The 1,153,433-nt window shown below is 43.3% G+C and overlaps 1 protein-coding gene across 5 annotated transcripts; it reads right to left on the bottom strand.

Annotated features, from left to right (window-relative positions):
* Window positions 1–200,340: 200,340 nt before the first annotated feature.
* Window positions 200,341–1,097,802, bottom strand: RALYL (RALY RNA binding protein like). 5 transcript variants are annotated; one of them, XM_073679512.1, is made up of 10 exons: window positions 1,097,352–1,097,799; window positions 800,186–800,271; window positions 579,088–579,374; window positions 379,060–379,135; window positions 320,390–320,437; window positions 284,212–284,369; window positions 256,785–256,898; window positions 231,034–231,203; window positions 213,611–213,665; window positions 200,341–204,303 (listed from the first exon to the last, which is right to left on the bottom strand). In XM_073679512.1, exons 3-9 carry the CDS (start codon window positions 579,341–579,343, stop codon window positions 213,624–213,626), a joined length of 864 nt encoding a protein of 287 aa, XP_073535613.1. In that variant the 5' UTR covers window positions 579,344–579,374; window positions 800,186–800,271; window positions 1,097,352–1,097,799; the 3' UTR covers window positions 200,341–204,303; window positions 213,611–213,623. The 5 variants fall into 5 exon arrangements, with proteins under 5 accessions (XP_073535613.1, XP_073535614.1, XP_073535616.1 ...); XM_073679513.1 differs by lacking the exon at window positions 1,097,352–1,097,799 and adding an exon at window positions 1,096,545–1,096,746; XM_073679515.1 differs by lacking the exon at window positions 320,390–320,437 and having other exon boundaries at window positions 1,097,352–1,097,802.
* Between the last annotated feature and the right edge of the window lie 55,631 nt (window positions 1,097,803–1,153,433).

Here is a 1,153,433-nt window from a genome sequence, read left to right as displayed (position 1 = left end):
TAAGAAAGGCCAGACAAAGGACACACAAAGGGGGTCCTGTGAAGTGCTCCAAAGTTATCTGGGAGTTGTCTGAGCCCCTCACCTGGTGAGCACAGTACAACGTGGGCAGCCGTTACCTGCAGACGTGGTCTGGATAATAAGAACTGTGAGTAAAGGCCCTGAACTGCATCACTGACTCCCTGTCGTTACTGCTGCTGCCCTGCACCATCACCCCCATCCTCCGCATACACTGCCCTGAGGCTATACTCCTCCCGTGGGGAGTTATGCTACGCTCTGCTGCACCCACAACACCAGCCTCAGTGGTCTGCCCTGTAGCGGCGGTTCACTCTGACCGCAATCCACGGGTGGCGTAGTCGGACATTTAAACATGAAAACCACATAAATAGTTCCGCCACTGGTTTGACCGCCCTGAGCCACGGAACTGGGTCGCCGCCACGAAGACTACAACCACCAGCATCCACCAAAAAGGGTCCGGCTCCGGGTGTCCCAAGGCCCAGGGGGTGCGTCAGAACATTTTCATCACCTTTCACAATCACCAATGGGACAAGGCAGTGATGTCCTCTGTCCCCTCTCTTATACATCCTAGTGACGGAGCACCTGCTCTCATCAATTCGCCATAACCCCAATATTAGGTGGATTGAGGTGGGAGGCACTGAGTACAAGTGCTCTCTATTTGCTGATGATGTCCTAGTATATATCACTCAATCACATATATCCATCCATGCTGTTATGGCTGAAATAGATCACTTTGTTACATGGTAAAATTTTAAAATCAATGCAGCGAAGTCTGAGGCCCTCGATGTCTCCCTCCCCAAATCTATATAGGATTCCATCCAGTCCAACTTTCCCTTTGCCTGGCCCTCACAGGGTATCAAATACTTAGGAATTCCTATTCATAGAGACCTCTCCCATCTATGTTATCTTAATGTTGGGCCCTTTATTGAACAACTCCATACAGACCACGGTTGGCAAGTTAGAACTGTAAGATTCACTACGTGAACCACTGGTGTTTTGTGGAAAAGCACATGTACACTGCGTTCCAAATTATTATACAAAAAGTGTTTAGGAGTGATAAGGGAAGAATTTGTTTGTTTGTCAGTTAAACTCATTGATGGTGATGTGTGTCAGGGCTCTTTATATCACTGTAAGCAATTGCAGACACCTGTGCTAATTAGTTTGGCAGGTGTGTCCAATGAAAGGCAAGACTACTTAAGAAGGCTCTCTCACATTATTAAGAAGCCTACATTTTCTGCCAAAATGGGAAAGAAAAAAGGATGTGTCGGCTGCTGAGAAGCAACAAATTGTGGAGTGTTTAGGTCAAGGCATGACTACAATCAACATTGTGCGATGATCAGGATGAAGTGTCTTGGCAATCAAGAAGTATGTAGCTGATTCACAGTACACACGTGTGCGTGCTGATAAGGGCAAATTGAGGACTCTTTCCTACAGGCAATTACGTCAGGTTGAAAGAGCAGCGGCAAAAAAGCCTTGTCATAGCAGCAGACAAGTTTTTGAAGCTGCTTGTGCCTCCAACGTCCCCCGAACAACAAGATGCAGGGTCCTTCAGAGGTTTGCAGCTGTGCATGCGCCATCCTGTCGACCTCCTCTATCCACTTCACACAAGCAGAAACGGCTCCAGTGGGCCAAACATTACATGAAGACTGATTTCAAAACTGTTTTGTTCACGGATGAGTGCCGTGCAGCGCTCGATGGTCCAGATGGATGGAGTGGAGGATGGCTGGTTGATGGACACCCCACGCAAACACGGCTACAGCTCCAACAAGGAGGAGGTGGAGTAATGTTTTGGGCTGGAATCATGGGGAGAGAGATTGTCGGCCCCTTTAGGATCCCTGAAGGCGCTAAAGATGAACTCCATAATGTATGTGGATTTTCTCAAACAGCACTTCCTGCCATGGTTCAAGAAGAAGAACCGTGTATTTCACAGCAAGATCATTTTTCTGCATGATAATGCACCATCTCATGCTGCACATAAAACATCTGCATCTCTGGCTGATATGGGCATAAAAGGGGACAAACTTATGGTGTGACCCCCATGCTCCCCTGACCTCTACCCCATTCAGAACCTTTGGAGCATCATTAAAAGGAGTGTCTATGATGGCGGGAGGCAGTTCATATCTAAGCAACAGCTCTGGGAGGGTATTCTGTCCTCATGCAAAACAATTGAAGCAGAAACCATCCAAAACCTGACAAATTCAATGGACGAGAGAGTTCAGAAGCTCCTTTCGAACAAGGGGTCCTATGTGAAAATGTAACATCACCTAGAATAAAGTTTTGAGTTGAAAACTGTTTGATTTCAGTTTCTAACAACCTGCTAATGCTTATAATTTCAAAAATGACCATTTTTTTGGTCTTTATTAAAATGAAAAGGTTGATCGAAAAGTTTGGGGGATCTAAGAGTGTGGCAACCCAGTAGTCATGATTACTTCGAATTCTGACAATATGAGGGTCATGCTGCAGGTAGTGCAGCAAGAAGGCACTTATGTGCCTTGCGCATCTCGGAGCCCCAAAATTATTTTCCGGGCTAGATGCAGCTAAAAATTATTTTTAATTTTAAATCTGGTGAAGCTTTAGTATAGATGGCCTAATAGGATCAGTGCTGCACACTGCTACAAAGCCCAAATTATTTTCCAGTCAAGATACAGATAAACATGATTAGTAATTTGAAAGCTTAAAACGGTTGGTAGGGTGATTTTAACCAATCATCAAGCTTTTACTCTCCCCAGGATGACACAGGGGTAGAAAAGTCGTTTCGGATCCATGATTTGTTCATCTTTATGAACGTGAGTCTGTCTACATTATCAGTGGAGAGCCGCGTGCGCTTATCTGTCAGCACACCACCAGCAGCGCTGAACACACGTTCAGACAGAACGCTGGCTGCGGGGCATGACAAGATCTCCAAGGCGTAAGTGGCTAGCTCCGGCCATTTATCCAGATTGGAAGCCCAAAAAGAGCAAGGGTCCAGTGACACAGTCGTGGCTTCAATGTTTACTTGGAGATACTCCTGTACCATCGTCTCTAGGCGTTGACTATGTGTCAGACTTCTTGTCTCCTGTGGCCTTGCAAAGGATGGGCTAAAAAAGTGCTGAAATGATTCCGCAAAATTGATGTTACCAGCAGATACTGTGGTTCTGTTACGGTTTGAGTGCTGAACACTTGACGGTCCCACGGTTGGCAAGTTGGAACTGTGAGATTCACTACGTGCACCACTGGTATTTTGTGGAAAAGCACATGCAAGATTCTGCAACAGTCTCTGCTGATACTCCTGCATGCGTGCATCCCTTTCTATGGCAGGAATAATTTCTGCAAATTTACTTTTGTACCGGGGATCTAACAGTGTGGCAACCCAGTAGTCAGGATTATTTCTAATTCTCACAATTCGAGGGTCATGTTGCAGGTAGTGCAGCAAGAAGGCACCCATGTGTGTTGCGCATCCAGGAGCACCAAGTCCCTGTTGTGTTGGTGGCGAGGTAACAATCATGCTTCCTTCCTCTGTCCTCTCCCCCCAACCTCGCACAACAGAAATGTGATCAAGGTCTCCCTCATCTGATGAGTCTTCCATCAGTTCGTCCTCCACTTCTTCCTCGGCTCCTGCACCTTCCTCACTAGTTTGGCTGCTACCATGCGCCCTGGTAAAACCATCTCCCCCACCCTCACATGCCTGCCGCCTTGGTGCTGCCGACCGTCTGGACCTTGCAGATGTTAGCCCTTCCGCATACAACTCCTCCTCCTCTACTTCCTCCACCTCCTCTTGTGCCACCACCTGACTCCGAATTCTGTTTAACATGTGCTCCAGCATGTAAATCACCGGAATAGTCATGCTGATAATGGCATCGTCAGCACTAAACATCTTCGTCGCCATTTCAAAACTGTGCAGAAGGGTGCATAGGTCCCTGATCTGAGACCACTCCTCCAGCGTGATTTGCCCCACCTCTGAATCTCGTTGGCCCAGGCTATACGTCAGAACGTATTGCACCAGGGCTTGTCGGTGCTGCCACAGTCGCTGCAACATGTGCAGAGTTGAATTCCACCGGGTAGGCCGGGTAGGCACATCGCATTTTAGCCGGTGAAGTGGCAGGCCCAACGACTTCTGTAGAGATGTAAGTCGCTGAGCTGCGGGATGCGAATGGCGGAAGTGAGCACACAGCGACCGTGCCCTCTGCAGAAGGCCATCTAGTCTGGGATAGTGGGCTAAAAATTGCTGGACAACCAGGTTCAACACGTGAGCCATACAAGGCACGTGTGTGACATTGCCCCAGCGAAGGGCCGCACCCAGGTTTGCAGCATTGTCGCACACGGCCTTCCCTGGTTTCAGGTCCAGTGGAGACAACCATTCATGAAATTGGTTCTCCAGAGCTGACCACAACTCCTCAGCTGTGTGACTCACATTTCCCAGACATTTCAATGTAAAAACCGCCTGATGACGTTGAGCCCTACTGCCAGCATAGTAAGGAGGTGTGCAGGATCCCTTCTGCGCAGTTAGAAAGCTTGTGGCATGACCAGACAGGCTTTGGGTGCAGGTGGAAGACCGAGAGGAGGTTGAGGAGGCAGAAGCAGTGGAGGAACTTTGACATAAAGAGGATTGACGCACAACTCGTGGGGACGGCAAGACTTGGACAGCAGCCCCTTGTCCTGCTGTCACCATAGTTACCCAGTGCCCAGTCAGCGACATGTAACGCCCCTGTCCATGCCTACTCGTCCAAGTGTCTGTGGTGAAATGCACCCTGTCACACACAGAGTTTCTCAAAGAAGCGGTGATGTTGTGTGCGACATGCTGGTGGAGAGCAGGCACACCTTTCTTTGAGAAGTAGTGCCGACTGGGCATCTGGTACTGGGGCACTGCGACGGACATAAGGTCTCGAAAATCCTCTGTGTCCACCAGGCGGAAAGGCAGCATTTCTGTAGCCAAGAGCTTGCAGATGGTGAAATTCAACCTCTTAGCTTTCTCATGGCTAGGAGGAAATGGTCTTTTACTTGTCCACATCTGAGGGACCGAGGGCTGGCTATTGTGCTTAGACGAGGTTGATAAGGGTGTCCCCGGCAAACTGCCGGTCTGTGAGGAAGATGCAGGCGGACATGTTAGGTTGCCTTGATCCAAAGGTGGTGCTATCGATGTCGGACAGCGCTCAAGACCAGCTGGTGTTACCACCTCCAAAGAAAATGATGACCTGCCAATCACGCTGGCTGTTGCGGGTAAAGAGGTGGCAGGTCTGCGCCCCAAAACAGGTGTGACTGCTGTCCCCCCAGTCACAGAGGATGAAGAGGCCGCGGATGCACAAGATATGGCAGACGGTGATTGGCCCGGCCGGCTAGGCCGCATTGTAGCACACTGAGCTTCCCACTGCAACTTATGCTTCATGTCCATGTGCCGGTTCATGCATGAAGTACTCAAACTATGTATTTTTTGGCCTCTACTTAGCTTTTGCTGACAAATGTTACAGATAACACGAGTTGGGTCATCTTTATCGATCTGAAAAAATGCCCAGGCTATGCAAGGCTTAGCACCCATGCGACCTGAAGAGCCACCACGACTTGTGGTGAGAGGCAGAGTTGTGTTTGAGGATGCAGTTGTTGACGTGCTTCCAGTACTACGTTTCTGTCCAGGAAGGCGCAACCTGACCTCGTCGTCACTAGCATCTTCCTCCACCTCCTCTGCTGACCTCATCTCTTGGCTGACTGTGGGTTGACAGTAAGTGGGATCTCCGACCTCATCATCATCACCCTGTGCGTTATCACACCCGTCGTCCTCAGAGCCAACCTGTTCCTGCCCTGACAAAAAACTAAAGTTGTCGCTCCAATCAGGTATTTGAGTCTTATCATCGTCTTCCTCATTGTCTCCACCAACAGGAGTTACAGTTTGGGAATGAGGGTCTACATTATGGTCAGAACCTTCTGCGTCTGGTCCTGGATCCGACTCATAAAGATTCTGGGCATCAGTGCAGATCATTTCCTCGTCTGGATTCACAGAAGCGCTGGAGTCGACCTCTGATTCCCAGGCTATAGTATGAGTAAACAGCTCTGCAGACTCAACCATCTGTTCTACCTCATACTCAGACGGGCAGCTGGAGATTTGGGAGCTGTGAGGAAGCAAGTGCGATTTGGGTGACACCTTTGAGGACTGGAGTATTTGTGATGTTGAAGTTGATGTGGAGGAGAGCCCACTTAAAGGAGCACTTGATATCCGTTGAAGCACCTGCTGTTTTTGTGCCTCATCTGGAATTTGTAGCGATTGGCGTGGCCGTAAGAAAGGGATCTTATCACATTGTCCGCTAAAAGAAGTAGACATTTTAGTTTGGCTGGAAGATGGTCTTTCTTCTGCAGATGTTACTGTTGCTTTAACACCTACCCCACGGACACAACCTTTTTTCCCCTTCCCAACACGCCTATTCCCCTTTCCACCAGCAGCAGGCCTTTTTCCACTCATTTTGGTGGTTAACTAATTCACAACTCTGGAGTTGTTTGCACAAAAAAACAATGGATGGTAACCGAGCAGAGCTGAGTGGCCAAACTGTGGTATTAGGCCAAAACTATTGGCTGGGTTAGATGCAGAAAAAAATTATTTTGAATTTGCAACCTGATGGAGGTCAGTATAGATGGACTAATACAAATAGTCCCACACAAAGCTAGAAGCCCAAATATTTTTTCAGAGGTACTGTAGATGCAGATAAAAATTATTTTTAATTTGCAACCTGATGGAGGTCAGTATAGATGGACTAATAGACCAAGTCCCACATACTGCTAGAAGCCCAAATATTTTTTCAGAGCTAGATGCAGAAAAAAATTATTTTTAATTTGCAACCTGATGGAGGTCAGTATAGATGGACTAATAGACCAAGTCCCACACACCGCTAGAAGCCCAACTATTTTTTCAGAGCTAGATGCAGAAAAAAATTATATTCAATTTGCAACCTGCTGGAGGTCAGTATAGAAGGACTAATAGAACAAGTCCCACACACTGCTAGAAGCCCAAATATTTTTTCAGAGCTAAATGAAGAAAAAAAATATTTTTAATTTGCAACCTGATGGAGGTCAGTATAGATGGACTAATAGACCAAGTCCCACACACTGCTAGAAGCCCAAATATTTTTTCAGAGCTAGATGCAGAAAAAAATTATTTTTAATTTGCAACCTGATGGAGGTCAGTATAGATGGACTAATAGACCAAGTCCCACACACCGCTAGAAGCCCAAATATTTTTTCAGAGCTAGATGCAGAAAAAAATTATTTTTAATTTGCAACCTGATGGAGGTCAGTATAGATGGACTAATAGACCAAGTCCCACACACTGCTAGAAGCCCAAATATTTTTTCAGAGCTAGATGCAGAAAAAAAATATTTTTAATTTGCAACCTGATGGAGGTCAGTATAGATGGACTAATAGACCAAGTCCCACACACCGCTAGAAGTCCAACTATTTTTTCAGAGTTAGATGCAGAAAAAAATTATATTCAATTTGCAACCTGCTGGAGGTCAGTATAGAAGGACTAATAGAACAAGTCCCACACACTGCTAGAAGCCCAAATATTTTTCCAGAGCTAGATGCAGAAAAAAATTATTTTTAATTTGCAACCTGATGGAGGTCAGTATAGATGGACTAATAGACCAAGTCCCACACACTGCTAGAAGCCCAAATATTTTTTCAGAGCTAGATGCAGAAAAAAATTATTTTTAATTTGCAACCTGATGGAGGTCAGTATAGATGGACTAATAGACCAAGTCCCACACACCGCTAGAAGCCCAAATATTTTTTCAGAGCTAGATGCAGAAAAAAATTATTTTTAATTTGCAACCTGATGGAGGTCAGTATAGATGGACTAATAGACCAAGTCCCACACACTGCTAGAAGCCCAAATATTTTTTCAGAGCTAGATGCAGAAAAAAATTATTTTTAATTTGCAACCTGATGGAGGTCAGTATAGATGGACTAATAGACCAAGTCTCACACACCGCTAGAAGTCCAACTATTTTTTCAGAGCTAGATGCAGAAAAAAATTATATTCAATTTGCAACCTGCTGGAGGTCAGTATAGAAGGACTAATAGAACAAGTCCCACACACTACTAGAAGCCCAAATATTTTTTCAGAGCTAGATGCAGAAAAAAATTATTTTTAATTTGCAACCTGATGGAGGTCAGTATAGATGGACTAATAGACCAAGTCCCACACACTGCTAGAAGCCCAAATATTTTTTCAGAGCTAGATGCAGAAAAAAATTATTTTTAATTTGCAACCTGATGGAGGTCAATATAGATGGACTAATAGACCAAGTCCCACACACTGCTAGAAGCCCAAATATTTTTTCAGAGCTAGATGCAGAAAAAAATTATTTTTAATTTGCAACCTGATGGAGGTCAGTATAGATGGACTAATAGACTAAGTCCCACACACCGCTAGAAGCCCAACTATTTTTTCAGAGCTAGATGCAGAAAAAAATTATATTCAATTTGCAACCTGCTGGAGGTCAGTATAGAAGGACTAATAGAACAAGTCCCACACACTGCTAGAAGCCCAAATATTTTTTCAGAGCTAAATGAAGAAAAAAATTATTTTTAATTTGCAACCTGATGGAGGTCAGTATAGATGGACTAATAGACCAAGTCCCACACACTGCTAGAAGCCCAAATATTTTTTCAGAGCTAGATGCAGAAAAAAATTATATTCAGTTTGCAACCTGATGGAGGTCAGTATAGATGGACTAATAGAATGATGCTATGCCCAAAAGATTTTACTTCACTAGGTGCAGTAAAAAAATTGGTATTCTATACACAGGTGTTATATCTTGCAACACAGATAGGCTACTCCACTGACTAACACACTCTGCAATAGGCCAAAAAGGATTAGCTTTGCTAGATTCAGCCAAATGCTGTGAAAAAAACTTGCACAGCACTGGCACAGACCTGCCTGGCAAAAACTGATAGGAACTCATGTAACCTAGTCCTGAAAAGGACTCCAATTACAATTAGTCTTTACTCCCACAACCTATCTATTTAAGAGCACAGACCTCCCTGATAAAAGTCGTAGGAAATGCTGTAACCTAGTCCTTAAAAGGACTGCAATCACAACTATTCCCTACTCCCAAGCTATCTGTATATTTGTGCGAAAATTGGCTTGAAATTAACAAGGTATAGCGCACACAGCAACAGCGGTGTCGTCTAACACGCAGCTGCAGCAGTGAGAAAATGGTGGCGACGGGGAAAATGGCTTGGTCTTATAGGGCAAGGACATGTGACATACACTGCCAATGACACATGCCCTTGCTTGTGTGAAAAAAAGCACTTCGCTCCGTGTGTGCGCTGCTGATAGGCTGACAGATTGCACCTCCCCACTGCAAATGCGGGAAAGAGAAAAAAAAATGGAGATCTTCATTGTTCCTGCAGAGATCCATCCCCTGCCCCTCCCCCCACCCCGCTGTACACTCAAACTGCGTATTAACATTAATTTTCATCATTACTGAGAAAAAATCCAGTTATGATTTTGGTGCACGAACAGTTATCGAACATAACCTCGAACAGCCGAATTTTTCTCAAATTGTTCGTGTTCGCCGAACGGCTCGAACACCGCCCAAAACAGCTCGAATTTGAGATTGGCGAACAGTTCGAGTAGAACAACGCTCATCTCTAATCCTAACGTGGTTTGTTTCTTTTACAGGTGACGCTAAGCCAACAGTGTGGGTGATAGGACACTGGTATATATATATTGGGCAGAAAAAAGGGAAAAGTCCGCCCAGGCGGGAGGAAATTAGAGTTTCATAACACATATTTCAACTGGAGAGGTATTAGAGGCCTGCTATGGCCACAGGTACTAATGGAGGTAATCAAGGTAGGGAGAGAGGCAAGAGGTCCGGTCATCTTAGTTATACAGGCCGGGGGAAACGACCTATGTCATCACAAGAGTGCATAACTAATGGCAATAATGAAACTAGACACTGAGCGTTTCAGAGAATTTTTCACAAAACTAACTATAGTATGGTCAGAGATTGTGCCGATAGCGGTATGGCAAGGTGCGCGAGACATCACGTCCATCGAACGGACAAGGCGGGTAATAAATATTCGGATGGCAAAATTTAGAAGAGACAGAGGTGGTGTAGTGATACAACACCGACAACTGGAAGGAGATAAAGCAGGCCTCATACGGCCCGACGGTGTTCACTTAATGGATATTGGACTGGACATATTCCTGTCAGGACTCCAGGACGGAGTGGAACAAGCGTTAAGAGTGATGGGTGGGGGTCAGAGTCCTGCATACGAGTACGCAGGATCCTCCGTGGCCTGGAAATAGAAAGGACATGTTACACTTGTTGGCCAACTTGCCGGTGTGGAGACCCAGGGCATGCTGCAACAAGCTGAATTATTTTAGAAATACAATGCCTTTTTAATGGAATGAGTACAAAGAGCAGATACTGTGTTACTGTGACCTATCCTCACCTATCCAGTTGTAAGAGTTACAATATTGTATTGTCAAGGAAAGGGGGGCAGTAGGGGGGCTGAGCGTCTGGGTTTGGTTGGTGGTCCCCACAGTCTGCCTAGGCTAGATGCATTTAAAAATTCTTATTAGATACACAGGCGGTGCAGCTTGCTTCGCAGCTGGGCTACTACGCCCAAAGTATTGCCTAGGCTAGATGCAGTTAAAAATTCTACGCTGACTAGCAGACACTGAAGCTTTGGAGCAGACCTCTGAGTAAACAGCTCTTCAGACTCAACCATCTATGTTACCCCAAGCCATAGTGTATGTAGTTTCTTACAGATAAAAGGGGGGCGGAGCGACCCAACCCACCTGGAATTGATGATGCCAATGTCACATAAAACACAGCAAGGGGCTCCAAAAAGAGTCTCCATTTTTTCCAAAAATTGTGGCACAGACACCACTTAAGTGGCATCAATTGCCCTAGAGTTGCTGAAAATGGTTGGTGAGGTGATTTTACCAAATCCTCACGCTTTTTGTCTCCCCAGGATGACACAGGGGTAGAAAAGTCCTTGAGGATCCATGATTTGTTCATCTTTATGAACGTGAGTCTGTCTACATTCTCAGTGGACAGCCGCGTGCGCTTATCTGTCAGCACACCACCAGCAGAGCTGAACACACGTTCAGAGAGAACGCTGGCTGCAGGGCATGACAAGATCTCCAAGGCGTGAGTGGCGAGCTCCGGCCTTTTTTCCAGATTGGAAGCCCAAAATGAGCAAGGGTCCAGTGACACAGTCATAGCTTCGATGTTCACTTGGAGATACTCCTGTACCATCCTATCTAGGCGTTGACTATGTGTAAGACTTCTTGTCTCCTGTGGCCTTGCAAAGGATGGTTTAAAACAGTGGTGAAACGATTCCACAAAATTGCTGTTACCAGCAGATACTGTGTTACTGTTACGGTTTGAGTGATGAAGACTTGACAGTCCCACGGTTTGCAAGTTAGAACTGTGAGATTCACTACGTGCACCACTGGTGTTTTGTGGAAAAGCACATGTAAGATTCTGCAACAGCCTCTACTGATACTCCTGCATGCGTGAATCCCTTTCTATGGCAGGAATTATTTCGGCAAATTTACTTTTGTACCGGGGATCTAAGAGTGTGGCAACCCAGTAGTCGGGATTACTTCGAATTCTGACAATCCGAGGGGCATGTTGCAGGTAGTGCAGCAAGAAGGCACTCATGTGTCTTGCGCATCCAGGAGGACCAAGTCCTTGTTGTGTTGGTAGCGAGGTAAGAATCATGCTTCCTTCCTCTGCCCTCTCCCCCCAACCTCGCACAACAGAAATGTGATCAAGGTCTCCCTCATCTGATGAGTCTTACATACCCATCGCTAGTTCGTCCTCCACTTCTTCCTCGGCTCCTGCACCTTCCTCAACAGTTTGGCTGCTACCATGCGCCCTGGTTAATCCCTCTCCCCCACCCTCCCATGCCTGCCGCCTTGGTGCTGCCGACCGTCTGGACCTTGGAGATGTTATCCCTTCCGCATACGACTCCTCCTCTACTTCCTCCACCTCCTCTTGTCCCACCACCTGGCTCTGAATTCTGTTTAACGTGTGCTCCAGCATGTAAATCACCAGAATAGTCATGCTGATAATGGCATCGTCGTCAGCACTAAACATCTTCGTCGCCATTTCAAAACTGTGCAGAAGGGTGTGTGGCGCCCCTGAGGGTTCAGTCGCCACAGAGGTACTGCATCTCACCCAGAGGTGTGGTATCTCACCCTCAGGTAAGGAAGGAGTATGGCTCGGGACCCTAACACCTGCATCCAACACATACCCGCAGTGGGGGTAGGGCGAGATTGCTCCTAAGGGAGAGCACAGTCGCAGGTCCCTAGCTGGTGGGAGGGTCCTATTTAGTGGGTGTGGGTGGAGAAAGCAGCTTAGGGGAGCACATGACAGGGAGAGTATAAATAGAAAGCCATCTTAGAAAGAGCAAGCCAGCCAGAGGAGAAGTGACAGGACCAGAGGCTCCGCATGAGCTCTGCTCCGGAGGCGGGCCTAGCCTGGTAGGCCCAGGACTGAAGGAGAGAAGAGAGGAGTGGGAGCAGGAAGGCTCCAGGAACCAAAGGGACCCTAGGGGTACGGGCCGTGCAGAAGGCCACCCCTACGCCCGCTGCTACTAGGAGGTAGAGGGGTCAGGCCAGATAAGGGGAACCAGTCCCTCAACTAGCGGAGAAACAGCAAGGCTCAACTAGAAACTGGAGGCTGCAGCATTTCATGTACTGCAGGCCAAAGTCCACACCAGTCTCACTAAGAAGGTAGCCACATAGGACCTAGGGGACGAAACACACGTCGCCCGCCAAGGCCCGAGGATACCGGAAAGAAGTGTCACTGGGTGTGAGGTGCAGGGAGAAGGCCAGAGAAAGGACACACAGAAGGGGGTCCTGCTAAGTACTCCGGAGCTATCTGGGGGTGGACTGAGCCCCTCACTGAGTACGCACAGCACGACGGGGGAGATTGCTCTGGTACCTGTAATCTGGACTGCAACAACTGTGAGTAAAGAACTTGGGACTGCATCACACTGACTCTGTGTTTATTACTGACTCCCTGCACTACAACCACCATCATCCACCCACACTGCCCTGAAGCTACACTCTTCCTGTGGGGAGTAATAATACCATTGCTGCAAAACCACCAGCTTCAGAGGACTGTTCCGCAGCGGCGGCCCGTTTGGCCACACTCCACAGGTGGCGTAGTCGGACATTATAAAACCCATATATACAAATTACCCTTGGATTGACCGCCCTGGGTCAAGGACCGGGTCGCCGCCACAGTGTCTACAACCCCCAGCGTCTACCGGCCCGGCTCCGGGTACCCCACGGCCCAGGGGGCGCGTCAACTTCATAGATCCCTGATCTGAGACCACTCCTGCAGCGTGATTTGCCCCACCTCTGGATCTCATTGGCCCAGACTATACGTCAGAACGTATTGCACCAGGGCTTGTCGGTGCTGCCACAGTCGCTGCAACATGTGCAGAGTTGAATTCCACCATGTCAGCACATCGCATTTCAGCCGGTGAACTGGCAGGCCCAACAACTTCTGTAGAGATGTAAGTCGTTGAGCTGCGGGATGCGAACGGCGGAAGTGAGCACACAGCGACCGTGCCCTCTGCAGAAGGCCATCTAGTCCGGGATAGTGGGCTAAAAATTGCTGGACAACCAGGTTCAAGACGTGAGCCATACAAGGCACGTGTGTGACATTGCCCCGGTGAAGGCCCGCACCCAGGTTTGCAGCATTGTCGCACACAACCTTCCCTGGTTGAAGGTCCAGTGGAGACAACCATTCATGAAATTGGGTATCCAGAGCTGACCACAACTTCTCAGCTGTGTGACTCACACTTCCCAGACATTTCAAAGTAAACACCGCCTGATGCCGTTGAGCCCTGCTGCCGGCATAGTAAGGAGGTGTACAGGATTCCTTCTGCGCAGTTAGAAAGCAGGTGGCATTACCAGACAGGATTTGGGTGCAGGTGGAGGACCGAGAGGAGGTTGAGGAGGCAGAAGCAGTGGAGGAACTTCTAGATAAAGAGGATTGACATACAACTCGTGTGGACGGCAAGACTTGGACAGCAGCGCCTTGTCCTGCTGTCACCATAGTTTACCAGTGCCCAGTCAGCGACATGTAACGCCCCTGTCCATGCCTACTCGCCCAAGCGTCTGTGGTGAAAAGCACCCTGTCACACACAGAGTTTCTCAAAGAAGCGGTGATGTTGTGTGCGACATGCTGGTGGAGCGCAGGCACATCTTTCTTTGAGAAGTAGTGCCGACTGGGCATCTGGTACTGGGGCACTGCGACGGACATAAGGTCTCGAAAATCCTCTGTGTCCATCAGGCGGAAAGGCAGCATTTGTGTAGCCAACAGCTTGCAGATGGTGAAATTCAACCTCTTAGCTTTGTCATGGCTAGGAGGAAATGGTCTTCTACTTGTCCTCATCTGAGGGACCGAGGGCTGGCTGTTGTGCTTAGACGGGGTTGAGTAGGGTGTCCCCGGCAAACTGCCGGTCTGTGAGGAAGATGCAGGCGGAAAAGTTAGGTTGCCTTGAGCCAAAGGTGGTGCTCTCGATGTCGGAGAGCGCTCAACACCAGCTGTTGTTTCCACTTCCAAATGAAATGATGACCTGCCAATCACACTGGCTGTTGCGGGTAAAGAGGTGGCAGGTCTGCGTCCAAAAACATGTGTGACTGCTGTCCCCCCAGTCACAGAGGATGAAGAGGCCGCGGATGCACAAGATGGGGTAGACGGTGGTTGGCCCGGCCCGCTAGGCCGCATTGTAGCACAGTGAGCTTCCCACTGCAACTTATGCTTTATATCCATGTGACGGTTCATGCATGAAGTACTCAACCTATGGATTTTTTGGCCTCTACTTAGCTTTTGGTGACAAATATTACAGATAACACGAGTTGGGTCATCCTTATCGATCTGAAACAATACCCAGGCTATGCAAGGCTTAGAGCTTAGAGGCAGAGTTGTGGTTGAGGATGCAGTTGTTGACGTGCTTCCAGTACTCCGTCTCTGTCCAGGAAGGCGCAACCTAACCTCGTCGTCAATAGCATCTGTGATGCCCAGCTGTGCTTGGTATCATAGATCCTAGAAGAGTGCATTGATGGAATCCTCCACAAGAGGCCCCCATAAACATTCACACATCTCCACCTTCCACCTCAGACCAGCAGAGGGAGCCCGTTAGGGATATAAATAGGGAAGGTGGAGCTAGGCAGTTCAGTTCCTCTGAAGAGTTCCTGCAGTAGAGAAGCCTAAGAGAGGTCAGTCTGCAGTGCAGCTCAGTCTAGTCTAGAGAACTCAGTTAATAGTTCAGCAGTGGAGCACGAGGCTCCTGTTAGCTAGATTCAGGGAGCCCAGTTAGAGCTTAAGGTGTGCCGGCGCCATAAGATCGGTGAAGCGCGGCAAGCTGCCGTTAGTGTGTATAGCCTAGTGAGGGACCAAGTAGGCTGAAGGCGAGTGGAGAGTTAGTACATAGGGGGCAGAGAAGCTTAACCAGCTTACCCTGAAGCATTTACCGGACACCGGATCCGAGCTTACCGGGATCTCTATGACCCAGTAAGGCATAACCGGAATCCCTGGAGAACTACAAGTCACAGGATCGCTAAGGTGCTGATACGTAACAGAGCCAGGAGACGCTTAGGCCCCACATACTGGGAGCGTGAACTCCAAGACAAGGCCCTACCACAAGGTCAGCCAGCGCAGAACAGAGACAAAGTTAGGCCTAGCTCCAGGCAGGTCACATAGTCACATAGTTAGTAAAGCCGAATAAAGACTTGCGTCCATCAAGTTCGACCTGTTAGTTCTGTAATTGCTAAAGTTGATCCAGAGGAGGGCAAAAACCCCAAATGATTCGGCCAATCTTCACCTGAGGAAAAATTCCCTCCCGACTCTGAAACCAGCAGTCAGAATAAATCCCTGTATCAACCTACTATTTTATTCTATTTTTAAGTATATGCAGAAATCTGCCTGGTATCTTGAAAAGCATCCAGTCCCCGCTTGAACTGGTGTAGTGAATCCGACATTACCGTCTCCTCACTCAGTGAATTCCATATTCTCACTGCTCTTACCGTAAAGAACCCCTTCCTATGCTGGTGCTGAAACCTTTTCTCTTCCAGTCTTAGTGAATGCCCTCTTGTTACCGTAATATCCCTCCTTTTGAACAAATCCCGGGCAAGGTCTCTATACTGTCCCCTAACATATTTGTACACATTTATTATGTCCCCCCTCAACCTTCTCTTTTCCTGGCTGAATAGTCCTAGTTTTGCCAACCTCTCTCGGTATTGCAGTCCCTCCATTCCCCTTATTAATTTTGTTGCCCTCCTTTGTACCTTTTCAAGCTCATTTATATCCTTTCTATATATTGGGGCCCATAACTGAGCACAGTATTCCAAGTGTGGTCTGACCAGTGCTTTGTACAGTGGAAGAACAATGTTCTCATCCTTTGCAGCTATACCTCTTCTGATACATCCCATTACCCTGTTTGCCCTTACAGCAGCAGCCTGACTTTGGGCACTCCAATTTAGTTTGCTATCAATCAAGATGCCCAAGTCCTTCTCCATCTCTGAATTCCCCAATGATTTCCCATTCAGTGAGTACTGGTGACTTCCATTTCTCCTTCCCATATGTATGACCTTACATTTCTCCTCGTTAAACCTCATTTGCCATTTAATGCTCCACCTACCCAGCTTATCCAAATCCCTCTGTAGGTCTTCACTGTCCTGTTTTGTATTAATTGTTTTACATAACTTTGTGTCATCTGCAAATATTGATATTTTACTATTTATCCCGTTGACTATGTCGTTAATAAAGATATTAAATAACATTGGGCCTAGTACAGACCCCTGTGGTACCCCACTAGTGACACTTACCCAATCTGAGTATATTCCATTTATAACCACCCTCTGCCTTCTATCCTTTAGCCAGTTAGCTACCCACTTGCAGACATTTTCCCCCAGCCCCATCATTCTCATTTTGTATACCAACCTATTATGTGGCACGCTATCGAACGCTTTTGAGAAGTCGAGATACACGACATCCACTGGTTCCCCCTGATCTACTCGAGAGCTCACCTCCTCGTAGAAGTCAATCAGGTTTGTTTGGCAGGAGCGATTCCTCATGAATCCATGTTGGTTCGGGGTTAATAGATTATTAGCATCAAGATGCTCCATGATTGCCTCATTAATAAAGCCTTCAAAAATTTTGCCCACAACGGACGTCAGACTCACCGGCCGATAGTTTCCGGCGTCACTTTTTGCTCCCTTTTTGAATATTGGCACTACATTCGCCTGTCGCCAATCAAGTGGTACAGACCCAGTCTCAACAGAGTCCTTAAATATAAGATATAACGGTCTGTCTATCACATTACTTAGTTCCCTTAGTACCCGTGGGTGTATGCCATCAGGTCCTGGTGATTTGTTTATTTTAATGTTACTGAGGCGTTTCTGTACCCCAGCTTGGGTTAGATTTGTCATACTTAGTGGAGGATTAAGTTTGTCACTTCTCATTTCGCCTGTTAGCTCTTTTTCCTTTGTGAAAGTTGACGAAAAAAATGTATTTAATAGATTAGCTTTATCCTCATCTTTCTCTATGATTTTGCCTTCATCACTTTTTATCGGTCCAATATTATCCGATTTAATCCTTTTACTATTTATATACGTAAAGAACAGTTTGGGATTTGATCTACTTTCCCTAGCAATACATCTCTCTGTTTCCTCCTTTGCTATTTTTATTTGTTTTTTGCAGGTTCTCGTTTTTTCCTTGTAACACATTAGTGCCTCCTTACTGTTTTCCTGTTTTAATCTCTTGAATGCCTCTTTTTTGCTATTTAACGCCCCTTTTACGTTCTTATTCAACCATATTGGTTTCCTCTTATTTCTGGCCCTTTTATTCCCATACGGTATATATCTCTCGCACTGAGTATTCAGAATTCTTTTGAAGGTTTCCCATTTACTATTCGTATTCCTTTGATTAAGAACTTTGTCCCAGTCTATAAGTTGAAGGTTTTCTTTCAGCTGATCAAACTTCGCCCTCCTAAAGTTTAATGTTTTTGTTGTTCCCTTATTGATAACCCTACTGAAGGGCATTTTGAAATTGATAATATTATGATCGCTATTACCTAGGTGCCCCCATATCTGTACCTCAGTTATTCTATCAGGCCTATTAGTCAATATTAAGTCCAACACGGCCTTCCCTCTCGTTGGTTCCTGCACTAGTTGGGAGAGATAATTATCCTTGATATTTGTCAAGAACCTTTTTCCTTTCTGCGATCTACAGGTTTCTGTTTCCCAGTCAATATCCGGGTAGTTGAAGTCCCCCATTACAATCACTTCATTATGTTTTGCTCCTTTGTCTATTTGTCCTAATAGCAGTTTCTCATTCTCCTCTGTTATATTGGGTGGCTTATAGCAGACCCCCAGTAATATTTTATTATTATTTTTTGCCCCCTCTATCTCTACCCACATGGACTCGACCCCCTCTTCTCCCTCTCCTATATCTTCCCTTAGTCTGGGCTTTAGACGTGACTTTACATATAAGCAGACTCCTCCGCCCTTCCCCTGTTTCCGATCCCTTCTAAATAAACTATAATCTGTTAAATTTACCGCCCAGTCGTAGCTATCGTCTACCCAAGTCTCTGTTATACCTACGATGTCATACCTCTCCTCCGATATAAGCGCCCGCAGCTCATCCGCCTTATTGGTCAGGCTTCTTGCGTTGGTCAGCATGCAAGATAAAACTTTGGGGTTATTTAGCATCCTATTCTTCTCTAACGATCTAACTGTACTATCCCCACCCCCCTCTCCACCCTCATTATATTCACTTCTCCCCTTCCCCCTTGCTTGCCTCACATCCCACCTATTTCCTTGGTTTCCCCCCCCGTCTCTAGTTTAAAAACTCCTCCAACCTATTAGCCATCTTCTTCCCCAGCACCGCTGCACCCTCCCCATTGAGGTGCAGCCCGTCCCTACGGTAGAGCCTGTAGCCGACAGCGAAGTCGGCCCAGTTCTCCATGAACCCAAACCCTTCTGCCTTGCACCAACTCTTTAGCCACTTATTCACCTCCCTAACCTCCCGTTGGCGCTCCTGTGTGGCTCGCGGGATTGGTAGTATTTCTGAGAAAACTACCTTGGAGGTCCTTGCCCTAAGCTTCCTACCTAGATCCCTGAAATCATTTTTAAGGACCCTCCATTTACCACTCACTTTGTCATTGGTGCCAATGTGGACCATGACCGCTGGGTCTTCGCCAGCCCCACCCAGTAACCTGTCAACCCGATCCGCGATGTGCCGGACTCGAGCGCCAGGTAGGCAGCACACCGTTCGGCGATCCCGGTCTTTGTGACAGATTGCCCTGTCTGTCCCCCTAATAATAGAGTCACCCACTACCAGGACCTGTCTAGCCTGCCCTACACTTCCCCCCTCCCCCTCATTACTGGAGCATACACTCCCCCGGCGGTCAGAGGATCTGTCGTGCTCCAGTAATGCCGGTTCTGAACCAGCCTTCCTATACTTCTTCCCTCTATCCCTTCTGACTGTTACCCAGCTCCATGCCTGTTCAGCCTGCACTTCCCCACTAAGCTCCACCCCCAGTGTTGACCCATTGAGTGTCTGCTCGGTGAGCAGCAAACTCCGTTCCATGTTGTCGATGCTCCTCAGTACCGCTATCTGAGCACTTAGATCCAGGATTTGGGCTGCCAAGTGCACGATATGCTCACATCTCTCGCAGCAGTATGGATCCCTGAGCGGTAGCTCAGGGAATGCATACATTGCGCAAGATGTACACTGCACGGCTCCGGCCAACATGGACGTCATTCTAAATATGGGGATACAGTCAGTATATATGTACAAGTACAAAACACAATTATTTATATATAGGTGTATGGACGGGGATCAATTAGGGATGTGCAAGTGTATCGATTAGATATCGGCGCGGGATCAGTTAAGTATGGACGGGGGATCAATTAAGTATCAGAAACTTACTACGCAGAGGCAAGAAACAGAAGGCCCTACACCCACTCATTGGGGTGGATCCTGATATGCACCCTTCACCCTACAGTGCTCCGGGATGTGCCTGAACTTCCACCAGTAAAAGGTACTGAAATGACTACCGTGTCCGTTCCCGTTCTTGCTCTGACCCAGCTGGGTCTCGACTGTCCTACATTCCCCCTGCATACGCTTTTCTGAGGCCTAGCTCCACCTGTGGGGAGCTATACCATCGAGCTGCCTTATCACCGGCCTCAGTGGACTACTGCAGCGTTGGTGCTTCTCACCAGATACCACAGGTGGCGTCACAAACTCTTATAAAATTAACAATTATCCACCCTTTTAAAGAGTGACCCCAGGGTACGGGCCCGGGAGCCAACCACCGCGACATCCCAAAGGCCAGGCAAAGGCCCGGGTACCAAGTCATCCCCATCCCCTGGGCTAGTCACATCCTCCTCCACCTCCTCTGCTGACCTCATCGACTGGCTGACTGTGGGTTGACAGTAAGTGCGATCTCCAACTTCGTCATCATCACCCTGTGTGTTCTCACACCCATCGTCCTCAGAGCCAACCTCTTCCTGCCCTGACCGAAAAGTCAAGATGTCGCTCCAATCAGGTATTTGAGTCTCATCATCGTCTTCATCATTGTCTCCACCAACAGGAGTCACAGTTTGGGAACGAGGGTCTACATTATGCTCAGAACCTTCTTCATCTGGTCCTGGATCCGACTCATAAAGATTCTGGGCATCAGTGCAGATCATTTCCTCGTCTGGATTAACAGAAGCTCTGGAGCAGACCTCCGTTTCCCAGGCTATAGTATGAGTAAACAGCTGTGCAGACTCAACCATCTGTGTTACCCCATACTCAGATGGGCAGCTGGAGACTTGGGAGCTGTGAGGAAGCAAGTGCGATTGGGGTGACACCTCTGAGGACTGGAGTATTTGTGATGTTGAAGTTGAGGTGGAGGAGAGCCCACTTGAAGGAGCACTTGATATACATTGAAGCACCTGCTGTTTTTGTGCCTCATCTGGAATTTGTAGCGATGGGCGTGTCCGTAAGAAAGGGATCGTATCACATTGTCCACGAAAAGAAGTAGACATCTTAGTTTGGCTGGAAGATGGTCTTTCTTCTGCAGATGTTACTCCCCCCCACCGCGGGGGGGCTCGACCCACCAGCGGACAGGCACCAGTATTGGGAGAGGGGGGCTGGCCGTCAGGGTTCACCGCTGCTCTGGCACAAACCCGACGACACGGAGGTTGGCACTCCAGCGTAGTCCCTCTGCCCGCTCGCGCCCGTAACCTCAAAGGGATGCGCAAGCGGCTTTTCTTCCCAGGGCTGTTCCCCGCCCAGCAGGAACGTGGGGGAGCTCAGGTCGGCCTTCCACTGTACTCCCTTACCTCCCTCGCCCTTTTTCCTTCTTCCGTTCTCCATCTAACTCCTCTATATAGTATGCTCCTTCCCAGAAGCAGCCCAATAGGTGGACACTATTCGGAGGCACAGGTAGTAAGTAACCGGAACGCCGCATCAATGTCTGTTTTGGCCATTAGGGTGACCCTTCCCAACTTCTTGATCTGCCTGATTGCCTTGTCAAAGGATGTACAGTATATACTACTGTACTTGGTTCCGCGTCGATGTTGTCGTTTACGGACCTGCCCCTTGGATATGACAAATGGTGGATTAGTCCGAATGTATTGGGTTCCGTTTTTGGCGCAACTCACAACGGGGATACCACTACGTCTTGTAAGAAAAGTGTTCTGAATGGAACCGCCATTCTACCTAAAGATATTTCTTTTTTTAATTTTCTTGTGACGATGTCTGGGTGTTGGTAGGCTGATTTTAGATTTTTACTCCAGCCTTTCTTGATTTTAGAAGGGCATGACATGCCTATATCTGTGTCTCCCCCTCCTTTTACTCCTCCACCTCTTTTCTTTTCGCATGACTATATGTACTTGTCACTTTTCCATGTGTTAGTTGTGTCTTCTGAGCAGTTTGTCAGCTTTTGGACACCTTTGAAGTGTTTTCTATGTGTTTTCTATGTGTTTCTATGTGTTTTTGTTTGCCTGCCATTGGTTTTAATGGTGTTCGACGAACAGTTCGACCAACAGTTCGACCAACAGTTCGGCGAACATACGGGTGTTCAACGAACCGAACCAAACTCGAATACTACGGGGGTGGCTCAACACTAATGCATACAGTGCTGAAAAGACATGGGAACAGCATGGGGAAGACCCCTGGAAGCATCTCTGACACCCAGGTCACTGCCTAAAAGTGTGCCCATCAGAAGTGATCCTTGCCACATCAGAAGATGCAGACTTGCAACTATCCCCGTGCAAGTCCTTGTCCCAGGGCAGTGTTCAATTGTACCTCCCCCATTCCTTGCAATGCAAGCGCAAGTATGCAGCCTGCCACCCACCCACCCCCAGGCTGCAATACCATACTGCTAGCTTGCTTGCACTTGAAATTGGGCCTTTTAGGCATGTGGAGGTGGAATCTGGCCACCACGTCATGGCTGCGTCGGTAGCCTGGTATTCATACTCAGTACCCAGCCGCCCGGCGGCCGGGTGTCCACGCTTGGTCCCCAGCCGCCAGGGGGCGGCCGGGTGTCCATACTCGGTCCCCAGCCGCCCCGCGGCCGCGTGCCCACACACGGTCCCCAGCCGCTGGAGGCGGCCGGGTGTCCATAAACGGTCCTCAGCCACCCCTATTTGTCCCGGTGTGCCTTATACACAAGCGCGCATACAAAAACATTACCTGTGCCCTCCCCAGTGCATTTAGTGGAAAGGACAGCCTAACCACAAACACGTGAACAAGTGAATGTGGCCAGGGATGGTCCATCTCACTGATGCCTTCACACTGGGTTAATATTGTGGAAACCGGGACACAGTTGGACACTGGGATGCAACACGTCCTGCAGACATAGAGGATTGCGGGTCTTGGGTCAATCAGGCTTCAACACAAAGTTCAGAAGGTAGACAGCAGCAGTGGTCGGCCTCCTACACAACAAGTAAATTATTCATGATCATGAGGCCATCCATCTCCTTAGCTTTCTGTTCCTTGGAATGCAAGCACATGTATGTAGTAGCGGCTAGGCCTGAGGTTGTCAGCGTTTTGGCGCATATCCTACCTCCTCCGAGGATTGCTGGATGTTTTCCTGCTACTATCCCAGTTCTATGACTCCCGTTAAAACAAAGCTTCAGGTGATGAATGATGGATGAGGTGGTGGCAAAGGAGAAAGAGCTGGAGGAACAGGGACCATTCACATCAATATCAAGCCAGTCAACCACACATGTCTTGTAGGATATGTTTCTGTACCAAAAAGAGCGGTTCGGCTACACAGTTATAGGGCATACAGTGAGCGCAATGCCTACCAAACATTTCGAGGCACTCCAATGCCCCTTGGAAGTGACATGGAGGTCAGAGGGCCTTAACTAAACCATTTTTTCCATTTATAGCAACTGAGTCTACTGTACACTGTTGGCCTAAGCAGTGAATGGAAGGCTTTCCAAAAATTATGAGGAACTGCAATGCCCCTTGAAACAAACGTGGATTACAGCATACTAAAAACCTTCTACCCATTTTTGGGGAGTGGGTCTCCCTTAGTGTTCGCCTATGCATTGAAAAGCAAAAGCTGACTAAAATTAGGAGGAAATGCAATGCCCGTTGGAAGAGTCGTGAAGGTTAGAGGTAATTAAAAACAAAATTCCAATGCCCCTTGGAAGAGCTGTGAAGTTCAGAGTAGTTTAACAAGACGGTTTTAATGCCCCTTGGAAGAGACGTGGAGGTCACAGTAGCTTAACAAGATGGTTTTAATGCCCCTTGGAAGAGACGTGAAGTTCAGAGTGGTTTAAAAAGACGGTTTTAATGCCCCTTGGAAGAGACGTGGAGGTCTCAGTGGAATAAAAAGACAATATCAATTCCCCTTGGAAGAGTGGTGGAGGTTCCAGTGGAATAAAAAGACAATATCAATGCCCCTTGGAAGAGTGGTGGAGGTCGCAGTGGAATAAAAAGACAATATCAATACCCCTTGGAAGAGAAGTGGAGGTCACAGTAGCTTAACAAGACGATTTTAATGCCCCTTGGAAGAGACGTGGAGTTCAGAGTGGTTTAACAAGACGGTTTTAATGCCCCTTGGAAGAGACGTGGAGTTCAGAGTGGTTTAACAAGATGGTTTTAATACCCCTTGGAAGAGACGTGGAGTTCAGAGTAGTTTAACAAGACGGTTTTAATACCCCTTGGAAGAGACGTGGAGGTCACAGTAGCTTCACAAGACGGTTTTAATGCCACTTGGAAGAGACATGGAGTTCAGAGTGGTTTAACAAGATGGTTTTAATGCCCCTTGGAAGAGACGTGGAGGTCACAGTAGCTTAACAAGATGGTTTTAATGCCCCTTGGAAGAGACGTGGAGTTCAGAGTGGTTTAACAAGACGGTTTCAATGCCCCTTGGAAGAGACAAGGAGGTCCCAGTGGATTAAAAAGTCAATATCAATGCCCCTTGAAAGAGAGGTGGAGGTCGCAGTGGAATAAAAAGACAATATCAATGACCCTTGGAAGAGACGTGTAGGTCACAGTAGCTTAACAAGACGATTTTAATGCCCCTTACAAGAGACATGTGACTCGCCCCCTGGGCCGTGGGGCACTCGGATCCGGGCAATAGGGGAACGATGGGGGTAGTAGTGGCTACCCGGTTCCGTGGCTCAGGGTGGTCAGACCAGTGATAGTCTGCGACGCGCTGTTGGTGTGTCCGACTACGCCACCCGTGGATTGCGGTCAGTGCGGACCGCCGCTGCCAGGTAGACCACAGGGGCTGATGATGTATGCAGCTGGGATAGTGGGACTCCCCACGGGAAGAGTGCGGCCCCAGGGCTGTATAATGGAAGATGGGGGTGATGGTGTAGGGCGTCCCAGTACCGTTAGTGGTGGAGGAGCAAGGAGCACACAGAAAACAGGTTGCAGTCCAGGGTCTTTACTAAAACAGGTGAACTGACCCACAAACAGTCCCGGCTAGGAGGGGACCAGGATGTCTGAGAGCAATTGGGAAATTGGCCCAGGTCAGGGTGAGGGTGTAGGCCTACCGTGCTCTCTGCGCTCCTTCTGGCTTTCTCCTCCTGGTAGGGTAACAGCCCACGGTCCCGAGCTCACCGTGTCCTCTCGCCCGTATGGTTTGCAACGTGGGTTCCTTTCTACTCCCGACCTGGTACGGCTCTGCTGGTCCCATCTGCTGTGGCGGAGCCTCCAGGCTTCTTAGGCTAAGGAACGTACAGTCCCCTGTGGACTGGTTATCTGCTGTAGGACGTGGAACCCTCACAGCCTCAGACACCAAAGTCTGGTAAATTTGGTTCTTTATCTGCCAGGACAGGCGTACTTCACCTCTTGTCCCTGGCTTGTGGCTCTTCTACTGCCACACGTCCTCTTAGGGTGCAATACAACTGTCCCTCTCCGCTCTGGGACACCTCTTAGTCCAGAGACAGGTCGTTCAGTTCTCCCTAACCCTGCCCCCAGTTCCAGCTTTTATAGGGGCAGCCTGCTCCCCCTACTGGCCTGAGACAGGAGGTATTGCATGCTAATGTTCACCTGACCAGAGAACCTCCCCCTTGCTCTCAGACACAGCTTTATTATATTTGTGGCATCCAGGCCAGGGTGACACATTCCCCCCTAGTAAAATTTAGTACTCCGGGACTAAACAATAAACAAAGACAATATGCATGACCATAAAACATTATCAGGAAAGTGACGCACAGATTGAGTTCTTAAGGTCAGAGTGTGGTCTGTGACCAGGTGTCCATATCACAAATACAATGCGGAGCCATAACCACGTGGGGGTCTGTCCTACCCCAAGTCCTTCACAGTCTTAGTTCATTCCTTGGTTAGGCTCCGAACGCAGTCCATACAAAGTCCCGGTTATTAAAAGTCCATAACCTTTGAGTCCGTACGGTAACTGCAAGAAACTGAAATATACTATTAATAATCATGCAGGTAACTTGGCAAACATTTCAACACTTGGCAACAGGGTTATTTACAATTTTAGTGCACCGTATATTCTCCAGCGAGCGGGTATCTGCCCCTTTGTGCTCCTGGTTGACCTGCGTAACCCACTGTCTGGTGGTGGACCGACCTGGCTTTCCCCACTAGCGTTAGGGGTACAGCTACCAGCTGGACTTACAGGCAGGGCAGGCAGCTGTCTGCGGGTCCTTTGGCTTACCGCAGGCATGGCAGGCTCACTGTCAGCAGAGGGTTGATTCTCCTGGGCTGCTGGTACAGTCTCTTCTGCCTCTGGAACTGCTTGCTCTTCTTCGCCTACCGGCTCTGGTGTAGGTTGTTGCTGAGCCGGTTGCAGGAAATGCAGGACAGGTACCACTATGGCATCGTTTATTCGAATCCGGGACTGAGGGAACTCTCCGAGAACGGTGCTGATCATTTCTTCCTTGTCCTCTGCGGGTTCAAGGTCATTTTGATCCTCTTCTGCACTACGGAGTTGCTCGGGGCATCTTTTGAGGTGGTCTCTGGAGATGGTACTAGTGGTTTCTCCTCCATCCTTGGTGATCACGCACACCTTCGGGTTGTCGTGGTCAGACTGCAGTACGGTGTAGGGTTCCCTTTCCCACTGGTCGTCCAACTTGTGAAGCCTTCTCTTTTGCTTCAGGACCTGCTCACCAGGTTCTAGGGGACCAGCAGGGGCGTGTTGGTTGAAGAGTTTTTCTTGCCTCTCTCTCACCTGGGCCAGGTTCTTCTCCACACTCTCCTGTACCTTCTTGTACTGCAGTTGCCTTTCCGTATCCAAGTCTTCATCCGGGGATGTGTCCTCAGGTGTTAGGACTCCCATCTCCAGGTCTACGGGCAGTTTACCTGGTCTAGCTCGCATCAGGTAAGCCGGGGTGCAGTTTGTTGCATTCACCGGGATATGGTTGTATAAGTCTATTAGATCCGGCAGTTTTTCTGGCCACAGGCTGCGTTCCTCCAGGGGCAACGTCTTCAGGAGATCAATGACTATATTGTTCATTTTCTCACACATCCCGTTGGTTTGTGGGTGGTAAGGTGTTGTCCGAATCTTCTTACAGCCATAGAGGTTGCAGAGCTCTTGGAAGATTTCGGCATCGAACGCTGGACCCTGGTCTGTCAGGACTTGTTCCGGATACCCGTGTGGACGGCAGAAGTATTGCTGGAAGGCTCTGGCCGCCGTTTGGGCTGTCAATTCTTTTACCGGGACCACCACTAGAAAACGGGAATAGTGGTCCACGATTGTCAGGGCATAGATGTATCCTGACCGGCTTGGAGCCAGTTTGACGTGGTCCAGAGCTACTAGCTCAAGAGGCTGCTGGGTGACGATGGGCTTCAAGGGCGCCTTCTGGCTGGTGCGGTCTTTTCTCCTTAAGTTACAAGGGCCACAGTCCCAGCACCACTTCTCTACAGCCCCTCTCATGGCAACCCAAAAGAACCGTCCTCTTAGCAGGAACTCCAGTTTCTTCCAACCGAAGAGCCCCGCTCTGTCATGGTAAGCCCCCAGGACCATAGCTGCATCCTGCCTTGGGACCACGACTTGCCAGGTCAGCTCGTGCGTCCGGTGGTTGACAAGCCTTCTGCACAGCTTGCCTTCATATAGGAACAGCTTGCTCTTCTCTTTCCATAGCTGCTTGCCTGGAGCATCCGGATCTAAGCGGGCGTCTTCCCGGGTCAGCAGATCTTTCACCAGGCGGATGGCAGGGTCACTCTCTTGGGTCTCTGCCCAGCTGTGGTGAGGTAGGGGATTGATCATAACAGTTGTTAAATCTTCCTCCTTCACTCGGTGGGAGTATTGAGCGGCTCCACACCGGTGAAACGCGGGGAGTTCTACCTCCTCCAGCTCTTCTGGGTCTTCGTCACCTTCAGGTAAGTGAGGCATTCTCGATAGGGTGTCAGCGTTGGCATTGGTTTTGCCTGCCCAGTACTTGATCACGAAGTCATAATTGGAGAGACGGGCCATCCACCGCTGTTCCAGGGCACCAAGTCTTGCACTGTCTAGGTGTGTTAACGGGTTGTTGTCCGTGTACACAGTGAACTTCGCGGAGGCCAGGTAATGCTTGAAGCGTTCCGTTACGGAACACACCAACGCCAAGAATTCTAGCTTGAAGGAGCTGTAATTCTCCAGGTTCCTCTCGGTGGGCCTCAGCTTCCGGCTGGCGTACGCGATCACCCTTTCTCTGCCCTGTTGGTTTTGTGACAGTACGGCTCCCAGTCCCACATTACTGGCATCTGTGTGGAGAATAAAAGGCTGGCCATAATCAGGGTAGGCCAGGATCTCATCCCCTGTGAGGGCCATCTTCAACTGGCGAAAAAACTCCTCTTCCGGTTTATCCCACTTGAAGGGTGGCTTTAGGCTTCTGGACTTAGACTGTCCTATCAGGAGGTCCTGCATAGGAGCTGTCATCTTAGTGATCCCGGGGATGAACCTTGGCCAGCTCTTGATTGCCGTGACCTTGTCAGGGTCGGGGGCTACTCCTTCCGCACTTACCACGTGCCCTAGGTACTGGACCTTCGGTTTCAACAGGTGACACTTTGATGGTTTCACCTTCAGGCCATAGCCTGCCAGGGCTTCGAACACCTCGGCCAGGTGCTTTAGATGGTCCTCGTAAGTCTTCGAATAGACAATCACGTCATCCAGGTAAAGGAGGACCGTCTCGAAGTTTCGGTGCCCTAGACAGCATTCCATCAGCCTCTGGAAGGTCCCTGGTGCGTTGCAGAGCCCAAAGGGCATACAGTTGAACTCGCTCACTCCCATCGGGGTGGTGAAGGCGGTCTTCTCCTTGTCAGCCTCTGCCACAGGAACCTGCCAGTACCCGCTAGTAAGGTCCAAAGTAGAAAAGAAGTTAGCTGATTTTAGTGCGGCTAAAGACTCCTTTATTCTAGGCAGCGGATATGCGTCTTTGTGGGTGATACGGTGGATTTGTCTATAGTCCACGCACATTCTCATGGTGCCGTCTTTCTTTTTTACCAGAACCAGGGGGGCTGCCCAGGGGCTACAGCTATCTCTAATGACCCCATCTTCTTTCATTTCCCACAGCATATCCTTGGCGTTCTGATAATGTGCAGGGGGTACAGGCCTGTGTCTCTCTTTTATTGGTGGGTGGCTCCCTGTGGGGATGTGGTGTTCTATCCCTTTTACTCTGCCGAAGTCCAGCGGGTGCTTAGTAAAGACTCTCTCGTACTCCAGTACCACCCGGTAGACTCCTTGTTTTTGGTGCAGGGGAGTGGAGTCAGCACCCACATGGAGTTTCTGGCACCAGTCCTCCTTTTGTTTCTGGGAGCCATTACCCTCCGCCTGTGGAGATGGAGGCAAGGGTTCCACGGCCTGATAGCTTTGTGCTCAACAGCAAACAGTTTGGCAAGTGTAGCGTACCTGGGTAAATGTATCTCCCTCTCGCAATGTTGAGGATGCGGACGGGCACCCTCCCATGACGGACATCAACCACCCCCCGGGCTGTCAAAATGGTGGGCCTGCTGTCCGAGTACACGGGTACTACCATGGCTTGGTAGTCTCTACCTCTCAACCCGATTGCAGTCCGACACCAGATCATCATTTCACTTTTGGGAGGCATGGAAATGGGGAATGGGTCACTCATTCTTACGCTACCGATCTCACCACCAGACAGTTCTACCTGCTGCCGTCTCATCAGGGCTTTTATCTCTTTGTTGAGGACTCTCTGTTGGCTGCAATTAGCATTCACCGCCACCTGTTGTAGAATTACAATTACCTCTGAAAGACAATTTTCAATCACGTTAGTACCCACAGTTATTTTAGGGTGACTTTCACGACGGTCAATGTCCACAATAATCACTCCCTGTGCCGGTAGTTCAACTTTACAAATTTTAATGGTTATCTCTTTGAACCCCATCTGCGGCACGGGTAAGCCATTACTGGCGATGATGCTCAAGTTACTGTCTGGATACCGTGTTATATCAGCATCAGTCCAATACTGCTTAAAAAGTACATAAGGGATAGTGGTTACTTGCGACCCAGTATCCAGCAAGGCGCTCATGGGGATACCGTCCAGCACCACGGGTAAAACCTGGCGCCCCCCAACGTACTTATCATGCCAATTATAAGGGCCTGGTGACCTTATGCCTGGGGGTTGGCCCTCTGCCCCAGGTTGGACCCGTTTAAATTACAGTACCTGGAAATGTGTTCGGGCTGGTTGCATCGACCGCAAATGGGCTGTCCATCCTCTGCATAGCGGTCTGTGGGCCTCCCTGGGAACGACGGGATCCTCCTCTGTCGACGCCACGGGACATCCTCCGGACTTGAAGCCAGCCCGATGGGTCTTGACGGGTCCACTTGTAACGCCTGGACGGTCCTGGTCAACGCCACGACGCTCCTGGTCAGCTCCTGGACTTGGTGGTGCAGATATTTTGACGGGGCTTGGTTCAGGGCCTGTGCATCAGCCCCCACGGAGTCCATAGAGGAGGGCGCCGCCTCCTGGTGGTAGGTGAGAGCAGGGCGCCGGGGGTTTATAGCGCCACTTGTTGTGGGTTCACGGAGCACCCTTATGGCCCTGTCCTTGAATTGGGCAAAGGTCAGGTCAGGGTTCTGGAAAAACATGAGGCGCAGCTGGGTCCTGTGGGCGCTAGACAGCAGACCTTCTATGAACTGTTCTGTTAGTAGCTTATCCGTATCCTGCACGCTGCCAGGGTCAGCTTGTTTGATGGCCCTCAAGGCTTCCTGCAAATTTATGGCATAGTCTCTAATGCTGTCCTGTGCCCGCTGCTTACATCCAAAAAACCGCATTTTAATTTCAGCGGAGGTACGGGTATCAAAGGTACCCTGCAGCCGGGCCAGAATGTCCTTTACAGTTCTTTTCTCCTCAGCGGGCCATGACTTTACCTCCCGCTGGGCTGTGCCAGTTAACTGCACTGTCAGTATGCTAATCCTCTGTTCCTCTGTCAGGGGGTAAACTTGGAACAAACTGTACAGCCTTTCTTTAAAGTCAGTTAGGGCATGGGGCTCCCCTGAATACTTGGGCAGCCAGGCTGCTCCAGGGATGTAAGGCAGGGAAAATGGCATCACCGCTGCTGCAGCGGCGCTGGTGGTAGAAGGTCCCTCCGCGTCCGTCATCTTCCTCCCCCCTAGTTAAGCGTGGCCTACCTTTCGACGATCCTCTTCTGTAGGCCGCGGCTCCGCTGGTGCTGCTCCGGACGAGGACCTTCCGTCGCGTCCTGGTGACGTCAGCGTCGCTCTCTCTCCCTTCCAGGACCTTGCGCAGCGTCGGTGCGTGGGGCGAAGCTTCGGTTCTCGCGTGGTTTGGACATCCACGCCCCTCTTCTTCCCGCGCGGTGTCCTGAAGATGGCGTCCGATGGCGGGAAAACAGCTGAAGATGGCGGGAACGGACAGAAGATGGCGGGAGACGGCTGAAAATGATGGGAAACGGCTCCGGATGGCGGGAAACCTCTTCTTCAGGTACGTGTACAGTCTTTTTCAGGCACACAATACCCGTTTGTGGCGGGTTGGTTACTATCCTGCCGACTACGCCAAAGCTGACTCGCCCCCTGGGCCGTGGGGCACTCGGATCCGGGCAATAGGGGAATGATGGGGGTAGTAGTGGCTACCCGGTTCCGTGGCTCAGGGTGGTCAGACCAGTGATAGTCTGCGACGCGCTGTTGGTGCGTCCGACTACACCGCCCGTGGATTGCGGTCAGTGCGGACCGCCGCTGCCAGGTACACCGCTGGGGCTGATGATGTATGCAGCTGAGATAGTGTGACTCCCCACGGGAAGAGTGCGGCCCCAGGGCAGTATAATGGAGGATGGGGGTGATGGTGTAGGGCGTCCCAGTACCATTAGTGCTGGAGGAGCAAGGAGCACACAGACAACAGGTCGCAGTCCAGGGTCTTTACTAGAACAGGTGAACTGACCCACAAACAGTCCCGGCTAGGAGGGGACCTGGATGTCTGAGAGCAATTGGGAAATTGGCCCTGGTCAGGGTGAGGGTGAAGGCCTACCGTGCTCTCTGCGCTCCTTCTGGCTATCTCCTCCTGGTGGGGTAACAGCCCACAGTCCCGAGCTCACCGTGTCCTCTCGCTTGTATGGTTTGCAACGTGGGTTCCTTTCTACTCCCGGCCTGGTACGGCTCTGCTGGTCCCTTCTGCTGTGGCGGAGCCTCCGGGCTTCGTAGGCCAAGGAACGTACAGTCCCCTGCGGACTGGTTATCTGCTGTAGGACGAGGAATCCTCACAGCCTCAGACACCAAAGTCTGGTAAATTTGGTTCTTTATCTGCCAGGACAGGCATACTTCACCTCTTGTCCCTGGCTTGTGGCTCTTCTACTGCCACACGTCCTCTTAGGGTGCAATACAATTGTCCCTCTCCGCTCTGGGACACCTCTCAGTCCAGAGACAGATCGTCCAGATCTCCCTAACCCTGCCCCCAGTTCCAGCTTTTATAGGGGCAGCCTGCTCCCCCTACTGGCCTGAGACAGGAGGTATTGCATGCTAATGTTCCCCTGACCAGAGAACCTCCCCCTTGCTCACAGACACTGCTTTATTATATTTGTGGCATCCAGGCCAGGGTGACACACATGCAGTACAGCATATTAAAAACATTATTCCCATCTTTGGGGAGTGGGTCTCCCATAGTCTTTGCATATGCCTTCAAAGCAAGAGCTGCCAAAAATTAGGACAGAGGAACTTGCAATGCCCCTTACAAGAGCCATGCAGTACAGCATATTAAAACATTATTCCCATTATTGGGTAGTGGGTCTCCCATAGTCTTTGCCTATGCCTTCCAATCAAAAGTTGCCAAAAATTAGGATGGAGGAACTTGCAATGCCCCTTACAAGAGCCATGCAGTTGTGGCGCCCCTGAGGGTTCGGCCGCCACAGGAATGCTGCACTTCTTTATTGGAGTGTGGTGTTCCTCCTCTAAGTTAAGTCCGGTGCGATGGTAGTTACCTAGCTTTTTGCATCCAACTCCACATTTCCACCACAGGGAGCTAGAATGCACTAGGTGCTGCTCCCCTGGTTACAGGGAGACTGGGGAACACAAAGTGGTAGGAACCAGTTAGTGGGTGTGGGTGGAGGAACAGTTAGATAGTTACACTTCTAATTTCATATTTAATAGTATGCCATCTTTGATCTTGGTCTTCGGTTGGTGCTGTTTGGTTCAAACCTGGTCCTGTGTGGACCTGTCCATCTTAGTGGTCGTACTGTGCTGTCAAAATACTGTGTGTTAAGTGATTTCCCTCCGGGAACACAGATCCTGTGTGGGCCTGCACCGGCATGGGACACAGCCCTCGTACCTCGATCTATGGGACGTGAGGGATGTTGCAGACGAGGAATGTCTCAACCCGACCAAGGACCAGGATCAAGAAGGCCCGGGAGCTTTAGAGTGTGGCTCCCTAGCAAATGGGTCCCGGGGAGGATGCAGACGGAGCGGAGCACGCCACCTGTCCTCTTCTACCTGATCTATTCAGAGGGATTCCGGCTGTAAGAGGGGTACCGGCCCCCGACACCCGACCTCGTATTCTATGTCCAGGACGGGAAAGTCCGGTTAGGCCCTGAGGATCCTGCCGGGCTTCGGATGGAGAGGAATTGCCACCCGAGCCGTACACCTGAGAGGAGCTCAGAGGGAGACCCGGCCTATCCACACACGCACAGACGGGAAGGGGTAAAGTCTGTAGTGCAGGAACACTCTGGTGTAGGGACGCTACCAAACACTGGACTTCCTCGGAGGTAGTCGGACCCCCATCCCTGGTGGCCGCAGGACTCCGCGAGGAGCAGGGAGAAGCCTTGCGCTGCTGATGAGAACTGTGAGTAAAGCCTTGGAAATTCATCCCTATGGCCTCCGGACTGTTCATTATGCGCCATACCACGCAACACGGTGCCCTACTCCCACACTACTACCCCCTCTTCATCCTGCCTTGCCTGCCCTGAGGCCGCGCGCTACGCCTGTGGGGAGCAGCGAGAACTTTTGCCGCCATGACACCGGGCCTCAGCGGACTGTAGCGGCGCTGGTGGCGCATCACCAGACACCACAGGTGGCGTAGTCGACAAATTACCACTCAACCCGGATAGCCCTAACATCATTTTCAATGTGACGGCCCTGGGCACGGAACGGGTCAAGGCCACGACTGCATCCCTGTTCTCAACATCTGACCCGGCTCCGAGTACCCCATCTTCCCAGGGCAGGGCTTGAGAGGCGTCACATCACTGGCGCAGTCGGCAGGATTATCGTGCCCGCAGCAACGGAGAAAAGTGCCCATTGCTATCGGGTACTGTGTGCCTTACACCTTGGACTGTTGTTTTACACGTAAAATGGCGCCCGCCCAAGAAGAACAGGCGCCATCACGCAGTGAAAAGACTGACTTTGTACACCCCCCATCGTGGGCTGGGCTCCCGCTTGGCGCCAAAAGTGTGGACTGCCCCTTCCAGCAGAGACTGTCCGCGGGGTAATGCCGGTCAAACAGGATGGGCTGAACGAAAGCGGGCCTGTCAACATGCCGCCCAAGAACCGCCCCGAAAGAGGAGGGAGAAGAAGGAAAGCAACAAGGTGCGGCCATTGCAGTTGGAGTTTGGTGTTGAACGGAAGCGGTCATGGATGACCCTGGAGAAACAAGCCATGCGACTGCTGCACCCAGTCCAGGCCCTTCACCCGGAGGAGAGTCTAGCGGCAGTGCGTTGACACCGGGAGACTTCGCGTTTCTGAACCAGGAGGCCCCAGAGTTGACTAGGCGGCAGAGAGAGGCCCAGGAGGCGGCGACGGCTGCATGGAAAGCAGAAATGCTCCAGCGGATCCGAGACCGCCGCCGAGGAGAGGAGGCTCCGGAAGCAGTCGGCCGGGAGGTCGAGGTGGAAACCGACCTGACGGCAGGTGAGGAGGCAACCCCTGCCCCGGCTGCGGAGCCCTCAGAGCTGATCCTGGACCTTATGGCGGAGTATGTACATCCCCAAGCCGTCACCTGGGGGCAAGCGTTGGCTCCTGAGCTGCAGGCGGCAGCTATCGGTAGGGGTTTGCACTGCCCCGAACGTGCTCTAACGGAGGTTCCTGGAGTTGAGGAGGAGACCACCGACTCCAACCCGGATTGGTCCACAATGCTGGAGGATTTGCCGCAGCCCGTCCTAACACCGCTTCCTGCACCGGCGGTGACCTGGCCCGAGGCCGAAGAGTGGGCCTGGGAAAACCAGGGGGGGTGACCTGATGGGATTCCCGCGAGAGACCGCAGCGGAAGCGCAGAGGAGGAGCCGCTGGTGTAGTGAGCAGGTCTCCCAACTAGCCAGGGAGCAATGTCGGAGGGAGCAACGCTGCGATCGCCTTGAAGTCCGGACTAAGGCTTCCAAGACTCGGGCGCGACTGGAGGAGGCTGCCCATCCCGGTCCCCGGTATGAAGGCAAGGTTGTGCGGTTTCACCACGAGGTGGGGTGGGGGTTTATTCGGTGTCCCCCCTTCCGTGATGACGTGTTCGTCAGTCGACGGGACATCGAGCCGCGCCTGAGGAAGGGACACCCAGGCCGGAACCTGTTCCCGGGCGATACGGTGACTTTCGCTCGCCACCAGGGGGAGCGTGGGTGGTACGCCCTGGACGTCCGTAAAGTGTCCGGGAGTGACGCCACCACCTCCTCAGCCTCGGGTGATCGGCTGCCCTCTGTCGGGAGGAATGAGCCCTTCCCTCCTCGTGAGCCCCAAGTCTGAAGCAGCCCCGGCTGCTATTGCTGTTGTTACTGTTTGAAGTTGACTGTTGCTGCTATTTCCATTACTGTGTGATCCTTTCTTTATAGAGACTTTGGTCCCTGCGGACTTTGGCAGGCGGCGGACTGCAATGTAAATAGTTATGCACCTATATAGGTTCTCCCTATTGGTTTTATACAAAACCGTGCCTTTCTTACTACCTCCAGACCTCAGAAGCAAAACCTGTCTGGAGTGGCACATGTGGGGGTCCAGAACTGGATCTTCATGCCCTGCAGCCATCCCAGGGCCGACGTAGAGGGTTTAGGGCAGGTCTCTCTTGCTACTGAACTTACTGCCGTTGCATCACCGGCGAAGTCGTCACTTTAAGCAGTCCGCTGTCCTAATTCAGAAAGTCTCTTGCCTTAATTTATAATTTCGCACTTTTATATATTTGCACTTTTATAATTTTATACTTTTGTACTTTTATACTGTTATGCAACGTTATAAGAAATGTTCCTCCCATAAAGGGATGATAGTTTTGTTTATATATAAAAAGAATTTCCCTGGGTGATATTCCTTTGCAGCCCGTGGACGTGCTGTGTTTTACCAGGGGGGAATGTGGCGCCCCTGAGGGTTTGGCCGCCACAGGAATGCTGCACTTCTTTATTGGAGTGTGGTGTTCCTCCTCTGAGGTAAGTCCGGTGCGATGGTAGTTACCTAGCTTTTTGCATCCAACACCACATTTCCACCAGAGGGAGCTAGCATGCACTAGGTGCTGCTGCCCTGGTTACAGGGAGACTGGGGAACACAAACTGGTAGGAACCAGTTAGTGGGTGTGGGTGGAGGAACAGTTAGATAGTTACACTTCTAATTTCATATTTAATAGTATGCCATCTTTGATCTTGGTCTTCGGTTGGAGCTGTTTGGTTCAAACCTGGTCCTGTGTGGACCTGTCCTTCTTAGTGGTCGTACTGTGCTGTCAAAATACTGTGTGTTAAGTGACTTCCCTCCAGGAACGCAGATCCTGTGTGGGCCTGCACCGGCATGGGACACAGCCCTCGTACCTCGATCTATGGGACGTGAGGGAGGTTGCAGACGAGGAATGTCTCAACCCGACCAAGGACCAGGATCAAGAAGGCCAGGGAGCTTTAGAGTGTGGCTCCCACCTGTCCTCTTCTACCTGATCTATTCAGAGGGATTCCGGCTGCAAGAGGGGTACCGGCCTCCGACACCCGACCTCGTACTCTATGTCCAGGACGGGAAAGCCCGGTTAGGCCCTGAGGATCCCGCCGGGCTTTAGATGGAGAGGAATTGCCACCCGAGCCGTACACCTGAGAGGAGCTCAGAGGGAGACGCGGCCTATCCACACACGCACAGATGGGAAGGGGTAAAGTCTGTAGTGCAGGAACACTCTGGTGTAGGGACGCTACCAAACACTGGACTTCCTCGGAGGTAGTTGGACCCCCATCCCTGGTGGCCGCAGGACTCCGCGATGAGCAGGGAGAAGCCTTGCGCTGCTGATGAGAACTGTGAGTAAAGCCTTGGAAATTCATCCCTATGGCCTCCGGACTGTTCATTACGCGCCATACCACGCAACACGGTGCCCTACTCCCGCACTACTACCCCCCCTTCATCCTGCCTTGCCTGCCCTGAGGCCGCGCTCTGCCTGTGGGGAGCAGCGAGAACTTTAGCCGCCATGACACCGGGCCTCAGCGGACAGTAGTGGCGCTGGTGGCGCATCACCAGACACCACAGGTGGCGTAGTCGACAAATTACCACTCAACCCGGATAGCCCTAACATCATTTTCAATGTGACGGCCCTGGGCACGGAACGGGTCAAGGCCACGACTGCATCCCCCTTCTCAACATCTGACCCGGCTCCGAGTACCCCATCTTCCCAGGGCAGGGCTTGAGAGGCGTCACACAGTACAGCATATTAAAAACATTATTCCCATTATTGGGGAGTGGGTCTCCCATAGTCTTTGTCTATGCCTTCCAAGCAAGAGCTGCCAAAAATTAGGATGGAGGAACTTGCAATGCCCCTTACAAGAGTCATGCAGTACAGCATATTAAAAACATTATTCCCATTATTGGAAAGTGGGTCTCCCATAGTCTTTGCCTATGCCTTCCAAGCAAAAGCTGCCAAAAATTAGGATGGAGCAACTTGCAATGCCCCTTACAAGAGCCATGCAGTACAGCATATTAAAAACATTATTCCCATTATTGGGGAGTGCGTCTCACATAGTCTTTGCCTATGCCTTCCCAGCAAGAGCTGCCAAAAATTAGGACGGAGGAACTTGCAATGTTGGCAACACGGACCACGTTCACCCCGGTGGTATAGTGGTGGTGGAGGCTGAGGATAAGGAGAAGAGCAAAAAACAGCTCCATCTCCACTAGCCTAAAAGTCAGCATTTCCAACGCAAGCAGTCGTGAAATGTGCAAATTTAGGACTGTGGCCTGTGGGGTGTTGGCTGCGAATTTGCGCTTTCGTTCAAAGGTCTGGGATATGGACAATTGAACGCTGCGGTGGGACGTGGACGTGGACGTTGATGCTGTTTCTTGAGAAACTGCCATAACAAGTGAAGACTGAGAGGAGGGGGCATCTTTGCATGCAGTATGAACAGGGGATTGCCTTGCACGCACAACAGGGGGTACTCTTACACGCACAACAGCGGAAGAAGCAGTGGTGACACCCACTGACACTGGTCGTGGACCCTGGGGTTCGTCCCACAAAGTCGGGTGCTTTGCTGCCATGTGCCTGATCATGCTGGTGGTGGTCAGGCTGGTAGTTTTGTCACCCCTGCTGATGCTGGCCTGGCAGGTGGTACAAATGGCCTTTTTGGGGTTATCAGCAGAGTCTTTAAAAAAATTCCAGACTCTGGAAGACCTAACAGTTGTACTGGCAACGTCCCTCGTTTTGGTGTTACGGGGAAAGGTTGCCCGCCTTCTGTCTGTGGCCACCACACTGATTCTTCCTGCCTGTTGGGGTACTCTGCCTCCCTCCCCCTGTGTGCTGTTGGCCTCACTCTGCATGTCCTCCTGCAACATTGGGTCAGTTACTAGATCATCCAGCACCTCCTCCTCTTCCACTTCCACACCATGGTCCTCCTCCTCACTTCGTGGCAATTGTGTCTCGTCATCTTCCACCTCTTGTGACAAATTGCCAGCGTCGCCTTCCTGTGGTCGTGGCTGTTCAAATATTTGGCCATCGCTACATGGGATCTCCTCTTCCACCTCGTCAAGCGGAGCTGGCGAGGGGCCCAAATATGGAAATGGACCAGTGAACAGCTCTTCAGAGTACAACTGTGGTATCAGTTGCTGACTGACGACACTCGGCACGGTGGGAAGAAGGAGCATCAGGATGAGGAGGAGTATGCGGTCGAGACTCACGCCTACTAAGACTTGACCGTGTGGAAGACAGACCGGAGGTGGTGGTGTCCAGGTGACTGGAAGTATTATCTGCTATCCAATTAATAACCTGTTCACTAGTGTTGAGCCACCCCCGTAGTGTTCGAGTTCGGTTCGGTTCGTCAAACACCCGTGTGTTCGCCGAACTGTTCGTCGAACTGTTCGTCGAACACCTTCGAACACCGTTAAAACCAATGGCAGGCAAACAAAAACACATAGAAACACATAGAAAACACCTTCAAAGGTGTCCAAAAGCTGACAAACTGCTCAGAAGACACAACTAACACATGGAAAAGTGACAAGTACATATAGTCATGCGAAAAGAAAAGAGGTGGAGGAGTAAAAGGAGGGGGAGACACAGATATAGGCATGTCATGCCCTTCTAAAATCCAAAAAGTGAGAAGCCGAGACGGCCAGTCCGCTCCTGCCCGTGCCACCTCCGTGTCGCCGGGTTTGTGCCAGAGCCGCGGTGAACCCTGACGGCCAGCCCCCCTCTCCTAATACTGGTGCCTGTCCGCTGGTGGGTCGAGAGAGCCCCCCTGTGGTGGAGGCAGCTCTAAGCTTTTTAATTTAAATTGTCCCTCTAATTTGAATGAATACACTTTAAATCCATTTACAAGGATCTATTGGAGGGCAAGTCTCATGCCAGCAGCCGCGTAATTCCAGCTCCAGTAGCGTCCACTAAAGCTGCTGCAGTTAAAAGGCTTTTATAAGGATCGAGCTCGGCTGTCCACCGCAAGGCATCCTAGTGCCAGTCCCAGCCCCTATGCCTTGGGGTGCCTCCTGATGCTCTTCACTGAGTATCCCGTGGTCCCGAAGCATTTCCTTTGAAAAAATTAAGTGTCCAAACTACAGGTGGTGTAGCTTGCTTAACAGCCGGGATAATCCGCTGACTAGCAGACACTGCTACTAGGCACAAAGTATTTCCTGGGCTAGATGCAGTTAAAAATTTGTAAGTAGATACTCTCGTTGGATGCTGAGAAAGCATTCCATAGAGTCTCCTGGCACGCCATATATGATTCTCTTAAAAAGCTTGGGGTAGGGGTCTAGGGGACCCTTTTATAGCCAAAATCACGGCCCTGTATCACAATACGTCACCTAGGCTGAAGATAAATGGAACTGTAGCACCGAGGGCTCGGTTGCTACAGACGTATTGCACCTCACCCAGAGGTGTGATATCTCACTCTCAGATAAGGATGGAGTGTGGATCAGGACCCGACACCTGCATGCATTACACCACATTGCCGTGGGGCAGGGCGACCAATATGCCCCTGAGATGGGCACGACAGTCCCTGTCCCTGGCTGGAGTGGGGGGAGGGAACACTGAGGAAGGGGAACCCTGCAGTGCAGGAGCAGGGAGGAAGCAGTTCCTGGGTGCATTGAGAAGGGAGTATAAAAGGTGGGCACCATCTTAGTTCAGTGCAGAGAAGTCTGAGCAGAAGTGGCAGGGAGCAGGGGCTCTGCATGAGCTCTGCTCCGGAGGCGGGCCTAGTAACAGAGGCCCAGGCCTGCAAGAGGGAGAAGGAAGGAAGAGGAGCGGAGAAGGCTCCGGGAATGAGGAATGAAGGGATCCCAGGGGTGCGGACGGGCGAGTCGCCACCGCACGCCCGAATCCACCTGCGTGGAGGGGTCAGGCCAAAGGGGGAGACCGGTCCCCGAACTAGTGGAGGCAGGAAACGACCCTCAGCTAGAAACCGGAGGCTCTGACATTTTATGTGGCGCAGCCCCTTGCTCCACCCGCTAGGAAGGCACCACATAGGGTCAGGGAAACTGGCGCCAAGTTTACCAAGAGGAGGCCCGAGGCAGCCGGACAGAAGTGTTGGTAAGAAAGGCCAGACAAAGGACACACAAAGGGGGTCCTGTGAAGCGCTCCAAAGTTATCTGGGAGTTGTCTGAGCCCCTCACCTGGTGAGCACAGTACGACGTGGGCAGCCGTTACCTGCAGACGTGGTCTGGATAATAAGAACTGTGAGTAAAGGCCCTGAACTGCATCACTGACTCCGTGTCGTTACTGCTGCTGCCCTGCACCATCACCCCCATCCTCCGCATACACTGCCCTGAGGCTATACTCCTCCCGTGGGGAGTTATGCTACGCTCTGCTGCACCCACAACACCAGCCTTCGCGGTCTGCCCTGTAGCGGCGGTTCACTCTGACCGCAATCCACGGGTGGCGTAGTCGGACATTTAAACATCAAAACCACATAAATAGTTCCGCCACTGGTTTGACCGCCCTGAGCCACGGAACCGGATCGCCGCCACGAAGACTACAACCACCAGCATCCACCAAAAAGGGTCCGGCTCCGGGTGTCCCAAGGCCCAGGGGGTGCGTCAGAACATTTTCATCACCTTTCACAATCACCAATGGGACAAGGCAGGGATGTCCTCTGTCCCCTCTCTTATACATCCTAGTGACGGAGCACCTGCTCTCATCAATTCGCCATAACCCCAATATTAGGTGGATTGAGGTGGGAGGCACCGAGTACAAGTGCTCTCTATTTGCTGATGATGTCCTAGTATATATCACTCAATCACATATATCCATCCCTGCTGTTATGGCTGAAATAGATCACTTTGTTACATGGTAAAATTTTAAAATCAATGCAGCGAAGTCTGAGGCCCTCGATGTCTCCCTCCCTAAATCCATATAGGATTCCATCCAGTCCAACTTTCCCTTTGCCTGGCCCTCACAGGGTATCAAATACTTAGGAATTCCTATTCATAGAGACCTCTCCCATCTATGTTATCTTAATTTTGGGCCCTTTATTGAACAATTCCATACAGACCACGGTTGGCAAGTTAGAACTGTAAGATTCACTACGTGAACCACTGGTGTTTTGTGGAAAAGCACATGTACACCGCGTTCCAAATTATTATGCAAAAAGTGTTTAGGAGTGATAAGGGAAGAATTTGTTTGTTTGTCAGTTAAACTCATTGATGGTGATGTGTGTCAGGGCTCTTTATATCACTGTAAGCAATTGCAGACACCTGTGCTAATTAGTTTGGCAGGTGTGTCCAATGAAAGGCAAGACTACTTAAGAAGGCTCTCTCACATTATTAAGCAGCCTACATTTTCTGCCAAAATGGGAAAGAAAAAGGATGTGTCGGCTGCTGAGAAGCAACAAATTGTGGAGTGTTTAGGTCAAGGCATGACTACAATCAACATTGTGCGATGATCAGGATGAAGTGTCTTGGCAATCAAGAAGTATGTAGCTGATTCACAGTACACACGTGTGCGTGCTGATAAGGGCAAATTGAGGACTCTTTCCTACAGGCAATTACGTCAGGTTGAAAGAGCAGCGGCAAAAAAGCCTTGTCATAGCAGCAGACAAGTTTTTGAAGCTGCTTGTGCCTCCAACGTCCCCCGAACAACAAGATGCAGGGTCCTTCAGAGGTTTGCAGCTGTGCATACGCCATCCTGTCGACCTCCTCTATCCACTTCACACAAGCAGAAACGGCTCCAGTGGGCCAAACATTACATGAAGACTGATTTCAAAACTGTTTTGTTCACGGATGAGTGCCGTGCAGCGCTCGATGGTCCAGATGAATGGAGTGGAGGATGGCTGGTTGATGGACACCCCACGCAAACACGGCTACAGCGCCAACAAGGAGGAGGTGGAGTAATGTTTTGGGCTGGAATCATGGGGAGAGAGATTGTCGGCCCCTTTAGGATCCCTGAAGGCGCTAAAGATGAACTCCATAATGTATGTGGATTTTCTCAAACAGCACTTCCTGCCATGGTTCAAGAAGAAGAACCGTGTATTTCACAGCAAGATCATTTTTCTGCATGATGATGCACCATCTCATGCTGCACATAAAACATCTGCATCTCTGGCTGATATGGGCATAAAAGGGGACAAACTTATGGTGTGACCCCCATGCTCCCCTGACCTCTACCCCATTCAGAACCTTTGGAGCATCATTAAAAGGAGTGTCTATGATGGCGGGAGGCAGTTCACATCTAAGCAACAGCTCTGGGAGGGTATTCTGTCCTCATGCAAAACAATTGAAGCAGAAACCATCCAAAACCTGACAAATTCAATGGACGAGAGAGTTCAGAAGCTCCTTTCGAACAAGGGGTCCTATGTGAAAATGTAACATCACCTAGAATAAAGTTTTGAGTTGAAAACTGTTTGATTTCAGTTTCTAACAACCTGCTAATGCTTATAATTTCAAAAATGACCATTTTTTTGGTCTTTATTAAAATGAAAAGGTTGATCGAAAAGTTTGGGGGATCTAAGAGTGTGGCAACCCAGTAGTCATGATTACTTCGAATTCTGACAATATGAGGGTCATGCTGCAGGTAGTGCAGCAAGAAGGCACTTATGTGTCTTGCGCATCTCGGAGCCCCAAAATTATTTTCCGGGCTAGATGCAGCTAAAAATTATTTTTAATTTTAAATCTGGTGAAGCTTATTATAGATGGCCTAATAGGATCAGTGCTGCACACTGCTACAAAGCCCAAATTATTTTCCAGTCAAGATACAGATAAACATGATTAGTAATTTGAAAGCTTAAAACGGTTGGTATGGTGATTTTAACCAATCATCAAGCTTTTACTCTCCCCAGGATGACACAGGGGTAGAAAAGTCGTTTCGGATCCATGATTTGTTCATCTTTATGAACGTGAGTCTGTCTACATTATCAGTGGAGAGCCGCGTGCGCTTATCTGTCAGCACACCACCAGCAGCGCTGAACACACGTTCAGACAGAACGCTGGCTGCGGGGCATGACAAGATCTCCAAGGCATAAGTGGCTAGCTCCGGCCATTTATCCAGATTGGAAGCCCAAAAAGAGCAAGGGTCCAGTGACACAGTCGTGGCTTCAATGTTTACTTGGAGATACTCCTGTACCATCGTCTCTAGGCGTTGACTATGTGTCAGACTTCTTGTCTCCTGTGGCCTTGCAAAGGATGGGCTAAAAAAGTGGTGAAATGATTCCGCAAAATTGATGTTACCAGCAGATACTGTGGTTCTGTTACGGTTTGAGTGCTGAACACTTGACGGTCCCACGGTTGGCAAGTTGGAACTGTGAGATTCACTACGTGCACCACTGGTATTTTGTGGAAAAGCACATGTAAGATTCTGCAACAGTCTCTGCTGATACTCCTGCATGCGTGCATCCCTTTCTATGGCAGGAATAATTTCTGCAAATTTACTTTTGTACCGGGGATCTAACAGTGTGGCAACCCAGTAGTCAGGATTATTTCTAATTCTCACAATTCGAGGGTCATGTTGCAGGTAGTGCAGCAAGAAGGCACTCATGTGTGTTGCGCATCCAGGAGCACCAAGTCCCTGTTGTGTTGGTGGCGAGGTAACAATCATGCTTCCTTCCTCTGTCCTCTCCCCCCAACCTCGCACAACAGAAACGTGATCAAGGTCTCCCTCATCTGATGAGTCTTCCATCAGTTCGTCCTCCACTTCTTCCTGGGCTCCTGCACCTTCCTCACTAGTTTGGCTGCTACCATGCGCCCTGGTAAAACCATCTCCCCCACCCTCACATGCCTGCCGCCTTGGTGCTGCCGACCGTCTGGACCTTGCAGATGTTAGCCCTTCCGCATACAACTCCTCCTCCTCTACTTCCTCCACCTCCTCTTGTGCCACCACCTGACTCCGAATTCTGTTTAACATGTGCTCCAGCATGTAAATCACCGGAATAGTCATGCTGATAATGGCATCGTCAGCACTAAACATCTTCGTCGCCATTTCAAAACTGTGCAGAAGGGTGCATAGGTCCCTGATCTGAGACCACTCCTCCAGCGTGATTTGCCCCACCTCTGAATCTCGTTGGCCCAGGCTATACGTCAGAACGTATTGCACCAGGGCTTGTCGGTGCTGCCACAGTCGCTGCAACATGTGCAGAGTTGAATTCCACCGGGTAGGCACATCGCATTTTAGCCGGTGAAGTGGCAGGCCCAACGACTTCTGTAGAGATGTAAGTCGCTGAGCTGCGGGATGCGAACGGCGGAAGTGAGCACACAGCGACCGTGCCCTCTGCAGAAGGCCATCTAGTCTGGGATAGTGGGCTAAAAATTGCTGGACAACCAGGTTCAACACGTGAGCCATACAAGGCACGTGTGTGACATTGCCCCGGCGAAGGGCCGCACCCAGGTTTGCAGCATTGTCGCACACGGCCTTCCCTGGTTTCAGGTCCAGTGGAGACAACCATTCATGAAATTGGTTCTCCAGAGCTGACCACAACTCCTCAGCTGTGTGACTCACATTTCCCAGACATTTCAATGTAAAAACCGCCTGATGACGTTGAGCCCTACTGCCAGCATAGTAAGGAGGTGTGCAGGATCCCTTCTGCGCAGTTAGAAAGCTTGTGGCATGACCAGACAGGCTTTGGGTGCAGGTGGAAGACCGAGAGGAGGTTGAGGAGGCAGAAGCAGTGGAGGAACTTTGACATAAAGAGGATTGACGCACAACTCGTGGGGACGGCAAGACTTGGACAGCAGCCCCTTGTCCTGCTGTCACCATAGTTACCCAGTGCCCAGTCAGCGACATGTAACGCCCCTGTCCATGCCTACTCGTCCAAGTGTCAGTGGTGAAATGCACCCTGTCACACACAGAGTTTCTCAAAGAAGCGGTGATGTTGTGTGCGACATGCTGGTGGAGCGCAGGCACACCTTTCTTTGAGAAGTAGTGCCGACTGGGCATCTGGTACTGGGGCACTGCGACGGACATAAGGTCTCGAAAATCCTCTGTGTCCACCAGGCGGAAAGGCAGCATTTCTGTAGCCAAGAGCTTGCAGATGGTGAAATTCAACCTCTTAGCTTTCTCATGGCTAGGAGGAAATGGTCTTTTACTTGTCCACATCTGAGGGACCGAGGGCTGGCTATTGTGCTTAGACGGGGTTGATAAGGGTGTCCCCGGCAAACTGCCGGTCTGTGAGGAAGATGCAGGCGGACATGTTAGGTTGCCTTGATCCAAAGGTGGTGCTATCGATGTCGGACAGCGCTCAAGACCAGCTGGTGTTACCACCTCCAAAGAAAATGATGACCTGCCAATCACGCTGGCTGTTGCGGGTAAAGAGGTGGCAGGTCTGCGCCCCAAAACAGGTGTGACTGCTGTCCCCCCAGTCACAGAGGATGAAGAGGCCGCGGATGCACAAGATATGGCAGACGGTGGTTGGCCAGGCCGGCTAGGCCGCATTGTAGCACACTGAGCTTCCCACTGCAACTTATGCTTCATGTCCATGTGCCGGTTCATGCATGAAGTACTCAAACTATGTATTTTTTGGCCTCTACTTAGCTTTTGCTGACAAATGTTACAGATAACACGAGTTGGGTCATCTTTATCGATCTGAAAAAATGCCCAGGCTATGCAAGGCTTAGCACCCATGCGACCTGAAGAGCCACCACGACTTGTGGTGAGAGGCAGAGTTGTGTTTGAGGATGCAGTTGTTGACGTGCTTCCAGTACTACGTCTCTGTCCAGGAAGGCGCAACCTGACCTCGTCGTCACTAGCATCTTCCTCCACCTCCTCTGCTGACCTCATCTCTTGGCTGACCGTGGGTTGACAGTAAGTGGGATCTCCGACCTCATCATCATCACCCTGTGCGTTATCACACCCGTCATCCTCAGAGCCAACCTGTTCCTGCCCTGACAAAAAACTAAAGTTGTCGCTCCAATCAGGTATTTGAGTCTTATCATCGTCTTCCTCATTGTCTCCACCAACAGGAGTTACAGTTTGGGAATGAGGGTCTACATTATGGTCAGAACCTTCTGCGTCTGGTCCTGGATCCGACTCATAAAGATTCTGGGCATCAGTGCAGATCATTTCCTCGTCTGGATTCACAGAAGCGCTGGAGTCGACCTCTGATTCCCAGGCTATAGTATGAGTAAACAGCTCTGCAGACTCAACCATCTGTTCTACCTCATACTCAGACGGGCAGCTGGAGATTTGGGAGCTGTGAGGAAGCAAGTGCGATTTGGGTGACACCTTTGAGGACTGGAGTATTTGTGATGTTGAAGTTGATGTGGAGGAGAGCCCACTTAAAGGAGCACTTGATATCCGTTGAAGCACCTGCTGTTTTTGTGCCTCATCTGGAATTTGTAGCGATTGGCGTGGCCGTAAGAAAGGGATCTTATCACATTGTCCGCTAAAAGAAGTAGACATTTTAGTTTGGCTGGAAGATGGTCTTTCTTCTGCACCTACCCCACGGACACAACCTTTTTTCCCCTTCCCAACACGCCTATTCCCCTTTCCACCAGCAGCAGGCCTTTTTCCACTCATTTTGGTGGTTAACTAATTCACAACTCTGGAGTTGTTTGCACAAAAAAACAATGGATGGTAACCGAGCAGAGCTGAGTGGCCAAACTGTGGAATTAGGCCAAAACTATTGGCAGGGTTAGATGCAGAAAAAAATTATTTTTAATTTGCAACCTGATGGAGGTCAGTATAGATGGACTAATAGAACAAGTCCCACACACCGCTAGAAGCCCAAATATTTTTTCAGAGCTAGATGCAGAAATTTTTTTTATTCAATTTGCAACCTGATGGAGGTCAGTATAGATGGACTAATAGACCAAGTCCCACACACTGCTAGAAGCCCAAATATTTTTTCAGAGCTAGATGCAGAAAAAAATTATTTTTAATTTGCAACCTGATGGAGGTCAGTATAGATGGACTAATAGACCAAGTCCCACACACTGCTAGAAGCCCAAATATTTTTTCAGAGCTAGATGCAGAAAAAAATTATTTTTAATTTGCAACCTGATGGAGGTCAGTATAGATGGACTAATAGAACAAGTCCCACACGCTGCTAGAAGCCCAAATATTTTTTCAGAGATAAATGAAGAAAAAAATTATTTTTAATTTGCAACCTGATGGAGGTCAGTATAGATGGACTAATAGACCAAGTCCCACACACTGCTAGAAGCCCAAATATTTTTTCAGAGCTAGATGCAGAAAAAAATTATTTTTAATTTGCAACCTGATGGAGGTCAGTATAGATGGACTAATAGAATGATGCTATGCCCAAAAGATTTTACTTCACTAGGTGCAGTAAAAAAATTGGTATTCTATACACAGGTGGTATATCTTGCAACACAGATAGGCTACTCCACTGACTAACACACTCTGCAATAGGCCAAAAAGGATTAGCTTTGCTAGATTCAGCCAAATGCTGTGAAAAAAACTTGCACAGCACTGGCACAGACCTGCCTGGCAAAAACTGATAGGAACTGATGTAACCTAGTCCTGAAAAGGACTCCAATTACAATTAGTCTTTACTCCCACAATCTATCTATTTAAGAGCACAGACCTGCTTGATAAAAGTCATAGGAAATGCTGTAACCTAGTCCTTAAAAGGACTGCAATCACAACTATTCCCTACTCCCAAGCTATCTGTATATTTGTGCGAAAATTGGCTTGAAATTAACAAGGTATAGTGCACACAGCAACAGCGGTGCCGTCTAACACGCAGCTGCAGCAGTGAGAAAATGGTGGCGACGGGGAAAATGGCTTGGTCTTATAGGGCAAGGACATGTGACATACACTGCCAATCACACATGCCCTTGCTTGTGTGAAAAAAAGCACTTCGCTCCGTGTGTGCGCTGCTGATAGGCTGACAGATTGCACCTCCCCACTGCAAATGCGGGAAAGAGAAAAAAAAATGGAGATCTTCATTGTTCCTGCAGAGATCCATCCCCTGCCCCTCCCCCCGCCCCGCTGTACACTCAAACTGCGTATTAACATTAATTTTCATCATTACTGAGAAAAAATCCAGTTATGATTTTGGTGCACGAACAGTTATCGAACATAACCTCGAACAGCCGAATTTTTCTCAAATTGTTTGTGTTCGCCGACCGGCTCGAACACGCCCAAAACAGCTCGAATTTGAGATTGGCGAACAGTTCGAGTAGAACAACGCTCATCTCTACTGTTCACACTGATCAGTTGGCAATAGTGGTGTTGTTGTGTGCTTCCCTAGTAATTCGGTCAAGAACTGGAAGTGAGAAGATGTGGCTGTTGGTTGTGGCACATTTTCACCTTGGCCACGGCGTCGTCCTCTGCACGCACCATCACCAGAACGTCCAGTTCCACGTCCCTTGCAACGCGCCTTGCCCATTGTAAATGAAGTAAAATAGCTTATACTTGCACTATCAATGGCAAAAGGGTAATAAAAAGGAGATTAGAACCGAGGAAGACGAAAACCACTGTTCTATTTCTCTGGCCTACACCAGAATCTTTTAAACAGATATATTTGTGTCTGAACAGTCAGCGAGACACTGAAACTGTTTTTTTTTATGCAATAAGGTGGATTACACCCAGATTTGAACCGTGGAAGAGGAAAACCACAGTTCTATTTCTCTGGCCTACACCAGAATCTTTTAAACAGATATATTTGTGTCTGAACAGTCAGCGAGACACTGAAACTGTTTTTTTTTATGCAAAAAGGTGGATTGCACTCAGTTTTGAACCGTGGAAGAGGAAAACCACAGTTCTATTTCTCTGGCCTACACCAGAATCTTTTAAACAGATATATTTGTGTCTGAACAGTCAGCGAGACACTCAAACTGTTTTTTTTTATGCAAAAAGGTGGATTACACCCAGATTTGAACCATGGAAGAGGAAAACCACAGTTCTATTTCTCTGGCCTACAAAAGGTTAAAAGTTAACATTTATTACAGATGAATAAAAAGTGATGAACAAGTCGCAAGGACCTAAAAGCAAGTATATGCCTGCCTGTGGTGGTGAGTAACCATAATAATCAGCAACTCATTATGTCCAGGAATACGAAAATATGTTATACAGACATAGTCTACCCGTAACATAACACAGATAAAATGGCAAAAAATAGTGGAGCTCTCAAGACAATGTCTCAGCATATAGTGTCTCAGCATATAAGAACCTTAGTACATTTAAACAGGTTATGGTGAGCATTTAGACCTTATATATACTATTGGAAAAACCTCACCAAATAAAATGTCGGTTCTTGCTCTCTGGCTTTAAGACAGCTCCATGTGGTGGGGCATCTAAACCTTTTCAGCCTCCAGCAACACACAGCACACCGCTCCCAACGCGTTTCATTGCCTCAGCTAATCATCAGGGGAGAAGAGGGTGTCACACAGTATAGAAGCTGGCATCAATCGCTCAGCCTATCCATTAGACAGCGTAAATGACAAACAAATAAGTCCTCCTTTTGAATATGCCCGCGCTGACACGCGAGCGCGTCACTTCCGGTTCCGGCGAACTCACGTCCGGTATGTGGAACGCAAGTGCCGGCCGTGACGCGCAAACGTCACATCCGGTGCGCGTGTCCTAAAGAAAACTGACGCGCTGACCAGGTGACGACAAATATGGGGAGTGAACGCAGAGTGCCCACACGTAACACACTGCAGTGGGTGGTAACAAACTCCCACCCAAAATCACCCCAGCCAGGAGGAGTGTCCAAAATGAAACAGTATAGGACACTGCTCTGGCTACATACCATATGCCGCGCAGTATACAATAACCACGCGCAGCACACCCCAATGGTCAATAGACCAGAAAAACTTCACAGGTCAAGTCAAACCAGTGGTACTGGGGCAGAGGCAAAGAGAGCACACATAATACCCAAAAAGAAGCAAAAGTACAAAAAATTGAAGCAAAACAATCTTTTAAAGTACAAAAACGGGGAGGAAACTGGGGAGGACCGCACCTCCAACTACAGGGGGAAAAAGGGGGGGAAAAAAGGAAAAGAGAGAAAGAAGTGGGGGAGGAGAATGGATGACAAGGCGTATGTTGCAGGAGTAGATATTAATCATAAACAAATAAATGAGACAAAAATATATATGTAGGGGAGGAGGGATACAGCGGGGGGACTACAAGGCCCTATTAATGGACTAGTTAGGACTATCCCTACCTGTCAGTGGAGGTTGACACCCTAAAACCTGCGCAAGTGGCGTCCCCACTCCGCGGCGGCTGTCCCTACTCTCCTCACCCTAGCTCACCCTGCACTCATAGAAAAGACCTAAAAGACAACTGTTCATTAAGGCCGTGAGGGGCCATAGTCTGCAACCTAAAAATCTACTTTGTCTCCCTTTGGAGGATCAACTTATCCCAATCACCCCCTCTTGGTGGGGCAGTCACTTTATCGATTCCCATAAATCGTATCACATCCGTGCCATTAGGATGCACGTTGTTCACATGCCTTGCCAGGGGGGTGTCCCTTTTCAGGGCAATATCACGTTGATGTTCCCCCACTCTTCTTCTCAGTTCTCTTTTAGTTTTCCCCACATACTCCACCCCGCACACACATGTGGCCATATAGATTATCCCCTTGGATCTGCAATTGATGAAATGCTTTACGACGAAGGTTTCTCCGGTGACATTACTTTTAAAGTCCTTTCCTTGTACCATTACTTTGCATGATACACATCCACTACATCTGAAACTGCCATTGATGGAGCTTTTTAACCAATTGTTTCCCAGATGGTCTGTGTAGTGACTGTGGACCAATCTGTCCCTAAGGGATCTGCCCCTTTTATAAGTAATCAGGGGACTTAAGTCAACCAAATCACCTATGTCCTCATCCATTTGGAGGATCGGCCAATGTTTTTGTAGTATCTCACGAACTGTGTGTGCCTGATTGGAAAAAGTGGTAATAAGCCTACATGGAGCACTATCCTTGTTTGATTTGGGAGGTGGGTGTAGTAAGGAGGTGCGGTCACTAGCCATAATCTCACCATAAGCCTCAGCCACCACCTTCCACGGATAACCCCTCTCATGGAAACGCCGACAAAGATCACTAGCCTGAGCTCTGAAGGTTACGTCATCGGAACAGTTTCTTTGGATCCTCATGAACTGCCCTTTAGGAATTCCCTTCTTAAGGGGGACCGGATGGTTGCTCTCCCACCTGAGAAGGGAATTCGAGGCAGTCGTTTTTCTATAAGTGCTTGTCCCTATCTCACCATCCATCCCTATCTGAATGAGGACATCAAGGAAAGGCAGCTCATGAGGACCAAACTCGAAGGTAAAGTGTAAGTTGAGGTCGTTGTGGTTCAGTCCATCAACGAGGTCCCCGAAGGATTTTTTGTCCCCCTTCCACAATACCAGGACGTCGCAAATGTACTGAACCCACAACAGGATGTTTTCGCCACCCATGACGGGGATATCCCCAAAAACGACAGTTTCCTCCCACCAGCCCAGGTAAAGATTAGCATACGATGGGGCACAGGGACTCCCCATCGCGGTGCCCCTGAGCTGGTGGAAGTACTTCCCGCAGAAAAGGAAGACATTTTTCGTCAGACAGAACAGAAGGGCCTCCATGACAAAGAGATTATATCTCTCAAATTGCTTGCCCCTCCCGCTGAGAAAAAACCGAATCGCTTCCAAACCCCTATCATGAGGTATTGAAGAGTACAATGACTCGACATCGATACTGGCTAATGTCACATCTTTGTCTACCGTCATACCTTCCAATTTACGTATCAGGTCGTTGGTGTCACCAATGAATGAGTTAAGGCTTAATACACAATGTCTGAGTACCTTCTCAAGGTATACTCCCAAGTTTTGGGTCAGGTTATTAACCCCCGATACAATTGGGTGTCCTTTAAGTGGACTCAAACCCTTGTGCACCTTTGGCAGACAGAGGTAGACAGAAGGGGAGAGGGGGTGGAAGGGGTCGCGGCAGCAACAATAGTAATAGGAGATCCCCCCCTAGGACTCATTTTTTAGAGGAGGGGTATCCACTGCGCAACCGCCTCAACTTAAGCAACCCCCCACTGGCACAATGAGTCCCCAGATCATTAACCTATCCTCTAGGAGACTTAATCCTCCAGAATTGGAGGTCCTGGGAAAGGGCCTGACTTTTGTACCGACAACGGACTATAATTCTTTTGATGCCATCAAGGACGTAAACCTGTTCGTGCGTAAGCTGAAGTGGCGAAAGCACTTCATTAGGAACGATAAACAGGCCTGTGCTGAGCTTGGGGTACGTGAGGAACTTTTGCCCGATATTAGGACCCTTTTTCACCTCAGTGATTCGGATCCTAATTGGGAAGGCAAAGGCCCGTTTACCAATCTAAAATTGAAGAGTACTAAAATGCCACCCCCACAAAATGATTTGAGTCCAATTGATGTGTTTTTGAGCATGGTGACTAAGGATCTGAGAGACCTTGAGAGCCATCCAGGATGGGCTAAGTATAATCTTACACATCGTGAGATGCAGGCACTGAGGTCCTTGGAAAATGATCATTCTATCACTATTAAACCATCGGACAAAGGCGGTAATGTGGTGATCATGGACACCAATGAGTATCACTCGATGTATACTGTAATACTGAATGTCAGTGAATGTTACCATATATTGAATGCGGATCCCACTAACGGATTTTCTCAACAGCTGGAGGAACTGGCTAATGGGGCTCTAAATGATGGTGTTTTGAACAAACAGGAGAGGGACTTCATTTGCCCAACTCACCCAGTAATGGCAACCTTTTACAGCTTGCCAAAGGTGCACAAGGGTTTGAGTCCACTTAAAGGACGCCCAATTGTATCGGGGGTTAATAACCTGACCCAAAACTTGGGAGTATACCTTGAGAAGGTACTCAGACCTTTTGTATTAAGCCTTAACTCATTCATTGGCGACACCAACGACCTGCTCCGTAAATTGGAAGGTATGACGGTAGACAAAGATGTGACATTAGCCAGTATCGATGTCGAGTCATTGTACTCTTCAATACCTCATGATAGGGGTTTGGAAGCGATTCAGTTTTTTCTCAGCGGGAGGGGCAAGCAATTTGAGAGACATAATCTCTTTGTCATGGAGGCCCTTCAGTTCTGTCTGACGAAAAATGTCTTCCTTTTCGGCGGGAAGTACTTCCACCAGCTCAGGGGCACCGCGATGGGGCGTCCCTGTGCACCATCGTATGCTCATCTTTACCTGGGCTGGTGGGAGGAAACTGTCGTTTTTGGGGATATCCCCGTCATGGGTGGCGAAAACATCCTGTTGTGGGTTCGGTACATCGACAACGTCCTGGTATTGTGGAAGGGGGACAAAAAATCCTTCGGGGACCTCGTTGATGGACTGAACCACAACGACCTCAACTTACACTTTACCTTCGAGTTTGGTCCTCATGAGCTGCCTTTCCTTGATGTCCTCATTCAGATAGGGATGGATGGTGAGATAGGGACAAGCACTTATAGAAAAACGACTACCTCGAATTCCCTTCTCAGGTGGGAGAGCAACCATCCGGTCCCCCTTAAGAAGGGAATTCCTAAAGGGCAGTTCATGAGGATCCGAAGAAACTGTTCCGATGACGTAACCTTCAGAGCTCAGGCTAGTGATCTTTGTCGGCGTTTCCATGAGAGGGGTTATCCGCGGAAGGTGGTGGCTGAGGCTTATGGTGAGATTATGGCTAGTGACCGCACCTCCTTACTACACCCACCTCCCAAATCAAACAAGGATAGTGCTCCATGTAGGCTTATTACCACTTTTTCCAATCAGGCACACACAGTTCGTGAGATACTACAAAAACATTGGCCGATCCTCCAAATGGATGAGGACATAGGTGATTTGGTTGACTTAAGTCCCCTGATTACTTATAAAAGGGGCAGATCCCTTAGGGACAGATTGGTCCACAGTCACTACACAGACCATCTGGGAAACAATTGGTTAAAAAGCTCCATCAATGGCAGTTTCAGATGTAGTGGATGTGTATCATGCAAAGTAATGGTACAAGGAAAGGACTTTAAAAGTAATGTCACCGGAGAAACCTTCGTCGTAAAGCATTTCATCAATTGCAGATCCAAGGGGATAATCTATATGGCCACATGTGTGTGCGGGGTGGAGTATGTGGGGAAAACTAAAAGAGAACTGAGAAGAAGAGTGGGGGAACATCAACGTGATATTGCCCTGAAAAGGGACACCACCCTGGCAAGGCATGTGAACAACGTGCATCCTAATGGCACGGATGTGATACGATTTATGGGAATCGATAAAGTGACTGCCCCGCCAAGAGGGGGTGATTGGGATAAGTTGATCCTCCAAAGGGAGACAAAGTGGATTTTTAGGTTGCAGACTATGGCCCCTCACGGCCTTAATGAACAGCTGTCTTTTAGGTCTTTTCTATGAGTGCAGGGTGAGCTAGGGTGAGGAGAGTAGGGACAGCCGCTGCGGAGTGGGGGTGCCACTTGCACAGGTTTTAGGGTGCCAACCTCCACTGACAGGTAGGGATAGTCCTAACTAGTCCATTAATAGGGCCTTGTAGTCCCCCCGCTGTATCCCTCCTCCCCTATATATATATTTTTGTCTCATTTATTTGTTTATGATTAATATCTACTCCTGCAACATACGCCTTGTCATCCATTCTCCTCCCCCACTTCTTTCTCTCTTTTCTCCCCCCCCCTTTTCCCCCTGTAGTTGGAGGTGCGGTCCTCCCCAGTTTCCTCCCCGTTTTTGTACTTTAAAAGATTGTTTTGCATCAATTTTTTGTACTTTTGCTTCTTTTTGGGTATTATGTGTGCTCTCTTTGCCTCTGCCCCAGTACCACTGGTTTGACTTGACCTGTGAAGTTTTTCCAGTCTATTGACCATTGGGGTGTGCTGCGCGTGGATATTGTATACTGCGCGGCATATGGTATGTAGCCAGAGCAGTGTCCTATACTGTTTCTTTTTGGACACTCCTCCTGGCTGGGGTGATTTTGGGTGGGAGTTTGTTACCACCCACTGCAGTGTGTTACGTGTGGGCACTCTGCATTCACTCCCCCTATTTGTCGTCACCTGGTCAGCGCGTCAGTTTTCTTTAGGACACGCGCACCGGATGTGACGTTTGCGCGTCACGGCCGGCACTTGCGTTCCACATACCGGACGTGAGTTCGCCGGAACCGGAAGTGACGCGCTCGCGTGTCAGCGCGGGCATATTCAAAAGGAGGACTTATTTGTTTGTCATTTGCGCTGTCTAATGGATAGGCTGAGCGATTGATGCCAGCTTCTATATTGTGTGACACCCTCTTCTCCCCTGATGATTAGCTGAGGCAATGAAACGCGTTGGGAGCGGTGTGCTGTGTGTTGCTGGAGGCTGAAAAGGTTTAGATGCCCCACCACATGGAGCTGTCTTAAAGCCAGAGAGCAAGAACAGACATTTTATTTGGTGAGGTTGTTCCAATAGTATACAGTCATGGCCAAAAGTATTGAGAATGAGACAAATAGTAATTTTTCCAAAGTTTACTACTTCATTTTTTGTAATGGCAATTTGCATATACTCCTGAATATCAAAGAGTGATCAGCTTAACAGCAATTACTGTACTTGCAAAGTCAATATTTGCCCAGAAAATGAACTTTAACCCCCAAAACACATTTCAACATCATTGCAGTCCTGCCTTAAAAGGAGCAGCTAACATCGTTTTAGTGATTGATCCATTAAAACAGGTGTGGGTGTTGATGAGGACAGGGCTGGCGATCAGTCATGATTAAGTAAGAATGACATCACTGGACACTTTTAAAGGAGGCTGGTTCTTGGTATCATTGTTTCTCTTCAGTTAACCATGGTTATATCTAAAGAAACACGTGCAGCCATCATTGCACTGCACAAAAATGGCCTAACAGGGAAGAGTATCGCAGCTACAAAGATTGCACCTCAGTCAACAATCTATCGCATCATCAAGAACTTAAAGGAGAGAGCTTCCATTGTTGTCAAAAAGTCTCCAGGGTGCCCAAGAAAGACCAGCAAGCGCCAGGACCGTATCTTAAAACTGTTTCAGCTGCGGGATCGGACTACCAGCAGTGCCGAGCTTGCTCAGGAATGGCAGCAGGCTGGTGTGAGTGCTTCTGCACTCACTGTGAGACGGAGACTCTTTGAGCAAGGGCTGGTTTCAAGGAGGGCAGCAAAGAAGCCACTTCTCTCCAGAAAAAACATCAGGGACCGACTGATATTCTGCAAAAGGTACAGGGAGTGGACTGCTGAGGACTGGGGCAAAGTCATTTTCTCTGATGAATCCCCTTTTCGATTGTTTGGGACATCTGGAAAACAGCTTATTCGGAGAAGAAGAGGTGAGCGCTACCACCAGTCTTGTCTCATGCCAACTGTAAAGCATCCTGAAACCATTCATGTGTGGGGTTTCTTCTCAGCCAAGGGAATCGGCTCACTCACAGTCTTGCCTAAAAACACAGCCATGAATAAAGAATGGTACCAGAATGTCCTCCAAGAGCAACTTCTCCCAACCGTCCAAGAGCAGCTTGGCACCCAACAATGCCTTTTCCAGCATGATGGAGCACCTTGCCATAAAGCAAAGGTGATAACTAAATGGCTCATGGAACAAAACATAGAGATTTTGGGTCCATGGCCTGGAAACTCCCCAGATCTTAATCTCATTGAGAACTTGTGGTCAATCATCAAGAGACGGGTGGACAAATAAAAACCAACAAATTCTGGCAAAATGCAAGCATTGATTATGCAAGAATGGACTGCTATCAGTCAGGATGTGGTCCAAAAGTTGATTGAGAGCATGCCAGGGAGAATTACAGAGGTCTTGAAGAAGAAGGGGCAACACTGCAAATATTGACTTGCTTCATTAACTCATTCTAACTGTCAATATAACCTATTGGTACTCATAATATGATTGCAATTATATTTCTGTATGCGATATAAACATCAGACAAACACTAATAAAAACCAGAGGCCAGCAGATCATGTGAAAATATAATTTTGTTGTCATTCTCAAAACTTTTGGCCATGACTGTATATAAGTTCTAAATGCTCACCACAACCTGTTTAAATGTACTAAGGTTCTTATATGCTGAGACATTGTCTTGAGAGCTCCACTATTTTTTGCCATTTTATCTGTGTTATGTTAAGGGTAGACTATGTCTGTATAACATATTTTCGTATTCCTGGACATAATGAGTTACTGATTATTATGGTTACTCACCACCACAGGCAGGCATATACTTGCTTTTAGGTCCTTGCGACTTGTTCATCACTTTTTATTCATTTGTAATAAATGTTAACTTTTAACCTTTTGTAGCACCACTATACTTGCTTGAATACCTACTCTATTGTGTGGTTACCTTTGAAACCCCATTGCTGTATTTTGTTCTCTGGCCTACACCAGAATCTTTTAAACAGATATATTTGTGTCTGAACAGTCAGCGAGACACTCAAACTCTTTTTTTTTTTATGTAAAAAATGCAAAAAGGAGGATTAGACCCAGATTTGAACCGTGGAAGAGGAAAACCACAGTTCTAGTTCTCTGGCCTACACCAGAATCTTTTAAACAGATATATTTGTGTCTGAACAGTCAACAAGACACTGAAACTGTTTTTTTTATGCAAAAAGGTGGATTACACCCAAATTTGAATCATGGAAGAGGAAAACCACAGTTCTAGTTCTCTGGCCTACACCAGAATCTTTTAAACAGATATATTTGTGTCTGAACAGTCAGCGAGACACTCAAACAGATTTTTTCTTATGCAAATTGGTGGATTACACCCAGATTTGAACCGTGGAAGAGGAAAACCACAGTTCTAGTTCTCTGGCCTACGCCAGAATCTTTTAAACAGATATATTTGTGTCTGAACAGTCAGCGAGACACTCAAACATTTTTTTAATGCAAAAAGGTGGATTACACCCAGATTTGAACCGTGGAAGAGGAAAACCACAGTTCTATTTCTGTGGCCTACACCAGAATCTTTTAAACAGATATATTTGCGTCTGAACAGTCAGCGAGACACTCAAACTGTTTTTTTTTTATGCAAAAAGGTGGATTACACCCAGATTAGAACCGTGGAAGAGGAAAACCACAGTTCTAGTTCTCTGGCCTACACCAGAATCTTTTAAACCAATATATTTGTGTCTGAACAGTCAGCGAGACACTCAAAAGTTTTTTTTATGTAAAAAAAGGCAAAAAGGTGGATTACACCCAGATTTGAACCGTGGAAGAGGAAAACCACAGTTCAAGTTATCTGGCCTACACCAGACTCTTTTAAACAGATATATTTGTGTCTGAACACTCACAGACACACTCAATTTTTTTTTGTTGGGGGGGGGGGATACCAAAAGGTTAATAAGATGGTATTTGTACAGTCTAACTGAGGGGGAAAAAAAAAGAGGATTTAGATGGAAAAAAAAGCATTTTTTCCTGGCCCCTGAGACCTGGGTCTAAGTCTAGAAATTTGAGAAGCAGCACACAGGACTGTAATGCAGTGTTTGTTGGTATAACCACTGCGTCTCCTATACAGCCTGCCTGCCTGCCTGATATCTGGGATGGATATTAGTCCTGAGAAGGACTGTTTGTTTGATTTTGCAGGCTTTAGAGACCCTACACTACCTATTTCGCAGTATAAATCTCTCCCTAGCTCAGCAGCACTCTCCCTACACCGTCTGATCCGGAGCAACTGTGTCCAAGATAGCGGCGCCCGGTTTTAAATACTCGAGGTGACGCTGTTCGGCCAGCCAGTCACAGTAATGCCCACAACCAACATGGCTGCGGCATTACAGTGACTGGCTGGCAATCCTTGCATGTTCATTGGCTCTGTAAAGAGCGCCAAATGTGCAGGGCGGAGACCCGAGCTCCCGCCCGAGTAACCCGAAAATGCTCGGTGCTCGCCGAACATCCCGAGTAGTGAGATGCTCGGGCGAGTACCCTAATTATGTCTTTATTTTATGGTGCTACCTCAAAGACTGTTCATTAGGGATGAGCGAGCGTGCTCGTTTAACCCTTTTGCCGAGCCCGCTCGGGTGCTTTCCGAGTATCCTCGGCGTGCTCGTATATTAAGTTTGAGTCCCTGGGTCTGCATGATTTAGTCAGCCTCAACACATGCAGAGATTGCCTGTTTGCTAGGGAATCCTCACATGTGTTGAGGCTAACAGTCATAAATCATGCAGACGCAGGGACCCGAACTTAATATACGAACACGCCGAAGATACTTGGAAAGCACCTGAGTGATCTCGGCGAAAGGGTTAAATGAGTGTAAGAGGGTGACCGGGACGGTCATGCGCCTCTTCCCTCTTAATGCACATAATGCTGTGTTCTATGTTTATATATGAGCATTCATATGATCTAATGTCTGATGGGTTACTTATAGGTTCAATATAGGTTTGTGCAGGTAGACTATTAGCTTAATAGAAGAAGAAGTGCAGATGTGGGCACTGTAGCACACAGAGTATGCAGTTATAAGTTAGGAAAGAGTTAAGGGGTTTAGGAGCTGCTTCTGTGTGGGAGGAGCAGGTTCAGTGAAGAACTGAGACACTTCCTGATTGCAGGGAGAGTTCCAGTTGAGTGAGGGACAGTGACTAGTGAAGATGTGTCAGGAGGACACAGGAGAAAGTACAGGAGAAGGGTGTGTGTGTGTCACAGTTTGGGAGTTTTTGAACAACATTAACTGCAAGGTGAATCCGAACAGTCTAAACAGCGGGGACAACAAGAACAGATGTACATGGAGAGGTCAATGTGGGAACTTCACCTTACATGCCAAGACAGGACAGCCTCATCAGGGAGGTGGATCCAAGCTGGTCAGGCAGTGGGGCAGAGAATGGGGTTACCCGGAGAGCTGGTGCAGTCAGCGTTATTCTTCATATCTAAATCGGTGTCTGTGTCTTTCATCACTGGTAAAGTGCCTCTGTATGTGAAGAGATCACAAAGAGACTGTATTACTTGTTACTCCTTGTATGTGACTGTAGCTGCAAGTAAAGAAGTTTTTACGTTTTTAAGCTGGTCTGGTTTTCTCCTTCTGAAGGCTAAAAGACTCAACAACCAGGACGGCGAGACAGAAGTGAGTATGGAGGTATCCTCCATGGAGACACCACAACACACACACACCCAGGGATTTTCCGTGTCCCCTTTTCCTGTAGCGGGCCAGGGTGAGGGTTTAATCACTGAAACTGACATGCCACTCGCCACCGACTGCCACCCTGCCCCCCGTTACATTTGGCGTAGTCGGCAGGATGCGAAGTCCTCGCATCCAAACAGCAGGGTGAACAGGTCCTGTGGCAAGAGAGAGAAGATGCCGGACAAGGACCGCAAGAAAAATGCCCCTGGCGCAGATGAGACACCTGAAGATAAACAGATAAAACGGAAAGAATTGAAAAACTGAAAGCCAAGATGGCAGACGAAAATGGAGATCTCAAGATGGCGGCCGGCAACGTGAGTCCCAAGATGGCGGATGATGGCGCGTAGGCTGGCGATAGCTCCGCCCATCGTGGGCGTCCTGATCCCAAAATGGCACTAAAAACTGTATGGCATGGACGCCAGGCCGGGCTGAGACTGCGGCCATCTGTGAGCGGTGCCCGCCTGCGGTGGGCACGGTGAAGAAAGAAGAAACCCTGCCCACCATTGAAGATCCCAGAACCAGAGTCAGAGTGGGAGGAATTGGTGGAGGCAGCTCCACCCACTGACGGGCGGAGCCTAGAGGGAGGATCCCTCGTGTCAAGCAGTGCGGCTCCATTGCTGAAGACGACGGTAAAGCTACAGCAACGCAACACCATGTCCTATCGTGGAGGCCTCGGGCAGATGAAATGGGACCGGCGCAAGAAGCGCCAGGAGATGGAGCAGCAGCAGCAGGTGATGAACCAGCCTGTGCGGCTTCATATCCAAATCGGTGTCTGTGTCTTTCATCACTGGTAAAGTGCCTCTGTATGTGAAGAGATCACAAAGAGACTGTATCACTTGTTACTCCTTGTATGTGACTGTAGCTGCAAGTAAAGAAGTTTTTACGTTTTTAAGCTGGTCTGGTTTTCTCCTTCTGAAGGCTAAAAGACTCAACAACCGGGACGGCGAGACAGAAGTGAGTATGGAGGTATCCTCCATGGAGACACCACAACACACACACACCCAGGGATTCTCCATGTCCCCTTTTTCTGTAGCGGGCCAGGGTGAGGGTTTAATCACTGAAACTGACATGCCACTCGCCACCGACTGCCACCTTGCCCCCCGTTACATGAGCACGCTCGTGACGCGACCACTGGGCTGTGGGGTACCCGGTAGCCGGGCCGGTCGATGCTTGGGGATGTCACGGTGGCAGTGACCCAGTTCATGACCCAGGGCGGTCAATTAAAGGGGAATAAAGTAAAAGGAATAAAGTTTTTATATATAATGTTCATGATGCCACCTGTGGTATGCGGCTATAAGGGGCCACCGCTGCGGTGCAGATCCTCTGGAGCTGATGATGACGAAGCAGAGTTGGTTCAGCTCTCCACAGGCTAAGCCCCATAGTGATGTTATGAGGTAGATGTTGCTGGTGCTGTGTAGTGCAGGTGACGGCACAGCAATAATTCTAGGACACAATGGGGTGCTGTCTTCAAGGTTTTTCTCACAGTGTTTAAGACTCCAGGTTACCAAGGCCAGTGTGTAACCTCCCACGTCATCCTGCTTTCACCAAGGAAGGGGTTCAGCAATCTCCCAGGTATTTTAGGAGTACTTAAACGGGACCCCATTCTGTGTGCCTTCCTCGGTCGTCTTCCTGCGCTGGCTCTCATCCTCCTGCCCTGCGCCTCACAATCAGTGTCCCAAATCAGTAGCCTCGGATCTTGTCAGGCGACGTGCAGTCCCCTGAATCCTATGCGGCCACCTTTTCGGCGATGTAATTGTGGTTTTGGGCAGCTGCACCTTGAAAGTACAGTAGCCTCTGGTTATCTAGCTGAGCCATGTAGTTCTCCACTAGTTAGGGGCCGGTCCCCTCTGCGGCCTGATCCCTCCACGTCCTTGTAGATTCGGGCGCACGGGTGGCTTCCTGCACTTCCTGTGCCCCTGGGATCCCCTCTGTTTTTCTTGGAGCCTTCCTTCTGCTCCCGTCCTCTCTCAGTCTGTCCTCCTGGGCCTCTCAGACCAGGCTCGCTCCTTCCTCCTCTCCTCCAGAGCAGAGCTCCTACAGAGCTCCTGCTCCCAACACTCTCTCCTCTGACTCTCTCCTCAGACTGACCTGACTCCTTCAAGATGGTTCCCTTCTTATACTCCTACTGAAGGTGCTCCCCTGAACTACTTCCTCCACCCACACCCACTACATGGTTCCCCCTCTCTCGGTTCCCCTCTTCCAACCAGGGACAGGGCTCAGCACTGTGCACATGCATCTTGCCCCGCCTGCTGGTCTGGAATGGTGTAGTGTTGGATGCAGGTCGGTGGGTCCTGGGCAGTACTCCCTCCTTACCTGAGAGTGGGATACCACACCTCTGGGTGAGATGCAGTACCTCTGTGGCAACTGAACCTGTTGGGGCGCCACACTCTCTCATCACTACTGTTAATGTTTACAGTAAGAATGATTTTGGAGAGCGAGTGTTCCTGGGAATGTTCATTTCCCGATAATCGGGCACTGTAAACACGCTGCCAATCACGCAACAGTCAATCAAAATGCTCATTTGTAGGTGAAAATTATTTTTAATCTTGCTTAAAAATCAGAGTATTCGCCAGAACATCATCTTGTGTAAACAGGACATGTGCTGCCAAGAACAGGACGATCTATTACCAATCGCTGAAGAGAATTGTGTTAACATACTGCCTGCTAAAAATTTAGAAGGTCGTATGAAGCCACCTTAGTGTTACTGTTTGGATAAAATAAAAGTTTGAGCATGAGTGGCTAGCAATGTGAGTTTCTCACCGCATTTCAAAAGAAGAGACGTTTGCACTGTTGTCATCACCAAAACAATATCAACTTATTATTCAGGTTTGCAAATTAGATATCCCCCAAGTGTTAACAAATAAGGAAAAATTGTAAAAAAAAGGGCACGTTATACAGTTGCACGGCTATGTTCATTGATGAATAGAGGTCTGGATCCTGGGTATTTATGTACATTCATCTGTGATCACCTTGAACAAGTTTTGCCATACGTATAGTCTCTGGGACTGAAGACTGAGCAAACTCTTCATCTCTGGAAAAGATGGACGCATTATAAAGTTCACAATAATCTGCCTGTGTATCTGAGTCTTTACAAAAGAGCTTTTTGGTTCAGTACTGGGGCATCTTCTACTATCACATACAATTTCACTGCCACTACTACATCATAATGCATGGAAAACAAGTGGTGGAGGTGCAACACATTGTCAGAATCTTTGTAATGTTGGATCTGAGCAAGGGCATGCACATAGTAGTCAGACTCATCTGACTTTTGCTAGGCAGTTGCTGCTATAGGTTTGGTGCTGTATGGAGCTAGGAGTCTGCAAGGCACAATAAAGAGGATTCCCACCTAAAAACCTGATAATTTATCATTGAATTAGATATTAGTGCAGTTGTCCTTACTTACTAATACACTAATCATCTTGACACTTTGGTCCCAATTCATCATTTGCAGTTTATTTGAAGTTACTTTTCGTCTTGTATTATTTTTGGCAAAAAATGCTTCAAAATGGTGCATAAATTTGTCAGAAAGTCAATAATGTTTTTTTCCGCCTGTTTTTGTGAATTTTTAGAGAGATATGTTTCACAAAATGGTGCAAAAATTGCATTAAAATATGGCATATTCCAAAATACACTAGGGGGGAGGGGAGTGAAATGTGCATATTTATATAGACAGGTGGTGCTGGTGCAGCAGAGTGTCTAAGAAAGTAATGTTGCAGTACTTGAAATGTAACTGAGCTAGTGTAGTGAAGTTAGGCTGATGTAGTGGAACTGAGCAACTGGAGCAGTAAAGACTTGAATGTAGCAGATTTATGCAGCATAACTTGCGTAGTGGGGAGTTGAATGTAGCAGAGTTGAGTAATGGTTTTGGGGCAGTGGAAATGTGGATATAGCAGTGTTGAGTTGTGGAATTTTAGTAGTCAATGTTTGGATATACCGGTAGCAAAGTTGAGCAGTAAAACTAGAGCACTGTACACTTGGATGTAGCAGAGCTGAGTAAACGATTTGGAATAGTGGAGATGTGGATGTTGCAGAGCTAATTATACTGAACTAGAGTAGTGGAAACTTGGATGTAACAGAACTGAGTAGCATAACTGGAGTAGTAGACATTTGAATGTATCACAGTTGTTCAGCAAACCTGGAGCAGTGGATATTTGAATGTAGCAGAGATAAGCTTGTACTGGTTTAGTGGAAACCATAGCAGGAAATCCATCCACCTAAATACATCCATCCACCTAAATACTCAGGTGGCATCCAGCCACCTGAGCAGGATTTAAAAGATCTGACTACAAAACATCATAAAAACGTGCCTGATTACTGCAATTTAGCAATTGGTGCAGAAACTGGGACAGATATGTAAAATAGGCAAAGAGACCTGAATACCTGAGATCTGAAAACCATAATGCAAAATGCCAATTTTATTTGGTGACATGACTTTTATTAGAACAATGTAAGGGCTCAGTCAGGTCACTGAGATATTATATATATATATATATATATATATATATATATATATATATATATATATATATATGCTGCTCAAAAAAATAAAGGGAACACTCAAATAACACATCCTAAATCTGAATGAATGAAATATTTGACGCGCCCCCTGGGCCGCGTGTGTGTGGGGATACCTGGAACCGGACCCGTTGCGGATGCTGGGGGTTGTAGTCCTCGTGTGGCGGGGATCCGGTGCCGTGGCTCAGGGTGGTCAACCCAAATGGCAGTCTATTTATAGGGTTTTGTGATATTAAATGTCCGACTACGCCACCCGTGGATTGCGGTCAGAGTGAACCGCCGCTGCAGGGCAGACCGCTGAGGCTAATGTTGTGGGTGCAGCAGAGGATAGTATAACTCCCCACGGGAGGAGTATAGCCTCAGGGTAGCAAGTGTGGATGTTGGTGGTGATGGTGCGCGGGAGCAGCAGTAACGACATGGAGTCCTGTAATGCAGTCCAGGGTATTTACTCACAGTTCTTTTTCCACGTTACTACAGCTGGTCATAACGTCCCACGTCGCACTGTGCTCACCAGGTGAGGGGCTCGGCCTACTCCCAGATAACTTTGGATCGTTTCACAGGACCCCTTTGTGTGTCCTTTCTCTGGCCTGTCATACCCCGCCAGTGACCTTGCTTCTGTCCGGCAGCCTCAGGCCTTCTCTGGTAAACCTTGGCGCCAGTTTCCCTGACCCTATATGGTGCCTTCCTAGCGGGTGTAGCGAGGGGCTGCGCCACGTAAAATGTCACAGCCTCCGGTTTCTAGCTGAGGGTAGTTCCCTGCCTCCACTAGTTTCGGGGACCGGTCTCCCCCTTTGCCTGACCCCCCTACGTAGGTAGATTCGGGCGTGTGGTGGCGACTCGCCGGTTCACACCCCTGGGGTCCCTTCGTTCCTTGTTCCTGGAGCCTCCTCCGCTCCTCTTCCTTCCTTCTCCTTCCCCCAGGCTCCGGCCTTACTCTCAGACCTGCCTGCGGAGCAGAGCCCATGCAGAGCCTCTGCTCCCACCTCCTGCTCCCTCTTCTTCTCTGTCTGAACTTCCTCACTCTACTTTGTCTCTAAGATGGCTCCCACCTTTTATACCTCCCTTTAGGTGCACCCAGGAACTGCCCTCTCCCTCCTATGCACTACAGGGTCCCCCCTTCCTCGGTGTTCTCTCCCCCCACTCCAGCCAGGGACTGTCATGCTCTACTTGGAGAATATCGGTCGCCCTGCCCCCCGGAAATGTGGTGTAATGCATGCAGGTGTCGGGGTCCTGATCCACACTCCATCCTTACCTTGAAGTGAGATATCGCACATCTAGTTGAGATGCAATACCTCTGTAGTGACCGAACCCTCAGGATGCTACATATTCTCATTGAATACTTTGTTCTGTTCAAAGTTGAATGTGCTGACAACAAAATCACACAAAAATCATCAAAGGAAATCAAATTTATTAACCAATGGAGGCCTGACTTTGGAGTCACCCCCAAAAGTAGAAAAACACACTACAGGCTGATCCAACTTTGATGTAATGTCCTTAAAACAAGTCAAAATGAGGCTCAGTATTGTGTGTGGACTCCACGTGCCTGTATGACCTCCCTAAAACGCCTGGGCATGCTCCTGATGTGGTTGCAGATAGTCTCCTGTGGGATCTCCTCCCAGACCTGGACTAAAGCATCCGCCAACTCCTGGACAGTCTGTGGTGCAACGTGACGGTGGATGGAGCGAGACATGATGTCCCAGATGTGCTCAATAGGATTCAGGCCTGGGGAACGGGCGGGCCAGTCCATAGCTTCAATGCCTTCATCTTGCAGGAACTGCAGCCACATGAGGTCTGGCATTGTCCTGCATTAGGAGGAACCCAGGGCCAACCACACCAGCATATGATCTCACAAGGGGTCTGAGGATCTCATCTCAGTACCTAATGGCAGTCAGGCTACCTCTGGCGAGCACATAGAGGGCTGTACGGCCCTCCAAAGAAATGCCACCCCACACCATTACTGACCCACTGCCGAACCGGTCATGCTGAAGGATGTTGCAGGCAGCAGATCGCTCTCCACAGCGTCTCCAGACTCTGTCACGTCTGTCACATGTGCTCAGTGTGAACCTGCTTTCATCTGTGAAGAGCACAGGGCACCAGTGGCGACTTTGCCAGTACTGGTGTTCTGTGACAAATGTCAAGCGTCCTGCGCGATGTTGGGCTGTGAGCACAACCCTCATCTGCGGACGTCAGGCCCTCATACCACCCTCATGGAGTCGGTTTCTAACCATTTGTGCAGACACATGCACATTTGTGGCCTGCTGGAGGTCATTTTGCAGGGCTCTGGCAGTGCTCCTCCTGTTCCTCGTTGCACAAAGGCGGAAATAGCGGTCCTGCTGCTGGGTTGTTGCCCTCCTACGGCCCTCTCCATGTCTCCTGGTGTACTGGCCTGTCTCATGGTAGCGCCTCCAGCCTCTGGACACTATGCTGACAGACACAGCAAACCTTCTTGCCACAGCTCGCATTGATGTGCCATCCTGGATGAGCTGCACTACCTGAGCAACTTCTGTGGGTTGTAGTGTCCACCTCATGCTACCACGAGTGTGAAAGCACAACCAACATTCAAAAGTGACCAAAACATCAGCCAGAAAGCATTGGTACTGAGATGTGGTCTGTGGTCCCCACCTGCAGAACCACTCCTTTATTGAGGGTGTCTTGATAATTGCCAATAATTTCCATCTATTGTCTATTCCATTTGCACAACAGCATGTGAAATTGATTGTCAATCAGTGTTTCTTACTAAGTGGACAGTTTGATTTCACAGAAGTTTGATTTACTTGGAGTTATATTCTGTTGTTTAAGTGTTCCCTTTATTTTTTTGAGCAGTGTATATATATTAACACTGTATATACAGTGCCTACAAGTAGTATTCAACCCCCTGCAGATTTAGCTGGTTTGATAAGATGCAAATAAGTTAGAGCCTTAAAACTGCAAACGAGAGTAGGTTTTATGAACAGAAGCATAAATCTTACAAACCAAAAAGTTATGTTGCTCAGTTGAATTTTATTAAATTTTAAACATAAAAGTGTGGGTCAATTATTATACAACCCCTATGTTTAATATTTTGTGGAATAACCCTTGTTTGCAATTACTGCTAATAATCGTCTTTTATAAGACCTGATCAGGCCGGCACAGGTCTGTGGAGTTATCTTGGCCCACTCCTCCATGCAGATCTTCTCCAAGTTATCTAGGTTCTTTGGGTGTCTCATGTGGACTTTATTCTTGAGCTCCTTCCACAAGTTTTCAATTGGGTTAAGGTCAGGAGACTGACTAGGCCACTCCAACACCTTGACTTTTTCCCTCTTGAACCAGGCCTTGGTTTTCTTGGCTGTGTGCTTTGGGTCGTTGTCTTGTTGGAAGATGAAATTACAACCCATCTTAAGATCCTTGATGGAGGAGCGGAGGTTCTTGGCCAAAATCTCCAGGTAGGCCGTGCTATCCATCTTCCCATGGATGCGGACCAGATGGCCCGGCCCCTTGGCTGAGAAACAGCCCCACAGCATGATGCTGCCACCACCATGCTTGACTGTAGGGATGGTATTCTTGGGGTCATATGCAGTGCCATCCAGTCTCCAAACGTCACGTGTGTGGTTGGCACCAAAGATCTCGATCTTGGTCTCATCAGACCATAGAACCTTGAACCAGTCTGTCTCAGAGTCCTCCAAGTGATCATGAGCAAACTGTAGACGAGCCTTGACATGACGCTTTGATAGTAAAGGTATCTTACGGGCTCGTCTGGAACAGAGACCATTGCGGTGGAGTACGTTACTTATGGTATTGACTGAAACCAATGTCCCCACTGCCATGAGATCTTCCCGGAGCTCCTTCCTTGTTGTCCTTGGGTTAGCCTTGACTCTTCGGACAAGCCTGGCCTCGGCACGGGAGGACACTTTCAAAGGCTGTCCTGGCCGTGGAAGGCTAACAGTATTTCCATAAGCCTTCCACTTACGGATGATGCTCCCAACAGTGGAGACAGGTAGGCCCAACTCCTTGGAAAGGGTTTTGTACCACTTGCCAGCCTTGTGACCCTCCACGATCTTGTCTCTGATGGCCTTGGAATGCTCCTTTGTCTTTCCCATGTTGACCATGTCTGAGTGCTGTTCACAAGTTTGGGGAGGGTCTTAAATAGTCAGAAAAGGCTGGCAAAAGAGATCTTTAATCCACACATGTGAAGCTCATTATTCTTGGTGCATGAACTACTTCTTAATACTTTAGGGGCACCAAACAGAATTCTTGTGGTTTGAGGGGTTGAATAATAAATGACACTCTGAATTAACTTTTAACGTTTTAAAAAAAAAAAAAAAATTTGCTGCAGTGCATTTCCCACTTCCAGGCTGATCTACAGTACAAATGTCACAATGCCAAGTTAATTCCGCATGTGTCAACCAGCTAAATCTGCAGGGGGTTGAATACTACTTGTAGGCACTGTATACATATATATATATTTGTTCAGTAGGGAATTAATGGCAGAAAACAGGTTTTAATATCCTCTAAAAATAGAATATAGTATTTTTCTTTTGTACCCCTTTCCTCAGGATATGTGCAGAGCAAAGCGGTTCAGTAGTGTCGACAACTCTTATAAAAGAAAAATATCATTTTGATCTCCAACATAATGGGATTCTAAATGATCAGTCCAAAATAGAATTGAAAGAAAGTGAGATTGGGTGATTTTCTATATGGTTCAACTTTTTAGAAGACGGGGACACATAAAAGGCATTTTTAAGTGGCGCAATATCTTTCAGCTAGCAGCAATTACATTGAAAGCGGTTACAATATATATGTTGGCATTTTTTCAAGTTAAATTGGATTCTCGCATAGACCTTCATCTTCTGTATAACTGATATACAATATTGCCTTGACTTACATCTCAGAGCAACAATAATTCATAAAATAAAGGTTTCTCCTGTAGAAGCTGAGTAAAGTAGACCTGTCAAATGTTTCACCGGGAGATCTACTATACATCTGCCTTGGACATTATCATGCTGACTATGTAGAAATACTGCAAAAAATGGTAGCACAAAGTATTTGTATACAAACAGATGTCAAAATGATGACTAAGAGCTGCTTCAGATGTCTGTGATAATCGGTCTGGCCACACATCTGATCCGAGAATGAAAGCTTCGTATATTTCTATAATGAATTTTTCAGGTGTCCTTGGCCACGACCATTTTTCTGAGCTTTGCCCACTTTTTAAAATGTGACCAGAACTAGCCGAAACTTGTGTTAAAACACAAGAAAACAAAGAAAACTGCTTGATGAATATGGTGCTTTAAAAATTCAATGACTCGAGATGAGTTGAGAAGGGAGCTTTGTTGTGACATTCCCAAACAGTGTGCAAGAAGGTTTCTTCATGAAACCATGACACCTAAAGCCTAAGTAATTTGGCTTGAGCTCTCTGTTCAGCAATCTCTGTGGTGTGTAATAATTTATATAAGAAAACTCAGATTGTAAGTCAATGTGTCTACCTCATTATTCCCTTTCCATTTATTATATCCGATCTTACAAGGTTTAATACCCCAAATTGTCTAATGAGAGAAATCCCACAATATCCTGAAAAAGTGAATCTAGGTATCTGCTACACGTTTTCCCATATTTAACAACCTGGGACCTAAAAAGACACAGATAAGGATTATTCCATAGGAGAGGTTTTGGATGATATACAATATGATTCAAATTGTATTTGCCATTGGTTTAAACTTTTAGTGGGGAAGTAGGTGTATCACTTCCAGACTTACAGTTGTTCAGTCCTGGTCAAAAGTTTTGAGACTGACACACATTTTCGTTTTCACACATTTTGCTGCTTCAGTGTTTTTAGATCTTTTAATGAAATCTTCTATGGTTACTGAAGTACAATTATAAGCTTTTCATAATTAAATAACTTTTAAGCACATAGAGGGATTTTACTCCAGAAGATTTGCTTAAAGTTCTTGTCTCTGATGAATCACCCTTCAGACTGTTTGAAACTTTAGGAAGAAATATGTTACGATGTTAGTAGATACCCTGAAGTCCAATGGCGTGGGCCAAGGAAGAGACTGGGACAAGAGTAGTGTGAAGGTCTATTTTAAACGCAAGTGCAAAAGGGATCACAGCAAACAGTTTATGAAGGTAAGTTCATTCCAAACAATACTTCTCAGAACATAATCTGTAAGGCACAGGCTTCCTTACTTTGTGGAATGTAAACGCTAACAATAGTCCAAGTTTACTTAGGTAGAGTAATATGCAAGCAGAAATAAGGATAATAAGCAGGCGTAGGTATTCCTCAGTTGATTGTGGACTCACGTAGTAAGTAGAGAAGACAAACTGGAATATGGACCTTGATGCTGAGGAATGCAGGAGGTGCAGCGGTGGAAGCAGCGATGTCTTAGGCAGAGCTGGAGCCGGGTATTAAACACTGAGCAAAGATGGTGACTTTACCGGAAATGTGAAGATCCAGGAGAAGTCCACTTCAGGAAGACAAAAGTTCTGAGATCCCAGAGAGAGTGAAACAACAGCCAGCAGTTCCTTTCAGCAGAAGTCCCTTTAGCGGAGGATTCAGGCAGCAATCCTTTCAGCGGATGACTAGAAGTAAACACAAAGTCAGCAAGACTCTATTCAGAGGGCTTGCACAGGTGAGTAGCAAGCTACAGGCACACAATACTCAGGCAAGGCATGATTGCAACACATGCAGTTTAAGTAGATCCACAGGCAGGAATCACATGACCCCAGTGAGGCAGTGGAAGCCATCTTGGCTAAGGGAAAAACTACTGGCAAAGTAAAATTAAACCTGGCATCCTGACATTACTCCCTCCTCAGGGGTGGCCTCCGGACGTCCCCAAACCAGGCTTTTCAGGATATCTTTCATGAAATTCGGCTATCAGTCGAGAGGCGTTGATGTTCTCCACAGGTTCCCAAGAGTTCTCCTCTGCTGAATAGCCCTGCCATTTTATCAAATACTGAAGCCGGTTCCTGTGAATCCTGGAGTCCAGAATCTTTTCCACCACAAATTGTTCTTGCCCATCAACCACCACAGGATCAGGAGGAGGTGCTGTGCGTCCCTGAAAAGTACTCGATATCGTGGCCTTTAGTAATGATACATGGAACACAGGGTGGATCCTCATGGTCCTCGGTAACTTCAGGCGACATGCAACTGAACTCACGATACCACTGATCTTAAAAGGGCCAATGAATTTTGGTCCCAATTTCTGTGAGGGAACATTTAACTTCATATTCTTGGTTGACAGCCAAACCGAGTCTCCTACCTTGAAAATAGGTGCTGGCTTCCGGAACTTATCAGCAGTCCTTTTATACCTCTCTTGTGCTGACGTCAATGTTTCCTTTAGGAGTTCTAGATGTCGTTTCAGGGCGGTTAACCTCTCTGCGACCGCTGGTACAGGAGCCTCAACTGGGAATCTAGGTAGAATATGTGGATGATAACCAAGATTGGCAAAAAAGGGTGTTACCTTTGTGGATGCACTTTGGGAGTTGTTGTAGGAGAACTCTGCCAAGGGAAGCAGATCTACCCAATCATCCTGTAGATGGCCAACGTAGCACCGAAGATAAAGCTCTAGCGTCTGGTTAGTCCGCTCTGTTTGTCCATTCGTCTGGGGATGGAAGGCTGTGGATAAACAGACATTGATATTTAATGCAGAACAAAACCCCTTCCAGAATTTGGAAGTGAATTGTACCCCCCGGTCTGAGATAACTTCATCCGGAACCCCATGTAGCCTGAAAATATCTTGTATCACCAGATCTACCGTGTCCTTAGCCGATGGAAGGCCTGTGCATGGAATGAAATGGGCTGCCTTAGTTAGACGATCTACTACTACAAAGATCGAATTTTTTCCCTTGGAGGTGGGCAACTCCACAATGAAGTCCATTGAGATAGACCCCCAGGGACGAGACGGGATCGGTAGAGGCTGTAACAATCCAGTTGGTGGTGAACGAGGGGTCTTACAACGGGCACAGACTTCACAAGAACGGACATAATCCCTCACATCCTTCAGGCAATTAGGCCACCAGAAGAAACGGCTCAGAAATTCCTGTGTCTTTTGTACTCCTTTGTGGCCAGCAATCTTTGAGTCATGCACAAACTTCAGGATCTGCAGCCTCATGGCTTCAGGAATGTATAGTTGTAGATCTCGAGACCACATCCCATTTTTGAAGGTCAGATTTACGTCTTCAGTAGGCTGAGATAGAAACGAATCCGAACTGTAGGCCTCCTTAATGTCTTTCCATAAATCCTGGTTCTGGATTACTCCAACAAAATTGGCATCGGACAGAATTGTCTTAGACGGGGCATCAGATATAGCATCTGTAGCGTACATTCGAGATAATGCGTCTGCTTTACCATTGCGGGAACCTGGACGGTAGGAGATGATGAAATTAAATTGGTTTAGGAATAAGCTCCATCGAGCTTGACGTGGAGACAAACATCTAGCTGATCTGACAAACTCCAGGTTACAGTGATCTGTGAGTACCGTTATTTGTTGTGCAGCTCCTTGAAGATGGTGCCTCCATTCTTTAAAGGCAGCGATAATCGCCAGTAACTCCTTATTCCCAATGTCATAATTCTGCTCTGCTGAAGAAAGTCTTCGTGAAAAGAAAGCACAGGGATGTAGCAGACTCTTCTCTCCGGTTCTCTGAGAGAGTATTGCCCCTAAAGCGCAATCAGAAGCATCCACTTCAATGACAAATGGAAATGCAGGATCTGGATGAATCAGTACTGGTGCAGAGGTGAAATGATCCTTGAGGCCTTCAAAAGCCTGTTGGGCTTGCGGAGACCATGAAAAGGTTCTTCCCTTCTTTGTAAGTTGTGTAATGGGTAGGGCGACTTCCGAGAAGTTACGAATGAATCGTCTGTAGAAGTTGGCAAAGCCGATGAAGCGCTGCACCTCCTTGACACTCCTTGGGATGGGCCAGTCCTGAATCGCCTGGATCTTGCTAGAGTCCATATTTATTCCCTGTGGGGAAATTACGTAGCCCAAAAACTGAATCTCTGTCTTGTGGAACTCACATTTCTCAAGTTTGATATAGAGGAGATTCTCCCTAAGTCGCCTTAGCACAGTCTTGACATGTTCTTGATGCTCTTGTAAAGAATCAGAAAAAATCAAAATATCATCCAAGTAGATCACAACAAAATGGTCCAACAAATCCCTGAAAATGTCGTTAGCTAAATGCTGGAACGAAGCAGGCGCATTGCAGAGCCCGAAAGGCATCACCAGGTATTCAAAATGTCCATAGCGACACCTAAACGCCGTCTTCCATTCGTCGCCTGGTCGAATACGAAGTAAATTGTAGGCCCCGCGGAGGTCTAGTTTAGAGAAGATTTTAGCGTGTCGTACTCTTTCAAGCAGTTCGGGTATCAGGGGTAACGGATACCGGTTTCGAATGGTAATTTTATTGAGTTCCCGATAGTCTATACAGGGTCTGAGAGACCTATCCTTTTTCTTCACAAAGAAGATGGGAGCTCCTGCTGGCGAAGAAGAGTGTCGAATGAAGCCCTTGGCCAGGTTTTCATCAATATATTCTTTTAAAGCTTGCAGTTCTGGTCCTGCCAGGGGATAGATGTGACCAAAAGGTATCCCTGCACCTGGAAGAAGTTCTATAGGACAATCGTAAGGTCTATGTGGAGGAAGCTGATCTGCGTTCCGTTTATCACAAACATCAGTGAACTCCTTGTAAATAGATGGTAAAGATAATACCTGTATCAGATGTCTCGGCTCCTGAGGCTCCTGAGTCGGTAGTGTTGCGGTTGGGCTCCCCTTGAGTGGAAAAGAAATCTCCTTGGTCTCCCAGTCTATAATGGGATTCTGTGACTGCAGCCAGGGTATTCCTAGAATTAGGGGAAAATGAGGAGAAGAAATTAACATAAAGGTGAGCGACTCCTGATGGTTGGGTTCCATGAATATCTCAAGGGGAACCGTCTCCTGATCCACGGGCCCTGAGGCTAGAAGGGAACCATCTACTGTCTCCATTGTTACTGGAGTGGCCCTCTTTTGTATTTTAATGTCATGTTTTGTGGCGAATGCAAGGTCCATAAAGTTACCACCGGCACCTGAATCAATCATTGCTGAACTGGTGATCCATTGTCCTGCAACCAAAATCTTGATGGGGAGAGAAAGGTGTGAGTTCTTCTCTTTTCGCCCCCTAGAAGGAGCAGCCACCGATAACGAGCGGATCACCGCATTAAGAGGCAGACTGGATTCTGATGCAACTGATTCCGAGTCGGAAATATCACACTCAGCGATGGCAGCTATGGACTTGCGGGGCCGACTTGGGCAGTTGATGAGGAAGTGATCTGATTTACCGCAGTAAAAGCACAGGCTCTCTCGGAGTCGGTATTCCCGTCGCTCATCACTCCCGCGTCTCTGTAATGCGTCGACTTGCATAGGGATCGGTTCTGCATCTCGAACAGTTCTGCTGACAGGTTCCTTAGAGGAGGAAGAGAGGAAGACACTTGAACGATTCAATGCAGTCCATCTTTCCTGCTTACGCTCTGTGAGGCGAATATCTATGCGTACACAGTGATTAATAAAAGCTTCTAGCCCTTGGGGAGACTCTGTTCGGGCGAGCTCATCCTTGATGGTACTAGATAATCCTCTTCTAAAAATGGGCAGTTGAGCATTACTGTCCCAAGTCGTGTCCACTGCCAGTCTTCTAAAGTCTGTTGCATACTCAATTACAGAGTGCTTACCCTGGCGTAGTGATAACAAGGCAGCCTCAGCTGTGGCGCGACGATTGGGATCATCAAACATTTGCGCCATCATTGCCACGAAATCGTTGAAATTATTCAAACGCGGATCACGAGTTTCAATCATTGGATTTGCCCAGGCCAGAGCTCGATGAGTAAGCAGCATAATAATGCACAACACCTTCGATCTATCAGTCGGGAACTGAGCTGCATGAACATCAAAATGCAAGGTACATTGATTGATAAACCCACGAAACTTGTCACGGTCACCATTGAATTTAAACGGTGGCAGTTTTGGACTGACGGCAGAAGGGGGCTGAACCAGGTTTTGAGTCTCTAGATTTGATAGCCGTGCCCGTAGTTCCTGAAGAGACTGCCCCCACACTTGCGTGTTATGATTTGTCTGAGCCTCCAAAGCCTCCATCTTTGTCTTCAGGTTCTGCACATCAGTATGTAAAGCATTAGTAACTGTACATAGTCTCTTAACACGTGTCTCCAGAGTTTCAGACCCCGCGGACTCCATCTTTAGGCCTGAGTATCCTGTTACGATGTTAGTAGATACCCTGAAGTCCAATGGCGTGGGCCAAGGAAGAGACTGAGACAAGAGTAGTGTGAAGGTCTATTTTAAACGCAAGTGCAAAAGGGATCACAGCAAACAGTTTATGAAGGTAAGTTCATTCCAAACAATACTTCTCAGAACATAATCTGTAAGGCACAGGCTTCCTTACTTTGTGGAATGTAAACGCTAACAATAGTCCAAGTTTACTTAGGTACAGTAATATGCAAGCAGAAATAAGGATAATAAGCAGGCGTAGGTATTCCTCAGTTGATTGTGGACTCACGTAGTAAGTAGAGAAGACAAACTGGAATATGGACCTTGATGCTGAGGAATGCAGGAGGTGCAGCGGTGGAAGCAGCGATGTCTTAGGCAGAGCTGGAGCCGGGTATTAAACACTGAGCAAAGATGGTGACTTTACCGGAAATGTGAAGATCCAGGAGAAGTCCACTTCAGGAAGACAAAAGTTCTGAGATCCCAGAGAGAGTGAAACAACAGCCAGCAGTTCCTTTCAGCAGAAGTCCCTTTAGCGGAGGATTCAGGCAGCAATCCTTTCAGCGGATGACTAGAAGTAAACACAAAGTCAGCAAGACTCTATTCAGAGGGCTAGCACAGGTGAGTAGCAAGCTACAGGCACACAATACTCAGGCAAGGCATGATTGCAACACATGCAGTTTAAGTAGATCCACAGGCAGGAATCACATGACCCCAGTGAGGCAGTGGAAGCCATCTTGGCTAAGGGAAAAACTACTGGCAAAGTAAAATTAAACCTGGCATCCTGACAAAATATGATTGTACAGAGAAGAAATGGTGAATGCCATTGTAGAGATGTGGACTATCTTACCCTGTTCCTACCCCAGAAGACAACAATCGCACTACACCGCGAGCAGAATTATTAGGCAAATACGTATTTTGATCACTTTGATACTTTTTATACATGTTGTCCTACTCCAAGCTGCATAGGCTTGAGAGCCCACTACCAATTAAGTAAATCTGATGAAGTGCATCTCTGTAATGAGGAGGGGTGTTGACTAATGACATCAACACCCTATATAAGGTGTGCTTAATTATTAGGCAACTTCCTTTCCTTTGGCAAAATGGGTCAGAAGAGAGATTTGACAGGCTCTGAAAAGTCCAAAATTGTGAGATGTCTTGCAGAGGGATGCTGCAGTATTGAAATTCCAAACTTTTGAAGCGTGATCACCGAACAATCAAGCTTTTCATGGCAAATAGCCAACAGGGTCACAAGAAGCGTGTTGGCCAAAAAAGGCGCAAAATAACTGCCCATGAATTGAGGAAAATCAAGCGTGAAGCTGCCAAGATGCCATTCGCCACCAGTTTTACCATATTTCAGAGCTGCAACGTTACTGGAGTATCAAATAGCACAAGGTGTGCGATACTAAGGGACATGGCCAAGGTAAGGAAGGCTGAAAAACTACCACCTTTGAACAAGAAACATAAGATAAAACGTCAAGAATGGGCCAAGAAATATCTTAAGACTGTTTTTTCAAAGGTTTTATGGACTGATGAAATGAGAGTGACTCTTGATGGGCCAGATGGATAGCCAGAGGCTGGATCAATAAAGGGCAGAGAGCTCCACTCTGACTCAGACGCCAGCAAGGTGGAGGTGGGGTACTGGTATGGGCTGGTATCATCAAAGATGAACTTGTGGGACCTTTTCGGGTTGAGGATGGAGTGAAGCTCAACTCCCAGACCTACTGCCAATTTCTGGAAGACAACTTCTTCAAGCAGTAGTACAGGAAGAAGTCGGTATCGTTCAAGAAAAACATGATTTTCATGCAGGACAATGCTCCATCACATGCATCCAACTACTCCACAGTGTGGCTGGCCAGTAAATGTCTAAAAGAAGAAAAAATTATGACATGGCCCCCTTGTTCACCTGATCTGAACCCCATAGAGAACCTGTGGTCCATCATAAAATGTGAGATCTACAGGGAGGGAAAACAGTACACCTCTCGGAACAGTTTCTGGGAGGCTGTGGTGGCTGCTGCACGCAATGCTGATCGAAAACAGATCAAGCAACTGACAGAATCTATGGATGGAAGGCTGTTAAGTGTCATCATAAAGAAAGGTGGCTATATTGATCACTAATTTTTTTGGTTTTTGTTTTTGCATGTCAGAAATGTTTATTTCTAAATTTTGTGCACTGATATTGGTTTACCTGGTGAAAATAAACAAGTGAGATGGGATTATATTTGGTTTTCATTAAGTTGCGTAATAATTCTGCACAGAAATAGTTACCTGCACAAACAGATATCCTCCTAAGATAGCCAAATCTAAAAAAGACCCCACTCCAACTTCCAAAAATATTAAGCTTGGATATTTATGAGTCTTTTGGGTTGATTGAGAACATAGTTGTTGATCAATAATAAAAATAATCCTCTAAAATACAACTTGCCTAATAATTCTGCACAGAGTGTATGTGCATAGTGTCATGATGTGAGTGTGAGTGTGAGTAGTTTGTAGTGCAGGGTAAGCATGGGATTAGATTAGAGATACGATAAGTACTGTTTATATAGTAAATGGTTTAGCAAAGGTATAGGACATGGGATAAGAACAATAGGTTTAGTCTATAGGATCGGACACAATTAGTGATGGGCGAATCTGAACTGTAAAGTTCAAGTTCGGCCGCCCAAACAAAGCTTGTTGAAAGGCTGCAGAGCAGCCAATCAACAAGCTTTTCCGGTGTGGGCAACTCCGGCACAGAATGTTAAAAAAAAAAATAATAATAATAAAAAAAATGTGGGGTCCCCCTATTTTTGATAAAAAGCACAGGTAAAGCAGCCCTCAGCAGTCTGCTTTATCTTGGCTGGTTATGAAAAATAAATAGGCCCCTATTACGATTTTTTTATTATTTAAATAAATAATTAAAAAAACGGAATGCGGCCCCCCATTTTTGATAACCAACCAAGCTAAAGCAGACTGCCGGGGGCTGGTATTCTCAGGCTGTGAAGGTCCTGATGCGTTGGCAAGTGGGATGCAGCAGGAGGCAGGAGCGTGAGAATTTCTGTGCCTGACTGCAAGTAACACTATTGAGCCTTGTTCTCAGAACATTCTCAGAATGAGGCTCAATAGGGTTACTTGCTGTCAGCGGCAGGCATGAGCATGAAAACTTCCATGCCTGCTGCTAAATGGGAGTGAACTATGAAGTCTCGTTCTGAGAACTTTGTCAGAACAAAACTCTATAGCATTCGATGGGCATCATGGAACATTTGACTACTGGATTACCATCGGAACTTCCTGGATTTCTTTTTAATTTATAAATGGGTAAATGAGGGAGTGTGTGAAAGTCTATATTCAAATAAAGTATTTTTTTCTGTGTGTCTTTTTTTTTAACTATTCACTTACTGGGTTTGAAATGGGGGTGTCTGATAGACGCCTCCCCATTACTAACCTCTGGGCTTCATGTCAGGGGACATTACACACTTACACACTTCATGTCAGGGGATATCAACCTCAAAATATTACCTCGCTTGCCAACGCACCAGAGCAAGCGGGAAGAGCCGGACAAAGTGCCAGATTAAGCGCATCTAGTGGATGCGCTTATATGTGGCAGCTGCAGGCTGCTAATTTTAGGCTGGGGAGCGACCACTCATTAGTCCGGCACTTGCGCTGCCTTCATGAGAACCGGGCCCTGTGAACTGAGACTCCCCTCCATTACTTACCCGTGGGCTTGATGTCATTGAACATTAAACAGCTGACATCAATCCCATAATCCCGTTACCCCGATTGCCACCGCACGAGGGCAATTGGGGAGAGCAGAGGCTAGGCACCACCAGAATTGGTGCATCTAATGGATGCGCCATTTTTGGGGCAGCTGAGGGCTGGTCTTATAAAGCTGAGAAGGAGCCAATATCCATGGCCCTTCCCAGCCTATTAATATTAGCCCCCAGCTGTCTGCTTTGCCTTTTCATTTTTTTAGGGTCCCCCCATTTTTAATAACTAACAAAGGTAAAGGACAGATGGGTGGATACCAATAGGCTGAGAAGGTGCTTTAATATTGGCCCCTTCCCAGAACAGTAAGACCAGCTCACAGCTGTCTACTTTCCCTTGGCTGGTTATTAAAAATAGGGGGGGGGACTCCATGTAGTTTTTTTCATGTATTTATTTATTAGTATTTTTCATTCATTTATTTATCTATTTATTAGTAATAAATAAATAAATGAATGAAGAAAGCTGCGTTAATAACCAGCTAAGGGAAAGCAGATAGCTGCAGGCTGATATTGATAGGTCGCAAAAAGAAATATGCTTGCCAATCTTTTCTTTTCTTTTCCCCCTTTTTTTCTTTATGGTACTCTATATTTAAAAATGCTATCAAACACCCATACACACACCTCTTTCTCCTATATGAAAGTGCAACTACCGCTTGAGTTCCAAACATGCTCTCCATACACTGACGGGAACTCACCACTCAGCACGCCCGGAAGTTATATGCGGTTCATTCCGCATCGCGTGCGTTCCACACGTTATTGCGCATGACCAGAAGTTCCTGCTCAATGCGCACGCCGGCATTTCCTTGAGAGCACCGGATCACACTGTACTATGAGAAGGGACATGGCCCCATTACCTACCGCACGGCACCAGCCTCTGGTACGCCCATCGTGAAGGCACCCCCTCTTAAGCAGGTATGACCATTATATTCCCTTTTTACTATCAAGGACATAGTGTTATGGGGCTCTAATATAGGATTCTGATGCTAACTTAAGTATGAAAATGCTTATGACTTCACTTATCTCTCACTTAGCACCATATTGGTCTACCGAGCACCTGGTTTGTACCTTTAATTGAATTGAAGCTACTATCCAGTAAGTCTTTAACATTTCAAGGTTCCTTCCTTCTCTCCTTTCCTTGTCTCACTATGACTATTATGTGCATGATTGTGAAAATATCTCGATTCCTCTGCGTATTGCTTTTTAGAAGTTATAATATTTGCCGTTTTTCATATTTCTATATTATTTATTTCCAATGTGTCCCTAGACAAATTTTGCATTTTGCACCAATCTGTTTTACAACACTGATTCAGGTATTGATTATTGTGTTTTTTCTGTTTAGAAATACCGTGAAAAAGACCGATACAGGTCGAAACGTTGGTTATTTTTGGCTCATTATTATCCTTTTTGCTTTGCCATCAAGGGGTTCACATTTTGTAATAAACAAAGCTTTTTCATGATTATGGAGTGCCAACGTTTTTTCATATATTTGGATTCTTATTTCTTCAGAGCACCCATATTGCAGTGAGCGACCCCTCATTTTATTTATATTATGCCAACATTCAAGCATCCTGAGACCAATCATGTGTGAGGGAATGTCATCCATGGACTGGGCTTACTCATAATTTAAAAAATCAGGGATGTCCAAGTAAATATACATAAGGACACTTCAAAAAATGTAGTTATATTAACCTAGTCTGGGAAAAGTAACTCTCAGATCACAAGAAGTGAATGTACCAATCATAAGAATAAAATAAATGTACATCAGGCATCAAAACTATGAATTAACACATGTGGAATTATATACTTCACAAAAAACTGTGAAACAACTGAAAATGTGTCTTATATTCTAGGTTCTTCAAAGTAGCCACCTTTTGCTTTGATGACTGCTTTGAACACTCTTGGCATTCTCTTGATGAGCTTCAAGAGGTAGTCACCGGAAATGGTCTTCCAACAATCTTGAAGGAGTTCCCAGAGATGCTTAGCACTTGTTGGCCCTTTCGCCTTCACTCTGGGGTCCAGCTCACCCCAAACCATCTCGATTGGGTTCAGGTCTGGTGACTGTGGAGGCCAGGTCATCTGGCGTAGCACCCCATCACTCTCCTTCTTGGTCAAATAGCCCTTACACCGCCTGGAGGTGTTTTTGGGGTCATTGTCCTGTGGAAAAATAAATGATGGTCCAACTAAACGCATACCGGATGGAATAGCATGCCGCTGCAAGATGCTGTGGTAGCCATGCTGGTTCAGTATGCCTTCAATTTTGAATAAATCCCCAACAGTATCACCAGCAAAGCACCCCCACACCATCACACCTCCTCCTCCATGCTTCACGGTGGGAACCAGGCATGTAGAGTCCATCCGTTCACCTTTTCTGCGTCGCACAAAGACATGGTGGTTGGAACCAAAGATCTCAAATTTGGACTCATCAGACCAAAGCACAGATTTCCACTGGTCTAATGTATATTCCTTGTGTTCTTTAGCCCAAACAAGTCTCTTCTGCTTGTTGCCTGTCCTTAGCAGTGGTTTCTTAGCAGCTATTTTACCATGAAGGCCTGCTGCACAAAGTCTCCTCTTAACAGTTGTTGAAGAGATGTGTCTGCTGCTAGAACTCTGTGTGGCATTGACCTGGTCTCTAATCTGAGCTGCTGTTAACCTGCGATGTCTGAGGCTGGTGACTCGGATAAACTTATCCTCAGAAGCAGAGGTGACTCTTGGTCTTCCTTTCCTGGGGCGGTCCTCATGTGAGCCAGTTTCTTTGTAGCGCTTGATGGTTTTTGCAACTGCACTTGGGGACTCTTTCAAAGTTTTCCCAATTTTTCAGACTGACTGACCTTAATTTCTTAAAGTAATGATGGCCACTTGTTTTTCTTTACTTAGCTGCTTTTTTCTTGCCATAATACAAATTCTAACAGTCTATTCAGTAGAACTATCAGCTGTGTATCCACCAGACTTCTGCACAACACAACTGATGGTCCCAACCCCATTTATAAGGCAAGAAATCCCACTTATTAAACCTGACAGGGCACACCTGTGAAGTGAAAACCATTTCCGGTGACTACCTCTTGAAGCTCAACATGAGAATGCCAAGAGTGTGCAAAGCAGTCATCAAAGCAAAAGGTGGCTACTTTGAAGAACCTAGAATATAAGACATATTTTCAGTTGTTTACAGAAAACTCTTTAAATGAGAAGGTGTGTCCAAACTTTTGGTCTGTACTGTATATGGGCTACATACACTGTAGATTGTACTCCCCCATGTATGCGCCCAGAGTGCGTTTCGCTGTTGCTTCCTCAGAGGGCACAATCTCATATTTATCACCAATGGAGCCCTTGACATATGAAGTTTATTATCATGTATGAACATCAGTGATATTTATCCCCCCTTTGATTTTTGTTACAATGACGATTCTCCATAGTTTTAATTGGTTTTAATCATGTAATTAATGCTACAATAAAGATCATTTTTATTACATTTTGTTTGTGGTAGTCATTTTTATTGCTTAACATAATCAGTTTGGATGACTATGTTCATAGTGCATATTTAATCATGCGGCTCTGTGGATTAGGCCATTTATCATAGGTAATTATTAGAGATGAGTAAATAAATTCGAGTGGAATTGCATTATAATCAAATTTAACAAAATACCGCAGTCGCCAAAATGTGGATTTTTTGTCATTTGTTTCCACTTATATTCAGTGAAATAGCGGCTGCTGATGGCCATTTTTCTGACAAGTAAAAGGCCATCAAAAGTGTATAAAAAAATCTGTATACTCACCGCTTCGGCCCCTTCGCTCCTCACGGGCAACCGTCCTGTCCTTGCTTAGTTTTTGGATCGCTGTCGGCAGCGCTGAAATTCCTGTACATCGCTCGTTAGGCCGAGGCTTCCAGATTTGCTAAGCCTTGAGAATAGGGAGGCCTGGGGATTTGAACTTGACTGACAACTTTACAAAGACATGACGAGGACCGGACGGGTGGCGGTAAGGAGCAGAGGGGCTGGAGAGGTGGGTGGATTTTTTTAAAAATATTACCTTTATTATGCTCTGGAGTGTGGATAGAAAAGCTCTGGAGGTATGCTGTGGTGTTTGGACGGATAAGGAACATTAAATTAGTGAAAAATAAATTCTCTGCAATTTGAATTTCATGGGAAAAAAATTACAACAGAATAAATATAAAGTGGCACAGAAAAATTATCTTGATGTATTTAGCTGTAACTGGATGCCTAAGGGATTGTTCACACATTGTGTTTTTGCTGTGCTTATATTGCACTTTTGCTGCGCAAAAAGGCACCATTTTACTGTACCAGAGATTTCTGAAATCTCATGCACCTGATGCTTATTTTTTCCTTGCAGATTTGAAACAGTTTATAATCTGCAGCCTGACAATTTTTTTCAGTGTTTTTTCAGCATCACCCATTTAAATTAATGTGAAAAAAAACCTGTAAAAAATGCATAAAAACGCACGCAAAAATGCAGTATTTTAAGCAGAGTTTTCCCTCTCAAGGGACACCGACTGGAAGTAGCAATCCTAAAAGTTAATAGTGACCATTTAACGAGCCTTATCACATGACTTAGGATATAAGCCAGAACCAGAAACTCAGTTTGCAGACACTGTGTTTTGGGGTACTGCCCCTCGTCGGTGCAAAGTGTGAGTTCTGGTTTGGCTGGGTGAGAGGTGTCAGACCGGTATAAGGCTCGTTAAAGGGTCACTATTGACTTTTAGGATTGCTACTTCCTGTAGGTGGTACTAGAGTTCTGGTCCTCTTCCTCTCTGAAGAGACAATTTGCATATTTCCCAGAGTAGCATTGCGACTTTAAAAGTCTCCTCACCGTGACATGCTTAACATGTCACTCTCCGCAAGGAGAAATGTTACCCCTTAGATATCCTCTCAAGAGACAAATGTCTGCTGCAAATTCTTAAAGTGTGCACATTCCCTAACAGGCATGAGCCATTGAAAATGTCAAGGTAGGTGTCCAGTTGAACTTTTCTGCATCAGGATACATTACTGCATCGTGTGTCATGTCAAGAAATGCTACATCTGACCATTCTGGCAACCTTGTGCATCTCATGTTCAGAGGCTTAGCTACTAGAACTGTCTTGGAACCGTAGATTTGCATCTTAAAATCACTTGTCAAATGGAATAAAATGAAAAAAGTCATGTTTATCTGCTGCTTTGTACAAGGTCTGATTTGCGCCTGCAAACCACTTACCCATTCATTATTACAGAAACACACAGAATTGATTTCCGCTTGATATTTAAATAGTGAGTGAGATTTTATCATGAAGTTCTTAAACTTTCTGATTCCGCACAATCGTTTGCTCCAAACAATGTCATTATCTATTCGGAGTGCAACTTATCATTATGGAGGTTTTCAAATTTGTTAAAGGCAGTTACCAAATAGAATAAAATGGCCTTATGTTGTTGTGACCTTTATAATCACGCATTTTCAGAAAAATAATGACGTCTCCTGACATTTGATAATGATAACAAAATGGTCTTTAATCTTCAAATGCCCAGATGTTAGGCGAGAGGAAAAACACAAAACATATCAAAACATATGCAGATGGCACAGCTCCATAAAAGAGCCCATAACATCACCAGTAAGACTGTGAACCGTCTTTTTCTGTCCTTTCTTGGTTATATCTATTAATGCTCATGCACACGACTGATTTTCTTGTACGAGTGCTATCCGTGGTTTTCACGGATAGCACTTGTACCCATGATGTTCTATGAGGCTGTACACATGTGCGATTTTTTCCTCGGACTGAGTGGTGTGTAGGAAAATATTTGCGACATGGCCGATTTTGATCTGAGTTTTGGATCAAAATCGGCAATGCAAGTCTATGAGTCTGTGAAATACATCGGACTGTAATCAAATGACATCACAGATGATTTTGATGGACTGAAAAAATGGAGCAGGCGGAGAAACTTTTTTTTTCTCTCCACCTCCAAGAAAAACAGATGCTACTCTGATCAAACTCTGATCAGAATAATTCGACTGTTTTTCTCAGATGGAAAGAAAATGGTCTTGTGCACCTTCCCAATGGTCTTGTGCATCTACTGCTTAATTTTGAGACTTCATCTGAAGTCTGAATTTTTTTTTAGGGTCACTCCTCCAGACTATTAGTTTATTAATACGGATCAAAAATACCAACAGTATAAACATGATAAAATAACACTTTATTTAATCATTTCCTTAAAAATGATATACTAACACGGTGATATATCTCCCAATTACAATACAAAAATAAATACTCGATAAGAACACTGAAGGAGGATGTCTTAAACATATACAATACACACCCAGTCAAAAAGTCTGTCTGTATACCATAATAACCAGGGAAAACCGCTGCCAACAATGTATCTAATTGTAATGTCTGCACTTATATTACTATAGTGCCACCCTCATAATATCACTCTACTGTTATTTAGTCAAGGTAAGCATTAATCTTCATCATTAACAGTTTATTAGGTAAAACCTAATTGCTTGCACGTGTAATACCTTTACCTGTGTGTTTCAGGCTTTGTCAGGAGGTGCAAATAAGATGATATTAGTGGAAGAAAAAAGCCCAGAGTCAACCTATGACACATGCAAACGGAATTGACATACCGCACCCTTTTTTAATATCAAGAGGCTTCCGGCAGCAAGGGAACATGACGTCTTCTTGTACTGACTGTCTACCCACCCTCGCGGGTTGATCATGGGTGAGCCGAACCTTCGCACGCAGGCGTACCTGATCTGAATGCCGGCATGTAAATGATTCAAAAGATAACAGTAAAAAAATGATATTAGGAAGGAGAATTTATGCAACTATTATTACACTTTGTATTTATCAACTTTACATTTTGAATAAGTGAATAAATTGATAAACAAAATTACAGAAACATGACAAAAGAGCAGCACATTTTCAATATTAAGATGCCTACATGGAAATGTTTCGCAAGATAACAGTCAACAAATAGTATTAGGAGAAAACACAATATAACTATTGATCCAATCTATATAATTGAACTCTATATGATAAATAAATAATAAACATGGGTACGTACCACATGCTAAGGAGAGCAGAAAAAAACATCTGGAATCCAGGACTCTCCTAGGCTAAATGAATACAACATCCAATTCATGAAATGTGACTATCGTACTGATAAGATGCGTGCGGAGTAAAATCAGCACATAAGTAAGGAGTATTATTCATAGATTATATGAGGATGGTGGTAATAGGACTGAAAAGTCAGATAACTGAGAACAAAAGTTATTGAATGACCAAACTCACCGTCCGATCAATTATTAAATATAACTGAAAAATGTCCCAATATGTGAATTAAGTGCTGACTACTACATGAAGAATCAATCCTGCACTGTGTGCTACTAAAAAATAATGTGGAATAGTAAAAAACAATGTGGAACGATGAGGAAAAGAAAAACTTGTTTCCAGAATATGTTTGCACAGCATAGTATATGGTGTGACAGTTCAGTCCATTATTAATTCTGATCTATTTCTTGATGTTGCAAAAGATGTCTGCCTTCACATCCATTTGACTGATGTTCTTCATTCTTTAAAATATGTTTTTAGATTCTTCAAAACATGTAGCGTCATACTGTTAAATGGACCAAATTCAATCTGAGAACATATTAAAATTCAGTTAAGTAAAGTAATATACACTACATATAAAAAACAAGCCCAAGCAGAGCCTTGTTAAAAAAGATGTCGAAGACTTCAAATAGACCCTTTGGCGACATGGAGTTCCTCATTACAATCCATTTAGTTTCTCTACTTAATAAAGAAGTCATTGTGTCACCTCCATGTGTGGCACCCCAGGGGTCTGGTTTCCACAGTGATAGAGATATTACGTCTGAGAGCAGGTGGGAGGTCTCTTGGTCAGGAATACTATGCATGCCACACCTCCTGCCCAGTCCTGGGAGGGGAAGAACTTCCCCTATATAAAACTGGGGCTGAGGCAGGGTTAGTTAGTTAAGAAGAGGAGAAGCAGCTATAGGAAAGAGAGATCAGGAGCTCTGGGGAAGTCGTGCTAAAAGGAATCAGGGGCTGGCAGCTGAAGAGCTCGCCCTGATTGAAGAATTACCACCGGACCCGGAGTCCGAGGCTGTGGGGACTAATCCTTACCCAGCAGCAGAAACCGACCGGCAGGGGATTTCAGGTCCTCTGGCCAAGAAACCCGAAGGCACGGTCACACGCGTGGGACCAGCACCGCCGTCGTGGAGCGGAAGCCACTAGAAGGCCCCGAGTCACCGGCCATACGGGTGAGCACCACACGGTACACTCAGGGACGTGGGCTACTTTTACCCGCCTCTAGCAAGGTAGCCAGAAGAGTACAATTAGTTGGGGAGGCCTACAACTCCGCCTGGCCAGGAGAAAATCCCATCTGCTCAAAGACTGACCAGGCCCCGATCGCTAGCCAGTACTCCGGGAGGGTCTATCTTTGTCACCAGTAAAGACCCTGAACTACACCGCATCGTCTCTGAGTGGTTCCTGCTACCGCCATCATCCACGTCGGCTGCCCTGAGGCCATACCCCTCCCGTTGGGGGTTATACCATCTACGCTGCACAATCGTACCACCGGCCTCAGCGGTCTGCCCTGCAGCGGCAGCTCCATAGCTGCATTCAACGGGTGGCGTAGTCGTCCAACATCTACTGCTAATACTCAGCCACACAGTTTGACTCCCTGGGCACGGACCGGGTCACCGCCACGAGACTACTACCCCTATCAGATCCGGCTCCGGGTAGGCTCCCGCGTGCGCAACGCTGCGCGACTCAGGCCCAGGGGCGCGTCAACTTTGGCGTAGTCGACAGGATTTCGTGCCCGCAACCACCGGGTACTGCGTGCCTGAAAAAGACTGTTCAAACTTACCAGTGGTGAAGATTCCCGCCATCCGGCGCCATCTTCTGCCTTCTTCCCGCCTTCCGTGGAGTTTTTCCGCCGTTGGACGCCATCTTGAAGACGCCGCGCGGGAAGAAGAGGGGCGTGGACTCCGAAAGCGCGCGAGAACTGAAGCCCCGCCTCACGTCCGGACGTTGCGTAAGGTCCTGGAAGGAGCCCAGCAGACGCCGACGTCACAGGAGCGCGACGGAAGGTCCTCAACCCTGACGATCCACTGCGGAGCCGCGGCCTACGGAAGAGGATCATCGCAAGGTAGGCCACGGTCCACTAGGGGGGGAGAAAGATGTCGGATACGGAGGAGAGCTTCACTGCCTCAACCCCCGCCAGCGCCACCGCTGCTGCAGTCATGCCTTTCACCATGCCCTATATCCCGGGAGCAGCCTGGCTACCCCAGTACTCAGGGGAGTCACATACCCTGAATGACTTTAAAGAAAAGCTGGATAGCCTCTTCCAGGTGTACCCCCTCACAGAAGAGCAAAAAGTGAGCATCCTGGTGGCCCAACTAACCGGGGCAGCCCAAAGGGAGGTAAAGTCCTGGCCACCTGGGAGGAGGACTGTCGCAGGGATATTAACCCGGCTGAAGGACACCTTTGATACCCGCACCTCAGCCGAGATTAAGCTTAGATTCTACGGGTGCAAGCAGCGAGCGCATGAGAGTATAAGGGACTATGCACTAAACCTACAAGAGGCCCTGAGAGCCATTAAGCAGACCGACCCTGACAGCGTGGGAAACGAGGACAGGCTGTTGACCGAGCAATTTATAGAGGGACTATATTGCAATGCCCACCGAACCCAGTTGCGGGCCATAGCCTTACAGGATCCTCATCTGGACTTTGCACAGTTCAAGGACAGAGCCATCCGGGTGCTCCGAGAATCGACACCGGGTGGCGTTGTGACCCACAGGCGCCCAGCTATCACTTACCACAAGGAGGCGGCGCCCTTGTCGGCAGGGCCTGTGGGGGCTGATGCGCAGGCTTTGAACAATGACCCGGCTCCGGACCTGCACCATCAGGTCCAACAGCTAGCTAAAAGCGTTGCTGCGCTAACCCGAACTGTGCAGTCTTTACAGGTTTCCACTCCAGGGAAGATCCAGCTGGCATCCGGACCGGAGGACATCCCGTGGCGTCGACCAAGGAGGACCCCACCGGCCAGAGGAAGACCCAGCGACCGGTACAACGAGGACGGACAACCCATCTGCCGCCGCTGCAATCAACCCGGACATATGGCAAGGTACTGTCCTTTAAACTGGCACAACTTGGGGTAGAGGGCCAACCCCCAGGAAAAAGATCACCAGGCCCATCGAACTGGCGCGACAAATATGTGGGAGGACGTCCAGTCTTGCCTGTGGTACTGGATGGCATCCCTATGAGTGCCCTACTGGACACCGGGTCACAGGTCACCACCATCCCGTACGTGCTCTTCAAGCAGTACTGGAATGACTCGGATATAACCCGCTATCCAGACGACGACTTGAGTATCATCGCCAGTAATGGTCAGCCCGTGCCACAGATCGGATTTAAAGAAATGACCATTAAAATCGGTAGAGTCGAACTGGCAGCACAGGGACTGATCATTGTAGACATTGACAAGCGCGAGAGTCACCCAAAGATAACTCTAGGAACTAATGTGATTGAAAATTGTCTTGCAGAGGTGATTTTCATTTTACAGCAGGTTGCCAAGAACGCCAGCTCCGGCCAGCAGCGAGTGCTCCAGAAAGAGATCCGGGCACTGATGCGACGGCAACAGGTGGAACTCTCCGGTGGTGAGATTGGTAGCGTAAGAATGTGTGACCCTTTCCCTATTGCCATGCCCCCGAAAAGTGAAATGATGATTTGGTGCCGGGCAGCTATTGGTCTGAGAGGTAGAGATTACCAGGCCATGGTAGAACCAGTCTACTCAGACAGTAGGCCCACCATTTTGACAGCACGGGGGGTAGTTGATGTACGCCATGGGAGGGTGCCCGTTCGTATAATAAATATCGGGAAAAGGGAAGTATACCTGCCCCGGTATGCTACGCTAGCCAAATTATATACTATCAACCAAAATTCTATACAGTCGGTGGAACCCTTGCCTCCATCTCACCCGGAGGAAGGTAACGGCTCTACGAAAATAATGGAGGATTGGTGTCAGCAACTACATTTGGGTACTGACTCCACTCCCTCCCACCAGAAACAGGGAGTCTACCGGGTGGTTCGAGAGTACGAGAGAGTGTTTAGTAAACACCCGTTAGACTTCGGGCGAGTCAAGGGGGTAGAACACCACATCCCCACGGGAGACCATCCTCCCATAAAAGAGAGGTATCGACCCGTACCTCCTGCACACTACCAACACGCCAAGGGGATGCTTAGAGACATGAAGGAGGCTGGGGTAATCAGGGATAGCTGTAGCCCCTGGGCAGCTCCACTAGTCTTGGTCAAAAAGAAAGACAACACCATGAGAATGTGTGTAGATTACCGGAAAATTAACCGTATCACACACAAAGATGCGTACCCCTTACCAAGAATAGAGGAGTCTTTGGCTGCTTTAAAATCTGCTAACTTCTTCTCCACCTTGGATCTCACTAGCGGGTACTGGCAGGTTCCTGTAGCAGAGGCGGACCGGGAGAAGACCGCATTCACCACCCCGATGGGACTTAGCGAGTTTACCTGCATGCCGTTCGGACTCTGCAACGCACCAGGAACCTTCCAGCGATTGATGGAATGCTGTCTGGGACACCGAAACTTTGAGACGGTCCTGTTATACCTGAACGATGTCATCGTCTATTCCAAGACCTACGAGGACCACCTGAAACACCTGGCGGAAGTGTTCGAAGCTCTGGCAAGTTACGGCCTAAAGGTGAAACCCTCCAAGTGTCACCTCCTGAAGCCAAAGGTGCAGTACCTGGGACACGTGGTGAGTGCTGACGGAGTGGCTCCCGACCCTGATAAGATCACCGCAATTAAGGAATGGCCAAGCCCCTCCAGCGTAAAGGAAGTGAGGCAGTTCCTCGGGTTGGTAGGCTACTACCGAAGGTTCATTCCCGGTTTCACCAAAAAGGCAGCTCCTATGCAGGACCTCCTGATAGGCCAGTCCAGGAAGGCCAAGAACCAGAAGCCACCCTTCAGATGGGAGAAGCTGGAAGAAGAGTCCTTCCGCCAGCTGAAGATGGCCCTCACGGGGGATGAAATCCTGGCGAACCCTGATTATAGCCAGCCCTTTATCCTCTACACCGACGCCAGTAACATCGGGCTAGGAGCCGTACTGTCCCAGATCCAGCAGGGGAAGGAACGGGTAATTGCTTACGCCGCCGAAAACTGCGACCCACCGAAAGAAACCCTGAGAATTACAGCTCATTTAAGCTAGAGTTCCTGGCAGTGGTGTGGGCAGTCACCGAACGCTTTAAGCACTACCTCGCTGCTTCCCGGTTCACCGTGTACACGGATAACAACCCGTTGACACACCTGGACACTGCAAGACTCGGTGCCCTAGAGCAGAGATGGATGGCCCGCTTGTCCAACTATGAGTTTACAATCAAATACCGGGCAGGACGCTCCAATACCAACGCGGACGCCCTGTCCAGGATGCCGAACCTACCGGACGTAGGGGAAGATTCAGAGGAACTGGAAGAAGTTGAACTCCCCGCGTTCCACCGTCATGGGACTATCCAGTATTCCCACCGTGTAAGGAGTAAGCAATCCGCTACGTTCAATCCATTACCTCATTACAACTGGGCGGAGACGCAAGACAGTGACCCTGCCGTCCGACTGGTAAAGGAGATGCTGACTCGGCCAGACGCACGCCTTGACCCAGACGCTCCGGAGGAAGCCAAGCAACTATGGGCTGAGAAGAGTCGACTGTTCCTTTACAAGGGGAAGTTGTGCCGCAGAATGGTTAACTCCCGGACGCATGAACTGATCTGGCAAGTAGTGGTGCCAAGAAGAGACGCAGCTATGGTGATGGAGGCATACCACGACGGAGCTGGGCACTTCGGATAGAAGAAGCTGGAGTTCCTGCTGCGCGGGCGGTTCCATTGGGTAGGCATGAGAGGAACCATCGAGAGGTGGTGCAGAGACTGTGGCCCATGCAACCTAAGAAGGAGGGACCATGCCAGCCAGAAGACTCCCCTGCAGTCCATCATCACCAGACAGCCGTTGGAACTGGTAGCCTTGGATCATGTAAAACTGACCCCAAGCAGAAGTGGCTACGTCTACGCGTTAACCATCATGGATCACTACTCCCGGTTCTTGGTTGTCGTCCCCGTCAAGGACTTAACGGCTCAAACAGCAGCTAGAGCCTTGCAGCAGCACTTCTGCCGTCCGCACGGATACCCGGAGCAGGTGCTGACGGACCAGGGGCCTGCCTTTGAAGCGGAAGTCTTCCAGGAGTTCTGCACCCTGTATGGCTGCCGGAAGATAAGAACAACACCCTATCACCCGCAAACTAATGGACTTTGTGAGAAAATGAACCAGGTGGTGATAGATCTTCTGAAAACATTGCCCCTGGAAGAACGTAGTCTGTGGCCTGAAAAGCTGCCCGACCTGGTGGACCTATACAACCACATCCCTGTAGGTTCCACCAACTGTACCCCGGCTTACCTAATGAGGACAAGACCTGGTAAGCTTCCTGTTGATCTGGAGATGGGAGTCCTGACACCCGAGGACACTTCACCAGAAGCAGACTGGGACACAGAGAGGCAGCAGCAGTACCGGAAAGTACAGGAGAGCGTGGAGCGAAGTCTCTGTCAAGCTAGGGAAAGACAAGAGAAAACTTACAACCAGTATGCTCCCGCTGTTCCCCTGGTGCCCGGAGAGCAGGTCTTGAAGAGGAAAAGACGGCTCCACAAGTTGGACGACCAGTGGGAGAAGGACCCGTACACCGTACTGCCCTCAAGCCACGACAACCCAAAGATCTGTACAATCAGTAAAGACGGAGGGGAAACCACAGCCTTTGCATCCCGGGATCACCTGAAGAAGTGTCCCGAACAGCTACGGAACCCTGAAGAGGAACAAGAGGACCCTCGACTCGTAGAGGAAGGGGAAGATATGATTAGTACTGTGCTCGGAGACTTCCCTCGGTCTTGGACTCAAGTCAATGGTGCTGTTGTGGTACCCGTCCTCACGTTCCTCCAACCAGCATCCCAAGTGCCTACGGAGACACAGGTAGAGCTGGAAGAACAGCCGGTCCAGGAGGCAGAAGACCCCACACAAGCAGACCAGGAGAATCAACCCTCTGCTTATAGTGAGCATGCCATACCCCTAGTGAGCCAAAGAGTCCGTAGACGGCTGCCCAGTTTACCCTTGACAGCTCCTATACCCTGTAGCTCAGGACCAGTCAGCCAGCTCCGTAGGTCCACTAGGGTCACTAGAGGCCAGTTTCCGTACAGTGGAGGATCTAAATGTTCAAGCTATTTTATTAATGTTTACCTGTTTGTTGTTGCTTGTGTATAATTATGTGTTTCTAGTTATTTGTAGGAATCTTTGGTGGATTTACCGGGAATCCTTTTTGCATATAGTTGGAGCGTAACCCAGGATGGACTAAAAGACTGATAAGGACTCGGGGCAGGACAGACCCCTACCTGGTTACGTCTCCCTGTTTTGGTGAAATGGACACCTTTGTTTTCTCAAAAACTGCACCCGGTTGCGGACACGCCGTGACCATCCTAATGTTTTTCTTTATTGCGTTGTTTCTGTTTGTAATTTGTTATGTTACAAAAATATGTTTAGTCCCGGAGTACTAAATTTCACTAGGGGGGAATGTGGCACCCCAGGGGTCTGGTTTCCACAGTGATAGAGATATTACGTCTGAGAGCAGGTGGGAGGTCTCTTGGTCAGGAATCCTATGCATGCCACACCTCCTGCCCAGTCCTGGGAGGGGAAGAACTTCCCCTATATAAAACTGGGGCTGAGGCAGGGTTAGTTAGTTAAGAAGAGGAGAAGCAGCTATAGGAAAGAGAGATCAGGAGCTCTGGGGAAGTCGTGCTAAAAGGAATCGGGCTGGCAGCTGAAGAGCTCGCCCTGATTGAAGAATTACCACCGGACCCGGAGTCCGAGGCTGTGGGGACTAATCCTTACCCAGCAGCAGAAACCGACCGGCAGGGGATTTCAGGTCCTCTGGCCAAGAAACCCGAAGGCACGGTCACACGCGTGGGACCAGCACCGCCGTCGTGGAGCGGAAGCCACTAGAAGGCCCCGAGTCACCGGCCATACGGGTGAGCACCACACGGTACACTCAGGGACGTGGGCTACTTTTACCCGCCTCTAGCAAGGTAGCCAGAAGAGTACAATTAGTTGGGGAGGCCTACAACTCCGCCTGGCCAGGGGAAAATCCCATCTGCTCAAAGACTGACCAGGCCCCGATCGCTAGCCAGTACTCCGGGAGGGTCTATCTTTGTCACCAGTAAAGACCCTGAACTACACCGCATCGTCTCTGAGTGGTTCCTGCTACCCCCATCATCCACGTCGGCTGCCCTGAGGCCATACCCCTCCCGTTGGGGGTTATACCATCTGCGCTGCACAATCGTACCACCGGCCTCAGCGGTCTGCCCTGCAGCGGCAGCTCCATAGCTGCATTCAACGGGTGGCGTAGTCGTCCAATATCTACTGCTAATACTCAGCCACACAGTTTGACTCCCTGGGCACGGACCGGGTCACCGCCACGAGACTACTACCCCTATCAGATCCGGCTCCGGGTAGGCTCCCGCGTGCGCAACGCTGCGCGACTCAGGCCCAGCGGCGCGTCACATGTTTTCCTGGATATGTCATATCAATACCTTTGACTTTCAAACCCCTTCAATTTCCATTATGGAAGTCCTTAAAGTGTCTATTCAAAGGTTTGAAGAGTCTGCCAGATAGGCTCATCTCTCTTCTAGGAGACCTTAATGTCATGAATGTGCTCCATCCTCAGTTCACATGACATCATGCCGATGTCAATTTTTCTCAAGGTCATTGTGAGTGATAGATCACATTGGTTGCATCATAGTTGATAAAGTGGGCAATTTTATATTCCTTAGAGTAGTCAGGGTTTTGAAATTTATTGGGTTTCACTGTGGTCTAATATGCTCCACAACTGCACTATAAAGTACATCGCCAACTTGGTCCTTATGAGCCCAGGAAAGATTGTCTAGTTGGGGTCAGAGTAAAATGGCTTCTTTCCAGCATACAGTATCTGGTAGGGGTTTTTTTTAATGTTCCCCTTGGCAACATAAGCGGCTTATCGTAAAGGTGTTGTCCGGTCCCAAGATAAAAATAGATCATCAAGATCAGATAGGTTGGGGTCCGACACCTAGCAGCCCATCAATCGGCTGTTTTTAGCTCCAGCAGCAGCTGTTCTTAGAACCATTTAACAGAGCTGCATTGCGCAGCTCCATGTAGTGGCTGCTACCAGGTACTGAAGAACTACTCCTATTCTCTTAAATATGAGCTGTTCTGCAGCAGCTGCTTCTCGTTGAATGGAGCTGCTCATTGCAGCTCCAATCTATAGCCCAGACTCATCAAGACATGCATTGTTCATGCTGGTCTTGATGAGGAGATGGACTGGAGTCAGACACACCTGATTCATGAAGATGAGCATGCCACTTCAAGAATCAGGAGTGTCTGATGACACTCACCACAAATCCTACTTCAATTCCTGCAGGAGTAAGATTTGTGGCATAGCGAACGCTGCCACTCATCATGAATTTGACACGTGGTAGTCGCCACACCCCCATCCCGTCACCAGCTATGTCCACTTTGTCATAGCTAGACAAAAATGGCGTGAAAATGACAAAAAGTTTCAAAATTTTAGCGCAGCCTCGAATTGCGCCAAAATGTTGTGAGTGACCTTTAAGAGCTTTTTATGCCAGAATGCTTTGATGACTCAAGCCCAATGTGTTTACATTCAACCACGGCTATAGCTTATAATAGCTGATCGTCGGGGCTGCCGGGTGTTGCACTTCGATCAATGTTATATTGACCATATTGAATTTCTTGTGACTGGACAAACCCTTTAATTAAATATTGGCCTAATATTTTATCTTCATAAAACAGCAACAAAATCAAATTTTTCTGACTAACTTCGCGAAATGATGAAGTTTTTATATTTCTCACGGAATACCTTTACTCCCCTGAATTGGAATAAGTAATTTCAAATACATCATAAATCACCTGTCAGGTATTAAAATGGAAAGCAATGACGCATCCTCCTCCTCCACACTAATTAGAACTTTTATCACTAACCTTATCTTTTTTGTACTATCCACATCTGTTTCTGTGATAAAATTCAGAACTTGCTTGTATGATACATAAGCTATATTTATTTAAAAGTTTGATGTCTGATTTCACTGTGGTCTGTAGGTTTTTTTTTGGCTCATAACTTAATAGAAGGGCTGCACAAATTAAATGGTCTATTGTTTAAATTAGTTTCTAACGTTAAAAGCAGGTTTTAAAAATTATTAATAAAGTTTTTTTTACTTCCCTTTTCAATATCACATCTAAATTAGAAACAAAATTCAGAAATGTTGGAATTTTCACATCAGCCACTAAGCCTAATGCTACACTCATATTTCCTGTTCTGACTTTCCAGCATTCATTATCAGCACAAACAGGAATGTAAGGAAATACAGTGGGTATGGAAAGTATTCAGACCTCTTAAAATTTTTCACTCTTTGTTTCATTGCAGCCATTTGGTAAATTCTAAAAAGTAAATTTTTTTTCATTAAAGTACATTCTGCACCCCATATTGACTGAAAAAAAAACAGAAATGTAGAAATTTTTGCGAATTTATTAAAAAAGAAAAACTGAAATATCACATGGTCATAAGTATTCAGACCCTTTGCTCAGTATTGAGTAGAAGCACCCTTTTGAGCTAGTACAGTCATGAGTCTTCTTGGGAATGATGCAACAAGTTTTTCACACATGGATTTGGGGATCCTCTGCCATTCTTCCTTGCAGATCCTCTCCAGTTTCTTCAGGTTGGATGGTGAACGTTGGTGAACAGCCATTTTCAGGTCTCTCTACAGATGCGCAATTGGGTTTAGGTCAGGGCTCTGGCTGGGTCAGTCAAGAATGGTCACAGAGTTGTTCTGAAGCCACTCCTTTGTTAGTTTAGCTGTGTCCTTAGGGTCATTGTTTTGTTGGAAGGTGAACCTTCGGCCAAGTTTGAGGTCCAGAGCACTCTGGAAGAGGTTTTCATTCAGGATATCTCTGTACTTGGCGGCATTCATGTTTCCTTCAATTGCAACCAGTCGTCCTGTCCCTGCAGCTGAAAAACACCCCCATAGCATGATGCTGCCACCACGATGTTTCACTGTTGGGAATGTATTGGGCAGGTGATGAGCAGTGCCTTGTTTTCTCCACACATAACGCTTAGAATTACCACCAAAAAGTTCTATCTTCGTGTCATCAGACCAGAGAATCTTATTTCTCATAGTCTGGGAGTCCTTCATGTGTTTTTCAGCAAACTATGCGGGCTTTCATATGTCTTGCACTGAGGAGAGGCTACTGTTGGGACACTCCGCCATAAAGGCCTGACTGGTGGAGGGCTGCAGTGATAGTTGACTTTGTGGAACTTTCTTTCATCTCCCTACTGCATCTCTGGAGCTCAGCCACAGTGATCTTGGGGTTCTTCTTTCCCTCTCTCACCAAGGCTCTTCTACCACGATTGCTCAGTTTGGCTGGACGGCCAGGTCTAGGAAGACTTCTGGTGGTCCCAAACTTCTTCCATTTAAGGATTATGGAGGCCACTGTGCTCTTAGGAACATTGAGTAATGCATACATTCTTTTGTAACCTTGGCCAGATCTGTGCCTTGCCACAATTCTGTCTCTGAGCTCCTTGGGCAGTTCCTTTTAGCTCATGATTCTCATTTGGTCTGACATGCACTGTGAGCTGTGAGGTCTTATATAGACAGGTGTGTGCCTTTCCAAATGAAATCTTATCAGTTTAATTAAACACAGCTGGACTCCAGCTGAAGGAGGATCACAAGGAAATGGACAGCATGTGACTTAAATATGAGTGTCTGATCAAAGGGTCTGAATACTTATGACCATGTGATATTTCAGTTTTTCTTTTTTAATAAATTTGCAAAAATTTCTACATTTCTGTTTTTTTTCAGTCAAGATGGGGTGCAGAGTCTACTTTAATGAGAAAAAAAATTAACTTTTTAGAATTTATCAAATGGCTGCAATGAAGCAAAGAGTGAAAAATTTAAAGGGGTCTGAATACTTTCCATACCCACTGTATAACACCTCTATTCACAGTATATAACACAGGTGATGGTCCCAGCTCACATTTGCAATAGGTAGTCACAGCTCACCTCCTTACCCTACCTTCACAATACCCTTTGCTTCACAATGCTCTTTGCTCAAAAAGCTGTCCAATATATTATGTCATGCTGGTGGAGAGTGGACCCACTGCACCACGGACCAGGCTTACATTGAAGGGGCATGGCTAAGTGGCTACCTGGTTTTGCTAGAGCTCCTGATGGTGGAGTTAGGCTTGAGCTGCAGGTAGCCGCCAGATACCACTCAAAAGGCAGTTCCGGTACTGCAGCAGCTGACCCCAAGGGTCAGGATTGCAGTCACGGGCATGGACTCGGAGTCACTGGCAGGACAAGATTCAAAATCACAGGTAGACTAGATGTTGGAACCTGTTCAGACAACACAGATTCTGGGTCACCAGACAGGATAGACACTGGTGCTGGTTCAGGTACCAACAGAGCAGTCGCAGATTCAGGTACCACAGAAGCGGTTTCAGGTTCAGGTACCGCTGGAGTGTTTACAGGTTCAGGCACTGCTGGAGTGGTTTCACATTCAGGTAATGCTGGAGCGGTTACAGGTTCAGGTACCGCCGGAGCGGTTTCAGGTTCAGGTACTGACGGAGTAGTCAGGATTGGAGTCACAGGCATGGACTCGGAGTCACTGGCAGGACAGGATTCAAAATCACAGGTAGACTAGATGTCGAAGCCTGCTCAGACAATATGGACTCTGAGTCACCGGACAGGATAGACACTGGTGCTGGTTCAGGTACTGCCGAAGTGCTCGCAGTTTCAGGTACCGCCGGAGCTGTTTCAGGTTCAGGTACCGCCGAAGCCGTTTCAGGTTCAGGTACCACGGGTAACAGGAACAGGTTCTGGTTTAGAAAACACAGCTAACTAAAACAGGGACAGGGACCCGGTAAAGGACTAGTTGCACCAATACTAACTAACCAAAGGGGAAGCGTTGCCCAGGGACCTCCCTACAGGGGAGCGTGCCTTAAATACCTAAACCTAAATACCTACCAGCTATTGGCACACAAAGTGCGTCCCATGAGACCTGATCATCACAGGTCCAAGGGAGCAGGAAGCCACGTCAGTGGAAGAACACACCGCAGAACAGCCGGGGCAGTGAGTATGTGTGACGCCTCTTCTCGGAAGCCCCTGTTTACCCTGGGAGATGGGGGACTCGGAGTCGGGTCCTAAGATGGGGTGCAGCCGTGGCCCGGACCCGCTCCGTGCCCAGGGCCGTCACATTAAAAAGGATGGTACGGGCTTATCCGGGTTGAGTGGCTGATTACGACTATGCCACCTGTGGTGCCTGGTGAAGGCCACCAGCGCTGCTGCAGTCCACTGAGGCATGGTGTTATCGCAGCCGTCGTTGTTACTACTCCCCACAGGCAGAGAAAGGCGTCAGGGCAGAGGGACAGGATGACAGGGGTAGTAGTCCAGAAAGTCTGGGTGTTGCGTCGTGCGGTGCAGTGCAGAATAAAGAGTCCGGAGGCCATAGGGGTGAACTTCCAAGGCTTTACTCACATTTGAGATGGCAAAAGGAAGGCGACTCCCTGCTCCCCGCGGAGCTCTACGGCCTCCAGGGACGGGGGTCCGACAACCTCTGAGTAAGTCCAGCGTTCAATCAGGACCCCGCACCAGAGTGTTCCTGAGCTACAGACCGTATCCTTTCCTGTCTGTGTGTGTGAATAGGCCGAGTCTCCCTCTGAGCTCCTCTCAGAACAAGGGCATGGGTGGCAGCTCCGCTCCCTCCGATACCCGGTGGGATCCTCAGGGCCTACCGGGCTTCCCCGACCGGGACGTGGAGTAGCAAGGTCGGGGGCCGGTACCCCTCTTGCAGCCGGACTCCCTCTGAATATATCAGTTGGTGAGGACAGGTGGCGTACACCGCTCCATCTGCATCCTCCCTGGGATCCATTTGCTTGTGGAGCTACACTCTTAAGCTCCGGGCCTTCTTGGTCGTGGTCCCAGACCAGGTTGAGGCATTCCTTGCCTACAACCTACCCCCCTCAACCCAAGGCCAAGGTACGAGGGCTGTGTCTCCATCCGCTGTTGGTCCACACAGGACCCATGTTCAGGGTGGGAGATCACAGAATGACAGCCCAAACACAGACTAAGAACCAAGATGGCTTTTTATTAAATATGAAATCTAAAGTGTCACCAAAATGTGAGTCCTCCACCCTCACCCACTAAATGGTTCCCCTAACTCTTGGCTCCCCAGTGTCTCCTTGTAACCAGGAGGGCAGCACCTAGTGCATACTAGCCCCCTCTGGACATAAGAGGGCCTGTTTTTTGTGAGACAAGTTCTCCTTTTGAGTGACACCATTCATTTTACCCTATAATGTCCTGAAACACAGGAAAAAAATACAAGTGGGATGAAATGGTGAAAAAAATGCAATTCCGCCATCGTTTTTGAGTTTTGTTTTATGTAACTCATTGTGCAGTAACAATACCAGGAAAAAAATTATCCAGGTCAGTCAAATTGTTTCAATTTAAGTGATGAAAAAAAATCAGAATATTATGACATTTTTTTTTAATAGGAACATCATTACCGGAAGGAGCCAGGATGGGTGACATAATTACAGGATAGGGGCCAGGATGGGGGAAAGTATTACAGGAAGCTTCCAGGATGGGCTACATTGTTACAGGATGGGTTCATTATTGCAGGAAGGTGCCAGGATTGGGGCCATTACTACAAGACGAAAGACATTATTACTGGATAGGGGCCAGGATGTCAAACATTATTATAGAAGAGGAGCAAGGACGAGGGACATTATTGCATGATGGGGGCCAGGATGAGGGACATTACTATAAGATGGAGGCCAGGATAGGGGGCATTATTAAAAGATAGGAGACTTTATTACAGAATGCGGGCCAGGACAGGGGAAATTATTACAGAAAGGGACCAGGACAGTGGACATTACTATTGATTGGGGCCAGGGTGGAGGACACTATTACAGGAAGGGGGCCAGGACAGGGAACATTATTAAAGTAAGGGGAAAGAATGGGGGACATTATTACAGGACAGGGAACATTGTTACAGGAAGGGGTCAGGATGACAGACAATATTACTGGGATGTTGGATATTATTACAGGACTAGGAACATTATTACAGGATGGGGTGCAGGATGGGCAACATTATTACAGGATAGGGGCCAGCATGGGGCACATTATTACAGGAACAGGACAGGATAGTAGACATTATCACAGGATGGGGACATTGTTACAGGAAGAGGCAAGGATGAGGGACATTATTACTGGATGGAGGATTTTATTACAGGACAGTGACATTATTACAGTATGAGGGAACAAGATCGAAGATATTATTACAGGATGCGGACATTATTACAGGGTAGGGGCAGAAATGGAGATCATTATTACAGGGGCTCGTGCATCTGACCAATATACTGTTGAGGGTCCAAGTTCAAATTTTGTACTGGGGTTCATAGGGCTCTAGTTACGCCTCTGACTAGATGTAATATTTTGAAATCATAATAAATATATATCAAGGCCATAATAAATAAATAGCACCAAATCATTGTATTTTTCCTTCACTATACAGTATAGAGAATGCATTAAGACACAGTAGGTAAAAAAATAGAAAAAACTGTCAGGCACTTCCAAAACAAGAAATAGGTGTGAACAGGTGCTTACTAGGAGCAGCTACCTCCATATATAACTAACAAACAAAGCAGCACTCTGTAACGCTAAGTATGCGAACATGAAATATATGAAATTTGAATAGTTTTGCTGCTGTAGAAAATTGAAATAAATGAGCAATCTTAGCGCATAAATTGGCCAATTCATGTGTACCTGGTAGCCACATTAAGGCGTTTCTCAAAAATTCCAGGACCCTATCAATGTGAACTCTGCTATTCAAATTTCATATATTTCATGTTCGCATACTTAGCATTGCAGAGTGCTGCTTTGTTTGTTAGTTATATATGGAGGTAGCTGCTCATAGCAAGCACCTGTTCACACCTATTTCTTGTTTTGGAAGTGCCGGCCAGTTTTTTCTGTTTCTATGTATTAGCTTTGACTGAGCACTCTGCCTCTATGCCACAGGCGATTTTAATTACAGCAGGAACTTAATATCCCACACACAAGCAGATATAGTCACTTAGAGAGGAGTTCACATTGGTAGGGTCCTGGTATTTTGAGAAACGCCTTATCGCGGCTACCAGGTACACATGAATTTGATTCGGTCGACAGGGGTAGGGGTACTCGGATACCGGGATGGATGGGTTACTTCTGTGGGGATCACGGTTGGTTGGTTCCAGGTTCCATGCCCTGGACCGTCAGTAAAGGGATGGGGGTGAGGATGATGGGAGTATTGTGTCCTGACGCCTCCTGTGGTAACTGGTAAAATCGGTTACCAGCGCTGTGTATGGTTGCTGAGGCGATGGGCATACGGCTTGTCCGAACGCTATAGGCAGTAATGTCAAAGTAGGCACACACACACATTAAGTCTTTGTTTCAGTACCTTTCTTTTACTGATGTCCGGTAACAGGTACAGTTCAGGAGGGTAACCAGGTTTTCGATGCAGGTAGAGATATTCACTCTGGAGATTTGTGAGGCCTCCTCTAACAATGTGTGCGTTGTTTGGGATCAGTCCTGCCTTAAGCTGAACCTGCCACCTTTTACTTTCTTTGGGGTCCTTCTCCACATCTGACAATGAGGACCTTTCCTTGGGGCTACCAATTCTCTTTCTGGGCCTCTGGTCCTATACTTGGTCAAGTTTTGCAACTCTTTCCCCTTCTTCTTCAGGGGGAGTAGATCCTCCAGATCTGTCCGGGTTTTCTATGCTATTCCTGAATTAATAGCAATCTCGGACTCCGGTGTCCGGGTGAGCTAAAGGGATAATAGTTTTATCTCTTTCTTTCTCCTTCTATCCTCCGTCCCTCTCTCTAGGGCGCTTCACAACACAGACCAGTTTCCTAGTTCAGGGCTTAACTGGTCCTCAGTCAACAGCTCTCTGTGTCTCCCTCCTCCTTCACCCCTCTCAAGACTAACTGCCGCTTTGCTGTCTCCCTGGAAACTGACTCCCCTCCTCAGACCTGGGGTGCAAGGTGTTGTGTGTGCCCAAGTGTACATCTCTCCCTGCACCTATGGATCCTGTGGTAATCCCCCGCAGGGGTGCCACCATTCCCCCTAGTTAACTTCAGTCCTCCGGGACTGAAACATTTTTTTTTTTTTAACAAAGATAACATAACATTAACATTTATATTTGTAATTTGAACAGAGTCTCAAAAATAAAATTTACAATAACCAGGGAAAATGGGAAAAACGGATAACCAGTCCATACAACGCTAGTCGATCTGCTGCAAGCTGTTAAAGGGAAAGTGTTTTTGCCACCACCAGTCCTGTGGCTTCGGTCCATTCTTAAAAATTTTCAAACTATAAAGTTTCAGACATCCACACAGGTAAAGTCTCTTTATGCTTAAAGATTCAAATAGACTTAATAATTCACTATACACAACAAAACATTTACTACGTGTGCCTCGGCGCAAGGGTCCTAGGTACTGCAGGGGCCTCTCCCGGTCATAAGCACTGTAGGCCCTTTTGGCCCTGGGGTCACCTATTGTCCAAGATTTTGCTCTCCCTAGACAGCTTCTTACGCCAACTCTACTCACCCCTTTTTTTTTATATTGTGTACCTGGTGTAACCTGTTTTGGTCTACTCGACACCCTTCTATATACTGACTTTAACTATATATTTACATTTTTGAACCTATTTACATTTCCCGCTTTTTATGGTTTACTCCCTGTATCTGAGTGGTGGGTGTCCAAAATTAATACGTGATGACCTCCGTAAAACTGGTATCCCACGGGTGCGTAAGCCTGGTGTGGAGCAAACACTACTTACTGACTCATGTGTTGGTCTATGTAGCACAGGTATGCTGGAGTGTCTTCCCACTCCCCTAGTGGGAATGGCAGGTACACCGATTGCAGGATTCCCTAGCTCGGCTGCAGCAGGTGGTTCTTCTGCTCTTGATCCTTCTACTGGTTGTGGGAATGTCAACATGGGAATTAAATATGCTCCTTCTATTTGGGGCCAATCTGCGGGTAACTCTCCTAAGATTGTCTTAATTGTCCTTGGCGTCTCTTCTTCTGGTATGGGACAAGGGATATATTCTTTTTGTTGTAAAGGTTGAGGACACTTCTTTAAATGGTCTCGGCACACTGTTGCTGTTGTTTTTCCGTTATCCTTGCTGATTAGACAGGTTTTCTGGTTGTCAAAATTGGATGGTAATACAGTGTATGGTTCTTCTTCCCATTGATTATCTAGCTTAAGAAGTCTCTTTTTCCTTTTAAAAAACAATTCTCCGGGGGTTAACGGGATTCCTTGTGCGTTTTTATTGAAATTGGTTTCTCGTCTTTCTCTGGATTTTGCTAGACCTTTCTCAACACACTCCTGTATTTTCTTGTATTGTTCTGTTCTTCTAGTATCCCAATCTGCACTTGAGGAGTCTTCCTCAGGAACTACAATGCCCATTTCAAAGTCCACTGGCAATTTTCCTGGTCTCGCTCTCATCAAGTATGCCAGGGTACAATTTGTTGAGCTTACTGGGATGTTGTTATAGATGTCAATCAGATCTGGTAATTTCTCTGGCCATCTGTTTCTGTCTTCCAAGGGTAGAGTCTTCAGCAATTCTATTACCACGTGATTTATTTTTTCGCACATTCCATTAGTTTGGGGATGGTAAGGCGTGGTACGAATTTTCTTGCATCCATACCAGCTACAGAACTCTTGAAATATTTCCGCTTCAAAGGCAGGACCCTGATCTGTCAATACCTGTTCTGGATATCCATGTGGCCTGCAGAAATAAGCTTGAAAGGTTCTTGCTGCTGTCTGAACTGTCAAGTCCTTCACAGGAGCTACCACTAGGAATCTGGAATAGTGGTCCACAATGGTAAGAGCATAAGTATAGCCTGATCTACTGGGTGTGAGTTTGACATGATCCAAGGCTACTAGTTCCAAGGGCTTTTTGGTTATGATAGACTGGAGTGGTGCTTTCTGGTTGTTACGATCTCCTCTTATTAATGAGCATGGGCCACAATTTTTACACCATTTTTCTATGGAAGACCTCATGCCAATCCAATAAAACCTCTCATGTAACAGTATTTCCAGTTTTCTCCATCCAAAGTGTCCTGCTCCATTATGGTACGCTTTCAATACCATTCGGACGTCTCTCTTTGGAACCACAACTTGCCATACCATTTCATGTGTCCTTGGATTGATATACCGTCTGCACAATTGTTTTTTATAGATAAATAACCTGCTTCTTTCTTTCTACAGGTATTGGGCCTCTGGGGGAGCATTCTTCTCAATTTTGGAATCCGGTTGGGTTACCAGCCTCTTCACTAGGCTCGCTGCCGGATCGCTGTCTTGGGTTTCTTTCCATCCATAATGAGGCAGCGGGTTTAGTGCAACATCCTGACTGTTCTGGTAGATATGGGTTTCTGTCATTTTCCATTTTCTACTTTTATGGAAAGCTGGAAGTTCTATTTCCTCCAAGTCATCTGTTTCTTCTTCAAGCCCTTGCAAATGTTCTTGAGGGTTTCTGGAGAGGGCATCAGCATTTGCATTTCCACAGACTGTAAGGTACTTGATGGTAAAGTCGTAGTTCAATAGCCGGGCCATCCAGCGCTGCTCCAATGCACCAAGCTTTGCAGTATCCAAGTGTGTTAGCAGATTATTGTCCGTAAAGATGGTAAATTTTGAAGCTGCTAAGTAATAATGCTTGAACCTCTCCGTGACTGCCCAGACCAAGGCCAGGAACTCCAACTTAAAGGAACTGTAATTTTCCGGGTTCCTCTCGGTAGGTCGAAGTCTCCTACTGGCATAGGCAATTACTCTTTCCTTGCCTTCTTGTATTTGGGACAGTACTGCTCCCAGGCCTACATTACTTGCATCCGTGTAGAGGACAAATAGTAGGTTATAATCTGGCTATGCCAAGATTTCCTCACCGGTCAGGGCCTGTTTCATTTGTTGGAAGGAGTCTTCTTGTTTCTTTCCCCATTCCAACAGCGGCTCTGAAGACCTTCTCTTCTTAGCTTGGCCTACCAGAAGATCTTGTATGGGCGCTGCCATCTTTGTATAGCTCTTAATAAATCTTCTGTAATACCCAACCAAACCTAAGAACTGACTTACCTCTTTGACGGTGGTCGGCCTCTGCCAGTCCTGGATAGCTGTCCCTTTTTCCGGATCTGGTGGTACGCCATCCGCGCTGACCACATGCCCTAGGTATTGGACTTTTGGCTTCAGCAGGTAACATTTAGATGGTTTGAGCTTCATTCCATACTTTGTTAGTGCTGTAAATACCTCCACCAGGTGTTCCAGATGTTCTTCATAGGTTTTGGAATACACTATGATGTCATCCAGGCATAAAAGTACTGTCTCAAAATTCCGGTGTCCCAGGCAGCACTCCATGAGTCTCTGAAACGTTCCCGGTGCATTGCATAACCCAAATGGCATGCTATTGAATTCGCATAGGCCCATTGGTGTTGTGAATGCTGTTTTCTCCCGGTCTTCTTCTGCAACGGAGACCTGCCAATACCCACTAGTGAGATCTAATGTGGAGAAATACTTAGAAGTCTTAAATGCAGCAAGAGACTCCTCTATCCGGGGTAACGGGTAAGCATCTTTGTGAGTGATCTTATTGACCTCCCTGTAATCCACACACATCCTCATAGTGCCATATTTTTTTCTGACTAAGACTAAGGGGGCCGCCCAGGGACTACAGCTATCTCTTATAACCCCGGCCTCCTTCATGCCCTGCAGCATCTCTTTAGCACACTGGTAGTGGTTTGGTCGGATGGGTCTATGTCTCACTTTAATCGGGGGATGATCTCCTGTGGGTATGTGATGGTGTACGCCTTTTATCCTCCCAAAATCTAATAGATGCTTACTGAATACTTGGCTAAACTCTTGTACTACCCGGTAAACTCCTTGCTTCTGGTGGTCGGGAGTGGCATCAGTCCCTATGTGCAACTACTGACACCACTCCTCCAGCTGTCCTTTGGGGTTGTTGTCCTCCGCCTGACTTGACGGGGGCAAGGGCTCTAATGTCTGTATGTTGTTATTACTGACCGTGTACAGCTTTGCTACAGTAGCATACCGGGGTAGTTTCACTTCTTCCTCACCACAATTCAACACACATTTTCTATAGAGTCTCCATCAGCATCGCTCCAAGTCTCAGCTTCTAGCGCCGCTGCACCTATTAATTGTCCCTGCACAACGGAGGCTCGCTGCTTTCCTGTCATTGCATACATGTCCAGCACCGCACACATTTTACATTTGAAAGCTTCTAAGGTACCGGGTTTACCTTCATACGTCGGTAACCATTTGGCCCCCGGTACATACGGCAAGGCAATTGGCATTATCGGTGCCATCGCTCCATATGCTGCGGCTCCTTCACCAGCTGAGGAACCAACTGCTGCTGCGTCTTGGGCATCCCGTCCCTCAAGGTCTCGGACATCACCTGTTTCACTCATGACGGTGCCCCCCCCCTAGTTAACCGTTGCCAGCCGCTACGATTAACTCCTTCAGTAACCGGTGACTTTTAAAAAAAAAAAACGTCAGGGCTATCCTCGCGCTCCTTTAGCCGCGCCCCCGCGACTCTCTCCGCTCTGTGACACAGTTTAATTTCTCTATGACGCAGTAATGACGGCCCGTTTTACAGTACACAAACTTTCAATAAAGTCCAATTTAACTACACAGTACCCGGTTCTACCGGGCCCGGTATCCTGTTCGTGACGCCAAACTGATTCGGTTGACAGGGGTAGGGGTACTCAGATACCGGGATGCATGGGTTACTTCTGTGGGGATCACGGTTGGTCGGTTCCCGGTTCCGTGCCCTGGACCATCAGTAAAGGGATGGGGGTGAGGATGATGGGAGTATTGTGTCCTGACGCATCCTGTGGTAACTGGTAAAATTGGTTACCAGCGCTGTGTATGGTTACTGAGGTGATCGGCATATGGCTTGTACGAACGCTATAGGCAGTAATGTCAAAGTAGGCACACACACACATTAAGTCTTTGTTTCAGTACCTTTCTTTTACTGATGTCCGGTAACAGGTACAGTTCAGGAGGGTAACCAGGTTTTCGGTGCAGGTAGAGATATTCACTCTGGAGATTTGTGAGGCCTCCTCTAACAATGTGTGCGTTGTTTGGGATCAGTCCTGCCTTAAGCTGAACCTGCCACCTTTTACTTTCTTTGGGGTCCTTCTCCACAGCAGACAATGAGGACCTTTCCTTGGGGCTACTAATTCTCTTTCTGGGCCCCTGGTCCTATACTTGGTCAAGTTTTGCAACTCTTTCCCCTTCTTCTTCAGGGGGAGTAGATCCTCCTGATCTGTCCGGGTTTTCTATGCTATTCCTGAATTAATAGCAACCTTGGACTCGGGTGTCCGGGTGAGCTAAAGGGATAATAGTTTTATCTCTTTCTTTCTCATTCTAGCCTCCGTCCCTCTCTCTAGGGCGCTTCACAACACAGACCTGTTTCCTAGTTCAGGGCTTCACTGGTCCTCAGCCAACAGCTCTCTGTCTCCCTTCTTCTTCACCCCTCTCAAGACTAACTGCCGCTTTGCTGTCTCCCTGGAAACTGACTCCTCCCCTCAGACCTGGGGTGGAAGGTGTTGTGTGTGCCCAAGTGTACATCTCTCCCTGCACCTATGCATCCTGTGGTAATCCCCCGCAGGGGTGCCACATTTTGGCCAATTTATGCGCTAAGATTTCTAATTTATTTCTATTTTCTACAACAGTAATGCTATTCAAATTTCATATACTTCACGTTCGCATACTTAGTGTTAGTGTGCTGCTTTGTTTGTTAGGTAAAAAATATGCAGTGCCTGATGCCTGAGATTTTACTTACTGCATTTGGGTGAGACCATTATTTTTTCAAGTATATATGGACATATGGCACATGTTACCCCAAAACCCATTTTCGTCTTAGGTGTTGCTTGAAATGAGATGACGTATATGCAATACCTTCTGTAATGTAAGGGTATGTGCTCACGATGCGTCCGGGCCTGCTGCCTAGATACTGTGGAAGAGCTGCCTCCGGCTTCCGCTCATTTTTTGCAAATGACCGGTGGTCATTTTTTTTTTCACATGCGGACTTTCGCCATAGAGGTTAGTGTATGGGGAAAGCCTACATGTGGACCCGCAGGAGAAATTTCATGCTGAGGTCTGGAATGACACGCCACATGTCAGTTTCCGCGGGTGATCTCCAGGTGCCCAGACACGCATAGTGGGCATGGGATTTCTACAAATCCCACCCACTATGCTGTAACATCTGGCTGCGGCTCTGGATCGTCTGCACACACTCTAACATTTACACCTGTCTACCTGTGGATAATAGTCAGGTGTGATTGGTTTGTGTGTGACTTCATTTTAAATATTGATATTTTAATAAGTGAATTAAATGTTATCTTTTAAATTCCCATCTCTTGCTATACCTATGCTACATAATTTTGGGATAGTACCTTTCCTTTTTTCTATTGTTGAAAATTGATTGCGCTATTACTTTACATTTAAAAAAAGCCCACAATTGTGTGATTATTCAATTTTTCATATTTCCTCTAAATAGTCAACCCTTTCTTGGTGTTATATTGTAATATATAAACTTCCAATGTCAAAGATATACATTAACACCTCACCCGACATTTTAACCCCTTAGTGGCCAGGCCAAATATTTCAAATCTGACATGTCTCAGTTTATGTGGCAATAACTTTAATGTTTCAACATATCACATTTATTTTGAGATTGTCTTTTCATGACACATCATATTTTATGATAATGGTAAATTTAGGTCGATATGCTTTGTGCTTATTAAAAAAATATCAAAAATTTGATTTAAAAAATTCTAAAAATTAGCCATTTTCAAACTTTTAATGAGTATCCCTTTAAGATCACATTCACAAGTTCAATATTTTACATCAGTATTTGGAAGTCAAAACCAGGAGTGGAACAATCAGAGGAAAAGTATAATATAAACGAGTCACCACTTCTGGATTTATAACCCCCTCCTGGTTTTGGCTTACAAATGCTGATGTAAAATACTGACAAAATACTGACTGTGTGCACATGGCTTAATTTAGATAGTCAGGCCAGAAAAATAGTTAATAAATAGCATTTCCCTCATGTCTACTTTACATCAACACCATCTGTAAAAATTTTCTGTTATTTAGTTAGGATGTTAAATACTTTAAAAACGTAGTATACTTTTTTCACTTTTTCAAGGAATTTTGCAAAAAACTTATTTTTTCAGGGACCTATTGAATTTTAAAGTGGACGGATATATTGGAAAACCCCAAAAGTGATACCACTTTAAAAACAGCACCCCTCAACATATTCAAAATTGCTGTCAGGTAGTTTATTTATCCTTCTGGTGCTTTTCAGGAATTACTTCAAAGTGACATGACATGAATGAAAATTTTTATTTTTACCACCTAAATGTTGCTAACATCTGAACAGGTCCCTTTAGCCGGCAGACTGTAAGGTCGTTATTTGGCCGTGAATTGCCATGTTAGGCATCAGGACCACATAATCAGGGTGCCGATGGGGTTAAAGAGGGAGCCCCTGCACTCTGTTAACCATCTAGATGCCATAGTGCCTATTGTCAACAGTTTCTAAGGGGTTAATAGGCCATGTTCGGTGCCCACACAGGTCGTTGCTGATGCAACAGGTGTCATCTATACTGTATAGTGACAATTGCTGCATTTTCACCCTTCCAAGGATGCTATTCACTTTCTATCTCTTTAGTTGTATTGGTGGTCACTAAGGGGTTAAGTCTTTCAATCTGTTTATAAAACTCATAAGTGTCCTTTAAGAAATTGTCTAATCTTTTTAGGCTATAGGGAAAAATCAGCATAAATTGGTACTGGATGGACTATAGATGTCATTCCTGAGATGGTTAGGCATCCTGGGGCTAGTCACAGGGGCTTTAGTCCGCTTTGTTATATGCCATAAATTCCTAACATGGCAATACCTAAAATATCAAGCAGAAAGTGCTTAGCCCATTGCAGAATTAAAGAGAATCTATTTCAAAGTTTATGCTATGTCTTCTGAGAACACCATAAAGTTTTAGGCAGAGACTGTGACTACGGCACTGGGTCACTTACTGGGCTTCTTACTGTAGTTTTGATAAAATACTTTTTTAACTATTGCAGCTCTGATCGTCCTCTCGGTAATAAGCTATTCCTATAATCATGAGCTCTGCCTATCCCCACCCCCACCACTGATTGACAGCTTTTGGTCTATGCACAGAGTAGTCAGAAAGCTGTCAATCAATTGTAAAGGTGGGGTTAGCAAGAGCTCCTCATTGAAAAGACTAGCAGATCTGCAGAAGATAAAACAGTGGCATCAAAAGTACAGCAAGAAGCCCAGCAAGTGACATAGCACTGGATTCAGGGCCTCTGTCCCTATTTTATGCTGCTTTCAGATTGGGAAGCCTAAACCTGGTGACAGATTTCTTTTAAAGGTGACATGGGTGAAACTAGAAGTTATACCAATGTGGTACATTTGGGTTATCTGCTTGTGTTTTCCCAATTAATTCTAGTTTAATTAATAATTTATTGCCTAATTAGCTTTCCACTTCAATTTATTGCATTTACAAAATTAATTGAATCTGTCACTTGCTTATTATTATGTGCCATTTTGTTGCCAGGCTCCCAGATCTTGTCAGATGACCCTGACAATCAGTAATAAACAAGTGACACATGATAGTCTGCATGACAAATTTTACTGTATATCAACAATTCTAGCTGGCTTTCTAGTTAGTAGTAAAGAGATTTTCATGGAAGTAACATTGAAGGCTGACCATTGCTGCCCTAAGTACAGTGGCCCTTTAAAATTGATCAAATATTGATAACCTGTATGTGTGGCTGTGGCTGGTAATTTAAAGAGATTTGTTCCTTCCCTGTGAGTCACATAGTGATGACCTATACTATCTATAGGGTATCAATAAATATTCCTAGAAAACGTTCTTTGCAATATTAAAGAGTAACCGTTGTTTTATTTTTTTCCATAAATTAATAGTACATATGAAAATAAGTAATTTTGTAATATATCTTATCAGAGAAATCTGCTTCTTTCTCTGATAGATATGATCATTCATTATCAAAATTCTCAATTCTGAGGTAAAATTTACTGAGATAGGAGATGGCAGTTACTCTGCTACGGATACAATTCTATGTAGATGGGAGGAGGGAGGAGCTAGAGGCAAAGCTCCACCCTCCTCCACCCCTCCAATTTTGATAGAAGCAACTGCCAACTCCTGTCTCAGTAATGAGAAAGTTTGTTTTTGATAATGACTAGTGTTGAGCATTCCGATACTGAAATATCGGGTATCGACCGATATTCGCAGTATCGGAGTTCCGATACTGAGTTCCGATACTTTTAGAGTATCGAATACCGGAATCGGAAGTTCCCATAATGCCTGCGCTCTGCAGTGTCTCTGAAGGATGACAAGCTGGATGGCAGCGCTCAGCTGCGATCCAGCCTGTCATCAGAATGCCATCCCAGCGTGAGAGAATTCTCCTGCGCTCACGGCAAGCGCAGGAGAATTTTCCCACGCTGTCAGTGATGTCGATGAGGTGAGCTGAGTTCATTGGACATGACCTCGGCTCATCTGGATGCCGTCACAGCCAGACACTGGGGAGCGCAAGCATGCCTGCGCTTCTCAGTGTCTGCGGCATGGCAAGCTGGATGGCAGCTTTCGGCTGCTATCCAGCCTGTGATGTGAATGTAGCAGAGCTGAAGCCTTCCTGGGAACCATGGAAAGGTAAGGATGAGGTTGCTTTATTATTTTACTGTTATTGCAGAAGACATTGGCTTCAGCTAGAATTGGCGTGATGGTAAGTATGGTTTAATTTAGAACAATAAAGAATTGTGTGTTTATTTCAATTAAAGGACTTTATTCTGGGTGTTTGTGTTTTTTTTAACTTTGACTATGGGGTTAGTAATGGGGGTGTCTTATAGATGCCTCTCCATTACTAACCTGGGCTTGATGTCAGCTGGCATTATAAGCTGACATCAACCCCAGCCCTATTACCCCACTGCCACCGCTACAGGGCAGTGGAAAGAGCGAGGCTAAGTGCCAGAATTGGCGCATTGTAACGGGTCTGGGAGGCGGAACCTCTGAGCTACTATACAAGGGGGCGGTCCTTGTAAGGGAGCGGGTGGCGACCAGGGAAGACGGGCAGGAAGTCACAGCAGGTGACCGGAACAGTCTCTGAGTGAACGGGCTGGGGGTCACGGCAAGTGACCGGGGCAGTCTCTGGATGAACGGGCTGATGCTCAAGGCAAGTGACCGGGGCAGTCTCTGAATGAACGGGCAGATGGTCACGGCAAGTGACCGGGACAGTCTCTAGGTAAAGGGTTGGTGCGACCTGTGGCGGCTGATGATAGACGTGAGCTCCCAGGTGAGCAGGCGAGAGTCTCTGGATGAACGGGTGGTCACAGCATGTGACGGCGGAGCCTCCAGGAAGACCAACAGACAGGCGGCAGATGAGCGCTCCCAGGTGAGTGGGCAGAAGTCTCTGGACAGGCGGGTGGTCACAGCACGTGACGGCAGAGCCTCCAGGTAGGCTAGCAGACAGGCAGCAGATGAGCGCTCCCAGGTGAGCGAGCAGGAGTCACTGGACAGGCAGGTGGTCACAGCACGTGACGGCGGAGCCTCCAGGTAGGCTAGCAGGCAGGTAGCAGAAGTGTGCTCCCAGGTGAGCGGGCAAGCTGGTCCATAGACAGACTGACAGGAGTTGGAAGGCAGACCGTCGGACCTCAGGCAAGCAGGCAGGTGGCTGATGTGCGCTCCCAGGTGAGCGGGCAGGCTGGTCCTTAGACAGACTGACAGGAGTAGTAAGGCAGACCGTCGGACCTCAGACTAGCAGGCAGGTAGCAGATAATCAGGCAGGAATCTGGCAGGTAACTGGCAACGGGACCTGAGGGCTGAAGCAGAGTAGTGAACAGTGCAACAACATTGCTCGGGCACCTCCATTTTGGAGGAGGTGCCTTATATATGGTGAAGTCCTCCGGCCATTGGCCGGGGACTCCTTAGGACGGCGCGCGCGGCCCCTTTAAGAGGGAAGGAGAGCGCGCGCGCACGCCCTAAGCACAGTGGCCGGGAAGGAGCGCGCGCTGCCAGCAGAGCGGGAGGAGGACGCCGGGCACGGAGCAGAGAGGTGAGGGGAACAGCGTCCCTGCCTAGCAGAGGGCAGGGACGCCGGCACTACAGTACCCCCCCCTTTAGGCCCCCCCTTTTTTAGGCCAGACAGAAATTTAGCTAGGATAAGAGGGGCATGGATGTTCTCACGGGGCTCCCACGTTCTCTCCTCAGGACCAAACCCCTTCCAATCTACTAGAAAAAAGGTCTTTCCTCTTACCCTTTTGGTGGCAAGAATGTTCTCTACCTCAAACTTGTCCTCAGCAGAAACCGGAGCAGGAGGCGTACCTGTAGACTTGGAAAAAGAGTTAAGTACCACAGGTTTGAGGAGAGATACATGGAAGGAGTTAGGGATCCGTAAGTTGGCCGGGAGTTTCAATTTATAGGCCACCGGGTTGATCTGACTGATGACCTCCATAGGAGCGATGAACCGAGGCCCTAACTTGTAAGAAGGTATCTTGAGTCGATCATATTTAGATGAGAGCCAGCCTTTATCTCCAGGACGAAATTGTGGAGGATCCAGGCGTTTTTTGTCAGCGTGTCTTTTCATCCGTTCGGACGACTGAAGGAGTGCGGATCGGGTACTCTCCCAAATGGAGGAAAATTTGCTAACGAGAGATTCCGCAGCCGGGTTGTCCACAGAGGTGGAGACAGGAAAAGGAATCCGAGGATGCTGACCGAAGACTACAAAAAACGGGGATTTGGAGGAGGATTCGCTCTCGTGATTGTTATAGGAGAACTCGGCCCAAGGTAGGAGATCCACCCAGTCTGAATGGTGGGCATTAACGAAGTGCCGGAGGTAACTGGTCAGGTTTAGTGTTGAGCCACCCCCGTAGTGTTCGAGTTTGGTTTGGTTCGTCGAACACCCGTGTGTTCGCCGAACTGTTCGTCGAACTGTTCGTCGAACACCTTCGAACACCGTTAAAAACAATGGCAGGCAAACAAAAACACATAGAAACACATAGAAAACACCTTCAAAGGTGTCCAAAAGCTGACAAACTGCTCAGAAGACATAACTAACACATGGAAAAGTGACAAGTACATATAGTCATGCGAAAATAAAAGAGGTGGAGGAGTAAAAGGAGGGGGAGACACAGATATAGGCATGTCATGCCCTTCTAAAATCCAAAAAGTGAGAAGCCGACACGGCCAGTCCGCTCCTGCCCGTGCCACCTCCGTGTCGCCGGGTTTGTGCCAGAGCCGCGGTGAACCCTGACGGCCAGCCCCCCTCTCCCAATACTGGTGCCTGTCCGCTGGTGGGTCGAGCGAGCCCGACTGTGGTGGAGGCAGCTCTAAGCTTTTTAATTTAAATTGTCTCTCTAATTTGAATGAATACACTTTAAATCCATTTACAAGGATCTATTGGAGGGCAAGTCTCATGCCAGCAGCCGCGTAATTCCAGCTCCAGTAGCGTCCACTAAAGCTGCTGCAGTTAAAAAGCTTTTATAAGGATCGAGCTCGGCTGTCCACCGCAAGGCATCCTAATGCCAGTCCCAGCCCCTATGCCTTGGGGTGCCTCCTGATGCTCTTCACTAAGTATCCCATGGTCCCGAATCATTTCCTTTGAAAAAATTAAGTGTCTAAACTACAGGTGGTGTAGCTTGCTTAACAGCCGGGATAATCCGCTGACTAGCTGACACTGCTACTAGGCACAAAGTATTTCCTGGGCTAGATGCAGTTAAAAATTTGTAATTAGATACTCTCGTTGGATGCTGAGAAAGCATTCCATAGAGTCTCCTGGCACGCCATATATGATTCTCTTAAAAAGCTTGGGGTAGGGGTCTAGGGGACCCTTTTATAGCCAAAATCACGGCCCTGTATTGCAATACGTCACCTAGGCTGAAGATGAATGGAACTGTAGCACCCTGAGGGCTCGGTTGCTACAGACGTATTGCACCTCACCCAGAGGTGTGATATCTCACTCTCAGGTAAGGATGGAGTGTGGATCAGGACCCGACACCTGCATGCATTACACCACATTGCCGTGGGGCAGGGCGACCAATATGCCCCTGAGATGGGCACGACAGTCCCTGTCCCTGGCTGGAGTGGGGGGAGGGAACACTGAGGATGGGGAACCCTGTAGTGCAGGAGCAGGGAGGAAGCAGTTCCTGGGTGCATTGAGAAGGGAGTATAAAAGGTGGGCACCATCTTAGTTCAGTGCAGAGAAGTCTGAGCAGAAGTGGCAGGGAGCAGGGGCTCTGCATGAGCTCTGCTCCGGAGGCGGGCCTAGTAACAGAGGCCCAGGCCTGGAAGAGGGAGAAGGAAGGAAGAGGAGCGGAGAAGGCTCCAGGAACGAGGAATGAAGGGATCCCAGGGGTGCGGACGGGCGAAGCGCCACCGCACGCCCGAATCCACCTGCGTGGAGGGGTCAGGCCAAAGGGGGAGACCGGTCCCCGAACTAGTGGAGGCAGGAAACGACCCTCAGCTAGAAACCGGAGGCTCTGACATTTTATGTGGCGCAGCCCCTCGCTACACCCGCTAGGAAGGCACCACATAGGGTCAGGGAAACTGGCGCCAAGTTTACCAAGAGGAGGCCCGAGGCAGCCGGACAGAAGTGTTGGTAAGAAAGGCCAGACAAAGGACACACAAAGGGGGTCCTGTGAAGTGCTCCAAAGTTATCTGGGAGTTGACTGAGCCCCTCATCTGGTGAGCACAGTACGACGTGGGCAGCCGTTACCTGCAGACGTGGTCTGGATAATAAGAACTGTGAGTAAAGGCCCTGGACTGCATCACTGACTCCGTGTGTTATGTTCTGCTACCAAAGCTAAGGAAAGAGAGGAGATCTGTCCCTACTATAAGACTCAGCTGAATCCCTACGATGTAACAGGGACCTGCTAAAGTCCTAATCTAGTCTGTACAGAGACCTATAGATGTGAGGAGGGAATCCCTACAAGTACTAAGGACTGGGAGGAATATGGGACACCTCCTAACAGAAATAGTAGCAGACAGACGAACAAACAAAATAGATAGAACATAGAGGTCCGTAGACCAAGCAAACTAACAGAGTTAGATACAGAGCACAGGCTAGCTAGAAAGTAGATATACAATGAAGTCCAGCAAAGCCAGAAGGGCGGAGCAGGATTAAATAGGCCAACAAGGTCATGTGACCAGCAAAGGAAAAAAAACCTAACAGCAAGGTTCTAACAGTACCCCCCCTTCTAAGAGGATCCTCCGGATCCCCTAGGACCAGGCTTATCAGGAAATCTCCTGTGAAACGCTCTGATAAGTCTGGACGCGGAAACATCATCTGACCTCACCCAAGAGTTATCCTCGGGTCCGAAACCTTTCCAGGCCACAAGATACTGCAAACTACCTCTATACCATCTAGAGTCAAGGATGCGAGAAATTTCATATTCCCCGTCCTCCACCACCGGAGGAACAGAGGCAGAGGCGTCACCATCCGACACAACAGCTTTTTTAACAGAGAGACATGAAAGACCGGATTAATTCTCCAGGAGGTAGGAACCTCCAACCTAACAGCAGATTGGTTGACAACCTGAAGCACCTTAAAGGGCCCTACAAACTTGGGACCCAATTTCTTAGAAGGAATCCTCAACCGCAGATTCCTAGAGGACAACCAAACCATGTCACCAACAGCGAACAAAACCTCCTGTCGTTTCCTATCAAAGTAGTCTTTAGATTTTCTGTTGGCCTCCTGAAGATTACCACGCACATCCGTCCAAACTCTTTTCAAATCACCGGAAAAATTCTCCTCCTCAGGCACGGCAGATCCCAACTTGGAGAACGACCCAAACGACGGATGTCTCCCAGAACAACAAAAAAAAGGCGAACAACCAGCAGAAGAAGATGTATGATTGTTCAGAGCAAATTCGGCAAGTGGCAGAAACTCAGACCACCCCTCTTGATTGTCTGCCACAAAACAACGCAAGAACTGCTCAACATCCTGGTTTTTCCTTTCTGTCTGGCCATTAGATTCAGGATGATATCCGGACGAAAACGACAAATGAATTCTCAACCTGTCACAAAAGGCACGCCAAAAACGAGCCACGAACTGAGGACCCCTATCAGAAACAATGTCAGTAGGAACGCCATGAAGTCTGACAATTTCCTTGACAAAGGCCTTAGCGAGAGTTTTAGCGCAGGGCAGTTTGACGAAGGGAACCAAGTGACACATCTTGCTAAAACGGTCCACGACCACCCAGATGACAGTAAAACCCTCAGAGGAGGGAAGGTCAGTTATAAAGTCCATAGCCAAATGTGTCCAAGGAGCACTGGGGACCTCCAAAGGACAAAGCAACCCCGCAGCAGGAGTATGTGAGGACTTAGATCTAGCACATATAGTACATTGGCGCACCCACTTAATGACTTCCTTCTGCCATCCAGGCCACCAAAAACTGCGACCCACCAGTCTCTTGGTCTCAGAGATTCCGGGATGACCTGCCAACCGAGATTCGTGACACTCAACAAACAAATCTCTCCTAAAGGTCCCAGGCACAAACAACCTCCCATGAAGAGTGTTAGATGGGGCATTCTCCTGAGCTTTAAGAATCTCATCTTCCAAAACGGAGTCTAAAGCAGCTATCACAACACCTTCTTGTAAAATGTTTTCCTCTTTCTCAGCACCGACTATGGGAGAAAAACTGCGAGACAAGGCATCCGCCTTAACATTCTTAGTACCAGGGATGTAAGTAACGGAGAAATTAAACCGCAAGAAAAACAGTGCCCACCTAGCCTGACGGGCATTCAGGCGCTTGGCAGCATCAAGATATATCAGATTTTTATGATCCGTAAGAACCTGAACGGGAAATTCCGCACCTTCCAAGAAGTGGCGCCAGTGTTCAAATGCTAGTTTAATAGCCAATAATTCCCGATTACCAATATCGTAATTCAGTTCAGTATCCGAAAATTTTTTTGAAAAAAAGGCACAGGGATGTAATCCATCCCCGTTATCCTGAGACAATACTGCGCCAACCCCCACAGAGGAAGCATCAACCTCAACCAAAAACGGCCTAGTAACATCAGGCTGCATAAGGATGGGAGCAGAGGTGAACCTCTCCTTGAGATACACAAAAGCTTCAATGGCCTCAGAAGACCACTGAACCGCATCAGCACCTTTCCTGGTGAGATCAGTCAGAGGTTTGACAATACTAGAAAAATTTTTTATGAATTTTCTGTAGTAATTGGAGAAACCCAAAAACCTCTGTATCGATTTCAAACCAATAGGCCTAGGCCATTCCTGCACAGCCTGAACCTTAACCGGATCCATCTCAAAACCTTTGCTGGAGATAATGTAGCCCAAAAAACTAATTCTCTGTACAGCGAACTCACATTTCTCCAGCTTAGCAAAAAGCGAATTGTCCATTAATAACTGTAATACCTCACGCATGCTCCGCCAATGAGACTCCAGATCTGGCGAATAAATCAAAATGTCATCCAAATACACAACCACATTTTTACCGATCAAAGGTCTAAGGATGTCATTAATCAGATTCTGAAAAAATGCAGGAGCATTAGTAAGACCAAAAGGCATAACCAGATTCTCAAAATGACCCACAGGAGTGTTGAAAGCAGTCTTCCATTCATCACCCTCCTTCATGCGCAACAGATTGTATGCCCCCTTAAGGTCAATTTTAGAGAACCACTTGGCCCCCAATAACTGGTTAAACAGATCAGGAATCAATGGCAGTGGGTAAGGATTGCGTACCGTAATTTTGTTAATCTCACGAAAATCCAGACAAGGACGTAAACCGCCGTCCTTTTTTTTTACAAAAAAAAATCCAACCGCCACAGGAGACTTAGAGGGCCTAATGTGACCGGCGGCCAAACTTGTCTGTATGTATTCCTCCAAAGCCTTCCTCTCAGGAATGGTAAGGTTAAATAAACGACTTTTAGGAAGAGTCGCTCCAGGGACAAATTCAATAGAACAATCATAGTCTCTATGGGGAGGCAAAACCTGCGATTCCTTCTCAGAAAAAACTCTCCAAAAATCCTGAATAGGAACAGGCAATTCTCCCCTATCCACAGCTGCAATACGCCCGTTACAACACTTGTCATAACATTTATGGCTCCAGGATTTAATTTCACTGGTAGACCAATCCAGTACAGGATTGTGAAATTTTAACCAGGGCAAACCCAATATTACTGGAGAAGGCAAGTTATTCAACACTACCAAATCCAATTTCTCATGGTGAACACCATTAATAGTGAGAGGAAATTCACTGACCTTGAGAGTAATATTCTTCAAAGGGGAGCCATCCACAGAAACCACAGCAATGGGGGATGATAAAGGTTTAGGTTTTAAATTGAGTTTTTCCACGAATCCCCCATCAATTACATTCAGTGTAGACCCGCAATCAACAAACACCCGAAATTCCATTAATTTTTCCTGAGCAATCGTGGAAGCAGCTAAAAATATACCCTTGGAATTTAAACAGGCAATACGGGCGTGACTGACCATTTTTTTTTCTTTCTTCATACGAAGCTCACAGCCTTTAATCAAATGACCAGATTTTCCGCAATAGAAACACAAGCCTTCTGAAAAACGACGGTCTTTTTCTTGAGAGCGAGGTGCCACCGATCCAATCTCCATCGGTTCACCACTGTTAGTACACACATTATCATAACCAGAAACTGACATAGCAGAGGATTTGCTCTCATTAACCCTAGCACGCAGTCTTCTATCCACCCGTATAGCTAATTGCATAGCCTGTTGCAAATCCTCAGGTGTAGGATAAGCAATTAGCAGGTCTTTAACCCTTTCACTGAGCCCAGCAAGAAATAGACTTTTCAGAGCAGAATCGTTCCACCCTGTTTGAGTGGACCAACGACGAAAATGAGTACAATATTTTTCGACATTACCTGATCCTTGTTTTAAACGTCTCAACTCAGTCTCAGCTGATGCCACACGGTCAGGATCATCATATAATAGTCCTAAAGCAGAAAAAAAACTATCCACTGATCTGAAGCATGTATCACTAGGTTGCAAAGAAAAGGCCCACTCCTGAGGCTCTTTGCGCAAAAGTGACATTATGAACCCTACGCGCTGGGATTCATCCCCAGAGGACTTGGGTCTCAAACGAAAATACAATAAGCAAGCATTTTTAAATGAAAAAAATTCTCGATGTTCACCAAAAAATAAATCCGGCAAACATACCTTAGGCTCCAAGAAATATGCTCCAGGACAGTTACTCACGTGCTGACGGAGCTCGGCCACTTCCAGAGAGAGTCCCTGCAGGTGTTTAGCCAAATCCTGAACCGACACCATGATGGAATAAAAAAAAATCTTTCCTTAGAGAATTTGCAGGCTGGACTTACTGTTATGTTCTGCTACCAAAGCTAAGGAAAGAGAGGAGATCTGTCCCTACTATAAGACTCAGCTGAATCCCTACGATGTAACAGGGACCTGCTAAAGTCCTAATCTAGTCTGTACGGAGACCTATAGATGTGAGGAGGGAATCCCTACAAGTACTAAGGACTGGGAGGAATATGGGACACCTCCTAACAGAAATAGTAGCAGACAGACGAACAAACAAAATAGATAGAACATAGAGGTCCGGAGACCAAGCAAACTAACAGAGTTAGATACAGAGCACAGGCTAGCTAGAAAGTAGATATACAATGAAGTCCAGCAAAGCCAGAAGGGCGGAGCAGGATTAAATAGGCCAACAAGGTCATGTGACCAGCAAAGGAAAAAAAACCTAACAGCAAGGTTCTAACACCGTGTCGTTACTGCTGCTGCCCTGCACCATCACCCCCATCCTCCGCATACACTGCCCTGAGGCTATACTCCTCCCGTGGGGAGTTATGCTACGCTCTGCTGCACCCACAACACCAGCCTCAGCGGTCTGCCCTGGAGCGGCGGTTCACTCTGACCGCAATCCACGGGTGGCGTAGTCGGACATTTAAACATCAAAACCACATAAATAGTTCCGCCACTGGTTTGACCGCCCTGAGCCACGGAACTGGGTTGCCGCCACGGAGACTACAACCACCAGCATCCACCAAAAAGGGTCCGGCTCCGGGTGTCCCAAGGCCCAGGGGGCGCGTCAGAACATTTTCATCACCTTTCACAATCACCAAAGGGACAAGGCAGGGATGTTCTCTGTCCCCTCTCTTATACATCCTAGTGACGGAGCACCTGCTCTCATCAATTCGCCATAACCCCAATATTAGGTGGATTGAGGTGGGAGGCACCGAGTACAAGTGCTCTCTATTTGCTGATGATGTCCTAGTATATATCACTCAATCACATATATCCATCCCTGCTGTTATGGCTGAAATAGATCACTTTGTTACATGGTCAAATTTTAAAATCAATGCAGCGAAGTCTGAGGCCCTCGATGTCTCCCTCCCCAAATCCATATAAGATTCCATCCAGTCCAACTTTCCCTTTGCCTGTCCCTCACAGGGTATCAAATACTTAGGAATTCCTATTCATAGAGACCTCTCCCATCTATGTTATCTTAATTTTGGGCCCTTTATTGAACAACTCCATACAGACCACGGTTGGCAAGTTAGAACTGTAAGATTCACTACGTGAACCGCTGGTGTTTTGTGGAAAAGCACATGTACACTGCGTTCCAAATTGTTATGCAAAAAGTGTTTAGGAGTGATAAGGGAAGAATTTGTTTGTTTGTCAGTTAAACTCATTGATGGTGATGTGTGTCAGGGCTCTTTATATCACTGTAAGCAATTGCAGACACCTGTGCTAATTAGTTTGGCAGGTGTGTCCAATGAAAGGCAAGACTACTTAAGAAGGCTCTCTCACATTATTAAGCAGCCTACATTTTCTGCCAAAATGGGAAAGAAAAAGGATGTGTCGGCTGCTGAGAAGCAACAAATTGTGGAGTGTTTAGGTCAAGGCATGACTACAATCAACATTGTGCGATGATCAGGATGAAGTGTCTTGGCAATCAAGAAGTATGTAGCTGATTCACAGTACACACGTGTGCGTGCTGATAAGGGCAAATTGAGGACTCTTTCCTACAGGCAATTACGTCAGGTTGAAAGAGCAGCGGCCAAAAAGCCTTGTCATAGCAGCAGACAAGTTTTTGAAGCTGCTTGTGCCTCCAACGTCCCCCGAACAACAAGATGCAGGGTCCTTCAGAGGTTTGCAGCTGTGCATACGCCATCCTGTCGACCTCCTCTATCCACTTCACACAAGCAGAAACGGCTCCAGTGGGCCAAACATTACATGAAGACTGATTTCAAAACAGTTTTGTTCACGGATGAGTGCCGTGCAGCGCTCGATGGTCCAGATGGATGGAGTGGAGGATGGCTGGTTGATGGACACCCCACGCAAACACGGCTACAGCGCCAACAAGGAGGAGGTGGAGTAATGTTTTGGGCTGGAATCATGGGGAGAGAGATTGTCGGCCCCTTTAGGATCCCTGAAGGCGCTAAAGATGAACTCCATAATGTATGTGGATTTTCTCAAACAGCACTTCCTGCCATGGTTCAAGAAGAAGAACCGTGTATTTCACAGCAAGATCATTTTTCTGCATGATAATGCACCATCTCATGCTGCACATAAAACATCTTCATCTCTGGCTGATATGGGCATAAAAGGGGACAAACTTATGGTGTGACCCCCATGCTCCCCTGACCTCTACCCCATTCAGAACCTTTGGAGCATCATTAAAAGGAGTGTCTATGATGGCGGGAGGCAGATCACATCTAAGCAACAGCTCTGGGAGGGTATTCTGTCCTCATGCAAAACAATTGAAGCAGAAACCATCCAAAACCTGACAAATTCAATGGACGAGAGAGTTCAGAAGCTCCTTTCGAACAAGGGGTCCTATGTGAAAATGTAACATCACCTAGAATAAAGTTTTGAGTTGAAAACTGTTTGATTTCAGTTTCTAATAACCTGCTAATGCTTATAATTTCAAAAATGACCATCTAAGAGTATGGCAACCCAGTAGTCATGATTACTTCGAATTCTGACAATATGAGGGTCATGCTGCAGGTAGTGCAGCAAGAAGGCACTTATGTGTCTTGCGCATCTCGGAGCCCCAAAATTATTTTCCGGGCTAGATGCAGCTAAAAATTATTTTAAATTTTAAATCTGGTGAAGCTTTAGTATAGATGGCCTAATAGGATCAGTGCTGCACACTGCTACAAAGCCCAAATTATTTTCCAGTCAAGATACAGATAAACATGATTAGTAATTTGAAAGCTTAAAACGGTTGGTAGGGTGATTTTAACCAATCATCAAGCTTTTACTCTCCCCAGGATGACACAGGGGTAGAAAAGTCGTTTCGGATCCATGATTTGTTCATCTTTATGAACGTGAGTCTGTCTACATTATCAGTGGAGAGCCGCGTGCGCTTATCTGTCAGCACACCACCAGTAGCGCTGAACACACGTTCAGACAGAACGCTGGCTGCGGGGCATGACAAGATCTCCAAGGCGTAAGTGGCTAGCTCCGGCCATTTATCCAGATTGGAAGCCCAAAAAGAGCAAGGGTCCAGTGACACAGTCGTGGCTTCAATGTTTACTTGGAGATACTCCTGTACCATCGTCTCTAGGCGTTGACTATGTGTCAGACTTCTTGTCTCCTGTGGCCTTGCAAAGGATGGGCTAAAAAAGTGGTGAAATGATTCCGCAAAATTGATGTTACCAGCAGATACTGTGGTTCTGTTACGGTTTGAGTGCTGAACACTTGACGGTCCCACGGTTGGCAAGTTGGAACTGTGAGATTCACTACGTGCACCACTGGTATTTTGTGGAAAAGCACATGTAAGATTCTGCAACAGTCTCTGCTGATACTCCTGCATGCGTGCATCCCTTTCTATGGCAGGAATAATTTCTGCAAATTTACTTTTGTACCGGGGATCTAACAGTGTGGCAACCCAGTAGTCAGGATTATTTCTAATTCTCACAATTCGAGGGTCATGTTGCAGGTAGTGCAGCAAGAAGGCACTCATGTGTGTTGCGCATCCAGGAGCACCAAGTCCCTGTTGTGTTGGTGGCGAGGTAACAATCATGCTTCCTTCCTCTGTCCTCTCCCCCCAACCTCGCACAACAGAATTGTGATCAAGGTCTCCCTCATCTGATGAGTCTTCCATCAGTTCGTCCTCCACTTCTTCCTGGGCTCCTGCACCTTCCTCACTAGTTTGGCTGCTACCATGCGCCCTGGTAAAACCATCTCCCCCATCCTCACATGCCTGCCGCCTTGGTGCTGCCGACCGTCTGGACCTTGCAGATGTTAGCCCTTCCGCATACAACTCCTCCTCCTCTACTTCCTCCACCTCCTCTTGTGCCACCACCTGACTCCGAATTCTGTTTAACATGTGCTCCAGCATGTAAATCACCGGAATAGTCATGCTGATAATGGCATCGTCAGCACTAAACATCTTCGTCGCCATTTCAAAACTGTGCAGAAGGGTGCATAGGTCCCTGATCTGAGACCACTCCTCCAGCGTGATTTGCCCCACCTCTGAATCTCGTTGGCCCAGGCTATACGTCAGAACGTATTGCACCAGGGCTTGTCGGTGCTGCCACAGTCGCTGCAACATGTGCAGAGTTGAATTCCACCGGGTAGGCACATCGCATTTTAGCCGGTGAAGTAGCAGGCCCAACGACTTCTGTAGAGATGTAAGTCGCTGAGCTGCGGGATGCGAACGGCGGAAGTGAGCACACAGCGACCGTGCCCTCTGCAGAAGGCCATCTAGTCTGGGATAGTGGGCTAAAAATTGCTGGACAACCAGGTTCAACACGTGAGCCATACAAGGCACGTGTGTGACATTGCCCCGGCGAAGGGCCGCACCCAGGTTTGCAGCATTGTCGCACACGGCCTTCCCTGGTTTCAGGTCCAGTGGAGACAACCATTCATGAAATTGGTTCTCCAGAGCTGACCACAACTCCTCAGCTGTGTGACTCACATTTCCCAGACATTTCAATGTAAAAACCGCCTGATGACGTTGAGCCCTACTGCCAGCATAGTAAGGAGGTGTGCAGGATCCCTTCTGCGCAGTTAGGAAGCTTGTGGCATGACCAGACAGGCTTTGGGTGCAGGTGGAAGACCGAGAGGAGGTTGAGGAGGCAGAAGCAGTGGAGGAACTTTGACATAAAGAGGATTGACGCACAACTCGTGGGGACGGCAAGACTTGGACAGCAGCCCCTTGTCCTGCTGTCACCATAGTTACCCAGTGCCCAGTCAGCGACATGTAACGCCCCTGTCCATGCCTACTCGTCCAAGTGTCTGTGGTGAAATGCACCCTGTCACACACAGAGTTTCTCAAAGAAGCGGTGATGTTGTGTGCGACATGCTGGTGGAGCGCAGGCACACCTTTCTTTGAGAAGTAGTGCCGACTGGGCATCTGGTACTGGGGCACTGCGACGGACATAAGGTCTCGAAAATCCTCTGTGTCCACCAGGCGGAAAGGCAGCATTTCTGTAGCCAAGAGCTTGCAGATGGTGAAATTCAACCTCTTAGCTTTCTCATGGCTAGGAGGAAATGGTCTTTTACTTGTCCACATCTGAGGGACCGAGGGCTGGCTATTGTGCTTAGACGGGGTTGATAAGGGTGTCCCCGGCAAACTGCCGGTCTGTGAGGAAGATGCAGGCGGACATGTTAGGTTGCCTTGATCCAAAGGTGGTGCTATCGATGTCGGACAGCGCTCAACACCAGCTGGTGTTACCACCTCCAAAGAAAATGATGACCTGCCAATCACGCTGGCTGTTGCGGGTAAAGAGGTGGCAGGTCTGCGCCCCAAAACAGGTGTGACTGCTGTCCCCCCAGTCACAGAGGATGAAGAGGCCGCGGATGCACAAGATATGGCAGACGGTGGTTGGCCCGGCCGGCTAGGCCGCATTGTAGCACACTGAGCTTCCCACTGCAACTTATGCTTCATGTCCATGTGCCGGTTCATGCATGAAGTACTCAAACTATGTATTTTTTGGCCTCTACTTAGCTTTTGCTGACAAATGTTACAGATAACACGAGTTGGGTCATCTTTATCGATCTGAAAAAATGCCCAGGCTATGCAAGGCTTAGCACCCATGCGACCTGAAGAGCCACCACGACTTGTGGTGAGAGGCAGAGTTGTGTTTGAGGATGCAGTTGTTGACGTGCTTCCAGTACTACGTCTCTGTCCAGGAAGGCGCAACCTGACCTCGTCGTCACTAGCATCTTCCTCCACCTCCTCTGCTGACCTCATCTCTTGGCTGACTGTGGGTTGACAGTAAGTGGGATCTCCAACCTCATCATCATCACCCTGTGTGTTATCACACCCGTCGTCCTCAGAGCCAACCTGTTCCTGCCCTGACAAAAAACTAAAGTTGTCGCTCCAATCAGGTATTTGAGTCTTATCATCGTCTTCCTCATTGTTAGAGATGAGCGTTGTTCTACTCGAACTGTTCGCCAATCTCAAATTCGAGCTGTTTTGGGCGGTGTTCAAGCCATTCGGCGAACACGAACAATTTGAGAAAAATTCGGCTGTTCGAGGTTATGTTCGATAACTGTTTGTGCACCAAAATCATAACTGGATTTTTTCTCAGTAATGATGAAAATTAATGTTAATACGCAGTTTGAGTGTACAGCGGGGTGGGGGGAGGGGCAGGGGATGGATCTCTGCAGGAACAATGAAGATCTCCATTTTTTTTCTCTTTCCTGCATTTGCAGTGGGGAGGTGCAATCTGTCAGCCTATCAGCAGCGCACACACGGAGCGAAGTGCTTTTTTTCACACAAGCAAGGGCATGTGTCATTGGCAGTGTATGTCACATGTCCTTGCCCTATAAGACCAAGCCATTTTCCCCGTCGCCACCATTTTCTCACTGCTGCAGCTGCGTGTTAGACGGCACCGCTGTTGCTGTGTGCGCTATACCTTGTTAATTTCAAGCCAATTTTCGCACAAATATACAGATAGCTTGGGAGTAGGGAATAGTTGTGATTGCAGTCCTTTTAAGGACTAGGTTACAGCATTTCCTACGACTTTTATCAGGGAGGTCTGTGCTCTTAAATAGATAGGTTGTGGGAGTAAAGACTAATTGTAATTGGAGTCCTTTTCAGGACTAGGTTACATCAGTTCCTATCAGTTTTTGCCAGGCAGGTCTGTGCCAGTGCTGTGCAAGTTTTTTTCACAGCATTTGGCTGAATCTAGCAAAGCTAATCCTTTTTGGCCTATTGCAGAGTGTGTTAGTCAGTGGAGTAGCCTATCTGTGTTGCAAGATATACCACCTGTGTATAGAATACTAATTTTTTTACTGCACCTAGTGAAGTAAAATCTTTTGGGCATAACATCATTCTATTAGTCCATCTATACTGACCTCCATCAGGTTGCAAATTAAAACTAATTTTTATCTGCATCTACAGTACCTCTGAAAAAATATTTGGGCTTCTACCTGTGTGTGGGACTTGTTGCATTAGTCCATCTATACTGACCTCCATCAGGTTGCAAACTGAATATATTTTTTTCCTGCATCTATCTCTGAAAAAATATTGGGCTTCTAGCTGTGTGTGGGTCTTGTTCTATTAATCCATCTATACTGACCTCCATCAGGTTGCAAACTGAATATAATTTTTTTCTGCATCTAGCTCTGAAAAAATATTTGGCCTTCTAGTAGTGTGTCGGACTTTCTCTATTAGTCCATCTATACTGACCTCCATCAGGTTGCAAACTGAATATAATTTTTTTCTGCATCTAGCTCTGAAAAAATATTTGGCCTTCTAGTAGTGTGTCGGACTTTCTCTATTAGTCCATCTATACTGACCTCCATCAGGTTGCAAATTAAAACTAATTTTTATCTGCATCTACAGTACCTCTGAAAAAATATTTGGGCTTCTAGCTGTGTGTGGGACTTGTTGTATTAGTCCATCTATACTGACCTCCATCAGGTTGCAAACTGAATATATTTTTTTCTGCATCTACCTCTGAAAAAATATTGGGCTTCTAGCTGTGTGTGGGACTTGTTGTATTAGTCCATCTATACTGACCTCCATCAGGTTGCAAACTGAATATATTTTTTTCTGCATCTACCTCTGAAAAAATATTGGGCTTCTAGCTGTGTGTGGGTCTTGTTCTATTAATCCATCTATACTGACCTCCATCAGGTTGCAAACTGAATATAATTTTTTTCTGCATCTAGCTCTGAAAAAATATTTGGCCTTCTAGTAGTGTGTCGGACTTTCTCTATTAGTCCATCTATACTGACCTCCATCAGGTTGCAAATTAAAATTAATTTTTATCTGCATCTACAGTACCTCTGAAAAAATATTTGGGCTTCTAGCTGTGTGTGGGACTTGTTGTATTAGTCCATCTATACTGACCTCCATCAGGTTGCAAACTGAATATATTTTTTTCTGCATCTACCTCTGAAAAAATATTGGGCTTCTAGCTGTGTGTGGGTCTTGTTCTATTAATCCATCTATACTGACCTCCATCAGGTTGCAAACTGAATATAATTTTTTTCTGCATCTAGCTCTGAAAAAATATTTGGCCTTCTAGTAGTGTGTCGGACTTTCTCTATTAGTCCATCTATACTGACCTCCATCACGTTGCAAACTGAATATAATTTTTTTCTGCATCTAGCTCTGAAAAAATATTTGGCCTTCTAGTAGTGTGTCGGACTTTCTCTATTAGTCCATCTATACTGACCTCCATCAGGTTGCAAATTAAAACTAATTTTTATCTGCATCTACAGTACCTCTGAAAAAATATTTGGGCTTCTAGCTGTGTGTGGGACTTGTTGTATTAGTCCATCTATACTGACCTCCATCAGGTTGCAAACTGAATATATTTTTTTCCTGCATCTACCTCTGAAAAAATATTGGGCTTCTAGCTGTGTGTGGGTCTTGTTCTATTAATCCATCTATACTGACCTCCATCAGGTTGCAAATTCAAAATAATTTTTTTCTGCATCTAACCCAGCCAATAGCTTTGGCCTAATACCACAGTTTGGCCACTCAGCTCTGCTCGGTTACCATCCATTGTTTTTTTGTGCAAACAACTCCAGAGTTGTGAATTAGTTAACCACCAAAATGAGTGGAAAAAGGCCTGCTGCTGGTGGAAAGGGGAATAGGCGTGTTGGGAAGGGGAAAAAAGTTGTGTCCGTGGGGTAGGTGTTAAAGCAACAGTAACATCTGCAGAAGAAAGACCATCTTCCAGCCAAACTAAAATGTCTACTTCTTTTAGCGGACAATGTGATAAGATCCCTTTCTTACAGCCACGCCAATCGCTACAAATTCCAGATGAGGCACAAAAACAGCAGGTGCTTCAACGGATATCAAGTGCTCCTTTAAGGGGGCTCTCCTCCACATCAACTTCAACATCACAAATACTCCAGTCCTCAAAGGTGTCACCCAAATCGCACTTGCTTCCTCACAGCTCCCAAATCTCCAGCTGCCCATCTGAGTATGAGGTAGAACAGATGGTTGAGTCTGCAGAGCTGTTTACTCATACTATAGCCTGGGAATCAGAGGTCGACTCCAGCGCTTCTGTGAATCCAGACGAGGAAATGATCTGCACTGATGCCCAGAATCTTTATGAGTCGGATCCAGGACCAGACGCAGAAGGTTCTGACCATAATGTAGACCCTCATTCCCAAACTGTAACTCCTGTTGGTGGAGACAATGAGGAAGACGATGATAAGACTCAAATACCTGATTGGAGCGACAACTTTAGTTTTTTGTCAGGGCAGGAACAGGTTGGCTCTGAGGACGACGGGTGTGATAACGCACAGGGTGATGATGATGAGGTCGGAGATCCCACTTAGTGTCAACCCACAGTCAGCCAAGAGATGAGGTCAGCAGAGGAGGTGGAGGAAGATGCTAGTGACGACGAGGTCAGGTTGCGCCTTCCTGGACAGAGACGTAGTACTGGAAGCACGTCAACAACTGCATCCTCAAACACAACTCTGCCTCTCACCACAAGTCGTGGTGGCTCTTCAGGTCGCATGGGTGCTAAGCCTTGCATAGCCTGGGCATTTTTTCAGATCGATAAAGATGACCCAACTCGTGTTATCTGTAACATTTGTCAGCAAAAGCTAAGTAGAGGCCAAAAAATACATAGTTTGAGTACTTCATGCATGAACCGGCACATGGACATGAAGCATAAGTTGCAGTGGGAAGCTCAGTGTGCTACAATGCGGCCTAGCCGGCCGGGCCAACCACCGTCTGCCATATCTTGTGCATCCACGGCCTCTTCATCCTCTGTGACTGGGGGGACAGCAGTCACACCTGTTTTGGGGCGCAGACCTGCCACCTCTTTACCCGCAACAGCCAGCGTGATTGGCAGGTCATCATTTTCTTTGGAGGTGGTAACACCAGCTGGTGTTGAGCGCTGTCCGACATCGATAGCACCACCTTTGGATCAAGGCAACCTAACATGTCCGCCTGCATCTTCCTCACAGACCGGCAGTTTGCCGGGGACACCCTTATCAACCCCGTCTAAGCACAATAGCCAGCCCTCGGTCCCTCAGATGTGGACAAGTAAAAGACCATTTCCTCCTAGCCATGAGAAAGCTAAGAGGTTGAATTTCACCATCTGCAAGCTCTTGGCTACAGAAATGCTGCCTTTCCGCCTGGTGGACACAGAGGATTTTCGAGACCTTATGTCCGTCGCAGTGCCCCAGTACCAGATGCCCAGTCGGCACTACTTCTCAAAGAAAGGTGTGCCTGCGCTCCACCAGCATGTCGCACACAACATCACCGCTTCTTTGAGAAACTCTGTGTGTGACAGGGTGCATTTCACCACAGACACTTGGACGAGCAGGCATGGACAGGGGCGTTACATGTCGCTGACTGGGCACTGGGTAACTATGGTGACAGCAGGACAAGGGGCTGCTGTCCAAGTCTTGCCGTCCCCACGAGTTGTGCGTCAATCCTCTTTATGTCAAAGTTCCTCCACTGCTTCTGCCTCCTCAACCTCCTCTCGGTCTTCCACCTGCACCCAAAGCCTGTCTGGTCATGCCACAAGCTTTCTAACTGCGCAGAAGGGATCCTGCACACCTCCTTACTACGCTGGCAGTAGGGCTCAACGTCATCAGGCGGTTTTTACATTGAAATGTCTGGGAAATGTGAGTCACACAGCTGAGGAGTTGTGGTCAGCTCTGGAGAACCAATTTCATGAATGGTTGTCTCCACTGGACCTGAAACCAGGGAAGGCCGTGTGCGACAATGCTGCAAACCTGGGTGCGGCCCTTCGCCGGGGCAATGTCACACACGTGCCTTGTATGGCTCACGTGTTGAACCTGGTTGTCCAGCAATTTTTAGCCCACTATCCCAGACTAGATGGCCTTCTGCAGAGGGCACGGTCGCTGTGTGCTCACTTCCGCCGTTCGCATCCCGCAGCTCAGTGACTTACATCTCTACAGAAGTCGTTGGGCCTGCTACTTCACCGGCTAAAATGCGATGTGCCTACCCGGTGGAATTCAACTCTGCACATGTTGCAGCGACTGTGGCAGCACCGACAAGCCCTGGTGCAATACGTTCTGACGTATAGCCTGGGCCAACGAGATTCAGAGGTGGGGCAAATCACGCTGGAGGAGTGGTCTCAGATCAGGGACCTATGCACCCTTCTGCACAGTTTTGAAATGGCGACGAAGATGTTTAGTGCTGACGATGCCATTATCAGCATGACTATTCCGGTGATATACATGCTGGAGCACATGTTAAACAGAATTCGGAGTCAGGTGGTGGCACAAGAGGAGGTGGAGGAAGTAGAGGAGGAGGAGTTGTATGCGGAAGGGCTAACATCTGCAAGGTCCAGACGGTCGGCAGCACCAAGGCGGCAGGCATGTGCGGGTGGGGGAGATGGTTTTACCAGGGCGCATGGTAGCAGCCAAACTAGTGAGGAAGGTGCAGGAGCCCAGGAAGAAGTGGAGGACGAACTGATGGAAGACTCATCAGATGAGGGAGACCTTGATCACATTTCTGTTGTGCGAGGTTGGGGGGAGAGGACAGAGGAAGGAAGCATGATTGTTACCTCGCCACCAACACAACAGGGACTTGGTGCTCCTGGATGCGCAACACACATGAGTGCCTTTTTGCTGCACTACCTGCAACATGACCCTCGAATTGTGAGAATTAGAAATAATCCTGACTACTGGGTTGCCACACTGTTAGATCCCCGGTACAAAAGTAAATTTGCAGAAATTATTCCTGCCATAGAAAGGGATGCACGCATGCAGGAGTATCAGCAGAGACTGTTGCAGAATCTTACATGTGCTTTTCCACAAAATACCAGTGGTGCACGTAGTGAATCTCACAGTTCCAACTTGCCAACCGTGGGACCGTCAAGTGTTCAGCACTCAAACCGTAACAGAACCACAGTATCTGCTGGTAACATCAATTTTGCGGAATCATTTCACCACTTTTTTAGCCCATCCTTTGCAAGGCCACAGGAGACAAGAAGTCTGACACATAGTTAACGCCTAGAGACGATGGTACAGGTGTATCTCCAAGTAAACATTGAAGCCACGACTGTGTCACTGGACCCTTGCTCTTTTTGGGCTTCCAATCTGGATAAATGGCCGGAGCTAGCCACTTACGCCTTGGAGATCTTGTCATGCCCCGCAGCCAGCGTTCTGTCTGAACGTGTGTTCAGCGCTGCTGGTGGTGTGCTGACAGATAAGCGCACGCGGCTCTCCACTGATAATGTAGACAGACTCACGTTCATAAAGATGAACAAATCATGGATCCGAAACGACTTTTCTACCCCTGTGTCATCCTGGGGAGAGTAAAAGCTTGATGATTGGTTAAAATCACCCTACCAACCGTTTTAAGCTTTCAAATTACTAATCATGTTTATCTGTATCTTGACTGGAAAATAATTTGGGCTTTGTAGCAGTGTGCAGCACTGATCCTATTAGGCCATCTATACTAAAGCTTCACCAGATTTAAAATTAAAAATAATTTTTAGCTGCATCTAGCCTGGAAAATAATTTTGGGGCTCCGAGATGCGCAAGACACATAAGTGCCTTCTTGCTGCACTACCTGCAGCATGACCCTCATATTGTCAGAATTCGAAGTAATCATGACTACTGGGTTGCCACACTCTTAGATCCCCCAAACTTTTCGATCAACCTTTTCATTTTAATAAAGACCAAAAAAATGGTCATTTTTGAAATTATAAGCATTAGCAGGTTGTTAGAAACTGAAATCAAACAGTTTTCAACTCAAAACTTTATTCTAGGTGATGTTACTTTTTCACATAGGACCCCTTGTTCGAAAGGAGCTTCTGAACTCTCTCGTCCATTGAATTTGTCAGGTTTTGGATGGTTTCTGCTTCAATTGTTTTGCATGAGGACAGAATACCCTCCCAGAGCTGTTGCTTAGATGTGAACTGCCTTCCGCCATCATAGACACTCCTTTTAATGATGCTCCAAAGGTTCTGAATGGGGAAGAGGTCAGGGGAGCATGGGGGTCACACCATAAGTTTGTCCCCTTTTATGCCCATATCAGCCAGAGATGCAGATGTTTTATGTGCAGCATGAGATGGTGCATTATCATGCAGAAAAATGATCTTGCTGTGAAATACACGGTTCTTCTTCTTGAACCATGGCAGGAAGTGCTGTTTGAGAAAATCCACATACATTATGGAGTTCATCTTTAGCGCCTTCAGGGATCCTAAAGGGGCTGACAATCTCTCTCCCCATGATTCCAACCCAAAACATTACTCCACCTCCTCCTTGTTGGCGCTGTAGCCGTGTTTGCGTGGGGTGTCCATCAACCAGCCATCCTACACTCCATCCATCTGGACCATCGAGCACTGCACGGCACTCATCCGTGAACAAAACAGTTTTGAAATCAGTCTTCATGTAATGTTTGGCCCACTGGAGCCGTTTCTGCTTGTGTGAAGTGGATAGAGGAGGTCGACAGGATGGCGCATGCACAGCTGCAATCCTCTGAAGGACCCTGCATCTTGTTGTTCGGGGGACTTTGGAGGCACAAGCAGCTTCAAAAACTTGTCTGCTGCTATGACAAGGCTTTTTTGCCGCTGCTCTTTCAACCTGACGTAATTGCCTGTAGGAAAGAGTCCTCAATTTGCCCTTATCAGCACGCACACGTGTGTACTGTGAATCAGCTACATACTTCTTGATTGCCAAGACACTTCATCCTGATCATCGCACAATGTTGATTGTAGTCATGCCTTGACCTAAACACTCCACAATTTGTTGCTTCTCAGCAGCCGACACATCCTTTTTCTTTCCCATTTTGGCAGAAAATGTAGGCTGCTTAATAATGTGAGAGAGCCTTCTTAAGTAGTCTTGCCTTTCATTGGACACACCTGCCAAACTAATTAGCACAGGTGTCTGCAATTGCTTACAGTGATATAAAGAGCCCTGACACACATCACCATCAATGAGTTTAACTGACAAACGAACAAATTCTTCCCTTATCACTCCTAAACACTTTTTGCATAATAATTTGGAACGCAGTGTACATGTGCTTTTCCACAAAACACCAGTGGTTCACGTAGTGAATCTTACAGTTCTAACTTGCCAACCGTGGTCTGTATGGAGTTGTTCAATAAAGGGCCCAAAATTAAGATAACATAGATGGGAGAGGTCTCTATGAATAGGAATTCCTAAGTATTTGATACCCTGTGAGGGCCAGGCAAAGGGAAAGTTGGACTGGATGGAATCCTATATGGATTTGGGGAGGGAGACATCGAGGGCCTCAGACTTCGCTGCATTGATTTTAAAATTTTACCATGTAACAAAGTGATCTATTTCAGCCATAACAGCATGGATGGATATATGTGATTGAGTGATATATACTAGGACATCATCAGCAAATAGAGAGCACTTGTACTCGGTGCCTCCCACCTCAATCCACCTAATATTGGGGTTATGGCGAATTGATGAGAGCAGGTGCTCCGTCACTAGGATGTATAAGAGAGGGGACAGAGGACATCACTGCCTTGTCCCATTGGTGATTGTGAAAGGTGATGAAAATGTTCTGACGCACCCCCTGGGCCTTGGGACACCCGGAGCCGGACCCTTTTTGGTGGATGTTGGTGGTTGTAGTCTTCGTGGCGGCGACCCGGTTCCGTGGCTCAGGGCGGTCAAACCAGTGGCGGAAATATTTATGTGGTTTTGATGTTTAAATGTCCGACTACGCCACCCGTGGATTGCGGTCAGAGTGAACCGCCGCTACAGGGCAGACCGCTGAGGCTGGTGTTGTGGGTGCAGCAGAGCGTAGCATAACTCCCCACGGGAGGAGTATAGCCTCAGGGCAGTGTATGCGGAGGATGGGGGTGATGGTACAGGGCAGCAGCAGTAAGGACACGGAGTCAGTGATGCAGTTCAGGGCCTTTACTCACAGTTCTTATTATCCAGACCACGTCTGCAGGTAACGGCTGCCCACGTCGTACTGTGCTCACCAGGTGAGGGGCTCAGACAACTCCCAGATAACTTTGGAGCACTTCACAGGACCCCCTTTGTGTGTCCTTTGTCTGGCCTTTCTTACCAACACTTCTGTCCGGCTGCCTCGGGCCTCCTCTTGGTAAACTTGGCGCCAGTTTCCCTGACCCTATGTGGTGCCTTCCTAGCGGGTGTAGCGAGGGGCTGCGCCACTTAAAATGTCAGAGCCTCCGGTTTCTAGCTGAGGGTCGTTTCCTGCCTCCACTAGTTCGGGGACCGGTCTCCCCCTTTGGCCTGACCCCTCCACGCAGGTGGATTCGGGCGTGCGGTGGCGACTCGCCCGTCCGCGCCCCTGGGATCCCTTCATTCCTCGTTCCTGGAGCCTTCTCCGCTCCTCTTCCTTCCTTCTCCCTCTTCCACGCCTGGGCCTCTGTTACTAGGCCCGCCTCTGGAGCAGAGCTCATGCAGAGCCCCTGCTCCCTGCCACTTCTGCTCAGACTTCTCTGCACTGAACTAAGATGGTGCCCACCTTTTATACTCCCTTCTCAATGCACCCAGGAACTGCTTCCTCCCTGCTCCTGCACTACAGTGCTTCCCTTCCTCAGTGTTCCCTCCCCCCACTCCAGCCAGGGACAGGGACTGTCGTGCCCATCTCAGGGGCATATTGGTCGCCCTGCCCCACGGCAATGTGGTGTAATGCATGCAGGTGTCGGGTCCTGATCCACACTCCATCCTTATCTGAGAGTGAGATATCACACCTCTGGGTGAGGTGCAATATGTCTGTAGCAACCGAGCCCTCAGGGTGCTACAGTTCCATTTATCTTCAGCCTAGGTGACGTATTGCGATACAGGGCCGTGATTTTGGCTATAAAAGGGTCCCCTAGACCCCTACCCCAAGCTTTTTAAGAGAATCATATATGGCGTGCCAGGAGACTCTATGGAATGCTTTCTCAGCATCCAACGAGAGTATCTAATTACAAATTTTTAACTGCATCTAGCCCAGGAAATACTTTGTGCCTAGTAGCAGTGTCTGCTAGTCAGCGGATTATCCCGGCTGTTAAGCAAGCTGCACCACCTGTAGTTTAGACACTTAATTTTTTCAAAGGAAATGCTTCGGGACCATGGGATACTTAGTGAAGAGCATCAGGAGGCACCCCAAGGCATAGGGGCTGGGACTGGCAGTAGGATGCCTTGCGGTGAACAGCCGAGCTCGATCCTTATAAAAGCTTTTTAACTGCAGCAGCTTTAGTGGACGCTACTGGAGCTGGAATTACCGCGGCTGCTGGCATGAGACTTGCCCTCCAATAGATCCTTGTAAATGGATTTAAAGTGTATTCATTCAAATTAGAGAGACAATTTAAGTTAAAAAGCTTAGAGCTGCCTCCACCACAGGGGGGCTCGCTCGACCCACCAGCGTACAGGCACCAGTATTGGGAGAGGGGGGCTGGCCGTCAGGGTTCACCGCGGCTCTGGCACAAACCCGGCGACACGGAGGTGGCACGGGCAGGAGCGGACTGGCCGTGTCGGCTTCTCACTTTTTGGATTTTAGAAGGGCATGACATGCCTATATCTGTGTCTCCCCCTCCTATTACTCCTCCACCTCTTTTATTTTCGCATGACTATATGTACTTGTCACTTTTCCATGTGTTAGTTATGTCTTCTGAGCAGTTTGTCAGCTTTTGGACACCTTTGAAGGTGTTTTCTATGTGTTTCTATGTGTTTTTGTTTGCCTGCCATTGGTTTTAACGGTGTTCGAAGGTGTTCGACGAACAGTTCGACGAACAGTTCGGCGAACACACGGGTGTTCGACGAACCGAACCGAACTCGAACACTACGGGGGTGGCTCAACACTACTCATTGTCTCCACCAACAGGAGTTACAGTTTGGGAATGAGGGTCTACATTATGGTCAGAACCTTCTGCGTCTGGTCCTGGATCCGACTCATAAAGATTCTGGGCATCAGTGCAGATCATTTCCTCGTCTGGATTAACAGAAGCGCTGGAGTCGACCTCTGATTCCCAGGCTATAGTATGAGTAAACAGCTCTGCAGACTGAACCATCTGTTCTACCTCATACTCAGACGGGCAGCTGGAGATTTGGGAGCTGTGAGGAAGCAAGTGCGATTTGGGTGACACCTTTGAGGACTGGAGTATTTGTGATGTTGAAGTTGATGTGGAGGAGAGACCACTTAAAGGAGCACTTGATATCCGTTGAAGCACCTGCTGTTTTGGGGCCTCATCTGGAATTTGTAGCGATTGGCGTGGCCGTAAGAAAGGGATCTTATCACATTGTCCGCTAAAAGAAGTAGACATTTTAGTTTGGCTGGAAGATGGTCTTTCTTCTGCAGATGTTACTGTTGCTTTAACACCTACCCCACGGACACAACCTTTTTTCCCCTTCCCAACACGCCTATTCCCCTTTCCACCAGCAGCAGGCCTTTTTCCACTCATTTTGGTGGTTAACTAATTCACAACTCTGGAGTTGTTTGCACAAAAAAACAATGGATGGTAACCGAGCAGAGCTGAGTGGCCAAACTGTGGTATTAGGCCAAAACTATTGGCTGGGTTAGATGCAGAAAAAAATTATATTCAATTTGCAACCTGATGGAGGTCAGTATAGATGGACTAATACAACAAGCCCCACACACAGCTAGAAGCCCAATATTTTTTCAGAAGTAGATGCAGAAAAAAATATATTCAGTTTGCAACCTGATGGAGGTCAGTATAGATGGACTAATGCAACAAGTCCCACACACAGCTAGAAGCCCAATATTTTTTCAGAGGTAGATGCAGAAAAAAATATATTCAGTTTGCAACCTGATGGAGGTCAGTATAGGTGGACTAATAGAACAAGTCCCACACACTGCTAGAAGGCCAAATATTTTTTCAGAGCTAGATGCAGAAAAAAATTATATTCAGTTTGCAACCTGATGGAGGTCAGTATAGATGAATTAATAGAACAAGACCCACACACAGCTAGAAGCACAATATTTTTTCAGAGCTAGATGCAGAAAAAAATATATTCAGTTTGCAACCTGATGGAGGTCAGTATAGATGGACTAATACAACAAGTCCCACACACAGCTAGAAGCCCAATATTTTTTCAGAGGTAGATGCAGAAAAAAATATATTCAGTTTGCAACCTGATGGAAGTCAGTATAGGTGGACTAATAGAATGATGCTATGCCCAAAAGATTTTACTTCACTAGGTGCAGTATAAAAATTGGTATTCTATACACAGGTGGTATATCTTGCAACACAGATAGGCTACTCCACTGACTAACACACTCTGCAATAGGCCAAAAAGGATTAGCTTTGCTAGATTCAGCCAAATGCTGTGAAAAAAACTTGCACAGCACTGGCACAGACCTGCCTGGCAAAAACTGATAGGTACTGATGTAACCTAGTCCTGAAAAGGACTCCAATTACAATTAGTCTTTACTCCCACAACCTATCTATTTAAGAGCACAGATCTGCCTGATAAAAGTCGTAGGAAATGCTGTAACCTAGTCCTTAAAAGGACTGCAATCACAACTATTCCCTACTCCCAAGCTATCTGTATATTTGTGCGAAAATTGGCTTGAAATTAACAAGGTATAGCGCACACAGCAACAGCGGTGTCGTCTAACACGCAGCTGCAGCAGTGAGAAAATGGTGGCGACGGGGAAAATGGCTTGGTCTTATAGGGCAAGGACATGTGACATACACTGCCAATGACACATGCCCTTGCTTGTGTGAAAAAAAGCACTTCGCTCCGTGTGTGCGCTGCTGATAGGCTGACAGATTGCACCTCCCCACTGTAAATGCGGGAAAGAGAAAAAAAAATTGAGATCTTCATTGTTCCTGCAGAGATCCATCCCCTGCCCCTCCCCCCACCCCGCTGTACACTCAAACTGCGTATTAACATTAATTTTCATCATTACTGAGAAAAAATCCAGTTATGATTTTGGTGCACGAACAGTTATCGAACATAACCTCGAACAGCCGAATTTTTCTCAAATTGTTCGTGTTCGCCGAACGGCTCGAACACCGCCCAAAACAGCTCGAATTTGAGATTGGCGAACAGTTCGAGTAGAACAACGCTCATCTCTAGTCAGGTTCTGATTGATCCGCTCCACTTGACCATTGGACTGTGGGTGGTAAGCGAAAGAGAAGTCCAGGGTGACGTCTAGCAGTTTACAAGTGGCTCTCCAGAAACGTGAGGTGAACTGTACCCCACGATCCGACACGATGTGGAGGGGCAGGCCATGAAGACAGAAGATGTGGCGGATAAAGTCTTTAGCCAGCTCGGGTGCAGACGGGAGGCCTGGCAGGGGAATAAAGTGAGCCATCTTGGAAAAGCGGTCAGCGACCACCCAAATGACCGTACAACCGGCAGAGACGGGGAGATCAGTTATGAAGTCCATAGCAATATGCTGCCAGGGGGCAGCAGGCACAGGAAGCAGAAGAAGGCGACCGGCTGGCAGGTGTCTCTGGACTTTGTTGCGGGCGCAGGACACACAGGCAGAAACAAAGTCTATTACGTCCTTGTGCAGGGTAGGCCACCAGTAGTGCCGGGCAATAAGCTGGAGGGTCTTTTTCTGACCGGCGTGGCCAGCTAGTTTAGACGAGTGACCCCAGTGTAGGATCTTCTCCCGATCAGGTACTGATACGAACGTCTTACCGGGAGGGAGACGATTTAGACTCACGGGAGCCACCTGCATTACTCTGGCGGGATCGATGATATGTTTAGGTTCTTCCTCGAGATCGGACACCAGAAAGGATCGGGACAAGGCATCTGCTTTGACGTTTTTGTCAGCCGGGCGAAAATGAAGAACAAAATCAAAGCGAGCAAAAAACAAGGACCACCGGGCTTGGCGCGGGTTAAGTCTCTGGGCATGCTGGAGGTAAGCCAAGTTCTTGTGGTCAGTGTAAATTATTACCGGGTGGAGAGCCCCCTTGAGTAGGTAACGCCACTCCTCCAATGCCAGCTTGATGGCCAATAACTCGGTCTCCTATGGAATAGTTGCGCTCAGAAGAGGAGAAGAGTTTGGAGAAGAAGCCACAAGTTACCATTCTCCCGGAAGATGATTTTTGAGTAAGTACCGCTCCGGCTCCAGAGGAGGAGGCGTCAACTTCCAGGAAGAACTGCTTGTTGCCGTCCGGGCGATGCAGCACCGGGGCGGAAGAGAAGGCCTGTTTTAGGGAAAGAAAAGCCTCCTCTGCTTCGGGCGGCCACTCCTTGGGATTAGTACCCTTATGGGTGAGCGCGGAAATTGGGGCAGTCCGGGAAGAGAAGTGTGGTATGAAGAGGCGGTAGTAGTTGGCGAAGCCCAGGAATCGCTGAATGGCCTTCAACCCCTCCGGTCGAGGCCATTTCTCGATGGCAGACAGTTTCTCTGGATCCATTCGTAGGCCGGTCTGAGAAATAATGTAGCCCAAAAACGGAAGCGAGGTCTGCTCAAAGAGGCACTTCTCGTATTTAGCGAAGAGGTGATTCTGCCTGAGCCTGAGCAGGACCTGACGAACGTCCCTCCGGTGAGTCTGGAGATCCGGAGAGAAGACCAAGATGTCGTCCAGGTACACCACTACGCAGGAGTAGATAAGGTCCCGGAAGATGTCGTTGACCAACTCTTGAAAGACGGCAGGAGCGTTACAGAGACCAAAGGGCATTACCAGATATTCATAGTGGCCGTCCCGGGTGTTGAATGCCGTCTTCCATTCATCCCCCTGACGGATACTAACCAGGTTGTACGCCCCACGGAGGTCCAGTTTGGTGAAGATTCTAGCCCCCCTCAGACGATCAAATAACTCCGGAATGAGCGGAAGGGGGTACTTATTCTTCACCGTGATCTGGTTAAGGCCTCTATAGTCTATACAGGGACGGAGAGAGCCGTCCTTCTTTTTGACGAAAAAGAAGCCTGCTCCCGCCGGGGAGGTAGATTTCCGGATGAATCCCGTGGCCAGATTCTCCTCAATATATTCAGACATCGACCGGGTCTCAGCAGCGGATAATGGATAAATACGCCCACGGGGAGGAGTAGTACCAGGTAACAGGTCGATAGGGCAGTCGTATGGTCTATGAGGGGGTAGTGTCTCTGCTTCCTTTTTATTAAAGACATCAGCATAAGACCAATAAGGAATCGGAAGTCCAGGTAGATTAGCTGGGGTAGGAGAAGGACGGACGGGATGGACGGGAACCAGACAGGTCTCATGGCAGTCCTGTCCCCAGCGAAGGACTTCTCCGGTCTGCCAGTCAAGCACGGGTTCATGTCTCTGGAGCCAAGGTAGGCCTAGCAAGAGGGCGTGAGAGAGTCCAAGCAGAACATGAAAGGAGATACTCTCAGAATGCAGCATTCCCACCTGCAGAGTAATGGATTCGGTGATGAGTTGGATGGGGCGTGGTAAGAGACCCCCATCCACGGCAGCAACAGACAAGGGTACAGCCAGAGGTTTGGTGGGGATGCGGTATTTCTCTACCAGGGACTGTGAAATAAGATTCCCGGCTGCTCCAGAGTCAAGTTGGGCTAGTTTGAAATAACGGTTCTCCCCGCAGACGATTGAGACTGACAACAGCAGAGATGGAGAGGATTTATTCTTGTCTAGGTCGACCTCTCTGAGCGAACCTAGACACAGGCGTTTCCCGACCTCTCCGGGCAGGCACGGATCCGGTGCTCCTTACTGCCACAGTAGAAGCAGCTCCCCTCGGCACGGCTTAAGTCCTGACGGGTTTTGACCATCTTGGTCTGGTCGACCTGCATAGGCTCAGGAGAGTGTACCTGGGTAGAGACGGAGGGAGTGACGGGTTTCTGAAAAGTAGGAGCTAGACGTGGTAACCTCCTCTCACGGGTGACCTCTTTGGCACGCTCCTGGAACCGTAGGTCAATCCGGGTGGCAAGAGTTATTAGGTCATCGAGAGTGGTAGGAATGTCCCGACCGGCAAGTTCATCTTTAATACGGCCGGACAGACCCTCCCAGAAGACGGATACCAGAGCGTCGTTATCCCAGGCCAGCTCCGAGGCAAGGGTACGGAACCGTATGGCATATTGGCCCACGGTGAGACTTCCCTGACGGAGGCGTAGCAGTGATGATGCGGATGAGGTCTTCCGTCCGGGTTCGTCGAAGACTTTCCGGAAAGCCGTGAGAAAAGCAGGCAAGTTGGACACCAGGGGGTCTCCTCTCTCCCATAGAGGATTTAGCCAGGCCAGGGCCTCCCCGGTGAGATGGGACATGATGAATGCAATTTTGGCCCGGTCGGAGTTAAACTGGTAGGACAATAGTTCAAAATGCAGAGTGCACTGATTTATGAAGCCCCGAGCCTGGGCGGAGTCGCCTCCGAAGCGAGGAGGTGCCGAAAGCCGGGGTCCGGGGTAGGATACCATGGTATTAGTGGGCAGCGGAGCTGCCGGACTGCGAGACATGGCACTGGCGGAGGTTGCTGGTGGAGCAGTCAGAGTGTCCAGGCGAGTATTGACATTCCGCAGGTGACCCAGGATGGACTCCTGTTGGGACATTTGACGGGACAGTTCATGACACAGGTCCGAGAGTGAGGGAGCTTGGGTGCCACCGGGTTCCATGGCCCGAGCAAACTGTAACGGGTCTGGGAGGCGGAACCTCTGAGCTACTATACAAGGGGGCGGTCCTTGTAAGGGAGCAGGTGGCGACCAGGGAAGACGGGCAGGAAGTCACAGCAGGTGACCGGAACAGTCTCTGAGTGAACGGGCTGGGGGTCACGGCAAGTGACCGGGGCAGTCTCTGGATGAACGGGCTGATGGTCACGGCAAGTGACCGGGGCAGTCTCTGAATGAACGGGCAGATGGTCACGGCAAGTGACCGGGGCAGTCTCTAAATGAACGGGCAGATGGTCACGGCAAGTGACCGGGGCAGTCTCTGAATGAACGGGCAGATGGTCACGGCAAGTGACCGGGACAGTCTCTAGGTAAAGGGTTGGTACGACCTGTGGCGGCTGATGATAGACGTGAGCTCCCAGGTGAGCAGACGAGAGTCTCTGGATGAACGGGTGGTCACAGCATGTGACGGCGGAGCCTCCAGGAAGACCAACAGACAGGCGGCAGATGAGTGCTCCCAGGTGAGCGGGCAGAAGTCTCTGGACAGGCGGGTGGTCACAGCACGTGACGGCAGAGCCTCCAGGTAGGCTAGCAGACAGGCAGCAGATGAGCGCTCCCAGGTGAGCGAGCAGGAGTCACTGGACAGGCAGGTGGTCACAGCACGTGACGGCGGAGCCTCCAGGTAGGCTAGCAGGCAGGTAGCAGAAGTGTGCTCCCAGGTGAGCGGGCAAGCTGGTCCATAGACAGACTGACAGGAGTAGTAAGGCAGACCGTCGGACCTCAGGCTAGCAGGCAGGTAGCAGATAATCAGGCAGGAATCTGGCAGGTAACTGGCAACGGGACCTGAGGGCTGAAGCAGAGTAGTGAACAGTGCAACAACATTGCTCGGGCACCTCCATTTTGGAGGAGGTGCCTTATATATGGTGAAGTCCTCCGGCCATTGGCCGGGGACTCCTTAGGACGGCGCGCGCGGCCCCTTTAAGAGGGAGGGAGAGCGCGCGCGCCCTAAGCACAGTGGCCGGGAAGGAGCGCGCACTGCCAGCAGAGCGGGAGGAGGACGCCGGGCACGGAGCAGAGAGGTGAGGGGAACAGCGTCCCTGCCTAGCAGAGGGCAGGGACGCCGGCGCTACACGCATCCTATGGATGCGCCATTTCTGGGGCGGCTGACGGACGGTGTTTCTAGCCTGGGAGGGGGGCCAATATTCATGGCACCCTTCCTGGGCTATTAATATCAGCCCCCAGCTGTCTGCCTAGCCTTTGCTAGTTATTAAAATTGGGGGGTCCCCCATTTTAGTAGCTAGTAAAGGCTAGGTATTCAGCTGGGGGCTGATATTAGTAGCCTGGGAAGCTGCGTGGGTATTACCTCCTTCCCAGGCTTCAAACATCTGCCCCAGCCGTCTGCTTAACCTCCGCTAGAGACTAAAATTACGGGGAACCCCACGCCAATTTTTTTTTTTAATAAATCCTTTATTTTAACACTAAATGACAAGTACAGTAATCAATACTATCACTGCACTTCTTATATATGTTACTGACATGTTTCTATCTATCTAATCTATGTGTGATGCTCTATTCTTTCTGTTCTAAATTGTCGGGTACCGATGTTGAATTGCCGGCCGGCTTTTTTAAAGAGACGGTGCATGAAAACACTATTATTTTTTTTAATAAATCCTTTAACACTAAATGACAAGTACAGTAAGCAACACTGTCACTGTACTTCTTATATATGTGACTGACATGTTTCTATCTATCTAATCTATGTGTAATGCTCTATTCTTTCTGTTCTAAATTGTCGGGTACTGGTGTATGCCGCTGCTGAATTGCCGGCTTTTCATGTAATACATTCTACATTATTCTTAGTTGTTTTCCTTCATGTAGAATTAACCTACAAGGAAAGAAAGGGTTTATTTTCATTCCGATATTTGTGTCCCATTGTCTTGCATTGGTTTCCAGTATCGGAATCGGCGATATCCGATATTTTTCGGGTATAGGTCCAATCCAGTCCGATCCAATATTTCCCGATATCGGAAGGTATCGCTCAACACTAATAATGACTGATCAATTCTGTCAGAGAAAGAAGCTATTTTTATCTGATAAGGTAAATTACAAAGTTGATTATTTTTATCTCTACTATTTATTTATGAAATAAAAATTAAAACGGAGGTTACTTTTTAAGTAACAAAGTAATCAAAAGCTTAAAAGCAACAGGAAAAAATCCAGTTATGCATCTCCTGTATGAAGACATAAAACGTCACACATAGAGTCAACCATTGACTTCCATTTACGTGAAGATATTTGTAGATCCTGTGCTACATCTCTAAAATAGCATCACATTGAAAGAAATTCAGTGAGTACAGCTTTCTAAAGAAATATTTAAAGATTACAGTTGTTTAAATTCTTAACGACCAGTGCGGTATATGTACAGCTCTCGTTGACAGAGGATGAGTGGAGAAGGCTCAGGAGCTGAGCCTGTTCCATCCCCATTGCCAGCAGATGATGGCTGTATCAATCAGCCATCATCTGCCTCTAACGGGCTGCGAGTGGAGCGGAGCGGAGCAGAGCCTGTGGCTGTTAACCTGTTAAATGCTGCTGTCATTCTCTGAAAAACACAGAAATTCAAATCACCCCCCTTTTTTTCCATTTAAAATAAAAATCTTAAAAAAATGTAAAAAAATACACATACAGTGGGGGAAGTAAGTTTTTGATCTCTTGCTGTTTTTGTAAGTTTGTCCACTGACAAAGACATGAACAGTCTATAATTTTAAGGGTAGGTTAATTTTAACACTGAGAGATAGAATATCCCCCCCAAAAAATAAGAAAATCACATTGAATAAATTAGATAATTTTTTCTGCATTTTAGAGTGAGAAATAAGTATTTGATGCCTAACAAACCATTATGAGTTCTGGCTCCTACAGACCAGTTAGATGCTCCTAATCAACCTGTTACCTGCATTAAAGACAGCTGTCTTACATAGTCACCTGTACAAAAAACTACTGTCCACAGACTCAATTAATCAGTCAGACTCTAACCTCTACAACATGGGCAAGACCAAAGAGCTTTCTAAGGATGTCAGGAACAAGATCATAGACCTGCACAAAGCTAGAATGGGCTGCAAATTCATAAGTAAGACGCTGGGTGTGAAGGAGACAACTGTTGGTGCAATAGTAAGAAAATGGATGAAATACAAAATGACTCTCAATGGACATTGATCTGGGGCACCGAGCAAAATCTCACCTTGTGGGGTATAGTTGATCATGAGGAAGGTGAGAGATCAGCCTAAAACTACACAGGGTGAACTTGTTAATGATTTCCAGGCAGCTGGCACCAGAGTCACCAAGAAAACCATTGGTAACACATTACGCCTTAAAGGTTTAAAATCCTGCAGTGCCCGCTAGGTCCCCCTGCTCAAGAAGGCACATGTGCAGGCCCATAGGAAGTTTGCCAATGAACACCTGGATGATTCTGTGAGTTATTGGGAGAAGGTGCTGTGGTCATTAACTCAACTCAACATGTTTGGAGGAAGAAGAAGGATGAGTACAACCCTAAAAACATTGTCCCAACTGTGAAGCATAGTGGAGAACATTATATTTTCGGGGTGCTTTTCTGCAAAGGTGGACAAGACGACTGCAACGTATTGAAGGGAAGATGGATGGGGTCATGCATCGCGAGATGTTGGCCAACAACCTCCTTCCCTCAGTAAGAGCATTGAAGATGGGTCATGGCTGGTGTTTCCAGCAAGACAATGACCCAAAGTATACAGCCAAGGCAACAAACGAGTGGCTCAAAAAAAAGCGCATTAAGGTCATGGAGTGGCCTAGCCAGTCTCCAGACCTTAATCCCGATGAAAACTTATGGAAGGAGTTGAAGCTCTGAGTTGCCAAGCAACAGCCTCAAAATCTTAATGATTTAGAGATGATCTGCAAAGAGGAGTGGTTCAAAATTCCTCACGACATGTGCGCAACACTCATCATCAACTACAAAAACAGCTGTGCTTGCCAACAAGCGTTTTGCCACCAAGTATTAAGTGTTGTTTGCTAGAGGGATAAAATACTTACAAAATGCAAAAAAAAATGATCTAATTGATACAATGTGATTTTCTTGATTTTTTTTTTGGATATTCTATCTCTCAATGTTAAAATTAACCTACCCTTAAAATTATTGACTGTTCATGTCTTTTCAGTGGGCAAATTTACAAAAACAGCAAGGGATCAAATACTTATTTCCCCCACTGTATGTGGTCTTGGTGTATCCATAAAAGTCACATCCATCAAAATAAAAAAATAATTAACCTGATTGATAAATGTTGTAAAGAGAAAAAAGAATCAAAATGCCAAAATTATGGTTTTTTTTGGTCCCTACAAGTCCTCTAAATAATGCAATAAGAAGAGATCTAAACTTTGTGTCCACCCCAAAATAGCCCTCTAAAGAACAGGCCCCCCACACAACTCTATCAACTGCTAAATTAAGAAGTTATGGGTCTAAGAAAATGGGAACACAAGCACATTTTTTTTCAAATTTCAGAATTTTTTTTTCACAACTTAAATAAAAAAAAGCTATGCAAGCTTAGTATCAACATAATCATAATGACTTGGAGAATTACATTTCCAGGTCATATTTATTGTCCATTAAAACAAGCCGCCCTAAAAATTGTGGAATTGTTTTTTTCACAATTTCACCGCACTTGGATTTGTTTTTCTTATTTTCCAATGCATTATATGAAAATTTGAATGATGTATTTGAAAAGTACACCTTGTCCCTAAAAAACAAGCCCTCTAATGGGTATAAGGGTGAAAATATAAAAAAACTTAAGGCTCTTGGAAGGTAGAGTGGAAAATGCAAAAACGCAAAAATGAAAAATTGCCCTTTTCTTAAGGGGTTAAAGGTGTTGTCCAGTAATGGTCAACCCCTTACTAGTGTGCCCAGAGTGCTGTATAAATTAAAAAAAAAATTCCTATACTTACCTCCCCTGGAAATTCGTGGATCAACCAAATAAATGATAGTATAGGGAGTTACCTGGCCTTGTTACAAGCTGCTCTACAATATCACAAGGGACAACTTTCTCTGTAGTAGAGTTTTAGACTATAAGGCCACGGCCCCACTATCAGTATTTGGTCAGTATTTGGTCATTATTTTTTTCTAGAGAGTGGCAGCCAAAACCAGGAGTGGATGATAAATGCAGAATTGGTGACTTGTTTCTATTATACCTTTTTCTAATTGTTACTCACCTGGTTTTGGCTCTCACTCCTGAGAAAAATTACTGACCAAATACTGATAGTGGGGCCGTGGCCAAAAGTTAACTATTTTAGTGGGAAGTGCAATACAAAGTGTGAGCGGCTTCATTTTCAGTTTCTCTCCATTTTATAGAGCTGAGTAATGTATAAATTCATCGTGTTTGACTGTGGATTACCATTACTGTAGAGTCAGGGATATTTTAGATGCTTTGCCAAAGCCAAAGGGTTTTTTTGCTGTGTAAATTATGTAAAAGATGGATGCTATCTGAGCTCTTCTCATTTGGGTCAGAAGATGTTGCTTTGTTGGTAATTCAGATACAGGCAGTAGGGAGAAAATACCGTAAGAACATTTTACAACTTTATTTTAAATTGACCAACATTTGAAAATAAAATATCTTTACTCCTCCATCAGGGGCGGACATACAATTGGCGCAATCTGTGCAGTCACACAGAAGCCCATGAAGTAAAGGGACCACTTCTACCTCCAAATGATGAGATATTGGGCTGCAAAGGGCCCACATACTGTTCTTACACAGGAGCCTGTTCTGTCTGTGTCCTCCACTGGCCTCCATGTCCTCAATGCCTCCTTGCATTTCTTCTAAGAAGCCAGTGCTCTGACCTCTCATTTACATGCACATTGGTCAATGATCCCTTCAGTATGACCTTATGACGTGCCCAGGGGATGGGGACGACTCGGCGCCCGGGCCTTGTTGTTGCCTGATCTTGGGGGATGTCACGGTGGTCGGCTCACTGGCCCGTACCCTGGGGTCACTCTTAAAAGAAGGGGGGAAGTTGTATGGGATATGGATGTTCGTGACGCCACCTGTGGTGTCTGGTGAGGATCACCAGTGCTGCGACAGTCCTCTGAGGCCGGTGTTTAGGCAGCTTAGTTGGTACGACTCCCCACAGGTGGAGCGGGGCCTCAGGGCAGTGTACGTGAAGGATGCAGGACAGAGGGGACCCAGCCGGGTCGGAGGAAGAATAGGCACACACACAACAGTTCACTTCAGTACCTTTACTGGTGGTGTTTCAGGCACGGTCCAGGGCACTTTAGGGTGAAGGGTGCATATCAGGACTCTCCCCAGTGAGCGGGTATAGGGCCTCCTGTTCCTTGCCTTTCCTGGATGAGTTTCTGACCTGCCTGTAGCTAGGCCTAACTTGGTCTCTGTATTACACCTGCTGACTTGGTGGTAGGGCCTTCTGTTGGAGTTCACATTCCCTGGTCTCTGGGGCCTCCGGGATCCTGGCCCTGGTATAACAGTCAGCTTCTGGTGAACCTGGGATGTATAGTTCTCCAGGGGTTCTGGTTATTCCTGCTGGGGATATAGGCCCCCCGTAGGCGCGGACCCGGTGTCCGGTAAATGGTTATGGGGTGAGCTGGTTAAGCTCTTCTGCTCCATATGTTGCTTGCTTACTCACTCGCCTTCAGCCACGCTCGGGGCCCTCACTAGGCTTCACACGGGCAGTAGGCCTCGCTACTCTTCGCTGCTCTCTGAGCGTCGGCACGCTCCTGGCTCGCTAATCTGAGCTCACTGAGTCTGAACTCTATCTAGAGGAACTGACTGAGCTCCACTGCAGACTGACCTCTCTCAGGCTCATCTTCTGCAGGGACTGGAACTAACTCTGTCCCCTGAGGAAACTGTTCTCTAGACTGCCTGCCTAACTCCACCCTCCATTATATATATCCCTATCCGGGCTCCCTCTGGTGGTCTGAGGTGGTAGGGTGGAGGTGTGCGAATGCTATGAGGGCCTCTTGTGGAGAAGTCCATCCATGCACCCCTCTGGGATCTGTGGCACCAATGCACAGCAGGGCGCCACACTTACATCTTTTCCTATGGTCCAAATAAGTGGCACCAGCACAGGACTTTCTAACTTCCTGGCCTATGGAGTAAGAGTGTTAAGAACAAGTAAAAAAAGGGGATGAGCCGCTTCCATGAAGTAAATTTTCCAGATTTCTGGACTTCTTTTAGGTGGCCACTTGGAAGAGTAGGAGTATTATTAGATAACAAAAGTGGTAAAATATAGTCTCCATGAGACGATGATGACCCACTGGATTGAAAACGGACTTGACGTGGGCTAAAAAAAATAAAGTCTAGAGAATACCCTAGTTTTCACTCTTTGACCTTCCTATGGAGATGTCCACCTCTATATATGTGTCAACTGCAAAGCGTTAGGGAACATCATAAGAGTGTCTTGTGTAGGGAATATGCCATCTGACTTGCCTGATCCAAGGGGCATATCGTAACTCATCACAGTAAACTTTTCAGATGGATGATACATAATGGATCATTATCTACTTCTTAGCAATCAGGCTGATTAAAGAAGATTAACTTTGCCCTAGAGTATTATCAGGAGTGAAAGTAGAGCAGAGAAATGCTTTTCCAGGACAAGAATTAGCTGTGAATACATGATGATTTTTAAGACCAGAGTTTTACACATTTCCATATCCGTATTGTCCTGGCAAACATTGGGCACCTAATTATAGTAAGCCATTAATCATATCCAGATATAAATGTCAATAAAAACTTTTTATTATTTTAATTAACTTTCTTATCACTGATTTATGGTTTAGAGCAAAAACTATTTGTGAACTGTACAAGATACCAGTTTTCCTGAAAAAAAAACCCCTCAAACTGCTTTGTGCTAGAATTCAATAGATTTATATTGTACAGATTCATCATTCAGTTAAATGTCACTGTGTCAAATATCATCTAGGTTTCTAAGAGCTGAAAGGTTTATTGTGTTCTCCTTTAACTGTGCTGAGGATAGAGCCCACTTCAGGCCAGAACTGTTTCTTAACCCCTTCCCACCCTGTTAAATGTTTGCCACTGAAAGCAGGTATGTGAAGGGATTATTCACACCTTTTTTTATTCTACAAATGGTCCAAGTGTGCGTTTAAAAATAATAAGAAGCACATACTCACCTACCGCTCCTCTGCCAATCCTTCACACTGACAGCCATGTCCATCACTGGTCTCCTCCTCTTCTCTTCCAGCTTTGTCTTCCCTTGACTACTTCAGAAAATCAGCGGCCATGTTGTTGAACAATGTGTCACATTTACATCACAAAACACTTGCATGAAGAGAGGCATCTATGGTTGGGGACAATGAGCCAGCAGCAACATCTGGCATTTCAGAAAACTTTCATCCAGGCATATAAGCCCTTCACTTTCAACTAATGGAAGAGTGGGCCTGACACTGATCTCTGATTGCTGTCTGACACAGAACCATTGCATTCTCCTTTGGCCACCTCTATAGTCAGTAATAAATGTATAAATCCATATGCACACTGCTCCCCCTAGTGGTGCCTGCAAAAATCCAGAATTTTCACACGAGGATTGGTAAATGTATGGGGTTAATTTCTAAAAAGGATTTATTCCAATTTTTTCTCCTAAAATAAATAGAAAAATAGTTTTTAGACACAACAGAATATTTATGAAGTGCTATGCGCTTTGCAGAGGGACCCAGCAAGACTGGCGCCAAACCAGCAAAGGCGCAGCCACAGATGCACTTGACACAAGCTTCCCAGCTAGGTGAGCTCTAGAGGACTGGAAATACTCTTCATCCAGCTCCCACTAAATGGAAGGGGGGCTTTGGCAGAGCCCCTCCCAGGCCCACTGTCGCTGGACAGCTAGAGTCCAGTGACATGGCTGGTGCCTAATCAAGAACCAGGTGAGTACCTCTGTAAGAACCCCAGGAAGTGTAACCAGAAGAGAAAATGAGAAAACCCCTGAAAAGATAGCAACACTAATGCTAGCACCACTCACCACCAAGCACATAGGAACTGCAATAAACAGCAAAGCACTGAGCAGAGAGCAGGATTAAATAGCAGCATAGTGATCAGGTGTTGAATACCTCCCAATCTTCCTCAGACAGCCACTTCCAGCTAGCTTGCACAGCAGAATGAACATAATCCTACTGTGGCACCCCTGCTGCGCATGAGTGCCACAGATCCTAGAGGGGTGCATGGACGGATTCCTCCACAAGAGGCCCTCGCAGCATACACACACCTCCACCATCCACCTCAGACCACTAGAGAGAGGGAGCCCGATAGGGATATAAATAGGGAAGGTGGAGCTAGGCAGTCAGTTCCTGCAGTAGAGAAGCCTGAGAGAGGTCAGCCTGCAGTGAAGCCCAGTCCAGAGAGATCTCAGGTTAGTGAGCCCAAGGCGTGCCGACGCCATAAGAGTGGTGAAGCGCGGCAAGCTGCCACTAGTGTGTATAGCCTAGTGAGGGCCCCGAGCGAGGCCGAAGGCTAGAGGAGTGAGTAGCATTGGGGGCAGAGGAGCTGTACAAGCTCACCCCAGAAAACATATACCGGACACCGGGTCCGCGTCTACAGGGCCGTATATTCCCCTGTAGAGACAACCGGAGACCCCTGGAAGACTTCAGGTCCCAGGATCACCCAAGAGCTGATACGTACCAGAGCCAGGAGTCACGGAGGCCCCGCAAGCTGGTAGCGTGTACTCCAAGAAAAGGCCCTACCACAAAGTCAGCCGGTGCAGGACAGAGACAAAGTTAGGCCTAGCTCCAGGCATTTCAGAAACTTACTACACAATGGCAAGAAACAGGAGGCCCTACACCCGCTCACTGGGGAGGATCCTGATATGCAACCTTCACCCTACAGTGCTCCGGAATGTGCCTGAACTTCCATCAGTAAAAGGTACTGAAGTGAACTGTGTGTTTGCCTATCCTTCTTCAGACCCGGCTGGGTTCCCCCTGTCCTGCATCCCTACATCCACGCTGCCCTGAGGCCTAGCTCCACCTGTGGGGAACTATACCACCCAAGCTGCCTTAAGACCGGCCTCAGTGGGCTGCCGCAGCGCTGGTGATCCTCACCAGACACCACAGGTGGAGTCACGAACTTTCACATAATTATCCACCCTTTTAAAGAGAGGCCCAGGGTACGGGCCCGGGAGCCGACTACTGCGACATCCCCAAGACCAGGCAACAAGGTCCAGGCGCTGAGTCATCCCAATCCCCTGGGCGCATCACCATCACTGCTTAGTGCCAGACAAAGCAGCGTCCTGCGTTGCTTGGCATTTGGGGAAATCAGTGAGAGTCACAGCGTCCCACATTCTCAAACATCCTACAACACCATAATCCGATGCTCCATAAGATTGGGACAGTCTCCATGCAGGCGTAGTAGCTCCGCCTCCAAGGTCAGGACAATGGCAGCGCCTGTGACCAGAGTAGCATAGCACCAGACCTGCTCCATTCCCAGATGGGAGCACAGAATGACAATTCTTAACATGAAGCACTGTGTTGCCAATTTTTCATAAAATTAAATGGGTGGGTTGTTCTTTAAAAATATTCCTCCACATTTCTAATTAGAAAACAATCAGGGAACATGTCAGGTTTTATCTGACAATAATGTTCACTACATGTACACTTGTCCGCAAATCAGTGTAATCCTACACCGAATCCAGAGGCACTGTACTCAGCTCATATGTTAGTTAGTAGTAACAGAGATTCCACTATATCAGGAAAATGTAAGATCTGCTACAAAAGCAAGGTAATAATAATAATCTTTTTATTTATATAGCGCTAACATATTCTGCAGCGCTTAACAATTCACAGACATTAATCGGCACTGTCCCCATTGGAGCTCACAATCTACCTGGAGGAAACCCACACAAACACAGGGAGAACATACAAACTCCTTGCAGATGTTGTCCTTGGTGGGATTTGAATCCAGAACCCCAATGCAAGGCAGCAGTGCTAACCACTAAGCCATCGTGCTGCCACCAAGGTAAAAATAAACCTAAAATGTAGTAATTTACATGTTGAGGGAAATCTCATGTTTAGTTTTGCTATGTGGCCCTATGTTTGTCCTGGTCTTCACTTAATAGTGATCACAGCATCACATAAAAGGGGCTCCCTCTGCTCCTGATTGTCAGCCCTGGGAATAATGATTAGCAGGCCTGATTTTTTTTTACAGTATAGCTCTGAGCCCTATAAGGCCCCTGAAAACTATGTGTTAATAGCAATAAGTATGAATACAATATATCTTTTAAATTTAACCCCTCCATGACCTTGAGCTTTTTTTGTTCTTTCGTTTTTTCCTTCCCTTCTTCCAAGAGACATAACTTTTTTATTTTTCCGTCAATATAGCCATATGAGGGTTTGTTTTTTGCCAGACGAGTTGTACTTTTGAACGACACCTTTGATTTTACCATATGGTGTTCTGGAAAACAGGAAAAAATTCCAAGTGATGTTCAATTCCACAATTGCTCTTTGAGTTTTTTATTTACCATGTTCACTATATGGTAAAACTGACTTGGCAATATGATTCCCCAGGTCACTAAGAGTGTAAAGATGTGCGGTTGTAGATTTTAATAATCACCTAGGCAGGTTATCGATGCAATTAGTTTTATTCCTTCCGACCACGGTGAACAGCAATTCCAGGTAAATGTCCAATAGGCTATTCTCTTGGTCCGTGAGTTTCCAACCTGGGATCAGTAGTTCCACTGCCCCGTACCAGGTGATACCCACTGTCCCCCAACTTTTGGTTGGCCCACAGCTTTTTGTATCTCCCGCCGGTATATTGGCAGTCTCAGCATATGCTCCTTCGGATGACAGATATCACGACCGCAGCCTGGGATACCACCCAGCTCTCCGTCCGACTAGCAATGAATCTTTCCTTTCTCCTGCACAGCGTTCCGCCCCCTGAATCGGCAGAAGAGCTCACCCCTCCCTCCCACAGCTAATTGTGCCTTAGTGGAGATATTTTCTCAGGTGGAACCCATCCCCTGGGTTTGTATATGAGACTACCTGTGGTGACGGAGAGAACAATGACCCAAGGTCTCGGAGATATGGTCAGTGAATGGAATAGATACCTGAGGTTGAACTGATGAGCAAACAAATCAGTAACAAAACACAGCAAGCAAATTTCTAACAAAACACAAAATTAAGATTGGCGAAAAGGGGTGCTCAGTGCTGGAAAAGTATTTAGAAAGTGGCCAGGTCCTCACAAATAGTATGCAGATACCAAACATGTATTCTTTTTATTTAAGTGATGAAAAAAATTCCGAACTTTGTAAATAAAAAAAGAGGTTTTTGCTTATGTTGTCAATATCCGAGACCCGTAGCGTTTCCATTTTTTCGGATCTGGGGCTGGATGAGGGCTTATTTTTTTCACCCGGAGCTGAAGTTTTCATTAATACCATTTTGAGGTAGATACAATGTTTTGATCACCTGTTATTGCATTTTATTTCAATATTGCAGCGGCCAAAATCATTATTCTGTTATTTTGATTTTTTTAGCCCAAAATATTTACTAATCTGATTAATTATTTTAAATTTTGATAAATCAGACATTTCTGAATGCAGTCATACCAAACATGTGTATTTTTTTATTGTTTTACTTTCAATGGGGCAAAATGGTGGTGATTTGTACTTGTGGTTTTATTTTTCATATTTTTAAAAACTTTTTTACACATTTTTACTGACTTCAGTAGTCTCCTTAGGAGACTTGAAGCTGTGAGCGTCCGAGATAGGAGATGGCAGTTGCTATGAATACTAATCTGTGTAGATGGAGATAGGATGAGCTAGAGGCAGAGCTCCACCCTCCTCCTCTCGCTCCTTATACAGATAGAATCTCATCAGTAACAGCTGTCATCTCCTATCTCAGTAATAGGAAAGTGTCATCAGTGAATACAGATGTTACCTGAGAATTGACAGTTTTGATAATATCTGTATTACAAAGTTGCTTATTTTCACGTCTACTATTGATTTATGAAATAAAAATTAAAACAACGGTCCTTCAACATGGGTGACATTGTTTCTAATTTTATTTCATAGTGAATCTCTTTACCACAGTGCTTCTTGTTGTTTCTGGACCCTACGTTTTTCATGCAGAGTTGTATTTATACACACATTTGTGTTGGGAGACTTTCTGTCATGTAGATTGAGTTACCTACACATATTGTGCATTGCTTGTGTTGTTTGTACAGTGGTTTGTAAAAGTTTGGGCACCATTGGTCAAAATTGCTTTTATTGTGAACAGTTAAGCAAGTTGAAGATGAAATAATCTCTAAAAGGCCTAATTTAAATATGACACATTTCCTTTATATTTTAGGCAAAAAAAATCTACTGTCATTTTTTTTTCATTTTAAAAATTACATAAAGCAAAAGTTTGGGCACACTTGGAGATTTGTGTGCTCAGATAACTTTGACAAAGGTTTCAGACCTTAATTAGCCTGTTAGGGTTATGGTTTGTTCACTATCATCATTAGGAAAGGCCATCTGATGCAAATTTTACAGCTTTATAAAAACCCAGCCTCCTCTAAACTTGTGCAAAAAAACAGCGGACATGCGTTCTTCTAAGCAGCTGCCTAGCACTCTGAAAATGAAAATGGTGGAGGTCCACAAAGCAGGAAAAGGCTATAAGAGGATAGTAAAGCATTTTAATTTGCCTTTGCATTTGAAATGTTATTAAGAAATGGCAGTTAACAGGAACAGTGGAGGTCAAGATAAGCTCTGGAAGGCCAAGCTAAGTTTCAGTGAGAGCTGCTCGTAAGATTGCTAGAGAGGCAAATCAGAACCCCTGCTTGACTGAAAAAGACCTTCAGAAATATTTAGCTGACTCTGGAGTTGTGGTACTTGTTCTAGTGTTGAAAGACACGTGCACAAATATGACCTTCATGGAAGAGTGATCAGAAGAAAACCTCTACTGGTTCCTCACCATAAAATTCAGTGTCAGAAGTATGTAAAAGAACATCTAAACAAGCCTGATGCATTTTGGAAAAAAGTTTAAAATAGAACTCTTTGGCCGCAATGATCAAAGGTATGTGTGGAGAAAAAAGGGTACAGAATTTTAGGAAAAGAACATCTTGCCAACCTTTAAGCATGGGGGGGGTGGATCAATCATGCTTTGGGGTTGTGTTGCAGCCAATGGCACGGGGAACATTTCTCAGATAGAGGGATGAATGGACTCAATGAAATTTCTACAAATTCTTGATGCAAACATAACACCATCTGAAAAACCTGAAGTTGAAAAGAGGATGGCTCCTACAAATGGATAATGATCCTAAACACACATTAAAATCCACAATAGACTACCTCAAAAGACGCAAGCTGAAGGTTTTACAATGGTCCTCACAGTCCCCTGATCTGAAACTCATTGAAAATCTGTGGTTAGACCTCAAAATAGCAGTACATGCAAGACGACCCAGGAATCTCACAGAAATGGAAACATTTTTCAAGGAAGAATGGATAAAAATCCCTCAAAAAAGAATTGAAAGTCTCTTGACTGGTGTCACAGGTGTGTCAGGTGTGACAGACAGTCACTCTGGAGCCAGCTGTAGAAGGTCACTGCGCTTGGCATTGTATATCCTTCTTCTTTTAGGACCCAGCAGTGACCTCCACCTTCTGCTGCTGATTGACACACCCTGCTGGGTAGTTAAATAGTTTCAGTTTCTCCATAGGGTCACTGGTGATAGTTCTATGTACCTCTGTGTAGGCTTGGAGCACTAGTAGTCACCTAGTTTCTTCTCTGGTGCCCTTGGAGGACAGTTGGCATTATCTCTCTGGTGTCTACTTAAGTTAAGAGTATCCCCTTTGTTTGTCTACCTTGTTGTCTTTAGTTTTTAGTGGAGCTTGACTAGTGCTCACCCTGTCCCCTCTCTATCTAGAGCCAAGCTCTAGGACATTCAGGGCTTAGGTTCCTACTCGGCGATAGTTGTGGAGCCTATATAAGGATGATAGGATAGACAGGGTGATATTAGATCTGCCTAGGGGTCGCCACTCCCCCTTTGCCTAGTGTTTGGGTTTCCTCCCCCTCTTCTCTTTGTGTTGCACTTAGTCTTTCCCTCACCTTGCGTGACATTTTCACTGGCCGTGCAAAAATAAGAAAAAAACAAAAACCTGTTTTTTTGTGTGGTTTTTTTTATGTTTTTTTTTTCCCTCTCCCTTGGTTCATGGATCTTGTTGCAATGCTGGCAGAGCAGCTGCACAAGCTGTCTCTGGAGGTGACTGACCTCCGCTCTGAGGTTCAGCAGCAGCAACAGCGGCTGCAGGTCCCTAATATTGGGGTCTCTGCGGGTAGGTCGATCCAGCTTAAACCCAAGGTTGCCCTCCTGGACAGGTTTTCAAGAGGTAGGGACAAGTTTTTTGTGTTCAAGGAAGCTTGTAAATTGTATTTTAAACTTTGTTCTTATTCCTCTGGAGATGAGGAGCAGCGAGTGGGGATTGTGATCTCACTGTTGCAAGGAGATCCTCAATCCTGGGCTTTCTCTTTGCCGCAGGGTTCTGTTTGTCTCCAGTCAGTGGAGGGGTTTTTCAGGGCTCTAGACCTAATCTATGATGGTCCTGACCGAATCTCCATGGCTGAGTCCAGGCTGCGTCACCTTCAGCAGTGGAATCGGTCAGTGGAGACGTATAGCTCCGAATTCCGTAGATGGGTAACTGATAACAAATGGAATGACCCAGCTCTTAGAAGTCAATTTTGTCAGGGCCTTACTGAAAGGTTGAAAGATGCTATGGCAGTATATGAAACCCCAGAGTCTTTGGAGGCTGCCAAGTCTTTGGCTATACGTGTTGATAGACACCTTCGGGATAGGTGGGTGAGACCACCTTCTCCGGAGCCCTCTTTTCAGGGTAATGCCTCTTTTCCAGGGGAGTGGTCTGTGGGTGAACCAGTACTCGGGGAGGTGGAAGAACCCATGCAGTTAGGGGGTGTCTCTGCATCATACATTTCCCCTGACATCCACAAAAAAAAGGTTGTATGTTTTTTTTGTGGAAAAAAGGGACATTTTATTGGGGCCTGTCCCTCGATTCCTAAGTAAAATAAAACTTGATTAACCCTTGGTAATCTGGAGTTGGATAATCAAGGGGTGTGTTTGTTGTTAACCTGCAGTTCTCGGTTTGTCCTGACAGCAGAGGTGGTGCTAGGGAGCAGGACTGAGAAAATGTCTGTGTTTGTAGACAGTGGAACTGGAGTCAGCATGGTTGATGCTGAGTTTGTGAGAACTCATGGCCTTGCTTTCTGTACTTTAGCTAAGCCCATTCCTGTTTTTGCCATCGACTCAGCGCCACTTGCACAGAAAACTCTGATGCACATTGTACATAATGTAAGACTGAGGGTGGGGTCTGTTCATTGTGCGATTATTCCTTGCTACGTCCTGGATGGCCTTCCCACTCCAATTGTACTGGGTTTAACCTGGTTGGTGAAGTATAATCCGATAGTGAATTGGCAATCCAGAGAGATCATTGAATGGGGAGATTACTGCTTTGAGAACTGTTCAAATATATCCCTTTCTACAGTCTCTACAGAGACCTTACCTGCGTTTTTGCCTGGTTTTGAGGATGTTTTTTTCTGAGAGGGGGTGTCAGGATTTGCCTCCTCATCAAGCATATGACTGTCCTATTAACCTGACCCCCCGGAGCTAAACTACCAAAGTCCAGACTGTATAATGTTTCTGGCCCTGAAAGACAAGCCATGAAGAATTTCATTGCGGAAAATCTGGAGAAGGGTCATATCAGACCCTCACCTTCGCCTGTGGTGGCAGGGTTCTTCTTTGTGAAGAAGAAAGATGGAGGTCTACGTCCCTGTTTAGATTTCCGGGAATTGAATTAAATTACCATCCGAGATCCATACCCTCTTCCTCTGATTCCAGATTTGTTTAGCCAGGTTGTGGGAGCTAAGGTGTTCTCCAAGTTGGATTTAAGGGGAGCCTACAATCTGGTTAGAATAAGAGAAGGGGATGAATGGAAAACAGCGTTCAACACCCCTGAGGGGCATTTCAAGAGTCTGGTTATGCCTTTTCGTCAGACCAATGTGACGCGCCCCCTGGGCCGTGGGGCACTCGGTGCCGGGCCGGTCGCTGCCAGGGGAGATGTCACAGTGGCGGTGACCGGGTCCGTGACCCAGAGTGGTCTGTAAAAAGGAGGATTTTATAGGGGATTTATGTACAAAGTTCGTGACACCACCTGTGGCATGCGGCTAAAGGGAGCCACCGCTGCGGAGCAGGTCCTCTGGAGCTGACGTTAGTGCAGCAAAGCTGGTGTGGCTCTTCACAGGTAGAGCTTAGCTCCAGGTCAGTGTAGGTGTCATAGGTGATGCTGAGCGCTGTAGTGCAGGGGGTGATGGCACAGACAATAATCACAGAGACAGTGAGGTGCAGTCCTCTGAGTTTACTCACAGTTGTTAAGTTCCTCAGGTTACAGGTTCCGGACTACAACCTCCCACGTCGTGCTGCGTTCACCAGGCAGGGGCTCAGCAATCCCTCAGGTAGTTCAAGAGTGCCTGACAGGACTCCTTTCTATGTGTCTTCCTCAGTCGTCTTTCTGCGCTGGCTCTCGCCCTCCTGCCCTGCGCCTCAAAATCAGTGTCCCAATCCGGTAGCCTCGGGTCTTGTCAGGCGACCTGCAGTCCCCTGGACCCTCTGTGGCTATCTTCTCGGCGATATAATTATGGTTGTGGCCACTGCACCTTGCAAGTACAGCAGCCTCCGGTTCCTAGCTAAGCCTTGTAGTTCTCCACTAGTTTAGGGGCCGGTCCCGTCTACGGCTCGATCCCTCCACCGCCAGGCAGATTCGGGCGTACGGGTGGCCTCCAGCACCTCCCGCACCCTCTGGGATCGTTTCTGTTCCTGGAGCCTTTCTCCTGCTCCCTCTCCTCTTCCTTCAGTCCTGGGCCTCTCCTCGGCCCGCTCTGGAGCAGAGCTCGTGCAGAGCCTCTGCTCCCCTCACTTTCCTCCTCCAACTGAACACCACTCCTCGCTGACTGATCTAAACTTTCAAGATGGTTCCCTCTTTTATATCACTTCCTCACCAGTGCTCCCCTGATCTACGTCCTCCACCCACTCCCACTACATGGTTCCCCCTCACTTGGTTCCCCTTTCTCCAGCCAGGGACCAGGGACTGTGCTCTCCCTTAGGAGCAATCTCGCCCTGCCCTACTGAAGTGGATGTGTTGGATGCAGGTGTTAGGGTCCTGGGCAGCACTCTATTCTTACCTGAGAGTGGGATACCACACCTCTAGGTGAGATGCAGTACCTCTGTGGCGACTGAACCCTCAGGGGTGCCACATACCCCCTTGGTAAAACACAGCACGTCCGCGGGCTGGAACAGAGTAAAAACAAGGTATTTCAGACTTACAAAAATTTTAGATTGCATTCACATATAAGATTAATCAGCAAAACTTTTTCTTCCCTTTATGGGAGGCACGTTACTTGAACGTTCCTGGTTTCTTTGTCAAAACATTATAAGAATTTTTAAATAACATTTTTCTTCACATATAAAACATTTTCCATATGAAACATTTTTCATATAAAACATTTACCAACAGGTTACAGCGCGATCTGTAACCGTGTGTCCATTTTCTTTATCAAGGTGCAAACTAGCAAACATGAGCATGAGGGACCCGTCCGAAAACCCTCAACGTAGGCCCTGGGCGTGGCTGCAGGGCTTAGATGACCCAGGTGTTGGACCACGTCTTCGGCCACGCCAAACGGGTTTTTGTTCTTAGGTCAGCTTTGTATGTATAAAAACAATAAGGGGCACTTTAAGAAGAGCAACTATTTACAACGGAAAGTTTTTAGCTGCTCACCGTCCACAGGCTAAATGTCCTTGTACCTTTACCAGGTACACTAAACAAATATGCAAAAACTCTTCAAACACACAAAATGATTATCTCAATACCCTTCCGGGTAACTTATGTACAGTTCAGTTCCATCTACTATGCTTTAGTAGTGGTGTCCCCACCGGGGAAACACCTCATTTTTGCAGGCTTACCCAGCCGGGTCATCAGCCCTAGACTGCGAGGGGGCAGGTCCTCTTCCTCTTCGACCACTCTGTACACCTGGAGGGCGTACCACCCGCGTTCCCCCTTGTGTCGGGTGAAAGTGACACGATCACCGGGGTAAAGGTTCCTGTCGGGATGTCCTTGCTCAAGATGGGACTCGACATCCCGCCGATTCACAAATATATCCCGGGCTATCTGTGGATCTCTTATGAAGCCCCATCCGGCTTCCAGGTCAAATTTAACTATAAGCCCCTCCACACGGGGACTGGGCGTGACAGATTCTGTCTTGCAGGCTTGAGCTTTGGCTGCCATATTCCGGGCCTCCATCTGCTCCCAGCGCACACCCGCCGGGTGTGCCGCTCCCTTTCTAGCTGCAGTAGTTCTTGCCGGCAGTATTCCACCCAACTGAGGGCTTGGGCCTGGGTCTCCCGCGGGAACCCCATAAGATTCCCCTCCCGGTTTTCCCACCGAAATTCTTCTCCTCTTTGGCAGGCAACCGGGGGCGCTGGTGCAGGTAGTAGAGATGGTCCCTGCTGGTCCTCGACTTTGTCGGACCAGTCGTAGGTGGTACGTCCGTACACCCACTCGGGTGCAGGGGCAGGTTGCTCTGGAAGGGGGCCGAGTAGCAGGTTCGCGGCATGGGTGCCTGGAGTTACAGGTTCTGGGCCCAGGAGCTGCTCTAGGGTGAACGCACCCGGGGAGAGAGAATTCTGCAGGAAGCCCAGGAGCAGGTCAGCGCTTTCAGCGCCCGGGACAGGGAGACTCCTTTTACCTGCTCCTGCGGCCGCTCCTGTGCTGCACGCTGCCTCCTGGTGCTCATCAGACTCCGCCGGGGCTGGAACGCTGCTGGTGGCACATAGCGTTCTCTGCTGCCGAGCAGCAATCTTCTTTAGCAAATCCTTCTTCCATCTTGCGACCGCTGCCTGCTGGACCTCCTCCACTCTGGAGCTCAGCTCATGTACCTCAGCTTGGAGGAACTCAGTATCCTCCGGGGACAGCTTAGAGATCACCCCCTCCAGGGTAAGGGGTGTCTCGGGCTGCTGCAGGTCATGGGCGGGAGCTCGGTCCTGACCTCCGTCCATGTCTGCTTCCGGGTGCGGTCTGTCTGGTCTGCTGGAGACCACACACTGTCTCCACTGATTCTCTCCTCCTCCTCTCCCCTTTCGGGGGCGGTTTCATGGCTGCCTGCTGTCGGTCACTCTTAGGGGTCACTTTGATGGACACATCTATAGACATGGCCACTGCTGCTTGGGGCGGGCTCCGCTTTTGGCGCCATTCTGGAACCCGGCCCACAATGGGAGGTTCTTTGGTGTCCTTGATCACGCACATAATGGCGCCCGTTCTTCTGGTGCGGGCACCACATTTAGTATAATACACAGTCTCTAGGCGCACAATACCCGGTGATAACGGGTGGGTTCATATCCTGTTCGTGACGCCAAGTTGACGCGCCCCCTGGGCCGTGGGGCACTCGGTGCCGGGCCGGTCGCTGCCAGGGGAGATGTCACAGTGGCGGTGACCCGGTCTGTGACCCAGGGCGGTCAGTAAAAATGGGGATTTTATAGGGGATTTATGTACAAAGTTCGTGACGCCACCTGTGGTATGCGGCTAAACGGAGCCGTCGCTGCGGAGCTGGTCCTCTGCAGCTGACGTTAGTGCAGCAAAGCTGGTGTGGCTCTCCACAGGTAGAGCTTAGCTCCTGGGCTGTGTAGATGTCATAGGTAATGCTGGGCACTGTAGTGCAGGGGGTGATGGCGCAGACAATAATCACAGAGACAGTGGGGTGCAGTCCTCTTCGTTTACTCACAGTTGTTAAGTTCCTCAGGTTACAGGTTCTGGACTACAACCTCCCACATCATGCTGCGTTCTCCAGGCAGGGGCTTAGCAATCCCTCAGGTAGTTCAAGAGTGCCTGACAGGACCCCTTTCTATGTGCCTTCCTCAGTCGTCTTCCTGCGCTGGCTCTCGCCTTCCTGCCCTGCGCATCACAATCAGTGTACCAATCTTATAGCCTCGGGTCTTGTCGGGTGACTTGCAGTCCCCTGGACCCTCTGTGGCCACCTTCTCAGCGATATAATTGTGGTTGTGGCCACTGCACCTTGCAAGTACAGCAGCCTCCGGTTCCTAGCTGAGCCTTGTAGTTCTCCACTAGTTTAGGGGCCGGTCCCCTCTGCAGCTCGATCCTTCCACCGCAGGGCAGATTCGGGCGTACGGGTGGCCTCCAGCACCTCCCGCACCCCCTGGGATCCCTTCTGTTCCTGGAGCCTTTCTCCTGCTCCCTCTCCTCTTCCTTCAGTCCTGGGCCTCTCCTCGGGCCCGCTCTGGAGCAGAGCTCGTGCAGAGCCTCTGCTCCCCTCACTTTCCTCCTCCAACTGAACACCACTCCTCGCTGACTGATCTGAACTTTCAAGATGGTTCCCTCTTTTATATCACTCCCTCACCAGTGCTCCCCTGATCTACGTCCTCCACCCACACCCACTACATGGTTCCCCCTCACTTGGTTCCCCTCCACTCCAGCCAGGGACCAGGGACTGTGCTCTCCCTTAGGAGCAATCTCGTCCTGCCCTACTGAAGTGGATGTGTTGGATTCAGATGTTAGGGTCCTGGGCAGCACTCTATTCTTACCTGAGAGTGGGATACAACACCTCAGGGTGAGATGCAGTACCTCTGTGACGACTGAACCCTCAGGGGCGCCACAAATGCACCTGCGGTGTTCCAGCATTTCATAAATTATGTTTTCCATCATTTGGTGGGCAGGTTTGTGGTTGTCTATCTGAACGATATTTTGGTTTACTCACCTGATTTTGAGACACATCGGGGGCATGTTAAACAGATGCTTCAGATATTAAGGGATAACAAACTATATGCTAAAATAGAAAAATGTGTTTTTGCCGACCTGGAGGTTCAGTTTTTGGGGTACCTGTTGTCATCTTCAGGTTTTCGGATGGATCTGGAGAAGATCTGTGCTGTCCTTGATTGGGACTGTCCCGAGAACCTGAAGGATTTACAGCATTTTCAGGGTTTTACTAATTTTTACCGGAAATTTAACCAAAATTATTTGGCAATTATGAAACCCTTCACTGACATGACAAGGAAGGGGTCTGATTTTTCTAAATGGTCAGATGCCACCCTGCAGGCTTTTTCCTCCCTAAAGAGTTGTTTTGCCACTGCACCTATACTCAGTCAACCAGATGTTTCTCAATATTTTATCGTGGAAGTTGATGCGTCGGAGGTGGGGGTTGGGGCTGTGTTGTCTCAGGGTCCGTCCCCTGGTAAATGTGGTAAATGGCGTCCATGCGCTCTCTTTTCCAAGAAATTATCTTCGACTGAGAGAAATTATGACGCGGGTAGCTTTTGGCGATTAAATTGGCATTCGAAGAATGGCGACATTGGTTGGAGGGGGCTGTCCATCCTATTACTGTTATCACAGACCATGAGAACCTGTCCTATCTTCAATCGGCTAAATGTCTCAATCCTAGGCAAGCTAGATGGTCCCTGTTTTTTACTAGGCTCAATGTCCATTTTGCCGATCGGGTCAGAAAGGTAATAACTTGTTTTCACCGGACAATTCTTTTGATGCCCTTTGTATTTTGGTATTGATCCAGCTACATGTTCTGACATAACTTAAAACTTTTTATTTTGAATGGGCACCATCTAATAATAAACTTTCCCTTTTGTGACTACACTTCTATCAAGCTTTCAGCATCTTAAAGTACCACAACCCAAGAGCCATCTTTTTGCACTCAATGACAAATGTTGAGTGTATTTCTGTTGTAATTTACATCACTTTTTTGGCTTGATTTATGATTAATTTGTGCGCCCCCTTCTTGACTAAACTTTTCAAAAAAGTTTAGGGCTGGTTAGGATTCGTGTAACAATAACAAGTTGCAAACTTTTTGCTCAAAACTTTACAACATTTCAAGTAGTTTTATGCCATAAAACTGGTGAAAAATTGCTTCTTGAATTATGGCATTAGTTCAACAGAGCAATTTTCCTTTAAATCTATATATAAAAGTGTACTTTATTGTACTTTAGTGCTCTTAGAACATAATAAAATTGCAGATATCTTGAAATGTTTTAGAAGTCAGCTTGTGTCTCTCCCTGTGAGTCATTTTCTAATTTTCAATCATTTTTATTGAGATTTTTTTCATGGGTTAAAGCATGAATAGGGAACAGGTTGCATACAATAGAGTTTCCATGGTAACCTGTAAAATAAACAAGAATAAAATAGCAATTATTCCAACATATGTCTTTTATACTTATCTCCTGTGTTGTTTGTCGTATGTCCCTATGTAAAATATTAATCTCTTATGATAAAAAAAATACATAATAAGAAACTTTGAAGCTTTGGTTCGATCCACGTTTAGTTTTAAGTATTTCAGAGAAAGACTGAGGGGTTATTTTGAAGATCTTGGCAGAGAAACCTGCTCTGTACGTCAAACCTATAGGACCCTTGTCAATATGGGTTATTTGGAGATAACTAATGATTAGTGTTGAGCGAGCACTAAAATGCTCGGGTGCTCGAAGCTCGGGCCAAGCTCGCCGTGATACTCGGGTGCTCGACCCAAGCAACGAGCCCAATGTTAGCCTATGGGAGACTCGAGCATTTTTGCGGTTGCACCTCCGGCAGTCTTTTAAAAGCCTAACAAGTGCCCAAAACGATAGTGACAGTGCTCAAATGACATGGGAACAGCATGGGGATCACCCCAGGAAGCATTTCTGACCCCCAGGTCACTGCTGTCAACAACGTGGTCAGAGGTATTAAGCCACTTTTACGGGCTCACAATAAAACGTTCAAAAACGAAAGTGAAACTTTTTTCCTGTGAAATATGTTAAGGAACATCCTTTCCAGGGAAAAGGCTTGTGTATAAGTTAAAATAAATGACCAAAAATAAAAATACTCCTCCACACCTTCGGCTATGTTCACAAGTAGCATTTTTTATGCGTTTTTGTACTTTTGTATTGCTTTCAACTATGACAAATGCATTCACCGGGAAATGTCATTTTAACATTTTACAACCTTATCTGGCCATGTGCTGTGTGACACATGCATAAAGTGCTGAAAAGACATGGGAACAGCATGGGGAAGACCCCTGGAAGCTTCTCTGACTCCCAGGTCACTGTCTAAAAGTGTGCCCATCATAAGTGATCCTTGCCGCATCAGAAGATGCAGACTTGCAACTATCCCCATGCAAGTTCTAGTCCCAGGGCAGTGTTCAATTGTACCTCCCTCATTCCTTGCAATGCAAGCGCAAGTATGCAGCCTGCCACCCACCCACCCCCAGGCTGCAATACCATGCTGCTTGCTTGCTTGAACTTGAAATTGGGCCTTTTAGGCATGTTGAGGCGGAATCTGGCTACCACGTCATGGCTGTGTTGGCGGCCTGGAATCCATACTCAGTCCCCAGCTGCCCGGCGGCCGGGTGTCCATACTCGGTCCCCAGCCGCCCCGCGGCCGGGTGTCCACACACGGTCCCCAGCCGCCTGGGGGCAGCTGGGTGTCCATAAACGGTCCCCAGCCGCCCCTATTTCTCCTTGGAACATCTCCCCACACACTTTTCTTTGCCCGGCCTGCTTTAGGCAGCATTGGACGAGCCCACCAGAGAACCAGACTCCTCGGGTGGGCCCTGACTTCTCCATCGGTGGAGTTGAGAGTGCCAAGGTGAGGAGCATGATGATGATGACAGAAGTTAGCATCTGCTATGTTTTCTTTTAATGCAAGTGTAAGTGTTCAGCCTGCCACCCACCCACCCCCAGACTGCAATTCCATACTGCTAGCTTGCACTTGAAATGGGGCCTTTTAGTAGTGTTGAGCCACCCCCGTAGTGTTCGAGTTCGGTTCGGTTCGTCGAACACCCGTGTGTTCACCAAACTGTTCGTCGAACTGTTCGTCGAACACCTTCGAACACCGTTAAAACCAATGGCAGGCAAACAAAAACACATAGAAACACATAGAAAACACCTTCAAAGGTGTCCAAAAGCTGACAAACTGCTCAGAAGACACAACTAACACATGGAAAAGTGACAAGTACATATAGTCATGAGAAAAGAAAAGAGGTGGAGGAGTAAAAGGAGGGGGAGACACAGATATAGGCATGTCATGCCCTTCTAAAATCCAAAAAGTGAGAAGCCGACACGTTCAGTCCTCTCCTGCCCATGCCACCTCCGTGTCGCCGGGTTTGTGCCAGAGCCGCGGTGAACCCTGACAGCCAGCCCCCCTCTCCCAATACTGGTGCCTGTCCGCTGGTGGGTCGAGCGAGCCCCCCTGTGGTGGAGGCAGCTCTAAGCTTTTTAATTTAAATTGTCTCTCTAATTTGAATGAATACACTTTAAATCCATTTACAAGGATGTATTGGAGGGCAAGTCTCATGCCAGCAGCCGCGTAATTCCAGCTCCAGTAGCGTCCACTAAAGCTGCTGCAGTTAAAAAGCTTTTATAAGGATCGAGCTCGGCTGTCCACCGCAAGGCATCCTACTGCCAGTCCCAGCCCCTATGCCTTGGGGTGCCTCCTGATGCTCTTCACTGAGTATCCCGTGGTCCCGAAGCATTTCCTTTGAAAAAATTAAGTGTCCAAACTACAGGTGGTGTAGCTTGCTTAACAGCCGGGATAATCCGCTGACTAGCAGACACTGCTACTAGGCACAAAGTATTTCCTGGGCTAGATGCAGTTAAAAATTTGTAATTAGATACTCTCGTTGGATGCTGAGAAAGCATTCCATAGAGTCTCCTGGCACGCCATATATGATTCTCTTAAAAAGCTTGGGGTAGGGGTCTAGGGGACCCTTTTATAGCCAAAATCACGGCCCTGTATAGCAATACGTCACCTAGGCTGAAGATAAATGGAACTGTAGCACCCTGAGGGCTCGGTTGCTACAGAGGTATTGCACCTCACCCAGAGGTGTGATATCTCACTCTCAGGTAAGGATGGAGTGTGGATCAGGACCCGACACCTGCATGCATTACATCACATTGCCGTGGGGCAGGGCGACCAATATGCCCCTGAGATGGGCACGACAGTCCCTGTCCCTGGCTGGAGTGGGGGGAGGGAACACTGAGGAAGGGGAACCCTGTAGTGCAGGAGCAGGGAGGAAGCAGTTCCTGGGTGCATTGAGAAGGGAGTATAAAAGGTGGGCACCATCTTAGTTCAGTGCAGAGAAGTCTGAGCAGAAGTGGCAGGGAGCAGGGGCTCTGCATGAGCTCTGCTCCGGAGGCGGGCCTAGTAACAGAGGCCCAGGCCTGGAAGAGGGAGAAGGAAGGAAGAGGAGCGGAGAAGGCTCCAGGAACGAGGAACGAAGGGATCCCAGGGGTGCGGATGGGCGAGTCGCCACCGCACGCCCGAATCCACCTGCATGGAGGGGTCAGGCCAAAGGGGGAGACCGGTCCCCGAAACTAGCGGAGGCAGGAAACGACCCTCAGCTAGAAACCGGAGGCTGTGACATTTTATGTGGCGCAGCCCCTCGCTACACCCGCTAGGAGGGCAGCACATAGGGTCAGGGAAACTGGCGCCAAGTTTACCAAGAGGAGGCCCGAGGCAGCCAGACAGAAGGGTTGGTAAGAAAGGTCAGACAAAGGACACACAAAGGGGGTCCTGTGAAGCGCTCCAAAGTTATCTGGGAGTTGTCTGAGCCCCTCACCTGGTGAGCACAGTACGACGTGGGCAGCCGTTACCTGCAGACGTGGTCTGGATAATAAGAACTGTGAGTAAAGGCCCTGGACTGCATCACTGACTCCGTGTCGTTACTGCTGCTGCCCTGCACCATCACCCTCATCCTCCGCATACACTGCCCTGAGGCTATACTCCTCCCGTGGGGAGTTATGCTACGCTCTGCTGCACCCACAACACCAGCCTCAGCGGTCTGCCCTGCAGCGGCGGTTCACTCTGACCGCAATCCACGGGTGGCGTAGTCGGACATTTAAACAACAAAACCACATAAATAGTTCCGCCACTGGTTTGACCACCCTGAGCCACGGAACCGGGTCGCCGCCACGAAGACTACAACCACCAGCATCCACCAAAAAGGGTCCGGCTCCGGGTGTCCCAAGTCCCAGGGGGTGCATCAGAACATTTTCATCACCTTTCACAATCACCAATGGGACAAGGCAGGGATGTCCTCTGTCCCCTCTCTTATACATCCTAGTGATGGAGCACCAGCTCTCATCAATTCGCCATAACCCCAATATTAGGTGGATTGAGGTGGGAGGCACCGAGTACAAGTGCTCTCTATTTGCTGATGATGTACTAGTATATATCACTCAATCACATATATCCATCCATGCTGTTATGGCTGAAATAGATCACTTTGTTACATGGTCAAATTTTAAAATCAATGCAGCGAAATCTGAGGCCCTCGATGTCTCCCTCCCCAAATCCATATAGGATTCCATCCAGTCCAACTTTCCTTTGCCTGGCCCTCACAGGGTATCAAATACTTAGGAATTCCTATTCATAGAGACCTCTCCCATCTATGTTATCTAAATTTTGGGCCCTTTATTGAACAACTCCATACAGACCACGGTTGGCAAGTTAGAACTGTAAGATTCACTACGTGAACCACTGGTGTTTTGTGGAAAAGCACATGTACACTGTGTTCCAAATTATTATGCAAAAATTGTTTAGGAGTGATAAGGGAAGAATTTGTTTGTTTGTCAGTTAAACTCATTGATGGTGATGTGTGTCAGGGCTTTTTATATCACTGTAAGCAATTGCAGACACCTGAGCTAATTAGTTTGGCAGGTGTGTCCAATGAAAGGCAAGACTACTTAAGAAGGCTGTCTCACATTATTAAGCAGCCTACATTTTCTGCCAAAATGGGAAAGAAAAAGGATGTGTCGGCTGCTGAGAAGCAACAAATTGTGGAGTGTTTAGGTCAAGGCATGACTACAATCAACATTGTGCGATGATCAGGATGAAGTGTCTTGGCAATCAAGAAGTATGTAGCTGATTCACAGTACACACGTGTGCGTGCTGATAAGGGCAAATTGAGGACTCTTTCCTACAGGCAATTACGTCAGGTTAAAAAAGCAGCGGCAAAAAAGCCTTGTCATAGCAGCAGACAAGTTTTTGAAGCTGCTGGTGCCTCCAACGTCCCCCGATCAACAAGATGCAGGGTCCTTCAGAGGTTTGCAGCTGTGCATATGCCATCCTGTCGACCTCCTCTATCCACTTCACACAAGCAGAAACGGCTCCAGTGGGCCAAACATTACATGAAGACTGATTTCAAAACTGTTTTGTTCACGGATGAGTGCCGTGCAGCGCTCAATGGTCCAGATGGATGAAGTGGAGGATGGCTGGTTGATGGACACCCCACGCAAACACGGCTACAGCGCCAACAAGGAGGAGGTGGAGTAATGTTTTGGGCTGGAATCATGGGGAGAGAGATTGTCGGCCCCTTTAGGATCCCTGAAGGCGCTAAAGATGAACTCCATAATGTATGTGGATTTTCTCAAACAGCACTTCCTGCCATGGTTCAAGAAGAAGAACCATGTATTTCACAGCAAGATCATTTTTTTGCATGATAATGCACCATCTCATGCTGCACAAAAAACATCTGCATCTCTGGCTGATATGGGCATAAAAGGGGACAAACTTATGGTGTGACCCCCATGCTCCCCTGACCTCTACCCCATTCAGAACCTCTGGAGCATCATCAAAAGGAGTGTCTATGATGGCGGGAGGCAGTTCACATCTAAGCAACAGCTCTGGGAGGGTATTCTGTCCTCATGCAAAACAATTGAAGCAGAAACCATCCAAAACCTGACAAATTCAATGGACGAGAGAGTTCAGAAGCTCCTTTCGAACAAGGGGTCCTATGTGAAAATGTAACATCACCTAGAATAAAGTTTTGAGTTGAAAACTGTTTGATTTCAGTTTCTAATAACCTGCTAATGCTTATAATTTCAAAAATGACCATTTTTTTGGTCTTTATTAAAATGAAAAGGTTGATCGAAAAGTTTGGGGGATCTAAGAGTGTGGCAACCAAGTAGTCATGATTACTTCGAAGTCTGACAATATGAGGGTCATGTTGCAGGTAGTGCAGCAAGAAGGCACTTATGTGTCTTGCGCATCTCGGAGCCCCAAAATTATTTTCCGGGCTAGATGCAGCTAAAAATTATTATTAATTTTAAATCTGGTGGAGCTTAGTATAGATGTGCTAATAGGATCAGTGCTGCACACTGCTACAAAGCCCAAATTATTTTCCAGTCAAGATACAGATAAACATGATTAGTAATTTGAAAGCTTAAAACGGTTGGTAGGGTGATTTTAACCAATCATCAAGCTTTTACTCTCCCCAGGATGACACAGGGGTAGAAAAGTCGTTTCGGATCCATGATTTGTTCATCTTTATGAACGTGAGTCTGTCTACATTATCAGTGGAGAGCCGCGTGCGCTTATCTGTCAGCACACCACCAGCAGCGCTGAACACACGTTCAGACAGAACGCTGGCTGCGGGGCATGACAAGATCTCCAAGGCGTAAGTGGCTAGCTCCGGCCATTTATCCAGATTGGAAGCCCAAAAAGAGAAAGGGTGCAGTGACACAGTCATGGCTTCAATGTTTACTTGGAGATACTTCTGTACCATCGTCTCTAGGCGTTGACTATGTGTCAGACTTCTTGTCTCCTGTGGCCTTGCAAAGGATGGGCTAAAAAAGTGGTGAAATGATTCCGCAAAATTGATGTTACCAGCAGATACTGTGGTTCTGTTACGGTTTGAGTGCTGAACACTTGACGGTCCCACGGTTGGCAAGTTGGAACTGTGAGATTCACTACGTGCACCACTGGTGTTTTGTGGAAAAGCACATGTAAGATTCTGCAACAGTCTCTGCTGATACTCCTGCATGCGTGCATCCCTTTCTATGGCAGGAATAATTTCTGCAAATTTACTTTTGTACCGGGGATCTAACAGTGTGGCAACCCAGTAGTCAGGATTATTTCTAATTCTCACAATTCGAGGGTCATGTTGCAGGTAGTGCAGCAAGAAGGCACTCATGTGTGTTGCGCATCCAGGAGCACCAAGTCCCTGTTGTGTTGGTGGCGAGGTAACAATCATGCTTCCTTCCTCTTTCCTCTCCTCCCAACCTCGCACAACAGAAATGTGATCAAGGTCTCCCTCATCTGATAAGTCTTCCATCAGTTCGTCCTCCACTTCTTCCTGGGCTCCTGCACCTTCCTCACTAGTTTGGCTGCTACCATGCGCCCTGGTAAAACCATCTCCCCCACCCTCACATGCCTGCCGCCTTGGTGCTGCCGACCGTCAGGACCTTGCAGATGTTAGCCCTTCCGCATACAACTCCTCCTCCTCTACTTCCTCCACCTCCTCTTGTGCCACCACCTGACTCCGAATTCTGTTTAACATGTGCTCCAGCATGTAAATCACCGGAATAATCATGCTGATAATGGCATCGTCAGCACTAAACATCTTCGTCGCCATTTCAAAACTGTGCAGAAGGGTGCATAGGTCCCTGATCTGAGACCACTCCTCCAGCGTGATTTGCCCCACCTCCGGATCTCGTTGGCCCAGGCTATACGTCAGAACGTATTGCAGCAGGGCTTGTCGGTGCTGCCACAGTCGCTGCAACATGTGCAGAGTTGAATTCCACCGGGTAGGCACATCGCATTTTAGCCGGTGAAGTGGCAGGCCCAACGAATTCTGTAGAGATGTAAGTCGCTGAGCTGCGGGATGCGAACGGCGAAAGTGAGCACACAGCGACCGTGCCCTCTGCAGAAGGCCATCTAGTCTGGGATAGTGGGCTAAAAATTGCTGGACAACCAGGTTCAACACGTGAGCCATACAAGGCACGTGTGTGACATTGCCCCGGCGAAGGGCCGCACCCAGGTTTGCAGCATTGTCGCACACGGCCTTCCCTGGTTTCAGGTCCAGTGGAGACAACCATTCATGAAATTGGTTCTCCAGAGCTGACCACAACTCCTCAGCTGTGTGACTCACATTTCCCAGACATTTCAAAGTAAAAACCGCCTGATGACGTTGAGCCCTACTGCCAGCATAGTAAGGAGGTGTGCAGGATCCCTTCTGCGCAGTTAGAAAGCTTGTGGCATGACCAGACAGGCTTTGGGTGCAGGTGGAAGGCCGAGAGGAGGTTTAGGAGGCAGAAGCAGTGGAGGAACTTTGACATAAAGAGGATTGACGCACAACTCGTGGGGATGGCAAGACTTGGACAGCAGCCCCTTGTCCTGCTGTCACCATAGTTACCCAGTGCCCAGTCAGCGACATGTAACGCCCCTGTCCATGCCTGCTCGTCCAAGTGTCTGTGGTGAAATGCACCCTGTCACACACAGAGTTTCTCAAAGAAGCGGTGATGTTGTGTGCGACATGCTGGTGGAGCGCAGGCACACCTTTCTTTGAGAAGTAGTGCCGACTGGGCATCTGGTACTGGGGCACTGCGACGGACATAAGGTCTCGAAAATCCTCTGTGTCCACCAGGCGGAAAGGCAGCATTTCTGTAGCCAAGAGCTTGCAGATGGTGAAATTCAACCTCTTAGCTTTCTCATGGCTAGGAGGAAATGGTCTTTTACTTGTCCACATCTGAGGGACCGAGGGCTGGCTATTGTGCTTAGACGGGGTTGATAAGGGTGTCCCCGGCAAACTGCCGGTCTGTGAGGAAGATGCAGGCGGACATGTTAGGTTGCCTTGATCCAAAGGTGGTGCTATCGATGTCGAACAGCGCTATGCAAGGCTTAGCACCCATGCGACCTGAAGAGCCACCACGATTTGTGGTGAGAGGCAGAGTTGTGTTTGAGGATGCAGTTGTTGACGTGCTTCCAGTACTACGTCTCTGTCCAGGAAGGCGCAACCTGACCTCGTCGTCACTAGCATCTTCCTCCACCTCCTCTGCTGACCTCATCTCTTGGCTGACTGTGGGTTGACAGTAAGTGGGATCTCCAACCTCATCATCATCACCCTGTGCGTTATCACACCCGTCGTCCTCAGAGCCAACCTGTTCCTGCCCTGACAAAAAACTAAAGTTGTCGCTCCAATCAGGTATTTGAGTCTCATCATCGTCTTCCTCATTGTCTCCACCAACAGGAGTTACAGTTTGGGAATGAGGGTCTACATTATGGTCAGAACCTTCTGCGTCTGGTCCTGGATCCGATTCATAAAGATTCTGGGCATCAGTGCAGATCATTTCCTCGTCTGGATTCACAGAAGTGCTTGAGTCGACCTCTGATTCCCAGGCTATAGTATGAGTAAATGTGTCACCCTACCTGGATGCCACAAGTGTAATAAAGCTGTGTCTGAGAGCAAGGGGGAGGTTCTCTGGTCAGGGGAACATTAGCATGCAATGCCTCCTGTCTCAGGCCAGTAGGGGGAGCTGGCTGCCCCTATAAAAGCTGGTGCTGAGGGCAGGGTTAGAGAGAACTGGAAAGCCTGTCTCAGCTTTGAGACGTGTCCCAGAGTGGAGCAGGGACAGAAAGTTGCATTGTAACCTAAGAGGAAGTGTGGCAGTAGGAGAGCCACAAGCCAGAGACAAGAGGCGAGGTGAGCCTGTCTTGGCAGAGAAAAGACTTAACTTTACCAGACTTTGGTGTCTGAGGCTGGAAGGATTCCACATCCCCCAGCAGAGAACCAGTCCGCAAGGGACTGTACATTCTTTGGCCTAAGAAGCTTGGAGGCCCTGCCACAACCGAAGGGACCAGTAAAGCCGTACAAGGCTGGGAGCAGAAAGGAACCCACGTCGCAGGCCGTACAGGCGAGAATACACTGAGAGCTCGGAAACGTGGGCTGTTATCCTATCAGGAGGAGATAGCCAGAAGGAGCGCAGAAAGCACGGTAGGCCTACACCCTCACCCTGACCAGGGCCAATTTCCCCGTTGCTCTCAGACATCCAGGTCCCCTCCTAGCCGGGACTGTTTGTGGGTCAATTTACCTGTTTTAGTAAAGACCCTGGACTGCAACCTGTTGTCTGTGTGCTCCTTGCTCCTCCAGCACTATCAGCACTGGGACTCTCACTACCATCACTCCCACCATCCACTATACTGCCCTGGGGCCGCACTCTTCCCGTGGGGAGTCACATTACCCTAGCTGCACACCTCATCAGCCCCAGCGGTCTGCATGCAGCGGCGGTCCCAAATAACCGCAAATCCACGGGTGGCGTAGTCGGACATTATCAGCAGAACATAGCAGACTACCATTGGCCTGACCACCCTGAGCCACGGAACCGGGTTGCCACTACTACTCCCATCGTTTCCATAATTGCCCGGGTCCGAGTGCCCCACGGCCCAGGGGGCGAGTCATAAACAGCTCTGCAGACTCAACCATCTGTTCTACCTCATACTCAGACGGGCAGCTGGAGATTTGGGAGCTGTGAGGAAGCAAGTGCGATTGGGGTGACACCTTTGAGGACTGGAGTATTTGTGATGTTGAAGTTGATGTGGAGGAGAGCCCACTTAAAGGAGCACTTGATATCCGTTGAAGCACCTGCTGTTTTTGTGCCTCATCTGGAATTTGTAGAGATTGGCGTGGCCGTAAGAAAGGGATCTTATCACATTGTCCGCTAAAAGAAGTAGACATTTTAGTTTGGCTGGAAGATGGTCTTTCTTCTGCAGATGTTACTGTTGCTTTAACACCTACCCCACGGACACAACCTTTTTTCCCCTTCCCAACACGCCTATTCCCCTTTCCACCAGCAGCAGGCCTTTTTCCACTCATTTTGGTGGTTAACTAATTCACAACTCTGGAGTTGTTTGCACAAAAAAACAATGGATGGGAACCGAGCAGAGCTGAGTGGCCAAACTGTGGTATTAGGCCAAAACTATTGGCTGGGTTAGATGCAGAAAAAAATTATATTCAATTTGCAACCTGATGGAGGTCAGTATCGATGGACTAATAGAGAAAGTCCCACACACTGCTAGAAGGCCAAATATTTTTTCAGAGTTGGATGCAGATAAAAATTATTTTTAATTTGCAACCTGATGGAGGTCAGTATAGATGGACTAATAGAGAAAGTCCCACACACTGCTAGAAGGCCAAATATTTTTTCAGAGCTAGATGCAGAAAAAAATTATATTCAGTTTGCAACCTGATGGAGGTCAGTATAGATGGACTAATAGAAAAAGTCCCACACACAGCTAGAAGCCCAAATATTTTTTCAGAGGTAGATGCAGATAAAAATTATTTTTAATTTGCAACCTGATGGAGGTCAGTATAGATGGACTAATAGAGAAAGTCCCACACACTGCTAGAAGGCCAAATATTTTTTCAGAGCTAGATGCAGACAATAAATTATTTTCAGTTTGTAACCTGATGGAGGTCAGTATAGATGGACTAATAGAACAAGTCCCACACACAGCTAGAAGCCCAAATATTTTTTCAGAGGTAGATGCAGAAAAAAATTATATTCAGTTTGCAACCTGATGGAGGTCTGTATAGATGGACTAATAGAGAAAGTCCCACACACTGCTAGAAGGCCAAATATTTTTTCAGAGCTAGATGCAGACAAAAAAATATTTTTAATTTGCAACCTGATGGAGGTCAGTATAGATGGACTAATAGAGAAAGTCCCACACACTGCTAGAAGGCCAAATATTTTTTCAGAGCTGGATGCAGATAAAAATTATTTTTAATTTGCAACCTGATGGAGGTCAGTATAGATGGACTAATAGAGAAAGTCCCACACACTGCTAGAAGGCCAAATATTTTTTCAGAGCTGAATGCAGATAAAAATTATTTTTAATTTGCAACCTGATGGAGGTCAGTATAGATGGACTAATAGAGAAAGTCCCACACACTGCTAGAAGGCCAAATATTTTTTCAGAGCTAGATGCAGACAAAAAATTATTTTCAGTTTGCAACCTGATGGAGGTCAGTATAGATGGACTAATAGAACAAGTCCCACACACAGCTAGAAGCCCAAATATTTTTTCAGAGGTAGATGCAGAAAAAAATTATATTCAGTTTGCAACCTGATGGAGGTCAGTATAGATGGACTAATAGAGAAAGTCCCACACACTGCTAGAAGGCCAAATATTTTTTCAGAGCTAGATGCAGACAAAAAATTATTTTTAATTTGCAACCTGATGGAGGTCAGTATAGATGGACTAATAGAGAAAGTCCCACACACTGCTAGAAGGCCAAATATTTTTTCAGAGCTGGATGCAGATAAAAATTATTTTTAATTTGCAACCTGATGGAGGTCAGTATAGATGGACTAATAGAGAAAGTCCCACACACTGCTAGAAGGCCAAATATTTTTTCAGAGCTGGATGCAGATAAAAATTATTTTTAATTTGCAACCTGATGGAGGTCAGTGTAAATGGACTAATAGAGAAAGTCCCACACACTGCTAGAAGCCCAAATATTTTTTCAGAGGTAGATGCAGAAAAAAATTATATTCAGTTTGCAACCTGATGGAGGTCTGTATAGATGGATTAATAGAACAAGTTCCACACACAGCTAGAAGCCCAATATTTTTTCAGAGGTAGATGCAGAAAAAAAATATATTTAGTTTGCAACCTGATGGAGGTCAGTATAGATGGACTAATAGAACAAGTCCCACACACTGCTAGAAGCCCAAATATTTTTTCAGAGGTAGATGCAGAAAAAAATTATATTCAGTTTGCAACCTGATGGAGGTCTTTATAGATGGATTAATAGAACAAGTCCCACACACAGCTAGAAGCCCAATATTTTTTCAGAGGTAGATGCAGAAAAAAAATATATTCAGTTTGCAACCTGATGGAGGTCAGTATAGATGGACTAATAGAGAAAGTCCCACACACTGCTAGAAGGCCAAATATTTTTTCAGAGCTAGATGCAGAAAAAAATTATATTCAGGTTGCAACCTGATGGAGGTCAGTATAGATGGACTAATAGAACAAGTCCCACACACTGCTAGAAGCCCAAATATTTTTTCAGAGCTAGATGCAGAAAAAAAATATATTCAATTTGCAACCTGATGGAGGTCAGTATAGATGGACTAATAAAATGATGCTATGCCCAAAAGATTTTACTTCACTAGGTGCAGTAAAAAAATTGGTATTCTATACACAGGTGGTATATCTTGCAACACAGATAGGCTACTCCACTGACTAACACACTCTGCAATAGGCCAAAAAGGATTAGCTTTGCTAGATTCAGCCAAATGCTGCGAAAAAATCTTGCACAGCACTGGCACAGACCTGCCTGGCAAAAACTGATAGGAACTGATGTAACCTAGTCCTGAAAAGGACTGCAATTACAATTAGTCTTTACTCCCACAATCTATCTATTTAAGAGCACAGACCTGCCTGATAAAAGTCGTAGGAAATGCTGTAACCTAGTCCTTAAAAGGACTGCAATCACAACTATTCCCTACTCCCAAGCTATCTGTAGATTTGTGCGAAAATTGGCTTGAAATTAACAAGGTATAGCGCACACAGCAACAGCGGTGCCGTCTAACACGCAGCTGCAGCAGTGAGAAAATGGTGGCGACGGGGAAAATGGCTTGGTCTTATAGGGCAAGGACATGTGACATACACTGCCAATGACACATGCCCTTGCTTGTGTGAAAAAAGCACTTCGCTCCGTGTGTGCGCTGCTGATAGGCTGACAGATTGCACCTCCCCACTGTAAATGCGGGAAAGAGAAAAAAAAATGGAGATCTTCATTATTCCTGCAGAGATCCATCCCCTGCCCCTCCCCCCACCCCGCTGTACACTCAAACTGCGTATTAACATTAATTTTCATCATTACTGAGAAAAAATCCAGTTATGATTTTGGTGCACGAACAGTTATCGAACATAACCTCGAACAGCCGAATTTTTCTCAAATCGTTCGTGTTCGCCGAACGGCTCGAACACCGCCCAAAACAGCTCGAATTTGAGATTGGCTAACAGTTCGAGTAGAACAACGCTCATCTCTACCTTTTAGTTTGGAGGAGGCCGAAGCTGTCCACTACCTCATGGCTGCTTCGGCAGCGAGGTATCCATACTCAGTCCCCAGCCGCCCCTATTTGTCCTGGTGTGCCTTATACATAAGATTAAGCGCGTATATCAAAACATTACCTGTGCCCTCCCCAGTGAATTTAGTGGGAAGGAGAGCCTATTCCGCTGTAGTGTGTGCATACCAAACCCCTGTTCATGGTACATGCGAAGATGCCTCCCACCTTGCACCTATAGTTGCAGACTTGCAACTATCCCCATTCAAGTCCTTGTCCCAGGCAGTGTTCAATTGTACCTCTCCCATTCCTTGCAATGCAAGCGCAAGTATGCAGCCTGCCACCCATCCACCCCCAGGCTGCAATACCATACTGCTTGCTTGCTTGCACTTTAAATTGGGCCTTTTTGGCATGTGGAGGCGGAATCTGGCCACCACGCCATGGCTGTGTCGGCGGCCTGGTATCCATACTCAGTCCCCAGCCGCCTGGTGGCCGGGTGTCCCCGCTTGCTCCCCAGCCTCCAGGGGGTGGCCGGGTGGCCATACTCGATCCCCAGCCACCCCTATTTGTCCCGGTAACCTTTCCCACACTTTTCTTAGCCGGCCTGCTTTAGGGCAGCATTGGCCGAGTCCACCGGATTATCAGACTCCTCCGGTGGGCCCTGGCTTCTCCATCAGGGGAGTTGAGAGTGCCAAGGTGAGGAGCATGATGAGGATGATAGAAGTTAGCATCTGCTTTGTTTTGTTGTAATGCAAGCGCATGTATGTAGTAGCGGCTAGGCCTGAGGTGATCAGCGTTTTGGCGCATATCCTACCTCCTCCGAGGATTGCTGGATGTTTTCCTGCTACTAGCCAAGTTCTATGACTCCCGTTAAAACAAAGCTTCAGGTGATAAATGATGGATGAGGTAGTGGCAAAGGAGAAAGAGCAGGAGGAACAGGGACCATTCACATCAATATCAGGCCAGTCAACCAGATATGTCTTGTAGGATATGTTTCTGTAACAAAAGGAGCGGTTCGGCTACACAGTTATAGGGCATACAGTGAGTGCAATGCCTACCAAAAATTTCGAGGCACTCCAATGCCCCTTGGAAATGACATGGAGGTCAGAGGGCGTTAACTAAACCTTTTTTTCCATTTATAGCAACTGGGTCTCCTGTGCACTGTTGGCCTAAGCAGTGAATGGAAGGCTTTCCAAAAATTATGAGGAACTGCAATGCCCCTTACAAGAGCCATGTGTGGCACCCCAGGGGTCTGGTCACCACAGTAATAGAGTTATTAAGTCGGAGAGCAAGTGGGAGGTTTCCTGGTCAGGATCCCTTAAACATGCAACATCCTCCTGCCCCAGTCCTGGGAGGGGAGAATTCTGTCCTTATAAACTGGATCTGGGGCGGGGTTGAGTGAGTCAGAGAACAGTCAGAGTCAGAGTGAGAGCAAGGGAAAGTAACAGCAAGGAGCTCTGTAGGAGCTAGGAGCTAAAGACCAGGGGCTGGAAGCTGAGCAGAGCTCGCCCTGGCAGAAGACAATAGGAACCGGACACAGGAGTCTGAAGCTGTGAGGACTTATATATCCAGCAGCAGAAACCAGCCGGCAGGGGATTTCAGGTCCTCTGGCCATAGAAGTCCGGAGGCTGAGTCACAAGCAAGGGAACAGCACCGCCGTCGTGGAGCGGAGGCTAACAGAAGGCCCCAAGTCACCAGCCATACGGGTGAGCACTACACGGTACACTCAGGGACGTGGGCTACTTCTACCCGCTTACAGCAAGGTAGCCAGGAAGAGTGCAGACAGACGGGAAGGCCTACAACTCCACCTGGCCAGGGGAACTCCTGCTTGCTCACAGACTGACCAGGCCTCTAATGCTAGCCAGTACTCCCGGGAGGGTCTACCTTATAATCATCAGTAAAGACCCTGAACTGCACTGCAAAGACTCTGAGTCGTTCCTGCTGCGCTTGTGCACCATCACCCCCATCATCCACACTCACTGCCCTGAGGCTATACTCCTCCCGAGGGGAGTTATCCCATTCTATGCAGCGCACACAACACCAGCCTCAGCCATCTGCCTCACAGCGGTGGTACTCCCTAACCGCAATCCACGGGTGGCGCAGTCAGACAATTAACCTCAAAACCTAAGAAAGACTGCCACTGGTTTGACCAGCCTGAGCCAAGGGACCGGGTCACCGCCACGGAGACTACAGACCCCAGAGACCCGGCACCGGGTATCCCACACACGTGTACACACGGCCCAGGGGGCGCATCACATGCAGTGCAGCATATTACAAACATAAGTCCCATTATTGGGGAGTGGGTGTCCCATAGTATTTGCTTATGCCTTGCAAGCAAAAGCTGCCAAAAATTAGGACGGAGCAACTTGCAATGTCCCTTACAAGAGCCATGCAGTACAGCATATTAAAACAAAAGTCCCATTATTGGGGAGTGGGTCTCCCATAGTATTTGCTTATGCTTTCCCAGCAAAAGCTGCCAAAAATTAGGACGGAGCAACTTGCAATGACCCTTACAAGAGCCATGCAGTACAGCATATTACAAACATAAGTCCCATTATTGGGGAGTGGGTGTCCCATAGTATTTGCTTATGCCTTGCAAGCAAAAGCTGCCAAAAATTAGGACGGAGCTACTTGCAATGCCCCTTACAAGAGCCATGCAGTACAGCATATTACAAACATAAGTCCCATTATTGGGGAGTGGGTCTCCCATAGTATTTGCTTATGCTTTCCCAGCAAAAGCTGCCAAAAATTAGGACGGAGCAACTTGCAATGCCCCTTACAAGAGCCATGCAGTACAGCATATTACAAACATAAGTCCCATTATTGGGGAGTGGGTCTCCCATAGTATTTGCTTATGCTTTCCCAGCAAAAGCTGCCAAAAATTAGGAAGGAGCAACTTGCAATGCCCCTTACAAGAGCCATGCAGTAGAGCATATTACAAACATAAGTCCCATTATTGGGGAGTGGGTCTCCCATAGTATTTGCTTATGCTTTCCCAGCAAAAGCTGCCAAAAATTAGGAAGGAGCAACTTGCAATGCCCCTTACAAGAGCCATGCAGTAGAGCATATTACAAACATAAGTCCCATTATTGGGGAGTGGGTGTCCCATAGTATTTGCTTATGTCTTGCAAGCAAAAGCTGTCAAAAATTAGGACGGAGCAACTTGCAATGCCCCTTACAAGAGCCATGCAGTACAGCATATTACAAACATAAGTCCCATTATTGGGGAGTGGGTGTCCCATGGTATTTGCTTATGCTTTCCCAGCAAAAGCTGCCAAAAATTAGGATGGAGCAACTTGCAATGCACCTTACAAGAGCCATGCAGTACAGCATATTACAAACTTAAGTCCCATTATTGGGGAGTGGGTCTCCCATAGTATTTGCTTATGCTTTCCCAGCAAAAGCTGCCAAAAATTAGGATGGAGCAACTTGCAATGCCCCTTACAAGAGCCATGCAGTACAGCATATTACAAACATACGTCCCATTATTGGGGAGTGGGTGTCCCATGGTATTTGCTTATGCTTTCCCAGCAAAAGCTGCCAAAAATTAGGACGGAGGAACTTGCAATGCTGGCACCCTGGTGGTATAGTGGTGGTGGAGGCTGAAGATAAGGAGAAGAAGATTAAACAGCCGAAACGAGGAAGCGTATACCCATGTGTGGGTGTGAAGCGGTGCGTGTGAATACACCTTCCGAAATAACACAGTGGATTTGACTTTATGTTACTCTGCTGTCATTTGGTGGTGATGAGATGTCTGGCCCAATCCAGTCCTTGTTCATTTTGATAAGGGTCAGCTTGTCAGCATTGTCAGTTGACAGGCGAGTGCGCTTATCAGTTATAATTCCCCCAGCGGCACTAAAAACACGCTCCGATAGCACGCTAGCGGCAGGGCAGGCCAGGACCTCCAAGGCGTACAGAGCGAGTTCATTCCAAGTGTCCAGCTTGGATACCCAATAATTAAAAGGCACAGAGGAATCACGGAGGACGCTGGTACGATCGGCAAGGTACTCCCTCACCATCGTTTGAAACTTTCCACTCCTTGTGAGAGTACCCCGCGCCTCAGGGCCTGTAAGCTGGGCGGGTGTCAGAAAACTGTCCCAGAACGTTGACAGTGTTCTCCTGCCTCTGCTGGATTGGAGTTGCATCTCTCTCGCCTGTACGCCTTGGTTGGGCAACGAACTGTGACCTCTGCCGCTAGCGTGTTCAGATGGGAATTTTTTTAAGAGTTCTGCAGCAAGGGCCTTCTGGTATTGCCCCATTTTTGTAGACCTCTCCACCTCAGGAATAAGAGAGTGAAAGTTCTCCTTGTAGCGGGGGTCTACAAGTGTCACCAACCAGTAATGACTGTCACCCAACATTTTGACAACGCGAGGGTCACGTTTAAGGCAGCGTAACATAAAGTCAGCCATGCGTGCCAGACTGGTAACAGGCAAGATTTCCGTGTCCTCACCAAGATGACGACTGACCATGCTCTCCTCCTCCTCCTCCTCTTCCTCCTCCCCCCTGTCCTCAGGCCACCCACGCTGAACCGACGGTATGACACTTGTACAGGTACTACCGTCTACAACGCATGATAGCAGCTCCTGTTCTTCCTCCTCCTCCTCTCCCTCATTGTCCCCCAATGCACGTTGGGATGAGATGAGGCTGGGCTGTGTGTAATCGCCCGCTAAGGCTTCTTGATCCATCTCATCATACTCTGGCTGCAATGCCTCCTCTTTAATTCTCTGCAGAGAGCGTTGCAAAAGACAGACAAGTGGGATGCTGACACTAATGATGGCGTCATCGCCACTCACCATCTTGGTGGCCTCCTCAAAGTTTGTCAGGATGGTACATATGTCAAACTTCCAGGTCCACTCCTGAGGTCTTATGTGTGGAGTCTGACCTGAATATCGACGGCCTTGTTGCAGCTGGTACTCCACAACTGCTCTCTTCTGCTCACAAATCCTTTGCAACATGTGGATGGTAGAGTTCCAACGTGTGGGGACATCACACACCAGTCGGTGTGCCGGAAGCTGCAAACGCTGCTGCAACACAGCAAGGGCGGCGGAAGCTGTAGCCGACTTGCAAAAATGAGCTGACAGGCAGCGTACTTTCACGAGCAGATCTGGCAACTCGGGGTACGATTTAAGAAACCGCTGAACCACGAGGTTAAGCACATGAGCCAGGCATGGTACGTGTGTGATCTCACCTCGCCTCAGAGCCGCCACCAGGTTACGGCCATTGTCACACACGACCATGCCGGGATGTAGGTTCAGCAGTCTCAGCCACAGATCTGCCTGCTCTTTCACAGCTGTCCACAACTCACAAGCAGTGTGAGGTTTATCACCTAAGCTTATGAGTTTCAGCACAGCCTGTTGCCGCTTGGCGGAGGCAGTACTGCAATGCTTCCAGCTTGTAACTGATGTGGTGATATCTGAGATGGAGGCTGAACATGTAGAGGAGGAGGAGGATGCACAGGAGCTGTACACTGTAGGGGCAACTCTGACTGACATAGGGCCCGCAATCCTCGGTGTGGGGAGGATGTGTTCCGTCCCAAGGTCCGATTGGGTCCCGGCTTCCACTATGCTTACCCAGTGTGCCGTCAGAGAGATGTACCGTCCCTGGCCACAAGCACTTGTCCACGTGTCCGTTGTCAGGTGGACTCTCCCAGTAACTGCGTTGTTAAGGGCACGGCAGATGCTTTGGGACACGTGCTTGTGTAGTGCGGGGATGGCACACCGGGCAAAATAGTGTCGGCTGGGGACCGAGTACCGAGGGACGGCCACCGCCATAAGATTGCGGAAGGATTCCATCTCCACCAGCCTAAAAGGCAGCATTTCCAATGCAAGCAGTCGTGAAATGTGCGAATTTAGCACTGTGGCCTGTGGGGCGTTAGCTGCGAATTTCCGCTTTCGTTCAAAGGTCTGGGATACGGACAATTGAACGCTGCGGTGGGACGTGGACGTTGATGCTGTTTCTTGAGAAACTGCCATAACAAATGAAGACTGAGAGGAGGGGGCATCTTTACATGCAGTATGGACAGGGGATTGCCTTTCACACACAACAGGGGGTTCTATTGCACGCACAACAGTGGAAGAAGCAGTGGTGACACCCGCTGACACTGGTCGTAGACCCTGGGTTTCGCCCCACAAAGTCGGGTGCTTTGCTGCCATGTGCCTGATCATGCTGGTGGTGGTCAGGCTGGTAGTTTTGTCACCCCTGCTGATGCTGGCATGACAGGTGGAACATATGGCCTTTTTGGGGTTACCAGCAGAGTCTTTAAAAAAATTCCAGACTCTGGAAGACTTACCGCTTGTACTGGCAACGTCCCTCATGTTGGTGTTATGGGGAACGGTTGCCTGCCTTTTGTCTGCGGCCACCACACTGCTTCTTCCTGCCTGTTGGGGTACTCTGCCTCCCTCCCCCTGTGTGCTGCTGGCCTCACTATGCTTGTCCTCCTTCCACGTTGGGTCAGTTACTAGATCATCCACCACCTCCTCCTCTTCCACTTGCGCACCACGATCCTCCTCCTCACATCCTGGCAATTGTGTCTCGTCATCGTCCACCTCTTGTGACAGATTGCCAACGTCGACTTCCTGTGGCCATGGCTGTTCAAATGTTTGGGCATCGCAACATGGGATCTCCTCTTCCACCACTTCAAGCGTATCAGGCAAGGGGCCCAAATATGGAAATGGACCAGTGAACAGCTCTTCAGAGTGTCCAAGTGTGCAATCACTTGCTGTCTGATGACACTCGGCATGGTGGGAGGAAGGAGCATCAGGGAGAGGAGGAGTATGCGGTCGAGACTCACGGCTACTAAGAGTTGACCGTGTGGAAGACAGACCGGAGGTGGTGGTGTCCAGGTAACTGGAAGTATTGTCTGCTATCCAATTAATAACCTGTTCACACTGATCAGTTCTCAATACTGGTGTTGTTCTGTGCTTCCCTAGTAATTCGGTCAAGAAGTGGGAGCGAGAAGATGTGGCTGTTGGTTGTGGCACATTTTCACCTTGGCCACGGCCCCGTCTTCTGCACGAACCATCACCAGAACGTCCACTTCCACGTCCCTTGCCACGCGCCTTGCCCATTGTAAATGAAGTAAAATAGCTTACACTTGCACTATCAATGGAAAAAGGGTAATAAAGAGTAGATTAGAACTGTGGAAGAGGAAAACCACAGTTATTGTTTACTGGGGTATACCACACTTTTTAAATAAAGATATTTGCGACTGAACAGTGAGCGACACACTCAAACTGCTTTTTTTTTAGATACCAAAGGCCCAAAACTGAATAGTACAGCGATTTGACCCGTGGAACTGCGAAACCACACTGGGATGTCGGGCCTACACAAGACTATTTTCAACAGATATATTTTTGTGTCACAACAGTCAGGAGACACTACTGTTTTTCTTTACGGAAAAAACTACCAAAACCTGAATAATAGATATTTTTTACCGTGGAACAGCAAAACCACAGTTATAATTTACTGGTGTATACCAGGCTTTTTAAAATATATATATATTTGCGGCTGAACAGTGAGTGACACACTCAAACTGTTTTTTTTTAGATACAAATGGCCCAAAAGTGGATAATACAGAGGTTTGTACCGTGGAACTGCAAAACCACACTTGTATTTCTCGGGCCTACACCAAACTATTTTCAACAGATATATTTGTGTCTGAAAAATCTGAGAGACACTATTTATTTTTTTTTTTACAGCAAAAAATGCAAAAAGCAGGATAATAGAGATTTTTTACTGTGGAACAGCAAAAGCACACTTCTGTCTCTCTGGCCTACACCAGACTATTTTCAACAGATATATTTGTGTCTGAAAAATCAGGGAGACACTATTATTATTTTTATACAGCAAAAAATGCCAAAAACAGGATAATAGAGATGTTTTACCGTGGAACATCAAAACCACAGTAATAATTTACTGGTGTATACCAGGCTTTTTAAAATATATATATATTTGCGGCTAAACAGTGAGCGACACACTCAAACTGTTTTTTTTAGATACAAATGGCCCAAAAGTGGATAATACAGAGGTTTGTACCGTTGAACTGCAAAACCACACTTGTATTTCTCGAGCCTACCCCAGACTATTTTCAACAGATATATTTGTGTCTGAAAAATCAGGGAGACACTATTTTTTTTTTTTTTTACAGCAAAAAATGCAAAAAGCAGGATAATAGAGATTTTTTACTGTGGAACAGCAAAAGCACACTTCTGTCTCTCTGGCCTACACCAGACTATTTTCAACAGATATATTTGTGTCTGAAAAATCAGGGAGACACTATTATTATTTTTATACAGCAAAAAATGCCCAAAACAGGATAATAGAGATGTTTTACCGTGGAACATCAAAACCACAGTAATAATTTACTGGTGTATACCAGGCTTTTTAAAATATATATATATTTGCGGCTAAACAGTGAGCGACACAATCAAACTGTTTTTTCTAGATACAAATGGCCCAAAAGTGGATAATACAGAGGTTTGTATCGTGGAACTGCAAAACCACACTTGTATTTCTCGGGCCTACACCAGACTATTTTCAACAGATATATTTGTGTCTGAAAAATCAGGGAGACACTATTTTTTTTTTTTTTTACAGCAAAAAATGCAAAAAGCAGGATAATAGAGATTTTTACTGTGGAACAGCAAAAGCACACTTCTGTCTCTCTGGCCTACACCAGACTATTTTCAACAGATATATTTGTGTCTGAAAAATCAGGGAGACACTATTATTATTTTTATACAGCAAAAAATGCCAAAAACAGGATAATAGAGATGTTTTACCGTGGAACATCAAAACCACAGTAATAATTTACTGGTGTATACCAGGCTTTTTAAAATATATATATATATTTGTGGCTGAACAGTGAGCGACACACTCAAACTGTTTTTTTTTAGATACAAATGGCCCAAAAGTGGATAATACAGAGGTTTGTACCGTGGAACTGCAAAACCACACTTGTATTTCTCGGGCCTACACCAGACTATTTTCAACAGATATATTTGTGTCTGAAAAATCAGGGAGACACTATTTTTTTTTTTTTTTACAGCAAAAAATGCAAAAAGCAGGATAATAGAGATTTTTTACTGTGGAACAGCAAAAGCACACTTCTGTCTCTCTGGCCTACACCAGACTATTTTCAACAGATATATTTGTGTCTGAAAAATCAGGGAGACACTATTATTATTTTTATACAGCAAAAAATGCCAAAAACAGGATAATAGAGATGTTTTACCGTGGAACATCAAAACCACAGTAATAATTTACTGATGTATACCAGGCTTTTTAAAATATATATATATTTGCGGCTGAACAGTGAGCAACACACTCAAACTGTTTTTTTAGATATAAATGGCCCGAAAGTGGATGATACAGAGGTTTGTACCGTGGAACTGCAAAACCACACTTGGATTTCTCGGTCCTACACCAGACTATTTTCAACAGATATATTTGTGTCTGAAAAATCAGGGAGACACTATTTTTTTTTTTTTTTTTACAGCAAAAAATGCAAAAAGCAGGATAATAGAGATTTTTTACCGTGGAACAGCAAAAGCACACTTCTGTCTCTCTGGCCTACACCAGACTATTTTCAACAGATATATTTGTGTCTGAAAAATCAGCGAGATACTATTTTTTTTTTTTTACAGCAAAAAATGCAAAAAGCAGGATAATAGAGATGTTTTACCGTGGAACAGTAAAAGCACACTTCTGTCTCTCTGGCCTACACCAGACTATTTTCAACAGATATATTTGTGTCTGAAAAATCAGGGAGACACTATTTTTTTTTTTTTACAGCAAAAAATGCAAAAAGCAGGATAATAGAGATTTTTTACCATGGAACAGCAAAAGCACACTTCTGTCTCTCTGGCCTACACCAGACTATTTTCAACAGATATATTTGTGCCTGAAAAATCAGGGAGACACTATTATTATTTTTATACAGCAAAAAATGCCAAAAACAGGATAATAGAGATGTTTTACCGTGGAACATCAAAAGCACAGTAATAATTTACTGGTGTATACCAGGCTTTTTAAAATATATATATATTTGCGGCTGAACAGTGAGCGACACACTCAAACTGTTTTTTTTAGATACAAATGGCCCAAAAGTGGATAATACAGAGGTTTGTACCGTTGAACTGCAAAACCACACTTGTATTTCTCGAGCCTACACCAGACTATTTTCAACAGATATATTTGTGTCTGAAAAATCAGGGAGACACTATTTTTTTTACAGCAAAAAATGCAAAAAGCAGGACAATAGAGATTTTTTACCGTGGAACAGCAAAAGCACACTTCTGTCTCTCTGGCCTACACCAGACTATTTTCAACAGATATATTTGTGTCTGAAAAATCAGGGAGACACTATTATTATTTTTATACAGCAAAAAATGTCAAAAACAGGATAATAGAGATGTTTTACCGTGGAATATCAAAACCACAGTAATAATTTACTGGTGTATACCAGGCTTTTTAAAATATATATATATTTGCGGCTGAACAGTGAGCGACACACTCAAACTGTTTTTTTTAGATACAAATGGCCCGAAAGTGGATAATACAGAGGTTTGTACCGTGGAACTGCAAAACCACAGTTGTATTTCTCGGGCCTACACCAGACTATTTTCAACAGATATATTTGTGTCTGAAAAATCAGGGAGACACTATTTTTTTTTTTTTTACAGCAAAAAATGCAAAAAGCAGGATAATAGAGATTTTTTGCCGTGGAACAGCAAAAGCACACTTCTGTCTCTCTGGCCTACACCAGACTATTTTCAACAGATATATTTGTGTCTGAAAAATCAGGGAGACACTATTATTATATTTATACAGCAAAAAATGCCAAAAACAGGATAATAGAGATGTTTTACCGTGGAACATCAAAATCACAGTAATAATTTACTGGTGTATACCAGGCTTTTTAAAATATATATATATTTGCTTCTGAACAGTGAGCGACACACTCAAACTGTTTTTTTTAGATACAAATGGCCCATAGAACTGCAAAACCACACTTCTATTTCTCTGGCCTACACCAGACTATTTTCAACAGATATATTTGTGTCTGAAAAATCAGAGGCACACTTTTTTTTTGGGGGGGGGGGCACCAAAAGGTTAATAAGATGGGTATTTGTACATTGTGAAGGAGGAAAAAAAAAAGAGGATTTAGATTAAAAAAAAGGATTTTTCCTGGCCCCCGGGACCTGGAGCTAAGTCCAGCAATTTCAGCAACAGGAGCAGCACACAGGACTGTAATGCAGCGTTTGCTGGTATAGCCACTGCGTCTCCTATACAGCCTGCCTGCCTGCCTGCCTGATATACCTGGGATGGATATTAGTCCTGAAAAGGACTGTTTGTTTGATCTGGCAGCCTTTACAGACCCTACACTAACTATTTTGCAGGATATATCTCTCCCTAAATCAGCAGCGCTGTCCCTACACTGTCTGATCCGGAGCGACTGTGTCCAAGATGGCGGCGCCCGGTTTTAAATACTCGAGGTGACGCTGTGCGGCCAGCCAATCACTGTAATGCCCACAAACAACATGGCTGTGGCATTACAGTGACTGGCTGGCAATCCCTGCATGTTCATTGACTCTGTAAAGAGCGCCAAACATGCAGGGCGGAGACCCGAGCTCCCGTCCGAGTAACCTGGAAATGCTCGGTGCTCGCCGAACATCCCGAGTAGTGTGATGCTCGGGCGAGTACCGAGCAGTGTCGAGCATGTTTGCTCAACACTAGCAGCAATATATGAATTCTATGTGACAGTACACCAGCAAAAATAGTTGACAAATTAGGGAACAAAATTCTCCTAAAAAAATAAATGTGGAGCCAGAGTCTCACTGTAATGCAACATAAAGGGGTGGGGGGTGAGGGGACAGGACCATGACATTGATGACTTACACCAGGCACTCCGCTGATCGGCTGTTTGCAGGTCTTGTGGTAATGTACACACCTCTGTACATTGTGTGTTGGCCATTTTTGGGCACTGCAGCTCAACTACCCCTAACTTCAGTGTGTATTGAGCTACGGTGTTCTGACTCCCTGTGTCCTTGCTAATAGTTGATTAGTGGCAGTGCTGGGTGTCAAATCCCTACCGATCTCATCAATATCCTACCCTTTTAACATGCTAAAGATTTGTTTAGGATTTTGGCACTATGTTGACTCTACAGCTAAATCTTGACAGTATTCTGACATTCCACCACCAAACCATGTACAAGGAGTATTTTATGCCCCATTTGGACGCTCCCCCCAAAAAAAACTGTTCATAAGGGACATGATGTGGATTTTAAGATCCTCAGCATGATCTTTATTGTTGCAGATTCCATGCAGAAAAACTTCATTATATTACTATTGTAATTTGCAGCAAAATTCCAAGATTCAGGTACAAAATCCATGACTGATTTGTCTTTGGGAAAGCTGTGCTATATAAATATAGCTAAGGGTCTGTTCAGAGGTCATGAATTGGTTGATATTGTTTAGTACAGACCCTGTACGGAAACTCTGAAATTTACAATGCAATGCTAGCAAATAGGGTGAAGTCCAATGCAAATTTGCAACAAAATTTGCTGCAAAATCCACTGATGCGTGATCTGAACATACCCCAACTTTTCAAAATTACCCAACCTTTCCTTAGAAAAAAGAGAGAAAGGCTTGGACTGTGTTGAGTTGTCAGGGCTGCAGCAAAGTGTAACATCCCTGGTGGCGTGCTTGAATGGCTTACCACCTCTCACCATGCAAGACCGCCATCTTACCTATCAATCCAGGCTGCACACTTTGCTCCAGTACCTGCTATGTCTCTTGTCTGATTGCTTAGGGTGGCGGCGCGGTGACTGCTTGATTCTTATAGTTACTGTGTGCACACTCCTAATGCGTCCCCAGCCTATTACTGTGAGTCACTAGATACTTAAACCCACTCCACCCAGTAGGGGGTGCCTGAGCAACACTTTCATTCAGTGTGTTCTGTGCAACTGAGTTGCCAGGTCCTGTCCTGTATCTTGTCTGTTTCCGCCACCCTGGGGGCTGTATACCCAGGCCTGTTACCTGTATCTGTGACTTCTCGTCTGTTCTGCCACCCTGGGGGCTGTATACCCAGGTCTGTTGCCTGTATCTGTGACTTCTAGTCTGTTTCCGCCACCCTGGGGGCTGAGTTCCCAGGCTCCTTCCTGTATCTTGTTCAGTTCCTGTCTGAACTGTGTCCTAGCCCGTTACCTGTTTGTCTCTATGTCCGAACCTTCCCTTTTCCTGCAATGTCTGAACCTGAACCTAACTCCAACTCGTTGTCTCTGTACTTCTGTTTGTGAGTTTTGTGTCCACTCGCTACTTCATTGTAAGTACCTTGTGTGTATCTGGTTCTGCTTGTCCCGTTTCCCTGCCTCCGTATCTACCTCCTGTGTTCTAACTATCTTCCTGTATTTTCCAGTCTGTTCCATGTGAACAGAGCCCTGTCCTGTCTGCCTGCACCTTCTGCTCTGTTCTGCTCTGCTTGTTCACTGCACCTGCGGTTCCGCTCTGCTTGTTCACTGCACCTGCGGTTCTGCTCTGCTTGTTCAATGCACCTGCGGTTCCGCTCTGCTTGTTCACCGCACCTGCGGTTCCGCTCTGCTTGTTCACTGCACCTGCGGTTCTGCTCTGCTTGTTCACTGCACCTGCGGTTCCGCTCTGCTTGTTCACCGCACCTGCGGTTCCGCTCTGCTCTGCTTGTTCACCGCACCTGCGGTTCCGCTCTGCTCTGCTTGTTCACCGCACCTGCGGTTCCGCTCTGCTTGTTCACCGCACCTGCGGTTCCGCTCCGCTCTGCCTGTTCACTGCACCTGCGGTTTTGCTCCACTCTGCTTGTTCACCGCACCTGCGGTTTTACTCTGCTCGTTCATCGCACCTGCGGTTTTGCTCCGCTCTTCTTGTTCACCGCACCTGTGGTTTTGCTCCGCTCTACTTGTTCACCGCACCTGCAGTTTTGCTCTGCTCTGTTTGTTCACCACATCGGCTGTTTCGCTCTGCTCTGCTTGTTCACCGCATTAGCGGTTTCGCTCTGCCCTGCTTATTCACCGCATCTGCGTTTCGCTCTGCTCTGCTGTCCACCGCACCTGCGGTTTCGCTCTGCTCTGCCCTGCTTGTCCTCCACGCCTGCGGTTCTGCTCTGCTAGTCCACCGCACCTGCGTCTCCGTTCCTGTGTCCCAGTCTGTACTGGTCCCTATCCTGCCTGCGTTCCTACCTGCCAATACCCGCCTGTGTGCATGCCAGCCGTGCCTGCCAGTACCAACCTGTCTGTATGCCATCCTAACCTGCCTGTTTCTGCATTCCCCGGTGTGGGTCAATGGCTGTGACCGGGGTCTGACCTGGAGTAGCACCTGGTCCCTCTGCTCGGTTCCTCCCTGGTTCACGGAGTCTACTGAGCCGCCGTGTGACCTTGGTCGGACCGAGTTGATACTTAGTTACGCCCCTCTAGGCACTCCTCAGTTCATGATCCAGTGGGATCACTAACCACGCTCACGCCAGTCAGTCCGGGCGCGAGCGTAACACAAAGCTTTTAGACTGGCATTTCAGAAGTCTTTATGTCTTTTATAAGTTTAGCTTTTGTATGGTGGAATCTTACACATTACTATTTAGCTTCACCAATCTGTTTTTCTTTTTCTTTTTACTGCCCTCGTAGCCCGTAGTCATGTGCACAATAGCTTTATTAGCACCAGCGATGTGTATATCGCCACCAAGGTATCGGACTAACCTCCGCATCCACTGCAAGTCTTTGAGTAAAGAATCTCTGGCTCTGATCAATGTGGACAATGTCCTCAATGCCAAGATCCTGTGTCTGCTCCATTGATTGAAAGCCCAAATTCAGTGTGAGATATTTATTTAATAAGGTATATAAATTGTATAGTGAAATTTGGTGACAGATCTGCTATAAGAAAACTTTATGACTATGCACTTGATAAAAGCACTTATATCTGCAGTAGAGGTTTAAATGGAATGTGTCATCTGAAACTGGCCTTTTGTTTAAATCAGATTTTTATGCTAATTGTATTTTTTTAATGATAACAGACATTCACGCATCCTGTTCTGTGAAGAAGATTTAACAACAATATCATTATCATCACAAAAAAATTAGATGGGGATAGGGCGCTAAAATGGCTTGTTACTTCTAGTGGTGTTGGGCTGTAGCATTTGGAGCTTAAACAGTGAAGCGCAGCACCAGACAGTATCCGTGGTACACCAAGGAACCGGGAAAGATAAAAATATATATAAAGGTTATGTTGGTGCGCTACCAAAGACATTAGTAAGGATGTGGTAATTAAAATAAGTACCTTTTATTTAGGATCAAAATCACAAACCAGTTTTCGGCTCCGGACCGGAGCCTTCATCAGCTTAGTTTAATTACTGCATCCCTACTAAGTCTTTGGCAGTGCACAACATAACCTTTATTTATATTTTAATTATCATCAGATAGATTTACAACAGTTTAAAGGGGTTGTGTCACCATAAAGAATACTTTTAACCAAGCAAAAAAGGTGGAAATAAATGTTTTTGTATTTTAAATTTATTAAAAATGATGCTCCATTCAATAAATACTAAGCTTTTATCTTCTGAAGTATGCTCCCTAGGCCCCCTGGCATTACTACATTCCATCCTTGTAGTGGGCGATCAGCTGACCGAGATTGTCCAGTTCCTGTCATCATAAGAGGCCCCCCCCAACTCCCCACCTCCAGCGTGCACAATGTAATCTCCCTCACACAATCTGACAGCGCAGGGAGCAGATTGCTATGGAAGTGTGTCAGTGAGTCCCCACCCCATCTGGGTGAGATCATCTGCTCCGCAGAACTGTGAGCGCATTTTCAGAGAGACACCTCCCATGCTCACACACAGCTCTGTGAAGCAGAAGGATCTCAACCAGAGGGGGGTGAGGAGACTCACTGACACACTTCTGTGGTTTCAGGAGTCTGCTCCCTGCGCTGTCAAACCTGTGAGGGAGATTACGTTGTGCACACTGGGGGTGGGGAGTTTGGGGGGCCTCTTATGATAACAGGAACTGCGCAAACTCAACCAGCTGATCGGCTACTGGGAGAAGGAATGGAGTAAATCCAGGAGGCACCAGGGAGCATACTTCAGAAGGTAAAAGCTTGGTATTTATTGAATGGAGCATAATTTTTAAAAAATGTATAACATAAAACCATTTACTTTCACATTTTCTGCTTGGTTAAAAGTATTCTTTATGGTGTCACAACCCCTTTAACACCTCTATATACCGATTATACAGTGGGTATGGAAAGTATTCAGACCCTTTTAAATTTTTCACTCTTTGTTTCATTGCAGCCATTTAGTAAATTCTAAAAAGTTCATTTTTTTTCTCATTAAAGTACACTCTGCACCCCGTCTTGACTGAAAAGAAACAAAAATGTAGAAATTTTTGCCAATTTATTAAAAAAGAAAAACTAAAATATCACATGGTCATAAGTATTCAGACCCTATGCTCAGTATTGAGTAGACCTCACAGCTCACAGTGCATGTCAGACCAAATAAGAATCATGAGCTCAAGGAAACTGCCCAAGGAGCTCAGAGACAGAATTGTGGCAAGGCACAGATCTGGCCAAGGTTACAAAAGAATTTCTGCATTACTCAAGGTTCCTAAGAGCACAGTGGCCTCCATAATTCTTAAATAGAAGAAGTTTGGGACCATCAGAAGTCTTCCTAGACTCGGCCGTCCAGCCAAACTGAGCAATCATGGGAGAAGAGTCTTAGTGAGAGAGGTAAAGAAAAACCCCAAGATCACTGTGGCTGAGCTCCAGAGATGCAGTAGGGGGATGAGAGAAAATTCCACAAAGTCAACTATCACTGCAGCCCCCCACCAGTTGGGCCTTTATGGCAATGGCCTGAGAGAAGCCTCTCCTCAGTGCAAGACATATGAAAGCCCGCATAGAGTTTGCTGAAAAACACATGAAGGACTCCCAGACTATGAGAAATAAGATTCACTCGTCTGATGAGACGAAGATAGAACTTTTTGGTGATAATTCTAAGCAGTATGTGTGGAGAAAATCAGGCACTGCTCGTCACCTGCCCAATACAATCCCAACAGTGAAACATGGTGGTGGCAGCATCATGCTATGGGGGTGTTTTTTAGCTGCAGGGACAGGACGATTGGTTGCAATTGAAGGAAGCATGAATGCGGCCAAGTACAGAGATATCCTGGATGAAAACCTCTTCCAGAGTGCTCTGGACCTTAGACTTGGCTGAAGGTTCACCTTCATACAAGACAATGACCCTAAGGACAAAGCTAAAATAACAAAGGAGTGGCTTCAGAACAACTCTGTGACCATTCTTGACTGGCCCAGCCAGAGCCCTGACCTAAACCAAATTAAGCATCTCTGGAGTGACCTGAAAATGGCTGTCCACCAACGTTCACCATCCAACCTGACGGAACTGGGGAGGATCTGCAAGGAAGAATGGCAGATGATCCCCAAACCCAGGTGTGAAAAACTTGTTGCATTATTCCCAAGAAAACTCATGGCTGTACTAGCTCAAAAGAGAGCTTCTACTCAATACAGAGCAAAGGGTCTGAATACTTATGACCATGTGATATTTCAGTTTTTCTTTTTTAATAAATTTACAAAAATGTCTACATTTCTGTTTTTTTCAGTCAAGATGGGGTGCAGAGTGTACTTTAATGAGAAAAAAATGAACTTTTTAGAATTTACCAAATGGCTGCAATGAAACAGAGTGAAAAATTTAAAGGGGTCTGAATACTTTCCGTACCCATTGTACATGATCACACCATTCACAATAGGTGATGTCACAGCTTACCTCCTCACCCTCCTTATACCATTGTATGGGGAGGGAGAATAAGTGAGCTGTGACATGCTGTGATCTCAGTAGAAAATACGTGTATACAAATCAATAGGGTCAGGAGTCAGGACGAGTATACTGCTGCTTATTTCCATGTGTCAAGTGTGAAAATAGCAAGATTTCGATTTTTCTTTTCAATATTGATTATCAATAGTTAAAAAAATAGTTATTTTTATATAAGAACCTGATATAAACATCAGGTTATTGTCCAGCACCATCTTTCACTTATCCTTCTGTATCTGTGCTCTCAATAAACCTCAAAGTAACTTTTTTTTTTACAGAAGTAAGGGCCTGCAAGCATTTCGATTTTCAAATGTGCATATGAAGGTTGCAGCTAGGAAAGGAAACTCTTACTGCATAGAAGGTCAAGAAATTCTTTATTTATAAACATTTAAAAATTATTTTTACACATATGAGCAAAAATGTGACAACATTCTGCAAACATAACCAGTGTCTAGATAATGTTACATTAAGAGCGTAAAATAAAAACATTGTAAAAAAAAAAAGAAACAAACAAAAGCATTATGCAATTAAATAGTTTATCTGCGATTAAATGAATAGAGTCTGCTAATTTTCCAGAAACAGCGCCTTTCTTGGCCATGACTGGTATTGCAGATCAGCTCCATTCACTTGAAAGAAGCTAAAGTGCGATAGCAGAGACAAGCGACAGGTAAGTGTGGCAATATTTCTGGAAATGATTGGTCTCTGATTAGATATGAGATTAGATAAAAAGAGTTTGCTGATTTTACAGAAACAATGTTGCACTTGACCATTTATCGATATGTCAAACATGATATGGACAGTTCTGGGTTTACACCAACTGCAGCATTAAACGACATGTTTTCTGATTGACGGTCACTTAATAGTCTGTTTAGACAGGCAGACCTGTCGTCAAATGTCCACCGAATGACCTGTAATAGATTGTTCAGTGCGCACAGGCTGCCATTGTTCTCGGCAGCGCAGGTCCTGCTTACACTGCTGCCGAGAAAGATGATCTTTTAAGCAAATAAAAAAAAAATTAATCTAATCTGACAAACAAGTATTTTACTTATTTGTTGTGTAATCAGCAGCCTGTATACACTGCAGGATTATTAGTGTTCCTGGGATAGAGAGAAAAACGAGGGTAGATTCCGGCACAACCGACTAGATACAAAATATTAGTTTATTGAATCAAGTTTAAAGTTCATTAAAAGCTAAAAACCTCAATACCTGACTTCTTTCTGGCGTACTAGGACACCCTTAGTCATAGGATAGCATGTGAGGTAAATAGGCAAGTATATATAGAAACAAAGATGGAACAAATAGATCGCATTGGAAAAATGCAGCTGTGTTCGTTCCCATATGTTAATACAATGGAAGGAAAGTACCACACCCATGTTAGTGCAATTAGAATTGCACCAGCAGGTTCGGCACCCACTGGTTTCTAATCACAGCAAGGATTCATCTATGTTACCAGTGTGAACAGCTCCAACCTTCCCCCTCTCCGCTACCTCCTTTTCTGTTCCTGGGATAATTGATCCAGTGTAAATGCCCCCCAGGGGCGGTGGTTCTTCTAGAAAATTTTCAGACCCTTTTGATCTAATCACAGACAACGCACATTTACAAGGAAGTCACGGACAATGGAATTGTTAATTACACAGTGATGTTGATTGGCGCAGGCTGAGCAAATCTGTCAAAAAAGATCTGACATCGGAAACAACATAAACCTGTCAGTAATAATACTCTGACAGGCACTGACTCGCAAATTTATGGACACATTTTATTGTTTTATTCCCACCTGAAAAATAATTGGCTGAAATGTGTTATTGTTATATAAATGATATCTCCGTTATAATGTCTGAGAACAAAATGGGCCCTAACGTAATTAGTGCAAAACGGTATCCGCCTAGAGCAAGCCAATTATAGAGATGAAGGCCAAGCTATTACTTACATCTCTCTCATCTCCCTCAGTGCTTATGATTTCATTATCAGTCCTATGTTACTGAACACAGAGTTGGACCTGTACTACTGTTTCTTTATTAGATTATACCCCAGGAGAACTAATTGTACCACTTTGATGCTGAAAGATAATATTGTAATGGTAATAAAAAAGTTATTGTATTAATTTTAATATATTTCTTTACCGGAAGCATCGTACTGTAGATGTCTCTGCTCTATCGTTATCATCTCAAGACCTGCTATTTTTCACACTTTAAAGTGAAATGCCACATTTTAATAATCATGTCATTTTCAATCTAAAATTTTGTACTAATTCATTTGATACATTTATTATTTTCAGTGTTGAAATCCATTTATTTTTATACAAAAATCCAAATCCTCTGTGTAGATACCGATAATTAATAATATTTGAGTTTCATACAACTGCCAGTAGAGGGAACTCATGAGCTCATTGCATTCTGTTTTATTGTTAAATTTAAAGGGAATCTGTCAGTAGGATCAACCCCCCCAAAGCCGTCTATATGGGCATGTAGGTCAAAGGAAGCTGAATAAAATGATACCTTGATATCTGTGATCCACTATCTTATCCCAGAGAAATCCACATTTTCTTATATGTAAATGAGCTGTTAAGATCTATGGGCCGGACATAGATCTCCCTGAAAAGCGACGTTACCAGTGTGAGACATGTTAGTCGCAAAAAGCATCAGAACTGAACTTTCTCTTCCTACAAACACATTAGCAGCTGCAGCTCTCACAGCTTTGCAGTATTACAACACTATTACAACCCTGTCTGCCTGTGAGATGGAAGCTGATAGGAGCCTGTAGATGTGTCAGGTATAATCACACACAGCTCTGCAGTGAGATCAGGAGAGGAGAGACCGTCCATCACACAACACACTGGTAATGCTTCAATATTTCCAATAATCTCTGGAGGCAGATACTCAGGGAGATCTGTGTCCAGCCCATAGATCTTAACAGCTCATTTTCATATAAGAAAAATGTGGATAATCTGGAATAAGACATCAGCTCACAGATATCAAGGTAGCATCTTATTCAGCTTCCTATGACCTACGTGCCCATATAGACGACTTAGTAGGGTTGATCCTACTGACAGATTCCCTTTAATGCATATGCAGTAGGCTCCTATGCGCCCTCTAGTGACAGCTACTGGCAGTCAAAACCTGACCAGTCAACTTTAATTTTATGCAGGAGATAAGGAGCTCTGTATTAGTAAAATGTAGCTCTCATATAAGCATAGATAAAGAAACTGATCGATACTGTATTTTTTACCTACCTAGATTAAAAAATGCTAAATAGTGTCCATGAGAAAAATCTTAGATGTGAGAAGGATATAAATTGTTTAACTATAATAATATTATTTTATGTAACAATTACATCTGAATAAAAATACGAAATTCCCAAGGAAAATGTTCTCATTCCAGGTATATCTGTATGTAAAATGTATTCTTATATTTATTTGTATTCCTTTCTATTAAAAATATCCACCTTGGAATTTATTTAAAGTAGATATTTATTTTATGTTATATAATCTTAAAAAGAAAAGATAAATAATAAATATATATAAATATTTCATATATATTTACTAAAATAAATTTGTCTTTATGTTAGTATACCAACCAACGGTGGAAGAGACATGATACTGTATGTGCAAATAAAAATAATAATAATAATCTTCATTATTACGCTTAATTGAAAAGAGTGTCCCTCTAGAGAAAATGTCAATTCTGTTTCTTACAAGGACGGCCCATCTGTTTCAATGTGCAGCATGTAATGCTTCGTCTTTCCTGTGGTGGTGCTGCAGAGCAGTGGAGCTGATTTCTAGGGGCCGCACGAGCCCCCTCTGATCAGACATTGATGACCTATCCTGAGGATAGGTCATCAATGATAAGGTAGTGGACAACCTCTTGAAGACTGATAGAATAAATTTTTATATATACATGACAATAAGCAAATGTGTGAATAAAGCACGATAGTGCAATCGTACTCCTATATACATCTATTTTAGCACAGACAGAGATGCACACACAACCCAAATGCCGTTGCAGCAACTGACAGACAAGTCCTATTCATAGAAAATGGCTCATACAAATTTACATATGTGTACAATTTCTTGATGCTCTTTCCAAATTATCGCACAGCTGGATCAAAGATTATTTATAATATTAACATAACAATCTCCAAAAAAAATTGAAAAAAATAAAATAAAATAAAAAACGAGAGAACACATTTACAACCTAAATAATAAAACTATGTTACTAGTAATACAATTGGAAAACATGAGAAAATGTAAAGTCAATATTTCTTCAGGCTTTTTCTGCGCCATTAATAAATGTTATTCTCTTTTCACAGTACCCAGGATTGTACCTGCAAAAGGGATAAAAGAAAAGTGGATTAGAAAAAATGAAACGAGCAGACATATTGCAAGAAAGTTTTTTTCCCTATTATATAATTATCAGTGGAATAAGCTAAAATGTACCATATTTTTCAGATTATAAGACGCACTTTTTCCCCGCCAAAATTTGGGAGGAAAAAAGGGGTGCGTCTTATAATGCGAAGGTACGGTATTTTATACCTGGGGGGCGAAGTCTGTGGAGCGGGGTCACAGATTCAGGAAGTTGGAGGTGGCTGTGGGCCCCCGTCCTCTCAGAAGGGTTGCTGATTCAGGAGGACTGGGGAGGTGGTGGGAGTGGGGCGATGCTGCGGGCTCTGTCCTCAGAAGAAGTCGGCGGTGAGCGGAGGTCCCCTTTCCTGTACATAGCCCTGGGGTGGGCTTTGGGAAAATGGCTGCCAGAGCATGCACAGATTGAGATCTCGGAAGACGATATCTCAGCAGACGAGATCTCAGTGGCCATTTTCCTGAAGCCCACCACAGGGCTAAGTACGGGAGAGGGGATCTCCGCTCACCGCTGACTTCTTCTGAGGGCGGCGCCCGCGGCATCGCCCCTCTCCCAACGCTGCCACCACCCCAGTCCTCCTGAGTCAAAGACCTTTCTGAGAGGATGGGGCCAGCAGCATCGCCCCACTCCTGCTGCAATCGTTGCTGATCTCTTGAAGCAGTGACCCTGGCTCCTGTGACTCCCACTCCACTGCCGCCGCCCCCCCAGGTAAAACAGATTATAAGGAGCACCATTTTATTTAAAAAAAAAAATTTCCCTATCTTCCACCTCAAAATTTGGAGTGTGTCTTATAATCCTGTTCATTTTATAATCCGCAAAATACGGTAACTGTCTTTTCAAGAGAACTTGCAGCAGAATATCTGTGTCTGCCTCTAGCTCCTCCTCCCTCCCCCCTTCATAGAATTTTATGACCACCAACTGTTATCTACTATCTCAATGATGGGAAAGTCTTCATCAGGGTTGGCCAACTGTCCAGAAATTCCGGGACAGTCCGTAAAAATAGGGACTTTTTTTGCTCTGTTTGTAAAAAATTATTTAGGCATCTGCGATTTTTTTTTTTTTAAGCTGAAGAACCTTATCCAAATTATTTTGAGCGTAATTATCATCATTATACAGTTCACAGTGACTGCAGATAATGTCTTCATATTAGAATAATGGCCTGTAGACCAATATCACTTATAATCATAATGATTTATTATTATTTTCTAATAAATTCATACAAAATATTGTCTGTTCGTGAGTTTTTGATAAGCTGTACAGGAAAAATAAAAACTCAAGTTGGCAACCCTGATCTTCATTCACTGAAGACAGAATTTACCTGTGAATTGTAAAACTTGAGAATGAAAGGAGTTACTGTAGATGAAGATTTCACTTTATAAGATATATTTTAAAGTTTTCTGTTTTTACCAGTTCTGTGATCAAGATTTATCATGGCAGAAAATTTTAACTGCTGGAATTAAAGTTATCTCAAATCTGGCAGTTGCAAAAGGACAGTTGTGTATTCCAGTATTCCAGCCATCCTTCACTGATGTTTCCATGGCAGTCCTCAGATTATTTTACCAATGCATTATTGTGCGCCATATACAGTAACTAAGACCCTTGATGTAGTGTTATACTTATAACCAAGACACAGGCAGCAGTAAAAATAACACTAACCCTAGATATTAAAGGTGTTTTCCCACAAATGAAAGTTCATTTTAATCAATAGATCTTGGGATAATAATAACTTAAACAATTGGATGTGTGTAAATAAAATGTTCCTGTGCTGAGATAATCTTATAAATGTGCCCCTGCTGTGTACTGTGTAATGGCTGTGTCTGACCGTACAGGAACATGGTCTGATCATACCACATCTCCTGGGCAGGGGAGAAGAAAAAAATCTGCAGGTTAATAGTGTTCTCAAGCTTCCTGGCGCTTGCACTTAGAGCCCCGCTGCTGGGAGGAATTAAACTTTATTCGTCCCAGCAGCCTCAGGCTTTCAGTCATAGGGGTGGGCTGGTGCGGCTTCAGTCAGTGCTCAGTACATAATGGGAGGCGGCTGTAACCGCGCCCCGACTCTGACAACAGAATCAGCATTAAGACCAGCTGTCAATCAGTGCCAGGGGCGTGGGAACAGCCACTGCTAACTATGCACTGAGTGGTGACTGAAGCAGCACCGGCCAACGCCTATAACTAAAAGCCCGAGGCTGCCGAGAGAAATGAAGTTCATTTCCTCCTGGCAATGGGGCTCTCAGCGTGAGAATCGGACAACTTGAGCACGCTACTAACCTGCATATTAAACCTATATCTGCAGGTTCATTTTGTTTTTTTTATATGATTTTCTCTTTAAAGGTTATGGGGATAGTTACAGGATCAAAAGAAGATAAGTATAAAAGCCATAAAATGCTGCTCAAAAGTAAACCTATGATTGACAACTAACCACCAAATGTCCCAGAGGCCACCACAGCACATAAAGAATGTATAATTTTAGATAACAACATCATCTGTGTTTGTCAATGAAAACAAAAACTCCTTGGTGTACAGAGCACATGAGACTATGTGACTACTTGAAGATGCTCATGCTCATAATAACACAGTCCGTCTCAATGCATTATACATAGGATAGGAATTATCAAAGTAAATGGATACACATCTACTATTCACATCTGCGAGTCACGACACACAATTACATTTTCTGATTCCCACTTCAATATGTTGCTATTTATCTGCTTCTCTAAATGGCAGGATGAGGCTTTTATCATTAAGGAGATTGGATTTCCAATTATCTGTGGTTGCCACAAAATGTAAAGGTCCTATGTTCATAATCTTGTTACATTCATATTATTTTATATTATTTGTTCTGCCATATTAATAGTATTGCAGGAGACAAATGAATTTCCCTATATAGCCAGATCAATTAGATAATGGGATTCAATAACATGGTTATGAAAATGACACCATTACAATTTTCACAATGTAGAGCTGTGAATGTCATTTTGTTTTTAAAAATAACCCGTCACTTGCTCACAAAATTGACTTAAATGCCTTGTAGAAATTCATGAGCTCCCCTGATTCGGACGCTTTTTTCCATTTTGCGATGCACTGCTCCATTATAAAGATATTTACATTTTTTGCTATTGGAGTGCAATATGTGAAATCTCTACTTGTAGTTCAACTGGGCATTTATTTAGATCTTTCACTGGGGGCCTGCGCTCTCACCCCTGCTTGTCAGCTGAACTGACACTTTAGCAGTCTCAGACGGGGACAAGCTGTGATTGGCACTGTCCGGGATGGAGGAATAAAAGCACATACCCCTAGAGAAGATTGAAGAATTGAGCTAGAAGCGGAGATTTCACATATTACACTCCCAAAATGAACAAATGTATCTCTGCAATAGAGCAACACAGAGTAAAACGGAAAAAAGCACAAGAATCCAGGGAGCTCAGGGATTTTTAAAGGTATTTAACAATTTTTTTTAGCAAGTGGCAAGTTAAAATTCACCAGCTAAAAAGTTTCAGCTACTTTCATACCTTAAAAATAATTTTTATTTATTAATAAAATGTATTATATACACTTATGTATATGTTAAAATAAGGGGACCCCCTTAGAGAACTCAAACAAAAGGCCAGAAGTTAGGTCAGGACAAAAAATAACAACATGGGAATGCAGACACAAATAATATGAATCACCAATTTATGACGCAACAATATACAGAACAAATAGTGTCATAAGTATTATAGTGTTCACTCAACCACAGCGATCCTGACAGCTCATTATAAAACTACTCTTACTGCTCAACCATATCGCCATTATACCTATCACGACAAGTCATGAATACAGGGCTCTTACCTATAAAGTGCCTCTGATAGCGTGACCCACCTGTGTACCACCCCAACTAGCGTTCACAAGACCATTTCCTCAGGGGGATCAGAAAAAGCCCAGATCTATAGTAGGCATATAGGCAACAGTGGTTTAATTTACATTTTAGTTTCAAAATAATTTAGCTCTCAGTGGTCGAAAAGGGGGATGTTCTCCAGCACCAAAATAAAGCAGTTAAAACTTGGCCTTTAACCATATAGGATAAAAAATGGCAGGATGTGCACATATTAACCCCTTCATGACATTTGACATAAGTTTACATCATATTCGGGAAGGGGTTTCCGCAAAATGACATAAATAATCATCATGGCGATCATGCAGGCACAGCAGCTGTGCCCGCACTCTCACGGGAGATCAAATTAAATGATAGCTGAGCTCCATTTGTCACAGCCAGGAGTGGTGCCCGCACTGCCCCTTCAATGTTGCGATCAATAGCAATCACAGTGTTTAGAAGGTTGGGAGAGGGAGGAGACTTCCCCATGTGATCAATACCCTCCTCAACATCATCAACAACATCATACTAGGAGCATGGTCTAAAAGGCATTCTATCAATGAAACACTGAGAGGTGTAATGCATTGCAATGCTGGTGCACTGGAAAGTATTATACCAGTGATCAGAGTAAAAGTGCCATAGAGGGACTAAGTTAAAAAAAAAAAGTTAAAAATATTGTAAACATATTTAAAAAAAATCATAAAGAACAAAAAAATACGTATATTTGTGTAAAAAAAAATACACATATTTGGTATCGCCACATCCGGAAGGATCAGATCTATAAAACTATCACACTATTTAACCCATTTAGCGAACACCGTCAAAAAATAAATAAAAAATTTGGGAAAAAATGATGGTTTTTCATCATACTGCCCAAAAAAGGTGGGATAGAACGCATGCAAAAAGTCAAATGTAAATAATGTTATTGCTGAAAACGACATCTTGTCCCCCAAAAAACAAAGTGCCATACAGCTACGTGAGCAGAGAAATAAAAAAACTATAGCTCTCAGAGTACAGCAAAAACAATTCTTTTTTTCTGTACAATAATTTCAAAACATAAAAAAATTATATAAATGTGGTATCGCTGTAATCATACTGACGGGAAGAATAAAGCTGCCTTATCACTTTTACCACATGGTGAACAGCATAAAAAAATTCCTGAATTGCTGGTTTTTGTTCTTTCTGCCTCCCAAAAATTGGAATAGAAAGAGATCAAAAAATGTCATGTGCCCGAAAATGGTACCAATAAAACATCAACTTGTCCTGCAAAAAACAAGCCCTGACAATAATATGACTCTGTTGGCAGAAATATGAAAAAATGATAGCTCTCAAAATATGGGCATGCAAAAAAGCATTTTTTAGTGTTTGATAGCAGCCAAACCTAAAAAAATAATATAAATCTAGTATCAATGTAAACGCACCGATTGAGCCGGTGAGCGGCGTAAAAAATAAAAGCAATTATTCACCTGCTGTTGATTTGTTCATTCTACCTCCCAAAGATTGCAGTATGGTTCGGCTCACATTTATCCTGTGCTCTACGCTGAGCACCGGGATTTCCGTGTAAATCTCTGAAATACATGCTGCAAACTGAATCCCTGGCGGAAGATTCCCTATAATGAGGCAAATGGAGGCACTGTGGACGCCAGCTGTCATGTGATCCATGGTGTCTGTCTTTTTAAGCATGCATAAAAGCACGATCCACCACAGTTTTGTGCAACTCTGAAAAGAAGGAAACCACAGAACAGGGCCAGACGAAGTACAGAGTAACTCTGCTGCCTCTTTATAGTGAATGGATTCCTTTGGGGTTTCATCTGAATCACGTCATTTGGAGATTTAGATGGAAACCCTGATGTAAGTGCTCAGCGTAGAGCGCAGGATAAATGTAATCCAAATATTATGTAAAATGTTCCCATAATAACTTCAACTCAATCCACAAAAAAAGCAAGTCCCCATTCAGGTCCGTCATCTGTTCATCATCTGAATTCTGTGCTCCCAAATCCAAATGCTCCCCTACATTCTGAGCCCCACAGTGTGCTTTAACCACAGTTAGCTTCCACATGTTTGGCATTTCTGTAGCAATGGGAGCCCACTTAATTTATGGAGTGCATGTCTCCTGAAGCACAAGCTGGGTACAATGTATGGGAACTGCAACGTACTGGGCACTACAATGGCAGATTTGCAATTTTCATTCGGAAACATCCACTTGAAGGGGGATTCTGCTCTTCTGGCATTTAGGGGCTCTGTATTTGGAGTCTACAAACTATTTTACGATAATTTGTTAAATACCGCTCCTTCCCTCTCAAGTCTCGTCGTATGGCTAAACAGTATTGTACAGCCACATATGGGACATTGCCACTTTCAGCAGAAATTGTGTGACAAATTCTGGTGACACTTTTACCCATTTCCCTGTGTGAAAATTTAATATCTGTGGATAACACAAAAATTTTGTGGTAGAAATGTAATTATATTTTCTTCACTGCCCAAATGGTATAAAATTCTGGGATACTGTTATGATCTGCAACAAGTACTAAGGAAAGAGAGGGGAAAGCTGTCCCTACAGTAAGACTAAGCTGAATCCCTACGATGTAGCGGGCTGCCTGTTTCTAGCGAACAGACCCGCCTTTGTCCTCGGCTAGTCTGAACGAAGACCTATAGCATAAGGGGAGGGGTCCCTAAAAGAACTAAGGACTGGGATGAAAAAGGGACACCTCCTAAGCAGGGAAGTTGTTGCAGAACACAAAAAGACAAACTGACAAAAAGGTACTAGAGGTCCCAGAAGGACCAAGCGAACTGACAGAGAAAGGCACCGAAGCACCTGGCTAGAGAAACAGTCAAACACTGAAGTCCAGCACAGCCTAAAGGGCGGAGCTGGAATATAAAGGCAGATGGTCATGTGACCGCAAAACACAAGATGGAAAAAACAAACAGCAGGGTTCTAACAGATACACCCATAGGGTCACTTAAGGGGGGGTTCTTCTAGTGGGTCATGGCATCCGCAAACGATAATAAAAAAATCTGTACTATAATATGCCTCTGTTTTCCTTCTGAGCTTTCCCCTTTGCCTGAAAAGTATTTCCCGATTACATGTAGAATATTGCACAACAATCTGTATATAGTATAGTATTTTATAAAATTCTGTGAGGCATATGTGGTGTCAATATGCTCATTGCACCCATAGATGAATTCATTGGGGGAATGTAGCTTGTAAAATGAGGTCACTTATGGGGGTTTTTGCTGTTCTGGGACCTCAGTGGCTGTGCCAATTTGACACGGCACCCTCAAGCCAGTCCAGCAAAATCTGAATTCCAATATAGCACTCCTTCCCTTCTGAGCTTTGTACTGTGCCTCAAAAGTAGTTTTTGACCACAGATGGGGTATTGGCGTAATCAGGAGAAATTGTGTAACAAAGTCTACCATTCATTTCCTCCTATTATCCCTTTTGAAAATTAAAACTTGGGGCCAAAGCAACATTTTAGTGGAAAAAAATGGTAATTTTCCAATAACTCAGCCCAATAGTATATAATTCTGTTAATCGATTGAGAATTAAAAATGCTCACTAGATGAATTCCTCAAGAGGTGTAGTTTCTAAAATGAGGTCACTTGTGGGGGTTTCTGCTGTTTTGGTATGTCAGGGGCTCTTCAAATGTGACATGCCGTCCGCTATCTATTCCAGCCAAAATTCCGCTCCAGAATTCAATTGGCTCTCCTTTCCTTCCAAGCCCTGCCGTGCGCCCAAACAGTAGTTTTCCCCTACATATAGGGTATCGACGTACTCAGGAGAAATTGCACAACGAATTCTATGGTCCATTTTCTCCTGCTATTCTTGTCAAAATAAAAAATTTGGGGCAAAACCAACATTTTTGTGTGAAAAATTATTTTTTTCATTTTTACTGCTCAACATTATAAAATTATGTGAAGCACCTGAGGAATCAAGTTGCTCATCACTCATCTAAATAAATTTCTTGAATGGTGTAATTATCAAAATAGTGTCCCTTTGGGGTGTTTTCTGTCACATATGCCCTTCAAAGTCACTTTAAATGTGCTGTGGTCCCTAAAGAAATTGGTAATGTAAATTTTGTTGGACAAATGAAAAATTGCTGATAATTTTTTAACCCTAACTTCCTAACTAAAAAAAAGGTATGTTTCAAAATGATGCTGATGTAAAGTTGACACGTGGTAAATGTTACTTAGTATCTATTTTGTGTGGTATAACTATTTGGCTTAAAGGCATAAAAATTTGAAGTTTGAAAATTAAGAAATTTTCAATTTTTTTGCTACAATTTTTATATTTTCATAAATAAACGCAAATCATATTGACCAAGGTTTATCAACTTGAAGTACAATATGTCATGAAAAAACATTCTCAGAATAATTGGGATCCGTTGAAGCGTTCCAGAGTTATTACCTCATAAAGTGACACTGAATTACAGAATTGTAAAATTTGGCCTGGTCAGGAAGGTGAAAACAGACTTGTAAGCGAAGGGGTTAAAAAACCCCAACATAAATCCTTACGCTTTTCAGGTAGAAAAATCCTTAATCATAGCTAGGTTTTTCTACTCATAATGCTTAAGGTTTTTTAATATGTGCACGTTCTGCCAATTTTTTCTTCCTATATGATTAAAGGTTAAGTTTTAACTACTCTCCTTTGGTGCTGGAGAACATCCCCTTTTGGACCATTTATGTAACCTGGAAGCCAGACCAGGGGATACTCCGTTCACCACACCCAGACCATGGACTATCTACGCTGGAAGTTTCCTGGGATACTTATCACTAACATAGGAGTAGTGAGCTGAATTGACACTTTTTTTTCTATTGTTAGCAAAATAATTTAGCATGTGTTTTTGGCTAAAAATTATTTTTGCAATTAGACTTTATTACAATTTTTCCCTGTTCACCTTCTATAACCTCCGTGCTATACTTTCTAGTGCTGGCTGCAGAAAGAGGTAATTGAGAATACATCAGTGAGCTCATACTGACAGAAGGGTAGCCCTTATCTTTTATTATTCTGAGCTCCTCTCAGATGGTATATGATGGTATAAAAGTCAAATTGAACTTTGTGTTCATAATTCAAATGAGAGCCCAGAAGAACAAAGATAAGAGTTATAAATTCTATTGCCAGAATGAGATCACTGACAAATGCTCAGTTGACTCATTCTGTAGCCTGTAATAGTCAGTGCAAAACAGAGGCTATAGCAGGAAAACGGTTTAAACTTTTCAGTGAGAATCCAATTGCAAAAAATATTTTTGCCCTCAAAAGATGTTCATACCCTTTAAATTGTTGAATTGCATTTACAGTTCAGGTTTTTGCAGATTCCAACCAATTCTCAATGACAGATAATATATGAAAAATCTACACTTGAGCCCATATTTCTTTACACAGGAGTAATATACATCTAAACATCAAGGATTATTATGTAAGACGTACCAGGAATCTGAATTCAGTTACTTGTATCTTCAATGTCTGATACATGATTTTCCATCTAAAGTAGCAGAAAATAAAGGCAAAAAGTAGCATGAGCCTGGACTAAGAAAATCTATTACATGTAGCATATAAAAGAAAAAGTAGAAAATACAGCGCTGCGCAGTTGTCGTCACGCTCTGCATACAACACATACCAGAAACTAACACTCAGGACATTTTAATAGAAATCATGTTATAATTACATATAGAATTGATCTATAGAAATAGTTGAGTAATTCCTGTATATAAAACTTTGCATTATTTATTTTAAAATGATCATTTGTTACAGACTCCAGTCCACAACTACATTTACTATTCACAAGCCTGCAGAGCTGAAATCTCCCAGCATTCCTTGTATCAGTGTCTTGCAGAGATTGGTATGGTTTTTTGCATTCTGTAGAGTTAGCATTCACACCAGGCACTGTACACTGATCTGATACTGGAGTAACTAATGGTCTCACTACATTATTGTTAAGTGGACGGTTGCAAACAACTTTATTAATAATGGAAAGCAACCGAACCCGGGGTCCACGATGAAGCCTGGAAGACTGCGGCCGAACACCTTCCGGGTAAGAAGGTAAAACAACCAATTAATACATAAATCCCTCCAGTGTTACTGCACACCGGGATGGGAAAAGGGATTCGCACTATATCCGTTAACTGCACGAGAGATGTGCAACAAATAATGTAGCCGTAGCCCTGTTAACTGCACAGAGGCTACGCAGCAGGTGCTAGGACGTGTGTGTGACTCATGCCGGCGTATACGTGCTCCCAGCCGGTGTGCTACCGGACTGCGGAGTAACTCTCCATGTGGCTAACAGGCGGTGCCAGGAATGCGGAGTCCGCAGTCTGCTCGGGGTGTATAGCGACCGCCTAGTCAGAGCCAGACTGTCAAACGGAACTACCTGCCTCCCTCCAGCTAAGACTGCCTATCCCCAGCTAAACCTGCCTGTCCGAAGCTAGAGCAGCAAGAGAGCATGTGGAGCTCAAACAGACAAGCGTCCACACATGAACACAACCATAGCTCAATGATCAGAGCACACCGCCATGTTTGTGGGCGTGCTATATAAAGACTAAGCCCTGCCCACCATCGCATTATTGGTCGCGCTACTGATGATGTCACCCACGGCCAATCAGGCGGTGCCAGGTCACCGGATCAGTTGACACCAAACCACCAATCACGGTCCGCCATGTCACGGGCATGCTCAGTGCGGTCCATCCTGGACTTAGGCTGTAGCAGCCCTTGTTCCCCTCCGCAACCTATGCTTAACACTACTAGGAACAAGGACCTGAGAGACAGCCTGTACTTCTTGTGCACTTGCTAGGTGTTGGGACTGCCGGTGATGCTAAGCAGCATCTCCCCTGGCTGGACCAGAATGGGATACCACAGATGATTCTGACCCAATTTCAGGTCCAGCAACTGCCTAACACATTATAGCATGTGTGAACTGTGAGAGCAGATCTAGAGTATAATACAAGCTGTGACTCTGGATTGATATAGGGTAAGTGATACAGCATAGTATATTGGCAAAGTAACTCAACTTTTTATTATACATAAGATTTAGGTCCTGTCCCCACTGGATACACCCTGTAGTGGTGGGTTGACTTTTACGCTTTTTTGATCAATACAGAGTTAACTAAGTACCCCATGTTATTTATATGTACTATTATTATTCCCTTACTACAGGGTATTTTCTTTTTTTGTTTTTATCTTAGGTTCTGTCTGTTAAATGGCCACAGTGTGAATGGACACCCATGCATTGCACTTCTACCAACATATGCTCCAGTTCACTTTTTCGTTTTGTTTTAGTTTTTTTGTACTTTGTGCAAACAGTGGCGTGGCTCCCCCCTTTTTAGGCTGATCATTTTCTTTATATAGCTTTCCACAGGCGGGTGTCTGAACAGTCGGGACCCAGGTCTTTCTCTGCTCTTATCTATTTTGACATCTGCTGACACAGTGAGGAGAACTACAAGAGCCATGGACCGTCTCAATTTGGGACACCTTGTTGTGGTGAGACGGCTTTTATGATTTTTTGATCAAAAAAGTGTTAACTAAGTATCCTATGCTATTTACATGCATTATTACTATTTATTCATTTACTTACTACAGGGTATTTACTAATTTTGCTTTTTATCTTAGTTTTTTTTTTATTATAGATAGATGGAAATGTTAGATTTAAAATAGTGTAAAAATAGACATACCCTTAATGGGGTTGTTTCACAACCCTCCAGCCCAAGTCCCAAATTTCCACATTCTGTACATTGCTAATGCGTAGACACCATACCCATTGCTCTGATTTTGATCTTAAGTACTGCTGTTCCTAAGTGCGGCAGTTCAATACCAGGGTGTCCAAAATGGCACGAATGTAATGGAAAATTTGAACTACACCTTCTCTCATCTCGACTGCTGCCCCTCCACTGTTATTAGCAGGGATGAATTCAGTGCTAAAGCTATCAACCACGGTGGATGTATGGTTTAACAGGAATGGAAAGAAGAAGGGAAGGACATATACTTATTTCTTCCACATTTGACTTCAAAGTGAGACTGTTAGAGGCAGATGATGGCTGAATATCACAGCCATCATCTGCTGCGAAAAATGTGGGCTCAGTTTCTGAGCCTACATCAAAGTCGGGGAGCAGGCATATGATGAAACTGTACATCATGTGTCAGTAAAGGGTTAAATGAGGCTGTAGATCTGAAACCTCCGTCACTCCAGCACTATTCCCCGCACAGTGCCGTCTCCTCCACATTGTCTTACGGCTCCTTTGTCTGAAGTCACACAGCATAGAGGCCATCAGCCAAGCAGGAGGAGGCGGCGCTGGGCGGGGAATAGAGCTGGAATGACAGAGGTTCAGATCTACAAATAGCTCTTCAGCCTCATTTACATATCAATTCAAACACTGATTTCTCAGTAACAGAGGAAAGGATTATAATCAGCTCTAGGTAGCAGAATACGCTTTGGTTTATACTGGCACTTGCACTTTATTTCTATTATCATTGATATTTCTGCATTGAGATCGATACTTGGGCATTGTATCAGCCCTTTACATGTATACGTTTTTAAAAATATCTCTGCATGATTACGGTATGCTACAACAGGGTAATCCTTGCTTATTTTTAATCGACTAAAATTTTAAATATGAATTTTCAATAAAGAATGTATATTTTAACGATATGTGCCTTCTTAACCTGAGATTGAATGTCAGAGGTAGGGATTTTGACTTCAGTTATGAAGGTTTATGCATAGCATGTTATTGTGACCATTGTGTTTAGTAATATGTGCACACATTGTCTTTTTCAGGCGGTTACGCTGTGTAACTCAAACTAAAACAATGCTTAAAAGGATGAATATATGCACTGCAATGTAAAAACAACTTGCTGTTCATATGTTTAGTCTTTTGAGCTTCTTTTACTGTAAAGGGACTCTGTCACCACATTTGACCTATCTAAGCTATTAATATGGACATACAGGTTATAGACTGCTGAGGACAGTGATCCCTGTATGTCTGATATCAGATGTATTGTTGTGGATAAAACATCTTTTATCACTTTATATAAATGATCTCTTCCAGGCTCTGTGGAGGACGCTGTATGGAAGATAACGCTGCCTCCAGAGATTATTATACATGAAGGGAGGCAACTCTCAACTCCAGCCTCCATCTCATAGGCAGACAGGGTGGTAATAATGGTACAATCCAGCAGAGCTCAGAGAGCTTACAAGAAGACAAATGTAATTTCTCCTGTTCTGTGTTAGTTCCTTGTCTCACACTGGTAACTCCCCCTTTTATTTAAAATAATTTCTGGAGGCGGATTTATCTTCCAGGCAACACCCACCCCATAGCCTGGAAGAGGTAATTTCTCTGGAATAAGACATTAGATCGCCGATATGAAGGTATAATTTTATTCAGCTTCCTATGACCTGCATGCCCATATACACAGCTTAGAAGGGTTGATCCTACTGACAGATGCCCTTTAACCACTTAAAGGAATCTGTTGGCAGGTTTTTGCCATGATATCTGAGGCAGCATAATGTAGCAGTTGAAACACAGATTTCAGGTATGTCTTATTTATTAGGCTGTGTGCTGTTGTTTCCATACAATGAAAGTTTTATCACAAGGAGCTTATCAGTGCTTGGACCACAATGCACGTGAGCATGGTCTGATCCCACCCCCTCCTCTGATTGGCAGCTCACTGTCAATGGACAATGTACACAGAAAGCTCTGTTATGGGTGGTATTGGCTTTCTGAGCTCTGCTACATGCAACATCTAAAAACTCTGTTTGTGTAACAACTGCTGCACCCAGTAAACTAAGTGACACATCATTGGAATCAGGGTCTCTTTTCCAACATTATGCTGCTCGCACATAAAACAGCAAAAATCTGGTGACAGATTGAAGCGGACTCAGGTACCTGCCTCTAACAGCCATGATAAGAGCTAGCACTGATTCCTGCTTTTTAAGTAGCATCTAACCCTTTTGTCTTTTTCTCCTCTGGTTCCAAGAGCCATAACTTTTTTTTATTTTTCCATCAACATAGCTAAATGAGAGTTTGTTTTTTTCTGGGACAAGTTGTAGATTATTGAATGATGCCATTTATTTTACCATATAATGCACTGAAAAAGGAGAAAAAAAATCCAAGTAAGGTGAAATGGTGAAAGAAATGCAATTTTGCTATTATTTTTCAAGGTTTTTCTTTTACATGAAAGAGTATGTTACAAAATTAATACAATTTTACAGATCAGTACAATTGCGGCAATCCAAAAATTATAAGGATGAATTTTTAAAAAAATAAGTGTTTGTGTCATCATTTTCTGAGACCTGTAACTTTATTTTTCCGTTGATGTAGCTATGTGAGGACTTGTTTTTTCACGTACTGAGCTGTAGTTATCATTGATACCCTTTTAAGATACATATGATAGTTTGTTCACTATTTCTATTTGCATTTTTTGAAGGGAGGGGCGTGGCAATCAAAAAATAGCAATTCGGGCATTTCACTTTTTCTTTTCTGTATTTACTTTACTGTTTAAAAAAATTTAATATTTTGATAGATCAGACTTGTACGGATACAACAATACCAAATATGTAAATTTTTTTACTACTTTTTTATGTTTACCTTCTTTTCATTACAGTATTGTTATATATAATGCAATAGATATTCTCTTACGATGCCGAACCGAGCACGGGGTGCTGATGATTTGCCAAGGAAGTGGGGAGTCTGCTGAAGGACTCCATTGTTGCCATCTTGATGCTCCTTTGAACTAGGATTCATAGGTGACCATTATTTTCACTATATAATGCAGTACTAAAGTCCCTGATGGGGACTAAAAATACACATTTTCTCCATTCAAAAATAAAGAAATAAAAAAATAAGCAGATTAGCATTGCCTTGTTCATAAAAGTCCAATCTATCAAAATATAAAAATATTTATCCATTATGGCAAATGCTACAAAGAACAAAAAACAATAAATGCCCAAATTGCCATTTTTAAATAATTTTATGTACCCCCAAATGGCACAAATGTAAAAAACAAGCCATCACAGCTCCATCGATGGCAAAATAAAAAAAAAGTTATACTCGTCAGAAAATGGGAACACGAACCATTTTTTTAACAAAATTCTTAATTTTTTTTCACTAGTTAAATAAAAAGAAATTTACTATACAAGTTTGATATCGCTACAACTGTACTGAACTGGAGAAACATTTTGCCAGGTCATTTTTACCGAATGCTATAAAAGTAAAACAAAAAACCCAATGGTGAATTTGTGTTTTTTTTCACTATTTCACCGCATCTGATTTTTTTTCCTGTTTTCGGTACGTTACAAGTAGTGTTGAGCCACCCCCGTAGTGTTCGAGTTCGGTTCGGTTCGTCGAACACCCGTGTGTTCGCCGAACTGTTCGTCGAACTGTTCGTCGAACACCTTCGAACACCGTTAAAACCAATGGCAGGCAAACAAAAACACATAGAAACACATAGAAAACACCTTCAAAGGTGTCCAAAAGCTGACAAACTGCTCAGAAGACACAACTAGCACATGGAAAAGTGACAAGTACATATAGTCATGCGAAAAGAATAGAGGTGGAGGAGTAAAAGGAGGGGGAGACACAGATATAGGCATGTCATGCCCTTCTAAAATCCAAAAAGTGAGAAGCCGACACGTTCAGTCTGCTCCTGCCCATGCCACCTCCGTGTCGCCGGGTTTGTGCCAGAGCCGCGGTGAACCCTGACGGCCAGCCCCCCTCTCCCAATACTGGTGCCTGTCCGCTGGTGGGTCGAGCGAGCCCCCCTGTGGTGGAGGCAGCTCTAAGCTTTTTAATTTAAATTGTCTCTCTAATTTGAATAAATACACTTTAAATCCATTTACAAGGATCTATTGGAGGGCAAGTCTCATGCCAGCAGCCGCGTAATTCCAGCTCCAGTAGCGTCCACTAAAGCTGCTGCAGTTAAAAAGCTTTTATAAGGATCGAGCTCGGCTGTCCACCACAAGGCATCCTACTGCCAGTCCGAGCCCTTATGCCTTGGGGTGCCTCCTGATGCTCTTCACTGAGTATCCCGTGGTCCCGAAGCATTTCCTTTGAAAAAATGAAGTGTCCAAACTACAGGTGGTGTAGCTTGCTTAACAGCCGGGATAATCCGCTGACTAGCAGACCCTGCTACTAGGCACAAAGTATTTCCTGGGCTAGATACAGTTAAAAATTTGTAATTAGATACTCTCGTTGGATGCTGAGAAAGCATTCCATAGAGTCTCCTGGCACGCCATATATGATTCTCTTAAAAAGCTTGGGGTAGGGGACCCTTTTATAGCCAAAATCACGGCCCTGTATCGCAATACGTCACCTAGGCTGAAGATAAATGGAACTGTAGCACCCTGAGGGCTCGGTTGCTACAGAGGTATTGCACCTCACCCAGAGGTGTGATATCTCACTCTCAGGTAAGGATGTAGTGTGGATCAGGACCCGACACCTGCATGCATTACACCACATTGCCGTGGGGCAGGGCGACCAATATGCCCCTGAGATGGGCACGACAGTCCCTGTCCCTGGCTGGAGTGGGGGGAGGGAACACTGAGGAAGGGGAACCCTGTAGTGCAGGAGCAGGGAGGAAGCAGTTCCTGGGTGCATTGAGAAGGGAGTATAAAAGGTGGGCACCATCTTAGTTCAGTGCAGAGAAGTCGGAGCAGAAGTGGCAGGGAGCAGGGACTCTGCATGAGCTCTGCTCCGGAGGCGGGCCTAGTAACAGAGGCCCAGGCCTGGAAGAGGGAGAAGGAAGGAAGAGGAGCGGAGAAGGCTCCAGGAACGAGGAACGAAGGGATCTCAGGGGTGCGGACGGGCGAGTCGCCACCGCATGCCCAAATCCACCTGCGTGGAGGTGTCAGGCCAAAGGGGGAGACCGGTCCCCGAAACTAGTGGAGGCAGGAAACGACCCTCAGCTAGAAACAGGAGGCTGTGACATTTTATGTGGCGCAGCCCCTCGCTACACCCGCTAGGAAAGCACCACATAGGGTCAGGGAAACTGGCGCCAAGTTTACCAAGAGGAGGCCCGAGGCAGCCGGACAGAAGGGTTGGTAAGAAAGGCCAGACAAAGGACACACAAAGGGGGTCCTGTGAAGCACTCCAAAGTTATCTGGGAGTTGTCTGAGCCCCTCACCTGGTGAGCACAGTACGACGTGGGCAGCCGTTACCTGCAGACGTGGTCTGGATAATAAGAACTGTGAGTAAAGGCCATGGACTGCATCACTGACTCCATGTCATTACTGCTGCTGCCCTGCACCGTCGCCCCCATCCTCCGCATACAATGCCCTGAGGCTATACTCCTCCCGTGGGGAGTTATGCTACGCTTTGCTGCACCCACAACACCAGCCTCAGCGGTCTGCCCTGGAGCGGCGGTTCACTCTGACCGCAATCCACGGGTGGCGTAGTCGGACATTTAAACATCAAAACCACATAAATAGTTCCGCCACTGGTTTGACCGCCCTCAGCCACGGAACCGGGTTGCCGCCACGGAGACTACAACCACCAGCATCCACCAAAAAGGGTCCGGCTCCGGGTGTCCCAAGGCCCAGGGGGCGCGTCAGAACATTTTCATCACCTTTCACAATCACCAATGGGACAAGGCAGGGATGTTCTCTGTCCCCTCTCTTATACATCCTAGTGACGGAGCACCTGCTCTCATCAATTCGCCATAACCCCAATATTAGGTGGATTGAGGTGGGAGGCACCGAGTACAAGTGCTCTCTATTTGCTGATGATGTCCTAGTATATATCACTCAATCACATATATCCATCCATGCTGTTATGGCTGAAATAGATCACTTTGTTACATGGTCAAATTTTAAAATCAATGCAGCGAAGTCTGAGGCCCTCGATGTCTCCCTCCCCAAATCCATATAGGATTCCATCCAGTCCAACTTTCCCTTTGCCTGGCCCTCACAGGGTATCAAATACTTAGGAATTCCTATTCATAGAGACCTCTCCCATCTATGTTATCTTAATTTTGGGCCCTTTATTGAACAACTCCATACAGACCACGGTTGGCAAGTTAGAACTGTAAGATTCACTACGTGAACCACTGGTGTTTTGTGGAAAAGCACATGTACACTGTGTTCCAAATTATTATGCAAAAAGTGTTTAGGAGTGATAAGGGAAGAATTTGTTTGTTTGTCAGTTAAACTCATTGATGGTGATGTGTGTCAGGGCTCTTTATATCACTGTAAGCAATTGCAGACACCTGTGCTAATTAGTTTGGCAGGTGTGTCCAATGAAAGGCAAGACTACTTAAGAAGGCTGTCTCACATTATTAAGCAGCCTACATTTTCTGCCAAAATGGGAAAGAAAAAGGATGTGTCGGCTGCTGAGAAGCAACAAATTGTGGAGTGTTTAGGTCAAGGCATGACTACAATCAACATTGTGCGATGATCAGGATGAAGTGTCCTGGCAATCAAGAAGTATGTAGCTGATTCACAGTACACATGTGTGCGTGCTGATAAGGGCAAATTGAGGACTCTTTCCTACAGGCAATTACGTCAGGTTGAAAGAGCAGCGGCAAAAAAGCCTTGTCATAGCAGCAGACAAGTTTTTGAAGCTGCTTGTGCCTCCAACGTCCCCCGAACAACAAGATGCAGGGTCCTTCAGAGGTTTGCAGCTGTGCATACGCCATCCTGTCGACCTCCTCTATCCACTTCACACAAGCAGAAACGGCTCCAGTGGGCCAAACATTACATGAAGACTGATTTCAAAACTGTTTTGTTCACGGATGAGTGCCGTGCAACGCTCGATGGTCCAGATGGATGGAGTGGATGATGGCTGGTTGATGGACACCCTACGCAAACATGGCTACAGCGCCAACAAGGAGGAGGTGGAGTAATGTTTTGGGCTGGAATCATGGGGAGAGAGATTGTCGGCCCCTTTAGGATCCCTGAAGGCGCTAAAGATGAACTCCATAATGTATGTGGATTTTCTCAAACAGCACTTCCTGCCATGGTTCAAGAAGAAGAACCGTGTATTTCACAGCAAGATCATTTTTCTGCATGATAATGCACCATCTCATGCTGCACATAAAACATCTGCATCTCTGGCTGATATGGGCATAAAAGGGGACAAACTTATGGTGTGACCCCCATGCTCCCCTGACCTCTACCCCATTCAGAACCTTTGGAGCATCATTAAAAGGAGTGTCTATGATGGCGGGAGGCAGTTCACATCTAAGCAACAGCTCTGGGAGGGTATTCTGTCCTCATGCAAAACAATTGAAGCAGAAACCATCCAAAACCTGACAAATTCAATGGACGAGAGAGTTCAGAAGCTCCTTTCGAACAAGGGGTCCTATGTGAAAATGTAACATCACCTAGAATAAAGTTTTGAGTTGAAAACTGTTTGATTTCAGTTTCTAACAACCTGCTAATGCTTATAATTTCAAAAATGACCATTTTTTTGGTCTTTATTAAAATGAAAAGGTTGATCGAAAAGTTTGGGGGATCTAAGAGTGTGGCAACCCAGTAGTCATGATTACTTCGAATTCTGACAATATGAGGGTCATGCTGCAGGTAGTGCAGCAAGAAGGCACTTATGTGTCTTGCGCATCTCGGAGCCCCAAAATTATTTTCCGGGCTAGATGCAGCTAAAAATTATTATTAATTTTAAATCTGGTGAAGCTTTAGTATAGATGGCCTAATAGGATCAGTGCTGCACACTGCTACAAAGCCCAAATTATTTTCCAGTCAAGATACAGATAAACATGATTAGTAATTTTAAATCTGGTGGAGCTTATTATAGATGGCCTAATAGAATCAGTGCTGCACACTGCTACAAAGCCCAAATTATTTTCCAGCAAAGATACAGATAAACATGATTAGTAATTTGAAAGCTTAAAACGGTTGGTAGGGTGATTTTAACCAATCATCAAGCTTTTACTCTCCCCAGGATGACACAGGGGTAGAAAAGTCGTTTCGGATCCATGATTTGTTCATCTTTATGAACATGAGTCTGTCTACATTATCAGTGGAGAGCCGCGTGCGCTTATCTGTCAGCACACCACCAGCAGCGCTGAACACACGTTCAGACAGAACGCTGGCTGCGGGTCATGACAAGATCTCCAAGGCGTAAGTGGCTAGCTCCGGCCATTTATCCAGATTGGAAGCCCAAAAAGAGCAAGGGTCCAGTGACACAGTCGTGGCTTCAATGTTTACTTGGAGATACTCCTGTACCATCGTCTCTAGGCGTTGACTATGTGTCAGACTTCTTGTCTCCTGTGGCCTTGCAAAGGATGGGCTAAAAAAGTGGTGAAATGATTCCGCAAAATTGATGTTACCAGCAGATACTGTGGTTCTGTTACGGTTTGAGTGCTGAACACTTGACGGTCCCACGGTTGGCAAGTTGGAACTGTGAGATTCACTACGTGCACCACTGGTATTTTGTGGAAAAGCACATGTAAGATTCTGCAACAGTCTCTGCTGATACTCCTGCATGCGTGTATCCCTTTCTATGGCAGGAATAATTTCTGCAAATTTACTTTTGTACCGGGGATCTAACAGTGTGGCAACCCAGTAGTCAGGATTATTTCTAATTCTCACAATTCGAGGGTCATGTTGCAGGTAGTGCAGCAAGAAGGCACTCATGTGTGTTGCGCATCCAGGAGCACCAAGTCCCTGTTGTGTTGGTGGCGAGGTAACAATCATGCTTCCTTCCTCTGTCCTCTCCCCCCAACCTCGCACAACAGAAATGTGATCAAGGTCTCCTTCATCTGATGAGTCTTCCATCAGTTCGTCCTCCACTTCTTCCTGGGCTCCTGCACCTTCCTCACTAGTTTGGCTGCTACCATGTGCCCTGGTAAAACCATCTCCCCCACCCTCACATGCCTGCCGCCTTGGTGCTGCCGACCGTCTGGACCTTGCAGATGTTAGCCCTTCCGCATACAACTCCTCCTCCTCTACTTCCTCCACCTCCTCTTGTGCCACCACCTGACTCCGAATTCTGTTTAAAATGTGCTCCAGCATGTACATCACCGGAATAGTCATGCTGATAATGGCATCGTCAGCACTAAACATCTTCGTCGCCATTTCAAAACTGTGCAGAAGGGTGCATAGGTCCCTGATCTGAGACCACTCCTCCAGTGTGATTTGCCCCACCTCTGGATCTCGTTGGCCCAGGCTATACGTCAGAACGTATTGCACCAGGGCTTGTCGGTGCTGCCACAGTCGCTGCAACATGTGCAGAGTTGAATTCCACCGGGTAGGCACATCGCATTTTAGCCGGTGAAGTGGCAGGCCCAACGACTTCTGTAGAAATGTAAGTCGCTGAGCTGCAGGATGCGAACGGCGAAAGTGAGCACACAGCGACCGTGCCCTCTGCAGAAGGCCATCTAGTCTGGGATAGTGGGCTAAAAATTGCTGGACAACCAGGTTCAACACGTGAGCCATACAAGGCACGTGTGTGACATTGCCCCGGCGAAGGGCCGCACCCAGGTTTGCAGCATTGTCGCACACGGCCTTCCCTGGTTTCAGGTCCAGTGGAGACAACCATTCATGAAATTGGTTCTCCAGAGCTGACCACAACTCCTCAGCTGTGTGACTCACATTTCCCAGACATTTCAATGTAAAAACCGCCTGATGACGTTGAGCCCTACTGCCAGCATAGTAAGGAGGTGTGCAGGATCCCTTCTGCGCAGTTAGAAAGCTTGTGGCATGACCAGACAGGCTTTGGGTGCAGGTGGAAGACCGAGAGGAGGTTGAGGAGGCAGAAGCAGTGGAGGAACTTTGACATAAAGAGGATTGACGCACAACTCGTGGGGACGGCAAGACTTGGACAGCAGCCCCTTGTCCTGCTGTCACCATAGTTACCCAGTGCCCAGTCAGCGACATGTAATGCCCCTGTCCATGCCTACTCGTCCAAGTGTCTGTGGTGAAATTCACCCTGTCACACACAGAGTTTCTCAAAGAAGCGGTGATGTTGTGTGCGACATGCTGGTGGAGCGCAGGCACACCTTTCTTTGAGAAGTAGTGCCGACTGGGCATCTGGTACTGGGGCACTGCGACGGACATAAGGTCTCGAAAATCCTCTGTGTCCACCAGGCGGAAAGGCAGCATTTCTGTAGCCAAGAACTTGCAGATGGTGAAATTCAACCTCTTAGCTTTCTCATGGCTAGGAGGAAATGGTCTTTTACTTGTCCACATCTGAGGGACCGAGGGCTGGCTATTGTGCTTAGACGGGGTTGATAAGGGTGTCCCCGGCAAACTGCCGGTCTGTGAGGAAGATGCAGGCGGACATGTTAGGTTGCCTTGATCCAAAGGTGGTGCTATCGATGTCGGACAGCGCTCAACACCAGCTGGTGTTACCACCTCCAAAGAAAATGATGACCTGCCAATCACGCTGGCTGTTGCGGGTAAAGAGGTGGCAGGTCTGCGCCCCAAAACAGGTGTGACTGCTGTCCCCCCAGTCACAGAGGATGAAGAGGCCGCGGATGCACAAGATATGGCAGACGGTGGTTGGCCCGGCCGGCTAGGCCGCATTGTAGCACACTGAGCTTCCCACTGCAACTTATGCTTCATGTCCATGTGCCGGTTCATGCATGAAGTACTCAAACTATGTATTTTTTGGCCTCTACTTAGCTTTTGCTGACAAATGTTACAGATAACACGAGTTGGGTCATCTTTATCGATCTGAAAAAATGCCCAGGCTATGCAAGGCTTAGCACCCATGCGACCTGAAGAGCCACCACGACTTGTGGTGAGAGGCAGAGTTGTGTTTGAGGATGCAGTTGTTGACGTGCTTCCAGTACTACGTCTCTGTCCAGGAAGGCGCAACCTGACCTCGTCGTCACTAGCATCTTCCTCCACCTCCTCTGCTGACCTCGTCTCTTGGCTGACTGTGGGTTGACAGTAAGTGGGATCTCCAACCTCGGGTAGATGCAGAAAAAAATATATTCAGTTTGCAACCCGATGGAGGTCTGTATAGATGGATTAATAGAACAAGTCCCACACACAGCTAGAAGCCCAATATTTTTTCAGAGGTAGATGCAGAAAAAAATATATTCAGTTTGCAACCTGATGGAGGTCAGTATAGATGGACTAATACAACAAGTCCCACACACAGCTAGAAGCCCAATATTTTTTCAGAAGTAGATGCAGAAAAAAATATATTCAGTTTGCAACCTGATGGAGGTCTGTATAGATGGACTAATACAACAAGTCCCACACACAGCTAGAAGCCCAATATTTTTTCAGAGGTAGATGCAGAAAAAAATATATTCAGTTTGCAACCTGATGGAGGTCAGTATAGATGGACTAATAGAACAAGTCGCACACACAGCTAGAAGCCCAATATTTTTTCAGAGGTAGATGCAGAAAAAAATATATTCAGTTTGCAACCTGATGGAGGTCTGTATAGATGGATTAATAGAACAAGTCCCACACAAAGCTAGAAGCCCAATATTTTTTCAGAGGTAGATGCAGAAAAAAATATATTCAGTTTGCAACCTGATGGAGGTCAGTATAGATGGACTAATACAACAAGTCCCACACACAGCTAGAAGCCCAATATTTTTTCAGAGGTAGATGCAGAAAAAAATATATTCAGTTTGCAACCTGATGGAGGTCTGTATAGATGGACTAATACAACAAGTCCCACACACAGCTAGAAGCCCAATATTTTTTCAGAGGTAGATGCAGAAAAAAATATATTCAGTTTGCAACCTGATGGAGGTCAGTATAGATGGACTAAAACAACAAGTCCCACACACAGCTAGAAGCCCAATATTTTTTCAGAGGTAGATGCAGAAAAAAATATATTCAGTTTGCAACCTGATGGAGGTCTGTATAGATGGATTAATAGAACAAGTCCCACACACAGCTAGAAGCCCAATATTTTTTCAGAGATAGATGAAGAAAAAAATATATGCAGTTTGCAACCTGATGGAGGTCAGTATAGATGGACTAATACAACAAGTCCCACACACAGCTAGAAGCCCAATATTTTTTCAGAGCTAGATGCAGAAAAAAATTATATTCAATTTGCAACCTGATGGAGGTCAGTATAGATGGACTAATAGAATGATGCTATGCTCAAAAGATGTTACTTCACTAGGTGCAGTAAAAAAATTGGGATTCTATATACAGGTGGTATATCTTGCAACACAGATAGGCTACTCCACTGACTAACACACTCTGCAATAGGCCAAAAAGGATTAGCTTTGCTAGATTCAGCCAAATGCTGTGAAAAAAACTTGCACAGCACTGGCACAGACCTGCCTGGCAAAAACTGATAGGAACTGATGTAACCTAGTCCTGAAAAGGACTCCAATTACAATTAGTCTTTACTCCCACAATCTATCTATTTAAGAGCACAGACCTGCCTGATAAAAGTCGTAGGAAATGCTGTAACCTAGTCCTTAAAAGGACTGCAATCACAACTATTCCCTACTCCCAAGCTATCTGTAGATTTGTGCGAAAATTGGCTTGAAATTAACAAGGTATAGCGCACACAGCAACAGCGGTGCCGTCTAACACGCAGCTGCAGCAGTGAGAAAATGGTGGCGACGGGGAAAATGGCTTGGTCTTATAGGGCAAGGACATGTGACATACACTGCCAATGACACATGCCCTTGCTTGTGTGAAAAAAAGCACTTCGCTCCGTGTGTGCGCTGCTGATAGGCTGACAGATTGCACCTCCCCACTGTAAATGCGGGAAAGAGAAAAAAAAAATGGAGATCTTCATTGTTCCTGCAGAGATCCATCCTCTGCCCCTCCCCCCACCCCGCTGTACACTCAAACTGCGTATTAACATTAATTTTCATCATTACTGAGAAAAAATCCAGTTATGATTTTGGTGCACGAACAGTTATCGAACATAACCTCGAACAGCCGAATTTTTCTCAAATTGTTCGTGTTCGCCGAACGGCTCGAACACCGCCCAAAACAGCTCGAATTTGAGATTGGCGAACAGTTCGAGTAGAACAACGCTCATCTCTAGTTACAAGTAAAATTAATGGTGCCACTCAAAATAATTCACCCAACAAAAAAAACAAGCCCCTATATCATGATGTTGGAGGAAAAATATAAAACGTATGACTCTTGGAAGAAGGAGAGGAAAAGAGCGAAAGGGCAAAAAAAACTAAAATTGGCCATAGAGGGAAGAGGTTAATGTTCTATAGCCTTATAGAGTGCTCAAAAAAATAAAGGGAACACTTAAACAACAGAATATAACTCCAAGTAAATCAAACTTCTGTGAAATCAAACTGTCCACTTAGGAAGCAACACTGATTGACAATCAATTTCACATGCTGTTGTGCAAATGGAAGAGACAATAGATGGAAATTATTGCCAATTATCAAGACGCACTCAATAAAGGAGTGATTCTGCAGGTGGGGACCACAGACCACATCTCAGTACCAATGCTTTCTGGCTGATGTTTTGGTCACTTTTGAATGTTGGTTGTGCTTTCACACTCGTGGTAGCATGAGACGGACTCTACAACCCACAGAAGTTGCTCAGGTAGTGCAGCTCATCCAGGATGGCACATCAATGCGAGCTGTGGCAAGAAGGTTTGCTGTGTCTGTCAGCGTAGTGTCCAGAGGCTGAAGGCACTATGAGGAGACAGGCCAGTACACCAGGAGACATGGAGGGGGCTGTAGGAGGGCAACAACCCAGCAGCAGGACCGCTACCTCCGCCTTTGTGCAAGGAGGAACAGGAGGAGCACTGCCAGAGCCCTGCAAAATGACCTTCAGCGGACCACAAATGTGCATGTGTCTGCACAAACGGTTAGAAACCGACTCCATGAGGGTGGTATGAGAGCCCGAAGTCCACAGATGGGGGTTGTGCTCACAGCCCAACACCGTTCAGGACGCTTGGCATTTGCCACAGAACACCAGGATTAGCAATGTCGCCACTGGCGCCCTGTGCTCTTCACAGATGAAAGCAGGTTCACACTGAGCACATGTGACAGGCGTGACAGAGTCTGGAGACGCCATGGAGAGCGATCTGCTGCCTGCAACATCCTTCAGCATGACCGATTTGGCAGTGGGTCAGTAATGGTGTGGGGTGGCATTTCTTTGGACGGCCGCACTGCCATTAGGTACCGAGATGAGATCCTCAGACCCCTTGTGAGACCATATGCTGGTGCGGTTGGCCCTGGGTTCCTCCTAATGCAAGACAATGCCAGACCTCATGTGGCTGGAGTGTGTCAGCAGTTCCTGCAAGATGAAGGTATTAAAGCTATGGACAGGCCCGCCTGTTCCCCAGACCTGAATCCGATTGAGCACATCTGGGACATCATGTCTCGCTCCATCCACCAACAACACAGACTGTACAGGAGTTGGCAGATGCTTTAGTCCAGGTCTGGGAGGAGATCGCACAGGAGAACATCCGCAACCTCATCAGGAGCATGCCCAGGCGTTGTAGGGAGGTCACACAGGCACGTGGAGGCCACACACAATACTGATCCTCATTTTGACTTGTTTTAAGGACATTACATCAAAAGTTGGATCAGCCTGTAGTGTGTTTTTCCACTTTAATTTTGGGGGTGACTCCAAATCCAGGCCTTCATTGGTTAATACATTTGATTTTCATTGATGATTTTTGTGTGGTTTTGTTGTCAGCACATTCAACTTTGTACAGAACAAAGTATTCAATGAGAATATTTCATTCATTCAGATCTAGGATGTGTTATTTGAGTGTTCACTTTATTTTTTTGAGCAGTGTATATTAAAGTCAGAGGTGAATGTAACATACATCCTCCTTCTTTGTAATACACAAATAAAAACTTAATCCTTCATTTTTCAATTTAGTAATTAAGTAGATTTCAAGAATTCCTTTTAAAGGTTTTTTTTTTTGTTCTTTCTTTAACCTTAATAAAATAGACACATTTTGGGGAAGAATGGAGCCACTGCAAATAAGTTGTACCAAGTCATTGCTTCCATCTTCATCAAAATCTTCTTCTATCCCATCTGTCATCTCTTCGCCATCTGCGTCATGTGCACCTTCAACATGCTCTTCAATGGAATTCTCAGCAGTCTCCGACTTACATTCTTCCGGAGCCAAATCTGCAGGGTCATCTAAATGCTTTTTTTGTCCTAGAAAATGAAAATAAAAATCATTCATTACTTTTAGATTTATGCCAATTAATAGGTTTCTGCATATGGGTGTTAGGTAATTATATCGCTTATTTGGAAGAAAATGAAGCCAAATTATTGCAATTAAAATGACTGAATTATACCGCGTATTTCTAAAGGTCAAATTGCTAAATTTCACACATGGGTAATATTACGGCGCAACCTGTTTGTCCATTTCTGTATAATTAGTGTGCCAAATATAGCTGTAAAATCCTCTTAATTTTCATTGTTTCCAAGAAGCTATTTAATAACTTGTGTAACATGTACAAGATAACGACCACAATCTATGAAACTCTTCTTGCTTCAGCTGTTTCCCCATCTTGGCATAAGAATAACATGTGGCTGCCAGAGTGTAAAATCTGCTTGTCTGACATTAACTAGACAAAACAAGCTGATGTTAAATGGGAGGCATAAAAATGTTGTTCCCTTATATACTATAATTTGTCCCTATTTAGATATCACTTTTAGTTCCCTGGAATTGTTTTGTTTTTTAGTACTCGCTTCTTCAGTGATCAGCATCATTGTCTCCACATTAGAGAATGGAAGCAGTCATACAAAATATTGTGGCATTAGTTGCGCCAAGTTCATCAAAGCGGTGCATACAATTCATAACTTTTTTTTTCGTCTGTTGAACTGTATTGCAACTTTTGGTGCTAAATGTTGTACTTTGGCTCCAAGAGTTGTAAAAATTGATCCAATGTGCTCCTTGAAATACACCAGGGGGAACAAATTTGGACACTTTTTAAAAAGTCACAATTGATGAATCAGGTGAAAACATTTGGTATTGCTAAACTCTGCCCACAAAGTGGAAACCCCTCCCAAAATATATGTTATATATATACATATATATATATATATATATATATGTGTATATATATATATACATATATATATATATAAATATAAAATATGCAAAATTAGAATAATAAATTGAGTGTAAAACAAAAAAATAAAGTGCAAAATGCAGAAAATGAAAAACTAGACAAACAACAGGTGTAAGGAGATATTGTCCACGTTCCCTCTTGAAGGAACAAGTGTTATTATAATGTGTAATGTGAATAATGATAAGAGTTGATGATGTTTATATGTGTAGTGATATGTGTCGTTGGTGACAAGGCTGCATTCTGCCCAGCAACAGGTAGTTGACAGGGACGGTTAGAGTTAATGCTTGGGCCTTCCCGCGGGGTGAGAGGTGATAAGCTGAAGGGACAAGAGATAATTTCCTGCCAGAATGTCAAAAAGGACCTAGAGTGTGTAGTAAGAGAACCTAAGGTCCAGTGTAAGCAGTGCCACAGTTTGTGGGTGTCCCCTAGTTGCGAAAGGAGACCAAGCAAAAGGGATAATTTGATGAGGAGCAGAAGCGAGGAAAGTGACTGACAGAGTGGATTACCGGAGACGGGTCCTGGGAGAGGATGCCCAGCAATATGGCCCACCCAGAGTTTACAACTCGTAAAGAAAATGGGCCAGGACAGGACAGAGTAACCAGGACAAAAAGAGCGCCCCGGGCGCAAGTTCCAGAGCATCGATTGTTTTTTTTTCGGGCAGTGTTAAAAAATGTGAACATATCCTTTATCTTAGAACTGCTCTATTCCAATTTATTTAAATGTATTGTCCAAAGATATAATCTATTCACAGGATGGGTAATAATTTGCTTGTTGTTGTGACTACTAGTGCTGATTGGACACTAATCTTGAGAATTGGGCTCTAAAATGCCACATCTGATTGAAGCGATCGCTGCACATGCACATCATTGTTCTATTAATTTTCTCTGGGGCATCTTGAGATACCTAAGTACAGTGCTCGGCTATCATGGGAAGCCTGGTGGCTCAGTGGTTAATGCTGTTGCTTTGAGTCCTGGGTTCAAATCCCAACAAGGACGACATCTGCAAGGAGTTTGTATGTTCTCCCTGTGTTTGTGTGGGTTATCTCCGGGTTCTCCGGTTTCCTCCCACATTCCAAAGACATACTGATAGGAAATGTAGATTGTGAGCCCCAATGGGGACAGTGATGATGATAATGTCTGTAAAGTGCTGTGGAATTAATGCCACCGTATAAGTGAGTAAAATAAAATATAAATATCCAGCAAGCTTAATGAATGGAGTAGAGTTGCGCTTAAGCAACCATCAGGATTCAGAGATCTGGTCTTGGGATTAGTGGAAGTCCTAGCAGCCAACGGGCAGCAAGTTATTACCTATCCTGTGGAGAGATGATAACTCGCTGGGTTGGGACAACCTATTTCATCGTTCTGCTGAACTGTGCATTGCAGCCTTTTTTGGTTACTTACATAAGACTTTCAACTAATTAACAGGCAAACACTATTAAGAAATGATTATTGTAGAAATAAATATGTATCGTAAGCTTGAGGAGAACCTTTTTGTGAATTCCTTGTGTTTTTTTATGTCAGAAATGAGCAATTCTAAATTTGTGTGTCTGGCATAAATAATTCACTGATGCCAGCGGCACCTCTGAACAGAGGAAGAAGAGGCTTTTCAAACTTTGTCTTTGAATAGTAAGGCTTTAGAGACAAGCTTAGCAATGCATGCTGAGTGTATCAGGCAAAAGACCAATTCAGCAAGAGGAATTTTAACATAAAAAACTTTGGAAATTGCTAGACGGAAGAGACTTTTATTCAAACTTGCAGATTGGTCAAAGTTCTAAAAGATCATATCATAGACTAGGTTTCAATGGTCAAGTAACAGCGTGATCTAATAATCATGGAGGTGGGGGGAAATATTTCTCATTAAAATTTAAATTTTCAAACTGTTTATCAGATATTTAAGGAGTTTATTGGGAATTTAATATTCATGACCTAGCCTTAGAATAGAGCATTAATATCATGACTTAGGGGTCCTGGAACCCACACCAATCAGTTTACAGAAACACTAAACTTTAGGCAGGCTAATTTTTAATACCCAAAAGTTTACTTTCTTGCTATAAATGTCTTTGAAAATATAAATACACAAAGTACAATTCCATTAGAGTCTGTTCAATGGGACTAGCAAGTAGAAAATGCAGTGCCGATATTTAATAAAGGACATATCAAAGTGTTTATGCCAGAAATATGTTTATGCTAGAAATTTTTACACAATCAAAGTTGCGTTAAAATTTAATGATACTTGCCGTTTTAACGGATGGCTCCGCCATATTGGGCAGAGCTGGGGTGTTACAAAGTTGTGGCGCAGTAACGTCCACCTGCTTGTCTAATTCATGACAAGCTGTGGCATACCTTATGCCACAAATTATTCGAACACATTTTCATTGGGTCATAGCTAACTGTGAGATACCAAAGGGGTCAGTATTGGGCCCTCTTATACTGTATGTAATAGATTTATTAATGACCTTGTAATTGCCACACAGAGTAACATTTTAATATTTACAGATGTTACTAAACTCTGGAGCAGAGCACTCATATAAAAGATGAGAACAACCCTTTAACGCTATGCCTCTACTGCTATTTGAAAGGGATCAGGGCCTTTTCAGCTCAGTGTTAGACAAACAGAGCTTAGTCAGCTATGAAAATATTTCAAATTCTAAGATTTGACCTACAAATGTTAAATTGAAATAAATTATATGTTGATGACTTTAAGCCATTTAAAGTCCTAGACTTTGGCAGACGATACCACCAACCTCTTTACCATCCTATGTGACTAGGCATATGAGTCGGTCGACAAGGGTAGGGGTACTCGGATATCGGGATGGATGGGTTACTTCTGTGGGGATCACGGTTGGTCGGTTCCCGGTTCCGTGCCCTGGACCGTCAGTAAAGGGATGGGGGTGAGGATGATGGGAGTATTGTGTCCTGACGCCTCCTGTGGTAACTGGTAAAGTCAGTTACCAGCGCTGTGTATGGTTGCTGAGGTGATCAGCATATGGCTTGTACGAACGCTATAGGCAGTAATGTCAAAGTAGGCACACACAAACATTAAGACTTTGTTTCAGTACCTTTCTTTTACTGATGTCCGGTAACAGGTACAGTTCAGGAGGGTAACCAGGTTTTCGGTGCAGGTAGAGATATTCACTCTGGAGATTTGTGAGGCCTCCTCTAATAATGTGTGCATTGTTTGGGATCAGTCCTGCCTTAAGCTGAACCTGCCACCTTTTACTTTCTTTGGGGTCCTTCTCCACAACTGACAATGAAGACCTTTCCTTGGGGCTACCAATTCTCTTTCTGGGCCCCTTGTCCTATACTTGGTCAAGTTTGGCAACTCTTTCCCCTTTTTCTTCAGGGGGAGTAGATCCTCCTGATCTGTCCGGGTTTTCTATGCTATTTCTGAATTAATAGCAATCTCGGACTCCGGTGTCCGGGTGAGCTAAAGGGATAATCGTTTTATCTCTTTCTTTCTCCTTCTAGCCTCCGTCCCTCTCTCTAGGGCGCTTCACAACACAGACCTGTTTCCTAGTTCTTGGCTTAACTGGTCCTCAGCCAACAGCTCTCTGTGTCTCTCCTCCTTCATCCCTCACAAGACTAACTGCCGCTTTGCTGTCTCCCTGGAAACTGACTCCTCCCCTCAGACCTGGGGTGGAAGGTGTTGTGTGTGCCCAAGTGTACATCTCTCCCTGCACCTATGGATCCTGTGGTAATCCCCCGCAGGGTTGCCACACATATATTAGATGTTTACCACTAACCACCTTAGACTTCTGTATTCTAAACTTTGGAGACATTTTTACTTTCTTATCTAAATATGTGTATTTTTTAGCCAAAAATATTTTTTGTAATTGGGTTTTGTTAAGAATGTTGAACCGTTTGCCTTCTATAACTTCTGGTTACATTGTCTATTGGGGGCTACAGAATGGGTTAACTGAGAATCCGTCAGCCAGCTCACTATGACAGTCTAAAAAGAAAAGCAGTTTGTAACTTTTATCTGTCTTATTCTTGGCTCCTCTTGATTGATCTATGATTGCTGACCACATCAAAGGTGAAAGTACCGGCGAAACAAAGAGCATATAAAAGCCAAATTTTTAAAGAAACCCAATGGTAAAAGGCATTCATTTAGAAAAAAAAATGTCTCCCAAAGGTGGACAACGCACTTTAATTAATTACCACTGATTTTACAATATATTCAGTCACGTCTACTAACAGTGTGTGTGAGAGAGAAAAAGAGTATTTTATGTTTTTTCTATTTATACTGTCAAAAAGCATTCAAGTATCCGAAACTTCCTTTAAGACTTAGTGTTTTTGTGATTAATTTTGCCTTTATAATGAGATATGAATAATGTGGTCACAGAAACATGATTAAAGATTCATCTTCACTTCTTTCAACCACCCCTAATCCCTACACCTGGAAAGGAACTCTTCATCTCTCCCTCCATTCTCCCCACCCATCTCACCTCTTCCTCAGAGCTATTCCACAACATACAATCCTTTGTCTCCAAACACAGACAGCCACCTCATGCCCTCTCCTGCTCCCACCTAATAACGCTTTCTCTGCTCCTCCTTACTGCCGGCGACATCTCTCCAAATCCTGGCCCTCCTCACCACATCCCTACATTCACTTCCACCTCCTACCCCCGATCTATCCCAAACTCTCGTAACCCTTCTAACCTTACACCCATCCGCCCAGCCCCCGCTTCCCCAGTTCCACTAACAGGAGCTCTATGGAACGCTCGCTCTGTCTGCAATAAACTTTCCTACATTCACGATCTCTTCATCACTAACAAGCTTTCCTTCCTCGGAATCACTGAAACCTGGCTCACCCCCTCCGACACAACCTCTCCTGCTGCACTTTCGTATGTCGGATTCCACCTCTCCCATACCCCCCGCCCTAACGGCAAGCACGGTGGAGGAATAGGTTTCCTCTTCTCAGAAAACTGCTCCTTCACCCAGATCCCACTGCCGCCCGCAATTACTCTCCCGTCTTTTGAAGTGCACTGTGTGCGCATCTACTCCCCCTCCAACCTCCAACTGGCTGTCATCTACCGCCCCCAGGATCAGCCACCACTTTCTTTGACCACTTCACCACCTGGCTACTTCATTTCCTCTCTGTTGACATCCCCACTATCCTCATGGGCGACTTTAACATCCCCATTGATACTTCCCTCTCAGCTGCCTCTAAGCTTCTATCCCTCACTTCCTCCTTTGGTCTTACCCAGTGGTCTTCCACACCCACCCACAAAGACGGCCACACGCTGGACCTCATCTTCACCCGCCTCTGTTCCCTATCTAACCTCTCTAACTCACCTCTCCCTCTCTCTGACCACAACCTACTCACATTCTCTACTCTCTCCTCCCCGGGGCAACAATCCCCACTCCACAAACTCGAATACCCTCGTAGAAATCTCAAACACCTTGACCTACACTCTCTCTCTGAATCCCTCCTCCCTCTTACAGACATTAGTTCCTTACATGATGCAGATGCTGCTGCCACTTTATACAACACCACAACAGCTGCAGCTCTCGATTCGGTCGCCCCCCTCATGCATACCAAGACTCGCACAATCAACAGACAACCCTGGCACACCAGCCTAACTAAAGAACTGCGACGGGCCTCCAGGGCTGCTGAACGTAGATGGAAAATGTCCCACTCCCATGAGCACTTCATCGCATTCAAACAGTCCCTCACTACCTTCAAGTCCACACTCACTGCAGCAAAACAAACATACTTCACATCTCTCATATCCTCCCTGTCCCACAACCCCAAACAACTATTCAACACCTTCAATTCTCTCCTCCGTCCCCCAGTGCCTCCTCCCTCTCCTTATTTCAGCCGAAGACTTTGCCTCATTCTTCAAGCAGAAGATTGACACCATCAGACAAAGCTTTTGCCTAAAGCCCCCACAGCCCCTCTCCACACCTACTCAACCCTCCTCCTCCAAAACTACATTCTCCACCATTTCTGAAGATCAACTTTCCTCCTTACTCTCCAAATCACACCTCACCACCTGTAAACTTGACCCAATCCCGTCCCACCTCATCCCAAACCTTACCACTATCTTCATCCCAGCCCTAGCCCACCTCTTCAACCTGTCACTAACAACTGGTGTCTTCCCCTCATGTTTCAAACATGCCTCAATCACACCCATCCTCAAAAAGCCCTCCCTTGACCCATCCTCTGTGTCTAGCTATCGCCCCATATCACTTCTCCCCTATGCCTCAAAACTACTGGAACAACATGTCCATTCTGAACTGTCCTCCCACCTCTCCTCCTGCTCCCTCTTTGACCGCCTACAATCTGGTTTCCGACCGCACCATTCTACTGAAACTGCACTGACTAAAGTCACAAACGACCTACTAACCGCCAAATCTAAGCGACACTACTCTGTCCTCCTCCTCCTAGACCTGTCATCTGCCTTTGACACAGTGGACCATTCCCTCTTACTACAGACTCTCTCATCTCTCGGCATCACAGACTAGGCCCTATCCTGGATCTCCTCATACCTAACAGACCGGACATTCAGTGTCTCCCACTCACACACCACCTCTTCATCTCGCCCCCTATCTGTCGGTGTCCCCCAAGGTTCAGTTCTAGGACCCCTGCTCTTCTCCATCTACACCTTAGGCCTGGGACAGCTCATAGAGTCTCATGGCTTTCATTATCACCTCTATGCTGATGACACACAGATCTACCTCTCTGGACCCGATATCACCTCCGTATTAACCAAAATCCCACAATGCCTGTCTGCTATTTCATCCTTCTTCTCTGCTAGATTTCTAAAACTTAACATGGACAAAACAGAATTCATCATCTTTCCGCCATCTCATTCAACCCTCCCAACTGACCTATCCATCATAGTCAATGGCTGCCCACTCTCCCCAGTCCCTCAAGCTCGCTGCCTCGGGGTAACCCTGGACTCGGAACTCTCCTTCAAACCACATATCCAAGCCCTTTCCACTTCCTGCCGACTCCAACTTAAAAATATCTCCCGGATCCGCACATTCCTAAACCATGAATCTGCAAAAACACTAGTGCACGCCCTCATCATCTCCCGCCTTGACTACTGCAACCTCCTGCTCTGTGGCCTCCCCTCTAACACTCTCGCACCCCTCCAATCTATCATAAACTCTGCTGCTCGACTAATCAACCTATCCCCCCGCTATTCCCCGGCCTCTCCTCTCTGTCAATCTCTTCACTGGCTCCCCATTGCTCAGAGACTCCAGTTCAAAACCCTAACCATGACATACAAAGCCATTCACAACCTGTCTCCTCCATATATCTCCGACCTAGTCTCCCGTTACATACCTGCACGCAACCTCCGATCCTCACAAGATCTCCTGCTCTGCTCCCCTCTTATCTCCTCCTCCCACAACCGTATACAAGATTTCTCCCGTGCTTCCGCCCTACTCTGGAACTCTCTACCCCAACGTATCAGACTCTCGCCTACCGTGGAAACCTTCAAAAGGAACATGAAGACCCACCTCTTCCGACAAGCCTACAACCTGCAGTAACCACCGCTCCACCATACCGCTGCACGACCAGCTCTACCCTCACCTACTGTATCCTCACCCATCCCTCGTAGATTGTGAGCCCTCGCAGGCAGGGTCCTCGCTCCGCCTGTACCAGTCGCTGTCACATTGTGTTCAAGATTATTGAAATTGTTCTTGTATTATACCCCCTTTTTCACATGTAAAGCGCCATGGAATAAATGGCGCTATAATAATAAATAATAATAATAATAATAATGTCACTTACATATTCTGATTTTATATTCACAGGAACAACAGTTCATTACCGCTATACCCGTATTAACATTCATGAATGCTTTATCAGCTTTGTACTGTATTTTTTTGAAGTTTCAGCCATTAAATATAATTACCATTGGTTTGTGTTTAATAATCAAAGGACACATTGGTGAAGATGCCACATTAAGCAAAAGTGAAATGACTTGCAATTCCTTAGTGAAATATCCTGCTGTATTTCACCCTATAAGGCGAGAACCATAAATAAAAATGGACGCAAAGGGACTGACAGATGGGAGTAACGCAGCGGGATAGTAGTGACATAGAGATATACAGACACTTTGGAGGAATAAGAATGAAACACTGTCCTTAATACAAAAGTTAGACAGACAAGAAGGGATCGAACAGCACAAGCAGCAAAATTAACCATTATTGCAATTTAAAAAAAAGGGAAAAGGGAACAAATTAATAAGAACAGCATGAAAAAAGACAACGCACAAAATCAACGAATATGAAGAATGACTGACTTACATGGATGGGGCCAAAAAGTAACATTGACTCTGGTGGCCCACTGTTCAGCTACATGCAAATATTACATTACCCTTATTCACAAATGTATCTATTTTTCTATATAATAATAAAGGGGTAGTTTGTTAAATGAATTTTGAGATGATGCCCTTGTCAGAGCATAGTGAAACAAATGTATTGTGTCAATTATTTCTCATATAAGCGGAGAGCCCATCCCTGCATGGGGCCCACCGGAGGATTCCCCTGTTCTCCTGTGGACCAGTCCGAGCCTGGGGCCAAATACAAAGATCAAAATGAACTGTCTTAATACTGCCAGGTTTTGACACCTAAGACAGAAGGGTCTGGTAATTGTTTTGCACTCAACACCATTTTCATCACCTTCAGCTAATTTACTAGGTATTATTTGCTAACAATACAGTTCTTCTTGGGAGGAGAATGCAGCACAATCCCAGTAATAAATGGAATTGAACATACCAGATGTGGACACCTTCTTACTATGTATCCCATAGCAGCTTCCGCTATTGTATGGACACACTTGCTGTTGACTTTTGTATGTGAGTGACAGAAAACTACAAGTTCCCCTTGCCACATTTGTATACCCTATGGCTGCCATTCAGGAAAATAATCCCAAAAAGAGTCTTGAACATACCTTTCAGCTTGCTCTTTCTTTCTAGTAGAGATGAGAGGATGGAGTTCAAAGTCAAATTTCCTGAAATTCGTGGTTTCTCGCAAATTTGAACACTGATATTCAATTCGCGAAACTTGCCTTGCACTATTTTTCACACAGCTGAAGCATCAGAGACTAGGCTAACAAAATTTTGCGTTGCGGCACTGACCCCCCATAGTGTCCTGCAGCTATGACATATAGAGGATTATCATACCTTGTACAGTGGTGGTCAGTACCAGGACCATCACAGGTCAGTGGTTCCCAGTGGAGTACAGTAGAGTCATTTTCCATCTCCAGAGTAGAGATGAGCGTTGTTCGACTAGAACTGTTCGCCAATCTCAAATTCGAGCTGTTTTGGGCGGTGTTCGAGTTGTTCGACGAACCCGAACGATTTGCAAAAAATTCGGCTGTTCAAGGTTATGTTCGATAACTGTTCGTGCACCAAAAGCGTGTCCTGCATGTCTGGTGCTATTTAGAGCACCAATCATGCAGGGATTGTCTGCCACTCACTGTAATGCCACAGCCATGGTGGTTGTGGCATTACAGTGATTGCCCAAATCGATGGGAACAGTGCCAACAGTGAAACATGAAAAGCCGGCAATTCAGCAGCGGCATACACCGGTACCCGACAATTTAGAACCGAAAGAATAGAGCTTCACACATAGATTAGATAGATATAAACATGTCAGCCACATATATACGAAGTACAGTGAAAGTGCTGCTTACTGTACTTGTCATTTAGCGTAAAGGATTTATCAAAAAAAATAATAGTGTTTTCATGCACCGTCTATTTAAAAAAGCCGGCCGGCAATTCAGCAGCGGTACCCGACAATTTAGAATAGAAGGAATAGAGAATCACACATAGATTAGATAGATAGAAACATGTCAGTCACATATATATGAAGTACAGTGACAGTGTTGCTTACTGTACTTGTCATTTAGTGTAAAGGATTTATTAAAAAAAATAATAGTGTTTTCATGCACCGTCTCTTTAAAAAAGCCGGCCGGCATTTCATCAGCGGTACCCGACAATTTATAACAGACAGAATAGAGCTTCACACATAGATTAGATAGATAGAAATATGTCAGTCACATATATATGAAGTACAGTGATAGTGTTGGTTACTGTACTTGTCATTTAGTATTAAAATAAAGGATTTATTATTAAAAAAATTGGCGTGGGTTTCCCCTTAATTTTAGGCTCTAGCGGAGGTTAAGCAGACAGCTGGGGCAGATGTTTGAAGCCTGGGAAGGGGGTAATACCCACGGAGCTTCCCAGGCTACTAATATCAGCCCCCAGCTGAATACATAGCCTTTACTAGCTATTAAAATGGGGGACCCCCCCCAAAAAATGACGTGGGGTCCCCCCTAATTTAATAGCTAGCAAAGGCTAGGCAGACAGCTGGGGGCTGATATTAATAGCCCAGGAAGGGAGCCATGAATATTGGCCCCCTCCTAGGCTAGAAACACCAGCCGTCAGCCGCCCCAGAAATGGCGCATTCATAGGATGCGCCAATTCTGGCACTTAGCCTCGCTCTTCCACGCTGCCCTGGTGCGGTGGCAGGGGGTAATAGGGCTGGGGTTGATGTCAGCTTATAATGCCAGCTGACATCAAGCCCAGGTTAGTAATGGAGAGGCATCTATAAGACACCCCCATTACTAACCCCATAGTCAAAGTTAAAAAAACACAAACACCCAGAATAAAGTCCTTTAATTGAAATAAAGACACAATTCTTTATTTTTCTAAATTAAACCATACTTACTGTCACGCCCATTCCAGCTGAAGCCAACGATCTCCTGTAATAAAAATAAAATAATAAAGCAACCTCATCCTTACCTGTCCATGGTTCCCACGACAGCTTCAGCTCTGCTACATCGAGATGACAGGCTGGACCGCAGCAGAACGCTGCAATCCAGCCTGTCATCCCGCAGACACTGAGAAGCGCAGGCTTGCTTGCGCTCCACATTGTCTCTCTGTGACGGCATATAGATGAGCCGAGGTCATGTCCAATGAACTCGGCTCACCTCATGCACGTCACTGACAGCGTGGGAGAATTCTCACGCTGAAGCGCTGAGTGCAGGAGAATTTTCCCACGCTGTCAGTGAGGTGCATGAGGTGAGCTGAGTTCATTGGACATGAGCTCACCTCATGCACGTCACTGACAGCGTGGGAGAATTCTCCTGCACTCATCACTTCAGCGTGAGAATTTTCCCACGCTGTCAGTGACGTGCATGAGGTGAGCCGAGTTCATTGGACATGACCTCGGCTCATCTTTATGCCGTCACAGCGAGACACTGAGGAGCGCAAGCATGCCTGCTCTTCTCAGTGTCTGCGGCATGACAGGCTGGATGGCAGCGTTCTGCTGCGGTCCAGCCTGTCATCTCGATGTAGCAGAGCTGAAGCTGTCGTGGGAACCATGGAAAGGTAAGGATGAGGTTGGTTTATTATTTTTCTTTTATTGCAGGAGATCGTTGGCTTCAGCTGGAATGGGCGTGATGGTAAGTATAGTTTAATTTAGAACAATAAAGAATTGTGTGTTTATTTCAATTAAAGGACTTTATTCTGGATGTTGTGTTTTTTTTTAAATACTTTACTAGAAATTCATGGCGGTCATGTCTAATACTGGCGTGACCCCATGAATTTTGGCTTGGGGCCAGCTGATAATACCAAGCTGGCCCTAACCCCTTTATTACCCAGTGAGCCACCGCACCAGGGCCCTGGATGAGTTGGGTACAGCACCAGAAGATGGCGCTTCTATGAACGCGCCATTTTCCGGGGTGGCTGCGGACTGCAATTTGCAGCGGGGGGGCCCAGAAAGCTTGGGCCTCCCTGCGCTGCAGATTCCAGCCCCCAGCTGCCTAGTTGTACCTGGCTGGACACAAAAATAGGGCGAAGCCCCACGTATTTTTTTTTTAATTATTTCATGAAATTCATGAAATAATTAAGAAAAAAAGGCCTTCCCTATATTGTTGTGTCCGGCCAGGTACAAATAGTCAGCTGGTGGTTGGGGGCAGCCCGTTCCTGCCTGCTGTACCTGGCTGGACACAAATATAGTGCGAAGCCCCACTTCAATTTTTTTTAATTATTTCATGAAATTCATGAAATAATTAAGAAAAAAAGGCCTTCCCTATATTGTTGTGTCCGGCCAGGTACAAATAGGCAGCTGGTGGTTGGGGGCAGCCCATTCCTGCCTGCTGTACCTGGCTGGACACAACAATATAGGGAAGGCCTTTTTTTCTTAATTATTTCATGAATTTCATGAAATAATTAAAAAAAATTGAAGTGGGGCTCCGCACTATATTTGTGTCCAGTCAGGTGCAGCAGGCAGGAACGGGCTGCCCCAACCACCAGCTGCCTATTTGTACCTGGCCGGACACAACAATATAGGGAAGCCCTTTTTTTCTTAATTATTTCATGAAATAATTTAAAGAAAATTGACGTGGGGCTTCGCCCTGTTTTTGTGTCCAGCCAGGTACAACTATGCAGCTGGGGGCTGGAATCCGCAGCGCAGGGAGGCCCAAGCTTTCTGGGCCACCCCCGCTGCAAATTGCAGTCCGCAGCCACCCCGGAAAATGGCGCGTTCATAGAAGCGCCATCTTCTGGCGCTGTACCCAACTCATCCAGGGCCCTGATGCGGTGGCTCACTGGGTAATAAAGGGGTTAGGGCCAGCTTGGCATTATCAGCTGGCCCTAAGCCCAAAATTCATGGGGTCACGCCAATATTAGACATGACCACCATGAATTTCTAGTAAAGTATTTAAAAAAAACACAACACCCAGAAAAAAGTCCTTTAATTGAAATAAACACACAATTCTTTATTGTTCTAAATTAAACCATACTTATCGTCACGCCCATTCCAGCTGAAGCCAACGATCTCCTGAAATAAAAGAAAAATAATAAAGCAACATCATCCTTACCTTTCCATGGTTCCCATGACAGCTTCAGCTCTGCTACATCGAGATGACAGGCTGGACCGCAGCAGAACGCTGCCATCCAGCCTGTCATCCCGTAGACACTGAGAAGCGCAGGCTTGCTTGCGCTCCACAGTGTCTATCTGTGAGGGCATCCAGATGAGCCGAGTTCATGTCCAATGAACTCGGCTCACCTCATGCACGTCACTGACAGCGTGGGAAAATTCTCCTGCACTCAGCGCTTCAGCGTAGGAGAATTCTCACACTGAAGCGCTGAGTGCAGGAGAATTCTCCCACGCTGTCAGTGACGTGCAGGAGGTGAGCTGAGTTCATTGGACATGAGCTCACCTTATGCACGTCACTGACAGCGTGGGAAAATTCTCCTGCACTCAGCACTTCAGCGTGGGAGAATTCTCACGCTGAAGCGCTGAGTGCAGGAGAATTCTCCCACGCTGTCAGTGACGTGCAGGAGGTGAGCTGAGTTCATTGGACATGAGCTCACCTTATGCACGTCACTGACAGCGTGGGAGAATTCTCCTGCACTCAGCGCTTCAGCATGAGAATTTTCCCACGCTGTCAGTGACGTGCATGAGGTGCGCCGAGTTCATTGGACATGAACTCGTCTCATCTTTATGCCTTCACAGTCAGACACTGCAGAGCGCAAGCAAGCCTGCGCTTCTCAGTGTCTGCGGGATGACAGGCTGGATGGCAGCTTTCTGCTGCGGTCCAGCCTGTCATCTCGATGTAGCAGATCTGAAGCTGTCGTGGGAACCATGGAAAGGTAAGGATGATGTTGCTTTATTATTTTTCTTTTATTGAAGGAGATCGTTGGCTTCAGCTGGAATGGGCGTGACGGTAAGTATGGTTTAATTTAGAACAATAAAGGATTGTGTCTTTATTTCAATTAAAGGACTTTATTCTGGGTGTTTGTGTTTTCTTTTAACTTTGACTATGGGGTTAGTAATGGGGGTGTCTTATAGACGCCTCTCCATTACTAACCTGGGCTTGATGTCAGCTGGCATTATAAGCTGACATCAACCCCAGCCCTATTACCCCCTGCCACCGCTACAGGGCAGCGTAGAAGAGCGAGGCTAAGTGCCAGAATTGGCGCATCCTATGAATGCGCCATTTCTGGGGCGGCTGATGGCTGGTGTTTCTAGCCTGGGAGGGGGCCAATATTCATGGCACCCTTCCTGGGCTATAAATATCAGCCCCCAGCTGTCTGCCTAGCCTTTGCTAGCTATTAAATTAGGGGGGACCCCACGTCATTTCTTTGGGGGGGTCCCCCATTTTAATAGCTAGTAAAGGCTATGTATTCAGCTGGGGGCTCATATTAGTAGCCTGGGAAGCTCTGTGGGTATTACCCCCTTCCCAGGCTTCAAACATCTGCCCCAGCTGTCTGCTTAACCTCCGCTAGAGACTAAAATTAAGGGGAACCCCACGCCAATTTTTTTTAATAATAAATCCTTTATTTTAATACTAAATGACAAGTACAGTAACCAACACTATCACTGTACTTCATATATATGTGACTAACATGTTTCTATCTATCTAATCTATGTGTGAAGCTCTATTCTGTCTGTTATAAATTGTCGGGTACAGATGCTGAATTGCCGGCCGGCTTTTTTAAAGAGACGGTGCATGAAAACACTATTATTTTTTTTAATAAATCCTTTACACTAAATGACAAGTACAGTAAGCAACATTGTCACTGTACTTCATATATATGTGACTGACATGTTTCTATCTATCTAATCTATGTGTGAAGCTCTATTCTGTCTGTTATAAATTGTCGGGTACAGTTGCTGAATTGCCGGCCGGCTTTTTTAAAGAGACAGTGCATGAAAACACTATTATATTTTTTAATAAATCCTTTACACTAAATGACAAGTACAGTAAGCAACACTGTCACTGTACTTCATATATATGTGACTGACATGTTTCTATCTATCTAATCTATGTGTGAGGCTCTATTCCTTCTTTTCTAAATTGTCGGGTACCGGTGTATGCCACTGCTGAATTGCCGGCCGGCTTTTTTAAAGAAAGCGTCTTCTGAGCAGTTTGTCAGCTTTTGGACACCTTTGAAGGTGTTTTCTATGTGTTTCTATGTGTTTTTGTTTGCCTGCCATTGGTTTTAACGGTGTTCGACGGTGTTCTAAGGTGTTCGACGAACAGTTCGACGAACAGTTCCTCGAACATCCCGGTGTTCGACGAACCGAACCGAACCCGAACACTACGGGGGTGGCTCAACACTACTCCAGAGTCACTGGGTAAGTCTGTCCCTCCTGTAGAGTGTAAGCTCTTATGGTCAGTGGGATAATCTCTTGCTCTCCTGTAGAGTGCAAGTTATTATGATCAGCAGGGTCTTCTCTCTCCTGTAGAGTACAAGCTCTTATGGTCAGCGAGGTCATCTCTCTTCTTTAGAGTGTAAGCTCTTATCATCAGCAGAGTTCTCTCTCTCCTCTCCCTCATATGTATTTACAAGCTTTTCAGTATTGAGATTCATGTAAATTTATTCCCCGCACATCAAATTTTTGGGGAAAATTCGGCAAAGTCAGTGAATTTGAATTTCAAAAGATTCGCTCATCTGTACTAGTTACCAATCATTTAAACAAACAGGTCCCATTTATTGGGCATATATATATAAAAATGTAGCAGGAAAATATGATGCCTGTTCATCTTAACATACACTATATGGGCCCCAGTGAATCTGTTCTCTGTTCCATGAAAGACACATCAAATATCTGTTATGGGCCTAAGTGGGGCATAATTACAATGTATAAACCAATGATCTCCTGAGAGGCTCTGCTCCAGCATTTTTCAATTAAGGGTCACTACTTTTAGGTCAATAGTCCCGTATAATATATATGGCAGGGTCATAAAATTGGAGAATCTTAAAGAACCCTTAAAAGACTAAGTTTATTAGATATGCATTAAAACAAACCGTGTAACACACAGACAAAACATAAAAAAACAGCGAGCGAGTGACCATGGGCCCCAGGGCTAGGTGTGCTGTAGCATCTGGAAGCACCACAGTCTCTGATTATCCCTACACTGATATCATATATACAGTACTATTACTATTATTGCCGCGGAGGTTGGCACCCTAAAGCAGGGGTCGTGAACCCTATTTCTGCCAAGGGCCATTAGGATATTTATTCCATCCTTCGGGGGCCGTATAAATGGCACACTAACGCCACCCACAAAGTGCATCCTGACGCTGGCTCTGGTGTCAGAACATAATCTTTCATTGCACGCGCCTCAGCGTTCAGCAGAGAGCACTGCATGTGTCTTCTCATAGAACAAGAAGAAATGAATGGTCTGGTGGCCGGCAAAATACAGCTACCGGCCCAAGCACTGCGTTCCCCAGGAATCTGTACGGGGTCGGATAAAAGGTCATGGAGGGACGTAAATGGCCCAAGGTTCCCCACCCCTTCCCTAAAGGATAAGGGATAAATGGCACCCTCGCTCAACGGTGGCTGTCCCTAAATCACCCTAATTTCCTCAATATGTAACACAGAACCCTGGTGTGGGTTCATTAATATGGTTAGGCAACAAAGAACATAGAGGTGGAAAATGGATATAGCCATGCTTAAAAGATAATAATGCACATGCTCCTCAGAGGCTTTCTTTCCGTTTAGGGCAGGCAAGACATTAAACAATGGCAAGCACAACGCTGTCTGGGAAGTGAGGAAAGGGAAGATACAGTACCTACAGTGCTGGCAGAATGCTAATTAAGAGGAACTGCAAGTTACACAACATGAGATCCGGGGCAGTTCCAGTATATTTTAGACTGGTATGTGCACCAAATGCAGTTTTAGCATGACATGGGGTATGAGGGCAGCTAGGCTGAACTTTTCTTTAGGTTTTGAGAAAAAGGACGCTATTAATATGGTGTACACCTAAATTGATTTCTGAATTTTCATTGCCCAGATAATGGGCTATTTAAGTTTCTTTTTCTGTTGTCAACATTTTCCACTTTAACTCTTTGCCTAATTTCAACATTTTATCCCTTTTCCAAGTTTCGAAGATTTATCAATTATTCATTCTACTAAGTTTTAACTTAAGTTGCTTCTATTAGTTCCACCTTCACAGCATTGGTTGACCTTTCACTGAAATATTCCTTTCTGGTTAATTTTCATACAAATGTATTTGAGTCTATCCACACTACAATGATTTAATGGATAACCATGATGGGAATAGCATTTTACGTGAGGCAATCACTTACGTTTGAAGAGCTTCATTAGTCATGTTGAGTATTCAAAGGACATCTCCTTTGGAAATTTTAGAAGTCTGATGTTCTTATATTGTATTATTGTTATTACAGAAGGACTGAGAGCTTCTTTGTCTTAGGAATATTAATAATGTAGCAAGGATTATATTCATTCTCAAGAAGAACCTAGTAGTCACTTGAGACGATTGTTACTAAAGGGGAATTTATCAGAAAAACGCTTCATGTGAGAAAGCTAAAAGGTGAGGAGTCAACTAAATGTGACCGCCAGTACTGGTGACCACAAAACTCTCTCTGGTAGAGTTACTATATATCAAGCAATAAAAGTACCATTAAAACATAACCTTTAATAAACGACAATAAAAAGAGCCATGCTCATGTAAATACACATATCATATAGAGGTAAAAATGTTAAAATGCAAAAGTGCTAATACACAGAACACTGCTCTAGAATATGAAAGTGGCCATGACGACAACAGTGCAGGTAAAAAATGGAAAGTTCTCTCTCGTATCCTTTGTAGCGGATGTAGCCCAAGGAAAAGGGCGCTGGAGTAAGGGGAAGATAATAAATGGACCCTAATATCCCCTGTCATGCCCCATGCAAAGACTCCTGCCCTAACAACGGCAGTACCCAAGAATGGACCTACTGTACATGGCCACCAAAGTCCTGACAAGTTTCAGCCTAGGTGTCCAGGCTTCATCAGGGGAATCAGAAGTTCAGGGGTGGGGAGGAAACTGTAAGTAACATGTAATATAATTAAATGTTATGGTCCTATGCAGGGCCGTGCAGTGGCACTGTACCTTGTTAGATGCATATGGAAGCTAGCCTAAAGAGTGCCTAATAGCCCCTGTGCTAAATGTCCAGAGGTTATGAAGATACAGGCATATGAATAAATGCTGGCGTGTGATGTCAGAATTGCCGGGCCAAGGGGAGGGCCCGTCTCAAGGAGACCTATGACTGCAGCTGGAGAGATAGTGACGTGGTGCTTGATGTCTGGGGCCGTGTACCAGGTGTGGCTAATGCTGGAGTCAGCAACAATAACAGCCAATCACAAAAGGGGGTGGGAATGTGTGGCCAGGGGCGTGCTTAAAGGATGAGCATGGCCAATGCATTAGCGTCATTAGCCCCAGGAAGGGCCCTGCCCATGGGGGTGCTGTAAACACCGTAGGGCATATAGAGAAGCGCGCTGGTCAGAGTAATAGGTATTCTACCAGCCTTTGTGGCTGCAGGGAGACACTGCTCACCAGTGCATTGTATTGAAGGATAGATCCATGTATACCATCTTTCCCAGTAATCCCACTGTAGTTTTGGTTGAGAAACTTAACTCCCTACGTCTAGAAGCCCGTAACTGGGACTTATCGGGATATGAATATGTAGCACCCCGAGGGCTCGGCTGCTACAGGGGTATTGCACCTCAAACCAGAGGTGTGATATTCCACTCCCGGGTAAGGATGGAGTGTGGACCAGGACTCGTTTAGCTGCATGCACCACACACACCCCATTTCCGAGGGACAGGACAACGGTGCTCCCACGAGACAGGAGTGCAGGCACGACAGCATCTGTCCCTGTCTGGAGTGGGAAGGGGAAAGTACACCCAGTGGTGTAGGAGCAGATAGGGGTGGGTCTTTGGGCATAGGTAGGAGCCCATTGGTTGCTAGTCACCTGGGCTCACACATAGAGGGAGGTATTTAAGGTGGGCACCATCTTAGGACAGGGTCCAGTTCAGTTCAGTCAGGAGTTCAGCCAGAGAGGGCTGACAGGGAGCTGTGGCTCAGTCTGGGCCCAGCTCCAGAGGCAGGCCTGGAGTGGAGGCCAGAAACAGCAGAAAGAGAGAGGAGAAGGAACGGAAAGGAAAGTAAGAAAGGAACTGGAACAGAGGAGAAAGGAAGCAAGGAACACAGAGAAAGGCCCAGAGACGCGAGTAAAGAAGGAACCCCACATGCCCAGGAGATACAGGGTGAAGGGTTGGCAGAGCAGGGTACCGGAACCCAAATTGGTGGAGGCAACAGATTCCTCAGCCAAAGACCGGAGGTCGTCACCACATCTTGGTGCGACCCCCTACTACATCCACCAGGAAAGCATACCGCATAGGGTCAGGGAAACCGGAGATAGGTTTCGCCAACAGAAGGCCCGAGGGAGCTGGACAAAGGTGGGTCACTGGTGGGGAGGGCCAGAGAAAGGAAAAGAAGGGAGCCCTGTGCCACGCTCTGGAATTGCCTGGGAGTTGGTCGAGTCCCTTACCTGGTGGACGCAGCACGGCTTGGGCAGTCATCGCCTGCAGGATTGACACGAATAACAACTGTGAGTAAAGCATTGGAAACTGCAACCGCACGTCTCTGTGTTTCATCGCCGCACCAGCACCATTAGTACTGGGACGCTCACACCATCACTCCCACCATCTTCTACACTAGCTGCCCTGAGGCAATACTTCTCCCGTAGGGAGTTATTCCATACTCGGCTGCGCAAACTACATCAGCCTCAGCGGTCTGCAGCGCAGCGGCGGTCCCCACTGACCGCACTCCACGGGTGGCATAGTCAGACACTTGTTACAACATTAAGACTGCAACTGAATTGACCACCCTGGGCACGGACCGGGTCGCCGCCACACGGAGACTACAACCCCCAGCATCTTACAGAAGGCCCGGCTCCGGGTATCCCCTGCACAGCACAGGCCCAGGGGGCGCGTCAACTTTTGGCGTAATCGGCAGGATCTTTACCAACCCGCCACAAGCGGGTATTGCGTGCCTGAAGAAGATTGTGCATGTACCTTGAAAAGAAGTCTCCCGCCATTTCCAGAAGTTTTCCGCCGTCCGGAGTCGTTTCCCGCCATCCGGAGCCGATTCCCGCCATCAGACGCCATCTTGGACCGTTTCCCGCCATCTTCATCCGTTTTTCCCGCCCTGGCAGAGCGGACGCCATTATGTGCGCACCAAAAGACAGCAGGAAGCCACCTCCCATCGTGGGCCAGGTCCCAGAATGGCGCCAAAGAAGGAGCCCGCCCCCACCAGCCATGAATGCAGCAGTGGAGATGTCCATCATCGTGGGGGGGCTGCCCCTAAGGATGATTGTCAGCAGATGCCCCCAAGACCACCCCCCATGGGGGCGGATAGGAAAGAAAACTGTGGGGCCGGGCGCGGCCTGGATCAGTGTGGACCTGCTGCACCCGGAGATGGAGGGAGCAGAAAACCCCAACAGCACCCTGGCCCGCAGCCTGCTGCAAGCTGAGCCACCCTGCAGCCTGACAAAGTTGCTAGCCCTGATGCCCAGGGACCCGGACTGTGCGCGCGCAGCGCTGGAAGATTTGAACAGACGGATGGTCTGGGCGCAGCGGGATGTGTTTGCCGGGTGGAGAGAGGAGATGGCCCGGCAGCATGAAGGCAGCCAGCGAAGGACCCCGCCGGGACCGGGCAGCGTGGTTACCGCTGGGCGCGGATAAGAGGGACCGGCAGCTGCAGACGACGCCGCGGAGGAGGCCATGGAGACCGAGGCAGGTAATGGGGATGCCATCACCCCAAGCCCTGGGAACACCAGCCTGCCCTTACCCTCCACTGCGGGACCCGAAGCCCCGGGGACCGTACCTGACATCATGCGTCCACCGCCGCCAGCTAGGCCTCAGGCTGCAAACGTCACTGTCACGCCCCGCCCCGCGCTGTGCCCTCTGAACCCGGGCGCCGTAAAGCGAGAGACGTCACAGGCCGGGACGCAAGGCCCAGCACACCCGGGCGCCGCTGCATCACCAGCGCCCCCTACCTTGGCGGTGCCACCCCCGTGCGCGACCAACAAACGACCACAGGCCTGGTTGCAAGGCCGAGTGCCCCCGGGTGCTGTCACCTGCCCGAAGCCCGTGGTGCCACCCCTGGGTGCGGACCTCTATGCACAACATACCAGCCCGGACGGGCTGCCCTTCGAGTGGCCACCGGAGTTCGTCAACCCCCGTCTCCGAAGAGAACAACCCCTGAGCGAGCCTCTGATCCCGGCTCCGGATCCCGCTAACATTGCTCCACCCCCGCTGGAGGATGCCCAGTTGGCATGGGATCCCACCGGCGAGAATCTCATGGGGTTCACCCAGGAGACCCGGGCGGAAGCAGCCCATCGCCTGGATTGCTGCCGTCAACAGCTGGCCACCTATGAAAGGGAGCGGTGGCACAGGCGCATCAGGGAGGAGCGACTCCAAGCCCGGAGCGCGGAGCAGAAGAGGAGGGCCAGACAAAACTCCCAAGCCATCCGCGGTCCCCGAGCCACCGGGCCCGTAGTAAAGTTCCAGCTAGAGCATGGCTGGGGCTTCATCAGAGACCCGGAGGCTGACACCGACGTCTTCGTCACCAGGAGAGACGTGGAAAGCCACTTGCCAGAGGGACATCACGGCCGTGACCTGTACCCCGGCGACGTGGTCACCTACACCCGGCACAAGGGCGCAAAGGGACTGTACGCCCTCCATGTCCACCGTCTAACGGAGGAGGAGCTGCGGTACCGCCCAGACATGGACTACCCTGAGGGCCCGGACGGGCCTGAAGATTACGAGGAAGGAGCATCAGGAGGACACAGTTACTAATGAACGGTAAATGGAACTGTATATAGTTACCCGTCAGGGTATAGAAACTGTTGCTGAGTGGAGTGTGGTCCCCGTTGGGACTAATGTGGACTGTTACTTGTGTGCCCCTAATCCCTAACCAGGCTGAGGACTGTGAGCAGCCATTCCCCTATCCCCACTGGCCGAGGACTGAGAGCGGCCAATCCCTTGTAAATAGTTGCGCTTCTTAAAGCGCCCCCTACTGGTTTTATACAGAAACCGCAATGTCTACCTCAAGATTAATTGGACTGTTGCACCTTTACCTGGTCGCAAGTTGCACAGCGGCCAGAGCTCAAGAATGTGTTTTTGAAGAAAATGTTTTACTTGAAAATGTCTTAAATTGGAAAGTTGAATTTGCTGCTAAAATAATAATGCCAAAGTTTTATATAGTGTTCTATAAAAGAGTTCCGGTGGCATTAGTAAAATGTTTTATACCTGTAACGTTAAAAAGAGAAGAGTACCTCCCATAAAGGGATGAGTTTTTGGTTAATGTCTTATATACGAATGCATTCTAAAATTTTTGTGTGTTTTAAATTGTTTTGCTCTTTTCCAGCCCAAGGACATGCTGTGATTTACCAGGGGGGAATGTAGCACCCCGAGGGCTCGGCTGCTACAGGGGTATTGCACCTCAAACCAGAGGTGTGATATTCCACTCCCGGGTAAGGATGGAGTGTGGACCAGGACTCGTTTAGCTGCATGCACCACACACACCCCATTTCCGAGGGACAGGTCAACGGTGCTCCCACAAGACAGGAGTGCAGGCGAGACAGCATCTGTCCCTGTCTGGAATGGGGAGGGGAAAGTACACCCAGTGGTGTAGGAGCAGATAGGGGTGGGTCTTTGGGCATAGGTAGGAGCCCATTAGTTGCTAGTCACCTGGGCTCACACATAGAGGGAGGTATTTAAGGCGGGCACCATCTTAGGACAGGGTCCAGTTCAGTTCAGTCAGGAGTTCAGCCAGAGAGGGCTGACAGGGAGCTGTGGCTCAGTCTGGGCCCAGCTCCAGAGGCAGGCCTGGAGTGGAGGCCAGAAACAGCAGAAAGAGAGAGGAGAAGGAACGGAAAGGAAAGTAAGAAAGGAACTGGAACAGAGGAGAAAGGAAGCAAGGAGCACAGAGAAAGGCCCAGAGACGCAAGTAAAGAAGGAACCCCACATGCCCAGGAGATACAGGGTGAAGGGTTGGCAGAGCAGGGTACCGGAACCCAAATTGGTGGAGGCAACAGATTCCTCAGCCAAAGACCGGAGGTGGTCACCACATCTTGGTGCGACCCCCCACTACATCCACCAGGAAAGCATACCGCATAGGGTCAGGGAAACCGGAGATAGGTTTCGCCAACAGAAGGCCCGAGGGAGCTGGACAAAGGTGGGTCACTGGTGGGGACGGCCAGAGAAAGGAAAGGAAGGGAGCCCTGTGCCACGCTCTGGAATTGCCTGGGAGTTGGTCGAGTCCCTTACCTGGTGGACGCAGCATGGCTTGGGCAGTCATCGCCTGCAGGATTGACACGAATAACAACTGTGAGTAAAGCATTGGAAACTGCAACCGCACGTCTCTGTGTTTCATCGCCGCACCAGCACCATTAGTACTGGGACGCGCACACCATCACTCCCACCATCTTCTACACTAGCTGCCCTGAGGCAATACTTCTCCCGTGGGGAGTTATTCCATACTCGGCTGTGCAAACTACATCAGCCTCAGCGGTCTGCAGCGCAGCGGCGGTCCCCACTGACCGCAATCCACGGGTGGCGTAGTCGGACACTTGTTACAACATTAAGACTGCCACTGAATTGACCACCCTGGGCACGGACCGGGTCGCCGCCACACGGAGACTACAACCCCCAGCATCTTACAGAAGGCCCGGCTCCGGGTATCACCTGCACAGCACAGGCCCAGGGGGCGCATCAAATATACCTTCATGTGTCCTAAATTTCCAGTGATGGCAACTAGTGATGAACGCAAGTGCTCGTTATTTGAGTTTGCCTAGGTGCTCGGGTATGCACCCAGTATACCAGGGGCTTGAGTGACAAGCATGTTTTATGACTGTCTATCAGCAGCGAAACATGTGGCCGCGGTGACTCGAACATGTCACTCGAGCACCCGCGATACTTGTTGCATACCCGAGCACCCTAGGCAAACTTGAGTAGTGAGCACTTGCACTCAACACTAATGGTGACATTTTATTTCCTACCAAAGGTGCACAGAGGTCTTTTTCCCATCAGAAGCAGACCCATAGTGTCAGGCATTGACTGCCTAGGACACAAAGCAGCTACATACCTTGACCAAATCTACAACCATTTTATTGAATTTCTTTCTGTTCTAAAAATGTGACTTTGACCCTCGTTTGTTCATACCTTTATTTATGTGTTGCAGTGTCATTTCTATTTCTTATGTTATTGTTTATAGAACAATATAACAGATATTTATATGGTAACCATTCTACTTTTAGTGAATTGACTCTATCACTCATGAGTCACCTGGAGCAAGAGAGGCAAAGGAATCTAAAGTAGGGTCACCCTTGTCAGAGAAAGTTTGTTTTATACCATTTTTTTGTTATGTTTCAGTTTTTAGACACTTTTGGGTGTTCTCGGTGACTTTCATGGGTTTTTCAAGTAACGTGAAAAGTCTGTAAGGCATGTATTTCACAAAAGAATAAAGAAAATTCCATTTTATCAAAACACATATAACATATCACTGCAAATCCTGATAGAGCTCTAGGCAAAGAGTAAATCCCGGAGAATGAAGTCACATTATTTCCTTACAATTAAATAAGCATATAGTGCATGCAAACCTCTAATATTATTTGTTGTGACCTGGCAATAATGTTTTCATTATCTCAGATGAACATCAGCAATGCAGGTTTGCTTATTTTATCTCAATTCTGGTTGAATCATTATTTGCGGCGTGTTCATAGATTTTCTATTCATTCCTAGAAAATCCACAGCTTTGAGTTATGCTTTCTTGAGGTTTAATTTCCTTCGTAATGAGATTCCCCAGCCTGTGACATAAATCATTCTCACCAACCTGCTTCAGCCTTCTGCTGTTTTTCAATTTTTTCCAGCCTTCCCAGCAACGAGTCGATTTTAGTTTTGATTTGGGTCAGTTCCTTCTTGATTGTTTGCAGCTCATCTGATTTCACTGGAGAGAAAAATAGAAGCAAATCATGAAAACAATAATTTTATCCCAACAGAGCGATCGTACAGCTATCTCAAATGTTCCGTGTATTATGGTACAGTCATGAGCTATCATTTCTAAGTCTGTTATTTTCTATTATATGGATTTTTAGCAAATATTTTGCAGCAGAGAATTAGGTTCTTCTAAAGGATCCCTGAAATTAGTACTCTCAAAATAGGTCTATCATCCAAAATTAAGCCATAATTATGGGGTGCTAGAACATTTATTTTAACCATGAATCTACTGGCTCTTAAATGTAACACATACTGCCCATATGATCTGTACTCAACATCTCTACAACATACTGCATAAGGTACTGTTCACACCTGTACTGGAGGCTTCATCTGATTTGTGGCTCCATTCTTCTTGTCAAATGACATGAACAACCACAAGACCCAACAGATGCCATTATATCAGTTGACAGCATAAATCCGTGATGGTATCAGTCAATGGTATTAGTCAATACTAAACTGTGCATAACAATTACATTAGTCTACATTATACTTGTGTATGTACCCATACAGCAAGTGCATTAAAAAGGTATTTTTAGCATAATTTTGCCCATATGTGAAGTTCTTAAAGAAGTTGGGAAGGAAGAGTTACTACAACATCTACAAATCAGCAGTTAAAATGGAGCTAGTAAGGATTTGCCGATTCCTTACTCCACCTACTTTTAGATTAATACCTTTATCCCATAAAAGTTTATTGTTTTTTATGTGTCTGACCTAAATTTTCTAATTCTAATTATTTAAGTAGTTTTTCAGATCTGAAGTGCTGCTGTTCTCCAAACATCGATGCAGGTTTTTCAAAGGAATCCCTTTCTTCAATACCAGGCCACTCTTCACAGGACAGGCACTATGCACCACAAATGACAAGATCTTCACCTTGAAGTTCTGAAATACACGGTCTACTTACTGTACCTCTTTCTTAACTTCAAAACACACCTAAATGAAACAAGATTTTCAAGCACTGAGGAGGCCAAATCATTTTTTGAATGGTTTAAAGAATTAAAATGAATTAAATCATAAGTGTGTAAAATAGATAAGAACAGATTCTGTTACTGCCGGAGGGGATTTTACTGGGAAATTCGATTTACAGAGAAGTTATTCTCTGCAAATTTAACGTTCTTTATTATACTCTAGTATTTCTCAAGATCCCAGAGCATAATAGTCTTAAAGGGAATCTGTCACCCCCTGGCACTTATTTGACCTCTAATATGGGCATACAGGTGATAGAAATGTAAATCTATACTTACCTGTATGCCTCATATTAGAGATATGGTTGCATTGAAATTGCTTTTTATTCAATCTGTTTTCTGATGCTTGCGGGCCAGGAGACGGGAAGAAATCGCCACCTACTTTGTGAATTACAATGTTCCCCCCCTCCCCTGCACGTCAGTACCCTGTAACGTGCAGTCTTGTTGTCCTAATCATGTGCACATGACCTTTAATGGAAGGCGCACTGTTTTCTCCCGGCTATGTTGTTTTCAGCAGTGATCTTGTGCACAGGTGCCAGGGAGTCACTGTGACTCGCCGGCGCCTGTGCTCAACATACCTGAACATAGACAGGAGGATAAAGTGCGCCTTGCATACAAGGTAAATTGCATAGGCGCGGGATTTGGCTATGTGACGTGCAGGGGATTTGGCACTGTGACGTGCAGGGGAGGGGGGAAAAATTATAATTCAAACAGGAGGCGGGGATATCTTCCCATCCCCCGGCCTGCAAGCATCAGAAACGTGAAAGCAACCAGACCTCTAATGTGAGGCATACAGATAAGTATAGATTCACATTTCTATCACCTGTATGCCCATATTATAAGATAAGTGCCAGGGGCTGACATATTCCCTTTAAGATGTAAAAATAAAGAAAATACTTATATTCACCTCACTACTCACCTCTTCAGCCACTCCCGCTGCTCCCTGCCGCTGGACAGTCCTCCGCGCCTCCATCGCATCGCATCTCTGGCCCAGTGTTCACTTTAGGCACTGGCTTCCATCTGTGAGTTGGCCTTGAAGCATGCATGTTTAGGCCGCAAACTGCAGCCTAGTGTGAACGCCATCCCAGAGATGCAATGGGGGTGTGGAGTACTGTACAGCAGGCAGGAAACAGCAAGGAGAGAAGAAGCAGGAGAGGTGACCAATGAAGTAGGTATTTCATTTTTCCTTTAAACCTTTTGCCAACCCTCTTCTGTTTGGTAAGTCGGCAGCCACAGCTGGCAGCCATTTTGCTGAATTCACGCAAAGTGAATATCTAAAAAATCTAAAAAAATCTGTAATCTTCACTCAAATAAATTCACCCATTTCTAGTGTGGATTTTTTTTTTTAATGGATCAGTATATCTGGTCTGTTAAGCTCAGTGTATGCCCTTTTTTTCTGGATCAGTTAAGTTGCCCACTTGTCAATGTATGATCATTAAATAACATATGGAAACTGCTTGTTTTAACTGATGCATTTGGCTGTCTAAATGTGCTTTATGCCATATCTAGATTTATCAAAAATATTGAATAAGTTGGAGTCACCTATGAAACCACAACTAATAAGAAGTCCCCATCCGTATCAGATTTGGTGACCACCTGCCAACTCTTTGAAGCCAAGAAAGTGGCTTTCTCCATTCAACTCCAACTTCAATTACTCCAGGCACTGAATCACTAAATGAACAGGTTGCCTTACTTTTTTCAACACTGATATCCAATGTCTGGTAATTTGAAATGGAAGCATGCCTACTTTGGATACATTCTGAGAAGAAGAAGCTATAGGATCTTATGTCTGCACTGCTTGAGAAGTCACAGTTTATAGGTAGAAACACTTTTATTGAAGAGAGGTTCAGCTGGATTACGCATTTCAAGAGCAGATCTTCATAAGGTCAAATGCATATAACCCTTTGAATACATCATACATCTTTGATATGGTATAGATGAGGGAATCAGCCAGGTAACTGATCTATTAATCTTCGATGCAGCTGTTATATTAGAGAACTTTAAAAAATACGGCTTAAAAAAGTGTATTGGCGTAATGACAGTCTAAAAAACGGTACTGACAGTCATAGAAACAGTGTATTGCCAATGATTAAAAGGTTAAAGAGAAATAATCTATTTGAGCTATATAATAGTAATTAAAATAATAATAATTAGCATTTGCTCATGATTTTTTTTTATGAAATTGTATTAAAATGTCCCATCTTTTGTTGGCCAACTTTTTTTGAAGGCATTGGTAGAAGTTGCATTGCAATTCCGTCTGCCATCTCATACTAATATGATGCTTTTCTTGGTAATGGAGGTTTTTTTTTCTTATTTTAATAAGGCAGTTGGACATATTTTCACAATGAATGGTTCTCAGCTGAAGCCATCTTTTCTTCCTTTAGAGGAAACCTCATCAATGCTATAAGCGATCTGTGAATTTGTGCAAATTCAATTTCAAAAGATGTCTAATGAAAAGGAATAAAACTCCGATCTGAGAGAAATGACTTCTGTAAGATGAATGGCATGGGAGTAGCTCTCTAAATACATTTCAAATCATCCAGAAGTCAAATCCTTTGCAGAGACACCATGAATAATCTCAGTAAGAATAGACACTATTTCTACAAGTAGATTATAATAACAAATATTTCCAGTATTTGCTATCAGTGTTATAGCTGCAGAAAAAAAGGAAGCGGGAACCCATAAGAAATATATGAACAAACAACCTAAAAGCTTAGCAGTAAATAAGGTTTGGGATTACTGACGACGCCATCATAGTGGTGTCAGATTCTGAGACATCTTATAAAGATGCGCACGTCTTTCCATCCTCTGGTTACAAAACAAAGGAATCCAAATCCCAGCTCTGTGTATTAGGTGCACATTTTAAGATACACTTCTCAGACTTGTGAAAAAATGTAAAGTTTGTTCTGTTTCTGTTTTTACATATGAGAATATCTATGCTGGATTTTCATTTAAACAGTTTAAAAAGTTAAAGTGATGGAATTAATAAAGTGACTTACTAACAATTTGAAACATTTATTAAGCACTTAACCTTCATGACACAGTTATTTTTGTTCTGAGAGGGGCTTTGAGAGCTATAATTTTCCATCAATGTTGTAGTAGTTCCATCAATTTTGTTAGTTGTAGTTTTTAATGGCAAAATTTTAGCCCTCTCCCTCTGCCTAATGGCTATTGATGAAATACTGCAGATGACACAAAGGCAAATGGGGCACTAGGCCCTATTTGTGAAACAAAATCACCCAGATATATCACTTAGTCAATTGTAGAATACAGCAATGGCGAGTATCATAAGACTTAACTTTTAATATCTATTTTAAAATTTACAAAGTATCACCTGCTAAAAATAAAAAACACCCATCTCTTTCCATGTAACGGGTATTGATCAATGGGCCACAGTGGTGGGCAATAGGTCAATGTAGAGTTAAATAATCCGGACCGCACTTACTCTATGCGCACAGCTCAGATGACAGTGATCATCAAAATTCATGTATATACTAGAGTTCCTATGGTTGTAGTATGTCACATTCTAGAGCATAAGTGTCAAATTCTGGCCCATGGACCAGGGTGGTTTTATTTGGCCCACGACACCAGAACCATCACCCCTATGTTGCGCCATTATTCTGTATGGAGGACTATGTGGTACCCATAATACTCTAGTGAGGACTATGTGGGGCCCATTATTCTGTATGGAGGACTTTTTGGGGCCCAATATTCTGTATGGTGGACTATGTGGGGCCCATTATACTGAATGGCCCTCGACTTTGTCCAAATATTTCATTTTGGCCCTTTGTGTGTTTGAGTTTGGCATCCCTGTTCTAGAGCAAGGTTCCTCATCCTGTAGCTTGTGAGCCCCTGCTGTGTGGCTCCTGGCTGTCTGCTTCCTCGGTTCATTAGTGTCAAATATAGCAGATAGCCACCAGCAGGACGAAGTGGAGGAGGTTAAGACTGCCTCCTCTTCCTTGCTGGTGACATCATCCCCTTCAGCGTGCATCTGACACTGCCTCCTGATTGGCGCTGTGCACTCAGCATTGCAGCACAGTGAGGGGACGTTACTGATCTAGTGGGCATAGTAGTAGTACCCACAGGATCACAGAGCACTAAGAGACCATCACTCCTGATGGGTATATACATCAAATACCTCATAGGGGTGAACAAGACATTTCTCAGATATGCCATTTTTATTTTTGCCAAAATACCTGGTAGTGCCCCATTTGGAATATTTTTGCTATAGCTGTCAACTAGTCTTTGACATCAACTAAGGGACACTTGTTTCTACTCCTCTGTACTACATGACTATAAAATTATTTATTATGGGACATTATTTAGCAGCATTTCTATGAACATCTGAAACTACAACTTATGCCTAATACTCACCAAACATCTATCTCATTGTATAGATATACATGAAAGGGGATCAATCATCAGATTTTACATCCAAATCTGCATGCATTATTAAGTAGATCCCTTAAATCCATGTCATAATGGCTATATTATCCTGGTAATAAGATGAGCATTTTATGGGCCCAGCTAGTGCTGGACTCAGGCAGGCAAACTTGAAAAAAAAAGATTATACAGTATAGGTGGCTGATTCTGTTCAAGGCATTTTGAATTCACAAAAAAATTGGATTCTTTTGTATCTTGTGGTAATGTAAATTTAGCAAAATGGTGCCTGGCTGCCGTGTTTTTCTGAATTGTAGAGGGACAGACAAAAAAAAATACCTTGCTGCTAACTTGCCCCAGTGCTGAAACTCACTATCCAGTGCTTTGCGTGTCCATTCTGGCTCTCCTGTCAGCTTCACATCGAGGTTTCTAGTGTCGAATAGGTCTCAGAAGTCACGACACATGCTGTGATGTTCTGATGTCCAGGAGCATGCCACCAAAGCCTAATCAATGCACGTCATGAAGTATTGAGTCCCCCAAGTTGCTAAATAGACCATTGGTGACGTACGTTATGATGTCATCATGTGATGCCTGAGGCCTGCTCTGCAACAGATGTCCCAGGACTGAATGAAAATGATGGAAGAGCCAAAGATAACAGGAAGAGTACCAGAAGTATGGATAACCGAACATTAGACTATGGAGGCAAGACAAGTGAGTGCCAAGGTATTTTTTTACCCCATGTTTATTATGCTCTGAGATCGAAGTAATGACTTTGAATTGAATTTCCTGGCCAAATTAGAGTGCAATGTCGCTCATCACTGTTACATAGCCATTGTGACATGGATTTTAAAAGTTAAGTAAATCAAGTCTAAGAGACGTATTTCATAATATGTGCAGTTTACAGTATATAGTGAAATCTAGTGACAGATCAAAGAGGGCTAGCAACCTCACCAGTTAGGTTGGATCCATGTAGTCAGTTATAGAGTAACTGTAGTTTCAAAGAGCAAAAGCTGTCCTATGTGAATACATGATGAATATCACTATTTCTGGCCATTATATGACTTGTATTCTGCATTTTTGTCAGTTTCCCCCTCTTCTGGCTCTATCTCTAATTTTAATTCCACTAGAAGCTGGAGTAGGGGGTGGTGAGATGAGCTGCTGTGATCTTACTTGTACACAGCACAAGACCTACTGCAGCAGGATGGAGGGCATTATACTGCAGAGCTGAGCTGTATTCATCTAAATCAAGCTCTGATGTGAAGTAAAATACTTGCCAGAGAGCTCTGCACAATGGTTTTGTTTCCCTTTGCCTGTTTCCTCCTTCTGCTCATGACTCCTCCTCCCCCTCCCCATAGTGTAAAAGGGACTATTTTACCACCTGAAGTTTGTCTTGTTTGGACAGCATGGATTAGAGCTGTTTTTTCAAAGTAGTGGACAAGTCCAGAAGGCAGGGGGAGGAGAAGAAGAAAAAGATTTGGCTGATAACTGGGGAAGGAAGCAGATTTCTCTAATATAGTGTATCACAAAGTTTCTTATATTCTATTGTACTATTGATTTATGCAAAGTTTGTTGAAAGAACAGTTCCATTTTAAATGCAGAAGCTGTAGATTTATCATATTTCATACATACAGAGTAAGAAAGAATTTTACACTTGTTTTGCCTTCACTCTTGTATGACGTGCATACAGTTTTAGAGTAGGATTTAGTTACATTTGTCCTGGCACAGATTCCCCTCAGGTGAACTATTTTGGGAACTATAAGAAAACAAAGTGACTTGTCCAATGCCACGAGGGAGTGACATTGGAATTCATGCCAGGTTCTCTGGGTTAGGTCACTGTTAGTCAATGCATGTAGCCACTGGCTGTAACCTGTCATAGCTGCACATACATTTATAGAAGCGCTAGACCAAAAATGTGTCCTTTTTATACTTATTGTACTGTTGAATGTAATCTGCTATTCACTGCTATCAGAGATTCAGTAGATGACATCTGTACCCTTGTTCAGTCCTATTATTGAGATGAGGTCCTTTACATTATGTCTCCATCCTCTTTGCAAACCTACAGAATAATTAACTTACATAAGTAGCTCACTTAGCTACTTATGGGTTTGGGTTATGGGTTTGGGTTCCTGGAGAACTGGGATGACTTCTCAGTTGGTTACAGGTTCTACACTAGGGACAGGCTGCACCTCAATGGGGAGGGTGCAGCTGTGCTGGGGGAGAAAATGGCTAGAAGGTTGGAGAAGTGTTTAAACTAGGGATTGGGGGGGGTATTAATTTTATAGGTGGGGAAGATAGTGCAGATAGTGACCTGGGCACAAATAAAGAAATTGGGGGTGGGGTTAGAACAGTCAATATAGTAAGAAGGAATAGAGGTACAGAGAGATACATAAAATGCATGTACACTGATGCCAGAAGCCTCACCAACAAAATGGAGGAATTTGAATTAATTTTGTTGGAAAATAATTATGACATGGTGGGGATATCTGAGATATGGCTGGACGAGAGCCATGACTGGGCAGTTAATTTGCAGGGCTATAGTCTGTTCAGAAATGACCGTACAAACAAGCGAGGAGGGTGTGTGTTTATATGTAAAATCATCCTTAAAACCCATCTTGCGTGAGAATATATGTGAATCTAATGAAAATGTAGAGTCCCTGTGGGTGGAGATAAGGGGAGGGGGAAAAATAATAAATTACTGATAGGGCTTTGTTACAAGTCTCCAAAAATAATGGAAGCAGCGGAGAATATCCTCATAAAGCAAATAGATGAAGCAGCGGCTCAAGGAGAAGTCATTATTATGGGAGACTTCAACTACCCTGAAATACATTGGGGAACAGAAACCTGTAGTTCAAGCAAAGGTAATAGGTTTTTGACAACTATGAGAGACAATTACCTTTCACAACTGGTTCAGGACCGAACAAGAAGGGGGGCACTGCTAGACCTAATATTAACAGGTCAGACCGCATATCAAATATACGAGTTGGGGGTCACTTGGGTAATAGTGATCACAAAATAATAAGTTTTCATGTATCCTTTAATAAGATGTGTAGTAGAGGGGTTACAAGTAGAGATGAGCGTTGTTCTACTCGAACTGTTCGCCAATCTCAAATTCGAGCTGTTTTGGGCGGTGTTCGAGCTGGTCGGCGAACACGAACAATTTGAGAAAAATTCCGCTGTTCGAGGTTATGTTCGATAACTGTTCGTGCACCAAAATCATAACTGGATTTTTTCTCAGTAATGATGAAAATTAATGTTAATACGCAGTTTGAGTGTACAGCGGGGTGGGGGGAGGGGCAGGGGATGGATCTCTGCAGGAACAATGAAGATCTCCATTTTTTTTTCTCTTTCCCGCATTTGCAGTGGGGAGGTGCAATCTGTCAGCCTATCAGCAGCGCACACACGGAGCGAAGTGCTTTTTTTCACACAAGCAAGGGCATGTGTGATTGGCAGTGTATGTCACATGTCCTTGCCCTATAAGACCAAGCCATTTTCCCCGTCGCCACCATTTTCTCACTGCTGCAGCTGCGTGTTAGACGGCACCGCTGTTGCTGTGTGCGCTATACCTTGTTAATTTCAAGCCAATTTTCGCACAAATATACAGATAGCTTGGGAGTAGGGAATAGTTGTGATTGCAGTCCTTTTAAGGACTAGGTTACAGCATTTCCTACGACTTTTATCAAGCAGGTCTGTGCTCTTAAATAGATAGATTGTGGGAGTAAAGACTAATTGTAATTGGAGTCCATTTCAGGACTAGGTTACATCAGTTCCTATCAGTTTTTGCCAGGCAGGTCTGTGCCAGTGCTGTGCAAGTTTTTTTCACAGCATTTGGCTGAATCTAGCAAAGCTAATCCTTTTTGGCCTATTGCAGAGTGTGTTAGTCAGTGGAGTAGCCTATCTGTGTTGCAAGATATACCACCTGTGTATAGAATACCAATTTTTTTACTGCACCTAGTGAAGTAAAATCTTTTGGGCATAGCATCATTCTATTAGTCCATCTATACTGACCTCCATCAGGTTGCAAATTAAAAATAATTTTTTTCTGCATCTAGCTCTGAAAAAATATTTGGGCTTCTAGCAGTGTGTGGGACTTGGTCTATTAGTCCATCTATACTGACCTCCATCAGGTTGCAAATTAAAAATAATTTTTTTCTTCATTTATCTCTGAAAAAATATTTGGGCTTCTAGCAGCGTGTGGGACTTGTTCTATTAGTCCATCTATACTGACCTCCATCAGGTTGCAAATTAAAAATAATTATTTTCTGCATCTAGCTCTGAAAAAATATTTGGGCTTCTAGCAGTGTGTGGGACTTGGTCTATTAGTCCATCTATACTGACCTCCATCAGGTTGCAAATTAAAAATAATTTTTTCTGCATCTAGCTCTGAAAAAATATTTGGGCTTCTAGCAGTGTGTGGGACTTGGTCTATTAGTCCATCTATACTGACCTCCATCAGGTTGCAAATTGAATAAAAAAAATTTCTGCATCTAGCTCTGAAAAAATATTTGGGCTTCTAGCGGTGTGTGGGACTTGGTCTATTAGTCCATCTATACTGACCTCCATCAGGTTGCAAATTAAAAATAATTTTTTTCTTCATTTATCTCTGAAAAAATATTTGGGCTTCTAGCAGCGTGTGGGACTTGTTCTATTAGTCCTTCTATACTGACCTCCAGCAGGTTGCAAATTGAATATAATTTTTTTCTGCATCTAGCTCTGAAAAAATATTTGGTCTTCTAGCGGTGTGTGGGACTTGGTCTATTAGTCCATCTATACTGACCTCCATCAGGTTGCAAATTAAAAATAATTTTTTTCTGCATCTAGCTCTGAAAAAATATTTGGGCTTCTAGCAGTGTGTGGGACTTGGTCTATTAGTCCATCTATACTGACCTCCATCAGGTTGCAAATTGAATAAAAAAATTTTCTGCATCTAGCTCTGAAAAAATATTTGGGCTTCTAGCGGTGTGTGGGACTTGGTCTATTAGTCCATCTATACTGACCTCCATCAGGTTGCAAATTAAAAATAATTTTTTTCTGCATCTAACCCAGCCAATAGTTTTGGCCTAATACCACAGTTTGGCCACTCAGCTCTGCTCGGTTACCATCCATTGTTTTTTTGTGCAAACAACTCCAGAGTTGTGAATTAGTTAACCACCAAAATGAGTGGAAAAAGGCCTGCTGCTGGTGGAAAGGGGAATAGGCGTGTTGGGAAGGGGAAAAAAGGTTGTGTCCGTGGGGTAGGTGCAGAAGAAAGACCATCTTCCAGCCAAACTAAAATGTCTACTTCTTTTAGCGGACAATGTGATAAGATCCCTTTCTTACGGCCACGCCAATCGCTACAAATGAGGCACAAAAACAGCAGGTGCTTCAACGGATATCAAGTGCTCCTTTAAGTGGGCTCTCCTCCACATCAACTTCAACATCACAAATACTCCAGTCCTCAAAGGTGTCACCCAAATCGCACTTGCTTCCTCACAGCTCCCAAATCTCCAGCTGCCCGTCTGAGTATGAGGTAGAACAGATGGTTGAGTCTGCAGAGCTGTTTACTCATACTATAGCCTGGGAATCAGAGGTCGACTCCAGCGCTTCTGTGAATCCAGACGAGGAAATGATCTGCACTGATGCCCAGAATCTTTATGAGTCGGATCCAGGACCAGACGCAGAAGGTTCTGACCATAATGTAGACACTCATTCCCAAACTGTAACTCCTGTTGGTGGAGACAATGAGGAAGACGATGATAAGACTCAAATACCTGATTGGAGCGACAACTTTAGTTTTTTGTCAGGGCAGGAACAGGTTGGCTCTGAGGACGACGGGTGTGATAACGCACAGGGTGATGATGATGAGGTCGGAGATCCCACTTACTGTCAACCCACAGTCAGCCAAGAGATGAGGTCAGCAGAGGAGGTGGAGGAAGATGCTAGTGACGACGAGGTCAGGTTGCGCCTTCCTGGACAGAGACGTAGTACTGGAAGCACGTCAACAACTGCATCCTCAAACACAACTCTGCCTCTCACCACAAGTCGTGGTGGCTCTTCAGGTCGCATGGGTGCTAAGCCTTGCATAGCCTGGGCATTTTTTCAGATCGATAAAGATGACCCAACTCGTGTTATCTGTAACATTTGTAAGCAAAAGCTAAGTAGAGGCCAAAAAATACATAGTTTGAGTACTTCATGCATGAACCGGCACATGGACATGAAGCATAAGTTGCAGTGGGAAGCTCAGTGTGCTACAATGCGGCCTAGCCGGCCGGGCCAACCACCATCTGCCATATCTTGTGCATCCGCGGCCTCTTCATCCTCTGTGACTGGGGGGACAGCAGTCACACCTGTTTTGGGGCGCAGACCTGCCACCTCTTTACCCGCAACAGCCAGCGTGATTGGCAGGTCATCATTTTCTTTGGAGGTGGTAACACCAGCTGGTCTTGAGCGCTGTCCGACATCGATAGCACCACCTTTGGATCAAGGCAACCTAACATGTCCGCCTGCATCTTCCTCACAGACCGGCAGTTTGCCGGGGACACCCTTATCAACCCCGTCTAAGCACAATAGCCAGCCCTCGGTCCCTCAGATGTGGACAAGTAAAAGACCATTTCCTCCTAGCCATGAGAAAGCTAAGAGGTTGAATTTCACCATCTGCAAGCTCTTGGCTACAGAAATGCTGCCTTTCCGCCTGGTGGACACAGAGGATTTTCGAGACCTTATGTCCGTCGCAGTGCCCCAGTACCAGATGCCCAGTCGGCACTACTTCTCAAAGAAAGGTGTGCCTGCGCTCCACCAGCATGTCGCACACAACATCACCGCTTCTTTGAGAAACTCTGTGTGTGACAGGGTGCATTTCACCACAGACACTTGGACGAGTAGGCATGGACAGGGGCGTTACATGTCGCTGACTGGGCACTGGGTAACTATGGTGACAGCAGGACAAGGGGCTGCTGTCCAAGTCTTGCCGTCCCCACGAGTTGTGCGTCAATCCTCTTTATGTCAAAGTTCCTCCACTGCTTCTGCCTCCTCAACCTCCTCTCGGTCTTCCACCTGCACCCAAAGCCTGTCTGGTCATGCCACAAGCTTTCTAACTGCGCAGAAGGGATCCTGCACACCTCCTTACTATGCTGGCAGTAGGGCTCAACGTCATCAGGCGGTTTTTACATTGAAATGTCTGGGAAATGTGAGTCACACAGCTGAGGAGTTGTGGTCAGCTCTGGAGAACCAATTTCATGAATGGTTGTCTCCACTGGACCTGAAACCAGGGAAGGCCGTGTGCGACAATGCTGCAAACCTGGGTGCGGCCCTTCGCCGGGGCAATGTCACACACGTGCCTTGTATGGCTCACGTGTTGAACCTGGTTGTCCAGCAATTTTTAGCCCACTATCCCAGACTAGATGGCCTTCTGCAGAGGGCACGGTCGCTGTGTGCTCACTTCCGCCGTTCGCATCCCGCAGCTCAGCGACTTACATCTCTACAGAAGTCGTTGGGCCTGCCACTTCACCGGCTAAAATGCGATGTGCCTACCCGGTGGAATTCAACTCTGCACATGTTGCAGCGACTGTGGCAGCACCGACAAGCCCTGGTGCAATACGTTCTGACGTATAGCCTGGGCCAACGAGATTCAGAGGTGGGGCAAATCACGCTGGAGGAGTGGTCTCAGATCAGGGACCTATGCACCCTTCTGCACAGTTTTGAAATGGCGACGAAGATGTTTAGTGCTGACGATGCCATTATCAGCATGACTATTCCGGTGATTTACATGCTGGAGCACATGTTAAACAGAATTCGGAGTCAGGTGGTGGCACAAGAGGAGGTGGAGGAAGTAGAGGAGGAGGAGTTGTATGCGGAAGGGCTAACATCTGCAAGGTCCAGACGGTCGGCAGCACCAAGGCGGCAGGCATGTGAGGGTGGGGGAGATGATTTTACCAGGGCGCATGGTAGCAGCCAAACTAGTGAGGAAGGTGCAGGAGCCCAGGAAGAAGTGGAGGACGAACTGATGGAAGACTCATCAGATGAGGGAGACCTTGATCACATTTCTGTTGTGCGAGGTTGGGGGGAGAGGACAGAGGAAGGAAGCATGATTGTTACCTCGCCACCAACACAACAGGGACTTGGTGCTCCTAGAGGCGCAACACACATGAGTGCCTTCTTGCTGCACTACCTGCAACATGACCCTCGAATTGTGAGAATTAGAAATAATCCTGACTACTGGGTTGCCACACTGTTAGATCCCCGGTACAAAAGTAAATTTGCAGAAATTATTCCTGCCATAGAAAGGGATGCACGCATGCAGGAGTATCAGCAGAGACTGTTGCAGAATCTTACATGTGCTTTTCCACAAAATACCAGTGGTGCACGTTGTGAATCTCACAGTTCCAACTTGCCAACCGTGGGACCGTCAAGTGTTCAGCACTCAAACCGTAACAGAACCACAGTATCTGCTGGTAACATCAATTTTGCGGAATCATTTCACCACTTTTTTAGCCCATCCTTTGCAAGGCCACAGGAGACAAGAAGTCTGACACATAGTCAACGCCTAGAGACGATGGTACAGGAGTATCTCCAAGTAAACATTGAAGCCACGACTGTGTCACTGGACCCTTGCTCTTTTTGGGCTTCCAATCTGGATAAATGGCCGGAGCTAGCCACTTACGCCTTGGAGATCTTGTCATGCCCCGCAGCCAGCGTTCTGTCTGAACGTGTGTTCAGCGCTGCTGGTGGTGTGCTGACAGATAAGCGCACGCGGCTCTCCACTGATAATGTAGACAGACTCACGTTCATAAAGATGAACAAATCATGGATCCGAAACGACTTTTCTACCCCTGTGTCATCCTGGGGAGAGTAAAAGCTTGATGATTGGTTAAAATCACCCTACCAACCGTTTTAAGCTTTCAAATTACTAATCATGTTTATCTGTATCTTGACTGGAAAATAATTTGGGCTTTGTAGCAGTGTGCAGCACTGATCCTATTAGGCCATCTATAATAAGCTTCACCAGATTTAAAATTAAAAATAATTTTTAGCTGCATCTAGCCCGGAAAATAATTTTGGGGCTCCGAGATGCGCAAGACACATAAGTGCCTTCTTGCTGCACTACCTGCAGCATGACCCTCATATTGTCAGAATTCGAAGTAATCATGACTACTGGGTTGCCACACTCTTAGATCCCCCAAACTTTTCGATCAACCTTTTCATTTTAATAAAGACCAAAAAAATGGTCATTTTTGAAATTATAAGCATTAGCAGGTTGTTAGAAACTGAAATCAAACAGTTTTCAACTCAAAACTTTATTCTAGGTGATGTTACATTTTCACATAGGACCCCTTGTTCGAAAGGAGCTTCTGAACTCTCTCGTCCATTGAATTTGTCAGGTTTTGGATGGTTTCTGCTTCAATTGTTTTGCATGAGGACAGAATACCCTCCCAGAGCTGTTGCTTAGATGTGAACTGCCTCCCGCCATCATAGACACTCCTTTTAATGATGCTCCAAAGGTTCTGAATGGGGTAGAGGTCAGGGTAGCATGGGGGTCACACCATAAGTTTGTCCCCTTTTATGCCCATATCAGCCAGAGATGCAGATGTTTTATGTGCAGCATGAGATGGTGCATTATCATGCAGAAAAATGATCTTGCTGTGAAATACACGGTTCTTCTTCTTGAACCATGGCAGGAAGTGCTGTTTGAGAAAATCCACATACATTATGGAGTTCATCTTTAGCGCCTTCAGGGATCCTAAAGGGGCCGACAATCTCTCTCCCCATGATTCCAGCCCAAAACATTACTCCACCTCCTCCTTGTTGGCGCTGTAGCCGTGTTTGCGTGGGGTGTCCATCAACCAGCCATCCTCCACTCCATTCATCTGGACCATCGAGCGCTGCACGGCACTCATCCGTGAACAAAACAGTTTTGAAATCAGTCTTCATGTAATGTTTGGCCCACTGGAGCCGTTTCTGCTTGTGTGAAGTGGATAGAGGAGGTCGACAGGATGGCGTATGCACAGCTGCAAACCTCTGAAGGACCCTGCATCTTGTTGTTCGGGGGACGTTGGAGGCACAAGCAGCTTCAAAAACTTGTCTGCTGCTATGACAAGGCTTTTTTGTCGCTGCTCTTTCAACCTGACGTAATTGCCTGTAGGAAAGAGTCCTCAATTTGCCCTTATCAGCACGCACACGTGTGTACTGTGAATCAGCTACATACTTCTTGATTGCCAAGACACTTCATCCTGATCATCGCACAATGTTGATTGTAGTCATGCCTTGACCTAAACACTCCACAATTTGTTGCTTCTCAGCAGCCGACACATCCTTTTTCTTTCCCATTTTGGCAGAAAATGTAGGCTGCTTAATAATGTGAGAGAGCCTTCTTAAGTAGTCTTGCCTTTCATTGGACACACCTGCCAAACTAATTAGCACAGGTGTCTGCAATTGCTTACAGTGATATAAAGAGCCCTGACACACATCACCATCAATGAGTTTAACTGACAAACAAACAAATTCTTCCCTTATCACTCCTAAACACTTTTTGCATAATAATTTGGAACGCGGTGTACATGTGCTTTTCCACAAAACACCAGTGGTTCACGTAGTGAATCTTACAGTTCTAACTTGCCAACCGTGGTCTGTATGGAATTGTTCAATAAAGGGCCCAAAATTAAGATAACATAGATGGGAGAGGTCTCTATGAATAGGAATTCCTAAGTATTTGATACCCTGTGAGGGCCAGGCAAAGGGAAAGTTGGACTGGATGGAATCCTATATGGATTTAGGGAGGGAGACATCGAGGGCCTCAGACTTCGCTGCATTGATTTTAAAATTTTACCATGTAACAAAGTGATCTATTTCAGCCATAACAGCAGGGATGGATATATGTGATTGAGTGATATATACTAGGACATCATCAGCAAATAGAGAGCACTTGTACTCGGTGCCTCCCACCTCAATCCACCTAATATTGGGGTTATGGCGAATTGATGAGAGCAGGTGCTCCGTCACTAGGATGTATAAGAGAGGGGACAGAGGACATCCCTGCCTTGTCCCATTGGTGATTGTGAAAGGTGATGAAAATGTTCTGACGCACCCCCTGGGCCTTTGGACACCCGGAGCCGGACCCTTTTTGGTGGATGCTGGTGGTTGTAGTCTTCGTGGCGGCGATCCGGTTCCGTGGCTCAGGGCGGTCAAACCAGTGGCGGAACTATTTATGTGGTTTTGATGTTTAAATGTCCGACTACGCCACCCGTGGATTGCGGTCAGAGTGAACCGCCGCTACAGGGCAGACCGCTAAGGCTGGTGTTGTGGGTGCAGCAGAGCGTAGCATAACTCCCCACGGGAGGAGTATAGCCTCAGGGCAGTGTATGCGGAGGATGGGGGTGATGGTGCAGGGCAGCAGCAGTAACGACACGGAGTCAGTGATGCAGTTCAGGGCCTTTACTCACAGTTCTTATTATCCAGACCACGTCTGCAGGTAACGGCTGCCCACGTCGTACTGTGCTCACCAGGTGAGGGGCTCAGACAACTCCCAGATAACTTTGGAGCGCTTCACAGGACCCCCTTTGTGTGTCCTTTGTCTGGCCTTTCTTACCAACACTTCTGTCCGGCTGCCTCGGGCCTCCTCTTGGTAAACTTGGCGCCAGTTTCCCTGACCCTATGTGGTGCCTTCCTAGCGGGTGGAGCAAGGGGCTGCGCCACATAAAATGTCAGAGCCTCCGGTTTCTAGCTGAGGGTCGTTTCCTGCCTCCACTAGTTCGGGGACCGGTCTCCCCCTTTGGCCTGACCCCTCCACGCAGGTGGATTCGGGCGTGCGGTGGCGACTCGCCCGTCCGCACCCCTGGGATCCCTTCATTCCTCGTTCCTGGAGCCTTCTCCGCTCCTCTTCCTTCCTTCTCCCTCTTGCAGGCCTGGGCCTCTGTTACTAGGCCCGCCTCCGGAGCAGAGCTCATGCAGAGCCCCTGCTCCCTGCCACTTCTGCTCAGACTTCTCTGCACTGAACTAAGATGGTGCCCACCTTTTATACTCCCTTCTCAATGCACCCAGGAACTGCTTCCTCCCTGCTCCTGCAATGCAGGGTTCCCCTTCCTCAGTGTTCCCTCCCCCCACTCCAGCCAGGGACAGGGACTGTCGTGCCCATCTCAGGGGCATATTGGTTGCCCTGCCCCACGGCAATGTGGTGTAATGCATGCAGGTGTCGGGTCCTGATCCACACTCCATCCTTATCTGAGAGTGAGATATCACACCTCTGGGTGAGGTGCAATACGTCTGTAGCAACCGAGCCCTCGGTGCTACAGTTCCATTTATCTTCAGCCTAGGTGACGTATTGTGATACAGGGCCGTGATTTTGGCTATAAAAGGGTCCCCTAGACCCCTACCCCAAGCTTTTTAAGAGAATCATATATGGCGTGCCAGGAGACTCTATGGAATGCTTTCTCAGCATCCAACGAGAGTATCTACTTACAAATTTTTAACTGCATCTAGCCCAGGAAATACTTTGTGCCTAGTAGCAGTGTCTGCTAGTCAGCGGATTATCCCGGCTGTTAAGCAAGCTACACCACCTGTAGTTTGGACACTTAATTTTTTCAAAGGAAATGCTTCGGGACCACGGGATACTCAGTGAAGAGCATCAGGAGGCACCCCAAGGCATAGGGGCTGGAACTGGCACTAGGATGCCTTGCGGTGGACAGCCGAGCTCGATCCTTATAAAAGCTTTTTAACTGCAGCAGCTTTAGTGGACGCTACTGGAGCTGGAATTACGCGGCTGCTGGCATGAGACTTGCCCTCCAATAGATCCTTGTAAATGGATTTAAAGTGTATTCATTCAAATTAGAGGGACAATTTAAATTAAAAAGCTTAGAGCTGCCTCCACCACAGGGGGGCTCTCTCGACCCACCAGCGGACAGGCACCAGTATTGGGAGAGGGGGGCTGGCCGTCAGGGTTCACCGCGGCTCTGGCACAAACCCGGCGACACGGAGGTGGCACGGGCAGGAGCGGACTGGCCGTCTCGGCTTCTCACTTTTTGGATTTTAGAAGGGCATGACATGCCTATATCTGTGTCTCCCCCTCCTTTTACTCCTCCACCTCTTTTCTTTTCGCATGACTATATGTACTTGTCACTTTTCCATGTGTTAGTTGTGTCTTCTGAGCAGTTTGTCAGCTTTTGGACACCTTTGAAGGTGTTTTCTATGTGTTTCTATGTGTTTTTGTTTGCCTGCCATTGGTTTTAACGGTGTTCGAAGGTGTTCGACGAACAGTTCGGCGAACACACGGGTGTTCGACGAACCGAACCGAACTCGAACACTACGGGGGTGGCTCAACACTAGTTACAAGGACACTAAACTTCAGGAAGGCAAATTTCCAACAGTTGAGAGATGATCTTAGTGCAATAAACTTGGACGATATCCTGAGACATAAAACTACACAAAGCAAATGGGAGACATTTATTAGCATCCTGAATAGGACCTGTGCACAATATATACCCTTATGGGAATAAACATGTTAGAAATAGGAGGAAACCACTATGGCTAAATAGAGCTGTAAGGGGCGCAATAAGTGACAAAAAGAGAGCATTTAGAGAACTAAAGTAGATAGTGATGAGGCATTAAATAAATACAGAAAATTAAATAAATTCTGTAAAAACCAAATCATGGCAGCAAAGATTGAGACAGAGAGACTCGTTGCCAGAGAAAGTAAAAATAATCCCAAAATATTCTTTAACTACATAAATAGTAAAAACGAAAAAATGATAGTGTTGGCCCCTTTAAAAATAGTCTGGATGAAATGGTGGATGAGGAAAAAGCCAATATGCTAAATGATTTTTTTTCAACAGTATTTACACAAGAAAATCGCATGACAGAAAACATTATCAGTGATGACAAAAATTCTCCATTAAATGTCACTTGCTTAATCCAGCAGGAAGAACGGCAGCTTCTAAAAATCACTAAAGTTGACAAATCCCCAGGCCCAGATGAGATACACCCGCGAGTACTGCAGGAATTAAGTAACATCATAGATAGACCACTATTTTTAATCTTTAAAGATTCCATAATAACAGGGTCTGTACCACAGGACTGGCGTATAGCAAATGTGGTGCCAATATTCAAAAAGGGGACAAAAACCGAACTTGGAAATTATAGGCCAGTAAGCTTAACCTCTACTGTGGGTAAAATCCTGGAGTGTTTCCTATGAGATGCTATACTAGAGTATCTGAAGAAGAATAACCTCATGACCCAATATCAACATGGGTTTACGAGGGACCGTTCCTGTCAAACTAATCTGATCAGCTTTTATGAGGAGGCAAGTTCCCGACTAGACCAAGGAAATGCAGTGGATGTTGTGTATATGGACTTTTCAAAAGCTTTTGATACGGTTCCACACAAAAGGTTGATGCATGAAATGAGACAAATGGGGATAGTGGAAAATATATGTATGTGGGTTAAGAACTGGCTCAGTGATAGGAAACAAAGGGTGGTTATTAATGGAACACACTCAGACTGGGTCTCAGTTACCAGTGGGGTACCACAGGGGTCAGCATTGGGCCCACTTCTTTTTAACATATTTATTATTGACCTTGTAGGGGCATACAGAGTAATATTTCAATATTTGCAGATGACACTAAACTCTGCAGGGTAATCAATACAGAAGACAATTTTATATTGCAGGAGGATCTATGTAAACTAGAAGCTTGGGCTGATAAATTGCAAATGAGCTTTAATGGGGATAAATGTAAGTTAATGCACTTGGGCAGAGGAAATAAAATGTATAATTATATGTTTAATTGTAAAACACTGGGCAAAACTGTAACTGAAAAAGACCTGGGTGTATTGATGGACGACAAGCTCATGTTTGGTGGCCAGTGTCAGGCAGCTGCTGCAAAGGCAAATAAAATAATGGGATGCATTAAAAGAGGCATAGATGCTCATGAGGAGAACATAATTTTACCTCTATACAAGTCACTAGTGCGACCACACTTAGAATACTGTGTACAGTTCTGGTCTCTGGTGTATAAGAAAGACATAGCTGAACTAGAGAGGGTGCAGAGAAGAGTGATCAAGGTTATTAGAGGACTGGGGGGTCTGCAATACCAAGACAGGTTATTACACTTGGGGTTATTTACTGTGGAAAAAAGAAGGCTTAGGGGTGATCTTATTACTATGTACAAGTATATGAGGGGACAGTACAAAGATCTTTCTACTGGTCTTTTTACTCTGACGCCTGAGACGGGGACAAGGGGGCATCTTCTATGTCTGGAGGAAAGAAGGTTTAATCATAATCACAGACGTGGATTCTTTACTGTAAGAGCAGTGAGACTATGGAGCTCTCTGCCGCATGATGTTGTAATGAGAGATTCACTACTAAAATTTAAGAACGGCATGGATGCCTTTCTTGAAAAGTATAATATTACAGGTTATATATACTAGATTCCTTGATAGGGCGTTGATCCAGGGAACTAGTCTGATTGCCGTATGGAGTCAGGAAGGATTTTTTTTCCACAATGTGGATAGTGTTTGCCACATGTTTTTTTTTTGCCTTCCTCTGGATCAACATGTTAGGCTATGGGTTTAGTATCGAGAGGAAAAGTCTTCAGGAAACATCAGCTTTTTTTTAATGAAGCATAATTTTTAACATTTTGTTTCCTTGTCTCATCAGACCTTTCTCAATATTTTGGACTGCTGTTTTTTTTTTCATGCTTTCAGATTGGTTTTGTAGAGTCTTTTTTTACAGAATTTTTTAACTCCACTGAACAATGAAGAAGCCGCTAGCCGTGTTTCAAACAAAATTGCTGGCAAAAGATACCTGGGCGTCCTCTAGACACCTTATAAGCCATCTCATTGACTTGCATTATAAATTATAGAGTGTTTTCAAAGCAAAAATGGACCAGTCACTTCTTTTACTCATTTGGCGTCTTTGGAAACTAAAGTGGTTAAAAGATGCTCAAAAGCCTGAACATATGTACAGCAAGTCTTTTTTTTTTCTTTAAATTCCCCCACAGTTCTACAGAATTTTTGAAGTCTTTTCTAAAGGAGGGAGGCTCACAGGAATCTCTGTGTTTGGGAGGGGTTATTTAGGCTGCTCTGCATTAATAAATAATAAAAAATATATATTTTTAATTATTCATTACTGCATTAATAAAAGAAATATATAAATAATAATAGCAGTAACTAAAAAAGTGCATCTCTTTAAAACTGTATGGCGGATTAAAAAACAAATACAATTAATAAAAAAATAAAAACTGAATACTAAGGGGAACAATGGCAATAAAATAAAAGCAAAAACTGGCCATTTTTGACTTGTCGACAGGTCCTCTTAATGAGTCAAAAGAATGAAGCTCCTAATTTTTTTTATATAATGTTACATTTATGGATATAACACGGGTTTATATAATAAAATACTGTAAATTATAACTATATTTATTTGATTATTTTTGCAAGATCTTCTATAGACTCTCTCTGTTGTAGGAAATCCTAAAGATTATATTAATTGCAGTTCCTGCTCTCACCAGAGATGGCACTACAGGCCATGAGAGCGATCTAATAGCGATCATCACTTTCCGAAGCAAGTGGGTGATCAAAAGACATTTTACTGCTATTATTTCATTCTGAAGGTCAGTGATCTAATGGGCAAAAACTTGTCACGGCTCACATATGGCTACCCCATCATCAGAGGTGGCCTAAGTGCTGAGGCAATTTTTATTAGTCTTTCTTGGGTAAAATTATTACAGAATTAACATTACAATTGCATATAAAAAAATTGCCAAATTTGCTTCAAAAAACAATCCTGTGCTTTGAAATAGAAAAAAAAGAGAAAAGCATATTACATATTCTTATGAGTACTGTTCAAGTGAAATCAGCCATACTCATGTCGGAGCAGTGATGATGACCTATATACTGTAGCTTTTATTTCTCAGTCTTTACTAGACCATGAATAGCATTTTTCTGATTCTAAAAAGATTATAGTGTTAGATGAAATTGCCCTATTAGATTTACTAGGCCAGTCTTATTAAAAAGTTTCTGATGTTTGCAGAGATGATATAGTAAAAAACCAAGCAATGTGAACTGAGGTCTAAGATGGTACACATGCTAGAAATAGGAGCATGTTCACACTAGCAAAAAGAAGCAAAACCTACAAAAGACAAAAATTTTTTTTGGTCTTTTGTAGGTTTTGCTTCTTTTTGCTAGTGTGAACATGCTCCTATTTCTTGCATGTGTACCATCTTAGACCTCAGTTCACATTGCTTGGATTTTTGTCTTGTTTGCATTCTGTGCAAATTAAGGGTGTGGCATACCCTTTGTTGAGCTGATTAGTATATATGTAGCTTACCACGGGCCTAGGTGATCTGAAGTTGGGACCCGGTCCTATTTGTCTACCCTTTTATATGCATTACTTCAACTTTGATATACAGTAAGGTTTTTAATATAGACAGTGTAGGTACCGTCCCAATTTAGGGTCACCTTGTCGCTGGTGGGACGGCTTGTATACTTTTTTTGATCAAAAATAGTTCACTAAGTACCCTATATTTAATATGCAACTTTGCTTTACATTTATATATAATGATGGTAGGGTATGAGATTTATTTTTTTTGTCTTTTGTAGAGATGATATAGTGTATGGGTACACGTTATTAGGCCAGGACTTCAGGATGCTTGCTTTATTTTCCACATTGGCAATAAAATACCAGACCCAGCACACAGGCCCAAAACACATATAAGACTGGATTCACACATCCATGTTTCGAAGTTCAAGTACGGACCGCAATCCACTAACTGGCCACAGATCTACTGACCCAAACTCAGCAGCCTCCTAGGCATATATTTGAGACTGGCGAGTTTAGGTCAGTTTTAATACTTTTATGCCCAAAAATTACAAAAGTATTCTCAGAGTAATACCTTTATTGGCTAACCAGAAAAAAATATATATGTGCAGGCTTTCAGAGCACAGAGGCTCCTTCTTCAGGCAGGATTACAAATGAATTGATAAGACAAAGGCACAACATTTAAGAGACATTACAGCAGGACATTTGTTCATGATGTGTAAGGGGTAATGTAATATCTCTTAAATGTTGTGCCTTTGTCTTATCAATTCATTTGTAATCCTGCCTGAAGAAGGAGCCTCTGTGCTCTGAAAGCCTGCACATATATATTTTTTTCTGGTTACCCAATAAAGGTATCACTCTGAGAATACTTTTATCATTTTTGGGCAAAAAAGTATTTACATCGATTTTTCTGGTTAACACAGTACCACAATATACCTTTGTATTGTACATCATGAGTTTAGGTCAGGAAACCCGTGGCTGGTCTGTGCATCACGGTGTGTAATTGTAACTATGATTTAACATATTACTGACCCTCAACTCCTGCAGATATTATGTGCAGAATACAGTATCAAGTTAATTAAAAACAGTCTTTATTTCATCACATTAAAAACAATGATAACACTCCATATCATGGAGCATCAATAAAATTCCATGATAACAGCAGAACAACAAAAATCACAGCAGTGCCAGACTCATCTCATGATGTACTCCAATGGCGAACGACTCACGCTACTGACTATATTGTAGTCAGTCCGATTTCAATGATGGTGCCATTTTACAGGACAATTTAGCATGTCATGCTATGCTATTTTGTCAGTTTTTTTCAAAGAATCTTGCAGTAAGAGCTTCCACCACACAACTGAAAAGGGCCTTATGGTCCCCATACACATAGATAGAAGTTGTCCGAAACGCTTATTTAAGGAGGTTCGGCTGACCATCTAAAGTGCACGGGGGGTCTCACCCAATCCTTTTGTTTGGCAGGGAGATAAGCCACTGCCAGATGCATTTTGCAGTGGCTCTCTCATAGAGAAGACAGGAATGAGCATTCTTGTGTATGGAGAGGTTGAAATAAATAGCTGTAAGACAAAAGATATTTCATCTGACAGCAGGGGCGTACATAGAAATCATGGGGCCCCATAGCAGAAGCTCTAATTGGGTCCCCCCCAAATAAATAAAGAAATATTTGTCACAGAAGAGCAGATCTCACAACTTTCCAGCCTTTACATAGTAATTTTCCTCATGCTAAAGTCCTATATTCCGCTTTCATTTCCCCATAAAGTATGATGCCAACAAAAGTGCCCCCCAAACACAGTATGATACCCCCATGGTGCATTCCTCCACAGTAGCCTCCACATGCACAGTATTATGACCCTACAGTACCCCACTTCAACTCCCAAGGCAAAGTATGGTGACACCAACACAGTATGATCCCCCAACTGTGACCCCACAGAGCCCTCCATGCACTATAATGGGCTTACATACAGTATAATGGCCTGCACTAGCCCTCCAAACAGTATAATTGCCCCCCACATAGCCCTCAAAATATTATAATGGCCCCACATAGCCTTCCATATAGTATAATACGCCACTGATAATCCTCCATATAGTATAATGCGCCCCCATAATCTTCCATATAGTATAATGTGCCCCCCATAATCCTCCATATAGTATAATGAACTTCCCATGGTCCTCCATAGAATATAATTCACTCCCCACAGTCCTCCATACAGTATATTACACACCCCATAGGGTAAAATGCAGCCCCCATATAGTATAATGCACCCCACAGTCCTGCAGTATTATGGGCACCACATACTCACTGATTTTTAAAATACCGTATATTTTAAATAAGCCGACCCGAGTATAAGTCGAGGCCCCTAATTTTACTACAAAAAAACTGGAAAAACGTATTGACTCGAGTATAAGCCTAGGGTGGGAAATGCAGCAGCTAATAGTAAATTTCCCAATCCTGGTACGTATGGCACCCCTCATCCCCCAATCCTGGTACGTATGGCACCACTCATCCCCCAATCCTGGTATGTGTGGCCTCCTCAATCCCCCAATCCTGGTATGTGTGGCCTCTTCAATCCCCCAATCCTGGTATGTGTGGCCTCCTCAATCCCCCAATCCTGGTATGTGTGGCCTCCTAAATCCCTCAATCCTTGTATGTGTGGCCTCCTCAATCCCCCAATCCTGGTGTGTGTGGTCTCCTCAATCCCCCAATCCTGGTGTGTGTGGTCTCCTCAATCCCCCAATCCTGGTATGTGTGGCCTCCTCAATCCCCCAATCCTGGTATGTGTGGCGTACTCAATCCCCCAATCCTGGTATGTGTGGCCTCCTCAATCACCCCAATACTGGTATGTGTGGCCTCCTCAATCACCTAATCCTGGTATGTGTGGCTTCCTCAATCCCCCAATCCTGGTATGTGTGGCCTCCTCAATCCCCCAATCCTGGTGTGTGTGGTCTCCTCAATCCCCCAATCCTGGTATGTGTGGCCTCCTCAATCCTCCAATCCTGGTACAGCATGTGGGCCTCCTCAATCCCCCAATCCTGGTATGTGTGGCCTCCTCAATCCCCCAATACTGGTATGTGTGGCCTCCTCAATCACTTAATCCTGGTATGTGTGGTCTCCCCAATCCCCCAATCCTGTCATGTGTGGCCTCCTCAATCCCCAAATCCTGGTATGTGTGACCTCCTCAATCCCCCTATCCTGGTATGTGTGGCTTTCTCAATCCCCCAATCCTGGTATGCGTGGCCTCCTCAATCCCCCAATCCTGGTATGCGTGGCCTCCGAAATCCCCCAATCCTGGTATGCGTGGCCCCCTCAATCCCCCAATCCTGGTATATGTGGTCCCCTCAATCCCACAATCTTGGTATGTGTGGCCCCCCAACCCCCCAATCCTGGTATATATGGCCCCCTCATCCCCCAATCACTGCACACACAAAAAAAATAAACACTAATACTCACCTTCCTTCCTCACCTCTCCTCCAGCGCTGCGTCCTGTCTGCTGCAGCCCATGTCGGCATCTGAGCAACGCGCATTCTCAGATCCTGAGGTGAGCTGCTGCTGCCGGCATATTCACTCCTCTCCACGCCAGGACTATGGGCGTGGAGAAGCGTGAATATGCATTCTCTTTAGTAGCAGGCACTGTCAGCAGGAACCGCGGCTCAGTGCTCCTCCGTGCCCGCTACTAAAGAGAATGAATATTCCCTCTTCTCCACACCCATGGGAGTGGAGAAGAGGGAATATTCATGTCCCTTTAGCAGCGGGCACATGTGATAGCTGCTTCAGCGGCTCCTGTGTGTGCTCCACTCCGTCGCAACCTCCCTCCCCCTACCACTATCCACCAATACTCACCTATACAACTCGTCCCCACACTGCTTGGGTCCCCCCACTGTTTGGGGCCCCTCGGCTCACGGGCCCCCCCCCGCGGTCACGGGCTCCATAGCAGTGGTGTGGTCTGCCGCCATTGGCGGTACGCCACTGTCTGACAGCTATCTCATGTGTATGGCCAGGTTTAGTGAGATAACTTACCTTTTATTCACAACTTATTCTGGATAAACACTAGTTATGTCTATGGCCCCAGTTTCTCAGAGCGATTATGCATAAACCGTTTTGAAAAGTCACTAAATTTGTGTGCAACGCAGAGTTGCCCAAAAAGTTTGCAACTTTTGGCATTTTCACGTTAGTTTTAGCTAACTATGCCAAAATGGGAAGAGCTGAGGCGGGATGGATGCGCAAAGGGGCGTGATGACGCCAACTTGTCAAAATCATGGCAAGCATCTTAATGAATCAGTTGCGTCTGACTCTAACATGCCTCCTCATTAAGACCAGCGTGAACTATGCTATTCTTGATGAATCGAGGCCTATATATTCAATTTTTTTTACTGGAAGAACAACTGCTGTAAAGACAAATTAAAAAAATAATCAGCCAAAAAATATGGGCCTAAAATTAGAATAAAATCTTTAGATTTATTTTAAGCATCAGAATTTTCTATAACATTTTCACTTTGAATATAATTTCCTTGCACTTGTTTTCTCCTATTTTCTTTGCAGTAATTTCTTTAATACCAAATTTCCAAGCACAATATTATTCCTGAATTCACGATGATTACATAACACAGTAATGAAGAGCACTTACATCTTGATGAGGAGCCAGTTGAGGCAGATCTTGATCCTCCTTTTAAAGAGAACACTCCTTTGCCTCTACGTGTCGCTGGCACTGCAATACGGGGTCGTTTCATAGGGATGACCGCGCGAGGAGGAGGTGGGACGCGTCCATGTCCGTAATCAAACAACCTGTAAAGTAATGACATTATAATATTAGCTAACATATATGTATCTGGAACATTGTTATATCAAATTGTTAATATACGAATAGAGGCATGAAGGTGAGAAAAGATTGCTAGCTGTTGTGCTAAAATACGTCTGTTTGTAAAATCAAAGTTATATGGAGTTTCCCACATTATAAAGTGAATGGTGTCTTAATTCTCATCATAAATAGGTATCCAAGAGGTGATATACCATTAATTTATGAGATAGCAATATCTTCTGTTTTACTCTATGATAATGCATTACTGTAATTAGTGATAGTAATATATTGTCGTCATGCTTCAGCTCTGATTGCCCGAGGACTAACTACAGTGGGTGCAAGTCTAGGGGCGCTCAACAGGTCTCTTAGGATCATCATAAGTAATTGAACACTGCAGCTCCAGTACTCAATAGGGGGCAGAAGCGCTCAGTTGCAGAGTTGCACTGCACAGCTCCATCAACAGCACAGAGTCCGTGGCTGGGTACTGCACTTCCGGCTGCCACGGGCATCAGGAAGATGAGATATTGATGACCTAGCTGAACCTGTCGGCATGATTTTGTAATGTAAAATAAAGGCATGACTGTAATGGTGCTGCTATATCGACTGACACAGGGGCCAGACTGTGCACTGGGTCTTCTCCTCCCTGTCTGTGATTCCCCAGACCTCCACCTGCCACCAGTCTTTGTATGATAGGTCACTGCTGAGATTTAAAACTGAGGAGGCTGGTCACTGAAAAAGCAGTGACCTGATATTCAAAGAGGCAGATGGAGGGGCTGGGGTATCACAGACAGGGAGGAGAAGACCCAGTGCACAGTCTGGCCCCTGTGCACCCAAATCTAATTAGCAAAAATCTTCAAATGGTGATTAAAGAAGAACAGCAAAGTGAATTTCTTTACTTAAGGTATCAATGTAATCGATATTACAGCACCAGTACAGCCATGTACATACTTTACATTACAAAATCATGCTGAAAGGTTATCTTTTACTTGAACAGCTGAAAAAGTCCTTTTTAGTGGAGTTGGTAAATAGTTGGTTGGCGAAATACCCATTTCATTATGCTGTCACCAACAGTGGCTTCTCAATCAGAGGAGGGACCAGACGGTATCATGCAGGCTGCATGTTTTAAAATCTAGCATATGGCCATATTTCCAAAGCTATTTTATTCTATATGATCGACTTTAGATATCCATTGATGTATAGAGAGGAAATCTGCAGAGTAGTAGCTTAGCATCTATGAGAGCGAGAACGCCAACATTGGGAGGCAGGAGATGAAGACAATCTCTGGGACGCAGAGAAGAGATATGTTGGTGTTCTATGATGGTGTGCCTGACCACATCTTAATCTGAAGATCTATTAGTATAAAGATATGTGGCATGGTATGTTTTCCTGTACATGCTGTTGCACCCTAGCTGTATTTTTTGGTTTCTTATATATAGCTTTTTATCAACAGTTTGATCATTTGCTTTACCCTCTTGTGGGTGAGTCTCTATTATAGGAATTACTCAGTGTCTGTATGATGTGAGCCAAGCCACTTATCATCTCACATGATTAATATAACATTGAATCCATCCTAGTATAAAAGTTAATAAAATATTCTTCATAGAAAAGTTCTGGTGTTTAGTAAAAAGCTGCACCCACCCACACGATGTACTGCATTGCGTTTTGATTGACATATGACAGCTCTACAGGGCTCATCTGTTACCATATGCTCTCCAAGCTTCTAAAAGAAATTATCGAATAGGAGATATGTGCTCAGGGAGCACTGCTGTACTTATGTTTGAAAACATATGGCTTAAATATTAAATCAGATTAATCTGTTATCATTAGCGGAGAGCAGCCAATCTAATTCACTTTGCCTTCATAGCTGGCTATTATTCACATGTAAGGAGAAACGGTCCCTTGGAGAGATTACTTCTAATCTATGTTTATGCAAATATCTTCTGATGTAATGAATAAATAAAATATAAGGCGCTGGGAAAGAAGGAAGCCTATAAATAAATGCGATTTGTACTAATCTGTTGTCTTTGTTGACTACGTTAATAGATCTACTTTAATGGTTATTATGAGGAACTTGGGGAAAGTTGTCACATAAATGATTATCAATAGGCTCATAGATTAAGCTAAGCGATCAAGGAGACTGTCAGGCAGATTAAGGGCACATAACCCAATTTTAGACTACTAACAAATTCATTTGCCAAAAAAAAACAACTAGTTTTAAAAAGTAGAACACTGAAGTAGAAGTATGAGGCAACATTATGTTAAAACTGAGCTTAACGTTGGCTCATTTCTGGCCATAACGAATGCTGTTTGATGAAACAACATGTCGACTTAGCTCGTTTAAGGCCCTTTTAACACGGAACAATGTAAACTGTATGGTGATGGAACGATCGAGAATACAATTAAGGCTCATTTGGTCCCCATACTGTTTGCATATTGTCAGCAGCACATCCCTAATTTACATGGGAAAGTAAGCTGCCAACAGTGATAATTTAGGACCCACTTGAACCATGCAATCAACAGATGATCGATCAAGAGTCATCCACAAGAGCTTAACACAAATGATCAAACTACTGATTAAAAAGAGTTACGTATGATAAGCTTGAGTTGCGATGACATTTATCGGCAATGACTGACTATTAACCAGCGTAAAAGAATCTTTAGTCACGTAATTTGTTGGACCTTTTGTCATCCTCTTAGAAATGACAGAGGGCCATGACCAACAAAATTCACCACCAATTAGTCTACTTAACTACACTTCCTATCCCTAATAAATCTGGATATCAGAGTTACGAAGCTTAAATTTAGCTATAAGAAAATCCAGGTTTGATTATATTCAAGGCAATATCTTACAGTCTCATGAGACATAGTTGCAAAAAATATACTCTAGGAAAGTGTTTATGAGCATCCATACACTGGAGCATAATGTTTACTGCGATCGTGCCTCAAGAACTACCATGAAAAAAATACTGTGGTAAAGGTGAGCCACTATCTATTGGGGCACCAGTAGGGCACAAATTAAAAAAAAAAAGATAACCTGATCACATGTGAGAAATTAGTCTCCTCTTAAAGATGTTGTCCACTACTTGGACAACCCCTTCACACACCCCATGCTTGGCCCCAATAATAAAAAAAAAGCTTATACTTACCTCTTGTGCTGGCGGCATCCCAGTGGTGTTGGCGCTCACGTTCCCAGCGGTGTTGGCTCTCATGTGATTGTTATGATGACACATGAGCCTGGTGCCCAATCAGCATTGGCGTCACTGGCCCCACCTTCGGACAAATCATACATCATGAGGAAGTCAGGGCTGCAGCTGCTCACTTCCTCTTGATGTCTGATTTGTCTGAAGGTGGGGCCAGTGACGACGATGCTGATTGGGCACCAGGCTCACGTATCATAACAATCGCACGAGAGCCCTGGGAACGTGAGTGCCGACACCTCTGGAATGGCGCCAGCACTGGAGATGAATATAAGCTTTTTTGTTTTATTGGCACCAAACATTTAGATCAAGAAGGGGTTGTCCTAGTAGTGGACAACCCTTTTAAGCACAGTCCCTTACACCTACAATATGCCACTATGCCACACAATGAGTATCTCTGGGGACCAGCACATGCCTAGTGTGTTCATATTCATTTTGGGAATGAGATCCCACTAACTGCAGTCAAATTCACGTACGTGTACAGCACTATAAGAATTCACGTATTTCAAGTACTGTAAAAAAAGGAAATAGAGTGTGAATAAAACTACCCTTTTTATGATTTAATATTAAAATCATAATGTTTGTTCAAACTTAAAAATCAGTACATTTTCAATTCAGCTCTACCTCCGTATATATCCCTAAGTTTGTGTCAGGATAGGATAGACCAGATGCGTGTTTCGCCGGTGTTACTGGCTTATACTAGGGTCAATATTAGCCATTCACATGCATATTTAAGGAAGGTGCCATGATTGACAGGTAAATCAGCCAATAGGCATCACTCCAATAAAGTCAATGTTACAATAGATATAATCTGTGAAGAGGAATCGTACAGTGTGTCAACCAGTAAAAAGGAAAGAAGGTAATCAATCGATTGTTCTATCTATATAGAAGAAGCCGGAAACACAGTGCATCGGGACTATCCTGTCCTAACACAAACTTAGGGATTTATACAGAGGGACAGTAGAATTGTTAAAGGGACAGGGGACAGTCCACAAGTGCAAATTATGGAGTATCAAAATAATGGTGCGCATTAAAGGTGCACACTACGGATCTGCACAATACTATGTAGCACACTGAATACAATCACAGCACTTCATCATCTATTAGCCCAGTTTGCCTACATCAATACATCAATATTGTGCAATATAGATCAGTGCCGGTGATGCACAATACGATCTCAGTATAGCCACCATGAAAAACGCTGAATACAGCTGGATCGGCAATTATATACCAGCATTTGACTCTAGCGTGAAGGAATGCCGCAAGCAATTCTCACTGCATGCTTCACACTCAAGTCTCAATCTAATTAATGCTGATTTCAGCAGATGTAAAATATCAATGTATGCTTTTCCCTCTTCCGCAGTATATATAACGCGATAACCAATCAATATACCTTAAAGAGGACATTGGCTATCAACCCTAGTGGCAGTTATAAATTTATCTGCTACAACTTGTCAGGACTAAGTGGAGTACCATACTTATGTACATGAGTTGCCAGGACATAGTACAAAAATGTACTTATTTTAAAGTTTAAACATTATGGTTTTCATTTTTTTTAATAATAAAGGATAACTTTATTCACACTCTTCTCGTTCCCTGAAATATACTGCATGTGTTCAGAATAAGCTAATCACATTTAAACTCATGTTTAATAGTAGTCAGTACACAGCTGCCATCATTGACAGTGATTCTCATTAACCCCAAATAAAATTTAGCTGTTCTAGAAGGATTTTTCTTAAATTTTCTTAGTTACACTTTACAGGAAAAGCAATGATCCGGAATCAGCTTTCTACACAGCAAAGGGATATCATTGTTAGAAGTTATTAGTCAGAAGAGTACAAAAAAAATTCCACTCCATATACCATGGAACACTGTCTTCAAGCAGTGGCTTAAATTTACCACATCAATGACATTAGTGACCTAGAACTGGACATTTCTCCAAAATTTAAGAGAAGACAAGAAGAAAATTGTTCCAGAAGGCTGTCGAGAGGTCTACAGCAGCATTAAAGCAACTGCAGGAATTTCTGGCAAGTATTGATTGTATTCTGCATGTGGCAACAGTCTCCCACATTTTCATATGTCTGGCCTGTGGGGTAGGATGGCAAGATGGGAGCCTTTTCTTACAAAGAAAAACATCCAAGCATGCCTATGGTTTGCCAAAACCTACATCAAGTCTGCTGAAAGCATGTGGGAAAATGTGTTATGGTGTGATGAGACCAAGGTTGAACTTTTTGGCCATAATTCCAAAAGGTATGTTTTGCACAAAGCCAACATTGCGCTTCAACAAAAGAATAGCATACCCATAGTGAAGCATGGTGGAGGCTGCATTATGCGTTGGGCGTGATTTTAGCCAGCTTGAATTGGGTCTTTAGTCAAGGTGGAAGGAATTATGAACATTTCCAAATATCAGTCAACTTTGCATCAAAACCTTCAGGTCTCTGCTAAAAAGCTGAAGTTGAAAAAGAATTTCACCTCTCGGTACCACACTGACCCTAAGCATACTTCCAAACCAACAAAAGAATGGCTTTGTTAGAAGAAGATTAAGGTTTTGGAATGGCCCAGACCTGAATCCAATTGAAAATCTGTTGACCTGAAGAGGGTGCTGTACACAGGAGATGCTCTCACAATCTGACATATTTGGAGCATTACTGCAAGGAAAAGTGGGCAAAGATTGCCAATTCTAGATGTGCCATGCTGATTGACTCTATAAAGACTGAATGATGTCATAAATTTAAAGGGCACTTCAACAAAGTATTTGTTTAAGGGTGTGCATATGTATGCAACCACATAATTTTACTTCTATATTTTTCTTTTTCCACACAAAAAAATTCAGTTTGTTTTACAACTGAATTGTAAAGAATATGGGTGACATTAAAAGTGGAAAAGTTCTGAAATGATTCTTCTTATTATGATTTTTTTTTACATAACAAAAACCTGGCTTTTTAACAGGGTTTTTTAACCTATAATTCAATACAAAATATATAAGCCAGTAGATTTGAACAAAATCAATTTATTGAGAGACACCGCATGACAGACAATCATAAAAAAACATATAAAGACATGATTAAAAATGTGTGCATGAAAAGAGAGGCAAGGAAACATCAGTGCCTGCATGATGTCATGCATTAAGTACAGGGTCAGCACAAAGGAGATATATACACAAATAAATAATATAAATTCATATAAAGTGCTTAGTGCAAATAAAATGATTACAATCTTAAACACAGTGCATATACTCCACTGACAAGGGAATCTACATATGAAACAGTATTACACCCAAGTATGTCAGATTCAACACTAAGTATAAAGAGTATACTTACCCAAATTCATGCTGGTGATGTATCCACGCCTGACCCTCACTCCAACGCGCGTTTCACAATGTGCTTCCTCAGGGAGTGGTTTTTAACAGGGGTGTATAGACTTTTTATATCTACTGTACCTCAGTGCCAGGCCTTTCAAGCTATTCATCATATTTTAGAAAAGTTTGTTTGAAAAAACATTTTACAATTTGTCTAGCATAACCCTGGAGTCTTAGCAGGGCAGTGTCATTCCGTGAACAATCATGGAATCCATGCGCAACTTCACCTGTGGACGATGCACATGTGCCAGGTATTAATACACTGAGAGCAGGATATTAGGTGCATGTACAGTGCACAAAGCAACTGATGTAATACACCATTTCATTTCACTATATATGCCCCAGAGGCTTGGCTTTCACCCAGACTACGTAATAATTCACAGCAAAGGAATGGCGCAATTACTAGTACTGTAGGAGGTCATATTTTTCAAAAAATACTTTTACTGCTTTAGAAAATTACATACATTAAATATCCATTGCACATACAGTATCCCTATTCAATAGCTGAATAGAATTTCCTCATATTTACCTGCAGTGCATCATAGTCCAAAATGTGGCTTTAGTTGAATTTCTGAGATTGCAAACATCCATATCTTCATCACACCGAGACGCTGATGATTGCGATATCAGAAGTTCATCCAAAGCCATATTTTGGACTGTGATGCACCGCGGGTGAGTATGGTGAAAGTATATTGAATGTGGTTATGTGTAATGAATATTTAATATATGGAATTTTCTATTGCAGTAATATGGAATGAGAGATCCTTATTGAAGCACACCTCGTGTTTTGTCAAAGTGAATTTGTAGTAGGAGGTCATTAGCATACGGCATAAAGATGATTATTACTTTGCTTTTTTCACAATGCAATATCATACAGCTTATGTAAAAGCTATTAAAGAGCAGAATAAAGTGGCAGTGGTGTTGGTTCCCTTTCATTTATTTTCCCAAGGTTTTGATTTGGTTAGTTGCACAAATATAATAGAATGATAGAAATGGATTTATTTTTATTTTGCATAGAATTGCATTTTTTTTCAAACTGATTGTGATGATGTGCCAGCACACACAAGCTGGATAGTGTTGATGTGGATATCAATTTCACTTACATGTTTTGCCAGATTATTCCTGGTTGCTATTTTTGAAGCTTAATTTGCAAAACTGGATTTAACACTCAGCAGCCTGTAGGCAAAAAATGCTCTTAGGAATGATTTTGATCAGCCAGTGATCCATGGGTACCAAAAATCATGGGACCCCATAGCAAAAATCTTAATTAGAAAAACACTCCCCCCAAAAAATTGATGTAGTAGTTGGGGTCATACTCCCCAATTATTAAAATTAGGGAGATGGACACTTATTATGGTAGGTACGCAGTAATTATGCCAATACTTGAGCCCCTTGGTGTTTTCACCCACTACTATGCCCCTTTCTTGTCCCTTATAGAGTATAATGCCCTTAAAAATTCCCCTACAATCCCCTCATATGCATATTATGATGACACCACAGTGCCTCCAGAAAAGTATGATGCTGCCACAGTAACTCCAACACAATATAATTCCTCACACATGATGCCCCTAAAGTGCCTCCCACACATGGAAGATGGCCCCACAGCTCCTCTATGTCTTAAATGGAGGTCCCCTATACACACAATGATGGTACCCACAGCCCCCACACACAGCATGTGGACCCCCACACACAATTTGATCAGATCTCATAGTCAGTGTGAGAGTTCCCCATACATAGTAAAATGTCACTCACAACCCCCACAAAGTATGAGAGCCCCCACACAATGTGATGTCCCCTACAGCCCCAATATGAAGTACGAGGACCCCACAACCCTCTACATAGTATGAGGGCCCCTACACATAATATGATGCCCCCCACAGAACTCACAGGTAGTGTGAGAGCCCCCCCACACACTATAATGACATCCACAGCACCCAAAGTATGATGGCCTCCACGGCCCCCAACACGGTATAGGGTCACCCACAAACAGTTTGATAGCCCTGCAACCCCCCGACACACACACATAATATGATGCCAAGTCATCATGTCCCTCACAAGTTATGATTAAAAAATTACAAGCTACCCACCCTCTGCTGTTCCCTCAATGTCTGCTCTGGTGAGTACACTGGGCCAACTGAGGCTCCATCTTCGCAGGAAGCACAGTGTAATGAATGAGTCACTCAGACGCACAGGCACGGATACAGAAAATTGTGACAACAGATGAGGGGAGTTGGGGGTGGGCTCAATAACGGCGGTATGCTTTGCCGCTATGGGCATTACGCCCCTGATGGGTGCCTAAACTTTTACCAGATAAATATTGTAGTACAACTATGTATCAATGTTTATTGTAGAGAGCTACATCACCAGTATATAAATAGTGTATGGAGGACACTACCCCAACTACCAAGACGTCAACTATAATCTGGCCATTGTTCATAAGATCAGGCTCCAGGATTTTTCTTTGGAAGGGACATTTTATGCCTAATTGTCAAGGCCTACCACTATCCAGGGAACTGCGGAGATGCCTCATTCAAGTAAATGGGGTTATGCTGCAGCTCCCTGCACAGCGGCGCTCCAATCTGTGCAGGTTACTGCAGCACAACCTCATTTACAAAATGAGAGGAGCATTAAGGGGGTATTCACATCTCCAAGATCCTATCCCAATATGTAGTAGGTGTAATAACTATAATATTAGCAAATACCTCCAATTAGAAATGTAGTATAGTATTTTTGATTCGCTATGCCACTTACCTCATGTGCAGGCATTGCAGGACCTTAGGTATCCACGGTTACGACCACTAGCAGCTAACTAACTGTCACTTTATCAGTGGTCGTAACCATGGATACCTAAGGTCCTGCAATGGCTGCACATCAGGAAAGAGACATAGCGAATCAAAGAAACTGTACTACATTTCTAATTGGAGGTATTTGCTAATATTATTATTATTACACCTACTACATATTGGGATAGGATCTTGGAGATGGGAATACCCCTTTAAATCCTGAAAAATCAGAATTTGATAGCATATCCTTGTGATAAGCCATAATTTTATAACAGGGAAGTAGCCCTATAAATAATGGGTGTTGGACAACAATACACATTTATTGTATAAAATCATTTGTGTTTTCATGTGCATTTTTATTATAAAATGTGTCCATGTAATATGAATAATTGCAGATAATGCCTCTCCTGGGTGAAGTCCCTTTAATATTGAACAGTACTTGATTCTAATCAGTGGATCGTTGTGTCAGACACGCGCTTCATGCTACAATAAGCAGTTCTGAAAGCCATCTAAATGTAGGATTCAAGTGCCAGTAGACTTAATGGCTGCATTTGTAAGAAGACATTATTATTCACTTTGGTGTTTTGTTGCTCTGCTTCAATGGGTTTTACATTAGGAAGGTTGAAATTCTTTACTCAATTCTTTATGCCCATTGTTCAAAGATTCATGGATTCTGCCATAACAAAGGAGATCAGATCTGGAATACAATGCTTCCATGGCTATTTCCAGAAAACTAGACATTGTATATCTAAAAGTAAAATGCTGTTGAATTACTGCAAGTATTTCACAGGTTTGATCATTTTCTAATGTAACAAATCACAGAAAATTGTATCAAAGTGACTTTTGTGGTGCACTGGGCAGTCCACCTGATATCATAGTATAGGTGTGACTAACAGGCTGGTAGTTCATCATGGTGCAGGTGAATTGACAATTCTTCTGAAAGGTAGACAACTTTCAGATGTCCAGGAGATTTGCCATATCTTGAGTTGCTGAAAACGTCTCCTGGAAAGCAGCACACCCTGAATGTTTTCTATGAATGGTGGTGGAATGTTGAGCAGACTCAACCATGGAGTCCAGAAGCAGATTCAGGGTTTGAGTATATGCAATAAATTATTTTTGCCTTGCACACCCTGCATCCATGCCCTATTTCCAGACCCCTTAACGTTTGTTTAGATTCTAGGGCTCTACCTGACTACAAAGCATCCGAAGGAACATCTGCATTTCAGGAGGTCCTGGAGGCTTGTATGGCACCAGGAATATTTGCCAAATCTGGGAAGTCTTGCCTTTTATTGACAGCCTAGAGACCCAGGAAAGTTTGCAAGTATGCTGTAACCTGTTAAGTCTGTCAGAGGTCATCCGCTTGAAAAGGCTACCTTGGACAGACTTGGTGCTATCCGCTCCATCTAGTTTCCCAAGAAACCATGGCCTTCACTCTTTAACCCATATATAAGGATTTGTACTTACAAAGAGACCCTCTGGATTCATCCATGGAGTCACTGCTCAATGGAAGAGCAATCATAAGTCAGGCTGGGTCAGTATCAGAAGGGACAAAACCAGAAACAGAATCATACCCGCAGTCAAAGCAATAGCTTAGGTCACATGCCAGAAGGTCAGTCAGTAAGAAGTGTCAGTCAATGGTCAAATTAAGAAGGAATTACAGAGAAAAATGGAATCAAGATACAAGTCAGGTCAAGATCAGGATAAACGCAATAATCAGCACTAAAGTACAGCAATAAATCCAAAGATAATATCTGGTAACTCCCAGCATTATGCAGGGAGTTTAAGTAGGGTGTGGTACTGCCCTATTGGCCAAAGCGGGAGCTGATTGCTCCTAGTGAGTTGCTGGACAGCATACACACCCATTCTGCATTACTGGGCAACACCACTGCTCCCAGACACACCAGTATCTCCGGCTCGACAGTACTTGATGTCGTCTCCATCACCAGCAACACTCGCAGGGCAAAAATAGCATTCTTTGGCAGCAGAGATCTCTGGAGTTGGTCCAGATCAGAATGCAAGTGAATTCCAATAAGAGTATGTTACTGACAAAAATTGACAATGAAGAAGGTCAAAATTCGGCATGACCCAGAGTTTATCCATTTCATAATAGTAATAATACATATGATATTACGTTATGATTAGACAAACAATCAAAACGCTTTGTCAATAATAATCTATACATTGATGAGATATTTAATGAAAAAAATGTTTTTGTTCTTTATAAAAGAACAAATTTGAAGATGAGAAAATAGCTTGAAAGTGAATATCTGCAGCCAAAAATGAATGCATGAATTTAAATCTTCTGTCAAGTTAATTACATATTATCTAGATAACTGCTATCTGCAAGCGGCACAGTGACTTGTTAGCAATGAAATGTGAAAGGACTTCAGAATTACACGTTGGGGATATTAACTCCTAAATAGGATGAATCTGCTTTTATATGAAAAATACTTGTTAACTAAAGTTGATAATAAGCCAAGTATCTGTCTTGATAGAGAAAACTGGGTTATAATTCAAATGGCATGTAGACATTGCTAGATAACGTCTTACAGTATTTGCTTTCTAAATTGAATTGCATTTCTAAAGATATGAACAAAATGCGTTTCAGACTGTATAATAATAATATACTTGATTCCAAAGTCTAAGCATAATACAAGGAAATTACACATGGTTTTCTGAATATTTTAAAAATATAAAAATGAATATGGTGACATGCATTTGTATTCACCTCTCTGTAGTCTGATACCCTAAATAAAATCTTGAATGACCAATTGTCTCCAGAAGTCACATAATTAGTAAGTTGAGTCTACTTGTGTGCAAATAAATTTCAGTATAACTACAGCTGTTCTGTGAAGGCCTCAGAGGTTTGTTTGATAACATTAGGGATCAAACAGCATCATGAAAACAAAGGAACACACCATACAGGTCAGGGATAAAGTTGTAGAGAAGTGTAAAGCAGAGTTAGGTTATTAAAAAAAATTTGTATACTCCACAAACTTGGCCTTTATGAAAGAGTGGCAAGAATAAAGACATTTTTAAAGCAAGCTATAAGAAGTCCCATTTGCAGTTTGCAAAAAGCCATATAGGGGACACAGCTACCATGTGGAAGAAGGTGCTCAGGTCAGATTAAAACAAAGTAGAACTTTTTGGGCAAAATTCAAAACGCTATATGTGGCAGAAAACTAACACGGCACATCACCCTGAAAACACCATACCCACCGTCAAGCACAGGGGTGACAGCATCATGCTGTGGGGATGCTTTTCTTCAGAAGAGACAGGGAAGCTGGTCATAGCTGATGGGAAGATCGATGGAGCGAAATACAGGGCAATCCTAGATGAAAACTTGTTAGAGGCTTAAAAGACTTGAGACTGGGGCGTAGGTTCCCCTTCCAGCAGGACAACGACCCTAAACATACTGCTAGAGCAACAATGGGTTGGTTTAGATGAAAGCATATTCATGTGTGTGAATGGTCCAGTCACAGTCTAGACCTAAGTCCAACTGAGAATTGCTGTTTACAGATACCTCCATCCAATCTCACCGAGCTAGAGTGATCCCCCAAAAGACTTGCAGTACTAATTGTAGCGAAAGGTTGTCCTACAAAGTTTTGACTCAGGGGCTGAATACAAATTCATATTACAATTTTTAGATTTAGATTTTTTAAATAATTAGAAAACCATGTATCATTTCCATATCATTACACTTTACAAATACTTGCTGTTTTGTGTTGGTTTATCCAATAAAATCCCAATAAAATACATTTATGACTGTGGGTGTAATATAAAAAAATGTAGAAAAGTTCACAAGCTATAAATAAATTTTCAAGACACTGTATGTGGGTGATCTGATAACAATTAGACAATGGTTTCACATGCAAAAATGCAGCATTTTTTACCATTGTTTTTTTCTGCAGGTGTGCACACCAGAATACCCAATACCAATCTGCTCTGATTACTGAGTTTTTCCCTTTTTTATGCATTTTTGAAGATTTAAAGCAGTATTTTTTTATATATTTTATTTTTTAGTGTAAAAAAAATGGGATTGATCACTTAAAAATGCAACTGCTTTTTACATGTGTTTTTTCGGGCTCACCATTGAAAAAAACATTCCAAAAAATGTACAATTCGTGTATGTGCACATAGCGTCTTTTTCAGGCACAAATAAAGTGTTGCAAAAATGCCCCCTAAAATGGACGTAGTGCACAACAATGTCAAAAGGACACAGTACTGCTCATGTTCTGGGTTATGACGCTTCTTTTAACAGCTGAAACCCTAAAACAGTTAAAAGAAATGACATGTACATTTTTCGGGGGGCTTTCACTTGGTAGCTGCCCTCTCTCTATAATAGACAGTGTAGGATAAAAGCCACCGCTGAGTTAGGAAAATGCTGGTGGCTGCTGTGATGGCGCCTAAGTGACGCCATGTGCACACAGCCTTCAAGAGTGACTTTAAACCCACAGTGGGCATCAATTTTTAGGAAAACCTCATCCTCTTTGAACCGTTAATCTTACCTGCGCAAAAAACGCAGCAATCATGCTACTTGAGAAAATGGCTTTAGGCATCTAAAAGGGTAGTCCTACTATATCTCAGACATTTTTGCATATTTATTGGTTATATAATGAATGTCTGATATATGTAGGTACCGCCTGTGAAACCCGAACTTGAGGATAGTGCCAAGCCTAACACCCCCAGGAATAGAAAGGTAGTTTTGCATGTACAGATATCTCTCTATTTCGGCTATTCTATGAATATGTCATAAAGACACAAGGTGAGTGTATCCCTTTAACAGGAAGTAGAACTGACAGTAAGTTGCTGTAGGTGGGAATTTGAAGAAAGTAAAACTCTAGAGAACAAATAGCTGATTTCTTCAAAATTCTAAAATACAGAGTTTTCCCAGAACTTTGATGGCCTATCCTTAGGGTATATTATTACATGATACCAAGCACCACCACCGATCATCAGCTATCGGGTCCCAATATGACAGGATGTGCACAATGCACAGAGCCAGAACACAACAGCCCCATACACTATAGTGGCCGTTCTCATGCACTATAGCTTACATCCTATTGAAGTACCTGGGAATGACCACTGCACAGTAGATGAGGTTGTGCTTTTGCGATTCTGCACATTCTTTACATCAGGTTTTAGATGGAGCTGAAAATAGTCTGATGTTGGACCTCCACCAAACTGATATTGATTATATACTGTATGTCATTTGATAGAGCATCTTAACAGAGACCTAACGTATTCTGGGTTCTCCTCCCATTGTACAATTTCAGTATATCGACTTTACCATCAGCACGCTGCTCTGCACTGATGAGGGGAAAACCCTGAAACAGCTGTTTGTAGAAAGGTCAATACTCCATGTGGAGGAATCTCTGATTTAGTTGGTAATAGAAAGTTTTCTTTCTTCTGGAAGAGATCTAATTTGCATACTTTTTCTGAAGAAGCAATGCCTGCAAATAACTCTGTACACTAATGTGTCTCATTTGCTGAATTTAAGACACCTCATGTAGCCAACAAGCATAATGCTCTGCGCTAATGAGGGGTAAAGCCCCCCAAACAGCTGCCTGGAGATTTCTTTTGCAGGAGTCTCTGGTTTAGGTGCTATGCGTATTTTTCCCATATACCATTGCTTGAAAATAAGCCTCCATATAATGCTGCATCTCTTCCATAAGAGACAATACCCCCATGGTTTTATCATTAAATATAATTTAACAAATCGTATGACATTTTTCTGAAAGGGAATACATTGCAACTTCTTTAAGATGAGCACCAAAAGTTGCAGGGAAAATGTTCTTCTATTGTCATTTCAGAAAAAAAAGACCTATATATATTAATGCAAACAAATTGAATTTTTTTTTCTTAATTTGCTCAAAAAATAAGGGGTGGACATATGAAAGTTTGTATTTCTTTGCAGAGGCTTCCCTATCTCTATTAATCTAAATATGGTACAGTAAATGGAACTGGATTAGTGTTCATGTAGTGTATGCATTAGTATACAAAATGAAATAAATGAGCAAATACCCTTGTGGTATGTATATGCTGTAAATAAATAGCAATAACAGCAATAGTTCTGAGCTATAATAGCTATATTAGCTATAATAAATAGCTATCCATTTATTTACTTACTGCAAGGTATTTGCTCATTTTGATTTTAACTTGGGTTTTGTCTGTTCAGTGGCCTGTGTGAACATGCGCCTACACGCTGCATACATACCAACTTATATTCCAGTTCATCTCTTTAGGTTTTTGTTACAGGATTTTGCAGTCAGTGCACACAAGGGCATGGCCTCACTTTTCTTTGAGCTGGACATTACGTTTATATAGCTCCCCATTGATGGGTGTCCATAGTCGGGCTCGGGGTCCTGCTGGCCACTTATTCAAATTTATGTCAATTGACATATGGTAAGGTTTTAATACTAGAAGTTAGGACTGTTCCGAATAGGGTCACCTTGACGTGGTGGGATGGCATTTATGTTTTTTTGATCAAAATTAACACGTTGCATGCATACCAACTTATATTCCAGTTCATCTGTTTTTATGTATTAGTATAGTAGGGCATAGGATACTCAATGGTGACATGAAGACTGCTTTGAATAATGAATGTATAAACTGAGGACTTTGAAAATCCTGGCGTTAGTATGTATCTCACACAGATTTTCAGCTGGTTGAGATAAACATTTCTAAAATACCACATCTTTGCGACGATACTGAGCATTGGGAAAATTGGGTCATTGGTGCATTGTCAGTGTTCTTTTTAGACTGGAATATTTGTGGAGTAGCAGAAAGGTTGGTATGGAACCTGTCATTCTCTTTGTCTCCAGTGTAGGCATGAGCTTGTTACTGGTCCATAACAGCCCTGAAGACATGGAATAAAGGGCCAGAGATAGAGATGAACGGATCACTTAGTGCAAGGTTGAGGAACCTCAGGCCTGCAGGCTGTTTATGGCCCTTGATGACATTTTTCACATCCCCCGGGCAGATTTGTTGGGACCATAGTACTTGGGCCGGCAGTTGTATTTTGATGGCTGCCAGCCCATTCATTTCTTCTTGCTCTCTAAGCATGCTGAGCGTGCATTGTTCACTACTCAGTGCTGAGGCGCATGCAATGAAAGATTATGTCCTGATACCAGTGCCAGCATCAGGACGTACTTTGTGGACGGAGTTAGCGTGCAATTTGTACGGCCGCCGAAGGATGGAATAAATATCCAAATGGCCCTTGGCAGAAAAAATATTCCCACCCCTGACTAATTGCAACCCCGATCCATGGTTCAGGTCAGTGCTCTTTTGTGTGAACAGGAGCTGCGTATATTTCCTTACCCTCCTGGATTCCAGGCTCAGCTTATGATTTGCCGGTCTGGTATGTCATCACTTGTGTGCTGCACAGATAATGTCATGCCGGGCCGGCGAATCAAACATTGGGCCAGTGAACCAGAAAACTCAGAAAATTCACACAGCTCCTGTCCACGGCCAAAGAGCCCTCACCTGGACCATGGAGTGGGGTTGCGTAAAACGATCGGTTCACCTCTAGTCCAAGAGCCAAGAAAGGCTACATGATTGTGGTGTAATGCAAAATGTACACAGCTTGTTACATAAAGCCTGCATTGATGTGTAGTTCGCAGTCAGTCGGGAAGGTCTGGCTTTTGCATAACATTACTGATCGGTGCCACTTGGACTGAGCAAAGCTAAGTTTGGATTTTACTCCTGGACTGTCTGAGAAGATGTCACTGCCAACCACACGCCCCACACTCAAGGATACTGACAACTTTTACATTAACTTCTGTGAAATGAAGCATTTTCAGAATAAATGTTCCATTCATTTCCTGTGAGGTTTAATGTCCTCTTTAGAATTCATGTTTGATGCTGATAACAGCGCGCTCACTGACTAAAGCAATCTGAAGACATTAAAAACAAAGAACTACTGTGAGCACTATTAAACTAATTGTATTTTATAATTACCAAAGCTTCCATTATTCAAAAAGAAGCTGAATATTCTATAAAAGAACACATAATTTCAAATAGAACAATGGTTTCTAAGGAAAAGTAAGGCAGACACATGATTCTCGGGTATCTTAATATAAAGGCAGCTTTATTACAATGTGTGATACTAAACATTGTTTGTTGTTACATGCATTTAACTTTGAGATTTGAATATAACTTAAATAAAACTACAAAGAAATGTCATTTTTCCAACTGTATTTTTCATAACTTTCATACCATGGAGTAAACTAAATGGAATAAATGGTATAAATGGTATATACCATTATATACACCCAGGCTTGGACTGACCCACAGCAGAACAAGAGCATCCTCCAGTGGGCCCCTATCCAAGTGTCGGCCACCACCCTCTTATATGAGAAGTGCTTGGCACAATATTCTTGAATCACTATGTACTGACAAAGGCAGCATCTTATTCATTTAACAATCTACTCAGTTCATTGTTATATAAATATGTGATTGAGGATTGTGAAGATCTGAGGTTGTGGGTTGTAAATAATCACCTAGGCAGGTTAACGATGCAATAATATTTTAATCCTTACATCAAAGTTTTACAACATCTCCAGGTAAAGGGCCAAAATACAAAAGTCTCTCTCTATAAGATCCCCTACGGGGACAGTAGTTCCACTGCCTTTGTGCCAGGCCATACTCACTGTCTCACAACTTTTGGTTGGCTCACAGATTTTGTGTCTCCAGCCAGTATAGTCTGTATTCACATTCCACGATCCTCCAGACAGCAGATTAAATGGTAGAAGGACGGGTATCTATTTGCAAAAGTCCTTTAAGAAAGTTTAAATCCAAATGACAGATCCCACAACTGTAGCACATTTATCCAGTCCAGTCTGTAACCGATCTCCAAAACTCCATAGGTCATCCATCCATCCATCCATGGCTGCAGGATCTCAGCCTAGATCCTCTCCTTTCGATGTCATTCCACTAACTCCCTGACTAAACATGTGGCTTCTTTTCCTCCCTCCCTGGGATCAGCCCCCTGTGTGGGCAGAAGTATTCACACCCTCCCCCTTAAACATTTGCTTTTAGCTGCAAGAATGAAAAATCTTTCAGAAGCCCATCACTGGTGACTGCATGTGAGACCCCCTGTGATGACGTCTCCGTTGGGTCTACATTTCCCCATCCACACAATGTGACTAGTGACTGTTAGAACAATGGCTTGAGGCTCCTGAGATACTAATGAGATTAAAGTAGTGATGGCTTTACTTGATTACCATTCTTGGGTCTGACCTTATGTATGCAAGATCCAGCCTGCATGTCTTCCTCTGCTTACTGTCAATGAATGAGAGCATTGATTCCTAAGGCTGAACTGAAAAGTAAACAAATTTCTAAAAATACACGGCAAGCAAATCATTAGTAAAACTCAATAATAAGATTGACGGAACCAATGCTCCGTGCTGGAAAAGTCTGCATCCCTTAGAGCTGTGGACCTGCTCTATGTGCATTGGTCCAGTAGTCTTTAGAACAAGGCCAGCTCATCAGAAGGATGATGTCACAATTGCATGTAGCTGAAAAGTAGGGCCCTGGAGTTGGTTACTGGCACCCTAGTCCGACACTGAATACACATACCAACTAAATCCTCTGTCACTCCAGTACTATCGGACCGGTGCTCCCCACTGGTCTCTTTTTCCTCCCTGCAGCAGTCATGCGCTGTCTACCCACAAAGTAGTAAATATAGTAGAAGGATTTAGGTTTGGTTTACACATGACTTTTAAAAATCCAAATGAATAATCAAGGGACTTAAAATTCATTTTTAAGAATCTGATAGATATTTAGATTAGGAAAATTCTCTCAGCTGTCAGCGAGTAAATTCTGTGTCAGGTGAAGAGTGCTACAGTTGCTTTTATATTAAAGGGTCTGTCCAGTCTTAAGCTAGAAGTCTGGAGACACTCTATATGACTGCAGACTTGTGAATCCTCACATCTCATATAGCATGCACTGTCAGGATTCTCCGGTGCCAGTGCCGCAAGTGGATGGTTATGTGACCAAAAGTATGTGATTTGCATTCTTCTGGCCACATTCCGACTAGACATTGAGTGATAGAAAAAAAAAAAAAAAAAGAGAGGGGTCGCTCACTGGTCTATTCGGGTGCTCTGAAGAAAAAAGTAATCTAAATTGCAAAAAGAACTTCGGCACTCCATACATGAATATATAAGAAATATTGTATCTAGACTAATGTCACTTAGAAAAATGAAGGTTTATTGCGCATAATTTGGCCAATTTATGTGTGCCCATCAACCGCGACAAGGTCACCTTCGTATGATGGGAAACTACGCGCTACGCTACCACTGGATATGCCACTCTTGGGCTGTAAGCCTGTATGGACAATATGTCTCTGCTTGGGCTTTTAACCTACAATGTATGGGCTGGTAGAGCTAGTTAAAACCACCTGTGACTGAATGGGAGGGACACATGGTCAGAAAAAAGGCTGTCAAACTTCTAATAGTGTGAACACGTACCTGCTGCAATACTCCAGGAGCGGGATCCCAAAAATGATTAATAGAAAAAAAAGAGAGGGGTCGCTCACTGGTCTATTCGGGTGCTCTGAAGAAAAGAGTAATCTAAATTGCAAAAAGAACTTCGGCACTCCATACATGAATATATAAGAAATATTGTATCTAGACTAATGTCACTTAGAAAAATGAAGGTTTATTGCGCATAATTTGGCCAATTTATGTGTGCCCATCAACCGCGACAAGGTCACCTTCGTATGATGGGAAACTACGCTACGCTACCACTGGATATGCCACTCTCGGGCTGTAAGCCTGTATGGACAATATGTCTCTGCTTGGGCTTTTAACCTACAATGTATGGGCTGGTAGAGCTAGTTAAAACCACCTGTGACTGAATGGGAGAAAGGTGACCTTGTCGCGGTTGATGGGCACACATAAATTGGCCAAATTATGCGCAATAAATCTTCATTTTTCTAAGTGACATTAGTCTAGATACAATATTTCTTATATATTCATGTATGGAGTGCCGAAGTTCTTTTTGCAATTTAGATTACTCTTTTCTTCAGATCACCCGAATAGACCAGTGAGCGACCCCTCTCTTTTTTTTCTATTAATCATTTTTGGGATCCCGCTCCTGGAGTATTGCAGCAGGTACGTGTTCACACTATTAGAAGTTTGACAGCCTTTTTTCTGACCATGTGTCCCTCCCATTCAGTCACAGGTGGTTTTAACTAGCTCTACCAGCCCATACATTGTAGGTTAAAAGCCCAAGCAGAGACATATTGTCCATACAGGCTTACAGCCCAAGAGTGGCATATCCAGTGGTAGCGTAGCGTAGTTTCCCATCATACGAAGGTGACCTTGTCGCGGTTGATGGGCACACATAAATTGGCCAAATTATGCGCAATAAACCTTCATTTTTCTAAGTGACATTAGTCTAGATACAATATTTCTTATATATTCATGTATGGAGTGCCGAAGTTCTTTTTGCAATTTAGACATTGAGTGAGGCCATGCCCATCTAGTCGGCATGTGACAGCATGTATGCAAATCACATATTTGCAGTCATGCGCCCACAGCTTCCAGCACTGGAGAATCCTTTCAGAGCACAATGTGCGCCATGTGAGGGTTCATAAGTCTGTATCACATAGAGTGAGTGTAGATTTATACCGCCTTAAGCACCAGTCATATCATTTATTCACACTGGCTAATTATCATGCAGTCAATTGGAAATCAGCAAATGTTGACAATATTTGACCTATTTAAAAAATACTATCATGATAAGAGTCCTTGGACTAATGAGAGTGACAGGAAGAACACACATACAGTATACGTACCATATAACTCATAATAATGAATAAAACTGGCTTATTTATTACCTGAAATAATAGGACACTTAAAAGTTTTGTATGCACCATGTCATAATTTATTACTCAAAATAAGAGAAAAAAAATCAGTTTTCATCAGAAAATGTCAGAATTGAATAAAAATAGCTAACACAGTGGAGATATTTTTAATGATAGTAAAAAAACATAGATATTGAGAAAGGGTAACGCTTCCTTTCAACATGAACTTCACCATTGTCATAATAAAAGATGTCGTTCCAGACATTGCACTGAAATACGAAGACATTCTCTCTTGACAAAAAACTAAAGCCATAGTATGTCAACTATCTCTATAACTGTCATTTATCTGGAGGGAAGAAGAAGAATTTTTGTAAAGAATCAATGTTCTTGTTGAAGTAGAAAGAAAATATGAGCATATATATCACAAAAATACATTCTGTACTGCATCCTCTAAATTGCACTTGAAGTTTACAAAGATTTATAGTGGCTTAATCCACACAAAAGTGAAACGGTAAGACCCTGCTTTTTACCTTTGGGTATGACTGTTTTTTATAAAGAACAGTTAAATGGTTGTGTAAGAAGTCCATATATTTTAGCATGCCAAGTCTTAAGTGTTTCTCCAATTTCAGTACAAAATGTTTTTCTCTATTGTAGGTTATTTTTACAATTCAAAGAAATTGGTAGACTTGGGCGATTATGCTCAGATTTGGCTACCTGGAAATACTGAAGAACATTGGGCCCACCAGAGGATTTGATTCTGAGTGCCCACCTTTCTCCCCCACTCAAGAACCCCATAGCAGCTGCAAGGTTTGCAATATGAACTCTCCTGAAGGAGAAGCCAGGGCCCACCAGAGGATTCCCCAGTTCTCTGGTATGCCAGTCCAACCCTGGATGCGATCCTATAATTAAGGTAATAAAAAGCAGTGTAGAATTTCTGTAGAAAATTAGAAACAAACTATGATTGTTACCGGGAGACTGCAAGATGGCACATACCATTGTCCTGTATCTTATGGAAGCATTATATGTGTGCATGTATAATACTATGCATCCAGCCCCGGCAAGAATGATAAGCTGGCCATACACATTAGACAGTAGTCAGCCAATTGTTTGGCTGACAGCTATCTCTCCCTACTCCACCATACACAGGAACACTCACAAGAACCAAGCCTTCGTGTGTTCTCCATAAGAGGGCCACTTACAGAATCATCTGGCTTTTCTCCCTGTTGAACAAAAGGATCCAGAGACTGAATGTCAACTGCCCGATCCTTATATCCTCCAACAAAATCTGTCATGGGGACAGTAATGAGGCCACCATGCCAATTTGATGGTTAGCTAATCCCACCAAAATTGGTGAATTTTGTCTAATCATTATAGGGACCTTTAGATGTGTGGTTGTTCAGCAGTATATTGCACTTGTGCACCCTCCTCCATATACTGTAGCAGTGTGGCTTCTGATAAGTAGTGGCTGGAATATGGGGTCTAAATTTGTTCTTTTTTTCAGTAAGTACAGCCTCTTTCTGTAAGTTTTACATAAATTTGATCCCATATTCTAAAATGTGTTAGACACTAACTTGAGACTGCAGCATTGATTTGTCAGGTTCTATATTACTATATTATTCCCACTGTGAGGCAAAATATAAGAAAAAAAAAACCTTGTGGTGGGCGCAGGCAGGATGAGAAGGTGTAGAAAAACAGCGAACATTTATTATAAGATATCAATTCTTCACATGTAAAGCGTCACGGAATAAATGGTGCTATAATAATAAATAATAATAATGTGTTTCAAAAGTTGATATCTTTTAATAAATGTTTGTTGTTTTTCTACACCTTCTCATCCTTGTCTACATCGAGACAGTGCCCACCACAATGTTTTTTTTTCTTATTATTTGCCTCATAATTGTTTAATGAAGTGAAACAAACCAGATAAAGGACGCTCCCCTCGAGATAAAAAGGCAAAAGGATCCGATAAGTGCAAATTTAATTTATTTATTTATAATACTTCTGGAACTTCCCATGGAGGATATTTCCACAGTATACCAGGTTGGCTTCACCCACTGGAATCTACTATAGTGCAATTGGAATTGTGCCTATAGCACAACTTTGCCAGGTGAGAATATTTTCTACTATTCATTTTATAGTTTTAACTTACTACACTCAGAAAGTGCTCATATCTCTCCTTTTTCCACCAAGGAAAATCCACTATTAGTTTAATTGTTTTAATGACCTGTCCTGTCCACTTCAACGAATACTCACTAGTACTCATGAGAGTTGTGTCTCACCTGCACATCACCAGATTCCATCTACTCTTCCGTTTCTTATCACCAGGACTTCTCCATTGAGCGCTCCAAGTTTGTCTTCTAGTTCACATTATTCCCATTGGCATCATGTCTTCCATGTTCACAGATGCATTGTCAGATTTAATCAATCTACTATGTAACAAATCCTAACAGATCTTTATGGATTCCATCTTTTTACAAACCATCTAATTTTGGCCATTAGAGAACAATGAAAACATCATAGTACAGACCCAAATGCCAGTGCCAATCAATGGAGAATAAAATGTTCAAACACTTGCTTTTCTATAGACATGGGAGGATTAATTTGTCATGTTTTGAAATTCACAGCTAAATTGAATCAGATTCTGGAGAACAGAATTTAATCTCTAGATTGAAGATATAAATGAGTCTGACTTTTTTGAGTCGTGAGGTAATATAGAGTTTCATACGCTGACCCTTCATTAAAACTTTTTTTATTAGGTTGTTTCAGCTACAAAATGTAACCTCTAATGTTCAATTATGGAGCAGATGATTATTATTTTTTCACTTTGATATTTACTAATGTACCTTGCAATCTAGGTCTCATCACCATGTACACGTATTGCTGTTAATTTTAAATTGCATATGTACCCATGGTATCTCTCTCATCTTTCCTGTAGATTATACATTAATAAAGAATCTTTATTTTTTGAACATGACCTGTTTTGTCGTCCTTAATGACCTATGGTCATCCTCCTCTTGATCAATTTTGACATACTTTTGTGACGGCTTTGCCCTCTTATGTAATAGACACCATGGACCTGCTGACTAAACTTGAAGACATCACAGTAGACAATGGTACCACCTTAGCGTCAATCGATGTGGAATCTCTCTACAGCAGCATTCCACACATATCAGATCTTTTGGCTGTGGAACATTACTTTAATACAAGATGGACACATCTCATACCTCATAACAAATTCCTAATGAGACTCCTTGAGTTCATCCTTTGCCACAACTACTGTACTTTAATGGCAAGTACTACCATAAGCTCAGGGGCACTGCAGTGGGAAGCATATGTGCTCCCACTTATGCCAATCTGCTCCTGAGCTGGTAAAAGGATACTTTTGTCTTCAGGAATGAAGATGTGGTCTGGTAGATATAGGCAGATAGGCCCGGGTTGCCTGACGGGTGTACATTACCTCTTTCTCTGGTTTAGATTGTATCCTGGTTTTGTTGATGAATGCTGATTTTAATGTATAGCTAATCAAATTATTTTTTAGGGTAAGGTGAGGAGAATTAAATACAGCAGCCTTTTACTAAATTTAGGAAGGGAAAATCTGCTATCAGGAGTTTCTAGATTTCCCATCTGGGCAAAAGGCATAAGTATGCCTAAAATCAGCTGGTAGGAGAAGTGCATAAGTCCTAGAGCCAGGATTCTCTGATTATGCAGAATTTAATTGGCCATCCTAACGACATATGACATTACAATTAACTAGTTGTACCTTAGCTGTCTTAAGTTAGGTGTACGTGAGTCCTAGTGAAGCTGTCATTTAGGATAAATAGCGACTTCCTGGCTGCAGATCACAAGGTTAAATATCGTTGTATGGCCTCTAAAGTACTATGACTGCAAAAAAAGGCAAATTGTTTGAGCTAATTTTCTTGCTTGTTTTGGATCATAATGTGACCCCAATCACTGGCATTATGATGCAATGAATCAGAGACATCCTGCGATCTTCGCATCGTGACCCAAGAATGAAAATTGTCTCTTAATATATTATTGAGTTTCATTGTTTCATAATTAAATATGAATGATTAAACTCTGTCGTGGTCCTTAGAAATTGGACATAAATTTATTTTAATAGCACAGGAAAAAATCTGTAAGCAATTACATTTATCGTACGCAGTCATTTTGAAGCCTAAACCATACAATGACTAAAAAACTTGTCACAAGTAATGAGAAAGGAGAAAATGTACAATGGCATGTCGCTCTGAAAAAACTCAAGAATTACTGCACATAAATGAAAGCTAAATGACTCCTTATATCCATCTATGGTTTTGGTGTGGCGTTTTACATGGTTGTGTAAGAGTTTCATAATCCCACAACTTATATTTCTTGATAATTTACTTGCCATTGGACATGAGGAATTGCTCACTGCTCATTTACATGTGATGTTCACGTTGAGGAATTATTATTACTAATATCGATGCCAGACACTACTTCAAGTATGTTCAAGTCACCTTTTAGGTCTACCTATGAAGTAATCCGTCTTTTTCCTTATTTTACGGTCTACGAAAATAAAATTAAATATACTGCCCCCTAAGCCATTTAAAGGGGTTGTTCTTGTTATCTTCATTTTAGCGACCATGTAGGGAACACAATTTTGTGGCACTTACTAGAATATAAGTATTACCGGTTCTCCTCTCACACTATTTACTATGGCCTTCACAACTCTCCTGTCCATAATAAGGCTGCTGATAGATGAGCGTGTGACCAGATCAGTTCATCAACCTCCTCCAATAGAAAATCATCTTTCCCATGTGAGGTGTTTTTGAATTGGAGAAGGTTGCTGGACAGATCTGGTGACATTCTCCTCCGCCAGGAGTCATATTGTGGACATACTGCTGTACAAACAAGTACAGGAAGAAACTATGAAATAATTACATAATAGGGGAACAAAATTATGTTTCCAACACATTTGATAACATGTGGCCAACTCCTTCAACCTTTTTTATAGCGTAATTATAGGGTTCATTTACTAGATATATATTGCTCAAAGCCAAATCACACGATCCAACCTTAAAAATGTAAAACTCATATTCATAGCTTTTAAAGGGGTTGTTTAGGACTATTTTTTTTACTATGGGCCTAAAAACCATCAGGCAGGTAGTTACTACCAGAAGTAACTACCTGTTTGTTATACTAGGCGCTTGCTTAGAGCGGTCATCGACCACTCCTGCCGGCGATAAAGCTGCTCCATGTCAACGGAGCATCTCTTCCTCTTCCGGACTGCTCTGTTGATGAGGCGTGACTTCTGATATCATTCTGATTGACAGCCGACTTCCTGCAGTTAGGCAGCAGGGAGCCGGCTGTCAAACAACATGGCCTTGGCAGTCACACTCTGTCAACATAGAAGAGTGGAAGAGAAGTTGCAGCTCTGTCGATGTGATATCATGGGAAGTCACCAAATTGTGGAATGGTCTGTGACCTCTCTGTACTGGCCGAGTTCGGCAACTGCCTGCCTGTAATTTCTTAGATCCATAGTAAAAAATTAAATAGTCCTGGATAACCCATTTAAATATCGCTGCAAAAAATATTTAGCTTATATATTAGATGCCAATCCCGTGTTTTCCATTCATGGGGCTCTCAGTCCCTTAGTGTTTCTCCTGTTAGCTAGAGTGGCATACACATGTGACCATGACAATCAAATAGCGACATAGTCACAGCCAAGTGCTGCTGATCACTTCTTTGCTCTGAAATTCCAATAGTAATTGGCCAGGGACCCAGTAAAAAAGTGTTTTGGAGTGGCGGCCAGCATATAGGATACATGTATACAGTACATATTTCTGTTTTTTATGTTACATGTTGAGCCACTTGCATTGAAAACCACAACAGGAAAGCATCAAAAGTTAGTGCAATATAAAACAAGTGCGGAAGGAAACAGGCAGGTAGGAAAGCTGAAATAAAGGACATAATTGCCAGCAAATTTACTTAAATTAGTACATACAGTGAGTACGGAAAGTATTCAGACCCCTTTAAATTTTTCACTCTTTATTTCATTGCAGTCATTTGGTAAATTCTAAAAAGTTCATTCTTTTTCTCATTAAAGTACACTCTGCACTCCATCTTGACTGAAAAAAACAGAAATGTAGAAATTTTTTCAAATTTATTAAAAATGAAAAACTGAAAGATCACATGGTCACAAGTATTCAGACCCTTTGCTCAGACACTCATATTTAAGTCACATGCTGTCCATTTTCTTGTGATCCTCCTTGATATGGTTCTACTCCTTCATTGGAGTCCAGCTGTGTTTAATTAAACTGATAGGACTTGATTTGGAAAGGCACACACCTGTCTATATAAGACCTCACAGTGCATATCAGACCAAATGAGAATCATGAGCTCAAAGGAACTGTCCAAGGTGCTCAGAGACAGAATTGTGGCAAGGCACAGATCTGGACAAGGTTACAAAAGAATTTCTGCATTACTCAAGGTTCCTAAGAGCACAGTGGACTACATAATCCTTAAATGGAAGAAGTTTGGGACCAGCAGAAGGTCCAGGGTCAAGAAGGCCCGGAGCTTAAGAGTGTGGCTCCATAGCAAATGGATCCCAGGCAGGATGCAGACGGAGTGGTGTACGCCACCTGTCCTCGCCATGCTGATATATTTAGAGGGACTCCGGCTGCAAGAGGGGTACCGGCCCCCGACACCCGACCTTGCTACTCTACGTCCTGGACGGGAAAGCCTGGTTAGGCCCAGAGGATCCCACCAGGTATCGGACGGAGGGGAGCTGCCACCCGTACCCCTGTTCTGAGAGGAGCTCAGAGGGAGACCAGGCCTATTTGCACACACACGGACAGGAAAGGATTTGGTCTGTAGTTCAGGAACACTCTGGTGTAGGGTCCCGACTGAATGCTGGACTTACTCGGAGGTTGTCGATCCCCCGTCCCTGGTGACCACAGGACTCCGTGGGGAGCAGGGAGTCACCTTCCTTCTGCCATCTCTAAAGTGAGTAAAGCCTTGGAAGTTCACCCCTATGGCCTCCGGACTGTTTATTCTGCGCTACACCGCACGACACGGCGCCCGTCTCCCTCTACTACTACCCCCTCCATCCTGTCCCTCTGCCCTGAGGCCTTTCTCCACCTGTGGGGAGTAGTAATAACTTTGACCGCCATAACATCATGCCTCAGCGGACTGCAGCGGCGCTGGTGACCCTTCACCAGGCACCACAGGTGGCATAGTCATTAAATAAGCCACTCAACCCGGACAAGTCCACAACATCTTCCTTTTCATATGATGGCCCTGAGCACAGGTCGGGTCCGGGCCACGGCTGCACCCAATCTCTTCATCACAGGACCCGACGCCGAGTCCCCCTCAATCACCCAGGGTAAACTCAAAAGGGGCTCTTTCGAGAATGAGGACGTCACAGATGCAGTAGGGAGATGGGAGAAAGTTCCACAAAGTCAACTATCACTGCAGCCCTCCACCAGTTGGGCCTTTATGGCAGAGTGGCCCGACGGAAGGCTCTCCTCAGTACAAGATATATGAAAGCCCGCATAGAGTTTGCTCAAAATCACAGGAAGGACTCCCAGACTATGAGAAATAAGATTCTCTGATCTGATGAGATGAAGATAGAACTTTTTGGTGATAATTCTAAGAGGTATGTGTGGAGAAAACCAGGCACTGTTCATCAACTGCCCAATACAATCCCAACAGTGAAACATGGTGGTGGCAGCATCATGCTATGGGGGTGTTTTTCAGCTGCAGTGATAGGACGACTGGTTGCAATTGAAGGAAACATGAATGGGGCCAAGTACAGAGATATCCTGGATGCTCTGGACCTCAGACTTGGCCGAAGGTTCACATTCCAACAAGACAGTGACCCTAAGCACACAGCTAAAATAACAAAAATGTCGCTGCAGAACAACGCTGTGACCATTCTTGACTGGCCCAGCCAGAACCCTGACCTAAATCCAATTGAGCATCTCTGGAGAGACCTGAAAATGGCTGTCCACCAGCGTTCACCATCCAACCTGATGGAACTGGAGAGGATCTGCAAGGAAGAATGGCAGAGGATCCCCAAATCCTGGTGTAAAAAACTTGTTTCATCATTTCCAAGAAGACTCATGGCTGTACTAGCTCAAAAGGGTGCTTCTACGCAATACTGAGCAAAGGGTCTAAATACTTATGACCATGTGATGTTTCAGTTTTTCTTTTTTAATAAATTTGCAAAAATTTCTACATTTCTGTTTTTTTCAGTCAAGATGGGGTGCAGAGTGTACTTTAATGAGAAAAAAAATGAACTTTTTAGAACTTACCAAATGGCTGCAATGAAGCAAAGAGTGAAAAATTTAAAGGGGTCTGAATACTTTCCGTACCCACTGTAGTTGAGGGGAAAGCCAAGTAATGAGAGTAATGATAATAGGGCTCAAAAGACAAAAAATGCCTTCTCCTGATACCTTTTAATGGCTAACTGAAAGGTTGGTAACAAATTGCAAGCTTTCGAGACTACTCAAGCCTCTTCATCAGGCATAATATAACACGAAATCTGGAGAATCACATATTTATACACAACAAGACACAGAAGTAATGCAATAGATGAGACAAGTGACATGAAGCAGAACTATCATTATGTGAGGATAGACATTTGTGGCCGTAAATATTGGAGTAATATACTGCTCCAATATTTACGGCCACAAACGTTTATCCCTCTCCCATAATGATAGTTCTGCTTCACATTACTTGTCTCATCTATTGCATTATTTCTTGTTGTGTATAAATATGTGATTATTCAGATTTTGTGTTATATTAGCCTGATGAAGAGGCCTGACTAGTCTCAAAAGCTTTCAATTTTTTACCATCTTTTTAGGCATTAAAAGGTATCAACCACTGAGGACTCTCAAATCTAAATATTTTTCTATGTACTGGCTAATACGGTCAAATATATATATTCCTCCTGATCTTAGTTCTGACTGAGCTGTTAGCTCATCCATGCAGAATTTGCAAGTGATGTATTTGAAATTTGTGAGGTCGATGTGACCGAAACGTTTAGTTCTTCTATAGGCAGTTCATATATAAAATACATTGCATTATATTGCGTGCCGGATTAAGCTGTTTATATACGATATTTGTAAAGCCACAATCACTCTGACTCCTGATGAGTCCCTCTAACCCTTAGGGTATATACATATAACGTGTTTTTTTTTCAAGCGGGCGAACTCCCCAAAGTTTTTCAAGATGAATATGCTTCAGAAGATTTTTTTTTCCTCAAGTGTCTTTTTTAGCATTTGTTTGGTTGTATTCTGAGTGCTTTTTTGATTTTTTTGACCACCAGCATTTTTGTTTTGTATTTATCCAGCCTTTTTGGGGTCTTTTTTATTAGTTTTTTTCTGGTAATTTTTTTTTTAACTCCATTCAACAACGAAGAAATTGTTAACGGTTGAGATTGCTTAGTGATTACTTAAGAACATCTTCTCTGAAATCATCTCATAAACAGACTGGTTTCTAATCTACAATGATTAACAGAATTATCACAAAATACATCAGATGTGAAAAGCAATAATCACTCACATCACCACAATTACCAGCACATTATGGAACAGTAATTGCTTTCTATAATTGGGAGAAACAATCCGTATACTGAAAATAGTTAATTGCTGATGTTGGTCTCTTATAATGAACAGTGGAATGGCTTCCCATGTATGTGCCTATTTGGACACAAACATCTTTACAAACTGAACTAAACTGAAATTACTAATCGATGATCTAAACAGATTCTGAACCCAATCCTGTTGTATCCTTCTATATTTAGGTCGCAGAAAAATATTAATTATTCGAGATAATAGATTGTGAATTGTATGATGTAAAAAAACTATGTGCCATTACCATTATGTAAATCACAGAGTCACATCGGCTTGAAGGCTGTAATACCTAGACCGATCAATCATAACATTAAAATCAATGAGATGATGTGAATAGCATGTATTATCTTGTGGCATTTGTCTAGGGGTGGTTGTACTTTGCTATAAAACAACAAACCATGCTGTTCTCACCTTCACGTTACCCGGGTCTCTGCCGCTGCTCTCGGTGCCCGGCATTGGCTGCAGCGTTGACGTCTTTGGCAGCATGGTAGCCAATCAATGAGCTCAGCGCCTCTGAAGGGGGCGTTTCACCTACACTGGCAGAGCAGCTGAGCTCAATGATAGGCTGCCGTGCTGTGGACATGACGTCAGCGCCCCAGCCAATGCCATTGGCCGAGACTCACTGGTGGACCAGGGTAAGGTGAGTAAATTGTGGTTTGTTGTTTTGTAATAAACTGCATCCGGGATTAAAACTGAAGTTTTAAAAAGTTTTTGAAGTTAAAAGTAAAAGAAAAATGGGCAAGTTTAAGAATCTGTGTGATTATTGCCTGAACTAAACAGTGATGGCTGGATGGCTGGGTCTGAGCGTCTCCAAACAGCAGGTCCTTTGGGATGTTCCTGGTGTGCAGGGGTTAGTACCAACCAACAGTCGTCCAAGGGAGGATCATAATATGTAATAGGAGCAGGGTTATGGCCCCCGGGCATCATTGATGCATATGGGGTGTGAAGGCAAGTTTCAGTTGCCACGCCGTCTTCCTTTGCTAACAGTTATGAAAGAACGGCTCGTTCTAAAGAGCTCACTGATAGCAGTGTGATGCTGTAATAGGAGTCACAGTTGTAACAACTGTGTGCAGTTTGTGTAGTTCACAAGTTTATGGAACAGTTAGGTCTGAAGAAATTTCCTAATCAACAGTGAGTGGTACTCTTAAAATGTGGAAGTGTTATGACCCACAACAACTAAGACATGAAGTGGAGACTATGTAAAGTTAGAGAAGCAAATTCACTAAGTGCTGAGATGCATAAAAGTCACCAACGCTCTGCTGACTCCAAAACCACCAAGTCCAAATCTCCTCTGGTGTCAACATAAACACAAAAACTGCAGCGGGATACACAATATAATGGCGTGGTGTAAAGGACATCCACACAGGACCTTGGAGCAGTCTGATGGGTGATCCTGGTTTTTGAAAATATGAGGAGAAAATTACTTACCTAACTAGATTGTGCCAACTGTAAAGTTTGGTGGTGACGGGATAATGCTATGGGGGTCTGTTTCAGGGGTCGGCCCAGGCCCTTTAGTTCCAGTGAAGGGAACTCTAAATGCTTAAGAATACCAAGACATTTTGGACAATTATAGCTTTATAGCTTCCAACTTTGTGGGAACAATTTGGGAAGGACTCTTTTCTGTGCCAGCATGACTGTGCCCAGGGCACAAAGGAAAGTTCATAAAAGCACGGTTGGGAGAGTTTGTTTTGGAAGTACTTGACTGGCCACACAGAACCCTGACCTTAACCCCATTGAAAAGTTTTGGTGTAAACTAAAATGGAGATTGCAAGCCAGACCCCCTTGTCCAACATCAGTGTCTGACCTCACATTTTGGATGAATGTGCAAAAATTCCCACAGACACTCCACAAAATCTTGTAGAACGCCTTCCCAGAAGAGTGGAAATTGTTTTACTTGTAAAGGGGGACCTGTGGTAGGCCACTGGGGAGGCGCCAGATGTTGCAGAAGGGCTAGCTGGGGTGTGTATCCTCACAAGCAGCAGATAATGATGTCAGGTTAGCTGAAGTCGGTCGCTGGACCCCTCAATGCTTCCCTCGTGTCCACAACAATCTCAAAAGCGGGAGGTGGCACTTGTGGATGGTATAGGACCCCCCGGGGGCACTCCTGTAGCGGTGGTGTCTGGGTGCAGGTTTTGAAGTGCCCGTGATGTTTGTGCAATCTCAAGCGGCCAGACATGCAGGTGAACTTGTAAACGTAACAATTTTACTGAAGGAGGTAACAGTGTACAGTCTCTCTTACAGGCAAAGTTCACAGTATATTGTGCATATGAAAGTAATGGTTTTCTCCTCATGAGACAAGCATTGTTATGGCCTCTCAGGGAAGCTGGAGAAGAGTATTTGCTAGTACAGGAGATGCTATGCACAGTCCAAGAAATATTAAACTGATGGACAGGGATGGATTAAGAGTAGCCAGGGCAACGGGCAGTTTAGAAGGCGCGGGCCCCCCTCCCACACACACCTGATGTATCATGTGACATGTCACATGAACACCTGTGATAAATCATGTGATAGTTCACGTGAAACTAACTTGGCACAATATTAATATATTAATTATAATATTTTTTTTACATTAATTGCACGACTTAATATTGAGCACAATTAAGTATGCTGACATCCCCTGTATACAGTATGAGACCCTACATAAAATATGAGCTTCCACAATCCTCCTCTACACAGCGGGAGGCTGCACAGTGCCATCTATACACAGCGGGAGGCCGCACGTAGCCATCTATACACAGCGGGATGCCACAAGTAGCTACCTATACACAGCAGAAGGCCACACGTAGCCATCTACACACAGAGGGAGGCCGCACATAGCCATCTATACACAGCAGGAGGCCGCACGTAGCCATCTATACACAGCAGAAGGCCGCACGTAGCCATCTACACACAGCGGGAGGCCGCACGTAGCCATCTATACACAGCGGAAGGCCGCACGTAGCCATCTATACACATCAGAAGGCCGCATGTAGCCATCTACACACAGCGGGGGGCCGCACGTAGCCATCTATACACAGCAGGAGGCCGCACATAGCCATCTATACACAGCGGGAGGCTGCATGTAGCCATCTATACACAGCAGGAGGCCGCACGGTGCCATCTATACACAGCGGAAGGCCGCACGTAGCCATCTATACACAGCGGGAGGCCGCACGTAGCAATCTATACACAGCAGGAGGCCGCACGGTGCCATCTATACACAGCGGAAGGCCACACGGGGCCCCCCCAGAGACAGCGGGAGGCCGCACACAGTCACGCACACACACAACATATACAGACATATACATACACGCATAGACACATTTGAGACACAAAAATACATATAAACAGACATCACACAATGATATCTGCCTGCACACACACTCAATCACACACTCAATCACTCACACTCACTCACAATCCCTCTGCTCGGCTCCCGTCGTCCAGCTCCTCTCCGATGCAGCAGTGCCGGCCGGGCACACACTGCGTGACATCACACTAGCAGACACGGCCGCGCACAGAGCCGTGTCTCCTAGCTGTGATGGGGCCCCGGACCGCTCCACCAGCAGCTGCGCACGGCCGCTGCTTTTTCTTCGGCCAGGCCAGCACTGTACCTGTTAACTTCCCTGTGTGCTGTCCCGGCAGAAGAAGAAGCAGCGGCCGTGCGGAACTGCTGGGGGAGCGGTCCAGGGCCCCCGCCTCTGCCTGCCAGTATGTGCCGCATTAGTGCCGGCGCCGCACATATTATAATGAGGCCAATCTGGCCAGGGGCCCCCCGGAGCCCCGGGCCCCATTTGGTAGCCCAGATTGCCCTCATTATAATCCGCCTATGCTGATGGAGGGACCTTCACAGATTGGCTCTCTGTGGAAAACACACTAAAGTGTGGATGTACTCACTGTTTTTATCCTACCATTCCCTCTCGCAGGGGGTAGATTTAAACAAAGTCGGTGGTGTAGCAGCCACGTGGATCTGGTCCTGGCTACAAGCGATCAGGATAACCAGAGAGCAGGAGAGTCCATGTACAGCATTATCTCTCCTGACTGGAAGACACTTCACTCTTTTTGTGAAGGAGATTATGTGAGGAAAAATGTCCCCTTAGCGTAGACTGGCATTGAAAACTCTTCTCTGAGAGAATAAAGTCTCTCCTACCTTAGGCAGCAGGAGCCGTCTACAACTGGTCTGTACCAGAGATTAGTCAGAGTCCTGAGCTGGGAGGCCACTGCGAGCAGTTGCTATGGTAGCTTGTTGTGTGGAGATTAATCATTACTTCATATACACACATTGGCCAGCAGATGGCAGGAAAGTACAATTTACAATGCAATGTATTATATCCCCTAACTCAGCACACACAATGGAACAAATCTACTACCACACTACAACTGTCTCATTTAGCAGTAGTAGAACGGGTACCGGGATGCCACATGACCACTTCCGTATTAATGCCTATAAATACAGGCGGAAATGTCATAATCCTTCTATAGGTGTAAAGTGTAGGTCTCTCAATACTTTTTCCCTTACAGTGTACCATAGTACCTCCTTTATGGTCATAGCAGCCACTATACTTGACCTAGAGCTATGACTTCTTCTCCTAAAGTACATGTACATCCACCTCTGCCCTGCTCAGCTCTAGAAGCTATATTAGCCATTTAGGAGTTTGTGAGGCACAAACTAGCTAATAGTTCTGGTCCAGACTCTAGAACCACTATTTGATTTGTCAATAAGCATTGTACTGAAAACAAATCTGGTGAAACATAAAGCCAGCAAAAGAACAGTTTGGTGTCTATCTATTAAGATTTCCTTTCCTAGTCCACAGGCTTAAGTCCCTCAAACACATTAGACTAATGTTGGCCGTACCCGCCGATATCGATGGGTCCAGCTGACACTTTAATGTGGATGTACCGCCCAACTATCCAATTTTGGACTGCTGATCACTTTGCTCTCACAGAGAATTCACTAGTAGAGATGCCTGTAGATGGCTTTCTCAAAGAAAACAAGAGTGGTCCACCTAACATGAATGAGATGGCTATCAGACGAACAATTGGCCAAAACATCGAAGCCCTCAAATGTGAATGAGCACCTTTAGGTCTACCTTTAGATTGCAATCTACTACTTGACCACCATGGGATGTAAATAGAGAGTGGTCAGTTGTCTACATTAATGAGGAAGGATACTTCTGGGGGCTAAAGTAGTTAGATATTAATCCGAAATGTATTTACATGGTGCAGATATATTTGTTCTTAAAAGTAATAAAAACCGCACATACCGATTGTAGAAATCCTCCCGGTAGTAATCGTAATCAAACTCATAAGTGCTGTGAAAAGAAAACAAAGAACAATAATGATCTGGTGCCTAAAATAATTACATCCTTGATGTCTGTTGAATGAACATTGCAAGTTAGCTCCCTACTGAAAGGCATCATTTACAGCCTATTTTCTGGAAGTGCACATAAGATTAGTTAAGTATGGTAATTTTTCAGCTGTCTACAATGTTACATCAAACTACTTTACCATTACGACTAAAGAACACCATCTAATGATATACCTTTCAGGCAGCATAGAACAATTTATAGAGGAGAACAATTTATTTGCATATTGCATCGTTAGAATGATGAATATTAATAGTGTTTATGTGTTACTCTTAGATGCATAAGTTGAATGATTCACCCTGTAGTCTTATTTTCACACACAGGTATGAATATTAACATGCAAAATGCAAGTTCTGAAAAACTCGGAAAAAAATAGCGGTTGACATTTTATACCTCTTCAGGTATCATTCTTATTATTATGATTATTTTTGTTACGCTTTATTTATTTAGCCCCAGTGTACAGTAAAGCCAATAGTAATAATTAATAATATAACCCCCCCAAAAAAGAGCATACACTTATACGAACACGGAGCAAACATGTATCATACAAACATGCATAAGACAAAGGATAGGATAGTCCTGCCCAGATGAGCTTACAATCTATAAGGTACGTAACCTACAAGGTTGATTTTAATGGGATTTTAAAAATTTGATTAATTACGCCAGAGTTTCTCATTCTTTTTCTACTGGGACATCACCAGCTAGACCATGATGACTCTTGGTCAGTGGTGGAAAACATTTTTTTCTTCCAAGGGCCATTTGTACATTTACAGTAATGATTTCTTATTCTTTCACATATTTGTCATACTTAAATGTTTCAGATCACAAAACAAATTTAAATATTAGACAAAGATAACAAAAGTAAACACAAAATTCAGTTTTTAAATGAAAGTCTTTATTATTAAGGGAAAAAAAATCAAAACCTTCAGGGCCCTGTATGAAAAAGTGATAGCCCCGCCCCAATAAAACATAAATTAACAGTGGTTTATCAGATCTTTGGAAGCTGAGTTCAATTTCCCTAGCCACACACAGGCCTGATTACTGCCACACCTGTTCTCAATCAAGAAGTCACTTAAATAGGACCTGCCTGACAAAGTGAAGTAGACCAAAAGTTCTTCAAAAGCTAGACATCATGCTGTGATCCAAAGAAATTCACAAACAAATGAGAAACAAAGTAATTGAGATCTATCAGTCTGGAAAAGGTTATAAAGCCATTTCTAAAATTCCAAAATTACCCTAAGAGCGCAGCGACGACTCATCCAAGAAGTCACAACATTCAAAGAACTGCAGGCCTCACTTGCCTCAGTTAAGGTCAATGTTCATGACCCCACCATGAGAAAGAGACTGAGCAAAAATGGCATGCATGGCAGAGTTCCAAGACGAAAACCACTGCTGAGTGCAAAAAGAACATAAAGGCTCTTCTCAGTTTTGCCAGAAAATATCTTGATGATCGGCAAGACTTTTGGGAGAATACTCTGTGGACTGACAAGAAAAAAGTTTTTGGAAGGTGTATGTCCCATTACATCTGGCGTAAAAGTAACACAGCAATACAGAAAAGGAACATCATACTAACAGTGAAATATGGTGGTGGTAGTGTGATGGTCTCAGACTGTTTTGCTACTTCAGGACCTGGAAGACTTGCTGTGGTAAATGGAACCATGAATTCTGCTGTCTACCAAAAAATCCTGAAGGAGAATGTCCGGCCATCTATTCATGACCTCAAGCTGAAGCGCTTTTGGGCTATGCAGCAGGACAATGATCCAAAACCCACCAGCAAGTCCACCTCTAAATGGCTTAAGAAAAACAAATTAAGACTTTATAGTGGCCTAGTCAAAGTCCTGACCTTAATCCAATTGAGATGCTGTGGCATGACTTTAAAAAGGCGATTCATGCTAGGAAACCCTCCAATGTGGCAAAATTACAACAATTTTGCAAAGATGAGTGGGCCAAACTTCCTCAAGAGCATTGTAAAAGAGTCATTGCCAGTTATCGCAAACACTTGATTGCATTTGTTGCTGCTAAGGGTAACCAAGCCAGGTTTAGGGGGCAATCACTTTTTCACACAGGGCCCTGTAGGTTTGGATTTTTTTTTCCTTTAATAATAAAGACCTTCATTTAAAAACTGCATTTTGTGTTTACTTGTGTTATCTTTGTCTAATATTTAAATTTGTTTTGTGATCTGAAACATTTAAGTGTGACAAACATGCAAAAGAATAAGAAATCAGGAAGGGGGCAAACACTTTTTCATACCACTGTATATCATCCTTCGGGGGCCGTACAAAATTATCAACTTGGAAAATGATCCTGTTATATTTGGTCAAATATTTAATTAACACTCCTAATGTGTTGGAGAGGCTTCTCTTTGGTGCGGCTGTGATATAAAGTGGTATGGATCATGTTACTCGTAACTGCTTTTCCAGGTTTCCCTCGGCCTGGTGCGCAGGCGACTCTTTGCAATGATAAGTTTTTTAAAGTACTCGCAGCAGTAAGTTGTACCTAACACAGATGTGTATTACACTACAGGTCTCCTCGCAGTGGGAAATTCATCACTGCTCACGTTACATTTATAGAACTCAAGCAGTGGGGGGTTTACAATATACATAATATAGGAGACACTGAGAATGCTGTATACAAATCACATAGGAAACACAGAGAGAGCTGTTTAGACCTCACATAGGAGACACAGAGACTGGTGTAAATATACCATATAGGAGACACCGAGACTGTAGTATATACATCACAGAGGAGAATAAACAAAAAAGCAGCCTCACCGTGTCCTATTTATATGACTCAGTCCGTCTTACAATGTGCTGGGTCTCCAACCAGTAGCCGTGACTTACGGTTTCACATAAGAAAATAATTTTGGTGAGTCCCAAAAATAATTAAAATCCTCAATTTATTACAAAATAATTAAAAGATCATACCGATTTGGAACACATCTCAACGCGTTTCTGGCAAAAAAACCCTTATTCACTGAGATGAGATGCGTTGAGATGTATTCCCAACCTGTATGATCTTTTAATTATTTTGTAATAAACTGAGGATTTTAATTATTTTTGGCATTCACCAAAATTATTTTCTTATCACAGATCAGAGATAATGAGACTGCTGTATATACATCATATAGAAAACACATGAGACTGCTCTATATACATCATATAGGAGATACCAAGACTGCTGTTCTTGCATCACAAAAAAGACACTGAGACTGCAGTATATATCAGACACCAAGACTGCCATACACATCATGTATGAGACACCAGGGTTGGAGTATATACATCGCATAGTATACACTGGGGCTGGAGTATATAAGTCAGACACTGTAGGAGATACCGAGACTGCTGTGACATCACATAGTAAACACTGGGGCTGGAGTATATACATCACAAAGGATACATTGGGGCTGAAGTATATACATCACAGGAGACATGAGGCTTTGGTATATACATCACAGGAAGAGACACAGGGGCTGCAGTATATACATCACAGGAAGAGACATGGGGGCTGTGGTATATATATCACAAGAGGAGGCACAAAGGCTTCAGTATATACATCACAGGAGAAGACAAGGGGTCCTTTTCAGTAAGACGGTAGCACATCGCGCAATAACTGCGCCCACAAAGTAAATCTTGACGCTGTCACTGGCCAGGACATAATCGTTCATTGCACGCTGTGCAGCATTCAGTAGTGAACACTGCATGCACGTTCTCACAGAGCAAGAAGAAATTAAAGGGTCAGCAATCATCAAAACCCAGCTGCCAGCCTGAGCACTGGGGTCCCTGGAATCTGTTTTGGGCCCGGAGAAAAGTTCATTGCGGACTGTAAACAGCCAGAGGGACAGAGGTTCCCTACCCCTGTTCTTGGTCGTCATCTGTGATCCATGCTAAATTTAAATGTGTATCTCAATTTATCTTTCATTTGTGTTGAGAACCCATTAGAACATTAACCCAGAGCCATAACTAAAGTCAGTGGGCTCTAGGTATCATTTTGCATCTGGGCTTACACTATCACAAGGATGTTGGAATGTTCGCCCTTCTCAAAATGATTAATACTACACCTATAAGTAACATAGTCATAAAGTTAATAAAAAACAAATATCACCACACTATTACTAAAGAAAATCCAGGTTTCCGACACCAATAAAACCAATAATGTCACAATACCAGCACATATTATACAGTAGTGACTAAAAGGGAATCTGTGAGCAGGTTTTTGCAACCTCATCTGAGAGCAGTGTAATGTAGGCAAAAAGACCCTAAATCCAACGATATATCACTTAGTTTAATGTGTGCAGCAGTTGTGACACAATCAGAGTTCTTAGATTTAGTATGAAGCAGAGCTGAGAAAGCTGCCCCCACCAAAACCACAGCTAACCCCACCCACACCAGACTCTCTATATGTACATTTTCTATTGACAGTGAGCTGCTAATCAGAGGAAGGAGTGGAGTTGGACTAGTACTTGCTGTGCCAGCTAGTCACAGCAATGAAAATGTCCTAAGGATAAAACCTTCATTGTAAGTAAGCAACAGCACACAGCCTGATAAATGACATCACTGAAATCTGTGTTTTAACTTGTACTAAATGCTGTACTCAGATTAAATAGCAAAAAACGGCTGACAGATTCCCTTTAATAATACTACCATACTGCTACTGAATAAAAACTACTATACAAAGAACAATATTACGACCAGAGACCACAGAGATATAATGTTCCAATATTGAAATTGCAACACCAAGAAGGAAAAGTTGTGGAATTATGAAAATTACAGCATTGCTATCGTTGTTAATGATATGCAAATAATAAAAATGAAAACAAATTTTCAAAACACATCTGTTTATTTAGTACCGAGTAAGAGCTCTAAAAGCAGAAATTCCCACATTTACACTCCTTTATAAGTTATCAACAAGGTCATTATTAGTTTGCTGAAGAATATTTTGCCTTGCTGAGTGCACTTGGCCACACAAATCATCAAGATCCACGGCTGGCAGATCCCTTTGCAATTACCGACCAATGATGACCCAGAGGTACTCAAAGGGAAGCAAATCCGAAGATACTACAAGCCATGGTAGCACATTTAGGCCATACATGCTGCTCACATTAGGACAAGCAACATGTGGTCTAGCATTGTTGTGTTGAAAAACTGCTCCTCGGACACTCAAGAGAAATGGCCGTAGCACTGGTTCAGTCAAATCAATATAACGCTGAGTTGCAGAATACCCAAAATGAAGACTATAGGGGACAGAGACACCAGCGCTGATTAGGCGCAGGGTTCACATAACATAACAATGTCATGTGAGCCCTGGGAATGTGAGTGCCGACACCGCTGGAATAGCGCCGACACAGAAGGTGAATATAGGTGTTTTTATCTTAATGGGGCCAAGCATTAGGAATGAAAAGTTGTTTTGTTTTTGGTACTTCCTAGTATTTGGCATTAACAAAACTTTATTGATATACTTATGTGCAGTAGTGATGCGCGAACAAGCTTGGATAAGGTGTTATCCAAGCTTGCTCGGGTGCTAACCGAGTATCTATGGCGTGCTCGAAAAATAGGTTGTTAGGCAATCCCTGCATGTGTTGCAGCCGCGGCGACTCAAACCTATTTTTTGAGAACGCCGAAGATACTCTGTTAGCACCCAACCACGTTCGCGCATCACTAATGTGCAGATTACATGCGTTTTTCATGCATTTCCGCTGCGAAACGGACTTAAAACACATGTGCATATTTTTCCGCCTCTAATGTAAGTCTATGGGAAAAATTTGCAGATAAAACTCAGCGTACCCGCAAGAAGAAAGGTTGACGTGTTGCAGATTTGAAACATGAACCACAGGTCAGTTTGAGCACAGTGGTCGTGAAATTTCTATCAATCCCATCCACTTTGCTGGAACCGTAAGATAAAACTCAGGAAAAACTCAATGTGAGAACATAACCTTAAAGACTCTGTCTTTAAGTGATTTCAAATGGGTGGCTGGGTTTTATGACAAGTCAATCAAAAGTGTCTCATTGGTTTATGTTTAGGAGTAAAAGCTACAACTGTTTTGTGGTGGTCAGAAATGCACAGTAATTTATCCATTTGGTCACCTCTGGGGACTCATGATTAACAGTGCAGAAAGTTCTGAATTTCTATTATAATACATCAGTCCATTTATTGATAATATAAAACTTCACAAAATTATTCATTATAAGATTCTCACAAAATTATTCATTACATGATTTAATCAGGGACATGTTCCAGTTTGAAACATAAAATTGTGACAGTATTGACATTGGAAATTGTTGACTTATGAAAAAGAAAATGTTTGCAGTACATTGAATGGCCAAACCATCAAATACATTAGCATGAAATAGAAATTTGCTTTCATCTTATCATAAAATCAGTTTTCACAGGAAAATGTTGATCTGAAAAAACAAAACAACTGAGGCTGATAAATGTTCAAATCTCCATACATAAGCCTTGGCGTCTCGTATGCTAATGGTGAGCTCAGTACAAGTCCAAGTATACATTTTTTTTTTCTATTTTTTAAAACTTAAAGAAGAATATTTTACTAGGCTTATGTTGCCCTATCTGAGGGTCGGATATAGTAGGGATAGATACACTGAATCCAGAGTCATTGATTTCCATGATGTATCTTTCATAATTTTACTATATATCAGCTGCTTCAGAAGCTTAAAAGGCTTATTCAGTGTTAGTAATGTGCAAATTGCCTCTTCAGAGAGGAAGACGGCTTGAACTCTAGTGCCACCTATTGTAAGTAGTGATATTAAAGTCAATATCGACCCTTGCAACATGACTAAGGATAAAGGCCAAACCAAAATTTCAATTTGTAGACACATGTTTCAGGGTGTTGCCCCTTTTCAGGGCAAAGCATAAGATCTGATTTGGCTGTATGAGAGGCCTCTGACAAGGTTTCTCCTTGTGGTGAGTGACATGCCTGACATGCCAGTGTAAGGAGACTTATAGGCCATGAAATATGTTAGTAAAACATAGCTACTTTACCATTGGTTATGGCACTATATATTGAAAAAAATGTAGCCGTGTTTTTCTAACCCTGGACAGTGAGTTGAAGCCAGATGTTGTATAGCAGGTTTGTCAGTTTTGACATTTCTGGTTATTCTAGACTTTTAAACTCTTACATTCGGGATGCTTACAGAAAAAGGACAGTCCTACTTGACTATTGGAAGAGTTGATCTGTCAAAAACTTCCATAAATCAGCAATTCTGGAAGGTTCCTTGTGACCCTGTGTCTCAGTAAGCTAAGGCTAAGGCTCTGAGAGTCAGTACAGTTGACCATGAGTGGACAGAGAATGGACACAAAGGGGTGATGACTATAAAAGAGGCATTTCCGAGTCTGAAATTTTCCTCCTAATATCAACCTTCAGAAGCCAGCAACATACCATATACACTGCACAGGCCTTTCAGGTGCATCAATCTCTGGTTTAGCAAGATACCCAACTCCTTATCAACATATAATAATTTTCACTTGGGTTTAGGAGACAGATTATAAGATAAATTGAGGTAATTTTGAAGAACCCATTTTTTTAAACTTTTCTATGATAAACATCTTTCTCAGTTTTATATTAACTGACTTTTTCCATTCTCCTTATTGTTTTAGCTGTTTTATTCTGATTCTTGATTATACTTTTATACTTTTAATTTGCCATGTATCTGTAAAGCATTTAGGATGGGAATTGGAAAATGGTCTCATAGAGGTAAGACTGTGGTGATGGAGGGAAGAGTGACGGAAACCTTGATCAGAACACCAACATATTGACTCATGGAGAGCAAATTTCTCTGATAAGAGAACACAGATCAGAAGGTGAACTTTGGACATTTCTCTATTTAATTTGAAAAAATTAACTCATTCAGAAAATTGATGGCAGCAACAAATCACAAAAAGTTTGGATAGGGTCATGTTGTGTAGCATCCCCTCTTTTATTTTATAACAGTCTGTAAACATCTGGGAAGTGAGGAGACCATTTGCTGGAGTTTTGGGAGAGGAAAGTTGCCCTCACTGATCATCAGTCCTTGGTCCTGTTAGCTGGATTTTTTATTTCATAGTGTGCTAAATGTTTTCTATTGGTAAAAGGTCTGGATTGCAGGTGGTGGCTTCATCACTCGAATTCTTCTTCTGTGGAGCCATGCTTTTGTGATGGATGAAGTATGTGGTTTAGCATTATCTTGCTAAATTATGCAAGGCCTTCCGTGAAACAGACGTCAGCATTGATAGTGCCTTCAAGAAGTGTAAGTTGCCCATACGATAGGCAACCCCATGCCAACAGAGATGCAGGCTTCTGAACTGTTTGCTGATAACAAGCTGGATGGTCCCTTTCCTATTTAGTCCATAGGACACGATGTCCATAGTTTTCATAAAGAATTTCACGTTTTGATTTATCTGACCAGAGAGCAGTTTTTCATTTTGCCTTAGTCGTTTTTAAATCTCGAAAAAAACCTACATGTCTACATGAGTTTTGCATGGACACACTGTCTGTGGAAAAACACAAACATGTGAATAGCACCAATGGGTAAGTGTTGTATCCTTGAAAAACACAGATAGAATGCGTATGAGCAGCAGGCATCTGATTGAGGCTTAAACGTGAGTTTTTAATGTTCTGAGGACAAGAAAGTTATATCCTCAGTATCGTCATTTTATCATCATAACTAAGTGTAGAGAGAAGATTCCAAGACCTGGATTGTTGCTTATTACAATAATTATCAAATAAACATACCTGTATTCAGGAAAATGAATTACAACCAAGGTATTAAATGACTATAATTATGTGTGCCCAGTGGGATAATACATGATTAAATTGCCTCTGCTTTAATGTGAGAACAGAGGAGGGCAGAACTGCTATCAATGGAAGCTTAACATAAAGCTACAGCAACAGATGAAAGGTAACACATAGCTGTAATTAACCTGCAAATCAAGCTGTGGGCATGCATTTCATTTCTATGTATGCTCATGGATATGATTCATGTCTAGTCAGGCTTCTGGGTTTTATTCTCTTACTTTATCAAATTTTCATTTCACCCCGTTCACCTTTTGTGATGTTATGCTTTTTTAATTGATTTAAATGGATTAAACAACTATTGTACAAAAACAAATTCAGTTTTACAGAGTTTTTCACATCTATGTTGAAGGCCAAAACCGCCATCCACATGGACGTTCACAGAAATGCCTATGTAACTGATATTAGCTCACCCAGTTAAGATTATTGTGCCGTAAAATATGCAACAAAATACACATTACACATGCAGACCACATTACACATGCAGACCACATTACACATGCAGACCACATTACACATGCAGACTTGTCACTGATTTGTCACAGAATTGTTTCAGTTTTTTGATACTTTTTTGCAGTGTGTTGAACATAGCCTTACGGCTCTACCCCTATAATAATGTTTGGAAAAAGAAGGATTGGGGCAAATTCTAATTTCTTTGCTCTTCAGGACCTAACTAGTGAGACTGCTGTTGGGTCTAAGTGGGGAAGTCAGGAGGGAGAGCTGATCAGATCCCAGTTACAAAAGGTGTATAGACACTAGAGATGAGCGAAACTACACAAATTTCCTGAGCTTCTGGGTTTCCCGCGCATTTGATTCGCCGGCCTGTGATGATGTCATCTGTGCGGTACACAGGTGACATCTTGTAGACCAGCTAATCATAGGCCTGGGATCTTGAAGGGTAAGGAAATTCACATAGCTCCTATCCACAGCCAGAGATCACTGAGCTGAAGCGTGAAATGGGGTTGTGCGAAACAATCTGCTTATCTCTAATGGGCACCTAAAGTCTTAGCATGAAAGGAAGCTAAAATGATATGGGCATAACCATTTCCCGATTCACATCTCAGAAACCTGTAGGCACAAATTGTTAAACATCTCTGATTCCATCATCAAGTAGGCCACATCTTTCAAGGTTGTTTAGCTTATAAAAGAATAAAAACAACTGAAACTCTAGTGGCACTATGGCTGGAGTGGTCACATACTGGCTACTTGTATCAGTAGGTGTAGTGGTCATGTGCTGTACTTTATGAGCAACCGGAAACGTTGCTCAGTGACTTTTCCTACTTGGTTCCTAGTAGCATGGCATATGACTACCTTTTTTTATATAATATTTGAAGATGTTTTTATCTTTTTCAGGTTGAATAACCCATTTATGTATAGTTTTATAGAACACAAAACCTAAAAGTGAATGATAAAAGTTATCAGAAGATAATCGTATTCCCATTGATTTTCAGTCTGCAGTATTTTTATATATTCCTGAAACAGATAGGCCCCAATTCACCAAGATCGGCACTGTTCATTCCGGTCTTGCAGAGGAGGCGTGGTAGAGTCAGATGCACCTGATTCATTAAGAGGCTCTAGACTGGAGTTAGATTTGTGGCATAAAGCATGCTGGAGCTCTTTATGAATTAGTTAAGTAGACCTCACCAAACCTCGGATTGTCCATTTTGGCGGAGCTGGTCGAAACTGGGCTGAAAACACCAAAATTCGAAAGATTGCGCAGGATCAAAGCGATTCATGCCAAATTTTATGTGTAAAATCTTTGATAAATTGAGGCCTCTATCTTATTGAAATCCTGCAGAAAACACAAGGGTCCATCTTCTACATCTCTTCTATATTGGGGCTTAACTAAGGGGGCAGGGATTAATAGTTTTCTATATAGTGTTCTATTGCGGACAGGGCAAAGAGTGGCTCCTTCCTCAATCAGTTTTCCTACACAGCCAGTCACAAGATATCTTGGGATACACAGAGAAGATTTCTTTATATATTTTTCAGTTTTAATAGCAATAATAGTGCTCAAATACAATTTTATTTTTTTTGTGTATTGTTTCTTTAAATTGCCCCTTTAAAGTATCTGTCTGCTCTTACAAAATAAAGTAGGGCCTTGCAGAGTGCTTCTTACTTCGACTTCCCTGTAAGAGTCTCATTAACATACTAATGTGGCCAACCAGAGTCAGGATACTAGCAGTAGCAGAAGAAACAAGAAAGGCAAATAGAGGCAACAAGATCCAGGCCATAGAGCATGGTCGTCCTCAGCCAGCGCTGGGTGGGGATGGGTTAGAAAGAAAAATATTGTCAAGAGATTTCCAAGTCCTTCCCTGTTGGCAAGCTCCAGGAATTAATTTCTCACCCCATATACATACATTAGAAATAGAACACATTATAGACTTCAATAGGAAACCCTCCAGGCTGCTTGTGGGTTGACAATATGAAAGATATTTTCTCTAACTCGGATGGCAGGAAAAAATATTTGATATGTCGGTAATTTTTTTGATTTTGTAGAAATTTGTACAGGTTACTATGACTGTAATTATCATTATTTTACAGTTCACAGTGAATGTAGCTGATGTTTTCATATCAGAATTATGAGCCGCAGACATGTATCACTTAAAATCGCAATGATTTAATATGGGATTCCAATGAGTCCATAAAAATTGTTGGCTTGTCATGATTTTGGGGTACGCTGTCCTGAAAAATTAAAAAATCAAGTTGGCAACCCTGGTCTAAACCACACAGTGTAGTAGGATAGATAATTGATTAAGTCATCTTAAAGGAAATCTGTCAGCAGATTTTTGCTATGTAATCTGAAGACAGCAGGATATAGAGGCTGAGACATAGAATTCATGGAAATGTCATGTGGCAAAGTGTGTGCTGTTGTTTACTAACTGGGAAAGATTTATCACTAAGAGATTAACATTGCCAGAATAGTCCGTCAACTAAGCACCCCACTGTCCATGGACTTTGTACACAGAAAGCCTGGTGTGGGCGGGGTTAGCTTTCTCAGCTCTGCTTCATGCTAAATCTAAAAGCTCTGATTGTGTCAGAAGGGCTGAACCTAGTAATCTAAGTGATACGTCATTGGATTTAGCTTCTCTTTGCCTACATCAGGCTGCTCTCAAATAAGGTAGCAAAAAACCTGCTGACAGATTCCCTTAAAAATTCAGCTTCTCCTTGTGTGTTTAAAAGGCTAGGGTCACAAGCCCATTTTCTCCACATCCGAGAATAAAGTTTCTCCATCTTCTTCATTTAGTCAGTTTGTGAAAATTGGACCACACTCCATGGACCCATAAACATGAAAGGGAGAGTGTCATCCGATTATCAGAGGCAAATCGTACATTCTGCGATTTTGTCCTCGGATCGGACATGTGCACAGTCCCATAGAATAACATGAACGTGTGCTATCTGTCAAAACGATGGATAGCAGTCATCCGAGTTATGCAGTCGTCTACACGAGCCCTTAGAAATAGATATCAATTAATAATACTTGATTTGACTTTTTGTTTAATTGTAAAAATTATAAACCAAAAAGTTATAGGAAGTGAAATGAGTTTGAGGAGACATGTTGCAGCTTAATTAAAGCTCACCACATAGGGGTTAGACTGAGAAAAGTCAGATAGTACAAGTAGATGGCTACTTCATTCCCTTTTCAGATATGGAGTTGACCTTTAAAGTAGATTTATGAAGCTGTCAGCCGCAGTTATAAATTTGAGGAGTTTATAGATGTGTGCCAGACTTTTTCTTTTTTATTGTACTACATTTTTTTTACTGCTTGGATATTGAACTCAGACACTAGACATAATTTTTTTTTACCATCTTCACAATGACAACGCATCACCATATTTCAATTTATCAAAAGTGTCAAATAACCATCTGACTACCACTCATGTAAATGTAAATCTAGTAAATCAATGTTGTACAATGAACCAGCTTCATGCAAACGATTCACCCCCCATATATCAATAACCAATTAATAGCATGCTCTTGGGATCTCGCCTATGGCATATGGTATACAGTCCTCCAATTCTAGAGAAGACAAAAGAAATCTCTCTTCAGATGACTTTGCTGACAGGCACCCATGATTCTGTGACTGAATATATAGAAAAGGACAGAACGGTATTCATCCTAAACCTACCCTTGAGCTCTCATCCATCATGATCACATGAGATTACTCACTCAAAACTACATCTGCGACCAGGAACGCAAGAAGAAAAACTAAAAAACTATACTTAATAGCCCTCTGTGTCAGTCCTGTACAGATACTGGCTGGTGATCGGTTGATGCAGTGTTATGTGAATACCCTATTTATTATATTAATGGCCGGACCGTACAATACAAGCACTTTCTACCATTTGCGTTTCGTGTCTCCCCTATTTCCTCATAGATTGTAACCTTGCGAGCAGCAGGCCCTTACTCCTCCTGGTTTCTGTTGAATTATGTGATTACACTGTTATGTCTTTATTGTCTGTACAAATATCCTCTGAAATATAAAGTGCTGCGGAATATGTTGGCGCTATAAAAATAAAAAATATTATTATTTTATTTTATTACAATCTGTTTTTCTTATATACCTGCATATGAAGCTGCATGTTTTGAGCTCAGTGAGCATCACTTGAAGCTGTTCTTTTTTATCTCTCTTACTTTTTCTTCTATCGGCCCCTAAGTTCTACACCTGTGGGACCCCTGGTGATGCAAAGCAGCATAATCATACCCTCGGGAGTAGATGACTTATACATTAAAAAGCAACACTACTCCAGCATGTCTAATTTTCCCATTCTTCTTTCTCATGGACATTACTGTGTAAGATAATTTTTTTCAGGGATATCCAAAGGACACTGTCAGGAAGCAGAGAAGCAACAGGAGTGAGGGACCAGCCCATATGCAGGGTTAGTATCTAATGAGTAAGCATGGAGCAATAGTGACATGAACCTGATGCAGAGGTCTCCAGTGAAGCCATATGCACCAGTTGGTCATATTGACCTTTCAAGACTTTTTGTAAAGTACCATAGTATCATATTTTTTTTTATAGCCTTGAGGCAAAGAAGAAAATTGTTTCAAAACTGTACGTTGCCTTTAAGTGTTCTATAAAATAAATCCAAAAAGTGATGTGTAAAAGGGGTGACACCCAGTTGGAACTTTTTGAGGAAACAGGTGTCTTTTAGTGATGAGCAAGCATGCTCGGGTGTTATGTTTCAGTCACTCCGTGCGCATGATTTGAGACTGTTTGACAGTTTTAATACATGTGAGGAATGCCTGTTTCTTAGGCATTCCTAACATGTATTAAAGCTGTCAAACAGTCATAAATCATACACACGCAGTGACTGAAACATAACACTCGAGCACGCTGAAGATACTCGGCGAGCACCCGAGCATGCTCGCAGAAAGGGTTAACAGAACATACTCGCTCATCACTAGTGTCTTCACTTTTCTTCTCATACAGATGTACACACTTGAGGGGTGGTTAAAGTCATCCTATCAAGTTCTGCCCAACACCTATGTGGTTCCTAGCGGCTGCTAGAACATCGATAGTAGTAAATTTACAATGGCTACATCACCAGACATAGATTACTGGGTGATCAATATGGATTATATCCAATATCTTCTCAACTTCTTTTTAAGTACAGCTCTATTTCACTCTTGATCAGGAGTATGCAGCAACTTTATCACAGGTCAACATGTTTTTTTTTCACACATACTTTTTAAAGACACATTCACACTAGATAACTTTACCACTTTCTAGAGAAAAGAGAGCTAATGACTTGGTTTATTGTTCAATCACTCTTTAAACTAATTTGTTGCTCCTATAGTTAAAGCAAACAATCTATCGGCTTGTGGGCGGTCAATCCTCACTACATGCTTATCCTGATTTTGGACTCATAAATCTTTGGGCCACAATATCTTAGCTTTGGCTCCTACACATTTTGGCTAAGTTCGCAGTGAGTTTTTTTAATAGTTTTTTTTTCAGGAGAATCCTCTCCACAATCCTCAAAAATCACTTCAAAAACTAATTTCTATGTAAAATCCAATTCCCTGTTCCTTTGAGAAGCTTTTTTTTTTTTCCTGAAGGCGTTTTGAAAAATGCCTGGTAGAGAAAAGTATGTTAATGTCACTTCTTTGACAAGGATCCTGAAGGAAACCTCTCCAAAGTAGGCACTGTCCAATCAAAAGGCTGCAAAGAACAATTAGGCTATGTGCACACGATGAGTATTTAATGTTGCAGATTTTCCACAGCATTTCTGCACCAATTAGGTAAATTAGGCTACTTGTTCATTTAAAAAAAAAAACACTTTCCTTTGCATCTATTTTTAAAGCTGTTTTGACTCTACGGTTTACATGTCTTTTTCGTATGTCATGTTTTGAATTAAGTTGCTTTGTTGTTGATATTTTTTGGTATTTGGTTTTGACAAAACTTTATTAATATTGACATCACTTGACGCGACGGTGCTGGTCTCTTCTTTTCATGTACGCTGAGTTCTCTTCTTATAATGTTCACTGACTGTGCGCTCTCTTGCCTGCTAGTCAGTTCTCATCAGTGGCCTCAAGGGAGCGCACTGTCACTGTGCATGTTGCACAGTGGACAGGACCTACAGAGCATACATTGGAATTGACAACCAGCACATGCTCAGTAGAGCAGGGACTAGCCCAGCCCCTGAAATAGACGTCATTAATGACGCTTTATTTGACTATCTCAGCGTGCACTGGGGGGTCTCAAATGAAGCATCAAGGAACATGAATTTTTAGCTGGTATAGAGAGAGACCTTACTGCTTAATGCTTGGAAGCCTTACTGTGCATTTCTTTTGTTCTCATGGATCCATGAGTCACCACATCTTGTTTGCATTTCTCCATGGCTGCTAATTTAAGGCTTCTACTTTAGTTGCTTTCATACTCTACATCACTCATTTTCCCCTTGGCCGTTCTGAGTTGCTCGTCAGTGGGTAAAACACATTCCTAATTTAACGTTCCAACGGTCTTGCGTTACGTCAACGTAGGGTTTTGACTTCAGTACCTGCTGATTCCAACACCTCCTCCTTCAGTCCTTCAAGCTGTACACCTTAGATATGTCTACATCAATGCAATATACTATACTATAATATAAAGCATTAATGCAACCTTATGCATATTTCTTATTTTGGATGGCTGAAGGGACATAAGGGACATCCAATAATGCTTGCATCTTGGTCAGTCACCAAAATTCTTGGCTTTAAAGACCCATGGGATGTCTTTCTATGTGATTACATATCACAAATAAGGAGAACGCTCAAAATTTCTTCTATTCTTCAGAGGACAGAAAACCAAAATGCTATTAAATGATATGAGATCTTTCCTCTTCATATGATTGAATCAGATACATTTTGCTTGAGGGTGTATCACAAAATAAAATATGTGCTGCTATATTCATCCAATTTAAACTGTGTATTCAGCTCATTTATTTTGAATTTTAATTAGTGTACAATAACGCAATTACTGCTTTTGGCCGTTAATATATTCTAATTATTAATTTTATTCCATTTGCATTGCAGTTTGCTGCAGGCGCTTTTAATAAGTCTAATGTATATATGAAAATTAGCCTATTTTACTAAGTATTTTTAATTTTTTTTTACTGTAATTGTGCAATAAATCTTCAAAAATATGTAGAGTATAATGGACGCAAGGTTCTGCTATATGTACGTTCAGGCACAAGATATACAACTCATGATCACAATCACAAACATTGTACCATATTGTGGAGTATATTTTTCATACAGTTTACAAGCTCCAACCTCTCCCATACTCTCTGGCCAGGGTTTGCCCATATAATGACGGCTGCTGTGCCACCATAACAGCTTTTTCACAGCTTTGCCACATGGCTAAATATGTGAGCGATAAATTTAGGGCCAAGAAGTTTTTTTGCATTTACATGATGAAATCCATTTCAATTATTGGCACTAGATATATTGTTCCTATACAAAACCAAATTTTGCACAGTAATTTTTTGTATGCACAGTGCTTACACGCTCTATCCAAAAGAGCTAAGTAGTGATGAGTGAGTATGTTCGGTTAACCCTTTCAGCGAGTATGCGCGGACGAGTACCGAGTATCTTCAGCGTGCTCGGCGATACGTTTGAATCACTCCCGTGTGCATGATTTGCGACTATTTGACAGCTTTAATACATGTGAGGAATGTGTCAGAAACAAGCATTCATACGTTGATTCAAGCGTATCACCGAGCACGCTGAAGATACTCGGCACTCGCCCGAGCATGCTCGTTGTAAGGGTTAACTGAACATACTCGCTCATCACTACTTGTAAGAGCTCCACTGAAGTTGACCGGATTGATGGAGTGCACTGTTAGCTCCCGATACTACTGGTTCAATTTTACTAGATTCCTCCGATGCTGAATAGGCAAAGCTGCCTCTGCTTGCAAAGTCGGAATATGAACATTTCAGGCCAACAATGCTTCTACTTCAAGCCATCAGTAAAGCAGGAGCGTACTGCTCCCCACCAACACTGAAGTCTGGAGAGTAGCATGCTCCTGCAGAAGTAGAGACAACCCCTTCCATGGGCTATTGTCTACCATCCTGTGGTGAGTGACAACCTCTGTATTTGTTCTTTCCCCCATTTTTAAGTGTTTTATCTTGTATGTCTTTTGCATCAATAAAGAATTTTTTAGTATTAAAATGTATATTTTGACTGGGCTTGAACTTTTCTCTCTTTTTTTTTTTTTCCCTTAAAGTAGATCGTTGGGAAAATGTTTCCTGTCATAATACAAAGGATTGGTGGATAAAAATGGTGACGTTATGAAACTAAATTCTTTCCTACCCTTTAGCCCTTGTAAATAAAGAGAAAACCTCAGAAACGTAATGAATTGGCCATTATGTACAATTTTATTAGTAAAAAAAATCAGATGACACAACCACGCTCCCAATCCAAGCCATTTCATTTTTTCAAAAACCTCAACCCATCACCCCACTTAATTTGGATCATATTAAAATTTTAGAGAAGGTTGGTGGTAGATTGTTTCTTCATGGTCCAATCCACAAAACCCCTCTCTCTTTTTCTTCAGTCTTCCATCATTTTCCACCAATTTCTACTTGATCCCTGGCCAAAACTTAGTCCCCCACTTTCCTTAGTCTTCTTCTCTGTATCTCCAAAATTATTGGTTACTACTCCATCATCATATACGCTGAGATTATCTCTTGGCACATATGCTGAATGAACACAAAGAATGTTGGACCCTAAAATGGTTTACATGTAGATATTTCCTCCGTAAACGTGCATATTACTCGACAAAACCAATGTGAAACTCAGTAATCTATGCAGGAAGACATATTACCTTAAAAACTTTAGTAAATTTGTAAATTATTCCTATTCCAGATTTTAAAGTATTTTTGTCACTCTCCATTTTCAGGCTCATTTTAAGAAGCCATATCCTGTGCAGTGTTCATTGATTTTCATTTAGAAGCCGATAAGTAATGGCTTCCTTATCCATAATAATTGCCCAGAGTCTCAGGTGCTCTTGACATTGCTGTCAAGATGTACGGCATGCATGATTGATTATCCAATTTATTGGTAATATTGTAGCTGTCACTGTAGTTCAGTTGTGTAGCTTTTGACAAGTGCAAAAGGGTGTTTGTGACAGTTGCAGGAACAAGTGATGGGTTTAAGCACTCGGATGTTACCTTGTACTATTCTGAATGACAGGCTGAGAAATTAAAATTACAGTTGAAGAATAAGACTTGGAAAAAAAAAAGGAGCACAATACTGATAGCAGGTGGCCAGCAGTGAATACAGGAGGCATTTCAACCTTCTACAGCCTCCATATGCAATAAATAATTCTAAGGTGAAGACATTCGGTCAATGAAATTTTGCAAAATAGTTCTCAAATGGGAAGGAAAGTAACTGGATTAGGGGAGAAAGGGTTAAAAGAAAAAAAAAAAAAAGGTCTAAAACTTAAACAATTTGAAAGAAAGACCTTTTCCTAGTGTCACATATACTGTTAGTCAATGTCCGACCCCAGAGGAATGACTGGTTGAAAAGAGGATCAGTCATGCATCTAGAGTCTCTCCCCTGATGAAGCTGGCATAACCTGCAATACACTTGGGGTTGAATATTGTAGCATTAACCACCTATATATATTATATGGCTTTTTAGGTTTATCTTTAATCATTAGACCATATTTCTTTATTTATGGGCTATATATTGTGATTTATGTGCTCTTTCATATTTATATATAGGTAGTCACATTTTGTTAACTCACCACAAAAAGATCTATAACGGCATATGACCGCCAGATAAGAAGAGATTCTGACAATGAGATGATAAAATCCTAACAATTTTATTTCAAGTAATAGATAAAAAGTATAATAAATTAGACAGGGAAATAAACCTCCAAAAAAGGGGGGATAGGAAACACAATACGGCCTCATAAATAATGAAAAATGTAATCATATAAAGCAGCACACAGAAACATAAACCTAAACGAAGTCAAAGTAAATAACCCAAAAAGGACATATTATTCAGATATTTAAAAAAAACAGAAATACTTCACCAGATAATGCGCAAGTGCAACAGGTGGACTATATACAATGTTTATCCAAAATATATAAAAAAGGGGGCTTTAAATAGAATGATAGAGCTAATATGAATAGTCCCTGTGGGGGTCCGGAATAATATGTTAGAGAAAAGGGAGTCAAAATACCTAATTGTAAACGTAAGACCTGGAGCGCTAGAGACCTGCTGTGTCCTCCCCAAACCAGTCGGACGCTGTTTCGCTAGATCGCTTCTTCCGGGGACGTGTCAGAAGAAGCGATCTAGCGAAATTTTTGAAGTTGTCTGACCTCATGTTATTGGACTATTTTTGGGTTTACATTTTGTTAGCTTCAATGTTTGCATTTTTATATGAGCATATATTTAGACCTTGCTTAATATTCTGCACATTTCTCATATGCCTAGGGCTTTACTCCTGAATACATTGTCACGTATATGTGCAGGGGATTTATGTATTTGTATATATTCTACATGCATATTTATGCTGGAATGTCAGTGTTGCGGATCTATTTTGGATTTTAATTATTTTCATGGAGTATTGAGTTTTTGGTTTTCAACAAAACATAGTTCATATTATATACAGGTGTGCACATTGATATTGTATTGCTTTCTTCTCCTCCTTTTGGTCACTCAGTGTTGTACTGATGTAGCACCCTTATAACATATCGGGCTGTGCAACTACTGCTACTTATATGTGCATATGGAGGCATGACTATACCAACCCCGCAAAGGTATGATAGGGAACAACTTTATAGAGATTTTTATAGGTAGCAGATTTCTACCATTGTTGGGAGCTCTACATGCCCATTGTTAAAAGGACACAACTGTTGGAGAAATGCTCATTTGAGATCATAGTGTGCTCCATCTTCTCTATTCGGTCAGTCCATGAAAATTGGGCTGCACTCGGATGCATGTGGCCTTTTCCCCTAGACTCATTGACTTAAAGTTGAGTGAGATCCGATAATTATCAAATACAAGCTTAGCCATGCTGTAATTTTTCCTCAGATCGGCTTCGTCCAAGGAAAAAATCGGACATGTGCACGGCCCCATAGAATAACATTGGCCCGAGTGTGATCTGATGTTTTGTCGGATCACACTAGCACCGAAAATACGGTGATATGCATGAGCCCTTAGAGAAGCGACGATGCAGATAAGTAATAATGGAACTGCATGAAACTTTACTTAACTTTTGGATACAATTGAACCTACAAAACAACTCTGTATTTTGACATAGAACTCTCAAATATTCTTTATGTATTTTCTAAAGATTGGGTATAGATAACATGCTTAAAAAAGTGTGATATTATCAGTATTATTATAATAATTATTATTAAAGTTATATTTCAGAGTCCTGAGGAAGGTCTCCATGTGATATTTTATTGCAATGCTGTGATATCTGATTTAACTCATATATATTTTTCATCTTCTCTTTCTGAAGGTCAAGAAACATCTATAAGCTTTGGCATACTGAGCACACATGCCTCTTCTCCAGGGCTTTTCACTTTCTCAAAGCCGGACGTATCCAATTCTGTTGATTGACAAGAACGAAATTCAAGTTATTTGACCATGTACCTTAGCGTTTAGGCGTGTATTATCTCTGCTGTTCATCCTGGGATTTTTGGACTGCTCAAGTCTGCGCTGGGGGGTCATTGACCGGTGTGTAATACGGAGAATATGAAATAAGTGGGAAAGGTCATCTAAGACTGAATGGTGGTTAGTAAGTTTAAAACAACATTAAAACATTAATATTGCAACTTTTTGTAATCATAGAATCATAGAATCATAGAATGGTAGAGTTGGAAGGGACCTCCTGGGTCATCTGGTCCAACCCCCTGCTCAAAGCAGGATTCACTAAATCATCTCAGACAGATGTCTGTCCAGCCTCTGTTTGAAGACGTCCATTGAAGGGGAACTCACCACCTCTCGTGGCAGCCTGTTCCACTCATTAATCACCCTAACTGTCAAAAAGTTTTTTCTAATATCTAATCTGTGTCTCCTCCCATTTAGTTTCATCCCATTGCTTCTAGTCTTTCCTTGTGCAAATGAGAATAAAGATGATCCTTCTACAATGTGACAGCCCTTGACATATTTGTAGACAGCTATTAAGTCTCCTCTCAGTCTTCTTTTTTGCAAGCTAAACATTCCCAAATCCTGCAACCGTTCCTCATAGGACATGGTTTGCAGACCGGTCACCATTCTGGTCACTCTTCTCTGAACTTGCTCCAGTTTGTCTATGTCTTTTTTAAAATGTGGTGCCCAAAACTGTACACAGTATTCCAGATGAGGTCTGACCAAAGAGGAGTAAAGACCGATAATGACTTCACGTGATCTAGACTGTATGCTTCTGTTAATATATCCCAGAATTGTATTTGTAATAAGCAACTCTCTTACACTGCGTATGAATATGAAATCCAAGTCCTATAGGGGTTGTTTCATGAAGACCACCTATTCTAATAAAAGTATTGCAGCAATCAGATAAAACCCCGGCCAACAGCTGTTTTTTATAGGGAAAGTCTGGCTATTGGATGGAAATGTAGTTTTCCATGCAGGTGAATAGCACGTCATGTAACACGCGGACAAGCTGAGTTTGTCTGAGTGGTGGGAGGTCTTCCTTATCATCTGTCTCCACTCTCTGATTTATTGAGGGGGTCCTAACTGGGAGACCCCCTCTATGACAGGCTTTTGCTTTGACAGATCATATGGAAAAGGGCTATCTTGGAAGGCTATAGGAAAGCTTAGTAGACAACACTTTCCTATATAGGAAAGAAAGGGTTATGCTGGGGCATACTTGGCCAGGTATGCAAAAAAACAGATCTTTGGTACATGCTAGGTATATGAGGTATATAGCTAGACTTCCCAGATACCTATGAAATTTGGCAAATCTCTTTCAAAGACAGTGCAGCACCATAATGAAACCACCACAGTGTCAGATACACATTTATGGACAGGAATGGGGTGTGCATTGAGGCATTGACTAAAAAGGAATATGTGAAAAAGGGGATGTTTATGCCTAAAAAATGTTGGATGTTGAAAATCCATTTCTCCTGTAACAATTTTTATAAGTTGGCATGTAATCATTGGGGAATATTCCCAATTGGCAGTAGTTAGGATGTATCTAATTGTAATGTACAGGGTGACCACAAAAACATTTTTTGATTTTAAGTAGTAATAAAATCAAAAATTATTGGAATATGATTGTAAATATGGAGACCGCAGATAACCTAACAAAAAAAAATTATCTTCCCTCCCGCAGAATCTCTGTGCACTCCTCCACCCCTGAAATTCAAGATCACTGCACAGCAACGCTGCTAGTGCGTGTTTTCATTTGCTAAAATACACAGTTCCCAATTCATCAAATCTTTTATGCTATGCTAAAATTTTATCACTTACGGCATTCTCATGCCATATTCGCCCAGCCCCAACTAAATGGGCAGAGCTGGGGTGGGACGGAGGTGTGGAAACCCCCAATCATCAAATTCATGACGAGTGGCAGTATACCTTATGCCACAAATCTCACTTCAGTCCCCGACTGGAGTAAGATTTGTGGTGAGATACACACAGAGGCGATCACCATTTGTCAGTTGCTCCTGATTCATTAAGAGGCGTGTGTCTCTTAATGAAAAACCCAGCATGAAAAACCCGTGCTGAGCTCCTATGCTGTCTCTTTACAACAGACGCTGGGTGAATACAATCCGTGGGGGTAGGGAAGTGCTGGTGGAGTTGCTGAGTGACTTTTAAATCATCCACATGATCAACAAGTCTGTTAGGCTCTAGGTCCGGGTGCGACTGCAGCCCTTGCACCTATTGTAGTTACGCCCCTGCAATCAGGAAATCGGGCAGCCACTTTGCCAATCTGAGGCATGAGAGGCTTTTTAATCCCTTTGGTACATGTCTACAGCAATTATTAGTTTAGCCTACCTGGTTGTCATTTGTGACAATGTTACTACTTTTTTCTGATCCGGTTTGTCACCTGACCCTGATTTTGGATTCTTCTCTTATCTTTCTGTTATTTGCTGTTGGCCTTCAGACTGTTTGACTTCTCTTTTGCCTGCTCTTCACCTATCTGAATTCCATGTCATGTCAACTCTATCTTTGACCACATCTTGGTCATCAGATAAACTTCCAGTCAGCGATCACTCCAGGATTGGTGAACTGGAAATCTCTGCAGCCAAATCCAGATCTCTGGATAGGGATTAATGGGTGAATTACAGGAACTCCTTATACTCACTACCTGGGTTAACTAGTGCTAAACTTTTTGTGGTTCTCCTCACCCTCACCCTGGTAAACTTGCCCAACACACTGATATAAGTTAAAGAGTAACTATCATTTTGTTTCACACAAATCAATAGTACACATTAAAATAAGAAACATTATATATCTTATCAGAGAAATCAGCTTCTTTCTCTTCCTGGACTGATTTTTCATTCTCATTTCATAGGTAAAATCAGTCTTCAATGAATACAGATTTTCCCATTACTAAAATGGGATATGACAGTTGGTGCTCATAAAGTTCTATGGAGCATAGTAAACTTGCAGTATAATGTCTGTGTCTGCCTCTAGCCCCTCCCCTTCACTGAATTTTAAAAGCAACAACTGTCATCTCCTATCTGAGTAATGGGACAATCTGTCTTCACTCAATACACATTTTACCCAGGAAATAAGAGTAAAAGATCAGTCTAGGAGGAGAAAGAAGCAGATTTCTCTTATAAGATATATTACAAAAGTTGCTTATTTTCACTTGTCCTATTGATTTATTAAATAAAAATTAAAACAATGTTCAAATTTATACTCGTGGTTTGTAGAATTTTATGGCCCCCAAAATATGCCAAATATACAAAGTGTTCACGTTCTGCTTGACTGCGAAATAAAGCGGAGGCTGTTCTGTACGTTGCCATAGTGCATTCTAGACATGTCTGTGATCGTCTTGCTCTGATTGATTGAAAACGCATTGTTCCTACATTAAACTATTCATCCGGGCTAGCTGAGAAGGCTTTCTAAATGAGTTTTATAGTTCTGTATTCATCCTTGATGTATTGAATGTATTATCCAGAGAAAGGAGTGCAGACTCTTCTCTATGCAAAGTTCAGGTTATGCAATTTCCACTTGAAGTCTACCTTTCTGCGCTCATTGCCCTTTTCGGCACGCAATTATTAACAATAACTAACTGCTTAAAAGACATAATAGAAAGGAGGAGTACAAAAATAGAATTTACTCAACTTTAGATATATTCGTATCGTTTCCAGTGTACGCAGAATACTGAGGTTTAAGCTATCTTTTGACGAAAACTTGGAAATCATTTTACACTTTTGTATAATTTTTGTTTATATATCACAAACATAATCCTCAGCGCTGTACACAGATCGTAATCATGCACATCAGTCCCCGTCCCTGGATTCTAATTTAATTTCCTCATTCCAGATATCTATAAGATTAGAATTCTGAGAGCCATGGACCTCTATGTTCTGACCGTCAGTGGGGATCTTACTGACCCCCATTGAGGTCACCTTCTTGCAAATAATACTATAGTGTAAATAAAGCTCAGGATATTTCCAGACCTAGACTGTTAGGAATTCTAAGTTGTTTGACCCCATTTCTTTCAGATCCAATTTCCATTTTTTAGCCTTTTTCCATCCCTTCTTTCAAGAGTCATCGCTTTTTTTTATTTTTCAGTGGACATAGCCATACAAGAGCTTTTATTTAATCTAGAACAATCTATAGTTTTGAATAACACCATTCACTTTACCATATAATATAATGAAAAAAAGAAAAAAAAATCTAAAGTGGGGTGATATGGCAGAAAAAATATATTTTTATTTATTTTTTTAAGGCGTTAATTGTGTGGTAAAAATGACCCAGATTTATATTATTATTTTAGTGGCTAAACAATTTCAGAATTATGTAAAATAAAAAGTTGGTTTGTGTAGCCATTTTCTGAGACCTGTAAATTTTCATTTTTCTGTTGATGAAGCTGTATGAAGGCTTGGTTATTTTATGCGGCAAGTTGTAGTTTTTATTGGTGCTGATCCGAGGTATATAGGATGTTTTAAATGCTTTGCATTTGCAATTTTTGAGATGCTGCAGTGATGAAATAAACATTAATTCTGATGTTCTGATTCTTTTTCTGTACGCCGTTTACAGTATGGGTTTATCACATTTACAGCTCTGGCAAAAATTAAGAGACCACTGCAAAATTTTAATTTTCTCTGATTTTTCTCTTATTAGGTATATTTTTGAGTGAAATGTACATTGTTGTTTTATTCTATAAACTACTGACAACATGTCTCCGAAACTCAAAGCTAAAAATGTTGCATTTATTTGCAGCAAATGATAAAGCGTCAAAATAATAAAAAAGAAGCAGTGCTTTCAGACCTCAAATAATGCAAAGAAAACAAGTTCTTATTCATTTAGAAACAACAATAGTCATGTTTTAACTCAGGAAGAGTTCAGAAATCAATATTTGGTGGAATAACCATGATTCTTAATCACAGCTTTCATGCGTCTTGGCATGCTTTCCACCAGTCTTTCACACGACTTTTGGGTGACCTTATGCCACTCCTGGCACAAAAATGTAAGCAGTTCTTCTTTGTTTGATGGCTTGTGACTATCCATCTTCCTCTTGATTACATTCCAGAGGTTTTCAATGGGGTTCAGGTCTGGAAATTGGGCTGGCCATGACAGGGTCTTGATGTGGTGCTCCTTCATCCACACATTGATTGACCTAGCTGTGTGGCATGGGGCATTGTCCTGCTGGAAAAAACAGTCCTCAGAGTTGGGGAACATTGCCTGAGCAGAAGGAAGCAAGTGTTTTTCAAGGATAACCTTGTATGCAGCTTGATTCATACGTCCTTCGCAAAGATTAACCTGCCCAATAAGATGACGGTCATCTCGGTCAGTGGAGAGCCACTTTCGCCCTCTGCCGGTCTGTAGCTTTGTTGTCTCCAATGTCTGCTGCTTGACCTTGTTGTAATGGACCGCCGTCTTCGAAATTTTAAGGATGGAGGCAACATGACACTCACTGTATCCCTCTGCTATTAATGCCAGAATTGAGCCCTTCTTTTCCTCACTCAAGACTTTTCTTTTCAACTCCTTTGGCATGGTTAAAAGTTATTTTTTTCATTGAAATTTCTTTTGGGCTATTCCTAGCACTTGTTTTGCCATCCAGCTTGTCCTATTGCAAGAAGATTGTGACGACCACAGCAGTGTTTTTTATACTTTCCCTCGTTACATAAGATTTGGTTCAGGTGATCACCTAATCATTAAGTAGAATGAGGTGGACTGTGGTTGGAATTCAACTGACACTGGAATGGAATAGCTGTCAGACATGTAGAGATGGTAATTTTTAGAAAACTGTGCAGTGGTCTCTTCATTTTTGCCAGAGCTGTATATTTTCATAGATCAAACTTTTTACGAATTTGGCAGTAAAAAATATATTTTTTAGGTATTAATTTATAATATATATGTATATAAAATAAATTCATTTAAATACTTTTTTTTATAAATTACCTTTCACTTACTTTTTTTATCTCCAGTCCCCTTGGGGACTTGCATCTGTGATTATTTCATATCTTGTGCTATATATATATAAAAAAAATATAGATGGCTGTAATGGGGTCCTTCAACATGCCCTTCACTGCCATGGAAATCTATTGACACCCGGTGATTAACTTTCGAGGGTTAGTCGGGTGCGTTACTCTTGCAATAAATTATAAAGACCAAGCCAGAACGGTACCCAGGGCACCTGTCCCATCAGCCCCTTTCTAGTTACTTTCAACGGAAATATTATAGACAAATTACACATGTAATCTGTATCAGAAAAACGCATCTAAAAACACTTAAAAAGTGTTGCAAAGATTGCAGCAAAACAAATTTTGAATGCAGCACTTTTACTGCTAAGAGAGAAAGATTTGGCTGCAGAAAAAAAACGCCTCGTGTGAACATAGCCTTAGACTAGTGATCTATGTTTATACAGATCGTTGCATGGGAGCTTTAATGATTAATACACATAGATAAAATAATAATAAATTATACCATAACTTAAGACGTTTACTATGACATAAAACTGCATGCAGAACACAATACAGCTGCGGCATGCCAGGTTATTCTTCGCAGATTGATGCTCTCTCTTACACAGTTGAACTTTTTAACAAGCACTGGGTCTACATTTTCTTTGACAAATAGAAGTTTAAACCTATTTTACCCTCCAGAGACTACCTGGCTTCCAGGACACAGCAAAGCTTTCGGAATGCAAAATACAGCCATTGTGATGTTCTCCGCAGTAAAGCCGTCCTATTTTTACTCTGCACTGAATTCCACATGACAGTTTAGTCACTACAAAAGTGCAGTGGGAAAAGTCAGTTTCAGCGTGCATACTAATCACGTCATGATTAAATAGGTGATATGTAGAGGATGGGAATATTAAAAAATAGATCTTTATTGCAACCTCTGCTATATATATCTTTTACAGCTTCAATTTCTCTACTTTAAAAGTCTTAGCACACTAAAGTTTGCTCAGGAAAGTCACGATTGCAGCTCCGCAAATGCATTAAGATGTAATAAAAGTTGAATATATTTGCAAAGTCATTAAAGGCATCATAAAAAGCTCCTACTAAAAGGACACAAAACTTAGAAATATATAAGAGTAAAACGTATTTGCTAATCCTGGCATAGTGCTGAATGGTATAACATATGGAAATCTAGTCAGGAGCTGACCATTTTCTACAATCGGTATGTGCCATGTAGAGGAAGATGGCACATGTATGTGATACGTCCGAAGGCAGTGAGAGTGAAGCCAGCGCTAATTGGCCACTAGTGTTGAGCCACCCCCCTAGTGTTCGGGTTCGGTTCGGTTCGTCGAACACCGGGATGTTCGAGGAACTGTTCGTCGAACTGTTCGTCGAACACCTTAGAACACCTTCGAACACCGTTAAAACCAATGGCAGGCAAACAAAAACACATAGAAAACACCTTCAAAGGTGTCCAAAAGCTGACAAACTGCTCAGAAGACACTCTCTTTAAAAAAGCCGGCCGGCAAATTCAGCAGCGGCATACACCTGTACCGGACAATTTAGACAAGAAGGAATAGAGCATCACACATAGATTAGATAGATAGAAACATGTCAGTCACACATATAAGAAGCACAGTGACAGTGTTGGTTACTGCACTTGTCATTTAGTGTAGAAGCGCCATCTTCTGGCGCTGTACCCAACTCATCCAGGGCCCTGGTGCGGTGGCTCTCTGGGTAATAAAGGGGTTAGGGCCAGCTTGGTATTATCAGCTGGCCCTAAGCCCGAAATTCATGGGGTCACGCCAGTATTAGACATGACCACCATGAATTTCTAGTAAAGTATTTAAAAAAAACACAACACCAAGAAAAATGTCCTTTAATTGAAATAAACACACAATTGTTTATTGTTCTAAATTAAACCATACTTACCGTCACGCCCATTCCAGCTGAAGCCAACGATCTCCTGAAATAAAAGAAAAATAATAAAGCAAAATCATCCTTACCTTTCCATGGTTCCCATGACAGCTTCAGCTCTGCTACATCGAGATGACTGTCTGGACCGCAACAGAACGCTGCCATCCAGCCTGTCCTCCCGCAGACACTGAGAAGAGCAGGCATGCTTGCGCTCCTCAGTGTCTCTCTGTGAGGGCATGCAGATGAGCCGAGTTAATGTCCAATGAACTCGGCTCACCTCATGCACGTCACTGACAGCGTGGGAAAATTCTCACGCTGAAGCGCTGAGTGCAGGAGAATTCTCCTACGCTGTCAGTGACGTGCATGAGGTGAGCTCATGTCCAATGAACTCAGCTCACCTCATGCACGTCACTGACAGCGTGGGAAAATTCTCCTGCACTCAGCGCTTCAGCGTGAGAATTCTCCCACGCTGTAAGTGACGTACATGAGGTGAGCTGAGATCATTGGACATGAACTCACCTCATGCACGTCACTGACAGCGTGGGAAAATTCTCACGCTGAAGCGCTGAGTGCAGTAGAATTTTCCCACGCTGTCAGTGACGTGCATGAGGTGAGCTGAGTTCATTGGACATGACCTCGGCTCATCTGGATGCTGTCACAGCGAGACACTGAGGAGCGAAGCAAGCCTGCTCTTCTCAGTGTCTGCGGGTTGACAGGCTGGATGGCAGCGTTCTGCTGCGGTCCAGCCTGTCATCTCGATGTAGCAGAGCTGGAGCTGTCCTGGGAACCATCGAAAGGTAAGGATGATGTTGGTTTATTATTTTATTTTTAATGCAGGAGATCGTTCGCTTCAGCTGGAATGGGCGTGACGGTAAGTATGGTTTAATTTAGAACAATAAAGAATTAATTAAGAATGTTTATTTCAATTAAAGGACTTTATTCTGGGTGTTTGTGTTTTTTTTAACTTTCACTATGGGGTTAGTGATGGGGGTGTCTTATAGACCCCTCTCCATTACTAACCTGGGCTTGATGTAAGCTGGCATTATAAGCTGACATCAACCCCAGCCCTATTACCCCACTGCCACCGCTACAGGGCAGTGGGAAGAGCGAGGCTAAGTGCCAGAATTGGCGCATCCTATGGTTGTGCCATTTCTGGGGCGGCTGACGGCTGGTGTTTCTAGCCTGGGAGGGGGCCAATATTCATGGCACCCTTCCTGGGCTATTAATATCAGCCCCCAGCTGTCTGCCTAGCCTTTGATAGCTGTTAAAATAGGGGGGACCCCACGTCAATTTTTTGGGGGGTCCCCCATTTTAATATCTAGTAAAGGCTAGGCATTCAGCTGGGGGCTGATATTAGTAGCCTGGGAAGCTCCGTGGGTATTACCCCTTCCCAGGCTTCAAAAATCTGCCCCAGCTGTCTGCTTAACCTCCGCTAGAGCCTAAAATTACGGGGAACCCCACGCCAATTTTTTTTAAAATAAATCCTTTATTTTAACACTAAATGACAAGTACAGTAATAAACACTGTCACTGTACTTCATATATATGTGACTGACATGTTTCTATCTATCTAATCTATGTGTGATGCTCTATTCCTTTCATTCTAAATTGTCGGGTACCCTGCTGAATTGCCGGCCGGCTTTTTTAAAGAGACGGTGCATGAAAACACTAATATTTTTTTTAATAAATCCTTTACACTAAATGGCAAGTACAGTAATCAACACTGTCACTGTACTTCTTATATGTGTGACTGACATGTTTCTATCTATCTAATCTATGTGTGATTCTCTATTCCTTCCATTCTAAATTGTCGGGTACCGCTGCTGAATTGCCGGCCGGCTTTTTTAAAGAGACGGTGCATGAAAACACTAATATATTTTTTTAATAAAACCTTTGCACTAAATGACAAGTACAGTAAGCAACACTGTCACTGTACTTCTTATATATGTGACTGATATGTTTCTATCTATCTAATCTATGTGTGAAGCTCTATTCTTTCGGTTCTAAATTGTCAGGTACCGGTGTACGCCGCTGCTGAATTGCCGGCTTTTCATGTTTCACTGTGAGCACAGTTCCCATCGATTTGGGCAATCACTCTAATGCCACAACCACCATGGCTGTGGCATTACAGTGAGTGGCAGACAATCCCTGCATGATTGGTGCTCTAAATAGCGCCAGACATGCAGGACACTCTTTTGGTGCACGAACAGTTATCGAACAAAACCTCGAACAGCCGAATTTTTTGCAAATCGTTCGGGTTCGTCGAACAACTCGAACACCGCCCAAAACAGCTCGAATTTGAGATTGGCGAACAGTTCTAGTCGAACACCGCTCATCTCTATTGGCCACAAGGATTGCATGACATAACAGTGTCAAGCGAGCCCTGGGTGAGCCAGTGCAGAGACCACTGGAACAACAAGTATAAGTGATATTATTTTCCAAGGGGGAAACACAGGGATTGAGAAGGTGTTGTACGGTTAGTGGGCAACTCCTTTAAGGAGAATTGCACAGTTATATAGCTACACTCAGGCTCTACTTGGTGTAGCTGATTGCTATTTTTCCATGTGATAACCTTTAATAAATATGAACATATATGATTTAACAGGCACATCACATTATTACTTGACAATGTGGAGCCAATTTATTCTTTCCGTGGAATAGACAATGTAAACTTAGGGCCCCATTCATCATTTGTGATTTTTCAAAGGCACTTACTTTTTTGTGTTTTGGCATTTGCAGACATTTTTTTGCCAAATTCTTCAAAATGGACACGCAGTTCATGAATTTGATGCAAAATCAAAAATGCTTTTTTGGCCCTGATTGGTTAAGACTGGCGTAGAACATGCCAGTCTTAATGATGGACGTGAAGAACTAAGATGCTCCTAAATTATTTAGAGGTACATGCTACTACTTTTTTATTGATGGCCTATCTTCCCTACTGATCAGCTGTTACTGGCACCACTGGCTGCCGGAGGTACTTGGATGCTGTCGAAACACAGTAATTTCTATAGTAGCCGCTACTGGGTACTCCAAATCCACCAACAGTTATCAGAACAGGAAGTGGATCAGCAGTACCCATCCACGGCCACTATAGTTTTGACAGAGCTGATGTGGCAGCATTCCAGAACTTCTGGCCAGTACTGGTAACAGCCAATCGAGGGGAGGGAGGGTGCCAGGTGTCGCAGCCGTTTCACAACTTTTCAAAGTGTTTTCTGCTAGTACACACTTTGAGGAATCAAGGACCTTATTTTTGTATTTAACAGTTTTTTTAAGACTTTTTCGCAAATCCTTTCAAAAGTCTCATGTTTGTCAAAGAATACATTTAATTGAAAACTCTGCCTGAAGCTTTACTCCAGGCAGGGACTGGAGAGAGAAAAAAGACAATGATGAGGGCAGTGTTCAGCACCCAGCGCTTGGGAACAGAGCCAACTGTACCGCTGATTCCCAGGTGCCGGTACGTGTGATCCTGATACGGCACATGGGCGGCCCATGGTTGCCACACGTGTGCCACACATGGAGACACCGGACTCGGATATCTCCAGTACTGTTTTTTCCAGTACCGGAAATATCTGGAAGTGTGAAACCAGCCTTAGCCACATCTGCTTTTGTAGACATTTTTGAAAAGTATCTAGTGAGGCACAAAAAGTGTGTAAAACTTGTATTAAATGTGGCACATGACATATGGACCTGAATTCTGCCTCAATTTGAGACAGATGCATTTTAGCTAGTTTATCCGCCCGTGTGTCTAAGAAAGCACCATCTGTCACAGCTTATGTATAGACAAAGATGACTGGCCTAACTAATGAAATCAGTAAACCAGCTAGCCCCCTTCACTTGCCGTACTAATGACATTTTGCCACAGGAACATGATGTCCTGTGCCGACCTCAAGAGGAGCTGCCAAACCTGGGACCGGAGCAGATATCCACAGATTGGGATCTTTATAGTAAGGTCTTTTAGATAATGCCTGTGGGGACTCACTCGTTACTGTTTTTTCCAGATTACAATACCATTGTAGTACGAGCCCTTAATTTTGGATCACCACTGTATATGGGAGGGCCCCACAGCGCTATAAATCAGACCTGTACCAACAGTAAGTTAGATCATGACTAAGACCTAAACTAGTCGAAATGCGATGATCTGGATCCCCATGGAGGGTGCATGGTAGTTGCTCTTGATTGTATCCACTGGATTATCTTATAAATTTTATTCAATAAAGAGAAATGGATTTTTATTAACAATATCATCACTGGACAGATCTTCTTCTTTTCCTGCTGTGCATATGCTCTACCTGAACCAGGGCGGTTCCGTGCGATGACTCTCCAAGGATGATCCTTAGATGAAAAATTGCTGTCTACTGCCTGTGGTCAGTTGCAATCCTTCTCTAGCAGCAGAGAAGCCGAGGTGGATTACAGGATGTGGGAACGGGTTTTAGTCTCGTCGTTCCCTCCCGACTGTTTGTCAAACTGCAAACTGGCGTAACAAGGAGGCGGGCTTTGAGTTACTGGGAATCAGTCCATTGGACAGTGACTGGAGTTGTGCATGCTGGGAAGTGAGGGAAAAGAAGTTCCTGTAACTATAATGCTGGCAGAATGCTGATGATGAGGAACTGCCTACTGACAAAGCAGGAGAATCATGACAGCTCCTGGAAATATTAAAGGAGCATGTGCCACAGTAGCAATTTTCACTAGAGAGGGGGGAGTGTAGGAAGACCATGAAGACCAAGGAAAAGAACACTATGAGCCCAATTCACCAGGGTGTTCACCCCAGAGTAAAATACTTTGAAATGTCACAATTTTTTTGCAAAACTCGAAGCTGCACAAAAATGTTGTGATCTCTGACATTTTTACCCCATCATCAAAGTGAGCTGGGGTGGGAAGGAATGTGGAGAAGCCTGACCGGCACATTGATGAAAATTGACGCCAGAAATGTAGTCTAGCTTCAGACTCGTGTACATTTCTGCCGCATGCATCGAATTCAATAAGTGGCGTGTATCTTACTCCAGCAGTTCCTACATTAGGACTGGAGTACAAAATGTCGGTCTTAATGAATCAGGCACTAGAGTTTTTGGACTACTCCTTTAATCCTTTATCCACATTTCTGATGGAGGGAGAGGGGCTGATTCTGAAGTTGTATGTTTTATCAGCAATAAATATATTCATAAAAGTGAAATTCTTCTTTCTCTTTAGCTTCATGCCTTTACTGTTCAGATTTTTATAAATATGTCATAGATAATAGCACAAAATGAGGAATGCTGATAACTAAGCACAATCATACAAGAGGAGGTAATTAAATATTCCGGTTAGAACGAGGCTTTCAAACACACAATGGTAGGATAATGCCTCAGGCAGGACTTTTGCAAAGACAGCAAATCTCAGAAAAAAAGACATTATAGCCTGTGCAGAATGCAGCTGAGATCAGTGGTCCTGGCAGATGCTTTATACAACATGGAAGGAACTGCGGCGAACAGCAATAAAACAGCGATAAAATCAAATGGAAAAGAGATGTCTGTGTATACATGACTATACAAAGCAGGACAGGAAAACACCTGATATAAGCCCTGGAAGTCATAAAGTGATTATTGATTGATGACATTCACCACAATCACCAGCTGATCGGTCTATCTCCGGGAACCTCGTAACATAAGGACAGGATTTTTTTCTGATCTGTTCAGCAAATAAAGGTAATTTTTTGTATGATAAACATGTTATAATAAACTATGGTTTACAAAATCTCTGCCTGCTATCAACAGAAAATAACAGATAATAACAGATTATTATTCTTAAAGGGAACCTGTCATAAGGATTTTAGACCTCAAACTAATGATATGCATGTACAGTTACTTTGAGCCTGATAATTGTAGTATTTTTGGCGTTTCTTAACAATCCAGTGTTTAAATCGTATGCAAATGAGCTGCAAGCGTTTCAGTGGGGGACGCAGCACTTGCAGTTCTCCTCCCCTCCCCAGAAGTTGCACATGTGCAGTAAGGTCCTCTTGATATCACTAGACCCAGTGACTTGATCTGAACATGTGCTGCTCCTGGCACTAATGGGGAGGTAGATCACTGACCCACCAGTCAGGCACAGGAGGCAGGAGGTGGGCGGGGAACAGGGAGGTAAAGAAGGAGAGCTACAAGACCTATGCCCACGCCCGAAGCACTTGCGGCTCAGTTGCATAAGATTTCAATACTGGATTGCTGAGAAACGATAAAACAGATTTCTACCATCAAGGTTTGGATTTAATAAGCCTGAAATCGCCTTTATATAGTATAAAATCCTCCTGAGAGTTTTCCTTTAATGTTCTTATTGGATGACAGCAAGCAGAGCTCTTATACATTATTATAAAGCTCTGAAGATATGAAAATGTTGGAACTTTTCATTGCACAATAGACAATCATTATTTGATGAAACCAAACTAGCCCTTTAAGTAATTTATGCATATATAAATATAGAATTATAACAAAATTTGCACACAAAATATATATATATATATATACAGCATATATATATATATATATATATATATATACACACCGTATATATGTATATATATTCACACACATATACCCCTACAGAACACATATTCCTACAATTGTATATATCACACAATGTGATTTCACCTTAGCTTGTATGTAACAATATTAGAGGATTTACTACCCGGATTTCTTCTGGGATAAAGTCGCTTCATTTTGGCAAATCATTTGGGCTACTCTCACTATGAGGTGGGTATGATATTTTTGGGGGTTCCTGCCACAGCACAGAATATTTACAATAGTGATTATAGGTGAAATCTTCACTGGCTCATTACTGGCAGCTCACAGTCCAAGAAGCGTACACTCATTAGTAAACTTGCCGCAACTTACTCCATCGCGCTTCTGATTAAGACTGGCATATAAAACATCAGTCTTAGCAAAATCTTCCCACTGAGTTTCATTATCATAGTGAAGTAATGAAACAATAAAATACAACTCATCTCTGCTACATCTCACTGCAACCAACACATTGGAAGCTAAGTCATAGGGGGCGCTGTCAGGCTGGTGCAGCGGCAGGTTCCATCTCTATGCAGAATACTAGTTGGGCTCATGGAGGCGACAATCGCACCTCATGGAGCTCCAGACTGACGCGCGTCTTCCCGGCAGTGACAGGCATCTGCATGTTGCTGATGTGTAACTTTTTTATTATCTCCGTGAGATCAGCAATAAATAGAACTGTCAGACAGATGTTTACATGCATAAAATGTGACTAGAACTAATGTGCCAGTTGTCTGGATGAAATGTTTCCCAGCAGGGCTTTTCTATTCCTTTGTGTCATCTCTACTTGATGAGTTCTGCTTTCGCTGCTTACCATATAGTGCATTATCAGAATAATTATCTGTACTTTTGCGTACATCACTAGTCAGCCCCGAATTTGTCATTAAATCTGTTTACAACAAAACTCAGGAGTGTCAGAAATGTGAGCCCGACAAGTGAAAATGGAAAGAAAAAGAAAATTAGAAAACTTTTATTGTTCATGAAAGTGGCTGAGCTCTTAGGTCTGCACCATGTTTTGGATGAGAGTGCTATGGAAGGCTTTTTGAGTGAAGAAGTGTGGCTTAAAATGTCATAAACCAACACAAAACATTATATTAGTAAGGACTTACACAGTACTAATAGAGGTTTTGCCAGTGGCCAGGTCAGTAGTCTGCGGCCACTGGATATGAACCCTGAGAGGCATGTCCCACCTACCAGCATCCATGGCTCTTCATCTGATTGGATGGTCTGGAGCGATGACATCATTGCAGAGTGATGCACATGTGACGTGGCACCAGGCGGGCTAATCAAACGAAGAGCTGCAAATGCCGGCAGGTAGGAGGCAGGTCTCATGGCTCCCATCCAGTAGCCACAGATTATTGACCCAGCCACTGGGTCCTGCGAATCACTTTGCACCAACTCTTATTACTATATGACACAATTTTTAATACTACATCTAGAGAGACCAAGCCCTTTAAGGTTACTGAGAATAAATGTAACTATTTTGGCAGCAGTGAAAGAAATATTTGACTATACTAAGTGTCTCCCAACCATCCGCCTTTCTGTATACAGATAGTACACAACTTAAAGAGGACCTATCACTGGGTGGGTGGTTAATGCACTTAAGTTATTCCTGCTGATCCCCTGAATATTTTGTTTTTTTATTTTAGTAACCCTGCTATACAGATCCAGAGATAAGGGCCTTTTTAGTTAGTCCTTATTTTTATGTTCGTTACCAAAGTGACATTGCTCACTAGGTAATAATGTAGAGCGTTCCTAGGGAAACCCGTGATCCTGTAAAGATCATCAAAATTAGCAGCCAATAATAAGGCCCATATTCCAGGAACCGCAGATTTTTTTTAAAAAAAACAAGAAGGAAAACTGGCCACTTTTGACCTAGTGACAGGTCTTCTTTAACCTCTTCATGACCGGAGCATTTTCCATTTTTGTGTTTTCGCTTTTGCTCCCCTTCTTCCCAGAGCCATAGCCTTTTTATTTTTTGGTCAATATGGCCATGTGAGGGCTTATTTTTTGCAGGACAAGTTGTAGTTTTAAATGCCATTACTAGTTTTACCATATCTTGTACGGGAAAATAGGAAAAAAAATCCAAGTGCTGTGAAATTGCAAAAAAATGCAATTCCACAGTTGTTGTTTTTTTTTTTTTTCTTTCCACTTTCACTGAATGCTAAAACTGACCTGCCATTATTATTCTCCAGGTCATTACGAGTTCGTAGACACCAAACATGTACAGGTTATTTTTTATTTAAGGGGTGAAAAAAAATTCCAAAGTTTGCTAAAAAAAAAAAAATGGTGCAATTTTCTGAGACCAGTAGCGTCTCCATTTTTTGGGATCTGGGGCCGGGTGAGGGCTTATTTTTTGTGCACCGGGCTGACGTTTTTATTGATACCATTTTGAGGTAGATCTGATGTTTTGATCGCCCGTTATTGCATTTTATTGCAATGTTGCGGCAACCAAAAAAACGTAAATCTGGCGTTTGGAATTTTTTTCTCGTTACGTCGTTTACTAATTGGATTAATTTTTTTTATATTGATAGATCGGGTGATTCTGAACGTTCCAATATCAAATATGTGCATGAGGGGTTTATTATTTTATTTTGAATGGGGCAAAATGGGGCATTTAAGCGCCGGAGCCCTCGCTGAACCGGCCTTTCCGACGTGGTGCGTACTATTACTGACCACGTCGGAAAGGGGTTTTAAAAAGTCATTATCTATATGTAGGTGCTGGTCCCAGGGGTAGTACCCATATTTGTCAGTTATTTATTCACATTTTGTGAATATGCCATAAAGATCTGAGATGGTTATACTCCTTTACATTTATAAGCTGAGAAGTATAGCCAAGCAGGTATTCAAAGTGGATCACGAAAGGTACGCATTACGTCTCTATTGTTCCAGCTTCTTTCCTTCTGTTTCTCCTTCTGTTCTATACTAATGACTGATTTGTCTGTCCACTCTTGGTATAGAATATATATATATATATCCATAAAGCTTCAATGGGTTTCAATCTATTCTCTAGGACAGTGGTCCCCAACCTTTTTTGCACCAGGGACCGGCTTGAAGCAAGATGATTTTTCCATGGCCCAGCAAGGAGGGGGTGGGGTGGGCGGGGCTTTGGTCATATGGGGGCGGGGTAATGGAGGGATTTGGAGTTTAGTGCATACTTATCATATAGTGTAGACCAGGTCCCCGCCAGGAGCTATGCCAGGAGCCCCACATAATGTGCTGTGCCAGGAGCCGCATCACTGAGGCCCCATCACGCCCTGCAGCAGGACAGGGCAGCTGTCCTGACAGCTGCTGTTCAGCTGTATTTACTTCATCCCAGGGGCGGACACAGACTGTAGTGGGCCCCTGTGCAAGAAATTTTTGGGGGCCCCCCCCGCCCTTCATAAGGCAACAAAGTTATGTAAACATAACCCCCCATGTGCATCTCTCACCCCCCCATGTGCAGCTCACCCCCGTGCATCTCTCATCCCCCTCCGTGCATCTCTCATCCCCCTCCATGCATCTCTCATCCACCCCCCGTGCATCTCTCATCCCCTCCGTGCATCTCTCATCCCCCCCGTGCATCTCTCACCCCCCCGTGCATCTCTCATCCACCCCCCGTGCATCTCTCATCCCCCCCGTGCATCTCTCACCCCCCCGTGCATCTCTCACCCCCCCGTGCATCTCTCATCCCCCCCGTGCATCTCTCACCCCCCCGTGCATCTCTCACCCCCCGTGCATCTCTCACCCCCCCGTGCATCTCTCATCTCTCCCCTCCCTCCCATGTGCATCTCTCATCTCTCCCCTCCCCCCATGTGCATCTCTCATCTCTCCCCTCCCCCCATGTGCATCTCTCATCTCTCCCCTCCCCCCATGTGGATCTCTCATCTCTCCCCTCCCCCATGTGCATCTCTCATCTCTCCCCTCCCCCCATGTGGATCTCTCATCTCTCCCCTCCCCCATGTGCATCTCTCATCTCTCCCCTCCCCCCCCATGTGGATCTCTCATCTCTCCCCTCCCCCATGTGCATCTCTCATCTCTCCCCTCCCCCCATGTGCATCTCCCATTCCCCCCACTCCTAGTTAATTGTATTTAAAAAAAAATAAAACTTGTTATACTTACCCCCATGCGATCCCTGCAGAATCCTGGCGCTCGTCCAAATCGCTGACACCAGGTTCTCCTGACTTCCGGCCATGTGACGGCGCCGTCACATGACCGGAAGTCAGGGGAATCATGAAGATGCTGCCGCAGCAGCGCAGCGCTAAGATGTCCCGGACCCGGCGCTTAGCATGCGGCCGGGGGCCCCATGAGGAGAGAGACGCACAAGAGGGGGGCTCCGAGGGGGCTCCTACCGGCCGGGCCCCATACTGGAGTCAGGGCAGTCATGCCCTGATGGCGGCCCTGCTGGAGGCTGGAGGGGCCCCCTCTCCCCGCGGACCGGCTGAAAAACCCCAATGGCCCGGTCCTGGTCCGCGGACCGGCGGTTGGGGACCTCTGCTCTAGGAGATATCTAGTAAAGCCTTAAAGATGAAGTGAGCCTTCGAGTGGAGAAAAGCACAAATAAAGCTCCATCTGCTAGAAGGTTGTTTCTGTTCTTTATACAAATAGGTCACAGGGTTCTTTATAAGAGGATGTCTTTATTGAAGAACATTTTAAGGCTTGGCTTTTTTATTATTTTAAAAGGATTTTTTTTTTTTTTTTCTAGAATTCTGTTTCAAAATTTAAAACATTTTCAACTAAAATGAATGAAACTATCCAGTAATGAGATTCATTCCAATGGAAGCATCAATGGTCTGGCACATCTGGAGCATAAAGTTCTGCTTCCTCTAGAGCTTCCAATCTGTTTTTCCTCTGTTTATGGCCCCTATTTTGGTTGATAAAACTCTATACATAGTGATTACGTTAGCAGAACATATTAAAAACTAACTTCAAAAAGTAGGTTTGGCTTCTCTGAAAGATGTAGGAAACTAGAAGGACACTGATTGTTTCCTAGTTTTTGCAATGCAACATCATTTACTGTTACCAAGTTGGGATAATTGTCTGCATTTTAATTTTCGAGAACGCCGCTAATAAGTTATTTCTAGTCAGGTCTCAGTTTAAACACATTCCCATTACAAATAGACACATCTGTTCCTGGGAGTTATTGCCATAGAAATTTTGTGCGAGGAAGTACATTTCCAATCAGAATCCTTTTCAGTCACACACTGCTGATTTTTCTATTCAGCTGGAGTTTAAAAATATACTTTGACTTTGATTGCTTTTCTAATGTGGTCCCTTGTTTCAAAACCACCTACGAAAATGTTGCACCTGTTGCAATTGCTCCGGAGAATTAGACTGTAAAGGAAAATATTCATGAAGAGTGAATAGGAGGGGATTGCACTCGCTTTTTACGGCAACTACAGGTAGTAATATTTTTCTGTCCAAATCAAAGGCGTCATGTTCAAATATTATAAGGTTTTCATTAAGTAGGGATCCAGCAGATTGCATCTGTAGATAAGATGGAGCTCAGACTGAATATTGATGGCGGACAGGAGACGTCGGAGTTGGATACCAATGCAATTAAAACTCCTGCTGTGCCCACCGGCGGTGATACACATTGGTGACACATTGTTTCTCTAAAGGCTGAACAGGTTGGATGATGCTTCATCATCATCTGCCTCTCCCTCGGACATATGCATTGATCTAGCTCTTTTCATTCTGTGTCCTTGACAAACAGCAGTATCTCAAAGGGGTTTTGACTTTATTGGCTCATTGAAGCTGCCCGATTATGGCTCAGTTTTGAACAAAACTGCAATAGGAAATGTGAATACATTCAGTATCTGCAGCAGAAAAATCTACTGCAAACACTGGAGTGTTGGGAGAAAAAAACACTGCGTAAATTATGCGCGGTTTTTATGCGTTTTTCCTATTCATTTGAATGGGTTGAAAATGCTGCAAAAACTCTGAAAGGATAGATGTGATGCCGATTTCAAGCTGCTTCAAATCTGCAAGGAAAAATTAAGAAGCGCGTGCATGAGATTTCAGAGATCTCATTCCCTTTGCTGGTACTGTAAAATGCTGCGTTTTTTTCTTGGGAAAAAAGCAACGTGTAAACATACCCATAATATAACAATATACATCTATGGGACCCCTATTGTACCTTGATATTTTTCTTTTTTTGTAGTATGTGTTTCTTATATAGCACCATCATATTCCGTAGCGCTTTACAGACATTATCAGCACTGTCCCCATTGGGACTTAAAATCTAAATTACCTATCAGTATGTCTTTGGAGTGTGGAAGGAAACCAGAGAACCTGGAGGAAACCCACGCAAACAGGGGGAGAACATACAAACTCCTTGCAGATGTTACCTTTGGTGGGATCTGAACCCAGGACCCCAGCGCTGCAAGTCTGCAGTGCTAACCACTGAGCCACCATGATATTTCTTTAAATTCATATAGTTTTTTTTCTGGTAGATTCCTTAAAAATCTGAGCACCCTAAAACTGTGGCATGTTCCTTTAGGCTCGCCTCCAGCCATTAAGCCCTAATCAATCATAAGGATTTTTTAGGCTGAAAATTGGGAGTGGTCAATCTAAATGTATCTGATGTATTGGCACTTTTAGTCCAGCTTAGGCCACGGCCCCACTATCAGTATTCGATCAGTATTCGGTCAGTATTTTTTCTCAGGAGTGGGAGCCAAAACCAGGAGTGGGTGATAAATTCAGAATTGGTGACTTGTTTCTATTATACCTTTTCTCTGATTGTTCCTCATCTGGTTTTGGCTCCCACTCCTGAGAAAAAATACTGACTGAATACTGACCAAATACTGATAGTGGGGCCGTGGCGTTATGCGAACATCTGGATCAATGTGAAGTGAGGACTAATTTTACCAAAATTGACAGTGGGAGAGGAGATGAACCTCTATAACCTTCTTCTCTACAGTCAGTTATCCAAGAAAAATGAAGGCAGTGAAACCCATTTGAAATCCCCAATTAGTGACAGTCCTCTTTTTGCCATTACATGCCACATCAAAGGGAGAAGTGATAACCTTAGACAATGTATTAAGTGTATGGAGCTAGCTGCACCTGCCATAAATTCTTTATTGGTAAAACCATAAAACATATGAGACACCATAAGCATCTGAGCTCTTTTAATAACAGTGGATACTCCCTATCTAGGCATATTAGGGTTATTTTGTACCCAATGATGATCTAAAAATGCAGAAATGTGGGGGATTTGTCAGATGAAATTGGGCAGACATTGACATTTCAAAAGTTAAAATTTCAATGGATTTAATGAAAGCTTTACTTTTTCAGAGTTTTCAGTATGTTTGACAAGCAGTTGATCCATTGACTCATACTAGTTTGTCATTATTGTCTCTTCTAAGAGGATTTTCTCCCCCTAGTTACCTCTACTTTTTTTTTAGCAAATGTGTTGTTACATTGGAAAACAGCATGCAATAGATACTCTTGTAAATGTTTACATTTTAACTTTGCTGTATTGCTATAATACTATAAATTATTATATTGCAATTTCTAGTAGTCAGTGTATTTGTGTGTTTATTTTCTGCCTCCTGCTTCTTTTTTTTTGCATCGATATCCCATTTTGTCTCTTACTGTGTACACTTCATCTACTTGTCACTATGTCTGGACTAATTCTGCTATTGACTTTCACTGTAGTTTATAAATTAGTTTGCACTACAAATGCAGTATATTTGCTATATGCATTCCACCATTGATGGTTACTAGGGTTTTGTGGTGTACACTCAATCAATATTGCCTTTTATCAGTGCAAACCTATTAACTCCTTCCTGACGTGAGACTTATATATATATATATATATATATATATATATATATATATATATATATGGTATGGGTGTATGGAGTGGGCAGCATACCCTGCATTCACCAGCCGAATTATACAGGTTTTAATCTGCTCTTAGCCACTTAAATGCTGCTGTAAATATCTGACTGCAGAATTTAGGGGGCACAATTCTGGGGATACACAATTCCCGGCATCTGTCGCACCCCCATGATTTTATTGCGGGGTGCCGATGGATTGCAATGGCGGCCAGAACCTGCTGAAGGCCCCCTTGGCTGCCATGTTGGTACTTCTGTGAAGTCCATCTAAAGGTGGGGCTTTATATGAGACTATGATTTTAGCTATATACCGCAATACAAATGCATTGCAGTATAAAGAATGAGTGATCAGATGATCATGGGTTTAAGTCCCCTAAGGGGACCAAAAAAGGGAAAAAGTAAAAAACTAACTTTTTTTAAAGTATAAAAAAAAAATAAAACAAAAATACAAATTCAAATCACCACTGCATCCTCCATTAACAATGAAGACATTGAAAAATAATAAAAAAAAACATTTGTTATTGTCGCGTCTGTAAATGTATGATTTATCAAAAAATGTAACTGTTTAACTCGCTTGGTAAACGCCATAAAGCAAAGAAAAATCAAAAGGCCAGGATTGCAATATTTCGATTGCTGCATCTCTCACATAAAAAAAAATCAATAAAAAGTGGTTAAAACATTGAATGTAAACCAAAATGGTATAAAAAACATTAGCTTGCCACTTAAATAATAAACCCTCATGTAGCTCAATTGACCGAAAAAGAAAAAAAGTTTTGGGTCTCAGAAACTGGGGACAGAAATCTAATTAGTTTTTTTTTACAAATTTCAGTATTTTTTTCCTTACTAAAGTAAAACAAAAATTATACAAGTTTGGTATCACCATAATGATACTAACCTGTAGAACTATGCTGTCAAGTCACTTTTACTGCACAATATTTTTCCTGTTCTCCAGTACATTATATGTTAAACTAAATGGTGTCATTCAAAACTATTACTCATCTAGTAAACAAAAACAAGCTCTCATATAACTATGTGGATGGAAAAATAAAAAGTTTATGACTTCTGGAAGAAGGGTAAGAAAAAAACAAGTGTGAAAACGAAAATTGGCTGAGGTGGGATGGGGTTATCATAAAAGGATTCAGCAAAGGAAGTAGTCGCTTACTTGGACCACACCAAGGTCTAAAAAAATTTGAGGCATTTGAAAAAGAATAGCTTGCTATCAGTTTCAGTCTCGTCTCTTGTAGGGCATCATATTCCTAACAACTAATCTATTTTTGATTCCTCAAGTGTACAGTGCCTCTGCAAATAGACACTGAGCAAAAATCAGAAAAAAGAGAAAGGACGCTTTTTAGTCTTCGAGCCATGTCAATTTATCTTCTGCTGCCATATTTAAAAAAAGACAGAATAAAGGCGTAGCACCTTGAAAAGGATCATAATTCTATAATATAGCTCTGTATATATAGATACATGAAGCCAGAAAGACTGTGGCATTACATTTAGCATGCTACTATGTTAAAATAAGTACATTACCATCGTGAAGAACAGCTTTAAATAAGCATTTGTAGTCCATCAACAACTTTTAATGCGGTTCTGTCACTGAGTATCATTTTAATGCCATTTCAATCATTGCCGTTGTATAAAATAAAGCGCTACAGCAAATATGTCAGTTCATTGGCGATTCTGTCATTCTCTCTGGAGGCTAATCAGTTGCTCTTTAAGTTCAACATCATTGACTGCTATCCTCACAGTCAGAGACTAATCGGTAGTGACACGTCTTATAGCTCAAAGGCGGGTGAGAAGAAAATATATTAGTGTTTCAGGAAACACCATGATCATCGCTTTACACGCAAAGAGCTGATGGATATTACATTTCAACAGTTACCCAAGACCCAAATGCCGAAGAGGATTTTCAACCAAGATTCTTCAATTTTCAAAGTGTTCTTAAATTATTTTAAGAAGTGAAGGATTTGGGTCAAAGATACATATTGGACACATTTTATTTCACCGTATAATCTTCTCTTGCCAAAAGCTGGGTGAGTGACCTGTTTCCTCATGTGCCTCCTTATACAGATTGTCCACAGTATATGTCATCATTATTTAACACTTCTTCAGGCAGTTGATGAAAGAATAAAACTTTGCTCCGAAGTAGAGTAACTTATGGCACCAGTGTTCCCCACTCTTTGTTGGTATACTCTTAATATTTTTTGAGAATTTTCCCCCAGGACATTTTATGAATGCCTTAATTGGGTTGTCCTGTTTAAACATTTATTAATCCATGGCCTTAGAAACTGATAAAATAACAAGTTGAGCTAATACTTACCCTCACTATGTGAAATTTGTAACATTTGTGTCGCTTACTGCCTCAGCCGCTAGGCGTGCACCATACCTTTGTTGTGGGTGATGCTTGACAGCATCAGTCCTATATTATTCCTGGGATTTGTGGCTCTGGCTAGCCCAGAAGCTAAGAGGTTAATCCTGTTTTGGATTTCTTCCTGTTGTCTGCACTGCGTGGGGCTCTTCTATATAACTCCATGATTGTGCTATCCAACAGCAGCTGACTCTGTGGTCTTAGCCTAGGGACCCCTGTATAAGTCCAGATCCCTGTACAGGGGTTAAAGGGTGAAGGGCCGGGGCAACCCCTGAGTTCTGGGAAATGGAGTAGCTTGAGACAATCCTGTTCGTTGTAGCCATTTTGGAGCTGACTGTGAACAGTGCTCGTGTGACACAATTCCTCTCCACCACTGCTCCGATCTTTGTTGATTGGCTATAAAGTTAACATCATGTTGACATCGTTGCAGCCAATCATTGAGCTTAACAACTCTTTCTGTCTACATTGTTGGAGCTGCTGAATCCATTGATTGGCTGAAGTGATTACGAGCGCTGTAGACAAAAGAGTCACCGCTGCAGCCAATCAACAAAGATCGGAATAGGGGCAGTGAGGCATCACTGGACTCAATAAGGATGAGTAAAAGCTCAGTTTGTTATTTTATAAGTTTCTGAGCTTACGGAGTAATAAAAATTAACAGGACAACCCATTTAATAAGACTGGACTATAGGAAGCAATTGAATCCATTGAACCGAATCACAAAAAAATCTCATTGAGTGTAAAATATCCTGACATATATGTCCCTACCCACTGTGGACCCTCAATAGAGCTAAAAGGTATCATGTGACATGCATAGTTGAAGCTGGTCACCTATATAAACTATTAATATGGGCATACAGGTTATAGACTGCTGAGGACAGTGATCCCTGTATGTCTGATATCAGATGCCTTGTTGTGGATAAATCATATTTTATCACTTTATATAAATGATCTCTTCCAGGCTCTGGAGAGGACGCTGCCTGGTGATAACTCGGCCTCCAGGGATTATTATACATGAAGGGGAGTTACCAGTGTACACTATAGAATTAAAAGCAACCTACCATGTGTGATAACACTATTAACCTGCAGCTATAGTGTTAAATTGCAGGTTAATAGCATTATGAAGGTGCCGGGCCATAGTACTTAAAGTGCAGCACCTGGGAAAAAATGAAATTCATTTCTAAAAGGAACCGCAGGTGGAGCAATTACAGCACTGAGAACAGTAGCTGTAAGCACAACCCAGGCACCCTGGACTGACTGACAGCCAGCTCTGTACTGATGACCTGCTGTGCGAGCTGTCAGGAGTATGGTTACATGGTAAGTGCTGCGAGCAGTGACTGTAATTGTTCCGGCCACACCTGCATGACTGAAAGCCAGCGGCTCCTGGGAGAAATAAAGTATATTTTCTTTCGGGTGCCGCACTTTAAGTACAGCGGACGGGCACCTTCATAACGCTATTAACCTGCTGATTAACCCTATGTCTGCAGGTTAATAATGATATCAGACCTGATAGGATCCCTTTAAAGGGACTATCAGGACAGAAAGACTATTCAGACTTAGTCCGGTGCTTCATGGTGGGGTCAATCATTTATATACACCTTCCCGCCTGCTTGTTTTCCCTCAATCTCCATCTCCCTCTTCTTTGATTGACAGCTCTGGCTTCATAGAGCAAGAGAAGGTAGGAGATAGATGGAAACCAAGGAGTTGGGAAGGTGTATATAAATGCTTGGCCCCGCCATGATGCAGAGAGCGCCTGTACTTTATTTGAACAGTCATTCTGTGCTAATAGAGTCCCTCTAAAAGTTGTTCTGTCTTTGTGAACAAAGAGAATTTTTGGTAAGAGGTAAACTACAAAGTTCATAGGTTTTACAAGTGTTTTTGCAATTTTACCCATTTCATTAAATGAGATAGTCTCTTTAAAAAGCTTGGAGTGGTCCAACGTATTAGAGAAGTATTCAATTCTCTCAACTTCAACCAGTTCAACCTTGGATTTTCAAGAAAAAATATATAAACAAGGAAAGGAATAGGTTTCCTGATATCACAAGGAAAATTTACTCATATTTGAGGAAAATTCACAATTTCTCCACTGGTTTAGCAGCCACATTGATGCAGAACATTCTAATGTCAGTGCAGGTTGTCCCTAAAATCACTTACAAGTGCATCTCACTAAATTAGAATATCATCAAAAACTTAATTTATTTCAGTTCTTTAATGCCACGCCGCATTGATGCAGTAATTGATGCAAAAGGACCCCGACCAAGTATTGAGTGCATTTACTGAACATACATTTCAGTAGGCCAACATTTTGGATTTTAAAAACATTTTTCAAGCTGTTGTTATAAAGTATTCTAATTTACTGAGATAATGACTTTTGCGTTTTCATTGGCTGTAAGCCATAATCATCAACATTAACAGAAATAAACACTTGAAATAGATCACTCTGTAATGACTCTATATAATATATGAGTTTCACTTTTTGTATTGAAGAACTGAAATAAAGACATTTTTTGCTGATATTCTAAATTAGTGAGATGCACCTGTATATCTTCTCTACATGGAGAATCTGTATTACAGGTGCATTCAAACTAATGGAAAATAAATGGATGGTTTTTATCCTAAAGTGATATTTCTTGTTAACAAAAAAAAAACTGAACTAAAATAAATCTATGTGAAAGTGAAGTTTGATGGTTCAATAAAACATATCGTTATGGGATAACATCAGCAGCTGCTCCCAATGATAATGTTCACGACAATGTAATCTCTAATCTATGTTGATCAATTTGTACAATTATTTTGATGAATTTGTCTGCAGCTTTCCTATATTTCTGAAGATGTTGAAAGTCGACAAATATTGACTGGGACAAGACTTGTCAAAAGAGTTACACAGATTTACCATAGGACAAAATTGATTTAAAGGGACCCGGTGTAGAAACCCCGGTATTGAATTATGGCATTATACATAATGGATTGCTAGAGAAACAGAAGAGAAATTCCTGCTGAGGACCTTACAAAACAAACTGTAAACAAGAGCAAATATTAACTTTATCCCTGACGGCGTGGTCAATTCCCGTTTTCGTCTTTTCCTTCTCTTCTTCCCAGAGTCATAAATTGTATCTTTCTGTCCATATAGATATATGGGGGCTTATTTTTTGCGGAAGTTGTATTTTTGAATGACACCATTAATTTTATCACATATTTTACTGGAAAACGGAAAAAAAAATCCAAGTGGGGAGAAATTGAGAAAAAAACGCAATTCTGATATTGTTTTTTTGGGAATTGTTTCTATGGTGCACATTTTGTGGTACAAATGACCTCGCAATATGATTCTGCTCATCAGTACGATTCCGGTGATACCAAACATCGTTTTTTAATATTTTAGCGGTGAAAAAAATACAGAAATTTGCAAAAAAAAAATTTGGGAATTGTGTTGCTACAGTGGGTACGGAAAGTATTCAGACCCCTATAAATTTTTCACTCCTTGTTTCATTGCAGCCATCTGGTAAATTCTAAAAAGTTCATTTTTTTTCTCATTAAAGTACACTCTGCACCCCATCTTGACTGAAAAAAACAGAAATGTAGAAATTTTTGCAAATTTATTAAAAAAGAAAAACTGAAATATCACATGGTCATAAGTATTCAGACCCTTTGCTCAGTACGAGCTCCAGCTCCACCCGCGGCTCCATCCATGATTGTTAGATTCAGGTCCTTATTGTAAGGCTTATTGTAAGGGCTCTTTCACATGTCTGTATTTCCGGTATGTGTGGTGACAGTTTTCACAAGCACCGGAGACACTGACACACATAGACCCATTCAAATCTTTGGGTCTGCGCACATGTCGGCTGCGATCAGCACCAGCAGGGACAATGATGAGAGTAGTAGTGTCTGCTCCCGCAGTGTCCACCTGTAAAAATAAGAATAAAATAAAGAAACCTTATACTTACCTGTCCGAAGTGTTCCCCACTGTAATCCATGTGACCGATCAGCAGAGGAGTCGGGGAGAATGAGCCCCTGCAGCGAGCGGCACCAGAGCTCTGCTCAGTGAGTGACAGGACACCGCTCCTGAGCTCAGCCCAGCTCCAGAGCCCGCTCACTGCAGGAGTCATTCTCCCTGGCTCCTTTGCTGATCTGTAATACAACAGAATAACACAATGATAAATATTATTTTGATCAGAGCTTTAGTTTGGAATAAAACTGTCTTAGCTGCTTTTATCATTTTTTAAGAATTTGTATTCATCAAGCTCCTAAGGGAAACTTTTTCATTGAATTAAAGGGGTTTGTTTAAACTTAGGACAAAAATCTTCAGTCACTCTATGTGATTGCAGACTGCTGAATCGTGATAGCACTTGTTACGCACACTGTCACGATTCCTCAGTGTTCTCCGTTCGAGCGAGTGGTCACATGATCACATGTACATCAACTAGACATGTTCTACTTTTCTAAATAGAAGTGAATTGAGAAAAGCTGGATAAATCTAATCGGCAGCACATGACCGTAAGTGTGCAAATCACATACATACAGCCAGGTGATCACTTTCCCACACAGGGAATTCTGGGGAACAGACAGAGTGTGCAGCACATGCTGTCACGATTCAGCAATCTACAGTCATATAGAGTGACTGCAAAATTTTGTCCCAACACTGGACAACCCCTTTAATAAAAGTTATCTTTCAAAAGGTTACCACTTTGATCCCGGTTAGACACCTCTCACCCAGCCAAACCAGATCTCACACTGGGCACTGATGAGGGACAGTACTCCGAAACACAGTGTCAGCAAATTGAGATTTTGGTTTTGGCTTTAATCCTAAGTCACGTGACAAGGCTTGTTAGAGAGTCGATATTGATGTTTAGGTTTGCTACTTCCTATAGGTGACACTAGAGTTCTAGTCCTCTTCCTCTCTTAAGAGACTGACTCGCCCCCTGGGCCGTGGGGTACTCGGAACCGGGCCTTCTAGTGTACGGTGCTGATGGGGTAGTAGTGGCAACCCGGTCCCGTGGCTCAGGGTGGTCAGCCCAAATGCTGTGGCAGTCTAGTAGTATAGTTATGAATGTCCGACTACGCCACCCGTGGATTGCGGTCAGAGTGATCCGCCGCTGCAGGACAGACCGCTGATGCTGGTGTTGTGGGTGCAGCAGAGAATAGTATAACTACCCATGGGAGGAGTGTAGCCTCAGGGCAGTGAGCGTAGATGGTGGGGGTTGTGGTGCAGGGTGTCCCAGTACCGTTAGTGCTGGCGCGGTAAGAAACACAGAGACAACGTGTTGCAGTCCAGGGTCTTTTACTCACAGTTGTTATCCGAGTCACTTCTGCAGGGAATGACTGCCCAAGCCGTGCTGCGTACACCAGGTGAGGAGCTCGGTCAACCCCCAGGCAATTCAGGAGTATGGCACAGGACCCCCTTCTGTGCTTTCTCCGGCCTCTCGTGCCCCACCAGTGACCACACTTCTGTCCAGCTGCCTCGGGCCTTCTCTTTGTGAAACCTATCGCCGGTTTCCCTGACCCTATGTGGTGCCTTCCTAGTGGGTGTAGCAGGGGGTCGCACCAATAGATGATCACGACCTCCGGTCTTTGGCTGAGGGATAATTTACCTCCACCAACTTGGGAATCCGGTACCCTTATTCTGCTTGACCCTTCACCCGTTATCTCGTGGGTTCTTAGGGTCCCTTCTGCCTTCTTGTCTCTGGAGCCTTTCTTCACCTCTTTCTCTCCACCTTTCTTCCTTCTCCTTCTCCTCTTCTCCCTTCTGGCTCCGGCCTTTGTGCTAGGCCTGCCCAGGGAGCAGAGCCCATGCAGCATCTCTGCTCCCTGCCTTCTCCTCTCACAGAACACTGAACTCAACTCCCTCCTAAGATGGCCCCCACCTTTTTATCTGCTTCACTGTGTCTGAGCTCAGGTGACCTGCAACCAATGAGCTTCTTCCTATGCTCCAGAAATCGTCCCCTTCTGCTCCTACATCACTGGGTTCTCTCCCCCCTCCCCACTCCAGCCAGGGACATGGTCAGATGTGCCTGCATATATATATATATATATATATATATATATATATATATATATATAAATGGGAGCACCGTAGAGCTGTCCCCCGGAAATGGGGTGTGTGTGGTGTATGCAGCTAACTGAGCCCTGGTCCATACTCCATCCTTACCTGGGAGTGGAATACTACACCTCTGGTTGAGGTGCAATACCCCTGTAGCGGCCGAACCCTCGGGGCGCTACATTCCCCCCCGGTAAACCACAGCACGTCCTCGGGCTGGAACAAAGCAAAAACATTTCATTTACAAGACATGCAAAACTTTTTCAAAACTTTTCACATTAGAAACCGGCCAGCATTATTCAACTTCCCTTTATGGGAAACACTTTCTCTTTACTAGACATTATACTGCACTTTTAATATTACTGGAACTCTTTTGTCATATAACATTTTCTAGCAGCATACAAACTTTCCAGTTAAAACATTTTAGTAAATTCTCTTCTTCACTCGCCACTGTGCAACTTGCGACCAGGCGTCCATCTTCCTATTAAGTGCAAAACTTCAAACTTGCGGGACACTTCGCCCCGAGGTACATGTTGCAGTTCTTTTATAAAACCAGTAGGGGGCACTTTAAGAAGCGCAACTATTTACAGGGTTGACCGCTCTCAGTCCTCGGCCAGGTTTGGGAAGGGGAATGGCTGCTCTCAGTCCTCAGCCAGGTAGGGAAGGGGATGGCTGCTCTCAGTCCTCAGCAAGGTAACTTAGGGAGGAGACAACTTTAACAGGTAACAGTCCCAAAACAGTCCCAACGGGGACCACACTCAAATTTGAAACAGTCCCATGTACCCTGTCGGGTAACTATATACAATGGTATGCTACTGTTCACTGGTAGCGATACCCTCCATACGTGCCTTGTTCCTCATAGCGGTGGTCTTCAGACCCGTCCGGGTCCTCAGCAGTGTGACTCTCTGCGCCCACCCGGTGGATGTTGAGGGCATACCCGCCCCTTGCGCCGCGGTGCAGTAGGCCTTGCGGCGGGGCCTGGAAAGGGCCACTGTTGATGACACCCGGGATCGGCGGCTAAACCAAGGGGCCCGGGAGCAGGCTGACGCTGGCAGCGTCCGGGACAGGGAGACTCCTCTTACCTGCTCCCGCGACCGCTCCTGCGTTACGCGTCTTCTCCTGGTGCTGGTCGGGACCCGCGACGGCTGGGGCACTGCCGATGCTGGGCAGCTTAGTCTGCTGCCGGTCCGCCATCTTGCTCTCCGTTCCTGATGTCCCCCCCCCCCCGGTTAACCGTGGCCTACCTTCCGGCGATCCTCTTCTGTAGGCCGCGGCTCCGCTCGCGATGGTCTGCATTGAGGACCTGGCGTCGTGCGCTGCTGACGTCAGCGCTCGCTGAGCTCCTTCCAGGACCTTGTGCGGCGTCAGCGCGTGGGGCGGGGCTTTGGACTTCACGTGTTTTTGACGTCCACGCCCCTTTTCTTCCCGCGCGCCGTCCCGAAGATGGTGTCCGATGGCGGGAAAGCGGCTGAAGATGGCGGGAAACGGCTCCGATGGCGGGAAACCTTTTTAAGGTACGTATAGAGTCTTTTCAGGCACGCAATACCCGTTTGCGGCGGGTTGGTCACAATCCTGCCGACTATGCCAAAAGCTGACTCGCCCCCTGGGCCGTGGGGTACTCGGAACCGGGCCTTCTAGTGTGCGGTGCTGATGGGGGTAGTAGTGGCAACCCGGTCCCATGGCTCAGGGTGGTCAGACCAAATGCTGTGGCAGTCTAGTAGTATAGTTATGAATGTCCGACTACGCCACCCGTGGAATGCGGTCAGAGTGAACCGCCGCTGCAGGGCTGACCGCTGAGGCTGGTGTTGTGGGTGCAGCAGAGAATAGTATAACTCCCCACGGGAGGAGTGTAGCCTCAGGGCAGTGAGCGTAGATGGTGGGGGTTGTGGTGCAGGGCGTCCAAGTACCGTTAGTGCTGGCGCGGTAAGAAACACAGAGACAACGTGTTGCAGTCCAGGGTCTTTTACTCACAGTTGTTATCCGAGTCACTTCTGCAGGGAATGACTGCCCAAGCCGTGCTGCGTACACCAGGTGAGGAGCTCGGTCAACCCCCAGGCAATTCAGGAGTATGGCACAGGACCCCCTTCTGTGCTTTCTCCGGCCTCTCGTGCCCCACCAGTGACCACACTTCTGTCCAGCTGCCTCGGGCCTTCTCTTTGTGAAACCTATCGCCGGTTTCCCTGACCCTATGTGGTGCCTTCCTAGTGGGTGTAGCAGGGGGTCGCACCAATAGATGATCACGACCTCCGGTCTTTGGCTGAGGGATAATTTACCTCCACCAACTTGGGAATCCGGTACCCTTATTCTGCTTGACCCTTCACTCGTTATCTCGTGGGTTCTTAGGGTCCCTTCTGCCTTCTTGTCTCTGGAGCCTTTCTTCACCTCTTTCTCTCCACCTTTCTTCCTTCTCCTTCTCCTCTTCTCCCTTCTGGCTCCGGCCTTTGTGCTAGGCCTGCCCAGGGAGCAGAGCCCATGCAGCATCTCTGCTCCCTGCCTTCTCCTCTCACAGAACACTGAACTCAACTCCCTCCTAAGATGGCCCCCACCTTTTTATCTGCTTCACTGTGTCTGAGCTCAGGTGACCTGCAACCAATGAGCTTCTTCCTATGCTCCAGAAATCGTCCCCTTCTGCTCCTACATCACTGGGTTCTCTCCCCCCTCCCCACTCCAGCCAGGGACATGGTCAGATGTGCCTGCATATATATATATATATATATATATAAATGGGAGCACCGTAGAGCTGTCCCCCGGAAATGGGGTGTGTGTGGTGTATGCAGCTAACTGAGCCCTGGTCCATACTCCATCCTTACCTGGGAGTGGAATACTACACCTCTGGTTGAGGTGCAATACCCCTGTAGCGGCCGAACCCTCGGGGCGCTACATTCCCCCCCGGTAAACCACAGCACGTACTCGGGCTGGAACAAAGCAAAAACATTTCATTTACAAGACATGCAAAACTTTTTCAAAACTTTTCACATTAGAAACCGGCCAGCATTATTCAACTTCCCTTTATGGGAAACACTTTCTCTTTACTAGACATTATACTGCACTTTTAATATTACTGGAACTGTTTTGTCATATAACATATTCTAGCAGCATACAAACTTTCCAGTTAAAACATTTTAGTAAATTCTCTTCTTCACTCGCCACTGTGCAACTTGCGACCAGGCGTCCATCTTCCTATTAAGTGCAAAACTTCAAACTTGCGGGACACTTCGCCCCGAGGTACATGTTGCAGTTCTTTTATAAAACCAGTAGGGGGCGCTTTAAGAAGCGCAACTATTTACAGGGTTGACCGCTCTCAGTCCTCGGCCAGGTTTGGGAAGGGGAATGGCTGCTCTCAGTCCTCAGCCAGGTAGGGAAGGGGATGGCTGCTCTCAGTCCTCAGCAAGGTAACTTAGGGAGGAGACAACTTTAACAGGTAACAGTCCCAAAACAGTCCCAACGGGGACCACACTCAAATTTGAAACAGTCCCATGTACCCTGTCGGGTAACTATATACAATGGTATGCTACTGTTCACTGGTAGCGATACCCTCCATACGTGCCTTGTTCCTCATAGCGGTGGTCTTCAGACCCGTCCGGGTCCTCAGCAGTGTGACTCTCTGCGCCCACCCGATGGATGTTGAGGGCATACCCGCCCCTTGCGCCGCGGTGCAGTAGGCCTTGCGGCGGGGCCTGGAAAGGGCCACTGTTGATGACACCCGGGATCGGCGGCTAAACCAAGGGGCCCGGGAGCAGGCTGACGCTGGCAGCGTCCGGGACAGGGAGACTCCTCTTACCTGCTCCCGCGACCGCTCCTGCGTTACGCGTCTTCTCCTGGCGCTGGTCGGGACCCGCGACGGCTGGGGCACTGCCGATGCTGGGCAGCTTAGTCTGCTGCCGGTCCGCCATCTTGCTCTCCGTTCCTGATGTCCCCCCCCCCCCGGTTAACCGTGGCCTACCTTCCGGCGATCCTCTTCTGTAGGCCGCGGCTCCGCTCGCGATGGTCTGCATTGAGGACCTGGCGTCGTGCGCTGCTGACGTCAGCGCTCGCTGAGCTCCTTCCAGGACCTTGTGCGGCGTCAGCGCGTGGGGCGGGGCTTTGGACTTCACGTGTTTTTGACGTCCACGCCCCTTTTCTTCCCGCGCGCCGTCCCGAAGATGGTGTCCGATGGCGGGAAAGCGGCTGAAGATGGCGGGAAACGGCTCCGATGGCGGGAAACCTTTTTAAGGTACGTATAGAGTCTTTTCAGGCACGCAATACCCGTTTGCGGCGGGTTGGTCACAATCCTGCCGACTATGCCAAAAGCTGACTCGCCCCCTGGGCCGTGGGGTACTCGGAACCGGGCCTTCTAGTGTGCGGTGCTGATGGGGGTAGTAGTGGCAACCCGGTCCCATGGCTCAGGGTGGTCAGACCAAATGCTGTGGCAGTCTAGTAGTATAGTTATGAATGTCCGACTACGCCACCCGTGGAATGCGGTCAGAGTGAACCGCCGCTGCAGGGCTGACCGCTGAGGCTGGTGTTGTGGGTGCAGCAGAGAATAGTATAACTCCCCACGGGAGGAGTGTAGCCTCAGGGCAGTGAGCGTAGATGGTGGGGGTTGTGGTGCAGGGCGTCCAAGTACCGTTAGTGCTGGCGCGGTAAGAAACACAGAGACAACGTGTTGCAGTCCAGGGTCTTTTACTCACAGTTGTTATCCGAGTCACTTCTGCAGGGAATGACTGCCCAAGCCGTGCTGCGTACACCAGGTGAGGAGCTCGGTCAACCCCCAGGCAATTCAGGAGTATGGCACAGGACCCCCTTCTGTCCTTTCTCCGGCCTCTCGTGCCCCACCAGTGACCACACTTCTGTCCAGCTGCCTCGGGCCTTCTCTTTGTGAAACCTATCGCCGGTTTCCCTGACCCTATGTGGTGCCTTTATAGTGGGTGTAGCAGGGGGTCGCACCAATAGATGATCATGACCTCCGGTCTTTGACTGAGGGATGATTTACCTCCACCAACTTGGGAATCTGGTACCCTTATTCTGCCTGACCCTTCACCCGTTATCTCGTGGGTTCTTAGGGTCCCTTCTGCCTTCTTGTCTCTGGAGCCTTTCTACACCTCTTTCTCTCCACCTTTCTTCCTTCTCCTTCTCCTCTTCTCCCTTCTGGCTCCGGCATTTGTGCTTGGCCTGCCCAGGGAGCAGAGCCCATGCAGCAGCTCTGCTCCCTGCCTTCTCCTCTCACAGAACACTGAACTCAACTCCCTCCTAAGCTGGCCCCCACCTTTTTATCTGCTTCACTGTGTCTGAGCTCAGGTGACCTGCAACCAATGAGCTCCTTCCTATGCTCCAGAAACCGTCCCCTTCTGCTTCTACATCACTGGGTTCTCTCCCCCCTCCCCACTCCAGCCAGGGACATGGTCAGATGTGCCTGCATATATATATATAAATGGGAGCACCGTAGAGCTGTCCCCCGGAAATGGGGTGTGTGTGGTATATGCAGCTAACTGAGCCCTGGTCCATTCTCCATCCTTACCTGGGAGTGGAATATCACACCTCTGGTTGAGGTGCAATACCCCTGTATCGGCCGAACTCTCGGGGCGCTACAAGACCATTTGCATATTTCCCAGAGGAGCATGACAGCTTAAAAGTCTCCTCACCTTAGCATGTCAGGCTTGACCTGTCACTCGCCACAAGGAGAAACGTTAACCCTTGGATCCTGGTCAGATGCCTCTCACCCAGCCAAGCCAGATCTCACACTTTGCACTGACGAGGGGCATTACCCTAAAACACAGTGTCTGCAAATTGAGATTTTGGTTTTGGCTTTAAACGCAAGTCATGTGACAAAGCACGTCAAAGAGTCGATATTGACGTTTAGGATTGCTACTTCCTATAGGTGGCACTAGAGTTCTAGTCCTTTTCCTCTCTGAAGAAACAATTTGCAAAAGGTTACTCTGAATCAGGGATTTTAATGAGAATCATGTCTATGCCTATAAGAATGCATTCCAGAAAACCAATGGATTTGTGCACTTCTGGTGTACGTCACTGATACTGGAGTGTAGCTCATTTCTAGGAAGTATTCATTCTCATGTACTCACCTAGGTTTGGTTCTCACGCAGAAGGATTTTTTAGCTCATTGTGCACCCAGAAGATCTTTTAGTCAGCATTAGGGTATGTTCACACGGCGTCTTTTTCAGGCAGATTGCACCTGGAGAAGATCTCAATAAGGGTAGGTGAAGACGACCGTATGTTTTCTCGTTTGAGAAAATTGGGTAGATTATGCAAATTACACTCTGATTAGTGTGATCATAGTGTGATCTCATTCTCTTGGATGAGAAGAAGATGGTGAAAACATTTTATCCATCTTCTCTATTTTGTGAGTTTGTGGAAATCGGACTGCATTCAGATATCATCTGAGCACAGTCCGATGGTTTTTTCTACGCACTCATTGACTTGCATGACCAAGAATGATTCGAATATCAGATCAAACTCGGGCATGCTGCAATTTTTTCCCCAGACTATCTCTGTCTGAGCAAAAAATCAGGCATGTGCGTGGTCCCATAGCATAACATTGGTCCGAATGCAATCCAATGTCTTGTCGAAGTGCACTCTGAGTCATGTGCACGAGCCCTAAACGTTAAAAATAATCAGCATGTACACAGCAATGTTAAAATGACTTGCTGTGCCTATGTTCCATCTTTTTAACTTTTTTACCTGCTCCAAGTTTCGAAAGTCGTGAAGCGGCTAAAAGAAGTTCAGGCTGCTTCTGCTTGAAAGCCACCACTATTTCAAAAGCCGCCAGCAGCAAAGCTTCAGTAAAACAAAAAAGAAGATAAAGAAGACGCTTCAAAAAAAACACTGCCGGCGTTTTCTTCAATCATCTTCTGCTTCAAAAACTATGCGGGTATGTGGGTACGTTGGCATCTATAAGATCTTGTGTGCACATACCCTTAGTGTTTTTATGATTAAGTTCAGTTGTGTATTTTACATTTGGATTCAGAATACTATTAATATACAAGTACAAACCAAGAACTTGAGAATTGTAAAGAAGTATCATCACACCACTCATCCTTTTTTACACGTTTGTACATGAATCTACAGAGTAGAGCAAAAGTTGGGAATTAATAACATGATCCTACCTGTATAAAGAGGAAATTGGCCTCTTACTTCCCAGTTTTGGTCTATAAGGTTTCGGTTCTCCGGCCATGTTGATGTCTGTAAGAAATTTTTAGAAAGCGTTATTAGATAATCTAAAATAATTATTGTAAAATAAACCCAAATTTGAGTTTCTAATGAATCATAGTCCTGTTTGGATAGAAACTGTTAGTCTTCAGCACCACTATAGTTTAGGGATAGTTGATCTAAGAAACTTATAGGCTTGTAAGAATAATATGAATTCTACATTCATCCATAGAATGAACAGAGCTCTCTACCATCTTGGAGGTATGACTAAATTTGAATGACGTTCAACAATGTTGGTGCTTAAAAATCTGGACCATAAAAATATTATGGAAGCTTTTAGAATGCAATTAGTGGCTCGTTTATAATTACCTTGTCTCAAATGATACCTCAAGCTAAATTGTTTTGGGCTTCTCAACACTAAACACTCAATTTTATAAGCTGGAAGCACAGTCATACTTGTGCCAATCTTCTTGGTCACAGCCTTTTGATATCTTTCAGCACTGGAGTGAATGGGACAAGGCAGCAATACCAAGAACAGCTAACATGAAATATAGGGCGTGCAAGCAATGCAGTGGAAGCAGCACTCACTCAAGTAATGTACAATTGGGGGAGGAAGGTTGAACTTGATGGACCTAGGTCTTTATTCAACCTACTTTACTATGTTACCATGTTACCACAAAGGTGACACTTAAAAAAGTCAAACACCAACCAATTTAATATTGATGCTCTATCTCAATTACATTTAAAGCACCACTCCAGTTGCTTTTGTTTTTTTTCAGCGCTGGACTGGAGTGTCTAATATAAAGCCCGCGAGACTGGCATCTCATTTTTACCCTCCGTTGTCTTCACCTTTGGCCAGAAGTCAGATCTTACATCACAAATTCTCAATGCAAGTCTAAGAGAGCCAGAACGAGACTCTCATAGACTTGTTGAGTTGTGACCTCCGGCTCGCTCCATGAAACACTGGAGTAACGGACAGGTCACAACTACCGGAAGACCAAAAAGAGCGGTGGCAATAAAAGGGGAAGACGGTAGTAGGTGAGTATGAGGGTAGAGTCAAGGACCTAAGATTAGAAGCACCACTTATTGACTGCCAATACGCTTTCTTACCCGGCCTTTCCTGGTCCTTTCCAGGCCTTATGCTGCAGTTACACCTTTTCATGGTGGTACTGTAGGATAAGAATTACCATGCTCCAGCTGTTAAAGAAACAGTCCCAAGAAATTTTATTCCCTAAACCTAAATATGTATGTAAGTGTGCTAATATGCTCACTTATCACTTTTTTTTCCAGTTTCCAGCGCAGCTCCCGTCCTCTTCTCACTCATCTGGCTTCTATTTCGACACTGGAGTTTTTCTGGGAAATCAGAATTCACTTTTACAATGTGGAGAGTCAAAAGGCGGCTTCAATGTAAAAGTTACTTCCGGCTTATACATAAATCCCAGAGTGATCTGGCAATTCGGAATTTCAGTCATGTGAGTGACAAGAGGACAGGATGGAGCTGCGCTAGAAACAAAGGAAGACGGCATTCGGTCAGTATTTTATTGCACTTACACTAAATATACATTTAGAGAGGTTTAGGGAATAATAAAATTAGGAGTTAGTCAAATAATTAGCTTTAGAAAGGATCATTCTTCTACATTTATATTACAATCTTCAAAGTAATGTCACGCCATATCCAATTTTTTACCATATAATTGCCTTCTTCAATTTAAAATATATAGAATAATCGTCTAAAAAAATAAAATAAAGATGCATACTTGGTATCCATGCAATCAGAACAAACACATAAATTAATCAGGAATAACAGAAAAGTAAAATGTTATTTATTAAAAATTTATTACACATGATGTTGAAGAAAACTGCTTTTTCCCACATTTCTTGACCTTTTTGTAAGATTCAAGAGAACATTAAAATAAAAAAATACTAATATTATATATAACTAAAAAAAACTTTAAAGCCCAAAATAGCAGTATGGGGATTGGTTAAAGCTAGATATTATTTACATGATTAAGTCCAGAATCACATGATTGTCCCTAAGGTACTATGCAGATAGTGCCAGACCCTGATAATCTTCTTTACCAGGACCTTACTGTGTGTGCACCTTCTCCGGGTTTGACGGCGCCTGCACTACCTCTTAGATGAAAGAGGAGGGTCACTGAAAGAAGAATGACTTGTCAATCACTGATAGTAGACAGAAGATGGGTAAGGAATAGGGAAGAGAAGCAGTAGAGTGGTAAGTGCAGCGCTCGCCCACTGCACTTGCTGCTCATTTACATAACAATTCAACAATATATTTCTTTAAGATATAAACCCAGATATATAAAATATGGGTATGTATACAATCAGAATTACAGCACCTTTACATAGACGGCATTCGTTTGCGGTATAAAAACACGATGAGAGAATCCCTTTAAGTAGAAAGAATTGAAGGTAATAATAATTGCTTTGTTCGCTGGTAGATACTTATTTGATATTATACTGGACGTTTCATGTTACCAAAACAATTTTTGTCAGAAGAGACAATTAGACCTGTTATATTTTTTAAAAGCCACTCGTGTGTTGTATTTGTGAGCCTTTCCCATGGAGTAATTGGCATGAAATTGGCCAAATTTTCTCTCTTTTTGTCTTGTATTTGCTCTCTCTACCAGTTGCAGTAAATGCGACATTTTCAGATATTCTTATTTTCTATCATCTCAATATGAAAATTACTTTTATAACCAAAGGAAATGATAATCACCTAATTATTTTTTTTGGAACACAGTTTAGACATATCCCATGTTAGTGTCTCGCGTGCCCTGCTGTTCCACGCATGACTTCATCTTGAAGGTCATATTTAATTACCTCCTAGATTGGTGCATAAGTTTTGGTTCAAGAAAGAAATATTAATGTTGAGAGAGTCCATAATTTTATGTGAAAAAATCAAATTCACTGATACATCAAGAAATTTATACAGATACTTTAGTATATAGACCTATAATATAAAATTCATGTTTGTCCAATATCTTGGATGTCCCTCTTGAACAAAACATACTATAAGGCATTTTACCCAACATTGCAATTTCATGTAAGACAAATTAATGGTTTCAAATGCAAGATGGTGTTATCTTACTATAATTTTATGTGATAGAATGTATTTACATTCTATTAGCATTGAGGCTCCTGGATCACAGGGCAAAATCTGAAACAGGGTCCCCACCTACCATATACCATTTATACTTCCTGCAAAGCCAAGGGACATTTACACTACCCAGGCACCAAGGCTCAGGTGCGACTATTAATTTTGCAACCCCTATAGTTATGCACATGCAGGGGCATGTAAAGTCATATTTAATTAGTTGTGGAGGTTAATTTAATACATATATTCTTTACAGTCCAAAACACCATAGCTAAGCCTCCATCCTTCAGTAGACATTAGTTAAAGGGAATCTGCCAGTAGGATCGTCCCTTCTAAACTATCTATATGGGCATGTAGGTCATGTGAAGCTTAATATAACAATACCTTGATATCTGTGATCTGATGTCTTATTTCAGAGAAATACATGTTTTTCTTATATATAAATGAGTTTTCCAGAATATGGGCCGAACACTGATCTGCATGAAAATCTGCATCCAGAGATTATTTTACATGAAGGGGGAGATACCAGTGTGAGACAAGTAACTAACACAACAGTAAAACTGGACTTTGTGAACTTTGTCTCCTTGCAAACATATTTTAGCAGCTCTCTCATATCTGCTGTATTGTAACTTTATTACACCCTCTTTGCCTGTGTGATGAAGGCTGGAGTGGAGAGGAACCTGTAGATGTGTCAGGTATAATCACACACAGCTCTGCAGCGAGATCAGGAGAGCAGAGAGCGACCATTACACATCACAATGGTAACTACAGTGGGAAATTAAATCTACAGACCTGCATTTTGGGGCACATGGAATTTTTTTTTTTATCACTTTTTAGTTCCTTTTTTTGCAGGGCACAATAAACATAAAAGACAACTATGGCATTCCTTTTATTTTTTACTTTTACAGTATTCATCCTGAGGGACATAGCATTTAATTGTTTTACACTAAATGTGATTAAGAACACAGCAATACCAAGTTTTAGGGAGTTTTTTTCATAAAATAGATCATTTGTTTAAACTGTGATTTTTTTGTACACTTGAAGATATTAGATGTATTTTTTTACATTAATCAGTCTCAGGATAATACAGATGCCTTCCTGTAGCCCACTCATCCTTCTAGCTACCCGGGGGAATTCTGCCTCCCTCAGCTCTGTTATGCTACTGCGGTACTCATTGCAGGTGAAAGGAACAGTCTTAATACTCCGTACTCCGGCTGTGTAACACATCAGTTGCTCCAGAACTTGCTATCCTTAGATATTTTGTTGCTTAGCACACTTCCCACTTGTGGCCTATAATTTAAACAACAGTACAACTCTTCTTTCTTCTTCAGTAGCTTCTCTCCAACTCCTTAGCAAACAGGAACTAACTTCCTTTGTGCCCATGTAACTCATCCCAACCTGGGCTGGCACTAACAATTAACCTGGTCACCGCTGAGTAACCAGGAAAACTACAGTACAAGAGAATAAATCATGTAAACAGCAGGTCAATACAATAATATAGGAGAAGTCTTCAGAGAGGGTGTTTAGACGACTTCTCCACCTTTGCACTAATTCAGAATTCCCAATCTTTTAAAGTTTATGAGCCACATTCAAATTAAAAACCCCAGAACATTCACAGTTAAAAAAGTAATGAAAAGAAACCATGACAATGCAAACATTTGAAGATAAATATATGAAATATAACTGTAAGGGTATGTTCACACTTTGCATTTTCTGTGCGTTCTACTGTACGAGCAAAGAGACTGAGATTCCTGAAGTTTTATGCCCGAGCCTCTTATCTTTTCTTTGAGGATTCTACGCTGTTTTGCATCTCCAGCATGTCTATTCTTTTCTCATTTTTGCAGCATTTTGCAGCCATTCAAATGTGCAGGGGAAAAAAAAAGCATAATGAAAACAGACGCAAAAAACGCAAGTGTTTTACGTAGCATTTTTCCTGCCAAATACTGAATGTGTGCACATACCCTTAGGTCAGGTCTACTACATTATAAAGTGGTTGTATTGTTGCACGCACTTTACATATAACTACACCTTAGGGCTCCTTCAGTGAACCGCAAAGCAGGAAGTTGAGAGCCACATCTGGCTCCTGCGGCAGTGGCTAAGGACTTACAGACAGCATTAATGGATTACATACAGTAACTAAATATTTTATGGGACGGAGGATAATGTACAGTAAATCTTCTTAGACTTTCAGTTGTGTGAAGAATAACTAAAATCATAAACCTTTTCATAAACATTTATTCAAACCAATAATTTTATATCAGGCCTAATTTGTCTAATCTTTTATTGTATTTATTCATATGCAATATATTGAGAGGATATTAAGCGCTATGATGCCTTTGAAAGAAAAAAAATTAAATTGTTATCTAAGAGGGGATCTGCAGACTCTTCTTCAAAGCACCATGGAATAGATTGTTCAGCAATCACTCATCTAAAGTAAGCAGAACAAAAACCTATTTACATAAGCCACAGGCAAGATACATTAGAGCAAGAAACATATAAATAAATAATACACAATGGATTTTGCATTGCATGGGATTTATTTTATGTCTCAGCCTAGTTCAGACCTTCTATCAGTGAGCTACACAGCTTTGCTTCCACACCGGGGTGTGAAAAATTCAATACTTGCGATTCCTATCATCTTACTGGAAATGCAGAGCATTCACATTTGTATTAGTTTCCCGTCTTTCTTGGATAATCTGTTCTACCAGTTCCACCAACAAACGGATCTATTCAGGTTGAAGCTAAGCAGCTTATGTATATTTTCCAAACAATAAAAGACCTTGTTTGATTAACAGTGGAAGGACAAATCTGCAAACTTTTCCTTGCCAGTTAGATGTACCCTACTTATTACATTTAAAAGGAAATTGCAGCAATAGTCTGAATTCTAAACCACACGGCATTCAAAAATGATATTTTGAAAAAAGTTCAAAAAAAGTAAGGTACAATTAGTTTAAGAATATTTAGCAAGCAAACTGCACCATGTGAACACAGCCTTTAGAATCCTGTACAAGGCAGAGCCTGTATCATGGCACAGAGAAAACTGTAGGTTCCATACAATAGAGCCATAATGGCTATATGTGCCATTACATGGTGCTTTCAGTCAGCACCACATTAACGAGATATAGCCCTACCAAAACACTGGTGCAATATTAACCTGCACCCATAGAGTTAGTCTGGAGGTTAATAGCATTAGGAAGGTGTCCGACCACTGTACTGAAAGTAAAACTTCTGGGAGAAAATGAATTTTATTCCTCCCGGGAGCCGCCGGCTTTCTGTCATATAGGCCCGAAGCAATTACAGTGACTGCCCACAACGTTATGAGCAACAGCTGTAAGCCCAGCCGTCACTCTGAATGACAGATAGCTTTGCAGTGCATGAGTGCAGAGCCAGCTGTCAGTCAAAGTCCAAGGGCGTGCTTACAGCCATCAATCATAATGCTGTGAGAGGTGACTGTGACCTCGTCGGCACACCAGTATCAATGAAAGCCGGCGGCAACCAGGAGGAATAAAGTATATTTTCTCCCCGGTGCTGCACTTTTACATTGGCCATCCACAATAATCAGTTGTCTGTGTAATGGGGATCAGAAAGAACCTATTTACATGAATTCCTTTTCCAAAACACATCTACAGGTAAAACACAAGTCACACTATAGGGTAGTACAGGAGGAACAGTATTAAATATTAGTAATGTAAAGTTGTCTGCTCACCAGTCCATGTTGTGTGTACTCGGGTACAAGAATACTTTATGTGTATTGTAGAGATGCTGCAATCCACCAGTTCTCAATAGACAAAGACCATCATATACACTCAAAATTTTGTTTAAGAGGAGTCTCAAACAGAACATCACAGGAAGCTGGGGCTGCAATTACTTCCTTGGAGCGATCAAGGCCCCTCAAACGAATCGCCATCATGAGGCAATGATAGAAGCAGTGCGTGACACCAGTGCCACCATCCCATGATGATTCATTTGAGGGCGGTGTAAAGAGATGTGGGGTGGCGCTGGTGTGACTCACTGCTCCTTTCTATGCCCACATCTTGTTTCACAGTGAGAAGCAGCTGCAGCAGCGATAAAAGCAGAGTGTGGGCGTTGTGATCACCTCACCCACAGCATCTATCAGCATAGATCCAAGATGTCTTCAGAGGACTATAAAGCAAGAAACTCTAGTAAGTAACTGCAGGGCTGCCCCCTGATAACTTCCTGGTCCTGAAGGGGGCAATGAATTCTGCGGGTAGTGAGTGCAGCCCTAGCCTCCTGTGACTTCCTGTTTGACAGTTTTCTCCAACGAAACATCACAGGAAGTGCAGTAAAAAAAAACAATATTTAGGGGTTAGAGTAGATAGATTGGGATAAGTGTAGGATACTGTGTTATAAAGCTAATTACAAAAGCGGTTATGGTGCAAAGAGAGATATTTAGATAGGACATTTTAGCTGCCAGACCAACCCGTCAAGACTGATGTTTCGTACTCCAATCTTAATGATGGGCATGATAGAAGAAGACGCATCTAGTTCATTATGAGGCACACACCAAATGTTACTCTGGTATGGAATAAAATTTATGGCATAAGGAATGCTGCCACTTTCCCTAGATCCATTGAATTTAGTGGAACTGCCCGAAACTAGTTTAAAAATATCAAAAGTTGCTACAAATTTGTGTTGCGCAAAAATAATGTGACATTTTAATGTTTTTTTTAAGTACCATGATGACTGGGGGTGAAAATATATGTAAATATCAAACTGAAGTAACATACTCTACCAGTTGAGCCAGGAGCATCCAAATAAAGTAAGGTGCATCAAATATTTATTCCAGAATAATGTGTTTTGAGAATGGTGTGTTGTTTTCAAGAGTAGCTGATGACCTGATGAAGAGAACATGTAAATCTGGACATTCTTGTCTCAACTGGCAGCATATCTTCTCAAGATTGTTGTTTAGGAACATCTTAGCAGCATTTGGCTGATTTGAGCAGCGCATCATCAGATGTTTTATTTTGATGCACTGTTCAAAGTCAACTAAACACTGCAGCCAATCATAGGCTGCAGCAGTCCAGCGACTAGTGGAATGGTGACATCACCGCTTCCTGTCTCTGTGTAGACCTTGAAAGGACCTATGTTGGATCTAGGTGAGTGCTGGTAGATGAGTATGACCGATTTGTTTTGTTTTTTATGTATTCCATCCCTTGGGCAAAGTTTTATTTTGCCTGAACAGCCCCTTTAAGCACAGATTAGATGTTATGTGTAAAACATATATTTTTCACATACAATGATTAGATTCTCCCTCTCAGAATTTGTTATTTTGTGTCAATGTTTTTGAAAATGAAAAACATGATATATCTTCCAGAGAAAAATGCTCTAAGAAAAAACACAGACATTAGGAAAAGGAAATATGAAATAGTACGTATTTATCCTTCAACGATGAGGCCAGTCATATTAAATTCTGCAAAACATGTTTACAACGATGCAGTAGATTAGGAGCACTCATATCACGCTACAAGACTTGAACTCTGATCTAGCGGCAAAACCTCTTGGAAATGAGAAACCAGATAATGCATGTTTTCTGGAATCAATAATCTTAAGCAACGAGCAATGAAAAGTAAAAGGATTCAGCTTTATCTCTAGGAAGATTATTCCTATGTTAAAAACATGGAACATGGTTACTCTATGGTTTCCTCCTAGTAATGAAAATAAAAGCTATCTTTATTACTACCCAATCGAAGACAGCACATTTGGTTTGTAACCTGTACAAGTCGTATGATCTCTCAGTTGTTAGCTCTGCTGTTTTGAGAACTGTGACTTTGAGATGATATCTAACTAGGGCAATATCAACATGGAGGTTATATTTCCTCCCTTCCTCCCTCTACTAGCTTTTATGAATTTAATATCTTTATTTCTGTACTACCAAGACTCATAGACAGGATGACAACTGTCTTGGGGTTATATTTGACTCAGACCTTTCCTTTACTCTTTATATCCAATTGTCTGCTACTCTGTGAGTTACACCTTAAAACATCTCCAAAATCCGCCCTTTTCTTACATTCAAAACTGCAAAAACTCCTTCTGTTGCTTTGATTCTTTTTCATCTTGAATTCTGCAAATGTTATGTATACCCTGAAAGCAGCAGACCGGCTAATATTTCTGTCCAGCCACTACACCGATGCCTCCTCCCTGTGCCAGTTAATGCATTGGTTGCTCATCCACTTTAGAATACAATATAAACTTAGCACACTCTTCTATAAAACATTCAACATTGCTGCACCACCTTTCATCTCCTCCCTATTCTTTGCCTTCTAACATACCTGTCTTCTCGGTTCTGTTAAAGATCTAAAACTAGCAGCCTCCATAATTTGCACCTCAACTCTCATCCCGATGACTTTTCTCATGCTGCACCAGTTCTCAGGGATGCACTACCCCAGACAATCAGGTTAAATATCAGTGTCCACAGTTTCAAGCATGCTGAAAATACACATCTTTTGAGGCAGGTCTATCACATCACCTCTCTAACTTTCATACATTCTTTGTTCCTTCTTTTCCCTTGCAATCTGGTTCCTGTCTTCACCTACTTACCATACACCACATATACTCAGCAATACTTCATATCTGCGGATTTTCTTCACCTATTATGTAAATTAGGTGACTTGTGTTTTTGTTATTTCCTTTTTTGAGTGCGTTTTCTCCATACATTTTTATTGGATTTTTGACCCAGCGGTTTTTGTCTCTTTTTGCTATGTCATGCTTTAAATAAAGCTGTTTTGTTTTTGATACCTTTTGGTATTTGGCTTGGCAAAAACTTTATTAAGACAGTCATGTGCAGATTAAATGCGTTTTTATAACTGTCAATCACTCGGTGCGGCTGGAGACGAGAAGGACTCACAGACTTGAGTCTTTTAAGTAGGGATGAGTGGACTCGTGGAATCTCAGGTTCTGGTACCCGACCTGAACTTTATTTCAAAGTTCAGTTCCAGTACCAGAACTGTACCCGAACTTGAACCAGAACCCGAACCCCATTGAAAACAATGGGAACCTGAACTATTGAGCTGGAAATTTTTCTCTCTCTCTCTCTTCCAAGACTTTCCCCGGAACTCTGAATATTGCAACGGACTTCCGGGAGAAGTCCATGTTCAGCGTTTAGCACCAGACACTAACTGTCCAGTGCGAACTTCAAACCTTTAAGTTCGGATTCGCTCATCTCTACTTTTAAGCATTTAAATAACTTCTTACGTGACAGAACTAAATCAACTTGTAAAAACCTATAGATTCCAAAGCATAGCATCTTCTAGTCTATTCCTATCATTAAATACGGGAGAACTGAAAAAGTCGCTTTAAGCAGAATAAAGTGGTAAAAGAAGTCTACAGTATACAAAATAATAAAGAAAGGCTCTAAACTCTTCCAAACCTTTACAATACTTCTGAAATATAATAGAATGTAAAAGTCAATTATGTTAATGTAAATCATTTTCAAGAGAACAGAAAAGAACTGCACAAACCAGCTCAAAATATTTTTGCTGATAAGCTTTGATTGCTGTTGTAGCTCAAATGACAGTTTGCTGACGATAAGTGAAGTGCTAACTGCATGATTATTTCACTGTCGGAATTGCATTGACCTTTTAAAATTACTCTATGCCTCAACAATTTCATACTTACTGTAGTGTTGCCTCATTTGCACTAACAGATGGACTGTGGGCTCAGGTTTACTGCACTCGTCATATTGAATACAGAGGAATTCTTTTATCACCTCTGCATGAATTAGCACTGCACATCTGATAGTTTTCTGAAAAGTCTACATACAATAAATGTTTTCCAGAAATATCCATAAAATTAGGTCAATTTAATGAATTGCACCTATTAAATATTCCCCTTGGATCAGAAGGCTGAAAGGAATCATGAGAGCACTTGATAGTTTGCATAATTCAGAATAATTTCAGTGCAACAAAAACATTATTGAAAGACAAGGCATTTTTGAATCAGAACCTACCATAAACGCCCAATTAAGCACAGATCACATGTCCACTTGGGAGTTCTATGTGTCTGTTCCATTTAAGGAACAGAAAAGTGGAATTCATGCTCAAAAGAGATCTGTTTGCTAATTGATGCAAACTAAAGAATAGGGGTCTGATTGATTAGTCCATGGTTCATCTGGTTTACATCTGGTTTCAGATTTCTAGAATGGAAACAAATGGTCTGAATGCTGCACCTTTTCTTCCTTTCTAAAAAAAAATTACACTAAATAGAAACCAGACAGACCAAATAATATTCCGAGCCTGTATAAAAGAAGAGGCAGGGAATGCAGCAGCCGTTTTGTAGTGAAACTAGATTGTGAGAGTATATCACAGCTCAATGGTTAGCAATAGAGATCGGGAGAAAAAGCCATAAAGCACTCAATAAACATTAGTGTGTGACAGCACAGCAGTGAAGAATGGTTACCATCCATTTACCCATATCCATTTATGTAAAAATCACTTTGACATTACTAAGGCTATGTTTTTATTAAAAAGTTTGAAATGAGTTGGTTATAGTCCTAGGAGACCTTAGAATGTTACACATGTATTTTTCAGGGCCACTTGAGTACCTGCGATTCACCTCAAATCAGATTTTTAGGAAAAATTTGGTAAAGCTGGCAAATTCGATTTTCAAAGGATTTGCTCGTCTCTCGTTTTACAAACTCAGTGCCATATGGAGTTGTCTTCTGGAAATGAAATATTGAAAACTTTTATGTTATGTTTAATTCTATTCAATGGACTGAGAATGTCATAACTTATACGGTGTTTCTGATTCTGGTGGTAACGGTTGATCTGTGATCACTATTAGGCCATATTCACATGTTCAGTATTTGGTCAGAATTTTACATCAGTATTTGTAAGTCTAAACCAGGAGTGAGTGAAAAATGCAGAAATGGTGATGTGTTTCTATTATATTATGCTTTTCCTCTGATTGTTCTACTCCTGATTTTGTCTTTCAAATACTGATGTAAAATACTGAATGTATGAAGAAGTGCAATAGTCAAACTTCTCTTACTAAGGCCTCATTCAAACTTAATAGAAAAATGCATCATCAGTGATTTTTATCAGAGCTTCGTCAGATTTTCATCATTGTCATCAGAGTTTCATGAGAGTTTGGTCAGAGTGTCATCAGTTTTTTTAATTGAAGAGAAATAAATAGTTTTCCTACATTTTCCTATCTCTCACTAAAAAACAAACAGCACACGGATGGCATCCAAATGCTTTCCGATTTTTTCACAGACTCAGATGTTCATTGCCGAGTTTGATCCTACACTCAGATCAATATCAAACATGTCTCCTCGATTTGGCATAGACCACTTGGTCTACAAAAATCACGGACATGAGAACAGCCCCATAAACTGTCACAGGTATGAGTGCTATCCATGAAAAAAACAGATAGCACTTGTATGCAAAAAGTGCACATGTGAATGAGAACTAACCTAGTGCTGTATTAAAATTGAAGTCCCACAAAATCACTGTGTTGGGAGTGAGGTTAATGTTAAGTAAAAAACAAAGGTGGAAAGAGGTTGTGGGAGAGGTAACCGTAACAATGACACACTTTTTCTGTCAGCTTGTTTCTCTGAAACAGAATGTCAATAGGGAGTGGTGACAGAAGAAGGGTGAGTGACACTGGCAATGCCTCCTGATGACGATTCCTTTCCGGGCAATGACAGAAGTTGTGAGGTTGTGCTGCTGTCACTCACCCTGTTTCTATCACCTCCACTTGGTAATGATTCATTTAAAAGTGGTGATAGAAGCTGTGGGGCGGCATTGGTGTCACTTATCCTGCTTCTATCACCACCCCCTGTCAGAGAAAAAAGCCTTAGGTTGGTGGTGACAAAAGAAGTGTGCCAGCACTGCACTCACCTCTCCCACAGCTGTCTTTCATTGCTATTAGCTCTGGATGTCATCAGAGGGCAGCAGTGAAAGATGCTGTAAGGTAAATAATCGCAGCACCGCCCTCCAAGACGTCCTGTTCCAGACTGATCCTCCTGATGACATTTCGTTTGAGACTCTTCTCAAATGAAATGTCACAGGAAGTTAAGTAATCAAATCATATAGGGAATAGGAGGATAGGGAGATGGTAAGGTATTTGATGACGGTCATAATTAACAGTGTTTTAGCTCGAAACGCGTAGACCAGACATCTGGACACCTACTGCTATGATTGAAAGTTTTACTAGATTTTCATGCTTATCCTAATAAATATGAAGTTTTCGATTTTTTTGTTCTGAAATAGCAGCTCCTGGTTGAACAACCTTCTATCCCGTATCTACCAATACTGTTCATCTTCTTTTGTGGTGGACTGGGTTGGTGTTGGGGGGCAGGTGGATATGGCTGCACACCCTATAATGATTTTTAGCTGAACATCCAGGTTGTAAATGTTAGAGTTATTGCTACATGTATAACACTCAATTATGCTCAATCCTATAAACCCCACAATGTGAGAGGATTTACTTTCTTATTACTGATTTTCTATTCTGGCTTACATTGATAATATATTGTTATTTTTTGTATCTCCATTAATCTTGCTTTTCTTATAAATAATTACCCGGCCGCTCTAATGAATAAAACAATATAGATATAATTAATCTCAGAAATAGGGATCAATTTGTAATTAGTGAACTTATCTCTGAGTAACAGAAGCTTCCCAGTCTCATATTTTCAGTCGCACGATTGTTGGGCTGTAACCTACGAAGCCATCGCCATTCGTGACTAATAATAGACTGTATATTTCGGTTAATCATTTATGCTGGAGCTATTAGGACCCGGCATTTTCTCTTTGCAGCAGTGATGCTAAGCAGAGCCCATTCTGTTCTTTCAATAGACAATTAGATTGCATTGTTCTCTGCAGGAGTTTCTATCTTGTTATGGGTGGAATGCGTATGCTGTTTATCGCCCTATTGTTGATTCATTTTTTAGAAATGCTTTTTTTCCTGCTAATTGGAATTAATGGTGTTCTGCACAAGTAATAAACATGGCCATGTATCAATAATATCAGATAGTTCTGTCATTTTCTGTAGAGAGCCATGTTTCTATTTCATTTTATACATTATGTATTAACATTATGGGAAAATGTCACATACAATTACTTATACATGGCCGGGATTTTGCACATTCTGCAATTTTTTACATCTTTAGGGATAAATTAATCAATGGGTGACTCAACCTTATACAATATACACAGATAAAGTTGTTCATGGCCGATATAGATTTGTGGTGCTGGTGATAATTCAGAGTGTGGTCATGACGTACTGAAAAATTGGGATAAAGGGAAACTCCGTTATGATTCATTAGGAAGACCTTAGACAATCTCAATGCTTTCTTGCTGGACTGTAAGAGGACCCTGCTGACCATAAAAGCTTACAGTCTACAGGAGAGAGAGCGAGGACCCTGCTGACCATAAGAGCTTACACTCTACAGGAGAGAGGACTCTGCTGACCATAAGAGCTTACACTCTACAGGAGAGAGAGAGAGGACCCCGCTGACCATAAGAGCTTACACTCTACAGGAGAGAGAGCGAGGACCCTGCTGACCATAAGAGCTTACACTCTACAGGAGAGAGGACTCTGCTGACCATAAGAGCTTACACTCTACAGGAGAGAGAGAGAGGACCCCGCTGACCATAAGAGCTTACACTCTACAGGAGAGAGAGCGAGGACCCTGCTGACCATAAGAGCTTACACTCTACAGGAGAGAGGACTCTGCTGACCATAAGAGCTTACACTCTACAGGAGAGAGAGAGAGGACCCCACTGACCATAAGAGCTTACACTCTACAGGAGAGAGAGAGGACTCTGCTGACCATAAAAGCTTACAGTCTACAGGAGAGAGAGAGGACCCTGCTGACCATAAGAGCTTACACTCTACAGGATAGAGAGCGAGGACCCTGCTGACCATAAGAGCTTACACTCTACTGGAGAGAGAGAGGACCCTGCTGACCATAAGAGCTTACACTCTACAGGAGAGAGAGAGAGGACCCCGCTGACCATAAGAGCTTACACTCTACAGGAAAGAGAGCGAGGACCCTGCTGACCATAAGAGCTTACACTCTACAGGAGAGAGAGAGGACCCTGCTGACCATAAAAGCTTATAGTCAACAGGAGAGAGAGAGAGGACCCTGCTGACCATAAAAGCTTACAGTCTACAGGAGAGAGAGAAGACCCCACTGACCATAAAAGCTTACACTGTACAGGAGAGAGAGAGGACCCCACTGAGCATAAGAGCTTACTCTCTACAGGAGAGAGAGAAGACCACACTGACCATAAGATCTTACACTCTACAAAAGAAAGAGAGAGGACCTTCTGATCTTAACAGCTTACACTCTACAGGGGAGAGAGAGGACCCTGCTAACCATAAGAGCTTACACTCTACAGGAGAGAGAGCGAGGACCCTGCTGACCATAAGATCTTACACTCTACAGGAGAGAGAGAGAGGACCCTGCTTACCATAAGAGCTTACACTCTACAGGAGAGAGAGAGAGAGAGAGAGGACCCCGCTGACCATAAAAGCTTACACTCTACAGGAGAGAGAGAGAGGACCCTGCTGACCATAAGAGCTTACACTCTACAGGAGAGAGAGAGAGGACCCTGCTGACCATTAAAGCTTACAGTCAACAGGAGAGAGAGAGGACCCTGCTGACCATTAAAGCTTACAGTCTACATGAGAGAGAGAGGACCCTGCTGACCATAAAAGCTTCCAGTCAACAGGAGAGAGAGAAGACCCCACTGACCATAAGAGCTTACACTCTACAGGAGAGAGAGAGGACTCTGCTGACCATAAAAGCTTACAGTCTACAGGAGAGAGAGAGGACCCTGCTGACCATAAGAGCTTACACTCTACAGGATAGAGAGCGAGGACCCTGCTGACCATAAGAGCTTACACTCTACTGGAGAGAGAGAGGACCCTGCTGACCATAAGAGTTTACACTCTACAGGAGAGAGAGAGAGGACCCTGCTGACCATAAGAGCTTACACTCTACAGGAGAGAGAGAGAGGACCCTGCTGACCATTAAAGCTTACAGTCAACAGGAGAGAGAGAGGACCCTGCTGACCATAAAAGCTTACAGTCTACAGGAGAGAGAGAAGACCCCACTGACCATAAGAGCTTACACTGTACAGGAGAGAGAGAGGACCCCACTGAGCATAAGAGCTTACTCTCTTCAGGAGAGTTAGAAGACCACATTGACCATAAGATCTTACACTCTACAAAAGAAAGAGAGAGGACCTTCTGATATTAACAGCTTACACTCTACAGGGGAGAGAGAGGACCCCGCTAACCATAAGAGCTTACACTCTACAGGAGAGAGAAGGGACCCTGCTGACCATAAAAGCTTACAGTCTACAGGAGAGAGAGAGAACCCTGCTGACCATAAAAGCTTACAGTCAACAGGAGAGAGAGAGAACCCCACTGACCATAAGAGCTTACACTGTACAGGAGAGAGAGAGAGGACCCCACTGAGCATAAGAGCTTACTCTCTACAGGAGAGAGAGAAGGCCACACTGACCATAAGATCTTACACTCTACAAAAGAAAGAGGGAGGACCTTCTGATCATAACAGGTTACACTCTACAGGAGAGAGAGAGGACCCCGCTGACCATAAGAGCTTACAGTCTACTGGAGAGAAAGAGGACCACACTGACCATAAGAGCTTACACTCTACAAAAGAAAGAAACAAACAATAATATTCAATATTTTCTACATCAAAGGTGTGTATAGCATTTAATTCAGTGGAATTAGTTGTTACCACTGTAGAAAGCTATATTTGACTAATGAGATATACATTTAATTATAAGACCGCATATACAGTATAATCCAGTGACATGCAAGATTCGCTAGGGCAATAAAGAGACAGCTAGTGTATGTTGATGTGGCAGATTTGCTTCAGAAATTAATTTAACTTAAAACCTGTTCCATGTATGAGAATATTTATTTCTGCAGCTTTTTCCTGTAATTATTTGTAACTTTGTAATAATCTTCATTAACAATTTCTTAATATTTTGCAGCTGCAAAGTAATTCACCTGGCAAGTGGGTCTTCAAATCCTTACAAAAAAATTGTCAGAGCTGTATTCATGCCTCTGATGGCTCCCCTTGTTCTCCCACTTCCCTCTCTGTTTCAAGGATAGGAGCACTATGGGAAAGAGCCATCCAGAAATTAGAGTATAGAGAACAGATAAAGAATCTATAATCTCAGCTAGAGTAAGGTAATCAAGCTGTAGATAAGGAGGAAAGCACATAAAGAGGAAATCAGTACAAGAATGATACTGTGCTGATACAAGAGAGCTAGTGAAAACAGCAGCACCATGGACAATTGGACCTTACATCTGGCATGTACTTCTGAGAAGGACATGGCCATGTCAGAAAAGACTGAAACTAAAGAAAGATCACAAACTGCATATCATGGGGTCTGACAATAAATGAAGGAATGGAGATTGCAGACTGAAACTCTTTTAACAGTAGCCAATAACATATGAACATTTTTTCTCGTACTTGTCAATAGTAGTCATGCATGAATCATGGTATTATGTATGATACATAGACACAATATAGCAATTGACCTGAAACCCACTTGCCATTTGCGCTAGGTTTCATAGCTATGATTTTTGGACCATTTTATACAATTGTCATGTCAACTCGTCATCATCCTACATATCTAGGATTATTTTTTTTGCAATATCAGAATTCAATCGAGTGGAAAGCGATACATGGCCTGAACAGCCACTATGCAAAGCCACTAATGAGCGAGCTCTTGGCAATGTCTATTAAGATGTCTGTGCTGATGCTAAGATGTGACTGTGATCACAGTGTGTTCCAGTCAGTGTGACATTGAATGGTAACATAATAAATATGTGACAGTGAGTAATGACCGCAGAACTTCTTCTGTTCTAAAGATAAAATGCTACCTTCATTCACAAGCAAGAAGCTGAACTCTAAGACGTATCATTGACTTTCCCTGCCTGGCAGTAAAACAGAAATGATGAAAATTATCCAGCAGAGTGGAAAACATCCGGAAATACCAGTGTTCAGGCCAATCTTCTTATGGCAATACAAAATATCTCCAAATCCTTTCATGTTCAGGGTCTTATCTGTAGATAAACACAGTGGCAGCACATAGAAAGCTTTCAGCCAGTCATACATGCCACTTTCACTATTCAATTTCCGCATGTAAAGATTGCAAAAGTGTGAATTTTCGATGTTACTGTCAGCAGGATAGAATAATAAGATATCAGGTGTAGTGGTGCTTTAGTTTGTGCCCTTTGTGAAAACCATTTTATAAGAGATAAAAACTTTTTGCAGACTTGAACTGTTCTGTTCTATTCAATACATAGTGCTCACCAAGCGCTATATGATGAAGGCGACACACGACACGCCACACAATAGGGTGCACAGGTAGGATGACACTCCTTAATCCAGAAAATGAAGAGAAACTCTGGCACTCTAGAATATATGTACTCTTTAATAAATAATCAATCCATATATGTACGGTATATCTATATACTGTATATACGTATACATATATATATAAATTTATATATACAGTTGAAACCAGACGTTTACATACACTATATAAAAGGACACATATGCATGTTTTTCTCAATATCTGACATGAAATCAGAATAAACCTTTCCCGTTTTAGGTCAATTAGGATTACTATAATTTTTAATATTTGCCAAATGTCAGAATAATGAGAGAAAAAGAATTCTTTAAGGCATTTTTATTACTTACTGCAAAGTCAAAAGTTACATACATTTCATTAGTATTTGGTACCATTGCCCTTAAACTGAATGACTTGGGTCAAACGTTTGGGATATCCTTCCACAAGCTTCTCACAATAGTTGTTCGGAATTTGGGTCCATTCCTCCTGACAAAACTGGTGTAACTGATCCAGGTTTGTAGGTCGCCTTGCTCACACTTGCCTTTTCAGCTTTGCCCATAAATTTTCAATAGTATTGAGATCAGGGCTTTGTGATGGCCACTCCAAAACATTGACTTTGTTATCCTTAAGCCACTTTATTACCATTTTGGCAGTATGCTTCGGGTCATTGTCCATTTGGAAGATCCATTTCCGCCCAAGCTTTAACTTCCTGGCTGATGTCTTGAGATGTTGCTTCAGTAGTGCTACATAATCTTCTTTTCACATGATGCCATCTATTTTATTAAGTGCACCAGTCCCTCCTGCAGCAAAAAAAACTCACAACATGATGCTGCCACCCCCGTGTTTCACAGTTGGGATAGTGTTCTTAGGCTTCCAAGATTCTCCCTTTTTCCTCCAATAATGATGGTCATGATGCCCAAAAAGGTCAATTTTAGTTTCATCCAACCACAGGACATGTCTCCAAAAATAAAGGTATTTATTCCTGTGAACATTTGAAAACATTATTCTGCCTTTTTTATGCTTCTTTTGGAGTAATAGCTTCTTCCTGGCAGAGTGGGATTTCAGCACTCGATTCACTGTGGATATTGACACAATCTTGCCAGTTTCCACCATCATCTTCACAAGGTCTTTTGCTTTTGTCCTTGGGTTGATATGCACATATCGGACCAAAGCATGTTCATCTCTGGGACACAGAACCCATCTCCTTCCTGAGAAGTATGATGGCTGGACATTCCCATGTTGTTGGTACTTGCGTATAGCTGTTTGTACAGATGAACAAGGCACCTTCAGGTATCTTGAAATTGTACCCAAGGATAAGCCAGACTTGTGCAAGTCCACAATTCTATTCCTGATATTTTGGCTGATTTCTTTAGACTTTCCCATGATGCTACACAAAGAAGCAATGTGTTTCAGGTGTGCATTAAAATACATCCACAGGTGTGTCTCTAATTAACTCAGATGTTGCCAATAAACCTATCAAAAGCTTCAAAACACATGACATCATCATATGTGCAGTCTAGAATTGTTTAAAGGCATAGTAATCTTAGTGTAAGTAAACTTTTGACTTTGCAGTAAGTAATAAACATGCCTTAAAACATTCTCTCTCTCTTTCATTATTCTGGCATTTGGCAAATATTAAAAATTATGGTAATCCTAATTGACCTAAAACGGGAAAGTTTTTTTCTGATTTCATGTCAGATATTGAGAAAAACATGCATATGAGTCTTTTTATATAGTGTATGTAAACTTCTGGTTTCAACTGTATATTTATATATATGTACAGTACAGACCAAAAGTTTGGACACACCTTCTCATTTAAAGATTTTTCTGTATTTTCATGACTATGAAAATTGTACATTCACACTGAAGGCATCAAAACTATGAATTAACACATGTTGAATTATATACTTAACAAAAAAGTGTGAAACAACTGAAAATATGTCTTATATTTTGGGTTCTTCAAAGTAGCCACCTTTTGCTTTGATGACTGCTTTGTACACTCTTGGCATTCTCTTGATGAGCTTCAAGAGGTAGTCACCGGAAATGGTCTTCCAGCAATCTTGAAGGAGTTCCCAGAGATGCTTAGCACTTGTTGGCCCTTTTGCCTTCATTCTGAGGTCCAGCTCACCCCAAACCATCTCGATATGGTTCAGGTCTGGTGACTGTGGAGGCCAGGTCATCTGGCGTAGCACCCCATCACTCTCCTTCTTGGTCAAATAGCCCTTACACAGCCTGGAGGTGTGTTTGAGGTCATTGTCCTGTTGAAAAATAAATGATGGTCCAACTAAACACAAACCCGATGGAATAGCATGCCACTGCAAGATGCTGTGGTAGCCATGCTGGTTCAGTATGCCTTCAATTTTGAATAAATCCCCAACAGAGTCACCAGCAAAGCACCCCCACACCATCACGCCTCCTCCTCCATGCTTCATGGTGGGAACCAGGCATGTAGAGTCCATCCGTTCACCTTTTCTGCATCTCACAAAGACACGGTGGTTGGAACCAAAGATCTCAAATTTGGACTCATCAGACCAAAGCACAGATTTCCACTGGTCTAATGTCCATTCCTTGAGTTCTTTAGCCCAAACAAGTCTCTTCTGCTTGTTGCCTGTCCTTAGCAATGGTTTCCTAGCAGCTATTTTACCATGAAGGCCTGCTGCACAAAGTTTCCTCTTAACAGTTGTTGTAGAGATGTGTCTGCTGCTAGAACTTTGTGTGGCATTGACCCGGTCTCTAATCTGAGCTGCTGTTAACCTGCGATTTCTGAGGCTGGTGACTCGGATAAACTTATCCTCAGATGCAGAGGTGACTCTTGGTCTTCCTTTCCTGGGGCGGTCCTCATGTGAGCCAGTTTCTTTGTAGCGCTTGATGGTTTTTGCAACTGCACTTGGGGACACTTTCAACGTTTCCCAATTTTTCGGACTGACTGACCTTCATTTCTTAAAGTAATGATGGCCACTCGTTTTTCTTTACTTAGCTGCTTTTTACTCCCCATAATACAAATTCTAACAGTCTATTCAGTAGGACTATTAGCTGTGTATCCACCAGACTTCTGTACAACACACATGATGGTCCCAACCCCATTTATAAGGTAAGAAATCCCACTTATTAAACCTGACAGGGCACACCTGTGAAGTGAAAACCATTTCCGGTGACTACCTCTTGAAGCTCATCAAGAGAATGCCAAGAGTGTGCAAAGCAGTCATCAAAGCAAAAGGTGGCTACTTTGAAAAACCTAGAATATAAGACATATTTTCAGTTGTTTCACACTTTTTTGTTAAGTATATAATTCCACATGCGTTAATTCATAGTTTTTATGCCTTCAATGTGAATGTACAATTTTCATAGTCATGAAAATACAGAAAAATCTTTAAATGAGAAGGTGTGTCCAAACTTTTGGTCTGTACTGTATATGCTGTATATATATGGATTAATTTATTAACCCCACTATGACCCCTTTACTACAGGTTCTGATTAGGTGCACCTGGATAGCCATGACTAGAACCAGAGTATGTGTTCACTAGTCAGTCAGTTGGGAGAAGCTGAGCAGTGTGGATTGTGTTGGAGCTTGAGAGAGGCAAATCCAGAATCTCTTTGAGAAGAGACTGCACAGGTCATGTGCACCAAACTACAGGTATCACTGGTTGCTGTGGACAATAGTTGTTTTGTATGACCGAACTGGGTGTAGCTCAGCCATGTCTGAAGTAGCCAAGGTCTGTATTGTTTAGATAGCGCCTGGACAAGGCTAGGAATTTAATGTTGAAGGTTTTGTGTGACCAAACTAGAACTAGCTCAGCCGTGTCGGAGTAACCAGTGAATGCTGTCGTATGTACTGTGTATACGTTAAGACCTTCATCGGACAGGTGGATTGCATAGTGGCATTATGAAAAGATCAGAAACATAGCACAATAAATAACAATAGTGTGTTATTTCTGTGCAGAAGTGACTATATTGGTGTAGAATAAAAAGAGGGGTATTATTACCATGTGGGGGCACTAAGGGGTAACCATTACTGTGTGTCGCTCAGTGGGAATATGCAGGGGAGATCAGCCTCTACTCAACTTTCCTCCATTAAATCACTGCATTACTAGGTACAGGTGGAGATGGATATGAAGGGCTAAGTATATTGTAATATTTCTTAATTCCGCCAATTCAAACTCATAAAAAGGGTGGGAAAGCTATTATAATAATATCCATATACCCCTTGCTCTGTAAAAAGTAACCATAAGAATCATGAAATGTAATACACAGCTCAGTTTTACCTGTACTATTAATTTTATAAGATGCATCATACTTCTGTTATATTAATACAAGGGCGACATTAGTATAAGTCACTGCATGCCTAATGTAATACATAGGTTTTGGTATTTTCTGGTTGGGATTGTAGAAGGACATCACACTTAAATACTAATGAATGCAATAACCAAAGATGTATAGTAAGGGCACAGAGTGCAAGAGAAGTAAATGAGGCACGGAGGCTGTGAGATTGTACAGGAATTACTATTCATCCTGCACATGCCTTATTTCTAACTAATTCTGTCTACTTTTATCTAATAAGCATCTCTGATCCTTTTATCATCCCATCATTAAAGCCATCAGTATTCATCTATGCAACAGCAATCAATGAATTCAATCACCAAGAAACAGGGAGAAGATAAAGGTGCAACTGAGTGTGACCACGCTCCAATATTTAATAGAAACAAGACGTTTTGCGGTGTCAGCAATACTTGCTGCAATAGGGAAAATAAAATATCTGCAAAAACTTTCCTGTGAATGAAAGAAAAAAATTTGGGGATCATCATATAAAAGCATGCTTCTCTTAGTGGCTTCTAGCTCAGACGGATGCTCTGAACAGGGGACTCCTCTAACTTCTACGTTCAGAGCGACCATATGCAGCCAGTGATTCAGTAATCTAAATTTTAGCTCAGATTGACCATCTGCAGGATAGGTGATAACTACTTTTTACAGTGTTGGGTCTAACAGGTCCCCTGTTCAATAGAGTGGCAGTTAAAGTGTTTTTCCTGCCTTCTGATATTGATCATCTATAGTATGTTTAAGGCAGATCATCAATATCATATCTGAGGGTCAATTACCGAGCACCTTCACCGATCAGCTGTTATCAGCTCTAGTGACAGCCGGATATAAACAATGTACAGAACCGGAAACAGCACATCTCTATGTACGTTGTGGTGGCTGCTGTCGAAATCTGCAGCTCAGCTTCTATTCGATTACATTCATGGTGAATGGAGCTGCGCTCTCCCAGCTGTGTTCCCTGTTTACCTTGGCTGCCACTGGAGCTGGTAACAGTTGATGGGTGGAGGTGGAGGCGTTAGACCACCAGTAATCTGATATTGATGACCTAATTGTAGGCTAGATCATTGATATTGTAAAGCTGGGATACAACTTTAAAGGGAACCTGTCATTAGGATCAGCCCTCCTAAGCCGTCTATATGAACATGTAGGTCACGGGAAGCTGAATAAAATGATACCTTGATATCTGCGATCCGATATATTATTGCAGAGAAATCCATGTTTTTCTTAGTATGTAAATGAGCTGTTAAAATCTATAGGCCAGACACTGATCTGCATGAGGATCTACCTCCAGAGCTTATTATAAATGAAAGTGGGAGTTACCAGTGTGAGACATGTAGATCAAGAGTGTTGACTGTCAGTCATTACATGTCTCAAACTGGTAACGCCCCCTTTCATTTAAGATAAGCTTTTGAGTCAGATTCTTGGGGAGATCTATGCCCTGTCCATACTCCTGAACCGCTCATTTACATAATAATAAAAAAGTGGATTTCTGTTGAATAAGACATCGGATCGAATTTATCTGTTTCATTTTATTCAGCTTCCTATGACCTACATGCTCATATAGATGGCCTAGGATGGTTAATGCTACCTGACAGACTCCCTATAAGAAGGCGTATTGTCACCTCAATTCATTCTCAGGGAGACTACCATAGGTAAATGTGTGCAGAGCTTGAAATATAGTGAAATAGTAAAACCTCTCCAAAAGAACGTATTTTTTTATTGACCAGATTTCCTGTGACAGATTTTCATTTCCCCTATAGATTCTGCATACTTGGCATCTTCTTAGAGAAGGCCTCCCTTTGAGTTTTAGTGTCATTTTGGTTGTTTTTTTCCCAAAACGGTTTCACTGTATAGAACAGATTTTTCACTTGTCCTTATGATTCGCTGTGGTTTCAAGATACTTTTCCAAAACTAAAATATATATGGAGTAGAAAAGAAACTAAATAGGAAATGTGGAGATATGCGTCTCAGCGACTGGAAACTTTTGAAAACTAAACTACGAACATTTAAGCCAATGAATTGCTCCTGTACTTATTACTCTGCTGTTTAATCTCTGAAGACGAGGTAGTCTCAACTTGAAGTTACGAAAACTTTTTGCCACCAACTCTTACTACATTTAGAAGACGGCCTTCTCGTCATACATGGAAGATATTTCAGCTTTTCTTGGTGAGAAAGAGCAATTGAAGATAAAACTAGTTATTCAGTACTTGTCCACTATGCTGGGAACATAGTTAATGTGTTTGGCTTTTTACCGTTATATAAAAGGGTTTGGTCAGTGAATAATATCTAATTTGCTAATTGACTTTTTCGAGGACAGTCTATTAGTTACAATGTTTTATACGGATTTCTTTGGTGCGGAAACACAGCTATGAAATAACTGCAATTACTTATCCAAGAGAAAATGCATATTCATGGGGTTTGTGCAGTACAACATATGGGTAAGGGAGCGGGGGGCTTAATATGTAGCTTTTAGACCCTAGCAATGCCACTATGGCCCACTGGAGAACACTTTTCTCTAGTGACCCTGTATTAAAGTATTATTGTAGATAGAAAAGAAGTTGAAACTAGAGATAAGAAAATCAATTTGATAAAAATGGAATTTGTATTAAAATTTTTAGAAGTTTGCTGAACCTGACAAATTTAAACAATTTGCCACTTGTGTTGCATGAATTGCCAAAAATGTCTGCCTTCATTTTATACATTGAAGAGGACTGTAGTAGCCAGAGAAAGATCATAAACTGTGTTGGCGTCCCCATTATGCCTTGCAGCCAACATATCAAACAGTATAGCACAGACATTCAGGAGGGACTGAATAAAAGCAGAGGCAGGGAATGCAGCAGTCTTTTTTATTGTGAATCTGGATAGTGTGAGGATGTCACAGCTCATCAGCTTTGCCATGAGTTAGGGAGCGAAAGCTAGAAATACCTAAAGAAACTATACAGATAGTGTGTGACAGAATATTAATGTGTAAGTGATAGAAAAATAATTGAAATTTAATTGACAGTGAGAGAGGTATAGGAGAGTCATTGTATCATATATGTGTTTTAAGGATTTTTTAAACTTTCGAATGGTTTTGATTCGTTGCAAATCGATTGGCTGAGAATTGAACTCCATGGGAAAATTCACTGAAGTTGTCAAATTCGAATATCGAAATATTGACTCATTATTAGAAGACACCAATAAGTAGACTAACATAAGGGTAAAGAAACTTCTTGTAAGTTCCAAAGCTATATCAAAGCTCCAGCATAAAAGTGTTATATGGAATTCTCTATAGGAATATTGGCTATAAAGTACTAGCCACACTGCCCAGTAAGAGAGCCAGCTACAGTGCTACCATAGGACTTGAAGGCACATTGTGTTTTAATAGTGCCCCCCCCCAGAATACCCAAGAAAGGCTTCTGCAACAGGGTCACCATGGACCTGATTCAGACATATACACTGCTCAAAAAAATAAAGGGAACACTTAAACAACAGAGTTTAACTCCAAGTAAATCAAACTTCTGTAAAATCAAACTGTCCACTTAGGAAGCAACACTGATTGACAATCAATTTCAGATGCTGTTGTGCAAATGGAATAGACAATAGATGGAAATTATTGGCAATTATCAAGACACACTCAAAAAAGGAGTGGTTCTGCAGGTGGGGACCACAGACCACATCTCAGTACCAATGCTTTCTGGCTGATGTTTTGGTCATTTTTGAATGTTGGCTATGCTTTCACACTCGTGGTAGCATGAGACGGACTCTACAACCCACAGAAGTTGCTCAGGTAGTGCAGCTCATCCAGGATGGCACATCAATGCGAGCTGTGGCAAAAGGTTTTCTGTGTCTGTCAGCGTAGTGTCCAGAGGCTGGAGGCGCTACCAGGAGACCAGTACACCAGGAGATATGGAGGGGGCCGTAGAAGGGCAACAACTCAGCAGCAGGACTGCTACCTCCATCTTTGTGCAAGGAGGAACAGGAGGAGCACTGCCAGAGCCCTGCAAAATGACCTCCAGCAGGCCACAAATGTGCATGTGTCTGCACAAATGTTTATAAACCGACTAGATGAGGGTTGTATGAGGGCCCGACGTCCACAGATGGGGGTTGTGCTCATAGCCCAACACCGTGCAGGACGCTTTCTATTTGCCACAGAACACCAGGATTGGCAAAGTCGCCACTGACGCCCCGTACTCTTCACAGATGAAAGCAGGTTCACACTGAGCACATGTGACAGACGTGACAGAGTCTGGAGACACCGTGGGGAGCTATCTGCTGCCTGCAACATCCTTCAGCATGACCGGTCTGGTAGTGGGTCAGTAATGGTGTGGGGTGGCATTTCTTTGGAGGGCCGCACAGCCCTCCATGTGCTTGCCAGAGGTAGCCTGACTGCCATTAGGTACCGAGAAGAGATCATCAGACCCCTTGTGAGACCATATGCTGGTGCGGTTGGCCCTAATGCAGGACAATGCCAGACCTCATGTGGCTGGAGTGTGTCAGCAGTTCCTGCAAGATGAAGGCATTGAAGCTATGGACTGGCCCGCCTGTTCCCCAGACCTGAATCCGATTGAGCACATCTGGGACATCATGTCTCGCTCCATCCACCAACGTCACGTTGCACCACAGACTGTCCAGGAGTTGGCGGATGCTTTAGTCCAGATCTGGGTGGAGATCCCACATGAGACCATCCGCAATCTCATCAGGAGCATGCCCAGGCGTTGTAGGGAGGTCATACAGGTACGTGGAGGCCACACACAATACTGAGCCTCTATTTGACTTGTCTTAAGGACTTTAAGTCAAAGTTGGATCAGCCTGTAGTGTGTTTTTCCACTTTAATTTTGGGGGTGACTCCAAATCCAGGCCTCCATTGGTTAATAAATTTGATTTCCATTGATGATTTTTGTGTGATTTTGTTGTCAGCACATTCAACTTTGTACAGAACAAAGTATTCAATGTGAATATTTCCTTCATTCAGATCTAGGATGTTTTATTTGAGTGTTCCCTTTATTTTTTTGACTAGTGTATATTAGTAAATAATTTACCCCCAATGAAATCACAATTCTGGAGCATATAAATCTACTTTCTTAGAATTCTTTCTTTCTGCTACTATTCATCCTGCAAATGTATGAGTAAATTGCCAAGTGAATATTGAAGAAATGAGGGGTCGCTCACTGTTTTTTATGTAAGGGGTACTCTGAAGTACCCCTAGCCAGCAACGACTCCAGTTCCATTTATTCCATGGTACTATTAAATAGCCTATGTATTTATCAAACCTTATTTCTTACCCCAGAATGTTCTTTTTTCTGTACATATTCCTTTACTATTGTGCGTAGCTTCACAGAGTTCTAGCTTTTGTATGTATAAATCATGGATATACTGATTACAGTTTGTATGATATATCTTACTTTGTTTATGTTTAGCAAAGGCCCTGGTAAAGACCATAAGGTCGAAACGTTGGCCTGCTCATCTCTTATGGGGTTTTTCTAAATATTGAGTGCCGACGTTTCTTTTATTGTTTGTTAAATTGCCAAGTGAACCATTACTATAACCCCTGTCAATGTGAAATGCATGTCCAATTAATTTATTTTCTATTTTACTTACAGATATTTAAGAGGAATAATGGTGGAAGGGCAGAACACTTTTTAAGAAACACATTTTGTTTTATGGTGAGCACAACTATTTTCTTATGCACGCCAACAAATCTACAAGTCATTTTTATGCTTTCTAGCCAGAGTGTGCACATGAAGGTATGAAGGTTCAATCTACACTGATCCATAGGTTTGCATAAAATACTATACCCTTTAGAAGTGGTTTATCTAACTTGTCACCATTCCAAATTCCAGCTACATTGTTACTCCCATAAGGTTGCTAACCAGACTGTCATCCCTTGCCATAGATGATTGCCTTCCCTTTGACCATCCTTGGTTGGATGTTCCCTTGTTTGTCTTATGGTAACAGAAGCTTAGCTTTTATATAGTATATACAAAATATTTTAGAAACACTTGTGATCCATGATATGATATGATTCTTATCAATAACATTTTACCAGAGAATTTGCTTCTTTCCATCTTAAGTGTATCCATGCATTTTGACTCTTTCATTATGAGCAGCTGTGTTGTCTGACCATCAGTCCAGTACATGCAAATCTATGTGTACAGGGGTATTGGCTCTGACTTTATGTGAACTACAGGTTGACACCACTAACTATCGAATCCTTCCTGGAAGTTCCTAGACCTCTCTTCTTCCCACCAATCAAAGCTCTCCATGGTCCGCTGTAGGTGAGTCCATGTAATGATTAGTAATAGTTATCAAACTCTGATTCACACTGACCACCTATACCCTATGAATGCTATGTGCAAAGAAACCAATGAAATTATATGCTATACAGCTTTTCAATGGTTCTCCTTCCTCCGGCTTATAAGAGTTGACAGGAAAAAAAACCTATTACAGTTCGGAGGCAGGGAGACAGACTGAAACTGAGACTTTGTAATCTAAGGATACATTGACACATGTACTGTGCTGCTCACCATTATTGACACCCATTATTTTTTTTCATAGACTGTACAATATCTTCAGAAATAAATGGAAGTGTACCAAAGTTATATCCTCAGGATTTTTTAATTAGTGGTCCAAAGTAATGCAACAATAAAACATTGTTTTTCAACTTCCATGTTGCAATTTCAAAGAAGAAACAGAATAAACAGCATGTGCAGCAATAAAGGCACCATTAATTAATACTTGGCTGTACACCCTTTGGCATTGATAACAGCCTCCAGACGTTTCTTGTAGCCATCTATAAGCTTCTTGCACTTCTCAGCTGGAATTTTCTCCACTCTTCCTTTGCAGTTTGTTCAAGCTCTTGCTTGAATGTTTGCAGGGTTCTTTTTTCCAATGGCAGATTTCAGCTCACCCCAAACATTTTCAATGGGATTGAGGTCAGGACTCATTGCTGGCCATTATAAAACAGTCCATTTTTTTCTTTTTCCACCATTCCTGTGTACTTTTGGATGTGTGCTTTGGGTCATTGTCTTGCTGCAGGACCCATGAGCTTCAACTCAAACAAAGTTTTCTTACGCCGAGTAGGACATTTGTGGTTTGTCAAGGTACTCTCTGGCAAAGTTCCTTTTTATGTCTTTTCTTCAGCAATGGTTTCTTCATCGCCCACAAAGCTCTGCTTGGTTTAGCGTGCGGCATATGGTACTTGATGAAACCATGACCCCAGACTGTTGCAGGTTGGCCTTCAGGTCTTTGTATGCTTGACGTGGTGTTTCTTCCACCATTCGCACTAACCTTCGAAGACATCTCTTCTCAATTTTCCTCTTTCCCCCATGTCCAGGGAGGTTCTTGATGGTTCCATGGTTGGCAAACTTCTTAATAACATTGCGTACTGTTGAAACTGGGATACTAAGGTCTTTGGAGATTGCCTTATACCCTTTGGAAGTCTTGTGTTTGCTAATAATAGCAGTTCTGATGTCCTCAGACAGCTCCTTTGTCTTCACCATTGTGACAAAGGAACTGGGACTACCATGTGGCTTTCTAAAACACTGAAGTCATCATTCATTGGCTAATTCATGTCACATGGGCACCGAAAATTAATCACAGGTGAATCTCTTTAGTGATTTACCACAGACGAGTCAAAATGTGTTTCCATACTAAATTAATAATCACTAATGTGAATACATCATTAATTATTAATTAATGTAAAGGGTGCCAATACCAGTGTCACAGCAAGCTTCAGGTTTTTCTATTTTTTCCTCCCATTGTTTTATGTTTTAAATTATTGTTTATCATTTGCTCTTTTGTATTTAACATGAGTGCTCTATACAAAAAATCTGTTTGACTTGATACATTTTTTTCAGGAGCTATTCCACATTATGTACTTAAACTTCATGGGAGTCAATAACGATGAGCAGGAGTATAAATGTCTGTGTGCTGCTATACATTTTATTGAACAACATTCAGATCAATTATGTCTTATTCTGATCCTTAAAATCGGATCAGGATAGGATATGCTCTGAGTCTCATGGATTTCACATCCAAATTAGCGATTTTAATGGATGTGTGAATACATCAATTCTACACTATGGGTCCAAATGCTTTCGTCTATAAAATCGAATAGCAATCGGTCAAGTCACATGGATGTGTGTATACAGCCTAAGGCTTGGGAAAGAAGTTCCATGTCACTGGTCTTTCACTATCTGTTCATGCATAGTATTTGGAGCAGAACAATTTCACTGTAATGAGACTCTGCCGCATCTGCAAAACTAAAAGCCTCATAGGAAATGTAGTCTGCATTGGAATAACCATATTAGAAAGAAAGAAAGAATTAACATGGTTCACAACTCATAAATGGCACATTAAGTGAAACAGGTATGCACATGACATGCAGTGCTAAATATAAATAGTGCCTACAGTGAAACATGGTGGTGGCAGTGTCCTTATGTGGAGCTGCATGAGTGCTGCTGGTGTCAGGGAGCCACATTTCATTGATGGTATCATAAATTCACAGATGTTTTGCTATGTATTGAAAGAGAAGATGCGACCATCACTTCATGCTCTTGGTAGACATGCACTTTTTCAACTTGACATTGGTTGTAAACATATCTGCTGAATTTTTGAAGAACAGGGAGAAAGTGATTCAATGACCAAGTATATCTCCTGAGCTGGACAATCGAACGCCTATGGGGAATTATGAAGAAACAAGTTGAGCGTCACCTTCCATCCTTCATCCAGGCTCTAAAAAGAGGTCGTTCTTGAAGAATGGAAAAAGATTGATGTTGCAATATGTCACAAACTTGTTCAATCCATGCCTAGAAGACTTGGTGCTGTCCTTAGAAGTCATGGAGGACAAACAAAATACTAGATGTAGTAGTTTTTGATGTGGGGTGTATTCATTTTTGCATCAACTAAATTGAGTAAAACTGAAAATTTTGTAATAAAAGTTATATTATTAACCTTATTTTCATGTTATGGGTTAAAAAATGTATGAAACTCAGTCTTGTCAGAAATTTTAAAATTGTTCTTGCATTCAGTGAGATATTAATTACAATTTTACTTTTCAAAGGGCGTGTACTCAGTTATGCTGAGCACTGTAACCTATAAGACTCTAAATTATTCTATCATATTACCTTATTTTTCCCTATAAAGACAAAAAAATGCTAGAGTGTTGTTTTAAAAAATTATCTAAAAGTAATATGTAAACTGACGCACATTTGTATACAAATCTCAACATAAACTGTTCAGAGAAGACTACAAGAAACAAACCTTTATGGTAGAATGGCTGCAAAGAAGCCACCACTGAGGACCACAAACAAGAAGTTACTGGACATTAGACGAGTGGAAATCCATTCTGTGGTCTAATGAATCAATAGTTAATATTTTTGGTACCAATCACCATGTCTTTATGAGAAACAGAAATTGTGAGCAGATGGTGTCTACTGTCTACACATGTGGTGCCCACCGTGATTCATGGAGGGGGAGGTTTGATGGCATGGGGGAGCTTTGCTTATGACACTATTGTTTATTCCAAATTCAATGCACGCTGACCCAGTGTGGCTACCACAGCATTCTGCACCAACATGCCATTTCATCTGGTTTGCGCTTAGTAGGACCATTATTACTGTTGCAAAAGGACAATGACCCAAAACATACCTCTAGACTATGTAAGTGCTATGTGACCAAAAAGGAAGGAGATGTCAGATAACATGGCCACCACAATCAACCAACCGCAACCATTTGAGATGGTTTGGGTGAGTTGGACCATAGTGATGGCGAATAAGGGGGTACATTGATGAACCTAATGTAATGGGTTCCTTTGTTGTTTTGCTTCTTTCAGTCTGAATCTACAATCTGCACAATCCAATAAGAAAACCCATCCATGAACAGAAGTGTCCAAACTTTTGACTGCTTCTACACATCATGCATAGTTTAGAAATACTGACCATGGGTAGTAAGGGGTAAGGTTTCTCCTTGTGGAGAGTGACATGTCAGGTCTGGCATGCCAGTATGAGGAGACTTAAATACCTTGCATGCTCCTCTGGGAAATTAAATATGCAAATTGTCTCTTCAGAGAGGAAGAGGACTTGAACTCTCGTGCCACCTATTGGAAGTAGCAATACTACAAGTCATTATCGACCCTTTAAAGAGCCTTGAAATATGACTTAGGATAAAAGCCAAATCAGAATCTCAATTTGTAGACCCTGTTTCGGGGTATTGCCCCTCGAAGCAAACATATAAAAGTCCATAAACTCTGGCCATCAAGATGTTATTTTGGAGACCACCTTGATATATGGAAAACACTGCATAGTTTTAGTTCTTAGTGTGCTGATGCTAAAATATAGAAACCCCATGTGTATGCAAGGTATATGATCCTGATAAACCTTATATAAACCTTATATAAAAGTCATTAATTGAGGCAGCAGCTTTTCTGAGCAGTGGTCACAGTACACACCAAGATGTCACCAAGCTATGAAAGTGATTATGGTTGTAACTAAGCAAAAACATTCAGACAAGGAGATGTCTCATCATTTGTAATAATGAGCAAGAATACAGTGAAAAACAAAAACTGTGTCCACTTCTACAGAATGAACACAAAGGAAAATATTGAAAGGAAATAAACAAGTAAAAAAAAAATACAAATACAATTTATTTTGCCTGCGTTAGAACTCTGTAGCAGAAAATAATGAGTTCACTTGTCGTCTGGTCCAAAACCCAAAATGACACATAATGATAACACAAGGATGAAAACTTGGCTCTGATACTGAACATCTTTAAATTCTTTCAGTTACTGACATTATGAAAACAGTAACTACTGTAGTGTCAGGGGCGGTAAGTATTGTAAAATATACTGCAGATAAATGTATTAGAGGGCAGGAGGAAAGAGAGTAGCAATGTCCACAATGCACCCACCCATATTTATAGCATTTGGATTAGCACCCAAAAAAATATTATAATGCATTAAAAAAATAGAAAGATAATATATATACATATATACTGTATATATAAATATATATTTCTTCATTTCTATATAAAAATAAAAGAACAAAACCGCAGTGTAAGAGGTATGAAAACAATGAACATGTGAAATTTGGGTTTTATTACTGCTATATGGAATATGCTTATAAAAATAAAGGTACTTATTAAATTGGCCAATTCAAGAGAGCCCATCAGCTGCTCTGATGGGAACTTAGCCTAATATCCTGCCTCTCTCGGGGTAAAAGCCCACAAATTTAAAGGGCAAGGAGGATCCAGACACACATAATTTTATACACATGTATTTACTGTATATACAGTATATATATATATATATATATATCATATATATTTATGTATTTACTCACTTATATAGCACTATTACAAAATATATATATATATATGTATACATACACACACTCACACATTATACATCTATCTATCTATCTATCTATCTAATATACAGTATATGGATATATATAATGATATATATATATAATTTTACACACATATTTATACATGTATACCCATACACACACCGGTATATATATATATATATATATATATATATATATATATATATATAATGCAGCTGTATCTGTGTGTAATGTACTTAATGCAATTACAAACTTATCTCTGCTGTATGGGGACGCTCAGCTCTGCTACGTCTATATGTAAATGAGCAGCATTATACATTTTCTATCCTTGATGAGCAATATCTGTATCATTAAGATGGAAGCAGCTGTAAGCCGATGAATCTATTCCTCCTAACTGCTGAAACATATCTCATCACTCGATAGGACGAGACCTTGCAGGTTTCATGCCTGTAATTTGTGGACCAGGCTGTTATAAGCCATTGGGCGGCATCCTGATGTGTCAATTAGAGGCCAGATTAAACAGAGCACATTCGGCTAAACTTAAATTTGCAATTTTTTGTTTTTCTGCTATAAAGAAGATTCATTTAGGAGAGTTTCCATAGTAACAATGGAACTATTTTCCCCAATACATAGGATTCTGCAAAATGCATCAGAGCCCGGCAAGTAATTCTCACCGATGAATGTCATTTATTGATTTAGGTCTTATTCCAGGAAAAAATAAGCAACCCATGATGCCACGTCTCATCTTCTAAGGGTTTTTAGAAAGAAATGAAATGTACTTACATCTCTGATTCCTGCGTTTACTCTTGTACATGGTCAGCGAGGACGGATGCGACTTTTCACCAAGTAATTATTTGGGTTTTATTCACAGGGCGACACAAAGGGAGCAGATTGTGCTTCTGCTTTGCAGAGAGACACTTGGCTCTGATGGGAGCTAACCAGCAATTTCACACTGTGAACATGGTAGAGACCATTCCGGAGAAATACAGGGGGGAGCAAGGCACGGAGCAAATCATCTATAGGATGAAACGCGAGTGTCAGAGGCAATTGGTTACATTATTAAGAATTGTATCTTATTTATATCTTAAGTCTTCACCAAGACGATGATGATTTATTAGAAATAATAATATTCCTAATATATAATAATATTAATATTATAATAATAATGATAAAAATAATACTTATTACAATTATCAGGTTATTAATAATGTTCCTAAAGAGACGCTATTCACTTTGGATGTTCCATTTGTTTTAAAGGCTTTCTGGACAATAAGGAGATTACCAAGTTTCACTTCCGCAACCTGGCAGTACGCATTTAATTATTCCACCCCGTTGCTAATTTGGTTTATTAGCTAAATTTACAAACTTTCTGCTGTCTTACAATAAACTATTAAAAAAAAGAGCGATGTTAATAGCTCAACACAATTAACATAACAAGGAGTTTCTCCAAATTCAGCAAAAATGTCACTTTTACTGACTACTATCGTCTCCAAATTATTCAACCTCTTCGTGACAAACATTTTTAGTACTTAGTAGCTGTTATGACCTGCTGCAGACATGATCCATAACTAAAGAAATTAGCCAGAACACATGTTGGTATAAGTGCAATGTGTAAGTGCACATTCACACTGTGGCCATTTAGCAGACAAAACCTAAGATAAAAACAAGCTGAGCAAATACCCTGTATTAAGTAAATGAATTAGTAATAGGACATGTAAATAACATAGGGTGCTTAGTTGACACTATTTTGATCAAATAGCATAAAAACCATCCCATCGTGACAAGGTGTACCCACCCCTAACTCTTGTAGCTCACCTCACTATATGTCAGAAGACCTTAAAATTGATGGGAGGGGCAGAGCGGGAGTCAGGCCTGAATGTTTTGCGCCTGACCATGGTTAGCTATATAGACAAAATGCACAGTTGAAAAATGGAGAGCCACTTTCCTATATGTACAAAGTACAAAAAACTAAACTAAAATCTCTCTCCTCGCTACTCCTCCGCTTCTCCCCTCTGCAAATCTCTTCACTGGCTCCCAATTCCCCAGCGTATCCAGTTCAAACTACTAACACTGACCTACAAAGCCATCCATAATCTGTCTCCTCCATACATCTCTGAACTAATCTACTGATATTTTCCCTCACGTAGTCTTCGGTCCTCCCAAGACCTCCTTCTCTCCTCCACACTTATACATTCCTCACCCAATCGCCTCCAAGAATTCTCCCGAATATCCCCCGTCCTATGGAATTCTGTGCCCCAACACATCCGATTATCTATCACATTCGGATCCTTCAGACTGACCCTGACAACCCATCTCTTCAAGAAAGCTTACAAAATGCCATGACCCCGCTGCCTCCTCACCACCAACGGACCTGCCTCCTCACCAACACCAGAGCTGCTGCAACCCCTCAACCTACTGTCTCCTTCCTCACCATCCTGTAGAACTGTGTTTTTCAATTCCAGTACTCTGGACCCCCCAACAGATCAGGTTTTCAGGATCAAGTATTGAAAAGGTGAGAGAACCTGTGGCATTTTTTGATGCCTTGATAATAATTCCATCACCTGTGCAATACTAAAGAGATCCTGAAAAGGTGATCTGTTAAGGGGTCCTGAGGATTGGAGTTGAGAAACACTGCTGTAGAATGTAAGCCCGCAAGGGCAGGGTCCTCTTCCCTCTGTACCTGTCTATCATTGTTAGTTTGGTTACTGTAAGTGATACCTTTATTTTGTATGTAACCTCATCTCCTCTCATGTACAGCACCATGGAATCAATGGTGCTATATAAATAAATAATAATAATAATAATAATAAAATTCCTTATGGAGATGGCTTCCAGCTCACTAATATTCTTCATTAGTCATAAGAGTGGTCCTAAAAGTTAAGATAAGAGATCTTTGCTTTGCACAAAAAGATACAAAGGAATTAAATGTTCCTAGAGATACATTTGGAAGCAGAGTTCACAAGGGTAACGTTATAGGAACGCTGGATACTCTACCTGGATGTGACAGAAAGAGGAAACAATCACTAACTGTATGTTCAACTTTGATGCCACATTTTATCACGAGACTTTTACAATGTCTCTGTTACAGAGGAAATAAGTCCCAAAGTGATGGCTTCCTTGTATGTTACCAGCAATGTGGCTCATTTATCTGCACTATACAGTCAATTTCCCTTTATTAACCATCAATCTGTATTAGCCCCCGGACAGCTCCGTATGCAGCGATAATAACGTTTCACAAGGTTACAAGTGGAATATGGTTTACCTCCGACATAAAAAGTCTTCTAACCTGAGTGCTAGTCATTTCAATAGCTTTTTATGACTTATTCTATTTGCTTTTACTATTGCTAGGATCCAATATCATAGAATGTTATAGTTGGAAGGGACCTCCAGGGTCATCGTGTCCATCCCCCTGCTCAATGCAGGATTCACTAAACCATCTTGGACAGATGTCTGTCCAGCCTCTGTGTGAATACCTCCATTGAAGGAGAACTCACCACCTCTCGTGGCCGCCTGTTCCACTCATTCATCACCCTCAGGCTGTGTGCCCACGATGCGCTTTTTAAGCGTTTCCGCAGCGGCAAAAACGCTGCAGAAACGCTTTAAAAATGCATGGTAGAAGGCCTGCCATGTTCCCCAATGATAATCCACATGCTGCAGAAATTTCCGCTGCGGATTATCATTGCGGAAAAAAATGAAGCACTACCAATTATTTTACGGAAGTGCTGCATTTTCGCCGCCATTGACTTGCATTAGACCGCATGGATTACACATCACTGTATATGTAGATGCGCATTCCATGCGTTCTAATGTGCGGATGGTACCCAGGTCTAGAGGAGAGGAGACTCTCCTCCGGACCCGGGTACCATAGAAAACTTTAAAAAAAAAAGAATAAAATAAAAAATAAATATATACTTATCTTCTGGCGGCCCGCGGTGCGCTCCTCCTCGCATGCCGACAGTTCGCGATGTACTGAAGGACCTGCGCTGACGTCATAGTCATGTGACGGGTCACGCGACGCTGACATCGGCAGGTCCTTCAGTGTACCGCTGCCGGCAAGGGAGAATGGAGAGAAGCAGGACAGCATGGGCCATCATAGGGTAAGTATATATTTATTTTTTTATTTTTTACCATTCTTTACGGTCACACTATATAAATCCATGCTGTTTGCATGGATTTATATAGTGTGACCAAGTTGTCAAGCACTTTCCAAGTGATTCTAAAATCGTTTGGAAAGCACTTGTCAACCCGCATGCGGAAATGCATGTGAAGAACGCTTCACTTCCGCATGTCCCTTGCAGGAAAACGCATGTACAATCCGCATGTACAATCCGCATGTACAATCCGCATGTACAATTCGCATGCGTTTTTTTCTGCCAGGGAGATGCAGAAACGCTCAGGAAAAAATCCGGAGCATTTCTGCATCATGGGCACATAGCCTAACTGTCTTTTTCTAATCTGTATCTTCTCTCATTGAGTTTCACTCCATTACTTCTCGTGTTTACATGTGAAAATGAGAAGAAGGATGATCCCTCTACAGTGTGACAGCCCTTCAGATATTTGTAGACAATCTATTAAGTCTCCTCTTGGCCTTCTTTTTTGCAGGCTAAAAATTCCCAGATGATTTAACCGTTCCTTGTAGGACATAGTTTACAGTCCGCTCACTATCCTGGTCGCTCTTCTCTGAACTTGCTCCAGTTTTTCGATGTTTTGTTTAAAATGTGGTGCCCAGAACTGGACACAGTATTCCAGATGAGGTTTTACTAAGGAGAAGTAGAGGGGGATAATTACTTCACATGATCTAGACTCTATGGTTCTCTTAATACATCCCAGAACTGTGTATTATTAATGTAGTATTACAGTTACGAATGTATACTTAAAGGGACTCTGTCACCAGGTTTTTGCTACTTCATCTGAGTAACATGTAGCAGAGCTCAGAAAGCTTCCCCCGCAAACACCGCAGCTTTCTGTGTACATTGTATAATAGTAGAAAAAGGAGACTGACGTTACAGAGTAGATCGCGCTGCTGTATAAAGAAAGCAGTTCCAGAGTGGAATAGCAATTTCATAGTTTTTATTTTAACGTCGTTTGTGCTCGTATTGAGCTCTTTTTCAAAAACAAGCTACACAGCAAAAAAAAGATCTCGGTGCGAGCACGAAACGCGTAAAAATAAAAGCTACAAAACTGCTATTCCACTCTGGAACTACTTCACGGTCTACTCTGTAACATCAATCTCCTTTTTCTACTAATCGATATATGTAAAAAAGGTTTTATCTTCATTTGCCGACGGGACAGCAGCATAATATTCATGGGCAATTATTGGAGTTGTGACAATCACAACCCTTTCAGGTGAGCAACTCCATAACTCCCTTCTGATCTATACCCTTCAATATCATCCTATGTGCGCTTGTCTCTCCCTCATTTTTTTCTCTACATTGTATATTGCTAGTGAGCTGCTAATCAGTGGGGGCGTGGTCAGTCTAGCAGGAACTGTAGTCCTGGTGTGGCGCCTCTGAGGGTTCAGTCGCCACAGAGGTACTGCATCTCACCCAGAGGTGTGGTATCCCACACTCCGGTAAGGATAGAGTGCTGCCCGGAACCCCAACACCGGCATCCAGCACTACACTACTCCAGACAGGCAGGAGGCGCAAGATGCACTGCTGCACTGCTGAGCCCCGTCCCTGGCTGGAGTGGGGGGAACCAAGAGAGGGGGAACTATGTAGTGGGTGTGGGTGGAGGAAGAAGTGCAGGGGAGCACTTGAGAAGGAGGATATAAAAAGGGGAAGCCATCTTGGGTGTGGGTTCAGTTCAGTGTGCAGATCAGTCTGAGAGAACAGTGAGGACAGTGAAGGGAGCTCTGCAGGAGCTCTGCTCAGGAGGTGAGATTGACTGAAGGGAAGAGAGGAGCAGGGAGAAAGGCTCCAGAAGGAAAGAGTGGATCCTAGGGGTACGGGAAGTGCTGGAGGCCACCCGTACGCCCGAATCTACCAGGAGTGGAAGGATCAGGCCACAAAGGGGACCGGCCCCTAACTAGTGGGAATTATAACATTCAGCTAGAAACAAGGGGGCGCGTCAGGGGCAGTGATAATCTCTTGCTGATAAAACACTCATTGTATTGAAATAACAGCACACAGCTTAATAACTGACACATCTCTGAAATCTGTGTCACAGCCCCTACCTCATGCTACTCTCATATTACATAGCAAAAACCTGCCGACAAATTCCCTTCAAAAGAAAACTGTCATGTCAAAGGTATGAATGTAATCAGTATTACTGTGCCCTTACAGCCATGTCTTTACATTACAAAATTGTGCTGATAGGTTCTCTTTAACTAGACATGTCATGCTGATATACCAGCAGAATATTCCCAGATTAATTCATTCTGTCAACTACTTCAGTATTTCACTGAAGGCCATGATTTACTCTAGAGAGTGACCCTGAGTATTGTCAGGTAATGAATCCTCAATGTCACAACGGAGTCTCATAAGTTGTAGTGATAACTGCATGCTGCTTAGAGTTGCCATGTTTCTGTAAAAATCCATTAGCCGTCCTCAATCACTGACTGTGATCATCCCATAAACTCCCTGTAGGAGTCTTATCTTATATAACTCTGCCAGTTTGTAAGCACACGGACATTACAGTTATCAGGCTCCCATATGTCAGCGGAACAAAAGCAGATTATTAGAGGAGAATCAATTTCTACCTTGTGAATCATTACTTGCATCCAATACATGAATAATATGGTGCTGGTGCTTTGCTTCCTTGGTTTGTTCACACTAGATTCTGTGTTCACCTCTTTCTAAATTTCATTTCATCGCAAAAAAGGAAGGGATCACAGCATGGGGACAATGAAAACACCTTCAGCCTTTTGGGCACCTTGGCATTGGAAAGGGTGGTATATTTCACTTAAGGAACTCTAAAACACTGTGTTTATTTTGGCATCCATCTTTGGTGCTCAGCACATGGCATATCTGCCTGATTAGCGACCACTCTCCTCCTTCTCCTCAGTGCCAATTCCCTTTTTCCCAAATCACCCCTCTGCTTTTTATTTGGGATCCATTCCCACTACCTTGGGGCTTTGCAATAACTTCTATTTGGTGCCAATTATGCTCAAAAATGTTTTGTTGTCTTGATAGTCCTTGGCTTTTATCTGGCTTGTTTCCTGAATCTAAGGGTCCCAATAACCAGGGACATTCCCAACCTGATAATATAAGCCCACAGCTGTCTGCTTTACCTTGGCTGGTTCTGAAAAATATGGGGTCCCCTCATCATTTTTTCATTTATTTATTTGTTAAATACAAGTACAGTAAACTACACACGCAAAGCACTAATTATATATCTCGCGGATATCTATCTATCTATCTATCTATCTATCTATCTATCTATCTATCCCATATGTATCTATCTATCTATCCATTTATCTATCATATGCCAGCTTTTGCTAAAGAAGACTACTTTGAGGGTAGCTCCAGATCCCCTCCACGTCTAAATCCCTTTATACAGTTTTCAGGGTAAAACCTAGGAGTCCCGTAGACTCCTCTGATCAGTTTAGCACTAGGCCAAATCTGTTGCAAACCAGGAGGTCTAAATTTTCGAGGTAGGTCTTGTGTGAAATATATAAAGCTAATTGCCTTTGGATAAGATACAGATAAAGAATACCCTCTACACAGGCACCACTTTGAGTGTAAAAGTCCTTGAACAAAGCATTTTTAAATTGCCTGAAAAAGAAACTAGATTATTTTGGACTAAGCAGATACTCACTTCATAATTTGGAATCATGGATATTTAAGCAAGCCTCACAATACTAGAACTATTGTATGTTTAAGGGTGAATCTAAAAAGGCACATGTTGATCACTCACTGTGTTTGACTAGTATTGTATTGATGAAAACTGAACAAGACTACAGTAAAATTTTGTAGTAGTTGAAGAAAAACCTAAATTAATTCAAATCAAGACTAACCAGTCAAGATTTAAATGAAGTTTTGCAATAAAGTTAATAACCAAATGCAAAAGTTCTAAAACCAAATTTAAAAAAAACCCATGAGAGAGACACATTTTTAAGGAATATGAATGACTGTGAGTCAGGGCACAATTTCTCCTGGAAGTCAGATATAGTTAATACTAATTAAAAACTTTTCTACAACAACTGACTCGAGATCAGACTCTGGACAGCAGGAGGAGATGCAGCTTTTGAAAAATAAAAAAACTTAAATAAAAGTATGAATGAATAACAATTTCAGAAAATGTCTATAGGAGACGAACAAGACTTGGAGGAAGAAGGAAGAGGAACAATGGGGAATATTGCTCAAAGAGAAAGCAAAAAACACAAGCAGGCGTCTTGGGAAGAGTAATGAGACCGGAGGAAAATAATGAGGGGATGAGTAAAATGAATACATGTGATGGGGAAATTTCTGCTTCTATTTTCCCATTCAAATTAAATTTAAATCCCAACTTTAAAGGGTTTATCCAGGACTAATTTTTTACTATGAAACAGAAAAATTGACGGCACTTCCAATACAAGAAATAGGTGTGAACAGGTGCTTACTACCTCGTAGGCCCGTAGTAAAAAAAAAAATTAGTCCTAGATAAATTCTTTAATAGTAAAGAAAAAAAGAAGGTCTAATTGCCGTATGTGAATTACTATATAGGATTGAACAAGTGTTAGGAAATCTAACATCACTCCAACCCTTAGGCTATGTGGCCATGATGCAGAAATGCTCTGTATTTTTCCTGAGCGTTTCTGTTCTCCCTGACAGAAAAAACGCATGCGGATTGTACATGCGTTTTTCCTGCCAGGGACGTGCGGATGTGAAACGTTCTTCACTTGCATTTCTGCATGCAGGTTGTCAAGCGCTTTCCAAACGATTTTAGCATCACTTGGAAAGTGCTTGTCAACTTGGTCACAATATATAAATCCATGCAAACAGCATGGATTTATATAGTGTGACCGTAAAAGAATGGTAAAAAATAAAAAATAAATATTATACTTACCAACTGATGGCCCCAGTGTCCCTATCCAAGCCGCCCGGTGTCCCCGGTGTCTCACAGTGGTCTAAAAGGACCTTCCATGACGTTATTTAGTCATGTGACGGGTCACGCGACCCGTAAGCGGTCGTGTGACCCGTCACATGACTAAATGACATCATGGCAGGTCCTTTTTGACCATCGTGAGCTGCCGAGAAGCCAGGACGGATCGTCATGAAGACCGTGGGCAATCAGAGGGTAAGTATAATGTATATTTTTTATTTTATCCTTTTTTTTTTACAGGTACTATGGACACGGGGTCTGGAGGAGAGTATCATCTTCTCCAAACCCGGGTACCATCCGCACATTGAACCGCATGATATCATGTGCTCATGCGGATATTATGCGATTCAATGCAAGTCAATGGCGGCAATTCCGCAAAATAATGGGCAGTGCTGCGGATTTTTCCGCAATGATAATCCGCAGCGGAAATTTCCGCAGCATGTGCACAGCATTATCATTGGGGAACATGGCAGGCCTTCTACCATGCATTTTTTAAGCATTTCAGCAGCGGAATTGTCGCTGCGGAAACGCTTAAAAAATGCATAGTGGGCACACAGCCTAAAGTCGGGTAGTTCACTTAATATTTTTCAATAGCAGATATTGAAGGACTTCAGGGCTTCAGAATCTTATATTGCCTTAATAATTGAAATTTTTCACCTGTACAATTATGTGAATAAATAATTAGGAACTAATTCCTGCTTTACTATTGGCAGGATACCGTAATTCCTCAGTATAAATATAATTATACACAGCTATGAGGATCTTTTATTAAAATATAACTTTTAATTGCAAATGTGTAAAACCTTATACAGTGCCTACAAGTAGTATTCAACCCCCTGCAGATTTAGCTGGTTTGATAAGATGCAAATAAGTTAGAGCCTTCAAACTGCAAACGAGAGTAGGTTTTATGAACAGAAGCATAAATCTTACAAACCAAAAAGTTATGTTGCTCAGTTGAATTTTATTAAATTTTAAACATAAAAGTGTGGGTCAATTATTATACAACCCCTATGTTTAATATTTTGTGGAATAACCCTTGTTTGCAATTACAGCTAATAATCGTCTTTTATAAGACCTAATCAGGCCGGCACAGGTCTGTGGAGTTATCTTGGCCCACTCCTCCATGCAGATCTTCTCTAAGTTATCTAGGTTCTTTGGGTGTCTCATGTGGACTTTATTCTTGAGCTCCTTCCACAAGTTTTCAATTGGGTTAAGGTCAGGAGACTGACTAGGCCACTCCAACACCTTGACTTTTTCCCTCTTGAACCAGGCCTTGGTTTTCTTGGCTGTGTGCTTTGGGTCGTTGTCTTGTTGGAAGATGAAATTACGACCCATCTTAAGATCCTTGATGGAGGAGCGGAGGTTCTTGGCCAAAATCTCCAGGTAGGCCGTGCTATCCATATTCCCATGGATGCGGACCAGATGGCCAGGCACCTTGGCTGAGAAACAGCCCCACAGCATGATGCTGCCACCACCATGCTTGACTGTAGGGATGGTATTCTTGGGGTCGTATGCAGTGCCATCCAGTCTCCAAACGTCACGTGTGTGGAGACCATAGACCATAGAACCTTGAACCAGTCTGTCTCAGAGTCCTCCAAGTGATCATGAGCAAACTGTAGACGAGCCTTGACATGACGCTTTGAAAGTAAAGGTACCATACAGGCTCGTCTGGAACGGAGACCATTGCGGTGGAGTACGTTACTTATGGTATTGACTGAAACCAATGTCCCCACTGCCATGAGATCTTCCCGGAGCTCCTTCCTTGTTGTCCTTGGGTTAGCCTTGACTCTTCGGACAAGCCTGGCCTCGGCACCGGAGGACACTTTCAAAGGCTGTCCAGGCCGTGGAAGGCTAACAGTAGTTCCATAAGCCTTCCACTTACGGATGATGCTCCCAACAGTGGAGACAGGTAGGCCCAACTCCTTGGAAAGGGTTTTGTACCCCTTGCCAGCCTTGTGACCCTCCACGATCTTGTCTCTGATGGCCTTGGAATGCTCCTTTGTCTTTCCCATGTTGACCATGTCTGAGTGCTGTTCACAAGTTTGGGGAGGGTCTTAAATAGTCAGAAAAGGCTGGCAAAAGAGATCTTTAATCCACACATGGGAAGCTCATTATTCTTGGTGCCTGAACTACTTCTTAATACTTTAGGGGGACCAAACAGAATTCTTGTGGTTTGAGGGGTTGAATAATAAATGACACTCTGAATTAACTTTTAACGTTTTTAAAAAAAAACAAAAAACAAAACAAAAACAAAATTTGCTGCAGTGCATTTCCCACTTCCAGGCTGATCTACAGTACAAATGTCACAATGCCAAGTTAATTCCGCATGTGTCAACCAGCTAAATCTGCAGGGGGTTGAATACTACTTGTAGGCACTGTATATCCTCAGTCTGAAAAAATAGCAAACACCCCTCATGACATCAGGACACCAAAGATCTCTTATAAATACCAATCTCTCTGTAATTAGATCCTCAACAATCCAAATGCAAGGTCTGTAGCAGATACAAAATGTCCTGAGCGTCAGTAACAGACAATCACCAAAAAAGTGCTTTAGTGCAATATAAATGAAAAAAAAACCATGTGGATCTCACCCACTTCGCATGTAGACAACGTCAGGGGTCATTCGTCCATCCAAGTGAATCCTGATGATGACTAAGTCTACCCTGTCATACCCTTAGCGTTAGCTCCCACCCTAACAAGGGCAGTACCCAAGTGTAGCTTTCATAATACCGCAGTAAGAAATCCCTTCCGACGCGTTTTTTTCTCCGTTAGGAGAAATCATCAGGGGAGTATACTTGCTGTTTGGGGAGGCACAAGCTAGGAGGTACCCAGATTGCTACAGATGAAATTGCAAAATGAAAGTGACTCCATGCTTATATAGTGCCTAGTGTCTTAAAACGAACAAATCTGAGCAGGAAGAACCCCACAGTGGTGGGTGTTCATTATTAGTGGAGCAGAGCGCTGTCAACACTTTCATCCAAAAAATGGGAAGATCAGAAAAAATTGATTTTCTGACGATGTGATGGATGAATTTAAGGGACAGTTTAGAAAGATCAACTGGAAGCACGATATGATAAGCATTTACCGATCAGTGGCCACTTGAATGCCTGTTCACACAAGCAGACTAAAGTAAACGATGCACATTGAGCGATCTATACTAGCTTAGTTCGTATAGGCTGCCTTTGTATTTGGCTGCATGAGTCCGGTTTACTTAGGACGCTGCACTGCAGGGAACGATGATCTTTTATGCTGCACAAAAGATTATTTCACCCGATGAACAAGTGTTTTGATTGTTCATCTGGTGATTAGCACCCAAGATAATAATGAAACAAGCATTTTTAACAACGATTGTCTTGCAGTGTAAATACCTCTTAAAGGGAATCTGTCAGCAGGTTTTTGCTGCCATATCTGAGAGCAGCATGATGTAGGCAAAGAGACTCCGAATCCAGCGATGTATCACTTAGATTACTGGGTGCAACCATTCTGACACAATCAGAGTTACTAGATTTAGCAATGCAGCACAGTTGAGAAAGGTAACCCCACCCACACCAGACCCTGTATGTACATTGTCTATAAACAGTGAGCTTTTTATCACAATAGAGGGTGGAGTTGGACCAAGAGGCACACACTTCTGTAGCCAATGATAATCACAAGATGATATAATCTTCAGTAAACAACACCACACAGCCTGACATGTGACACATCATTGAATTCAGTGTTTTATCCTTTACCTCATGCTGTCCTCAGTTTACATAGCAAAAACCAACAGACAAATTCCCTTTAAGTGTGATTAATAAGTTAACACTGGTTATAGAACACCAACTTCAGGTAATGCGCTGCTACATTACAACAGCTACCATCTGAGACATATCAAAAGATCATTGCCCTATAGCCAGTACTTGATATTAAGAAGAATAGCTCAGATGACGATTTTGAGAGGTAGGCCGATGAGTTGAAAAACAGATTAAATGATGGGGCGGCATGCTGACTAATCAAAGAAGCCGTGACTAAGGCTTGCTCGCAGAATAGGACTACCATGGTACAGTCTGGCAGGAGACGCAAAAAATACCAGACGATGAGAAGAATTTGATCTTCTCTTTTGAATTCAGCCCAATGGCTAGTAAAATTGAATCTGTGAGAAATAAAACTGGTATATGGTTGAATCTGATGCAGTTCTGACAGAAGTAGCTGTAGACCCATTATTTCCTTTAAAAGAAGTAGGATTACACATGAGATTTGGCAGCCAAAAATTAATAAAACATCTTTGTGAGGAACATAAAGATGACCTGAATATGCTTAGCTTTGCAAAGGTCGAACACATTTTCAGAGGAAAACTTGGATTAAATAGACATATAATACTTTTACAAAGAGAAGCGCACAGGATCATTCATGCTGATTCACTGGGTGCATTAGGTATGAATGGTCGCAATAATAAGTGTGATTATTTAGTACTATCTTATTCCAGGGGGCGATATGCATGGTCCTTCATACCAATTAATGTGTTGTACATGTGTTTTCTTCTCTTATATGTGTTTATTTCTGCTATAATTTGTATATACTGCCCACACGTTATTAAGTTTGGAGGTGTGTTCTATCCCCAAATTGTATAAACAGGTGTGTAGATGAGTGTGGTATACAGGATCAGGAAGAAGCATGTACCTAGTGTGAAACAGCTGCTGTAAATGCATTTTAGTACTTCACATGCCTCCCCGCTGTTTTTGAAACCTTTTTAATAAAGTCAATACATTTTTTATGGACCGGTGATTGAAGGTTGAGGCTATAAGTAGGGATGAGCGGATCCATGGAAGTTCGGGTTTGCCGGGTTCGACCGAACTTTAGTCCAAAGTTCAGTTCGGGTACCAAAACTGTAACCGAACTTGAACCTGAACACGAACCCCAAAGAAATCAATGGGGACCCAAACTTTGGAGCTGGAAGATTTTTCTCTCGTTCTCTCTCCCAAAACTTCTGAACTGTAAAACAGACTTCCAGGAGAAGTCCATGTTCGGAGTTCAACACCAGACAGGTACAACCCTCCAACTTTACAGTTCGGGTTTACTCATCTCTAGCTACAAGGTGACCTTGACCATAACACGAGTTGCGCAGCCAAAGATTGATTGGTGTTGTAGCTACATCACATCGCAATATAAGTAAATGGGTTTGTATTGCGTCCCCGAGGGAACTGCAACTGTGACAAGTGAGTCACAAAGAATCCTACCTTATTGAATTTTTTACTATTTGCTTATTGTGGATGTGGTATCCTCGGTGTCATAATGCAAACCCATTTGCTTATATTGCTCTGTGAGTAGTACTTGTCAATCTTTGGTTGTGTGACAAGGTAAGCAGTGACTCTAAGTACTCCCCGGTACTTTAACAGCAGAGGTGGCTGTCAGTCAGTGACATCTGCTGCTCTCAGTGCTGTGAGCGGTGACTGTAGCAGCGCAGGTATGACTGAAGGCTGGCGTCTCCTGGGAGAAATTAAGTCAATTTTTTCCCAAGTGCCATACTTTCAGTACAGCAGCTGGGCATCTCCATAACACTATTAACCTGCAGATTAATTATTTGTATTTGTTCGTTTTACTCACTTATATAGCACCATTAATTCCATAGCACTTTACAGACATCATCACTGTCTCCATTGGAGCTCACAATCTAGATTCCCTATGACTATGTCATAGGGAATTTGGGAGGAAACTGGAGAACCCGGAGGAAACCCATGCAAACACAGGGAGAACATACAAACTCCTGGCACATGTTGTGTGGCGCCCCTGAGGGTTCAGTCACCACAGAGGTACTGCACCTCACCCAGAGGTGTGGTGTCTCCTTCTCTCAGGTAAGGAGGGAGTCCTGCCCGGAACCCCAACACTAGCATCCAACACTACACTGCTCCAGGCCAGCTGGAAGGGCAAGATGCATTGTGTTTCCTGCTGAGCCCTGTCCCTGGCTGGAGTGGGGGGAACCAAAGAGAGGGGGAACCAGTAGTGGGTGTGGGTGGAGGAAGTAGAGTAGGGGAGCACCATTATAGGAGGTATAAAAAGGGAAGCTATCTTAGGGTGGCAGAGCAGTCAGTGGAGAAGTGAGTGAGAAGTAAGGAGGGGAGCAGAGTCTCTTCAGTAGCTCTGCTCCACAAGTGGGGCCTAGTGATAGAGGCCCAGGAGGGGAGCAGAGGAGAAAGGCTCCGTTCTACAGAAGGGATCCCAGGGGGTACGGTGAGTGCAGGATGGCACCCGTACGCCCCGAATCTGCCAGGTGTCAGAGGGATCAGGCCGCAAGAAGGGACTGGTCCCTGGCCCAGCCGTGTTACTCCAGGTCTCGGCTGGAAAAACCGGAGGCTTCTGCACTTCCATGGTGCAGTTGCCATAGTTTCATCCTAGTCACCGTGAGGGTCAAGTAGATCCGGGAACTGCAGATTGCCCAGAGGGACTTCAGAGCACCCGATCGGGACGGTGTGGGAAGCGCAGGGCAGGAGGGAGAAGACCCAGCGCGAGAAGTCAGTCTAGTAAGGAACATAAAGAAAGCAGGGTTCCGTCAAGCACTCCTGATATATCTGAGAAAGTGCTGAACCCCTGGTCTGGTAGACGCAGTGTGACGTGGAGGCGGACACCCATACAGTGTACCTGAGAACCTTGAACAAGAACTGTGAGTAAAACTCGGATGACTGCACTGCACTGCACTGCACTGCCTCCGTCAGTTATTTCAGCTGTGCCATCTCTCTATTCTGCACTACAAGTCTCAGCACCAACCACCATCTAATCTACATTGCCCTGAGGCCTGCTCCACCTGTGCCTCAGAGGTCTGCAGCAGCGCTGGTACAAATTACCAGAAACCACAGGTGGTGTCATGATCAAACTACAAATCCCATATAAACCATCCCCTTTTTGTTGACTGCCCTGGGCCACAGACCGGGACAGCCACTGTGACATATTCCCCCCCCAGCATCCATAGGCCTGGACCCCACTGCCCTGGGGGGCACGTCAGTTGTCCTTGGAGGGATTTGAACCCAGGACCCCAGCGCTGCAAAGCAACAGTGCTAACTACTGAGCCACCATACAGTGCTAACCACTGAGCCACCATGCTCCCAAATATATGCAACTTAATAGCGTTATCCAATGTACCTGGTCCTCTTTAAAATAAATCACTGAAAACAGATGAAACATTTCTCCTTAAGAGTCAATTTATAAAAATAAATTTCAGTTTATAACCTTCAGAGAAAATACGGATGACACATCAGAGAAAAATGATCTGTTTTACGTGGATGTGAAAATAGAATCGGATGTGTGAATGAGGACTAATAGAGATAGATTTCTAGATGGTAGAAAACCGGGTAACACGCATTTATCAAAACCTGTAATGAAAGCAAAAACTGTGCAGCTGACTCATTCTGAAAGAAAGTATGTATATGGTAAAATAATTTTATGTTGTGTATTTGCTTTAGGACATCGCTGCACTCCAGTGGTTTTACCGTTATTGACCTCCCTAATGACATATAAATTGCTGACACCAATAATACTGCAGCTAATAGGCAGCAAGAAATAAGAAAAAAATGGAAATCAAATAAACGACTGTTTACTTTCTGCTTCAGGTTTTTAAGAAATAAAAGTAAAGCGGCTGATGGAATTTGCTTTTCAGAAACACATTCCCATGACAGGCAGAGGCTTAAGTGCTCAGGTTATAAAATGTCACTGTCGGTTTAACTAGAATATAATGAGGCCACTCTTCTACAGAATAAATCATTGCTCATTATTTATATGTAAACCATGAGGTAAGGCTATGCTCACATGCTAGAGTCTCCTGCCACATACTCAAATATCATCTCCGTGTAATACTGGGCTTATACAGTATGTTACATAAATAAGGTAAGGCTATGATCACATTATAGTACCGCCTGCTAGATATTATCATCCCTTTGTATTACTGGGCTGATACGGTATGCTACATAAATGTAAGGCTATGCTCACATTATAGTACCGTCTGCTAGATATTATCAGCCCTTTGTATTACTGGGCTGATACAGTAGGTTACATAATTAAGGTAAGGCTATGCTCACATTATAGTACCGCCTGCTAGATATTATCATCACTTAGTACTATGCTGATACAGTAGGTTACATAAATAAGGTAAGGCTGTGCTCACATTATAGTACCGCCTGCTATATATTATCATCACTTTGTACTATGCTGATACAGTAGGTTACATAAATAAGGTAAGGCTGTGCTCACATTATAGTACCGCCTGCTATATATTATCATCACTTTGTACTCTGCTGATACAGTAAGTTACATTAATAAGGTAAGGCTATGCTCACATTATAGTACCGCCTGCTATATATTATCATCACTTTGTACTCTGCTGATACAGTAGGTTACATAAATAAGGTAAGGCTATGCTCACATTATAGTACCGTCTGCTAGATTTTATCAGCCCTTTGTTTTACTGGGCTGATACAGTAGATTACATAATTAAGGTAAGGCTATGCTCACATTATAGTACCGCCTGCTAGATATTATCATCACTTAGTACTATGCTGATACAGTAGGTTACATAAATAAGGTAAGGCTATGCTCACATTATAGTACCGCCTGCTATATATTATCATCACTTTGTACTATGCTGATACAGTAGGTTACATAAATAAGGTAAGGCTATGCTCACATTATAGTACCGCCAGCTATATATTATCATCACTTTGTACTCTGCTGATACAGTAGGTTACATAAATAAGGTAAGGCTATGCTCACATTATAGTACCGCCTGCTATATATTATCATCACTTTGTACTATGCTGATACAGTAGGTTACATTAATAAGGTAAGGCTATGCTCACATTATAGTGTCGCCTACACCATATTATTATCCCTTTGTGTTACTGAACTGGTACAATATGTTACATTAATAAGGTAAGGCTATGCTCACATTATAGTGCCGCCTACACCATATTATTATCCCTTAGTATTACTGGACTGATACAATATGTTACATTAATAAGGTAACGCTATACTCACATTCTAATGCTGCCTACACCATGTTATCATTCCCTCACATTACTTTGCTGCTATATTACATAAATGATGTTGCCGGTTTCAGGCAATGATTCTTCAATCACGGGGCTCACCTCTTCCATGGACATTATTCAGGAGATTCTGTGAGGTGCCACATATCAGATTAGGATCAAAGTTGAAGAACTGATTATTTCCTTTATGGAAAAAACAAGCTGTACAGTTAGAGCACCATTAATTACACTGATAATTACCAGATAAACCAGTTTGCTGCCCTCTCTGAGGATTCTGTACCAGTTTGTAAGAGACAGCAGAGAAAACAATAGAGCGCAAAAGACAATTTACTTGCTGCATTTTATTCTACTTTCCTCCCTGGTCATACAGTGGAAAGGCTGTGGACAATCAAGGTGTGCGGAGAGTAGCAGGCAGGAGGCACAGTGGTGGTAGCCAATCCCACTATTTCATGCTACCAGCAACAGTAATCAAGGGTTGTAGCCTGTGTATAGCTTTAAAAGGTTGTCTTGTCTAAAAAGTTTGCAGTCATTCTATGTGACTGCAGACATGTGAATCCTCACACGGCGCACACTGTGCACTGTTAGGATTCTCCACTGTCAGCTTTGGGAGCAGTGACCGCAAGTATGTGACATGCTTTACCTTGGCCAGAACCCAACTAGACTAGAGGACAGAAACAGTCTAGTTGTGTTCTGGCTGGGAGAATGCCATGTACTTGCTGCCACGTGACTGCCACTCTTGACGCTGACACCTGAGAATCTTCACAGCGCTCAGTGAGCGCCGTGTGAGGATTCACAAGTCTGCAGTCACATAGTGTGACTGCAGACATGTCATTTTAGACCGGACAACTCCATTAACCATTTCAACTAGATAAAATATTTTGTGATATGTGCATGAAAAAAAGGATTTTTTTTTTCTAACTTAAAGAGCTTATTGTTTAAATCATGTATTTTTGTGTTAAAATAAATTGTATTAAATTTATGTCCATTTTTGACAATGCTTTTTCCCCATATCTCAATCTTTATTTCAAATAAAAATTAGAAATCTTGCAATTTTCAAACTGGCCACAGGGTTTTTTTAGACTCCTACTTCCTGTTCTTTCAGGAAATTGACATGTTCATTAGCAGCAACAGACGGAGTCAGACGCTATATTTTGTATTGAAGTATGTTTAGAGTTTAAACAAAGGTAATTGTGAATTGGTGGATCTGGTTTTATCAGCTATGTATACAGGTGTTACCTGTCATTGTAATCCTGCCTCTGATGATAAAGAGCTTGATGAAAACTCTTCCTGACAGGACAGGAAATACGAGTCTAAAATAGCCAGTGTGACAACGGCAAGATTACTAAATTTGTTATTAATAAATATTGTGAAAAAAATATCACCAAAACTTTTAAAAAATACATGTACCACGAAAAACCTGATTTAAATAATAGGTATTTTTTAGAGAGTGTGAGAGGACAGTATGGGGGGAGTTTGAAGGGATAGTATAGGGGGGAAAAAAGGGAGAGGACAGTATGCAGGTGAATAGTATGAGGGGACAGGATGGGGAAGGAAAAAAGTGTGAGGGGGCACAGTATAGAGACTGGGTAGTAGGTGGCTCAGTTTACACACTGTGTACTGTGTGGTGGGATTAAAGAGCGGGGGCAGTGGGAGGGACAGTGTCAGGGTACAGTATGGATAGGACAGAAGTCAGAGGGAGTGGGGAATGTGAGTAGGGGGCACAGTACAGAGACTGGGCAGTATAGGGGCATACAGCGTGAAAGGGCAGTGCAAAGAGGGACCCAGTATAGAAAAGAGAAAACAGTGTGGTGGCCATATACCATAAGTGGGATAGTGTGAGTGTCATATTTTGTGCAGGGAGCACATAGAGGGGAAATTATTTATTCAGGGCAAATATTTTTATTCGGGAGCATTATAATATTATTGTTATTTTTAAGGCACCATGTTGGGAAAAGAGGGCAGTCTGTAGGGACGAGCTGTGGATGTGAAAGCTCATCATGGCATTTGGACAAGATGGAGAAGAAAAGAGAAAATTACTCCAATCAGAGAAAATGTCACCTATAAGGTACCTGGATATAAATGTTTAATTGTGATACTAACTGCATCTCATCGGTGCTGTGGTTCCTGTATGTTCTTCAGTCTGATGGCTGTTAACAACTCCCAGCATCTCCTTACCATTTTTAAAGACATACTAGGAGCTGTAGACTCATGTAATACAATTGAATATGGAATTGCCTGACATTACAATTTATTACTGTACTAAGCTTGATGATGTGGTATTCCTTTACTGATTGTGGTTCTGGTGATGTCTTTATGTATTGATGGTGGTTCTGGTTATGCATTCCTGTACTAATGGTGGTTCTGGTAATGTATTTCTGTACTGATAGTGGTTCTTTTGTTGTATTTCTGTACTGTTATTGGTACTGATCTATAACTTGATAACTTGTGAAATAATATGATACATGACTATGTGAAAAAAGTATTGGACTATCTGACAAGTTAAGGATTACTACCTCTGTATTTATGTTATAAGCATTAACTATAAAATTAAGCACTGTAGCATGACAATTCCTAATAGTGTGAAATGTACTCACTGTCAGAATTTGTCTCTGGTTACCGATTCCTGCTGTCATCACATGCTCGCTCATGTTGCATTAGTTACGGTCAAGTGCCACTTAGCTCCTTTTCCTGCTTCTCTTCATGAAGTAGGGGCTGTAGTTTTTCACTGAACACTGAGAGAATTAGGAAGAACAGCTAGCCGGTACATGACTGTAAGTATGCAAATCGCATATGAGTGGTCACATGACAACTACTAAAACCATTTAAGCTAAGTAGAGGAGGGGGTGCCAAATTGAGTTTTTGTCCTGGGTGCAGAGAAACCTAGATTCACCTCTGGCAGCCACCATGTGTTTCCAGCATCTGATAAAGAACAAGTTGGCTAGCAGGAGTCCTGATTTCTCCATAGATTTTTTTACTTTGCATTTGGAGGAGAAGCGGAGAGATCTGACATGTCTCTTTTCAAATTGTCTCCTAAAATAAATAGTATTATTTCTAGTAAGGCAATATGTAGTCATGATATGGAAAATATAGCAATTTAATCCAATTTTAGGCATGTATGGTAGAGTAAGTAGAATATAGCTGGAACACTGAAGTTACAATTAAATTATATAAAATGATATAATTACATCTCAGTGTAATCTCTGTTTCCCTATTTGTTTCAAGATTTGTTTTAAAAAATCCATATTTTTATTCACCATTGATCTAAATATGTAATTCCTGAAAATGATAAAGTACAATACCTATAATTTTCTCCATTTCCTTCAAAGTGACCATGCAAACATTTTATATCTTCTTTAGTTTTATCTTCTTCTGTCTGCTGCTGTTCTATCTCACTTCTTAGGACATTATTCCAAATCATTCATCTCTAAGTTTTTTTGAAGTTTGTGACTTTCTTTCCACTAATTTTAGAACTTTTCCCCTAAAGTTACTTGAGCATTTTTAATTTTTCTAAAACATTCCCCAAATACTACATAATCAGGGCATGTAAATCCACTTACTCCTGTACTCTCCACAGGGACCCTCATTAATTTGGCTTATCCATATAACAACATCTACTGGGGACCAACTTTTTTTGAGCACCTCAACTAATCACAAAAGGGTTGGCTGAGAAAAGTTTTATTTTTTACTTCGCTTCTTGGATGCGTTGACATGAACCAGTGCTAGAAGTTCAGCCCCATTTACATCTGTACTCATCTCTTTGTATACAGTGGGTACGGAAAGTATTCAGACCCCTTTAAAATTTTCACTCTTTGTTTCATTGCAGTCTTTAGGTAAATTATAAAAAGTTAATTTTTTTTCTCATTAAAGAGTGTACTTTAATGAGAAAAAGAATGAACTTTTTAGAATTTATAAAATGGTTGCAATGAAACAAGAGTGAAAAATGTATAGGGTCTGATACTTTCCATACCAACTGTACCTCTGCTACTAATGACTTACTTCTAGGAGCAATTAGAGTCAGCGATAACTCTCTGATCAATAGGGGTAGGACCAATGGGACCCCTTAAATCTCAAGTAATTTACTCAGATAACTGAAGAATAAGTAGAGCGGAGGTGTACATGCTTGACTTCTGCTCCATTCAGATGTTCTTCTCCAGAGCCCAGTTTTTGGGATAACTGACAATCTTGGTACAAGCGTTTTAAATCCTTATCAAGGACCAGCTCAGTAAGATTACCAGTTTAACTAGTGACCTCAAGAAAAAAAGTAAAAAGCAATTTATGTAACATCTAATGTCTGTACGACATGGCTAGTCATCTTGGTTAGGTGGCCTCAATCAATGTTCCTCTACTTCAAGTAATATAAAACCAGAGGTCCAAAAATCAAGGTCTGTTGACAAAATGTTGACCCTTTTCTGTACAGCTGCATGCTGCATTAATGAATCCGCGTATCAAATAGATCTCTATGAGTGCCATGGCATTTGTCATTACCTGTATCCCCACTACCACTGAGCACAAAACATTTACTGATGAGTACCTGCCATATCTTCTTCAAGGTAATAGCGGATTGGTGGTGGTGCTGGGTCTCGCATCCCAACAATCAAATATTGATGGCCTATCCTAAAATAGGCCATCGATAAAAAAGCAGTGGCCTACCTCTTTAACAGCCTTACAATGCTGCCTGGTTTCCTTACTGAAAGTACAACTACCGGGAAAATGTGAAATTTATTCATCTTGGGAGCCGTTGGCTTTAACTTGCGGAAATGTGCCCGGAGCCGCTACAGTCATCACTCAGAACCCAGTGAAACGAGGCTGTTGGCACGCCTTGGCACTTTGATTGACAACCGACTTTGCAGAGCATCTCATTGTCTTTGGCCCAACTTCTCTAACTTCCACAATCTGCCATTATCACCAGAACAAGCCACGTCTGCTCTCACAATATTCTATAATATAACAGACATTCATATGAAAATGTGATGCCAGAAAGTGATGGGACCACCAGAAGGTTCTGGCTTATAGAGAGGCAGTACCCTCTATTGGGCACACATGCAATAATATCATATATGGCCAGAGGTTATCTACTTTTGATCAGTATATACTGTATTAACAGCATGCGTTACGTTCCTTAGTCACTCACAATGGTCTTTATATGGTTCTATTCTTGTTGCTGAGAACTATCACACAATGAAAGTCAGCTTTGGGCATTTGCAGTATTAAATAACCTTTGCTGCACAATAAGTAATTTACCTCTAGCAGAAATTGATAGAAATGTCACACTGTCAAAAAACCTATTTCTTTTAAACACGGTATGAAAAACATCGACACAAAGCAGTTTTTTGTGTTTGTCACATAGGGCAAAAGGGTTTGGTTCTACAAATAGACAGATAAGGCAATTTCAGATACCCAGGGGTATCATTAAGTCTTCTGTCTATTCATCCTTAAAAATAACACAAAATGTAATTTTATTACAGAACAATAACACTATGTTATTGTAATCGGGACTGCTCCGATGAGCTGGAACAAATGAGGAAAATACCCTATTGTGAATAATAATGAATATATTGTTGACTCATTAAAATGGTAAATATTGGTCACGTCTTTGTAGAAGAACTAATTAAATATATTACTAGTATAGTATTTATTCTTTGAATTAAAAGAAAGATTAAAATTCAAACTCAAAATAAGATCATAAAAGACTATAGGAAAAAATAACATGATGATGATAAATAATAGATTAGATTAATGAGACTTAAAGGGGTATTCCCATCTCCAAGATTCTACTCCAATATGTAGTAGGTGTAATAATAATAATATTAGCAAATACCTCCAATTAGAAATGTAATATAGTTCTTCTGATTCGCTATATCGCTTACCCCATGTTCAGGGCATTGCAGTTGCTTAGGCATCCATGGTTGCGACCACTAACAACTGGATACCCAAGCTACTGCAACGCCCTGGATATGGGGCAAACATCATAGCGAATCAGAAGAACTATATTAAATTTCTAATTGGAGATATTTTCTATTATTATTATTATTATTATTATTATTATTCCACCTACTGCATATTGGGATAGGATTTTGTAAATGGGAATACCCCTTTAATGATAATTTTATTATTGTGGGAAGATTCTCATTCCTACCACTCCATAAAGAAAAGCTAAAAAGTGTCTCCTCTTGAGAATAATGCAGAACTCTGCTGCTGAATTACTAATTTTAGGTTCGTCTTCCCCAGGTCCAAGGACCTGCAACAAGTGGCCAAACGCTCCCCTGTTTATATGCTTCCTGCTCGTTGCACCAGCAATTTAGTGAGGATGCTGCTTTGTCTCCATGGGTCCTTGCGGCTGCTACACCAGGAGTTTTGTTGCAAAATACATGTTTTTATGTGGAGATATAAGAACGAGAGAAATTAATGAGTTGCACCAAATATATAATTTTGCGTGCGTTATTTTGAAAAATCAAGTGAAACTTGTACCAGTCTCATCAAATTATTTATTTTGCAATAATTTTGTTCAATCTCCCTCTTTGTGTTTTAGGTTGTATTATTATGTATTATGTGTATGACATAATTATTGTTACATATGTACTGTTCGGGTCAGATTTAACTCCATAATGTTATATACAGATCTCCTGCCATATTTTCAGTCACATAAACGATTTACAGTATCATGGTGGATTATTTTTTGCATCTACTATCGTTTATCGACTTCTCCAGTTCACGCCGGTCCGTTTACTCGATACATTTGCAAGTTACTTAAGATGGATGGGCTTTGAGTATAGGTCTGTGCAGGTCTGTTTCGCTGTATTATAAGCTCTTATTGTTACTACACTGGATAGTGTTTGTTGCGATTTTATTATTATTATTGTTGTTTATTCCTATAATGCTATTTTATTCCACATCGCTGATTTTACACCGTGAAAGTTGTGTGTCCATTATTTCCAAAGTTGTATAAAAATGTGGCGAAGACATCCATTGAGTGAAGCTGAATAGTAAAAGCTTGTCAATGCCTCATATTCTGAAGAAGATGAGGACCACATAAGTTGCGGGAAAGTGATTATGAGAATTCTGATTCTGAAGATGAATCTGATGAGGCGCGATACCCAGACAACTAGTCCGATGCAAGAAATTCAGTCTGAAAACAAAAATGTAATTTGGAACTTGCAGCCTTCTGCTCAGACAGGAAAATTGTCCTCTGCCAACATCAGATAATTCTCTAATAACTAGCTGCAATTAGAGAAGTTTAGAATAAATGGATAGAGATTCTTCCAAAATTATAAAATACTGGTGAAAACGTCACTGGATGAACAACTTGTGGCATTCCAAGGTAGGTGCCCGTTCACACAATATATACTGAGTAAGCCAGCAAAGTATGGCATCAAGATATGGGCACTTTGTTAATACGCTCTACCGCTCAGGTTTATACAGGAAAAAAGCCTGGAGAAAAATCTGAAAAGAATCAGGGTATACGAGTCGTTTCAGATTTGACATATGGACTAAGAGGACAAAATGTGAGATGTGACAACCTTTCTACATCGCACCAACTGGGGCAGCTGTTGTAAAGACGAAAACTTACAATGCTGGGCACAACCCTGAACTGGCGCAATGTATCCTTGGTAAAAGATGTTCATAGTTCAATGTTTTACTTTACTGGAGATACAACAGTGTTTTTTGGGGAATGGAAGAAACCAAACAAACAGGTCAATCTGTGGAGATCACAAAAAGCCGCAGATGATATTAGATTATAATTCCACCAAAGGGGCAGTTGATCCACTAGATGAACTAATAGCTACGTACACAAACAAACGCAAAAAACAATCGGTGGCCAATGGTTTTATTTTATAACATTCTTGATATATCTGCCTACAATACATTTATTTTATGGCATGAAATAAACCCCAATTGGAAAGCAAATAAACAAAAACTCTTACTAGGAGAATTAGGAAAGTCACTTGTTATGCCATCTAGTTTAGGAAGAAAAGTAAAACTCGAAAGTGAAGGAGCAGCAGCCATAGTAAACCATACCCAGCAGCATGCTCAACAAAGCGAACCCACGGCCTCCACCATCCCTGGAAAAAGCCTAAAAAGGAAAAGATGCCGCATTTGTCCATCTTTGTGTGATAACAAAACAAATATTACATGTTCTAGTTGTAATGAATACTTTTGTAAAGCACATGTGAGATATTTCTGTGCAGAATGTAAGAATGCCTGAATATAGCAATAAGTGAACATGTACAAACTTTTTCTAAAGAAAATAAAGCAAACTGAAGTTTTGATTTTCATTTTTTTTTGACCAACCTGTTCATACACAGTTAAATAATGCAACTGGTGTTCAAACAATACGCTTAGAGTAGCTAAATGTTAAAATTAACAGACTTTAATGGGTCGGGTCATACTGACCCGAACAGTACAAGTGTATAGCCAATATGAACAGAACAGCAGGGATAATTTGCCTTTTTACATATCTCAACAGATCACTTATCAAAGACTCCGCCCTATTGACCAGAGCAGAGCCCAGCTGCCCAGATCACCTCTCCATCTGGATGAGTTGACTCTGAGACTGTCCACTGACATCAATGAGTGCCATGTAATGCTCTATACAGTCCACTGCTGAAACCCCAATGCTCAGGACATTACCACTATCCATATAGGAAAATCCCTTTAAAAGGCATTTTTCATGTAATTCGGTTGAACATTAATTATCAGGTTTCTTCAGTTTAATAGTCTTCCATTGTATGACTTATTTTCTTATCTTTCTTAGCTGCCATCTTTATACCCATTGTGCTTGGAAAATGAGTCACTCCCCATTATCCTTTTCTTAGTTTCTTTTTTTTCAAAATGTAATCTACAGTACTTGTTTCCTAAAGGGAACACCGCCTCCACTTAAAATCTCCGTATATCTTGAGAACTCATTAGTGTCCTTGTGAATAAAGGTCTCTCATGTACTGAAGCGGTAATACCATATATCTTATAGAAATCCAGAGTGCTTTCTGGTGCTCTGCACATGCTAATTACTTCCAATATGTGTCTCCTATCAGCTGATCTACAGGCTGATGGAAGCAGCGTTTTCCGCCAGGTCCCTCCGAACAATACCTTTAATTAATAACATTCTGCTTAAGTCAATTATGAATTACAGGGCAAAGAAAAAGCAGAGATAGTGCAGCCTAATAAGAATCCCCGCAGGTTACCTAGCAGAAGCTTTTGTCATTTGGGGGAAATAAAAAATGTTCTAAAATAGATAATAGATGAAATGTAATAAACATAATCCGTGTGACAGCAAATGACTATAAAACAAGAGTCATTTGGACAAAGCTTAATATAATTCTATGGGCTGGCTCTTCAGAGGGAAATACAAATAAAAAAGACTAATCTGTTCCTATGTGCAATTAACGATGTAAATAATGGCAAGCGCATCATCGCCATATTTTATTTATAAGGCTTACACCCTGGCCACTATATATCATCTAACGTCACAGAACTAGAGATTTCTCTTGGTGTAAAGGAGAGGCCGAAACCCAGCCACCCCCCACCAAAGCATGGGTGGAGGTCAGCATGACAATGGGCTGGAGGGAGGTGGGTTTAACATCAGGAGAGGGGTGGGTCAGGGATCAAGGGACTTATAGGGACAAGAAGGGGAGGGGTTTGTCATTGTCTCGCTCTCAGGGGACAGTGACAGACCTGCACGCCCTCCCTACAGTATTAATAGTAGTGATGGGTTATACATTGGGACGATTTTGGGTCATGGCGGCTAGTGGTCGTTGGGGGGTCCTTGAAGTTGGTTCTAAATTGGCCTGGGGGATTCATTAAAAAAATCGGATTGGACTCGGATGACATCCAAATGTGGTCCAATTTTCATGGACATAACGGAGAAAGTTTTTTTCTCTCTCCACCTCTGAGAAAATCAGATTCTACTCTGGTCAAACTCTGATCAAAGTGTTAGTAGCATCATCGGGCTGATTTTCTCAGATGGAAAGAAAACGGTTGTCTGCACCTGCTGTGATTTTGTTACAATATGCAAGTCACAATTACAATATAATTACACTGTCAATGACAGCACATCACAGCGTAAACCAAGACCATCTGGGGACTAAAGAGTGATTTCTTTATAGTCAAGAGGGATTTGACAATATGAGTCTATTCTTTTTCTTATATACAATATATTGGGTTATGCCTAGCGGGTGCAAAAGTGCTCAACCCCTTAATTCTGGTAATAATAGGCTTCATTGATTCTTATAGACTTTTGATCCCATTTATGGCTTTATTCACAAATCAGTACTTTTAATCAGTATTTTTGATCAGTATTTGTATGTCAAAACCAGGAGTATCTCCAAAACCCCAAACAGGTGTCAGTCATTCAATTATAGTTTTTCTCTGTAAATTCCACTCCTGGTTTTGGCATACAAATACTGATGAGAAATACTGACGTGAGAATAGGCGCTAAAATTTGTATGGAATACCTCGTTAAGTAATGTACCGTATATGTGTTATATTTATGTTGCTATATATAATCCAACAATAGATACAAAGGCCCCGATTCATCAAAGTCTTTACTCAAAAAAATGGAAAAAAGCACAGTGAAAAGTCGCAAAATGTTTACGTTGCACTGAAATATTGTGACTTTTGACGTTTTTATGACACTTTTGGCCAGATCCATCAAAACAAGCAGAGCTAATGTGGAGTGGGGGCGGGATGGAGTGTAGTGACATCTGCAAGTCTAATTCATGATGAGCTTTGGCGTACCTTACATCAGAAATATTACTCCAGTCCGCAAATGGAATAAGATTTGTGGCGAAGTACACACCAGTTTCTAAGATGCTCCAGATTCATTAAGAGGCATGTGCCTCTTTTTGAAATAGACATGTCTGACTCTAGCACGCCCGCCCCTTATCAACACTGGTCTTGATGAATCGGGGCCAAAGTATTTTTTTTCATAACTTCTGTATATAGAAAACTTCAAAGGTTGCAATACAAATAAATGATGCAAAAAAATAAGATCCATAACGCATCTCATCAAAGTGAAAACTGTATGTTATCACAAGGTGCTCACGGCTCCATTTTTGCCAAGATCTCCAGAGATGCTGCATTAGGGACACGCCATCCGCACTTGTTGCAACATTTTGTGGATCTCCCCTTTCTCAAACATGCGAGACGTCTTACTAGGTGTCCCTAATGTAGCATCTTTACAGAACTTGGCTGAAATGGAGCCGTGAACACATCGTCTTAATGGACTGTTCTCACTTCGGTAAGACGGGTGATTGATCTTTTTACATTGTGTATTTCTACAACCTTTGAAGTTTTCTATATAAAGAAGTTTGAAGGAAAATACTTTGTACCGGTGCTTATTGCTGGGCAGCATTAATGCAAGTGAATTGAATATTCCATGAAATTAATGTGATATGCCCATAAAACATAACACCCTAGCAGACCTCAAAAGTGAGATTTGCTCCTGTCAATATCAAAATAGCCACAAGTATTTCCCCTACTCTTTGAATTATTGTAAATTATAATGTCTGTAAAGTGATATGGAATATGATAGTGCTATAAAGAAAAGCACAATAAATAAATAAAGGGGATCTCAATTAATTATTTTAATCACTTATAGAACAAACAATACCCAGTCTCCACTAATTTGATGCCCTTCCATGATCAGTTTGTCAAAACGTAGCCTTTATTAAATTTAAAGGGCTTCAGCTATTTATTGCATGACAGGTCATGCCACAATACATCAGAAGTACTTAATTTTGTTTTGTTCTGTGCTGAACCTTTGCTTTAATGCATATCAGGGTTTGCTGTGGGTCAAATTAGCATGACTAAAGTTCCCATGATTTTTCTAAGGGTGCAGTCAGATGGCTTATAAATCGGAGCGAGATCGGAACGCAGTGCACGGACCGACCAGCAGCTTTCCCTAAGGTCCCCTTCACACGTCCTTTTATTTCTGGTACTAGAAAAAACAGTACCGGTGCTATCTGTGTACGTGTGTAGGTGTGTGGCATCTCTGTGCCGTCCATGTGTACCATCCGTGTGACATGTACTGGAATAGAATGCAGAATAGAAATTACAGATGTTTATGTGTTAGATGAGCAAAGATAGACATAGATAGATATGGGGTAGAAAGATAGATATCCATGAGATATATAATTAGTGCCCTGCATGTGTAGTTTACTGTACTTGAATTTAGCTAATAAATAAATGAAACAAATGATGTGAGGTCCCCCCTATTTTTCATAACCAGCCAAGGTAAAGCAGACAGCTGTGGGATGATATTGTCAGGCTGGGAAGGTCCCTGGTTATTGGGCACATCCCAGCCTAAACATACCAGCCCGTTGCTACCCCAGAATTGGCGCATCTGTTAGATGCACCAATTCTGGTATTTTGCCTGGCTCTTCCTGATTGCCCTGGTGCGGTGGCAATTGGGGTAATGGTAGTTAGGATTGATGATAGCTGTGATTTGTTAAAATCACAGCTGCCATGAACCCCTGGTGTGGGGGAATATGAAGAAGGTGATAGAAAAGTGATTAGCCAAAAATTTTTATGTGTTAAATTCTGCACAGATGAGAAATGGATGGAAGAAATGGTGATTGTGGTCTGAACCTAATGGAAAAGAAAAGGGAAAGTGAGTGACTACAAAAAGACACCATTGAGTCACTAACTTCCACCCTTACATGTGTGGCACCCCTGAGGGTTCAGTCGCCACAGAGGTACTGCATCTCACCCAGAGGTGTGGTGTCTCTTTCTCTCAGGTAAGGCGGGAGTGCTGCCTGGAACCCCAACACCCGCATCCAACACTACACTTCTCCAGGCCGGCTGGAGGGGCAACATGCATGCATAGAGCTGAGCCCTGACCTTGGCTGGAGTGGGGGGAACCCAGAGGTAGGGGGAACCAGTAGTGGGTGTGGGTGGAGGAAGCAGTTTGAGGGTGCACCATTGTAGGAGATATAAAAAGGGAAGCCATCTTAGGGTGGCAGAACAGAGAGCAGTGAGTGAGAGAAGTCAGTCTGGGAGCAGAGTCTCTTTAGGAGATCTGCTCCACAAGTTGGGGCCTAGTGGCATAGGCCCAGGAGGGGAGCAGAGGAGTAGGCTCCGTTCTAGTGAAGGGATCCCAGGGGGTACGGCGAGTGCGGGACGGCACCCGTATGCCCCGAATCTGTCAGAAGACAGAGGGATCGTAGGCCACAATAAGGGGACCGGCCCCTGGACCAGTCGTGTAACTCCAAGTCTCGGCTGGAATAAACGGAGGCTTCTGGCTTATATAGTCAGTTGCCAAAAGCCTCATTCTAATTTCCGAGAGGGTCAAGCTGGTCTGGGAACTCCAGTAAGACAGGAGGGGCACCCGAGCGGGATTGAGAGTGGGGAAGCGCAGGGCAGGAGGGAGAAGACCCAGCGTGAAGACGGTCTAGCAAGGAACACAGGAAAGTGGGGTTCCGTCAGGTGCTCCTAATTTACCTGAGGAAGAGCTGAACCCCTGCCTGGTGAACGCAGCACGACGTGGGGAGGCTGGCACCCGTACAGTGCACCAGTGGAACTGTCATAAGAACTGTGAGTAAAGACTCGGATGACTGCACCATACTGCCTCCGTTATTCTTTCATCTGCACCATCTTTCCCCCTGCACTACAACGCCCAGCGCAACCATTACCTATACTGCCCTGGAGCTAGCTCTTCCTGTGGAGAGCCATACCATCCCTGCTGCAGTAACATCATCTTCAGAGGACTGCTCCGCAGCGGCGGCTCCCTTTGGCCGCATTCCACAGGTGACGTCACGAACACTTCCTAAAACTGCAAACCCCTTACAAATATCATTTCCCCTTTTTGTTGACCACCCTGGGCCTCGGACCGGGCCAGCCACTGTGATATCCCCCATCACCATCCATAGGCCCGGCTGCCGAGTACCCCACAGCTCTGGGGGCGCATCACATGGTTACTGTATTGTGGTGGTAATATCAGTCTTAGTACAGTAATTTTGGTAAATTAGTATAGTGGTATTATTTCTATTGTATGTGTTGGTATGTGGTTTTGATTATGGTCTGGCGGTATTACTTGTTTGTTATATTGTGCTATTGATAATAATATTGGTCTTGGTTCAGCCGTGTTCGTTAAAGATCAGTATGTTTGTGTTATTCTGTCACAATGTGGTGGTATTGTGTGATCATAGTTTGGTGGTAATGACGCGCCCCCTGGGCCGTGGGGTACTCAGCAGCCGAGCCTCTGGTTGCTTGGGGGATATCACGGTAGCTGGCCCGGTCCGTGACCCAGGGCGGTCAGTGCAAAAAGGGGATATTTCTAATTATATGGGGGTTTTTGGAAAGTTCGTGAAGCCACCTGTGGATTGTGGCTAGAGGGTGCCGCCGCTGCAGAGCAGTCCTCTGGAGCTGGTGTTAGGGCAGCAGGGGTGGTGTGGCTCTCCACAGGTAGAGCTTAGCTCCAGGGCAGTGTAAGGTAAATGGTGGTTGTGCTGAGCGCTGTGGTGCAGAGAGGGAATGTTGGCGCGGATGAAATAATCAGAGAGAGGCGGTGCGGTGCAGTCATCCATGTCTTTACTCACAGTTCTTTAGTTCCACAGGGTGCACTATCAGCTTACAGCCTCCCGCGTCACGTTGCGTTCACCTGGGTCTTTCTCCCTCCTGCTCTGCGCTGCCCACTCTCAATCCCGCTCGGGTGCTTTGAAGTCCCTCCTGTCCGTCGGAGTTACACAGACTTGCTTGACCCTCAGGGAATTAGAATGCGGCTACGATCCCTCTGTCTTCTGACAGATGCGGGCCGTACGGGTGCCATCCTGCACGCGCCGTACCCCCTAGGATCCTTTCTTAGAACGGAGCCTACTCCCTGCTCCCCTCCTGGGCCTCCTGACTTGGCCCCACTTATGGAGCAGAGCTCCTAATGAGACTGTTCTTCTGAACTGTCCTGAGCTGTTTTTCTGAACTGCTCTCCAGACTATCTAACCACCACCCTAAGATGGCTTCCCTATTTTATTCTCCTACCAAAGTGCTCCCTCTAACTACTTCCTTCACCCACACCCACTACTGGTTCCCCCTACCTCTGATTTTTCCCCCGCTCCAGTCAGGGTCAGGGCTCAGCAGCTGCGCTCTGCATGTTGCCCCTCCAGCTGGCCTGGAGCAGTGTAGTGTTGGATGCAGGTGTTTGGGGTTCCGGGCAGCACTCCCTCCTTACCTGAGAGAAGGGAGACACCACATCTCTGGTTGAGGTGCAGTACCTCTGTGGCGACTGAACCCTCAGGGGCGCCACAGTAATTATTGGACCTTATACTACAGTGTTATTGATACCATCAATCTTACAGTAAATCTTGATTCCCTTCAACATCATGAAGGGTCATATTTGTAATAGAGACCACCATCAGGGGAAATGGGAGTGTGTGTTTGTGTGGGTGAGGGGATGGGAAGGGGAGTGCGGCATGGGCCTTTGTGCTTTCAAATGCCAGGGCTAAATTTCAGCCCCAGTCTGGCCCTGGCATTTGGTGTCATAAGTGCTTAACCCACCCTGCCGCTAACATTCAGATGTAGAAGTGGCACCTGACAACCCTGTAATTATAGAGTTTGCAGGGGTCTGCTTCATAGAGAGAAGAAAACTATAATTACTGAGAAATACAGTGCTTTGTGAAAGTATTTGGCCCCCTTGAACTTTTCTACCTTTTGCCACATTTCTGGCTTCAAACATAAAGATATAAAACTCTATTTTTTTGGGGAAGAATCAAATGAGACACAATCGTGAAGTGGAACAAAATTTATTGGATATTTTAAAGTTTTTACACAAATTAAAAACTGAAAAGTGGGGCGTGCAATATTATTCGGCCCCTTTACTTTCAGTGCAGCAAACTCACTCCAGAAGTTCAGTGAGGATCTCTGAATGATCCATTGTTGTCCTAAATGACTGGTAATGATAAATAGAATCCACCTGTGTGTAATCAAGTCTCCGTATAAATGCACCTGCTCTGTGATAGTCTCAGGGTTCTGTTTCAAGTGCAGAGAGCATCATGAAGACCAAGGAACACACCAGGCAGGTCCAAGATACTGTTGTGGCGAAGTTTAAAGCCAGATTCGGATACAAAAAGATTTCCCAAGTTTTAAACATCTCAAGGAGCACTGTGCAAGCGATCATATTGAAATGGAAGGAGTATCAGACCACTGCAAATCTACCAAGACCCAGCCGTCCCTCTAAACTTTCATCTCGAACAAGGAGAAGACTGATCAGAGATGAAGCCAAAAGGCCCATGATCACTCTGCAGTTCATCCAGAGATCTACAGCTGAGGTGGGAGACTCTGTCCATAGGACAATAATCAGTCGTACACTGCACAAATCTGGCCTTTATGGAAGAGTGGCAAGAAGAAAGCCATTTCTCAAAGATATCCATAAAAAGTCTTGTTTGAAGTTTGCCACATGCCATCTGGGAGACAAACCAAACATGTGGAATAAGATGCTCTGGTCAGATGAAACCAAAATCGAGCTTTTTGGCCACAATGCAAAACGATATGTTTGGCGTAAAAGCAACACAGCTCATCACCCTCAAAACACCATACCCACTGCCAAACATGGTGGTGGCAGCATCATGGTTTGGGCCTGCTTTTCTTCAGCAGGGACAGGGAAGATGGTTAAAATTGATGGGAAGATGGATGGAGCCAAATACAGGACCATTCTGGAAGAAAACCTGTTGGAGTCTGCAAAAGACCTGAGTCTGGGATGGAGATTTATCTTCCAACAAAACAATGATCCCAAACATAAAGCAAAATCTACAATGGAATGGTTCAAAAATAAACATATCCAGGTGTTAGAATGGCCAAGTCAAAGTCCAGACCTGAATCCAATTGAGAATCTGTGGAAAGAGCTGAAAACTGCTGTTCACATACGCAAACCTCACTGAGCTCGAGCTGTTTTGCAAGGAAAAATGGGCAAGAATTTAAGCCTCTCAATGTGCAAAACTGATAGAGACATTACAGCTGCAAGTCGCTTGGGGTATCACAGCAAAAGGTGGCGCTACAAAGTATTAACTCAAGGGGGCCGAATAATATTGCACGCCCCACTTTTCAGTTTATAATTTTTTAAAAAAGTTTAAAATATGCAATAAATTTCGTTCCACTTCACGACTGTTGTTGATTCTTCCCAAAAAAATTTGAATTTTATATATTTATGTTTGAAGCCAGAAATGTGTCAAAAGGTAGAAAAAGTTCAAGGGGGCCAAATACTTTCACAACGCACTGTAAATAGTGAATGAACAAGTATGTGTTTATAAATTTACTGTCACGTAGTGACTAGGAACTGTGGGCACCTACCCGATCCCTCGAACTAGGGGCACCCTAATTTATCCCTGTCCACCGGATTACTTCGGATGGTGGAGACATTGAGGTCTTGTACCTATCTATGTTCCTAACTTAACACTTATCTGATACCTAACCCCCCACCCAGTGAGGTGGGGGGTAGAAGTGTATAGGTAAACACTAACCAGACAGACAGGGGTAAACGAAAACTACAATCATACAAATAAACTCACAAAACAACAGAGTGGGAAACAGAGGAGGTATAGGAAGGGGTAACCAAATGTGAGAGGATAAGGATAAACACACAAACCAATTCCATGCAGCAATCTCCAGAAACCTCTCCAACCACCAACTCCAAACACTGGACTTTCTCCTTCACCACCAAACCAGGAAGTAGAACTATCATTGACAACTCCCAAGTGCCAGTGGCAAGCATATATACCAGAGGGGAGTGGCTAACACAGAACAACTGAGGAAATTCAGGATGGATAGCTTCAGGAGATCAACTGAACTGATTAACCCTTGCTATAACAGAGCAAGGTAAAAACCTGCACTGTTTAATATGATAGTGAATCAGTTCTAGTAAGTGCAGGAGTTTGTATAACCAGACGCCGCCATCTTCTGGCCCCTCTCTGTTGGAGTATCCTCGTGTCATGTACATTTGGCTACACTGCACATAGTTAATAGCAAATAAATGTTACTTTTTATAGTTTTGTAGAAATTGGTATTTCTACATCTCTAATTTTAGAAATGAATTATAGGCTTGTAACATCAAACAACACCTCACTTTGTGACAGAAAATGCAATTTTCTGACAAATAAAATTTTGTAATCACTGATGTCATTATGTTACATATAATTTTATTATGTGACAGTTGAGGTAACCTGTCATTAGATTCCCACGGGCAGCATGAATCAGAGCCTGGCGGAGCGATAGCAGCCAGGTATGTCTTACTCTAAAGCATTCTGCCATTTCAGAGAAAACAGTTTGAAAAGATGGCCGGAGACAATAGGGAGATATGTGACTTGTATGATGACGTCCCCGCCAGATTTTCCCTGCAATGCTCCAGTTTATTAACAGATCTTTCCTTATGTATCGCCTCCTGTCCCAGGTTTGGCAGGGCCTTTTAGCCCTCTGTTTTGTACAGAGCATATGAGATGAGCGGATTGATCTGCGAATTGATTTTTTTACGCAAATTTGAACACTAAACATTCGATGAAAAAAAAAGTATTTTCATGAACCGTAGAAGGACAGGATATAATAAAAAAAAAACACATAATTACACCTCTCCGTTCACCACTCTGTTTTCCCTGCTGCTCTGAGTCTGTCGTCCATTCCTCAGGGTCACTTCTATTGGCCATTGTGTGATATATATTCAATATACTGTAGGTGGGAACTTCTAGCCACGACCAGGTATCACTGGTCACTCAGCGTCATAAGGTCATGATGCCATGAAGTTACAATGTGAACCTCGACCTTACAATGTGTGGTGTCCGCAAAACCTGGTCATGGCTAGAAATCAGTCTATATTGAAGAACAGGCCGATGAAGTGAATGAAGAAGCCCCGAGAACCGGACAGTGAGCAGAGGGGCAGTTCAGAAAGGTGAACAGTAGAGATGAGCGTTGTTCTACTCGAACTGTTCGCCAATCTCAAATTCGAGCTGTTTTGGGCGGTTTTCGAGCCGTTCGGCGAACACGAACAATTTGAGAAAAATTCGGCTGTTCGAGGTTATGTTCGGTAACTGTTCGTGCACCACAATCATAACTGGATTTTTTCTCAGTAATGATGAAAATTAATGTTAATACGCAGTTTGAGTGTACAGCGGGGTGGGGGGAGGGGCAGGGGATGGATCTCTGCAGGAATAATGAAGATCTCCATTTTTTTTTCTCTTTCCCGCATTTGCAGTGGGGAGGTGCAATCTGTCAGCCTATCAGCAGCGCACACACGGAGCGAAGTGCTTTTTTTCACACAAGCAAGGGCATGTGTCATTGGCAGTGTATGTCACATGTCCTTGCCCTATAAGACCAAGCCATTTTCCCCGTCGCCACCATTTTCTCACTGCTGCAGCTGCGTGTTAGACGGCACCGCTGTTGCTGTGTGCGCTATACCTTGTTAATTTCAAGCCAATTTTCACACAAATATACAGATAGCTTGGGAGTAGGGAATAGTTGTGATTGCAGTCCTTTTAAGGACTAGGTTACAGCATTTCCTACGACTTTTATCAGGCAGGTCTGTGCTCTTAAATAGATAGGTTGTGGGAGTAAAGACTAATTGTAATTGGAGTCCTTTTCAGGACTAGGTTACATCAGTTCCTATCAGTTTTTGCCAGGCAGGTCTGTGCCAGTGCTGTGCAAGTTTTTTTCACAGCATTTGGCTGAATCTAGCAAAGCTAATCCTTTTTGGCCTATTGCAGAGTGTGTTAGTCAGTGGAGTAGCCTATCTGTGTTGCAAGATATACCACCTGTGTATAGAATACCAATTTTTTTACTGCACCTAGTGAAGTAAAATCTTTTGGGCATAGCATCATTCTATTAGTCCATCTATACTGACCTCCATCAGGTTGCAAACTGAATCTAATTTTTTTCTGCATCTAGCTCTGAAAAAATATTTGGCCTTCTAGCAGTGTGTCGGACTTTCTCTATTAGTCCATCTATACTGACCTCCATCAGGTTGCAAATTCAAAATAATTTTTATCTGCATCTACAGTACCTCTGAAAAAATATTTGGGCTTCTAGCTGTGTGTGGGACTTGTTGTATTAGTCCATCTATACTGACCTCCATCAGGTTGCAAACTGAATATATTTTTTTCTGCATCTACCTCTGAAAAAATATTGGGCTTCTAGCTGTGTGTGGGACTTGTTGTATTAGTCCATCTATACTGACCTCCATCAGGTTGCAAACTGAATATATTTTTTTCTGCATCTACCTCTGAAAAAATATTGGGCTTCTAGCTGTGTGTGGGACTTGTTGTATTAGTCCATCTATACTGACCTCCATCAGGTTGCAAACTGAATATAATTTTTTTCTGCATCTTGCTCTGAAAAAATATTTGGCCTTCTAGTAGTGTGTCGGACTTTCTCTATTAGTCCATCTATACTGACCTCCATCAGGTTGCAAATTAAAAATAATTTTTATCTGCATCTACAGTACCTCTGAAAAAATATTTGGCCTTCTAGCAGTGTGTCGGACTTTCTCTATTAGTCCATCTATACTGACCTCCATCAGGTTGCAAATTCAAAATAATTTTTATCTGCATCTACAGTACCTCTGAAAAAATATTTGGCCTTCTAGCTGTGTGTGGGACTTGTTGTATTAGTCCATCTATACTGACCTCCATCAGGTTGCAAACTGAATATAATTTTTTTCTGCATCTAGCTCTGAAAAAATATTTGGCCTTCTAGCAGTGTGTCGGACTTTCTCTATTAATCCATCTATACTGACCTCCATCAGGTTGCAAATTCAAAATAATTTTTATCTGCATCTACAGTACCTCTGAAAAAATATTTGGGCTTCTAGCTGTGTGTGGGACTTGTTGTATTAGTCCGTCTATACTGACCTCCATCAGGTTGCAAACTGAATATATTTTTTTCTGCATCTACCTCTGAAAAAATATTGGGCTTCTAGCTGTGTGTGGGACTTGTTGTATTAGTCCATCTATACTGACCTCCATCAGGTTGCAAACTGAATATATTTTTTTCTGCATCTACCTCTGAAAAAATATTGGGCTTCTAGCTGTGTGTGGGACTTGTTGTATTAGTCCATCTATACTGACCTCCATCAGGTTGCAAACTGAATATAATTTTTTTCTGCATCTAGCTCTGAAAAAATGTTTGGCCTTCTAGCAGTGTGTCGGACTTTCTCTATTAGTCCATCTATACTGAACTCCATCAGGTTGCAAATTCAAAATAATTTTTATCTGCATCTACCGTACCTCTGAAAAAATATTTGGGCTTCTAGCTGTGTCTGGGACTTGTTCTATTAGTCCATCTATACTGACCTCCATCAGGTTGCAAACTGAATATATTTTTTTCTGCATCTACCTCTGAAAAAATATTGGGCTTCTAGCTGTGTGTGGGACTTGTTGTATTAGTCCATCTATACTGACCTCCATCAGGTTGCAAACTGAATATATTTTTTTCTGCATCTACCTCTGAAAAAATATTGGGCTTCTAGCTGTGTGTGGGACTTGTTGTATTAGTCCATCTATACTGACCTCCATCAGGTTGCAAACTGAATATATTTTTTTCTGCATCTACCTCTGAAAAAATATTGGGCTTCTAGCTGTGTGTGGGACTTGTTGTATTAGTCCATCTATACTGACCTCCATCAGGTTGCAAACTGAATATAATTTTTTTCTGCATCTAGCTCTGAAAAAATATTTGGCCTTCTAGTAGTGTGTCGGACTTTCTCTATTAGTCCATCTATACTGACCTCCATCAGGTTGCAAATTAAAAATAATTTTTATCTGCATCTACAGTACCTCTGAAAAAATATTTGGCCTTCTAGCAGTGTGTCGGACTTTCTCTATTAGTCCATCTATACTGACCTCCATCAGGTTGCAAATTCAAAATAATTTTTATCTGCATCTACAGTACCTCTGAAAAAATATTTGGCCTTCTAGCTGTGTGTGGGACTTGTTGTATTAGTCCATCTATACTGACCTCCATCAGGTTGCAAACTGAATATAATTTTTTTCTGCATCTAGCTCTGAAAAAATATTTGGCCTTCTAGTAGTGTGTCGGACTTTCTCTATTAGTCCATCTATACTGACCTCCATCAGGTTGCAAATTCAAAATAATTTTTATCTGCATCTACAGTACCTCTGAAAAAATATTTGGGCTTCTAGCTGTATGTGGGACTTGTTGTATAAGTCCATCTATACTGACCTCCATCAGGTTGCAAACTGAATATATTTTTTTCTGCATCTACCTCTGAAAAAATATTGGGCTTCTAGCTGTGTGTGGGACTTGTTGTATTAGTCCATCTATACTGACCTCCATCAGGTTGCAAACTGAATATATTTTTTTCTGCATCTACCTCTGAAAAAATATTGGGCTTCTAGCTGTGTGTGGGACTTGTTGTATTAGTCCATCTATACTGACCTCCATCAGGTTGCAAATTGAATATAATTTTTTTCTGCATCTAAACCAGCCAATAGTTTTGGCCTAATACCACAGTTTGGCCACTCAGCTCTGCTCGGTTACCATCCATTGTTTTTTTGTGCAAACAACTCCAGAGTTGTGAATTAGTTAACCACCAAAATGAGTGGAAAAAGGCCTGCTGCTGGTGGAAAGGGGAATAGGCGTGTTGGGAAGGGGAAAAAAGGTTGTGTCCGTGGGGTAGGTGTTAAAGCAACAGTAACATCTGCAGAAGAAAGACCATCTTCCAGCCAAACTAAAATGTCTACTTCTTTTAGCGGACAATGTGATAAGATCCCTTTCTTACGGCCACGCCAATCGCTACAAATTCCAGATGAGGCACAAAAACAGCAGGTGCTTCAACGGATATCAAGTGCTCCTTTAAGTGGGCTCTCCTCCACATCAACTTCAACATCACAAATACTCCAGTCCTCAAAGGTGTCACCCAAATTGCACTTGCTTCCTCACAGCTCCCAAATCTCCAGCTGCCCGTCTGAGTATGAGGTAGAACATATGGTTGAGTCTGCAGAGCTGTTTACTCATACTATAGCCTGGGAATCAGAGGTCGACTCCAGCGCTTCTGTGAATCCAGATGAGGAAATGATCTGCACTGATGCCCAGAATCTTTATGAGTCGGATCCAGGACCAGACGCAGAAGGTTCTGACCATAATGTAGACCCTCATTCCCAAACTGTAACTCCTGTTGGTGGAGACAATGAGGAAGACGATGATAAGACTCAAATACCTGATTGGAGCGACAACTTTAGTTTTTTGTCAGGGCAGGAACAGGTTGGCTCTGAGGACGACGGGTGTGATAACACACAGGGTGATGATGATGAGGTTGGAGATCCCACTTACTGTCAACCCACAGTCAGCCAAGAGATGAGGTCAGCAGAGGAGGTGGAGGAAGATGCTAGTGACGACGAGGTCAGGTTGCGCCTTCCTGGACAGAGACGTAGTACTGGAAGCACGTCAACAACTGCATCCTCAAACACAACTCTGCCTCTCACCACAAGTCGTGGTGGCTCTTCAGGTCGCATGGGTGCTAAGCCTTGCATAGCCTGGGCATTTTTTCAGATCGATAAAGATGACCCAACTCGTGTTATCTGTAACATTTGTCAGCAAAAGCTAAGTAGAGGCCAAAAAATACATAGTTTGAGTACTTCATGCATGAACCGGCACATGGACATGAAGCATAAGTTGCAGTGGGAAGCTCAGTGTGCTACAATGCGGCCTAGCCGGCCGGGCCAACCACCGTCTGCCATATCTTGTGCATCCGCGGCCTCTTCATCCTCTGTGACTGGGGGGACAGCAGTCACACCTGTTTTGGGGCGCAGACCTGCCAACTCTTTACCCGCAACAGCCAGCGTGATTGGCAGGTCATCATTTTCTTAGGAAGTGATAACACCAGCTGGTGTTGAGCGCTGTCCGACATCGATAGCACCACCTTTGGATCAAGGCAACCTAACATGTCCGCCTGCATCTTCCTCACAGACCGGCAGTTTAGCGGGGACACCCTTATCAACCCCGTCTAAGCACAATAGCCAGCCCTCGGTCCCTCAGATGTGGACAAGTAAAAGACCATTTCCTCCTAGCAATGAGAAAGCTAAGAGGTTGAATTTCACCATCTGCAAGCTCTTGGCTACAGAAATGCTGCCTTTCCGCCTGGTGGACACAGAGGATTTTCGAGACCTTATGTCTGTCGCAGTGCCCCAGTACCAGATGCCCAGTCGGCACTACTTCTCAAAGAAAGGTGTGCCTGTGCTCCACCAGCATGTCGCACACAACATCACCGCTTCTTTGAGAAACTCTGTGTGTGACAGGGTGCATTTCACCACAGACACTTGGACGAGTAGGCATGGACAGGGGCGTTACATGTCGCTGACTGGGCACTGGGTAACTATGGTGACAGCAGGACAAGGGGCTGCTGTCCAAGTCTTGCCGTCCCCACGAGTTGTGCGTCAATCCTCTTTATGTCAAAGTTCCTCCACTGCTTCTGCCTCCTCAACCTCCTCTCGGTCTTCCACCTGCACCCAAAGCCTGTCTGGTCATGCCACAAGCTTTCTAACTGCGCAGAAGGGATCCTGCATACCTCCTTACTATGCTGGCAGTAGGGCTCAACGTCATCAGGCGGTTTTTACTTTGAAATGTCTGGGAAATGTGAGTCACACAGCTGAGGAGTTGTGGTCAGCTCTGGAGAACCAATTTCATGAATGGTTGTCTCCACTGGACCTGAAACCAGGGAAGGCCGTGTGCGACAATGCTGCAAACCTGGGTGCGGCCCTTTGCCGGGGCAATGTCACACACGTGCCTTGTATGACTCACGTGTTGAACCTGGTTGTCCAGCAATTTTTAGCCCACTATCCCAGACTAGATGGCCTTCTGCAGAGGGCACGGTCGCTGTGTGCTCACTTCCGCCGTTCGCATCCCGCAGCTCAGCGACTTACATCTCTACAGAAGTCGTTGGGCCTGCCACTTCACCGGCTAAAATGCGATGTGCCTTCCCGGTGGAATTCAACTCTGCACATGTTGCAGCGACTGTGGCAGCACCGACAGGCCCTGGTGCAATACGTTCTGACGTATAGCCTGGGCCAACGAGATTCAGAGGTGGGGCAAATCACGCTGGAGGAGTGGTCTCAGATCAGGGACCTATGCACCCTTCGGCACAGTTTTGAAATGGCGACGAAGATGTTTAGTGCTGACGATGCCATTATCAGCATGACTATTCCGGTGATTTACATGCTGGTGCACATGTTAAACAGAATTTGGAGTCAGGTGGTGGCACAAGAGGAGGTGGAGGAAGTAGAGGAGGAGGAGTTGTATGCGGAAGGGCTAACATCTGCAAGGTCCAGACGGTCGGCAGCACCAAGGCGGCAGGCATGTGAGGGTGGGGGAGATGGTTTTACCAGGGCGCATGGTAGCAGCCAAACTAGTGAGGAAGGTGCAGGAGCCCAGGAAGAAGTGGAGGACGAACTGATGGAAGACTCATCAGATGAGGGAGACCTTGATCACATTTCTGTTGTGCGAGGTTGGGGGGAGAGGACAGAGGAAGGAAGCATGATTGTTACCTCGCCACCAACACAACAGGGACTTGGTGCTACTGGATGCGCAACACACATGAGTGCCTTCTTGCTGCACTACCTGCAACATGACCCTCGAATTGTGAGAATTAGAAATAATCCTGACTACTGGGTTGCCACACTGTTAGATCCCCGGTACAAAAGTACATTTGCAGAAATTATTCCTGCCATAGAAAGGGATGCACGCATGCAGGAGTATCAGCAGAGACTGTTGCAGAATCTTACATGTGCTTTTCCACAAAATACCAGTGGTGCACGTAGTGAATCTCACAGTTCCAACTTGCCAACCGTGGGACCGTCAAGTGTTCAGCACTCAAACCGTAACAGAACCACAGTATCTGCTGGTAACATCAATTTTGCGGAATCATTTCACCACTTTTTTAGCCCATCCTTTGCAAGGCCACAGGAGACAAGAAGTCTGACACATAGTCAACGCCTAGAGACGATGGTACAGGAGTATCTCCAAGTAAACATTGAAGCCACGACTGTGTCACTGGACCCTTGCTCTTTTTGGGCTTCCAATCTGGATAAATGGCCGGAGCTAGCCACTTACGCCTTGGAGATCTTGTCATGCCCCGCAGCCAGCGTTCTGTCTGAACGTGTGTTCAGCGCTGCTGGTGGTGTGCTGACAGATAAGCGCACGCGGCTCTCCACTGATAATGTAGACAGACTCACGTTCATAAAGATGAACAAATCATGGATCCGAAACGACTTTTCTACCCCTGTGTCATCCTGGGGAGAGTAAAAGCTTGATGATTGGTTAAAATCACCCTACCAACCGTTTTAAGCTTTCAAATTACTAATCATGTTTATCTGTATCTTGACTGGAAAATAATTTGGGCTTTGTAGCAGTGTGCAGCACTGATCCTATTAGGCCATCTATAATAAGCTCCACCAGATTTAAAATTAAAAATAATTTTTAGCTGCATCTAGGCCGGAAAATAATTTTGGGGCTCCGAGATGCGCAAGACACATAAGTGCCTTCTTGCTGCACTACCTGCAGCATGACCCTCATATTGTCAGAATTCGAAGTTATCATGACTACTGGGTTGCCACACTCTTAGATCCCCCAAACTTTTCGATCAACCTTTTCATTTTAATAAAGACCAAAAAAATGGTCATTTTTGAAATTATAAGCATTAGCAGGTTGTTAGAAACTGAAATCAAACAGTTTTCAACTCAAAACTTTATTGTAGGTGATGTTACATTTTCACATAGGACCCCTTGTTCGAAAGGAGCTTCTGAACTCTCTCGTCCATTGAATTTGTCAGGTTTTGGATGGTTTCTGCTTCAATTGTTTTGCATGAGGACAGAATACCCTCCCAGAGCTGTTGCTTAGATGTGAACTGCCTCCCGCCATCATAGACACTCCTTTTAATGATGCTCCAAAGGTTCTGAATGGGGTAGAGGTCAGGGGAGCATGGGGGTCACACCATAAGTTTGTCCCCTTTTATGCCCATATCAGCCAGAGATGCAGATGTTTTATGTGCAGCATGAGATGGTGCATTATCATGCAGAAAAATGATCTTGCTGTGAAATACACGGTTCTTCTTCTTGAACCATGGCAGGAAGTGCTGTTTGAGAAAATCCACATACATTATGGAGTTCATCTTTAGCGCCTTCAGGGATCCTAAAGGGGCCGACAATCTCTCTCCCCATGATTCCAGCCCAAAACCTTACTCCACCTCCTCCTTGTTGGCGCTGTAGCCGTGTTTGCGTGGGGTGTCCATCAACCAGCCATCCTCCACTCCATCCATCTGGACCATCGAGCGCTGCACGGCACTCATCCGTGAACAAAACAGTTTTGAAATCAGTCTTCATGTAATGTTTGGGCCACTGTAGCCGTTTCTGCTTGTGTGAAGTGGATAGAGGAGGTCGACAGGATGGCGTATGCACAGCTGCAAACCTCTGAAGGACCCTGCATCTTGTTGTTCGGGGGACGTTGGAGGCACCAGCAGCTTCAAAAACTTGTCTGCTGCTATGACAAGGCTTTCTTACCGCTGCTCTTTTAACCTGACGTAATTGCCTGTAGGAAAGAGTCCTCAATTTGCCCTTATCAGCACGCACACGTGTGTACTGTGAATCAGCTACATACTTCTTGATTGCCAAGACACTTCATCCTGATCATCGCACAATGTTGATTGTAGTCATGCCTTGACCTAAACACTCCACAATTTGTTGCTTCTCAGCAGCCGACACATCCTTTTTCTTTCCCATTTTGGCAGAAAATGTAGGCTGCTTAATAATGTGAGAGAGCCTTCTTAAGTAGTCTTGCCTTTCATTGGACACACCTGCCAAACTAATTAGCACAGGTGTCTGCAATTGCTTACAGTGATATAAAGAGCCCTGACACACATCACCATCAATGAGTTTAACTGACAAACAAACAAATTCTTCCCTTATCACTCCTAAACACTTTTTGCATAATAATTTGGAACGCAGTGTACATGTGCTTTTCCACAAAACACCAGTGGTTCACGTAGTGAATCTTACAGTTCTAACTTGCCAACCGTGGTCTGTATGGAATTGTTCAATAAAGGGCCCAAAATTAAGATAACATAGATGGGAGAGGTCTCTATGAATAGGAATTCCTAAGTATTTGATACCCTGTGAGGGCCAGGCAAAGGGAAAGTTGGACTGGATGGAATCCTATATGGATTTGGGGAGGGAGACATCGAGGGCCTCAGACTTCGCTGCATTGATTTTAAAATTTTACCATGTAACAAAGTGATCTATTTCAGCCATAACAGCAGGGATGGATATATGTGATTGAGTGATATATACTAGGACATCATCAGCAAATAGAGAGCACTTGTACTCGGTGCCTCCCACCTCAATCCACCTAATATTGGGGTTATGGCGAATTGATGAGAGCAGGTGCTCCGTCACTAGGATGTATAAGAGAGGGGACAGAGGACATCCCTGCCTTGTCCCATTGGTGATTGTGAAAGGTGATGAAAATGTTCTGACGCACCCCCTGGGCCTTGGGACACCCGGAGCCGGACCCTTTTTGGTGGATGCTGGTGGTTGTAGTCTTCGTGGCGGCGACCCGGTTCCGTGGCTCAGGGCGGTCAAACCAGTGGCGGAACTATTTATGTGGTTTTGATGTTTAAATGTCCGACTACGCCACCCGTGGATTGCGGTCAGAGTGAACCGCCACTACAGGGCAGACCGCTGAGGCTGGTGTTGTGGGTGCAGCAGAGCGTAGCATAACTCCCCACGGGAGGAGTATAGCCTCAGGGCAGTGTATGCGGAGGATGGGGGTGATGGTGCAGGGCAGCAGCAGTAACGACACGGAGTCAGTGATGCAGTCCAGGGCCTTTACTCACAGTTCTTATTATCCAGACCACGTCTGCAGGTAACGGCTGCCCACGTCGTACTGTGCTCACCAGGTGAGGGGCTCAGACAACTCCCAGATAACTTTGGAGCACTTCACAGGACCCCCTTTGTGTGTCCTTTGTCTGGCCTTTCTTACCAACACTTCTGTCCGGCTGCCTCGGGCCTCTTGGTAAACTTGGCGCCAGTTTCCCTGACCCTATGTGGTGCCTTCCTAGCGGGTGTAGCGAGGGGCTGCGCCACATAAAATGTCAGAGCCTCCGGTTTCTAGCTGAGGGTCGTTTCCTGCCTCCACTAGTTCGGGGACCGGTCTCCCCCTTTGGCCTGACCCCTCCACGCAGGTGGATTCGGGCGTGCGGTGGCGACTCGCCCGTCCGCACCCCTGGGATCCCTTCATTCCTCGTTCCTGGAGCCTTCTCCGCTCCTCTTCCTTCCTTCTCCCTCTTCCAGGCCTGGGCCTCTGTTACTAGGCCCGCCTCCGGAGCAGAGCTCATGCAGAGCCCCTGTTCCCTGCCACTTCTGCTCAGACTTCTCTGCACTGAACTAAGATGGTGCCCACCTTTTATACTCCCTTCTCAATGCACCCAGGAACTGCTTCCTCCCTGCTCCTGCACTACAGGGTTCCCCTTCCTCAGTGTTCCCTCCCCCCACTCCAGCCAGGGACAGGGACTGTCGTGCCCATCTCAGGGGCATATTGGTCGCCCTGCCCCACGGCAATGTGGTGTAATGCATGCAGGTGTCGGGTCCTGATCCACACTCCATCCTTACCTGAGAGTGAGATATCACACCTCGGGGTGAGGTGCAATACGTCTGTAGCAACCGAGCCCTCAGGGTGCTACAGTTCCATTTATCTTCAGCCTAGGTGACGTATTGCGATACAGGGCCATGATTTTGGCTATAAAAGGGTCCCCTAGACCCCTACCCCAAGCTTTTTAAGAGAATCATATATGGCGTGCCAGGAGACTCTATGGAATGCTTTCTCAGCATCCAACGAGAGTATCTAATTACAAATTTTTAACTGCATCTAGCCCAGGAAATACTTTGTGCCTAGTAGCAGTGTCTGCTAGTCAGCGGATTATCCCGGCTGTTAAGCAAGCTACACCACCTGTAGTTTAGACACTTAATTTTTTCAAAGGAAATGCTTCGGGACCATGGGATACTTAGTGAAGAGCATCAGGAGGCACCCCAAGGCATAGGGGCTGGGACTGGCAGTAGGATGCCTTGCGGTGGACAGCCGAGCTCGATCCTTATAAAAGCTTTTTAACTGCAGCAGCTTTAGTGGACGCTACTGGAGCTGGAATTACCGCGGCTGCTGGCATGAGACTTGCCCTCCAATAGATCCTTGTAAATGGATTTAAAGTGTATTCATTCAAATTAGAGAGACAATTTAAATTAAAAAGCTTAGAGCTGCCTCCACCACAGGGGGGCTCGCTCGACCCACCAGCGGACAGGCACCAGTATTGGGAGAGGGGGGCTGGCCGTCAGGGTTCACCGCGGCTCTGGCACAAACCCGGCGACACGGAGGTGTCACGGGCAGGAGCGGACTGGCCGTGTCGGCTTCTCACTTTTTGGATTTTAGAAGGGCATGACATGCCTATATCTGTGTCTCCCCCTCCTTTTACTCCTCCACCTCTTTTATTTTCGCATGACTATATGTACTTGTCACTTTTCCATGTGTTAGTTATGTCTTCTGAGCAGTTTGTCAGCTTTTGGACACCTTTGAACGTGTTTTCTATGTGTTTCTATGTGTTTTTGTTTGCCTGCCATTGGTTTTAACAGTGTTCGAAGGTGTTCGACGAACAGTTCGACGAACAGTTTGGCGAACACACGGGTGTTCGACGAACCGAACCGAACTCGAACACTACGGGGGTGGCTCAACACTAGAGAACAGTGAGGTATTAATTTTTTTTATTTTTTTTTACGTGTTATGTTAATTTTGCTCGGAAGTCTGGAGATCCACTCATCACCACAGGACATAATTTCCTTAAGCAACAAGTTATCAATGCTGTGTAATGCTAAAAAGGAAGTCACAGTGACAGAACAATGGTAAAGCCTATAAAGTGTTGCAGAGTAATGGAATGGCAACAGGGAGACCCCGCAGAATCTCACTGTTGCCACCACTTGTGATGGATCCACACTCCGCCTCCCGCCTGATGTCGCAATTACGTCAGATGAAGCACGTGGTACAGACCTGCCCTCGGCACCTACGTGACGTTCCACACCCTCTCGAGGACGCGTAAGGTCAGGATGGTACAGTTCTGCATAGACACCCCCTGTCCACATGGGTACGGGAAGGCACCAGGGAGTAAGAAGAGGAGGCCCACTCAGTCACTGACGTGGCACCACACTCGCTCACACCCGACAGGTTGAGAGGCTCTTTCGCTAGCTCCAGTGAAAAAGAGCCTGGTCGGCCTGGGAGAGCTGCCACCAGTTTCTATTTGATATAACAGACTTATATCGGCCTAGAAACAAGCCCTGTACCGTGTTCGTTGGACCGAACAAATGATGTGAGGTTCATGGATCGAGATAAAAGAACAGCCCAAGATGAAATTCTATATTTAGTCGCCATAAGGGCGCACTAGACAAACACTATATACATAAGGGTTATACATACACAATGGTCAGAATTGCAAGCACAATAACATGGGTGCATTAGATATAAAGCAGTTATTATGAATCAGTTACCAGTTAGATGTAAAGGCCGGGCTTGTGGAGGTGGGCTGCTACATGGGAGACTTGTGGGCCCTCTCTTGTTGAACGGACTCCTTCCACACGACGTAACATCATGGTCCCCCCAGGAAAACACTGGGCTCGGCCAGCAGGGACTGATAAACTCTCTGGGTCACTCCCACTACTGACCCCTGCTCGAGCCCAAGTCTCCACCCCGGTTCTCTCCCAGCTACAGATTTCCAAAATCTAAGCAGGGCTAAACCTCCTAACTGGACCACCCTAGGGAGCCGGTTCAGATGTCATCGGATCCAGGCAGGCCCCTGCTACGCGTGGAGACCAAACACAGTGGCCCTAGGGGCTTCTGAAAGGTTGTGCTGCATATCTCCCCATCCTTGCTTGCCGGGTGGTGAAGAAAGGAATGGTGAGATTCAAGGCAAATATCCAGCGGTGGATACCGCGATCCAGGCAGCACTTAACTCCAGGCTCTTTACAAATACGGATCCCCAGTATTGGGTCCCATCTCCTTCCTTTTTCCTGCTCCCATCCCAGTAATTTGTACACTGATGAAGGTCGTGTTGACCGAAACGTCTTTACTGTGGACTGCTAATAAAAGTACCTTTTATATCATTTGGTGTGCTGAGGTTATCACTATATCTCAAGGCTTTGGACCCAACTCAAGCACCCAGGTCCAGTAGTGCTGCGTTTTTTCTTATTATATTGAAGAACAGGCCGATGAGGTGAATGAAGAAGCCCTGAGAACAGGACAGTGAGCAGTGAAGCAATTCAGAGAGGTGAACAGTGAGGTATTACATTTTTTTTTTTTTTACATGTTATGTTAATTTTGTTCGGGAGTCTGGAGATCCATTCATTACCACAGGACATAATTTCCTTAAGCAACAAGTCATCAATGCTGTGTAATGCTAAAAATGGAGTCACACTGACAGAACAGAGGTAAAACCTATAAAGTTTTGCAAAGCAGCTACACATAATGTACCAGTGATATTATAACTTATTGTGTTTTCACATTTTTCCCCAAAAAATGTTTTTCAGCCCCCAATTATACATTTTCATAAGGGTAACGGGAGAAATTGCACCATGCAATTTGTTGTGCATTTCCTCATGAGTAAGCAGATACCCCATATGTGGTGGAGAACCACTGTTTGGGCACACGGCAGGGCTCGGAAGGGAAGGAGCGCGATTTGATTTTTTGATTGTAAAATTTTCTTGAATAATTAGCGGACTCCATGCTGCGTTTGGAGAGCCCCTGATGTGTCTAAACAGTGGAAACTCCCCACCAGTGACACTATTTTGGAAACTAGACCCCTCAGGGAACTTATCTAGATGTGTGGTGAGCACCCTGAAGCCCCAAGTGCTTTATAGAAGTTTATAACATGGAGCCGTGAAAATAAAAATATCAAACTTTTTCCACAAAAATTATGTTTTAGCATCAATTTTTTTATTTTCACTAGGGTAAGAGGCGAAAATGGACCCCAAAAACTTTTGTTTATTTCTCTTGAGTACGCCAATACCCCATATGTGGGGAAAATACAGTGTTTGGGCGCACGGCAGAGTTCAGAAGGGAAGGAGCACTGTGTGACTTATGGAACGCAAAATTGGCTGGAATCGAGAGCGGACGCCATGTCGCGTTTGGAGAGCCCCTGATGTGCCTAAATAGTGGAAACCTCCCACAAGTGACCCCATTTAGGAAACTACACCCCTCAAGGATTTTATCAAGGGGTATAGTGAACATTTTGAACCCAGAAGTACGACACGGAATTTGATAACATTAGGTCATCATATTGAATAAGTTGTCATTAATCTTGAGTGCAAGTGCTCGCTACTTGAGTTTACATCGGGTACTCAGGTATGCACCATGTATTGCGTGTGCTTGAGTAACATGCTCGAGTCCCCGCCTGCATGTTTCACGGTTATTAGACACCCAAAAAAAACATGCGGGGATCGCTCGTGCATGGCAGGCAATCCCCGCAAGGTTTTTTTGGCCGCGAAGCATATGGGGCAGAGACTCGAGCATGTCACTCGAGCACCCGCGATACTCAGTGCATACCCGAGCACCCGATGCAAACTGAAGTAGCGAGCACTTGCGCTGAACACTAGTTGCCATATCTTCATCTTTTTTTTTTTTTTTACTTTTGAAAAAAATCCCAACCCTAACCATAGAGTTTATTTTTTTCGCCGTTCCTCATGCGGTATAAGTGATTAGACGACTTTATTCTTCGGGTCGGTGCGATTACAGCGATACCAGAATCATATCGAGTTTTTATGACTGACAGCTGTCACACACTAAAAGATGCATTTTTTTGCAAAATCTAGTTTTTGCATCACCATTTGCATTTGAGAGCTATAATTTTTCCATATTTTGGCCAACAGAGTCATGTGAGATGGCTTGTTTTTTGCGGGATGAGCTGACGTTTTTATTGGTACCATTTTCAGGCACGTGACATTTTTTGATCGCTTTCTATTCCGATTTTTGGGAGGCAGAATGAACAAAAACCAATAATTCAGGAATTTTTTTTTTTTTTTTATGCTGTTCCACGTGTGGTAAAATTGATAAGGCAGCTTTATGCTTCAGGTCAGTGCGTTTACAGCGGCACCACATTTGTATAGTTTTTCTATGTTTTGTGCTCTTACACAATAAAAGCTATTTTATAGAAAAAATTATTATTTTGCATCGCTTTATTCTGAGAGCTCTAATTTTTTTATTTTTCGGCTGATGGAGCTGTGTGGCGGCTTGTTTTTGCGGGAAAAGATGACGTTTTCAGCGGTACCAATTTTTATTTATATTCGTCTTTTTCATTTTTTGTTTGGTGGTATGATGATAAAGCATTGTTTTTTGCTTTGTTTTTTATTTATTTTTTACTGTATTCACTAAAGGGGTTAACTAGTGGGACAGTTTATAGGTCAGGTCGTACCGGACGCGGCAATACCAAATATGTGTACTTTTATTGTTTTTTTGTTTTTTTTCATAATAATATTTATTCATGGATACATTATATTTTTATTTTTGGTGGATTATTTTTTAATTTTTTTAAAATATTTTTTCAATTTTTTTTATTTTTTAAAAAAATGTTAACTTTTTTTTTACTTTTATACTTTGTCCCACTATGAGACTTTCACTTTTTTTTAATTCTGACCGCATGTATAGCATAGGGATGGAGCACCATCCCTGTACTATACAGGCAGTCAGCGCTGCAGATGCAGAAGATACTTTGGTCATGCACTGCGCATGACCAAAGTATCTTCCTGCTGTCTGGTGACCCGGATGTTGTCATGACGACATCGGGTCGTCATGGCAACATCTGGGAAGCAGCGGCAGAAAGCGTTGGACGCCGGCAGGAGAGGTGAGTATCGGCAATCACCTCCCCTTGCCCCCTTGTGGGGGTTAATGTGCCGGGAGCGGTGCAAGACTGCTCCCAGCACATAGCACCGGGTGTCAGCTGTGACAATCAGCTGACACCTGGCGGCGATAGCGCCCGCACAGCCTGTGGGCGGGCAAAATCAACAGGGAGTACTAATACGTACCTGGCTCTTAAAGCCCAGGGCGCAGGTACATATTAGTACGCCTTGGGCTTTTAAGGGGTTAAAGGGGTTTTCCCATGAGCAAAAGTTAATTTTAATCAATAGATCTTGGAATAATAATAACTTCCACAATTTGATGTTTTAAATAAAATGTTCCTGTGCTGAGATAATCTTATAAATGTGCCTCTGCTGTGTACTGTATAATGGCTGTGTCTGACTGTACAGGAACATGGTCTGATCATGTCACAGCTCCTGGTCAGCAAGCAAAAGAGTATACAGACATTATAGCACAGGATCACAGCTGATTCTTTCTTTGAAGTAAAACATTATTTTAAAACAGACAGTGAAATTTTTTACCTCACAAAAACAATCAGCTGTGATCCCATGCTGTCCTGTCTGTATACTCTTTTGCTTCCCTCCCTGTCCAGGAGATGTGGTATGATCAGACCATGTTCCTGCACGGTCAGACACAGCCATTATACAGTACACAGCAGGGACACATTTATAAGATTATCTCAGCACAGGAACATTTTATTTAAATACATTCAATTGTGGACCTTTTTATTATTCCAATATCTATTGATTAAAATCAACTTTCGTTCATGGGAAAACCCCTTTAATACTAGAAAAAACTCGTTACTTTTATCTATTCATAAGAAGGTATGACTCTTAGTAGTTACAGCTCACATGAGGCGCAAAGCTTGGAAGCGAAACTCAGATGGCGGCATGGCTTTAGTTTCAGCAAACATCATCATCTGAGGAGGTCTCCTTCTATCAAATTGTCCGGCAGAAAATTAGTATTGGAATCTGTTCTGTAGGTCTGGGGGTTGCTCAGGTGGGGATATCTCTCCAAGGAGGGCTGTAGACTTCACATGTATCATGTGCACCATCAAAGCAGCAAATGGCTAAATGATAAAAGACAAATGTACATTGTAATAAATCCACTCATAAATAAGTATAGTAAATTATAATGATATCATAACTAATATTCATGGTACATTATTCTGCGCCAACAGTACTAACTCAAAGCTTACAATAAAAAAATTCAACGCCAATTAAATAATAACACAAATTAAAAATATCACAAAGTCTTATTTAATTGAAAATGAATACATACATGGATTTAAAAGAAAAAAAAAGATAAAAATGGGTCAGATGATAGGGAATAAAGAACGGTGTCACCAGAGGGAAGTGGTTAGAGACGTGATTGAATACATCCCATGCATAATCATAGAAATAACAAATGGGCAGAATAATATAAGAAATTACATTTTAGTATAAAGGTAATAAAAATCAAATACTGAGAGAAATAAAATGATATAACAGCAAGTTATGAGTAATATATACTGTCCCTCCTAATGTCAGATGACCATGAAAAATGTTGACTGTACATGTCCACATCAGCTGCAAATCATATACCGAACAATCACATAGTATACAATATATATTATGCGGACTGTCAGATAATAATCAGTATATATGGAATAGATAATGCAGTATTAATACCCGAAAAAGAGGATATGTTACCTATGGTGGAGCAAAGCTTCGAAAGCTGCATCGGGGCAGGTGCGATCCCTGAGGGAACACATCCTCTTTTTTGGATATTCATATTTTGTTATCTATTTCTTATATATTACTATCTGTCAGTCCCCATATTATATATTATATACTATGTGATTTCTCTACGTATGATTCGGTGCATTCTCTTACATGTATATTCGACATTATTGATATTTTAATCTTACTACTTATGTGTTTCCATACTGCCCTATGATCTTGGTCATCTGATATGATGAGGGACAGTACATATCACTATTAACATGTCGTTATATCATTTTATTTCTCTTAATATTTGATATTTATTATTACGTATACAAAAATTCTATTTCTTATATTGCACTGCCCTCTTGTGCCCATTTGTAGCATTTTACCATAAGCCTCCTCACACTGGCATGCCAGGCCTTTAGCCCTTAGATCCCTATATTGGCCAGTTATTTCTATTATTCATCATATGAAGTTCATCAATTTAATCCCGTTTCCATACCCTGACGCCACCTTTTATTACCTATTATGTGACCCCTTTTTTTATATTTTTTTAATAATGTATGTATTCCTTATCTATGAAATAAAGATTTTGTAAAATTTTTCATTTTATCTGGCGTCAAATTGTTTATTATACTGTAGGTTTTGAGGATCTAGTATCGGCCGGTGGCCCTCTCACTGTCAACCAAGAGTAAGACTCATTAACACTATGTGTCAAACACTGAGTTGTCCCTCAGGGAGTCCCTATTGAAGTGTCAGGTCTTGGTTTTATGGAGGCAAACTCAGATTAAGGCCACGTTCACACATTCAGTATTTTGTCAGATTTTTACCTCGGTATTTGGAAGCCAAAACCTGGAGTGGGTGATAAATACAGACGTGGTGACTAGTGATGATCGAGCATGCTCAGGGGAGCACCTATTATCTTAAGTGTGCTCGGGCTTTAAGTTTTCGTCACTCCGTGAACATGATTTGTGACTGTTTGACAGCTTTAATACATGTGAGGAATGCGGTCATCACTAGTGGTGACGTGTTTCTGTTATACTTCTCAGATTGTTCCACTCCTGGTTTTGGCTTACAAATACTGAGGTAAAAAACTGACCAAATACTGAACGTGTGAACGTAGCCCAAGGCTGAGAACTGCGGCCAGGAAGAGCCAACCTTGTGCCATTCAATAAATCATTCTCATCCTCATCACTCAACCCCTTCACGCTGCAGCCAATTTCAGTTTTTTACATTTTCATTTTTTTCTCCCCTTCTTCCGAGAGCCATAACTTTTTAAATTTTCTGTCCACATTGACATATGAGGGTTTGTTTTCTGTGGGCCTAGTTTCATCACAGTGTACTGTAAAACGGAGAAAAAATTCCAAGTGCGGGGAAATTGTGGACAAAAACGCAATTCTGACATTGTTTTTTTGGGAATTGTATTGAAGGCGTACATTGTGTGGTAAAAATAACCAGGCAATATGATTCTCCAGGTCAGTATGATTACAATGACACCAAACTTGTCGAGGTTTTTACTATTTTAGTGGTGAAAAAATCAGAAATTTATAAAAAAAATTTTTAATGTGTCACCATTTCCCGAGACCCATAATGTTTTAATTTTTCGGTCGATGGACCAGTGTGAAGGCTTATTATTTACAGGGCGGTAAATTGCTTTTATTGATGTCATATTGGGAAAGATATCACATTCTGATAGCTTTTTAAAGAACGTTTTTGCGGTGTTGTGGCAACCAAAAAAACGCAATTTTTGCATTTTGAATTTTTTCCTCTTTTCACTGTTCACTGATTGGCTTATTCATTTTATATTTTGATAGATTGGACATTTATGGACGTTGCGAATTTTATACGGAGAAAAGGGGTGTGATTTGAATTTTGATGGGTTTTTATTACTATTTTTTTTTTTTTACTTGTCAATTATTTTTTTGGTCCTTTTCCAGGACTTGAACCTTCGATCTTTTGATCTCTTGGATATACTGCAGTACTACGCATTGTTGTATTTAGTAAAAATCACAGTCTCCTATGGACTCCAGCAAGGTCCTGGACGTCACAGGAGAAATCACATGGCAGTCATGGGGGTCATCAGCACGCTATAGGCTGTTATAGCAACCCATTTGTTCCCCACAATTATGTCACCAGAGGGGCAATGGATGGCCAAATTAACCACCGAATTGCGGCACTTAAATATTGCTGTCAGTCATTAACAGCTGAATTTAAGAAGTTAGCACCAACGATTGGCGGTAACACCAGCTGCTGCTGATACCGGCAGGTGCCAGGTATGATTTATAGCCGACATCTGCCCTGTTTTGAGTGGGTTCAGCTCCTGAGTCCGCTCGAAAGACCTTGACACACTCTATAATGTAATAGTATGTTATAGAGAGTTAAGCAAAAAAAAAATAATTGAAGGACCGTAGTTTGGTAATTTCATTGCCGACCTGTGACTGCTGTTTTAGTTTTCATGAATTGTGGCCGGCAGGGTCCATGGTGGAGAGAGAACAATGAGGTGGACACAATAAAACGAATCTCATACAGTCAGGTACTGATGGATGATACAGAGCGTTAGACGCTGCCATGTACGTAAGTGACTGTAACTGCTGAAGACTGGGCTCTTAGGCCAAGCTCCCACTATCAGTATTCGGTCAGTATTCGGTCAGTATTTTTTCTCAGGAGTGGGAGCCAAAACCAGGAGTGGGTGATAAATGCAGAATTGGTGACTTGTTTCTATTATACCTTTTCTCTGATTGTTCCTCACCTGGTTTTGCCTCCCACTCCTGAGAAAAAATAGTGACCGAATACTGACCAAATACTGATAGTGGGGCCGTGGCCTTAAAGTCTAAACGGTAGGATCCCCCATAGCCAGTTATACACCCTCTCCCACCTCAATGACCTCTGCAACCATTGATCACATTATGGTACTAGTTCACTTGATTCATAGTTGTCTTTATTCAACTATATTAAGGCTGTGTGCCCACTATGCGTTTTTTAAGCGTTTCTGCAGAGGCAATTCCGCCACAAAAACGCTTAAAAAATGCTTGGTAGAAGGCCTGCCATGGTCCCCAATGCTAATCCGCATGTGCTGTGCACATGCTGTGGAAATTAGGGCTGCAGATTATCATTGCGGAAAAATCCGCAGCATGTCCATTAATTTTGCGGACACGCAGCGTAATCGCCGCCATTGACTTGCATTGAATCACATAATATCCGCATGACTACATGTGCACATGCGGATATTAGGCGATTCAATGTGCGGATGGTACCCGGGACTGGAGAAGAGGAGACTTTCCTCCAGACCCGGGTACCATAGTACCTGTAAAAAAAAAGAATTTAAAATGAAAATATACATTATACTCACTTTCTGATGTCCCCCGGTCTACTGTACAATGCGTTCAGGCTCCCCGGCGGCTCGCAATGGTGTCGCTGACGTCGGTGGTCGCGTGACTTGTCACATAACTAAATTACGTCATGGAAGGTCCTTTTACACCATCGCAAGCCACCGGGGAGACCGGAGAAGGAGAACGGGGGCCATCGGAAGGTGAGCATAATGTTTTTTTTTTCTTTTTTACCATTTCATTCTTTTTTTTAACTATTAACTTGGTCAACACTATATAAATCCTTGCCGGTTGCATGGATTTATATAGTGTGACCAAGTTGTCAAGCACTTTCCAAGTGATGCTAAAATCGCTTGGAAAAGCGCTTGACAACCCGCATGCGAAATCGCATGTGAAGAACGTGTGACAAACTCTTGTCCCTGGCTGAAAAAACGCATGTACAATCCGCATGTACAATCCGCATGTACAATCCACATGCGTTTTTTTCTGCCAGGGAGATGCAGAAACGTTCAGGAAAAATCCGCAGCATTTCTGCATCGTGGCACATAGCCTAACTGTGAAATCACTGGCAGACAGACAGAGGAGTCCCTTCTGCAACACATTATATGGGCTTTTTGCAGTCCAATATCTCATTATAATGCACAAAGCCACCTGCTTTGTATGTATAAGTGCCCCCTAACCTCTTTTTTGCCCCTGTGTGACTGCCCAGGTTGAACCAATGATATGTCCGCCCCTGTGTGTAACCACGAAGGAGCAGAACGATGAGCATGACCTCTCATGGGAGCCTGGAAAAGAGTGAATTTATATGAGATTCTATAGGGTAATCGCTCTCACATCTTTCATCATTTTTATAAATTTTCAATTTTCTGTTTAATAAAATGATGCGTTGGTGCCATCAAGTGGCCAAAAATCAGTACTGCAGAAGTCTCTTTCTACTACTGTAATGGACGATATACTGTATATATTATGTTTACTGGTATATGAGCCGTGATGCTTTGTCAGTTTCACAACGTAAGGAATGGAAGCTGTGTATGTGACTGTAAGGGTGTGACAGAGACTGTCGTGTACCTGCCCCAGAAGATAACAATTTGCGTAGTGTGAATAATGACTTGCAGTTTGATGCCATCCGTGTGCTTTTCATACAGCCATAGACCTGTACAAATACGTTTCATCCGTGGTGGTGATAGAAAAACAGATATGACTCCATGTTTTTCCGCAAAAAAAAAGAAGTGTGAACAGCCCCATAGACTATCATGGGAATGTGTTCTATCTGTGAAGATGTCTGAGCTGGCTTTAGTTTGCCCTTATAGCGCTGGTTGGCAATGCTCCTCTGAAGCAATGATCCCTATTTATGTATTTTCTTTATTCTGGATTTTGTTCAGCCCTATAGAGGACATGTTTGTAGTATGCTGCCTATATGTTGACATTTTGTTGCATGTATTCTACTATTTTTTTTTGTGTAGGAATTATGTTTTCCTTTATAACATTTATTGTTAGAGGGAATATTGAAAATGTATTAAAATTATCATTTTACCTGCAAACGTGTTATATAGTGGGAAAAAATTATCTGCTTAGACTCCAGCACGGCTGGTCCACAACCTCTCATCGCAGTATTTATGACCCGTTGCGTATCACTCCTGTGGCAAAGGGAGACTAGACTGTGCGGCAGCATCACAGAAGTGACAGGGAATAACAAGGAGCAGGTCTTTTTTTAGCTAAAAGATGCCAGTTGCAGGTAATATATTGAATAAGTTGTCCAGGATAAAATAAAAGTTTCCCAGGGAAAACTAATTGATACTCACCTGCCGGCACCCACCTGGATCCAATACAGGCCGCTCTTTGGTTTCAGCTGACACCGGAAGAAGAGATGTCACCATTCCACCAGCAGGACCGTTGGGGGCCTGTGATTGGCTGCAGCAGTCAGGTGACCTAAGAAGCACATCATTGGATGTTTTTCTGGCGGCACGCTGCTGAAGTCGCCTGACTGCTGCAGCCGATCACAAGTCACAACTGTCCTGCTGTCAGTTGACCCAGGTTGCACGGAGTATCACTGAGTTTGTTACTTTTCTGCATCTCCAAACCCCTGATCAAGTTTTCTGTTTGCCCAGCCAACCTTTAATTTTCAGAAACCCTGGGTAAGCTCCTTAAAGGAGTTTCCACTACTCAGACAGCCACTTCTTAACAATCCCCAATTTAAAATAAAAGCACTTCATACTCATCTCCTGCACCGGCATCATTCAAGCAATGTCAATACCGGGGCTCTCTTGACATTGTTATGCTATGGGAGCCCTGCAGCTAATCAGCAGTTGCTAATGGTCTGCTGCACTCACACCTCCCCTGGACGTCTGAGCTCCGGTGCAGAGAAATGAAAGTCCAGCAGCCTAACAGCTTCCCATCTCCTGATTGGTTGCAGGGTTCACATGGCATAACAATAACCTGTGCAAAATAATAAATGCACGTCAGATTTTAAAATCCATGGCATGTTCATCTGAGAGGAGTATGTTGGCCAATCTTTGGCAGAAACCAGAGATCAGAAAACATTTCCGAAATCCAGTTAATAGAAGTAGAAAATGTCTGGTTATACTCTAGTGACACCTAGTGGCACGTTATGAAATTTCTATAATCTATATTACTGCATATACAGTGTAGGTAATTCTGTAAATCTAGACTGTAAATTTACCTGTTTGGCAGCAATCCAATGTGTCAGTGGTGAGAAATTGAGTTTCAATGTACTCTAAGTTCTTATACAAGCCCCCAGCGCACTCCCAGGGAAATTCAATGCTCAATTCTCCACACTGCTAGTGTTGATTAGTACAAAGCAGGTAACATTTTTATTGCTGTACTAGGAGTCGGACCTATAACGTTATATAACATTAGTTTCAGTAGTGACATGTTCCTTTAAATTATTGGACAGATTATAGGTACAAACCTTACTGTATATCATTTTTTTAATAATGTATGTATTCCTTATCTATGAAATAAAGATTTTGTAAAATTTTTCATTTTATCTGGCGTCAAATTGTTTATTATACTGTAGGTTTTGAGGATCTAGTATCGGCCGGTGGCCCTCTCACTGTCAACCAAGAGTAAGACTCATTAACACTATGTGTCAAACACTGAGTTGTCCCTCAGGGAGTCCCTATTGAAGTGTCAGGTCTTGGTTTTATGGAGGCATACTCAGATTAAGGCCACGTTCACACATTCAGTATTTTGTCAGATTTTTACCTCGGTATTTGGAAGCCAAAACCTGGAGTGGGTGATAAATACAGACGTGGTGACTAGTGATGATCGAGCATGCTCAGGGGAGCACCTATTATCTTAAGTGTGCTCGGGCTTTAAGTTTTCGTCACTTCGTGAACATGATTTGTGACTGTTTGACAGCTTTAATACATGTGAGGAATGCGGTCATCACTAGTGGTGACGTGTTTCTGTTATACTTCTCAGATTGTTCCACTCCTGGTTTTGGCTTACAAATACTGAGGTAAAAATCTGACCAAATACTGAACGTGTGAACGTAGCCCAAGGCTGAGAACTGCTGCCAGGAAGAGCCAACCTTGTGCCATTCAATAAATCATTCTCATCCTCATCACTCAACCCCTTCACGCTGCAGCCAATTTCAGTTTTTTACATTTTCATTTTTTTCTCCCCTTCTTCCGAGAGCCATAACTTTTTTAATTTTCTGTCCACATTGACATATGAGGGTTTGTTTTCTGTGGGCCTAGTTTCATCACAGTGTACTGTAAAACGGAGAAAAAATTCCAAGTGCGGGGAAATTGTGGACAAAAACGCAATTCTGACATTGATTTTTTGGGAATTGTATTGAAGGCGTACATTGTGTGGTAAAAATAACCAGGCAATATGATTCTCCAGGTCAGTATGATTACAATGACACCAAACTTGTCGAGGTTTTTACTATTTTAGTTTTGCCTCCCACTCCTGAGAAAAAATAGTGACCGAATACTGACCAAATACTGACAGTGGGGCCGTGGCCTTAAAGTCTAAACGGTAGGATCCCCCATAGCCAGTTATACTCCCTCTCCCACCTCAATGACCTCTGCAACCATTGATCACATTATGGTACTAGTTCACTTGATTCATAGTTGTCTTTATTCAACTATATTAAGGCTGTGTGCCCACTATGCGTTTTTTAAGCGTTTCTGCAGAGGCAATTCCGCCACAAAAACGCTTAAAAAATGCTTGGTAGAAGGCCTGCCATGGTCCCCAATGCTAATCCGCATGTGCTGTGCACATGCTGGGGAAATTTCCGCTGCAGATTATCATTGCGGAAAAATCCGCAGCATGTCCATTAATTTTGCGGACACGCAGCGTAATCGCCGCCATTGACTTGCATTGAATCACATAATATCCGCATGACTACATGTGCACATGCGGATATTAGGCGATTCAATGTGCGGATGGTACCCGGGACTGGAGAAGAGGAGACTTTCCTCCAGACCCGGGTACCATAGTACCTGTAAAAAAAAAGAATTTAAAATGAAAATATACATTATACTCACTTTCTGATGTCCCCCGGTCTCCTGTACAATGCGTTCAGGCTCCCCGGCGGCTCGCGATGGTGTCGCTGACGTCGGCGGTCGCGTGACTTGTCACATAACTAAATTACGTCATGGAAGGTCCTTTTACACCATCGCAAGCCACCGGGGAGACCGGAGAAGGAGAACGGGGGCCATCGGAAGGTGAGCATAATGTTTTCTTTTTCTTTTTTACCATTTCATTCTTTTTTTTAACTATTAACTTGGTCAACACTATATAAATCCTTGCCGGTTGCATGGATTTATATAGTGTGACCAAGTTGTCAAGCACTTTCCAAGTGATGCTAAAATCGCTTGGAAAAGCGCTTGACAACCCGCATGCGAAATCGCATGTGAAGAACGCGTGACAAACTCTTGTCCCTGGCTGAAAAAACGCATGTACAATCCGCATGTACAATCCGCATGTACAATCCACATGCGTTTTTTTCTGCCAGGGAGATGCAGAAACGTTCAGGAAAAATCCGCAGCATTTCTGCATCGTGGCACATAGTCTAACTGTGAAATCACTGGCAGACAGACAGAGGAGTCCCTTCTGCAACACATTATATGGGCATTTTGCAGTCCAATATCTCATTATAATGCACAAAGCCACCTGCTTTGTATGTATAAGTGCCCCCTAACCTCTTTTTTGCCCCTGTGTGACTGCCCAGGTTGAACCAATGATATGTCCGCCCCTGTGTGTAACCACGAAGGAGCAGAACGATGAGCATGACCTCTCATGGGAGCCTGGAAAAGAGTGAATTTATATGAGATTCTATAGGGTAATCGCTCTCACATCTTTCATCATTTTTATAAATTTTCAATTTTCTGTTTAATAAAATGATGCGTTGGTGCCATCAAGTGGCCAAAAATCAGTACTGCAGAAGTCTCTTTCTACTACTGTAATGGACGATATACTGTATATATTATGTTTACTGGTATATGAGCCGTGATGCTTTGTCAGTTTCACAACGTAAAGAATGGAAGCTGTGTATGTGACTGTAAGGGTGTGACAGAGACTGTCGTGTACCTGCCCCAGAAGATAACAATTTGCGTAGTGTGAATAATGACTTGCAGTTTGATGCCATCCGTGTGCTTTTCATACAGCCATAGACCTGTACAAATACGTTTCATCCGTGGTGGTGATAGAAAAACAGATATGACTCCATGTTTTTCCGCAAAAAAAAAGAAGTGTGAACAGCCCCATAGACTATCATGGGAATGTGTTCTATCTGTGAAGATGTCTGAGCTGGCTTTAGTTTGCCCTTATAGCGCTGGTTGGCAATGCTCCTCTGAAGCAATGATCCCTATTTATGTATTTTCTTTATTCTGGATTTTGTTCAGCCCTATAGAGGACATGTTTGTAGTATGCTGCCTATATGTTGACATTTTGTTGCATGTATTCTACTATTTTTTTTTGTGTAGGAATTCTGTTTTCCTTTATAACATTTATTGTTAGAGGGAATATTGAAAATGTATTAAAATTATCATTTTACCTGCAAACGTGTTATATAGTGGGAAAAAATTATCTGCTTAGACTCCAGCACGGCTGGTCCACAACCTCTCATCGCAGTATTTATGACCCGTTGCGTATCACTCCTGTGGCAAAGGGAGACTAGACTGTGCGGCAGCATCACAGAAGTGACAGGGAATAACAAGGAGCAGGTCTTTTTTTAGCTAAAAGATGCCAGTTGCAGGTAATATATTGAATAAGTTGTCCAGGATAAAATAAAAGTTTCCCAGGGAAAACTAATTGATACTCACCTGCCGCCACCCACCTGGATCCAATACAGGCCGCTCTTTGGTTTCAGCTGACACCGGAAGAAGAGATGTCACCATTCCACCAGCAGGACCGTTGGGGGCCTGTGATTGGCTGCAGCAGTCAGACTGTAAATTTACCTGTTTGGCAGCAATCCAATGTGTCAGTGGTGAGAAATTGAGTTTCAATGTACTCTAAGTTCTTATACAAGCCCCCAGCGCACTCCCAGGGAAATTCAATGCTCAATTCTCCACACTGCTAGTGTTGATTAGTACAAAGCAGGTAACATTTTTATTGCTGTACTAGGAGTCGGACCTATAACGTTATATAACATTAGTTTCAGTAGTGACATGTTCCTTTAAATTATTGGACAGATTATAGGTACAAATATCCCCGCCCACTCCCCCCCCCCCCAAAAAAAAGAGATTTTTTGTATTTGGGATGGACAAAAACAGATATTGACACAGCTTATTGAAAAGTGATATAACTTTCCATTATACAAAAGTAAGAATTAATAAATTAAGTGTTATAATATGATTGTGGCCAGAATACCCCTGTAAGGGGTACATTCCTATAGAATGGCTAACAGCAAAATCCACATTGGTAAAATGCCACGGTGGATTACGTGGCAGAGAAGGTGTGGATTTTCTTCACATTTCCCGCTTTGCATTCATTGCATAAATTAACATGTTGCGGATTTCACGTCCATTTATACTGCAAAATTATTCTACAATGTGTAAATACATAGCAGACTTGTATGTAAATTTGCAGTGAAAAATCCACTATGTATTCAACCTGTGTGAATCTACCCTTAATATTCTGCATGGACCAAACAGAGAGGCTTGGCCGATGCCAGAAGCACCTAAAGTATTTAGGAAAGATAGTGATGTCCGCCACCTGCTGTTCCACTGGCAGTACTGCAACAGCAATAAATAAAGTAGATGCAGCAGCACTAGGACAGTGCTCGTCTGGTAGTGTCAGCATTACTCAACCAGTAGAACAGAAATACAGGAGCTGTAGCGTTTATATGCTATCCAGGACTTGTGCCTTTATTTTCGAAGTTATCTCAGCAGATAGAATGTATAATAAAATATAACTTTTAATCAATAGTAGTTAAAAACAAGGGACTCAAACATATAACTCATACAATTAAGAGAAAGTGACCTATGGTAGCTCATAGGTACATCAAATGTTCCTAGAGAAAAAGGAGCAATTTACAAGAACAGACACACTGGTGACAATTAAGAACTCAGTGACCATAAATATAAATAATGGAATAATCTCACCATGTCATTGTCCTGTGCAGGTAGCCGTAGTTCCAGGAAAAAAACGGATAAACTGCTATTAAATAGATCAGGGTGGGTCAGATGATGGGGGGGGGGGGGGCAAACATATATCATGCCACACACTACCTCAATGTTCCCAAATAACCTGGAAACAGTAAAACGTCCCAATCAACCCCTCCCGGCGCGTTTCGTCATAATATTCATCAGGCGTGATGGTGTAAAATGAAAGCCACTGTATAGGGCTGGGGCTCAATAGTTCACGCGCGAAGTGTGGGGCAGAAATACCTGTAATGTGGGGCGCCAACTCTTGTACTTAAGTACTTTCATATTGCCGCTGGAACGTGCCACTTCCTGTGCGTCAATTCTCTGGAGCGCACATGTGGAACGCACACGTCATTGCACAGATCGCCCCACCGGCAGAAGTGGATATCACTTCCGGTTGTCGTAGTGGAGCGCATCATGCAACGCTCACGTCATGACACGGCGCCCCACTGTGGAACGCACCGGTGAGGCGCATAGATCACTAAATCCTAACACAAAAATGCAAACGAGCCCAGGTAGAGCGAAATGAAAGCTCATATTTGTTGAAGACTTGGAGGAAAGACAGGTACATATTTAAAGGCTTCTATATCCATAATGCCTAAGTACAAGAAAACACCAGATACATAAAGATTCAGGTGCAACGTTTCACTATACAGCCTAATATTAATAAAGACAATCCTACTACTTCAGAAGAATCTTTTCTGAAGGAGGATTAACGTAGCCTAATATTCCCCTAGGGTGCCAACCTCCACTGTTAGGTAGGGATTTTTACTAGCACTACTAGGGACGACTAGGCACTCCCTCACATCTCTTCCTTGGTCCCTATCCCCCAACCATGTCCCTATTGTTTTTTGATTTCCTCCATTCATTCATCCCTTCAGTGTATGGATTTAATTCAGATATCTTCATACACATATATCTAGTTCGGTTGGATATCCTTTCTCTGCACCTACCCCTGTGTATTTTAACCTGTAAGGATTCCTACTAAGCCATATTAGGCTACGTTTTCTTGAGGGTTTCATGCTTGGCAAACTTCTTAATAACATTGCGCACAGTTGGAACTGGGATACCAAGGTCTTTGGAGATGGCCTTATACCCTTTGGAAGTCTTGTGTTTGCTAATAATAGCAGTTCTGATGTCCTCAGACAGCTCCTTTGTCTTCACCATTGTGACAAAGGAACAGGGCCTACTATGTGGCTTTTTGAAACACTCAAGTCATCATTCATTGGCTAATTCATGTCACATGGGCATCACAGGGGAATCTCTTTTGTGATTTAATACAGCTGAATGTATTTCTATACGAAATTAATAAAACCTACAAAAGACAAAAGACAAAAATATATCTCATACCCTACCATCATTATATATAAATGTAAAGCAAAGTTGCATAATAAATATAGGGTACTTAGTGAACTATTTTTGATCAAAAAAAGTATACAAGCCGTCCCACCAGCGGCAAGGTGACCCTAAATTGGGACGGTACCTATACTGCCTATATTAAAAACCTTACTGTATATCAAAGTTGAAGTATTGCATATAAAAGGGTAGACAAATAGGACCGGGTCCCAACTCCAGACCACCCAGGCCCGTGGTAAGCTACATATATACCAGTCAGCTCAACAAAGGGGATGCCACACCCTTAAATTGCACAGAATGCAAACAAGACAAAAAAATTAATGTAAAGGGTACCAATACCAGGGTCACAGCAAGATTTAGGCTTTTCTATTTTTCCCTCCCATTGTTTTTTATTTTAAATTATTGTTTATCAATTGCTGTTTTGTATTTAACATGAGTGCTCTATACAAGTTTCATTTGATTCATTTTTTTCAGGAGATATTCCACATTATGTACTTAAACTTCATGGGTGCCAATAACGATGAGCAGGACTGTACCAAATTGGTATACTTAGAAAAAAAAGTATGCAAAATGTAGAACTGGCCTAGTAGGTATAGTGGAAGGGAAGAGAGCTAATCACTGCCCTGATATGTTCTTGTAAAAAATGTATGTGAACATCTAATAGGATTATGATGTGCTACCAGCAGAGAGTCTGGAATGTCAAGATATAATAAGGTGCATCAGACATTTATTCCAGGACAGCACTTTTCAAAAATGGCATGTTCTGTTTCATCAGGATTGGACATGATGAAGAAAATATGCTATTCTCGAAATGGACTGGAGTTGAGTATCAGTGCTATTATTTTACAAGGGGGCAACATAGGGATTAAGAAGGGGTTGTCCGAGAAGTGGACAAACCCTTGAAAACAAGCAAAAACAAAATACAGAGTGGGATTTGTCACTAGGTCAAAAGTCCGTTTTTGTATTTTCTTTTGCACTTATTTTATCATCGCTGATCCCTTGAATATTCTATTTTGTTTTATTTTCTAGTCCGTAATCTAGATTGGTCAGATCTCTACTTTGATCAGGAGTCGCACAGCTTGAAAATTTTTTCAAATAGAACCATTTCCAGTCTCTCATTGTAGATACTACTTTACATTTGTCCCAGGATGCGCTTAAGCTCACATCGGCTTTGCACACATGCAGGCCTCCCTGGCTCATCCAGTGCACACAGGACTCAAACCTTCTCTTGTTGTGAGTCTAACACTCTGGACCTCTCTCTGTCTCTCCTACCCAATCTTTAGGCATCTTACAGTCACTCTGCTCTCTCCTGGTAAAACTCTGTACATCTCTATTCTGCACCTCCGGTCCTTGTCCTGTTCTGTAATATTAGCCATCTGGCTTTAGCTCTCTGCTCTTTCAGACTGCCGCTGCTACTTCAGGTGGCATGTAGTTGTCATTGTCTCCCGGTGACTATACCAACTTGTACCTTCTGAGGTAATCTCCAGAAGAAAAGGTATATTCCACCGTGAATACATCTTATATGCAGAGCACAATAATGTAAAGTCTAGCTTAAATATTACTATTGTATATCTGCACCAATTATATCTTTTCTCCATTTGATTAAGAGTTAATAATGCTGAACAACCAACTTACTACAAATGATTTATAATGCGGGCAGATAAAAACACACTTAATCCATTAGCATCCCAGCCATTTTTCACTTTAGTGTTTTTTCCCTCTCTTCTTCCAGGAGTCATAACTTTTTTTTATGTTCCCATCGCCATATGAGAACTTGTGCTTTGCAGGACGAATATTATATTTTAATGGCAGAATTTAATTTATAATGCAATATATTCAGAATTGGAAAAAAATGATTGGGGTGTAATTGAAAATAAAACAGACCGTCTTGTATTGGTTTCTTTAACATGGTGTTGATAATGCGGCTAAAGTTTCATGTTAAATTTAATTTGAGTCAGTATAGTTATGGTGATTATTTTTTGCTTTTTTTAAAGAAAATAATTAATTTGAGGGAAGTGGACACCAAATGCTGTATAATACATAAAATGACAATAAAATTTGCTAATCTTATTAACATTCAGTGCATGCCTACTCCTGTTTCCTTTAACTGTGCCCTCTAGAACACCAGATCAGTGTGTAACAAACTCCCCTACATCCATGATGTTTTCCTTTCAAATTCCCTTAACCTTCTGGCTCTTACTGAAACCTAGATCCAGCACTCAGACACCACCATATAATTTTCGCATACCCCTAGAACTGAAAATTGAAAGTGAAGGTATTGGTCTGCTTCTTTTATCAAAATATGCTATTCACGTTATCACCCTATACCCTCACTCATCTTCATTTCTTTTAAGGTCCATATTATCATACTGTTTTACTCTCTCACCCTGTTAGTGACATTTGTGAACGCCCTCGAGGCTTCTACCATCTGTTCCTGGAGCACTTTGCCACCTGGCTTCCACACTTTCTATCCTGTGACTTTCCCATTCTCATCTTGGAGGACTTTAAAATCCGAATTGATAATCTCATCCCCCCACCTGTCACTCATTTTCTGTCTCTAACCTCCTATCTATGCCTTTCACAACTTACCAACTCTCCTCCATATGAAGATTGGAATAAACTGGATCTGATCTTCTCCCGACTCTGTTCAGTGAATGATTTTGCTAACTCTCCTTTACCACTTTCTCACCGCAACCTTCTTTTCTTCTCTGTCACGAACTGTTGCCCCGCTCAGGAAACTCATACCTACCACACTAATAGAAATATACTTGCCATCAATACCCAGCAATTTATGAAGAATTTGCAGTCATTCTTGGCCCCAATCTCCTCCCTCTCATGTCCCAAATAAGCTTTGAAACATTTTAATAAAACACTGGAAAGTGCCCTTGAGGAAGCTGCTCCCCATTCATACAGAAGAATTCGGCATAGATGGTGGCAACCCTGGCAGATGCTGCTAACACGTTTACTCCAGCAGTGACCCAGTTGCGCTGAACGTATGTGGAGAAAATCATCTTTTGCCAAAGATTTCATCATTATAAATGTATGCTTAAAACATATAATTCAACCTTTCACCTTTACAAACAAACCTACTTTAACACTCTTATCACATCTTTCCAACAATCCTCAATAACTATTTGACACTTTTCACTCCCTCCTCAGTCCTAAACAAGCCCTGATCACCAACCTCAGAGCTGACAATCTGCCAATTTTTTCAAAGAAAGAACTGATCATATCCCTCCAATATCATGCATCCTATTCCCTCCCAAACTTCACCATGTTCACTTTTCGTCTTTGAACCGGTTACAGAAGAATGGTACCAGGCTCCTCACTTCTTCTTGTCCTACTACCTGCACCTTTTTTTCCAGTATCTTTCCCTCCACCTTCAAACACATTATCATAAACCCATTTCTAAAATAACATCCCTTGACCAAAATTGCTCTGTTAACTACAGATCTGTCTCTATTCTCCACTTTATCTTTAAACTCCCCTGTTCCTCAGGGTTCTAGGCTCCCCTCCACTTTTCTCTATATACTGCCCCAATTGGACAAACCATCTGCAGATTTGGTTTTCAGTACCAACCCTTTTTTATGACTTCCAATTATACACTTCTCCTGATATCACCCCAACATTACTACAAAGTACCAGTGACAATCTGTCTGCTGTCTTTAACATCATGTCCTCCCTCTATCTAATTTGTCAAAAACTAAAATCTTTCTGTTTTCTCCCTCTGGTAACCTACCTAAATCTGACACTGCAATTTCCGTATCTGGTTCTACTGTAATAGAAGGAGAAAAGTCTTTCAGAGAATCAGTGCGAGATGTATGTAATAAGGAGAAAGAGTGCCAACGGTCGAGCGCGCAGAGCCAGAAGTGATTTCGGCGCCAGACACAGGAAGAGACGTAACACAGGCCGGACGCGCTGAAGGAACCAGTGAGAGAGACCGGGATGAGAGACCCATAAGACAAGATGGGTGGCTGCTGGTGAACGAGTGCAGGATTCAGTGCAGCGGTCCCTCGGGTGTCACAGCTACGGAAGAGGACCAAGACTTGGATACGACATTAAGGAAATGTACAAGACCCTCCTACCGCCCCGATTGACAGGACAAAGAGAGGATAGAAACGAGTCGTGCCGGAGAGATCACGTCAGCAAAAGCCGACGAGTGTCATCACTGAACAGGGCTGTCACTTCAACCGCTCCCTCACGGTACCAGGAACAATCGGGTTTAGGGTATCTGGTTGGGAGGGGGACGGGTGAGGTGGAACAAGCCAAACGGGATCTAATTGACTGTGTCAGAAAAAGACTTAAAGGCCTAGCGGGAATAACCAGAGAACCCCGCTAAGGCCATTTGTAGAACCGATGGACTTCAGTGATAAATCCCATATTTGGGTTAGATACAGTATTTTAGAGAAGGATTTTGTTGTTATTTAATAAGTATTTGCTATTGTTCTCATTACTAACCCCTGTTGAAATCCCTGTCAGCTTTATTTAAGATATATACATATATATATTGCTATTTATAGCTATTTGACTGCCCTCATTTTGTGACTGCGTGTTGCATTCTGACACCTGCTTTACATTTGGCGTAGTCGGCAGGATGCAACATTCAGACACAGAGATGGGGGATCAGTCTGTGACCAGGTCTGTCAGTGGACATATACCCTGGGGGCTATGCTCAGTCACCTTCCCAAATTTACGGGGGATGGTACGACACTGTGGGACTAGGTAGAGAGACTGAAAAGTATGCTATGCATGTATCCCCTTAATCCCCTAGCCCAGGCTGAGTTGGCCCTTTTAACCCTTGATGGGGAAGCCTGACAGACTGTAATGTACTGCCCACCCGGGGACCGTGATACTGCAGACAAAGTGATCAAAATTCTGGAAGACATGCACGATGATACTATGGATCTGGGGCATCTACGGTTGCGGTTATTTCCGAGTTCAAAAGGAAAATGAGACTATTAATCAATATATTAATGCATTGCAGGAAGTGACAGCCCATATCATTAAGAAGGCTTGAGATGGGAATCAAGGACTGGGATCATTACATGAAATATTGCATGACCAATTGATTGCTGGATTAAAAGACCCCTCCCTAAGACAGATCTTAAAGGAGCGGTTACGCCTGAGGCCCGGCCTAGGTTTCTTAGAGATTGGGGCAGAAGCTAGAGTCTTGGAGGAAGAAGTTCCTGTTCTCAAGGCCAATGTCAGAAGTCATGAGGCAATAACCCCTCTTCCGCCCAATTCTCAGCACGCTGCTTTCGGTCAGTTGCCCGACTGGGCACAAGAGATACGTCAAGAGATTCGAGACCTACGAAATTAACTGAGCACTACTAGAGAGACCCCTGCAGCCCCCTTTTCAATGGACCGCTCTTCCTGATGTGGACGGAGACAAGAGCGAGGAAGACGTTCCTATCAGGTTCCAACGAGTTGTGCACTCAGTCCACCAGTAGAGCAAGGACCGGAGTGTTGGACCTGTGGCCGTAGAGGTCATATCTCCAGAGACTGTCCAAATAAAGAAAAGAGGAGACGAGGGCAACCATTAAACTAAGATGCCCCATGGTCGTGCAGCATACCGTGGGGTTTCAAACTTCAGGGAGTGTAAGGAGAACCTCTGAAGACATTGACTCTGAGAGACCTATTATTTGGGCTGAATTCAATGGACAGTGGATTCATTGTTTAATGGACACTGGGTGTCAGGTGACCACTATGCTTGAAGTGTATTTTCAAAGTGATTTTCTAGAAGTAGCTCGTTCCTGGAAGGAACCTACCATCAAATTGGTAGCGGCTAGCCAATTACCTATCCCGGTGGCATGGGTAGTATGGATTTCGGTCCGGCCATGTGGAAAGAACCTCGGCCGAAAGGGGATAATACTGACCACAGGATCTGGAGGTGACGGGCCCATTGTAACCCTGGGCATGAATGTGCTTAAGGAGGTCGGACAGTTCTTGGCTGAGGATTCGGACAGAAATAACTGGACCCGCACCACTCGTGACCCAGCCAGCAAGAGGGTCTTTCAACACCTCGTATCCACCTTGAGTCAGTCAAATTAAATAATTGCCTGTTGCTTCTCAGTATCTTGGTAGAGTGTCTATGTCGTCTGAAGCTACAGTGACATTGCCAGTAGGATAGACTGTACTCACGCTGCTGGTGCTGGCACATGTATCATTAGAGGGTATGGACATTCTGATAGAACCAATTGAAGAGAAAGAGGTGCCTGCTGGACTTCTGGTTGCTCACACACTGGCTACCGTGCGTTAGGGTCAAGTACCCGTATGCTGTATTAACCTAAGTGGCACAAGCCTACAGTTGTTGCCCCGCCAAGACATAGCACGGGTTTGCATAATGCCAGAGGACCTAACCAGAGTGGATGCTATAGAGTTGGAGGCCGTGGACGGAGAACCATGGACCATAGAGGTGTCCCTTCACAGGCAAGAAGTCAAAAAGGAATCTTTGGCTGGGCGTCGCCTCTTAGAGCAATTGGAGGCTAATTTCACTGAGTTCTCGGCTGGACAAGTTAGACAGATCGAGCAACTTTTACAGCGTTACCAGGGGGTGTTTGCACAACATGAAGATGATTTCGGGTGCACTCAAGATATTCAGCAAGAAATACCCACAGGAAAAATGGCTCCCATTCGGGAAAAGTATTGGGTGATCCCCCCTCAAATGTACCAGGAGGTGACAGAACTTTTAGCCCATATGTTGTGGAATGGTGTAGAAGTGGCCCACACCAGTCAACTTAAGGGAGTTGAGAGCATTTCTAGGATGCGCTGGATATTACCGCAGATTAATAAAAGACTTTGCTAAGATTGCAGTCCCGCTCAATGAATTACTGAGGGGAATGGCTGGAGGAGCAACGTGGCAACATATTCAGTAGGGATCACGACAAGAAGAGGTGTTTCGAGCATTGAAAATGGCGCCAGCGAACGCCCCAATACTGGCCTATGCTGATTTCTCACAGCCTTTTGTATTGTACACTAATGGAAGTCTACATGGACTGGGAGCAGTGTTGGCTCAAGTGCAAGAAGGAAAAAGCAGGTGATCGCGTATGCCAGTCGATCACTTTGGGACACTGTGAAGAATCCAGATAACTTCAGTTCGTTCAAACTGGAGCTACTGGCACTGGTATGGGTTATGACTGCGAAATTTGTTCAGAAGTACAAGTGCAGACAGACAATAATCCTTTGGCTCATTTGGAAAACCCAAAGTTGGGTGCATTGGAACAACGGTGGGTTGCAAGGATGTCTAAATATCAGTACAAAATCGCTTATCGGTCTAAGGCCCTGAACACCCATGCAGATTCTCTGTCCGGGGTCACACAGATGGGGCCGAAGAGAGATATAGATGAAGAGCTGGAAGGTGACGAGATTCCGGATTTTCGTCAATTCACTGCAGCTGTAATCGATGCTCAGAACTCCAAAGAAAAGGCAAGGCTCACTCAAATCCTGGGTCGCTCAAATGACGAGTGGATACAGTTGCAACAGTTCGACCCGGAGTTGGCAAAGCTTAGGGAATGGGTCGCTCTACGTCAGAGACCTGACCAGGAGGCTAGAGCTGCTTCACTCCCAACTACCCTACAAATCTTCGGTCAGTGGGAAATACTCTTCTTGAAGGATGGCTTGCTATGCTGGAAAGTCCAGCTACATCGAGAGTTTGACGTGAACAGAGACTGCGGCTTCATTCAGTGAGAAAGCTGGTTGCGCAGAATTTTCAGGAAGTAGAGCATACAGGGCGGCCCTCGATTTTGGTTATCCCACTCTGATCAGGAGATCGTGTGTTAGTAAGGGCCAAACCGGTTGGGAGTAAGCTAGACCATCATTGGGAGGCAGTACCATATCGAGTGGTGAAGCAGAACCATCCAAAGAATTCAGTCTACGAGGTTAGGCCTGAAAGGGGTGATGCCACGACCTCTAGGGTGTTGCACTGTAATATACTACGACCCTATTCGTCTGAAGCAGAGGACTGTAACAAAACTGAGCCTGCGGAAAAACTAACTGAAGTGCCACACATAGTGACTCTGGAAGACGAAGAAGGATGGGCTACAATGTAATTGAGCCCTTTAGTCCCGAGTGAGATACAAAATGGATGAGGAGGCGATTTGCAATCTTCACTGCATGATTTATCAGATACCCCGCAGAACTGAACGGGCTTATGCCAGGATCCGTCCTAACCGATATGCTCAGGAGGAGTTTATCTGGTCTCAGATTCAACAGAAAACAGAAGAGTGTGCTCAACTCTTGTCTGAACTTACGCTGCCTCGAAGGAGGCATCGAGCTGGCAAAGAATCCACTCGCCCGGGAACTGGCGATCAAAAAGGAGGGAGGAATGTAATAGAAGGAGAAAAGTCTTTCAGAGAAACAGTGCGAGATGTATGTAATAAGGAGAAAGAGCGCCATCTGGTGAGCATTTCAAGTTTGGACGCTGGACCCGCTCAGGTGACCTCCAGCAGAGAATTTCAAAATTTAACAGTCGAGCGCGCAGTGCCTGAGGTGATTTCGGCGCCAGACACAGGAAGAGACGTAACACAGACTGGACACGCTGAAAGAACCAGCGAGAGAGACCGGGGTGAGAGACCCGTAAGGCAAGATGGGTGGCTGCCGGTGAACGAGTGCGGGATTCAGCGCAGCGGTCCCTCGGGTGTCACGGCTACAGAAGAGGACAGGGACTTGGATACGACATTAAGGAAATGTACAAGACCCTCCTACCCACACCGTGGTAAACCGCCCCGATTGACAGGACAAAGAGAGGATAGAAACGAGTCGTGCCAGAGAGATCACGTCAGCAAAAGCCGACGAGTGTCATCACTGAACAGGGCTGTCAGTTCAACCACTCCCTCACGGTATCGGGAACAATCGGGTTTAGGGCATCAGGTTGGGAGGGGGATGGGTGAGTTGGAACAAGCCAAACGGAATCTAATTGACTGTATCAGAAAAAGACTTAAAGGCCTAGCGGGAATAACCAGAGAACCCCGCTAAGGCCATTTGTAGAACCGATGGACTTCAGTGATTAATCCCATAATTGGGGTAGATACAGTATTTTAGAGAAGGATTTTGTTGTTATTTCATAAGTATTTGTTATTGTTCTCATTACTAACCCCTGTTGAAATCCCTGTCAGCTTTATTTAAGATATATACATACAGTACAGACCAAAAGTTTGGACATAACTTTTCATTTAAAGATTTTTCTGTATTTTCATGACTATGAAAATTGTACATTCACACTGAAGGCATCAAAACTATGAATTAACACATGTGGAATTATATACTTAACAAAAAAGTGTGAAACAGCTGAAAATATGTCTTATATTCTAGGTTTTTCAAAGTAGCCACCTTTTGCTTTGATGACTGCTTTGCACACTCTTGGCATTCTCTTGATGAGCTTCAAGTGGTAGTCACCGGAAATGGTTTTCACTTCACAGGTGTGCCCTGTCAGGTTTAATAAGTGGGATTTCTTGCCTTATAAATGGGGTTGGGACCATCAGTTGTGTTGTGCAGAAGTCTGGTGGATAACCAGCTGATAGTCCTACTGAATACACTGTTAGAATTTGTATTATGGCAAGAAATAAGCAGCTAAGTAAAGAAAAACGAGTGGCCATCATTACTTTAAGAAATGAAGGTCAGTCAGTGCGAAAAATTGGGAAAACTTTGAAAGTGTCCCCAAGTGCAGTTGCAAAAACCATCAAGCGCTACAAAGAAACTGGCTCACATGAGGACCGTCCCAGGAAAGGAAGACCAAGAGTCACCTCTGCTTCTGAGGATAAGTTTATCCGAGTCACCAGCCTCAGAAATCGCAGGTTAACAGCAGCTCAGATTAGTGACCAGGACAATGCCACACAGAGTTCTAGCAGCAGACACATCTCTACAACAACTGTTAAGAGGAGACTTTGTGCAGCAGGCCTTCATGGTAAAATAGCTGCTAGGAAACCATTGCTAAGGACAGGCAACAAGCAGAAGAGACTTGTTTGGGCTAAAGAACACAAGAAATGGACATTAGACCAGTGGAAATCTGTGCTTTGGTCTGATGAGTCCAAATTTGAGATCTTTGGTTCCAACCACCGTGTCTTTGTGCGACGCAGAAAAGGTGAAAGGATGGACTCTACATGCCTGGTTCCCACCGTGAAGCATGGAGGAGGAGGTGTGATGGTGTGGGGGTGCTTTGCTGGTGACACTGTTGGGGATTTATTAAAAATTGAAGGCATACTGAACCTGCATGGCTACCACAGCATCTTGCAGCGGCATGCTATTCCATCCGGTTTGCGTTTAGTTAGACCATCATTTATTTTTCAACAGGACAATGACCCCAAACACACCTCCAGGCTGTGTAAGGGCTATTTGACCAAGAAGGAGAGTGATGGGGTGCTACGCCAGATGAACTGGCCTCCACAGTCACCAGACCTGAACCCAATCGTGATGGTTTGGGGTGAGCTGGACCGTAGAGTGAAGGCAAAAGGGCCAACAAGTGCTAAGCATCTCTGGGAACTCCTTCAAGATTGTTGGAAGACCATTTCCGGTGACTACCTCTTGAAGCTCATCAAGAGAATGCCAAGAGTATTCAAAGCAGTCATCAAAGCAAAAGGTGGCTACTTTGAAGAACCTAGCATATAAAACATATTTTCAGTTGTTTCACACTTTCTTGTTAAGTATATAATTCCACATGTGTTAATTCATAGTTTTGATGCCTTCAGTGTGAATGTACAATTTTCAAAGTCATGAAAATGCAGAAAAATCTTTAAATGAGAAGGTGTGTCCAAACTTTTGGTCTGTACTGTATATAAATTGTTATTTATAGCTATTTGACTGCCCTCATTTTGTGACTGCGTGTTGCATTCTGACACCTGCTTTACATTTGGCGTAGTCGGCAGGATGCAACATTCAGACACAGAGATGGGGGATCAGTCTGTGACCGGGTCTGTCAGTGGACATATACCCTGGGGGCTATGCTCAGTCACCTTCCCAAATTTACGGGGGATGGTACGTCACTGTGGGACTGGGTAGAGAGACTGAAAAGTATGCTATGCATGTATCCCCTTAATCCCCTAGCCCAGGCTGAGTTGGCCCTTTTAACCCTTGATGGGGAAGCCTGACAGACTGTAATGTACTGCCCACCCGGGGACCGTGACACTGCAGACAAAGTGATCAAAATTCTGGAAGACATGCACGATGATACTATGGATCTGGGGCATCTACGGTTGCGGTTATTTCCGAGTTCAAAAGGAAAATGAGACTATTAATCAATATATTAATGCATTGCAGGAAGTGACAGCCAATATCATTAAGAAGGCTTGAGATGGGAATCAAGGACTGGGATCATTACATGAAATATTGCATGACAAATTGATTGCTGGATTAAAAGACCCCTCCCTAAGACAGATCTTAAAGGAGCGGCTACGCCTGAGGCCCGGCCTAGGTTTCTTAGAGATTGGGGCGGAAGCTAGAGTCTTGGAGGAAGAAGTTCCTGTTCTCAAGGCCAATGTCAGAAGTCATGAGGCAATAACCCCTCTTCCGCCCAATTCTCAGCACGCTGCTTTCGGTCAGTTGCCCGACTGGGCACAAGAGATACGTCAAGAGATTCGAGACCTAGGAAATTAACTGAGCACTACTAGAGAGACCCCTGCAGCCCCCTTTTTAATGGACCGCTCTTCCTCATGTGAATGGAGACAAGAGCGAGGAAGACGTTCCTATCAGGTTCCAACGAGTTGTGCACTCAGTCCACCGGTAGAGCAAGAACCGGAGTGTTGGACCTGTGGCCGTAGAGGTCATATCTCCAGAGACTGTCCAAATAAAGAAAAGAGGAGACGAGGGCAACAATTAAACTAAGACGCCCCATGGTCGTGGAGCATACCGTGGGGTTTCAAACTTCAGGGAGTGTAAGGAGAACCTCTGAAGACACTGTCTCTGAGAGACCTATTATTTGGGCTGAATTCAATGGACAGTGAATTCGTTGTTTAATGAACACTGGGTTTCAGGTGACCACTATGCTTGAAGCGTATTTTCAAAGTGATTTTCCAGAAGTTGCTCTTTCCTTGAAGGAACCTACCATCAAATTGGTAGCGGCTAGCCAATTACCTATCCCGGTGGCATGGGTAGAATGGATTTCGGTCCAGCCATGTGGAAAGAACCTCGGCCGAAAGGGGATAATACTGACCACAGGATCTGGAGGTGACGGACCCATTGTAACCCTGGGCATGAATGTGCTTAAGGAGGTCGGACAGTTCTTGGCTGAGGATTCGGACAGAAATAACTGGACCCGCACCACTCGTGACCCAGCCAGCAAGAGGGTCTTTCAACACCTCGTATCCATCTTGAGTCAGTCAAATTAAATAATTGCCTGTTGCTTCTCAGTATCTTGGTAGAGTGTCTATGTCGTCTGAAGCTACAGTGACATTGCCAGTAGGATAGACTGTACTCAAGCTGCTGGTGCTGGCACATGTATCATTAGAGGGTATGGACATTCTGATAGAACCAATAGAAGAGAAAGAGGTGCCTGCTGGACTTCTGGTTGCTCACACACTGGCTACCGTGCGTCAGGGTCAAGTACCCGTATGCTGTATTAACCTAAGTGGCACAAGCCTACAGTTGTTGCCCCGCCAAGACATAGCACGGGTTTGCATAATGCCAGGGGACCTAACCAGAGTGGAGGCTATAGAGTTGGGGGCCGTGGACGGAGAACCATGGACCATAGAGGTGTCCCTTCACAGGCAAGAAGTCAAAAAGGAATCTTTGGCTGGGCGTCGCCTCTTAGAGCAATTGGAGGCTAATTTCACCGAGTTGGAGGCTGGACAAGTTAGACAGATTGAGCAACTTTTACAGCGTTACCAGGGGGTGTTTGCACAACATGAAGATGATTTCGGGTGCACTCAAGATATTCAGCATGAAATACCCACAGGAAAAATGGCTCCCATTCGGGAAAAGTATTGGGAGATCCCACCTCAAATGTACCAGGAGTTGACTGAACTTTTAGCCCATATGTTGCGGAATGGTGTAGAAGTGGCCCACACCAGTCAACTTAAGGGAGTTGAGAGCATTTCTAGGACGCGCTGGATATTACCGCAGATTCATAAAAGACTTTGCTAAGATTGCGGTCCCGCTCAATGAATTACTAAGGGGAACGGCTGGAGGAGCAACGTGGCAACCTATTCAGTAGGGATCACGACAAGAAGAGGTGTTTCGAGCATTGAAAATGGTGCCAGCGAACGCCCCAATACTGGCCTATGATGATTTCTCACAGCCTTTTGTATTGTACACTAATGGAAGTCTACATGTACTGGGAGCAGTGTTGGCTCAAGTGCAAGAAGGGAGAAGCAGGTGATCGGGTATGCCAGTCGATCACTTTGGGACACTGTGAAGAATCCAGATAGCTTTAGTTCGTTCAAACTGGAGCTACTGGCACTGGTATGGGCCATGACTGCGAAATTTGTTCAGAAGTACAAGTGCAGACAGACAATAATCCTTTGGCTCATTTGGAAAACCCAAAGTTGGGTGCATTGGAACAACGGTGGGTTGCAAGGATGTCTAAATATCAGTACAAAATCGCTTATCGGTCTAAGGCCCTGAACACCCATGCAGATTCTCTGTCCCGGGTCACACAGATGGGGCCGAAGAGAGATATAGATGAAGAGCTGGAAGGTGACGAGATTCCGGATTTTCGTCAATTCACTGCAGCTGTAATCGATGCTCAGAACTCCAAAGAAAAGGCAAGGCTCACTCAAATCCTGGGTCGCTCAAATGACGAGTGGATACAGTTGCAACTGTTCGGCCCGGAGTTGGCAAAGCTTAGGGAATGGGTCGCTCTACGTCAGAGACCCGACCAGGAGGCTAGAGCTGCTTCACTCCCAACTACCCTACAAATCTTCGGTCAGTGGGAAAGACTCTTCTTGAAGGATGGCTTGCTATCCTGGAAAGTCCAGCTACATTGAGAGTTTGACGTGAACACAGACCGCGGCTTCATTCAGTGAGAAAGCTGGTTGCGCAGAAGTTTCAGGAGGTAGAGCATACAGGGCGGCCCTCGATTTCGGTTATCCCACTCTGATCAGGAGATCGTGTGTTAGTAAGGGCCAAACCGGTTGGGAGTAAGCTAGACCATCATTGGGAGGCAGTACCATATCGAGTGGTGAAGCAGATCCATCCAAAGAATTCAGTCTACGAGGTTAGGCCTGAAGGGGGTGATGCCACGACCTCTAGGGTGTTGCACTGTAATATACTACGACCCTATTCGTCTGAAGCAGAGGACTGTAACAAAACTGAGCCTGCGGAAAAACTAACTGAAGTGCCACACATAGTGACTCTGGAAGACGAAGAAGGATGGGCTACAATGTAATTGAGCCCTTTAGTCCCGAGTGAGATACAAAATGGATCAGGAGGCGATTTGCAATCTTCACTGCATGATTTATCAGATACCCCGCAGAACTGAACGGGCTAATGCCGGGATCCGTCCTAACCGATATGCTCAGGAGGAGTTTATCTGGTCTCAGATTCAACAGAAAACAGAAGAGTGTGCTCAACTCTTGTCTGAACTTAAGCTGCCTCGAAGGAGGCATCGAGCTGGCAAAGAATCCACTCGCCCGGGTACTGGCGATCAAAAAGGAGGGAGGAATGTAATAGAAGGCGAAAAGTCTTTCCGAGAAACAGTGTGAGATGTATGTAATAAGGAGAAAGAGCGCCATCTGGTGAGCATTTCAAGTTTGGACGCTGGACCCGGTCAGGTGACCTCCAGCAGAGAATTTCAAATTTTAACAGTCGAGCGTGCAGTGCCTGAGGTGATTTCGGCGCCAGACACAGGAAGAGATGTAACGCAGGCCGGACGCGCTGAAAGAACCAGCGAGAGAGACCGGGGTGAGAGACCCGTAAGGCAAGATGGGTGGCTGCCGGTGAACGAGTGCGGGATTCAGCGCAGCGGTCCCTCGGGTGTCACGGCTACAGAAGAGGACTGGGACTTGGATACGACATTAAGGAAATGTACAAGACCCTCCTACCCACGCCGTGGTAAACCGCCCCGATTGACAGGACAAAGAGAGGATAGAAACGAGTCGTGCCGGAGAGATCACGTCAGCAAAAGCCGACGAGTGTCATCACTGAACAGGGCTGTCAGTTCAACCGCTCCCTCACGGTATCGGGAACAATCGGGTTTAGGGTATCAGGTTGGGAGGGGGATGGGTGAGTTGGAACAAGCCAAACGGGATCTAATTGACTTTGTCAGAAAAAGACTTAAAGGCATAGCGGGAATAACCGGAGACCCCCGCTAGGGCCATTTGCAGAACCGATGGACTTCAGTGATTAATCTCATATTTGGGCTAGATACAGTATTTTAGAGAAGGATTTTATTGCTATTTCATAACTATTTGCTATTGTTCTCATTACTAACCCCTGTTGCAATCCCTGTCAGCTTTGTTTAATATACAGTACAGACCAAAAGTTTGGACACACCTTCTCATTTAAAGATTTTTTTGTATTTTCATGACTATGAAAATTGTACATTCACACTGAAGGCATCAAAACTATGAATTAACTCATGTGGAATTTTATACTTAACAAAAAAGTGTGAAACAACTGAAAATATGTCTTATATTCTAGGTTCTTCAAAGTACCCACCTTTTGCTTTGATGACTGCTTTGCACACCCTTGGCATGTGAGTCTGCAGAGCACACACCTCTCCCACATACACCAGGTGCTTGTCTCAAAAAAAGTTCCAAGAAAATAAAAATGCAAAAGACAGACAGCACTCACCGGTATGTAAAAAACTCTTCTTTATTGCTTCATTTTAAAAGAACAGCAAGCAAGGGAGTAAGAGGGACACCTATCGGAAGACGTCCGTTTCACGCCTACTTGCGCTTCTACAGGTCACTAAATACAGGGGGAATGACGGAGGTGAGTATTTAGACACCTATACACGCCCACTTTTCAAAACATCCAATATATGACAAGAACACCCTGTCACTTGCAAACTTGAAAGATTACTAAAAACACATTAAAAAAACTGTTAACAGTGATAACTAGTGTTGAGCATTCCGATACTGAAATATCGGGTATCGACCGATATTCGCTGTATCGAAGTTCTGATACTGAGTTCCGATACTTTTACAATATCGAATACCGGAATCGGAAGTTCACATAATGCCTGCGCTCTGCATTGTCTCTGAAGGATGACAAGCTGGATGGCAGCGCTCAGCTGCGATCCAGCCTGTCATCAGAATGCCATCCCAGTGTGGGAGAATTCTCCTGCTCAAGCGCCGCTGATATTACATTATCTCCCTTACATTACAATTTAATGGAATAGCAGGAACTAATATTTTTTTAAGACGTTAATGCCACAGCCATGGTGGTTGTGGCATTAAAGTGGTTGCCCAAATCGATGGGAACAGTGCTCACAGTGAAACATGAAAAGCCAGCAATTCATCAGCGGCATATACCGTTACCCGACAATTTAGAACAGAAAGAATAGAGCATCACACATAGATTAGATAGGTAGAAACATGTCAGTCACATATATAAGAAGTACAGTGACAGTGTTGGTTACTGTACTAGTCATAAAGTGTTAAAGGATTTATTTAAAAAAATATTAGTGTTTTCATGCACCGTCTCTTTAAAAAAGCCGGCCGGCAATTCAGCATCGGTACCCGACAATTTAGAACAGAAAGATAGAGCATCACACATAGATTAGATAGATAGAAACATGTCAGTCACATATATAATAAGTACAGTGACAGTGTTGGTTACTGTACTTGTCATTTAGTGTTAAAATAAAGGATTTATTAAAAAAAAAATTGGCGTGGGGTTCCCCGTAATTTTAGTCTCTAGCGGAGGTTAAGCAGACGGCCGGGGCAGATGTTTGAAGCCTGGGAAGGGGGTAATACCCACGGAGCTTCCCAGGCTACTAATATCAGCCCCCAGCTGAATACCTAGCCTTTACTAGCTATTAAAGTGGGAGACCCCCAAAAAAATGACGTGGGGTCCCCCCTATTTTAATAGCTAGCAAAGGCTAGGTAGACAGCTGGGGTCTGATATTAATAGCCCAGGAAGGCTGCCATGAATATTGGCCCCCTCCCAGGCTAGAAACAGCAGCCGTCAGCCGCCCCAGAAATGGCGCATCCATAGGATGCGCCAATTCTGGCACTTAGCCTCGCTCTTCCCACTGCCCTGTAGCGGTGGCAGTGGGGTAATAGGGCTGGGGTTGATGTCAGCTTATAATGCCAGCTGACATCAAGCCCAGGTTAGTAATGGAGAGGGGTCTATAAGACACCCCCATTACTAACCCCATAGTCAAAGTTAAAAAAAACACAAACACCCAGAATAAAGTCCTTTAATTGAAATAAACACACAATTCTTTATTGTTCTAAATTAAACCATACTTACCATCACACCCATTCCAGCTGAAGCCAACGATCTCCTGCAATAAAAGTAAAATAATAAAGCAACATCATCCTTACCTTTCCATGGTTCCCAGGACAGCTTCAGCACTGCTACATTCACATGACAGGCTGGATCGCAGCAGAAAGCTGCCATCCAGCCTGTCATGCCGCAGGCAGACACTGAGAAGCGCAGGCTTGCTTGCGCTCCTCAGTGTCTGGCTGTGACGGCATCCAGATGAGCCGACAATGAACTCAGCTCACCTCATGCACGTCACTGACAGCGTGGGAGAATTCTCGTGCGCATGTGGTGAGCGTGAGTGACTCGACTCATCTGGATGCCGTCACAGCCTGACACTGAGGAGCGCAAGCATGCCTGCGCTTCTCAGTGTCTGCCTGCGGCATGACAGGCTGGATGGCAGCTTTCTGCTGCGATCCAGCCTGTCATCTCGATGTAGCAGAGCTGGAGCTGTCCTGAGAACCATGTAATGGTAAGGATTATGTTGGTTTATTATTTTTCTTTTATTGCAGGAGATCGTTGGCTTCAGCTGGAATGGGCGTGATGGTAGGTATGGTTTAATTTAGAACAATAAATAATTGTGTGTTTATTTCAATTAAAGGACTTTATTCTTGGTGTTGTGTTTTTTTTAAATACTTTACTAGAAATTCATGGCGGTCATGTCTAATATTGGCGTGACCCCATGAATTTCGGGCTTAGGGCCAGCTGATAATACCAAGCTGGCCCTAACCCGTTTATTACCCAGTGAGCCACCGCACCAGGGCCCTGGATGAGCTGGGTACAGCGCCAGAAGATGGCGCTTCTATGAACGCGCGCTATTTTCTAGGGTGGCTGCGGACTGCAATTTGCAGCGGGGGGGGGGGGCAGAAAGCTTGGGCCTCCCTGCGCTGCAGATTCCAGCCCCTAGCTGCCTAGTTGTACCTGGCTGGACACAAAAATAGGGCGAAGCCCCAAGTATTTTTTTTTTAAATTATTTCATGAAATTCATGAAATAATTAAGAGAAAAAGGGCTCCCCTATATTGTTGTGTCCAACCAGGTACAAATAGGCAGCTGGTGGTTGGGGGCAGCCTGTTCCTGCCTGCTGTACCTGGCTGGACACAAATATAGTGCGAAGCCCCACGTCAATTTTTTTAAAATTATTTCATGAATTTCATGAAATAATTAAAAAAAAATTGACGTGGGTCTTCGCACTATATTTGTGTCCAGCCAGGTACAGCAGGCAGGAACGGGCTGCCCCCAACCACTAGCTGCCTATTTGTACCTGGCCGGACACAACAATATATGGAAGCCCTTTTTTTAAAAATTATTTCATGAAATAATTAAAATAAAATTGACGTGGGGCTTCGCACTATATTTGTGTCCAGCCAGGTACAGCAGGCAGGAACGGGCTGCCCCCAACCACCAGCTGCCTATTTGTAACTGGTTGGACACAACAATATAGGAGCGCAAGCAAGCCTGCGCTTCTCAGTGTCTGCGGCATGACAGGCTGGATGGCAGCGTTCTGCTGTGGTCCAGCCTGTCATCTCGATGTAGCTGAGCTGGAGCTGTCCTGGGAACCATCGAAAGGTAAGGATGATGTTGGTTTATTATTTTTCTTTTATTGCAGAAGACATTGGCTTCAGCTGGAATGGGCGTGACGGTAAGTATGGTTTAATTTAGAACAATAAAGAATTGTGTGTTTATTTCAATTAAAGGACTTTATTCTGGGTGTTTGTGTTTTTTTTTTAACTTTGACTATGGGGTTATTAATGGGGGTGTCTTATAGACGCCTCTCCATTACTAACCTGGGCTTGATGTCAGCTGGAATTATAAGCTGACATCAACCCCAGCCCTATTACCCCACTGCCACCGCTACAGGGCAGTGGGAAGAGCGAGGCTAAGTGCCAGAATTGGCGCATCCTATGGATGCGCCATTTCTGGGACGGCTGACAGCTGGTGTTTCTAGCCTGGGAGGGGGCCAATATTCATGGCACCCTTCCTGGGCTATTAATATCAGCCCCCAGCTGTCTGCCTAGCCTTTGCTAGCTATTAAAATAGGGGGTACCTCACGTCATTTTTTTTTCGGGTCCCCCATTTTAATAGCTAGTAAAGGCTAGGTATTCAGCTGGGGGCTGATATTAGTAGCCTGGGAAGCTCCGTGGGTATTACCACCTTCCCAGGCTTCAAACATTTGCCCCAGCCGTCTGCTTAACCTCCGCTAGAGACTAAAATTACAGGGAACCCCACGCCAATTTTTTTTAAATAAATCCATTATTTTAACACTAAATGACAAGTACAGTCATCAACACTGTCACTGTACTTATTATATATGTGACTGACATGTTTCTATCTATCTAATCTATGTGTGAAGATCTATTCTTTCTGTTCTAAATTGTCAGGTACCGGTATATGCCGCTGCTGAATTGCTGTCTTTTCATGTTTCACTGTGAGCACTGTTCCGATCAATTTGGGCAACCACCTCCCCCAATACATTCTACATTATTGTTAGTTGTTTTCCTTCATGTAGAATTAACCTACAAGGAAAAAAAGGGTTTATTTTCATTCCGATATTTGTGTCCCATTGACTTGCATTGGTTTCCGGTATCGGAATCGGCGATATCCGATACTTTTTGGGCATCGGCCCGATCCAATCCGATCTGATATTTCCTGATATCGGAAGTTATCGCTCAACACTAGTGATAACCCATTATAGGAAGGCTGACATTTGTATCTCGTCATTGAAGCCAATCAGACCCTGTGCTTTGGTGCACAGAATCCACCTGGCTTCTTTTCTAAGGAGGAGTCTATGCAGATCTCCTACTTACGCAGGTAGTTGGACCTGCTCTAAACCTTCAAATCTCAGCACAGGTGGATTCTCTGCATTGGCAAGCCCAAATATGATGGATTAACCTTTATGAACCCTTTCTGGTCTGTATTGATTTAAAATGCTCGCGGAAAGGGATGAATATGGGACGGATGGTTTTTCCTATATAATATAAACTTCATGGGCAATAAATTATATACACCACATATTTTGTGCGGCAAGAAATAAATTCTTGTACTTTGTGGCAAATATTCCCAATTTTCTTGACTTTTTCTGTCAGGTGGAATTGGCAAAAATTACAACTGCCACATTTGAAGTTTCCCTTTGAGGAATTTGTTTCCAACCAATTTTTTGAATGGCTCTTTAATCTGTTATGTACCAATAAATCTTTTAAATTGTTTATTCGTCTACATGAAATTATAGGAGCCAAGGCTGCTATCTCTGCTAATGTTGCATCTTGTTGCAAAATGTGCCAATTTCTATGAATGGCAGATCTTATTCCTCTATCCATTGCACTGAATTTGAAATTGAAAATATTTTTTACTTTTTTTCTTCTTTTATCCTTTTCTTGTTGTGGCTTCCCTGTAGTGAATCTTTTTGAGAAAACAAATTAGTTTTTTCGGATGCTTTATTGAGTATTGACTCTGGCTAGCCCCTCTTCCCAAATCTCTCCTTCAACTCTCCTGCTTGCTCATGGAACCATTTATTGTGTGAATTAATATGTCTAAGCCTTAAAAATTGGCTGTATGGAACAGAGTTTTTAATGTAAGAAGGATGTGTACTTTTATAGTGCAATAACGAGTTTGTAGAGGACGGCTTTCTAAAGACCTCTGTAGCAATCATGTTATTTTCTATACTAATTCTTATATCGAGAAATTCCAATGATTGCTACAGAGGTCTTTAGAAAGCCCTCCTCGCAATCCTACCACGACAGGGTGTACCCCAATCGAGATGGTACCTAACTCTTGTAGTTTACCTCACTATGTGTCAATAGACGTAGAAATAGATAAGGGTTCAGAAGGACCTAGGTCCCGACTGTTCAGACACCTGTCTGTGGAAAGCTATGTAAACAAAATGGACAGCCAAAAAAGGAGAGCCATGTCCCTGTTTGTACAAAGCACAAAAAACTAGAACAAAACCTCAAAACTCGAGCCAGAGCACATGTTGGTGTAAACGCAATGCATAGGTGTGCATTCACACTGTAGCCATTTAACAAGCAGAGCCTAAGATAAAAACAAAATGAGCAAATGCCCTGTAGTAAGTAAATAAATAGTAATAGTACATGTAAATGACACTGGGTACTTAGTTAATATTAACGTAAAAGCTATCCCACCATGACATGGTGTACCCCAATTGGGATGGTACCTAACTCTCATATGTAATATGCTCTGGCTCAATTGTTTTGGTTTAGTTTTTGTACTTTGTGCAAACAGGGTCATTCAATATTAAGATTATAACAATTATTGACGGTTTCCTCAATTATCATATTAAGAGACAGTTTACATATAAAGCTCTATAGTTGCTTTGTCTGATTATTTACTATAGCCATTTGTGCCCTTCTAAATTTTTTTAATGTATCTTGTTTGGCTTCTATGTTAATAAACATTTCATACTTTGGAAGATCCCTCTTTTGCATACTTTTCTTTTTTGGTTGCCATTAAATTTTAGCATGTGTTAGGTTGATCCCAACAAATTCTCAGTGGTGTCCTCTTTATCTTTTTCTTTCATGCCCCTCTCCATACTGCCTGCACCCACTAACAAATCACTATACTGTGCCCCCTCACACTTTTCTCCCCCCATACTGTCTCTATTCCTCTCAATATTGTCTCCTCACATATTTTATTCCCTCCCTCCCCATATTGACTCCTTACACATTTCCCTATTCCATCTCTCTCCATACTGTTTCCTCACATATTACCCCTTTCCTCTCTCCCTATACTCTCCTTACATTCTCCCCTCTCTCCCCATCCGGTTTCCTCACATATTTCCCCCTTCCCATACTGTCTCCTCAAACTTCTCCTCCCCACTATACTGTACCCCTCAAAAAAGTCCCAGAGAGTGACGTCAGCAACATGATCAGATGACCTGACCACTCTGCTGATGTTGCCCTAATCTAATTGTCATTCCTGTCCTTTTTGAATGCAGTGTAACCCTCTACATTAGTCACCCAGTCATGGCTTTTGCGAAGCCAGGTTTCCATAATGCCCACCACATCTACCCTCCCTCCCCCAGATCCTAGTTTTAAAGCTCCTCCATCCGTCTGACTATTTTTTCCCAAAGCACAGCTGCATCCTCCCCATTGAGGTGCAGCCCATCCCTACCGCAGAGCCTGTAGCCGATGCAGAAGTCGTCCCAGTTCTCCCTGAACCCAAACCCTTCTTTCCTGCATTAATTTCGAAGCCACTTACTTATCTTCCTATCCTCCCGCTGTGTTTTTAATGACGCTCGTGGCACCGGCAGTATTTCTGAAAACACCACCTAGGAGGTGTCTGGCCTTCAGCTTCTCTCCTATTTCCCTGTAATAATTTTTAAGGACCTTACACCTCACTTTAACTTTGTCATTGGTACTGATTTGTAGTGTGCTATGACTGCTGGGTTTTCCCCAGCTACATTCAGCAATTGTCTATGCGATTTGCAATATGCCAAACAAGAGCACCCGGCAGACAACACACTGTTCGGCATATACAGTCTCAGCGCCAGACGACCCTGACTGTCCGCCTTATTATAGAGTCCCCTACCACCAACCAAGGACTTGGGGAAACTACTGTATATGTAGATCAGTAAGGAATTGGCAAAATGATAGGAAACAAAGAGTAGTCATAAATGTTACGTTCTCTAAATGGGACATAGTCAGCAGTGGGGTGCTGCTGGGATCTGTGCTAGGACCGATTCTTTTTAACCTCTTTATTAATGACCTTGGGGATGGGATTGAGAGTAAAATGTCAGTCTGTGGTGACGATAGCAAACTATGTAGGATATTAAAAACTGACCTTCACATTACAATATTACGAAACGACCTGGACAAGATGATTGAATGGGCAAACACTTGTCAGATGAGGTTTAATGTAGATAAATGTAGAGTAATGCACCTAGGACAGAGTAATCCTATTGCTACATATACATTAAATGGGAGTATACTCGGGATTACAGAACAGGAGAAGGACTTGGGTATTCTGGCTACAAGTAAGCTGAGCAGCAGTGCTCAATGCCAAGCAGCAGCCGCAAAAGCAAACAAGATTTTAGGGTGTATAACAAGAGAAATAAAATCCCGCGATCCCAACGTATTGTTGTTACCCCTTTATAAATCACTTGTGAGGCCACATCTGGAATATGGATCCAGTTTTGGGCTCCACATTTTAAAAAGGATATTCAGAAGTTAGAGTAAGTTCAAAGGCAGGCATCTAGATTATTACAAGGGAAGGAGGCCTTTCATATGATGAGAGGTTGTAAAAGTTGGGCGTTGTTTAGCTTAGAAAATTGACGGCTCAGAGGAGATCTCATTTATATGTATAAATATATATGTGGTCAGTACTGGCACATGGCTTATTCCTTCCAATGACCATACTATGGACCCGGGGGGCACTCATTATGGGTGGAAGAAAGGCGATTCCAGCAGCTAAATAGGAAAGGGTTCTTTACAATTAAAGCAATCAGACTGTGGAATGCCGACCACAAGAGGTAGTAATGGCCGACACTATAACAGCTTTCAAAAAAAGACTGGATGATTTCCTCAATACACATAACATTGTGGGTTACAGTTAAATTAGACAAAATGTACAATTGAGGGAGGAAGTTTGAACTTGATGGACCGTGGTCTTTATTCAACCTATGTAACTATGTAACATCTACTCCGAGCTCAGAGAACAGCCAAATCCCACTCTGGGGGACTGGCAGACTGCCAGAATGCAGCCACTTGCGAGACACCTTTGACTGCCACATCAGATGGCCCTACTGCACCTCCCACCCCCTCCTGGCAGCTGCCTGGTGGAAATGCCCTGCCTGCCCCCATCCTATGTATATCCCCTAACCGCAGGTGTGTGGTTTAATATGTTGTTGCTATAGTGGCTAAAATGTATGACCCTAGACTAACAGTAATTGTCGGATGGGGAAATAGGCTTTTTGTCGTTACAAAATCAACAATAGAAAACAGTACTAGCTTGTCATTTATAAGAATTCAAAATGCATATGTGTATTTCAAGTAATATTATATTAAAAATAATTGCATGGCATAAAAAAAGCTGCTACTGAAGCTGTCGCGTGACAAAAAATGTATGCAGTCTTTGCCATAGCAATAAAATTAACTTAAGGTGCACTTACACCATCTACCACTAGATGGCGCTCAAGGATTGCAAACTGTATGAGGAACTTTGCATACTGAAAAAAAGTCTCAATCATAAAAGAGATAATTGAAATTAACCATTACCCATCTTTTTGCCTAAAGTCCATAAAATATATTGGTTTTCTTTGTCGATAAAAACTGTTGTAGATTGATAGAAGAAAATGTATAATTGCTTTTCAGCTTTGTAAAAATCATGTTCCCTGTCTTGTTTCCATTATATCTGCAAGAAATAAAATTACGGTTGTTCATGTTCATATTTCTCGAAGCTAAAAACATTGACAGACTTAGAATTCAGGCTTGAAAATTTCACTTGTGGTAAGTTTTCAGTAATCAGAATTAGAGTTGTGATTTCCCTTTAGACGTCTGCAAAAAATGTTAAACACACTTTTATTTCTATTATTAATTCCTGGAGAAATTAAACCAAAATATATTTATAATAGTTTGATGTTACTGAGTAAAAGTATTTTTCGACTTAGGATCTATCCCGTGGCTTCTATTCATAACGGAATGGCAGATCCCATTGATTTATTAAGGATCCATAATCATTTTCACTGTTTTGACGGCAGGAATAGCACGGCATGATGCTCTATTTTTGAGCAAAATGTAACAGGACTCCAGACGGCGGCTCCAAACAGAGCTTAAAGGTATAGATGTCTGACAGCAGGAAGGACAGCTGACAGAGCTAAGACCACTGCTCCCCCATCAGGCTTAATTGCTAATTGTTCTAGTAGCAAAGCTAAGGAGGGGGCCGCTGACCAACATAAAAGCCATCTAAAAACAGAAACTGCAAAAGTGATGAACAACAAACTCAAATTAAAAAAAAAATTGAATGAATGTACTATTATAAGAGATGAGTGACTCATGAAAATTCATCGACTTCAATTAATTTTTCTCCAAAAAATTGATTTGTGGCAAATAAATTAATACTGGAAAGGCTGTAATTGGTTGATAAATACACATAGGTGAGAGGGAGATAAAGAGAGAGAACAGTGCTGACCATAAGAGCTTACACTCTACAGGAGAGAGAGAGGACCCCACTGACCATAAGAGCTTACACTTTACTGGAGAGAGAGAGGACCCCACTGACCATAAGAGCTTACACTCTACAGGAGAGAGAGAAAGGATCCTTCTGACCGTAAGAGCTTACACTCTACTGGAGAGAGAGAAGACCATGCTGATCATAAGAGCTTACACTCTACAGAAGAGAGAGCGAGAGAGGACCCTACTGACCATAAGAGCTTACACTCTACAGGAGAGAGAAGACCACGCTGATCATAAGAGCTTACACTCTACAGAAGAGAGAGATAGAGAGGACCCTACTGACCATAAGAGCTTACACTCTACAGAAGAGAGAGAGGACTCTGCTGACCATAAGAGCTTACACTCTACAGGAGAGAGAGAGAGAGAGGACCCCGCTGATCATAAGAGCTTACACGCTACAGAAGAGAGAGAGGATTCTGCTGACCATAAGAGCTTACACTCTACAGGAGAGAGAGAGAGAGAGGACCCCGCTGATCATAAGAGCTTACACTCTACAGAAGAGAGAGAGGACTCTGCTGACCATAAGAGCTTACAGTCTACTGGAGAGAGAGAGGACCCTGTTGACCATAAAAGCTTACACTCTACAGAAAGAGAGACTTGCCCAGTGATTCTGGAGATGGAAAACGACTCTGCCATACAAGCTGTGCTCCACTGGGAGCCGCTGATCTGTGATGATCCATGTACTGACCACCACTGTACAAGGTATGATAATCTGTAAAATGTCATAGCTGGAGGTTATTATGGGTAAGCCCGTGAGGTAATGTAAAATTACATTAACCTGCTCTCTGGTGCTTCAGCTGTGTGGGAAATGGTGCCATTCCAGCTTTTCTTTTTATTGCAAGCACCGAATCAAATCTCAAAGTGGCCAAATTTGCATGAAATTGCACATTTCAGGAAATTTGACTCAAACTTCATCATGCACGGATCAACCCTCTCATCTCTAACTATTATCTAGAACTTTCAGAATTTAGGTGCTAGCTACCAGTGACCCAGTTTTCATTGTCAGCCATACATGCCAAGGCTGTAATACTACCTCTACCAGACAGATGCTATGGAGCCCTTCCTTTCCATCCTCATACTGTTTTCTTCCCTTCATTCTGGTACAAATAAATGGGTTTTGTACTACTTTGATATTCATGACATACCCTAATAATAAGATCATCAATATTAGATTGCTGGGCGTCCTCTGTATGTACATTCATGAAGGTATCTGCTAATTATACACTTTGACAATGATATGCCTACTACCTCTTTTAGTTTGTTCTTGATCTGACTAAACATTGTAAAGGGTTTTTTCTTCTTTTCTTTTCCAAACCAAGAATTATGCAATCGTACAGTTTAGCTCTTCCAGGTCGTTTGTTGTTGCTGAGATCACCTTCTTTTAAGAATGTACTAAATTATTGATTTAGCCACTCCTGAGGTTTCTGCTATCTCTTTGATAGATTTGCTTCTGTTACCTTCTTTCTTCCGCATATTGAGGATTTTCATGAATAACGACCAATTGCAAAGCAACACTTTGAACACTTTATACCCCTTATCGCGTTAATTTGTCATGAAATATTTAGGCATTCGGCTTTCGTCAGTAGTCCAGTTACTTTTAAAGAGGATCTGTTACCTGGTAAAAAAAAAGTGTACAATTTTCACTCTTATCTTATTCCAGCTGATTCCCTGAGTATTCCTTTTTTTGTCTTTTTTAAATCCACTATCAGAACTGCACTGCTAACTACAGACCTGTCTCTAACCTTCCTTTCATCTCTAAACTCCCAGAATACCTGGTCCACTCCCGTCTCATCCGCTATCTATCACATAACTCTCTTCTTGACCCTCTACAATCTGGTTTCCGCTCCTTACACTCCACTGAAACTGCCCTCACTAAAGTCTCTAATGATCTACTAACAGCTAAATCTAATGGTCACTGCTCCCTGCTGATTCTCCTGGATCTCTCTGCCGCATTTGACACTGTGGATCACCAGCTCCTCCTCACTATGATCCACTCTATAGGCCTCAAGGAAACCGTTCTCTCCTGGTTCTCCTCCTACCTCTCTGACCGCTCCTCTTCCTTTCCTCGTCCCCTTACTATCAGGGTTCCACAGGGCTCAGTCCTAGGTCCCCTCCTCTTCTCTCTTTACATTGCCCCTATTGGACAAACAATCAGCAGATTTGGGTTCCAGTATCATCTCTATGCTGACAACACCCAATTATACACTTCTTCCCCTGACATCACCCCCTAATATAAAATACCAAGGATTGTTTATCTTTTGTCTCTAACATCATGTCCTCCCTCTATCTTAAACTGAATCTCTCCAAAACTGAACTTCTTGTGTTTCTCCCCTCTACTAACCTAACTCTACCTAACATTCTCACCTTTGAAACTGCTAACACTCTTACTGTCGCTCTTATTCACTCTCGTCTGGACTACTGCAACTCTCTTCTGATCGGTCTCCCTCTTACCAAACTCTCTCCTCTCCAACCCGTCCTGAATGCGGCAGCCAGGGTTGTATTTCTGTCCAGCCGCTTCACCGATGCCTCCGTCTTGTGCCAGCTATTACACTGGTTACCCATTCGGTCCAATATAAACTCATCACTCTCACCTACAAAGATCTCCACAGTTCTGTACCACCTTATGTCTCCTCCCTCACCTCTGTCTATCACCCTACACGTGCCCTCCGTTCTACAAATACCCTTAGACTAACATCCCCCATAATCTGAACCTCGCACCTCCATCTTCAAGACTTCTCTCGTGCTGCGCCAGTTCTCTGGAATGCTTTACCCCAGACGATCCGACTGATGCCTAGCCACCACGTATTCAAGCTCGCTTTAAAAACTCATCTCTTTTAACAAGCCTACCACCTCAACTACTCAGTAAACTAACTTTCCCCTGTTCTCTCCTTCTAAATTTTATTCAGAATCTGCTCCCTCCTATTCATCTGTCTCCACACCCTCTATGCACATGATAACTGCACTTGATACTTGATAATTGCACTATAACATACGGATCATGCAGCTTTATATGAAAATCTCTATTTATTATAATTGCTGGACCTGAAATAACAAGCACTTTTCACCTATTGTGTCCCTCCATTTCCTTGTTGAATGTAATCTTGCGAGCAGGGACCTCACTTCTAAAGTAACTGTTTAAACTGAATTTATTGTATGTACATGTCTCCGCTTAATTGTAAAGTGCTGCGGAATATGTTGGCGCTATATAAATAATAATTATTATTATTAATATTATGTGAGCCACGCCCCCCTGGTAAACAACATAAAAATTAGTAGTAAATAAAAAGGCTCATATCTCTGGAACCGTATGGCAAATTTAAGAAAAATGAAAAAATAGAATAGTCAAGGGTGGACCAGGAATATAATAATACCAAAACAGGCATGGGATTTCTTTTATTCTATGAAAATGAAGGGCAATGTAAAATACGGGGGCGGACATGTCATTAGTGAAATGTGTGCAGCTGCACAGGGACCCAGGAGGCAATGGGGGCCACTTTCACCTTCAAATCTGCAAGCAGTTCATGTCACAGATACAATGAGCGGCCCATATAATATTCTCGCACAGGGGTCCTTTTCTGTCTGTACACCCCACTGGTAAAATGTGTCATTTTTGGGCTCAGACTTCTTATGACACATGCTGTAAAGTGAGTCTGTTGAACTATTATACACAGCTCATAGCAGCAGCTTAGGCAAGATGGCTATCCCCATAATTGTGACAAAGAAACCTAATGAAAAATGTAAAATCAAAAAATAAAACAAAATAATATGACTAAAGTACACATTAACACAAACAAATAAAAAAAATTGAGATTAAGAGACAGGGGAGGAATCTGGACATTTCTTTTTGGTTCTCCTAAATTCATGGTTAAAAAAACAGTCATTTCAGGGGAGAAAAAAGGAAAGGTGATCTTAAGCTTAACCCTTTTCCCAATGAATTTTATACTAGGACACCTGTTTTACCAGCATACCGCAAGGATGTCTCATGTGAAAATTAACCCTTTCCTGATGTGGAGCTTAATAGTACACTCCACGTCAGGTCTCTCTGTTTGTGCCCAGAAAGGTGCGGGCTCAGCGCCATAGCCCGCACCTTTCCGGGCACATGTCAGCTGATCTGTACAGCTGACATGTGCCTGCAACAGCCATGGGTAGAATCGCGATCCACTGGCTGCTGTTAACCAGTTAAATGCCGCTGTCCTTCTCTGACAGCGGCATTTAACTCGTGCTTCCGGGAATCACGCCACTGGCCCCCCCCATCAGTGACCCCGTCACATGATCGTGGGTCACCGATGGGTTGGCATGACAACCCGGGGTCTGCAGGAGACCCCTGTGGTTGTCACTGCCAGATTGCCAGTAGTCGACGTTCATAGCAAGTGAGCAAATCTGCTACACACCGGCGATCTGATCATCACCTGTGTGCAGCACAGCTGATCAGACAAGTGCTCCTTCTACTATCCCATGAAGACTATTGAAGCAAACAAAAAGTAAGAAAAAAAATGTTTTTAAAAATGTAAAAAAAAATATAAAAGTTTAAATCATCCCCCTTTTGCCCCATTCCAAATAAAACAATAAAAAAAACACATATTTGGTATCGCCGCGGTCAGAATCGCCCGATCTATTAATATAAAAAAAGAATTAATCCGATTAGTAAACGGCGTAACAAGAAAAAAAATTGGAAACGCCAGAATTACGTTTTTTGGTCGCCACAACAGTGCAATAAAATGTAATAACGGGTGATCAAAACATTGAATCTACCCCAAAATGGTATCAATAAAAACGTCAACTTGGCGCGCAAAAAATAAGCCCTCACCTGGTTCCAGATCCCAAAAAATTGAGGCACAATGGGTCTTGGAAAAAGGCAAAAAAAATTTTTTAACAAAGTTTGGATTTTTTTTTTCACCACTTAAATAAAAAAGAACCTATACATGTTTGCTATCTACGAACTAATAATGGCCGGTCAGTCTTAGCATTCAGTGAACGTGGTAAAAAAAACAACAAATGTTGAATTGCACTTTGTTGCAATTTCACCACACTTGGAATTTTTTCCCCATTTTCCTGTACACAATATGGTAAAATCAGTGATGTCGTTCAAAAGTACAACTTGTCCCGCAAAAAATAAGCCCTCACACGGCCATATTGACCAAAAAATAAGAACGCTATGGCTCTGGGAACAAGAGGAGCAAAAAACGAAAATGCAAAAACGGAAAATGCTCCGGTCATGAAGGGGTCAAAGGACGATTTTACGTCAAGATTCGGTGAGTGTTGCCTTTCTTTCTTATTTGCTTCAAAGTAGCTAGATGATGGTGTAGGAGCTGGGACAGGTGAGCATTTTCTGGTAACACAGTATTATTGATTTCAGGATCAATAGTTTATATTATTTGTTTTAGGGTGCACAGCGAATATTATTAATCATTTTAGGTGCAACGTAGACAAAATTATGGAGGCGATTCATCAGAAAAATGGAATATAACACGTTGAAAAGTTGCAAAGTTTTTCCACAACTTTGAGCTGAGCAAAAATGTTGTGACTTTTGCTGTTTTCATGCCAGTTGAAAGCAGCGCTGCCGAAATCGTCGGTTCTGGGGAGGAGCCGGGGGCAAGATGAGTTGTGGCTATGCCCGTCTGTCGAATTTGGCAAACGTGTCAGCTATCCTTATGCCAGAAATGTTACTCCAAAAAAATTTCAGGCAAAGCACAAAAAGGCGCTAATATGCACTGAATTCAGTAAGTGGCATGCACCTGTTAATGAATTTGGCGCATCTTACTCTTGCACGCTGCTCATTAAGACTGGTGTACAAAATTCCAATCTTAATAAATCTGCCCCTATATATTTACACATCATTATGTTATTTATTTCAATAGGCAAATTGACATTAGTCTTCATTTCAGGGGGTATTTAGGATATTCAAGCTATTGTTTTCAGGGGGAGACAGTGTAGCAGTATTATATTCAGGGGTACATTGTTCGATTAATACAGAGTTTTAGATTCTCCTTCAAAAGTAAGGAGGCTGAACGACAACTCAGCAAAGTCAAGATGTAGCTGGAAGAAGTTGTCATAGAGGTCTGGACCGAATGGAGAAGAAAATGAAAAAAAACGACTTGAGAAGAACAACTGGGTATAAATGTCTACTCTGTATCTGATCAGTCTTGTAGTAAGAAGTAACATTTGCATTGAGATGATATCTGGCATCAACCTAGTTGGTGAAACAACTCTCAGCCTATCCTTATCGTTGTGCTGGTCATCTGCTCGTATGTTCCAGGAGCTGTCGTTTAGCAAGACATAGGAGTTCCAGAGTAACTAAAATTTCAAACCCACCTCTGCACAGAAATAGAGCTAGAGCCTCATGTGAAGACACGTTTTTGTGGATAAGATGAATATTATTTGGTTTCTTTCAAAAAATTCAATGAGATTTTAATTTCAGAGGATCTCTGTCTGCTTCCTGTAATAGTCTCATAGGACAGAGCTTATAGGGTCAAATCACAGCAGATTAAACTTTATTCTCCTAATTAAAGGCATATAAGCAGATGTGATCATCAAAAGAAGATAATGTGCCTTTAGCAGATAAATAAGACATTCTCAGTTCAAAAGAGGTCAGAACACTTTAATTAGGAGAGATGACTTCAAACAAGAGACAGTTATATAGCGCTAGGGAGGAAAAACAAGCTCTCTGATGAGCAGCCTTTATTCATAGAACTAAGACCCACATTAGTTTTCGAGGCTGGATTCCCACATTACAGCTTCAGTGTGTTTTTGATGTAATTTTCCAAAATCGCTGAGATTTTCTGAAATGACTGCAACTTCAGAATATTGCTGCAAAGAAACGTAAAGAGCCCGGTCCAAAGCACCGCCACAACGCTTTATTACACATACTTTCAAGTTTTAACCCTCTCAGTGCCTCCCCAATCTGAGTTAAAGATGTGTATGTGACCTACGCATAAGAACCTGGCAGGGTCACAATGTGGGCTACATGGAGTAGGCTATCACTTAGGGCGCTATTTTAGCTGAATACTTGAGGTAAATAAAAAAGTTCTGTCTTGTACCAATAAGTGTTTCTGCTGTCTGAATAAGACATTTAGGGATTGATGAGAAAGATGCAGGAAGGGACAATTTCATGAATATTTATCAATTATTGTAGAGATGAGTAGATTTGGCATAATTCAAATTGTGCGGATTAAATTTTCCCTATTCAGTGCTGGGGTCTCTCCAGACCACAGAGCATAATGAATGTGGCATGTAATAAAACAATAAAACTCCCTAATACTCACCTCACCGCTTAGTTGTTCTGGACCCCTGCTGCCTCCTGTGCCCTCTGCTCAGCCCACTTGGCCAGTCCTCAGGGCCTCTTCCTTCTGCATACGTGTGGTATCTTCACTCTATTGTAGAACATGATAGCTAAAAAAAAGTTTCCAGCACCATTTACTACACACAGTTTGTAGAGTCCTTTTCCATCTCCAGAGTCACTGGGTTAGTCTCACTCCTCTGTAGAGTGCAAGCTCTTATGATAAGTGGGGTCCTCTCTTTCCTACATAGCCTAAACTCTTATGATCAGCGGGGTGATCTTTCTCTCATTTCTGTAGTGTGTTTACCTCTTATGGTCAGCATGGGTTCTCTATCTCTCCTGTAGACTGTAAGCTCTTATGGTCAGTGGGGTCCTCTCTTTCTCCTGTAGAGTGTAAACTCTTATGGTCAGTGGGGTCCTCTCTCTCCTGTAGAGTGTAAGCTCTTATGATCAGAAGGGTCCTCTCTCTTTCCCGTAGAGTGTAAGCTCTTATGGTCAGCAAGGTCCTCTCTTTCTCTTGTGGAATGTAAGCTCTTATGGTCAGTGGGGTTCTCTCTTTCTTTCTCCTGTAGAGAGTAAGCTCTTATGACCAGAAGGGTCGTCTCTCTCTTTCCTGTAGATTATAAGCTCTTATGGTCATCAAGGTCCTCTCTCTCTCCTGTGGAGTGTAAGCTCTTATGATCAGGAGGGTCTTCTCTCTCTCCTGTAGAGTGTAAGCTCTTATGGTCAGTGGGGTCTTCTCTCTCTCCTGTAGAGTGTAAGCTCTTATGGTCAGCAAGGTACTATCTCTCTCCTGTGGAGAGTAAGCTCTTATGGTCAGCGGGGTCCTCTCTCTCTCTCCTGTAGAGAGTAAGCTCTTATGATCACAAGGGTCCTCTCTCTCTCTCCTGTAGAGTATAAGCTCTTATGGTCAGAAGGGTCCTCTCTCTCTCTCTTGTAGAGTGTAAGCTCTTATGGTCAGAAGGGTCCTCTCTCTCTCCTGTGGAGAGTAAGCTCTTATGGTCAGTGGGGTCCTCTCTCTCTTCTGCAGAATGTAAGCTCTTATGATCAGCAGGGTCCTCTCTCTCCTTCAGAGTGTAAGATCTTATGGTCAGTGGGGTCTTCTCTTTCTCCTATAAAGTGTTCGCTCTTATGGTCAGTGGGGTCCTCTCTTTCCTGCAGTGTGTTTACCTCTTATGGTCAGAAGGGTCCTCTCTCCTTCCTGTAGATTATAAACTCTTATGGTCAGCAAGGTCCTCTCTATCTCCTGTGAAGTGTAAGATCTTATGGTCAGTGGGGTCCTCTCTCTCCTGTGGAGTGTAAGCTCTTATAGTCAGTGGGATCTTCTCTCTCTCCTGTAGAATGTAAGCTCTTATAGTCAGCTCTCTTTTACCCTCTATCTCTTTTTGTCCCCTCCCCTCCATGTATTTCCCCAGCAATTACAAGCTTTACATTATTAAGATTCATGAAAATGTATTAAATCACAAATTAAATTTTCATGGAAAATGACATAAAGTCATTGAATGCGAATTTCAAAAGATCCGCTCATCTCTGCTGGGGATCACAGTCTATTACTCAAATGAGTTGCACAAAATTTGTTTTTAAGAAGCATTAACAAATCCTGCTAAGTGTTACTTTACTTGGGACATCTGATTGATTGTTATTTCTAATTATTGAGACACTATAGAAACACATACAATTTTACATAATACACATAGAATTTTCTGGTCATCTATATTCAATTCTATTTTATTTTTACCAAATAACATTTTTGGGAGATCAGAAAGTATTTTGTTGTTTTATTGTTTAAACCTAGAAATGCTCCTTGTATCAAAGTATATTAGTCTAGAAGTTAACAATTCCCTTGGGGAAACACTGAATGGTTTTTACTGTTATACTTTGAAATAACAAGTCAGAAGAAAAGAGATTTCTTGTAGCAAGAGAAACGCAGGTGACAGTTACGAGATTGATGGATAAAGCAAATAAAATGTGAACCTGGATTGAAGTTTGGAACCACAAAATGAATAAAGCAATTCAAGAATTGACAGATATTAATGCATTATACGGTGGAGAAGAAATTATATTTTTTATTACATACTGTAGATGTTTATCAGTGACTTCAAATAGGTTTTTAAACCTCCATAAATTATTGTTCCATAGAAAAAAACTGTTGGCAGACAAAAGTGGAATTACAATGTCTGAATCTGAGTGTCCATTTTGTGAATCTCAGTTGTCCGCACTGAGATTATTATGGCTAGGACACCATATCTGTGGACTTGTGGATAGGAAAGTCTCATGGTGATGTAACTTTATGTCAAGTAGCCATGTTGGTCAATCTCGTGGTCAGGCACTGTGATGCACAATATAGCCACTATATCATCACTACTGAATGGACTAGCCGCCACTTTTGCTAAATTCGACAGACTGGTAGGTATAGTCACACATCATCTTGACCCGGTTCCTCCCCAGCACCACCAATTTTGGCATTCAAAAGTAGCAACATTTTTGCTCAACTCCAAATTGTAGAAAAACTTTGCAACTTTTCAAAGTGTTGCATTCCATTTTTCTGATGAATCGCCCCCATAATGATATCTATGGTGCACCCTAAAATGATTAATAATATTCACTGTGCACTCTAAAGTAAATAATGTATACTATTGATCCTGAAATCAAAAATACTGTGTTACCAGAAAATGCTCACCTGTCCGAACTCCTACACCGTCATCGAGCTAGTGCATATAGGTCTTTCCACTGCCGAATGATGACTTAATAGCGCCAGCTAAATCACAAAAGAAGCGCTGGATATTGGCACTCACCAGTCTATTCATTTGTATTAGCGTTAAGATCATTTTTCCTTTTCTCTCCACTGAAATGACTTTTTAATTATAGTTTTGGGAGATCCAGAAAGAACCCCCCAGATTCCTCCCCTGCCTCTTTATCTCAATTTTATTTGTTTGTGTTAATGTGTACTTTAGTCATATTATTTTGTTTTATTTTTTGATTTTACATTTTTCATTAGATTTCCTTGTCACAATTATGGGGATAGCCATCTTTCCTAAGCTGCTGCTATGATGTGACTTGTCATAAGAAGTCTGAGCCCAAAAATGACACATATTTTCCTTCAATTTCATAGGAGTAAAGAAATCCTATGCCTGTTGTAATATATCCTGGTGCTCTAGCTGATTATAAGAGCTTACACTTTACAGGAGAAAGAGAGAACACTGCTGAGCATAAGAGCTTACACTCTATAGGAGAGACAGAGAGAGAGAACCCTGCTGACCAGAAGAGGTAAATACACTACAGGAAATATAGAAAGGTTACCCTGCTGATCATAAGAGCTTACACTCTGCAGAAGAAAGAGACTTACCCAGTGACTCTGGAGATGGAAAATGACTCTGCTGCACAAACTGTCCTCCACTGGAAACCTCTGCAGGGCATTATGGGAAAGCCAGCACAACTACGCAAAAATACATTATTACGCTTGTGTCACTTTATGTGGTAATAACTTTGTAATGCGTCAACAGATCCCAGTGATTCTGAGAATATTTTTCTCATGACATATTGTACTTCATGTTAGTGGTAAATTTAGATGATATTTTTTGCATTTATTGGTGAAAATATCAGAAATTTGACAAAAATTTAGAAAAATTCGCAATTTTCAAATTTTTAATTTGTATGACCTTAAGCCAGAGTGTTATGTCACACAAAATAGTTAATAAATAACATAAACCACATGTGTACTTTACATCGGCAAAATTTTTTACACAATTTTTTTGTTAGGAAGTTAAAAAGGTTAAAAGTTTATGAGCAATTTCTCATTTTTCCAACAAAATGTACAAAAACATTTTTTTTAGGGACCACATCACATTTGAAGTGACTTTAAGAGGCCTATGTGACAGAAAATACCCAAAATTGACACTATTCAAAAAATTTCTTCTCAGTACGCCAATACCCCATATATGGTGGAAAACTACTGATTGGTCGCACTGCAGGGCTCGGAAAGGAAGAAGCACAATTTGACTTTAGGAACGCAAAATTGGCTGGAGTCGATAGCGAATTCTATGTTGCGTTAGGAGAGCCCCTGATGTGCCTAGCCAGTGGAACCCCACCCCCACAAGTGACCCCATTTTGGAAACTAGATCCCTCAAGGAATTTATCTAGATGTGTGGTGAGCATCTTGACCCCCAGGTGCTTTACACAAATTTATAATGTTGAGCCATGAAAATAAAAAATCCCATTGTCCCAATAAAAATGTTGCTTTAGTCCCAAATTTTTCATTTTCAGAAGGGTAACAGGAGAAAATAGACTACACAATTTGTTGAGCAATTTCTCCTGAGTACGCCTATACCTCATATGTGGTGGAAAACTACTGTTTGGATGCACGGCAGGGCTCCGAAGGGAAGGCGCACCATTTGGATTTTGGAGAGCAAAATTGTCTGGAATCGGTAGCGGATGTCATGTTGCGTTTGGACAGCCCCTGATGTTGTTAAACAGTGGAAACCCCCCACAGATGACCCCATTTTGCAAACTAAACCCCTCAAGGAATTTTTCTAGACTTGTGCTGAGCACCTTGAACCCACAGGTTGTGAGCACCTTGAATCCACAGGTAGTGAGCACCTTGAATCCACAGATGGTGAGCACCTTGAACCCACAGGTAGTGAGCACCTTGAATCCACAGGTAGTGAGCACCTTGAATCCATAGGTGGTGAGCACCTTGAACCCACAGGTGGTGAGCACCTTGAATCCATAGGTGGTGAGCACCTTGAATTCATAGGTGGTGAGCACATTGAACCCACACAGAATTTTATGACATTGCACCGTGAAAATGAAAAAAATAGATTTTTCGCACAAAAATGTTGCTTTAGACAAAAAATTTTAATTTTCACAAAGGTAGCAAGAGAAAATGGACCCAAAAATGTGTAATTTTTTCTGAGCATGCTGATACCCCATAGTTGGTAAGAAACTACTGTTTGGACACACTGCCGAGCTCTAGAAGGAAGGAATGAAGTTTTGGAATACAGACTTTGATGTAATGGTCTGTGGGCACCATGTTGTGTTTAATTCCGTACCTTGCTCTCTTATTGGGCACGTAGTGTCGTAATTTTAGGCTCCCTTTGAAATGGACCAGAAATTCAGTATGGCCATAACAACGACACGTTTAGAAGCAATCCAAAATTTTTGCATGACAGTGATAATGTATACTGTCCTCCCCGAGACGATCCCAACTTTGATTGTCTATTTAAAATTTGGTCACAAGTTGAACACTTCAGCAGAAAATTTGCTGAGGTATACAAGTTCCAAAGGGACATCTGTATAGCTTGTTTAATATCCCTTTCAAATTAACCAAAGTATTCTTTATGGTCATGATATGGAGACGATTTGAAGCCATCCAAATTTTTTAGTATTATCGTGATAATGCACAGTGTCCTCCCCGAGACGATCCCAACTTTGATTGTCTATATAAAATTCGGTCACAAGTTGAACAATTTAAAATAAAATTTGCTGAGGCTTACAACCCCGAAGGGACATCTATATAAGACTATGCAGATATTCTGTATAGCTATATACAGCTAAATACAGCCATAAAGAGGCTTTAGAGACCACTTTAGAAGGAGCAAAAAAAAAGCTAAACAAAGCTAAAGCTAAATGAAGAAATTTTGGTGGGGCAACATGTTGGCTTAGTGACTAGCATTGTTGTTTTGCAGCCCTATGGGTCCTTGGTTCAAATCCTACCAAAGACAACATCGGCAAGGAGTTTGCATGTTCTCCCCATATTTGCATGGGTTTCCACTGGGTACTATTTCTCCAAAACCATTCCAGCGCCACGTGAGTAAAATCTAATATTTTATTGAAACATTAAAACTTCATAGTCCAAATGAAAAAAATGGAAAAAAAAAAGCCTAACGCGTTTCAAATGCAAACAAGCATCTTTAGCCGTCCATGCCATGACCAAGTATGCTTGTTTGCAATTGAAACGAGTTGGGTTTTTTTTTTTTCATTTTTTTTACTTGGACGATGAAGCTTTAATATTTCAATAAAATATTATATTTTACTCTTTTGGAGCTGGAACATTTTTGGATAAATATTACCTGTCTGGATGCCTTGTCACGCAGCAGTCTGTGCACTGAGGGTCACTGCTATTGTATGCAGGAGGTGAGTTGGTCACCTTTATTTCTCTTCCTTTGGATATTCCAATTTTCTTTCATACTTTAAAGACATACTGATAGGGAATTTAGATTGTGAACCCAAATGGGGACAGTGATGATGATGTCTGTAAAGCACTGTGGAATAAGATGGCTCTATGATAGTAAGTAAAATAAATAAATCACACAAAAAAGTCACCAGGGGGCCTGAAACGACTAAAGACCACCACACTCATTAGATAGCAATACACCAACTCCCCCATTCACATAAACGATCGGCCAAAGGCTCATGTGTCCTCAAAGGAGAGCGCGGAGAATACTACTGCCAGACAGCTTCACCAGAGCTTCTCTGCTGAATAACAAAAGGGTCGGATTTTACGATTCAAACTGTCCTACCGTTATCTACACCGACATCACCCATCGAGAAGAGTCCATGCATTAGATTGTAAGACGTTCATCCAACTTTAGTCTACTCTCAAATGTAGCTTATATTACTAAATTAACCCTGCCAAGGCCTGAACGAGGCCTGCGACACCACAATGACATTTTGCATGCTGGTAAGCGAGCTAGACAAATCTTCCTTTTCACAAATGATAGAAATCATTCCCATAAGTTTTCTCATTAACATTTCACCATGTGATTCATAAACCCTTCATTACAGTTTTATTAACATTTAATACTGTGCTCTTGCAGCTCGGTGTCAGCCAGGTCACTTGTTTTATAAGACTCACAGAGCCGGTATCCTCTTAGGCTTGGGGCATTGGAGTAATCCAAATGTATGAACAATTTTTGATTAATGGTTTTTCAGCTTGAGTGAACAAAAGGTCGTGATAAATGGTACAGTCAGTCTTTATAGGCTTAGGAAGGAGAATGTTAAGTTGCACTTCAGGTCATTCTTCATGCTCTCGCAGGACGATGTGTGCAGTGCAGTTATGTTTGTTCCTTTATCATTACAAATATTGTCCTTTATTTAGTTTCTGCTGCACATAGATAAATAAGGGCACGTGGAAAATGTAGAAATGTCAGATTAACGCAATAGCAACAGCCATGGACTTTTCACTATTATATTAAGACATCATTAGTAGGGCTGAGCGAGCATGCTCGTTTAACCCTTTAAACGAGCATGCTCGGGTTCTCGCTTAGTAGTTTCGGCGTGCTCGGCATCTATGTTTGAGCTGCCGTGGCTGCCTGTGTCATGGCATTTAGACAGCTGTTACACATGCAGGGATTGCCTAACAAACAGGCAATCCTTGCATGTGTCACAGCTGTCTAACAGCCGCAACACATGCAGCCGCGGCGGCTCAAACATAGATGCTGAGCATGCCGAAACTACTAAGCGAGCACCCGAACATGCTTGTTTAAAGGGTTAAACGAGCACACTCACTCAACACTAATCATTAGAAATGAGGAAAAATCATAGATAAGTTTTAGGAGTTAGACCTGTCTGAGAGCATAAGAAATAAAACAAACTACAGAAAATGTTAGAATATAAAAGAAAAACACATTATCTACATGTTTAATCCCATGCCACTTCTGCACCAATGCTCACCACCTGTCATTTTCTTACCTGGACTGTTGATGTGCTTTAGTTGCATGTGACCACTGCAGGCAATCATTGTCCTCAGTGGTAACGCTTACTTGTTCTGCACAGGACTGTTGAGGCCCTTAAACTCCCCCACTTTAGCAAGGAGAAGCTACTGCCAAAGCCAGTCTTAAAGAGAATATGTCACCAGGATTTTGCTACCATATTTGAGAGCAGCATAATATAGGGACAGAGAGAGACCCTGATTCCAGCAGTGTCTCACATACTGGGATGCTTGCTGTCATTTTGATAAAATTACTGTTTTATCTGCTGCAGATCTAGCGGTTTTCTGAACGTTCAACTCTGTATAACCTTCCCACACCACTGATTGGCAGCTTTCACTTTCTGTCCATGAACAGTGTGCACAGAAATCTGCTAATCAGTGATGGGGCAGGGTTATACAGAGCTCATGGATATGTACGACTAGATGGCAGCAGATTACTAGTCTTCTAATGCTAATCTCATGCTGATAAAATAGTGATCTAAGAAAAAAACTGAGGTGCTCAGTAAGTGGTACATCACTGGAACTTAGGTACCTGTAAGATTGGTTCCTCTGGGTGTGAATGTGATGTTATTACCTTCAGATGTTTGCACTCTGGCCACATACCCTTATTGTCACAACTAACCCAGATGTAAAGAAATAGGAAGGAAGGAGTCAGTATGTTCAGTAAAATATACTGAACTATACTAGTAGAACTGGTGAAACATATATACAGTAGGTAGCAGGTACAAAACATCAGTTTTACACAGAGGCACAGGCAATACGGTCACATGTGGCAGCACATCACTTGTTAACAACATTTCAGCAATACGGCATAGGTGACTTGAATACTCCATTTCTACTAATCGTCGTTTATTGATCACAGCCCACTTCTGTGCAGTCCCTGTGCCTGACAATTCCAGTATCCTTTACTAAGACTCCGAAATCCAGTTTACACATTGCTTCTTCATCTGCACTTCGCCAGTGCAATCTTAGGGCTTCCACAAACCCACAGCAATACCTCCTTAGGTCCCCGGCTGTACCTATTGCAGGTAAGCTCTCCTTCTTTTTCTGAGACCCGGAGCGTCTCCATTTTTTGGGATCTTGAGCAGGGTGAGGGCTTATTTTTTGTACGCCAAGCTGACATTTTTATTGATACCATTTTGGGGTAGATCCGTTATTGCATTTTATTGCAATGTTGCAGCGACCAAAAAAAACATAATTCTGGTGTTTTGAATTTTTTCTCGTTACGTCGTTTACCGATCGGATTAATTCTTTTTTTATTTTGCTAGATCGGGCGATTCTGAATGCGGCGATTCCAAATATGTGAATATTTTTTTTTTATTGTTTTATTTTGAATGGGGCGAAAGGGGGGTGATTTAAACTTTCATATATATATATTTTTTATATTTTTAAAAACATTTTTCTTTTACTTTTTGCATGTTTCAATACTCTCCATGGCAGACTTGAAGCTGCAATGGTCTTATTGCCTGTGCTACACACAGGCGATCATCAGATCGCCTGTGTGTAGCAGAATTGCTCACTTGCTATGAGCACCGACCGCTGGGCATTTAACTAGTTAACAGCCACGGGTGGATCGTGATTCCTCCCACGACTGTTAGGGGCACATGACAGCTGTACAGATCAGCTGTCATGTGCCCAGAAAGGTGCAGGCTCAGCGCCGGAGCCCGCACCAAAGGGAGGGAGCCGACGTGTGTTGTCCTATTACTGCACACGTCTGAAAGGGGTTAAAAATCATTTGAATTTTCAAAGGTGCCCAATCTTCAATACAGCAGTCTGTAATCCTGGCAGCTCCAATTCCAGTTTCTGGTCAAGTGTTTTGTGTCATCAGTTCTCTGAGTGAAGGAGGCTGGCGGATTAGCTTATCTCAACAGCTAGGTCAACTCACTTCACTGTTTAAGCATGGGCATTGACTAAGATTTTTGAAGCTTAGCCATTGTTGTTTTTCAGTGCATGCGGAGGTTCTGAACAGTTACTCAATGGTCATCATCCAGGTATAGGGGGAATGAGGAGTCTTGTGAGTGGATAAAGAGCTATTTTCTTTCTACATGATATATTCGATATATTAAAAAGTTTATTATCTTTGCATGCACGATTGATTTATGAAAAATGCATTGATTACATTAAAAACTCTAGTAGTTGGTCACCAATGTGGATCCAAGAGAAAGAAACTGTCAGACCAACGTGTGATTAAGGCGAGAAACAGTTTCTTTCTCTTGGATCCACATTGGTGACCAGCTACTAGAGTTTTTAATGTAATCAATACATTTCAGATTTTTCATTCTACTCTTTTTGGCTTTTGCTGGAGGATTCCTTAGTTTTTTCTATATTGTGTTTCCAGAATTATGGGTCTTTTTATTTAGTGTGAATTTTCATGCTAATTGTTATGGTCTTTACAAAGGCGCGTTGCTCAAAGGGTATTTATGCAAAGCAGTCTAAAGATACAGCCCCTTTGTAAAAAACATAAAAATATCACTAAATAAAATGGCTAATATATCTGTAACCGTATGCTTGATTTTTAAAAAAATTTCAAACCGCAATATTAAGGGGAGCAGAGTCTCTTTTTTATTCATTCTAATGATATTATTGAAGGGTTGATTACACTTTGATATGGAGCCAGAAGAGGAAGGAGATAAATATATTTTATAGGCAATTTACAAACCTTTTTATGAACAGCTTTTCTTTTCTGCAGTTATATATACTTATTACACATTGTGGTTATTTAACACTTCATGCACTTTAAGCAACCAGAAAGTGCTATTTCTTTTTATTATTACTATTATTATCTGCACTTTACATTGCTATCTCTCCTCCTGTTTCTATTTCACTATTATATTTTGCCTTTAAAAATAAATTCCTCAATAAATAATATTATTGTGTGGATTTCTCAATATCATTCAAGCCATTGATTTAATTTATTTAATTTATGATGAAAGTTTTTGCTTTTATTATGTTACAAATCATCTACATTCCATTTTTCCGGCCATTACTAAATGAAAACAAAATCTTTCCATAATTTACCAAGATCTCACAATGTAGAGTATCCATTGTTCTGGGTAACTAATTGCTTTATGGACAGCACATTTTTATTCTGTAGATTCATCTAGGCACTCTCAGAGCTTGTAATGCGTTATTTATCTAAATTGGATTACATTTCTGTTATGTCTTCTCAGCTGAAATGATCATAATTCAGCAAATCAATCAAATTCACATTAAACTAAATTATAAAAGGGCTGAAGATAAATTACCAAGGCAACAGCCATTTATTACTTGGATTTGTATCTGTTATGAAACTTTTCTTGTAGTGTTAAATATTTTATTAGTAAAATGAAATCTCTATATTATATTTTAAAATAGATTTTATATAAAAAAAACACAATATAGAGGTAAAACACACAGAAGTGCCTTTTAATACAAGACATTTAAAGACTCATAGTAAAAAGTTTTTCCAAGTAATACACATATTACATAACATAGGATATGTCAGGCCCGACTGGGAGAGTCCGTAGCCATTTGGGTGAATATTCTCTATGAGTGTGATGTGTGATTTAGACAGGGTGCCCTTCTTCCCGTCACATCTAGGCCTTGGAAGCCACTATGTGTTGTAAGATTGTGACACTGTGATGTCAAGACTTGCGCCATGACTTTATGACGCGTAGTGACCTCCGAGGCCTGGAAGCGGCTGCAATTCCTGGCCTATAGTGAAGAATATAGGAGAATATAGGAGAATATTTCAGCTACGTTACACTCTCTATAGTCACTGTACCTAAGTTGTAGTCAAAGATCATTGTAGACACAGACCTCAAGTGGAACTCAACTAAAGAGCAGCAAAGCAGCAATCATGGAGAGAAGAAAAACAAATAAGAAACTTTCAGCTATAGGTACTGTCTTACATATACAGTATGGTGACCTATATATACAGTATGTATGAGTTAATCTAAATATCCCCTCTTTAAATTCTATAGCTTTATATGTCAAGACATATTTAAAAAACACCTGGGCCTTGGAAGATATTAAAATTAGGTAATTACAACCTCAGATTAACAACAAATGACAAATTACACTGTGTTTGTTTAACAAAAACTAAGCAAAAAAGGTAGTAGCAGAGTGTGAAAAACTAAGTACACCCTTAATGTTTCCATAGGAGTTAAAAGTGCAAGTAGCAGATGGTTGCTGCTAATCAAACGCCCTTGATTAAACCCTTTACGACCTTGTGATTTTCCATTTTTGCGCTTTTGTGTTTTGGTCCCCTTCTTCCCAGAGTCATATCTGTTTAATTTTTCCATCAACATAGCCATATGAGGGCTTGTTTTTTGTGGGACGAGTTGTACTTTTGAATGTCTCCATTGATTTTACCATATACCATACTGGAAAATGGGAAAAAAAATCCAATTGTGGTACAATTGAAAAAAAAATGCAGTTCGACAATTGTCTTTTTTTTTTTTTTTTAACATGTTCACAATGCTAAAACTGACTTGGCAATATGATTCCCCAGGTCAGTTCGAGTACACCGATACCAAACAGGTATAGGTTCTTTTTTATTTAAGTGGTGAAAAAACAATTCTAAATTTGTAAGAAAAAAATAATTTGCTTATGTTGCCATTTTCCGAGACCCGTAGCGTCTCCATTTTTCTGGATTTGGGGCCGGGTCAGGGCTTATTTTTTGCGCCCTGAGCTGATACTTTTATTGATACCATTTTGGGATAGATATGATGTTTTGATTGCCCGTAATTGCATTTTATTGCAATGTTGCAGTGGCCAAAAAATAAGTAATTCTGGCGTTTCGATTTTTCTTCTCGCTACGGCGATTAATTTACTTTATATTTTCATAGATTGGACATTTCTGAATTCAGCAATACCAAATATAGGCATTTTATTTTTTTTAATTGTTTCATTTTCAATGGGGCAAAAAAGGATTAATCTTTTGTGTTTTTATATATTTTTTTACTTTTTACTGGCTTCAATAGTCCCCTTAAGGGACTTGAAGTTGTGATCATCCGATCGCCTGTGCTACACATAGCAGGGCTTCGTGTAGCAGTGCCTCCCGATCACATGACAGGGGCGCCGATGGGAAGGACTTGTGATGCGCTTACGCCCGGCACGTGTTAAATACCGCTGTCAGTGATTGATAGCAGCATTTAACTGGTTAACAGCCACCCACGGCTGTTAGAGACACATGAGAGCTGTTCAGATCAGCTCTCATGTGGGGGGAAAGATGTGGAATCAGTGTCGGAGCCCGCACCTAAGGCAGGGACACAACCTTTGTCGTATCTATACGACAAAGGTCGTGAAGGGGTTAAGTGTTCATCAGCTAAAAAAGAAGAAGTTTTTGCAGTTTGCTGATTTAGAGCATTCAGGAATATGTTAACATATTACCAGGAATGAAAGACATCAGCAAATATATTAGAAAAGCAATTGTTGCTATCCATCAACCTGTGAGGGGTTATAAGACCATTTCGAAACAATTTGGAGTCGATCATTCTACAGTAAGAATTATTCATATGTAGAAAACAGTCAAGACAGTTGACAATCTTCACAGATGACAGTGGACATCTTGTTGAATCCTCTCCAAGGTCACATCATGCAATGCTCAGAAAATATGCAAAAGACTCAAGAACTACAGCTCAAATCCTAAAGGCCTCCATTGGCAATTTCATGGTAGTACAATTAGAAAAACACAATAATGACTTGTCTGGAAGGAGTTGGCAGGAGAAACCGTCTTATTTTTAAAATGAACATGGCAGTGCAGCTAATGTTTGCAAAGCTGCATATGAAGAAAAATACAAGATTACTAGAACAATGTTCTGTGGAAAGATGAAACCGAAGTGCAGATGCTTATTCATAAAACTCTGAACTATGTTTGGTGAAAACCAAACTCAGAATATCAGCACAAACATCTCATACATCTTAACAGTCATTGAGTTGACCTTTAACTCCACTGGCAGTGCACCAGTTTTCTAGACTGGTTCAGGCCATCTATCCAAAAGCTGGGTCATGCAACAAGACATTGATCTGAAGAACACTAGCACATCTACAGCAGAATGGTTAAAAAAAGAAAAGATTCAAGGTATTGTAATGCCCAAAGTCCAGACCTCAACCAATGAAAAGGTAATCCGTCACCATGTTTTTGGTACCTCATCTGAGAGCAACATAATGTAGGAAAATAGACAGAATCTGTTTGTTGTGACAGAATCAGAGTTTTTAGATTTAGCATGAAGAGAAGAAGAGCCTAGAAAGCTGTCCCAGGCTCTCTATGTACGTTGCATATTGACAATAAGCTGCTTTTCAGAGGAGAGGGCATAGTTAGACCAGGTGGCACAAGGGAGCTAGCCTGAGCAATGATAATCTCCTGGTGATGAAACATTTGTTGTATGGAAACAACAGCACACAGCCTAATAAGTGACACATCCCTGAAATCTGTGTCTTAGCCCCTCCCTCATGCCATCCTCAGACAACATAGAAAAAACCTGCTAACAGATTCCCTTTAAAATACAGATGATCTCCTGACAAAACAGCAATCCAGTGGTGAAACGCGCATCGAGATTTCTTTGTGCCTCACTCAGTGACCAGGACGTCTCAAGGTATTGTTGGGAGGCTATTTGTCTTGCTATTTTGTATATTAGGTAGTGTATTAGATAGTGTTACCTTCTATTAGAGTTGACATTACAAAAACGACATCCCTCTTAATACTCTGTAGAATCACTAGACTGTCATACTAATTGATACAGACATGCACTAAGCACTTTATATGTATCCAGTGATTCCTTGGGGTTGACATGCCATTGAACATGCGTATGTACGACATCCTGTGCATATCCAGTTATATTTTATTATGATGTGTCCATTGTATTTGATGCATTTCAATATGATCCTATTTGTGAGGCATTAGTCTACTGTGTCTAAAGGAGTTTCCCTTCTCCTCCTTGCCCCCTTTCTCCTTTATTTCATTTTTTGTTTATTACTTATTTTTGTACTTATTGCATTTTATTTTAACAAATTAAAACTATATACAGTATGTTTGCGTCTAACAATTAGTCTGCATAGCCTTGATAATCTTTATAGGTTAACAACATGAAAAGCTGTGTTCTCTATACTGAGTTTCATTGTGCAGTTTTTGGCTACAGGTAAAACACAAAATTACATCCAAAAATTATTATTTATTTTTTTTAGATAATGAAACAAATTGCAAATATTAACAATATTTGCCAAATATTAAAAATATTCAAGTACAGTATTTAGAGTGTGTCAAGCTTATCATTTTAGTTCTGGGTCTAAAGTAAATTAAATTGTAACGGATACAATGTCAAAAAGAAGGACAATGCTCATCTTGTAAATGTGCATACTAATCATATTTCCAACATAGTAAAATAATCATATTTGTCAGACAGGATTCAAAGTCAATCGCCATTGATTAATGTCTAGCTAAGATGCACTTATCTCCCAAGTAAACACACGTGGTGGTGATGCCCTCTAGTCTTGGAGCAGCTCCGAGAAGTTTATCCTTGTAAACATAGTTCTGTGGATAATGAATTCCACCGTTCTAAGGGTTTTCAATCTTACTTATCTTTTTCTGCAACACTACATACAGTATTTCTATGTAAACCCGCTGATGTCAGTAAGAACGACATACCATTGTTCACAAATACATAAGCAAGAACACTTATACAATGTAGATGTAAATGTCGTCATCTATATCTATGCTATCCGTCACAGTAAAATGCAATATAAGGGAATATGGAGATAAAACATAAATAAATGCACATAAAATAATATGGTGATCACAAGCCATGATTACATAGCTGACAGAGACTCACTTTCTATGCTGGTTGCGTCCATTGGGGCTTTTACCATTAATTAAACTGACACAACATGGGAAAATACACAACTATTTGTGGAAAGTATTTGTTATTGTCAATAGCATTACAGGTCTGTCCAGCAATATTGTTTGTAAGGACAGGCATTAAGTATCTAAAAATCATTTATTTTTATAGAAATATTATAGAAATAATTTCCATTTTTTTTTTAAATAAAATGCATGTGTTATAAAACAATACTTGTCACAAGAGATAAACATTGATCTACGGAGAATCGAAGTCAAGTCGAATTTCTTGAAATGTTGCAGTTTCACGTGAATTTGAAAGTTTTGAGATTACATTCGAGGTTTGGCACCATTTCCCACACTGCTGAAGCATCAGAGAGTAGGCTAACATTATTTTGTGATGCAACACGGGCTTTCCCATAATGCCATGCTCTATGAAATATTGTAGATTATAGGACCTTATACAGCAGTGGTCAGTACCAGGGCCATCACAGATTAGTGGTTCTCAGCAGAGCACAGTTTGTACAGAGTCACTGAGTAAGTCTCTCTCTACTGTAGAGTGAAAGCTTTTATGATAGACAGGGTCCTCTCTCTCTCCTGTAGAGTGTAAGCTCTTATGGTCAGTGGGGTCCTCTCTCTCTCTCCAGTAGAGTGTAAGCTCTTATGATCAGCAGGGTCCTCTCTCTCCTGTAGAGTGTAAGCTCTTATGATCGACATGGTCCTCTCTCGCCTGTAGAGTGTAAGCTCTTATGATCAGTGGGGTTCTCTCTCTCTCCTATAGAGTGTAAGCTCTTATGGTCAGTGGGGTCCTCTCTCTCTCAAGTAGAGTGTAAGCTCTTATGGTCAGTGGGGTCCTCTCTCTCTCCAGTAGAATGTAAGCTCTTATGGTCAGTGGGGTCCTCTCTCTCTCCAGTAGAGTGTAAGCTCTTATGGTCAGTGGGGTCCTCTCTCTCTCCAGTAGAGTGTAAGCTCTTATGACCAGCAGTGTCCTCTCTCTCCTGTAGAGTGTAAGCTCTTATGACCAGATGTGTCCTCTCTTTCCTGTAGAGTGTAATCTCTTAAGTTCGTCAGGGTCCTCTCTTTCTCTCTCTCTTGTAGAGTGTAAGCGCTTATGGTCAGTGGAGTCTTCTCTCTCTCTCTATCCTAAATAGTCTAAGCTCTTATGGTCAAGAAAGGATCTCTCTTTCCCCTTTCCCACATGTATTTTGCAAGCAATTACAAGCTTTCTGGTATGAAATTCATGCATATTTATTCACCGCAAATTGAAATTTTGGAGAAAATGAATCTAAGTCTGTCAAAAGATACGCTCATGTCTACTTCTCAACTATTCTTTCCCCCAGCAATCCAGGACTGATTAGTAATGAGAGAATTAAACATTTAATTTTTAACAAAAGGGGAGAACTCTACCAGCATGTAATACTTAAAGGGAAACTATCATCTAAAAATTACATACCGCATAAAACAATTTTTTGCGCTACATGTATTTAAAAAAATGGCAACTTTTTTTCATCTCACAATCATTTTAAAAATAAATAAACAGATGAAATTAGTAATCTTCTAATTTTCACACTGACCACTGGGGCTTTTTTAGACTCAAATTTCCTGTCCTTTCAGTAGCTGTTTTTAGCAGGCTCGTTATCAGCAGAGACAGGATTATAATGATAGGTAACCCGTCTATTCTCAGCTGATTATACAGAATCCACCAATCACAGTAAGTCACAGCTGAACCTGCTCCCCGCCCTTCACAATGACTTTTGCACACTCTCATTAGACACTTCAATACAAAAGATACAGTTGAGATCCAACTATTGTGGCTAATGTGCATGTGTTATTTCCTAAAACATAAGGAAGTTAGAGTTTAAAAAGCCTCAGTGGCCAGTGTGAAAATGGTAAGACTTCTATTTTTTATTTTAATACTAATTATGCTATACAAAAAGATACGTTCTTTTTAAACCAGACCAGGCCAGGCATGTCACTCTCCACAAGGAGAAATATTACCCCTTAGATTCCAGTTAAAAGCCTCTCACCTGGCCAAATCAAATCTCATACTTTGCACTGACGAGAGGCAACACCCCGAAACATGTGTCTGCAAATTGAGATTTTAGTTTGGCTTTTTTCCTAAGTCATATGGCAAGGATTGTTAAAGTCTTTATATTGACTTTTAGGATTGTTACTTCCAATAAGTGGCTTTAGGCCACGGCCCCACTATCAGTATTTGGTCAGTTTTCGGTCAGTATTTTTTCTCAGGAGTGGGAGCCAAAACCAGGAGTGGGTGATAAATACAGAATTGGTGACTTGCTTCTATTATACCATTTGTCTGATTGTTCCTAACCTGGTTTTGGCTCCCACTCCTTAGAGTTCAAGTCCTCTTCCTCTCTGAAAAGGCAATTTGCAATTTTTTTTAAATACATTTAACACTAAAATCTGATTTAACAATAGACAAATAGTTTTCCTTTAATTTCCCTGCAGTGTCATCATAAGTAAATATTAAGTGCTAATTTTTGCAGTAGGACAACTTATAGTCAGTTTACTTTTGAAGGACAGCCCTAACATAAAGGAGTTCTAAAAAGTGGAAGACAACTTTATGGAGTTGATGTTCTTGAAAAATATTGTCACTGCCAGCTATGAGATCCAGAAAAAAACATTTCCTCTCCTACAAATTCACATGTACAATTGTCTCTCCTCCACAAAATAACACGTAGAATTGTTTTATTAGTCTGTACACAAAGTAAATGCCCAGAAAGTCCAGTGAAAGTTCACTCTATGATGGAAGATGGGCGCAATTTAAAGATGTAAATTAACAATAGCAATTCTCCATTACTTGTCCTCCCCTTCTTATTTATGAAGATGAAAGCTCATTTTGGCTTTCCAATCCATTATCTCATTAAGTGAGTTATTCTCTTGTGGGCTCATTTATGTTATTATGCAGCATAAACTCATTTAATGTCTTCTATTAGATTGTCTGCAGCCTTTATTGCTGTTTTGATTTAATGTTGTGTGCCAAATATTAACAGCTTCGTAGTCGAGGGATTTTATGGGTTGAAGTTAGCTCATTGATGTACATTTAATTTTCATTTTCACTGGAATAGATTTCTTAAAGGTTGACAGGGTTCACATGACTCACAGTATTTGTGTTGTTCTATTTTCTTAAAGTTTCAAAACTGATTTGAATTTTGTTTCACTGGTTGATATTTTACAGTTTTCCAATTTTTTTAATATTTTATATATCATGGCCCAAAAATAATGAAGATTATATATCCAGCCAAATGCACTGACTATCTAAACTATTATTCCGAGAAAAGTTTCCAGTGATTTCTGTATAAAGATGAATAGTTTAATTCTGACACAATTCATGACTTCTAAATAAGTATCTGCATAGCAGAGATGTAGTTACGTTGTACATGTTGACCTCTCTGAACTATACCAGGAGACTAATGATATGAATTACATTACATATGATAGTTGGGGGACCCTGTTACAAATATAACATTAGAGCCTATAAGATCCAAGGTTATGATGACCGGCTGTAAAGAGAAAGACATCAAACGTCAAAATACATTTTGTAAATTCTTATTGTATTTACAGCTGGTCAATGATCTATAATTACAGTGGGGGAAAAAGTATTTAGTCAGCCACCAATTGTGCAAGTTCTCCCACTTAAAAAGATGAGAGAGGCCTGTAATTGACATCATAGGTAGACCTCAACTATGAGAGACAAAATGAGAAAACAAATCCTGAAAATCACATTGTCTGATTTAGAAAGAATTTTTTTCAAATTTTGGTGAAAAAGAAGTATTTGGTCAATTACAAACAAGCAAGATTTCTGGCTCTCACAGACCTGTAACTTGTTCTTTAAGAGGCTTCTCTGTCCTCCACTCATTGCTTGTAGTACTGGCACCTGTTTGAACTTGTTATCAGTATAAACAACTACTGTCCGCAACCTCAGACAGTCACACTCCAAACTCCACTGTGGTGAAGACCAAAGAGGTGTCGAAGGACACCAGAAAGAAAATTGCAGCCTGGCACCAGGCTGGGAAGACTGAATCTGCAATAGGCAAGCAGCTTAGTGTGAAGAAATCAACTGTGGGAGCAATAATTAGAAAATGGAAGACATACAAGACCACTGATAATCTCCCTCAATCTGGGGCTCCACACAAGATCTCACCCCGTGGGGTCAAAATGATCTCAAGAATGGTGAGGAAAAATCCCAGAACCACACATGGGGACCTAGTGAATGACCTGCAGAGAGCTAGGACCAACATTACACAGGCTACCATCAGTAACACACTACGCCGCCAGGGACTCAGAACCTGCAGTGCCAGACGTGTCCCCCTGCTTAAGTCTGAAGTTTGCTAGAGAGCATTTGGATGATCCAGAAGAGTATTGGGAGAATGTCATATGGTCAGATGAAACCAAAGTAGAACTGTTTGGTAGAAACACAACTCGTCATGTTTGGAGGAGAAAGAATGCTGAATTCATCCAAAGAACACTATACCTACTGTGAAGCATGGGGGTGGCAACATCATGCTCTGGGGCTGTTTCTCTGCCAAGGGACCAGGATGACTGATCCGTGTACATGAAAGAATGAATGGGGCCATGTATAATGAGATTTTGAGTGCAAACCTCCTTCCATCAGCAAGGGCATTGAAAATGAAACGTCTCATGCTTCACATAACACATCTGCATCTCTGGTTGCTATGGGCATAAAAGGGGACAAACTTATGGTGTGGCACCCATGCTCCCCTGACCTCAACCCCATTGAGAACCTCTGGAGCATCATCAAAAGGAGTGTCTATGATGGCGGGAGGCAGTTCACATCTAAGCAACAGCTCTGGGAGGGTATTCTGTCCTCATGCAAAACAATTAAAGCAGAAACCATCCAAAACCTGACAAATTCAATGGACGAGAGAGTTCAGAAGCTCCTTTCGAACAAGGGGTCCTATGTGCAAATGTGACATAACCTAGAATAAAGTTTTGAGTTGAAAACTGTTTGATTTCAGTTTGTAATAAACTGCTAATGCTTATAAATTCAAAAATGACCATTTTTTTGTTCTTTATTAAAATGAAAAGGTTGAAAACTCTGCTGTGCATAATAATTTGGAACATGCATTTTGAGTGCAGCTTGAGTTTTTTATTTTTTTAAAAATCTACTGTTATCATAGACAGTTTGTACAAAAACCTTTCAATTGTACTCTAATAGTTATTTGACTGGAAAATTACAATGACTGCAATTCACATAGGTAATTTGGGAAAATCTAAGAAAATATTATTTGCATAATAATTTGGAACACAGTGTATAACAAAGTATTGAGATGAACTTTTGTAATTGACCAAATACTTATTTTCCACCAAAATTTGAAAAAAAATGTCTTTCCAAATCAGACAATGTGATTTTCAGGATTTGTTTTCTCATTTTGTCTCTCATAGTTGAGGTCTACCTATGATGTAAATTACCGGCCTCTTTCATCTTTTTAAGTGTGAGAAATTGCACAATTGGGTACTGACTAAATACTTTTTTCCCCCACTGTATAGGTAATTCTCTGATTATACAGTATAGCCATAAATTACTAAAATTGCCAACCCTTAGTAAAGCTAAATGTCGAGAGCACAGTGTATGGTGGCCCATTTTTTATTTCCATACCACAGGTTTATACAATATTTCCTAACTTACTGGACATTATGTTGTCAATTTTTCTTGACTTTATTAAAGGGCTAATCTACTATTCAGACAACTCTTTCTCAATCCGTATGTTCCCCCTTTTAAAAAAACAAAATTTTTACTCTTCTCTGGTGGCAGCGCAGTTCAAGACGTGTCGGCATTGTCTCTCCCGGGATTACATAATAGTGTGACGTCATGTGGACCCTACGGCCACACAGGGGCCGCTTCTCTCTCCCTGATGAATCACATACATCCGAAGGAAGAGAGCAGCAGCACTCACTTCCGCATGTAAGCAATTTGTCCGAAGGCAGGGAGCATGAAGCAGCCGCTGTGTGGCCGTAGAGTTCAAGTGACGTCACACTATTATGTGATCCCGGGAGAGACAGTGCTGACACCATTGGAATGGCGCCAGCATTGGAGGTGAGCATAGGTGTTGTTGTTTTAAAAGGGGGAAATACACGGATTGAGAAGAAAATGTTTTAAGTAGCGGACAACCCCTTTAATAATTTTGGCCTTTAAAAGATGTATAAAAATTGATTCAGTTTTATATAAATAACTTTTAAGAGTTATTTCCATCTCAGTCAAACATAACTGAGTGTCAGAATTACTGTTGTCCTTCTACAGTTTGACTACTAGTGGCTGCTATTCACCTTAATAATTGTGCTGCAATCCCACTCCTTACCACTGGAGGCTGCTGTTGTGTTCTGCAATTGCCCTTTACTAAGATGGCAGATTCTGAACCATTTTGATCCATCTTGTTTCCTCTTTGGGCCTACTTAAAGCCACATGTATCTCTCACTCATTGCTTAAATATTGTGTCTAGCTGTTAGCCTAGTTCCAGTCTCCAGCTCCTGAATATTCTTATCCAGACTGTTCTCACATAATTATGGATTTTTTCCTACAACTCCTTTGCTACTCCAAGAACTTCTACTAACACTTGCTGTTCCAGCTCGTGCTCCTTCGGCCACTGGTTTCTAGCAATACTATGCCAGTATGTAACACTGAGATGAGAATAACTGTGTCTCTGATCCTAGCCAAAAGTGGAAGTTACAGAAACAGAGTTGCGCAGGTCGCTTGGATGTTTCATGTGATGGTGCATGGATGCAAATATTCCCATGTCAGCTAGGAATAATACTTTAATTATATGATTATATGACACCAGTATGAGAAAAAAATACACAACAACAAAAATGTAAAACCTTCATATACTTAAACACACATGCAGGCACACAAATTCACCTAAATCCACAACGTATTTTGCGGATTATAAGATGCACCAGACGATAAGACGTACCCCAAATTATAGAGTGGAAAATGGGAAAAAAATGTTTTTTAAATAAAATGGTGATGTGTCTTATAGTCCGTTTTAATGGTAGCTTACCTGGGGGACGGCTCTGGTGGAGCGGGGTCACAGGAGGCAGGATCGCTGCTTCAGGAGACTGGAAGCGGCCGCCGCCGCCCCTCGGTAAGCTCACTTCGGATTATATGATGAACCTACATTTGCCTCCCAAAATTTGAAGGAAAAAAGTGCTTCTTATAATCCGAAAAATACGTTATGTCTAATTGGTGGGTTCTACTGGGAGAACAGGAATCCCTTGAATAAACCAGCCATTAACTTCTGCATCCAATAATGGTAGAAATGGCCACATTAGATGTCATTTCTCTGCAATTAAATCAATGTTTATGACAATCCTATGGATGTGAAGAGAATGCCACAGACCCCTCTTCTCCTGTTAGGTGCAGTTATAAGAGTTTAGAATTCCAGTGTCTCACATTTATCACATATTTTGTAGATATGTGATAAATGTCTATTGTGCAAAAAATCCCCTTTGTTATATTCATAGCATATATATATATATATATATATATATATATATATATATATATAAATTCCTTTAGATATAAAATACTCTGTGAAATAATGACTTTTTTATCTACTTTTTATTATTACTTTCAAGTATGTCAAAATTCAAATACACAAGATGATTTTCATGACATTTTGAGAATTAGTAGGTGAATTACAAAATGGCCAGAGGCTATTGGTGTAACAGTCCCCTAGTGTTAAAGTTTAACTTATTTTTCCTCAAGCCAGAAAACAAGTCTTGGCCCATGGGTTATAGTTTGAATTTACAATAGGAGTGAGACAGCACTCATCTTACCATAGTCCCAAACACAACTAGTTTATATTCCAGCAGCTAAAATTCAATGTTTTTCAATTAATTTCTGAATTTCTGATAAATGTACAGTATGGTAGTGCCTACCTGTTGATTGAGATAAAAATGGTATTTACATACACATAGCTGTTGTAGGGATTCATGCTCTCAGGTAGGCATTAGGTAGCGTTCACACTGGAAATGCAGTTTGCTCCAAATGTGCAGCTTTATTGCTTTCATAAAACTCAATGGGATTCAGCACCAGCACAGCCTCTTCTGGGTACAAAGGTATCACAGCAAATAAACAGTTCTTTCAGCAAGCATATATATGTCAGTAGGGGCTCACCCAGCCAGTCCTTTCTCCTGGAGCAAACTTTACACATGGAAGAGGTATGTTCCTACCAGTCTTGATATCCCTTTAAACTCGAGCTCTAGCAGCTTCCAGCACCAAACAGAATTGTTTATCTCCATGCCCAGTTCACACTGAACAAGCTGCAGCATCCAGACAATACTCTGCAGCTCAGACACACAGACTGCTCAGCTTTCCTAGCTGACTAATGCAGTCTCTATTCAGAGAGAGATTCTGGCTTGTCTCTCTCCCAGCTACAGCTCACATTTTGGCTGGTCACTCACCAATTTCAACACCCTCCACTCTGCTCAATCCCCAGCAGACTGACACAAGGTGAACTCACTTCCTGGTTCTTAGTCGAAGTTAGCCAGGTACATCTAATTAAGACTTACAGTGCTAGGATTTAACCTAGTCCTACCTGGCTTTGCTACAATATATACAAACACAAGCATACACACAAACAGGCATATAAATATACACATATACTGAATTAGTTTTATTTTTTTGTCTTTATCAAAAGTAAAATGTATAAAAACAATAGTTTTTCCAATTTTATTGTCATCTCTACTTTCTTGCATGTGCATATTTTCCATGCAATTGGAATAAACTTCCAATATAGTAGTCATTCAACACCAATGAGAAATTAAAAAGAAAAAAATAAGATTGTAGAAAACAAGTATATAAAAAGCAATGTAAAAATATATTTTTTAAAAATTTCCTTCTGATGTCTCCAGTATAATAATTGGGAGAATTCTTGCTTTATTTCCGATATAATAACCATGATGTACATCAGGCAGGATGACGTGGGAGTGCAGTGGAAATTATACACATTGCGTTGTTACTTCTTTAGGTGTCATGCTATTTTGAAAGTAACTATACCTGAAGATTGTAATCACAAATAAGACTTAAACATACGTTTCTCAAGTGGTTCTTGAACCAAGCCGGTGGGCAGTTCCTTCTTTCCTATAATCATAGTTATTCGAGTTGCAATGTACGTCAAAGGAAATGAAAGCTTTACAGATGGCCCTATAAAAATCAAAGCATCCAGCTTGCTGCTCACAGAACAGAAGTTGTGGTGTAATTTCCCATTACAATGACAGCATTGTGAATATAAAAGGTTGCCATATAGACTGCAAAATATAACACAGGTTGTTACCTGCTTTAAATAAAAACACTAAACTTCTGAATCACATTTCACTATGTTATTGTTACAGTTTCTCCTGGTTCCTCCTTGAAATCTGTGTGCAATTTATCCCTCTTTTCAGACATCGTGTGACCCAACACCTGAGCTTTGCCTTTTGTTCAGTTAGGGCAATTTTGGACGCATGACGTTGAGATGGGAAAAAAAAAATCAAAGATCAGATACTCAATATTTTTCACACTTTAGAAATTCACTCTCTCTGGTAGGCATTAGGCCTTAGGTAGCGTTCACATAGGCAATGCAGCTTTGACACAAACACACGCAGTTTTTATTGCTTTCCACAGTTTGCATAGGACACAGGAGTCGGACCTCTGCCCATTGCTCTGGGGGCAGTTTCTCTCTGTCTGCCACCCAGTCAAACAAAGTCAGGAAAGCTTCGACGTCATCCTCCAGAGTCATCTTCTGTAAGGCCTCCCGTACTTTTTGCTTCACCCAAATACCTTCACTTTGGCTGGCGGGTGGTGCCACCTCCCTGGCCTAGACAGTTTCTGCCAGGAGAGCCATCTGGTGCTGATGCTGTTGTTGTTGTAACTCCTGCTGCTGCTGGATCAGGAGTTTGTCTCCTGTTGGGTCTGCTGCTGCAGGGCTAATTGCTTAAAAAGCTCCTCCATGCTTTCAGACTGTGTTTGCAATGCTGTAGCTGACTTTACCCAGGGCATTCAATCGCCTGTGCTCTCTGGGACTTCACACCCGCATTACATCTACCAATTGTAGAGATTCACTCTCTCTGGTGGGCATTAGGCAATAGGCTTTAGGTAGCGTTCACACAGGCAATGCAGTTTTGGTACAAACAAGTGCAGTGTTTAGTTATTTTACCGGTTGCTCAGTGCCATAATAAACTCATAAGCATAAATCTCTAGCCTTGTCTAGGCGCTAACTAAACAGAACAGACCCTGGATACTCATTCACGGCTGAGGTAGTCCCAGCTCGATCAAACAATACAACTATTGTCCATAGCAACCACTGATACTTGCCGATCTGCACACGGTCTGGGCAGACTCTTCTCAGAGAGGGATTCTGTCCTGTCTCTCTCTTGAGCTCCAAGACACATCCAGTCTGGTCAGCTTCCCTAAACTGACAGCCCAAGATGAACAGCTATCCTGGTTATATGATCTAATCAGACTATGTAGAACTTGGATTTAATCCCAGCCTAACTGGGTTTGCTACAAGTTCAACTGATTTTCCAATCTTATGGAATATACAGAAAAAACAATATGCTTCAGAAGTCGCCATAGCAAAGACTTTGTTATTTTTTTTATCTTCCAGATCTGTGCATCACATTTGCTTTTATGCCGCCAGAAAGTTCAGTAGACTGCCAATGTTAAGGACTACTAATTAAAGCAACGCTTCAGCATTTTTTTTTATTTCAGCGCTTTAGTGGTGCTACTAATCTAAGTTCTATGAGCCTAGTCTTATACTTACCAGCCACCATCTTCAGCTGTTCCCAGTACCGCTCCTGTACCACGGCGCCATCATGTGACTGCAACTTCTGACTGACAAGATCTCAGAGGAAACAGACACAAGCGCTCAATGTAAATCTATCAGAGTTCCGTCTGTCATAGACTTGCATTGAGTTGTGACTTCCGCATCACCCAGCAAACACTAGAGCATCCGGAAGGTCACAAACTGCTGGAGACTGACTGGAGCAGCGCCAAGAACAGATGAAAATGGAGCTTGGTAAGAATGACACTAGGTGCAGGGGACTTAGATTCCACACCACTCCAGCGTTGCAATAAAATATATTGCTGGAGTAGTGCTTTAAAGGGAATCTGTCAGCAAGTTTTTGTTATGTAATCTAAGGACAGCATGAGGTAGGGGTTAAAACACTGAATTCAAGGATGTGTTACATGCCTGGCTGTGTGGTGTTGTTCACTTAGACTGAAGGTTTAATTACCTGGTGATTATCATTGTCCAGACTACAGAATCTACAGCAGTGTGGGCCTCCTGGTATGACTCCTCCCCCTCCTTTGATAAGTATCTCACTGTCTATACACAATGTACATACAGAGCCTGGTGTGGGCCAGGTTAGCTTTTCAGCTCTGCAGCATTGCTAAATCTAAAACCTCTAATTTTGTCAGAACAGCTCCACCTAGAAAACTAAGTGATACATCACTGGAAGCAGGGTCTCTTTAGCTACATTGTGCTGATCTCAGATGAGGTAGCAAAAGCCTGCTTACAAATTCAATTTAAAGCACACCTGTCAGCAGGATTGTGCTCAGTAAACTACATAAACTGTCAGGTGGGGGACATTGCACTGATTAAAATGATACCTTGGTTAATGAAATCGGTCCTGAATCTTTATTTTCAGTTTTGAAATTATGAGATTCTGGTGCTTCGGGGTGGGCCTTGTTGGCGGGGCTTTATATGGTGCTCTGCTCTAATATTCAACTGTATGCCTTTTGACAGGTCACTGTGCGTTCAGTGACCTGCCTCCAATTTTACATACTGCATATAGTATTGTATCCATCAAAATGGCGTCCGCTCCTGCGCATGTGATGTAGCATCTATCACTTGCTGATAGATGCTACTGCGAAAGCGCTGCCGGCAGTGCCATTTTGCTGCAGCCAAAATGTTTTTGCCTTAAGTATTATGGTGCCCACACATGCACAGTCGCATTTATCGCTGCTCATAGATGCTACTGTGCAAGCTCCACTAGCAGCGCCATTTTTTTGAGCAAAAAAAATTGGGCTGCAGCAAAATGGCGCCATCGGCGGCACTTGCACAGTAGCATCTATTGGCAACCAATAGATGCTACTGTGCATGCGCGGGCACCATATTGCTTGAGGCAGAAAATATTTGGCTGCAGCAAAGTGGTGCGGTCGGCAGCGCTTGCGCAGTAGCATCTATGAGCAAGCAATAGATGCTACTGCGCATGCGCGGGAGAGCTAGCACGATTTTGACGGATGGATTTTTTTTTTTTGAAACCCACAATATTATATGCAGTATGTAAAATAGGAGGCAGGTCACTGAAGGTACAGTGACTTGTCAGAAGCCATACAGATGAATATGAGAGCAGAGCACCATATAGAGTGCCCCCCACAGGCCACCCCAAAGCACGAGCATATCATTATCTCCAAACTGAAAATAAAGATTACATAAGAACCACCCGGCGGACTTCATCAACCAAGGTATCATTTTAATCAGTGTAATGTCGCCCACCTGATAGTGTATGTGGTTTACTGAGCACAATCCTGCTGACGGGTGCACTTTAAATGATTCCTTTTATCTTTCCCATTCACTTATACACTGCTCTGCTGCTAACACTGCAGGATCTGCTGTCCAGCATGTGAAGTACTTTCCCTCCAGAGACAGGAAAGGATGGGAGAGAACCAGGGAGGAGATGAAAAGAGATGAGATATGTGATGTCTCATACATACAGTCATGGCTAAAAAGTGTTGGCACCCTTGAAACTGTTTCAGAAAATGAAGTATTTCTCCCTGAAGAATTATTGCAATTACACGATTTATTATACACGTTTATTTCCTTTGTGAGTATTGGAACAACACAAAAAAAACTGAAAAAAAGGCAAATTGGACATAATTTCAAACAAAACCCCCAACATGGGCCAGACAAAATTGTTGGCACCTTCAACTTAACATGACTGTATATGGAGGAGAAGAAAGGGATATTTATGTGTGTCTTCCAAGCTGACATTAACACCAGGAGCATGATAGCGTGACTGTATATGGGATCGGCTTACCGAGACATTTCAGCTACAGACAGAACATTAGTAAGCAAAAAAATACAAATAAAAACAAAAATCATACTGCGTTTGAACCAAAACTTTTAAAGATCGGAGAAATATATTCAATTAATTCAAGAGATTTTGCAGTGTTTCTATTGTTGCTTTTATTATGAATTAATAGGGAAGTTCATTCATTTTGAGTTGTTGAAGAAAGGTTTTTCTGCTCTTGGATGATAAAGCTGATTTAATATGAATAATAATTAAAAAAAGAAACTAATTTACTATCTATTTTTTATGTACTATAGGCTGATTAGTTGAGATTTTACCAACCACTAGCTGGCGCTGTGGCTCTAAATTTAACAGATCTCAGCCATAATAATGTCTGTCTGCTGTCTGTGATAAGTCTGCCCGTTTATATGTTCAGTGCAATAAATAAAAGGAAAGCAAAGTAGTTAGGTATGAAAAGATGGATCATTTACATGACAGGCTAAGTAATGCTACAGGAAAGCACAAGTTAATGTCTAATGGAGACTCAGGTCTGTAGCAACCAAGTGGGTTGTTATGATTTGAGGATCCCTTCAGGGCAAACCTGCTTAACAAAGAATTGTGCGTGCAATGGAGTTTGTTGTCCAAGACAATTATCTGTACACTGCTGTCTTACCTAAGACAGAGTTTCTGGAAGATCTGTGTGCAATCTAACCCACTACATCAATACAAAGTCTTGGTAAATGCACTGTAAGGCCATGTTCACATATTCAATATTTCCAAATTTGGATCAGTTTAGGGATCATAAAAAACAAAATAAAATGCTACAATACAAGACCCATTTATTTGAATGAGAATAGACGTGTCATAAAACCTCTTCCATTTGCCTCCTTTAAAGCCGTTAACCATTTTTACCAGGATCGAAAAACTTCATCTGCACAACTTTTCTCTCTGGACAAAAAAAAAAAATAAAAAAGTAATAATATATATATATATATATTTATATATATATATACATATATATATATATATATATATATATATATATATACTGATAGCCAGTAAATCAATTTTTTTAAATAATGAGGTCTGTGGGAGATGGATCATATTGGTCATTCATTATGTTATCTGCTCTGTAGCACTGTGCATGCCAAGAACACGAGAGGCTTTTAGAGACTCCTGTAGTCAAAACGGATCAAAAAATGGAACGAAGACAAATGCAAAAGAGAAAACAAATTGTCGATTATTAAAAGGATCCTTTTTTTCATTAAAGATGGAGCAATTCAAAAAAGGAAACTTTTGTATCCATGTTTGCTCCATTTGTAACTCATCTATTTTTTTTTCTTTTTAAATAAACTGGATCTATTCCAAACTTACGAAAGCTCAACATGTGAACAGCGCTTTAGCATGTGAATACCTACTGTCAATGCACTTTCTGCATATTAATGTATTTATGTATTCTGCTTAATTTACAGATGTTGTCATCACTGTCCCCATTGGGGCTCACAATCTAAATTCCCTATAAGTATGTCTTTGGAGTGTGGGAGGAAACCCACATAAATACAAGAAGAACGTACAAAAACAAATCCTTTCAAATGTTGTCCTTGGTGGTATTTGAACCCAGGACCTCATTGCTGCAAGGCTACAGTGCTAACCACTGAGCCACTGTGCTAAACACTAAGCCAGTGTGCTAACTACTTAGCCACTGTGCTAAACACTGAGCCTCTGTGCTAACCACTGAGCCACTGTGCTAACCACTGAGCCTCTGTGCTAACCACTGAGCCACTGTGCTGTACTTTTTTTCAACAGAAGCAAACCAGGAATTTCATTAAAAGATGATGCCCTGAAAGCAGGAAAGATGTTTTGGGCTTCACCGGTATCAAATTTTAGGCTCCAAACTTTCCCTTTGCATCTGTTTTATACTGTTTGCGTATAATTCTTGTTGTGGAAATCGACCATGGTTTCTGGGAAAAAGCAAAATCACTCTCTTCCAGAAAGGAGAGAACAGTCCCTCCAGTGCCACTTATTAGTGATTACAAAGAAAGTCAATGTCAAACCATTGCAAGAGCGTTGAAACTTGACTCGGGTTATGGGAAGCTGGTACTAGCTATTTGCAGGAGAGTTTGAAGCTTTTGCGTGCTGATGAAAATTCAATAACAGAAGCCCATTAACCATTCTCCCCATAACTATAGCCATCATCTCATGTGTCAGTGAGGCCATTATACCCACTGATACAACAGGGCCCTGGTCTATCTGCAACGTCTACATCTACTTTAGTTACAGTCCTGGTTATGTGATTATGTATAAGTATAGTATATAATTATTAAGGCATGTATGAGTACAATTTGCCATTTGTGCCATAAAGTACCTGTGCAAAGGTGACTAAGAATAACTGTGACAAGAGACAGGAAAGTAACGGATGTGTGAATAATGAGTGGTGAGGACTAGAAATCTGACATTTCAGTGCAGCATTTGGTCTGAAATATTTTCTTTTCATCCTTGAGCTTAACCAGGGCATAGCATACTGTAGAAAAAAAAAACACAATTTTATATATATATATATATATATATATATATATATATATATATACACACACATGTACAGCATATATATACACTCACACGTATGTATAGATATAGACTTAGCCATGTGCTGTAGATGTATATATATTCTTCATACCTGTAAAAGTTTTAGGTAGGTGTGAAAAAATGCTGCAAAGTAAGAATTCTTTTAAAACTAGAATTATATATAGTTAATTTTTAAAAATTAATAAAATATTTAGTAAATAAACAAACGTGAAATCTAAATCAATGTTTGGTGCTACAATCGTTTGCCCTCAAAGTAGCATTAATTCTTCTACGTACAATTGCACAAACTCAGATATATTTTGGCATTATAGCGAGGTATATGAGTAACCAATTATACCAAACAGGTGATGATCATTATTATTTTCATATGTATACTGAAATAAAGCCATTAACGGAAATAGAAACAGCTGTTTGGTAGGCTTATAGCTAAGTGAGGAACAGCCAAACTCTACTGCAAAGGGAGATTGTGGAAGACAGTTGTATGTCACAGGTCATGGCAATACTGAGCACGATAACAAGACACAAGGTAGTTATAGTGCATCAGCAAGGTCACTCCAGGGCAAATATTTCAAATCAGACATTTCAAGATGTGCTGTAAAATCGATTTTGAAAAAATGCTAAGAAATAGGCAACCTTGAATACCGTATAATCGTATAAAGAAACTTTGTCCATCATTTTAAAGACACCACATGCTTACTTCCTTTTGAAGATGTTTATCAGTGGCATCAGCTCACAACTGGCAGCTATTTTTCGGGAACCAGCTACAATCATCTACTTTTCGAAGAAGTCTGGCTAGAAGTGGTTTTCATGGTAAAATTAGTATCAGAAGCCGTACTTTCAACATGGAAACAATGGTATGTAAGTCAACTATGTAAGAAAACATAGGAACTGGAGTGCAGAAAAATGGAAGCATAGACTCTAAACTGAGGAGTCAAAATTTTAAATATCTGTTTGTATAAGGTCATCTGTTTGCCAAAGGCCTGGAGAGTGGTATGATAATAAGTGTCTGCAGGCAAAAGTGAAGCATGATGGAGGTTCCTAGCAAGTTCGCTATTACAGATATTATATGTAATATGCATGCAGGACATGCCTTCAGCGTCCTGCACTTGTGAATCTGATGTCTAATATAGTAGGGATGATTGGCAGATAACCTATACAATGGTATTAGTTGCCTAGTAGTTGATGTTTAGCCATGACAGCATGTTAGGAACATTAGCCATCTAGTGCAGTAAATATATACAATGTTAATAGAAAAGTCTGTAAGCGATGGGAGGAATTTGTAGGCTGTGACCAGGATATAGATGTGCTGGATGATCGCTATGAGAGTAGTGAATGATATATAAGCTGGGGCACATTTAAATATGTTCTATTAAGATACAGTGTATTTGATGCTCTTTTGCTTTGTCTATACAAACAACATTGCACTAATTTGATAATATGGACATATATATTTGGATAATTTTTAGGCGTTATCCTGTTTACAAATTACTTTTCCTGAACAACTTTTATCATTATATCTGCATTAAGATTTCATTTGGCTCTATATTCCTATACATAACTCCATCATCTAAAGACTGTGATATTCTTATTTAGGGTCTTTTGCAATACACACCAATCAATAATGTGGATACACAATAAGTGTATATTTATTGGAACTTTGTACTACTCTTGAAAATAATATTAATACTAATTTAGCCAATGATGGTCTCTTCATGACTTCTCTGTGACAGAGATGACAATACGCGTAGAGACTGAACATTAGTATTTTTGGGTTATTAGGGTATAGATTATTTTTGAGCTATACTATATACAGAGACTAAGGGTTTTTAAGGGGGTGTTTTGTTTTGTATAGTCCTTTTGTATACTAGTCATTTCCTGAGTTATTGATGCTGTATCAGGAATTGTAGTACTAAAGTGCACTAATTGTAGTATGTAATTTATGTAGTTGTCAGTATAAAAACTGGGAAACAAACAGCGCAAAAGGGTTTTATCAGATGGTAAATACATAATGGATCTGGAAACCTTGCTCTCCTGATGAGTTTGAGATCACACAACTCTTTCTGAGCAACAGAACTAGTTGCTGGAAGCCACGGATTAAAATACAGGATAATATTCAATTGGGATGTAAAGGTGGTTTTCTGCGCTGCCAGTAAAGTTCCACGATGAATCAGGACACCCAGGATGGAGAAATATGCATTTTTTTATTATCTATGCAAATCAAAGTTATCCAACTTCTTCTTCAGGATCCAACCACAGTAAAAACTGTGGTTGGATCCTGAAGAAGAAGCTGGATAACTTCGAAACGAGTAGATAATAAGAACCACATATTTCTCCATCCTGGGTGTCCTGATTCATCGTGGAACTTTACTGGCAGCGCAGAAAACCACCTTTACATCCCAACTGAAATTTATGTAGATGTGAGTGATTGAGATACTGCATAAAACAGGTAATAGGGGGAGAAGAAACAACATACAGTAGTTATACATTAGCGCTGATCTTGTAGAGGGATGTTTAGTAAGAGTAAAATATACAGCATGTTTTAAAGGGCACCTATCACAAGATTTTTGTTACACCATCAGAGATCAGTATAAGGTAGGGACTGAGACCCTGATTCTTGCAATGTGTCACTTACTGGGCTGTATGTTGTATTTTTTATAAAATCCTTGTTTTATCTGCTGCAGATCTAGCAGTCCTCTGAATGCTGAGCTCTGTATAACCCTGGCCACATCACTGATTGGTAGCTTTCTGTGTACCCTGTGCATAGAATGCTGCCAATCAGTGCTGGGGGCAGGGTTAGACAACCTGGCAGCAGCTTTACTAGTCCTCTGATGATAATCTCCTGCTGATTGAACAGTGATTTTGTAAAAACTACATTAAGCAACCCATTAAGTTATACATCTCTGGAGCCAGGGTCTCCGACCCTACATCATGCTACTCTCAGATTAGGTAGCCAAACCCTGGTGACTAAATTCCTACAAGCAAGTAGAGTGTCAGTTTTTATATTTTATGTGTTGAAAGCAGGAAAAGGAACAAATGTAAGGATTTCTGAGACTTTTAAAGGGATCAAATGTGGCTTGTGAGGTATTCCTGGTGCATGCTGGGATTAGTACCTACCAAAAGTGGTCTATGCAAGGAGAACAACTGCTATGATATAGCTATGATAGAAACTTACAGAAAACATAGTGCATTACAGCTACAATGGGAACATGAGCATCATAACTGGGAGCAGTGGTAGAAGGTGGTTTGGTCTTGTGAAATAAATGTTTTTTATTTATTTTTTTTCCTTATGTGCATGACAAGAGGGGATTCCAGGATACACTATAGGAAGGCGTAAAGCCGGTGAAGGCAGTATGATGCTCTGGGCAAGAGTTTGTCCATAATCAGCTGCTGATGCAGTGTTACTAGAGATGGTGCGAATCGATTTACAGGACACATGCCATGACAGTAGTCTTTGGCCGATGGATGGGAGCACTTTGACCACCTCTTACCTGACAGCATTCATGGCTCCTCATTTGATTAGCCTAATCAAAAGAAGAGCTGTGGATGCCGGCAAGTAAGAGGCGATCCTCAGGGCTTCCACCCTACAGACACAGATTACTGACGTGGCCTCTGGAGTCCTACTAATCGATTCATAGCATTTCTAAGTGTAACATACAACCAGTTTGTAACACTGGACCCATTTCTAATATCCCTGGACCTGCCGTGAAATGCAGTATTGCTTGCTGTTCAGACTAGCATTCACAATGTGTCTTGGAGAGAGTGTAGTATTGTACGCGACGAGCCGACAGGAAGCATTTCAATAAGCAGAGAAACTTTTGCAGGAGAGATATGATTATGCAGCTATTATTCCCTGAAGGGACATGCTGAACAATCTTATATTGATGAACAGGATTTTAGTGTCGTGATTTGTATTTGGTTGTGTCTCTTTTTCTGCTTAACTGAAAAGCGAAAAAATAAAAGAAAACCTTGTTATTTATTGTATGTGATGTTTACAAATATATCCATATTCTCAACGCGTCACACAGATATGGAATGCTAATACACTGTGTAACATGAGTATAGTGAAAAAATAGAACTAATGGTCCCTTTAAATCTAGGTTATTAAATGATAGAAAATTGCCTATATACAAGCTGATCTGCTGTCGTTTACTTGTCTGGTAGACAGGCTGACGATCATTCTGTGTGCACAGCATATCATTTTATTGGCAGCATATCACTTATTTACATGGGTGATGTGCCCCTGATAATGATGATTTGTACTGCGGCATAGAGATCACTGCCCCCGACAAATGAGCATTTTACTATTTTTTTGGGGTGATTTCCGACCTTTTTAGATGGGAAGATGGTCAGTAACAGCGTTCCTGTGAACACTTTTTCTCCAACTATTAGCACATATAAATGGGCTATACGTCTTACTCCTGTAATGAGTAATAATAGAGTGTGATGTCATAGGCCACATGTGAGAAAAAAAATTAAATAAATAGAAAATGCCAATCTTAATCAAAAGCATATTTAAGCAATGTTACAGTAGGTTCTTTTAAAATCGTTCAGGAAACAATGTTCCCTTTACATGAAACGTGCAGCACTTACATCTTATAAGAATGAACAAATTTAGCAAATACTTAAAGAGTACCTGTCACTTTTTCCAAAAAAAATGAGTCAGATACCTTATAAAAATACCTGAGCTCCCCTGAGTCTGCGTTTTTTTTCCGTTTTGCGCTGCATCGCTCCATTGCAGAGATATTCACACTAGTTGCTTTTGGAGCACAGTATGTGAAATCTTGGCTTGCTGTCCAACTGCAGAGTCTTTTCTGATATCGTGTGCCTTCACTCATCTATCTCAGATGCTGAGAATTGAGCTGTGATTGGCAGCATCTGGGAAGAGGTAAGTCTTCTTGGAGGGGATAAAGCACATAACCCCAGAGATTAATCAGCCAGTTGGATTGCAAGCAGAGATTTCACATACTGTGCTTCAAAAGCAACAAATGTGAATATCTCTGCAATGGGACAACACAGCGTGAAACAGAAAAGAGTGGCTATATCAGAGGAGCTCTGGGATTTTTACAATGCAGTTGACTAATTTTTTTAGCAAGTGACAGGTCCTGTTTAAGGTTAGAAGAAAGGGTCTAATATTTCTCAGAAAAATTGTGCCAATGTCATGTCTGGGATTGCAGCTAATTTCCATTTTAGTCAACAGGGCTGAGTTAGAAACTGTTGGATAATAGTAACATTGTTTCTAGAAAAAAAAGCACAATATTTTTGTAATTGAGGATAACTCTTCTTTTAGAAAATCTCTTTTCAATCCTATTAGGACATTTTGAGTTGTTAGAAGGGAGAGGAATCTTCCTTTCATGACCTCCATGAGTTATCTGGAGAAGACAATGGTGGCAAAAAGCATCTTTGCCTCAGGAGGACTTAGAATGTTTATTACATAAACAACAATTGATTTGAATAGGTACCATGTAATGCTTCATTTTCCCTGCGGGAGTGCTGTAGAGGATTCCAACACTATCTAGTTTCTTCATAGAGGACACTTTTTAAAAGTGATTAAGACTGGAGAACCTCTTTAAATTTAAATCAATGACATAAAGGTTCCATTCTTTTAGGTTTTCATTGCTGCTGATGGCAAGAATTGAGTAAGGTAGTCTAATATGGTCTGTCTGTTTTTTTTTTTAACAAAAGAACTTGAGATCCTGTTACAAGTAAATATGATCTATTTAAAAATTATAAATGTTTTATATATATCCATCTTGGATCAGTTAAAATGTTGATTCCAGTGTGAACGCAGTCTTACATACCTGTTCTCTAATATTTTGATGTGATTAACATGCATCTAGAATAACTCAATCTAAATCATGGTATCTGAGTTGAGAAATGTAAATGCAGTCTCTGAGCACCATGTCATGAATATACATTATGGTAAGAAATATTTTGATCCCATCTTAGGGACAGAACAGTGTAATATACATGTTCATTGGGATTCATTTCATTTGATAAAATTGTGCTTGACATTTTACCCATCATATCATCAGTTTTTTTCAAGCAGCAAACTTCATGCATTTTTTGACAAGTGAGGTCCAGAACGTGCTTTAAATACATGCATAAAGTATCAGAGTCTCACTTGTTTCAGTGTGACATCCCCATAACGATACATCAATGAGACAATATATATTTCCCAGTAAATACAGCACCACAATTTCTACTTTGCTAAGGCTGATTCTTGTCAGTTTATTAAAATCGAGTAAATAAATTTCTCCCTTGCTGCTCAGCCGTGTGTAACAAATATTACATTACTTGGAATCCCAGAAAATGTAATTAGTAATATCATTATGCAATATTGTCCCTGACAGTCAGAAGCCAAGGTCGCACACAAGGTCGCACACAAGGTCACACACTAGTTGTCACTTTGGTCAAGGGAGACCAGCACAGACCCTCTACTAGAACATGATAATTCAGTTTAGGGTACTTAATTCTGATCCCAAAGCTGTCACAACCGCATCAATGAAGGTCCATTAGTAATAGACCCACAATATGAAAACTTGTATAAACTTTTTACTTCTTTTTATTATTGTTTTAATAGCTTTAATACTAAAAGGTTGAGTTTTAGGTTCCATAACTCAGCATAAGGAGGCAGCACATTGTCCTACGGAAGGACACCATTCTCATCTAATGAGTCCGTGTCTCATCACAGCAATAGTCAAAGAACTGCAAAAAAGAATATAAAACGTATTCCTTAAAAAAACTAGAAGTCAGTAACTTGAGATAAGCAGTGACATTATTAGTTCTACCTGCCTTCTAACTTGTTAGCGGTCTACAACTTTCCCTTTTGTTGTTGCGGCCGCAAGGAGAACATATTTTTCGAGCACGCCGAAAATACTCTGTTAGCCCCCAAGCGTGCTCGGATAACACCTTTTCCGAGCACGTTCGCGCAACACTAGTCAGGACCAATGAACTGTGACTGATACTCTAGGAGGTAAAGTTAGAAATGTGGATGAGAAAATGTAATTAAGTAAATATGAAAAAAAGTTAAAAAAAATATGTTACTGTCCTCTCCTCAGCAGCAAAATTGTTAAAAGCCAACGTACTGTATACATTCATTGTATAATAACCATATTGCAGCAAAGATTAGCAAATGGTAGAGATGAGAAAAAAGATTCACACTACCCTGACCCGGCGTCCGCTCCACTTCGATACTCTCTGGCAGTTGCTACTTGAATGGCTGCATCCTGGGCGCTTCTTCCAATATCAACGCCCTATTGATGTAATGATGTCATGGTGTGACTCACATCATGATGTTTTGTGACTAAACCTCATGCATCATAAGGTTCGAGTAATCTTAAAAGGCACCCAGGAGGCTGGAATTGAAATGCTAAGGTGAATAAAACGTAAATAATAATAAGCGCAATAGGGTTTTATCCGAGTAACAGTGGGGAGACCAAAGGCAATGGTACTCACATTGTACGGTTGTGTGATCACAACCACTAATAGGCTTAAGGCTGTTGCAGACCTACAAATCAAAATAAAAAAATGGAAAGAAAGGGTGAATTCTGCAGCATGAATGGATTAAGCATGAGAGATAATATGTATCCAGAAATTCGGTTTATTTGTCAACACATTTCAAAGTTTAAAACTTCTTCATCAGGACAAACCACAATTTCCACTGTGGTTTGTCCTGATGAAGAAGTTTTAAACTTCAAAACGAGTGGACAAATAAACTGCATTTCTGGATATACAGTATATTATCTCTCATCCTGGAATTGAATTGCTGACTGAGGATATTTGCACTACCCTAGTTCATCTGCCATGGAGTACCAAAAGGAATGTTGGATCACACTAAGGGCTCATACAGACGATCTTACTATATGATAGAATGTTAGAGTTGGAGGGGACCTCCAGGGTCATCGTGTCCAACCCCCTGCTCAATGCAGGATTCGCTAAACCATCTTGGACAGATGTCTGTCCAGCCGCTGTTTGAAGACTTCCAAATATGTGTGAGTTCGAGCCAACAAAACATCGTATCACACCCGGACCAATGTTCTATGGGGCTGTGCATATGTCTGATTTTTTCCTCGGACAGATATTGTCCGAGGAAAAAAAATCACTATAAATTTAAGTTTGGTCCGATATTTGGATCACACTTGGCCATGCGAGTCCATGGAAATCATCAGAGTGCACTTAGATGACATCCCTGCGCAGTCGGATTTCCTCGCACCAACACAATAGAGAGATGAAGACATTTTTTTCTCCATCTTCTCCTCATCCAAGAGAATCAGATCACACTATGCTGACCCTCTAATCAGAGTTTAATCAGAGTGTCATTTGCATAATTGGCCTGAATCTCTGGGATGAGAGAATTTACGTCCGTCTGCACCTGTCGTAATGCAAATCCCAAGAAAACCAATTTTTAAATTTCCTATATATGGGATAAAATGTGACTTTTTAAATAAATATATACTATCATTTATATAATATTTGATGGATATTTTTTCTCCAGTGTGACTTATATTTACTTAAAAACTCAGTCACTGTCTCTTGTGCAAGTCAATTCTTTTGTAAACCCCATGGGAAGTTTTTCCTATTTTATGATGTGAATTCTATCTGTTGCAATTTCATCTAAGGTTTTGCTCATTTACATCCTGCTGTTTGATGCTCGGAAGTGTAAATCTTATGCTAGCATCTAGGAAATATCTTATTTGTTGGTTTCAATGCCAACTCCAGCTCCTCACAACTACTATATATGAATCATGCAATCTGCAATGTATTATAATCCAGACTATTCTGCGGTGACTACAGGTGGGGCTTTATTCATATGCAAATCACTGGTATTTTTTTCATGTATTCACGGCTAAACTTTAAACTATTTTTGACAGCCAAGAAAAGAACATAGCTTGACATAAGGTTCAATCCAAAGGTCAAGTCATATCAGGAAAAAATAAGGAAGCAGAATAAATGGCCTTTATTCTCTTCTGCTAGCGTTACATTAAAAGCATTCACCTTTTACACCCACATAACTTTCATGGTGTGATACCGACCTCCCTTCATGCTTACAGCACATTTTCTGCTCCAAAGTGCTGATGTCACAGCTTAAATCATTAATAATTTCTGGTACTAATTGGTTGGAGTGTAGTCATTGGTGGGTATAATGAAGCAATAAAACCTGCTTCATATACATGTACATTAATACACAAGTTTAGATCAATCATTTCACCATGAGTAATATTATTGTACGACTCAGCATGTAGCATAATTGAACAGCCATGGATTTGAAAGCTACTGTGGCGTTGCTAGTTCATTTGAGAAAGAATTGTGTTTTTTATATGTATCCTATGCACTTTAAAGGCTTTCTGTCACCCCCCTGGGTGATATCAGACCTCCACTATGGCTACTATGGCCATACAGGGTATAGAAAAGTAAATATATACTTACCTGTATGGCCAATAGTAGTGGTCTGATTGCTGAGAAATCTTCTTTAATAAAATCCTTTTTGCAGAGGCTTGGCGTCCGGGAAACGCCAAGCCAACCCCTCCTATCTGCTTATTATACGCGTAATTCACCGCCTCTTTTGGAAATTAACATATCCCCCCCTCCCTGTCACGTCACAGGGCGCTGTGACAGGCCCTGTGACGTTCCCTGCCCTGCTCCCTTGGAGCCGCGCTTTGTTTCCTTCCATCCCTGTTTGGCTGCGCGCTCATGAGTCTCAGTGACTCCCCGGCGCTTGTGCAATGCGAGGCTGCGTCAACGTCACACAAGTGCGCAGCTAAACAGGGCCGGAGGGAAACAAAGCGCGGCTCCAAAGGAGCCGCGCTTTGCGCATGCGCGGGATGGGTGTCAGCGCAGGGAACGTCACAGGGCCTGTCACAGCGCCCTGTGACGTGACAGGGAGGGGAGGAATATGTTAATTTCCAAAAGAGGCGGTGAATTACGCGTATAATAAGCAGATAGGAGGGGTTGGCTTGGCGTCCCCCGGATGCCAAGCCTCTGCAAAAAGGATTTTATTAAAGAAGATTTCTCAGCAATCAGACCTCTGCTATTGGCCATACAGGTAAGTATAGATTTACTTTTCTATACCCTGTGTGACCATAGTAGTGGTCTGATATCGCCCAGGGGGGAGACAGATTCCCTTTAATTTACAATTATTTACCTATTTTTCAAAATTTCCCTGCAGTGGACATATAGGAGACACACAGATTTCTCTGGTATTGTTGGAAGTGAAGCAAAGTATGTTTGATTTAAGGCAGAATAGCTGCATACAGAGCCTTATTTGTGTAAATCTTGTTTTCTCTAGGCTCCTCGCAATACGACTGAGTTATAATCAGTCTTTAAATCGGTTATGAAATGATGATATGACTCTGCTAACCATGTTCCAGTCAACACAGCAAAGCTGACAAAGGAATTTCAGAAAACAAACAAACAAAAATTGTTAGCCTACTGTAAGTTCTCCATTTCTCCAGTTTCCAGTGTAAAAATATAATCTTTTGCAATTTTTTGGGTGGGGACAGTCACATAAAAAAATTAAACCCCACAATTAAACATTTTGAGTTAAAGCCTGAATTTAATTTGTCAGTTTTTTTTAATACATGCAAGCTCACTTGATTTTCTTGAGTATTAAATACATTTAGACTGTGAAAAAGAAAAGGAATGAAAGTCTGAAATACAGTTAAAACATTTAATAAGATTGTTTTAAAATTGAAGTATTACTGCCAGAAATCTTCTGATAGTTTTCCACTAAAAACAGTTCTAAATAAAATAAATGAAAAAAAAAAATCAAGTTTTTTGCTCAATTTCTCTAAGTACTTTAGGAGTTCTTTCAAATCAAATCTTTTAATTCTGTGGATTCATTTCAGCTTCCAAAAAGTTATTTAGAGCCAGTCAGAAAATATCAAGGCTGAAAAATAGCGCCTTTTATGGTCGGATTAAAACCTCGGAAGCGAGACAATTACTCAGAACCACACTGTGCTGTAGAAGTGCTTTATTATTTGTACGTTTCTGAGCTTACATTTGGAAATATGATTTTTGACATGATTTACTGTTCTCTGATAATATATATTAGTAGGCTATAATGATGTAAAACTTAGTTAATAAGGGAGAATTAAAGAGATGTGAAGTTGCTTTTAACCTCCAGATCGATACACAATTTTTGCAAATTCTATTTTTCCACTTATAGAGGTTTGTAAGGAATATGTCACAATTCTTCCACTCAGTGTGATGAGTGATAGCTCAGTCACACAATCTGGGGCAGGGCGTGCTGACCTATCAGTATTGTGATAGACAGCTCAGCAGTCCAATCTGAGGCTTGGGCTTGCTGAGCTGTCAGTGGGGTGAGTGACAGTCCAGTCACCCAATCAGAGACGGGGCGTGCTGTATTTCCTACCGGTGTCTCCTGTTCGCATTGAATCCCAGGCTATTTAGGCTATTTATCTGTCTGCCTCTAATCTTGGCCAGATGTAGGTCTGCACATGTAGTGTGTGTCTGCTCTGTGCTTCAAGTTCTAGTATTCTAATCTTTGTTGCCTGACTTTGGATTTACCTTTGACCATCCATTTGCTTAGCCCCTTTATCTTCATCCACTACCATCTTGGAATTCTGACCATGGAATGTGACCTGACTATACCTTTGCCTCACCCCTCTATGTATGACGTACCCTCCTGGCTTTCGACCTTGTACTCATTGACTTCTCCACCTCATAGCTTGTCCTTGAGTGACTAACATCACAGAATAATAGTACCATGGGGAAAAAAAAGATTACTATTCGAAAAGGTGTTCCTGGGTTGCCAGATGTTAGACATACTAAGCGTTTGCTCACACTAGCACATAGCATCTAGTGATTCTCTCATGTGAGAGAATCAGATGCCATATGCAAATGACCTTCGGCTCAAACTCTGCTGTAAGTGGGTGTCATTTTACTGTGATTCGATTCTCTCGCATGCGAGAATCGGATAGCAGGTGCAGAGAAGACGGAGAACTTAATTTCTCTATCTTCTCCATTGTGTGAGTCAGCGAATATCGGACTGCCCTCGAATGACATCCAAGTGCATTCCCATGCTTTGCATGCACTCATAGACTTGTATGGGTGGTCGCCATCCAATATTCGCTGCCATTCGCAGAATGCAGAGATTTTTTTTTCTCTTGCCGACTCGGCATGAGAAAAAAAAAATGTCAGTCGGCTCTGCTCCATAGTATAACATTGAAGCGAGTGCTATCCGATGAAACATCGGATATCACTCGTCTGAGTTACTCGCTGGCTACTCAGTGTGAGCGAACCCGTATGCTGATGAAAATCTATTCGGTATAGAAAAAAGAAAAATGAGAACATAAAAGAATACATATATAATAAAAAAAGGATGAAGACTTAGACCACTAACGTTTTATGTTTTAGCTCGAAGGTTGTATCATCTCTAAGCCAGGCTTAAGTAGAAGAATATTTCAATCTGTTTCGTACTTCTATCCAATGATCCCTCGCTCTTCAGAAAGAACATGAACATTTAGGAGAGGAACGTTAATGTTATACTCCTGCTGGTTAATTCCCTTCTGTAATCATGAACAATTTTATTCAAGTAGATTTTCTTCTTGTAACATGTATGAATGGTTATGAATAAATATTCAGCACAGCAATCCAAAATCGCTAAGTACTTCACACTTATATTTCACATCCCTGGGGAAAAAAGTATTTCAAGACACAGAAAGACAGTAAGATGGATTAAGAGACATTTATGTACCATACGGATATTCTTAAATTACAATACAACCTGCTTAGTCTAGTGGGCATTGGCAGTACAGGGATGAAGTAGGTGCGTGCGATGGCATTAAGCATTGGTATCAATAAAACTTTTTTGCATAAATTGGTTAGTTTGTAATTATAATTGGGGGAAATGGCGTCTTTGTCACCTAATGTTCAGGCCATTTTGAATGAAGTCTATATACAGGGTGGTCCAAAAGTAGGTGGACAGAAAATAATAACATTTATTTTGATTTATATATAAAATTATATTTATTAACGCAAGCATAATATTGACAATTAAATTTCATTCTGAACAAGAATACTAAAGCCCTTAAATTTTATCAACGCAGGTGCTCAAACTGTTTTCCATTACAATTTGTACAGCTTTGAAGTCTGCCTCTTACGCTTCGACAAACTTTTTTGCACAAGTCTCTTTGGGTATTAATTTCTTGAAATGCATCTCTTATGTAATTTTTCAAATCACTGACACTTTTTGGTTTTCGACTATAAACTTTGTCCTTGAGTACTCCCCAAAAGAAAAAATCCATTGGGGTCAAGTCTGGTGAACATGCCGGCCAATCAAGTGGGCCTCTTCGGTAGTGTTGAGCCACCCCCGTAGCGTTCGAGTTCGGTTCGGTTCGTCGAACACCCGTGTGTTCGCCGAACTGTTCGTCGAACTGTTCGTCGAACACCTTCGAACACCGTTAAAACCAATGGCAGGCAAACAAAAACACATAGAAACACATAGAAAACACCTTCAAAGGTGTCCAAAAGCTGACAAACTGCTCAGAAGACACAACTAACACATGCAAAAGAGACAAGTACATATAGTCATGCGAAAAGAAAAGAGGTGGAGGAGTAAAAGGAGGGGGAGACACAGATATAGGCATGTCATGCCCTTCTAAGATCCAAAAAGTGAGAAGCCGACACGTTCAGTCCGCTCCTGCCCGTGCCACCTCCGCGTCGCCGGGTTTGTGCCAGAGCCGCGGTGAACCCTGACGGCCAGCCCCCCTCTCCCAATACTGGTGCCTGTCCGCTGGTGGGTAGAGCGAGCCCCCCTGTGGTGGAGGCAGCTCTAAGCTTTTTAATTTAAATTGTCTCTCTAATTTGAATGAATACACTTTAAATCCATTTACAAGGATCTATTGAAGGGCAAGTCTCATGCCAGCAGCCGCGTAATTCCAGCACCAGTAGCGTCCACTAAAGCTGCTGCAGTTAAAAAGCTTTTATAAGGATCGAGCTCGGCTGTCCACCGCAAGGCATCCTACTGCCAGTCCCAGCCCCTATGCCTTGGGGTGCCTCCTGATGCTCTTCACTGAGTATCCCGTGGTTCCGAAGCATTTCCTTTGAAAAAATTAAGTGTCCAAACTACAGGTGGTGTAGCTTGCTTAACAGCCGGGATAATCCGCTGACTAGCAGACACTGCTACTAGGCACAAAGTATTTCCTGGGCTAGATGCAGTTAAAAATTTGTAATTAGATACTCTCGTTGGATGCTGAGAAAGCATTCCATAGAGTCTCCTGGCACGCCATATATGATTCTCTTAAAAAGCTTGGGGTAGGGGTCTAGGGGACCCTTTTATAGCCAAAATCACGGCCCTGTATCGCAATACGTCACCTAGGCTGAAGATAAATGGAACTGTAGCACCGTGAGGGCTCGGTTGCTACAGAGGTATTGCACCTCACCCAGAGGTGTGATATCTCACTCTCAGGTAAGGATGTAGTGTGGATCAGGACCCGACACCTGCATGCATTACACCACATTGCCGTGGGGCAGGGCGACCAATATGCCCCTGAGATGGGCATGACAGTCCCTGTCCCTGGCTGGAGTGGGTGGAGGGAACACTGAGGAAGGGGAACCCTGTAGTGCAGGAGCAGGGAGCAAGCAGTTCCTGGGTGCATTGAGAAGGGAGTATAAAAGGTGGGCACCATCTTAGTTCAGTGCAGAGAAGTCTGAGCAGAAGTGGCAGGGAGCAGGGGCTCTGCATGAGCTCTGCTCCGGAGGCGGGCCTAGTAACAGAGGCCCAGGCCTGGAAGAGGGAGAAGGAAGGAAGAGGAGCGGAGAAGGCTCCAGGAACGAGGAACGAAGGGATCCCAGGGGTGCGGACGGGTGAGTCGCCACCGCACGCCCGAATCCACCTGCGTGGAGGAGTCAGGCCAAAGGGGGAGACCGGTCCCCGAAACTAGTGGAGGCAGGAAACGACCCTCAGCTAGAAACAGGAGGCTGTGACATTTTATGTGGCGCAGCCCCTCGCTACACCCGCTAGGAAGGCACCACAAAGGGTCAGGGAAACTGGCGCCAAGTTTACCAAGAGGAGGCCGGAGGCAGCCGGACAGAAGGGTTGGTAAGAAAGGCCAGACAAAGGACACACAAAGGGGGTCCTGTGAAGCGCTCCAAAGTTATCTGGGAGTTGTCTGAGCCCCTCACCTGGTGAGCACAGTACGACGTGGGCAGCCGTTACCTGCAGACGTGGTCTGGATAATAAGAACTGTGAGTAAAGGCCCTGGACTGCATCACTGACTCCGTGTCGTTACTGCTGCTGCCCTGCACCATCACCCCCATCCTCCGCATACACTGCCCTGAGGCTATACTCCTCCCGTGGGGAGTTATGCTACGCTCTGCTGCACCCACACTACCAGCCTCAGTGGTCTGCCCTGGAGCGGCGGTTCACTCTGACCGCAATCCACGGGTGGCGTAGTCGGACATTTAAACATCAAAACCACATAAATAGTTCCGCCACTGGTTTGACTGCCCTGAGCCACGGAACCGGGTCGCCGCCACGGAGACTACAACCACCAGCATCCACCAAAAAGGGTCCGGCTCCGGGTGTCCCAAGGCCCAGGCGGCGCGTCAGAACATTTTCATCACCTTTCACAATCACCAATGGGACAAGGCAGGGATGTTCTCTGTCCCCTCTCTTATACATCCTAGTGACGGAGCACCTGCTCTCATCAATTCGCCATAACCCCAATATTAGGTGGATTGAGGTGGGAGGCACTGAGTACAAGTGCTCTCTATTTGCTGATGATGTCCTAGCATATATCACTCAATCACATATATCCATCCATGCTGTTATGGCTGAAATAGATCACTTTGTTACATGGTCAAATTTTAAAATCAATGCAGCGAAGTCTGAGGCCCTCGATGTCTCCCTCCCCAAATCCATATAGGATTCCATCCAGTCCAACTTTCCCTTTGCCTGGCCCTCACAGGGTATCAAATACTTAGGAATTCCTATTCATAGAGACCTCTCCCATCTATGTTATCTTAATTTTGGGCCCTTTATTGAACAACTCCATACAGACCACGGTTGGCAAGTTAGAACTGTAAGATTCACTACGTGAACCACTGGTGTTTTGTGGAAAAGCACATGTACACTGTGTTCCAAATTATTATGCAAAAAGTGTTTAGGAGTGATAAGGGAAGAATTTGCTTGTTTGTCAGTTAAACTCATTGATGGTGATGTGTGTCAGGGCTCTTTATATCACTGTAAGCAATTGCAGACACCTGTGCTAATTAGTTTGGCAGGTGTGTCCAATGAAAGGCAAGACTACTTAAGAAGGCTGTCTCACATTATTAAGCAGCCTACATTTTCTGCCAAAATGGGAAAGAAAAAGGATGTGTCGGCTGCTGAGAAGCAACAAATTGTGGAGTGTTTAGGTCAAGGCATGACTACAATCAACATTGTGCGATGATCAGGATGAAGTGTCTTGGCAATCAAGAAGTATGTAGCTGATTCACAGTACACACGTGTGCGTGCTGATAAGGGCAAATTGAGGACTCTTTCCTACAGGCAATTACGTCAGGTTGAAAGAGCAGCGGCAAAAAAGCCTTGTCATAGCAGCAGACAAGTTTTTGAAGCTGCTGGTGCCTCCAACGTCCCCCGAACAACAAGATGCAGGGTCCTTCAGAGGTTTGCAGCTGTGCATACGCCATCCTGTCGACCTCCTCTATCCACTTCACACAAGCAGAAACGGCTCCAGTGGGCCAAACATTACATGAAGACTGATTTCAAAACTGTTTTGTTCACGGATGAGTGCCGTGCAGCGCTTGATGGTCCAGATGGATGGAGTGGAGGATGGCTGGTTGATGGACACCCCACGCAAACACGGCTACAGCGCCAACAAGGAGGAGGTGGAGTAATGTTTTGGGCTGGAATCATGGGGAGAGAGATTGTCGGCCCCTTTAGGATCCCTGAAGGCGCTAAAGATGAACTCCATAATGTATGTGGATTTTCTCAAACAGCACTTCCTTCCATGGTTCAAGAAGAAGAACCGTGTATTTCACAGCAAGATCATTTTTTTGCATGATAATGCACCATCTCATGCCGCACATAAAACATCTGTATCTCTGGCTGATATGGGCATAAAAGGGGACAAACTTATGGTGTGACCCCCATGCTCCCCTGACCTCTACCCCATTCAGAACCTTTGGAGCATCATTAAAAGGAGTGTCTATGATGGCGGGAGGCAGTTCACATCTAAGCAACAGATCTGGGAGGGTATTCTGTCCTCATGCAAAACAATTGAAGCAGAAACCATCCAAAACCTGACAAATTCAATGGACGAGAGAGTTCAGAAGCTCCTTTCGAACAAGGGGTCCTATGTGAAAATGTAACATCACCTAGAATAAAGTTTTGAGTTGAAAACTGTTTGATTTCAGTTTCTAACAACCTGCTAATGCTTATAATTTCAAAAATGACCATTTTTTTGGTCTTTATTAAAATGAAAAGGTTGATCGAAAAGTTTGGGGGATCTAAGAGTGTGGCAACCCAGTAGTCATGATTACTTCAAATTCTGACAATATGAGGGTCATGCTGCAGGTAGTGCAGCAAGAAGGCACTTATGTGTCTTGCGCATCTCGGAGCCCCAAAATTATTTTCCGGGCTAGATGCAGCTAAAAATTATTATTAATTTTAAATCTGGTGAAGCTTTAGTATAGATGGCCTAATAGGATCAGTGCTGCACACTGCTACAAAGCCCAAATTATTTTCCAGTCAATATACAGATAAACATGATTAGTAATTTTAAATCGGGTGGAGCTTATTATAGATGGCCTAATAGAATCAGTGCTGCACACTGCTACAAAGCCCAAATTATTTTCCAGCCAAGATACAGATAAACATGATTAGTAATTTGAAAGCTTAAAACGGTTGGTAGGGTGATTTTAACCAATCATCAAGCTTTTACTCTCCCCAGGATGACACAGGGGTAGAAAAGTCGTTTCGGATCCATGATTTGTTCATCTTTATGAACGTGAGTCTGTCTACATTATCAGTGGAGAGCCGCGTGCGCTTATCTGTCAGCACACCACCAGCAGCGCTGAACACACGTTCAGACAGAACGCTGGCTGCGGGGCATGACAAGATCTCCAAGGCGTAAGTGGCTAGCTCCGGCCATTTATCCAGATTGGAAGCCCAAAAAGAGCAAGAGTCCAGTGACACAGTCATGGCTTCAATGTTTACTTGGAGATACTCCTGTACCATCGTCTCTAGGCGTTGACTATGTGTCAGACTTCTTGTCTCCTGTGGCCTTGCAAAGGATGGGCTAAAAAAGTGGTGAAATGATTCCGCAAAATTGATGTTACCAGCAGATACTGTGGTTCTGTTACGGTTTGAGTGCTGAACACTTGACGGTCCCACGGTTGGCAAGTTGGAACTGTGAGATTCACAACGTGCACCACTGGTATTTTGTGGAAAAGCACATGCAAGATTCTGCAACAGTCTCTGCTGATACTCCTGCATGCGTGCATCCCTTTCTATGGCAGGAATAATTTCTGCAAATTTACTTTTGTACCGGGGATCTAACAGTGTGGCAACCCAGTAGTCAGGATTATTTCTAATTCTCACAATTCGAGGGTCATGTTGCAGGTAGTGCAGCAAGAAGGCACTCATGTGTGTTGCGCATCCAGGAGCACCAAGTCCCTGTTGTGTTGGTGGCGAGGTAACAATCATGCTTCCTTCCTCTGTCCTCTCCCCCCAACCTCGCACAACAGAAATGTGACCAAGGTCTCCCTCATCTGATGAGTCTTCCATCAGTTCGTCCTCCACTTCTTCCTGGGCTCCTGCACCTTCCTCACTAGTTTGGCTGCTACCATGCGCCCTGGTAAAACCATCTCCCCCACCCTCACATGCCTGCCGCCTTGGTGCTGCCGACCGTCTGGACCTTGCAGATGTTAGCCCTTCCGCATACAACTCCTCCTCCTCTACTTCCTCCACCTCCTCTTGTGCCACCACCTGACTCCGAATTCTGTTTAACATGTGCTCCAGCATGTAAATCACCGGAATAGTCATGCTGATAATGGCATCGTCAGCACTAAACATCTTTGTCGCCATTTCAAAACTGTGCAGAAGGGTGCATAGGTCCCTGATCTGAGACCACTCCTCCAGCGTGATTTGCCCCACCTCTGGATCTCGTTGGCCCAGGCTATACGTCAGAATGTATTGCACCAGGGCTTGTCGGTGCTGCCACAGTCGCTGCAACATGTGCAGAGTTGAATTCCACCGGGTAGGCACATTGCATTTTAGCCCGTGAAGTGGCAGGCCCAACGACTTCTGTAGAGATGTAAGTCGCTGAGCTGCGGGATGCGAACGGCGGAAGTGAGCACACAGCGACCGTGCCCTCTGCAGAAGGCCATCTAGTCTGGGATAGTGGGCTAAAAATTGCTGGACAACCAGGTTCAACACGTGAGCCATACAAGGCACGTGTGTGACATTGCCCCGGCGAAGGGCCGCACCCAGGTTTGCAGCATTGTCGCACACGGCCTTCCCTGGTTTCAGGTCCAGTGGAGACAACCATTCATGAAATTGGTTCTCCAGAGCTGACCACAACTCCTCAGCTGTGTGACTCACATTTCCCAGACATTTCAATGTAAAAACCGCCTGATGACGTTGAGCCCTACTGCCAGCATAGTAAGGAGGTGTGCAGGATCCCTTCTGCGCAGTTAGAAAGCTTGTGGCATGACCAGACAGGCTTTGGGTGCAGGTGGAAGACCGAGAGGAGGTTGAGGAGGCAGAAGCAGTGGAGGAACTTTGACATAAAGAGGATTGACGCACAACTCGTGGGGACGGCAAGACTTGGACAGCAGCCCCTTGTCCTGCTGTCACCATAGTTACCCAGTGCCCAGTCAGCGACATGTAACGCCCCTGTCCATGCCTACTCGTCCAAGTGTCTGTGGTGAAATGCACCCTGTCACACACAGAGTTTCTCAAAGAAGCGGTGATGTTGTGTGCGACATGCTGGTGGAGCGCAGGCACACCTTTCTTTGAGAAGTAGTGCCGACTGGGCATCTGGTACTGGGGCACTGCGACGGACATAAGGTCTCGAAAATCCTCTGTGTCCACCAGGCGGAAAGGCAGCATTTCTGTAGCCAAGAGCTTGCAGATGGTGAAATTCAACCTCTTAGCTTTCTCATGGCTAGGAGGAAATGGTCTTTTACTTGTCCACATCTGAGGGACCGAGGGCTGGCTATTGTGCTTAGACGGGGTTGATAAGGGTGTCCCCAGCAAACTGCCGGTCTGTGAGGAAGATGCAGGCGGACATGCTAGGTTGCCTTGATCCAAAGGTGGTGCTATCGATGTCGGACAGCGCTCAACACCAGCTGGTGTTACCACCTCCAAAGAAAATGATGACCTGCCAATCACGCTGGCTGTTGCGGGTAAAGAGGTGGCAGGTCTGCGCCCCAAAACAGGTGTGACTGCTGTCCCCCCAGTCACAGAGGATGAAGAGGCCGCGGATGCACAAGATAAGGCAGACGGTGGTTGGCCCGGCCGGCTAGGCCGCATTGTAGCACACTGAGCTTCCCACTGCAACTTATGCTTCATGTCCATGTGCCGGTTCATGCATGAAGTACTCAAACTATGTATTTTTTGGCCTCTACTTAGCTTTTGCTGACAAATGTTACAGATAACACGAGTTGGGTCATCTTTAGCGATCTGAAAAAATGCCCAGGCTATGCAAGGCTTAGCACCCATGCGACCTGAAGAGCCACCACGACTAGTGGTGAGAGGCAGAGTTGTGTTTGAGGATGCAGTTGTTGACGTGCTTCCAGTACTACGTCTCTGTCCAGGAAGGCGCAACCTGACCTCGTCGTCACTAGCATCTTCCTCCACCTCCTCTGCTGACCTCATCTCTTGGCTGACTGTGGGTTGACAGCAAGTGGGATCTCCAACCTCATCATCATCACCCTGTGCGTTATCACACCCGTCGTCCTCAGAGCCAACCTGTTCCTGCCCTGACAAAAAACTAAAGTTGTCGCTCCAATCAGGTATTTGAGTCTTATCATCGTCTTCCTCATTGTATCCACCAACAGGAGTTACAGTTTGGGAATGAGGGTCTACATTATGGTCAGAACCTTCTGCGTCTGGTCCTGGATCCGACTCATAAAGATTCTGGGCATCAGTGCAGATCATTTCCTCGTCTGGATTCACAGAAGCGCTGGAGTCGACCTCTGATTCCCAGGCTATAGTATGAGTAAACAGCTCTGCAGACTCAACCATCTGTTCTACCTCATACTCAGACGGGCAGCTGGAGATTTGGGAGCTGTGAGGAAGCAAGTGCGATTGGGGTGACACCTTTGAGGACTGGAGTATTTGTGATGTTGAAGTTGATGTGGAGGAGAGCCCACTTAAAGGAGCATTTGATATCCGTTGAAGCACCTGCTGTTTTTGTGCCTCATCTGGAATTTGTAGCGATTGGCGTGGCCGTAAGAAAGGGATCTTATCACATTGTCCGCTAAAAGAAGTAGATATTTTAGTTTGGCTGGAAGATGGTCTTTCTTCTGCAGATGTTACTGTTGCTTTAACACCTACCCCACGGACACAACCTTTTTTCCCCTTCCCAACATGCCTATTCCCCTTTCCACCAGCAGCAGGCCTTTTTCCACTCATTTTGGTGGTTAACTAATTCACAACTCTGGAGTTGTTTGCACAAAAAAACAATGGATGGGAACCGAGCAGAGCTGAGTGGCCAAACTGTGGTATTAGGCCAAAACTATTGGCTGGGTTAGATGCAGAAAAAAATTATATTCAATTTGCAACCTGATGGAGGTCAGTATAGATGGACTAATAGAACAAGTCCCACACACAGCTAGAAGCCCAAATATTTTTTCAGAGGTAGATGCAGAAATTTTTTTTATTCAGTTTGCAACCTGATGGAGGTCTGTATAGATGGATTAATAGAACAAGTCCCACACACAGCTACAAGCCCAATATTTTTTCAGAGGTAGATGCAGAAAAAAAATATATTCAGTTTGCAACCTGATGGAGGTCAGTATAGATGGACTAATAGAGAAAGTCCCACACACTGCTAGAAGGCCAAATATTTTTTCAGAGCTAGATGCAGACAAAAAATTATTTTGAATTTGCAACCTGATGGAGGTCAGTATAGGTGGACTAATAGAACAAGTCCCACACACTGCTAGAAGGCCAAATATTTTTTCAGAGCTAGATGCAGAAAAAAATTATATTCAGTTTGCAACCTGATGGAGGTCTATATAGATGGATTAATAGAACAAGTCCCACACACAACTAGAAGCCCAAATATCTTTTCAGAGGTAGATGCAGATAAAAATTATTTTTAATTTGCAACCTGATGGAGGTCAGTATAGATGGACTAATAGAGAAAGTCCCACACACTGCTAGAAGGCCAAAAATTTTTTCAGAGCTAGATGCAGATAAAAATTATTTTTAATTTGCAACCTGATGGAGGTCAGTATAGATGGACTAATAGAGAAAGTACCACACACTGCTAGAAGGCCAAATATTTTTTCAGAGCTAGATGCAGATAAAAATTATATTCAATTTGCAACCTGATGGAGGTCAGTATAGATGGACTAATAGAGAAAGTCCCAGACACTGCTAGAAGGCCAAATATTTTTTCAGAGCTAGATGCAGATAAAAATTATATTCAATTTGCAACCTGATGGAGGTCAGTATAGATGGACTAATAGAACAAGTCCCACACACAGCTAGAAGCCCAAATATTTTTTTAGAGGTACTGTAGATGCAGATAAAAATTATTTTTAATTTGCAACCTGATGGAGGTCAGTATAGATGGACTAATAGAGAAAGTCCCACACACTGCTAGAAGGCCAAATATTTTTTCAGAGCTAGATGCAGATAAAAATTATTTTTAATTTGCAACCTGATGGAGGTCAGTATAGATGGACTAATAGAGAAAGTCCCACACACTGCTAGAAGGCCAAATATTTTTTCAGAGCTAGATGCAGATAAAAATTATATTCAATTTGCAACCTGATGGAGGTCAGTATAGATGGACTAATAGAACAAGTCCCACACACAGCTAGAAGCCCAAATATTTTTTCAGAGGTACTGTAGATGCAGATAAAATTTATTTTTAATTTGCAACCTGATGGAGGTCAGTATAGATGGACTAATACAACAAGTCCCACACACAGCTAGAAGCCCAATATTTTTTCAGAGGTAGATGCAGAAAAAAAAAATTCAGTTTGCAACCTGATGGAGGTCAGTATAGATGGAGTAATAGAACAAGTCCCACACAGAGCTAGAAGCCCACATATTTTTTCAGAGGTAGATGCAGATAAAAATTATTTTTAATTTGCAACCTGATGGAGGTCAGTATAGATGGACTAATAGAGAAAGTCCCACACACTGCTAGAAGGCCAAATATTTTTTCAGAGGTAGATGCAGATAAAAATTATATTCAATTTGCAACCTGATGGAGGTCAGTATAGATGGACTAATAGAGAAAGTCCCACACACTGCTAGAAAGCCAAATATTTTTTCAGAGCTAGATGCAGATAAAAATTATATTCAATTTGCAACCTGATGGAGGTCAGTATAGATGGACTAATAGAACAAGTCCCACACACAGATAGAAGCCCAAATATTTTTTCAGAGGAACTATAGATGCAGATAAAAATTATTTTTAATTTGCAACCTGATGGAGGTCAGTATAGATGGACTAATAGAGAAAGTCCCACACACTGCTAGAAGGCCAAATATTTTTTCAGAGCTAGATGCAGAAAAAAATTATATTCAGTTTGCAACCTGATGTTGGTCAGTATAGATGGACTAATAGAGAAAGTCCCACACACTGCTAGAAGGCCACATATTTTTCAGAGGTAGATGCAGAAAATAATATATTCAGTTTGCAACCTGATGGAGGTCTGTATAGATGGATTAATAGAACAAGTCCCACACACAGCTAGAAGCCCAATATTTTTTCAGAGGTAGATGCAGAAAAAAATATATTCAGTTTGCAACCTGATGGAGGTCAGTATAGATGGACTAATACAACAAGTCCCACACACAGCTAGAAGCCCAATATTTTTTCAGAGGTAGATGCAGAAAAAAATATATTCAGTTTGCAACCTGATGGAGGTCTGTATAGATGGATTAATAGAACAAGTCCCACACAGAGCTAGAAGCCCAATATTTTTTCAGAGGTAGATGCAGAAAAAAATATATTCAGTTTGCAACCTGATGGAGGTCAGTATAGATGGACTAATACAACAAGTCCCACACACAGCTAGAAGCCCAATATTTTTTCAGAGGTAGATGCAGAAAAAAATATATTCAGTTTGTAACCTGATGGAGGTCTGTATAGATGGATTAATAGAACAAGTCCCACACACAGCTAGAAGCCCAATATTTTTTCAGAGTTAGATGCAGAAAAAAATATATTCAGTTTGCAACCTGATGGAGGTCAGTATAGATGGACTAATACAACAAGTCCCACACACAGCAAGAAGCCCAATATTTTTTCAGAGCTAGATGCAGAAAAAAATTATATTCAATTTGCAACCTGATGGAGGTCAGTATAGATGGACTAATAGAATGATGCTATGCCCAAAAGATTTTACTTCACTAGGTGCAGTAAAAAAATTGGTATTCTATACACAGGTGGTATATCTTGCAACACAGATAGGCTACTCCACTGACTAACACACTCTGCAGTAGGCCAAAAAGATTAGCTTTGCTAGATTCAGCCAAATGCTGTGAAAAAAACTTGCACAGCACTGGCACAGACCTGCCTGGCAAAAACTGATAGGAACTGATGTAACCTAGTCCTGAAAAGGACTCCAATTACAATTAGTCTTTACTCCCACAATCTATCTATTTAAGAGCACAGACCTGCCTGATAAAAGTCGTAGGAAATGCTGTAACCTAGTCCTTAAAAGGACTGCAATCACAACTATTCCCTACTCCCAAGCTATCTGTAGATTTGTGCGAAAATTGGCTTGAAATTAACAAGGTATAGCGCACACAGCAACAGCGGTGCCGTCTAACACGCAGCTGCAGCAGTGAGAAAATGGTGGCGACGGGGAAAATGGCTTGGTCTTATAGGGCAAGGACATGTGACATACACTGCCAATGACACATGCCCTTGCTTGTGTGAAAAAAAGCACTTCGCTCCGTGTGTGCGCTGCTGATAGGCTGACAGATTGCACCTCCCTACTGTAAATGCGGGAAAGAGAAAAAAAAAATGGAGATCTTCATTGTTCCTTCAGATATCCATCCCTTGCCCCTCCCCCCACCCCGCTGTACACTCAAACTGCGTATTAACATTAATTTTCATCATTACTGAGAAAAAATCCAGTTTGATTTTGGTGCACGAACAGTTATCGAACATCACCTCGAACAGCCGAATTTTTCTCAAATTGTTCGTGTTCGCCGAACGGCTCAAACACCGCCCAAAACAGCTCGAATTTGAGATTGGCGAACAGTTCGAGTAGAACAACGCTCATCTCTACTCTTCGGCCAATCCATTTATTAGGAAATGTTTCATCAAGATACTCACGGACTACTCTTAAATAATGTGGAGGGGCCCCATCTTGTTGGGAATAAAGGTCATTTGAATTAGGCTGTTGCTGTAACTGGGGAACAACTTGATTCATTAGAATTTCGAGATACTTATCTCCTGTGACTGTTCCATCAAAAAATATTGGTCCTAAAACACCAAAACTTGAAATAACACCCCAAACATTGACACCAGGCTCATTTAGTTGTTGCTCTAATGTTAAATGCGTGTTCTCATTATACCAGTAAATACAATTATGTCTGTTAATATGGCCGGATAATTTGAAAGAAGCTTCACCACTCCATATAATGTTATCTAAAATTACTGGATTTTGTTTGATAAATCTCCCCCTTCATAACCTTATTACACTTTCTGTCCACCTACTTTTGGACCACCCTGTATATTACGTTTGCAAGATGTTTTTATTTCCGTTTGAAAGGTTGACCAGTTTTGAAGGGTCTTCTTTACCCAATTTGCAGAACACAAGGTGTCCCACAATAGCAGCTTCAGCTATCACATATAATCTGTGGATGGTAGCAAGTCCAGAGACAGGGATAATTAAATATCACACAGTGTCTTCCAGAAGACACACATAGTGTCTTCCAATGGCCACTGTTTCCTGTTGTGGAGACCACCAGCCGGCACAGGTTTCATAAGGCAGGCAATGTTACCTGGGCCTTTGGTGTGCAAATGAAGAATTAAGAAGAAGAAATCTGACTCTCAACTGCCACTGATTAGAGGTAGCTACAGTATAAGAGAATTCTCGACCCTTTAAAAAAAATTGCCACATGTTTTAACAACTTGCCACACACCTAAGGAAATTAAATAAAAAAGGATGTCCTCCAAAAAAAGACAACTATCTGCAGACTACTGTTTTAAGTTATTCCTCCTCTCTAGTGCAGAGCAGGGTACAAAACACTTTTCCTTTTAGAGAAGACTCTGGCTTGGATAAATATCATGTGGCAAACCTGTGTCAGGCATCAACTTATAGGGTTGCAACCTCCAACCAGTGGAATTAGAGAGCAAGTTTTCTTACTTATAGAGGAGAGATAACATGCCTTCCAGAAGGGAGACAATACATGGGCTCTGGACTGGATAATATATGTGATCTAAATTCTCCAAAACCCATTGTCAAGGATAACAGCCAGGGAGGTCACACCACTGTTACCATTTTGTCACAGATGACACAGAAAAGATCATGCAAATCCCACCGCTACCACCAGTTGTCAAAAATGACAACGGGGGGAGCGAGGTCACACAGATCTCATCGCTGTCACCAGTTGTCAAGTATAACTGCCAGGGAGGGTCGTACAGATCCCAGCACTGTTACTGCTTAGTAACAGATGACACCAGAGAGCTCTCACAGATCTTACAGCTACTACCAGTTTGTCGGGCGAACGCAGCTCCACTGCCTCTAGTTGTCGGGGCAATTAAGCAATTTGCTGAAAAGGATGGATGAGGCCACGGCTGCTTCCACTACTAGGGCAGTAATTGGGGAACTCACAGAGAGCGTATGTATATACATCTCCGATTCCAACGCATGGAATATATACCCCCATATGGTCACTGCCAACTCCACAATAACAAAAAAAGAACCACTACTAGCTTCCACCACCAATCATTTTGTTACACGCACGCTGCTAGGTTCAGATAGAGGCGAGACAGGTTACATGAATTTTTTGGAATCCTGAGGGAACCGTTACTCAGGGCGACCATAGACCATGTGCTGCAACTTCTTTCAGGCACACAGGGTTATTGACCCTCAGGCACAGACATGTAGGTTGTTTGACTTGCTGACCAGACACACTTGACAAGAGTCCTCATAAACGATAGAACAGTAGCATTTAATAAGAAGCCGCACAGCCAGTACAAGTTAAGTCTTATGAGCAACAGACTCAAGTGACAAACAGTACAGTTTCCTTAGCAGCACAGCAGTTCACAGTCTTCTCAGTACTACATTACAGCACAGTGAGATGGAGTTGGGGGGAGAGTTTGCTGAGGGAGATGATCCCTGTGACACCATTTCTTCCATTCCTTATTTTTCTGCCTGGCAATACTCTGCACTGCTAGTTCAGGAACTCTACCTGACCTGTGCTTAGCTTCACTCCTGACTTGAATCCTTTTCACTTGCAGGGGCGCTTCTGTGAGATACAGAACACACACACCACCTTTCTCTTTGGCTACAGCCTGACAGTAAACAACTTCCCTACAATCCCCCTGGGGCTCTGCTAAAACACTCCCCTTCTCCTGTGACCGTGTTAACTCCTCTAGTTGCTGGATGCTTCTGCAGCACAACAATTTCTGACTCCTGTGATTGTGTTACTTCTAATAGTTGCTGAATGCTTTTAAAGAAACAGCACTACTTCTGCATGTCACACTCTGCAACAGCACTGCTTCTGCATGTCACAATATATGCAAGCCAATTGGACACCTGTTATTGGTAGCATATGGCTTCAGCGGTGTGGTTTACAGAGCAATAGGAACAGAACTACTCAATTTTATATATTAAATCCAGAAAGGTAGGCAGTGTTTATAAAAAATATACAAAGATGATACAAAATGGGACCAAAACAATAAAATCTATACAATTATATACAATAAAAAGGAATAACAAAAGAGAAGTACTAAAACTGATGTTGCAGGAATGGTTCTTATCAGAGAGTTTCTCTCCATAAATATTAGGAAAATGGAACACTTACAGCAAATTATGTCTTCCCAAATGAACAAAGACAGAGATGCAAACTTTAATTTTTATTAGCTCAATGCTATGTCCACATACCCCTCCTTGATGAACTCATGTGGGGGCTGGTTGTGGGATATTCTAGGTCCTTTACAATTCCATGAAATCCCCAACTTACAGGATATCTTCACCCCTGGAGGTCCCAGGTGGTAGATATTGTCATCATGTTTCTTATCACAATTTTATCTGTCTATAGAGATTAAACTTGGCCTTGATAGCACTGTCCGTCAGACTGTTATTAAGTTGGAGGGGTTAGAATGGCCTTACGGTGATGGGAGTGAATGTGTTATATATGTCCCTTCGCTATGACGTCAAAATATATCTCCCCTAAATATAGGATCGATGCAAGCCCTATCCCTGGAAAAGGTACTTCTCTACCTCTACGTAAACAGACCTCAGTCTTGCTGTCTTTTTCTCAAAGAATTTCTCAGCTGTAATTACCTGAACACTGCAGAAGGTTTATACTTCAATCAAAGTTGAAATGATAGCTCTATTCCTCACTTCTCTAGTTATAATTAATTTATTTTTTTCCCAGCCATAATTAATCCCAAATGTTTAATGTCAGTACTTCAATGGAGGTTGAAGTGTTAGAATTGATTTACTCAAGCAGCACAGCCCACATTATGTGTTTCACCCAACTGGATTAAATTGCAGTCTGCAGTACCTCTTTGCTTCTCTCCACCAAGGCCATCCACCGCTTCTTCATTGACAGTAGAGACAGAGGTGATGCTGTATAACATCCCTTCTGCTCTCCATTGACAATTAAAAAGTGGGGGCAGCACCAAAGGGGAGAAGTGAAGAGACGTCATAGTTTTCTTCAATACTATATTGTATAGAAAGTAAGGACATTGTAGAAATGTTCATCTGTGCATTAACACTTACTCATTTTCTTAACGGCACCAATTATCAATGTCAATAGGCACATCATTAAGCTTCCATGCATGTTTATGTGTAAGAATCCATTCATCTGAACAGATCTTGAATATTTTTCATGGTCTAAAGTGGGTCATACATCGCAGCATTAACGCAAACATTGCCTCAACAAAGCACCAAGGCTAAGCAACTGAATACTTATGTAGATATAATTACATGTACATATGGTATATGCTCAGATATTTCAGTTTTTCTTATTTGTGGTACATTTATATAAATTCTGATTTCACTTTGTCATTATGGGATATTATATGTAGACTGATTAGAAAAACTAATCAGAAAAACATTTTAGAATAAGACAATAATGTAACAAAATGAGGAAAATAATGAAAGGTTCAGGATACTTTGTGAATGCGCCGTATATCATTACAGGAATGCAAGAGAAGCTTTGAATTCTAAAACCAAATGCCTATCGGCAATGTGTCTCTTCTCATTAGTGATAGAGAGAGCTGGACCACTCCATAACTTTTTCAGACAAACAATTTATGAAAATTGGAATTTTGTCTTATACGTGACACATAAGTGATGATTACTTTACCAATGTCAAAGTGGAGAATAAGAGATTCAATGGGATTATAAAGTAGAACCAGCAAGAAGCTTAGATTATTAGAAATTCTCTTTCCACATAACATCATTTATATTGTGGCTGGACGATCAGATCTGTTTTTTTACCACATATCCTTTAATCACCGTGTTCTCAGAAATCGCCATTTAACGTACATTACTGGACATGAGTTTCTGAGACGGATTGGGGTAAAGTCGAATTTGAGCCAAAGGATATCTCTGTGCGGTTACCCAGCAAGATGTAATGACCGCGGACAGGAGTTTCTCATTTTATTCAGAGGGAAATAGAATAAAATGAGTTTGGGTTATCTCAGAGCTCACATACCACAGCCACTCAGTCCTGTGCAAAATGTCACTTTAGCATTTCACAGTCAACTTCTGATATATTGTAAATGATGAGACTACATACAGTATATATCCAAATATAAAATGCACAATATGTCAGAATTTCTATATCACATATGTAAAGTAGTCACAAAGAAGCCTACAAAATCCTGTTGTATGAGTGCTATCCATGGTTTTCATGACTGCCCCATGATATTCTATGGGGCTGTGAGTTCTCAGTGCTTTAAATGAGCTCTCAGTGCTTTAGGCGAATCACCATTGGTTTAACCATTTATCACACTCATATTTTAAAGGAAGACAGTCCACAAGTTTCAGAGATCAGTTTTTTGGATGTTCGAGAAAAACGGACTGCGTTTAATCAATTGATTTTATCAGATTTTCATCAGAGATTGGTCAAAGTTTCATCAGCTTTTTTCACTGATGAGAAAAATAAAAAGCTTCGCCACCTTCTCCTTTCAGTCAGTAAAAAAAGGACAGCGCATGGATGGCATTAAAGTTGCTGTCTGAATTTTTCACGAACTCATAGACTTTCATTGGCGAGTTTGATCAATATCGGATATGTCACCTTGACTTTGTACACGCCACTCAGTACGCAAAAAGTCACTGAGATGTGAACTGCCCCATAGACTGTCATAGGTAGGACTGCGATCTGTGAAAAAAATGGATAGTGCTTGTATGGGAAAAACTGACATGTGAATGAGCCCTTTAAACAGAAAATTTGTTCAGACAATAATCTATGATAGGTTTCTATATATATATATTTTTTTTTAAATCTAGTAATGTTTACTTTTTTCAATCATATCACTATATTGAAAAATTCTGAAATGTTCCAGTTTTCCCTTTGACCACTAAGCCTAATATTACCTGTTCTATAGTTATCACCTTTCAGTAGTCATCTCCTTATCGCCACAGGCAGGATTACAATGACTGGTAGCACCTATATATAGATAATACATAATCACACCATTCACAGCTGTGGCTCACCTCCTCCCTCTCTCTGCACAATGACCTCTGCACAGGTCACAGAGCATGTCTAAAAAAAGGAAGTGAATTAACATCTTCAGACTATAGAGGTTGATGATTCATGTGGCTTCTTGTAAAGCATATCTATCTAGCATAACAGCAGCCCAGACAAGATGACTGTCACGATAATCCTCTACAGAAAGTACAGACAGTGTAGGCATAGGGTAGTATTAGCAGTGATAGGAAAGTTAGAATAATACTGTAATAAGATAGCAGGCTGTTAATAATAGTAATTATATCAAATAGTTACATTATAAAAATAAAAACAAATTAAAATAATAACAGCAGAAGTACAATAAGTAGTGTAATATTAAAAATATTACTAGTAATAACATAATTAGGTTTGATCCAGGGATCGTGGACTGATCGCCTTTTCTCGAGGTCAAGAAGGAATTTTTCCCCGTGATGCAAATTGGCTGAATGTGTCCTGGGGTTTTTCCCTTCTTCTGGATCAACAGATTTAGGCATAGGGACTTTAGTAATACCATTATTAGAATCACAAGAGTAATACAAAATATAAAACAAATTAAAATTTTTAAATTATTAACAGGTATATTTTTAATTGTGATAGTGCAGCAATAATAATAATAGTAATAATAATAATAGATTGTGAGGCCTAGTCCCAGTTAGTTAGTAACTTAGTGTAGGGAGTACAATTCGGTGAAGGAGGATGAACTTGATGGACCTAGGTCTTTATTCAACATACGTTACTATGTTACTATGTAAAGTGAGTATGGAAAGTATTCAGACCCCTTTAAATTTTTCACTCTTTGTTTCATTGCAGCCATTTGGTAAATTCTAAAAAGTTCATTTTTTTCTCTCATTAAAGTACACTTTGCACCCCATCTTGACTGAAAAAAAAACAGAAATGTAGAAATTTTTGCAAATTTATTAAAAAAGAAAAACTGAAATATCACATGGTCATAAGTATTCAGACCCTTTGCTCAGTATTGAGTAGAAGAACCCTTTTGAGCTAGCACAGCCATGTGTCTTTTTGGGAATGATGCAACAAGTTTTTCACACCTGGATTTGGGGACCCTCTGCCATTCTTCCTTGCAGATCCTCTCCAGTTCCGTCAGGTTGGAAGGTGAACATTGGTGGACAGCCATTTTCAGGTCTCTCCAGAGATGCTCAATTGGGTTTAGGCTGGGCCAGTCAAGAATGGTCACAGAGTTGTTCTGAAGCCACTCCTTTGTTATTTTAGCTGTGTGCTTAGGGTCATTTTCTTATTGGAAGGTGAACCTTCGGCCAAGTCTGAGGTCCAGAGCACTCTGGAAGAGGTTTTCATCCAGGATATCTCTGTACTTGGCGGCATTCATGTTTCCATCAATTGCAACCAGTCGTCCTCTCCCTGCAGCTAAAAAACACCCCAATAGCATGATGCTGCCACCATCATGTTTCACTGTTGGGATTGTATTGGGCAGGTGATGAAAAGTGCCTGGTTTTCTCCACACATACCGCTTAGAAATATCATCAAAAAGTTCTATCTTCGTCTCATCAGACCAGAGAATCTTATTTCTCATAGTCTGGGAGTCCTTCATGTGTTTTTGAGCAAACTCTATGTGGGCTTTCATATGTCTTGCACTGAGGAGAGGTTTCTGTCGGGCCACTCTGCCAACTGGTGGAGGGCTGCAGTGATAGTTGACTTTGTGGAACTTTCTCCTATCTCCCTACTGCATCTCTGGAGCTCAGCCACAGTGATCTTGGGGTTCTTCTTTACCTCTCTCACCAAGGCTCTTCTTCCACGACTGCTCAGTTTGGCTGGACGGCCAGGTCTAGGAAGACCTCTGGTGGTCCCAAACTTCTTCCATTTAAGGATTATGGAGGTCACTGTGCTCTTAGGAACCTTGAGTAATGCAGAAATTCTTTTGTAACCTTGGCCAGATCTGTGCTTTGCCACAATTCTGTCTCTGAGCTCCTTGGGCAGTTCCATTGAGCTCATGATTCTCATTTGGTCTGACATGCACTGTGAGCTGTGAGGTCTTATACAGACAGGTGTGTGTCTTTCCAAATCAAGTCCTATCAGTTTAATTAAACACAGCTGGACTCCAATGAAGGAGTAGAACCATCTCAAGGAGGATCACAAGGAAATGAACAGCATGTGAATTAAATATGAGTGTCTGAGCAAAGGGTCTGAATAATTATGACCATGTGATATTTCAGTTTTTCTTTTTTAATAAATTTGCAAAAATTTTTACATTTCTGTTTTTTACCAGTCAAGATGGGGTGCAGAGTGTACTGTAATGAGAAAAAAATGAACTTTTTAGAATTTACCAAATGCCTGCAATGAAACAAAGAGTGAAACATTTAAAGGGGACTGAAAACTTTCCATACCCACTGTATATTACTATGTTAAGTAAAATAAAAAAGGTACAAAAATCTAAAATCCAAAAATAAAAACATATACAAAAAAGAATGTTTCTCTACCTGCTTTTAATTATTATAAATAGAATAAGTGATACATTCCCTTGAAGTTACAAAGCCATAGGCAGTAATTAGGTATCATATTTCCTCGTGCCATAGAGAAATAAAACACATACCAATTTTCCAAATTGTTCACCTGAAACCAAAGCTACAACTATTACAAAGAAGGGGAAATCATCAATACAAATAACATGTTCACAGACGCTTTACTGCCTGCTTAACCCGCCAGTGACCAATAATACGTCATTTTACTTTACTGAGATGTAAGAGAATAGCACCCCCCGATGGGTGAAAATGCAGCAGCTGTCAGCTATACACTACAGTTGACAGGCTACTGCATCAGCCACGGAGAGGTGCTGGCACCAACCATGGCCGTTTAACCCCTTAGATGCTGCTGTAGTCAATAGTGACTATGGTATCTAGATGGTTAACAGAGAGTGGGGGCTCCCTCTTTAACCCCATCGACACCCTGAGATCATGATTTTGTGGTCCTGATGGACGCCATGGCAGTTCACAGCCAAATAATAGCCTCAAAGTGTGCCGACTATAGGGACCTGTTCAGATGTTAGCAATATTTAGATGGTAAAAATAATGTTTTTTCTTTCCTGTCATGCTATTTTGCATTCATTCCTGAAAAGCACCTGAAGAGTTAATAAACTACATGACAGCGGTTTTGAATATGTTGAAGGGGTTGTTTTTTAAAATAGTATCACTTTAGGGATATTCCAATATATAGGTCCCCCAAAGTCACTTCAAAACTGAATAAACTGAAATTCACTTAAAAAAAAAGAAAGAAAAATTGCTTCTACATTTTTAAACATTCTAACATCCTAAGAGAATAAAAGAACATTTTACAGATGGTGCAGATGTAAAGCAGATATGAGATAAATGTTATTTATAAACTTGCTTTGTACGGTATGACTATCTGGATTAAAGGGATTAATTCGAAGTTTGAAAATTGCTATTTTTTGGGGGAATTTTTTGTCAAATTTCTGATATTTTTATGAATGCAAAACATATCGACTTAAATTTACCACTATGATAAAAGTATATAATGTGTCATGAAAAAAACTATCTCAAAATTTCAGAGCTATTGCCACATTAAAGTGACAAGTCAGATTTGAAAATTTGGCTTGGTCACTAAGGGGTTAAAGCATTATAAAGCCATCAATCATTTTTTTTTTCCCCATTTAATAAACCTTTTTAAAACCATGGACCAACATTTTGTACAAATTTCCTAATGTTTCTTGACATTTTTTTAATCTGAGCCTGAGCTATAAATCTCTGGCCCCCTGCAACTGCCAATTATTTAGCACAGAATTGGGAACATAGTTAGATGCCAAAACACGGTATTCAGAGGGTTACATTTGATTTAAAACACAGAAACAGGCCCAATCTGCTAAGACCACTCATAGAAAACAGACAATAGCGAAATACTCATAGAATAGATTTCTTAAAGGAACCATATTTGATTTCTTACCTAGCGGTTGCCCGCCGATGATCCTCGCATACTCTCCTGCCACCGCAGCTCTTGCATGTCTTTCACTGACGTACTGTACAAATGCATATCCTTTATGTACCGAGCATCCAACTATTTTCCCATATTTTGCAAATATTGCTTCAATGTCACTTTTTTTCACAATGCCTGTATTAAGGTTGCCAATGAAGACTCTGGAATTGATTGACCTCGGATCATTCTTGTTTGTGATGTTGCTAGTCTGTATTTTGCCCGTCATTACTGGAGATATTGGAGATATCTCAGGTCAACTGCAACAATAGTAAAAAAAAAATAAAAATGAATAATGATATCATTAATATAACAAAGATCACAACATGAACCATATATTGCTCTTAACAGACAGAAAGTCGATAAGACATTTGCCCATCCCAGGCCGTTAGACAGTAATGTCAAAGTGCTGTATTAACATATTTTTGCCCTGATCATAGTATTACGTCATGAAATTAATGTTTTTGCTCAGGTTAAAAGGTTATTTTTCAGGAAACATGTTGAGTGCCTTTCCCGAAAGAGAATGTATAAACTTCTTAAATGGGTAAAATTGCAATGTGCATGAAGAAACAACTAACTTTGCAATTTACTGTACCTCTTATAGTTTACTGTTCATTGTTAAGGATACCGACCACCTCTGATAGTTTCCCAGGAGCGTGCACTTGCAAGTTGTTTGCTAGCTTGCAAGCACATCTATGAAGCTGGCTGGATCACTGGATCTGGCCATTGTCAGTCCCAATGGGCTTCTCCGATGCTGGAGAGGAAAGGTTCTCTACTTGCACATGAGAAAGCGCTCAGTTCATACTAGTGAAGCAGTTTTTATTCCACAATGCGTTTCCACACTGGCATCTTTCTGCAGGGTAAAAATCAACTGTACCAAATGAAACGCGTAGCATACACTCTGTGTCTTGTTCATATTTTTTGTTGATTATTCAATAGAGCCATAGATTTTTTTATTTTGATAGTGGGAGCTGGATATTTCTTAATTTCCAAACATTACAGACAGCGTGATCCGTGCACCTGGTGGTGAGTGAGCTGGACTTTTCTTTACTATAAATTAAGATCCTTGATCTAATAATATAAAGAAGCGGATTTTATTCTACAACGCGTTTCCACGCCAGACTTGTGTACTGTCCGTACAGTTGGTTTTTACACTTGAGAAAGATGCCAGTCCAGTGGGGAAACGCGTTGTGAAAAAAAAACACTTCTTTATATTATTGAATCAAGGATCTTCATTAGTGCAGCCCAAAACCGTGAAGTGTCTTTACCTTCATGTATCTTGGCATTCTATGATCTAGTGTGCTCTATTTCTCTATAGTGCTTATCAATTCATATTAGTGTCATGGTCATGTGCTTGTCTGAACTGTTAAAGTGCAATATAATCTATGGCATTATTCACATGTCCGTTTTTGTTTACGGACCTTGTGTCTAGGAAAAACTCATGGAGACATTTATTTTTTTTCCCAATATCACAGATGAAAAGGTCTAATACAAGTCTATTGGTTCATGAAAAACATTCTTTGATGCACATATGTCCAATTAGATGGATGTTAAAAATGAGGACAAATCTCGAAAGATTATGGATTCTAATGAAAATTCCTTTGTTTAGATGTAACGCATACAATGTGTTTTGAATGTGTACCGAACTCTTGTCAAGTGCAGAACACCAGTAACAGATCCAGACTTATCTCTTTGACAGTGTGATGACTCCAGAGAATTGTGTCTCATTTATTGGATTGGAAACCAAGTCAAACTTGCTTGAAGCGCACTTCACAGCTTTGCAGTCTGACATAATCCAGTAAGACTCCAGCAGAGTTCCCCAGGACCTCACACTTTCTACCTGTCTGCTTGGATGGGGCCCCAAGTCCGATGTTGAGTTCTCTTTGCCCTGAAACCTCTCTTCTAAAAAGGAATCTGACCGTTGGGTGTTGTGTGATGTGTTCTGTACTCACTTGTACAGTACACTAACAGTTCTTGCCTCTGTTCTTCCTAAACTGCCCCCACCTTAACATTACAGCTTTGCTGAGGCCCACCATCTTCCCCTTTGCTATGACCCGACCAGCCTCTTCCTCTCAGGGGAGGCAGAGCCATGGAACTGTATGCTTCTTCCGGGCCCTAGGCCCAAGACCGCCCCGGGATCTACACAAAACTTAGGATGGGTCCTCATGCTGTTTGGAGATTGAAACTAACACTACTCTTCGCCTCTTATGGATCCACTGAACTTAAACATCTCACTCACTGTCACTGTCTGAGACTTCCTCAATTTACTCCTGAAGCAGGAAGTGCTCCTTCCACTTTTTATCTGATCTAACCTCTCCCAATATGTTGGCTATTCCCAATCTTTTAACTATATACTTGCCTGACTGCTACCAAATGTATCCCTATTAGTGTTGAGCGAGTATGTTCGTTTAACCCTTTCGCCGAGTATACTCGGCCGAGCACCGAGTGTTTATAGACTGCTCGGGCTTTAAGTTTTCGTCGCTCCGTGAACATGATTTGCAACTGTTTGACATATTTAGTACATGTGAGGAATGCCTGTTTTTCCAGCATTCCTCACATGTATTAAATCTGTCAAACAGTTGCAAATCATGTTCACGGAGCGACGAAAACTTAAAGCCCGAGCAGTCTATAAATACTCGGTGCTCGGCCGAGTATACTCTGCGAAAGGGTTGAATGAACATACTCACTCAAAACTAATCCCTATGCCTTCCACTGATTCCCCTATGGATGACTCTGCACAATCCCTGTGGGCGACCTTGAGGTAAAACCTCCAGGAAAACTGAGACACAAAGCGACCATAAGGATAAAATGCAGATTTATATAAAAACAGATAACAATAAAATATTACTATAAGTTACTATAAAATTCACCTCCCTCTTGACATGGCGTCTTCTTCTGACCCCCTTACATGCTCTATGTTACTATTCTTGGGACAGGTGACTGATTTCCCTGCTCCAGAACCTTGACTCCATGGCTAGGAAGAGCCTTCCCGCCAAGTCCGATTTGGTATCCAATGCACCACTATCTGGAGTTATTGCACTGCTAGAGAAATTCTGTCTGGATCTGTTAATGGTGTTCTGTACTTGGCAAAGAAAGAAGCATGCTTTCTAAATGCGTTATGTGTTACACATAAATAAAAGAATTTCCAAACAAATCCATCATCTTTCCAGATTAATATTCAAGTGCGCGCCGACTGGAAATCCTTGTTTTTCAAATCCATCAACATTTATCACACCAATGCTTTTAAAAGAAGTTTGGCTGCAGTCCCATCATGTTTTTACTTTAAGTGTTAGGCCACATTGCCATGTTCAGTATTTGGTCAGTATTTTCATCTGTATTTGTAAGCAAAAACCAGAAGTGGAACAATCAGAGGAAAAGTAAAATAGAAACACGTCACCACTTCTGTATTTATCACCCACTCCTGATTTTGACTTACAAATACTGATGTAAAATACTGACCAAATACTGAACGTGTGAACGTGACCTTATAAGGAAGTTGCACTTATAATGGAACTGACCAGTGTTGAACCTTTGAAGCGCTGTCTGCTTTTTTCTCTTTTTCACACATGTTGCATTAAGGCCAGGGATGGTCTTCTTAAGAAAACCTCTTTAATGATACATTTCTCTGCTTTTACATTCTTGATTGTATTATCTATGTGACATTATGATGGTAAAGGAATTGAATATGGAATTGCGGCAATACCAGACATAGTTCAAGGACAGGAGTGGAAGAAAAAGTATATAATTTTTTTGTAATCCTATACAAGTACATTAAAAAGAACCTGTTGCAAAAATATGCTTTCCTCTCTCCCATCATATCCACAAAGTGGGGATGCTAATAGCAAATATATTATATTTTAATACTGAACACTTTTTTCTTTCTAAAAAATAATAAAAGTTACAGAACTCAAAGCAACAAACACAATGATGTTATAGATACAGTATATGACCTCTATTCATTTGCTCATTGTAAGATTCTCTTGATGTGAGTTGCGGAGTTGAGATATTTCTGCTATGTGTTCCCTAATTACTGTATGTGCACTGGAAAGGCAGAGATGAATACTAACAAGACGAGAACAATATCCACTATCTGTTTTTTTTTCATTGCCTATTCAATTTTTTTCAATAGAATATTATCCTCATTTCCAATTGCCTACCAGCTTTTCTAATGGCCTTTGAAGGACATATCATTCTGTATACAGTACGTAACTTCTCTGAATATAACATTACTGGTATAGTATATGCTCGTTGTATCTCAGGAGATATCAAGATGTAGTAATTTTACAAAAATAAAAAAATCAATAATGATAAGAATGAGAAAAGAATTGTATGTTATTGTGCAAAATATCACAAAAATATTGTGTCGTAGATGTAATTGTAAAAATCTATAAAACTATCTCCTAAGAGGGGATGTGTCACCCTCATATTGGGGATTGAAGCATGGCTTCATCATGTAATGAAAGAAAATAGAGCTGGCACTCTAAGAACACTACATTTGACATCTATTCAACTATGACATCCTGCTGTGAAAAGATAATTAAAGTAGGTTATCTGCTGGAGAACAGACACATGGTTTGGGCCCAGTATATACCAGAGGCTGTGAGACCTCCAAAGAAAATTCTTCTGGTCTTCAAAGCAATTATATCAGACTCGCTAGCACCGAAGTCCAGTTATGAATATTGTTCTTTTTGTGAATGGCGTAGGTCATATAGTTATGGGAGACATATTTTTGAAATCATGACGAAGTGCTGAAAGTAACGCATTTACTTATATCACTGGACGGCCATGTTTCTTATCTATGGAAAGCTAAAATCATGATAGGAATTATCGCATTAATATCTCACGCCTGGAACATCCAGGTGGGCAGATTTCCTGAAAATTGGGGATCTCAAAATTTATTTGGGACATAGCCACATCCCATTGACCAGCCCCCATATGAGCTCAACAAGGGTACATATGTGGGAGTGATTTTTATCTAATAAATACAGATTTTGAATTATAATCATTTTCAGTCTTGGAAGTTCTAGTTCGCTGTAGTTCTGTACCGTTTCCAAAGGAGAACTTCCCTCCGCTAAGATCTGTATAATTTCCATGACAACAGGTCTAGTCTAGTCATTTTGTTTTGTTATCCCTTTTTATTTTACCTAATTGTATATATTTTATTGTTTTGTCGCCTTTGTATTATCTATTGTATATTAAAAGATTAAATATATTAAATTTAATAGCTTCGTTCCTCTTGCTCTACAAACTGCATTCCTGAAGCAAATTGGCCTGTATAAGCGATTGGTGGTGGTAGCTAGTTTTCTTGGGATGTTGTGAAGCATGGCAGTGACCCTACGGGAGTATAAATATATATTCTATGCGTTGGAATTGGATGTGTATATACTATATGTTCACTGTGATTTCCCCTATAAATAGCCTAGCAGCAAAAGCAGCCATGGCCTCTTCCATCAATTGTCAGTAAATTGCTTAATTGTCCTGACTATTGGAAGCAGCGGAGTGCTGGTTCGAGACAACTTGGTAACAGCGGGGGGATATCTGCAGGATTCCCAAGCTGGTTTCCTGACAAATTGGTGGCAACAGTGGGAAATCGGCATGATTCCCCGGCTGTTCCTTGGCAAACTTGATTGTGATGCTGTCTTCATTGCCGGATGTTCCTTGGCAAACTGTATTTCATGTGTATAATTTACCGCTGTGCTGAAACACAGATCACATAGATGCTTAAAATTGAGAGGGTGCAAGAAAGCTCTATATTATTGCCCAGAATAGACCTCAATGTAGGTATTTCAAATCTACTACACATTTAAAGGTTGTGGAAAAATGATTTTTAGATGTTAGTGGTTACCTTTAGTGGATAAAATTGCACAAACTTAATTATCTTGATTTTCAGATACCCTGATATGCAGTTTGCCGCCTGATCCAAGTTTCAGGTTTTTATCTTATCGGAGGGTCTCTCCTAGTAATATAGGCTGGATGTGAGGTCTGTGTGTTTCCATAGTGCTGCTGTCTTCATTAGCTCAGATATTAACACAACTTCAATTCTATAATTTTTCCACTTCTTGTCCTAGCTTTTTTCTATGCTTTCCATTAAAATTAAGATACCTTTCCACCTCTCCACTGCAGATCTGTTTACAACCCCCTTCACCCAGACCTGCTGTTATCTTTAACATTGAGAAAGGGGAGAGGTGAGCAGAGAGAGCTGTCAGGAGTAAGAGATATGACAGATTCATATCATTTTTGCAAACATTCAGCTACATAAAGGACTTAGCAAAATAAAAACTGCAGAGCTTAACTGCCATACAGAGGCTAAAAAAAGTCTTTTGGCTTTCCATCTGACCAGTATATGTTAGTATAATGCAAAAGAGAAAAACTGATATGGAACTACTGCATGTATCAGACTGTGGCTGAAGAGTTCCAGCCATATATGTTCAACTCTGAAACGTTGTGGCGTTTAAGAAAAAAAACATAGTTTAATAGCCGCCGGGGACCGAGTAGACAAGTTACACAGGTGGGTCCCTGGCGGCTTCTCCCCACCCGCTGCCCTGGATTGACAGGTCTATGCCTAGGGCAGCGGGTGGGGAGAAGCTGCCGGGGACCCGCCTGTCTAAAGACATTCCAAAGAAAGAAACAAAAATTAAGGAGTACAAGCTACGCCTAGACCAAATAAGGTGTTAATTTTAGCCAACTAGGTGTATGTATGCTAATGCCAGCACAATCTTTACAGCTAAACTGAGCCAAGTACATTGTTACAATGTAGAACTTTTAATAACCTATACAAAGAGTGACAAAATGATAAAATAAAGGAGCTCTATTCTGACAATAAGCGTGTCAATGTGGTTCTCTCTTTTTATACATGTACTTAGATTTTACAATTTAATTTGGAGCAGACAATGTCTCAGAACATCCCACAATATGTGGTGACGGCAAAACCTGGCTTAACGAACAGTGATCGATTAAAAGGACCGCTTGATCAAAATATTTTGCTGTTGCCTGGACAGACTGACAACTCAGGAAAAGCTGCAGCAATTGGTAAGATATTTTATTCTTACACGACCTGAATTTGTCTTTCTCTCTTGGCCTGGTGTGTTTTGGATAAGGGGGCTGCAGATCACTTGATCTGTTCATAGTAATTGGATCTATTATTGTTAGACAAAGAACCCTGATGAGACCTTGTGTACTGTGTTGAATTCCTGTGTTGTATGTTGTATAGGGAGTGTGGATTTGGCATTTTACTGGTCATCTGCCTGTGGGGTTAGATTGTAACGATTAGTTGAATGTACCTTGTGGATCTGACGTTCGTGGTCGTCAGCAGCAGCCTCTTGTATTGCTAAAGAAACCCATATGGTTCTGGCTCCTAAACGTAGGAGCTGATTTTTTTTTTTGTCTGATTATATATAAGTCAGGCATAGAGTGACAGTGTAGGAAACCATAGTGAGTGTGGTAAGAGCCCCCACTGGTTTGTCTTTCTAGTCCTGTATTCCTGTTTTCTTTTAAAGAAACAGAAGATGGCTAATATGTTTGTTAAGGTGCAGATTGAGCATGGTAGAGGTGCTGTTAAAATTGGTTAAACAAGATAAGAAATTTGTGCAGAAAATGCATAGGTTTTGTTCAGTGTCTGGTTGTCCACCGGTTGGCAGACTTGATGAGGGCTTCTGGAAAAGTAGTGTTGAACGAAAAAAAGAGGATGCTTAAATGATGCTAGCTTGTTAGATCAGGCTGAAATATGAATTGAAGGGAGAAAAACTTGGTGATAAGTTTTTGTGTGTGACAAAGATAATAATAATAATAATAAAGATGGCATTGATCCTCCTGCCGCTCCCAGTTTTACTCCACCCACAGAATGATACAGAGTCGGTAGAAAAATATTATACCCAGCTCTTGCAAAGATGGCAGGACTTAGGATATGAGAACACGAGGTCCTCACCCATTTACTGTCCTGTGCTTTTGTTGAAGGTTTAAAGCCCGTGATTAAAAAGCCACTAATAGTGTCCCGCTCAGAGTACCGAGTAGATTCAGAGGAAAGAATGATAACCCCCCTCCTTCCACCTTCTCCAGCAGGGTAGTCAGGGTCTCACTAAGTCATGAATGCTGTGAAGCTCCTGCTTTGATTGTTCTAACTTTCTCTCTCACTGTTTATGTCTCTCATGATGTTATGGCCACTCTTTATGAAGGACAAACAAAACATCTCATTACTGCCCGACATCCCAGAATTTAATGTGGCCTCCTCATGCCTGATAACATCACCATTGACCATTGCACTACTCTGAATCCAATGTTGTGGTAGTGTTAAACTGGATGACCTGCTAATTGAGCCAGAAGAGGAACATGACTATATACAAATAATTTCCCAGCAAATTGGGGGATTCAGTCAAATTACTGATGTCCCACTTGATAACCCAGACCATGAGCTCTTTGTAGATGGATCGTGGTATGGCGTGGATGGCCGGTTCTATGCTGGATATGCTGTTTCCCTCCCTTAAACCATAAAAGCTGAATCGTTGCCGCATACATGTCTGCTCAGGAAGCTGAATTCCATGCCCTAAGCAGACATGCTAAAGACCAGACTGCCACGATTTATACAGATAGTCGCAATGCATTTGGCATTGCTCACGACTATGGACCTATATGAAGAGCTCGATCTTTCCTCACAGCGGCATGCAAGCCTATCAAGAATTATAGATCAGTCTGACGCCTGATGGAGGCCCTACTTTTACCTGAGAAAATTGCCATAGTGAAAGTCAAACGCCATGCAAAGGACGACTCAACTACAGCTAAAGGCAACCACCTGGCGGACCAGTCTGCAAAATCTGCTGCTTGCCAATTTAGAGATAATGCTGCCAGGGTGGTAGCTGCACAGGTGGCCTCCACTGCAGTCCCACTTGTGACCTACGACTTTCTCCAGATGCTTCAACAACAGGCTAGTGTTAAAGAATTTGCCAGATGGCAAGGGAAGGGAACTACAAGGTCACCAGAAGGACTGTGACATGTGGGGAACAAAGTTTGCCTTCCCTGTGTTCTGCATCCCATGATGACTCAAGTCACCCACGCCAATGCTCACCAATCGAAGACTGCATTGACAGACCTAGTCCACCACTATTGATACCCTCCTGGGTTCAGTGTTACTGCAAACACCTTCCATTCTGTCTGACCTGTGCACTCAACAATGTGGGGCGCACCACCAAGATGCCTATGAGACACACATCGAGACCCCTCTACCCGTTGCAGTGTCTTCAGATAGACTACATTCAGCCATATAAAAGGCAGTGAGTCAAACTGATGAAGCATATAAAATGCAACTTATGTAATGGCCAGATGTTATATTATTCCTTACAAACACATATGATAGCTTATTCAAAAGTGGCAGATATGTTTTAAGCCCCCTTCCCATGTCTGTATAAAACCGGTACCGGATTAACAGTACTGGTGTCATCAGTGTTTTGGATCAGTGTGCCATCAGTGTTTTTCCAGTATGGCTAAATTTTTTTTTTACAATGTTAAACATTTACAGCACACGGACCCATAGTTTTGTATTGGCTCTTTTTATCCGTGTTGCCAGAAAAAAATGAACATATCTCTTTGTAGTTTACATGGACACACGGTCCATGTAAAAACACGGACATGTGCATAGACGCATAGGTTTCAATGGGTACGTGTGGCATCTGAAATAAACAAACTCAGAGAAAATGAAATATTTCAAAGGGGTTCGCCGTAAATCCATCCCATGTCTCCTGATGATCCCCAACATCCGGATGGTGTGTTGAGTGGTGACCCGAGTAATGTGACCGCTCAGCAAGCCAGCCGGAACACACTGACCACAGCGTGTGAATCCGGCTGCTGCGTCGAGCGCTGACGTCACTAAGGTGCTGTCACGGGTGTTTCTAATGTAACAGACAGTCGCCCTGCATTTGGTTTCAGGAGATCTTTTCATTTAGCATTACAGACACCATCTTAGATTTGTCTCAATCTAGGACCCAGCGGCTACTTTCCTCTTGCTAAGTAAAACCCTGGTCTGGGTGTATAAATACCTTTCCTTTGCAATAGGGAGGTGCAGGTGATATTCACATGACCCCTTGTGAAGGCTTGGAGCAAGTGCAGTTCTTATTTCCTCTCTGGTGCTAAGAGGACATGTGTGCAATCTCTCTAAAGTCAACTCAAGCTAAGCTACTTCCCCGTGTCTGTCTCCCCTTGCTGTCTTTAGTGTTAGTGGGGGCTGACTAGCACACATCCCCCCCATTCTCTAGCCAGACCCTAGCTCTAGGGAGAGACAGGGTGTTAGGTTCCTGCTTGGCAATTGGTGAGCAACCAATATATGGACGGTAGGGAAGGACAGGGTGATATCAGATCAGCCTAGGAGGTCTCCACCCCCTTTGTCCTTAGTGTGTGGGCTCCCTTCCCCTCATCCCTTCGTGTTGCACTTTGTCTTTCCTACACTGTGCGTGACAGGTTCCCAGCCTATTAATATCAGCCCGCAGCTGTCTGCTTAGTCTTTGCTGGTTATTAAAAATAGGGAAGACATCACATCATTTTTTGGGGGTTGTCCCCTTTTTAATAACCAGTAAAGACTGCGTAGACAGCTGTGAGCTGATATTAATAGGCTGGGAACCTTTATGGATATTGGCCCCTTCCCAGAATAATAACACCAACCCCCAAATCTCTGCTTTCTCTCAGATAGTTAATAAAAATAAGGGGGACTCCACGCCATTTTTTTCATTTAATTTTATATTTATTAGCTAAATACATGTGCACTGCACTAATTTTATAACTCACTGACATCTTTCTATGCATTCTATCTGTATATCTATTTTATCTATTCTATTCTGTCGGTTCACGCTGTGAATTTACTGTACTCGGCTGATGAAATGTCGGGTTTCCTATGAGATGGGTGTGTAAAAATCAGATGTGTGCCGTGCAATTTTTTTTCTCTCACCCATTGACTTGCATAAATGAGTCTTGGCCATTTTACGCAGTCATACGCAGTGTGCTGCAATTTTTTCCTCAATACAATTCCAAGTGAGGAAAAACTTGCAGATGAACACTGCCTAATTGAATAACATTGTTGTGAGTGCAATGCGATTGTTTCTCACATTGCACTTGTCAATTTTATACGCAGATGTAAGTGAACCCTAAGGACTGGATTAGCATTTCTGGAGCAGTGCACCAGAGCATACTACCTAATCTGAGAGCAGCATGATGTAAGCAAAGAGACCCTGAATACAGCAATATATCACTTAGCTTACTGGGTGCAGCGGTTCTGACACAATCAGAGTTCTTAGATTTAGCAATGCAGCAGAGTTCAGAAAGCTAACCCCACCAGGCTCTCTGTGTACATTGTTTATCGACAGTAGGTTGCTTATCACAGGAAGGGGTGGAGTTGGACTAGCATGCATGCACTGTGCAGCTGCTGTAATCTAGACAATGATCATCACCAGGTAATAAAACCTTCAGTGTAAACAACAGCACACAGCCGGACATGTGATACATTGAAATCTGTGTTTTTACCACTACCTCATGCTGTCCCCAGATTACATAGCAAAAAATCTGCTGACAGCTTCCCTTTCAGTGCCCCTCTTGCTGAATTTGGCGCCGTGTACTCTGTCAAGGCTGGCGTAGAGCGACCTTGCGCTATGTCAATCTTGATGAATCGTCCCCTATATCTGCGGCAGTTCTACCATCTACTACAGACGGACCTATAACACTTTATATGCACACTGTGCTTCTGCGAGAAGATACAGAACATTGCTTGTAATACATCTGTATTATTAACTTTACTATACATACCAATCAGTATAAAGAACTTGCAGTAGGCATTATCGGAGAAGGTACATTTGGACTATGTCACACTAACGTTTTAAGTGCACATGTGCCATAGTCCTATCTCGCTACGCACAAAGTTTCATATTTTTATAATCACTTCCTTTGACAATCAAGGCCAAGTAGGGAACAAACGGGGACAATAAAAGACTTCTTTCCTTTTGTGCAGTAAATGGCAGCTAGAGAACATTATCTTTTCTATCTTGTTAGATACCATTGACTGTTGTTGAGGGAGAAGAAAAGGTTATATGTAGTTCTTTACTGCAATCAATGCATCGCTATTACAAACCAATATTTCTCCTATTCAAACATAAGGGAACAAAGAGCAGAGAGACAAAAATAATAATAAAATAAAATGGCTAGGTGAACCAGAATAACACAGCGTCTTAACAGAATTAGAGGGAGCATTTTTTATGTATACCTCCGTGCCCCAGTTCTGTGCACAATGTGATTTGTCAGTTTCTGTAAACGGCACATGGTGTCCTACATTCCTGGCAAAGATGCACAAACGCACACATGCTCCGGAGTACATTAGTATTCATGACCTTTTATGCATTTTGACAATCATAGTATTTTGCGTTACGAATAGACTGAATGGGGTACTTTCTGTCATTTGATAACGTTGTAAGGGAAAAAGCAATATAAAAATCAAAATGTATTACAGAAGATGGATACATCAAAGTAATACAGCAGAAGAATGCACTTATCAGTTCATAGAACAGTTTTATTGTTAGATCAATATTTATAAAACTCAGAATAATAGTTATTATTGTTCATTAACTTTAGCAGAATATGTACAATATAAAGGAGACAACATATCTGTTAGGTTGACGTATATAAAACAAGATGGACCCTCATAATGCAGCTAATCAGCCCCTTACCATGTTGAGATGTAAGTCTAAAAGTCCCATGTACATTAGACTAATGTCAGACAAACCCGCCAATATCACTGGTTTCGGCTGACGGTCTAATATGTATGAGGGTGAAGGCCGACTGATAGTTGGGAGAGATGTCAATCACACATGTCAGATTTTGGACTTCCGAATGCATTGTTCTCTTGGAGATAATGGCAGATAGAGAACAGATGAGCAGTCGGTTGAACGAACGCTCCTGTGTATAGGACAGTAGGTTGGCATGGCTGTCAGCCGAATGATCGCCCGAAGCATCATTTGGACTGACAGCCATGAACTGTATATGGCCGGCTTAAGTGAGTCTTCTGTTCATCACTTGGGACCAACATAAGGGTCATTGGACTTAAAGGGAGTGTGTCACGCGAAAAACTCTATGAACCTACAAATATAGATCAGCATTAGAGCCGGCTGTCAGTCAGTATCGGGGGCGGGGTTACAACCGCCGCTCTCTATACACAGAACCGTCATTGAACCGGCACCGGTGCCACCCCCATGACTGAAACCTGGGAGGAATGAAGTTCATATCCTTGTCGGGTGCCTGGCAGTTTCAGAATGTTATTAACCTGCAGATTTACCCCATATCTGCAGGTTAATAGCGTTTTTTCATGTGACAGGTTCCCCTTAAAAAGGACCTATTACCAGATCAAAATGGACAGCTTTTACTCTTATTATACTTCAATACTATAAACTACAAAGTGACAGCATTCAAAAAAAAAATTAAAAGATATAAATGTATTAGTAAGTGCAATAATATATAAAAAATAATGATAAATTATTTACTAAAGGAGATAATGATCAATACATGTTCCAGGATTGAGTTCCTATATAATACTATTCCACATGATAACAATATTGCTGCTTTAAATAGATAAAAAAAAATACAAAGTGCAATGAATTTTTCCTTAGGAAATCTTGTAGATTTACAATCAAGTAGTAAAGTGCAAGCCCATATATAATTATATCCTACAGAATACAATAAATAACCCTCATATAACCAATTGATGACTTCTATTACTAGATAAAGTGCAAAAGTGAAGAAGTGAATAAGAAAGTCCCTTAATACTATTAGATAAACGGAGAAAAAAAGGTCTAGAAAATCCATATACACGCAGAAGGGGGAAGAAATGGCCATATAGCATATACCGTACCAAGTCATATGGTTGTAAACATGGACAGAATCAAATTTTTTATTCACAGTACCATTATTTTTACTATAAATTGGTCTAAAATTCTCTTCAAAATATTTATATATTTTTTATTGGCGGTCAGAATTTTTCCTGGCACAAAGCTCCACATTCCCAATATAGTCACATAGTTAAAAGATAAAATGTTGGCTGTGACCAGTAGAGATGAGCGTTGTTCTACTCGAACTGTTCGCCAATCTCAAATTCGAGCTGTTTTGGGCGGTGTTCGAGCCGTTCGGCGAACACGAACGATTTGAGAAAAATTCGGCTGTTCGAGGTTATGTTCGATAACTGTTCGTGCACCAAAATCATAACTGGATTTTTTCTCAGTAATGATGAAAATTAATGTTAATATGCAGTTTGAGTGTACAGCGGGGTGGGGGGAGGGGCAGGGGATGGATCTCTGCAGGAATAATGAAGATCTCCATTTTTTTTTCTCTCTCGCATTTGCAGTGGGGAGGAGCAGTCTGTCAGCCTATCAGCAGCGCACACACGGAGCGAACTGCTGTTTTTCACACAAGCAAGGGCATGTGTCATTGGCAGTGTATGTCACATGTCCTTGCCTTATAAGACAAAGCCATTTTCCCCGTCGCCACCATTTTCTCACTGCTGCAGCTGCGTGTTAGACGGCACCGCTGTTGCTGTGTGCGCTATACCTTGTTAATTTCAAGCCAATTTTCGCACAAATCTACAGATAGCTTGGGAGTAGGGAATAGTTGTGATTGCAGTCCTTTTAAGGACTAGGTTACAGCATTTCCTACGACTTTTATCAGGCAGGTCTGTGCTCTTAAATAGATAGATTGTGGGAGTAAAGACTAATTGTAATTGCAGTCCTTTTCAGGACTAGGTTACATCAGTTCCTATCAGTTTTTGCCAGGCAGGTCTGTGCCAGTGCTGTGCAAGTTTTTTTCACAGCATTTGGCTGAATCTAGCAAAGCTAATCCTTTTTGGCCTATTGCAGAGTGTGTTAGTCAGTGGAGTAGTCTATCTGTGTTGCAAGATATACCACCAATTTTTTTACTGCACCTAGTGAAGTAAAATCTTTTGGGCATAGCATCATTCTATTAGTCCATCTATACTGACCTCCATCAGGTTGCAAATTGAATATAATTTTTTTCTGCATCTAGCTCTGAAAAAATATTTGGGCTTCTAGCAGTGTGTGGGACTTGTTCTATTAGTCCATCTATACTGACCTCCATCAGGTTGCAAACTGAATATAATTTTTTTCTGCATCTAGCTCTGAAAAAATATTTGGCCTTCTAGCAGTGTGTGGGACTTTCTCTATTAGTTCATCTATACTGACCTCCATCAGGTTGCAAACTGAATATATTTTTTTTCTGCATCTACCTCTGAAAAAATATTGGGCTTCTAGCTGTGTGTGGGACTTGTTCTATTAATCCATCTATACAGACCTCCATCAGGTTGCAAACTGAATATATTTTTTTTCTGCATCTACCTCTGAAAAAATATTGGGCTTCCAGCTGTGTGTGGGACTTGTTCTATTAATCCATCTATACAGACCTCCATCAGGTTGCAAACTGAATATAATTTTTTTCCGTATCTAGCTCTGAAAAAATAGTTGGCCTTCTAGCAGTGTGTGGGACTTTCTCTATTAGTCGATCTATACTGACCTCCATCAGGTTGCAAATTAAAAATAATTTTTATCTGCATCTAGCTCTGAAAAAATATTTGGCCTTCTAGCAGTTTGTGGGACTTTCTCTATTAGTCCATCTATACTGACCTCCATCAGGTTGCAAATTAGAAATAATTTTTTTCTGCATCTAGCTCTGAAAAAATATTTGGCCTTCTTGCAGTGTGTGGGACTTTCTCTATTAGTCCATCTATACTGACCTCCATCAGGTTGCAAATTAAAAATAATTTTTATCTGCATCTACCTCTGAAAAAATATTTGAGCTTCTAGCTGTGTGTGGGACTTGTTCTATTAGTCCTTCTATACTGACCTCCATCAGGTTGCAAACTGAATAAAAAATTTTTCTGCAACTAGCTCTGAAAAAATATTTGGCCCTCTAGCAATGTGTGGGACTTTCTCTATTAGTCCATCTATACTGACCTCCATCAGGTTACAAATTAAAAATAATTTTTATCTGCATCTAGCTCTGAAAAAATATTTGGCCTTCTAGCAGTGTGTGGGACTTTCTCTATTAGTCCATCTATACTGACCTCCATCAGGTTGCAAATTAAAAATAATTTTTATCTGCATCTAGCTCTGAAAAAATATTTGGCCTTCTAGCGGTGTGTGGGACTTTCTCTATTAGTCCATCTATACTGACCTCCATCAGGTTGCAAATTAAAAATAATTTTTATCTGCATCTACCTCTGAAAAAATATTTGGGCTTCTAGCTGTGTGTGGGACTTGTTCTATTAGTCCATCTATACTGACCTCCATCAGGTCCCAAACTGAATATAATTTTTTTCTGCATCTAGCTCTGAAAAAATATTTGGCCTTCTAGCAGTGTGTGGGACTTTCTCTATTAGTCCATCTATACTGACCTCCATCAGCTTGCAAATTAAAAATAATTTTTTTCTGCATCTACCTCTGAAAAAATATTGGGCTTCTAGCTGTGTGCGGGACTTGTTCTATTAATCCATCTATACAGACCTCCATCAGGTTGCAAACTGAATATAATTTTTTTCTGCATCTTGCTCTGAAAAAATATTTGGCCCTCTAGCAATGTGTGGGACTTTCTCTATTAGTCCATCTATACTGACCTCCATCAAGTTGCAAATTAAAAATAATTTTTATCTGCATCTAGCTCTGAAAAAATATTTGGCCTTCTAGCAGTGTGTGGGACTTTCTCTATTAGTCCATCTATACTGACCTCCATCAGGTTGCAAATTAAAAATAATTTTTATCTGCATCTAGCTCTGAAAAAATATTTGGCCTTCTAGCGGTGTGTGGGACTTTCTCTATTAGTCCATCTATACTGACCTCCATCAGGTTGCAAATTAAAAATAATTTTTTTTCTGCATCTACCTCTGAAAAAATATTGGGCTTCTAGCTGTGTGTGGGACTTGTTCTATTAGTCCATCTATACTGACCTCCATCAGGTTGCAAACTGAATATAATTTTTTTCTGCATCTAGCTCTGAAAAAATATTTGGCCTTCTAGCAGTGTGTGGGACTTGTTCTATTAGTCCACCTATACTGACCCCATCAGGTTGCAAATTCAAAATAATTTTTTGTCTGCATCTAGCTCTTAAAAAATATTTGGCCTTCTAGCAGTGTGTGGGACTTTCTCTATTAGTCCATCTATACTGACCTCCATCAGGTTGCAAACTGAATATATTTTTTTTCTGCATCTACCTCTGAAAAAATATTTGGGCTTCTAGCTGTGTGTGGGATTTGTTCTATTAGTCCATCTATACTGACCTCCATCAGGTTGCAAATTAAAAATATTTTTTATCTGCATCTACCTCTGAAAAAATATTTGAGCTTCTAGCTGTGTGTGGGACTTGTTCTATTAGTCCTTCTATACTGACCTCCATCAGGTTGCAAACTGAATAAAAAATTTTTCTGCAACTAGCTCTGAAAAAATATTTGGCCCTCTAGCAGTGTGTGGGACTTTCTCTATTAGTCCATCTATACTGACCTCCATCAGGTTACAAATTAAAAATAATTTTTATCTGCATCTAGCTCTGAAAAAATATTTGGCCTTCTAGCAGTGTGTGGGACTTTCTCTATTAGTCCATCTATACTGACCTCCATCAGGTTGCAAATTAAAAATAATTTTTATCTGCATCTAGCTCTGAAAAAATATTTGGCCTTCTAGCGGTGTGTGGGACATTCTCTATTAGTCCATCTATACTGACCTCCATCAGGTTGCAAATTAAAAATAATTTTTATCTGCATCTACCTCTGAAAAAATATTTGGGCTTCTAGCTGTGTGTGGGACTTGTTCTATTAGTCCATCTATACTGACCTCCATCAGGTCCCAAACTGAATATAATTTTTTTCTGCATCTAGCTCTGAAAAAATATTTGGCCTTCTAGCAGTGTGTGGGACTTTCTCTATTAGTCCATCTATACTGACCTCCATCAGCTTGCAAATTAAAAATAATTTTTTTTCTGCATCTACCTCTGAAAAAATATTGGGCTTCTAGCTGTGTGCGGGACTTGTTCTATTAATCCATCTATACAGACCTCCATCAGGTTGCAAACTGAATATAATTTTTTTCTGCATCTTGCTCTGAAAAAATATTTGGCCCTCTAGCAATGTGTGGGACTTTCTCTATTAGTCCATCTATACTGACCTCCATCAAGTTGCAAATTAAAAATAATTTTTATCTGCATCTAGCTCTGAAAAAATATTTGGCCTTCTAGCAGTGTGTGGGACTTTCTCTATTAGTCCATCTATACTGACCTCCATCAGGTTGCAAATTAAAAATAATTTTTATCTGCATCTAGCTCTGAAAAAATATTTGGCCTTCTAGCGGTGTGTGGGACTTTCTCTATTAGTCCATCTATACTGACCTCCATCAGGTTGCAAATTAAAAATAATTTTTTTTCTGCATCTACCTCTGAAAAAATATTGGGCTTCTAGCTGTGTGTGGGACTTGTTCTATTTGTCCATCTATACTGACCTCCATCAGGTTGCAAACTGAATATAATTTTTTTCTGCATCTAGCTCTGAAAAAATATTTGGCCTTCTAGCAGTGTGTGGGACTTGTTCTATTAGTCCACCTATACTGACCCCATCAGGTTGCAAATTCAAAATAATTTTTTGTCTGCATCTAGCTCTTAAAAAATATTTGGCCTTCTAGCAGTGTGTGGGACTTTCTCTATTAGTCCATCTATACTGACCTCCATCAGGTTGCAAACTGAATATATTTTTTTTCTGCATCTACCTCTGAAAAAATATTTGGGCTTCTAGCTGTGTGTGGGATTTGTTCTATTAGTCCATCTATACTGACCTCCATCAGGTTGCAAATCGAATATAATTTTTTTCTCCATCTAACCCAGCCAATAGTTTTGGCCTAATACCACAGTTTGGCCACTCAGCTCTGCTCTGTTCCCATCCATTGTATTTTTGTGCAAACAACTCCAGAGTTGTGAATTAGTTAACCACCAAAATGAGTGAAAAAAGGCCTGCTGCTGGCGGAAAGGGGAATAGGCGTGTTGGGAAGGGGAAAAAAGGTTGTGTCCATGGGGTAGGTGTTAAAGCAACAGTAACATCTGCAGAAGGAAGACCATCTTTCAGCCAAACTAAAATGTCTACTTCTTTTAGCGGAGAATGTGATAAGATCCCTTTCTTACGGCCACGCCAATCGCTACAAATTCCAGATGAGGCACAAAAACAGCAGGTGCTTCAACGGATATCAAGTGCTCCTTTAAGTGGGCTCTCCTCCACATCAACTTCAACATCACAAATACTCCAGTCCTCAAAGGTGTCACCCCAATCGCACTTGCTTCCTCACAGCTCCCAAATCTCCAGCTGCCCGTCTGAGTATGAGGTAGAACAGATGGTTGAGTCTGCAGAGCTGTTTACTCATACTATAGCCTGGGAATCAGAGGTCAACTCCAGCGCTTCTGTGAATCCAGACGAGGAAATGATCTGCACTGATGCCCAGAATCTTTATGAGTCGGATCCAGGACCAGACGCAGAAGGTTCTGACCATAATGTAGACCCTCATTCCCAAACTGTAACTCCTGTTGGTGGAGACAATGAGGAAGACGATGATGAGACTCAAATACCTGATTGGAGCGACAACTTTAGTTTTTTGTCAGGGCAGGAACAGGTTGGCTCTGAGGACGACGGGTGTGATAACGCACAGGGTGATGATGATGAGGTTGGAGATCCCACTTACTGTCAACCCACAGTCAGCCAAGAGATGAGGTCAGCAGAGGAGGTGGAGGAAGATGCTAGTGACGACGAGGTCAGGTTGCGCCTTCCTGGACAGAGACGAAGTACTGGAAGCACGTCAACAACTGCATCCTCAAACACAACTCTGCCTCTCACCACAAGTCGTGGTGGCTCTTCAGGTCGCATGGGTGCTAAGCCTTGCATAGCCTGGGCATTTTCTCAGATCAATAAAGATGACCCAACTCGTGTTATCTGTAAAATTTGTCAGCAAAAGCTAAGTAGAGGCCAAAAAATACATAGTTTGAGTACTTCATGCATGAACCGGCACATGGACATGAAGCATAAGTTGCAGTGGGAAGCTCAGTGTCCTACAATGCGGCCTAGCCGGCCGGGCCAACCACCGTCTGCCATATCTTGTGCATCCGCGGCCTCTTCATCCTCTGTGACTGGGGGGACAGCAGTCACACCTGTTTTGGGGCGCAGACCTGCCACCTCTTTACCCGCAACAGCCAGCGTGATTGGCAGGTCATCATTTTCTTTGGAGGTGGTAACACCAGCTGGTGTTGAGCGCTGTCCGACATCGATAGCACCACCTTTGGATCAAGGCAACCTAACATGTCCGCCTGCATCTTCCTCACAGACCGGCAGTTTGCCGGGGACACCCTTATCAACCCCGTCTAAGCACAATAGCCAGCCCTCGGTCCCTCAGATGTGGACAAGTAAAAGACCATTTCCTCCTAGCCATGAGAAAGCTAAGAGGTTGAATTTCACCATCTGCAAGCTCTTGGCTACAGAAATGCTGCCTTTCCGCCTGGTGGACACAGAGGATTTTCGAGACCTTATGTCCGTCGCAGTGCCCCAGTATCAGATGCCCAGTCGGCACTACTTCTCAAAGAAAGGTGTGCCTGCGCTCCACCAGCATGGCGCACACAACATCACCGCTTCTTTGAGAAACTCTGTGTGTGACAGGGTGCATTTCACCACAGACACTTGGACGAGTAGGCATGGACAGGGGCGTTACATGTCGCTGACTGGGCACTGGGTAACTATGGTGACAGCAGGACAAGGGGCTGCTGTCCAAGTCTTGCCGTCCCCACGAGTTGTGCATCAATCCTCTTTATGTCAAAGTTCCTCCACTGCTTCTGCCTCCTCAACCTCCTCTCGGTCTTCCACCTGCACCCAAAGCCTGTCTGGTCATGCCACAAGCTTTCTAACTGCGCAGAAGGGATCCTGCACACCTCCTTACTATGCTGGCAGTAGGGCTCAACGTCATCAGGCGGTTTTTACTTTGAAATGTCTGGGAAATGTGAGTCACACAGCTGAGGAGTTGTGGTCAGCTCTGGAGAACCAATTTCATGAATGGTTGTCTCCACTGGACCTGAAACCAGGGAAGGCCGTGTGCGACAATGCTGCAAACCTGGGTGCGGCCCTTCGCCGGGGCAATGTCACACATGTGCCTTGTATGGCTCACGTGTTGAACCTGGTTGTCCAGCAATTTTTAGCCCACTATCCCAGACTAGATGGCCTTCTGCAGAGGGCACGGTCGCTGTGTGCTCACTTCCGCCGTTCGCCTCCCGCAGCTCAGCGACTTACATCTCTACAGAAGTCGTTGGGCCTGCCACTTCACCGGCTAAAATGCGATGTGCCTACCCGGTGGAATTCAACTCTGCACATGTTGCAGCGACTGTGGCAGCACCGACAAGCCCTGGTGCAATACGTTCTGACATATAGCCTGGGCCAACGAGATCCAGAGGTGGGGCAAATCACGCTGGAGGAGTGGTCTCAGATCAGGGACCTATGCACCCTTCTGCACAGTTTTGAAATGGCGACGAAGATGTTTAGTGCTGACGATGCCATTATCAGCATGACTATTCCGGTGATTTACATGCTGGAGCACATGTTAAACAGAATTCGGAGTCAGGTGGTGGCACAAGAGGAGGTGGAGGAAGTAGAGGAGGAGGAGTTGTATGCGGAAGGGCTAACATCTGCAAGGTCCAGACGGTCGGCAGCACCAAGGCGGCAGGCATGTGAGGGTGGGGGAGATGGCTTTACCAGGGTGCATGGTAGCAGCCAAACTAGTGAGGAAGGTGCAGGGGCCCAGGAAGAAGTGGAGGACGAACTGATGGAAGACTCATCAGATGAGGGAGACCTTGATCACATTTCTGTTGTGCGAGGTTGGGGGGAGAGGACAGAGGAAGGAAGCATGATTGTTACCTCACCACCAACACAACAGGGACTTGGTGCTCCTGGATGCGCAACACACATGAGTGCCTTCTTGCTGCACTACCTGCAACATGACCCTCAAATTGTGAGAATTAGAAATAATCCTGACTACTGGGTTGCCACACTGTTAGATCCCCGGTACAAAAGTAAATTTGCTGAAATTATTCCTGCCATAGAAAGGGATGCACGCATGCAGGAGTATCAGCAGAGACTGTTGCAGAATCTTACATGTGCTTTTCCACAAAACACCAGTGGTGCACGTTGTGAATCTCACAGTTCCAACTTGCCAACCGTGGGACCGTCAAGTGTTCAGCACTCAAACCGTAACAGAACCACAGTATCTGCTGGTAACATCAATTTTGCGGAATCATTTCACCACTTTTTTAGCCCATCCTTTGCAAGGCCACAGGAGACAAGAAGTCTGACACATAGTCAACGCCTAGAGACGATGGTACAGGAGTATCTCCAAGTAAACATTGAAGCCATGACTGTGTCACTGGACCCTTGCTCTTTTTGGGCTTCCAATCTGGATAAATGGCCGGAGCTAGCCACTTACGCCTTGGAGATCTTGTCATGCCCTGCAGCCAGCGTTCTGTCTGAACGTGTGTTCAGCGCTGCTGGTGGTGTGCTGACAGATAAGCGCACGCGGATCTCCACTGATAATGTAGACAGACTCACGTTCATAAAGATGAACAAATCATGGATCCAAAATGACTTTTCTACCCCTGTGTCATCCTGGGGAGAGTAAAAGCTTGATGATTGGTTAAAATCACCCTACCAACCGTTTTAAGCTTTCAAATTACTAATCATGTTTATCTGTATCTTGGCTGGAAAATAATTTGGGCTTTTTAGCAGTGTGCAGCACTAATTCTATTAGGCCATCTATAATAAGCTCCACCAGATTTAAAATTACTAATCATGTTTATCTGTATCTTGGCTGGAAAATAATTTGGGCTTTGTAGCAGTGTGCAGCACTGATCCTATTAGGCCATCTATACTAAGCTCCACCAGATTTAAAATTAATAATAATTTTTAGCTGCATCTAGCCCGGAAAATAATTTTGGGGCTCCGAGATGCGCAAGACACATAAGTGCCTTCTTGCTGCACTACCTGCAACATGACCCTCATATTGTCAGAATTTGAAGTAATCATGACTACTGGGTTGCCACACTCTTAGATCCCCCAAACTTTTCGATCAATCTTTTCATTTTAATAAAGACCAAAAAAATGGTCATTTTTGAAATTATAAGCATTAGCAGGTTATTAGAAACTGAAATCAAACAGTTTTCAACTCAAAACTTTATTCTAGGTGATGTTACATTTTCACATAGGACCCCTTGTTCGAAAGGAGCTTCTGAACTCTCTCGTCCATTGAATTTGTCAGGTTTTGGATGGTTTCAGCTTCAATTGTTTTGCATGAGGACAGAATACCCTCCCAGAGGTGTTGCTTAGATGTGAACTGCCTCCCGCCATCATAGACACTCCTTTTGATGATGCTCCAGAGGTTCTGAATGGGGTAGAGGTCAGGGGAGCATGGGGGTCACACCATAAGTTTGTACCCTTTTATGCCCATATCAGCCAGAGATGCAGATGTTTTATGTGCAGCATGAGATGGTGCATTATCATGCAAAAAAATGATCTTGCTGTGAAATACACGGTTCTTCTTCTTGAACCATGGCAGGAAGTGCTGTTTGAGAAAATCCACATACATTATGGAGTTCATCTTTAGCGCCTTCAGGGATCCTAAAGGGGCCGACAATCTCTCTCCCCATGATTCCAGCCCAAAACATTACTCCACCTTCTCCTTGTTGGCGCTGTAGCCGTGTTTGCGTGGGGTGTCCATCAAACAGCCATCCTCCACTCCATCCATCTGGACCATTGAGCGCTGCACGGCACTCATCCATGAACAAAACTGTTTTGAAATCAGTCTTCATGTAATGTTTAGCCCACTGGAGCCGTTTCTACTTGTTTGAAGTGGATAGAGGAGGTCGACAGGATGGCGTATGCACAGCTGCAAACCTCTGAAGGACCCTGCATCTTGTTGTTCGGGGGACGTTGGAGGCACCAGCAGCTTCAAAAACTTGTCTGCTGCTATGACAAGGCTTTTTTGCCGCTGCTCTTTTAACCTGACGTAATTGCCTGTAGGAAAGAGTCCTCAATTTGCCCTTATCAGCACGCACACGTGTGTACTGTGAATCAGCTACATACTTCTTGATTGCCAAGACACTTCATCCTGATCATCGCACAATGTTGATTGTAGTCATGCCTTGACCTAAACACTCCACAATTTGTTGCTTCTCAGCAGCCGACACATCCTTTTTCTTTCCCATTTTGGCAGAAAATGTAGGCTGCTTAATAATGTGAGACAGCCTTCTTAAGTAGTCTTGCCTTTCATTGGACACACCTGCCAAATTAATTAGCACAGGTGTCTTCAATTGCTTACAGTGATATAAAGAGCCCTGACACACATCACCATCAATGAGTTTAGCTGACAAACAAACAAATTCTTCCCTTATCACTCCTAAACACTTTTTGCATAATAATTTGGAACACAGTGTACATGTGCTTTTCCACAAAACACCAGTGGTTCACGTAGTGAATCTTACAGTTCTAACTTGCCAACCGTGGTCTGTATGGAGTTGTTCAATAAAGGGCCCAAAATTAAGATAACATAGATGGGAGAGGTCTCTATGAATAGGAATTCCTAAATATTTGATACCCTGTGAGGGCCAGGCAAAGGGAAAGTTGGACTGGATGGAATCCTATATGGATTTGGGGAGGGAGACATCGAGGGCCTCAGACTTCGCTGCATTGATTTTAAAATTTGACCATGTAACAAAGTGATCTATTTCAGCCATAACAGCATGGATGGATATATGTGATTGAGTGATATATACTAGGACATCATCAGCAAATAGAGAGCACTTGTACTCGGTGCCTCCCACCTCAATCCACCTAATATTGGGGTTATGGCGAATTGATGAGAGCAGGTGCTCCGTCACTAGGATGTATAAGAGAGGGGACAGAGGACATCCCTGCCTTGTCCCATTGGTGATTGTGAAAGGTGATGAAAATATTCTGATGCACCCCCTGGGCCTTGGGACACCCGGAGCCGGACCCTTTTTGGTGGATGCTGGTGGTTGTAGTCTTCGTGGCGGCGACCCGGTTCCGTGGCTCAGGGTGGTCAAACCAGTGGCGGAACTATTTATGTGGTTTTGATGTTTAAATGTCCGACTACGCCACCCGTGGATTGCGGTCAGAGTGAACCGTCGCTGCAGGGCAGACCACTGAGGCTGGTGTTGTGAGTGCAGCAGAGCGTAGCATAACTCCCCACGGGAGGAGTATAGCCTCAGGGCAGTGTATGCGGAGGATGGGGGTGATGGTGCAGGGCAGCAGCAGTAACGACACGGAGTCAGTGATGCAGTCCAGGGCCTTTACTCACAGTTCTTATTATCCAGACCACGTCTGCAGATAACGGCTGCCCACGTCGTACTGTGTTCACCAGGTGAGGGGCTCAGACAACTCCCAGATAACTTTGGAGCGCTTCACAGGACCCCCTTTGTGTGTCCTTTGTCTGGCCTTTCTTACCAACCCTTCTGTCCGGCTGCCTCGGGCCTCCTCTTGGTAAACTTGCCGCCAGTTTCCCTGACCCTATGTGGTGCCTTCCTAGCGGGTGTAGCGAGGGGCTGCGCCACATAAAATGTCAGAGCCTCCGGTTTCTAGCTGAGGGTCGTTTCCTGCCTCCACTAGTTTCGGGGACCGGTCTCCCCCTTTGGCCTGACCCCTCCACGCAGTTGGATTCGGGCGTGAGGTGGCGACTCGCCCGTCCGCACCCCTGGGATCCCTTCATTCCTCGTTCCTGGAGCCTTCTCCGCTCCTCTTCCTTCCTTCTCCCTCTTCCAGGCCTGGGCCTCTGTTACTAGGCCCGCCTCCGGAGCAGAGCTCATGCAGAGCCCCTGCTCCCTGCCACTTCTGCTCAGACTTCTCTGCACTGAACTAAGATGGTGCCCACCTTTTATACTCCCTTCTCAATGCACCCAGGAACTGCTTCCTCCCTGCTCCTGCACTAGAGGGTTCCCCTTCCTCAGTGTTCCCTCCCCCCACTCCAGCCAGGGACAGGGACTGTCGTGCCCATCTCAGAGGCATATTGGTCGCCCTGCCCCACGGCAATGTGGTGCAATGCATGCAGGTGTCGGGTCCTGATCCACACTCCATCCTTACCTGAGAGTGAGATATCACACCTCTGGGTGAGGTGCAATACCTCTGTAGCAACCGAGCCCTCAGGGTGCTACAGTTCCATTTATCTTCAGCCTAGGTGACGTATTGTGATACAGGGCCGTGATTTTGGCTATAAAAGGGTCCCCTAGACCCCTACCCCAAGCTTTTTAAGAGAATCATATATGGCGTGCCAGGAGACTCTATGGAATGCTTTCTCAGCATCCAACGAGAGTATCTAATTACAAATTTTTAACTGAATCTAGCCCAGGAAATACTTTGTGCCTAGTAGCAGTGTCTGCTAGTCAGGGGATTATCCCGGCTGTTAAGCAAGCTACACCACCTGTAGTTTGGACACTTAATTTTTTCAAAGGAAATGCTTTGGGACCACGGGATACTCAGTGAAGAGCATCAGGAGGCACCCCAAGGCACAGGGGCTGGGACTGGCAGTAGGATGCCTTGCGGTGGACAGCCGAGCTCGATCCTTATAAAAGCTTTTTAACTGCAGCAGCTTTAGTGGACGCTACTGGAGCTGGAATTACGCGGCTGCTGGCATGAGACTTGCCCTCCAATAGATCCTTGTAAATGGATTTAAAGTGTATTCATTCAAATTAGAGAGACAATTTAAATTAAAAAGCTTAGAGCTGCCTCCACCACAGGGGGGCTCGCTCGACCCACCAGCGGACAGGCACCAGTATTGGGAGAGGGGGGCTGGCCGTCAGGGTTCACCGCGGCTCTGGCACAAACCCGGCGACACGGAGGTGGCACGGGCAGGAGCGGACTGAACGTGTCGGCTTCTCACTTTTTGGATTTTAGAAGGGCATGACATGCCTAAATTTGTGTCTCCCCCTCCTTTTACTCCTCCAACTCTTTTCTTTTCGCATGACTATATGTACTTGTCACTTTTCCATGTGTTAGTTGTGTCTTCTGAGCAGTTTGTCAGCTTTTGGACACCTTTGAAGGTGTTTTCTATGTGTTTCTATGTGTTTTTGTTTGCCTGCCATTGGTTTTAACGGTGTTCGAAGGTGTTCGACGAACAGTTCGACGAACAGTTCGGCGAACACACGGGTGTTCGACGAACCGAACCGAACTCGAACACTACGGGGGTGGCTCAACACTAGTGACCAGTCAGTTCTACTTTTGGTTCCCGAGCTTAAGCTTTAAAAATATAAAGATCTGTATCCAAGAAAATGAATCTTCCATCCCAAAAATCACTATAAAGATAAATTACAAATAATTAATTACAACACTTTGTGCTGAATTGGCTAATCAATGCATCATCTCTAGTAGTAGTAATGCAATTGGCAAATCAAATTTTTGCATAACAATTTTTATACAGTAGAGACCAAACGTTTGGACACACCTTCTCATTTAAAGATTTTTCTGTATTTTCATGACTATGAAAATTGTACATTCACACTGAAGGCATCAAAACTATGAATTAACACATGTGGAATTATATACTTAACAAAAAAGTGTGAAACAACTGAAAATATGTCTTATATTCTAGGTTCTTCAAAGTAGCCACCTTTTGCTTTGATGACTCGCTTTGCACACTCTTGGCATTCTCTTGATGAGCTTCAAGAGGTAGTCACCGGAAATGGTCTTCCAACAATCTTGAAGGAGTTCGCAGAGATGCTTAGCACTTGTTGGCCCTTTTGCCTTCACTCTGAGGTCAAGCTCACCCCAAACCATCTCGATTGGGTTCAGATCTGGTGACTGTGGAGGCCAGGTCATCTGGCGTAGCACCCCATCACTCTCCTTCTTGGTCAAATAACCCTTACACAGCCTGGAGGTGTGTTTGGGGTCATTGTCCTGTTGAAAAATAAATGATGGTCCAACTAAACGCAAACCGGATGGAATAGCATGCTGCTGCAAGATGCTGTGGTAGCCATGCTGGTTCAGTATGCCTTCAATTTTGAATAAATCCCCAACAGTGTCACCATCAAAGCACCCACACACCATCACACCTCCTCCTCCATGCTTCACGGTGGGAACCAGGCATGTAGAGTCCATCCGTTCACCTTTTCTGCGTCGCACAAAGACACGGTGGTTGGAACCAAAGATCTCAAATTTGGACTCGTCAGACCAAAACACAGATTTCTACTGGTCTAATGTCCATTCCTTGTGTTCTTTAGCCCAAACAAGTCTCTTCTGCTTGTTGCCTGTCCTTAGCAGTGGTTTCCTAGCAGCTATTTTACCATGAAGGCCTGCTGCACAAAGTCTCCTCTTAACAGTTGTTGAAGAGATGTGTCTGCTGCTAGAACTCTGTGTGACATTGACCTGGTCTCTAATCTGAGCTGCTGTTAACCTGTGATTTCTGAGGCTGGTGACTCGGATAAACTTATCCTCAGAAGCAGAGGTGACTCTTTGTCTTTCTTTCCTGGGGCGGTCCTCATGTGAGCCAGTTTCTTTGTAGGGCTTGATGGTTTTTGCAACTGCACTTGGGGACACTTTCAAAGTTTTCCCAATTTTTCGTACTGACTGACCTTCATTTCTTAAAGTAATGATGGCCACTTGTTTTTCTTTACGTAGCTGCTTTTTTCTTGCCATAATACAAATTCTAACAGTCTATTCAGTAGGACTATCAGCTGTGTATCCACCTGACTTCTGCACAACACAACTGGTGGTCCCAACCCCATTTAAAAGGCAAGAAATCCCGCTTATTAAACCTGACAGGGCACACCTGTGACGTGAAAACCATTTCCGGTGACTACCTCTTGAAGTTCATCAAGAGAATGCCAAGAGTGTGCAAAGCAGTCATCAAAGCAAAAGGTGGCTACTTTGAAGAACCTAGAATATAAGACATATTTTCAGCTGTTTCACACTTTTTTGTTAAGTATATAATTCCACATGTGTTAATTCATAGTTTTGATGCCTTCAGTGTGAATGTTCAATTTTCATAGTCATGAAAATACAGAAAAATCTTTAAATGAGAAGTTGTGTCCAAACTGTTGATCTGTACTGTATGTAGTGTAACTTTACTGAATAGAAATTGCATCTGTGTGAATATTTGGTTTTACATTTTTTTTACAGATGAACATTACATTGTGACCATGTTAGGGCTCGCTCACACGATCATAGATTCTCTCATGCGAGAGAATAGGGCCGATTATACTAATGACCAGACTAATCAGAGTTTGAGCCGAGTGTCAGTTTATTGTGATCTGATACTCTCACATGCGAGAATCGCAGCACAGGTATGGAGAAGATGGAGAAATTAATTTCTCCATCTTCTCCATTGTCTGAGTCTACAGATATCGAACTGCACTTGGAATACATCTGAGTGCAGTCCAATGATTCACACACATCCATAGACTTATATGGGTATGAAGGATCTGAATTCCGGAGCCACTCACAGCATGCTGTGAATTTTTGTTCATGCCGAATCGGTCTGTATAAGAAAAAAACACAGATCTGCACTGCCCTATAGTATGATATTGGTCTGAGTGCTATCCAATAAAACATTGGATAGCACTTGTACCTCCCCCTCAGGTGACTGATCACATGACTGTGACATCAGCACAGTTCCTGTGCACACAGAAGGTCTGATCACATGATTGTGACATCAGCACAGGTCCTGTGTGCACTGGAAGATATGTAAACCCTGGTAGTTTTGAGACAGGTGTCAAAGGCATGAGGCCTGTTCCCTGCGTGGGACAACGTTAGAGTGTGAGGCCTAGTGAGGCCTAGTGAAGCCTGGTGAAGCTTGAAAGGCAGAGGCTGGATCCTTATGTGTAAGCGATGCCAGTAGCCTTGGAGGGAAAGAGGCTTGGAAGACAAGAGTCCTGGAAGGCAGAGGCTGGATGTTAGGTGTGTAAACATACCAGTAGCCTTTGAAGGTACAAGAGCTGGAGACCCCCATCTGTGGCAGAACAAACCTGAAGCAGCTAAAACCCGGCAAAGGTAAAAACACCGATTGATGTGGACATTTATATTGTTACCTTGCTGGAGGCTGTATCTGGAGCCAAGTGGACATATCTGTCACTGGAAAGGCTCTTGGACATTATATGCGTAATATGTCGGCGAGCCACTGAGATGGACTTGGTTACAAGCAGTTATGATAAAAAAATAAACTGCTGGATTGTGAAATACGGGAAAGGTGTTGCCTGGTGTGCTTTAATTAACCCGGTGAAGCGAGTGGCCACATGTCATGTTACAGGATTTTTAACGAGATCAGCTCTACACATTTCTATTAATGAGATGGACAAAAGAATGATATTATTCAAAGATAATCTGTATAGACGTGATCAGAGCATAGACATGATTATTTCAGCTTTTCTCAATGAAAAACATGTTATATAGACAAACAAAAGAGCTTTTTACAGTGTGATTATCGTGTAAAAGTTTGTTAGATCAAGCAATGTTGTAAAAGAGCTGCGAGAGAGTAATAATTTTTAGTTAATCACAGTTACAAATAAAACAGAATACAATTATTGTAACATACTATATAAAGAAGTCATGTGCTGCACGCTAAAGACTTGCTTATATTTTTGATCGGCAGTTACCAATTTATCTTCTCATGTAAAAGAACAATTACAATTGAGAGAAAGAAAGCAAAAGAAAAAAAAATGAAAAAAAGAAAGACAATAAAAGAAGAATGATAGAAAAGAGCGAAACACAGAAAATGAGAAAGACCAAAAGAAAGAGAAATAGAAAGATTGTGATAAAGTAATAGAGAGAGAAGAAGAAAGGAATAATTAGATAAACCAAAAAAGAAAAGGAAAGAAAAAGAGAGCGATGGAGAGCTACAAAAACTTAGGGCCTCCATACAAATTAGACTAATGAACCCAGCAATGTCAATGGGTTTGGCCGATGGTTTAATGTCCATAGAGGTGACGTCCGACTGATGGTCAGGAGAGATGTCGATTGCACATGTTTGATTTTGGACAGTTGATCACATTGTTCTACCAGAGTTAAGCTGCCGGGATGACGGGTCAGCTGGCAGCTTTCTCATTGAGAACACAGGAGCGCTCCGATGAGCTAGCGCTCCTGTGTATGGGAGTATCGGCTAAGATGGCTGTCCGCTGATCATTCTAAGGGAGGGTGAAAAAGAGAAAGACTGTGAGAGAGAACAATAGAGAAAGACCAAAAGAGAGTGGAGAGAAAAATAAGTGAAAGATATACCTAGAGAGAAGGAAGATAGAAGAACAAAGAAAGCCAAAGAGAGAGAGAAACTAATAAAGAAAGGGAGCATGGAGAAGAGAAGAAAAACAGAGGGAAGAGAAGAAAGAGAGAGGTGAGGACAAGAAAGTGAGAGGTGAAGAGAAGAAAGACAGAGGGGAAGAGAAGAAAGAGAGAGGTGAAGAGAAAAAATGAGAGGGGAAGAGAAGAAAGTGAGAGGGGAAAGAGAAAAAAGAGAAAGATATACCTAGACAGAAGGAAAGATAGAAGAACAAAGAAAAACAAAGAGAGAGAGAAACTAATAAAGAAAGGGAGCATGGAGAAGAGAAGAAACACAGAGGGGAAGAGAAGAAAGTGAGAGGGGAAAAAGAAGAAAGACAGAGGGGAAGAGAAGAAAGTGAGAGGGGAAGAGAAGAAAGTGAGAAGGGAAGAGAAAAAAAGAGAAAGATATACCTAGAGAGAAGGAAAAATAGGAGAACAAAGAAAGCCAAAGAGAGAGAAAGAGAGAGAAACTAAGAAAGAAAAAGAGAGTGGGGAAGAGAAGAAAGACATAGGGGAAGAGGAGAAAGAGAGAGGTGAAGAGAAGAAATGAGAGGGGAATAGAAGAAAGTGAGAGGGGAAGAGAAGTGAGAGGGGAAGAGAAAAAAAAAGAACGAAAAGAAGGAGAGAAAGTGACAAAAAAACAGAAAGGGCGGGATACCACTTGAATTTGAGAAGTATATTTATCAAATTACACCTAGTATACATCCTTCATTATCATTAGAATTACATAAACCTGAATATTTTATCAGCCCAAAAAGTTTATGCTTTTATTTTCGACAATATTAGAGAAAATGAGAGCATGTCATGCACAGCGCATCCTCTTTGTGCTTCTACACTTGTAAATGAGGAGCTACCAAATCTTCATAAATTTAAATACATTTGCAATTATTTGTCCAAAATATTCCTAGTACTTAACTTTTCTCCAATGTCCCTAATTTACTGCAGCTGCCACAGCAGGCCTTTAATGGAGATTTGCAAATCCTGCTTGCCTCAAGCTGCATACCCTTCATTTAAAGCAGTTGTCATTTAAGAGTTGGTTGACTAAGCAACATCACACCAATTTAAATGAGGCATCTCAATATGGCTTCTGGGAAACTTCAGCTGTTCTGGGAAATGCATAGAAAGGAACACATAATGCCGCTGACAAGTGATTATATGGCCTAACAGACACCTGACAGAATGGGACTGGACTTTGCGGCTCAAATAAAAATCACAACTGCTCTCAATGGAAATTACAGACATAGGGCTATATAATAAAATATATCCCATGGGAACATGAATCTTCAGCTAAAGCAGAACGCAAAGACAACATATGTCTAACCTCTTCTACGATGTTCTATCTTAATTGACCTTAGCAGGTCAAGAATGCAAAGTACACTCCAACAGCTGAATGTAGCTGCACTTAAAGAAGACCTGTCACTTGCTGAAAAAAATTTGAGATATGTATTTTGTAAAAATCCCAGAGCTCCCCTGATTCTAACGCTTTTTTCATTTTGCTCTGCATCACCCTATTGCAGAGATAATCAAATTTATTGCATTTGCAGCACAGTATGTGAAATCTCTGCTTGGAGTTCAGCTGGGCATTTCTTCAGAGTTTTCTAGGGGGGTGTGCACTTTCACCCCTCTCTGCCAGATGCTGCCAATCACAGCTCCAAGGAGCAAAGTGTGAAAGTACACACCCTCAGGCAATATTCTGAAAAAATCCCCAGTTGAACTCCAAGCAGAGATTTCACATACTGCCCTCCAAAAGCAATAAACGTGATTATCTTTGCAATGCAGTGATGTAGTCCAAAACAGAAAAAGTTGACAAAATCATAGCAGTGCAGTGATGTTTACATGATTTTTAACTAAATTTTTTGAGCAAGTGACAGGTCCTCTTTAAAGGATTCTCATCATAAATATCTTTATTAAATATTAGTAATGAACTACTCAGCAAAAAATAGAAATTTGCAGATTTGTTTTAATTTGTTCAGGTAGTTCAATTTGTATCAAATATATTTTATTCAATTTGAATTTGCATTAATATGCACAGGGAAGAGCATAAAACACAGAGAAAAAACTAAAATAAAATTATATTTAACCGGCCTTCACCTATCTCTCTGTGTACCCAAACTTTGATCTGGTTTTCTTTAATTCAGTCGTCTTCTTTGATTTGGACTTCACTGAGATACGGTAATAGTTAAAAAAATTGACGGAATTGTATTTATTTCCTGCAGGTTTATATTGCACTGTGGGGAGGGGTGTCATTTCAAATTTCACCTGAGGCAGCCGGAAAGCCTGATTTGGTCCTGATATGTATGTTGTGTCCCCTTTATCAGCCATTTGGAGAGATGCCAACATGCTGGAAAGAGACTGAGGGCTCGCTCACACAACTGTATAACACGGCCAAGTGCTATCTGATGTTTTATAGGATAGCACTCGGACCAATGTTATACTATGGAGCAGTGCAGATTAGTGCTTTTTTTCTCATGACGATTTGGCATGAGAAAACAATTGCAGCGTGCAGCGAGTGCATCCGATAATTGGATTATGTAAACCTAGACAAGTCTATGGGTGTGTGTGAAACATTGGACTGCACTCGGATAACTTCCGAGTGCAGTCAGATTACTGTGAACACAGACAATGGAGAAGATGGAGACATTATGTTCTCCGCCTTCTCCGCACCTGTGTTGCGATTTTCTCATGTGAGAGAATTGGATCACACTAAAGTTACATTTGGATCAAACTGTGACAGAGTTTTATCTGAGTCACATTAGCATAATCGGCCCAATTCTCTTGCATGAGAGACTTGATGGCCGTGTGACCGCAGCCTCACTGAGGGACTACTGTGAAGATGTTCAGAGAAATGCCATCAGTGCACCCATGATAACTTCTGCATATCACACATCTGTAGTAGTGAGATCTTCAAAGTTTTATGTACATGTGCGTTATTGATATTAGTAGGCTTTTTATGATCTGTATGATCAGTGTAATGTTCCTTTAATATCTCTATGTTAATTACATCAACTTAAAACACACTGCTGATGATGTGACTGGCCGAGAAATGATAAATCATAGGCTTCCTATGCATTATACACTGTCATGTGTACAAATATTGTAGAAGTGGAAACAATCTAAGGCCTCATTCAGACATCCATGTTGTACGTATGTGTTGTATACATTTTTTCACGGATACGACACATATCCACTATAATCTATGGTGCTATTTACATACCTGTGTTTTTCATGGACCGTGACTCTGTGAAAACACACAGAGACATCCATTTTTTATGGCAGCACGGATGAAAAGAGCCAAAACAAGTCTATGGGTCAGAGAAAAACACATACATTCTACAGATGGCATCCATGTGCCATCAATGTGCTGTCTGCAGGGCTGGAACAAAGGGTAGGCACCTGTCTAGGGCGCTACCTCCAGCTTACATGAGGGGGGCGCATTTCTGAGAACCCCCTTGCTGACATTGTTAAATGCCTGTGGCCACTCATCACCTTCCTCCAGCCGCAGGCATTCAGCACAGTGATGGCCGGACAGGCACACAGGGGAGCAATGTCATTCACTGACACAACTCACCCATCTCTCTGCCAATGCCCCGGTCTTCACTTCTTCCCTGCACTCAATTGTATTTGCATCTGTAAGACGCAAATACAATTGATGATGGCGCCACCCTGCACTAGAGCAGAGGAGCTGGAATCAGCTCCTAGCTCTGCCAGGAACTCCAGTGCATGCACAGCACATCAAACGACACAATGCAGTAAAGTCATTGCGCCGTCCAACACCCACTGCTTCACAAAATGAAAGATGTTGTATTTATGTACTGATTTTTATTATGGTTTCACATTCATGTACTGATGATGGTTTTAGTGATGAATACAGCACCAGAACTATCATCACTATGTGAATACACCACCAGAGACATCAAGATTACTTAAATACAGCACCAGAACAACCATCACTACATGAAGAAGTCACCATAACCACCATCAATACAGGAACTCGAGACCAGAACCACCATCAATACATGAATATGTAATGCCCCGAGGGTTCGGTTGCTACAGGGGTATTGCACCTCAAGCAGAGGTGTGATATTCCACTCCCGGGTAAGGATGGTTTATGGACCAGGGCTCAGTAGCTGCATACACACACTCACCCCATTTCCGGGGGACAGCTCGACGGTGCTCCCATATAAATGCAGGCACAACTGACCATGTCCCTGGCTGGAGGGGGGAGAGAACCCAGTGATGTAGGAGCAGAAGGGGACAGTTTCTGGAGCATGGGAAGGAGCTCATTGGGTGCAGGTCACCTGGGCTCAGACACAGAGGCAGATAAAAGGTGGGAGCCATCTTTAGTCAGTGTTCAGTTGACAGAAGTAGTTCAGCCAGAGAGAGCTGACAGGGAGCTGTGGCTCAGCCTGAGCTCAGCTCCACGAGGCAGGCCTGGGGAGAAGGCCGGAGCCAGAGAGGAGAAGAGGAGAAGGAGAAGAAAGGAAAGAGGAGAGATGGAGGAGAAGAAAGGCTCCAGAAACAAGGAGGCAGAAGGGATCCTAAGAGAGAGCAGAACGGACAGTAACCATTGGAAACCCGCGTGATATAGGGTGAAGGGTCAGGTCGTGGAAGGGTACCGGATTCCCAAGTTTGTGGAGGTAAATTATCCCTCAGCCAAAAACCAGAGGTCATGATCATCTATTGGTGCGACCCCCCGCCAAACCTGCTAGGAAGGCACCATATAGGATAACGGGAAACAGGGGCCAACGTTTGCCCGCAAAGATCCGCGGCAGCTGGACAGAAGTTTGGTCACTGGTGGGGCACGAGAGGCCAGAGGAAGGACAGAAGGGGGTCCTGTGCCATACTCCTGAATTGCCTGGGGGTTGACCGAGCCCCTTACCTGGTGGACGCAGCACTGCTTGGGCAGTCATTGCTGACAGAAGTGACAGGGATAACAACTGTGAGTAAAAACCCTGGACTGCATCATTGGACACTGTGTTATTTATGCTGCGCCTGCACCATCACCACCAGCATCCTATTACACTGCCCTGAGGCTATACTCTTCCCGTGGGGAGTTGTCCTATCCCTCTGCTGCGCACCAACACCAGCCTCAGCGGTCTGCCTTGCAGCGGTGGTCATCCCTGACCGCAATCCACGGGTGGCGTAGTCGGACATTCAAAACCCTACAAATAGACTGCCACAGCATTTGGTCTGACCACCCTGAGCCACGGGATCGGGTTGCCACTACTACCCCCAACATTGCACTGAAGCCCGGTTCCAGGTGCCCCACGGCCCAGGGGGCGAGTCAAATACGTCTCCAGAACCACTATCCATTCAGTAACATGGCACCAGAACCACCATCAGTTTTATTGCAAACTGTATTTGTTGCATGACGGATATAAAAACCATCATATGTATCCATTTATAATGGGATCTGTTTAGCTTCTATTGGGGTATCCGCCAAATGCTGCACACCTTTATTGAAACCAAAGAGCCCCCATTTTAGTTAAGTTATATTAGTTTCCATTACTGTCATTGGGTATAATAATTCCTGTTTCTATATAGAGCAGAGAAATGGGAAAAATTGCTGGGTAGAATGGCAAAATGAGCAATAATAAGTACACAGTGCTATATAATATGATTGCAATAAATGAGGAAGATAAAAAAAACTTTGATGGGAGGAGTGCTTCTTTCAGTGCCCATTTATAATTTTCTGCATCAAGATATTTTTTTGCATGAAGATGAGATGATACATTAGTAATATATATATATATATATATATATATATAATATAATGACTGCTGCTTGTAAAGTGCATATTATTATTGTGACAGAGACACTGGTATAATATATGAGGGGTGGTATGTGTCATGCAGGTTGCTAGCCTGTGTGAACTAAAACCAATCAACTTTCTGCCAGCATGTTATATGCTGGGAGGTTACCTCTTTAAAAGGGTATGGTTTTATGGGAATGACATAGAGATGGAAGGACAGCCATTCCCCATACCTCACCCTCAGGGTGTGGCTGAACAGGGTTTAAATGTTCAGTCAGTTTGTTTTCCTGTGTGGAGTGTGTGGCCTGGAGATTGAAGTCTCCAGGCTGTGTGTGACTGATGCCAGAGAGCAACACTGGAGGACAGGTGTTGCTGAAACTTCACAGGACTATCTGCAGCCGGCAAAGGGCTTGCTGGCTAGACGACTCTGTTATATTTCATCTTTTGTTTTTATGTTAACCCCAAGAGGGACTGTTTATTTTTATGGGACGCTGCTGGAGTTTATGCTGAGAAAGTCGCTTTACCACATTATATATGTTTCATACTTCTGTTGTATTCAAAGCTGAAATTGCCTAATACACTCTTAGGATACTCTTAGATAACTGAAAGAGCCAACAGGCTTGTCTGCCTAATAAAAAGACACCGGTAATAAAAATTAAGACAAGGTAGGTGAAAGACAAAATTTTGCATTAGGATCCAAAAGATACGGCTCAGCACAGAGCTTTGCCTTTTATGAAGCTCAGTTGTTAGAGTTGATTTTTTTGTCTAGTTTTTGTCTACTTTTTTATTTTTACACCCAATTCATTATTCTATTGTTTAAGGTGGTTAAGTATTTCCATTACCATAAACAGAATTGTGATTGCAGCCCTGATTTGCTGCCTGCTATGGGACAATACAGTGCCTTCACATTGCACTGATTACGCAAGAGTAACGCACATGTGTCGCCACTGGTCCATTCCAATGGCAGACACAGGTTGCCCTTCTGGAGATGTCTGGAGACTGCAGGAGTAAGCCACCCATTGACTTTAGTTAACAGTTAAAAAACTTTTTGTCAGTGAGGGTGATCAATGAGTGGGACAGGCAGCCGCGAGAGGTGGTGAGTTCTTCTTCAATGGAAGTCTTCAAACCAAGGCTGGAATGACATCTGTCAGAGATGGTTTAGTGAATCCTGCATTGAGCAGGGGGTTGGACATGATGACCCTGGAGGTCCCTACCAACTCTACCTTCCTATGTTTCTATGACTTAGTATCTGGATAGGTGATAACTTAAAAAATTAATGACTCCAAAGTGCAAAAACTGCATGCAAATTTATAAAGCTTGTGGTAACAAACGACAGATGTGCAGTAAGATCCTGGTAATGGCTGCTACAGGTGGTTCCTATGATAGTGTCACTCCAAGCAGGGAAAGGAGTTTATCTCCAAAATGTTTACCACCACGAGGCGCACAGCAGTCCAATGCTCTGCCTGTATAGTAGGTACAATGGTATATTGAGGACACAGTAACAAGGGTGGCACTGCTATATTGCTTATTTAAGAATACATTACACATGTAGACAACTTACAGTAATTAACTATGAAGCAAACTTTCCAGTCTGGGCCACAATCAATCTTCAGCAGCCAGCAATGAGAAAATTACAAAGTTTCTTTCATAATAAATTACCAAAATAGCATAGTGATCATTCATTTTAATTAGTGTGCTACTTACATAAACTGCTTTACATTTCAGATTATAAATATTTATACTGACAAGATAAATCAATTATCAAACTGCGGCACGGAAACAATGATTTGAGCCGTGCGGGTGATTCCATTTTGCTGAGATAAGCAATTTCCTTTTTGTTACAAGCTGTCTAACAACATCCATACGCTATAAAAAAAAAAGAAAAAGAAAACTAACGACCTACTTGATTACAGCTTTTATTATTCTGAAGACAATATAAGAGTTGAGCAAAACAATTTACGGACCCTGGTCCAGTGGTCGCATAGGTACATCATGACCCCCGGACAAGGTCACTGCAGACTTTCTCCTACTTGCCAACGTCCTGATCATCTCTACAGATTTGTATGCCCCCTCGAATTCATGAAGTCACAGGGTCTAATCAGAGGAGGCGTTCAGGATGCCGGCAGGAAGTAGGAAGTTTGCGCTGTTCTGGCCCAGGTGCCACAGTACCTACATGGCCACTGGTCCAGGGTGTGGTAAACCATCATGCTCAACTCTAGACAATATACAGTAGAAGGCAAAAGCAACAGATACAATGACTGGTCTTTTGGAATGGTACACTTCATGATTCCTTTTGACATCATTTTTTTTTCTATTGAATATTACTCCAAGACTGGGCTATTTACATGGCCAGGCACACATTTATTTATTTTTATATTTTGGCTGTACATTTTTTTCCTGGTTTAGATATTCAGTCAATTTTACATCTTTTTTTTGTGATACATGAGGCTTTAGTTTTGTGTCATATTCTCTATTTTTATTTTTTATTTTGCTGATATCAGGTTGGAGAATTAAATGAGATAAGGGTCTGTCTTTCAAATTTTTTAATTTTTTTATTTTCACCAAGAATTATTAAAAACACTTTCAAAAATGTGTTCCCCATTATGTAATAAATATGTTTATATATCAGAAATATTTGAATCGACAATGGCATTTTTATTCATCTTTTTAATTAATTTATTCATTTTCTATCTCTTTTTTATTATTTATTTATCTTTAATTTATTTTACACTTTATCCCTGTCCCCTCAGTTATAAGATCGCGTGTAACTGCGCTACTATGCAGCTACGCGCATCTTGGGCAGCCTTTTTCTGCATCCTGATTGAAGGGTATTAAACCCTGTACTCTTGAATCTCCTATGCCAATCCCCTGATGAATCACCTAATGATGAGGAAACACATTGGGAGGCACTCTTTAGGGTCAGTCCAGGACTGACTAGCGATTCAAGGTCAGCTGTGGACTTCCCTTGTAGGGGGAAGGAGTCTTGGGGTCTTAGGGTCAGCCAGCTAGACAGGGACTGATAGGGTCAAAATATAAGCACTATCTCGAGTGACATGAGGATGACCCATCCCATAGGACCGGTTAGACTGTTCCATTTTTCGTTTTTTAACAAATGTTTAATATTACACTGCATTACTTTAGTGGCCTGAAGAGGCCAAATGTTAGCCCTATTGTGGCATTATGATGTAGTATGTAAATGATTATTGAACTTTGCCCTGCATTAATTGGTTGACCATTGTCACTGTCTATTCTAAAAAGGGATAAGGGCTTTTTTGTACTGTATGTGCTTTGTGTGCTAAAAAATTTTTTGTACATTTTCTCTATTTTGATGAAAAACTACCAATTGATTATCGGGTTTGGCCTTGTGGTTATTTTCTTTATGATATCTTTTTTGCTTCTATTTTTTTTTCTCATCTGAGCGTAGCATGATGCAGGAAGAGAAACTCTGATTCCAACGATGTATTATTTAGTTTATGGGTACAGCAGTTGTAACAAAATTAGATTTTTTTAGATATAGCATGCCGCAGAGCTGAGAAAGCTAACCCCGCCCACACTACAGCTTTCTGTGTACATTGTTAATTTGCACTAAGTTGCTTGTCAGAGAAGGGGGCGAGGTTGATCTAGCAGTCACTTGAGACCTAGTCTAGCAGTGATAATATCCCGGTGATAAAACCTTCATTGTAAGTAATTAACAGCACTAATAAGTAACACATCATTGAAATCAGTGTTTAACCCTTCCATCATACTGTACTCACATAGCAAAAACCTGCTGACAGATTCCCTTTAGCAAATCTGTTCGAGGGAAACCTTATGATATAATTACTTATGCCATTCTTACCTGAAAACCATCTGATGCAGAATCAGAGGCTTCTGTATTAGGGAACGCAAGGCTCAACATTTGCATTGTGCGCATTAAGTTAAAGTGAACTTGATATGTATATGTACGTTATATGTATACCAAAGTGATTCCACTGACAAATACAACTCACGCTGAAAAAACAAACCCTCATATGACTATGTAGCTGAAAAAAAAGTTATGTTAAAGGAAGAACTTACATTTTTCAGCCCTTTTCTGCATATTCCATCTATTATTAATTTACATTGGATTGGATGGCCTAAGACAGTGACTTGTTCTTTTGTCAGTCACACTTCAATAGTGAGGTCAAAAAATGAGTCCTTGTCGGCATAAAGAGGAACCTCTAAGGTCCGATAACGCGATTGACCAGCAGATATAGGGTTAACCTTCAGGTTAATAGCGTTAGGAAGGTTCCCAGCCACCCTACTGAAACTTTTTTCTTTTATGGAGTTCATTGTGCAGTATAATTGTTATGCTACATAATTGTTAAATATGTCAATATGGTTATGGTGATATAAAAAATATTGTTTTTTATGTTTTACTAGTTTTGTCAAGACAATATATATACAGCATATCTATTTTTTGTTGTAAAATTGTGAGAACTGTTTAAGGGATTCTTTTTGCTGAATGAGCTGCAGTTTTAATTATATATGGCTTTGGGATACCTATAATCTTTGATAACTTTTTATTTATTTTTTTATGACGCAAGATGAATAAAAATTGTTTGTGTATGTATATATATATATATATATATATATATATATATATATATATATGCATACACACATATATAATAAGAGAAGCATCCAGAGAAAAGCAGTATAAATAATGTCCATATATAAGGGAAATACTCCATATTAGATACTGCCCACCTAGGACCTAGCATAACACAGGTTCATCATACCATGATGCAGCGCCGGCGTCCAGATCTGGATTGCGGCTCCCTACCAATCCAGGTATTATAATCATGTGTCACAGTGACACTCACTTTTTTGAATGTTGCATTTCTGATTAGGTGGCTGCCAGTCTATTTGTACGCCTACGTACAGACATAATGAGGACTATATATGAGACATATTTTATTCTATTACTATGTTCCTCTATATTTTATGGCATTCACCATACTCAATAAATGATATGATAGTTTTATAGTACGGGTTGTTATGAACATGGTGATAATAAAAATGTGTTGTTTTTTCAGGGGTTTTTCAATAAGTAAACATTTTTTTATTATTAAACCTGGGATTTTGGGATTTGGACTATATATATATATTTATTTATATAATTTGTTTACATTACTTTCTGGTCCCACAAGAGGACTTGTAGATATGAATCTATGTTGTGCAGTGCATTATACAACCTGAGAGTGTTGGCTCTGATAGGCTGAGGTATAAGGAGACAAAGAGACCATTGTGAACCAGGGGGTGCCAAAAGGCTGAGAATAGAAAAATCTCCCTTTGTCAAATTCCTCACATGCCACTGACACTAGTGACAGCGGCATCTGAGGGGTTAAAGTCCTGGGAACAGCCCTATATCCAGTCTCAGCACAGGCAGAAGGAGCTCAGCTGTGTATAATGGTCGGCTCCTGATGTCTATGGCCCAAGTACATCTCCTGAGCCCTTGCCAACCCTCTGACAAAGCTGAATGTCAGATTGTGGGAAATCACCTGCAATCTGGATGTCATTTTGCAGGATGGGGTAATGTTTTTTGGTGGAAAGGTTCTTATACTCTTTACGAAATCAAATCAGGCTGGAAAAAGATCAGTGCGTATTTGAGAAAAATATTTTTCTTCATATAGAAGTTATTATTTCTGTGTTTTCAAGCAGTAATTTTGATTTGTATGGGTCACATAAAGGACAGTTTTACATTTGTATGGGCATTATTACTTATTGTGTAAGCTTTTGTAAAAAGCCAATTCTGTATACATAGTCATTTGTTTCTCTTCCTTACAAATGTAAAACTTAAAAAAAGGGTAGTAAAGAAAGGATAGCTCCCCTCCCCCACTCCCCCAATTTGCATTGATTTTCTTAGCACAAATAGTCGAAAATGACCAACATGACTTTACAAATTCCAGAAGATTGTATCAGCAACTAGAAGCCTCACATGTCTTTGGGCTGAGCCGGGCAGGCTTCCCCATTACATGCCAGGTATCACATGCCATGATGTAGCACAACCAATCAGGAGGAACTATCATAGCCTGTACAACAGCAGAAATGTGGATTTTACATGCTTTTACCTGCCAGGTAGAAGCGTTAGTCAAGCGTTCTTCACATGCATTTCCGCATGCGGGTTATCAAGCGCTTTTCCAAGCGATTTTAGCATCACTTGAAAAGTGCTTGACAACTTGGTCACACTATATAAATCCATGCAACCGGCATGGATTTATATAGTGTGACCAAGTTACGATGCTGCAAATGCAGCATCAATAGTAAAAAAAAAGAATAAAATGGTGAAAAATAAAAAAAAACATTATACTCACCTTCTAATGGCCCCCGGTCTCCTTATCCGGTGACTTTGGCGGCTCGTGGTGGTGTAAAAGGACCTTCCATGACATCATTTAGTCATGTGACAGGTCATGCGACCGCCGACGTCAGCGGTCGCGTGACCTGTCACATGACTAAATGACGTCATGGAAGGTCCTTGTACACCACCACGAGCCGCCAAAGACACCGGACACACCGTACAGGAGACTGGGGGCCATCAGAAGGCGAGTATACTGTTTTTTTTATTTTAATTCTTTTTTAACTACAGGTTCTATGGTACCCGGGTCTGGATGAGAGTCTCCTCTTTTCCAGACCCGGGTACCATCCGTGCATTGAATCGCTTAATATCCTCATGTGTAGATGTACTCATGCGGATATTATGCGATTCAATGCAAGTCAATGACGGCAATTACGCTGCGTTTCCGCAAAATTAATGGACATGCTGCAGATTTTTCCACAATGATAGTCCGCAGCAGAAATTTCCGCAGCATGTGCACAGCACATGCGGATTATCATTGGGGACCATGGGGCACGTATTACCAAGTGTTTTTTAAGCGTTTTCGCAGTGGAAATTCCGCGGCAAAAATGCTTGAAAAACGCATAGTGGGCACGCAGCCTAAATCAAACAGGCCACCAATATTGCTGAAAGGAAAAAAGAGTACAGACATGCAACTTTGCCTGTCGGGCAGAATCTCACAAAGTATTCGTGTCACAAACGGTAATGATTGTATTAGTCTAATTTGACGTACAGGTGCATCTCACTAAGTTAGAATATCATCAAAAAGTTAATTTATTTCAGTTCTTAAATACAAAAAGTGAAACTCATATATTATATAGAGTCATTACAAACAGAGAGATCTGTTGATGATTATGGCTTACAACCAATGAAAACTCAAAAGTCGTTATCTCGGTAAATTAGAATACTTTATAACAACAGCTTGAAAAATGTTTTTAAAATCCGAAATGTTGACCTACTGAAATGTATGCTCAGTAAATGCACTCAATACTTGGTCAGGGCTCCTTTTGCATCAATTACTGCATCAATGCGGCGTGGCATGGAGGCGATCAGCCTGTGGCACTGCTGAGGTTGCTTTGATAGCAGCCTTCAGCTCGTCTGCATTGTTGGGTCTGGTGTCTCTCATTTTCCTCTAGGTCAGGCGAATTTGCTGGCCAATCAAGCACAGTGATACTGTTGTTTATTAAAGCCTGGGGCATATTAGTATGCCCCAGGCCATCACCCCCAGTTCATTGAGGGCTCCAGCGGTGAGCCTGCACTGAATCGGGCACATGTCAGCTGATTCTTACAGCTGACATGTGCCCGAAACACCCGCGTGTTGAATCGCGATCCACCCGGGGCTGTTAACCAGTTAAACGCCGCTGTCAATCTCTGACAGCGGCATTTAACAGCGCCGTGCCAGAAGCACAGCCTTAGCCACATCCATAAGTGACCCCGTCACGTGATCGCAAGTCATTCATGGGTGTGCATGGCATCCCGGGGTCTGCAGAAGACCCCTGTGGTTGTCATGTCTCGCTAGCTATGAGCGCCAGCTAGTGGTCGGCGCTCATAGCACAGGAGCATTTCTCCTGCATACATGCAATCTGCTCGTCGCCTGCATGCAGTAGAAGCAATCAGACAACTGCTGCTTCTAGTCTCCTATGGAGACTATAGAAGCATGCAGAAAGTGTAAAAAAAATGTTTAAAAAAAAATATATATATATATAAACGTTTAAATGTTCAAGATTCAAGATTGTTGGAAGACCATTTCCGGTGACTACCTCTTGAAGCTCATCAAGAGAATGCCAAGAGTGTGCAAAGCAGTCATCAAAGCAAAAGGTGGCTACTTTGAAGAACCTAGAATATAAGACATATTTTCAGTTGTTTCACACTTTTTTGTTAAGTATATAATTCTGCATGTGCTAATTCATAGTTTTGATGCCTTCAGTATGAATGTACAATTTTCAAAGTTATGAAAATACAGAAAAATCTTTAAATGAGGTGTGTCCAAACTTTTGGTCTTCACTATATATATATATATATATATATATATATATATATATATATACAGTACAGACCAAAAGTTTGGACACACCTTCTCATTTAAAGATTTCTCTGTATTTTCATGACTATGAAAATTGTACATTCACACTGAAGGCATCAAAACTATGAATTAACACATATGGAATTATATACTTAACAAAAAAGTGTGAAACAACTGAAAATATGTCTTATATTCTAGGTTCTTCAAAGTAGCCACCTTTTGCTTTGATGAGCTTCAAGAGGTAGTCACCGGAAATGGTTTTCACTTCACAGGTGTGCCCTGTCAGGTTTAATAAGTGGGATTTCTTGCCTTATAAATGGGGTTGGGACCATCAGTTGTGTTGTATAGAAGTCAGGTGGATACACAGCTGATAGTCCTACTGAATAGACTGTTAGAATTTGTATTATGGCAAGAAAAAGGCAGCTAAGTAAAGAAAAACGAGTGGCCATCATTACTTTAAGAAATGAAGGTCAGTCAGTGCGAAAAATTTTGAAAACTTTGAAAGTGTCCCCAAGTGCAGTTGCAAAAACCATCAAGCGCTATAAAGAAACTGGCTCACATGAGGACCGCCCCAGGAAAGGAAGACCAAGAGTCACCTCTGCTTCTGAGGATAAGTTTATCCGAGTCACCAGCCTCAGAAATCACAGGTTAACAGCAGCTCAGATTAGAGACCAGGTCAATGCCACACAGAGTTCTAGCAGCAGACACATCTCTACAACAACTGTTAAGAGGAGACTTTGTGCAGCAGGCCTTCATGGTAAAATAGCTGCTAGGAAACCACTGCTAAGGACAGGCAACAAGCAGAAGAGACTTGTTTGGGCTAAAGAACACAAGGAATGGACATTAGACCAGTGGAAATCTGTGCTTTGGTCTGATGAGTCCAAATTTTTTGGTTCCAACCATCGTGTCTTTGTGCGACGCAGAAAAGGTGAATGGATGGACTCTACATGCCTGGTTCCCACCGTGAAGCATGGAGGAGGAGGTGTGATGGTGTGGGGGTGCTTTGCTGGTGACACTGTTGGGAATTTATTCAAAATTGAAGGCATACTGAACCAGCATGGCTACCACAGCATCTTGCAGCAGCATGCTATTCCATCCGGTTTGCGTTTAGTTGGGCCATCATTTATTTTTCAACAGGAAAATGACCCCAAACACACCTCCAGGCTGTGTAAGGGCTATTTGACCAAGCAGGAGAGTGATGGGGTGCTACGCCAGATGACCTGGCCTCCACAGTCACCAGACCTGAACCCAATTGAGATGGTTTGGGGTGAACTGGACCTCAGAGTGAAGGCAAAAGGGCCAACAAGTGCTAATCATCTCTGGGAACTCCTTCAAGATTGTTGGAAGACCATTTCCGGTGACTACCTCTTGAAGCTCATCAAGAGAATGCCAAGAGTGGTCTGAAGTTGGGACCCGGTCCTATTTGTCTACCCTTTTATATGCATTACTTCAACTTTGATATACAGTAAGGTTTTTAATATAGACAGTGTAGGTACCGTCCCAATTTAGGGTCACCTTGTCGCTGGTGGGACGGCTTGTATACTTTTTTTGATCAAAAATAGTTCACTAAGTACCCTATATTTAATATGCAACTTTGCTTTACATTTATATATAATGATGGTAGGGTATGAGATATATTTTTTGTCTTTTGTAGGTTTTGCTTCTTTTTGCAAGAGTGTGCAAATCAGTCATCAAAGCAAAAGGTGGCTACTTTGAAGAACCTAGAATATAAGCCATATTTTCAGTTGTTTCACACTTTTTTGTTAAGTATATAATTCCACATGTGTTAATTCATAGTTTTGATGCCTTCAGTGTGAATGTACAATTTTCATAGTCAAGAAAATACAGAAAAATCTTTAAATGAGAAGGTGTGTCCAAACTTTTGGTCTGTACTGTATATATATATATACATATGTATATATATATATATATATATATATATATATATATATATATATATATATATTATTTATTTATTTATATCTACACCTTGTCTTTTTGGAAGTATTGTGGCACTATAGCACTTTTTATTTCAGAGGTTCATTTTAAATAATTTTTCAACGAGGCATTTGACGTCCCTAGGCTATAAATTACTTGTATCTGTTGCAGATTTGTATAGACAATATATATGGTTGAGCCCCAGTATATTTTTTTTAGCATCCTTTCCTATTTTATGTGTTTTTAAAAAATTGGCAATAAAATATATATTTTATAATCAATATGTGTTTCACTTCTCATACTCGGCAGGCAACATCTTGCACCTGGTGATTGTTGCTTATTTCATTAATAATGCGGCCGGTTGCCACTGTTGTATTTTGGGTCTTTGCCTGGCAATTCTTGGTCAGTTCTTTTTGGGAAAGAAATTATTATGTTAAAAAATATCAAAGTAAAAATAATACAGACATTTAAAGAGATTTTCCTATGAACGAAAGTTCATTTTAATCAATAGATCTTAGCATAATAATAACTTCCACAATTGGATGTGTTTAAATAAAATGTTCCTGTGCTGAGATAATCTTATAAATGCTCCCCTGCTGTGTACTGTGTAATGGCTGTGTCTTATCTTGCAGGAACATGGTCTGATCATACCACATCTCCTGGGCAGGGGAGGAAGCAAAAGAGTATACAGACATTACAACAGGGGATCACAGCTGATTCTGTCTGTGAGGTAAAACATTTCCCTGCCTGTTTTTAAACAAAGTTTTACTTAAAACAAACAAACAAAAAAAATAAGCTGTGAGCCCATGCTGTAATGTCTGTATACTCTTTTGCTTCCCCCCCTGCCCAGGAGATGTGGTATGATCAGACCATGTTCCTGCACGGTCAGACACAGCCATTACAAAGTACACAGCAGGGGCACATTTATAAGAGTATCTCAGCACAGGAACATTTTATTTAAACACATACAATTGTGAAAATGATTATTATTTCAAGATCTATTGATTAAAATTAACTTTTGTTCATGGGAAAACCCCTTTACAGGGATTGTTCCCTTTCACACAATTTCTGTCACCCTGGCTGCAGTCTATTTAGAACATAAACTGCACTGTCCTCACCTTCCCTGGATCCACTGGTGAGTCACTGCCGCTACGCCCAGTGTATGGAATTGGCTGTGGTACTGACATCATTTCAACAGCATGGCAACCAACAAGTGAGCTTACTGGCTCGGAAGGTGACATGTGACATTCTGTCTACACGGGCAGAGACGCTGAGCTCACTAATTAGCTGCTGCGCTGTTGACATGATATCAGCTCCGCAACTAATTCTATAGAGCAGAAACTTGCCGGTGAACTCGAGGAAAGTGAGTAATGTTTTAATATTAGCTCAAAGGATATACTTTCTTGGGGTACGCTCTCATTGACATATAACACGGCCGAGTGCTTTCTGATGTTTTATCGGGTAGCACTCGGCCCACTGTTATTCTATTCAGTGCAGATCTGCGATTATTTTCTCATGCCAATTCGGCAATTCAGTGTCTTTTCCCCCTGTCTATTACGAGTTCTCTTGGTACTTACCCCTCTTGATTATCCTGCCCCACAATAAGTCCATGTGTAGTGACTAGTGCCACATTGAGAATTGATTAGCATCACAGAAGGAATACAGGGTCAGCCAGGCTGGAGCACGTCAGTAAGGTGGTAGCTAGAGAGAGTTCCCTTACACCGTTCACACAGAGTGCAGTTAGGGTGCAGTGGTCAAAGCAAAACACACTGACCCATGTGGTCCTGCGCCAGGAAGCTGGAGATCCCCAGCGTAGCCTGCTGTAAACAAGCCACGTTCACCACAAGATGTGTGCCATCTGTAACTCCCACGTACTGTATGTGTCTCTGTTCTTCGAGATAGAAGAAATTTTATTCAAGAAATGTACCTGCTACCATCTGTATATAGTTCCAGCATTTTGTATAGAAGAGTCTATTTCTCTAAAACTGTCTGGCTTACTCTCCGAGAATGCCACCATGTAATGGCAGAGTCCACCTTGAGAGTGACGTTAAAGGTAAAGAACATTAGTGCACACACCCAAGGACCCAGTTGCATGGTGTTTAGGGCTTCCGAAGTAAGTAAGCCAGATATGTTCCTTACATTTCCATACAGTTAAGTCCATTGTGTATCATTCTGTAGCATAAGCTTTAGATGTATTGCTATTAAATCTGTGAATAGATGAACAAATATCATGAAATAATTGTAGCACATTTCCCATTTTATGCACTTCTATAAGACGAGATTTATATCTAGATAATTGATAAAATCCTGAAATGCATACACCATTATCTATGGGCACTTAGAGGAGCAAACAGTTCTAGTGTAGCTAAACTTGATGTATGAACAGAGGGACAGATTGTTGAATAAATGAGCCTCCAAAGAACATTTAAATTCATTAATATAAATTCTCTTTGTCCCAACTGCATTTTTAAATAAGCTTGTTGCTGTTTAGAAACCATTGTTTTAACAAAAAGACTTTGATAAATGAGATTCCTTCTGTGTTACAAAGACTTGCATAGTAATGTAAACTCAGTTCTCAAAGACTACTAAGCACTATAACTGAAGAAGTGAATATAGCGGACTTAATTCTAAAAGCCTGTGTTTTCATAAATTGTCCTCACCCTGATATCCCCAGTACTGCACTTACAGTGTACTTTCATACCGTAATTTTCTTTTATTTATTAAGCATTAAAAGATAGAAGTGTCCACAGTTTGGTGGCATTATTTTGAATGACATTTTTGGTTTAAAATGTTTTTTATAATTTGGGGTTTATTAAAAAAATTCTGTAACTTTTTGTAACATAGTTACCCAGCCACCAGGTAAAAATTGCATCAAGGCCAACAGGAAGTACTTACCCGAGGTAACTATGTTTGGAATTCACTTTGCCTTCCTTCATTCTGACCCTGGCTAGTCTATACTGCTCTACTCGTGACTGTATCACACACACTTGCTTGACTTTCTTACTTTCAACAGGCAGCCATTTGAGGATATAACAACAATAAAATAACAATGGAAAAAAGACAACTGGCTGTTTCCTGAAGTCACTTCACTTGGGAAAACTTTGGCATCTCCACAGCATCTTAAGGACGTCATGTGCAGACACCCTTAGGGTATAAATAAAAATATACTTCAGATTTCACACCTTAAATTAACCAGCACCAAGGTGAATGTGGCACTTAAGTCTTTGCACATGTTATACAGTTTAGCCATCATTATGTCTGCATGTATTCTCATACATTTCTGACTGCCCAATCCTGTCAAGTGTAAAATCCAACAGAAGAGCTCTCTGATTGCTTGGTTAGTCTTCCCACCCTCTGCTCCTTTGAATGCTCACGTGACTAGAGATACATGCCACCCATGACTTTGAAGTATGTTGTGGGTCTCAACATAAATTCCTTGACAAACTATATAAGCAATGTGGCAATACAACACCAGAACTTCAATGTTGCTTAACAAATGTCATAGTATAGCCCTTATCTATAACTGACTCCCCTTTTAATCCTGTTTTAATCTCCATTTAATTTATTAACCTGTAGATATTTTAGTTTAGATTTGTGTTCGAGACAGCATAAAGAGGAGTTACAGATCAAGCCATCAGAGAGATTGTCTTACAAATATAACACAGAACAGGTCTGAGCAGCCTGTAATGTATGAGAATGCATGCATGCTAGAGAAGGTTGGTTGCAAATAAAAAATTTTTAGTCATATAGACATGCAGTTCAGTATAAAAGGAACAAAAGAATTTTGGCCAGGGACAAAGGGCCATATAAAGATATTCAGTGTATGTACTGGGAGCCTTTGAGGAACATATACTAAACATATTCAAATAGGATGTGAACAGAGTGTCATAATAACCACCGTAGATAATCAGGTACTTTGCTGAACCAGTCAAATCTTGGCTTTTAAAGCTACGCTCCCATGATGAGCTTTTGTTTAGTTTTTGATGTTGCAGATTTTCTGCACCATTTTTGCACTTATGAAGTAAATTAGGTTACTTGTGTTTTTTCATTGCGATTTTGGATGCTTTTTCTACATGTGTTTTTATCTCAATTTTTTAAATCCTCAAAATGTAAATTTCTCTTGTGATAAATATGCATTTTATTTGCAGATTTTCCCCATAGACTTGACTGAGATGAAAAAAAACCTGCAGATAAAAAATTCTTGTAATTCTGACTTTATCAATAAAGTTTTTTATAGTTAAGCAACAGGAAGTTTCCAAAACAAATCAGTTTTATTTTAACAAGAAAAGGTAGAAAATCCAGCTGCACTAACTTTTTAAAAGAAAAATATATATATTTTCTCTACTAGTGAATAATAGATATCCAGTAAAAAAAACAGTTAAAATTCCATATTCATAGCATGGCTACCCTGGAGAAGACATAGTATAGATCTATGCGTTTTAATAATTGGAAGCATAATTAATGTGCTCAGGAGTAGAGATTAGCGAACCCAAATTGTGAAGTTCAGGGTTCATACTGTGGTGCTGAACTCCGAACACGAAGAGAGATTTTCCAGCTCCAAAGTTCGGGTCTCAATTGATTTCAATGGGGTTTAGGTCCTGGTTCAGGTGCTGGTACAGTTCTGGTACCCAAACCAGACTAAAGTTCGGTCAGGTACCAGAACATGAACTTCCATGGGTCTGCTCATCCCTACTCAGGAGACATAGCAAATTCAGAGGTCTGTGGAGACGATCTGATTAAATAGACTAGGTTCTTGTTGACACATAATCTTTAACCAATATGGGAGAATGGTGTATAGAAGTGCTATAATACTATTTGCAATATAATATATGTTGGAAAAATAAAAATACTTTGTTAAATAAATGTAAAACAAATATGAGTTTAGAACTAAGCTTGGAATATGTGATGGCCCTAACAAAACTGCAGAATGAGAGTATGACAATAAAGCCGAATAATAGCACCAGCAAGGTTACAGGGAAAAAAGGCCTGGTCATGTTATAGCAATAAAAGTAAAAGGAAAGGGGAAAGAAAAAAGCAGCAAACATTGTATAATAATATCACAAGAAACAGCATATTAGTATGATGAGTATATGATATAATTTCTATAAGAAATGTATGCGATGATATAAACAAAACAGAGAGGGGTGAGAAAGAGAAACAATTTGATTAGAAAAAGGCGTGCAATGGTTAAACTAGATTCGTGTTCACACATAATCGTTGTCAGCTATGGGAGAATGTTAGGAGAGCTATAATATAATTTTTTAATGATATATTGTACCAGAATACAATTTGAAAATAAGGGTAGCAACTAGTGTTGAGCCACCCCCGTAGTGTTCAAGTTCGGTTCGGTTCGTCGAACACCCGTGTGTTCGCCGAACTGTTCGTCGAACTGTTCGTCGAACACCTTCGAACACCGTTAAAACCAATGGCAGGCAAACAAAAACACATAGAAACACATAGAAAACACCTTCAAAGGTGTCCAAAAGCTGACAAACTGCTCAGAAGACACAACTAACACATGGAAAAGTGACAAGTACATATAGTCATGAGAAAAGAAAAGAGGTGGAGGAGTAAAAGGAGGGGGAGACACAGATATAGGCATGTCATGCCCTTCTAAAATCCAAAAAGTGAGAAGCCGACACGTTCAGTCCGCTCCTGCCCGTGCCACCTCCGTGTCGCCGGGTTTGTGCCAGAGCCGCGGTGAACCCTGACGGCCAGCCCCCCTCTCCCAATACTGGTGCCTGTCCGCTGGTGGGTCGAGCGAGCCCCCCTGTGGTGGAGGCAGCTCTAAGTTTTTTAATTTAAATTGTCTCTCTAATTTGAATGAATACACTTTAAATCCATTTACAAGGATCTATTGGAGGGCAAGTCTCATGCCAGCAGCCGCGTAATTCCAGCTCCAGTAGCGTCCACTAAAGCTGCTGCAGTTAAAAAGCTTTTATAAGGATCGAGCTCGGCTGTCCACCGCAAGGCATCCTACTGCCAGTCCCAGCCCCTATGCCTTGGGGTGCCTCCTGATGCTCTTCACTGAGTATCCCGTGGTCCCGAAGCATTTCCTTTGAAAAAATTAAGTGTCCAAACTACAGGTGGTGTAGCTTGCTTAACAGCTGGGATAATCCGCTGACTAGCAGACACTGCTACTAGGCACAAAGTATTTCCTGGGCTAGATGCAGTTAAAAATTTGTAAGTAGATACTCTCGTTGGATGCTGAGAAAGCATTCCATAGAGTCTCCTGGCACGCCATATATGATTCTCTTAAAAAGCTTGGGGTAGGGGTCTAGGGGACCCTTTTATAGCCAAAATCACGGCCCTGTATCACAATACGTCACCTAGGCTGAAGATAAATGGAACTGTAGCACCCTGAGGGCTCGGTTGCTACAGACGTATTGCACCTCACCCAGAGGTGTGATATCTCACTCTCAGGTAAGGATGGAGTGTGGATCAGGACCCGACACCTGCATGCATTACACCACATTGCCGTGGGGCAGGGCGACCAATATGCCCCTGAGATGGGCACGACAGTCCCTGTCCCTGGCTGGAGTGGGGGGAGGGAACACTGAGGAAGGGGAACCCTGTAGTGCAGGAGCAGGGAGGAAGCAGTTCCTGGGTGCATTGAGAAGGGAGTATAAAAGGTGGGCACCATCTTAGTTCAGTGCAGAGAAGTCTGAGCAGAAGTGGCAGGGAGCAGGGGCTCTGCATGAGCTCTGCTCCGGAGGCGGGCCTAGTAACAGAGGCCCAGGCCTGCAAGAGGGAGAAGGAAGGAAGAGGAGCGGAGAAGGCTCCAGGAACGAGGAATGAAGGGATCCCAGGGGTGCGGACGGGCGAGTCGCCACCGCACGCCCGAATCCACCTGCGTGGAGGGGTCAGGCCAAAGGGGGAGACCGGTCCCCGAACTAGTGGAGGCAGGAAACGACCCTCAGCTAGAAACCGGAGGCTCTGACATTTTATGTGGCGCAGCCCCTCGCTACACCCGCTAGGAAGGCACCACATAGGGTCAGGGAAACTGGCGCCAAGTTTACCAAGAGGAGGCCCGATGCAGCCGGACAGAAGTGTTGGTAAGAAAGTCCAGACAAAGGACACACAAAGGGGGTCCTGTGAAGCGCTCCAAAGTTATCTGGGAGTTGTCTGAGCCCCTCACCTGGTGAGCACAGTACGACGTGGGCAGCCGTTACCTGCAGACGTGGTCTGGATAATAAGAACTGTGAGTAAAGGCCCTGAACTGCATCACTGACTCCGTGTCGTTACTGCTGCTTCCCTGCACCATCACCCCCATCCTCCGCATACACTGCCCTGAGGCTATACTCCTCCCGTGGGGAGTTATGCTACGCTCTGCTGCACCCACAACACCAGCCTCAGCGGTCTGCCCTGTAGCGGCGGTTCACTCTGACCGCAATCCACGGGTGGCGTAGTCGGACATTTAAACATCAAAACCACATAAATAGTTCCGCCACTGGTTTGACCACCCTGAGCCACGGAACTGGGTCGCCGCCACGAAGACTACAACCACCAGCATCCACCAAAAAGGGTCCGGCTCCGGATGTCCCAAGGCCCAGGGGGTGCGTCAGAACATTTTCATCACCTTTCACAATCACCAATGGGACAAGGCAGGGATGTCCTCTGTCCCCTCTCTTATACATCCTAGTGACGGAGCACCTGCTCTCATCAATTCGCCATAACCCCAATATTAGGTGGATTGAGGTGGGAGGCACCGAGTACAAGTGCTCTCTATTTGCTGATGATGTCCTAGTATATATCACTCAATCACATATATCCATCCATGCTGTTATGGCTGAAATAGATCACTTTGTTACATGGTCAAATTTTAAAATCAATGCAGCGAAGTCTGAGGCCCTCGATGTCTCCCTCCCCAAATCCATATAGGATTCCATCCAGTCCAACTTTCCCTTTGCCTGGCCCTCACAGGGTATCAAATACTTAGGAATTCCTATTCATAGAGACCTCTCCCATCTATGTTATCTTAATTTTGGGCCCTTTATTGAACAACTCCATACAGACCACGGTTGGCAAGTTAGAACTGTAAGATTCACTAAGTGAACCACTGGTGTTTTGTGGAAAAGCACATGTACACTGCGTTCCAAATTATTATGCAAAAAGTGTTTAGGAGTGATAAGGGAAGAATTTGTTTGTTTGTCAGTTAAACTCATTGATGGTGATGTGTGTCAGGGCTCTTTATATCACTGTAAGCAATTGCAGACACCTGTGCTAATTAGTTTGGCAGGTGTGTCCAATGAAAGGCAAGACTACTTAAGAAGGCTCTCTCACATTATTAAGCAGCCTACATTTTCTGCCAAAATGGGAAAGAAAAAGGATGTGTCGGCTGCTGAGAAGCAACAAATTGTGGAGTGTTTAGGTCAAGGCATGACTACAATCAACATTGTGCGATGATCAGGATGAAGTGTCTTGGCAATCAAGAAGTATGTAGCTGATTCACAGTACACACGTGTGCGTGCTGATAAGGGCAAATTGAGGACTCTTTCCTACAGGCAATTACGTCAGGTTGAAAGAGCAGCGGCAAAAAAGCCTTGTCATAGCAGCAGACAAGTTTTTGAAGCTGCTTGTGCCTCCAACGTCCCCCGAACAACAAGATGCAGGGTCCTTCAGAGGTTTGCAGCTGTGCATACGCCATCCTGTCGACCTCCTCTATCCACTTCACACAAGCAGAAACGGCTCCAGTGGGCCAAACATTACATGAAGACTGATTTTAAAACTGTTTTGTTCACGGATGAGTGCCGTGCAGCGCTCGATGGTCCAGATGGATGTGTGGCACCCCAGGGGTCTGGTTTCCACAGTAATAGCAGTATTACGTCTGTGAGCAGGTGGGAGGTCTCCTGGCAGGAATCCTAAGCATGCCACACCTCCTGCCCAGTCCTGGGAGGGGAAGAACTTCCCCTATATAAACTGGGGCTGAAGCAGGGTTAGAGAGAGGAGTTCCAGACAGAGACGGAGTCTGGTCTGGACACGCAGAAACAGGGACAGATAGACCTCAGGAGCTCTGTAGGAGCCAAGGAGAAGCTCCAGGGGCTGGAGCTGTGCAGAGCTCGCCCTGTGAGAAGGTACTAAAACCGGACACAGGAGTCCGAGGCTGTGGGGACTAAGATATACCCAGCAGCAGAATCCATCCGGCAGGGGATTCCAGGTCCTCTGGCCATAAAAGCCCGGAGGCTCAGTCACAATGAAGGGACCAGCACCGCCATCCCAGAGCGGAGGCTAACAGGAGGCCCCAGGTCACCAGCCATACGGGTGAGCACCACACGGTATACCCAGGGACGTGGGCTACTTGTAACCGCCGAAAGCAGGGTAGCCAGGAAGGGTACAGACAAACGGGAAGGCCTACAACTCCACCTGGTCAGGGGAACTCCGGCTTACTCGCAGACTAACCAGGCCCCAACTACTAGCCAGTACTCCCGGGGGAATTTGCCTTGTACCATCAGTAAAGGCCCTGAACTGTACCCTCGCGTTTCCGTGCTTCCTTGTCGCACCGTTAGTGCTGGGACATCCACACCATCACTCCCAACATCATCCACATCCGCTGCCCTGAGGCCATACCTCTCCCATTGCGGGTTATATCAACATTGCTGCACACCTATACCACCGGCCTCAGCGGTCTGCCCTGCAGCGGCGGTTTCATAACCGCATTCAACGGGTGGCGTAGTCGGACACTAATACCATCATACCAATAACCGCCACTAAGTTTGACCACCCTGGGCGCGGACCGGGTCACCGCCACACGAAGACTACTACCCCCATCGGATCCGGCTCCGGGTATCCCCCGCGCGCACGCGCGCCGCACTACAGCACTGGCCCAGGGGGTGAGTCAATTTTGGCGTAGTCGGCAGGATTACGTGCCCGCAACCACCGGGTACTGCGTGCCTGAAAAAAGAGACTTTTATACTTACCTGTGGTGAAGTTTCCCGCCGTCCGGAGTCGTTTCCCGCCATCTGGAGCCGATTCCCGCCATCCGACGCCATCTTCTGCCTTCTTCCCGCCATCCGTGGAGTTTTCCCGCCATTGGACGCCATCTTGAGGGCGCCGCGTGGGAAGAAGTGGGGCGTGGACTCCGAAAGCCCGCGAGAACTGAAGCCCCGCCTCACGTCCGGACGTTGCGTAAGGTCCTGGAAGGAGCCCAGCAGACGCCGACGTCACAGGAGCGCGACGGCAGGTCCTCAACCCTGACGATCCACTGCGGAGCCGCGGCCTACGGAAGAGGATCATCGCAAGGTAGGCCACGGTCCACTAGGGGGGAGGAGGATGTCGGATACGGAGGAGAGCTTCACCGCCACAGCCGCCGCCAGCGCCACCGCTGCTGCGGTCATGCCTTTCACCATGCCCTATATCCCGGGGGCAGCCTGGCTACCCCAGTACTCAGGGGAGTCACATACCCTAAATGACTTCAGAGAAAGGCTGGATAGCCTCTTCCAGGTGTATCCCCTCACGGAGGCGCAAAAAGTGAGCATCCTGGTGGCCCAATTAATCGGGGCAGCCCAAAGGGAGGTAAAGTCCTGGCCACCTGGGAGGAAGAGGACTGTCAGAGATATACTAACCCGGCTGAAAGACACATTTGACACCCGCACCTCAGCCGAAATAAAACTAAGATTTTATGGGTGCAAACAACGGGCACATGAGAGTATAAGAGACTATGCTCTAAACCTACAAGAGGCCCTGAGAGCCATTAAGCAGGCAGACCCTGACAGCATGGGAAATGAAGATAAGCTGTTGACTGAACAATTCATTGAGGGTCTACTGTGCAATGCCCACCGAACCCAGTTGCGGGCAATGGCCTTACAGGACCCTGACCTGGACTTTGCACAGTTCAAGGACAGAGCCATACGGGTGCTCCGAGAACCGGCACCAGGTGGCGCTGTGACCCACAGGCGCCCTGCTATCACTTATCACCAGGAGATGGCGCCCTTGTCTGCAGGGCCTGTGGGAGCTGATGCGCAGGCTTTAAACAGTGACTCGGCTACAGACCTGCACCATCAGGTCCAAGAGCTAACTAAAAGCGTTGCCGCGCTAACCCGAACTGTGCAGTCTTTGCAGGTTTCTACTGCAGGGAAGATCGAGCTGGCATCCGGACCGGAGGACATCCCGTGGCGCCGACCAAGGAGGACCCCACCAGCCAGAGGAAGACCCAGTGATCGATACAACGAGGACGGACGACCTATTTGCCGCTGCTGCAATCAACCCGGACATGTGGCAAGGTACTGTCATTTAAACGGGCACAACCTGGGGTAGAGGGCCAACCCCCAGGCATAAGACCATCAGGCCCATCAAACTGGCGTGATAAATACGTAGGGGGACGTCCAATCTTGCCTGTGGTACTGGATGGCATTCCTATGAGTGCCCTACTAGACACTGGGTCACAGGTCACCACCATCCCGTACGTGCTCTTCAAGCAGTACTGGAATGATTCGGACATAACCTGCTACCCAGACGACGACCTGAGTATCATCGCCAGCAATGGTCACCCCGTGCCGCAGGTGGGATTCAAGGAGGTGACCATTAAAATCGGTAAAGTCGAACTGGCGGCACAAGGACTGATTATAGTGGACATAGACCGTCATGAGAGTCACCCTAGAGTCACCCTGGGAACCAATGTAATTGAAAATTGTCTTGCAGAGGTGATTCTCATTTTACAGCAGGCTGCCAAGAACGCCAGTTCCGGCCAGCAGCTTGTGCTCCAAAAAGAGATCCGGGCACTGATGAAGCGGCAACAGGTGGAACTATCTGGTGGTGAGATAGGTAGCGTGAGAATGTGTGACCTGTTCCCTATTGCCATGCCCCCAAAAAGTGAGATGATGATTTGGTGCCGGGCAGCTATTGGTCTAAGAGGTAGAGACTACCAAGCAATGGTAGAACCCGTCTACTCAGACAGTAGGCCCACCATTTTGACAGCACGGGGGGTGGTCGATGTACGCCATGGGAGGGTGCCCGTTCGCATCATAAATATCGGTGAGAGAGAAGTACACCTGCCCCGGTATGCCACGCTAGCTAAATTGTTCACCATAAACCAGAATTCTGTACAGGCTGTGGAACCCTTGCCTCCATCTCAACCAGAGGAAGGTAACGGCTCTAAGAAACCAGTGGGGGACTGGTGTCAGCAACTACATCTGGGTACCGACTCCACTCCCTCACACCAGAAACAAGGAGTCTATCGGGTGGTTCAAGAGTACGAGAGAGTGTTTAGTAAACACCCGTTAGACTTCGGGCAAGTAAAGGGGGTAGAACACCACATCCCCACGGGAGACCATCCTCCCATAAAGGAGAGATACCGACCCGCACCCCCTGCACACTACCAACACGCCAAGGGGATGCTTAGAGACATGAAGGAGGCTGGGGTAATCAGAGACAGCTGTAGCCCCTGGGCAGCTCCACTAGTCTTAGTGAAAAAGAAGGACAACACTATGAGAATGTGTGTAGACTACAGGAAGGTCAACCGTATCACACACAAAGATGCGTACCCGTTACCAAGGATAGAAGAGTCCTTAGCTGCATTAAAATCTGCTAACTTCTTCTCTACTTTGGATCTCACTAGCGGGTACTGGCAGGTTCCTGTAGCAGAGGCAGACCGGGAGAAGACCGCATTCACCACCCCGATGGGTCTCAGCGAATTTAACTGCATGCCGTTCGGGCTCTGCAACGCACCAGGAACCTTCCAACGGTTGATGGAATGCTGTCTGGGACACCGGAACTTCGAGACGGTCCTGTTATACCTGGACGATGTCATCGTCTATTCCAAGACCTACAAGGACCACCTGAAACACCTGGCAGAAGTGTTCGAAGCTCTGGCAAACTACAGCCTAAAGGTGAAACCCTCCAAGTGTCATCTCCTGAAACCAAAGGTGCAATACCTGGGACACGTGGTGAGTGCTGACGGAGTGGCTCCTGACCCTGATAAGATCACCGTGATTAAGGACTGGCCAAGACCCTCCAGCATAAAGGAAGTGCGGCAGTTCCTCGGGTTGGTAGGCTACTACCGAAGATTCATTCCCGGTTTCACCAAAATGGCAGCCCCTATGCAGGACCTCCTGATAGGTCAATCTCGAAAAGCCAAAAACCAGAAGCCGCCCTTCAGGTGGGAAAAGCTGGAAGAGGAGTCCTTTTGCCAGCTGAAGATGGCCCTCCAGGGGGATGAAATCCTGGCATATCCAGACTACAGCCAGCCCTTTATCCTCCACACGGACGCAAGTAACATCGGGCTAGGAGCCGTGCTGTCCCAGATCCAGCAAGGAAAAGAACGGGTAATCGTTTACGCTAGCCGAAAGCTACGACCCACCGAGAGGAACCCTGAGAATTATAGCTCATTCAAGCTGGAGTTCCTGGCAGTAGTGTGGGCAGTGACCGAACGTTTCAAGCATTACCTTGCCTCCTCCAAATTCATCGTGTACACGGATAACAACCCGTTGACACACCTGGACACTGCAAGGCTCGGTGCTCTGGAACAGAGATGGATGGCTCGCCTGTCCAACTTTGAATTCACCATCAAATACCGGGCAGGACGCTCAAATGCCACCGCGGATGCCCTGTCTAGAATGCCGAACTTACCGGACGTAGGGGAAGATCCAGAAGATCTGGAAGAAGTTGAGCTCCCTGCGTTCCACCGTCATGGGATTACCCTGTATTCCAGCCGTGTGAAGGACAGGCGCTCCGCGACGGTCAATCCCTTGCCCCACTACAACTGGGCGGAGACGCAAGACAGTGATCCTGCAGTCCGCCTGGTGAAGGAAATACTGACCCAAGCCGATGCCAGTCTGGACCCAGACGCCCCAGAGGAGACTAAGCAACTGTGGAAGGAGAAAAGTAGGCTGTTCCTCTACAGGGAGAAGTTGTGCCGGAGAATGGTTAACTCTCGAACGCATGAGTTGACCTGGCAGGTAGTGGTCCCCAGACGAGACGCGGCTATGATTCTGGAGGCGTACCACAACGGAGCAGGACATTTCGGGTGGAAGAAGCTGGAGTTCTTATTGCGTGAACGGTTCTACTGGGTAGGCATGAGAGGAGCCATCGAGAGGTGGTGCAGAGACTGTGGACCGTGCCACCTAAGAAGGAAGGACCGTGCCAGCCAGAAGACTCCCTTGCAGCCCATCATCACCCGACAGCCACTGGAACTGGTAGCCCTGGACCATGTGAAACTGGCTCCAAGCAGATCTGGGTATGTCTACGCCCTCACAATCGTAGATCATTACTCCCGGTTCCTGGTGGTGGTCCCGGTCAAGGACTTAACGGCTCAAACAGCAGCTAGAACCTTCCAGCAGCACTTCTGCCGTCCACACGGGTACCCGGACCAAGTGCTGACAGACCAAGGGCCAGCCTTCGAAGCGGAAGTCTTCCAGGAGTTCTGCAACCTGTATGGCTGCACGAAGATAAGAACAACGCCCTATCACCCACAAACTAATGGACTCTGCGAGAAGATGAACCAGGTGGTGATAGACCTCCTGAAAACATTGCCCCTGGAAGAACGCAGTATGTGGCCTGAGAAGCTGCCTGATCTGGTGGACCTATACAACCACATCCCTGTAGGTTCTACCAACTGTACCCCGGCTTACCTAATGAGAGCGAGACCTGGTAAGCTGCCTATCGACCTGGATATGGGAGTCCTGATGCCCGAGGACACCTCGCCAGAGGCGGATTGGGATACAGGGCGGCGGCAGCAGTATCGGAAAGTGCAGGAGAGCGTGGAGCGAAGTCTGTCTCAAGCTAGAGAAAGGCAAGAGAGGGCTTATAATCAGTATGCTCCCACTGTTCCCCTGGTACCTGGAGAGCAGGTCTTGAAGAGGAAAAGACGGCTCCACAAGTTGGACGACCAGTGGGAGAAGGACCCGTACACCGTACTGCCATCAAGCCATGAGAGCCCAAAGATTTGCGTGATCAGTAAGGATGGAGGAGAAACCACAGCCGTTGTCTCCAGAGACCACCTGAAGAAGTGTCCCGAGCAGCTGCAAAGCCCTGAAGAAGAAGATCAAGAAAACCCTCGACCCGCAGAGGAAAGGGAAGAAATGATCAGGACTGTACTCGGAGACTTCCCCCGGTCTTGGACACAAGTAAACGGTGCTGTCGTGGTACCCGTCCTCACCTTTCTCCAGCCAGCCCCGCAAGTGCCTACAGAAGAACCAGTAGAGCTGGAAGAGCAGCCGGCCCAAGAGGCAGAAGAGTCCACACCAGCAGTACAGGAGGATCAACCCTCTGCTAGTAGTGAGCCTGCCGTGCCCCTAGTGAGTCAAAGAGTGCGCAGAAAGCTGCCCAGCCTGCCCATAACACCTCCTACACCCTGTAGTGCAGGACCAGTTAGTGAGCTCCGTAGGTCCACTAGGGTTACCAGAGGCCAGATGCCCGTACGTTGGAGAATCTAAGTTGGCTAGTTGCTTTAACTATTTTATGTTTACCTGTTTTGTTGTAGCCGTTGCTAATTATGTTTTTCAGTTACAGGTTTCTTTATATGGACTGACAGGTTATGGACAGTGAGTAACCGGAACTCTGTTGTAAATATGTTTGGAGCGTAACCCAGGAATGGACTACAGACTGTTAAAGACTCGGGGCAGGACAGACCCCTACCTGGTTACGGCTCCCTGTTCTTTGGTGAAATGGACACCCTTATTGCTTCCCGGTTACGGACACGCCGTGACCATCTCATGTATTTAATTGTTATTGTTTATACCCTGTTATGTTTAGTCCGGGAGTACTAAATTTCACTAGGGGGGAATGTGGCACCCCAGGGGTCTGGTTTCCACAGTAATAGCAGTATTACGTCTGTGAGCAGGTGGGAGGTCTCCTGGGCAGGAATCCTAAGCATGCCACACCTCCTGCCCAGTCCTGGGAGGGGAAGAACTTCCCCTATATAAACTGGGGCTGAAGCAGGGTTAGAGAGAGGAGTTCCAGACAGAGACGGAGTCTGGTCTGGACATGCAGAAACAGGGACAGATAGACCTCAGGAGCTCTGTAGGAGCCAAGGAGAAGCGCCAGGGGCTGGAGCTGTGCAGAGCTCGCCCTGGGAGAAGGTACTAAAACCGGACACAGGAGTCCGAGGCTGTGGGGACTAAGATATACCCAGCAGCAGAATCCATCCGGCAGGGGATTCCAGGTCCCCTGGCCATAAAAGCCCGGAGGCTCAGTCACAACGAAGGGACCAGCACCGCCATCCCAGAGCGGAGGCTAACAGGAGGCCCCAGGTCACCAGCCATACGGGTGAGCACCACACGGTATACCCAGGGACGTGGGCTACTTGTAACCGCCGAAAGCAGGGTAGCCAGGAAGGGTACAGACTAACGGGAAGGCCTACAACTCCACCTGGCCAGGGAAACTCCGGCTTACTCGCAGACTAACCAGGCCCCAACTACTAGCCAGTACTCCCGGGGGAATTTGCCTTGTACCATCAGTAAAGGCCCTGAACTGTACCCTCGCGTTTCCGTGCTTCCTTGTCGCACCGTTAGTGCTGGGACATCCACACCATCACTCCCAACATCATCCACATCCGCTGCCCTGAGGCCATACCTCTCCCGTTGGGGGTTATATCAACATTGCTGCACACCTATACCACCGGCCTCAGCGGTCTGCCCTGCAGCGGCGGTTTCATAACCGCATTCAACGGGTGGCGTAGTCGGACACTAATACCATCATACCAATAACCGCCACTAAGTTTGACCACCCTGGGCGCGGACCGGGTCACCGCCACACGAAGACTACTACCCCCATCGGATCCGGCTCCGGGTATCCCCCGCGCGCACGCGCGCCGCACTACAGCGCTGGCCCAGGGGGTGAGTCAGATGGAGTGGAGGATGGCTGGTTGATGGACACCCCACGCAAACACGGCTACAGCGCCAACAAGGAGGAGGTGGAGTAATGTTTTGGGCTGGAATCATGGGGAGAGAGATTGTCGGCCCCTTTAGGATCCCTGAAGGCGCTAAAGATGAACTCCATAATGTATGTGGATTTTCTCAAACAGCACTTCCTGCCATGGTTCAAGAAGAAGAACGGTGTATTTCACAGCAAGATCAATTTTCTGCATGATAATGCACCATCTCATGCTGCACATAAAACATCTGCATCTCTGGCTGATATGGGCATAAAAGGGGACAAACTTATGGTGTGACCCCCATGCTCCCCTGACCTCTACCCCATTCAGAACCTTTGGAGCATCATTAAAAGGAGTGTCTATGATGGCTGGAGGCAGTTCACATCTAAGCAACAGCTCTGGGAGGGTATTCTGTCCTCATGCAAAACAATTGAAGCAGAAACCATCCAAAACCTGACAAATTCAATGGACGAGAGAGTTAAGAAGCTCCTTTCGAACAAGGGGTCCTATGTGAAAATGTAATATCACCTAGAATAAAGTTTTGAGTTGAAAACTGTTTGATTTCAGTTTCTAACAACCTGCTAATGCTTATAATTTCAAAAATGACCATTTTTTTGGTCTTTATTAAAATGAAAAGGTTGATCGAAAAGTTTGGGGGATCTAAGAGTGTGGCAACCCAGTAGTCATGATTACTTCGAATTCTGACAATATGAGGGTCATGCTGCAGGTAGTGCAGCAAGAAGGCACTTATGTGTCTTGCGCATCTCGGAGCCCCAAAATTATTTTCCGGGCTAGATGCAGCTAAAAATTATTATTAATTTTAAATCTGGTGAAGCTTTAGTATAGATAGGATCAGTGCTGCACACTGCTACAAAGCCCAAATTATTTTCCAGTCAAGATACAGATAAACATGATTAGTAATTTTAAATCTGGTGGAGCTTATTATAGATGGCCTAATAGAATCAGTGCTGCACACTGCACACTGCTACAAAGCCCAAATTATTTTCCAGCCAAGATACAGATAAACATGATTAGTAATTTGAAAGCTTAAAACGGTTGGTAGGGTGATTTTAACCAATCATCAAGCTTTTACTCTCCCCAGGATGACACAGGGGTAGAAAAGTCGTTTCGGATCCATGATTTGTTCATCTTTATGAACGTGAGTCTGTCTACATTATCAGTGGAGAGCCGCGTGCGCTTATCTGTCAGCACACCACCAGCAGCGCTGAACACACGTTCAGACAGAATGCTGGCTGCGGGGCATGACAAGATCTCCAAGGCGTAAGTGGCTAGCTCCGGCCATTTATCCAGATTGGAAGCCCAAAAAGAGCAAGGGTCCAGTGACACAGTCGTGGCTTCAATGTTTACTTGGAGATACTCCTGTACCATCGTCTCTAGGCGTTGACTATGTGTCAGACTTCTTGTCTCCTGTGGCCTTGCAAAGGATGGGCTAAAAAAGTGGTGAAATGATTCCGCAAAATTGATGTTACCAGCAGATACTGTGGTTCTGTTACGGTTTGAGTGCTGAACACTTGACGGTCCCACGGTTGGCAAGTTGGAACTGTGAGATTCACTACGTGCACCACTGGTATTTTGTGGAAAAGCACATGTAAGATTCTGCAACAGTCTCTGCTGATACTCCTGCATGCGTGCATCCCTTTCTATGGCAGGAATAATTTCTGCAAATTTACTTTTGTACCGGGGATCTAACAGTGTGGCAACCCAGTAGTCAGGATTATTTCTAATTCTCACAATTCGAGGGTCATGTTGCAGGTAGTGCAGCAAGAAGGCACTCATGTGTGTTGCGCATCCAGGAGCACCAAGTCCCTGTTGTGTTGGTGGCGAGGTAACAATCATGCTTCCTTCCTCTGTCCTCTCCCCCCAACCTCGCACAACAGAAATGTGATCAAGGTCTCCTTCATCTGATGAGTCTTCCATCAGTTCGTCCTCCACTTCTTCCTGGGCTCCTGCACCTTCCTCACTAGTTTGGCTGCTACCATGCGCCCTGGTAAAACCATCTCCCCCACCCTCACATGCCTGCCGCCTTGGTGCTGCCGACCGTCTGGACCTTGCAGATGTTAGCCCTTCCGCATACAACTCCTCCTCCTCTACTTCCTCCACCTCCTCTTGTGCCACCACCTGACTCCGAATTCTATTTAACATGTGCTCCTGCATGTAAATCACCGGAATAGTCATGCTGATAATGGCATCGTCAGCACTAAACATCTTCGTCGCCATTTCAAAACTGTGCAGAAGGGTGCATAGGTCCCTGATCTGAGACCACTCCTCCAGCGTGATTTGCCCCACCTCTGAATCTCGTTGGCCCAGGCTATACGTCAGAACGTATTGCACCAGGGCTTGTCGGTGCTGCCACAGTCGCTGCAACATGTGCAGAGTTGAATTCCACCGGGTAGGCACATCGCATTTTAGCCGGTGAAGTGGCAGGCCCAACGACTTCTGTAGAGATGTAAGTCGCTGAGCTGTGGGATGCGAACGGAAGTGAGCACACAGCGACCGTGCCCTCTGCAGAAGGCCATCTAGTCTGGGATAGTGGGCTAAAAATTGCTGGACAACCAGGTTCAACACGTGAGCCATACAAGGCACGTGTGTGACATTGCCCCGGCGAAGGGCCACACCCAGGTTTGCAGCATTGTCGCACACGGCCTTCCCTGGTTTCAGGTCCAGTGGAGACAACCATTCATGAAATTGGTTCTCCAGAGCTGACCACAACTCCTCAGCTGTGTGACTCACATTTCCCAGACATTTCAATGTAAAAACCGCCTGATGACGCTGAGCCCTACTGCCAGCATAGTAAGGAGGTGTGCAGGATCCCATCTGCGCAGTTAGAAAGCTTGTGGCATGACCAGACAGGCTTTGGGTGCAGGTGGAGGACCGAGAGGAGGTTGAGGAGGCAGAAGCAGTGGAGGAACTTTGACATAAAGAGGATTGACGCACAACTCGTGGGGACGGCAAGACTTGGACAGCAGCCCCTTGTCCTGCTGTCACCATAGTTACCCAGTGCCCAGTCAGCGACATGTAACGCCCCTGTCCATGCCTACTCGTCCAAGTGTCTGTGGTGAAATGCACCCTGTCACTCACAGAGTTTCTCAAAGAAGCGGTGATGTTGTGTGCGACATGATGGTGGAGCGCAGGCACACCTTTCTTTGAGAAGTAGTGCCGACTGGGCATCTGGTACTGGGGCACTGCGACGGACATAAGGTCTCGAAAATCCTCTGTGTCCACCAGGCGGAAAGGCAGCATTTCTGTAGCCAAGAGCTTGCAGATGGTGAAATTCAACCTCTTAGCTTTCTCATGGCTAGGAGGAAATGGTCTTTTACTTGTCCACATCTGAGGGACCGAGGGCTGGCTATTGTGCTTAGACGGGGTTGATAAGGGTGTCCCCGGCAAACTGCCGGTCTGTGAGGAAGATGCAGGCGGACATGTTAGGTTGCCTTGATCCAAAGGTGGTGCTATCGATGTCGGACAGCGCTCAACACCAGCTGGTGTTACCACCTCCAAAGAAAATGATGACCTGCCAATCACGCTGGCTGTTGCGGGTAAAGAGGTGGCAGGTCTGCGCCCCAAAACAGGTGTGACTGCTGTCCCCCCAGTCACAGAGGATGAAGAGGCCGCGGATGCACAAGATATGGCAGACGGTGGTTGGCCCGGCCGGCTAGGCCGCATTGTAGCACACTGAGCTTCCCACTGCAACCTATGCTTCATGTCCATGTGCCGGTTCATGCATGAAGTACTCAAACTATGTATTTTTTGGCCTCTACTTAGCTTTTGCTGACAAATGTTACAGATAACACGAGTTGGGTCATCTTTATCGATCTGAAAAAATGCCCAGGCTATGCAAGGCTTAGCACCCATGCGACCTGAAGAGCCACCACGACTTGTGGTGAGAGGCAGAGTTGTGTTTGAGGATGCAGTTGTTGACGTGCTTCCAGTACTACGTCTCTGTCCAGGAAGGCGCAACCTGACCTCGTCGTCACTAGCGTCTTCCTCCACCTCCTCTGCTGACCTCATCTCTTGGCTGACTGTGGGTTGACTGTAAGTGGGATCTCCAACCTCATCATCATCACCCTGTGCGTTATCACACCCGTCGTCCTCAGAGCCAACCTCTTCCTGCCCTGACAAAAAACTAAAGTTGTCGCTCCAATCAGGTATTTGAGTCTTATCATCGTCTTCCTCGTTGTCTCCACCAACAGGAGTTACAGTTTGGAAATGAGGGTCTACGTTATGGTCAGAACCTTCTGCGTCTGGTCCTGGATCCGACTCATAAAGATTCTGGGCATCAGTGCAGATCATTTCCTCGTCTGGATTCACAGAAGCGCTGGAGTCGACCTCTGATTCCCAGGCTATAGTATGAGTAAACAGCTCTGCAGACTCAACCATCTATTCTACCTCATACTCAGACGGGCAGCTGGAGATTTGGGAGCTGTGAGGAAGCAAGTGCGATTGGGGTGACACCTTTGAGGACTGGAGTATTTGTGATGTTGAAGTTGATGTGGAGGAGAGCCCACTTAAAGGAGCATTGATATCCGTTGAAGCACCTGCTGTTTTTGTGCCTCATCTGGAATTTGTAGCGATTGGCGTGGCCGTAAGAATGGGATCTTATCACATTGTCCGCTAAAAGAAGTAGACATTTTAGTTTGGCTGGAAGATGGTCTTTCTTCTGCAGATGTTACTGTTGCTTTAACACCTACCCCACGGACACAACCTTTTTTCCCCTTCCCAACACGCCTATTCCCCTTTCCACCAGCAGCAGGCCTTTTTCCACTCATTTTGGTGGTTAACTAATTCACAACTCTGGAGTTGTTTGCACAAAAAAACAATGGATGGGAACCGAGCAGAGCTGAGTGGCCAAACTGTGGTATTAGGCCAAAACTATTGGCTGGGTTACATGCAGAAAAAAATTATATTCAATTTGCAACCTGATGGAGGTCTGTATAGATGGACTAATAGAACAAGTCCCACACACAGCTAGAAGGCCAAATATTTTTTCAGAGGTAGATGCAGAAAAAAATTATATTCAGTTTGCAACTTTATGGAGGTCAGTATAGATGGACTAATAGAACAAGTCCCACACACAGCTAGAAGGCCAAATATTTTTTCAGAGGTAGATGCAGAAAAAAATTATATTCAGTTTGCAACCTTATGGAGGTCAGTATAGATGGAATAATAGAACAAGTCCCACACACAGCTAGAAGGCCAAATATTTTTTCAGAGGTAGATGCAGAAAAAAATTATATTCAGTTTGCAACCTTATGGAGGTCAGTATAGATGGACTAATACAACAAGTCCCACACACAGCTAGAAGCCCAATATTTTTTCAGAGGTAGATGCAGAAAAAAATATATTCAGTTTGCAACCTGATGGAGGTCTGTATAGATGGATTAATAGAACAAGTCCCACACACAGCTAGAAGCCCAATATTTTTTCAGAGGTAGATGCAGAAAAAAATATATTCAGTTTGCAACCTGATGGAGGTCTGTATAGATGGATTAATAGAACAAGTCCCACACACAGCTAGAAGCCCAAAATTTTTTCAGAGGTAGATGAAGAAAAAAATATATGCAGTTTGCAACCTGATGGAGGTCAGTATAGATGGACTAGTACAACAAGTCCCACACACAGCTAGAAGCCCAATATTTTTTCAGAGCTAGATGCAGAAAAAAATTATATTCAATTTGCAACCTGATGGAGGTCAGTATAGATGGACTAATAGAACAAGTCCCACACACAGCTAGAAGGCCAAATATTTTTTCAGAGGTAGATGCAGAAAAAAATTATATTCAGTTTGCAACCTTATGGAGGTCAGTATAGATGGACTAATAGAACAAGTCCCACACACAGCTAGAAGGCCAAATATTTTTTCAGAGGTAGATGCAGAAAAAAATTATATTCAGTTTGCAACCTTATGGAGGTCAGTATAGATGGACTAATAGAACAAGTCCCACACACAGCTAGAAGGCCAAATATTTTTTCAGAGGTAGATGCAGAAAAAAATTATATTCAGTTTGCAACCTTATGGAGGTCAGTATAGATGGACTAATAGAACAAGTCCCACACACAGCTAGAAGGCCAAATATTTTTTCAGAGGTAGATGCATAAAAAAATATATTCAGTTTGCAACCTGATGGAGGTCTGTATAGATGGATTAATAGAACAAGTCCCACACACAGCTAGAAGCCCAATATTTTTTCAGAGGTAGATGAAGAAAAAAATATATGCAGTTTGCAACCTGATGGAGGTCAGTATAGATGGACTAATAGAACAAGTCCCACACACAGCTAGAAGGCCAAATATTTTTTCAGAGGTAGATGCAGAAAAAAATTATATTCAGTTTGCAACCTTATGGAGGTCAGTATAGATGGACTAATAGAACAAGTCCCACACAAAGCTAGAAGGCCAAATATTTTGTCAGAGGTAGATGCAGAAAAAAATTATATTCAGTTTGCAACCTTATGGGGGTCAGTATAGATGGACTAATACAACAAGTCCCACACACAGCTAGAAGCCCAATATTTTTTCAGAGGTAGATGCAGAAAAAAACATATTCAGTTTGCAACCTGATGGAGGTCTGTATAGATGGATTAATATAACAAGTCCCACACACAGCTAGAAGGCCAAATATTTTTTCAGAGGTAGATGCAGAAAAAAATTATATTCAGTTTGCAACCTTATGGAGGTCAGTATAGATGGACTAATAGAACAAGTCCCACACACAGCTAGAAGGCCAAATATTTTTTCAGAGGTAGATGCAGAAAAAAATATATTCAGTTTGCAACCTGATGGAGGTCTGTATAGATGGATTAATAGAACAAGTCCCACACACAGCTAGAAGCCCAATATTTTTTCAGAGGTAGATGAAGAAAAAAATATATGCAGTTTGCAATCTGATGGAGGTCAGTATAGATGGACTAGTACAACAAGTCCCACACACAGCTAGAAGCCCAATATTTTTTCAGAGCTAGATGCAGAAAAAAATTATATTCAATTTGCAACCTGATGGAGGTCAGTATAGATGGACTAATAGAATGATGCTATGCCCAAAAGATTTTACTTCACTAGGTGCAGTAAAAAAATTGGTATTCTATACACAGGTGGTATATCTTGCAACACAGATAGGCTACTCCACTGACTAACACACTCTGCAATAGGCCAAAAAGGATTAGCTTTGCTAGATTCAGCCAAATGCTGTGAAAAAAACTTGCACAGCACTGGCACAGACCTGCCTGGCAAAAACTGATAGGAACTGATGTAACCTAGTCCTGAAAAGGACTCCAATTACAATTAGTCTTTACTCCCACAATCTATCTATTTAAGAGCACAGACCTGCCTGATAAAAGTCGTAGGAAATGCTGTAACCTAGTCCTTAAAAGGACTGCAATCACAATTATTCCCTACTCCCAAGCTATCTGTAGATTTGTGCGAAAATTGGCTTGAAATTAACAAGGTATAGCGCACACAGCAACAGCGGTGCCGTCTAACACGCAACTGCAGCATTGAGAAAATGGTGGCGACGGGGAAAATGGCTTGGTCTTATAGGGCAAGGACATGTGACATACACTGCCAATGACACATGCCCTTGCTTGTGTGAAAAAAAGCACTTCGCTCCGTGTGTGCGCTGCTGATAGGCTGACAGATTGCACCTCCCCACTGCAAATGCGGGAAAGAGAAAAAAAAATGGAGATCTTCATTGTTCCTGCAGAGATCCATCCCCTGCCCCTCCCCCCACCCCGCTGTACACTCAAACTGCGTATTAACATTAATTTTCATCATTACTGAGAAAAAATCCAGTTATGATTTTGGTGCACGAACAGTTATCGAACATAACCTCGAACAGCCGAATTTTTCTCAAATTGTTCGTGTTCGCCGAACGGCTCGAACACCGCCCAAAACAGCTCGAATTTGAGATTGGCGAACAGTTCGAGTAGAACAACGCTCATCTCTAGTAGCAACAGTGATAAAATGCCTGTTAATATCACAAAAAAAAAAAAAGAAAAGGAAAAATCTGCGAAAGAGGCACAAAATAAAACATTATAATTAGTGTTGGGTGAGCAATAAAATGCTCAGGTGGTCGAAGCTCGGGCCGAGCTCACCGTGATACTCGGGTGCTCGACCCGAGCAACGAGCCCAATGTTAGTCTATGGGAGACCCGAGCATTTTTGCGGCGGCACCCCCGGCAGTCTTTTAAAAGCCTAACAAGTGCCCAAAAAGAATTGTGACAGTGCTCAAATGACATGGGGATCGCACCAGGAAGCATTTCTGACCCCCAGGTCACTGCTGTCAGCAACATGGTCAGAGGTATTAACCACTTTTACGGGCTCACAATAAAACGTTCAAAAACAAAACTGACACGGTTATCCTGTGAAATATGTTAAGGAAGTTCCTTTCCAGGGTAAAGACTTGTGTATAAGGTAAAATAAATAACCAAAGAAAAAAAAATACTCCTCCACACCTTGGGCTATGTTCACAAGTAGCATTTTTCATGCGTTTTTGCACTTTTGCATTGCTTTCAACCATGACAAATGCATTCATCAGGAAATGTCATTTTAACATTTTACAATCTTATCTGGCCATGTGCTGTGTGACACATGCATACAGTGCTGGAAAGACATGGGGACAGCATAGGGAAGAATCCTGGAAGCATCTCTGACACCCAGGTCACTACCTAAAAGTGTGCCCATCAGAAGTGATCCTTGCCGCATCAGAAGATGTAGACTTGCAACTACCCCCGTGCAAGTCCTTGTCCCAGGGCAGTGTTCAATTGTACCTCCCCATTCCTTGCAATGCAAGCGCAAATATGCAGCCAATCAACCACCCACCCACCCCCAGGCTGCAATACCATACTGCTAGCTTTCACTTGAAATGGGCCCTTTTAATATGGAGGAGGCCGAAGCTGGCCACTACCTCATGGCTGCTTCGGCAGCGAGGTATCCATACTCAGTCCCCAGCCGCCCGGCCGCCGGGTGTCCACGCTCGGTCCCCAGCCGCCAGGGGGCGGCCGGGTGTCCATACTCGGTCCCCAGCCGCCCGGCCGCCGGGTGTCCACGCTCGGTCCCCAGCCGCCAGGGGGCGGCCGGGTGTCCATAAACGGTCCCCAGCCACCCCTATTTCTCCTGTTACCTTCCCACACACTGTTCTTAGCCTGGCCTGCTTTAGGGCAGCATTGCATGAGCCCACCAGAGAACCAGACTCCTCCGGTGGGCCCTGGCTTCTCCATCAGGGGAGTTGAGAGTGCCAAGGTGAGGAGCATGATGATGATAGAAGTTAGCATGTGCTTTGTTTTCTTGGAATGCAAGCATAAGTGTGCAACCTGCCACCCACCCACCCCCAGGCTGCAATACCATACTGCTAGCTTGCTTGCACTTGAAATTGGGCCTTTTAGGCATGTGGAGGCAGACGCCGGCCACCATGTCATGGCTGCGTCGGCGTCCTGGTATCCATACTCAGTCCCCAGCCGCCCGCCGGCCAGGTGTCCACGCTCGGGCCCCAGCCGCCGGGGGGTGGCCGGGTGTCCATACTCGGTCCCCTGCTGCCCCGCGGCCGGGTGTCCACACACGGTCCCCAGCCGCCTGGGGGCAGCCGGGTGTCCATAAATGGTCCCCAGCCGCCACTATTTCTCCTGTTACCTTCCCACACACTTTTCTTAGCCTGGCCTGCTTTAGGGCAGCATTGGAAGAGCCCACCAGAGAACCAGACTCCTCCGGTGGGCCCTGGCTTCTCCATCAGGGGAGTTGAGTGTGCCAAGGTGAGGAGCATGATGATGATAGAAGTTAGCATCTGCTTTATTTTCTTGGAATGCAAGCGCATGTATGTAGTAGAGGCTAGGCCTGAGGTGGTCAGCGTTTTGGCGCATATCCTACCTCCTCCGAGGATTGCTGGATGTTTTCCTGCTACTATCCCAGTTCTATGACTCCCGTTAAAACAAAATTTCAGGTGATAAATGATGGATGAGGTGGTGGCAAAGGAGAAAGAGCAGGAGGAACAAGGACCATTCACATCAAAATCAGGCCAGTCAACCACACATGTCTTGTAGGATATGTTTCTGTACCAAAAGGAGCGGTTCAGCTACACAGTTATAGGGCATACAGTGAGTGCAATGACTACCAAAAATTTAGAGGCACTCTAATGCCCCTTGGAAGTGACATGGAGGTCAGAGGGCATTAACTAAACCATTTTTTCCATTTATAGCAACTGGGTCTCCTGTGCACTGTTGGCCTAAGCAGTGAATGGAAGGCTTTCCAAAAATTATGAGGAACTGCAATGCCCCTTGAAACAGACGTGGATTACAGCGTAATAAAAACCTTCTACCCATTATTGGGGAGTGGGTCTCCCTTAGTGTTCGCCTATGCATTGAAAAGCAAAAGCTGACTAAAATTAGGAGGAAATGCAATGCCCGTTGGAAGAGTCGTGGAGGTCGCAGTAGCTTAACAAGACGGTTTTAATGCCCCTTGGAAGAAACGTGGAGGTCACAGTAGCTTAACAAGATGGTTTTAATGCCCCTTGGAAGAGACGAGGAGGTCGCAGTAGCTTAACAAGACGGTTTTAATGCCCCTTACGAGAGCCTTACAGTACAGCATCTTAAAAATATTATTCCCATTATTGGGGAGTGGGTCTCCCACAGTCTTTGCTTATGCCTTCCAAGCAAAAGCTGACAGAAATAAGGACAGATGAACTTTCAATAATGGCAACACGGACCACGTTCACCCTGGTGGTATAGTGGTGGTGGAGGTTGAGGATAAGGAGAAGAACATAAAACAGCCGAAATGAGTAAGCGTATACCCATGTGTGGGTGTGAAGCGGTGCATGTGAATACACCTCCCGAAATAACACAGTGGATTTGACTTTATGTTACTCTGCTGTCATTTGGTAGTGATGAGAAGTCTGGCCCAATCCAGCCCTTTTTCATTTTGATAAGGGTCAGCTTGTCAGCATTGTCAGTTGACAGGCGAGTGCGCTTATCAGTTATAATTCCCCCAGCGGCACTAAAAACACGCTCCGATAACACGCTAGCGGCAGGGCAGGCCAGGACCTCCAAGGCATACAGAGCGAGTTCATTCCAAGTGTCCAGCTTGGATACCCAATAATTAAAAAGCACAGAGGAATCACGGAGGACGCTGGTACGGTCGGCAAGGTACTCCCTCACCATCTTTTGAAACTTTCCACTCCTTGTGAGAGTACCCCACAACTCAGGGTCTGTCTGAAGGGAGGGTCTGAGAAAACTGTCCCAGAACGTTGACAGTGTTCCCCTGCCTCTGCTGTATTGGAGTTGCATCTCTCTCGCATGTACGCCTTGGTTGGGAAACGAACTGTGACCTCTGCCGCTAGCGTGTTCAGATGGGAATTTTTTTAACAGTTCTGCAGCAAGGGCCTTCTGGTACTGCCCCATTTTTGTAGACCTCTCCACCTCAGGAATAAGAGAGTGAAAGTTCTCCTTTTAGCGGGGGTCTAAAAGTGTCACCAACCAGTAATGACTGTCACCCAACATTTTGACAACACGAGGGTCACGGTTAAGGCAGCGTAACTGAAAGTCAGCCATGCACGCCAGACTGGTAACGGGCAAGACTTCCGTGTCCTCACCAAGATGACGACTGACCATGCTCTCCTCCTCCTCCTCCTCCCCCTGTCCTCAGGTCTCCCACGCTGAACCGACTGTATGACACTTGTACAGGTACTACCATCTACAGCGCATGATACAAGGTCCTGTTCTTCCTCCTCCTTCTCCTCCTCCTCCTCCTCTCCCTCATTGTCCCCCAGTGCACGTTGGGATGAGATGAGGCTGGGCTGTTTCTAATTGACCGCTACGGCTTCTTGATCCTTCTCATCATACTCTGGCTGCAATGCCTCCTCTTTAATTCTCTCCAGAGAGCGTTGCAAAAGACAGACAAGTGGAATGCTGATGCTAATGATGGCGTCATTGCCACTCACCATCTTGGTGGACTCCTCAAAGTTTGTCAAGATGGTACATATGTCAGACATCCAGGTCCACTCCTGATGTCTTATGTGTGGAGTCTGACCTGAATATCGACGGCCTTGTTGCAGCTGGTACTCCACAACTGCTCTCTTCTGCTCACAAATCCTTTGCAACATGTGGAGGGTAGAGTTCCAACGTGTGGGGACATCACACACCAGTCGGTGTGATGGAAGCTGCAAACGCTGCTGCAACACAGCAAGGGCAGCGGAACCTGTAGCCGACTTGCGAAAATGAGCTGACAGGCGGCATACTTTCACGAGCAGATCTGGCAACTCGGGGTACGATTTAAGAAACTGCTGAACCACGAGGTTAAGCACATGAGCCAGGCATGGTACACGTGTGATCTCACCTCACCTCAGAGCCGCCACCAGGTTACGGACATTGTCACACACGACCATGCCTGGATGTAGGTTCAGTGGTCTCAGCCAAAGATCTGCCTGCTCTTTCACAGCTGTCCACAACTCACAAGCAGTGTGAGGTTTATCACTTAAGCTTATGAGTTTCAGCACAGCCTGTTGCCACTTTGCGGAGGCAGTACTGCAGTGCTTCCAGCTTGTAACTGATGTGGTGATATCTGAGATGGAGGCTGAACATGAGGAGGATGATGCGCAGGAGCTGTACACTGTGGGGGCAACTCTGACTGACATAGGGCCCGCAATCCTCAGTGTGGGGAGGATGTGTTCCGTCCCAAGGTCCGACAGGGTCCCGGCTTCCACTATGTTTACCCAGTGTGCCGTCAGGGAAATCTACCATCCCTGGCCACAAGCACTTGTCCACGTGTCCATTGTTGTAACGGGTCTGGGAGGCAGAACCTCTGAGCAACTATACAAGGGGGCGGTCCTTGTAAGGAAGCGGGTGGCTCCTGGGGAAGACGGGCAGATAGTCACGGTAAGTGACAGGGACAGTCTCTGGGTAGAAGGGCAGGTAGTCACGGCAAGTGACAGGGACAGTCTCTGGGTAGAAGGGCAGGTAGTCACGGCAAGTGACAGGGACAGTCTCTGAGTAGAAGGACGGGTACTCACGGCAAGTGACGGCAGAGCCTCCAGGTAGGCTAGCAGGCAGGTAGCTGGTGAGCGCTCCCAGGTAAGCGGGCAAGAGTCTCTGGACGGGCAGGTGGTCACGGTAAGTGACGGCAGAGCCTCCAGGTAGGCTAGCAGGCAGGTAGCAGGTGAGCGCTCCCAGGTGAGCGGGCAAGAGTCTCTGGACGGGCAGGTGGTCACGGCAAGTGATGGCAGAGCCTCCAGGTAGGCTAGCAGACAGGTAGCAGGTGAGCGCTCTCAGGTGAGCAGGCAAGAGTCTCTGGACAGGCAGGTGGTCACGGCAAGTGACAGCAGGGCCTCCAGGTAGGCTAGCAGACAGGTAGCAGGTGAGCGCTCCCAGGTGAGCAGACAAGAGTCTCTGGACAGGCAGGTGGTCACGGCAAGTGACAGCGGAGCCTCCAGGTAGGCTAGCAGGCAGGTAGCAGGTGAGCAGGCAGGCTGGTCCATAGACAGACTGACAGGTGTCGGAAGGCAGACCGTCGGACCGCAGGCTTGCAAGCAGGTAAACGGATATCAGGCAGGTATCAAGCATTATTTTGGCAGGTGACTGGCAGGTAACTGGTAACGAGACCTGAGGGCTGAAGCAGAGTGAAGGCTTTGCAACAACATTGCTCGGGCACCTCCATTTTGGAGGAGGTGCCTTATATATGGTGAGGTCCTCCGGCCATTGGCCGGGGACTCCTTAGGATGGCGCGCGCGGCCCCTTCAAGAGAGGGGGAGCGCGCGCGCGCCCTAAGCACAGTAGCCGGGAAGCAGCGCGCGCTGCCAGCAGAGCGGGAGGAGGACACCGAGCACGGAGTGGAGAGGTGAGGGGAACAGCGTCCCTGCCTAGCAGGAGGCAGGGACGCCGACGCTACAGTTGTCAGGTGGACTCTCCCAGTAACTGCGTTGTTGAGGGCACGGCAGATGTTTTGGGACACGTGCTTGTGCATTGCGGGGATGGCACACCGGGCAAAATAGTGTTGGCTGGGGACCGAGTACTGAGGGACGGCCACCGCCATAAGGTTGCAGAAGGATTCTGTCTCCACCAGCCTAAAAGGCAGCATTTCCAACGCAAGCAGTCGTGAAATGTGCGAGTTTAGGACTGTGGCCTGTGGGGCGTTAGCTGCGAATTTCCGCTTTCGTTCAAAGGTCTGGGATATGGACAATTCAACGCTGCGGTGGGACGTGGACGTGGACGTTGATGCTGTAAAGACTGAGAGGAGGGGGCATCTTTGCATGTAGTATGGACAGGGGATTGTCTTGCACACACAACATGGGGTTCTATTGCACGCACATCAGCGGAAGAAGCTGTGGTGACACCCGCTGACACTGGTCGTGGACCATGCGGTTCACCCCACAAAGTCGGGTGCTTTCCTGCCATGTGCCTGATCATGCTGGTGGTGTTCAGGCTGGTAGTTTTGTCACCCCCTGCTGATGCTGGCATGGCAGGTGGTACAAATGGCCTTTTTGGGGTTATCAGCAGAGTCTTTAAAAAATTCCAGACTCTGGAAGACCTACAGGTTGTACTGGCAACGTCCCTCGTGTTGGTGTTATGGGGAACTGTTGCCTGCCTTCTGTGTGTGGCCACCACATTGCTTCTTCCTGCCTGTTGGGGTACTCTGCCTCCCTCACCCCGTGTGCTGCTGGCCTCGCTCTGCATGTCCTCCTGCCACGTTGGGTCAGTTACTAGATCATCCACCACCTCCTCCTCATCCACTTGCGCACAACAATCCTCCTCCTCACTTCCTGGCAATTGTGTCTCGTCATCGTCCACCTCTTGTGACAAATTGCCAGCTTTGACTTCCTGTGGCCGTGGCTGTTCAAATATTTGGGCATCGCTACATGGGATCTCCTCTTCCACCACTTCAAGCAGAGCAGGCGAGGGGCACAAATCTGGAAATGGACCAGTGAACTGCTCTTCAGAGTGTCCAAGTGTGGGATCAGTTGCTGTCTGACGACACTCGGCATGGTGGGAGGAAGGAGCATCAGGGTGAGGAGGAGTATGCGGTTGAGACTCACGGCTACTAAGTTTTGACCGTGTGGAAGACAGACCGGAGGTGGTGGTGACGAGGTAACTGGTTGTATTATCTGCTATCCAATTAATAACCTGTTCACACTGATCAGTTCGCAATACTGGTGTTGTTCTGTGCTTCCCTAGTAATTCGGTCAAGAAGTGGGAGCGATAAGATGTGGCTGTTGGTTGTGGCACATTTTCACCTTGGCCATGGCCCCGTCCTCTGCACGCACCATCACCAGAACGTCCAGTTCCACATCCCTTGCCATGCGCCTTGCCCATTATAAAGGAAGTAAAATAGCTTACACTCGCACTGTCAATGGAAAAAGGGTAATAAAAAGGAGATTAGAACCGTGGAAGAGGAAAACCACAGTTCTATTTCTCTGGCCTACACCCGACTCTTTTAAACAATCTGAACAATCAGGGAGAAACTATTACTGTTTTTCTTCACGGAAAAAATACCAAAAGCTGAATAATAGAGATTTTTTACCGTGGAATGGCAAAACCACAGTTATTGTTTACTGGGGTATACCAGACTACTTTAAATAGATATATTTGCGGCTGAACAGTGAGCGACACACTCAAACTGTTTTTTTTAGGCAAAAATGGTCCAAAAGTGGATAATACAGAGGTTTGAACCGTGGAACTGCAAAACCATACTTCTATTTCTCTGGTCTTCACCAGACTATTTTCAACAGATATATTTGTGTCTGAGCAATAAGGAGACACTATTACTGTTTTTCTTTACGGAAAAAATACCAAAAGTTGGATAATAGAGATATTTTACTGTGGGGCGGCAAAACCACAGTTATAATTTACTGGTGTATACCAGACTCTTTTAAACAGATATATTGGTGTCTGAACAAGCAAGAAACACTATTACTGTTTTTCTTTTCGGAAAAAATACTAAAAGCTGGATAATAGAGATTTTTTACTGTGGGACAGCAAAACCACAGTTAGAATTTACTGGTGTATACCAGACTATTTTAAACAGATATATTTGTGTCTGAACAATCAGGCAGACACTATTACAGTTTTTTTTTAAGGCAAAAAATGCCAAAAGCAGGATAATAGAGATTTTTTACCGTTGAACAGCAAAACCACAGTTCTAATTTACTGGTGTATACCAGACTTTTTTCAATATATATATTTGCGGCTGAACAGTGAGCGACACACTCAAACTGTTTTTTTTTAGGTAAAAATGGCCCAAAAGTGGATAATACAGAGGTTTGAACCGTGGTACTGCAAAACCACACTTCTGTTTCTCTGTCCTACACCAGACTATTTTAAACAGATATATTTGTGTCTGAACTGTCACAGACACAATTTTTTTTTTTTTTTTGGGGGGGGGACACCAAAAGGTTAATAAGATGGGTATTTGTACAGTGTGAAGGAGGAAAAAAAAAGAGGATTTAGATGAAAAAAAAAAGGATTTTTTCCTGGCCCCCCAGTACCTGGAGCTAAGTCCAGAAATTTCAGCAACAGGAGCACACAGGACTGTAATGCAGCGTTTGCTGGTATAACCACTGCGCCTCCTATACAGCCTCCCTGCCTGCCTGATATTTGGGATGGATATTAGTCCTGAGAAGGACTGTTTGTTTGATCTGGCAGCCTTTACAGACCCTACACTAACTATTTTGCAGTATAAATCTCTCCCTAGCTCAGCAGCGCTGTCCCTACACTAGCTGATCCGGAGCGACTGTGTCCAAGATGGCAGCGCCCGGTTTTAAATACTCGAGGAGACGCTGTGCGGCCAGCCAATCAATGTAATGCCCACAACCAACATGGCTGCGGCATTACAGTGACTGGCTGACAATCCCTGCATGTTCATTGGCTCTGTAAAGAGCACCAAACATGCAGGGCGGAGACCCGAGCTCCTGCCCGAGTAACCCGGAAATGCTCGGTGCTCGCCGAACATCCCGAGTAGCGTGATGCTCAGGCGAGTACCGAGCAGTGTCGAGCATGTTCGCTCAACACTAATTATAATACCCAAGGAAACATCATACCAATATAATGAATGTTGGATGTAGTACCTATAAAGAATGTATGCAATATTATAAGCAAACTAGAAGGGAGTAAAAATTAATTTTTATGCTAATAGTGTAACATTAAGTCCTATCGCATATTAAGACCTATGAGCACCCTGGTGTTTAATTTAAATATTCACCACGCTTCCATGTTTTTATGAATGGATACCCTATCACCTCTTTTATCTTTTTTTATTTGTTCAATGGTATATACTTTAAAGGATAAAGTATTTCCTTTATAAAAATTGATAAAATCTTTCGAGGCTTGCGACATGCTTCTATTACAGCTTCTGTTTTCAATGTCATATATTGCCGTATAGTGCAGCCTCCATGTTTAAGTATGCAAGCAATGCATTCTATAATGTAAATTACATAATTAGAATTGCAATTTATAAAAAAAAAATATTTGAAAGTAATCACTGTAAGATGAATCACTAAAGGTTTTACATTTATTAGTATAGGGACAGATTTTACATAAATGTGCACCCCATCCGTAAAAACCCTGAAGTCACAGACAATTAGTCTTTTTATTATTATTATTTTTAGGAATTTTTATAGAACTAGGTGATAAGTTTTGGCCTAATGAACGTGCATGTCTGGAAACTACTCGACAACCTTTGTCAACCACATTAGCTTGGGTGTTCATCTACTTTCAAAATGGATAAATTCTTGAAAAAGATATTTTTTAAAGCAAAAATCTGGTTTCTATATTGTAATACTATTTTTGTGATATTTTTTGTTTTTAGAGCTAGAAGGTTTGATCTAGGTTTGTTCTGAACAATTTTATCCACTCTGTCTAGCATCCAATTTTTATACTCTCTTTTTTCCAGTCTCGATCGAATATGTTTGGTTTCCTCTTGATATGTCTGGTTTGTACTACAGTTACTGGCGAACGTGCTCGTCACTGATTGGTACTCGCCGGAGTATCTCACTGCTCGAGATGCTCAGAGCTCGACGAGTATTTCCGGGTTGCTCAGGCGGGAGCTCGGGTCTCCTCCCTGCATGTTTGGCGCTCTTTAGAGAGCCAATAAACATGCAAGGATTGCTTGCCACACACTGTAATGCCGCAGCCATGTAGGTTGTGGCATTACAATGATTGGCTGGCCGCACAGCATCATCAGTTGTATATAAAACCGGGCGCCGCCATGCTCGTCACAGTCTACCCCGGAATCAGGCAGAGTAGGGAGAGGTGCTGCTGAGTCAGAGAGAGATTTGCTTGTTTAGAGTTAGTATTTGTATTCCACAACATATATCTATAATATCCATCTGAACTAACAGTCCTTCTGAGGACTAATCCAGCAGCATATAATCAGTGCTAGGCAGGCAGGCAGTGTATGTGGCAGACTGCAGTGCATATTGTGCAAGAGGGTTCATTGAATGTTCCTGCTGCTGCTGTTCTTACAGATATTTGTAGAAATATCTCTAGATATCAGGGGCCAGGGCAAATTTTTTTTTTTATCTTAATCCTAGTTATTTGCTTAAAAAGCAATCCAGAGTACACCATTTTTCTGCTCAATTTGCTTGTTGGCACTGCAGAATACAGCCAGATCCTTTCCATATTACAGCTATAAAAATCCAGTGTAGTGAACGTGGAAAATATTGGCCTCCATTTAAATTTTGCTGCAGTGTGTCAGTGACGTTATTGACACAAGTGTTATGTTCTGCTACCAGAGCTAAGGAAAGAGAGGAGATCTGTCCCTACGATAGAACTCAGCTGAATCCCTACGATGTAACAGGGAACCTGATCCTGCGATCAGACCTGCTAAAGTCCTAAGCTAGTCTGTACGGAGACCTATAGATGTGGGGAAGGAATCCCTACAAGTACTAAGGACTGGGAGGAATATGGGACACCTCCTAACAGAAATAGTAGCAGACAGACGAACAAACAAAATATATAGAACATAGAGGTCCGTAGACCAAGCAAACTAACAGAGTTAGATACAGAGCACAGGCTAGCTAGAAAGTAGTTATACAATGAAGTCCAGCAAAGCCAGAAGGGCGGAGCAGGATTAAATAGGCCAACAAGGTCATGTGACCAGCAAAGGAAAAAAAACCTAAGAGCAAGGTTCTAACAGTACCCCCCCCATCTAAGAGGATCCTCCGGATCCCCTAGGACCAGGCTTATCAGGAAATCTCCTGTGAAACGCTCTGATAAGTCTGGACGCGGAAACATCATCTGACCTCACCCAAGAGTTATCCTCGGGTCCGAAACCTTTCCAGGCCACAAGATACTGCAAACTACCTCTATACCGTCTAGAGTTAAGGATGCGAGAAATTTCATATTCCCCGTCCTCCACCACCGGAGGAACAGAGGCAGAGGCGTCACCATCCGACACAACAGCTTTTTTTAACAGAGAGACCTGAAATACCGGATTAATTCTCCAGGAGGTAGGAACCTCCAACCTAACAGCAGATTGGTTGACAACCTGAAGCACCTTAAAGGGCCCTACAAACTTGGGACCCAATTTCTTAGAAGGAATCCTCAACCGCAGATTCCTAGAGGACAACCAAACCATGTCACCAACAGCGAACAAAACCTCCTGTCGTTTCCTATCAAAGTAGTCTTTAGATTTTCTGTTGGCCTCCTGAAGATTACCACGCACATCCGTCCAAACTCTCTCCAAATCACCGGAAAAATTCTCCTCCTCAGGCACGGCAGATCCCAACTTGGAGAACGACCCAAACGACGGATGTCTCCCAGAACAACAAAAAAAAAGGCGAACAACCAGCAGAAGAAGATGTATGATTGTTCAGAGCAAATTCAGCAAGTGGCAGAAACTCAGACCACCCCTCTTGATTGTCTGCCACAAAACAACGCAAGAACTGCTCAACATCCTCGTTTTTCCTTTCTGTCTGGCCATTAGATTCAGGATGATATCCGGACGAGAACGACAAATGAACTAACAACCTGTCACAAAAGGCACGCCAAAAACGAGCCACGAACTGAGGACCCCTATCAGAAACAATGTCAGTAGGAACGCCATGAAGTCTGACAATTTCCTTGACAAAGGCCTTAGCGAGAGTTTTAGCGCAGGGCAGTTTGATGAAGGGAACCAAGTGACACATCTTGCTAAAACGGTCCACGACCACCCAGATGACAGTAAAACCCTCAGAGGGGGGAAGGTCAGTTATAAAGTCCATTGCCAAATGTGTCCAAGGAGCACTGGGAACCTCCAAAGGACAAAGCAACCCCGCAGCAGGAGTATGTGAGGACTTAGATCTAGCACATATAGTACATTGACGCACCAACTTAATGACTTCCTTCTGCCATCCAGGCCACCAAAAACTGCGACCCACCAGTCTCTTGGTCTCAGAGATTCCGGGATGACCTGCCAACCGAGATTCGTGACACTCAACAAACAAATCTCTCCTAAAGGTCCCAGGCACAAACAACCTCCCATGAGGAGTGTTAGATGGGGCATTCTCCTGTGCTTTAAGAATCTCATCTTCCAAAACGGAGTCCAAAGCAGCTATCACAACACCTTCTTGTAAAATGTTCTCCTCTTTCTCAGCACCGACTATGGGAGAAAAACTGCGAGACAAGGCATCCGCCTTAACATTCTTAGTACCACGGATGTAAGTAACGGAGAAATTAAACCGCGAGAAAAACAGTGCCCACCTAGCCTGACGGGCATTCAGGCGCTTGGCAGCATCAAGATATATCAGATTTTTATGATCCGTAAGAACCTGAACGGGAAATTCCGCACCTTCCAAGAAGTGGCGCCAGTGTTCAAATGCGAGTTTAATAGCCAATAATTCCCGATTACCAATATCGTAATTCAGTTCAGTCTCCGAAAATTTTTTTGAAAAAAAGGCACAGGGATGTAATCCATCCCCGTTATCCTGAGACAATACTGCGCCAACCCCCACAGAGGAAGCATCAACCTCAACCAAAAACGGCTTAGTCACATCAGGCTGCATAAGGATGGGAGCAGAGGTGAACCTCTCCTTGAGATTCTCAAAAGCTTCAATGCCCTCAGAAGACCACTAAACCGCATCAGCACCTTTCCTGGTGAGATCGGTCAGAGGTTTGACAATACTAGAAAAATTTTTTATGAATTTTCTGTAATAATTGGCGAAACCTAAAAACCTCTGTATCGATTTCAAACCAATAGGCCTAGGCCATTCCTGTACAGCTTGAACTTTAACCGGGTCCATCTCAAAACCTTCGCTGGAGATAATGTAACCCAAAAAACTAATTCTCTGTACAGCGAACTCACATTTCTCCAGCTTAGCAAAAAGCGAATTGTCCATTAATAACTGTAATACCTCACGTACGCTCCGCCAATGAGACTCCAGATCCGGCGAATAAATCAAAATGTCATCCAAATACACAACCACATTTTTGCCGATCAAAGGTCTAAGGATGTCATTAATAAGATTCTGAAAAAATGCAGGAGCATTAGTAAGACCAAAAGGCATAACCAGATTCTCAAAATGACCCACAGGAGTGTTAAAAGCAGTCTTTCCATTCGTCACCCTCCTTCATGCGCAACAGATTGTATGCCCCCTTAAGGTCAATTTTAGAGAACCACTTGGCCCCCATTAACTGGTTAATCAGATCAGGAATCAATGGCAGTGGGTAAGGATTGCGTACAGTAATTTTGTTAATCTCACGAAAATCCAGACAAGGACGTAAACCGCCGTCCTTTTTTTTTACAAAAAAAAATCCAACCGCCACAGGAGACTTAGAGGGCCTAATGTGACCGGCGGCCAAACTTGTCTGTATGTATTCCTCCAAAGCCTTCCTCTCAGGAATAGTAAGGTTAAATAAACGACTTTTAGGAAGAGTCGCTCCAGGGACAAATTCAATAGAACAATCATAGTCTCTATGGGGAGGCAAAACCTGCGATTCCTTCTCAGAAAAAACTCTCCAAAAATCCTGAATAGGAACAGGCAATTCTCCCCTATCCAAAGCTGCAATACGCCCGTTACAACACTTGTCATAACATTTATGGCTCCAGGATTTAATTTCACTGGTAGACCAATCCAGTACAGGATTGTGAAATTTTAACCAGGGCAATCCCAATATTACTGGAGAAGGCAAGTTATTCAAAACTACCAAATCCAATTTCTCATGGTGAACACCATTAATAGTGAGAGGAAAATCACAGACCTTGAGAGTAATATTCTTCAAAGGGGAACCATCCACAGAAACCACAGCAATGGGGGATGATAAAGGTTCGGGTTTTAAATTGAGTCTTTCCAAGAATCCCCCATCAATAACATTCAGAGTAGACCCACAATCAACAAACACCCGAAATTCAATTAATTTTTCCTGAGCAATCGTGGAAGCAGCTAAAAATACACCCTTGGAATTTAAACAGGCAATACGGGCATGACTGACCATTTTTTTTTCTTTCTTCATACGAAGCTCACAGTCTTTAATCAAATGACCAGATTTTCCGCAATAGAAACACAAGCCTTCAGAAAATCTACGATCTTTTTCTTGAGAGCGAGGTGCCACCGATCCAATCTCCATCGGTTCACCACTGTTAGTACACACATTATCATAACCAGAAACTGACATAGCAGAGGATTTGCACGCAGTCTCCTATCCACCCGTATAGCTAATTGCATAGCCTGTTGCAAATCTTCAGGTGTAGGATAAGCAATTAGCAGGTCTTTAACCCTTTCATTGAGCCCAGCAAGAAATAGACTTTTCAGAGCAGAATCGTTCCACCCTGTTTGAGTAGACCAACGACGGAAATGAGTACAATATTTTTCCACATTACCTGATCCCTGTTTCAAACGTCTCAACTCAGTCTCAGCTGATGCGACACGGTCAGGATCATCATATAATAGTCCCAAAGCAGAAAAAAAACTATCCACTGATCTGAAGCATGTATCACTAGGTTTCAAAGAAAAGGCCCACTCCTGAGGCTCTTTGCGCAAAAGTGACATTATGAACCCTATGCGCTGGGATTCAGCCCCAGAGGACTTAGGTCTCAAACGAAAATACAATAAGCAAGCATTTTTAAATGAAAAAAATTCTCGGTGTTCACCAAAAAATAAATCCGGCAAACATACCTTAGGCTCCAAGAAATGTGCTCCAGGACAGTTACTCACGTGCTGACGGAGCTCGGCCACTTCCAGAGAGAGTCCCTGCAGGTGTTTAGCCAAATCTTGAACCGACACCATGATGGAACAGAAAAATCTTTCCTTAGAGAATTTGCGGGCTGGACTTACTGTTATGTTCTGCTACCAGAGCTAAGGAAAGAGAGGAGATCTGTCCCTACGATAGAACTCAGCTGAATCCCTACGATGTAACAGGGAACCTGATCCTGCGATCAGACCTGCTAAAGTCCTAAGCTAGTCTGTACGGAGACCTATAGATGTGGGGAAGGAATCCCTACAAGTACTAAGGACTGGGAGGAATATGGGACACCTCCTAATAGAAATAGTAGCAGACAGACGAACAAACAAAATATATAGAACATAGAGGTCCGTAGACCAAGCAAACTAACAGAGTTAGATACAGAGCACAGGCTAGCTAGAAAGTAGTTATACAATGAAGTCCAGCAAAGCCAGAAGGGCGGAGCAGGATTAAATAGGCCAACAAGGTCATGTGACCAGCAAAGGAAAAAAAACCTAAGAGCAAGGTTCTAACAACAAGGTCGCTGTGAAAAATAGTAACCTACAGGCCAGATAATTAAAACTGTGGTTTTCTGTCACATGTATCACATATAAGTGAGCTCCAAATTCAGCCATTTCTGGCCTCCATTTAAATTTTGTTGCAGTGTGTCAGTGAAGTTATTGACACGAGGTCGCTGTGAAAAATGGTAACCTACAGGTCAGCTATTTAAAACTGTGGTTTTCCGTCACACGTATCACATATAAGTGAGCTCCAAATTCAGCCATTTCTTGCCTACCAATTAAATTTTGTTGCAGTGTGTCAGTGAAGTTATTGACATGAGGTCACTGTGGAAAATAGTAACCTACAGGCCAGCTATTTAAAATGTTGGTTTTCGATCACACGTATCACATATCACTGTGGTTCAAATCCAACCATTTGTAGTGAATGTGGAAAATATTGTCCTACATTTAAAATGGGCAAGGCGAGTGGCAAGGGACGGGGAAGTGAACGTTATGGTGATGGTGCACAAAGAGGACGATGCCAAGGCCGTGAGCAAGCTGAAATTGTGCCACAACAAACACCCACATCTTGTCGCTCGACCTTCCTGTCCCAATTAATAGGGGACCGCAGAACACCACTATTGAACACAGAGCAGTGTCAAAAGGTTTTTGGTTGGGTAGCAGATAATGCTTCCAGTCACTTAACCACTACCACCACCACCCTGTCTTCCACACGGTCAAGTCTCAGTAGCCGTGAGTCTGGACTGCTTATTACTCACCCTGATCCTCCTTCCCCCCACCATGCCGAGTGCCCGGAGACAACTGATCCCACACTTGGACACTCCGAAGAGCTGTTCACTTTTCCATTTATAGATTCGGGCCTCTCGCCCAGTCCACTTGAAGCGGGGCAAGAGGAGATCGCATGTAGCGATGCCCAAATATTTGAGCAGCCATGGTCACATGAAGGCAACGGTGGGAAACTGTCACAAGAGGTGGATGATGATGAAACACAATTGCCAGAAAGTCAGGAGGAGGACCAGGGTGCGGAAATGGAAAATGAGGTGGTGGACGATGAAGTCACTGACCCAACCTGGCAAGGTGACATGCAGAGCGAGGACAGCAGCACACAAGGAAGGGAGGCATAGCTCCACAACAGGCAAGAACAAGCAGTGTGGTGGCCGCAGACAGAAGGCAGGCAACCGTTCCCCGTAACATCAACACGACGGAAGTTGCCAGTACAATTGTTAGGTCTTCCCAAGTCTGGTTGTTTTTTAAAGATTCTGCCGATAATCCCAAAAAGGCCATTTGCACCACCTGCCAGGCCAGTGTAATGGGGGACAGGGTGGCAGTCGGTGGCGAGTGGCACGACAGTTTCAGTGATTAAATCCTCACCCTGGCCCACTACAGAAAAAAGGGTCTCAGAGAATCCCTGGGTGTGGGTGTGTTGTGGTGCTTCCGTGGAGGGGACCTCCATACTCACTTCTGACCCGCCGTCCCAGGTGTTGGGTCTTTTAACCTTCAGAAGGAGAAAACCAGACCAGCTTGAGATGGAGCAAGGAACCATACAGGGTGATTACACACAGCCCAGCCTCATCTCATCCCAACGTGGATTGGGTGACAATGAGGAAGAAGAGGAGGAGGAGGAAGAACAGGAGCTAGATTCCTGCGCTACAGACGGTACTACCTGCACAACTGTCATATCGTCTATTCAGTGTGGATGGCCTGAGGACAGGGAAGAGGAGGAAGAAGAGGAGGATGAGGAGGAGAGCATGGTCAGTCATCCTCTTGGTGAGGACACGGAAGTCTTGCCTCTTTGCAGTCTGGCACACATGGCTGAGTGTATGTTACGCTGCCTTGCCCGTGACCCTCGCGTTGTCCAAATTTTGGTGACAGTCATTACTGGTTGATGACACTTCTAGACCCACGCTACAGGGAGAACTTTATGTCTCTTATTCCTTTGCAGGACAGGCCTAATAAAATGATGCAGTACGAGAAGGACCTTCTTGTGGAATTATTAAAAAAATCCTCATCTGAAAATGCTGGTGGCAGAGGTCACAATTCGTTGGACAACCAAGGAGTAACAGCCAGAGAGCCACAAATTCAATCCAGCAAAGGCACGGGAACACTGTCAAAGTCTTGGGACAGTTTTCTCAGACCCTCCCTTTGCACTGGCCCTGAGGCGCAGGGTACTCTCACAAGGAGTGCAAAGTTTCGGAAGATGGAGAGGGAGTACCTTGCCGACCGTACCAACGTCCTTCGTGATTCCGCTGTGCCTTATAAATTAGTGAGTATCCAAGCTGGACACGTGGCATGAACTGTCTCTCTAAGCCTTGGAGCTCCTGGCCTGCCCTGCCGCTAGCGTTTTGTCAAAGCGGGTTTTTAGTGCCGCCGGTGGAATTATAACCGATAGGCACATCCGCTTGTCAACAGAAAAATGCTGACAGGCTGACTCTTATAAAAATGAACAAGGGCTGGATTGGGCCAGACTTCTCAGCACCACCGAATGATAGCAGCGTAACATAAACTCAAATACAGTGTCTTTTTTGGGAGATGTGTTCCCATGCAGCTCCTCACACCTACACATGGGTATACGCTTCCTGATTTTGTCTATTTGCTCTTGTCCTCCTCCTTCTCCGCATCCTCTTCCTCTACCACCATATCACCACCATATGTACCATATCAACATATCTACGTCTCTTGCAAGGGGCATTGGAGTTCCTCCAAATTTTTAGCAGCTGTTGCATTCACTGCATAGGCAAACAGTATGGGAGACCCGCTCCTTTCTAATGGGAATATATCATTACTGTGGCCCTGCTCTGTGTGTCTTTAAATTGTTAGTGGGATTTTCCTAAAATTTGGCAGCCGTTGGACTCACTGCATACCCTATAACTGTATAGCAGACCCTCTCCTTTCTAATGGGAACATATTGTTATTGTGGCCCAGCTTTATGTGACTTTAAATTGTGAGTGGCATTTTTCTCAAATTTTGTCAGTCCTTGCAGTCACAGCATGGGCATTACCACTATAAGAGACGCACTCCTTTATAATGGGAACATTTTTTTTACTGAGACCCTCCTCTATGTCTTTTCAAAGGGGTATTGGGTAGCGTCCAAATTTTTGGCAACCCTTGCAGTCACTGCATACGCAATAACAGTATAGGAGACCCACTCGTTAATAATGGGAACAACAAAGCATAGCCAGCTGATTGCTCTCTAACAATAGCTACGGCTGACTGCTGGCCTTTTAAGTATAGTAAGGGCCGTCTGATGTCCCTATAATAATAGGCTTCATGACTTTCAGAGTCCCTCCATCATAAATAAAACAGGAAGTGTCTGATGATGTGTCACACACCACATTGCCAACTAAGGTTGTAAAATGTTAAAATGACATTTCCCGGTGAATGCATTTGTCTTAAAAAAAACCTTAAAAAAACCAAAACAATAGGATCTTTCTTTAGTATAAAAAACAGTGTCACCAATTTAACAACAATGTAATCACATTGTTCAGCTCATGCACCTCCTCCTCCATGCAATGTGAGGTTCGCTTAAGGAAAGAAAAAAAAATGATCAGTAGAAATAACACTCCCGTTTGCATTGCGTTTTTACATTCTACTGGGGTGTTTTTTTCCTGGTAATGCCACCTGTCAGGGTCGTTTGATTGAGTTTCAGGTTATGTTGAATTGTGGTTCTGCACATAATTTGAATAATCAACAATTTCTTGAAAAGTATAAGTTTGATTCTGAACCTTTGTCGTCTCCTTTTCCTGTGGTGGCGATTGTTAATACTCCCCTGGAGCATCGGAGCATTCTTGGAAAGGTCACTGGGTTTCCGCTTACTATAAATATGGAACATCAGGAGCAGACTGACTTATTTGTACTTGCTAAGTTGCCTTCCCCGGTCGTCCTGGGGTTGCCCTGGTTAAAAGTGCATAATCCTTTGCTGAACTGGTTGTCTGGTTCCATAAGATCCTGGGGTCAGGGGTGTTATGGTAAGTGTTCTAATGTTCACATTGCGGCTGTTGTGAAGGGGGAGTTACCTGAACCCATTCAGGATTTTTGGAGGGTTTTTTTGGAGGTGGAGTCGAAAGCTTTACCACCTCATAGAGAATACGATTGCGGTATTGACTTCGTCCCTGATGCTAAGCTCCCTAATAGCCGGTTGTTTAATCTGACAATTCCCGAAAGGGAGGCTTTGAAGGAGTACCTTCAGACTAATTTAGCTGCAGGTCATATAAGACCCTCTAAGTCTCCTGTGGCGGTTGGGTTCGTTTTTGTCAAAAAGAAGGATGGGGGTCTTAGGCCATGTCTGGATTTTCAGGAAATTAATAAGATCACTGTGCGCAATCCTTACCCGTTACCACTTATTCCGGATTTGTTTAACCAATTGACCGGAGCTAAATGGTTTTCTAAGACTGACCTTCGTGGGGCATATAATTTGCTGCGGGTGAAGGACGGAGATGAATGGAAAACAGCTTTTAACATCCCGGAAGGACATTTTGAGTGTTTGGTGATGTCTTTTGGGCTTACTAACGCCCCTGCATTTTTTCAAAATTTCATCAATGACATTCTGAGACCCTTGATCGGTAAGAGTGTTATTGTTTATCTGGATGACATTTTGATTTATTCATCGGATCTTGAGTCTTATTGGCAGAGAGTCCGCAAAATTCTTCAGATACTGAGAGATAACACACTCTTTGCTAAATTGGAGAAGTGTCAGATTGCTGTCCAGAAAATTTGTTTTTTGGGTTACTTTTCCTCTTGTGATGGTTTTGAGATGAAAGTTCAGGCTGTGCTGGAGTGGCCGAGGCCTGAGGGTTTGAAGTCCATACAGAGGTTTTTGGGGTTTGCCAATTATTACAGGAAATTCATAAAGAATTTCTCTGTCATCGCTAAACCCATTACTGATCTCACTAAGAAGGGTGCTAATACAGTCCAATGGTCCACTGAGGCTATTGAAGCTTTTGAGTATCTCAAGGAGAGTTTCAGGTCTGCTCCTGTTCTTATCCAGATGGATGAGACCAAGCCATTTTAGGTTGAGGTGGATGCCTCATCTATAGGCATAGGGGCAGTTCTGTCCCAGGAGGGTGAGGATGGGGTGCATCCCTGTGCTTTCTTTTCAACAAAAATTTCTGAGACAGAGCTCAACTATGATGTTGGGAATCGTGTGTTCTTGGCTATTAAACTCGCGTTCAAGCATTGGTGACATTTTTTGGAAGGGGCTCGACATCCTATACAGGTTTTCACTGATCATAAGAATTTGATTTATCTGGACGCAGCTAAATGTTTGAATGCCCATCAGGCTAGGTGGGCACTGTTTTTTGGCCAGTTCAATTTTTTCGTAACCTTTGTCCCGGGGACAAAGAATGTTAAGGCTGATGCTTTGTCTCGTAGTTTCTCTCCAGCGGTGAATGCTGAGAGGGAGGAGTGTATTTTGCAGAGAGGGGTGGTGGTGGCTGCATGGGATTCTGAGTTGGAGAATAGCATCCTAGGAGCTCACCTAGTGTGGCACCAACTAACACTCCGTGTGGTAAATTGTTTGTGCCTGGAACCTTGAGGAGAGCGTTTTTTGTTGAATGTCATGAGTCTCGGTTGGCGGGTCACCCAGGGATTTCGGAAACTAGGAAGTCTATTGGTTGGAGTTTCTGGTGGCCAGGGTGGCAAAGGGAAGTCATCAAGTGGGTGCGTCAGTATTCTGTGTGCGCTAGGTCGAAGGCCTCTCACGCTCCGGCTGCGGGGTTGCTATGCCCCTTGGAAGTTCCTAATTCGCCATGGACACACCTTGCCACGGATTTTATCACCGATCTGCCTTATCGGAGGGTTTTTCTGTCACCTGGGTTGTTGTGGACCGGTTTAGTAAAATGTGTCATCTGGTTCCGTTTAACTAGTTACCTTGCGCCAAGACTCTTGCTAAGGCTTTTGTGAAGGAGATTGTCAGGCTCCATGGTGTTCCCACGGACATTGTTTCCAATAGAGGACCACAGTTTGTAGCTCGCTTTTGGTGTGCTTTTTGTGACAGATTGAAAATTAATTTGTCATTCTCGTGTACGCCTGAACCTTAAAGAGGCTAACAGGAGATCAAAAAGGTATTTTGACAAAAAAAGAAAGGAGTCCTTGTTTGCTGTTGGGGATATGCTTTGGTTGTCCTCTGGGAATCTTCGTTTGAAAATTCCTTCTAAAAAACTGGGGCCTAAATTTGTGGTTCCTTTCAAAGTGGTTCAGATTGTCAACTCGGCAGCTGTGAGGTTGGGCATTCCCTCGTCCTGGAGGATTAATTCTGCGTTTCATGTGTCGTTACTTAAGAAGGCGCACACTCCTGATAAGCAGGCGAAGCCTACTGTTCTTCCTGTTGATGAGGACGGTGAATTTGAGATTTCTCACATTTTGGATTCCAGGTGGCATAGAGGAAGATTACAGTATCTTGTGTCCTGGAGAGGTTTCGGCCCCGAGGATAATTCCTGGGTGAAGGCAGAGGACGTCTCGGCTTCAAGGCTAATTAAGGATTTTCACAGGAGATTTCCTGGTAAGGTTGGGCCTAGAGGATCTGGAGGATCCTCATAAAAGGAGAGGTACTGTTAGAATCTCTGTTGTTTTACTATCGGCCATCTTGTTGTGGTTTGCTGGATTCTAGTCTTTTCCTCTGGTGCTGGGTTTCTTGGTCACGTGATCTCTGCACTCTTTATTACCCAGCACCTGGCCCCAATTCCCTGTTGGACATCAGTGTTGTAACGCTTGTGCTCTGGCTAAGTAGCCTGATTTAGTTCTTCTTGCTTTGAACTATAAAAGTGTTATTTTGACCTGTTACTTTCAAATCCAAAAATTCAATGGTATGTTTTTGATTTTGAGTTATAAGTGAAACTCAAGTTAAGAGGGTTGCAATTAATGTACTCAATGAAAGACTGTATGGCAGATACATCAGACTCTCAAAGGATAAGCAAGTCATCTATGTATCTGTCATACCATATAATACAATTAATGAATGGGTTATCTACACTGTAAATGTACATCTCTTCCAACCAACTCATTACTAGCTTGGCCAGTGATGGGAAATATTTTGCTACCACGGACAAGGCTGTAACCTGCAGATTAATTTGACCATGGAAAAAAAATGTACTCCATTTGGATGACATCTGAGTGCAGTTACATTTCCACAGACTGACTGAAAGGAGAAGACAGAAACTTTTTTTTCCATCTTCTCCTCATCCATGAAAATCGGATCACACTATGATTATCTCGGAAGAGAATAAACACGCTACTGTGACTGTAGCCTAAGACGGTGTGGCCATAATGAATTTTTGGTGCGTTTTCAAAGCTGCATATATTTTCTACATAAAAAATGTAGCATCTTTCAGTTCCAGCAAAGCGGGTTGTATAAAAATCTCATGCACGCTGTGCTTCTTTTTTACTCAGCTTAAACTGACCAGCAGTACGTGTTAGAAATCTGCAACATGTCAGTTTCTCTTGCGAGTATGCTGAATTTTATCTGCATATTTTTCCTATTAAATGCCAATTGTATTTTCCACTTGCATTTTCAGTAAGTAATAAACTCATGTGAGTTTTTAGTGTTTTCCGCTGCGGAAACACATAAAAAAACACATGCAATCTGCACATGACTGTATCAATAAAGTTTTATCAAAGCCAAATACCAGATAGTATCAAAAACAAAGCAGCTTTATTTAATATATGACATAACAAAAATCACAGCATCAAAAGTGTGATAAAACCCACGTAAAAAAAACATACTCAAAAATGCAATGAAAAAATGCAAGTAAACTAATTTTCTTAAAAGGTGCAGAAATGGTGCAGAAAATCTGCAATATCAAAAACTCATTAAAAGCTCATCGTGGGGCATAGCCTAAGGCCACGGCCCCACTATCAGTATTTGGTCAGTATTCGGTCAGTTTCTTTTCTCAGCAGTGGGAGCCAAAACCAGGTGAGAAAAAATCAGAGAAAAGGTAAAATAGAAACAAGTCACCAATTCTACATTCATCACCCACTCCTGGTTTTGGCTCCCACTCCTGAGAAAAAATACTGACCGGATACTGACCAAATACTGATAGCTGTGCCGTGGCCTAAGGCCTCCTGCACACATACTGTTGTCAGCCTTATTTAACACGTGGTGCTATAAATTTAAAGTTTTTCAATGCAGTTTTGATGTCATATTTTATTTTGTAACATTTAAAAAATGTGTTGGTTGGGGGGCATTCATCTAGCTCTATGGAGAAGCTTTTGGTAAAAATGCTGGATACATGCCTTACCTAGATCATGCACAATGTTGAACAAAAACACTATCGACCAGAAAAATGCCACGAATGAGAAAACATCACCTTTTACATTTTAATAATATGGGAGCTGAATTTTAGCACCCACCAAAAAATGACATTGAAAATTCCAACAAAATGCTATAAAATCATCCTAAAGGTATGTCCACACATGGAAGGTTTGTTGAATAAATGTATGTGACTATCCCATTTATATGACCTGCAGAAGTCCCATTTAGATGTATGAAAGGGATTTTTTCATTTGCAGAAAATGCCGCTATTAATTTGCCATATATAAAACAGCACCACTATGCCTATTAATTACAATGCAGTGTTTCAGTGACTTTAATAATATATGCCATACTGACATGAGGCATTGAGGTCGGCTGACACATGGTAAGGTTTTTATACTAGAGACAGGATAGGACCATCCCGATTGGATACACCTTGTCGTGGTGGGATGGCTTTTATAGTTTTTTGATCAAAATAATGTTAACTAACTACCCTGTGCTATTTATATGTACTATTACTGTTTATTTATCTTAGGTTTTGTCTGTTAAGTGGCCACAGTGTGAACGTGCTCTTACATATTGCACTTATACTTATACTTATCCTCCGGCTCATTTCTTTGGTTTTACAATATTTATTTTGTCCATTAAGCAACATGAAATGAAAAAGAAAGGAGTAAAATAAAGAGCTGCACAACAAAATGTCTACAAAGAACAACAATAAATAAAAAGAGAGTAAAGTAACAGTGAAAATAGAACACAATTACCAAGTAAGCACACGTTCCTATATCAGTCTTGCAGATCTCAGCCTGGGAAGATTAGTCCTGGCATTCTCTCTGATATGCAGTTTATGTTTGGCTTGACCAAGAACAGACGTGAAAAAAAAATTCTTGACTGACTTATTGGCTCACAATCTGCTTCCTTAATTGCCATTTGGCGATGAATGCTGGATGCTAAAAGCTCTGAAAGCCACATGCAAGGTTCTCATTTGTTCTCACACTTCTCTTCCTCTACCCCGTGGACCATGTTATATGGTATAAATCATGTTGCTTTTCTAACCTCTTAATTTTTTTTATTTCCAGCATTTTACAAAAATATTGATATTATTTGGAAAGAAATGCTGCAAATAAAATATTGTGACCTTTAACAGAACCACAAGCGTGAAAGTATTGAAATAGAAAAGTTCAGTGTTCTGTTGCCATTCTAGTCCCAGATGACTTGCTGAGCTAACCTTTCCCTGTAGAAATTTGTTTTGGCTAACCGCTCATTTCGCTCCATATCTGGCATTTCTTACTCTATTCCCAAACCCCGTGGTTACACTGGCAGAGTGGGCAGTAATCCAATTAGGCAGGAAGAATATAGAGTCATTTTTCATTCGGCTTAAGTTACTCTCGACGCAAGAAATTTCAGATACCCTCTTTGTTCTATCAGAACCTTTAATTGCTTAAAATAAATTAATCACCTGCTGGAAGACAGCAGAAAGAATCCTTAGTGACAAGATCCAATTTCCTTTCATCCATCCTGACACTGGACCATTACTTTAATCTTTTCGCCTAATATAAACAACGCCAACTTAACGGCAGAACATCGTTTTGCATAATATGCAGATTATTTTGGCTGCTTGATCACAGTTTAGACTGACAGGGAAGATAAATAGGAGCTCATTGCAGATTAGGTCCCGCACGCATGTTTATCTGCATTGAATTGTCTTCTATTCACTTATGTAGGAACATAGCCGTAATGATAGTGATAATGATATGGGCATAAGATTAAATAACAGAGGAAAATTTAAAGGAAAAAATAAATAAAATGATGGAAATAATGTCAGTAAAGACATCTTGTGAGCGCAGCTTTTGACAGGTAGAAGTCAGAAGCTCCGCTCACAAGCACTCAATACAAGTCTATGAGAGCCAAAACAAGGCCAGATCAAGGCTCTCATAGACTTACTGTATATTGAAAAGTGACCTCCGACGCGCTCCAACATACACTGGAGTGCGCCGGCAGGTCACTTTTCACAGGAGACGGACCAGAGCTAGGGGAAACCGATAAAGGCGGAGGAAGGTGAGTATATGACTGGGGTCAGGGGACTTACATTAAAAGCACCACTCCCATGGTGCAATATAAAAAAATGCTGGAGTGGTGCTTTAAATGGTAGTTCCATTTCAGCAGTTTATCACTTGTACTGCGAATACTCGATAACTCGTAAGATGGGAATAACCCTTTATGTGTAAAAACTGTTTGATAAGTGTGGAGAAAGTTTACACTTCCAACAGCTATTCCTTTTTCTGTCTTAGGCTATGTTCACACATTGAATTTTGCGGCCTTTTTTATGCAAATGAAAAGCTGCTTTTTACAGTACCAGCAGAAGCTATGAGATTTCAGAAATGTCATGCACATGCTTTGCTTTTTGTTCTTGAATGAATTGGAAAACTGCTGCTTTTTTAAAAAACTGCAGCATGTCACTTCTTTCAGCGTTTTTTTACCCATAAAAAGCAATGGGTAAACACTAGTGTTGAGCGAACATGCTCGACACTGCTCGGTACTCGCCCGAGCATCACGCTACTCGGGATGTTCGGCGAGCACAGAGCATTTACGGCTTACTCGGGCGGGAGCTCGGGTCTCCGCCCTGCATGTTTGGCGCTCTTTACAGAGCCAATGAACATGCAGGGATTGCCAGCCAGTCACTGTAATGCCGCAGCCATGTTGTTTGTGGGCATTACAGTGATTGGCTGGCCGCACAGCGTCACCTCGAGTATTTAAAACCGGGCGCTGCCATCTTGGACACAGTCGCTCCGGATCAGACAGTGTAGGGACAGCGCTGCTGATTTAGGGAGAGATATATCCTGCAAAATAGTTAGTGTAGGGTCTGTAAAGGCTGCCAGATCAAACAAACAGTCCTTCTCAGGACTAATATCCATCCCAGGTATATCAGGCAGGCAGGCAGGCAGGCTGTATAGGAGACGCAGTGGTTATACCAGCAAACGCTGCATTACAGTCCTGTGTGCTGCTCCTGTTGCTGAAATTGCTGGACTTAGCTCCAGGTCCCGGGGGCCAGGAAAAATCGTTTTTTTTAATCTAAATCCTCTTTTTTTTTCCTCCTTCACAATGTACAAATACCCATCTTATTAACCTTTTGGTGCCCCCCCACCCCAAAAAAAAAAAAGTGTGCCTCTGATTTTTCAGACACAAATATATCTGTTGAAAATAGTCTGGTGTAGTCCAGAGAAAAAGAAGTGTGGTTTTGCAGTTCTATGGGCCATTTGTATCTAAAAAAACAGTTTGCGTGTGTCGCTCACTGTTCAGCAGCAAATATATATATATTTTAAAAAGCCTGGTATACACCAGTAAATTATTACTGTGGTTTTGATGTTCCACAGCAAAACATCTCTATTATCCTGTTTTTGGCATTTTTTGCTGTATAAAAATAATAAGTGTCTCCCTGATTTTTCAGACACAAATATATCTGTTGAAAATAGTCTGGTGTAGGCCAGAGAGACAGAAGTGTGCTTTTGCTGTTCCACGGTAAAAAATCTCTATTATCCTGCTTTTTGCATTTTTTGCTGTAAAAAAAAAAAATAGTGTCTCCCTGATTTTTCAGACACAAATATATCTGTTGAAAATAGTCTGGTGTAGGCCCGAGAAATACAAGTGTGGTTTTGCAGTTCCATGGTACAAACCTCTGTATTATCCACTTTTGGACCATTTGTATCTAAAAAAAACAATTTGAGTGTGTCGCTCACTGTTCAGCCGCAAATATATATATATATTTTAAAAAGCCTGGTATACACCAGTAAATTATTACTGTGGTTTTGATGTTCCATGGTAAAACATCTCTATTATCCTGTTTTTGCCATTTTTTGCTGTATAAAAATAATAATAGTGTCTCCCTGATTTTTCAGACACAAATATATCTGTTGAAAATAGTCTGCTGTAGGCCAGAGAGACAGAAGTGCGCTTTTGCTGTTCCACGGTAAAAAATCTCTATTATCCTTCTTTTTGCATTTTTTGCTGTAAAAAAAAAAAAAATAGTGTCTCCCTGATTTTTCAGACACAAATATATCTGTTGAAAATAGTCTGGTGTAGGCCCGAGAAATACAAGTGTGGTTTTGCAGTTCCGCGGTACAAACCTCTGTATTATCCACTTTTGGGCCATTTGTATCTAAAAAGAACAGTTCAAGTGTGTCGCTCACTGTTCAGCCGCAAATATATATATATTTTAAAAAGCCTGGTATACACCAGTAAATTATTACTGTGGTTTTGATGTTCCACGGTAAAACATCTCTATTATCCTGTTTTTGGCATTTTTTGCTGTATTAAAATACTAATAGTGTCTCCCTGATTTTTCAGACACAAATATATCTGTTGAAAATAGTCTGCTGTAGGCCAGAGAGACAGAAGTGTGCTTTGCTGTTCCACGGTAAAAGATCTCTATTATCCTGCTTTTTGCATTTTTTGCTGTAAAAAAAAAAAAAAAATAGTGTCTCCCTGATTTTTCAGACACAAATATATCTGTTGAAAATAGTCTGGTGTAGGCCCGAGAAATACAAGTGTGGTTTTGCAGTTCCATGGTACAAACCTCAGTATTATCCACTTTTGGGCCATTTGTATCTAAAAAAAACAGTTTGAGTGTGTCGCTCACTGTTCAGCCGCAAATATATATATATTTTAAAAAGCCTGGTATACACCAGTAAATTATTACTGTGGTTTTGATGTTCCACGGTAAAACATCTCTATTATCCTGTTTTTGGCATTTTTTGCTGTATAAAAATAATAATAGTGTCTCCCTGATTTTTCAGACACAAATATATCTGTTGAAAATAGTCTGGTGTAGGCCAGAGAGACAGAAGTGTGCTTTTGCTGTTCCACGGTAAAAAATCTCTATTATCCTGCTTTTTGCATTTTTTGCTGTAAAAAAAAAAAAAAAAATTGTGTCTCCCTGATTTTTCAGACACAAATATATCTGTTGAAAATAGTCTGGTGTAGGCCCGAGAAATAAAAGTGTGGTTTTGCAGTTCCACGGTACAAACCTCTGTATTATCCACTTTTGGGCCATTTGTATCTAAAAAAACAGTTTGAGTGTGTCGCTCACTGTTCAGCCGCAAATATATATATATTTTAAAAAGCCTGGTATACACCAGTAAATTATAACTGTGGTTTTGCTGTTCCACGGTAAAAAATCTCTATTTTTCAGGTTTTGGTAGATTTTTCCGTAAAGAAAAACAGTAGTGTCTCCTGACTGTTGTGACACAAAAATATATCTGTTGAAAATAGTCTTGTGTAGGCCCGACATCCCAGTGTGGTTTCGCAGTTCCACGGGTCAAATCGCTGTACTATCCAGTTTTGGGCCTTTGGTATCTAAAAAAAAAGCAGTTTGAGTGTGTCGCTCACTGTTCAGCCGCAAATATCTCTATTTAAAAAAGCGTGGTATACCCCAGTAAACAATAACTGTGGTTTTCCTCTTCCACGGTTCTAATCTACTCTTTATTACCCTTTTCCCATTGATAGTGCAAGTGTAAGCTATTTTACTTCATTTACAATGGGCAAGGCGCGTGGCAAGGGACGTGGAAGTGGACGTTCTGGTGATGGTTCGTGCAGAGGACGGGGCCGTGGCCAAGGTGAAAATGTGCCACAACCAACAGCCACATCTTCTCACTCCCACTTCTTGACCGAATTACTATGGAAGCACAGAACAACACCAGTATTGAGAACTGATCAGTGTGAACAGGTTATTAATTGGATAGCAGACAATACTTCCAGTTACCTGGGCACCACCACCTCCGGTCTGTCTTCCACACGGTCAACTCTTAGTAGCCGTGAGTCTCGACCGCATACTCCTCCTCACCCTGATGCTCCTTCCTCCCACCATGCCGAGTGTCGTCAGACAGCAAGTGATCCCACACTTGGACACTCTGAAGAGCTGTTATCTGGTCCATTTTCATATTTGGGCCCCTCGCCTGATACGCTTGAAGTGGTGGAAGAGGAGATCCCATGTTGCGATGCCCAAATATTTGAACAGCCACGGCCACAGGAAGTCGACGTTGGCAATCTGTCACAAGAGGTGGACGATGACGAGACACAATTGCCAGGAAGTGAGGAGGAGGATCGTGGTGCGCAAGTGGAAGAGGAGGAGGTGGTGGATGATCTAGTAACTGACCCAACGTGGAAGGAGGACATGCAGAGTGAGGCCAGCAGCACACAGGGGGAGGGAGGCAGAGTACCACAACAGGCAGGAAGAAGCAGTGTGGTGGCCGCAGACAGAAGGCAGGCAACTTTTTCCCGTAACACCAACATGAGGGACGTTGCCAGTACAAGCGGCAGGTCTTCCAGAGTCTGGAATTTTTTTAAAGACTCTGCTGATAACCCCAAAAAGGCCATATGCTCCACCTGCCATGCCAGCATCAGCAGGGGTGACAAAACTACCAGCCTGACCACCACCAGCATGATCAGGCACATGGCAGCAAAGCACCCGACTTTGTGGGGCGAAACCCAGGGTCCACGACCAGTGTCAGCGGGTGTCACCACTGCTTCTTCCACTGTTGTGCGTGCAATAGAACCTCCTGTTGTGTGTGCAAGGCAATCCCCTGTCCATACTGCATGTAAAGATGCCCCCTCCTCTCAGTCTTCACTTGTTATGGCAGTTTCTCAAGAAACAGCATCAACGTCCACGTCCCACCGCAGCGTTCAATTGTCCATATCCCAGACCTTTGAACGAAAGCGGAAATTCGCAGCTAACGCCCCACAGGCCACAGTCCGAAATTCGCACATTTCACGACTGCTTGCATTGGAAATGCTGCCTTTTAGGCTGTTGGAGACGGAATCCTTCCGCAATCTTATGGCGGTGGCCGTCCCTCGGTACTCGGTCCCCAGCCGAAACTATTTTGCCCGGTGTGCCATCCCCGCACTACACAAGCACGTGTCCCAAAGCATCTGCCGTGCCCTCAACAACGCAGTTACTGGGAGAGTCCACCTGACAACGGACACGTGGACAAGTGCTTGTGGCCAGGTACGGTACATCTCTCTGACGGCACACTGGGTAAACATAGTGGAAGCCGGGACTCAGTCGGACCTTGGGATGGAACGCATCCTCCCCACACCAAGGATTGCGGGCCCTATGTCAGTCAGAGTTGCCCCCACAGTGTACAGCTCCTGCGCATCCTTCTCCTCCTCCTCCTCATGTTCAGCCTCCATCTCAGATATCACCACATCAGTTACAAGCTGGAAGCATTGCAGTACTGCCTCCGCCAAGCGGCAACAGGCTGTGCTGAAACTCATAAGCTTAGGTGATAAACCTCACACTGCTTGTGAGTTGTGGACAGCTTTGAAACAGCAGGCAGATCTGTGGCTGAGACCGCTGAACCTACATCCCGGCATGGTCGTGTGTGACAATGGCCGTAACCTGGTGGCGGCTCTGAGGCGAGGTGAGATCACACACGAACCATGCCTGGCTCATGTGCTTAACCTCGTGGTTCAGCGGTTTCTTAAATCGTACCCCGAGTTGCTAGATCTGCTCGTGAAAGTACGCCGCCTGTCAGCTCATTTTCGCAAGTCGGCTACAGCTTCCGCCACCCTTGCTGTGTTGCAGCAGCGTAGGCAGCTTCCGGCACACCGACTGGTGTGTGAGGTCCCCACACGTTGGAACTCTACCCTCCACATATTGCAAAGGATTTGTGAGCAGAAGAGAGCAGTTGTGGAGTACCAGCTGCAACAAGGCCGTCGATATTCAGGTCAGACTCCACACATAAGACCTCAGGAGTGGACCTGGATGTCTGACATATGTACCATCCTGACAAACTTTGAGGAGGCCACCAAGATGGTGAGTGGCGATGACGCCATCATTAGTGTCAGCATCCCACTTGTCTGTCTTTTGCAACGCTCTCTGCAGAGAATTAAAGAGGAGGCATTGCAGCCAGAGTATGATGAGATGGATCAAGAAGCCGTAGCGGGCGATTACACACAGCTCAGCCGCATCTCATCCCAATGTGCATTGGGGGACAATGAGGGAGAGGAGGAGGAGGAGGAAGAACAGGAGCTGCTATCATGCGTTGTGGACGGTAGAACCTGTACAAGTTTCATACTGTCGGTTCAGCGTGGGTGGCCTGAGGACAGGGGGGAGGAGGAAGAGGAGGAGGAGGAGAGCATGGTCAGTCGTCATCTGGGTGAGGACACGGAAATCTTGCCCGTTACCAGTCTGGCACGCATGGCTGACTTTATGTTACGCTGCCTTAACCGTGACCCTCGCGTTGTCAAAATGTTGGGTGACAGTCATTACTGGTTGGTGACACTTGTAGACCCCCGCTACAAGGAGAACTTTCACTCTCTTATTCCTGAGGTGGAGAGGTCTACAAAAATGGGGCAATACCAGAAGGCCCTTGCTGCAGAACTCTTAAAAAAATTCCCATCTGAACACGCTAGCGGCAGATGGTCACAGTTCGTTGCCCAACCAAGGCGTACAGGCGAGAGAGATGCAACTCCAATCCAGCAGAGGCAGGAGAACACTGTCAACGTTCTGGGACAGTTTTCTGACACCCGCCCAGCTTACAGGCCCTGAGGCGCGGGGTACTCTCACAAGGAGTGGAAAGTTTCAAAAGATGGTGAGGGAGTACCTTGCCGATCGTACCAGCGTCCTCCGTGATTCCTCTGTGCCTTTTAATTATTGGGTATCCAAGCTGGACACTTGGAATGAACTCGCTTTGTACGCCTTGGAGGTCCTGGCCTGCCCTGCCGCTAGCGTGTTATCGGAGCGTGTTTTTAGTGCCGCTGGGGGAATTATAACTGATAAGCGCACTCGCCTGTCAACTGACAATGCTGATAAGCTGACCCTTATCAAAATGAACAAGGGCTGGATTGGGATAGACTTCTCATCACCACCAAATGACAGCAGAGTAACATAAAGTCAAATCCACTGTGTTATTTCGGGAGGTGTATTCACATGCACCGCTTCACACCCACACATGGGTATACGCTTCCTTGTTTCGGCTATTTAATCTTCTTCTTCTTATCCTCAGCCTCCACCACCACTATACCACCAGGGTGCCAGCATTGCATGTTCCTCCATCCTAATTTTTGGCAGCTTTTGCTGGGAAAGCATAAGCAAATACCATGGGACCCCCACTCCCCAATAATGGGACTTATGTTTGTAATATGCTGTACTGCATGGCTCTTGTAAGGGGCATTGCAAGTTGCTCCGTCCTAATTTTTGGCAGCTTTTGCTGGGAAAGCATAAGCAAATACTATGGGAGACCCACTCCCCAATAATGGGACTTATGTTTGTAATATGCTGTACTGCATGGCTCTTGTAAGGGGCATTGCATGTTGCTCCGTCCTAATTTTTGGCAGCTTTTGCTGGGAAAGCATAAGCAAATACTATGGGAGACCCACTCCCCAATAATGGGACTTATGTTTGTAATATGCTGTACTGCATGGCTCTTGTAAGGGGCATTGCAAGTTGCTCCGTCCTAATTTTTGGCAGCTGTTGCTGGGAAAGCATAAGCAAATACTATGGGAGACCCACTCCCCAATAATGGGACTTATGTTTGTAATATGCTGTACTGCATGGCTCTTGTAAGGGGCATTGCAAGTTGCTCCGTCCTAATTTTTGGCAGCTTTTGCTTGCAAGGCATAAGCAAATACTATGGGACACCCACTCCCCAATAATGGGACTTATGTTTGTAATATGCTGTACTGCATGTGACGCGCCTCCTGGGCCATGTGTACACGTGTGTGGGATACCCGGTGCCGGGTCTCTGGGGTCTGTAGTCTCCGTGGCGGTCACCCGGTCCCGTGGCTCAGGCTGGTCAAACCAGTGGCAATCTTTCTTAGGTTTTGAGGTTAATTGTCCGACTGCTCCACCCGTGGATTGCGGTCAGGGAGTACCACCGCTGCGAGGCAGACCGCTGAGGCTGGTGTTGTGTGCGCAGCATAAAATGGGATAACTCCCCTCGGGAGGAGTATAGCCTCAGGGCAGTGAGTGTGGATGATGGGGGTGATGGTGCACGAGCGCAGCAGGAATGACTCAGAGTCTTTGCAGTGCAGTTCAGGGTCTTTACTGATGATTATAAGGTAGACCCTCCCGGGAGTACTGGCTAGCATAAGAGGCCTGGTCAGTCTGTGAGCAAGCAGGAGTTCCCCTGGCCAGGTGGAGTTGTAGGCCTCCCCGTCTGTCTGCACTCTTCCTGGCTACCTTGCTGTAAGCGGGTAGAAGTAGCCCACGTCCCTGAGTGTACCGTGTAGTGCTCACCCGTATGGCTGGTGACTTGGGGCCTTCTGTTAGCCTCCGCTCCACGACGGCGGTGCTGGTCCCTTGCTTGTGACTGAGCCTCCGGGCTTCTATGGCCAGAGGACCTGAAATCCCCTGCCGGCTGGTTTCTGCTGCTGGATATATAAGTCCTCACAGCTTCGGACTCCTGTGTCCGGTTCCTATTGTCTTCTGCCAGGGCGAGCTCTGCTCAGCTTCCAGCCCCTCGTCTTTAGCTCCTAGCTCCTACAGAGCTACTTGCTGTTACTTTCCCTTGCTCTCACTCTGACTCTGACTGTTCTCTGTTCTCTGACTCACTCAACCCCACCCCAGATCCAGTTTATAAGGGCAGAATTCTCCCCTCCCAGGACTGGGGCAGGAGGATGTTGCATGTTTAAGGGATCCTGACCAGGAAACCTCCCACTTGCTCTCCGACGTAATCTCTATTACTGTGGTGACCAGACCCCTGGGGTGCCACACATGGCTCTGGTAAGGGGCATTGCAGTACCTCATAATTTTTGGAAAGCATTCCATTCACTGCTTAGGCCAACAGTGCACAGGAGACCCAGTTGCTATAAATGGAAAAAAAGGTTTAGTTAACGCCCTCTGACCTCCATGTCATTTCCAAGGGGCATTGGAGTGCCTCGAAATTTTTGGTAGGCACTGCACTCACAGTATGCCCTATAACTGTGTAGCCGAACCGCTCCTTTTGTTACAGAAACATATCCTACAAGACATATCTTGTTGACTGGCCTGATATTGATGTGAATGGTCCCTGTTTCTCCTGCTCTTTCTACTTTGCCACTACCTCATCCATCATTTATCAACTGAAGCTTTGCTTTAACGGGAGTCATAGAACTTGGATAGTAGCAGGAAAACATCCAGCAATCCTCGGAGGAGGTAGGATATGCGCCAAAACGCTGACTTCATCAGGCCTAGCCGCTACTACATACATGCGCTTGCATTACAACAAAACAAAGCAGATGCTAACTTCTATCATCCTTATCATGCTCCTCACCTTGGCACTCTCAACTCCCCTGATGGAGAAGCCAGGGCCCACCGGAGGAGTCTGTTAGTCCGGTGGGCTCGACCAATGCTGCCCTAAAGCAGGCCAGGCTAAGAAAAGTGTGGGAAAGGTTACCGGTACAAATAGGGGTGGCTGGGGACCGAGTATGGACACCCGGCCACCCCCTGGAGGCTGGGGAGCAAGCGGGGACACCCGGCCACCATGCGGCTGGGGACTGAGTATGGATACCAGGCCGCCGACACAGCCATGGCGTGGTGGCCAGATTCCGCCTCCACATGCCTAAAAGGCCCAATTTAAAGTGCAAGCAAGCAGTATGGTATTGCTGCCTGGGGGTGGGTGGGTGGCAGGCTGCATACTTGCGCTTGCATTGCAAGTAATGGGAGAGGTACAGTTGAACACTGCCCTGGGACAAGGACTTGAATGGGGATAGTTGCAAGTCTGCAACAACAGGTGCAAGGTGGGAGGCATCTTCGCATGTACCACGAACAGGGGTTTGGCATGCACACACTACAGCGGAATAGGCTCTCCTTCCCACTAAATGCACTGGGGAGGGCACAGGTAATGTTTTGGCATACGCGCTTAATCTTATGTATAAGGCACACCAGGACAAATAGGGGCGGCTGGGGACTGAGTATGGATACCTCGCTGCCGAAGTAGCCATGAGGTAGTGGCCAGCTTCGGCCTCCTCTAAACTAAAAGGCCCCATTTCAAGTGCAAGCTAGCAGTATGAATTGCAGTCTGGGGGTGGGTTGGTGGCAGGCTGCACACTTACACTTGCATTAAAAGAAAACATAGCAGATGCTAACTTCTGTCATCATCATCATGCTCCTCACCTTGGCACTCTCAACTCCACCGATGGAGAAGTCAGGGCCCACCGGAGGAGTCTGGTTCTCTGGTGGGCTCGTCCAATGCTGCCCTAAAGCAGGCCGGGCTAAGAAAAGTGTGGGGGGAACTTCCAAGGAGAAATAGGGGCGGCTGGGGACCGTTTATGGACACCCGACTGCCCCCAGGCGGCTGGGGACCGTGTGGACACTCGGCCGCGGGGCGGCTGGGGACTGAGTATGGACACCCGGCCGCCAGGCGGCTTGGGACTGAGTATGGATTCCAGGCCGCCAACACAGTCATGACGTGGTGGCCAGATTCCGCCTCCACATGCCTAAAATTTCAAGTTCAAGCAAGCAAGCAGTATGGTATTGCAGCCTGGGGGAGGGTGGGTGGCAGGCTGCATACTTGTGCTTGTATTGCAAGGAATGGGGGAGGTACAATTGAACACTGCCCTGGGACTAGAACTTGCATGGGGATAGTTGCAAGTCTGCATCTTCTGATGCGGCAAGGATCACTTATGATGGGCATACTTTTAGACAGTGACCTGGGAGTCAGAGATGCTTCCAGGGGTCTTCCCCATGCTGTTCCCATGTCTTTTCAGCACTTTATGCATGTGTCACACAGCACATGGCCAGATAAGGTTGTAAAATGTTAAAATGACATTTCCCGGTGAATGCATTTGTCATAGTTGAAAGCAATACAAAAGTGCAAAAACGCATAAAAAATGCTTCTTGTGAACATAGCCGAAGGTGTGGAGGAGTATTTTTGTTTTTGGTCATTTATTTTAACTTATACACAAGTCTTTTCCCTGGAAAGGATGTTCCTTAACATATTTCACAGGAAAAAAGTTTCACTTTTGTTTTATTGTGAGCCTGTAAAAGTGGCTTAATACCTCTGACCACGTTGTTGACAGCAGTGACCTGGGGGTCAGAAATGCTTCCTGGGGCGATCCCCATGCTGTCCCCATGTCATTTGAGCACTGTCACTATCGTTTGGGGCACTTGTTAGGCTTTTAAAAGACTGCCGGGGGTGCCACCGCAAAAATGCTCGAGTCTCCCATAGACTAACATTGGGCTCGTTGCTCGGGTCGAGCACCCGAGTATCACGGCGAGCTCGGCCCGAGCTTCGAGCACCCGAGCATTTTAGTGCTCGCTCAACACTAGTAAACACATTGCAAAAACGGAGCCATCAGTTTTTGATGCATTTTTAGTGGAAAAAAAAACAGGTACAGCAGGATGTAAAACCCCACACAGATGAAAACCGAATGACATCTAGAAAAAAATGATCTGAGTTTTCTGGATGAAACGCAGATGAGAAATATCCAGGTCATCTCGGATGATTTCTTATACGCTCGTTGGCAGGGGACCTTAAAGGGAAAGCCATGGCCAACTGTGGCTCAGCACATTTGCTATAATTTACGCCAGTTTTCAGTTTATGGCTCCAGGGTGTTGCCTGCAATCCACTAAAGTTTTCTCGGTACATGTGCATAGATCTTCTATAAGAAACTCTTATGCAAAGTTTTAATGATAAAAACAGAGTAGTCTGTTAGTTACTTCCAGCAGATGATGTGGGTGCGCACCATCTGGGACAAGAGATTTATCTGACAATACTGCTAAGAAATATCAGCAATCATCCTGTATTATTCACATAACACCACAGAATAGAATACACTTATGAAATTAACTTTCCATTTACTTCTGAGGTTCCATCCACCCATCTATGTTTGACTGATACATACATTTGGAGCTGAATTTCTCATTTAACTCTTGAGGGCTGCGTTGTCTGTGCATCATGTTCTCGTATAGCTTGGACTTGTTCAGACGAGTGTATAATACAGTCGTGAGCTGTCCGACAAGTAACTGGACCACACACTGACTCAATAGGACTGTCGAGATGACAGTTTTTTCATCCACATGGACCGGGTGTCCATGTGAATAAAGTCCCAGCATGCACTATCCTCTTCTGAGTCTCAGATGAGACTCGCCCATTCAAGGTGCGTAAAAAATCAGTTTCCACAGAATATCCGCATAGCATCCGATTTTACTGATACCTTTCCATTATGTAGATTTATGTAAAAGGATGACACATGGTCACATAAATGGCACATGGACTTAAAAAGTGGACAATACAGATGAAAATCAACTAATATTAAGCAATTTTTCTGGATGAAACGCAGACAAGTTTTTATGCTTTTTTTCCCTGGCCTTAGGCTGCGTTCTCATAATGAGTATTTGGGGAGTTTTTTATGTTGCAGATTTTTTGCACCTATTAGATAAATTAGGTAATTGCATTTTTTACCGCGTTTTTATTGTGTTTTTCAGCTGTGTTTTTGTCTCCTTTGGTATATCGTGTTTTAAAAAAACGACTTTGTTTTTATACCTCCTGTTACTTATCTTTGATAAGACCTTATCAACAAAAGTAATGTGCGGATGACAAGACATTTTTAGTATGTTTCCGCAGAATTTTTTACCTGCGGATTTTCCTCATCTCAATTAAAATCCACATAAAAAAGTCATATTAAGATAAATTGACATGTTGCGGATCTGAATCGCGCACCCCAGTCAGTTTACGCTGCATAAACAAGAAAGCACAATGGGCAAGCGATTTCTATAAATCCTATCCACTTTGCTGTAACTGTAAGACGCTGCTTTTTTTTTTAATGCGCACATCAAAACACCAAAAGTTCATCAAGGGAACTTATCCTTAGGCTATGAGCACACAGAGGGTTTTGAGGACGTCAAATATGATTAGTTGTTTATAGTTGTTTTAAGAGTTTTTCCTTTTCTGAAGCATTTCCTGAAATCGATTTTTGAAGTGTTTTTGGAGAGTTTTTTCTGTGAAGCGTTTTTACTTTTTTTTTTTGAATCGACAGTTCCTAGTTTGGGTAGATTCTATCAGAATCATCTTCAAAGAAGTGACACAGGCTTTATTTTTTTTCCACCAGGTGTTTTTCAAAACCTGACACAAAATATTCTCAAGAGATTAAAAATATAAATGGTAAAATGGTTTTAGAATAGAAATGAATAGGAGTCTTTCAAGTATTTTTCAGACTATATTTTAGTGGACCCGCTAAAACAAAACCCTCCTGAAAAAAACTCTAAGAATAATGTAGTGGATTTGCAGTCCTATGTAAACGTACATATCACAAATCAATGGTGGAAGGGAGAAAAATGGAAGACAAACTTATTTTGCGCTGTCGAAAACACCAATAATAGTTTCCACAGATGGTGAAGAAAGAATCCAAGAGGCTATGTGTAGAGAAATGCGGTTTTATTGTCAACTTGTTTCAAAGTTCGCAGACTTCTTCATCAGGACCAACCAGTTCTGACAGAGGACATCAATACCGGAGACTATTGGGCATCTCTTCAAGAAGACTAGATCCTTTATGGATGTTTGGTAGGGCATAGAAAGTGGCAATCATGGGATATGTTTAGGGTTACACTCCTGTTGATAATGTACATATAGGCTATTGTTTTAGAATATACATTGAGCGGGGGCGCCATATTGTTTACTTTAGGACTTGGATTTTATCCCGGTTTTGTTGTTGAGTGCTGATTTTAATGTATATCTAATAAAATATTTTTTTTTAGGAAGGGAGATAAATGGAAGATGAACCTTTTTTTGTTTTGCCGAAGAAACCAATAATGGTTTCCACACATATTTTTCCACCATCTATTCAGGTAAAACCCTATATTGTGCTATTGTTTTCCAGCTTTTACATTGGAAATAAGTGGTGGATACAGACAGAAGAGGCCACTGTGCAAAAACAATATATGGGCCCTTTGCAGTCCAATAATTCATCGTAAAGCACAATTCCACCTGTTGTGCTGGTAGAAGTGGACTCCCTCACCATTTGGACCCCTGTATGACTTAACAGGTTGCACCAATGATATGTCGGCTCCTGTTACAAACTATGATGCCATCGTGACCTGTGTGAACTAAGCTCAGCACTAGATGCAAAAATACAGATATAGATTAGAAGTATTGCTACTGTTTAGATATTTTTTTACATGGAAATAAGATTCTGCACACATTGGCATGACTTGTTTTCTATCGGGGTTCCAGTATTTATTCTTGTCCACTGGAGAAGTGAAGTCTTTATCACTATTTTGCCCGTTATGTGTGCTCATCTGTTACATGCTCTAGACGGTCACCATCAGCTCCGCACAGATTAGATTAGGTGCTGGATCTAAGGGAGTATGTTACAAGGTCAAAAATATTGGAACCCCAGTAGAAATCTCCCCGTTTTTCTGCTAACATACACCTTGACTCTATTGCATTGTAATACTGTAACATATCCAAGTGTGCATTCTCTTCTTCTGTTTGGAAGAGCTAGGCAAAAGATAAAAATGTTCCCAGCCTGCAGCTGCCACTTGAGAAAACTCCTAATACAGATTTATGCAACTGCTTTGGAGTTTAATGGAAACTATACAAATAAATCTTCATTTAGCTCACCCAAGTGTTGGCTGCAAACAGGCAGAATTTTATTATGTAACTCTATGGCTACACAAAGCTAACTTGTGGATTTGAAGCACTGAAATGAAAAAAAAAATTCTATTCTAAAAAATGTTACTAAGTGGTATCTTAAATTGTATGCAAAGGGTTAAACCGCAGTGAGATTAGTCTCTTACCAATGTACTGCCTGTAGATTGAAGGCCTCTGCAAGCTGCTCTCATATAGTCAGTAGATTATTAGTGTTTGGCCACGGCCCCACTATCAGTATTTGGTCAGTATTTTTTCTGAGGAGTGGGAGCCAAAACCAGGAGTGGGTGATAAATGCAGAATTGGTAACTTGTTTCTATTATACCATTTCTCTGATGGTTCATCACCTGACTTTGGTTCCCACTCCTTTGAAAAAAATACTGACCAAATACTGATAGTGGGGACGTGGCCTAAATCTCCTGATTGTATGACATCTTGTACTCAGAAGTTATGGTTAATCCCCCTTCTTCCCATCATTGTAGTAGAGGAAATCACAGACTACAGGCCTCTTGGCACTAATGCTCATTGACTCTCCGCCTACATATCTCAGAAAAGATCCTGTTTCTCATGCTGAGCAGCAGCACATCCGTTTCTAGTAAGAAAACGTTTTCTATAACATACTGTAGGGGCATGCAGGCAGCTATAAATGGAGATATTGTTTGATAGATAAATCATGGGACCTATTGTCTTTTACATGGTAAAAACCTACTTTTTAAGTATTGCAACATCACTCAGTAAGCATTCAAAAACATATAGTTGATTTTAGGTATTTTTTATCAACTAAAAAACATTTCAAGACATTTACCACCCTGAACCACAATGAATGTAATGTACATAGCCCTAACCAACTCTAGACCTCCAAAGCTAAAGTTTTAAACCCTACTTTTAAACCTTTTTAATCTGTAACTAAAAAATCCCAAGCAAAAAAAAACTGTGACTATTTTCTATTCATTTAGAGAAGAAGGTTATGTGCTGTCTGGACCCTTCTTCATTGTTCTACTCCAATTAAAAAGCTAATTTTTGATTGAAGAAATGCTATTCTAAAATTAAAAGACATCCTGAAAAAAAAAAGCTAAAAAAAAGCTGAAGCCATATGCTCTTTATTATAAATCAATAAACCAAACTCAGGGAAAAAAAACATGCAAAAGTTAAAATTGTAAACACGTTTCAGAACTCTGTCCTGCAATGATTAACGGCATAAATCTAAAATGCGTTTGCAATTCTGAACTTTTGCGGGTTTTTTCCGGAGGTTTTTGATTCATAATAAAGAAGATGAATTTTATCAAGGCATGAATCCTACTGCTGGATCGTATTATTCCTATAGATGCTAACTGCCTTTACTAATTGTCTTTGATAGTAATTATTTCTAGTTGGCTAATGAGTCATCAAGAGTGTTCCCGATTGCTTAATTATTAAGACTTAGTTTGAAAGAATAACTAAATTTTAATATTTTTAATAATTGTGTCCAGCATGTAAAGTTAGTAAAGTTTCCAATTCACCCCATCAGTCGAATTGCCTTTTTTTAGCCTAAAGTAGCCCAATCGTGGTTTCTCTGCCCTTTTTCTTCCCCAATCAAAATGCCTAGCTTCATTTGTTCTTACTGAATATCCGTATTCTGTCTCTATGTACTTGGAGTATCGATTCTCTTTGTGAAGGGGGCAGCAACCAACTTAGAAGTATACTCGTTCTCTAATGCGGTAATCTATAGTAATTTGGTGTTCAGCATTAGGACGTCTTCCCTAAACCACCAGCACGCCTCTCTTTTTTTCTGTGCCAGCATTCTTCATTGCTCCTATGGTGTTCTAGAGAGGAGCTCTGAAAAAAAAAAGAAATGCTGCGCAGCAACAAGAGAAGAGGGCTCAAGCCTTGGGAGAAGCGTTCTGCAGCAGAGGTCACAATACAGAAGACCAAGTGATCACACTACATTGCTAGAGAATAAGTACACTCCTGAAGTGAATTGGAAACTTTATTAACTTTACATGCTGGACACAACTGTTTTTAAAAAAATCATAATTAAATAATTCCACCTAGTCAAATTTTAACCATTTTTTTTATATTAAGTGCATCTTAAAATTGAATACATACAGTATTTAGTTAATGGTCAGCTTCATATTACATCAAACCCAGTTCTGCATTTTGATAACGAATCAGACAACTCTAAAAGGTAAAATATTGCAATAATTGAGTGTTGAAAAAATATATGATGCAATAAATTGTCCACTTTTGCAATTAGATATCTACCTGAAATCAAGATTGAATACATTTTTAGGTCTACAAACCTTAAAAATATAGTATTACTCTTGAAATGGTCAGAATAAAACATAATTTGCTTTCACACATTTAGGACCAGCAATAGATAAATCCATTGCAAGTTACATTACCTTGATGTGGACATCTCTATCTAACCCTAACACAAGCGCTTGACCCACTGCCATATCAAGTCTCCACTCTTGCTCATCGGCTGGTTCAAGTCTAACTAATATGTATCTCTCCTGAACTGACTCAGGTTGAGGTTTCACTGCAGCTTTTTTCTTGAGTAAAAAAAACAACTGAGGTTTCTCAAGCTTCTCCTATCAAACAATCCATGTAAAATGGACAGCACACAGTTGAACAGGACACAGATGGGATCCGAGTGCTGTCCAATTTTTTCATTGATCCGTAGACTCACATTGGCAAGTTTGATGCAACATTTGGATCAACATTAGACAACTATCTGTGCTTTTGTGTGGACCATTCAAGCCAAGGAATAAATTGGACATAAGAACTACCCTATAGACTTTCTTAGGTACGAGTGCTATCCATGAAAAATACGGATCTCAATCGTATGAAAAAAATTGTCGTCTGAATGATCCCTAAAATGCCATCCATGAGCTGTCTGTTTTTCAAGGACTGTTTGATACGAGATGGTTGACAAACCTCTATTGTTTTGTTTCTCCATCCAACAAAAACTGATGAAACTCTGACCAAACTATGATGGCAAAAAATTACACACTGAGAAAACTCTGATAACAACTGATGAAACGCAGATTGTTTTTTGCAGGCGAGAAAAATCACTGATGCATGAATAAACATCCTTGTCAAAAGAAAGACATCTGAAGGCAATATGAGTAGCGGGCTGTAAAATATTTTTGTCTCATAATGCTCCATAGCAGCATTGACCACAGAAGTTATGATTTCACAGTAACCTACATGACACTCCTAGTATTTTTTAAATATTTTCTATACAATTCTAGAACCAGAAAAACATTACAGTTTGACTTTCACACATTTTACCTTCTTGATCCTATGCTGATACAAATAATATCAATCAAGAGATTGCCTCTACTTGGACGGCAGGGTTCTGATGAGTCTGGAGGGAGTGAAGCATGCGGGTTCTCAATTACTGTGGGATGCCTACTAGTGGCGCAGTTTGGGAAGCGTTATTCTAGAATGTTCTACATTTACAATAGTTTATATTTTGTTCACATTTAGAAATATCTCAGTGTTTTTACTGATATAGTAAATGCAGTAACCTAGTAACACGTGTTAAATGGAGACGCCGGCACTGAAGATACAATATTGGTAAAGTATCTCTTTTGGATATTTTTTTATTTTGTGCTCACAGAGATGTGCAGTTCCTACTCAGTGAATTCATGTTACAAATACTTCTCTACAGATGATCATTGCTCTGGTTGCCTGGAAACTGGAATGGTGGATGGTTTGCCGTAACATTTTGCAGTTTTACATTTTAAGCTTCTGAGAAAGTTTTTCTGTTATTGTCTAATATATATTTTTCAAGCGTGAAAAGGGGGAGGGGGTGGAGTAGATGGTTGGTATTTTTTTTTAAATAATTAGAAATATGTGATAATCCGTGAAGTAAAGTGAAGTCCCAAAAATGCTGTATTAGGTCTCATTCAAACAACAGAGGTTAAATACATACGTGAAAAAATGGTACCGGCGTCATCAGTGTTTTGAATCAGAGTGTAATCAGAGTTTGCTCTATGTATCCTCTTCTATCATCAGTGTCATCAATGATTTTCACAGATGAATAAATAAATAAATTGCAAAGATTCTAATGTCCTTTGTGATGTTAAGGGTATTCTGTCAGCATGTTTTTGCTACCTCATCTGAGAGCAGCGTGATGTAGGCAAAGGGAAGCTGAATCCAATGATGTACCACTTAGTTTACTGGATGAAGCCGTTCTCACACAATCAAGAGATTTTAGATTTAGCATGAAACAGAGCTGAGAAAGCTAACCCCGCCCACACCAGGCTCTCTAGTTACATTGTCCATAGACAGTGAGTTGCTTATCACAGGAAAGGGCGGAGTCGGATTAGCAAGTACCTGTTGTTGTAGCTGCTGAAGTTCAGGCAATGATAATCACCAGGTGATAAAACCTTCACCAAAAGCCTGATATGTGACACATCGTTGAAATCATGTTTTAACCCTTAGCTCATGCTGTGTTCAGGTTACATAGCAAAATCCTGGCGATAGTTTCCTTTAAATACGGAGAGCACATGGATGGCACTCAAATGGTATCCATGTGCTGTATGTGTTTTTCACTGACCCATAGACTTCATAGACTTGTTTTGGCTTTTTATAAAGTTAATGCCGGAAAAAAAGCGGAGAAATTAATAGCACAATATATTATAATTGGTATGTTTTCTATCCATGAAATCAATGAAAAAAAAATGAATAGAACACATGTGTGCAACAAACACATTTGAATGAGGCCTAAAGGAGAAAGAATTTATGATACAGCTCTAGTGTTGAGCGAGCACTAAAATGCTCGTGTGCTCGAAGCTTGGGCCGAGCTCACCGTGATACTCGGGTGCTCGACCCGAGCAACGAGCCCAATGTTAGTCTATGGGAGACCCGAGCATTTTTGCGGCGGCACCCCCGACAGTCTGTAGAAAGCCTAAAAAGTACCCCAAAAGATGGAGACAGTGCTCAAAAGACATGGGGACAGCATGGGCATCTCCCCAGGAAGCATTTCTGACCCCCAGGTCACTGCTGTCAACAACGTGGTCAGAGGTATTAAGCCACTTTTACGGGCTCACAATAAAACGTTCAAAAACAAAACTGAAACAGTTTTCCTGTGAAATATGTTAAGGAACTTCCTTTCCAGGGTAAAGACTTGTGTATAAGGTAAAATAAATAACCAAAAACAAAAATACACCTCCACACCTTGGGCTATGTTCACAAGTAGCATTTTTTATGCGTTTTTGCACTTTTGTATTGCTTTCAACCGTGACAAATGCATTCACCGGGAAATGTCATTTTAACATTTTACAATCTTATCTGGCCATGTGCTGTGTGACACATGCATACAGTGCTGAAAAGACATGGGAACAGCACGGGGAAGACCCCTGGAAGCATCTCTGACACCCAGGTCACTGCCTAAAAGTTTGCCCATCAGAAGTGATCCTTGCCACATCCGAAGATGCAGACTTGCAACTATCCCCATGCAAGTCCTTATCCCAGGGCAGTGTTCAATTGTACCTCCCCCATTCCTTGCAATGCAAGCGCAAGTATGCAGCCTGCCACCCACCCCCAGGCTGCAATACCATACTGCTAGCTTTCACTTGAAATGGGGCCTTTTAATTTGGAGGAGGCCGAAGCTGGCCACTACCTCATGGCTGCTTTGGCAGCGAGGTATCCATACTCGGTCCCCAGCCGGCCCGCGGCCTGGTGTCCACACACGGTCCCCAGCCGCCTGAGGGCGGCTGGGTGTCCATAAACGGTCCCCAGCCGCCCTTATTTCTCCTTGGAAGTTCCCCCCAAACTTTTCTTAGCCCGGCCTGCTTTAGGGCAGCATTGGATGAGCCCACCAGAGAACCAGACTCCTCCGTTGGGCCTTGGCTTCTCCATCAGGGGAGTTGAGAGTGCCAAGGTGAGGAGCATGATGATGATGAAAGCGTCTGCTTTGTTTTCTTGGAATGCAAGCACATGTATGTAGTAGCGGCTAGGCCTGAGGTGGTCAGCGTTTTGTTGCATATCCTACCTCCTCCGAGGATTGCTGGATGCTTTCCTGCTACTATCCCAGTTCTATGACTCCCATTAAAACAAAGCTTCAGGTGATGAATGATGGATGAGGTGGTGACAAAGGAGAAAGAGCAGGAGGAACAGGGACCATTCACATCAATATCAGGCAAGTAAACCACACATGTCTTGTAGGATATATTTCTGTACCAAAAGGAGCGGTTCGGCTACACAGTTATAGGGCATGCAGTGAGTGCAATGCAAACCAAAAATTTTGAGGCACTCCAATGCCCCTTGGAAGTGACATGGAGGTTAGAGGGCCTTAACTAAACCGTTTTTTCCATTTACAGCAACTGGGTCTCCTGTGCAATGTTGGCCTAAGCAATGAATGGAAGGCTTTCCAAAAATTATGAGGAACTGCAATGCCACTTGAAACAGATGTGGATTACAGCATACTTAAAACCTTCTACCCATTATTGGGGAGTGGGTCTCCCTTAGTGTTCGCCTATGCATTGAAAAGCAAAAGCTGACTAAAATTAGGATGAAATGCAATGCCCGTTGGAAGAATGGTGGAGGTCGCAGTGGAATAAAAAGACAATATCGATGCCCCTTGAAAAAGTGGTGGAGGTCGCAGTAGATTAACAGACAGTTTTATCGCCCCTTGGAAGAGACGTGGAGGTCGCAGTAGCTTAACAAGACGGTTTTAATGCCACTTGGAAAAGACATGGAGGTCGCAGTGAAATAAAAAGACAATATCAATGCCCCTGGGAAAATTGGTGGAGGTCGCAGTAGCTTAACAAGATGGTTTTAATGCCCCTGGGAAAAGTGGTGGAGGTCGCAGTAGCTTAACAAGACGGTTTTAATGCCCCTGGGAAAAGTGGTGGAGGTCGCAGTAGCTTAATAAGACGGTTTTAATGCCCTTTGGAAGAGACGTGGAGGTCGCAGTGGAATAAAAAGACAATATCAATGCCCCTGGGAAAAGTTGTGTAGGTCGCAGTAGCTTAACAAGACGGTTTTAATGCCCCTTGGAGAAGTGTTGGAGGTCGCAGTAGCTTAACAAAACGGTTTTAATGCCCCTTAGAAGAGACGTGGAGGTCGCAGTAGCTTAACAAGACAGTTTTAATGCCCCTTGGAAGAGTGGTGGAGGTTACAGTGGAATAAAAAGACAATATCAATGCCCTGTGGAAGAGTCGTGGAAGCCACAGTAGCTTAACATGATGGTTTTATTGCCCCTAGGAAAAGTGGTGGAGGTCGTAGTAGGTTAGCAAGACGGTTTTAATGCCCCTTGGAAGAGATGTGAAGGTCGCAGTGGAATAAAAAGACGGTTTTAATGCCCCTTGGAAGAGACGTGGAGGTCGCAGTGGAATAAAAAGATGGTTCTAATGCCCCTTGGAAGAGACGTGGAGGTCGCAGTGGAATAAAAAGATGGTTTTAATGCACCTTGGAAGAGACGTGGAGGTCGCAGTGGATTAAAAAGACAATAACAATGCCCCTGGGAAAAGTGGTGGAGGTCGCAGTAGCTTAACAAGACGGTTTTCATGCCCCTTGCAAGAGCCATTCAGTACAGCATATTAAAATCATTATTCCCATTATTGGGGAGTAGGTCTCCCATAGTCTTTGCCTATGCCTTCCAAGCAAAGCTGCCAAAAATTAGGACGGAGGAACTTGCAATGCTGGCAACACGGACCACAGTCACCCTGGTGGTATAGTGGTAGTGGAGGCTGAGGATAAGGAGAAGAGCAAAATACAGCCGAAATGAGGAAGCGTATACCCATGTGTGGGTGTGAAGCGGTGCATGGGAATACACCTCCCGAAATAACACAGTGGATTTGACTTTATGTTACTCTGCTGTCATTTGGTGGTGATGAGAAGTCTGGCCCAATCCAGGCCTTGTTCATTTTGATAAGGGTCAGCTTGTCAGCATTGTCAGTTGACAGGCGAGTGTGCTCATCAGTTATAATTCTCCCAGCGGTACTAAAAAAACGCTCCGATAACACGCTAGCGGCAGGGCAGGTCAGGACCGCCAAAGCGTACAGAGCGAGTTCATTCCAAGTGTCCAGCTTGGATAGCCAATAATTAAAAGGCACAGAGGAATCACAGAGGACACTGGTACGGTCGGCAAGGTACTCTCTCACCATCTTTTGAAACTTTCCACTTCTTTTGAGAGTACCCCGCGCCTCAGGGCCTATAAGTTGGGCGGGTCTCAGAAAACTATCCCAGAATGTTGACCGTGTTCCCCTGCCTCTGCTGAATTGGAGTTGCATCTCTCTCGCCTGTACGCCTTGGTTGGTCAACGAACTGTGAACTCTGCCGCTAGCGTGTTCAGATGGGAATTTTTTTAACAGTTCTGCACAATGGGCCTTCTGGTACTGCCCCATTTTTGTAGACCTCTCCACCTCAGGAATAAGAGAGTGAAAGTTCTCCTTGTGGTGGGAGTCTAAAAGTGTCACCAACCAGTAATGACTTTCACCCAACAATTTGACAACGCGAGGGTCACGGTTATGGCAGCATAACATAAAGTCAGCCATGCGTGCCAGACTGGTAACGGGCAAGACTTCCGTGTCCTCACCAAGATGACGACTGACCATGCTCTCCTCCTCCTCCTCCTCCCTGTCCTCAGGCCACCCACGCTGAACCAACTGTATGACAGTTGTACAGGTACTACCGTCTACAGCGCATGATACCAGCTCCTGTTCTTCCTCCTCCTCCTCCTCTCCCTCATTGTCCCCCAATGCACGTTGGGATGAGATGAGGCTGGGCTGTGTGTAATCGCCCATTACGGGTTCTTGATCCATCTCATCATACTCTGGTTGCAATGCCTCCTCTTTAATTCTCTGCAGAGAGCATTGCAAAAGACAGACAAGTGGGATGCTGACGCTAATGATGGCGTCATCGCCACTCACCATCTTGGTGGACTCTTCAAAGTTTATCAGGATGGTTCATATGTCAGACATCCAGGTCCAGTCCTGAGGTCTTATGTGTGGAGTCTGACCTGAATATCGACGGCCTTGTTGCAGCTGGTACTCCACAACTGCTTTCTTCTGCTCACAAATCCTTTGCAACATGTGGAGGGTAAAGTTCCAACGTGTGGGGACATCACACATCAGTCGGTGTGCCGGAAGCTGCAAACGCTGCTGCAACACAGCAAGGGCGGCGGAAGCTGTAGCCGACTTGCGAAAATGAGCTGACAGGCGACGTACTTTGACGAGCAGATCTGGCAACTCGGGGTAAGATTTAAGAAACCGCTGAACCACGAGGTTAAGCACATGAGCCAGGCATGGTACGTGTATGATCTCGCCTCGCCTCAGAGCCGCCACCAGGTTATGGCCATTGTCACACACGACCATGCTTCAATGTAGGTTCAGCGGTCTCAGCCACAGATCTGCCTGCTCTTTCACAGCTGTCCACAACTCATAAGCAGTGTGAGGTTTATCACCTAAGCTTATGAGTTTCATCACAGCCTGTTGCCATTTGGCTGAGGCAGTACTGCAGAGCTTCCAGCTTGTAACTGATGTGGTGATATCTGAGATGGAGGCTGAACATGAGGAGGAGGAGGATGATGCGCAAGCGCTGTACACTGTGGGGGCAACTCTGACTGACATAGGGCCCGCAATACTCGGTGTGGGGAGGATGTTTTCCGCCCCAAGGTCTGACTGGGACCCGGCTTCCACTATGTTTACCCAGTGTGCCGTCAGGGAGATGTACCGTCCCTGGCCACAAGCACTTGTACTCGTGTCCATTGTCAGATGGACTCTCACAGTAACTGCGTTGTTGAGGGCATGGAAGATGTTTTGGGACACGTGCTTGTGTAGTGCAGGGATGGCACACCGGGCAAAATAGTGTCGGCTGGGGACCGAGTACCGAGGGACGGCCACCGCCATAAGGTTGCCGAAGGATTCCATCTCCACCAGCCCAAAAGGCAGCATTTCCAACACAAGCAGTCGTGAAATGTGTGAATTTATTACTGTGGCCTGTGGGGTGTTGGCTGCTAATTTGCGCTTTCGTTCAAAGGTCTGGGATATGGACAATTGAACGCTGCGGTGGGACGTGGACATGGACGTTGATGCTGTTTCTTGAGAAACTGCCATAACAAGTGAAGATTGAGAGGAGGGGGCATCTTTGCTTGCAGTATGGACAGTGGATTGCCTTGCACACACATCAGGGGTTTCTATTACACGCACAACAGCGGAAGAAGCAGTGGTGACACCCGCTGACACTGGTCATGGACCCTGGGGTTCGCCCCACAAAGTCGGGTGCTTTGCTGCCATGTGCCTGATCATGCTGGTCGTGGTCAGGCTGGTAGTTTTGTCATGCTGATGCTGGCATGGCAGGTGGTACAAATGGCCTTTTTGGGGTTATCAGCAGAGTCTTTAAAAAAATTCCAGACTCTGGAAGACCTACCGCTTGTACTGGCAACGTCCCTCGTGTTGGTGTTACGGGAAACTGTTGCCCGCCTTCTGTGTACAGCCACCACACTGCTTCTTTCTGCCTGTTGGGGTACTCTGCCTCCCTCCTCCTGTGTGCTGCTGGCCTCGCTCTGCGTGTCCTCCTGCCACGTTGGGTCAGTTACTAGATCATCCACCACCTCCTCCTCTTCCACTTGCGCACCACGATCCTCCTCCTCACTTCGTAGCAATTGTGTCTCGTCATCATCCACCTCTTGTGACAAATTGCCAGCGTCGACTTCCTGTGGCCTTGGCTGTTCAAATATTTGGGCATCGCAACATGGGATCTCCTCTTCCACCACTTCAAACGGAGCAGGCGAGGGGCACAAATATGGAAATGAACCAGTGATCAGCTCTTCAGAGTGTCCAACTATGGGATCAGTTGCTGTCTGACGACACTCGGCATGGTGGGAGGAAGGAACATCAGGGTGAGGAGGAGTATGCGGTCGAGACTCACGGCTACTAAAACTTGACCATATGGAAGACAGACCAGAGGTGGTGGTGCCCAGGTAACTGAAAGTATTATCTGCTATCCAATTAATAACCTGTTCACAGTGATCAGTTCGCAAAACTGGTGTTGTAGTGTGCTTCCCTAGTAATTCAGTCAAGAAGTGGGAGCGAGAAGATGTGGCTGTTGGTTGTGGCACATTTTCACCTTGGCCACGGCCCCGTCCTCTACACGCACCATCACCAGAACGTCCAGTTCCACGTCCCTTGCCACGCGCCTTTCCCATTGTAAATGAAGTAAAATAGCTTACACTCGCACTATCAATGGAAAAAGGGTAATAAAAAGGAGATTAGAACAGTGGAAGAGGAAAACCACAGTTCTATTTGTCTGGCCTACACCAGAAACTTTTAAACAGATATATTTGTGACTGAACAAACAGTTAGACACTATTAATTTTTTTTTCTGTAAAACAGGTCAAAAGCAGGATAATACAGAGATTTGACCCGTGGAACTGCAAAACCACAGTTCTATTTCTCTGGCCTTCACCAGACTCTTTTAAACAGATATATTGGTGTCTGACCAGTCAGGGAGACACTATTACAGTTTTTTTTTTACGGCAAAAAGTGCCAAAAGCATGATAATACAGAGATTTGACCGGTGGAACTGGAAAACCACAGTTCTATTTTTCTGGCCTACACCAGACTCTTTTAAACAGATATATTGGTGTCTGACCAGTCAGGGAGATACTATTACAGTTTTTTTTTACGGCAAAAAATGCCTAAAGCAGGATAATACAGAGATTTGACCCGAGGAACTGCAAAACCACAGTTATAGTTATGTGGCGTACACCAGAATCTTTTAAATAGATATATTGGTGTCTGACGAGTCAGGGAGACACTATTACAGTTTTTTTTTACGGCAAAAAATGCCAAAAGCAGGATAATACAGAGATTTGACCCGTGGAACTGCAAAACCACAGTTATAGTTATGTGGCCTACACCAGACTCTTTTAAACAGATATATTGGTGTCTGACCAGTCAGGGAGACACTATTACAGTTTTTTTTTTACGGCAAAAAGTGCCAAAAGCATGATAATACAGAGATTTGACCGGTGGAACTGGAAAACCACAGTTCTATTTTTCTGGCCTACACCAGACTCTTTTAAACAGATATATTGGTGTCTGACCAGTCAGGGAGATACTATTACAGTTTTTTTTTTACGGCAAAAAATGCCAAAAGCAGGATAATACAGAGATTTGACCCGAGGAACTGCAAAACCACAGTTATAGTTATGTGGCATACACCAGAATCTTTTAAATAGATATATTGGTGTCTGACGAGTCAGGGAGACACTATTACAGTTTTTTTTTACGGCAAAAAATGCCAAAAGCAGGATAATACAGAGATTTGACCCGTGGAACTGCAAAACCACAGTTATAGTTATGTGGCCTACACCAGACTCTTTTAAACAGATATATTGGTGTCTGACCAGTCAGGGAGACACTATTACAGTCTTTTTTTTACGGCAAAAAGTGCCAAAAGCATGATAATACAGAGATTTGACCGGTGGAACTGGAAAACCACAGTTCTATTTTTCTGGCCTACACCAGACTCTTTTAAACAGATATATTGGTGTCTGACCAGTCAGGGAGATACTATTACAGTTTTTTTTTACGGCAAAAAATGCCAAAAGCAGGATAATACAGAGATTTGACCCGAGGAACTGCAAAACCACAGTTATAGTTATGTGGCGTACACCAGAATCTTTTAAATAGATATATTGGTGTCTGACGAGTCAGGGAGACACTATTACAGTTTTTTTTTACGGCAAAAAATGCCAAAAGCAGGATAATACAGAGATTTGACACGTGGAACTGCAAAACCACAGTTATAGTTATGTGGCCTACACCAGACTCTTTTAAACAGATATATTGGTGTATGACCAGTCAGGGAGACACTCTTATAGTTTTTTTTACGGCAAAAAATGCCAAAAGCAGGATAATACAGAGATTTGACCCGTGGAACTGCAAAACCACAGTTCTATTTCTCTGGCCTACTCCAGACTCTTTTATACAGATATATTGGTGTCTGACCAGTCAGGGAGACACTATTACAGTTTTTTTCGGCAAAAAATGCCAAAAGCAGGATAATACAGAGATTTGACCCACGGAACTGCAAAACCACAGTTCTATTTTTCTGGCCTACACCAGACTCTTTTAAACAGATATATTGGTGTCTGACCAGTCAGGGAGATACTATTACAGTTTTTTTTTACGGCAAAAAATGCCTAAAGCAGGATAATACAGAGATTTGACCCGAGGAACTGCAAAACCACAGTTATAGTTATGTGGCGTACACCAGAATCTTTTAAATAGATATATTGGTGTCTGACGAGTCAGGGAGACACTATTACAGTTTTTTTTTACGGCAAAAAATGCCAAAAGCAGGATAATACAGAGATTTGACCCGTGGAACTGCAAAACCACAGTTATAGTTATGTGGCCTACACCAGACTCTTTTAAACAGATATATTGGTGTCTGACCAGTCAGGGAGACACTATTACAGTTTTTTTTTTACGGCAAAAAGTGCCAAAAGCATGATAATACAGAGATTTGACCGGTGGAACTGGAAAACCACAGTTCTATTTTTCTGGCCTACACCAGACTCTTTTAAACAGATATATTGGTGTCTGACCAGTCAGGGAGATACTATTACAGTTTTTTTTTACGGCAAAAAATGCCAAAAGCAGGATAATACAGAGATTTGACCCGAGGAACTGCAAAACCACAGTTATAGTTATGTGGCATACACCAGAATCTTTTAAATAGATATATTGGTGTCTGACGAGTCAGGGAGACACTATTACAGTTTTTTTTTACGGCAAAAAATGCCAAAAGCAGGATAATACAGAGATTTGACCCGTGGAACTGCAAAACCACAGTTATAGTTATGTGGCCTACACCAGACTCTTTTAAACAGATATATTGGTGTCTGACCAGTCAGGGAGACACTATTACAGTTTTTTTTTTACGGCAAAAAGTGCCTAAAGCATGATAATACAGAGATTTGACCGGTGGAACTGGAAAACCACAGTTCTATTTTTCTGGCCTACACCAGACTCTTTTAAACAGATATATTGGTGTCTGACCAGTCAGGGAGATACTATTACAGTTTTTTTTTACGGCAAAAAATGCCTAAAGCAGGATAATACAGAGATTTGACCCGAGGAACTGCAAAACCACAGTTATAGTTATGTGGCGTACACCAGAATCTTTTAAATAGATATATTGGTGTCTGACGAGTCAGGGAGACACTATTACAGTTTTTTTTTACGGCAAAAAATGCCAAAAGCAGGATAATACAGAGATTTGACCCGTGGAACTGCAAAACCACAGTTATAGTTATGTGGCCTACACCAGACTCTTTTAAACAGATATATTGGTGTATGACCAGTCAGGGAGACACTCTTATAGTTTTTTTTACGGCAAAAAATGCCAAAAGCAGGATAATACAGAGATTTGACCCATGGAACTGCAAAACCACAGTTCTATTTCTCTGGCCTACTCCAGACTCTTTTAAACAGATATATTGGTGTCTGACCAGTCAGGGAGACACTATTACAGTTTTTTTCGGCAAAAAATGCCAAAAGCAGGATAATACAGAGATTTGACCCACGGAACTGCAAAACCACAGTTCTATTTTTCTGGCCTACACCAGACTCTTTTAAACAGATATATTGGTGTCTGAACAGTCACGGACACACTCAATTTTTTTGGGGGGTGGAGGGAAATACCAAAAGGTTGATAAGACGCGTATTTGTACAGTCTGACTGAGGGGAAAAAAAAAAAAAGGATTTAGATGAATGAAAAAAAAAGGATTTTTCCTGGCCTCTGAGACCGGGGGATAAGTCTAGCAATTTGACCAACAGGAGCACACAGGACTGTAATGCAGCGTTTGCTGGTATAACCACTGCGTCTCCAATACAGCCTGCCTGCCTGCCTGATATCTGGAATGGATATTAGTCCTGAGAAGGACTGTTTGTTTGATTTGTCAGGCTTTAGAGACCCTACACTAACTATTTCGGAGTATAAATCTCTCCCTAGCTCAGCAGCACTGACAGTACACTGGCTGATCTGTAGCGACTGTGTCCAAGATGGCGGCGCCCGGTTTTAAATACTCGAGGTGACGCTGTGCGGCCAGCCAATCACTGTAATGCCCACAAACAACATGGCTGCGGCATTACAGTGACTGACTGACAATCCCTGCATGTTCATTGGCTCTGTAAAGAGCGCCAAACGTGCAGGGCGGAGACCCGAGCTCCAGCCCGAGTAACCCGGAAATGCTCGGTGCTCGCCGAACATCCCGAGTAGTGAGATACTCGGGCGAGTAACGAGCAGTGTCGAGCATGCTCGCTCAACACTATACAGCTCTTTTTAAAACAAGATTGTTTTTTGGTCAGGTGTTACTAATATGGTTGTGATCCATCATCCTTTCTATGTCCATCACACCCAGATCGCTCAGGCTATGTTCCCACAATGAACCTTAGGGCCATGTTCATACGATGATCTTTTGGTGAGTTATCGTTGTTGCAGATTTTCTGTGCCTATTAAATAAATTAGGTTACTTGCGTTTTTTCATTACGTATTTGTATGCATTTTTGACGCTGCGGTTTTTGTCTCTTGTTGTTATGTCATGTTTTAAATAAAACTGCTTTGTTTTTGAAACGTCCTGGTATTTGGCTTCGACAAAACTTTATTGCTGCAGTAATATTCAGATTACAGATTACATTTGTTTCTGATGTATTTCCACTACGAAAACCCACTAAAAACGTATGTGCATTTTTTACCTGCGGATTTTTCACATCTAATGCAAGTCTGTGGAAAAAATCTGCACACAATTAAAAAGAGCTGCATATCATCCAAAGTAATCTCACATAGCAGAGCGACGCGTTTCCAACACACACTGGCGTTTTTTCTCAAAGCTTTGAGAAGCTACTTGTGTGAAGCTACTTTTTTAATCAATAAATTTAGGATTTTTGGAAGCTAGATTCTTTCTTCCTTTTGCTATTTACCATGTGTGGCCACACGTTTTCCCTTGCTTCCATGCATAATTTCTTCTGTTCATGTTTGTCCAAGAGATATTGACATGCTGCGGATTTGAAACACACACCGCAGATCAGTACATGCTGAGTAAAAAATATATTTGTAATTAGCATATCCCACTAATTTTGTCTAGTAGGCAATCACTATAGTAAAAGGATAGACTGTCCTGGAATGTTAATAGGACTGGTGTCTGAGCATGTGCAGCCGGAAGCCCTGCCACTCTTTATTCATGTGTTCGAAGCTCCTAGTAGATGTGATGTAGTATTGGAGATACCAGAAGTGCTGTCTGAAGAAGAGGCCGGTCACACTACTGTCCATAATTCATAGGCCAGTAGATCTAGTAAAGAAGCACTCCTATCAAAGTTTTTATCTTTTTAAAGGGAACTTGTCACCAGGCATGGCCAATATGAGATACGGCCACCACCTTCCAGGCCTGATATACAGTATAATTAATGCTCTTTTTCTTCTCTTGCAGGTCGGATCGGGGGCTTATATACAGCATTATAGAATACTGTATATCAGACCTGCAGGGTAGTGGCTGTATCTCATATTGGCCAAACCTGGTGAAAGGTTCACTTCAATATATTGCAATCATCATATTATATAGCACTGTGTACTTACAATTGCTGATTTTGCCTTTCTATCCAGTTAATTCTTCTCTTCTCCATTAGGTCTATGACATCACGTGATTAAAAACTGACAAGCTGAATCCTTCTATGTCTAGCTCTATGTATAAACAAAAGGTAATTTTTCACTGTATAAATTATTAGTCACTGCAAAAGCCCCTGGCAAGAGGGAGGAGCAGAGCAGCTGGGTCAGGAGGGGAAGAGGAGGAGGATTTTTGCAGAGACAAGAGCCTTCCTGATTCTACATAGAGCAGAGGAAAGAGAAGAATTAGCTTGGTAGAAAGGTAAAATGAGCAAATACTAAAGCAAATACTAAACATGAGCAAATACTAAACTTTGTAAAGTAGTTAATACAGATGAGGATAGGGCACAGCTACAGGAGGATTTAGATAAATTGGGAAGCTGGGCCAAAAAATGGCAAATGGGGTTCAATGCCGATAAATGTAAGGTCATGCACATGGGAAAGAAAAACAGCAGTCACCCATACATATTAAATGGGAAACCGTTGGGGAAATCTGACATGGAGAAGGACCTGGGTGTCTTGGTTAATAGCAAATTAAATTGGAGTGCCCAGTGTCAGGCAGCAGCTGCGAAGGCAAATAGAGTCATGGCATGCATCAGAAGAGGAATAGGGGCATATGATGAGAACATTGTTCTTCCTCTGTATAAAGCGCTGGTAAGGCCACACTTAGAATATTGTGCACAGTTCTGGGCTCCGGTGCTCAGGAAAGACATATTGGAGCTAGAGAGGGTACAAAGGAGGGCGACTAAGGTAATAAAGGGAATGGAGGGACTAGAATACCCAGAGAGGTTGTCAAAATTAGGCCTATTTACGTTGGAAAAGAGAAGGCTTAGGGGAGACCTCATAAACATGTATAAATACATCAGGGGGCAGTACAGAGATCTCTCCCATGACCTGTTTATACCAAGGATTGTGACAAAGACGAGGGGGCACACTATGCGTCTGGAGGAAAGGAGGTTCCTGCACCAGCATAGAAGGGGATTCTTTACGGTCAGAGCCGTGAGACTCTGGAACTCTCTGGGAGAGGAAGTGGTGATGTCCCACTCACTTAATGAGTTCAAGAGAGGCCTGGACGCCTTTCTTGAGAACAATAAAATTACATCTTATGCTTAGTGATAGTTAATTAATCCAGGGATTTAATCTGACTGCCAGATTGGAGTCGGGAAGTGAATTTTTCCTCAATGATGTAAATTGGCCTATACCGCATGGGTTTTTTTTTGCCTTCCCCTGGATCAACGCTGCGGAATAGCTGCAGTGCACAAGAAATAGGCTGAACTCGATGGACGCTTGTCTTTTTTCGGCCTTATAAACTATGTAACTATGTAACTATGTAAATTGTAAGTACACAGTTCTAGATAATATGATGACTGCAATATATTAAGAGGATAACAACTTTGATGGGAGGACTTCTTTAAGGTTGCAACTAGAGTTGATCAAATCTTTTGAAATTCAAAATTTTCCTAAAATTCGATTCACAGCAAATCGATTTGCCAAAAATCACTGGACTGAAAAGCCTCCAACTGCCCTAACAAGACATGTGTAACAGTCTGTGGTCTACTACGACTGTATCCAATTTCATTCAAGCTCTTGAAAATAAATGCAGCCTCAGTAATGTCAAAGTGGCCTCATCATGGAAACTGTTTTTGCGCTTTAATTTTTTTACTCCGCTGCTTCCAAGAGCTATAACTTTTTTAGTTATCTATCAGCATATCCATATGATGACTTGTAGAGAGGTGATGTCACGCACAGTGTAGGAAAGACAAAGTGCGTCACGAAGGGATGAGGGGAAGGGAGCCCAGACACTAGGGAAAGGGGGAAGTGGAGACCTCCTATGCTGATCTGCAATCACCCTGTCTCCCCCTACCGACTCTATATTGGTTCCTCACCAATTGTCGCACAGAAACCTATTCCTGTATTTCCCTAGTGCTTGGCCCTGGATAGAGAAGGGGGGAATGAGCGCTAGTCAATCCCCACTGACAACTAAAGACAGCAAGGGGAGACAGACATGGGGGAAGTAGCTTAGCTTGAGTCGAATTCAGAGAGATGGCACACATGTCCTCTTAGCACCAGAGAGGAAGTAAGAACTGGACTTGCTCCAAGCCTTCACAAGGGGTCATGTGAATATCACCGGCAACTGAGTGTAGCAACCAGGTAGTATTTAAACACCCAAGCCTGATTGTCAAATAGAGCAGGAAGGAGGTAGCCACTGAATCCTAGAGTGAGACAGCTAATAAGAGGTCTGTAATGCCAAATGAAGGGATCTCCTGCTACCAACTGCAGGGCAACTGTCTGTCACATCTGACACACCTGTGACAGGTGAATGATAAGGTGAGCGTAAGTATGTTTTTTCTTTTTACATCTTATGTTTATTATGCTCCAAGATCTTGGAAGACCCCAGAGCAGAATTGGGAACATTCAATTTGCAGAAAATATCCTAGCTGCAAATGGAATTTAAAATCTGCATGATTTTGTGAATTAAAATGTTGCCATATCAAATGATCTGTATTACCCCATACATGGAAGATTACTACTTTTTCTTTTCTTATACATTTATTGCAACATTGTAATTAAATCAAAAGCAAGGCCATAATAATTTATTTTTATAATATAATTTATAATTTATGTTTATTATTGAATTTCACCAAAATTCAAGAATAAACACAGCAAAAAAGGGCAACAGTATTTACCTGCCCAGGTCTCAGAACTAATGCAGGATGCCGCAAACCCATATAAGATGGCGGCAACACAGGTGCAAAATACTGATGAGACAACCACTCACAACCTACCAGTTCATGGATGGGATGATTGCTTAGTATTAAAATTGAACACAAAAAAGGCATGTTTAGGGCGCTGGTCACACACAGGTAGTGCACAGTGTCCGGCTTACAGCCTATTAGTGATGCTCATACTATTAGATTAAAAGGGCTGCCCAGCAGTAAATAAGTTCACCTCATGAGGACAGACACACTAGTTTCCAATGCCAAACACTGATGGGCTTGGCTGCACCAAAAATGCGCAAAAAGTAAATATCTAATATATGAGGCATTGGTCTATATTTTGGCCAAAACACGCAAGCTCGCAACCCGCGTCAAGGGTCCAGTTCTGAGACCTGAGCAAGTAAATACTGTTGTCCTTTTTGCTGTGTTTATTAAACATTTTAATTAACAATATTTGTCGGCAAAAATATTATCCTAACCTCATCTGGATGTTTTAAGTAAAGGATTGTTTTTTTTCCCTTCTTGTAAATTTGACTTATGTTGTACCATCTTAGTTGTTAACAAATTTACAAGAAGTTTGATCGTGAAAATACATTTTCACAATGATCACATACCATGTAATGATTCAAATGACACCATTATTAATGTTTCTAATAACATGCAACTTAACCATAACTTTCTGTTTTCTGAACAGGTTCTTTTGTCATCTTTACAGAATAATTATGCGAACAGACATGACAGGGGGAAAACAACTCGTTCCCTAATTTTTTCCCCTAAAACTCCTGACTTCTATCCTGTTAATTCTCGTTCACCAGGATTAGATCAGGTCCAAGAGTTAGTGGAGGAACACCTGGTAGTCCTATATTCTGACAATCAAACATACAATAAGAAAGACATACAGAATCTTAATACTAGTGAAACCAAGGCTTTAAAAGAATTAAAGGTAATGGCCAACATCGTAATCCGACAAACTGATAAAGGGGGGTTCAGTAGTCATGTTGGATAAAGAAATTTATAGACAACAGAATATGAAGATGCCAGCTATGCCATTGAAAAATCAGACCCTACTTTACACAAAAAATAATCCAAATTATTTCAAGTTGGTCTTTCCTTGGGAATTATTAATCAAAAGGAAATGGTATATATTATAAACGAACGCCCAAAAATGGCCATATTTCATTCCCTCTCTAAACTGCATAAAGGGGGCTTACCCCCCTCATTTTGCCCCATTGTTGCCAGGATTGGGTCCTTAAACGAAAAGCTTTACGAATGGGTTGACAGCCTTCTGCAGCCTTTAATTCGTCTCATTCCATGCCATATAAAGGATACAATACATGTAACAATAATAATAATAATAATTATTATTTTTATAGCGCCAACATATTCCGCAGCACTTTACAATTTTAGGGGGACTTGTACAGACAATAAAAACGTTACAGAATAAGTATAACTCAAATATCAAAAGGAGTGAAGGCCCTGCTCGCAAGCTTACAGTCTATGAGGAAATAGGGGAGACACAAAAGCTAAAATGTACTTATATTGTATCATACAGCCATAAAACACTAAATAGGATATGCACATAACACTACATGAACTGGTCGCCAGCCAGTATGTGTACAGTCCAGACAAGTGCATGGAGGTGATGAAAGGGTAGTTATTCAGCAACTCATGAAATTGACTTAAAAAATTGCCTTTATTTTGAAAAAATTAAAAACATGAGACCATAGTGCAAATAAAAGCGTACAGAGGCTTACACGTTTCGGATACGTAGATCCTTATTCATAGCATAATACAATGTTGAAATGGAGAAACTTTTAAGGCATATGGAGAAAGTAGCCACCCACCGACATCACCTGTTCAGAAACTCATTACACATGAGTCCAGAGTCTCAGAAAACTCAGTTTTAACCCTAAATAAACTGTCTGTTTCTATTTAAAAGGAAAAAAAAAAAAAATTGGAAAATTGCCAAACAATTACAAACTCCATAAATATAACTCGCTAAATAAATGTCACATAATATTAACCTAGAAACAGACAGTTATAATTAGAGATGAGCAGTGTTCGACTAGAACTGTTTGCCAATCTCAAATTCGAGCTGTTTTGGGCGGTGTTCGAGTCGTTCGACAAACGCGAACGATTTGCAAAAAATTTGGCTGTTCGAGGTTATATTCGATAACTGTTCGTGCACCAAAAGCATAACTGGATTTTTTCCCATCATGCAGGGATTGTCTGCCACTCACTGTAATGCCACAGCCATGGGGGTTGTGGCATTACAGTGATTGCCCAAATCGATGGGAACAGTGCTCACAGTGAAACATGAAAAGCCGGCAATTCAGCAGCGGCGTACACCGGTACCCGACAATTTAGAACAGAAAGAATAGAGCATCACACATCGATTAGATAGATAGAAACATGTCAGTCACATATATGAGAAGAACAGTGACAGTGTTGCTTACTGTACTTGTCATATAGTGTTAAAGGATTTATTAAAAAAAATAATAGTGTTTTCATGCACCATCTCTTTAAAAAAGCAGGCCGGCAATTCAGCATCGGTACCCGACAATTTAGAATAGAAAGAATAGAGCATCACACATAGATTAGATAGATAGAAACATGTCAGTCACATATATAATAAGTACAGTGATAGTGTTGATTAGTGTACTTGTCATTTAGTATTAAAATAAAGGATTTATTATTAAAAAAATTGGCGTGGGGTTCCCCGTAATTTTAGGCTCTAGCGGAGGTTAAGCAGACGGCTGGGGCAGATGTTTGAAGCCTGGGAAGGGGGTAATACCCACGGAGCTTCCCAGGCTACTAATATCAGCCCCCAGCTGAATACCAACACTGTCACTGTGCTTCTTATATGTGTGACTGACATGTTTCTATGTATCTAATCTATGTGTGATGCTCTATTCCTTCTTGTCTAAATTGTCGGGTACCGGTGTATGCCGCTGCTGAATTTGCCGGCCGGCTTTTTTAAAGAGAGTGTCTTCTGAGCAGTTTGTCAGCTTTTGGACACCTTTGCAGGTGTTTTCTATGTGTTTCTATGTGTTTTTGTTTGCCTGCCATTAGTTTTAACGGTGTTCGACGGTGTTCTAAGGTGTTCGACGAACAGTTCGACGAACAGTTCCTCGAACATCCCGGTGTTCGACGAACCGAACCGAACCCGAACACTACGGGGGTGGCTCAACACTACTGAGTTCATTGGACAAGAACTCGGCTCATCTGGATGCTGTCACAGCCAGACACTAAGGAGCGCAAGCATGCCTGCGCTTCTCAGTGTCTGCGGCATGGCAAGCTGGATGGCAGCTTTCGGCTGCGATACAGCCTGTCATGTGAATGTAGCAGAGGTGGAGCCATCCTGGGAACCATGGAAAGGTAAGGATGAGGTTGGTTTATTATTTTTCTTTTATTGCAGGAGGTCGTTGGCTTCAGCTGGAATGGGCGTGATGGTAAGTATGGTTTAATTTAGAACATTAAAAAATTGTGTTTTATTTCAATTAAAGGACTTTATTCTGGGTGTTTGTGTTTTTTTTAAATACTTTACTAGAAATTCATGGCGGTCATGTCTAATATTGGCGTGACCCCATGAATTTCGGGCTTAGGGCCAGCTGATAATACCAAGCTGGCCTTAACCCCTTTATTACCCAGTGAGCCACCGCACCAGGGCCCTGGATGAGTTGGGTACAGCGCCAGAAGATGGCGCTTCTATGAACGCGCCATTTTCTGAGGTCGCTGCGGACTGCAATTTGCAGATAAATCCTTTAACACTATATGACAAGTACAGTAACCAACACTGTCACTGTATTTCTTATATATGTGACTGACATGTTTCTATCTATCTAATTGATGTGTGAAGCTCTATTCTTTCTGTTCTAAATTGTCGGGTACCGCTGCTGAATTGCCGGCCGGCTTTTTTAAAGAGAGTGTCTTCTGGCCATTCAAGCATTACCGGAACAACTAAATGCGAATTCTAATTACTCTGATGAAATGACGGAATACATTCTTGATGTTACTCTTTTCTTGCTTCAAAATAATTACTTCAAGTGTTCCCATCAGTTTTATGTACAGTGCCAGGGATGTTCCATGGGGGCCAAATTTTCACCATCCCTCGCAAATTTGTACGTGAACTGGTGGGAATCTAAATACATTTATGCTATTTCTAACCCTTATTCAGACTACATGCGGTATTACATGTGCTTCATAGATGATATTTTAATTGTTTGGAGCGAACAGGAGAGTGACATTCTCGGGTTTGAAAATTATTTAAACACTAATGAATTGAATTTATCCTTTACTATTGAAGCAAGGAAGGAAGAAATTTGCTTTTTAGATTTGAAAGTAAAGGGTAATATTAATAACCATAGGGTGGAATGCAACCTTTTTCGTAAAAAAATAGCTGGCAATTCTATATTGCACGCCTCAAGCCAGCACCCTAAACACTAGCAACATACCCACAGGACAGTTCATAAGGGCACGCAGGTGTTGCACTGATGGCGTCAAATATGAACAGGAATGTCAAATTATTAAAGAGAGGCTAATAAATCGAGGGTATGATACTAAAACATCAAAAGATAAAGCTAATGGTAAGACCAGGGATCAATATTTAGCACAGAGTTCCAAAAATGTAAATAGAATAAATAAATTCCCGAAAAAAGTGATATTCTCAACCACATATAACAAAAATTATTATAATGTTATTGGTGTTGTACGGAAATACTTGCCACTGCTTTATACCGATAGTACTCTAAAGGAAATTTTGAAAAATGGATGCAAATTTGTTCCAAAGAGGTCACGCACAGTGGGGAACATTATTTCTCCTAGTGAATTTAGAAATAACGAACATAGAAAGAGGCGGAATTCTTGGCTGTCCACTAAAGGCTCATTTAAGTGTGAACAAAGGCAATGTGGCTTGTGTCCGTACATGATTAAAAACAACAAATCGGTAATTAATAATGTGGGACAAATATACCGTCTAGTGACATTTATGAACTGCGCAGTAATCATTGTGTTTATGTGATTTTCTGTACACAGTGTAATAAACAGTATTTTGGGTCCACAAGCAACACTTTGAGAAAACGTTTGTCAGAACACATATACGTTGTCCTAAATCCCACTATCCGTAGTTTGTCAGGAGCCTCCAGGCATTTTTTGCATGAACATGGAGGTAATATCGGCTGCTTACGTGTAAGTGCATTGGAAACTGTCCCTATATCTCATCGTGGTGGGGACAGGGTTAAATTATTACGGAAAAAAGGAGCACAGTGCATTTTGAAATTAAATACTAGATATCCAACAGGTTTAAAAATGAGAAATGAATTAATGTCTTTGTATTAATATTCCGGTTATTTCCACTTGCACTCTTTTACACTAGCTGATTTCCTGCTATATTCATTATAACTGTCTGTTTCTAGGTTAATATTATGTGACTTATATTTAGCGAGTTATATTTATGGAGTTTGTAATTGTTTGGCAATTTTCCAATTTTTTTTTCTTTTCCCTTTTAAATAGAAACAGTCAGTTCATTTAGGGTTAAAACTGAGTTTTCTGAGACTCTGGACTCATGTGTAATTGAGCTTCTGAACAGGTAATGTAGGTGGGCGGCTACTTTCTCCATGTGCCTTAAAAGTTTTTCCATTTCAACATTGTATTATGCAATGAATAAGGATCTACGTATCCCAAACGCGTAAGCCTCTGTACGTTTTTATTTGCACTATGGTCTCATGTTTTTAATTTTTTCAAAATAAAGGCTATTTTTTAAGTCAATTTCACGAGTTGCTGGATAACTACCCTTTCATCACTGCCTAATGTCTCCCCGACGGGGATCTTTAGGCTGCGTGCCCACGTTGCGGATTACAAGCGTTTTTAATGCGGAATTTCCGCAGCGGAAACGCTTGTAAAATGCTTGGTAATCCGCACCCCATGGTCCCCAATGGGATTCCGCAAGTTCTATGCACATGCTGCGGATTTTTCCGCAGCGTTTATGCTGCGTTCAAAAATCCGCAGCATGTCAATTAATTTTGCGTTTCCGCAAGCGGAATTGCCTTTGTCCAATGCATAAAAAATGCAATGCAATTCCGCATGTGGAAAACGCGCGATAAACGCGAGAAAAACACGCGATAAACGCGTGCGGAATTCCGCATGCGTTTTTCCGGGAGACTACTTGCAGAAATGAGGCAGAAATTTTCTGCTTCATTTCTGCAACGTGGGCACATAGCCTTACAATCCAAGCACCGTGCCTCATGAGAAAGTTGACCGAGCAGGCTGACCCAGGTGAGCTGAAATATATATTTTTTTTACATTAAGTGCATGGAGGGTATGAACAGGATTTTGCAGAAAATTTTGTATGGGCCAAACACATAGTCTGTAATGAATTACAGTGGAAAGAAAATTATACTGTGTATATGTATATATATATATATATATATATATATATGTATGAATACCTCCATACCCCATGACTTGGCTTTGCAAGCGTTGAAATGGATATTAAATATGGACAGCATTTATACTCAAGATCTACAAGAGTTTCTTGTATCAGCACTACATCATCTGTTAACGCTTATTTTTTTTTCTCATTTTACTCACTTTGCAGTGATGACTCAAGGAAAAGAAACTTCCTGTTTCTACACAGAGCTTAGAAGGATTCAGCTAGTCAGTTTATAATTATATGATGTCATAGACAAAATGGAAAAGAGAAGAATTAACTGGGTAGAAGGGCAAAATGAGCAATTGTAAGTGCACAGTGCTATATAATATGGTGATTGCAATATATTAAGAGGATACAAATTTTGATGGGAGAAGGAGTGCTTCTTGAGGCTAAGTGCCCACGATGCAGAAATGCGTTTTTTACATGCGTTTTTCCCGCCAGGTAGAAGCGTTTGTCAAGCGTTTTTGCATGCATTTCTGCGTGCGGGTTATCAAGCGCTTTTCCAAGCGATTTTAGCATCACTTGGAAAAGTGCTTGACAACTTGTTCACACTATATAAATCCATGCAACCGGCATGGATTTATAGTAGTGTGACCAAGTTAGTTAAAAAAAAAGAATAAGAATGGTAAAAAATAAAAAAATAAAGTTTATATTCACCTTCCGATGTCCTCCCGGTGTTTTGTCCGCTCCGTCCGGTGTCTTGCATTGCTCGCGCTGTTGTGAAGGACCTGCGGTGACGTCATTGAGTCATGTAATGGGTCACATGACTCAATGACGTCATGACAGGTCCTTCACAACAGCGCGAGCAATGCAAGACACTGGAAGGAGCGGACAAAAAAACGGGAGGACATCGGAAGGTGATTATAAACTTTATTTTTTATTTTAAATTCTTTTTTTTACAGTTTCTATGGTACCCAAGTCTGGATGAGAGTCTCCTCTCCTCCAGACTTGGGTACCATCCGCACATAGAAATGCATATTATCCGTGTGTACAAATGTACTGAGACGGATAATATGCGTTTCAATGCAAGTCAATGGCGGCGATTACGCTGCGTGTCCGCAAAATTAATGAACATGCAGCGGATTTTTGAGCGCAGCATAAACGCTGCGGAAAAATCTGCAGCATGAGCATTGACATTGCGGCTTGTCATTGGGGACCATGGGGGGCGCTTTACCAAGCGTTTCCCAAGCGATTATGCTGCGGAAATTCCGCAGCATAAATGCTTGGAAAACGCATAGTGGGCACACAGCCTGACGTTGTACTATGTTTATGCAAAATATGTTGTTTGTACAATTCTCCTTTAAGGCTTCATTCAGATGGCAGAAATGCCCTTTTAGCTATTTTTGGGAAGTCACAGAATTGCGGCCATCTTATTGGGGCCATATGTATGTTTCATACATGTAAATGAAGTAGTTTCTGAAGCTTTTGTCTGTATATTTTAAAAAATACATTTAGACATACTGTATAAGGCTGCGTGGCCACTATGCGTTTTTGCTGTGGAATTTCGCTTAAAAAACGCTTGGTAATATGTGCCCCATGGTCCCCAATGATAATCCGCATGTGTTGAGCACATGCTGCAGAAATTTCCACTGCGGATTATCATTGCGGAAAAATACGCAGCATGTCCATTAATTTTGCGAACACGCAGCGTAATTGCCACCATTGACTTGCATTGAAACGCATATTATCCGTGTCAGCACATTTGCACATACGGATATTATGCGATTCTATGTGCGGATGGTACCCGAGTCTGGAGAAGAGGAGAATCTCATCCAGACCTGGGTACCATAGAACCTGTTAAAAAAAGAATTTAAAATAAAAAATAAAGATTATACTTACCTTCTGATGGCCCCTGGTGTTTTCTCCGCTCCGTCTGGTCTGTTGTATGGGTCACAGTGGTGCGAAAGGACCTGTCACATGACTCAATGACATCATCACAGGTCCTTTCACACCACCGCGACCGATACAACACATCGGACACAGCGGAGAAAACACCGGGAGGACATCGGAGGACATCTTTATTTTTTATTTTTTACCATTTTTATTCTTTTTTTTAACTATTACTTGGTCACACTTTGTAAATCCATGCCGGTTGCATGGATTTATATACTGTGACCAAGTTGTCGAGCACTTTTCCAAGTGATGCTAAAATTGCTTGGAAAAACGCTTGATAACCCGCATGCGGAAATGCATGCAAAAACGCTTCACAAACGCTTCTGCCTGGCGGGAAAAACGCATGTAAAATAAGCATGTGTTTTTCCTGCCAGGGAAAAGCGGAAAAAATATGCAGCATTTCTGCATCGTGGGCACTTAGCCTAATACAATTTCTTCAGTATCAGAATTTTTTTGCAACCAATTTGCCATGTGTAAAAATATAGACTAGCTACATTGCCGCACACTTTACTAAGCTGAATAAGTTGAAACTTAATTTCACATTTGTAGAATTGTCATAGCCCATTAGAAGACAGATGACAAACAGTTCTCTAATAGGACTGCCACCTCTGTAATGTGTGTGATAATAATACTGACTTCATGGAGGCAGGACCAGATTGTACCCAATGGAGAGAGGAGACGGAGGTGAAAATCTCACTTCTTTTTATTGACTCCCCCTTTATGTTGCTTGCGGAACAGTAATGTACTGATCTGTAATTGTGCTAAATAAAAACTTTTTCTAATAGTTACAGCCAGGATATTGAAGCAGCAAAGAAAAGTTGGAAATGTTACTTTCCCGTATTGTAAAATAAGAAGTGAGAATTGTATCCATCAAATTTATATGTTATGGAGACTAGCAAGTGGTATAACAATCACATTAATTTTATTTTGATTATTGTTGTATTATACATATAAATTCTGGGCATTCACATTACAATTCCTATTCGCTAATATACAGTCATGGCCAAAAGTATTGAGAATGAGACAAATAGTAATTTTTCCAAAGTTTACTGCTTCATTTTTTGTAATGGCAATTTGCATATACTCCTGAATGTCAAAGAGTGATCAGCTTAACAGCAATTACTGTACTTGCAAAGTCAATATTTGCCCAGAAAATGAACTTTAACCTCCAAAACACATTTCAACATCATTGCAGTCCTGCCTTAAAAGGAGCAGCTAACATCGTTGTGATTGATCCATTAACACAGGTGTGGGTGTTGATGAGGACAGAGCTGGCAATCAATCAGTCATGATTAAGTAAGAATGACATCACTGGACACTTTAAAAGGAGGCTGGTTCTTGGTATCATTGTTTCTCTTCAGTTAACCATGGTTATCTGTAAAGAAACACGTGCAGCCATCATTGCACTGCACAAAAATGGCCTAACAGGGAAGAGTATCGCAGCTACAAAGATTGCACCTCAGGCAACAATCTATCGCATCATCAAGAACTTCAAGGAGAGAGCTTCCATTGTTGTCAAAAAGGCTCCAGGGCGCCCAAGAAAGACCAGCAAGCGCCAGGACCGTATCTTAAAACTGTTTCAGCTGCGGGATCGGACTACCAGCAGTGCCGAGCTTGCTCAGGAATGGCAGCAGGCTGGTGTGAGTGCTTCTGCACGCACTGTGAGGCGGAGACTCTTTGAGCAAGGGCTGGTTTCAAGGAGGGCAGCAAAGAAGCCACTTCTCTCCAGAAAAAACATCAGGGACCGACTGATATTCTGCAAAAGGTACAGGGAGTGGACTGCTGAGGACTGGGGCAAAGTCATTTTCTCTGATGAATCCCCTTTTCGATTGTTTGGGACATCTGGAAAACAGCTTATTCGGAGAAGAAAAGGTGAGCGCTACCACCAGTCTTGTCTCATGCCAACTGTAAAGCATCCTGAAACCATTCATGTGTGGGGTTGCTTCTCAGCCAAGGGAATCGGCTCACTCACAGTCTTGCCTAAAAACACAGTCATGAATAAAGAATGGTACCAGAATGTCCTTCAAGAGCAACTTCTCCCAACCGTCCAAGAGCAGTTTGGCGCCCAACAATGCCTTTTCCAGCATGATGGAGCACCTTGCCATAAAACAAAGGTGATAACTAAATGGCTCATGGAACAAAACATAGAGATTTTGGGTCCATGGCCTGGAAACTCCCCAGATCTTAATCCCACTGAGAACTTGTGGTCAATCATCAAGAGATGGGTGGACAAACAAAAACCAACAAATTCTGGCAAAATGCAAGCATTGATTATGCAAGAATGGACTGCTATCAGTCAGGATTTGGTCCAAAAGTTGATTGAGAGCATGCCAGGGAGAATTACAGAGGTCTTGAAGAAGAAGGGGCAACACTGCAAATATTGACTTGCTGCATTAACTCATTCTAACTGTCAATATAACCTATTGGTACTCATAATATGATTGCAATTATATTTCTGTATGTGATATAAACATCAGACAAACACTAATAAAAACCAGAGGCCAGCAGATCATGTGAAAATATAATTTTGGTGTCATTCTCAAAACTTTTGGCCATGACTGTACTGACACAGATACTAAATGGCATAGCTAATGTCTTCCACTGAAATAATAAGGGAATCACCACACTGTCATGGAGTCTTGGGATATCCATAGCGAAATGACACTTCATGGACAATATATATAGACAGGGTTGGACTGGCCCACCAGAGAATTGGAGAATCCTCCGGTGGGACCTGGCTTCTCCTTCAGGAGAGTTCATAGTGCAAACGTTGCAGTTGCTATGGGGTTCTTAAGTTGGGGAGAAACGTGGACCCTCAGAATAAAATCCTTTGGTGGGCCCAATGTTTTTCAGTCTGACACTGTGTATAGAACTTTTGGATGGATGTTAGATAATGGTCAGCTGATATCGTCTAGGTTCGGGCTGACATTAATCTAATTTTTATGTCCAGGTTTGAACAGAGCTTCTTAATATTTTTCTGATTGGTTCTCATTAGTCAGAAAATAGTGATGCCTGGCCTTTACACATTGTTGTAGCCTGTGCCAAAACTTTTAAAAAATTTAATTTATCTTAAAAAGTGTCTCTTATACCAATCAAAACACTAAAATAAAAACAAAAGAAGTCAAGTAGGTTTCTCAACAACATATACAATTATATACGCATCTTAAGGATAGAGATATTATTGAATACAGCAGTGAGGTAGCAGGAAGCAATCCTTGGCTCCCTTCCATGGAACCCTCCATAAATTACAGGTGGTGCAATTTTGTCATTCCACTGCCTTCGTCATTTAATAGGATCAAGGTCAGAAGAGGCCAATGGTGCAGCCAGAAGAAACATTGTGTGGGAACATCAGGTGGGTTGAGGTGAGGGATATTTTTTTGCTTTACTTTCTCTGTGGCAAATTGGCTAAAGGGATTAATCATAGGCACTATGGGTAATGTAATAGATGGGATGTACAGGGGGTAGTTACATAGGGGTGAGGCACTGTGGGTAATTAAATGGGAGAGAGGCACAGTTGCAAATAATACATTATAGGGGACCTGCCAACAGGTTTTTCCTTTAATTACCACAACTATCACCTTAATGTATGCAGTATAGCTTTGAAAAAGTTTTAGAAAAGTCCCACCTTGCTCACAAATCGGTACAGGTGATCCAGTGGGTGACTCCGCAAGGTGGTGCTGAGTGCAGTCCAGAGACACCCATCGGACTGCTCGGCGGAGATTTGCATGCAGAATGGGACCTTTATAAAATTGTCTTTCAAAGGTATGCTGTGCTACTGGGGGATATAAAAAGGTTGTAGGGCCATGCATTGAGATGCATATAAAGTGGCGGCAACAGTACAGAAAGCAAAAATCTGATGGCAGGTTCCCTTTAATAGTGCATTGAAATTTTGTTCCAGATGGCACAGTTTGGTACATTTTTATTCCGAAGTCATACATATATACAGTATATATATATATATATATATATATATATATATATATATAATGAATCTAACTTAAATCAATACTTGTTGTGAGCGCCCTTTGTCTTCAAAACAGTATCAACACATGACTTCTAGGTATATGTGTCGCTAATTTTTGAAGGAACTCAGCAGGGAGGTTGTTGCAAACATTAACAGCTAACAACAACTGACTACAGATACTAATGCTTATCTGTAATGCATATACATGTGTCTACATAGTCCTCCATACAGAATAATAAGCCACACAAAGTCTTCCATACAGAATAATGGACTCACATAGTCCTCCATACAGAATAATGGCCCCACATAGTCCTCCATACAGAATAATAAGCCCCACATAGTCCTCCATACAGTATAATAAGCCACACATAGTCCTCCATACAGAATAATGGACTCACATAGTTCTCCATACAGAATCATGGCCCCACATAGTTCTCCATACAGAATAGTGAGACTCACATAGCACTCCATACAGTATAATGGGCCCCACATAGTCCTTCATAAAGAATAATGGGCCCTACATAGTCCTCCATACAGAATAATGGCCCCACATAGTCCTCCATACAGAATAATGGCCCCACATAGTCCTCCATGCAGTATAATAAGCCCCACATAGTGCTCCATACAGAATAATGGGCCCCACGTAGTTTTCCAATCAGAATAATAGCCCCACATAGTCCTCCTTACAGTATAATGGGCCCCACATAGTCCTCCTTACAGTATAATGGGTCCACATAGTCCTCCATACAGAATAATGGGCTCCATATAGTCCTCCATACAGAATAATGGGCCCCACATAGTCCTCCATAGATAATAATGGGCCCCACGTAGTCCTCCATACAGAATAATGGCCCCGCATAGTCCTCCATACAGTATAATGAGCACCACATAGTCCTCCATATATAATAATGGGCCCCACGTAGTCCTACATACAGAATAATAGCCCCACATAGTCCTCCATTCAGAATAATGGCCCCACATAGTCTTTCATACAGAATAATGGGCTCCACATAGTCCTCTATACAGAATAATGGTCCCTACATAGTCCTCCATACAATATTATGGGCACCACACAGTTCTCCATTTAGAATAATGGCCCCACATAGTCTTCCTTACAAAATAATGGCCCCACATAGCTGTCCATACAGAATAATGTGCCCCACATAGTCCTCCATACAGAATAAAGGCCCCACATAGTCCTCTATGCAGTATAATGAGCCCCACATAGTGCTCCATACAGAATAATGGGCCCCACGTAGTTTTCCAATCAGAATAATTGCCCCACATAGTCCTCCTTACAGTATAATGGGCCCCACATAGAGCTCCATACAGAATAATGGGCCCCACATAGTCCTCCATACAGAATAATGGGCCCCACTGTAATGCACACGCCCGGGCTAAGCGGCGTGTGCGTGTGATTGGTAGTGATTCCACTGGACCGTGCCGGAGAGTGAATGCCTGGAGGGGCGTGACTAGGTATTCACCCGATCCGACCAGGGTCGCACGACGGCATACGACGCCAGTGCACCAAGGAGGAACCGAGCAGAGGGACCAGGTGCTACTCCAGGACAGACCCCAGACACGGCTGTTGACCCACACAGGGGAATACAGGAACAGGCTGGTAGGCTGGCACACAGACTGGTGGGTATAGGCAGGCACGACTGGTATGCAGGCAGGCGGGTATGCAGGCAGGGGGGTAAAGGCAAGCACAGCTAGAGTGCAGACAGGGAGGCACTAGCAGGTAGGAACACAGGCGGGATAGGACCCAGTACACACCGGGACTAAGGAACAATACAGGCAGAACAGGTAAAGGACAGGAGAGAGTTCAGACTGGAACTGAGTGTACGGAGGAGACCGACACTGCAGAGGGATACAGGAGCGGGTCTGGGAATACGGCCCCCAGAGAGGCGGAACGAACAGGCAAGGAGCGTGTTCAGACAGGACAGACCAGACACAGGAGCGGGTCTAGGAAATCGGCCACTAGAAGGCGGAGCGAACAGGCAAGGAGCGTGTTCAGACAGGACAGACCAGACACAGGAGCGGGTCTAGGTAATCGGCCCCTAGAAGGCAGGAGGAACAGGCTAGGAGCGTGTTCAGACAGGACAGACAAGAGAACACAGAAAGGACTCAGTTCAGACACGGGAACTAATACCGAAAAGCAGGAGACATACAGGACTCAGTTCAGACACGGGAGCTGATACCGCAAAGCAGGAGACATACAGGACTCAGTTCAGACACGGGAGCTGATACCGCAAAGCAGAAGACATACAGGACTCAGTTCAGACAGGCCTGGAAATACAGCCTCCAGGAAAGGCAGACAAGGAAACAAAGAACGGGACCTGGCACCTTCAGAGTGCAAGCACACACTGAAGGAAACACTATGCTCAGGCAGGGATAGAAGGGAGCTGCTGAGCTATATACCAAGTGACAGACAGCAATAGGCTGAGGACGCACAAGGGGTGTGACCCAAAGCAGGTACAAAAGGCAGGAAGTGATCGGGCGCCGCCCTTAAGCAGCAGAAACAGACACAAACAGACAGCATGGAGGGAAGCCAGAGAGACATTCTGGACAGGAGATCAAGTGCGCCCTCTTGCACAGTGGGAGATGGACCACCATGCAAGGACGCCGCCAGGTATGTTACAGTACCTCCCCCCTTACGCCCCCTCTTCTTCAGGCCTGCCAGAATCTTCCGCAGGGAATTCGAGGACCAGTCGTTCACTGGGTTGGAGGGGGACAGAGACTTGAGGGTAATCTCTGCTTCGAGGTACATCTTGTCAGCTCACAGGAAAAAATAGACGGGTTATCAGGTACATAATGAGGAAAAGTCACTGTCTCTTTGTTATCTGGTGGTATCCCGGAGGATTCAGGAAACAACTGGAGGTCCTCCGCCGGGTCAGAAGAGTGCAGAGGCTCAGAGAAAACAACTGCTTCAGAGTACACTAGGTCAGACTCACTGGAGGAAGCAGGCGAGGTATCGGGTACCGAGTATAGGAAAGTCTCTGTCCATTCACCACCAGGTGGCACCCCGAAGGGTTCTGAACACAACTGGAGGTCCTCCGCCTGGTCGGAGGGGTGTAGAGACTCGGGAGTAACCTCTGCTTCGGAGTACACTAGGTCGGACTCACTGGACGAAGCGAGCGAGGTATCAGGTACAGGATATAGGAAAGTCTCTGTCCATTCACCACCAGGTGGCACCCCGAAGGATTCTGAACACAACTGGAGGTCCTCCGCCTGGTCGGAGGGGTGTAGAGACTCAGGAGTAACCTCTGCTTCGGAGTACACTAGGTTGGACTCACTGGACGAAGCGAGCGAGGTATCAGGTACAGAGTATAGGAAAGTCTCTGTCCATTCACCACCAGGTGGCACCCCGAAGGATTCTGAACACAACTGGAGGTCCTCCGCCTGGTCGGAGGGGTGTAGAGACTCAGGAGTAACCTCTGCTTCGGAGTACACTAGGTTGGACTCACTGGACGAAGCGAGCGAGGTATCAGGTACAGAGTATAGGAGAGTCTCTGTCCTTTCGCTACCAGGTAGCACCCCGAAGGGTTCAGGAGACAACTGGAGATCCTCCGCCTGGTCGGAGGGGTGTAGAGACTCGGAGGTAACTACCACTTTGGGGTACCCATTGTCAGGCTCACAGGACGAAGCGGACAAAGTATTGTGTACCGGGTGTAGAGAAGTCTCTCTCCATTTGTCATCGAGTGGTATCCCGGAGGGTTCAGGAGGCAACAGGGGATCCTCCGCCAGGTAGTAGAGGTGCACAGACTCTGAGGTAACCACAGCTTTGGAGCATCCTTGGACATGCACACCGGTTAAAGAGAGAGAAGCATCTGATGCCGGGTGCAGGAAGTTCTCCTGTGTGGAGTCTGGATGGGCAGAAGTCTCTTCAGCCAGGAGAACTGGTGCACTACCCACGCACATTACCCATTGGGGTTTCTCCGGGATACAGGGAGATGAAGCTTCAGTAGGGACTTCAAGGTTGGGGTCAGGAGGTCTCAGGGAGGACAGACCCTGGCGTGACGGCTTGCCTCTAAGTCTAGCACGTCTGGACTGCCTCTTGAGGTTGAGAGAAGTATTCCGGAAAGCGTAGTCACCCTGTGAGGATTCTGGGTGGGCAGTAGTCTCATTGGGCTGGAGGACTATTGCGCTACCCACACACATTACCCGTCGGGGCTGCTCCGGGATATTGGGAAGTGAAGCTTCAGCAGGGGCTTCAGAGTTAGGGTCCTCGAAGACCATACGAAAGGCCACCAGGAAGGCCTGCAGGTCAAGGATGACAGGATCCCATGCTTCCCATAGGGGGGTGACCCATTTCAAGGCATCACCCGCTAGGTAGTCAATCATAAAGGCCACTTTAGCCCAATCGGAAGGAAAATAGAGAGGGTAGGCCTTAAAGTGTAGCATGCATTGCTCCACAAATGCACGACACTGTCTTGGATCCCCATAGTAACGTGGCGGATCCGCAGGAACGAGAGCTGATAGATCCATCTGGACGGGTGCGTAATTCGCCTGGAACTCAGCTAAAGGGGGAAAAAAATTTATTTATTTATTTTAATGCATGTATTCGCTGGAAAAACTTCTCAAAGAGCGAAGGCCGTGGGGCTCAACGGGAACCATGGCCTGAGCATGCTGTAATGCACACGCCCGGGCTAAGCGGCGTGTGCGTGTGATTGGTAGTGATTCCACTGGACCGTGCCGGAGAGTGAATGCCTGGAGGGGCGTGACTAGGTATTCACCCGATCCGACCAGGGTCGCACGACGGCATACGACGCCAGTGCACCAAGGAGGAACCGAGCAGAGGGACCAGGTGCTACTCCAGGACAGACCCCAGACACGGCTGTTGACCCACACAGGGGAATACAGGAACAGGCTGGTAGGCTGGCACACAGACTGGTGGGTATAGGCAGGCACGACTGGTATGCAGGCAGGCGGGTATGCAGGCAGGGGGGTAAAGGCAAGCACAGCTAGAGTGCAGACAGGGAGGCACTAGCAGGTAGGAACACAGGCGGGATAGGACCCAGTACACACCGGGACTAAGGAACAATACAGGCAGAACAGGTAAAGGACAGGAGAGAGTTCAGACTGGAACTGAGTGTACGGAGGAGACCGACACTGCAGAGGGATACAGGAGCGGGTCTGGGAATACGGCCCCCAGAGAGGCGGAACGAACAGGCAAGGAGCGTGTTCAGACAGGACAGACCAGACACAGGAGCGGGTCTAGGAAATCGGCCACTAGAAGGCGGAGCGAACAGGCAAGGAGCGTGTTCAGACAGGACAGACCAGACACAGGAGCGGGTCTAGGTAATCGGCCCCTAGAAGGCAGGAGGAACAGGCTAGGAGCGTGTTCAGACAGGACAGACAAGAGAACACAGAAAGGACTCAGTTCAGACACGGGAACTAATACCGAAAAGCAGGAGACATACAGGACTCAGTTCAGACACGGGAGCTGATACCGCAAAGCAGGAGACATACAGGACTCAGTTCAGACACGGGAGCTGATACCGCAAAGCAGAAGACATACAGGACTCAGTTCAGACAGGCCTGGAAATACAGCCTCCAGGAAAGGCAGACAAGGAAACAAAGAACGGGACCTGGCACCTTCAGAGTGCAAGCACACACTGAAGGAAACACTATGCTCAGGCAGGGATAGAAGGGAGCTGCTGAGCTATATACCAAGTGACAGACAGCAATAGGCTGAGGACGCACAAGGGGTGTGACCCACAGCAGGTACAAAAGGCAGGAAGTGATCGGGCGCCGCCCTTAAGCAGCAGAAACAGACACAAACAGACAGCATGGAGGGAAGCCAGAGAGACATTCTGGACAGGAGATCAAGTGCGCCCTCTTGCACAGTGGGAGATGGACCACCATGCAAGGACGCCGCCAGGTATGTTACACCCACATAGTCCTCCATACAGAATAATGGGCCCCACATAGTCCTCCATACATAATAATGGGCCCCACGTAGTGCTCCATGCAGAATAATGGCCCCACATAGTCCTCCATACAGAATAATGATCCCACATAGTCTTTCATACAGAATTATGGGCTCCATATAGTCCTCCATACAGAATAATGGGCCCCACATAGTCCTCCATACAGAATAATGGGCCCCACGTAGTCCTCCATACAGAATAATGGCCCCATATAGTCCTCCATACAGTATAATGAGCACCACATAGTCCTCCATATATAATAATGGGCCTCACGTAGTCCTCGATACAGAATAATGGCCCCACATAGTCCTCCCTACAGAATAATGGCCCCACATAGTCCTCCATTCAGAATAATGGCCCCACATAGTCTTTCATACAGAATAATGGGCTCCACACAGTCCTCTAAACAGAATAATGGGCCCTACATAGTCCTCCATACAATATTATGGGCACCACACAGTTCTCCATATAGAATAATGGCCCCACATACTCTTCCTTACAAAATAATGGCCCCACATAGCCGTCCATACAGAATAATGGGTCCCACATAGTCCTCCATACAGAATAATGGACCCAGATAGTCCTTCATACAGAATAATGGGCCCCACATTGTTCTCCATACAGAATAATGGGCCCACACAGTTTTCCATACAGAATAATGGGCCCCACATAGTCCTCCATACAGAATAATGGGCCCCACGTAGTCCTCCATACAGAATAATGGCCCCATATCGTCCTCCATACAGTATAATCAGCACCACATAGTCCTCCATATATAATAATGGGCCCCACGTAGTCCTCGATACAGAATAATGGCCCCACATAGTCCTCCATACAGAATAATGGCCCCACATAGTCCTCCATTCAGAATAATGGCCCCACATAGTCTTTCATACAGAATAATGGGCTCCACATAGTCCTCTAAACAGAATGATGGGCCCTACATAGTCCTTCATACAATATTATGGGCACCACACAGTTCTCCATATAGAATAATGGCCCCACATAGTCTTCCTTACAAAATAATGGCCCCATAAAGCCGTCCATACAGAATAATGGGTCCCACATAGTCCTCCATACAGAATAATGGACCCAGATAGTCCTTCATACAGAATAATGGGCCCCACATTGTTCTCCATACAGAATAATGGGCCCACACAGTTTTCCATACAGAATAATGGGCCCAACATAGTTCTCTATACAGAATAATGGGCCCCACATAGTCCTCCATACAGAATAATGGGCCCACATAGTCCTCCATACAGAATAATGGCCCCACATAGTGTTCCATACAGTATAATGAGCACCACATAGTCCTCCATATATAATAATGGGCCCCACGTAGCCCTCCATACAGAATAATGGCCCCACGTAGTCCTCCATACAGAATAATGGCCCCACATAGTCCTCCATACAGTATAATGGGACTTCCAATCAGAATAATAACCCCACATTGTCCTCCATACAGTATAATGGGCCCCACATAGTCCTCCATACAGAATAATGGCCCCACATAGTCCTCGATTCAGAATAATGGGCCCCACATAGTAATCCATACTGAATAATGGCCCCATATAATTCTCTATACAGAATAATGGGCCCCACATAGGGTTGGTTGTTCTGGTGTTGCGGGCCAAATAAAACCACCCTGCGGGCCAGATTTGGCCCATGGGCCAGAGTTTGACACGTATGGTGTAGACCCAAGGGTCTTAGTTGGAGCTGTAAACACAAGATTTTTAATTAAAGAGGTTGTCAACTACTGGCAGTATAATGATCCCCACATATTGCTCCATACAGAATAATATCCCCCCATAGTTCGCCATACAGAATAATGGGCCCCACATTGTCCTCCATAGAAATAAATGGCCCCACATAGTGTTCCATGCAGTATAATGATCCCCACATAGTGCTCCATACAGAATAATGGGCCCCACGTGTCTTCCAATCAGAATATGAGCCCCTCATTGTCCTCCTTACAGTATAATGGGCCCCACGTAGTCCTCCATACAGAATAATGGCCCACATAGTCCTCCATACAGTATAATGAGCCCCACATAGTCCTCCATACATAATAATGGGCCCCACACAGTCCTGCATACAGAATAATGGCCCCACATAGTCCTCCATACAGAATAATGGCCCCACATAGTCCTCCATACAGAATAATGGCCCCACATAGTCCTCCATAAAGAAAAATGGGCCCCACATAGTCCTCAATTCAGAATAATGGGTCCCAAAAAGTCCTCCATACAGTATAATGGGCCCCACAAAGTCCTCCATACAGAATAATGGGCCCCACATATTTCTCTATACAGAAAAATGGGCCCCACATAGTCCTCAATACAGTATAATGGGCCCACAAAGTCCTCCATACAGAATAATGATCCCACATAGTCTTTCATACAGAATAATGGGCTCCACATAGTCCTCTATACAGAATAATGGGCCCCACTTAGTCCTACATACAGAATAATTGGCCACATAGTCTTCCATACAATATTATGGGCACCACACAGCTCTCCGTACAGAATAATGGCCCCACATAGTCTTCCTTACAGAATAATGGCCCCACATAGCCGTCCATACAGAATAATGGCCCACATAGCCGTCCATACAGAATAATGGCCCCACAAAGCCCTTCATACAGAATAATGGGCCCACATAGCCTTCCATACGGAACAGTGGGTCCCACATAGTCCGCCATACAGAGTAATGGACCCCACATAGTCCTCCATACAGAATAATGGGCCCCACATAGTCCTCCATACAGAATAATGGACCCCACATAGTCCTCCATACAGAATAATGGGACCACATAGTCCTCCATACAGATTAATATCCCCACATAACCTTCCAAACAGAATACTGGCCCCACATACTTCTCCCTACAGAATAATGGGCCCCACATAGTCCTCCATAAAGAATAATGGGCCCCACATAGTCCTCCATACAGAATAATGGACCCCACATAGTCCTCCATACAGAATAATGGGACCACATAGTCCTCCATACAGATTAATATCCCCACATAACCCTCCAAACAGAATAATGGCCCCACATACTTCTCCCTACAGAATAATGGGCCCCACATAGTCCTCCATACAGAATAATGGGCCCCACATAGTCCTCCATACAGAATAATGGACCACACATAGTCCTCCATACAGAATAATGGGACCACATAGTCCTCCATACATATTAATATCCCCACATTACCCTCCAAACAGAATAATGGCCCCACATACTTCTCCCTACAGAATAATGGGCCCCACATAGTCCTCCATACAGAATAATGGGTCCCACGTAGTCTTCCAATCAGAATAATAGCCCCACATAGTCCTCCTTACAGTATAATGGGCCCCACATAGTGCTCCATACAGAATAATGGGCCCCACATAGTACTCCATACAGAATAATGGGCCCCACATAGTCCTCCATACAGAATAATGGGCCCCACATAGTCCTCCATACAGAATAATGGGCCCACATAGTCCTCCATACAGAATAATATCCACACATAACCCTCCAAACAGAATAATGGCCCCACATACTTCTCCATACAGAATAATGGGCCCACATAGTCCTCCATACAGAATAATGGCCCCACATAGTGCTCCATGCAGTATAATGAGCCTCACATAGTGCTCCATACAGAATAATGGGCCCCACGTAGTCTTCCAATCAGAATAATAGCCCCACATAGTCCTCCTTACTGTATAATGGGCCCCACATAGTGCTCCATACAGAACAATGGGCCCCACATAGTCCTCCACACAGAATAATCGGCCCCACGTAGTCTTCCAATCAGAATAATAGCCCCACATAGTCCTCCATACAGTATAATGGGCCCCACATAGTCCTCCATACAGAATAATGGCCCCACATATTCCTCCATACAGAATAATGGGCCCCACATAGTCATCCATACTGAATAATGGCCCCATATAATTCTCTATACAGAATAATGGGCCCCACATAGGGTTGGTTGTTCTGGTGTTGCGGGCCAAATAAAACCACCCTGCGGGCCAGATTTGGCCCATGGGCCAGAGTTTAACACGTATGGTGTAGACCCATGGGTCTTAGTTGGAGCTGTAAACACAAGATTTTTAATTAAAGAGGTTGTCAACTACTTGGAGAATGAAAGGAAAGAAAGCTCCAGCTGCAGGTAAGTCCAAAGATTCCTTCATTATTGAATTAAAAAACAGATGCCAAAGCACGTGTCCATAAAAGCAACGCGTTTCCAATGCAATTGTTGCGTTCTTTATCCAAGCTCTATTGTTTCTATCAGCTACTTGGAGAACACCTTCTCAATTGCTATATTCCCCCATGTAAAATACAACCCCTGGCAAAAATTATGGAATCTCCCGGCTCGGAGGATATTCATTCAGTTGTTTAATGTTGTTGAAAAAAAGCATATCACAGACATGGCACAAAACTAAAGTCATTTCAAATGGCAACTTTAGGGCTTTAAGAAACACTAAAAGAAATCAAGATAAAAAATGTGGTACTCAGTAAGGGTAAATTTTTTCAGACCAAGCAGAGGGAAAATTTTTTTGGAATCACTCAATTCTGAGGAAAAAAATATGGAATCACCCTGTAAATTTTCATTTCCAAAACTAACACCTGCATCAAATTAGATCTGCTCGTTAGTCTGCATCTAAAATGGAGTGATCACACCCTGGAGAGCTTTTGCACCAAGTGAACTGACATGAATCATGGCTCCAACACAAGAGATGTCAATTGAAACAAAGGAGAGGATTATCAAACTCTTAAAAGAAGGTAAATCATCACGCAATGTTGCAAAAGATGTTGGTTGTTCACAGTCAGCTGTGTCTAAAATCTGGACCAAATGAAAACAACATGGGAAGGTTGTTAAAGGCAAACATACTGGTAGACCAAGGAAAACATCAAAGCGTCAAGACTGGAAACTTAAAGCAATATGTCTCCAAAACAGAAAATGCACAACAAAACAAATGAGGAACGATTGGGAGGAAACTGGAGTCAATGTCTGTGACCAAACAGTAAGAAAGCGCCTAAAGGAAATGGTATTTACATACAGAAAAGCTAAACATAAGCCATCATTAACACCTAAACAGAAAAAAACAAGGTTACAATGGGCTAAGGAAAAGCAATTGTGGACTGTGGATGACTGAATGAAAGTCATATTCAGCGATGAATCGCGAATCTGCATTGAGCAAGGTGATGATGCTGGAACTTTTGTTTGGTGCCGCTCCAATGAGATTTATAAAGATGGCTGCATGAAGAGAACATGCAAATTTCCATAGTCATTGATATGGGACTGTTTGTCAGGTAAAGGCACTGGGGAGATGGCTGTCATTACATCTTCAATAAATGCCCAAGTTTGCATTGATAATTTGGACAGTTTTCTTATCCCATCAATTGAAAGGATGTTTGGGGATGATGACATAATTTTTCAAGATGATAATGCATCCTGCCATAGAGCAAAAACTGTGAAAACATTCCTTGAAAGAAGACACATAAGGTCAATGTCATGGCCTGCAAATAGTCCGGATCTCAATCCAATTGAAAATCTTTGGTGGAAGTTGAAGAAAATGGTCCATGACAAGGCTCCAACCTGCAAAGCTGATCTGGCAACAGCAATCAGAGAAAGTTGGAGCCAGATTGATGAAGAGTACTGTTTGTCACTCATTAAGTCCATGCCTCTGAGACTGCAAGCTGTTATTAAAGCCAGAGGTGGTGCAACAAAATACTAGTGATGTATTGGAGTGTTCTTTTGTGTGTTTGTTTTACATGATTCCATAATTTTTTCCTCAGAATTGAGTGATTCCATAATTTTTTCCTCTGCTTGCTCTGAAAAAAATTACCCTTACTGAGTACCACATTTTTTATCTTGATTTCTTTTAGTGTTTCTTAAAGCCCTAAAGTTGCCATTTGAAATGAGTTTTGTTTTGTGCCATGTCTGTGATCTGCTTTTTTTCAACAACATTAAACAACTGAATGAATATTCTCCAAGTCGGGTGATTCCATAATTTTTGCCAGGGGTTGTAATAGCAGCCTATACTCACCTCCAGTGCTGGCGTCGTTCTAGCAATAACGGTGCCTGGTTTCTCGGGACTCATGTCACATTGTTATATCACGTGACCCCTGCAGCCAATCAGCGGCTGCTTCACTCTCACTTTCTTCAGACGAAACTGATACCTGGAAGAAGTGAGAGCCGCTGCTGCTCTCTGACTTCCTCCAAATATCAGTTGCATCCGAAAGAAGTGAGAGTGAAGCAGCCGCTGATTGGCTGCAGGGGTCACGTGATATAACAACGTGACATGAGTCCTGTGAGACCAGACACCGACATCCCTAGAAGAGTGCCGGCACAGAGGTGAGTAAGGACTGATATTATATAGCAATCGAGAAGGGTTTGTCACAGTAGTGAACAACTCCTTTAAGACCATTTCCAAAGTTACTAATAAATAATGACATTACTAACCTTCCCGAAGTTTGGTACATAAACTATTACACAATCTATGTGACAGGCTTTCTCTTTATATTAATTAACAGTACAATGATCATAATAATAATACATTTTTGATTACAGCCTCCTCATTACAAAACTGTGGAGATGCTCAAAGATTCTCAGACTTGGAGGATATCTCTCATCTGTAAAACAGTTACTTATCAAAGCCACAGACATGCAGAATAAAGCAATGGCAATTTGCATAATAAAGGCTGATTATTAGGTAGTTATAGCACAATCATAGAAAATTATTATATGTAGTAATGTTTTATTAACGTCATTAGAATGACTTTTTTTTCATGGAAAACTTTTAGGACTAAATGTCCCTGTAATTTATATGACCCCAGCTCTCATGAGAACTTAAAGGGGTATTATGCATTATGTGCTTAAAGGGGTATCACGTTTTTGTAAAAGTTACAACTCTATTATCAGAGTTCTGTCTTTGTAATGAGCCATGCACCTGTATGTTCATCATATGTCCAGGAGAAATTGAAATAAACTTAAAGAAGGTTCCTATTAAATGCAGCAATATATGGAAAAAGCTACATGTATAAGGCCGGGGTCACATGTTCAGTATTTGGTCAGTATTTCATATCAGTATTTGCAAGCCAAAACCAGGAGTGGGTGATAAATACAGAAGTGGTGACGTGTTTCTATTATAGTTTTCCTCTGATTGTTCCACTACTGGTTTTGGCTTATAAATACTGATGTAAAATACTGACCAAATAATGAACGTGTGAATGTGGCCTAAAGAGGACTGCACCACCATATAGACTAAGGCCACATTCACAAGTTCAGTGTTTGGTCAGTATTTTACCTCAGTATTTGTAAGCAAAAACCAAGAGTGGAACAATCAGAGGAAAACTATAACGGAAACACGTCACCACCAGTGGCGTACCTCCAATGGCGGCAGGCCACGCGACTGCTATGGGGCCCGTGAGCCGGGGGGGGCTCGATACCAGCCGCCCCCCTTCTGCAACCCCCACTCCGCTGTTTGATTACCACCGCCACTGTGTTCAGACATGGCCATGCGCTGTGCGGCTGTGTCTGGCAGTAATGACACGCAGGGGAGACACTGCGCCTATAATTGTGCTTGTGTGTCGCCCCTGCCGCGTTATTACTACCAGACACAACCGCACAGCGCGCGGCCATGTCTGAAAACAGTGTCGGCGGGCGGCGGCAATCAAACAGCGGAGCGGGGGGTGCAGGAGGGGGGGCCCTGTTTAAGGGAGGCCCCGATGGAGGGGGGGCCCTGCTGAAGGGAGGCCCCGATGGAGGGGGGGCCCTGCTGAAGGGAGGCCCTGATGGAGGGGGGGCCCTGTTGAAGGGAGGCCCCGATGGAAGGGGGGCCCTGTTGAAGGGAGACCCGGGGGGGGGTGGTCCTTGATGAAGGGAGGCCCCGTGGGGGCCCTTGATGAAGGGAGGCCCCGTGGGGGTCCTGTTCAAGTGAGATCCCGTGGGGGGCCTTGATGAAGTGCCGGCAATTAAGCAGCGCCGGCGGATCAGAGGGTGCAGGAGAGAGGCCCCGATTAAGAGCCGGCAATCAAACACCGCCAGAGGTCATCCCTGTGGACATGCTGGGGGAGCGGTCTGGGCCCCGACGGCGAGTGGGCCTCTCTGATGGTCCAGAGCCTGTGATGGCCATCAGACATGCCGGCGGCCCTGCACAGCTGGACCGGACACAGGCCAAGGGGCAGGTAAGTGAGGCTTGCCACCAGATTCCCCAGTCCCCATATTAAATATATTTCTAATGTGTATTGTGTGTATGTCAGTGTGTATGACTGTGTATATATATATTTATGTCTGTTTTATGTGTTTTTAAGAATGTGTTCAAATATGTACGTATCTGTGTATGTGCTTGTCTGCATATGTATGTGTGCATATCTGTGTACCATCTGCATGTCTGCATACCGTGTGCGCGCATGTCAGCGTACTGTGTGTGTACGAGCATGTCTGCGTACTGTGTGTGTGCATGTCTGCGTGCTGTGTGCGTGTACGTGCATGTCTACATATGTGAAGGGTGAGGGGGCAGCCTTTGCCCTGTGTTGTATACCTACATTTCTCCGTTGTATCTGTGCATCACGAATGCTGTATGTATTAAAGGGGCCACTGAGACTCTTTTGCCCGGGGCCCACGAAAACCTGGAGCCGCCCTGGTTGAAAGCAATGATGGAGGAGGGATAGTCATATGACACTCCATATCCCATCATTTATCCTCTGCTTCTGACACAGTGAGGTGATGACGCTCCATGCTCTGTCAGACAGTGGAGCTGGCAGCTGCTGAGGTGATGACAGAGACACACTGCAGAGACTGAAGCAGCAGGGAACGAGGAGCGGTAAGTATGTATTTATTTATAAATCAGTGAGTACTGATAAAACTGGAGGACTAGGGCTGCATTTTACCCTATGGTGGGGGCTGGGGGCTGCCTTTTACCCTATGGGGGGCTGCATTATATTGCATACAGAACCATGGGGAGTTCATTATACTGTGTGGAGGACCATGGGGAGTTCATTATACTGTGTACAGGACCATGGGAAGCGCATTATACTGTGTGCAGGACCAAGGGGAGTTCATTATACTGTGTGGAGGACCATGGAGTGCATTATACTGTGTGCAGGACCATGGGGAGTGCATTATATTGTGTAGAGGACCATGGGGAATGCATTATACTGCGTGGAGGGGAATGCATTATACTGCGTGGAGGACCATGGGGAGTGCATTGTAATGTGTGCAGGACCATAGGGACTGCATTATACTGTGTGCAGGACCATAGTGACTGCATTATACTGTGTGGAGGACCATAGGGACTGCATTATACTGTGTGGAGGACCATGAGGAGTTCATTATATTGTGTGGAGGACCATGGCGAGTGCATTATACTGTGTGCAGGACCATGGCGAGTGCATTATACTGTGTGGAGGACCATGGCGAGTGCATTATACTGTGTGCAGGACCATGGGGAGTGCATTATACTGTGTGGAGGACCATGGAGTGCATTATACTGTGTGCAGGACCATGGGGAGTGCATTATACTGTGTGCAGGACGATGGGGAGTGCATTATATTGTGTGGAGGACCATGGGGAATGCATTATACTGCGTGGAGGACCATGGGGAGTGCATTGTAATGTGTGCAGGACCATAGGGACTGCATTATACTGTGTGCAGGACCATAGTGACTGCATTATACTGTGTGGAGGACCATAGGGACTGCATTATACTGTGTGGAGGACCATGAAGAGTTCATTATATTGTGTGGAGGACCATGGGGAGTGCATTATACTGTGTGCAGGACCATGGCGAGTGCATTATACTTGTGGAAGACCATGGCGAGTGCATTATACTGCGTGGAGGACCATGGCGAGTGCATTATACTGCGTGGAGGACCATGGCGAGTGCATTATACTGCGTGGAGGACCATGGCGAGTGCATTATACTGCGTGGAGGACCATGGCGAGTGCATTATACTGCGTAGAGGACCATGGCGAGTGCATTATACTGCATGGAGGACCATGGTGAGTTCATTATACTGCGTGGAGGACCATGGCAAGTGCATTATACTGCGTGGAGGACCATGGCAAGTGCATTATACTCAGTGGAGTGTGAAGAGGTGTGGGGGCCATTATACTGTATGTAGGCTCACTATACTGCATGGAAGGCTGTGTGGGGGTCACAGTTGGGGGATTATACTGTGTTGGGGTCACCATACTTTGCCCTGGGAGTTGAGGTGGGGTACAGTAGGCAGGGCTGTGGAGTCAGTAAGCCAAACCTCCTACTTCTCAATTTCCATGACACAGACTCCAACTGCGACTCCCTCATACATGACTCATGATTAAGTGATAAATTTACTGTAGCACAGATTCATCTCAGCTACAAGTCTAGACCCTTAGATCAGGAATAGGACAGACATTTATAGGACATTTCATAAGTTTCCCAAATTCTTATGAAAAAAATATTCCCCACAAACTGCATTGAACTACTGTACCCAATTTATTAATTGCTATGCAAAGGCTGAAAAGTTGTGAGATCTGCTTCTCTGTGCCCCCAACAATTATTTACATTTTTCTTTTGGGGTGGGTGGGGACCCAATTAGAACTTCTGCTATGGGGCCCCATGATTCCTATGTACGCCCCTGGTCACCACTTCAGTATTTATCACCCACTCCTGGTTTTGGCTTACAGATACTGATGTAAAATACTGACCAAATACTGAAAATGTAAGTGCAGCCTAAAAAGGACTGCACCGCCATATAGAGTAAGGCCACGTGTAAGAAGCCAAAACCAGGAGTGGGTGATAAATACAGAAGTGGTGACGTGTTTCTATTATACTCTTCCTCTGACTTTTCTACTCCTGGTTTTGGCTTACAAATACTGAGGTAAAAAACTGATCAAATACTTGAACGTGTGAAGCTGGCCTTAGTCAATGCATTATTGAATACAAAATTTAGTCAATTACCACAAAAGTTCATAAAAACATTTTGGAAAAAAATGGAGTGGGAATGTGACTAAGGGTAGGTTCACACAATCGTTTTCTCTACATCCAAGAAAAACCGTTCCGATTATTCTGATCAGACTTTTGACCAGAGTGGGATCAGTTTTTCTTGGATGTGGAGATAAAAAAAAAAGAGTTTCTCCATCTTCTCCCTTCTGTCAGTCCATAAAAATCGAATCATACTCAGATGTCATTTGAGTGCGGTCCAATTTTTTTCCAGGACCCATAGACTTGAAATTGTCGATTTTTGATTAAAATCAGACATGCCTCCGATGTTTTTCTGGGCACCTTTTGGTCCGAGGAAAAAAAATCAGACATGAGCACTGCCCCATAGAATATCAGAGGTACAAGTGCAATCCACTAAAACCACGGATAGCGCTCGGATGAGAAAATCATCGAGTGTATAAATTCTAATGGTGATATAGAGCTATTTCCTTACTGCTCCACATATTTTGGTGGGAACCATCGATGAATCAGAGCAATAAGGTGCAGTGATAGTTCTGCGTCACCATTATTATAATTCCTACTGTATTTTCTATATTTGCAATTCTTTTGGTATATGTCATTGTCTATATAAGACTTAAACCAGTATGTGTGTACTGCTCATTGTATGACTCCTGCCCGTGCTTCTTATTTCAGGATATGTATGATTTGACTACACTCTTGATTTATGTATAGATTTATTCCATTCTTGTGTTTGCATTCTTTGGGTTGAAGGTTGGTGCCTTAATATTTTATTTTCTGATTTGCATTTATACTATAGGCATTGGTGTGGGTAGTTCTACACCTATATGTTTTTTTTAAGAATTTTTAAATGAAAGCTGTCAGCAGGTTTTTCTAGGTAATTTGACAGCAGCATGATGTAGGGACAGAGACCCTGATTTCAGTGATGTATCACTTAGTTTCCTGGGTGCATCAGTTGTGATAAATCAGTTTTCTCTTCTGCAGATCTAGCAGAGCGCAAAAGGTTGAGTACTTTTGGGTGCGGTATTCCCACCCAAAGGTAACCTTACCCACACCACTGATTGGCTCCTTTCTGTGTACAATGTATATTGACAGAGAGCTGCTAATCAGTGCTGGGGGCAGGGTTGGACTAGGAAGCACAAGGCAGCTTGTCCTGCAGTGATAATCCATTGCTGATTTTATTAAGATAGCAACACACAGTCTAGTAAATGACACATCACTGAAATCAGGATCTCTTCTTCTACATCATGCTACTCTCAGACTAAGGCCACAGCCCCACTATCAGTATTTGGTCAGTATTCGGTCAGTATTTTTTCTCAGGAGTGGGAGCCAAAACCAGGTGAGGAACAATCAGAGAAAAGATATAATAGAAACAAGTCACCAATTCTGCATTTATCACCCACTCCTGGTTTTGGCTCCCACTCTTGAGAAAAAATACTAACCGAATAGTGATAGTGGAGCCGTGGCCTAAATAGCAAAAAACATGGTGACAAATTCCCTTTAATCAGTTAGTCTTAGCTGTCCTGTTTTGTATTTTTATTGTATTTGACTCCATTTTGTACTGAATATAGCATTGATTATCTGTACTTGGAGGTGGTCTTCTTTATACATGTACCTTTTTCTTTAAACAAGTTTGTGGTTGTTATACATGCTTGACTAGCACTCCTTTTGTTTGACAATTTTGATAGGGCTCACCTTGTCCCTTTTTGCATAATATCTTGAAAATGGTGAGGAATTAAAGGTGTTTTCCAAGTTTTCCATGCCACTGATATCAGATTAGTTTTCAATCCTGGTGGTGTCCAGCTGTAAGCTGTTAATGGAACTGAACAGCGCAGATCAAATGACCAAGTTCTCCAAAAAATATGACGTAGTGGTCATGGGAGATTTCAACTATCCAGACATTTGTTGGGAATCTCTCTCAAGTAAAACTAACAGGTCAAGCAAATTCTTATCCTCTCTTGCTGACAACTTTATCTTCCAAAAGGTAGGGGAGAAAACAAGGGGATCTGCTACTTTGGATCTAATCCTTATAAACAGGGAGGAAATGGTTGAGGAGGTAAACGTGGCTGGGACCCTAGGAGGCAGCGATCATGCTATTATAGAATTTATGATAACTAGAGGAGGAAGACATGTGAAGACTCAAACTTCAAGGTTAGATTTTAGAAAGGCAGATTTTAAGAGACTCAGAAAGAGAATAGGAGGGATCCAATGGCTGGATGTCCTTAAGAACAAAAATGTCCAGGAAGGATGGGAAATTTGTAAAAATGAGATTCTCAAAGCACAATCGTTAACAATCCCGAAAAGTAGGAAGAATGGGAAGCATTTAAGGAAACCAGGATGGATGAACACAGAACTTAAACACATGCTAAAAAGAAAGAAAGAAATGTTTATTAAATGGAAAGAGGGAGGCATATCTAAAGAAGATTATAATGCAGTCTGCAGATCCTGCAGGGCACGTATCAGGTTAGCTAAAGCTGACAATGAATTAAGGCTTGCAAGATATGTCAAAAGCAATAAAAAAGAATTTTGGGGGTATGTCAAAAGTAAAAGAAAAGTCAAAGATGCTATAGGATTTTTACAGGATGAAAATGGAGAAATGGTAAGAGAGGATGTTGAGAAGGCCGAACTTTTTAATTCCTATTTTGCATCTGTTTTCTCTCAGAAAGAAAATGTAACATCAACTGATCTTCACTGTCCTTTCAAAGGAATAGAAGAATCCAAGTTATCTGTAAACAGAAAGATTGTGAGGGAATATTTAGCTAACATAAATGAGTTCAAGTCTCCAGGTCCAGATGAATTACACCCCAGAGTACTGAAGGAGATCGTAGAAGAAATTTTAGAACCACTCTCCATAATCTTTGAAAATTCTTGGAGAACAGGAGAAGTCCCAGAAGACTGGAGAAGAGCAAATGTTGTTCCTATCTTCAAAAAGGGGAAGAAGGTGGACCCAGGGAACTATAGGCCGGTGAGTCTGACTTCTATACCAGGAAAGATCTTTGAACAAATTATTAAACAACATGTATGTAAGTACATGGATAAGAATGAAGTGATTAACCAGAGTCAGCATGGGTTTGTAACTAACAAGTCATGTCAGACTAACTTAATTCCCTTCTATGACAGAATCACTGACTGGGTGGATCAGGGAAATGCTGTAGATATAGTATATCTTGACTTCAGCAAAGCATTTGACAAAGTATCTCACACCATCCTTATTGAAAAAATGACCAAGTATGCAATGGACCAGGCAACTGTTAGGTGGATTCATAACTGGCTTAGTGATCGGACTCAAAGGGTGGTTGTAAATGGCTTCACATCCAGCTGGATGAATGTCTCAAGTGGGGTACCACAGGGCTCTGTCCTGGGACCTGTATTGTTCAACATCTTTAGCAATGATTTAGATGAAGGAATTGAGGGTAAACTGATTAAATTTGCTGATGACACAAAGCTAGGAGGGATAGCTAATACTAGAGAAGAGAGAGAGAGGATTCAAAAAGACCTAAATAAACTAGAGCAGTGGGCAGCAAACAACAGAATGGTTTTTAACAGGGAAAAATGCAAAGTACTACATCTGGGCAATAAAAATGAAAAAAGCATATACAGAATGGGAGGAATAGAGCTAAGCAACAGAACATGTGAAAAAGACTTAGGTATACTAATAGATCATAGACTGAACATGAGTCAACAGTGTGATGCAGCAGCAAAACAGGCAAATACAATTCTGGGATGTATTAACAGAAGCATACAGTCTAGATCACGTGAAGTCATTATCGGTCTTTACTCCTCTTTGGTCAGATCTCATCTGGAATACTGTGTACAGATTTGGGCACCACATTTTAAAAAAGACATAGACAAACTGGAGCAAGTTCAGAGAAGAGCGACCAGAATGGTGACTGGTCTGCAAACTATGTCCTATGAGGAACGGTTGCAGGATTTGGGAATGTTTAGCTTGCAAAAAAGAAGACTGAGAGGAGACTTAATAGCTGTTTACAAATATGTCAAGGGCTGTCACATTGTAGAAGGATCATCTTTATTCTCATTTGCACAAGGAAAGACTAGAAGCAATGGGATGAAACTAAATGGGAGGAGACACAGATTAGATATTAGAAAAAACTTTTTGACAGTTAGGGTGATTAATGAGTGGAACAGGCTGCCACGAGAGGTGGTGAGTTCCCCTTCAATGGACGTCTTCAAACAGAGGCTAGACAGACATCTGTCTGAGATGATTTAGTGAATCCTGCTTTGAGCAGTGGGTTGGACCAGATGACCCAGGAGGTCCCTTCCAACTCTACCATTCTATGATTCTATGATTCTATGATCTATACACTGTATAGTGGAGTGAATAGGAGCTGAGCTGCAGTACCCACAAATGGCCACTACATAGTGACTGAAGCCAAATAGGACAGCTCCGTTCACTGTTTACTTTCAACCACTACCAGAGCCAAAAACCTGATCTGTATCAATGGGGTTTTCCAGGATAACTGAAGAGTAATATTGGTGAATTATAGAACCTTTTATATAAAGAATAATATTAATTTGCTAAAAAAATAATTTCCTTTTAATTGTTTAACAGTTGTTTAAAATCTTTTATAACTTTAAATCCAAAGACAGCAGTCTAGAGACTGCACAGAAGAAATTAGAGATGTTTGCAAAAATAGTTGCAGAGTCTAGGATAAACCTATGATGTTATTGTAATTATATACCAAGGTTCAACATTCCTACATGAAGTACCAATACATCAAAGTGCGATTACCAACTCACTGGGGAACGGTTAATGGAGGCAGTTAATAACTTGAAAAAAATGTTTTCTTTAAAAAAAATTTGAAAAAAGAAAAACAAGGACTAAATAGAAAAGTTGTTATCACTCTCTCTTTCTACCACCTCCTCTTTCTCCTCTCTCTCTTTACCCTCTCAGTCTACTCTTTCTCCTGTGTCTCATCTTTCTTCTTCCTTTCTTTTCTCCTGTCTCTCCTTTTTCTCCTCTTTCTCCTTTCTCTCTCCTCACTCTCCTCTTTCTCGTCTCTCTCCTCTTTCTCGTCTCTCTCCTCTTTCTCATCTCTCTCCTCTTTCTCATCTCTCTCTTCTTTCTCTCCTTTCTCTCTCCTCACTCTTCTCCTCTTTCTCCTCTCTCTCCTCTTTCTCAACTCTCTCCTCTTTCTCTCCATTCTCTCTCCTCACTCTTCTCCTCTTTCTCCTCTCTCTCTCCTCTTTCTCATCTCACTTTTCTCTCTCCTCACTCTCTCCTCTTTCTCCTCACTCTTCTCTCTTTTTTTTCTCTCTCTTCACTCTCTCTCTCTGTCCCCTTTGTCCTACCAAAACAGCCCTGACCTACCAAGGCATGGCCTCCACAAGACCTCTGAATGTGTTGTGTGGTATCTAATGCCAAGGCATTACAACAAATGGTCCTGTAAGCTGGGAGGTGTCATCTTTATTGATCGGACCTGTTTTTACAGCAAATCCCACAGTTGCGACATCAGAATGAGATTTGGAGACTTTAGTGGACAAGTCATCACCTTCAACTCATTATCGTGTTTCTTAATCTTTTTTTGCAATGTGACGCATTATCCTGCTGAAAGATGGCACTGAAATTAGGAAATAGTGCTGTCTTAACTGTTACCAGATATAGTGCTACCAAACATCTTGTCAGATTATCATTTTACCAGCAACAACTTCAACAAAAATGTAGTATTACTTTTTTCCACTTGGATAAATGGCCATTCGTGTGATACATGGATGAATCGGATCCCCTAACGTTAGAGTTGCTTTTGGAAGTTCAAACAGAAGTGTCCTAAATGGGGGGGACTTTTTCAACACTTCCAATAGGTGGAACTAGAGTTCAAGTCCTCTTCCTTTCTGAAGAGACAATTTGTACGGTATATTTTAACACTGCAATTTCTACCATTGAATGCTTGTTGGCATTAGCTTTAAAAAAGACATAATGGATTTGAAGAGAAGGTAGAGATCTGAGTTTTGTTAAGCAGCATTACAATTTTGTAAATGCTTCTACAGAGAATTTCTTTAAACTTTTACATTTTTTAAAGTGGCAGATTTGACAGTCAGAAAATGAACAGGTTTAGATAACTGTTCACAGAGTTGTACCACTAATAGCGACAGACTACGCCTCCTCTGCTGATGTGGACACAAAGTCTCCACTCCCCACTCAGCATCACACTTATAACAGTATCTACATTCTGGATACAGATACAATTTAAAAGCCATCAGCTGCCTATTCCATCATTCTCCCTGTGCATCTGAGCTCTGCCATCTAAGCGCAGTGGGTGCAATGACGTCACTATGTCACCTCCACTGTGTAAAGCTTCACAACACACTCTGCAAAGACTGGAGTAGTGGGGATTGGCAAGAGGTGTGTAGTTTTGTTGGGCTGTCATTCCGTTAGTGGGGACATACTGTGGGGCCATCATACAGTTTGTAAGGGGATGTGTGGCCATCATAAAGTATGGGGAGCTTTGTGGGTCTTCAATTGTATGTGGATTGATCAAACTAAATGTGGGGTTGTGTGGGGGCCATTATGCTGTTTTTGGGGCATTATGCTGTGTGAAGGATTGTGAGGGGCCATTACACTGTGTCGAGGGCTGTGCGGGGCTATTAAACTGTGTGGGGGCTGTTATGTTGTGTGAAGAGCTGTGTAAAGCCACAATACTGTGTGGAAGGCCATTTGGGAGCTAATCTACTATGTGGAAGAGCATTATACTGTGTGAAGGGCTGTGTGGTGCTATTATACTGTGTGGAGGGCTGCCTAGAAGGCTGTGTTGGAACATAATATTGTGTGGAGGGCTGTGGGGCCCTAATACAATGTGGAGGGCTATGTAGGGGCAATTATATTGTTTGGAGGGCTGTGGAGACCGAATACTGTGTGGAGGCCATTATACTGTATGGAAGGCTGCATGGGAGCCATCATACTGTGTTGTAGTACTGTGGGGGTCATCATACGGTGTTTTGGAAGTGTGGGAGCCATTGTTGTGAGACTCTGGAGGCCATCCTAGTGTGGTGTGGGACTGTGGACAGCATCATACTGTGTTGGAGTCATTGGAGGCCTTAATGTGTGTGGTGGAACTGTGGGGATATCACTTTGTTGTGGGCACTATGGGAGCATCATACTGTGTAGGGGACACTGTGGGGAATCATACTGTGTGTATGGAGGGTATTGTTGAGGTACTCACTTTGGGGGGGCCATACTGTGTTTAAGGGACATTTTTGTTGGCAATGCATCATATTTTATGGGGGCCATAAAAGGGGTATCATAGTGGGTGAGAACACTAATGTGCTTCAATAGGGGTAAAATAACTTATTAAATTCCGTAAAACATTTGTTCCCAAACTATTTCAGTTAAATTGCCTCTATTCTTATTTACCGCTTAGAACTTATTTACCATACAAGATGTATAAAAGAATAGAGATGCTAACAAAGACATAAAGCTTACTGTAGCTATTACCTCTTTTATGCAATTTTCTCTAAGAGGACCTTTCCATTTTTTTTCAAATCCCTTTCATTATGATTGTGTTATTCCAGATTTGTTTTTCTTTAAAATATTCTCAAATTTATTGTAACATTTTAATGCATTAGAAATTACTGGCCAATTATCGAAATATATTTTATACTTAAAGCACCACTTAAGTGGTTTTTCTTTTGTTTGTTTTTTTCAGCACTGGAGTGGTATCACTAATCCATGTTCCCTGCCCCCTAGTAATATAATTACCAGTCACTATCTTCAGCTGTTCCCTGTGTTGCTCCGATCCTGCTCCACAATCTTGCGACCACAACTTCTGATAGAGCTGAAGTCAGAGGTAATGGTCACAATCTCTCAATGCAAGTCTATGCGAGCCTAGTTCTGGCTCTCATAGAGCTACATTGAGTATTGACTTCAGGAATGCCCAGCAAACACTGCAGCGATCCGCCAGGTCTCAAGCTGCAGAAGACAACTGGAGTGGTGCTGAGAACAGATGAAGATGGCATCTGGTAAGTATGGCACCACTCCAGTGGTAAAATAAAAACTCTCTGGAATGGTGCTTTAATGGAATTTCAATTTCTGTGTCGAAAAAACTGCAAATCAGTAACATGCTAGAGAAAATATCAGCTGGGGGTTACTGGTATGGGCAGATGAAGTAAGATAAAAAGAGAATTGTGTCATAATTGGACAAGGGTAGGCCAGTTGGAATAAACCCTTTTACTAACTTGTAGAGATAAGCAATTTAATTTGATGTATATCGAATTCAAGTTGAATTCTATGAAATTTGCAGCTACAGTCAAATTCGAACAATTTGCTATTCGATTTACGTGAATCGCCAAAAAAATGTGAGCTTCCATTTTACACATTGCAGAGGATTGCAGCAGCAATAAAAGGCTTAATTGACATCAGGTATGGCCCTTCCAACTTACCCAAAATGCCTTACAGCTATTACACCACATTGTATAACACAGCTAATTAAGCAGGACTATCATAGCCTATATAGAAGCTGAGGCAGGGACTGCAACAGTACAGGTGCTTCTCACAAAATTAGAATATCATCAAAAAGTTAATTTCTTCCAGCTCTTCAAAAAAAAAGAAAAACGAATCCCGAAACTCATGCATAAGTAGTTAATTCATTTATTCCACATAGCAGAGTTACAAGACGTTTCAGCCCCTTACGAGCTTTTATCAATTGGCAATGGTTTTAAGCTTTACTCCCTATTAGATTAGTGGCAGGGACATGGATACTGGGCAGAGGTCAGCTGGTGCAGAACTGAATGCTGCCTGGTCCAACTGCCATAGAGGACTGAAATTTTCGCTGGACCAGGGAATCATAGAATCATAGAATGGTAGAGTTGGAGGGGACCTCCTGGGTCATCTGGTCCAACCCCCTGCTCAAAGCAGGATTCACTAAATCATCCCAGACAGATATCTGTCCAGCTTCTGTTTGAAGACGTCCATTGAAGGGGAACTCACCACCTCTCGTGGCAGCCTGTACCACTGATCACCCTCACTGTCAAAAAGTTTTTTCTAATATCTAATCTGTGTCTCCTCCCATTCAGTTCCATCCCATTGCTTCTAGTCTTTCCTTGTGCAAATGAGAATAAAGATGATCCTTCCACAATGTGACAGCCCTTGAGATATTTGTAGACAGCTATTAAGTCTCCTCTCAGTCTTCTTTTTTGCAAACTAAACATTCCCAAATCCTGTAACCGTTCCTCATAGGACATGGTTTGCAGACCGGTCACCATTCTGGTCGCTGTTCTCTGAACTTGCTCCAGTTTTTCGATGTCTTTTTTAAAATGTGGTACCCAAAACTGGACGCAGTATTCCAGATGAGGTCTGACCAAAGAGGAGTAAAGTCCGATAATGACTTCACGTGATCTAGACTGTATGCTTCTGTTAATACATCCCAGAAATGTATTTGCCTTTTTTGCTGCTGCATCACACTGTTGACTCATGTTCAGTCTATGATCTATTAGTATACCTAAGTCTTTTTCACATGTACTGTTGCTTAGCTCTATTCCTCCCATTTTGTATATGTTTTTTTCATTTTTATTGCCCAGATGTAGTATTTTGCATTTTTCCCTGTTAAAAACCATTCTGTTAGTTACTGCCCACTGCTACAGTTTATTTAGGTCTTTTTGAATCCCCTCTCTCTCTCTTCTCTAGTATTAGCTATCCCTCCTAGTTTTGTGTCATCAGCAAATTTAATCAGTTTACCCTCAATTCCTTCATCTAATGTTCAAATGTTGCTGCTCATCGCTTCTCCCTAATATGCATGTTACTCTTCGGCCTTCTTTATACACTTTTTTTAAACACATGTAAAAAAAAATGCCATGTGTTTAAGCAGAACTGCTCATTAATAAATGAGGACAACTCATATCTAACAGTTTAGAGGAATATTGTGGATCGGCACTATAGACGTGAGTGAGCACTAGAAATATTTAAAAATATTGTTTATACTGTAAATAGTAATTAAATGCAGAGTTGCTAAATTTTGTAAGAAATTAATGAATGAATTTCTGTGATGATAACATAAACACAAATATAATAGCATAAATTTATAAAAGCTAGACTAATGATGGGGCGAATTTTTTTTCATTTCACTTTTTTCTTTTTCTTCTATATAAAGTAACATTTTAAGACAATGAAATAAAAAGATATTTCAAAAGAAGGTGTTTAAACGATGAGGTTTTTGTCACCCTTAATGGCAAATAGTTATTGATCTGTTTAGGGAATGGCATAAACAACAACAATTCCCTGATGGAATTTTTCTGATAATAACGCTAAAGGCTGTTTTCTTTCAAGAAGTATCATTATACTCCAGGCACAGTATAAAGCACTGTGTATATATTGTTGCTGTGCTTTCTTGATAGATTTTACATTAGCCTTTGCCTTTATGTGATATTATCGGTGTAAACAACTACTGCAGAGATAGTTGGGAGGATAGGAATTCTCTCTTAGTCACGCAGGAGGTCGCAAGTCACAATAACGAGGTTTGTCATTAAATGTACATGGAAATCAATTTTTGTATGCAAGAAAAGGATCCTGCAATCCAGTCAGGCACTGTCTCCTTGATCTCCATAAGGGAAGATTATGGGGCGCTATAGATATACATTGTTTTACACATTGGTGTAACTTTAGGGGCTACGTGGCTATCATATGGGTATTAAATGAACCTTCTTCGCACAGTATGATGTCTCATATGACACTGTGTTCACTGTATAGCTCTTTGTAAGTAAAATTTTACTTTATTCAGCTTTATGGATAAAGTATTGCACTCTCTGGGCACTGTGGAGTAGTATGGGTAAACGTTTTAGCTTAAAGGGGTTTTCCCACGAACAAAAGTTAATTTTAAAAAATTGTCCGTGTCTGACCGTGTACGGATCATACCACAGCTCCTGGGCAGGGGAGGAAGCAAAAGACAGTATACAAACATTACAGCACGGGATCGCAGAGGATTCATTTTGTGAGGTAAAATATTGTTTAAAAACAGGCAGTGAAATGTTTTACCTCACAAAATGAATCCTCTGCGACCCCCTGCTGTAATGTCTGTATACTCTCTTTTGCTTCCTCCCCTGCCCAGGAGCTGTGGTATGTTCCATACATGGTCAGACACAGACAATTTTTAAAATGAACTTTCATTCATGGGAAAACCCCTTTCATTTGGGCACTTTTTGACACTGTATAGGTAAAGTATGAAACTGTGTGCACCTCATGGCAATCTCTCTGAAATATTCACTCTTTACTGTATCTGGGTACTGCTTAGAATTACTTTCTCTTGGGCACTATGGCAATATCTTTATGAATAAAAACAGAAGTGTTACAGAGCCAGTACAAAGTCAGAGTCTTGGGAAATGTGCAGATGTAGCATGACTTTCATTTGCTAATTACAATTATATTTTCATCCATTCAAAATCCCATTTTTATCTGTAGTAGATATGAGCATATCCATTCAATAGGGGCAGAACAGGTGGCTCAGTGGTTAGCACTGTTGGGTCCTGGGTTCAAATCCCACCAAGGACAACATCTGCAAGGAGTTTGTATGTTCTCTCCATGTTTGTGCGGACCTCCTTTGGGGTCTCCAGTTTCCTCCCACACTCCAAAGACATACTGATCAGGAATGTAGATTGTGATCCCCAATGGAGACAATGCCCACAATGTCTGTAAAGCACCGTGGAATTAATAGTGCTATATTAGTGAATAAAATATGATGCAAATCAAATTAGTAACAAATTTTTGGAACTTTGCTAAACCAGGTAAACTGAAAACTGCTACTCACCAATTTACACAAAGTAAAAGACTGCATCAACCAGAGAATTGTAACATGACATCAGGCACAGCCGGGCAGCTTTTTACAGCTATCACATCACATGGTATAGCACTGCCAATCAGGACAGACTATCGTAGCATGTTTAAAAGCTAAAGCAGGGAATGCAGCAGCCATTTTGGTATTGAATCTGATTAGTGAGAGGACGTCACAGCCGAAAAATCAGTATTAAAGACAGTGAGAGAAGCCATAAAACAGTGGGTAAATTTTACAAATAGTGTGAGACATCACACCAATGAAAAGATGTTACCATCCATTTACTCGCAGCCATATATGTTGAGATAGCTTTGACATTACTAAGGCTGTGAAGGAGTTAAAGAGTTTGAAGGGGTTTGCGTACACTCCTAGGAGAGCTCAGAGTGTTCTACATATTTTTTCAGTGCAATTTAAGTACTTGCGATTTTCAGCAAATTGATTCGCAAAGAATCCCATTTTTTGAAGGATTTGGTGAAGATTCAGTAGACAGCATTAAAGACTAGAGATGAGCAAATTTATTCAACACGGCAAAATGACAGCTTGCTGGCCCGCCTTTTGCTGCAATGTAGAGGGCCGGCAAAACTTAAAAAATAAAAAAATACCTACCTCACCGCTTACCCCTCTGGTCACTTTTGCTGCTCACTGCCTCTTGTAGATCCACAGAGTGACTTTTTACTGCTGCCTTGAGTTGAAACCTCTTCAAACTAAGCTGCGATTTCCAGCCGCAACCCGACCCATGACATCCTCTGCACATGGACATCATAATGTTGCAATATTGCGACATCACGACATGAACCACAACCTTGGGTGCCCCATTAATTCTTCCTTGCTGCAGGATCTCTGGTTTCCACCAAAAGTGACCTGTTAGCCAGAATGACTGACAACCTTTGGTTACGGTCCTATGACCATATTTTCAGTCCAAGAGCTGTTCATGAAAAAAACTGCCATCACATGGACCATTGTTATTCAATAGGGCTGTTCTGATGACTGTTTCTTTTCATGCACCAAATGTCCAAGTGAAAACAAATTCCAGCATGCACTAATCTCTTCTGTATTTTGAATAAGACTATCCTATTCAAGTCTATGGGTGCACAAAAAAAATGGATCCTATACGATCAACCGTATAGCTTTTGATTTTTACATACACAATGCAATTCTTTATTATAGGAAGATATGTTTGGTCTTTTAAATTTTAATAACTGCTGATGTATAAAACCAGATGCCATATGGATGACAATACAGATGACAAAATCTTTGATTTTTTATATACTTGTATGAACTTTCCAGGACACTCCACCTCTCTCAGACTTGCAGTTAAGGGGCAATGGGGGCACTGGCATTCTTCATACTACTTACTGGTGGAAATCCCAATGATGGGGACTGTAGCCGGTGTTCTGGATAGGTGCTAGATGTAGGAAAACCCTTTACCAACATAAGGGCAGGTGCACGCGACCATTTTTTTCTCCATCCAAGAAAATCAATCAGATTATGCTAATCAGAGTTTGATCAGAGTGGAATCAGTTTTTCTTGGAGGTGGAGAGATATAGAAAAAAAAGCTTCTCCACCTTCTCCATTCAGTCAGTCCACAAAAATCAGACCACACTCAAATGTCATCTGAGTGTAGTCCAATGTTTTCCATGGACCCATAGACATACATTGCCAATTTTTATCACTCGGATTAAGATCGGACAAATCACCAATTTTTTTTCTCGCAGCTCTTGGTCCTATGAAAATATTGGACATGTTGACAGACCCATAAAATATTATGGATACATTTGCTATCTGTCAAATCCACTCATCCAATATAAACAGTCATGTGCGCCTGCCCTAATTTATTAGCTAAACAGACATCTCAATGTTTGACTTGAATACAATCAGCATCAAAATGCAAAATGTTATTATTAATTAAATAAATAGAGTTATGTAGTGGATAAAACACGTCCCCCTCTCTTTCAAGCTAGGGAAACACAAAGCGTCTATGTAAAGTGATATCTTCAACCATAACATGGAGCTAGTTGGTTCTGCAGCAATAAATTACTAAACTAATTATCTAGTAGCCGGCTAGCTGAATCATTTAGAGGGGTAATTAGCAATCAGATATAATGAGCACTTCTACTATTTCATGTCATACTGTATTTAGCTTCCACACAGCCTAAAGGAACTAAATTATATCTTCTTCTTTACTGAGGGCATTCGCGCTATATTGAGTGCATCAGCCCATATTATTAGTCTCCAATGTTTAATTCTTCACTGGACTGAACACCCAGATTCTTCTTGTCAAACTTTTCACATGTCTTATGGCCACTTTTAAGCACATAATTATTTAGCAATGCAAATGTAAACTACAAGCTAACAAAATTATGGGTCTATTGTACAAACATTATTGGCTTCTTAAATGGCGTGAGAGCAAAGCTGCCTGTGTTTAATATACTTCTTAATTGAATGTATAAAACAGTGCAAAGATTAAACCCAAACATAAACAATCTGGATTCAGAGCAGGAGAAGGTATAACGTGGCATTACAGAGGCAGAGCAAACAAGTCTTTATGAGAAAATGATGAGTTTAGGTAACAGCATCACAATAACACTTGATACACATAAGAACACAACTGTTCAAATCTATGTCCTATTTTTGTACAGTATGACTAAATACTTTTCATTCTGTGATCAGACATTGCAGGTTAATGACTATTGGGTTTTCCAATGGGGTTATTGATAGTTAACACTGACAATGCTAGACTTGTGAGTGCTGTTGGACTTATTAAACTGTTCTCTGAAGCAGAGATGTAGTAGCCAAAGAGCCCAAGAACACTGGTGTAAAATTTGGGCATAAGGAAAAGTTGATTCGCAGCCACGAAGTTTCAAATCATATATGCCGGTCTCTTCAGTGAACACTATACAACTAGACTTGAAGTTCCTGTTGACCATTCTAGACTTGTGAGTGCTGTTGGACTTACTAAATGGCTCTCTTAAACAGAGATGGAGCCAAGAGCTAAGCCAAATAGTCTTGTAAAATTTGGACAAAAGGAAAAATCGATTCACAGCCACAGTTTCATGTCATCTACGTATGCCGGTCTCCTCAGCTAAATGGGACCTGTCACCATGAAAATGCTGACTAGTTTGCAGGAATCATGGTATAGGGCAGGGGGAGCTGAGAAGATTGATAAATATTTTTGTGAGAAAAGATTCAGCATAACTTGTGTTTTAAACATTTAATCCTCTGAGATTTCGGGGGTTTTTGGTCCAGTGGGCGGTCCTATCAGTGACTAACATCTTTCATAGTTTAATTGTGCATAGAGAGATGTCTGTCAGTCATGGATAGGACCGCCCACTGGTCTGAAAATCCCAGAAAGAGCAGAGGATTAACTGTTTAAAACACGGGTTGTGCAGAATCTTTTGTCACAAACCTATATATCAGTCTACTAAGCTCCTCCTGCTCTATAACATGGTGCCGGCAGATTGGACTGCATTTTTATGATGAAAGTTTCCCTTTAACATAAACAAATTAGACTTGTGAGAGCTGTTGAACCAACTAAATATTTCTCTGGAGCAGAGATATAGCCCCAGAACACTGGTGTAACATTTGTATCAGTGAACCTCAGTTGTCAAGTGCCATTGATGTTGCTCTTCTCTTACACGGGAATAGGACAAAGTTATTCCAAAGCTGGAAATTTTCAAGTCATATATGCCAGTCTCCTCAGTGAACACAAGAAAATTACAATAAAAATGCAGGCAGTGTAATTTTTCTTATTACATTCGCTATAGATTTTAAGATATATGGCTGCTTGGAACCAAAATGAAAAAAACAAACATGCGAACAAGCATTGTGTGAGAAACTTTGAAGAAATGTTTTGTTAGGGAAGATTAGTGTTAAAGAATTATTAATACTGAATTCCATAAAAATGTCATAAAAACAGTCCAGTATATACCAATGAATCGTAAGAGCTACTTGTGCACATTGTAACTGCCAGCCGTGGGCAGTAGTGATGAGCGGTGTTCGACTTGAACTGTTCGCCAATCTCAAATTCGAGCTGTTTTGGGCGGTGTTCGAGCCGTTCGGCGAACACGAACGATTTGAGAAAAATTCGGCTGTTCGAGGTTATGTTCGATAACTGTTCATGCATCAAAATCATAACTGGATTTTTTCTCAGTAATAATGAAAATTAATGTTAATACGCAGTTTGAGTGTACAGCGGGGCGGGGGGAGGGGCAGGGGATGGATCTCAGCAGGATTAATGAAGATTTCCATTTTTTTTTTCTCTTTCCCGCATTTACAGTGGGGAGGTGCAATCTGTCAGCCTATCAGCAGCGCACACACGGAGCGAAGTGCTTTTTTTCACACAAGCAAGGGCATGTGTCATTGGCAGTGTATGTCACATGTCCTTGCCCTATAAGACCCAGCCATTTTCCCCGTCGCCACCATTTTCTCACTGCTGCAGCTGCGTGTTAGACGGCACCGCTGTTGCTGTGTGCGCTATACCTTGTTAATTTCAAGCCAATTTTCGCAAAAATCTACAGATAGCTTGGGAGTAGGGAATAGTTGTGATTGCAGTCCTTTTAAGGACTAGGTTACAGGATTTCCTGCGACTTTTATCAGGCAGGTCTGTGCTCTTAAATAGATAAGTTGGGAGTAAAGACTAATTGTAATTGCAGTCCTTTTCAGGACTAAGTTACATCAGTTCCTATCAGTTTTTGCCAGGCAGGTCTGTGCCAGTGCTGTGCAAGTTTTTTTCACAGCATTTGGCTAAATCTAGCAAAGCTAATCCTTTTTGGCCTATTGCAGAATGTGTTAGTCAGTGGAGTAGCCTATCTGTGTTGCAAGCTACACCACCTGTGTATAGAATACCAATTTTTTTACTGCACCTAGTGAAGTAAAACCTTTTGGGCATAGCATCATTCTATTAGTCCATCTACACTGACTTCCATCAGGTTGCAAATTGAATATAATTTTTTGTCTGCATCTAGCTCTGAAAAAATATTTGGGCTTCTAGCAGTGTGTGGGACTTGTTCTATTAGTCCATCTATACTGACCTCCATCAGGTTGCAAATTAAAAATAATTTTTTTCTGCATCTACCTCTGAAAAAATATTTGGGCTTCTAGCTGTGTGTGGGACTTGTTCTATTAGTCCATCTATACTGACCTCCATCAGGTTGCAAATTGAATATAATTTTTTTCTGCATCTAGCTCTGAAAAAATATTTGGCCTTCTAGCAGTGTGTGGGACTTGTTCTATTAGTCCATCTATACTGACCTCCATCAGGTTGCAAATTAAAAATAATTTTTATCTGCATCTAGCTCTGAAAAAATATTTGGCCTTCTAGCAGTGTGTGGGACTTGTTCTATTAGTCCATCTATACTGACCTCCATCAGGTTGCAAATTGAATATAATTTTTTTCTGCATCTAGCTCTGAAAAAATATTTGGCCTTCTAGCAGTGTGTGGGACTTGTTCTATTAGTCCATCTATACTGACCTCCATCAGGTTGCAAATTGAATATAATTTTTTTCTGCATCTACCTCTGAAAAAATATTTGGCCTTCTAGCAGTGTGTGGGACTTGTTCTATTAGTCCATCTATACTGACCTCCATCAGGTTGCAAATGAAAAAAATTTTTTATCTGCATCTAGCTCTGAAAAAATATTTGGCCTTCTAGCAGTGTGTGGGACTTGTTCTATTAGTCCATCTATACTGACCTCCATCAGGTTGTAAATTGAAAATAATTTTTTGTCTGCATCTAGCTCTGAAAAAATATTTGGCCTTCTAGCAGTGTGTGGGACTTGTTCTATTAGTCCATCTATACTGACCTCCATCAGGTTGCAAATTCAAAATAATTTTTTGTCTGCATCTTGCTCTGAAAAAATATTTGGCCTTCTAGCAGTGTGTGGGACTTGTTCTGTTAGTCCATCTATACTGACCTCCATCAGGTTGCAAATTCAAAATAATTTTTCTCTGCATCTAGCTCTGAAAAAATATTTGGCCTTCTAGCAGTGTGTGGGACTTGTTCTATTAGTCCATATTTACTGACCTCCATCAGGTTGCAAATTAAAAATAATTTTTATCTGCATCAAGCTCTGAAAAAATATTTGGCCTTCTAGCAGTGTGTGGGACTTGTTCTATTAGTCCATCTATACTGACCTCCATCAGGTCGCAAATTCAAAATAATTTTTATCTGCATCTAGCTCTGAAAAAATATTTGGCCTTCTAGCAGTGTGTGGGACTCATTGTATTAGGCCATCTATACCAAGCTCCACCAGCTTTTAAATTAATAATAATTTTTAGCTGCATCTAGCCCTGAAAATAATTTTTCTTCCCAATAGTGGTAGCAATATAAATATGGGGCACGCTCCTGGCTTACAAAAATATACACTTCATAACAAAAAACACCAGCCTAGCGCACTGGCATCATCGTCTCTCCCAGTGCTAGGCCTACTACCCAGGCTAGCATTCCTGTGCCTAAAACACAATGTATGGGTCCGCGCTAGCCACTATGCTGAGGGGTCTAAAGCTGCTGCTAACGCTTTATAACAATTCAATTGGCAGATTTTCACAGAGCTCTTCCACAACGCCCACCCATCGGGCAACAGTTGCCCACCTTCCCTATGGGATCTAGTGGCGAATAGTTGATGCCATTAATCAGAGCGTCAGTTGCCCAGTCGACGTGGCAAGCATATGGTAAGGCATGGGAAGAGTGGACACGACTAGTAGCAGGCAGACGGGTTGACCAATGTGAACAAGCCAGATCACAAGTCACCATAGAATTTCTCCACCAGCTAATGATGAGGGGCATATCAGGGGCGTCAGCGCAGCGGTGTCTGACCGGAGTAGCATTTCACTTCCAACTACTGAATTGGGGAGATGTGACAAAGATTCATCATCAGACAATCCATAAAAGGGTGGAAAAGGGGTCAGCCAAGTCAGGAGTGTAGACGTCCCGTCCCGTGTCACTGAAACTGATTTCTCACATCATATCCCTAACATCATTAACATGACACTCACAATTTGAAGCAACACTACTTTCTACTGCATTTGTGATCGCCTTCTTCGGGGCGCTATGCATAAGCGAATTAGTCCCTCAATCCAAAATTACCACCAGTGGAGGCTTATTACACCAGGACGTAGTCATAGCCAATAATGCAATACGTCTACGCATACACAAATTGAAAATGGTTCCAGCGGGCAGGGGCACTTGGGTACTTCTACAACCCACAAACGGTACACTGAGTCGGGTAACAATAGTAAAAACATATTTAACCATCAGATCACAAAGTAATTTCTTCCTATCACACATTGATGGAACGCCATTATCAAGATACCAGTTCCAAGATATATTTAATAAATGCATAACATCGGCAGGGAACCACCCCAAAGATTATGGGACACACTCATTCCGCATAGGCGCGGCCACAGAAGCAGCAAGAGCAGGACTGTCAGAAACGGAAGTTCAGAGGATAGGGAGATGGCGATCCACATGTTTGGCAAGATACATAAGACCGGACTTGTTATCCTAACGTGGTTTGTTTCTTTTACAGGTGATGCTAAGCCAACAGTGTGGGTGATAGGCCACTTGTATATATATTGGGCAGAAAAAAGGGCTTAAGTCCGCCCAGGCGGGAGGAAATTAGAGTTTCATAACGCATATTTCAACTGGAGAGGTATTAGAGGCCTGCTATGGCCACAGGTACTAATGGTGGTAATCAAGGTAGGGAGAGAGGCAAGATGTCCGGTCATCTTAGTTATACAGGCCGGGGGAAACAACCTAGGTCATCACAAGAGCGCATAACTAATGGCAATAATGAAACTAGACACTGAGCGCTTCAGAGAATTTTTCACAAAACTAGCTATAGTATGGTCAGAGATTGTGCCGATAGCGGTATGGCAAGGTGCGCGAGACATCACGGCCATCGAACCGACAAGGCGGGTAATAAATATTCGGTTGGCAAAATTTAGAAGAGACAGAGGCGGTGTAGTGGTACGACACCGACAACTGGAAGAAGATAAAGCAGGCCCCATACGGCCCAATGGTGTTCACTTAATGGATATTGGACTGGACATATTCCTGTCAGGGCTCCAGGACGGAGTGGAACAAGCGTTAAGAGTGATGGGTGGGGGTCAGAGTCCTGCATACGAGTACACAGGATCCTCCGTGGCCTGGAAATAGAAAGGACATGTTGGAGAGTTACACTTGTTGGCCAAGTTGCCGGAGTGGAGACCCAGGGCATGCTGCAACAAGCTGAATTATTTTAGAAATAAAATGCCTTTCTAATGGAATGAGTATAAAGAGTTAATAAAGCTGTGACCGATCCTCACCCATCCAGTTGTAAGAGTTACATTATTGTATTGTCAAGGAAAGGGGGGCGATAGGGGGGCTGAGAGTCTGGGTTTGGTTGGGGGTCCCCACAGTCTGCCTAGGCTAGATGCATTTAAAAATTCTTATTAGATACACAGGCGATGCAGCTTGCTTCGCAGCTGGGCTACTACGCCCAAAGTATTGCCTAGGCTAGATGCAGTTAAAAATTCTACGCTGACTAGCAGACACTGAAGATTTGGAGCAGACCTCTGAGTAAACAGCTCTTCAGACTCAACCATCTGTGTTACCCCAAGCCATAATGTATGTATTTTCTTACAGTTAAAAGGGGGGGGGAGCGACCCAACCCACCTGGAATTGACGATGCCAACGTCACGTAAGACACAGCAAGGGGACTCCAAAAAGAATCTCCATTTTTTCCCAAAATTGTGGCACAGACACCACTTAACCCTTGAACGCATACCTGGGGCCTTGCAGTCCCGCCCTGTTAATTGTTTTCCATTTTCCGCAAGATTACTTTAGTTAGAATTTTGAAACTCTAGGTATTCTTCATGTATATAGTTGTTTGTCATTTGAGTTTGAGTTATTCCATGTTATTTGCACACGGGCCTAAAAGGCCCCAGGTATATGAAAGTGTAGATTTTTATGGTCATGCGTTCTATGGTTAAGTGGTATCAATTGCCCCACAGTTGCTTAAAACGGTTGGTGAGGTGATATTACCAAATCCTCAAGCTTTTAGTCTCCCAAGGATAACACAGGGGTAGAAAAGTCCTTGCGAATCCATGATTTGTTCATCTTCATGAACGTGAGTCTGTCTACATTCTCAGTGGACAGCCGCGTGCGCTTATCTGTCAGCACACCATCAGCAGCGCTGAACACACGTTCAGAGAGAACACTGGCTGCAGGGCATGACAAGATCTCCAAGGCGTGAGTGGCAAGCTCCGGCCATTTTTCCAGATTGGAATACCAAAATGAGCAAGGGTCCAGTGACACAGTCATGGCTTCGATATTCACTTGGAGATACTCCTGCACCATCCTCTCTAGGCATTGACTATGTGTCAGACTTCTTGTCTCCTGTGGCCTTGCAAAGGATGGTCTAAAATAGTGGTGAAACGATTCCACAAAATTGCTGTTACCAGCAGATACTGTGTTACTGTTACGGTTTGAGTGATGAAGACTCGACAGTCCCACGGTTGGCAAGTTAGAACTGTGAGATTCACTTCGTGCACCACTGGTGTTTTGTGGAAAAGCACATGTAAGATTCTGCAACAGCGTCTGCAGATACTCCTGCATGCGTCAATCCCTTTTTATGGCAGGAATTATTTCGGCAAATTTACTTTTGTACCGGGGATCTAAGAGTGTGGCAACCCAGTAGTCGGGATTACTTCGAATTCTGCAATCTGAGGGTCATGTTGCAGGTAGTGCAGCAAGAAGGCACTCATGTGTCTTGCGCATGCAGGAGGACCAAGTCCTTGTTGTGTTGGTAGCGAGGTAAGAATCATGCTTCCTTCCTCTGCCCTCTCCCCCAACCTCGCACAACAGAATTGTGATCAAGGTCTCCCTCATCTGATGAGTCTTCCATGCCCATCGCCAGTTCATCCTCCACTTCCTCCTCGGCTCCTGCACCTTCCTCAACAGTTTGGCTGCTACCATGCGCCCTGGTTAATCCCTCTCCCCCACCCTCCCATGCCTGCCGCCTTGGTGCTGCCAACCGTCTGGACCTTGGAGATGTTATCCCTTCCGCATACGACTCCTCCTCTACTTCCTCCACCTCCTCTTGTCCCACCACTTGACTCTGAATTCTGTTTAATGTGTGCTCCAGCATGTAAATCACTGGAATAGTCATGCTGATAATGGAATCGTCGTCAGCACTAAACATCTTCGTCGCCATTTCAAAACTGTGCAGAAGGGTGTGTGGCGCCCCTGAGGGTTCAGTCGCCACAGAGTTACTGCATCTCACCCAGAGGTGTGGTATCTCACCCTCAGGTAAGGAAGGCGTATGGCTCGGGACCCTAACACCTGCATCCAACACACACCCGCAGTGGGGGTAGGGCGAGATTGCTCCTAAGGGAGAGCACAGTCCCAGGTCCCTAGCTGGTGGGAGTGTCCTATGTAGTGTGTGCTTAGGGGAGCAGCTTAGGGGAGCACATGACAGGGAGAGTATAAACAGGAAGCCATCTTAGAAAGAGCAAGCCAGTCAGAGGAGGAAAAGTGACAGGAGCAGAGGCTCGGCATGAGCTCTGCTCCGGAGGCGGGCCTAGCCTGGGAGGCCCAGGACTGAAAGAGAGAAGAGAGGAGTGGGAGCAGGAAGGCTCCAGGAACCGAAGGGACCCTAGGGCTACAGGCCGTGCTGAAGGCCACCCATACTCCCGCTGCTACCAGGAGGTAGAGGGGTCAGGCCAGATAAGGGGAACCGGTCCCTCAACTAGAGGAGAAACAGCAAGGCTCAACTAGAAACCGGAGGCTGCAGCATTTCATGTACTGCAGGCAAAAGTCCACACCAGTCTCACTAAGAAGGTAGCCACATAGGACCCAGGGGACGGAACACAAGTCGCCCGCCAAGGCCCGAGGATACCGGATAGAAGTGTCACTGGGTGTGAGGTGTAGGGAGAAGGCCAGAGAAAGGACACACAGAAGGGGGTCCTGCTAAGTACTCCGGAGCTATCTGGGGGTGGACTGAGCCCCTCACTGAGTATGCACAGCACGACGGGTGAGATTGCTCTGGTACCTGTAATCTGGACTGCAACAACTGTGAGTAAAGATCTTGGGACTGCATCACACGGACTCTGTGTTCATTACTGACTCCCTGCACTACAACCACCATCATCCACCCACACTGCCCTGAAGCTACACTCTTCCTGTGGTGAGTAATAATACCATTGCTGCAAAACCACCAGCTTCAGAGGACTGTTCCGCAGTGGCGGCCCCTTTGGCCGCACTCCACAGGTGGCGTAGTCGGACATTATAAAATCCATATATACAAATTACCGTTGGATTTACCGCCCTGGGTCACGGACCGGGTCACCGCCACAGTGACTACAACCCCCAGCGTCTACCGGCCCGGCTCAGGGTACCCCACGGCCCAGGGGGCGCGTCAACTTCATAGGTCCCTGATCTGAGACCACTCCTGCAGCGTGATTTGCCCCACCTCTGGATCTCGTTGGCCCAGGCTATACGTCAGAACGTATTGCACCAGGGCTTGTCGGTGCTGCCACAGTCGCTGCAACATGTGAAAAGTTGAATTCCACCGGGTAGGCACATCGCATTTCAGCCGGTGAACTGGCAGGCCCAACGACTTCTGTAGAGATGTAAGTCGTTGAGCTGCGTGATGCGAACGGCGGAAGTGAGCACACAGTGACCATGCCATCTGCAGAAGGCCATCTAGTCCGGGATAGTGGGCTAAAAATTTATGGACAACCAGGTTCAACACGTGAGCCATACAAGGCACGTGTGTGACATTTCCCCGGCGAAGGGCCGCACCCAGGTTTGCAGCATTGTCGCACACGGCCTTCCCTGGTTGCAGGTCCAGTGGAGACAACCATTCATGAAACTGGGTTTCCAGAGCTGACCACAAGTCCTCAGCTGTGTGACTCACATTTCCCAGACATTTCAAAGTAAACACTGATGCCGTTGAGCCCTGCTGCCAGCATAGTAAGGAGGTGTGCAGGATTCCTTCTGCGCAGTTAGAAAGCAGGTGGCATTACCAGACAGGCTTTGGGTGCAGGTGGAGGACCGAGAGGAGGTTGAGAAGGCAGAAGCAGTGGAGGAACTTCGAGATAAAGAGGATTGACGCAAAACTCATGGGAACGGTAAGACTTGGACAGCAGCCCCTTGTCCTGCTGTCACCATAGTTACCCAGTGCCCAGTCAGCGACATGTAACGCCCCTGTCCATGCCTACTCGTCCAAGTGTCTGTGGTGAAATGCACCCTGTCACACACAGAGTTTCTCAAAGAAGCGGTGATGTTGTGTGCGACATGCTGGTGGAGCGCAGGCACACCTTTCTTTGAGAAGTAGTGCCGACTGGGCATCTGGTACTGGGACACTGCGACGGATATAAGGTCTCGAAAATCCACTGTGTCCTCCAGGCGGAAAGGCAGCATTTCTGTAGCCAACAGCTTGCAGATGGTGAAATTCAACCTCTTAGCTTTCTCATGGCTAGGAGGAAATGGTCTTTTACTTTTCCACATCTGAGGGACCGAGGGCTGGCTGTTGTGCTTTGACGGGGTTGAGTAGGGTGTCCCCGGCAAACTGCCGGTCTGTGAGGAAGATGCAGGCGGACATGTTAGGTTGCCTTGATCCAAAAGTGGTGCTCTCGATGTCAGAGAGCGCTCATCACCAGCAGGTGTTTCCACTTCCCAATGAACTGACGACCTGCCAATCACACTGGCTGTTGCAGGTAAAGAGGTGGCAGGTCTGCGTCCAAAAACATGTGTGACTGCTGTCCCCCCTGTCACAGAGGATGAAGAGGCCGCGGATGCACAAGATGGGGCAGACGGTGGTTGGCCCAGCCTGCTAGGCTGCATTGTAGCACAGTGAGCTTCCCACTGCAACTTATGCTTCATATCCATGTGACGGTACATGCATGAAGTACTCAAACTATGGATTTTTTGGCCTCTACTTAGCTTTTGGTGACAAATATTACAGATAACACGAGTTGGGTCATCCTTATCGATCTGAATAAATGCCCAGGCTATGCAAGGCTTAGAGCCGATGCGACCTGAAGAGCCACTACGACTTGTGGTCAGAGGCAGAGTTGTGGTTGAGGATACAGTTGTTGACGTGCTTCCAGTACTCCGTCTCTGTCCAGGAAGGCGCAACCTAACCTCATCGTCAATAGCATCTGTGACGCCCCTCTGCGCTTGATATCACAGATCCTAGAAGAGTGTATTGATGGAATCCTCCACAAGAGGCCCCCATAAACATTCACACATCTCCACTTTCCACCTCAGACCAGCAGAGGGAGCCAGTTAGGGATATAAATAGGGAAGGTGGAGCTAGGCAGTTCAGTTCCTCTGAAGAGTTCCTGCAGTAGAGAAGCCTAAGAGAGGTCAGTCTGCAGTGGAGCTCAGTCTAGTCTAGAGAACTCAGTTAATTGTTCAGCAGTGGAGCATGAGGCTCCTGCTAGCTAGATTCAGAGAGCCCAGATAGAGCTTAAGGTGTGCCGGCGCCATAAGATCGGTGAAGCGCGGCAAGCTGCCATTAGTGTGTATAGCCTAGTGAGGGCCCGAGTAGGCCGAAGGCGAGTGGCGAGTTAGTACATAAGGGGCAGAGGAGCTTAACCAGCTCACCCCGAAGCATTTACGGGACACCGGATCCGAGCTTACCGGGATCTCTATGACCCAGTAAGGCATAACCGGAATCCCTGGAGAACTACAAGTCCCAGGATCGCTAAGGTGCTGATACGTAACAGAGCCAGGAGACGCTTAGGCCCCATATACTGGGAGTGTGAACTCCAAGAGAAGGCCCTACCACAAGGTCAGCCAGCGCAGGACAGAGACAAAGTTAGGCCTAGCTCCAGACAGGTCAGAAACTTACTACGCAGAGGCAAGAAACAGGAGGCCCTACACCCGCTCATTGGGGAGGATTCTGATATGCACCCTTCACCCTACAGTGCTCCGGGATGTGCCTGAATTTCCTCCAGTAAAAGGTACTGAAGTGACTACCGTGTCCATTCTCGTTCTTGCTCTGACCCAGCTGGGTCTCGCCTGTCCTGCATTCCCCCTGCATACGCTGCCCTGAGACCTAGCTCCACCTGTGGGGAGCTATACCATCGAGCAGCCTTATCATGGGCCTCAGTGGACTGCTGCAGCGCTGGTGCTTCTCACCAGATACCACAGGTGGCGTCACGAACTCTTATAAAATTAACAATTATCCACCCTTTTAAAGAGTGACCCCAGGGTACGGGCCAGGGAGCCGACCACCGCGACATCCCCAAGGCCAGGTAAAGGCCCGGGTGACCTCATCGACTGGCTGACTGTGGGTTGACAGTAAGTGGGATCTCCAACCTTGTCATCATCACCCTGTGTGTTATCACACCCATCGTCCTCAAAGCTAACCTCTTCCTGCCCTGACCGAAAAGTCAAGTTGTCGCTCCAATCAGGTATTTGAGTCTCATCATCGTCTTCATCATTGTCTCCACCAACAGGAGTTACAGTTTGGGAACGAGGGTCTACATTATGCTCAGAACCTTCTTCATCTGGTCCTGGATCCGACTTATAAAGATTCTGGACATCAGTGCAGATCATTTCCTCATCTGGATTAACAGAAGCTCTGGAGCAGACCTCCGTTTCCCAGGCTATAGTATGAGTAAACAGCTCTGCAGACTCAACCATCTGTGTTACCCAATACTCAGACGGGCAGCTGGAGACTTGGGAGCTGTGAGGAAGCAAGTGCGATTGGGGTGACACCTCTGAGGACTGGAGTATTTGTGATGCTGAAGTTGAGGTGGAGGAGAGCCCACTTGAAGGAGCACTTGATATCTGCTGAAGCACCTGCTGTTTTTGTGCCTCATCTGGAATTTGTAGCGATGGGCGTGTCCGTAACAAAGGGATCGTATCACATTGTCCACGAAAAGAAGTCGACATGTTAGTTTGGCTGGAAGATAGTCTTTCTTCTGGAGATGTTACCCCTCCCCACCGCGGGGGGGCTCGACCCACCAGCGGACAGGCACCAGTATTGGGAGAGGGGGGCTGGCAGTCAGGGTCCACCGCGGCTCTGGCACAAACCCGGCGACACGGAGGTGGCACGGGCAGGAACAGACTGGCCGTGTCGGCTTCTCACTTTTTGGATTTTAGAAGGGCATGACATGCCTATATCTGTGTCTCCCCCTCCTTTTACTCCTCCACCTCTTTTCTTTTCGCATGACTATATGTACTTGTCACTTTTCCATGTGTTAGTTATGTCTTCTGAGCAGTTTGTCAGCTTTTGGACACCTTTGAAGGTGCTTTCTATGTGTTTCTATGTGTTTTTGTTTGCCTGCCATTGGTTTTAACGGTGTTCGAAGGTGTTCGACGAACAGTTCGGCGAACACAAGGGTGTTCGACGAACCGAACCGAACTCGAACACTACGGGGGTGGCTGAACACTAGTGGGCAGATCTTGGTTGGTATCCACAGACCTGGATTATCAGAAGAAGAATTATTCAGGTCATCACTCAGACATAGTTTCACAGTCAGTAAAGTACATCAGTTAGATTTAGAAAAACTCTTTCTTTTTAATTGTAACATCCCTTTTAGTTGTGTCCTTGGGCATGGTGTCCGGTAGTTCTCACCTCAATATGGTGCAGTGTTTCCACCCGAATCTTGCTGAGAGATCTAGGAGATTGCAGGAGGGTCTTCCTCTTCTGCCAGGGGTTAAATCGAGACACCCCTGTCCATGCTCCGTAAACACTCACAAGAGATGAGATTAAAACAACCCAATAGGATTATTGAACAGGTGTTAAAATATGTAAAAGGGACTGGGGATAACAAGGAACAGAAAATAGATGATATCCTGCAAACACCACAGATATGTGACACTCTTAAAGGTAAAGGTTGTGCTTTGCAGGCTTAGATGTTGTTAAAGCACAGGGCATTCCATAAGGGGTACAGCAGTATAGCAAGCACTTCATAAGTTCCCCATTTGTACCTGTGCTGCTGGCCCACAGATAAAGATGACACTTTTCTTTTAAGTGACAGCAAACACTCCCAATAACACTTAATTCAGAAATGGCTGCAGCAATGCAAGTAACACAGTCCAACGATGGGGCCCAGATTCCTTGGATATTGGTGCGCATACAGAAACCATTGGTGCACTTTAAAGTCAGAATCAATGCAAAATCTCTTCAATAACAGTTCTCATATGAACTTCTTAGCGGTAGAACCACAAGAGCCTGTAATATCTTCTCAACAATAGTTCTCTTATAGATTTCTTAGTAGTGAAAGCACAAGTCCCAGCAGGATGTACTGACTCCTTAATGCAGCAACTTTCTGGTCATAATGTTCTTTAGTTTGGGGCTGCAGCATTCAGATACCTGGGAACACATGGAGTGTGGGCAGTGTCTTTCTTTGGGACAGACCAGGTGGTGGCAGACATATTCTGGTAACCTGGTTGGTCAGCAAATGTGGTTCAGCTCCAGGATTATCTCCTCCCCTCACACACTGAGCTGCTGAGCTGTCAACACTCACTTTTTAGCTCTGTACTCTGCTCTCCAATATCAGTCTCCCAGCAGCCTGCCATGGAAAATCACATACATGTCTTTGTATTGAGCTAACAAATCCCTTCTTCTCAAACTTGCTTAGCCAATCCATCTCTTCCTCTGCTACTGCTCCTCTTCCAGGATGGGAAAAGGAGCAAAGTCTACTGGGAGTTTTAGTCCATGGCAGTGCAGGCAGTACATTATTTATTCAAATAGATAAGAAATGCACAAAACATATAAAGATTATAAAATAAAACAAATCCAAAGTTGTTACTTTCCAAAACTCATAAGGAACCCAGCATTTTGTGCTCATGCAGGCTCTTTATATCTTGCAAGTATATAGCTGATGAAATGCTCTGTACAGCACAAAACTTTTTTTCAGGAACTTGTAGAAACCAATGGATAAAGAAAATACCTATTTTTATATTTTCCCATTAATTTCAAGGTTTAGTGTCTATTGAAATGGGAGTTGTATAATATATGTCTGGGTGAGGCTATATTTTTAAACTAATCTACTCAAGTTGCACTCAAGACACTCAAGTCTAAATTGACGTAAAGAAGAAGAAAGCCGACTGATTCATTTGGTCTAATAAGTGCACAAACATTTTAGCACAATGTTTTTGAGATAAAAATGAGACTTAAAGTAAGAAAAATACAGTATCTCTGGAACATCAGACATTATGCTTTTCATTATACGCAGCCTTGATAACAAAAAGAAAAATCCTCTTTAATATTCTGTTTTTCTTCTCTTTTAACAGCTGCCATCTGAATCAGATGCCCTAGGAGTATAGCTTTGAGGATAGCAAATTATCATATTAGAAAACTCTACCTTCTAAATGAAGTCAATGTTCTTTCAAACTCCATTACTTAAAATGCACGCTGCGTACGTGTCTATGCCGTCAATGCAGCGCTGGCCAAGAGGAATTGTTGGACCTCTAATATGTAAATATTAACAGGAGAACAGATGGAACGATCACTGGTTCAGACCTTTGTGAGTCATAAATGGAGCTCCCGGCATAAGTAATAAACACAACTTCTGGGCACAACATTTTGATAAAAAACATGCATATCAATTTGGTTGAGTCTTCAAAGGATCATAAAAGTGAATGGTTATTGACTTAATAAAAAAAAGTTTGAGATTCCTAAAGTCCATGACTGAATTTAAAAAGCATCTCTTACAGATAATTTAAAAACTACAAAAACTAACTGGTAAAAAAAAAATCAAGATTGTAAAATTTATATTGAATTATATGTATTTTTGGTGATAAGGGCTCATGGAGATGACAATGCAACACGGTCCAAGTACGCAACGCAATGCCTGGACTGTCCGTGGGTCTCCTGGCTTAAGCGTGAAAGTCTCTTAAAATTATATGAAGCTATCAGGCTCAGTTTAGGAGTACAGTGGCCATTCCATGCATTTCAGCCCATGCTGGGACCGTGTTGCATGGACCTCTGCATGAGCCCTAACAGAGGTAGTTTCCACAATGGGGTTACAAAACTTCCTCTTAGTGCTATATAACAGTTTTTTTGCAGTTTAGTACAAAAAGGCCCATTCACCATACTGCAAGGAATCTGCTCAATAATCTATGACACACTGAGTTCCCTCTAGTTTACACACAGAAGATTTCAGAAATTTTTGGAACATTATCCTGCTTCATAGATCTAAATTGTCAATACACATGGATTTTTGCAAGCTTTATGCATATGTATAGCATATTTACATAGATTTATGCAACACAACTTCTCATGTGGCCAAATACTTATGTGTTCATAAGGACTACGGAGAATTTTACAACATGATCAGAGAGATTTCGAAGTTTGGAGTTTAGAAAAACTGTTTGACAACGACTATTGGAAATGTATTTTTGTTGTGCACTTCCTAAAAAAGACGTATGAACATAATAAAAGTAGAAGTTATTTTTTAACTTTAAAAAAGTGCTCACCCTTAAAAAAAATACCATAATACCATGTGTGAATTAATCTCCATCAAAATATTATGTAAGCACAATCTTCAATAACTTAACAGAAGAGAACAGGTTCAAGAGAATCAGTAATATTTCCATTTCATTTTTGGAAATACTTGTTGTTAGGAGGGCGGTTGCAGACAACTTTATTAAAATGGAACGCAACCGACCCCGGGGTCCTCGATGCAGCCTAGAGGGCTGCTGCCGAACACTTTCCGGGTGGAAAGTAAAGCAACCAACTTAAATGTTAAACCCTTCCGTGTTTCAGCACACAGGAACGGGTATAGCGGTTCGCTCTATCTCCGTTAGCTGCACGGGAGAAGAGTGACCGGGAAAGCTCCTACTTAACTGAAGAACCACTCCGAATTAATGCACACGGAGCGGGTTTCAGCGGTTCATACAATCTCCAAGAACCGCAGGGAGACGTGCGACCGGAGGGAAAGCAGTAGCCCTGTCTTCGATACAGGCGCTACGCTGTAGGGATTGGCGCTAAGATGCGTGTGTGACTACGCGACGGGTACACATGCCTCCAGCCGGCGTGCCACCGGACTGAAGGGTACTACTCCACGTGGCTGACAGGCGATAGCCGTGGACAGGGTGTCTGCAGACTGCTCGAGGTGTTAGGCAACCCCTTTGGCTGAGCCAGGCTGCAAGACGTAGCTACCTGCCTAAATGAATCTAAGCCTGCCTGAGTGACCTGTGCTAATCAGCCGAGCTAACTCTGGCATCGGCAGGTCACGGAGAGAGCAGCTAAAGAGCACGTGGAATACACTCGTCCACACAAGGGCAACACTTGCAAAATGATCTGAGCGCATCGCCATGCTTGTGGGCGGGCCTTTTAAAGACTAAGCCCTGCCCACCGACACGCCATTGGTGACATTACCCGTGGACCAATCAGGCGGTGCCAGGTCACCGGGTCAGGTGGGTACCGAACCACCAATCATGATCCGCCAGGTCACGGACATGCTCAGTGCGGCAGATCCTGGACTTAGACTCCACAAGCCCTGTCTCCCTCTGCAACCTATGCTTAACACTGCTAGGCATAAATACCCAAGAGACAATCTGTATGGCTCGTGGAGCAGCTAGACATTGATGATGATGCTGAGTAGCATCAGCCCCAGCTGGACCAAAATGGGAGACAACAGAAGGTCCTAGACCCATTTCGAATCCAGCACCAGACCGACCCATAACACTTGTATTGTTTATGAATTAGAGATGAGCAGATCTGACAAAATTTGAATTCACCAAATTGCGTAGATATTCCTGGGAAATTCGATTCACAGCAAAGTTATTGTCTGCAAATTGAATGTTCCTTATTATGCTCCTGCTTCTCTCCAGCATAATAAATGTAACATGTCAAGAACAAAAAAAAATAAAAAAAACTTTTACTCACCTGTCTGACCCCTACACTACTCTCTGCCTATTGTCCGGTTCTCCGAGCCACCTTCTCTGTCACTCATTCAGAGTCACATCTCCCAGCCAGTTCACTCTAGGCCGAGACTTCAGGTCACTGGGTGTTGCACATTGTGATATTATGTTCGTGCGTGTGACACACTGAGATTTCTGAGACCTGGTTGTGGTCAGAAATCCCAGACACGAGTGAACAGGCTTGGGCTTGAGCCACGGCAAAAATATGAGGCCCCGAGGACTGGAAGGTGGGCAGTCAGCAGCACTGCTCGCCATCCAGTCCTCTTTTACCTACTGTTGCATCTTCGACCTTTTTAATGTTCAATCACTGAAAGTCGCATGAGTCTAACTTCATAACATGCAATGCGCAGTGATCTCCGAGGCCAGCTTGTGGCCTGTAGTATGGCTTATGATGGGGGAAAGAGTAAGCCGCTCTGGGGACCGAATGGTGGACAGTGAACAGCAGAGGGGCCAGACAGGTGGACAGAGTTGAGTATACTTTCTGCCCGCTCCCAAGATAAAATGAAAAAGATAAAAAAAAGTTCAGAAACTGCGCAGCATTCTGCCTGCACTATAAGTGCTCAAATCTCCTTTCCCTCAATGTCCAATAATTTTCTTGCCCTGAACTGAAAGCCCACCTCTCTTTTATGTATGTATCCAGTTTGTAACACAGGAAAGCATTAACAAAGAGACGAAGACCCGCTCCTACTGCCCATAATCTGTCTCGACATCTCTGTGGAAAAGAAAGATTATACTTTACAATAGGCAGTAGACAGCTTGTTAGACAAATACCTTATGATTGGCAAATTTGAAGTGATTTTTCATTGGTAAATCAACAAAATGTTTTAAATAAAGTGATTAGTAGATTGACAATTTATTGCATTATTTGTCATATGAAATCAAGTTGTCTGAAAGTACGATGACTATTTAAAGGGAACCAAGTTTTCCCGATATAAAGTTCGGCCACCACCTTTAAGGCCTCTTTTTTACAGTATTCTTGTAAGCTGTATGTAAGTCTCCAATTCTCTCTGCATTGTGCAAAAAAGACCTTTTATTATAGTCCCCTTACGGTGCGGTCCGGTCAAAGCGGCGTCACTGGTCTTGCTTCGGCACCTCCTTTTTTGTAGCATAAGCCATCCTCCTACATCTTTCACATGGTGTCCCCCAATTGTGCTTCTGCGCAGGCATAGTTTTCTGTACCCTGCTGAATGCAGAGCAAAGTACTGTAATGAGCATGTGGCGGGAGAGGTCAAAAAGTGCCGATGAGCCGGAAGTTATGCCGGTGCATGCTCATTACAGTACTTTGCTCTGCAGTCAGCAAGGCACAGCAAAGTTTGCCTGCACAGGAGCACAATTAGGGGACACTGTGTCGATGATGTAGAATGCGTCATCCAGATGAAGCAAGCAGGAGGACGGCTATTGTGATGAGAAAGAAGGTGCCAAAGCAAGACAAGCCATGCCCCTATTTCACCAGACCGCAGCATATGGGGGTATAATAAAAGTTCATTTTTTTGTACTATGCAGAGGGGGTTCGGTACTTACATACAGCTTACTAGAATACTGTAAAAGAGACCTTAAAGGTGGTGGCCAAACTTTATATTGGGAAAACCTAGTGACAGGTTCCCTTTAAAGTATATTAATGCACAATAAAAAAAAATCAAAACTTAGCTAAGGAACTAAGTTTAGGTGGTTAGTCACATGAGGCAAAATTTGCAAAAGTTGTCATCTGGTAAATTTCTACTTGTGATATTTAGAACTGTTTGCATGTTGTATGTTTATTTCTATGAAATGATAATGTTTCTTTTAATGGATAAAATACAATTAAAACAAAAGATTAAATTGCTGAGATGATTAGATATAGAATAGATGAAAGAAGCAAATCCGACTGACTCAACACTTCATTGTATCAAATATTAACTCCAACCTACTGTACCGACTGATGAGCCATAAAAATACAAATCCCTGACCTACACAAAGTACACATTGAACCGGGCACACTCTTTGCTGAGTCAGATTGGGTGAATGATATATCAGATAAGAAATCTTAGCAATCAATATACCCATCGTCAGCACCGCAGCTGTATATAAACCAGTACAAAGACTCTGTAGGATTAAGAACTAATAGTCAGTAGTCAAAACCAATGCACAATATACTGGAGCACGGCCAAATAGCAGATACTATAAAGAAAATGTTTAGATTTGCCTCAAAACTTAATTCATCAGCTTCTCTGGGAGGCAAGTCAAGGACTAACTAGAGCAAAACTCCTGTCAGAAGATATTTAAGTCCACCAGAGTTTAGGTCAAGGTTAATAGCTAGTAACATTGTTTTAGATTTCAAGTGACAAACTGCAGAAAGCAGCCATTTGTCACTGTGAAAGAAAGACAAGCACATTACAGACTGACTAAACATCTCTTCAATAACCTTAGGGTTGACAGTCCCTTGCAGATCTACAAACTGGGAATTTTTATACAGTGTGTGGAGAATATGGAAAACCACAGTGTTCTAGAAAAAATAAAGTGGTCCAAATTAAATAAAATAAAAAAGCGGTCTATAGGGTGCTAAAAGAATGAACACTAGAGGTGAAAAAAATTTTAGGGCTAAAAAATAAAGCAACGCGTTTCGATAGCAAACTATCTTCCTCAGGTGGTACCTCCTGAGGAAGCACGAGCGGCGGTCTGCAGCACACGGCACGTGGTGTGCCAAGCTACCTGTACCTTGCGGTGAGACGTGCCTGCTCCTTCCATCCTCACACTAACACCGGAGTTGTGCAGGGGTGCACAACTCCAATAGGTGAGTGGCCTTTTGGCTGTTTCCGTCACATCTACCTATCAGGTCCTTCACATAGCTCCCTTTTTCTCCCTTTCTCTTCCATACTCTAGAAAAAATAAAGGCAGAGACAAAATGGGAAGATGCTGACCCCAGTACTACATTTTTATAAGGCCGTCATCTACCATCAGTGAGTGACGGCATATCATAGTAATGTGCCATTGCTTCTTGAGACAGAAACAACTCATGAAGTAAAGCTCCGATGATGGCTATAATCGGTAAAATATTGTAAAAACAAGTAACTTTCCCACTTACATCTTATCAAAAGTGTGCAACATTCTTCTTATGAAAATGGAAATTGCAATTATCGTTTATAGCTTGTTGCCTAGGTTACTGACCACCTCTGTAGCAGTGACGAAATGTGCAGTGCTAAGAAGCTCTTTTCTATTGAGCTTGCAAGCACTGCATTGAAGATGACCAGGATCGTTGCAGTGCACTTTTAGGCTACGTTTCCATGATGAGCTTTTGGTGAGTTTTGTCACTGCAGATTTTCTGCACCATTTCGGTACCTATTATTTAAATTAGGTTGCTTGAAATTTTTCATTGCGTTTTTGTGTGCTGTTTTTTAGCATGCGTTTTTGATGATGCGTTTTTTGTTTCTTTTTTGGTATGTCATGCTTTAAATAAAGCTGCTTTGTTTTTGATACTTCCAGGTATTTGGATTTGACAAAACTTTATTGATATACTTAGGTGCGGATTACATGCGTTTTTGATGTGTTTTCCCAGCGGAAATGCACTTAAAACTCGTGCTCTTTTTACCTGCGGAATTTCTGCTTCTAATGCAAGTCCATGGGAAAAATCTGCACAGAAAACTCAACGTACCCACAAGAGGAATTGCCATGTTGCAGGTGTGAAACGCGCACCGCAGGTGAGGTCACACTGAGAAAAATAATAGCACATTGGCAGGAGATTTCTATAAATGCTGCAACTGTAAGACACTGAGTGTTTGACGCAGAGAACATAAACAGAGTCAAAAACGCATCAAAAGCTCATTGTGACAAAGTAGCCTTAGGCCTGGTTTTGGCTTACAAATACTGAGGAAAAATACTGACCAAATACTGACCAAATACTGATAGTGGCGCCATGGTGTACTGAGCTCCTCCAATGGTGCATAGACAAAGCTGCATCTTATAGCAGCATGGTTGCCAACCATGTGTACATTAATGAATAGTCAGTAAAAAACCAGCGCTTTTCTCTGCCGTCCATAGTGTCCGGCAGAAAAAAGTGATGTCCATGAATTTTCCCCCACCCCCGAAGTTTGCACTGTGTAAGGGCTAAAAGGGCTGCCATGCATAGTACAAACAGGACCCATACCACAAGAAGAGTCACATGGGAAAACATCTTTCAATCCCCGCTGAGCGCACCACCAGGACGCCATTTGTATCCAGCCTCCGAGGGAAGAAGACGCACATTCGGGGGTGGCAGCGGCTTGGCTGGTGGTGAGTATAATTCTGTGTTTGTCTGTCTTCTAATTCTCATACACAGCACCATACTGTATATACAGTACAGGTTCACACTATATATCCGACCTGTATATAGTATGTCTTGCATCCTGCCATTTGGCTACTAGGATTACTTATATTACTATTATCTTTCCCCCCGAAGAAGCGGAACGCGAAACGTGCGTTGGGGTTATCCCTCCTTCCACAGTTACCAGGTTGTATTGCCTCTTCCCTCCACTCCTTATATACCTGCTACGTTATAATGTCTTATGTTTATTCTATGATGAATGGTTTTTCCCTGACACGTGTCTACATTATATTCTAAACCGGCACTTAGCCATATGTTACTTTATCATAACTCCTAGTTTTCTTAGGGTTTTGTGTGGTAGTGGTAATTTTGAGGTTAATTCCTCCTCTTTTCCAAGGTTTGATACAGTACCATCTATGGACTTTGCTTTTTTACTGCATGGAACACTTTATAGTCGTATGACAATTTTTCTTGACAGGTTTTTACACCGTTGAGCTTTTTTGAGTGACCTTATACCTTGGGTCCTCTTTATCACGAATTGCTACAGTATCATTACCATTTTTTTTATTGCATGTGACACTTTATTGATTCTGTCGGATTCTTTGGACAGTCTTCCTATACCTCTACATTACTCCTGGATGTGCTTATACCTGTCTACTACCTTGTTGGATGATACCTCCAACCTACTAACTGTGGGATCCTTCTATTTACTTCTCCTCCTTTTTAGTAATGTGCTTTTACTGACTGTTTTAAAAAATTGAAATAGTGTTTTTATTTGCATCTATACTTTGTTTTTCATGATTGGATTGCTATAGATTGAAATATTGCATTTAATAGGCACCCTTACTTCTTTGGAATATCTTCTAAATTGTTTGCACTTTAAAATATTATATACTGCTAATATTAAAGTTAAATTGGAAATTCATTTTCTGTCAGCAAAATGTCAAAATTCAATTAAAATGGTTCCATAATCTACTACTGTTTTATAATCCACATTGTTATGTGTACTCATTCACTTTTGTCAATTATGCTGCACAGAGATGTCAACGTTGTTCAAAATAAAGTTTTTCTTGCATTACAAACATATCTGTTCTCATTATATCGATTAAAGAAGGGTGTTTATCATAAGTGCCACAGGCTGATCGCCTCCATGCCACGCCGCACTGATGCAGTAATTGATGCAAAAGGAGCCCCGACCAAGTATTGAGTGCATTTACTGAACATACATTTCAGTAGGCCAACATTTCGGATTTAAATAAATTTTTCAAGCTGTTGTTATAAAGTATTCTAATTTACTGAGATAATGACTTTTGTGTTTTCATTTGCTGTAAGCCATAATCATCAACATTAACAGAAATAAACACTTGAAATAGGTCATAGAACTGAAACAAATTACATTTTTTAGGATATTCTAATTTTGGGAAATGCACCTGTATATATCTACATATCTATATCTATATACAGTATATACAGATATATATATCTATATATATATATCTATATATATATATATATATATATATATATATATATATATATACACTGCTCAAAAAAATAAAGGGAACACTTAAACAACAGAATATAACTCCAAGTAAATCTAACTTCTGTGAAATCAAACTGTCCACTAAGGAAGCAACACTGATTGACAATCAATTTCACATGCTGTTGTGCAAATGGAATAGACAATAGATGGAAATTATTGGTAATTATCAAGACACCCTCAATAAAGGAGTGGTTCTGCAAGTGGGGACCACAGACAACATCTCAGTACCAATGCTTTCTGGCTGATGTTTTGGTCACTTTTGAATATTGGTTGTGCTTTCACACTCGTGGTAGCATGATGCGGACTCTACAACCCACAAAAGTTGCTCAGATAGTGCTGCTCATCCAGGATGGCACATCAATGCGAGCTGTGGCAAGAAGGTTTGCTGTGTCTGTCAGCGTAGTGTCCAGAGGCTGGAGGCGCTACCAGGACACAGGCCAGTATACCAGGAGACGTGGAGGAGGCCGTAGGAGGGCAAAAACCCAGCAGCAGGACCGCTACCTCCGCCTTTGTGCAAGGAGGAACAGGAGGAGCACTGCCAGAGCCCTGCAAAATGACCTCCAGCAGGCCACAAATGTGCATGTGTCTGTACAAACTCTTAGAAACCGACTGCATGAGGGTGGTATGAGGGCCCGACGTCCACAGATGGGGGTTGTGCTCACAGCCCAACACCGTGCAGGACGCTTGGCATTTGAAACAGAACACCAGGATTGGCAAAGTCGCCACTGGTGCCCTGTGCTCTTCACAGATGAAAGCGGGTTCACACTGAGCACATGTGACAGACGTGACAGAGTCTGGAGACGCCGTGGAGAGCAATCTGCTGCCTGCAACGTCCTTCTGCATGACCAGTTTGGCAGTGGGTCAGTAATGGTGTTCTGTGACATTTCTTTGGAGGGCCGCACAGCCCTCCATGTGCTCGCCAGAGGTAGCCTGACTGCCATTAGGTACCAAGATGAGATCCTCAGACCCCTTGTGAGGCCATATGCTGGTGCGGTTGGCCCTGGGTTCCTCCTAATGCAGGAAAATGCCAGACCTCATGTGGCTGGAGTGTGTCAGCAGTTCCTGCAAGATGAAGGCATTGAAGCTATGGACTGGCCCACCCGTTCCCCAGACCTGAATCCGATGGAGCACATCTGGGACATCATGTCTCGCTCCATCCACCAACGTCACTGTTACGACTCTCCTGTTAGGTTTTTTTAGTTTGCTGGTCACATGACCATTTTGCCTATTTAATCCGGCTCCGCCCTCCTGGCTTTGCTGGACTTCATTTGTATTTACTACTGTTGAGCTAGCTTGTTGCTCTGTTGCCGTTCTCTGTTAGTTTTGCTAGGTCTTCTGACCCCTATGCCTTTTTGTTGTGTGTTTGTCTTTGACTGCTACTATTTCTGCTAGGAGGTGTCCAACTTTTCCCAGTCCCTAGATCTTGTAGGGATCCCTCCCTCACATCTATAGGTCTGCATTCAGACTAGCCGAGGACTTTAGCGGGTCTGATCGCAGGATCAGGTTCCCCGTTACATCGTAGGGATCTAGTTTAGTTCTATTGTAGGGACAGATCTCCTCTCTTTCCTTAGTCTCTGTAGCAGATCATAACAGTCACATTGCCACATTGCACCACAGACTGTCCAAGAGTTGGTGGATGCATTAGTCCAGGTTTGGGAGGAGATCCCACAGGAGACCATCCGCAACCTCATCAGGACAATGCCCAGGCGTTGTAGTGAGGTCATACAGGCACGTGGAGGCCACACACAATACTGAAACTCATTTTGACTTGTTTTAAGGACATTACATCAAAGTTGGATCAGCCTGTAGTGTGTTTTTCCACTTTAATTTTGGGGGTGACTCCAAATCCAGGCCTCCATTGGTTAATAAATTTGATTTCCATTGATGATTTTTGTGTGATTTTGTTGTCAGCACATTCAACTATGTACAGAACAAAGTATTCAATGAGAATATTTCATTCATTCAGATCTAGGATGTGTTATTTGAGTGTTCCCTTTATTTTTTTGAGCAGTGTGTGTATATATATATATATATATATATATATATATATATATATATATATATACAGTACAGACCAAAAGTTTGGACACACCTTCTCATTTAAAGATTTTTCTGTATTTTCATGACTATGAAAATTGTACATTCACACTGAAGGCATCAAAACTATGAATTAACACATGTGCAATAATATACTTAACAAAAAAGTGTGAAACAACTGAAAATATGTCTTATATTCTAGGTTCTTCAAAATAGCCACCTTTTGCTTTGATAACTGCTTTGCACACTCTTCGCATTCTCTTGATGAGCTTCAAGTGGTAGTCACTGGAAATGGTTTTCACTTCACAGGTGTGCCCTGTCAGTTTAATAAGTGGGATTTCTTGCCTTATAAATGGGGTTGGGACCATCAGTTGTGTTGTGCAGAAGTCTGGTGGATACACAGCTGATAGTCCTACTGAATAGACTGTTACAATTTGTATTATGGCAAGAAAAAAGCAGCTAAGTAAAGAAAAACGAGTGGCCATCATTACTTTAACAAATGAAGGTCAGTCAGTGCGAAAAATTGGGAAAACTTTAAAAGTGTCCCCAAGTGCAATTACAAAAACCATCAAGCGCTACAAAGAAACTGTCTCACATGAGGACCGCCCCAGGAAAGGAAGACCAAGAGTCACCTCTGCTTCTGAGGATAAGTTTATCCGAGTCACCAGCCTCAAAAATCGGAGGTTAACAGCAGATCAGATTAGAGACCAGGTCAATGCCACACAGAGTTCTAGCAGCAGACACATCTCTTCAACAACTGTTAGGAGGAGACTTTGTGCAGCAGGCCTTCATGGTAAAATAGCTGCTAGGAAACCACTGCTAAGGACAGGCAACAAACAGAAGAGACTTGTTTGGGCTAAAGAACACAAGGAATGGACATTAGACCAATGCAAATCTGTGCTTTCATCTGATGAGTCCAAATTTGAGATCTTTGGTTCCAACCACCATGTCTTTGTGCGACGCAGGAAAGGTGAACGGATGGACTCTAAATGCCTGGTTCCCACCGTGAAGCATGGAGGAGGAGGTGTGATGGTGTGGGGGTGCTTTGCTGGTGACACTGTTGGGGATTTATTCAAAATTGAAGGCATACTGAACCAGCATGGTTACCACAGCATCTTGCAGCGGCATGCTATTCCATTCGGTTTGTGTTTAGTTGGACCATCATTTATTTTTCAACAGGACTATGACCCCAAACACACCTCCAGGCTGTGTAAGAGCTATTTGACCAAGAAGGAGAATGATGGGGTGCTACGCCAGATGACCTGGCCTCCACAGTCACCAGGCCTGAACCCAATCGAGATGGTTTGGGGTGAGCTGGACCGCAGAGTGAAGGCAAAAGGGCCAACAAGTGCTAAGCATCTCTGGGAACTCCTTCAAGATTGTTGGAAGACCATTTCCGGTGACTACCTCTTGAAGCTCATCAAGAGAATGCCAAGAGTGTGCAAAGCAGTCATCAAAGCAAAAGGTGGCTACTTTGAAGAATCTAGAAAATAAGACATATTTTCAGTTGTTTCACACTTTTTTGTTAAGTATATAATTCCACATGTGTTAATTCATAGTTTTGATGCCTTCAGTGGAATGTACAATTTTCATAGTTATGAAAATACAGAAAAATCTTTAAATGAGAAGGTGTGTCCAAACTTTTGGTCTGTACTGTATATATATATATACAGTGGTGGCCAAAAGTATTGGCACCCCTGCAATTCTGTCAGATAATACTCAGTTTCTTCCTGAAAATGATTGCAATCACAAATTCTTTTGTATTATTATCTTCATTTAATTTGTCTTCAATGAAAAAACACAAAAAGAATTGTCCTAAAGCCAAATTGGATATAATTCCACACCAAACCTAAAAAAGGGGGTGGACAAAAGTATTGGCACTGTTGGAAAAATCATGTGATGCTTCTCTAATTCGTGTAATTAACAGCACCTGTAACTTACCTGTGGCACCTAACAGGTGTTGGCAATAACTAAATCACACTTGCAGCCAGTTAACATGGATTAAAGTTGACTCAACCTCTGTCCTGTGTCCTTGTGTGTACCACATTGAGCATGGAGAAAAGAAAGAAGACCAAAGAACTGTCTGAGGACTTGAGAAACCAAATTGTGAGGAAGCATGAGCAATGTCAAGGCTACAAGTCCATCTCCAATGACCTGAATGTTCCTGTGTCTTCCGTGCGCAGTGTCATCAAGAAGTTTAAAGCCCATGGCACTGTGGCTAACCTCCCTAGATGTGGACGGAAAAGAAAAATTGACGAGAGATTTCAACGCAAGATTGTGCGGATGGTGGATAAAGAACCTCGACTAACATCCAAACAAGTTCAAGCTGCCCTGCAGTCCGAGGGTACAACAGTGTCAACCCGTACTATCCGTCGTCGTCTGAATGAAAAGGGACTGTATGGTAGGATACCCAGGAAGACCCCACTTCTTACCCCGAAACATAAAAAGCCAGGCTGGGGTTTGCCAAAACTTACCTGAGAAAGCCGAAAACGTTTTGGAAGAATGTTCTCTGGTCAGATGAGACAAAAATAGAGCTTTTTGGGAAAAAGCATCAACATAGAGTGTACAGGAAAAAAAAAGAGGCATTCAAAGAAAAGAACACGATCCCTACAGTCAAACATGACGGAGGTTCTCTGATGTTTTGGGGTTGCTTTGCTGCCTCTGGCACTGGACTGCTTGACCGTGTGCATGGCATTATGAAGTCTGAAGACTACCAACAAATTTTGCAGCATAATGTAGGGCCCAGTGTGAGAAATCTGGGTCTCCCTCAGAGGTCATGGGTCTTCCAGCAGGACAATGACCCAAAACACACTTCCAAAAGCACTATAAAATGGTTTGAGAGAAAGCACTGGAGACTTCTAAGGTGGCCAGCAATGAGTCCAGACCTGAATCCCATAGAACACCTGTGGAGAGATCTCAAAATGGCAGTTTGGAGAAGGCACACTTCAAATATCAGGGACCTGGAGCAGTTTGCCAAAGAAGAATGGTCTACAATTCCAGCAGAGCATTGTGAGAAACTAATTGATGGTTACCGGAAGTGGTTGTTCGCAGTTATTTTGGCTAAAGGTTGTGCAACCAAGTATTAGGCTGAGGGTGCCAATACTTTTGTCTGGCCCATTTTTGGAGTTTTGTGTGAAATGATCAATGCTTTCATTTTTGCTTCATTCTCTTGTGTTTTTTCCTTGCACGCAAATTAAATGAAGATAATAATACCAAAGAATTTGTGATTGCAATCTTTTTCAGGAAGAAACTGAGTATTATCTGACAGAATTGCAGGGGTGCCAATACTTTTGGCCACCACTGTATATATATATATATATATCACTGCACAGAACCACTTCTTCTGTTCCTTAATGTAATTTGAAGTATCTTCTCTGGCTGCTATTCTGGTCATTTTGGGGAGTTGTATTTAGGGGGCATGGTCTTTAGGAGGCATGGTCTTTATGGGTGTGTCAAGTGTCCTTAAAAATGTTAGGTCTTCTATGAATTTGAGTCCAGTTGTCCAGAAATTGTTTTTAGAAGGTTGTCAACCCTGTATAGCAATATCGGATATCACACAATTCAGGCTAGTGGTACAACAATGCCGGAGGTCCGAGCCATCAATCATGTAGGAGCGCACCGCTAACAGCCAGCAGGAAACCAGGAGGCAGAAGAATGGTGAATGTAGCATTGGCGTCTTTGCCTCCTGCCAGGCAGAGACACATTCCCCTCACCGCCACGGTCCAGGTCCGGCGTTGTCCTGCCCCTCCGTTGTTGTGGTGCGCTGCGCGCAGCTTCCCGGGCACTGTGCTTAGGGCGCGCGTGCTCCCTCCCTCTTAAAGGGGCCGCGCGTGCCATCCTATAGAGTCCCCGGCCAATGGCCAGAGGACTTCCCCTATATAAGGCACCTCCTCCAAAATGGAGGTGCCTGTGCAAGGTTGCTGTTCCGTGTACTAAACACTTGCTCCATCCCTCAGGTCCCGCTGCCTGCCAGTCCTACCTGCCAGTTTGTCTGTCAGTCCATCCCGCCAGCCTGTCTAACAGTTCTGTCCTCCAGTTTGTCTACAGTTGTGCTCGCCAGCCTGCTTACCTGGAGCACCTGTCTGTAACCTGCTCTGCTCGCCAGCCTGCTTACCTGGAGCACCTGTCTGTAACCTGCCATGCCCACCAGCCTGCTTACCTGGAGCACCTGTCTGTAACCTGCCATGCCCACCAGCCTGCTTACCTGGAGCACCTGTCTGTAACCTGCCATGCCCACCAGCCTGCTTACCTGGAGCACCTGTCTGTATCCTGCCGTGCCCGCCAGTCTGCCTACCTGGAGCACCTGCCTGTTACCTGTCGTGCCCACCAGCCAGCCTACCTGGTGCACCTGCCTGTTAGCTGTCGTGCCCGCCAGCCAGTCTACACGGAACACCTGCCAGTTACCTGCCGTACCCGCCTGCTCGCCTACCCGGAGCACCCGTCTGGCTATCTGCCGCACCAGCCTGCTTATCTACCCGGTCCACCCATCAGCCTTCCTGCTGTCCTCATCCGCTGTACCGGTCATTTCCTGCCATCTGACCCATGGGAGTCACCTGTTCTCACAAAAGGTCAGTCCCAGAGTGGCACCTGGTCCAACTGCCCGGTTCCTCCCTGGTTCATGGAGTCGACTAAACAGCCATGTGACTTTGGTCGGGCCAAGTAGGCACTTAGTTACACCCCTCTGGTCCCTCCTTGCACCGAAGCACAGAGGTTCCACCACCCGGACTTGTAACAGTGAAGACGATGAGAATAACTCCTTAAACATTATGCTAAGGAATTGCATTGAATTGTTTTCTAAGATAGTTTTGCGAAAATTGATTTGACTGATTTTGCATGGAAGAAATACAGAGCAAGTAGGCAAACAACCTACGTGGAAATCCACAAGACAAAGCCACTCGAATTCGCTTAGATTTTAATGCATATTTCGGATTGGAATTGCCACTGTGGATTCTCCTGTGCTTTCCAAAAATAAGGTTAAAAAGTCAATAGTTTGATACTTACAATACATTAATCGCTGATTTAATTGGAGAATTTTCATCTTCATTTTTGCTAATGGAGAAATCCGTAAATATCCACAAAAATAATGAACCTGATATGTCTGGATCTAGCCTAAGAATGTTCATTTAATACCATCCACTTTTTTACAAATTGTAGAAAATGGAGAAAGATCTACAGTTTTACAGAGGCTTATGTTCAAGCTAGCACAGTTTAAGGCCTTCCAGTTGTACAGAGATGTAATTCAGTTCTCATAGACTTCTAAGATGCCCTACTGAACTTTCCATTTTCCTATGAATCAGACAGGAAGAAAAGTAATAGTACATTACGGAGTTAGACGCTATTTGAAGATCAGAATATCTGCCTAATACATTGCTGTATGGAGCACCATATTCTGTCACATGGAGCACCTGGAACTTCATAGTACAAAGCCACAGAAAGAGACACAGCTATTTTAACTTTAATAAATGGTATGACTCTCCAGCTATTGAAACACTACAACGTTCACCATAATTTCAATTGTACATTTTTAGAAGCTGCAGCACAGAATGTAGGCCGTTGTTTTTGGACACTTTTTTGTGATAATGAATAGAGATGAGTGAAATTGTTCAAAGCAAATTGAATTTGGACTTTTTTAAATGAAGTACTCTAACTTTATCAAATTTAAGAGATCTATTTAAAGGGACTCTTTCAGCATAGGATGACTGTTTAAACCAAGTACAGGAAGATCCAAATATTTATATACACCTTCCCACCTGCTCGTTTTCCCTCTATCTCCACCCTTTCCTATTTTTTGATTGACGGCTCTGGGTTCATAGAGCCAGAGAAGAGCGGAGATAGATGGGAAACAAGCAGGTTGGAAGGTGCACTTAAATGTCGCACCGATTGCCTGTGCTTGGCTTGAACAGTCATTCTGTGTTGACAGAATCCCTTAAATAATGATCACTGCTTGTATTGTGAAATGTAAATTGTGTAATCAAGAGATGATTGTGATTTTCAAATATTAGGAAATACTAACACCATGACTGTTGTATCAGGAACTAGACGATGCTACAAGAAATGGTTGCAAGGTAGTGTTTCCATAGTTCAGCACTTTAATTCACAGCAATTCTATAGGAACGTATAAACAGAAATAACAATAATTACAGCTGTACAATTGTGCATTTTACAAATATAAGCTAACCTTGTCCCTGTGGCTTTTACATATAATCATCTCAGTTGGAACGAATTTCATTCCTGTAGATGAGCCACAATACAAACATTACAACATTTCCAGTATGGCCAAAGCATCAGAATTGCAAACACATTATAAGTCACTACTTATAGCAGTACAAGCTCCAGGAGGCTGAGAGGTGGTCTAAATTGGAGAGAGAATCCTAATCTGACTACTCTTTAGTGCTCAGATTACAACTATGACATGTTAGGATTAGTATAAAGATTACATACGATTCATCCAGAAAGAAATAAAGATTTTCCATCTTGGCTTGATTATGCTGCCTCTTGCTGTTTATCACTGACTAATCCAATTAGTGAACTAAATTTGGATACAGATATAAGGAAATTGCATTTTATCTTTATTCCCCAATGTATCTTGTCTATTTAACTCTACATTCATCCAATGTTCTGATTAAAACTTTGAAGTCAGTGAGTAGGGCAATTAGGGTCATGGGCGACGTTCTTTTTAAGCCAGGTAATACAGAACTGCCACTAATAAATATGAACATTCATCAACATAATAATTAGCTGTAAACCTGTCAGTTATACAGGGCTACTTAGCATCCAAGCAAAGAGTGTTATATAGCATCCAGGTATAGAACAGTTAAAGGGGTTATCTGATCTAAAACTACAAGTCTGCAGTAACTATATGTGACTGCAGACTTGTGAATACTCACATCGCGTGGACTGTGAAGATTCTCCAGTGCCAGTGCTGGGAGAGGAAGGGATGTGACTGCAATTTTGTGATTTGCATACATGAGATCACGTGCCGACTAGACTGTATCCAGCCTCACTCAATGCAAGTGTAGTTGGAATGTGGCCGGAAGTATGCAAATTGTATACTTGTGGTCATATGACCATTTACTGCCGTCGTCGGTACCGGATAATCCCCACAGTGTGCAGTGCACATGAATGAAGATTCACAAGTCTGCAATCACAACCCCTTCTTAAAGGAACCTGGTTGGCAGTGAAGGGGATGATGTCTGTATGCCTTGTACTCTAGTGCATTCAATGGCTGCTGGACAGGAGTCCTGAGAACTTCCTCCTATCTCTCAGCATCCGCAACTCTACTTTGATTAGTTGGCCTGGTGGCATACCATCACTGTCTGACTAATCAAAAGAAGATCGACTGATGTCGAGAGGTAAGAGCCCAAGTTCAATGGTCACAGATTATGCACATGGCCAATGGACTAGGTCCTGCAAATCAATTTGCGTCAACTCTATTTTTTATATGTACTCCATTAGTACAGTCTCTGCTTCCAGGGGTTTCTGGAGATGAGTGGTAATATTTCTGTATATACTCCCCCTACAAGGAGGAATATATATATATATATACTGTATATATATATATATATATATGTATATATATATATATATATATATATGTATATTTTTTAATCTATTTTATTTAGCACTAGTAATGCAGTCTAAATTTTATATATTCAATGTTTGCATACATCTTAGCACTTACAGAGGCTGATGTATTTTTTTTTGTACATAATGCACTCTGAGCAGCTTGTACCTTTTCACACTTGCTTTACTCTGCTAAGAGGTGCTGGTCATTTTTTTTTTGTAGCACATACATAAAGATTTTTTCGACATTTACTCTTCACATTGTATCAATTAATCCATCCCCGATAGTGGTTGGCAACTCTAGAGCTGATCATACACCAGAGATTTCAGGCAGCTGAAAAAGCCGATTTAGATTATTTTGTGCCGATTGTCCACGTCTTTTATGTAACATGATAGAGTATGGCAGACACCAACAGAAAATATCTGCTAAGTTGGATTTTTTTTCTAGCTAGTTTTATTGCAGTCATTAGCAATCCATAGAAATTAATTTGTGATGTATGAACACATACCTAATAGAAGCAAAGCCTTGGGGCTCATTCACACATTAATTTTCACTGATAGCACTCATACAGTTGTGCTCAAAAATTTACATACCCCGGCAGGATTTTTGCTTTCTTGGCCGTATTTCAGAGAATACGAATGATAACAAAAAACTTTTCTCTCCACTCATGTTTATTGGTTGGGTGAAGCCATTTATTGTCAAACTACTGTGTTTTCTCTTTTTAAATCTTAATGACAACCAAAAACATCCAGATGACCCTGATCAAAAGTACCCTGGTGATTATGGCCTGATAACATGCTCAGAATTTGACACAATTGGGTTTGAATGGCTACTAAAGATAACATCCTCACCTGTTACCTGTTTGCTTGTAATCAGTGTGTGTGCATAAAAGCTGAGTGAGTTTCTGGGATCCAGACAGACTCTTGCATCTTTCATCCAGCCACTGACATTTCTGGAGTCATGGGGAAAGCAAAAGAATTGTCAACGGATCTATGGGAAAAGATAGTTGAACTGTATAACACAGGAAAGGGATACAAAAAGATATCCAAGGAATTGATAATGCCAGTCAGCAGCGTTCAAACTATGATTAGCAAATGGAAAATCAGGGGCTCTGTAAAAACCAAACCACAGTCAGGTAAACCAACAAAAATTTCGGCCACAACTGCCAGGAAAATTGTTCCGGATGCAAAGAAAAACCCACAAATAAGATCAGCTGAAATTCAGAACTCTGAAAACTAGCGGTGTGGCTGTTTCAAGATGAACAATAAGGAGGCACTTGAAGAAAAATGGGCTGCATGGTCGAGTCACCAGAAGAAAGCCATTACTGCGCAAAAGCCACAAAGTATCTCGCCTACAATACGCCAAACAGCACAGAGACAAGCTTCAAAACTTCTGGAACAAGGTAATTTGGAGTGATGAGACCAAAATTGAACTTTTTGGCCACAACCATAAACCTTACATTTGGAGAGATTTCAACAAGGCCTATGACGAAAGGATCACCATTCCTACAGTAAAGCAGGTGGATCGCTGATGTTTTGGGGATGTGTGAGCTACAAAGGCACAGGAAACTTGGTAAAAGTTGAAGGTAAGATGAATGCAGCATGTTATCAGCAAATACTTGAGGCAAATTTGCACTCATCAGCCCTGAAGCTGCGCATGGGATGTACTTGGACGTTCCAACATGACAACGATCCAAAAAACAAGGCCAAGTTGACCTGCCATTGGCTACAGCAGAACAAAGTGAAGGTTCTGGAGCGGCCAGAGGAAAAATTCTGCCAGGGTATGTAAACTTTTGAGCACAACTGTACCTATCATAGTCTATGGGGTAGTGTACATGTCCGATTTTTTTCCTTGGATCAAGTGGTCCGTGCAAAGTTGAATAGACAAGTCCGATATTGATCTGAGTGTTGGGTCCATGAAAATATCAAACAACACCTGGATGCCATGTGTGTACTGTCTTTTATTTCCTTTACTAATAGGAGAAGCTAGAGAAACTTTCTTTTCCCTATTAGAAAAAAACTGATGAATCTCTAATGACACGCTTATAAAAATCAGATGGAAGTGATGAAAATCACTAATGAAACTTAGCATGTGAAAAAAACTGATGTTTGAATGAGCCCTAAGTCACAGGGTAGGTTAGGCATTGATCTGCCATCAAGTTCAACCTTCACAGTTCAAAACATCTAATATCTTTGGCTATCTTAAAAGATGAGTTGTTGACATTAAAGGATAACCCCTTCTCAATCTGAGTGTTTCATATCAATCATCAACAGGAAGTCAGGGCTGTGGCTGATCTTTGACTTCCTCTTGATTTGCCGACAGCGGCAATAGTGAAGCCGATGCGGACTGAGCGAAGGGCTCGTGTGATGATTGTGGGAGAGCAATACAAGAGGTATGGGTGGTGAGTATAAGTGTTTTTATTTTAACAGAGGGAAACACTCAGATTGAGAAAGGGTTGTCCAAGTAAAGTAGTGGACAACCTCTTTATCAAGTTCTTCGCTAGATGCTTGGAAACTACCCGCTAGATGCTTGGAAACTGCTTCTGTCCCCAAATAGTGCATATTAATTTGTTGCATCTATTTTATAGTCATAATTCAGCCTTCAAACAATGCTAATAAGAACAGAATGACGCAATTAGTAATCAATTAATTAGTATATATTCCACTGCGATCACGCTGTTACATTGCTGCCAAAGCCCTTCATACTGACATTTATATTTGAGAAATCTTTATGCCACTATAACAATTTCTTCCAAGAAAACAACTTTCAAACACACACTTCCATAGAAATTGGATTTGATGGACTGCAATGCTGCAAGTTTAAAGAATCCAGGTATAATAATAATAGCGGCTGAGAAATCATGCCTAAACAAACAATAGGACAATTTTTAGAAACACTTAACTTCCTCTCTGAGGGAAAAACAAATACGCTTTGCTTTGCTAGCAAACACATATTCTATTACTTGGAATGTAAGGTGATTTATTTTTTCAATTACTTTAGAGCATTTTTCTAGTGGAGTTTTTATGTTGTAATTTATTTCTGGATCTCATCACAATTTCTATTTTTATTGATGACTTCAAGAGTCTCATGTTTAAACTTCAGAAAAAAAATCCAGTATAACACCATTACTTGTTAACTTTTTGCAAATCCTGGCCAACTTATTACCGACAAGATTCAGCTTTCCAATAATGGCAAAATCTAACTCAACTAGAAAAACTATTTTTCCAAAGAGGGCAATCAGATTGATATGTTCCATTTATCCTTCTGGTCACCGTGCCTGGAAAAAGTTGATATGAGCCGCACTTGTGTCCAATTTATCAATGATGAAAAAAGTCAATGGATAAAAAAATAGGGCAAGAAAACTTTTATATTAGAGGCCTTTTGGAAAATGAAAATAGGGACCTAGTTGGTCGCTATCAGTGAATACTTTTTTTTTCTGCTTATTCACCAATATGTTTTACTTTTTACCGTGACATGCATTGAACACTTTTAAACAATGAATATTAAAAATATGAATAGTACTAGAGATGAGCGGAGTTTGTCTTTTCACACATATTTTCTCTGGAAATTCGATTTGTGGAGAAGTTATTCTCCATAAATGTAATGACTCTAATAACGGTATGCTCTAAGACAGTGCTCCCCAACTCCAGTCCTCAAGAGCCACCAACAGATCATGTTTTCAGGATTTCCTTAATTAATATTGCACAGGTGAAGGAATTTACACCTGGGAAATACTAAGGAAATCCTGAAAACATGATCTGTTGGTGGCTCTTGTGGACTGGAGTTGGAGAACACAGCTCCAAATTATAAATCCATTCAGTGTGAGAGGCCCAGGGATTTTATTGCAAGAAGGGAGGATAAGAAGAAGAGATGTGGAGCAGATGGGTGACGGTAAAAAGTGAAGAGACCAGAGAGGTGAATGGTAATGTGATGGCTCTTTACTAGTGTTGAGCGAAAATGTTCTGTTAACCCTTTCGCCGAGTAAGCTTGGGCGAGCACCGAGTAGTTACAGCTGCTCGGTGTTATGTTTAAATCATTCCCGTGTGCATGATTTGCGACTCTTTGACAGCTTTATTACATGTGAGGAATGCAAAAGAAACAATCATTCCTCACATGTAAAAAGCTGACAAACAGTCGCAAATCATGCACACGGGAGTGATTTAAACATAACACCGAGCAGCTGTAACTACTCGGTGCTCACCCGAGCATACTCGGCGAAAGGGTTAACAGAACATACTCGCTCAACACTACTCTTTATGGCTCAGAAAAATGGCAGCCAGTCATTACATGATAATTTGTTACTATCCTGCATTCTTCTCACTGCTTAAAACCAATAATAGAAAACTCTCAATTATCACTCAAGCAATGTAGCTTTAAAATACTTAATGTCCAGTGAAGAGAAATTGTCACCTATCCACAGGATAAGTATTAACTTATAGATCGGCGAATGTCTGACTGCTGGAACTCCCACTGCTTGGCAGAGTGGGGAACTTTTATCCGTTAGAATGGATTGGCAGTGCTGGACCGCCACTCCTTCTAATCTCTATGGGATTACCAAAGGCTGAGCTTGGCTTTTTCTCGTAGCCGGCTTTTTACGGAAGCCCCATGGGTAATGAATGCATAGGCGGTTCGTCATGGGCACTGTCTCTCCATTCTCACTTGGATAACAATGCGCCTTTCTGCTGATTGGACAGACTCTCACTGATCTATCAGTTATCACTTATCCTGTGGTACGGTTTCAGCCACTCTTCAGTGTATAGAAAGCGGTGGCTATAATCGCACCCTCGGCACTAACTGACAGCAGGCTCAGCATTACAGCTGGCTGTCAGTCAGTGCTATTACAGCTGCCACTCACTATTATTATTATTATTATTATTATTATTTATAGCGCCATTTAGTCCATGGCACAAACAATTACAATAATTTTGAACAATACAAGTCGGCGACTGGTACAGGAGGAGCAAGGACCCTGCCTGCGAGGGCTCGCAATCTACAGGTGATGGGTGAGGATAGCATAGGTGAGGGTAGAGCTGGTCGTGCAGCAGTGTGGTGGAGCAAGGGTTACTACAGGTTGTAGGCTTGTCGGAAGAGGTGGGTCTTCAGCTTCCTTTTGAAGGTTTCCATGGTAGGCAAGAGTCTGATGTGTTGGGGTAGAGAGTTCCAGAGTAGGGGGGATGAATTCTCACTATGCACAGAAACGGAGACTGAAATCATACCACTCCTATGACCAAAAGAGCAAGACTACTGAGAATTCATTTCCTCCCGGCATTGGGGCTCCTAATGCTGGTGCCAAACGGAGTCAGAACGCTATTAACCTGCAGATTAAACCCATATCTGCTGGTTAATAGCCTTTTTTTTTCCTTTAAGTTCCCTTTAAGGCATGTGCCACACTTCTGACTACTTAATTCATCTTGTCAAAATACATTTGTTTGTAAATTAATTCCATAATTTCCATAATTATTACTCCTCCTCTATTACTAAATATACCTCAATGCTATAACATAAAGACAAATGAGACATTTCTGTACTGGATGCACTTTGGGCAATTTAAAAGAGGAAATTCGGGGCAAGATATTTAAGATACAAATTTCACATCAGTTACACATTTTTACCAAAATGAATGTGCAGTGCCATCCAACATTAGTGTAAATATACAGCACAGACCAAAAATTTGGACACACCTTCTCATTTAAAGATTTTTCTGTATTTTCCTGACTATGAAGGCATCAAAACTATGAATTAACACATGTGGAATTATATACTTAACAAAAAAAGTGTGAAACAACTGAAATATGTCTTATATTCTAGGTTCTTCAAAGTAGCCACCTTTTGCTTTGATGAATGCTTTGCACACTCTTGGCATTTTCTTGATGAGCTTCAAGAGGTAGTCACCGGAAATGGTTTTCTCTTCACAGGTGTGCCCTGTCCGGTTTAATAAGTGGGATTTCTTGCCTTATAAATGGGGTTTGGACCATCAGTTGTGTTGTGGCAAGAAAAAAGCAGCTAAATAAAGAAAATCAAGTGGCCATCATTACTTTAAGAAATGAAGGTCAGTCAGTCCGAAAAATTGGGAAAACTTTGAAAGTGTCCCCAAGTGCAGTTGCAAAAACCATCAAGCGCTACAAAGAAATTGGCTCACACGAGGACCGCTCCAGGAAAGGAAGACCAAGAGTCACCTTTGCTTCTGAGGATAAGTTTATCTGAGTCACCAGCCTCAGAAATCGCAGGTTAACAGCAGCTCAGATTAGAGACCAGGTCAATGCCACACAGAGTTCTAGCAGCAGACACATCTCTTCAACAACTGTTAAGAGGAGACTTTGTGCAGCAGGACTTCATGGTAAAATAGCTGCTAGGAAACCACTGCTAAGGACAGGCAACAAGGAGAAGAGACTTGTTTGGGCTAAAGAACACAAGGAATGGACATTAGACCAGTGGAAATCTGTGCTTTGGTCTGATGAGTCCAAATTTGAGATCTTTGGTTCCAACCACCGTGTCTTTGTGCGATGCAGAAAAGGTGAACGGATGGACTCTACATGCCTGGTTCCCACCGTGAAGCATGGAGGAGGAGGTGTGATGGTGTGGGGGTGCTTTGCTGGTGACACTGTTGGGGATTTATTCAAAATTGAAGGCATACTGAACCAGCATGGCTACCACAGCAACTTGCAGCCGCATGCTATTCCATCCAGTTTGCGTTTAGTTGGACCATCATTTATTTTTCAACAGGACAATGACCCCAAACACACCTCCATGCTGTGTAAGGGCTATTTGACCAAGAAGGAGAGTGATGGGGTGCTACGCTAGATGACCTGGCCTCCACAGTCACCAGACCTGAACCCAATCGAGATGGTTTGGGGTGAGCTGGACCGCAGAGTGAAGGCAAAAGGACCAACAAGTGCTAAGCATCTCTGGGAACTCCTTCAAGATGGTTGGAAGACCATTTCCGGTGACTACCTCTTGAAGCTCATCAAGAGAATGCCAAGAGTGTGCAAAGCATTCATCAAAGCAAAAGGTGGCTACTTTGAAGAACCTAGAATATAAGACATATTTTCAGTTGTTTCACACTTTTTTGTTAAGTATATAATTCCACATGTGTTAATTCATAGTTTTGATGCCTTCAGTGTGAATGTACAATTTTCATAGTCATGAAAATACAGAAAAATCTTTAAATGAGAAGGTGTGTCCAAACTTTTGGTCTGTACTGTCTATGTATGCACCCATAATACTATTAGCCTAGGGAAGAGCTACAGTTGTTGTGCTGTATTACAGGAGAATAAATACATAATTTTGTACACATTTTTTCATGTACAGTATTTTTGAATGATGCTGCTCTTCCCCATTATACATTTATGACCCATTAAGAAATAGGTAAAGATGGAGTTTTAGTAAGGCCTTGAATATCTCAGGTATTAGCTATTCCTAACAGTATCTAAGCTCTAATGTAGGTCAGAGGTACCTAATAATGCCATTATCCGATCCGAGTTATATTCAATGTCGCAGTTGCATATAGCATTCTGGAAGGCGATCTCCGCAGCTGTATGGTTGTGTTACAATTGCCGGGGAGCTGCGTATAACTACAAGTCAGCAATTCACTTAGAATTCAGAACATTTACCAATTGTTCCTATTAACAATAAACCCACAAAATCACATGGTCAAATGTGAATGGTAATAACAATGAATAATTCATAGAGTAACTGCAGACTGAATCAAGATTTAATGCGTACTTCACAATACAAAATAATGGCGTGAAAGTGGTTACCAATCCTTTTTCAAGCTCATGAAAAGTCAGCCGTGTACTAAACAGCCGCAATTTAGTTGCTTTGAACAGATAGAATAGAAAAAAAGGAAACCTATATACAATGTCATATATTTATCCATAAACAAGCATGCCGGACAATGCGGCATTAATTATTTATGCCTTCAGTATGTTCAGCTTGGCAGGTTTGCTTTTATTGGAAAAATACAATATAGTTTGCTTGAGACCTGCTAAGGCTTCTATCATCTGCAGATAAATAACACATTAAATGGCATGAAGAGGAGTAATCTGTTTATTGGCTTAGAGTGATTTGGAATAATAGGCAATTTTAGCTATATGATTACATTTATCTATGGACGATACAGCTAACACCACCTAAGATCAGAGGAGTGCAGGCCGCTCTCAGCAACAGTAAGTGTGATCTCTATTTCCAGTGCAATTCAATTTAAAGACATGTGGTGATAAAGAAAGTGTCTAGGAATACATAGTGACAGATAAGAAAATATCCCAAGAGCTTGGCTTAAACCTGAGCACTTCTCCAAATGTTCAAATACTACTTGTCTTCATCATGTAATAGAGTCATTCATTCTATAACCTGGTTCCATGGTAGCCCATGCAGGTACCATGTACCCCTAGATAGACAGGATCCAGCCAAGGCTGACAGCATTTCCTAATTGTCATGAATGCTAAGAATTTGTACAGGTTCTACAATATTTGCTTTTTAGGGAACCTGAGGATAATGGGTGGTGGTCTCTTAAAGAACTTAGGCTGTCCAGCCAAGGCATTGGTGATTCTCTTCCCAGGACAACACAGATGCATAACACAAAAAAGTTTTTCAACAATGGGAAAACTTTCCCTTTCTCACAAAGCACAGTCATGTTAATGTTGCAAAAAAAAACTTTTTACAACTTCTTTGCAGGACTGTGTCTAAAGCCCCCGTCTCACATAGCGAGATCGCTAGCGAGATCGCTGCTGTGTCACGGTTTTGGTGACGCAACAGCGACCTCACCAACGATGTCGCTATGTGTGACACTTTGCAACGATCAGGCCCCTGCTGTGAGGTCGCTGATCGCTGCAAAGTGTCCTGGACCATTTTTTGGTCGTTGCTCTCCCGCTGGTCAGCACACATCGCTGTGTGTGACCAGCGGGAGCAGCGATCAGGCTGGTAACCATGATAAATATCGGGTTACTAGGGGCACACGCGCTCCTAGTAATCCGTTGTTTATCATGGTTACGAGCCTGCTAAAGTGAGCGGTTACCTCCCGCTCACTGTAGCAGAGTGGTAACCATGATAAACAACGGGTTACTAGGAGCGCGTGTGCCCCTAGTAACCCGATGTTTACCATAGTTACCAGCCTGCTCCTGCTTCAGCAGGCTCGTAACCAGGAGCAGGACATCGTGGAAAGATTCTTTCCACAATGTCGCTGCTCCCCTGATCGTTGGTGAGCCTGCCTGTTTGACAGCTCACCAGTGACCACATAGCGACGCAGCAACTATCCCTGACAGGTCGTATCGTTGTCGGGATCGTTGCAGCGTCGCTAAGTGTGACGGGACCTTTACTCAATGTGCTCAGTCCTTCTTTGGCCTCACCCTCCACCCGGAACTAACTGATGACTAAGACCTCTGATTGTAAAGCAGATATCCTTGTTTGGTCACAGTTCACTTTAGGATCTCACTTTTAGTACTGCCTAAACCAGGCTCTCATTTCCAGCAATGGTACACTTCAACACTTCCAGTATGGTCTCTACTGGGTGAAGACTCCGCTCATCTGGCTTTTCCGCTCTTCAGTCACTCATTACACTCTTGGCATTACACTCACTTGCTTAGATGTCTGGTTCACCTCACCTTCCCTCACAGCTTCATCTCCATCTCACTGAGACATCATGGCAGGTCTCTAGACAATCCTCCACTCCCTCAACCATAAAGCTTCCTCACTCACTCCTTACAGATGGACTCAGATTCCGCCACCAGGGAAAATCACAGATGAAATGGTTTCTCCTTGATATAGCCTGGGACGGAGCACTGAAACTGCTGATCATATGCATTCCCAGCTACAAGTCACTGGTTACACAGGATACTGAGCCCCAACCTTCTACAAATGCCCTCTGCAACAATACCCAGAACCCCAGTGACACTCCATGTAAACTAATTATATCAACCTCTTACAACCTAATCAGCAAAGACATAGCAGCTCGAAGCAGACCCACATCCGCACATTACCACAAATGCACACAACACTGTCAAACCCATCATAAATTATACATAGAGGCTGACCATCCAATAATTGGTAAAACGAACAGTAAAACATAAGTGCATTAACAAATTAGAGTGTAGGGGCTTTAAACAGGCAATACTGTTGAATTTGCTGAAAGCAACCCTCCACCCCCCATATTAAATGTGACCATAAATTTCTAATTTGCAGCCATTATACCCATGGGAATCCATCCTGCCACCACTCCTTCCATGTCTTCGAACAGTGCTCCATCTCTTTCTGACCAAAATGGCAAGTGGCAAGTCTGAACCACGCCTTCACTGTTTTTTATTGGTGTGGGATGGACCAGCGCTGATAACAGTGTTGCTTTCTCCATCCCATTGCAAAGAAATGACAGAGAAGGCATGGTCCACACTTGTCACAGCATCCTTGCCTCTGTAACAGCCATACTGACACATAGAGTACCTATCACAGATACAGAAAGAGTGGCAGCAGAATAGAGGCCATTAGGTATAGTGACTATCCCTTAGACATTTTTAGTCATATTTAATAAGGGGGTGGCGGATCATGTTAAATAAATGCTTAATTGATCATACTCAGTAGGAAATCATAAAATACAGATTGTAATTCTTCACAAGTGATGATTAGCAATAGTAGTATTCTCACCAGGACGGCCAAGTAGATTAAAGGGAACCTGTCACCATGAAAATGTTGTCCAATCTGCAGCCACCATGTTATAGAGTAGGGGATGCGGAATAGATTAATGTATAGTTTTGTAAAAAAAACGTAAATAACAGGTGCTTTAACCATTTAAACCGCTGCTCTTTTGTGGATTTTTGTTCCAGGGGGCGGTCATATCAATGACTGACAGCTTTGTAGATTTACTAAGGGAGAATGGCACATTCACATTGCTGAAAATGTCAAATCTTCTTTATTAGAATTCCATTAAAAAGACGTAAGAGATATTCACCGTGAGTAACAGACTGACGCGTCTCTGGTAGAAAAAGCGCCCTTAGTCATAGTCAGACTATGACCAGGGGCGCTTTAACTGAGATGATGACTAGGGGCTCTTTATCTGCCAGAGACACATCAGTATGTTATTCATAGTGAATATCTCTTACATCTTTTTAATGGAATTCTAATAAAGAAGATTTGACATTTTCAGCAATGTGAATGTACCATTCTCCCCTACGAAATCTACAGTGAGTGTTGGTGGTCTTTGACGGCACAAGCACCTACAAATCTGGTGAATGGTGTAAACAGAGACATGGTAAGCCTTATTACGGACTTTGTTATTCTATAGGCTGACAGCTATCTCTGTATGCACAATTATACAAAAAAAACAAGCGTGACAGCTTCAGGTATTTCTATGAGGCTTTCACGCTGAGGTTGAGAGCGCCACGGTCAATCGGTGCATTGCGATCTGATCTCGGACCGATTTATACAGATGTTGGAATGCCACCTTTCTAATAGAAATGCCCGCTTGACTGAAAATCCAAGAAAGAGCAGAGGATTATATCATGGTGACAGATTCCCTTTAACTAGTCAACAGATTTCAATTGACCAGATGATGATCTATGTATGCAGACTGGACATTTTCCTTTCATCCCATTTTTATTTTAGAACTCAACAGCATGCGATGGTCAGTTAAAGGGGTTCTCCAAGAATAAGATAAAATGGACTCCCTGATGAACAGCAATTCAAACTTTAGCCGGTCCTAGTCACGTGTCTGTACAGGCTGCAAACTGAAGACATACATCTCTCGAGATGTGTGTCTCAACTGACAAGAGCAGTATTGAACATACTCCATGAACACGGCTGCAATATGTGAAGAAATAAATTTTAACACAAGTTGTGCTCAGCAAGGAAATCTCCAGCTTCATCCTCCTTCTCCTCCTCCATCAGTCTCACAGCTTTATAGCAGTGCACAGAGACTGACTGAGTCCAACTGGAAAAAAAATAACCATTGAGGAGGATGAAGCTGGAGATAACCCACCTTTGTGCTGAGTGAAGAAGAGATATATTTCTTCACATATGAAAGCTGTGCTCCCGGCCGGCCGATTAAGGTATGTGTGATACAACTCTTGTCAGTTGAGTCCCAGGTCTCGGGAGTTTAACATAAAAAGACATCTCTGATATAATTCATTCTCGGAGGACCCATTTAAAGATAAGAGATAGGGTTTGATCTCAAATGGATTCAGTAGTCCATGTGATTCTACTGTATGTACAGAGCTTGGTACCAAATATGCTGGCGCCGTATCAATACAATGAATACATTGACAGCAGAAGAACAATGATGAATCAACTGTGAGATGTCAAATGCATCTTAAAAAAAATAATTTCAGAGTCTAAAAGTTGAGTCCATACCAATAAGTTATCTTGTTTAACTTTTACCCTCTGAATAAATTGTATTTAAAACTTGTAAAATGATCCATTACACAGATGCCAATCTGGCAATGAGCATCTACTTAGCGGAGCAGCTCAATACCATAATATCAATTCTAACAATGTAATGTAAATTGAAAATCAATGTGTTTCAAAGTGAACGACATTGTTTTAGGATTTTAGCCCAGCACTTGCTTAATCAGCAAACCGTGGGTCAATTCATAATAGTCTATCCAGAACAAGGGGTTCTGTAAATGGGAAAAACTGAACATGATATTTTTACAAGTATATTATGAAATATTGTAATTAAATGGTCATAATGGACTTAAAGAGTCACTTATTACTAAAATCACTTGGGATCAGGTTAGAAAAGTACCTTTTGCTTCATATTTACATTGTGATCTTATTTTTTACCAATGCTAAAGAAATTTCAATGTCTTCAGTTGTCCTTTATAACTCAATGTCTGACACTATCACATATATAATAGTTTATATGATTTGATCACTTACCTTTTTGAAATCCCCACTTGTTATAACTTTTTCACTCGAGAATCCAGTTTAATTCAACAATAGTTTGTCTCTACGTCCCAAATAACCTGTAAAAAATGATATTTTAGAATTAGTTATAACCCATACAATGAACAAATGTTCATAAATCAAATACATTCTGATAACGTTATTACGACCCATGCCTCAAGATACTGTACAATCGACTGTAAACATACCACTGTGTATAGTACAAGAAATTAACGATCGATCCTTAAATTCTCACTCATTTTTTTCATGTATTTTTATCCCAAACATACTCATATTTATTTAATTGAAATGAGTACAGTGGCGTTAGACTCGGAGTAGTGGAGTTGGTGTCCATTTTATAATATAATAAATTAGGTACAGTAGTTCAATGCAGTATGTGCTGAATATTTTTTCATTATAAATTTGAGAAAGTTATGAAATTTCCTATAAATGTCCGTTCTATTCCTGATCTAATGACCTCGGCTTTTAGTTGAGATGAATCTGTGCTGCACTTTATGTACATGCTCAGTAGTGAAGCTCCTCCTCTACAGATCATAGTTAAAAGGCACTGGGAAGGAATGTCTGATCTCATCTCAGATCTGTTAGAGTGAACAAGAAATAGCTTGATTATTGTATCATAATGGTAATAAAATGCCTAGTGTTACCATTTTACTACAGTAAATTTATCACTTAAAAATGAGCCATGCATGAGGGAGTCAGAGTCAGGGAAATTAAGGAGTTTGAGTTAGAATTGGAGGTTTGGCTTACCAACTCCACAACCTTGGTTGAAAGTCAAGTAGGAAGGGTCGCCAGCTACCACCTACCTCACTCACATCTTTATGGTCCTATATTTTAACCCCTTTCTGATGTGATCAGTAATAGTACGTCACACTGGCCCGGGCCTATTGGACCAGGTACGTACTATTATGCATCATGGGATCGCGCCCGCACACAAGGTGCGGGGCAATCGCGGCCGGGTGTCAGCTGATTCCCACAGCTGACCTCTGGTGCTATGTGCCAGCAGTGGTCAAGCACTGCTACTGACGCATTAACCCCCGAAATGCTGCGATCAAAGTCGATCTCAGCATTCCGGGAGCAAGGGGAGGTAAGCGCCGCTTACTTACCTCTTCTCTGGTGTCCCACGATGTGTCTGCTGGGTCCCGGTAATTGTCATTGTGACTCGATGTCCTCATGACAACATCTGGGTCACCAGACAGCAGGAAGTTACTTTGATCATGCGCAGTGTGCTATCAAAGTAACTTCTGCTTGTGCAGTGCTGACAGCCAGGATAGCATCGAGATGCATCTGCATCTCTATGCTATACAGGCGATCAGACTGCAGAAAGTGAAAGTCCCATAGTGGGACAAAGTGTAAAAGTAAGAAAAAGTATCAGAAAGTGAAAAAAAAATTGTAAAAATGTAAAAAAAAATAATAAAAAAATAAATAAAAATATACTGTACCCACAAATAAGTATTATGGGAAAAAAACAAAACAATAAACGTATACATATTTGGTATCGCCGTGTCCATAACGACCTGACCTATAAAACTGTCCCACTAGTTAACCCCTTTAGTTAACACGGTAAAAAAAAAAAATAAAAAACGAAGCAAAAAACGATGCTTTATCATCATACCTCCAAACAAAAAATGGAATAAAACGCGATCAAAAAGACAAATGTAAATAAAAATGGTACCGCTGATAATTTCATCTTGTCCCTCTGAAAATAAGCCACCATACAGCTCAATCAGCTCAAAAATAAAAAAGTTATGGCTCTCAGAATAAAGTGATACCTTTCTATAACATAGCTTTTATTGTGTAAAAGCGCCAAAACATAAAAAAGATATAAATGTGGTACTGCTGTAAACGCACTGACCTAAAGAATAAAGCTGCCTTATCAATTTTACCTCACGCGGAACGACATAAAAAAAAAACAATTCCTGAACTGTTGGTTTTTGTTTATTCTGCCTCCCAAAAATCGGAATAGAAAGCGATCAAATAATGTCACATGCCCGAAAACGGTGCCAGTAAAAACGTCAACTTGTCCCCCAAAAAACAAGCCCAACATGACTCTGTCGGCCGAAATATAGGAAAATTATAGCTCTCAAAATATATCTTTGCAAAAAAGGGTTTTTTAGTGTGTGACAGCTGTCAATCATAAAAACCCGATATGAATCTGGTATCGCTGTAATCGCACCGACCTTAAGAATAAAGTCGTCTAATCACTTATGCTAGGGTTAGGGTTGTGCTATGGTTAGGGTTGTGCTAAAGTCAGGGTTGTGCTAGGGTTAGGGTTTTGCTAGGGTTAGAGTTAAGGTTGTGCTAGGGTTAGGGTTGTGCTAGGTTTAGGGTTAAAGTTAGGGTTGTGCTAGGGTTTGAGTTGTGCTATGGTTGTGCTAGGGTTAGGGTTGTGCTAGGGTTAGGGTTAAAGTTAGGGTTGTTCTAGGGTTAGAGTTGTGCTAGGGTTGTGCTTGGGTTAGGGTTATGGTTGTGCTAGGGTTAGGGTTGTGCTAGGGTTGGGGTTAGGGTAGTGTTGGGGATGGGATTTTTTTTTTTTTAAAAAATGATGACAATATGGCGACTAGTGTTGAGCGTAAGTGCTCGCTACTTGAGTTTGCATCGGGTGCTCAGGTATGCATCGAGTATCGCGAGTGCTCGAGTGACATGCTCGAGTCTCCTCCCCATATGTTTCGCGACTGTCATACATCCAAAAAAACCTCACGGGGATTGCCTGCTATGCACGAGCGATCTCTTCATGTTGTTTGTTTGTTGTCTAATAACCGTGAAACATGTGGGATGGGCTTGAGCATCCGCAATACATGGTGCATACCCGAGTACCGATGCAAACTCAAGTAGTGAGCACTTGCGCTCAAGACTAATGACAACTTATTCAATATGATGACCTAATGTTATCCAATACTTTATCGTACCTCTGGGTTCAAAATGTTCACTATACCCCTTTATAAAAATCCTTGAGGGGTCGATTTTCCAAAATGGGGTCACTGGTGGGGGGTTTCCACTGTTTAGGTGCATAAGGGACTCTTCAAACGCGACATGGCATCCGCTCTCGATTCCAGTCAATTTTGCGTTCAAAAAGTCTCACAGTGCTCCATCCCTTCGGAACCCTGCCGAGGGCCCAAACTATGCATTTTCCCCACTTATTGGGTATCGGCGTACTCAGGAGAAATTGCATAACAGTTTTTGGGGTCCAATTTCTCCTCTTACCCTTGTGAAATTAAAAAATTTGGGGCTAAAAGATAATTTTTTTTGGAAAAAGTTTGATTTTTTTATTTTCACGACTCTACGTTATAAATTTCTGTGAAGCACCTGGGGGTTCAGGGTGCTCACCATACATCTAGATAAGTTCCCTGAGGGGTCTAGTTTCCAAAATGGGGTCAGTTGTGGGCGTTTTCCACTGTTTAGGCACATCAGGGGCTCCCAAAACGCGACATGGCATCCGCTAATTATTCAAACAAATTTTACATTCAAAAAGTCAAATGGTGCTCCTTCCCTTCCGAACCCTGCCGTGCGCCCAAACAGTGGTTTTCTCCCACACATGTGGTATCGGCTTGCTCAGGAGAAATTGCACAGCAAATTGTACATTGCAATTTCTCCTGTTACCCTTATGAAACTGCAAAATTGGGGGCTGAAAAACATTTTTGTGGGAAAAATTTTAAAATTTTATTTTTACGGCTCAATGTTATAAAATTCTGCGAAGCACCTGGGGGTTCAAGGTGTTCACCACACATCTAGATAAGTTCCCTGATGGGTCTAGTTTTCAAAATGGTGTCACTTGTTGGTTGCTTCCACTGTTTAGGCACATCAGGGTCTCCACAAACTCGAAATGGCATCCGCTAATTATTCAAACAAATTTTGCATTTAAAAAGTCAAATGGCGCTCCTTCCCCTCCGAACCCTGCCGTGCGCCCAAACAGTGTTTTTTCCCCACATATGGGGTATTGGAATGCTCAGGAGAAATTGCACAAGAAATTGTGGGCTCCATTTTTTCCTGCTGCAAAAATAAAAAAAATTTGGGTCTAAACTAACATTTTTTGAAAAAAAGTTAAATGTTCATTTTTTTCTTCCACATTCCAAAAATTCCTGTGAAGCACCTGAAGGGTTAATAAACTTCTTCAATGTGGTTTTCAGCACCTTGAGGGGTGCAGTTTTTAGAATGGTGTCACTTTTGGGTATATTCTGTCATAAAGGCCCCTTAAAGTCAATTCAAATGTGATATGGTCCCTAAAAAAATGGTTTTGTAAATTTTGTTGGAAAAATGAAAAATCGCTGGTCAACTTTTAATCCTTATAACTTCCTAACAAAAAAAAATGTTGGTTCAAAAATTGTGCTGATGTAAAGTAGACATGTGGGAAATGTTATTTATTAACTATTTTGTGTGACATATCTCTCTGATTTAAGAGCATGAAAATTCAAATTTTGAAAATTGCAACATTTTTGCCAAATATCTGATTTTTTCACATATAAACGTAAGTCATATCGAATAAATTTTTACCACTATCATGAAGTATAATATGTCACGAAAAAACTATCTCAGAATCAGGGGGATCCGTTGAAGCGTTCCACAGTTATTACCTCATAAAGTGACAGTGGTCAGAATTGTAAAAATTAGCCTGGTCATTAACGTGCAAACCACCTTCGGGTATAAAGGGAAATTTTGCTCTCCATATTCTCCTCACCTGTGATATGGTTCTCTTATCCAAGAGAATCGGATCACACTAATCTGACACTCAGATCAAAACCGGATCAAAGTTAGATCGGAATGTCATTACCATAATCTATTTGATTCTCTCAGAGGAGAGAAAATATGCTCATGTGACCCTACCCTGAAAGTGTGGATCCTTTACAGTACTTGCTAAACACATCCCACAGGGTACATAAAATAACTAAGAAGTAACCCCATCACCAACTACCCTGATTAGTTTAGCGATAAAAAGTAATTACCCATAATGTATTCATAATTTATTGCAATTTTAAAGATGTTCCCACACATCTAAAAATTTCTAAAAATACAATCTTTTTTAGGGTGGGGAGCCGGGTTGGGGAAGGGTTCGTGGTGGAGGTTCAACAATGCAAAAAGAAAATAAATGTGGAAACTGTAAATATAACTTTTCATGTTCAGGTTAATAATATTATAATATAGTATGTTACAAGTAGGTATTTTTACAAATGGGCTTAACTTGGGATCCATGGTACATAGTCCTTGAAAGTGTCTCAAAATTTTCAGAAAGCAACTAATTAAGATAAATAAAAATACTGTAAGTCAGGGCAAGAAATTACCATAAAATCCAGAGGACAGTATTTATTACAAGAAGATATATTCAGAAAACACAGCGCTACATTTGCATCCGGCACACATACATTTGCATAGTGATCATTGACATCATTATGGCCAGTCATAAAGGTGAATTGTATAAATATATAAATTCTCGATGTTTCGGAATTCAGCTTCCGCAGCATAATTTCTGCATAATAAATATCCGCTGGGTATGTGTCTTAAGTTAAATATTTGGTTCTCTACAATGAGAACACATTTCCTATATTTTCCAGTGCAACACGAGGCAAGAGAACAATTGCGGTTCCCTGTCGGAAGCTGCCATTGATGAATGCCTCGGAATTGGAATGAATTTCCATAATCCTTATATTTGAAATCTTGCCATAAGAAGGAATATTCTATTTGCTGCGTATTATTTTAATTTATTGAATGATGAAATTGTTTTCCTACGGAGGGTACGGATTCTGTGCAGATTTATACTTTACTAATTCCTACAAACTAACTTCCTGCAAGAGCTTTCAGAATAAGATTTAGAGTGGGTCATATTTAGAACAGATTAATTTTGTATGCCTATTGTCGAGGTCATAATACACCTATGTGACTTGCTGAATAGCTCAAGTCTTTTCCTAGGTACCGCACGCTTCTAAGCTTGAAAGTGTATGACTAAGATTTCATTTGTCAAAATGTATTTACATGGCTTAAAACTAAGCTATACTTTTATATATTACACTAAGCCTCCGTCTGCCGGGAATTCAGATCCAAAATGTGCAGTAATAAAAAGATTAACAAGTATACTTTACCATTTATTTTCTTTCTTACACATTTATTTATATTCTACTTTGTTTAATTTGCCACACAGAAACTTTTTTCTTCATTTCGTGCATTATAATTGTCATCAAGACCCAAATATCCCATGTTCCCAGCCAGTGTTAGCACTAGCTTAATTCTTTTGCTACCAGGGGGGTCAGGACATTTTATGAAAATACCACCCAGCACTTTACACTCATTGGCGCCTTTTCTGGAATATTGCATCAAATTATAGCTCATGAAAATCCCTTAACATATTCATATTTGCTGCTAAATGTCTGAGCAAGGCAGTGCCTTAAAGCACCATTCCAATGGTTTTTTTTTTATTTTACCACTGGAGTGGTGCCACTAATCTAAGTATCTTGCCCTAGTAATATACTAACCTGCCACCATTTCCTTCTGTTATTCCAGTCGTCTTCTGCAGGTTGTGACCTTCCGGATCGCTCCAGTGTTACTGGGCGAGCCAGGGGTCACTTCTCAATGTAAGACTATGAGAGCCGGAACGAGCCCAGAATGAGGCTCATAGACTTACATTGAGAGCTTGTGACTGTTACCTCTGACTGCCTGTCAGACAAGATGGCAGCTCGGGGCCAGAGCGGCGTCGGGAAGAGCTAAAGACAACAGCTGGAAAGTATCAGAGACTCTAGATTAGTGGCATAAAAATTGCTGAAGTCGTGCTATAAATGATCAACACCTAATAAAAGTAATTCTGTTGAGAAGCTTATGGACATAAATTAGCCCCTTGCCTCTCCAATAATTTTTCACTTTAACGCTTGCATTTTCCCATCCACTTCTTCCAAGAACCATAACTTTATAAATTTATTTTTTTTGTCTACGTAGCCATGAGAACTTGTTGCTTGCAGGATGGGTAGTAATTTTGAGTCTATCAGCCTGGCACATCTAGAATTGGTAATCTTTGCCTGCTCTTCCTTGAAGTAGCGCTCCAAATCTGTCAGATTGCGAGGGCATCTCCTGTGTAAAGCGCCCTCTTCAGGTCAAGCCACAAATTTTCAATTGGATTCAGGTCTGGGCTCTGGCTGGACCATTCCAAAACTTCTAGGGAAACCATTCTATGGTGGATGTGGAGTTATGCTTAGGGTCATTGTCATGCTGAAATGTGAAATTTCTCTTCTTTAATTTTTTTTGTAGCGGCTTTGAAGGTTTTGTTACAAAATTGACTGATATTTACTATTTATGGACCAGTGCATGGAAATGGCAGGTCCTGCTCTTGGGTGATATGCGGAAGAGCATTCGGAGCTGCACACAGGACAATTTGTGGACATGAGGACCAGCCTCGAGTTTTAGTACAGCTGTTTGAACTTGGCCTTACCCTAAGATATCAATCGTTGGGATCAGATTTGATAGATACCACATCTGTCTCTGTCTCTGTCAGCTGTGGGAAGTGACAGCTAGCATAACTTCATAACTTCCACCTTCCAAAAATGATAAATAAACTTCACGCATGAGGTCTTCATGTTTATTTTCTTATAGTTGTAGATAGTTTTTTAGTGTTGTGCTCTTTAATCCATCAGCTTTTCTACAGAGTTGTCTGCAATGATCAACTTCTGACAATGAATCTAAGATCCCCGATGTAACACTCATCCCAGAAATTTGATGGATATATTTAGAATTTTTATAGCATTTTTCATCTGTGGCTTCTACTCATAAAGTCGCAGCTCACAAGTAAAAAAAATCACTTATGTCAAGAGCATGATTTACAGTAGTCAGATTATGCTGCTCTTTCTCATAGACTTCTATTGTACTTGGCTCTGACATGTGCCTGGGGCACAGAAATTTCACTGTGATGTCTGTAAGAACGAGAATTTATGCATCTCGGAAGCATCTCAATGTATGTCGGTGCTGTGCAAAGATGGAGTCTATCAAACAAGTGTTTATAATAGAATTATAGACCATATTGTAGACCAATGTCTACAGAGTTTCTAGAAGCTCCTGATTTTCAGTGCAAAATCTGGAACAATGCTCTACCGCCACCTAAAATGTGCCCTTTATTTATTTTTCTCACTTATATAGCGCCATTAATTCCACAGCGCAATACAGACATTATCGGCACTGTCCCCATTGGCGCTCACAATCTACATTCCCTATCAGTATGTCTTTGTAGTGTGGGAGGAAACTGGAAAACCCGGGGGAAACCCACGCAAACATGGGGAGAACATGCAAACTCCTTGCAGATGTTGTCCTTGGTGGGATTTGGACCCAGGACCTTTATAATACCAGGATTTTCTCCTCAAACACAAAGACCTCAGTGTGTCTGCTGCCTCTATATCCACCACTATAGTTATACAGTACAGACCAAAAGTTTGGATACACCTTCTCATTTAAAGATTTTTCAGTATTTTCTTGACTATGAAAATTGCACATTCACACTGAAGGCATCAAAACTATGAATTAACACATGTGGAATTATATACTTAACAAAAAGTGTGAAACAACTGAAAATATGTCTTATATTCTAGGTTCTTCAAAGTAGCCACTTTTTGCTTTGATGACTGCTTTGCACAGTCTTGGCATTCTCTTGATGAGCTTCAAGAGGTAGTCACCAGAAATGGTCTTCCAACAATCTTAAAGGAGTTCCAAGAGATGCTTAGCACTTGTTGGCCCTTTTGCCTTCATTCTGTGGTCCAGCTCACCCCAAACCATCTCGATTGGGTTCAGGTCTGGTGACTGTAGAGGCCAGGTCATCTGGCATAGCACCCCGTCACTCTCCTGCTTGGTCAAATAGCCCTTACACAGCCTGGAGGTGTGTTTGGGGTCATTGTCCTGTTGAAAAATAAATGATGGTCCAACTAAACACAAACCGGATGGAATAGCATGCCGCTGCAAGATGTGTGGTAGCCATGCTGGTTCAGTATGCCTTCAATTTTGAATAAATCCCCAACAGTGTCACCAGCAAAGCACCCCCACACCATCACACCTCTTCCTCCATGCTTCACAATGGGAACCAGGCATGTAGAGTCCATCCGTTCACCTTTTCTGCGTCGCACAAAGACACGGTGGTTGGAACCAAAGATCTCAAATTTTGACTCATCAGACCAAAGCACAGATTTCCACTGGTCTAATGTCCATTCCTTGTATTCTTTAGCCCAAACAAGTCTCTTCTGCTTGTTGCCTGTCCTTAGCAGTGGTTTCCTAGAAGCTATTTTACCATGAAGGCCTGCTGCACAAAGTCTCCTCTTAACAGCTGTTGTAGAGATGTGTCTGCTGCTAGAGCTCTGTGTGGCATTGACCTGGTCTCTAACCTGAGCTGCTGTTAGCCTGCGATTTCTGAGGCTGGTGACTCGGATAAACTTATCCTCAGAAGCAGAGGTGACTCCTGGTCTTCCTTTCCTGGGGCGGTCCTCATGTGAGCCAGTTTCTTTGTAGCGCTTGATGGATTTTGCAACTGCACTTGGGGACACTTTCAAAGTTTTCCCAATTTTTCGGACTGACTGACCTTCATTTCTTAAAGTAATGATGGGCACTCGTTTTTCTTTACTTAGCTGCTTTTTTCTTGCCATAATACAAATTCAAACAGTCTATTCAGTAGGACTATCATCTGTGTATCCACCAGACTTCTGCACAACACAACTGATGGTCCCAACCCCATTTATAAGGCAAGAAATCCCACTTATTAAACCTGACAGGGCACACCTGTGAAGTGAAAACCATTTCCGGTGACTACCTCTTGAAGCTCATCAAGAGAATGCCAAGAGTGTGCAATGCAGTCATCAAAGCAAAAGGTGGCTACTTTGAAGAACCTAGAATATAAGACATATTTTCAGTCGTTTCACGCTTTTTTGTTAAGTATATAATTCCACATGTGTTAATTCATAGTTTTGATGCCTTCAGTGTGAATGTACAATTTTCATAGTCATGAAAATACAGAAAAATCTTTAAATGAGAAGGTGTGTCCAAACTTTTGGTCTGTACTGTACCTCACATATCCATAAACACAGCAGCGGACACAGACAGAGGAGACAGAGGAGGTCCCCTGTGCAAGAACAATATATGGGTCCATTGCAGTCCAGTAGCTAATCATAACATAATATTCCACCTGATTTGATGGTGGAAGTGGCCCCCTCACCTCTTGGGCCCTTGTGCGGTTCCATCAATGATAAGTCCTCCCCTGCATAAACATATATATCAAAGCTAATGTGATATTCTGGTGATGGGCCAAACATATCAAAAAAGTAGTACATTTTGGCAAATGTTTGACAGCTTAAAGGGAATGTGTCACCCCCCTGGGCGATATCAGACCTCTACTATGGCCATACAGGTGATAGAAAAGTAAATCTATACTTACCTGTATGGCCCATAGTAGAGGTCTGATTGCAGAGAAATCTGGTCTTATAAAGTCTTTTTTCCAGAGGCTTTGCGTCCAGGGACGCCAAGCAAACCCCTCCTATCTGCTTACTATTCCCCTAAATCGCGACCTCTGTGCTAAATTACCATATTCCCCCTTCCCCTGCACGTCACAGTGCCCTGTGACAGGCCCTGAGACGTGCCGCGCTCTGCCTCCCCTCCCGCGCATGCGCAAAGCGCCGCTCCCATGGAGCGTGCTTTGTTTCCCTCCGGCCCTGTTTGGCTCAGTGACTCACCGTCACTTGCGCAATACAATGCTGCGGTGCAGTATGCAGCCAAACGGGGCCGGAGGGAAACAAAGCACGCTCAATGGGAGCGGCGCTTTGCGCATGCGCGGGAGGGGAGGCAGAGCAGGACACGTCACAGGGCCAGTCACAGGGCCCTGTGACGTGCAGGGGAGGGGGGAAAATATGGTAATTTAACACAGAGGTGGTGATTTAGGGGAATAGTAAGCAGATAGGAGGGGTTTGCTTGGTGTCACCTGGACCCCAAGCCTCTGGAAAACAGACTTTATAAAACCAAATTTCTCTGCAATCAGACCTCTGCTATGAACCATACAGGTAAGTATAGATTTACTTTTCTATCACCTGTATGGCCATAGTAGAGGTCTGATATTGCCCAGGGGGGGTGACAAATTCCCTTTAAGGGGTTGTCCCATCACAGATAATTCTTGCATATCCCCAGGATTCGACATTTTCTCTGTTCCAACTGTGGATATACAGTACAGTATGTGCAGGTCTCTCAAACCACTTCTATGGAAATTTATGGGAACAGCCAAGCTCAGCCACATCTATAAGACATTGAAGAAAATTCAGCTGCACTCTGAAATGCTATAATATACAAACATTGAATATATGAAATTGGAACTGCATTACTGCACTAGAAAATATGTTAAAAAAATGAAGGTACTTAAAGCACAAATTGGCCAATTCATGAAAGCCCGCGAGTCAACGACAAGGCGTAAGACATCTATAAGACATTCTGACATGCCAGAAATGCTGAGATCACCTGTGTTAACATCTGAATACTGATTCTTAACAATACTGAAGAGGATGGTGTTATTCAATATTGCAAAAAAATTGTACATTAAACATGTTAGTAACTCTTGCTGATAACCACCAAAAATAGTGGTAGATAAGAATCAAGTACGTGCGACCCCTCCCCATCACCCCTGCTCATACCTTATAGATTGATATTGGTCATATAGATTGCCATTATAGCTAAAGTCTATCCTTTTGAATCTCCAGATTTTTATTATTGCATCTCCTCCCCCAACCCTCGTTACCATGAATTCCCTCAAAAATGAGAACATTTTAATTTAAGTTGTTTTATTTTAATTTGGATGGAGTTTTTTTTGTGTTAGTGTTCTGTCAAGAAAATGGACTTATGGCTGCGTGCCCACATAGCGTTTTTCAAGCATTTACGCTGCGGAATTTCCGCAGCGTAAACGCTTGCTAAACGCTAGGTAATCTGCTCCCCATGGTCCCCAAGGGGATTCCGCATGTTCTATGCCCATGCTGCGGATTTTTCCGCAGCGTTTATGCTGCGTTCAAAAATCCGCAGCATGTTCATTAATTTTGCGTTTCCGCAAGCGGAATTGCCTTGTGCAATGCATTAAAAATGCAAGGCAATTCCGCATGTGGTAAACGCGCGATAAGCGCGCGATAAACGCATGCGGAATTCCGCATGCGTTTTTCCGGGAGAGGACATGCGGAAATGAAGCAGAAATTTTCTGCTTCATTTCCGCAACGTGGGCACATAGCCTATCACCCCTCTCTTTTGCCATTAATGGTGGTCTCAGAAGCTAGACCTCATCTGAATATAGATTTGTGGCATATGGAATGTTGAAAAATGGAATCAGCCTAAAACCTAATTAGGCCTAATTTACCCGTTATAATTGATCTTGTGTTTTTTTACGGACTGAAAGTCGCAAAATGAAAAAGGGAGACGTCCATTTCTGATCCAAGTCACAGATTAAACATGTCCCTTCAGATCAATGCATGCATGTAAAAGATGGGCAGCACCAGGATTCCATCCATGTATCATCCGAGTGCCGTCCATTATTTACTGTTAAATTAATAGGAGAAGCTTGGAATTTTTTTTACATAAGAGAAAAATAAATGCCACATTGATGGTAATAATGGACTCCGGACAAAACTTGATCTTTTACGCTGATTAAAATTGGTCCATTTCTTCACATATGACAGAAAAACAAGAATGATGTGATTTAGTACTTTGCAGTATCTGCAAAAGAGTTGCTTTTTATGCTGGTTTTTTTTGCGATTTTTTTTCAGCACAAAAACACTTTAGCCAGATAGTGGTAGGTCCAAAAAAATTATTAAACACACTAATAGGGATGAGCGGACCCATGCAAGTTGGGGTTGTGGTACACGACCCAAACTTTATTCCAAAGTTCAGTTCGGGTACCAGAACTGTACTCGAACTTCAACCAGAACCCAAAACCCATTGAAAACAATGGGGACCCAAATTTTTGAGCTGGAAAATCGCTCTCTCTGCAGCGGACATACCCCGGAATGCCAAACATTTCAACGGACTTCCCCCGGAACTCCAAACATTGCAACGGACTTCTCCCGGAACGCCAAACATTTCAACGGACTTCCCCCGACACTCCGAACATTGAAATGGACTTCTCCTGGAACTCCAAACATTGCAACAGACTTCTGGGAGAAGTCCGTGTTCGGCATTTAGCACCAGACACTAACTGTCCGGTACAAACCCTGAACTTTTAAGTTCTGGTTAATTCATCTCTACACAATAAAGGTTCATGCACATGGCTGTATTTTCAGTCCGAGTGAAATCCGACAAACATCGGATCGCACTGGGACCAATGTTATTCTATGGGGCCATGCAAATGTCCGATTTTTTTACCGGATATTCAAATCGAACTCAGCCATGCAAGTCAATGAGTCAGTGGAAAACATCGGACTGCATTCGGATGTCATCTGAGAGCAGTCCGATTTCTACGGACTGACACAATGGAGAAGAAGGAGACATTTTTTTCCATCTTCTCATAGAGGAAAATCAGACCACACTATGATCACATTCTAATCTTAAGTTTGATCAGTCCGTGGTTAGCATAATTGACCTGATTCTCTTGGATGAGAGAATACATGCTCATGTGACCCTAGCCAAAAAATAATGTATCATTTGTATATTTTCTTTACAGTTTTCTGGGTCCCTGTCATTTTTCCATACTACATCTTGTTTTTTTCATGCATTTTCCTAAAGTTTTCACTTTAGAAAAAAAATATGCATAATAAAAATATATTTGCATAAAAAAGCTAAGAAAAAAAGAAAAAAAAATCGTAAAATTTTTTGTAAGGGGAAAAAAATATCACAAGAGTAAACAAGTGTGAAGGACGCCTAAAGGATTAATACATATAAAGGGAAATCTTCTCCCAAACTGAAGCTATGCAATATTAAGCATTTATCATTTTACAAATATGTGTCACTTTAAAACAAGTGTAATTTTTGTAAATCAGTTGTTGGTAGCAAAGTCATTGGCAAGATCAAGGAAACAAGCTCCAGTAGCTCCAAGTATTGTAATTTATGGCACAACAATTACAGCCAAATTAACAGCTCATTAAGACTATTTAAATAAACAGTGGAAGACTGGGAGACAATGCGTCAATGTTTTCACCACGGGGAAGTAATTATAGTTACATTAGTGGATAAGGATGAATAATTAAGAAAACATTGCCTTTAAAATAAAGCAGGAGCACAGCATGTCTTATATCTTGAAGTTGATGCATACAACCTGCTCTTACATGTCCACTACACAGTAAACACAAGGCAGGGAATGGGCAATGTGCATACAATGTAAGGGCATTTTCACATGTGTATCTTAAAAATGTAAGTAGATGCTGTTTTCAATAATTCACACATTTTATTTATTGCAGCTTTTTATTTTAATGGTTTATTGTAAAAGCATAGTGAGTTTCTATGTATCATAGGGAAGATAGCATGAGTAGGTGACCTATTAGCTAAATCCTTGATTTATGTTACATCTAGTTAAAAAAAAAATGATAAAGATTTCATATCACAATATTTATTAAATAGAAAATTTGTAATATTGCAATTTTCAAACTGGCTACTGTTTTTTTTTTTAGACCTAAATGTATTATTGTTTCAGGAAACAATACATGTACATAGCAGACAACGTCAGGCTCTGACCCTATCTGTTCTATGGAAACATGTAATGAGCGTGTGCAAAGGTCACTGTGAAGGAAGTGGGAGCAGGGGAGCTGTGACACCACCTATTGTGATTGGTTGATCCTGTGTCATCAGCTGTGCATAGAGGTGTTACCCGTCATATTAATCTGGCCTCTGCAAGATTTTCATCTTGCTTTTTAATAAAGATCGATATATGAAAAAGAAAACATTGCAAAAGTAAAAAAAGGCATGTGTCACACAAAAATGTGATTCAAACAATAAGTCATTTTCTGGATATTGTTTCTCTTTAACCATTTAGCGCTCCATGATGTACTTAATGGATGGGGTGGGAAGTGTGTCATGGAATGTATTCAGATAGATCAGGGGTGGGGAACTTTTTTTCTGCCAAGGGCCATTTGGATATTTATACCATCCTTCGGTGGCCGTACGAAAATATCAACTTGACAATGATTCTGCTATATTTGGTCAAACATTTAATTAACTCACCCCTAATGTAATGTCTGGAACTGCTTCTCTATGGTGCGGCTGTGATGTTAGGTGGTATGGATGATGCTGCTACTCGTAACAGCTTTTCCAGGTTTGCGGTTGGTCTGGAGCACAGGCATTTTGTAAAGAACTCACAGAAGTAAGTCGTACGGAACACAGATGTATATTACGCTGCAGGTCTCCTCACAGTGGGAAATCCATCACGTTACATTTATAGAACTCAAGCAGTGGGGGGTCTGCAGTATATTCATCACATAGGAGACACTGAGACTGGTGTATATACATCACATAGGAGACACTAAGGCTGCTGTATACATCACATAGGAGACACCGGGACTGTTGTTTATACATCACATAGGAACACCGAGACTGCTATATACTTCACATACAAGACACCGGGACTGCTGTATATACATTATATAGGGGACTCCGAAACTACAGGCTGTGGTAGTGACATAAGGTGGTAAGGATGATGTTGCTAGTTGTAACTGCTTTTCCAGGTTTGCGCTCGGTCTGGAGCACAGACGAATCTTTGCATTGATAAGTTTTGTAAAGAACTCACAGCAGTAAGTTGTACCGAACACAAATGTATATTACACTGCAGGTCTCCTCACAGTGGGAAATCCATCACGTTACATTTATAGAACTCAAGCAGTGAGGGTCTGCAGTATATTCATCACATAGGAGACACTGAGACTGGTGTATATATATCACATAGGAGACACCAAGGCTGCTGTATACATCACATAGGAGACACCGGGACTGTTGTTTATACATCACATAGGAACACTGAGACTGCTATATACATCACATACCATACACCGGGACTGCTGTATATACATTACATAGGGGACTCCAAAACTACAGGCTGTGGTAGTGACATAAGGTGGTATGGATGATGTTGCTACTTGTAACTGCTTTTCCAGGTTTGCGCTCGGTCTGGAGCACAGACGACTCTTTGCATTGATAAGTTTTGTAAAGAACTCACAGCAGTAAGTTGTACCGAACACAAATGTATATTACACTGCAGGTCTCCTCGCAGTCGGAAATCCATCACGCTACATTTATAGAACTCAAGCAGTGGGGGGTTTGCAGTATACTCATCACATAGGAGACACCGAGGCTGCTGTATACATCACATAAGAGACACTGAGACTGTTGTTTATACATCACATAGGAACACTGAGACTGCTATATACATCACATAGGATACACTGGGACCTCTGTATATTCATTACATAGGAGACTCCGAAACTACTGTGTATACATCATGGGAGACATGGGGCTATGGCATATAGATCACAAGAGAGTCAGGGCTGCAGTACATATATCACTGGAGACATGGGGTTGGGGCGTAGACCTCACAGGAGACATGGGCTGAGGCATAGATATCACAGGAGACATGGGCTGCGGCATAGATATCACAGGAGACATGGGCTGGGGCGTAGACCTCACAGGAGACATGGGTCTGCGGCATAGATATCACAGGAGACATGGGTCTGTGGTATAGTCATCACAGGAGACATGGGTCTGCAGTATAAACATCACAGGAAATGCTGTGGCTGCGGTATTAACATCTCTGGGGATGCTGGGCCATAGACATCACAGGGGAAACAGTGACTACTGCTGCTGTCTCCTCTGTAGGACGTGAGCGCATCGCGTGTTAACTATGCCCACAAAGTACATCCTGGCGCTGCCACTGACCAGCATTATGATGTAATCTTTCATTGAACACACTGCCGCGTTCAGTAGTGAACTCTGCATGCGCGTGGTCGCAGAGTAAGAAGAAATTAAAGGGCCGTCAGCCGTCTCGAGCACTGCGGTCCCCAGGAATCTGCCTGGGGGCCAGAGAAAAGGTTATTGAGGGCTGTAAGTGGCCAGAGGCCCTTATGTTCCCCACCCCTGAGCTAGAAGCTGCATAGCTTACATAGCATCTAAATTAACAGCAGTGACTGTTGCTACCACCGAACTCTGCTTTTAACCTCTTAAATGTCACTGTCAATCACTGACAGCAACATTTAAGCATCATAATCTGGCTCGGGTGTTCATTCTGAAGTCCATAGGCCCCCCATAATGAAATCACTAGGAGCCGATGGGTTATCAAGTCAGTTTGGGGCCTGCTAAAGTCTCCCATGCCTGTAATGTGATTTTTCCTGTGACGTTTAGTCACAGGTTTGACTCTATAGGAAATGGTGACTTTTACTGTTTACAGCAATGCTATAGTACAAACTATCAAACAATCACAGATTCAAGTCTCCTAAAGAAATTGAAATAAGAAAAAAAAACTACAACAAAAATGTTTTAAAAAATATTAAAAAAAATCCTAATAAACCTACAATTCGAATCACCCCCTTTTCCCCAGTTAAAAATAAAGAAATATAAAAAAAATTAGACATATTTGGTAATGCAGTGTCAGTAAATGTCTGTTCTATCAAGATATCAAATGTTTAATTATTACAATAAATGTTGAAATAGAAAATAAATTAAACTGCTGAAATTGCAATTTTTCTGGTCACTGCATCTCCCAGAAAATCAAATATTGAAAACAAAAAAAATGGAAAAATATTATATGTCCCAAAGTTGTATAAATGAAAATTTAAACAAGATCTAACACAGCTCCATTTATGGAATAATAAAAATGTTATGGGTCTCGAAAAATGGCGGCACGAACCAAAAAAAAAAAAAAAAAAGCAGATATAAAAATGGGAAACGTGAAAAATTGGCTGCGTCCTTACGGGTTTAACTAGCAGTGAGTGCGCTAACATACGATAATTGAAAACAGCAAAATATGGTTTCTGTCCTTTGATAAAAAAAAATGGAACTTGATGTGAATTTGATTTCAATTATCTGTATCTGGGCATCTGAGGATGTAGCAACATATCAACGATTCATTCACATTGAGAAAACCCACAAGAAATAGAACAATTACTCTAAGAATAAAAAGTGTTAACAGGCGCAGGTATCAAAACAAATTAGACCTACGGGAAAACCATTGATCTGCAGGGGAGGGTGCAATATTTCTAAGAATATAAAGATTCATGACTTAAATAACCATGAAATCCCAACACAGTTGTGCACATTCAATAAAGCGAGATATGAACAGAGAAGGAGACGAAGTCAGAGCCGCAAGGGAACAAGATAAATAGAAGAACAAAATCGTACAGATAAATGTCAGGAAGACAATGTAAAACTGCCACTGTCCACTCAACAGACGACCTGAGCTTTAAAGACTCGGTATTATCTACACTTCTAAAAGATACAAAATGCTTGAGGTTAAGAAAAAGAGCATTGAAGTCAAATAAAAAATTAGACACGGCTTTCTACGTTAGGTAAAGTCATTTATATGGTACCTCAAAGAAGCTAAAATCTCTGCAGAGAATTCATAAAAATTCTGTATTTCCAGTTAATTGCTTGGAATTTCTTGCATAGAACAGCCTCAATAGATATTTACTTATTTTTTTAAATGAATTTTGAACCTATTTTAGACTTCCTTCACACACGCACAAAATTTCTACACACATCTAAAAAAAACTCCATGAATCTCATATACATTTAATAATTTACCGTATTTTTCGGACTATAAGACGCACCGGACCATAAGACGCACCCCAAATTTTGTTGTGGAAAATTGGAAAAACATTTTTTTGATATGATGGGGTTCCGTCTTATAGTCTGAATAGGTATCTTACCTGGGAGGGCTGTGTAGCGGGGGACACAGGAGGCAAGGTCCTTCAGGAAGCCGGGCCTGGCGCTGGTGGGTTGCGCTGGTCGCTTGGTGGCCTGGGTGCCTGGCGCTGGTGGCCTGAGGCTGGACACCTAGTGGCCTGGCCACCTGGTGTCAATGGCGTGCACTGTGCACCTGGTGGCCTGGCGCTGGTAGCCTGGGGTTGGGCGCCTGGTGCTAGTGGGCTGGGGGCCTTGGGTGCCTGGGTGAGTGGTGGCTAGCGCTTGAGGCTTGGTGCCTGGGTGAGTGGTGGCTGGCTCTGGGGGCTTGGGGCCTGGGTGAGTGGTGGCTGGGGGCTTGGGGACTGAGTGAGTGATGGCTGGCGCTGGGGTATTGGGCCTGGGTGAGTGGTGGCTGGGGTCCTGGGGCCTGGTACTGGGGCCGGTGTCCTGCTGTGAGTAGCGCGGCAGAGCGGCGTGAGCGGCTTCCGGTGCACGCGGCCATCTCTCTGAAGCTGAGATCTACAGGAAAATGGCCGCCGGCATAGCAGAGCGCATGCGCCGGCTCCGGTGGCCATTTTCCTGTAGATCAGCTTCAGAAAGATGCATTAAGCTGAAAAAGAGAATGGACAGCACCTCCAAAAACATACGTTGATCTAATGCTTCTCGGCAAAAATATATAAAACTGAACATGAGGTTCTTAGTTTAACATTCTGATCAGACTGTATGAATCCCACTGCCACATCACAGCAAACCTCGTAGTGGGTCCTAACATTTCCTGCCTGAACGGGAGCGGAGCCGTGTGCCATCCACCACCGCAGCGACAATGCACCAGCAGGGCAGGCGGCCTGGTGCCTCACAGTACCCATGCTGCAAGGCCGAGTCCCCATGACTCCAGGCGGCGCCGCCCCACAAGCACAAAACCACAACAACAATAGTTGACACACTGCACCAACACCACAAGAAAGGAGCATTGTGACTCACCTTCCTCAAGCTCTCAAGTGAGAGCAAAAATAGGCTGGACCCTCTTTGCAGTCTCCTGCTAATTAAAATCACCTGTGTCAAATGGGAGGAGTGCACATCCGGAAAAAAAAAGGACAGATCATGCATTAAGCTGAAAAAGAGTATGTGATTCCTCTGGCATAACACTGACGTCAACACCGGAGTTTTCTGGATAGGACTTGACAAGTCTAACTAGGGTTCAGTAACAACTCAATTGCAATTTTTGAAAAGTCTAAATTATACAATCCTACTATTGAATCATACATTACATTGGTCATCCCACTGGTATTAATAGAAGCCCTAATCTGGAAGTAAATGTCTAAGTTTGGAAAATTGTATATTGTCGATATAACATTTTCCCATTTTCTCCACAGGACTTGAAAAATGGCAGAAAAAAAAGCTAAATCTAGAGCATGCTTAATAAAAATACTACTGACTTCAAAAAACATCACAAACACCACAAATCTCAATGCTTAATGTGAAGGCTTTTCATTTCACTATAGACTTTTATAACATTTGGCTGTTTTTCTGCAGTTTTTTTTTTTTTTTTACCTCCAAACACGCTGTAAAATATCCCAACGTACATGCCACAAAAGAATGGTGCGATGTGATCCTGTTGTGGTACATCTAATCCTTATAAATGTATTTAGTCTCAATCAAATCAGAATTGTAATATGCTACACATTATGAATATACCCTACATCACTTAGCCTAAACCATCTGACTAAATGACTACCTACTGTACATCTCAAATTGAAAAAAATAAAAATAAAGAAGCCAACAAAATAATTCAGAGACAAAATTGAGTGCATGAAATCCATCAACACTGGATGCAAATAAGGTATTTATTTAGAATCCTGTAGACCAGGGTTTCACAATCTTTTTCTACTGGGGCCTCATCAGACAAACTAAGGTGATGTCTAGGCCTCTGTACCATCTGTAGTGGAAGTCCACTCTACAACATATGCCTCAATTTTCCTTTTTGTCTCTTGAACCCTCATAACATTATCATAAGTACAGAATCAATCAATTGTGTTGTTAACCTAGAGATTGCTGCAGCCAAAGACTGGACTGTTCATCATGTAATGACGTCTATGACAACCACCTCATCAAGAACTAGCTGGAGCCTCATTGCTGAGACCATCCTCACAGATTGAGATGCACTCCTCGAAATGTAATGCACGCACTACCAAATATTTGATGTTCATGGGTTGTGGATAGCCTCAGCCTCCATTCCTTGATTGACAATTTTCTCCCTATAATATATGCAGGTAGACAGCTGTCAATCAGGGGTGGGAAGTCGTATTTAAAGAGAACACGTCACCAGATCAAAAGTGGACAGCTATTGCTCACCAGGTCAAAAGTGGACAGCTATTGCTCACCAGGTCAAAAGTGGACAGCTATTGCTCACCAGGTCAAAAGTGGAAGTGGACAGCTATTGCTCACCAGGTCAATATTGCTTTTATCTCTGCTTCTCCTTTGAGTTTTCCATGTCATTTTTTTCAAATCTACAGCTGAAGAGATATGGGTGTTTTCATTTAGTGCTTATTGTTATGTTCTTTACCAAGGGGGTGTGGTTCACATAATAAAAAAAAAAAAATGAATACTGAGGGGATCAGTGGGAATAAAATAGGAGCAAAACATGGCTACATTTGACCTGCTGAGAAGTCCTCTTTAATCTGTAGCTTATGGTTGAGTATTAAAGACTTGGCAAAACATCATGGTACTTATGTACATTCATTAATCCACAGGAGATTCTCTCTGGTTCTATATCTATTTTCTTAAAGAGGTATTCCCATCTCCAGGATCCTATCCCTATATGTAGTAGGTGTAATAATAATAATATTAGCAAATACCACCAATTAAAAATGTAGTATAGTTCTTCTGATTCGCTATGTTGCTTACCCCATGTGTAGGGCATTGTAGTAGCTTAGGTATCCATGGTTATGATCACTAACAGCTAACTTACTGTCACTATATGAGTGGTCATAATCATGGATACATACGCCACTGCAAAGCCCTACACATGGGGTAAGTGACATAGCAAATCAGAAGAACTATACTGCATTTCTAATTGGAGGTATTTGCAAACATTATTATTATGATTATTAAACTTACTACATATAGGAATACCCATGTAAAGGTTAATTTATATGGAAAAACTGGCAGCACAACTTAGCTGCCGTTTGGCAAAATGTTTGGTGGTCGTTTAAATGCCTGTTTATTTGGCATAGTGATTACAATGATTTTTGACCATTTTATCAATCTCTTATCTGCAATTTCATCAGTGCTCCACTCACTGTCTATGGGACTGCCAGAGATAGTCATGGAGAATCCTGCTTTCCAATGGGTCATTTCTAAGCCCATTTATTTGAATTGATGGTGATAAAATGAGAAAAAAATGCTAAAATGAAAGTAAACCTTTAATTCCTCATACCTGTTCAGTTGTTCACATAAAACTAGTTTTCCATAAACACATTTTGTACAATTTGAGGACAAATAATATTTTGCAATGCTGTGAATTGTCCTCAATTTCAATGGTTCTGCAAAAAACGCACTGAAGAAATTCATTATGTATAATTTTACAAACATTGATCATTTACCAAGAAAAATTGTATTTTCTATTCTTTATTTCCTATTGCTGAGTCATATTATTATAAATAGCGCATCGATATCCCTGTATTCATAGAGACCGGTGTAGCCGTTCTTTATTTCTTTGCATACTACAATCTGACACTTAGCTGTAAATATCTTGTTCTTCTAGAATCGATTGTTTGAGATAGTGCCAAATCTATACAGTCTATGCAGAACAGACACATTCATTGCATTGTCTAGTAAATTAGTGTCAGAAGGGCAGGGAAGTGAGCCATTCAATGGACGGAATCAAAATAGGAATACAATATAGTTGCATAGATAATAGAGATACAATATACTATACTCCGGAGACGTGTCCTTTCTTTTGACTTTCTTGGTCTTGTAATTTAATCCACAATTATAAGCAATTTCTCTCCCAGTGCCTCCACTATAATCTCATCATCACCGACAGATCATTGTAATCCATCAGCACCATAAACCATGGGTTCTTGCAGGAAGGACAGTGCTGGTGCCAGGGGGCACATTTCAAGCTTACATCTAATTTTACTCAGATTCTTTTTTACATGAAACACATTATTTATGATGTGATCTAAACCCTGTCATTTACATTCACAATATCTGGTGGAGATATATGTCGTAGATTAAACACCTTATATTAATATATAGTATGCACCAGCCATGTTTTCTACGGCATCAAATTAGAAAAATGTTGTCTCTGTCCAAATATATATGGACCTAACTGTATATTTGGACAGAGACAACATTTTTCTAATTTTGGTTCTAGACATTACCACAATGAATTTTAAACAAAACAATTCAGATGCAGTTGAAGTTCAGACTTTCAGCTTTCATTTGAGGGTATCCACATTAAAATTGGATGAAGGGTTTAGGAGTTTCAGCTCCTTAACATGTGTCACCCAGTTTTTAAAGGGACCAAAAGTAATTGGACAGATTTAAATAATTGTAAACAAAATGTTCATTTCTAGTGCTTGGTTGAAAACCCTTTGTCGGCAATGACTGCCTGAAGTCTTGAACTCATGAACATCACCAGACGCTGTGTTTCCTCCTTTTTGATGCTCTGCCAGGCCTTCACTGCGGTGGTTTTCAGTTGCTGTTTGTTTGTGGGCCTTTCTGTCTGAAGTTTAGTCTTTAACAAGTGAAATGCATGCTCAATTGGGTTGAGATCAGGTGACTGACTTGGCCATTCAAGAATATTCCACTTCTTTGCTTTAATAAACTCCTGGGTTGCTTTGGCTTTATGTTTTGGGTCATTGTCCATCTGTAGTATGAAACGACGACCAATCAGTTTGGCTGCATCTGAGCACACACTATGGCTCTGAATACATCAGAATTCATTCGGCTGCTTCTGTCTTGTGTCACATCATCAATAAACACTAGTGACCCAGTGCCACTGGCAGCCATGCATGCCCAAGCCATCACACTGCCTCTGCCGTGTTTTACAGATGATGTGGTATGTTTTGGATCATGAGCTGTACCACGCCTTCGCCATACTTTTCTCTTTCCATTATTCTGGTATAGGTTGATCTTGGTTTCATCTGTCCAAAGAATGTTCTTCCAGAACTGTGCTGGATTTTTAAGATGTTTTTTAGCAAAGTCCAGTCTAGCCTTTTTATTCTTGATGCTTATGAGTGGCTTGCACCATGCAGTGAACCCTCTGTATTTACTCTCATGCAGTCTTCTCTTTATGGTAGATTTGGATATTGATACGCCTACCTCCTGGAGAGTGTTGTTCACATGGTTGGCTGTTGTGAAGGGGTTTCTCTTCACCATGGAGATTATTCTGCGATCATCCACCACTCTTGTCTTCCGTGGGCGCCCAGGTCTTTTTGCATTGATGAGTTCACCAGTGCTTTCTTTCTTTCTCAGGATGTACCAAACTGTAGATTTTGCCACTCCTAATATTGTAGCAATTTCTTGGATGTTTTTTTTCTGTTTTTGCAGCTTAAGGATGGCTTGTTTCACCTGCATGGAGAGCTCCTTTGACCGCATGTTTACTTCACAGGAAAACCTTCCAAATGCAAGCACCACACCTCAAATCAACTCCAGGCCTTTTATCTGCTTAAATGAGAAGGGATTGCCCACACCTGTCCATGAAATAGCCTTGGAGTCAATTGTCCAATTACTTTTGTTCCCTTTAAAAACAGGGTGGCACATGTTAAGGAGCTGAAACTCCTAAACCATTCATCCAATTTTAATGCGGATACCCTCAAATGAAAGCTGAAAGTCTGAAATTCAACTGCATCTGAATTGTTTTGCTTAAAATTCATTTTGGTAATGTCTAGAACCAAAATTAGAAAAATGTTGTCTCTGTCCAAATATATATGGACCTAACCGTATATTATATCTAAATTAAACTCTACTTACCATCACGCCCATTCCAGCTGAAGCCAACAATCTCCTGCAATAAAAGTAAAATAATTAACCAACCTCATCCTTACCTTTCCATGGTTCCCAGGACGGCTTCAGCTCTGCTACATTGACATGACAGGCTGGATCGCAACAGAATGCTGCCATCCAGCTTGCCTTGCCGCAGACATTGAGAAGCTCCTCAGTGAATCTCCTCAGTGTCTCGCTGTGACGGCATCAAGATGAGCCGAGTTCATGTCCAATGAACTCAGCTCACCTCATGCACGTCACTGACAGCGTGGGAGAATTCTCCTGCGCATGTGGTGCCGGCAAATGACGTCACTGCTTAAGCAGGAGAATTCTCCCACGTTGGGACGGTATTGAGATGGCAGGCTGGATGATAGCAGAACGCTGCCATCCAGCATGCCATCCTTCAGAGACACTGCGGAGCGCAGGCATGCTTGCATCGCGCAAGTACTCGGCCAGCTCCGAGCATCTCGAGTACTGAAATGCTCGGGCGAGTACCGAGCAGTGGCGAGCATGCTCGCTCATCACTAATATATATATATATATATATATATATATATATATATATATATATATATATATACAGTACAGACCAAAAGTTTGTACACACCTTCTCATTTAAAGATTTTTCTGTATTTTCATGACTATGAAGAGACTTGTTTGGGCTAAAGAACACAATGAATGGACATTAGACCAGTGGAAATCTGTGCTTTGGTCTGATGAGTCCAAATTTGAGATCTTTGGTTCCAACCACCGTGTCTTTGCGCGACGCAGAAAAGGTGAGAGGATGGACTCTACATGCCTGGTTCCCACCGTGAAGCATGGAGGAGGAGGTGTGATGGTGTGGGGGTGCTTTGCTGGTGACACTGCTGGGGATTTATTCAAAATTGAAGGCATACTGAACCAGCATGGCTACCACAGCATCTTGCATGCTATTCCATCCGGTTTGCGTTTAGTTGGACCGTCATTTATTTTTCAACAGGACAATGACCCCAAACACACCTCCAGGCTGTGTAAGGGCTATTTGACCAAGAAGGAGAGTGATGGGGTGCTACACCAGATAACTTGGCCTCCACAGTCACCAGACCTGAACCCAATCGAGATGGTTTGGGGTGAGATGGACCGCAGAGTGAAGGCAAAAGGGCCAACAAGTGCTAAGCATCTCTGGGAACTCCTTCAAGATTGTTGGAAAACCATTTACGGTGACTACCTCTTGAATAGTGTTGAGCCACCCCCGTAGTGTTCGGGTTCGATTCGGTTCGTCGAACACGGGGATGTTCGAGGAACTGTTCGTCAAACTGTTCGTCGAACACCTTAGAACACCGTCGAACACCGTTAAAACCAATGGCAGGCAAACAAAAACACATAGAAACACATAGAAAACACCTGCAAAGGTGTCCAAAAGCTGACAAACTGCTCAGAAGACACTCTCTTTAAAAAAGCCGGCCGGCAAATTCAGCAGCGGCATACACCGGTACCCGACAATTTAGACAAGAAGGAATAGAGCATCACACATAGATTAGATAGATAGAAACATGTCAGTCACACATATAAGAAGCACAGTGACAGTGTTGGTTACTGCACTTGTCATTTAGTGTAAAGGATTTATTAAAAAAAATATTAGTGCTTTCATGCACCGTCTCTTTAAAAAAGCCGGCCGGCAATTCAGCAGCGGTACCCGATAATTTAGAACAGAAAGAATAGAGCTTCACACATAGATTAGATAGATAGAAACATGTCAGTCACATATATAATAAGTACAGTGATAGTGTTGCTTACTGTACTTGTCATTTAGTGTAAAGGATTTATTTAAAAAAATAATAGTGTTTTCATGCACTGTCTCTTTAAAAAAGCCGGCCGGCAATTCAGCAGCGGTACCCGACAATTTAGAACAGAAAGATAGAGCATCACACATAGATTAGATAGATAGAAACATGTCAGTCACATATATATGAAGTACAGTGATAGTGTTGGTTACTGTACTTGTCATTTAGTATTAAAATAAAGGATTTATTATTAAAAAAATTGGCGTGGGGTTCCCCTTAATTTTAGGCTCTAGCGGAGGTTAAGCAGACGGCTGGGGCAGATGTTTGAAGCCTGGGAAGGGGGTAATACCCACGGAGCTTCCCAGGCTACTAATATCAGCCCCCAGCTGAATACATAGCCTTTACTAGCTATAAAAATGGGGGACCCCCCACAAAAAAAATGACGTGGGGTCCCGCCTAATTTAATAGCTAGCAAAGGCTAGGCAGACAGCTGGGGGCTGATATTAATAGCCCAGGAAGGGAGCCATGAATATTGGCCCCCTCCCAGGCTAGAAACACCAGCCGTCAGCCGCCCCAGAAATGGCGCATTCATAGGATGCGCCAATTCTGGCACTTAGCCTCGCTCTTCCACGCTGCCCTGGTGCGGTGGCAGGGGGTAATAGGGTTGGGGTTGATGTCAGCTTATAATGCCAGCTGACATCAAGCCCAGGTTAGTAATGGAGAGGCGTCTATAAGACACCCCCATTACTAACCCCATAGTCAAAGTTAAAAAAAACACAAACACCCAGAATAAAGTCCTTTAATTGAAATAAAGACACAATCCTTTATTGTTCTAAATTAAACCATACTTACCATCACGCCCATTCCAGCTGAAGCCAACGATCTCCTGCAATAAAAGAAAAATAATAAAGCAACCTCATCCTTACCTTTCCATGGTTCCCACGACAGCTTCAGCTCTGCTACATCGAGATGACAGGCTGGACCGCAGCAGAACGCTGCCATCCAGCCTGTCATCCCGCAGACACTGAGAAGCGCAGGCTTGCTTGCGCTGCTCAGCGTCTCTCTGTGACGACATCCAGATGAGCCGAGTTCATGTCCAATGAACTCGGCTCACCTCATGCACGTCACTGACAGCGTGGGAAAATTCTCACGCTGAAGCGCTGATTGCAGGACAATTTTCCCACGCTGTCAGTGACGTGCAGGAGGTGAGCTGAGTTCATTGGACATGAGCTCACCTCATGCACATCACTGACAGCGTGGGAGAATTCTCCTGCACTCAGCACTTCAGCGTGAGAATTTTCCCACGCTGTCAGTGACGTGCATGAGGTGAGCCGAGTTCATTGGACATGACCTCGGCTCATCTGGATGCCGTCACAGCGAGACAGTGAGGAGCGCAAGCATGCCTGCGCTTCTCAGTGTCTGCGGGATGACAGACTGGATGGCAGCGTTCTGCTGCGGTCCAGCCAGTCATCTCGATGTAGCAGAGCTGAAGCTGTCGTGGGAACCATGGAAAGGTAAGGATGAGGTTGGTTTATTATTTTTCTTTTATTGCAGGAGATCGTTGGCTTCAGCTGGAATGGGTGTGATGGTAAGTATGGTTTAATTTAGAACAATAAAGAATTGTGTCTTTATTTCAATTAAAGGACTTTATTCTGGGTGTTGTGTTTTTTTTAAATACTTTACTAGAAATTCATGGCGGTCATGTCTAATACTGGCGTGACCCCATGAATTTTGGGCTTGGGGCCAGCTGATAATACCAAGCTGGCCCTAACCCCTTTATTACCCAGTGAGCCACCGCACCAGGGCCCTGGATGAGTTGGGTACAGCGCCAGAAGATGGCGCTTCTATGAACGCGCCATTTTCCGGGGTGGCTGCGGACTGCAATTTGTAGCGGGGGGGGGCCCAGAAAGCTTGGGCCTCCCTGCGCTGCAGATTCCAGCCCCCAGCTGCCTAGTTGTACCTGGCTGGACACAAAAATAGGGCGAAGCCCCACGTACTTTTTTTTTAATTATTTCATGAAATTCATGAAATAATTAAGAAAAAAAGGGCTTCCCTATATTGTTGTGTCCGGCCAGGTACAAATAGGCAGCTGGTGGTTGGGGGCAGCCCGTTCCTGCCTGCTGTACCTGGCTGGACACAAATATAGTGCGAAGCCCCACTTCAATTTTTTTTAATTATTTCATGAAATTCATGAAATAATTAAGAAAAAAAGGGCTTCCCTATATTGTTGTGTCCGGCCAGGTATAAATAGGCAGCTGGTGGATGGGGGCAGCCCGTTCCTGCCTGCTGTACCTGGCTGGACACAAATATAGTGCGAAGCCCCACTTCAATTTTTTTTAATTATTTCATGAAATTCATGAAATAATTAAGAAAAAAAGGGCTTCCCTATATTGTTGTGTCCGGCCAGGTACAAATAGGCAGCTGGTGGATGGGGGCAGCCCGTTCCTGCCTGCTGTACCTGGCTGGACACAAATATAGTGCGAAGCCCCACTTCAATTTTTTTTAATTATTTCAGGAAATTCATGAAATAATTTAAAAAAAATTGACGTGGGGCTTCGCACTATATTTGTGTCCAGCCAGGTACAGCAGGCAGGAACGGGCTGCCCCCAACCACCAGCTGCCTATTTGTACCTGGCCGGACACAACAATATAGGGAAGCCCTTTTTTTCTTAATTATTTCATGAAATAATTTAAAGAAAATTGACGTGGGGCTTCGCCCTGTTTTTGTGTCCAGCCAGGTACAACTAGGCAGCTGGGGGCTGGAATCCGCAGCACAGGGAGGCCCAAGCTTTCTGGGCCACCCCCGCTGCAAATTGCAGTCCGCAGCCACCCCGGAAAATGGCGCGTTCATAGAAGCGCCATCTTCTGGCGCTGTACCCAACTCATCCAGGGCCCTGATGCGGTGGCTCACTGGGTAATAAAGGGGTTAGGGCCAGCTTGGCATTATCAGCTGGCCCTAAGCCCGAAATTCATGGGGTCACGCCAATATTAGACATGACCACCATGAATTTCTAGTAAAGTATTTTAAAAAAACACAACACCCAGAAAAAAGTCCTTTAATTGAAATAAACACACAATTCTTTATTGTTCTAAATTAAACCATACTTACCATCACGCCCATTCCAGCTGAAGCCAACGATCTCCTGAAATAAAAGAAAAATAATAAAGCAACATCATCCTTACCTTTCCATGGTTCCCATGACAGCTTCAGCTCTGCTACATCGAGATGACAGGCTGGACCGCTGCAGAACGCTGCCATCCAGCCTGTCATCCCGCAGACACTGAGAAGCGCAGGCTTGCTTGCGCTCCACAGTGTCTCTCTGTGAGGGCATCCAGATGAGCCGAGTTAATGTCCAATGAACTCGGCTCACCTCATGCACGTCACTGACAGCGTGGGAAAATTCTCCTGCACTCAGCGCTTTAGCGTGGGAGAATTCTCACACTGAAGCGCTGAGTGCAGGAGAATTCTCCCACGCTGTCAGTGACGTGCAGGAGGTGAGCTGAGTTCATTGGACATGAGCTCACCTTATGCACGTCACTGACAGCGTGGGAAAATTCTCCTGCACTCAGCGCTTCAGCGGGAGAATTTTCCCACGCTGTCAGTGACGTGCATGAGGTGAGCCGAGTTCATTGGACATGAACTCGGCTCATCTGGATGTCGTCACAGAGAGACGCTGAGCAGCGCAAGCAAGCCTGCGCTTCTCAGTGTCTGCGGGATGAGAGGCTGGATGGCAGCGTTCTGCTGCGGTCCAGCCTGTCATCTCAATGTAGCAGAGCTGAAGCTGACGTGGGAACCATGGAAAGGTAAGGATGAGGTTGCTTTATTATTTTTCTTTTATTGCAGGAGACCGTTGGCTTCAGCTGGAATGGGCGTGACGGTAAGTATGGTTTAATTTAGAACAATAAAGGATTGTGTCTTTATTTCAATTAAAGGACTTTATTCTGGGTGTTTGTGCTTTTTTTAACTTTGACTATGGGGTTAGTAATGGGGGTGTCTTATAGACGCCTCTCCATTACTAACCTGGGCTTGATGTCAGCTGGCATTATAAGCTGACATCAACCCCAACCCTATTACCCCCTGCCACCGCACCAGGGCAGCGTGGAAGAGCGAGGCTAAGTGCCAGAATTGGCGCATCCTATGAATGCGCCATTTCTGGGGCGGCTGACGGCTGGTGTTTCTAGCCTGGGAGGGGGCCAATATTCATGGCTCCCTTCCTGGGCTATTAATATCAGCCCCCAGCTGTCTGCCTAGCCTTTGCTAGCTATTAAATTAGGGGGGACCCCACGTCATTTTTTTGGGGGGGTCCCCCATTTTAATAGCTAGTAAAGGCTATGTATTCAGCTGGGGGCTGATATTAGTAGCCTGGGAAGCTCCGTGGGTATTACCCCCTTCCCAGGCTTCAAACATCTGCCCCAGCCGTCTGCTTAACCTCCGCTAGAGCCTAAAATTAAGGGGAACCCCACGCCAATTTTTTTAATAATAAATCCTTTATTTTAATACTAAATGACAAGTACAGTAACCAACACTATCACTGTACTTCATATATATGTGACTGACATGTTTCTATCTATCTAATCTATGTGTGAAGCTCTATTCTGTCTGTTATAAATTGTCGGGTACCGCTGCTGAATTGCCGGCCGGCTTTTTTAAAGAGACGGTGCATGAAAACACTATTATTTTTTTTGATAAATCCTTTACGCTAAATGACAAGTACAGTAAGCAGCACTGTCACTGTACTTCGTATATATGTGGCTGACATGTTTATATCTATCTAATCTATGTGTGAAGCTCTATTCTTTCGGTTCTAAATTGTCGGGTACAGGTGTATGCCGCTGCTGAATTGCCGGCTTTTCATGTTTCACTGTTGGCACTGTTCCCATCGATTTGGGCAATCACTGTAATGCCACAACCACCATGGCTGTGGCATTACAGTGAGTGGCAGACAATCCCTGCATGATTGGTGCTCTAAATAGCGCCAGACATGCAGGACACGCTTTTGGTGCACGAACAGTTATCGAACATAACCTCGAACAGCCGAATTTTTTGCAAATCGTTCGGGTTCGTCGAACAACTCGAACACCGCCCAAAACAGCTCGAATTTGAGATTGGCGAACAGTTCTAGTCGAACACCGCTCATCTCTACTCTTGAAGCTCATCAAGAGAATGCCAAGAGTGTGCAAAGCAGTCATCAAAGCAAAAGGTGGCTACTTTGAAGAACCTAGAATATAAGACATATTTTTAGTTGTTTCACACTTTTTTGTTAAGTATATAATTCCACATGTCTTAATTCATAGTTTTGATTCCTTCAGTGCGAATATACAATTTTCGTAGTCATGAAAATACAGAAAAATCTTTAAATGAGAAGGTGTGTCCAAACTTTTGGTCTGTACTGTACATGATATATCAAAAGAATGCAGCAACACTCCATATGGCCAACATACGTCTTAGCAATGAAAATATTAGATCTAAACTGCTTTGCTCAGCAACAAGCACTTACAAAAAACGAAGGTTTTTAGCGTATAAATTGGCCAATTCATGTGTGCCCATCAACCATGGCAAGGTAACCTTCCCCTGATGGGTAACTACTCTGCCTTCCATGCCACTTTTGGGCTACAAGCTACAACTACACAGACAAATATGTCTTCTTCTGGGCTAAAAACACCTACATTTAAAGGGCAAGCAGTGCTGTTTACACAACACCTGCTGGTTAATGGGAGGAGTGCAGAATCAGGAAAGAGGCAGTTAGACCCCCTTATAGTAATACAAACCAGAGAAACTTGACCAGTACCTCCTAAGGGGGTGTAACTGCCTCTTGCCTGATTCTGCACTCCTTAGATTAACCAGCAGGTGTAGACATTTTTTCAAATTTATGAAATATCACATGGTCATAAATATTCAGTACCTTTGCTCAGGCACTCATATTTAATCCACATGCTGTCTATTTCCTTGTGATCCTCCTTGAGATGGTTCTACTCCTTCATTGGAGTGTTTAATAGAACTTGATATGGAAAGGCACACACCTGTCTATATAAGACCTCACAGCTCACAGTGCATGTCAGACCAAATGAGAATCATGAGCTCAAAGGAACTGCCCAAGGAGCTCAGAGACAGAATTGTGGCAAGGCTCAGATCCGGCCAAGGTTACAAAAGAATTTCTGCATTACTCAAGGTTCCTAAGAGCACAGTGGCCTCTATAATCCTTAAATGGAAGAAGTTTGGAATCACCAGAAGTCTTCCTAGACCTGGCCGTCCAGCCAAACTGAGCAATCGTGGGAGAAGAGCCTTGGTGAGAGAGGTAAAGAAGAACCCCAAGATCACTGTGGCTGAGCTCCAGAGATGCAGTAGGGAGATGGGAGAAAGTTCCAGAAAGTCAACTATCACTGCAGCCCTCCACTAGTTGGGCCTTTATGGCAGAGTGGCCCGATGGAAGCCTCTCCTCAGTGCAAGACATATGAAAGTCCGCATAGAGTTTGCTCAAAATCACATGAAGGACTCCCAGACTCTGAGAAATAAGATTCTCTGGTCTGATGAGACAAAGATAGAACTTTTTGGTTATAATTCTAAGCGGTATGTGTGGAGAAAACCAGGCACTTTTCATCACTTGCCCAATACAATCCCAACAGTGAAACATGGTGGTGGCAGCATCATGCTATGGGGGTGTTTTTCAGCTGCAGGGACAAGACGACTGGTTGCAATTGAAGGAAACATGAATGCGGCCAAGTACAAAGATATCCTGGATTAAAACCTCTTCCAGAGTGCTCTGGACCTCAGACTTGGCCGAAGCTTCACCTTCCAACAAGACAATGACCCTAAGCACACAGCTAAAATAATAAAGGAGTGGCTTCAGAACAACTCTGTGACCATTCTTGACTGGCCCAGCCAGAGCCCTGACCTAAACCCAATTGAGCATCTCTGTAGAGACCTGAAAATGGCTGTCCACCAACTTTCACCATCCAACCTGACGGAACAGGGGAGGATCTGCAAGGAAGAATGGCAGAGTATTCCCAAACCCAGGTGTGAAAAACTTGTTGCATCATTCCCAAGAAGACTTATGGCTGTACTAGCTCAAAAGGGTGCTTCTACTCAATACAGAGCAAAGGATCTGAATACTTATGACCATGTGATATTTCAGTTTTTCTTTTTAGTAAATTTGCAAAAAATTCTACATTTCTGTATTTTTTTCAGTCAAGATGGATGCAGAGTGCACTTTAATGAGAAAAAAAATGAACTTCTTAGAATTTACCAAATGGATGCAATGAAACAAAGAGTGAAAAATTTAAAGGGGTCTGAATACTTTCCGTACCCACTGTATATATAGATAATAGGTAGAGGATAGATAGATATATAGATAAATAGATAGAGGATAGATATAGATATATTTATAGCTAGATAGATAAATAGAATAGAGGAAAGATAGATATGTGATAGATAGATAGATAGATAGATTGATAGATAGATAGATAGATAGATAGATAGATAGATAGATGGATAGATGGATAAATAGATATGTGGATAGATAGATTATGGAAATAGATAGATAGATAGATAGATAGATAGATAGATAGATAGATAGATAGATAGATTATCCTCTTTTACAACTTCTAATATGAGAAGAACGGCCTCCTCTAACAATGTCCTGACTATTTTAGTAATATGGAAATGATACGCTTCGCTCCTCCAGTGTGTTATTGTTCAGGTTTCTTTTTCTTAGACTCTTTGAGAGAGATGGAGCTCAGTTAAAGGTCAGGAATTCAGATAAAGAATAAATGGAGTGAGACTTCTCTTATGCACACACTGTCAGAAGACTCCAGGTATCTTTAATCATAATGAAATGAACTATATCACAGTACCTATTGAAATTAAATAGGACCAAAGTCTGCAGTGAATATAGAGGACATGTAGTGATAAGGATTCCCGTAATTGTAATTTCGTATTTCCATATCCATTACACCACCTTACGCTATTACTTATTTATGAATGGGAGACATAAAATGTAAAAAAATACAAAATAAACCTACCTGTCTCTACTCCAATGCCAATCACCACCATCTGGGCTGACACCTGGATGTGGCACAGAAGGAGCTGTGGGCCGTAAATCACCTCATGCCGGTCGGCATCTATGCACTGCCCAGCTACTATGCCGGATGGCACTGGAGGCATCACTAATGGTCCTGCTGACTGGAATAATGAGCAGGTGGGTGCTCCATTGCAATCCCTGTCATTGTGTCTGTTATTGCATGTTTTTACTGCTCTATTTTTCTGCTAATTTAGCTATTTAAACCCTTGCATTTGACCCTTGGGCTGCCAGACCTTTCTCTTTGCTTCACATCACTGCCTGATCTCCTGGACTATTATTGACTACATTTTTCCCTCGAGTTTGGTCTTACCTGAATCGCTATGTGAGACCCTACCTGCACATAATAAGTGCTGCATGATAACATTATGTAGCCCTTACACATTGAATGCAGGCTGCTAAGTACTTTTTATGTATTTATACAGTTTTAATCCATAAATTACCCCCTACCTGGCTTCCTAAGCAGCTTTCTACATAAAAGTTATAAGTGGCTTAGACAAAAAGCGTGAATAACTCTAATGAAGTGAACTTCAGCAATGGATCAACCAGCCAAACTCAGGATCTTCTAATAATGTAGTCTAAGCAATATTCTTAGTGTTCGCACGGCAAGACCCATCTCTATTAGAGCACCATAGGCCCATGTCTATCACAGAGTGCTATTAGATTATTTTCATAGTCCAAATCTGAGACATACACCATAAAATACAAATTGCTCTCCCAATATGCTTGCACCACTATTATTTTTCCTGATTTATTTTTCAAAAATCAAATGCAATATATATATATATTTATTGAGTTCCACCGTGCTCCATAAATTGCGCTACTTTTGGAATTTATGAGGATCCCCACTGTGGCACCAATCCAAGAGTATTTATGAGGCATACATGTTAAAGACTTAGGGCGCATTTACATTGAAATGTTATTGTGCTCAAGCGTTCTTAATCATTGTGGTTTGTCCTGATGAAGAGGTTGGATTACCTTGAAACGCGTTAATTAACTAAAGCTGCATCTACACTCTTTTTGGTTTCCTATTGTATATTGAATCTCTGGCAGCGCAGCTTTACACCCACCTCAAATTCCAACATTTGCATCCAAGCGTTGTTAATAACACTTGTTCTGCCGATCACCTGATTTACAAGCAAAACGCTCATCTATTGGGTGAAATGATCTCTTGGGCAGCACAAAAGATCACTGTTCTTGACGACGCATTATATAACTCACACTGCCTAAAACCATGGCCGTCTATGTGCACTGAGCGATCTATTACAGATCCATTACAGATCACTCACTGGGCATCGTTTACAGCGGTCTGCCTGTGTAACCAAGTAAAGCAAATCCCGGCACGCGCGTGTTGGTGGTTAATTAATTTATTCCACAAATCCATTCAAAACGTTTTAGCCTGTCCAAGGCTTTTGTCAATTGTGGGTGAACACATACAATTGAAACATATATACAGTAGACACATTCATGAAAATGACATAATCCTCATTAACATAAGGAGGATAATTAATAAATAATATCTTAAAAACATATGCAAAAAGAAAAACAAAAAGAACTAAATATATACATACATACATAAATGCAAACAATTGAATTCATATACAAAAATTATTATTCCAAATTCATACATAACTTCATAAATCTCAAGATATCAATTCCATTTAATTATTCTCATATATATTTGTAATTATACAAAGAGTTTTGTATAAAAAATTATAAAAAGTCATTAATGTTTCTGGTGGCCCCTCCCATACGCAAAAAATGTCGTCTATGAACCTACTGTAAGCCATGTTTTAGCATGTGTTTTAAATAAAGTATGTTCATAGATGTAATGTTTTTCAAAAAATGTCATATCAAGTAATAGAGCAAATAGACATTCCTAGAAGGGGAGGCAGTATTAAAAAATATTATTTTACGCAGAGAAGATTTTTGGATTTTTACTTTGGGTACTTTATTTCCAAATGGTTTGAATAGAGAGTATGATGTCAGTGGTATTATGTGATTGGGATTAAGAATATTCATATTTAAATCCTGTCCTTTTATTTTAGACATTACAGACATGATGAGTAAACCCATTCTTTCGAATCATACATCATGGGAGCAAGTACACTCTATATTGTATTATATGAATATATATTAAAACATTTTTATAATAAGATCTAAAATAAAAATAAGATTCCTCCTCTTTTTCTCCCTTTTTCCCCTTTTCTCCTTTTTATGATTGATCTCCACATTATTAATAGAATAGAATTAGATATATATTAATAGTAAAAAGTGGATTCTTCGGAAAATTGAGTGAAGTTTAACATGAAATGATAGAAAAAGGATATAATGGAACACAATGGACGTTTCTTCACTTTGTAGCCTGTGTGTCTGCAGCAATGCGGTAATTTTAAAACACCTTGGACGGACATGATGACTACAGTGTTCTTTTGGATTGAATAAATTGGATAACAATTCATTATAATTCTTGTGGATTGTAACATAATTGTAGAAAGAGGATTTAGATTAACGATGCATGTTTTTTGTAGGAGATTATTTGTATATATAAATATAATGAGCAGTAAAAAATCCAAAAGTAATTAAAATATTAAATAAATTACAAAAAAATCTTTGTATAATTACAAATATGTACAGTGCAGACCAAAAGTTTGGACACACCTTCTCATTTAAAGATTTTTCTGTATTTTCATGATTATGGAAATTGTACATTCACACTGAAGGCATCAAAACTATGAATTAACACATGTGGAATTATATACTTAACAAAAAAGTGTGAAACAACTGAAAATATGTCTTATATTCTAGTTTCTTCAAAGCAGCCACCTTTTGCTTTGATAACTGCTTTGCACACTCTTGGCATTCTCTTGATGAGCTTCAAGAGGCAGTCACCGGAAATGGTCTTCCAACAATCTTTAAGGAGTTCCCTGAGATGCTTAGCACTTGTTGGCCCTTTTTCCTTCACTCTGCGGTCCAGCTCACCCCAAACCATCTCGATTGGGTTCAGCTCTGGTGACTGTGGAGGCCAGGTCATCAGGCGTAGCACCCCTTCACTCTCCTTCTTGGTCAAATAGCCCTTACACAGCCTGGAGGTGTGTTTGAGGTCACTGACCTGTTGAAAAATAAATGATGGTCCAACTAAACGCAAACCGGATGGAATAGCATGCCGCTGCAAGATGCTGTGGTAGCCATGCTGGTTCAGTATGCCTTCAGTTTTGAATGAATCCCCAACAGTGTCACCAGCAAAGCACCCCCACACCATCACACCTCCTCCTCCATGCTTCACGGTGGGAACCAGGCATGTAGAGTCCATCCGTTCACCTTTTCTGCGTCGCACAAAGACATGGTGGTTGGAACCAAAGATCTCAAGCTTGGACTCATCAGACCAAAGCACAGATTTTCACTGGTCTAATGTCCATTCCTTGTGTTCTTTAGCCCAAACAAGTCTCTTCTGCTTGTTGCTTGCTCTTAGCAGTGGTTTCCTTGCAGCTGTTTTACCATGAAGGCCTGCTGCACAAAGTCTCCTCTTAACAGCTGTTGAAGAGATGTCTCTGCTGTTAGAACTGTGTGGCATTGACCTGGTCTCTAATCTGAGCTGTTGATAACCTGAGGCTGGTGACTCGGATAAACTTATCCTCAGAAGCAGAGGTGACTCTTGGTCTTCCTTTCCTGGGGCGGTCCTCATGTGAGCCAGTTTCTTTGTAGCGCTTGATGGTTTTTGCAACTGCACTTGGGGGCACTTTCAAAGTTTTCCCAATTTTTAGCACTGACTGACCTTCATTTCTTAAAGTAATGATGGCCACTCGTTTTTCTTTACTTAGCTGCTTTTTTCTTGCCAAAATACAAATTCTAACAGTCTATTCAGTAGGACTATCAGCTGTGTATCCATCTGACTTCTGCACAACAAAACTGATGGTCCCAACCCCATTTATAAGGCAAGAAATCGCACTTATTAAACCTGACAGGGCACACCTGTGAAGTGAAAACCATTTCCGGTGACTACCTCTTGAATCTCATCAAGAGAATGCCAAGAGTGTGCAAAGCAGTCATCAAAGCAAAAGGTGGCTACTTTGAAGAACCTAGAATATAAGACATATTTTCAGTTGTTTCACACTTTTTTGTTAAGTATATAATTCCACATGTGTTAATTCATAGTTTTGATGCCTTCAGTGTGAATGTACAATTTTCAGAATCATGGAAATACAGAAAAATCTTTAAATGAGAACGTGTGTCCAAACTTTTGGTCTGTACTGTATATGAGAATAATTAAATGGAATTAATATCTTGAGATTTATGAATCTATGTATGAATTTGGAATAATAATTTTTGGATATGAATTCACCTGTTTTTATTTATGTATGTATTTTGTTATTTTTGTTTTTCTTTTTGCATTTTTTTTAAAGATATTGTTTATTAATTCTCCTCCTTATGTTAATGAGGATTATGCATTTCTGTGGATGTCTCTATATATGTTTCAATTGTATTTGTTCACCCACAATTGACAAAAGGCTTGGACAGGCTGAAACGTTTTGAATGGATTTGTGGAATAAATTAATTTACCACCAACACGCGCGTGCCAGGATTTGCTTTACTTGGAACATTATTTCTCCACATGCACCACCTCAGCAGCGGAGTGCCGACAATATCTTTAAAATATTGCTTATGTAACCAGGCTATTAAGTGACCGCCGATTAGTAAATGTTTACTACTCGACAGTCATTTAGTGCCCTTTATTGTTCTGCGTAAATGGACCCTTGAATGATTTCAGGTAGGCAGTAGGGAGCACTAAAATTTTCTAGCTTGCGCAAGTTGCACATAGTATGTCCGCCCCTAGGAGGAGAACTTCCTTGAAGACTTAGTTGCATTTACAACCAAAAAAGTTTCTCAATAGGTTATCTCTGCTCACAAAATATTGACAAGCTGATATTATGACAGGCAAGAACTTTGAGACTCAAGCTGTCTATAAATGTTTTTTTTCTTCCTTTTGAAAGAGACTCTTGTTTGGCTGATATGAGCTAACTTTATTTTCACTTGAGGACAAATAACTTTTTTTTCCATTGAAACACTGGTTGTAAATAAGTTTTCATACCATACTGCATTTGTTTAATGAATGCCATTACCCCTAATCTTATGCTTTATGTAAGGCATCTCTTACAGTGAACCAGTACCCTGCTCTGCACTGATGAGAAGCAAACATCCCAAAAAGGCTTTTGTAAATGGTTCTTTATTCTTTTTGAAAGATTCTCTTGTTTGGCTGACATGAGTTGACTTTATTCCTCCTGGAGGATTGGTAACTATGAGTTGACTTTATTCCTCCTGGAGGATTGGTAACTATGAGTTGACTTTATTCCTCCTGGAGGATTGGTAACTTACATCATTTTTGCCTTTGAAGAACTAGTTGTAAATAAATTTCCATACTATACTACGTTTCTTTAATAATTACAAGTACCCCTAATCCCATACTCAATCTAAGGAATCTCATCCAGTGAACCAGTAATCTGTACTGTACTGATGAGAAGCAAGAATCCTGAAACAGCTTCTGTAAATGGTTCTTTCTTCCTTTTGAGAAAGACTGTCATGTGGCTGATATGAGCTGACTTTATTCCTCCAGGAGGATAAGCAACTTAAATACTTTTTTTCCTTGAAAGCAAGGCTTGTAAATAAGTTTCCATACTACGTCTCTTTAATGAAAGCCAGTAACTTTCCCCCCATACTGTATATAAAGCAGCTCATCCAGTGAACCAGTATCCTTCTCTGCACTGATGAGAAGCAAGAATCCTGAAACAGCTTCTGTAAATGGCTCTTTCTTCCTTTTGAAAAAGACTCTCATTTGGCTGATATGAGTTGACTTTATTCCTCCAGGAGGATAAGCAACTTAAATACTTTTTTTCCTTGAAAGCAAGGGTTGTAAATAAGTTTCCATACTATGTCTCTTCAATGAAATCTAGTAACCTTCCCCCCATACTGTATCGCATTCAGTGAACCAGTATCCTGCTTTGCACTGATGAGAAGCAAGAATCCTGAAACAGCTGCTGTAAATGGTTCTTTCTTCCTTTTGGCGGAGTTTCCTATTTGGCTGGTATGAGATGGCTTTCTTCCATCTGGAGCAGAGCTTATTTGCATAGGTTTTGCTATGCAGCATTGCCAATAAATAAGTCTCCATGAAGCTGCTTCTCTCTCATGAGTGCCAGTATTCAACTTGAGCTGGACTAGCAGGCAAGGAATGTACTGTATATAAAAAAAAGGCGGCCTTCATCCTTAGAAAAAAGGGGTTGATAGATATCTAGTCAGTGCATAGTGTCTATCAAACACGTGGCTACTCAATACTATTAGGTATGACAGGAGAAACAGAGTCTTAAATGGCATAAAACAGATTTTTTTATTCAATGTAGTTAAAATATAGTCCACAAAGGTGGTATTACAGTATAAGTTATTTAACACAGTACATGGTGAGATACAATCTATATAAAAGTGACATAACCCCAGCTGACTAACACAAAGTGTGAGCCCTGATAAATATATGGCACTTGCGGCAAACCACCACAAAATACTATCCGCATCTGTGTGCAGATGAAGCGAAATAAAGTTCATTTCAGGGTTCCGCTTACTAGCCAATTGCACAGGGAAGCCAGGAGGGAAGAACAGGCAGACTGAGGAAAAAGTAAGATCAAATCGCCATCTGGCCAAGAAGAGACCTCGACGCGCATTTCGATGCTGTTGATGTAGGCTTTCTCAAGAGGCATGATGTCGGGTGAGTAGAGGACCTTTTTAAATGCCTCCCCTCATGATCACGTGATCGCAATATCGGTCACGTGACCGGAAGTTCCCATGCGACCGATGTTCTATGGCGCAAGCACCGGGTCCTGAGGCCTGTCAGTGCGGGCAATGGCCGTCACCTCGCAGCGCATCCCCGGAAACACACCCGGTGCGCATGCGCGCCGCATCATAGGTCGCAAAACAGCATAATAGCAAAAATCACAAGGTGAACACATAAAGGAGGGAGAAGGAAGGAAAAGAAAGGAAGTGAAGCATTCCACATTGCAGCATAATGTACTTGTATTGAGCACTAGTGTGTAACAACAGAAATATAATATAATAAGTATGCATAAAACAGTTAAAAAATGCACGTAATCTGTTCCATGTATTCAATGATGTAAGTTGCCACAAAGGATAAGATGTAGTCCCACTTCCAAACTAAATAAAGGGAATAATAGGGAAAAAGAGAAAAATCTGAATAATAATAAAGAAAGATAATTAAAAACATAATTAAAACTTGATGCCAGGGTTAGATGTATGAGGCACAGACCGGAGAAATTTTAAACAGACGAGACACATATCATAAGAAGGAGGCGAAACTAAGTGCCTCATTTAGACCCCGAGGAAACATAGTGTCCAAGTACATGATACATTTTGTTTCCTTTTGGGCAAGAATTTTGCCCCAGTTACCACCACGGGATCCCAGATGTAAGATATCAATCCCACGCAACTTCAAAGATTTAGGATCACAATTATGTTTGCGTTGGAAATGACGTGGGAGAGTTCTTAGCTCCCGTGGGTCGGCCACCGTCCTGGCTGCACCAATTTCGCACACATGCTCCCGTATCCTCACTCTGAGCTCCCTGGTAGTCAGGCCAATGTAAATCAAATTACAGGCACAGGTCGCATAATAAACTACATGAGTTGACCCGCAAGAAATATAGTTTCGGATATAGTATTCTCACTGCGAGGTGACGGCTGTTGCCCGCACTGACAGGCCTCAGGACCCGGCGCATGCGCCATAGAACATCGGTCGCATGGGAACGTCCGGTCACGTGACCGATATTGCGATCACGTGATCATGAGGGGAGGCATTTAAAAAGGTCCTCTACTCACCCGGCATCATGCCTCTTGAGAAAGCCTACATCAACAGCGGCGAAACACGCGTCGAGATCTCTTCTTGGCCAGATGGCGATTTGATCTTACTTTTTCCTCAGTCTGCCTGTTCTTCCCTCCTGGCTTCCCTGTGCAATTGGCCGGTAAGCGGAACCCTGAAGTGAACTTTATTTCACTTCATCTGCACACAGATGCGGATAGTATTTTGTGGTGGCTTGCCGCAAGTGCCATATATTTATCAGGGCTCACACTTTGTGTTAGTCAGCTGGGGTAATGTCACTTTTATATAGATTGTATCTCACCATGTACTGTGTTAAATAACTTATACTGTGATACCACCTTTGTGGACTATATTTTAACTACATTGAATAAAGAAATCTGTTTTATGCCATTTAAGACTCTGTTTCTCCTGTCATACATAATAGTATTGAGTAGGCACGTGTTTGATAGACACTATGCACTGACTAGATATCTATCAGCCCCTTTTTTCTAAGGATGAAGGCCGCCTTTTGTTTATTGACTAATCTCTGTATCATTACAGTTTGTTTTAGGCCTATGATGGACTTTAGAGTGCGGGATAACTCCTGGCTCGTTCAACTCAATGAAATTTCGAACAGTACTGGCGTAAATACACAGGTTATTGACTCAGGACTACAGGAAAATATTGTTAAGATGAAGGCAATTTTAAAGCGGAGAACGAGAATTTGGTGGAACCATGCCTTCATGTGTAAATACATTGAGGGAGAGCTGATTCCTAGAGGCCTCAGGGTCCAGATATTTCCGTCTTTTACGATTGAGGAGGAAACGTTTAAAAACAGCTGGGAGTCCCTGGCTAATAACTGCTCTCAGGGCTTCCTAAAGCTATTGAAGGAACATAACGAAACCTCCTTAAAAGGAATGGAGACGGAACTGGAATCCCTGCAGACCCTAATGCAAAAGGACTTATCACCAGAGGAACTGAGGCGGCTGAATGAGGACATTGATCTAGAATCACAGAAATGGGTTAAAGAAATTTGTACAAACAAATCTAAGAAATTTGCACGTGATGTCAAAGACAAACAATTGGGCTGTACATATAAATGGAGGTCCCAACAGAATTGTGGAAAGCAGAAGGCTAGGAATACTCCCTCCCATTCTAGGTCCTCATCAGCCGCCTCCTCCATCTCGGTGGACGAGAGAAATCCAGGAGAAAGTTCTACACCTGGTTCTCTTCCTAATTCTCTGGGTATCTCAGGCATCCAGACGAGACCCAGCAACTGAAGGAGGCGACACGTACCCTTTCAGGTTGGTGACTCTAGGGGGGGACTTCGCATCGTCAATCTGTCCACACATACTGTAACTAGGGCAAAGGTGGAGGTTCTTGAGTTGGGTCTATCTTTTGCACCTACGAATGCATTTAACTACTTTACTGCACTCAAGGACCTCCACCTCTTTGCTCGCAAATTGATTTTGAAAAAATTGCATTCCAGGCCAGGTGGTGATGGTGACCCGGTGGCGATGGCAGAGAGGGAGGCAGTACAAGTTCTCGAAGAATTGCTTTTGGAGCAGGAACCCTCACAAAGAGGTGGGTCATTAAAGACAGTGGTACCTGGATCTACAAGGTTCCCTCCCTTGTCAATCAGTCCGGCAGTAGAAATCTTCGTGCGGTTGGTAACAGAGGATTTACAACGTCTGCCTACCCGCAGAAGATTTGATAACCTTGCACACTCACAACAGCAAGCTATTTGCCAACTCCAAGCATTGACGGATGTAGTTATCAAACCGGCTGACAAGGGTGGGAACATTGTTATCTGGCCATGCTCCAAATATGAAAAAGAGGCATTGAAACAACTACGAGATACCAATACCTACTCCAAATTACCATCTAATCCTACGGCCTCCTTCTCTTCCACACTCCAGGGTATCCTGGCCCGGGCCTGTGACAAACATATCATTGACAAAAAAACGGTGGAGGCATTGACGGTGCGTTCTCCCCGTACAGCTACATTTTACCTTCTTCCCAAAATCCACAAGGACCCACTGTGCCCTCCGGGACGTCCGATTGTGTCGGGTATAGGAGGCCTCAACGGCCCAATATGTACTTATATTGATAATTACCTTCGCCCACTAGTGGAAACTCTACCCTCCTATATCAAAGACACATCTGTGGTCCTTAGACGGGTTGATGGAGTCCTTGTGGATAATCAGACCCTTATGGTCACGGCTGATGTAGAGAGCCTGTATACCTGTATCAAACATGAACTTGGTCTGGGAGCAGTACGTCTCTTCCTCCGGGGGTCAGACCTGGATGGCCCCTCCTGTGATTTTTTGTTAGAACTCCTTCACTTTGTCCTGCACCACAATTATTTTCTTTTTTAGGATGCAGTTTATCTGCAGAAGCGCGGCACGGCCATGGGCGCAACCTGTGCGCCTTCGTATGCCAACCTCTTCCTGGGAGCTTGGGAGAGGAGATTTTTGGCGATGGGTGCGTGCGGGGCACCGACATGGTCGTGACGTGGCTGAGATATATAGACGACATCTTTTTCTTGTGGCAGGGCTCAGTGGAGGAACTCAAGGAGTTTATGGGCAGGTTGAATCAGAATGAATGGGGGATCAAACTAACATATATCTACCATCCACACAAAATGCCATTTCTGGACATTAGCCTGGCTATTGATGAGGTTGGTCACATCCAGACGGATGTATTTCGCAAGCTCACAGCGACTAATTCCCTCATTCATGCTTCATCTGCCCATCATTCTTCAACCATTGGCGCTGTCCCGGTCGGACAATTCTTGAGGATGAGACAGATTTGCTCGTCTGACTCTCAATTTGAGATACAGGCAGCAGATCTTACCAAACGCTTCCAAGACCGAGGATACAGTAACAGGTGCATCGGCCGTGGCTATAGAAGGGCAAGGGGAACGTCTCGTAATCATCTATTATATTTAACCCGTGCTGATAGGAAGAAGGATTTGGGGAGGATCCGCTACATCTCTACCTTCAACCATGAGTGGGAGGAGATGCGGCGGATCCTCTCCAAACATTGGTATATTCTCGGTGCGGAGCCCTCCCTACGAGAAGCTGTGGGTAATTATCCACTTATGACTCCCAGGAAAGCTAACAACTTGGGAGACATACTGACACGTAGTCACTACATCCCCCCACATACCAACCCATTTGGATTTCGAGGACCCAGGACGGGTTTCTTTCCATGCGGCCACTGTCTGGCATGCGCTAATGCCGTGCGCACAGTCTCCTTTACCTCCTCTGATGGCTCACGAGAATACCATGTCCGCAAGTATATTTCTTGCGGGTCAACTCATGTAGTTTATTATGCGACCTGTGCCTGTAATTTGATTTACATTGGCCTGACTACCAGGGAGCTCAGAGTGAGGATATGCGAGCATGTGCGCGACATTGGTGCAGCTAGGACGGTGGCCGACCCACGGGAGCTAAGAACTCTCCCACGTCATTTCTAGTGTTGAGCCACCCCCGTAGTGTTCGAGTTCGGTTCGGTTCGTCGAACACCCATGTGTTCGCCGAACTGTTCGTCGAACTGTTCGTCGAACACCTTCGAACACCGTTAAAACCAATGGCAGGCAAACAAAAACACATAGAAACACATAGAAAACACCTTCAAAGGTGTCCAAAAGCTGACAAACTGCTCAGAAGACACAACTAACACATGGAAAAGTGACAAGTACATATAGTCATGCGAAAAGAAAAGAGGTGGAGGAGTAAAAGGAGGGGGAGACACAGATATAGGCATGTCATGCCCTTCTAAAATCCAAAAAGTGAGAAGCCGACACGTTCAGTCCGCTCCTGCCCGTGCCACCTCCGTGTCGCCGGGTTTGTGCCAGAGCCGCGGTGAACCCTGACGGCCAGCCCCCCTCTCCCAATACTGGTGCCTGTCCGCTGGTGGGTCGAGCGAGCCCCCCTGTGGTGGAGGCAGCTCTAAGCTTTTTAATTTAAATTGTCTCTCTAATTTGAATGAATACACTTTAAATACATTTACAAGGATCTATTGGAGGGCAAGTCTCATGCCAGCAGCCGCGTAATTCCAGCTCCAGTAGCGTCCACTAAAGCTGCTGCAGTTAAAAAGCTTTTATAAGGATCGAGCTCGGCTGTCCACCGCAAGGCATCCTACTGCCAGTCCCAGCCCCTATGCCTTGGGGTGCCTCCTGATGCTCTTAAATGAGTATCCCGTGGTCCCGAAGCATTTCCTTTGAAAAAATTAAGTGTCCAAACTACAGGTGGTGTAGCTTGCTTAACAGCCGGGATAATCCGCTGACTAGCAGACACTGCTACTAGGCACAAAGTATTTCCTGGGCTAGATGCAGTTAAAAATTTGTAATTAGATACTCTCGTTGGATGCTGAGAAAGCATTCCATAGAGTCTCCTGGCACGCCATATATGATTCTCTTAAAATGCTTGGGGTAGGGGTCTAGGGGACCCTTTTATAGCCAAAATCACGGCCCTGTATCGCAATACGTCACCTAGGCTGAAGATAAATGGAACTGTAGCACCCTGAGGGCTCGGTTGCTACAGAGGTATTGCACCTCACCCAGAGGTGTGATATCTCACTCTCAGGTAAGGATGTAGTGTGGATCAGGACCCGACACCTGCATGCATTACACCACATTGCCGTGGGGCAGGGCGACCAATATGCCCCTGAGATGGGCACGACAGTCCCTGTCCCTGGCTGGAGTGGGGGGAGGGAACACTGAGGAAGGGGAACCCTGTAGTGCAGGAGCAGGGAGGAAGCAGTTCCTGGGTGCATTGAGAAGGGAGTATAAAAGGTGGGCACCATCTTAGTTCAGTGCAGAGAAGTCTGAGCAGAAGTGGCAGGGAGCAGGGGCTCTGCATGCGCTCTGCTCCGGAGGCAGGCCTAGTAACAGAGGCCCAGGCCTGGAAGAGGGAGAAGGAAGGAAGAGGAGCGGAGAAGGCTCCAGGAACGAGGAATGAAGGGATCCCAGGGGTGCGGACGGGCGAGTCGCCACCGCACGCCCGAATCCACCTGCGTGGAGGGGTGAGGCCAAAGGGGGAGACCGGTCCCCGAAACTAGTGGAGGCAGGAAACGACCCTCAGCTAGAAACAGGAGGCTGTTACATTTTATGTGGTGCAGCCCCTCGCTACACCCGCTAGGAAGGCACCACATAGGGTCAGGGAAACTGGCGCCAAGTTTACCAAGAGGAGGCCCGAGGCAGCCGGACAGAAGGGTTGGTAAGAAAGGCCAGACAAAGGACACACAAAGGGGGTCCTGTGAAGTGCTCCAAAGTTATCTGGGAGTTGTCTGAGCCCCTCACCTGGTGAGCACAGTACGACGTGGGCAGCCGTTACCTGCAGACGTGGTCTGGATAATAAGAACTGTGAGTAAAGGCCCTGGACTGCATCACTGACTCCGTGTCGTTACTGCTGCTGCCCTGCACCATCACCCCCATCCTCCGCATACACTGCCCTGAGGCTATACTCCTCCCGTGGGGAGTTATGCTACGCTCTGCTGCACCCACAACACCAGCCTCAGCGGTCTGCCCTGGAGCGGCGGTTCACTCTGACCGCAATCCACGGGTGGCGTAGTCGGACATTTAAACATCAAAACCACATAAATAGTTCCGCCACTGGTTTGACCGCCCTGAGCCACGGAACCGGGTCGCCGCCACGGAGACTACAACCACCAGCATCCACCAAAAAGGGTCCGGCTCCGGGTGTCCCAAGGCCCAGGGGGCGCATCAGAACATTTTCATCACCTTTCACAATCACCAATGGGACAAGGCAGGGATGTTCTCTGTCCCCTCTCTTATACATCCTAGTGAAGGAGCACCTGCTCTCATCAATTCGCTATAACCCAAATATTAGGTGGATTGAGGTGGGAGGCACCGAGTACAAGTGCTCTCTATTTGCTGATGATGTCCTAGTATATATCACTCAATCACATATATCCATCCATGCTGTTATGGCTGAAATAGATCACTTTGTTACATGGTCAAATTTTAAAATCAATGCAGCGAAGTCTGAGGCCCTTGATGTCTCCCTCCCCAAATCCATATAGGATTCCATCCAGTCCAACTTTCCCTTTGCCTGACCCTCACAGGGTATCAAATACTTAGGAATTCCTATTCATAGAGACCTCTCCCATCTATGTTATCTTAATTTTGGGCCCTTTATTGAACAACTCCATACAGACCACGGTTGGCAAGTTAGAACTGTAAGATTCACTACGTGAACCACTGGTGTTTTGTGGAAAAGCACATGTACACTGTGTTCCAAATTATTATGCAAAAAGTGTTTAGGAGTGATAAGGGAAGAATTTGTTTGTTTGTCAGTTAAACTCATTGATGGTGATGTGTGTCAGGGCTCTTTATATCACTGTAAGCAATTGCAGACACCTGTGCTAATTAGTTTGGCAGGTGTGTCCAATGAAAGGCAAGACTACTTAAGAAGGCTGTCTCACATTATTAAGCAGCCTACATTTTCTGCCAAAATGGGAAAGAAAAAGGATGTGTCGGCTGCTGAGAAGCAACAAATTGTGGCGTGTTTAGGTCAAGGCATGACTACAATCATCATTGTGCGATGATCAGGATGAAGTGTCTTGGCAATCAAGAAGTATGTAGCTGATTCACAGTACACACGTGTGCATGCTGATAAGGGCAAATTGAGGACTCTTTCCTACAGGCAATTACGTCAGGTTGAAAGAGCAGCGGCAAAAAAGCCTTGTCATAGCAGCAGACAAGTTTTTGAAGCTGCTGGTGCCTCCAACGTCCCCCGAACAACAAGATGCAGGGTCCTTCAGAGGTTTGCAGCTGTGCATATGCCATCCTATCGACCTCCTCTATCCACTTCACACAAGCAGAAACGGCTCCAGTGGGCCAAACATTACATGAAGACTGATTTCAAAACTGTTTTGTTCACGGATGAGTGCCGTGCAGTGCTCGATGGTCCAGATGGATGGAGTGGAGGATGGCTGGTTGATGGACACCCCACGCAAACACGGCTACTGCGCCAACAAGGAGGAGGTGGAGTAATGTTTTGAGCTGGAATCATGGGGAGAGAGATTGTCGGCCCCTTTAGGATCCCTGAAGGCGCTAAAGATGAACTCCATAATGTATGTGGATTTTCTCAAACAGCACTTCCTGCCATGGTTCAAGAAGAAGAACCGTGTATTTCACAGCAAGATCATTTTTTTGCATGATAATGCACCATCTCATGCTGCACATAAAACATATGCATCTCTGGCTGATATGGGCATAAAAGGGGACAAACTTATGGTGTGACCCCCATGCTCCCCTGACCTCTACCCCATTCAGAACCTTTGGAGCATCATTAAAAGGAGTGTCTATGATGGCGGGAGGCAGTTCACATCTAAGCAACAGCTCTGGGAGGGTATTCTGTCCTCATGCAAAACAATTGAAGCAGAAACCATCCAAAACCTGACAAATTCAATGGACGAGAGAGTTCAGAAGCTACTTTCGAACAAGGGGTCCTATGTGAAAATGTAACATCACCTAGAATAAAGTTTTGAGTTGAAAACTGTTTGATTTCAGTTTCTAACAACCTGCTAATGCTTATAATTTCAAAAATGACCATTTTTTTGGTCTTTATTAAAATGAAAAGGTTGATCGAAAAGTTTGGGGGATCTAAGAGTGTGGCAACCCAGTAGTCATGATTACTTCGAATTCTGACAATATGAGGGTCATGCTGCAGGTAGTGCAGCAAGAAGGCACTTATGTGTCTTGCGCATCTCGGAGCCCCAAAAATTATTTTCCGGGCTAGATGCAGCTAAAAATTATTCTTAATTTTAAATCTGGTGAAGCTTTAGTATAGATGGCCTAATAGGATCAGTGCTGCACACTGCTACAAAGCCCAAATTATTTTCCAGTCAAGATACAGATAAACATGATTAGTAATTTTAAATCTGGTGGAGCTTATTATAGATGGCCTAATAGAATCAGTGCTGCACACTGCTACAAAGCCCAAATTATTTTCCAGCCAAGATACAGATAAACATGATTAGTAATTTGAAAGCTTAAAACGGTTGGTAGGGTGATTTTAACCAATCATCAAGCTTTTACTCTCCCCAGGATGACACAGGGGTAGAAAAGTCGTTTCGGATCCATGATTTGTTAATCTTTATGAACGTGAGTCTGTCTACATTATCAGTGGAGAGCCGCGTGCGCTTATCTGTCAGCACACCACCAGCAGCGCTGAACACACGTTCAGACAGAACGCTGGCTGCGGGGCATATCAAGATCTCCAAGGCGTAAGTGGCTAGCTCCTGCCATTTATCCAGATTGGAAGCCCAAAAAGAGCAAGGGTCCAGTGACACAGTCATGGCTTCAATGTTTACTTGGAGATACTCCTGTACCATCGTCTCTAGGCGTTGACTATGTGTCAGACTTCTTGTCTCCTGTGGCCTTGCAAAGGATGGGCTAAAAAAGTGGTGAAATGATTCCGCAAAATTGATGTTACCAGCAGATACTGTGGTTCTGTTACGGTTTGAGTGCTGAACACTTGACGGTCCCACGGTTGGAAAGTTGGAACTGTGAGATTCACTGCGTGCACCACTGGTATTTTGTGGAAAAGCACATGTAAGATTCTGCAACAGTCTCTGCTGATACTCCTGCATGCGTGCATCCCTTTCTATGGCAGGAATAATTTCTGCAAATTTACTTTTGTACCGGGGATCTAACATTGTGGCAACCCAGTAGTCAGGATTATTTCTAATTCTCACAATTCGAGGGTCATGTTGCAGGTAGTGCAGCAAGAAGGCACTCATGTGTGTTGTGCATCCTAGAGCACCAAGTCCCTGTTGTGTTGGTGGCGAGGTAACAATCATGCTTCCTTCATCTGTCCTCTCCCTCCAACCTCCCACAACAGAAATGTGATCAAGGTCTCCCTCATCTGATGAGTCTTCCATCAGTTCGTCCTCCACTTCTTCCTGGGCTCCTGCACCTTCCTCACTAGTTTGGCTGCTACCATGCGCCCTGGTAAAACCATCTCCCCCACCCTCACATGCCTGCCGCCTTGGTGCTGCCGACCGTCTGGACCTTGCAGATGTTAGCCCTTCCGCATACAACTCCTCCTCTACTTCCTCCACCTCCTCTTGTGCCACCACCTGACTCCGAATTCTGTTTAACATGTGCTCCAGCATGTAAATCACCGGAATAGTCATGCTGATAATGGCATCGTCAGCACTAAACATCTTCGTCGCCATTTCAAAACTGTGCAGAAGGGTGCATAGGTCCCTGATCTGAGACCACTCCTCCAGCGTGATTTGCCCCACCTCTGGATCTCGTTGGCCCAGGCTATACGTCAGAACGTATTGCACCAGGACTTGTCGGTGCTGCCACAGTCGCTGCAACATGTGCAGAGTTGAATTCCACTGGGTAGGCACATCGCATTTTAGCCGGTGAAGTGGCAGGCCCAACGACTTCTGTAGAGATGTAAGTCGCTGAGCTGCGGGATGCGAACGGCGGAAGTGAGCACACAGCGACCGTGCCCTCTGCAGAAGGCCATCTAGTCTGGGATAGTGGGCTAAAAATTGCTGGACAACCAGGTTCAACACATGAGCCATACAAGGCACGTGTGTGACATTGCCCCGGCGAAGGGCCGCACCCAGGTTTGCAGCATTGTCGCACACGGCCTTCCCTGGTTTCAGGTCCAGTGGAGACAACCATTCATGAAATTGGTTCTCCAGAGCTGACCACAACTCCTCAGCTGTGTGACTCATATTTCCCAGACATTTCAATGTAAAAACCGCCTGATGACGTTGAGCCCTACTGCCAGCATAGTAAGGAGGTGTGCAGGATCCCTTCTGCGCAGTTAGAAAGCTTGTGGCATGACCAGACAGGCTTTGGGTGCAGGTGGAAGACTGAGAGGAGGTTGAGGAGGCAGAAGCAGTGGAGGAACTTTGACATAAAGAGGATTGACGCACAACTCGTGGGGATGGCAAGACTTGGACAGCAGCCCCTTGTCCTGCTGTCACCATAGTTACCCAGTGCCCAGTCAGCGACATGTAACGCCCCTGTCCATGCCTACTCGTCCAAGTGTCTGTGGTGAAATGCACCCTGTCACACACAGAGTTTCTCAAAGAAGCGGTGATGTTGTGTGCGACATGCTGGTGGAGCGCAGGCACACCTTTCTTTGAGAAGTAGTGCCGACTGGGCATCTGGTACTGGGGCACTGCGACGGACATAAGGTCTCGAAAATCCTCTGTGTCCACCAGGCGGAAAGGCAGCATTTCTGTAGCCAAGAGCTTGCAGATGGTGAAATTCAACCTCTTAGCTTTCTCATGGCTAGGAGGAAATGGTCTTTTACTTGTCCACATCTGAGGGACCGAGGGCTGGCTATTGTGCTTAGACGGGGTTGATAAGGGTGTCCCCGGCAAACTGCCGGTCTGTGAGGAAGATGCAGGCGGACATGTTGGGTTGCCTTGATCCAAAGGTGGTGCTATCGATGTCGGACAGCGCTCAACACCAGCTGGTGTTACCACCTCCAAACAAAATGATGACCTGCCAATCACGCTGGCTGTTGCGGGTAAAGAGGTGGCAGGTCTGCGCCCCAAAACAGGTGTGACTGCTGTCCCCCCAGTCACAGAGGATGAAGAGGCCGCGGATGCACAAGATATGGCAGACGGTGGTTGGCCCGGCCGGCTAGGCCGCATTGTAGCACACTGAGCTTCGCACTGCAACTTATGCTTCATGTCCATGTGCCGGTTCATGCATGAAGTACTCAAACTATGTATTTTTTGGCCTCTACTTAGCTTTTGCTGACAAATGTTACAGATATCACGAGTTGGGTCATCTTTATCGATCTGAAAAAATGCCCAGGCTATGCAAGGCTTAGCACCCATGCGACCTGAAGAGCCACCACGACTTGTGGTGAGAGGCAGAGTTGTGTTTGAGGATGCAGTTGTTGACGTGCTTCCAGTACTACGTCTCTGTCCAGGAAGGCGCAACCTGACCTCGTCGTCACTAGCATCTTCCTCCACCTCCTCTGCTGACCTCATCTCTTGGCTGACTGTGGGTTGACAGTAAGTGGGATCTCCAACCTCATCATCATCACCCTGTGCGTTATCACACCCGTAGTCCTCAGAGCCAACCTGTTCCTGCCCTGACAAAAAGCTAAAGTTGTCGCTCCAATCAGGTATTTGAGTCTTATCATCGTCTTCCTCATTGTCTCCACCAACAGGAGTTACAGTTTGGGAATGAGGGTCTACATTATGGTCAGAACCTTCTGCGTCTGGTCCTGGATCTGACTCATAAAGATTCTGGGCATCAGTGCAGATCATTTCCTCGTCTGGATTCACAGAAGCGCTGGAGTCGACCTCTGATTCCCAGGCTATAGTATGAGTAAACAGCTCTGCAGACTCAACCATCTGTTCTACCTCATACTCAGACGGGCAGCTGGAGATTTGGGAGCTGTGAGGAAGCAAGTGCGATTGGGGTGACACCTTTGAGGACTGGAGTATTTGTAATGTTGAAGTTGATGTGGAGGAGAGCCCACTTAAAGGAGCACTTGATATCCGTTGAAGCACCTGCTGTTTTTGTGCCTCATCTGGAATTTGTAGCGATTGGCGTGGCCATAAGAAAGGGATCTTATCACATTGTCCGCTAAAAGAAGTAGACATTTTAGTTTGGCTGGAAGATGGTCTTTCTTCTGCAGATGTTACTGTTGCTTTAACACCTACCCCACGGACACAACCTTTTTTCCCCTTCCCAACACGCCTATTCCCCTTTCCACCAGCAGCAGGCCTTTTTCCACTCATTTTGGTGGTTAACTAATTCACAACTCTGGAGTTGTTTGCACAAAAAAACAATGAATGGGAACCGAGCAGAGCTGAGTGGCCAAACTGTGGTATTAGGCCAAAACTATTGGCTGGGTTAGATGCAGAAAAAAATTATATTCAATTTGCAACCTGATGGAGGTCAGTATAGATGGACTAATAGAACAAGTCCCACACACAGCTAGAAGCCCAAATATTTTTTCAGAGGTAGATGCAGAAAAAATTTTATTCAGTTTGCAACCTGCTGGAGGTCTGTATAGATGGATTAATAGAACAAATCCCACACACAGCTACAAGCCCAATATTTTTTCAGAGGTAGATGCAGAAAAAAAATATATTCAGTTTGCAACCTGATGGAGGTCAGTATAGATGGACTAATAGAGAAAGTCCCACACACTGCTAGAAGGCCAAATATTTTTTCAGAGCTAGATGCAGACAAAAATTTATTTTGAATTTGCAACCTGATGGAGGTCAGTATAGGTGGACTAATAGAACAAGTCCCACACACTACTAGAAGGCCAAATATTTTTTCAGAGCTAGATGCAGAAAAAAATTATATTCAGTTTGCAACCTGATGGAGGTCTGTATAGATGGATTAATAGAACAAGTTCCACACACAGCTAGAAGCCCAAATATTTTTTCAGAGGTAGATGCAGATAAAAATTATTTTTAATTTGCAACCTGATGGAGGTCAGTATAGATGGACTAATAGAGAAAGTCCCACACACTGCTAGAAGGCCAATTATTTTTTCAGAGCTAGATGCAGATAAAAATTATTTTTAATTTGCAACCTGATGGAGGTCAGTATAGATGGACTAATAGAGAAAGTCCCAAACACTGCTAGAAGGCCAAATATTTTTTCAGAGCTAGATGCAGATAAAAATTATATTCAATTTGCAACCTGATGGAGGTCAGTATAGATGGACTAATAGAACAAGTCCCACACACAGCTAGAAGCCCAAATATTTTTTCAGAGGTACTGTAGATGCAGATAAAAATTATTTTTAATTTGCAACCTGATGGAGGTCAGTATAGATGGACTAATACAACAAGTCCCACACACAACTAGAAGCCCAATATTTTTTCAGAGGTAGATGCAGAAAAAAATATATTCAGTTTGCAACCTGATGGAGGTCAGTATAGATGGAGTAATAGAACAAGTCCCACACACAGCTAAAAGCCCAAATATTTTTTCAGAGGTAGATGCAGATAAAAATTATTTTTAATTTGCAACCTGATGGAGGTCAGTATAGATGGACTAATAGAGAAAGTCCCACACACTGCTAGAAGGCCAAATATTTTTTCAGAGCTAGATGCAGATAAAAATTATATTCAATTTGCAACCTGATGGAGGTCAGTATAGATGGATTAATAGAACAAGTCCCACACACAGCTAGAAGCCCAATATTTTTTCAGAGGTAGATGCAGAAAAAAATATATTAAGTTTGCAACCTGATGGAGGTCAGTATAGATGGACTAACACAACAAGTCCCACACACAGCTAGAAGCCCAATATTTTTTCAGAGGTAGATGCAGAAAAAAATATATTCAGTTTGCAACTTGATGGAGGTCTGTATAGATGGATTAATAGAACAAGTCCCACACACAGCTAGAAGCCCAATATTTTTTCAGAGGTAGATGCAGAAAAAAATATATTCAGTTTGCAACCTGATGGAGGTCAGTATAGATGGACTAATACAACAAGTCCCACACACAGCTAGAAGCCCAATTTTTTTTCAGAGCTAGATGCAGAAAAAAATTATATTCAATTTGCAACCTGATGGAGGTCAGTATAGATGGACTAATAGAATGATGCTATGCCCAAAAGATTTTACTTCACTAGGTGCAGTAAAAAAATTGGTATTCTATACACAGGTGGTATATCTTGCAACACAGATAGGCTACTCCACTGACTAACACACTCTGCAATAGGCCAAAAAGGATTAGCTTTGCTAGATTCAGCCAAATGCTGTGAAAAAAACTTGCAGAGCACTGGCACAGACCTGCCTGGCAAAAACTGATAGGAACTGATGTAACCTAGTCCTGAAAATGACTCCAATTACAATTAGTCTTTACTCCCACAATCTATCTATTTAAGAGCACAGACCTGCCTGATAAAAGTCGTAGGAAATGCTGTAACCTAGTCCTTAAAAGGACTGCAATCACAACTATTCCCTACTCCCAAGCTATCTGTAGATTTGTGCGAAAATTGGCTTGAAATTAACAAGGTATAGCGCACACAGCAACAGCGGTGTCGTCTAAAACGCAGCTGCAGCAGTGAGAAAATGGTGGCGACGGGGAAAATGGCTTGGTCTTATAGGGCAAGGACATGTGACATACACTGCCAATGACACATGCCCTTGCTTGTGTGAAAAAAAGCACTTCGCTCCGTGTGTGCGCTGCTGATAGGCTGACAGATTGCACCTCCCCACTGTAAATGCGGGAAAGAGAAAAAAAAAATGGAGATCTTCATTGTTCCTGCAGAGATCCATCCCCTGCCCCTCCCCCCACCCCGCTGTACACTCAAACTGCGTATAAACATTAATTTTCATCATTACTGAGAAAAAATCCAGTTATGATTTTGGTGCACGAACAGTTATCGAACATAACCTCGAACAGCCAAATTTTTCTCAAATTGTTCGTGTTCGCCGAACGGCTCGAACACCGCCCAAAACAGCTCGAATTTGAGATTGGCGAACAGTTCGAGTAGAACAACGCTCATCTCTAGTCATTTCCAACGCAAACATAATTGTGATCCTAAATCTTTGAAGGTGCGTGGGATTGATATCTTACATCTGGGATCCCGTGGTGGTAACTGGGGCAAAATTCTTGCCCAAAAGGAAACAAAATGGATCGTGTACTTGGACACTATGGTTCCTCGGGGTCTAAATGAGGCACTTAGTTTCGCCTCCTTCTTATGATATGTGTCTCGTCTGTTTAAAATTTCTCCGGTCTATGCCTCATACATCTAACCCTGGCATCAAGTTTTAATTATGTTTTTAATTATCTTTCTTTATTATTATTCTGATTTTTCTCTTTTTCCCTATTATTCCCTTTATTTAGTTTGGAAGTGGGACTACATCTTATCCTTTGTGGCAACTTACATCATTGAATACATGGAACAGATTACGTGCATTTTTTAACTGTTTTATGCATACTTATTATATTATATTTCTGTTGTTACACACTAGTGCTCAATACAAGTACATTATGCTGCAATGTGGAATGCTTCACTTCCTTTCTTTTCCTTCCTTCTCCCTCCTTTATGTGTTCACCTTGTGAATTTTGCTATTATGCTGTTTTGCGACCTATGATGCGGCGCGCATGCGCACCGGGTGCGTGGCCCTTGGTCCGGGCAAGGCTGTCTTCACCCTGGCCGCGCACTTCCGGTTCACGGTACACGTGTTTCCGGGGATTCACTGCGAGGTGACGGCCGTTTCCCGCACTGACAGGCCTCAGGACCCGGCACATGCGCCTTAGAACATCGGTCGCATGGGAACTTCCGGTCACGTGACCGATATTGCGATCACGTGATCATGAGGGGAGGCATTTAAAAAGGTCCTCTACTCACCCGACATCATGCCTCTTGAGAAAGCCTACATCAACAGCGGCGAAACGCGCGTCGAGGTCTCTTCTTGGCCAGATGGCGATTTGATATTACTTTTTCCTCAGTCTGCCTGTTCTTCCCTCCTGGCTTCCCTGTGCAATTATCCGGTAAGCGGAACCCTGAAGTGAACTTTATTTCACTTCATCTGCACACAGATGCGGATAGTATTTTGTGGTGGCTTGCCGCAAGTGCCATATATTTATCAGGGCTCACACTTTGTGTTAGTCAGCTGGGGTTATGTCAGTTTTATATAGATTGTATCTCACCATGTACTGTGTTAAATAACTTATACTGTGATACCACCTTTGTGAACTATATTTTAACTACATTGAATAAAGAAATCTGTTTTATGCCATTTAAGACTCTGTTTCTCCTGTCATACATAAAGGAATGTACTGTACTATCACTGTTAGAACTCTTCTGTTAGGTTTTTTCTATCTTGCTGGTCATATGACCTTGCTTGCCTATTTGATCCTGCTCCGCCCTCCTGGCCTTGCTGGACTTCATTGTAATTTCTACTCTTAAGTTAGCCTGGTGCTTAGTTACCTCTCTCAGTCAGTTTCGCTTGGTCTTCAGACCTTTATGTTCTATGTTGTGTGTTTGTCTTTTACTGCTACAATTTCTGCTAGGAGGTGCCCAACTTTATCCCAGTCCCTAGTTCTTGTAGGGATCCCTCCCTTGCATCTATAGGTCTTCGTACAGACTAGCCGAGGACTTTAGCTGGTCTGATCGCAGGATCAGGTTCCCCGTTACATCGTAGGGATCTAGCTTAGTTCTATTGTAGGGACAGATCTCCTTTCTTTCCTTAGTGCTTGTAGCAGATCATAACAGTAAGTCCAGCCCAAAAATATCTCTAAGGAAAGACTTCCAGTTTCCATCATGGTGTCGGTTCAGGATTTGGCTCAACGCCTGCAGCAACTCTCTCTGTAGGTGGCCGAGCTCCAACAACACGTGAGTAGCTGTTCTGGAGCACATTTTGTGGAACCTAAGGTACGTTTGCCTGATTTATTCTTTGGTGATCAACAGGAAGTTTTTTTTCCTTTAAAAATGCTTGTTTATTGTATTTTCGTTTGAGACCCAGATCCTCTGGTGATGAATCACAGCGCATAGGGTTCATAATGTCACTTTTGCGCAAAGAACCTCAGGGATGGGCCTTTTCTCTCCAACCTAGTGATCCATGCTTTAGATCAGTGGATAGTTTTTTTTCTGCTTTGGTTTTGTTGTATGATGATCCTGATCGTGTCTCATCAGTTGAGACTGAATTAAGACATTTGAGGCAGGGATCAGGTTATGTGGAAAAATATTGTTCTCACTTCCGTCGGTGGTCTGCCCAGGTGGGGTGGAACGATTCAGCTTTGAAAAGTTTGTTTCTTGCGGGGCTAGGTGAAAGGGTAAAGGATTTGCTGATTGCTTATCCCACACCTGGAAACTTGCAGGAGGCTATGCAATTAGCTATACGGGTGGACAGGAGACTGCGTGCAAGGGTTAATGAAAGTAAATCCTCTGCCATGTCAGCTCCGAGTCTTGAGAGGGTCTGTACTGACATTGGAGAGCCGATGGAGATTGGGGCGATGGCACCCCGCTCTCAGGAAAAAGACCGCAGATCTTCTGAAGGTTTGTGCTTTTATTGCGGGAAATCTGACCATTTTATTAAGAACTGTGTGCTTCGTATGAACAAAGAAAAAAAAAAGGTCAGTTACGCCCGTATTGCCTGTTTAAATTCTAAGGGGGTATTTCTTTCTGCTACTACTGCTGCTCAGGAAGAATTAATTGAATTTCGGATATTTGTGGATTGTGGTTCTACTCTGAATGTGATTGATGGGGGATTCTTGGAAAAACTTAAATTAAAACCCAAACCTTTGTCATCCCCTATTGCTGTGGTTTCTGTCGATGGCTCCCCCTTGAAGAGTGTTACTCACAAGGTCTGTGAATTTCCCCTCACTATTAATGGTATTCACCAAGAAAAATTTGGATTTGGTGGTATTAAATAATTTGCCTTCTCCAGTAATTTTGGGGTTACCCTGGTTGAAATTGCACAATCCTGCACTGGATTGGTCTACCAATGAAGTTAAGTCCTGGAGTCCTAAGTGTTATGACAAGTGTTGTAACGGACGTATTGCTGCGGTGAAAAAAGGGGAATTACCTGTACCTATTCAGGATTTTTGGAGAGTTTTTTCTGCGGAGGAGTCACAAATATTGCCTCCCCATAGAGACTATGATTGTACCATTGAATTTGTCCCTGGAGCGACTCTTCCTAAAAGTCGTTTATTTAATCTGACTATTCCTGAGAGAAAGGCTTTGGAGGAATACATACAGACAAGCTTGGCCGCCGGTCACATTAGGCCTTCCAAGTCTCCTGTGGCTGTTGGATTTTTTTTTGTTAAAAAAAAGGATGGCGGTTTACGTCCTTGTCTGGATTTTCGTGAGATTAATAAAATTACTGTACGCAATCCTTACCCACTGCCTTTGATTCCTGATTTGTTTAACCAGTTAGTGGGGGCCAAGTGGTTCTCTAAAATTGATCTCCGGGGGGCATACAATTTGTTGCGCATGAAGGAGGGTGATGAATGGAAGACTGTTTTTAACACTCCTGTGGGTCATTTTGAGAACCTGGTTATGCTTTTTGGTCTTACCAATGCTCCAGCATTTTTTCAGAATCTTATTAATGACATCCTTAGACCTATGATCGGCAAAAATGTCGTTGTGTATTTGGATGACATTTTGATTTATTCGCCTGATCTGGAGTCTCATTGGCGGAGCGTTTGTGAGGTATTACAGTTATTAATTGACAATTCGCTTTTTGCTAAGCTGGAGAAATGTGAGTTTGCTGTACAGAGAATTAGTTTTTTGGGCTACATTATCTCCAGCGAGGGCTTTGAGATGGACCCTGTGAAGGTTCAGGCGGTTCAGGAATGGCCTAGGCCTATTGGTTTGAAATCGATACAGAGGTTTTTGGGTTTCGCCAATTATTACAGAAAATTCATTAAAAAATTTTCTATTATTGTCAAACCACTGAGCGATCTCACCAGGAAAGGTGCTAATGCGGTTCAGTGGACTACTGAGGCCATTGAAGCTTTTGTGTTTCTAAAGGAGAGGTTCAGCTCTGCTCCCATTTTTATGCAGCCTGATGTGACTAAGCCGTTTTTGGTTGAGGTTGATGCTTCTTCGGTGGGGGTCGGTGCGGTGTTGTCTCAGAAAAACAAGGATGGAGTACATCCCTGTGCTTTTTTTTCAAAAAAAATGTCTGAGACTGAACTTAATTACGATATTGGTAATCGGGAATTGCTGGCTATTAAACTCACATTTGAACACTGGCATCATTTCTTGGAAGGTGCTGAATTTCCCATTCAGGTTTTCACTGATCATAAAAATCTGATCTATCTTGATGCTGTCAAGCACTTGAATGCCCGTCAGGCTAGGTGGGCACATTTTTCTCGCGGTTTAATTTTTCCGTTACTTACATCCCGGGTACCAAGAATGTTAAAGCTGATGCTTTGTCTCACAGCTTTTCTCCCATGGTCGGTGCTGAGGAGGAGGGGAGCATTTTACAAGAAGGTGTTGTGATTGCTGCATTGTACTCCATTTTGGAAGATGAGATTCTTAAAGCACAGGAGAATGCCCCAGCTAACACTCTCCATGGGAGGTTGTTTGTGCCTAGGACCTTTAGGAGAGATTTGTTTGTGGAGTGTCAAGAGTCTCGGTTGGCAGGTCATCCAGGAATTTCTGAGACCAAGAGTCTTGTGGGTCGCAGTTTTTGGTGGCCTGGATGGCAGAAGGAAGTCATTAAGTGGGTGCGTCAATGTACGGTGTGTGCTAGATCTAAGTCTTCACATACTCCTGCAGCGGGGTTGCTTTGCCCTCTGGAGGTTCCTAGTGCACCTTGTACACATCTTGCTATGGACTTTATTACTGACCTTCCACACTCAGAGGGTTTCACAATCATCTCGGTGGTCGTGGACCGTTTTAGCAAGATGTGTCACTTGGTTCCTTTCATCAAACTGCCCTGCGCTAAGACACTTGCTAAGGCCTTTGTCAAGGAAATTGTCAGACTACATGGCGTTCCTACTGACATTGTTTCAGATAGGGGACCTCAGTTCGTGGCTCGTTTTTGGCGTGCTTTTTGTGACAGGTTGGGAGTTCATTTGTCGTTTTCATCCGGATATCATCCTGAGTCTAATGGCCAGACAGAAAGGAAGAATCAGGATGTTGAGCAGTTCTTGCGTAGTTTTGTGGTAGACAATCAGGAGGGGTGGTCAGAGTTTCTGCCACTTGCTGAGTTTGCTCTTAACAACCATACGTCCTCTTCTGCTGGTTGTTCGCCTTTTTTTTGTTGTTCTGGGAGACATCCGTCTTTTGGGTCATTCTCCAAATTGGTATCGGCTGTGCCTGAGGAGGAGAGTTTTACCGGTGACTTGGAGAGAGTTGGACGGATGTGCGTGGTAATCTTCTGGAGGCTAACAAAAAATCTAAGAGGTACTTTGATAGGAAACGGCAAGAGGTTTTGTTTGCTATTGGTGACATGGTTTGGTTGTCCTCTAAGAATCTGCGGTTGAGGATTCCTTCTAAAAAATTGGGTCCCAAGTTTGTAGGGCCCTTTAAGGTGCTTCAGGTAGTTAACCAATCTGCTGTTAGGTTGGAGGTTCCTACCTACTGGAAGATTAATCCGGTGTTTCATGTTTCTCTGTTGAAAAGAGCTTATGTGTCGGATGGAGACGTCTCTGCCACTGTTCCTCAGGTGGTGGAGGATGGGGAATATGAAATTTCCCGCATCCTAAATTCTAGACGGTAGAGAGGGAGTTTGCAGTATCTCGTCGCTTGGAAAGGTTTCGGACCCGAGGATAACTGATGGGTGAGGGCGGATGATGTTTCTGCTTCCAGACTTGTCAGAGCGTTTTACAAGAGGTTTCCTGATAAGCCTGGGCCTAGGGGATCCGGAAGATCCTCATAGAAGAGGGGGTACTGTTAGAACTCTCCTGTTAGTTTTTTTCTATCTTGCTGGTCATATGACCTTGTTTGCCTATTTAATCCTGCTCCACCCTCCTGGCCTTGCTGGACTTCATTGTAATTTCTACTCTTAAGATAGCCTGGTGCTTAGTTACCTTTCTCAGTCAGTTTAGCTTGGTCTTCGGACCTTTATGTTCTATGTTGTGTGTTTGTCTTTTACTGCTACAATTTCTGCTAGGAGGTGCCCAACTTTATCCCAGTCCCTAGTTCTTGTAGGGATCCCTCCCTTGCATCTATAGGTCTTCGTACAGACTAGCCGAGGACTTTAGCGGGTCTGATCGCAGGATCAGGTTCCCCGTTACATCGTAGGGATCTAGCTTAGTTCTATTGTAGTACCAAGTGCTTGTAGCAGATCATAATAATCACTAGCTGCACGGTTATAATGCTATTACTAATGATAAACCCTACACAAAGTCAGATGGGCAAAGCGGCAATTGCACGGAGGGTCTCCACATCTCTAACCCCATCATGTATAGTCTTCTCAATCCTGATATCTTATTTTAATCTGGAGCGAGCAATATGCTGTAGACATAGTATAAAGTGTGCACACGGCACTGTATGGTGGAATTATTTGGACACAATCTAGCGCTATTATTTCCATGTTTCAGTGCTTTCTTTATTCCCATCTATTGCTGAGATTTATAACTTAAATTCTATTCTGTGTGTGGCAATCTGAATAAAAACCTGCGCCATAATGAAATATTTCACTAGTTAATTGCTCTCGTTCTGGTGGGAATAATAGTTTCTACTGCATTATAAACTAAACAAAACAAGATAGATGCCCGCTGAGACGGAGGATACAGAAAGCCAGGGACATGGAGCCTGTGCAGAGTTTGGAGAAGCCAGCTTTTACAATAGGAGAGACATTTTGGCAGGGCTGAATGAGTGGGAGACAATATGGTGTATCGCTTGAGAAACATCTTTTCTAATTCCCTTTCAATTGGAAGCCACAGACATCCTGCCCGAGAAGTTTTATCATGCGGAGGTTCGGGTAAACTGCTTTGATCGTTATTGCCTTTTTGTTTCTACTCTTTCAATATACCTGGCTGTAATAAGTGAAGCACTTCCATCTATCTTAATGGCTTCTTTAAGCCAAGTGCTTAATGTCCTGTAAATGCTTTACTGGGTGATGGGTGTCCTCTGAATTAGGCATTATAGGTGAAATATGCTACTTATTAAGTTTCCAGTACAGAACAGAGACTCAATTAAAGAGTTTACTGTGAGTTGATTACAGTCATTTAGTGAAAAGACTTTGGTTCGATGTGTGGATTACTTGACCCCTTTAACCTTCTTTGTTTTGTGATTTTGCTGAAAACAATGAAATAAATATCTTAAATGTCTGCGTGCCTATAGATTGTACTATTTTATAGATTAGAATAGACAAAAGTTAAGTTTAAAATATTAATAGAAATTCTACTGAGGTTAATAGTTAAAGGGCTATTCCAGTTTCAGCTAATTAAGCTTCTTAATTGTGTAACCGCAAAATTCATTATGGTTATCAAGATCTCTGCTTGCTGTAATTAAAGGGGGACCATAATTATTTACTTCCAGAGGAAATAAATCTGTCCTGTTCATGTGACAAACATGTTGTTAAAGGGAACCTGTTATGTTATACTAGCTGTCCGATCTGTGGACAGCACTATATAGAGGAGGAGCTGAGGAGAATGGTATATATCTTTATGAGAAACGATCCAATATAACTTGTATTTTATTAATTGACATCTCTGCGGTTAGTATGCATATATGTCCAGTGGGTGGTCCTACTCAGTGATTGACAGCTATTTACGTATGCACAGTCATGGAAGACTGTCAATCATTGAATAGGACTGCCCACTGGTAGAGATCAGCAGATCTATTGAATTTTGCATGCAACAACTTTGCCAAATTTTCTCCAAAAATTTGATTCATGGCAAATACATTTGCGCAAATCTCAAAACTTGAAATATTGTAATTGCTCGGAAAATACTCATGGGGAAGGGAAGAGAGATAGAGAGAGGACCCTGCTGACCATAACAGCTGACACTCTACAGGAGAGAGAGAGAAGACCCCACTGACCATAAAAGTTTACACTCTATAGGAGAGAGAGAGAGGACCCCAGTGACCATAAGAGCTTACACTCTACAGGCGAGAGAGAGGACCCCACTGACCATAAGAGCTTACACTCTACAGGCGAGAGAGAGGACCCCACTGATTATAAGAGTTTATACTGTACAGGAGAGAGAGGACCCCACTGACCATAAGAGTTTATACAGGAGAGAGAGAGGACCCCACTGACCATAAGAACTTACACTCTACAGGCGAGAGAGAGAACCCCACTGACCATAATAGCTTACACACTACAGGCGAGAGAGAGAACCCCACTGACCATAAGAGTTTATACTCTACTGGAGAGAGAGAGGACCACACTGACCATAAGAGCTTACACTCTACAGGAGAGGACCACACTCACCATAAGGACTCTTTCACACATCAATGTGTCTGGTACATGTGGTGACAGTTTCCACACATACTGGAGACACTGACACACATAGACCAGTTCAAATCTATGGGTCTACGTACATGTGAGTGTGTTTCCACGAACCGTGTGTCCATGTGCTCCACACGCTGACATGTCCGTTTTTTTTCTGGATGCATGATCCGCAAAATGTCTCACGCTGAACACACACGGATGACATCCGTGTGTCAGCAGTGTGACTCATACCAGCACCTGGGAATCAGTGTACAGCGCTGTTCCCAAGTGCCAGGTGCTGAACGCTGCCCTCATCATTTTCTCTTGCTCGCGCTGTGATCAGCACTAGCAAGAGATAATGTTGGGAGCAGACTACTACTCCCAACATTGTCTGTTGCTTGTGCTGATCACAGCGCGAGCAAGAGACAATGATGAGGGCAGCGTTCAGCACCTGGCATTTGGGAACAGCGCTGTACACTGATTCCCAGGTGCTGGTATGTGTGAGCCTGATGCGGCACACAGGCAGCACACAGTTGCCACATGTGTGACACACAAGGATATCTCCGGTGCCGGTTTTTCCAATACTGGAAATATACGGACATATGAAACCAGCCTAAGAGTTTTCACTCTATAGGAGTGAGAGAGGACCCCACTGACCTTAAGAGCCTATTCTTTACAGGAAAGAAAGGACCACATTATCCGTAAGAGCTTACACTCTACTGGAGAGATAGACTTACCCAGAGTCCCTGAAGTTGGAAAATGACTGCTGTACAAACTGCGCTCCACTGGGAACAGCTGATCAGTGCTGGTCCAGGTACTGACCACCACTGTACAAGGTATGTTAATAAACTAGATGTCATAGCTGCAGAGCATTATGGGGATGTCCATGTGACAATATAAAATGACGTTAGCCCGGTCTACACACAGGACTCATGCGCATACAAACACCAGATAATTCAAATAATAAAATGCAAGTTTTACTGAAACTTTTCCAACAAAAATGTATATCAATCTGATCAGTTCCTCTTGCGCGATAACATCCTACCTGTAGATCAGATACCTTTTTCAGCATGGCAGGTTCTCTTTAAGGCCCCTACACTAGAGATGACCAGATCTCTTCACGCAACCCTGGTCAACAGTCCAGGTCAATGCTCTCTGGCCATGGACAGAAGCTCTGCGAAGTTCTTTATTCTCCGGGATCCAAGGCTCAGCCTATGATTTGAATTGCTGCCCAGATGATGTCACATCTGTCTGGTGAATTAAATGACGCGGTGGGGGACCATGAAACTCAGAAAGTTTGTGCATCACCTGCCCACAGCCAAAGAGTACTAACCTGGACTGTGGACTGGGGTTGTGTGAAGGGATCCGCTCATTTCTACCTCATACACATTAGAAGAAATTTGACCCAATTTTGTTAGAGGTAGACAATTATTTGATGTGCATGTGACCTTCTGACTCTTCCTTGACAGATGATGTTGGGGAAGAGAAGAATTGGGCTGTTGAAATTTCAAAACTTGATCTTTTTGGATTCAGGGTAGTTAAGCCTTTGTCTCTCTTTCCATTTAAAACACAGAATGCAGCAGCAGAACAAGTCATCCTATAATTAGGAATCCTATAAAGGATAGTAATGAATAGAATGGGTAAAAAAGGTGAAATTATTTAGTGATTTTTTTCATCTAGGCATAGATGGAATGAAGGACTTATTATGAAGTGTCAAGATGGAGAGCTCAAACATGGGACTGCTACTAAACACAAAGAAGACAAAGGTATTGACTACTGTCAGGTATGACCGGGACACACTTCAACCTATTCGGATCGATGATAACTCAAGAGGTAGCGATGAGACCGAAAGTCAATAGAAGAATAATTATAAGAAAATCAACAATGAAGTCACTGGACAAAGTCTTCAAATTGAGGAACATTTCACTGGCAGTGAAGTCACGACTCATACAATTTGGTCTTTTCTGTTGTAACATACTGATATGAAACCTGGACGATAAAGAAACAAAGCAGAAGAAGAATCGATGCCTTCGAAATGTGGTTCTGGAGAAGCATGTTATCAATACCATGGATGGAAAGAAAAACAAATAAATCAATTGTATTGTCACTTGAAGCAAGGATCACCAGACTATGACTTGCCTACTTTGGACACATCATACGAAGAGAACAATCACTGAAAAAGGACATCAAGGTCAGAAGAATAGAAGAAACAAGGCGAAGAGGAAGACCAGCCACTTGATAGCATGATGTTATCGATAACGGTGAAGACCCTGGTGGACCTATCTAGGCTTGCACAAAATTGATCCTCCTACAGATCATTCATCCATCAAGTCGCCATGGCTTGAAATCGAGTCGAAGACCATTAAAAAAAATCATCTATCCACAGGAAAGGATATATACAAGAAGGGGCCAAATACTGTGTAAGAGTAGTATTTGTCTGTCTCTGCTCAATATGTATCAATTACGAGGTAATTTTGATTTTCTTCATTAACTTACTGTTTTTGAGGCTCTTTTTATGACACACATTGGAGTAATTTTGTTCTAAGGCATCATTGTTAAATGTGGCATTGATTCGTTGTACAGTGCAGTTATATCATTTAAGAGAAGGCACAACATATTTTGTGCCATTCTGTCATACACTGATATATTGGGTGGTCTAAACTCCTTTTCAATTCCTATTATTTTTTTTCCTTTTGTCATACTCCATCTTCCCTCACCCTACTGACAATTTTCCTTTCCTCTGTTATACCTCATTGTAGGTTAGAAGGGTCTTACCATCAAATATGTTATCATAGTCATTAGGGTTGAGCGAGTATGTTCTGTCCAAGTATGCTCGGGCCGAGCTTCGAGTATTTATAGCTGCTCGGTGATATGGTTAAATCGCTCCCGTGTGCATGATTTGCAACTGTTTGACAGCTTTATTACATGTGAGGAATGTGTAAGAAATAGACATTCCTCACATGTAGTAAAACTGTCAAACAGTTGCAAATCATGCACACGGGAGCGATTCAACCATATAACCGAGCAGCTATAAATACTCAAAGCTCTGCCTGAGCATACTCGGCGAAAGGGTTAATGGAACATACTCGCTCAACACTAATAGCCATGTCTTAAGGTACAGTGCTTTTCACAGTGACTTTAGGAGAAGCCAGTCAATGTCACTGCGACATTACAACTGAGTGGCGTAAGTAATGACTCTCTTTCTTTTAGATTTCGTGGAAAGAGTATAATCTTGAATTAAACATATTCAGTTCTGGAACCAAAACTTTTTAAAGAGTGCTTTAGACTGTACTCTATGACCTAGTTTCTCTAGCTGCTATGCTGAATAATTCAATGTAAGATCAGAGCATACAGTTAAAAGGTTTATGCAGCAAATCCAAAATAGTTTAATGCATGAAGAATACTTACAGTACATAATTTGTTAAAGGGACACTGTCACATATCATGTCCCATAAACATTTAAATATCGATTTCCCCAAGCAAATATTTATGATGTAATTCTTTTGATGCTGGAATTTTAAGTTCACAGTCATCCCTTCAGTATATACTAAAGGTGACATAGAGTAACTACAAGTACTCTCATCGATATAATGCCATTTATATCTTTTATGGTGTGTTCATGCCAAAAGAGGGTACTCCAGACATCTTGTAGCCAAAGGCATTCAAATCTGTTTATTTAATCTTTTCATCAATTTTGAGAATTAATTGATAATTAGCCTGTTAGATTTTAAGCATCTAACATAGAAATTATGCAACATTGAAAATAGTTTGAAATAAATATTTATTACTTTGTGTTTACAACTTCTATGAATATTTTTGTGTCTCCATAGTTACAGACTACAAACAAACTCTGTGTAGTCTGATCCTACAGCCATATTTCCTTCTTTTGTAATTTTTTTTAATTGCGAATGATAACACTTATTTGGTTTGTAAGGTAAAATAATGTACAAAATTAGATTTGCACTAAAGATGTATATATTAGAAAAGGTAAGGATTTATGACTCAAATATTAATCCTAAATACTGGATAAGTCATGGAGAAATGATGGGTGAAGGTTCTACCTCTGAGACCCTGATATATTAGGAGAATATAGGTCCTCTGATCCTTTTTTGCCTTTTCTGTGTGGCCACTATCTGCATAGAGTTCAATGACCAGGTGGTCAGACTTGTCTTTCACCCTCCCCATTGAAGTACACTATAGATAATAAAAGAAAAATCAGCACATCATTGATCATATCTGGACATGACCAGCTTAAAGGGATCACAGGACTCCTGTTCTTCCAAAAAAAGTAGGTCATGGAGGTGGGACCCATATCTTTAATGCATTCACCATAAATTAAAACATTTTGTATATAGTTAGTTTTAGTCAACGGCAGTGAGGGCAAACTGTGAATTTTCTGGGCTCCATGACAATAGGGATCATAGATTACCCCCCTAAAACACTACAGATTTGCTAACTTTATATTTTTATCTACGTATATATTTTTTAACTATTTAGTAAATATATATTCTCTATGGGCCCAATTCATCAAAGTTTTTTGGCAGAATTCTTGCATAAAAAGCTTTGAAAAGACACAAAGTTTTGGTTCAACGCGAAATGTGTGCGAGACTCATGCACATATTTAAGGGGTTGTCCACTACTTGTGGACAACACCTTTTGAATCCCTACTTTTTCCCCAGTAAAATAACAACTCCTATACTCACCTCCAGCCCTAGTGGGTTTCCAGAGTTGTCATATTTGGCTCTTCAGGGGCTTGCGTGTCATAGGAATCCCTGACACCAATCAGTGCCTGCTTCACTCTCCTCTCCCTTGGACATCAGGTGGAAGTGAGAGAGCAGCTGCAGCTTCCACTGCCCCCGGATGTCAATTATAGGAGGAAAGAGTGAAGCCAGTGCTGATTGGCTGCAGGGATTGTGTGACATAACAATGTCATGTGAGCCCAGTGAGAACCAGTGCCGACACCGCTGGAACACCGGAGGTGTAAATAGATGTTATTATTTTAAGAGTAATGGACAACTCCTTTAATGAATCATGATGTCTGACTCCAGTATGCTTCATTAAGACCATTGTGTAAACCGCTGGTCTTGATGAAACAAGGCCCAATATCTCTAATTCCATTTATAGAGCTTCACTCTATCATTAAACATATGTCTGACTATAGCTGTTATTATACTGCATCAGAACTGTATAATTCTTTATCCAATTAGCTCCCCCTAGTGGTGGCAGCAAACAGATTTTTTTTTTATTAGTTATAGTTGTCTAAAGGAATTTTCAGTAGACAGCCCTTCAACCAATCAAGCATTTAAGGAATATCAAATTATTATGCTTTAAGTGTCTTTGATGAGAAAACCCCTTTTAATGATAATATAATCCAAGAAAGTGTCTAATTATATACAATTGCCTTATAGGAGCTTATCTACAACAAGTCTGCATCCTGCACAATTACACACTTCATTCCAAGAAAACTAAGAAGGGCGTTAAGTTTATGATGTATAATTCACACCCCATTAGTGAAGAACATACAAGACAAAATCTACATCAAGAGCGACTGCTCAAATATGCACAATTACCAGGCATTCTGAATTCATTTTGTAAGGATAAAAACATGCCACATTTAATTTATCAGATGCTACTTTTCATCACATTTCTCTTTTGTGCAATGTTCTGAAAAGCTATAATGCATTCTCACATTTTACCAATAAAGACATCACAATGAGGTGCGCTTTACAGATAAGAGACATAACACAAAATGGAGTTTTCAGAACCAAAATGATGAAAATAAATTGAATTTATATTGATACGCATAGATCCAGCAATGAAACGTCAGAACACAACAGGTTCATTTTCCCAATAGGTGTACAATTGAATCTGAAACTGATATGCTTAAAATAAGTTTTATTCATGTAGATTTTTTTTACCTGTATACAAACATTTCACTTTTAAGCTTTTGCTTATTCTCCCCCCCCCCTGCTTCCAAGAATCATACATTTTTTTATTTTTCTTTAACCATGTTTTTTTTCTTTTTGTGTGTGATGAGTTGAAGTTTTGAATGACACCATTCACTTTACTATAAAATGCACTGAATAATTGGAGAAACATATTCTAATCTGTATCATTTTTATGGAGTAGAAATAGGCAGATCAGGCAAAATTCAAATTCACATGTTTGCTAGAGATGAGCGGTGTTCGACTAGAACTGTTCGCCAATCTCAAATTCGAGCTGTTTTGGGCGGTGTTCGAATCGTTCGACGAACGCGAACGATTTGCAAAAAATTCGGCTGTTTGAGGTTATGTTCGATAACTGTTCGTGCACCAAAAGCATGTCCTGCATGTCTGGCATTTAGAGCACCAATCATGCAGGGATTGTCTGCCACTCACTGTAATGCCACAGCCATGGTTGTTGTGGCATTACAGTGGTTACCCAAATCGATGGGAACAGTGCTCACAGTGAAACATGAAAAGCCGGCAATTCAGCAGCGGCATACACCGGTACAATTTAGAACCGAAGGAATAGAGCGTCACACATAGATTAGATAGATAGAAACATGTCAGTCACATATATATGAAGTACAGTGATAGTGTTGATTACTGTACTTGTCATTTAGTGTTAAAATAAAGGATTTATAAAAAAAAAAATTGGCGTCGGGTTCCCCGTAATTTTAGTCTCTAGCGGAGGTTAAGCAGACGGCTGGGGCTGATGTTTGAAGCCTGGGAAGGGGGTAATACCCACGCAGCTTCCCAGGATACTAATATCAGCCCCCAGCTGAATACCTAGCCTTTACTAGCTATTAAAATGGGGGACCCCAAAAAAAATGACGTGGGGTCTCCCCTATTTTAATAGCTAGCAAAGGCTAGGCAGACAGCTGGGGGCAGATATTAATAGCCTAGGAAGGTTGCCATGAATATTGGCCCCCTCCTAGGCTAGAAACACCAGCCATCAGCCGCCCCCCCAGAAATGGCGCATCCATAGGATGCGCCAATTCTGGCACTTAGCCTTGCCCTTCCCACTGCCCTGTAGTGGTGGCAGTGGGGTAATAGGGTTGGGGTTGATGTCAGCTTATAATGCCAGCTGTCCAATGAACTCAGCTCACCTCATGCACGTCACTGACAGCGTGGGAAAATTCTCCTGCGCATGCGGTGAGTGCAGGAGAATTTTCCCACGCTGTCAGTGACATGCATGAGGTGAGCTCATGTCCAATGAACTCGGCTCACCTCATGCACATCACTGACAGCGTGGGAAAATTCCCCAGGCATGCTTGCTCTCTGCAGTGTCTCTGAAGGATGACAAGCTGGATGGCAGCGCTCAGCTATGATCCAGCCTGTCATCTCAATGCCATCCCAGCATGGGAGAATTCTCCTGCTCAAGCGCTGAGCGCTGAGCATTTTCCCACGCTGTCAGTGACGTGCATGAGGTGAGCCGAGTTCATTGGACATGAGCTCACCTCATGCACGTCACTGACAGCGTGGGAAAATTCTCCTGCACTCGCCGAATGCGCAGGAGAATTTTCCCACGCTGTCAGTGACGTGCATGAGGTGAGCTGAGTTCATTGGACATGAACTTGGCTCATCTGGATGCCGTCACAGCCAGACACTGAGGAGCGCAAGCATGCCTGCTCTTCTCAGTGTCTGCCGCATGGCAAGCTGGATGGCAGCGTTCTGCTGCGGTCCAGCCTGTCATGTGAATGTAGCAGAGCTGAAGCTGTCGTGGGAACCATGGAAAGGTAAGGATGATGTTGCTTTATTATTTTACTTTTATTGCAGGAGATCGCTGGCTTCAGCTGGAATGGGCGTGATGGTAAGTATGGTTTAATTTAGAACAATAAAGAATAGTGTCTTTATTTCAATTAAAGGACTTTATTCTGGGTGTTTGTGTTTTTTTGTAACTTTGACTATGGGAATAGTAATGGGGGTGTCTTATAGACGCCTCTCCATTACTAACCTGGGCTTGATGTCAGCTGGCATTATAAGCTGACATCAACCCCAACCCTATTACCCCACTGCCACCGCTACAGGGCAGTGGGAAGAGCGAGGCTAAGTGCCAGAATTGGTGCATCCTATGGATGCGCCATTTCTGGGCGGCTGACGGCTGGTGTTTCTAGCCTGGGAGGGGGCCAATATTCATGGCACCCTTCCTGGGCTATTAATATCAGCCCCCAGCTGTCTGCCTAGCCTTTGCTAGCTATTAAAATAGGGGGGACCCCACGTAATTTTTTTGGGGGTCCCCCATTTTAATAGCTAGTAAAGGCTAGGTATTCAGCTGGGGACTGATATTAGTAGCCTGGGAAGCTCCGTGGGTATTACCCCCTTCCCAGGCTTCAAACATCTGCCCCAGCCATCTGCTTAACCTCCGCTAGAGACTAAAATTACGGGGAACCCCACGCCAATTTTTTTTTAAATAAATCCTTTATTTTAACACTAAATGACAAGTACAGTAATCAACACTATCACTGTACTTCTTATAAATGTGACTGACATGTTTCTATCTATCTAATCTATGTGTGATGCTCTATTCCTTCTTGTCCAAATTGTCGGGTACCGGTGTATGCGACTGCTGAATTGCCGGTCGGCTTTTTTTAAAGAGAGTGTCTTCTGAGCAGTTTGTCAGCTTTTGGACACCTTTGAAGGTGTTTTCTATGTGTTTCTATGTGTTTTTGTTTGCCTGCCATTGGTTTTAACGCTGTTCGACGGTGTTCTAAGGTGTTCGACGAACAGTTCCTCGAACATCCCGGTGTTCGACGAACCGAACCGAACCGAACTCTATGGGGGTGGCTCAACACTAATGTTTGCATGTTTTTTCCCTGGGATATTAATGTCTATTATTATGCTCTGGGTCCCCCCAGACCGCAGGGCATAATAAATGTAAGATGTAAAAATAAATAAAAATCCTTATACTCATCTCACCTCTCAGGCCCCTCCTCATCACCCATCCATCCTCACTGAATCCTCAGATTGCCTCCACTCATGCTTGAATCCCCAAACATCTCAGGCTGGACTGGGACTTCCAGTTTTGATGTGGCTTGACATGGTTCTTTGCATGCATATGCAAAGTCATGGCAAATTCCGTAACGTCATGATGCCATGATCTTTCACACATTTGCACAGAATCCTTCAAAGTCTCATCAAAGCTGAAAGTCCTAGCCCAGTGTGAAAGTTTTGGGGATTTCAGGGTGAGCATTGGCGACATGAAAATGCAGCAAGGATCGATGACGTGAATGTTATAACATTTTGATGGCCTTTTACGATTCAGAAAAATGGTGACCAGTGGCCACCATTTTGCCGAATCCAGGGGATGTGAATTACAAAAAAAAATTCACATTTTGAGGGATGTACATTTTTGTAAAATTTGAGTATAATTCAATTCCACTCAAATTTATTTGTTTATCTCTACTACGGAGTTTAATATTTAGAAACGATTACTATTAAAATAATACCAAGCTTATAATATATATATATATATATATATATATATGTTGCATGGGTTTTACTCACTTGGGTGCGACGGGAGGAAAACAGGAAGCATGTTCCTTTAAAAGTTCATGTCGGTTGCTTCATAACAGATAGTACCGTAACGTGTCCACCGCCCACTTTATAGCCAAGCACTCCTTCTCTATGACCATATAATTCCTCTCACAAGAGGACAGCTTCCTACTTAGGTATAGAATAGGGTGCTCCTCCACGTGTATCTCCTGGGAAAGGACTGCTCCCAAACCAACATCTGAGGAGTCCGTTTGGAGCACAAATTCTTTCTTAAAGTCGGGGGCAACCAGGAGTGGTTGCTCACACAGAGCTCTTTTCATTTTTTGAAAGGCCATCTTTGCCTCTTCAGTCCATTTGGCCATTGTCTATTTCGTCCCCTTAAGGAGGTCAGTCAAGGGTGCGGCCATCATGACGAAGTTTGGGATGAACCTCCTGTAGTATCCCACGATCCCCAGGAATACTCTAACTTGTTATTTTAACAGCAGTCTTGACCAGGTTTGAATTGCTTTCACTTTACTGATTTGGGGTTTAATCTCGCCTCTACCCACTATCCCAGGTATTTGGCTTCTTTCCCCAAGGCACATTTCTTCGGGTTTATTGAAAAAGCCGCGTTCCTTAGAGCATCAAACATCACCTTGACCTTTTCCAGATGACTCTCCCAGTCTGGGCTGAAGATAACAATGTCGTCCAGGTATGCAGCGGCATATTTCTTATGGGGTGCAAGGATTTGATCCATGGCTCTCTGGAAGGTTGCAGGGGCCCCCTGTAGTGCAAACAGCATCCAGAAATACTGGAAGCATCTGTCCGGCACTGAAAATGCAGTCTTCTCCTTGGCTCCCTGTGCCATGGGGATCTGCCAATATCCCTTTGTCAAATCAAAAGTGGTTATGTACCTTGCTGGCCCAAGCCTCTCGATCAGCTCATTGACATGAGATATGTGTCAAATTTGGAGACATCATTCAACTTCCGATAGTCGCTGCAGAATCTCCACTAACCATCGGGCTTTGGGACCAAGATAATCGGGCTCGAACAACCGCTCTTGGATTCTTCAATGATACCGGTTTCAGCATACAAGCCACCTCTTTGGAGATCAACTCTCGTCGGGCCTCAGGTATCCGATAGGGCTTCGAGTTCACCCGCACTTGTGGCTCCGTCAGAACCTCGTGTTCTATGACCCTTGTGCAGCCCGGTAATTCTGAGAACAGATCCCTGTTCTTCTGCAGCAACTCCCGACACTGCTGTTTTTGGGCCTTCGTTAGCGTCTCCGCTATTACGACTCCTCCAACCTTGCCTTCTGGTTTGACCAGCAAGCAAGGAGCTTCCACAGCCTCTCTGTCTTGCCACGGCTTGAGGAGGTTGACGTGGTATATCTGGTATGGCTTACGTCATCCTGGTTGATGAACCTTGTAGTTCACTTCACCAACTTTTTCTACCACCTCATATGGCCCTTGACTTACTCTCCACTGTAGGAATTAGCATGAGGACTCAGTCTCCCAGATTGAATTTCCTCACTCTGGCTGACCAGTTGTAGACCCTGACCTCAGCTTCTAGTGCCTGGAGGAGAGGTCCTTTTACGATGGGCATCACTTTCGCAATCCTCTGCTGCATCAGTGCAACATGCTCGATGACGCTTCTGTGGGGCGTGACTTCGGCTTCCCAGGTTTCCTTTGCTATATCAAGGAGACACTGCGGATGTCGACCATACTGGAGTTCCAATGTCGAGAATCCCGTAGAGGCTTGTGGAACCTCATGGATAGAGAACAGCAGATACGGTAGGAGACAGTCTCAGTCTCTACCGTCCTTTTCTATGGCCTTCCTCAGCATACTCTTCAGCATTTTATTAAACCTTTCCACAAGGTCATCTGTCTGAGGATGGTACACTGAAGTCTTCAGTTTGCAGATTTGCAGGACCTTGCATAACTCCCTCATCACCTTACTCATAAAAGGTGCTCCCTGGTCGGGTCAAGATCTCCTTTGGTAAACCTGTCCGGGAAAAAACGTGGACAAATTTGCGGGCTATACTCTTTGCGAAGGAGTTTCTCAGGGGAATCGCTTCAGGATAGCATGTGGCATAGTCCAGAATAACCAATATATATTGATGCCCATGAGCAGATTTAACCAGGCGACCGACCAAGTCCATGGCAATTCTCTCGAACGACACTTCAATAATGGGCAATGGAACGAGGGGACTTCAGAAGTGAGAGGTGGGGGCGGTTAACTGACATGTAGGGCAGGACCTGCAATACTTTAATATTTCCACCCAGGCCAATAGAACCTCTGCATGATCTGTTCCTGCATTTTTTTCACTCCCAGATGTCCCCCCAAGATATGTGAATGGGCCATGCCCAACACCTTCCATCTATAGGTGCCCAGCACTATTAAATGTTCCACCAGCTCCTCCCACTGTTTGTGACCCAGTACAACAATTCCCCACTTATCATAAAATAGGGAAATCTTGTGTCAGCCCCGGCTCCTGTGCAACCCCATTTATGACCGTGACATTATTAAAGGCTTCCTTCAGAGTTAGGTCCCTATGTTGGGCAGACCCAAAATTCTCGCTGGTCACCCCTAACTCTGGAATGTCAGACTCAGGGGAAACTACCTCCTCATCCCCCACAAAGACACAAAAGGGAAACCTGTCTGGCACAGGGTGTGGTGATACGTCATCAGGATTAACTGGTTTCCTATCTGAGCCAGTGTACCTGGAAAATAAACAAAAGTCTCGGCCTATAATAATAGGGACCAACAAGTCCTGAACAACGCCGACCTTGTGGGACTCAGTACTGTGGGCCATTTCAATGTTCACTTTGGCCATAGAGTAGTCCTTAGCATCCCAATGAATGCACTGTATGCCAACTTTTTTCCCCGGGATCAGTTGGAGAGGAAGGGTGGCCCTCACAACGGTCACCAGACTCCCAGAGTCTAGCAGTGCAGTTACTTGCCGCCCATTCTCCTTCACAGGACATGTTTGTGGCCCCTCGCTGGGTGGACAGTTCACACTGCAGGCCACATACGCATAATATGAACAGCAGCATCCTATGCTGCCGTCCATCTTCTCGGGGGTCAGGGGACAACAGGAAGCTATATGGCCTGGGACATGTCACCTCCAGCAAATAACATCACTCTTAGGGACCTTGGGCATTACCTCCCCATCCCCTTTTGACCTTCAACACCCCACCCCCTTTTGGGCCTCTTCCCCCTGTTGGGACCCCCAGTATGGAGAGGGCTGCCTTCCCAGTAAACCCTCAACCCCCTGGTATCTCTCTAACAGTCCAACCAGTTAATCAGCATACTGGGGATCACCCTGGGCAACCAAAGTCTGTATTGGCCTTGGCAGGAAGTGCACAAACCGGTCCATCACCACCCGCTCTACCACCTGTGCAGGCGTAGAGGACTCCAGCTACAGCCACTGTGGACCAAGTGCAAAAGGTCAAACATTTGGGAGAAAGGGGGTTTGTCCCAGTGATACAACCAGCGGTGGACCCGCTGTGCCCTGACAGACATCGTCACCCCCAAGTGTGCAAGAATTTCGGTCTTTAGCTTGCCATACTCCTTAGCGTCCTGCATAGCTAGGTCCTAATATGCTCTCTGGGGCTCTCCCATCAGGTATGGTGCCAGCACCTCTGCCCACAACTCTGGTGGAAGTTTCTCCCTCTCAGCAACCCTTTCAAATACAGTTTGAAAAGCTTCCACATCATCCCCAGAGGTCATCTTCTGCAAGACCCATCTTACCGCCTTCCGGACGTGGGAGTCATCAGTTGGATCTGGGGTTGGGGTGCTCATCCTGCCCTGGATGGCGGTTGCCTGAAGCTGCATCTGCTGCCACTGCTCCTGCTGGTGCTGCTGGATCTGCTGTAACAACAGCCTTATGGTCTCCTGTTGATGCTGCTGCGACTGGACCAGGTGGTTCAAGAGGTCCTCCATCTTGTCTGGATATGCTTTCTGGCTTGTTGCAGACTTTACCCAGGACATGCAGTACAGCTTGTAGCAGTCACACGTATTTGCTGGGAATGCGGCCCGCATGTCTAACACCAATTGTAGGGGTTTTACTCACTTGGGTGCGATAAAAGGAAAACAGGAAGCATGTTCCTTTAAAAGTTCATGTCGGTTTATTGCCATACAAGAAGCCAAAAGGAAAAGCAATCAGCCTAGTTTAGACAAAACAAAGTAAAGCAGGTCTCTGCTCAGCCAAGCCTGTGTGGCACACAGGCAGGGTAGCGTCCTGTATCTTGGCTCGGTCTGGAGATAACTATACACAGGAGGCATTCTTCCTACAAATACACAGACCATGTGCCAAACAACGGCCTCCATTTTATAGGCTGGTAACTACACTCAGAGGTGAGGTAGGTGGGTAGCTAGACCCGCCCAACTCTCTAAGCTACCCACAAACCGGTCCCAGATGCACCAAACGATCCTCTTAGTGCTTACGTGCACTAGAGAAACACTCTGGGTTACATCACAGAGGACAGCCATCTCTGTACATACCTCCCATCGACTATGCGATGCGACCATTAGCCACCTCACATTATATATATATATATATACAGTACAGACCAAAAGTTTGGACACACCTTCTCATTTAAAGATTTTTCTGTCTTTTCAAGACTATGGAAATTGTACATTCACACTGAAGGCATCAAAACTATGAATTAACACATGTGGAATTATATACTTAACAAAAAAGTGTGAAACAACTGAAAATATGTCTTATATTCTAGGTTCTTCAAAGTAGCCACCTTTTGCTTTGATGACTGCTTTGCACACTCTTGCCATTCCCTTGAAGAGCTTCAAGAGGTAGTCACCGGAAATGGTCTTCCAACAATCTTGAAGGAGTTCCCAGAGATGCTTAGCATTTGTTGGCCCTTTTGCCTTCACTCTGAAGACCAGCTCACCCCAAACCATCAGGTCTGGTAACTGTGGAGGCCAGGTCATCTGGCGTAGCACCCCATCACTCTCCTTCTTGGTCAAATAGCCCTTACACAGCCTGGAGGTGTGTTTGGGGTCATTGTCATGTTGAAAAATAAATGATGGTCCAACTAAACGCAAACCAGATGGAATAGCATGCCGCTGCAAGATGCTGTGGTAGCCATGCTGGTTCAGTATGCCTTCAATTTTGAATAAATCCCTAACAGTGTCACCAGCAAAGCACCCCCACACTATCACACCTCCTCCTCCATGCTTCACGGTGGGAACCAGGCATGTAGAGTCTATCCGTTCACCTTTTCTGCATTGCACAAAGACACGGTGGTTGGAACCAAAGATCTCAAATTTGGACTCATCAGACCAAAGCACAGATTTCCACTGGTCTAATGTCCATTCCTTGTGTTCTTTAGCCCAAACAAGTCTCTTCTGCTTGTTGCCTGTCCTTAGCAGTGGTTTCCTAGCAGCTATTTTACCATGAAGGCCTGCTGCACAAAGTCTCCTCTTAACAGTTGTTGAAGAGATGTGTCTGCTGCTAGAACTCTGTGTGGCATTGACCTCGTCTCTAATCTGAGCTGCTGTTAACCTGCGATTTCTGAGGCTGGTGACTCAGATAAACTTATCCTCAGAAGCAGAGGTGACTCTTGGTCTTCCTTTCCTGGGGCTGTCCTCATGTGAGCCAGTTTCTTTGTAGCACTTGATGACTTTTGCAACTGCACTTGGGGACAATTTCAAAGTTTTCCCAATTTTGAGCACTGACTGACCTTCATTTCTTAAAGTAATGATGGCTGCTCGTTTTTCTTTACTTAGCTGCTTTTTTCTTGCCATAATACAAATTCTAACAGTCTATTCAGTAGGACAATCAGCTGTGTATCAAAAAGACTTCAGCACAACACAACTGATGGTCCCAACCCCATTTATAAGGCAAGAAATCCCACTTATTAAACCTGACAGGGCACACCTGTGAAGTGAAAATCATTTCCGGTGACTACCTCTTGAAGCTCATCAAGAGAATGCCAAGAGTGTGCAAAGCAGTCATCAAAGCAAAAGGTGGCTACTTTGAAGAACCTAGAATATAAGACATATTTTCAGTTGTTTCACACTTTTTTGTTAAGTATATAATTCCACATGTGTTAATTCATAGTTTTGATGCCTTCAGTGTGAATGTACAATTTTCATAGTCATGAAAATACAGAAAAATCTTTAAATGAGAAGGTGTGTCCAAACTTTTGGTCTGTACTGTATATATATATATATATATATATATATACACACAAAATTAAAGCAGTCAGCACTAGAAAATTTAAAAAAGTGAAAATGGACTTCTAATTAGCCCATGTGGCGTGGCAAAATTTCGGTTACGCAGAACTTTTCCCATATATATTTAGAAGTGACTCGCAGAAAAAATTACCTGGTCATTTTTAACAAAAAGTTACTGTCATAATTATTACAAAACCTTAAAAACAATAAAGTGGAATTGCTATTTTTTTAAGCTCCACCCTACTTGTATTTTTTTGGAATGGTGTCATTGAAACCTGCAATTCTTACTGCAAAATATAAGCACTCACATTGCTCTTTCGATGGGAATGGAAAAGACAGTTGTGGCTCTTAGAAGTTGAGGAAAAATGAAAAAAAAGGCCATGTCTATAAGTGGATATAGTAAACACATACAGTACGAACAGTATACACACATACAGTACGAACAGTATATACACATAAACACACAGACACACATACACGCACAGATACATACAGACACACACATACACACACATACATATAGACACACATACACATGCACACACATACACACACATACACACACAGACACATACACATGCACACACATACACACAGACACACACACGCAGACACATACACACACATACGCACAGACACACACAGACACACGTGCAGTAGACACACAAATACACTATATACACTACAAAGAAACAGACACAAAACAATACACATACATTCACTTTCAATGCCTATTATAATTTGCTGGCAGTATATTCTTTCCTACAATTTATAAAGTAAGTAAGGAGCAGGACTACTTTCTAAAAGGCAATTACTTTAATATAAAAGTTTTTGGTTACATTTAAATTTCTTTTTGATATCTCTGTTTATATTGAGTTATATTGTTTTGGCTGCAAGCAATTCCAGGCATATGTTTTCATATATATCTCTCTAAATATTAAATCTTGGCCGCAAGGCAGCATTTTGAGTTAGGAATGATATTGCTTTGCTTGCTATAATATTGTAACTTTGTAAAGAAAGTACATTACATAATGCAAAGGGTTTAGCATATATTGGCAAACTATATTACTTTTAAGGTCAGTGTTTATTGCTGAGGATCCTCTGGGATAGCAATGACTATCAAGCACTTCACTACATTGGCTTGTCTGCTTGTAGGTAGTAATAAGAATATTCTTCAGTATTTTATGCTTTGGTTTTTCATGAGTTTTTGTTCTTAAAAATTAATTTAATACAAATATAATTCATTAGCGCTTACTGTTCTGTGCTAGCAAGTTGTCTGACTCAGTTAACACGATGTGACCACACAATTTAAAGAGGTTATCCAGTCTTAAACTACAAGTCTGCAGTCACTATGTATGACTGCAGACTTGTGAACCCTCACAGCGTGCACACTGCGCGCTGTGAGAATTCTCTGGTGCTGGGTGCGGCGGTCATTTGACAGCCAGTATGCGGCATGCACGCTCCCAGCCACATTCCAACTAGACTATTTCCAGCCTCACTCAATGCAAGTATATTGAGAGAGGCTGTAAAAAGTCTAATCGGAATATGGTGGAAGTATGCATGAGCGTCATTTCAAACACCATCAATAGCGAGGTGAGGATGCACAAGTCTGCAGTCACATAGAGTGACTGCAGACTTGTAGCTTAAGACTGGACAAGCCCATAAAGGTGTGTCCCTTCTTTTTACCCACATCAGCTCCAATGAAATTGGAAATAATGTTAACCATAAAGTATCAGATGGCTTAATCCCTTCACGACCTTTGACTTATAGGTACGTCAAAGGTCGCATCTCTGCCTTTGATGCGGGCTCTGACGCTGAGCCCGCATCTTACCCCTCACTTGATGGCTGATGTAATCAGCCATCAAGTGCCTCTAACAGCCGCAGGTGGATCTTGGATCTACCCGTGGCTGCTAACCAATTAAATGCTGCTGTCAATCACCGACATTTAACATGCTTCGGCTGGAAGCACATCATAAGTCCTGCCCATTGGCGCAAATGTCACGTGATCGCAGTGTGCAGATGGGTTTTCATGATGGTCGGGGGTCTGCAGAAGACCGCCATGCCTGTAATTGTGAATGTCTTATGAACACCAGCATTTATAGGAGATCTTGATTTTTGCTACACTGCACTACTATGTGTAGCACGCACAGGCGATCGGACTATTGCAGCTTCACATCTTCGAAGGGGACTACTGAAGTCAGCAGAAAGTAATAAAAAAAGTTTTAAAAAATAAAAAAAACACAAAAGTTGTAATCACCCCCCTTTTTGCCCTATTGAAAATAAAAAAAAATACACATATGAAAAGTAAAAAAAAGTTTTTAAAAACTATTTAAAAAATAAACAAAATATAAAAGTTCAAATCACCCCCCTTTTGCCCCATTCAAAATAAAACAATTAAAAAAAAAATCAAATATACACATATTTGGTATCACTGCATTCAGAAATGTCCAATCTATCAAAATATAAAAATAATTAATGGTGAAATGAGAAAAAAAAAGCAATACGTCAGAATTACGTTGTTTTGGTCACCACAACATTGCAATAAAATGTTACAGCAGGTGAACAAAACATCATAACTACCCCAAAATGTTATCAATAAAATGTCAGCTCAGGGCGCAATAAATAAGCCCTCATAAAGACCCAGATCCCAAAAAATAGAGACGCTATGGGTCTCAGAAAATGGAATTTTTTTTTTCTTTCAAATTTCGGAATTTTTTTTCACCACTTAAGTAAAAAAATGTTTGGTATCTGACCTGAAGAATCATATTAGCAGGTCAGTTTTACAATATAGTGAACATAGTAAATAAAAACCCAAAAAACAATTGTGGAATTGCACTTTTTTTGCAATTTTACTGCACTTGGAATTTTTTTCCCTTTTTCCAGTACACTTTATTGTAAAATCAAAAGTACATCTCGTCCCACAAAAAAAAAGCCGTTATATCGCAATATCGACGGAAAATAAAAAAGTTATCGCTCTGGGAAGAAGGGGAGGAAAAAGCGAAAGCACAACAATGGAAAATCGCAAGGTCGTGGAGGTTAAATTTTGAAATGAAATTCGCTATTTGTGCATGAAGATGAACTTTGAGACTTACATATGAGATGAGGGATTTTTTTTTTATAGGTGATGATTTTGGGATGAGTAGGCTATGTATTAGGAACCAAATTTTGAACTGCTGTCATAAAACAGTGAACAATGTTTTGTTGATTTATTTTCCGTTTTAAATTTCTGTTTTAGATCTGATCTAAAAGATGAGGCTCATTGTGAAATGCAAAAATCTTTTTTTTTTAGGTTTAAAAACAAAGTTGGCAATATAATGGAATGATTATTAAATAAATTGCCAGTGATTGCAGTGATAAAATGTTGAGATACTGTATATTTGTGTAATCTTTTTTTTCAATCTATAATAAACAAACATATTGTAAAATTATGTTTCAGTGGAATGCAGCATGGTGTATCCTAAGCGGGTTATCCTATATTGAACAACACCTTTTTAAACGATAAAGTGCACCAGATAAAATAAATAAAACATAACTCCTTAACTGGCACTGTGTCTCTTGGTAGTTATGTGACATTACTAAATCATGTAACCACTGCAGCCAATCAGCAGCCACTAATAGACTGCTCAGATAACATAATGTCCCGTAACCTCCAGGTGCCGCCGCTCCAACATTGCTGGGCTGGCACTAGTCCAAGAGGTGAGTATGTGATTTTTGTTTTATCTGGGAAACCTTAGCATTTATCTGGGGACTCATTAGTATTTTAGAAGGTGGCCAACTAACTAGTTATAGTGACAGTTAGTTATTTATTAGTGGTCATAACTATGGATATCTAAGCTACTACAATGCCCTGCACATGGGGTAAGTGACATAACGAATCAGAAGAACTATACTACAATTCTAATTGGAGGTATTTGCTAATATTAAAATTATTACACCTACTAAATATTGGGATAGGACCTTGGAGATGGGAATACCCCTTTAAAGAAGCAGACTCACTGCAAGTTTTTTATTTATTAAATGTGTGTGTGTGTATGTGCAAGTAATGTAAGTGTATTAATATGCTGTCACGCAAAGTGTAGGAAAAACAAAGTGCAACATGAAAGGATGAGGATAAGGGAGCCCACACACTCACACACTAAGGAAAGAGGGGGTGGAGACCTTCTAGAAGTCCCTTTTAAAATGAAAGCCTAGGAAGCCAGGTTCTAACGCTTCATAGACTTACACTGTAATAGTCACTTCCTGGTCAAGCAGAGCGCAGTGTGGACAGTCTGCAGAGTGGTGACATTACTCAGACGAAGAGAAGAAAGATGCTGGATCCCGGAGAGAGAAGCAGTAAGTGAGTATATTAACCCCTTTACCCCCGGGCCATTTTCCGTTTTTGCTCTTTCGCTTTTTGCTCCTCTTCTTCCCAGAGCCAGAACTTTTTTATTTTTATGGTCAATGTGGCCATGTGAGGGCTTGATTTTGGTGGGACAAATTGTACTTTTCATTGACACCATTAGTTTTACCATATCATGTACTGGAGAAAAATTTCAAGTGCGGTGAAATTGAAAAAAAAGTGCAATTTTACAGTTGCTTTTTTTACCATGTTCACTGAATGCTAAATCTGACTGGCCATTATGATTCCCCATGTGATTATGAGTTTGTAGACACCAAACATTTATAGGTTCTTTTTTGTAGTGAAAAAAAAATTCAAAGTTTGTTAAAAAAAAAAAAAAAAAGTCACCATTTTCCGAGACCCGTAGCATCTCCATTTTTTGGGATCTGGGGCCGGATGAGGGCTTATTTTTGTGTGCCGAGATGACATTTTTATTGATACCATTTTGGGGTAGATCTGATGTTTTGATTGCCCGTTATTGCATTTTATTGCAGTGTTGCGGGGACCAAAAAAAAATGTAATTCTGGCATCCTTATTTTTTTTCTCATTACACCGTTTACCAATTGGATTAATTCGCTGCTGGGCGGTGCTCTTAGCCTCCTATGAGCACCCCAGGTTGTCATGCCAACCCATCGGCGACCCATGGTCATGTGACATGGGCGTCTATGGTCGGGACTACTGACGTCCTTCCGCTGCGGCCATGTTAAATGACACTTTCAGAAATTGACAGCGGCATTTAACATGTTAACAGCCGCAGGTGGATCGCGATTCCACCCGCGGATGTTAGAGGCACATGACAGCTGATCAGATCGGCTGTCATGTGCCTGAAGAGATGTGGGCTCAGTGCCGGAGCCCGTGCCAAAGGGAGAGACACACAATGTGCCGTACATATACGGCACATGTCGTTAAGGGGTTAATACATCACTCTACATTACATGCATATACACACACATTTAATGAATAAAAAACTTAGTGAGAGTGCTTCTTTAAGTGTGAGCACTGCCCGGTGGTCCCCGCCATCGCTATACTGTGCAGAGTTACGCAGGTGTGCTGCAGCATCTCTGCTCTCAGAAATATTCCCTGTAAATTTATTTTGAATATGGACAGGGAAGATTTGTCTTACCAGTTGGATTGTCAGCACAGAAATAATGATAATATTATTACTGTTGCCTGTAGGGGTTAAACAATCATCATGTCTATGGACTTCACTACACATACTGTATTTTTACATGGCAGTATTTTATATTAGCAAACTTACAATCTTTTTGCCCCAGAGTCAAACAATATTTGGATTAATTATGGCCATTATGGGCAAAAAATAACAGCTTCAAACTGTAAACTACTTTCATTTATTTCAAAATGCTCAAAATTATAGTTTTAGAATGGAGGAAAAGTTTGGATCATGACCAGCTCCAGCACAGTACGTCTGACCAGCGTACATGATACTTATCATATCCAAATTGATTCTTCACAAGGTAAAAGCTTATAATATTATCAAACAGGAGGCCTAGAAAATGATACATAAAGAAGAGATTTTGCAGGCTGCATTATTTCGACTATATAATCCAAAGAAAATCTGAAATCCTTGCATTGCGCAGAATAACAAAGTTAATATTGACAAGATCTCACAAGCTGTGCCAGCTTCGGGCCACATCTACTATGAATTTATTAAATGTTCTTAACTTCAGCGACAGACGCAATATAAAAGTAAAGAATTTTCCTGCTTAGCATTTGCAGTGGTTCATATTGAAAATGAATGTCTGAGTGTTGAATAAAAATGGAAGGTTCGGCAGCAGAACAGCATAAGTAGTTTGAGAAAGTGGAAACACATCAAGGTATCGCTACTGGGTAGGGAGGTGAGGCTCAGGGGCAAAGCATTATATAGATAACAACTCCAAAAAATGTTATACCCCATATATTTATTGCAAAACTATAGCAGCTAATAGCTGATCAATAAGTATGAACAAAGCTGCAAACATTTTCTAATTCTCAGTTTCAGTCGACTCATATTACAAAAGTAAAAAATATGTTGAAAATATGTTAACATTTAACGCAGCCCTGCTCCAGTCCAATCATGTTCTTCTGTCTGTTCTTCATTGTAACATCTTTGGCATCTTCTGGCGTTCTACATCCGCACTGACCTGGCGCATCGATATCTTGACATGCATTACCAGTCATGGTGTCAAGGTGTGATGTACATGATTAGGAATGAGCAGACCCGTGGAAGTTCGGTTTCTGGTAGCCGACCCGAACTTTAGTCCAAAGTTCGATTCAGGTACCAGAATTTTACTCAAACTTGAACCAGAACCCGGACCCCATTAAAACGAATGGGAACCCGAACTTTGGAGCTGGAAAATTCTCTTTCTCTCTCCCCCCCTCCCTCCCGGACTTTCCTGGAACTCCAAACTTTTGAGAGAAGACTAATTGTCCGGTACGAATCACGAACATTAAAGGAGTATTCCCATCTCCAAGATTCTATCCCAATATGTGGTACGTGTAATAATAATAATAATAATATTAGCAAATATCTCCAATTAAAATGTAGTATAGTTTTTCTGATTCGCTATGTCTCTTTCCTCATATGCAGGCATTGCAGGACTTTAAGTTTCCATTGTTACGACCACTAGCAACTAGCTAACTGTCACTATATCAGTGGTTATGGATACCTAAGGTTCTGCAATGCCCTTTCACATGAGGAAGGAGACATAGCGATTCTGAAAAACTATACTACATTTCTATTATTGCACCTACTACATATTGTGATAGGATTTTGGAGATGGGAATACCCCTTTAAAGTTCGGGTTCGCTCATCTGTACACATGATGACATTGCAGAGCTTAGTCAGTGCATTAGTGGCGCCCCTTCTCCACAGAGCCATAACTTTTTTAAGTGTTCATCTGTATAGCTGTATAAGGGCTTATTTTTTTTACCAGTCATGTAGTAATTGTGAATAACGCCATTCATTTTACCATATAATGAACTGAAAAACAGGAATAAAAAATACAAGTGGGATGAAAGGGTGACAAAAATGCATTTGTTTCATTGTTTTTTAAGCTTTGTTTTCATATAGTTTTTGTTCATTGTATAGTAAAATTGATGTGGAAAAAATATTTTACAGGTTAAAAACATTACAGGAATATCAAACTTTCATAGCATTTTTTAAGTAGTGAGGAGAAATTTGCAAGTTTGTAAATAAAAAAAAGTTTTTATTTTTGTGCCCATGGAGCTATGTAAGAATTTGTATTTTCCATTCCAAACTTAAGGTTTTATTGATATCAATTTGGGTACATACAACATACAGGGGTACATACTTTTGTTTAGTATTTTGTTTTAAGGAGGCGCGGCGATCGAAAAACATAAGTTCTGTGTTTCGATTTTTTCCTCTTTACCATACAAGTTAATTGATTTTAGATTTTAATACACTGGATTTTTACAGATGTGGTGATACCAAATATATTTATTCTTTTTTCTTTTGTTTGTTATTTCCTTATTTTTAATTTGGAAAAGAAGAGTGATTCAAATTTTTACTTATTTTTTATAATGTTTGTTATATTTTTAAAATCTTTATTTTATTTTTTACTTTACTTTTTAGTTCCCTTAAGGAACAGGAACCTGCAATCTTTGCTTGCTTATTGTATATACTGCAATATAACAGTGTAAATCATGGTCACCTATGAAGCTGAGCCTGTCACTGGGCTTCAAAGGAGTACCAAGATAGCAGCAACTAGGAGCTTCAGCTGGCTCCAAGCTACCCATTAGTCCATCGTTTTTGTGTTGTGTGGGGACCGATGGGAGCTGATGCATGGTGATAAAAAAGAGGAAAGTTGTCCACTTTGTCAGAGGGAGGAAATTTTTGTGTCTACAGCATACCTCCCAATTTTGAATAATAAGACAGAGGGACAAAATGTGGTAGGTGGCAATTTTTATTTTTCACTAAGCCAGTACCCTAACTTTGCCCAGTTATACAAATTTTAATTTGGTTTTTCGTCTTGATAAATGATGGCATTGAAATGTTTTTTGAATAAATAACCTTATTCTAATCATCATTATTGAAAAATTGATGTACTCCAGCAGTGCAGCCCACCTACATGTTCATCCAACTGGATCCAATATCTCCTGGAGGATTTATCCACCCGCCACAGGGCATCAGCAGTTGCTTTTCTTCCTACCTACATAGGAGTTGTGCCTGTCACAAATCCACCAGGTGAGCCTAAGCAGCACTCTCCTACTCTCCCTCCATGGGGTATCACCCTATTGTGCACTCTGTTTCTCACTTCTAGATTTATTCAACTCTATCACATCAACAAGAACACTATTGAAGTTAACAATTACATACTGTTCACATGTCCACCATTATGACTAAACTCCTACAAACATGACATGAAAACTCTATATTTAATATATAACGTTTATTAATAGAATGAATAAAATCACATAAGACACATACAGAAAAAGGGAAGGGAACCACATAAAAGAGAAGGTCATGCTCAGGGGTATATATAATTAATTCAGTTAGAACATTAACCCTTGGGCACCATGTGTCTTAGTGACCTATCACGGGCCCTATTCATAACAATACAACACTTTTCCACATGATAAATCGTTATGTAAAATGGCTCTTGTGAAGAGATGAGGAGAGAGTGTATACCTGTAAAGTATATGCATAAAGTGCTAAGTGCCTAGAGTGTATAACCCCACTCTCCACCTCTCTCCACAGACCCACAACAAAAAATATAAGTAAAATACTAGATGGACACGAGAAAAGGGAGAAGGAAAATTCAGTTTAGAGGAATTGTCATCAGTTGCACGGTCACATAACATATCATTGTCCTAGTGACATATGGAAAAAGATGAAATAAGGGCATATAATGAGAATAATACTAACCCCTGCGTGCTGACCTGGTCCGACGCGCGTTTCGCCACTGGCTTTGACGAGAATAACTATCACATCAACATACACATACAACTTCGTAACACCAACAAATTTACATAACTATGCTACATCAACACACAAAAATTTGCTACATCAACATACAACCCTGCTACAAACAACCCTGCTACATCAACACACACAACTTTGCTACATCAACACACAACCATGCTACATCAACACACACAACTTTGCTACATCAACACACAACCATGCTACATCAACACACACAACTTTGCTACATCAACATACAACCCTGCTGCATCAACACACACAACTTTGCTGCATTAACACACAACCCTTCTACATTAACACACACAACTTTGCAGCATCAGCACACATACAACTCTGCTATATAACACACATTTCTGCTACATCAACAAATGTACACAACTCTGCTACATCAACATATATACACAATTCTAGTACATCAACACACACATGCCTCTGCAACATTAACACACACAACACTACAACATCAACACAAACACACATCTTGCTTGTGTACGGCTGTTACAATACTGGCGTAGTAATTCTGGAGACCAGTGGCTGAAGGAGCACGAGCAGAACAGAAAGCGGTAGTACAAGTTATTGTAGTTAGCAAAAGTAGTTGTAGAAAACAATCCGTAGATAGGTGGGAACAATCTAGGTAAGAATGTTCAGGAGCTTGGAGACTGGAAACTAAGCTAACAGCTAGACACAATACTCAAACAATGAGTGAGAGATCCATGTGGCTTTAAGTAGGCCCAAACAGGAAACAAGATAGATCCCACAGGTTTAGAATCTGCCATCTTAGTAAAGGGCAATTGCAGAACACAACAGCAGCCTTCAGTGGTAAGGAGTGGGATTTCAACATAATTATTAAGGTGAACAATAGCAGCCACTAGTGGTCAAACTGTAGAAGGACAACTGGAATTCTGACAACTGTTTCTTATCTTCACTGCTTCGTAATGTGACCTGAGAATGTCATGCGACGCAAAGTTCCCATTCCCATTGCATTATCTTCAGTCTTTACATAGCCTGAATGGAGGAGGAAGGATCTACTGCTCCACCTTTATATTTAGCAGTATATGTGTCCTGTGGACACAGATGCAGCTGATGTCAGGACATGCCCTTGAGCTCTCAGGACAGCTCCCTAAATTCAGAACAGTCCCATTAGTATTCCTTCGAAGCCCATTGACATGTTAGGCTTCATAGGAGACCATGGATTAAGGTCACATTCACACGTTCAGTATTTGGTCAGTATGTTACATCAGTATTTGTAAGCCAAAACCAAGAGTGGGTGAAAAGTTCTGAAGTGGTACATGTGCTTCTGTTACATTTTCTCTTATTGTTCCACTCCTGGTTTTGGCTTATAAATACTTAAGTGAAATACTGACTAAAATACTGCCGTGTGAACGTAGCCTTACACTGTTATACTGAAGTATATAGAGTAATTGAACAAAGGATTGTAGGTTCCAGCTTCTTAAAGGAAATTATATAAAGTATAAAATAAAAAAGATTTTAAAAATTAAAGAAAAACATATAGAAATTTGAATTACTCTGTACTTTTCTCAGAGTCGCATATACTCCTTTGCTGCCTCATTATATAATGTTTAACAAAAAGCTTTTTTTTTTGTATTCTTTTGCAGTGGAGACTTTATTTATTATTAGTTCATTTGCCACTTAAGAGTTATTATAAAAACCATGTATTTTTTTTTCTTTTTATGTTCCTCCAAAGGAACCCCAATTACAGAAGAAAAATGTGCTTTGTTGTGCCATACACCACTGGCAGAGTTGATTTGGGTCTACCAGTCCCCAGCAGCCCTACTATGCCATCAGACATTGTGGATCATGTGATCTCCTGGTCCTAAAGAAGTATCGGTAAATCATATGAATTTGTTCATTTCATAATACTCACTGAGGGTGATGTAAAGGTCAAAATAGAAGACAGAAGCGGTTAAAAGTCATTTCTGTCTTCTCCCTACGGTCTTCAACTGTATCAGACAACAAAGGACAGGACCTGCTTTTGCTAGCTTGCAGGAGCAATAACCCTCTCCGCCATACATTTACAATAGCACAGAGTTAAAACCAAGGAAGAAGTGTCATAAATTTGTACTTGGTTATTATTGGATTCATTTTCTCTCATGTTTTCTTTTACCACGGATGGAGATAAAAATTAATTAAGTATCTAACATTTTAGAATACTTACATATCTGAGATTCAGTTATTAGTCGCTGGAATCTCACAAAATGGACTCGATTTATCAAAGCTTTAACTCCAGCATTCTGGTGTAAACAGCTTTGAAAAGTCCTAACATTTTGGCCCAACTCATGGCTGTGCTAAAATTTTGCAACTTTTGATGGTCTCATGCAATTTTTGGCCCACTGCCAAAGTGGGCAGAGATGGGACAGGACAAGGGTGTGGCAACAGTCGCTCATTAAATTCATGATGAGCGGTATCATTCACTATTCCACACATCTTACTTCACACAGAGGTTCACACCACTTGTCTGATGCTCCTGATTCATTAAGAGGTGTGCACCTCTAAATGAATGGGCGTTTTACTTAGAAAATTAGTGATGTGTTCAATACTAATTTCACTTGCTGTATAAGCAAATTGTCTGTTCAGAGAGGAAGAGGGCTAGAACTCTAGTGCCACCTATAGGAAGTAGCAAACCTAAAAGTCAATATCGACTCTCTAACGAGCCTTGTCACATGACTTAGGATAAAAGCCAGAACCAGAATTATTATTTATTATTATAGCGCCATTTATTCCATGGCACTTTACATGTGACAGGGGTATACATAGTAAAAACAATTACAATAATATTGAACAATACAAGTCAGCGACTGGTAGAGGAGGAGAGAGGACCCTGCCCGCGAGGGCTCACAATCTACAAGGGATGGGTGAGGATACACAAGAATCTCAATTTGCAGACACTGTGTTTCAGGGTACTACCCCTCATCAGTGCAGGTTTGGCTGGGTGAGAGGCGTCTGACCGGGATCCAAGGGGTAACGTTTCTCCTTGCGAAGAGTGACATGTTAAGCATATCAAGGTGAGCAGACTTTTAAGCCACAATGCTCCTCTGGGAAATGTGCAAATTGTCATATCCTAAGTCATGTGACAAGGCTCGTTAGAGAGTTGATATTGACTTTTAGGATTGCTACTTCCTATAGGTGGCACTAGAGTTCTAGTCCTCTTCCTCTCTGAAGAGATAATCTGCATATTTCCCAGAGGAGCATTGAAGCTTATAAGTCTCCTCACCTTGACAAGCTTAACATGTCACTCTCCGCAATGGAAAACATTACCCCTTGTAACTTGCTGTATAAATGAGACATGACTTGATTTTTATATGCCAGAATTAAGAACGTTTTATAAGTTTGAAATGCATTGGGTTTGCTGGGATTTCTCGTACTAGAGCAATATATTTGGATTTTAACAAGAAAACAAATAAAGATATGGTTTTAATCTACAATGTTTCTCCTGGAAGCTGGACCTGAAGAAACGCAGAGCAGTGGTGTGGCCTCGTGCTTCCAAACCATCTGGATCCATTACAGAATGGGTGATGTTTTTTTTCTTACATTTTTTTTGGTTTATATCCGCGACATACTGTACAATGTAGTAATGTATAAACTGGAGTGTCATTCACTATATATCAATACAAACATTATGACCTGATAATAAGGTGTAGAAAGGTTGTAAATACACACTCTCAATCTTGCTCCCTGCATTTCACATTAGATATAATGTTCTCCACACACATAGATAAAACATGTTTTATTGTAAAACTAAAAGCAGAGACATGAATACTATCTATTTTCTAATCATCTACCTATCAATTTTCAGAAACTTGAATCAAAACAGACGAGATGTTCATTTTTTCCCACTATAAATAGACATGTTATTTGCATTCCATCAAAATGTATCTACAGCAGCAATGAGTGAATCATTACTATTTCTTACACTGAAGGCTAATTATGTAGTGAGGAAATAAGCACTATATTTCCATATGCAAGTATCATACTACTAAACCTAGGTGTGTACATGTGTCATGTAATTTTCTGTTGTGGAACTCATTTCTCTTTTACACCAGAATTAAAGTGGACTTGCATGTTTCGATGACTTATCTACTTTAGTAAATATTTGTATTCCCCATTAAGTAATAAACCTGAAGCATTTTTTTTCGTTGTTCTGTTTGTCTATTATAACTCCTAGAAAAGTATGTATAAATTAAAAGCTGGGTTTCCCAATTGGGGTTGACTGACTGCGCAAGGACAAGCCCACTTGACAAGTGGAATCATCATACCTAGTTGTCAAATTTTTTATCTCATAGGTATAAAGATGGGTGCTATTCCTTTATAGACCCCAGTCCTTATGTGGTTAAACAACAGCACATGGGCTAACAAAGCTAATAGTGGTGCTCGATCAGCAAGTAGGCTAGAGAAAGTATAAGTTTGACAAGAAATGGCCATCGCTTATCTTAAACATGTCCTGCTACGTTCCGCTGCATGTATCCTGGCTTGTTTTAATGGATTGAAGTCAATAAAGTCTTATTCACACATCAGTACATTTTGTCAGCATTTCATTAGTTTTATTTAGCCAAAATCTGGCATGGGTCCTAAACATAGTTCAGGCATGAATCTTTCTATCAGGCTAGGTGTAAATGGCCATTTTCTCTCCATCTGAGAATAACGCTCCGACTTTTCTGATCAGACTCTGATCACAGTTTGATCAGAGTGGGATCAGTTTTTCTCGGATATGGAGAGAAAAAAAAAGTTTCTCCAGCTTCTCAATTATGTCAGTCTGTGAAAATTGGACCAGACTCAGATGTCCTCTAAATGCAGTCCAATGTTTTTTTCATGGACCCGTAGACTTGCATTGCCACCGTACATGTGGCACATATGCACAGCCCCATAGAATAAAATGAGTATGAATGCTAGCTGTGAAAACCATATAATTAGTCATGTTCACAAACCCTTATAGCTTTTCTCTCTGTAGGTTCCACTTCTGATTTTAATGATTAAAAAATGATTGTCACTCCACTGATGAGGGTGGTGCATGAGGAAGGAAAGATAATCGAAATCCTAATTTTTAGCTTACAAATTCTGCAGCAAAATGCTAATGTGTGAATAAGGCTGGAACGATTGGAGAATGTTGTGTTTTTTCCCCTGATTTTGTATATTTCTCAATTTATTTAGAAGGAATATTAGAGAAATGGCATTACTCAGAGTTATCAAAAAACAAGCTACAAAATTGTTACATTAAGGCCACGGCCCCACTATCAGTATTCGGTTAGTAATATTTTTCAGGAGTGGGAGGCAAAACCAGGTGAGGAACAATCAGAGAAAAGGTATAATAGAAACAAGTCACCATTTCTGCATTTATCACCCACTCCTTGTTTTGGCTCCCACTCCTGAGAAAAAATACTGACCGAATACTGACCAAATACTGATAGTGGGGTCGTGGCCTAAGACTGTGTCCACGATGAGTTTTTGACACTGCATATTTTCGCTGTCAAAAAGCGCAGCGTCTTACAATTTCAGCAGAGTGGATGGGATTTATAGAGATCTCATGCCCTCTGTGTTTTTTTTAACCTCAGTGTACACTGACCTGTGGAGCGTGCTTCAAATCCTCAACATGCCAATTTCTCTTGCAGATATGCTGAGCTTTACATGCAGATTGTTCTCATGGACGTGGATTAAGTGCGGAAAATCCACAGGCAAAAAACACATATGCGTTTTTTGTACGTTTCCTCGGCAGGAAAATATCAAAAAAGCATGTAAACTGCATATGACTTTAGCTATGGCCCTCTCCCTGGTGTGACACGCCCAGGAGGAAGTGAGCAGCGAAACGGTGTCCGTCGGGTGTGGGGAGGACACAGCTCTTCCTAGTGTTCCTTGATCCACTGCAATACCAAGTATCATGCCCTTAATATCGGGATAGGTAGTTATTTTATAGTCCAGTCATTCACTAGGTATATTTATCATAGGAGAGTGGTGAGTGGGGTCTATACCATTTGCCCCGTCTCATGCTGCACATAACACATCTGCATCTCTGGCTGCTGTGGGCATAAAAGGGGACAAACTTATGGTGTGGCTCCCATGCTCCCCTGACCTCAACCCCATTGAGAACCTCTGGAGCATCATCAAAAGGAGTTTCTATGATGGCGGGAGGCAGTTCACATCTAAGCAACAGCTCTGGGAGGGTATTCTGTCCTGATGCAAAACAATTGAAGCAGAAACCATCCAAAACTTGACAAATTCAATGAATGAGAGAGTTCAGAAGCTCCTTTCGAACAAGGGGTCCTATGTGCAAATGTAACATCACCTAGAATAAAGTTTTGAGTTGAAAACTGTTTGATTTCAGTTTGTAATAACCTGCTAATGCTTATAATTTCAAAAATGAACATTTTTTTGTTCTTTATTAAAATGAAAAAGTTGAAAACTCTGCTGTGCATAATAATTTGGAACATGCATTTTGAGTGCAGTTTGAGTTTTTTATTTTTTTAAAAATATACTGTTATCATAGGCAGTCTGTACAAAAACCTTTCAATTGTACTCTAATAGTTATTTGACTGGAAAATTACAATGACTGCAATTCATATAGGTAATTTGGAAAAATCTGAGAAAATATTATTTGCATAATAATTTGGAACACTGTATTAAGTATGGACAAATAAGAGTAATAAAGTTTTGACAAAGTCAAATACCAGGAAGTATCAAAAGCAAAGCAGTTTTATTTAAAGCATGACACACCAAAAAAGAGACAAGAAATGCAGGGTCAAGAACGCGATAAAAACACATGGAAAAAGAACACTTGAAAATGCAATGAAAAAATGCAGATAACCTAATTGACTTAATAGGGGCAAAAATGGTGCAGAAATCTGCAAAGTCAAAAACTCACCAAATATATCATGGGAATAAAGCATGTGGGTAATAGAAATATTGGCTAAAACAGAGATATCCAGAAAGATGGCACGTACCCTTTAAGCTAGAGTATTAATTATAAAGGATGTGTTCACATTGGAAACAACAACTGTCAGTTAAGAATACCTTACAATTTTGAGTAAACATCTCGATGAAAACCTATATAGCTTCATGGTTACAGTTAATTCAAAAGTTTGTGTATAGTCTGGCCCCATAATCTTGTTCTTCCTGTTAGTCTACAATGAGAAAGGGGACACAGCGTGTTTTTTAATCCTATTTTATTATGAGATTGCATACAGTCATGGTTAAAAGTTTTGAAATTGACTCAAATTTTGGTTTTCACAAAGTTTGTTGCTTCAGAGTTTTTAGATCTTTTAGTTTGATGTTTCTATGGTTACTGAAGTACAATTATCAGCATTTCATAAGTTTTTAAACTTTTATTGACAAATACATCAAGTTTATAAAAAGACTCAATATTTATAGGGTTGACCCTTATTTTACAAAACTTCTACAATTCGCCTTAACAGCTGGATATCGGCTTCTGGGCCAAATCCTAACTGTTAACCGCTCTTTCTTGCCTAGTCAGAATTTGTGTCAGTCTAAAAACTTTTAGACACAAATATATATTTATGGCTTCTGTGATAAAGACGGAGGACATATTTTTGACTAAACTAATGTGACTGAATTACGCACAAAAGCATAAAGACTACGGGACATTCACATGAAGTGAGACAACCATTTAGATGGATTGTGAAGCCTCTTCGGAAGAACATTGACCCTATATTAAAGGAGGTAAAGAGCACCCTGTGTACTAAAAAAAACCACAATTTTATATATTGGACATTGTATTTTACAGATGTGCATCTCAGGAACTACTATCACTTCCTTAAGAAGGTTAAGGGTTCGCTCACAGTGCCGTATGTTCTTTCATGCAGGAGAATCGGGCCAATTATGCTTACGACACTCAGCTCAAACTCTGTCAGAGTTTAATCAGAGTGTTTTCTTACTGTGATCTGATTCTCTCACATGAGAGAATTGCAGCACAGGTGTGGAGAAGATGGAGAACTTAATTTCTCCATCTTCTCCATTGTCTCTGTGCGCGTACATCAGACTGTCATCATCATTGGAGGCACCTGCAGCATGCTGTGATTGTTTTCTCATGCCAAATCAGCATCAGAAAAAAATAGCAGATTCGTTCTGCCTCATGGTATAACATTGGGCCAAGTGCTATCAGATAAAACATAGTATAGCACTTGACCGTATTATGTATAGTGTGAGTGAACCATAATACTGATGATTTTGTCAGATGCTGTGTCAAACCTGGTGTCGACATATACATTTTATATAAGCGTCTTTTCATTAAAGACAGAATATCAAGGGAAAACAGTACAACTGCAAAACGTTAGTACTATACCAAAGTAATGCAGAGAAGTAAAAAAAGCAGAATCAAAGAAAAACGTCTGCTTCACCGTGAAACAAGCAGTCTGCCAGCAGAGCAATCAATATTACGAGTGACCTGGAGGGGAAAAGACAGCGCAGGATTACATGTAGGTGGTGAACAGTTAATAGTGTAAGTGCACGTATAGACCGTAAAGGTTTCTAGCTGTTCAGCAATTAGCTTTAAGGGATTGAATAATAAAAGAAATACTGCAAGAGCCAAATGTTGAGAAAATTATAAAAAGGTTACATTGTATAAAATTACACTACATGGAATTTGGAGAGAAAATAATTACTGTTACCGAGCTTGAGAAAAATGTAAAGAGTGTCACATACCCTGACTGCGAAACTTCAAAAAATCCTTCCTGAGTCCTTCTCTGTGGTTTGTAAACCATACAGTAGCTGTCTATTAAAGGAGTTATCATGGACTATTTAATTTTTTTTACCACAGGCCTAAGAACTAACAGGCAGGTAGTTGCTACCTACCAGCCCGTTGTGCCTGGTACCGATCTCTTCCGGCACTGAGTGGTCATGTCAACAGAGCAGCATCTTCTCTTCCGCTCTGCTCTGTTGATGGGCGTGACTGCAAACATCACTCTAATTGACAGCCGGCTCCCCAGTACTTAACTGCAGGGAGTCGGTTGTCAATCAGTATAACGTCAGTAGTCACTCCCATCAACAGAGCAGCCCAGCAGAAGAAGAGCTGCTGAATCATTGGCAGAAGTGGTCAGAGACTGCTCTGTGCCAGCGCTGGGTAGAACAGTCAAGTAGTTGCTTCTACTTGCCTTATTAAAAAAATAATCCTGGACAACCCTTTTAAAGGGAACCTGTCACGTCCTAGTTTCTATCTACACTGCCCCCATAACGTTGTTAGTGATGCAATGTGCATCACTAACAAGCTTTTTTTCATTAAAATCGGTGGTAGTATGATGATTTTATAACTTTATATACACTTTGTTCTATCTGCTCGTATTCAGTCATAGGGGTGTGATCCTCACATTCAGTCATGGACAGCCCCGCATTCAGTCACCGCTGACGCCACCAACGTATTTGAATATTGCTCCCAGCAAGGTTGCGTCTAGATCGGAGGTGATTTTTTGTGTTCCTCACTTTAGCCTCCGATCACTACCACACAGAAGTGACAAATTATTACAGGAATGCCTAAAGTCACTGGAGAACACTGCTGGTAATATATATATATATATATATATACATATACAGTAAAGTCCGGGGTCACTGGAGAACTGCTGTTACATTATATACCACTTTTGTGCTGTACATTATGATGATTCTGTCGGCTGCTCCGTTACTGGCTGAGACTTGTGGACATACAGGAAAATTTTAATTCTATCAAGACTGAACAATCAGAGCTGTGTGTAATTTTTTATATTACAGAAAGTGATAATAAAAAAACTCACTTTATTAATTAGAATAAAAAGTCACAAAGTGGCCGAGATTTCTCACTCTCATCCTTCATTAAAGGGAATATCCGGGACTTTATGAAAAACAAAACAAGAGTCTAAGCACTAACAGGCAGGTAATTGCTACTTACCTGCCTGTTGAGCCCGGCGGCGTTCTTCCACGGTACAGAGAGGTCACAGACAGGGGATTCAGCTGCCTCTGCTGACTGTTATGTTCTGCTACCAGAGCTAAGGAAAGAGAGGAGATCTGTCCCTACGATAGAACTCAGCTTAATCCCTACGATGTAACATTGAACCTGATCCTGCGATCAGACCTGCTAAAGTCCTAAGCTAGTCTGTACGGAGACCTATAGATGTGAGGAAGGAATCCCTACAAGTACTAAGGACTGGGAGGAATATGGGACACCTCCTAACAGAAATAGTAGCAGACAGACGAACAAACAAAATATATAGAACATAGAGGTCAGTAGACCAAGCAAACTAACAGAGCAAGACACAGAGCACAGGCTAGCTAGAAAGTAGATATACAATGAAGTCCAGCAAAGCCAGAAGGGCGGAGCAGGATTAAATAGGCCAACAAGGTCATGTGACCAGCAAAGGAAAAAAAAACTAAGAGCAAGGTTCTAACAGTACCCCCCCTTCTAAGAGGATCCTCCGGATCCCCTAGGACCAGGATTATCAGGAAATCTCCTGTGAAACGCTCTGATAAGTCTGGACGCGGAAACATCATCCGACCTCACCCAAGAGTTATCCTCGGGACCGAAACCTTTCCAGGCCACAAGATACTGCAAACTACCTCTATACCGTCTAGAGTTAAGGATGCGAGAAATTTCATATTCCCCGTCCTCCACCACCGGAGGAACAGAGGCAGAGGCGTCACAATCCGATACAACAGCTTTTTTCAACAGAGAGACATGAAATACCGGATTAATTCTCCAGGAGGTAGGAACCTCCAACCTAACAGCAGATTGGTTGACAACCTGAAGCACCTTAAAGGGCCCTACAAACTTGGGACCCAATTTCTTTGAAGGAATCCTCAACCGCAGATTCCTAGAGGACAACCAAACCATGTCACCAACAGCGAACAAAACCTCCTGTCGTTTCCTATCAAAGTAGTCTTTAGATTTTCTGTTGGCCTCCTGAAGATTACCACGCACATCCGTCCAAACTCTCTCCAAATCACCGGAAAAATTATCCTCCTCAGGCACGGCAGATCCCAACTTTGAGAACGACCCAAACGACGGATGTCTCCCAGAACAACAAAAAAAAGGCGAACAACCAGCAGAAGAAGATGTATGATTGTTCAGAGCAAATTCAGCAAGTGGCAGAAACTCAGACCACCCCTCTTGATTGTCTGCCACAAAACAACGCAAGAACTGCTCAACATCCTGGTTTTTCCTTTCTGTCTGGCCATTAGATTCAGGATGATATCCGGACGAGAACGACAAATGAACTCCCAACCTATCACAAAAGGCAGGCCAAAAACGAGCCACGAACTGAGGACCCCTATCAGAAACAATGTCAGTAGGAACGCCATGAAGTCTGACAATTTCCTTGACAAAGGCCTTAGCGAGAGTTTTAGCGCAGGGCAGTTTGACGAAAGGAACCAAGTGACACATCTTGCTAAAACGGTCCATGACCACCCAGATGACAGTAAAACCCTCAGAGGGGGGAAGGTCAGTTATAAAGTCCATAGCCAAATGTGTCCAAGGAGCACTGGGAACCTCCAAAGGACAAAGCAACCCCGCAGCAGGAGTATGTGAGGACTTAGATCTAGCACATATAGTACATTGACGCACCCACTTAATGACTTCCTTCTGCCATCCAGGCCACCAAAAACTGCGACCCACCAGTCTCTTGGTCTCAGAGATTCCGGGATGACCTGCCAACCGAGATTCGTGACACTCAACAAACAAATCTCTCCTAAAGGTCCCAGGCACAAACAACCTCCCATGAGGAGTGTTAGAAGGGGCATTCTCCTGTGCTTTAAGAATCTCATTTTCCAAAACGGAGTCCAAAGCAGCTATCACAACACCTTCTTGTAAAATGTTCTCCTCTTTCTCAGCACCGACTATGGGAGAAAAACTGCGAGACAAGGCATCCGCCTTAACATTCTTAGTACCAGGGATGTAAGTAATGGAGAAATTAAACCGCGAGAAAAACAGTGCCCACCTAGCCTGACGGGCATTCAGGCGCTTGGCAGCATCAAGATATATCAGATTTTTATGATCCGTAAGAACCTGAACGGGAAATTCCGCACCTTCCAAGAAGTGGCGCCAGTGTTCAAATGCGAGTTTAATAGCCAATAATTCCCGATTACCAATATCGTAATTCAGTTCAGTCTCCGAAAAATTTTTTGAAAAAAAGGCACAGGGATGTAATCCATCCCCGTTATCCTGAGACAATACTGCGCCAACCCCCACAGAGGAAGCATCAACCTCAACCAAAAACGGCCTAGTAACATCAGGCTGCATAAGGATGGGAGCAGAGGTGAACCTCTCCTTGAGATACACAAAAGCTTCAATGGCCTCAGAAGACCACTGAACCGCATCAGCACCTTTCCTGGTGAGATCAGTCAGAGGTTTGACAATACTAGAAAAAATTTTTATGAATTTTCTATAGTAATTGGCGAAACCCAAAAACCTCTGTATCGATTTCAAACCAATAGGCCTAGGCCATTCCTGCACAGCCTGAACCTTAACCGGATCCATCTCAAAACCTTTGCTGGAGATAATGTAGCCCAAAAAACTAATTCTCTGTACAGTGAACTCACATTTCTCCAGCTTAGCAAAAAGCGAATTGTCCATTAATAACTGTAATACCTCACGCACGCTCCGCCAATGAGACTCCAGATCCGGCGAATAAATCAAAATGTCATCCAAATACACAACCACATTTTTACCGATCAAAGGTCTAAGGATGTCATTAATCAGATTCTGAAAAAATGCAGGAGCATTAGTAAGACCAAAAGGCATAACCAGATTCTCAAAATGACCCACAGGAGTGTTAAAAGCAGTCTTCCATTCATCACCCTCCTTCATGCGCAACAGATTGTATGCCCCCTTAAGGTCAATTTTAGAGAACCACTTGGCCCCCATTAACTGGTTAAACAGATCAGGAATCAATGGCAGTGGGTAAGGATTGCGTACAGTAATTTTGTTAATCTCACGAAAATCCAGACAAGGACGCAAACCGCCGTCCTTTTTTTTTACAAAAAAAAATCCAACCGCCACAGGAGACTTAGAGGGCCTAATGTGACCGGCGGCCAAACTTGTCTGTATGTATTCCTCCAAAGCCTTCCTCTCAGGAATAGTAAGGTTAAATAAACGACTTTTAGGAAGAGTCGCTCCAGGGACAAATTCAATAGAACAATCATAGTCTCTATGGGGAGGCAAAACCTGCGATTCCTTCTCAGAAAAAACTCTCCAAAAATCCTGAATAGGAACAGGCAATTCTCCCCTATCCAAAGCTGCAATACGCCCATTACAACACTTGTCATAACATTTATGGCTCCAGGATTTAATTTCACTGGTAGACCAATCCAGTACAGGATTGTGAAATTTTAACCAGGGCAATCCCAATATTACTGGAGAAGGCAAGTTATTCAACACTACCAAATCCAATTTCTCATGGTGAACACCATTAATAGTGAGAGGAAATTCACAGACCTTGAGAGTAATATTCTTCAAAGGGGAACCATCCACAGAAACCACAGCAATGGGGGATGATAAAGGTTCAGGTTTTAAATTGAGTCTTTCCACGAATCCCCCATCAATAACATTCAGAGTAGACCCACAATCGACAAACACCCGAAATTCCACTAATTTTTCCTGAGCAATCGTGGAAGCAGCTAAAAATACACCCTTGGAATTTAAACAGGCAATACGGGCATGACTGACCATTTTTTTTTCTTTCTTCATACGAAGCTCACAGCCTTTAATCAAATGACCAGATTTTCCGCAATAGAAACACAAGCCTTCAAAAAATCGACGGTCTTTTTCTTGAGAGCGAGGTGCCACCGATCCAATCTCCATCGGTTCACCACTGTTAGTACACACATTCTCATAACCAGAAACTGACATAGCAGAGGATTTGCTCTCATTAACCCTTGCACGCAGTCTTCTATCCACCCGCATAGCTAATTGCATAGCCTGTTGCAAATCTTCAGGTGTAGGATAAGCAATTAGCAGGTCTTTAACCCTTTCACTGAGCCCAGCAAGAAATAGACTTTTCAGAGCAGAATCGTTCCACCCTGTTTGAGTAGACCAACGACGGAAATGAGTACAATATTTTTCCACATTACCTGATCCTTGTTTTAAACGTCTCAACTCAGTCTCAGCTGATGCGACACGGTCAGGATCATCATATAATAGTCCCAAAGCAGAAAAAAAACTATCCACTGATCTGAAGCATGTATCACTAGGTTGCAAAGAAAAGGCCCACTCCTAAGGCTCTTTGCGCAAAAGTGACATTATGAACCCTACGCGCTGGGATTCATCCCCAGAGGACTTAGGTCTCAAACGAAAATACAATAAGCAAGCATTTTTGAATGAAAAAAATTCTCGGTGTTCACCAAAAAATAAATCCGGCAAACATACCTTAGGCTCCAAGAAATGTGCTCCAGAACAGTTACTCACGTGCTGACGGAGCTCGGCCACCTCCAGAGAGAGTCCCTGCAGGCAATGAACCAAATCCTGAACCGACACCATGATGGAACAGAAAAATCTTTCCTTAGAGAATTTGCTGGCTGGACTTACTGTTATGTTCTGCTACCAGAGCTAAGGAAAGAGAGGAGATCTGTCCCTACGATAGAACTCAGCTTAATCCCTACGATGTAACTGGGAACCTGATCCTGCGATCAGACCTGCTAAAGTCCTAAGCTAGTCTGTACGGAGACCTATAGATGTGAGGAAGGAATCCCTACAAGTACTAAGGACTGGGAGGAATATGGGACACCTCCTAACAGAAATAGTAGCAGACAGACGAACAAACAAAATATATAGAACATAGAGGTCAGTAGACCAAGCAAACTAACAGAGCAAGACACAGAGCACAGGCTAGCTAGAAAGTAGATATACAATGAAGTCCAGCAAAGCCAGAAGGGCGGAGCAGGATTAAATAGGCCAACAAGGTCATGTGACCAGCAAAGGAAAAAAAAACTAAGAGCAAGGTTCTAACACTGATGGGGCAGAGCATGATGTCCGACTCATTCTGACTGACAGCCTTCTCCCCCAGTTAGACAGTGGGAATCCAGCTGTCAATCAGAATGACGTTGTCAGTCCCACCCTGTCAACACAGTGGAGCGGAAAGAAGCCTCCGCTCTGTCGACATGACGTCAGCAGAGGCAGCTGAACGACAGGAACGGATATAACTTTAACAAAGGGCGAGAGGGAGAAAGCTCAGCCACTTTGTGATTTTTTTTAAATTAATAAAGTGAGTTTTTTTATTATCACTTTTCTGTAATATAAAAAATTACACACAGCTCTGATTGTTCAGTTTTGATAGAATTCAAATTTTCCTGTATGTCCACAAGTCTCAGCCAGTAACGGAGCAGCCGACAGAATCATCATAATGTACAGCACAAAAGTGGCATAAATGATAACAGCAGTGTTCTCCAGTGACCTTAGACATTCCTGTAATAATTTGTCACTTCAGTGTTGTACATTATGTTGACTGTTTTTGGCGTTCTTTAACACCTCTCCCCGCGGAGCTCCGCCCACTCTTCACAATGTCGGTGCTGCGGACAGGACTGTGGACAAATGGGAAGAGTCACATTCTGGCAAAACTGAACAATCAGCGATAAGGCTGCGTCCCTACGATGTGTTTTTTAAGTGTTTCTGCAGCGGCAATTCCGCGGTGGAGACACTTAAAAAACGCTTGGTAGAAGGTCTGCCCTGTTCCCCAATAATAATCCGCATCTGCTATGCACATGCTGCGGAAATTTCCACTGCGGATTACCATTGCGGAAAAATCCGCAGCACTAGCAATTATTTTGCATAATCGCGGCGTTTTCGCCGCCATTGATTAGCATTGAATCGCTTAATATCCGCATGACTACATGTGCACATGCGGATATTCTGCGATTCAATGTGCGGATGGTACCCGGGTCTGGGGAAGAGGAGACTCTCCTCCAGACTCGGGTACCATAGTACCTGTAAAAAAAAGAATTTAAAATAAAAAATAAACATATACTTACCTTCTGATGGCCCGCGGTCTTCTCTCCGGTGCGTCCTGGCTCCCCGGCGGCTCGCAGTGGTGTAAAAGGACCTTCCATGATGTAATTTAGTTATGTGACAGGTCACGTCAGCTTTCGCGTGACCTGTCACATGACTAAATGACGTCATGGAAGGTCCTTTTACACCACTGCGAGCCGCCCAAGACACCAAAGGCACAGGAGAAGGAGACCTGGGGCCATCAGAAGGTGAATATAATGTTTTTTTTTATTTTTTACCATTTTTATTCTTTTTTTTAACTATTAACTTGGTCACACTATATAAATCCATGCCGGTTGCATGGATTTATATAGTGTGACTAAGTTGTCAAGCACTTTCCAAGTGATGCTAAAATCGCTTGGAAAAGAACTTGACAGCCCGCATGCGAAATCGCATGTTAAAAACGCTTCACTTACGCTTCTACCTGGCAGAAAAAGCACATGTACAATCCACATGTACAATCCGCATGCGTTTTTTCTGCCAGGGAGATGCAGAAACGATCAGGAAAAATCCGTAACATTTCTGCATCGTGGGCACATAGCCTTTGGGGAATTTTTTATATTACATAAAGCGCCAATAAAAATGTAAGTGTCATTAATCAAGAAAAAAAAATAATTTTGCCCAAATCCATAAAATATATAACAGTGTAAAAAAAATCATTTTTGACTTGTGATGTTTGCTCCATTAAAAACATGAGCAATTGCATAAAAAAGCATAAGAAAAACAATAAAAAGCCAGAAGAGGCGACTAGACAGCAGTGAGGATGAGGATCCTGGAATCTACTGCGATCTAGTGGCGTCAGTGCTGAGCTGTCTACATCGGGGTGGATTACTGAGGCCCTCACTCCAGCAACTACGATCTAGTCTTTTCAGCAGTGAAGAGTCTAGATCGGAGGCTAAAGTGAGGAGCACAAAAAATCTCCTCCGATCTAGACATAACCTTGCCGGGAGCAGTATTCAAATACGTTGGCGGCGCCAGCAGTGACTGAATGCGGTGCTGCCCATGACTGAATGTGAGGATCACACACCTATGACTGAATACGAGCAGGTAGGACAAAGTGTATATCTAATATATATAATCGTCTTATCCCGTCTGTCTGCCTGTCCTTCTGTCCAGGAAATCCCGCGTCGCTGATTGGTCCGGCCGCGGCCAATCAGTGACGCGGGATTTCAGAGAAAGATGGCGGCCGTTAGCGGCTCATCTGCCGCATGGAGGTCAGCGGCGATGCAGCCGGGAGATGACCGGCGCTAGCTGCTCGCAGCAGAAAGACCCCGACCGGCGGTGCCGCTGACCTCCATGCGGCTACAGTCGGGAGATCAGCGTCCCGCTGATCTCCCGACGGCAAGTGTGAAGGGAGGACCAGGGAGCGGCGCCGCCGGTCGGGATACTTCTGCTGCGATCTTGGCGCCAAATTTAAACACGCTCTCCGGTCCTCACTAACACGGTTCGCTGATTACGCGAAATTTAAACATCACTCTGCTGATTGGTCGCGGTCGCCGGCCGCGACCAATTAGCATTATTGGCGCCAAATTTAAACTCCGCTCTGCACAGAGGTCAGCAGTGATGCAGCCGGGAGATGACTGGCGCTAGCCGGTCATTTCCTGGCTGCTCGCAACAGAAGTACCCCGACCGGCGGTGCCGCTGACCTCCATGCGGCTACCGTCGGGAGATCAGCGGCTAGGCCGCTGATCTCCCGACGGCAAGTGTGAAGGGAGGACGGGGGAGCGGCACCGCCGGTCGGGATACTTCTGCTGCGAGCAGCCAGTCATCTCCCGCAGCGCCGCTCCCTACTAATACCCGCCAAATTTAAACACCGCTTGGCTGATTGGTCGCGGTCGCCAGCAGCGATCAATCAGCGATTTTGGCGCCAAATTTAAACACTGCTTTGCTCATTGGTCGCAGTCGGCGACCGCGACCAATCAGCGATTTTGGCGCCAAATTTAAACAACGCTCTGCTGATTGCGCCCGGTCGGCCGGTCCTCACTAATACAATTCACTGATTGGTCGCCGGCCGCGACCAATCAGCGATAGTGCCACCAAATGTAAGCACCGCTTGGCTGATTGGTCGTGGTCGCCAGCCGCGACCAATCAGCAATTTTGGCACCAAATTTAAATACGCTCTCCGGTCTTCACTAACACAGTTCGCTGATTGGTCGCGGTCGCCGGCCGCGACCAATCAGCGATTTTGGCGCCAAATTTAAACACCGCTTTGCTGATTGGTCGCGGTCGCCGGCTGCGACCAATCAGCGATTTTGGCGCCAAATTTAAACACCGCTTTGCTGATTGGTCGCGGTCGCCGGCTGCGACCAATCAGCGATTTTGGCGCCAAATTTAAACAACGCTCTGCTGATTGCGCCCGGTCGGCCGCATACATATTCTAGAATACCCGATACGTTAGAATCAGGCCACCATCTAGTAAAGTTATAAAATCATTATACTACCACCGATTTTAATGAAAAAAGCTTGGGGGCAGTGTACATTGCAACTAGGACGTGACAGGTTCCCTTTAACTTAAGACAGAGGTACCTTTTGCCAGCCAAAAGAAATGATTCTGAGTGTCCCATCAATCTATACAGACCCCTATTTTATCATGTTCTTTGTTGTTATCATTGTACACATCACATAATATCAAAAATGTCTAATTGAATATATGTGAATCTTTCCATTAGTGGGGCTGTTAAATTAGAGACCCGAGGCCTACTAGGGATCATCTGGTCTGAGTCCTGCTCAGCCAACTCTCATAATGGCCTTGTAGTCTCACAACAACTGCATAGTCATATTTTACCAATTGCTTCTGCAATTTCCAACTCTGTTGTATTATGCCCATTGGATATGTACTGACCCACTCACTCTGCAAAATGCTTTAATTTCATTAAGTGTAATTAAGACAGTCACAAAAAGTCAACTGAGAATGTTGGCTCTTTTTTTTATGCTCTCATTCACCTTCATAGATAGAGACAGCAAAACAAGCTTGCCATGCTGTCCTGAAGAGAAAAGCGATTAGATGCCTCAGGGATGGAGGTCCCAGAAGACATACTTATACCATGCCCAAGATAAAAAGAGTTTTTGTGGGAAAAATTCCTTAAGATCTCAAGCACAAATCAGACCCATGCACAGGGGACAGTATAAAAGAGAATTCCTTCACTATAGTTATTCTTCACTAGGTTTTTGCACTCAGTGCAGGAAAGAGTGTGGTCTCCCTTTTCTTTGAGCTGGACATTACGTTTATATAGCTCTTTATTAGTTGGGGTCTCAGTCTTGCTCGGCTCTTATACACATTTATGTCATTTGATATTTGGTAAGGTTTTAATACTAGAGGTTAGGACCTTCCCGAATAGGGTCACCATGACGCGGTGGGTTGACGTTTTAGTTTTTTTATCAAAATTATGTTAACTACGTCCCCTGTGTTATTTTCATGCAGTATTGATATTTATTTACTGCAGGGTATTTGCTAATTTTGTTTTTATCTTTTTTTTTGTCAGTTCAGTGGCTAGTGTGAACACACGCCTATAATCTGCATGCATACCAATTTATTTTCCAGTTTATCTCTTTAGATTTTTATTCTTCACTAGAAGCAATGCTAAGCATTACATCATCCATTAAAGTGCAAATTGCCTCTTCAGAGAGGAAAAGGATTTGAACACCTATTTTTTGACACCTATTGGAAGTAGCCCTAAAATACAATATTGACCCTTAAGGAACCTTGCCACATAATATAGGATACAAGGATACAATTTAGGATAAATGCCAAACCAGATTCTCAATTTGAAGACATGTCATTTGGTGTGTTGTCCCTCCTCAGTGCAAAGCATGAGATCTGATTTGGCAGTATGAGAGGCATCAGACTTGAATCTAAGGGGTAGAGTACCACTTAGCATCCATTGAGACATGTTACAATTGTTTTCAATCTGGTTAATACAGAATCTCACAGAGAAAAAGTATCTATATTTATAGTACAGCCCCATAGAAGTCTATGGGTGCCGTATCACAGTTTGAAAGTATTATATTACAGAACTGTAACATGGCCATGCAAATGCTTAATAAGCCTAAAAGTGTGAAGCTTATTTTTACAACCAAAAGTATATTAAATAAAAATGTTTAATTCATTAAAATAGCAAATTTTTTAGTCATTACATTACAGTTGGATCCATAGTTCCCCTAAATTAATATTAGATACCCCAAAGTGTTCTTTGTTCTAGATGAGTAAAACTGTAGGGGTCCTGTTTAATGGCCTGGTCAGGTTACAATGTCCTGGTCCTGGTCAGATTACAATGGGCCCCAAAGCAAACTTTTGAGTGCACCCTGTGCCCAACATTTTAAATCCGCTAGCTTTTCATCTTGTCATTCTGTGGCACCATCCATCTCATCACCTCATCATTCTATGACACCCAACAACCTACCCTACATGTCATCCTCCCTGCTTAACAACATCAAATTTGTGAATTGAATTCATTCCCAAACCCACAGTCTAGTGCATTCAGCAGCTATTGATGCGCTCAGAGCATGCAGGCAGAGTGAGCAGTGCAGGGTAAAAGGTGGGCCGCCATGTTCTCTTGTAACTACAGGCTTTTTCCTCCCTAAAAGGACCCTTCTTTTTCTGTGCAGGCCCCACAACCCCTACAAGCCTAGTTGTGGTCATGCCCATTGTGATAATACACAACGGGTCATGCATGGTCTTCCAGCTGCTATGCAGCTAAGTGCAAGCTGCCTAGTTTGCTTGTGAAAATGTTTAATGCCAAGTTATTGAAACCATGAAAGTATATTCCTGTACATTCAGTTAGTAAAATGTTCACAGCTTGTATAATAGGAAGAAACTTGACTGTTGGGTTTATTTTTTTTTTAGGGCAAAATTAAAATGTGCAGTAAAAAAAGAACATGGAAGTGACAGTCAGTGTCGGACAGAGAGTACAGTCCTGTTTTTATCTATGAGCTGCCTCCTGGTGATTGCCTTCCAGCCACTCACTGAATGTTGCTTCTCCTGGCAATTCCCAGCTGCAGGAGCGTACACCTGTATAGTTACATCTATATCTGAACAGATTCCTGAGGAAATTACACTCAGCCGCTGAAGCACTTCTGAGCCTGTCAAGCGCGTAAATCTAACACTCCTGATAAACAATGTTTTGCAGAGGACTCAAAGTTGGATTTGCACATGTTTACCTGATTCTCAAGAGCTCTTCCTATCCACTGTCTACAACGCACAGACTTAGGTGCCAAATGCTCGCCATGCTGTTACAGTCTGGAATCATTTGTCATTTATTTTCTACTGAGAGAGAAATCACCACATTATCTATCACTCAGTAATCAGTACTGCCTTACGTAACAGTCTGTTCCTATGCTGTAATTATCGATTCATAAATAATAATCCAAATAATCTGAAGTTTGATATTGCTCTATTAAAAAAGAACTGTCAAAAATGGGCAGTTTTTTATCTTCTTTTATTCCAGCTGTTCTCTGAGTATTCTGGGTTTTGTTTTTTATAAATATGGCACACGGTTCCATGGATATGGGCCTTTTTATTTAAAGCAAATTTTGTGAGTCTTTACCAAGGGGGCGTGGCTCACAGGGTAATTAGGCAATGTAGCTTAAAGGCACGCCCCCCCAAAGAATCTCGTGAGCCAAGATCCATTGTAAAAAATTACAAATTTGCACTAAATAGTTAATGCTGGATGTTACCTGTCCATTAAATTTGTAGGCTTTTAGCCCCGGAAGAGGCATGTTTGATAAATGTGAGGTTTAGGGCCTCAGGCTGAGCTGCCTAGGAGACCTCAATTTTTACTATAGTATAGCAGTATATAGTGAGTGATCACATGATCGCAGATTGAAGTCCCTTAAGGAGGCTACAAATTTAAGTTAAAAATGGAAGAGAAAGTTTTTAAAAATCAAAAACATCAGAGCTGCAGTTTTTCTGCCATCTCAGCTCCCTAAAAATGCAATGAAAAGCAATCAAAACATTGTATGTACAATGGATATAAAAAAAGTCTATACATCCCTGATGAAATACCCAGCTTTTAACAGAACTATTTCAGAACTTTTTTTCACCTTTAATGTACAAATCCATTGAGAAACAAACTGAAAACATTTCGAAAGGGAAAATAAAATTAAAGAACAAAAATAATGTAGTTGAATAAGTGTGAACACACTCTTATAATTATAATTGAGGATGTGGTTGTGTTCACAATTAGACAATTAGGCTGGAGTCACACTAAACATTGCATAGAACTTGGCCCAGTGTTATTCTATGGGCTAACTCAGATCACAGTTTAATTTCTCAGGCATATTCAGCGTACGTTTAAAATCGCAGCATGCTGTGATTGTATGTGTATATCATGCGTGACTCGCCAAAGGAAGCGAGGAATAATCGAGGAAAACTCGCATGTCAGCTCAGTGCAGTCCGATATACAGCGAGTCAGGCCATGGAGGAGATAGAGAAATTACTTTCTCCATCTCCTCTGCAGCTGTGCTGCGATCCTCTCATGGTAGAGAATCCCAGCACAGTAGCATGATACTCAGCTCCCACTCGCTGCAGAGCAGGAGCCAAGGGTCATTAGCATATCGAATCCAATGCTCTCGCATTGCATGCCATACGCTGGTGTGACGCCGGCCTTACATATAAACTCATGATAATTAGCAGACATTGCCATATAAAGTTTAGCTGTTCTAGCAGGATTTTCCTGACATTTTCTAGGTGGAAATTGACAGCAAAACCCATGGTCTGTAAACAGCTTACAACATAGCAAAGGGATCTCATTAATGAAAGTTATCAGTCAGGAGACAGGTACAACAATTTTTCCAGAGCATTAGATATATCATGGAACACTGAAGATGGTCTTCAAAAAGTGGTTTAAATTTGACATGAAAATAACATTACCTAAAACTGGACATTTGTCGAAAAATGATGAAAAGAGAAGAATAAAATAGGTCTAGCAGGCTGCCAAATGGCCTACAGCAACATTAAAGGAGCTGTAATAATTTCTGGCATGTATTGGTTGTGTACTGAATATGATAAAAATCTACAGTATTAAAATGTATGGCCTGTGGAGTAGGGTAGCAAGATAGAAGCCTTTTCTTACAAACAAAAACATCCAAGCCTGGGCATGTTTTGCCAAAACCTACATCAATTTATTAGATAGTTCTCAGTCAACCCAAAGATATTTTATCCGGTTAAAGTCCCCATGGGGCACATTACCAATTATATAACCAAAAAAAGAAAAAGGATGTGCCAGGAACAACATATGACCACATCCTTGGTAAAAACATTAATTTTATCAATAAATCTAAAGATAAAGTACAATATGATAAAAGCAAAAAATAGACACTGAACAGATACAGGTGAGAAAAAAAAAACAGCGTTTGATGAGTGAGCTAATCACATAGTAAAGTTCCAGCATACCAGTACATGTGTGTAACACAGGCGATCAGATGATTGCAGCTTCAAGTCTCCCATGGAGACTATTAAAGCCAGTGAAAAGTGAAAAAAAATGTTTTTGAAAATATTAAAAAAATAAATAAAAATAACAGCTTAAATCACCCTCCTTTCGCCCCATTCAAAATGAAACAATTAAAAAAATCCAAAATACACATATTTGGTATTGGCGTGTTCAGAATCGCCCGATCTATCAATATATAAAAAGAATTAATCCGATTGGTAAACGGCATAACGAGAAAAGAAATCAAAACACCAGAATTATGTTTTTTTTGGTCGCCGCAACATTGCAATAAAATGCAATAACAGGCGATACAAACATTATATCTACACCCAAATGGTATCAATAGAAACATCAGCTCAAAACACAAAAAATAAGACCTCACCCGGCCCCAGATCCAGAAAAATGGGTACGCTACGGGTCTCGGAAAATGGCACCAATTTTTTTTGGGCCAAATGTACAAATTTTGGATTTGTTTCAGCATTTAAATAAAAAATAACCTATACATATTTGGTATATGCAAATTCGTAATAATCTGGGGAATCATAAGGGCAGGTTAGTTTTAGCATTTAGTGAACATGGTAAAAAAAAATTGTGGAATTGCAATATCACCGCACTTGAAATTTTTTTCCCATTTTCCAGTGCACAATATAGTAAAACCAATGGTGTCGATCAAAAGTAAAAATCGTCCCGCAAAAAACAACCCCTCACATGGCCATATTGATGAAAAAATAAAAAAGTTATGGCTCTGGAAAGAAGAGGAGCAGAAAACTAAAACGCAAAAAAGGGAAAAACCCAAGGTGGTAAAGAGGTTAATATTATCCTTTATTTAAAAATAAAATTAATAATTGTGTAATTTTAACAATGGCCATTATCGCTATTTCGGACTCAGATGCCCTGATTCATCAAAGTGCTTACAACAAAAAATGTTGCAACTTTGGATATTTTCACACTGATTTCAGGCAGCTCTACAAAACTGGGCAGAGCTGGGATAAATCGAGTTGGGAATGAGCATGGCTATGCCCACCTATCAAATTCATCAAAAGTGGCAGGATTTTACTTCCTTGGCTGGAGTTACAATTTTGGTGAGGAGCACAGAGGCTCAATCTACTGATAAGATGCAGCGAATTCCTTAATTGGAGTAAGTCTCTTAATGAATTCAGTTCATCTTTTTCTGGCAATGCCCTTCATTAAGACTGGTGTACCAAACGCCAGTCTTAAAGAGGTTGTCCCATGAACAAAGTAGATTTTGCAATAAAAATAACTGCCATAATTGGATGTGTTAAAAAAATGTTCCTGTGCTGAGATAATCTTATAAATGTGCCCCTGCTGTGTACTGTGTAATGGCTGTGTCTGACCTTGCAGGAACATGGTCTGATCATGTCACATCTCTCGGGCAAGGGAGGAAGCAAAAGAGTATACAGACAGGACAGTTCGGTAAAGGTAAAACATTTCCCTGCCTGTTTTTGAAGATTTATTGATTAAAATGTACTATGTTCATGGGACAACCCTTATAATGAATTGGTGCCATACTTTTCACATGTAAAGTGCCATGGAATGAAGGGTGCTATAATAATAATAATAATAATAATAATAATAATAATAATACTGCCTGTCCTGTCAGAAATAGTTTTCAGCAAATCCCTTTTTCAGTATCCTCAGTATTATAAAGAAAGGTAACACCTCTATACAGGGTCCACCAATTACAATAGGTGACGTCACAGCTCCCCTGCTCCCCCTCCCTTCACAATGACCTTTGATCATGCTCTTTAGATAATTGAATAAAAATGATAAGGTCAAGATCTGTTCACTGAAATTAAAGGGTAAAAAGTAAAGCAGGAAAAAAGGAAGTAGGAAAAAAAAAAGAATAGCAGTTAGATAGTGTAGTGAGGGAAGGATAGATAATTTTTAATTCAAGTATATTAGAAAATAGTTTTGATTATGGCATTAAATAGGGATCTAGGATAAAAATTACTTTGTATGTCGGACCACCCCTTTAATGTACACGTAGATTTTCTGAAATAAATGATGTTACAAATCTTGCAGTTTTCACACTGGCCACTTGGGCTTATTTAAATTATTATTTTTTTATTTTTAATTAAGTATGTGTTAAAAAAAATATTGCCAAAATGTTATGGCAAATTTTATCAGAAAAACTTGGTTTAAACAATAGGTCATTTTCTGATGATAGCTTCCCTTTAATAATGCCTTCTTATGTCCACTGATACTTCCTAAGGTCAACCCCTTGTAGAATGTACTTGAACTGTATAAGAAAATGAAAATGATAATATGACAATATTAATAATGGGAATGATAATAATTATAGTAATACATAGTATTCTTCATCTGATATAAAGCTCTTTGCAGTAACACCACCCACCAGTGACCTGTAAATATAAATTGCTTCTAGCCTTTTGCTTTCCACAGCCATCTGCCTGAAAACTGAACATATTTTCCAAAATCGCTATGATTTTTTTCTGTGTTCTGAATGTATTTAATTATTTACCATTTCATAAAATGTTTTAAAGGTGATGTTTTATGTAAGAGTTTCATTTACCATGTAACAGTTCATTGCATTTTATTACAACCTAGATATTATCATACGAGAAGCCTGCAGCAATTCTGTAATGTAACAAACACCCTGTAATGTGACATACAGCCACATACAATAATCACCTGCTATATATTGTTGTTTTCGACATTAACCACACAACAATGTCCAAAACAACATGCAAGAGCCCGACAAGAAGCAGCAATCATAGTGCTCAGCATGGCTTCCATAGACTTCTATTCAATTCTTTTAAAGCACCACTCCAGTGATTTTTTATTGCACTGCTGGAGTGGTGCTTTAAATGTAAGTCCCCTGCTCCCTGTCTGATACTCACCTGTCACCGCCTTCATTCATTTCCATCGTCGCTCCAGTCCGTCTCCAGCAAAATGTGACCCATCGACTGCTCTAGTGTTTCATTGAGTGAGGCGGAGGTCACTTTTCATTAAACGTCTATGAGAGCCTCGTTCTGACCTCTTTCTGGCGCTTATAGACTTATATTGAGAGTGTGTGACGTAGCTTCTGACTTCCGGCCAGTCGGAAGCTACTGTCAGAAGATGACTCGGAGGGACCGGAGCGGCACCAAAAAACTATGAAGACGCCGGAGGGTGAGTATTTGACCAGGGGTCTCAGATTTAAAACGCCACTCCAGCGTGGAAAAAAAGCCCCAAAAATGCTGGACTGGTGCTTGGAAGCAAATCTGAAGCATGTTCTGAACTACTATATTTACTATAGAGATACCTTGTGTCATATGGTCGGTCCACTATCTTGTGTTGGATGACTACATAACTCAGTACCAGACTGACATAGCACAATAAATAGGTCACACCTTAAAGATATTCCAATAATCACAGAAAGGGGTTGTCCGACAATCACAGATGAGGGGATCTGACAAAATTTGAATTTACCAAATTGCGCAGATTTTATTAGCAAATTCGATTTGCAGTAAAGTTATTCTTCATGAATTGAATGTTCCCTAATATGCTCTGGGGTCTCTTGAGATCTCAGAGCATAATAAAAGTAAAATGAAAAAAGATAAGAAATACTCATACTCACCTCATTGCTCACCCCTTCGGGAGCCACCACTGCTCCCTGTCCAGTTCTCCAAGCCTCTATTGCACTGTAACACAGGTACTTTAGATGCAGTGACACAGAAACACAGAGCTGCCAGTACAGGGTTAATAAACAGGGGGGAATTACTGTAACAGGGTCAATCTGGGAGTAACAGGGGAAATATGGGGACAACAAGGGGAGTAGCAGGTAACAGACTATAAATGACAATTCACAGTTTGGCTAGATGTAGCAGAGTCGACATGGTTGTAATCGGCAGTTTTACACTTAGCTGACTCTTGTTCCCAACAAGGCAGATGCCAGCTGATGCCGCTGTTGTTTTCTTCTGGCTTCCCCACCTAAACAATGCTCTGTCTTCTGGCGGCAGCGGGCGATCTCCGGTTCGACCCGCTGAGCCCCTAGTCCATAACACTGCACCTCACTTGCTCGGCTCCATGTCTTTTGACGGCAGTGGGCGGTCTCCGGTTTGACCCGCTGAGCCCCTAGTCCATAACACTGCACCCTCACTTGCTCGGCTCCACGGACCCTGCGTCTCTTCTCCCTCTAGGCGGGCTTGGCTCCCACTGTAAATTGCCTGCTTTCCCGCACAAAACTTTTTCCTCCCTCTTCCTAGACACGCTTCCAGCTCCCCGGTCACCTGACTCCTGTGCTTGCAGTCTGTCTTCCCCCTGCAACCAGAGGCACAGCCCCGGCAATTCCGGATCCCTTGTTCTGAAAGTACTTACACCCCGGTCTTCCCCCTTACAGCACTACAGCTCCGGTCCAGGGACCCCCGACCGTGAGCAGGTTCCTAAAGTCACTGCGCATGTGCAGTGACCTCACAGGGCCTGCCCGTGGCCATAAGTCCCTGCCTAGAGTGATCACTGGGCCGGAGATGTAGCGTGTGTAGAGGCATTGAGAACTGAACAGTCAAACAGGGAGCAGCAGGGTTGTCCGAAGAAGTGAGGTATGTTTGTTTTTTGTTTTTTCTGCTTGTGCTCTACTGTTCAGCAATATGGCGTTTGCAGCTGGCCGCTATTTTAATGAATTTGCATGGAGTGAAGTACAAAAAAATTGTATACTCCAGAATGTGGATTTTTAAAAAATTTTTCAGTAGAATTAAATTCTACATGAATAAATTTGCCCATTTCTATTTAACGAGTATAAGCGTGGTTGAACAGGCTCCTTTCACAGCACATAGGACTGAAAGAACTAGCTGAGCGCTGCTCTCCCATAGACAATGAATGAAGCGGAGGTGGAGAATGTGCTCTGCTGCTTCATTCAGGAGCCCAACTCTCAGGATCCAGAGCCTGTTTTCAAGTTCGCTGTGGATCCCAGTGGTCGATCTGCAGCGATTAGGATACGGGTATGGCTACTGTTGATTCTAGCAATACTCCTTTATTCTGTTTCTTTTTTATTTCTTTTTTATTTTGATCCTGCAGTCATACTCCTTTCTATTTGTCGCCTACTTCTTCATAACATACATTTAGTACATTACCAAAAGGTAGACAACTAATAGGAGTGTACATGACTACAGGATCAGAATACAAAGAGTTTGCTTGTCGTCTGTTACCAAGGAAACGCATCATTCTGCATAGCTGCTGTAAATACAAAATGGTAGGGTTAATTTAGATGGATTGCAGCAATAAAACAAAAATGGTAATGTGTATCTATGTGGCATAAAATACACTGATACATTTCTTCATATGTGCTTTTTTCTCCATAGATGTTTAGCATATATTAACTTTTATTATTTAGGAAATGCAGAAATAGAAACAAATCTGCTTTGTTTTTCTATTTAATGTAATTCGCCAGACACCATAAATAATATGTTCATTATATTGTATGTGTTGCTATGGTTACAAGCCCACCAACTACATCTATGGCATTTACTCTTTTATGATGTTTTGTTAAAATGCATTACAGAAATGTGTTTATTGTATTTTTTTTTCTTTTTAGTTCAGTCAGGGGACTTTTAGTTTTGATTTCCCCATACCTTATAATTTATTAGTGTATCTCAATATTTATATGCATGTACATAAAAAATAAAACTTTACGGACATTTCAGCAGGCAAAATCTACTTACTAATAACTGTGTAGACTGTGGTTCACTGTTAGGACGACGATCGCATTGGAGTGCACAGACTGGCCAGCGGCTCTCTTGACCCGAGTGTACAGTCAGGAGTGCGGCCAGCCAGTCCATGCACTGCGATGCAATTGTCGTCCGTGTCATACGACCGTCTGACTGCGCCCTTAGTATTGTTTCCTTTAATGTATCATGGCCTTGGGAAATAGCAATGGTCTCTCTTCCAATATCAGAGAATCTTTAGAGTGCCATAGTGCCATAAGTGACTACTTTACACTCTCAGGCAGTTGCCCAATTTTTCCAAATGCCAGTAGTGGTAAACTATGTATTACTTCAGTAAATGGTCTTATATTATGCTTAGAACATACCAAGCAACTTTTCAGAATAGACAGTTGTGTGTGTACATAAGGGATAACACTGTTTCTGGCCATTATTGGATCCTTTTCTCACTATAGATTCTATTTCTAACTTTCAGTTGTCTCTGATCTAGTGGATACAGACTACCTGCCAAGTTCAGAGAACTGCGACCAGAATGGTGACCAGTTTGCAAATTATGTCCTACTAGGAACGGTTAAAGGATTTGGGAATGTTTAGCTTGCAAAAAAGAAGACTGAGAGGAGACCTAATAGCTGTCTACAATTATCTGAAGAGCTGTCACACTGTAGAGGGATCAGCTTTATTCTCATTTACACATGGAAACACGAGAAGCAATGGAATGAAACTGAATGGGAGAAGATACAGATTAGATATTAGAAAACACTTTTTGACAGTGAGGGTGATGAATGAGTTGAACAGGCGGCCACCAGAGGTGGTGAGTTCTCCTTTAATGGAAGTCTTCAAACAGAGGCTGGACAGACATCTATCTGAGATGGTTTAGTGAATCCTGCATTGAGCAGTTTGGACCAGATGACACTGGATGTCCCCTCCAACTCTAACATTCTATGATTCCATGATGTCTAACATATACAGAACACAGAGACATGGATTCCTGCTCTTTATGCCCTGCAGCAGACAGAAGCGACTGCATGAAGGACATTATACTGCAGTACTGAACTGTGTGGCTGTGAATCCAACACTGGAGTGAAATAAATTTGCAACAAACTGTAGCAGGATCTGTTTGTCTCTATCGGTGTCTACGTGGTTACTCACTGTACTAAGAGCTCCTACCTCCAACCCCTCCATAGAGTTTACTCCCTTCAACTCCTCAACCCCTCCATAGAGTTTAATAGGAGTTATAACTTGATACTTCATTATGATGGTGGTCCATCTCTTTAGCATAGATGGATTTGAGCTTTTTTTCAGAGTGAATAATGTCTTCAAGAGTGGATAAAATGTCTCATAGCGGGAGAAAGATAAAGCAGAATTCACTGATAACGATACAAAAAGTGAATTATATTCACTTGTACTATTGATTATGCAGCTTGTTGAAATAAAAAGGACCATGCAAGATTTGAATCTTCAACATTATGCAGCAAACCTGTATAAATGTGTATAGTACAGAGACCCATTAAGACATTGGTTTTGCTTTATAATTTCAGATGTGTTTAAAAGAAATGTCCTGATACTCTGTTGATTAAGCAAATTAAAAAAAGTGGACTAATAAATATTGAGTAGAGTTGAGACAATCTTGCAAAATTCGATTTGGGTAGATTTTCTCAACTCAGGGAGAGAGATTTGATTTGAATTGAATAAATTCAGTGCAAATTGAATCTGCCTGGAAAGAGTTAAGAACTAATAAACTCATTGACATGTGTCACACCCCACCTGACAGAGTGAGGCCTAGTCCCGCGGGAAGACTTAGAGAGAGAAGAAGAACGAAGAGGGGCCAATCAGACGACCAAGTTGGGATCTGCAGAGATGGGACGTGGAGAGGTGAATATAAGGCTATGTTCCCATGGTGAATTTTTACTCTGCATATTTTTGGAAAAATACACGTAACCTATTTTACTTAATGGGGGCAGAAATGGTGCAGAAAATCTGCAACATAAAAAATGCACCAAAAGCTCATCATGGGAACGAAGCCTAAAAGTTTGTTTTTTTTAACTCTTTCTCATCACTTAGAATTCAACAAACTAGTGGTTATCTGCCATTTTGCTGGATTTACGTGAAGCAAATCATCCATAATTTGGATTTGCTTGGATTCACAAACTCTAGGAAATTATAAACTAATTTGATTTGGTTAGAATGGGTTCACTCATCTTTAGTAGTGAGAATATTTCTTTTACCGCATCAACCAATGTGTCTGCCTACGATCTAACATTATTGTGATAGGCACTTGAGTAGAAATGGTCAAGTTATTCAATCACCTATTCTTCCCTCTTTATCCCAGGCAGCTGCTTTCTGTGCATAAATATGCAGTGAAAGTGTCTGTCTACCCAGGAAAGTTTAGTATTTTGAAGACATATTGCTGTCTCCCAGGACAATTCTGCATAGCATTCCTTTTTACTTGCTTTGTCTATGAGGTATGCAGATAAAGTAAAACATATCGAAGGGCTCAGTGACAGTCCCTTTTATTCCCTACTAGGGAAGTATATATTTTACATCTTGAGAATATATGTGTTTAATTAGTTATCATATGTCCTTACAGCTATAACAAATATTTTATCACACCTATATTATTGGATATATTATCAGATAAGAACAAACTCTGAGTCTATATTTCTCCAGTTTGTATGTGTGAATATCTTTCTCCGACACTTATCTCAGTAAACAGACTCCCTTTGTATTGCTCATATGTATATGCATCTCCGAAACAGGCAATGCTTTCTCCTTTTATTACAGTATATTTCTCCCATTACAGTGATTTTCTCTTGTATGTCTTATTTTGCTGTCTCTCTCGGTTTTTATCTTCAGAAGCTACACTATTACTCCCAGTAGTCGCCATCTCATCTTTGTTTTTTTTACCTTGTAAAGGATAAATTCTATCAGGTCTTTTGAGTCCACTGGAAACTCGGCAAACTCAGATAAACTTTTAAGATCAAAGCGCTTGTCAAAACAAAGTTTTCTTATCAACTTGAGGTAAGGCAATCTTAGACAGGAAATGCAATAAAACATGTAAAACACTGGTAGCAAAGCTACCGGCTTGGAAAATATTGATTGACACATAAAACCTTCAATAAAAACTTATAAGGCATTTTTAGTTCACTACTGTAATAATGATGTAGCCGTGGTGTCCAAGCAGAGAACAGAGAAGATCAGAGCACTGCTTATACTCCTCAGATCAGAATAATCCTGGTTTACTTCAAAGCCTTACAAGACGATTCTCTGTTACGTTGGTCCTAAACTTAGTGCTTTTTTCTTGAACCATGATTGTTATCACAGCAGCTGATCTAACATTAATGTATATATAGAAAGATCACAGCAAATCATTCCATTGTAGAAACACTGGCCACATTTCAGCCACCACGCCTAGGGAAATGTGACATCAAAAATGTCATATAGTTTAAATCATGTTTTTATGTTACATGTATTTAAATGGAAAAAATACATATATGTGCCATGTAAATTGACTCCTACCCACAAAGACTGAATAATGTTCTAAAATGGAAGTGGTACTTCAACAAAGTGTTAGTTTGATGCTGTGCATATTTATGCAACCACATTATTACAGTTACTTATGTATATGTAAGCTCGTCAAGAGAATGCCAAGAGTGTGCAAAGCAGTCATCAAAGTAAAAGGTGGCTACTTTGAAGAACCTATAATATAAGACATATTTTCAGTTGTTTCACACTTTTTTGTTAAGTATATAATTCCACATGTGTTAATTCATAGTTTTGATGCCTTTAGTGTGAATGTACAATTTTCATAGTCATGAAAATACAGAAAAATCTTTAAATGAGAAGGTGTGTACAAACTTTTGGTCTGTACTGTATATATGTACAAACACATGTATATATATACGTAAGGAACTATTATACTCATAAACATAAACCCTAGCCTTGTCCAGGCGCTAACGACACAACACAGACCCTGGCTACTGATACACGGCTAAGCTACTCCAAAAACAGTCATACAAAACAGCTATCATCCATAGCAAGCACTGACACTTGCAGTTTGGTGCACACAGTCTTTCTTAAACTGTTTCCCAATGCTTCACATGCAACTATCAAAAGGCCCTATGTTACACACCTGTGCTGGACAGGCTGCCTTCTTCTATGGCTGTCTCCTTTACAGAAGTCCACACCTGGGTTCTCAGGTAACCTAACTCATCTGACATCATCACCGTAGGCCTTTTAAGGCCAGCTCTGGCAGAGATCCGGTGCTTGGCTATTAAGTATTCACTTGACTGAGCTTCAACCAGTTGTCTAATCATCCACCTCCGCTACTTCTGACTTCTATATTATAACAAGCATTATTTCCAAGCTCAGTCCAACTTGCTAGTTCTTGTTTACCCCAACCTTTCAGTGTGAAAGTTACCAACTCCTCTCAATCCTGTTCACACCAGGCCTCTGCAATCAAGGTACCGCACCTCTTCAAACATGTCACCAGTTTGCATTTACTTCTCTATTACATTGCTCTATTAACCATTGCCCAACAAGAAACACACCATATCACATTAACTTCTCTAACATATCTGTGCCATTAACCATTACCCTACTGGAAGGTAGCAGACTGCATTTATTTCTCAATAACTTCCTTGAGAAATTGCTTTCCTTTTGGAATATACCAGTTTCCTATTCAGTTACTGTTCTCATGAATATCCACACATCTAGGTTTGCTTCATCAGTGCTACCTGCTCAACTTGTTTGTTTGTCATCCTGCATATCCTGCAGGTCTGGTCCTCACTGACCCGTCAAGCCCACTCCACCATGCCATTTCCTCTCTCTACGCAATCTTACAGCTTAAAGAATCCACCTCAACAAGTGAGCCCATAGCACCCTGCAGGGCTTATTATCCCTTAGTCTAGTCAGGCATTTTTCATTTAGACAACCACATTCAAATAACTGATTAAGTTACAGATATTAGAAAATTCTGAGAAACCGAGGCACCAAAACCGCAGGTTCTTGATAAAAGCTTGATTACAGATGTTATGGAATGAGAGCCACTACTTGGCCCCCACTAATTATAAGCAAGAACTAAGAACTGCTGTAGTAGGATTAGCTCCCACCATAATGGATTCTAAATGGTCTTGTAGTAATGACATCCATTGATGAGAATAATCAAGATCAGTGTTTCTCAACTTTAGTCCTCCTGTACCCACGTTATTTTCTGTAATGGAGCTGTTGGGATCTGTAAGGACTGAAATTGAGAAACAATGGGTTTACATGGTATTACCCCATACAATTTATGAAAGTATAAGTTTAGGTATAGAATAGCTACAACTGGTATATAATTGTATTACAGTATTAATATCTAAAGCATTAATTTTATATACGATATAAGTTTAAATTTCTTATACATATGGAGTTAAAATACAATTTGCAAATAATATCTGGGATATGTGGGAGTGAAATTTAGAGAGTCACTTGTAGAGAAGGATCTGAGTGTACTTGTAGATCACAGAATAAATAACAGCATTCAATGTCAATCAGCTGTTTGCTATGGCCAGCAAGATAATGTCATTTATTAAAAGAGGCAGGGATCTGAGGAAGAGGGGCATAATACTATCATTGAATAAAGCATTGGTGTGACCCCATCTGGAATATGCAGTTCAGTTCTGTGCACCAGTTCATAGATCTTTTCAAATCCAATAGCCAAAGGCCAAAAAGTTCCATTTTAACCAATCCAAAATAAAACACAACTTGAAATTGTTACATTAAAAATTTGAGTAACTAGTGCAAATCCTACAGTGCATTGTGAAAGTAATTAGCCCCCTTGAACTTTTCTACCTTTTGCCACATTTCTGGTTTCAAACATAAAGATATAAAATTCTAATTTTTTGGGGGAAAAATCTACAACAAGTGGGACACAATCGTAAAGTGGAACGAAATTTATTGGATATTTTAAACTTATTTAACAAATTACAAACTGAAAAGTGGGGGGTGCAATATTATTCCGCCCCTTTACTTTCAGTGCAGCAAACTCACTCCAGAAGTTCAGTGAGAATCTCTGAATGATCCAATGTTGTCCTAAATGACTGGTAATGATAACTAGAATCCACCTGTGTGTAATCAAGTCTCCATATAAATGCACCTGCTCTGTGATAGTCTCAGGGTTCTGTTTCAAGTGCAGAGAGCATCATGAAGACCAAGGAACACACCAGGCAGGTCCGAGATACTGTTGTGGCGAATTTTAAAGCAGGATTTGGATACAAAAAGATTTCCCAAGTTTTAAACATCTCAAGGAGCACTGTGCAAGCGATCATATTAAAATGGAAGGAGTATCAGACCACTGCAAATCTACCAAGACCCGGCCGTCCCTCTAAACTATCATCTCAAACAAGGAAAAGACTGATCAGAGATGCAGCCAAATGGCCCATAATCACTCTGAATGAACTGCAGAGATCAACAGCCGAGGTGGGAGAGTCTGTCCATAGGACAACAATCAGTCGTACACTGCACAAATCTGGCCTTTATGGAAGAGTGGCAAGAAGAAAGCCATTTCTCATACATATCCATAAAAAGTCTCCTTTGAAGTTTGCCACAAGCCACCTGGGAGACACACCAAACACATGGAATAAGGTGCTCTGGTCAGATGAAACCAAAATCGAACTTTTTGGCCACAATGCAAAACGATATGTTTGGCGTAAAAGCAACACAGCTCATCACCCTCAAAACACCATCCCCACTGTCAAACATGGTGGTGGCAGCATCATGGTTTGGGCCTGCTTTTCTTCAGCAGGGACAGGGAAGATGGTTAAAATTGATGGGAAGATGGATGAAACCAAATACAGGACCATTCTAGAAGAAAACCTGTTGGACTCTTCAAAAGACCTGAGACTGGGACGGAGATTTATCTTCCAACAAGACAATGATCCCAAACATAAAGCAAAATCTACAATGGAATGGTTCAAAAATAAACATATCCAGGTGTTAGAATGGCCAAGTCAAAGTCCAGACCTGAATCCAATTGAGAATCTGTGGAAAGAGCTGAAAACCGCTGTTCACAAATGCCCTCCATCCAACCTCAATGAGCTTGAGCTGTTTTGCAAGGAAGAATGGGCAAGAATTTCAGTCTCTCGATTTGCAAAACTGATAGATACATACCCCAAGCGACTTGCAGCTGTAATCGCAGCAAAAGGTGGCGCTACAAAGTATTAACTCAAGGGGGCCGAATAATATTGCACGCCCCACTTTTCAGTTTTTAATTTGTTAAAAAGTTTAAAATATCCAATGAATTTTGTTCCACTTCATGATTGTGTCCCATTTGTTGTTGATTCTTCCCAAAAAAATTAGAATTTTATATCTTTATGTTTGAAGCCAGAAATGTGGCAAAAGGTAGAAAAGTTCAAGGGGGCCAAATACTTTCACAGTGCACTGTATCTCAAGGTGCACATTATTAGTCCTATCTATGTTATATTGTATCCCAAGCTGTCAAACTGCTGCCCTAGTTGAGTCAGCCAATTGTAATATACATATGAATAGATCTACCTATTTTTAGCTACATAGGTGTACAATAATACCTATTGATGCCATTGAGCAATTTTGGTGTGATCCAGTTCATAGAAAGAATGCTCTGGAGTTAGGGTACAAAGAAGAGCCACAAAATGATAAGGGGAATGGAAGATCTGACTTGTGTGGAAGGATTAAAAAAAATTACATTTAATTAGTCTTGAGAAGAAACCTGTAAAGAAGGAAATGATTAACTGTTTGCCCAGAAGCCTGTTTTCACCTTCCTGACCAGGGCAAAATTTCCAGTTCTGACCAGTGTCACTTCATGTGTTAAAACTCTGGAATGCTTCAATGAATCCCAGGAGTTCTGAGATTATTTTTCGTTACACATTGTACTTTGTGTTAGTGGTAAACTTAGTTTGAAATTATTTGCATTTATTTATGAAAATATCAGAATTTTGGCAAAAATGTTCACAATTTTCAAACTTTCAATTTTTATATCCTTAAACCAGTCAGTCATACTGTACAAAACAATTTAGAAACAACATTTCCCAAAGGTCTACTTCACATCATTTTTGAAACCTAATTTTTTTTATAGGAAGTTAGAAGGGTTAAAAGTTAAGCAGCGATTTCTAATCTTTTTCAACAAAATTTACAAAACCTTTTTTTAAGGATCATATCATGTTTGAAGTGACTTTGAGGGGCCTATGTGACAGAAAATACCCCAAATTGACACCAATCTAAAAACTGCACCCCTCAAAGTGCTCAAAACAACATACAAGAAGTTTATTAACCCTTTAGGTGCTTCACAGGAATTAAAGCAATGTGGAATGAAAAAAAAAAACATTTTACTTTCTCCCCCAAAAATGTTCATTAAGCCCAAATTTTGCAATTTTACAAGGTAACAAGAGAAAATGGACCAAATCAATTTTTCCGGACTATGCTGATACCACATATGTGGGGGAAAACTACTGTTTGGGCACACAGCAGGGCTCGGAAGGGAAGGAGAGACAATTGAATTCTGGAGCACGATTTTGGCTGGAAAAATTGCGGATGCCAGGTTACATTTGAAGAGACCTTGACATGAAAAAACAGCATAAATCCCCACAAGTGACCCCATTTTGGAAACTACACCTCTTGAGGAATTCATCTAAGGGTAAAGTGAGCATTTTTAACCCTCAGGTGATTCACACAAATGTATAACATTGGGCTGAGTCAATGGAAAATTAAGATTTTTTCCACTAAAATGCTACTTTATCCCTAAGCTTTTAATTTTCAAAAGGGATAATAGGAGAAAATGGACCACAAAATGTTACAAAATTTCTCCTGAGAACGCCAATACCTCATATGTGGTTAAAAATCTACTTTTGAGGCACAGTGCAAAGCTCAGAAGGGAAGAAATGCCATATTGTAGGGCACATTTTGCTGGCATAGTTTGAGGGTGCCATGTCACATTGGCAGAGCCCCTGAGGTAGCAGAACAGCAGAAACCTCACATAAGTGAACTTATTTTACAAATTAAATCTCTCAATGAATTGATGTAGGGGTGCAGTGATCATATTAGCACGACAGGTGAGTCACAGAATTTTATAACATTGGGCAGAGAAGAAATAATAATTACATTTTTACAACAAAAATGTTATTTTAGGCCCAGATTTTACATTGTCACACTGGGAAATTGGGAAAAATAGCACCAAATTTGTCACACAATTTTTGCTGATTGTGGCAATGCCTCATATGTGGCTGTATAGTACTGCTTAGCCACACGGCGAGACTTGGAACGGAAGGAGCGTTATTTGACTCTTGAAGAACAAATTATCGTATAATAGTTTGTGGACTCCATATACAGAGCCCCTACGTGCCAGGAGAGCATAATTTCCTCTGAAGTGACTTCATTTTGAAAATTTCACCCCTCTGGGAATTTTTCTACAGGTGCATTGACAATTTTGACTTCATGGGTGTTTGCCAGAAACAAGCACCAGTGCATGTTGCTGAGTGGAAATTGCAAATCTGCCATAGTAGTGCCCAGTACGTTGTAGTACACATACATTATAGCACCTATGCATTGTGCCCAGCTTCTGCTTCTGGAGACATGGACCTCGTAAAATAAGTGGGCTCTCATCACTACAAAAATGTCAAACGTGGATACTAACTGTGATTTAGGCCCACTGGGGCTCAGAAAGGAGTGAGGCATTTGGAATTGGGAGCGCAGAATTTGCTGGATTTCTTTTGGGCCGGCGAAGAGCTGTAGCGCTTTTCTAGAGCTTATGTGCTACCAGTAACATGGAAGCCCCCTACATTGACGGTTGAAGGACCAAAGTGGAGACTTGCTTTTTTTGTGGATTGAGTTTAAGATTTTATTGTGAACATTTTACATAACATTTTGGATCACATTTTGGACACGGCCGGATCATCGGATCATAGGCCAGACAAAGTCCACAGTGTCTCCATCTGCCTCATTATAGGGAATCTTCCGTAGAGGGTTCCGTCTGAATCACATATTTCAGAGATTTACATGGAAACCCCGGTGTAAGCATTCAGTGTACAGTGCAGGATAAATGTGCGCCGAGAAATACTGCGATCTTTGAGGAAGAATGAACAAATTAACAGGAGGTAAAAAATAGTTTTTATTTATTTTTTACGCCGTTCCTCATGAGGTATAAGTGATTAGATGACTTTATTCTTTGGATTGGTACAATTACAGCGATACAACATCTATATCTTTTTCTATGTTTAGCTGAAATCACACTAAAATACGCTTTTGTGAGAGCCATAGTTTTTCTATATTTGTGCCGACAGTCATTTGAGGGCTTGTTTCTTGGGGGACGAGTTGACGTTTTTATTGGTACCATTTTCCATCAAATAGAAGTTTTTGATCACTTTCTATTTTTTGGGAGGCAGAATGAACAAAAGTCAACAATTCAGGAATTTTTTTTTTATTATTATTCCGTTCACACTGTCTTCTTTTTTGTTATTTATTTTATATTTTTTAAAATTTTCACAATATTTAAAAACTTTGTTTTTACTTTTTTACCTTGTCCCAGTATGGGACATCCACTTTCCCTGCCCTGATCACTGATCTAATACTCTGCAATGCTTTTGCATTGCAGGGCATTAGATCAGTGCATCACATACAGGAAGGAGGCGTGTCACCTCCTGCTCTGAGCAGGAACTTACAGGCCCCTGTACCTGGGTGACCACACGGCCATCTTTTGGCCCGGGTTCGCCAAGGAGACCATCGACACAATGTGTTTCTGCAGGGTGTCAGTTCTCATATAGCGCTGACATCCATTTTTGATTCTACCGGCGCTTGTATTGAGCCCACACAATAATCACGCCATACATGCACTGCAATTTGTGGGAATGCACCTTCCACAACGCCGTATGACGAATGTTTTGAAGGGGTTAAAGAAGCACTCCCATCAAAGTTTTTATCCTTTTAATATAGTCATCATAATATTGCTTACAATTGCTCATTTTACCCTTCTACCCAGCTAATTCTTCTTTTTTCTATTTCATCTATGATATCACGTAATTAAAAATTGACTTGCTGAATCCTCATAAGCTCTATGTAGAAACAGGGATTTTTACTGTATGAGTGAGTATTAGAACTTCAATCCTTTGTCATTGAAAAGTCCTGGGTACCTCAGCTCCATCTCATGTTCAATTCCTGACCCAGCTGCTCCACTTCCGCCCCTGCCTTGAAATTTTAAGTACCTGCAGGAAAAATTTACCTCCTGTTTCTACATAGATCTTAGAAGAATTTAGCTAGTTTAGTTTTAATCATGCAATGTCATAGGCCTAATGGAAAAGAGATTAATTGGGTAGAAGGGCAAAGTGAGCAATTGTAAGTACACAGTGCTGTATAATATGATGATTGTAATATATTAAGATGATAAAAACTTTGATGGGAGGAGGAGTGCTTCTTTAACTTGTTTAAGTATATGAATGGCCAATGCAAAAATATGGTTAAAAAATGTATCATGTAAAATCCCCTGAAAAGATAAGAAGATCTGTCTAGAGAAAAAAAGTTTAGTCTCCATAGGAAGCAAGACTTATTTACCATGAGAACTAGTAATCTGAGGAATAACGTAATTCAGCAGCTGGACACACAGTGAACTGTTGATTGTTTAAAAAAAGTCTTTGATTTTTTTAGAAGAAAATAACAAATACTTTTGTAAATGTATAAAATTCTTGCTTAGAATGTTGATCCAGTGGATCGACAATGGGGATCAAGAGGGAAAATTTTCTTTTTGACGGCAGATTGGTTCATCCGTATCTCGTTCCCATCCCTCAATTGAACTTGATGGACGTGTTGTCTTTCAGCTGTACTAACTAGGTAAATTACTTTATATTGAGTAATATACTTAAAACATGTTGTGACCAGCTACCCTATGCACCTCTATTTAGTAAGTCTAACTATAAGATATGTGATTGCTGACAGTTTTAAAATACTTTCTAAATACTTAAAATATTCACGTGTCTCTCCTAAATTTTATTAAACTTGCCACTAAGTACCTTTCTCAATGTTATTGAACCATTGCTAATCAGACTGTACTATTAATTAAAACTTAATGACCTGTATCTTTCTGTCATTAACAATGTGTGACTTATAACTACAAAGGAATGTAAATGAGCGTTAGCTGTATCACTGCAAGTCTGTTTACACAAAAAGAAAAGATTAAAAATAAAACATAATGGAAAAATTATCTGCCTCCCCATTCATTTCATCATTTCTGACACAACAGACTGTCTTTGAACGAACAACAAACTTGCATTTAATGGAAATGTTTGTTCTTTCTCAAAATCAAGGACAACATTTTACATGTCTATTTATCCATTATTCATGCATTGACTTATTTTTTTTTCCATTCTGTTTATGCTAAGATATGTGTGTTAAATAAAAGTTTAACCTAAAGTCAAGATATTACAAGTAAATATCTTAAAGAGGGAAATATTATGTTAAAAAATTTGCAGGAGGAGACAGTAGGGGTGCAGATAGAGCAGTTACACCTACTGTATGTCCTAGTATCTAAAGTGCAAAATTGTCACATAAGATACTAGTTCATAGTAGGCAACGGATCCGGTAACAGATTTTTTGTTGCATTGCAGAAGCTTCAAATTACTCCTCTGAACAAAAGACAGTTTAATGGAGGCTTGCATTTTTTACAATTATTTGCCTATCCATTACATACTGATGTGTCCACCCTTGACGATTTCTGGAATTGTACAAAAGGAGATTCTGTGGGCACCTGACAACATGTTTGCAAAAAACAGTTCTGCTATGACTAAGATAAGTGATGTACCATATATTCAATAACGCCCTCCACCTCCTGCCTACTAATACGCTTCGCAGAGACAAAAGAGGTCAATTGTGGCCTATGTTTGGTAGTATTACTGCTCAGATAGCTGGTGCCGGTGCTCGTAGTGCTGCTACTGGCTCCCACAGTCTTAGCCGTTGTATGAGTTTTTCTTTTTTTACATTACTCCAGACTCCACTTTTTCTTTTACCTTACATTTTGTACAACACTATAATTAACTTTTGACCCCAAAATATCCAATTTTTGCCAAAAATGACATAATAAGAATTGCCAGATAGGTGTGTATACAGACAGAATGTAAAATGTGGCCACAGACCAAAATATCAATATGGTTGTCAATTTGGACTAGTAAAACCGGTTTGCAAAAACAAACATGTACAGTTAAATGTATTTATTTTTTAAACATTTTTTATATATTTTTCTAAAAAAATTCCACCCTATTCCCAAAAAATTAGATAATGTTAGCTAGGTACACATCCAAATAGCCAGCACCTGCAACACAGCACTGTGTTGCATGTACAGTATAATTAAACTTGCAATACAGATGTTCAAAAAAATGTTTGACACACACTTTGTAATGTGGACAGTTGTAGTTAAATTTCTGCAGTTTAGGACATTTTTTATATTTTTAAAAATCAGTTATTTCCCTTTACAAAACGGATTGCATAAGAAATGTACAAACTCAGTACCGTTGTCAGTGACAAGTAAATACACCATCTCTAACACTGATTTCAGATTTGTTTTATATTGTGCTTCCTAGCTACTGCTTTTTAATGCATGAAGAATAAAACAATATAATTGCAATTCAAACTCAGCAGAGCAATGCTAGCAACACCATGTTACTGATCAATCATACTGAGTCTGTCATTTCTGCTGCTTACACATCTCCTGTCTCTCGCTCCCCTTCTCTGTACTATGTACAGCCTACTACACTCATCGTTTTCATTGCAACAGTTCTACAACACACTACTGTCTGGAGTACTTGTCCAATATTTAAGGGCTTTCTCTTACTATTTCTGTTGATGACCTGTGAGCTTGGGTGTCATTTCACTATGCTAACTCATGCTAAAATGGCTGCTGCCTTCCTTAACTAAGTTTTTACGGAGGCTATGACATTCTTTCCTGATTGGCTGTGATATACCATGTGATGCTGTACGGCATTATGAGGAAGCCCACACAGTTGTGTCTGAAGTCATGTCAGCCTTCTCTTGTTGGTGTAATCCGCTGCAATGCGTAAAAAGCTGTTGGGATATTTTTTTAGCGATTAGCGTAAATCAAATCACAAACTATTCAAATTAGCTGGAACCTGAAAATTTCATATAATTTGACTCAAATTCAATTTGTATTGAGTCAATTTGCTTTTCTCCTGTCTCTGTTACTACAATTACACAGTTCCAGCTCTCTTGCTTCATCTGGTCTCCACTACAAGAACTCTGTTATTCCAGCTCTGAACAACCATTCTCCATTATATCACCTCCACTATTCTAGAGCTGCTTCTTATGGTCTCCATTACACTGTTAAAGTTCTGCTGCATCTAATCTGCAGTTCTGCGGTGTAGCTTCTGCTACATCCATTCAATAATGCGGCTCAATGCAATTTCGACTCTGCAAACCAACGAATCTTTCAGCATCTGAAGTGTGCTTCTAAAACTATCAATCCAGCATTTTTTTTTAGAATTCAGCGATGGAGTGGTGCTATTAATATATGTTCCCTGACCCTAATCTTCTACTTACCAGCTGCTGTCTTCAGCTCTTCCTAGCGCTGCTCCGGTCCTGATCCACCATTTTATGACAGCAACGTCTGATTGACCAGAGGTCAGAGGTAACAGTCACAAGTTTTCAATGTACAGTAAGTCTATGAGACCCTTTTTATGGTTCTTATAATCTTACATTGATTAGTGACCTTTGGCTCACCCAGCAAACACTGGAGCGATCTGGCAGGTCACAATCATCAGGAGACAACTGGAACGGCCCTGATAATGGAAGAAGACCGCAGCTGGTACTTATCTTACTGGGGGCAGGGAACTTGGATTAGTGACATCACTTGAGCAGTAAAATTAAGAAAAATGCTGGAGTGATGATTAAAAGGAAACCTGTCACGTGATAAAACGCTATTAACTTGCAGATACGGGGTTAATCTCCAGGTTAATAGTGTTCTGAACCTACCTGGTGCCTGCATTTAGAGCCCCAGTGCCAGGAGTAAATAAACTGTATTCCTCTCGGCAGGGTTCGGGTTTCAGCCACTGGGGTGGTGCCGGCATGTGTTCAGTCACCACTCTGTGTATAGAGAGCGGTGACTGTAACCGCACCCCCAGCACTGACTGATAGCAGGATCATCATTAGGGCCTGCTGTCAGTCAGTTTCGAGGGCATGGTTACAGCCACCGCTGTCTATATACAGAGTGGTAACTGAACCCGTGCAGATGCCATTCCAGTGAATGAAACACAAACGCTGTCGGGTGCAATAAAGTTAATTTACTCCCAACAGTGAAGCTCTCGGTACTGGTGCCGGGCAGGTTCAGAACGCTATTAACCTGCATATTAACACGATACCTGCTGGGTAATAGCATTTTTCATGTGACAGACCTGCTCATCTAGACCAGAGGCTTCAAGGATCCACCTCACAAGCAGACATAGCATTTGTAACCAACTTATTAGTATACAATAATTGTGCTATAAGTGTTGGTTATCCCTGGGCACGTGTCCCAACCATTGGGTACTCCTATAATATATTAGGCATTCGGATTGACATTGATATTAACAATCTAGAGAACAAATTTATTCAAGTTAATACAATACAAAGACAAGACAGATGGAAAAATGGAGTTTGAAAACAAATCAGATAAAGATAACGTTAAAAATAAAGCTCGTCTAAAACTTCATATCTATAGTGAACCCAGAAAAGCCATTCTCTGTCATTGAGTCAAATGTTCAAGACAAATAATAGAATGGCCATGGAATAAAGAATGGCAAAGAGAAGAAGACGGCGAGCCGTGTTGTATAAGGCATTCTGGGAAGTGAAGCTCAAAAACAACTGAAAAACCAAGGATAGTCTAGCTATTATTCACCCTCGCCTTTGTTATGGTTGCAGTAAAATGAAAAGCTTCCATAAATATTTCATGTAAAGCAATAAAATATAAACCTTACCACGTTTATACAGGCGAATGAACAAACGTTATATTTCAGGTCTCCAATTTTGGCTGCATACTGCAGATTCCCATATGTCAAAATAAATGTACATTAAGCAAGTCATAAAACAAGATTTCAGTTTACACATTAGCTAATTGCTATGTACATTAGTCAGAGTTTATTTTTGACCTTACCCAGTTTTCAGATATTCCTAAATAGAACCCCCTTGATATTTGCTCATGCTATCAATGTTTTGCAGCTTTCGACTAACACAGCATTCCTTCTGTTGCCTTTCTCTGTATAAATTGCTCTACTTGACAGTTGTATGAATCAAGCATTAACAACCTAGATTGCACTGAAGTAGGAAAAGCATCAGAATGAAAAACTCTCATTTATCACTCTACTTTATCCCAGTGATGGGATTTTATGAGTACAATTTATCAATCCCAGCAAGGCATTAAATGCAGACTTAGGATCTTATTTGCTAAAAGACCCAAATTTTTGTATGAAGTGCAAATTTTTCACACTATGAAATTACAAAAATAAAACAACATTTTAATAAATTAATCTGGAGCACTATAAATATAATTCACAAAAATTAAAGAAAACGTTTTGGGTAAGAAGTTTTGTGTTGCTGAGGATGAGGGTGACGTGTATTACAAGGGTTTAATAAGGAATAATCATTTGAAAAGGCTTAGACTGCTCAAAAAATCTAAATAATTATTATTATTTGGCCTAGAATTTATTGCTGACGACTAGATATGAACGGATCAGGTAAAATTTAAATTCTAATTTTCCAGAGAAATTTGATTTGCTGCAAAAATATTATTATTATTATTATTATCAATATCATTATTATTACAAACATTAAATGCAAGATGTAAGAACTAAAATAAATGCTTATAACTTACCTTTCTGCTCACCTCTCGAACCCTTCCACTCCCCACCACCATCCATCCAGTCCTGGTTGCACTTTCAGCTCTGATTAGACCAAGGATAGTTCTGCGCAAGCATGAAGAAGGTCACAGCATCTTGAAGCCACAAAGTTGGCAGTAACCTTTAGCGCTCGTGGCAGTGACAAGAAGATGCAACAAGGACCAGACCGGTGATGAGTAGAGGGGGTGGGGAGGATAGTGGTAAGGTGAGTATAAGTATTTTTTAAATGTTTTTAACTTTTTGATGACCCTTTACTCGTTGCCATTTTGTTAAATTTGCATGGAAGCAAATGACAAAAATCCACATTTTTGCGAATACAAATTTGTGTAATATTCGAGCAGAATTAAATTCCACTGCAATGTATTCGCTCATCTTTAGTGACAAATGATTGTGAGATACCGTTATGCCTAAGTAATATTGTCCTTCTGTGCATATATTTCACTTTTTCTCATGGTGACATTAGTTTTTTATGTCCTTATAAAAAAAATATTTTGTGTATCTTCTTTTAGCCATAGTCTCTGTTTTTTTTGCATTGGCAGGCTAATCTTAGGGTGTGTTTTATAAGGGGTGGTCACCTTATTTTGAGCCAGCACTTGGAGGTTGATTACATAATATTGCTCTATTTGTTCTATTTTTATGTTTTAGGTGTTTTTGTTCATGTTTTCCCTTCCTTTTTGTATATGCAAGCAAATTATTACCCATTGTTGCTTACACATTCAAATAGTTGATTTTTTTCTTTTTTAAATACCCACTATTTCCCCTCTGGTGTACATTTAGGCATGTCAAGACAGGACACGGAATTTTAAAGTAGTGGGGGCCAGATTACCTGGATAGCATTACCTGCATAACTTCTTATCTCCTGGAAAGCACCTTGATCTATTTATTCTTATAGTATGTAGAGCTCCTGAAAGATGCCCAAATAACTCTGTGGACATTTTCATGGGAAGTTATTTAACCTCCTAGAGTATGGAGAAGATACACAGTGAAGAAAGTAGTTGTCCAATAGTGGGCAAAATAACAGCCTGAGATCTAAAAATTGACCTCAGAGATGTGATCTGTAATTGTAAATCTTTGTTATGTTGCCAATCTTTTTCCTTTTGATCTTCTTTGCAACAGTGGAAAAACTCTGTTAATGGCTGTCTCACTGACCCTGGCAGCTAATACAGTATGTACTGTAGTTCACCACAGTGCAGAGAGTATTAACCCATTAGAAGGTGTGATCAAGTCTGGAGAAAGCAGAGTTGTGGAGCAAGTTTCATAGGCAGGGCACCAAAGCATCAGAAAAATGGGCATGCAGAAAATATCCAACCATTGCTACCTGTTACTTTTCCCTTGGTAGGTTGCCTAACCTTATCAACTACTAGGACAACCCCTTCTTGATATGAATATTTGCCCCCATAAAAAAAAAAACTATTCTCACTTCCTGTGCTACCATAATTCCAGCAGTGTCAGCACTTGTTCTCCTGGGGCTCATGTGCGGCTGTTATGACATGTGAGCCCTGCACCCAATCAGCACTGGCGTCACTGTCTCTGCCTCCAGACATTTTAGCAATCAAGAGGAAGCGAGTGACCAACCGCAGCTCTCACCCGCTCTTGATTGTGTATACATCTGAAAACGGGGACAGTGGCGCCAGCGCTTCCAACCTCACATGAGCCCTGGGAATGCGGGTACTTACACCGCTGTAATGCCGCCGGCATTGGCGGTGAGTATAGATATTTTTATTTTATCAAGGGTAAACATTCAGGTTCCGAAGGGGTTGTCCTAGTAGTGGACAACCTCGTTTAACTATAAAAAAGTTCAAAACAAAACAGTTTAGAGAGGAGCTACAACAGCATGCATCCGATGAGCGGTACTTCTCTGTCTCTGCTTTTGCTATAGCCTCATCTGCTAGAGCTCTGGCGGCTCATGTGTTAGGCAAGGCTAAGACAAGCATATGAAAAACCGTCCGAGTTTACTAGGTGGAAGTCGGATGATATTCATCCATATTGTCATCCATGTGCCATCTGTGTGTTTGTTTATTACCTCCGTGTGACATCCATGCAGCATCCAATGTTATACATTAACAATTTAAAATATACATGATCAAATGCAGTTTCCTAGGTTAACAATGGCAATGTGTCCATAAAAGCAGAGGCTACAAAGATGATCCATATGGGATACGATTTTTTTTATACACCCACAGAGTTGAATGGGTGAGACTTATTTGTGACATGGAAAAGAATAGTGTATGCAGCAACTTTTGTTACACAGATACTTATCCGTGCGAAAAAACTGCCATATTGAATTATATTAGTCTATGTACTGAACGACTTTTACTTGGACAGCACATGTCCTTGTTATAGGCTCCTCTGAACTAGTCCTTAAACTGACTTTCTTTGGGCTCCTTCCTGCACTTGGGTTTTTTCACTGTACTCATAGACTATGATCTAATAGGCATTTCTGGATCACGCCACCTAATGCCAAGTGATTGACTCCAAAGTCAGCTCCAAATGGGATTGTCTTCTGTTGGACCAATGGCACCATCAACCATTCAGGTCTCTTTGTACCTTTACTCAAAATTCTAAATTGGAAAAAGGTGGATCTGGATTTTTTTAAAATTTATCCCTTTAAATTCTGCCAGGCATAGTTTTTTACTGTTTTTGATCAATATCATTGAATCAGAGCTTTGAAATTAGGTGCAATGTTTTATATATACCATACTTTGTGGTTTATGGTAAATTTTTATTCATTTCTATTTTGGAATAAAAATTGAAAAAAAAACTATTTTACTGCAGTTTATTTTTCTCCTTTTACTGCCATACATTGATCCTCATAAATTAAACACACACAAAACCAAGAAATAAAACTTTCCAATTTTTCTCCCTATGTCCCATGAGTCTAGGGCTATGGAAATAATATGATAGTGAGATCTAACGTCTGGCCTTTTGATTCTAGTTACAGAAATAATTCAAAGTGAACATATGTCTTTGGCAATGAAAGGGTTATTCATTGTTATTCATCATTTATTGCTACAAAGTAGCAATGGTTGTTTGTTTGGTAAACAGCTATTAAAGTTTCTCAATTTCACATTTCCATGTAGTGTAATTTGTAAAAGCCGGGGACTAGTGAAAAAGAAAAATTAATAGTTCTAAGAAAAATTATATCCTTCAAGCAGTAATCCACATTCCTCTGCTTGCAGTAACAAGAAAGGTATTGATTGTTCTCTTATCCCAGGAGAGCCCTTCTACAGATAGATCAATTACCAGTCAGAGTTCCTAATAAATAAATGTAGTCTACTGTTTGACACGCCGGTCTGTTCATAATTGCAATGATTTCCACATATGCTGACAAAATACCGTGAATAATTCTACTCCAATAATGTATATACCATGATCAAATTGCATAGCATTTATTCTGTTAATGACAGCATTTAGACTCTGCTATTTATTTCCCATTTTAGAGGAATTATATGACCAACGTAATTGAATCAGAACAAAGAAATGCATTCTGATTTTAATATTTGCAAGATAGAAATTCAACACTCTAGAGATAAAATAATAGCAATTATTCGATAAAACTAAAGCATGTCTGCTCCATAGGCCTGACAGTCATGTAGCGGAAACTGGGTTACCATATGTTCACAAAACAATGAATGGAATTGTACTTGACAGCACGCCAACTCCATGATACATTCACAAATAAATAAATATCAGATAACAAGCCAGATTTTACTTTTTCACGTGGCCTACATTTTTAGATTTGCAGATGTTTATTCAATCTACTATTTTCCTCTTAAACCCCTTAAAGCAGAATCACTTATATGTCTGTGATTATTGGAGGAATCATGTATGTGTAACAGCAGGGCCGGAGCTGAGCTACGATCGCTGCTGTTAACCATTTACACACCACTGTCAATCTCTGACAGAGGTGTTTAAATGGAATGCACACATTGGCCACCAAGACGTGACTGTGGGGGACCAGTGGGATTCATGGAACTCAGGGCTCTGCTGAAGGCAATGAAATTATAATAAAGAGGAGCCTGCCATCGCCAATCATTTTTTGATACATTTCTTGCTTTTAATACTTTTTTTCATTACTTTAGTAACTGAAGCCTTTGTGGTTTACATTAGATGAGACTACAAGGGTTGCCACAGTGGCTCAGTGGTTAGCACTATAGAACTGGAGTCCTGGGTTCAAGTCCCATCAAGGATGACATCTGCAAGGAGTTTGTACGTTCTCCCTGTGTTTGCCTGGGTTTCTTGTCATGCTCCAAAGACATAGTGAAAGGGAATCTAGATTGTGAGCCTCAGTAAGGACAGTGATGATAATGATGTCTGTAAAGTGCTGTGGAAATATTGGCACTATATAATATATATATTTATGCAAGTAAAATAAATATTTTCTTCTAATTTGGGGGTCTGGACTGGGGTTTAATTTTGATCAGGGATTTTAAAAACACCCCTGCTTGAGATTGAGTATTTACTCTTTTCATTGTCTTTTTCTTCACAAGTTAAGGCCCCGTCACACTTAGCGACGCTACAGCGATCCCGACAACGATACGACCTGTCAGGGATCGTTGCTGCGTCGTTATGTGGTCGCTGGTGAGCTGTCAAACAGGCAGGCTCACCAACGATCAGGGGAGCAGCGACATCGTGGAAAGAATCTTTCCACGATGTCCTGCTCCTGGCTACCAGCCTGCTGAAGCAGGAGCAGGCTGGTAACCATGATAAACAGCGGGTTACTAGGGGCACACGCGCACCTAGTAACCCGCAGTTTATCATGGTTACCACTCTGCTACAGTGAGCGGGAGGTTACCGCTCACCATAGCAGAGTGGTAACCATGATAAACAGCGGGTTACTAAGTGTGCGTGCGCCCCTAGTAACCCGCTGTTTATCATGGTTACCATCCTGATCGTTGGTCCCGCTGGTCACACACAGCGATGTGTGCTGACCAGCGGGAGGGCAACGACCAAAAAAAGGTCCAGGACATTCTGCAGCGATCAGCGACCTCACAGCAGGGGCCTGATCACTGCAAAGTGTCACACATAGCGACATCGCTGGTGAGGTCGCTGTTGCGTCACCAAAACCGTGACTCAGCAGCGACCTCGCTAGCGGTCTCGCTATGTGAGACGGGGGCTTTACTATTTTTTGCTAAGCATTGTAACAATGCCAGTGTAATTGGGCCCCTAAAGTCAAGGACTTGGTGTAAGTGCAATAATGTTAAAGGCAATTATGTGTGGGGGTTCCTGAATAGATTAATGAAGTTCAGGATTTTCTGATGGCATCGCTATACATGAACCTTTAATCTTATTTGAACCGTAATCTTTTTTTTTCATTGTGCATTCAGGACATAATAATAGGTTATTTGTGAAAAAGCTATTACTCACCTCACCGCTCACTTGTCCTCCGCTTCCAGTTGCTCACTACCTACCAACTGGTCCTCCATGTCTCTTCTTTCCAATGTCATCTACATTCCATGCTACATCTGAGGCCTCCTCATTTTAATCCAGGACCCCAGGGTGTGACTGGGCCTTGGCCATCCATGAACACCCTACCAATGCAATGTGATGCACAGGAATATCTGAGGCCTGGGAGCACTAGGAGTCCAAGCATAGAGTGAACAAACTGGAGAAGAGGCAAGTGGCAGCGGAAAGAAGAGGCGCAGAGGACCTGATGATGGGCAGGGAAGAGCAGAGTCGATGGACAGGTGAGTGGTGAGGTGAGTTTTAGTTTGTTATTTTTTTTCCATCATATTTTTATTTTGCTCAGGGTTATGAGGAGACCACAGAGCATAATAAGGACCATTCAATTCACAGCAAATAACTTTGCTGCAAATTTAATTTCCTGGTGAAATCCGATCAATTTTGCCAATTCGCCTCTTGCTAGATCCACTCATTTCTAGAATTAGCCCATGAAAAATAGACCCTGATGTTAAGTGATTGGCCCCAAAAGTAACCACTAAATAGAACTGTCTGTCACCACATACGACTGCCTGATAATGAAAATAATGGGGAACCCAGAACATCCAATTTTTGAGACCAGGCAGTCTTTCATCTCAAAGGACACAATCAATAAAACCTTCAAATCTAGAAAAATCTAATTGTCATTTTGGAAAGATTTAAAGGCAATCTGTCACTAGGATCATTTCTCTTAAGAAGTCTATATGGGCGCTTAGGTCACAGGAAGCTAAATAAAATGATGACATGATAACTGCGATCTGATGTCTTATTCCAGATAAATCCACTTTTTTTCCTATATGTAAATGACCTGTTCCAGGCTATGGGCCGGACACTAATCTGCATGAGAATCTGTCTCCAGAGATTATTTTACATGAAAGGCGGAGTTCCTAGTGTGATGTGTAATGGCCACTTTCTGCTCTCCTGATCTCACTGCAGAGCTGTGTGTGATTATACCTGAAACATCTGCAGGTTCCTCTCAGCTTCAGCTTCCATCTCACAGGCAGACAGGGTGTAACATTGTAACACTACAGCAGAGCTGCAAGAAATGTGTTTGTAAGGAGACAATGATCAGTTCTACTGTTCTGTGATAGTTACTTATCTCACAATGGTAACTCCCCTTTTTATTTACAATAATCACTAGAGGCAGAGTTATCTTCAAGGCCTCTGCACAGCCTGGAAAAGGTAATTTACATATAAGAAAGATGTGGATTCTTCTGGAATAAGAAATCAGATCTCGGTTATCAAGGTATCATTGTATTCAGCTTCCTATGACCTACATGCACATTTAGACGGTTTAGGAGTGTTGATCCTACTGACAGATTCCCGTTAAGATTGATTTCCTATAGTTCCTATTTTCTATGACTTATGACTTATGGAAGCCTGTGCAAGGTCTGGTACAGAAACAGCCTGTTACATTTGACAGCTTTAATGCCAAATGAGGACATACAGTATACAATTGTAAGGTCAAATACTGTATAATTCTACAGTGTTCCATCATTTTAGGCTTTATTAATATTATTTTTAACTGTTTCTAAAGTGGGAGTAGAATGATAAGGATTCACATTTCTACATCTGGCACTAATGTCTTCTAATAGGAACGTAAGACTCAGTCGGAATACCAATAAGATTCCAATCTAAAAATAATTTAAAGTTTATGCTGTATTTTGTGAACGATCAACAAAAATTGAATTTTTGCTTGTAATTTTATATCACATATTCATTATTCGAACATTAAATTAGGCTGAAACAGCCCTCTTCTTACTTCTGGAACGCCTTAAGCCCTACCTGCTCAACAAAGGCAGAAATGTATAGGAATGTTTGGGTCTCTTCATTAAACTGTATGGGAATTATGTTTCCATTACAGAGAGACTTTCCTCCTATTCTTGGGTGAATAAGTTCATAAAATGATTATTATGATAGGGAGGTGGGTATAGAAAGAATCAAATACACTGTAAATGTCATGACAACAACATAACATTTGCTATGTTCACTATGAGGCAAAAAACAGAATTTGTTTTAATCACTGTAATGATGATGTATGACTAATGTACCCCATTGTATAAATTCACAAAGCACGTAAAAAGGTTTTAAAAAAATAATTTCACCTGAAAATCCATCATGTTAAGTCTATGCTGATGCTCAGGGTGTCCTTCAAAATGAAAGGTCCATCTAATGTTATCTCGATTTATGCATGCCTACGGCACAATGCAAATTATAAAGGCAAGCATATATTAAATTTACATTTTGCTTGAAGCATTTAAATAACTTCACTCCACTTCCCCTGCTATAGTATGTGGTTTTTTTATGCTGTTCTATTATAATAATCACCTAAATAAACATATGCATATTTATTTTTACAAAATGATAAACCAGTGGACTTAGTTTGGCCAAATGCATGAAATTCTGCAAAATATGTAGAACGTGCTGCACAATGAGGAGTTTTTAGTAACATCACAATGAAAAGCTGTTTACAAAAGTTCACATTAAACATCCCGATAAACATGAACATTTTCATATTTTAATTAGCAAAATATATCTAATTTAGAAGAGATAAACATGGTAATTCACCTTATGATTATTATGTCCTAAGGCCTCTCCAGACCTCGGAGCATAATAAGGGACATTCAATTCACAGACAATAAATTAGCTGCAAATTGAATTTCCTAGTAAAATCACGTTAATTGGCGAATGTGAATATCGCCATATCTGCTCATCTCTTGTTACCACTCATTTCTGTTAAAGAGCTTGAAAGAGATTGGATACAGTCCTAGGAGACCTCAGAGTGTTAACCACACCTTTTCAGGACAATTAGAGAGTTTGTAGTGTTATGATTCGAAAGAAAATTAATTTGTTGCAAAGCTGAAATTTTGAGAAAAATTCAACAAATATGGTAAATTTGAATTTCAAAAGATTCAATCATCTCTAATAGATGTACATTCACTAAAAATCTCATCACGGTAACCTTATAAATTAAGTTAGCTGAGTACCCACTCCATGTAGATTGTGAGCCCTCACGGGCAGTGTCCTCTCTCCTCCTACACCAGTCACTGAATCGTTTTGTTAAGATTATTTAAGTGTTTTTGCTTTGTATACCCTTTTTTCACATGTAAAGCGCCATGGAATAAATGGTGCTATAATAATAATAATAATAATAATAATATTAATAATAATAATGAGTAGCTAGATTAAGCTAGATGAGCAGATCTTAACTCATTTGGCTTTTGGAATACTTTTCAATAATCTTAAATCACATGATGATGTTGCCTCTGACCAAAGATTAGTTGCCACAAGATAACATGTACTCCATGTATTCTATTAAAATGACTTGCCAGGGTGGCTAATAGAAGAGTGTCCAAAGAGTGGAACCACCCTTAAAGAAGCACTCCCATTAAAGATTTTATCCTCTCAAAGTGGTTATCCAGTCTAAAATCAAAAGTCTGCAGCCTCTCTGGGTGACTGCAGACTTATGAATCCCCCCAGCGCACACGCTGTGGGCACAGACTTGCTTCATACACTTAAACTGAGCAAGGCTGCGCCCACAAGACGGCTGCACCCACTGGACAGCCACATCACTAGATGGGGTGCGGCTTCGTTCAGTACAAGTGTGTGGAGCAAGACCACTCCCAATAGACGGGCTCTGGCCAGGAGTATGCATAACACATACATCACCGCTGTTCCTGGCTCAGAAACCAGCGAATCCTCACAGCGCACAGTGTTGAGCTAGGGGGATTCATAAGTCTGCAGTCACACAGAATGACTGCAGATTTTTCATTTTAGACCGAACAACCCCTTTAATATATTGCATCATAATATGTGTACTTAAAGTTGCTCATTTTGCCTTTCTATCCAGTTAATTCTTATTTTTTCTTTGCTATACGTAGAAACAGGAAGTCTCTTGTTCCTGCATTTCTTATTCCCCTCTTCAACTCTTGACTAACCTGCTCCTCTCCTCCCACAGCCATAGATTTTTGCAGTAACTCATGACTTGTGCACAGAAAATTGACCTCCTGTTTCTCAATAGAGGTTAGAAGGATTCAGCTAGTCAGTTTTTAATCATGTAATGTCATAGACCTAATGGAAAACAGAAGAATTAACTGGGTAGAAAGGCAAAATGAGCAATTGTAAGTACACAGTGCTATATAATATGATGACTAAATGTATTAAGATGAAAAAAACTTTGATGGGAGTGCTTCTTTAACCCCTTTACCCCTGAAGACTGTTTGCACGTTAATGACCAGGCCAATTTTTACAATTCTGACTACTGTCAATTTATGATGTAATAACTCTGGAACGCTTCAACAGATCCCACTAATTCTGAGACAGTTTTTTTTCATGACATATTGTAATTCATGATAGTGGTAAAATTTATTTGATGTGACTGGCATTTATTTGTGAAAAAAAATGGAAATTTTGCCACACAAAATAGTTAATAAATACATTTCCCACATGTCTATTTTACATCTGCACAATTTTGAACTCCAAATTTTTTTTGTTAGGAAGTTATAAGGGTTAAAAGTTTCTATTTTTTCCAACAAAATTTACAAAAGAATTTTTTTAGTAACAACATCACATTTGAAGTGACTTTGAGGGGCCTATATGACAGAAAATATCCAAAAGTGACATCATTCTAAAAACTGCACCTCTCAAAGTGCTCAAACCGCATTCAAAAAGTTTATTAACCCTTCCGGTGCTTTACAGGAATTTTTGGAATGTGGAAGAAAACAATGAAAATAAAAAAATCCCCTTTTCCCACAAAAATGTTTTTTTAGTCCCAAATTTTTTGTTTTCCAAAGGGGAACAGGAGAAAATGGATCACAAAATTTATTGTGCAAGTCTCCTGAGCACACAGATACCCTATATGTGGTTGAAAACTACTTTTGAGGCACAGTGCAAAGCTCAAAAGGGAAGGAGTGACATTTTTGGAACTCAGACTTTGATGGAATGGTCTGCGGGTGTCATATCACGTTTGGAGAGCCCTTGATGTGCCTAAACAGTGGAAACCCCCACAAGTGACCCCATTTTGTAAAATAGATCCCTCAAATAATTTATTTAGATGTGTGGGGCTTCACAGAATTTTACAATGTGGATCTGTAAAAAAAAAATAATATATATATATATCCAGTACAGACCAAAAGTTTGGACACACCTTCACATTTAACGATTTTTCTGCATTTTCATGACTTTGAAAATTGTGCATTCACACTGAAGGCATCAAAACTATGAATTAACACATGTGGAATTATATACTTAACAAAAAAAGTGTGAAACAACTGAAAATATGTCTTATATTCTAGGTTCTTCAAAGTAGCAACCTTTTGCTTTGATGACTGCTTTGCACACTCTTGGCATTCTCTTGATGAGCTTCAAGAGGTAGTCACCGGAAATGGTTTTCACTTCACAGGTGTGCCCTGTCAGGTTTAATAAGTGGGATTTCTTGCCTTATAAATGGGGTTGGGACCATCAGTTGTGTTGTGCAGAAGTCAGGTGGATACACAGCTGATAGTCCTACTGAATAGACTGTTAGAATTTGTATTATGGCAAGAAAAAAGCAGCTAAGTAAATAAAAATGAGTGGCCATCATTACTTTAAGAAATGAAGGTCAGTCAGACAAAAAAATTGGGCAAACTTTGAAAGTGTCCCCAAGTGCAGTTGCAAAAACCATCAAGCGCTACAAAGTAACTGGCTCACATGAGGACCGCCCCAGGAAAGGAAGACCAAGAGTCACCTCTGCTTCTGAGGATAAGCTTATCCGAGTCACCAGCCTCAGAAATCACAGGTTAACAGCTGCTCAGATTAGAGACCAGGTCAATGCCACACAGAGTTCTAGCAACAGACACATCTCTACAACAACTTTTAAGAGGAGACTTTGTGCAGCAGGCCTTCATAGTAAAGTAGCTGCTAGGAAACCACTGCTAAGGACTGGCAGCAAGCAGAAGAGACTTGTTTGGGCTAAAGAACACAAGGAATGGACATTAGACCAGTGGAAATCTGTGCTTTGGTCTGATGAGTCCAAATCTTTGGTTCCAACCACCGTGTCTTTGTGCAATGCTGAAAAGGTGAACGGATGGACTCTACATGCCTGGTTCCCACCGTTAAGCATGGAGGAGGAGGTGTGATGGTGTGGGGGTGCTTTTCTGGTGACAATGTTGGGGATTTATTCAAAATTGAAGGCATACTGAACCAGCATGGCTACCACAGCGTCTTGCAGTGGCATGCTATTCCATCCGGTTTGCATTTAGTTGGACCATAATTTATTTTTCAACAGGACAATGACCCCAAATACACCCCCAGGCTGTGTAAGGGCTATTTGACCAAGAAGGAGAGTGATGGGGTGCTACGCTAGATGACCTGGCCTCCACAGTCACCACACAGACTCTGCAGCAGTGTGCATCATCTAACTAACTTGCTAGTGCCTGGTGACCCAGATGTCGTCATGCTGAAATTGGGTCACCATGGCAACGATCGTGACCCCGTAATGACGTCGCGGGGTCTCCAATCCAAGAGCAGAGGGGCTTCTGTCCCTCTGCTCGCACGCTAAGTACTGCAGCAGGCAATCGCAGAATTTAGTGTGTTAAAGTGCCTGGAGCGGTGTGGGCACCACTCCTGGCACGGAGTGCCGGATGTCAGCTGTCATAATTAGTGTTGAGCCACTCCCGTACTGTTCGGTTTGGTTCGTCGAACACCGGGATGTTTGTGGAACTGTTCGTCAAACACCTTAGAACACTGTCGAACACCGTCGAACACCGTTAAAACCAATGGCAGGCAAACAAAAACACATAGAAAACACCTTCAAAGGTGTCCAAAAGCTGACAAACTGCTCAGAAGACACTCTCTTTAAAAAAGCCAGCCGGCAATTCAGCATCGGTACCCGACAATTTAGAATAGAAAGAATAGAGCATCACACATAGATTAGATAGATAGAAACATGTCAGTCACATATATAAGAAGTACAGTGACAGTGTTGGTTACTGTACTTGTCATTTAGTGTTAAAGGATTTAATAAAAAAAATAATAGTGTTTTCATGCACCGTCTCTTTAAAAAAGCCGGCCGGCAATTCAGCATCGGTACCCGACAATTTAGAACAGAAAGAATAGAGCATCACACATAGATTAGATAGATAGAAACATGTCAGTCACATATATAATAAGTACAGTGATAGTGTTGATTACTCTACTTGTCATTTAGTGTTAAAATAAAGGATTTATTAAAAAAAAAAATTGGCGTGGGGTTACCCCGTAATTTAGTCTCTAGCAGAGTTTAAGCAGACGGCTGGGGCAGATGTTTGAAGCCGGGGAAGGGGGTAAAACCCACGGAGCTTCCCAGGCTACTAATATCAACCCCTAACTGAATAACTAGCCTGTGATGAAAGCCGGCCGGTGGGTGCAGCTCTCTGGCGCCCCCTTACCTCTCAGGTCAGTCAAGGTACTGCACCTAGAGAGAGTAGTGCCAGGAAGCTGCAACCAGCGCAGGGAACACGGTAGAGTGTTCCCCTTCAACGTCACTAAACCGTAACGTCACTACACAGCACAACTCGCTAGCGCCCTCTTAGCCTCAGGTCAGTCAAGGAACTGCACCTAGGATAAGCGGTCGCCAGAGAGACTGTCCTGTAACCTACTGGGTATCGGGGCCCTCTGTAGTGAGGGTGGTATATATATCTTCCTTGGCCGCGCCAGGAATATATATATCTGAACCTCCGACCGTCACTACCAGCCTTCCCCAATCCCCAGTTGGTATGCTGCCACCAGTCCCTATTTTAGATATACGCCCAGTCCGTGAATGGGCCTATATCGGGTCAGGAACCAACCCTGGGTAGCGTTTTTGGCTTGAGCCGAGCTCACACGGACGTGCGTTCGTTATGCAGAATAAAAGGCAGGCCCACAATTACTTGAGGTAATTGATTATAATAATACACTAGATACACGATATACAACTAAATATACACAGGTATAAGGTCAGGCTAAACTATACAACAATGGAATACAACACACAGAATCACCACAGCATATCAGTTACCGGTTTCTTGATTCTCTTGTGACGCAGGGAGAGGATTCTGCGGTCGCAGGCACGGTTCTTTGTTACAGGCTGAGGCCTACCACCGCATGGTCAAACTGCTCCTCCCCTTGGTGGCCTCAGCTGGTGCTCAGATGTTCAGCACACCACTCTTGGGTCAAGACTGACTTATCTCTTGTCTGTCCTGCTATCTTACCTGCCCCGTCCCGCCCACTGCTGGTGAGGTCAGCTGGCTCAGTCTCCACCCTCAGGTCTAACTTCGATCAGAAGCCCAAATTCTATGGAACCCAATAACTTCTTCTGGGATGGTCTCATGATACCCCCAGGGGTTCCCATGGATTCGGGCCGCCGTAACCGACCTTTTGATATCAATTATGATACCATACGGTCCTCAGGAATGGCTCCGCGCTATATCTTGGCTTCCAGAGCACGTACAAACGTCTACCGCGGAGGCTTGTGTGCGCAATGGCTCCGGGACGCCGTGATATTTTTTTATTGGCCCATCCCACGCAACATGCGTGTACTATTCATGTTTCTATATCTTATGCCTCCATGCTTGTGACAGACAAAGAAACTAGTCCTATGGGACAAATGGTCAGGTACAGATGGACGAAGCACCCCCCCCCCTGCTGGCTGTGTTTCCTCTCGAAGCCTTTGAAGCTCCTAGCATTCAAGTGTTAAGTAGGCCCCGGGGCTTCTTATCTTACAGGAGCCTGGATGGGGGGAAACTATCTAGTTGACGTTTTAACAGAAGGTCCCAAGGGTGGGGGCTGCTGAAGTGTGGCCATCCCTGGATATGATTTATCATTACCAAGATGGCGGCTACGGGTTCATCACACCTCCCCCTATACGAGGGCGCGAGGGGGTAGCACATTCCTGTGTTCCCCCGTGCGTCCTTCTGCACCCTCCCCTTGCCGGGATAACCCGTCAGCGTTACCGTGGTCACGGCCTTTTCTGTGGCGAATGGAGAAGTGGTACTGCTGGAGAGCGAGGCTCCAGCGTAGCAACCTGCCATTCGACCCAGAGACCGTGTGTAACCAGCTGAGGGGGTTGTGGTCCGTCTCCACGGTGAAATGGCTCCCGTACAAGTAGGGCTGCAGACGCTGCAGGGCCCATACAATTGCCAGGCACTCTTTTTCCACCGTGGAGTAAGCCACCTCCCGGGGCAGTAGCTTCCTGCTCAGGTACAAGACAGGATGTTCCTGGCCTGTCGTGTTGACCTGACTTAGCACAGCACCGAGGCCAAAGTCACTGGCGTCGGTCTGTACCACAAACGGCCGGTCGAAGTCGGCAGCTTGCAGTACAGGGGAGCTACTTAGGGCGGCCTTGAGTGCCCCGAAAGCTGTCTCGCAGGCGACTGTCCAGTCGACTGCGACGGGCAGCTTCTTCTTGGTGAGGTCCGTCAGGGGCTTGACCAGGGTGCTATAGTGTGGGACGAACCTCCTATAGTACCCAGCGGTCCCCAAGAAGGACATCACCTGCTTTTTGGTCCTAGGAGTGGGCCAGGATGCGATGGCATCCACTTTCCCCGGTTCTAGCTTCAGAACCCCCCCGCCTACCCGGTGACCCAGGTAGAGGACCTCACTCATGCCCAGCTGGCACTTTTCCGGCTTGATGGTCAAGCCTGCCTGGTGGATCCGACCGAGCACCTGCCGCAGGTGCTCTAGGTGATCCTCCCAAGTGGGACTGAAGACTGCAATATCGTCCAAGTACGCAGCCGCGTACCCTTCAAGTCCCTCAAGCAGCGTATTGACCATCCGCTGAAAAGTGGCAGGGGCATTCTTCATGCCGAATGGCATCACTGTGGACTCGTACAGTCCAAAAGGGGTGATAAAGGCAGAGCGTTCCCTTGCCGCGGGGGTCAGAGGAATCTGCCAGTACCCCCGGCTCAGATCCATGATGGTCAGGTACTTAGCCCCGGCCATCCGATCGAGCAGGTCATCGATGCGTGGTATGGGGAACGCATCGGTGGCCATTACAGCGTTGAGCCCCCGGTAGTCCACGCAGAACTGTGTAGTTCGGTCCTTCTTTGGTACGAGGACTACAGGCGAGGCCCACGCGCTGCTGGATGCCTGGATCACCCCCAGCTTCAGCATCTCGTCTATCTCTTGGCGCATGTTTCCCTGCACCTCGAAAGAGACCCGATATGCTGAACGCCGGATCGGCGGGTGATCGCCAGTGTCCACGTCGTGGACAGCCATCTCAGTCCTTCCGGGCAGGCTGCTGAACAGCCCCCGGAAGGGGTGCAGGGTGGTCCCCAGCTGGGACCGTTGGTCCTCCGTGAGCTGGTGGCCAACCCCCACATCCTCGATGGACCCACCCGCCTTGGCTTGGGTGAGCAGATCCAGGAGGGTTTCTACCTCTCCTTCCTCGGGAAGGTTGCACACTGGGTGGGCAGTCGCTTCCCGCTCATGATGAGCCTTCATCATGTTCACGTGGAAGGTCTTCCTCCTTCCACGGGCGTGATCCAGGGTGACCAGATAGGTGACGGCGTTGAGTTTCTGGTGCACGAAGTAGGGACCTTCCCAGGCTGCCTGAAGCTTGTTCTGTGGTACGGGGACCAGTACCCACACCTTTTGACCCACCTGGTAGGTCCTCTCACAAGCATTCTGGTCGTACCACCGCTTCTGGTCGGCCTGGGCCTGGGCCATATTGTCCTGCACCAGCTTTGCCAAGGCCATCATCCTGTCCCGGTGGCGCACGACATACTCGATGACCGACACCTCGGGGGTGGCCAAATCCCCTTCCCATGCTTCCTTCACCAGAGCCAGGGGGCCCCGTACCCGTCGCCCGTACAGGAGCTCAAAGGGGGAGAACCCCGTTGAGGCCTGCGGAACCTCCCGGTAAGCAAATAGGAGGTGTGGGAGGTAACGCTCCCAGTCTCTCCCGTGGGAGTCGACCAACATCTTAAGCATCTGCTTTAAGGTGCCATTGAACCGCTCACACAGGCCATTAGTCTGTGGGTGATACGGGCTGGCCACCAGATGTTGCACCTGCATTTGCTTACAGAGGGACTCCATCAGCCGCGACATGAACTGGGTCCCTCGGTCGGTGAGCATTTCCTGGGGGAAACCCACTCTGGAGAAGATCTCCAGTAAGGCGGTAGCCACCTTGTCGGCCCGAATGGACGACAAAGCTACCGCTTCCGGGTACCGGGTGGCATAGTCCACTACCGTGAGTATGAAGCATTTCCCGGAGTGGCTGGGAGTGGACAGAGGTCCAATAAGATCCACAGCGACCCTCGAGAAAGGCTCTTCGATGATTGGCAGAGTTACCAGTGGGGCTTTGGGGAGCGGCCCCGCCTTCCCCACCCTCTGACAGGTGTCACACGAATGGCAGTAGGCACCCACCGCGGCTCCCATCCCAGGCCAGTAGAAATGCTGAGCTATCCTGGCCTTGGTTTTAGCGATCCCTAGGTGTCCGGCCATCGGAATCTCGTGTGCGACCCGCAACAATTCCGCCCTGAACGGATAGGGTACCACTAACTGTCGGTCCCTGGGCCACGCCTCCGGTGAACCCTGCTGGACCGTTACCCGGTACAGCCGTCCCTGGTCCCAGACCACACGCTCGCAGTCCGACTCCATGGGAGGCTGTGCCGCCTGTTCCTTGAGAGCTTTCAGGCTGTCGTCTGCTTCCAACGCAGCCTGAAATTCCTGACTTGATGTGGCCAGAATCGACGAAACTGCCACATCCTCTGTCAGCCCCTCCGGGCATGTCACCTGGCCGCCGTCTGACCCGGCAGACACTTGGTCAGAAGTGGGGAAGCTGTCGGACCTCTGCAAGGCTCCTTGGGCTCCGGCGCTCCCACTCCTGGTGACAGCGGCTATGACCGCTGTGACCGTGGGTAGTGCCTGCTTCCCCTCTGTTTCTGACCAAGCCGCCCGATCAGGCAGGCTTCCTAGGCCTTTGGACATCTCGGATGTGGGGAACTCCTGCCCTGGGGTCTTACCTGGCGGCTCCTCTCTTGGGACACCCCCACCCCCCATGGCCTGTTCCTCCCCCTGCAGTGGGCCTATACTCAGCAGCCTGGATACCCCTGGGAGCCCTACACTGCCGGTAGCTGCCCCCCTCTCCATCCCTGAGCTTCCCTCTACAGAATCCTGCCCGCCCCCTCCCTCACCGGAGGACAAGAGGTCACGGCACGCCGGCTGAGCACCTCTGCGGGCATCCCCACACTCCCCACCTGCTTTCACTAACCCTGTTTGTGTTGTGTCTGTGCAGGTGTTACCCTCAGGTTTCACTCCCTCCTCCTCAGCAGGACGCACACTACATACAACATGGTTGGCATTAGCAGCAGACAAATCAATACACTCTTGGGGGGCCGAACTTGGGGGTTCAGAGGGTACATACTGCGATACTAGACGCCCCAAGTCGGTCCCTAATAAAACATTTGCGGGAATATTTGGCGTTACTCCCACCTCCCGCATCCCCCTCCCGGCACCCCAGTCCAAATACACCATGGCAACGGGAAGGGCCGGCTCCACGCCTCCAACCCCGGAGACGGAAAGAGTCTTTCCTGGTACCAAGTCCTGGGGGGACACCACCTCAGGCCGTACCAGTGTTCATTCAGCGCCAGTGTCCCGCAGTCCCATGACCGCAGAACGGCCTATGGTGACGGGTTGGATGTTGTCCAGGGACCTACCACCACCCCCTCCCACACACAAAACATTGGGCGCTCTCTGGGACTGGGATGGGGTCTTTTGGCGCTGGGGACACTCAGCCCTAAAGTGTCCTGGTTTGTTGCATAGATGACAACGTCTTACGTCTGGTCCTTGCCTGGAGAGGGCAACAGGGGGATACACCCCTTGTGTTCTAGGGGCCGGGGAAACAGGGGCATGATTGGGCTTACCCCCTCTCCAGGTGCTGCTGGCAGACTTCTTCAGCTCAGGCGCCCTGTTATTGGCATACTCGTCTGCCAGGGCATCTGTAGCAGAAGCCCCTGTTGGTTTTCGGTCACGGAGGAACTGTCGGAGGTCCTCTGGGCAGTTCCACAAGAACTGCTCCGTGACGAACAGTTCCTGGACCTCCTGGCGGGTAGTAAGCGCTAGACCCGAGGTCCAGTGCTCTGCGGCTCTCAACAGCGCCCGCATATGATCGGTCCAGGTGTCCTTGGGGCCACGCAGCAGGCTCCGGAACTTCTGGTGGTACGACTCGGGAGTGAGGTTGTACTGCCGGATCAGGGCCCGCTTGATGCAGTCGTAGTTCTGTACCTCCCCGGCAGGTAAGTCCCCCAAGGCATCCAGGGACTTACCCCTCAAACGGGGGGTCAGGTATCTGGCCCACTGATCCCGGGCCAGATGGTGCTGAAGACAGGTCCATTCAAATGCCACCAGAAAGGAGTCCAGGTCCCCATCCTTCTCCAGTAGAGGAAAGTCCTCAGCTCGGACTTTGGACGACTTGGTCTCCTGATGGGTTGGTTGCTCTAGCGGAAGCCCCCGCTGGGCCAGGTCCAGTTGGTGCTGGCGCTCCGCAGCTCGCTCTGCACGCTCCGCAGCCTCCCGGCGCTCTGCAGCTTCACGCTCCGCAGCCTCCCGGCGCTCTGCAGCTTCACGCTCCGCAGCACGCTCCGCAGCCCGCTCCGCAGCCCGCTCTGCACGCTCCGCAGCCTCCCGGCGCTCCGCAGCTTCGCGATCCTCCTCCGCTGCCTTCTCTGATGCTGCCAGGAGGGTTTTGTAGACGGCATCGCCATGAGACTGGAGACTTGCCATAGCCGCTTGTAAAAGGGCTTGTGATCTGGACAGGCTGGGCTGGGTAGGTGGTGGGCAGCCCACTGCGGGACCGTATACTGGGGACTGGCTCCCTGAGGTGCCCGGGCTGGACTCCTCCTCGCCATGAGTAACAATGTCCTCCCCTCCTGCCACACGGACCGTAGCATTAGCCTCCTGCAGGGTCTTGCTCCTGGTGCTGTCTGCCATCTTGGTAACCGACACCGCTGCAACCCTGAGTTTGCACACACCTTGTTATACTTTTAGCCTGACCGTCTAACGTTGGGCTGACCTTAAGACTCCAGCAGTGGAAGTTACCACTGGCAGTCTTTAGTGCCTGGGAGTAGGGGTCCCACAACACTATTATTCTGCAATCCCACCGCTCTGCCACCAATGTGATGAAAGCCGGCCGGTGGGTGCAGCTCTCTGGCGCCCCCTTACCTCTCAGGTCAGTCAAGGTACTGCACCTAGAGAGAGTAGTGCCAGGAAGCTGCAACCAGCGCAGGGAACACGGTAGAGTGTTCCCCTTCAACGTCACTAAACCGTAACGTCACTACACAGCACAACTCGCTAGCGCCCTCTTAGCCTCAGGTCAGTCAAGGAACTGCACCTAGGATAAGCGGTCGCCAGAGAGACTGTCCTGTAACCTACTGGGTATCGGGGCCCTCTGTAGTGAGGGTGGTATATATATCTTCCTTGGCCGCGCCAGGAATATATATATCTGAACCTCCGACCGTCACTACCAGCCTTCCCCAATCCCCAGTTGGTATGCTGCCACCAGTCCCTATTTTAGATATACGCCCAGTCCGTGAATGGGCCTATATCGGGTCAGGAACCAACCCTGGGTAGCGTTTTTGGCTTGAGCCGAGCTCACACGGACGTGCGTTCGTTATGCAGAATAAAAGGCAGGCCCACAATTACTTGAGGTAATTGATTATAATAATACACTAGATACACGATATACAACTAAATATACACAGGTATAAGGTCAGGCTAAACTATACAACAATGGAATACAACACACAGAATCACCACAGCATATCAGTTACCGGTTTCTTGATTCTCTTGTGACGCAGGGAGAGGATTCTGCGGTCGCAGGCACGGTTCTTTGTTACAGGCTGAGGCCTACCACCGCATGGTCAAACTGCTCCTCCCCTTGGTGGCCTCAGCTGGTGCTCAGATGTTCAGCACACCACTCTTGGGTCAAGACTGACTTATCTCTTGTCTGTCCTGCTATCTTACCTGCCCCGTCCCGCCCACTGCTGGTGAGGTCAGCTGGCTCAGTCTCCACCCTCAGGTCTAACTTCGATCAGAAGCCCAAATTCTATGGAACCCAATAACTTCTTCTGGGATGGTCTCATGATACCCCCAGGGGTTCCCATGGATTCGGGCCGCCGTAACCGACCTTTTGATATCAATTATGATACCATACGGTCCTCAGGAATGGCTCCGCGCTATATCTTGGCTTCCAGAGCACGTACAAACGTCTACCGCGGAGGCTTGTGTGCGCAATGGCTCCGGGACGCCGTGATATTTTTTTATTGGCCCATCCCACGCAACATGCGTGTACTATTCATGTTTCTATATCTTATGCCTCCATGCTTGTGACAGACAAAGAAACTAGTCCTATGGGACAAATGGTCAGGTACAGATGGACGAAGCACCCCCCCCCCTGCTGGCTGTGTTTCCTCTCGAAGCCTTTGAAGCTCCTAGCATTCAAGTGTTAAGTAGGCCCCGGGGCTTCTTATCTTACAGGAGCCTGGATGGGGGGAAACTATCTAGTTGATGTTTTAACAGAAGGTCCCAAGGGTGGGGGCTGCTGAAGTGTGGCCATCCCTGGATATGATTTATCATTACCAAGATGGCGGCTACGGGTTCATCACATAGCCTTTACTAGCTATTAAAATAGGGGACCCCCCAAAAAAATGATGTCTTCTGATGTCTTCCCGGTGTTTTCCCGCCGTCGCGCTGTTGTGTGAAGGACCTGCCACGTCATTGAGTCATGTGACCCATCACATGACTCAATGACGTCACCGCAGGTCCTGCACACAACAGCGTGAGCCGCTCAAGACTCCGGACGGGGCAGAGAATGCATCGGAAAGTGAGTATAAACTTTATTTTTTTATTTTTTACCATTCTGATTCTTTTTTTTAAACTATTACTTGGTCACACTATATAAATCCATGCCGGTTGCATGGATTTATATAGTGTGAACAATTTGTCAAGCACTTTTCCAAGTGATGCTTAAATCACTTGGAGAAGTGCTTGATAACCCGCATGCGGAAATGCATGCAAAGACGCTGCAAAGACGCCTCACAAACGCTTCTACCTGGCGGGAAAACTGCATGTAAAATCCGCATGCGATTTTCCCGCCAGGGAGAAGCGTACAAAATATGCTTCAGTTCCGCAACCTGGGCACATAGCCTTTAAATCTTTTTGAGGAATAAGACATAAAGCAGTAACAAGTAAAGGAGAGCGGTAACATGTAAATCCATATAATTAATGCTGCAGCAAGCATGACAGGTATATGTAATCACAACTATCAGAGTAAAAAAAGATATAGGTCCCTGATTCATCAAGAAAGGTGATTTTCACACCAGTCTTTATGACGGGGCATGATGGAGTCAGACGCTCCTGATTCATTAAGAAGCCCATGTCTCCTAATGAATAAGGAGCATCTGACAAGCTGAGTGTATCTTTGTGCACCGCACCATAAATCTTACTCCATTCAAAGACTGGAGCAAGATTCTGCTGTAAGGTATACCACAGGTCATCATGAATTAGATGAACTGTGATGTCTCGCCCCATCACACCACAGTTCCACCCATTTTTCCAAACCTGGGCAAAACTGGAATGAAAATGCGAAAGTTGGAATTTTGTTGCGTAACTCTCAGTTGCTGACAAATTTGGTGGCTTTTCAAAGCTTTTTAAGCCAGTTTTTTTTACCTAATAGCTTTGAAGAATCAAGGCCATAGTATATTTATTTGGTGCATGAAAAGATAATGGTTTCAAAATAAAAATGTATTTTTAAAAAAAAAAAAAAAAATCAAAACTTAAAATTGTTTACTTTTTAATTTTAATTTTCTCTAAGCATACCCTCAGAGTAACAAAATTAGTTTTACCAACTTTTGTGGCATATAGTATAGCCCAGCGGCCAATCACTAGACTGTGTGGTTTCCAGCCACATAACCGGGAATCACTTCTGTGCTAATTTTGTCCTGAAAATTGTCCTCATATTGTCTACCCTGCTCCTACAGCTAAGCCCATACTGCCTCATTATGCCAACATTTTAACTTTACCTTCTTGGAACAAAATGTATCTATATTTTGAATGCTTTCATAGCTCATTATAATAAATTGTACTCCAGCCATAGGTTTTTTTTAGAAAACAAAGGTGTTGCAATTAGTTCTTATAGAGAAGAACACTAATGAGCAGCTGACTTATACTAGACCTTAGAGCATACACAAATTATCACATCAATATTGCACATTTCATGGTACAGTTCTATTCCTCAAACCCAGCAAGAGAAAGAACAGCTGAAAAACAGAATATGTCAAGCTAGAAATCCTCAAAGAGGACAAAATATATCTCTGAAAATTGAATAATTCCTTAATTCTCAAATAGCTTCTTTATTTTTGTCATTTGTAATATTTTAAATACAATTATCTACAGTTGCAATCAAAATTCTTCAACCATTTTGCAAATTAGGTTTATTATCAAATTAACAAACTTTCTGTAATTTGCAATAAACTAATGAAAGAAGAACAATTTATGGAGCTCATCACAAATGTTATTACAAGTGATTTCTGCAAAGTCAACAAAAAGTACCCCTTTAATGACACCAGCAGAATTATTCTACCCCTTCATATCATCTTTAGCAGTTTGCAGAGCACCCTCTGACTGTTATGGCCTGTTGTATACATGATGCATAGCTAGACACCAGCTTCTAGCAGCATTTATGAGGAATCTTAGCCGATTCCACATGGGCAATGGCCTCTAGTTCACTAATATTCTTCGGATGTCAACAGAGTGGTCCAAAAAGTTAAGAAAAAGATCACTGACTTGGAAAAAAAAAGGAAAAGAATACAAAAAATACAAAAGAATATGAATGTTCCTAGAGGTACAATTGGAAGCATAGTTCACAAGGCCACCGGAACATGGCAAAAAGAGGAAGTTGTCACTTGCTGCCACCACATTTCTGAGGAGGTAGGTACTCAAAACCCCTGAAATGACGGCAAATGACCTTCAACAAGCTTTGGTGGCAGCAAGCATTAAGGTTGCAGTTTGCGCAGTAAGGTTAATACTAAACACAGAATGTCTGGAACTCCAATAAGTACATCTCTATTGACTCAAAAGTACAAGAAAAGTCATTTCCAATATGCTCAAAGCTATAGAACAAGCCACAGTGGTTTTTGAGATTCTGTTCTGTGGAGCTACGAAATACGAGTACTTTTCAGGCCTATGGATCAGTGGTACTGCATGTCTGGAGGAGGAAGAATTAGGCATATGCTGAATAAACACCCTACCCACAGTTAAGCATGGTGGTATATTAAAAACAATGATAATAGAGAAGCCATCAAAATAGTATTAACCCCTTCATGACATTTTTTTAAACAAACTTTGGATTTTTTTTCACCACTTAAATAAACAAGAACCTGTACATGTTTGGTATCTGTGAACTCATAATGACCTGGAGAATCATAATGGCAGGTCAGTTGTAGTAGTTAGCGAACATGGTTAAAAAAAAAAAAAGGGAATTGTACTTTTTTTGCAATTTCACAGTGCTTTGAATTTTTTTCCCATTTTCCAGCACACGATATGATAAAATCAATGGTGTTGTTCAAAAGTACAACTATTCCTGCAAAAAACAAATCCTCACATGGCTATATTGACATAAAATAAAAAAGTTATGGCTCTGAGAAGAAAAGGGAGCAAAAAACGAAAGCACAAAAACGTAAAATAGCTATGGCGTGAGGGGGTTAAAGAGGTTGTCCACTACGCAGACAACCCCTACTCAATTGCAATATTGAGAAAAATAACAACAGTCTATACTCACCTCCAGTGCCGACAACCGTTCCAGTGACATTGGTGCATGGTCTCCCAGGGGGCTTGCGTGACGTTGTTATGCCACGTGAGCCTTGAAGCCAATCAGCAACCACTTCACTCATTTCTTTTGAACATATCTGACATACGGAGGAAGACAGAAAGCAGCAATACCTTCTTCAGGCATCTGTTTTGCCTGAAGGTAGTGAGAGTGAAGCAGTTGCTGACTGGCTGCAGGGCTCATGTTGCATTTAAACCTCACATGAACCTCGAGAGGTCCAGTGCCGTCATTGCTGGAACAGAGTCGGCACCAGAGGGGAGTATAGGCTTTTATTTTATAAGAGGAAATATAGCAATTGAGAAGGGGTTGTCTAAATAGTGGACATCACCTTTATGTATAAACCCATTGGTATATACAGTGGGTACGGAACGTCTTCAGACACCCTTTAAATTTTTCAATCTTTGTTTCATTGCAGCCATTTGGTAAATTCTAAAAAGTTTATTTTTTTCTCATTAAAGTACACTCTGCACCCCATCTTGACTGAAAAAAACAGAAATGTAGAAATTTTTGTAAATTTATTAAAAAAGAAAAATGTAAATATCACATGGTCATAAGTATTCAGACCCTTTGATCACACACTCATATTTAAGTCACATGCTGTCCATTTCCTTGTGATCCTCCTTGAGATGGTTCTACTCCTTTATTGGAGTCCAGCTGTGTTTAGTTGAACTGATAGGACTGGATTTGAAAAGGCACACACCTGTCTATATAAGACATCACAGCTCACAGTGCATGTCAGACCAAATGAGAATCATGAGCTCAAATGAACTGCCCAAGGAGCTCAGAGACAGAATTGTGGCAAGGCACAGATCTGGACAAGGTTACAAAAGAATTTCTGCATTACTCAAGGTTTCTAAGACCACAGTAGCCTCCATAATCCTTAAATGGAAGACATTTGGGACCACCAGAAATCTTCCTAGGCCTGGCCGTCCAGAGAAACTGAGCAATCGTGGGAGAAGAACCTTGGTGAGAGAGGTAAAAAATAACCCCAAGATCATTGTGGCTGAGCTCCAGAGATGCAGTAGGGAGATGGGAGACGGTTCCACAAAGTCAACTATCACTGCAGCCCTCCACCAGTCGGGCCTTTATGGCAGAGTGGCCCGAAGGAAGCCTCTCCTCAGTGCAAGACATAAGAAAGCCCGCATAGAGTTAGCTCAAAAACACATGAAAGACTCACACAGACTATGAGAAATAAGATTCTCTGGTCTGATGAGACGAAGATAGAAATTTTTTGTGATAATTCTAAGCGGTATGTGTGAAGAAAACCAGGCACTGATCATCACCTGCCCAATACAATCCCAACAGTGAAACATGGAGGTGGCCACATCATGCTATGGGGGTGTTTTTTTAGCTGCAGGGACAGGACAACTGGTTGCTATTGAAGGAAACATGAATGCTGCCAAGTACAGAGATATCCTGGATGAAAACCTCTTCCAGAGTGCTCAGGACCTCAGACTTGGCCGAAAGTTCACCTTCCAACAAGACAATGACACTAAGCACACAGCTAAAATAACAAAGGAGTGGCTTCAGAACAACTCTGTGACCATTCTTGACTGGCCCAGCCAGAGCCCTGACCTAAACCCAATTGAACATCTCTGGAGAGACCTGAAAATGGCTGTCCACCAACGTTCACCATCCAACCTGACGGAACTGGAGAGTATATGCAAGGAAGAATGGCAGAGGATCCCCAAATCCAGATGTGAAAAACTTGTTGCATCATTCCCAAGAAGACTCATGGCCATACTAGCTCAAAAAGATGCTTCTACTCAATACTGAGCAAAGGGTCTGAATGCTTATGACCATGTGATATTTCAGTTTTTCTTTTTTAATTAATTTGCAAAAATGGCTACATTTCTGTTTTTTCAGTTAAGAAGGGGTGCAAAGTGTACTTTAATGAGAAAAAAATGAACTTTTTTGAATTTACCAAATGGCTGAAATGAAACAAAGAGTGAAAAATTTAAAGGAGTCTGAATACTTTCCATACCCACTGTAGGTGCTCACCTAGAAGAAATTAGTTCATTTTTTGGGTGCATTTCTTCTAGGAGAGCACGTATATACCAACGTGTTTATACTTTACACCATCTTCATGACTTCTCTGACTAATCAATGATTTTTAACTCAGTCTCATATGCATCACTTCAATTGTATTGGGCTCTGAATGAAAAAAGTAGCACTTAAATTCAAATGTGGAAAAGATGGAGAACACACTTCATTAGCCCATGTGGTAACGTTTTGGTTCTGCAACAGAACCTTTCTCATTGGACCTATGGGTACTCGTCCAGAAAGCATTTCACCCATTACTCAATGCTTTGGTGCTGCTTCATTATATATATTTTTATATATAGCTGTAATTATATATATATACAGTGCAGACCAAAAGTTTGGACACACCTTCTCATTTAAAGATTTTTCTGTATTTTCATGACTATGAAAATTGTAAATTCACACTGAAGGCATCAAAACTATGAATTAACACATGTGGAATTAAATACTTAACAAAAAAGTGTGAAACAACTGAAAATATGTCTTATATTCTAGGTTCTTCAAAGTAGCCACCTTTTGCTTTGATGACTGCTTTGCACACTCTTGGCATTCTCTTGATGAGCTTCAAGAGGTAGTCACCGGAAATGGTCTTCCAACAATCTTGAAGGAGTTCCCAGAGATGCTTAGCACTTGTTGGGCCTTTTGCCTTCACTCAGCGGTCCAGCTCACCCCAAACCATCTCGATTGGGTTCAGGTCTGGTGACTGTGGAGGCCAGGTCATCTGGCGTAGCACCCCATCACTCTCCCTCTTGATCAAATAGCCCTTACACAGCCTGGAGGTGTGTTTGGGGTCACTGTCCTGTTGAAAAATAAATGATGGTCCAACTAAACTCAAACCGGATGGAATAGCATGCCGCTGCACAGATACTGTGGTAGCCATGCTGGTTCAGTATGCCTTCAATTTTGAATAAATCCCCAACAGTGTCACCAGCAAAGCACCCCCACACCATCACACCTCCTCCTCAATGCTTCACGGTGGGAACCAGGCATGTAGAGTCCATCCGTTCACCTTTTCAGCATTGTACAAAGACACGGTGGTTGGAACCAAAGATCTCAAATTTGGACTCATCAGACCAAAGCACAGATTTCCACTGGTCTAATGTCCATTCCTTGTGTTGTTTAGCCCAAACATGACTCTTCTGCTTGTTGCCTGTCCTTAGCAGTGGTTTCCTAGCAGCTATTTTACCATGAAGGCCTGCTGCACAAAGTCTCCTCTTAACAGTTGTTGTAGAGATGTATCTGCTGCTAGAATTCTGTGTGGCATTGACCTGGTCTCTAATCTGAGCTGCTGTTAACCTGCGATTTCTGAGGCTGGTGACTCGCATAAACTTATCCTCAGAAGCAGAGGTGACTCTTGGTCTTCCTTTCCTGGGGCGGCCCTCATGTGAGCCAGTTTCTTTGTAGCGCTTGATAGTTTTTGCAACTGCACTTGGGGACACTTTCAAAGTTTTCCCAATTTTTCGGACTGTCTGACCTTCATTTCTTAAAGTAATGATGGCCACTCGTTTTTCCTTACTTAGATGCTTTTTTCTTGCCATGATATAAATTCTAACAGTCTATTCAGTAGGACTATCAGCTGTGTATCCACATGACTTCTGCACAACACATCTGATGGTCCTACCCCATTTATAAGGCAAGAAATCCCACTTATTAAACCTGACAGGGCACACCTGTGAAGTGAAAACCATTTCCGGTGACTACCTCTTGAAGCTCATCAAGAGAATGCCAAGAGTGTGCAAAGCAGTCATCAAAGCAAAAGGTGGCTACTTTGAAGAACCTAGAATATAAGACATATTTTCAGCTGTTTCACACTTTTTTGTTAAGTATATAATTCCACATGTGTTAATTCATAGTTTTGATGCCTTCAGTGTGAATGTACAATTTCCAAAGTCATGAAAATACAGAAAAATATTTAAATGAGGAGGTGTGTCCAAACTTTTGGTCTGTACTGTAGATATATATATATATATATATATATATATATATATATATATATATATATATATATATACATACATTTTTATTTTTTTCTCTATTTAATGAATTCTAAATATAGGCATTTTCTTGCCTTCTTGCCCTCTTGCTCATCCAGTTGATATATATTTTTTTGCCTGTTACTGTTTTTTTAATTATCTTTTATACCTGTAGTAATAAAGAGTTGTTTTTGTTAGATTTATTTAATTTAGCACATGAAATTACAGAATTAAAAAGTAGGCTTTTACCATGTAAACATATAAATCTGCACTGTAGCTTAAAAGAGTTTTCTGATCTCTAAAGGTTATGTGCAAATGGTTTCATTCGGTATGATTAGTCGCTCACTTATGCATCGTCTGTTACTGGAATGCCTTTTGTAAGTGAGACTTGCATGCAATCACATGATCTTTATGTGAGATCCTAAACTCTGAACAATCATTAAAAATCACATGCCTCTTATCGCTTTGCTTCCTGACTCTCCTTCTACCACCCTTTATGGAGGAATCATGTTTCACATGCTGGGAAGCAGATAATGCGGAGTCAGTAAACAGAACAGTAGAGCATTTCCTTATTGGCAGATATGTCTCCATAGCAGTCAGGAATTACAGCTTTACCTTAGGATCTGTTTAGACAAACTGACCAGCGACACTAAATAACCTCCTATCAGTAAATATTTTCCGATTGGTGTTTGTTTAAAAGCCTATTTACACAGGCAGAGCACATTAAATGATATGCACTGAGTGATCTTTAATAGATCTTTAATCATTAAATGCGCGGAGGCTGCCATTGTTCTCAGCAGCATGAGTCCTGCTTAAATAGTAGGATGTGCTGCCGAGAATGAAGATATTTAAGCCTGCTTAAAAATCATTACACATGATGAAAGAGCATTTTCTTTTATCGGGCGATGAGCAGCCTGTTTACACCTTGGGATTATTGTTAATTTAAATATCTTAAGAACGCTCAGTCACAATAATCATTCAGTGTAAATTCACCTTTACAATTTGTAATTGAGTGGTATGTTGGCAGATTTATTACCAGAAGAAATAAATAATGGAAACTATAGTCTTTCACATTGGTAATCCCACCCACAGAAGCATTAAAATGAACGTGCACCAAGGAACTAGGCAAGAAGTAAAAATATGTATTCTGATCTACAGTAGTAGCATCACCTGTTAGGGTCTATACTTTTTATTAGCTTGATAAAGCCATTTTAAACTGCTAGCCCAATGGAAAACTTGACCCAGTTAATAGAGGCTTGACTGGAGGTGTCTTGTAAAGAGTCATGGTTCTAAATTATGAGACTGTCAAAAGTTTGAAACTTGTAAAGGGGAATAAAGACAAGAAGGAAATACGTTACAAAGCAGAATGGATAAATCATATATGAGACTATTGTCATTCTGAAAGACACTGATGTCATTGTCATCCCTAACTCCATTCAAAAGAAGTTTAGTAAATCAAATTTATTAGATGTTTTTGAAATTTCAATTTAGTTATAAATTATATATCGTTCAAATGTCACAAAATTATTAACTGAACTTAAAACAATGATCTAATTAAAGTACCTTTACTTGTATAATATAAATTCAGGTTTTTAATTGTTCTCAAGTTGACTACATTGAAAACTTGCTGAAGCATAATTTCTTTGATATTTTATTGAAACTGTCTTGAAGATAACAAATTTCTTTATTGCATGGAGAACACACTATAATGCCATAAATCTATATCCAGGTCTGTACTTTTAGGATGGTAGTTTATTTTCCATAGCCGGTCTTAAGAAGAAGATAAATAATTTGTACCTTTAGTTACATAGAAATTATTTAGTGTGTATACCATTATCTTTTCATAGAAGTACACACACATAAATTGATATGGTTAATCTAGATTTAGTTACAGGGAATCTGTCAGCAGGTTTTTGCTATGTAAACTGAGGACAGAATGAGGTAAGTTCTGAGACACATATATCAGAGATGTGTCACTTATTAAGCTGTGTACTGTTGTTTCCATATAACGAATGTTTTATCACCAGGAGATTATCACTACCAGACTAGCTCCCTTGAGCTAAGTGGTCTAACTACGCCCCCTCCTCTGATAAGCAGCTCACTGTCAATATACAATGTACACATAAAGCTGTGGTGTGGGCGGGGGCAGCTTTCACATCTACTGCACCCAGTAATCTAAGTGATACACTGTTGGAATCAGTGTCTCTTTTCCTACATTATACTGCTCTCAGATGAGGTTGCAAAAACCTTCTAACATATTTCCTTTAAAGGGTTTTTCTGGCAGTCTTCTTTAATAGTTAGCATTGGAAAATAATGATTATAAAAGAAAAAAAAGGTGTACTTAACCCCGAAATCTGAATCTACTCATTAGTTACCTGACCCTGCAGCCAATCAGTGGCCTCAATGATCAGGTGTCTGGTGGTCATAATGCTATCTCTTCTGATTTGTTGGACACGGTCAGAGTGGCAGAAGTGCTGAAGCGAAGGGAAGATTCTGAAAGTTAAAGATATCTTCTTTTTTCTTTTAGAAGCATTCTTTCTCACTGCTGGATAATCTTTCAAAAGGTAATATATTAGTAATCTGTAATTCCATGCTGGATTTGTTTGAAATAGCAATATCTAAATATTGCTCATTGCACCAATGTAACAAAAAAAATTATCGCTTTTGGAACAGGATCTAGCTAATATCTAACTGCAAAGTGGGAAATGAAGCCACCATTAACATTTGATAATCACACCAGAGCCTGGGATGTTGGTGCAGTAGGTGATCACCAAGGGAGTAAGAAAGATATATATATTTATGGATTAAGAAAAAAAAATATTCGTATAGATGAAGATGGTGTAGCAAACTAAATATATATTGTGGAGTGGGCAGCCGACCTTCAAAATTCAGAGTATGTTACGTTTTTACGATAAATTATTATTCAGGGGTTTGTTATAGAAAGGAAGCAGCAAGGGTAAATAAATGTAACTATTCTACTGGACATCAGCAATTGATGTAGGTGAGTTACGCTCAGAAACCCTTGTCTTGGACACTATTAGAGCTTGCTCCGCCACTGACAGACATTGCTTTTAAGTTTAATATTCTACCTTTTAGTTTGTCTCTTGTAATGTCTGCATTTACTTCTACTTCTTACTTCTATATATTGTAATTGATACTGCAAACTGAATCCTAGCTATAGTAGTAAGGAAGAGCAAAAGAGATTGAGCTTTGGTATAAGGTGGCAAGTAAACATGTTAACGATGCATGTTACAGTATGTATGCCAATTAGTGAGAGACGTCAAATTAAAGCAGATCTGTCACCAGATTTCAGAATGCAAACTGCCAGCATTATGAAATAGATGTCATACACTTGATGAGGCTATGTATCTACTCTGAAAATCATGGGTAATACTTAGCAAAAGTTCCCCTGCTTATTATTAAAATTAAAAGGGACAACTCCGTCTGAATCCCTATGTTTGCCGCCAGTAAAATAATAACTTATAATCACCTCCAGTGCCGCTGCTGTTCTAGTGTGTCTTCATTGGTGCTCCCGGGGATTGCGTGACATTGTTATGTCATGCAATCCCTGCGGCCAGTCAGTGCTGGCTTCACTGTCCCCTCCTTTGAACAAATCAAGACATCTGGAGGAAGTGAGAGCTGCTGCTGCCCTCTTACTTCCTCCGGATGTCAATTATCATCCCGGGAGTGGAGAGTGAAACCAGCACCAATTGGCCACAGGGATCATGTGACATAACAATGTCACGCTAGGCCTGGTAGAGCCAGTGCGGACACCACTGGCTGGCACCAGAGGTGAGTGTAAGTGTTATTATGTTAGTAGGGTGCAAACAGAGGTTCAGAAGGGGTTGTCTGAGTAGTTAGACAACCCCTTTAACATTCTAATGTGAGGATTATACAACCATTTTGATAATGATTTTCAAAGCAAGTACACTAGCCTCATCAGATCAGAGAGGTTTGTTTATTAATATATACAATTTGATTTGTAAAAACTGGTGACAGATTGGCTTTAAACCTTCTAAAGGGTAACTCAGGTAAGTATGTATTTTAAGAAAGTAGCAATGCAATGTAAAGTTATGCTAGCTAGATTTTCTATTACCAGCTGGATATTTCATGCACAGTAGTTATTTTGTAGATATAACTGACATTACAAAGCCCTCAATGATCAAGCATATTTAAAAGTCTACCCAAATGGACCAAAGGAACCTTCTTGGCCCTGTAGGCTCCAGAGTCTGAATGCAATTGCAGCCCCTGCACAAACAATATTTAGACATCTGATCACTATATAAAGAGGTGAATGTGAAGAAATTTAGTAACTATTAAAATATTTCATAAAATATGTTGTCTTCGTAAAGTGTGGGAATATCATACTGAAGGTGAAGCATTTTTTTGCAGAACAACCGCATTTGTGAATTACTGGCGAGCAGCAGTTGATAAGGTTTTCAGAGGTTGGATCATAGGACAAAGTAGGGACTGATCACAATTCCTAAAGTGGTAAATGACTTTTGGATGTAGAATATGAGCAGAGGATTATTAGACTGTCAAGATATTCTAAATCACAATCCAAGTCAGATTTTGACATACAGTACAATGCTGTATATTACCATGCATGGCGGTAGGTCTAAGATGGCCAAACAAAGTAAGAATAGCTCTCATCATAAACTAATTACTAAGGCCCAAAATATTCAGCAGTTTTCACTAATTTTATGATAGCTGAAAGATACAACACATTAATTTAGAGTAGCGCTCCTAATCTGCTATTAATGAATTTGACACATCGTACTCAAGCGCACTCTTCATCGAGATTGGGGTACAAAATGCCAGTTTAGATGAATCGGGGGCCAATGTGTACAAGCACTTTACAGTGACTTAAATTTGGATACAGGTAATAGAAATCTTAATCTAATAGAAAAATAATTTAAATTCTTTCCCACGTGAGCCACAATCAAGTATGTAAATTGTTGATGAGTTCAATCATAGATCAACCAGTGAGGACCCTCGAAACATATTCCGAACAGAGAAGATACTACATGGGATCTGGCTATTAAAAATTTGTGGTATTCTTGAAAGTAACAGGTTCATAACATAAAGTGTGTGTTTCTAGAAACAGAAAATCACTGAAAGAGGTGCATGATAAATATATAAACCATGAAAGATTAGATACATATGATATATAATAGATGAGTGTCTTAGAAATGGATTGCGAGCATTTGTTATACATGAGAACAACAAAAAAATATTGGATTTACTGCATTATTTTCCATAGACCAAATGAAAGAGAACTGCTAAATCGTGATCTGAAATCACCTTGCAGAGAGTGATACTGTAAAAATGTGCCAGAGTTTTGCAGATGGGTGAATTTCCAAATATGGAGGTGAAGTTTCTCTATATAAAGGCTGATATATGGATCCAACATTTCAACCTCCATTGAGTTCTATGTGGCAAATACAACTCCGTAATAGGAAATTTATCCAACCGTGAAACACTGGCAAATAGAATTTTCACAGATTCACTCATCTCTCTCTCCTATTTACAATCCATTTTATAAACTTATGGGGCACTTGAATACAAACTTTACCAGCTTAAATCTGGATTTGTAAATGGTTCTTGCATGAATGCCATAATTTAGAGAGTTTCTGACTGTCTGTTTTTATCAAACTTTAGTTTTCATTTCATTCCCTTTAGCGTATGTTCATACAATATTTTTTTCAAGTGGGTTTGGAGTGGGTCCAATCTGAAACCCACCTGAAATAGCGGTAACAAAATGCTCAAAAGAATGAACATATTCATGTCTATGTATGCATGGCCTATGAGTCTCCTTGCACTTACGCCTTAGACTTCAGTCATAGCCCAGATCTCTTACTTTGTACTGAGGAGGGGCAACACCCCGAAACATGTATCTGCAAATATATATCCTAACATAATATAAAAAGAGTTTATCATAAGCCATGTGACAAGGTTCGTTAAAGGGTTAATACTGATTTTTAGGATTGCTACTTCTGGTAGGTGGCACTAGAATTCAAGTCCTATTCGTCTCTGAAGAGGTTATTTGCATATTTAAAAAAAAAGTCAAGCTGATCACATGTTCAGGCTTTTTAGAGTCTTTTAACTGAGTTTCCAAAGGTGGTAAGTGGTTAAAAGAAATAACCTGAATATTCTTTAGAAATTTTTCACTTTGAAGACATTCTATACTTACAATACAATTCAACGGAAGGCTTGAAAAGATGCTCAAAGGACAGTGGGGCATCTTTTTGAGCATTTTGTCAGCGATGTTGATGGAAAAAAACGATAACAGTTTCTTTATTACTGAATGGAATTAACAAATAAAGTCAGGAAAAAGCCAGTGCAAAATATGCCCCAAAATCTCAGAAAAAAAAAATCAAAAGAAACGTCAGCCTTAAAAATTAAAAAAAAACACTTAGGAAATTACCAAAAACTGCTAAAAAAGAGGATTAAGGTTTATAAAACTTCAGAAAAACAAGTGATTCCTGAAGCATTTTCTGCTTGAAAAATGGATGCCTTTGGCCCCATGGAAAATGTGCCATATGTGCATAAGCTATATATGACTTTTAGCATGAGCAAAGCATACAGTATGTGATATTTTTAATAGCGAAATGATGTCAGACAACCTACTTCTTGTCACATTGGGCAAACAATCTCAAAAAGTTATAAATGAGTCATTTTATTTATTACCCAACCTTAGTACTTCATTTTGGGTCCAAAGGAGTCTAAGCCAAAAATGAATACTAAGAGCTTAAAATTACAAACATCCCTGTAACAACCGTGCGAATCAGGCACAGATACATTGTTTTTAACCATTTTAAGATGAGGCCTCATTTCAGTCTCCAAGACAGCAAATACAGTATATATGTTTTTAATTTTTCCTTTGCATTTGTTTAGTTGACATATTTTGTTAGTGATTTTTTTAGTTTACTTTTTTATTCTTATTTTTGCTTTGATTGTGGCATTATAACATGGAATAGCATATTGTTAAATTCCAATATAAGTAGATAACTGTGCTAGTGAGAATGTTTTCCTAAGAATAACGTTATCAATTGTTTTAGATCACACACAACTAGAGAAATAGATATGCGGGTTTATTTTATCTGGAAGCACAACCATTCAGTCTGCATCCTTTCTAAAATGAATCATGGAATACAAGAAGAAGAGAAAAGTCTATAGAATGCATACAGAAGCGAGGACACATAAATAAAGAACAAGGTCAAAAGGAAGCAAAAGAAGGAAGATAAAACATGTGCAAGTCAATTTTAGTAAGTTTCACTAATATATACCATACCGAGCCACCGGAAAGTCAATCAGATTCAGTGTTTGTCTTTGACACACTGTACATTTATTGCCAGCATTTCATTACAGAGAAAACCTATATGTATGTAATATTTATCTTCATTTTATGTACATTGGATCGAATTTTGTACCTTTCCTTATTGACTTTTGAATTATAATAATTTTCTTATGAGGATACAGTTGCATATGGCCCCATTTTTTTTTTACTCTGTTGAGCACTTTTTTTCAACCTAGCGGGAAATTAATTTAATGATTTTTTTCTCCTCCCGAATGACTAAAGATGGGAATGTCAACGACGGCTTTGGATAATCACACTTGAAGTTTTACAAAAGTTATTGAAGGATACATGATAGGCCAATCAAACGTCAGCTCGTAGAGGAAGTTGTTAAATTTACTGCACCCGGACCGCCCGTAGACGTTAAATGTCCGGACGGTCTCATGTCTACTCTGCAATGATTTAATGTAACTTTAGAAGAGGGGACCATCATAAATAAGGCACAGACAGTTCATTACTAGCTATGCCTTTTCTATCACAGTATGCACAGCACTAAAAAAGCACTGTGTATACATTAAAGGGGTTGTCCAGCCTTAAGGGTATAAGTCTACAGTCACTTCATGTGACTGCAGACTTGTCAATCCACAAAACATGTATCATGAGCTATGAGGATTCTCTGGTGTTGGTGCCAGGAGCAGGCACGCATGTGACTGCAAGTATGTGATTTGCATACTTCCGGCCACATTCCAACTAGACTTATATTGAGCAAGGCTGCATCCATCTAGTCAGCAAGTGACCCTATCTATGCAAATCACATACTTGCGGTCTCCTGCACACCGCTCCCGGCGCCAGCACTGGAGAATCCTCACAGTGTTCACATAGAGTGACTGCAGACTTGTAGTCTAAGACCGGACAATAACTTTCATAGGCAGCATTGACTAAGCATCCTCCTTCATACATAGTGGTCATGTAATCACTGTGTAAAGTGAGGGAGTGGGAGTGGCTGGGTCATAGGAATCCAAGGGGTAACATTTCTCCTTACGGAGAGTGACATGTTATGCATGCTAAGGTGAGGAGACTTTTAAGCCGCAATGCTCCTCTAGGAAATATACAGATTGTCTCTTCAGAGAGGAAGAGGACTAAAACTCTAGTGCCACCTACAGGAAGTAGCAATCCTAAAAATCATTATCGACTCTCTAACGAGCCTTGTCACATGAATTAGGATAAAAGCCAGAGCCAGAATTTCAATTTGCAGACACTGTGCTTTGGGGTAGTATCCTTTGTCAGTTCAAAGTGTGAGATCCGGTTTGGCTGGGTGATCTCAGCCAAATCAGATCTCACACTTTGCACTGACGAGGGGCAAGTACCCTGCAACACAGTGTGTGCAAATTAAAATTCTGGTTCTGGTTTTTATCCTAAGTCATGTGACAAGGCTCGTTAGAGAGTCGATAATGACTTTTAGGATTTCTGCTTCCTATAGGTGGCAATAGAGTTCTAGTCCTCTTCCTCTCTAAAGAGACAATTTAGGTCATAGGAGACACTGACAGCTCTCTTATGCAGTCTGGAGACTACATTTATCCTTTAACTGGGGCTAATTAAAAAGAAAATAAAAATATTTTAATATCTAAATTCTCCTCAAAGGTCTTTTATAACCTTATAGGGTAGGGGGGTGGGACACAGTGTGTAAAATGAATGAAAAACAAATAAATAAGCAAATAAAAAAAAAACAGATAAAAATGAATAAAAAATGAAACTGTCAATCCAAATTACTGTTTCAAGCCCAACCTCCGTAAAAAAGAGAAGTGTCCAGTATATAATAATAATTGTTACAGAATGAGGAACAAATTATAAAATGTATTTTCATGGTCCTGTGTGGTTATGAAAAAAGAAAGAATACATTTATAGCTCTTTTAACATATGTACCAAAAAAAATGAAAAAGTGCCAGATCAGGAATGGGGGTAAATGGCCTGGTCTAGAATTGGTTAAGTATTTTAAAAGGGCAAAATCATTACTCAATATCCTTGAACAGCGACTTTGATTAAGATACACAGAAAAATTCAGGATCATGACAATTGCAATCTTATGAAGACAATATCCTTCTAAAGGTATGTGCACATGTTAAGAATTTGGTGCAGAAATTTCTGCACCATTTGTGCATCTCTTGACATGAAAAAACGTAACAGAAACACACGCGTTTTTGCCATGTTTTTGCTGTGTTTTTTACTTGCAGTTTTGGTGCAAATTTTTCCCCACTCAATATTATGGGTGAAATCTTCAGCAAAAATGCTGAAAGAATTGACATGCTGCAAATTTAAATCTGCTCCAAATCTGCAATGCAAAAATAAGCAACATGTGCATGAGACTTCAGGTTCCGCATTCATTTTGCTGACATCAGGAAACCATTCAGGTTTTGTGACAAATGTGCTCTAAAAAAACGCAGCAAAAATACAACATATGCACATAGCCTTATGATATAGAAGTTGCTGTGCACCAAAAAGAAAATACACTTTTGTCTTTGATACTTGATAGAATACTAGTACCTGTATTAGTCCCTGAGGTCTCTTAATTGATTACTTGATCAATAGGACATTGGTACAAAGTCCAACTTAGTGGAACATACCATAAAATAAAAAAGATAAACTTGGTAAAATACAAAAAAGCCCTTTAAAAAAAACTTCAATCCCAATCAATATCAAACAAAAGGGATAGATAACAGTAAACTCTAAACCCAAATATAAAGTCTACAATATAAAAAATAAATATAAAGTATTCTGCTAAGTAGTATGGAGAAAAATGAGCCAGAGTAGACAAAAACATAGGTCCGTAGTCATTAAGACCAGCGATTTTCTCTGACTGGAGAAGGATGTCTGGTGTAAGGAAGGCCACAGCTCATTTAATTGATGGCTGTCTATGCCACTGCCTTACCTCATCTCCACCCATTTTGTTGGAACTGGGAGAACCTAGCGTGAGAATGCTAAAAGTCACAAACTTTTTACGCAACTCCGAGTTGAGCAAAGATTTAGCAACTTTTCAAAGCAATTTATGGCAGGATTCTGACTAAATTGCTTTGTTGAATAAAGGCCATATTTTTTACATTTGTACAAAAGAGACCTAATTATTGTAAAAGAATAATAACTATTTATAAAAATTGTTTACAAAAAGAAAGTCATAACAGTTTAAAAAATACTGCCCAAGAATTGCCTAAAAAAGAGTATATTGAAAATGATTTAACCTGATAAAGCGAACCTGTCACTATGATTCATGATGTCTAAACCACGGGCAACATGAATCAGAACCTGGCTGCATTAATACAGTCAGGTTTATTTTTCGGTGAAATGATCCAGGCTCCAGCTGTGCTCCAGTTAATTGATCCATGTGCATACATGTCACGATTCCTTCACTCAGTGTGTCTTCGATGCAGTGAGTGACAGGTCAGTCATCCAATCTAGTGCAGGCACATGCTGAGCTGTCGGTATTTTGATAGACAGCTGAGCCATCCAATCTGAGACTGGGAGATGCTGTGCTTTCTTCAGGTGTTCCCTGTTTTAAATGATTACCCAGCTACTTAACTAAGCAGCCAGCATCAGACCTCTGCCAATCATAGCATTTGCTCCGTGGTGGTTTGCCTTATATTCCTGTGCTCTGTTGATCTATTGCTGCCTGACCTTGGACCTTGTTCTGACCATCCATTTGCCTAGCCCCTTTGCTCTGTTTCACTATCTTCCTGGTATTCTGACCTCGGACTGTTATCTGACTAAGCCTTTGTCTTTTCTGTTTTTTTTACTACATGCTCTCTTGGTATCTGACTCCAGAAAATTTGACTAACCTGCCTCACAGCTTATCCATGAGTAGTAACTAGTGTCACAATACATAGGCAGAAACATGTCAATCAACTATGTTTTCACTTAAATGCCAGAGTGTTTCATGCTAACCATTTTGCATCTTTACAAAAGTGGAGCAGTTAAAAGACACTCAAAAGTCAGAACATATGCACAGAAAGTCATTTTTTTTATTACTATGTCTGTATTCATTCTTTTTACTGTTCTTTAAGTGTTTTTTTCAGGCAGGTTACAGATCGTACTTGCTTGAAAAAGACATTAGAGGCGATTCATCCGAGCTTTTTCACAAGATTTCTGGCGAAAAATGCTTTGCAAAGTTGCAGTTTTTTGCGCAATGTATGGTTGCGCAAAAAATGCAACTTCTGGCGTTTTCACACCATCTCCCCCTCTGCTCTGACAATGTGGATAAAGTTGGTGTGGGACTGGGCGCGACAGGCATGACAACCCTATTCATTAAATTCACGAGGCTGAAGTAATATTTTTGGCTTGGCGCACGCAGCAGCGCACGCCACTACGCGCTTTGCTGGATTCATTAGACCTCACATGTTGGAGAAAACTGTAATGCATATCATATATATTGCCATGAATGCTTAAAATGCTTTTCTATACCTCTATATGGTTAAAAAGGTAAAAGAATCTAATATATATAATCGTCTTATCGCGTCTGTCTGTCTGTCTGTCCAGGAAATCCCGCGTTGCTGATTGGTCGGGCCGCGGCCAGTCAGTGACGCGGGATTTCAGAAAAAGATGGCGGCCGTTAGCGGCTCATCTGCCGGATGGAGGTCAGCGGCGACGCAGCAGGGAGATGAGCGGCGCTAGCCGCTCATCTCCCGCCTGCTGCCAGCACAAGTACCCTGACGGGCGGCGCCGCTGACCTCCATGCGGCTACCATCGGGAGATCAGCGGCTTGGCCCGCTGATCTCCCGACGGCAAGTGTGAAGAGTAGTGTTGAGCCACCCCCGTAGTGTTCGAGTTCGGTTCGGTTCGTCGAACACCCGTTTGTTCGCCGAACTGTTCGTCGAACTGTTCGTCGAACACCTTCGAACACCGTTAAAACCAATGGCAGGCAAACAAAAACACATAGAAACACATAGAAAACACCTTCAAAGGTGTCCAAAAGCTGACAAACTGCTCAGAAGACATAACTAACACATGGAAAAGTGACAAGTACATATAGTCATGCGAAAATAAAAGAGGTGGAGGAGTAAAAGGAGGGGGAGACACAGATATAGGCATGTCATGCCCTTCTTAAATCCAAAAAGTGAGAAGCCGACACGGCCAGTCCGCTCCTGCCCGTGCCACCTCCGTGTCGCCGGGTTTGTGCCAGAGCCGTGGTGAACCCTGATGGCCAGCCCCCCTCTCCCAATACTGGTGCCTGTCCGCTGGTGGGTCGAGCGAGCCCCCCTGTGGTGGAGGCAGCTCTAAACTTTTTAATTTAAATTGTCTCTCTAATTTGAATGAATACACTTTAAATCCATTTACAAGGATCTATTGGAGGGCAAGTCTCATGCCAGCAGCTGCGTAATTCCAGCTCCAGTAGCGTCCACTAAAGCTGCTGCAGTTAAAAAGCTTTTATAAGGATCGAGCTCGGCTGTCCACCGCAAGGCATCCTACTGCCAGTCCCAGCCCCTATGCCTTGGGGTGCCTCCTGATGCTCTTCACTGAGTATCCCATGGTCCCGAAGCATTTCCTTTGAAAAAATTAAGTGTCTAAACTACAGGTGGTGTAGCTTGCTTAACAGCCGGGATAATCCGCTGACTAGCAGACACTGCTACTAGGCACAAAGTATTTCCTGGGCTAGATGCAGTTAAAAATTTGTAATTAGATACTCTCGTTGGATGCTGAGAAAGCATTTCATAGAGTCTCCTGGCACGCCATATATGATTCTCTTTAAAAGCTTGGGGTAGGGGTCTAGGGGACCCTTTTATAGCCAAAATCACGGCCCTGTATCACAATACGTCACCTAGGCTGAAGATAAATGGAACTGTAGCACCCTGAGGGCTCGGTTGCTACAGACGTATTGCACCTCACCCAGAGGTGTGATATCTCACTCTCAGGTAAGGATGGAGTGTGGATCAGGACCCGACACCTGCATGCATTACACCACATTGCCGTGGGGCAGGGCGACCAATATGCCTCTGAGATGGGCACGACAGTCCCTGTCCCTGGCTGGAGTGGGGGGAGGGAACACTGAGGAAGGGGAACCCTGTAGTGCAGGAGCAGGGAGGAAGCAGTTCCTGGGTGCATTGAGAAGGGAGTATAAAAGGTGGGCACCATCTTAGTTCAGTGCAGAGAAGTCTGAGCAGAAGTGGCAGGGAGCAGGGGCTCTGCATGAGCTCTGCTCCGGAGGCGGGCCTAGTAACAGAGGCCCAGGCCTGGAAGAGGGAGAAGGAAGGAAGTGGAGCGGAGAAGGCTCCAGGAACGAGGAATGAAGGGATCCCAGGGGTGCGGACGGGCGAGTCGCCACCGCACGCCCGAATCCACCTGCGTGGAGGGGTCAGGCCAAAGGGGGAGACCGGTCCCCGAAACTAGTGGAGGCAGGAAACGACCCTCAGCTAGAAACCGGAGGCTATGACATTTTATGTGGCACAGCCCCTCGCTACACCCGCTAGGAAGCCACCACATAGGGTCAGGGAAACTGGCGCCAAGTTTACCAAGAGGAGGCCCGAGGCAGCCGGACAGAAGGGTTGGTAATAAAGGCCAGACAAAGGACACACAAAGGGGGTCCTGTGAAGCACTCCAAAGTTATCTGGGAGTTGTCTGAGCCCCTCATCTGGTGAGCACAGTACGACGTGGGCAGCCGTTACCTGCAGACGTGGTCTGGATAATAAGAACTGTGAGTAAAGGCCCTGGACTGCATCACTGACTCCGTGTCGTTACTGCTCCTGCCCTGCACCATCACCCCCATCCTCCGCATACACTGCCCTGAGGCTATACTCCTCACGTGGGGAGTTATGCTACGCTCTGCTGCACCCACAACACCAGCCTCAGCGGTCTGCCCTGCAGCGGCGTGTCACTCTGACCGCATTCCACGGGTGGCGTAGTCGGACATTTAAACATCAAAACCACATAAATAGTTCCGCCACTGGTTTGACCACCCTGAGCCACGGAACCGGGTCGCCGCCACGAAGACTGCAACCACCAGCATCCACCAAAAAGGGTCCGGCTCCGGGTGTCCCAAGGCCCAGGGGGTGCATCAGAACATTTTCATCACCTTTCACAATCACCAATGGGACAAGGCAGGGATGTCCTCTGTCCCCTCTCTTATACATCCTAGTGACGGAGCACCTGCTCTCATCAATTCGCCATAACCCCAATATTAGGTGGATTGAGGTGGGAGGCACCGAGTACAAGTGCTCTCTATTTGCTGATGATGTCCTAGTATATATCACTCAATCACATATATCCATCCATGCTGTTATGGCTGAAATAGATCACTTTGTTATATGGTCAAATTTTAAAATCAATGCAGCGAAGTCTGAGGCCCTCGATGTCTCCCTCCCCAAATCCATATAGGATTCCATCCAGTCCAACTTTCCCTTTGCCTGGCCCTCACAGGGTATCAAATACTTAGGAATTCCTATTCATAGAGACCTCTCCCATCTATGTTATCTTAATTTTGGGCCCTTTATTGAACAACTCCATACAGACCACAGTTGGCAAGTTAGAACTGTAAGATTCACTACGTGAACCACTGGTGTTTTGTGGAAAAGCACATGTACACTGCGTTCCAATTTATTATGCAAAAAGTGTTTAGGAGTGATAAGGGAAGAATTTGTTTGTCAGTTAAACTCATTGATGGTGATGTGTGTCAGGGCTCTTTATTAGAGATGAGCGTTGTTTTACTCGAACTGTTCGCCAATCTCAAATTCGAGCTGTTTTGGGCGGTGTTCGAGCCGTTCGGCGAACACGAACAATTTGAGAAAAATTCGGCTGTTCGAGGTTATGTTCGATAACTGTTCGTGCACCAAAATCATAACTGGATTTTTTCTCAGTAATGATGAAAATTAATGTTAATACGCAGTTTGAGTGTACAGCGGGGTGGGGGGAGGGGCAGGGGATGGATCTCTGCAGGAACAATGAAGGTCTCCATTTTTTTTTCTCTTTCCCGCATTTACAGTGGGGAGGTGCAATCTGTCAGCCTATCAGCAGCGCACACACGGAGCGAAGTGCTTTTTTTCACACAAGCAAGGGCATGTGTCATTGGCAGTGTATGTCACATGTCCTTGCCCTATAAGACCAAGCCATTTTCCCCGTCGCCACCATTTTCTCACTGCTGCAGCTGCGTGTTAGACGGCACCGCTGTTGCTGTGTGCGCTATACCTTGTTAATTTCAAGCCAATTTTCGCACAAATATACAGATAGCTTGGGAGTAGGGAATAGTTGTGATTGCAGTCCTTTTAAGGACTAGGTTACAGCATTTCCTACGACTTTTATCAGGGAGGTCTGTGCTCTTAAATAGATAGGTTGTGGGAGTAAAGACTAATTGTAATTGGAGTCCTTTTCAGGACTAGGTTACATGAATTCCTATCAGTTTTTGCCAGGCAGGTCTGTGCCAGTGCTGTGCAAGGTTTTTTCACAGCATTTGGCTGAATCTAGCAAAGCTAATCCTTTTTGGCGTATTGCAGAGTGTGTTAGTCAGTGGAGTAGCCTATCTGTGTTGCAAGATATACCACCTGTGTATAGAATACCAATTTTTTTACTGCACCTAGTGAAGTAAAATCTTTTGGGCATAGCATCATTCTATTAGTCCATCTATACTGACCTCCATCAGGTTGCAAATTAAAACTAATTTTTATCTGCATCTACAGTACCTCTGAAAAAATATTTGGGCTTCTAGCTGTGTGTGGGATTTGTTGTATTAGTCCATCTATACTGACCTCCATCAGGTTGCAAACTGAATATATTTTTTTCTGCATCTACCTCTAAAAAAATATTTGGCCTTCTAGTAGTGTGTCGGACTTTCTCTATTAGTCCATCTATACTGACCTCCATCAGGTTGCAAATTAAAAATAATTTTTATCTGCATCTACAGTACCTCTGAAAAAATATTTGGGCTTCTAGCTGTGTGCGGGACTTGTTGTATTAGTCCATCTATACTGACCTCCATCAGGTTGCAAACTGAATATATTTTTTTCTGCATCTACCTCTGAAAAAATATTTGGCCTTCTAGTAGTGTGTCGGACTTTCTCTATTAGTCCATCTATACTGACCTCCATCAGGTTGCAAATTAAAAATAATTTTTATCTGCATCTACAGTACCTCTGAAAAAATATTTGGGCTTCTAGCTGTGTGCGGGACTTGTTGTATTAGTCCATCTATACTGACCTCCATCAGGTTGCAAACTGAATATATTTTTTTCTGCATCTACCTCTGAAAAAATATTTGGCCTTCTAGTAGTGTGTTGGACTTTCTCTATTAGTCCATCTATACTGACCTCCATCAGGTTGCAAATTAAAAATAATTTTTATCTGCATCTACAGTACCTCTGAAAAAATATTTGGGCTTCTAGCTGTGTGCGGGACTTGTTGTATTAGTCCATCTATACTGACCTCCATCAGGTTGCAAACTGAATATATTTTTTTCTGCATCTACCTCTGAAAAAATATTTGGCCTTCTAGTAGTGTGTCGGACTTTCTCTATTAGTCCATCTATACTGACCTCCATCAGGTTGCAAATTAAAAATAATTTTTATCTGCATCTACAGTACCTCTGAAAAAATATTTGGGCTTCTAGAAGTGTGTGGGACTTGTTGTATTAGTCCATCTATACTGACCTCCATCAGGTTGCAAACTGAATATATTTTTTTCTGCATCTACCTCTGAAAAAATATTTGGCCTTCTAGTAGTGTGTCGGACTTTCTCTATTAGTCCATCTATACTGACCTCCATCAGGTTGCAAATTAAAAATAATTTTTATCTGCATCTACAGTACCTCTGAAAAAATATTTGGGCTTCTAGCTGTGTGCGGGACTTGTTGTATTAGTCCATCTATACTGACCTCCATCAGGTTGCAAACTGAATATATTTTTTTCTGCATCTACCTCTGAAAAAATATTTGGCCTTCTAGTAGTGTGTCGGACTTTCTCTATTAGTCCATCTATACTGACCTCCATCAGGTTGCAAATTAAAAATAATTTTTATCTGCATCTACAGTACCTCTGAAAAAATATTTGGGCTTCTAGCAGTGTGTGGGACTTGTTGTATTAGTCCATCTATACTGACCTCCATCAGGTTGCAAACTGAATATATTTTTTTCTGCATCTACCTCTGAAAAAATATTTGGCCTTCTAGTAGTGTGTCGGACTTTCTCTATTAGTCCATCTATACTGACCTCCATCAGGTTGCAAATTCAAAATAATTTTTTTCTGCATCTAACCCAGCCAATAGTTTTGGCCTAATACCACAGTTTGGCCACTCAGCTCTGCTCGGTTACCATCCATTGTTTTTTTGTGCAAACAACTCCAGAGTTGTGAATTAGTTAACCACCAAAATGATTGAAAAAGGCCTGCTGCTGGTGGAAAGGGGAATAGGCGTGTTGGGAAGGGGAAAAAAGGTTGTGTCCGTGGGGTAGGTGTTAAAGCAACAGTAACATCTGCAGAAGAAAGACCATCTTCCAGCCAAATTAAAATGTCTACTTCTTTTAGCGGACAATGTGATAAGATCCCTTTCTTACGGCCACGAAATTCACTACAAATTCCAGATGAGGCACAAAAACAGCAGGTGCTTCAACGGATATCAAGTGCTCCTTTAAGTGGGCTCTCCTCCACGTCAACTTCAACATCACAAATACTCCAGTCCTCAAAGGTGTCACCCAAATCGCACTTGCTTCCTCACAGCTCCCAAATCTCCAGCTGCCCGTCTGAGTATGAGGTAGAACAGATGGTTGAGTCTGCAGAGCTGTTTACTCATACTATAGCCTGGGAATCAGAGGTCGACTCCAGCGCTTCTGTGAATCCAGACGAGGAAATGATCTGCACTGATGCCCAGAATCTTTATGAGTCGGATCCAGGACCAGACGCAGAAGGTTCTGACCATAATGTAGACCCTCATTCCCAAACTGTAACTCCTGTTGGTGGAGACAATGAGGAAGACGATGATAAGACTCAAATACCTGATTGGAGCGACAACTTTAGTTTTTTGTCAGGGCAGGAACAGGTTGGCTCTGAGGACGACGGGTGTGATAACGCACAGGGTGATGATGATGAGGTCGGAGATCCCACTTACTGTCAACCCACAGTCAGCCAAGAGATGAGGTCAGCAGAGGAGGTGGAGGAAGATGCTAGTGACGACGAGGTCAGGTTGCGCCTTCCTGGACAGAGACGTAGTACTGGAAGCACGTCAACAACTGCATCCTCAAACACAACTCTGCCTCTCACCACAAGTCGTGGTGGCTCTTCAGGTCGCATGGGTGCTAAGCCTTGCATAGCCTGGGCATTTTTTCAGATCGATAAAGATGACCCAACTCGTGTTATCTGTAACATTTGTCAGGAAAAGCTAAGTAGAGGCCAAAAAATACATAGTTTGAGTACTTCATGCATGAACCGGCACATGGACATGAAGCATAAGTTGCAGTGGGAAGCTCAGTGTGCTACAATGCGGCCTAGCCGGCCGGGCCAACCACCGTCTGCCATATCTTGTGCATCCGCGGCCTCTTCATCCTCTGTGACTGGGGGGACAGCAGTCACACCTGTTTTGGGGCGCAGACCTGCCACCTCTTTACCCGCAACAGCCAGCGTGATTGGCAGGTCATCATTTTCTTTGGAGGTGGTAACACCAGCTGGTGTTGAGCGCTGTCCGACATCGATAGCACCACCTTTGGATGAAGGCAACCTAACATGTCCGCCTGCATCTTCCTCACAGACCGGCAGTTTGCCGGGGACACCCTTATCAACCCCGTCTAAGCACAATAGCCAGCCCTCGGTCCCTCAGATGTGGACAAGTAAAAGACCATTTCCTCCTAGCCATGAGAAAGCTAAGAGGTTGAATTTCACCATCTGCAAGCTCTTGGCTACAGAAATGCTGCCTTTCCGCCTGGTGGACACAGAGGATTTTCGAGACCTTATGTCCGTCGCAGTGCCCCAGTACCAGATGCCCAGTCGGCACTACTTCTCAAAGAAAGGTGTGCCTGCGCTCCACCAGCATGTCGCACACAACATCACCGCTTCTTTGAGAAACTCTGTGTGTGACAGGGTGCATTTCACCACAGACACTTGGACGAGTAGGCATGGACAGGGGCGTTACATGTCGCTGACTGGGCACTGGGTAACTATGGTGACAGCAGGACAAGGGGCTGCTGTCCAAGTCTTGCCGTCCCCACGAGTTGTGCGTCAATCCTCTTTATGTCAAAGTTCCTCCACTGCTTCTGCCTCCTCAACCTCCTCTCGGTCTTCCACCTGCACCCAAAGCCTGTCTGGTCATGCCACAAGCTTTCTAACTGCGCAGAAGGGATCCTGCACACCTCCTTACTATGCTGGCAGTAGGGCTCAACGTCATCAGGCGGTTTTTACATTGAAATGTCTGGGAAATGTGAGTCACACAGCTGAGGAGTTGTGGTCAGCTCTGGAGAACCAATTTCATGAATGGTTGTCTCCACTGGACCTGAAACCAGGGAAGGCCGTGTGCGACAATGCTGCAAACCTGGGTGCGGCCCTTCGCCGGGGCAATGTCACACACGTGCCTTGTATGGCTCACGTGTTGAACCTGGTTGTCCAGCAATTTTTAGCCCACTATCCCAGACTAGATGGCCTTCTGCAGAGGGCACGGTCGCTGTGTGCTCACTTTCGCCGTTCGCATCCCGCAGCTCAGCGACTTACATCTCTACAGAAGTCGTTGGGCCTGCCACTTCACCGGCTAAAATGCGATGTGCCTACCCGGTGGAATTCAACTCTGCACATGTTGCAGCAACTGTGGCAGCACCGACAAGCCCTGGTGCAATACGTTCTGACGTATAGCCTGGGCGAACGAGATTCAGAGGTGGGGCAAATCACGCTGGAGGAGTGGTCTCAGATCAGGGACCTATGCACCCTTCTGCACAGTTTTGAAATGGCGACGAAGATGTTTAGTGCTGACGATGCCATTATCAGCATGACTATTCCGGTGATTTACATGCTGGAGCACATGTTAAACAGAATTCGGAGTCAGGTGGTGGCACAAGAGGAGGTGGAGGAAGTAGAGGAGGAGGAGTTGTATGCGGAAGGGCTAACATCTGCAAGGTCCAGAAGGTCGGCAGCACCAAGGCGGCAGGCATGTGAGGGTGGGGGAGATGGTTTTACCAGGGCGCATGGTAGCAGCCAAACTAGTGAGGAAGGTGCAGGAGCCCAGGAAGAAGTGGAGGACGAACTGATGGAAGACTCATCAGATGAGGGAGACCTTGATCACATTTCTGTTGTGCGAGGTTGGGGGGAGAGGACAGAGGAAGGAAGCATGATTGTTACCTCGCCACCAACACAACAGGGACTTGGTGCTCCTGGATGCGCAACACACATGAGTGCCTTCTTGCTGCACTACCTGCAACATGACCCTCGAATTGTGAGAATTAGAAATAATCCTGACTACTGGGTTGCCACACTGTTAGATCCCCGGTACAAAAGTAAATTTGCAGAAATTATTCCTGCCATAGAAAGGGATGCACGCATGCAGGAGTATCAGCAGAGACTGTTGCAGAATCTTACATGTGCTTTTCCACAAAATACCAGTGGTGCACGTAGTGAATCTCACAGTTCCAACTTGCCAACCGTGGGACCGTCAAGTGTTCAGCACTCAAACCGTAACAGAACCACAGTATCTGCTGGTAACATCAATTTTGCGGAATCATTTCACCACTTTTTAGCCCATCCTTTGCAAGGCCACAGGAGACAAGAAGTCTGACTCATAGTCAACGCCTAGAGACGATGGTACAGGAGTATCTCCAAGTAAACATTGAAGCCACGACTGTGTCACTGGACCCTTGCTCTTTTGGAGCTTCCAATCTGGATAAATGGCCGGAGCTAGCCACTTACGCCTTGGAGATCTTGTCATGCCCCGCAGCCAGCGTTCTGTCTGAACGTGTGTTCAGCGCTGCTGGTGGTGTGCTGACAGATAAGCGCACGCGGCTCTCCACTGATAATGTAGACAGACTCACGGTCATAAAGATGAACAAATCATGGATCCGAAACGACTTTTCTACCCCTGTGTCATCCTGGGGAGAGTAAAAGCTTGATGATTGGTTAAAATCACCCTACCAAACGTTTTAAGCTTTCAAATTACTAATCATGTTTATCTGTATCTTGACTGGAAAATAATTTGGGCTTTGTAGCAGTGTGCAGCACTGATCCTATTAGGCCATCTATAATAAGCTCCACCAGATTTAAAATTAAAAATAATTTTTAGCTGCATCTAGCCCGGAAAATTATTTTGGGGCTCCGAGATGCGCAAGACACATAAGTGCCTTCTTGCTGCACTACCTGCAGCATGACCCTCATATTGTCAGAATTCGAAGTAATCATGACTACTGGGTTGCCACACTCTTAGATCCCCCAAACTTTTCGATCAACCTTTTCATTTTAATAAAGACCAAAAAAATGGTCATTTTTGAAATTATAAGCATTAGCAGGTTGTTAGAAACTGAAATCAAACAGTTTTCAACTCAAAACTTTATTCTAGGTGATGTTACATTTTCACATAGGACCCCTTGTTCGAAAGGAGCTTCTGAACTCTCTCGTCCATTGAATTTGTCAGGTTTTGGATGGTTTCTGCTTCAATTGTTTTGCATGAGGACAGAATACCCTCCCAGAGCTGTTGCTTAGATGTGAACTGCCTCCCGCCATCATAGACACTCCTTTTAATGATGCTCCAAAGGTTCGGAATGGGGTAGAGGTCAGGGGAGCATGGGGGTCACACCATAAGTTTGTCCCCTTTTATGCCCATATCAGCCAGAGATGCAGATGTTTTATGTGCAGCATGAGATGGTGCATTATCATGCAGAAAAATGATCTTGCTGTGAAATACACGGTTCTTCTTCTTGAACCATGGCAGGAAGTGCTGTTTGAGAAAATCCACATACATTATGGAGTTCATCTTTAGCGCCTTCAGGGATCCTAAAGGGGCCAACAATCTCTCTCCCCATGATTCCAGCCCAAAACATTACTCCACCTCCTCCTTGTTGGCGCTGTAGCCGTGTTTGCGTGGGGTGTCCATCAACCAGCCATCCTCCACTCCATCCATCTGGACCATCGAGCGCTGCACGGCACTCATCCGTGAACAAAACAGTTTTGAAATCAGTCTTCATGTAATGTTTGGCCCACTGGAGCCGTTTCTGCTTGTGTGAAGTGGATAGAGGAGGTCGACAGGATGGCGTATGCACAGCTGCAAACCTCTGAAGGACCCTGCATCTTGTTGTTCGGGGGACGTTGGAGGCACAAGCAGCTTCAAAAACTTGTCTGCTGCTATGACAAGGCTTTTTTGCCGCTGCTCTTTCAACCTGACGTAATTGCCTGTAGGAAAGAGTCCTAATTTGCCCTTATCAGCACGCACACGTGTGTACTGTGAATCAGCTACATACTTCTTGATTGCCAAGACACTTCATCCTGATCATCGCACAATGTTGATTGTAGTCATGCCTTGACCTAAACACTCCACAATTTGTTGCTTCTCAGCAGCCGACACATTCTTTTTCTTTCCCATTTTGGCAACAAATGTAGGCTGCTGAATAATGTGAGAGAGCCTTCTTAAGTAGTCTTGCCTTTCATTGGACACACCTGACAAACTAATTAGCACTGGTGTCTGCAATTGCTTACAGTGATATAAAGAGCCCTGACACACATCACCATCAATGAGTTTAACTGACAAACAAACAAATTCTTCCCTTATCACTCCTAAACACTTTTTGCATAATAATTTGGAACACAGTGTACATGTGCTTTTCCACAAAACACCAGTGGTTCACGTAGTGAATCTTACAGTTCTAACTTGCCAACCGTGGTCTGTATGGAGTTGTTCAATAAAGGGCCCAAAATTAAGATAACATAGATGGGAGAGGTCTCTATGAATAGGAATTCCTAAGTATTTGATACCCTGTGAGGGCCAGGCAAAGGAAAAGTTGGACTGGATGGAATCCTATATGGATTTGGGGAGGGAGACATCGAGGGCCTCAGACTTCGCTGCATTGATTTTAAAATTTGACCATGTAACAAAGTGATCTATTTCAGCCATAACAGCATGGATGGATATATGTGATTGAGTTATATATACTAGGACATCATCAGCAAATAGAGAGCACTTGTACTCAGTGCCTCCCACCTCAATCCACCTAATATTGGGGTTATGGCGAATTGATGAGAGCAGGTGCTCCGTCACTAGGATGTATAAGAGAGGGGACAGAGAACATTCCTGCCTTGTCCCATTGGTTATTGTGAAAGGTGATGAAAATGTTCTGACGCGCCCCCTGGGCCTTGGGACACCCGGAGCCGGACCCTTTTTGGTGGATGCTGGTGGTTGTAGTCTTCGTGGCGGCGACCCGGTTCCGTGGCTCAGGGCGGTCAAACCAGTGGCGGAACTATTTATGTGGTTTTGATGTTTAAATGTCCGACTACGCCACCCGTGGATTGCGGTCAGAGTGAACCGCCGCTACAGGGCAGACCGCTGAGGCTGGTGTTGTGGGTGCCGCAGAGCGTAGCATAACTCCCCACGGGAGGAGTATAGCCTCAGGGCAGTGTATGCGGAGGATGGGGGTGATGGTGCAGGGCAGCAGCAGTAACGACACGGAGTCAGTGATGCAGTCCAGGGCCTTTACTCACAGTTCTTATTATCCAGACCACGTCTGCAGGTAACGGCTGCCCACGTCGTACTGTGCTCACCAGGTGAGGGGCTCAGACAACTCCCAGATAACTTTGGAGCACTTCACAGGACCCCCTTTGTGTGTCCTTTGTCTGGCCTTTCTTACCAACACTTCTGTCCGGCTGCCTCGGGCCTCCTCTTGGTAAACTTGGCGCCAGTTTCTCTGACCCTATGTGGTGCCTTCCTAGCGGGTGTAGCGAGGGGCTGCGCCACATAAAATGTCAGAGCCTCCGGTTTCTAGCTGAGGGTCGTTTCCTGCCTCCACTAGTTCGGGGACCGGTCTCCCCCTTTGGCCTGACCCCTCCACGCAGGTGGATTCGGGCGTGCGGTGGCGACTCGCCCGTCCGCACCCCTGGGATCCCTTCATTCCTCGTTCCTGGAGCCTTCTCCGCTCCTCTTCCTTCCTTCTCCCTCTTCCAGGCCTGGGCCTCTGTTACTAGGCCCGCCTCTGGAGCAGAGCTCATGCAGAGCCCCTGCTCCCTCTCACTTCTGCTCAGGCTTCTCTGCACTGAACTAAGATGGTGCCCACCTTTTATACTCCCTTCTCAATGCACCCAGGAACTGCTTCCTCCCTGCTCCTGCACTTCAGGGTTCCCCTTCCTCAGTGTTCCCTCCCCCCACTCCAGCCAGGGACAGGGACTGTCGTGCCCATCTCAGGGGCATATTGGTCGCCCTGCCCCACGGCAATGTGGTGTAATGCATGCAGGTGTCGGGGTCCTGATCCACACTCCATCCTTACCTGAGAGTGAGATATCACACCTCTGGGTGAGGTGCAATACGTCTGTAGCAACCGAGCCCTCAGGGTGCTACAGTTCCATTTATCTTCAGCCTAGGTGACGTATTGCGATACAGGGCCGTGATTTTGGCTATAAAAGGGTCCCCTAGACCCCTACCCCAAGCTTTTTAAGAGAATCATATATGGCGTGCCAGGAGACTCTATGGAATGCTTTCTCAGCATCCAACGAGAGTATCTAATTACAAATTTTTAACTGCATCTAGCCCAGGAAATACTTTGTGCCTAGTAGCAGTGTCTGCTAGTCAGCGGATTATCCCGGCTGTTAAGCAAGCTACACCACCTGTAGTTTAGACACTTAATTTTTTCAAAGGAAATGCTTCGGGACCATGGGATACTCAGTGAAGAGCATCAGGAGGCACCCCAAGGCATAGGGGCTGGGACTGGCAGTAGGATGCCTTGCGGTGGACAGCCGAGCTCGATCCTTATAAAAGCTTTTTAACTGCAGCAGCTTTAGTGGACGCTACTGGAGCTGGAATTACGCGGCTGCTGGCATGAGACTTGCCCTCCAATAGATCCTTGTAAATGGATTTAAAGTGTATTCATTCAAATTAGAGAGACAATTTAAATTAAAAAGCTTAGAGCTGCCTCCACCACAGGGGGGCTCGCTTGACCCACCAGCGGACAGGCACCAGTATTGGGAGAGGGGGGCTGGCCATCAGGGTTCACCGCGGCTCTGGCACAAACCCGGCGACACGGAGGTGGCACGGGCAGGAGCGGACTGGCCGTGTCGGCTTCTCGCTTTTTGGATTTTAGAAGGGCATGACATGCCTATATCTGTGTCTCCCCCTCCTTTTACTCCTCCACCTCTTTTCTTTTCGCATGACTATATGTACTTGTCACTTTTCCATGTGTTAGTTGTGTCTTCTGAGCAGTTTGTCAGCTTTTGGACACCTTTGAAGGTGTTTTCTATGTGTTTCTATGTGTTTTTGTTTGCCTGCCATTGGTTTTAACGGTGTTCGAAGGTGTTCGACGAACAGTTCGACGAACAGTTCGGCGAACACACGGGTGTTCGACGAACCGAACCGAACTCGAACACTACGGGGGTGGCTCAACACTACTCTTTATATCACTGTAAGCAATTGCAGACACCTGTGCTAATTAGTTTGGCAGGTGTGTCCAATGAAAGGCAAGACTACTTAAGAAGGCTGTCTCACATTATTAAGCAGCCTACATTTTCTGCCAAAATGGGAAAGAAAAAGGATGTGTCGGCTGCTGAGAAGCAACAAATTGTGGAGTGTTTAGGTCAAGGCATGACTACAATCAACATTGTGCGATGATCAGGATGAAGTGTCTTGGCAATCAAGAAGTATGTAGCTGATTCACAGTACACACGTGTGCGTGCTGATAAGGGCAAATTGAGGACTCTTTCCTACAGGCAATTACGTCAGGTTGAAAGAGCAGCGGCAAAAAAGCCTTGTCATAGCAGCAGACAAGTTTTTGAAGCTGCTTGTGCCTCCAACGTCCCCCGAACAACAAGATGCAGGGTCCTTCAGAGGTTTGCAGCTGTGCATACGCCATCCTGTCGACCTCCTCTATCCACTTCACACAAGCAGAAACGGCTCCAGTGGGCCAAACATTACATGAAGACTGATTTCAAAACTGTTTTGTTCACGGATGAGTGCCGTGCAGCGCTCGATGGTCCAGATGGATGGAGTGGAGGATGGCTGGTTGATGGACACCCCACGCAAACACGGCTACAGCGCCAACAAGGAGGAGGTGGAGTAATGTTTTGGGCTGGAATCATGGGGAGAGAGATTGTCGGCCCCTTTAGGATCCCTGAAGGCGCTAAAGATGAACTCCATAATGTATGTGGATTTTCTCAAACAGCACTTCCTGCCATGGTTCAAGAAGAAGAACCGTGTATTTCACAGCAAGATCATTTTTCTGCATGATAATGCACCATCTCATGCTGCACATAAAACATCTGCATCTCTGGCTGATATGGGCATAAAAGGGGACAAACTTATGGTGTGACCCCCATGCTCCCCTGACCTGTACCCCATTCAGAACCTTTGGAGCATCATTAAAAGGAGTGTCTATGATGGCGGGAGGCAGTTCACATCTAAGCAACAGCTCTGGGAGGGTATTCTGTCCTCATGCAAAACAATTGAAGCAGAAACCATCCAAAACCTGACAAATTCAATGGACGAGAGAGTTCAGAAGCTCCTTTCGAACAAGGGGTCCTATGTGAAAATGTAACATCACCTAGAATAAAGTTTTGAGTTGAAAACTGTTTGATTTCAGTTTCCAACAACCTGCTAATGCTTATAATTTCAAACATGACCATTTTTTTGGTCTTTATTAAAATGAAAAGGTTGATCGAAAAGTTTGGGGGATCTAAGAGTGTGGCAACCCAGTAGTCATGATTACTTTGAATTCTGACAATATGAGGGTCATGCTGCAGGTAGTGCAGCAGGAAGGCACTTATGTGTCTTGCGCATCTCGGAGCCCCAAAATTATTTTCCGGGCTAGATGCAGCTAAAAATTATTATTAATTTTAAATCTGGTGAAGCTTTAGTATAGATGGCCTAATAGGATCAGTGCTGCACACTGCTACAAAGCCCAAATTATTTTCCAGCCAAGATACAGATAAACATGATTAGTAATTTGAAAGCTTAAAACGGTTGGTAGGGTGATTTTAACCAATCATCAAGCTTTTACTCTCCCCAGGATGACACAGGGGTAGAAAAGTCATTTCGGATCCATGATTTGTTCATCTTTATGAACGTGAGTCTGTCTACATTATCAGTGGAGAGCCGCGTACGCTTATCTGTCAGCACACCACCAGCAGCGCTGAACACACGTTTAGACAGAACGCAGGCTGCGGGGCATGACAAGATCTCCAAGGCGTAAGTGGCTAGCTCCGGCCATTTATCCAGATTGGAAGCCCAAAAAGAGCAAGGGTCCAGTGACACAGTCGTGGCTTCAATGTTTACTTGGAGATACTCCTGTACCATCGTCTCTAGGCGTTGACTATGTGTCAGACTTCTTGTCTCCTGTGGCCTTGCAAAGGATGGGCTAAAAAAGTGGTGAAATGATTCCGCAAAATTGATGTTACCAGCAGATACTGTGGTTCTGTTACGGTTTGAGTGCTGAACACTTGACGGTCCCACGGTGGGCAAGTTGGAACTGTGAGATTCACTACGTGCACCACTGGTATTTTGTGGAAAAGCACATGTAAGATTCTGCAACAGTCTCTGCTGATACTCCTGCATGCGTGCATCCCTTTCTATGGCAGGAATAATTTCTGCAAATTTACTTTTGTACCGGGGATCTAACAGTGTGGCAACCCAGTAGTCAGGATTACTCCTAATTCTCACAATTCGAGGGTCATGTTGCAGGTAGTGCAGCAAAAAGGCACTCATGTGTGTTGCGCATCCAGGAGCACCAAGTCCCTGTTGTGTTGGTGGCGAGGTAACAATCATGCTTCCTTCCTCTGTCCTCTCCCCCCAACCTCGCACAACAGAAATGTGATCAAGGTCTCCCTCATCTGATGAGTCTTCCATCAGTTCGTCCTCCACTTCTTCCTGGGCTCCTGCACCTTCCTCACTAGTTTGGCTGCTACCATGCGCCCTGGTAAAACCATCTCCCCCACCCTCACATGCCTGCCGCCTTGGTGCTGCCGACCGTCTGGACCTTGCAGATGTTAGCCCTTCCGCATACAACTCCTCCTCCTCTACTTCCTCCACCTCTTCTTGTGCCACCACCTGACTCCGAATTCTGTTTAACATGTGCTCCAGCATGTAAATCACCGGAATAGTCATGCTGATAATGGCATCGTCAGCACTAAACATCTTCGTCGCCATTTCAAAACTGTGCAGAAGGGTGCATAGGTCCCTGATCTGAGACTACTCCTCCAGAGTGATTTGCCCCACCTCTGAATCTCGTTGGCCCAGGCTATACGTCAGAACGTATTGCATCAGGGCTTGTCGGTGCTGCCACAGTCGCTGCAACATGTGCAGAGTTGAATTCCACCGGGTAGGCACATCGCATTTTAGCCGGTGAAGTGGCAGGCCCAACAACTTCTGTAGAGATGTAAGTCGCTGAGCTGCGGGATGCGAACGGCGGAAGTGAGCACACAGCGACCGTGCCCTCTGCAGAAGGCCATCTAGTCTGGGATAGTGGGCTAAAAATTGCTGGACAACCAGGTTCAACACGTGAGCCATACAAGGCACGTGTGTGACATTGCCCCGGCGAAGGGCCGCACCCAGGTTTGCAGCATTGTCGCACACGGCCTTCCCTGGTTTCAGGTTCAGTGGAGACAACCATTCATGAAATTTGTTCTCCAGAGCTGACCACAACTCCTCAGCTGTGTGACTCACATTTCCCAGACATTTCAATGTAAAAACCGCCTGATGATGTTGAGCCCTACTGCCAGCATAGTAAGGAGGTGTGCAGGATCCCTTCTGCGCAGTTAGAAAGCTTGTGGCATGACCAGACAGGCTTTGGGTGCAGGTGGAAGACCGAGAGGAGGTTGAGGAGGCAGAAGCAGTGGAGGAACTTTGACATAAAGAGGATTGACGCACAACTCGTGGGGACAGCAAGACTTGGACAGCAGCCCCTTGTCCTGCTGTCACCATAGTTACCCAGTGCCCAGTCAGCGACATGTAACGCCCCTGTCCATGCCTACTCGTCCAAGTGTCTGTGGTGAAATGCACCCTGTCACACACAGAGTTTCTCAAAGAAGCGGTGATGTTGTGTGCGACATGCTGGTGGAGCGCAGGCACACCTTTCTTTGAGAAGTAGTGCCGACTGGGCATCTGGTACTGGGGCACTGCGACGGACATAAGGTCTCGAAAATCCTCTGTGTCCACCAGGTGGAAAGGCAGCATTTCTGTAGCCAAGAGCTTGCAGATGGTGAAATTCAACCTCTTAGCTTTCTCATGGCTAGGAGGAAATGGTCTTTTACTTGTCCACATCTGAGGGACCGAGGGCTGGCTATTGTGCTTAGACGGGGTTGATAAGGGTGTCCCCGGCAAACTGCCGGTCTGTGAGGAAGATGCAGGCGGACATGTTAGGTTGCCTTGATCCAAAGGTGGTGCTATCGATGTCGGACAGCGCTCAACACAAGCTGGTGTTACCACCTCCAAAGAAAATGATGACCTGCCAATCACGCTGGCTGTTGCGGGTAAAGAGGTGGCAGGTCTGCGCCCCAAAACAGGTGTGACTGCTGTCCCCCCAGTCACAGAGGATGAAGAGGCCGCGGATGCACAAGATATGGCAGACGGTGGTTGGCCCGGCCGGCTAGGCCGCATTGTAGCACACTGAACTTCCCACTGCAACCTATGCTTCATGTCCATGTGCCGGTTCATGCATGAAGTACTCAAACTATGTATTTTTTGGCCTCTACTTAGCTTTTGCTGACAAATGTTACAGATATCACGAGTTGGGTCATCTTTATCGATCTGAAAAAATGCCCAGGCTATGAAAGGCTTAGCACCCATGCGACCTGAAGAGCCACCACAACTTGTGGTGAGAGGCAGAGTTGTGTTTGAGGATGCAGTTGTTGACGTGCTTCCAGTACTACGTCTCTGTCCATGAAGGCGCAACCTGACCTCGTCGTCACTAGCATCTTCCTCCACCTCCTCTGCTGACCTCATCTCTTGGCTGACTGTGGGTTGACAGTAAGTGGGATCTCCAACCTCATCATCATCACCCTGTGCGTTATCACACCCGTCGTCCTCAGAGCCAACCTGTTCCTGCCCTGACAAAAAACTAAAGTTGTCGCTCCAATCAGGTATTTGAGTCTTATCATCGTCTTCCTCATTGTCTCCACCAACAGGAGTTACAGTTTGGGAATGAGGGTCTACATTATGGTCAGAACCTTCTGCGTCTGGTCCTGGATCCGACTCATAAAGATTCTGGGCATCAGTGCAGATCATTTCCTTGTCTGGATTCACAGAAGCGCTGGAGTCGACCTCTGATTCCCAGGCTATAGTATGAGTAAACAGCTCTGCAGACTCAACCATCTGTTCTACCTCATACTCAGACGGGCAGCTGGAGATTTGGGAGCTGTGAGGAAGCAAGTGCGATTGGGGTGACACCTTTGAGGACTGGAGTATTTGTGATGTTGAAGTTGATGTGGAGGAGAGCCCACTTAAAGGAGCACTTGATATCCGTTGAAGCACCTGCTGATTTTGTGCCTCATCTGGAATTTGTAGCACATTTTAGTTTGGCTGGAAGATGGTCTTTCTTCTGCAGATGTTACTGTTGCTTTAACACCTACCCCACGGACACAACCTTTTTTCCCCTTCCCAACACGCCTATTCCCCTTTCCACCAGCAGCAGGCCTTTTTCCACTCATTTTGGTGGTTAACTAATTCACAACTCTGGAGTTGTTTGCACAAAAAAACAATGGATGGGAACCGAGCAGAGCTGAGTGGCCAAACTGTGGTATTAGGCCAAAACTATTGGCTGGGTTAGATGCAGAAAAAAATTATATTCAATTTGCAACCTGATGAAGGTCTGTATAGATGGATTAATAGAACAAGTCCCACACACAGCTAGAAGCCCAATATTTTTTCAGAGGTAGATGCAGAAAAAAATATATTCAGTTTGCAACCTGATGGAGGTCAGTATAGATGGACTAATACAACAAGTCCCACACACAGCTAGAAGCCCAATATTTTTTCAGAGGTAGATGCAGAAAAAAATATATTCAGTTTGCAACCTGATGGAGGTCTGTAAAGATGGATTAATAGAACAAGTCCCACACACAGCTAGAAGCCCAATATTTTTTCAGAGGTAGATGCAGAAAAAAATATATTCAGTTTGCAACCTGATGGAGGTCTGTATAGATGGATTAATAGAACAAGTCCCACACACAGGTAGAAGCCCAATATTTTTTCAGAGGTAGATGCAGAAAAAAATATATTCAGTTTGCAACCTGATGGAGGTCAGTATAGATGGACTAATACAACAAGTCCCACACACAGCTAGAAGTCCAATATTTTTTCAGAGGTAGATGCAGAAAAAAATATATTCAGTTTGCAACCTGATGGAGGTCTGTATAGATGGATTAATAGAACATGTCCCACACACAGCTAGAAGCCCAATATTTTTTCAGAGGTAGATGCAGAAAAAAATATATTCAGTTTGCAACCTGATGGAGGTCTGTATAGATGGATTAATAGAATAAGTCCCACACACAGCTAGAAGCCCTATATTTTTTCAGAGGTAGATGCAGAAAAAAATATATTCAGTTTGCAACCTGATGGAGGTCTGTATAGGTGGATTAATAGAACAAGTCCCACACACAGCTAGAAGCCCAATATTTTTTCAGAGGTAGATGCAGAAAAAAATATATTCAGTTTGCAACCTGATGGAGGTCTGTATAGATGGATTAATAGAACAAGTCCCACACACAGCTAGAAGCCCAATATTTTTTCAGAGCTAGATGCAGAAAAAAATTATATTCAATTTGCAACATGATGGAGGTCAGTATAGATGGACTAATAGAATGATGCTATGCCCAAAAGATTTTACTTCACTAGGTGCAGTAAAAAAATTGGTATTCTATACACAGGTGGTATATCTTGCAACACAGATAGGCTACTCCACTGACTAACACACTCTGCAATAGGCCAAAAAGGATTAGCTTTGCTAGACTCAGCCAAATGCTGTGAAAAAAACTTGCACAGCACTGGCACAGACCTGCCTGGCAAAAACTGATAGGAACTGATGTAACCTAGTCCTGAAAAGGACTCTAATTACAATTAGTCTTTACTCCCACAATCTATCTATTTAAGAGCACAGACCTGCCTGATAAAAGTCGTAGGAAATGCTGTAACCTAGTCCTTAAAAGGACTGCAATCACAACTATTCCCTACTCCCAAGCTATCTGTAGATTTGTGCGAAAATTGGCTTGAAATTAACAAGGTATAGCGCACACAGCAACAGCGGTCCGTCTAACAGGCAGCTGCAGCAGTGAGAAAATGGTGGCGACGGGGAAAATGGCTTGGTCTTATAGGGCAAGGACATGTGACATACACTGCCAATGACACATGCCCTTGCTTGTGTGAAAAAAAGCACTTCGCTCCGTGTGTGCGCTGCTGATAGGCTGACAGATTGCACCTCCCCACTGCAAGTGCGGGAAAGAGAAAAAAAAATGGAGATCTTCATTGTTCCTGCAGAGATCCATCCCCTGCCCCTCCCCCCACCCCGCTGTACACTCAAACTGCGTATTAACATTAATTTTCATCATTACTGAGAAAAAATCCAGTTATGATTTTGGTGCACGAACAGTTATCGAACATAACCTCGAACAGCCGAATTTTTCTCAAATTGTTCGTGTTCGCCGAACGGCTCGAACACCGCCCAAAACAGCTCGAATTTGAGATTGGCGAACAGTTCGAGTAGAACAACGCTCATCTCTAGAGAAGAGAGGACTGGTGAGCGGCGCCGCCGGTCGGGATACTTCAGCTGCGAGCAGCCGACCATCTCCCGGCTCTTCGCAGTGGAAGAACCCGCACAGGCAACGCCGCTGCCCGGTCCTCAGTAATTCGGTTCGCTGATTGGTCGCAGAAAAAGATGGCGGCCATTAGCGGCTCATCTGCCGGACGGATGTCAGCGGCGATGCAGCAGGGAGATCTCCCGGCTGCTAGCAGCATAAGTACCCCGACCTGTAAGTGTGAAGGGAGGACCGGTGAGCGGCGCCGCCGGTCGGGATACTTCTGCTGCGAGCAGCCGCTCATCTCCCACAGCGCCGCTCCCCGGTCCTCACTAATACAATTCGCTGATTGGTCAGCGATATTGGCGCCAAATTTAAACAGGCTCTCTGTCCCTCACTAACACGGTTCGCTGATTGGTCGCGGCGATTGGTCAGCGATATTAGCGCCAAATTTAAAAATTGCTGTGCTGATTGGTCGCGGCCGCCCGCCATGACCAATCAGCGATATTGGCGCCAAATTTAAAAAACGCTGTGCTGATTGTTTGCGTCCACTGGCCCGACCAATCAGCGATATTAGCGCCAAAATTTAAAAACCGCTGTGCTGACTGGTCGCGGCCGCTGGCCATGACCAATCAGCGATATTGGCGCCAAATTTAAAAACCGCTGTGCTGATTGGTTGCGGCCGCCGGCCGCGACCAATCAGCGATATTGGCGCCAAATTTAAACAGGCTCTCTGTCCCTCACTAACTCGGTTCGCTGATTGGTCAGCGATATTAGCGCCAAATTTAAAAACCGCTGTGCTGATTGGTCGCGGCCGCCCGCCATGACCAATCAGCGATATTGGCGCCAAATTTAAAAAACGCTGTGCTGATTGTTTGCGTCCACTGGCCCGACCAATCAGCGATATTAGCGCCAAAATTTAAAAACCGCTGTGCTGACTGGTCGCGGCCGCTGGCCATGACCAATCAGCGATATTGGCGCCAAATTTAAAAACCGCTGTGCTGATTGGTTGCGGCCGCCGGCCGCGACCAATCAGCGATATTGGCGCCAAATTTAAACAGGCTCTCTGTCCCTCACTAACTCGGTTCGCTGATTGGTCGCGGCCGCCTGCCGCGACCAATCAGCGATATTAGCGTCAAATTTAAAAACCGCTGTGCTGATTGGTCGCGGCCGCCGGCCACAACCAATCAACGATATTGGTGCCAAATTTAAAAAACGCTGTGCTGATTGATCGCGGCCGCCGGCCACGACCAATCAGCGATATTGGCGCCAACTTTAAAAACCGCTGTGCTGATTGCACCCGGTGTACCGCATACATATTCTAGAAAACCCGGGCCACCATCTAGTATATGTAATAAAAAGGGAAAACATAAATACGAGTAAGGGAAAAACAAACAAACCAGAAAACCCCAACCACCCCAAAGCCAAGTTTACACATTGGAGATTTGTAGTGAATTCCTTACCACAAATCCACAGTTTTTTACAGTGAAATAAAAGTAAAAGGCGTTTTTAAAATCTCATTTAATCATTACGGAAAAATCCATACGAAAATGAAAGCATTGTGTGAAGGATTACAAATCTGCAGAATGTGTATTCTTTTCATTGCAGATTTCCCCTTATCATGCTTTGTAATAAGTGAAATGTTCAGCCAAATCCACAAAATGCAAAAATAACCCACGTGGATTCTGTCTGCAGATTTGTTGTGGATTTGTGACCAAATTCGAAGAAGTAATTTTCAGCAAAATATGAACCTGCCCTTACTGTACCCAGAGCATATTTAAATTATCAAATTAGTTTTACATGTCATAGATAAAGTGTGAAAAAAACTTGGGTATACTAATAGATCAGAGTCAATAGTGTGATGCAGAAGTAAAAAAGGCAAACACAATTCTGGTTTGCATTAACAGAAGCATGCAGTCTAGATCACATGAAGTAATTATCCCCTCTACTTCTCTTTGGTCAAACCCCATCTGGAACACTGTTTTAACTTCTGGGCACCACATTTTAAAAAAGACTAGTGTTGAGCGAACATGCTCGACACTGCTCGGTACTCGCCCGAGCATCACGCTACTCGGGATGTTCGGTCGAACACCGAGCTTTTCCGGGTTACTCAGGCGGGAGCTCGGGTCTCCGCCCTGCATGTTTGGCGCTCTTTACAGAGCCAATGAACATGCAGGGATTGCCAGCCAGTCACTGTAATGCTGCAGCCATGTTGGTTGCGGGCATTACAGTGATTGGCTGGCCGCACAGCGTCACCTCGAGTAGTTAAAACGGGGCTCCGCCATCTTGGACACAGTCGCTCCGGATTAGACAGTGTAGGGACAGCGCTGCTGATTTAGGGAGAGATATAAACTGCAAAATAGTTAGTGTAGGGTCTGTAAAGGCTGCCAGAACAAACAAACAGTCCTTTTCAGGACTAATATCCATCCCAGATACCAGGCAGGCAGGCTGTATAGGAGACACAGTGGTTATACCAGCAAACGCTGCATTACAGTCCTGTGTGCTCCTGTTGCTGAAATTGCTGGACTTAGCACCAGGTGTCGGGGGCCAGGAAAAATCCTTTTTTTTTCATCTAAATCCTCCTTTTTTTTTCCTCCTTCACACTGTACAAATACCCGTCTTATTAACCTTTTGGTGTCCACCCCCCCCCAAAAAAAAGCGTGTCTCTGATTTTTCAAACACAAATATAACTGTTGAAAATAGTCTGGCGTAGGCTAGAGAATCAGAAGTGTTGTTTTGCACTTCCACGGTTCAAACCTCTGTATTATCCATTTTGGGCCATTTGTATCTAAAAAAAAAAACAGTTTGACTGTGTCGCTCACTGTTCAGCCGCAAATATCTCTATTTAAAAAAGTGTGGTATACCCCAGTAAACAATAACTGTGGTTTTGCCATCCCACGGTAAAAAATCTCTATTTTTCAGCTTTTGGTATTTTTTTCCGTAAAGAAAAACAGTAGTGTCTCCTGACTGTTGTGACACAAAAATATATCTGTTGAAAATAGTCTTGTGTAGGCCCGACATCCCAGTGTGGTTTCGCAGTTCCACGGGTCAAATCGCTGTACTATCCAGTTTTGGGCCTTTGGTATCTAAAAAAAAAGCAGTTTGAGTGTGTGGCTCACTGTTCAGCCGCAAATATCTCTATTTAAAAAAGTGTGGTATACCCCAGTAAACAATAACTGTGGTTTTGCCATCCCACGGTAAAAAATCTCTATTATTCAGCTTTTGGTAGTTTTTTCCGTAAAGAAAAACAGTAGTGTCTCCTGACTGTTGTGACACAAAAATATATCTGTTGAAAATAGTCTTGTGTAGGCCCGACATCCCAGTGTGGTTTCGCAGTTCCACGGATCAAATTGCTGTATTATCCAGTTTTGGGCCTTTGGTATCTAAAAAAAAAAGCAGTTTGAGTGTGTCGCTCACTGTTCAGCCGCAAATATCTCTATTTAAAAAAGTGTGGTATACCCCAGTAAACAATAACTGTGGTTTTGCCTTCCCACGGTAAAAAATCTCTATTATTCAGCTTTTGGTCGTTTTTTCCGTAAAGAAAAACAGTAGTGTCTCCTGACTGTTGTGACACAAAAATATATCTGTTGAAAATAGTCTTGTGTAGGCCCGACATCCCAGTGTGGTTTCGCAGTTCCATGGGTCAAATCGCTGTATTATCCAGTTTTGGGCCTTTGGTATCTAAAAAAAAAGCAGTTTGAGTGTGTGGCTCACTGTTCAGCCGCAAATTTCTCTATTTAAAAAAGTGTGGTATACCCCAGTAAACAATAACTGTGGTTTTCCTCTTCCATGGTTCTAATCTACTCTTTATTACCCTTTTTCCATTGATAGTGCAAGTGTAAGCTATTTTACTTCATTTACAATGGGCAAGTCGCGTGGCAAGGGACGTGGAAGTGGATGTTCTGGTGATGGTTCATGCAGAGGACGGGGCCGTGGCCAAGGTGAAAATGTGCCACAACCAACAGCCACACCTTCTCGCTCCCACTTCTTGACCGAATTACTAGGGAAGCACAGAACAACACCAGTATTGAGAACTGATCAGTGTGAACAGGTTATTCATTGGATAGCAGAAAATACTTCCAGTTACCTGGGCACCAACACTTCCGGTCTGTCTTCCACACGGTCAACTCTTAGTAGCCGTGAGTCTCGACCGCATACTCCTCCTCACCCTGATGCTCCTTCCTCCCACCATGCCGAGTGTCGTCAGAGAGCAAGTGATCCCACACTTGGACACTCTGAAGAGCTGTTCACTTGTCCATTTCCATATTTGGGCCCCTCGCCTGATACGCTTGAAATGGTGGAAGAGGAGATCCCATGTTGCGATGCCCAAATATTTGAACAGCCACGGCCACAGGAAGTCGACGTTGGCAATCTGTCACAAGAGGTGGACAATGACGAGACACAATTGCCAGGAAGTGAGGAGGAGGATCGTGGTGCGCAAGTGGAAGAGGAGGAGGTGGTGGATGATCTAGTAACTGGCCCAATGTGGAAAAAGGACATGCAGAGTGAGGCCAGCAGCACACAGGTGGAGGGAGGCAGAGTACCCCAACAGGCAGGAAGAAGCAGTGTGGTGGCCGCAGACAGAAGGCAGGCAACCGTTCCCCGTAACACCAACACGAGGGACGTTGCCAGTACAAGCGGTAGGTCTTCCAGAGTCTGGAATTTTTTTAAAGACTCTGCTGATAACCACAAAAAGGCCATATGTTCCACCTGCCATGCCAGCATCAGCAGGGGTGACAAAACTACCAGCCTGACCACCACCAGCATGATCAGGCACATGGCAGCAAAGCACCCGACTTTGTGGGGCGAAACCCAGGGTCCACGACCAGTGTCAGCGGGAGTCACCACTGCTTCTTCCACTGTTGTGCGTGCAATAGAACCCCCTGTTGTGTGTGCAAGGCAATCCCCTGTCCATACTGCATGTAAAGATGCCCCCTCCTCTCAGTCTTCACTTGTTATGGCAGTTTCTCAAGAAACAGCATCAACGTCCACGTCCACGTCCCACCGCAGCGTTCAATTGTCCATATCCCAGACCTTTGAACGAAAGCGGAAATTCACAGCTAACGCCCCACAGGCCACAGTCCTAAATTCGCACATTTCACGACTGCTTGCATTGGAAATGCTGCCTTTTAGGCTGGTGGAGAGGGAATCCTTCCGCAATCTTATGGTGGTGGCCGTCCCTCGGTACTCGGTCCCCAGCCGACACTATTTTGCCCGGTGTGCCATCCCCGCACTACACAAGCACGTGTCCCAAAGCATCTGCCGTGCCCTCAACAACGCAGTTACTGGGAGAGTCCACCTGACAACGGACACGTGGACAAGTGCTTGTGGCCAGGGATGGTACATCTCTCTGACGGCACACTGGGTAAACATAGTGGAAGCCGGGACCCAGTCGGACCATGGGACGGAACACATCCTCCCCACACCGAGGATTGCGGGCCCTATGTCAGTCAGAGTTGCCCCCACAGTGTACAGCTCCTGCGCATCTTCCTCCTTCTCCTCATGTTCAGCCTCCATCTCAGATATCACCACATCAGTTACAAGCTGGAAGCATTGCAGTACTGCCTCCGCCAAGCGGCAACAGGCTGTGCTGAAACTCATAAGCTTAGGTGATAAACCTCACACTGCTTGTGAGTTGTGGACAGCTGTGAAAGAGCAGGCAGATCTGTGGCTGAGACCGCTGAACCTACATCCCGGCATGGTCGTGTGTGAAAATGGCCGTAACCTGGTGGCGGCTCTGAGGCGAGGTGAGATCACACACATACCATGCCTGGCTCATGTGCTTAACCTCGTGGTTCAGCGGTTTCTTAAATCGTACCCCGAGTTGCCAGATCTGCTCGTGAAAGTACGCCGCCTGTCAGCTCATTTTCACAAGTCGGCTACAGCTTCCGCCGCCCTTGCTGTGTTGCAGCAGCGTTTGCAGCTTCCGGCACACCGACTGGTGTGTGATGTCCCCACACGTTGGAACTCTACCCTCCACATGTTGCAAAGGATTTGTGAGCAGAAGAGAGCAGTTGTGGAGTACCAGCTGCAACAAGGCCGTCGATATTCAGGTCAGACTCCACACATAAGACCTCAGGAGTGGACCTGGATGTCTGACATATGTACCATCCTGACAAACTTTGAGGAGGCCACCAAGATGGTGAGTGGCGATGACGCCATCATTAGTGTCAGCATCCCACTTGTCTGTCTTTTGCAACGCTCTCTGCAGAGAATTAAAGAGGAGGCATTGCAGCCAGAGTATGATGAGATGGATCAAGAAGCCGTAGCGGGCGATTACACACAGCCCAGCCTCATCTCATCCCAACGTGCATTGGGGGACAATGAGGGAGAGGAGGAGGAGGAGGAGGAGGAAGAACAGTTGTTGCTATCATGCGTTGTAGACGGTAGTACCTGTACAAGTGTCATACCGTCGGTTCAGCGTGGGTGGCCTGAGGACAGGGGGGAGGAGGAAGAGGAGGAGGAGAGCATGGTCAGTCGTCATCTTGGTGAGGACACGGAAATCTTGCCCGTTACCAGTCTGGCACGCATGGCTGACTTTATGTTATGCTGCCTTAACCGTGACCCTCGCGTTGTCAAAATGTTGGGTGACAGTCATTACTGGTTGGTGACACTTGTAGACCCCCGCTACAAGGAGAACTTTCACTCTCTTATTCCTGAGGTGGAGAGGTCTACAAAAATGGGGCAATACCAGAAGGCCCTTGCTGCAGAACTCTTAAAAAAATTCCCATCTGAACACGCTAGTGGCAGAGGTCACAGTTTATTGCCCAACCAAGGCGTATAGGCGAGAGAGATGCAACTCCAATCCAGCAGAGGCAGGGGAACACTGTCAACGTTCTGGGACAGTTTTCTGACAACCGCCCAGCTTACAGGCCCTGAGGCGCGAGGTACTCTCACAAGGAGTGGAAAGTTTCAAAAGATGGTGAGGGAGTACCTTGCCGATCATACCAGCATCCTCCGTGATTCCTCTGTGCCTTTTAATTATTGGGTATCCAAGCTGGACACTTGGAATGAACTCGCTCTGTACGCCTTGGAGGTCCTGGACTGCCCTGCCGCTAGCGAGTTATCGGAGCGTGTTTTTAGTGCCGCTGGGGGAATTATAACTGATAAGCGCACTCGCCTGTCAACTGACAATGCTGACAAGCTGACCCTTATCAAAATGAACAAGGGCTGGATTGGGACAGACTTCTCATCACCACCAAATGACAACAGAGTAAAATAAAGTCAAATCCACTGTGTTATTTCGGGAGGTGTATTCACATGCACCTCTTCACACCCACACATGGGTATACGCTTCCTCGTTTCGGCTGTTTAATCTTCTTCTCCTTATCCTCAGCCTCCACCACCACTATACCACCAGGGTGCCAGCATTGCAAGTTCCTCCGTCCTTATTTTTGGCAGCTTTTGCTTGCAAGGCATAAGCAAATACTATGGGACACCCTCTCCCCAATAATGGGACTTATGTTTGTAATATGCTGTACTGCATGGCTCTTGTAAGGGGCATTGCAAGTTGCTCCGTCCTAATTTTTGGCAGCTTTTGCTGGGAAAGCATAAGCAAATACTATGGGACACCCACTCCCCAATAATGGGACTTATGTTTGTAATATGCTGTACTGCATGGCTCTGGTAAGGGGCATTGCAAGTTGCTCCGTCCTAATTTTTGGCAGCTTTTGCTGGGAAAGCTTAAGCAAATACTATGGGACACCCACTCCCCAATAATGGGACTTATGTTTGTAATATGCTGCACTGCATGGCTATTGTAAGGGGCATTGCAAGTTGCTCCGTCCTAATTTTTGGCAGCTTTTGCTGGGAAAGCATAAGCAAATACTATGGGACACCCACTCCCCAATAATGGGACTTATGTTTGTAATATGCTGTACTGCATGGCTCTTGTAAGGGGCATTGCAAGTTGCTCCGTCCTAATTTTGGGCAGCTTTTGCATGGAAAGCATAAGCAAATACTATGGGACCCCCACTCCCCAATAATGGGACTTATGTTTGTAATATGCTGTACTGCATGGCTCTTGTAAGGGGCATGGCAAGTTGCTCCGTCCTAATTTTTGGCAGCTTTTGCTGGGAGAGCATAAGCAAATAATATGGGACACCCACTCCCCAATAATGGGACTTATGTTTGTAATATGCTGTACTGCATGGCTCTTGTAAGGGGCATTGCAAGTTGCTCCGTCCTAATTTTTGGCAGCTTTTGCTGGGAAAGCTTAAGCAAATACTATGGGACACCCACTCCCCAATAATGGGACTTATGTTTGTAATATGCTGTACTGCATGGCTCTTGTAAGGGGCATTGCAAGTTGCTCCGTCCTAAATTTTGGCAGCTTTTGCTTGGAAAGCATAAGCAAATACAATGGGACACCCACTCCCCAATAATGGGACTTATGTTTGTAATATGCTGTACTGCATGGCTCTTGTAAGGGGCATTGCAAGTTGCTCCGTCCTAATTTTTGGCAGCTTTTGCTGGGAAAGCATAAGCAAATACTATGGGACACCCACTCCCCAATAATGGGACTTATGTTTGTAATATGCTGTACTGCATGGCTCTTGTAAGGGGCATTGCAAGTTGCTCTGTCCTAATTTTTGGCAGCATTTGCTGGGAAAGCATAAGCAAATACTATGGGACACCCACTCCCCAATAATGGGACTTATGTTTGTAATATGCTGTACTGCATGGCTCTTGTAAGGGGCATTGCAAGTTGCTCCGTCCTAATTTTTGGCAGCTTTTGCTGGGAAAGCATAAGCAAATACTATGGGACACCCACTCTCCAATAATGGGACTTATGTTTGTAATATGCTGTACTGCATGGCTCTTGTAAGGGGCATTGCAAGTTGCTCTGTCCTAATTTTTGGCAGCATTTGCTGGGAAAGCATAAGCAAATACTATGGGACACCCACTCCCCAATAATGGGACTTATGTTTGTAATATGCTGTACTGCATGGCTCTTGTAAGGGGCATTGCAAGATGCTCCGTCCTAATTTTTGGCAGCTTTTGCTGGGAAAGCATAAGCAAATACTATGGGACACCCACTCCCCAATAATGGGACTTATGTTTGTAATATGCTGTACTGCATGGCTCTTGTAAGGGGCATTGCAAGTTGCTCTGTCCTAATTTTTGGCAGCCTTTGCTGGGAAAGCATAAGCAAATACTATGGGACACCCACTCCCCAATAATGGGACTTATGTTTGTAATATGCTGTACTGCATGGCTCTTGTAAGGGGCATTGCAAGTTGCTCCGTCCTAATTTTTGGCAGCTTTTGCTGGGAAAGCATAAGCAAATACTATGGGACACCCACTCCCCAATAATGGGACTTCTGTTTGTTATATGCTGTACTGCATGGCTCTTGTAAGGGGCATTGCAAGTTGTGCCGTCCTAATATTTGGCAGCTTTTGCTTGGAAAGCATAAGCAAATACTATGGGACCCCCACTCCCCAATAATGGGACTTATGTTTGTAATATGCTGTACTGCATGGCTCTTGTAAGGGGCATGGCAAGTTGCTCCGTCCTAATTTTTGGCAGCTTTTGCTGGGAGAGCATAAGCAAATAATATGGGACACCCACTCCCCAATAATGGGACTTATGTTTGTAATATGCTGTACTGCATGGCTCTTGTAAGGGGCATTGCAAGTTGCTCCGTCCTAATTTTTGGCAGCTTTTGCTGGGAAAGCTTAAGCAAATACTATGAGACACCCACTCCCCAATAATGGGACTTATGTTTGTAATATGCTGTACTGCATGGCTCTTGTAAGGGGCATTGCAAGTTGCTCCGTCCTAAATTTTGGCAGCTTTTGCTTGGAAAGCATAAGCAAATACAATGGGACACCCACTCCCCAATAATGGGACTTATGTTTGTAATATGCTGTACTGCATGGCTCTTGTAAGGGGCATTGCAAGTTGCTCCGTCCTAATTTTTGGCAGCTTTTGCTGGGAAAGCATAAGCAAATACTATGGGACACCCACTCCCCAATAATGGGACTTATGTTTGTAATATGCTGTACTGCATGGCTCTTGTAAGGGGCATTGCAAGTTGCTCTGTCCTAATTTTTGGCAGCATTTGCTGGGAAAGCATAAGCAAATACTATGGGACACCCACTCCCCAATAATGGGACTTATGTTTGTAATATGCTGTACTGCATGGCTCTTGTAAGGGGCATTGCAAGTTGCTCCATCCTAATTTTTGGCAGCTTTTGCTGGGAAAGCATAAGCAAATACTATGGGACACCCACTCCCCAATAATGGGCCTTATGTTTGTAATATGCTGTACTGCAAGGCTCTTGTAAGGGGCATTGCAAGTTGCTCCATCCTAATTTTTGGCAGCTTTTGCTGGGAAAGCATAAGCAATTACTATGGGACACCCACTCCCCAATAATGGGACTTATGTTTGTAATATGCTGTACTGCATGGCTCTTGTAAGGGGCATTGCAAGTTGCTCCGTCCTAATTTTTGGCAGCTTTTGCTGGGAAAGCATAAGCAAATACCATGGGACGCCCACTCCCCAATAATGGGACTTCTGTTTGTTATATGCTGTACTGCATGGCTCTTGTAAGGGGCATTGCAAGTTGTGCCGTCCTAATTTTTGGCAGCTTTTGCTTGGAAAGCATAAGCAAATACTATGGGACCCCCACTCCCCAATAATGGGACTTATGTTTGTAATATGCTGTACTGCATGGCTCTTGTAAGGGGCATGGCAAGTTGCTCCGTCCTAATTTTTGGCAGCTTTTGCTGGGAGAGCATAAGCAAATACTATGGGACACCCACTCCCCAATAATGGGACTTATGTTTGTAATATGCTGTACTGCATGGCTCTTGTAAGGGGCATTGCAAGTTGCTCTGTCCTAATTTTTGGCAGCATTTGCTGGGAAAGCATAAGCAAATACTATGGGACACCCACTCCCCAATAATGCGACTTATGTTTGTAATATGCTGTACTGCATGGCTCTTGTAAGGGGCATTGCAAGTTGCTCCATCCTAATTTTTGGCAGCTTTTGCTGGGAAAGCATAAGCAAATACTATGGGACACCCACTCCCCAATAATGGGCCTTATGTTTGTAATATGCTGTACTGCAAGGCTCTTGTAAGGGGCATTGCAAGTTGCTCCATCCTAATTTTTGGCAGCTTTTGCTGGGAAAGCATAAGCAATTACTATGGGACACCCACTCCCCAATAATGGGACTTATGTTTGTAATATGCTGTACTGCATGGCTCTTGTAAGGGGCAATGCAAGTTGCTCCGTCTAAATTTTTGGCAGCTTTTGCTTGGAAAGCATAAGCAAATACTATGGGACACCCACTCCCCAATAATGGGACTTATGTTTGTAATATGCTGTACTGCATGGCTCTTGTAAAGGGCATTGCAAGTTGCTCTGTCCTAATTTTTGGCAGCTTTTGCTGGGAAAGCATAAGCAAATACCATGGGACGCCCACTCCCCAATAATGGGACTTATGTTTGTAATATGCTGTACTGCATGGCTCTTGTAAGGGGCATTGCAAGTTGCTCCGTCCTAATTTTTGGCAGCTTTTGCTGGGAAAGCATAAGCAAATACTATGGGACACCCACTCCCCAATAATGGGACTTATGTTTGTAATATGCTGTACTGCATGGCTCTTGTAAGGGGCATTGCAAGTTGCTCCGTCCTAATTTTTGGCAGCTTTTGCTGAGAAAGCATAAGCAAATACTATGGGACACCCACTCCCCAATAATGGGACTTATGTTTGTAATATGCTGTACTGCATGGCTCTTGTAAGGGGCATTGCAAGTTGCTCCGTCCTAATTTTTGGCAGCTTTTGCTGGGAAAGCATAAGTTAATACTATGGGACACCCATTCCCCAATAATAGTACTTATGTTTGTAATATGCTGTACTGCATGGCTCTTGTGAGGGGCATTGCAAGTTGCTCCGTCCTCATTTTGGGCAGCTTTTGCTTGGAAAGCATAAGCAAATACTATGGGACACCCACTCCCCAATAATGGGACTTATGTTTGTAATATGCTGTAGTGCATGGCTCTTGTAAGGGGCATTGCAAGTTGCTCCGTCCTAATTTTTGGCAGCTTTTGCTGGGAAAGCATAAGCAAATACTATGGGACACCCACTCCCCAATAATGGGACTTATGTTTGTAATATGCTGTACTGCATGGCTCTTGTAAGGGGCATTGCAAGTTGCTCCGTCCTATTTTTTGGCAGCTTTTGCTGGGAAAGCATAAGCAAATACTATGGGACACCCACTCCCCAATAATGGGACTTATGTTTGTAATATGCTGTACTGCATGGCTCTTGTAAGGGGCATTGCAAGTTGCTCCGTCCTATTTTTTTGGCAGCTTTTGCTGGGAAAGCATAAGCAAATACTATGGGACACCCACTCCCCAATAATGGGACTTATGTTTGTAATATGCTGTACTGCATGGCTCTTGTAAGGGGCATTGCAAGTTGCTCCGTCCTAATTTTTGGCAGCTTTTTCTTGGAAAGCATAAGCAAATACCATGGGACATCCACTCCCCAATAATGGGACTTATGTTTGTAATATGCTGTACTGCATGTGACGCGCCCCCTGTTCCGTGTGTACGCGTGTGTGGGATACCCGGTGCCGGGTCTCTGGGGTCTGTAGTCTCCTTGGCAGTGACCCGGTCCCGTGGCTCAGGCTGGTCAAACCAGTGGCAGTCTTTCTTAGGTTTTGAGGTTAATTGTCCGACTGCGCCACTCGTGGATTGCGGTCAGGGAGTACCACCGCTGTGAGGCAGACCGCTGAGGCTGGTGTTGTGTGCGCAGCATAGAATGGGATAACTCCCCTCGGGAGGAGTATAGCCTCAGGTCAGTGAGTGTGGATGATGGGGGTGATGGTGCACGAGCGCAGCAGGAATGACTCAGAGTCTTTGCAGTGCAGTTCAGGGTCTTTACTGTTGATTATATGGTAGACCCTCCCGGGAGTACTGGCTAGCATAAGAGGCCTGGTCAGTCTGTGAGCAAGCAGTAGTTCCCCTGGCCAGGTGGAGTTGTAGGCCTCCCCGTCTGTCTGCACTCTTCCTGGCTACCTTGCTGTAAGCGGGTAGAAGTAGCCCACGTCCCTGAGTGTACCGTGAAGCGCACACCCGTATGGCTGGTGACTTGGGGCCTTCTGTTAGCCTCCGCTCCACGACGGCGGTGCTGGTCCCTTGCTTGTGACTGAGCCTCCGGGCTTCTATGGCCAGAGGCCCTGAAATCCCCTGCCGGCAGGTTTCTGCTGCTGGATATATAAGTCCTCACAGCTTCGGACTCCTGTGTCCGGTTCCTATTGTCTTCTGCCAGGGCGAGCTCTGCTCAGCTTCCAGCCCCTGGTCTTTAGCTCCTAGCTCCTACAGAGCTCCTTGCTGTTACTTTCCCTTGCTCTCACTCTGACTCTGACTGTACTCTGACTCACTCAACCCCGCCCCAGATCCAGTTTATAAGGGCAGAATTCTCCCCTCCCAGGATTGGGGCAGGAGGAAGTTGCATGTTTAAGGGATCCTGACCAGGAAACCTCCCATTTGCTCTCCGACATAATATCTCTATTACTGTGGTGACCAGACCCCTGGGGTGCCACACATGGCTCTTGTAAGGGGCATTGCAGTTCCTCATAATTTTTGGAAAGCCTTCCATTCACTGCTTAGGCCAACAGTGCACGGGAGACCCAGTTGCTATAAATGGAAAAAAAGGTTTAGTTAATGCCCTCTGACCTCCATGTCATTTCCAAGGGGCATTGGAGTGGCTCGAAATTTTTGGTGGGCATTGCACTCACTGTATGCCCTATAACTGTGTAGCCAACCACTCCTTTTGTTACAGAAACATATCCTACAAGACATATCTGGTTGACTGGCCTGATATTGATGTGAATGGTCCCTGTTCCTCCTGCTCTTTCTCCTTTGCCACTACCTCATCCATCATTTATCACCTGAAGCTTTGTTTTAACGGGTGTCATAGAACTTGGATAGTAGCAGGAAAACATCCAGCAATCCTCGGAGGAGGTAGGATATGCGCCAAAACGCTGACCACCTCAGGCCTAGCCGCTACTACATACATGCACTTGCATTACAACAAAACAGAGCAGATGCTAACTTCTATCATCTTCATCATGCTCCTCACCTTGGCACTCTCAACTCCACAGATGGAGAAGCCAGGGCCCACCGGAGGAGTCTGATAGTCCGGTGGGCTCGGCCAATGCTGCCCTAAAGCAGGCCAGGCTAAGAAAAGTGTGGGAAAGGTTACCGGGACAAATAGGGGTGGCTGGGGACCGAGTATGGACACCTGGCCACCCCCTGGAGGCTGGGGAGCAAGCGGGGACACCCGGCCACCAGGCGGCTGGGGACTGAGTATGGATACCGGGCCGCCGACACAGCCATGGCGTGGTGGCCAGATTCCGCCTCCACATGCCTAAAAGGCCCAATTTAAAGTGCAAGCAAGCAAGCAGTATGGTATTGCAGCCTGGGGGTGGGTGGGTGGCAGGCTGCATACTTGCGCTTGCATTGCAAGGAATGGGAGAGGTACAATTGAACACTGCCCTGGGACAAGGACTTGAATGGGGATAGTTGCAAGTCTGCAACGACCGGTGCAAGGTGGGAGGCATCTTCGCATGTACCATGAACAGGGGTTTGGCATGCACACACTACAGCGGAATAGGCTCTCCTTCCCACTAAATGCACTGGGGAGGGCACAGGTAATGTTTTGGTATACGCGCTTAATCTTATGTATAAGGCACACCAGGACAAATATGGGCGGCTGGGGACTGAGTATGGATACCTCGCTGCCATGAGGTAGTTGCCAGCTTCGGCCTCCTCCAAACTAAAAGGCCCCAATTCAAGTGCAAGCTAGCAGTATGGAATTGCAGTCTGGGGGTGGGTGGGTGGCAGGCTGCACACTTACACTTGCATTAAAAGAAAACATAGCAGATGCTAACTTCTGTCATGATCATCATGCTCCTCACCTTGGCACTCTCAACTCCACCAATGGAGAAGTCAGGGCCCACCGGAGGAGTCGGGTTCTCTGGTGGGCTCGTCCAATGCTGCCTAAAGCAGGCTGGGTTAAGAAAAGTGTGTGGGGGGATGTTCCAAGGAGAAATAGGGGCGGCTGGGGACCGTTTATGGACACCCGCCTGCCCCAAGGCAGCTGGGGACCGTGTGTGGACACCCGGCCACGGGGCGGCTGGGGACCGAGTATGGACACCCGGCCGCCGGGCGGCTGGGGACTGAGTATGGATTCCAGGCCGCCAACACAGCCATGACGTGGTGGCCAGATTCCTCCTCCACATGCCTAAAAGGCCCAATTTCAAGTTCAAGCAAGCAAGCAGTATGGTATTGCAGCCTGGGGGTGGGTGGGTGGCAGGCTGCATACTTGAGCTTGTATTGCAAGGAATGGAGGAGGTACAATTGAACACTGCCCTGGGACTAGAACTTGCATGGGGATAGTTGCAAGTCTGCATCTTCTGATGCGGTAAGGATCACTTATGATGGGCACACTTTTAGACAGTGACCTGGGAGTCAGAGATGCTTCCAGGGGTCTTCCCCATGCTGTTCCCTTGTCTTTTCAGCACTTTATGCATGTGTCACACAGCACATAGCCAGATAAGGTTGTAAAATGTTAAAATGACATTTCACGGTGAATGCATTTGTCATAGTTGAAAGCAATACAAAAGTGCAAAAACGCATAAAAAATGCTACTTGTGAACATAGCCGAAGGTGTGGAGGAGTATTTTTGTTTTTGGTCATTTATTTTAACTTATACACAAGTCTTTACCCTGGAAAGGATGTTCCTTAACATATTTCACAGGAAAAAAGTTTCACTTTCGTTTTTGAACGTTTTATTGTGAGCCTGTAAAAGTGGCTTAATACCTCTGACCACGTTGTTGACAGCAGTGACCTGGGGGTCAGAAATGCTTCCTGGGGCGATCCCCATGCTGTCCCCATGTCATTTGAGCACTGTCACTATCGTTTTGGGCACTTGTTAGGCTTTTAAAAGACTGCCGGGGGTGCCACCGCAAAAATGCTCGAGTCTCCCATAGACTAACATTGGGCTCGTTGCTCGGGTCGAGCACCCGAGTATCACGGCGAGCTCGGCCCGAGCTTCGAGCACCCGAGCATTTTAGTGCTCGCTCAACACTAAAAAAGACATAAAAAAACTGGAGCAAGTTAAGAGAAGAGCTATCAGGATGGTGACCGGTCTGCTTACTATGTCCTACGAGGAACGGTTAGAGGATTTGGGAATCTTTAGCTTGCAAACAAATATCTCAAGGAATGTCACAGTGTAGAACAGGGGTCTCAAACACGCAGTCCGCGGGCCGCATGCGGCCCCTCCGGGTGCTTCATGCGGCCCGCAGGCACATAGACCCCATAACGATCGCGGCTCTCTCCAGCAGCCGCCGCCATCAGTGCCGTAGTGCAGTGTATTGCTGCGCAGAGACCGGCTCTCTGCACAGCAATACCAGTGTCAGCCGCCGGCCTATCAGCGACCAGCAGCTGACCTCTGCGTCCCAGCGCAGCGGCGTATGAAGTCACTGCCATGCGCAGAGGTTAGCCGCTGGCCTCTGATAGGCCGGCGGCTGACACTGGTATTGCTGTGCAGAGAGCCGGTCTGCGTGGCAATACACTGCATTACAGCGCTGATGTCGGTGGCTGCTGGAGAGAGCAGCGATCGTTACGGGGTCTGTGCCTGCGGGCCACAGGTGCAGAAAGGGCGCCAAGGGAACGGAGGACAGGTGAGAATAATCTTTTTTTTTTCTGTCATGTCTATGTGAAATACCTGGGGAGGGAACCTGTGCACAGTATATGGGGGGGGAGGGAACCTGTGCACAGTATATGGGGGGGGAAACCTGTGCACAGTATATGGGGGGGGAGGGAACCTTATACCCATCCGCCCAGCCCCCGCTTCCCCAGATCCACTAGCAGGAGCTCTATGGAATGCTCGCTCTGTCTGCAATAAACTTTCCTACATTCACGATCTCTTCATCACTAACAAGCTTTCCTTCCTCGGCATCACTGAAGCCTGGCTCACCCCCTCCGACACAAACTCTCCTGCTGCACTTTCGTATGGCGGATTCCACCTCTCCCATACCCCCCGCCCCACCGGCAAGCACGGTGGAGGAATAGGTTTCTTCCTCTCAGAAAACTGCTCCTTCACCCATATCCCACTGCCGCCCGCAATTACTCTCCCCTCTTTTGAAGTGCACTGCGTGCGCATCTACTCCCCATCCAACCTCCAACTGGCTGTCATCTACCGCCCCCCAGGATCAGCCACCACTTTCTTTGACCACTTCACCACCTGGCTACTTCATTTCCTCTCCGTTGACATCCCCACTATCCTCATGGGCGACTTTAACATCCCCATTGACACTTACTTCTCAGCTGCCTCTAAGCTTCGATCCCTCACTTCCTCCTTTGGTCTTACTCAGTGGTCTTCCACACACACCCACAAAGACGGCCACACACTGGACCTCATCTTCACCCGCCACTTTTCCCTATCTAACCTCTTTAACTAACCTCTCCCTCTTTCTGACCACAACCTACTCACATTCTCTTCTCTCTCCTCCCCGGGGCAACAATCCCCACTCCACAAACTTGCATACCCTCATAGAAATCTCAAACACCTTGACCTACACTCACTCTCTGAATCCTTCCTCCCTCTTACAGACATTAGTTCCTTACATGATGCAGATGTTGCTGCCACTTTATACAACACCAGAACAGCTGCAGCTCTCGATTCGGTCGCCCCCCTCACACATACCAAGGCTCGCACAATCAACAGACAACCCTGGCACACCAGCCTAACTAAAGAACTGCGACGGGCCTCCAGGGTTGCTGAGCGTAGATGGAAAAGGTCCCACTCCAATGAGCTCTTCATCGCATTCAAACAGTCCCTCACTACCTTCAAGTCCACACTCACTGCAGCAAAACAAACATACTTCTCATCTCTCATATCCTCCCTGTCTCACAACCCCAAACAACTATTCAACACCTTCAATTCTCTCCTCCGTCCCCCAGTGCCTCCTCCCTCTCCTCTTATTTCAGCCGAAGACTTTGCCTCATTCTTCACGAAGAAGATTGACACCATCAGACAAAGCTTTTGCCTAAAGCCCCCACAGCCCCTCCCCACACCTACTCAACCCTCTTCCTCCAAAACTACATTCTCCACCATTTCTGAAGATCAACTTTCCTCCTTACTCTCCAAATCACACCTCACCACCTGGAAACTTGACCCAATCCCGTCCCACCTCATCCCAAACCTTACCACCATCTTCATCCCAGCTCTAGCCCACCTCTTCAACCTGTCTCTAACAACTGGTGTCTTCCCCTCATGCTTCAAACATGCCTCAATCACATCCATCCTAAAAAAGCCCTCCCTTGACCCATCCTCCGTGTTTAGCTATCGCCCCATATCACTTCTCCCCTATGCCTCAAAATTACTGGAACAACACGTCCATTCTGAGCAGTCCTCGCACCTCTCCTCCTGCTCCCTCTTTGACCGCCTACAATCTTGTTTCTGACCGTGCCATTCTACTGAAACTGCACTGACTAAAGTCACCAATGACCTACTAACCGCCAAATCTAAGCGACACTACTCTGTCCTCTTCCTCCTAGACCTGTCATCTGCCTTTGACACAGTGGACCATTCCCTCTTACTACAGACTCTCTCATCTATTGGCATCACAGACTTGGCCCTATCCTGGATCTCCTCATACCTAACAGACTGGACATTCAGTGTCTCCCACTCACAGACCACCTCCTCATCTCGCCCCCTATCTGTCGGTGTCCCCCAAGGTTCAGTTCTAGGACCCCTGCTCTTCTCCATCTACACCTTTGGCCTGGGACAGCACATAGAGTCTCATGGCTTTCATTATCACCTCTATGCTGATGACACACAGATCTACCTCTCTGGACCCGATATCACCTCCTTACTAACCAAAATCCCACAATGTCTGTCCGCTATTTCATCCTTCTTCTCTGCCAGATTTCTAAAACTTATCATGGACAAAACAGAATTCATCATCTTTCTGCCATCTCATTCAACCCTCCCAACTGACCTATCTATCAACGTCAATGGCTGCCCACTCTCCCCAGTCCCACAAACTCGCTGCCTTGGGGTAACCCTGGACTCGGAACACTCCTTCAAACCACATATCCAAGCCCTTTCCACTTCCTGCCGACTCCAACTCAAAAATATCTCCCGAATCCGCACATTCCTAAACCATGAATCTGCAAAAACACTAGTGCACGACTTCATCATCTCCCGCCTTGACTACTGCAACCTCCTGCTCTGTGGCCTCCCCTCTAACACTCTCGCACCCCTCCAATCTATCCTAAACTCTGCTGCTCGACTAATCAACCTTTCCCCCCGCTATTCCCCAGCCTCTCCTCTCTATCAATCTCTTCACTGGCTCCCCATTGCTCAGAGACTCCAGTTCAAAACCCTAGCCATGACATACAAAGCCATCCACAACCTGTCTCCTCCATATATCTCCGACCTAGTCTCCTGTTACATACCTGCACGCAGCCTCCCTTTCCTCACAAGATCTCCTGTTCTACTCCCCTCTTATCTCCTCCTCCCACAACCGTATACAAGATTTCTCCCGTGCTTCCCCCCTACTCCGGAACTCTCTACCCCAACGTATCAGACTCTCGCCTACCGTGGAAACCTTCAAAAGGAACCTAAAGACCCACCTCTTCTGACAAGCCTACAACCTGCAGTATCCACCGCTCCATGACCAGCTCTACCCTCACCTACTGTATCCTCACCCATCCCTCGTAGATTGTGAGCCCTCGCTGGCAGGGTCCTCGCTCCTCCTGTACCAGTCGCTGTCACATTGTGTTCAAGATTATTGTAATTGTTCTTGTATTATACCCCTTTTTCACATGTAAAGCGCCATGGAATAAATGGCGCTATAATAATAAATAATAATAATATATGTTGGGGGGGTGGGTGACCTTTGCACAGTATATGGGGGGGAGGGAACCTGTGCACAGTATATGTTGGGGGGGTGACCTGTGCACAGTATATGGGGGGGAGGGAACCTGTGCACAGTATATGGGCGGGAACCTGTGCACAGTATATGGGGGGGAGGGAACCTGTGCACAGTATATGAGGGGGAGGGAACCTGTGCACAGTATATGTTGGGGGGGTGACCGGTGCACAGTATATGGGGGGGGACCTGTGCACAGTATATGTTGGGGGGTGTGACCTGTGCACAGTATATGGGGGGGAGGGAATCTGTGCACAGTATATGGGGGGGTGACCTGTGCACAGTATATGGTGGGGGTGACCTGTGCGCAGTATATGGGGGGGTGACCTGTGCGCAGTATATGAGGGGGTGACCTGTGCGCAGTATATGGGGGGTGACCTGTGCGCAGTATATGGGGGGGTGACCTGTGCGCAGTATATGGGGAGGTGACCTGTGCGCAGTATATGGGGCGGGTGACCTGTGCGCAGTATGGGGGGGTGGACCTGGATGGGGGACGTGTCTGCAATATGGCGACCTGGATGGGGGAAGTGTCTGCAATATGGGGACCTGGATGGGGGACGTGTCTGCAATATGGGGACCTAGATGGGGGACGTGTCTGCAATATGGGGAACTGGATGGGGGACCTGTCTGCAATATGGGGACCTGGATGGGGGACATGTCTGCAATATGGGGACCTGTTCAAAAGGTGTATAGAAAAAAAATGGTATCCCTAAAAATGTCACTTTGTCCTGCAAATAATGCGGCCCCCCAAATTAAATGTTTTTCCGTGTGTGGCCCATATACCCAGCTGAGTTTGAGACCCCTGGTGTAGAGGGATCAGATTATTCTCATTTGCATAAAGAAAGACTAGATGTCAGCAGTATGAGAATCGCCCTTTATTAAAGGGGTTATCTGGTACTTTTCTTATTTTTCAATATGGGTCTAAGAACTTAGTCAGGTAGTTGTTACCTACCTACCTGTTCTGCCTGGTGAAATTCTCTGCTTGCTCAGAGCAGTCACTGGTCACTCCTTGCGGTGATTCTGCTACTTCGTTTGACCTGTCAACAGAGCAGCTCTTTCTCTTCTGAAATGCTCTGTCGATGGGGCGTCATGGCTGACATCATGCTGACTGACAGCCGTCACACCACAGTTAAGAAGCGGAAAATCGGGTGTCAGTCAGCATGACATCGCCAGTGACGCCCCATCGACAGAGGAGAATGGAAGAGAAGAAGCTGCTTCCACACAATTACTAGCATTAGTGGTCTGTGACCACTCTGAGCCGATAGACATCAGCGCCGGGCAATAGCCACTACCGGCTGGTAATTTCTTATTTCCGTATGTAAAAATAAGTCAGATCTCGGATAACCCGCTTAACTTAGAATCCCTTTAAAAGGTATTTCAAAATGAGGTTGTAAATGTGACAACTTGTTTAAGTTCTTAAATTATCAATCAACTTGCAACACCACTTCTATTATTATTGTAGATACGAACTGACACTAAATATTTCTGTTTCACACTTGCATATCTTTGGACAGAACTACATTGTCATGACTTTTTTTTTAGTTCAGACACAACAGTTTTGTACGTGTACCTGAAGTTAGATTAGCTACTTCTGTACATATATAGAGTATATATTATTCTTTAGGTATCATAATTACAATGGGATGAAACTGAATGAGAGAAGATACAGATTAAATATTAAAAATTACAAATTTTTGATAGTGAGGGTGATCAATGAGTGGAACAGGCGGCCACCAGAGGTGGTGAGTTCTCCTTCAATGGACGTCTTCAACCAGAGGCTGGACAGACATCTGTCTGAGATGGTTTAATGAATCCTGCATTGAGCAAGGGGTTGGACACGATAACATTTTATGATTCTATGAAACTAAACGGGGATGCAAAAATTTCCAATATCTCATGAAATCCAAAGAGGCAGAGAAAAGAAGTGAATTTTTTTCGCGGATGCATAGAATAAAATCAACTATGAATGTGGCTTAAAGGAAATAACTTTATGCAAAGGAGCACTCCATTATTTCGGGGTTTGCCTTAAGCAGCAAAAAGACAAGGTTCATCCCTATGATCCAATATGACATGTCTGAGCTTAAGCATTGAGAGCACATCCAGGAGTGGACCACTAGATCAGAAGTAGATATAAAAAAAAATACATAGGACTTTTTCCATTAGGTAATCCATTTTTTCCCTAAAAATGTATTTACTATATACATATGTAATACACTACTCAAGCATAAATCTGAGAGCATACATAACATTTTCATCAGCCAAATATAGAAGCCAGCTAGAAGCCAATTATTTTTCCGAACTGTCCGGTCTTGACGTAGAGACATCAACATGTTTTATTTAAAAAAATTAGCATATGTGTTTTGAATGAGCATTGAAAGCCATGCACTGCCTTCTTCAGAGCCATCACTCAACATCCCTTCAGCTCAATGTGGCTGTTTGTCAGTTGGATTTTATCATTCCTCAAGGCAATCAGGGAGTGAATGCAATTTTACATTATCGTGTTATTTGAGATGCCTCTGAAGAAAGTTTATCTTTATCTGCATGACATAAATTCTGTGCCCGAGAGATTATATCAAGCTTGCTAAAAAATATATATTAATTTATATTTTTTCCATCTGTATTTTGAAGGCATTGGAACTAGAGATGAGCGGTGTTCGACTAGAACTGTTCGCCAATCTCAAATTCGAGCTGTTTTGGGCGGTGTTCGAGTCGTTCGACGAACGCGAACGATTTGCAAAAATTTCGGCTGTTCGAGGTTATGTTCGATAACTGTTTGTGCACCAAAAGCGTGTCCTGCATGTCTGGCGCTATTTAGAGCATCAATCATGCAGGGATTGTCTGCCACTCACTGTAATGCCACAGCCATAGTGGTTGTGACATTACAGTGGTTGCCCAAATCGATGGGAACAGTGCTCACAGTGAAACATGAAAAGCCGGCAATTCAGTAGCGGCATACACCGGTACCCGACAATTTAGAACCGAAAGTATAGAGCATCACACATAGATTAGATAGAAACATGTCAGTCACATATATATGAAGTACAGTGACAGAGTTGCTTACTGTACTTGTCATTTAGTGTAAAGGATTTATTAACAAAAATATTAGTGTTTTCATGCACCGTCTCTTTAAAAAAGCCGGCCAGCAATTCAGCATCGGTACCCGACAATTTATAACAGAAACAATAGAGCATCACACATAGATTAGATAGATAGAAAAATGTCAGTCACATATATAAGAAGTACAGTGATAGTGTTGATTACTGTACTTGTCATTTAGTGTTAAAATAAAGGATTTATTTAAAAAAAAAATTGGCGTGGTGTTCCCTGTAATTTTAGTCTCTAGCGGAGGTTAAGCAGACGGCTGGGGCAGTTGTTTGAAGCCTGGGAAGGGGGTAATACCCACGCAGCTTCCCAGGCTACTAATATCAGCCCCCAGCTGAATACCTAGCCTTTACTAGCTATTAAAATGGGGGACCCCAAAAAAATTGACGTGGGGTCCCCCCTATTTTAATAGCTAGCAAAGGCTAGGCAGACAGCTGGGGGCTGATATTAATAGCCCAGGAAGGGTGCCATGAATATTGGCCCACTCCCAGGCTAGAAACACCAGCTGTCAGCCGCCCCAGAAATGGCGCATCCATAGGATGAGTCAATTCTGGCACTTAGTCTCGCTCTTCCCACTGCCCTGTAGTGGTGGCTGTGGGGTAATAGGGCTGGGGTTGATGTCAGCTTATAATGCCAGCTGACATCAAGCCCAGGTTAGTAACGGAGAGGCGTCTATAAGACACCCCCATTACTAACCCCATAGTCAAAGTTACAAAAAAACACAAACACCCAGAATAAAGTCCTTTAATTGAAATAAAGACACAATTCTTTATTGTTCTAAATTAAACCAAACTTACCATCACGCCCATTCCAGCTGAAGCCAACGATCTGCAATAAAAGTAAAATAATAAAGCAACATCATCCTTACCTTTCCATGGTTCCCACGACAGCTTCAGCTCTGTTACATTCACATGACAGGCTGGACCGCAGCAGAACACTGCCATCCAGCTTGCCATGCCGCAGACACTGAGAAGCGCAGGCATGCTTGCTCTCCTCATTGTCTGGCTGTGACGGCATAAAGATGAGCCGAGTTCATGTCCAATGAACTCAGCTCACCTCATGCACGTCACTGACAGCGTTGGAAAATTCTCCTGCGCATTCGGTGAGTGCAGGAGAATTTTCCCACGATGTCAGTGACGAGCATGAGGTGAGCTCATGTCCAATGAACTCGGCTCACCACATGCACGTCACTGACAGCGTGGGAAAATTCTCAGTGCTCAGCGCTTGAGCAGGAGAATTCTACCACGCTGGGATGGCATTGAGATGACAGGCTGGATGGCAGCTGAGCGCTGCCATCCAGCATGCCATCCTTCATAGACACTGCAGAGCGCAAGCATGCCTGCTCCGTGGGTATTACCCCCTTCCCAGGCTTCAAACATCTGCCCCAGCCGTCTGCTTAACCTCCGCTAGAGACTAAAATTACAGGGAACCCCACGACAATTTTTTTTAAATAAATCTTTTATTTTAACACTAAATGACAAGTACAGTAATCAACACTATCACTGTACTTCTTATAAATGTGACTGACATCTTTCTATCTATCTAATCTATGTGTGATGCTCTTTTCTTTCTGTTATAAATTGTCGGGTACCGATGCTGAATTGCCGGCCGGCTTTTTTAAAGAGATGGTGCATGAAAACACTAATATTTTTTTTAATAAATCCTTTAACACTAAATGACAAGTACAGTAACCAACACAGTCACTGTACTTCATATATATGTGACTGACATGTTTCTATCTTTCTAATCTATGTGTGATGCTCTATTCCTTCTTGTCTAAATTCGTGTCTTCTGAGCAGTTTGTCAGCTTTTGGACACCTTTGAAGGTGTTTTCTATGTGTTTATATGTGTTTTTGTTTGCCTGCCAATGGTTTTAACGGTGTTCTAAGGTGTTCGACGAACAGTTCCTCGAACATCCCGGTGTTCGACGAACCGAACCGAACCCGAACACTACGGGGGTGGCTCAACACTAATTGGAACCAGCGGTTCAGGGAGCAACTCATGTCAAATCATGAGACATCCACTATAGCCTAAAATAACCTCACAGGGAATCTCTCAGTGGGATCAATCCCCATAAGCCATCTATATGGACATGCATGTCTGAGAGAGCTGAATAAAATGATACCTAGGTATCTGAGATCAGATGTCTTATTACAGATAAATCCAAGATTTTCTTCATTTGTAAATGAGCTGTTAAGATCTATGGCCAGACATTAATCTCCCTGAGAACCGGCCTCCAAAGATCATTTTAAATGAAAGGGGGGGTTACCAGCGTGAGACATTTCATGACTGACAGTTTGTTCTCCTGATCCACATGTCTCACACTGGTAACGCCTCCTTTAATTTAAAATAGGCTCTAGTAGATTCTCAGGGAGATCTATGTCCGGCCCCTAGATCTTAACAGCTCATTTACATATTAAGAAAAATGTGGATTTCTCCAGAATAACACATCAGATCACAGATATCAAGGTATTATTTTATTCAGCTTCCTGTGAACTACATGCCCATTTAGACGGCTTGGGAGGGTTGATCCTACTTACAGAATTCCCCCTGGTGAGAAAATAGTATATTGCAATCTTGCCTTTTATTAAAAAGTATAGTTGACTGCATATTAGTGACAAGTGAGTTTGTCGAATTTCGATTTCAGTTGTTCACTCGAATATTTCCAAGAAATTAAATTTTCATCGAATTTATTTGATGCAATTAAAAGTACATTATCATACTCTGAGGTCTCTACAAACCCCAGACCATAATAAACATATATATATATAAAAAAGGCAACAATTATATTCATATACAGTTATATGAAAAGTTTGAGCACCCCTATTAATCTTAAGCTTAATGTTTTATAAAAATTGGTGTTTTTGTAACAGCTATTTATCAGTTTGATATATGTAATAACTGTTGGACACAGTAATGTTTCTGCCTTGAAATGAGGCTTATTGTACTAACAGAAAATGTGCAATCTGCATTCAAACAAAATGTGACAGGTGCATAAGTATGGGCACCCTTATCATTTTCTTGTTTTAAATACTCCTACCTACTTTTTACTGACTTACTAAAGCACTTTTTTTGGTTTTGTAACCTCATTGAGCTTTGAACTTCATAGCCAGGTGTATTCAATCATGAGAAAAGCTACTTAAAGTGGCCACTTGCAAGTTGTTCTCCTGTTTGAATCTCCTCTGAAGAGTGGCATCATGGGCTCCTCAAAACAACTGTCAAATGATCTGAAAACAAAGATGTTCAACATAGTTGTTCAGGGGAAGGATACAAAAAGCTGTCTCAGAGATTTAACCTGTCAGTTTCCACTGTGAGGAACATAGTAAGGAAATGGAAGAACACAGGGACAGTTCTTGTTAAGGCCAGAAGTGGCAGGCCAAGAAAAACATCAGAAAGGCAGAGAAGAAGAATGGTGAGATCAGTCAAGGACAATCCTCAGACCACCTCCAGAGAGCTGCAGCATCAACTTGCTGCAGATGGTGCCACTGTGCATCGGTCAACTATACAACGCACTTTGCACAAGGAGAAGCTGTATGGGAGAGTGATGCGAAAAAAGCCTTTTCTGCAAGCACGCCACAAACAGAGTCGGCTGAGGTATGCAAAAGCACATTTGGAGAAGCCAATTTCTTTTTGGAAAAAGGTCCTGTGGACTGATGAAACCAAGATTGAGTTGTTTGGTCATACAAAAAGGCATTATGCATGACGGCAAAAAAACACAGCATTCCAAGAAAAACACTTGCTACCCACAGTAAAATTTGGTGGAGGTTCCATCATGCTTTGGGGCTGTGTGGCCAATGCCGGCACCGGGAATCTTGTTAAAGTTGAGGGACGCATGGATTCCACTCAGTATCAGCAGATTCTTGACAATAATGTTCAAGAATCAGTGATAAAGTTGAAGTTACGCAGGGGATGGATCTTTCAGCAAGACAATGATCCAAAACACCGCTCCAAATCTACTCAGGCATTCATGCAGAGGAACAATTACAATGTTCTGGAATGGCCATCGCAGTCCCCAGACCTGAATATCATTGAACATCTGTGGGATCATTTGAAGAGGGCTGTCCATGCTCGGCGACCATCAAACTTAACTGAACTGGAATTGTTTTTTAAAGAGGAATGGTCAAAAATACCTTCATCCAGGATCCAGGAACTCATTAAAAGCTACAGGAAGCGACTAGAGGCTGTTATTTTTGCAAAAGGAGGATCTACTAAATATTAATGTCACTTTTCTGGTGAGGTGCCCATACTTATGCACCTGTCAAATTTTGTTTGAATGCAGATTGCACATTTTCTGTTAGTACAATAAACCTCATTTTAAGGCAGAAACATTACTGTGTTCAACAGTTATTACATATATCAAACTGAAATAGCGTTGCAAAAACACCAATTTTTATAAAACAATAAGCTTAAGATTAATAGGGGTGCCCAAACTTTTTCATATAACTGTAGCTCACTCCAGCTGTCTTTTTGTGTCTTCTTGGTCATTTTACTGCTGCAGTCTTCAATGAGCCAGTTTTTGTATCTTCTAGCACCCAGCATCTTTGATGTCTCTTGCTTTAACTAAGCCATGCAGTCATAGCGTTGAGTGGTACGTGTGTCGCAGCCTAGTCATCACAGAAGATGCCACATAATGTTGTGCACTGGGAGATGACAAAGATGCCTAAGTGAACGATAATTGGACCAAACAAGACTGGGGAGGCCAGGGTGAGTATTTTCTTAACCTTTCCCCTCCCTTTTGAATTGAGAAAAATGGTGCACAGCTTGCCACCATTTTGTAGAATTTACACAATTCGAAGGACAAAAAAAATCAGATTCTGAAGAAACTGATTTTTTGGTGAAATTAATCTCTACTACATATATAACACCAGCCTGATCCTTGTCATTCCTACTTTGTAAAATTTGCCTTACCTCTGTTGACCAAATCTCTCATGTACTGAAAGCTCTCTAACTTTGGGTTATAGTTTGACAGTGTTTTTAAAAAACATTGATACAAAATAAGAAAATTGTATACCTTGATAACCAGTTATACACACTCCTCAACATTGAATTGGCAAAACCAAGAAGAAAAAGTTGTGAAATTATGAAAATCACTGAATGGAAAAACAAGTTACAGATATGAAAATAATGAAAAAATGGAATCAACATTTTTAAAACATCTCAATTTACTCTATATCAGGTATGAGTGCTATGCATGGAAATACACACACCTTGGCTGTGGTCAATATGATTATTAATGGTTTTCTGTGGACTGTCCTGAAAGCACGCAAATCATCAAGAACCAGCTGCCCTTCCAATTGCCGACTAATTACAATGCAGATGTGCTCGATGGGAGACAAGTCCAAAGACGCTGTAGGCCATGGTAGCACTTTTAGGCCACGAAGGCTGCTCATAGTAGAACGAGCAACATGGCCTGATGTTGTCATGTTGGAAAATAGCTTCTGGGACATCTTTGAAAATATGATTATACTGCAAGAGTTTGCCCTACAATCTCTTTTCTAGATCACATTCATTAGTAATTCTGCTTTCCATAGCTGGCCATGGTTCATGCTGTCTCCCAAGTTTTCACCTCCAGCCCTGTAGTAGGTACTGCACTGGAGATGGAAACCTAATAGATAGCACAAATCATGATTAATAGTGTGATTTAATAATATTATTATTTTCTGTATAACTGGAAGTACTTTAAAGAGCTTGTACAGGTTAAAATTAGTGGAGTAATACAAGGCCGCACAGAGCATCTTCTACATAGCAAGCATTTTCTACTGGGGAGGTTGCTACTTTTTCTTCAATGTATCATTAAATGCAATAATATTCTAGATTATAAACTAAACAATCGTGGTCAAGGGTGGACATTCACTTTAGAGTAAATTACACCAAGCAGCACCTCACTGTATTTCAACATTTAATTCGAATGGCATACTAAGGCTCCATGCTGTTACCTTCATAGTTTATTGATATGTATTGAGTCTGACAGTTCATCTGGAAGCAGACAAGTAGTTTTGAGTTGGGATGATGGATGTAGTGATTAGAAAGCTGAAAAAGTGGTAAACATAAAGCATATACCGAATGTCATAGACTGACATTTATTACTAAATGCATACTCTTTTTAGTCTGCCAAATAACATTAATGCTGTACTCCGGAGGTCAGCAGTATGAGGATCATCCTCTATTAAAGGGGTTATCTGGTGCTTTTCTTATTTTTCAAAATGGGTCTAAGAACTCAGTCAGGTAGTTGCTACCTACCTACCTGTTCTGCCTGGCGCAATTCTCTGCTTGCTCAGAGCAGTCACAGACCACTTCTTGAAGCGATTCTACTGCTTCATTTGATCTGTCAACAGAGCAGCTCTTCCTCTTCTGAAATGCTCTGTCGATGGGGCGTCATTGCTGACATCATGCTGCCTGACAGCCGTCTCCCAGTAGTTAAGCTGAAAACCGGGTATCAATTAGCATGACATCGGCAGTGATGCCTCATCGACAGAGGAGAGCGATAGAGAAGAAGCTGCTCTGTTGACATGACATCACCGGAAGCTGCAGAATCACTAGCAGTAGTGGTCCGTAACCACTCTGAGCTGATAGAGATCAGCGCCGGGCATTAGCATATACCAGCCTGTAATGTCTTAGTCCCATAGTGAAAAATAAGCAAAATTTCAGATAACCCCTTTAACCTAGAATCTTCTTAAAAAGCATTGCAAAATGAGGTTGTAAATGAGACAACCTCTTTAAGTCCTTAATTTATCTATCAACTTGCAACACTGTTTCTATTATTATTGTAGATGTGAACTGACACCAAATATTTATATTTCACATTTGCATATCTTTGGACAGAACTACATTGTCATGACTTTTTTAATTCAGACACAGCAGTTTTGTACGTGTACCTGAAGCTAGATTAGCTACCTCTGTACATAACATATATATTATTCTTTAGGTATCATAATTACAATGTACAGTCATGGCCGAAAGTGTTGGCACCCTTTTAATTGTTCAAGAAAATGAAGTATTTCTCCTGAAAATTATTGCAATTGCACATATTTTGTTATACACGTTTATTTCCTCTGAGTGTATTGGAACAACACAAAAAAAGCAGAGAAAAAAGGCAAATTGGACATAATTTCACGCAAAACCCCAAAAATGGGCCAGACAAAATTGTTGGCACCTTTCCAAAATTGTGATTAAGCAACCTTGTTTCAAGCATGTGATGCTCATTCAAACTCACCTGTGGCAAGTAATAGGTGTAAATCACACCTGAATCCAGATAAAAATGAAAGAAGTTGAATCAAACTCTGCATTGTGTGTCTATGTGTGCCACACTAAGCATGGAAAACAGAAAGAGGAGTAGAGAACTGTATGAGGATTTGAGAACCAAAATTTTTGAACAACATCAACAATCTCAAGATTACAAGTCCATCTCCAGAGATCTTGAAGTTCCCTTGATCATGGTGTGCAACATAATCAAGTAGTTTACAACTCAAGACACTGTAGTTAATATCCCTGGACGTGGACGGCAGAGAAAAATTGATGAAAGGTTACAACGCAGAATAGTCCGGATGGTGGATAAGCAGCCCCAATCAAATTCCAAAGAAATTCAGTCCGTCTTTCAGGCTCAAGGTGCATCAGTGTCAGCGCAAACTCTATTGACATTTGAGTGAAATTAAATGCTACGGCAGGCGCTCCAGGAGGAACCCACTGCTGACACAGAGATATAAAAAAGCTAGAATGTAGTTAGCTGAAATGTACGTGAGTAAATGTACATGAGCCAAAATCCTTCTAGGAAATTGTCTTTTGGACAGATGAGACCAAGATGAAGATTTTGAGTAAAGCACATTATTCTACAGTTTACTGAAAATGGAATGAGGCCTAAAAAGAAAAGAACACAGTACCTAGAGTCAAATATGGTAGAGATTCAAAGATGTTTTGAGGTTATTTTGCTGCCTCTGGCACTGGGTGCCTTGACTGTGCAAAGCATCATGAAATCTGAAGATTACCAAAGGATTTTGAGTCGCAATGTAGTGCCCAGTGTCAGAAATCTGGGCTTGTGTCCTGGGTCATGGGTCTTCCAGCAGGACAATGACCCAAAACATACTTCAAGAAGCATCCTGAAATGGATGGAAACAAAGCGCTGGAGAGTTCTGAAGTGACCAGCAATGAGTCCGGATCTAAACCCCATTGAACACCTGTGGAGAGATCTTAAAATTGCTGTTGGGAGAAGGCGCCTTCAAATATGAGAGACCTTGAGCAGTTTGCAAAAGAAAAGTGCTCCAAAATTCCTGTTGAGATTTAAGTTTATTGATGGTTATAGGAAGTGATTGATTGCAGTTATTTATTCCAAAGGGTGTGCAACCAAATATTAAGTTGAGGGTACCAACAATTTTGTCTGGCCAATTTTTGGGGTTTTGGGTGAAATAAAGTCCAATTTGCTTTATTTTCTCTGTTTCTTTTGTGTTGTTCCAATACACACAACGGACATAAACAATAAACATGTGTATAACAAAACGTGTAATTGCAATAATTTTCTGAGAGAAATACTTCATTTTCTGGAAACATTTTAAGGGCACTTACAAGGGAAGAAGAGCACTGCCCCCAAAGAAAAATCTCTGGTAACACTACCCTTAGAAGTAACAAATTATAACCTAACCTTTACTCGCTAATATCTCTGCTACAGAGATAAGAAATTAAGAAACAAAAGCTATCTTTCATTCATCTCTTCAGCCACTAATCCATGATGTGATCAGTTGAACATGCTCAAACTGGTGAAAGGACCTCTTTAAAACACTACAGACACAAACATTTGTTAGCAAGATTTATTTTCTTTTAGAAACAAAATCTATAAGAGTGCACTGCTTTATCTTTACCTTTTACCTTTTTTCTATTTTTCTTTCTCTTCTGTAATTTCTTTCCTTAAACGCATGATCGTACCGTATTACAGATACAATTCTAACCAATAAGTCCTATCACTACATTGTAGATCCCATGAATATTCTGCAGATTCTCTTCACTTTGATAGCATGGCTAGAAGACATGCAGGTTGTTTTGCTGTTACATGAACTGGCCACATTGCTGTAAAGTATAAAGCCCAATTTTCTATTTTACTTTCGTAAATATGAAGCTCAATATTCCCTTTGAAGGGGTACAGGTAGTCATGGTAATCCTGACGTGCTGCAGTTATGGTCATTTCTTCCAGGAGACAGAATGTAAGAATTTATAATTGTTTGCTAACGGGGGCTTCGTTCTTGCTGAAACCATTTGTGTTCTAAATAGATTATCTCTCGGAAATTGCTGTACAGACCATTAATAATCACATCTATAGCGCCGATATATATTTTTCTGTCTTGGTCTCTTTCTAAATGATCTACCTGTTGTTTCCACTTGTTCGTGATGTTTTTCTTACCGAGAGTCATGTTGTGCAGACCATAATTTGTCTTAATAATATGTGATGACTTCTATTTTATGTCTTTTTTGCAGATGTAGCCTCCAGAAAATCTCACTGTACCAGTTTACCATCTAAGAAATTATCTATAAAATGACATTACCACCCCTGGCTCTATGCCAATAATACAGACTGCATTTAATGTACAAAAAAAGCACCTCACTGGCTCTTTCATCCACTGACACATTGTTTCCTTATCATTAAGTCAACTATTGACTGCAATGTCTTCACACTTACAGATTTATGCTTCAGTGGCTTCTTCTATCTGATATGTGGATACTTGGATCAATCATGAAATAAATTGACCTTAAACGGTTTCATTATTTTTATATTGCAAAATTAGTATTCTGGTTACATTGAACATTTGCTTATAAGTCTAGTATCATATTGGATAGAATATTTTCCAGTACACTATGTTTTAATCAATGGCCCCATGTGCTACCTATTGATTCCATTCTGCAAAAGCCATTCTGCATCATTCTGTATGGAATTAACTGTAGAGAATTATGTTATTATAGCATCAATATTATTTGAGAAAGCTCAAGTCTTCTCAACATGTTATGGACTGAGATGACAAAGTGCCCCACAGCAACAATTACAGTCTTCCCCTACTGTTATGTTGGGTTAGCCACTCAGCACAGAGGAGTATATTTTTTTTCCTAATAAAATGTGAACTTAGCCAAACTCCCAAAATATTAATAATGATATTCAACTAAGGTAATAAAAATAAAGGGTTTATTTTCAGAGATTGAAACAACAGTAGTTTTTACAATGCATGGGTCTGACTCATGGACATAGTTGTATTTTGTAAGCTCGTTGTACAGATCTCTAATATGGCACCTGTCATAAAAGTATGGTAAAAAAGGACCAGTCTCTTAAACCGTCATTTGAGAGAGGACTTGTCACTCTCATATTGAACATAGAAGCATGGCTTCATTATAAATTGTAAATAGAAAAAGAGCTAACACTCATTGCAAATTAAAAAAAAAAGCTTTGACCCCTTTGCTCTACAATCCCCACTGGAAACAGGAAATTGAAGTAGGGTATTTGACAGAGAGCAGACATGGAGAGGAAACAAAAGGCTGTGTGATGACACTTTTTTCTCCTGTGTAAAAAGGTCTTCCTTTTTTCAAAGAACTACAAGCAAACAGAACATCGCCGGATACCAAATATGAATATTGCTTTTTATTGTGACAGGTGTAGGTCCTATAGTTATGGGACATTTATTTTTTGGCGTCGTGGAGCAGTGGTAAATCCAACACATTTACTTCACTGCTTTATGGTCTGCGCATCAGCCCTGAATTAATATTGGCCAGATGGATAACGTTGAATAAGCCATGGCTCATATCTATAGAAAGCTAAAATCAATAAGTAAATAATAGCATTAATATCTCGCATTTGGGACCTCCAAGGGGGGCAGATATCCTTAATATCGGGGAACTCACAATTTTTGGCAGCCAAGCCGCATCTCATTTATCAGCCCTCATGTGAAGTCACAAGAGGAGTGACTCAGAGCCATCGTTCAGTACTTCGACATAATGCTCCCTGTAAGGCTGCACCATTTCCTAATGGGAATTCTCCCATCTGTAAGATCTGCGCCATTCCAATGACAACAGGTGAAGTAATTTTCTTTTGTTTATCATTTTTATTTTTATGTAACTGTTTATACTGTAATGTATTGTCACTTTAGTAATATTTTTTGTCTAATTGCTGGATTAAATATATAAAATTGGTTCCTCCTGGTCTATAAGTCAGACCCCTGAAGCCTTGTGAGGCTTCACGTTACCAGTAACAGGTGTCCAATAGGCCTGTATAAACGATTGGTGGTGGCAACTAGTCTTCCTTGGCAGTGACCATAGTAAAGTATATACACTACCATTCAAAAGTTTGGGGTCACCCAGACAATTTTGTGTTTTCCATGAAAACTCATACTTTTATTTATCAAATGAGTTGCAAAATGATCAGAAAATATAGTCCAGACATTAACAAGGTTAGAAATAATGATTTTTATTTGAAAGAATAATTTTCTCCTTCAAACTTTGCTTTCGTCAAAGAATGCTCCCTTTTCAGCAATTCCAGCATTGCAAACCTTTGTCATTCTAGCTGCTAATTTGCTGAGGTAATCTTGAGAAATTTACCCCCATGCTTCCTGAGCCCTCCCCACAAGTTGGACTGGCTTGATGGGCACTTTTTTCGTACCACAACAGCTCAATGGGGTTGAGATCTGGTGACTGCGCTGGCCACTCCATTACAGATAGAATACCAGCTGCCTGCTTCTTCCCTAAATAGTTTATGCATAATTTGGAGGTGTGGTTTGGGTCATTGTCCTGTTGTAGAATGAAATTAACTCCAATCAAGCGCTGTCCACAGGGTATGGCATGGCATTGCAAAATGGAGTGATAGCCTTCTTTATTCAAAATCCCATTTACATTGTACAAATCTCCCACTTTACGAGCACCAAAGCAACCCCAGACCATCACATTACCTCCACCATGCTTGACAGATAGCGTCAGGCACTCTTCCAGCATCTTTTCAGTTGTTCTGCATCTCACAAATGTTCTTCTGTGTGATCCAAACACCTCAAACTTTAATTCGTCTGTCCATAAAACTTTTTTTCCAATCTTCCTCTGTTTAATGTCTGTGTTCTTTTGCCCATATTAGTCTTTTCCTTTTATTAGCCAGTCTCAGATATGGCTTTTTCTTTGCCATTTTGCTTTGAAGGCCAGCATCCTGGAGTCGCCTCTTCACTGTAGACATTGACACTGGCGTTTTGCGTGTACTATTTAATCAAGCTGCCAGTTAAGGAGCTGTGAGGCGTCGATTTCTCAAACTAGAGACTCTAATGTACTTGTCTTGTTGCTCAGTTGTGCAGCGGGGCCTCCCACTTCTCTTTCTACTCTGGTTAGAGCCTGTTTGTGCTCTCCTCTGAAGGGAGTAGTACACACCGTTGTAGGAAATCTTCAGTTTCTTGGCAACTTCTCGCATGGAATAGCCTTCATTTCTAAGAACAAGAATAGACGGTCGAGTTTCACATGAAAGTTCTCTTTTTCTGGCCATTTTGAGAGTTTCATAGAACAAACAAAGGTAATGCTTCAGATTCTCAACTAGCTCAAAGGAACGTCAATTTTATAGCTTCTCAAATCAGCCAAACCATTTTCAGCTGGGCTAACATACTTGTGCAAGGGTTTTCTAAACATCCATTAGCCTTCTTACACAGTTAGCAAACACAATGTACCATTAAAACACTGGAGTGGTGGTTGTTGGAAATGGGCCTCTATACACCTATGTAGATATTGCAATAAAAACAAGACGTTTGCAGCTAGAATAGTAATTTACCACATTAACAATGTATAGAGTGTATTTCTGATTCATTTAATGTTAGCTTCATTGAAAAAAAATGTGCTTTTCTTTAAAAAAAAATGACATTTCTAAATGACCCCAAACTTTTGAATGGTAATGTATGTATATATATATATATATATATATATATATATATATATATATATATATATATATGTTAGAATCGGATATGTATATACTATATGTTCACTCGGAAGCGCCCAATAACCTGCCTAGTAGTGAATCGTCCATCAATCGCCAGTCAATTGCTTGATTGTCCCGACGATTGAAGGCAGCAGAGAGCTGTTTCATGACAGCACCCTATAGACCAATACTGCACAATAAAAAGACTCCATGTTCCACCAAACAGGTTTTAGGCACATGATCATGTACATCAGGACTTATAACTATAGTGACACTGAAGATACATTGGAAGCTACAAATGTTTAGATTTTTTCATGTTTTATTGAGTAGCAACAGTAAATCACTACGGACCTAATTAGGCTTTTTGTAAACCAACAGTATAAGATGTTTTCGAAATGACATTTAAAACTATAAGACACAGCCTACAAAGCATGAAACACACACTAGTCCCTTTGCTTTGTTTTATTATTTATCACTCACAGTGGATTTAACTAGTTGATCATTTAATACTGCCCAAACACGACAAACAGATAGACAATCTCTACAAATGTATTTCACTTTTTACTTTTGGTACATCATAGTCCAAAGATGCCAACAGAAGAATTTTGTAATCGTAGTTCTCTACCATACCTTCATATGAAAGGTAAAAAAAAAAAAATTTCAGATTAGCAGTTTTATTTTCCACCTGTATATCCACAAGCAAAAGTTGAATAAATGTTGCCATAGGGTATGAGCACATAACACCTCTTATTGAGTGGGTCAGCTCTGAAACCTGCCTGAAAAAATGCCCTAACTTGCTGTTCATATATTCAATCTCTTGATTGTCATTTAACCCCATTAGGTTCCAAAAGAAGCAAATCAGTTATAAGACGTGACCTGGCCATTCTTCTGGTGTCTTTCATTTGGAATATGCCACAAACTAAATAAAGAAGCCTATGGGTAATTGAAAAAGTCAGAGGGACGATGCCTGGTATCTTTTTTAGCATTTTAAAAATGTCGCAGTATATGCATAGGCTGCTGTTCTGGGCAGTGAGAGCCCTGTTTTACCAAGTATGATGCGCCGCTAAGAACGAAAAATCATTTCACCCAATAAATGAGTGTTTTGCTCATTAATTGATTGGCAGCCTGCTTACATAGTAAGATAATTGTGAAATTAGCATTTTTAACAACATTTGTTCACGATTATTTTTCAGTGTAAATGCAACATTAAACTCTTCCCACCCCTTGCTGGTTCTAACTACAGCATCTACCTAGAGTAAATATCTTTTTCTTTCCCATATACACAGTGGGGAAAATAAGTATTTGATACACTGCCGATTTTGCAAGTTTTCCCACCTACAAAGAATGGAGGGTCTGTAATTTTTATCATAGGTACACTTAACCTGTGAGACACAGAATCTTATAAAAAATCCAGAAATTCACATTGTATGATTTTTACATAATTCATTTGCATTTTATTGCATGAAATAAGTATTTGATGCAATAGAAAAACAGAACTTAATATTTAGTACAGAAACCTTTCTTTGCAATTACAGAGGTCAGACGTTTCCTGTAGTTCTTAACAAAGTTTGCACACACTGCAGCAGGGATTTTGGCCCACTCCTCCATACAGACGTTCTCCAGATCTTTTAGGTTTCGGGGCTGTCGCTAGGCAACATTGACTTTCAGCTCCCTCCAAAAACTTTCTATTGGGTTCAGGTCTGGAGACTGACTAGGCCACTCCATGACCTTGAAATGATTCTTACGGAGCCACTCCTTAGTTGTCCTGGCTGTGTATTTCTGGTCATTGTCACGCTTGAAGACCCAGCCACGACCCATCTTCAATGCTTTTACTGAGGAAAGGAGGTTGCTTGTCAAAATCTTGCGATATATGGCATTATCCATCCTCCCTTCAATACGGTGCAGTTGTTCTGTCCCTTTTGCAGAAAAGCACCCCCAGGGTATGATGTTTCCCCCACCATGCTTCACGGTTGCGATGGTGTTCTTGTGGTTGTACTCATCCTTCCTCTTCCTCCAAACATGGCGAGTGGAGTTGATACCAAAAAATTATATTTTTGTCTCATCTGACCACATGACCTTCTCCCATGCCTCTTTCTGGATCATCCAGATTGTCATTGGTGAACTTCAAACGGGCCTGGACATGTTCTGGCGTGGGCAGGGGGACCTTGAGTGCCCTGCACGTTTTTAATTCATGACGGCGTAATGTGTTACTAATAGTAATGTTTGAGACTGTGGTCCCAGCTCTCTGCAGGTCATTGACCAGGTCCTGCCGTGTAGTTCTGGGCTGATTCCTGACCTTTCTGAGAATCATCCTTAGCCCACGAGGCGAGATTTTGCATGGAGCCCCACACCGAGGAACATTGACAGTCATCTTGTGTTTCTTCCATCTTCTAATAATTGTGCCAATAGTTGTTGCCTTCTCAACAAGCTGCTTGCCTATTGTCCTGTAGCCTTGTGCAGGTGTACAATTTTGTCCCTGGTGTCCTTAGACAGTTCTTTGGTCTTGGCCATGGTGGAGAGGTTTGAGTGTGATTGATTGATTGACTGTGTGGACAAGTGTCTTTTATACAGGTAATGAGTTCAAACAGGTGAAATTAATACAGGTAATGAGTGCAGAGTAGAAGGGCTTCTAAAGAAAAACTAACAGGTCTATGAGAGCCAGAATTCTAGCTGGTTGGTAAGTGATCAAATACTTATTTTATCCAATAAAATGCAATTTAATTATTTCACAATCATACAATGTGATTTTCTGCTTTTTATTTCTAGATTCTGTCTCTCACAGTTGAAGTGTACCTATGATAAAAATTACAGACCTTTCCATTCTTTGTAGGTGGGAAAACTTGCAAAATCGTCAGTGTATCAAATACTTATGTTCCCCACTGTATGAAGAATGAAGGTCCGTGGAAAAAGGGGTATACCTGATTCCTGTGGGCTGCAGAATGCATGTGCCTCACCCTTTTGAAGAACTGTATACGAGAGTCATTAGTTTGGCTATTTTGATAACTTTCATAGATATTAGTTGACAGGGTCATGCACAGGTAAGTCTGTATGTGGCTGCCATACTGTATCTGTCTTCTCGACATGCAATCAAGGCTCCGTCAACCTTTAATTGGCCATGCTCACTACTGCAGAGTTTAACCTCTATAATTTAAGTGCCATCTTGTATTTCAGTGCCGAATAGTATTTCTAAATGTACACCAACCTGATGTAAGCTCATCAATACAGAACAAATGCATCTATTATTAAAGGGGTTGTCAAGGTTTGGAATAAAAGTCTGAAATCACTCTATGTGACTGTATACTTGTGAACTCCCACAGCGCACACTGCCAGAATTCTCCAGTGCCAAAGGAAAAACTGGGCGGTCATGTGACTGCAAGTATGCAATACATATACTTATGGCCACGGTCTGACTAGACATGAGCAGTGTATTAAATGAGGCTGTGCATGAGTAGTTGGAATGTAGTCGGAAGTATCTCGCCTCCAGCACCGGAGAATCCAGACAGAGTGTACTTCGAGGATTCACAAGTTTGCAATCACGTAGAGTGACCACAGACATTCGTGCCAAACCTGGACAACCCCTTTAAGTGAAACAAGCTCATCCAAAAAGCAACTTCATTTCAAGTCCATAAACAATTCAGCTACTGGATAATGATTACTCTTTCCACATGGAGACAACCCATTGTCTACAAGGTATACGAACACAGTATGTCTTTTGTACAATTTTTACCTTAAACATCATTGTCATGATTCATCGAGACAAGCGTTTTTCACACCAATCTTGATGAGGGGGCAGGGTGGAGTGTGAGGTGTCTTATCTAATAAGAGGTGTAATAAATCAGGCGAGGTGCAAACTGGCGGGCGCCTCCATATGTGCGTAGTAACAAATCTTACTCCAGTTAGATACGCCATCCCTTGACATGAATAACGTGCAGAAGTTGCCATACCAAATCTCGCCCATTTCCTGATAACCAGAGGTTCAGCTCAGGGAGGTGAAACACCTGAGTGGGCCCTTAACCAGGTAATATTGATTACAACTAAGGTGGCGCACCCTAATTGTGGCTTCAGGGGATTCTCAACTGATGGCTAACAATAAATCTGTATACAAAAACCAACACTGATATCACCGCCATTTGTTGACCATATAGTGGTAGATACCAATCTTGCAGAACATGTAAGAGATCACAGTACAGTTACAGATAATGACTTATAGTTGATGCTCTTTCTGATAAAGTCGTTCACTTTTCCTGACTTTTCCATCTGCCCCAGACTGACATAACTTCTCCAGCCAGGAATTGTCTGCAGAGATTACAACAAAGACACATGTGGCTTCTCGCATTTCCATCACCGTCCTCATCTATTCCCAACCTGCTCAAACTCCTCATCCTGCTGATCCCCCAATACTGAGCTGCTGCTGCCGTGTCCTTATTACAGCACCTGCTGTGTAGCACAAAAACTGTGTTCCTTTTACTGCCACACATATTAACCCCACTATTGTCCCCCTTACAAAGTAAATGCCTACTTTGTGCTCTCTAGATGGTAAAATTCCCCCCCTAAAAAATATGAATGCCCTGTACAAGTGCCCTAGAAAACAGTGTCCACATTTGGCTCCTTGAAAGTAATAATGCCCCCATATGCACCTTTGACAGTCACAATACTCTGTCCCTATAACAATAACGCTTAAGTGCCCACTTAACATTTAATAATGTTCCCTGAATGATGAGCCCACAGCTCTGCTTTACACAGTATAATGACCATTCAGCTCCCCCATAAACATTATGATGGGCCCATAGCTCCAGTATTATGGACCCATAGCTCCGCTATACACAGTATAATACCCCCAGAGCTCCTCTATAAACATTATGATGGCCCCACAGCTCTCCTATACATAATATGAGGTCCTCATTGCTCCCCCAAACCACAGTATAATGACCCCCACACTAGTCCCCACACTGTATAATGGCCTCTACAGTAGGCTCCACACTGTATGATGGACCCGTCATTAGTCCAGACACATTTTCAGGGCCCCCACACAAAAATATGGCCCCTACACTAGCCCCCAAACTGTATAATGGCTCTCACATTAGTTCCCATACTGTATAATGGCCCCACACTATATGATGGACACCTCAATAATCCCCACACTGTTTTATGGCCCCCACATTAGCTCTCACACTAAATAATGGCCATCAAACTTTATGAAGGCCCCTACATTTGTAACCACGCTGTGTAATGGCCTCCACATTTGCACCCACGCTGTATAATGGCCGCAACATTTATACCCACAATGTATAATGTTCCCCACATTTATACCCACAATGTATAACGTTCCCCAAATTTATACCCATGCTGTATAATGTCCCCCACAGTTTGAGACACGCCACAGCAGTCCCCACACTGTATGAGGGCCCCCACACTAGCCCTTGCAATGTATGAGGGCCCCCATACTTTATGATGCCCTCACAGTCACACCCCATGTTTTAATTAAAATAACAAACATCACATACTCTCCCAATCCAAGATCCCGACGAGCCCTACTGAAAAGCGTCAGCGCATGCACTGGCTTGTGTACTGTGCGTGCACCGGTGCTTCTTAATCTGCATCACTCGGCCGTTCTGTAGGCTGCGGTCTACTGCTGAGCTTAACTATACTGACGTGCCTAGCACACTGATACAGTTAAGGGTACCGTAGCTCCGAATAGGCCCCTATGAGCACGGGGCCCGGGCTGGCCGTGCCGTCTACCCACTGGTAGCTATGATACTGCCGATAACTTTATAGGAGTCGGTCAAATATAGTGCAAAAACAGCAAACTATTTATATGCAGCATCTTTTCGAAGCTTTTTACAAAACTGGTGTAAGAGCTTTGATCTATCAGGGCCAATATTTCTACATTTAACTGTTTAGTATCTGAATATTATGAGAAAAGTGAAATAGACTCTGCCCTCAATGTTTTATATGTCTCTATTTCAAACACTGTACACAACAGAGGATAACATTGGAACAGCCTATATTGTTCTGCTGTGGGATAATTTATTACTAAGAATCCCATTCAAGGCCCATTCATATATTATATGACTAACTGATAATTATTTTCATTTTATTAGTATTCATAAATTGTACTGAGACTAATTTACTGCAGTCAGAAGTCAAAACATCTTGGAATATTTCATGCTATATATAATTAAATATTTTCTTGGGATTAAAGCACTAAAGTGCACAGATAACTATTCGCAAATGATGCTGACAAAAGCATAATATACTGCTGACAAACTATAAAATGTCATGATATTTAAAAAAAAATATTTCTACAATGTTTACAAATTAAGCTTCATGCAGCCGGGAAATGTTTCTTCCTTTAGAAAGATGAGAAATTTAATGCAGTCAAATTCCAACGATAGATGCCTTTGAAAAAAAATAAAACCATCAAGATGGAAAGGATTTCCAAATTGATTTTTTTTTTCTTTGATATTAAATTATGGCTGTGTAGTGTTTTGCTAAACATATTATAAATTTGTTGATTAGACTGGGTAAGGTCACATTTATAGTTTTGCCAAGTAACACTAGGTATGGGTGGATTCGTCCCCCCTACGAACACTTTTTTTTATTAAAGATGAATCAAACCTTTGACTGTATGTTAAGTAAATAGTATAGTCTCATCAAGGTACCGCATTTGCATGTGACCTATTTTGACATATGGAAGTCATACTTTAACCACTTCGCGCCAGAGTCTGTTTTTGCTTTCGTGACCGGGCCAATTTTTTCAATTCTGACCACTGCCAGTTTATGAAGTAATTACCCTGGAACGCTTCAACGTATTCCCCTGATGCTGAGATTGTTTTTTCGTGACATATTGTACTTCATGATAGTGGTAAAATTTCTTCGATATCACTTGCGTTTATTTGTGAAAAAATCAGAAATTTGGCGAAAATTTTGAAAATTTTGCAATTTTCAAACTTTGAATTTTCATGCCCTCAAATCAGAGAGATATGTCACACAAAATAGTTAAGAAATAACATTTCCCACATGTCTACTTTACATCAGCACAATTTTGGAACCCAAATTTTTTTTTGTTAGGGAGCTATAAGGGTTAAAAGTTGACCAGCGATTTCTCATTTTTCCAACAAAATTTACAAAACCATTTTTTTAGGGACCACATCACATTTGAATCACTTTGAGGGGTCTTTATGACAGAAAATACCCAAAAGTGACACCATTCTAAAAACTGCACCCCTCAAGGTGCTCAAAACCACATTCAAGAACTTTATTAACCCTTCAGGTGATTCACAGGAATTTTTGGAATGTGGAAGAAAAAAATTAACATTTAACTTTTTTCACAAAAATGTTATTTTAGACCCAATTTTTTTATTTTCACAGGGGTAACATGAAAAAATGGACCCCAAATTTTTTTGTGCAATTTCTCTTGAGCGTGCTGATACCCTATATGTGAGGGAAAACCACTGTTTGGGCGCACGGCAGGGTTCGGAAGGGAAGGAGCGCCATTAGACTTTTTGAATGTAAAATTTGTCTGAATAATTAGCGGACGCCATGTTGCGTTTGGAGAGCTCCTGATGTGCCTAAACAGTGGAAACCCCCCACAAGTGACACCATTTTGGAAACTAGACCCCTTAGGGAACTTATCTAGATGTGTGGTGAGCACCTTGAACCCCAAGGTGCTTCACAGAAGTTTATAATATTGAGCTGTAAAAATAAAATTTTCACATTTTTCCTACAAAACCGTTTTTCATCCCTTAATTTTGCATTATCATAAGGGTAATAGGATAAATTGCACCACGAAATTTGTTATGCAATTTCTCCTGAACACGCTGATACCCCATATGTGGAGGCAAATTACTGTTTGGGCACATGGCAGGGTTTGAAAGGGAAGGAGCGCCATTTGACTTTTTGAATGTAAAATTTGTTTGAATAATTAGCGGACGCCATGTCACATTTGGGGAGCCCCTAATGTGCCTAAACAGCGGAAACCCCCCACAAGTGCCACCATTTTGGAAACTAGACCCCTTAGGGAACTTATCTAGATGTGTGGTGAGCACCTTGCACCCCCAGCTGCTTCACAGAAGTTTATAATATTGAGCCATAAAAATAAAATTTTCACATTTTTCCCATAAAAAATGTTTTTCATTCCCTAATTTTGCATTATCATAAGGGTAACAGGATAAATTGCACCATGAAATTTGTTGTACAATTTCTCCTGAGTACGCCGATACCCCATATGTGGGGGAAAACCACTGCTTTGGTGTACGGCAGGGTTCGGAAGAGAAAGAAGCGCTATGTTGGCTGGGATAGGCAGCAGACACCATGTCACATTTGAAGAGTCGCTGACATGCCAAAACAGCAGAAACCCCCACAAGTGACCCCATTTTGTAAACTACACCTCTCAAGGAATTCATCTAGGGAAGTAGTGAGCATTTTTTAATTTTTAAATTTATACCATTGGGCAGTGAAAAAAGCATAATTATATTTTTACCACAAAAAAATGTTTTACCCTCAGATTTTACATTTTCACACAGGGCAATGGGTAAAAATGGTGCCGAAATGTGTCACACAATTTCTTCTAAAAGTGTCAATACCCCATATGTGGCTGTATCGTACCACTTAGCCATACGGTGAGATTTGAGGGGGAAGGAGCGCTATTTGACAATTGGAGAACAAATTATTGTAGAATAGGCATTTGGATTTGGGAGCACAAAATTTTCTGAATTTCTTTTGGGGGGCAAGGACCATTTTGCTTTTCCAGAGTCTTTCTGCTACCAGTAACTTGGAAGTCCCTTATATTTTTAACAGATGATGGACCTGAGTGGGGACTAGCTTTTTTTGAGGACTGAGTTGAAGCTTTTATTGGGAACATTTTACGTAACATTTATCCGGCGCTCTAGGCTGAGCACTTACATCGGGGTTTCCATCTAATTTTCCAAGTGATGTAATTCAGATGAAACCCCTGCAGGATCCATTCACTGTAATGAGGCAGCAGAGTTACTCTGGACTCCGTCTGGCCTCTGTTTAGTGGTGTCCTTTTTTTCAGAAGTGCACAAAACTGTGGCCAACCGCACTTTTATGCACGCTTAAAACAAATGACACCGTGGGATCCCAGGCTAGACGGCATCCACAGTGGCCTATATCTGCCTCATTACAGGGAATCTTCCATCATGGGTTCTGGCTGAATCACATATTTCAGAGATTTACACGGAAACTCTGGTGTAAGTGCTCAGCGCAGAGCACAGGATAAATGTGAGCAGAGCCTTACTGGGATCTTTGGGAGACATAATAAACAAATCAGTAGCAGGTGAATAATATTTGTTTTATTTATTTTTTATGCCGTTCCTAGTGTGATATAACTGATTAGATTACTTTATTCTTCGGGTCGGTGCGATTACAGAGATACCAGATTTATATCGGGTTTTTATGACTGACAGCTGTCACACAGTAAAATACGCTTTTTTTGCAAAATCTAGTTTTTGCATCACCATATTTTGAGAGCTATAATTTTTCCATATTAAGGCCGATAGAGTCATGTGATGGCTTGTTTTTTGCGGGACGAGTTGAAATTTTTATTGGAACCATTTTTGGGCACGTGACATTTTTTGATCGCTTTCTATTCCATTTTTTGGGAGGTAAAGTTAACAAAAACAAACACATCAGGAATTGTTTTTTGAGTTTTTTTTTATGCCGTTCTGCGTGTGGTAAAAGTGATCAGGCAGCATTATTCTTCGGGTCAGTACGTTTACAGCGATACTACACTTACTGTATTTTTTTCATGTTTTGGCGCTTTTACACAATAAAACAATTTTATAGAAAAAAAAAATATTTTTTTTGCATTGCTTTATTCTGAGCGCTATAACTTTTTTATTTTTTGGCTGATGGAGCTGTATGGCGGCATTTTTTTGCGGAACAAGATGACGTTTTCAGTGGTACCATTTTTATTTCTATTCTGCTTTTTGATCGCATTTTTTTCCACTTTTTGTTTGGCGATATGATGAAAAAGCATATTTTTTTGCTTCGTTTTTTATTTATTTTTATTACGGTGTGCAAAGAAGGAGTTAATTAGTGTGACAGTTTTATAGCTCGGGTTGTTTTGGACGCGGCGATACCAAATATGTGTACTTTTTTTGGTTTTGTAATAATTTACGGATTTATTGGTTTAATATTTTATTTATTTATTTTTATTTATTTTGTGATTTTTTTTTTAATAGTTTAAAAACTTTTTTTTTACTTTTTTACTTAGTCCCTGTATGGGACATTAATTTTTATTTTTCTGATCACTGATCTCATGTAATGTAATACACATATATTACATTATATGAGATCTTCACTGACTGTTTCAGTCAGAGTCTCCTGTCTGACTTCAGCTACATACAGGCTGAAGTCAGACAGGAAGGACACCATATATGGCAGAGCTGGAGGCGGTCATGTGACCTCCAGCTGCCATAGCAACCCCAGGTCCTCAAACGAAACGGAGGTCTTCGGAGGTAAGTAAGACGACCCCCTCTCTTCCTGCTCTCTCCTATATGCCGTGATCACTATAGATCACAGCATATAGAAGACAGCAAAGGGTTAACATCACTGGGACCTGATCTAATCAGGTCCCGATGATGTACCCTGTCAGAGCTAACGCTCTGCACCGGAATCGCAGTGCTTGCAGGACCCTGGGGGTCCTGAGCACTGCGAGAACACCCACCGTTTTTAAACGTCGGCACTGCACAGAGCCCGGCAAGCGCCGACGTTTATCTACAGTGGGCGGTCGGGAACCGGTTAAGGCCTCATTCAGACGACAGTTTTACTTATGTATGAGAAAAACGGACTTAGTTTCAACAATGATTTTCATCAGAGTTTGGTCAGATTTTCAGCAGTTTTTTTTCCCTGATGAGAAAAAAACAAAGTTTTTCCACCTTCTCCTATCAGTGAAAAATGGACACGAATGGCATCCGAATGCTGTCAGATTTTTTTCAGAGACCCATAGACTTACATTGCTAATTTTGATCTGACACTCAGATCTATATCCGACATATCACAGCAATTTTGCACGGACCACTCAGTCCGAGGAAAATTTTTTACATGTGAACAGCTATCCCTGAACAAAATGAATGGCACTCTGCTTGAAAAATTGACATGTGACTGAGCCTTTAAGGCCACGGCCCCATGATCAGTATTTGGTCAGTATTCGGTCAGTATTTTTTCTCTGGAGTGGGAGCCAGAACCAGGTGAGGAACAATCAGAGAAAAGATAGAATAGAAACAAGTCACCAATTCTGCATTTATCACCTACTCCTGGTTTTGGCTTACAAATACTGATGTAAAATACTGACCGAATACTGAATGTGTGAATGTAGCTTTACAGTTACTTACAAAAAAATTTCAATTCAGCAATTATTTTGCAATAATAGGCAATTTTCTGACAGGCTAGTCTTAAACTAGTAACTTCCCTATTATAGAATTATGTTTCCTCCATTGAAGCCAACAGCATTCAATTTAGTTTCATAGTAGGAAAAACAAGAAAATTGAAGCAATGCAAATACATGAACTAACATGAACCTGTAAACTTGTTAATTGCTAATTAATTTGCTATTTAAATGAACAAATACTTAAAAAAAAATTCAGTCAATTATCTCCAAGTGCAATAAAATGAGTCTTATTGTATGCTACAGTATTAATGAGTATTAACGTGACAAAGGAACTATTAATGGGAGTTTGCCAGAACAAAAATGAGTGTTCGAACTAAGCGCAGGCACTCAGTGCTCCCTTAGCATGGCTGAGTAGTTAAGAGCACCTTCCCACCTAATTGTTTTCCATCTATCTCCACCCTCCTCCAGCTCCTGTAAAGATAGTTGTCAATCACAGAAGCTAAGCGTGTAATGTCAGCGTCCCTGCATGCCCATATCTATTCTATCAGACTCTGAGTCCATGTCTACTATACTGACCCTTGGGCTTAGCTGCTGCGGTAGCAGGATCTGTCTTGGAGTGGCACCTGGCACCCACCTGTGGCTTAAGTCCAACCCCACCATCAGGGGCTCTTGTGAAAACCCAGATGTTCCCTTAGTTATGTCCCTCCAGTCTCTCCCCGGTCCATGGCGCAGTGGGTCTACAATCCATCAGCCGGACAGAGCGTTTAGGTAGATGGAAATAAAATTGGTGGGAATGTGCACAGAACTGCTCAACCATGTCAGGGTGCATCGCCTGCATGTGTTTGTTCTGGACAGTAAGCGTTTGTTGAAGGCCTCCCGATAAGTCCTCTCATGCAGCAGGGCCCAGCTACAAATAAAACTTTTCTGTCCCAATAGTTATATCACATCTATTAATCTGAACCTCTTAGCGATGACCGCTGTACATATTCGGCGAAATGTGTTATCAAAGTATGGAATGGGCTCAGGAGCTGAGCCAGCTCCATGAAGCATGAATACTTGTTGTATTACATAGCCGATTGATGTAAGCAAAGCTAGCACAAATGTCAAGTGTGACAGTGACATTTAAAGTTCTTCAAGAGAGCTGCCATTTCTGATGGCCACTGTGTTGAGGAGGGTAATGATTGTTTGGCTTGACTGCTGGGGGTCTTCTCAAGGCCCCCATATCATCCATGTGAGATCTCTTGTGAAGACCAGCCTGTGGTAGTTGGGAAGGTTATGGTTGGCAATATATTGTCTCCATGAAGCATTGTAATCTAACCTAAAGGCAATGTATTCATAAATTTGTATTAATTATATTGTTTGCAATCTAAGACACAGGCGATTAGTTGGGATGCATAGCAGACAGCAATGAGCAGATCAGGCAAAATTCTAATTCGCCAGATTGGCCAGATATTCCCGGGAAATATGATTTGCAGCACAGATATTTTATGCAAATTGAATGTCCCTTATTATTCTCTGGGGTCTCTCCAGACTCCAGAATATAATAAATGTAATATGTAAAAAAAAAAATACATACTCTCACCTTATCGCTCACATTTCCGGATCCTCCACTCCTCACCATTAGAAGTCCGGCTCTTGTTGAATCTTCTTAATACCGCTGCAAGCACTTGAAATCTCTGGGCTTTGGGCCTCCAACTCCAATGAGGCCTGGAACTGTCCTGCTCATGTGTGTAAGGTCACGGCACATGTCATGATGTCATGACCTTACGAGCGCATGTACAGAACCCTCCTGGGCCTCATCAGTATCAAAAGGCCTGGCCTAGCGTAAAGAGCCCCAGGATTTCCATGTTCACGGCAACAATAAGAAGATATGCCAAAGACTGCATGGGGGGACTGGGAAGAGTGGATGAACTGGAGAGGTGAGCGGTAAGGTGAGTATAAATATGTTGTTATTTTTAACCTTTTTGATGGCCTTTTACATATCACCTAATCTCTATTTTGCTGAATTACCAAAAATCTCAATTTTGCCGAAAAAATAATTTTTATAAAATTCAACAAGAATTCAATTGCACTCGAAAAAATTCTCTCATCTCTAATAACAGACTATGGTTCCTTTGATTTGGTTCTATATAGCTCATCTAGATCAGGGTTCCCCAACTCCAGTCCTCAAGGCCCACCAACAGGTCATGTTTTCAGGATTTCCTTAGTATTGCACAGGTGATGGAATTATTGCCTGTGCAGGTGATGCAATTATCACCTGTGTAATACTAAGGAAATCCTGAAAACATGACCTGTTGGTGGGCCTTGAGGACTGGAGTTGGGGAACCCTGATCTAGATTATCCAGATTTTGTAACAATTTTGCATTATGGCTTATCTATTTGCCTTATTACTTTTCCTTCAATCCAAAACCCGCTTTCAATTCATATAATTTCAGAATTATGGATGACCAATTTGATCATGTATTTAAAAATAAATATCTGGGGAAAAAAAAGCTAAAACACCAAAGTATCCATTACCATTTTGTTTAAATGTAGTGCCAAAATATTCATCCAATTTGTACAAATTTAGTAATTAATCAGTCACTCAAAGATAATTATTATAAAGAAAAGTGAAAACATTAAAGAGCAGAAGAATAGAAGTAAAAATAGCCAGGATGGCTCAGCTTGCAAGGAAAAAGAATTTCAAAATGATACAAAAAAAGAAAAAAAAACCCAGCTGGAAATCCCATTTATCTTGCAGCAAAGTTTGATTTGAAGGATTGAATAAAATCAAGCAATCAAAAGAAACAATGTATAACAAGCATCAAATTAGGAACAATAGCGATGCGGCTTTAACAGCTTCAGACTATTTATTTGCATAACTGATTAAAGGAAAAATTTCAATGACATCATTGGTGAGGAAAAATAAAGTAATAAACTTTGGAGGCAGATATATTTCTTAAAGAGTAGTATGTTTTTCCAAGATTCTTTTGAAAAATGTCTAAATCTCTCCACTATAGAATATCTCAGAGCAAATCACCCACCCTCTTTAGTTTAATTTGCCTATGACATATATTCTACTAAAATTTTGCTTTCTGACCTTCATATTTATAGAATAGTCGTACAAACAGGACATCTGCTTTGTCCTTAACCCCTTCCTGATGGGGCAATTTTCCATTTTTTTTTGTTTTCTTTTTTCCTTCCTTTCTTCCAAGAGCTATAACTTTTTTATTTTTCTGTCCTTATAGCCGTATGGGGGCTTTTTTTTTTGCGGGACGAGTTGTACTTTTGAATGACACAATTCATTTTATCATGTGATGTACTGGAAATTGGGCTCCACCATTGTTTTTTTTTATTTACGATGTTCACTTTCACATTACGGAAAAACTGACTTGGCAATATGATTCTCCAGGTCAGTACAATTATGCGAATAGTACATTTAAACTTTAATGGTGAAAATAATTTGGAATTTTGTAAAAAAATATTTTTTTGCTTTTCTTGCCATATTCCGAGACCTCTAATGATTTCAATTTTCAAGATATGGGGCTGTGATAGTTTATTTTTTGCGCCCCTAGCTGTTTTTACTGATACCATTTTGGGGTAGATACAAAATTTTAATCACCTCTTATTATATTTTATTGCAACTTGCAGAGGTCAAAAAACTTATTTCTGGCATTTCAATTCTGTTTCTCATTACACCGTGTACCATTCAGATGATTTATTTTATATTTTGATAGATCTGACTTTTACAAATGCAGCAAAACGAAATATGTGTATTTTTTATTATTTTTACTTGCTTTGTTTTTAATGGGGCAAAAGGGGGGTGATTTTAAAGTTGTATATATATATACAGTACAGACCAAAAGTTTGGACACACCTTCTCATTTAAAGATTTTCCTGTATTTTCATGACTATGAAAATTGTACATTCACACTGAAGGCATAAAAACTATGAATCAACACATGTGGAATTATATACTTAACAAAAAAGTGTGAAACAACTGAAAATATGTCTTATATTCTAGGTTCTTCAAAGTAGCCACCTTTTGCTTTGATGACTGCTTTGCACACTCTTGGCATTCTCTTGATGAGCTTCAAGAGGTAGTCACCGGAAATGGTTTTCACTTCACAGGTGTGCCCTGTCAGGTTTAATAAGTGGGATTTCTTGCATTATAAATGGGGTTGGGACAATCAATTGTGTTGTGCAGAAGTCTGGTGCATACACAGCTGATAGTCCTACTGAATAGACTGTTAGAATTTGTATTATGGCAAGAAAAAAGCAGCTAAGTAAAGAAAAACGAGTGGCCATCGTTACTTTAAGAAATGAAGGTCAGTCAGTCCGAAAAATTGGGAAAACTTTGAAAGTGTCCTCAAGTGCAGTTGCAAAAACCATCAAGCGCTACAAAGAAACTTGCTCACATGAGGACCGCCCCAGGAAAGGAAGACAAAGAGTCACCTCTGCTTCTGAGGATAAGTTTATCCGAGTCACCAGCCTCAGAAATCGCAGGTTAACAGCAGCTCAGATTAGAGACCAGGTCAATACCACACAGAGTTCTAGCAGCAGACACATCTCTACAACAACTGTTAAGAGGAGACTTTGTGCAGCAGGCCTTCATGGTAAAATAGCTGCTAGGAAACCACTGCTAAGGACAGGCAACAAGCAGAAGAGAATTGTTTGGGCTAAAGAACACAAGGAATGGACATTAGACCAGTGGAAATCTGTGCTTTGGTCTGATGAGTCCAAATTTGAGATCTTTGGTTCCAACCACCATGTCTTTGTGCGACGCAGAAAAGGTGAATGGATGGACTCTACATGCCTGGTTGCCACCGTGAAGCATGGAGGAGGAGGTGTGATGGTGTGGGGGTGCTTTGCTTGTGACACTGTTGGGGATTTATTCAAAATTGAAGGCATACTGAACCAGTATGGCGACCACAGCATCTTGCAGCGGCATGCTATTCCATCCGGTCTGCGTTTAGTTGGACCATCATTTATTTTTCAACAGGACAATGACCCCAAACACACCTCCAGGCTGTGTAAGGGCTATTTGACGAAGAAGGAGAGCGATGGGGTGCTACGCTAGATGACCTGGCCTCCACAGTCACCTGACCGGAACCCAATCGAGATGGTTTGGGGTGAGCTGGACTGCAGAGTGAACGCAAAAGGGCCAACAAGTGCTAAGCATCTCTGGGAACTCCTTCAAGATTGTTGGAAGACCATTTCCGGTGACTACCTCTTGAATCTCATCAAGAGAATGCCAAGAGTGTGCAAAGCAGTCATCAAAGTAAAAGGTGGCTACTTTGAAGAAGCTAGAATATAAGACATATTTTCAGTTGTTTCACACTTTTTTGTTAAGTACATAATTCCACATGTGTTAATTCATAGTTTTGATGCCTTCAGTGTGAATGTACAATTTTCATAGCCAAGAAAACACAGAAAAATCTTTAAATGAGAAGGTGTGTCCAAACTTTTGGTCTGTACTGTATATATATTTATTTTTTTTCATGCTATTAATTTTTTTTTCACTTTTTACTGTATTAAATAGTCCTCTTAGGGGACTTGAAGCTGCAATGGTCTTTTCACTTGTATTGTATATAGCAATGTATCAGCACTGCTGTGTATAGTGAAAATCACGATCTTCTATAAACGCCAGCTAAATGTTGACTTTCACAGGAGTATGGTAATGACAGGCACAGAGGTCTTCAGCAGATTTCTGGCAGTCATAATAACCCATTGGTGCCTAGCGATATTGCCATGGGCAAGCCGATGGGCGCGCGGAATGAGGCCATTGGATTAAATCAGCCATCATCTGCTGGGAAAGATGCGAGCTCGGCGGGCGAGTGTGTGCACATACCATAATTGAAGGAATATACAATCGTGGCTACCAACAGAAGCTCCCACAAAGGTGTGAACAAAGCCTAAGGTGGATAGTGCAAATGTGTTCATTCCTATAGATACATCTGTTATGCAATACTGAAGGCATGGTCTAGTGGGGAGGGTTATGTGGGGGCCATTGTACTGTTTAGAGAGCTAGTTGGGGGGCCATGGCCCACCATACTATTTAGAGGGCTTGTTGAGGGGCATTATACTGTTTAGAGAGCTATGTGGGGGGCCATTATACTATTTAGAGGGATTTTAGGGGGCCATTATACTGTTTAGAGGGCTATATGGGAGGCCATTATATGGTTTAGCAAAATATGTGGGGGCTATCATACTGTTTGGAGCGCTATGTGGGGGCCAATTAGAACTTCTGCTATAGGGCCTCATTATTTCTATGTACACCCCTGATATGTATCTATATAAAAATATCTATATATTTTTTTCTACATCCTTCATTTGCTATTTATAGCTGGATGCCAACAAACTTCTGTAACTTTCATTTGCCTCTGACTTCTTGATGCCCAGTTATAAATTTCATACTGTTGGTTTGTGCAGTGAGGTTTAGAGAAAACTATTAATGCTGTAATTTGATAATATGTTAGAAAATTCCATGGTGAATATTTCCTGCAGGATTTTTTTTTTCCATTTCCAATTGCTCTTCAGTCATTTAAATGCAAATTCATTTCCATTTTTAACTCTATTCCAAGATGTTTTAAAATTAAAATTAAGTCTTTCCATTTCTGGTAATATTTCTTTATTTGTGTAATGTAAATATTAGAGGGTGACTAAACTATGTTATGTATTTTTTCCATGAGGTGCCTTTGGGATTAACTATTTGTTAAAGCAGCCCTCCCATTATAATTATTGTAAATGTATATGTAGTGTACTGTCAGTGTGTTAAAATACTCACCGACTGCCGTCTTCTCCGGGATTCAACACCGTTCTGCTGCTCTTGTCTTACATGTGACGGTAATTCAGACTCTCCGGATCAATCTATGCTCTATGTATGAGCTGGAAGTCTCTTTACATTGTAAAAAAACACTTCTGAGTCACACGGAGCGCAGTGTGATCTGGAGAGTCTGAATTGCCATCATGTGACGCAAAAGCGGAGCGGAGCAGCGCTGGATACTGGAGAAGACGGCGATCGGTGGGTATATTAACACTGACACTACATACATACATATATACACAGGTTTAGGGGAAAAAAAATAATGGGAGAGCTTCTTTACATTTTTTTTTAGATCTGATGCTAGCTTTGAACCTAATAAATTCCTTCAGATTATGAAGAAAAAATATTTTGGACACTGGTACATACAGGTTCGCTAGGTGTCAGTAATCAAAGTAATAAACAGAGGCTTCCAAACATCCTGTGAGTCCAGAGTTCAGCAGGTGCGTGTTATCAGAGAAACATCAATGACACCCTCTTCTAGTCATCTGACCACTGCAGTCCATCACAGGAATTTTTTACTTACAGCAAAGTGTATGTTAATTAACTTTCTATCTTAGGTTTTGCCTGTTTAATGGCCAGTGTGAATATGCTACTACACGTTTCATGTACACCAACTTATACCCCAGTTCATTTCTTTTGGTTTCACATATTTTTTTTGCCTGGAGTGCTCCTCTTTGCATTTTATCTTAATAGAAAATAATGAAATTGAAGACATTATAAACTGGTAAACCAATCCAAAAGACCATATCTTTGAGAAAAAATATATTGGAATGCACATTGATATATTGTTTAAAGAGAGCAAGCCTCTAGACGTCAAATTTTCAAAGCAATTTTGGGTGTCCATCTCAAAAAGGTTTCATTATAAGAAAAACTCTTAGGCCGCATTCAGACGTCCTATTTTTTCATGTATGAAAAAATCGGACCGATTATTCTGATCAGACTTTGATCAGAGTATGATCAGAGTGTGGTACGAGTGTCATCTGATTTTCTCGTACATAGAGAAATAAAAAAACAACAATTTCTCCACCTTCTCCATTTTGACAGTCCAAGAAAATTGGACCACACTCAAAGGTATAAAATTGTATTATATTTTTGCATTCATTGTGTATAGTTCTTCTAAAGGGGTTGTCCACTAGTTGAGCATCCCATCCTCACTTACCATATTTCAACATCTGAAATAAAAAACAGCCTGTACTCACCTCTTGTGTTGGAACCGTTCTTTCTGCCCTGCAGCCTATCAGTGTCCGCTATAGAACCTCTTCACTTTCACTTCTTTCTGAAGTAACTGTCATATGGAACGGTCAGAGAGCAGTAGCCGTTGACACTTCTCATGGGTTTCGGTTTTGTCTGAAGGAAACAATAGTGAAGGGGACTATTAGCTGCCAATGATTGGCTGCAGGGCTCATGTGACATAATGTCACACAAGCCCTGGGAAACCCAGCATCAACATTGCTGGAATACCACCGGCACTGAAGGTGAGTAAAAGATGTTTTTTTATTTTAGTTGGGGGAATATAGTAATTTGAGAAGGGGTTCTCCAAAGAGCGAGTAGTGGACAACCTCGTTAACTATATGGCAAAGAATTGTTCTTGATGATTTACTATGTTGTCTGTTTAAAATTCTGCATTGCTGATATCATACATTATTTCAGTTTATTGCTACTACACGAGTTATTGGTTCTCTTATGACAGTCCTATAAGTTCTACCCAAACCCCAAGACACAAGATTGTCGTTACCTTCTTCTTATTCGTACAGCAATTTGGACAAGGTGAAGAAGGTCAGTCCCCTATAGCTTGGAAACTTGACATATTTGCACAGTAGTCCTATTCTCCTGAAGTTGATAATAAGCGTAAGCTACAGTTCATTTGACCGCTTCTTCTTTATCTCTTCTGCTTCTTTTCAAAATCTGCGGTCTGGACATGACTTGGATTTTTATTTTAAAGTTAAAGATTGATTACTGCTGTTTTACTGTAAAGCAATATCCATTTCTGGAAGTTTTAGAAAAATGGAGTTAGGCTAGGTTGACACTTCACACTAGCATTAGGAATTCCAAATTTCTGCTCCATTATAAAAAATAAAAGACTCTATGAGGTCTAGAAGACTCAATGGAAGTCCCAGCAGACAATTTCTTTTAGGCCATCTCCCCACTATCAGTATTTGGTCAGTATTTTTTCTCAGGAGTGGGAGCCAAAACCAGGAGTGGGTGATAAATGCAGAATTGGTAACTTGTTTCTATTATACCTTTTCTCTGATTGTTCCTCATCTGGTTTTGGCTCCCACTCGTGTAAAAAATACTGACCGAATACTGACCAAATACTGATAATGGGGCTGTGGCCTTAAAGGTAAACTGTCATCAGAAAATAAACTATTACTTATATTAGTTTTTTTGTTTTTTTTTCACATCATAATCTGTATTAAAATAGAAATTTTGCCATTTTCACACTGATCACTGGGGCTTCTTTTGACTCTTACTTACATCCTGCCTCTGATAATAAGGAGCCTTACTGAAAAATTCCTAAAAGGACAGGTAGTAGTAATGTAAAATAGTGTCAGTGGCTATTGGGAATACTGTAAGATTACGTATTTTGTTTTTTTTAACAATGTTGATAATATTAAAAAAAATAAAATAAATTCAAAAACCTGATTTAAATAATAGGTAATTTTCTGATGACAGCTTTAATTTCAGAAGTGCTGAATCAGTTGTGGCTACATTATGTCAACTTGATTCTATAAACTGCAGCTCGCACTAATAATGTAAACAGCGAAACATCTGCATCCTCAGGGAATAAAATGGCGGAGGAGGGAGCTGCCAGCTCCTTCTTACACCATTCAGCATGTATGACTGAGACAGTAGAAGTGATGACATCAATATATCATGCTTGCTATACATAGTGTCAGTGCACACAGCAAAGACCGGATCAGAGCACTGGGGGAACAAAAGCGAGGTATTTTTTTTTTTGTATGAATGTGTGTGGGATGTGTGTCTGTGTGTAGGAGGGTTATTTGAGGGCTCATACTGTAAATAGAGAGGCTAAGTGTTGGCTCATACTATATATGGAGAGGCTATGCCGTATATAGGGGAGCTGTGTGTGGACTCATATTGTATATAGGAGGCTATGTGGGGGATTCACACTGTACATAGGAGGCTATGTGAGGGCTCATACTGTATTTAAGGGACTATGTGGGGGTTCATACTGAATATAGAGGGCTGTGTGTGGGGCTTATATTGTATATGGGGCTGTGTGTGGGGGCTCATACTGTATATAGGGGGTGGTGTGTGGGATCATACGGTATATAGGGGGATGTCAGCATACTTAATTCTGTTCAATATTAAGTGATACAATTAATATTAAAATAATAATTATAATTAACATGTTAATATTAATATTGAGCAAAATACATTTTAGCCTATTGGTTCAGCCCTCTTCAACAGTCATGGTCTCTCATGTGGCCCTCAGGAAAATTAATTGAACACCCCTGCTATATATATATAACATTTTGATTTATTGGCACTCTTGGAGGGAATTTTGGGTCAGTGACGCTCTTATTAAAATTCATGCTTTAGCTATTTTGTTATTTTCTCCATAGGGTATTCTTTAGTACTTCACAAATACCAGGAAAAAATACAAGTAGTACAAAATAAAAAAAGTCATAAAAATATGTTAAAAAAGCCACTTTAAAAAGCAGTACTTTTCAGCAGTAGTTTGAAGTCAATTTTAAAAACATGAAAAAAAAGCCTTCCAGTTAACACGTGAGTTTTTATTTCACATGAACCTACTTCTAAGTCTTACAAAAACAATTTCTACAGCTTATGATGAGTATTACAAGGTTTCAAGACCATTTGTGAACAATGAATCATATTTTATTTTTAGATATGAAATAACCTCTGCATGTAAAGACAGCAAGGAATGGGGACATTACAGGAAATTCTGCAGAAAAGAAGCTTTATGGGGAAATGCACCGATGTAGCAAACGGCGACTTTTCAAATGGTCAATAACTCTTATTACTAGCGATAAGCAAATTGATTGAAAGCAAATTGAATTCAAGTCAAATCTCATGAAATTCACACATCCTGGCAAGTCCAAGTAATTTGCAATTCAATTTGCATGAATTGCCAAAAAAAAAAAGTTTGGCAACTTTGTACACATTACATAGGATTGCACGAGCCACAAAAGGCTGACATGACCTTAGGCATGACCACATGAGCTTCCACATATTGCCTTGCACCTATCACATCACAAAGTAGAGCGCAGCCCAGTAAATCAAAATTCTGTGAAATCAAACTGTCCACTTAGGAAGCAACACTCATTGACAATCAATTTCACATGCTGTTGTGCAAATGGAATAAACAATAGATGGAAATTATTGGCAATTATCAAGACACCTTCAATAAAGGAGTGGTTCTGCTGGTGGGGACCACAGACCACATCTCAGTACCAATGCTTTCTGGCTGATGTTTTGGTCACTTTTGAATGTTGGTTGTGCTTTCACACTCTTGTTAGCATGAGACAGACTCTACAACCAACAGAAGTTGCTCAGGTAGTGCAGCTCATCCAGGATGGCACATCAATGCGGGCTGTGGCAAGAAGGTTTGCTGTGTCTTTCAGCGTAGTGTCCAGAGGCTGGAGGCTCTACCAGGAGACAGGCCAGTACACCAGGAGACATGGAGGGGGCCGTAGGAGGGCAACAACCCACCAGCAGGACCGCTACCTTTGCCTTTGTGCTAGGAGGAACAGAAGGAGCACTGTCAGAGCCCTGCAAAATTACCTCCAGCAGGCCACAAATGTGCATGTGTCTGCACAAACAGTTAGAAACCAACTCCATGAGGGTGGTATGAGGGCCCGACGTCCACAGATGGGGGTTGTGCTCACAGCCCAACACCGTGCAGGACGCTTGGCATTTGCCACAGAACACCAGGATTGGCAAAGTCACCACTGGCACCCTGTGCTCTTCACAGATGAATGCAGGTTCACACTGAGCACATGTGACAAACGTGACAGAGTCTGGAGTAGAGATGAGCGTTGTTCTACTCGAACTGTTCGCCAATCTCAAATTCGAGCTGTTTTGGGCGGTGTTCGAGCCGGTCGGCGAACACGAACAATTTGAGAAAAATTCGGCTGTTCGAGGTTATGTTCGATAACTGTTCGTGCACCAAAATCATAACTGGATTTTTTCTCAGTAATGATGAAAATTAATGTTAATACGCAGTTTGAGTGTACAGCGGGGCGGGGGGAGGGGCAGGGGATGGATCTCTGCAGGAACAATGAAGATCTCCATTTTTTTTTCTCTTTCCCGCATTTGCAGTGGGGAGGTGCAATCTGTCAGCCTATCAGCAGCGCACACACGGAGCGAAGTGCTTTTTTTCACACAAGCAAGGGCATGTGTGATTGGCAGTGTATGTCACATGTCCTTGCCCTATAAGACCAAGCCATTTTCCCCGTCGCCACCATTTTCTCACTGCTGCAGCTGCGTGTTAGACGGCACCGCTGTTGCTGTGTGCGCTATACCTTGTTAATTTCAAGCCAATTTTCGCACAAATATACAGATAGCTTGGGAGTAGGGAATAGTTGTGATTGCAGTCCTTTTAAGGACTAGGTTACAGCATTTCCTACGACTTTTATCAGGCAGGTCTGTGCTCTTAAATAGATAGATTGTGGGAGTAAAGACTAATTGTAATTGGAGTCCTTTTCAGGACTAGGTTACATCAGTTCCTATCAGTTTTTGCCAGGCAGGTCTGTGCCAGTGCTGTGCAAGTTTTTTTCACAGCATTTGGCTGAATCTAGCAAAGCTAATCCTTTTTGGCCTATTGCAGAGTGTGTTAGTCAGTGGAGTAGCCTATCTGTGTTGCAAGATATACCACCTGTGTATAGAATACCAATTTTTTTACTGCACCTAGTGAAGTAAAATCTTTTGGGCATAGCATCATTCTATTAGTCCATCTATACTGACCTCCATCAGGTTGCAAACTGAATATAATTTTTTTCTGCATCTAGCTCTGAAAAAATATTTGGGCTTCTAGCAGTGTGTGGGACTTGGTCTATTAGTCCATCTATACTGACCTCCATCAGGTTGCAAATTAAAAATAATTTTTTTCTTCATTTAGCTCTGAAAAAATATTTGGGCTTCTAGCAGTGTGTGGGACTTGTTCTATTAGTCCTTCTATACTGACCTCCAGCAGGTTGCAAATTGAATATAATTTTTTTCTGCATCTAGCTCTGAAAAAATATTTGGGCTTCTAGCGGTGTGTGGGACTTGGTCTATTAGTCCATCTATACTGACCTCCATCAGGTTGCAAATTAAAAATAATTTTTTTCTGCATCTAGCTCTGAAAAAATATTTGGGCTTCTAGCAGTGTGTGGGACTTGGTCTATTAGTCCATCTATACTGACCTCCATCAGGTTGCAAATTAAAAATAATTTTTTTCTTCATTTATCTCTGAAAAAATATTTGGGCTTCTAGCAGCGTGTGGGACTTGTTCTATTAGCCCATCTATACTGACCTCCATCAGGTTGCAAATTAAAAATAATTTTTTTCTGCATCTAGCTCTGAAAAAATATTTGGGCTTCTAGCAGTGTTTGGGACTTGGTCTATTAGTCCATCTATACTGACCTCCATCAGGTTGCAAATTAAAAATAATTTTTTTCTGCATCTAGCTCTGAAAAAATATTTGGGCTTCTAGCAGTGTGTGGGACTTGGTCTATTAGTCCATCTATACTGACCTCCATCAGGTTGAAAATTGAATAAAAAAAATTTCTGCATCTAGCTCTGAAAAAATATTTGGGCTTCTAGCGGTGTGTGGGACTTGGTCTATTAGTCCATCTATACTGACCTCCATCAGGTTGCAAATTAAAAATAATTTTTTTCTGCATCTAGCTCTGAAAAAATATTTGGGCTTCTAGCAGTGTGTGGGACTTGGTCTATTAGTCCATCTATACTGACCTCCATCAGGTTGCAAATTGAATAAAAAAAATTTCTGCATCTAGCTCTGAAAAAATATTTGGGCTTCTAGCGGTGTGTGGGACTTGGTCTATTAGTCCATCTATACTGACCTCCATCAGGTTGCAAATTAAAAATAATTTTTTTCTGCATCTAACCCAGCCAATAGTTTTGCCCTAATACCACAGTTTGGCCACTCAGCTCTGCTCGGTTACCATCCATTGTTTTTTTGTGCAAACAACTCCAGAGTTGTGAATTAGTTAACCACCAAAATGAGTGGAAAAAGTCCTGCTGCTGGTGGAAAGGGGAAAAGGCGTGTTGGGAAGGGGAAAAAAGGTTGTGTCCGTGGGGTAGGTGCAGAAGAAAGACCATCTTCCAGCCAAACTAAAATGTCTACTTCTTTTAGCGGACAATGTGATAAGATCCCTTTCTTACGGCCACGCCAATCGCTACAAATTCCAGATGAGGCACAAAAACAGCAGGTGCTTCAATGGATATCAAGTGCTCCTTTAAGTGGGCTCTCCTCCACATCAACTTCAACATCACAAATACTCCAGTCCTCAAAGGTGTCACCCAAATCGCACTTGCTTTCTCACAGCTCCCAAATCTCCAGCTGCCCGTCTGAGTATGAGGTAGAACAGATGGTTGAGTCTGCAGAGCTGTTTACTCATACTATAGCCTGGGAATCAGAGGTCGACTCCAGCGCTTCTGTGAATCCAGACGAGGAAATGATCTGCACTGATGCCCAGAATCTTTATGAGTCGGATCCAGGACCAGACGCAGAAGGTTCTGACCATAATGTAGACCCTCATTCCCAAACTGTAACTCCTGTTGGTGGAGACAATGAGGAAGACGATGATAAGACTCAAATACCTGATTGGAGCGACAACTTTAGTTTTTTGTCAGGGCAGGAACAGGTTGGCTCTGAGGACGACGGGTGTGATAACGCACAGGGTGATGATGATGAGGTCGGAGATCCCACTTACTGTCAACCCACAGTCAGCCAAGAGATGAGGTCAGCAGAGGAGGTGGAGGAAGATGCTAGTGACGACGAGGTCAGGTTGCGCCTTCCTGGACAGAGACGTAGTACTGGAAGCACGTCAACAACTGCATCCTCAAACACAACTCTGCCTCTCACCACAAGTCGTGGTGGCTCTTCAGGTCGCATGGGTGCTAAGCCTTGCATAGCCTGGGCATTTTTTCAGATCGATAAAGATGACCCAACTCGTGTTATCTGTAACATTTGTCAGCAAAAGCTAAGTAGAGGCCAAAAAATACATAGTTTGAGTACTTCATGCATGAACCGGCACATGGACATGAAGCATAAGTTGCAGTGGGAAGCTCAGTGTGCTACAATGCGGTCTAGCCGGCCGGGCCAACCACCGTCTGCCATATCTTGTGCATCCGCGGCCTCTTCATCCTCTGTGACTGGGGGGACAGCAGTCACACCTGTTTTGGGGCGCAGACCTGCCACCTCTTTACCCGCAACAGCCAGCGTGATTGGCAGGTCATCATTTTCTTTGGAGGTGGTAACACCAGCTGGTGTTGAGCGCTGTCCGACATCGATAGCACCACCTTTGGATCAAGGCAACCTAACATGTCCGCCTGCATCTTCCTCACAGACCGGCAGTTTGCCGGGGACACCCTTATCAACCCCGTCTAAGCACAATAGCCAGCCCTCGGTCCCTCAGATGTGGACAAGTAAAAGACCATTTCCTCCTAGCCATGAGAAAGCTAAGAGGTTGAATTTCACCATCTGCAAGCTCTTGGCTACAGAAATGCTGCCTTTCCGCCTGGTGGACACAGAGGATTTTCGAGACCTTATGTCCGTCGCAGTGCCCCAGTACCAGATGCCCAGTCGGCACTACTTCTCAAAGAAAGGTGTGCCTGCGCTCCACCAGCATGTCGCACACAACATCACCGCTTCTTTGAGAAACTCTGTGTGTGACAGGGTGCATTTCACCACAGACACTTGGACGAGTAGGCATGGACCGGGGCGGCACATGTCGCTGACTGGGCACTGGGTAACTATGGTGACAGCAGGACAAGGGGCTGCTGTCCAAGTCTTGCCGTCCCCACGAGTTGTGCGTCAATCCTCTTTATGTCATTTTTCCTCCACTGCTTCTGCCTCCTCAACCTCCTCTCGGTCTTCCACCTGCACCCAAAGCATGTCTGGTCATGCCACAAGCTTTCTAACTGCGCAGAAGGGATCCTGCACACCTCCTTACTATGCTGGCAGTAGGGCTCAACGTCATCAGGCGGTTTTTACATTGAAATGTCTGGGAAATGTGAGTCACACAGCTGAGGAGTTGTGGTCAGCTCTGGAGAACCAATTTCATGAATGGTTGTCTCCACTGGACCTGAAACCAGGGAAGGCCGTGTGCGACAATGCTGCAAACCTGGGTGCGGCCCTTCGCCGGGGCAATGTCACACACGTGCCTTGTATGGCTCACGTGTTGAACCTGGTTGTCCAGCAATTTTTAGCCCACTATCCCAGACTAGATGGCCTTCTGCAGAGGGCACGGTCGCTGTGTGCTCACTTCCGCCGTTCGCATCCCGCAGCTCAGCGACTTACATCTTTACAGAAGTCGTTGGGCCTGCCACTTCACCGGCTAAAATGCGATGTGCCTACCCGGTGGAATTCAACTCTGCACATGTTGCAGCGACTGTGGCAGCACCGACAAGCCCTGGTGCAATACGTTCTGACGTATAGCCTGGGCCAACGAGATTCAGAGGTGGGGCAAATCACGCTGGAGGAGTGGTCTCAGATCAGGGACCTATGCACCCTTCTGCACAGTTTTGAAATGGCGACGAAGATGTTTAGTGCTGACGATGCCATTATCAGCATGACTATTCCGGTGATTTACATGCTGGAGCACATGTTAAACAGAATTCGGAGTCAGGTGGTGGCACAAGAGGAGGTGGAGGAAGTAGATGAGGAGGAGTTGTATGCGGAAGGGCTAACATCTGCAAGGTCCAGACGGTCGGCAGCACCAGGGCGGCAGGCATGTGAGGGTGGGGGAGATGATTTTACCAGGGCGCATGGTAGCAGCCAAACTAGTGAGGAAGGTGCAGGAGCCCAGGAAGAAGTGGAGGACGAACTGATGGAAGACTCATCAGATGAGGGAGACCTTGATCACATTTCTGTTGTGCGAGGTTGGGGGGAGAGGACAGAGGAAGGAAGCATGATTGTTACCTCGCCACCAACACAACAGGGACTTGGTGCTCCTGGATGCGCAACACACATGAGTGCCTTCTTGCTGCACTACCTGCAACATGACCCTCGAATTGTGAGAATTAGAAATAATCCTGACTACTGGGTTGCCACACTGTTAGATCCCCGGTACAAAAGTAAATTTGCAGAAATTATTCCAGCCATAGAAAGGGATGCACGCATGCAGGAGTATCAGCAGAGACTGTTGCAGAATCTTACATGTGCTTTTCCACAAAATACCAGTGGTGCACGTAGTGAATCTCACAGTTCCAACTTGCCAACCGTGGGACCGTCAAGTGTTCAGCACTCAAACCGTAACAGAACCACAGTATCTGCTGGTAACATCAATTTTGCGGAATCATTTCACCACTTTTTTAGCCCATCCTTTGCAAGGCCACAGGAGACAAGAAGTCTGGCACATAGTCATCGCCTAGAGACGATGGTACAGGAGTATCTCCAAGTAAACATTGAAGCCACGACTGTGTCACTGGACCCTTGCTCTTTTTGGGCTTCCAATCTGGATAAATGGCCGGAGCTAGCCACTTACGCCTTGGAGATCTTGTCATGCCCCGCAGCCAGCGTTCTGTCTGAACGTGTGTTCAGCGCTGCTGGTGGTGTGCTGACAGATAAGCGCACGCGGCTCTCCACTGATAATGTAGACAGACTCACGTTCATAAAGATGAACAAATCATGGATCCGAAACGACTTTTCTACCCCTGTGTCATCCTGGGGAGAGTAAAAGCTTGATGATTGGTTAAAATCACCCTACCAACCGTTTTAAGCTTTCAAATTACTAATCATGTTTATCTGTATCTTGACTGGAAAATAATTTGGGCTTTGTAGCAGTGTGCAGCACTGATCCTATTAGGCCATCTATAATAAGCTTCACCAGATTTAAAATTAAAAATAATTTTTAGCTGCATCTAGCCCGGAAAATAATTTTGGGGCTCCGAGATGCGCAAGACACATAAGTGCCTTCTTGCTGCACTACCTGCAGCATGACCCTCATATTGTCAGAATTCGAAGTAATCATGACTACTGGGTTGCCACACTCTTAGATCCCCCAAACTTTTCGATCAACCTTTTCATTTTAATAAAGACCAAAAAAATGGTCATTTTTGAAATTATAAGCATTAGCAGGTTGTTAGAAACTGAAATCAAACAGTTTTCAACTCAAAACTTTATTCTAGGTGATGTTACATTTTCACATAGGACCCCTTGTTCGAAAGGAGCTTCTGAACTCTCTCGTCCATTGAATTTGTCAGGTTTTGGATGGTTTCTGCTTCAATTGTTTTGCATGAGGACAGAATACCCTCCCAGAGCTGTTGCTTAGATGTGAACTGCCTCCCGCCATCATAGACACTCCTTTTAATGATGCTCCAAAGGTTCTGAATGGGGTAGAGGTCAGGGGAGCATGGGGGTCACACCATAAGTTTGTCCCCTTTTATGCCCATATCAGCCAGAGATGCAGATGTTTTATGTGCAGCATGAGATGGTGCATTATCATGCAGAAAAATGATCTTGCTGTGAAATACACGGTTCTTCTTCTTGAACCATGGCAGGAAGTGCTGTTTGAGAAAATCCACATACATTATGGAGTTCATCTTTAGCGCCTTCAGGGATCCTAAAGGGGCCGACAATCTCTCTCCCCATGATTCCAGCCCAAAACATTACTCCACCTCCTCCTTGTTGGCGCTGTAGCCGTGTTTGCGTGGGGTGTCCATCAACCAGCCATCCTCCACTCCATTCATCTGGACCATCGAGCGCTGCACGGCACTCATCCGTGAACAAAACAGTTTTGAAATCAGTCTTCATGTAATGTTTGGCCCACTGGAGCCGTTTCTGCTTGTGTGAAGTGGATAGAGGAGGTCGACAGGATGGCGTATGCACAGCTGCAAACCTCTGAAGGACCCTGCATCTTGTTGTTCGGGGGACGTTGGAGGCACAAGCAGCTTCAAAAACTTGTCTGCTGCTATGACAAGGCTTTTTTGCCGCTGCTCTTTCAACCTGACGTAATTGCCTGTAGGAAAGAGTCCTCAATTTGCCCTTATCAGCACGCACACGTGTGTACTGTGAATCAGCTACATACTTCTTGATTGCCAAGACACTTCATCCTGATCATCGCACAATGTTGATTGTAGTCATGCCTTGACCTAAACACTCCACAATTTGTTGCTTCTCAGCAGCCGACACATCCTTTTTCTTTCCCATTTTGGCAGAAAATGTAGGCTGCTTAATAATGTGAGAGAGCCTTCTTAAGTAGTCTTGCCTTTCATTGGACACACCTGCCAAACTAATTAGCACAGGTGTCTGCAATTGCTTACAGTGATATAAAGAGCCCTGACACACATCACCATCAATGAGTTTAACTGACAAACAAACAAATTCTTCCCTTATCACTCCTAAACACTTTTTGCATAATAATTTGGAACGCGTTGTACATGTGCTTTTCCACAAAACACCAGTGGTTCACGTAGTGAATCTTACAGTTCTAACTTGCCAACCGTGGTCTGTATGGAATTGTTCAATAAAGGGCCCAAAATTAAGATAACATAGATGGGAGAGGTCTCTATGAATAGGAATTCCTAAGTATTTGATACCCTGTGAGGGCCAGGCAAAGGGAAAGTTGGACTGGATGGAATCCTATATGGATTTAGGGAGGGAGACATCGAGGGCCTCAGACTTCGCTGCATTGATTTTAAAATTTTACCATGTAACAAAGTGATCTATTTCAGCCATAACAGCAGGGATGGATATATGTGATTGAGTGATATATACTAGGACATCATCAGCAAATAGAGAGCACTTGTACTCGGTGCCTCCCACCTCAATCCACCTAATATTGGGGTTATGGCGAATTGATGAGAGCAGGTGCTCCGTCACTAGGATGTATAAGAGAGGGGACAGAGGACATCCCTGCCTTGTCCCATTGGTGATTGTGAAAGGTGATGAAAATGTTCTGACGCACCCCCTGGGCCTTGGGACACCCGGAGCCGGACCCTTTTTGGTGGATGCTGGTGGTTGTAGTCTTCGTGGCGGTGATCCGGTTCCGTGGCTCAGGGCGGTCAAACCAGTGGCGGAACTATTTATGTGGTTTTGATGTTTAAATGTCCGACTACGCCACCCGTGGATTGCGGTCAGAGTGAACCGCCGCTACAGGGCAGACCGCTAAGGCTGGTGTTGTGGGTGCAGCAGAGCGTAGCATAACTCCCCACGGGAGGAGTATAGCCTCAGGGCAGTGTATGCGGAGGATGGGGGTGATGGTGCAGGGCAGCAGCAGTAACGACACGGAGTCAGTGATGCAGTTCAGGGCATTTACTCACAGTTCTTATTATCCAGACCACGTCTGCAGGTAACGGCTGCCCACGTCGTACTGTGCTCACCAGGTGAGGGGCTCAGACAACTCCCAGATAACTTTGGAGCGCTTCACAGGACCCCCTTTGTGTGTCCTTTGTCTGGCCTTTCTTACCAACACTTCTGTCCGGCTGCCTCGGGCCTCCTCTTGGTAAACTTGGCGCCAGTTTCCCTGACCCTATGTGGTGCCTTCCTAGCGGGTGGAGCAAGGGGCTGCGCCACATAAAATGTCAGAGCCTCCGGTTTCTAGCTGAGGGTCGTTTCCTGCCTCCACTAGTTCGGGGACCGGTCTCCCCCTTTGGCCTGACCCTTCCACGCAGGTGGATTCGGGCGTGCAGTGGCGACTCGCCCGTCCGCACCCCTGGGATCCCTTCATTCCTCATTCCTGGAGCCTTCTCCGCTCCTCTTCCTTCCTTCTCCCTCTTGCAGGCCTGGGCCTCTGTTACTAGGCCCGCCTCCGGAGCAGAGCTCATGCAGAGCCCCTGCTCCCTGCCACTTCTGCTCAGACTTCTCTGCACTGAACTAAGATGGTGCCCACCTTTTATACTCCCTTCTCAATGCACCCAGGAACTGCTTCCTCCCTGCTCCTGCACTGCAGGGTTCCCCTTCCTCAGTGTTCCCTCCCCCCACTCCAGCCAGGGACAGGGACTGTCGTGCCCATCTCAGGGGCATATTGGTCGCCCTGCCCCACGGCAATGTGGTGTAATGCATGCAGGTGTCGGGTCCTGATCCACACTCCATCCTTATCTGAGAGTGAGATATCACACCTCTGGGTGAGGTGCAATACGTCTGTAGCAACCGAGCCCTCGGTGCTACAGTTCCATTTATCTTCAGCCTAGGTGACGTATTGTGATACAGGGCCGTGATTTTGGCTATAAAAGGGTCCCCTAGACCCCTACCCCAAGCTTTTTAAGAGAATCATATATGGCGTGCCAGGAGACTCTATGGAATGCTTTCTCAGCATCCAACGAGAGTATCTACTTACAAATTTTTAACTGCATCTAGCCCAGGAAATACTTTGTGCCTAGTAGCAGTGTCTGCTAGTCAGCGGATTATCCCGGCTGTTAAGCAAGCTACACCACCTGTAGTTTGGACACTTAATTTTTTCAAAGGAAATGCTTCGGGACCACGGGATACTTAGTGAAGAGCATCAGGAGGCACCCCAAGGCATAGGGGCTGGGACTGGCACTAGGATGCCTTGCGGTGGACAGCCGAGCTCGATCCTTATAAAAGCTTTTTAACTGCAGCAGCTTTAGTGGACGCTACTGGAGCTGGAATTACGCGGCTGCTGGCATGAGACTTGCCCTCCAATAGATCCTTGTAAATGGATTTAAAGTGTATTCATTCAAATTAGAGGGACAATTTAAATTAAAAAGCTTAGAGCTGCCTCCACCACAGGGGGGCTCTCTCGACCCACCAGCGGACAGGCACCAGTATTGGGAGAGGGGGGCTGGCCGTCAGGGTTCACCGCGGCTCTGGCACAAACCCGGCGACACGGAGGTGGCACGGGCAGGAGCGGACTGGCCGTCTCGGCTTCTCACTTTTTGGATTTTAGAAGGGCATGACATGCCTATATCTGTGTCTCCCCCTCCTTTTACTCCTCCACCTCTTTTCTTTTCGCATGACTATATGTACTTGTGACTTTTCCATGTGTTAGTTGTGTCTTCTGAGCAGTTTGTCAGCTTTTGGACACCTTTGAAGGTGTTTTCTATGTGTTTCTATGTGTTTTTGTTTGCCTGCCATTGGTTTTAACGGTGTTCGAAGGTGTTCGACGAACAGTTCGACGAACAGTTCGGCGAACACACGGGTGTTCGACGAACCGAACCGAACTCGAACACTACGGGGGTGGCTCAACACTAGTCTGGAGACGCCGTGGAGAGCGATCTGCTGCCTGCAACATCCTTCAGCATGACCGGTTGGCAGTGGGTCAGTAATGGTGTGGGGTGGCATGTCTCTGGAGGGCCGCACAGCTCTCCATGTGCTCACCAGAGGTAGCCTGACTGCCATTAGGTACCGAGATGAGATCCTTAGACCCCTTGTGAGACCATATGCTGTGCGGTTGGCCCTGGGTTCCTCCTAATGCAGGACAATGCCAGACCTCATGTGGCTGGAGTGTGTCAGCAGTTCCTGCAAGATGAAGGCATTGGAGCTATGGACTGACCCGCCCATTTCCCAGACCTGAATCCGATTGAGCACATCTGGGACATCATGTCTTCCTCCATCCACCAATGTCACGTTGCACCACAGACTGTCCAGGAGTTGGTGGATGCTTTAGTCCAGGTTTGGGAGGAGATCCCACAGGAGACCATCCGCAACTTCATCAGGAGCATGCCCAGGCATTGTAGAGAGGTCATACAGGCACGTGGAGGCCACACACAATACTGAGCCTCATTTTGACTTGTTTTAAGGACATTACAGTATAGTTGGATCAGCCTGTAGTGTGTTTTTCCACTTTAATTTTGGGGGTGACTCCAAATCCAGGCCTCCATTGGTTAATAAATTTGATTTCAATTGATGATTTCTGTGTGATTTTGTTGTCAGCACATTCAACTTTGTACAGAACAAAGTATTCAATGAGAATATTTCATTCATTCAGATCTAGGATGTGTTATTTGGGTGTTCCCTTTATTTTTTTGAGCAGTGTATTTACATTGTTGCTCTGGTGAACCATATTGTAGTGGTGATAATAAAACTATACCAGATTCTGTAACAGAAATACCATGTCATGTCTAACCAACATGTTGGGCTTCTATGAGGAGGTAAGTGAAAATCTGGATGTTGGTAATGCGGCTGATGTGATTTATCTGGACTTTGTAAAGGCATTTGATACTGTACCACATAGTAGCCTTATACTGAAGCTACAGAAGCAAAGACTTGGGGGAACTATATGTAGATCGGTAAGGAATTGGCTAAATGATAGGAAACAAAGGGTCGTCATAAATGGTACGTTCTCTAAATGGGACATAGTTAGCAGTGGGGTGCTGCAGGGATCTGTGCTAGGACCGATCCTTTTTAACCTCTTTATTAATGACCTTGGGGAATGGGATTGAGAGGAAAGTGTCAGTTTTTGCTGGCGACACCAAACTATGTAGGATATTAAAGTCTGATCTTGACATTACAATATTGCAGAACAATCCGGATAAGATGACTGAATGGGCAAACACTTGGTAGATGATGTTTAATGTAGATAAATGTAGAGTAATGCACCTAGGACAGAGTTATCCTATTGTTACATATACATTAAATGGGCGTATACTCGGGATTACAGAACAGGAGAAGGACTTGGGTATTCTGGTTACAAGTATGCGGAGCAGCAGTACTCAATGTCAGGCAGCATCCGCAAAAGCAAACAAGATTTTAGGATGTATAAGAAGATAAATAAAATCCTGCAATCCCAATGTATTGTTACCCCTTTATAAATCACTGGTGAGGCCACATCTGTCTAGTTTTGGGCTCAACATTTTAAAAAGGATATTTAGAAGTTAGAGTGAGTTCAAATGCAGGCAACTAGATTATTACAAGGGATGGAAGGCCTCTCATATGATGAAAGGTTGGAAAAGTTGTTTAACTTAGAAAAACGACGCCCTAGAGGAGATGTCATTTACATGTACACTACCGTTCAAAAGTTTGGGGTTATTTAGAAATGTCATTAATTTTGAAAGAAAAGCATTTTTTTTTCAATGAAGCTAACATTAAATGAATCAGAAATACACTCTATACATTGTTAATGTGGTAAATGACTATTCTAGTTGCAAATGTCTTGTTTTTATTGCAATATCTACATAGGTGTATAGAGGCCCAATTCCAACAACCACCACTCCAGTGTTTTAATGGTACATTGTGCTTGCTAACTGTGTAAGAAGGCTAATGGATGTTTAGAGAACCCTAGAAAACATTTGCACAAGTATGTTAGCCCAGCTGAAAATGGTTTGGCTGATTTGAGAAGCTATAAAATTGACCTTCCATTGAGCTAGTTGAGAATCTGGAGCATTACATTTGTTTGTTCTATGAAACTCTCAAAATGGCCAGAAAAAGAGAACTTTCATGTGAAATTCAACAGTCTATTCTTGTTTGTAGAAATGAAGGCTATTCCAAGTGAGAAATTGCCAAGAAACTGAAGATTTCCTACAACGGTGTGTACTACTCCCTTCAGAGGAGAGCACAAACAGGCTCTAACCAGAGTAGAAAGAGAAGTGGGAGGCCCCGCTGCACAACTGAGCAACAAGACAAGTACATTAGAGTCTCTAGCTTGAGAAATCAATGCCTCACAGCTCCTCAACTGGCAGCTTCATTAAATAGTACACGCAAAACGCCAGTGTCAACATCTACAGTGAAGAGGCGACTCCGGGATGCTGACTTTCAGGGCAAAGTGGCAAAGAAAAAGCCATATCTGAGACTGGCTAATAAAAGGAAAAGATTAATATGGGCAAAAGAACACAGACATTGGACAGAGGAAGATTGGAAAAAAGTTTTATGGACAGACAAATCAAAGTTTGAGGTGTTTGGATCACACAGAAGAACATTTGTGAGACGCAGAACAACTGAAAAGATGCTGGAAGAGTGCCTGACACCGTCTATCAAGCATGGTGGAGGTAATGCGATGGTCTGGGGTTGCTTTGGTGCTGGTAAAGTGGGAGATTTGTACAAGGTAAATGGGATTTTGAATAAGGAAGGCTATCACTCCATTTTGCAACACCATGCCATACCCTGTGGACAGCGCTTGATTGGAGCCAATTTCATCCTACAAGAGGACAATGATCCAAAGCACACCTTCAAATTATGCATGAACTATTTAGGGAAGAAGCAGGCAGCTGTTATTGTATCTGTAAATGAGTGGCCAGCGCAGTCTCACCAGATCTCAACCCCATTGAGCTGTTGTGGGAGCAGCTTGACCGTATGGTACGCAAAAAGTGCCCATCAAGCCAATCGAACTTGTGGGAGGGGCTTCAGGAAGCACGGGGTGAAATTTCTCAAGATGACTTCAGCAAATTAAGAGCTAGAATACCAAAGGTCTGCAATGCTGTAATTGCTACAAAGGGGGCATTCTTTGACAAAAGCAAAGTTTGAAGGAGAAAATTATTCTTTCTAATAAAAATCATTATTTCTAACCTTGTCAATGTCTGGACTATATTTTCTAATCATTTTGCAACTCATTTAATAAATAAAAGTATGAGTTTTCATGGAAAACACAAAATTGTCTGGGTGACCCCAAACTTTTGAACGGTAGTGTATAAATATATGTGTGGTCAGTACAAAGGACTAGCACATAATTATTCCTTTCAATGACCATACTAAGGACCAGGGGGCACTCATTATGGGTGGAAGAAAGGCAATTCCAGCAGCTAAACAGGAAAGGATTCTTTACAGTCAGAGCAGTTGGACTATGGAATTCCCTACCACAAGAGGTAGTAATGGCCGACACTATAACAGCTTTTAAAAAAGGGCTGGATTATTTTCTCAATACACATAACATTATGGGTTATGGTTAAATTAGTGACAAAATGTACAGTTGGTGGAGAAAGGTTGAACTTGATGGACCTAGGTCTTTTTTCAACCTATGTAACTATCTATGTGCAGTGTGTATGTATATATGTATGTGCAGTGTGTGTGCATACATGTGTATGTGCAGTGTCTGTGTATATAGATGTGTATGTGCAGTGTTCATGTGTGATGACATTATTATATTTGAATAAATGTTGATTTTTTGTTGAAGAATAAATGTGGATTGTTGTTCATGGAAAGAAAATAAGATATTCCCTGAAAATAATCCTTAACCCATGTTTAGGAGCAAAAATAATACCCTGTCTTATTTTCGGGAAAACACGGTATGTATAGAGTTGGAAAAATCTTATGGACTAGACCTGGTGCTTTTGAGGATTTTATTTTTCTCCCTTGAATTTTACATTCTGTATTTCTTTGTGTTCCTGTAATTACTCCTCCAGTTCTTTTATTTTAAATCATATGTTTCCCTTTGTTCTTAACATGACTGGCAACTAGCACTGAGTCAGTACTTTCCAGATCAGTGATGACTGATTAACAGGGTAGCAGAGCATAGAAACATCACTTATGTGTAACTGGAAGAGGGAATTTCACTTGATCTTTTGTTATAAATATACCTAATATTTAAGATTGTACAGGAAATCGTCCTTCCACTAGAATTCTTAAAACTTGTTCAAAATAAATTGGAAATTGGAGTCACATATACGAGTCAATGCTGGCTTCTAATGTTACAGCAGAATGATGACATTATACACTTAGCAGTCATAAATAATAGTTGAATCTTAGGCTGACTTCAGCCTTTCCTGGTTTTACGGTCCAAGTACAGACCATAATTTCCTGGACCGGTCACAGATCTCCTGAACCAAAGTCAATGATGTAATCGGCCAATGTGACACTGTTGAGTTCAGATCGGACCTGCAGCTGGTCCTGAAATTACAGTTTGCACTTGACCCATGAAGGTTGGACATCTGAATTCAGAATTATATTATAATGAACTTGTGATCTGTATCATTATTATCATTATTTATTTTGATGGCATAAAAAATATTGTTTAATCCCTTAATCCTGAAGCCTGTTTTCACCTTCCTGAACCGGCTAATTTTTCCAATTCTGACCAGTATCACTTAATGTGTTAACAACTCTGGAACGCTTCAAAGGATCCTAGTGATTCTGAGACTGTTTGCTCATGACATATTGTACTTCATTAAAGTGGTAGAATTTGTTCGATACGACTTGCGTTTATTTGTAAAAATATTGGAAATTTGGAGAAAATGTAAAAAATGTTGCAATTTTTAAACTTTTCATTTTTATGCCCTTAAAACAGAGAGATATGTCACACTAAATAGTTTATAAATAAGATTTCCCACATATTTAATTTACATCAGCACAATTTTTGAATCTTTTTTTTTTGTTAGGAAGTTAGAGGGGTTAAAAGTTGATCAGCAATTTCTATTTTTATCAAAGCAATTTTTTTTAGGGACCACGTCACATTTGAAGTGACTTTGAGGGGTCTATATGACAGAAAATACCCAAAAGTGACACCATTCTAAAAATGTGCTCAAAACCACATTCAAGAAGTGTATTAACCCTTCAGGTGCTTCACAGGAATTAATGCAATGTGGAAGGAAAAAATTAACATTTTACTTTTTTTTACATTTTTTTTATTTTTATTTAGCTCCAATTTTTTTTATTTTCACAATGGTAACATGAGAAAATGGATTCCATTTGTACAATTTCTCCTGAGTACGCAGAAATCCCATATGTGGTGGAAAACTACTGTATTGTTTGGACACAAGGCAGGGCTCGGAAGGTAAGGAGTGACAATTGACTTTTGGAAAGCAAAATTGGTTGAAGTAGATAGCGGACGCCATGCCGTGTATGCAGAGCACCTAATGTGCCTAAACAGTGGAAAACCGCCACAAGTGACTCCATTTTGTAAACTAGACCCCTCAAGGAACTCATCTAGAATTGTGGTGAGCACTAGGAACCCACAGATGCTTCAGAGAATTTTAAATCGTTGAGCCATGAAAATGAAAAAATACATTTTTCCCACAATAATGTTGATTTATCCCCAAATATTTCATTTTCACAAGGGTAACAGGAGAAAATGGACCATATAATTTGTTGTGCAATTTATCCTTAGTACACTGATACCACATATGTGGTGAAAAACTACTGTATTGTTTGGACACAAGGCAGGGCTCGGAAGGTAAGGAGTGACAATTGACTTTTGGAAAGCAAAATTGGTTGAAGTAGATAGCGGACGCCATGCCGTGTATGCAGAGCACCTAATGTGCCTAAACAGTAGAGATGAGCGTTGTTCTACTCGAACTGTTCGCCAATCTCAAATTCGAGCTGTTTTGGGCGGTGTTCGAGCCGTTCGGCGAACACGAACAATTTGAGAAAAATTCGGCTGTTCGAGGTTATGTTCGATAACTGTTCGTGCACCAAAATCATAACTGGATTTTTTCTCAGTAATGATGAAAATTAATGTTAATACGCAGTTTGAGTGTACAGCGGGGTGGGGGGAGGGGCAGGGGATGGATCTCTGCAGGAACAATGAAGATCTCCATTTTTTTTTCTCTTTCCCGCATTTGCAGTGGGGAGGTGCAATCTGTCAGCCTATCAGCAGCGCACACACGGAGCGAAGTGCTTTTTTTCACACAAGCAAGGGCATGTGTCATTGGCAGTGTATGTCACATGTCCTTGCCCTATAAGACCAAGCCATTTTCCCCGTCGCCACCATTTTCTCACTGCTGCAGCTGCGTGTTAGACGGCACCGCTGTTGCTGTGTGCGCTATACCTTGTTAATTTCAAGCCAATTTTCGCACAAATATACAGATAGCTTGGGAGTAGGGAATAGTTGTGATTGCAGTCCTTTTAAGGACTAGGTTACAGCATTTCCTACGACTTTTATCAGGGAGGTCTGTGCTCTTAAATAGATAGGTTGTGGGAGTAAAGACTAATTGTAATTGGAGTCCTTTTCAAGACTAGGTTACATGAGTTCCTATCAGTTTTTGCCAGGCAGGTCTGTGCCAGTGCTGTGCAAGATTTTTTCACAGCATTTGGCTGAATCTAGCAAAGCTAATCCTTTTTGGCCTATTGCAGAGTGTGTTAGTCAGTGGAGTAGCCTATCTGTGTTGCAAGATATAACACCTGTGTATAGAATACCAATTTTTTTACTGCACCTAGTGAAGTAAAATCTTTTGGGCATAGCATCATTCTATTAGTCCATCTATACTGACCTCCATCAGGTTGCAAACTGAATATAATTTTTTTCTGCATCTAGCTCTGAAAAAATATTTGGGCTTCTAGCAGTGTGTGGGACTTGGTCTATTAGTCCATCTATACTGACCTCCATCAGGTTGCAAATTAAAAATAATTTTTTTCTTCATTTAGCTCTGAAAAAATATTTGGGCTTCTAGCAGTGTGTGGGACTTGTTCTATTAGTCCTTCTATACTGACCTCCAGCAGGTTGCAAATTGAATATCATTTTTTTTTGCATCTAGCTCTGAAAAAATAGTTGGGCTTCTAGCGGTGTGTGGGACTTGGTCTATTAGTCCATCTATACTGACCTCCATCAGGTTGCAAATTAAAAATAATTTTTTTCTGCATCTAGCTCTGAAAAAATATTTGGGCTTCTAGCAGTGTGTGGGACTTGGTCTATTAGTCCATCTATACTGACCTCCATCAGGTTGCAAATTAAAAATAATATTTTTCTGCATCTAGCTCTGAAAAAATATTTGGGCTTCTAGCAGTGTGTGGGACTTGGTCTATTAGTCCATCTATACTGACCTCCATCAGGTTGCAAATTAAAAATAATTTTTTTCTGCATCTAGCTCTGAAAAAATATTTGGGCTTCTAGCAGTGTGTGGGACTTGGTCTATTAGTCCATCTATACTGACCTCCATCAGGTTGCAAATTAAAAATAATTTTTTTCTTCATTTAGCTCTGAAAAAATATTTGGGCTTCTAGCAGTGTGTGGGACTTGTTCTATTAGTCCTTCTATACTGACCTCCAGCAGGTTGCAAATTGAATATAATTTTTTTCTGCATCTAGCTCTGAAAAAATAGTTGGGCTTCTAGCGGTGTGTGGGACTTGGTCTATTAGTCCATCTATACTGACCTCCATCAGGTTGCAAATTAAAAATAATTTTTTTCTGCATCTAGCTCTGAAAAAATATTTGGGCTTCTAGCAGTGTGTGGGACTTGGTCTATTAGTCCATCTATACTGACCTCCATCAGGTTGCAAATTAAAAATAATTTTTTTCTTCATTTAGCTCTGAAAAAATATTTGGGCTTCTAGCAGTGTGTGGGACTTGTTCTATTAGTCCTTCTATACTGACCTCCAGCAGGTTGCAAATTGAATATCATTTTTTTTTGCATCTAGCTCTGAAAAAATAGTTGGGCTTCTAGCGGTGTGTGGGACTTGGTCTATTAGTCCATCTATACTGACCTCCATCAGGTTGCAAATTAAAAATAATTTTTTTCTGCATCTAGCTCTGAAAAAATATTTGGGCTTCTAGCAGTGTGTGGGACTTGGTCTATTAGTCCATCTATACTGACCTCCATCAGGTTGCAAATTAAAAATAATATTTTTCTGCATCTAGCTCTGAAAAAATATTTGGGCTTCTAGCAGTGTGTGGGACTTGGTCTATTAGTCCATCTATACTGACCTCCATCAGGTTGCAAATTAAAAATAATTTTTTTCTGCATCTAGCTCTGAAAAAATATTTGGGCTTCTAGCAGTGTGTGGGACTTGGTCTATTAGTCCATCTATACTGACCTCCATCAGGTTGCAAATTAAAAATAATTTTTTTCTTCATTTAGCTCTGAAAAAATATTTGGGCTTCTAGCAGTGTGTGGGACTTGTTCTATTAGTCCTTCTATACTGACCTCCAGCAGGTTGCAAATTGAATATAATTTTTTTCTGCATCTAGCTCTGAAAAAATAGTTGGGCTTCTAGCGGTGTGTGGGACTTGGTCTATTAGTCCATCTATACTGACCTCCATCAGGTTGCAAATTAAAACTAATTTTTATCTGCATCTACAGTACCTCTGAAAAAATATTTGGGCTTCTAGCTGTGTGTGGGACTATTTGTATTAGTCCATCTATACTGACCTCCATCAGGTTGCAAATTCAAAATAATTTTTTTCTGCATCTAACCCAGCCAATAGTTTTGGCCTAATACCACAGTTTGGCCACTCAGCTCTGCTCGGTTACCATCCATTGTTTTTTTGTGCAAACAACTCCAGAGTTGTGAATTAGTTAACCACCAAAATGAGTGGAAAAAGGCCTGCTGCTGGTGGAAAGGGGAATAGGCATGTTGGGAAGGGGAAAAAAGGTTGTGTCCGTGGGGTAGGTGTTAAAGCAACAGTAACATCTGCAGAAGAAAGACCATCTTCCAGCCAAACTAAAATGTCTACTTCTTTTAGCGGACAATGTGATAAGATCCCTTTCTTACGGCCACGCCAATCGCTACAAATTCCAGATGAGGCACAAAAACAGCAGGTGCTTCAACGGATATCAAGTTCTCCTTTAAGTGGGCTCTCCTCCACATCAACTTCAACATCACAAATACTCCAGTCCTCAAAGGTGTCACCCAAATCGCACTTGCTTCCTCACAGCTCCCAAATCTCCAGCTGCCCGTCTGAGTATGAGGTAGAACAGATGGTTGAGTCTCCAGCGCTTCTGTGAATCCAGACGAGGAAATGATCTGCACTGATGCCCAGAATCTTTATGAGTCGGATCCAGGACCAGACGCAGAAGGTTCTGACCATAATGTAGACCCTCATTCCCAAACTGTAACTCCTGTTGGTGGAGACAATGAGGAAGACGATGATAAGACTCAAATACCTGATTGGAGCGACAACTTTAGTTTTTTGTCAGGGCAGGAACAGGTTGGCTCTGAGGACGACGGGTGTGATAACGCACAGGGTGATGATGATGAGGTCGGAGATCCCACTTACTGTCAACCCACAGTCAGCCAAGAGATGAGGTCAGCAGAGGAGGTGGAGGAAGATGCTAGTGACGACGAGGTCAGGTTGCGCCTTCCTGGACAGAGACGTAGTACTGGAAGCACGTCAACAACTGCATCCTCAAACACAACTCTGCCTCTCACCACAAGTCGTGGTGGCTCTTCAGGTCGCATGGGTGCTAAGCCTTGCATAGCCTGGGCATTTTTTCAGATCGATAAAGATGACCCAACTCGTGTTATCTGTAACATTTGTCAGCAAAAGCTAAGTAGAGGCCAAAAAATACATAGTTTGAGTACTTCATGCATGAACCGGCACATGGACATGAAGCATAAGTTGCAGTGGGAAGCTCAGTGTGCTACAATGCGGCCTAGCCGGCCGGGCCGATCACCGTCTGCCATATCTTGTGCATCCGCGGCCTCTTCATCCTCTGTGACTGGGGGGACAGCAGTCACACCTGTTTTGGGGTGCAGACCTACCACCTCTTTACCCGCAACAGCCAGCGTGATTGGCAGGTCATCATTTTCTTTGGAGGTGGTAACACCAGCTGGTGTTGAGCGCTGTCCGACATCGATAGCACCACCTTTGGATCAAGGCAACCTAACATGTCCGCCTGCATCTTCCTCACAGACCGGCAGTTTGCCGGGGACACCCTTATCAACCCCGTCTAAGCACAATAGCCAGCCCTCGGTCCCTCAGATGTGGACAAGTAAAAGACCATTTCCTCCTAGCCATGAGAAAGCTAAGAGGTTGAATTTCACCATCTGCAAGCTCTTGGCTACAGAAATGCTGCCTTTCCGCCTGGTGGACACAGAGGATTTTCGAGACCTTATGTCCGTCGCAGTGCCCCAGTACCAGATGCCCAGTCGGCACTACTTCTCAAAGAAAGGTGTGCCTGCGCTCCACCAGCATGTCGCACACAACATCACCGCTTCTTTGAGAAACTCTGTGTGTGACAGGGTGCATTTCACCACAGACACTTGGACGAGTAGGCATGGACAGGGGCGTTACATGTCGCTGACTGGGCACTGGGTAACTATGGTGACAGCAGGACAAGGGGCTGCTGTCCAAGTCTTGCCGTCCCCACGAGTTGTGCGTCAATCCTCTTTATGTCATTTTTCCTCCACTGCTTCTGCCTCCTCAACCTCCTCTCGGTCTTCCACCTGCACCCAAAGCCTGTCTGGTCATGCCACAAGCTTTCTAACTGCGCAGAAGGGATCCTGCACACCTCCTTACTATGCTGGCAGTAGGGCTCAACGTCATCAGGCGGTTTTTACATTGAAATGTCTGGGAAATGTGAGTCACACTGCTGAGGAGTTGTGGTCAGCTCTGGAGAACCAATTTCATGAATGGTTGTCTCCACTGGACCTGAAACCAGGGAAGGCCGTGTGCGACAATGCTGCAAACCTGGGTGCGGCCCTTCGCCGGGGCAATGTCACACACGTGCCTTGTATGGCTCACGTGTTGAACCTGGTTGTCCAGCAATTTTTAGCCCACTATCCCAGACTAGATGGCCTTCTGCAGAGGGCACGGTCGCTGTGTGCTCACTTCCGCCGTTCGCATCCCGCAGCTCAGCGACTTACATCTCTACAGAAGTCGTTGGGCCTGCCACTTCACCGGCTAAAATGCGATGTGCCTACCCGGTGGAATTCAACTCTGCACATGTTGCAGCGACTGTGGCAGCACCGACAAGCCCTGGTGCAATACGTCCTGACGTATAGCCTGGGCCAACGAGATTCAGAGGTGGGGCAAATCACGCTGGAGGGTGGTCTCAGATCAGGGACCTATGCACCCTTCTGCACAGTTTTGAAATGGCGACGAAGATGTTTAGTGCTGACGATGCCATTATCAGCATGACTATTCCGGTGATTTACATGCTGGAGCACATGTTAAACAGAATTCGGAGTCAGGTGGTGGCACAAGAGGAGGTGGAGGAAGTAGAGGAGGAGGAGTTGTATGCGGAAGGGCTAACATCTGCAAGGTCCAGACGGTCGGCAGCACCAAGGCGGCAGGCATGTGAGGGTGGGGGAGATGGTTTTACCAGGGCGCATGGTAGCAGCCAAACTAGTGAGGAAGGTGCAGGAGCCCAGGAAGAAGTGGAGGACGAACTGATGGAAGACTCATCAGATGAGGGAGACCTTGATCACATTTCTGTTGTGCGAGGTTGGGGGGAGAGGACAGAGGAAGGAAGCATGATTGTTACCTCGCCACCAACACAACAGGGACTTGGTGCTCCTGGATGCGCAACACACATGAGTGCCTTCTTGCTGCACTACCTGCAACATGACCCTCGAATTGTGAGAATTAGAAATAATCCTAACTACTGGGTTGCCACACTGTTAGATCCCCGGTACAAAAGTAAATTTGCAGAAATTATTCCTGCCATAGAAAGGGATGCACGCATGCAGGAGTATCAGCAGAGACTGTTGCAGAATCTTACATGTGCTTTTCCACAAAATACCAGTGGTGCACGTAGTGAATCTCACAGTTCCAACTTGCCAACCGTGGGACCGTCAAGTGTTCAGCACTCAAACCGTAACAGAACCACAGTATCTGCTGGTAACATCAATTTTGCGGAATCATTTCACCACTTTTTTAGCCCATCCTTTGCAAGGCCACAGGAGACAAGAAGTCTGACACATAGTCAACGCCTAGAGACGATGGTACAGGAGTATCTCCAAGTAAACATTGAAGCCACGACTGTGTCACTGGACCCTTGCTCTTTTTGGGCTTCCAATCTGGATAAATGGCCGGAGCTAGCCACTTACTCCTTGGAGATCTTGTCATGCCCCGCAGCCAGCGTTCTGTCTGAACGTGTGTTCAGCGCTGCTGGTGGTGTGCTGACAGATAAGCGCACGCGGCTCTCCACTGATAATGTAGACAGACTCACGTTCATAAAGATGAACAAATCATGGATCCGAAACGACTTTTCTACCCCTGTGTCATCCTGGGGAGAGTAAAAGCTTGATGATTGGTTAAAATCACCCTACCAACCGTTTTAAGCTTTCAAATTACTAATCATGTTTATCTGTATCTTGACTGGAAAATAATTTGGGCTTTGTAGCAGTGTGCAGCACTGATCCTATTAGGCCATCTATACTAAAGCTTCACCAGATTTAAAATTAAAAATAATTTTTAGCTGCATCTAGCCCGGAAAATAATTTTGGGGCTCCGAGATGCGCAAGACACATAAGTGCCTTCTTGCTGCACTACCTGCAGCATGACCCTCATATTGTCAGAATTCGAAGTAATCATGACTACTGGGTTGCCACACTCTTAGATCCCCCAAACTTTTCGATCAACCTTTTCATTTTAATAAAGACCAAAAAAATGGTCATTTTTGAAATTATAAGCATTAGCAGGTTGTTAGAAACTGAAATCAAACAGTTTTCAACTCAAAACTTTATTCTAGGTGATGTTACATTTTCACATAGGACCCCTTGTTCGAAAGGAGCTTCTGAACTCTCTCGTCCATTGAATTTGTCAGGTTTTGGATGGTTTCTGCTTCAATTGTTTTGCATGAGGACAGAATACCCTCCCAGAGCTGTTGCTTAGATGTGAACTGCCTCCCGCCATCATAGACACTCCTTTTAATGATGCTCCAAAGGTTCTGAATGGGGTAGAGGTCAGGGGAGCATGGGGGTCACACCATAAGTTTGTCCCCTTTTATGCCCATATCAGCTAGAGATGCAGATGTTTTATGTGCAGCATGAGATGGTGCATTATCATGCAGAAAAATGATCTTGCTGTGAAATACACGGTTCTTCTTCTTGAACCATGGCAGGAAGTGCTGTTTGAGAAAATCCACATACATTATGGAGTTCATCTTTAGCGCCTTCAGGGATCCTAAAGGGGCCGACAATCTCTCTCCCCATGATTCCAGCCCAAAACATTACTCCACCTCCTCCTTGTTGGCGCTGTAGCCGTGTTTGCGTGGGGTGTCCATCAACCAGCCATCCTCCACTCCATCCATCTGGACCATCGAGCGCTGCACGGCACTCATCCGTGAACAAAACAGTTTTGAAATCAGTCTTCATGTAATGTTTGGCCCACTGGAGCCGTTTCTGCTTGTGTGAAGTGGATAGAGGAGGTCGACAGGATGGCGCATGCACAGCTGCAAACCTCTGAAGGACCCTGCATCTTGTTGTTCGGGGGACGTTGGAGGCACAAGCAGCTTCAAAAACTTGTCTGCTGCTATGACAAGGCTTTTTTGCCGCTGCTCTTTCAACCTGACGTAATTGCCTGTAGGAAAGAGTCCTCAATTTGCCCTTATCAGCACGCACACGTGTGTACTGTGAATCAGCTACATACTTCTTGATTGCCAAGACACTTCATCCTGATCATCGCACAATGTTGATTGTAGTCATGCCTTGACCTAAACACTCCACAATTTGTTGCTTCTCAGCAGCCGACACATCCTTTTTCTTTCCCATTTTGGCAGAAAATGTAGGCTGCTTAATAATGTGAGAGAGCCTTCTTAAGTAGTCTTGCCTTTCATTGGACACACCTGCCAAACTAATTAGCACAGGTGTCTGCAATTGCTTACAGTGATATAAAGAGCCCTGACACACATCACCATCAATGAGTTTAACTGACAAACAAACAAATTCTTCCCTTATCACTCCTAAACACTTTTTGTATAATAATTTGGAACGCAGTGTACATGTGCTTTTCCACAAAACACCAGTGGTTCACGTAGTGAATCTTACAGTTCTAACTTGCCAACCGTGGTCTGTATGGAGTTGTTCAATAAAGGGCCCAAAATTAAGATAGCATAGATGGGAGAGGTCTCTATGAATAGGAATTCCTAAGTATTTGATACCCTGTGAGGGCCAGGCAAAGGGAAAGTTGGACTGGATGGAATCCTATATGGATTTGGGGAGGGAGACATCGAGGGCCTCAGACTTCGCTGCATTGATTTTAAAATTTTACCATGTAACAAAGTGATCTATTTCAGCCATAACAGCATGGATGGATATATGTGATTGAGTGATATATACTAGGACATCATCAGCAAATAGAGAGCACTTGTACTCGGTGCCTCCCACCTCAATCCACCTAATATTGGGGTTATGGCGAATTGATGAGAGCAGGTGCTCCGTCACTAGGATGTATAAGAGAGGGGACAGAGGACATCACTGCCTTGTCCCATTGGTGATTGTGAAAGGTGATGAAAATGTTCTGACGCACCCCCTGGGCCTTGGGACACCCGGAGCCGGACCCTTTTTGGTGCATGCTGGTGGTTGTAGTCTTCGTGGCGGCGACCCGGTTCTGTGGCTCAGGGCGGTCAAACCAGTGGCGGAACTATTTATGTGGTTTTCATGTTTAAATGTCCGACTACGCCACCCGTGGATTGCGGTCAGAGTGAACCGCCGCTATAGGGCAGACCACTGAGGCTGGTGTTGTGGGTGCAGCAGAGCGTAGCATAACTCCCCACGGGAGGAGTATAGCCTCAGGGCAGTGTATGCGGAGGATGGGGGTGATGGTGCAGGGCAGCAGCAGTAACGACACGGAGTCAGTGATGCAGTTCGGGCCTTTACTCACAGTTCTTATTATCCAGACCACGTCTGCAGGTAACGGCTGCCCACGTCGTACTGTGCTCACCAGGTGAGGGGCTCAGACAACTCCCAGATAACTTTGGAGCACTTCACAGGACCCCCTTTGTGTGTCCTTTGTCTGGCCTTTCTTACCAACACTTCTGTCCGGCTGCCTCGGGCCTCCTCTTGGTAAACTTGGCGCCAGTTTCCCTGACCCTATGTGGTGCCTTCCTAGCGGGTGTAGCGAGGGGCTGCGCCACATAAAATGTCAGAGCCTCCGGTTTCTAGCTGAGGGTCGTTTCCTGCCTCCACTAGTTCGGGGACCGGTCTCCCCCTTTGGCCTGACCCCTCCACGCAGGTGGATTCGGGCGTGCGGTGGCGACTCGCCCGTCCGCACCCCTGGGATCCCTTCATTCCTCATTCCTGGAGCCTTCTCCGCTCCTCTTCCTTCCTTCTCCCTCTTCCAGGCCTGGGCCTCTGTTACTAGGCCCGCCTCCGGAGCAGAGCTCATGCAGAGCCCCTGCTCCCTGCCACTTCTGCTCAGACTTCTCTGCACTGAACTAAGATGGTGCCCACCTTTTATACTCCCTTCTCAATGCACCCAGGAACTGCTTCCTCCCTGCTCCTGCACTACAGGGTTCCCCTTCCTCAGTGTTCCCTCCCCCCACTCCAGCCAGGGACAGGGACTGTCGTGCCCATCTCGGGGGCATATTGGTCGCCCTGCCCCACGGCAATGTGGTGTAATGCATGCAGGTGTCGGGTCCTGATCCACACTCCATCCTTACCTGAGAGTGAGATATCACACCTCTGGGTGAGGTGCAATACGTCTGTAGCAACCGAGCCCTCAGGGTGCTACAGTTCCATTTATCTTCAGCCTAGGTGACGTATTGCGATACAGGGCCGTGATTTTGGCTATAAAAGGGTCCCCTAGACCCCTACCCCAAGCTTTTTAAGAGAATCATATATGGCGTGCCAGGAGACTCTATGGAATGCTTTCTCAGCATCCAACGAGAGTATCTAATTACAAATTTTTAACTGCATCTAGCCCAGGAAATACTTTGTGCCTAGTAGCAGTGTCTGCTAGTGAGTGGATTATCCCGGCTGTTAAGCAAGCTGCACCACCTGTAGTTTAGACACTTAATTTTTTCAAAGGAAATGCTTCGGGACCATGGGATACTTAGTGAAGAGCATCAGGAGGCACCCCAAGGCATAGGGGCTGGGACTGGCAGTAGGATGCCTTGCGGTGGACAGCCGAGCTCGATCCTTATAAAAGCTTTTTAACTGCAGCAGCTTTAGTGGACGCTACTGGAGCTGGAATTACCGCGGCTGCTGGCATGAGACTTGCCCTCCAATAGATCCTTGTAAATGGATTTAAAGTGTATTCATTTAAATTAGAGAGACAATTTAAATTAAAAAGCTTAGAGCTGCCTCCACCACAGGGGGGCTCGCTCGACCCACCAGCGGACAGGCACCAGTATTGGGAGAGGGGGGCTGGCCGTCAGGGTTCACCGCGGCTCTGGCACAAACCCGGCGACACGGAGGTGGCACGGGCAGGAGCGGACTGGCCGTGTCGGCTTCTCACTTTTTGGATTTTAGAAGGGCATGACATGCCTATATCTGTGTCTCCCCCTCCTTTTACTCCTCCACCTCTTTTATTTTCGCATGACTATATGTACTTGTCACTTTTCCATGTGTTAGTTATGTCTTCTGAGCAGTTTGTCAGCTTTTGGACACCTTTGAAGGTGTTTTCTATGTGTTTCTATGTGTTTTTGTTTGCCTGCCATTGGTTTTAACGGTGTTCGAAGGTGTTCGACGAACAGTTCGGCGAACACACGGGTGTTCGACGAACCGAACCGAACTCGAACACTACGGGGGTGGCTCAACACTACTAAACAGTGGAAAACCGCCACAAGTGACTCCATTTTGTAAACTAGACCCCTCAAGGAACTCATCTAGAATTGTGGTGAGCACTAGGAACCCACAGATGCTTCAGAGAATTTTAAATCGTTGAGCCATGAAAATGAAAAAATACATTTTTCCCACAATAATGTTGCTTTATCCCCAAATATTTCATTTTCACAAGGGTAACAGGAGAAAATGGACCATATAATTTGTTGTGCAATTTATCCTTAGTACACTGATACCACATATGTGGCGAAAAACTACTGTTTGGGGGTATGGAAAACCCACAAAAGACAAAAAATATATCTCATACCCTACAATCATAATATATAAATGTAAAGCAAAGTTGCATATTAAATATAGGGTACTTAGTGAACTATTTTTGATCAAAAAAAGTATACAAGCCGTCCCACCAGCGACAAGGTGACCCTAAATTGGGATGGTACCTACACTGTCTATATTAAAAACCTTACTGTATATCAAAGTTGAAGTAATGCATATAAAAGGGTAGACAAATAGGACCGGGTCCCAACTTCAGACCACCTAGGCCCGTGGTAAGCTACACATATACTAATCAGCTCAACAAAGGGGATGCCACACCCTTAATTTGGCCGGTCCTATTTGTCTACCCTTTTCTATGCATTACTTCAACTTTGATATACAGTAAGGTTTTTAATATAGACAGTGTAGGTACCGTCCCAATTTAGGGTCACCTTGTCGCTGGTGGGACGGCTTGTATACTTTTTTTGATCAAAAATAGTTCACTAAGTACCCTATATTTAATATGCAACTTTGCTTTACATTTATATATTATGATGGTAGGGTATGAGATATATTTTTTGTTTTTTGTAGGTTTTGCTTCTTTTTGCTAGTGTGAACATGCTCCTATTTCTTGCATGTGTACCATCTTAGACCTCAGTTCACATTGCTTGGTTTTTTGTGTTGTTTGCATTCTGTGCAAATTAAGGGTGTGGCATCCCCTTTGTTGAGCTGATTAGTATATATGTAGCTTACCACGGGCCTAGGTGGTCGGAAGTTGGGACCCAGTCCTATTTGTCTACCCTTATATATGCATTACTTCAACTTTGATACACAGTAAGGTTTTTAATAAAGACAGTGTAGGTACCGTCCCAATTTAGGGTCACCTTGTCGCTGGTGGGACGGCTTGTATACTTTTTTTGATCAAAAATAGTTCACTAAGTACCTTATATTTAATATGCAACTTTGCTTTACATTTATATATTATGATGGTAGGGTAGGAGATATATTTTTTGTCTTTTGTAGGTTTTGCTTCTTTTTGCTAGTGTGAACATGCTCCTATTTCTTGCATGTGTACCATCTTAGACCTCAGTTCACATTGCTTGGTTTTTTGTCTTGTTTGCATTCTGTGCAAATTAAGGGTGTGGCATCCCCATTGTTGAGCTGATTAGTATATATGTAGCTTACCACGGGCCTAGGTGGTCTGAAGTTGGGACCCGGTCCTATTTGTCTACCCTTTTATATGCATTACTTCAACTTTGATATACAGTAAGGTTTTTAATATAGACAGTGTAGGTACCGTCCCAATTTAGGGTCACCTTGTCGCTGGTGGGACGGCTTGTATACTTTTTTTGATCAAAAATAGTTCACTAAGTACCCTATATTTAATATGCAACTTTGCTTTACATTTATATATTATGATGGTAGGGTATGAGATATATTTTTTGTCTTTTGTAGGTTTTGCTTCTTTTTGCTAGTGTGAACATGCTCCTATTTCTTGCATGTGTACCATCTTAGACCTCAGTTCACATTGCTTGGTTGCTTGGGGTATGGGCAGGGCTTGAAAGAGAAAGAGTGCCAATTGACTTTTGGAACACAAAATTGGCTGGAATAGATAGCGGACGTCATATCGCGTTTGTAGAGACCCTGATGTGCTTAAACAGTGGAAACCCCCCCCAAGTAAACCCATTTTGGAAACTACACCTCTTGAGGAATTCATCTAGTGGTATAGTGAGCATTTTTAACCTTCAAGCGATTCACACAATTGTATAACATTGGTCTCAGTCAATGGAATATTACCATTTTTCCACTAAAATGTTACTTTGGCCTCAAGTATTCAATTTTCAAAAGGGATAATAGGAGAAAATGGACCACAAAACATTTTACGCAATTTCTCCTGAGTGCAGCAATAACTCATGTGGTCAAAAACTACTTTAGAGGCACAATGCAAAGCTCTGAAGGGAAGGAGCGCCTTATTGTAGTGCAAATTTTGCTGAAATGATTTGTGGGTGCCATTTCACATTTGCAGAGCCCCTGAGGTGCTAGAACAGCAGAATCCCCCCATAACTGACTCCATTTTACAAACTAAAACTCTCAATATATTCATCTAGGGGTTCAGTGATCACATTGACATCACGGATGTGTCAAAGAACCTTACATCATTGGGCGGTGAAGAAAAAATAATTACATTTTCACCATAAAAATTTTGTTTTAGCCCCAGATTTTACACTGTCACATGGGGAAATGGGGAAATGGCACCAAAATGTGTCACACAATTTCTGCTGAACATGGCAATACTCCATATGTGGCTGTACTGTACTGCTTTGCCACACGGCGAGACTCGGGAGGGTCAAAGTGCTATTATGGAGTCCAAATATGGAGTCCACAAATTATCGTAGAATAGTTTGCGGACTCCATATACCAAGCCCCTAAGTGCCGGAAGAGCAGAAAACCCCTTCAAGTGACACGATTTTGGAAATTACACCCCTCTGGGAATTTATCTACAGGTGTAGTGACGATTTTGACTCAATGGTGTTTGTCAGAAACAAGCAGAAATTAATGCTGCTGAATGAAGATTGTAAATCTGCCAGTGTAGTGCCCATTTCATTGTAATACTCATACATTGTGCCCAGCTTGTGCTTCTGGAGACACGCACCCATAACTAGGTGGGCTCTCATCACTACTGAAATGCCAAACATGTGGACACCATCTGCGGTTTAGGCACACTGTGGGGCTCAGAAGTGCATTTGGATTTGGGAGTGCAGAATTCGCTGGATTTCTTTTGGTGGGCGAGGAGCCATAATGCTTTACCAGAGCCTTTGTACTACCAGTAACGTGGAAGCCCCCTATATTTCCATTAACAGATGTCAGACCTGAGTGGGGACTTTTTTTATGGATTGAGTTGAAGCTTTTGTTGGAAACATTTTACATAACATTTTGTATCACATTTATCCTGTGCTCTATGCTGAGCACTTACATCGGAGTTTCCATCTAAATCTCTGAGTAAAGTAATTCAGATGAAACCCCAGAGGAATCCATTCACTATGATGAGGCAGCAGAGTTACTCTGGACTTTGTCTGGCTTCTCTTCAGTGTTGTCCTTCTTTTCAGAAGTGCACAAAACTGTAGCCATACATTTATAAATGCCTAAAAAGACGGACACTGCCGGATCATAGGCCAGACAGTGTCCACAGTGCCTCCATTTGCCTCATTATAGGGAATCTTCCACCGAGGTTTACGTCTGAATAATGTATTTTAGAGCTTTACATGGAAACCCTGGTGGAAGTGCTCAGTGCAGAGCGCAAGATAAATGTGAGTCAGGCTTTACTGTGATCTTTGGGAGATAGAAAGAACAAATCAACAGCAGGTGAAGAATTTATTTTTATGCTATTCCTTGTGCGGTATATGTGATTAGACAACTTTGTTCTTTGGGTCAGTGCGATTACAGAGATACCAGATTTATATTGTTTTCTATGTTTGGCAGCGCCAGCTATCACACACTAAAAGACGCTTTTTTTGCAAAACAAAGTTTTTGCATTGCCATATTTTGAGAGCTATAATTTTTCTATATTTTTGCTGACAAAGTCATGTAAGGGCTTGTTTTTTCGGGACGAGTTGACGTTTCTGTTGGTACCATTTTTGGTCACAATTTTTTTAATCGCTTTCTATTCTGATTTTTGGGAGGCAGCAGGAACAAAAACCAGCAATTCAGGAATTGTTTTTTTTTTTTCAATGCCATTATGCGTGTGGTAAAAGTGATAAGGCAGCTTTATTTTTTGGGTCAGTACGATTACATCGATACCACATTTATATAATTGTTTATGTTTTGGCGCTTTTACACAATGCAAACTATTTCATAGAAAAAATAATTGTTTTTGCATCACTTTATTCTGAGAACTATCATTTTTATTTTTGCATTGATGGAGCTGTATGGCGGCTTATCTTTTGCTGGACAAGATGACTTTTTCAGCAATACCATTTTTATTTACATTTAACTTTTTGATCATGTTTTATTCCAATTTTTGTTCAGCAGTATGATGAAGAAGCTTAGTTTTTTGCTACATTTCTTTTTACAGTGTTCATTGAAGGAGTTAACTAGTTGGACAGTTTAATAGGTTGGGCAGTTCGTGACGCAGCGATAACAAATATGTGCACGTTATTTGTTTATTTTTGTTTTTACATAAATAAATGTATTTATTGGATTAATATTTTTTCATTTTGTTTGTTCTTTATTTTGTGATTTTTGAAAAAATATTTTTACAATTTTTAAAAACTTTTTTTTCACCTTGTCCCTCCATGGGACATCAGATTTCCCTGCCCTGATCATTGATCTAATACTTTGCAATGTGTTTGCAGAGTGTCAGCTCTTGCTCTGAGCAGGTGCTAGCACTGATCGTGGGCGTTGCAGAAGGGTGACAGCTCTCATAAAGATTTGCCACAGGCATTTGATCGAGGCGGCGCTCAACTTGAGACTGCGCAATCGTCACAAAGTATATGTACGGCGGTTAGCGGGAAGCATTGTAGTTTTGAGTAACATCATTCATTTTACCGTAAGAGGAACTGGCAAAAAAAAATTCAAGTTGAGAAAAATGGTGAAAAAATGCAATTCCACCATTGTTTTTGAGGTTTTATTCTTACCGTGTTAATTGTGCAGTAACATTTACCTGGAAACATGATTCTCCAGGTCAGTACGACTGCATAGATACCAAACATTTATAGTTTTTGTTTTCAATTTTATTATCTTAAAAAAATTCTTAATTTTGTAAAAAAAATACATTTGGCTTGTGTTGCCATATTCTGAGACCTGGAACTTGTTTATATTACAATAAATAGAGCTGTATTTTGTGTGTCAAGATGGTGTTTTATTAATACCATTTTAGTATACATGCTATGTTTTGATATTAACTTATTGCATTTTTTTTTGCATTATTGTGGCCACCAAAAAAACACAATTTTGATGTTTTGATTTTTTTTCCTCTTTACAGTATTTACTAATCGGGTTAATTAATTTTATAGTTTGATAGATCAGACATTTCTAGATACAGTGATGCCAAACATGTACATTTTTAACATTCCTTTAATATTAACTAAAAAGGGGGGTGATTCAAATTGTAATATTTTTTTTATATTTTTAAAGTTTTTTCTACTTTTTACTTTGCTAGTAACTTTAGGAGACTTGAACCTGTGTTCTTTTGATTGCTTGTCCTGTATACAGCAATGTTGGAGTATTGCTGTGTCTAGTAAAAATGACAGTCTCCTATGTCACCCAGGTTTAGGTTTAGCTCAGACTTATTTTCAGTGCTTTTCAAAACTTAAAGTGATTTCCTGGTTTCAGCAAATAAAGCTCAATCATTGTCTGATACAAATATTTTGTACGTTAGAGGATATGGACACCAGCAGGAGCATTTTTTTAATACTTAAGCGCATGTATTTTGGGCAAAAAATAATAATTTGCATTTGGTTTTCAAAAAAATGTTGCCCCGTTTGCCTTCCATATTCTCTGTGTTGCATTGTCTATTGCCGCCTGCAGAATGATTTATCTTAGGTCTGAGTTTGTAACTCTTTTAGATGTTTTTTTCTGAGCAATTCTTTTCGGCTTATGATCGTAGACCACATCAAAGTTGTGCGAGCAGAGACCCGAAGTCATAAATGAGCTGGGACTAAGAGGAGATCACAAAATGACAGAATAGTTACAAATTCCCCTTTCAGAATGAGCTGACTGACCGATTCTCAGTTAACTCATTCGGCGGCCAGTAATGTGTAGGGCAGAAAAGAGGTTGTAAAAGTCAATAAGAGCAAAACTGTTAAAGAAATCCAACTGGAAAAAAAATGATTTTTTGCCTAATATACATGCAATTAAGTAAAAAAAATGAACAGAAAATGTTCCCAAAGTTCTCCACTGGGCTGTGGAGATGGAGCCGTGGAGTTGGAGTTGGTGTCCATTTTGGTAGAGTCGGAGTTGGTAAAAATGGACCGACTCCAAATCCTAAAATATATAATAAATTGGGTACAGTAGTTCAATGCAGTTTGTGGGTAATATTTTTTCATAAGACTGTGGGAAAGTTATGAAATGTCCTATAAATGTCTGTCCTATTCCTGATCTAAGGGTCTAAACTTTTAGCTGAGATGAATCTGTGCTACAGTAAATTTATCACTTAAACATGAGCCATGTATGAGGGAGTTGGAGTTGTGGAGTTGGAGTCATGGAAAATGAGGAGTCGGAGGTTTGGCTTACCGACTCCACAGCCCTGGTTCTCCATATCATTTACTTCTTCATAAGTTTTAAGATCTCTGTTTATGTTAATGTCTAGAGAACCTGGTCCCATATTCAAGTGATATACAGTGAAGAAAATAATTATTTGATCCCTTCCTGTTTTTGTACAATTGCCCACTGACAAAGACATGAATAGTCTATAATTTTAAAGGTAGGTTAATTTTAACATTGAGAAATAGAATATCCCCCCAAAAAATCAAGAAAACCACATTGTATAAATTAGATACATTTATTTGGATTTTGCAGTCAGAAATAAGTATTTGATCCCTCTGGCAAACAACACTTAATACTTGGTGGCAAAACCCTTGTTGGCAAGCACAGCAGTCAGACGTTTTTTGTAGTTGACGGTGAGGGTTGCGCACATGCAAGGAGGAATTTTGGTCCACTCCTTTTTGCAGATCATCTCAAAATCATTAAGATTTTGATGCTGTCGCTTGGCTACTCGGAGCTTCAACTCCCTCCATAAGTTTTTTATGGGATTAAGATCGGGAGACTGACTAGGCCACTCCATGACCTTACTGTGCTTCTTTTTGAGCCACTCCTTTGTTGCCTTGGCTGTATGTTTTGGGTCATTGTCTTGCTGGAAGACCCAGCCACGACCCATCTTCAATGCTCTTACTGAGGGAAGGAGGTTGTTGGCCAAAATCTCACGATACATGACCCCATCCATTTTCCCTTCAGTACGGTGCAGTCGTCATGTCCCCTTTGCAGAAAAGCACCCCCAAAGTATAATGATTCCCCCACCATGCTTCACGGTTGGGACAATTTTCTTAGGGCTATACTCATCCTTCTTTTTCCTCCAAACACGGCGAGTAGAGTTAATGCCAAATAGCTTAATTTTTGTCTCATCTGACCACAGCATCATCTCCCAATAACTCACAGAATCATCCAGGTGTTCATTGGCAAACTTCAGACAGGCCTGCACATGTGCCTTCTTGAGCAGGGGGACCTTGCGGGCACTGCAGGATTTTAAACCTTCAAGGCGTAATGTGTTACCAATGGTTTTATTGGTGACTGTGGTCCCACCTGCCTTGAGATCCTTAACAAGTTCCCCGTGTAGTTTTAGGCTGATCTCTCACCTTCCTCATGATCAAGGATACCTCACGAGGTGAGATTTTGCATGGTGCCCCAGATCGATGTCGACTGACAGTCATTTTGTTTTTCTTCCATTTTCTTACTATTGCACCAACAGTTGTCTCCTTCTCACCCAGCGTATTACTTATGGTTTTGTAGCCCATTCCAGCTTTGAGCAGGTCTATGATCTTGTCCCTGACATCCTTAGAAAGCTCTTTGGTCTTGCCCATGTTGTAGAGGTTAGAGTCTGACTGATTAATTGAGTCTGTGGACAGGAGTCTTTTATACAGGTGACTATGTAAGACAGCTGTCTTTAATGCAGGTAACGAGTTGATTAGGAGCGTCTAACTGGTCTGTAGGAGCCAGAACTCATAATGTTTTGTAGGGGATCAAATACTTACATTTATTTGCATTTTGCAATGAGAAATATCTAATTCATTCAATGTGATTTTCTTGATTTTTTTTTTGAATATTCTATCTCTCAATGTTAAAATTTACCTACCCTTAAAATTTTAGACTGTTCATGTCTTTGTAAGTGGGAAAATGTACAAAAACAGCAAGAGATCAAATAATTATTTCCTTCACTCTATACAGGTGTATGTCTTGTTACAGAGCAGATCTGATAACACTAAGGTATCCACCTTGGAACTTAAAAGCTACTACAGGTCATCATATTTTCAGTCTGTGAACAATGGACTCCAGACAAAACTCATTGAACAATTTAAATCAATGGGCTAATTTACATGAGATACTTGGGTCCTCTGTGGGTCAATTGGAAAAAATATCACAACATATGCTTTTGCTCTCCATTGTGTGGACAAGAGAACAATAGTTTTAATTATGCCAAATATAACACAGCACGTGGAGCATGGACTCACACATAAAGACATATCCCCAATCTTTGGATGTAAATGGCTAGAGAATTCACATGCTCGTCTGAACTCATCCTATAGACTGGGGTCACAATAACATTGATTCTCTCATGCAAGAGAATCGGCACGATTATGCTAATGACATTTGGCTCTAACTCTGAGTTACAGCCGAGTGTCAGTTTATTGTGATCCGATTCTCAAGGATAAGAGAATCATACCACAGGTGTGGAGAAGATGGAGAAGTTAAATTCTCCATCTTCTCCATTGTCTGTATCTGCAGAAAGCGGACTGCACTCGGATGACAGCTGAGTGCAGTCTGACGTTTTACACACAGTCATAGACTTTGTGTGATCCAAATTCCAGAGCCACTCACAGCGTGCTGTGATTCTTTTCTCAGGCCGAATTGACATGAAAAAAACGCAGCTCTATACTGCCCCATAGTATAACATTGGTCTGAGTGCTGTCCGAGAAACTATCGGAGGCCTTACTTAAAATATAATGACCAGGCTTTCTTTTCAGTGCATGCCAGCACAGATTGAATATATTAGAAAAGTGCATAACTTTTTATTACATAGAAAACTTCAGTTTCCAAAAAATGGAAATTCCTTGAACCTCAAAAACCTGGAAATTCCATTGTGGAACCAGCTCTCTCATTCCAGTCCTTGATCATACTCACAAGAAAAATGGAAGCTGAGATATGAGGAGCTGTATTCAAAAGAAATAACAAGCTTTTCTCTGGGCTTCTGGTTTATCTGATTCAATGTATAGCAGCTTATTCGATTTAGCATAAATCTACAGTATTTTTTATTTAATCCTAAAAAGCATCATGACATGACAAGCATATAATCAGTGTGTATCAGTTCTCCAATTCATAGTTTCCTAGGCCATGACATGACCAAAGCAGAATCTTATCTACAGGAATGAACTATGAATGGCAGAAATCAGAGATCTTGAAAACCATAAGTAATTGTTACAAAATGTATCTAACAAGATTGTATGACTTGATATTATAATAGTCTATATTTATTTAAACTGTACAACTCCTTGTAAGAATGACAACTGCAGGAAAGTGAGAAAGCAATTAGAGTCAGCAAAGATGGGCATGATAGGATGGGTACATGGTCTATGGAGCTGTCCCTTTACTATTCTTAGTAACCCTAGTGCCATTCATAGGGAAGGATGTATCAATATATTAGAGCTACCGAGTTACTTTAACTTAAAAGGCTATTCCCATCTCCAAGATCCTATCCCAATATGCAGTAGGTATAATAATAATATTAGCAAATAACTCCAATTAGAAATGTAGTATAGTTCTTCTGATTTGCTATGTCACTTACCCCATGTGCAGGGCAATGCAGGACCTTAGGTATACATGGCTGTGACAACTAGCAACTAACTAACTCACTATATCAGTGGTCGTAACCATGGATACCTAAGGTCCTGCAATGCCTGCACATGAGGAAAGAGACATTGCGAATCAGAAGAACTATTACTACATTTCTAATTGTAGGTATTTGCTAATATTATTATTATTATTATTACACCTGTTACATATTGGCATAGATCTTGGAGATGGGAATACCCCTTTAAGTTTTGAGTTGTGGTGGGCTTTATACTTATAATTGACAAAAGTGTTTTGTTGTAAAAATAACTCGGGCAGATCTAATAAATTATACAGCAGGTCGTGCCTGTCTTCTTTTCGGCCAGGTTGCAAATAATATGACAAGTTCTTTTCACACATTTGTACCCCTGACTTACTGGAATGATAGCCCCTGTCTACTCATGTATTTTTTTTTCTGACTGACTTTAACATACAATTCTCTAACCTATCATAAAGGGAATGCATTTAGCCTTATTTGTCTTGATCTACATCATGGCTGTCATATGTCACCCCCTTAAATGACAGCATCACTATCCCTGACTAAAACAGCTTGGAGCAACAACATCTCCTTGCTGACTGATGGTTTACACACTCAATACCAAACTACTGTAAGATGTTGTGCAGCTATCAGCAAAGCAACGTCCCCAACGCCTGCAAAACCTGGACGCCAGGTGACAGAAGTGCACTAATGTACTAGAGGCACGTTCCTTCAGGAATGGAATCAATGACCAGTTGTAAATCACCGCAGATATTGAGTGACAATGGCAAGCATATTATAGAGATATCTACGCAGAAGAGGAGAATTCAGATTCTTTTTAGCATCATGGAAACTTACGCAGTCCTATCAAGAAGCACATAGCACAGAATACTATGATGATGTGCCAAATCGTCTAGTGAGAAACTTGGAACAGTGAGAAACTTGGATCAGTTTTGTATCTGTCTGTCTGTCTACCTATCTATCTATTTATCTATCACAACTATGTATCTATCTATAGACGTTTATAGCCTAAATGTATCTGCTGAGTAGTACCATAGTTTTCAGGACAATGGTAAATTCCTATCCCCTGTACAGGTGACAGAAGTGAAATCATATCTATCTATCTATCTATCTATCTATCTATCTATCTATCTATCTATTATCTATCTATCTATCCATATCTATCTATCTATCTATCTATCTATCTATCTATCTATCTCCTCTATCAACTATCTATTTATCTCCTCTATCAACTATCTATCTATCTATCTATCTATCAGCTATCTATCTATCTATCTATCTATCAGCTATTTATCTCCTCTATCAACTATCTATCTATCATCCATCTATCTATATATCCATATATCTATCTATCCATATCTATCTATCTATCTATTCTATCTTTCCATCTATATCTAGCCATCAAATCAAATCAATCTCTATCTATCCATCTATCTAATCTATCTCTCTCCTCTATCAACTATCTATCTATCTATCATCTATCTATCTATATATCCATATATCTATCTATCCATATCTATCTATCTATCTATATATCTAAACTATCTATATATCCATATATCTATCTATCCATATCTATCTATCTATATATATCTATATATCCATATATCTATCTTTCCATATCTATGTCTCTATCTATCTATCTATCTATCTTTCTATCTATCTAACCTATCTTTCCATCTATATCTAGCCATCAAATCAAATCAATCTCTATCTATCCATATCTATCTATCCATCTATCTAATCTATCTCTCTCCTCTATCAATTATCTATTTATCTATAGAAGTTTATAGCCAAAACAATATATATGTATCTGATGAGAAGTATCATAGTTTTCAGGACAATGGGAAATTCCTATCTCCTGTACAGATGACAGAAGTGAAATTATCTATCTATCTATCTGAACGACAGTCAACAATACATGACCACTCTATGTCATTTGACCTTTGTAAGATCAGCAAACAAAAGGTTAACTGCGCACCAATTTATAGGATGCCATTTCATTTCTACATGGACATTAGCTGGATGGACATGAACTTGTCAATCGATTAACTGAAAATCAGATCCGCCATTAGATACAAGTAAAGAAAAAGTCTCAACTTCTTTGGAAGTCTCACATGTCCACGTTGCTTACAAATCATAAAACTAAGCAAATATACATAAAACAACTTATGTCACAAAAGTCTATACACTGCATTATGCACAAATATGCACATATAGTAAAATGCTGCCATAAGCTAGTTCCTGATTGCAAACAGTGGAAACGCCTTCAAGAGATGAAGTACCTGCACTGTGAGCGTCTCAGATGTTCACTTCATCTTCTGTTGACAAGGAAACCAAACCGCACTTCATTTTTTTCCAGAAAGAAAAAAAAAATACCTTCCACTGCCATCAATGGGAAATAGCTTCACAAAACAGATAGACATATATATACCTTAAAAATGATTTCAGGAGAGGACAAATAAAATAATCACAAGTCAATGGCAATTGAATGAGTGAAGAAGGTAAGAAGAAAAAATGATGACCACATTTTTTTTTTTTTTTAGAAAAAGTTGTCAAGGGTTAATTGGAAATTAGAGGAAAGAAAAAAAATAATAAAAAAAATAATAAAAATAATAAAAAAAAATGGTGCTTTTTTGGGGGGGGCCAGGTTTCAAGAAAAGAAAAATAAAATGAACATCTTGCACCCAGAGAGGTTGCAAGGAGAAGAAGAAGTAGAAGAAGAATACAAACTCTTGCAAACACTGTATTGCAAAGAAGACAAAGCAGCCAAAAAAGAGAAACAAGAGTTTTAGATATGTAAAAAAGCAAAAAATAAAAAAGGAAAAATGAAAGAGCAATACATCTACTTCACATCCTCAATGAAAACCAGTTGCATATAGTGAGCTGTGGATGTCTCCCAGCAACTCTGAGATGCAGCACCTCTCTCTCTAGTACCCAGCCTGCTAGAAAAACTTGCACTCAGGGTTAAAAAGCAGCATGCCCCAGCTCCCATCTTATACAAGTTCTAGAAAAAATAATAACAAGAAAAAAAAAACAAAAAACAAAACAAGACAAAAAAAAAGACAAGAAGTCACCGAGAAGGTACTCACCCTGTGGGAGTAAAGGGATGCAATAAAAAGGGGGGATATTAGGAGTAAAATACAGTATGGCGGTGGCACAAGGAGGATTGAGGAGCTTCTCTCTCTCTCTTGGTGTCTGCCTTGGGCACTGACACGTGACTTGGAGCCAGGCTGACTTGCAGGCAGAGGAGGTGGGATGAGTAGATGGAAGGAGTATGGGGTGCTGGGGGTAAGGTAGGAGTCAGGCAGTGAGATGCTGGAGATTAGATGCTGCCACCTTGAAGATGAGGAGAGAGTGAAGCAGACTTGGCTCTTGCAGTCCTAATACATGGGGCAGTGCATAATCCTCACACAAGTCCAGCACAAGTTTTGCACAGATGCCAGTGTATTTCCAGCTGCCAGTCCCTGGCACGTTGGGAGCTGCTGCTGCTGCTGCTGTTCGTGGTGCTGATGCTGGAGCTGAGGATGCTGCTGTGTGTGGTGAGGATGGGGGAGGAACGCCACCAGTACAGGCTGGAGAGAGAGAGGCAGCTCACTGCAATGTTCCTTGCATCCTTATTTCCTCCTGTATCAGCTTGTATTCCAGGGTGTGCATACATTACTGAGCAGCTGGGGGGCACACCTGGTGGTGCCATTCTCTATTACGCACAAAACACTTGACAGAAAGCGCAGCGAAGTCTTGGACGTGTGATCCAAGACCACTGCCTTTGTTTGCTGGGGATTTCTTGCTCTTTATGTATAGTGTTCTGTATTGGATTTCCAAAGTTGGCGTCATGAAGCTTTATCATACACTGTACCTTTATATCATAACCGAGGTCCCCTGTTTCTGAAGCAGAAGTGGATATTGTGTGTGTGAAAGCCTCACACCTTGAGCAGAAACCTTGTGTACCTTATATACATATATATATATATATATATATATATATATATATATATATATACACAAATACACTATATATTTATATATATCCAAAGAAAGGCAGCACTCTTCCAATAAGTGAACAAAAATGGTGTCTTTTCACTTATTGGAGGAGTGCTGCCATTATTTGGATATTATCTATTATAGGCCTGGTTGAGATCATATTTGGATCTGCACCCTGCACCTTGACTGTTTTTGGGATGCTTCTATTTTCATATATTCATTTGGAAGACTGGTGCAACGTCACTTCTCTTTTTTATTTTACATATCTATTTACAGTATCTATCTATCTATCTATCTATCTATCTATCTAACGATCTATCGATCTATCTATCCATCTACATATATATATAGGAGTTCTGCCGTTCTGTGGATATTATATAAATATATACAGTGTATATTTTTATATATAGATATATATACTGCATATATAGATATATACATATATACATAGATTTATATACTGTATCTATATATATGAGAAATATTAAAAGAAAGTGAAATTGCTCCATTCTTGCAAAATGAGGATGCTCAAAAATCCACTAGTAAATGGATAATAATAAAATATAGGAGAAAGAGAGGTTGCTCTCCAAACGTAGAAAAAAAAACGTGACAAATAACTATTCCATGCCAAAGATACACCACGTTTGGGCTCAATGTTTCTTCTTTATATATGGTTAACGTCAAACTTGGATTTGCACCCCTAGACTGTGACCATGATGCTTCTATTTTCATATATATATATATATATATATATATATATATATATATATATATATATATGTATATATATATATATGTGCGTATTTATATATATGTAATATACCATATCCATTTCTGCTGTGCATGTTTCATATACAGTGGGTATGGAAAGTATTCAGAGCCCTTTAAGTTTTTCACTCTTTGTTTCATTGCGGCCATTTGGTAAATTCTAAAAAGTTCATTTTTTTCTCATTAAAGTACACTCTGCACCCCATCTTGACTGAAAAAAACAGAAATGTAGAAATTTTTGCAAATTTATTAAAAAAGAAAAACTGAAATATCACATGGTCATACGTATTCAGACCCTTTGCTCAGACACTAATATTTAAGTCACATGCTGTCCGTTTCCTTGTCATCCTCCTTGAGATGGTTCTACTCCTTCATTGGAGTCCAGTTGTGTTTAATTAAACTGATAGGACTTGATTTGGAAAGGCACACACCTGTCTATATAAGACCTCACGGCTCACAGTGCATGTCAGACCAAATGAGAATCATGAGCTCAAAGGAACTGCCCAAGGAGCTCAGAGACAGAATTGTGGCAAGGCACAGATCTGGCCAAGGTTACAAAAGAATTTCTGCATTACTCAAGGTTCCTAAAAGCACAGTGGCCTCCATAATCCTTAAATAGAAGAAGTTTGGGACCACCAGAAGTCTTCCTAGACCTGGCTGTCCAGCCAAACTGAGCAATCGTGGGAGAAGAGCCTTGGTGAGAGAGGTAAAGAAGAACCCCAAGATCACTGTGGCTGAGCTCCAGAGATGCAGTAGGGAGATGGGAGAAAGTTCCACAAAGTCAGCTATCACTGCAGCCCTCCACCAGTCGGTCCTTTACAGCAGAGTGGCCTGACGGAAGCCTCTCCTCAGTGCAAGACATATGAAAGCCCACATAGAGTTTGCTCAAAAACACATGAAGGACTCTGAGACTATGAGAAATAATATTCTCTCGTCTGATGAGACAAAAATAGAACTTTTTGGTGATAATTCTAGGTTGTATGTGTGGAGAAAACCAGGCACTGCTCATCACCTGCCCAATACAATCCCAACAGTGAAACATGGTGGTGGGAGCATCATGCTATGGGGATGTTTTTCAGCTGCAGGGACAGGGACAGGACGACTGGTTGCAATTGAAGGAAACATTAATGCTGCCAAGTACAGAGAGATCCTGGATGAAAACCTCTTCCAGAGTGCTCTGGACCTCAGACTTGGCCGAAGGTTCAACTTGCAACAAGACAATGACCCTAAGCACACAGCTAAAATAACAAAGGAGTGGCTTCAGGACAACTCTTTGACCATTCTTGACTGGCCCAACCAGAGCCCTGACCTAAACCCAATTGAGCATCGCCGGAGAGACCTGAAAATGGCTGTCCACCAGTGTTCACTATCCAACATGACAGAACTGGAGGGATCTGCAAGGAAGAATGGCTGAGGATCCCCAAATCCAGGTGTGAAAAACTTGTTGCCTCATTCCCAAGAAGACTCATGGCTGTACTAGCTCAAAAGGGTGCTTCTACTGAATACGGAGCAAAGAGTTTGAATACTTATGACCATGTGACATTTCAGTTTTTCTTTTTTAATAAATTTGCAAAAAATTCTATATTTCTGTTTTTTTTCAGTCAAGATGGGGTGCAGAGTGTACATTAATGAGAAAAAAAAAACTTTTTTGAATTTACCAAATGGCTGCAATGAAACAAAGAGTGAAAAATGTAAAGGGGACTGAATACTTTCCGCACCCACTGTATTATTATTATTATTATTTATTTTTAGAGCACTGCTGACTCCATGGTGCTGTACATGACAGGGTTGCATACAGTGGCGTAACTTGAAGCTTGTGGACCCAATGCAAAATCCCAACAGGGCCCCCAACTATCACTGGTCTTTAATAGTAATAGTCTTTTTCTATGGAGCAAAGGGACTTTTAGTGCCCTCTAGTCTCTAAATCGATTGCAAACCCTGCACCTATTATAGTTACATTCCTGGTTACATACAAAATACAAATAGAGATTACAGTGAATAAACTAATAACGACAGTCTAGTACAGAGAGGAGAGGGCCTTGCCCTTTTAGGCTTACAGTGTATATGTTTGTTCCATGTGTACTAGTGGGGAAGGAGGTAGCTTCCCAATGGCACTAAAAGGGTTAAACACAATGTTCCCGACAGTTAGATCTCTCTGGGCTGCAGTTAGGTCCAGTTAAGGGGTTAGCTGTGATAATCCAGCCCAGTAGAGTAAAGGGGAACCCAGTGCTATGGTTAGGCACAGAATATGAACAAGGTTTTGTTTCTAATATGTTTCCTTGTGGGCCGTAGTATTGGTAACCAGCCACAAGATGCCACTGTCCCAGGTGCAGACATTTAGGACAGTGAAGGGGTTATTTGTGTGTGATGACAGCCCATAGAGGGTGGGCACATTAGGAAAATCTCTGCTTAGTTTCCAGAAGCAGGAAGTAACAAGTCATTGGTGTGTAGTACCTGGGACAGGCCAGACAGGCTTCGTATGACTGGCTGCTAGAGCAGACGTGGGCCCGTACCCCAGACAGTAGGATCACCAGAGTAAAGATTCCCTCCACAAGAGTCTCCTTAGCTGGCCGGAGAAACTCAAGAAAGCCATTGAGGACCCGAGGGCACATTCTGTCTGCAGGTTGCAGAAAAAGCTAGGACTCAAGGCTAGGATGTGGGAAGAACTAGGATTCGGATATACTGTCACTGGTGAGGAAGATTCCCTAGGGCTAGAGAATAAGGCAACAGAGATTCTTCACTTAAAGAGGGAACCAGGGCTGAAGTTGTATCAAGTACTTGTGAGAAAGATGACAACCCGTTGGGCCTTATCTATTATATTTGCCTGTAAATATTGTACATGTTCTTCTTCCCCAATTAAAGCCCCAGTTATGGTTATGAATCTCATGTCCTCTGAATTTATTGCTGCCCTGGTTCCAGAAGAGAAATGCCTGGAGTCAGATGAGACCAGCTGGTCTAAAGTAAGTGGGAAGCACTAGATACATTGCAGCACATCAGAGAGAAGACACACATAGTCTGTAGGGTGCCAGAGCGAGCAGGGGCCACAGATCGCCCTCGACTTCCTCGCTGGACCACCTTACACATGCACACAGGACATTAGTGTTACTAGAGAAGTAGAGATGGTTTAAGGATGTTGAAAAATTGGCACTTAGGTCATGCTTATGAAGTAGATTTCTTCTATAAGGGGCAGAGATGGACAGTCATGTCTATTGAGAAATATGTATCACAATAATATGCTTCTTAGTAATGTTGACAAAGGGGTACATGCTGTTACAGGATAGGTTTTTTTTTCTGTAGAAATGTATCTTGAGACTATTGACCCATATAAGTGCCATAGAAGTAAAAAATAAAGGACAATAAAGACCTACATGCGGCTATCGTCGGGAGATCAGCGGCTACGGCCGCTGATCTCCCAAGGACAAGTGTGACGCCCCTCCCCTCCCCTCCTCTCCACTCCTCTCCTTTCCCCTCCCCTCTCCTCCCGTCCCTCCCCCCGCTCGATCAGGACCCCGGCACCCGGCGTCATACTTACCCCTCCCCTCCCCTCCTCTCCCCTCCTCTCCTCTCCCCTCCCCTCCCGTCCCTCCCCCCGCTCGATAAGGACCCCGTCACCCGGCGTCATTCTTACCCCTCCCCTCCCCTCCTCTCCCCTCCCCTCTCCTCTCCTCCCATCCCTCCCCTCTCCTCCCGTCCCTCCCCCCGCTCGATCAGGACCCTGGCACCAGCGTCATACTTACCCCTCCCCGTGCCTCCGCAGCAGCTCCTGTGTCTTCCGCTGATGCTCTGTGACGTCTCAGGTCAGAGGGCGCGGTGACGTCTTTACACCGCGCTCTCTCCTGACCGGTCACAGCGCACAGCGTCAACATGCCGGCTACGCTGGAGTCCAGAGAAGCAGCTGAGAAGGGAGGTGAGTATTGGATTTTTTTTTTTGTATAAGGCCATAGGGGACCTGCATGGGGCACTGTGGGGGGATGGATATACAGGGGATAATACTTCCTGCATGGGGCATTATATGGGGAGGAGAGGTGACATCCTACTTGGGGCATTATATGGGGGGGAGAGGTGACATCCTACATGGGGCATTATATGGGGGAGAGGTGACATCCTGCATGGGGCATTATATGGGGGGAGAGGTCACATCCTGCATGGGGCATTATATGGGGGAGAGGTCACATCCTGCATGGGACATTATATGGGGGGAGAGGTCACATCCTGCATGGGGCATTATATGGGGGGAGAGGTCACATCCTACATGGGGCATGATATGGGGGAGAGGTGACATCCTGCATGGGGCATTATATACGGGGGATGTGACTTCCTGCATGGGGTATTATATACGGGGGATGTGACTTCCTGCATGGGGCATTATATGCGGGGGATGTGACATCCTGCATGGGGTATTATATACGTGGGATGTGACTTCCTGCATGGGGCATTATAAAGGAGGGTTGGGAGACATATGCTAGAATACTCAATGCATTAATATATAAAAGAAAATAATGACGTGGGGTCCTCCTTATTTTTTCTAACCAGTTGAGGGAAAGCAGACAGCTGGGGGCTTGTGCTATTATTCAGGGAAGGGGCCAATATCCATGTAGCTTCCCAGGCTATTAATATCAGCTCACAGCTGTCTGCATAGCCTTTTCTGGTTATTAAAAATGGGACCCCAAAAAAAATTATGTGGGGTACTCCTATATTTAATAACCAACAAAGGCTAAACAGACAGCTGCGAGCTGATATTAATAGGCTGGGAAGGGGTAAAGTATATTAGCCCCCCTCCCAGACTAAAAACACCAGCCCTCAGCCGCTCCAGAAATGGCGCTTGCATTAGATGTTCCAATACTGGCACTTAGCCTCGGCTCTTCCCGCTTGCCCTAGTTTATTGGAAAGCTGGGTAATAGTTTTGGGGTTGATGTCAGCTTTGTAATGTCAGCTGTCATCAAGCCCAGGTGTCAGTAACGGAGAGGTGTTTATCAGACACCCCCATTACTAGCCCCGTAGTGAAAATTAAGACTCACACAGAAAAAAGTCCTTTAATTGAACAAAACACTCCCCAACAAATCCCCTCGTTTTCCCATTTCTTAACATAAAAATAAAAAAATAAAAATCAAAGTAATCTTCACTTGTTCGCTGTTAATCCATAATGATGAGGTTCCACGACGATCCCCGACTCTTCTACATCTGGTTGCTTTGCTGAGCAGTGACATCAGTAATGTGACTACTCAACCCGGCAGCCAGAACACACTGAGCTTAGCGTGATAACGCGGCTGTGTGTGACCAGCGGTGACGCCATTAAGGTTACCGCAGGTCACAAGTGGTGGTCATCATGATAAGCTCTGTGTGTGCTGGCCTGTGATCTGCGGTAACCTTAATGTAAGGTAACCTGAGTTCATAGCAGCTGGTTATCACGCTGCACAGTGCCCGTGCCGGACTGATGAACGACCGTGAGCCTAGCACTTGGCACTCATTAGTCCGGCACTCAAGCTACCATGAGACCCGGTAAAGTTCACAGCCACTTGGTCTCCCAGCAGCTGTGAGGCCCGGAAATCTTAAGAGAGACATTAATGGAGACTATAAGGTTAATGGAGTTTTCAGCTGCTGGATCACCTGGAGGCTGTGAATTAATGTTACCTTGGGTGTGTATTTTACTGTACTTGTTAATAAATAAGTAAATAATTTAAAAACATGACGTGGGGTCCTCCTTACTTTTACTAACCAGCTGAGGGAAAGCTGACAACTGGTGTTATTATTCTGGGAAGGGGGAAATATCCATAAAGGTTCCCAGCCTATTAATAACTGCTTACAGCTGTCTGCATAGACTTTACTGGTTATTAAAAAGGGAGGACCCAAAAAAAAATAATATGGGGTCCCCACTATTTTTAATAACCAGCAAAGGCTAAACAGACAGCTGCGGGCTGATTTTAATAGGCTCGGAAGGATCCTTGGCCCCCTCCCAGACTTATAACATGAGCCCTCAGCCACCCCAGAAATGGCGATTCCATGGTGCGTTTGCAAGTGGGATAATGGTTTTACGGATGATGTCAGCTGTTTTATGTCCACTGACATTAAGCCCAGGGGTTAGTAATGGAGTAGCATCTATCAGACACCACCATTACTAAACCCATAGTGAAAATTAATAAAGAAAAATTGAAAAAAACACTCCCAGGCAAATCTTCTCTTCTTCCCATTTATTAACATAAAAATAAAAATTAAAAATCAAAGTAATCCTCACCTGTCCGCTGTTAATCCATAATGATGATGTCCCACGACGAACATCAACTCTGCTACATCTGTTTGCATTGCTGTGCCACGACATCAGTAATGTTGTTTCTCAGCAAGACAGCCAGATCACTCTGAGATGAGCATGAGAATGTGGCTGCATGTGACCGGCGGTAACCTTAATGATGTCACCGCTGGTCACACGCAGCCACGTTCTCACACTCAGCTCAGGGTGACCAGACTTTCTTGCTGAGCAATAACAATACTGATGTCACGACTCAGTAGTGCAACCAGATGTAGCAGAGTTGGTGTTAATCATGGGACATCATCATTATGGATTAAAGGTGGACAGGTGAGGATTACTTTGATTTTTATTTTTATATTAATAAATGGGAAAAAGAGAGAATTTGTCGGGGAGTGTTTTGTTCAACTAAAGGACTTTTTTCTGTGTGTCTTTATTAATTTTCACTATGGGGATAGTAATGGAGGCGCCTGATAGACACCTCTCCATTACTAGCCTCTGGGCTTGATGTCAGCGGACATTACAAAGCTGACATCAACCCCAAAAATATTACCCTGCTTGCCAATGCATCAGGACAAGAGGAAAAGCCAGGCAAAGCGCCAGAATTGGAGCATGTAATGGATGTGCCTTTTCTGGGGCAGCTGCGGGCTGCTATTTTTATGCTGGGGAGGGCCAAATATCCATGAGCCTTCCCAGCCTGAGAATTTCGGCCCCCAGCTGTCTGCTTTAGCTTGGCTGGTTATGAAAATTTGGGAGACCCTGCACCGTTTTTTTAAAAATTATTTAAATAACCCCTTTATTTTTGATAACCAGCAAAGATAAAGCTGACAGCTTAGGGCTGCAGCTTTTCAGCGTTACTTGCACTTGTTATCAAAAATAGAGGAGACCCCCACATTTTTTTCATTTTTTTTTACACAGAGCGCCGTCCAATCACAGCCATTCCAATACTTGACATGACTGTGATGCCCACACAGGAAAAGGTTGTTGATTGTCTGCACTGCAGCTTTTCAACAAGCTTTGTTCAGGCTGCCAAACTCGAACAGTAACACAGACTTCAAGGAGATGTCCGTGTTCAGGGTTCGTGCACAGACCACAAACTTAACCATATGGGTTTGCCCATCTCTGTTAGCAATGCTGCAATAAATATGAGCAACAGAATTAACCTATACATTTTACTTTGCTTTACTTATCAATAAATGATAGCAATTTCTCCATTTACTAATTCTCTCTATACTTTATTTTTCTTGCTGTGTGTTACAATAAAAAAAAAATCACATATAGACACAGATTGGCTCATGGCATGCGTTTGTTGCATATGTTACAAATGCATTACACATATTACATGTGCTTTTCTCAGAGATTTACCAGCAATGTCTTTGTCTTATAATTTAGTTGCATTAAAACTAGATTGCGACTACTGCAAAATACTTATCATATACCCAACATAAATCGGTTTAATAAGAATGGCTAGCTAAGTCAGGTGTTGGCACTTCATTTGTTAGTAATAATAATAATAATAATAATAATGATAATATAACTAAAAAAAGCAAACCTTAGATTCTCCTAATAGATAAAATAAACAGTTTTTTTAATTCATCAATATTTATCAATAATTATAGGCATTTTTCCATCTCATAAAATGATAGCTATACCACCACTTTATGATAGATGAGGATCTGACCACTGGGACCCCCATTGATCCTGAGAATGCAGGGTTTTCTTTCTGCACAACAACCTCTGGCCTCATGGAAGAGTGGAACACTGTACAAGGAACTACAGAGTAGCCCCGAGCAAATAAATAGGGCCGACTGTAGTTCCTTGCTTAATAATTATAATAATCACTCCAATATGTATACTATTGTATAGTCTAAGATACTCTGTGTATTAATTAAGGATATCACTCAGCCTCCGTGATCCCCATAATCATAGTGTCACTCATTGTTCCATACTTTGCAGGCAGTTATTGAAGCCGCATCAGTGTATTACACAAAATTGACACCTCGTGTCACGCGTTGAGTCTATCAGCTGAGAGGCGTAGTGTCTCTTGGCAGGGAATAGCGTTGTAGTTCAGGTATGCGTACAAATGCAGGCACGCTCCTGTGCACTCCGCAGCGTATCATGTCATTGTTGATGGTAGAGTGCGCATAAATTTCTTAGCCTGAATGGACCCTGTCTTAGAGTTTAGTGAACTGTCTGACCCTCATAACATAACGTATGCAAGCGCAACATTTGTGCCCTGTCTCGTGTTTCGCCAGGACACCGGCTTTTTCTAAGGGCCAAGGGCTAATATGAAATTTAGATTGAGTCCAGTTCAAGACTGGAAGCAAATTAGTAACATTGTCAGCACAATATGGAATAATGCATGATAAAAGAAATAAATAGTACTTGCATAAACTATATATTGTAGCGCCGGCGTCCCTGCCCTCTGCTAGGCAGGGACGCTGTTCCCCTCACCGCTCTGCTCCGTGCCCGGCGTCCCTCTCCCGCTCTGCTGGCAGCGCGCGCTCCTTCCCGGCCACTGTGCTTAGGGCGCGCGCGCTCTCCCTCCCTCTTAAAGGGGCCGCGCGCGCCGTCCTAAGGAGTCCCCGGCCAATGGCCGGAGGACTTCACCATATATAAGGCACCTCCTCCAAAATGGAGGTGCCCAAGCAATGTTGTTTGCACCAGTGTCTCACCTGTGCTTCAGCCCTCAGGTCCCGTTGCCAGATACCTGCCAGTTACCTGCCAGATTCCTGCCTGATTACTTGTTACCTGCCTGCTAGTCTGAGGTCCGACGGTCTGCCTTACCATTCCTGTCAGTCTGTCTAAGGACCAGCCTGCCCGCTCACCTGGGAGCGCACATCAGCTACCTGCCTGCTTGCCTGAGGTCCGACGGTCTGCCTTCCAAACCCCTGTCAGTCTGTCTATGGACCAGCTTGCCCGCTCACCTGGGAGCGCACATCAGCTACCTGCCTGCTAGCCTACCTGGAGGCTCCGCCGTCACGTGCTGTGACCACCTGCCTGTCCAGTGACTCCTGCCCGCTCACCTGGGAGCGCTCATCTGCTACCTGTCTGCTAGCCTACCTGGAGGCTTCGCCGTCACGTGCTGTGACCACCCGCCTGTCCAGAGACTTCTGTCCGCTCACCTGGGAGCGCTCATCTGCCGCCTGTCTGTTGGTCTTCCTGGAGGCTCCGCCGTCACATGCTGTGACCACCCGTTCATCCAGAGACTCTCGCCTGCTCACCTGGGAGCTCACGTCTATCTTCAGCCGCCACAGGTCGTACCAACCCTTTACCTAGAGACTGTCCCGTTCACCTGCCGTGACCACCAGCCCGTTCATCCAGAGACTGCCTTGGTCACTTGCCGTGACCTCCAGCCCGTTCACTCAGAGACTATCCTGTTCTCCTGCTGTGACTTCCAGCCCGTCTTTCCTGGTCGCCACCCGCTCCCTTACAAGGGCCGCCCCCTTGTATAGTAGCTCAGAGGTTCCGCCTCCCAGACCCGTTAGAGTTTGCTCGGGCCATGGAACCCAGTGGCACCCAAGCTCCCTCGCTCTCGGACTTGTGTCATGAACTGTCCCGTCAAAGGTCCCAACAGGAGTCCATCCTGGGTCACCTGCGGAATGTCAATACTCGCCTGGACACTCTGACTGCTCCACCAGCAACCTCCGCCAGTGCCATGACTCGCAACCCGGCAGCCCCGCTGCCCACCAATACCATGGTACCTTACCCCGGACCCCGGCTTTCTGCACCTCCTCGCTTCGGAGGCGACTCCGCCCAGGCTCGGGGCTTCATAAATCAGTGCACCCTGCACTTTGAACTATTATCTCACCAGTTTAACTCCGACCGGGCCAAAATTGCATTCATCATGTCCCATCTCACCGGGGAGGCCCTGGCCTGGCTAAATCCTCTATGGGAGAGAGGAGACCCCCTGGTATCCAACTTGCCTGCTTTTCTCACGGCTTTCCGGAAAGTCTTCGACGAACCCGGACGGAAGACCTCATCCGCATCATCTCTGCTACGCCTCCGTCAGGAAAGTCTCACCGTGGGCCAATATGCCATACGGTTCCGTACCCTTGCCTCGGAGCTGGCCTGGGATAACGACGCTCTGGTATCCGTCTTCTGGGAGGGTCTGTCCGGCCGTATTAAAGATGAGCTTGCCGACCGGGACATTCCTACCACTCTCGATGACTTAATAACTCTTGCCACCCGGATTGACCTACGGTTCCAGGAGCGTGCCAGAGAGGTCACCCGTGAGAGGAGATTACCCCGTCTAGCTCCTACTTTTCAGAAACCCGTCACTCCTTCTGTCTCTTACCAGGTACACTCTCCTGAGCCTCTGCAGGTCGACCAGACCAATATGGTCAAGACCCGTCAGGACTTACGCCGTGCCGAGGGGACCTGCTTCTACTGCGGCAGTAAGGAGCACCAGATCCGTGCCTGCCCGGAGAGGTCGGGAAACGCCTGTGTCTAGGTTCGCTCAGAGAGGTCCACCTAGACAAGAATAAATCCTCTCCATCCCTGCTGTTGTCAGTTTCAATCGTCTACGGGGAGAACCGTTATTTCGAACTAGCCCAACTTGACTCTGGAGCAGCCGGGAATCTTATTTCACAGTCCCTGGTAGAGAAATACCGCATCCCCACCAAACCTCTGGCTGTACCCTTGTCCGTTGCTGCCGTGGATGGGGGGCTCTTACCACGCCCCATCCAACTCATCACCGAATCCATTACTCTGCAGGTGGGAATGCTGCATTCTGAAAGTATCTCCTTCCATGTTCTGCCTGGACTCTCTCACGCCCTCTTGCTAGGTCTACCTTGGCTCCAGAGACATGCACCCGTTCTTGACTGGCAGACCGGAGAGGTCCTTCGCTGGGGACAGGGCTGCCATAAGACCTGTCTGGTTCCCGTTCATCCCGTCCGTCCTTCTCCTACCCCAGCTAATCTACCTGGACTTCCGATCCCGTATTGGTCTTATGCTGATGTCTTTAATAAAAAGGAAGCAGAGACACTACCCCCTCATAGACCATACGACTGCCCTATCGACCTGTTACCTGGTACTTCTCCTCCCCGTGGGCGTATTTATCCATTATCCGCTGCTGAGACCCGCTCGATGTCCGAATATATTGAGGAGAATCTGGCCAGGGGATTCATCCGGAAATCTACCTCCCCGGCGGGAGCAGGCTTCTTTTTCGTCAAAAAGAAGGACGGCTCCCTCCGTCCCTGTATAGACTATAGAGGCCTTAACCAGATCACGGTGAAGAATAAGTACCCCCTTCCGCTCATTCCGGAGTTATTTGATCGTCTGAGGGGGGCTAGAATCTTCACCAAACTGGACCTCCGTGGGGCGTACAACCTGGTTCGTATCCGTCAGGGGGATGAATGGAAGACGGCATTCAACACCCGGGACGGCCACTATGAATATCTGGTAATGCCCTTTGGCCTCTGTAATGCTCCTGCCGTCTTTCAAGAGTTGGTCAATGACATCTTCCGGGACCTTCTCTACTCCTGCGTAGTGGTGTACCTGGACGACATCTTGGTCTTCTCTCCGGATCTCCAGACTCACCGGAGGGACGTTCGTCAGGTCCTGCTCAGGCTCAGGCAGAACCATCTCTACGCTAAATTTGAGAAGTGCCTCTTTGAGCAGACCTCGCTTCCGTTTCTGGGCTACATTATCTCTCAGACCGGCCTACAAATGGATCCTGAGAAACTGTCTGCCATCGAGAAATGGCCCCGACCGGAGGGTTTGAAGGCCATTCAGCGATTCCTGGGCTTCGCCAACTACTACCGCCTCTTCATACCACACTTCTCTTCCCGGACGGCCCCAATTTCCGCGCTCACCCGTAAAGGTACTAATCCCAAAGAGTGGCCATCCGAAGCAGAGGAGGCCTTTCTTTCCCTAAAACAGGCCTTCTCTTCCGCCCCGGTGCTGCATCGCCCAGATGGCAACAAGCAGTTCTTCCTGGAAGTTGACACCTCCTCCTCTGGAGCCGGAGCGGTACTTACTCAAAAATCATCTTCCGGGAGGATGGTAACTTGTGGCTTCTTCTCAAAACTCTTCTCCTCCTCAGAGCGCAATTATTCCATAGGAGACCGAGAGTTATTGGCCATCAAACTGGCATTGGAGGAGTGGCGTTACTTGCTCGAGGGGGCTCTTCACCCGGTAATAATTTACACTGACCACAAGAACTTGGCTTACCTCCAGCATGCCCAGAGACTTAACCCGTGCCAAGCCCGGTGGTCCTTGTTTTTTGCTCGCTTTGATTTTGTTCTTCATTTTCGCCCGGCTGACAAAAACGTCAAAGCAGACGCCTTGTCCCGATCCTTTCTAGTGTCAGATCTCGAGGATGAACCTAAACATATCATCGATTCCGCCAGAGTAATGCAGGTGGCTCCCGTGAGTCTAAATCGTCTCCCTCCCGGTAAGACGTTTGTTTCAGTACCTGATCGGGAGAAGATCCTACACTGGGGCCATTCGTCTAAACTAGCTGGCCACGCCGGTCAGAAAAAGACCCTCCAGCTTATTGCCCGGCACTACTGGTTGCCTACCCTGCACAAGGACGTAATAGACTTCGTTTCTGCCTGTGTGTCCTGCGCCCGCAACAAAGTCCCGAGACACCTGCCAGCCGGTCGCCTCCTTCCGCTTCCTGTGCCTGCTGCCCCCTGGCAGCATATTGCTATGGACTTCATAACTGATCTCCCAGTCTCTGCCGGTTGTACGGTCATTTGGGTGGTCGCTGACCGCTTTTCCAAGATGGCTCACTTTATTCCTCTGCCAGGCCTCCCGTCTGCACCCGAGCTGGCTAAAGACTTTATCCGCCACATCTTCCGTCTTCATGGCCTGCCCCTCCACATCGTGTCGGATCGTGGGGTACAGTTCACCTCACGTTTCTGGAGAGCCACCTGTAAACTGCTAGACGTCACCCTGGACTTCTCTTCCGCTTACCACCCACAGTCCAATGGTCAAGTGTAGCGGATCAATCAGAACCTGACCAGTTACCTCCGGCACTTCGTTAATGCCCATCATTCAGACTGGGTGGATCTCCTACCATGGGCCGAGTTCTCTTATAATAACCACCAGAGCGAATCCTCCTCCAAATCCCCGTTTTTTGTAGTCTTCGGTCAACATCCTCGGATTCCTTTTCCTGTCTCCACCTCTGTGGACAACCCGGCTGCGGAATCTCTCGTTAGCAAATTTTCTTCCATTTGGGAGAGTACCCGATCCGCACTCCTTCAGTCGTCCGAACGGATGAAAAGACACGCTGACAAAAAACGCCTGGATCCTCCACAATTTCGTCCTGGAGATAAAGTCTGGCTCTCATCTAAATATGTCCGACTCAAGATACCTTCTTACAAGTTAGGGCCTCGGTTCATCGGTCCTCTGGAGGTCATCAGCCAGATCAACCCGGTGGCCTATAAATTAAAACTCCCGGCCAACTTACGGATCCCTAACTCTTTCCATGTATCTCTCCTCAAACCTGTGGTACTTAACTCTTTTTCCAAGTCTACAGGTACGCCTCCTGCTCCGGTTTCTGCTGAGGACGAGTTTGAGGTAGAGAACATTCTTGCCACCAAAAGGGTAAGAGGAAAGACCTTTTTTCTAGTAGATTGGAAGGGGTTTGGTCCTGAGAAGAGAACGTGGGAGCCCCGGGAGAACATCCATGCCCCTCTCATCTTAGCTAAATTTCTGTCTGGCCTAAAAAAGGGGGGGCCTAAAGGGGGGGGTACTGTAGCGCCGGCGTCCCTGCCCTCTGCTAGGCAGGGACGCTGTTCCCCTCACCGTTCTGCTCCGTGCCCAGCATCCCTCTCCCGCTCTGCTGGCAGCGCGCGCTCCTTCCCGGCCACTGTGCTTAGGGCGCGCGCGCGCGCTCTCCCTCCCTCTTAAAGGGGCCGCGCGCGCCGTCCTAAGGAGTACCCGGCCAATGGCCGGAGGACTTCACCATATATAAGGCACCTCCTCCAAAATGGAGGTGCCCGAGCAATGTTGTTTGCACCAGTGTCTCACCTGTGCTTCAGCCCTCAGGTCCCGTTGCCAGATACCTGCCAGTTACCTGCCAGATTCCTGCCTGATTACTTGTTACCTGCCTGCTAGTCTGAGGTCCGACGGTCTGCCTTACCATTCCTGTCAGTCTGTCTAAGGACCAGCCTGCCCGCTCACTTGGGAGCGCACATCAGCTACCTGCCTGCTTGCCTGAGGTCCGACGGTCTGCCTTCCAAACTCTTGTCTGTCTGTCTATGGACCAGCTTGCCCGCTCACCTGGGAGCGCACATCTGCTACCTGCCTGCTAGCCTACCTGGAGGCTCCGCCGTCACGTGCTGTGACCACCTGCCTGTCCAGTGACTCCTGCCCGCTCACCTGGGAGCGCTCATCTGCTACCTGTCTGCTAGCCTACCTGGAGGCTCCGCCGTCACGTGCTGTGACCACCCGCCTGTCCAGAGACTTCTGTCCGCTCACCTGGGAGCGCTCATCTGCCGCCTGTCTGTTGGTCTTCCTGGAGGCTCCGCCGTCACATGCTGTGACCACCCGTTCATCCAGAGACTCTCGCCTGCTCACCTGGGAGCTCACGTCTATCTTCAGCCGCCACAGGTCGTACCAACCCTTTACCTAGAGACTGTCCCGTTCACCTGCCGTGACCACCAGCCCGTTCATCCAGAGACTGCCTCGGTCACTTGCCGTGACCTCCAGCCCGTTCACTCAGAGACTATCCCGTTCTCCTGCTGTGACTTCCAGCCCGTCTTTCCTGGTCACCACCCGCTCCCTTACAAGGGCCGCCCCCTTGTATAGTAGCTCAGAGGTTCCGCCTCCCAGACCCGTTACATATATCGTGGTTAAAGACAAGTTTCCCTTTTTTCTTGTTTACCATTTTAATTGTTATACCCATGAGATGATGCAAAAAAGAATAATGGAAACAATAGAAAGCACAGTGGAAGACATAGAAACTCAGTACAATATTTCCTTTGGTGGAATTTGCAGTTAGTAACCTCATAACAAAAGTGTTGACCAGTGAGCTGCCATGTACTAGTAGTCCAGAGTCGGGGTGGGCAAACTGCGGCCCGCAGGCCACATCATGCCCTCTGGCTGTTCCAGTTTGGCCCATGGACCGAGACAGCTGAAGGGCTGAAACACTGGCTCCTGGGCTGCACCAGACCCTCCCCTGTCCACCGTCCAACCACCGCCCGCTGTCACCACTGTCTGCATCCTCAGGAAACTTAATTGCCCACCCCTGGTCTAGAGTGACTAGGGGGTCCGATGGTCAAGGATTTAGATTTACAATATAGCAATATCTGTGGTGACATAGGGTTCTTAGGAAGGTAAGAAAATTAGTAAATAGATAGATATATAGATCTAGATAGATAGATAGATAAATATATGTGTCATTTTAAGGTAGGTTTGTCTGAGCTATGTCACATTCCAGGAGTTGCTGCTGTTCTTTGCAGCTCAGTCAGTAGGTGTAGCACTAACTTCTCAGTTCTCATTTATTCCACAGGGCTCCTAGCTGTGTAAAGCTTAAGCCTTAAATCTAACAATAGTAAAGAAACATTGCAGCCCCAACTGATTAACTCCGAGAAAATATAAGGAGCATGTAGAAACCACTGTTCTAATCTTCATTGTTTTTCCTATTTTTCTCTTGTAGAATAAGAGGGTTTCCTATACAGAAAATTAATCACAAGTTAATAAATATCTAAATATCTGCATGAACTAACAGGAGAATCAGTGTTAACACAGCCAGAGTTAGGTTAAATATACAGACACAGGATCTGTCATCAGATTGCATAATATAAAATGTATAAATTATTAAATAGATAAGTTAGAATTGATAAGGCAGGTGTACCGATTTTTTTAAATCCATGTTAGAATGGCTGTATAATCCTGATATTAGATGACTATTATATGATTCCAGCTCAAGAATTTGGGAGCTCATTTTAATATTAGGCAGGATGGACATGGATGTGCAAATTAAAGGGAATCTGTCAGTAGGTTTTTGCTATGTAATATGGTGACAGCATGAGGTATGTGTTAAAACACTGAACTAAATTTTTTGTCAGTTATCAAACTGTGCGCTGTTGTTTTCTTACAGTGAAGGTTATATCACTAGGGCATTGTCATTGCTGTGACTAGCTGGAACCTGCCTCCTGGTCCAACCACGCCCCCTCCTGTGATTAGAAGCTCACTGTCAATATACAGTGTGCATACACAGCCTGTATAGGCGGGGTTAGCTTTCTCAGCTCAGCTTCATGTTACATCTAAGAATTCTGATTGTGTCAATACTGCTGCACCCAGTAAACTAAGTGATACATTGTTGAATTCAGGGTCTCTTTTCCTACTTTATGCTGCTCTCGGATGAGGCAGCAAAAACCTGGTGAAAGATTCCCTTTAAGTAAAACAGCTTCATCAGGACTAAGATATCTGTTTTTTTAATATACGGAGTTTGTTTTGTGAATCCGATGACAGATCCACTTTTGAGTGTTGATTTTTTTTATCAACACACATACAGTAAAACAGAATTATTTGGATTGTTGAAGAAATATGTATACTGTCTATGGTATATATATATATATATATATATATATATATATATAATTTTTTTTTTTTCATCTACATTAAAGAGATAATTGCATATACAAATATTACATGGCACACAGGGGGATCCTTTACTTTACTCATGACCCCTATATTAGCTAGAGTAGAGGTTGAACAAAGAGTGGCTGCTGCTTCGCTAGACCATGAATTTAATTGGCAAAAAATGGATAATACTGCATAGATTCTTCAGTACCCTCTGCGGGGAAAAGTTTGACTGAATTCAATTTTCTTCAGAACAGAGGTTTCAGCAGTCAGACCTGCTGTGATAAGTTGAATGCCTGTGAGTCTTCATTAGAAAGAGGGTAGCCCTTTGGGGACAATCCCTTTAAAATAAAAATCCAGGGAAATTTTAATAAAATTGATCTATTGTTCTACTGTAGACATATTAATATTTAACGAAACAGAGGCTAAAGTAAGACCATGCTGCCAGTTTCCTGACAACATGTATGAGTCTTCCCATGCCCATTTTTCACTAACTTCCATCCATAAAAAAAACATCTTTTTATCCACAGAACTAGATTTTATTTGGTTATTTCTTTTAAATACTACACTATATATTTTGATTTGTATAATGATTCGATTAGAGTAAATGTGCTTGAGGATTTGGGGCTTGCACATACACAATAAGTTAGTATTTTGTGCCTGTGCTGCTTCTTATCTTTTTCTTTGCATGACTAGGTAGATTAGTAGTACAGATGATTGAATTTTTTCAAATATAAATTTACCAGTTTTGACATATTTTTACAAAAAAATTAATTCATGGTGAATCAATTCACCATCAATCTCAAGTGCTGCTAAGCTTATAATTGCCCAGAAAAATGTTTAACACCATGAGTTCTTTTCGCACCGTATCGGTATAGAGGTTCATTAATGCAGAAACAGCTTTAGAAATGTCAAAATAACCTTAACCTATTTGGCTGGGGGAAAATAAATGGTAACCAGTGGTAACCAAGAGCGCATTTCACAACACGTTGCACTTCAGAAATTTTAGCCTATTTAAATTTTAAAAATGGGATTTTGGGCGAGATGTCTTCCTTTCAGGTGTTTATGCAGAGGTGGTGCAGATTGAAGAGGTCATGGCTTTTTCACAAGGGTGATTTTCACTTATTGAAAACGTGATAGCTTTGTTATAAGCTGTCATGGAGATATTAAGAAAAATATTAAGGATTTTTCTCTCTCCCTGAAGACCCTCTCACCCTTCCCTTATCCACCATTTGTCACAAGACAAGAGCTGACAATCGACCATCTGTCTGTATGTCTTGTAAACAAATGCTGGCACAGAAGGTGCTACAAACCCAATCAGCATATGAATGTATTTCCCCCTGGCAGAGGCCCGGGATAATTAGATACAGGCTTGCGACAATTTACATGTACCTGAGGAAGTTCTATTCCCATGATGTCAAAGGGAATTTAACAGAGGTCTGGCAGACGGCCAGAGCCAATACAAAATATGGAATATCTCAAGTTCCATAATTCTGATAATAATGGGACCTATATTTTTAATGACAGGGTCAGCTTGGGAATAATATGCTTATTTTCCTGTAGCTGTAAGCCCCTCCGGGGGGCTGTGGTGCAAAAGTACCAGAATAACAGATCGCAACTATGCCATGTGTAGTCTTTACAGAAAGGTAAATTCATAATAACAAATATGGTATCACTTTCGGGCTTCTGCGATCAACCAGTGAGGAGTTATCAAAGAAGTTAGAGTTTTAATAAAAACATGAAGGGTGGAGCCCAGCCCACATGATGTCAGCACAAGGGATGTGTGGGCAAGTCCCCTCTTCGGCATAAAAGATCCAGCTGAAGATTGATCCATATTCATTGCCAGGGGGGTATGGAAACTATAAGCAACAGATCCTGTTCGATAACATTCAAATCAATAAGTGGGGCGCCCCCCCTCCAGCTAAATGGAATCGTCTCTGCGATCTGTCTAGTACGTAAGTCTTCTTTGATCCTGTTTATTTTGTGTAACTGTATATTCTGTATTGTAATGTCCCCTTTTGTAAAATCTTGTATATTTTTCATAACACTGCCTCCCTTTTGGATTAAATATAGAATGTAATAGTTTTGTTTCTTTTGCTCTGTAATCGTTCCCTCCCCCAAAGCCATATACGCTACCAGAACGCAGGAGTCCGGTCAGGCCTGTATTATATTTCAAACTCGGCCGGTGGTGGCAGCGAATAATAATAATTGGGCTATCGTGAAGCTGGCAGTAACTGTACAGGGCATATACACATATTCCATACGTTGGAATCCGGAGGTGTGAGACCATACACTTTCTGCTCGCTTGCTGATAGCTGATAGATAGTAGTCAAGTTTGTGTGCTCACGAATCCCTGACGACATCTGGACAGAGTGACGGCAACGGTGAGATATTGTGTGATCTCTCCGGTGTCATCTCTGTGAATCATGAGTCATCTCTGACATAAACTGTCCACAAATTATCCCTTTATTTATGAAGAAGGAACAGGTTAGCTTTTTTAGGAAGTGAAAAAGTGCTTCTCAACTAAACTGAAGGGCCTGCAACAGGTTTGCTATTCTCAAAGTGATTAAACAGTTCCAAAGGCCATGTATAACGCTGGTTAAAAAATATACATTTTTCAGGGAACAGGAACAGGCTAGCTGTTCTCAGAATGAAGAAGAAATGGCTTGTCAATAAGCCATGAAAAAAAATATACCAATTTTGGGAACTCTTTCATATATCTAAACCCTATAGAAAGTATGCTTCCCAGAAGCAGTAGAGTATAGCTATACAACACACTGGACAAGTGCAGGTGATGTATGTGGGTGCCTAGAGGCAGTGGCAGGGCAGCAGCAGAACATGCATGGTATACAATATAGCGGATCAGACAACAAGATGTCCAGCAACAATCACCGAGGCAGCAGCAGTAGAGTATACCACTATAAAACACTGTGTGAATCCAGATAATGTGTGGCTGTGCAGTGGCAAGGGCAGTGGCAAAGGCCGCATGATATAAATATATAGTGGGGATAATAAGTATTTAATACACTGCCGATTTTGCAAATTTTCCCACCTACAAAGAATGGAGAGGTCTGCAATTTTTATCGTAGGTACACTTCAACTGTGAGAGGCAGAATCTTAAAAAAAGCTCCTGGAAATCACATTGTATGACTGTTACATAATTTATTTGCATTTTATTGCATGAAATAAGTATTTGATACAATAGAAAAAAACAGAACTTAATATTTGGTATTGAAACCTTTGTTTTCAATTACAGAGGTCAGACGTTTCCTGTAGTTCTTGACCAAGTTTGCACACACTGCAGCAGGTATTTTGGCACACTCCTCCACACAGATCTTCTCCAGATCTTTCAGGTTTCGGGGATGCTGCTGGGCAACATTGAGTTTCAGCTCCCTCCAAAGATTTTCTTTTGGGTTCAGGACTGCAGACTGGCTAGGACACTCCATGACCTTGAAATGATTCTTACAGAGCCTCTCCTTAGTTGCCCTAGCTGTATGTTTCTGGTCATTGTCATACTGGAAGACCCAGCCACGACCCATCTTCAATGCTCTTACTGAGGGAAAGAGGTTATTGGTCAAAATCTTGTGATACATGACCCCATCCATCCTCCCTTCAATACGGTGCAGTCATCCTCTCCCCTTTGCAGAAAAGCACCCCCAAAGTATGAAGTTTCTCCCACCATGCTTCACCGTTGTGATGGTGCTCTTGGGGTTGTACTCATCCTTCTTCTTCCTCTAAACACGGCGAGTGGAGTTGATACCAAAAGTTCTTTTTTGGTCTCATCTGACCACATGACCTTCTCCCATGCCTCCTCTGGATCATCCAGATGGTAATTGGCAGACTTCAAACATGCCTGGATGTGTGTTGGCGTGAGCAGTGGGACCTTGCGTGCCCTGCAGGATTTTAATCCATGATGGTGTAGTGTGTTACTAACGGTAATGTTTGAGACTGTGTTCCCAGCTCTCTTCAGGTCATTGACCAGGGCCTCCCATTTTAGTTCTGGGCTGATTCGTGACCTTTCTCAGAATCATCCGTACCCCATGAGGCGAGATCTTGCATGAAGCCCAGATGAGGAAGATTGACAGTCATCTTGTGTTTCTTCAATTTTATAATAATTGTGCCAACAGTTGTTGCTGTCTCCCCAAGCTGTTTGCCTATTGTCCTGTATCCAATCCCAGCCTTGTAAGGGTCTACAATTTTTTTCCCTGATGTCCTTAGACAGCTCTTTGGTCTTGGCCATTGTGGAGAGGTTGGTGTGTGATTGACTGAATGTGTGGACTGAATAGAGGTAACGAGTTCAAACAGGTTCAATTAATACAGGTAATGAGTGCAGAGTAGTTAGAAAAACTAACAGGTCTGTGAGAGCCAGAATTCTTGCTGGTTGGAAGGTGATCAAATACTTATTTCACGCAAAAAATGCAATTTAATTATTTAAATATCATAAAATCTGATTTTCTGTTTATTTCTGATGAGATTCTGTCTCTCACAGTTGAAGTGTACCTACAATAAAAATTACAGACCTCTCCATTCTTTGTAGGTGGAAAAAAATCGCAAAATCAAATACTTATTTTCCACACTGTAAGACAAGTCAGGCAAGGAGATATCTGGTAGTGTATGGTGAGCAACTGCTGCCCCATTGCAGCAGTACAGTACAGCATTATCAAAACACAATGTGCATCCTGGAGATGTGTGACTGATGTGACTGACTGTGCAGTGACAGTGGCTGCAACAGAAGCTACATGCTTTAAAATGATGATGAGTCAGATAAAGAAATGTGTGGCAGGGTAGGGACAGTAGTTGCAGCCCCAGCCACCCCAGCCATATAGTATAGATGACATAAGGGAAAGTGAGTACATTCCCAGCTGAGCATAGGCCATAGCTACTAAAGACAGACAATGGACAGGCAGGCAGACAGATGGTATGGCCAATCTATCAGCTGTAGATGAATAAAAGTTGGTACTGATCCATGCTTCATTCATTTTGCCAAATGTAAGGTATTCCACGCTTGCGGTACCTTTGATGTGACGGTATCACAGTACGCCCATAACAAATTGTGTCAGTTCGTGTCATGGGTTCAATCTGCTGAGCCAAAAGTTCATGGAATTGGAGCTCAGAGTATATTCCAGAGAAAGGACACAGTCTAGTTATAATGCAACCTAGCTTTAAATCAGTGCATCTCCCGATTGCTGAAGAGTAAGGTTGGCACAACGACAGATAAAATGTCTGGATCACTATGTCAAATATACTGGAGTTGTTGCTGCTGCTGCCTCAACTATCATGTGTAGGTCTAACACTGGAATGGGTGGAGGAGAGTTTGCTCTGGGGCTGCAGAAACTGGATTTCTGCTTAGCTGTGTGGTTGGCAAGCATCCACTCAATGAAAACTTCACCAAGCAGAAAACATAGCTTACATGCCTGTCATCCTCCCAAAAGTTCCAGTATACAGCTTGTTATGCTAGCTTGCACCACTCAGGATCTCTATGATTCAATTTTCCTCCCCATTGCAATGATTGATCATCATGGCCTGCATCATTGTCATTTCCACTCTGACAGTCAGCTTTGTCCCATGCCTGGGCCAACCCTATGTCTCCCTCCACATCTACATGCTTCTGCTCCTCCTAATCTTCATCCTCCTCCTCTGTCTCCTGCACATCCTGCTAGATGTAACATGGACCTTGAGGGTCCCTAACAGCCACAGAGCTATAATGAACATGTACAACATGTTGCTGTTTCTCCTACATCCCTTGTTGATTTCTGGTTGGTGTTTCTCTGGGATAAATATGAGCAAGACATCTTTAATGCCACAGTTATCCATACTGACTAATTTTGTAGCCTCTTGAGGAGCTTCAGTAGGAAACACATGCCCCTCATCAGCTGCCATAGTAGCCAATGCTCCAGTTTGACTGCTGCATGATATAGCTCATCTGCGCTTTATTGTCACGGGTGTGTCGCCACGAAGATCGTCACGATTACACAGCCTGACTTCTCGCAGCTGACTTTTTGGTGCTTTGTGTTTTTCGGCAGTGAGGGAGTTAATTCTCTCTCTCTCTGTGCTAGACGAGGTCCAGCCTCGCCCAGCTGCAATCAATGCTGCTGTAGTGAGACTGCTTCAAATGCCTGCTGGTCTGTTAGGGAAGTGTCGGTGAAAGCATTTCATGCAGACTAACAGAGCGGATCGTGGTATTTGGAGTTCCAGAGCTAAGTGCATTTGGAGTGTTTTTTCCCTTCCTCGCTTTATCATTTATCTCCTTTCCCGTTGGTGTTCCCTCTGTTGTAGTTGTGTAGTTTTTGTATGCAAGGTGGTTTTGGTTTTTCCCTTGTACTGTCTCGTTCGTCTAAGTACTGTGTGTGGGCATATTATTACTTGTCCCCTTTTGTTGTGATTGGGGTCCTTCTCAGGACTAGATTACTTAGGTGCAGGGATCCTCAGGAGGTAGGGGTTACGCTGGCGGCCTGGACCTCTGTACCTTTAACAGTACCTCCAGGTTGAGGGATTAGTCAGGGCCCCAGCTTAGGGTCAGCTTAGGCCCCCTACCTCCAGTATACAGAGACAGCGTGACATTTTCACCGACCACTTAGTTTTTCTCCAGCTACCATGGATCCAGTAGCCGGTCTAGCTCGGCAGTTGCAGAGTTTGTCCATGGAGCTGGCAGACGTTAGGTCCAAGGTTTTGTATCCTCAGGAGCAAGCCGGACCAGAACCTAAAGTAGCTCTCCCTGACAGGTTCACTGGGGGGCGGGACAAGTTTTTTGTTTTCCGGGAGGCATGCAAGTTGTACTTTCGGCTGCGGTCTCGGTCATCGGGGAGTGAAGAACAAAGGGTGGGAATTGTCATCTCGCTCCTACAAGGGGACCCACAATCTTGGGCGTTCTCTCTTCCCCCGGGCTCCCCGGCTCTCCAGTCAGTGGATAGGTTTTTCGCTGCTCTGGGACTCGTATATGATGACCCAGATCGGATCTCCCTTGCTAAGTCTAAGTTACGTAGGATCCAGCAGGGAGATCGTCCGGCGGAGGAATTCTGTTCGGAGTTCCGTAGGTGGGCCACGGACACCCAGTGGAATGACCCGGCTCTTAGGAGCCAGTTTTGTCAAGGTTTATCCGACAAATTACAGGATGTGTTGGCACAGTATGACTCTCCCGCGTCACTGGAAGCCGCTATGGCCCTTGCTATTCGCGTTGACAGACGGCTTCGGGAGAGGTGCGGGATAACTCTACCCCCTGTGATGACTCCACCTCCTACAAGGTCCCCTCATATGGTGTTTCCCCTGGTCAGTCCAGAGGAGCCTATGCAATTAGGAGGGACATCATTTCGGGGGAGGGGACCGGTGGTGCGCCATAAGACAGGAAGGTGTTTCTTCTGCGGGAGAAAGGGACATTTTATTGGGGGGTGTCCATCCCGTCCCTTGCAGAGTGAAGAGTCATCGGAAAACTGTTGATCCCAGGTTGTGTGGTGGACGGCAATCTGGGAGTAGGTATTTCGTCCCTAGGTTCGTCTCAGTTTCTCGTACCGGCGGAGGTGGTGGTGGGTACGAGAACTGAGAGGATATCTGTTCTTCTGGATAGTGGGGCCGGGGCTAATCTGGTTGATGCTCGGTTTGCCCGGGTTCAAGGTATGCGATTGAGTGAGTTGGCTAAACCCATCCCCATATTCTCGATCGATGCCAGGCCTCTCGGTCAGGGAAGTTTTTTGCAAGCTGTGCATGACGTAAAACTTCAAGTGGGGGCGATACATAAAGAACTGTTGTCTTGCTACGTGTTGGAGGGTCTTCCCACTCCTATAGTGTTGGGCCTTCCTTGGTTAACTAAGCATAACCCGGTTATTAATTGGCAAACCAGAGAGATAAGCCAATGGAGTAAATTCTGTAATAAAAACTGCATGAACACGGTCATCGGTGCGGTTACTCCTTGGGTCTTACCTCCATTTCTGGCGGACTTTGAGGATGTATTCTCGGAGAAAGGGTGTCAGGAACTACCTCCTCATCGCGAGTATGACTGTTCTGTAAAACTGCTCCCTGAGGCCAAGTTACCTAAAGCTAGGTTGTATAACCTTTCTGGTCCTGAGAGGCAGGCCATGAAGGATTATATTTCAGAAAGTCTGGCTAAGGGGCATATTAGACCTTCATCTTCACCGGTGGCTGCAGGGTTCTTCTTTGTTAAGAAGAAAGATGGAGGCCTACGCCCTTGCCTGGATTTCCGTGAACTTAATCGGATTACGGTCCGAGATCCGTATCCGCTCCCACTTATTCCCGATCTCTTTAATCAGATCGTGGGCGCCAAATGGTTCTCTAAGTTGGATCTCAGGGGGGCGTACAATCTGATTAGGATGAAGGAGGGGGATGAGTGGAAGACGGCGTTTAACACTCCGGAGGGGCATTATGAGAACCTTGTCATGCCATTCGGTCTGACTAATGCCCCGGCGGTGTTCCAACACTTTGTTAATGACATTTTTCGCCGCCTGGTGGGACAGTTTGTTATCATATATCTGGATGATATCTTAATTTACTCGCCGGATCTGGTGTCTCATAAGGAGCACGTTAGGCAGGTGTTACAGATCTTGCGGGATAATAAACTGTATGCCAAATGGGAAAAGTGTGTGTTCGCCGTACAGGAACTCCAGTTTTTAGGCTTCCTGGTTTCAGCGTCCGGTTTTCGTATGGACCCTGGGAAAGTGCGGGCAGTTCTTGAGTGGGATCGGCCAGAGAATCTTAAGGCACTACAACGTTTCCTGGGGTTTGCTAATTATTACCGGAAGTTCATTCGTAATTTCTCGTCCATGGTTAAGCCTCTCACAGACATGACTAAAAAGGGGACGGATTTTTTTAGGTGGTCTGACAAGGCTTGTCAAGCATTCTCCTCCTTGAAAAAATGTTTTGCCTCGGCACCCATACTCATTCAACCGGATGCGTCACAGCCATTCATTGTAGAGGTAGATGCTTCCGAGGTAGGGGTGGGAGCAGTATTGTCACAAGGTTCGTCCCCTGGTAAGTGGCATCCGTGCGCCTTTTTCTCTAAAAAATTGTCGTCCGCTGAGAGGAATTACGATGTCGGCAATAGGGAACTCTTGGCCATTAAGTTAGCTTTTGAGGAGTGGCGCCATTTTTTGGAGGGGGCAGTCCATCCGATCACCGTCATCACCGATCACAAGAACCTGCTATATCTGGAGTCCGCGAAACGTCTGAATCCCAGACAAGCTAGGTGGTCATTGTTTTTTACCAGGTTTAATTTTGTCGTTACATATCATCCTGGGTCAAAAAATGTAAAGGCGGATGCCTTATCTCGTAGTTTCCCTGGGGCCGGGAATACGGACGACCCGATTCCTATCCTTCAGGAGGGGGTGGTGGTTTCGGCAGTATGCTCTGAGCTGGAGGAGGAGGTATTGGAGGCTCAGGGGGACGCCCCTGTTGGACCTCCGGGGAGACTGTTTGTTCCAGATCAGTTGCGACAAAAGGTGATCGAGGCACACCATAACTCAGTTTTTGCAGGACACCCGGGGAGTAGAGCAACTGTGGATCTCCTCTCGCGTTGGTTTTGGTGGCCTAACTTACATAAGGAGGTGATAACTTTTGTCGCGTCCTGTGGGGTTTGTGCGCGCTCTAAGACCTCACATACCCGTCCGTCTGGGGCCCTCTTACCTTTGAAGATCCCGGAGCGTCCTTGGACTCATCTGTCTATGGACTTTATTACGGACCTCCCTCCGTCTTCGGGTAAAACGGTCATACTCGTTGTAGTGGACAGGTTCAGCAAGATGGCACATTTTATCGCTCTTCCGGCTCTCCCTAATGCTAAAACTCTTGCGCAGGTGTTCATTGGGGAGATTGTGAGGCTTCACGGGGTACCCTCCGAGGTGGTGTCTGATCGGGGGTCTCAGTTTTTGTCCAAGTTCTGGAAGGCGTTTTGTGCACGGCGGGGTATGCATTTGTCGTTCTCATCGGCTTTTCATCCTCAGACCAATGGTCAGACGGAACGTATGAACCAGAGCTTGGAGACATATCTCCGGTGTTTTGTGTCAGAGAACCAGGAGGACTGGGCTTCTTTCTTACCTCTGGCAGAGTTTGCTCTTAATAATAGGCGGAGCGAGTCCACTGGTAAGTCCCCGTTTTTTGGGGCATATGGTTTTCACCCCCAGTTTTGTACTTTCAGTAGGGGGGGCTCTTCGGGGGTTCCTGAGGAGGAACGATTTTCCTCATCACTCGATTCAGTATGGAGAGGGGTGCTGAAGAATCTGAATACTATGGGGAACCGATACAAATGTATGGCTGATAGGAGGAGAGTGTCTGGTCCGGACCTAAGTGTGAACGATCGGGTATGGTTGTCTATCAGGAATATAAAACTTAAGGTTCCCTCCTGGAAACTGGGTCCCAGGTTCATCGGGCCGTACAGAATCAGTTCTATTATTAATCCGGTGGCATTCCGTCTTGACCTCCCCCCTACGTTTAAAATTCACAACGTGTTCCACAGATCGTTGCTTAAGAGGTATGTGGCGCCGGTGGTACCGTCACCTTTACCTCCCCCTCCAGTGGTGGTCAAGGGTAACTTGGAGTTCCAGGTATCGAGGGTCATCGATTCACGCTTTAATCGCCGGTCCCTTCAGTACCTGGTTCATTGGAAAGGGTATGGTTCTGAGGAGAGGATGTGGGTTCCTGCATCGGATATTAACGCAGACCGATTAGTTCGGGCCTTCCACACGACTCACCCGGATAAACCTGGCCCTGAGGGTCCGGAGGCCCCTCGTAGAAGGGGGGGTACTGTCACGGGTGTGTCGCCACGAAGATCGTCACGATTACACAGCCTGACTTCTCGCAGCTGACTTTTTGGTGCTTTGTGTTTTTCGGCAGTGAGGGAGTTAATTCTCTCTCTCTCTGTGCTAGACGAGGTCCAGCCTCTCCCAGCTGCAATCAATGCTGCTGTAGTGAGACTCCTTCAAATGCCTGCTGGTCTGTTAGGGAAGTGTCGGTGAAAGCATTTCATGCAGACTAACAGAGCGGATCGTGGTATTTGGAGTTTCAGAGCTAAGTGCATTTGGAGTGTTTTTTCCCTTCCTCGCTTTATCATTTATCTCCTTTCCCGTTGGTGTTCCCTCTGTTGTAGTTGTGTAGTTTTTGTATGCAAGGTGGTTTTGGTTTTTCCCTTGTACTGTCTCGTTCGTCTAAGTACTGTGTGTGGGCATATTATTACTTGTCCCCTTTTGTTGTGATTGGGGTCCTTCTCAGGACTAGATTACTTAGGTGCAGGGATCCTCAGGAGGAAGGGGTTACGCTGGCGGCCTGGACCTCTGTACCTTTAACAGTACCTCCAGGTTGAGGGATTAGTCAGGGCCCCAGCTTAGGGTCAGCTTAGGCCCCCTACCTCCAGTATACAGAGACAGCGTGACATTTATGCTGCTTATGAGATGTTCCAACATAAGCTAATTTCCAGCGGGTTATGACATCATAAATCAAATAGTACTCTGTCAGACAGATGTTTTTGCAAAAGCAAAATAGTGTGTTTCACTATGTAAGAATGTCTTACTTGAGCGGACACTTTCCTGGCCATTGCAATTACCTTCCTCAAGCAGGTATATTTCTAAAAGAAATGTTGCACAACTAAATTCAGGACTAGTGTTGAGCCACCCCCGTAGTGTTCGAGTTTGGTTCGTCGAACACCCGTATGTTCGCCGAACTGTTCGTCGAACTGTTCGTCGAACACCTTCGAACACCGTTAAAACCAATGGCAGGCAAACAAAAACACATAGAAACACACAGAAAACACTTTCAAAGGTGTCCAAAACCTGATAAACTGCTCAGAAGACATAACTAACACATGGAAAAGTGACAAGTACATATAGTCATGGGAAAAGAAAAGAGGTGGAGGAGTAAAAGGAGGGGGAGAGACAGATATAGGCATGTCATGCCCTTCTAAAATCAAGAAAGGCTGGAGTAAAAATCTAAAATCAGCCTACCAACACCCAGACGTCGTGACAAGAAAATTAAAAAAATAAATATCTTTAGGTAGAATGGCGGTTCCATTCAGAACACTTTCCTTACAAGACGTAGTGGTATCCCCATTGTGAGTTGTGCCAAAACTGGAACCCAATACATTCGGACTAATCCACCATTTGTCGTATCCAAGGGGCAGGTCCGTAAACGACAACATCGACGCGGAACCAAGTAAGTAGTATATACTGTACATCCTTTGACAAGGCAATCAGGCGGATCAAGAAGTTGGACAAAGGAGCTTAGTAGATTGAGGCAATATGGTAATAGTGGCCCTTGTACGCACCCTATATTCCATATCTATAACAGATTGCCCACCTAGGGACAATTAAGATCAAGAAGTTGGGAAGGGTCACCATAATGGCCAAAACAGACATTGATGCGGCGTTCCGGTTACTTACTACCTGTGCCTCCGAATAGTGTCCACCAATTGGGCTGCTTCTGGGAAGGAGCATACTATATAGATCGCTGTTTGCCCATGGGGTGCTCCAGATCCAGCTCACTATTTGAGGTGTTTAGTTGCTTCCTCGAATGGGTTGTAATGGACGTTTCTAAGGGGGCACATATTATCCATTACCTCGACAACTTCTTATGCCTGGGCCCAAAATATTCACCACAGTGTGAATACAAGCGGTAGTCCACCTGTGAGAAGGAGAGAGCCGGAGGGAGAGCGGACACCACAGAGCCGAGGGGTTAGATGGAGAACTGAAGAAGGAAAGAGGGCGAGGGAGGTAAGGGAGTACAGTGGAAGGCCGACCTGAGCTCCCCAATGTTCCTGCTGGGCGGGGAACAGCCCTGGGAAGAAAAGCCGCTTGCGCATCCCATTGAGGTTACGGGCACAAGCGGGCAGAGGGACTACGCTGGAGTGCGAAGCCGACACGGCCAGTCCGTTCCTGCCCGTGCGACCTCCGTGTCGCCGGGTTTGAGCCAGAGCCGCGGTGGACCCTGCCGGCCAGCCCCCCCCTCCCAATACTGGTGCCTGTCCGCTGGTGGGTCGAGCCCCCCCGCGGTGGGGGGGGGAAGTAACATCTGCAGAAGAAAGACCATCTTCCAGCCAAACTAAGATGTCTACTTCCTTTCGTGGACAATGTGATACGATCCCTTTCTTACGGACACGCCCATCACTACAAATTCCAGATGAGGCACAAAAACAGCAGGTGCTTCAATGGATATCAAGTGCTCCTTCAAGTGGGCTCTCCTCCACCTCAACTTCAACTTCACAAATACTCCAGTCCTCAGAGGTGTCACCTCAATCGCACTTGCTTCCTCACAGCTCCCAAGTCTCCAGCTGCCCGTCTGAGTATGGGGTAACACAGATGGTTGAGTCTGCACAGCTGTTTACTCATACTATAGCCTGGGAAACGGAGGTCTGCTCCAGAGCTTCTGTAAATCCAGACGAGGAAATGATCTGCATTGATGCCCAGAATCTTTATGAGTTGGATCCAGGACCAGATGAAGAAGGTTCTGATCATAATGTAGACCCTCGTTCCCAAACTGTAACTCCTGTTGGTGGAGACAATGATGAAGACGATGATGAGACTCAAATACCTGATTGGAGCGACAACTTGACTTTTCGGTCAGGGCAGGAAGAGGTTGGCTCTGAGGACGACGGGTGTGAGAACACACAGGATGATGATGACGAGGTTGGAGATCCCACTTACTGTCAACCCACAGTCAGCCAGTCGATGAGGTCAGAAGAGGAGGTGGAAGAGGATGTGACTAGCCCAGGGGATGGGGATGACTCGGTACCCGGGCCTTTGCCTGGCTTTTGGGATGTCGCGGTGGTCGGCTCCCGGGCCCGTACCCTGGGGTCAGTCTTTAAAAGGGTGGAAAATTGTTAATTTTATAAGAGTTCGTGATGCCACCTGTGTTATCTGGTGAGAAGCACCAGTGCTGCAGTAGTCCACTGAGGCCAGTGATAAGGCAGCTCGATAGTATAGCTCCCCACAGGTGGAGCTAGGCCTCAGAAAAGCATATGCAGGGGAATTCAGGACAGGCGAGACCCAGCTGGGTGAGAGCAGGAACGGGAACGGACACGGTAGTCACTTTAGTACCTTTTACTGGTGGAAATTCAGGCACATCCCGGAGCACTGTAGGGTGAAGGGTGCATATCAGGATCCTCCCCAATGAGCGGGTGTAGGGCCCCCTGTTTCTTGCCTCTGCGTAGTAAGTTTCTGACCTGCCTGGAGCTAGGCCTAACTTTGTCTCTGTCCTGCGCTGGCTGACCTTGTGGTAGGGCCTTGTCTTGGAATTCACGCTCCCAGTATGCGGGGCCTAAGTGTCTCCAGGCTCTGTTACCTATCAGCACCTTAGCAATCCTGGGACTTGTAGTTCTCCAGGGATTCCGGTTATGCCTTACTGGGTCATAGAGATCCCGGTAAGCTCGGATCCGGTGTCCGGTAAATGCTTCGGGGTGAGCTGGTTAAGCTCCTCTGCCCCCTATGTACTAACTCTCCACTCGCCTTCGGCCTACTCGGGCCCTCACTAGGCTATACACACTAACGGCAACTTGCCGCGCTTCACCGATCTTATGGCGCCGGCACACCTTAAGCTCTAACTGGGATCCCTGAATCTAGCTAACAGGAGCCTCGTGCTCCACTGCTGAACTATTAACTGAGTTCTCTAGACTAGACTGAGCTCCACTGCAGACTGACCTCTCTTAGGCTTCTCTACTGCAGGAACTCTTCAGAGGAACTGAACTGCCTAGCTCTACCTTCCCTATTTATATCCCTAACGGGCTCCCTCTGCTGGTCTAAGGTGGAAGGTGGAGATGTTTGAATGTTTATGGGGGCCTCTTGTGGAGGATTCCATCAATGCACTCTTCTAGAATCTGTGATACCAAGCGCAGCTGGGCGTCACAGATGGTATTGACGACGAGGTTAGGTTGCACCTTCCTGGACAGAGACGGAGTACTGGAAGCACGTCAACAACTGCATCCTCAACCACAACTCTGCCTCTGACCACAAGTGGTAGTGGCTCTTCAGGTCGGATGGGCTCTAAGTCTTGCATAGCCTGGGTATTTTTTTAGATCGATAAGGATGACCCAACTCGTGTTATCTGTAATATTTGTCACCAAAAGCTAAGTAGAGGCCAAAAAATCCATAGTTTGAGTACTTCATGCATGAACCGTCACATGGATATGAAGCATAAGTTGCAGTGGGAAGCTCACTGTGCTACAATGTGGCCTAGCGGGCGGTGCCAACCACCGTCTGCCCCATCTTGTGCATCCGCGGCCTCTTCATCCTCTGTGACTGGGGGGGACAGCAGTCACACATGTTTTTGGACGCAGACCTGCCACCTCTTTACCCGCAACAGCCAGTGTGATTGGCAGGTCATCATTTCATTTGGAAGTGGAAACACCAGCTGGTGTTGAGCGCTCTCCGACATCGAGAGCACCACCTTTGGATCAAGGCAACCTAACTTTTCCACCTGCATCTTCCTCACAGACCGGTATGTTTGCCGGGGACACCGTACTCAACCCCGTCTAAGCACAACAGCCAGCCCACGGTCCCTCAGATGTGGACAAGAAAAAGACCATTTCCTCCTAGCCATGACAAAGCTAAGAGGTTGAATTTCACCATCTGCAAGCTGTTGGCTACAGAAATGCTGCCTTTCCGCCTGGTGGACACAGAGGATTTTCGAGACCTTATGTCCGTCGCAGTGCCCCAGTATCAGATGCTCAGTCGGCACTACTTCTCAAAGAAAGGTGTGCCTGCGCTCCACCAGCATGTCGCACACAACATCACCGCTTCTTTGAGAAACTCTGTGTGTGACAGGGTGCATTTCACCACAGACACTTGGGCGAGTAGGCATGGACAGGGGCGTTACATGTCGCTGACTGGGCACTGGGTAACTATGGTGACAGCAGGACAAGGGGCTGCTGTCCAAGTCTTGCTGTCCCCACGAGTTGTGCGTCAATCCTCTTTATCTAGAAGCTCCTCCACTGCTTCTGCCTCCTCAACCTCCTCTCGGTCCTCCACCTGCACCCAAAGCCTGTCTGGTAATGCCACCCGCTTTCTAACTGCACAGAAGGAATCCTGCACATCTCCTTACTATGCTGGCAGCAGGGCTCAACGGCATCAGGCGGTGTTTACTTTGAAATGTCTGAGAAATGTGAGTCGCACAGCTGAGAAGTTGTGGTCAGCTCTGGAGACCCAGTTTCATGATCGGTTGTCTCCACTGGACCTGCAACCAGGGAAGGCCGTGTGCGACAATGCTGCAAACCTGGGTGCGGGCCTTCGCCGGGGCAATGTCACACATGTGCCTTGTATGGCTCACGTGTTGAACCTGGTTGTCCAGCAATTTTTAGCCCACTATCCCGGACTAGATGGCCTTCTGCAGAGGGCATGGTCGCTGTGTGCTCACTTCCGCCGGTCGCATCCCGCAGCTCAACGACTTACATCTCTACAGAAGTCGTTGGGCCTGCCAGTTCACCGGCTGAAATGCGATGTGCCGACACGGTGGAATTCAACTCTGCACATGTTGCAGCGACTGTGGCAGCACCGACAAGCCCTGGTGCAATACGTTCTGACGTATAGCCTCGGCCAACAAGATCCAGAGGTGGGGCAAATCACGCTGCAGGAGTGGTCTCAGATCAGGGACCTATCAAGTTGGGGTACCCGGAGCCAGGCCAGTAGACACTGGGGGTTGTAGTCACTGTGGCGGCGACCCGGTCCGTGACCCAGGGCGGTCAATCCAAGGGTAATTTGTATATATGGGTTTTATAATGTCCGACTACGCCACCTGTGGAGTGCGGCCAAAGGTGCCGCTGCTGCGGAACAGTCCTCTGAAGCTGGTGGTTTTGCAGCAATGGTATTATTACTCCCCACAGGAAGAGTGTAGCTTCAGGGCAGTGTGGGTGGATGATTGTGGTTGTAGTGCAGAGAGTCAATAATGAACACAGAGTCCGTGTGATGCTGTCCCAAGATCTTTACTCACAGTTGTTGCAGTCCAGATTACAGGTACCAGAGCAATCTCCCCCCTTCGTGCTGTGCGTACACAGTGAGGGGCTCAGTCCACCCCCAGAGAGCTCCGGAGTACTTAGCAGGACCCCCTTCTGTGTGTCCTTTCTCTGGCCTTCTCCCTGCACCTCACACCCAGTGACAGTTCTATCCTGTATCCTCGGGCCTTGGCGGGCGACGTGTGTTCCGTCCCCTGGGTCCTATGTGGCTACTTTCTTAGTGAGACTGGTGTGGACTTTGGCCTGCAGTACATGAAATGCTGCAGCCTCCGGTTTCTAGTTGAGCCTTGCTGTTTCTCTGCTAATTGAGGGACCAGTTCCCCTTATCTGGCCTGACCCCTCTACCTCCTGGTAGCAGCGGGCGTACGGGTGGCCTTCTGTATGGCCCGTAACCCTAGGGTCACTTCGGTTCCTGGATCCTTCCTGCTCCCACTCCTCTCTTCTCTCCTTCAGTCCTGGGCCTCCCAGGCTAGGCCCGCCTCCGGAGCAGAGCTTATGCAGAGCCTCTGTTCCTGTCACTTCTCCTCCTCTGACTGGCTTGCTCTTTCTAAGATGACTTCCTATTTATACTCTCCCTGTCATGTGCTCCCCTAAGCTGCTTTCTCAACTCACACCCACTACATAGGACCCTCCCAACTGCTAGGGACCGGGGACTGTGCTCTCCCTAAGGAGCAATCTCTCCCTACCCCCACTGCGGGTATGTGTTGGATGCAGGTGTTAGGGTCCCGAGCCATACTCCTTCCTTACCTGAGGGTGAGATACTACACCTCTGGGTGAGATGCAATACCTCTGTGGGCACCACCCTCAGGGGCACCACACTCCCTTCTGCACAGTTTTGAAATGGCGACGAAGATGTTTAGTGCTGACGACGATGCCATTATCAGCATGAATATTCTTGTGATTTACATGCTGGAGCACACGTTAAACAGAATTCAGAGTCAGGTGGTGGGACAAGAGGAGGTGGAGGAAGTAGAGGAGGAGTCGTATGCGGAAGGGATAACATCTCCAAGGTCCAGACGGTCAGCAGCACCAAGGCGGCAGGCATGGGAGGGTGGGGGAGAGGGATTAACCAGGGCGCATGGTAGCAGCCAAACTGTTGAGGAAGGTGCAGGAGCCGAGGAAGAAGTTTATGACGAACTGGCGATGGGCAGGTAAGACTCATCAGATGAGGGAGACCTTGATCACATTTCTGTTGTGCGAGGTTGGGGGGAGAGGGCAGAGGAAGGAAGCATGATTCTTACCTCGCTACCAACACAACAAGGACTTGGTCCTCCTGGATGCGCAAGACACATGGAGTGCCTTCTTGCTGCACTACCTGCAACATGACCTTCGGATTGTCAGAATTTGAAGTAATCCCGACTACTGGGTTGCCACACTCTTAGATCCCCGGTACAAAAGTAAATTTGCCGAAATAATTCCTGCCATAGAAAGGGATTCACGCATGCAGGAGTATCAGCAGAGGCAGTTGCAGAATCTTACATGTGCTTTTCCACAAAACACCAGTGGTGCACGTAGTGAATCTCACAGTTCTAACTTGCAAACCGTGGGACTGTCGAGTCTTCATCACTCAAACCGTAACAGTAACACAGTATCTGCTGGTAACAGCAATTTTGTGGAATCGTTTCACCACTTTTTTAGACCATCCTTTGCAAGGCCACAGGAGACAAGAAGTCTGACACATAGTCAACGCCTAGAGAGGATGGTACAGGAGTATCTCCAAGTGAACATCGAAGCTATGACTGTGTCACTGGACCCTTGCTCATTTTGGGCTTCGAATCTGGAAAAATGGCAGGAGCTCGCCTCTCATGCCTTGGAGATCTTGTCATGCCCTGCAGCCAGCGTTCTCTCTGAACGTGTGTTCAGCGCTGCTGGTGGTGTGCTGACAGATAAGCGCACGCGGATGTCCACTGAGAATGTAGACAGACTCACGTTCATAAAGATGAACAAATCATGGATCCACAAGGACTTTTCTACCCTTGTGTCATCCTGGGGAGACTAAAAGCTTGAGGATTTGGTAAAATCACCTCACCAACCGTTTTAAGCAACTCTGGGGCAATTGATGCCACTTAAGTGGTGTGTGTGCCACAATTTTTGGAAAAAATTGAGACTCTTTTTGGAGTCCCCTTGCTGTGTTTTGCATGACGTTGGCATCGTCAATTCCAGGTGGGTTGAGTCGCCCCCCCCCCCTTTTAACTGTAAGAAACTACATACACTATGGCTTGGGGTAACACAGATGGTTGAGTCTGAAGAGCTGTTTACTCAGAGGTCTGCTCCAAAGCTTCAGCGTCTGCTAGTCAGCGTAGAATTTTTAATGCCATCTAGCCTAGGCAGACAGTGGGGACCCCCAACCAAACCCAGACGCTCAGCCCCCCTACCGCCCCCCTTTCCTTGACAATACAATAATGTAACTCTTACAACTGGATGGTTGAGGATCGGTCACAGCTTTATTAACTCTTTATACTCATTCCATTAGAAAGGCATTTTATTTCTAAAATAATTCAGCTTGTTGCAGCATGCCCTGGGTCTTCACACCGGCAAGTTGGCCAACAAGTGTAACTCTCCAACATGTCCTTTCTATTTCAAGGCCACGGAGGATCCTGCGTACTCGTATGCAGGACTCTGACACCCATCTATCACTCTTAACGCTTGTTCCACTCCGTCCTGGTGTCCTGACAGGAATATGTCCAGTCCAATATGCATTAAGTGAACACCATCGGGCCGTATGAGGCCTGCTTTATCTCCTTCCAGTTGTCGGTGTTGTATCACTACACCGCCTCTGTCTCTTCTAAATTTTGCCATCCGAATATTTATTACCCGCCTTGTCCGTTCGATGGCCGTGATGTCTCGCGCACCTTGCCATACCGCTATCTGCACAATCTCTGACCATACTATAGTTAGTTTTGTGAAAAATTCTCTGAAGCGCTCAGTGTCTAGTTTCATTATTGGCATTAGTTATGTGCTCTTGTGATGACCTAGGTCGTTTCCCCGGGCCTGTATAACTAAGATGACCGGACCTCTTGCCTCTCTCCCTACCTTGATTACCTCCATTAGTACCTGTGGCCATAGCAGGCCTCTAATACCTCTCCAGTTAAAATATGTGTTATGAAACTCTAATTTCCTCCTGCCTGGGCGGACTTTCCCCCTTTTTTCTGCCCAATATATATACGAGTGGCCTATCACCCACACTGTTGGCTTAGCGTCACCTGTAAAAGAAACAAACCACTTTAGGATAACAAGTCCTGTCTTATGTATCTCGACAAACACGTGGATCGCCATCTCCCTATCCTCTGATCTTCCGTTTTCTGACAGTCCTGCTCTTGCTGCTTCCGTGGCCACGCCTTTGCGGAATGAGTGTGTCCCGTAATCTTTGGGGTGGTTCCCTGCCGATGTTATGCATTTATTAAATATAGCTTGGAACTGGTATCTTGATAATGGCGTTCCATCAATGTGTGATAGGAAGAAATTACTTTGTGATCTGATGGTTATATATGTTTTTACTATTGTTACCCGACTCAGTGTACCGTTTGTGGGTTGTAGAAGTACCCAAGTGCCCCTGCTCGCTGGAACCGTTTTCGATTGGCATATGCGTAGACGTATTGCATTATTGGCTATGACTACGTCCTGGTGTAAAAAGCCTCCGCTGGTGGAAATTTTGGATTGAGGGACTAATTCGCTTATGCATAGCGCCCCGAAGAAGGTGATCGCAAATGCAGTAGACAGTAGTGTTGCTTCAAATTGTGAGTGTCATGTTAATGGTGTTAGGGATATGATGTGAGAAATCAGTTTTAGTGACACGGGACGGGACGTCTACACTCCTGACTTGGCTGACCCCTTTTCCATCCTTTTAGGGATTGCCTGATGATGAATCTCTTTGTCACATCTCCCCAATTCAGTAGTTGGAAGTGAAATGCTCCTCCGGTCAGACACCGCTGCGCTGACGCCCCTGATATGCCCCTCATCATTAGCTGGTGGAGAAATTCTATGGTGACTTGTAATCTGGCTTGTTCACATTGGTCAACCCGTCTGCCTGCTACTAGTCGTGTCCACGCTTCCCATGCCTTACCGTATGCTTGCCACGTCGACGGGGCAACTGAGGCTCTGATTAATGGCATCAACTATTCGCCACTAGATCCCATGGGTAGGGTGGGCAACTGTTGCCCGATGGGTGGGCGTTGGGGAGGAGCAATGTGAAAATCTGCCAATTGAATTGTGATAAAGCGTTAGCAGCAGCTTTAGACCCCTCAGCATCATGGCTAGCGGTGACTCATGCATTGTGTTTTAGACACAGGAATGCTAGCCGGCGTAGACAGGAGAGACGATGATGCCATCTTATTAATGCAGTGCGCTAGGCAGGTGTTTTTTTGTTATGAAGCGTATATTTTTGTTAGCCAGGAGCGTGCCTCATATTTCTATTGCTACCACTATTGGGAAGAAAAAAATTTTTCGGGGCTAGATGCAGCTAAAAATTATATTGAATTTGCAACCTGGTGGAGGTTAGTATAGACGGACTAATAGAACAAGTCCCACACACTGCTACAAGCCGAAGCACAAATATTTTTTAAGAGCTAGATGCAGATAAAAATTATTTTGAATTCGCAACCTGGTGGAGGTTAGTATAGATGGACTAATAGAACAAGTCCCACACACTGCTACAAGCCGAAGCACAAATATTTTTTCAGAGCTAGATGCAGATAAAAATTATATTGAATTTGCAATCTGGTGGAGGTTACTATACATGGACTAAAAGAACAAGTCCCACACACTGTTACAAGCCGAAGCTGAAATGTTTTTTCAGAGCTAGATGCAGATAAAAATTATAATGAATTTGCAACATGGTGGAGGTTAGTATAGATGGACTAATAGAAAAAGCCCCACACACTGCTACAAGCCGAAGCCCAAATATTTTTTCAGAGCTAGATGCAGATAAAAATTAAATTGAATTTGGAACCTGGTGGAGGTTAGTATAGATGTACTAATAGAACAAGCCCCACACACTGCTACAAGCTGAGGCCAAAATATTTTTTCAGAGCTAAATGCAGATAAAAATTATTTTGAAATTGCAACCTGGTGGAGGTTAGTATAGATGGACTAATAGAACAAGTCCCACACACTGCTACAAGCCAAAGCACAAATATTTTTTCAGAGCTAGATGCAGATAAAAATTATATTGAATTTGCAACCTGGTGGAGGTTAGTATACATGGACTAATAGAACAAGTCCCACACACTGCTACAAGCCGAAGCCCAAATATTTTTTCAGCGCTAGATGCAGATAAAAATTATATTGAATTTGCAACCTGGTGGAGGTTAGTCTAGATGGACTAATAGAACAAGTCCCACACACTGCTACAAGCCGAAGCCCAAATATTTTTTCAGAGCTAGATGCAGATAAAAATTATATTGAATTTGCAACCTGGTGGAGGTTAGTAAAGATGGACTAATAGAACAAGTCCCAAACACTGCTACAAGCTGAAGCCCAAATATTTTTTCAGATCTAGATGCAGATAAAAATTATATTGAATTTGCTAGCTGGTGGAGGTTAATATAGATGGACTAATAGAACAAGTTCCACACACTGCTACAAGCCAAAGCCGAAATATTTTTTCAGAGTTAGATGCAGATAAAAATTATTTTGAATTTGCAACCTGGAGGAGGTTAGTATAGATGGACTAAAAGAACAAGTCCCACACACTGCTACAAGCCGAAGCCCAAATATTTTTTCAGAGCTAGATGCAGATTAAAATTATATTGAACTTGAAACCTGGTGGAGGTTAGTTTACATGGACTAATAGAACAAATCCCACACACAGCTACAAGCTGAAGCCCAAATATTTCTTCAGAGCTAGATGCAGATAAAAATTATATTGAATTTGCAAAATGGTGGAGGTTAGTATAGATGGACAAATAGAACAAGTCCCACACACTGCTACATCCAAAGCCCAAATATTTTTTCAGAGCTAGATGCAGATAAAAATTATATTGAATTTGCAACCTGGTGGAGGTTAGTATAGATGGACTAATAGAACAAGTCCCACAGACTGCTACAAGCTGAAGCCCAAATATTTTTTCAGAGCTAGATGCAGATAAAAATTATATTGAATTTGCAGCCTGGTGGAGGTTAGTATAGATGTACTAATGGAACAAGTCCCAAACACTGCTACAAGCCGAAGCCGAAATATTTTTTCAGAGCTAGATACGGATAAAAATAATATTGAATTTGCAACCTGATGGAGGTTAGTATACATGGACTAATAGAACAAGTCCCACACACTGCTACAAGCCGAAATATTTTTTCAGAGCTAGATGCAGATAAAAATTATATTGAATTTGCAACCTGGTGGAGGTTAGTATAGATGGATTAATAGAAAAAGTACCACACACTGCTACAAGCCAAAATATTTTTTCAGCGCTAGATGCAGATAAAAATTATATTCAATTTGCAACATGGTGGAGGTTAGTATAGATGGACTAAAAGAACAAGTCCCACACACTGCTAAAGCCGAAGCCGAAATATTTTTTCAGAGCTAGATGCAGATAAAAATTATATTGAATTTGCAACCTGGTGGAGGTTAGTATAGATGGACTAATAGAGCAAGTCCCACACACTGCTACAAGCCGAAGCACAAATATTTTTTCAGAGCTAGATGCAGATAAAAATTTTATTGAATTTGCAACCTGGTGGAGGTTAGTATACATGGACTAATATAACAAGTCCCACACACTGCTACAAGCCGAAATATTTTTTCAGAGCTAGATGCAGAAAAAAATTATATTGAATTTGCAACCTGGTGGAGGTTAGTATACCTGGACTAATAGAAAAAGTTACACACACTGCTACAAGCCGAAGCCCAAGTAATTTTTCAGAGCTAAATGCAGATAAAAATTATATTGAATTTGCAACCTGGTGGAGGTTAGTATAGATGGACTAATAGAACAAGTCCCACACACTCCTACAAGCCGAAATATTTTTTAAGAGCTAGATGCAGATAAAAATTATATTGAATTTGCAACCTGGTGGAGGTTAGTATAGATGGACTAATAGAACAAGTCCCACACACTGCTACAAGCCGAAGCCCAAATATTTTTTCAGAGCTAGATGCAGATAAAAATTATATTGAATTTGCAACCTGGTGGAGGTTAGTATAGATGGACTAATAGAACAAGTCCCACACACTGCTACAAGCCGAAGCCCAAATATTTTTTCAGAGCTAGATGCAGATAAAAATTATATTGAATTTGCAACCTGATGGAGGTTAGTATACATGGACTAATAGAACAAGTCCCACACACTGCTACAAGCCGAAATATTTTTTCAGAGCTAGATGCAGATAAAAATTATATTGAATTTGCAACCTGGTGGAGGTTAGTATAGATGGATTAATAGAAAAAGTACCACACACTGCTACAAGCCAAAATATTTTTTCAGAGCTAGATGCAGATAAAAATTATATTCAATTTGCAACATGGTGGAGGTTAGTATAGATGGACTAAAAGAAGAAGTCCCACACACTGCTAAAGCCGAAGCCGAAATATTTTTTCAGAGCTAGATGCGGATAAAAATTATATTGAATTTGCAAGCTGGTGGAGGTTAGTATACATGGACTAATAGAACAAGTCCCACAAACTGCTACAAGCCGAAATATTTTTTCAGAGCTGGATGCAGCTAAAAATTATATAGAATTTGCAACCTGGTGGAGGTTAGTATAGATGGACTAATAGAACAAGTCCCACACACTGCCACAAGCTGAAGCCAAAATATTTTTTCAGAGCTAGATGCAGATAAAAATTTTATTGAATTTGCAACCTAGTGGAAGTTAGTATAGATGGACTAATAGAACAAGTCCGACACACTGCTACAAGCCGAAATATTTTTTCAGAGCTAGATGCAGATAAAAATTATATTGAATTTGCATCCTGGTGGAGGTTAGTATACATGGACTAATAGAACAAGTCACACACTGCTACAAGCCGAAGCCCAATTATTTTTTCAGAGCTAGATGCAGATTAAAATTATATTGAATTTGCAACCTGGTGGAGGTTAGTATAGATGGACTAATAGAACAAGTCCCTCACACTGCTACAAGCCGAAGCCGAAATATTTTTTCAGAGCTAGATGCGGATAAAAATTATATTGAATTTGCAACCTGGTGGAGGTTAGTATACATGGACTAATAGAACAAGTCCCACAAACTGCTACAAGCCGAAATATTTTTTCAGAGCTGGATGCAGCTAAAAATTATATTGAATTTGCAACCTGGTGGAGGTTAGAATAGATGGACTAATAGAACAAGTCCCACACACTGCCACAAGCCGAAGCCGAAATATTTTTTCAGAGCTAGATGCAGATAAAAATTATATTGAATTTGCAACCTGGCGGAGGTTTGTATAGATGGACTAATAGAACAAGTCCCACACACTGCTACAAGTTGAAGCGTAAATATTTTTTCAGTGCTAGATGCAGATAAAAATTATATTGAATTTGTAACCTGGTGGAGGTTAGTATAGATGGACTAATAGAACAAGTCCCACACACTGCTACAAGCCGAAGCCCAAACATTTTTTCAGAGCTAGATGCAGATAAAAATTATATTGAATTTGCAACCTGGTGGAGGTTAGTATAGATGGACTAATAAAACAAGTCCCACACACTGCTACAAGCCGAAGCACAAATATTTTTTCAGAGCTAGATGCAAATAAAAATTATATTGAATTTGCAACCTGGTGGAGGTTTGTATAGATGGACTAATAGAACAAGTCCCACACACTGCTACAAGCCGAAGCCGAAATGTTTTTTCAGAGCTAGATGCAGATAAAAATTATATTGAATTTGCAACCTGGTGGAGGTTTGTATAGATGGACTAATAGAAGAAGTCCCACACACTGCTACAAGTCGAAGCATAAATATTTTTTCAGTGCTAGATGCAGATAAAAATTATATTGAATTTGCAACCTGGTGGAGGTTAGTATAGATGGACTAATAGAACAAGTCCCTCACACTGCTACAAGCCGAAGCCCAAATATTTTTTCAGAGCTAGATGCAGATAAAAATTATATTGAATTTGCAACCTGTTAGAGTTTAGTATAGATGGACTAATAGAACAAGTCCCACACACTGCTACAAGCCGAAGCCGAAATATTTTTTCAGAGCTAGATGCGGATTTAAATTATATTGAATTTGCAACCTGGTGGAGGTTAGTATACATGGACTAATAGAACAAGTCCCACAAACTGCTACAAGCCGAAATATTTTTTCAGAGCTGGATGCAGCTAAAAATTATATTGAATTTGCAACCTGGTGGAGGTTAGTATAGATGGACTAATAGAACAAGTCCCACACACTGCCACAAGCCGAAGCCAAAATATTTTTTTCAGAGCTAGATGCAGATAAAAATTATATTGAATTTGCAACCTGGTGGAGGTTAGTATAGATGGACTAATTGAACAAGTCCCACACACTGCTACAAGCCGAAGCCGAAATATTTTTTCAGAGCTTGATGCAGATAAAAATCATATTGAATTAGCAACCTGGTGGAGGTTTGTATAGATGGACTAATAGAACAAGTCCCACACACTGCTACAAGTCGAAGCATAAATATTTTTTCAGTGCTAGATGCAGATAAAAATTATATTGAATTTGCAACCTGGTGGAGGTTAGTATAGATGGACTAATAGAACAAGTCCCACACACTGCTACAAGCCGAAGCCCAAATATTTTTTCAGAGCTAGATGCAGATAAAATTATATTGAATTTGCAACCTGGTGGAGGTTAGTATAGATGGACTAATAGAACAAGTCCCACACACTGCTACAAGCCGAAGCACAAATATTTTTTCAGAGCTAGATGCAGATAAAAATTATATTGAATTTGCAGCCTGGTGGAGGTTAGTATAGATGGACTAATGGAACAAGTCTCACACACTGCTAGAAGCCGAAATATTTTTTCAGAGCTAGATGCAGATAAAAATGATATTGAATTTGCAACCTGGTGGAGGTTAGTATAGATGGACTAATAGAACAAGTCCCACACACTGCTACAAGGCAAAATATTTTTTCAGAGCTAGATGCAGATAAAAATTATATTGAATTTGCAACCTAGTGGAAGTTAGTATAGATGGACTAATAGAACAAGTCCCACACACTGCTACAAGCCAAAATATTTTTTCAGAGCTAGATGCAGATAAAAATTATATTGAATTTGCATCCTGGTGGAGGTTAGTATACATGGACTAATAGAACAAGTCACACACTGCTACAAGCCGAAGCTCAAATATTTTTTCAGAGCTAGATGCAGATTAAAATTATATTGAATTTGCAACCTGGTGGAGGTTAGTATAGATGGACTAATAGAACAAGTCCCACAAACTGCTACAAGCCGAAATATTATTTCAGAGCTAGATGCAGATAAAAATTATATTGAATTTGCAACCTGGTGGAGGTTAGTATAGATGGACTAATAGAACAAGTCCCACACACTGCTACAAGCCGAAATATTTTTTCAGAGCTAGATGCAGATAAAAATTATATTGAATTTGCAACCTGGTGGAGGTTAGTATACATGGACTAATAGAACAAGTCCCACACACTGCTACAAGCCGAAATATTTTTTCAGAGCTAGATGCAGATAAAAATTATATTGAATTTGCAACCTGGTGTAGGTTAGTATACATGGACTAATAGAACAAGTCCCACACACTGCTACAAGCCGAAGCCCAAATAATTTTTCAGAGCTAAATGCAGATAAAAATTATATTGAATTTGCAACCTGGTGGAGGTTAGTATAGATGGACTAATAGAACAAGTCCCACACACTGCTACAAGCCGAAATATTTTTTCAGAGCTAGATGCAGATAAAAATTATATTGAATTTGCAACCTGGTGGAGGTTAGTATAGATGGACTAATAGAACAAGTCCCACACACTGCTACAAGCCGAAATATTTTTCAGAGCTAGATGCAGATAAAAATTATATTGAATTTGCAACCTGGTGGAGGTTAGTATAGATGGACTAATAGAACAAGTCCCACACACTGCTACAAGCCGAAATATTTTTTCAGAGCTAGATGCAGATAAAAATTATATTGAATTTGCAACCTGGTGGAAGTTAGTATACATGGACTAATAGAACAAGTCCAACACAATGCTACAAGCAGAAGCCCAAATATTTTTTCAGAGCTAGATGCAGATAAAAATTATATTGAATTTGCAACCTGGTGGAGGTTAGTATAGATGGACTAATAGAACAAGTCCCACACACTGCTACAAGCCGAAACCCAAATATTTTTTCAGAGCTAGATGCAGATAAAAATTATATTGAATTTGCAATCTGGTGGAGGTTAGTATAGATGGACTAATAGAACAAGCCCACACACTACTACAAGCCGAAGCCGAAATATTTTTTCAGAGCTAGATGCGGATAATAATTATATTGAATTTGCAACCTGGTGGAGGTTAGTATACATGGACTAATAGAACAAGTCCCACACACTGCCACAAGCCGAAGCCAAAATATTTTTTCAGAGCTAGATGCAGATAAAAATGATATTGAATTTGCAACCTAGTGGAAGTTAGTATGGATGGACTAATAGAACAAGTCCCACACACTGCTACAAGCCGAAATATTTTTTCAGAGCTAGATGCAGATAATAATTATATAGAATTTGCATCCTGGTGGAGGTTAGTATACATGGACTAATAGAACAAGTCCCACACACTGCTACAAGCCGAAGCCAAAATATTTTTTCAGAGCTAGATGCAGATTAAAATTATATTGAATTTGCAACCTGGTGGAGGTTAGTATAGATGGACTAATAGAACAAGTCCCACACACTGCTACAAGCCGAAATATTATTTCAGAGCTAGATGCAGATAAAAATTATATTGAATTTGCAACCTGGTGGAGGTTAGTATAGATGGACTAATAGAACAAGTCCCACACACTGCTACCAGCCGAAGCCGAAATATTTTTTCAGAGCTAGATGCGGATAAAAATTATATTGAATTTGCAAGCTGGTGGAGGTTAGTATACATGGACTAATAGAACAAGTCCCACAAACTGCTACAAGCCGAAATATTTTTTCAGAGCTGGATGCAGCTAAAAATTATATAGAATTTGCAACCTGGTGGAGGTTAGTATAGATGGACTAATGGAACAAGTCCCACACACTGCCACAAGCTGAAGCCAAAATATTTTTTTCAGAGCTAGATGCAGATAAAAATTATATTGAATTTGCAACCTGGTGGAGGTTAGTATAGATGGACTAATAGAACAAGTCCCACACATTGCTACAAGCCGAAGCTGAAATATTTTTTCAGAGCTAGATGCAGATAAAAATTATATTGAATTTGCAACCTGGTGGAGGTTTGTATAGATGGACTAATAGAACAAGTCCCACACACTGCTACAAGTCGAAGCATAAATATTTTTTCAGTGCTAGATGCAGATAAAAATTATATTGAATTTGCAACCTGGTGGAGGTTAGTATAGATGGACTAATAGAACAAGTTCCACACACTGCTACAAGCCGAAGCACAAATATTTTTTCAGAGCTAGATGCAAATAAAAATTATATTGAATTTGCAACCTGGTGGAGGTTAGTATAGATGGACTAATAGAACAAGTCCCACACACTGCTACAAGCCGAAGCACAAATATTTTTTCAGAGCTAGATGCAGATAAAAATTATATTGAATTTGCAGCCTGGTGGAGGTTAGTATAGATGGACTAATGGAACAAGTCTCACACACTGCTAGAAGCCGAAATATTTTTTCAGAGCTAGATGCAGATAAAAATGATATAGAATTTGCAACCTGGTGGAGGTTAGTATAGATGGACTAATAGAACAAGTCCCACACACTGCTATAAGGCAAAATATTTTTTCAGAGCTAGATGCAGATAAAAATTTTATTGAATTTGCAACCTAGTGGAAGTTAGTATAGATGGACTAATAGAACAAGTCCGACACACTGCTACAAGCCGAAATATTTTTTCAGAGCTAGATGCAGATAAAAATTATATTGAATTTGCATCCTGGTGGAGGTTAGTATACATGGACTAATAGAACAAGTCACACACTGCTACAAGCCGAAGCCCAATTATTTTTTCAGAGCTAGATGCAGATTAAAATTATATTGAATTTGCAACCTGGTGGAGGTTAGTATAGATGGACTAATAGAACAAGTCCCTCACACTGCTACAAGCCGAAGCCGAAATATTTTTTCAGAGCTAGATGCGGATAAAAATTATATTGAATTTGCAACCTGGTGGAGGTTAGTATACATGGACTAATAGAACAAGTCCCACAAACTGCTACAAGCCGAAATATTTTTTCAGAGCTGGATGCAGCTAAAAATTATATTGAATTTGCAACCTGGTGGAGGTTAGAATAGATGGACTAATAGAACAAGTCCCACACACTGCCACAAGCCGAAGCCAAAATATTTTTTTCAGAGCTAGATGCAGATAAAAATTATATTGAGTTTGCAACCTGGTGGAGGTTAGTATAGATGGACTAATAGAACAAGTCCCACACACTGCTACATGCCGAAGCCGAAATATTTTTTCAGAGCTAGATGCAGATAAAAATTATATTGAATTTGCAACCTGGCGGAGGTTTGTATAGATGGACTAATAGAACAAGTCCCACACACTGCTACAAGTTGAAACGTAAATATTTTTTCAGTGCTAGATGCAGATAAAAATTATATTGAATTTGTAACCTGGTGGAGGTTAGTATAGATGGACTAATAGAACAAGTCCCACACACTGCTACAAGCCGAAGCCCAAATATTTTTTCAGAGCTAGATGCAGATAAAAATTATATTGAATTTGCAACCTGGTGGAGGTTAGTATAGATGGACTAATAAAACAAGTCCCACACACTGCTACAAGCCGAAGCACAAATATTTTTTCAGAGCTAGATGCAAATAAAAATTATATTGAATTTGCAACCTGGTGGAGGTTAGTATAGATGGACTAATAGAACAAGTCCCACACACTGCTACAAGCCGAAGCCGAAATGTTTTTTCAGAGCTAGATGCAGATAAAAATTATATTGAATTTGCAACCTGGTGGAGGTTTGTATAGATGGACTAATAGAAGAAGTCCCACACACTGCTACAAGTCGAAGCATAAATATTTTTTCAGTGCTAGATGCAGATAAAAATTATATTGAATTTGCAACCTGGTGGAGGTTAGTATAGATGGACTAATAGAACAAGTCCCACACACTGCTACAAGCCGAAGCCCAAATATTTTTTCAGAGCTAGATGCAGATAAAAATTATATTGAATTTGCAACCTGTTAGAGTTTAGTATAGATGGACTAATAGAACAAGTCCCACACACTGCTACAAGCCGAAGCCGAAATATTTTTTCAGAGCTAGATGCGGATTTAAATTATATTGAATTTGCAACCTGGTGGAGGTTAGTATACATGGACTAATAGAACAAGTCCCACAAACTGCTACAAGCCGAAATATTTTTTCAGAGCTGGATGCAGCTAAAAATTATATTGAATTTGCAACCTGGTGGAGGTTAGTATAGATGGACTAATAGAACAAGTCCCACACACTGCCACAAGCCGAAGCCAAAATATTTTTTTCAGAGCTAGATGCAGATAAAAATTATATTGAATTTGCAACCTGGTGGAGGTTAGTATAGATGGACTAATTGAACAAGTCCCACACAATGCTACAAGCCGAAATATTTTTTCAGAGCTAGATGCAGATAAAAATTATATTGAATTTGCAACCTGGTGGAGGTTAGTATACATGGACTAATAGAACAAGTCCCACACACTGCCACAAGCCGAAGCCAAAATATTTTTTCAGAGCTAGATGCAGATAAAAATGATATTGAATTTGCAACCTAGTGGAAGTTAGTATGGATGGACTAATAGAACAAGTCCCACACACTGCTACAAGCCGAAATATTTTTTCAGAGCTAGATGCAGATAATAATTATATAGAATTTGCATCCTGGTGGAGGTTAGTATACATGGACTAATAGAACAAGTCCCACACACTGCTACAAGCCGAAGCCAAAATATTTTTTCAGAGCTAGATGCAGATTAAAATTATATTGAATTTGCAACCTGGTGGAGGTTAGTATAGATGGACTAATAGAACAAGTCCCACACACTGCTACAAGCCGAAATATTATTTCAGAGCTAGATGCAGATAAAAATTATATTGAATTTGCAACCTGGTGGAGGTTAGTATAGATGGACTAATAGAACAAGTCCCACACACTGCTACAAGCCGAAGCCGAAATATTTTTTCAGAGCTAGATGCGGATAAAAATTATATTGAATTTGCAAGCTGGTGGAGGTTAGTATACATGGACTAATAGAACAAGTCCCACAAACTGCTACAAGCCGAAATATTTTTTCAGAGCTGGATGCAGCTAAAAATTATATAGAATTTGCAACCTGGTGGAGGTTAGTATAGATGGACTAATGGAACAAGTCCCACACACTGCCACAAGCTGAAGCCAAAATATTTTTTTCAGAGCTAGATGCAGATAAAAATTATATTGAATTTGCAACCTGGTGGAGGTTAGTATAGATGGACTAATAGAACAAGTCCCACACATTGCTACAAGCCGAAGCTGAAATATTTTTTCAGAGCTAGATGCAGATAAAAATTATATTGAATTTGCAACCTGGTGGAGGTTTGTATAGATGGACTAATAGAACAAGTCCCACACACTGCTACAAGTCGAAGCATAAATATTTTTTCAGTGCTAGATGCAGATAAAAATTATATTGAATTTGCAACCTGGTGGAGGTTAGTATAGATGGACTAATAGAACAAGTTCCACACACTGCTACAAGCCGAAGCACAAATATTTTTTCAGAGCTAGATGCAAATAAAAATTATATTGAATTTGCAACCTGGTGGAGGTTAGTATATATGGACTAATAGAACAAGTCCCACACACTGCTACAAGCCGAAGCACAAATATTTTTTCAGAGCTAGATGCAGATAAAAATTATATTGAATTTGCAGCCTGGTGGAGGTTAGTATAGATGGACTAATGGAACAAGTCTCACACACTGCTAGAAGCCGAAATATTTTTTCAGAGCTAGATGCAGATAAAAATGATATAGAATTTGCAACCTGGTGGAGGTTAGTATAGATGGACTAATAGAACAAGTCCCACACACTGCTATAAGGCAAAATATTTTTTCAGAGCTAGATGCAGATAAAAATTTTATTGAATTTGCAACCTAGTGGAAGTTAGTATAGATGGACTAATAGAACAAGTCCGACACACTGCTACAAGCCGAAATATTTTTTCAGAGCTAGATGCAGATAAAAATTATATTGAATTTGCATCCTGGTGGAGGTTAGTATACATGGACTAATAGAACAAGTCACACACTGCTACAAGCCGAAGCCCAATTATTTTTTCAGAGCTAGATGCAGATTAAAATTATATTGAATTTGCAACCTGGTGGAGGTTAGTATAGATGGACTAATAGAACAAGTCCCTCACACTGCTACAAGCCGAAGCCGAAATATTTTTTCAGAGCTAGATGCGGATAAAAATTATATTGAATTTGCAACCTGGTGGAGGTTAGTATACATGGACTAATAGAACAAGTCCCACAAACTGCTACAAGCCGAAATATTTTTTCAGAGCTGGATGCAGCTAAAAATTATATTGAATTTGCAACCTGGTGGAGGTTAGAATAGATGGACTAATAGAACAAGTCCCACACACTGCCACAAGCCGAAGCCAAAATATTTTTTTCAGAGCTAGATGCAGATAAAAATTATATTGAGTTTGCAACCTGGTGGAGGTTAGTATAGATGGACTAATAGAACAAGTCCCACACACTGCTACAAGCCGAAGCCGAAATATTTTTTCAGAGCTAGATGCACATAAAAATTATATTGAATTTGCAACCTGGCGGAGGTTTGTATAGATGGACTAATAGAACAAGTCCCACACACTGCTACAAGTTGAAACGTAAATATTTTTTCAGTGCTAGATGCAGATAAAAATTATATTGAATTTGTAACCTGGTGTAGGTTAGTATAGATGGACTAATAGAACAAGTCCCACACACTGCTACAAGCCGAAGCCCAAATATTTTTTCAGAGCTAGATGCAGATAAAAATTATATTGAATTTGCAACCTGGTGGAGGTTAGTATAGATGGACTAATAAAACAAGTCCCACACACTGCTACAAGCCGAAGCACAAATATTTTTTCAGAGCTAGATGCAAATAAAAATTATATTGAATTTGCAACCTGGTGGAGGTTAGTATAGATGGACTAATAGAACAAGTCCCACACACTGCTACAAGCCGAAGCCGAAATGTTTTTTCAGAGCTAGATGCAGATAAAAATTATATTGAATTTGCAACCTGGTGGAGGTTTGTATAGATGGACTAATAGAAGAAGTCCCACACACTGCTACAAGTCGAAGCATAAATATTTTTTCAGTGCTAGATGCAGATAAAAATTATATTGAATTTGCAACCTGGTGGAGGTTAGTATAGATGGACTAATAGAACAAGTCCCACACACTGCTACAAGCCGAAGCCCAAATATTTTTTCAGAGCTAGATGCAGATAAAAATTATATTGAATTTGCAACCTGTTAGAGTTTAGTATAGATGGACTAATAGAACAAGTCCCACACACTGCTACAAGCCGAAGCCGAAATATTTTTTCAGAGCTAGATGCGGATTTAAATTATATTGAATTTGCAACCTGGTGGAGGTTAGTATACATGGACTAATAGAACAAGTCCCACAAACTGCTACAAGCCGAAATATTTTTTCAGAGCTGGATGCAGCTAAAAATTATATTGAATTTGCAACCTGGTGGAGGTTAGTATAGATGGACTAATAGAACAAGTCCCACACACTGCCAAAAGCCGAAGCCAAAATATTTTTTTCAGAGCTAGATGCAGATAAAAATTATATTGAATTTGCAACCTGGTGGAGGTTAGTATAGATGGACTAATTGAACAAGTCCCACACAATGCTACAAGCCGAAATATTTTTTCAGAGCTAGATGCAGATAAAAATTATATTGAATTTGCAACCTGGTGGAGGTTAGTATACATGGACTAATAGAACAAGTCTCAAAAACTGCTACAAGCCGAAGCCCAAATAATTTTTCAGAGCTAAATGCAGATAAAAATTATATTGAATTTGCAACCTGGTGGAGGTTAGTATAGATGGACTAATAGAACAAGTCCCACACACTGCTACAAGCCGAAATATTTTTTCAGAGCTAGATGCAGATAAAAATTATATTGAATTTGCAACCTGGTGGAGGTTAGTATAGATGGACTAATAGAACAAGTCCCACACACTGCTACAAGCCGAAATATTTTTTCAGCGCTAGATGCAGATAAAAATTATATTGAATTTGCAACCTGGTGGAGGTTAGTATACATGGACTAATAGAACAAGTCCCACACACTGCTACAAGCCGAAATATTTTTTCAGAGCTAGATGCAGATAAAAATTATATTGAATTTGCAACCTGGTGTAGGTTAGTATACATGGACTAATAGAACAAGTCCCACACACTGCTACAAGCCGAAGCCCAAATAATTTTTCAGAGCTAAATGCAGATAAAAATTATATTGAATTTGCAACCTGGTGGAGGTTAGTATAGATGGACTAATAGAACAAGTCCCACACACTGCTACAAGCCGAAATATTTTTTCAGAGCTAGATGCAGATAAAAATTATATTGAATTTGCAACCTGGTGGAGGTTAGTATAGATGGACTAATAGAACAAGTCCCACACACTGCTACAAGCCGAAATATTTTTCAGAGCTAGATGCAGATAAAAATTATATTGAATTTGCAACCTGGTGTAGGTTAGTATAGATGGACTAATAGAACAAGTCCCACACACTGCTACAAGCCGAAATATTTTTTCAGAGCTAGATGCAGATAAAAATTATATTGAATTTGCAACCTGGTGGAAGTTAGTATACATGGACTAATAGAACAAGTCCAACACAATGCTACAAGCAGAAGCCCAAATATTTTTTCAGAGCTAGATGCAGATAAAAATTATATTGAATTTGCAACCTGGTGGAGGTTAGTATAGATGGACTAATAGAACAAGTCCCACACACTGCTACAAGCCGAAACCCAAATATTTTTTCAGAGCTAGATGCAGATAAAAATTATATTGAATTTGCAATCTGGTGGAGGTTAGTATAGATGGACTAATAGAACAAGCCCACACACTACTACAAGCCGAAGCCGAAATATTTTTTCAGAGCTAGATGCGGATAATAATTATATTGAATTTGCAACCTGGTGGAGGTTAGTATACATGGACTAATAGAACAAGTCCCACACACTGCCACAAGCCGAAGCCAAAATATTTTTTCAGAGCTAGATGCAGATAAAAATGATATTGAATTTGCAACCTAGTGGAAGTTAGTATGGATGGACTAATAGAACAAGTCCCACACACTGCTACAAGCCGAAATATTTTTTCAGAGCTAGATGCAGATAATAATTATATTGAATTTGCATCCTGGTGGAGGTTAGTATACATGGACTAATAGAACAAGTCCCACACACTGCTACAAGCCGAAGCCAAAATATTTTTTCAGAGCTAGATGCAGATTAAAATTATATTGAATTTGCAACCTGGTGGAGGTTAGTATAGATGGACTAATAGAACAAGTCCCACACACTGCTACAAGCCGAAATATTATTTCAGAGCTAGATGCAGATAAAAATTATATTGAATTTGCAACCTGGTGGAGGTTAGTATAGATGGACTAATAGAACAAGTCCCACACACTGCTACATGCCGAAGCCGAAATATTTTTTCAGAGCTAGATGCGGATAAAAATTATATTGAATTTGCAAGCTGGTGGAGGTTAGTATACATGGACTAATAGAACAAGTCCCACAAACTGCTACAAGCCGAAATATTTTTTCAGAGCTGGATGCAGCTAAAAATTATATAGAATTTGCAACCTGGTGGAGGTTAGTATAGATGGACTAATAGAACAAGTCCCACACACTGCCACAAGCTGAAGCCAAAATATTTTTTTCAGAGCTAGATGCAGATAAAAATTATATTGAATTTGCAACCTGGTGGAGGTTAGTATAGATGGACTAATAGAACAAGTCCCACACATTGCTACAAGCCGAAGCTGAAATATTTTTTCAGAGCTAGATGCAGATAAAAATTATATTGAATTTGCAACCTGGTGGAGGTTTGTATAGATGGACTAATAGAACAAGTCCCACACACTGCTACAAGTCGAAGCATAAATATTTTTTCAGTGCTAGATGCAGATAAAAATTATATTGAATTTGCAACCTGGTGGAGGTTAGTATAGATGGACTAATAGAACCAGTTCCACACACTGCTACAAGCCGAAGCACAAATATTTTTTCAGAGCTAGATGCAAATAAAAATTATATTGAATTTGCAACCTGGTGGAGGTTAGTATAGATGGACTAATAGAACAAGTCCCACACACTGCTACAAGCCGAAATATTATTTCAGAGCTAGATGCAGATAAAAATTATATTGAATTTGCAACCTGGTGGAGGTTAGTATAGATGAACTAATAGAACAAGTCCCACACACTGCTACAAGCCGAAATATTTTTTCAGAGCTAGATGCAGATAAAAATTATATTGAATTTGCAACCTGGTGGAGGTTAGTATACATGGACTAATAGAACAAGTCCCACACACTGCTA

The sequence above is a fragment of the Phyllobates terribilis genome, unplaced genomic scaffold (genome assembly GCF_046119375.1).
Source record: "Phyllobates terribilis strain yellow unplaced genomic scaffold, ASM4611937v1 Scaffold_4__5_contigs__length_816908805, whole genome shotgun sequence".
NCBI lineage: Eukaryota > Metazoa > Chordata > Amphibia > Anura > Dendrobatidae > Phyllobates > Phyllobates terribilis.
This window is presented reverse-complemented; position numbering and strand designations above follow the sequence as displayed.

Bases quoted from the DNA above. Each gene is read 5' to 3' on its own strand.
- RALYL (XM_073679512.1), bottom strand. From the start codon at position 579,343: ATGACGGGCAAAATACAGACTAGCAACATCACAAACAAGAATGATCCG. The intron at 320,438-379,059 runs GTAGGATCATGT...TTCTTTTCACAG, and splicing joins CCAATTTCCTCTTTATACAG to CACTTATGAGTTTGATTACG. The intron at 256,899-284,211 runs GTAAGTGCTCTT...TTTTCTCTCCAG, and splicing joins AACTGGCTCCTCATCAAGAT to TGAAATCAGATGAGCTGCAA.